This window comes from Ambystoma mexicanum, chromosome 2p (genome assembly GCF_040938575.1).
Source record: "Ambystoma mexicanum isolate Mex_15411 chromosome 2p, UKY_AmexF1_1, whole genome shotgun sequence".
NCBI lineage: Eukaryota > Metazoa > Chordata > Amphibia > Caudata > Ambystomatidae > Ambystoma > Ambystoma mexicanum.
In genome coordinates, this window is record NC_090923.1 from 1301081541 (window position 1) to 1302083617 (window position 1002077).

General features: G+C 46.0%; 1 protein-coding gene across 3 annotated transcripts; it reads left to right on the plus strand.

The window, feature by feature from the left end:
• Positions 1–82059: 82059 nt before the first annotated feature.
• On the plus strand, positions 82060–847861 carry RSPH10B (radial spoke head 10 homolog B). Of its 3 annotated transcripts, none has more exons than XM_069645637.1 (22): positions 82060–82286; positions 166997–167308; positions 193391–193466; positions 218641–218709; positions 225932–226105; positions 288688–288773; positions 359907–360027; positions 379150–379326; positions 384224–384365; positions 408483–408607; positions 513835–514024; positions 515654–515762; positions 517475–517549; positions 539006–539085; positions 539174–539322; positions 558251–558358; positions 593506–593709; positions 635249–635356; positions 662363–662507; positions 734277–734435; positions 813795–813975; positions 847356–847861. In XM_069645637.1, exons 2-22 carry the CDS (start codon positions 167049–167051, stop codon positions 847585–847587), a joined length of 2970 nt encoding a protein of 989 aa, XP_069501738.1. In that variant the 5' UTR covers positions 82060–82286; positions 166997–167048; the 3' UTR covers positions 847588–847861. The 3 variants fall into 3 exon arrangements, with proteins under 3 accessions (XP_069501738.1, XP_069501739.1, XP_069501740.1); XM_069645638.1 differs by having other exon boundaries at positions 82075–82186; positions 847356–847860; XM_069645639.1 differs by lacking the exon at positions 734277–734435 and having other exon boundaries at positions 82150–82286; positions 847356–847737.
• The last annotated feature ends 154216 nt before the right edge of the window (positions 847862–1002077 follow it).

Genomic DNA, 1002077 nt, shown 5'->3' on the forward strand with positions numbered 1-1002077 from the left:
GCAGAGGGGGACACAAAAATAAAACAAAGGTGTCTAGGGGGCTGCAATGGGGTCGCTGGGCCTTACCTGGATGAAATCTATGCCAAACTCGACGCTGAAGCTAAAAGAGGTTGAGTTGGGGTCGCACAGAAACCACTACGCTGATTCACTTAGAACTCCAAATACTGCCCGTGGCGGATCCGATTGCCCTTAGGCCAGCCCTGTATTGGGTGAGCCTTTGGTCCCCCACGAGCTTGGCCCCCTATAAAGATGCTTTGAGAGACTTCCTGCAATTGAAAGGAGCAAAAAAATAAAAAATCAGGGCTGAGTCCTACATGTGCACAAGATAGTGTGGGTTAGGTGCTAGACACTTCTGGGAAAATCCCAGTGAGTGTTGCCCCTTACTCAAAGCTGAGCTCAAGTTAACTGCCAAACGCAATACATTTAGGAACCACAAGATCTAAATGCATTCTCTAAAAAATGCCACTGTATTCCTCCTACTCAATTCAATGGGAAATGGCAAACCTTTCTTGGACATTCATCCCCCCTAGGAGCGCTCCCTATATGTTTGTTTCAGACTGGGTATATTGTAAACTGCCTGGTATACACGAGGTTGGTTGCTTCAAAATACCAGTGCATGCCCACTTTGTAAAAAAGGCAAAGAAACTTTGATTCATTTTACATTGTTATGTCCCTTCTTAATGGGGCTTAGGCGCAGATACTTACTACCACTCCTACTTGATATGGGGCTAAGATCAATGAGGGAATCAATGCAATTCCTCACTAACACACTAGGGTGCAATGTGGTATTTGCCTCTGAAAGGTACGTCCATCGTGCCTGGCTTTTAAGAAGCAGGCTGTCGGGCATTGATTTAAACCACTCATAGGCTACACTGAGGTTGCGAGCTGTGCTCTCTTGTAGTCCAATCAGACCTCTATAATGTATCATGTGGCTCGTTTCGGCTCTGTTCAGCTATCTTTGTTGCTCGTAGCCCATGCGAACAGACACTAGTACTATCATTAGTATCTATTTTAATTTTGTTGTACAATGGCAACAATACAGCCCTACCAGTACGAGCCGGAGTATTCCGAGGCGGAATTAGTCGAAAGAGAAAGATGCAGAAACGATGGGGCTTCAGACAACAGTTGGTGTACCTGCAATCAGTGCGAGGTCATGCCAACCGAGGAGGAGAACTGCTGCTGCAGAGAAAACTCTGGATGCTTGGCCTATATATCGGAAGACGCGACACAGCCGCAATGCGTTACTGAGCTGCATGACTTCAGGGCAGCCTGCCTCACAAGGTCCGTGTTGAGGATTATGATGGTGCTTATGCACGAATTTAGCGCAACAGTTCGCCCTCGCACACCAAGTAATGAGTAAGTGTACTCTAGATTTGATGTCACGTTGACCACTGAGGCCACTAACATTTCTTGTTTGTCTCTTATATTGTCGTAACTTTGATCTATCACCGCCAAATTAATGTAGTCTTGCAATTCTATACATCACTCGCGATTTGGGGAAATCATAGTATTCATCTTATGTGTCTTTCACTTACAACCAAGAAACAATATTTCTCTGTGCACCGAACTTTATGGATTGAATGGGTGTTCACTTTTGTAATGTGTCTGCACTTTAAAGCCCAAGTTGATTGATCCAAAAAGTAACATTTGTACTGGCAACTATGCCATAGGATACAAGATTGCATTTTCAACTAAGGTTTGATACACTTATCATGTTCATTTAAATACAGTTTGTATGTTTCCCTTCCACAGGTGGTACAGGCTGCTGGCCTATCGTGCGTTTACATGGTGGCTTCATGCTTCATGGGAGGCTTGGATACCGCGTTCGACGAGTAATACCCTCCTGTGTCGTTGCTGCCATTAGAGCCACATTCCACAGTGACAGCGGTCAGAACAGGGGATTTTCCCACACCGTGCTGCAACCCGAAGTATACAATGTATAGTACATGTGTGCCATCAACATCAGCAACAAAATAAAATACAACTTAACTTTTATGAATGATTGTTTCAATGTTTCAGTGAATCAAGGACCTGCTCACTAGTCCTGGCAGGGCTGACTGGGTGGGAACGGCCGAGGTGCTAAACACCATGTACTCTTCAAAAGTATCTTACGCGCAGGGGCCATCCTACACATGGCCTCCCCAGAACCAGTGTCTCCAGCCATGCTCCCCTGAAGCAGACCGCGCCCCTGCAACCCACATAAATGTGTCTCCCATTAGCAGTGTTCCGGCCCTTTACTGCACGCCTCATGCCCATCCATCCCCACTCCACTATCAATGGCAGTTCGCACATGTGGCCGTGCCCTCCCTAGGGGGCTGTCAGGATGGGAAAGGCTGAGGTGCCAAACACCATGTACACTTCAAAGGTATCTTACGCGCAGGGGCCATTGTTCACATGGCCTAACCAGACCCAGTGCCTCCAGGCATACTCCCCTGAAGCAGAGCGCGCCCCTGCAGTCCACATAAGTGTGTCTCCATTCAGCAGGGTTCCGTCCCTTTCCTGCACGCCTCATGCCCATCCATCCCCCACACACTATCAATGGCAGTTCGCACATGTGGCCGTGCCCTCCCTTGGGGGCTGGCAGGATGGGAACGGCTGAGGTGCCAAACACCATGTACACTTCAAAGGTATCTTACGCGCAGGGGCCTTTGTTCACATGGCCTAGCCAGACTCAGTGTCTACAGGCATGCTCCCCTGAAGCAGACCGCGCCCCTGCAATCCACATACATGTGTCTCCCATCAGCAATGTTCCGGGCCTTTTCTGTACGCCTCATGCCCATCCATCCCCCCTCCACTATCAATGGCAGTTCGCACATGTGGCTATGCCCTCCCTAGGGGGCTGGCAGGATGGGAACGGCTGAGGTGCCAAACACCATGTACACTTCAAAGGTATCTTCCGCACAGCGGACATTGTACACATGGCCTAGCCAGACCCTGTGTCTACTGACTCCATTGATTCAGACCGCGTCACTGCAATCCACATAAGACCACGCCATAAACATGTCACTCATTCACATACACACCCACTTTTCAAATTCTTTATAAACCCCTTGATATTTATCCTGAGAACATCTGTGAGCACTGCAAGTCAACTCGTCATTGTGCTACCTGTGAACATCTCTGAGCACTGGAAGTCAACTCGTGATCACACTACCTGTTCTCCTACTACTAACTACCCTGATTGCTGAATGCAACTGTTTGTTAGTCAAGGTAAGGGCAGGTCAGGGCAGGTCACCTAATCATCTCTTTTTGATCTTGATCTCTAAATTTCTAACTATTTCAAACTAACGTACCCAGTAGTGTAATGTTCATTCATCTCATTGCCTTTACCATTGTCTTCGGTTTAATTTGTTCTGTTCTTGATATATAGCAAATGTCATCAGTGTTAATTGGGATAGAATCGCATCTTTCGCGGACCATCTCTATAGGCATGTTTCCTTTTGATGCAGGAAAGTACATTCAACCGACGAGTAACACGTTACGATTTGCGTCACATCAATCAATTCTATATTAAAGTTATCATAGTGTATAGTCGACTACACTACACAGGTTTTGCTTCTGTGACCAAAACAAACATTGCATAGAAAAATTATGATATAATTCCATCTTTCTCACGCATTCATGTAAAACAATTTTCTAACTATGGGGGTCATTCCGAGTATGGTGGTAGCCATGGAGCAATTAGCTCCATGGCTGCCTCCCATACCGGTACCGACTCCGGTTTGGTACAATGGGGACTTACCGGTCCATTCCGACCCTGGAGGGACCGGTAAGTCCCCATTGACCAAACCATTCCCCATTTCCATTTGAGCCCCCATAGGGCTCAATGGGAATGGGGAGGGCGCAAATAACGGGCTCGCTAATGGCAGGCCCGTTATTTGCGCCCTGGTCCCCTAACAGGACCCATAAGGTAAGTTTGGTCCGACCAAACGTCCCTTACGGTTCCAGTTAGGGGACCTCGGAATCAGGCGCTAGGGAATTACCAGCACCGGTCTCCTTACCGGTGCCCGGTATCCCCTACCAGCCGACTCGGAATGACCCCCTATGTGTACTTTTTTTAAACATATTTTTCAAGAATGCCTGCTTGTATGGTTTACGGTTGCCGTTCTAAGACCCATAACAAACCTAAGGGCACAATAATGCATACATTCCCGAGGAATATAGATCTAATAAGAGAATGGGTCAGATATTGTGGATTTGCGCCGGCCGAGCTTGAAAGTAGAGCCAAGGATGTCTTGGGGGACTTGAGGGGCGATTGATTCGGCATCTGCAGCCTGCACTTTACCCCAGATATGTACCACCAATCGCAGTACACAAAGAAGCATCGACCCAGAACATCTCGTAAATTGCTTCCAAATGCAATTCCAACTCTATTAATGCATACGCGGGACCAGGTGAGCTCCGTATGAAGAATTAGCTATAGGCCAGGGGGTACTGAACAGGTAACTACATGAACGGATTGGTGCTTTCGGTGTAAATGTTTCTTACTAAACTTTGCATAATTACCAGATTGTATTGCTTTATAACTATACCCCATTTTGCTAGACATCTGTCCCTGGTTTTAGGTGCATCATACAAACTAAATATGAACATAGAAAACTATGCCATAGAGCCCTTCGAAAAAAGCATAATCTTTTCATAATCGGTTGCTTCACATGTCAATTCTTTTACGTGAGCATATTGACTGAAGCACAGACCATTGGTAGTGACGACATCACCAACACGTCCAGTTTACCAACGGTGAGCCATACAGACTTGCAGAAGTTCATATTATTGATCTTCCCACATATCTAATGCAAATCAAATTTTCCCTTTACCACTTTGTGACAATGCACACTGAAAACGAAGGAGCAAGATTCTGCATCCATTTCTTTTCCGGAGTCAACAACAACTTCGAGCGCGTATAAGGTGGTTTTATTTCGCTTTTCGATTACGGGAATGTATTATGCATGGAATTTTAAATAATATGAAATAGTTTACGTATCCTGTCTTTTGTTTAATGTTTCATTTATGGATTTTTATTTATATGTACCATTGTCTGCATCCAATTGTCTCTGTTCAATTTCACTGTTTTCATCCATACTAGTATCACAGAGCATACTAGGAGCACAAATACATTGTATTTGACAGCTGCCTGGTAGAGATTATACTTATGCTGAAATGTCTCCATCCAGTGAGGGGGGTGGGTGAGTGAGTATGCGGGCAGCCATTGGTGAATGTGACTTGTGTTTCACCAATGTGCACATGGACCTTTATCGGAGGAGTAGGAACGCAAGAAGAAGTGGTTGGTTCCATCTTCACCTCCACACAAAGCTCTTGAGAAGATTGTGTTTGATAAAACTCTATCAAGAGATCTGAAGGAACTCATAGAATTCTGTCACACAGGAGATTTGGAGGTGTTCCACAATATGTGCCTAAAGTACAGGCCCAAGGGATTGCATTTCGGCATAGACGGGATGCAATATCGAACATTACTAGCAGTATTAGCGCATAACGAGAACATGGGGAGAGAACAATCGAGAACTGCAGGAAACATTGGGATGCTTCGTTACACAATGGCCTTTGCAAAAAGAAGCAAAAATGGGTGGTCAAGCCAATATACCAGGAAATGGAATTCAATTTTGTGAAAGATTTCACTTGACTGTGTTGGACATGCATACTCATCGAATCGCTCATGATTTTGTTTCTAGGACACATACATTGCCACAAAACATTGCAAATGTGCCCTGTCCACTGAAAGCAGACCTTGTGGAACATTTCACTTCCCGGTTCAAATGATTAGCAGCAATTTATATGTTCAACAATGTTTATACATTGTACATGACCAATGGAAATCTATTTAACTTGAATTTCAAAGCTTTTAAAAGTATAAATTGTCCAAATAAAGCGTCCAAATTGTCTATTGAAATGTATCCTCTTTGTCAATTTGTTTTTGCAAGAAATGCCTGTTGGAGGTTGCCATACAGTGTAACTCTGTGCTTCCACACTTCCCGCTTTCTTCAAGCTCTTGTGGGTCCTTCACTGATCGGGGGAGGGTCAGATGGATATCAGCATGAAAGCAACTGCGGGGTCTGCAGTTGCCTTAGCAACCACGTGTCCAAATTGCTGAATAAATACGCGTTCCACTAATGAATGAGACATAGGCTAGATAACAAACTTGCCATGCAAGAACTACTGACTGTTGTAACGCTCACCTGATTCCCGTAGAGGCGCCGGTCTTGACTGGGCGTATACCGTATCTTCAAAGGTGATGTGTAACACACGGCTGGCTCTTTGGGCTGGACCTCTGTGCACTGTATGTCTGACTCGAAGGGTAAGATGTCTGCAGATAGAAAATATGGGATTAAGGAACTGGGTTATTGAATGTCTCTCTCTTCTTCCCTTTCTCTTCTCCTGTAGAACCCCAAAGGTTAACGCTCTCACCTTAGGTAAGTGAACGCCGTGCTCTCCATCTGCCTCGGGGCAGGGTGCTGTAACCAGTTTCTTCACTGGATAAGGGGAGCAGGCCTCTTGACTTCAGAGGACTGCTGTCCGTCGTTTACTGCACGAACGGTAAGTTTCGAGTAATCCTAATGTCTTTAAAGTCTTTAGTAATGATGTCTCTTGTTTTGCAGGGTTCCGGCGATGGCGGATGACGGGCTGAAGTGAGTTGAAGATGGAGCCCGTGTGATGAATAGAAGCGCCTGGAAGCACGTAAGTAAGCGCTTGTTGCCTGCTTCACGATGCGCTCTAACTGTCTTTTTATTTTGCAGGTACAAGTTCGGAGCGGCTGCAGGGTGCCGAAATACCCACTGGGTTAGATGTGGAAAGGAGTAATGGCACGTGAGTATTAAAGTTCCCCAATGTCTTTAAACGCACCTTGTTTTGTCTTTCAGATGCGGGATGCAGCGCCGAAGGCCTCCGGAGCGTGCGAAGAGTTGGTAAGCTTTTGTCTTTCAGATGCCGGAATGCAGTGTGAAGACCTCCGGAGCGCACGAAGAGTAGGTAAGCCTTTGTCTTTCAGATACCGGAATGCAGTGTTAGGCGTTGGTGACAGCCGATGGACCAGGTAAGTGAAGAGCTGTCACTGAAGACCGTAATGCTAACCTGTTCTTTCTTGTCTTTATAGGTGTTGCTGAAGACTGGATTCAGGATGGTAAGCCTTTTTCCTTAGGCCCAGGATCAGATGCAGAAGACACGATGAGCGTTCTGCTGCAGAGGATGCAGAATAACGCAAAGCAAGATTCATCCATCGGGTGTGGTTTAAATAGCCTCCTGTAGTGCTTAGGTGTCTCCTTCCACAGCCACGCCTAGGTAAGAAAAGAGTTCCTACTTTCCGGAAGAGTTCCAGTGTTCTGAATCTAGGGAGTGGCTACTGCCCCACCCAACAGGAAAAGTAGTCCCAAACAGAAGAGGATCAGAGGCTCAACGGGCAGGCAAGTAAGCAGCATGGTCTGCTGCAGGTAAGTCCACCCAAGCATTATGAGCCCGGTGCTTCCAGCGCTGGGACTGGGCATATTTATGAGCCTGGTGCCACTGGCGCCAGGACTGGGTCCAAAAGGTCCCAATTGGGACTGGTTGGCACTCGGAACCTGGGTTATGGATCTGCTTCCAAGGGAGTTGGGAAAACCCTGACCTTTTGGAAGCAGAGATCATGACAGTACCCCCCCTCAAGGCCCCTCCCAAACCGGGCTTCTCTGGGGTTTTTGGCTTGTCAGGAAATGTTCGGTGAAATCTTTTGATTAGACGAGGAGCGTGGACATATTCAGCAGGTTCCCAGGATCTCTCTTGGGGGCCGTAGCCTTTCCAGTCAATTAGGTAAAATAGTTTAGATTTGGAGATCTTGGAGTCCAGAATGCTTTTGACTTCAAACTCGAGTTCTCCATCAACTAGGATAGGTTTTGGAGATTTAGTTAGTCGGGTTTGAGGTTGCACGGGTTTTAATAGAGAGACGTGGAAGACCAGATGTATCTTCATGTGCGGGGGCAAGTCCAACTTGACCGCTACTGGGTTTACTATGGTAGTGATGGAATAGGGACCAAGGTATCTTGGGTTGAATGTGCGTGGCCTTTTTAGAGGTAGATATTTGGTGGATAACCAGACTTGATCCCCTACTTGATATTGAGGGGCTTCCTTCCGATGTTGATCTGCTCCTTTCTTGTATTGTTCTTTAGCCCTTTGAAGGTGAGAAACAGCTTCCTTAAAGGCTTGGGTGATTGTAGAATGCAGGTAGTCTACTGCTGGTGTTTCAAGATCTTGGAGGGGATCCAACTCTGAGGTTCGAGGGTGACTGCCGTACAAAAGAAAAAACAGGGTTTTCCCAGTTCCCGAATGGACAGAGTTATTGTAGGCATATTCGGCTATCCAAAGGATGTCTTTCCAAGTTTTTTCCGTTTGTTGCAGCATGCAGCGTAAATACTGTTCCAGAGTTTGATTGGTCCTCTCGGTTTGTCCGTCGGTCTGAGGGTGGTGACTGGTCGATAGTCTCACATCAATTTGAGCCGACCGACAGCAACTTCGCCAAAAATGAGAAATAAATTGACTACCTCGATCCGAAATTAGAACCGAAGGAAAACCGTGCAGTCGGACGATGTTTTCGAGAAATTCTCGGGCCAGAGTTGCTGCTGTTGGCAAGCCTTTGAGCGGAATGAAATGCGCCAACTTGGAGAATAAGTCCACGATTACTAGAATCGTATTGTATCCGGAGCATGGAGGTAGATCGGTGATGAAGTCCATAGAAAGCGTATGCCAAGGGCGAGGTGGGATGTCAATAGGGCGTAAGAGGCCTGCTGGTCTTTCCTTTTGACTCTTGTTTTGGGCGCATACTCCACAGGACATTATAAAGTCTCTGATATCTTTTTTCCAAGACGGCCACCAGAAGTAGCGCTTGATCTTTTCTGAGGTCTTGGCCATACCGGGATGTCCTTCCATTAAAGAATCGTGATAACAAGAGATTACTTTTTTCTGTAAATCTGTGCTGGGTAGGTATAATCGTTCTTGGAAATACAATAAGTTGTCCTTTACTGCAAAGTCCTTTCCCTGCAGATGCCAATTCTGTATGTCTGCTGGAGTTACAAGTTGCCTGGCTTTATCCTTAACTTCCTCTATGGATTCTGTGGCGATTACACCCAGAATTCTTTGTTCGGGAATGATTGGTACAGGTTTAGGGTTGATCAAGTGTTCTTCCACTCCCATCCGAGAAAGGGCATCAGCTTTACCGTTCTTTGTACCAGGTCAATAGGTAATTATGAAGTCAAACTCGGCAAAGAATAATGCCCAACGGAGTTGTCTAGAGGATTGGGCTTTTGCGGTTTTCAAATATTGCAGGTTTCGGTGATCCGTAATCACAGTAACGGTGTGTCGGGCCCCCAGCAGATAATGCCGCCAAGCCTTAAAGGCAGACTTGATAGCCAGAAGTTCCTTGTCAGTAATCGTGTAATTGATTTCAGGAGGCGAGAATTTGCGGGACCAAAATGCCACGGGATGCAACTGATTGGTTACCGGGTCCTTTTGTGATAGAACTGCCCCCATGGCAAGGCTTGAAGCATCAGTTTCCACGATGTAGGGGAGTTCGGGGCGAGGGTGTTTTAAGATTGGTGCAGAGATAATTTAGTCTTCAAATCCTGGAAAGCTTGTTCCGCCTCGGTAGACCATTCAAAACGTTTGTTTTTCTTTAACAAGGCAGTGATGGGTTGGACTATTCGAGAGAATTCGGGGATAAACCTGCGGTAAAAGTTAGCGAAGCCTAACATGCTTTGCACACCTTTTACGGAGGATGGTGATGGCCATTTGAGAACTGCATCGACCTTCTTTGAATCCATACGCACTCCGCCAGGTGATAATATGAATCCCAAGAATTCAACTTCAGTCACGTTGAAAACACATTTTTCCAACTTAGCGAAAAGTTTGTGTTGACGCAATCTTTCGAGGACCATTTTCACGTGTTTCCGATGTTCAGATTCCGATGAAGAATAAACGAGGATGTCGTCAATGTAAACAATAACACACACATCTATGAGCTCTCTGAGGACATCGTTCATAAAATATTGAAAGGCGGCCGGGGCATTGCAAAGTCCGAAGGGCATGACCTGATATTCAAATAGCCCATACTTGGTGCGGAAGGCCGTCTTCCATTCATCGCCCTCTTTTACTCGTACCAAGTGGTAAGCTCCTCTAAGATCCAGCTTTGTATATATGCATGCTTTTCTGACTTGGTCCAGGAGTTCAGGGATCAAAGGTAACGGATATCTATTCTTAACGGTGATCTGGTTCAGGGAGCGATAATCTATACAAGTTCTAAGGTCTCCTTCCTTTTTTGGAACGAAGAACAAAGCTGAAGAAGCAGGGGACTTGGAAGGACGAATAAACCCATTTGCCAGGTATTGATCCAGGTATTGTCGAAGGTGAAGGTTCTCAGGCTCGGTGAGGGCATAAATTCTACTACAAGGAGGAGTAGATCCAGGTATCAGGTCTATCTGGCAGTCATAAGACCTATGAGGAGGTAGAGAGTTAGCCTGATCCTTCCGGAAAACATCTTGGTATTCTAGGTATTCGGGAGGTAACTGGGGAGTCTCTGAAGAAATTGCTGCCAGTGCAACACCAGGTGGAGGGTGACAAGTAGAGACACATTCTGGAAACTGGACCGTTCTTGCTCGCCAATCGATCAGAGGATTGTGTTTCTCTAACCAAGGTATTCCTAGAATAATCTGAAACTGAGGGGCCTTGATCACATCGAACACGATCTTCTCATGGTGTCCATCTTGACTTACTAGCGTCACCTCTTGAGTGGTATGCGTTACTGGCCCGGAGGCTATCTCCGTACCATCCACCGTAGTAATGACGTCCTTTACAGCCTTGGGACAAAGAGTTAGATTCATCCTCAAAACCATTTCATGATCCACATAATTGCCGATGGCACCGCTGTCGACGTAAGCTTCAATTGCATGTAATCGATCCGGATTATCAGGGCTAATGAGGACCATAGGTATCACGAAATGCGAGGTCACGGAACTGGTTTTCACGCTCGGCAAGAGGACCTCTATTCTTGTCGGGCGAGGTCGTTTCCCTGCTCAGAGTTTGTAACTTTGGTCACTGCAGCTCCTACTGCCTTCTTGGCAGGTTTCACCGGACAGTCTCGAAGAAAGTGCCCTGAGTTTCCGCAATAGAGGCATAATTGCAACTTTTTTCTCCTTTCCCGCTCCATTTGTGTTAGAGGACCTTTCAGACCCCCTATTTGCATGGGTTCCCCGGAGTCTACTCCTTTGGAAGGAGTTGGCGGTTTGGAAAATACTCGAGCATCAAACTTGGAACGATCGGCCTTCCTGTTCTGCAGTCTGTGATCTATTTGAACGACTAAGTCTATATAGTCCGAACAATCTTGTGGGGGATTCACTACTTGGGCTAACACATCTTTGAGCTCTCCACGTAGACCTCTATAAAACAGCGTAATCCTTTTGTCCTCAGGCCATTGAGTTTCCACTATCAGTCTGTTGAAAGACGCAATATAAGCCAAAAGGTCTTGATTACCTTGTCGCAACGAAAGAAGCTCATTGTCCAAGGCCTGCCCCTGTGAATGTCTTGCGAACAGTTTTTCCATACTGAGCTGAAAAGCTTGAAAATCATGGAGGACCGGATCATCTTGATTTACTAGAGGGATCGACCAGTCTGCCGCATTGCCACTAAGGTACGAAAGCACGAAAGCTACTTTAGCTTGATCAGTTGGAAAGGCTGCTGGCCGGCATAAGAAATGCAACCGGCACTGATTGATAAATACTGCAAACCTCTTTGGGTCACCAGAAAATCGTTCGGGCGGAGCCAGAGGTACATTCCCAGGTAGGTTGATCTGCACTGGATTCATAGAGGATGTAGAAGGAAGATTTCCCCCAGATGCGGGTAACGGGGTCTGTCCGGCTTGTGACTGTAGCAATTGTCTAGCGAGATCATCTGTTCGCTCCTTGGAAATAATCAGTTCCCTTCTTAGAGCGTTTGTTTTCTGACGGGCTGCATGCACTTCTGCCCTTAGTTCCCCAAGTAACTGGGCTAGCTGGTCGGTATCCGATGTTTCCATAGCGCCTGGATGGGAGTTTTGTGGTAGGCTTTGCGTTCTGTAACGCTCACCTGATTCCCGTAGAGGTGCCGGTCTTGACTGGGCGTATACCGTATCTTCAAAGGTGATGTGTAACACACGGCTGGCTCTTTGGGCTGGACCTCTGTGCACTGTATGTCTGACTCGAAGGGTAAGATGTCTGCAGATAGAAAATATGGGATTAAGGAACTGGGTTATTGAATGTCTCTCTCTTCTTCCCTTTCTCTTCTCCTGTAGAACCCCAAAGGTTACGCTCTCACGCTCTCACCTTAGGTAAGTGAACGCCGTGCTCTCCATCTGCCTCGGGGCAGGGTGCTGTAACCAGTTTCTTCACTGGATAAGGGGAGCAGGCCTCTTGACTTCAGAGGACTGCTGTCCGTCGTTTACTGCACGAACGGTAAGTTTCGAGTAATCCTAATGTCTTTAAAGTCTTTAGTAATGATGTCTCTTGTTTTGCAGGGTTCCGGCGATGGCGGATGACGGGCTGAAGTGAGTTGAAGATGGAGCCCGTGTGATGAATAGAAGCGCCTGGAAGCACGTAAGTAAGCGCTTGTTGCCTGCTTCACGATGCGCTCTAACTGTCTTTTTATTTTGCAGGTACAAGTTCGGAGCGGCTGCAGGGTGCCGAAATACCCACTGGGTTAGATGTGGAAAGGAGTAATGGCACGTGAGTATTAAAGTTCCCCAATGTCTTTAAACGCACCTTGTTTTGTCTTTCAGATGCGGGATGCAGCGCCGAAGGCCTCCGGAGCGTGCGAAGAGTTGGTAAGCTTTTGTCTTTCAGATGCCGGAATGCAGTGTGAAGACCTCCGGAGCGCACGAAGAGTAGGTAAGCCTTTGTCTTTCAGATGCCGGAATGCAGTGTGAGGCGTTGGTGACAGCCGATGGACCAGGTAAGTGAAGAGCTGTCACTGAAGACCGTAATGCTAACCTGTTCTTTGTTGTCTTTATAGGTGTTGCTGAAGACTGGATTCAGGATGGTAAGCCTTTTTCCTTAGGGCCAGGATCAGATGCAGAAGACACGATGAGCGTTCTGCTGCAGAGGATGCAGAATAACGCAAAGCAAGATTCATCCATCGGGTGTGGTTTAAATAGCCTCCTGTAGTGCTTAGGTGTCTCCTTCCACAGCCACGCCTAGGTAAGAAAAGAGTTCCTGCTTTCCAGAAGAGTTCCAGTGTTCTGAATCTAGGGAGTGGCTCCTGCCCCACCCAACAGGAAAAGTAGTTACAAACAGAAGAGGATCAGAGGCTCAACTGGCAGGCAAGTAAGCAGCATGGTCTGCTGCAGGTAAGTCCACCCAAGCATTATGAGCCCGGCGCTTCCAGCGCTGGGACTGGGCATATTTATGAGCCTGGTGCCACTGGCGCCAGGACTGGGTCCAAAAGGTCCCAATTGGGACTGGTTGGCACTCGGAACCTGGGTTATGGATCTGCTTCCAAGGGAGTTGGGAAAACCCTGACCTTTTGGAAGCAGAGATCATGACAACTGTAAGCAAAACAACGCATGAAAGGGCACTGTCGGTGTGAAATAGGTGCATTTTGACCTATATTTTTATGGGCGCATGTGTTAAGGGTCATTGCTATCGGATGCCTTAACAATAGGGCCGATCTTTGATTTGCGGCCTTTGGTATTTTACGATTTCAAACACAGTGGGGATAAGTGTTAATGTTACCAAAATAGATGACCACTGCTGATTAGGTATATGGGAGGTGAATTTGAGGTGGTGCGGGGGTGAGGTCTGGGGACCAGATGCGTTCAAAGGGAACAGGGTTTATGGGTTCAGGGGACCGCTACCTGGCAGGAGGGGGTTGGGGATGGCATGAGTCAGTCAGCAGAGACGGATTGTGCACTAAGGTTGGAGCAGGGCTTGGTCTGACATTCTCGTACAAGCACATTTTGTCAGAGCTCGAGACTCGCTACTTGCAAAAATGAATAGCTGCATTGCTGTGAGAACAGGAGGCGGGCTGAGCTGACAGGTGGGGTGCTGGCTGTGCGAGGCGCTGGGAGAGTGAGGAGTTCACCAGAGGGACTCTAAAAATAAGGCATTTGGAAGAAAACAAAATGAGGTTCAAAGCATACACATTAGCAGAGCGTTAATACACTTATATGAAACATGGGTGATGCAAATAGGTACAGGAGGGGTGGAGGTGTCTCCCACCTTAGCTTAGACGTCATTTGACTGGTATGAGAATGGTTCGGGCGGGATATACCGTCTCTCCTCCAACATTTGTTAGTGCGCGCGAAGTTCAGTGGCGATGGAAGGGCACTTGTATTTATGACTTGTGAGTGTCTCACGTTATCCGCAGAGCACATTCCTGTCATGATGCCTACCCCCGGGGAACCAGACCAGGTCCAGCAACCCCGGAAGCAGGCTCATATGGAGAGTCAGTCCTGGCGCCATAGGCGCCAGGCTCATAGAGTAGAACTTACCTGATGCAGACCATGCTGCAAGCTTACCAGATGCAGACCTTGCTGCAGAGCTTCAAGCCAAATGACGCTTGGAAGGGACTATTTTACCTAGGGACTATTTTTTACTCGGGTGGGGCTGGGGGGGAGTACTTACCTGGGACTACTTTGGAGGCTATTTAGACCACGCCCGAAGAGCAGCACACGCTTCGTGTTATTCTGCATCCAGCAGCGTAACGGTCACTGTGTCTGCAAGCCTGCATCCAGTCTTCTGCCACGCCCGCCTCGAGTCTGCAGCTCCTAGAAAAAGGGAGGAACAGAGGAGAAGAGGTTAGAATAAGAGCAAAACCTTTGATCCTTACCTGAATTCCGGATCCACCGCGCCTTCGAGCTGGAAGAAAGATGCATTTTACGCGCGCCGCCTCGCCTGCTGCAGCACCGCGCTGAACTCACCGGCCTTCACAGCATCCTCACGATCCACCGCATCCTTCTGCACGTTCCCACCGCACTCTGGCACCTAAGGGGAACATAAGAACAGCAAAGGTGAGCCAAGGGAATAAACAGAGGCATCAGTAACTACCCCATAGACGTACCTGATTACCGCCGGGGGTACTATTCCTCTTCACGGGTCGGCGCAGTCTCCATTGCATCCTCGCCGTACCCTGGCCCCTAAGGGGAACAAAAGGACAACAAGGTGAGACAAAGGGACGAACAAGGGGAACTCTTCTCACCACAATAGACTTACCTGATTTTACCTTATTACCCGAACTTCATATTTTCTCTCCACATCTGAATAAGGGAGCAAGCAACAGGTTACATTCTGGCCTTATTTTATTGAACTGTGTAGGATAAGCCAAATCCTTACCTGAACTTCGTCAGCTACCACGAGAACTCTTCGCTGCGGTCAAGCTGCAAACTGCAAGGAATCGGACAAGAGTGAAAGTCAGACATGTGAATTCTTACGAACTACATACTTTTCGGAGTCAATATTGTTCTGGAACTCACCAATTCTTTCGAGCCAGTGAAGCAACTGGTTATCAACACGCCCCTGCGCTCAATGCAGGATGGACAGCTCGTCTTTTCAAACCATCAGAAGAATATTTCTACGGGCCAAGCAAATGAAGCTAGGTGGGCCAGTCCAGTCCGTCATCTCGGCCCTATGCGTCACATTGGTGGAGACCGCAGCTGTCCAGTTCAGATCGACGTCTCTGTGGGAGCCAGGTGAGCGTAACAGAACACGAAGACCCACCCACAAATTCCCACCAGGTGTTATGGATACCTCAGAGACTGACCAATTGGCCCAATTACCAGGGGAACTGAGGGCTGAAGTGCATTCCGCCTGTCAAGAAACCAATGCTCTTAGGAGAGAACTGATTTTGTCAAAGGAGCGAACTGATGACCTTGGTTGGCAACTATTGCAAAGCCAGGCTGGACAAGCACCCCTACCTGGTTCCGGGGGAAATCCAGCTCCTGCGTTATCGAGTAGCCCTGTGCAAATAAACCTACCAGGAAATATTCCATTAGCTCCACCCGAACGCTTTGCCGGAGAGCCCAAAAGGTTTGCCGTGTTTATGAACCAATGCCGCTTGCACTTTTTATGCAGACCTGGAGCCTTCCCAAACGATCAAGCCAAGGTAGCCTTTGTATTGTCATATCTCAGCGGCAGTGCAGCTGATTGGTCAATTCCACTAGTTACTCAGGATGACCCAATTCTTCGGGATTTTCAGGGCTTTCAAACTAGCATGGAAAAACTATTTGCCCGGCACTCCCAAGGACAGGCCCTGGATAACAAACTTTTGTCCCTACGACAGGGTAACCAGGACCTTTTATCCTACATCGCGACCTTTAATAGGTTGATAGTGGAAACTGGATGGCCTGAGGTAAAACGAATCACGTTATTTCATCGAGGGCTTCGAGGAGAACTCAAGGATGTCTTGGCTCAAGTCGTGAACCCACCTCAAGACTGCGCTGAATATATAGACTTAATGGTCCAGTTAGATCACAGACTTCAGAACAGAAAGGCTGATCGAGCCAAGTTTGAGAATCCGGTGTAGGTCAAAACCCACGCTAACCCCAAAGGAGCAGATGCTTCAGAACCCATGCAAATTGGAGGGGTTAAAGGACCCTTAACCCAGAAGGAAAGAGAAAGGAGACGGCAAATGCAATTGTGTCTATATTGTGGAACTTCTGGGCATTTTCTACGGGATTGCCCTGTAAAACCACCCAAGAAGGTGGTAGGAGCTGCTGATAAAAGGCATATGGAGTCAGACTCTGGAAACGACCACGCCGACAAGCGTAGAGGTCCGCTTGCCGAGCTTGAAGAAGGATACTCGGACCTCGCATTTCATCATACCAATGGTCCTCGTAGATCCAGAGCAGCCATCGCGTTTGCACGCATTAAGGGCATACATTGATAGCGGGGCCATAGGAAACTATGTGGACTATGAATTGGCTTCCACGATGAATCTACCTCTCTGCCGAAAAACCACCTCAGATGTCATCACCACAGTCGATGGAACTGAAATTGCCCCTGGGCCTGTAACTCATTCCACCGCAGAGATGACACTATTGGGTCAGGATGGGCATCGAGAGACTATTGTGTTTGATCTAATCAAAGCCCCACAGTTCCAAATAATACTGGGGATACCTTGGTTGGAAACACATAATCCTTGTATTGATTGGCGAGAGAAGAGAATAACCTTCCCAGATTGTGCACAAACCTGTTACCCAACGAAAAATCAGAACGCAGGCCTGGCCACAGTAACCACAGCAGTCATGCAACTACCTCCAGAATACTAAGAATTCCAGGATGTCTTCCAAAAGGAACAGGCAAACACCTTACCTCCTCACAGATCGTACAATTGTCAAATCGATCTCATACCCGGTGCACAACCCCCTTGTAGCAGGATCTATGCCCTTGCGGAACCTGAGAACCTTCACCTACGACAATACTTAGACCAGTACCTTGCCAATGGCTTTATTCGCCCATCCAAGTCCCCTGCATCTTCAGCTTTGTTCTTCGTGCCCAAAAAGGAAGGTGACCTCAGAATGTGCATAGACTACCGCGCATTGTACCAGATAACTTAAGAACCGATACCCATTGCTTCTGATCCCTGAACTACTAGACCAAGTGAAGGACGCTTGTATATACACTAAATTAGATCTCCAGGGGGCATACCATCTGGTACGTGTAAAAGAGGGCGACGAATGGAAGACTGCTTTCCGCAATAAGTATGGGTTATTCCAATACCAGGTGATTCCTTTCGGGTTGTGCAATGCACCAGCAGCCTTCCAATACTTCATAAACGATGTCCTTCGTGAACTCATTGACGTTTGTGTTGTCATGTATATCGATGATATTCTAGTATATTCCTCTTCAGAATCTGACCATGTGAAGCACGTTCGAGCAGTCCTTGAGAAATTGCGCCAGCACAAACTATATGCAAAACAAGAAAAATGCGTTTTTCATGCCACAAAAGTTGAATTCCTTGGGTTTATCCTGACCCCAAAGGGAGTCCGAATGGACTCACGAAAGGTGGACGCAATCCTTAAGTGGCCATCACCAAGTTCAGTTAAAGGAGTACAAAAAAGGCTTGGCTTTGCCAATTTCTACCGCAGACTCATCCCAGATTTTTCACATGTCGTACATCCCATCACAGCACTCTTACGAAAAAATAAACGCTTTATGTGGACTGAAGAAGCTGAAAAAGCCTTCCAAGAGCTGAAAGCGAAATTCACGTCTGCACCTGTGTTAAAGCACCCGCGCCCTGAACTTCCATACATAGTGGAAACTGATGCATCCAGTTGTAAGAGGATTCAATCCAGCACTACAGCTAAGGCAATGCCTAGTCTGGGATACTGAATGGAAACCCTTATTGATATATCTTTATGTCCAGTTCATGAGTTCTGGATGACTACCCCTATATAACACCCCTCTCTTGGAACCCCCCTGACCGCACTGAGCCAAGAAGTAGTTCTGTTTTGCAAGTTTAAACGGTTTATTTGAGAATGTAAACAATATATATATATCACACTTTATAGTAAATTAATAATTAATATCACACTTCAGAACATGAGCAGTTAACAACAATGGGTAATGTTCTACTAGTAAACTGATTTGATTACCCAGGAGTAGTATAAAAGATGAGGTAGCACGCTTGGGAATAGGGACAGAAGAATAAGGTGGTAGAGAATGCTTTATCTAGTTTCAGATGGATGCAATGTTGAATGAAAATGCAATACAGAAAATACTCAATATGATTTCAACAAACAATGTAATCACTTTTCTCTGGCAATCCACTCCCCCCCTTATGCAATGTAAGGAAATGAAGAGGAGAGCACACAGTTCTTAGAAATGCAATCAAATGTAATTCAGTTCACCCCAGCAAGCTTAGACTACAGATAGGAGTTTTGAAACACAGGCAAAATGCTTTGAATATGGTGACAATGCAGTGAGAAATATGCTGAAAATGCTTTTAATTCCCTTTAGGAGGTTCAGGGTGAGTGAGAGATACTAGGGATGAGTGCAGGCCTACTTTTGCAAGGATCTAGGGGTAACTAGCAGGTTAAACGAATTTTTGGCAAAGGAAAGCAAGGAAGCTGCTGTTTTCACACGTGGCTAGATTTTTAACCAAATCACGAATCGCGGCAAAATTGTCGAATGCGTGAATCACGATTACGGCAAAAGTATAAGGAGTAGCAAGTCGGTTCTAAGCTTGTTGAAAAGCTGAGATTCTAAGCTTTCAGAGGAAAGTTAAACCAAGGTTCCAGAGATACGGACGATTAAATAAAGGTAGTTTTTCGGATTTGAAATTTTAAAAGTTCAAAGCGACAGGTTACAGCTTGCAGCTAGAAAATGACAGGTGACAGTTCTACTTAGGTTAAATAGATTGAACTATATTATATTAAACTAAGGGATAGGTTCTGAGTTTTGCTGAGTACTCACAAGAGATTTTAGACAGGAAGGCGACTTTGTCACGGATCCGGTCACTGCGCACAGCACTTCACAGCGACCTGGTCTCCGGTTCCGAGTACAGCTCTGCTTTCTGGGTCACCGGCACTGCTCCTGGATCTTGGGTTCTGCTGGTCTGGTCTAGAACTGGTCTGCACGTCTCCTAGTCCCGCTTTCTCCAGACACAGCAATGTTCTAGGCAGGGAATTCAAACAGCTCGCCCGGATGTTGATAGTCTGCAAATTATTTTTGGGCCTGCTGACAAATACTTTTGCTTGCAGTGGGCCTTCTTGGTTCAAAGTTCTGTAGTCTCTGTTTAGCTTGGAAGTCTAAGTGTAGGATCTCTGGATGTGAAGTCGTCGGTCAGCATGCTCCGCAGCAAATGGAATTGAATGTCTCTACCTGTCCCAGCAGTCTCTTTTTATGTGTTTTGAAAGTGGGTGGAGAGGCTAGCTTTCTAGGCCCAACCCCTTCAGAGTTCTGATAAGTTGGAGAATTCTTTGCGTTCTCACTGGAGAACAGGATTGTGTGTCAGAATGATGTCATTTAATGGCTTGCAGAAAGGACACTCCCCTGTCAAATTACACACAAATCTATATTTGACCTAAAGACATATTTCATAGATACACAGTGGTTTGAAATTACATGCACCCATCACGGATCACATGAGGTATACTCTGTTCAAACTCTGATGTTTCTAAGAGCTCGCATTCAGAACTGGCAACATTTTGCGTTTTTTAACTGGTTTTGCAACATTGGTTTTTCATTAAAAATTATACACATATACACGGCCTGTCCATACATACTCCAGTAAATTCCCATGTCTCTAGCTTAAACACAGAGTCTGTGGTGTCGATAAATAGCGGGGTTTTGCCCCAGAACATCACACAAATTCCCAACGCGTCTTAAAACGTGCACCGAAAAATCACGTATCATTTAAATAATTTTGACAAGTCCGCACTGTGAGTTATACATCTTTCTTAGAATCATATTCTGGCCAACAGGGGTGTGTCTTTTCAGGTCATATGGTATAGAAACCAGTTTATCCAGTTTGTGCCAAGCTCAGAGACCCTGCCCCTCCCAGCTTCTGCCAAGAGGAAGCTGTTTTACGGTCCCCCCAATAAACCATCTGCCTGAGTCAAGGCAGGGCTTTGTTCAAAAGGAAGCCATTTACGACCACCCAAATAAACCATCTGCCTGGGCCCTTTCTTTAGTTTCTTGCAATCCCCTGGTAATTCAATCAGAGAGTGTGTGACCTCCTTTTGGCAGGAGCAACAGAATGCAGCCAGGCCTGGGAATGCATTTGTTGGGCAAGCCCCCACTCCTGTCGGGCGTAGCTGTCTGGCAGAATTCCAGTTTCCTTAAGCCAGGTTTGAGGTAAAATGTCACTTTTTGTTCCCCAGTTTAAGTCAAGACAATTTTTACATATGCAGCTAGAATGCTGATTCTAAGTTCAAAACTATGACATTTTAACAGTTACAAACTATGTGACACTCAAAAGTAGGTCACTCAGTTAATTTAAACATTTTCGATTTTTGGTAGTTTTAAATCCAGTTTCAGTTAGGCTGCTGCAGACCTGCAGAGCTCAGCCAGTCTTGTTATGAACATTGTTTTGGGGCTCTTCAACTTCCCAGATTTAGTATGCACACATACTTCATTCTGCCAGATGTCCGCTGGTGTTCAGTGAGATTTTTGGATGTGTTGCAATGTTTGAAAATAGGCATTTTGAGCTGGCATTCAGAGAAACCAAAGGTAATTTTAAAGTGCGGTTTTTCCTTTGGCACACATTTCACTCATGGCACCCCGGCCCATCCTGCTCGCACTGGTGGGTGGCAAGTTAGGCAACCATTTTAGTGTGCACAAACTGCGTGGTTCTCCTGGATTTTGGCGCACATGTGGGCTTTTTGGCCATCTTGGATTTTCTAAGCCCACAGCACCAAATGTTGCAGCATGATAGCTCAAACGTGGGTCAGGACACCCAACAAAGCCCCCCCACGCGACTGCACTTTGAATTTGAGTCGATGGGGAGTCGGGTGCACAGAAGGTGATGACCCACTGTCAAGGATGGCACTCTAATAAGAGTGGCACAAGACACCCAGAAGAGTTTGGGTGCTGAAATAAAGTGGACAGACAAGTACACACTGTCATGATCTCTGCTTCCAAAAGGTCAGGGTTTTCCCAACTCCCTTGGAAGCAGATCCATAACCCAGGTTCCGAGTGCCAACCAGTCCCAATTGGGACCTTTTGGACCCAGTCCTGGCGCCAGTGGCACCAGGCTCATAAATATGCCCAGTCCCAGCGCTGGAAGCGCCGGGCTCATAATGCTTGGGTGGACTTACCTGCAGCAGACCATGCTGCTTACTTGCCTGCCAGTTGAGCCTCTGATCCTCTTCTGTTTGGAACTACTTTTCCTGTTGGGTGGGGCTGGAGCCACTCCCTAGATTCAGAACACTGGAACTCTTCTGGAAGGCAGGAACTCTTTTCTTACCAGGAACTCTTTTCTTACTTAGGCGTGGCTGTGGAAGGAGACACCTAAGCACTACAGGAGGCTATTTAAACCACACCCGGTGGATGAATCTTGCTTTGCGTTATTCTGCACCCTCTGCAGCAGAACGCTCATCGTGTCTTCTGCATCCGGTCCTGGGCCTAAGGAAAAAGGCTTACCATCCTGAATCCAGTCTTCAGCAACACCTATAAAGACAAGAAAGAACAGGTTAGCATTCCGGCCTCTGAAAGGCAAAGGCTTACCTAATCTTCGTGCGCTCCGGAGGTCTTCACACTGCATTCCGGCATCTGAAAGACAAAAGCTTACCAACTCTTTGCACGCTCCGGAGGCCGTCGGCGCTGCATCCCGCATCTGAAAGACAAAACAAGGTGCGTTTAAAGACATTGGGGAACTTTAATACTCATGTGCCATTACTCCTTTCCACATCTAACCCAGTGGGTATCCCGGCACCCTGCAGCCGCTCCGAACTTGTACCTGCAAAATAAAAAGACAGTTAGAGCGCATCGTGAAGCTGGCAACAAGCGCTTACTTACGTGCTTCCAGGCGCTTCTATCCATCACACGGGCTCCATCTTCAACTCACTTCAGCCCGTCATCCGCTATCGCCGGAACCCTGCAAAACAAGAGACATCATTATTAAAGACTTTAAAGACATTTGAGTTACTCGAAACTTACCGTTCGTGCAGTAAACGACGGACAGCAGTCCTCTGAAGTCAAGAGGCCTGCGCTACCTATCCAGTGAAGAAACTGGTTACAGCACCCTGCCCCGAGGCAGATGGAGAGCTCGGCATTCACTTACCTAAGACATCTTACTCTGCACGTCAGGCATACAGGGCACAGAGGTCCAGCCCAAAGAGCCAACCGGGTGCTGCACATCACCTTTGAAGATACGGTAGTCACCCAGTCAAGACCGGCGCCTCTGCGAGAATCAGGTGAGCGTTACAGAACGCAAAGCCTACCGCAAAACTCTCGCCCAGGCGCTATGGAAACCTCGGATACTGACCACCTAGCCCGGTTACTTGGGGAACTAAGGGCAGAAGTGCATGCAGCTCGTCAGGAAACGAACGCTCTAAGAAGGGAACTAATTATTTCCAAGGAGAGAACAGATGATCTTGCTAGACAATTGCTACAGTCACAAGCCGGACAGACCCCGCTACCCGCATCAGGGGCAAATCTTCCTTCAACATCCTCTATGAATCCAGTGCAGATCAACCTACCTGGGGATGTACCTCTGGCTCCGCCCGAACGATTTTCTGGTGACCCAAAGAGGTTTGCGATATTTATCAATCAGTGCCGGTTGCACTTCTTATGCCGGCCAGCAGCCTTTCCAACTGATCAAGCTAAAGTAGCTTTTGTACTTTCGTACCTTAGTGGCAATGCGGCAGACTGGTCGATCCCTCTAGTTAATCAAGATGATCCGGTTCTCCATGATTTTCAAGCCTTTCAGCTTAGTATGGAAAAACTGTTCGCAAGACATGCACAGGGGCAGGCCTTGGACAATGAGCTTCTTTCGTTGCGACAGGGTAATCAAGACCTTTTGGCTTATATTGCATCTTTCAATAGACTAATAGTGGAAACTCAATGGCCTGAGGACAAAAGGATTACGCTGTTTTATAGAGGTCTACGTGGAGAGCTTAAAGACGTTTTAGCCCAAGTAGTGAATCCCCCACAAGACTGTTCGGATTATATAGACTTGGTCGTTCAAATAGATCACAGACTGCAGAACAGGAAGGCCGATCGTTCCAAGTTTGATGCTCGAGTATTTTCCAAACCGCCAACTCCTTCCAAAGGAGTAGACTCCGGGGAACCCATGCAAATAGGGGGTCTGAAAGGTCCTCTAACACAAAGGGAGCGGGAAAGGAGAAAACAGTTGCAATTATGCCTATATTGCGGAAACTCAGGGCACTTTCTTCGAGACTGTCCGGTGAAACCTGACAAGAAGGCAGTAGGAGCTGCAGTTACCACAGTTACAAACTCTGAGCAGGGAAACGACCTCGCCCGACAAGAATAGAGGTCCTCTTGCCGAGCGTGAAAACCAGTTCCGTGACCTCGCATTTCGTGATACCTATGGTCCTCATTGGCCCTGATAATCCGGATCGATTACATGCAATTGAAGCTTACGTCGACAGCGGTGCCATCGGCAATTATGTGGATCATGAAATGGTTTTGAGGATGAATCTAACTCTTTGTCCCAAGGCTGTAAAGGACGTCATTACTACGGTGGATGGTACGGAGATAGCCTCCAGGCCAGTAACGCATACCACTCAAGAGGTGACGCTAGTAAGTCAAGATGGACACCATGAGAAGATCGTGTTCGATGTGATCAAGGCCCCTCAGTTCCAGATTATTCTAGGAATACCTTGGTTAGAGAAACACAATCCTCTGATCGATTGGCGAGCAAGAACGGTCCAGTTTCCAGAATGTGTCTCTACTTGTCACCCTCCACCTGGTGTTGCACTGGCAGCAATTTCTTCAGAGACTCCCCAGTTACCTCCCGAATACCTAGAATACCAAGATGTTTTCCGGAAGGAGCAGGCTAACTCTCTACCTCCTCATAGGTCTTATGACTGCCAGATAGACCTGATACCTGGATCTACTCCTCCTTGTAGTAGAATTTATGCCCTCACCGAGCCTGAGAACCTTCACCTTCGACAATACCTGGATCAATACCTGGCAAATGGGTTTATTCGTCCTTCCAAGTCCCCTGCCTCTTCAGCTTTGTTCTTCGTTCCAAAAAAGGAAGGAGACCTTAGAACTTGTATTGATTATCGCTCCCTGAACCAGATCACCGTTAAGAATAGATATCCGTTACCTTTGATCCCTGAACTCCTGGACCAAGTCAGAAAAGCATGCATATATACAAAGCTGGATCTTAGAGGAGCTTACCACTTGGTACGAGTAAAAGAGGGCGATGAATGGAAGACGGCCTTCCGCACCAAGTATGGGCTATTTGAATATCAGGTCATGCCCTTCGGACTTTGCAATGCCCCGGCCGCCTTTCAATATTTTATGAACGATGTCCTCAGAGAGCTCATAGATGTGTGTGTTGTTGTTTACATCGACGACATTCTCGTTTATTCTTCATCGGAATCTGAACATCGGAAACACGTGAAAATGGTCCTCGAAAGATTGCGTCAACACAAACTTTTCGCTAAGTTGGAAAAATGTGTTTTCAACGTGACTGAAGTTGAATTCTTGGGATTCATATTATCACCTGGCGGAGTGCGTATGGATTCAAAGAAGGTTGATGCAGTTCTCAAATGGCCATCACCATCCTCCGTAAAAGGTGTGCAAAGCATGTTAGGCTTCGCTAACTTTTACCGCAGGTTTATCCCCGAGTTCTCTCGAATAGTCCAGCCCATCACTGCCTTGTTAAAGAAAAACAAACGTTTTGAATGGTCTACCGAGGCGGAACAAGCTTTCCAGGATTTGAAGACTAAATTTATCTCTGCACCAATCTTAAAACACCCTCGCCCCGAACTCCCCTACATCGTGGAAACTGATGCTTCAAGCCTTGCCATGGGGGCAGTTCTATCACAAAAGGACCCGGTAACCAATCAGTTGCATCCCGTGGCATTTTGGTCCCGCAAATTCTCGCCTCCTGAAGTCAATTACACGATTACTGACAAGGAACTTCTGGCTATCAAGTCTGCCTTTAAGGCTTGGCGGCATTATCTGCTGGGGGCCCGACACACCGTTACTGTGATTACGGATCACCGAAACCTGCAATATTTGAAAACCGCAAAAGCCCAATCCTCTAGACAACTCCGTTGGGCATTATTCTTTGCCGAGTTTGACTTCATAATTACCTATCGACCTGGTACAAAGAACGGTAAAGCCGATGCCCTTTCTCGGATGGGAGTGGAAGAACACTTGATCAACCCTAAACCTGTACCAATCATTCCCGAACAAAGAATTCTGGGTGTAATCGCCACAGAATCCATAGAGGAAGTTAAGGATAAAGCCAGGCAACTTGTAACTCCAGCAGACATACAGAAGTGGCATCTGCAGGGAAAGGACTTTGCAGTAAAGGACAACTTATTGTATTTCCAAGAACGATTATACCTACCCAGCACAGATTTACAGAAAAAAGTAATCTCTTGTTATCACGACTCTTTAATGGAAGGTCATGCCGGTATAGCCAAGACCTCAGAAAAGATCAAGCGCTACTTCTGGTGGCCGTCTTGGAAAAAAGATATCAGAGACTTTATAATGTCCTGTGGAGTATGCGCCCAAAACAAGAGTCAAAAGGAAAGACCAGCAGGCCTCTTACGCCCTATTGACATCCCACCTCGCCCTTGGCATACGCTTTCTATGGACTTCATCACCGATCTACCTCCATGCTCCGGATACAATACGATTCTAGTAATCGTGGACTTATTCTCCAAGATGGCGCATTTCATTCCGCTCAAAGGCTTGCCAACAGCAGCAACTCTGGCCCGAGAATTTCTCGAAAACATCGTCCGACTCAACGGTTTTCCTTCGGTTCTAATTTCGGATCGAGGTAGTCAATTTATTTCTCATTTTTGGCGAAGTTGCTGTCGGTCGGCTCAAATTGATGTGAGACTATCGACCAGTCACCACCCTCAGACCGACGGACAAACCGAGAGGACCAATCAAATTCTGGAACAGTATTTACGCTGCATGCTGCAACAAACTGAAAAAACTTGGAAAGATATCCTTTGGATAGCCGAGTATGCCTACAATAACTCTGTCCATTCGGGAACTGGGAAAACCCCATTTTTTCTTTTGTACGGCACTATCAAGTAGGGGATCAAGTCTGGTTATCCACCAAATATCTATCTCTAAAAGGGCCACGCACATTCAACCCAAGATACCTTGGTCCCTATTCCATCACTACCATAGTAAACCCAGTAGCGGTCAAGTTGGACTTGCCCCCGCACATGAAGATACATCCGGTCTTCCACGTCTCTCTATTAAAACCCGTGCAACCTCAAACCCGACTAACCAAATCTCCAAAACCTATCCTAGTTGATGGAGAACTCAAGTTTGAAGTCAAAAGCATTCTGGACTCCAAGATCTCCAAATCTAAACTATTCTACCTAATTGACTGGAAAGGCTACGGCCCCCAAGAGAGATCCTGGGAACCTGCTGAATATGTCCACGCTCCTCGCCTAATCAAAAGATTTCACCGAACATTTCCTGACAAGCCAAAACCCCCGGAGAAGCCCGGTTTGGGAGGGGCCTTGAGGGGGGGTACTGTCATGATCTCTGCTTCCAAAAGGTCAGGGTTTTCCCAACTCCCTTGGAAGCAGATCCATAACCCAGGTTCCGAGTGCCAACCAGTCCCAATTGGGACCTTTTGGACCCAGTCCTGGCGCCAGTGGCACCAGGCTCATAAATATGCCCAGTCCCAGCGCTGGAAGCGCCGGGCTCATAATGCTTGGGTGGACTTAGCTGCAGCAGACCATGCTGCTTACTTGCCTGCCAGTTGAGCCTCTGATCCTCTTCTGTTTGGAACTACTTTTCCTGTTGGGTGGGGCTGGAGCCACTCCCTAGATTCAGAACACTGGAACTCTTCTGGAAGGCAGGAACTCTTTTCTTACCAGGAACTCTTTTCTTACTTAGGCGTGGCTGTGGAAGGAGACACCTAAGCACTACAGGAGGCTATTTAAACCACACCCGGTGGATGAATCTTGCTTTGCGTTATTCTGCACCCTCTGCAGCAGAACGCTCATCGTGTCTTCTGCATCCGGTCCTGGGCCTAAGGAAAAAGGCTTACCATCCTGAATCCAGTCTTCAGCAACACCTATAAAGACAAGAAAGAACAGGTTAGCATTCCGGCCTCTGAAAGGCAAAGGCTTACCTAATCTTCGTGCGCTCCGGAGGTCTTCACACTGCATTCCGGCATCTGAAAGACAAAAGCTTACCAACTCTTCGCACGCTCCGGAGGCCGTCGGCGCTGCATCCCGCATCTGAAAGACAAAACAAGGTGCGTTTAAAGACATTGGGGAACTTTAATACTCACGTGCCATTACTCCTTTCCACATCTAACCCAGTGGGTATCCCGGCACCCTGCAGCCGCTCCGAACTTGTACCTGCAAAATAAAAAGACAGTTAGAGCGCATCGTGAAGCTGGCAACAAGCGCTTACTTACGTGCTTCCAAGCGCTTCTATCCATCACACGGGCTCCATCTTCAACTCACTTCAGCCCGTCATCCGCCATCGCGGGAACCCTGCAAAACAAGAGACATCATTATTAAAGACTTTAAAGACATTTGAGTTACTCGAAACTTACCGTTCGTGCAGTAAACGACGGACAGCAGTCCTCTGAAGTCAAGAGGCCTGCGCTACCTATCCAGTGAAGAAACTGGTTACAGCACCCTGCCCCGAGGCAGATGGAGAGCTCGGCATTCACTTACCTAAGACATCTTACTCTGCACGTCAGGCATACAGGGCACAGAGGTCCAGCCCAAAGAGCCAACCGGGTGCTGCACATCACCTTTGAAGATACGGTAGTCGCCCAGTCAAGACCGGCGCCTCTGCGAGAATCAGGTGAGCGTTACACACACACTGCAGAACGGAAAGAGAACGAAGAGTAGGGAAGAGTAGCAAGGGAAAAGGTACAGAGTGAATACCCTCTTGGGGTGTATGCAGAATAGGAAAAGAGTATTCCACGAACCTTGGAAATACTCTAGCCTTCTGCACAGTTTGCTATAACAGAGTCCCACGCTGTTTGCTCATGACTTGGAACAGCAGCTATGGGTGTCTGTAATGTAGAAACAAGACAAAGGAAGGGGCAGAGGTTGACTGATGGGAACCAACAGACAAGCTCTGAACAAAAGGGTCAACAAACAGTACAAGAGATGTTACTACAGACAAATCCAGGAAAGGAGGAGATAGCAAACTAGCAGAAGGTATAGAAGGGAAAGTCGAGTAACAGGAAAGGATAGCAGAGGACAGTAAGGTACAAGGTAGAGAGCTCCAAGGAGCAGGGAAGTAGTGAGTAAGTCCACAGGAGTAGGACGGTAAGGTAGAAAGCCAGAGGAAAAGGGTTTAGGGCAGCCGGAGAGAGGTAGGCTGTAGAGCAGGGAGCCCAGAGGACAAGGGCTAAGGCAGCCGGAGTGAGGCAGGCTGTAGAGCAGGGAGCCCAGAGGACAAGGGCTAAGACAGCCGGAGAGAGGTAGGCTGTAGAGCAGGGAGCCCAGAGGACAAGGGCTAAGGCAGCCGGAGTGAGGCAGGCTGCAGAGCAGGAAGCCCAGAGGACAAGGGCTGAGGCTGGAAAGCAGCAGAGCGAGATCAGCTGCAATGTGGAGAGCCCGCAGGGCAAGGGCGGAGGCTGGAAGGCAGCAGAGCGAGATCCGCTGCAATGTGGAGAGCCCGGCAGGGCAAGGGCGGAGACTGGAAGGCAGCAGAGCGTGATCCGCTGCAATGTGGAGAGCCCGGCAGGGCAAGGGCGGAGACTGGAAGACAGCAGAGCGTGATCCGCTGCAAGGTGGAGAGCCCGGCAGGGCAAGGGCGGAGACTGGAAGGGGCAGCAGAGCGTGATCCGCTGCAATGTGGAGAGCCCGGCAGGGCAAGGGCGGAGACTGGAAGACAGCAGAGCGTGATCCGCTGCAAGGTGGAGAGCCCGGCAGGGCAAGGGCGGAGACTGGAAGGCAGCAGAGCGTGATCCGCTGTAATGTGGAGAGCCCGCAGAGCAAGGGCAGAGGCTGGAAGGCAGCAGAGCGAGATCCGCTGCAATGTGGAGAGCCCGGCAGGGCAAGGGCGGAGACTGGAAGGCAGCAGAGCGTGATCCGCTGCAATGTGGAGAGCCCGGCAGGGCAAGACTGTGAGGAAGGGAGCCTGGAAGGCTAAGGCTGGAGGCAGCAGGGTGGAGCAAGCAACAAGGCAGGGAGCCCAAAAGGCTAGGGCTGTAGGCAGCAGGGTGTAGCAAGCTACAAGGCAGGGTCCAAGCAGGAGTGATGATTAACAGCAAACAAGGATCCGTAGTCAGAAGCGAAAGGTGGAGGAAGGACTCTCAGATGCAAGAGGCTGAGCCACTGCAGGCAGCAGCCTTTATACTGCCTAGCCCAGCACAGAGGCAGGCTAATTGGTTTCACCTGGCGAATCACACCTGCAGGCAATCGGCCACCTCCCTTTCTGTTCCTGGGCTGGTGGAAGCAGGACCAGACTCTAAGGCTTCTGGGGGGTGTAGTTCCATAGAAAACCAATAGGAACGGCCAGGAAACCATGCTTGCGGCCAGGTGCATTATGGTATGCGTAGTTAGTTGACAATAATCATTAAGCAGCAAAGTCCAAATGGAGCATAAATGGATGTGCCCATGGCGCAGGCATGACACCCACGCACTGGTATGTCCGCATAATCTTCTTCCAATTCTGCAAATGGCACAGTTCAGCATCTTTTCCTCCATCCGGTACTGATCGATCGGTTCTCCTCGCCGGTCCTGATGGGAATATTGGGCGGTACCCCGGGCCCCTTGCGTCTCTGCTCCCGGTCTCCGGATCGTCCTCCTTGGCCAGTCTCCAGGTTTTCTTTCTCCTAGGACGACAAAGGAAGAGCGGCAATACCTATTCATGGACATTTCTCCCCCACCATTGATATAGTGGGGTGGCATATATATTTTAGAACTCAACAGATATGAACATGCACATTTTTTTAAATTAAGAGACAGGAACACATAAACTTGAGAAACACAGAATTTGATAGGCTATAGGTAGGATCTTTTAGGGTTGGAATTGAATTACTCTGGAGCTGTACCCTCTGGGATTGCAGAGGACTCCTCCAGTTGCTGCAAAGTGTGCCTGGGATGGCAACACTTCAACTGGTTTATGTGGACCCACTTGTCTTCCCCCTCTGCCAAACCGCCTTTGGGGATGCAGATCTTGTAGGCCACAGGGGAGATCTTGTCTATAATCTCATAGGGTCCCTTCCATGTAGGCAAACATTTTCGCTGTTTCGCCTGGTTTCTTTGGAAGTTGTATAAATAGACCCGGTCCCCCACCTGATATTCCTTCCTGGAAGTTTTCAGGTCATAGTGGGTCTTCATGCTATCAGCTGATCTTTCTAGATTCCGCTGAGCATAAGCAAAAGCATGTTGAAGGTGTTTCCTTAAATTCTCCACATACTCGTGAGTTGTGGAGGCATTTATTAGTGTCTGCTCTTGGGTCCTGTAGAGCAAATGCTGAGGAAGCACCATCTTGCGCCCAGTCATCAACTCAAATGGTGACATTTTGGTTGCAGATGAAGGGGTAGATCTGATGGCCATTAGGACCAGAGGTAATCGGATATCCCAACTTGGCCCAGAATCTGCCACAAACTTTTTTAGGATGCTCACAATTGTCCGGTTATAGCGTTCCACTGCTCCAGAAGAAGCTGGCCTGTAAGCAATGTGTAGCTTTCTCTTGACCCCCAGTATCTCCCACATCTTTGTCATTACTTCACTGGTGAAGTGGCTACCTCTGTCTGACTCAATCCTTTGAGGTAGACCAAAACGGGAAAAGATGTGGTTAATCATCAAGGCAGCTGCCGTTTCTGCCTTGCAGTTTGGGGCTGGGAGACATTCCACCCACTTGGTAAACAAGCATGTAACGGTCAACATGTACTTGTTTCCTCTAGACGAGCGAATCACAGGGCCTACAAAGTCGATTTGCAAATCTGACCATGGCATTGTCATCCCCCTCTTTTGGAGAGGCGCACGGTGCGTGAGGGATGATGGCTGAAATTGTGCACACACAAGACACCCCTTCAAGTATTGATCGAGGTCCTGCCCCATGTGTGGCCAGTATGCAACCTCTCTTAAGATTTCCAATGTTGTGTGAAACCCCCTATGACCGGCGGTGGCCGCATCATGGGCGTGACTTAACATCAGGCTTCGGAATGAGGTAGGAACCACCCACTGATCGTGGCCAGCTTTGGATTTCCTTACCAACAAACCGTCTTGGATCCGGAACATTTTTGGACATTTCATCAACACTCTTAGGTCCTCTTTCCCAATGTAATCGGTATCCGTCAGGGGAAAGTTCTCAGGGTCCTCAAGGTGTTGGTAAAACTTACCAATAATTGGATCCCCCTTCTGAGCTGTAATCAAATCAGCATCAGGGGTCTCCTTGCTCCATTGGGCAGTTGAAAGATCATTGTGAGCATTTGTCTGGCACCTAGTGATAGCAGCGACCTGGATTTCCCCCAACAGGGACTCAATCTCAATTAAATCCCCTTGGATGGCCCCGGTTTTGGCCAGCTGATCAGCTAAGTCATTTCCAGTTTTGTCTGGTCCCTCTACTTTGGAATGACCCTTGATCTTTTTCCAGTAGATGTTCATCCCATTCGATGTGACCAGATCATCAATGTTTTGGATCAACTTCCCATGTTTCAAGGGTTTGCTGTTAGCACATAACATGCCTCTGGTTTTCCAATTAACCAGGTGCTCCACGAACCCGTTCCGTACATAATCAGAATCTGTGATTATGACCAGTTCGTGGAGTTGATGTTGGACAGCAGTGAGGATGGCTTGATGCACAGCCATCAATTCTGCCACCTGACTACTTCGGGGACCAATTTTGTATCCAGCGGAGGGTTCTGGAAACTCCTTCACCCATGCATTCCCTACGCCAGCCACCAGTTCCTTCTCCCCGTCGTTGTCAACATGGTAAGAGCATCCATCCACATAGACAGTGGGCATTCCCTCACACTTGTCCTCTTCAAAGACTTTGTGTGGGGAATTAAGGTATGCCTCCGTGTTGTCCTTGATTTTTAGTCTTTCGTCCTCGAGACAGTTTTCTCTGGCACAATCACGCAAGTCAGCCAGACCTTGCGCGAGGGGACTCTTCTTGTTTTGGCCATATCTGACCTCCACAGGAAAGCCTTGCATTGACAGAATCCAGGAAGTAATTCGGGAATTGCTCACATTCCCGGCCCAGATTCTGTCACTTTGGAGATATTGCAGAGGCTGGTGTGGAGTCTCCACTATGATGTGTTCCCCCTGGATAAACGGGCGGTAATTCTTCAATGCCCACACCGTTGCCAGGAGTGCCTTCTCACACTTGTTGAATTTTTCCTCCACAGAGGATAAAGTTTTGCTCGCATAGGAGATTACTTTATTGACCTTGTCATGCTTTTGGTATAATACTGCCGTCAAGCACGTATTAGAGAACCCTGTCTCCAGGAAGAACTCCTTGTTTCTGACAGGGTAAGCTAGGCAAGGCGCTTGTGAGAGGCTTCTTTTGAGTTGACTTACTGCCTCGGCTTGTTCTGGACCACATTCCCACTTGACCCCCCACTTCAGGAGATGAATCAGGGGTCTGGTGATCTCTGCGTAGCCCTCAATGAACTTTCTGCTGTAATTAGTCAGTCCAAGGAGGCTCCTTAGTTCCCGCAGAGTTGTGGGGTCTTTCAGTTTCTGAAGTGCTTCCACTTTCTTTTCCTGGGGACAGAGACCCTGAGGAGTAATCTCATGCCCCAAGAAATTAACACAGGTTCTACACCACTGTGCTTTCTGAAAGGAAAGTTTTGCTCTGGCGGCCCTCAACTGGGTCAGAACATAACGGATCTCCGCTATGTGTTCCTCCACAGATCAACTTTTGATGAGGACATCATCTATATAAGACAGGTTACCCCTCGCACCCAGGTCGGGCATGGCCTTATGTAGGAAAATGTTGAATTCATTGCCGGAGTTGAGGTATCCGAAGGGAGTCCGGGTCCATGTGTACTGCTGGCCCCCAAAGGTAAAAGCCAGCTTGTATTGGTCCTCCCTACTAACAGGCACGGTCCAGTATCCATTGGTCAGGTCTATTGCAGTGAATAACTGTGACCCCTGGATCTGGGCCAGCCCTTGGTCAATGTAGGGCAGAGGCCATCGGGAAGTATGGACCCGTTTGTTGAGCTCCCTAAGGTCGGCGCAGAGTCTCCACTGGCCGTTCGGCTTCAATATTCCCAGCACCGGATTATTGAAGGTGCTGTGTATTGGACGAATTATCCCCCGGGACTCAAGGTTCTTAATTATTTCAGTAAGGGACTCCATGGATGCGAGAGGCAAACGATATTGCTTCACAAACACTGGAGTCATTGCAGGGTCCGTGGGAATTGTTGTTGTGTGGATGTGGTGCGACCACAGTCATATGAGTCTACCGCAAAGAGATCTTGGAAATCCAAGAAAACTTGTTTCAACTTTTGCTTTTGTTCCAGAGCCACACAGGCATCAGCTAGGTTGACTCTCTCTTCCACCATCTGCCTGAAGCCTGGAAAGACTTCTGGTTTGGCTATCTCAGCGGCCTCCTCCAGCTGAGTGGAGAAGTCCCTGGTCAGAGCGCTGATTTGGACTGGAGGCCCCAGGTGGGAAAGGCAGCCTTCATGAACCTGGAAAATCACCTCATCCCTTCTGAAGTCACAAGTCACATCCTCCTTACCATAAGGGCAGGAAGTGTACACCAGGAAGTTCCCCCCATGCCGGGTAAACATCCTGTCTGGTGTTGTATTGTCCTCACTGTCAAAACAGTCCTTGGGGATTGGTCCTAACAGTTCATTTCCTAGATCAATGGAAAAATGTTGGTCATCAACCGCCATTCCAATAATGGTGCCTGCGGCTAGAGTAATACTCTTTAAGTCGCTGTTATCCACCTCTATTGGAATGGTGTCATGTTCTATGTTGACTAATGGAGTTGGGTTTACCCCCAACCCTTGCTGTTGGAGAGAAGCGTTTAGATGTATGTAAGCATCAGGGTTTTGCAATTTTTGTCCTCTTTTAACTTTCACTTCCAGGGAGAATTGTCGGGTCCTTTCTGGGATGGTGACTTCCTCTTTGATCTGAATTTCAACTGCATAAGGTAGCAATTGAGCTGACCTAAATGCTTTTTCTGGATCATCAAAGCCCATGGGATTATCCGCTAATCGGGACCAAGCTTTGAAGTTTATTAGGTCCAAAATAATGGCAAAGCGATTGAGAATGTCACTGCCTAAGTAAAAGGCGGCAGTGATGTCTCGCACGACCCAACAATTATGGACTATGCTCTTGTTGCCAATGGAGATTTTGAGCATACACCTGCTTGGCAGGAGATGTTTGGAATTAGGTGCTTCCAGGTCCATTTCCCATTTGTCTATCAGTTTGAATGTGGGAATGGCTGGATCTTTTGGGAGTTGGCGGAACATGGCTTCGCTGATGAAGCTCTTACCGTTGTTCACACACACTCGAGCGAGAACAGAGTCCTTCCCATCATTTAACTAAACAGGGATGAACAACTGCTCTCCAATTTGCTGAATATCAGCCAGGCTCTGAGCTGATTTCACATCTTTCTGGACTATAGGAGTGGGAGTTTCTGATTGTGGATTAGTAAAGAATTTCAGGGTGTTTCCTTCCAGTGTGGAATACCACCTTAAACTGGAAGGAAGGTTGATTTTCAGAAATAGAGAGGACCCCCCATCACCAGTCTGTTGTCCTACTGCTATTACTGTCACGTCTGGAATCTGGTTGTTCTGGAAGTGAAATTCTACTTGGTCAGATTTTTGTTCAACCATGTGGCAGGTGCCGTTTAAACTAACATGGTTAACACTCTGTTTTAATTTTATTGGTCGGCTAGTCTGGGTCCAGAGGACCTTGTTTACACAATCTATTAGGGGTGACAACCTTCTCAGGAGGTCATTCCCTAGTAAACAAGGGGTGCCCTCTGGAGTCACTACTATGACCGGGTGTTTCACCTTGTGTCGCCCAATTTTAATGTCCAAGTCTGCAGTCCCCTCAACGGGAATTTCCTTCCCGTCAAAGTTCTGCAGTTGTCCAGGAAGAGAGGTGAGAGGAATACGGTAACTCTCCCCCTTCCTGCATTTAGTTCATCAAAGGCCCTTTTGGACAGAAGGGTAGCTTGGGATCCAGTGTCCACCAGTGCCAAAATTGTACCCTGCCCATGTACTTGTACCGGGGCATAGTATCTTCCCTCCTTCTCCTCAAGGGGGCACAGATAATGAACATTTTTGGACAACTGGTGGGCTAACTTTCTGGTTTTGGACATTGCTGGCGAAGAGATTTGGGCAGAATTCTGTGGAGAACCTTGGGAATCTGAAAGAAAAAGTTGGCAACTGGAGATCAGAGCCATTGTGGGTTCCCCTGGTTCCGGTTCTGGGCTGCCCCCCCCTTCTTGGAGGCAGTCACCAGGATGGGTTTGAATCAGGGGATTTCGGTATTGTGGGTTCTGGGATGAGATGATGGGCGGCGGTAGCTGTAACGCTCACCTGATTCCCGCAGAGGCGCCGGTCTTGACTGGGTGAATGCCGTATCTTCAAAGGTGATGTGTAACACACGGTTGGCTCTTTGGGCTGGACCTCTGTGCACTGTATGTCTGACTCGAAGAGTAAGATGTCTGCAGATAGAAAATATGGGATTAACGAACTGGGGTTATTGGGTGCCTCTCTCCTCTTCCATTTCTCTTCTCCTGTAGAACCCCAAAGGTTAACACCCTCACCTTAGGTAAGTGAACGCCGAGCTCTCCATCTGCCTCGGGGCAGGGTGCCGTAACCAGTTTCTTCACTGGATAAGGGTGCAGGCCTCTTGACCTCAGAGGACTGATGTCTGTCGTTAACTGCACGAACGGTAAGTTCTGGGCACTTCAAATGTCTTAAAAGTCTTTTGTAATGATATCTCTTGTTTTGCAGGGTTCCGGCGAAGGCGGATGTCGGGCTGATGAGAGTTGAGGATCGAACCCGCGTGAGAAATAGAAGCGCCTGGAAGCACGTAAGTAAGCGCTTGTAGCCTGCTTCACGATGCGCACTAACTGTCCCTTTTATCTTGCAGGTACAAGTTCGGAGCTTTAGAGAAGCTGAAGGGTGCTGGAATACCCGCTGGATTCGGCGTGGGAAGGAGTAATGGCACGTGAGTAATTAAGTTGCCCAATGTCTTTAAACGCACCTTCTTTTGTCTTTCAGATGCGGGATGCAGCGCCGAAGGCCTCCGGAGCGTGCGAAGAGCTGGTAAGCTTTTGTCTTTCAGATGCCGGAATGCAGTGCGAAGACCTCCGGAGCATGCGAAGAGTAGGTAAGCCTTTGTCTTTCAGATGCCGGAATGCAGCGCGAGGCGTTGGTGACAGCCGATGGACCAGGTAAGAGATGCGCTGCCACTGAAGACCGTAGTGCTAACCTGTTCTTTCTTTGTCTTTACAGGTGCTGCTGAAGACTGGATTCCAGGATGGTAAGCCTTTGTTCCCTTAGGCCCAGGATCAGAAGCAGAAGACACGATGAGCGTTCTGCTGCAGAGAATGCAGAATAACGCAAAGCAAGATTCATCCATCGGGTGTGGTTTAATTAGGCTCCTGTAGTGCTTAGGTGTCTCCTTCCACAGCCACGCCTAGGTAAGAAAAGAGTTCCTGCTTTCCAGAAGAGTTCCAGTGTTCTGAACCTAAGGAGTGGCTCCTGCCCCACCCAACAGGAAAAGTAGTCCCAAACAGAAGAGGATTAGGGGTTCAACTGGCAGGTAAGTAAGCAGCATGGTCTGCTGCAGGTAAGTCCACCCAAGCATTATGAGCCCGGCGCTTCCAGCGCTGGGACTGGGCATCTTTATGAGCCTGGTGCCACTGGCGCCAGAACAGGGTCCAAAAGGTCCCAATTGGGACTTGCTGGCACTCGGAACCGGGGTTATGGGTCTGCTTCCAAGGGAGTCGGGCAAGTCCTGATCTTTTGGAAGCAGAGATCATGACAGCACCCCCCCTCAAGGCCCCTCCCAAACCGGGCTTCTCCGGGGGTTTGGGCTTGTTAGGAAATGTTCGATGAAATCTTTTGATTAGACGAGGCGCGTGGACATATTCTGCAGGTTCCCAGGATCTTTCTTGGGGACCGTAGCCTTTCCAGTCAATCAGGTAAAATAGTTTAGATTTGGAGATCTTGGAATCCAGGATGCTTTTGACTTCAAACTCGAGTTCTCCATCAACTAGAATAGGTTTTGGAGATGTAGTTAGTCGGGTTTGAGGTTGCACGGGTTTTAATAGAGAGACGTGGAAGACCGGATGTATCTTCATGTGAGGGGGCAAGTCCAACTTGACCGCTACTGGATTTACTATGGTAGTGATGGAATAGGGACCAAGGTATCTTGGGTTGAATGTGCGTGGTCCTTTTAGAGGTAGATATTTGGTGGATAACCAGACTTGATCTCCTACTTGATATTGGGGGGCTTCCTTCCGATGTTGGTCTGCTCCTTTCTTGTATTGTTCTTTAGCCCTTTGAAGGTGAGAAACGGCTTCCTTAAAGGCTTGGGTGATTGTAGAATGCAGGTGGTCTACTGCTGGTGTTCCAAGATCTTGGAGTGGATCCAACTCCGAGGTTCGAGGGTGACTACCGTATAAAAGAAAAAACGGGGTCTTCCCAGTTCCCGAGTGGACAGAGTTATTGTAGGCATATTCGGCTATCCAAAGGATATCTTTCCAAGTTTTTTCAGTTTGTTGTAGCATGCAGCGCAAATACTGTTCCAGAGTTTGATTGGTCCTCTCGGTTTGTCCGTCGGTTTGAGGGTGGTGGCTGGTCGAAAGTCTCACATCAATTTGAGCCGACCGACAGCAACTTCGCCAAAAATGAGAAATAAATTGACTACCTCGATCCGAAATTAGAACTCAAGGAAAACCATGCAGTCGGACGATGTTTTCGAGAAATTCTCGGGCCAGAGTTGCTGTTGTTGGTAAGCCTTTGAGTGGAATGAAATGTGCCATCTTGGAGAATAGGTCCACGATTACTAGGATCTTATTGTATCCGGAGCATGGAGGTAGATCGGTGATGAAGTCCATAGAAAGCGTATGCCAAGGGCGAGGCGGGATGTCAATAGGGCGTAAGAGGCCGGCTGGTTTTTCCTTTTGACTCTTGTTTTGGGCGCATACTCCACAGGACATTATAAAGTCTCTGATATCTTTTTTCCAAGACGGCCACCAGAAGTAGCGCTTGATCTTTTCCGAGGTCTTGGTCATACCGGGATGTCCTTCCATTAAAGAATCGTGATAACAAGAGATTACCTTTTTCTGTAAATCTGTGCTGGGCAGGTATAACCGTTCTTGGAAATATAATAGGTTGTCCTTCACCGTAAAGTCCTTTCCCTGCAGATGCCAATTCTGTATGTCTGCTGGAGTTACCAGTAGCCTGGCTTTATCCTTAACTTCCTCTATGGATTGTGTGGCGATTACACCTAGAATTCTTTGTTCGGGAATGATAGGTACAGGTTTAGGATTGATCAAATGTTCTTCCACTCCCATCCGAGAAAGGGCATCAGCTTTACCGTTTTTTGTACCAGGTCGATAGGTAATTATGAAGTCAAACTCGGCAAAGAATAGTGCCCAACGGAGTTGCCTAGAGGATTGAGCTTTTGCGGTTTTCAAATATTGCAGGTTTCGGTGATCTGTAATCACAGTAACGGTGTGTCGGGCCCCCAGAAGATAATGCTGCCAAGCCTTAAAGGCGGACTTGATAGCTAGAAGTTCCTTATCAGTAATAGTGTAATTGATTTCAGGAGGCGAGAATTTGCGGGACCAAAATGCCACGGGATGCAACTGATTGGTTACTGGGTCCTTTTGTGATAGAACTGCCCCCATGGCAAGGCTCGAAGCATCAGTTTCAACGATGTAGGGGAGTTCTGGGCGAGGATGTTTTAAGATCGGTGCAGAGATAAATCTAGTCTTCAAATTCTGGAAAGCTTGTTCCACCTCGGTAGACCATTCAAAACGTTTGTTTTTCTTTAACAAGGCGGTGATGGGCTGGACTATTCGAGAGAATTCGGGGATAAACCTGCGGTAAAAGTTAGCGAAGCCTAACATGCTTTGAACACCTTTTACGGAGGATGGCGATGGCCATTTGAGAATTGCATCGACCTTCTTTGAATCCATACGCACTCCGCTAGGTGATAATATGAATCCCAAGAATTCAACTTCAGTCACGTTGAAAACACATTTTTCCAACTTAGCGAAAAGTTTGTGTTGACGCAATCTCTCGAGGACCATTTTCACGTGTTTCCGATGGTCAGTTTCCGATAAAAAATAAACGAGGATGTCGTCAATGTAAACAACAACACACACATCTATGAGCTCTCTGAGGACATCATTCATAAAATATTGAAAGGCGGCCGGGGCATTGCAAAGTCCGAAGGGCATGACCTGATATTCAAATAGCCCATACTTGGTGCGGAAGGCCGTCTTCCATTCATCGCCCTCTTTTACTCGTACCAAGTGGTAGGCTCCTCTAAGATCCAGCTTTGTATATATGCATGCTTTTCTGACTTGGTCCAGGAGTTCAGGGATCAAAGGTAACGGATATCTATTCTTAACGGTGATCTGGTTCAGGGCGCGATAATCTATACAAGTTCTAAGGTCCCCTTCTTTTTTTGGAACGAAGAACAAAGCTGAGGAAGCAGGGGACTTGGAAGGACGAATAAACCCATTCGCTAGGTATTGATCCAGGTATTGTCGGAGGTGAAGATTCTCAGGCTCGGTGAGGGCATAAATTCTACTACAAGGAGGAGTAGATCCAGGTATCAGGTCTATCTGGCAGTCATAAGACCTATGAGGAGGTAGAGAGTTAGCCTGATCCTTCCGGAAAACATCTTGGAATTCTAGGTATTCAGGAGGTAACTGAGGAGCCTCCGAGGAAATTGCTGCCAGTGCAACACCAGGTCGAGGGTGACAAGTAGAGACACATTCTGGAAACTGAACCGTTCTTGCTCGCCAATCGATCTGAGGATTGTGCTTCTCTAACCAAGGAATTCCTAGAATAATCTGGAACTGAGGGGCCTTGATCACATCGAACACGATCTTCTCATGGTGTCCATCTTGACTTACTAGCGTCACTTCTTGGGTGGTATGCGTTACTGGTCCGGAGGCTATCTCCGTACCATCCACCGTAGTAATGACGTCCTTTACAGCCTTTGGACAAAGAGTCAGATTCATCCTCAAAACCATTTCATGATCCACATAATTGCCGACGGCACCGCTGTCGACGTAAGCTTCAATCGCATGTAATCGATCCGGATGTTCAGGGCTAATGAGGACCATAGGTATCACGAAATGCGAGGTCACGGAACTGGTTTTAACGCTCGGCAAGAGGACCTCTATTCTTGTCGGGCGAGGTCGTTTCCCTGCTCAGAGTTTGTGACCCTGGTAACTGCAGCTCCTACTGCCTTCTTGGCTGGTTTCACCGGACAGTCTCGAAGAAAGTGCCCCGAGTTTCCGCAATAGAGGCATAATTGCAGCTGTTTTCTCCTTTCCCGCTCCTTTTGTGTTAGTGGTCCTTTCAGGCCCCCTATTTGCATGGGTTCCCCGGAGTCTACTCCTTTGGTAGGAGTTGGTGGTTGGGAAAATACTCGAGCATCAAACTTGGAACGATCGGCCTTCCTGTTCTGCAGTCTGTGGTCAATTTGAACGACTAAGTCAATATAGTCCGAACAGTCTTGCGGGGGATTCACTACTTGGGCTAACTCATCTTTGAGCTCTCCACGTAGACCTCTATAAAACAGCGTAATCCTTTTGTCCTCAGGCCATCGAGTTTCCACTATCAGTCTGTTGAAAGACGCAATATAAGCCAAAAGGTCTTGATTACCCTGTCGCAATGAAAGGAGCTCATTGTCCAAGGCCTGCCCCTGTGAATGTCTTGCAAACAGTTTTTCCATACTGAGCTGAAAAGCTTGAAAATCATGGAGAACCGGATCATCTTGATTAACTAGAGGGATCGACCAGTCTGCCGCATTGCCACTAGGGTACGAAAGCACGAAAGCTACCTTAGCTTGATCAGTTGGAAAGGCTGCTGGACGGCATAAGAAGTGCAACCGGCACTGATTAATAAATACTGCAAACCTCTTTGGGTCACCAGAAAATCGTTCGGGCGGAGCCAGAGGTACATTCCCAGGTAGGTTGATCTGCACTGGGTTCGTAGAGGATGTTGAAGGAAGATTTGCCCCTGATGCGGGTAACGGAGTTTGTCCGGCTTGTGACTGTAGCAATTGTCTAGCGAGATCGTCTGTTCGCTCCTTGGAAATAATCAGTTCCCTTCTTAGAGCATTAGTTTCCTGACGGGCTGCATGCACTTCTGCTCTTAGTTCCCCAAGTAACTGGGCTAGCTGGTCGGTATCCGAGGTTTCCATAGCGCCTGGGTGGGAGTTTTGCGATAGGCTTTGCGTTCTGTAACGCTCACCTGATTCCCGCAGAGGCGCCGGTCTTGACTGGGTGAATGCCGTATCTTCAAAGGTGATGTGTAACACACGGTTGGCTCTTTGGGCTGGACCTCTGTGCACTGTATGTCTGACTCGAAGAGTAAGATGTCTGCAGATAGAAAATATGGGATTAATGAACTGGGGTTATTGGGTGCCTCTCTCCTCTTCCCTTTCTCTTCTCCTGTAGAACCCCAAAGGTTAACACCCTCACCTTAGGTAAGTGAACGCCGAGCTCTCCATCTGCCTCGGGGCAGGGTGCCGTAACCAGTTTCTTCACTGGATAAGGGTGCAGGCCTCTTGACCTCAGAGGACTGCTGTCCGTCGTTAACTGCACGAACGGTAAGTTCTGGGCACTTCAAATGTCTTAAAAGTCTTTTGTAATGATATCTCTTGTTTTGCAGGGTTCCGGCGAAGGCGGATGTCGGGCTGATGAGAGTTGAGGATCGAACCCGCGTGAGAAATAGAAGCGCCTGGAAGCACGTAAGTAAGCGCTTGTAGCCTGCTTCACGATGCGCACTAACTGTCCCTTTTATCTTGCAGGTACAAGTTCGGAGCTTTAGAGAAGCTGAAGGGTGCTGGAATACCCACTGGATTCGGCGTGGGAAGGAGTAATGGCACGTGAGTAATTAAGTTGCCCAATGTCTTTAAACGCACCTTCTTTTGTCTTTCAGATGCGGGATGCAGCGCCGAAGGCCTCCGGAGCGTGCGAAGAGCTGGTAAGCTTTTGTCTTTCAGATGCCGGAATGCAGTGCGAAGACCTCCGGAGCATGCGAAGAGTAGGTAAGCCTTTGTCTTTCAGATGCCTGAATGCAGCGCGAGTCGTTGGTGACAGCCGATGGACCAGGTAAGAGATGCGCTGCCACTGAAGACCGTAGTGCTAACCTGTTCTTTCTCCATCAGGTGTGGTTTAAATAGCCTCCTGTAGTGCTTAGGTGTCTCCTTCCACAGCCACGCCTAGGTAAGAAAAGAGTTCCTGCTTTCATGAAGAGTTCCAGTGTTCTGAACCTAGGGAGTGGCTCCTGCCCCACCCAACAGGAAAAGTAGTCCCAAACAGAAGAGGATCAGGGGTTCAACTGGCAGGTAAGTAAGCAGCATGGTCTGCTGCAGGTAAGTCCACCCAAGCATTATGAGCCCGGCGCTTCCAGCGCTGGGACTGGGCATCTTTATGAGCCTGGTGCCACTGGCGCCAGGACAGGGTCCAAAAGGTCCCAATTGGGACTGGCTGGCACTCGGAACCGGGGTTATGGGTCTGCTTCCAAGGGAGTCGGGCAAGTCCTGATCTTTTGGAAGCAGAGATCATGACAGTAGCTCAGTCTCCATATCTCCCCAGTCTGGATTGGAATCCCTTGGGACCCATTTTTCCTTGGGAGGAGTTCCCCCATCTCTGAAGGAGAAGGTCCTTTACCCAGGATCCTCTGAGGATCCCTCTCCCTCAAATTGGAAGACCTGTACCTCCTCCACAAAGTGGGTCTGTTTGGGTCCTTTGTTTCTCCTACCCCCCCTCTGCTCCTTGGGAGGCAGGCATTCAGGGGTAGGAGATTTTGTTTTCCGGTTCCTGGTTTTCCAGGGGCTGTTTACAAGTTGGGAAGGAAGCTTCCTCCAAGGCTTTACACCCCCCTTCCCCTTGTGCCTCCTCCCTGGGAACCGGTGTGTGATCGGGGTGCTGCCCCCGTCATTGTTCTGGAGCACCAGGTCCAGAGTTTGGGGCATTCTGCGGTGGCATGCTCATCTGAGGGTTCTGTTGAGCCCTCAGTATGTGACCCAGATCCCGTGCCATATTTTGGACCTGGCGCTCTAACTAGGAAACCTGCTCAGGCTGATACAGGGCTCTATTTTCTCCCCTGGGCTGATCCCGGGAAGGGTAGCTATCCATTCTCTGGTAGTACCCCTGATTGGGAAGATTTTGGTACCCCTCCACCCTTGGCCTCCCCTCTCCCGGATTAGGTTGTCTGGGCTCAGGGAATTGGGGAAAGAAGGATGGATGATTTTGGGGCTGGAAATTGGGTGGATACCTGGGGAAAAAGTTCTGCCCAGGATTTTGAGAATTTCTGCCCTCCTGGGGGAAGTTAGGAGGGAAGTTCCCCGGGTCAGGTGCTTGGCTGGATCCCCCCCATTGGGCTGGAGGAGTCCACACATAACCCAGGATTGGTCGGTTTCCCTTATAGCGGGGACTTACATAGTCAGGGGAGCGGGGACCCCATTTGTGGGACTGCCTCCTCGACTCCCTGTCTGTGACTGGCCCGAGGGCCTTCTGGGCTGTGAATTATTTGGTGCAGGCAGGTTTTTAGGCCCCCCCACCTCCAAATCTAAAACGGGGGCAACCTTTACCTCTGCCACCTTGGCAGCAGCAGGGGTACTGTTGGTTTTGGGATTTTTCTGGGTATTGCTTTTATTTTCTATGGGCTTCTGCACCTCATAGATCCGGGTAGCCTGTTCAATGACCCAGTCTAAAGATCTTTTCTCATGAAAATCTCTCACGAGCTGGGTCATTATATATTTGGGCAAGGCATGGAAAAATGTATTGACAAATTCTTTGCTGTCTGTGCGCACCCTTCTGGTGGTCTGCACAAAGGCACGTTTCAGTTCTTGCACAAATTCTTGTGGGGCCTGATCCTCCCCACATTGCAAATTGTAGGCTGCCTTGCGAGCCTCTTGAGGATTTCTGTGAACAGAAAAATGTTTCAAGATGGCCGCCTTATAGGTGGACCATCTTAAATGATTTTGGTCCTCCAGCCCCGCAAAGAAACTGGAGTATTCTGGTGAGAAGGTCCACTTTACATATTGAATACAGCTTTGGCTGTCCTTCAAATGGAAAGTCTCCATCATTTGCTCGTAAAGCTCCAAGTGTTCCCAAACAGAATACTTGGCGTTCTTGTGATAAGGCGTGATGACACTCCTTATTGCCTTTATTTGCTTCAATGGGTCCTTAAGCAAGGCCCTTTTTGCCTTATTGGCCTTTTTGGTTCGGGTAACCCTGGTCCATTCATCCTCTGACTCAGAGGCACTGCTCCCAGAGATTCCTGTCTGATCTTCCAGGTTTTCCCGGATTCTGCGAGCCTGGGATTGGCTGGCAGAATGTGGGGACCTGGTCTCCTGTGTCCTGCGCCGTTCAGAGGAGTCTTCAGATTCCTCCTTGCTGCCAGGATTTGATGGGTACCCCCCCCCCCACTGACCTAATTGGGCAGAAGTTTTCAGGATGCCCTTAATGGGCCTATTCTCCTGGGGTTCCCCACTAAATTGCACTGTGCTTGGGTGCCCATACCCGGATGCCCGCCCATCCATTCCTGGGAGGTACTGGCCTATGAGCCCCATGCTTCTGGCTGGATAGTAATCTGCCATCCCTGTGGCCCGGTGCTCATGTGCGCCAGGGGACATGGGGGTGGCAGAGTCCAGGGACTGAGAGAGATAAAGGCCTCTGGTACTAGGGCTCCTGAGGTTATGCTCAGGAGTTTCCCTTTCCCAGCGAACCTGGTCTCTATCCGCCCCTGCTCCCTGTTGCAATGCAAGAGCCTGCACCTTCAGTTCCTCAGTTAAGGCCTTACTAGACTCTATCAGTCTCTCCTGCATTGCTACCTGTTGTTGGAGCCTATCATTGTGCTGGCAGAGAGCCTCATTCTCTCTCTGCGTTTCCTGATTGGTCCTGGAGCACTGGGCCAGTCTTTGCTGCAGGAGGGTTACCTCCTGAGTCCCATCCCTAATGGCCTGCTCCTGTCTTGCTAGAGCCTCCTCCACCCTCCTGGTGTGCTCTAGCAAGTCCTGGTGTTCTTTTTGGAGGTCACCCAGTCCCTGGTGGGCCAGGTGATTTTCTTCCATTTTTCTTTTTAAGTGGCAGACTTCCTGGCCTAAGGTGTCCCTTTCCTGACTAAGAGTCTGCATCTGTACCGTCAGGTCGTCCCTTTGCCTTTGGAAGGCACCAACTTTCTGGCGCTCCTGATCAAACTCTGCCTGGGTATCCAGGTCTTTCAGGATCAGTTTATTGCTCTCCTCTTTCTCTCTGTTTAGTTGGATTTGCAGGGTGGCTACCTGCTCTGTGCATGCCCTGTTGAAATTGATCTGTTGCTCCAGCTTTTTCTGGCTCTGCAGTAGGGAGTCCAAACTGTCTTGGCGTTCCTTCTGCAAGGCCAGAATTCTGGTATCCTGGTCAGCCTTTTCTTGTTGCAGTATATCCATGTCCTCTTTTATTTTAATGATATACTGCCTACTATCATTTTCTGACTCCTGGCTCCTCTGCAGCCTCTGCTCAGAAGAGTCCAGATCAGATTGGGCCTTCTGTAATGCCAGCAGTTGCCTACTCGCCAGATCTTGGCCTTCAGCACATTTGTCCTGCATGGCTCCCATATGTAAATATAACTATGCCGCTACCCTGGCAATCTTGTTGTGCTCATCCTTGGCCTTAGGGGACATATATAGTTCACTCAGGGCCACATGTAAGGGACCCTGGTCTCTCCATATATCTGACCCTGTTTCAGTGATCTGGGGTGCGATTGCCTGCAACCAGACCGTCTGGTCCTGATGAGTCCACTCACCTCTCACAAATAGCTTATGTAAGAAGTGCTCTCTGGCTATTTTCATATCTACCAAGGTCGTCATTCTGGAATTTCAGTTCCTTCCTGACTTACAGAAGTTTGTATTTTATTTTTGCAAAACAGACCTTTTCCTTAGAGCGTTCCTTTGAGGAGTGCTTTACAGCGTAACACAGCGTGGTGATCCGACCGGATATGTGTATCTGGTCAGCTGGCACACTGTATTAATCTGCACAAGTGATAGATCTAACCCAAACGTCCGGCTCGAGCCCCCACTTTGTAAGAGGATTCAATCCAGCACTACAGCTAAGTCAATGCCTAGTCTGGGATACTGAATGGAAACCCTTATTGATATATCTTTATGTCCAGTTCATGAGTTCTGGATGACTACCCCTATATAACACCCCTCTCTTGGAACCCCCCTGACCCCACTGAGCCAAGAAGTAGTTCTGTTTTGCAAGTTTAAACGGTTTATTTGAGAATGTAAACAATATATATATATCACACTTTATAATAAATTAATAATTAATATCACACTTCAGAACATGAGCAGTTAACAACAATGGGTAATGTTCTACTAATAAACTGATTTGATTACCCAGGAGTAGTATAAAGGATGAGGTAGCACGCTTGGGAATAGGGACAGAAGAATAAGGTGGTAGAGAATGCTTTATCTAGTTTCAGATGGATGCAATGTTGAATGAAAATGCAATACAGAAAATACTCAATATGATTTCAACAAAACAATGTAATCACTTTTCTCTGGCAATCCACTCCCCCCCTTATGCAATGTAAGGAAATGAAGAGGAGAGCACACAGTTCTTAGAAATGCAATCAAATGTAATTCAGTTCACCCCAGTAAGCTTAGCCTACAGATAGGAGTTTTGAAACACAGGCAAAATGCTTTGAATATGGTGACAATGCAGTGAGAAATATGCTGAAAATGCTTTTAATTCCCTTTAGGAGGTTCAGGGTGAGTGAGAGATACTAGGGATGAGTGCAGGCCCACTTTAGCAAGGATCTAGGAGTAACTAGCAGGTTAAACAAATTTATGGCAAAGGAAAGCAAGGAAGCTGCTGTTTTCACACGTGGCTAGATTTTTAACCAAATCGCGAATCGCGGCAAAATTCGCGAATGCGTGAATCACGATTACGGCAAAAGTATAAGGAGTAGCAAGTCGGTTCTAAGCTTGTTGGAAAGGTGAGATTCTAAGCTCAAACGGTTCCAGAGATACGGACAATTAAATAAAGGTAGTTTTTCCGATTTGAAATTTTAAAAGTTCAAAGCGACAGGTTACAGCTTGCAGCTAGAAAATGACAGGTGACAGTTCTACTTAGGTTAAATAGATTGAATTATATTATATTAAACTAAGGGATAGGTTCTGAGTTTTGCTGAGTACTCACAAGAGATTTTGGACAGGAAGGCGACTTTGTCACGGATCCGGTCACTGCGCACAGCACTTCACAGCGATCGGGTCTCCGGTTCCGAGTACAACTCTGCTTTCTGGGTCACCGGCACTGCTCCTGGATCTTGGGTTCTGCTGGTCTGGTCTAGCACCGGTCTGCACGGCTCCTAGTCCCGCTTTCTCCGGACAGAGCAATGTTCTAGGCAGGGAATTCAAACAGCTCGCCCGGCTGTTGGTAGTCTGCAAATGATTTTTGGGCCTGCTGACAAATACTTTTGCTTGCAGTGGGCCTTCTTGGTTCAAAGTTCTGTAGTCTCTGTTTAGCTTGGAAGTCTAACTGTAGGATCTCTGGATGTGAAGTCGTCGGTCAGCATGCTCCGCAGCAAATGGAATTGAATGTCTCTACCTGTCCCAGCAGTCTCTTTTTATGTGTTTTGAAAGTGGGTGGAGAGGCTAGCTTTCTAGGCCCAACCCCTTCAGAGTTCTGATAGGTTGGAGAATTCTTTGCGTTCTCACTGGAGAACAGGATTGTGTGTCAGAATGATGTCATTTAATGGCTTGCAGAAAGGACACTCCCCTGTCAAATTACACACAAATCTATATTTGACCTAAAGACATATTTCATAGATACACAGTGGTTTGAAATTACATGCACCCATCACGGATCACATGAGGTATACTCTGTTCAAACTCTGATGTTTCTAAGAGCTCGCATTCAGAACTGGCAACATTTTGCATTTTTTAACTGGTTTTGCAACATTGGTTTTTCATTAAAAATTATACACATATACACGCCTGTCCATACATACTCCAGTAAATTCCCATGTCTCTAGCTTAAACACAGAGTCTGTGGTGTCGATAAATAGCGGGGTTTTCGATTTTTGGTAGTTTTAAATCCAGTTTCAGTTAGGCTGCTGCAGACCTGCAGAGCTCAGCCAGTCTTGTTATGAACATTGTTTTGGGGCTCTTCAACTTCCCAGATTTAGTATGCACACATACTTCATTCTGCCAGATGTCCGCTGGTGTTCAGTGAGATTTTTGGATGTGTTGCAATGTTTGAAAATAGGCATTTTGAGCTGGCATTCAGAGAAACCAAAGGTAATTTTAAAGTGCGGTTTTTCCTTTGGCACACATTTCACTCATGGCACCCCGGCCCATCCTGCTCGCACTGGTGGGTGGCAAGTTAGGCAACCATTTTAGTGTGCACAAACTGCGTGGTTCTCCTGGATTTTGGCGCACATGTGGGCTTTTTGGCCATCTTGGATTTTCTAAGCCCACAGCACCAAATGTTGCAGCATGATAGCTCAAACGTGGGTCAGGACACCCAACACAGTCTAGCCATGGGAGCTGTCCTGTCTCAAAAGGACCCTGAAACTGGCCAGCTTCACCCAGTAGCATTTTGGTCCAGAAAGTTCTCTGCACCCAAGTTAAACTATGCGGTTACCGACAAGGAGTTATTAGCCATTAAATCCGCCTTCATGGCTTGGGGGCATTATCTTCTCGGTGCCAGGCATACCATTACTGTGATCACCGATCACCGGAATTTACAGTGTTTAAAAACAGCCAAGGCCCAATCGTCACGTCAACTCCGATAGGCATTGTTCTTTGCTGAGTTCGATTTCGTGATAACCTATCGACCAGTTTGTAAGAATGGTAAAGCAGACGCCTTAACCCGAATAGGGATGGGAGAGTCAGAAGTGAACCCAGAACCAGGACCTATAATTTCCCAACAAAGGATTCTTGGCATGACTACTCTACAGACACTAGATGACATTCAGGTAAAGATCCAGCAACTCTTTGATCCTACAGCCCAGCAGGACTGGGTAAAGAAAGGCCCGGACTACTCTGTCACCAATGATCTGCCTTATTACCAAGGGCGGCTATTTCTGCCACACAAGGAACTAAAAGGGCTAGTCATTTGCCGTTATCATGATACCCTAATGGAGGGGCACCCAGGTATTGCAAAAACTGAAGCTAAAATTAAAAGACAATTCTGGTGGCCCACCTGGCGAAAGGATATTAAATCATTTGTGATGTCTTGTGGCATTTGTGCCCAAAACAAAAGTCAGAAGAAAAAACCAGCTGGACTCTTACAACCTTTAGACATTCCGCCTACACCATGACACACTTATCGTTAGACTTTATTACCGATCTACCTCTTTGTAATGGGTTTAACAACATTCTAGTTATTGTGGATCTTTTTTCCAAGATGGCCCACTTTATTCCTTTAAAAGGACTACCTTCAGCCTCAATCCTGGCCAAAGAATTCCTCGAAAACATTGTTCGCATACATGGATTTCCGTCCGTGTTGGTCTCTGACCGGGGCAGTTAATTCATTTCACATTTCTGGAAGAAATGTTGTCAATTGGCGCAAATCGGCGTGAGATTATCGACCAGTCACCACCCCCAGACCGATGGTCAAACAGAGAGGACCAACCAGACTCTTGAACAATATCTGCGTTGTATATGAGACTGAGAGTAATTGGAAAGACATTCTTTGGATCGCCGAATATGCATACAATAATTCAGTACATTCTGGAACTGGACAAAGCCCCTTTTATACCCTATATGGACACCACCCTCAAACCTCAGACCTTGACTCACCCCAACACTTAGAAATGCCCGCAGTGGACCATCTACACGCTACGATTAGACAAGCCTTTAAGGAGGCAACTGCACATTTAAAACAGGCGAAGGAGAAATATAAGAAAGATGCTGATCGGCATACAAGTGATACTCCACAGTACCAGATAGGGGACCAAGTATGGTTGGCCACAAAACACATACCTCTCAAGGGAACGCGGACCTTTAACCCTAGATATTTGGGACCTTACTCTATTAAGGCCATTAACAACCCGGTGGCCGTCAAGTTGGAATTACCTGCTAATATGCGAATTCACCCCGTCTTTCATGTGTCACTTTTGAAGCCAGTGCAACCAGGGACAAGACTGACCAAGACACCAGACCACATCCTCATAGACGGGGAACCCAAATTTGAAGTTCAGAACATCCTGGACTCCAAGATGGTGAAGTCAAAACTTTTTTATTTAATCGACTGGAAAGGTTACGGACCACAGGAAAGGTCTTGGGAACCTAGTGACCACGTGCATGCACCTCGATTGGTGAAACGATTCCACCGAAATTTCCCAGACAAACCAAAACCACGGGGAAGAACGACTTTAGGAGGGGCCTTGGGGGGGAGTGCTGTCATGATGCCTACCCCCGGGGAACCAGACGAGGTCCAGCAACCCTGGAAGCAGGCATCAAGTTATTTTGAGCCCCTGCTAGGGGCTGTTTGGGTGCGGTCCTGGCGCCTATGGCGCCAGGCTCATATGGAGAGTCAGTCCTGGCGCCTATGGCGCCAGGCTCATAGAGTAGAATTTACCTGATGCAGACCATGCTGCAAGCTTACCAGATGCAGACCATGCTGCAGAGCTCCAAGCCAAATGAGGCTTGCAAGGGACTATTTTAACTAGGGACTATTTTTTACTCGGGTGGGGCTGGGGAGGAATACTTACCTGGGACTACTTTGAAGGCTATTTAAACCACGTCCGAAGAGCAGCACACGGTTCGTGTTATTCTGCATCCAGCAGCGTAACACTCACCGTGTCTGCAAGCCTGCATCCAGTCTTCTGCCACGCCCGCCTCGAGTCTGCAGCTCCTAGAAAAAGGGAGAAACAGAAGGAGAAGAGGTTAGAATAAGAGCAAAACCTTCGATCCTTACCTGAATTCCGGATCCACCGCGCCTTCGAGCTGGAAGAAAGGAGCATTTTACGCGCGCCGCCTCGCCTGCTGCAGTGCCGCGCTGAACTCACCGGCCTTCGCAGCATCCTCACGATCCACCGCATTGAGCCAAGGGAATAAACAGAGGCAATAGTAACTACCCCATAGACTTACCTGATTACCGCCGGGGGTACTATTCCTCTTCACGGGTCGGCGCAGTCTCCATTGCATCCTCGCCGTACCCAGGCCCCTAAGGGGAACAAAAGGACAACAAGGTGAGACAAAGGGACAAACAAGGGGAACTCTTCTCACCACAATAGACTTACCAAATTTTACCGCGGGAGGCATTATTCCCCGAACTTCATATTTTCTCTCCACACCTGAATAAGGGAGCAAGCAACAGGTTACATTCTGGCCTTATTTTATTGAACTGTGTAGGATAAGCCAAATCCTTAGCTGAACTTCATCAGCTACCACGAGAAACTCTTCGCTGGGGTCAAGCTGCAAACTGCAAGGAATCGGACAAGAGTGAAAGTTAGACATGTGAACTCTTACGAACTACATACTTTTCGGAGTCAATATTGTTCTGGAACTCACCAATTCCATCGAGCCAGTGAAGCAACTGGTTATCAACGCGCTTCTGCGCTCAATGCAGGATGGAGAGCTCGTCTTTTAAAACCATCAGAAGAATATTCCTACGGGCCAAGCAAACGAAGCTAGGTGGGCCAGTCCAGTCCGTCATCTCGGCCCTACGCGTCACATTGGTGGAGACCGCAGCTGTCCAGTTCAGATCGACGCCTCTGTGGGAGCCAGGTGAGCAGATGTGACAGTGGGGAAAACACTAACTGGAACTGCTTTCATAAAATAAGTAAATCACTATACATTTTGCGCGGCATTGGTGTATGCCAGCGAACAATTTGTTTTTTGAAAATATTTCAAATGCTACGTTGGTCTGCAGGGCTAATCGCTCCCATGGGAGTGAAGGTCACTGCGTTTGATTTTTGCTTGTGAGCTGTGCACACCCACGCATCCTACACAGTGGGCCTCATTACGAGTTGCCCGGTAAAACCGGGTTCATTACCGGCATGCCGGAATGAGCGGGTCCGTGCTCGTATGAACCCGCTAACAGCGGGTGATTACGAGTGCGCGAGAACGTGCGTTACCCCATGCCGGTAGTGGCAAAACCGCCATGCCGGTAACGGGCCACGAACCCCCCTATACCGGCATTGCGGGTACGGCCCATTCCGTAACCGCGTCATAAGAACCACTAAACACCGGCACGGTAATACCGGCACGGTATTACCGTGGTTGCAAAAAAGGACCCGGAAATGACGTCATCGCGCAGGAACGGGAAATGAGCCGGCGGCCATCTTTAAAAACACAATCCATTGCCATCCTCCATAACCACCACTACACTCGTGTTGTTGTGTGCCACAACTGAAGCAGGATGTCGAAGGCCCACAGTAAATCCTCCCAAAGGAAGAGGAAGCAGCATTTTTCTGATGCTGAACTCACTATGCTTGCTAACACCCTCGAACAGCATGCAGACACAATCAGGAGCACAGACCTCAAGCATGCGGCCCAAACCAAAGAAAACAGGTCTGGCAGGAGGTCGCTCAGAGGGTGTCGGCAGTGGGGAGCACCCCAAGGAGTGTACGTGACTGCCGGAAGCGCTGGGACGACCTCCGCCTCCAGGTCAGGAAGATCCTGGCAGAGAACAGGAGGGCCGCAATGGCGACAGGCGGTGGCCCACACTCCCCTGTGAAGCTCACCGCATGGGAGGAGACCGCAAGTGCATTCATTGACCCGGAATCCATAGAGGGAATAGGAGACCAGGAGGTCGGCGCTGCAACTACCACAGAGGAAGGTGAGTGAACCATCACATCCACGTATACCAAAACATGATGTGGCACAAGTGATGTGGAAGTTAGACTAGGCAAGGCAATGCATGTTCCAAGGCTACATCAACACATCCATAGAATAATGAGTGCCACACCCTGCACCACACGCATGCTGAGTGAAAATCCCAATCCCAACAGAGGTGCAACATGACCCAACCATGCCCATGGGACCCACCACACAGACACCAAACCAATGCTATGCCACCAGCCATGCATTGATTGCCAACATGTCCCCTCAGTACACCAGATGTGAAATGATGCCTGAATAGCTGCCATTTGACAACATCACTGATGACCTGCATCTCTTCTAGCTCCCAGGCACCGAGGAGGAAGGTGGAACACAGGACAGGGGTGCGAGTACATCCAGTGCACGTAAAGGGACCAGGGCCACCGCCAACCCCCCGTCCAAGAAAATGCCTGCAGCAACACCCAGTGTGCCACGCAAGGCATCAACCCTGCAGGGGGCACCTGCAGCGACAGAACAGCAGCAGGCACCCACAACAGTGGGAGCCGTTCCGCCAGCCACCACGGACGTTGTGTCCACAGAGGTGGATGATGAGGCTGGAATCATGTCTGGAACACCCACCCCAAGCCCCATTGCCAGCCCCCACCCACCTGCGGAGTCTGAGAGCCAGGACGATCGGTGTCTCCATGACTCTGACCTTGGAGAATCAGACATTGGGATCTTCCAGGAGGACAGTGCCCAGGACGAGGACCCCACGCAGGTGCCTTCCACCACCCTGCCAGCCACCACCCTGCCAGCCACCAGTACACCTGCGGCCGACACCTCCTTCGAGGCTCGCCTGGCAAGGGTAGAGGCCCGCCAAGATTCAATGCTGCAAATCATGCGTCAACAGGTCGACGCTGGGAATGAGGCCATGAGGGCCATAGCCACGGCCATTGCAGCCAATACAGCTGCTGTGGAGGCATCTACGTGTGCATTCAGGGAGTGCATGGGGTCACTGACACAAGCCCTTCTTCCAAAACATCCCGCAAATGCAGCGGCCACACCTTGGCCCAGGCATGGGACTGACAATAGACACCTCCACTACAACAACCCCTTCCACCTCGGTGCAATCGAGCCCTGTGCGGTTAACGCGGACGAGCGCACGGCGCTCGGCCATGGCACCCCCAGACCCAAAAGTCTCAAAGAAATAACAGTATGGGCAATGACAGTGTGAATAACTACATTGGTGATGGGTCACTGTTTGTTGCACACATGGGGACATTTGGGATCTGTGGGGTGGGTGAGGGAGTTTGTTGGGGTATTTTCTGGGGTTTGTGTGGTGGGTGAGGGAGTTTGTTGGGGTATTTTCTGGGGTTTGTGGGGTGGGTGAGGGAGTTTGTTGGGGGGTTTGGGAGGGGGGAGTGGGCACATTTTTGCAGTTTTAAAAAATACACAAGTTGTGAGAAGAAAAATCCATGTCTGGACATTGTTATTTTTCGTGTGCATCCATTTAATGTGTTACGGTGTTCACTGCCCAACTCCCAACATTCCCTGTGTGCATGTTCACATTGTCCCAGTGTCTGACTGACACAAGTCTTTCATAGTCCCGGTGTTTCAGAAGTATACTTGAATTCGTGCTTGCCGTACAGCATGGCCATCCCGTGCATCACGTACTGGCAGTGGGGCTACTTCACCTCCGTCTCCGTCGTCATCATCCTCACCCGGCCCATGCAAGTCAATGTCAGGTGACAATGGTACATTTCTCCGGACGCACATGTCGTGCAGCATGACACAGGCCATGGTGATCTTTGCCACCTTCTCAGGCCTATATAGGAGTGCCCCACCAGACCTGCTGAGGCAGCGGAACCGCCCCTTCGACAGGCCAAAGGTCTGCTCAATGACAACACAGGTACGGGTGTGCACACGATTGTACTCCTCCTCATGGCCATTCTGCGGGTTAGGCACAGGGGTGTGTAGCCACGGCCTCAAGGGATATCCTCCATCACCTGCAAGCAGATTCAAATAGGTGTGTGTCACTCTGAACTCCCGTAATTCAAGGAGCACAGTCATGCCGCCAGCTATTTGGTGTGCCCATGCACATGTCCCTGTAAGCATGAAAAAAATGTTATCTAGGTGCAATCTGTACTGTCATGAGGTGTGGTAGTCTGATTGGCATTCAATAGATGATGCAGGGTGTAATCATGCATGCTGAGGCAGATATGCTGTGGTAGTGCAACAATGTTTTGACTCCAATTCATGCTGTTCATTATTTACTATGCATGGTCACACTGCCCACATAGCCACACTTGCCGTCCTGTTCATTCATGCATTGCTTGCCATCACCATGGTGGCCTGGTTGTGCCTCTTACTTGTTCTCATTGATATGCATTATTTGTGATATGTAGCCCAGTGAAGTGTCATGTAACGTTTGACTGGTTCAGTTCAGGAGTGTTTGGCTCTGCATGCATTCTCCAATCACCGGCTATTCCCACCCAGGTGCAGTATTGCCCCCCCCCCATGCATCCCCACATAGCAGTACCCCATAGCACTGCCATGGGATGGTTGTGCAACTCACCAAGCAGCCAGGCACGTGGTCCAGCATGTCGCTCCATTTGATGGGGTACCATGGATTTACCCAGTAACATGGCATCATGTGTTGATCCAGGAAATCGGCCGCAGCAATGGGTGATGATCTTCCTGGAGTCACATACCATTTGCACATTGATGGAGTGGTATTGTTTGCGATTGCGGTACACAGCCTCTATGGCATGGGGGACTATCAATTCCACATGGGTGCAGTCGATGGCACCGACAAAATTGGGCACGCCTGCCAGTGCATGGGAGCCTACTTTGGTTTCGGCTATCTCCTGAGCAGTCCGTGGTAGGGATATGTGGGTGCTTGCGTGCTTCAGGAGGGCATCCAGCACTTGGTTCAGCATGCGTGAAAATAGTGGTTGTGAAATGCTATGCAGCTGGCCCACTGTGTGTTGGTAGGTGCCTGTGGCCAGGAAGTGTGGCACAGACACCACCTTTAGTAGTGGGGGGATGGCAGTGCATATTTGTATGTGGCTGGCAATGTCGTTCTGTATCATGTGCACTATGGTGGTGATGGTGTCACGGTCCAACCGGTACAGGGTGTGGATCTGCTCAGGGGTAGGGTTGAATGGGCTGGGTCTGGTGCGAGGGATTGGTGGCTGCCTACGAGGCACTGGTGGTTGCGCTGGTGGTAATTGCTGGGCCTGTCTCACCCTCCTTCTCCTCCTGCGTCTCCTCTGTGCTGCCTGTTGTTGCTTCTGTAGTTGTTGTTGTTGCTGCTGTAGTTGTTGTTGTTGTTGTTGCTGTAGTTGTAGCAGTATAGGCATGTCCTCCAGTGCCATGATTGCAACTGCTAGTGTTAGCATTTTGGTGTAGGAAGGGGTGTGGTGTGTAGGTGTGCTCGTTTTGTACTGGACCACTCTACATTGACTCCACCTGTGGGGATTGTGTGCACCTGTGGCAGCTGCCTTGTATCCTTCTTGCGGTTTGCGGGTGGTCTGAGATGCCTGTATGGCCGGCATCGTGCAGGCCGTGATTACCGGCTTCGCGATGCCGGTATTTGCATGTATGCGTGGGTTGGAATTACCCCCTATTGCTGGCATGCCGGTATTTGCTCCCTGAAGGGGCGTGTGTACGCGCCTATGCCGCTATTAGCGGCACCGTTGTTTAGTGTTCCGCTAATATCGGGTTTGCGGGTCGGAAATCAACGGGACAGTAACCGATGCCGGTATTACCACACCGGCATCGTTTTTGCCTTACCGGCATACCTCATAATGAGACCCAGTATGTTTTGATTTGTGGCTTACATCCACCAAAAGCAAACTTAGCATAGGCACTTCTAAGAAGGGTTGATTGTTTTTCGTCCTTGGAAGAAAAGGAGAATTTGGAATGGAATGAATGAAGGGAGGTGTGTAAGACAGTCAAATATAATAAGGTTCACCATTCCAAAACTGGCCAAAGGAACATGTAATTTAATTTTATGAAAATTTGTTGATCTGAATGGACACTCTGCGTTGTGCCGAGAGAATGGAAATGCTGAATATTATGTACGTTTTACTGTAGACGGGTTTATAGGCGGACGAGTCAAGGTTCCATTTTATGTTCGGTATTGCTGGCTAACCTTGTAATGGGTTGTTGTTTTTGGCATATTGTAACAACACGCAAAAACAACCTGTCCGTACTTGGCTTTGTCCCGGGCACATGGGCAGTCCAGCACCGAAATGCATGGAGTCCACGTCTGGATTCCTAGAGGTTCCACCAATGCCAAATTCTACGCTAATATTCTGTTAAAATGTCGTCTATGTGTTCTTAGAATTCTTCCTGCAGCTTCCGCATCGGCATCCCAATGCGAGCTAAACATACTCCATAGCACTAACCTCTCAAGCATATCGTAGACTCCAACATTCCACGATGTTTTCTCTGCATTTCCATTGTTTCACGTTTGTGTTCATCATTAGTTTTCACACGGTGCAGAATTAATGGGTAAATTGATCAATTAGAATAAAGAACGGCTACTGAGACACATTTCTGTTATGTTTTCTACACAGCTACATCCTTCCATTCTGCGAATGTCATAGTTTCCAGATATCAATTGATGGCTTCTTCATCAGGCAGTTGCAGATACACCTAAATGGCTGGATTTCTATCACGCTGTTTTGGGACGATCGCCCCGACCCCATAGGCCCTTTCGGAGTACCAGCGACAAGGAGCAACCTGACATCGTTTACGGTGGTCTAGCAACAAGATGATGCCGAAGCCTTGCGATTCACGGTGCGTCCAATGCACTTCTTATACCCAAAGGAACACTGTGTGACTCACGATAAACATTTGTGGATCAAGAACAAAGAAACAAATTACCAATGTGGTTGAATATGGAAATCGACAGATGTTCTCAGAGCGTTTATTGTGTAATAAAAGCACATTATAAATTGCAGAGTATTGCGGTTTCCTTTAAAAATAGTATTTTGTATTCAGAATTGGGGCGCGCTGTGCTGTGAGAGGATGTGTGTTGATATTCCGGGTTCTGCATCAACTGACGTCAAGACGTAGGTGATGACTGGGCGCGTTTGGCTATGCTAGGCAGAGAATATCGCTAGGAATGGTGATGTCAGCTTCAGGGGCCGGGGATATGATTTAGTGCCGCAGGGGCACTTGAACCTAGGGCGATGGATAAACGGATAAGATTAGCACAAGATGGCCGCGCCCTGTTGCCTGATTTCGCATGTGTAAAAGTGAGGAAAACTACGGTGAGGTGCATAGGAAATGTTTTTACAATCTATCAACATATGCTTAAAACCACATGCCCGAACGCTCGGGACAATAAAATATTTCAGTGCACTATTCCTTTAAGGTTGAAATCCAAGGTTAACAACCCATAGTTGTTTATTTTAACTTTTATTTTTATCTTCCTTCAATAAGTGTATGGTTTTATTTTCATGTGGATTTACTGTTTGTGGTTTGTTATATATTAATTGTGACTGTGATTTTGTTGTTCTGTGCTAAAGGATCAATCCGAATAAAGCTTTTTCACACACAGAAACTACTACGCTCCCTGAATAAGGAAGGGGCTTTGTGGCCAATCAACACGGATGGAGGGCGGGAGCTGGACAAGGTGGGAAGGGATGGAGGGGGCGAAGAGCAGAGCGGCAAGGGCTGCAGAGGGGGGCACAACAAAAAAACAAAGGTGTCTAGGGGGCAGCAATGGGGTCACAAGGCCTTACCTGGATGAAGACCACCTAGATGTTTAATCAACCAAGACAAAAATTAACCTGTCACCCTCGCCCAGCAAATCGAGCTGCCCCATCATGTCAAGAGCAACCTTGCTACACATGTTGTCCAGAACCACAACCGGATACATGGCTGTGCCCTGACCACCTGGCTCTTATCACTAAAGGCACATGGAATACAATCCCTGACTGCCCTTTCCACATCACCATCCATCCCAGGCCACCAGTAACACTCCCTCAACCGCTTCTTGGTCACTTATTTAGGGCACATCTTGCCGCCTTATGTGCCACGTAGAGCTTCCCTCTAGTTTGCCTCCCCTTGAGCTGGACTTCAACCCACTCATACCCTAGCCCTAGGCACTGGGATTTATATCAGACGCGCCGCAGACTCCACAGACATTTTGGAAGTCCCCCCGTACAATTCTGGGGACAACATGGTGTAGGGAGAACCCAATCCACCAACATTTCAATGTCAGCAATGTTCACCTTCCCAACATTCCAGGGTCCGTACTTCTTTTCCCCTTGCACATGCAGCAAAACTCTCTCGTAAACCACCATTGCGTTATAATACTCCTGCTGCTCCTCGACCAGAGTGACACTCTCTGGCATAGTGCCCCCTCATGCCAAACCACCCGAACTCTGCGGTTTGGGCAGGACACTCTCGAGCCTCTGTTGCGTGGCTGTTCCACCCACATCAAACTTGCTTTGCTATAATCAATGTCAGGATTTCTCCACTCACGTTTGCTTCATGAAAGCACAAGGTCTACACTTACTTTGATTAAGCTCAATGCACCTCCCAAAATACCAACTTGGACAAGGTGCTGGGATTTCCAATTCAGGAAAAGAAAGATGCAAAAGCCTTCTTGTTTAGGATTACTGAGGTGTTTGGCCTGGGAGCAGACCAGCCAGGCCACGCGGGAGGGGGGGGCCCCGGCATTTCGTCAGTCCCTTCGAGTGCTGGTGCAGTCTCAGAGACTGAGTCTATGTCATTACTGTTGTGGAATGTGGCAGGTGCTAGAACAAGGCTGGCCTGTCTACTGACGCAGTCCATACCTGGGGAGATGGATGTTGTTCTGTTACAGGAGATCTGGTAACAGGAAGAAATTCACTTGGATGGCTTGGTTTCCTACCTGGTGCAGGCCGAGAGTAACAAACGTGGGCGGAACTATGGTGGTCTGTGTGTCCTTGTCAAATTGCAGTGGGAGAGTGAGCAGGTGGCCCTGTGGAATCCGGTTTCTTTTATACTTGTGGTTAAGATCCGTAGACTAGGTGTGGCTTATTTGCTGGTTGTCAACTTTTTTATTTTTTTATTTTTTATTGGTTTTCAAAAAACAATGAACAGTGCACCTCAACATGGTGCATAAAAAACTACAATCCCCCTCCCCCGCCAACTTTGGTTGTCAACTTTTATAATAGCTCCCACAAACAGCATGGTAGGAACTGTCTGGGTGTCCTCGCCTTAGTCTTGGAGGAGATTACTCCACGGGTAACTGCAGAAAATGTGTGCCTGGTAATGGGAGGATTTTAATGCAAAATTTGGAGGTGCGCCAGGTAATCTGCTGTATGATAATACAAAGATGAGGTGGCAGGGATACCCCCAACCGTTATGATGGATAACAGGCTCTGTGCGGAGGGGCAGCACCTGTGGCACTATCTACATGAGTGGGGGCTATGCACAGTAAATGGCCGATTTAGTGCAGATATCCCAGGCAAGATAACATTATCATCATCAGTTGGGGTTTCCACAATTGATTATTTTTGTGTTCCTGCTAACTTCTGGAATCACCTAGTGGGGTTTGGCATGGTCAACGATATCTGCAGTGATCACTTTCCTATCAAACTATATATTTGTTTGGCAACTAAAGCTGCCCTGTCTACCCCAGTGTATTCTCTGGAGGTGTCTGTGAATGCCTCCAGACGAAGACTTAAATGTAAACCTGACATGCAGGAGATCTCATTGAAACGGCCAATTGAATCAAGTCCACATGAACTGGGGAAATTGTTATCCGGGACTTTGAACCATGCAAACACCCTAGCAGAATTTGGTTTATTACTCTCTAAGCTTTCTTCTGTGTTTGCCAGTGCTCCAGGCAAGCGCAGGGGCTCGGCGAGGTTGGGCTGGTTTGATTCTGAGTGTACCAAAACTAGATTGTACCTTCTCTCCATCCTAAGCTGCCCAGGGGGATCATAAATGACATTAGTGGCAGGTCCCACTATAAGAGAGTTCTGGCTACTAGGAAAAGGACTATCGAAGCGGAAGCATGGGACGGCTGGGTGGGTGCATATAGGGCCAATGATACTAAACATTTCTGGGAGATTGCACAGTGCAGCCCCCTATATAAATACAATCTAGACATCCCGGTTAGTAATGTGCCTGACAAGGTTTGGTAGAAGCATTTCTCTTCCTTATACAGTGCCGGTCGAGGCGGGGTGGCTGGTGTTGGCACTGTGGGCCAGTTGCTATGGAAAGTCTTGAGAGATTGGGCATTGGCGATAATGAGACTAGTATTATTTTTTCGGTGGAGGAAATGAAGATAGCTATGATAGCTTATTTATAACACACTTAATACCCAGAGGTTTCTATGCGCGGACCCGGGCATCAAACCTGTGTTGCACCATGTCGTCTTGTTTCCAAGGCAAGTACTTTGCCCCTGAGCTATAGGTCACCAACGCTGTAATCGAGCACTGGGTCCAGACAATGTCCCAGCAGACCTGTTCATCATGGCATCGACTTCTAGGCCCCTGTTTTGGCCCAGGGTTTTAATGCTATCCGTGCGTGTGGGGCACCTCATGGTCAAGTGCGATTTTGCAGCCGGTTTATAAAAAGGGACCTAGGGTGTCTCCCTCCTCATATAGACCCATTTCGCTCTTAGATTATTGTTGACAAAATCTGGGCAGTGCCACTTTGGCCCGCTTGGAGGACTGGGTCACGAGTAGGGAGGTTCTTTCTCAGGCCCAGTTGAGTTTTAGGCAAGGGCTGGGTACAGCACAGCAGGTTCTTAATCTTTATTTGATAACATCACATCCATTATATGTAAAGGAGAGACTATCTATTTGGCATTTATCGACTGTTGTGGGAGGTGCTCGGGTCCCTGAATTGCCCTACGACTCTGGTGAACCTTTTGGCCAGACTGCACAAATCTACCCGGGCGAGTGTAAGGAGTGGCGCCAATGGACAGTGTACAGGTTTCTTCCAGGTAGAACTGGGGGTGCAGCAGGGCTGTGTCCTGGCACCTCTCCTTTTCTGCCTGTATGTTAATGGACTCTACAAACACCTTTTAAACTCCTCTCCCGATGTACCAGGGCGAGGCGGGCGGTCTCTCCCGGTTTTGGCATATACGGTTGACTCTGATGGCAAGCACTCTGAGAGCCATGCAGTCCCTTATCTCTGATTATGCTGCCTTTATGGACAGGTTAGATCTAGTGGTGAACGTGGCAAAGTCAGCTATAATGGTCTGTTGGAAGGGAAAGCCTAAGGTTAAATGCAGGGCTGTGTATTGTAAGAGCCGTGTGATCCCCAGGGTCGATCATTTTGATTACCTGCGGGTCAGATTTCCTGCCAGTTTTTGTGCCTCCGCTCATATATCCAAACAGGCTGCACTGTTTAGGCAGGCCGTTGGCGGGTTCTCCAGGGCAATGACCATGTTCAAAGTCAGACCAATTGATATTCTGCGCAAACTGTATAAAGGCAAGGCGGCCTCGGGGCCTAGATTTGGCATGGAGCTGGGGGGTTATGGGAATGCTGACTGTGTCCAAATAGCAGATAGTTTTTTCTTTAAGAAAATGCTGGGCCTGCCATCGTCGGCTCCAAATTTTGGAGTGTATATTGAATTGGGTTGCAGGTCAATCGAGGATGTGGTTTCTGTGCAGCTTGTCCTGCATTGGCTCAGGCCCTGGGCCAACGTAAGAGCTACTCTTACTCACAAGCTGATTATTTCTGTGATTGACAAAGACCCAGGTGATAAGATCACATGGCTCAGTCATGTCATGAAACAACTGAGGGCAATCAACATCACACATCTGTTTCCGCCCGCTAGTGTGTTATCCCGAGGTGAGGTCAATCTGTGGACCGCCCGTTTCTATGAGTATGTCGGCGCTATCAGAGAAAGTGATGAGCTGCTGAAACCGAAGAATAGAGGGCTAATGATCATCATGTCCCCAGGTGTACAGAAATACGTGCTATGGGCTGAATTCCTGACACACCATGTACTGATAACCAGGGCACGATTAAATTGTGTCCCACTTGGGCGGTGGTGGCTGCTTGGTCTGGGGGGGGTGGAAATCGGTCTTGCCCTCTGTGTGATGCGCCATATGAGGACCTACCCCACTTGCTACTTTTCTGTCCTGCTTATCCTATAGTGAGAGGCTCTTTCCTATCGCCCTTATTGGTTGAAATGGGATTTTTGCAATATCGCCTGCTCTAATATATCTTTTGTTGGCCGACTCGCCTCGTATGGGTTGGTTCTTGCTCACATACCTAAAAACTGCACTTTATATGAGAAAATGTATACTAAGAAACATGACAGGATAAAAGTACTATATGGTCCGATTTGTACTAGGCTATGATCGTTTCTGAGTTTGTCAGTGTCTTTGTGGTAATGTTTTTATAAAATGCTATTGCTCTGTATTTTGTTCTTTGTACTGTTTTTATGGAGTGTAAATTATATTTCCGAAATAAACATAATGATGATTGCTGAGAAAGTTAGTAGGAACTTTCTCAAGATAGACTATTTTGGCTGAGTAAACCTGTCCAGGAAAAGGCAGTCATTATCCTGGACCCCCTATTTTTTTGTTAGGTGAACCCTTTTGATTAGTGGTAGGGTCAGCATAGGATAATTTTTGGACGGAGGACGGAGTATTTGATTTGGACTACATCACGGACGAGCACCAGTTAGATTTATATTAGGTAGGGCAATCCCCCTTTGTATTAGGGATAGATAGACCTTTTTTCTATTTATTTAAATAAAGTCTCTGATAGAAATGTCACTTACTTTGTCTGCCTCCTTCTAACCGGCCACACAATGTAAAAATGTTAGTAACTGCAAAAAAAAGTAACTGAATTCCACTACAGCGTAGTGTTGGGGACAGAAAATTCTGAAGGGGTTGCATAAGGGGTTGCATAAGGCCTACAGGGCAGGGTTTGAAATTGATGGGAGCTGGTTGGCTACTGCTTGAAAACTAGAAGAGCCTGCATGGCTTGATCGCTCTGTTGCTTGATACCATCAAGCAACAGAGAGAAGAGAGCAAGGGAACACTTACAGGAAGCAAGAAAGTAGAGGATGAAAGGTAGGGGATGGAACCAGGTGTTAGAGACATGTGCAAAGCAGCATTAAGAAACTGGTGGCAACAGCTTCCACCAAGGCTTTTCAGGGGCAATGCAGCCCAGTGAGGAGGTAAAGAAGAAGTAGAGGTAGTAGTAGTAAAGTCTTTATTTCGGCAGCATCACCATAAAAGCAGGAATATCAAAGAATCAGATAAAACAACATTTAAAATTGAAAAAAGGGGTGGTTAGATAGAACAGCATTTCATTCGCAAGCGCCAGGCATTTTTCAAGAAGGCCAAATGAGTTTGGAGGTCAACATGGTTTTGATAACAAAAGAAAAATTCCACAAGTCTTTCGCTCTCCTTAGATTGTACTTTTTATAGCCACTTATAGCGTAATGTTCCTGTATCGGGGGCACATAAACAGAAAGTACTCAAGATCTTCATCTCCCTTGACAGAAAAGTAGCAAGTGGGGTAGGTCCTCATATGGCGCATCACACAGGGGGCAAGACCGATTTCCACCCCCCCCAGACCAAGCAGCCACCACCGCCCAAGTGGGACACAATTTAATCGTGCCCTGGTTATCAGTACATGGTGTGTCAGGAATTCAGCCCATAGCACGTATTTCTGTACACCCGGGGACATGATGATCATTAGCCCTCTATTCTTTGGTTTCAGCAGCTCATCACTTTCTCTGATAGCGCCGACATACTCATAGAAACGGGCGGTCCACAGATTGACCTCACCTCGGGATAACACGCTAGCGGGCGGAAACAGATGTGTGATGTTGATTGCCCTCAGTTGTTTCATGACATGACTGAGTCATGTGATCTTATCACCTGGGTCTTTGTCAATCACAGAAATAATCAGCTTGTGAGTAAGAGTAGCTCTTCCGTTGGCCCAGGGCCTGAGCCAATGCAGGACAAGCTGCACAGAAACCGCATATTTTACACAAGGGTAGATCACCTTTGCCCCAGGAGCTTACGACCACTTCCAATGCAAGTATCCCAAACCTTGCTTTTAAGCCTTGTTATTAGTACAAGATAGATATTTTTCTCAGACGAACGAATGCTTCCGCTTGATGTATTCCGCTTTTGCACCAGCCAAGCCGATCTCTGAAAATGTAATCTTGTACTACCAGTCCCTGTATATCTGCTTGATGCAGTCTTTCGCTACCATATGGTCCTTGGGTTCAAGTGTAATCATAGGGGGGAGGCCGAGTTTTCTAGTGAGGCCTGAGACATAACTAACCCATGGGAGGGCTCTAGCGCCTTCTTGGGGTGGAAAATAGGGTAGGGGATTGCAGGGGCGACACATGTGGTACCATGCAGAGGAATCAGTGGGAAAGGGACGGAAGAAAACTGCATAATGGCGGGGAGAAAGCCACTGATAGTTCTCTCACAAAACATACAAGGCCTAAAAACCCCAAGAAAACAGAAGTTGGAGTCGCAGATTAAAAGGGGGCGGCAGATATCATTTTACTACAAGAGACACACATCAAAAGGGAGGATAGCCTTAGACTGTGATTACATCAGTTTACACAAATCTACCAGGCAAATACCAAAAACAAAATAGCTGGAGTCTTGATAGGCCTCAGAAACTCACTGGGGGCTATAGTAAGCCGCATCCTTAGGGATCCCAACGGCAGATAGCTGTTTATTCAGATTCAACTGGCGGGTAGGGTGTTAACGATAGGCGCCATATACTCTCCTAACACAGGACAGGTGGCATTTATACTTCAGGCCTTGAGTAAAATAGAAAGTTTTGCGGAGGGCGATGTCCTTCTGACAGGAGACTTTAACTTGGCTTGGGACTCGGAAAAAGACAGGAGCAGCCAGGGGCCCACCAGGGGAAGCAGCCCATCTAGTACCCTAAAGGAAAGGTTCTCAGAGTTAGCACTAAGAGACTTGTGGAGAGGTAAAAAAGGAGACGAGACAGAATACACATGCTTCTCCCACTTTCATTGCACATATTCTAAGATTGATTACGTATGGGGAACACCAGAGGCATTAGGGGCACTGATGGAGATAAAGGTAGACCCGATCTCCTTGTCGGATCACGCTCCCATGTGGGTGCAACTAAGAGAGATGTCGACAAAAAGCTCAACATGGACATGGAAATTACCTTGGGAAGTGCGGCATGACATGTGTGGGAAACACTGGGGGACAAAATAAAAACATACTTCGAAATAAATGACACACGAGGGGGCCCCCTTGGATGTGGTTTGGGACGCCTTCAAGGCAGTGCTCAGAGGGGAAATCATCCCTCTTAATGCACAAAGGTCCAAAGAAAAGGATAGATTAGAAAAAGACCTAGAGGCCAAATTGAGAGACGCTCAAAGGGAATTGGCAGAAAGGAAGAACAAGGCTAACTAGGATAGTATGAGACAATTGGATCTACTGCAAACGAGCAGGGCAGAGAAATCGTTACTAAACCTAAAACAGAGACATTACATGAGGGCGAATAAGGCAGACAAAATACTAGCGAGACAATTGAAACAACAGAATCGTAAAAGAATCATAGACGGTATCGAACAGGCAGATGGCACAATCTCCACAGAGCCCGGGGAGATAGTTGATTAGTTCTGAGCTTTCTATACAAAACTATACTCCTTAGAGATACCAGACCCTCTAACAATACAAGATTATCTAGATAAACTTCAGTTGCCTAAGGTAACCCAAGAAGACAGGGAGGTCTTGGAAAAAGAGATAACAGAAGTAGAAGAATCTATTAAGCGTCTCCCCAGTAACAAAGTTTTGGGCCTAGACGGATTTCCAGCGTTGTTTTACAAAAAGTTATGTAAAGAGATCACACCATTCCTTACTAAATTATATAACTCCCTTTGGCAAACGGGAGGAATAACACGCTCCATGCAGTAGGCAAAGGTGGTCCTCTTCGGGAAACCAAATAAACATCTAAAGAACTGTGGCTCATATCGACCCATTGTGTCATAACATAAATGCAAAGATATACACGGGTATTCTGGCAGACAGAATAAAGAATATATTGCCATCAGTGATTGGACATGATCAGTCAGGTTTCAATTTGGGGAGACAAACCTGGGATAATACAAGAAAAGTCATCCATCTCATAGAAAAAGCAGAAGCTAAACGGGTCCCGGCGGTATTCATATCCCTAGAAGCCCAGAAGGCCTTTGATAGGGTAAAATGGCCGTATTTATTTCAAGTAATGAGGCATATGGGGTTTGGCCCAAACTATATCCAGATGGTGGAAGCAAATTATAAAATCCCAACAATGAGGCTCTCCATCAACTCCCAGGTCTCCAACCGAATACGAATAGAACAGGTCACCAGGCAGGGAAGCCCCTGTCCCACCACCTTTACGCAATATCCCTCGAGCCATTACTCGCCTTAATTAGATTGGACAGAAACATAAAAAGTATCCCCTTTGGGAGTGAAACCCATAAGACTGCAGCATACGCAGACGATATGCTGATGACACTTACGGAACCGGAAATGTCAAACCCAGCTCTGATAACAGCTTTAAGGGAAGAAGAAAAAATGTCACGGCTCAAAATAAACATGACTAAGTCAGAAGTGCTGGAGATGGGCCTATTGATAGAACAGTCCATGGCCATGCGCAGGAGCTCTCCCTTTATAATGGCAAAAGGTAGCATCTCATACCTGGGGTAGAACTAACTAGCAAGATTTCCATGCTATATAAGGCCAACTACCCGGGGATCCTAAAGAAAACACAAGAGAACTTCGCTAGGTGGACCCCCCCTTTGTATCTCCTGGCTCGGGCATATAACAACAGTCAAAATGGTGACTCTCCCCAGGCTCCTATACAAAATCCAGACCCGACTGCAGTCCAACAGTCGTTCTTCAAGACGTTGAACACAATGATATTTTAATTCATTTGGCAAAACAAACGCCCCAGGGTTGCCTTCGGTCTACTAATGACCCATAGGAATAAAGGAGGGCTTGGATTGCCGAACATTAGCAGATACATTGAGGTGGCCCAACTCAGAGTGGTGCAGCAATGGCCTCACAGAAAATAGGGATACTGTCTGGACACGGATGGACAGAGCAGTGGCAGGCTGCCCGTGAGCTGGGCTGTTGAGGCTCCCAGGAAAAGACAGGACCCAAGCGCAAGACGCAGCGTGGTTCTTAGAACGACATGCGACATCTGGGACAGATGGCTAAAGAAGGGATTCCTTTCATCCTGCCCCTCCCCATTCACTCCACTGTTCAGGAATCCAAACTTCACACCGGGAAGGGGAAAGGGTAAATTCAGCCAATGGCGGAAACATGACTGCTGTAAGGTGGGCGACATGGTATGTGACGGAGATATAGCAACTTTCGAGGAGTGCAAAGTCCACCTGGGAAATAAGGAATGCAATAGATACGAATACATACATATAAGACACTGGTTGAGACAGCCAGAGATGCGGTCCACACGACTAGACAACTGACGGAATTCGAAACATACATAACCCACACACTCCAGTGACAAACACTTGATATCAAACATATACTCGATCCTATAGGGATGCACGGCTCGAGAGGCTTGGTCATACCAAGCAGCATGGGAAGGCACGATGGGAACGGGTATTTCACTGGAACTGTGGAAGGGGCTATGGAGGAATATCCCAAAGCTGACCAGGTCTATGCAACTACGAGAGGCCTGGTATAAGATGATGCTCTAGTGGCACTATACCCCCATTAAGTTAGATAACATGTATAAATCTGCTTCCAGGGAATGTTGGAGAGAGTGCAAGGGGGTAGGGGATTAGAGGCACATATGGTGGGACTGCCCCCAAATAAAGACATTCTGGGAAGACATGAAGGCTCAGATTACTGCCATTATGCCAGAACTACATGCCTTAACCCATAGGAGGGCATGTGTGGGCTATTAGACCCGGAATTGTTTATAATCTCAAAACCCCAAAAGAGAGTCCTAATGACGATCTTAATAACAGCATGGATGGTAATAGCAAAGAATTGGAAAAGGAAGAATCCAACCACTTGTTCCGAATGGATACATAAAATGTGGGACGTATTAGCAGTGGATCACATATAGAATACAAGGGGAGGCAGATAGGTTTCAATCAGACTGAGGAGAGGTGTTAGAATACTTAAAAAGCGATTATATGCAACAACGTCAAAATCTTAGGATATTGGACTTGAGCTGAATATACACGCAAAAGAATCAGTCTTTGGCTATCGAGGGGAAGAAGAACAGCTACGAAACAGGTTGGCAAAGACACTGCTGGAGCCAAGGGAGGTTGGGAGGCAGAGAGGGCGGTGGGTGGGGGGATTTGAGGGGTGCAAATGTTGTATAAATACCAATAAAAAACCTGTTAAAAAATGAAAAATAAGTCTGAAGTCAATCCTGAAGAAAAATCCCATTTGCCCACCTGCATGCTCCTTATGAGTATAGCGGTAATGGTATTTGAAAGGACTGCCTGCCTAATCATAGATCGAGTGGAATTGCTGCGTGCAGTTGTTACCAAAGCTGGGCACAAAACTTGCACTCACCATTAGCTAGTAATAATTTACTCTTGGCGATTACCAAATGGTGTGCTGTCTGTCGGATTGATGACAAGTGACTTTTTAAATCGCTGGCTAGGTGCTTCCAAAATTGTTGCACCTGACCATAGTATAATGTAGTCAAAATGTATTATTGTTTTTAACACCAAAAGCAAGCAATACAAGAAAAAGGTTCAATTTGGACATTCTAATAAGGGGGACATCTCTGATGTCCATCTTTTCTACACTTTTGCTATGTAAAGTATAGAAGGGTCAATAATCCCACTGTTCATTTCTTTTTTAAAAGAGGTTCATATAGGTTTCATTAACTAGTGTACTCAATCCATGCTTATTATCTTAAATAATGCATGTAGTGGCTGTTGCGCACAGAGAAGATGGCTGCCTAACCTGAGAGCTCCCGCACCGCCTCAAAAGCCTGCATTTATTTATCCTTTCTGAGGCCGCTGCGAAACGCAAGAATTGGGACACGGATACATGTAAGTCCCGTCCCCAGCTCCTGAAAATCCTGGGCTGCTGCGACGTGAAACGCCGGAGTTTGGGGAGCTGGGAGTTTTGCCGTCTCGCGGCGCGGGCGCGACCCGCCTGAGGGCTCCATATTGAAACAACTAGTGGCCGCAGTCTCGGTCCGCCGTCAGGCCAGAAGAAGGGCGGGGTCTGTCCACTCGATCCGCGCCTCGCGACCGAACACGGAGCTCCGCGGCGGGGAGGAGCAGCGTCCGCACTGAGCGCGGCTACTGGGTCGGAGCTTCAGGCCCCCAATTGCCCTGCGACACCCCGGTGGGAACTGCAGAACAACGATCCTGCTACTGAAACGCGGACCGAGAGGTTTTGGGACACGGGCCGCTACGAGCCCACGTAGGAAGAACTGTTGGTGCGGCCGTGGCTGGAGGTACCCGCCGGCCCGCTGTCTATTATAAAACAACAACAAAAATAGACTATCAACCACCCGTACTGGCAGCCTGGCCACGGAACAAGGACCCCGCACACGAAACGGCGAGACCACGCAAGTCCTCCCTCGTTAACCTCCAGACACCCCAGAAAGGAGGAAATAGAAACGCGCAGAGAACCGCCACCTCTACAGACATTCGGGAGTCATCCTACAGCATCCCGACACGGAGAACGACTGCCGTGGGACTTCCCTGGGCCCCTCCAAAGCAAAGTTCCGAAGCACCAGCTGAGGCAGCCCGTAATCGCACAAAGCTGCAGCAGAGAGAGACACCCCCGCGCAGAAGCGTAACGGTGCCACACCACATAGTGAGCGCACAAGGTGTGCCCCCAGAGCCGGACAGGACTAAGGGCACAACGAAGAGCCCTGTCAACATCCACGGGCCCAAGTAAGCAGCAGCGGCGGCCTGGGATCACATGTAAGTGGTACACCCAGCCCCACCGCGCCCCCTCAGCAATTGCATAACCCTGACATTAGTGGAACACTAACCCAACAAGAACGCCCCGGCCCACCCAGACAACCAAAGGAAGGGCGACACTGATGGCTCCCTAGCCCCTGCACCAGGGATAAAGGCCCCCCTGAACCATGCACCGCTGCACAAAACAGTGTCACAGTCCAACCCACAGCCACCAAGTGCGGCAGACTGCGCAGGGCGCTAGCATCTGATATACCGACAGCCTTCGCATAGGTGCACTGCCCTGGACTGGGCGCACCCATCTACACTGCAGTGAAACCAGAGAGCCCCGCACCGGAGCCCCCCCACCCCCATCCACCTAGTGACATATCGCGGACCCGGTCCTGTCCTGTGACGCTCATAAGGGGGCTCATAAGGGGGCTCATCACCATCTGGGCCGACGCTGGAGCGCACCCAGACACCCCCTACACACGGATCCCCAAGGAGAAAGGTGAGGAGAAGGGTGGCTGCTTCCCCAGCAATATATTGGACTCTTGAGGCCGCCAGTGCAGTCCATGCAGTACAAGGGAATTATACCGAGCAGGCCTTAAAACGCCTGGCAGCAGTAGCACAGACGCTCCCGACCAGCGCCAACACCGGGGAGAGGTAAGGAGCGGGGGTGCAGGCTGGGAGAGCGCCCCCTTCTTAAGACCAACAACTCCTGGGAGGGTACTGACCCCCCCAACTGGGCCCTGCCACCACCTCGGGCCGACGCGGGAGCGTGCCCGGCGCCCCCGCACCCTCTCCTCTGCCATTAAAAACGTGACTATCTGGGGGTACCCCACACTTTGTGATTGGTGCCCTTCGCACCCCGCTGATCAGCCCCAGCTTGGTGTTTGTGGACACTATCATACCCAACCACACGGAATACCGCTAGGAAAATCTAATCGGACTGAGCTATCCCTAGCAGAGACCCACGAAAACAAGTGTCAAGAGGCCCACACGGAGTCTCAACGGAGAGAGAACCTGATGCCCGGGATTAAAGGGAAAACCCCCCACACAAGAACCAAGACACCGGCGAAAAACCAAAGTCGTCTGCTAGAAAGCTGCTGGAGCACAACACAACAAAGTGCCCCCCAAGAACCTCCGGACCAGGAAGAACCAACGACGCCTAACAATTCTGATATGGCTATAAATAAGGAAGAACTACTTGACTGCCTTAGGGGCATGGAATCCAGGATAACAAACACACTCCAGACCCAACTAGAAACAATGAAAGAAGAGCTGAAGACATCCCTGAAAGAGGTACGACAAGAAATAGACGAACTTGGAGGCAGAGTGGACACACTCGAAAATGGACTCTCACATATGGCAGAGGAAGCAAAGCAATACAATAGCCTACTAGACCAGGTCGCCAGAGCTACAAATAACCTAGAGATCCAAACTGAAGATTTGGAAAATCACTCACGAAGATCCAACATCCGGGTCAAGGGTCTCCCAGAGACGATCCAGGATAAAGACCAACGGGACACCATGCAACACTGCTTCAGCAGCATCCTGAACGACGCCCCCCCCCCAGAGAGATTTGAATTTGACAGAATCCACCGAGTGGGCCCCAAAAGGAATGAACCAGGAGTGAGACCTAGAGATGTTCTTATTGCCATGACCTCCTATAGTCTGAAAGAGGACATCTTGAGAGCCGCACATACCCACAAAGAACTAACAATCAATGGAGGGCGAATCCAACTGTACCAGGACCTAGCGTTGATCACCCTACATAAAAGGAAGCTTATGCAACCGGTCACAAAAGCACTACAAGCCAAACAAATCGCATACAGATGGACATTCCCCTTTGGACTATCCTTCCCCTGGAAAGAGAAACAAAGAAGGATCAGTAAATGTGAAGAAGGCCTTTCATTACTACAAATTGAGGAAGAACAAAGCCAAACCGAAACTAGCCCACAAAATAGCGCACCCAGCAGCCAAAATAACCAACGGGAATGGTCATCCGAGAGGAAAAGAAGACCTAACAGAGAAAAGAAACTGGCAGGCCCCTTCAAATATCACGAACGAAACACCCTGAAGAAGACACTAAATAAAGAAGCGACTGGAAGAGAAACCGAGGAAACACCTGACCACAGCAGGTGGGCCACCTCAAACTAACCCAAAACAAGACACACCAAAAGACAGAAGCAACAAACATGTTACATATAAAAATGGCAGATACACTGATCGGATCGCTAAATGTACAAGGGCTGAACTCCCCCGGGAAACGATGTGCGATTCTCAACAGGCTCGAGAAGATGCCTGCAAAGGTAGTGCTCCTTCAGGAAACCCACCTCTTGAAAACGGATGAAAAAAGAATGCGTAACAAGGCATTCCCACAACAATACTTCGCCTCCAGCGGCACGAAAACAAAAGGGGTCGCAATACTGCTGGCTAAGGGACTGAACTTCCGAAAACAACAGTTGATTAGTGATACTGAAGGGAGATACCTGGGAATCAAAGGAACTATAAAAGGGAAGACCTACACAATCCTGTCGATATATGCTCCTAACAACAAGCAAGACCGATACATCACAGATCTCCTACTGAAAATAGGGAGCTGGTGCGAGGGTCAAACAATCATAGGAGGGGACCTCAACTCCATACTGGACCCTAACCTCGACAAAACCCTGCCCCCTACGGCAGCCGACCAGAGAAACAGACAGGCGCTGGGAAAGTTCCTCAGAGAGCTAGAAGTAATCGAGACCAGGCGCTTCTTCCAAGGAGACACGAGAGAATACACTCATTATTCTGGGGTCCACAGAGGATACTCCAGAATAGACATTATCCTGGTGTCAGCAACTCTAATCCCCCAAGTGACTAAGGTGGAAATTGGAACACAATATATTACAGACCACGCCCCAGTACTAGTTAGCCTGGAAATAGACGGAGGGGAAAATAAGCAACGCCCACCGTGGAGACTCAACAAACTGATCCTGCGCAACCTAGCGATTAGAGCACACATGGAGGAAACCATAAACAACTATTTCAAAGAGAACGACAACGGCGAGGTTGACTGGAAGACAGTCTGGGATGCGGGGAAGGCCGTAATCCGGGGAGAATTCATGGCCCAAGCAGCAGTATACTGTAGGGAACGAGCAATACTAACCTGGAGGATGGAACTAGCCCTAAAAGAAGCAGAGAAAAATCACAAGGCCCGACAAACGCAGAAATCCTGGCGAGAGCTAAAGAAGGTTCGTGCCCAACTAGAAAGTCACACTGCGGACGCGGTGGCACAGACGTTGCTGAACACGAAACAATCATACTACGTCCAAGACGGCAAGGCAAATAAATTTCTAGCGGGAAAATTAAACAAAGAGAAATCCCGTAACTATATAGTTGCCTTAAGAAATGAAAAAGGAGATAAGATCACAAAAGAGGAAGAGAAAAGGGAAATAATGGTCCGATTCCATGAAGAGCTACTACAGGGAACAAACCTAAACGCGACAGACCAAAAATCCTACCTACTGGCCACTAGTCTACCCCAAATCTTGGACAAGGATGCGGAAATCCTGGGGAGGCCATTCACAACTCAAGAAATCAATGAGGCTATCTCTTCACTACCAAGGAACAAGACCCCGGGTCCAGACGGCTTTGGAAATGCCTATTACAAAATATTCCGAACGCAACTACTGGGACCCCTCACCTGACTCTTCAACACAATTAGAGACACCAGATCAATCTCCCAAGATATGGCAAGATCCTCCACGATCCTTGCCCTGAAACCAAACAAATATCCCACCGAATGCTCAAGTTACCGCCCGATAGCATTCCTAAACAGGGATACAAAGCTATACACAAAGATATTAGCGAATAGGCTATCGCAGATCCTCCCAGATATCATCCACGAGGACCAAGCGGGATTTGTCAGGGGACGACACACCCAAGATAATGTCAGAAGAGCCATAGATGTGATCGAATGGGGGAGACGGACAAACCAGAAATTTGCAATAGCTGCCCTGGACGCCTCACAGGCTTTCGACAGCCTGGACTGGGAATATCTACGGATGATCCTGGAGAAATTCGGATGCGGAACAATATTCAGCAGGATGATCCTGGCAAATTTTCAACACCCATCTACATAATTTCGGATAAATGCCTACGACTCAAAACAAGTGGAGATACGGAGAGGTACGCGCCAGGGCTGCCCCCTATCTCCACTAATATTTGCAATGGCTATGGAACCGCTAGCAGCAAGATACAGAGGAAACCATGACATAAAAGGAGTGCAAATCAAGGAGACCCCGCAGAAAATAGCACTATATGCTGATGATGTGATGCTCTATATGGGAGACACTACGAATACACTACCAAAAGCCGTAGAGACACTGGAAGAATTTGCCACCATATCTGGATTTTCAATCAACTACAATAAATCAAAGGCACTAAACATAACTGAAGACGCAAATACAATAAACTGCATGAAGCAAAGATTCCCCCTGAGATGGGAGGAAAACACGCTAGAATACTTGGGAGTTCACCTGGCAAAGAAATTCGAGGACTTATATAAATCAAACATCCCCTCTCTCTGGAAACAACTAAAAGCGGACCTGCTGAGATGGGATAATCAGGAATTATCGTGGTTCGCCAGAATAGCAGCGGTAAAGATGACCCTTCTCCCCCGCCTTCTATACGTGACGAGTTCAATACCCACGACGATCCCATCACAGATAATCAAAGAACTTCAAAATGCAGTATTTAAATTCATATGGGCGAAAAAGAGACCCAGAATACAGAGACGCATACTGACCCGTCCCCCGCTCCTGGGAGGCCTCGGGGTCCCAGACCCGGGCAGATACATCATGGCAGCGCACTTGGCCACCATTTTCCAGTGGGCTAACCCGGGATGACATCAAAGGATGGAGAGCCATAGAACAAGCACCCACACAGATCCCGATAAAAGCGCTCCTAGCACTGAACCCCAAGGCCCGCGAAGCAGAAGGAAAATTACTAGGAGCTACTAAAACAGCCCTGAGTAGCTGGGACAAAGCCATGCAAATGAAAAAGATCAAACGAGGACTGGGTCCACTATCCCCAATAGCACATAACATTGACTTCACCCCAGGCCTGAAGAAGAGCTTCTGGAAAGGCTGGAAAGGCGCGGCCAATCTGACACTGCAGGACATGTACCAAAACAGTGACCCAATCCCATTCCTAGAATGCAAAAAGAAATTTGATCTACGGGAAAATGAAAGGTTCAGGTACACGCAAGTACGACACTGGATCTCCCATCCCTCAGTGAAAAGAGCGGGAACGAGAACCCTAAAAGGCTTGGAACTAACAATGCAAGAAGGTGAACCAAAGAAGGGGATATCTAGAATCTACAGACTGCTTGATGGAGCACAACCAACGGACAACCTAAAATATAAACAGAATTGGGAAAAAGATGTATGAGAACCAATAACGGAAAGAGAGTGGGACCAAATATGGACAAGAGCTCACAGATCCTCCAAATGTACAGCAATTAAAGAAGCTGCATATAAATTATGCTACAGATGGTACATGTCCCCCCACAGACTACACAAAATAAACCCAGAATATCCCCCAAACTGTTGGAGACAATGTGGAGGGAGAGGAGATCTATTCCACATGTGGTGGACATGCCCCAAAGCAATTACCTACTGGAAGGAGATACTGGGACACATCAAAGACATTACTGGCAGAGACTTACCACTATCACCTAAGGTGGTCCTGCTGGGAGTAGAGGCAAAGGGAATATAAGCAGCATCAGGGCATATATCCACGCTAATAACACACTTACTATCAACAGCACAAATAACATTAGCGCAAAGATGGAAAACACTAGAGGGCCCGACGACACCATGGTGGTGGATGAAACTATTGGGAGTAATGGCAATGGAGAAGGTAACTGCCATGAGAACAGAAACATATCAGAGATACCTATCCATATGGTCCCCCTTCAGAGACTTTGTTGGAGACAGGGAAGCCCACATTTATAAACCAGGAACCCTCAGAAATATATCGATCACTTAACATCAGAACAGAGAAAGAGATAGAGAATCAGCACGACGAAAAAAGAGAACAAGGGGGAAAAATAAAGGGGAAGAGGGAATTAACTGTGTAACATCTACACCCAAGAATTTATGTATGAAAGAACTAGACACTGCAGAGACGCCTGTCCACTTGGCCCCCCTTCCAAAAGTTGTAGCGGAGAAGGGAGGGAGGAAGGAAGTTAAGAATGAAATGATAAAATTGGGAGATACCTATTGTATAGTAACAGACAACGAAATTATAATGTGGACTCATAATATCAAAAGTTATACTCTTGCACATTTGTTGAAAGCCAAAATATTGTTACCTTTTCAAAATTGTTACAAAAGTTATAAAGAGACAGCGGGGAGGAGGGAGGGATGATGAATTACAGATGAAGGAATTGGAGACAAGTTACGCAGCAACGGGTGACGGTAACCCTGAATGGAAAGTTGGTCTATGCATTATGACAACAAAGTGTAACGATCATATGTTGTAATTGATTATGTCTCCATTGAAAAATAAAAATGGTTAAAAAATAAAATAATGCATGTAGTACTTCAGGGATTCCACATACATTAGTGATGGTATAGCTGTAATTAGGTGGAGTCACAGAATTATTGCACAGTGTAACCATCAGAACAAATCTTTCGATATCATACGGAGGAGACCTGTATGCCCTATATTCTAGAGTTGATCACCAAAGAGCCCTGCCCTTTGAAAATAAATAATCAAACGCACAGTCTACTGGAGTGCATCCATGTTTCAGGATGAAGCATGGGGGAGCATTATAAGGCATACGTCTTATCTTGCTTTTTCTTCTCAGCCAGCTACATGGCATATCTAACTATCTACCTAACTCTGCCTTCTGATGAGGAAGGGCACTTCCACACTCCTATGCCATCTCCTGTGGACCCTGGCTTAACAATAGTTGGGTGACAGTTCTTGGACTGTTCCTAGCTCCTATTAATTGAGGTGGTGCTTAACTTAATGAAACAGCACTGTACCAACAGCACAGGGTAACATGGATAACTTGCAAGAAATGGGTTGAGTTTAGTAAATTCTGATTAATATGGTATAGCAGAGGTAAATATTTGAAGTTTAAAACTTCGAAACGGCATACAAGTCACCTCTCTATCCTGTGACTAAGTCTCCTGCATAAAGCTGGGGATACCATGGATGGCGTCACAGGGCACCCACGCTGGGACCCCCTGCAAAAGGGCAGAAGATTGTCACAATTAGCAGGACTAGAGTACCATATACCAAGAGTGCGTTGCTGTTGGGCAGGCCTATTAGGGAATCTCACTGATGGGTGCAAGTTGGCGCGGGCGAGGGTGGAATGGATAGATCTTCAATGTATCAACTTCATAAGTCGTATCATGTACTTGGTGGCTTGCCCTGACCCATGGAGCTCCTAGCCATCGCTCTCCCCCGATATCCACAAAGGTTACAATGTTACACAGGGTAAATATAAATGGACCTGCGTGATTTTTCCGCGACAGAAAAGTCAGTGACTGAAAAGTTTGCATGGGAAAGGTATGCACCACCAAAGGTTTGTACATTTCCCACGCGAACAAACACTGCAAATCACACATACCCACAACACACCGACAACACACCCACTACACCCCCCACCCACTCCTACTCCCTTACTTACCTTCCATTTTGTCGTGTCCCTGCGATGCCAGTTCCCTTTCAATTCCGTGTTTGCGAACCGGCGCTGCAGGGTCCTTTTTTGTTTTTGTTTTCTTCTTTTTTACGGGCAGCTGCAGGCGTTTCCCCCGCAACCCCTGCTCACTATACTGTAAAGTATAGTGAGCGGGGGACACCCCTGCAGCCCCTGTTTTTTTTCGGGTGTGCTGCAGGGGTGTCCCCTGCAACACCCCGCTCACTATACCACACAGAACTTTTGGTGTTCGAACCTTTGGTGGTATGCATTTTTCAAACTTTTTGTGCTGACCTTTTTTTCGGTCCGTTCGTACAATTCCAATGTAAATACCTGCAATGATGAATCTTCTATTTCTTCGTGTTGAATCAGTGATCTAATTGCAATCTGGGACATGCCAGCATTTTCAGAGGTTTTCATTTCCATAAAGTTTGTTCTACAAAGAAAAAAAAACAGTAAAAAACTATGTGCGTAATAAAATGTATGTAAGAGTAAACCCAAATCATTCTGTATCCTGCAACAATGCATGCAGACCTGCACATCAGTCAGAGGAAGTGTAATTGACTATATTAATATGAAAGCACAAACATTTGGTTTGTATAATGCTTATTTTTACATCACCTAGCACAGTCGCCGCAATCTTCATCACCAAAACTTGCTGACTCCAGCCTCCTCCCATACTTTCAATGTCCTCGTAGCACCTGGTTATAGCATTCAACATGCGGTCTGATCACGGAAACAGGAAAGGTGGCAGTCATATAAAAGTGACTGTCTATGTTTGGTTCAAAGCCGACCACCCCATAAACACAATGGGAAGCATTACGTACAAATTCCCCATCTTGCAAAAAGAGTCAGCCACCTTCCACCTTTCCTGATAAACTACATTGCAGGTGAGGAGATCACAGACTTAATCTTGACAGCCTCAATCTTGCAGGAAAATAACATCTTTTACGGGTGCTCAAATTTACCTGGGACCCAACCAACCAAAAGTGAAGCTCTCTTATTCATACCTGAACTGGTAGGCCTACTTCAACATGTGCTCTTCCCCACTTACGCTTAGGGAAGTAACACTATATCTAATCCTGTTCTCCACTTCCCTCGTAAACTGTGCTGACCCCATCGCCCTGGACTGGTCAGAAAACGCAGTCATCCCCTCGTCCCAATTCACATAACAGCCCATAAGGGCCAGGATAAATGCCAAATGCTTGCATAAAAATCATTCAAAACCTTCCTGGTACACACTGCTGGAGAAAGATAATCCAACTTCCCTTCCATGGAGAAGGATTTGTCCCTTTTGGAAGACGTTTGCCAAACCTGAAAGTAGTTATCCAACACCTACGCGCCAATCATACTAAGCCGGGCCAGGACAAAACCATCAATCATGTGTATGGTGGCGAGGAGAGGTGCAAAGAGACTTGCATTTCTGCTGCCCCCCTTCCTCTCCGTCATACAATTGATCCAGCATTTGAGCCGGCATATATTGTCATGCCGGTGCAAATGCTGGAGATCCCTATGGGGTCCACTAGCTTAATGCAGCAGCATAAAGCAGGCAGACAACATAGGGATCTATGGTACATACTATCTGTCTTGTTCGCATGACAGGCAACGGGTATGAGTACAATTAAACCCTGCCGGATACGCTCGCAACTAAAAGTAAAGCTGCCCAGCATTTACTCACTTTGCACAGCTGAGTGCAAAAGTGCAAGGCAAAAGGTGGTGTACATACGTGTATGCCACCTATCCCCCTACCATGCAAATGAACAAAATGTGGTGGCGGGGAGCTACCTGCATGAATGTGAACACGTAACGGCTCACTACCGCAAAATTACACTTTCAATGAACATGAGCTCCTGTGTATTTGGAACCATCTATAAACATTACGACACACCAACACATCATTTACAGCAAAAGGGGTCATAAATAATGGACAAAATCATAAGTTTGCATGTTATGTGGAAGTTAGATTTGCGTGGTAGAGATCCTGGTCACTGGTTATAAACACCATGTGACCCTTTACAAATCTCCATACAGATGCGACACTGTCACATTTCAACTTGTTTTTAGTCCTGTGGAGACTGCTCTACACAGATCCCAAACCCAAAATTTAACATGGTTTACTTCAATTCGCCACCCTCCATAAAACTATAAGAAATCCACCCCATCTCCCACGTACAGGGAACATCCACCATTCTGCACAGGAACAGAACACATCTATGCAGAAACATGTCCCTCTGCACAGGGCAAAGAATATCCAACCCTTCCAATTCACAGGACAAATCTCCAAATACCCCCTCAGGGCAGGGAAATCTAATCCCACTTTCTGCATCAAGCAAATCCCCTACTATGTATCCTTGTAAAGTACACCTATCCCCCAGGTCAAATACACCTCACTGTGCAAGACAAAACATCCCACACTTGCCCAACTCTATGCAAAGCACAAATACCTAAATGAGTCACTGAAAAGAAATAATTGCCCCCTCTGCTACACATCAAAAAGGGGAAAATACAGCATGTACACATAACTGCTTCTTTATACTGGAGCACAACCAGTCCGCCATGCTACCGAAATCACGTGTCCCTCTGCACAGGAGATATGGTCCAAATCGCCTACCCTGCAGGAGAAAACAATCCCAAAAATAACTATCCGCCTCACTGTTAACCTCTATACTGGGAACAGATGAACATAAATTGGCCAAAATACACCGAGAAGCCCCCCTCCCCGGGCAGGCATTATCGCCCTTCTCCACTACACTAACCCTCACAGCTTTAAGACTTAAAACCAAATTCGTTTCGAAAGGAAGAAATGCATGTACTCATCATCTCGCTGCCACGAAGCTATGGCACGAGTTGCCTTCCCGCGCAAAGATGCCGAGGTGAAGCAGCAACGTGGGCTCATTACTTCCCAGACACGTCGGGACGTGCGAAAGTCACGTGAAGAAAAGTAGGCGGGCCGTTGCTATGGTCGTTTCTCTGATGGGAATTAGACGCCACCTTACAGTAACCAAGCGGGCAAGGACAGGAGACCTAGTGGCAGTGCAGCAGGTCGCGGTGGACCGAAACACAGGTCAGAAAGTCTGTGCCATGAAATAGAAGCACGAGGAATTTAGGAGGCTTGAATGAAAGGATTCGCATACCTGTGCGTTAAAGGCAGTGCTATAAATGTGGTAAGACATTAAACGGGGAGAAGGCTCTTTTAGGGGCGTGGCTTATCGGATGGGCGTGGCCTAACGAAGAACACGTGAAAAGCACACGGGTGGTCTGGCCTAAAATAACTAAGTGCATATCGCCAACACGTTCTGCAAAGTCTGAGATGCTAGGCAAATTATGTAATTGCAGTGTGTCTTATCTGCAGCTCTGCGATCCGGATTCACTTTATAGTTTATGTTACTATATCATTCTATTATTTAAAAAACCTAAGGAGATGCATCATATATAGTAATAGTACAATTTACGTATTTTGCACTACAAAGTTATTTGCCTCTTGGCTTACTTGTGACGACTTATTCTAAAGTCACTTTCATGGTGCCTCCAAGTATCAAAGACTGGACGTATGATGCTCCTTGAAATGTTTTTTTCCTGTGAAGTCACTTCTGTTGGTGCAACCCATATGCAAAATAGGAGATTTTCATGTATTTTGCACCCGAGCGCCTGAACAGAGCTCTAGTAGATGAGTTTCCTTCATGTTAATGTTAAAGGTTTTTATACCGCGCACCAATGCCACTTGTGTGGTCTCCAGGAGCACAGGCGGATCTGTAATGCATGGTGGGAGGGTGGGTGGCTAGTAGGGTTGAGCGGAAAAGAGCAAGAGAGCTGTGATGTGCTGCTGGCAGCTTCAGTTCGTAAACACTGCTGACTGAGCATAAATGTGTGTTTTGTTTTTCTATCAATGGATCATTTTTATGTGTACAATTAAAACCTTTAACAGTGTTGCTCCCTATTTGGAAAAGCACCCATCAAGACATTTTAGGCTTCAAATTTTAAAACTGAGGCTAAACTTGGTGCCGGCGCAAGACATTTTGGGTCGCCTAAATAATGCGCTACGTGAACAGAGACTTTGTAGCCATTGTCGCAAGCATGTAGAGACTTTGAAGCGCTTGTGTGTCCAGTGCCCCAGTCTGTGGATACAGCGGACTAAAATTTTAGCTATGAACTTTATTGCCACAGAGCACGATTTATGGAAGAGGATTTTAAATTGTAATGAATTGTCCCTATCTACATGTAGATTGGAGTTTTTAAAGGCTTGTGTGGTGGTTTTCTAGTAATTTCCTTGTATGATGATGAGCAGAATGTGTAGGATAAGATTTTATAAGCTTTTACTACTGTTCAATTATGGAATGTAGTACTGTGATGATTTTTAATGTTTTGTGTTAAAAGTACAATCTGTACTGTATGATACATTAAATAAATAAAAATGTGATTTTCGGAAGTTGGCCACCATATGCTGTTGTGCAAGATTATGTGTGGTTTGTTTTTTTGTGGGGTTGTGAAGTACATGTGGACTGTGGTGCTGTAGAGGTCTCTGTGTTAAGTCCATAGTTTGAGAGGTGTATGCAGGGGAGTGAGTATATTAGTACGGATTGTTGGTGAAAGTCCTGGAAATCTATCCAAGTGCTCCACACCTTCCACCCAAGTGCACCACTCCCCATGCCAGTAATCAATCCAAGTGCGCCACACCCTGCCCCCGAATTCCACTCAAGTGCACCACTCCCCCCATGCCAGGAATCAATCCAAGTGCGTCACCCCCTCTGCCCCCGAAAATCCATCAAGTGCATCACATCTCCCACCCCAGAAATCAATCCGAGTGTGTCACACCTCCCCTCCCTAAAAATCCATCTAAGTACATCACATTTCCTACCCCTGAAATCCACCTAAGTGCATCTGATTCCCTAACCCTGACATCCATCTAAGTGCATCACAATTCCCAGGTCTGTCTAGTGCGTCACATTTCCTTCCCTTGAAATTCATCTAGCTGCGTCACTTGTGGCCGTCGTGATATTTGTCTCCCCCCCGAGTTGCTCTTTCTGGGTTTTACCTTAATTGTCGCCTCAGTGGTCGTGATTCTTTAGCTTCTCCGTAATTCGTTAGGCTGTTTGATCTCTTAGTACAAGCCCTATTTCTAGCTAGGTGATGTGTTCACTGGCCTAAGGGAAATCAGCAAGGAACGGTTAGTCATCTTCCTCGATACCCTACTGGCGGTGTCTATTATCTATTGGGGAGGGTCTGGTGCATTACTCCTGTTCACTTGTTGGTCCTTAGTGGGGGTGCACCTACGCTGAGAGTCTCCCCTCCCCGATTTTCCCTCTCCCGGTTTCCCTTGAGCCTCATTCTCTGGCCTAATCGTATCGGGCCTACCAGCTTCTCCTGTTTCTTAGTAGTTGTTCTTTAGGTGGTGGAAGGTGGGGGCATCTCTGTTTAAGGTCTCTCTTCCCAGTCTTGTCCCTCATTTCTCTATTGTTTTTGGGCTACTTTTCATTTTTCAGTGCTTGGCCGGTTATGAGGTGTTCAGGCACTTTTCAGTCGGTTTCATTGTGTTCGGAGCTGAAGAGCCAGGTTTTAAGAAGATTTCAGAATTTTGTATGGTCTGCCAGGGTTTGTATTTCCCTGGGAAGGGAGTTGCATAGTTCCACGGCTAAGCAGGAGAATGCTGATCCACACAGTACTTTTTGTGTGTATTATTTGGGTTCTAGGTAGATGTCCTTGCAGGATCTCAGGGTTCTGGTTGGTTTGTAGATTAAAGTTTCTTTTGAATGAATTCCGCTCCCTGGCTGTGTATTGCTCTGTGTGTTATGCACATTGTTTTGAAAGTGATTATTTTTTTAACTGGGAGCCAATGTAACATCCTAAGAACTGGTGTGATGTGATCTCTTTTGTTGAATTTAAGGAGAAGTCTGGCTGCCGCGTTTTGTATTAGTTGCAGTTTCCTTGGTAGGTAGTCTGGCATTCCAAGGTATATGCTGGTAGCATAATATATCCTGGACATGATGAAGGATATTAGCGCCAGTGTTTTGTGCATGAATGAGAGGATTGGTAGAATTATTTTAACCATTTGTAGGTGGAAGAAGTACTTCTGGATTATGGTATTAACTTGGGGTTCTAGTGTTAACTCTTTGTCCATGATGATTCCAAGGTTTTTTACAGCTGCAGATGATGTCGGTGGGTTCCCCTGTTCTATGGGCCTTGGTATTCACTAATTGTTTCCTCTGTCTTCAGGTGTAATCATGATTTCAGTTTTCTCTGGGTTAATTTTGAGTTTGTTGATGTTCATCTATTGGTAGAGCGCCTTGAGACACTCTATTAGGGGTGAATTATCTTCTTGCATGTCACTGTATTTGAAGATGATTTGTGTATCATCTGCGTAGTTGTAACATGTTATTATTTTTTTATGAGATTGATTAGCAGTGTCATGTAGATGTTGAAGAGTAGCAGTGATAGTGATGAGCCTTGGGGTACTCTGCAGGTGGTGTCCTTTTGTGCGGATTTGAAAGGTTTTAATGAAACTGTTTCTGTTCTTTCTGAGAGGAAATATTTGATCCAGAGCAGTGCTGTGTCAGTGAGCCCTCTTTCTTCCACTCTTTTTATTAGGATGTTGTGGTTGACTGTGTCAAAGGCAGCTGAGGGATTCAGTAATATCAGTGCTGATTTGCTCTTGGAGTCCGAGTTCATCTTTACATCGTCCCTTGTTGAGACTAGTGCGGTCTCCGTTCCTCTCAAGGGTCTGAAGCCTACCTGTGCCTAGTCCAGTAGATTGTTATTCTCAACGTGCTCAAGTCGTTGTTCATAGACGTAGGTTTCTAATAGTTTTGCCGGGTATGGGATGTTTGATATTGGTCTATAGTTTGTGAGGTCTTCCACATCGCCCGTTGTGTCCTTGAGCACAGGTTTTATGTAGGGTGTTTAGAATGGTCTTGGAACTCTTCCTGTTGTAAGTGATTAATTGAAGAGGTTTAGGTAGTATTCCAATTGTGTGTTCTGTGCTAGGATGGATTTAATGATGTCATCTTATTAGTACACAGCTAAGTGGCAAACTGTTTCACTAACCTGGGCAGACTGTGGTTTCCAATGAAGACAGCCAGCAAGGAATTGGAGGATCTCCCGTGAGAATCCTGCTCCCCCTTCTCCCCGCGGTCAAGAGACAGGGAGGAGGAAGGCACAACCCCGAGGGAAACCCTCCTGGGGAAAAAAAACCTGAGTAGCTGAGAAGCTTCAAACTGGGCGGCGGAAGGTGGATGTGGTTCTTAGAAGAGTTGGTGCGCAAGGAAGAAGTGATGTTCGTTCTAAGGAATAAAGACAGAACAGGTAAGTGCAGGGACAGAGGGTTAAAAAGGTACAGAGTGAAAATTCTATCGGGAGAAAACTTACAGTGGATCCTAAATGAAATCCGCTATCAGGCTTGGCTATTCTCTGAGATTTGAGGGGGGTGGAGAATCTTGTCCTGCACAACCTGATCAGTAGCAGACTAATGGAAAAAAGAAAGAATATCCTGGAAATGATTGCCTGACGGGACAACAGAATGACTGAAGAATGGAGAAGGGCTAAGGCAACACGTACTATCGAAGACGGGACTGCTCTCACAGCACTAACAGAAGAAGCCGTACCCGGCCAGGGTGTAAGTCTGTATAAAGGAGTAAAGGAAGTAGAATAGAGAGTTAGAACAAAAGGAAAAATGAGTAGTCGAAGAATCAGAAAGGTTGAATTCCTAGGAGCGGATTTACGGAGCGTTGGTAAAGGCAGTAGCAACGCGCTTGCTGGAAGCTCTTCCTTCCTTATCAGGAATCACGTGATCTGTTGTAGATGCGGCGTGCGAACGTGAAACAACTAGACCGCTGCTTCCAGTTCGACACGCTGTACCGTCGGTATTCCGCACAATAACATTTCCTACCGTCCTTCCTAATCTTTTCCTCTGCCACCATGACCAACGTTGGTAATGTGTAACAGTATGTCCCCTCCTCAGGGGAGGCAACCCCGGTTTTCACGGGTGTAGTCGGAAAACCTTTCTCACCAATTTAGGGGCATGTACCCCTGAAGCATCTTCCCATGTCCTTTCTGACGGTGAATACCCTTTCCAGTCAATTAGAAATTGAAGGTGACCTCGCCTATATCTTGAGTCACAGATATTGGCTACTTCGTATTCTGGACCAGTATCTGTGCTAACCGGCGGAGAGTTAGGCGTCCGAGAGAAACGGTCTTTAATGGACAACTTGATCTGCGAGACGTGAAAAACAGGATGTATCCGGGACCAGGACGGAGGAAGTTCTAGCCGAACTGCTGATGATCCCACAAGAGCAATGATTTAGAATGGGCCAAAATATTTGGGGGATAGTTTGGAAGGAACCAAATGTCTGGGAAGAAACCGGGAGGCTAGCCAGCCTAACTCCCCCTCCTGAAGTGTAGGTAATTTCCTGCGATGGCGGTCAGCATATAGTTTGGCTCGGTCCTGAGCTGATTTCAGAGATAGACGAGCCAGTTGATGTCCTTTTTGAATGTTGGAAATGAGACTGTCCACTCCTGGACATGGAGATACTGGGGGAGTGATAGAGGGTAGAAAAGATGGATGATATCCATAGGAACAAAAAAAGGGGTAGTCTTTAACGCTGAGTGATAGGCATTGTTGTAGGCAAATTCTGCCAGCGGAAGCAATTCTACCCAATCGTCTTGGGCTGCAGATACAAAACACCATAGGTACCCTTCCAAGGTTTGATTTAGACGCTCAGTCTGCCCGTTGGTCTGTGGGTGAAAACCTGAACTGAGAGACCTCTTAATTCCCAACTCGAGACACATGTATTTCCAAAATTGTGAGGTGTATTGGGGGCCTCTATCTGAAACAATAATGTTGGGAAGGCCGTGTCGGGAAAATATTTCTGTCAAAAATACTTTAGACATTTGGGCAGCCCCAGGGAGCTTGATTAACGGTGTAAAATGAGCCAATTTGGTGAAGTAATCTATAGTTACCATAATGGTGGTATACTGAGAAGACATCGGGAGATCGACTATAAAGTCTGTAGAAATCACCTTCCTGGGTTTGTCAGGGATAGGCATACGTGATAATAGACAGTAAGGAGGAATCCAGGGGGTTTTGGACTGCTGACAAACTACACAGGTGGATACGTAGTCCCGGACATCATTCTTTACTGTTGGCCACCAAAAATGTCAAGTGATCAATTCTAAGGTGTTTCAATATCCCCGATGCCCTGCAGCTCTGGAGTCATGGCACATTTGCAACACTTCCTTTTGAAGAGGAGCGGTATGTATGAAGGCTTGTTCTTTGTGGAAATAACAACCCTTCGTCAAAGTAAGCAGGTGAATGACTGCGAGATCTTCACATAACTGTCCGTTCCGAGAAGTTTCTTGCTTCAGGGTCTGAAGGAAATCCATTACTATGGCCACAAACTTGGCTTTTGTAAATAAGGGTTCCGGGGTGAATCTGTGAGACGAGGGATCCTTACGAGAGAGAGCATCTGCTCGTAGGTTTCGATTTCCCGGGAGGACAGTAAATTCAATTCTGAAAGGCAAAAATAAATGGGCCCATCTTGCCTGTCGGCTGTTGGTCGTGTAGGCTTGCTGTAATACTTTGAAATTTCGATGATCCATTCGAACTTCCACAGGAAAGGTTGTTCCCAACAAAAGATGCCTCCACTCCTCAAAGGCTCTCTTGATAGCTAACAGTTCCTTTTCGAGGATGGTATAGTTCTCTTCCGAAGGGCTAAAGGTCTTTGATAGATATGATATGCCACTGGTTTCTCTTCTCCATGATTGTTCTTTTAGAGAAGAACTGCCCCCAAAGCATGATGCGAGGCGTCTGTCTCGACCACAAAAGGTTGAGTCTGGTCTGGAGTTGCCAGGATCTCGGCCGACGTAAAAAGGCGTTTTAATTTATCAAAAGCCTCTTGTGTCACTTCATCCCAACAAAATGAAACTCCCTTCTTTAACTGTCTGGTAAAGGGTTGAACGGTTTCTGAAAAGCAGGGAATGAATTAGCGGTAAAAATTTGTGAAACCCAAGAATCGCTGGATCTCTTTCTCAGACGTTGGAGGGGGCCAGTCTAAGATGGATGATACCTTCCTTGGATCCATGGAAATACCTTGAGTTGACAATACAAAGCCTAGATAAGTTACTTGTTCTTGGTGGAATTCACACTTTTCAGCCTTACAGTACAATTGATTTTCTTGAAGAGCGCCAGAACAAGATTGACGTGTTTAATGTGCTCCTCTTTGTTCTTGGAGAACACTAAAATATCATCAAGATAGATTATGACAAAATGAAGGAGGATGTCGAAGAATAGATGGTCCATAAAGCGTTGAAAGACAGCCAGTGCATTGACCAAGCCGAACGGCATCACATGATATTTGAAATGTCCGAATGGAGTCCGGAACGCTGTCTTCCATTCATCTCCTGGGGCACTCCTGATGAGGTGATGGGCCCCTCGTAAATCCAACTTAGTATAAAACGAAGCCCCTCGAACCGATTCTAAAATATCGGGGATCAAAGGCATTGGGTATTTATCCGGAATGGTAATTCTGTTAAGTCCCCGGTAGTCAATATATGGTCTTAGCTCTTCGAAGTCCTTTTTCGGAATAAAAAATAATGAAGCTACTGCAGGTGAGTTAAATTCGGCGATCAGGCCATTCTGAATATTTTGTTGGAGATAATCCTTAAGGGTGGATTTTTCTTTCTGAGATAGTACATGCATTCGACCAAATGGAATAGGTTGTTCGGGGAGAATGTTAATGTGACAGTAATCTCTTCGTTGTGGAGGAAGAGTAGGGAATTCGGCAATAGAAAACACTGCTAGATATTGTTGATGGGACTCGGGAATCTTTCTAATATGACTGATAGACGGAACTTTATGAAAATGTTCTGTCTCCGACGGAATATGTACTCCCACGGCAGTTTGAGACATACAATGGGTGACGCAATATTCCGGACCTAAAAAAAGAGTTCCAGCGGACCAGTTGATAAACGGATTATGTATTCTTAACCAAGGAAGCCCTAAAATTACCAGAAAATGAGCAGTTCGGATTAGATCAAATTCTAGAACCTCCTGGTGTGCAGCAACTGAACATGTTAAGGGTATAGTTTGCTCTCGGGTAGGCCCTGAACTTAAAGGAGTGCCATCAACACCCTGGATAGGAGTGGCTAGTGGTTTGGTCACTCTGGCGATTCCTTTCTTAGAAGCCCACTCATCCAGAAAGTTCCCCGCAGTCGATAAGCGCAGCGATGTTTTTTAGGATGATATCAGGGAGGATTATTGCCAAGGAAATCACCACCATGGGTTGTTCAATAAGTTCAGTGTTTAAAGAGACTTCACTCTGAGATACCTGGAAGTGGGTTCGACGTGGTGGAACTAATGGGCAGTCTCTTAGTATATGTACAGAGGACCCACAATACATGCAAAGTCCCAACGTCTTTCGCCTCTCTCTCTCATTGTTGGATAGTGGACCCCTCATGGAACCTATTTGCATGGGCTCTTCTGCGGATACCGGCTTGGTGTGAATGGGGAGAAATTCAGTATGAGATCGGATGTTCTTCCCCTTCTTCCTCTCATGCTGACGTTCCTGTATCCGGTAATCGATCTGCATTGTAAGGGTGATCATGTCGGCTAAATTTGCTGGTCAAGGAACTTTCGAGACTTCGTCTTTAAGTTCTTCAGAAAGACCTCGTCGAAATAAAGTAGTAAGACCATCATCAGGCCAACTTGTTTCGGAGGACAATTGTTTAAAAAGTGTAATATATGTCATGAGGTCTTTCGAACCCTGTTTTAAATCAAGTAACCTCTCCTGGGTGGTTACAGAGATTTCTTTTCGGCTAAACATGGACTTCAAACTGTTGGTAAAGGCTGGATAGGAGTATAGGACCACATTGCCCGAGGTATCCAAAGGAGTAGCCCATGCCAACGCTGGGTCTAATAAATGGAAAATCAGAAATCCCACCTTATCTTTATCTGTTGGAAAGAATCGGGCGTAAAGGTAAATTGGATAGTACAACTATCCAGAAATTCCTTTAATTTGTGAGGATCCCCGTCAAATTTACCCGTCTGCAATGTGGACGGGGGAGATTCTGTGAAGGCTCGGGCGATCTGTTGTTTCAATTGTGTATTGTCTTGTTTTTTTTTTGTAAATTTGGTTTTATTAGTTTTATGAATACAGGTTATGCAGGAAAAGTATACAATAGGTACACAATTAAGAATTTCACTATAATAAAGCAAACAGAATTCCTTGTGTTTTGCGTCCGTCACATGTAAACTTTCTGCATGCATAATGTTCGCGCAACATCATAACTTTTTCCCCCTTCTCAATCCCCATCCCCCTCCCCCATGGTCAGAGCCTTTATCACAGATCATGCAGAATTCATCGTACAACGATCGGAATCAAAGTTTATTGTCGGGTTTACATTATTCGTAAGAGTGTCCGTCGAAGAGTTCAACTTAAACATCGTTTAGTTTATTCCTTGCTCCTCCGCCATCAGAGTAAGGGCTGTGTTACGGGACAGGCCGTCTGGTAGATATATGCTTTTGTATTCCATCCACAAGGTTTCAGTCTGTGAGAGTTTACCATGCAGCGATGCTGTTATGTGTTCCATTATACAAATGTTGGTGGATACATGGATCCATTCATTTTTCGTGGGGCATGTGGGAGCCTTCCACCTCATAACCAGAGTTGCCCGAGCATCCAGGAGCAGTTGCGGGGCTATGTCTTTGATCTTGACCCAATCGTCTTCATCTTTTTCGAGGCCGAACAGTATGAGGTAGGGAGTAGGTGTTCTGGCAATGCCATCGACCTCTTTGATCCAGCCTAGAACTTCCGACCAAAATACCTGTATCCGGGGACATCCCCACCACATGTGCCAATAGTCCGCCCTCTGTCCGCATCCACGCCAGCAGTCCGGGCTTGCGGTCTGAAACATTTTGGATAGTCTGACGGGGTCATATTGCCATCTGTGTAATAATTTGATTGCATGTAGTTTGTACTGATTTGAAATGGATATCCGTGTGGCTGCTTGGTATACGGTGTCCCAAAGTTCGGGTGTGAACTGTTCAGCGAAATCTTTTCCCATCTGTTTTTTAGTGCGTCAGTGTTCACACCTTCTCCCTCTATCAATGCCCTGTACATATCTGATATTAGCCCCTTCATTACAGTTCTTGAGTCGAGTATTTTCTCAAAGGGGGTGAGTTATCTCATCAGTTTAGGTCTCCACATGGTTCTTGTCAAAACCCCTTTGAGTTGTAGGTATTGAAATGTGGATAATGAGCCTATTCCCATGGCCTCGGTCAGCTCAGGGAGTGAAATGAAGGCGTCTTCCCTTTTGTAGTTGGCCTACTCTCTCTAAACCAGCCTCGTACCAGCTTTGGTACCTTCCTACATCCGGAATGTGGTCGTTGATTCCTGGGGACCATAAATGGCTCAAGGGGCTCGGCCAGGTGGTAATGCCTTGCATATTCGCGCCATGCATCCAGGTGTCCCAGATGGTCATAAGTATCGGGTGATCTTTGAGTTTTCGACATATCTGTTTCTTGGGTGCCCAGAGCCATTCAGATACTGTGACCGGCAAAAAGTAATGGTTGTCCATATTGACCCACTGGATGTTTGTCTGGTCGCGCAGGTGTGGGATCAATACTCTGAGTTGTGAGGCTTCATAGTATTTTTGGAGGTTGGGCAGACCCACCCCTCCCTTGTCTTTGGGAAGTATTAAAGTCTTATATGGGATTCTCGCTTTCTTCCCCTGCCATAGAAAGTGGAGCATGGCCTTTTTGATTTCAGTGAAGAACATTTTCGGAATCCTAACGGGTATTGTCTGGAAGGGGTATAAGAAGCGGGCAAGTGATACCATCTTTATTGCGTTTAGCCGACCTAGCCAGGAGATTGTGAGTTTATCCCACCTTGTCAAATCTAGCTTGAATTGTTTCAGTAGGGGGGGAAAGTTAGCTTCAAATAGGTCCTCTAAATTTCTCGTTATTTGTATCCCCAGGTATTGTAGTTTTGAATGCTCAATATGTAGGCCGAGTGAGGAAAATTTGATGATATTGTCATCCTCTTGTCCCTGGAGAGGAAAGAGTGTCGACTTTGTTCTGTTTACTTTAAACCCAGAGAGTTTGCCGTATTCCTCTATCAAGGATAGGGCTCGGGGGACGGAAGAGGAGGGGTTAGTGATATGAAGGAGGATGTCGTCAGCATAGAGGGCAATTTTATATTCCGTTGTCCCCAGTCGGTTACCCTCAAGCGTGGGGTCCGCTCTCATCGTTATTGCCAGGGGCTCAAGGGAGAGGGCAAAGAGAATCGCCGAGAGGGGGCACCCCTGTCGGGTCCCACGTTGGAGATTGAACCACCGTGAGTATTCACCATTCACAAATATAGATGCTTTGGGGTCTGTATACACCGCATGTATTGCTTGTCTGAATTTATCGCCCAATCCTACCTTTCGTAGTACCGCCTTTAGGAACCCCCACTCCACCCTGTCAAAAGCCTTTTCTGCATCAATAGAGAGTAAGCTCGGGTCATTCTGGGACGCATGGATTAGGTGGAGGGTTTTGCGGATTGTGTCTGCCCCCTGTCTTCCTAATATGAACCCAACTTGATCAGAGTGTATGAGTTGTGGGACAAGGGATTCGAGTCTTGCCGCCAAGACTCTGGTATATATCTTTGCATCGAGGTTGAGTAGCGAGATGGGGCGATATGAGGCGCAATTTGTGGGGTCCCTCCCAGCCTTGGGGATGACAGTAATCAGTGCCCTGGTGAAAGAGTCCGGGGACTTCCCTGTTTCCATTATTTCATTGAAGAGGAGTGTCAGAAAGGGAGCTAATATGGTTATGAAAGTTTTGTAAAAGCCGGCTGTATAGCCGTCTTCGCCCGGGGACTTGCCCAAAGTCAGCCTCTTTATGGCAGCCTGGACCTCCAGTTCCCTAATAGGCGATTCTAGGGATTCGGCAACTGTGCCAGGAATGCGGGGTACATCTATTGAGGACAGGTATGACTCAATCTCTGATGGCCCTGGGTCCACGTCGGAGGAGTATAATGTTTCATAAAAGTTGGCAAAGCATTCTGGAATAGTGGTGTGGGCGTATGGTGTAGGGGAGGAATCTTCTTTAATCTCTATTACTTTACCTTCAGCTCTTTGTTCACGCAGCCTGGCAGCAAGAAGCGCATCAGCCTTATCGCCCTTTTCATAACATTTCTGTTTTAACATTCTCAGTTTGCGCACAACCTGTTCATACTCCAGCAGTTTCAATTCGCTTCTTTTCTCTTTGGCCCTTTTCATTTTCTGCGGGTCTAATTCTTCACCCACTTTGGATTTGCTTTCTAACTGGCAGATTTCAGCTCGTAGCCTTTGTTCAACGAGGGCACGTTCCCTCTTTTTCGATGCGCCTTCCCTTATCAGAATTCCTCTCCAGGTAGCCTTCCCAGCCTCCCACACCGTTTGTCTGGACACTTCACCATTGGCGTTCGCTTTGAAAAATTCAGAGATCTCTGTCTCCATTTCTGTTCTGAAGACAACATCTCTCCAGAGGCTCTCATTACAACGCCATTTTCCATTGTTTTTTGGCAAATCAGCCCACTGGATGTCTGTGAGGACCATGTCATAGTCAGACCAGGCGATCGGTGTTATCTGTGCTTGTGATATCACCTCAGAGAGCTCCCCGGAGAGATGTATATAATCGATACGGGTGAACGTATTGTGGGGAGCTGAATAGAAGGTGTAGCCCAGTTCTTCCGGATGGCGGACCCTCCATGCATCTATCATATTGTACAGTTCCATCATATGAGCCAGCTCAGAGAGTTCGGGCCTGTCTTGCTGCACCATATCGGGGTTCCCAGGCTTTCGATCTTTCGCCGGATTCGCCCATTGGTTGAAATCCCCTCCCAAGATAATGTGCCCTGTGGCTTCAAGTAGTATCTTAGGGATTGTTCTGGAAAGAAATCTAGATTGGGCTGTGTTTGGAGAATACAGAGTGGCAATGGTGACACTCAGCTTACCCAACTGACCGTTCACCAGCATTACACGTCCTTCTACATCCGACCATATCTTGGTTAGTGTGAAGCCTATACCTTTCCTGATGAGGATTCCCACCACTCCCCTCCTGAACGGGCCTGACCCCCAAAACTCGAACCCGACTCGTTTCCCCAGGACCTGTCGTTCCTCTCCTTTTATGTATTTTGTTTCCTGTAATAGTAGGATGTCTAGACCACTTCTAGGAAATTCCCTGGCCACAAGGGACCGTTTCGTCAGTGAGTTGAGCCCTTTGACATTGAGTGTCCCGACTCTTAGGGAGGCAAGCTCCCTTATGTTAATGTTTGCCATGTGATCGATAACGTTCTTTCATCTCAGATTGTGAGCTGCATCGGTTGTTCTGAGGTGCATTTGATATTGCTCTGACCCGTTTCCCTTCTTTCGGCCCCTCCCGACCCTCCCCGCTCACCTCCCTTCTCCCCTGTCGAAGGCGTTCGAGTGAACCCGGTTGACAGCACCGAGTCGGCATCGAACCACCTTTGGGGACCGTTACCTCACGCCCCACATTCTCATACTACTCCTCTTAACTGAGTTGAGCCCTTCCTTGGTTCCCCCCTAATTTTCTCCATTCTCATCTTGGAACGATATACACGTTAACGTCTCATTGTAGCATTGGTAGGTGAAATATGTGTGTTCGTCTTACCAGAGTCGATCAATTTCAGTTGTCCCCCTCCGGAGAGAGGTTACCTCTTCAGAACTTTCGAGATCCTTTTACTTTCTTCCTTCTGGGTCCCTGAATCAGCCATTCGCGATCTCCTTTTTTCACCTCTCCCTGGTTTTCCCTGTCTAGTCGGGGCTCAAGAAGGTCTGAGATGCATTTCTGTATTTCTTTTTCAGATCGCAATCTAAATTTGGTTCCCTCATATTCAAACGTGAGAGGGAAAGGGTAACCCCATCTATATCGAACATTCTTCTCCTTTAGTTTCCTTGTGAGGGGGACGCACATTTTCCTGAGGGCCAATGTTAAGGGGGAGAGGTCCTGATATATCGAGATCCGGGCCCCTCCCAGCGTGATCTCATCGCTTTCCCTCGCTTTCTCGAGGATTCGGGTTTTGTCTCTGAACCGGTGGAACCGGGCGAGGACTGATCGTGGACCCCCTGGGGGGCCACCCGCTCTGTGGATTCTTTCCGTCATTGGTGCGTCCACCGCGTCATCAGCTACAAGAAGTTTGATGATATTGTGGAAAGTTTCCCTCAGGTCCGCCTCTGTTTCGCCCTCCCTTTCCGGGATTCCAAAGATGCGTAGATTGTTACGGCGCTCTCTGTTTTCCAAATCATCGAGTTTGAGTTTAAACTCTACTTCTTTGTGCTCCAGTTCTGATAGTCTCTGATCGAGTTGGATCTCAAGGGTGTCAATGGAGGCCTGATTGCTCTCTACCCCTTCGAGCCTGTCTTCCATATTGTCCAGCCTTTGGGTGATTTTATCTATCTTCCCCCCCTATGTTGGCGCCCAGATTTTAAATTTCTCCTAGCAGGGCAGCGATGTCACCTTTTGTTGCTGCGGCCAGGTCATTCGCTGTGGTAACGTTGTTCGCCATCGTAGACCTTGTTGGTGTATGTGGGGTGGCAGTGTAGGCAAAAGGAGCCAACTTGTGCCTAATGTCCATATAAACTTCTAGCAGTGTGGTCAGCTTGCCGGTCCTGCTGATCGGAGTCGTGGGTTCCTTGTCCCGACAGGCTAGGCAGAGGAGGCACACGCCCTGTGTTGGGGGCCTTACCCCCCATGCTAGTTCGTCGTGAGGTTTCGCAGATTTGTACCTCCTCAGCGGTGGCGGAACAACTTCAGCGCCGGGCTAGAGTGTTGGGGATATGCTGCCGAGGTGTCGAGGGCAGTGGTGGCCTTGGTCCGTGTGGTCGGAGGAGGCACTCGCCCTGTTTCCAGGGGCCGTACCCTCCGTTTGGTATGGCTTCTATTGCAACAGGTGGGGTGCCTTTTTTTCAGAGGCTTCACAGGGGCCCGGACGTTCTTTGCGTGTTCTCGGGGGATGCAGCGTCGTTCATTTATTTATTTTCCGCCTGTAAAGGGTAGGCGTACACCCCCTGGTTTACCGCGGATGATGCAGGGGCCCCCCTTTTTCAAAATCTGCGTGTGCTGTCGGGGTGTCTCTTGAGGGGTACTTCGTGCCAGGCTGTAGAGGGGGGCCTCTAATGTGCGCAGAATTAGGGCACTGTCTAGCTTTCCAGTCCTCCTTGATCACTGTTGCCGTGTGGATGTTCCCTACTGATGGGCCCTCAGAATGTGCCAGGGGGTCTCTGGGGCCTCGTAGATATCACTTTCGCAGGTCCGTGAGGGGAAATGTTGAGGGGGCACAAGATCTGGACAGATGATGTCACGTTCCCAGCCGCTTCAGGCCCGCTTTGTGTCCGGGGCGGGATCGCGCGTATTATACGCGGGTGTCCCCTACGTGGCCCACTGAGTGCCTGTGAGGGTGGCCTCCTCTTGAATCAGCGCAGCGTGCCCTGCGCTCCACTATGTCCTCACCACCACACTGGGGGCTCTGCGCCACAATCAAGGCAAGTCACGCCGCAGGGTCGGGCCGTGACAGTGTGCTGGGGTCTGGATTGGGCCCAGGGAATAGGCCCGTGATTTGGCTCCAACGCGGTCTGAGGGCTGCGGGGGGCGCGTGTCTGTTCGCGTGCTGCCTCTCACCTTATTTCAACAAACGTGCTCGCGGAGCCGCCGTGGGGCGGGGAGCGGGGTCGCAATGGAACACAGGCGGCAGCCCACGCACTTCCGCAACAGGGTTCCTCGTTGCTCCGCAGGGCTTCTCCGTACTCCTCTCACTTTTGCGCGCCGAGGGAGGGGGGGGCCTCTGTGCACACAACGATTTCCCAGTGAAGGAAGGTCCGTTTTTCATCGGATTTTCGGCCAGCTGGTGGGGGGCTGTGTCACACTGCCAGGTTCCAGTTTGTACGCGCGGGAGGGCCAAAAAGTGGGGGCTCAACACACTTCTTGGGGCTGCATAACGGGAGCTCACACGGAGAGCTTCCACATCCGTGCGCCCCCTGGTGGCCAGTCGTATTGTTTTGTTTTAAGGTTTGCATTTCTAAGGACATAGCCTGCATAGCAGCCATGAGTTGTTTCATCTGTTGCTCCATTGTAAAACACTGTCTGCCGTGGCTATATCTCCCAAAATATAAGGCGTCGCTACCTGTTATCAGTACACAGCTAAGTGGCAAACTGTTTCACTAACCTGGGCAGACTGCGGTTTCCAATGAAGACAGCCAGCAAGGAATTGGAGGATCTCCCGTGAGAATCCTGCTCCACCTTCTCCCCGCAGTCAAGAGAGAGGGAGGAGGAAGGCGCAACCCCCAGGGAAACCCTCCTGGGGAAAAAAACCCTAAGTAGCTACGAAGCTTCAGACTGGACAGCGGAAGGTGGATGTGGTTCTTAGAAGAGTTGGTGCGCAAGGAAGAAGTGATGTTCGTTCTAAGGAATAAAGACAGAACAGGTAAGTGCAAGGACAGAGGGTTAAAAAAGTAAAGAGTGAAAATTCTATCGGGAGAAAACGTACTGTGGATACTAATTGAAATTCGCTATCAGGCTTTGCTATTCTCTAAGACTTGAGGGGGGCGGAGAATCTTGTCCTGCACAACCTGATCAGTAGCAGACTAATGTAAAAAAGAAAGAATATCCTGGAAATGATTGCCTGACGGGACAACAGAATGACTGAAGAATGGAGAAGGGCTAAGGCAACACGTACTATCGAAGACAGGACTTCTCTCACAGCACTAACAGAAGAAGCCGTACCCGGCCAGGGTGTAAGTCTGTACAAAGGAGTAAAGGAAGTAGAATAGAGAGTTAGAACAACAGGAAAAGTAGTCGAAGCATCAGAAAGGTTGAATTCCTAGGAGCAGACTTACGGAGCGTCGGTAAAGGCAGTAGCGACGCACTTGCTGGAAGCTCTTCCTTCCTTATCAGGAATCACGTGATCTGTTGTAGATGCGGCGTGCAAACGTGAAACAACTAGACCGCTGCTTCTAGTTCGAAACGCTGTACCGTCAGTATTCCGCACAATAACATTTCCTACCGTCCTTCCTAATCTTTTCCTCTACCACCATGACCAACGTTGGTAATGTGTAACATGTCAAGAGGTTTGGGGTCCATTGGGGAACCTGCCTTGTTAGTCTTTTTAACCATGCTTAGACGTTTTTCTCTCGACATCTGTTGGAAGCACCACATTTTGTGCTGTGGTCCAGGGGCTGGTGGTAGCTGGTACATTGTTTGGTCGATTTGGTCGGCTTTGTATGACTCAGTGTATGTAGGTGATTTTTTTTCTTGAAGTGATCAGCAAGATCATCGCATAGTTTTTGGGAGGGTACTGGTGAGTTGTGGCATCAGGTTGGGTTTCTCATCTCATTTACGATGTTGAATAACTCTCTTTCGGTGTTGGCGGCTTTTCTGATCCGGTCGTCGTAGTGCTTCTTTTTTGCTTTGAGAAGTTCTGATTTGTATGATAGAATTTGTAGTCTGTGTTTTGCTCTTTTCGTCTTATTCGTAATTTTTCCTCCAATCTGTTCTAGTTTACGGTTAGTTCTTTTCACTGCTTTTTGGTCGGGGGTGAACCACCTGGCCACTGCTTTCTTTCTTGATGGGATGAGGTGCTTTTCCGGTCAGATGGCATCTATTGTTTCTGCAAATCATTTTTGGATCAGGTTTGCTTTTCCGTCTATGTCTGTAGCATCCAATGATATGGCCGTTGGGTTCACGGTTTCTAGTTGTTCTTCTAGGTTACTGTTCTTAATGGTTTAGTAATTTCTTTTCCAAATTGGTGGGTATTTTAGAAGATTTATGGATGGGTTTGATGATATTTGGATCATAAAAGGGATGATGAGGTGGTCACACCATAGTATTTGGATGGGCAGCGCTGTTGTGATCAGGGTTCTTTTGGCGAAAATTGCGTCCAGGGTGTGTCCTGCTGTGTGTGTGTCTCTCCTTTCACCATCTGTCGAAGGTTCATGGTTTTGAGTTGCTTGATTGAGGTTTTATGCGAGTTTGGGTTCCCTTCTTTGAACCATATGTTCAAGTCCCCGAGAATGATCATATGATCCTGTTTGATGGCTAGATTAGTGACTGCTTCTATGAAGTTGTCTGTGAAGGCGGCGTCGTAGGTTGGAGGCCTGTAGACGAGTATGAATGTAAGGTTTGATTGTTGGCCTGTGGTAAGGTGGAGGCTGAGGGATTCACAGTTCTGGGTGTTTAAAGGCTCTGCTGTTTGAATTTGTAGGTGTTCCCTGTAGGCTACTGAGAGTTCTCCCTCTCTTTTTCCTATTCTGTTCGCCTGTTCGCATTTGAAGTTATCAGGTAGGCAGATGTCTAGTATGACTTTGTAGTTTTCAGGTTTCTGTGATGACTAGGATGTCAATTCCCCCATTACAGAGTAGGTCGTCGGTCTCAGTTGCATGTTTGGACATAGATCTGGCATTGATTAGGTCTCTGGATTTGTAGATTCAGGGATTAGGCTCACTTGTGTTTTCTTTCGCGGGGCTTTCTTGGAGTCCTTTCTTTTATGTGACTGCTGTTTGGTGCGGGTCGCGTGGCGATAAGGGCAAACCTTACCAGATGCCATCCTGCCTGAGAGAAGGACAATCAGGCAAGGTAACCCGAGGGAAACTACCAAAGTTGCAAGAAAACCTTCTGAGAGGGAAGAAAAACCTACACCATTAATCTGTGGGAGTCCCTTGTAGTAATGGGCAGCAGCGAATCCAGAAGAGCCGAAGAATCAGGAGCACGAAGAGGAGGCACTGTAAGCAATTCACTAAGAATTCAGACATGGACTGACCGGGATTGGGGAAAGCGAGGACCAAAGAAGGAAGGGAGGGCAGGAGGACAAGGCAATGAAGTGAAGACTAGCAAAAGAGAGAGCAAAGAGCTGAGCAAGGTGCTACTACCGAGCGTTGAGACACGTTTTGCTCCCGTAATGTCAGCATTAGTATCTGCAGTCAGCTGAAGAACTGTCGAGCGACTAGACCGCTCCACGTGTATTGCATGGGAATAGGCAGTGGCGATTTTGCTGGTAAACATGGCGCCAGCAAAACGTGAGTGAAGTCTCCAAGCGGACCAGAGAGACCCTGGGCAAAAAAGCATGACATTAGGTTGCAGTGTAGTTGTCTCTTTGTAGTCAATTGATTTGTTCTGGTTTGCATCTTTAGGTGGTTCTGTTCGTTGTTCTCCTTATCGTTGTTGAGAGTGTTCAGTTATTCTTGTTTTGTCGTTGAATAGGTCGGTTAGGTTTCTAAATGGGTTCATGGCCATTTCAGGCTCCTCTTCCGATTCAGGGTGGTGTTGGCAGTTCTCTTAGGGTTTTTGGTGATGTGTGGAGTGAGGGTGCAGTTTATCATTCTTCCAGTTATTTCTGCCTTTTTCCTATGGGCTATCCTGTTGTCGTGTATGGGCATCTGTTCTGTTGATCCGGTTGTTGCGAGATAGGGTGTAAGGTAGAGTGATTTTAGTCTTGTTTTCAGGGTGGCTCTTATTCTTGTGATGGTCATGGCTGTGCGTTCTGATGATGTTCTGGAGTTTGTCGGGGTTGTGGTTCCCTTTTGGATATCCTTTCTTGCTGCTTTCTCTCACGTCGGCTGATTCTCTGACGTGACATGGTCTGTTCTTCTGGTATTTTTCCGGCTGCCTTACGTTGCAAATGGCTTCCCGTGATCTGTGGTGATTTGGAGGTTACAGGGGCGTAGGCCCTCCTGTGTTAATTATTCTATGTTTCTGTCTGCCTTGTGGTTGTCCACCCTGTTGCTTTTGGGTTGGGTTCCTTTCAGTGGTGGTTTCTTCATGAGTTTCCTTTTTGTGGGTAAAGTAGGGGGTGTTGAGAGTAGCTGAGTCGGTGCAGTGGTTGGCATTGGTCTCACGCTGTCTGTTCTGTTGATGAGTTGGCTCGGGTAGTTGAGTGGAGAGATGGTAGATGATGGGCAGGACTTGGTAGGGCTCCTAGTTTCTCCGCTTGGTGTAGTTTTACTAATTAGTCTGATTCTTGGTTCTGTCTTACTTACGGTTGTTGAGGTTCCTGGTGGGATTGCCTACTTTTCTGTAATTGTTGAAAGTTTGTTCCCTGCCTTTCTCCAGGGTGTGAAATGTGGCTAACTAACACAGCTGCTCTAAATTCAAGTAGGGCTAAGCACAATTTGCCCAAGTGCGAAACCTGGCTAACCAACACAATCCTCCCAAGTGCAAGATATGGCTAACTCACACAATCCGCTCAAGTGTGAGATATGGCTAACTGACACAGTCCACCCAAATGCGAAATAAGGACTGCCAACACAGTTGGTCCAAAATCAAATTCCCCTATATGCAAGATATGGCTAATTAGCATTCTTTGCCTACGTGTAGTAACACTTAGACCTGGGAGACCTGGACAGAAGGAGAACGGCCTAAAAAAGGGGGCACAACAGTAAATGCACAATAGTAAGTGTAGTAACACCTAGATTTGGCACACCTAGATAGAGGGAGACTGGCCTAAAATGGCGGCACAACAGTAAATGCAGTAACACTTAAAACGTACGGTTCACAAAGCTATCAAGCTGAATGCGAGACATTGCTAACTAGACACAGTCAGTCTAAATGTGGGATATGGCCAACTAAACACAATTAGTCTAAATGTGAGATATGGCTAACTAAACACAATCAGTCTAAATGTGAGATATAGCTAACTAGACACAATCAGATTAAATGCGAGGTAAGATTACTATACAAACTTTGGGGTGGGCGCATCAGACAACCAGCTAATAGCGAATAAGAAAATAGATATATATACTACAAAAAAAACTTTGTTGAGGGGACATTATGGTTAAGTTGCCCTAAGAAAAACCTGCACACTTCACTAAAAAAATAATTTCCACCTGCCCTTTATGCTTCAAATTAAAACCGAAAACCCCCTGAAATTTGACAGTTATGGTAAACTAAGCCCCCAACCCTGCCACCACCCCTGTGCACTGCTAACACTAACACCCAGACCATGAAAGATGTCATCTCAAATGTCAATGATGACATCAATGACGACATCACTTGTTTAGCCCCTTTCTTTTCCTTCCCTGCCATACATATATATGTACATTCAGTAAAAACATTTCACTAAAGGAATGTTATACTTCACAGTGCAACCAAACACCACTGCACATTCCCCCATTATAGTAAGCTAAGCAATCATAACTCGCACCATCTACGTGCATTGCTAAGACTAACACCCAGGACATCAAAGATGAGATCACAAATATCATTGCTGACATCACTGATGACATCACATGTGAAAATAATATTCCTAAAAAGTCCCTACCTTCAAGGGGTTTTTTCTATTATGTTGGTAGCAAGATGTCAGGGGTGATTGTGTAATGTTACACATGTAATAACTAGCTCACAAATCTAGACTTAATACACACTTGTGCTACTACAAACAATACATATGACGACCTAATGCATATAAATGAGAGGCACATACAGGGAAGGTGAAGTAAGGAAGAAAGAACTAGCAGCATCCAACAGTTTATCTTCCTGTATACAAATTAATTGTGTGTTTGAGGCCTACTATTGCCCCATGCATGTGCATCATGAGCTGACACCAGACCCTAAGGAAAGTACTTTAAGAACACATGTCAAGGGTAACGTTTTGCTATACAGCACCTTTTCAATTTTCATATTGTGCTGGTCAGTGAATAAAACCACCTAGCCTACATTTTTCAATGCACCAAAATAAGTGAGGCAAACATGTGATGTCATCAATAATATTTGTGATCTCATCTTTGATGTCCTGTGTGTTAGTCTTAGCAATGCACGTAGATGGTGCGAGTTATGGTTGCTTAGCTTACCATAATGGGGGAATGGGCAGTGGTGTTTGGTTGCACTGTGAAGTATAACATTCCTTTAGTGACATTTGTTTTACTAAATGTACATATATATGTATGGCAGGGAAGGAAAAGAAAGGGGCTAAACAAGTGATGTCGTCATTGATATCATCATTAACATTTGAGATGACATCTTTCATGGTCTGGGTGTTAGTGTTAGCAGTGCACAGGGGTGGTGGCAGGGTTGGGGGCTTAGTTTACCATAACTGTCGAATTTCAGGGATTTTTCGGTTTTAATTTGAAGCATAAAGGGGAGGTGGCAAGTATTTTTTTAGTGAAGTGTACAGGTTTTTGTTAGGGCAACTTAACCATAACGTCCCCTTAACAAAGTTTTTTTGTAGGGAATTGTACAGGTTTTTGGAAGGTGGAACTTAAGCATGACATTGTGGCAATGAAGTTGTTGTGCAGAATATACACTGTAATCATGTGATTTGGAAAGATATGTAGTATAATCTACGTACTTGACATACATTTAACATAGAACATACAGAACCCCCTCCCTATTGATATTGGAAAGGGACGGACTGAGCGCCTATTTACGGACGGGGGCGGACAGGATCAACATTACCCAAAGAGGCGGCGGTAGCTCAAAATGTACTATTGTATTACACAAAAAGTGTGCAACGTAGAAGAAGGACATAAAGATATTATAAGTAGTAATATGGAAATCTGAAGCTGGGAAAAGAAAACGGCACATTTATTAACCATGTAGAATGAAGAGGATGGTGCCATTAAAAAAAAAAAAAAAAGGATGCCTCCAGCGTAATCACTTCACAGAAACTCGGCAGCCTGGACTGACAGTGGACGGACGCAGTAGGACGAAGGGAGATTACAGCAAAAGAGTGAGTGCAGGTCATTTTCTTATATGGGTTTGGTTTTTTTTGGTATGTGGTTCAGAAATAATAATTTCTTTCTGCTGTTGTGACTCAGAAATGGCTAGTACTTTGAAGTGGCTGGAGGAGTATTTCCCGCATGGGGGAAATGTCTGAAGACAGCGACAATAATGGTACACATTGCTCTGCATATGGAAAATAATGACCAGTATTTTATAGGCATTTAATTTATGTATTTTATTTTTGAACAGACCAGGGAAAAAAAAGAAGAAAGGGCAACAAACGAGACAGAAGAAAGACAGGATAAAAAGGACAGAGCAGAAAATGGACATATTGAACGAGAATTTTAAAAGTTTACGGGAGTTTGTGGAGGACTGTGTGAGAGGAAAAGTTTATTACCATTGCCCCACCTGCACCTGCCCTGCTTCTCCATTCTCTAGTGACCCATCCCCAAACCTTCAAGAGGAAAATAGACGTTTTGACGAAATGTCCATCCCTTCTTCCCCTCACAAATCCTCTCCTCATAACCAGCCCGTGTTGAATCCTAATTCCCCCATATTTGTTTCAGTGTCCGCTTTCCCCGCTATTTCTTTAGAATGATGTGTGTGTGTGTTTTAAATGGTTTTGTACAGTAGTTGTAGAGAAAGTGTTTGTGTTTACATTTTTTTTTTTAAAAGACGTAAAATGTTCCCGAACAGGGTGCCAGTTCGACCTGTCCGCAAGGAATGGAATGTGGGTGCTGTAAAGGCAGTACACCTACCCTTACTAATGTCAAGTAAGATGGATTTGATGTTTGACTGGACCATCTGTTGAAATTGTGCGTACATAAACAGAAAGGGGTGGATATTATACCTTGCTGTACCGCTTGGAAACGAGATGATACATGTTCGTAGAACACACCAGATGTCCGGAATGGGTGTAAATGAGCAAAATGGGAGTGTGTGGAGGACACTATAGCTGTCCGTATCGGGCGCAGCCAAAATGGTGGCGTCCGTAGAACAGGCGCGGTGGCCGGCAAGTTCGTAGGCAAACAAAATGGAGTTGTCCTAAGGACACTGGAACTGTCCGTACAGTGAACATAGCATGCGTGCACATGCGCAGTACAAACGTAAGTATAGCGAACATCGCGCCTGTCCCTAACTGTCCGTCTCACTTGTGTCGCACTTTGAATTATTTTCAGGACCCGAACACTGTCCGTAGGACACTTGCGCCCATGCGCACGTTTGATTCTTTGCGTTTGCTGTCCAGGGGACTTTCATTACTGGCGCGGATGTGTTGAGGACGTCATCATGTGACCGCACCCACGCTGAGCGTGGGGACTAATTTGCGCGGTTGGTTTGCTTCCGCAACAGTACAAAAGAACTTGTAGACACAAGGCAAAGTATTGTAGAGTGTAAAAATGTAATTTCACATATCCCAGACAATAGCTGACCTCAGGACTTGCTGTGTAAAATTTTTGTACCGCTTTGCAGAGATGAAGACTGTCACGAGGCACACCCTCCACCCCTACAAATGGCCACACCCCGAGCGCATCTTCATTGTCCTTCTAGCTATAGCAGATTGAGGTGTACTGCCTTTACTGCTGTAGTGAACAAAGGAAACTAATTGGTATGGCTTCCATGGCTGCTGTTGGGTTATTAGCCTCTGCACCACCCCCAAACCCGCCACCACCACCACCTCACCAAGGACCTGCAGAGAGATATATGGGTGAGGATGTAGAGAGTGAGGAAGAAGAGGAGGAATAGAATGAAGTGGAGGAACTCTGCACTAGGAGCACTCGGCGGGAGTCGTGCGTGTGGCGGTTGTTTTCCGTTTATGGGAATGTACCAAAAGCACTTGCGAACCTGGTGAAGTGTAACCAGTGCGAGGTGGTGCTGAGTCGCGGGAGATTTGGTGCGTACAGTTTTGGTACGACAACCATGAAGCGACACCTTACTTCGTTCCACACTGCGGACATTCGCAAGGTGGTGCCATGTGAAGATCGTAGTCGATTGAGTTCCTCCACAGCATCCTCCGTGTCTGATCCTCCCACCACAAGAGACACTCCTGTGGGGGAGCGCCTCCCTCCAGCTGCCTCACAAGCCATTCGCAATGCTGTTGACCCTTACCTTTCAAAGGTGACAGTAGTGTGCACGTATTGTGACGCAGTGCTCTGCAGGGGGGAGAGTTTTCGAAGTGCTTTTGAGGCTGCAGTCACAGAGCACCAGAAGATCTGCTCCTTACCTAAATAAAGCTCACCCTAAATCTTTCTCTGTTCACTTTTGCTTTTTTTACCCCCATGGCTGGTGTCCCTTCGTTACCCTCCTGTGGCCTCTTCTCATAGTGTGCCGTGTGCTGTTAAGCAATAAACGTAAAAACAACAAAAAATTACAGAAAAGGCTCTTTTCAGAGCCACCTGTCTCAGTATAACAATAGAACTATAAAGTGACGGTTGTAGACCCCCGCAGAGTTCTGAAAATGTTTGCGGACAGTCGTAGGGGAAAAAAGGGAGGGTGCAAGCAGAGCAAACACAATGAAGTGTACGCTGCGAGTAAGTGGCGGCTCTGAAAAGAGCCTTTCGGTGGTGTGTTGTGTGGGTCAAAAACTGTGGATTGGGGAAAACGGATTGTCAGATAGGTTAGTGTGATTGCAAAAGAGGTCGCAATGCATTTTGTACATTGCGAAGAAAAATCTGATTGCCAGCATATGTGAGGTGGACTCCATCTCTGCGGAAAATGAAAGTGCTGCGAAACAAAATGTTTTCATTGTGGAAAGAGGACATGCCAACATCTCTTAAAAAGGCACACACAGCCTTATTCACATTGCGTCTCGCTTTCTCCATTTGTGGACTAAACTCAGAAGAACACAGCCATATATGTCTTTGTGCAATACGGGAAAAAAGTATTTGACAATTTGGAAACATGTCCATGAGCTTTGCGAGTCCTTCCTTCATTGCAAATTGCAAAGTAATTCCAGATACATGGCCTAAAAAGTTTTCTCCGCAATGAATGATCAGTATATCTGGAGGACGCTCTGTCAGTAAAGTAACACAGAGAGGTACCAACTCCAGCCATCTCATGCCATGCACGCCATGCCAGTGCACTTCCACATGAAGAAATTTGGAATTTGCAGATAAACTGCAGCTTTCTGCATGCACCTTCAACCAATGTATCCGTGAGTCTCCCAAAATCCAGATAATCTGTTTTCGAGCATGGAAAGCCATGGCTGTGTGGTCTCCTGTGAGGGAGAAGACGGTCTTACTAAAGTACGTTGGTCAGAACACACCTACTGAACTTTATGGACCAATCCCTAGCTCCGCTCATTCTCATTTACATGCATCTCCACCCCTGAATCCCCGTTGGTGATATGTGCTGGCTGCAAACTACCGCCATGTTCGCGGACATGTACAGGATCAGAGCGTGACGACGGTGCATTAAAGTACTATTCCCCTTTTTCCCCTTTAAGGTAGGCTCTGAAAAGAGCAGTTTTTTTATTTTTGGCCAGATACCGTATAGACATCTGGTATCTCATATGTTCTTTTGTATTTTTTGTCCTTGCTTTACTCTTGCAAACATTACAGAACCTTCTCTAAAGCAAGCCTTACGTTCCAAAAGAACATTGCATTTCCCAAAGAAGATAGCGCAACACCATCTCCTTCAAAGTAATCCGCATTGCTTGGAGCAATGTTATCGTGGCTGCAAAAAAAACATACCAGCTCGTATCATGAATGCACGCACGCCGCGATTGATGATACACCTCTCGATGCTTTGATCTGGACAGAAAACAGAATTGTTGTTCCATTGTACTCTCAGGAGAAACAATTACCTTCGTTGTTAGGAAGATGGTCATGAGTGCTTCAACCAACTGTGCCAAATCTGCCAACAAAGTATGTGAAGTCACGTATCCCAAATGGCATGCACCGTAGTGCAAAATTACCACATGTGGAGTGGTCATTGTACGCATGTCTCTACAAACTTACAGAATTGCCGCAGCATTGGCATCAGTGTCAGCGCTCCACACCACCTCCACTCCTCTCACATCGAAATGGTGTGCCACATGCCTACTATCGGCATAGTGTTGTAAGACTTGCACAAAAATGTCTCCAAGCATCAAAACCCTGACACTCTCCACCTCTGCCATCTTCAGTGTGTGCACCGTCTTTTGACACAAAAGAGTAGTGTGAACATCTGATTGGCTGATGCCTACAGTCGCCTTTCCATGCAGGATTTGCTGTAGAAACCCGTATGTGACACGCCCTACCAGCAGACAAGCGTTGCCTACGTGCGGCACGTAACTCTTACCCAGTCCTTCCACCCTTTCAACAGCGGTACCAAAGCAAGTCCCTCATTGGACACACCTAAGCAATCGCACAATCATCCACCAATCACATAGAACATCGCTAATTTTAACTCCGTCATCAACATTGCGCACTTCAAAATGACTGTTGATGATTCTGAATGGAAGTCGCATATCATTGCAAAGCACCTACTTAACAAGCTACTGTGCAAGTATTGCAAATTTCTATGTACAGCTCCATGCATGAGTATAGAGTACAGGTAAGTATATTTTAATCAGAGAACATTTGGAACCCTTATGATTTAGACAAAATAATGCTGCTAAATGTCCATAGGGAATACATAACAACGCTCCCCCTTTAAAGTGCACGATGTCCGATTTGTCATTCACAAATCGCACGACTGCTTACTGTCTTCCGCATAACCTGTTCATACGTTGCAAGCATGCCTATTTAGGGCAGAACTCAATTTTGTATGTGAAAATGTCGGCGTTGTGTTCTATGTACGGCCTACAGTAATGCTCCCTGCAATGTGATTGTAAGAGAATAGTAAGTGCTCTCGATTGCAGTGGTGAAATTTCCTTCTGAGGATCTCTCAATTTTTCGGCTTTGTGCTTTTCATTTACAAGTAGAAAATGTTTCACCATCTAGTACTATGCCCTATTGCTTACAAACTAATCTCCTATGCATAGTACACTTTGTAAACAACAAGGCATTTCCATACCCTTAAAGGTTTTAGCTATTTTGAAGGACTTTCAAGTACCATATTGCAAGTACCATGCAAATACTGCACAGAGTGAAGTGAAATGTACACGTGCACTGGGTTGAAATATGAAAGTTGAATGCTCTGACGAAAGAAGCACAATTAATGTGTGCATTATCATCACAACTGCAAACACACAAAGTAATTGATTTTGTTTTTTTGAATCGCAGTGAAGACTACTCTCCTGAGAATCAACAGCATCTACACTGCAGACGACATATCCGAAGAAACCTGGTCATCTTGCACAAAAAAGTAAGTACAGTACAACCTTTATATTGTAACTACTCCTCAAACAGGCTGCGTGGATTGTTTGTTTATTTTGGGCACCAAAGCAAGCATTGATTTGTAAACCATTCTACCTACAAATATCCATTTATTGAACAAAGAATAACAGACAGAGTGGCTGACAAATCCCTCTGTGTTTGGTACTCAAATACCATACGACTCCTTAGAAGGTTAGATTGTGAAAAGAAGTTGCTGTAGCAAGTTTTTAGCATTTCGGTTATTAATAATGGTTCTCGTCACAAGTAAGCCACTTTGTACTCTCATCTGAAACACATTGTAGTAGTATACAAACAGTAAAGTAGCCTTACAAAATCATTGCAAGAGTTCAATGCACGTTGACACACCATGACAAAGAGCTTCCCCATCAGACTCATGCACACATGCACACTGCACACATACATTGCACAACAGACCAAAGTATATATTTTTTTCTCAACAGACACCAAAGAATGCCTACCAAAAAGCAACTCCGTAGAAAGGAACGCAGAAGTAGAGCAAATAAAAATAAAGGTGCCCAATGTAAGCATCCACCTGTTGTAGAGTTTGTAGAGAATGTTGGTACAAACCAGCTAATGCAGTTGGGTAACAAAATAAAGGAAGTCTCAACTACCGAAACTGTAACTCCTCCATCAAAAAGTGTCACAAAACACAAAAATGTTGTAAAAAAAACGGCTACCAGTACAGCTAACAATGTTTCTAATAATCCTGATAGTGTAAGAAGAACCCATAGTAAAAAAAGTATTTTAGCAAAAATGTTTCGTCACAGAGTCCTTCAGAATCTACTAAGAAGAGGACCAAAATCATCCTCACCCCTTAAAACCTACCGTAGAAAGTGAATCCTACACGCTCTCGTGGACAGTGCAATCCTTCTCAAAAGGAAGTTGTTCATATTAGTGTTAAATAGGATGAAAGCACTAACAAAACTAAGTACCAAACTACAAAAGAAACTTAGCAATAAACGGAATGTGAACAAAAATAATTTCTTACATGTTTGTGGTGGTGAATGGAGTCACAACAACCACAGAGCCATATTTTAATGAAGAAGCATACAAACAAAATCAAACAAACACAATTGCCATCCATAGCAGTGGACGAGGGTATGAGAAAATCAATACTACCATCATGGAACAAGGAACACTGCTTACAAAACTATCCCCTGAAAACTCAGAATTAACTCTCGATTCAACAGAACCACACCGTCCAGTATAAAAATGGCCATGCACATCAATGTGTGCCAATCCAAATAAAGCTTTCAAATCTTTCTGTCAACTCCTCAATCAATATGTAAAAGGTAAAGACAAAAGTAAAATAAAAGTGATGCAAAATATGGATATTTGTCCAGTGCGGAAAGACACAGGACTAAAAGGACATTCATTAGCTTGCATTTCTGGGCCTATTTGCAAAAGTACCTTCCATGACATCAATAGAATATCAATACATTATTCCAATGTAAGAAATTTAGTTTATAAAATATACTATGCAAAAAGTCCAGCTACAGAATTAGGCAATTTAAATACCACTCTTCTGCATGTTACACCCAAATACTTACAAGAAGAAATTGACCGTATTCAGAAAAAAGTATTTTGGACAACAATTCTGCACATATCAACTTTCTATTACACACATACAGAAAAGAAATAGTAAAATATAAAAGGTCATCGGCTGAAGTACCAAACCATGTGTGTGTGTGTTGCCGCAGAACGTTTTACAAAAGGAACACAAAAAATGTGGACATAGCATACAAAATAGAAGACAATGAAGACTTTAAATGGTTTGAATTAGCTTTGTACCTTTTAGCTGAAAACAAATATCAACTAACTGAATGCCTAATATGTTGCAGTTACTGTACTGCAAAATTGGACCACAACCACACTCCTTCATGTGCTATTACAAATAATTTGGAATTGTTTCCATTACCAAAAATCCTGCAACAGCTCAATTTGTATGAGAGCATAATAATTCAAACAGATGACCCATTTCAAGCAATTATACGCCTTCATCCAAAAACAGCAAAATTACCTTCCTCTGAATTGGTGAAAGGCATTCGTGGCAAAGTAGTTTATTTGCCATTAGATCTAACGGAAAATGTACACACTCTAGGAGTGGAACGTTCAATAGAGCATTCTTTAATAGTCTTGGTAAATGGAGTACCAACAAAGGACAAAACAAAATTGGCAACAATTAGTGGATTTACACAAAGTTATACAAGCATTGCAGTATCTAAAAGACAATAATGAGTACTACAAGGAAATAAATATTGATGAAAGCTTAAGGGAAACAACTGAAATCATTCACGAGCCATCAGAAAATGGACAATTCGAACTTCTGGATCCAGCTGCAGTATCCACTCTTTTGGACCATTACACAATTCATCCATTGCATTCCAATGAAAGCATAGATGATGCACTAGAAACTTACCAAATGCGACAAACCAAAGGGTCACCAACGAGTATTTGGGGAAAAAAGTATAGAAGCACGTGCTTTTCCACTGCTATTTCCTACTGGCAAAGGTGGAAGATACGATGATATACCCACTCAGATTGGGACATCAGAATACCGCTCATTACGAATGTATTCGCAAGATCCCAGATTTAGACCAAATGTGGAGTACATTTTCCACCTACTCTATGAAAGTGATTTAGCGACCCTATGTTATGGAGTTGCACACATTCTTAAATCTGGAACCCACTTTCAAAATATGTCAGCTACGCAGTTAATACAAAAAGTACAGGAAAAAGATGAGGTTTTACAATCAAGTATAACAAATTTGTTTGCAAACATGCGTGGTACAAAGGAATAGTTTAGTACAAAGAAAATAGTTTTTTCCCTACAAGGTGCTTCAATCTGTATAATAAGTATGCAGTCTCTCTGTATCTAAACCTGTGTCTGCACAGGACCTCTAGAGAGGGGTAGCCAGTCTGTTATGCACTTTTTTTCTCTTCGTAGACACTCCCTTCCAACAGACTTGACCCCCCGTCAACAAAAATAAGGGAGTACCCATATATAGAGCCCACATGTGAAATCCCTTCACAACAGACACATAGTGAGCTGCATGGGCAGATTTTGCAATTTCAAAGACACAAATGTGGCAAATATTGTCGCCGCAAATACAAAAACAAACGTAAATACTACACCAAATGCATCTTTGGTTTCCCTAGACCAGTTACAGAAACAGGTGAAGTAAACAACTTCATGTCTTCATTTCGACATAGTGTTGAAGGTAAATCACCTAAAAACACGTATTACATAATAAGAAGGGAAGAATCACAATATATCAATGATTACAATCCAATCATTGCCCTCTTATGGAATGCAAACATAGATGTGCAGTACATTGCAGACAATTCAACTGCTGTTGCACGATATGTTTGTCACGACCCACATCCAGAAGACCCCCTGGCAAGCCCATGGGCCAGGAAGGGTCTTGGCTCGGGTCTCCAACAAACTCAGGCATCCTAGACGCCAGGCTCATACTTAATAAGGGACTTGTGTTGGGAACTACTTTATTTCAAGTGCCAGCCAACATGGAGGCATCCACTTAGCTTGGCTCCTTGGAACCAAGCTATGCGGTATAATATTTTGGGTGTGGTACCCTAGGAACTACTTTACCTGGACTACTTTCTTGAAGCTATTTAAACCACACCCGACTTGGATAACACGCTTCGCGTTCCTTTGCAATTCTGCAACGTGACGCTCATCGTGTTCAGCTGCACCCGCAAACCTCGGAAGAACAGCATCTTTAAAGAGACAAAAGGACATTGTTAGCAGCAGCGGCTTACCTGTAATTTTCATCGTTAGCTGCCCACAGCTCCTGCGATCAGCATCCCAGGACCATCGCTCCTCCCGGATCGACGGATCTGCAAAAAAGGAAGAAAAAGGCATTAGACATTTTTACAATTTAACGAACTGTGCCGAAAAGCTTACCTCGCAAGTCGCCCCTCGACCAGCATCGCCTCGGGATTGTATGCACCGGGTGAGCACCGCGACCTATGGGAAAGAAAAGACAACAGGTTAGCAAAGGCAAGGCATCATAGCGCTACGCATAGCGCCTACTCACCGCATCAAGGCGCTCTAAAATACGCCATTACTTACCGGCGAGACCCAATTCAGCCAATGCAACACATTGGACTTCCGCGCACCTAAGGAAGAGGAAAAGACGTTTGTTAAACTAAGAAAGGCATGCGAAAATAACAATATACCACAGCAATAAGACCTACCTGAAAGACTCAAAGCGGGCCGCATAAGTGAAGTAACTAGATCGCAATCGCCCACAAAGGACAGCGTGCCCCTGCCAAGAAGGCAGGACGGAGAACACACCTGCATTAAAAACAAGGTGAGGAGAGGTCCAGAGAGGCTGTGGGCATACGGGGTGGTGGGGGGCTGTTTACCCCAGTTGCCCAGTCTTGAACATTGCCCACCTGTATTCCAGACAGAACCTCCCCGCTGGTCACATCTGGGAACCGCAGAGAAGAATCACAGAGTCCCTACGGCTGGGTGGCGTCCCCGTGGAACCAGGTGAGCGTAACAGAATGCAAAGCCTACCAAACCAATCCACCTGGGCGCCATGCAGACTTCAGAATTAGACCAATTGGCCCAATTATTAGGAGAACTTCGCGCCAAGGTTCATTCTGCCCGACAGGAGACTAACGCTCTCCGAAGAGACTTAGTAGTGACTAAAGAGCGCACTGAAGAAATAAGCAGGCAATACTTGCAATCACAAGCAGGGCAGACACCTCTACCTGGAAGCAACCCAACGATGCAGAATCCCACCATGCCATCCACTACCTCTACTCCGGTACAAATTATGCTACTGGGAACAGTTCCTTTGGCACCACCGGAGCGCTTTACAGGTGATCCACGGAAATACGCAGCTTTCATGAATCAGTGTCGCCTTCACTTTCTTTGCAGGCCAGGAGCATTCCCAAACGACCAAGCTCGGGCAGACTTTGTTTTATCATACAGGAGTGGTAGCGCAGCAGACTGGTCGGTACCATTGGTGACCCATGATGATCCTTTATTACATGACCTTGGGGGATTTCAGAGGGAAATGGAGAAACTTTTTGCTCGCCATACCCGAGAGCAAGCAGTGGACAATGAAATCCTTTCCCTCCAACAGGGGAATCAGGACTTGTTAACGTACATTGCTACTTTCAACAGATTGGTTGCAGAAGCTAGGTGGCCTGAAAACAAAAGAACCACGTTGTTTCATCGGGGCTTACGAGGCGAATTAAAAGACGTTCTAGCTCAAGTGGTTGATCCTCCTCGAGACTGTTCTGAATTCATAAATTTGGTCGTACAACTAGACCACCGGTTGCAAGACCGAAAAGCAGACCGTTCCAAAATGGACCCTCGGGCTGTGTATGTTCGATCTAGAGACAATGTAACTCGAGTACGAGAAAGTACTGTGGAGCCCATGCAAATCGGGGGGGGGGTGCGACCTCCATTAACAAAACAAGAGCAAGATAAAAGAAGACAGCAACAACTATGTCTGTATTGCGGAAAACCTGGGCATTTCCTGAAGGACTGCCCGGTGAAACCCCCAAGGAAGATTTGTCGGGGCCAAAGAAAAAGATGAAGAGAAGGAATCTAAGTCGGAAAACTACCCAGCTCGGCAAACGTAGAGGTCAGTTTGTCGAGTGAGAGGAAAGCGCCACCGACCTCACACTTTGCAATACCAGTGATCTTAATTAATATCCAACGGTCGTCAAGAATGCATGCCGTTGAGGCATACATCGACAGCGGGGCAGTCGGGAATTATATAGATCAAGACCTGGCTGCAGAGATGGGGCTTCCCTTATGTTCTAAGCCGACTACAGACAAGGTGACTACGGTGGATGGGACAGAAATTGCTTCCGGACCCGTAAACCAATGCACAGCCGAGATAACCTTGCTGTGCCAGGACGGACATTGGGAACTTATTTCGTTCGATCTCATCAAGGCACCTCAATTCCGGCTTATACTAGGGATGCCATGGTTAATCGCTCACAACCCTTTGATTGACTGGCGGGCAAGGAAATTAACCTTCCCCAGTGACTGCTCTCCAGCCTGTTATTATCAAGAACAGAAACCTGCTTTCAGTATTTCTACGACTCCAGGAGCGACAGCATCATCCCTGGGTGTAACTAATACCTTGCCTGAGGAATACTGTGATTTCCAGGATGTATTCCAGCTGGACCAAGCAAACACGCTGCCACCACACACGCCCTATGACTGTCAAATCAAACTTTTTCCAGGTGCTCAAGTCCCTTGTGGTAGAATCTATGCTCTTACGGAACGTGAATATCTTCATCTGAAGTCTTATTTAGACCAGTACCTTGCAAACGGATTCATCCGTCCATCGAAGTCCCCTGCAGCCAGTCCTTTGTTCTTCGTACCGAAGAAAGAAGGGGACTTAAGAACCTGTATTGACTACCGCGCATTAAACCAGATCACCGTAAAGAACTATTACCCCTTGCCGCTTATCCCTGAAATGCTGGAACAGGTCAAAGATGCTCAGATTTACACTAAATTGGATCTTCGAGGAGCGTACCACCTGGTCCGAGTCAGAAGCAGAGACGAATGGAAAACTGCTTTCCGTACCAAATATGGTTTGTTTGAATATCAAGTCATGCCCTTCGGGTTATGCAACGCTCCGGCAGCATTCCAATATTTCATGAATGACGTCTTGAGAGAGTTAATTGATGTCTGCGCCCAAGTGTACATAGATAATATCCTAGTGTACTCAACCTCAAAACAAGATCATATCAAGCACGTCCGTTCAGTCCTTACCAAGCTCCGTGAACATCATTTATATGCAAAGCTTGAAAAGTGTTTTTTTTCACGTCACCGAAGTTGAGTTTCTGGGCTTTATCCTTACTCCAGGAGGCATCAGAATGGACCTGCATAAAGTAGACGCCGTTCTGAAGTGGCCATCACCAACATCAGTAAAAGGAGTACAAAGCATGTTGGGCTTTGCGAACTTCTATTGCCGGTTCATACCAGACTTCTCCCAGGTTCTACACCCGATCACCGTATTGCTACGAAAAAACAACCAAAAATGTGCCTGGACCGAAGAAGCAGAAAAAGCTTTTCAGGAACTTAAGAAAAGGTTCACCTCTGCGCCAATCCTGCGACATCCTCGTCCAGATCTTCCTTATATCGTAGAAACAGATGCTTCCAGTATAGCAATGGGAGCTGTCCTCTCACAAAGCGATCCTGAAACCGGCCAGCTACATCCAGTGGCCTTCTGGTCGAAAAAATTCTCACCTCCAGAAATTAATTACACCATCACGGACAAAGAACTCTTGGCAATCAAATCCGCCTTTAAAGCCTGGCGGCACTACCTTCTGGGGGCCAGACACACCGTTACAGTTATCACGGACCACCGAAACCTGCAATATCTTAAAACCGCTTAAGCCCAGTCTTCACGCCAATTGCGGTGGGCTTTTTTCTTCGCCGAATATGATTGTCATCACATTTCGACCAGGGGTCAAGAATGGAAAAGCTGGCACACTCTCTCGTACCGGCACTGACGATATAGTATATACGACCCCAGACCCAGTCCCCATCATACCCGAAGACAAACACTTGGGCCTCACTACGGCCTTAACCCAAGTGGAACTGAGGAAAGAGATTCAACAAACCATGAATCCAGATACCTACTTGCATGGCAAGTGCAGGGGGAACAATATTCCATCAAAGATCACTTAACCTTTTTTTAAGGGTCATCTGTACGTACCCACCAAGGACATACAACAGCAAATCATTTGAGGTTATCACGATTCCCTGATCGAAGGGCACCCTGGAATCACCAAGACTTTAGCCAAGGTAAACCAGAACTTCTGGTGGCCTACCTGGCGTAAAGACGTCATCCAATATATTCAGTCCTGCGGAGTCTGCGCACAAAATAAGTCACAAAAACAAAAACCATCTGGCCTTCTGCAACCTTTGGACATTCCTTCCACTCCATGGCACACTCTTTCCCTCGACTTCATCACTGGCCTACCTCCCAGTCAAGGGTTTAACACCATTCTTGTAGTCATAGACTTATTCTCAAAGATGGCACACTTTATTCTGCTCAAATGCCTCCCTGATGCATCCACTCTAGCCAAGGTGTTTCTGGACGGTATTGTTAAACTACATGGCTTCCCATCAGTCCTGATCTCTGATCGCGGTAGCCAGTTCGTCTCCAACTTCTGGAGAAAGTGTTGTGCAATGGTGCAAATTGACGTCCGGCTATCCACTAGCCATCACCCCCAAATGGACGGTGAGACCGAGAGGACCAACCAGACCCTCGAGCAATACCTACGGTGCATGTTTCACCATGAACTAAGAGACTGGAAGGACTTACTATGGATAGCCAAGTACGCATATAACAATTCCTTGCATTCCAGTACCAGACAAATACCCTTTTATACCCTATATGGTAGACACCCACATACCTCAGAACTGGATCTCCCAACCAGCTTGGAAATGCCAGCAGTAAGAACCCTTCACACCAACATCACTCAGGCTTTCAAAAAGGCCAAAGAACACCTAATTCTCCCCAAAGAAAAGCAAAAGCAATTTGCCGACCAACACTGGAAAAAGGCCCCAGACTATCAAGTAGGAGACAAGGTTTGGCTGGCCGCCAGGTTTGTACCCATCAAAGGAACCCGGACCTTTCAACCAAGGTACTTAGGGCCCTACACCATCAAGGCGATTATTAATCCAGCGGCCGTCAAATTAGATTTACCACCTTACCTACAAATCCACTCGGTATTCCATGTGTCCCTTTTAAAACCAATGCAGCCCGGTACATGGATTGGGACACCGCCGAAACCCATATTTATTGACGGAGAACCAGAATACGAAGTCAAAGGCATCCTGGATTCTAAGTACTCAAGGGGGAAGCTATACTATCTAGTTGATCGGAAAGGATTTGGACCCCAAGATAGATCCTGGGATCCCTGTGAAAACATCCATGCACCACGTATGATCAAAAACTATCATCGAAACTTCCCAACTAAACCTGGGCCGGACAGAAGGAACACCTTCAGAGGGGCTTGGGGGGGGGGGGGAGTGCTGTCACGACCCACATCCAGAAGACCCCCTGGCAAGCCCATGGGCCAGGAAGGGTGTTGGCTCGGGTCTCCAACAAACTCAGGCATCCTTGGCCTAGGCCTTCTTGGGGCCAGTCCTGGCACCTTTGGTGCCAGGCTCATACTTAATAAGGGACTTGTGTTGGGAACTACTTTATTTCAAGTGCCATCCACATAGCTTGGCTCCTTGGAACCAAGCTATGCGGTATAGTATTTTGGGTGTGGTGCCCTAGGAACTACTTTATCTGGACTACTTTCTTGAAGCTATTTAAACCACACCCGACTTGGATAACACGCTTCGCGTTACTTTGCAATTCTGCAACGTGACGCTCATCGTGTTCAGCTGCACCTGCGAACCTCGGAAGAACAGCATCTGTAAAGAGACAAAAGGACATCGTTAGCAGCAGCAGCTTACCTGTAATTTTCATCGTTAGCTGCCCACAGCTCCTGCAATCAGCATCCCAGGACCAGCGCTCCTCCCGGACCGACGGATCTGCAAAAAAGGAAGAAACAAGGCATTAGACATTTTTACAACTTAACGAACTGTGCCGAAAAGCTTACCTCGCAAGTCACCCCTCGACCAGCATCGCGTCGGGATTTCATGCACCGGGTGAGCACCGCAACCTATGGGAAAGAAAAGACAACAGGTTAGCAAAGGCAAGGCATCATAGCGCTGCACATAGAGCCTAATCACCGCATCAAGGCGCTCTAAAATACGCCATTACTTACCGGCGAGACCCAATTCAGCCAATGCAACACATTGGACTTCCGCGCACCTAAGGAAGAGAAAAAGACATTTGTTAAACCAAGAAAGGCATGCGAGAATAACAACAATATACCACAGCAATAAGACCTACCTGAAAGACTCAAAGCGTGCCGGCATCAGTGAAGTAACTAGATCGCAGTCGCCCACAAAGGACAACGCGCCCCTGCCAAGAAGGCAGGACGGAGAACACACCTGCATTAAAAACAAGGTGAGGAGAGGTCCAGAGAGGCTGTGGGCATACGGGGTGGTGGGGGGCTGTTTACCCCAGTTGCCCAGTCTTGAACATTTCCCACCTGTATTCCAGGCAGAACCTCCCTGCTGGTCACACCTGGAAACCGTAGAGAAGGATACCAGAGTCCCTACGGCTGGGTGGCGTCCCTGTGGAACCAGGTGAGCGTAACAATGTTACAGCCTCCTTAACAAAAGCAGAAAATACAGAGCTTGAAGACCTCTGGGATGACCTAGCATCAGACAAAACCTTATCACAGAAATTGTACAGCCTAGGCATAAAAATACTCTTTCATAGAGAATGTGGGGCCTATGAAGCAGCAGATAGTTTATCCGGCACTGCTTTGCATGGAAAACCAGACAACATAGTATGGCGCAGTCTTGGTCCTGCAAAATCTAGAAAAAGAGTGCTAAAATCATATGAGGACATAGAAACAATTGCCAGAAATGATCCCAACAGCCAAGACATTCTAAAAAACAATTTACTGGACACATACTATCCGAACAGGAGTACCACTCTGGAAAGCATGTTTCTATACCACATAGCTCAAACCTTTGCATACAAAAATAATGTAAAACCTGATGAAAGCAAACGTAGATCTAGAGTGACCGATTGTGAAGGGAGCTTAGTGAAACTTACCAAACGAAGCTTAATTAATCATGTAAAATTGTCATTAAAATCCTCAACAGAAAGAACTATATTACATGTCTCTGTTACAACTTTTCAAACCATGGAGAAAAGAGGAAGACATACTAGATAATTATGACTGCTATGAAGATCCTTTCAAAGCAAATGAAAGCACCATCACCGACGTGAACATCACGCAGTACAAAACAATGTTACCCAATGAGCAGCAACAGGAAGAAGAACTTCAGGCCCAACTAGATGAGGACTCTTCCGACAGTATTCAACCTTCTGTAACAGGACGTCAAGAACCACTAGGACAACCACTAATAGCAAATGAGGCTGAAGAAGCTATGGGAGAAGTAGAAAACACCATGTATCAGTATCACGAAGATACAGAAGACTTAACTGTACAACAAGCAAAACTTAACAACGATCAGCGCACCGTTTTTGAAGACGTAACAAAACAAATTGTACATGGTGTACAACACAAAAATAAAGAATGTACCTGCCAAAATTACAAACCTATAATGCTGTACGTCAGTGGTGAAGCTGGATCAGGGAAAACATTCTTAATCAAAATCATCAGCAAGTTCCTTCAACAATTGACAAACAACAAACTGTCAGCTGTTGTAACGGCCCCCACAGGTTTAGCTGCCTACAACAGAGGCGGTGTGACTTTACACTGATTACTACTGCTTCCAGTAGAGCTTCAAAATAAATTAGACTACTACAAACTTTCTGCAGAAGCTGCAATGGAATTACATAGAGTATTGAAACAAAAGAAAATGCTACTAATAGATGTAGTGAGCATGGTCTCCAACCTAATGTTGGCTTTGATTCATCTCAGATTGCAAGAAATACTTAAAAATAACAACAAAGAACTCTTTGCAGGGAAACACATTATCATTTTTGGAGATCTTCTACAATTGACACCAGTAAAAGGTGAACCGATTTTTAAAACCTTAGGCCACAAACTCTTCCGGAAAACTTTTGGTAGCATAGGTAATTTTAACCTTTGGCAACATTTCCAATACAGAGAATTAACTGAGAACATGCGGCAATCTGCAGATCTCACTTATGCCAACATCTCAAAAAGTATTAGAGTTGGTGTATTATCGCAAGAAGCACAAGTTGTATTGAAAAACCGGCATATACATGCACTTTATGGCGATAATGCATGTGCAACTGATGTTATCGAACAAATAGTGCACAAAAATGTCAATTGTATGGCCTTAATGCCAACTCTTGCAAGCTGTTTCAAATTCAATGAAACAATGTTAAAGAAAGAAATGCAACCAATAATAGAAATTAGCGCCACAGACAAACTAGACGTACATGGTATGACAGTACCCATGTGTGAGCAAGCCACAACAAGACTAAATAGTAGTAATAGTAATAGTAATGCTTAAACGTAACCTTGACGTAGAGCAAGGGCTAGTTAATGGAGCACTGGGCACAGTTGTTGGCTTTCAATCATACCCACGTGATAGCAACATTCAGTTTGTAAATATTCGCTTTGATAAAGTTTCAGAAGTGAAAAGGATAGGGCGCTCAATTGCTCGATTCCTTCTCTTCAAAGACATGTATGTACGTAGAGAGCAATTCTCTCTAACTCTTGCATATGCAGTTACCATTCATAAATCCCAAGGTCTTACCCTAGACAAAGCATTGATATATATATGAAACACAGTGTTTAAGGAAGGCATGAGCTACGTGGCATTATCACGCTTACGTACACTTGACGGTCTATTGCTAATAAACTTTGATTCACGTAAAGTCAAAGTTGATATTCCTTGCATTCTAGAATACAATAGATTGCGTTCACTGTACACCCCTCATCTGAAACAATACCCTGTTCCAGATAAAGTGAAATGTGGTAAAAGAAAAGTAAATGAAACAGAAATGCAACAGAATTCAACAGCAAATTCCGCAAAGAAAAGAAAAGAAGCTAAAGTTTCATCAATTGCAGCAAACATAGAACAACCTATTAGGGAATGTAAACCAGGGACGTCAGCAAAGAAGCAACAGAAAAACTGAAAAATGCTCTCAGATACAGAACTTGCTGGGCCATTCAAATTTGCAAATGAAAGTGGGGTAAGTTGCTATGCAAATGTAGCAATGAATATTCTATTTCAATTGCCACCAATTGTTAACAATATTTACCTGCACAGTACAGACCAATTGTGTTTGCAAATGTTAGTGCTGCATAGAAATGCAACAAGCAATCCTGACAACACATACAGTGTTTATGGGGTAAGGCAACAATTGGACGACTGTGTTGGAATGGTGAGATTCACTATGAACTCACAAGAAGATCCACAAGAATTTCTAATGTACATACTATTAGTATTGGAAAACAAAAGCATACCTGTAAATGAAATCTTCCTAATTTCGTACATGTGGAAACATACATTCACTCTCTGTAGCAAAGTGATACAGGAAAAAATCCCAAATGAGTGATTTGTGTATGTTTCCATACCAAATTGTGAGAGCATTCCATTTCAGCAACTTGTACAAAATGCAAACTATGGCAGATTATGTAGTAGTTACAATTCAGACAATCGCTCCACCTTACTGATACAATCACATAGTGCCTACATAATACTTATGCTTCTAGTTTACAATGCAAATGGCACCAAAAACAACTGCAAACTGACTGGATTCACACATGGTCAAGTGTCACTTGGAAAGAAAACCTTTACAACAGTAGGAATAATCTACCATGCAGGAGCTACAACCAATGCAGGTCATTACACTGCATACATTAAAAAGAATTTTGGATGGTTTGAATGTAATGATAGCACCATTACTCTAAAGCAGAGATTGCCAGCTAACCTAACAAATGCGTATTTAATGTTCTTAAAGCCAAAATGTACGAAATAATGTGTACTTCAAGATTGTCAACAAATTATGTGAAAGACTACAAACAGTTAGAATACGCCCACAGGTATCTAACTACCCAACAAGATGGAAGAATGACACAAATAAATGATTGTCACAGATCGTTGGAAACAAATGCACAGGTTGAATACGCCTACAGGTATCTAACTGTTGTTAAAAATGGGCAGGAAGGCAACAAACATAACATTGATCAGAAAGATGAAGGAAACACTCAAAGGAAACAAGGAAGTAGTTAGTACCATAGGAAACTAAGTTTTTTTTTAATCCGACAAGGATTTTTTTCCCCATACCCAAGGATTAGAAAAGCAAACACAGAAACTGAGCGCAATGCACAGTACACTGGTTTGTAAACTAAATATGAGGGTAAAAAAAAGGTTAACTGTCTATTATGCAATGTAGTAAATTTTCAAAAAATGCAAACACTAACACACCTTTTTCTTTCATCGCAGAAATGGAAAAAGTGATACTTCCGCCAAGTACGATAGCCACTTAAAAAATGCATGTGGATTCTGAACAAAGTAAGGAGTAAGTATATTGGCAGTCATTTTCTACACATGAGAATCTACACGTCTAATCTATGATACTAATATGCTGTAGTGCCTGTAGGCTGGCCCTTGCATCTTTGGTGAGTAACCTTCCAGCTACGCCTTACGACCAAGGTACAAGGAGTATAGTTCCTATCCACAACCATCGCTGCATATCAAAACCATGTTCCTTGTAAATTAGCTACTTATAAATTTACTTTAGGACCATCGTCTGCAGCCATGAAGCTAAGACACTAGGGTGTCAACACAACTAGCGCATTACACCACACCCATATTGACTTGTAACTCCACTGCTTATGACTTCAGTCTTGGGTGCATGGGCTTTGGCCATGCACCCAAGAGTGCAGGGCCTCTCCACAAACACTTCAGTGATGTGTGGTAGTGGCGGTTTTTCTATAGGTGTGATATCCTTCAGTGCTTCTGGCCAGAGGCTTCACTCCTAGCTGTATGTCCATAGATCTTACATGGGATGGGTATGCAGTGGCTTGCACGTCTAGTACTTATAACTTTGTTCTTGGGTGCATGGCCTTTGGCCATGCACCCAAGACTGGACGTACTCCCCACTACTTGCCAATCGAAACGCAATACTACGGGTGTATGCATGGGTGGCACATGCTACGGTGGTTGTGGCCAGGGCCTGGAGTTTTGGAAGTAAGGCCTTCGGCCGACGGCCATGCATCCAAGACTCTAGGCCCTGGCCACAACCTCCGTAGCATGGGCCACCCATGGTGGCGTACTGATGAATTCAATAACCTTAGGAAAAAGTATAGCAATTACGGCATGCTGTCAATTTCAATGTTCCCTAACACCACATGTGTCCTTACAACAGTAACAACTTAGGAAAAGGTATAGCCATTACGGCATGGTGTCAATTTCAATATTCCCTAACACCACACGTGTCCTTACAGCTGTAACAACTTCCCCGTGTACTGCACGGGCTGAAATACTGGCCTTATTGGACCCCTCCTTTTCTGTGCGTACAAGGAGGCCATAGAACATACGTCATTAAGAAGGTACAAGTGTATTATTGGGTGCATGGCCTTTGGCCATGCACCCAAGAGTGCAGGGTCTCCCCACAACCACCTCAGTGATGTGTGGTAGTGGGGGTTATTCTATAGGTGTGTTATCCTTCAGTGCTTCTGGCCAGAGGCTTCACTCCTAGCTGTATGTCTGTAGATCTTACATGGGATGGGTGTGCAGTGGCTTCCACGTCTAGTACTTATCACTTTGTTCTTGGGTGCATGGACTGCACGCACTCCCCACAACTTGCCAATCAAAACGCAACACTACGGGTGTATGCATGGGTGGCACATGCGGCGGTGGTTGTGGCCAGGGCCTACAGTCTTGGAAGTAAGGCCTTCGGCCGACGGCCATGCATCCAAGACTCTAGGCCCTGGCCACAACCACTGTAGCATTTGACACCCATGGGGGCGTGCTAATGAATATAATAATAGCCATCGGAAAAAATAATGCATTCACGGCATGGTGTCAATTTCAATGTTGCCTACCAATAAGCGTGTGCTTTCAACAGTTACAAGGTTCCTGTCCACTGCATGGACTGCAGTGCTATCGTTATTACACCCCACATTTACTGTGCGTACAAGGCGTCCATAGAAATGACATCATGAAGACCGACCCCCAGAACAAATGCATTGATCACCCATGTCTTACTGTCTGAACCTTTCCCAATGCTCTGTGACACAGCAAAAGAGTTTCATGAATAGAGCATGTGTACGCTGGTTGTTGCTACGCTTTCGGCGGATCCAAGATGTCGGGCGCATCCAAACAATCTGACGCAGAACACGTCTCGCAGCAGCCAATGGGCAGAGACGTCGAGTGTCCGCGGTCATGACGCCAGCCCTTTAGCCAATCGGTATCTTGTTCGTGACCCGAACAGAGAAGTGTGACCGCGGAGCGGACATAGATATCACACATTTTTTCAGACCTACTTTTTTATAATTATAAAGAAAAATACTGCACGGATGGTCACCAAATTTACAAAAGCACGCTTTCTGGACCAAGCCCCTGTACCTGCCGCAGATTTCGTCAAAATCCGTCCAGCGGTTTGACCTGTAGCCGTGCGCAAAGTTTTTCCCCCATTCAGTCTATGGGAAATAAAAGATGTTTTGGGACCCCCCTATAACTTTTGCCCCCCTGCACCAAACATCTCCAAACTTTGCAAAACAATTCAGAGTGGCCCATATACTTTGCAAAGTTTGGTGAGGATTCGTCCAGGGGGAGCGGAGTTATAAGCCGCCCAAAAAGTGCTCTTCCTATGGAAACAGCAACTTAACCATAACTACACGGCCGTGAAATATATATTCCAAGAGTTTCCTACACCAATGCGTCGGTGTGGTCATGAGCCGCACTCACAAAATAAAAAGTGAAATAAAGTTCCAGTACGCCAAACAAACTGCACCTCAGTCCGATAAGTTAAAAATTCCTTTTAATGTTCAAAAAAATGATTTTAAAATTGTTATTGCTTCCAGCCCTCACCTAACCTACAAACAGCAGAAGACCAGCAATGGATGACACGTTTCGCTACTACTAGTAGCTTGGTCACATGATCTTGTATTCACAATGGACCCACATTTATTGCCTCACAAGTCTAATGCCAATGGGAATAGAAAGGGGACTGTATCCACTTCCCATTGACCATTTATGCAAACTGACTTTTCACCCTCCTTTGCAGTGAATACTGAACGCTTGTTTCACTCGGTGTACTTGAAACAAATAGCCCACCTGCAATCTTAATGAATAGGTGAATACCAACTCTGCATATTGTTTTTGAACCATATAAACTTCATAGTTCAATAGTAATGTGCAGTGTAATCTCAAACCACATTTAACATCAGAATAAATAACATGATAAAGTGCACAGTGCAATTTCTAGTACTCTGATATCCGAATCACATGGCAGCATCATAAAGTGCATGGTGCATTTCTTTGTGCGAAATTTCGTATTAATCTCATGCAGTCCCATTTGGTGCCATCTCATGGCATATGCTATTCACATTTGTCACATTTGCGATAAAGAGCATGGTGCGATCCTCAAAACCTAAATTTGTATCCACAACACATAATGATATCATAGATCGCATGTTGCAATTCTATGTACAAAACTTCGATAACAGTCTCATGTAATCCTATCCTAAGACTGCATAATGCAGTTATGTATGTGGGATATGAAAATACAATATAGCTTTTAAGTTCTACCATTTGTATGATAATAGAGAACCAATACCGATATTCTTTTCTCTAGATATAATACTGAAAAGTAATGATTCAATGGTATATCCCCATGTTATCATGCTTTGTCTATGTTATTGTGAGTGTAAGTTATGCACTACCATGATCTTGACATACACTGCATAATGCTGAATTTTCTTTAGATACACGTTCTGTTGTGTGGTATTGTGAGCTATAACTTGCTCACAAAGAGATTATTGTGGACCATCCCTTTTGGGTTTCAAGTTTCGGGCTACAGAGTACCCTACTGCGAGTTATATCTAGAGGATCAAACTAGTGCCATTGTCTGAATCTAAAAGGCTCCCAACACTTCAAATTCAATGATGGGAGCTGTTTAAAATATAGCAAGAACAAAGAAGAAAATAGAAGAGAAAGAAAGAAAAATGCTTCATAGGTACAGATGAAAAGCCTCTTCCTATAGATCACCCACGTATGTACAATTCATATATCTAGCGAGAACCATATCTTTATTTTTTTTATTTTTTTTTTATTAAAATCATTTAGTATGAGTTCGAAATTTATTATTTTTTTTTTACCATGTTATTTACATCTCTCTTTCTGTTCATTGAGACAGACTTACATACTTCAAACTTAAAAAATACAAAAATCCATCATAATTCAACCAAATTATTTTGTTCCAGGTAGTAGCAGATTTTTTAGTATGTGACCGATATCAAGCACCATCTGAATCATTGTTGACCATCTTTAGTGTTTCCCAAAACTGTATCACTCTCATGACCAGGAGTTTGTCAGGTCCCGTCATAACATATTCCCAATGTTCGTTGATGTCCATATTTCTGTTTGTTCGGGAGAGCATGTTGGCAAATAGGTCCCGTTTGTCAGACAATGCCTTACATTCCATGATGAAATGAAACAGGGATTCTGTCTGATTGTCGCATTTACAAAATCTGCAAATGTTCTCATGTTTTTCGATTTGTGAAGTGTGCGCCTTGTATTCCCGCGTCGTTAGTACATTCAATCTTAATTTTAGATATATATCTCTGGTGCGCCGATCTAGGAAATGCTTCAAATATTGAGGCAATTCATTCAGAGCTCTCACATCTAAATACGTGTGTATGTTCATTTTGTACTCTGATTTGATTTTTTGTGTATTGATCCAATCGTTTGTTTTTATTTTCAATTTCAATCTCTGTGGCCTGTTCATTAGCATTTCTTCTGTAACATCTATGATTTCAAGCCTTTGTGTGCAGAATGCTTTCCAGACATTTATTACTGTGACATTTGTGGCATTTATTTTTTCATGGAGAAACTTGATAGAAGGTATGTTATAATCTATCAGGGTTTTTCTGTAGAGATCCAGGTATTTCCAGTTGACAATGGAATCTAGAGATTGTATCCCCAGCTCAAATCTGATTCTTGGCATTGGATATGATTTTGGCAAACAAAGTACTTTCCTCCATAAAATGGCTTCTGTCTTCAACCATATTTGTCTTGGAATATTGTTGTTGTTGATTCACTACCATTAGTTAGGATAGCTGTTACTTTTCGTTTGTAAAATGTCCATACCGTTATTATGGAGAATTTTCCATATTTTTTATGGATGGCTGATGCTTGTCGAGCTAAGGACAAGGATTTTATTTTTAGATATTCCATCCATTGCATATCAGTTGACGATTGATTAGATTCCTAGGTATTTTACTGTTTGGACTGGTTGTAATCTTTGCCCTTTAATAAGTATCTTCAGAGGCTTTTTCACAGGGTTTGCTCGAAATAAGAAAATATAGAAAAGTGTAAGATTGGGTTGGTCAGTTTAGTGGGGAGCAGTGATGTCTTCACCCCCTGCCCAGAGCCTCACTTACCATGCCAGTAGCTGCTGGTTGGCGGCTGCAGGCCTAACAGGCTAACACGAGTCAATACAATCTGGAGCAGCTTCTGTAGGAGCTGCCCTTTGCCTCGGGTGCTGCACGGGCATGATGGCTGCCCTGTGTAGATGTGTTGAAATGGGGCTCTGTCCAGAGCGCCGTTTGCAGTATACTCTGCTAGTCTCATTTCACCATACTCCATCATCTTGCTGCCTGTGCACTACTTTTTGCTAATAAGTGCACGCTGGATATTGTTCAGGTTTCTTGGGCATGCCCCATCAGAGACTGGCTGGGCACAAAATGTAACCCGTGGCTGCACTTGTGCTGTATATCAAACTTTGCTGCAATAGAAAGTGACTGGGGCTGTAAGCGTGCGGCTATATGTGAGGCTGTATCTCTCACGTCCCTCACTGCAGGTGTTGAAAAAGCACTTTTTACGATGTGAGGGCTTATCCGTCCCTGCACACAATGCAGGCATTGAAAAAATGCATGTCTCGTGAGTGCTGACCGCGGAACAAAGGTGCTGGTGACTGGAACTGCGTAATCTAGTTCTGGCGCGCCAGCCTCTTCGCTCCGCGATGGATCACAACTATGTGCTGTCACAATTAGCGCATGCGATGCGGGTGAAAACTGGCAAAGAATAACCCTCCAGTCACGTGCTCGCGCTCTCCGCTGGAGTGCTCAGCTAATCTTATCTAGCCTTACGCTATCTGAACGCGGGTAAAGCTATAAATAAAAACCAAAGCACTTATCTTCACAGCTGCTCGATCAGCAAAGAAAGAGGAGACAGGATATGCGAAGACAGCTATGTTAGGAGGCATGCCCGGATTGGAGGGCAGTATCACATGTGGACATTCAAGCAGAAAGACTGTCGTTTCACGAAGTGTTTAATCTGCAAATGTTAATGTTATATGTTCAGAACTCGTTGGTTTGATATACTGTATGAAGGCATCATGAAGCAAGACACAGACAACAGCAAAACATTATCTATTAGCATGTAGTTGCTCCTTACTGATTATGGCCCATGGGCATATGTATTATTCTGCCCCCCACTCACCAGGTACACCTAGATGGGGCCGGTATCTCTTACCCGCAAAATGTAGTGGCCCGCCCATGTATCGATGGGGTCCTAAGCCTGTTGGCGTGCCGCTGCTTGTTCTAGACATGGCCGCCGTTAGTGATACTTTGAAGTAAGGGAAAATGTTGGTACGGTCGTGCGCATGCGCGTGATCCTGGGAATATACCCTGTTACGAGTCCGTCATCTTAGAGAGGAGCTCCTCTAACTGGATTATCATGCTAGGTACGTCGTCCTAAATATTGGACACACCAGATACCCTTACCCCTCACTTTTAGACAAATGATATATCGTAAGCAGTCTATTTAACATTGTCAGGCCAGCATAATCCCTTTGGTACACAAAAAACAAAATCACGCTGTTAGAAGTATAAATAATATATATATATATATATATACAGCCCCACTGTTAAGATGACCATGCCATATAGTCTAATGGCTTATGCGTTAGGGATCATTAACCTTAGGATCTATGACAACAAATGGTATACAATGTTATCTATTCGTGACTTGGTAATGCAAAATGTCTGCATACATAACGGAAACGTGTACACAGTTGAATGTTGAAGCATACCTCTTTTGGTACTTCAATAATTCAAATTACTCACAAAGCCCAGTAGGTCAGCTTCACTACTCTTCCATACCATGAAAATGTCATCGATATATCTTCGCCATAGTATTACTTTGGAAACAAAAGTATGGTCTTCATAAATGATTAGTTTGTCGAACATGCCCATGAATAAATTGGCTAGGGCTGGTGCATATTTGGCACCCATTGCGACTCCCTGTGTTTGGAAATAATAAGTATCATTGAATATAAATTTGTTGTGCTCCAGTGTGATCTTGTACATATCTACGTGTCTGTAGTGTGATGCTGAGTTCCCCCTTGAACGTGTAATCAATGGTTTTAAGGACCAGATTATGCCTCATTGAAGTATAGAGCGCTTTGACGTCCAAGTTCTCAGTGTCTTTCTAATATGTTGCTAGTTGGTAAACGTAAAGTCTGAGATCCATATCTAGGTATTCTGACAGTTTCACAGTGGCCAATACAACTCAGAATGGGCAGGGCCTCTGGTATTGTTTGAAACTCCTTATGTATTTTAACAAAAAAATACATTGTTGGCATCACATGTTCCGGAACTAGAAGAAATGCTCGCTCCATATCCGTCAGCAACCCTTGATGGTGCCACTTAAGTATCTGCTCCTGTATCACCCTTACTGTGGTCAATTTAGGATCAGCTCAGAGGTTCCGATAAGATCCAGTGGTGTCCAAATGTTATTGGGCCATCTGCAGATAGTCTGTACGATTCATCACCGCTATATTTCCTCCTTTATCGGCCTCCTTAATAACAATTTTATCATCCCGTCTGAGATTTTCATGGGCATGTCATTCTGAAACCGCTAGATTGCTAGGATTATGGTATCAGGTATTAATACCCCCAACACAAATATCGGCGTAAATATGGCCGTTTGGTTCGCCATAGGTGATATTTTTATTGGGGATATTATGTGGGAGCGGGGGTGTCCCCCGCACATTAAAAAATGATGCAGGGGTGTCCCCCGCAGGGTCCATTGTGAATTTCGAACGCAAAAATATGGCAATATTTTTGTATCGCGATATTTTTGCGGCGGAATGATCACATGGAACCAGGATTATGTGATCTTCGCTTGCGGTTATCTATAAATCTATGAATGTCTTGGATTACCGCTTGATGAAATGTTTCAATTACATTGTCTGGTGCCATAGGTGGTACAAATCGTGACTTGGGTTTAAGTTCTAGCATATTGATGTTGATTAACCTAATATCAAGCTCCTTTAATGTACGGTTTATGTCTATATCTGTCGGTTCATCCAACGTGGTCAATACATGCATGTTTTTCGATATACTGTATGGTGTGTCTACTCAGAGTTGCCCCCTCTTCTGCCGGCTGGTATTGGGATACTCGAGTTGCAAAGTTTGTGTTTTCTTGTCGAATCTGAATAGGTCAATTTGGATATTGGTACAATCCATGTTACATGTAGGGATCCGTGTGGCTTCTTACCGCCCCTCCTACCTCTCCTCCTCTCCCCTGAGATATGATGTTTATGGTAGGGGGTAATTGAAAACGTACGTGTTTCGCGCTTAACCCCCTGTTGCCTTTCTTGTACCTGCCGATCTGGTGTAAAAAAAAAAAACGTTCCGGTTTGGTCGTCTGTGGCAGGTCTGTCCCTATTGACTATGTTGGATACTTCTGGGCCAGATTCCACATCTGAGCTACTCGGTGAGGATGTCGGTGTACTCTCTCTTGTTTTAGATCTAGATTGATCCCTGTATTTGTCTTGAAAAGTATAAATCGCATCCTCCCTATAGTCATTGAAATCAGAACTTTGTTTTATTGGTTTCAGGAAAGTCACCCTGAGACAGAGAGGAGGTCACAGAGAGCGGACACTCAGGCAAACCGAGGCAAAGGTTATATGCCTCTTAAGGACTACCCACTCATGCCTGAACACGGACCATGAGATGGGACATTTTTTGTGATGTGTTAAGAATGATATTAGATATACACATGGGTGGAGAATATATGCCTATGACGTTAGCACAGTATGTATGGTGCAAATCATAATGCCTCTATGCCCCGTTTCATACTTCAGGGATAACATGGCAATTCACATAGGAATTAGTGAAGGACCGACAGAGGTATGCTTCAAAATTCAACTGTGTACATGTTTCCGTTATGTATGCTGACATTTTGCATTATCAAGTCACCGATAGATAACATTGGGCCTCATTATTTTTATTTTTTATTTTCTTTTGTTTTTGGTACAATGCACCTTTACAAATATTTGATAGACAAACATTAAAACAAATGTAAAAGAGAGCAAAAGAGAACAAGAGATACATTACAACATAAAAACAATTAATTCAAGTATACATTAGAATTGGTCAGCTAAAAGAAGTCTCTTAAACTTAAAACATCGCATAATCAACACATGTTGCTTTACATAAATCACAAAAAGTATCAGCCTATTTTTCAGAGTCTTGGGTTCTTTGCTCTATTACCGCAATAAAACATGTTAATGCTATTATTAATTTTTGCGATTTTCCCCACATGCATTGGCACCACAGCAATTCTCTAGAGGATGCCGAATTACCATTGTAGAATTGACCCATAAGGTCGCTGCGATTGGTTTCAAATTGAGTACAGTATATCACAAGATGTTTTAACGTCTCAGGGGTGTCTTTGCTATTACAAAATCTGCAATATATCCCTTCTGTGATGTCATAGGTTTCAGACCAGTGCTTAGTTCTTTCTCCTGTGTGTATGACATTTAACTTAAATCTCAAATACAAATTCCTGACCTTAGGACATGGAAAAATTATTAAATATTGCATTTTTGGTGATTGTTTATGAAACAAAACAGTATTGACCTTTATAGGATTTGTATTTTGCATTGAGATTGATGATATTAGACCAGTCCATTTGAAAGAATTTCCTTTTTACCACGATGCATCGTTCATATAGATCCTTGTGATCCATGGCGATAGAGGATAAAAGATCTTCCATTTTCCTCACGTAACATTGTATAGATGTAGGATATTGTTTATTGACCATTTCGCAGAAGTCTTGATATAATGAGTTTGGAGGAGGATACAACATTTTACTGTAGTTCGTTAGCTTGCGCCACCAGAATCATCAGGAGATGATTTTGGAATGTTCAGAACACACTTCCATATTTTTCCTTTGATCCTGTTAAGGATTGTTGTTAGATCCAAGATGCACAAGTCAAGACCATATAATAACACAGGTTCCACTTTTAGGGTGTAAAATTCGAACAGTGGTTTAAGGGAAAACTTCGTATATTTGAAGTATAATACCTTCATTTGTGAAATAAGTGGAATTGCCTTTAGAATCAACGTATCTTTCCACATAGCCAGGGAGGTTGAATCACACAAATTGTAACCCAAGTACCTTGTTTTTGTCACACGCTGAATCACCATGTTGTTCATTTTCCATGTGTATCTGCACACCTTTTTTCTATTGGCAAATACCATTATATTTGATTTGTTGACATTAATTGCAAAATTGTTACTTTTTGCATATTCGTGAAATGCATTTAATTTCGTTTGCAGGCCAAATGGTGTGCGATCACATAGAATAATATCATCAGCGAAGGCCAACCAGTTTATGCGGGTATCGCCCAATTTTACTGGAAAGACCACCAATTTTTCCCACAAATTACCTACATCACATATGTAAAGATTAAACAGAATGGCTGCCAATTGACAGCCTTGTTTAGCGCCTATCTCTGTGTGTATAGCTTCGGTAGTGGTACCATCCTGTTTAATCCTCACCATATAAGATGTGTTACAGTGCAAAAGTGCTATAAGCGCTACCAAGTGAGCGGGGACTCCATAGTCCAAAAGCTTTTTCCACAACCTATCCCTAATAACGCTATCGAAAGCAGAAGAGAGGTCTAATGATGCCATTTAGACCACCCCCGAGGTAGAGGTAAGAGTCGATTCCAACAGGTGGGAAAGGATTGTTGCACTAAGAGTGGTTCCCATAGTCTTGCGAAAACCTACTTGAAATTTTGATAACATATTGTTGTTGACAACACACACCTCTAAGTCCCTTAACAGCAGCCTTGCAAAAACCTTTGCTGACACGTCAATCAGGGAGATGGGACGAAAATTAGCGGGATTGTCAATAGGCCCTTTTTTGTGAGTAGGTATTATTATAGCGCATAACCAAGATTTGGGTATAGTTTTGGTCTCAAAAATAAATTCGAAAGATGGTTTAATGATTTTTGCCCAAAAAAAGGGGTCATCCTTGCATACACCTGCAGGAATTCCGTCAGGGCCCGCCGCCTTGGAGTAAGATAGTTTTTGAATAGCCCAAACAACATCTGTCAGAGACCAGGGACATTCACCAACCATCTTGTCAGTAGGCTCGTACATATTTGTAACTTTGAACTCTGGCGGTAACTGGTATCTATATGTCATATACTCAGACCATGTGGTAGCAGAGATATCAGAGTGGAACATCGGTTGCATCTTTTTCCCCTTGGAGCGTAGAATACCCCAAATGTCCTTTGTTTTTATAAGGTGTTGGTTTTCTTCCAAATGTTGGTAAATCTTAATTATCTTAATCTTTTGTCTGCTACATGGCTGTATTTTTTTTTTTGCTGTTGCAAATTCACCATAGTCAGCAATAGAGGATTTAGCACTTCTAATATCACTGTTACAATTGCGTTTAATTGCCGCAATTTGATCACTAAATTTGCAAGAGCGTTTCGTCACCTTACTTTTTTGTGCGTTCAATATAGCTGACAGGTGAAATTTCATCATGTTTGTATTTAAATTCATGATCTTAATTTTATTTCCCAGGAAGGCTGGCATAGTACGCATAAACCAAAAGTCACGATTTACAAGATAACCAAATTCCCGACATAGTTTCGGGTTCCATCTAACCGACTTTACAGGTTGATCCATTTCAATGCTAGATGACTGATTCTTTTGTGATATTCTGTTAGGCAGAATCCTGTGCAGTTTCCTTAGGGAGCACTACAGAAGATTAGGACTATAGGTGAGAGCAATAAATCCCCTTTGGTATCAGTCTGTACCACAAAGATTTAGTTAGTAGCTGTGGCTGAGCAGTCAGACTTATCTCAAGAGGGAGATGAGCAGTATTCAGGGTTTACACATTAGGCCTACAGTACTATGGGACAAGGAAACACTGACCAAAGCTTTGTATTAAAAAGTAGATATATATTTATTTTATACACTTCTAGTAAAACACATTTATCACAGTCATCAAGCAAGTTAAAATTAAGTCAAGGAAAAATATACACACTCCCTAGTTAAATTGTAGACCAAGTGAACCAGAGTGAAAACTGAGCAAAACGGCACAGTAGAAACCACACACAAGGGAGGGAAAGCACAAGCTATATAGAAATAGCTTCATACACACCCTAGCAACACTTCCCAGAAGTTTGTGAACCAGTTTAAGCAAGACAGTGCATCAGTATAGAATATACTTAAATGAAAACTGGGCAAAATGGCATTTCACAAGGTTTAGAAATGGGAAGAAAAGGGTAGTTAGCGGAAGCAGAAGCACCAACACAGTTCGACTTGAGAATCAATCTAAAGAAGGCAGATCTAACAAATGTAGCCAGAGTCAGTAGGCCTGTGCCAGAGTCAGTGGTACAGGGCAAGGGCCCAGGAGCAAAATATTCTTGTAGGTGCAGTCAAGTCTTTGGTTAACGATTTTAAAAAGGTGGATGCAGAAAGCGAAAGACAATGTTAAGAGAGAGGGGAGGCCAACCCAACAGGGAGGAAAAGGATTTTAACACCTTTAGTGCTACCGCGAAGAAAGGGCGGCCTGGCGGAACAATGTACCTTTGAAATGAAGAAGTGGCTCCTGCGGTGGAAGTTGTTCCTGGTAGTTCCTGCAGTTCGGGGGATCCAGCAGAGGAAGAGAGGCTCTCGTCGTGGAGGAAGGTTCGAGTTACGGCACTACCCAGGGATAAAACCAGCCATGGTGCTGCCCGACGAATAAAAGGTACGCTCCTTTAAATCGCAGTCCGGGTGGACAGGTGCCTGGCTATCCGGCCTCCCAGTACAGGGTACTGGCGATTCGACCAAGGCAGGTCCAGGAAGGCCATTGGCAAACTGGTTGGCCCCACCGGCTCAAGGGAAGAAGGCTCTTGCAGATGAAGATCTCCTCTCGTCGTGTGGAGAAAAGTGGCGAGACGCTGCAGCAGGGCTTCACCGGTGGTTCAGTCGTTGCAGATGTCTTTGGCTTCTCTCCTCTTCGGCTTCTTAGTTCCAGTGGCGACGTCTTGCTCTTCCAGTCCTCAGGACCCTGCTTTTATGCAAAAAGATCCCCATTCATACAGCCTAGCTGTCACTCAAACAGTGGAGTGGTCATCTTGGCGGGAGACCCTCCAGCCTATCAGGATAGAGTGCGACATGGGTTGCGGAGGCAACCCTGTCCAGGGGTCCTACGCCCCCTCCCACACAACGGACCCACCCCAGACTCGGTGGCGCTGAAAGAAGGGCTTCTTGGCAGAAGCCCGCCAAAAGGACGAACAAAGGATCCCCGAACTGGGTTAGAAGTTTAGCGAAAGACACGAGAAAGAATTTATATTAAAGTTCTGGCAAATAAAACCTACCGGAGTAAAGTTAATATAAAAATAAACCAGCGGTATGTTAGAGGCTGTCAGAAAAGTGGTAGCCTCGAACAATGGGAAATTCCCATAGGAAAATATTTGCAGTCGAATATTTTCAGTAGTAACCACTGCCACCAGCCAGAAACTTTAGAGAGAGGGACTGCAAGGTACCCCCTCGAAAATGAACATAAGGGAAAAACTATTAACCCTTCCCAGTACCTCCATACTAAGATGGGTTGTACTGGTTTAGTTCATAAAAATTGAATAGTAAAGTCAATTGGGACTTTACCTGCCCTGGGGGACAGTAGTCAGCCCCAGGGTATGGAGACTATGTTTGGGGGTCGCTACGACACCCCTGTGTTACTGCATAGAGGGTGCTGTGTAACACATGTGGATAAAAATGGTTCCTATGGGGTTGAGAAAATCCCATAGACATTAAACACAAAAAATAGCCTAGAACACACATAGCAAAGATGCCTAAGAGTGGAAAAAGAGTCTCACTCTTAGCAGGAAAAAAGAAACAAACCCTTCAAATCCAGCAAAGCTGCTGGGGAACTCTATAGGTAAGGGAAATTAGCCATAGAATGAGAATCCTCCCTAACATATTCCAACACATATTTCATCTTTAAATTCACCATCAGGTGATCACTACAATACATGATTTTCACATCAATGGCTGTTGCTATGTGAAGCAAGCTTTCCGACACAACAAAGTAATCTATCCTCGAGCATGATGTACCTCTGATTACTTGCATGGGATATAATATGCATGTGTCATAAGTCTAGTCAGAGAGTACAGGGCAGAGGCTATCTCTCACTGTATGCAAGTAGATTAAGGGAGATTCCAGAGACAATGCTAGAATATAACAGATTAAAGGTACATACCAAGCTGTTAGTTGAAACAGGTATTCACAGGAACTGCAGGAGCAGGCTGTAAACAAAGAGACGGAGAAAAGGCAAAGACTAGCAAATACGCTGGGCAACTTGGATTGAACAGAAATAAGGGTGTACTGGAATATGATAAGGGGTCTCCAGGGATTAAGGAAAGCCCTTGGGATAGGTACCAGCAGATTACTCTTAACAACAGTCATACAGCAACATCATGACTTAGGCGTGCCGAGGAAACTGTTGTACTCAGTGCAAGGGTAAAATTGAAAGACCATATACTGAGGCAGGTACGACTTCAACGAACTAGGTGAAGGCAACAGAAGTCTTCCCTTATCTGATCTGAACGGAGACCAACCCAGGGTCACACTGTAAAACGGATTCAAGTGGAGACACCACGGTGGACCAAGATGTATACAAGTAGAAAACAGTGTTGAAAGAAATAACCAGGTACAGGACAGGACAGGATAGGATATCAGAAGTTGGAACAGGCAGGAAGCAAGGCAATGATCCCAGAGGAACAGGGCAGAAGGCAGAGGAGTGTGGCAAGGCTGCCAGGCAGGGAAGCCCAGAGAAGAAGGGCAGAAGGCAGCGGAGTGCGGCAAAGCTGTCAGACGGGAGCCCAGGGGAACAGGGCGGAAGGTAGCGGGAGCCCAGAGGAGTACGGCGGAAGACAACGGAGTGCAGCAGCGCCATCAGGTGAGAGCCCACGGGAGCAGGGCAGAAGGTACAGGTGGGAGCCCAAAGGAGCAGGGCGGAAGGCAGCAGAGTGTGGCAGAGCCGCCAGGTGGGATCCCAGAGGAGCAGAGCAGAAGGCAGCAGAGTGTGCCAGAGCCGCCAGGTGGGAGCCCAGAGGAGCAGGGCAGAAGGCTGCAGCAGACTGGAGAGGGAGCTGTAAGCATCAACAGCAACAGGAATCAAAAGGCTAAAAGAGGATTTCCAGGAAAGGTCAAAAACTGGTAACAGGAGCACCAGCACAAACTTCCAGTGGAAGCAGTTGACTGACAACTGCTACTGTTCAAAGTGAGCTTATAAAGGCCCTCCCAGCCAGCAGGCCAGCAGGGTGGGGCTGATTGCAGACTCTGGCAGCTGTGTTCAATTAAGTCTAGCCCTGGCTTCAGTAGCCTGCAGCAGTAGCAGCAGTGGTTTCTAATACCTAATCCCCCACACTAGCGTGAGATAGGGGTTTAGATTCTATTAAAAACAAGGAGGCGAATATTATGCATTAACTATCTTTACTCTGACATACAGCAGCAAAGAAGTAAAACTTTTGTGTAAAACTTTTCTGAATAACATTTTAACACAACTTCAACCAACACTATATACATGTCCCAATCTAAAATGGAAGACAGGTCATGCCCCCAGGGTAACCAATGGGCATAGAGCCAGTTCCATAAATGTCCCTTCCTCTAACACAAACTCCTCTTTCTGATGCTGTCCTTTCATGAATGTTCACTGTAGCAATCCTCCACGAAGCACCAGGAGCGATAATTCCATGTAGACAGGCAAACTTGAACTCTCACAACATAAACTGTACCGATCTTCTTAAAGCAGGACTTCTCACCCGAAATCTGAAATAACCAAAACACAAGTGATATAATATTCACCTCTTTGTCTTTAATAGAATCTAAACCCCCATCTCACGCTATTGTGGGGGATTAGGTATTCTATGGCAAGACAGGAGGCTCCTATTATGCAAGTTCAAAGCCCTTGCAGCACATTAACAGCTACATGATCAATGCGTTTATGATAAAATGATTTCAAAGTTGACTCTCGGGACCAATCAGCTGCTTTAAGGATCTGGTCTAGGCTGCCTCCCAAAAAGGCGGCTTTTGAGGCCATAGCACCCCTAACAGAATGGGGACCAAAAGAGGAAGTGTCAACTCCCACCTCCCGCATGACCCACTTAACCTATCTGCCCAAAGTGGAAGGGGATACAGGCTTATGGGGTTTCCTATAGGAAATCAGCAGCTGAGAGGTACTAGGAGGCCTCAAACTTTCAGTTTTTGACTCAAAACATTTCAAACATGCTATAACACACAATTTGCTGTTTTCCGGGACGGCTGGATAAGATTTAGAGGAAGTCATACACTTTGTTCTTCGTGAAACAAAAAAGGTAACTCCTTGAGGAGTAAACATTTTATTATCTACATCTAAAGCTCTGATATCTGAAACTCTTTTAATAAACACCAGGCACAGCAACATTGCTAATTTGGAAAAAAGCTGTTGTAAAGACTCATTGGGGGCCCAGGCATTAAACAGATCTAATACCAGATTAACATCCCAAAGGACTGAATACTTAGGCTTTGGAGGGATTTTGATACGAATAGACTCGAGTGCTCTTCTCACTAAAATATGTCTACCTATGGGTTCCCCTTACACCAAAAGGTGACCCGCTGAGATACCAGACCTGAAGCCATAATGGTTCTATAAGCTTTGCCTTCTTTAAATAAATCCACTAATAAATTAACCACCTCTACCGGAGGGGCAGAAATGGGATTGAGGTGCCTAACCACACACCAGCTAACCGAGCGGTTCCGCGCTGAAGAGTATCCCACCTTGGTAGAGGGGGCCCAAGAGTCTCTGATGACTGACATAGAGTCCTGCGAAAGTCCTCGGAAGCACCAGGAAGTGCTGAAATCTTCCATGCCATAAGGGAGAGGTGCCCCTGAAGGACCAACTTGTGAGGGAAACCTCCCGGGTTCGTTAGTAACTGTGGATGAAAGGGAAGAAGACGAGGAATGTCTACTGAGAGCTCTAGGAGAGCTGAAAACCAAATTTGGGAAGGCCAAAAGGCGATTAGTATCACTAGCATGATCTTTTGCCTGCAAACCTGAACCAATACTCTGGGTATCATTGCAAAGGGAGGGAAGGCGTACAGCCTGTGACCTGACCAATCCTGCAGAAACGCATCGGTAGCTAGAGCGGCAGGATCTGGTCTCCAACTGAAGAACCTGGGTACCTGACAATTTAGCCTTGAGGCAAACAGATCCACTGTAAACGGACCCCAAAGGGATTCTATCCTGGCAAAAAGGCCCCTGTCTAACATCCAGTCGCTTCTGTCTTGAAGGTGTCTGGAGTTCCAATCCGCTACCTCGTTGCTGATCCCCGGAAGGGATTCTGCCCTCAATACAATATTGCGGTCCAGACAAAAATGCCAAAACGCCTTCGCCAGATCCGCTAGGACCTTGGACCTGGTCCCTCCCAAATGATTGACATATCTTACTGTTGAGACATTGTCCATGCGGAGGAGTACACAACAATTCCCTTGATCCTTGAGGAGACTTCGGACTGCAAAGGACCCCGCTAACAATTGCAGACAATTGATATGGAGTTCCATCTCCCCTTTGTACCACTTTCCCCCTGTGGAGACCTGAGCCAGCCTGGCTCCCCAACCTGCTCTGCTGGCATCGGATTCCAGAACTACATCTGGGGAGGGGCCAAAAATTGCTTTGCCTTTCCAGGCTTCCATATGCTTGAGCCACCACAGGAGCTCCAACCTGGCCTCTGGGGACAGTACCACCGCCTGAGAGTAAGAGAGAGATCTGCGAAGATGTTGAGCTTTCAGACGTTGTAACGCTCTGTAATGAAGAGGGGCTAGGAAAATAGCTTGGATGGATGCTGACAACATCCCCTCTATTCTGGCTAGCCTGCTGTCTGGGAGGAGAAGGATGCAATCTTTTGAATTGATATCAAAGCCTAGAAACTGGGTACATTGCGTAGGCTTCCATATGGACTTTTTGGCATTCAAAACAAATCCTAGGCTCTGAAGAAGAGTTACCGTAAACTCCAGATGAAAGAGGAGATTCTGATAGCTCTGGGCTAGCAGGAGCATGTCATCTAGATATATAATTATTCGGATCCCCTTGGACCTGAGAAGAGCCATCACCGGCCTCATCGGCCTCATCAACTTGGTGAAGCACCATGGGGCTGAGGACAGGCTGAACGGGAGGGAGGCAAACTGCCAAACCCGACCCCCCCCCCCACTGAAACTGGAGAAACTCCTGGTGCGGAGGGAACACAGGAACCACCAGGTGAGCATCCTTGAGGTCCAGCTTGACCATCCAGTCTGCTGGAAGGAGGGTGTGCCTTAGAAGGTGAATTCCTTCCATCTTGAAGTGATGGTATACTACAAAGGAATTGAGGGCTTTTAAGTTTATCACTAGGCGAAACCCCTGATCCGGTTTTGGAACTAGAAAAATGGTACTCAGAAACTGGGATGCCCTGTACGAGGCCGGAACTACCGCTCCCTTGGAGATGAGATCTTTGACCTCTACATCTATGAGAGACTGTTTTACCTTGTTTTTAACATTCAAGAAAGTACCTGATGCTCCTCTGGACCTCCTGGAAGCTCTTCCACCACGTCCTCTCCAACCCGCATTCTGCTGAGGGTAGAATTGGGTGTGCGCTCCTCGAGCAGAGGAGGAACTCTGTGTGCCTCGTGAGGCAAACTGACGGGGTGGGAATGGCCCTGGGAGAACCGGCCGGAAGAGCGGGCTCTACCTCTTCCGGACCTGGGGAAAACCTTTTGCGTAAAAACCTTTTTTATATTGGTCTGAGCCATATCTAAGGCCGTGAACTTATGCACATACGCTGAAAGATCTTTGAGAAAACTATCTCCAAACAGGTTTCCCTGAGCGGATGGCCCCGCTTCCCTTTTAGACATATCAGCCAGCTTTGAGTCTAGCCTCATCAGCAGAGACTTGCGCCTCTTTTTGGATATAGCGGCATTAGCATTGCCGAGCATGCAGACAGTTCTCTGTATCCAACCCCTTAAAATATTTACATCCACAGGGGAATTGGAGGCCGCGGCCTCCTCAGCCATCTCAAATATCTGTGTCACAGGACCCAAAATATCTAGCAGCTTGTACTGACAGCTGCGCCAGGCCTTGTCCACACCCTTTCTGGGGTCTTTCCCCTTCTGCGTCAGAAAAACCACCATAGGTTGATCAATTTCTGGGGTAAAAGCTACCTTGTCTTGCAGAACTGGCCTGGGGCATTCGGATCTTAACTTGCTCCTGTCCCCTTTTGGCAGTGGACGCCTGATCCAATATTGCAGGAAAGAGGCAATCTCTTGCGAAGGCTGCCACTCTGCTGATCGGGGGTGCAATATGAGGGCTGGATCGAAAAAGGGGACCCCATTAATATCTAACACAGGACCTTTCTGTGTGGAAACAGGAGCCACCTTCTTCTTACGCCTCTTAAGGGGCGAGTCTGAATCCTCAGAAGAATCAGATGTAGAAATAGGTATAGGGGATACTGTTGTAGGGAGCTGCGCATATGAGGGCCAAGGGGTTGAGGAAAGGGGTTGTGACTCCTCTCGCCTGTGCTTTTGGGCTCTGCTAGGGGAAGACTCAGGGGACGTGACAGGGCAAGGACTGAGTTGTCCTGAAATGTGTTTCGTTTTCATCGTACATTTTTTTGGGGCTTGGGGCTCGACAGAGGGTCCAGCACATTGAGGGGGATGAAAATCAGCTATTCAGTTAATCAGTCTGTCAAATGCTGAAGCCAGCGTATCATTAAGGCCAGACAAGGCTGTATCCAGGGAGGACTGGATAGGCTGAGCCACAGATGGCTGTTGACCTGACTGGCCTACCCCATTATCTGTTTTCTTTGAAGTCCTCACTTGCGTACTGGCATCTGCTGAAGTTGGGACCATGTTCTGCCTCATATCGGCTTTATCCAAAATAGTTTTGTCAACACCGAAGTGAAAACACTTCCAATCACCAAGCCGAGCAGGCTGTGTGCACTTGCATTAAATTAGCCGAGCAGGCTAAATAATAACTGTCCACACCCTATCTAGGTGTGAAAAAACTGGTGACAGCCGAGCAGGCTTATTAAACCAATACACCCGAGCAGGGTGACAGGAGTGGAGACAGCCAAGCAGGCTGATCAAATAGGGCACTAAGCAAAATGACATAAACCACTCTGTTATGTGCTTATTTAAATGAGAGATGCACCGATCCCAACCAAGGGAAGGCCAACAACAGACAGGTCTTGCCTGCGTGCCCCCTTAAACAATACGCGAGCAGCGTATCCTAATAAACGCACGCGATGCGTGTGAGGCACAATGCAGACAGAAATACTAACTGCCGTGACGCGTGTCGGCAAGAAGCTAAGCTTCTTTCAACAAACAGCACGCGTCACGGGCCCGGCTACAAAAGGAGCGCGAACGCTCAGAAAGCCCGGCTAACGAAAACAAAGCCCTCTCCTGAGGGAAAAATCCCTTCACGCGTCGCTGCCTGTGATTCTTGGGAAAGGCAGGCCTAACAAAGTAAATCCAATTAACACGCCGCGAACGCCTTTGAAATGTCAAAAGAAAGACACAATTAACGAGCGCACGCTCCACACGGAGCGGTGTCACAATGTAACACTCCTGACCTGAGGTCAGCGTTCGAGCACGAACGCAGCTTTCAGCACGCTAACAATTCCAAAATGAAATGACAATTTCTACCGCAATGATATAAACACCTAAGTTGTAACAACACTAAATAAAGTAACACTAAATTAACACTCTATACTTTATACAATGCACAGTAAGGCAAGAACTAGGAGGAGTGAACTTAGCTGTGTTAGTCAGCAGCAAAGAAAGAGGAGTTCGTGTTAGAGGAACGGACATTTATGGAACTGGCTCTATGCCCGTTGGTTACCCTGGGGGCATGACCTGTCTTCCATTTTAGATTGGGACATTTATATAGTGTTTGTTGAAGTTGTGTTAAAATTTTATTCAGAAAAGTTTTATACAACAGTTTTACTTCTTTGCTGCTGTGTGTCAGAGTAAAGATAGTTAATGCATAATAGGAGCCTCCTGTCTTGCCATAGAATCAAGTGCTCTCCAGCTCTCTGCCGCCTAGCCTTCAGTAGCTTGGAACAGGTGAATGCACTCGGGCCCTCTGCAGCTCTTAGTAGCTTTCTGCAAACAAATGTATTTAGTATGCCTCCTCCAGCCCTCTGCCTTTTGGACAGCATACATGTCCCAGAAGGCATCTGCTGGTTGAACCCAAAAGCCGGAATGGAACATGCAATTAGATTGGTCCAAAACTGTAGCGGTAAAGCAAGGAAATGAAGGCAGAGATGCATGTAGCGGTGCTGGGTAGCAGGTGAGTAGGATCGTGACAGCATGTTCCAGCTATGCAAAAACATTGACCATATATACCCTTGATCAGCTACACGCACAGTATGGTCATTGCTTCTTGATAAGGAATTCGAGCAAATGTAGTTAATGAGGGCAACATTAAAATCACCTCCCAAGATAACATCATACTCATCATTCCTCTGAGTTAAAGTTTGCAGCATGGAATCCAATTCATTAATGGTGCTCATACATGACCCTGCACCAGGTTTGCAGTATAAATTAATCAAAATTGTAGGGGTGGTACCAACTAAACATTCAATGATTAATAAAGCATCAGAGTAATAGAGCATGTTTGTATGGATATTATGAGCATTGTTAACAAGAGTCAATAGGCCCCCAGACGGGCGACCAAAGTCCCCCGGCTTTGCTGGGTGGTTAAAGGCTGTAAAACCATCTATATGAATAGAGTTAACAGCCATTGTCTCTTGTATCATTATTACATTTGAGCTGGATGATAGCATATTATTCAAAACACATTTTTGTAAGTTGTTGAAACCACAACAATTCCAGCTCGCAAATGAAGTTAAAGATGGTTACGAATGCCCTTTTGGGGAATGTGATGAGCCAACTTCTTTGAGGAGAGATTCAAGGCCTGCCAATCCTTTAATAGCATTAACAACGGAAGTAAGCTGGGTGATTAGGTTTTGTGTGGTACATGTATCAGTACTCAAGTTCGCCCCTAGCCCTGGGGCAACAGATATATGCTGTTTCTGGTATTCTATAAAATTAGTCATCTCATCCATATTTCCAAAACCATGCATTTCATAACCCAACATTGCAACATTTTCATTTTTTTCCATAGAATTTTTAGTATTAAAGTAGATTGAACCTTACATACCATTCTATGGTTATTGGGTTAGAAAAGTTTGATCCATTCAATATCATGAGTATTCAAGTTTCTTCGTATTGGTATTTTTTGGAACATATGTAGAAGATGTGAACAATTAATTCTGTCATTCCCCAAGGTCTGTGAGTCACTGCTCCATCCAATAACTAACTGCATTTCCTTCGTGGTCCCCGCACTCTCCTGTGGATCCAACACTTCTCTTTGCTTCTCATTTGTTTCAGCAGCAGGACTTAAATTGTCGCCAACTTTGAGTCCTGCATGCTGTTGATCCCCTCCCAAACTCTCTAAAGATCGATTTTTCAACGCATCACTAGAAGGTTCCATTGTGTCCCCTTTATCATCGTTATCAGATAGTTCAGCATGAGTAATCTCTTGGAGGCCATAACTATCAGTTCCTAGTGTCTGCTGACAGGGAGGTGGTTTTGGAACAGTTTTCACACTTTTTGAGTCATCAATTGATCGCAGACCTTTAAGTTCGATTATTTCATCACTCTGCCCATCCCTTCCATCTCTCTTAAAGGTAGTTTTATTTTTTAGTGACCTGGTAAAATCCAGCCAAATTCATCTGTTTCAAATTGGCGACCTGCACCTTATTCTGCTGGGCTTGTGAGACCATTTTTTTAAAGGCTGTTGGCCTCCCACAGCCTCTTGCACAAACTCTGAGCAGTTGTCCTGTTGTGATAAGATCGTACCCTTCTTTGAGTGTTCCTGTGGGAGTTTCACTTCAAGAAGGACGCGCGATTCAGCATCTAACTGACTGAAATCAAGATCATTTGCATGTGGCAACTGTTTCTCTATTGTTTTAGGTATTTTTCCTTTTTTCTTTGAGGGTTGAATCTTTAGTTTCGCTTCAATAGTATTAGGTGGTTTGCTAATAGTGCGTTTTTTAATTTTTTCATCTCTTTTTATCGCTCTTTGATGTAATTTCTTTGCCTTTTTTGACATAGAAAACTTCCAACCTTGATCTGATTGACCCTCCTTTACACTAGATCCATCATTCTCCTCCACCTTCCTTATTTTTTCTTGTTGATCAATGATTTCAAGTAGATCGGATGGACTATCGGGTGTGGGTATGGCTGTAATATTGGGAGCTGATGCAATTTCACAAGAGTCAGTATTCTGCACATTTTGAGATACCTCACAAGGTGGTTTCGGTATCATTGCTTTTGTTATCATCAATTTCTCTAATACTTTCAATCTCTCATGATGTGATTTAGCTAGTTTGATGAGGTCAATTTTTTCAATCTCATCTTGAGTCGGATAATAAGTATAAGAGGATGATCTGTTTCTCATGTTTCTCACAGATACATGCTGGTGTGCATGATGACATCATGGACTGTGTAGCTTGAGTAATCATGATGGTGGGACATTTAACAGAGGAACACTGGGTCGGAATTGGGTTTGACTTAGTGACATTGCATATGATCGGAAGAGGTGAAATACCTTCATACGCAAACATAAACCCTTCAATTTTGTTTAATTTTCCTACAATGTCAGACAAAGCATATTTCATCTCTTTTATTGCATAGTGTGTGTATTCATGACCTTTGTCCAGGAGGTTTAATATCCTCATTATGCAGGAAATGTATGACAATTTTGTTCGTTAAGGTCTAACATGGTTTCATCAGTTACATTTTGTGAGAATGTATCTCTCCCTGATGGGTTACTGGAATGATCTGTGTAGCCAGAGTTGAAATTGAGTAAAGGATCAAACTCTTCATATACATTTTGGACACATTCTTTTGGAATATTCAAAAATGGAGGCGGGTGAACGGTGACTTCTGCCACTACAGACTTTCCTGTCACTAATTTAACTTCACAATCTGTGTTACCACATATTTCCACTTCTTTTGTGGTATGGAGATGCACGAAATCTCTCTGTCTTCTAGGAGTAGAAACAGGAGTAGAGGGTCCTGTAGGTAAGCAAACACGCCTATCTAATTCATCCATTATCACAGGAGCCAACATCGAGATGTCAGCAATCTCAGCATTTCTCAACTGTTCGACTGGTGAGGGCATCTCACGTACATGGTCATTTTCGTTATTCATCACATTACCAGGACATCTATACGGACCATTTAAGTCACTTAAGGATAATACTTGTACATCATCTTTAACGGCCGAGGGTGAGGAGTGTGAGGTCGAGCATACTTCTCGCTCTTCAATATGTGCAACAGAGGCATTATAAGGTAATTTCGATAAAAATGGTATGATCAATGAGATGGTAAAAGAAAGCTCTCTTATCACTTAATCAGTGTTTGTGTCTGAGAGCATAATTTCACCTTCCAACACCTCTTTGTTTTTGTCCTTTCCCATAACATTAGATTTTCTTTCTACCAGTGCCATTAGGCGCTTGCCATTTCTGCGACTTGTCTCCATTTTGGAGCAGTTAAATGTACACACCCTCCAATAATGCAACTCAGTAACTGTGTAAGGAAACACAAAGCTAGCAGGAATGAAGAGAGATGAGGGAAAAGAAGAGAAACGCACACTCAGCAACTTTTGACCGAAAAACAGGTGTCAGTTAGACATGTATCTCATACTTTGCGAACAATACAGAAAAGTAAAGAATCAGGGTTCAAAGGAACTTCTCCCGCAGTCACCCTTATTCAACTAACACCTTAGAAAGGTATCCGTACTTCAAAAAAATATCAAACAGGCTCCAAGGCTATTTATGCCACACGGTCACCTTCAACAATGAGCGTCATGAGAGGACACATAAAAGTAGTGTCCTTCTATGGTACGCAACTGATCAGGGTTTGAAGGCAAGAGCCCGCAGTTACCCTTGATCTAGTGGTACCTTCAAGGTATAAAGAACTACTTTAGATCCTTCTTGAATGTGTTTGAGGTGAGGGTTCAAAGGCAGGAAGCCCACAGTCACCCTTGAGCGAATTGTATCTTCAAAGTATATAAACACTGTAGAGAGGTTTTCACTGTATATATGATCCGGGTTCAAAGGCAAAAGCCTGCAATCACCCTTGATCAGGTATTACCTTTAATTGTGGAAAAATTATAGAACAACATACATCATGCCGTCATACTGAAAAACTCCAAGGCTATTATGCCAACTCAATCACCTTTATGCACCTGCCAACAAGTGTCGCTGCAATGCAAAGGATGCCAGTTGGAAGTGCACCCCAAATGCATAGACAAAAGGTTGCCGAGTCAAGCAAAAAAATCCCACAGCACACAAGGCCGCAGACACTCTCAAACCCTAGACACAACGAGATCTCAACTCAAAAATGGAGATGCATCCCCCTCAATTCTGTGAAAACATGAGAACTGTTTTTGTAAATAGCACGGTATTGTATGTAAAAAATCCTCACGTTCTACACATGCACTGCTTAGAGTGTACAACTCACATGCAAATTACCACAACATTTGTCACACCATTTGGTGAACTGCACCGCCAACAGTCCCTGTAGATCCCAAACCATATACAAAGTGCTGTGTGGAAGAGACTACGAGCACTTCGGTAGTTGGCTTAGATGCTTCGCACAGCGATCAATACGAGCGAGACAGTGGAAACTTTACATAAGTTCGAGAAAAAGTCATACAACAATAGGCGTTGACAACCACCAGTATGTGGACACACAATCCTCTCGTGTGACTGCCGGGGAATCAGAAAGTACGTATGAAGGCGTGTGCGTACTGGTTGCTTGACTAGTACACTTCTGACTGTTCTTTCATGTGACCTTACCGTTGGACTTGGTCGGAGCAAATCTAAAGATAGTGACGAGTTCCTGCACCGCTGCTCCGCAAAACGAAAACACGATAACACACAGCTGCCACACCGTGCATGTGCGGTGTGTTTATTCACTTCCCGGATGACGCACTGTGGAAATGAAGGTAGGACTCAATAGCACAAACAAACAGGAGATCCAACGGAGCTTCGCTGGGGCAGAACCTCCTCACAAGACTCACGATAACACACAGCTGACACACTGCCTCATTATAATAGTGGTAAGGCACCGGCACAGTTCATACCGTCCCGCCGCATTACGAATTCTGCTCGTGGGTTCCTGACCGCCCGCCACGTCTTACCTGGCGGACTGTGCAGCACCCGCGAGCAGAACTCGTGATTGCACTGGCACCGTTATCAACGGTGCCGGTGCAACCATGTTCCCCGCCCCCGTTCTGCCCTATGGGCAATACCGCAACCCGCGAATGGGCAATTACCGGCCCATTCATCTCGTAATGGGCCGGTTATTACCCAATCGCGGGTGGCGGGGGCCGGTAGCGAGCATGGCGGTAACCATTCCTGCCATACAGGCACGGCTACCGCCATGCTCGTAATGTGGACCATTGTATACCATTTGTTGTCATAGATCCTAAGGTTAATGTCACTTCTGCATAAGCCATTAGACTATATGGCATGGCCATCTTAACAGTGGGGCTGAATATATATATAATATTTTGACTTTTAACAGCGTGATTTTGTATTTTGTGTACCAGAGGAGTTATGCTGGCCTGACAATGTTAAATAGACTGCTTACAATATATAATTTGTCTAAAAGTGAGGGATAAGGGTATCTGGTGTGTCCAATACTTAGGAAGATGTACCTAGCATGATGATTCAGTTAGAGGAGCTCCTCTCTAAGATGGCAGACTCGTAACGGGGTCTATGCTCAGGATCACGCGCATGTGCATGACCAAACCAACATTATCGCTTACTTCAAAGTATCACTAACGGTGGGCACGTCTAGAACAAGCAGCGGCACGCCAACAGGCTTAGGACCCCATCGCTACACGGGTGGGCTAATACATTTTGTGGGTAAGAGATACCGTCCTCATCTAGGTGTAACTAGTGAGTGGGGGCGGAATAATACACATAGTGCAAGAAGGTTTTTCTTATACCCTGCTTTCACAGATTTTACATTTTCTTGGGATCAAACTCGTATATAGTGACAGAAGCAGACCTAAGGTGATACTGTTTTCTTGTGTGAGCGTTTTATTAGTATTTCCTAGTGTTTAGGAGGACAATGACTAGCATGGCATGTGAGTCTACATCACTCACACAGTAACACACAACCACTGGCATGCACCTAGGGCGCACACATGCGAGTAAGCACACTAGTACGCACTCTGAATGGACATGTATTGTCTCTTCCTATTCTCTCTCTTTCCCCTTTGTTATTCTTCATGGCAACGTAATGCACTTTGTGGTAAATATTTTGGGACTTTTTGTTTTATACAATACTAGCTGGGGTACCCGGCGTTGCCCGTGTCCTGATCGAGTGGTGTCTCATGTGCCCTGGAGGATGTTGCTCTTATTCTCTTGTCGACAAGTCTTGTTTCAGTTGACTCTGGTGTCTCATGTGCCCTGGAGGATGTTGCTATTGTCCTCATGTCAGCAAGTGTTGATTCAGTTTTCTCTGGCATCTCATTTGCCCTTGAGAAATTTTGCCTCCTTCTAGTACCTACTGTAGTGAATCGGGGTGAGCATCAGTAAATGAGGGCGTCTACGGAGTGAATTTTTTTTGCATCCAAACATAGACTACTATCTTGCCCCAGACAAAAGAGGAATCCATGCAAAGTTTGGTAGACGTGGATTCAACGGTGGGGATTTGTATAGCCGGACAAACATACATGCATACATACATTCAGCTTTCTATATAAAAATATGGTCATGATGATAATGATGAAATGTGTTATGATACCAATATATGTGTTCATTTTTGTTTGGGATAGCTCGAAACACATGTCACAAAGGGGCATACTTCCAATAAAGACACTGGGCCACATTATGACCCTTGCGGTCCTGTAGTGAAGGGGGCCGGTAAGGGACCGGCCCCATTCATTACGGGAGCGCTGATTACGAGGTTCCCTTTGCGGGACCGTGTTAGGACGCCTGGTAAAACCAGGTGTCCTTTCCGGGTCCCGCGAGGGGAAGAGGGAGGTAATAACGGGCCAGTTATTATGTGCCCGTTATTACCTCCCTCCCCATTCCCATTGAGCCTTATGGGGGCTCAAATGGGAATGGGCAATGGTTCCTGCAAGGAGGAATTACCGGGTCCTCCTATGTCGGAATGACCCAGTAAGTCCTCATTGCAGGAACCCGGTAATGGAGCCCGATTTGGAGGCAACCATGGTGCTAATAGCACCATGGCTACCTCCAACCTCGTAGTGAGGCCCACTGTGTATTAAATGGCAAGACTTTATTGCTTATTTTATGGTTCTGGCCAACTTCTGGGGCTACTAGTTATACTTATCCAGTTTAATGGTTTGGAAAACCATGATTGTACCTGGATTAGTGACAGACTGCCTCACTATTGGCCTAGCCTACCGCAGAGAGGGGCGTAATTACCCCATGTTTCCACTATTCCTCTGTCTGTACTTTCCTTCCCAGATTTTTCCTTAACCCTACGGAGCACTGCTTTCTCAAGCACCCCTTGAGCAATTTTATCCCCTTGATGAATTTGGGATGGGTCCTTCCTGTGATTTTTTAACAATACCTTAACATCACCTCTAAAGTCCGGGTCTATTACTCCCGCTAATACATTAATTTCAAATGTCCATGCCAGCCCTGATTTGGGGGATAGTCTAATGTATGTAACAGGGGGTGGAATTAGTATAAAATCAGTATGTATCAATCTTTGTTATCCTGGAGGAACTATCTGATGCCTACAGATATCAAACCAAATAGAGTCCTTGGTAGCTACTGAGGGGTCTGATGATCTGGCACGTAGCCTTTCAACTATTAGGTTCCCCAACTTGTATCGGTTGAGCTGCATCCCACTACTGACACCATTTGCAAAGGCATCATGAAGCAAGACACAGACAACAAATTAAAAGTTCAAAACAATCTGATTTATTAAAGTAAATGTCAGGATGGTAAAAGTCCTAACTTGCCCTATGCTAAATTGGGATGTCCCTACCTCAACAAAACTAAGTACAGTCTGAGTCAAAGAGTTCAACTTAAAAGTCTCTCTGTGTCCAAAACCTATCCTTGGCCTCACAGCTAAAGCTAAACAATGTGTACGGATGTCACTAAAGAAATAGTGATCAACACAAAGTTCTGAGATTCTTCCAGCTCTTAGCTCCTTCTTCAGCTCCCCTTCACCAAGTTCAAAACAGTTCCACAAAAGTGTCAAGATTACCTTCCTCCAGTCAAGGCAATACAATTCCACACAATACTCGGGGTTCCCTTCCCCAAGTTCCAAGCAGCACAGTTCAAAAGAAACAGGTTTGAGGTTCCGTCCTCAAGACAGCACTTGCAGCTCCTCAAGTTTCAGGGTTCCCTTCCCCAAGACTTTAATGTAACAACTTATATTTGTTTTTCAAAGTTCAACACAACGGAAAGTTCGACGGAAAGTTCGGCACCACAGCGAGGCTGTCCCTTGGCTGCTAGGCAACGGCAGCCTTTATCCCCCAGAGGGCCACACCGGCAGGCGGAAGCCGGCCACTGGGAGCGAAGGCCACGGAGAAAAGGCCTGTTCAGCTCCTGTTCGCTCCGGAGAGCGTGGCGTGGCCACCCCCCTAAGATCCAGAGCACGTAGACATTCCACAAACCTTCTCCCCACTTCCACCCGAGGTGCAGGAGCTCCGGACCATGTCCCTGCAGGAGCAGAGGACCAACGACCCCATTAGCCATTTCCAGGCATGAGCGCACTTCCTTTGGTAAGCGCATGAGCACCTCCTTTCCGCTCCGGCGAAAGCCCTCAGAAAATTTGCATCCCGCACACGCTCAACTGTCTATTGGGCCTCTATCTCACCCACTAGAGGCAAGACCAGCACCTGTTTTGTACCTATATAGCTATGTACCTACCAGACACTAAGGACATACGATGTTGACACACATGCCGTGTGAATGTAGTGAGTTTTAATCACTAGCCCAAGTATTATGACACATACTCTCTAGCAAATCACCTCCTTAACACTTACCGCTAACAACCTCAGATACTCAGTTGATGCATGATCCCTAATGTGATTTCTGGCTGTGTTGTGACTCTCGCATCTAGGCGAAATACTGCCCTGGTTTCTACTATGCTCCTAATGTGATTTCTGGCTGTGTTGTGACGCTCGCATCTAGGCGAAATACTGCCCTGTCAACTAACCCGCACTGCCTGCCTGCCACAACTTATGCCTGCCCAGCTCACCTGCCCACACAGGTCTTAGCATTCCTACCCCTGCCTAGACTACCTTACTAGACTGCACCCGCCACCTGCCTACACCCTTAGCCCTAACTTGAAGTTGCCTCATCAACTCCTCCCTGCCCATGACCACTATGAAAACCTCCCCACACCATTCACTTCACCTCATACTGAGCCTCCTTACCACCATGGCACTTACACTTGCCGCCTCACACCCTCCTAAAGACAGAAACATGAGGCTGAGGGCAAGACTCCCCAGCCTACACGAACCATCATCCTACCACAACCACAGAGGTTACATTAATCTAGCAAACAAAGGCTTGCAACATACCAAATCTGCCCCTCTCATAACACCCAACCAGACACCGTCACAAAGAGACACCCTAACCAAAAATAAACAACCCCCTACCACTACACTAGCTAATACCTTATCACTTACTGGTTCACTAGTCAATGCTAGATCCATGGTAGCCCACGCAACAGAGATCTCTGACACCTTAACGAATGAGAACCTAGACCTACTAGTCATTACCGAAACTTGGCTCCATGAGGCGGCTGGCCCAGCCATCATGCTAGCAATACCGGACGGCTACCAACTCCTAAGAGTTGACAGACCTCACACCAAAGGAGGTGGCCTAGCCATTATCCACAAATCCTCTCTACCCATCAAATTAGCCACTAACGTACTAATTCAATCATGCGAACTCCTTACCGCTAAACTTCACCTCTCGTGCAACCGTACCCTCACCATGCACGTCATCTACAGACCTCCAGGACCACTAGGATCCTTTGAAGATGACCTAACCAGTATCCTAACCAATAACACTAAAGACCATGCTCAAATCCTTCTACTGGGAGACTTTAACTTGGGCTTCAATGACTGTAACGACAAACACGCCCTATCCATTGCTACAATCTTGAATGACCATGCCCTAACTCAAAAAGTCTGCTCTCCCACTCACGTCAAAGGTAGGACATTAGACTGGATTGCTGATCGGAACTGCAACATCAGCATCACCAACATCCTGCCACAATCTTGGACCGACCACTACTTAATTGCATTCAACGCCTCTCTTGACCTCATCCGACCCAAACCTATACTCATGGCCCCGCCTCTCCCTACCAGAAGTAAAAAAGATATCACAGCAGAAAGACTCCTACCTCACCTTCTCCCCACACTCAACAATCTAGACACTACTACAGACCCTACTCTGCTTGCGGAAGTATACAACAACACGATGACTAAGGCACTAGATTTGATTGCTCCCACCAAAACTCGCAAAAGCAAACAACTCTGTCACCTGAACAACTGGTTCACACCACAGCTGAAAGACCTCAGAATCCAAAAAAGAAAGCTACAATCAATTTGGCAACACTCACCCACGGTGGAGAACAAAATCAAATTAGCCACATTTGCCAAACAGTACAAAAAGGAAATTATAACCACCAAAAGGAACACCTTTAACAACAGAATATTTAAAGCTAAATCAGACACCAAGGAACTATTCTCTATCCTCCGGGAAATGGAATCACCCATACCCCCGACTGATAACTTCCCAAAAAACAAACTCTGGTGCACTAACATACAAAATGCCCTCGCGGGCAAAATTAGCCTGCTCCAAACAAAAATCGCAAATAAAAAAGCCGCCCTGCTCCTGCAAACCGAACCCATACCTCACTCAGAACCTCCCTTAAACCAGCCTAACACTCCTCACCCATTCAGCTTCAGACAAGTAACCATACTAGAGACAGAAAAAATCATACTATCTCTAAAACCATCCAATTGCAAAGGAGACAACTGCCCTCCCCAAATCATAAAAGATGCAGCTAGAGACCTAGCCCCCTTCATCTCTAAACTCATCAATGCATCCTTGAAGTCAAACCTAGTGCCCAATAACCTAAAACACTCCTGGGTGCTCCCCCTCCTAAAAAAACAAACACTTGACCCTGCTATACCGACAAACTACAGACCCATCACCATCGTCCCATTCTTGCTTAAAATCATTGACAGAGCAGCGTATCTGCAAATACAGGATTACTTAGAAACTAACAATCTACTAGGCTCTCGGCAATCAGGCTTCCGTCCCCTTCATGGAACTGAGACAGCCCTGATTGACCTCAAGACCCAAATTGACGAGCTGAAGGACAATGGCAAATCAGCCATGCTACTCCTCCTTGACCTTTCCGCGGCTTTCGACTTGGTAGATCATGCAGTTCTATGCAATCACCTTAGTTCTGCCGTTCATTTTTCAAGTGATGCCATAGCCTGGATACATTCCTTCCTGGCAAACCGGAAAATGAGAGTATTTTCCCCCCTAGCAGCTGCTGATCCCATACAAGTTTCATGCGGTGTCCCCCAAGGATCATGTGTATCTCCAACGTTGTATAACATCTTCACTAAGCCCCTGTTCGACAAGCTGGATAGACTGGGTGTCATCTACACTAATTACGCTGATGACACGCAGATCCTTATTCCCCTCTCAGGCAACTTCTTGGCGGACACAGCCTTAGTGAACAAGATATATCTCCTCATTCAGGCATGGATGGCATCTCACGGCCTCTGCCTGAACGACGACAAAACTGAGCTACTGATCCTCGGCTCAGAGCTGGCCATCAAAAAACTGGACCCTAATTATGCCTCATTTAACATAGACAATAATATCATTAAAGTGATGCCTGCAGTTAAGACTCTCGGGGTCCATCTTGACTCAGCGCTCAACTTCAAGAAACAAACTAACTCACTAGCATCCTCCACTGCATACACCTGTAAACTGATCCGAGCATGCAGACCTTTCCTAACGGAAGCTAGTTGCATTACCCTAGCGAACGCACTCATCATATCCAAGCTGGATTACTGCAATGCCTTATACGCTGGCTCCAACAAATACATCCATGACAAGCTCCAAACGCTCCAAAACAACGCTATCAGAGCAGCTTTAAACATTCCTAACAGAGTTCATATCTCCACCGCTAGGAAGAACATTCACTGGCTAAAAATCAAAGACAGGATTGCGCTCAAGACCTTATCCCTTACCTCCAAATGCCTCAACCACATAGCGCCCCCCTACCTGGTAAACAGAATCAACAAGAGAATCTCAAACCGACCCACCAGAACGACGAATGCCTACACACTAGTGGTGCCCAGATACAAAAAGAGCACAGCGGGCGGCTCTAGCTTCCCGGTCATAGCTGCTCAAACCTGGAACAAACTCCCCCTTGACCTCAGAATAGACCAACCATACACCAGCTTCAGGCGTAAAGCCCTCTCCTGGATTCGCTCCCTCGACACTTAGCCCGTCCGTCCACCTCACCGCCACTTTTCCCGGATGTGCATAACTAGATTACAGGTCGCTAGACTACCTGCTCTATCTACAGTTCTGTATTTTGTACTGCCTGTATATGCTTTCCTCTCATCTGTATAACCTTTTCCTGTATTGCAACTAAGTTCTCAAGTATCCTTGTACTGCCTGCGCCCAGTTACCCTCGCGGGTTTGGCTTCTGCGCTATACCAAATAAACAAACAAACAAAACAAACTCTCGGTCCACATGGCCCTCCTTCGGAATGGCACTACCAGTTTGCTTACAGTGCTCCTCCTTAGTTGTATTTCACAATGTCTTTTCACTTTCACAATTTAGGGCTCACTGGTTCAGGTGTAGTTGTCAGACCACACGGTCCACCCATCACCGGTCACGCAAACAGGATCCCTAGGCTCAGCAGCTCACACAGGTTCTTCTGTACCTGTCCTCTACACAGATTTACATTCACTTAGTTTCTCTTTATTGGCCTCTTGGCTTTAAGGGTGGTTTTACACTCTCCTGGCTTTTCCTTGTTCGCCTCTTGGCTTTGCCATACCGTGTCACACACCTCTTGTCAGACTTTGGCCTTGCTGCACTTTATCCATTCATAAAAGTTCACTTTATGGTAGTCTAATTCATGCCGCAACTTTCTGTTACACTCTTATACACTTGCGCTCTTTTCGTAGGCTGCTTTCACTTGGGCACTTTGCTGTTTTAGCTTTTGTCAGTTACTTGCTTTGCCCATAACATTTTATTTCCATTTAGTGTTCAGAATGCTTAATTTCAAGATTTTGTTCAGTTCGATATTCAATATTCGTAATCTAGTTTAGTTGCTAAATTTCATTCAGTTCGGTACTCAATATGTATAACCCAACTGAGTTTCAAGATTGTATTTGTGTTGGTATTCAAAATACATAGTTCGAGAAAACAAGGCGGCATGGGACAAGATGGTTGCTTAACCTCGCACCTCCTGCTCCCTCCGGCACAAAGGAGAAGAAAGTGAGAGTAATCATCCATGCATTTGAATTAAATGGTTGCCCACAGCGAGCAGAAGGCTGCAGGACACAACCACTATTCAAAGGAGCGGAAAAAACGAGAGTCTGGACCGAGCAGTCCCCTACCGGGTTACAACTGGTGGCACAACAGGACCGCAGTGGTGTGCCGGGAAACCAGAGACGAAGAGGTGCACGTATCACGCCAGGAGAGTGGTCCGGAGGCCCCAGAGGATCAGAAGGGGGCCATCTGCACCCGTTTGCTGCACCCGCTCACGGGGGAAGGGCCAGCCGGAGTGCATCCCAGAAAGAATGGAGACCCTGTGAAGTTGTACAACCCCAGCCGGGGACAGCAAGAGTGTGTGCTGCCCACTGGGGAGACCCGGGAGGCGCAGTGGACTGCATCCCCGGCCCCGACTTGAGAGGTGCTGCTTGGACGCGGGAGGCACATGGAACACACTGCCCAAGGAGCTTGATAGAAGAGAAGAGCACCCTGCTTCGGGCCGCAAAGAGAGGTACGTCCGCCCCCTGCCCGCCATCCGCTGCTTCCCAGTGGGGAAAACAAAGCAAGGCAGAGATCTGCACGAGAAGCAGAACGGGGGAGGAACCTCAGAGGGGGAGCGGAAGCCACAGGGAGGCCCCCCCGGACTGTTGAAAGCAAACGGGAACACAAAACCATGAAATGAGCGGAGGGGCCCTGAAAATCCAACAAGCCCAGGACGGGAGAACACCTGTGCCGTGAACGGGCCGACGGCGCAGAGACTAGATTGGGAACAAAGGGCTGTTTGAAGATAGAAGAGGGCCATGTAGTGAAGCCAGCCGAGACACATAGTGTGTGCACGGACCGGGGTGCTTGAAAGCAGCACTGCGGGGCCACTGGGGCAACCCGAACCCCTCAACTGCCTACCGTCAGACGATTCGGGAGGCGGCCCATGCAGCATCGACAGGACGTCCCGGTGGTTACCACAGATAGCAACAACCGACACGAAACATTAACCCCACAAGGCACCATATGTCATGCCCCGCATTCCTGCTTACAGACGTCCGGGGGCGTCTATTTCCATGTGGAAGCTGCCCTGGCGACTGCTTTCAGTTCGTGGGATACGCCGCACTACATTATCCAGCATTCCTTCTTCCCGCAGTCACGTGAAGCGCACGCAACGTGTCCTGCGTCCTGGAAATGATACCAGTATTTAGTACGGCGTATCCCTGCAACGGGTGCTCCTAAACTAAGTAATTCATTCGAGTGCCCGATTTATTGATATCCTGATTCCTGTGTTTCCTGGACACGGCTCATGCTTTAAGGATTACTCTTGAACGTTTTTCCCCTACGACTCCTGGCGCCATTTCCCTCGGCTGTTTTCCCTTGGTAAACGAACTCATGGCTTTTCCAAACGGGACTGTTTCCCTCTTGCCCTTGTTTGTTGTGACGCCTTGGAATTTGCTAACCTCAAGTTCAACGCAATTCAGAACATTAGGAAAATCTGAACTGGACTTCTATTCAAGTTTCTTTTCTCTCTACTGGCTGCTAACTCCACTGGCTTTCTGAACCCTTCACCCTCACGTATTTCACAAGCCCACAAAAACACTCCTTTTCTGGATCTATCAACAACGCTGCTCTCATCACAAGAAACATTGCTCTACACATCGAAGTGACCGATTGGACGCTCTCCTGATTTGTTGGTCACTACTTGGATTGGCTATTTTCACTTCGGGGACGCTTTGCTGAATTCCTTGGGGATTATATTTGGACTATCTAGTTGCGCCCTCGTGCCGTTCGGGTTAGGTGGATTATTGCACAGACTTCCTTCAACTGAGACTTTCTTCCTTCTTCACCTTGTCACCACTTTGCTGAACTCACATAGGTTTACGGGACTTCTTTTTGACTAAGCAGGTAAGAGAGGGTAATTGCGGGTGGGTGATTGCTGCACTTTGGTAATTCTGGCTGCTCCTTTGAACCATCGTTTTGCTTTGTTCCCTTAGCTCTGTTGTCGCTGCTCCTGCCTTTTCACTCAAGCCCCTGGCCTGTTAGTTATAGTTTATTTCTACAGGCTGCGCTCTTGGGGGGGAAAGTTCTGTTAACATCGCGTTCAAGATATCCCAGAGCAAAGGGGCTCCCAAGGTGGATGATGATTCTGTATCCTTTATAAGTCTGTATCCTTTTTCAAGTTGTGTTAAAGTGTGACACCATAGGACTGAAGCAGAAGGGAGCTGGAAGTTGGAGCGCAAGGGCAACCCAGGCAGAGCTGGACAGCCCGGAAATTGGCGCCGTAACCTGCATAGCCCCGCGCCATCACAAGAAACCCCCACTGAATGAAGGTGAAAGAGGTGGGAAGCATTAGGCAAGGGCAGCCAGGATAAATGGCCACAGTGCCTGGAGGATCCCCCTCACTCCATACCTTCAGGGGCAGGGAGAGGCAACAAAGAGAACACTACGGGCAGGCCAGGGCCCCACAGACCGCCGGGGATGAGTCAAATAGTGAAGAGCCCCCTCGAGTACTGGCTGGCAGAGGGCACGCCGCACCACGGGGGAGTGGGAACAGAAGACGAACTGGGGAAAAAACGACCCACATGGCCCACAGTGACAACCCACTCTCGCCGGAGTGACAACCAAGTCACGCCCCACCGCCTGAAGTAATACAGAGGCATGGCGAAAGCGGTGAGGATTGCCACCCAGTTGCACTAGAGTCTCCACAGCAGCATACACAAGAAGGCCACCACGCACAGAGACACATCACTGTCTGAGGATAGGTGAGATTCCTCCCCCCCCCCCAGTGAGCAAGGGGTCATGGCAAAGAAGGCTGGGGAAACTGTGAAGGAAATGCTGACCAACATGGACACGTCAAGGTTCTTCACTAAAGAAGACATCAGACATATATTGGCGGAGATCAAAGCCCTCGTGGGATATACAGGCTTCACTAACGGACCTAACGGGGAGAATGACTACAGTTGAAAATAAAGTTGAGAATCTCGAGCACAACCAACTGAATGCCGATATGGTTGAGATGAAACTGGACGCTAGAATGTCAGAAATAGAACTCCGCGAAGACGAGGTCATGCTCAAAATGAATGATTTGCAAAGTAGGGAGCGGCGCAACAATCTACGGATACTCTGACTCACAGAACTGGCAAGAGAGACCCTGAGGCAGGTGGAGGAAAAAGTCCAGGTGCTGATAAACCAGCTTTTCGAGGCAGAAGGGGGCAAGTCTATGCAGATTGAAAGAGTGCATAGTGGAGGTAGACCATATGGGGATGGCCGCCGCTCGATAGTCGTCAAATTTCTGAGATATACAGACAGATCCGAGGTCTTGAACAGAGCCAAAAAGTTGAGGGAAATAGAATTTGAGGGCTCCAAAGTGGCAATATACCAGGATCTTTCGAATCTCACCCTGGCCAGGCGCAGAGCATGTAGACCCCTTACGACATGGCTGCGTGATGAGGGGATCAGATACCGATGGGGCTACCCGTTCCCATTGGAATTTGAAGTGGAGATGGTGGAGTACCGCCTAACCTCAGCAGAAGAAGCTGAACAGGCCTTAAGCCACCTAACAGCGGACCTCGGGGTGGAGCTGGGGAGCCCACGGGGCCCATCCACGAGTAGCGAGAAGTCGAGACCAGCTCTGGACCCACAGAGAAGGAGAGGACAAACGGGGAGGAAGTACATGAGGCTCAATGGACCTGCGCCCCTCAAGAACCTCGCTACACAGGACAGCAGGCCTGAGCAAGAACCTAGGGAACGAAATACACAAAGACTAGACAGAAAGGTAATTGGTGAAAACTCACAAGACAGTCAATGGAAAGCCGGAGAGAAGCAGAACACTCCGCTCCAAGCTGACCTTCCGGTTGGAGGCAGGTGTCTTCAAGATCACGATCGGACTTAAACAGCACTTGCTTTTAGTTAAAAAGTTGTTAGGGGATTCTCACAAATGTTATGGCTCTCTGGACAGAGACAATGCAGGAATGGAATGTTACTCCCGGTTTAACGAAGAATACTGGAATGTGGAGTCACTTGTCAAGCTGATGACAGACACTAGTGATGGGAAGAGGTGATGCCGCAAGAGGTCTGCGGGTGGGAACGCTGATGTGAAAGGGCTCAACTCCCCGACCAAGAGATCTTTAGTTGCAAGAGAATTCCGTAAAGCACACCTAGATGTACTCTTCTTACAGGAGACGCGCCTGATACATGGAGGGAAGCCAGCAATAAGAGGGGCAGGTATTGGCCAGGTTCATTGGGCATCAGGGATGGTCAAAAAGGGGGAAGTCGGCATAGTGATCCACAATGTAAATTAAGGGACTGCAGGACCACCCACCTCCTAGAGGGTAGATTATTGATACTCAAGAGGATCCTGGAGGGGACAAGGGTACGCCTGGTGGTGCTATATTCCCCCAACCAAGGACAGGCACAGTTCATATCGAGTGCCCTCAACGCGATACAGGAGTACGAATCAGACATCTACATAATAGGGGGAGACTTCATCTCATGGGCTGACGAAGCTAGAAATAAGAAGACCATGGGGACCACACTGCATGGAGACACGGAATCCAGACACAGACATTTGGGACGCACACTAGCAACCCGTGACCTAATCAATGTTTGGAGGGAGCAACACCCGGGGGAAGAGGGGTACACATTTTATTCTGTCCCACACCGCACCTACACTAGGATAGATTACCTTCTCATTAATAGAGACCAGGGGACGAGAATGAACCATAGTGAAATCAGACCCGTGGGTTGGACCGACCACGACATGGTCCTCATGTCCCTCGATGTTGCCGGGCTTTATAGGCCAGATAGCAGCTGCTGTTGCAATAAAACCCTTTGGAAGGTCCCCCTCTTCACTAAACAACTAGGGGAGGCAATTACCAAATACTTTGAATTGAACGATAATGGGGAAGTGAGTAATGGGTGCTCTGGGATGCAGGGAAGGCGACCTGGAGAGGGCTACTCATCAGAGAGGGGGCGAGACGTAAAATGGAGAGGAACCTTATAGAGGAGAGACTGAGAAAAGAGATAGCGGAAGGGGAGATGAGGGTGCATACGACGGAGGGGAACACTGAGGAGACCAGAGAACTGATACACTCTAAAAGAGCGGAACTGAAAGCAGTGGGAATGGTAGAAATCATGTTGAAATTGAGATACCTCAAGCAGAAATACTATGAGAAGGGGGATAAAGCGGATGCGCTGCTGGCAGCGAGGCTCAGAGCACAGAGGGCGGAAAGGTGGGTGACATCCCTTATGAGCCCTGGGGGGGGGCACAAGAGACTCACCCAAAGAGATAGCGGAGGGATTTGCCCAGTACTACGAAACCCTTTATACGTCCGAGACACAGGGGGGCGAAATGGTGGTAAGGGAATACCTTGACAAGATAGCCATGAACACACTTACTAACTTAGAAACGGAACATTTGGAAAGCCCCATAACAATAGAAGAGGTACAAGAAGCAATATCCCGCCTCCCCAATCGTAAAGCCCCAGGGGAAGATGGATACCCTATAGGATTCTACAAAAAATTCTCGGGAACCTTGTCGCCTCACATGGTGTGGATGTATAATCACATCATAGAAACAGGGGAGGCCCCAGACACCATTAGTAAGGCACTGATCTCAGTGATCCCTAAGGAGGGAAGAGGCCCCTCGCAATGCGCGTCTTACCACCCTATCTCACTATTGAACGTTGATGAGAAGATTTTTACACATATACTAGCGACGCGCTTTGAGGAAAAATTACCACAGATAATACACCTAGATCAGATGCGGTTTATAGCGGGAAGACAGGGCCCGGATGCGGTTAGAAAGACTCTAGATCTCATGGAGCATGTGGGAGGAGGCCATGGGGATCACACACTTCTAAGTTAAGATGCAGAAAAAGCATTTGATCGGGTAGAGTGGGGATTCCTGTTTGCAATATTGAGGAAAATAGGAGTGGGAGAGAAGATGCGTAGAGCCATCCAAGTTATTTACTCGGGTCCCAAGGCGAGGGTCGTGGTGAATCCCGGGATAACGCCACGGATTGACTTCCCACTAGGGAGGAGCATGTGCGGACATCAACGTATAGTACATCCCAAGAGGGAGATTCGGGAAGGCGGGCTGGTGGGTAGCTCATTCGACATCTCTGGGTTGCCACGTCAGGTAATACATGTCTCCATAATGCCTAATCGCCCGAATGTATGCTCAAACTGGCAATGTTAAAATGTTCATGATGCAATCACCTGGTACTCAGTGCTGTATTATAATGTAACCGTGTTTGGCTAATGTTGATGAGATGCAAATCACTCAATCAACAAAGTTTAAGAACAACAACAAAAAAACAAAAAAAACACTCATCGCCAAGAAGCAAATGTTTAGACCTCCCAGAAAAGCCCTGGCTTCATGCAGTCATGCGATGAAACCTAGATGAAGGCCGACCAAGATAATATTTGAGCTGCAGACCCATTCTGGGGTTTGGTAGTTTTGCAGCAAGCTGACCAATCTTAATGCTTACTTACCAGAAACCCCAGCTGAATTGAATCATGCAATTACTGTGTCAGTGGTCCAGCCTACTAGGATGTACAATTAACAATCGGTAAAGGTGCAGGAGTTGTGAGCTAGAGGTAATAGGAGTGAGATAGAGCATGTCTTAGCATTGAGGAGGAGAGAAGTAGGAAAGAGTAGGAATTTATAGGGGAGTAAAGGAGTGGAAATAAGGTAGGAAGAACATCAGTGTGAGAAGTAGCTTAGGTGATAGAGGGGCAAAGCAGTGGAGAGAAAGTGGTGAGAGCATCAGAGAGATGAGACATGGAAGAGGTGACAGAGAGGTGAAGGGATGGAGGAGAGGTGGTGAAGAGACTGTCAGAGAGGAGGAATGGGGGAGGCAAAAGTGGCAGTGCAGTAGAATATTAAGGAGGAGATGGAAATTAGTAGAGAGGAGGAGGAGGAGGAGGAGGAGGAGGAGGAGGAGAAAGTGGAAGGGGAGGATCAGCCACCTGGAGGGTTGGCGGCCTTCTTGAGCTTGGTGAATAAATGAGGAGGAAAGGAGCAGAATCAGAACAACGGAGGAAGGGAGGAGTAAGACCACCATTATAGAGGAGGAAAGGAGGAGTGGAAAGAAGGAAGAAGAAAAGGGAGACTCCAGACTTGATGGAGGAGACTAAGACTAGATGGTCTCCAGCAGCCTAACACGGGTTAAGCACAGCAACCCCTAGTCCGAACGCTATCCTGTGAAGGCGCTTAAAGAGTCTAACAACTGCCCAACAGCCGAATGACGCAAGGCCCAGGGGGATTGTGCCAAAGGTATCAAGGAAAAGAAGCAGAAGAGTGGGATCCTGATAACTAAGACTTCTCAGCCAAGAAAGAAGTGCAGGGCACTTAAAACCCAAGAGAATGCAAGTGATCTTTTGTTCAGCATCAGGGAGGCGGAGCATAAGGGAGAGAGGGCAGGACAGAGTACCATGGTCCTAGAAGGAAGTTTGATTTGATTTATTCTGCATCGGTTTACCTCAGCCAACCCTAATTCTTTAGTTTCCTGATCCTTGGTACTTATGATCTGGCTTTGAGTCATCTGTTAATCCCTTGGCCTGTGACATTTCGCAGAGAAATGGACTGGCATTTTGTGCCGGGGGTATGTGCGAGTATGGTCCCATGCAAGGGCGCTTGTTTGCCCCAGCACTGTTTTGATTTTAATGCTGCTGCTCATCATGTCCCCTCCCGCCCCCCCCTCGTCCTGGGGATAACCTCTCATAAGTGTGGAGGAAAAGGTGACAATGGACGAGGGGAAAAGTAGTCTCTACGGTGAGTACATGTGTACATCGCGATGGTATCCCGTTGCAAGACTTGTATGGGCTACATTGATGCCTTGTACTTCTTGTCCATGGGGTGGAGAGATCTATATATAGGGGGGAAAAGGACAATCTCACTGTTTGAGAAGATTTGGGGGAAGTTTTTAATGTTGTACTAGACTCAGCTTGTTGTGAATAAGGACCGGGGTGGGGCTGGGGTGAGGTGGGGGGCTGCACAGAATGGAGTTGTTAGGGGGTAGAGGTTGTTTCCTTTTTTGAATGTATTTACTGTTATTATACATAGTTCTGACCGCATTGTACTGATGCTCTATGTTGATTGCTGTGTTAAGATTTCCTTGTATATATAGCCTACTGTTTGTTTTAAATTCTGTATATTTGAAAATAAATATATATTTTTTAAAAATGATCTTAATTGCCCTTTTTTCAGATGCCGTTTTGCTGCCACGCGGAGTAGCCCCACACAGAGGAAGTAAGTGGCCATGGCTAAGGATAAGAAGAAAACAGAGGCTAAAAAAGCCGAAAAGCACGTGCACGACGCCCCGGATGTAAAGGTTGAAGATGGAAGCTCCAAGGTATCCTCGGTAGCAGCGTCAGTAATTACAATCGAAGAGGCACCATCTGTTCCCCTGCTATCGCCAGTCCCGGAAGAGCTGGCAACGGAAGAAGAAGCACCAGTCGAAGTTCGGCTCACACCTGAATATTACGAGAAGCCAATTCTCACCCAGCTCATCGTGGAAAGGTAGCTCACGTTTGAAATCTCATATAAACATAAGTGCACGGATGGATTAACATCTATAACACCGAAAACACATATATGTTAGTGCAATATTTCTCTGGACTTTTTTAAATTGCAGTTGCTTGCGCACAGGCATCCATTGTGGTCCATTTGTGAGTTTCATGCCCCACTCCAACGTTTGGTTCTGAGTTGCTAAGAAACAGAACAGAAGCTGCACATCTTCTTGTGTAAATATGTATTTTGCTGTTAGGGTTTGGCAGTGTTTTTCTTTAAGAAGCCATTGTTCTCACTGGTTCACTTATCGCTTGAGTATAACCGCGATCTGACCAAGCACGGTAATAAAACACTCCCGCCGGTCTATTTGAAATACAGAGGGCTTCATTGAGTTTGGTGGTATTTCGGAGGTAAATCCTCCAGGATGATACTAAACGGATTTGCTGTTACCATCGCTTGGTCCATAGGATTCCATTGGGGATTTTTGGCAGAATTACCACTGGTGGAATTACCTAGTGGTAATTCCGCCAATTTTTGGAGGAAAAATGGAGGCTTCCCCTCCAGCATCATGCTGGAGGTACATCCTCCACTTTTCCTCCAAAAAGCAGCGGAATGACCTACCACCCAGTAATTCCATCGGTGTTAATTCCACCAAAACTTGTAATTTGGCCGTGCAGAAGAAATGGAGGTAACTGAATTACCTCCACTTTTTCCCCACACCACCAAACTCGTAATGAGGCGCTATCATTTTGAGAGTAACTTTAATGCATATCAGCAGTTCCATCATGTGTAACAAATTCCACCTATCGAGACAAGTGTGCCTGTCGTTTGACCTAGTGGGAAGTGAATATAGTTGGGCAGATTCTCAAAACTATTTTTGGCGCAAGTATTGAAATGCGCTAGTGTATCTCATCGCTTGCGTCGAAAGAATGAAAAGCCCAATACACACCAGCTGTCTAAATAAGCGCATATTAGATTTGCACATTCAGACACGTTTTTTACCCCTCCGGGCGCATGCGCAGATCTGGGGCATTTCTGCACCTCTGAAAGAGCATTCGGAATTCGGAAATGGGAGGCGGTTTTAAATGTATATAAATGAAGCACATTTAACGGGTTTAGGGCATGCGCGAATCCTGACAGGTTTATTTCTGACACTGTCATGCATTTTTCTTTGTGTGTCTGCCGCAGTTTCTACCGCGGATGTCACATCTGCATTCCTATCCCTCAAACAGGGCAGGTATGCGTTTTTTTCTGGTTGGAATTTCACGGTTTAAGAATCCGTTCTGGTGAAATGCGCTCCCAGGATCCACGTGGGCATTGGGAGCCTGTAAAATATAACTGTCGGGTGTCCAACACTAGTATTGAAGGGGGCTGGACAGCGCATCATTTGCACTACAGCACAGCCCCCTGTAAATGCGGAGGTCACCTTTGAGAATATGGTGAGCTGCACACTTCCCAAAACGGATCCCCCTGCGCTTTTAGATGGACCATTTTTTGAGAATTCCCACCAGTGTGTCATGTTTAGTGTGATAGGGATTAGATCAGGAGGGAACTGAACTGCACATTTTAGGAATGGATCAGGGTCTTTATTTTGTGGGTCATCATTTTGCGACCCCTTTTCCAACCCCCACATCTTTTACTGTTTGTGAGTTTGCTTGTCACTCCTCCCTTCCATGGCACAGAGCACACCCTGAAACACCTGTTTTTTGTTGTTATTAAAAACGGGATGTAAAATCATTTACCACAGAAACATTTCTGCAGTAGAGTGTCCTGCTCCCTTTAACAATATGCAATGGGCCTCATTATGACCCAGGCGCTTAGTGTTTAATGGCGCCGTAAAAGGCTGTGGCGCTGTTAAACACTTAGCGCCTAATTACGAGGTCCCTTTGCGGGACCCGACCTTAATGGCTGGTTTTACCAGCTGTTAAAGTAAGGACCCGCAAAGGGACCTTGGTGCTAATTACGGTACCGTAATTAGCGCCTTCTCCATTCCCATTGAGCCCTATGGGGCAAAAATGGGAATGGGGAAGGGCCATGGCGGCATGGGGAATTACCGCCCCACCAACCTCGGAATGGGGTGGTAATTCCCCATTCCGCCATAGCGGACTCCGGCATGGACCATGGTGCTTTAGCGCCGGAGTCCTAATGAGGCCCAGTGTGTCTACCCCTCATTTTTTAAAAGTCATGGGGCCTCATTATAAGTTTGCCGGTCCGGAAACAACGAAACCGGTAAGCTTGCCGGTACTGTTGTTTCCGGACCGGCAAACTACGAGGTCTGCGAGCGGGTGCCTTTCCGCTTGCCAGGTCTGACCTGGCAGGCGGAATAGCACCCGCTCGCAGACCTTGACGGATGCACCTGCACCATTCATGAATGACGCAGGGGCTGCCTGCCCCTCCGGCTGCCTGCCGGAGGGGACTGTCTCCTGTCGGGGCCTCTGGCTCGGGGGTGGGTGGCCAGTGCACAGTGCACACTGGCTGGCTGCTGGCACTACTGACACTGCAGACAGTGGCAGCCAGTCACTGGGCCCAACTAGGACGCACGCATGCGGCAGCAGCAGGCAGGCTCTCTGTCTGAAGATGGTCCCGAAGCCACGCCTAGACACCGTCTTCAACTCGTGAAACTAGGTGGCACCGCGCTGCCTCCTGTGGCAACAACAACACGCCCTATGTCATTTCACTGCAGCCAATGAAAACTGCACATTCTGTGTTACTATACAGAATGTATCAAATACTGTATTGTTGCATTGCTATATTGTTGGTCCCTGTCAGGCCCAGTCATGGCCTGCAAGTTGCAACAATGATTTATGATGATCCAAGGCAGAGAACTCAAGTTGTTGCTGTCAACTCGAAATCAGAAAGCTGGCCCGGTGGGGTTGGGGGCACAGAGAGCGACTAGAGCACTATGTTGCTTAGTTACTTCTTTGAGTTACTGAAGGAACTTTAATTTAAAGTCAAGGCCAGGGAGGGGGAGCCAGCCAGGCTGGCACGTGGTGTTATTCTCGGGTCAGTCATGACACTCTCCAGGATCAGGGCCACCAGGATGGGGGGCCCAGGGCATGTGTCCCTTTTGCCCCCCCATAGAGATGTCCCTGCTCGTATCCGAGTCTACACTGATGACGAAGGTTGTGTGCCCGCGAGGGCTGCACACGCTGCCCGAAGCGCTGTGATCAGTCCGCAGAGGAGCACTGGAAGGCTCTGGTTCCCGCTCAGAGGCTGCTTTGGGACAGCACAAGTGCGCTGAAGCACCAGGCGAGTGAAAAGAAGGCTGTTCGACCACTAATAAGGAGGCTATGGGCCTGGAACAATATTACCTGGGCCTAATGAGCTGTGGAACACGCAGTACTGCATGGATGCAGGCAGTGTCCAAGCCCACACGCATTGTGCTACAACTGTGAATGACCGTGGAGGTAAGGAGGGAGTGAAGGCTGGGAATAGGTAGGAGTAGTCCCACCACCTGGCTGCTCGCCATACCACTGTTCATTGATAAGAGAGCGAATATTCAAACAGCTGACAGCAAGGGGCTATGGGTGGCTAGTTGGTAGACGGAAGATCAGAAAGTATCCCAACAAGACAGGATAGAAGACTGTGCAGAGCCTCCACCAACCTGGTTATTGTTGTATCTGGGTCCGCTAGTTGGTACAAGCACCTCCTTCTGACCTCCCCTAAGGAATAAGAATGAGACAGGTCAGGGACTTTAGTTAACCTCCCCTCGCTCTTCCCACCATCTGCCCTCCCCTTCCCTACTGAACTATACCTAATATGGGTCGATGTATGCTTACCTATGGTCAGGTTTGGCAGTTCAATGAGAGTCCAGTGAAAAGGAGAGTAAGCAAAGAAACAAGGAAGGGTAGGTTAGTAAGGGGACTAACCCGATGGGCACGAGGGCTGCACTAGGGACGTGTGGGTACACACTCCGTTTTACAGCAAAGCGTCCTAATGTCACGTGCACATAAGCAAAACAATGAGGAGAGGAGTCTGGGTTACAATGAAGTAAGTAGCAGGAGAACAGGTAAGAATGGCTTACCACGGAGGAGCAAGTACTCTGACTCACACTGGAAGATTCAAGTGAAGTCGACAAGTAGGCCGATGTCAATGCCGTGCATGCAGGTAACAATGACAAAACGGAAGGCAAAAGGTGTCCAGATAAACAGGCTGATGTAGGTCAAGGAATCTGGGCATGGCAATGATAATAGACTAGGCAGCAGGAATCCAGGGCCACACAGGTTCGGCAACAGTAATCCGCGGAAGAGATAATGAAATCAAAACTAGTAACTTCAAGTCAGGAACTTTACTCAGAAGCGCCCGGGTGCAGAATGAGCTGTGCTTTAAGGGAACAGAGAAGTCGGCGTTGGTCAGGAAACGCTGATACGGTGTCACGTGAATACTCCTGAGTCAGTGCACCGGGCTGTCAAACGGCGTCTAGAAGTAAGGACGTGTTGCCATGGTGACTTCCCAAAAAGCCTCTAGCGCGCATAGAAGAGGCTGGAAACAGATCTATAGGCTGTAGAATGGCAGACACTCCTTGAAGCGTGGGTGAGACCGGAATGGGGAGGGTTTGGGGGGCCAGGCATGACAACTGGCCATTGGGCCGAATGTAAGTAGTAGATGAAATTCCAGCTAGCACCACAGACTCATACACAGCACTTAGAGATGTCCTCACCAAGTATTTTACTCCACACACCAATGTTGACTACGAATGCCACATACTCCACAACACCAAACAGTATAAAGGGGAGTCCATTGACGCCTTTGTGATGCGACTATGTGTGAGGATGAAACATTGTGACTTCAACAACTACTCGAATGAAGAGGCGCTGAGGCCTCAAATCATTGCTGGCTGCGGGTCTCCCGTGTCCCGCAAACGCCTTTTACAGGAACAACGATCCCTTGATGAGATTCTAAAACTGGGCAGGTCTGACATGGCGCTGGAGCAACAAGTGGAAGCCATGGGGAACGTCAAAGTGTCAATGCCGTCATCAGAGGCCATTCACAAGGTGACTGCTGTAAGGAAGGCATGGTATCAAAGTAAGACAGACACAAGTGACCACAGTTCAAGGGTGTTTATTAAACTTTATCAAGGGTGTGATAAACGCCTATCTAAACCTAAATCTAAGACGGGAGCCAGCTATGGCCATCAAATAATAATAATGCAGTCATAGTGCAGTCTCGTCAAAATAAAAGGGCCTATGCTAAAAAACCTATTGCCAATCCTTATCGCTAATTTGCAAATAGTGTGGGGTAATGTTCATGAAAAAGAAAGAAGTGTTCACAAAAATGCTAAGTCAGGATGTTTAGGCCGTTGGCCTGCCTTCCCCACCTTTTCTGCACGGGACAAGGCTGTTCACTCGAGCATAGCATACTCTTGGGCTTCTTCGGCATGAGAACACAGTTCCTTTATCAACATCAGGGTCTTCTGTGCCCAAGTCTCTTAAGTTATCAAAGTCTCTTGATTCAGACGGCCTGATGTGCCAAAACAACTAAAAGTTCCTTTACAAATATTCAAGTTGAGCGATTCACTCTGGATCCCCCTCAGCCGGGCTCAGATCCCTTTTCTACCACAATCTTTAGTTTGAATCGCCCTCTTCTGGGCTCAGATCCTCTTTTCCAATCTTTTCTCGGGCGACTCACGGTTCACCCCGGATCCCACTCAGATCCCTTTTACATAACTAGTCTCCCTCAACCGGGCTCGGACCAATTACAGTTCGTACTAGCTATCAAAGACTTTCAAATGTGCACAGGGTTTGGCTTGACCCATTGCAGGAGCACTTCGATTTCACAGTTCACAATTTTACACTCTCAGTTGGTTACCTAACAGAAACCTTTGAATGAGCACCCACGTGGTGCCAGACCACTCTGTATATGGTATCTATGTTGGTTTCAGAAGTTCAGTCACTCCTTGGATATTCAATTATATTTGTGTCGCTCAATTATATTTGTGTCGCTCATCACATACGCCTTGCACTCAGTTCTTTGCAGATTTCTTCATGCAATATTGCTGCTTGCAACCTTGGTCCTAACACAGACCGGTCTGGTCTAGTATCAGTCTCTCCGACTCACCGGCTGTGTTGACTTTACTGGCGCTGCTTTGTTGTAGGAGCCAAGGACAGTACCACAGCGGTAATCGCTCTTCCCCGCCTCGTCTATCGATGCGGGAGAGCCCGAGGTACTTTCGACACACAATGCATCTTTCTTCAGCTTTAATTCCCGGTCTTATGTTTCTTATTCTCAAGGGCTCGTAAAAGAAGCGGTTTTCCTTCGAAAAGGCCAAGGGCAATTCCCTCCTCGCAACCCTTTCTGGTCTTGCCGTCTTTCTCCTCGTATTAAACTGCCACTTCCTCATGTGTTTTGCCTTGATCAGAGTGTACTTTTGTGCTCCGCCTTTTATCCATGTGGGGAAGTGTGATGGAAGTCAGGTGTGTGTAATTATCAGTAAATGCCTGACTCTGCCTGACCTTTGTGTTGGGACATGTCAGGTGTACGGCTCAGGTGTTAGTCCATTTTCTCTCACAGTGAGCTGTCCTTGGGAAGGTGCTCATGTTGGGAAAGTGGGGTGGGGTTGAGTTCCCAGGTATCCTATTTGGTAGGACGGGGAAAAGGTGTCATAGGGAAGGGGATACCGCATCTCACCCTGCGGTGTCCCACTTCCACTCCCTGAGGACCCCTCATCCAGGTGATCCTCCCGCACTGGTCCACAGCAGGAACTGGATCCAAAAGCGATGGCCGTGTCCTGGCCACCTGGATGACAGATCCCCAGGGATTGGCAGGTGAGACACCTTCAGGTGTCTCACACTGCACTGTCAATGCCACAAGGAAACAATGACCCGTTTTGCTACAGCTGTGTCTACGAATATCCACATGAAGGCGCGTGCCCGGCTCTGGCTCAGTAGTGCACTGCATGCAGAGGGAAAGGCCATTTTAAAGCAGTCTTTTGCAAATCACGCGGTTAGTCCAGAAGTGAGAGCATGCAATCTGGGTCGGCTCGGACGAAAGAGGACCACAGGCACCATATGAACCCCACTCACAGATGTCACAAGGAGAGGGGAGGGGAGAGTCATAGAGATGACAAACTGCTAGCAGAGTGGCACACCAGTCGATCTTCAAGATCAAGGTCACATTGGAAGCCCAGGAGGTACGTGAGATACCTAATAGAACAGTCAATGTGAGACAGCAGATCCAGTAGTTCGTCGGCCGAAGAGGTCCGGAGAAAGCAGAAAACCAGTCAATCTAGCTAGGAAGAAATGAAAAGGAAAGGCTACCTGTATGCTTTGGTGAATCCCACTGCCAAAGAACACAGCCCTGTACTGCTGCTACAGACACAAGGTCTGTCAAAGGAATTCCTCATAGAAACGGGAGCTACCGTGAATGTCATTAGTGCAGAGGTTTATGGGAAGATCCAAAAGACCCCAAAACTTAAACCAGCAAAAGTAAACATCGACCCAAATGGGTCCAGGATGCCATTACTGTGCAAAGGTTGCTTTATGGCAGAATGCAAGTACACAGGTGTTTCTAAGACACTGCCCGTACATGTGGTGTGTGAAATACCTGAGGGTATCTCACCTAGGAAACCTCAAGAGTCCCTTATTCAGGTAGCCTAGAAAAGGGGGTACCTTCTCTCATCCCGACCCGAAAGGCAGACAAGCGGGAAAAGATCACCTGGGTAGAGGAGCCTGGGGCTGTGCTCAGGAGAATACCCAAAGGCATATGCAGTATCTTGCCAGAGAAGGAGAGAAGCGCGAGATATCTGAGGCTTTCATGGGCTGTATTACATCGGCTTCCCTTCCTCCCGTTAGAACTGCCCTGCCCCGATCCAACATCCCCTCTGTACATAATCAATCCTCTAAGGTCCAAAAACCTGGTTACACCCAAAAAGCATAACTCCCAGAATCATTGTTTCACCGGTCTCCATTCGAATACTCCCCCTCCTTCTTCTTCCCGTCCCTCTGATTATAATTTTCCGCATTCCAACCTGATTGGACAAAACACTATGATTCCCACAATCCCCTTTGTTCATGTCACGAACCGTGCTATTTCATCTTACCCAGAAAACCTTGCCAATCCTGTCTCTCTGGTTGTCCTCTTTTGAAACCCCAATCTCCTATGACAGAATACTACCGGTCCCACGATTCCCTATGTTCTATTCTGTATCCCGGTCATTCTTGCCCATTTTGCAAACCTTCCCCATCCTACCCCATAGGACAATCGAAACCTCTAACACCATATTTTTTCAATACGAATACTTTTTGTTACTGTGATAGAAAACAGACTAATGGTGAAGCTGTTTACCTGACATGTCCCAACCCAAGGGTCAGGCAGAGTCCGGTAATTACTGGCGATAACCACACACACCTGACAGCCCTTTCCTTTTCCCACAGGGATAAAAGGTGGAGCAAGAGAGCACACTACTAACACTGCAGACTGCATGACGAAACAGGCATTCAAGCGCAGCAGTTCAAGAAAAGGAGGAAGGCAGCGGGAAGCGAGAGTGTTGCGAGGAGAGAAGTGACCTTGCCTTTTTCATCACAGACCCGCGGAACCTTCGTGAAGGAGAACCTAAGACCGCGGACAATAGCACAAGTGTCTTGCAGCAGATGTCAACGGTACATGGAGCGTGTCGATGCTGATAAGCGGGAGAGAGGGAAACTCCTGCTACTGTGGTACCGGCCTTGACTCTAGTAAAGCAGAAAGCCAAGCGGTTCATCACAGCTGGTGAGTCGAGGGGAGAACCGATAAGAACCGGTCTGTGTTGAATGAGGAACGCAAAGTGGCAAGTTTGAACTGCAACGAACTATGAAAGAACTGTAAAAGTGTTGAGAGGGGAGACCAGCTATAGAGGCAACCGGCACCACGTGGCTGTCACTCCGAGAGACTCTGGTCGATCCCCCTTTGAGCAAAACTGCAGAAACCAGAAGGCCATATGAGAGCAACCAGAAGAGGTCAAAGTGGTCATACTGAAGGTCTAGTAAAGTCCTCGTACAATCGAAAGACTTTGATCTAGAAACTTGAGAAAGTAAGGGCAGTAAATCCTGCATGGTGAAAGTAAAAGGGGAAAGCAAATCCCGTGAACATTACATTGAAAGGGAATGTGAAGTTGGCAAGAGTAAACTCAGAAGAGGTGTGCTAAAGAGAAGGGGCAAAGTCTAAAGTCCCGAGAAACAGTGTGTTGGCAAAGGCAAGGAATGTCCACTATGAACTGTTTGAAAAGACACTGAGACGTTAAGGAGGGCACAGGAGAAGTACACTGTCCCGCTGGTCATTTTGGAATCCGAGCACGATGGAGGGAGAAACCAAGAGACACTATAAAACAGGAGAAGTACACTGTCCCGCTTGTCAAAGAAGGGTCAAAGCCCCAGAAAACGGGGACCCAAAGGTGAGCTGTTTTCACCCTGATCAAGTGAACCCGAGAAGGGGATGTTCACAGCGAACTGTTGAACAGAAGTTTTGTGAGAACAATAGCAGAAGACTTGTTGAAAGCCATAGGAAACCCGGCCAAGGGAGGCCAACAGTCGAGACGGGTCCGAGCCCGAACAAGGGAGATCCAGGGGTGAAGTCATCACCCAAAAACCATTAAGAAGAGGAACTGTTTTTGAAGGGTCAGCCCAGAAGAGGGCGACCCAAGGGTGAAACCATCACTCGACGTGAAATGAGAAAGAGAACTTTGTGTTTGTTTGTTTTGAGAGTATATCAGACCCTCGAATGCAAGAGACTTTCAAGAGGAACGAGACTTTTCCATCAACGGTCCTGATTGCTGCCATTGGAACTGTTAACTCGTGCTGGAAAAGCTTGAGTGTGTGCTGTGCTCCAAGCTTCCATCTTACCTGTGCTTCAAATGTGGGGAACGGAGTTCCAAGCTACCACATCCTGACATATTATTTACAAACTCTTCTTTTCTTAAAAACTATCCCACACCCTTTTTGTATTAGTTGTGAGGTTTGGCAATAGGTTTCTTAGTATAGGCCTTTATTATTTGACACAACGCTACAAGGACTCCCTTATTTTTCATTTGATGGTAAACGCTTGTTCCCATCCTAGATTTAGGTTTAGATTATGCGTTTTTCCACCCTGCATACAGTTAAATAAACACCGTTGAACTGTGATCACTTGTCTTTCTTACTGTTGTCACCATGAGTCCTCACATTTGGAAGCCGCTGCTGTGAGCGGGAGCATTCTCAGTTTTAGAGCTGCCCTGGATATGGGGCTAATCCAGATACTATATTGGCTCATGGCCCACAAATACCTTGATGCACCAGACAAGATGAAACAGCTATTCCCCAAGTTATTCAAGGGACCAGGGAAACTAAAGGACAGACGAATAAGCCTGCATATCAACTGTATTGGAGGACAGGTCTATAGGACCCCCTCCCCCACATACCCCACCTCCGTGAGGTTCGTGACTTGTCAGCGGCCCCCCATGGACCTGGGCCTGGGAGGCAGGATGGCTGCTGATCGACACACGGGGCCAATCGACTCATACTGTAACATACCATAGACACCATTTTGAAAACACTAAGTATCCATTTTAGATGTAATGCCCAAAGCCCAAATGAAACAGCCTGCCTGCGGAAGCTGAAGCTTGGCCCCCGCTCACTGCGCACAGGGAGCCATGCACTCCCCCCTGCGCCTCCACCCCATGGCTGATCCGCTGAAGGGCCGTTCTCACGAGCAACCAGACACACACAAATATCAGAACAAACACTGTATCATTTACCTTCCGCAGTACATTACTGTCCTAGAAGTGACCTGACTTGCAGCCCGAGTCTGGAAAATAACAAGAACCATCCCAATCCAACAAGTCTCGACCCTGCACCTAACCCCCAACATTTAAAATATATGGTGTCAATAACCTTTCTCCATGAACCCCTGCCACTGCAAAATACCATGTGCTTTGAAGGTCTAATGAAAGGGCTTGTTAGATTCCGCCTTATACTGTCTAATGATTGCTGCTAATGTAAAAAGGATAAACTGAAAAGCGTTACAGAGAATACTTGTGTGAAATGTAGTGAAACATGGTTTAAAAAGTGTAATAGCCATCACGGGCATTGAACCGGCTTTTGCTATGAACAAGAATGTAAACAAACATATTACTTCTCTGATCCTACGTATACAATCCAACCTGATGCTACCTCACGTTGTTATTCGTTTATATGTCCTGTGAATTATCAATATGTGTTCAAGTAACGTTATATAATACATGTCTCACTGCAGACCCCCATTGTTACGTGTGAAGCAGTAAAAAAATTTTGTAATCACCCTAATGCTATTCATTGTTATAATTGTCTCCCCTTATGGTATATTGTTTAGTCCAGGAACAGAGAATCGCTTAGAGCTACAAGGCCATCTCCCCCTCCTCCCGCCAAGGCCCGCCAGGGATTGCTGGTGTTCGTCAGCACAGCCTCACCTCCCCACATTCCTGCTGGACCCCGTTCAAGTATTTACCTGCCCCATGTCAGAGGCCGCCATAGTTTGGCCAAATGAATTATGTACAACCTGGTCCTAAATCCCACCGCCTCGAGGGGCCAGAAATGTGCCCTTACTGATCCAATGGTACTCCAGTTCACCCCAAGTTAATGGGCCATAGAGACAGTTATCCACCCCTTTACCAACATATCGTAAAGTGATCTCTCACCACATCTAACAGAATAAAATGACAAGGCAGCTCACCCCGTGCCCTCTGACAAGACACCTGGATTTATGACACCCGGTCGAGAGGTCAACAGCAACTGTACACTGATGTATTGGTGAAGTTTCTCATTGCATGTTGTTTCCCTTGTCTCTCATGTGATCATAGATTAACCTGTTGTAGGATTTTCAGGACAACTGGAGTCATATAATGTGATGAGTGTCTCTGTGTGTGTGGCCACAAGGGCAAAGTGTTAGAGCAGTCACCAATCATCGACACAAACCACGTCCGGCCTGGCAGCTCCACCCCGACGAGCCCAGCTGACCCTTCCGCCCCACATTGGCACCACGCAGATGTGCACCAATCCTGGAGCAGCTCATTGATGCATCACCTATAGTTTAGTCAACGCCACCCAATCCCCGTGACTTTTGTGCCCCCTATAGCTTGCAGGATTTATGACGTAGTTTTGTAATAAATATGACTGTCTTTGCTATTGTCAGACAGAGCGCTCTCGGAGCTTGCAGAGTCCTTTGCATGCCCTATATTGGTTAGATAAAAAACCCTTTACATCACCCGCACTTGGTCCTGGTTTCATTCCCTCCTGGGGTGTGTCCTTTACTGCCTCTCATCGTGGGGAGGGTACTGCCTTTTGGGGACGCTTGCTTTCACAACCCGGAAGTGTGCCCAGCAGCACAACACTATAGGGGCATCCTAATAAACATTCAGAAGCAGGTAGAGGAGGAACTGCACCATTTACTAGAACAGGATATTATCGAACCTGCGGATGGTCCCACCCTGTGGGTCTCGCTCATAGCCCCGGTCCCGAAGAAAGGATCAGACAACATTAGAATCTGTGTTGACATGTGCAGACCCAATGAAGCAATCCTGAGAGAGAGACATCAGGCCCCAAGAATAACAGACATGATCCACTTGCTAAATGGGGCTCAAATCTTCTCCAAATTGGACCTCAACAAGGGTTAGCATCAGTTGGAGTAAAGCAAAGAGTCAAGATACATTACCACTTTCATCACTCACTTAGGACTCTTCAGATATAAGAGATTACGTTTTGGAGTGTCCTTGAAATTTACAGTGTTATCAAAAACATACCAAATTGCTTGAATTACAGTGACGACATTTTGGTGTTCGGCAAAGATCAAGAGCAACATGACAATACCCTGGCAAGAGTGTGCATGGCATTTGAGGCCGCAAATCTAACCCTGAACAAGGAGAAGTGTGAGTTTCGGAAGAGCATCTACAGTTCTTCGTGCACATATTCTCAGCGCAAGGAATGATGCCAGACTCCCGAAAAAGTAGCTACGCTCACGAATACCAAGCCCCCTACAAATGTATCCGAGTTGCGCTCTTTTCTAGGTCTCACCAGTTATTGCACGAGATACATACAGAACTTTGATTCGGTGAGTGAACCTTGATGAATGCTCACTAGGAAGGAAGTGGCTTTCGAGTGGTCAGAAGAATGTCAGGAAGCATTTGAAACCATCCGTTGACGCATCTCATCTGCAGACAACATGGCATACTTTAACCCGGTAGAGAGACGGAACTCACAGTGGATGCCAGTCCCAAGGGACTAGGAGCCATTCTTGCTCAAGCTGACTTAGAGGCACCCGACGAAAGGCACATTGTGTCATACGCCACTAAGAGTCTTTTGCCTATGGATCAGGCATATACACAGGCCGAAAAAGAGGGGTTGGCAGTTGTGTGGGCCTGTGAACATTTCCATTTGTTCTTGTATGGGAAGCCATTTACGGTAGTGACAGACCACCAAGCGCTTACATTCATATTTGGAAACCCGTAAGCAAAGATGCCTCCTTGAATCATTAGGTGGGGGCTCCGCCTCCAAGATGATCAATTTTGCGTAATACACCAACCAGGGAAGGAAGAGAACCCGACAGACTTCCTGTCCCGCCACCCTGTCCCAACGGCTGACGCAAATACATCTATTATGGATCAATACATTCACTATGTTGTCAAAGAGGCCATCCCAGAAGGGATTAACCTTAGGCAAATAGCTCAGCAATCAAAGTGACCCGACCATGCAAATCATCCTGCGCTGCATGCAATTGTGAAGGTGGAAGCAAGCAATAAGGATGGGGGGAGAACACATGTCCGGAAACACAGAGAGAGATTCAGAGACTACTGCTGGTGAGGGATGAATTAACCTAGGCAGAGGAAGAACTGCTACTGAAAGGAACCCGCATTCTGATACCCCAGAGTCCAAGGCCGAAAATACTGGAGTTAGCACATGGGGGTCACAGTGGCATTGTGTCCACAAAGAGGCTCCTGCACCAGAAGATCTGGTTTACGCACATGAATGGCCGAGTGGAAGCATTGTTAAAAGACTGTCCCACCTGTGCTATCCTAAATACCCACACTCGCCCTAACCCCTCAAGATGACGGAGTTGCCTGAGCACCGCTGGGACGTAGTGGCCATTGACTTCTTTAGGCCGATGGCGGGAGGTGAACACGTACTAGTGGTGGTGGATGAACATTCCAAGTATCTGGATCTACAGATAGTGTCATCCACGGCGGCCCATCGCACCATCCCAGAGTTAGGGAGAATATTTACAGCTACGGAGTGGCCCGGTTAGTAAAGTCGGACAATGGCCCCCCATTCACGGGACAAGACTTCAAAACCTTTGCCAAATATATGGGTTTCAGGCATCGGAAGGTCATGCCGTTGTGGCCTCAAGCCAATGGAACAGTTGAAAGGTTCATGGGCAACATCAAGAAATCCATCCAGATTGCTCATCTGACAGGGGAGTCAGTAGGGAAGATACTATATCAACTCCTGAGAGAATATTGCAATACCCTGCACAGCACCACAGCAAAACACCTTCCGAGGTCATGTTTGGACGAAGTGTTCGAACACGCCTGCCCCACATCACGCTGCTTGAAGAAAGGTATGCAAATGACAGTGAGATGAAAGAACGAGACGCTCATGTTAAAGCAAAGATGAAGCACTGTGCGGATAACCGACGAAGAGCTCAAGAGCTCATACATTTGTAGAGGGATTGGTATTCATGCGGGTGACACTGTGGTCGTGAGACAACCTCGCACTCACACACATACCGCAGCCTTCAGAAGTACTGTGTTAATTGCCACGCATGTCAAGGGGTCAATGGTGACAGCTGAGGACGAACAGAGTTAAAATAACAAGATACTCTTCACATTTCCGCAAGTTCCCTCAAAGGATGGATCAGGAAAGGTGGTGTGAAGGGGTCGCAGCCCAAGGCATGTAGGAACTGTATGATGGGGAGGGAGAAGAATCTGAGGGTGAGTGTTGGAGCCCTCCTGAACATTCCAGCCTGGGGAACGAGGTGGTTGTCCCTGTGGGGAGACCTCAAAGGGCTAGGACTCGGACAAGGAGACTGATTGAAGAAATAGAGTGAAGTTAAGTTCATGTTTAAAAAGGGGGGAGGTTGTAACATCTTATGTTGGGAGATCATGTGATTGGGCGTGCACCGGAAGACTCAGGGAGCAGAGTGGGTGGAAAAAGAGGGGGCCAAGTTCCGAGTTAGTTTCAGTTTGAGTTGGAAGCCGGTTAATAAAGAAGCAAGTATAATACATCTCTTGTCCGTGCCTTCTTTGCAAGCTGCATTGTGATGCCGTGTAGGTGAGCTGTTTCTGACTCGTATCCAAGTCTACACAACCTTGATTTTAACAGTCACTAGGTCAGCAATCAGACCCTCCGTCCCATCTGAGTTTGATAAAAGGAGAAACACTGAATTTCATAATAATACCACTTGTTATCAGTTTCGTCGATTACTTGAGACAACAGTAATCACTTTGTATGCAGATTATTTTCCATACAGACTGGTGCTTGATGAACACCTATGGGTGTGGGTCAAAATTGAGGGAAGAGCTTAAGCAAAATAGTGTCAGAATGGTGGTCAACAAAGGAGGCGAAGAAGGCCTAATCTAATGGTACCTAAGGTGCAATTTCAAGTCCATTTCCTTACGCTAAGCAAGACAGTACAGGGCTTCAATAGCCAGAGGTTCCCACAAAAGAGTCGCTCAACAGTCACAGGGAGGTCACAATCAAAAGGAATTTTGCCTCCTAGCCCGTCGGAGTGTGTATCATGATGCTGTAATTCCTGCCCCCACCAAAGGATTGGCTCCCTGTGCTTGAAGCCACAATAGGCTCATGGTCTTTCTCCAGTTGATCCCACAAAAGGTTCAGGTTCTTGCTCTTTAGTTGAGCCCAACACATGCTTTGGTTCTCCATCAGCAGTTGAGCGCACCACACAGTCAGAATCTCCAACAGCAGTGTTGCCCACATCAGGGTTGGGGTCTCTGGCATCAATTGAGTCCACAACCGGCGTAGGGTTCCCATCATGTTCTAGGTATTCGCCAGGCTCTGGGTTTCAAACTCCCATAATGCTCAGCACATTTTTGTAATGTGCTCTGGCTTTTGCCAGAGTGTGGGCTACAGCCTCAGCATGATATGAGCAACGTGCTTCCCTTGCTCTTCAAATTACTGATCTACTTTGTGTGGCACTCCCTCCTATCTCTCTCTCTCCCCCCCCTCTCTCTCTCGCCCTCTGCCCCCTCTCTCTCCTTCTCTGTCTCTCTCTCTTGCTCAACATTCGCTGCAAAAGCTGTCCTAACTCCCTGAATGCAGGACTCCTTCTGACTCCTTTTATATCGAGGGGCTGCTCCCAATTAGCCAAATAACTCCCCCCCCCAATTGTTTGATCAATTGCCTTGTTACCTTTGGGGAACAGGATTGGTCACAGCCCCTGTTTTACGGCCCCTCGAGAGGCATGCCCTCCTTCCAAGTGATTGTTCCGATATTTTGTGTCCCCTGCTCACTGCCGTGCAATTGTCCTGCACACAAGAGCTTAAATGTGCCGCCTGCTATATTCGACTCTGCAGAACTGCTATGGCTACTCCGCAAGCTGGCTTCCTGCTTCTCAGATGTCTTGTGAGTCTGCCAACCCACCTGCATATACAGCTGATTTACCCTCTGGAACTGTTGGTACGTATTTGCGAACAAACTTGAGTTGCCGGCTCGCACCCTGGAGTAGGCATAGGCTTGTGAGCCCCAACTCAGTTTCCTTTACCTCATGACAGCTTGTGGTCCACAAATTATGCTCCGCTGAATGGGGTACCATAAACGAGACTGGGAATGGGGAAGAGACTCTGGAGGATGCCTGTTTATCACCTCTAGGAGTTGTACTAGAGAGTAGGTTGCCCCTCGAAGCCCCCAGTGTCTCCTTGTCCCTCCCAACAGGCACCCAATTTATGAGTATGTCACAGTGCCTAGAGACAATTGTGTTTGTAAAGCTTGCTATCTAAGTGCCTTAATTCATCATTGGTGTTATTAAATTGTTTTTAGAGACCCTTTGCCCAGGTGTGGAGCTCAGTGCTGGCATAGGTACCACCAGAGTTAATCTACCACATATAGCTAGAAATGTTATTGATGAAGTCTCTCTATTAAACCAGCCACAGCCCATTGAGTCAGGTTCTTAGGAATTGTATACCCTTCAAGTGTCTCTTGTGCTTTGGACAGCAAGCATAGTCAATCAAAGAGAAAGGAATTGACTGATGAAAAGCAATCTCTTTTGGTGTGTAACAAGTTTGCGTAAAACAGCTCTAGCGAACTGCAAATCACAGACAAAGGAAGACAGTCATCTTTTGTTTGAATGTACTCAATTTGGCCTGTTCATCCACAATATGGTGTTTAAGGATCTGAAGTGCTTAGTTCTAGGGGGAGGTCATCATGAAATCCAGGAGTTATTTTTCCATCTAGGTCCCATCAGACTGCCTGCGGTCAGCCTATATGAGGCATACATCCTCTGCAAAAGGACAGGCATGGTACATTCCCAGTGTTCCGGTGGATAACCTGGAGACATGAATAGGCCCACTGGACACCTGTGGAGAACTGCTCAGACCACTTTACTCAAGCATGGCAGGGAGCGAATACTGTGGCTCCTGATAGACAGATATCACAACGGACAACCACATCTAAGGCATAAGACACCTTTTTTTGTGTGTCAATCATAAAAGATTGTTTAAATATAAATTACATTATTTTGTTGTACATAGATTATTTTCATATTAAAAAGGCTAATAACTACACAACAATTAAGCAGCAAATTAGCGATTGATGTGGCAGTGACTGTAAACAAAACATGACAAAAACCAGTTCTCCTTAATCATTTAATTGATTGCACAGTTAAACATGTGTATGCTGAACATTCAATATGGCACACAAACAAAAAGACCACATCTTGACACTGACAATAGTTGTACAATCTATGAAACAAATAACAAAAACATTCTTCGAAGAGTCAAAAAGACATGGCCCAAATGTGGATACATGTTGACACTGACAATGTGTGTTATACAATTGAACCCAATATATAGCCATCTGAACAATGATATTTTTTCCGTTATGGGTCTGAAGGATTCAAAGGAATGGTATTTATGTATGCATCTACTTAAGACCTTAAATTTCGCTCTCTCTCACATCAACTTTAAGCCGAGCCTTCATCAGAACGCTTGTGTGCATTCATGCGATCATGAGTAGATTCATTCAACAGAAAAAAAGGGCACAAATTGGCTCTAGAAAATATTGTTTAGGAATTGCAATTAAAACATGTTTGAATGCCTCACCAAATGTATTAAAACTGCTATCATATTTGCAGATTACAAAGATTTACGTTACCCTGAGTTGGTGCTCCAAGTGGATGCACATGTCCATTTATACAGTGTAGATTGAAGAACCAGTGTTGCTTCTGGTAAATGTGCTAGGGGGCAATAATATACAAATCCTTGTTAGTGGAGCCCCCTTTTGTGCTTCTGTCAGACTACTGCATGTGTGTTAAAGCACCCTCTATGAGCAAATAAATATAAAAATGTCTTACCATGGTGTTGCAATGTGTGTGTTCAAGCCCACATCATGGTGTTGTAATAGTACTCCAACCCGACTGCTGTAAATATATACACACTTATGTGAGGGGTCAGACATTAGATACAGACACAGGTTGTTGTATTCTTCATTAAAGACATTTTATTAAATAAAAATGGGTTGGGAAAATTCCTCTCTAACCCTATTCTAAAGAGGAACTTCCCTACCTAGAAGCTAAAAACTAAGGATCTGTCTGTGTCAGGATGTCCGTAACTGAAAAGCCGCCCTTGTGTCCAAAACAACCTATCTTGACCCTCACGCTATAAATAAACAGCAAAAGGTGCAAGGAACAAGTCTTTAACTTGATGTTTGGAAAAGTGTTCAACAATAACTCCAATGAAAATGTTCTCCAAGGTAAAACCCTTGAGTACATAGGGTGTGGTTCTCGTCCCCTGGATTCTTAAACAGAATGGCAAAAAGTGTCTATTAACTAACAGTTCTTTTGTGTCCTAAAAACACAAACACTTGAAGCACCTAAAAACCTTCCTCTTTGCTTCTGCTTTCTCTCCCCCTCTCCCCTGCTGAAGTCCTGGCTGATACGGGTTACCTAGCCACTCAACTGATCTCGGGCCCAAGCCCTGTCAGTTGCACACTTGCGCTGCCTCCCTGGAAACCCCTTCACCTGAGAACTGTTTTCTATATCCCTACAGTCCCCAAACCAGCACTTATGTCTGCACTCCCCAAACCAGCACTTATGTCTGCACTCACCCTGCCCTTGCCACTAGCTGGCCGTTCTTTATTTATTTTATGTTATTATTTTATTATCCCATGTACTGCACTCGCCCCACCCCCCGCACTTTTCTTTTCCGCCCTTCCCTTGCACTTGGGCGATCTGACTGACACCTGGCCTAGTAAGATCGCTGTCTGTCTTCCCTCTGTTCCCCCTCCCTTGCTTCGTCGCGCCTTGAAACACTTGTGTATAGGTGCGTTATAAATGTCATATTATATCATATCCTCACTGTTCTGTAATAGTTTTTCTATAGTAGACCTTGTACCTTTGCAGATTACCTGGTATACTCCCCTGCAAGGTATGTATTTATTTAGTTATTTATTTATGACATTTATAAAGAGCCTAAACCCTCAGGCATCAGGGCGCTGTTACAAACCAGTTACATGTGAAAGCTTCAACAGGTGGGAACGGACACAAAGGGTGACTGTGCATTGATTACATTGTTGGGGGGGGATTTAGGCAAATAATCCCATTTTCAGGGTTTTGCAGAAGACCCAGTACGAGGCCTTTGCTCTAAGCTCCGGAGGTAGCACGTTCCAGTGTCTTGCCTCAACAAATGGGAAACTAGTCCCCCCCTCCTTTGGCTTTTCCGACTTTAGGCAGAACAAGTCTGTGGGAGTAAAAAGCTCTTACTGGTCTGTTGGGCTTGGGTATTTCTATTTTCTGTGACAGATATTGAGGCTCAGTTTTGCTCAGGAATTTGTATGTGATGGAAAGGGTTTTGAAAATAATCCTTTCCAGGATAGGGAGCCAGTGTGCCTTTCTTCTGGCTGTTATGATGTGGTCCTTTTTGGGAATGTTCTGTGCCACTCGTAGTGCATTGTTCTGGATAATCTGTAGTTTATTTAGGTTTTGTTTGGAGGTTCCAGCAAATAAAGCGTTACAGTAGTGCAGTCTGGCACCCGTTATTGATCTGACGATGGTCCTGCAACTTTCTCTAGTGAGGAATTGTCTAGCTGCATTGATAAGCTTGGTTGTGTAGGCAGCTGAGGAAGCTATTGAGTTGACTTGTTTGTTGAGGGAGAGTGAGGAATCCAAGTGTACTCCAATTGTTTTTAGCACCTCAGAAGTCTTGATCTGGATACCATCTATCCAGAATTAGGAGAATTGTGGGCTAAATCTTTTTATCATTGACTGGGAGCCCACGAGCAGGATCTCCATCTTATCATTGCTGAGGCAAAGGTAGTTGGTCGCCATCCAGGACTGAATGGTTGTGTAGATCTTGTTGATCATACGGGAGTCTTTTTTCGTACACGCCGGAGAGGGGAAGGAGGATTTGGGTGTCGTCGATGTAGTTTGTGTAGGTTATGCCAAGGTTGTCCAAAAGGTCAAATAATGGCTTTGTGAAAATGTTGTACAGGGACGGGGAGTGTGAGAAACCTGAAGGTGTCTTCCTAACTAGTCCCCGGGAGTCTGTCATCCAGGTGGCCAGGACACGGCCATCACTATTGGATCCAGTTCCTGGGGGTGGACCAGTGAGGGAGGATCACCTGGATGGCGGGTCCTCGAGGAGTGGAAGTGGGACACAGATGGGTGAGAAGCGGTATCCCCATTCTTCCAACACCTTTTCCCCATCCTACCACATAACATATTCAGAAACACTACCCCCCCTTTCGCACACCACAAAAGACAATGGACTAACACCAGAGTCATTTACCTGACATGTCCCAATACAATGGCAGGCAAAGTCAGGCAATTGACCAGGATCACACACACCTGATGGCCCTTTCCTTTCCCCACAGGGATAAAAGGTGGAGCACGAGAGCACAGTACGAGCAAGGCAGACTGGACGACAAGACAACTATCCCGGTACAGCAATTCAAGAGGAGGAGAAAGGTGGTGAGAATCGAAGGGGCGACGAGGAGAGAAGCAACCTTGCCCTTTCCGACCCAGAACTCCGAAACCTCCATGAAAGGAATTGTAAGACTGCAAACAATAGCCAGTGTGTGTTGCAGCAGATTTCAACGGTACAGGGAGCATGCCTATGCAGATTAGCAGGACAGAGAGAGACGCCTGCTACCGTTGTACCGTCCTTGACTCCAGATACAAGAAAGGCCAATCGGTTCATTACAGCCGGTGAGTCGAGGGGAGAACCGACAAGAAACCGAACTGTGTTGAATGAAAGCAGCAAAGTAGCAACTTAAGGGAAGTTCAAAGAACTGTTAACATTAAGGGAAAACCAGCTGCAGAAGGGTCCGGCACCACATGGGTGTTCGAGAGACTGTGGTTGATCCCGCGTTTGGTTGAAACTACTGATACCGGAAGGCTTTGGGAGAGCTGCAAGCAAAAGGGTCAAAGTGGTCATACAGGGGTCTAGCAAAATCCTCTGTACAGTCGAAAGTCTTTGACCAACAAACCATTGGAAAGCTAAGGGAGACGAATCCTGCTTAGTGAGAAAGGAGAAGGAATTGTATGGTTGGCAAGAGTGAACCTGACGGAGGGATGCCGACAGGATAGGGCGAAGCATGATGCCCGAAAGAACATTGTGATGACAAGAGTGAACCCGACAGAGGGCTGTTCACAGTGCGTTGTTTAAAAAGACATTAAGACTTGTGAATGCAACAGGTGAAAGTGTTTTGTGAAAAGCTGTAGTGAACCCGACGGAAGGAGGATGACATTTGAGAGGGGTCTGAACCCAGAAGAGGGGTACCCAGGGATGGAGAAGCATCACCCTAAGTGCGAACGGAAAAGAACTTTGGTTTATTATTTTTGAACACATCAGAAATCGGAGGCAAGAGACTTTTTGATCGAAAAGAGGCTTCACCACCGAAGGTCCTGATAGCTGAGCACAGAAGTGTCGTCTCGTGCTGGGAAAGCTTGAGAGTGTGCTGGGCTTAGGAGTCCCGCCTTGTCCTGTGCTCAAAACGTGGGGAAGGGGGAACCCTGGCTACCACAACCTGACTTATTATTTGTGAACACTTCTTTCTTTCTTGTGAACCCTATCCCACACTCTTTTTGGATTTAGTTGTAAGGATTGGCAATACTTTTTTTTTAGTGTAGGCCCTTTATTTGACAAGATGCCACTAGGACTGCCTTTTTTATTATGTGATGGTCATAGCTTGCTCCCGTCTTAGATTTAGGTTTAGATTAGGCTTTTTTCCAACCTACATATATAGTTTAATAAACACCCCTGAACTGTGATCACTTGTGTCTGTCTTTACTGTTGCCACCATGAGTTCCTTACAGGAAACATAAGAACCTTGGGGGACCCCACAGGGTATGGGTATGCGGGGGCAGCTGCAGTGTCTGAGAAGACTCTCATGGAATGAGGCTATCCACAGTGCAGCTTCCTGTGAGAAGTTGGCGACTGATGTGAGATGGTGGCAAAGGGTATTGTGATTAACTAAATCAAAGGGTGCAGAAAGGTCCAAAAGTAAGAGGAGTGCTGGCTTGCCTTCATCCTTGAAGGCGTCCATTTGGATTTTCAGATGTAATAGTGCTGACTCAGTGCCATGGCCTGGTCGGAAACCTGACTGCTACATGCATAAGATGTGATTAGATTCTAAGTAGTGTTGGATCTGATTGTAGGCAGCCCTGTCTAGGATCTTGAGCAAGAATGGGTCTGTGGTGATTGGGCGGTAGTTGTTGGGCAAGGCTGGATCTAGGGAAGGTTTTTTTCAGGAGGGGGAGGAGCCATGATTCCCTAAGGCAAGCCAGAACCTGATGCGTGGAGAAAGATGCATTGATGAATTTGGTGATGAATGGGAGTAGGGTATCGGAACAGTCTTTGATGACTGCTGCTGGGCATATGTCACCTTTGCACCTTGATAGTTTAAGGTTTCTGATGATGTTGGAGGTTTCTTGTTCTGAGATTTCTCTGAACCGGAAGGTAGGAGGGGCGGACGCATGAAGTTTCGCTGGGGAGGGAAGGTTCAGAGGACAGGTCTTAGTTTGTTTGTTTTCTATCTTCTTCTGCAGAGTACATATTTCTGATCGTATGGTGTTCTGGTTTTCCAACTGCCTGGTCTGCCCGCCTGCCAGTTCTTCTCTTTAAGGTTTTCAAATCCCCTGGAATCCTCTCCTGCCAGGAATCTTTGTATAATTTCAACTATCTGGTATACTCACCGGCCAGGACTTCTTATATCTATTACAATTCATTGATGCAACTTCAGCTGCCTGGGGTATTCACCTGCCAGGTCTTCTTATTTCTTTCAGAGTTCTTAGTTGTACCACAATATCATATACCATTTACTACTTGATATATCTATTTGTGGTAATGTTTTTTCAAATGTACTTTGCTCAAACCTCTCCCCCATATTGGCATCTCATGCTTTTGCGTTTGGTTGGGGTATGTCTTTATACTGTGTCTTGTCAGCATTCAATCATTCTTCATATGGCACCTTGCCTTTGCACTTTGCCTTTGCTGCATTCAAAGAAACGTTTCCTTTGTACTTTGCCTTTTCTGCATACAAAAAAACTTTGCCTTTGCACTTTTACTTGACTGCATTCAAACATACTTCGCCTTTGAATATTTCCTGTATTAGCAATCTTGTATCATTCAATCACTTGTTGGCGTGGTTGTCGGAACACCACGGGGTGCCCAGCTTTTTTGGGCAAACTCATCGCTCTTTTCCAGCATTTCCAAAGTTGTTCGCAACTCTCTTTTAGGGCTTCTGCTTCTGCCTTCCAGGTCGGAGTGTGCAGACACTCCTCCAACACCCAGCGCGGCTCTGTGGTCACATGCCAGCCTTCTTGGCTCGGGATATAGTCTGCTGCCTCGTTGACCGACCAAACCCCAAGGAGCTCCAGCCCTGTTTTCAGCATCTGCACATTCCTTCTGGTTTGCCCGCAGCATTTCTCTTCCTATCCTGCTGGCCTTCTCTGCTTTGCTGGCTAGGTCGGTGTGCTTTGCATTCAGGAGCCCCGACATGGATGGCAATGTATCCTACTGCATTGCTCGTCCCTGCACTTCCCTTCTCCACAGTGCTCCTGCCATTTTAAATGTCCCGCTCAATGAAGGTTTGCAAAAACAACTAGTCTGCGTGTTGTATTGCGAGCTCTTGTCACTTTTGTGAGAAACCTGAAGGTGTCTCCCTGACTAGTCCCCGGGGATCTGTCATCCAGGTAGCCAGGACACGGCCATTGCTATTTGATCCAGTTCCTGGGGGTGGACCAGTGAGGGAGGATCACCCGGGTGGGGGTCCTCATGGAGTGGAAGCGGGATACCGACAGGTGAGACGCGGTATCCCCCTTCCTATAACCCTTTTCCCCAGCCTACCACATAGGATATTCAGACATTCTAACTCCCCACCCCCTTTTCCGACACGGACACTTTCTTGCACCATGAAAGACAACGGACTAACACTAGGACCGTTTACCTGACATGTCCCAACACAAAGGTCATGCAAAGTCAGGCAATTGACCGGAACCGCACACACCTGATGGCCATTTCCCTTCCCCACAGGGATAAAAGTTGGAGCACCAGAGCACACGAAGAGCAAGACAGACCGCACAACGACTCAGCTAGCCAAGTACGGCAGTTCAAGAGGAGGAAAAAGGCGGCGAGGACCGAAAGAGTGACAAGGAGAGAAGCAACCTTGCCCTTTCCAACCCAAGCCCGCAAAGCTTCCTGGAAGGAATCATAAGACCGCAAACAATAGCCAGCGTGTGTTACATCAGATGTCAATGGTACACAGGGCCCTCCTCCGCTGATAACCAAGACAGGGAGAGATGCTTGCCATTGTGGTACCGTCCTTGACTCCAGAGACAAGAAAAGCCAAGCGGTTCATCACAGCCGGTGAGTCGAAGGGAGAGCCGATAAGAAACCAAACTGTGTTGAACAAAAGTAGCAAATGGCTAATTGAAGAAAAGTACAAAGAACTGTTGATGCAAGAGGGAAAAATCAGCTGCAAAGGAGTCCGGCACCATGTGGGTGCTCACTTGAGAAACTATGGGTGATTAACCTGTTGTTGAAACTACTGTTACCAGAAGGCCTTGGGCAAGAAGCGAGAAAGGGGTCAAAGTGGTCATACATGGGTCTAGCAAAATCCTCTGTATAGTCAAAGTCTTTGACCAGCAGAAGATTGTAAAGCTAAGGGAAGTGAATCCTGCATCATAAGAAAGTAGAAGAAATTGTGTGTAATTCGCAAGAGTGAACTCGACGGAGGGATGCTGATAAAAAGGGGCGAACTCTAAAGTCCTGATGAACATTGTGTTGACACGAGTGAACCTGGCAGAGGGAGGTCCACAGTAATAAGTTTGCCAAAAAATCTATTTTTAAATATACAACAGTACAAGAATGTAACCCAAACCTATTCCTAAACCTTCCCCTAACTCTAATTGCAACCCTTATTTTACCATGAACTCTTACCGAACGCTAACCCTTGAGCACACTAAAGCTTTTGCTTTGTATGTTACTCAATACAAAATAATAGAAAAGGAACATTGAACCTAATCTCCAACCCCATCACCAGCTCGCCACAAATTACAAATCCCTTGCCCTAAGCCAAACCCTTTCTCTAATACTGACCTTAGCCTTACCCTTACTGCAACATTACCACTTACCCTAATAATTGGCTCTGAAATGTCTCTCTCTTGTTATAACAGGCGTAATTGTTATTTATAAAACTTTCTGCTGATTCCAGGTATCAGATGAAGTTACGGCTGTATTGTTTTTAAATGTAAAATTAATTGTCAAAGAAATATTGTACCACCATGCCCAACTGCTGGAATAAAATGGAACAGCACAGGTATAATGTCATAAGCATTACTCTGAATGCAAGTTCATGTTGTCCCTGTATGATGGTATTTGAAGAGAAATTCTGTCTTGTGTAAATTTAGGAACACTTTATTTGCATTTCTGTTTTTTAATAGATATGAAGGAGAAAAGGTCCAAGGATTGTATGAAGGTGAAGGGACTGCCTACTTTAAGGGTGGAAATGTATACAAGGTAAGTCACATTGAATGTAGTAGAATAGATGCAATTTTCTTACGAACATTAGTTTATCTTGAGAGCAGTTGCATTTTTGCTTCACTCCAACCATGTGAGCAAAAATGCTGATCTACGAGGCACTGACAGTAAAAACGCTTGTTAACATGCTTCATCTCTTACACACGGCTTTGTCAAGGCCTCTTTGCCCTAGCTACAGCAGAACAGAAACACACAAAACAGATTTATCTCTTAAGGTGTGGTTGCCATAGTTTAGCCCTTACTGCACCTCATGCTCCAGCAATACTGATCTGACTGTGGTATTACTTAATGTGTTGCCTCAGATTGTGGGCCTTCATGTACTTTCATTGTGGCTGTCAGCCTGCCAGCAGGGCAGAATGTTAGGGAGAATTCTCATAAATGTGTTTATTCCCTTCACCTTAGAGACCCCCAGCAACTTTGCTGGATTTTGAGGACTTGATTTTTTTACCTGGAAAGAGTGCAAGCCTTTTTTCCCACTCTTTCATGTATTTTGATGTATGTTTTACTCTAGTGTTCTTTGATTATGGAGTATTAAGATAACCCCATAGGCAACTTTTCATGTGTGTTACACAGCACCCTCAGTGCAGTGACACAGGGATGTCTTTTTAGACTTCCCAAAGGTTTAAAAACCTTCTCTGGGATAAACTACTGTTTCCCAGAGAATGTACGGTTAAATTGACTTTACTAGTCTTTTTAAATTCCTAGTCCCAGCATACACTATCTTCCTATAGAGTGCTGGCAGGGTTACCTAGTACCCTCTGTGTCTAGAAACTCATGTAGCAGTCAGATGCTACCCTTTTCTATCAAAATGGCTGGTGGCAGTGGTTTTAGAAAAATCTACCGTGTTTTTTCCGACCGCGAACACTGGTAGCTAAAAATCGCGGGAGCCAAGTTTTTCAAGATGGCGCCTTAAGGCCCTTTGTTTAAACGGGTCCCGGTCTTCTTTTTTCGCCATTTCTTTTGGGAAAGGTCCTTCTAGTGTTTGTCTCTGCGCGCCAAACCAGGTTTGGTCCCTATGTTTCCATGCCTTTGGCGGGCTTCAGGACTGAAGACCGCCTCTGGCGTCTGAGTGTCTGGGGTGGGCAGGAAGTGAGGGAAGAGCCCGAAACTCCCCATGCTTAGTCTCCTAGGAGACCCAAATGCACTCTGGCGTGATTGGCTGGCTGACTGTCCGGCAAGGACAGCCACTCTGCGCTGCGAGTGGCAGCTCGGCTGGACTGAATGGGAGAAAACTGTTTAAAAGGTGAGTCTCCTGGACTGGAAAGCACAGTCGACCACTGGAACGAAAGCACCAAAGATGAGCTGGAAGGGGATGGCTGGTGCAACTCGTGGACCGTTGGTTTGCCCAGTGAAGCCCTGCTGCAGGTCTGAATTGCCAAGTTCATCTCGACAGAGAAGCCCCTTCCTTTAGTTGGTGGGACCAATCAACTCGTAAGCCACCTGGTTACCATTCTCAAAGCTGGTTAGGATTAACCAGGTGGAAGGACACCAGCTTGTGTGCTTGAAGAACAGCTACTGGAACTGAAGTGACTCAATTTTGTCCATGTTTTCCGACCATCCCGTGCAGTGCAGGAGTCCCCCGACGTCCTCCCTCTTGTCCCCATGACTAAGGCTCAGGAACAGGGAGATCTGCAGGAACTGCCAGGAACCAACGTCTTCAGCTGCATCTTTTGCTTCATATTAAGGTATTGTGCCATCCCGATTGAGAGAACGCTTCTCTCGCGGTGAAAGTTCGTGGAACTTTCCCAATGTACAGGCCTAATCAGCTTGTGACCCAACATATGATTCTTTTTCTTACAAACTACTTCTGAGAACTTTGGCAAAGACTTTACTGTTTACTTCAAGAGCTGCTCTTTCCTACCCAGGACACTAGTCAATTGACTTTGGCCTATGCCTATTGAACTGAATCGAGTCCTCTAGTGAACTATAACTATTTGCACTGCCTAAGAAAGTATTTGCGATCTATTCTATTAACCTGTGCCTTTGCCTTCCTATTCAAAGTGACTGAAATGCCATTTGGCTCCTATTTCAGGGGAGCTAAAATTGTTCAGAAACGTATTGGTTTTGTGTTGAAGTATATTTGTGTATGATATTAAGTTGTCTCCTTCTAGTGAATGTTTTCTAAATGATTGTATAATAAATGAATAAGTGTTTTTACCAAGAAACCTTGAGTATAAGTGTCTACTTGAACCACTGTGATTGTAAGACCTCTGTGTAACCTCTTGTACTGCTCACATTCCCTCTTGAGATAAGCCTGGCTGCTCAGCTCGCTAACACAAAACTGTGTAGTACAGACTTATAGCAAAGGTTGGTTTTTGCTTACACCTGTAGTCCTAATTGTATGTGGTGGTCCCAGAGAGTACTGCATGCAATTCTGCGTAACACAGAACTATTGAGATGCTGTTAAAATGGTTCATCACGAAGATGGTTCAGAGAGTACAGTACATTTTACGTTGCAATGGCTAATATCAGAAAGTGACAGAGAAGATTGTTTGTTGGTGCATAAGTGGACAAGTCTGCATTAAATTAATAACTTCTATGATTGGTTGTTGTGAATGCATGGCTAGCATGTGTGTGTGCGTGCATCAGGGTATTGTGGCCACTTTCTGCTTATTAGTTTTGTTTTTTTTACTCTGTTTATTAATTTTCTGCAGACAATATACCGTTCGAAACAAACCCTGCACAAACTTTCAAAACTGTCCGAAGACCCACCACTCTCAAATCACCCCCCTCTGTCATCCCTCCCCCCTCAGGCAGGAGCTTGCACATGATCCCGCAGGAACATTAGAACAAAACAGCAAACGTTTTAACACACGTCTAACAATATCAGGTGTTGAGGACACCACTGGGCTCTAAAGTCCTCCCCGAGGAACTCCAGGGTCTGCTCGAAGTCTGTGGCAAAGCGTGCTAAGGTATTGTTCATCGCATATGTTGCCCACTCCAGGGCCACACACTCTAAAATGTTCTTTAGCCAGTCTTGCATTGTGGGGATATCAGCCCCCTTGCAAGGCTGCGCAATTAGGAGCATTGCCTGCCAAGGTGAGTACTGTTCGGGTCATCCGCTGCCCTGGGTTCCTCTCCCGTGGCCCACCATCCAGCCCTTGGATCACTTCAAGTCGGGCCGGTCTGTAATGCCTATTGAAGATCAGTTAATAATAGCATTCCTGTAGATGAGATGCTTTAACCGTATTAGGCACCAGTGCCCACAACCTTTCCCAATCGCTCCTATCCAGCTCCCTCCCAATTATCCTTTCCCACTGTCCCATACATGGACATTTTGCCCTGGGGATGGGGGGGTGGCCGCCGCTAGAACTTTGTAAAGACCCAAAATGTTACCCCTTTCTCCATCATGTGTCATTAGGTATTTTTCAAAGTGGGTTAAAGGGAGCGTTGTTGTTGCCTTTGTTACGTCAGGGTTCGATAGGCAATGCCTCATTTGGAGGTAGGGTAGCCTTTCATTTTCCCCACCCCAAAACCTTCCTTGCACTTGCAGAAGGGTCGTATAGTGAGGCCTTGGGACAAATCCTGAATCACTTGGCATCCTCCTTTTTTCCAGTGTGCAAATGTCCCCGACCCCGTCCCCGGGGAAAAATCTGGGTCGTTGTACAGCGGAGTGAACGGGAACAGGAACGTTATGATCCTGTACTTTTTAACTAACTTGTCCCATGTTACGGCCACCAGTTTGTTATGTCGCTGAGTTATAGTTGCTGCGGCCTGCGCGGGAGCCACAAGAACTCTCGCAGATCCCTCCTTGCTACCGACCGGTCCATTGCTACCCACAGTTTCTCCTCGCTTCCCGAGAGCTATTCCCTAATAATTCAGATCTGAGACGCCTCGTAATACTGCTTAAAATCGGGAAAGAGCCATGCCGCCCACCCCCCTAGGGGATGTTATAGGCCACGGTTAAGTCTTGGGCATTTACCTTTCCAAGATGAACTGCCCTATGATCTCCCCCAGGTCCTGAAAAAAAGGTATTAGCGACCGCCAATGGTAAAGCTTGAAAGAGGTATAGCAGCCGAGGAAGCGTGACCATCTTGACTGCCACAAATCTACCTACCCAAGAAATTCTCCCATTTCTCCAGCTGTCAAGGTCAGCTTTTATGGAGGCCAACATTGACGGGTAATTGGCCAGATACCACCCCTGGAGTCTAGATGTTATGCAAATTCCCAGGTATCAAATCCGCCAGGGCTCCAAGTGAAGGGTCAGGTAACCTTCAGATCCTCCCTCCCCTCTACTGTGAGGTTAAGCATTTCTGACTTGGACTCATTGATTTTCAGGCCCTGGACCCCCCGCACTTTAATTCCCTCCTACAAGCCTCCACTGACTCAGCCTGCGTGAGTGTGAGTAACATGCTGTCAGCAAAAGATGCAGTTTTATGCTGGACTCATCCGAAGGGTATCCCATGTACCTCGTCCGACTCCCGCTCCCACGGGTGCTGCAGGAGAGGCTCCAGTTATATTGCATAAAGCAGGGGGGACAGGGCGCAGCCCTGTTTGGTGTCTCTGCTCAGACTGAAGCAACTAGATAGGGAACCATTAATAAATTAACAGGCCGTAGGGTTGTTGTTATTCGCCTGAACCATTCGGATATAGTCCTCCCACAGCCCCATCTTCTCTATTACTTTGAACAGGAATAACCATTCCACGCGGTTGAAGGCCTTCTCGTCGTCAGGGGAGACGAGGACCGCTGGGAGCGCTATCTTATGGGCCTTCTCCACCAGGTGTGCTCTTCTACGAATGTTATCGAATGTTTGACGTCCCTTCACAAAGCCTGACAGATCTGGGTGAATCAAATATGGAAGGTGTCCCTCCAACCTAAAATGTTGGTATATATTTTGGCATCCAAGTTAAATAAAACTATCTGTCTATAGGAGCCACACCTGGTGGGATCCTTTTTTGGTTTAGGAATAAGGATCATTTTCACCTCCTCCATCGACGCCGAGTTACTACCCAATTCACGAAAGTGGTTGTATAATCTTGTAAGATGGTGGATGAGAAGCTGCCCAAATGTTTTGTAGAAGGCTGCGGTATACCCGTCTGGCCTGGGTGATTTGTTGGGGGTGGGAGGGCTGAGATAACCTTCCTTACCTCTTCTTATGGTGTCTCCCGTCCCAAGGCTTCCCTTTGCTCGACTCACAGCCCAGGCAATTGGACCTCACTAAGATAGTCTTCCTGTAGTGGCTCAGGGGGTTTCTGGGTCCGATGCAGGTCCCCATAATGCTGGGCAAAGACTTCCTGAATCTCCGCTGTGAGCGAGAGATGATTCCCTTGGCCATCGTTAATAGCCGTTATGGCACTGCGTGACGACGCTCACCTCAGCAGACGTGCTAGTAGGCTGTCCTCCTTGTTGGCCTTAGCGTATAATCGCTGGTGGACACATAGCAGGGACCTCTCCGCCTTCCTGTTTCTAAGGATGTTGAGTTGGCCCACTGACGGGTGGTAGATCCCGACCTGGCTGTCTTAATTGCCTCCACCCCAGCCTCCAATTGAACCTTCAATGCCCTCAATTGTTTGTCCTTTGTAGCCTTTTCTGCAATGAACTCCTCCCTGAGCGTTGACTTGAGCGCACCCCAACGAGTGTTCCCCCCCGTAGCCTCAGCCGTGTTGAGGTCGAAAAAATCCCTAATCTTGTTCTCCAGAGTTTCTCTTATAAGTGGTTCCCTCAGCAATTCCCCCGGTACCGTCAAACGCCACAGTGCTGCCTTACGCCCAGTGAGGGGGAGAGTCATTGAGACCACTGCATGATCCGCTATGCCTAAAGGGCCCGCCTCTACATCCGTCACTCGACCCAGTAAGACTCACTTGGGCAGCAGCACAGTGACAAGTGGTCTCTTTTGGTTATGTGGGCCTGAGGTCAGGGTCTCACTACCTGCCCCTCAGACACTCTTGGGCCGGCACAGGTCCCAAGGGAACAAGTAATATTTTAACCTTCAATAGCAGTCTGCAGGATGCTTCTCTCCGGCTCTGTGGAGACAGGGCTCCCTAGCTACGCTGCAGCTCCTCAGAAACACGGGGCCAGCGTCTTGGCACACCGCTCTCCTCTGGGCGTAGATCACGGTGCTCTCTGCTCCGTGGCTTTTCTGGTCCAAACAACGTCCCCAGCTCGCTTAAAAACATTTATAGAGCCACACCTTCTATAGTTGGAAAAGCAGTCAAGTGGAGGCAGGTGTGAGTGATAATTGGTAAATGCCTGACTCTATCAATGGGACAGCTTAAGTTCTTTCTATACTCGGTTTGCCTTATATTCCCTGTGTTAGTCCCATAGAAAATCTTCACTACTGCCGGTTGCCTCTTCCTCGACCCAGTATTTGTTGGAAATGGGGAGGGGGTAATGGAACAGTTTCGGAGGATAGATCTATTTCCCCCTATTTTGCCGGGGAACCCACCATGAACATAGGGAAATCCTTTAGCCTGGTTTTCCCTCTAGGGGTTGGTTAGCCCCCTCCATATTCCTGATTGTTTATTATACAAGCTTGGATTTGGATGGCATTCTCTGGGGTTTAAATTGGCAGTGGATGAATGGATATTGCCATCAGACACCTGGTCTGGTTTCAGTTGGTTTCTTTTTCTCTGCCACCTTGGGCAGTTAAGGATGGGATTAGATTTGGGGAAAATGAAACCTGGATTAAGGTGACAGAATTACTGTATCCCATGAAGGCATCCGGGACTTCTTCCTCCTCTTCTGTTTCCCCGTCAGAATACTGCGTCTCGACTGGGGCACTCCCACAAAGGCAACTCCGGATTCCCATGCCCAGGTGATCCTCCCTCGCTCGTCCACCCTACTCGGTTGGGATCCAAGAGCGTTGGCCCTCCCCTGGCCACCTAAATAGAGAACTTAATGGGAGAATACCCCAAGGTTTCTAACAAGAGGTCTTGCTGGGCGGCACCAGTTGCATCATCACACCAGAAATGCAATTGAAGGGAGAGGCTGCCCAGTAAGGGTCATCCGTTTAGAACATCCAGAAGCAATACCATCCCAGCATCCAATCCATAGCATCTTGCTCCACTGCCCAAGAGGATGGTCACCACTGCCAGCCCTCGACAGGTGATGGATGTAGCTGGGGGAAAGACGTGTCCAAAGGGTACAAGTAAGCCCTGCGTGGAAGCCAAGGTAAGGACCCTCCCATCTGCCTTCTGCCAAAATGGCATTCCCCCCAGTGCCAGCCTCTATCTTTACCGAAGTGATGGAAATATTTCATCCAGTCTGCAACTAAGCACCTCCCCCCATGGGAGTAACCTCACGGTTTAGCCTTTAAAGCCTGTTAGGGAGAATTCTCTGTTTAGGCTGAATTTCCCTACCTAGTGAGTCCCCCAGCAGCTTTGCTGGATATCTGGGTTTATTTTTTTCTCCCCTGCCCAGAGTGAGACTCTTTTACCCTCACTCTTGGACATGTTGAAGTGTGTTTTCTTGGTTAAACCTTGTGTTGAATGGGCTATGGGGTCTTTTACTCCATAGGGCCTCATGTATTTTTGTGATGTGGGTTACACAGCACCCTCTGTGCCGTGACCCAGGGGTGTCCTAGGGACTCCCCAACATAGACTCCATACCCTGGGACTGACTACTGTCTCCCAGGGCATGTAAAGTCACCAAAGGCTTTGCTAGTCTTAAATCCTGAACAGAACCAGTACAAACCATCATATTGTGGACGTACTGGCTGGGGCAATTCGATTGCCCCAGGGTCTGTTAGTCGAGGGGGCACGTCTCCGTCCCCCCTGATCGAGTTTTGGCTGGTGGCAGTGGAAACTACGTTTTATATTCGACCGCGAATATTTTCCTATGGGATTTCCCATTGTTTTAGGCTAACACATTTAATTATTTATTTACGGTAGCCTTAAACATACCGCCGGTTTATATATTTATTATTATAACTCCGGTTGGGACTTTTTGCCAAAACTTGATTCTAAAATGGCGTTGGTGTTCGCCTCTGTAACTCTGACCCAAAGTGGAGCCCTTTGTTCCACTTTTGGCGGGCTTCTCCACAGAAGCCCTCCAAAGTGGTGCCACTCTGTCTGGGGTACTTAGGAGGGGTGGAGGGGGATTTAGGCACCCTGGACTGAGTTACCTTGGTAACTCAAGTCGCACTCCGTCCTGATTGGCCCAAGTGGTGAGCCGGCTGGCTCACCACTTAGCATGTTTGAGTGACAGCTAGGCTGGGTGAATGGGGGTTTGCTGCATAAAAGCAGGGCTTTGGGGACTGGAACTTCAGAAGTCGCCACAGGACCAAGAATCCGACGAGGGAAGAGCTGAGCCGACCTGCTTCGACGACACCACCCGGTGGAGCCCTGCTGAACCGTCTCACCACCTTTCCCGACGACCGAGGAGAACTCTTAACGGAGTGGCTCCTTCCCTTGACTGGTGGGGACAACCAGTTTTCACCTTCTTTCCGCTTCTCGAGGTATCTCGTGGCCGCCTTGCCCGTGCCAAGCACCCCGGCAACCGGAATACCACACTTTTACCCCTAACCGCGAAAGTCGGTACAACCCTTTAACCGGAGGACTCCGCGGCTGGTTTCTTCCCGGGCAGTGCAACGACCTTCTTCTTCTGCTCTTCAGCGAGAACTTCTTCTCCCCTGACCGACGTCGAGCCTGGCTGCCACTGCCTGGAAAAACTGCCACCGCTGGAGGATCCTTTCCGCTTAAGGTACCGTGTTCCGCCTGGCTTCCCTTGCCACCGACTGTACGGGGTAGTTTTAGCCCCCGGCTTTCGAACCTGGGAGTGCCTGGGACACCCTGGCTAAACTTTCTAAGCCACTCTAAACTCTTTCTAACTCTTTGCAAGACTTTGAATCCCTACTAACAGTGTGATCTTGGGCACATTTTCGCTCCGGCTACTCTAAGAGTGGGCCCTGCCTAGTGACTTTTGCTCACCTGTGACTTTGTACTTCTTTGAGCCTATTGCAAGTGTTCTGGACCTTAGAGTGGTGTGTTTAACCTATTTCTGTTTCTTTTATCCCTTTCTTGAACCTACTAGAGTGTCATCTAACGTTAAGCACTCACCTCTGTTCGAATTATGTGGTGTTAACCTAGAGTTGTCTAGATAGGAGTAAGGGTTGAAACTGCTTTCATTATAACTGTGTTTGAAGAGTTTTTACTATATTTTTGCTAGAGTGATTTCAACTTATGTGTGTTTAATAAATAAATAACTATATACTTTTGAAACCAAGCTCTGGTCAGTGTTTGCTTGTGCTATTGTATTTGAGTACCTATGGTGTATACTTTACATACTGCCTAACTCTTCTTGAGGGAAGTCTGACTGCTCAGCCACAGCTACCAAGTAAATCTGGGTGGTGCAGACTGCTACCAAGTGGGTTTACTGCTATACCTGTAGTCTTAAATCTTTTGCAGTGTTCCCCAAGGGAACTGCACAGGTTTCTGCCTAACAAAGCCCCATCGAGAGATACTAAGCACACTGATTGGAAGGAAAGGGGGAAGCCTCTATCCCCTGACCCTTCTGAACCCCTCAGAAAACCGCACCCCACACCATCTGCACTCACATGTCCCTCCAGCTCCTATAGCAGGCAGTCATTCCAATCTCCCAGATCAGATGCTCAAGTCACTTAAGCCAGTGGTGAATTGTTGCCAGTACACTCCACTTAATCAAGAACGACCTCCCCTGCCTTTCTGACTGGTCCATGGGGAGGCATTCCTAACATGTGAACTATAGGAGAACTCCTCCTTGGACCACTTATCGCCAGAGAGCCCTCCATGAATTACATAGTTAGGAGCAGGCCTTTAACAAAGTGGGTCTAAGTATTATGCATTATCTTTAGATTTGCCAGATGAGCATGCCATACTTAATTTCCCTGCCCTCTGCACCCCAGGATAACAACTGATGCTCTGACTCTCATAGTTGTTTGTTGCCCTTCTCCCTTGAAGCTCAAAAGATGACTTTTCTTTTGCACTAATTTGTTGGATGCCGGACATTTTGATCTGGGAACCCCACAAGGGAGAAATAGAACCCAGTGCTCACTTGTCCCTGTCCACCAGAAGCACTGAGGAGAGGCAAGCATGTAACAGTGCCTCCATGATGAATATTTCCACATACACTTCCACTGAGCCACGAGCACTGAGCTCCAGAACCCACCCAAAGTCAATTATTTTTTACAGCAAGCTGTGATGAGTGTGAAGACATGGCGAACAGAAGGGTCAGAGACTTTGGATCTTTTTAAAGAAAACTCTTTATTAAGCAAGTGTTAGACAAAACAGTGTTTGAAGAATAAAGCAAAGTGACTTAAAATTCCACCACAGAATAAATAACGCAAACATAAGATGAACCTCACCTATGAAGTAAGAATGTGCCCAAAGTACTAATAACCCTACAGTAAATTTGCCTATCACAACTAATCCTCAACTTAATATAAAGGTTTCCTGAACCAAATGTTCCTAAAATAGTGAGTTGTCAGAATGGTTAAATCAAAGGATGAAATAAGGGAAACTGGTTAAAGTCCTTCCCTTAAGTGGAAACGTGTTGAGGGTAAAATCTCCAACTTAAAGTCCTTCCCTAAACTAACAAAGTCCATCAAATCAGGGAGGCCTTCTCCTCGGAAGACAGGACTTCTTAGGTGAGATATCAGGTGAGATATCAGCTGGGTCCTCTACTTTGGTTCTTTATTTTAATCATTTGGTTGATTCATCCCTCTCACAATCTCTCACTCTCTTGGATGCCTAGTATGTTGCCCCAACCTCCAGTAGGGCTTCTGAGTGTCTCTCTCTTACCCAATCTGTGGGGTATTCCTACCTCTTACTTAGTGGCACTTTTCTCCATCTCTTTGACTTTGCTTTGCCCCTCTCCTCTTCAGGGGACTACGCCTTTGCCCCGCTTCTCTTCCGTGGACTTGCTTCTGTCCTGGTCTCTCTACCAGGGTCTTATCGCATCGTTTGCCCCTCTCCTCTTAAGAGGACTTGGCGTTTGCCCCTATTCACATCAGGGGATTTGCTTCTGTCGTGGTTGCTCTACCAGGGTCTTACAGAAGGGTTTGCCCAGCTCCTCGTCAGGGGACTTGGCTGTTGCCCCTCTTCTCTTTAGGGGACTTGCTTCTGTCCTGGTCTCTCTACCAGGGTTTTATGGAAGGGATTCGTTCGCCTCTTCCCTGGCTTCTGAGGCAGGTCAGCTCTCCCATCTTTTAGGCTTAGGTGGGCTTCAGAGATACTCTCCTTTTTCCCCCTGGTTCAGTCGGTTTCCTCTGCCTCTTCTCAGGAAAGTCAGCTCTTACACGTTTTAGACTTGGGTGGGCTGCATGGCTACTCTCCTTCTTCCTCCTGCTTCATTCAGCTAGCTCAGCCTCTTCTAAGGCAGGTCCGCTCTTCCACCTTATAGACTTAGGTGGGCTGCAGGGTACTCTCCTTCTTCCCCCCATGGTCAATCAGTTTCCTCCAGGCTCTTCAGACAGCTTCCAGGCAGGCTGTGCTGCAAGGTAGTCCAGGCTTGTTCACCCAGGCAGCATCTCCTCCTTCAGGATACAGCTCCTCTTTCATTCACCAGCATCTGGAAAGAAATACACGGACACCTGTCCCTAACTGAGACAAGTTTAGAGGGTATGCAGTGATAAAATCGTGGCAAAAAGGTCGCCTGTAAAAAAAATTGCAGCAAAAATGCTGTGGTTTGACCCGTTAAAGGTGTACCCCATTACACCATTTAAAGGGAGCGGGGGTTGCAGGGGTGTCCCCCGTTACCCTTAAATGGTATAATGGGTATAGGGGTTGACCGGGTGTCCCCCACATCCTTTACATGGATTGCAGCGGAAAAATCAGAGCCTTTTTGCCGCAATATTTTGTGTCCACAGCCATTTTTGCAGTGATTTTAACCCATGGAACCGTTTAGTGTGAGCCGGCTCTGCTTTTATAGCCAGACTCCTTCTGATCCTGTTGGCTGCTCATTAGAGGAAAGCCCTGCTTACAGGACTGGCTGGCAGGGTGTTTCCACGCTTGTCCTCTTCTGTCAGGCTCCCTCTGCTGATTGGCCAGCTGGACATCTGTTGTTATAATCATGATTTCACTTTCTTTATTTGTTATTCTTCTATCCGTGGCTACTTTTAGATATTATTCGTCCGGTCATTGGGGCTCAGGTTTTTATTTTGTTCATTTAAGTACCACTGACATTTCTCCAGGTTCCTCTTTGGGGATTTGAACCCAGGTTCTCCATTGGCTGTATGTTGTTTTAAACATCCAGGACTTGTCCCCTCATGGTAAAAGGTAGGGCCTTTCCTCTGGAATCCTGCAGTATCTATCTGCCATCAGCTCTCATCAATTTCCATCCCTTGGGGCGGAGCATGCAGCTATTGTGGCTCCCGCTGCTCCAGCACAGACATTCTAAGCTGTGTCACTGCTGCTGCCGTCCAGTTTCAGTGAGGAGAGCTACAACTGCCATCAGGCAGTCTCGGGTAAGTCTCTTGTGGGGATTGTAGCACTGCTATTCACCACAAAACCTGTCCTTTTTGGTCTTCAAGACCAACTTGTTCTTACAAAGACCTCACTCTGGCTTCCTAATCCCCACCTCCAAATTGCTCAGCAAGTCCCTTGGAAGCCCCATACAGCTTTCACCCTCTACCAAAGGGGTGAAAGGGTATTGATGCAGGCTTGAACTAGCCACATTGTATACCTTTACAGAGAGGGAGTCGCTGACTGCCCTCATCTACACAAGTACTGCTGAGGTGTCCTCTATCCAACTCAGAAGCCCCCTTTTGCTGTCTTGTTACCTCAGAGATCGGTTGGGCCACTGAACCGGGGGCTGACCATGTTTAGTTCTCCGTCCTGCACTGTTTTCTATCCGCCTTTTCCCTCCAAATGTATGCAGTGGTATGTTTCTCACACAGTGGAAGCAAATCCATTATTCAAGCAGGCTAATTATGTCAGACTTTGGTGTTGGTTGACTATTGGGAGTGGGAGTACTGGAAAGAGCAACCATTCAGGTCAAGCACATCACGGATCTCCCCCCTCCCCCTGCTTTGTACTAGGAATAATGATTGCACCAAAAATGTCACATTGAAAAACCCACCCTTTTCATGGTATTTTTTAGATCTTAACACTGCATTTGACTAAGCGAGCTGTCACCTTCTTAGAGAGGTTCATGAAGGGACAGGGATGGAAGGATCATTAATTAACATTTTGGAGGCTCTCCAACAACAGGACATATGTTCGATTTGGCTTCTTGAAAGAGTGTTCAAGCTGGTTGCTTATTCAGGCCGGAGTATGTCAGGTTTGAGTGTTACCCCGGATTCTTAAAATTACCTGGATGAGACCTAGATCCAGGTGTTCATCAGTCAAAGAGCATGGGGTATTCCCTCCTCCTTTGCTGATGCTGTTCTGCTTGTGCACACTGCTTGTGCACACTGAGCTGTCCTGGATCGCTTGCTCCAAATCCTTTGCCTTTACTCTTAGCAGAAGAATGTAATTATCAATATGTTTGTAAGCCTAAGCGTATGATGATAGGGAAAAACAGGTGTCGGCTTAAGAGGATTTGTTCCATTAACGGCAGTCCTTTAGAGGTTATGAATTCCTATTAATATCTTGGCCTTCAATTTTTGAATTCCTTTCTATGGGCATTCCAACTGGAGGAGTCTGCTATTACACTGACCCAGGTTGCAAGAGTGGGGCTACCTCCCTTTAGCAGCAGGTTTGGGGGTCACTCAGTGGATACAGTTATTAGTGTCTTTCAAGCACAGGCCTGTTCTGCTTAACAATATGGCACAGATAAATGAGGGTGTGCAAATATATCTCCTCCACAAGGTTTTATCGTCTCCTAAAAAAGGCTGTTTTGGGGAACCTCATGGTTAGCATGTAATGCAAATTAGGTTTACATTCAACTTCTAACCAGGCTGCTCTTATATTGGACCACCTCTCTCTATTTGCTCTCTGTGCGGTTAAGCGCTCATGCTGCTGTAAATATGTTCACTCTCAAAGAAATCATATCCTTCGGAAAGCACCATTATATCCGGTGCCAAATCCCTAGATGCTATCACTTTCCCCCAAGGGGAGCCCCTTTCCGTAAGGCCAGCGAGGTGAGGCTGCTACCCGATAGCCCAGCCTAGGAGTTGTACACAGCGGGAGGATCTTGTGGGGAGAGACTGTCCCTATGGGCACAGGGATAGACATCTAGGCAGAACCCTCTCTCAATTACCCCTCCTAAACCTACACCTATAGTACACCCCAGTAATATACTCAACCACCCTATGTACTTGTGTACAGCCAGTGACATAAAATCCACTGAGACGAAGCCCAGACTACCCAAGTATGACTTACATCACAAGTATTGGAACAAGAAGAGCTGCAGCAATATGAAGATCCCTCCCAGAAGTAGGTGTGAGCATTCTAGTTCTCCACTAAGGGCCAATTCCAACACCAACATAAAAACAGAAGATGGACTAGGGAGTTTGTCAAACCCTACCTTGAGCAGCCGCGAGCATGGAAGCGGTTTGGCGTGGAAGCAAGAGAAGGGGTTGCTGACCGGGATGCTGGCGAGAAGGCAAAGACGTCCACACACAGTCTGACAATGAAGGACTGACCTGGAAGCTGGCAGAGCAGAGGTGCAGATCTGCAGCAGTACTTGGCAGGAGACTGAACCAAGTCTGCCCAAGTCTACAGATGAGGAAACCTTGCCATGGAACCCGCGATCTGAAAAGGCAAGGGAGTGCAACCCTCTCCATCGTGGCTATACTTGGCAAACTGGAAGACCAAGTGGGCTTTACTGGGGAAAGCTGGGTCAAGAACCATACCTGTACATGAACTATTGAGAAAGAAGGTAAACAGTGAAAGAAGGATCATCCGGGAGAAGGGAGTCATTCCCCCTGAGTATCGCTGAGGGTAAAGAGATTGTGGAATCAAGATACCAGGAGAAGGAGTAATTCTCCTGGTAGTGCTATGTCTACAGAAAAAGGACCATCTAACCAAGATGCCAGGGGAAGGGAGTCATTCCCCCTGGTTTTGTGTGAGAGAGAAACAGTGGAGCCAGAGACCAGGAGAAGAGAGTCATTCTCCTGGTAGTTGAAAGGATCAAACCACCGGATATCGTGATTCAGGGGAAGGGAGTCATTCTCCCTGGGGTGAGGAAACAAGAACTTTTTCTGATATAGAGTGTTACAAGATTGACAATCCTTTGTCTGGTAGGTATTGGGGCCAGGAGAAGGAAGTCATTCCCCCTGGTTAAGCACTTGCAACCAGAACTGTGCTACCCAGTCCAGGAGAAGGGAGTCATTCTCCTGGACCAGGAACATTGACACAACCTTTTAGCTTAGGTATAAGTGTAAGGGACAGAGTTAGAGTTTCGACCCAGGATGGTGGACTCTTTAGTGTTCCAAGATATTATGACAGACTCATTAGCATTGTAGGTGAGGCAGGAACACCCCTCATAGAATTTGGGAAAGTTAGATTGTCCCTTTATTTTCTTGGTGAATAAAAGCCTATAGCAACCATTATGCCACCTGTGTGTCAGTCTCCTCCTTCTGCACCCTTTCAATCCTTTCACTGGAGTATATTCAGAAGAGGCTTTCTCAAATGGTTCTGAGTAACTTCTGGTAGCTATCAATTAAGCTGTCAACCTGTCTCTCTTCTTCTTGCTGATAGATTGTATCCATCAGTGGTGATTTTTGGATACCGAAGCCTGAGCCTCATTACTCCATCTTCTTGGGTTGAGTATGTAATCGTGGGTTAGCATTCTTCTTGGTATGTGTGGACTTGTCACAGCAGGGCTGGTTTCACAGGGTCTTCGCTTTGATGGGCCACGGGTAGCGGTCGAAAGGGTTTGTAGTGGTGGCCGTGAGTCTTCTGATCAGAGGGTTCAGGTTCTGACCCAAGCCTTTACAGAAGTTCTTCCTCAGCTTCGCCAGATGTTCGTCCAACATTTTGATGTCCAGTTCTCTGTGAAAGTCCGCTATCCTTGTGAAGATTGGAGCTCCAGACTATATCCACAAGGCCTTGTTCTGGACTATCTGAAGGCTCTTCCTGTATCACTCATGGCAAATCATCCATGCTGGGGAGGCATATGTTGGGGTAGGTCTGATGAGTGCCTTGTAGATGTTAATCTTTGTCTGGCGGGCACGGACTTGGTCTTCAGGAGTGGGTACAGCACTGCCATCTCTCCTGTTGTCTTCTGATGACTATTCTCGATATGGCTTCTCCAGTTGAGCTTGCTGTCCAGGGTCACACCAAGGTAGCGGCTGTTGCTCTCCCACTTGATGGTCTCCCCATTGAGGCTGATGTGCGGCTGCTCCTTGATCTTCTTTCTGGTGAACAGCATAGCAGTTGTCTTGCTGGTGTTGAGTTCTATCCGCCTATCGCTGTAACACATTGAGATGGTATCCAATGAAGCTTGCAGGTTCTTCACCACTTCCTTTTCGCTGAATGACTGGGAGATGACTGCAACATCGTTTGCATACAGTGCCAGGTCAGTCTTGTGAAGATCTGTCGGGATGTAGTTGGTGAAGATGTTGAACAGGAAGGGTCTGAGGTTCAATCCCTGTGGCACGCCTGCTCAGATGGGATGTGATGAGGACAACTCAGATTGCATGGCGACATGCAAGGTGCGGTCTCCCAGATAACTTGCAATCGTCTTTACCGGGTAGATCGGAAATCTCAGGCCGATCATCTTGTGCAGCAGTCCCTTGTGCCAGACTACGTCGAATGCTTTGGCCACATCCAAGAAGACGATTCCCGTGGACTTTACCTTAATTTTTTTATTTTTGACGCAACCAAGAGACCCGGGGAATACGGGCGCCAATGACAAAGTCCCAAACACAGATGACAATGACAAGACAGCCAGGCCCAAATAATTATCAGCCAAAGCGTTAAGCTTACTAACCAAATAGATGCATTTTGAGTTGCCTCTTAAAGATGTCGATGGACTCACAACTTCTGAGCTCCAAGGTCAAGGCATTCCATTTTTTGGGTGCTGCTACCCAGAATGCACATTTGTTGACAAAATCAAGGTTGGTAGTGGGAACTTCTAGTAGCTTGAGATTATTGGATCTGACATCCCTAGAGATTCTCTTACTGTTCAAGTTATCTGCCACATAGGCCGGAAATTGACCGACTAGGCATTTGAAAGTAATCGTAAGCAAGCGAAATTCAAGCCTTGCCTCTATGGGGAGCCAGTGCAGACTTTTCCTGGCATCAGAGACACGATCACATTTCTTAAAACCAAGCATGGCCCTAACTGTACTATTCTGAATCATTTGGAGTCTTGCTATTTCTTTCTTCCCAATGCGTACCAAGAGACTGCCACAATAGTCAATCTTAGAGCCAATAAAGGTCCTCGCTACAGTTTCACAGGATTTTTGACAGAGATATGGTCTAATGTGGCACAGTAGCCTTATATAGAATGCCAAGGCAGATACGAGGCTACTAACCTGGGCGTTCATTGAGAGGCATTGATCAAACGTGACCCCCCAAAGTCTTTATTTTATCTTTCGACTTAATTACATAGTCTCCTATTAAAAATTGTGCATAGTCCGTACTCAGCTTTTTCAATCTATGGCTTGAACCTATAATCATAAATTCTGTCTTTTCACTGTTGAGTGCCAGGCCATTCAAACACATCCAGCCATGAATCAGGTTGTAGATCTTATTAATCCGATTCGTATCCTCCAAATAATGTCCTGTCAGGGTGATGAGGCACTGGGTGTCATCGGCATAGTTTGAGAAACAGATCTGATTCTTTTCCAGTATAGTGAAAAGGGGGTCGTAAAGATATTATACAAAATAGGCGATATAAAGCCCCCCTGCAGTACTTGTTGATGTTGAATCCTTGGCTGATGGTGTCCACCACTCTCAGCAGCTGATGGGTTGTTGCATGCTCCTTTTGAAATCCAAACTGTTCCTTTGCTAGAAGATTTCTTTTGGAGGCAAAGTCGCTGAGTCGGGTGAGGAGAACCTTATCCAGGAGCTTTGATAATCCAGAGAGCAGCTCCTGGAGAAGGTCCTCCTCGCCCGACTCAGCGATTAAGCAACCGAAAGGTGCTTTTCACTTTAAATACTGGAAATGGAGAGCCCTCTTCCCATTGGACCTTGTGGTTCCCTAACTAAACATTATGTATCATTTGATTTCAGCAGGTTCTCATCCACCTTAACCAAAAAGACAAATCCTGCTTGCTTCCTCTCGGCAGATGCCTCAATAATTACAGTAAAGTTATGTCAGAGGCATTATTGATCGAACCATAGCATGTGTGTCTCTTAAAAGCTGTGTCTACTTCACCCTCTTGCAGCAAGTGAAACAACCTATCCTTGTTCTCTGAACATCACAAATGTAAACATTCAGAGCCAGGCTCACAAAATGAAAGTAGTGCAGAGAATGTGCATGTTTCATTGCACTATTTCTAGAAATGCGCAGGTCATCTTATTTTCAAAGGTAACCTGTGTATTTCAGGAGGGGCTGGACAGTGACGTAAAGATGCGTTGTCAAGCCCCTGTGCATGCATTAATTTTGTGCGCGTGTTTCTGACACAAATGTATAACAGGCTCCCAGCAACCACGTGGTTGCTGAGAGCACATTTCACTTAGAGGGCCAGTCTTTGTGAAATGATTGGGGAAAAAACCCTTTCCATCCCTGTTTGGGGAATGGAAGTGCTAGTATGATAGCCACGGTTTAACTCATGTCTGTCACACTTCAAAATCAAATGGGTCAGAGATGACCCTGCCATGATTTGCGCCTGCCGTTTCAGGGAATTTCAAAGCGCATCCCATTTGTGAATTCAGGATGCGCTTTAAATGCCCTGAAACACCCCTTAATATTGTTGTTATTGTTATTTTGCATTTATATAGCGCCTTATATACCATTGGTATGGTCTGAAGGCGCTGGTAGGTTGAACGCCCTTGGGAACCGAAGTTCATATCAATAGAGGGAGTAGAGATAGTCAAAAAAGGGTGCGTGTGAGCACCAGGTATGTGTGCAGCTCGTGCGGGATCCGTGTGATAGCTGCTTTCTAGCGATAGGTGTGCCGGTGGAGAGGTCAGGAATATGTGTTCGTTCTGGCAGGATTTATCCAGATCGGATGTGGCTGCGTTAGGCCTGAGGAGAACGCCTGTCTGGGGGGATGTAACCAGCAGTGATTACTTAGAATGATGTGGAGTGAGCGGCGAGTGTTGGTATGAGAACAGTTATACCGAATGGTGTCATAATATCTCTGTGTTCTAGTTGAGTGGTGATGTAAGGAGAGAGAAGCGTGGTGGTGAGATAAGATGAATTATATGCCCTTTCAGACATTCTCTGCAATCTAAGTCATACTATATTCGTCACGTGCTCTTCTACGCACTCTCCTCCTCCCCACGACGCACTCACCCCACGGCACACTCACCCCCACGACGCACTCACCCCCACGACGCACTCACCCCCACGACGCACTCACCCCCACGACGCACTCACCCCCACGACGCACTCGTCCCTTCTATGCACTCGTCCCTTCTACGCACTCGTCCCTTCTACGTACTTGTCCCTTCTAGGCACTCGTCCCCACTACGCACTCATCCCCCCTACGCACTCATCCCCAGTACGCACTCATCCCCACTACGCACTCATCCCCACTACGCACTCATCCTCTCTACGCACTTATCTGACTCCCGCGCTCCTTTTGCTCCCCGCACTCAACTGCTCCCCGTACTCATCTGTTTTAAGCACTCGTGCCTTTCACGCATTCAATAGCACTATCCTGTCCTATATATTCACCTCCACACTCATCTGTTCTAAACCTTCATCTGTTCTGTACACTCATTCACTCTGTATTCCTATCCACTCATATGTTCTATCAACTCATACGCTTCATCCACTCTGTACACTTATCCACTCATACGCTCTAACACTCATCCGCCTTATCCACACATCCACTCATCTGCCCTATCCACTCATTCTCTCATCCGTTCTACCTTCTCATTCACTCTATCCACTCAATCCACTCAATCCACTCATCCGCCCTATCCACCCATCCTCTCAACCGTTCCATCCTCTCATCCACTCTATCCACTCATCCACTCACCACTCAATCCATATCCACTCATCCGCCCTATCTACTCATCCTCTCATCTGCCCTATCCACTCAATCGCCCTATCTACTCATCCTCTCATCCGCCCTATCCACTGATCCGCCCTATTTACTCATCCTCTCATCCACCATATCTACTAATCCTCTCCTCCGCCCTATCTACTCATCTTCTCACCCGCCCTATCCACTCATCCTCTCAACCGTTCTATACTCTCATCGACCTATCCGCCATATCCACCCATCCTCTCCACCGTTCCATCCTCTCATCCACACTATCGACTCATCAACTCTATCCATTCATCCACTCTATCCACTCATTCTCCCTATCTACTCATCCTCTCATCCGCCCTATCCACTCATCTGCCCTATTTACTCATCCTCTCGTCTGCCATATCTACTAATCCTCTCCTCCGCGCTATCTACTCATCTTCTCACCCGCCCTATCCACTCATCCTCTCAACCGTTCTATACTCTCATTGACCTATCCGCCATATCCACCCATCCTCTCCACCGTTCCATCCTCTCATACACACTATCCACTCATCAACTCTATCCATTCATCCACTCTACCCACTCATTCTCCCTATCTACTCATCCTCTCATCCGCCCTATCCACTCATCCGCCCTATTTACTCATCCTCTCATCCGTCATATCTACTAATCCTCTCCTCCGCCCTATCTACTCATCTTCTCACCCGCCCTATCCACTCATCCTCTCGACCGTTCTATCCTCTTATCCTCTCAACCGTTCTATCCTCTCGTCCACTCAATCCACTCATCCGCCTTATCCACCCATCCTCTCAACCGTTCCATCCTCTCATCCACTCTATCCACTCATCCACTCTATCCGCACATCCACTATATCTGCCCTATTTACTCATCCTCTCATCTGCCCTATCTACTCATCCTCTCATCTGCCCTATCTACTCATCCTCTCATCAGACCTATCCACTCGTCCTCTCAACCGTTCTATCCTCTCATCCACTCCGTCCACTCATCCATACTATCCATTCGTCAGGTCTATCCACTCATCCGCTGAATTCACTCATCCGCTCAATCCACTCATCCGCTCAATCCACTCATCCGCTCAATCCACTCATCCGCTCAATCCACTCATCCGCTCTATCCACTCATCCGCTCTATCCACTCATCCGCTCTATCCACTCATCCGCTCTATCCACTCATCCGCTCTATCCACTCATCCGCTCTATCCACTCATCCGCTCTATCCACTCATCCGCTCTATCCACTCATCCGCTCTATCCACTCATCCGCTCTATCCACTCATCCGCTTTATCCACTCATCCGCTTTATCCACTCATCCCCTCTTATCCACTCATCCCCTCCTTTCCACTCATCCGCTCTTATCCACTCATCCATTCTATCCGTTCATCCGCTCTTATACACTCCTCCGCTCTGTACATTCCTCCGCTCTGTACATTCCTCCGCTCTGTACATTCCTCCGCTCTGTGCACTCCTCTGTTCTGTACACTCCTCTGCTCTGTGCACTCCTCTGCTCTGTGCACTCCTCTGCTCTGTGCACTCCTCTGCTCTGTGCACTCCTCCGCTCTGTGCACTCCTCCGCTCTGTGCACTCCTCCGCTCTGTGCACTCCTCCGTTCTGTGCACTTGTCCGCTCTGTACACTCCTCCGCTCTATACGCCCATCCACTTTGTACATTCGCTAGGTCTACACACTCTCCGCACTTCCATATTCATGCGTTATTCATATTGACGTGCACTACATACTCATCAGGTTCACATACTCGTCTTTTCTACACACTTATCCCGTTTACGCTCATCCGTTCTGGACATTCATCTGTTTTACGCAATACTGCGTTCTACTCGCTTCCCTGTATTACGCGCTCATCCGCTCTACACGCTTGTCCGTTCTACACACCCAGCCTGCTCCACACACTTATCCACTCAACATGTTATTTATTTATTTGCATTTGTAAAGCGCACTGTAGCCCTCAGGCATTAAGGCGCTATGAGATGGCTTAGAGAGGCTTGATTCAGGGTTACAAGAATGCGGCCCCAGCAGAGACTTGAAAACAGAGAATAGTTACGGTTCACAACGGACATTTTCATGAGTTACATTATCAAAATCATCTTACAGAATGCATAGCAAAGGTTGTTTTAGACAAAGAGTCTAGTTTTGATGGCCTTCCTGAAGGTTGCATGGGAGTCGATTCCCCTGATGGACGGGGGAAGGGAGTTCCACAGCGTGGCTGCCATGTTGGGGAAGCTTGAACCGCCCGCTTTCACTCTGCGGGTGGAAGGTACAAGGATTCTGTTGGTATAGGCCACTCTGGTGGGCCTAATAGGAGTGTGCAGGCTGATTCTTTGAGCTAGGTAAGGTGGAGCGCGACCATGCAGGCACTTGTGCGCCAGGGCGAGAGTTTTGAAAGTAATTCTCTCCTTGACGGGGAGCCAGTGGACCTTTGTTCTGGCCTCAGAGATGTGGTCCCGTCTAGCTGTTCATCCATTCCATATACTCTTCGGTCTGCATATTCATTCGATTCCCACATTCATTCAAACTATATAGTTATTTGTTCTAAGTAATTCATCCACGCCATTTACTTTGTTCGCTCTGCATGTATTCTATCCATTTCGGGAGTTTAAATCTCTTTCCTGTTCCCGTATGATTTATTCTTATTAACCATTTCACTGCTTGATCTACTTTATTAATTTAATTAAGTTTGCCCTTCTAGTTTACATTGGGGGTCGCTGTCAGATTCTCGCATCCGGTGGTTTGATGGATTGGTGTCATTGAGTTGCTGTCGGTCTGTTTGGGTTAGTTTGGTATGTGTTGGTTTTAGGGGAAGAGCCAGGTTTTCAGCAGTTTGCGGAAAGACATTAAGTCCTCAGTCTGGCGGATGTGGGATGGGAGTGAGTTCCATAGCGTGGGGGGCAAGGCTGAGAAAGATGATCCGCCTAACCTGATTGATTTTGTCTTTGGAATGACTAGGAGGCCGGCTGAGCTTGATCTTAAGGTGCGTGGGGGTTTGTAGGGTTTTAGCTTGTCTTGAAGATATTGAGGTCCGGTTTTGTGCAGTGCTCGATGCGAGATGCACAAGGTTTTGAAAGTCACCCTTCGGGCTACTGGAAGCCAGTGCAGCGTTTTAAGGGCTGGGGAGATGTGGTCTCTGGGGCCAAGTGCAAGAAGCAATTTGGCTGCCGCGTTCTGTTCCCTTTGGAGTTTATTCAGTTGGTATGCGTGGACTCCAAGGTAGAGGGGGTTTGCGTAGTCCAGTCTTGATATAACGATTGATTGGACCGCGGAGAGTCTGTTGGGAAAGGAGAGATATTGCAAATGTGCAATTGTGCAAAGGAGAAAAAAGGGAATCTGAATGAGGCCATGTGCTCATTCAGATGCCTTTTATGAAATTGGTGTAACTCCTCACTTGCGCCCAAAAAAGTTTTGAGAATCTGGCCCTCAGTATCCAACGGTTGAGTAATATGCATACCACCTACTGGGTCATCCGCCTGTATTCTCTCAATAAAAACTACAGTCTTACTACTCCAACACCACCAGCCTAAAGCCCCATCTCCGTTTAGTGAAGAATACTAATAGAATAAGTGAGGCATCACCATACCACCACCAGCATTGCCCCCACCCGCAACTCCCTCCCAACTATGCCCATAGGCCAGACCTACATTGTAACTCAGAAAAAATGAAGTATGGCTCTGCAATGAAAATGAAATAACAGAATCCCGCCCCTTAATGCGATTGGAAACGAGCCATGGTATTCCAAATCAACATAGACTCTTGGCTGACACAAGCAGAGATAAATCACACCCCCCACCACACCCGAGTTCTTGGATAAGGCATTTGTTCAAGGAAAGCACACAGACAGACTGGCAGCTCGCTGACAGTCTTTTTTTGTTCTCTTATATTTTGACATGATTGATAAGGATATAAAAAAATCTATCAAAGGGATTTTCTTTTTTCCTCACCAGGGGTCTGGGTTACAGAATTCTTGCTGATAAGTCATAAGCCTCTGGTTCATGAAGATCACGTAACATTAACCAAGATGCTTCTTACTGGCGCTCGACTCCTTACCGTTGATGACTGGTGCCCCAACCTTTCTTCTTTAGTTCCAGACAGTCCTGCTGCCCCTAAGAACTTTTAGAGAGTTTAATATCCAGTAGTTCACACCCTTCTCATACCATAGATGTTTGTTACATGGCCACATTATTTAGGAAGACTAGGCCATCGGAAAATGTCTAGGTGTACTGAATGTGCACCTTTTGTAAGTACTCCATGGCAGACTTGAATTCCCACAGTTACGTTGGAGTGTACCTGCTGAGATCTTGAAATATTTGTATTTTGCATCTGTTGTGTTTTACGTGGGGCCTGTCGAAGTTGCATCTAGAATAGTCTCTTTGGCAATGTAGGAATGCCTCAAGACACTGAGCCTCTCCTTGGATACTGGTGTGGACCACGGGCCAACATGATTAGCTCTGTCGATAGCCAAATCAATATTGTGCTCAGTGTGTAAAAGCAAAGTGAATAGGCCCTTTCAGTAATGTTATGAGATATAGATCCTCTGCTCCTTTCCATATGAGAAAACTTAAGTGTGTAGTCCTGTTAAGCGCAACCGCTTTCAACTCTCGAACAGTAAACAAAATATTAAAATTGTATGCATTTATTTCATGACTAGTAGATAACAAGTGTCAAACTCTTTGGAAACAGTGCCTATTCTTATCTTTGCTGCCAGCCCTTTGTGGCACAACTGAACGATGAGGTATTTGGTTTCAAAGTGTAGTAGGGTTGATTCAATATATGTTTCAAATTGTGTGCTTATGCATCTTGAAAAAAGTCTTGCCAATGGCTCCAAAAAGTCAAAAGTACTTAGTAAAAATCATCCAGCCCTTGATACCGTGCTTCGCAAACATCCTAAAGTATTACTAACCAGGACGATTCAGTGTTGCATTTCAGGTTCCATGCTATGATACCGTTAACAAAAATAGAAGACATAAAAACTGTCCTTCCAAGAAATTAACCAATGCCTGATAACTTTATGCTTATAGTTAAATGTTGTAGATAAATGCGTTTCCCGGCCCTGGCAATTAGCTAGTGAGTGACACAAAGAGCACATAACACTACATCCTGTGACATTGTACTCGAGAATCTGGATCCCAAAAATCCTTTGCTTGTTTACCAATATGTGTGCTTTGTTTTTTAGGGGATGTTTGCGGAAGGAATCATGCATGGAAGGGGCACTTATTCATGGACTGATGGAGTGACTTATGAGGTCAGGTATTATTTTTGTATTACAATGTATAGTGGGTTGATTATGTTTATGATTTTGACAGACACAATATTTGTTGACATTGGATCATGAGACGTAAGTCCCTAGGTGATAACACTTCTATGGCCCGTCAACGTTTTGTAATACATTGAACCAAAATGTTTGTATTTAGTGGCACTTCCATGATATTTCTTGTCATTGAATGCTTTTGTTTGATTTATGTGTTCTGTTACATAGATTTTGGCGGTTTTTCCCCTTGAAGGTGTTATGGACAATATTTTGCCAAGCTTCCACATGTTGCCATGGTCCATAACAAAAAGCATATTTTGAATGTTGGAAGTGACTTAGGAGGTTCCAGTAAAGTCTTTCAGAACTTTCTCAAACAGTCACTATTCTGTTCGCAGGCCACATCATTTGCACTCTCCACTAGCCACTGGTTAGTGATAACTGAATCTTGACAAGTAAGAAATGGTGTGCTGTGTGTATGTGGAGAATTGAGGAGGCAAGTGACTCTTTATGCCTGACTAGTGGTTTGGTACATGAAATTGTGACCCCTGCTGTTCAGCTGTTTATGAACATTGCCATTGGAGTCTTCCTCATCTTCACAAAGAAAATGTCATGCCAGACAGAACTTGCTTGTCACGTTCTTCATTTGTTGCCAAGCATTTACAAATCTTCACAGATCGGGCACGGTTGTCCTTGAGTTAGATTCATCAACATTTTTACTCAGTTCGTGCTGTGGCAGAGTCTGTCCTTCTGCTCATTGTCTCCTTGGCTCGTTCGATAGGACTATTACTCTAGCTCAGGGCTATCCTCTTCAGGCAGACAAATGCCTTCATTGAGTGTTCCTTAGGCCCGCATAGGAGAGCAGAAAAGCAGAGCTAAGTGCCTTTCTCCACGCTTCTCCCTTGTGCCCCTGGCTCTTTAACTATTATTCCATATTGTTTGTCTCTTATTGAGCCATCCACCTACCCTTCCTATCCGTCTTTGAAATGTGAAAATCATAATAGGGATCACAATGGTCCCTCTGCCAGCCTATCACCGTGGTAAAGGCCCTCTTTTCTACATACATGAGTTCCTGCGTCTTCATGCCAGTCTCTTCATGCATTGAGAAAATGTGCCTGTCATTAGTTCCCTGGCTGCATCCTCTCCTATTTAGCATCAGAGACCCAGGGACGGAGAGGGGCTAACTGCAGGAGGGATGGGACTAGTGGCGTCAAGCTACGCTGGTGGCTGCTTTTGTGCTTGTAACAAGCCTGTACCTTTGCTGTGTGTCTCTAGGGTGCGTCTAGATTTTCCAAAGAGCTGCTTCAACACCTCCAACTCGCCTCTTGAAGATTTCAGACTTAAATTCCTTCAAGATCTCAGTCAGAACTGAAAAAAAGTATTTTGAAAAGGTATATGAGGTATCATGGGAGGTTGTTTTTGGTGGTCTTAATCCTGCCAAACAAGCATCTAAACGTCTGTTACCTCTTTTGTATAGGTCAGAACTATTTACTAAGTTAACCCCAAATCCAAATAACTGCTGAAAGCTATCAGTTCAGTTCTGGGAGGCATCTTTGCGCTATCTGGATTTTGAAGTATGATTAGATCATTGACTGTAAAAATGGTTAATTTAAATTCTGCCTCCCTGAAAGGCTTTTGATGGTTTCATTCAAGTGTCTCTAAAAGGGAGCAACGATCAATGGGGAAAATGGAGAACCTGCCTAGATCCCCAGAGGATTTTATTTATTGCAGTTAAAATATATTTTTGAATTTGGGGCCAGTTTGTGTAATTTGGTTAAAATCCCAAGATTATCGGGATTCTCTGCAGGAATTACCATCTGTAGATAGATACTTGACTAATGGAAGCCCTTCTTATTTCCCCTCCCTTGCCTTAAAGGTTCTTCTGGGTAGGATTATCTTCCCCCCCGCCCATGTCTTTATTAGGTTGCAGTACATATAGTCCCCTAGGCTATGGTCCGATTCCTTAGGTCAAGACTTCTCTTAGGCTCTAGTTGCTTCACAAACCACAAGGTTTTGGCATACTGTACCAGCAGGTGATTTTCCTCCTCTCCTTCGCTTCACTACTGTCTGGCTTTCTGATTTCTTCTGAAAGTAAGAGCTTCTTCACAGTGTTCCCTATTTGTCTTAGCAATTTCCTCTTTCCAAGCTCTCTTGGCTACCTCTTGCTTTTTTCTTATGTTGCTCTTGCTCCTCTCACTGCTCTATGACTAGCTCTTAAAAACGTTGTCCTAACTCCCTCAAAGTCTGGATGCGTTTGCCTCTGTTTATAGTTTGGCTTGGGCACTTATAGTTCGAATGAGGGCTCTGATTGGTGGGTCTGTTATACCATTAACATAGCATTATCTGATTGGTATATGTCTAATGGTTCAGAAACATCCTGAGTGTGTTGTAAAACGGTTCAGGTTTTGTGTGTTCCTTACTTATTCAGTTTGGTCACTTTCTTTGCTCCCTCAGCCCAAGGGCTGAAATACCCTATCCAACACCATAGACGTTACAGCGCTCAGCCATGTTTCATTCAAATCACTGGATCTGTCTGGAAGTGGGTTTGTTTGTTATAAGCGTTTCCACATGGTGCGCATGGGTTCTGTATTTTTCTCAGATGGCTCCAGGGTCGGACTGGGACAAGAAATGGGCCCGGTCACCCAAAAAAAGTGTCCCACCCCTCGCCTCATGACCCTTGACCTCTGACATCACCGGAAGTGATGTAATTTGACCCCACCCCAAAGTGACATCTTGGGAAGCGATGAAACACGACCTTTCACCCCTTGACAAAACAGGAAGTGGCATCAAATGGCATTGTTCCTAAGTACACTACGAAAAAAATTGTTATGATTTCACTAATGTGATATAGATTTCATACAAGAATGAATCACCATATGTATCATTAATATCTCTGTGTATAGATCCATATTGTCAAATTACTGTGAATCCAAGCAGACGTCCAAGGCCAAAATGATAATATGTTATTGTATAGCACCTACGCTTAAGCTCTTTTTCATAGAACAAATATACATACAAGATCACCCAACCTGTGTTGGTACTCATTTATCGACCTAAGAAGGATGAAAGGCTTTTTGAAAAAAAAAAAAAAATGAAAAGAAATATATATTTTTTTAATTGGATTTTTCTCCAAACCGGCCCAGGCATGGCCGAAACTGGCCCCCACTCCCCAGGGACGATTTCGGCCCAGCCACGGGCCGAAAGGCAGAGGGGCCAATCCGACCCTGGATGGCTCTGTTCCATGATCCCCTTTGGGCCCCTTGCATTGGACATGCGTTTGTCTCAGAGTCCCACTACCTTTGTCCAAAAGTGAGTGAAGTCTGAAATTCCTGTATGTACGGCAGTGATTGCAAACTCCTTTTTTCAGACTGATTTCCTCTTAGTTTTCTCCCATCTACATTATTCTCCACCTGCTGTGATAACATTGGGCACCTTTCTTCAATCTTAATAAAGCGCGCATCCTATGGGTGTATTTTCTTGACTGACACATTAAGTGGTAATTGTCTGGCATGTGGCAAGAGGGGCTTTGAGGGATCCTCCATGTACCACCTCCATGGGGTACATCATGTAATTGGTGGCGTTCCTTAGTCCTCCTCCATGGTTTCACAAATCTTCTTCTCGTCCGACTGCTCCCCTCTTACATTTTGTATGGCTGTGAGGTTGTTGATTCTTCGTAGGCATTATGGCATCACTCTGCATAAGGCAGAAGGCATGCTCAGTTACTGCTGACGTAAATAAAGTGATTGTGGTTCTTTTATGGGTTACCTATTAGGAATATATCCCCATGATGGTGTAGCTTACCACCCTGTGGATGGGCTAGAAACATCTGGGACTGTCAAAACTCGGATTATCGCCATCTAGGACTGTATGTCCCAGTAAGACTCTTCATCCTTTTCCAGTAGGGAAGCTTAGAATGTTCTCCTTCCTTTGGGTCTATGATAGAATCACCCGGGAATGGGAAAATACACTGATACTAGAATCAATAGTTTGCATTCTGGAAGCAAACGCTGTATATAAAAAAGTGCAGAGTAAATCAAGAATGGCCCACTGTTATATGGTGAAATCAGTGTGTGCAACCTCTTTCTTTCAGAGGCGGGTGCTGGTGAGAATTGATAGTCAGTAAACAAGAATCGCACGAGGAAGCAAATTGAGAATTAAGTTTATTAATTGGGACTTACTGTGGGTTTTGTACGGCCCACCCAGAAGTGAGCTGAGGAAAGACTTGCTTTTTCAGCTTGTGAAAGGAGTAGTACAGGACCAGGATTGGGTAACTGAAATATCTGCCCTGCCTCTTTGTTGGCGCAGTAGTTTGTCAGCCCTACGTATGTAGCTTTTCTACCTGAGGGGCAGAGGGGACAGGCGAGGGGGTAATTGATCATGCTTCGAATGAAGATCTCAACCTAAAAAAAAATCCAACTAATTCCAACTAATAAAGGAGGTTGTGGATGGGATGTGTAGCTCTGCCCGAAGTTTGAAGAAGCAGTATATTACTACTTCTTTCCTTGTTATCAGAGATAATATTTCTCCTAAGAATCGTGAGAAGGCCACAGATCCGGAACTAAAAGGAAAGGATTGTTTTTCTCCTGAATTACCAGTTTGAAGAAGCTTCAATGAAATTAGTAATTTTTGTACGGTTAGCCTCGAAAATACATGAATAGATATTTGAAACCTGACCATATGGGGCCTCATTGCGGCAGTATTACATATACCTCTGCATTACCGCACCACCCAACTATGAGTTGGGTGGAAAGTTGGAGGATTCACCTCCAGCCATGAGCTGGAGGTAAATCCATCAACTTTCTGCCCGACTTTTGGCAAAATTACTGCTGGTGGAATTTGGCCAAAAGGCCCCACTGAGTCCTATGGACTCCAATTAAATAGGGACTAACACTGCCACCGCCACTTGTAATCTGGAGGTAATACCGCCGGACCAAGTGCGGTAACAGTCATTTCATTTGGTGGTATCTCGGGGCATTTACTGTCGAGATACCAGCAAACCTCTAATGAGGCCCTATGAACTCTTTCTCCTCAGATTAGTATTTAAATATTAGCAACATCTTGGTTGATACGCAATATACCCTACCTGTCTCAACATTTTTCTACCTCTTACAAAATACTGTCTTTTACTAGATTTCAATGGTTCTTGTGAAAACCGGGTTTTTATGGGTAGAGCTTTAAGGAATATTGACAAATAAATAAGCTAATAGTAAAATAAATAAATAATATTGACAATGGTTTTCAGTTTACTCACCCAGAAAAGCATGTAGGAATGAGCTGATAGGAATGACCAAACCGCCCAATGTGTTTAGGAACTTTCCTAGATAAAGAATCAAAGCAACCAGTGTATAAAACACGTACGTTGTAACTCTAGCATCTCCTGCCTGTTTTTATCTCCTTTCCAATCCCTTTTCCTTTCATCTACCTCAGCTTCTTTTCCACTGTTATTTTTGCTCACTTCCTTGGGGACAATGGGATACAGAGAACATTCTGGAGAGGGGTGATAACAATTATCTGCAAAGGGGTGAAAAACTTGAATACAAATCTAGTATAAAGGAAGACTGAAAGATTGTAGAGATATTAATAGAGGAGTGTGCCTCCACCTTTGTTTTGCTTAAGTCACCCTGAGTGGGACGGTTATGCCCAGACGTGGGTCCCGAACCTGCAGGGCGTACACATCCAACGTACACGCCACTTATGACACCCAGTTTGGCAGAAACATGTCTCGGGTTGCTTGTGGTCTCAAACAGAAGGGATGTGACCAAGCAGTTTGAGATGAACTGCCCCTTTTAGGGTGGGTTCAAGCCTGATTTGCATATGGTCTTCCCCTATTATTTAATGACTTGGCAAGCTGAAGAACGGTCTGGAGGATTGCCCAGCACAATACCAGATCTTAAGATTAATTCAAAACCTTACAGACATCACCACTTCTATTTTGCTTAAGTCACCCCGAGTGGGGCGGGTTGGCTCAGACTTGTGTTCCAAGCTTGCTGCGCCTGGAGACCCAAAGTATACCTCACTGATGATGCCCAACGAGACCGAAACATGTCTTGGGTTGTTTGTGGCCTCGTGTAGAAGGGTTATGATAACGAAGTTCGGGCAAGACTGCTTTGTTAGGTGTTGGATGAAGCCTGATTTGCATATGGCCTCCCCCTTCCAGTAATGGTTTGAAAGGCTGAAGAACAATGCTCTGGAGGATTTCTCAGCACAATTCCAGGGGTAAAGATTAATTCAAAACTTTCCAGTTATCACCTCATTTGTTGTGCCAAGGATGATTGGGTCAGGTTGGCAAAACCTAGATAACCTGCAGTCAGAAATTGGCGGGGAGTAACCACCTTCAAACCTTACCTTGTAGTAAGTAAGATCTAAGCTAGCCAGTAATAATTCAACCAGACCTTGTGGGAGTAGCGAGCCTACCAAAAAGTACTCTGCTAACTTGCCCAGCAGTCACAAAGCATTAAACTGCAAACCAAGTGTGTCCCGAGGGTGCCAAGGGCATTCCTGTGGTTGAGCCTTGGTGTTAACGGGAATACTCAAGTCTACCAAGTTAGTTCCCTTGGCAGAGACTATAATGATGGTTGCCTGACAATGCAACGATGATGGACATGGGAGAACATAACGCTTGCTCATCTGACGTTGCCTCACAGACCTAAGCCCTCAAGAATAGAGAGCGGATCTAGAACTGTGAGTGATTGTTTGTGCTTAGACCTTTGACTCTTTTGCAAGATTTGACTCTTTTGACTCTTGATTGAAGTTTACTAACAAACTTTGTGTGAACCCGAGGAGCCGCTTTTCCAAAACTGATATGTAGACTTTGTGAACTGCCCCTACACCAGTTGGTTCTTTGCCTTCATCACTGTTACAGAGATACATTTAACCTTAATTTTCACTTTTTATCCACTTTACTTGCCTGCACAAATAAATCTAACCTTCTATTAACCTCTGTCATGTATCAGTCTCTATAGTAGTTCCATTTATGATTATATGGCCTCTAAGATGTTCCACCTCACAGTGATACCTTTCTAATCATCTTTTTATTAACCGTTTTTTCTAAGCATTTGAAAGCTATTTTAGTAGGAAAACACATATGCCATGAGGCGATAAAAGGCAAATGAATGTTTATTTTCGATTGTGAGTTGGGTGGAATAACGTTATAACATATTTATTTTGATCTATTTCTCAGGGTGATATTTATGTCTGTGATTTTCTTAAATCTTTTTAGGGGGACTTCTACATGAATGTCCCGATGGGACATGGGATTTACACATGGACTGATGGCAGCAAATATGAAGGAGAGGTGAAAGATGGAATGAGACATGGATTTGGCATGTACAAATGTGGTACTCGGCCGATATCGTACATTGGACAATGGAATGAGAAGAAAAGACATGGAAAGGTAAATGCATGTTTTGTACAATACTTCTTGATTCTAGCATTTAAACCTCAATGCAGTGCTCAGTGTTACTGTGTGCTATGGAGACACATTTCCATATGCTGACCTGTCCTACAATTTCTTAGATTCTTTCTCAACTTCTTGTGCAAATCTCAATCCTATCACCATTATTAGAACATACATGGGTAAATTAATCGCATAGCTCAATGCGGTAATGCATACACTTCATATTTTCTGCCTTAATCGTGTAGCCTTTGTGATGAATCAGCAATGATTCCCCCAGGAAACCTGGCCTGGGACCCTTCTGATGTGGCCAGGGAAAGGCAGACGCTTTCTGATCCTGAACCTGGGGGTGGTGTTCTGCGGGAGGATCACATGAGGGGGGAAGCAGTTCCGGAAGAATGGGAAACCCCCATGTTCAACTTTCACCGAACCCCCCTCTTCTAATGGCTTATTGTAAAACAATAGAAATAATCATAATTTTGACAGGGTCGAGTTACAGATTCCTTCTCAAATAGTCAAAGATCTACTGTGGCAATTGAAAGATAAACTTGGTAAATCTGGTTTAGAATTACGAAAAAAGATCATACTACCCCCTATAACTCGACCTCAGGATGAGGGGCATAGATGTTCAACTGCTCCCTCATGGCAGCACCAAGGCTTTCCAGATAGCAAATTGGAACAGGAACGGTACCATCCGATAAAAACAAGAACACAAACATTACATTTCCAGCCGCTAGCAATTATTTACATCCTTACAAACAAGGGAGAGCACCGTGAGGTACGCTTTAAGGACGAGGTGCCGAGCCAGACACGCTCTAAGTCGGCCTGGCTCATGAAGGCAATTGATCAATCTCATATGCAAACAGACCACTAGCGCCAATCAACATCCACTTCCCAAAATGTTCTTATGGCCAGTTAGAACACGAGAGGCTTCTCTCACTTGTTGAATACTAAAGATAACCCGCTGCAAAAATGTGACCTTATAGCCTTGCAAGAAACGTGGATCACCACACAACCATTGTGGCCCAATTTTCAAATTGAATGGATTCCGGCTATAAGCATCCAAAAGGTCATCCCTCAGTAGGCTTATTAATTGCAGCCAAACTAACATCAGAGCTTACTTTTCACTCTTGGGCCTCTCCCCATCCAGGAATAGAACTTTTTAGGCTAACATCTGATAACGAGGATTCTCCCTTTAGCCCACAGGTTGCATTCCTGAACATCTATTGGAATCCAATCGCCGTCGCAGATCTAGCTTTTATGAACTATGTAGAACAAATGTTGAATTTGATAGCAATGGATAGTCACTCATCGTTAACACTAATCACGGGAGACTTTCATATGAATTACCCACCTAATACTAATAAATCACCCTCAAATTGTGTAACGGCGTGGCTAACTTGGATGCAGCATCGTGATTTCATAATGTTAAATGGCACAATCAAGGGTGACGTTCCACCCATGCCCACCTGGGAAAGAGGAATGTCTAAATCTATGCTAGATTTGTTTTTATTACTACGAATGCACTAAATCGAGTTGCCTCATTTTGCGTGACTCCAAATTCCTCGAGTGACCATAATATCCTAGAAATAGAGTGGAGCACAAACACGCTTAAAACAGGCTTGTACTACCGTGCCCCAGTGGCGCTTAATGCTGGGTGAAATCGAATCAAATGGACGATACCGAAAATAGACCACTTGAAACCCCAGTTGAATTATCTCTTCGAACACTCCAACTCAAGTGACTATACCGACTCTCTTAATCTGAAACCAACACCAAATCAAATTATCCAACTCTTGAGAAAAACATCAGTACAATGCATCCATTAACATCCTCAAAATTCAGCTAAATAAAGATCTGCGCAAGTACTCATGACTCAATCAGGTAGATGCAAAAAAAAGCATGCTCTCACTAAAGAAATGCCATAAAACAGCTCCTTGCTCTGAAACAACAGCTAGCTGGAGAATCCATGCTATCTGCAATAACCAACACATCGACAGCTCAAATTTGGGAATTTTTTAACCCAAAAAGCGCATCTTCCACAATCGTAATTAACGCAGTCAGCGAGCAACAATAGGCGTTGCATTTTTCTAACTATTCGAACAACCTGATAATCAGCCACCTGTCACCTATCCACTTCCCACAAACCTGGCTTCCCTTACTTTTGACCAAGATGACATTAAAGCACTAATTAATAAACTAAGTCCTTCAAGAGCACCCGGCCCAGATGGCCTGACAAATTGAACATCAAAATCACAACGCAAGAGTGGGCAGTGATCTTAAATACCTTTTTTTTTACACAATATCATTCACAGAGGAGTTATTCCTAAATCTTGGAAAACGTCAATAATCATTCCAATTTTTTAAAAAGGCAATCGATCTGACCCGCTGACCTATTGGCCCATCGCATTGCTAGATATTCCTGGGAACATTTTGTTGGATCCAGAAGGAGAAATTATTTGACCTGAATCAATCAGGCTTTGTCAAAGGTGCAGGAACCTCATTACATTTGTTTCTTCTTCCCACTATTAAAAAACAAGCGATGCTGGCAAAACAACTGTTGTTTTTTTTGGGTTTTATTGATTTTAAACAGGCATTCGATTCCATCTCAAGTGAAAAATTATCGTCTAATTTGAATGCAGAACACTGTCGCTCTCACATCATAAATTTAATCCATCAATTATATAGTGAGACCACGGTCCAGGTGAAGTTAAATAAGGATGGATTATTGTCTAAATCGATCACAACTTTTAAAGGATTAAAGCAAGTTTGCATTTTAGCCTCGATTCTTTTTATCTTTTTTATTAAAGATATTTATGTGTTTTTAGAAACCATTCGTACATTTCCCCCCCAAAATTGGTCACTTCAGGATCGAATGGTTATTTTATGCAGATGACCTTGTTTTAATTGATCAGACTCAAATTGGCCTCCAAAGAAAACTGGATGCATTGGAAAACTATACTAAGATAGATGGCCTGTCAACAGGAATGTCATTTCACCAAAATCCCAGGGTTAGCGGAAGTGACATCACATGACCCTTGACCTCTGATGACATCACAGTAAGTGATGTAATTAAAACCCACCCCAAAGTGATATCGCTGAAAGCAATGGAACACAACCTTTCAACCCTTGACAAAACACGAAGTGGCATCACATAGCATTGTTCCTAAGTACACGAGGAAAAATATGCTTACAATATCACTATAATGTGATATATATTTCATACAAGAATGGCTCGCCATATGTATCGTTAGGATCAGTGTGTATAGACCCATATTACCAAATTACTGTGAATGCAAGCAGACGTCCATGGCCAAATGATAATGATGTGTTATTATATAGCACTTGCGCGTAAGCGCTTTATATAGAAACAATATACACCCAATATCACTCAACCTGTCTTGATACTCATTTATCAACCTCAGAAGGACGAAAGGCTGAGTGGAGGTGTTTAAGAACAGACTAAACCAGTGACTCTCACCCCCTGTAGTGTGCCTTAAATGAACCTTTAAAGAGTCTAGCAATTATTGTATAGAATTCCAGAAAGACACATTATTTGGTATTCCTATTCTTTCTTATTTAGGGTCAGTAATGAAAGTGTGAGACTTGTGGCACCCCTGTTATTTTTTTTTTTTTCTTTCTTTATTTTAAGATGTCTGAACAAGGAAGCCAGCCACTCCAGAAGTAAAGAGCCACGTGGTGCTGGCCAAAGCCCAGAAGCTTGCATTACAAAAAAAAGAATAATACTTTTTTTTTTTTTTTAGGGGTTGCAAAGGAGACCACAGGGGGTAGCAAGGGAGACCTCAGAGGTCGCAGTTGCGACCTATAGCAACCCCTAAATGACTTCCCTGCCTGTCAATTAATGTCGCCAAATCCATTGTTTTGGAATCATGTGCCACTGCCCGTAAAAGTAAATTCATTTGGACCTTGGCCAAGGCGCCCATGCTCGTTGTCAACGAATTTAAATACTTGGGCCAACTTATTAGCAATCACCCATCTGAACTCCCCTATATAAATATTCTGAAAGCCAGAACACGCACATTGGCGTCTCAAAGTACCCTTATTCAAAAACGTCTTGCCGAATCACCTTTACACCAGCCTTGTATTACTACAAACAAAAAGTTGTCCCAATCTTGTCATATGGTGCACAAGCTATATATCCGGGAAACAATCCTAATTGGTCCTCCCATGAAGGCTTGTATTGGAAAAGAATCTTATTGCCACAAAGCATTCCGATCGCGAAGATTCGCTTTGAACTGGGCCTGATATCCCTACGAGCTGCCATAATTTGGCAAGCTTTATGTCTCTTGAGGAAATGTTTAATTGCGAGCAACGATGCCATGACACTCTTACCGGTGATAGCCACTGCATGGATCAACCAAAATTCTGCCCCCTTGCTCGCATGGAAATCCCATTATCTTAATATCATGGACAAGGCGGACATTTCAGTCGAATTGCTTAAAGAAGACCCAGATAAAGCAAAGAAGAAATTATGGGCGTGGGACTGGCGCAATACATGGGAGAAATGTCAAACATGCGTATCATTCCATCAAGGACATTTCCAAATAAAGTCTTACAATAGCACAGCCCAATATCTACTCAAATTACCAGACTCACGGTATGCAATGACATTGCTGAGACTGTGATTTAACTTGTTGCAGACCAAAATACAGAAGGCCTCATGGGCGAAGGAAATTGCTGCCGACATCTCCTGAAGATTTTGCAAAGATGCAAACAAAAAAGAATCCTTGAAACATCTATTTGTTGAATGTCCTCAATTGGCCCCTAAGAGACATCAATTCTTCTACAAATATCTAAGTCAATTTAGGCTACCAACTGAAGATCTAATGTGGGCAAGAATACTCAATGCCACCTCGATAGCCCTCAATATTGACACAGTAAAATATATCTCATCATTAAATCTTCAAGATGCTATATCTTTGTGATCTAAGCAAGGGTATTGCCTCTCTGTATTTCACAAATCTTGCCAGTATTAGTGAAACTAGAACCCTAGTGAAATGTCCCTCATAGTGTGTGCCTCGACAATACATAATCTCATCGTGATAAGTACAAATGTAGCTATGCCCAGCTAGCAAAAGATGTTATGAACCATCGGACGGGTCCTTTCTGGACTTCCTGGTCCCAGACCCAGGGGGGCGTGCACTCAGCAGTACTCCCAGCATGGCCGCCGAATGCGGAACGCTGTTTGCCAGTTTCCGCGCCGTACGCACTACGTTCTATAAAGCGGACACTCCCCCGCGGCCCTGCGCGTCTCAATGCTACCGTTTGCCGTGGCTAGACGTGTGCTGCCGCAGTTTGCTTTTGCTATATCCTTTGATTCCTGGTCCCCCTAAATTCCTTCTCCTTCATTCCTCCTCTTTTTTGTCCTCTATTGCATCCCGGATCCCCGTGCACCTGTTCCCCCGAGCGCACTCTTCGTCGTTTCCTGGATTTTTCCCGGACATCTGAACGTTCCCACGAGATGGGACGCTGAACGCATGCTGGAACCCGAGGACCCACGCACAGGGTTATACAAGAACCGAACTGTGCGAAAGAAGACTCCATCGAAGAACTCCAACAAACAACATAGACGGGTGAGAAGGGGGAAACCTGTGACAGATTGAGACGCCAACAAACTGATACAGATACCGACATGGAGGCTGCAGTTCAAGACCTCATGCGCGGCATGCAAGAGTTAACCACAGAAGTTCAGAATCTCAAAGCCGAGAATGCTGCATTAAAACAACTAGTCCTGTCACGTGATTTCACGACCAAGGAAAGTGTATTGCTGGGCGGAGTAGTGGATAAATATGATGGCTCATCAAAGAACCTTCCTGGCTTCCTTGATTCGTGTTTAGTGCACTTTACCTTTAAGCCCTACTACTTTTCCACCCCCAGGGCAAAGGTGGGCTTTATGATTTCGCATCTCTCCGAGAATGCATTAACCTGGGCTATGTCCTTAGTTAATTCTGGAGATGCCCTCCTGGATGATTATGATGGGTTCGTACGGGCTCCGAAGACCATGTTTGACCACCCAGAACAGGTTTACAGTGCCCAAGAACGTCTATTGGATTTCCAACAAGGGTCCCAGGATATGCTTACCTATGTAACACGCTTTAAGCAACTGGTAAGGAAGCAGATTGGTCCTCGGAGGCCTGCTTTACCCTATTTCAGAGAGGACTAAACGAAGAGATAAAAGAAGAGCTAGCCAGGGTAGCTCGCCCAGGTTCCTTCCAGGCTCTTATGGACCTCTCTTTACAAATAGACTTTCGTATCCAGGAAAGGAAGGCAGAAAAGAAGAAAACAAAAATGCCTTACCAAAAGACCTCTATAGAATCTTCCTCTAAACCCGAACCCACTCCTGCCCCGACCACAGACCCAGGACCCATGCAACTGGGGGCCTTCCGCAGAGCCATATCCCTGCAAGAAAGATTGTGACGGATTCACACCGGGCTGTGTATGTACTGTTCCTCAGATAAACATCTTGTGAGAGAATGTCCTTTGGACCCTCCACGGCGTTCGGGAAACACAAGCTCCCGATCCTAGATGGAGCACAGCTTCGGGAGAGAGATGTTTGCTCCACATCTATTCCATCCTTGAACTCTCCTCGACAAAACAACCTTGTGATCTTGCAGGCCATTGTATCGCCGTCCAAGAAAGAAACTTACCCCATTCTGGCATTAGTGGATTGTGGGGCCATGGGGATTTTTATAGATCAGGATTGGGTCACTACGCACCACATTCCATATGAAACTTCAGACATCATGCAACCTGTAGAGGCCATCGAAGAAAGACCTCTCTCTTCAGGACCAATAACCCTGCAAACCAAAGAGATCCAGCTCTCGATAAACCATCATCAAGAAATGATCAAATTTGACATCATAAAATCTGCCCATTATCCAATGGTACTGGGTATGCCCTGGTTACAGAAACACAACCCATACATCAACTGGGCAGCAGGATCCTTGTTTCTTGGCTCCGAACATTGTATGTCTCACTGTCTATCCCTGGATTCCTCGTCAAGATCCTCTGAAGGTATGCTGACAGACCAGCAAGGCCCATTCACGGTCTCAAATATTATCCAGGTCCCCAGGGCCTATCAGGATTACACTGATGTGTTTTCAACTGCCATAGTTCAAGCCCTACCCCCTCACAGACCTGAAGACTGCGCTATTGATACTGAACCCTCAGCAGTGATTCCCTTTGGAAGGATGTTCATCCTATCGGAACCAGAGAAAAGGGCCCTCCGAGAATACTTGGATACCAACCTAGAAAATGGCACCATACGACCATCCAAATCCCCGGCGGGAGCTTCGTTGTTTTTTGTTCCCAAGAAAGATACTGAGGAGCTTAGGCCTTGTCTTGATTATCGTGGTCTTAATCAATGCACCCTCAAGGACCGCTACCCATTGCCCTTAATCTCAGATATCCTAGAAGCGGTGAGAGGAGCTGTAGTCTTCACGAAATTGGATCTCAGAGATGCCTACCATCTGATCCGTATAAAGGAAGGTGACAAATGGAAAACGGCCTTTAGAACACCCTTTGGTCACTTTGAATATCTGGTTATGCCCTAGGGCTCGCCAATGCCCCAGCGGTCTTCCAACGTTTTATGGACCGTGTGTTCTCCGATATGCTGTTCCTCTTCATCATAGTTTACCTGGACGATATAATGATATACTCCAAGGACCATCTTAAGCATGAATAGCATGTTAAGGCAGACTTACAGCGGCTACGTGAACATAAGCTCCTGGCTAAACCCGAATAATGCCTTTTTCATGTCTCTACTGTTCACTATCTCGGATTTGTCCTTAGTCCAGAAGGAATTGGAATGGACCACTCAAAAGTAGATTCCATACTATCCTGGCCTGTTCCAACTACTGTGAAACAGATTCAATCCTTCCTGGGGCTTGCCAACTTCTACCGGAAATGTATACCTTCCTTTTCGGAGATAGTTCAAAACGATCATTACATTGTTGAAGAAGGATACTCCCTTCCTTTGGACAGCAGCCCAAGACGAGGCGTTCCAACAATTGAAGTCGGAGTTTACACAAGCCCCCATCCTGGCTCAACCTGACATAGATCGACCTTTCCTAGTGGAGACGGATGCCTCCAACTACGCCATCGGAGCAGACCTAAAGCAGGAATTTGAGGACAAGTTAGAACACCCCATCGCTTATCTCTCGCGAACCCTAACTCCTAGCGAGACCCACTATTCTGTTCTGGAAAAGGAACTGTTAGCCATCCGTCAAGCCTTCACAGAGTGGCGCCATCTACTCCTGGGAGCAAAACATCCTGTTCAGGTCCGTACGGATCATCGGAATCTTCAAGTTCTACAATCCCTGGAATGTAGGAATAGCCGTCAAGCCAGTTGGGCCTTCTTCTTTGCCCAGTACCAGTTCCAAATCCATCATGTTCCTGGAACACACAACATAATTGCTGACGCCTTATCCCGACATCCCAACTATGAAACTCTTGAAGATCGATCCTTCCCAAAGATGTTTCCCCATACAATTTTTGTAGCCCAAGCAATCACTCTCCTGGAAGACATTCAGATTCAAACCCAGTCCTCTGAGATCTGGAAGGAATTTACTGGGAAGAATCGATGGAATCTTAAAACAAAGGACGGGTATTTGTTCAAGGATAATGGCCTGGTCATTCCCACACAGAGACTGCGACAAAGGATTACAAGCCTCTGTCATGATACCCTTCATTCTGGACATCGTGGCATTACCAACATTCTCCGCTTAATACAAAGACAGTTTTGGTGGCCAAAAATGAAAGTTGACGTCCAGCAGTACATCCAAGCCTGTGCAGTTTGCAATCAAAACAACCAACGCTACCAACAAGACCCTGGGAATACATCGCTACAGACTTTATTGTGGAACTACCACCTTCCAGGGGACACACAACTATCATGGTTACCATTGATTTTTTCACGCACATGGCTCATTTTACACCCTTGTATAAACTACCATCTTTCTCAGAACTCGCTGGAATCTTCCTGGAACACATATTCCGACTTCATGGACTCCCTTCCAAGATCATATCAGACAGAGGACCTCAATACATCTCTCAATTCTGGAAACACTTATGCCGTATACTAGGAATCCAACGTGCCCTCTCCTCAGGTTATCATCCACAGACCAACGGAGCTACTGAACGTGTGAACCAAACCCTGGAGCAGTATCTTTGTTGTTTCACCACCAAGGTCCAGGACGATTGGTCACTCTTAATACCTGTGGATGAATTTGCCTACAACAATTCGGATCACTCGGCTGTCAAAACCAGCCCTTTCTTCTCCAGCCAAGGATTCCACCCTTCAGTTCTACCATCCATTCTTCCACATCCTACACCAGTTCCTACAGTCGACTCCTGGATTGAAACCCTCATCAACGTACACAAGGAAGCCAAGGAACACCTCGAAAGGGCCCGAACTAACATCAAGCACTATGCAGACTCCAAAAGAAGACCAGGACCTTCCTATGCAGTGGGTGATAAGGCCTGGCTATCCTAGAAACTACTGCCTCGACACCTAAGACCTAATAAATTGGCTCCTCGATACTATGGCCCCTTTTCCATAAAGGAAATCATTAACCCAGTGGCCTTCCGGCTCAAACTACCAGACTCCTGGAAGAGGATCCACCCAGTGTTTCACACGTCTCTAATGAAACCATACGTCCAGACCTCCCGGACTGCTCCAAGATCTACCCCTGTGGTTGTCCATGACCAGCTAGAATACGAAGTGTCCAGAATATGTGACTCCAGGTACACATGTGGTCAGCTACAGTATCTGGTTTAGTGGAAAGGGTACCCACCCAGTGAACACACCTGGGAACCAGTCTCAAACCTAAATGCCCCCAGACTACTTCAAAGGTACCACCTTATACACCCAGGCAAACCCAGAGGAACAGGCCTTCGGAGGAGGCATGCTGTCATGAACCATCAGACGCGTCCTTTCTGGACTTCCTGGTCCCTGACCCATAGGGCCTTGCACTCAGCAGTATTCCCAACATGGTCGCCGAACGCGGAATGCTGTTTACCAGATTCCGTGCCGTACGCACTGCATTCCATAAAGCGGACACGCCCCTGCGGCCCTGCGTGTCTCAACGCTACTGCTTGCCGTGGCTAGCCGTGTGCTGCCGTGTTCGCTTTTGCTATATCCTTTGATTCCTGGTTCCCGGTGCCCCTAGATTCCTTCTCCTTCATTCCTCCTCTTTTTTGTCCTCTATTGCATCCCGGATCCCCGTGCACCCGTTCCCCGAGTGCACTCTTCGCCGTTTCATCGATTTTTCCCGGACATCTGAACGTTCCCAGGAGATGGGACGCTGAACGCACGCTGGATCCCGAGGACCCACGCACAGGGTTATACAAGACCCGAACTGTGCGTAAGAAGACTCCATCGAAGAACTCCAACAAACAACATAGACAGGTGAGAAGGGAGGAAACCTGTGACAAAAGAGTCACAAAAGAGAATGATAAATTCCTGCAATTCACACTCACTGGATCAATTACAATTAAGTGTCAAAGTCAGCCTTGTCTAATGTTTTAATGTTATGTGCTATGTAAGCGATTGCATAGATTGTATTATTGTTTTTACTGTGTTTTATGTATAGATTGTATTTGCGTCATAGTTTAAAAAGACAATTTTTTCTGACCTTGTAAAACTACACTGATGTTTTAAGTTGTCTTTTAGAACAAAATCCCCTCAATGTGTTATTTTGTTCTCTTTTTATCTTGTGATGTAACTGAATAACTCTAAAATGTGTAAAATTCGTGTTATGCTGGACTTTTGTGTATCACTTGGAAAAATTTGTGACTGCCATGAACTAGAAATAAATCTTGATTCCTCCTGTGTAAACTTTTTCTTTTTTCTTGTTTTTGTACATTGTGGCATCTTAATCCTAATACTCTGCAAGTATTGATTGCACCTTACCAGCCATCATGCCGAATTGCTTTTGTATTGTAAAAATGCAAATGTGCAATCAAGTTACTTTAAATGTTACGTCTTACTGTAAAATTCTGATTTGAAAAAGTTGTTATGTAACAACTAAAACAAATAAAAAATGTAATCTAATTTTTCCATTAGGACTTCAAGTCCCATAATTACCTTAGTACTAGGACGAAGAAGAGGGCTGAAGAGGTACAATTTTTAGGAGTGGTCAGTTCATCAATGCAGATGACCCACACCTGAGGGAAAGAGAGGGGCTTAAAAGGCCCCCTCAGGTGCAGGGCAAAGAGTTGGCGTTGTTGGTGAAGAACAGAGGAAGCCAGAAGCAGCTTGGTTCGTGCTGGCAGCCCATGCAGAACCTGTAGGAGAGAGAAGACGATGGGACCACTACTTGACAGATATCAGCTGCAGTTCCTGAGCGGGTCTGTGCCCCCAGAAATCTGAAGAGGTTGCACAGCGGAGAGCGTGCAGGAGGAAAGCTTTCCCCCTTGTGATCTGTTCTGCAGAGGCTGTGCAGCGGGAAGCGTGCAGGAGGCTGTTTTAGGTGGCTGGCGTGCACCCGAGGGCCTCAATGCTGTCTCCGGTGGCTGGCAGCATCAGAGGGCCTCAGGAGCGATAGGAGCTCCAAAGTGTCGTGGGACGAAGGTGGACTAAACTAAGCAGTTTGCAGGGTTGCGAGTAGCCAAAACGGCAGAAGTCCTGTGAGCAGCGAGGGGAACAGAGGCGCACGTTTTATCTGGTGAGTTCACAAGCTGTCAGTGACCTTGGAGCACTCTGTCCCTGCTCACGTGTTGAAAGCAGACCTTTGGCTCGTGTAGAAGCAAAAGTAGTGCAGAGAATGGTTTTGAATACCGAAACTATTGCAAAGCAGCAGAAGCAGCACTCGCGTGTGAGTCAAAGTGATTCCCAAGTTAATTGTGAATGCCGAACTAGGGAAAAGCAGCAAAAGTCAACTATATCAAAGCCACATGACTGTAACCTTAAATGTGTGAGTCTGTGCAAAACCCAGCCACCTGAGGGGGCAACTTTGTTCAAAGTTAATGTCAATAAATATTACCCAAGCCAAGAGATACTGAAACCAAGGCAAACACAATCTAGCCAATGCTGCTAACAGCAGAAGGGGGCTAATGCAAGATCTATAAGCTCTGAAACTTGTTGCCTATATTGTATACAACCTATAGTGCAAGCTGGGATAAACACATATTGCCAAAATCAGGGAAGAGGTAGGAAGAGACCCTACCCCTGTCACTCTTTGGTTGCTTGTATAATGGGGGAAACCAGATTGGCAAAAAGTATGCCCTTCTGGGAAAAGGTATCCAGAAGGAGAGGAGCATCATTTTCAGAAGAGTATTAAAGAGCACCAATGTGCATCTTGTTTTCCCTGAAAAGTGGTTGAAAGTTTTGAAGCAGCAATTTGTTGAATACTGTGAAGCTGTTGTAACCTCTTGTCAGTTGACATTGACCACAAAAGCACTTGTTATTTTGAAAGCTGTTCGGGCAGGGGAGTATATCCTGATGGCAAATGTTTGGAGATTGTAGCCCTGCCATGGAAGCAGGCCAGGTGGAAGCTGAAGGAGTGCTACAAGGTGGTCCTAACAGAGACATTTTATGTTGTTAGTGGTACTAGAGGAAGAGCCGTGCAATGCTGTTGTAGAGAAGTTGTATTTCTTTGAGTTATCAGAGTGGCAAATCATCCTGACCAAGACAAACATTGTTGCTATTGAGGAACTGAGAACCTGTTCAAATAAGAAGTGTCTGATAGCCTTTGGCCCTCATTACAACCCCAGCGCTAAACCATGGCGCTAATAGCACCATGGTTGGTGCCGGTGTTGTAACAAGTCCGCCATGGTGGAATGGGGAAATACCGCCCCATTCCAAGGTTGGCGGGGCGGTATTTCCCCATTTCACCATGGCCCTTCCCCATTCCCATTTTCGCCCCATAGGGCTCAATGGGACTGGGGAAGGCGCTAAGTACGGTACTGCAAATTGCGGTACCGTAATTAGCACCTAGGTCCCTTTGCGGCACCCTACTTTAACGGCTCCACTTGTGCAGTAGAACTGTCGAGGTCCATTCTTAATGACCCCCTCACCGAGAACCCTTCAAACCTCTTCGCAAAAAAGATTCCCTCAACCCTCTCCTACCAATCCCAATCAACCACAGGCCCATTTTCAGCACCCGATTCATTGGCAAAGCTCATTGATTGCACGGCATACTCAAAGCTCAAAGGTTTTGTGGAATCGAACAATCTCCTAGGAACTATACAATCATGCTTCCATCCGTGTCACAGAACAGAAACCACACTGCTCTCTATCTAGGATGACCTCATAGTCACAGCAGACTCAGAGGGATGAACAGCGCTTGTTCTTCTTGACCTCTCAGCAGTGCCCCACATCTTTGTCCCAGGCCGCAGTGTCTACTCTTCGCACGCAAGCTCAGTTTGGCTGGGCACATGGGCAGATTAAACTATTGAGGGTAGTAATAACCCCGGACATGGTGGGCATGTATGAAGCTAATCTTTCTTCTCTGCTGAGACTGATCGCGACACCGTTTGCACAATGGGGTATATCATGGCTCAGTCGGATGAATGTACTAATAAAGTAGGCCAGATCCCAACGTTTTTTGTTAACGGGGGAGCAATTCTCAAAGTTGGGGTAAATGACGAGAAAATATATAAGTGTGTCAGGGAACTGGCACTGGAGAATTGCTTACCCCTCACTACTCTAACCTCAGAGATGGGTTGGAAAACTTATGGTCACACATATATACATTTACAAAACAGCATTCATCTGTGTAGACAGCAACTGTAGGCAGCCACACGCGTGAGCATACATGAAAGTAATTTTAATTGGGGATGTCAAACATATTAGAAGACAAACAGACTAATACATCAACAGATAAAAACGCGCACAAAATAAAAGTACAGTATTTTGTGTCAGGGAAAATAAGGCAAGGCTACAGGTAACAAAAAGCCAGAAAGAGAACGAACACAAAAGATGAGGCAACTTAATATACTTTCTAATCCTAATACACAAGTTATACAAAATGGCTAAAATTAGACATTTGATGAGATAAAAAATGTCGGCATGTTTCGGCCAGTAATCAGATGGGACAGTTTCTCAAGTGTCCATACAGAAGATAAATGTAGTGGCCATCTTCAGGACAGGACATTTCTTCAAGATGAGCCTTATGAACAACTTACTATTGGCGTCAAAGATCTAAAAAGATGTACATATATATATACAATTAATCACGGAACATCAAAACATTGACTAAGAAAATAGGACTAAAATGTCATTAAATACATAACCTCTAATGTATACACAAAACTCATGTTGGCTGTCTATTTTATTCCTCATATTGCAAAATACATGTAGATATACTATCAATATTTGTCCTATAGACAAGCTAGTTTTAAATCTGTGCTTGCCACAGAACACAGTTAACATACCCTCGTGTGACACATAAGAAAGATCCAACCCTTACCAGTACCTCCTGGGTCGAGTGTGATCAAAAGATAAGGACAAAGCCATCAATGACTCCTTCAGGGACAAAATTGTCGCACCTACTGCCTGATTAATAGTCATCTAGATGATTCATGGCACAGTCTACATAAATCGATGAAAAGTGGCCAGTCATTCCAAATTGGTTCTTTTTCCTATTGGTATTACCATATATCATGTTATTACTACCAAGGGCAGTGCTCAAGAAAATCGGGACACAGAACAGTTTTATTCATGCAGAGGATAGCTTACTTCCGAGTGTCGCCAGGTAGGTCATACACGAAACTGGAGGGAAACTCTAATAAACATCATTTAGGCATCCAGTGTGGGACTCAGAAAGACGTCGTAGCGTCAAATTCGCAGGGTGTCCTAAATCAAATAGAGAAAGAAACGCGGCGATTTAATCTGAGAGTCCTTTTGGAAGAGAATAAACTTTAATAAAGGCAATGTTTCTGTATACCTTTTAACACAAAAGAATGGCGTCAATCCCAATTCGTGGCGGCTAGAGCACTTTCAGCCCCATCAGTAATGCTTTACGCAAAGTAATCAAACAACAGTGGCATATCTTGACTACGGAAGAGTTTTGCCCCGCTCAACCCAGGTTTGCTTTCAAACGTCAAAAAAATGTAAAAGATTTTTTGGTCCATACCTATCCAGCCATATGTCCACCAACATCACAAGCTACCTTGTGGAATCTTCCACCGGTAGTAGGCCATTTTAAATGTGGCCATTGTTCAGTTTGTGCTTTAACCGCCAATTGCAAGTCTATTGAACTCAATGGCAAAATATGGAAATTAAGATCCTTTTCCAATTGTGCTTCGGATTGGCTTATTTATGGCATTAAATGCCCGTGCAATTTATTGAACATAGGAAAAACCAGCCGTGCTGTACGGCTCAGAATTTGTGAACACAGGTCGTGTTTGAAGAATAAAACCGAGAACAAACCTCTGGTATCTCACAATATTGCTGCAAAGCATAATTACACCGATCTAAAATGGTTTGTTATTCAAAAAATGTTGCCCTCCCCTAGAGGAGGTAATAGAGATCTAGCTCTGAGTTTAGCTGAACAAAGGCTGATATACAATCTGAATATGGTCAGCCATGGCCTGAATTCCTCTGTGGAATGGAACAGTTTAATCACATAATTCGGATTATACCTGTGACCATATGTGAGGGTGCTGAACATTTGCACGCCCATCCCCGCTCCTTCCTCCTCCCTTTCTCCCTCCCCTCGATCCCCCTTCTCCCTGATTGGTCAGACTGTGGCCGTGTGCGCCTTTTTCGTTATGTTAGCTTGGGGCACCTCAAATAAGTATGACCCTTTGTCAAACACAGAACTTGGTTGACTTTTTATTCATAAGTTGCTTTTACCGCTGTGGACATCCCAGTATGGCACCCCCACACCATCGCGGGGCCCCTGTTTAATAGTTTTCCCAATACCATCATACACTGACGTGTGGATCAAGACCTCGCTTTCTGCGAGGTATTTGATACACTGTACCTTTAAATAAAGGAGTCTCCGCCTGCCGTTGTGCCGATGTCGAGACGTATTTAAACTCGTCCTCTGGACGACCGGTTGTACTAGTTGCTGCATCGCGGCTGTGGCGAGAGGATCGTTCGGTTCATAACCGAGTAGTGAGAGGTAAGCTCCTGTATTCTACCCCGCTCACAGTGACAAGTCCGACTTTGCTAATACTGTGCTTTTGATTAATTCTCTGTGTCCTGCATTTTGCAGATCGACTACACAGGAATTGGACAGCAAGTCCTCGACTACACAGGCTTAATTTCACCCGTGTTCGAACGCCGGTATTAATTTCTTGCCGCATCTAGCCGCCACGAATTGGGATTGACGCCGTTCTTTTGTGTTAAAAGGTATACAGAAACATTGCCTTCATTAAAGTTTATTCTCTTCCAAAAGGACTCTCAGATTAAATCGCGGCGTTTTTTTCTCTATTTGATTTAGGACACCCTGCGAATTTGACGCTACGACGTCTTTCTTAGTCCCACACTGGATGCCTAAATGATGTTTATTAGAGTTTCCCTCCAGTTTCGTGTATGACCTACCTGGCGACACTCAGAAGTAAGCTATCCTGTGCATGAATAAAACTGTTCTGTGCCCCGATTTTCTTGAGCACTGCCCTTGGTAGTAATAACATGATATATGGTAATACCAATAGGAAAAAGAACCAATTTGGAATGACTGGCCACTTTTCATCTATTTATGTTGACTGCGCCATGAATCATCTAGATGACTATTAATCAGGCAGTAGGTGTGACAATTTTGTCCCTGAAGGAGTCATTGATGGCTTTGTCCTTATCTTTTGATCACACTCGACCCAGGAGGTACTGGTAAGGGTGTGATCTTTCTTATGTGTCACACGAGGGTATGTTAACTGTGTTCTGTGGCAAGCACAGATTTAAAACTAGCTTGTCTATAGGACAAATATTGATAGTATATCTACATGTATTTTGCAATATGAGGAATACAATAGACAGCCAACATGAGTTTTGTGTATACATTAGAGTTTATGTATTTAATGACATTTCAGTCCTATTTTGTTAGTCAATGTTTTGTTGTTCCGTGATTAATTGTGTATATATGTACATCTTTTTAGATCTTTGACGCCAATAGTAAGTTGTTCATAAGGCTCATCTTGAAGAAATGTCCTGTCCTGAAGATGGCCACTACATTTATCTTCTGTATGGACACTTGAGAAACTGTCCCATCTGATTACTGGCCGAAACATGTCGACATTTTTTATCTCATCAAATGTCTAATTTTAGCCATTTTGTATAACTTGTGTATTAGGATCAGAAAGTATATTAAGTTGCCTCATCTTTTGTGTTCGTTCTCTTTCTGGCTTTTTGTTACCTGTAGCCTTGCCTTATTTTCCCTGACACAAAATACTGTACTTTTATTTTGTGTGCGTTTTTATCTGTTGATGTATTAGTCTGTTTGTCTTCTAATATGTTTGACATCCCCAATTAAAATTACTTTCATGTATGCTCACGCGTGTGGCTGCCTACAGTTGCTGTCTACACAGATGAATGCTGTTTTGTAAATGTATATATGTGTGACCATAAGTTTTCCAACCCATCTCAGTCGGATGAATGTCATAAAGATGACTATCCTTCCTAAGAATTTGTATTTTTTCCAGGCACTTCCACTTCGAATCCCAGCCACATGGTTTAAATCTTTGTGTAAAAAAAATCTCAGGTTATATTTGGAATAATAAACCTCCAAGAGTGGCATACAAAGTCTTGACTACCCCCATCGAAAAAGGTGAATTGGGCCTACCAGATTTGAAAAAATGTTACCAGGCTGCACAACTTCGTATTATTAGGGATTGGTGGGACGGGGATGGTGAGAAATGCTGGATGCAGATGGAACATGCACTGGGGGACCATAAATAGGTGAAACGCTGTGGCTCTCTAAAAAAGATCACCCTCCTAATTTGCACAGGAGTAAAATTACGAACTTGGTAGAAGAGGTATGGGATCTTGCGGCCAAAAAGTATAGTCTTACAACATTTCCCTCCCCATTCTCTCCCATATTCTTTAACCCCACCTTTAGTCCAGGTTGTGATTCTCTGGCCTCTTCCAAATAGAAGCAAGCAGGGTGTCAGAAAATATGTGATTTTGTTTATCGGTAGGGAACTTAAATCATTTTCTCAGTGTAACCTTGATTTTGGCCTTGCATACATGGAGCAATTTCGATATTTTCAAGTCTGACATTGGATCTTGGCACCATCACTATCGCATGCGGCAAGTAGGGAGTTAACTCTCTTTGAAAAATATGTTACTACAAATTCTGGTAACAAGGCCCTAATATCGAATCTGTACAAAATAATTTGTATTTTTATTTGTATAATGAATGAGTCGTCTCCTATTCCTTCGCCACATTACAAGACAAGATGACAAATGACATTGGAAGAACACATCATGGATAGGGAATGGGAGGGATTGTGGATAGACATTCCTAGACTCATCCGTTCTATACAATTACGAGAATTTTGGTACAAATTGTTAACTCAATGGCTCTATACCCCAGCTTGTCTCCATAAAATCTAATTTACCCTGCCGGATCAATGCTGGAGACAATGTGGGGCAACTGGGGATTGGGGGCATGTGTGGTGGCATTGTCCAGTTCTAGCGGGATACTGGGTAGATATTGATGCATCAATGCAACAAATGTTTGGCTCATTGAACTCTGGCTCCTTGAAGTTGAAATTACTCTTAATTCTTGAGTCTAGTATGCGTAGTAATGAAAGCAAAAATGCATAACATATGTGATGCTCCAAATGGCCGCTTTATTGGGGGTTGCTCAAAAATGGAAGTCCAAAGATCCACTGTTGATCACGGAATGGTATTATAGAATTTGGAACTTTGTAGCATTGGAACTGACTACCTAAAGGATACAAGGTGAACAGTCGGAATTTTCATACCAATGGTCGGAGGTGCTTGAATTTCTTCAATCTGATTTTAATCTTCAATACTGTCCTCAACACTTGCGTGTTCTTGACATTTCGTGATGTATAATGACTCTGTGAAATATGTCCAATGTACCATGTAAAGGGTTTTATGGCGGTAATCCATTGGGGTATATGGGTATAGGGGTGGGGAGGGTTTTGGTTTGTTGTAAAAATTATTAAAATGCAATAAATATAATAATTTTTTTAAATAAATGCTCTCGCAGCCTAATTTACATTGGTAAAACGATACGTGAAGTCAGACAACGTATATGTGAGCATCGGTCATGTCTAAAAAAAAAGTAGATGGAAAAACCAATGATGGCACATTTTGTGAAATATAAACATAAGCCATCAGAAATGCTGTGGTTTGTTATCCAGACCATTGAAGCTCCAGCTAGAGGAGGCGATGGAGATCTGTTGCTTCCGAAAGCAAAACAGAAGTGGATTTATAAATTAGACACAGTCAAAAATAGTCTGAACACCAATATAGAATAGGGATTGTTTATGCAGTAATAAATAATAAATCGTCCTTAAAGAATGTTGCTTGAATGTGCACTAGCTGGACAATAAGGTACTACAGAGCCACAAGCACTTCTTTGTCCTTTTTAATAATAAACAATTGTTTTAGAAATATTTTTTCCATCATGGTAATTATCCCTGTTTGCTCGAGTGTACGAGCAATTACAGTAAAGGCACTTCGGCAAGCTACTCTATGTATAGAGGACTCGCAATCTTTGGGATGTCACTTGTTCAACATTGTGAATGCAAACCTAAGTTCACATATCAGGACATAGCCAGGATGTGAGAGCGCAGTAATTTGAAAAAAAAGAATCAAGACAAGAACTCCACACGAGTTCCATTCTTTTGATCCTTCAATTTTTTGATTCTTAAATTGATTTCCACCTTCACTTTTTAATTCCAACATCGATACAAAGCCAACAATATAATACAATTATTGGATATGGGCATCCCCTACTTGCTGGTTATGGAAAAGTGCGAAAATGCCCTTCCTAAAATGGCCTCTGGGTCAAGACACCACGCATTGGGTGTCTATGCATATTGCCACGTCCTGTTGTCGAGCACCTTAACAAGTGGAAACAATGCTGCGTGGAAAGAGCGCCAACAGAGAACCGCAGCGCTATCGAGTAGTCAGATGCATGTAAGAGCCGCGTTTCGAAATGAAATGTTAACTTTGCACACAGAAGTTTTTTGTTTAGACAACATTATGTGTGAGCACATTTGACCTAATACTGTGTTTTCCGAAAGTCAGAATCAAGTTCGGAAATTTGACCACTGATATCGTGACAGCTGGTAGTAAAAGTATCAAGTAAACAAGGTTTCTGCAAAATGGCAGCTGCTGGGGAGGAGCTTGTGGAGATTTTTAAAATAACTCCTCCAATAACTTGAGCATCAAAGGCATTCAAAATATAAATACATAGTCTTATGACCCGGGTCTCTGTACATTGGCCCTGTTTTGATGGGAAATGCAGTACGTGCAATTAAAGACAATGCACATTATAAATGATGAGTGAAATCTCCTGAAGTATAACATGCATAGGGTTTATGCTAAATGAATGGTAGGAAGTTTCAGGAACGGACAATAATCTTATTTGTATACCAATCCTTGGAAACCATACCAAAAAAAGAACATTTCAAAAAAGATAATCAGCGACATCAAAGGCATCAGAACTTATAATAGAAGTTTCTCCATTACAAGGTCAGTAATTGAAAATGATTACTCTGGGCCTCATCACGAATTTGGCCTGATCCTTACATGCAGCGGTAACGGTACTACTGCTGCATTTAAGGGCTGGCCAAATCACGAGTTGGGCCGAAAATGGCATTTTTACCTCCAGCTTTTTGCTGAAGGTAAATATGACAATTTTGTGTCCATTTTTGGCTGTTTGCGTCGCTATTGCAGGGAATGGGTAATTACTGACCTCCATGCAACTCGTGATCCGGCGCAAATTGCATTGGGCGATATCCCGGTGGTATTACGGTAAAGGTATTACCGCTGCATTTAAGGGCGGGCCCGATCACAAGTTGGGTGCTATATGGACTGTTTTACCTCCAGCTGTTTGCTGGCGGTGAAAATCCCATTTAGCATCCTGTTTTCTGTGCAATTACTGCCGGTATTACTGCACAGTATTTGTACCAAAAATGCCCCATTGGACCCAATGGGGAATAGGTATTCACTGTTAACGCCCAACACGTGATCCAGCGCTAATAACGCTGGACCGGCTGGTGCTAATGCTATTACAGTTGGGCAATATTACTGCTGAGATACCGCCCAACTCGTGATGAGACCCTTTGTGGATAGATGAAGTAATTGGCCATGTAACTAAGGGTCTTTGTTCCTTTTAGGAAAGCGGAAAAACGCTGTTGCCTGCCTTTTAAACAAAAGAAATTGAATCGAAAAGTAATTGACAGCCTGCCCTGCATCTCACACAACAAGAATAAAGTCAGTAGCTTGCATCACAGGTAGAAATAAAGTAGTTAGTTGCTCAACAGAGGTTGTATTACTTAGTGGTTTTTTATGTTTGTATGTTAGAGTGGTTGCTCTGAACAATTGGGGTTATATGTAATTGACTCAAACATCAAATAAAGTCCCGTCCTGATGAAGGCCCAATAGAAATTGACCAAGAACATCTGGAAAAACACATCATGGTAGAGGGGCCGAAACAGGTGTCGACAAGAACATAGCTAGAAATCACAGAGTGATTGGTCTAGCCACTTTTTCCCTAAAGGACACATGAATTTTACTGTTTTAACACCATAACAACTTTAAACCGAAGAAAATAATTTGAAACAGTCAAATGTTTTTTATGCTCAAAAGTGGGAGTACAGATTAGATTTGGTACTCTGTTGTCCTTGTTTTGACTTGCATGAAATACGTCAAAACTGTATTGTAGATATGGTGTGTTATAACTGATCAAGTCTGTTAGGGAGAATTCTCTGTTTAGGCTGAATTTCCCTACCTAGTGAGTCCCCCAGCAGCTTTGCTGGATTTCTAGGGTTTCTTTTTTTCTCCTGCCAAGAGTGAGACTCTTTTACCCTCACTCTTGGACATGTTGAAGTGTGTTTTCTTGGTTAAACCTTGTGTTGAATGGGCTATGGGGTCTTTTACTCCATAGGGCCTCATGTATTTTTGTGATGTGGGTTACACAGCACCCTCTGTGCCGTGACCCAGGGGTGTCCTAGGGACTCCCCAACATAGACTCCATACCCTGGGACTGACTACTGTCTCCCAGGGCATGTAAAGTCACCAAAGACTTTGCTAGTCTTGAATCCTGAACAGAACCAGTACAAACCATCATATTGTGGACGTACTGGCTGGGGCAATTCGATTGCCCCAGGGTCTGTTAGTCGAGGGGGCACGTCTCCGTCCCCCCTGATCGAGTTTTGGCTGGTGGCAGTGGAAACTACTTTTTATATTCGACCGCGAATATTTCCCTATGGGATTTCCCATTGTTTTAGGCTAACACATTTAATTATTTATTTACGGTAGCCTTAAACATACCGCCGGTTTATATATTTATTATTATAACTCCGGTTGGGACTTTTTGCCAAAACTTGATTCTAAAATGGCGTTGGCGTTCGCCTCTGTAACTCTGGCCCAAAGTGGAGCCCTTTGTTCCACTTTTGGCGGGCTTCTCCACAGAAGCCCTCCAAAGTGGTGCCACTCTGTCTGGGGTACTTAGGAGGGGTGGAGGGGGGTTTAGGCACCCTGGACTGAGTTACCTTGGTAACTCAAGTCGCACTCCGTCCTGATTGGCCCAAGTGGTGAGCCGGCCGGCTCACCACTTAGCATGTTTGAGTGACAGCTAGGCTGGGTGAATGGGGGTTTGCTGCATAAAAGCAGGGCTTTGGGGACTGGAACTTCAGAAGTCGCCACAGGACCAAGAATCCGACGAGGGAAGAGCTGAGCCGACCTGCTTCGACGACACCACCCGGCGGAGCCCTGCTGAACCGTCTCACCACTTTTCCCGACGACCGAGGAGAACTCTTAACGGAGTGGCTCCTTCCCTTGACTGGTGGGGACAACCAGTTTTCACCTTCTTTCCGCTTCTGGAGGTATCTCGTGGCCGCCTTGCCAGTGCCAAGCACCCCGGCAACCGGAACCCCACCACTTTTACCCCAACCACGAAAGTCGGTACAACCCTTTAACCGGAGGACTCCGCGGCTGGTTTCTTCCCGGGCAGTGCAACGACCCTCTTCTTCTGCTCTTCAGCGAGAAAATCTTCTCCCCTGACCGACGTCGAGCCTTGCTGCCACTGCCTGGAACAACTGCCACCAATGGAGGATCCTTTCCACTGAAGGTACCGTGTTCCGCCTGGCTTCCCTTGCCACCGACTGTACGGGGTAGATTTAGCCCCCGGCTTTCGAACCTGGGAGTGCCGGGAACACCCTGGCTAAACTTTCTAAGCCACCCTAAACTCTTTCTAACTCCTTGCAAGACTTTGAATCCCTAATAACAGTGTGATCTTGGGCACATTTTCGCTCCGGCTACTCTAAGAGTGGGCCCTGCCTAGTGACTTTTGCTCACCTGTGACTTTGTGCTTCTTTGAGCCTAGTGCAAGTGTTCTGGACCTTAGAGTGGTGTGTTAACCCATTTCTGTTTCTTTTTATCCCCTTTCTTGAACCTACTAGAGTGTCATCTAACGTTAAGCGCTCACCTCTGTTTTAATTATGTGGTGTTAACCTAGAGTTGTCTAGATAGGAGTAAGGGTTGAAACTGCTTTCATTATAACTGTGTTTGAAGTGTTTTTACTATATTTTGCTAGAGTGATTTCAACTTATGTGTATTTAATAAATAAATAACTATATACTTTTGAAACCAAGCTCTGGTCAGTGTTTGCTTGTGCTATTGTATTTGAGTACCTATTGTGTATACTTTACATACTGCCTAACTCTTCTTGAGGGAAGTCTGACTGCTCAGCCACAGCTACCAGGTAAATCTGGGTGGTGCAGACTGCTACCAAGTGGGTTTACTGCTATACCTGTAGTCTTAAATCTTTTGCAGTGGTCCCCAAGGGAACTGCACAGGTTTCTGCCTAACAAAGTCACACTTTAAAAACCCCTAGGCACAACCTTTCAGAATGTTGTTTGTCCGAATGAATATTTACATTAAATATGCCTATTTTGTGCAATGGTTTTGAACCGTGAATGTTATTTTAAATAACATTTTGTTTTTAGCAAAAAAAGAATACATTTATTTTTTGAATAAGAAAATCCTCTGTTGACTCAATGCTGAAAGCAATTGATGCATAACGTGGTGCAAGTACAAATTGTGTGAGAAGTAAAGGGGGGATAACTAGTTTCCTATTATATTTTGTATTACAATACATGACAGTAGTACTCTCAGGTTGGGTAACTGGGGTTTTTGAAGATCTTAAGGCCTCAGGGGCAAACGGGTTAGGGAGTTCCACAATGGAACGGGAGTCAACATCCCCATGAGGGGAATCCCTCCCTGTGAGGTCCTCACACTTTTTACCACCACCAGGGGGAATATCGGGTAGCAGCCTCACTCCTAGGCTCACAGGAAAGGACTCCTCCATGGAGAAAAGTGACGTGATACCATGATTCAACACATGGTTCACTGGCAAGGGAAACACCAATTGGACTCTGATATCATGTTTGTTGGTGGAGACGGAGAACAACGCCTCAGACACCAAGAAGCACGCCTTATCTGCAAATATAGAACTGTTATTAAAGGTTTGAACAAAGAGGTGTTTTTCTATAACTGTGTTACAAATGTTCTACACAAGACCCCAACCGGACAGGAGAGATTATTAATTGGATTTGTGTTCATTTATGTCAATACATTTGTTATTCCTGTTTGGGATGGAATGTGGCTTTATTTCGTTGCGATATGACATTCAAACTCCATATTGTGTTGGAAGTGATGGAGGTGTTGTCTATTTATTTGTGAAATACAGCGACACTTGGATAAGAGAATATGCCAAATCACAAATTGTACAAAATCTGATGAACATTTTGTTTTTCTTTCTCATTACCTGTGTAGTTTATGGACAATGGATCAAGTGAACAAGGGTACATTTAACTCAAAAAGTTCAGGATGTAGGTCCAGATCCGTATATGTCTACATTCCAGTAATAAGTAATCATTCTAATCTTAAAACGGAGAGGATGAAATGCACGGACATTTAGCTTGGAACGTGGGTTTACTTGTACTTGTGGAGTATGAAGGAGAACTCTCCCAAATGAGCCCCCCTGCCGAAAGTAAATACTCAGTCTATCTGGGACCCAATCACTCGGTGGATGCATTGTTTTTTATGAGGTCAGGTTAAACCTAGTACAAATTAAGTGTTCAACATTTACTCCCGTAGTTCCCATCTTTTTGCAACTGGCAAGTCATTTGTATTGGCAGCTGCTCAGTCTTGAGACTTTATTAAGAACTGATGCTTATGGATGATGACAGGTGTTTGGTACGTATAGTGAGCGATCAAGTGCATAGACGTTTACAGAACTGCTTCTATTTACAGACGTTAAACGCATCACTGACATCACTCGCCTACGTGTGACGTCAGCATGAATATATTTACTAGCGTTTAGTAAAATGGCGGCTTCAAGCACGCCAGAACGCAAATAATCGACCAAGTTTGGTGCTGAGTTTAGTACACTCAGTGGATTTCAAGCAAGAGCCTTTGTGAAAATACCATATAGGTACCAGATGAGGGGTAATGTGGAAGGATTTCAATAACGAGATGTGGTTTATATATTTGTTTCAGGAGCTTTAAGATCTACAAGACAACTTTGATTTTGTTACTTTTTGGAGTGTAGTATTTCTGATCAGGTATGAGGTAGCCTTGATTTGCATGGAAACTGACGTACATTGAGTACTTTGTAACATTATGGATTAAGAATTTCAGTCACTATTATTGGATTACAGTGGATTATTCAAACAAGGACCATGACTATTACGATTTAAGTATTTAATCACGTTGCATTGGTAAGTGATGTATCAATGCACGATGATTGGAAGTGCAAGCTTTTAGTCGCTTCAGGCATTAGGGACATTATGTGACCTCGCCAACTCACGAAGATATTATGATTGCAAATTAAGTGTTCAACTATTCCCAATGTGATTTTAAGATGCAAATGCATGCGCTTGCAACCACTTGGTGGTGTACGGTGGTGGCTTCAAGAACCATTTATGGTATGTCAAGAAAGGGTAACATGGACACAAAATTGCTCAAGGAATTTAAGGATTGAGTTATTTGGTTCTCAAGTGGCTAATGCAAAACTTTCATTTTTTCTTTGTCTCCTTTTCCCTCTTTTATTTTTGCTTATTTTTTCGGGTTTGTGCAATTTGAAGTTCAAATGTTAATAATTGTGGAATGAATTGATGAAAATGTTGGTTTCGTATACAATGTTAACTTTGGAAATAACAGTTTGGTTCTGTAATGTATGATTTTGACAGCCCTGAAGAGGACTGTTGAAGGTGGAACACGTGTTGGCTGTTGGACGACTACTATGTGTCATTAAATAAACAGAAACGGAGACAATTTTGAATAGTGTTTCATTGTATGCCAATTGGCTTAATTATGTGCACTGAGTATTATTTATTTTTGGCAGAGCAAATCCTTGTTACACCCTTTTTCTAGTAGTTTTCTTTTGTGACATCGGGCTAGGTCACTCTTGTGTCCAAACCTTTGCTGCCCGCTACCCATTAGGATCCCATTACAATCTCTGAAGCAGATTAGCTCGAACCATAGGAAGCCCTTTCTTTGCTTACTCAGTTCTTGGTTTATCCCCTCCCCATGGATATATTGAACCTAATGAGGTCCTCTGATTTGTAGAAAAACAGCTCATCAATCCATCATGAAAAGAAACCCAGGCACTCACAAGGAATAGACCATAATGTATTTAAAGAATTCTCTACACCTTTGTATCAAAATACTGTTGTCAAATTTATTGTGATAAATAATCCAAATGTTTCCTACATGAATAAAATAATTGTTTTGAACCTTTATAGTGGATACAATGGGCCTCAATGGGTTCCCGCCGACCCCGAAACACTGTTTCCGGCATCTGACTTCCCACTGCCACGGGACATTACAAGCTCCAGCGGCACGGGAAGTCAGGCGTCGAATTTGGTAAATCCCAATTCCCTATGGGACTCCACGGGAATGGGGACTCGGAAGCACAGGCACCGTTGCTAACGGTGCCAGTGCTTCTGTGACAATTCTGCCTACTGGGGCTGTTGCGCCCGGCAGGGTCAGACTTGCCTGATGCGACTGCTTCTGCAGGCAGACTTGCAGTGTGGCGGCCTGGTAATATGGGTGCCGGTAAGCTTCCCAGAACTTTTATTTCCGGGCCGCCACACTTGTAATGAGGCCCAATATCTTCAATAGGTTTACGTATACAGCAGTAATTCACACCTACTTAGTGTTTCTTTTACACTGTCATCAATCGCAGACTATTGTTCAAACAAAATAATGTCATTATGAAAACAGTCCACATTATGAGAAGTAAATCAACTCATAGCACAATTTGCTATCAGATCTTGTCGTTCTAACTACTCATTAATTCCTGTGTTTCGGATTCTGATCCATCTTCAGGTGAGAGTAGACTGCCTGAGAAACCTGGGGGTATTCTCACTCCTACTCCCTTTGGATCCTCTAAGCAGGTGGCCAGTGAAAGGCCATCGCTATTGGATGCTGACCGTGGGGGTGGACAAGCAAGGGAGGATCACCTGGGTGGAGGGTCCTTGGGGATTGGGAGTGGGGTATCCTTAGACGAGACATGGTATCCCCCTTATCCTCATGATAACCAGCTTAAACATTCACCACTCTTTATAGGTTATTATAAGGCAGTGCCCCTTGGTTCCCCTTTTGGGGTACCTAATAGTACTGAGACGAGGAAGAACCAACTGAGAGTTATGGGTAATACACACTTTCCCAACTATGGTACTGAGAGGAGGAAGAATTAACTAAGAGTAATGAATACCATTTCTTCTCACCACTAGGGTACTGGGACGAAGAGACTGCATGAAGGTCAGGCATGTCCATGTAGTCAGGGTCAGGCAGTAATGATCAATGGTATAAACCTGCAGTCCATTAATGGACCATAAGTGTATAAAAGGTGGAATGCTGAACCACAGTGAAAGAGCAGAGAAAGAGCAAGGAGTGGAACATGGAGCCGTGCGGAAGCCGACGAAGCAGAGACACTTAGAAGCCCAAGGAAACCCCCTGGAATCTTGCTGGTGTGACATATAGAACGGAGATCCCACCAATAGGGAGGCTGGCAGCAAGTGCTGCCGAGAGGTGAAGGCCAAGCTCTGCATGGGAGCTGGAGAGTGCAGAGCGAAGCACCCGGCGAGCAGACTTCCCTGCACAGGGAGAAGCCAGTGACGGTAGCAAAGCTGCTATGCCCGGCTAAGTGTCTGGGACACTGGTACAACCGGGGCGCCGGGGCGCTCCGAAGGACTGGAAAGTAGTAGCATTTCACGGCAACCGGCAATGTTACCTTCTTTTGAATGCCGAACTGAATGAAAAATATAATGTTACCTTAATTGAATGCTTAAGTGAATGGTAAACGTAACGTTGCTATTATTGAATACCGAACTGAATGCAATAGGCAAAGTTGTCTTCTTTTGAATACCGAACTGAATGAAATCATGCAAAGTTGCCTGGTTTGAACAACAGCATTGACTAAAGGACACAAAGTTGCATCCATTGATTAACAAGTTGATTGAATCGAACAAAGCAGTATTTTTGGAATAAGGAGAAGAACAAACATGTTGAATAATGAACTGAATGTAATTATGCAAACCAGGTTGAATGAAAGACTCTTAGAGCAAAGTGGGCACCAAGGTTAAGAAACCATTTATATGTTAAAGTTGTGGAGCTACACTATAGAAACGACTTGTTTGGCTGAATATTGAACTACTCAAGGAGACCTGGAAGTTCCTGGCGGCGTGACCTGTAATTGGTGGACCGCGTGGTATGAAACTGCATCAAGACCAGAGAACTAATATCTGTGGAATTGTCATGGGCGCTACTCCCGAGGGGCCAGGACTGGCCCAGTGCCCTCGGAAGCAGACCCGTCTTCCACTACTCCGGACCCAGCAGACCCCTACAGGGGCCCTTTGGACCGTGTCCTGGTGCCTTTGGCGCCAGGCTCATGAAGGGTTTGGCGCCGGGCTCATATTGATAAACAGTGTAATAATGCTTGGGTGGACTTACCTGAGGCAGACCATGCTGCATATTTACCCAGAACAATCCAGTCTGGTTGAAGTCCCCAGCCATCAGGGCTGGGAGGAACTATTCCCTCCATTCAGGAACTCTTTTCTTACCTGGGTGGAACTGGTGGAAGAACACACACTGGAAGCACTTCTCTGCTATTTAAACCACGCCCGATGGAAAACACGTGCTTCGCATTATTCTGCAGCAGCAGCAGGACGCTCACCGAGTCGGCTCATGCATTCCAGGTCCAGAGTCATCTTCAGCTTCCGCGCAGCAACCTGTGGATGAAGAAAGACACAGAACAATACTTACCAGATCCCGGAATCCAGTCACCAGCAAAACCTGCGAAGAATAAACATAAGGTTAGAAAAGTGCAACTCGCTCGCAGCCGCGCCCACTTACCTGATCCATCCGTGATTGCAACGGAGCTAACCGCGGCCTTCTCTTCGGCAGCTTCTCTGCACCTGAAAGGCAAAGGACATAATTAAAAAGGGGTTCGGGTGAAGGCAGTCGCATTCATCTTAACTTACCAGTTTTTGCACGGGCAGAAGCGGCCGCATCAACCGCAGCATCCCGGCACCTGAAAACTAGAAAAAGGACATTATTAGAGGTGCCATTAAAAGCGGCCAACGATCATTATACTTACGTGCATCGGCACGTGCAGTGGCAACGGATATAAAGCCTGCAGCATCCCGGCACCTGAAAACTAGAAAAAGGACATTATTAGAGTTGCCATTAAAAGCGGCCAACGAACATTATACTTACGTGCATCGGCACGTGCAGCGGCAACGGAAAACTACGCCCACAGCATCCCGAGGCCTGAAACAAAGGAAAAGGGACATTATTGAGGTGCCCATCTTTTAAAGCCTAAAGACTACAGTATACTTACAGGCATCCGCTCGTGCAGTAACGGCGGCATCGCTCTTTGGCATCCCAGCACCAGTGCCACAACTAAGGCCGCAAAAGACTTGAGCCTCAACACTGAACTCATCCAGTGACGTAACTGGAATCCACGCATCCCTGCACCAGACGCAGGATGGAGAGCTCAGCATTTATACGCCTAAGGTGAGAGCTCGCCGAGACAAGTAGAAAGCTAGGCTGTGGGAGAAACTGGCGATTGGTGGGAGAAGAGATCCCATCAAACGGTGATTAACCCTTTTTCTTCCACCTGCAGAAAACTTACCCTGCAAGTCAGACATTCGATAAGAGGAAGCCCAGTCCTGAGAGTCGTCCGAGCTCTACGCTTCTCAATTGAAGAAACGATAGCAGCCCAGCCGGGATCAGCGCCTCCGTGGGAATCAGGTGAGCGTTACAGGAATAAAGAACTGTTGAAGAGTGAATCCCAAGTTCCTGGTTGCGTGACCTGTAATGGGTGGACCGTGTGGTCTAAAACTGCACCAAGACCAGAGAACCACTACATGACAACATGGAAGTTTACTGTGGCAGATGAAGGAATCAAACCTTGGTGTGTATCAGACTTGGGTAAGGGAACCCTAAGTTGTAAAGAATTGTTGAAATATGAAAGCCAAAGCGCCAAGAGAATTCTTTTGTGTCACCTTTAAAATTGAACTTGGAGAAGGGTATTCTGACCTTTACAAAAGAGTGGAACGTTATCGCTTATTGAACATTGGGGAAGAGCACCCTGACCTTTACAAAATTATGGAACTTTACTACTTCAAGTCCGAGAGAAGGTAAGATGAACATTGTAATATATTTATTGAAATTTGGGGAAAAGAAGCTGAAGAATAAGCCCGAGCTGGAAATATCTCTGAACTTTTACTTTTGGAACACTGTTTAGTTTATGGTTGACATCCCAACACATTGTTTAGTATTAGTTGTGAGGGCAAGAATAGGTTTTGGACACAGACAGACATTTCAGTTGAACATATTGACACATGCTTTCCTTAGTTTCTTTAGGTGGGGATATGCCACCTTAGCATAGGGCTAGTTAGGCCTTGCTCCATCCTGACATTCTCCTCAATACAAGCTTTTGTTATGCTTTTCATAACTGCCTCCCTATGGTAACAAATTCAAAGCAATTAACTAATTGACTAATCATATCATAACTTTAATCATAAAGGATATTATTCCTGTGATGAATCTAGCAAGTCACCGCTATTTGCCCTGGGCAAGTCTCTCCCCATATGGCCAGGGATGGGCAGTCGCTACCTGATCCCGACGCTGGGGGTAGCTGCCCGAGGGAGGACCATGTGGGGGAGACAATACTAATGGGAATAAAGTGGACTTGCTAGATGGAACGCGGTTTTCCCACCACGCATTAAACCACTGTCCTATACCCCTAAGTACAATCTCTCCCCTAATATACTCATACATTTTACCCCTCTTACCATTCTCCTAAAAAGATCCTTTTGTCAATACTGTGACAAGGGGCTCTATGTGATTTGGTGATTGATTTGGTTGAGTTTCTTTTTGTCGAATTTGATTTTGTTGAATTTTTAAAAATTTTATTTTACATTTGGCCTCAAGTATATTTGGGGGGAGACCACCCTCACCCCCTCTGACCTCCCCCTTTCTTTATTACCATTATTACCCACCCCGTACATATATTTGCACAAAAATGTGTCTCAAAGAATTTGACAAATTCATATTCAACTAATTCTGCTGCAATATAATTTCCCTATCCCTGATGAGGGAGAAAAATGGAGGAAGGATGATCGCTCCTAATGGGAACCACTATCAACAGTCTAGTCTCTTTCCAACAACCGAGACAAGAAATAGGTGAGGAGCAACGATGTTCACTCATAATGAGAACCAGTATTGGTAGTTTAGTCTTTCCCCAAATCCTGTTGGCTAGAGCCAATATAAAAGCAAGGAAAAACTAAGGAAGTGTGAGAGGAGCCCTACCATGGTGAACTATGTGGAAGGAGTGAAGCCAGTACAGAGAAGCCAGAAGAGGAAGACAGGACGCTTACTTGGAGGCAGTAGAATCCTGACAGAGGCAAGGAGGAAACACTGGCCCAGCATAAGAAGGAGCTGACTAGGAGAACTGGGGTTCACATTCTGCTGAACCTGCACAGACCACAGGAGAGACTGCTCCATCAGAGGGAGAGATAGCCAGCCAGCTGAGGAGGAAAGCTGGGGCTCTCAGTTTACTGAGTTTGCCAGAATGGAAGGGGAGTTTGTTTCCTTACCCTGCAGGGGCAATGCCCATTAGAGTCAACAGAGAGAGTTGCAGACGCGGGTCTACCTGCCAGTCAGTAACGCAGCTGTACACCACGCTGGGGGAAGACGCACTTCGGCAGACAGCAGAGAAGCCGACCCGACCTTACCAAGATGAGGAGGAGGGGCTGGTGGATTACCGCGAGCAAGGGAAATGCTGTGGGAAATGCACATCGAGGAGAGAGGCATGGTTGCAAGACTGCGCTTATCCGGGCGCACACCGAGCCAATTCTACGAAGCAGACGGAGAAGAGGCGACGCCAAAAGCAACTGGTAAGCCTAGGGAAAGTGAACGGGTTACTGGGTGGCCGGCCCACCGATGCTGTTACTTCAAAATAGAACAAAATGAAAGAAATATACACAAGGGAAAGCTTGTAACTAGTGAGAAACACAAAATACATGAAGAGGAAGACAAAGTCTGTGAGAGGCCAAGGGAAGAAAATATCCCAATTGGCTTAGTGAACTTTTGTCAAGACAAGTGACGGTATTGGCAGGTTAGTGAACCCAACCTGTCAAACATCAGGGGAAGGGAGTCATTTCCCCCTGATACTACAAAGCATAGAATGTTTTAGATATAAAAGTCCTATCTGTTGTATAAACTGTGAGGAGATAAAGCCATTCATGAACTATAATGATGTGGCTCAAGGGAAATCATGTCTTGGAGACCTTGAGCTATGGTTGTAATGTATTAACAGAAGAAGTTAAAGGAAAACAGTAACATTGTGAACTGTGTACAGAAGAAGGAAAGGTCCCTGGGGGCCTGGGGTGGGGGGGAGTAGGTGCCATTGAAACTAGAAGTAAAGAGTAACTTTGGGGAAGGAAGCAAGATCCTTAAGCTACGTGAAAAGGGAGAGAGCAAATCTTTTTGGAAACTTGGTGATTCTCTTGAAACTGAAAGTTAAATTAAAAGAACCGAGGGAAGGAGTTTCTTCCCCGAACTGTGAACCTTTGTCCATGAGGAAAAACATTTTTGTTGGATTTTAAGTGTGAGGGCCAGAAGAGGATTACGGACACAGGACTTACTTTTATTTGGAAATCTTGACATTGACAGACCCATTAGCTTTTTGTTGAGATAGGGAAATTCCTCTCAGATTAGGGATAGTGGGGTATTTTTCCAACCCCTTTTTTTTTCAATAAAAGTCTTTAGCCACAACCATGTCTAACTTATGTCCACGTCTCATTCCTGGCTCCTCACACTCTACATACCTGTTCCATAAGGGTCAACACCTAATGTGAGCTGACTGTAGTTCAACACCCTCTGTAAGCAAAACCAAATTGTTTTTGTAATTTTCAACCTTGTACATATTGCGTTAAGCGTATTCGTGAGGAATGTGACTCACCCTTTAATTATGCACATCAAGGGTATTTGTACTATGTCCCACTTGCACCTATCACTCGTAAAGTTTATCTGCAATAGTAAAGAATTGACATTAGTGCCAATTCCCATTTATTAAGAGATAGATTTAGTCCATAACTTCATAAAGTTAACTGGTTTTACCTTGAAAGGTAATTGAATCTAAGTGAACAACGGGGCAGGAGATAGCTGTAAAATCAGCCTCCTAGCCTGTGCTTGTTTATAAATCCAAAATTAATCACGTGATTCCTACCGTCAGTGTGTAACGCGATTGCGTCACATGCAGGTGAAAACTTTCTGTTCTGGCTCTCACATTCGGACAAAACGAAATCGAAAGTGAAACAGGTAATGTCTTTGGCCTTGAGTGGTTTATAAATGTTCAAAAAGGAAAATGCATAACTCCAACACAGACGTTCCAGAAGTATAGGGTTCCTTGTTCCAGAGGATGGTTTCATTCACCTGGATTCCTATTCCTTCTGTTTGTATATTCAAAGTTATCAGTTCCTTGAGTTTCTCTTGATCAACAACACAACTCTTATACAAAACAGCTTGGCTCTCTGTCTTTTTGTTAGGATATCTGGTGTACTCTCCTGCCAGGTTTTCACACATCTTCTCCTGGTCAGCACAGCCTTTTAATGTATGTCTTTCTCAGGACCTCTTTAGATTATGTATTTCTTATACAATGTCAGCTTGTCCTTGCCTGGTGTACTTCCCTACCAGGACTTTAATACACACACTTACAACTGCCTGGTTTACTCTCCCGCCAGGGCTTTCTCATATATGTATCTTTCTTACGTCTTTACTTTGCCTGGTATACTTCCCTGCCAGAGCTTTTCTCATGTGGGCTCTGTGCACCGCTCTAAACTTAATATTCTCTTGTGTTTGCTTTTTCTGTTATTATATCTGCCTGGTATATCATCCTGCCAGGACTTCTTTTACATGTGTACTGTATACATTCATAAACTGTAAAGTCTTGTGTTTTTGTTCCATTCTTCCGTTCAAAGAAATGCTCTCTTGCTCTTTTTCTCTCATATGCTGCATTAATAATTTTTCGGTTTTGTCATGGCTGCCAATACGCCCCCGGTGTCCCCGCTCCTCTTGGGTAGACTCACTGCCTCTAATTGGCGTATTCTACTTCTCCTGTGACAACCCGGTAGCGGTCATTCAGGGGTTCCTTCGCCATTACCGCATCCGTTTACGAGGATCCTCTGCTTCATGTCTTCAGGCTTCAGTAAGGCGACAGCTGCCTCCAAACCCCTGCAAATGCTCTGGAGCCCTCCGTTGGCTTCTGGCATTCCCACAGGGTTTCCTCTCGCGGTCAGCTTCCTTTTCTTTGGCTCCCGAGTTGGTCGGCTCCATGGCACTCTGTCCAGCCTCACGGTCTCTCAGTCCATACTGATAGAAGCAACTTTCTCCATCCAGCAGCATGCCTCAGTCAGCTGCTTCTGCTGTTTAAAACACTCGGTCACAGGTATGCGCTCGCAACAACTAGAGTGCAGCCTATGTGCTGGGTCGTTTGCTCTGCATTACCTGCCTCATCTTCCTTATTCCAGTTTTCTTGTAGTTATGGGAATGGAAGTCCATTCTTGTTGTTTTACATGCAAAGTCTGAAAAGTCTGAGTAAATGTTCAGCACTGGATGACTTGTCGGTAGAAGCTGAAAAGGTGTTTTCATTAACCTTAAAGAGTAAGTCAGATTTTGATAGTTTACACATAGATCTTGTGACAAGGTCTTCAATATCCTTCCAAGGTAAATGAGGGGAAGTATAACAGTATGCCATTAAGGCCTTAGACAAGGATGGGGTATCCTCAGAAGAAAAAGGGGGATAGCATGTCTCATCCAATGACGTCATGATATTCTCCTGATTGTTGTATCCCCCATGTGATCCTCCCTCATATAGCCGCTCCCAGGGTCAGGATCAGGTAGCGGCTGCGGTCCTCTGCCCACATGTGGAGAGGTCACCATTGGGAAAGGAGTGATGACATCAGATTCATCAGAGTTCTAAACCTCAACACTCTCAAAAATGTAGCATTATGGAACTTGCAACATTACTTGCTATGACATCAGCATCATACCTGACTATGCTCATGTTGAGTTACACCTGAAATGTAGAGTACTTGCAGTGAAATTCATCCCAGTAACATATAAGAAACGATGTTACTTGCCAGTAAACTGTGCAATCAAATAACTATGTCAAAAGGATCAGTGGCTAAATGCAATTACTCATGTGAAGACATACCCTCTCTTCCGAGTCTGTCTAAAGATATAGTCAACTTGTAAGTATAACAGCTTACATATTCTCCACAATTTGAATATCACAGAAAACAAGATACGTCCCATTCTAAGTTTATGCCCTTCGGGGATAGCGAGTCTATGGTCTCAATCCAATAGATTTCTCTCTGGGACAAAATTGTATTGATATCACCACCTCTCCTGGGAGGCACAATTTGTTCCAGGATTATAAATGGCATTTGAGCATTTGTGCAATGTGCTGTTGCAAAATGTTGTGCTGCCATTGATTTTTCAGATCCAGTCTGTACATTTGATTTATGCTCCGTCCAGCAGGTTTTAGCTTTCCTTGATGTCAAGCCAACGTAAAAGAAGCCACACAGGCATTTGATGCCATATATGACATTTTTGGTGTTGCATGTGGCTGAATGTTCCAAAGATATATGTTTTCACGTGTGTGAGTGAGTGACAAAATTCCCTTAGATGATACCATGCCAGTGTTGGCAATTGTTGCATGGACGTGTTCCTAAATGTGAAGCTTATGTACGCCGTGGAGATATGAAATCCACCTTCATTGACAGGTTTCTTAACAATCTATTCTTGCGATAAGCAAACACCGGAGGCTCTGGAAACAGCTTTGCCAATGTCTGATCTAACTTAAGGTAAATCCCAATGTCGTTTCAAGGTGTTCTTGATTTTGGTACTGTGAGAAACCTGAAGGTGTCTCAAACGCTAGTCCCCGGCGATCTATCATCCAGGTAGCCAGGACACGTCCATCGCTTTTGGATCCAGTTCCTGGGGGTGGACCAGTGCAGGTGGATCACCTGGCTGAGGGGTCTTCGGGGAGTGGAACTGGGGCACCGGACGATGAGATGCGGTATTCCCTTCCCTGTAACACCTTTTCCCCCATCCTACCAGGTAGGATACCTAGGAACTTAATTCCCCCCGCCCCCTTTCCCGACACAAACAATTTCTCATGGACAGTTCACCTTGAGAGACAACGGACTAACACCATAGCCGTATACCTGGCATGTCCCAATACCATGGTCAGGCAATTACTGATCATTACACACACCTGACTTCCATCACACTTCCCCACTCGGATAAAAGGCGGAGCACAAAAGCACACGCTGAGTGAGGAAAAGCACACGAGGAAACAGAAGTTCCAAGATGGCAGTTTAATACAAGGAGAAAGACGGCGAGACCAGAGAGGGTTGCAAGGAGGGACGTGCCCTTGACCTTTAAAGACCATTATTTTCATAAACATTGGAAAGTAAGAAGCCTAAGACCGGAAACTAAAGCTGAACAAACCTACACTGTGCACTGAAGGTATCCGGGGCTCTCCCGTGGCTATAACCAAGGCAGCGAGGAGCGATTGCCGCTGTGGTACTGTCCTTGGCTCCTATAACAAAGCGGTGCCAGTAAAGACAGCACAACCGGTGAGTCAGAGAGACTGATACCAAACCAGCTTGTGTTTGAAGCAAGGTTGCAAGCGGCAACATTGTATGAAGAAATCCAAACAGGACAATGTGTGAAACGCATGTGATGAGTGACGCAAATATAATTGGAAAGCAAAGGAGTGAATGAACTTTGGGAGGCCAAGTGAGATACTGTATACAGAGTGGTCTGGCGCCACGTGGGTGCTCATTCGGAGGTGTCTGTTAGGTATCCAACTGTGTTGTGATACAGAAGTTTGTATCAAGGTGGTCCTGCAACAGCTCAAGCTAAATCCTGTGCACATTCAGAAGTCTTCGATAAACCAAGGTAAACTACAATTGGTCCGAGCCCGGCTGAGGGAGACTAATTTGAAAAGGGAAACGATCTGAGCCCGGCTGCGGGGGATCCGGGTGAGCCATGAGTCACCCGAGAAAACAAATATTCTCTAACCTTTGTGATATCAGGGAACTGTGCCCGAAAGAGCGGGATCCGCAGTAGCAATCGTAAAATAACAAGGATCTGAGCCCAGCTGAGGGGGATCCAGGGTGGAGCACCCCAGTTAAATACTTGTAAGAAGAAAAGAACTGTGTATCTTATTTTTTTGTACATCAGGCCCTCCGATTCAAGAGATTTTGATGAGAAAAGAAACTTAGGCACAGAAGGTACTGTTGCTGGAAATTGAACTGTATCCTCGTGTCAAAAAATCCAACCTGTGTGTTTTGCTCAAGTGTACCGCCTTGTGGGGAAGGGAGGCCAACGGCCAGAACATCATGAAATCATTTTGTGAACACTTCTTTCTTTTTCATGAACATCACCTTACGCTTTTTGTATATTAGCGCTAGGTATTGGCAATATTTCTTTTTTACTATAGGCCCTTTTATTTTGACAAAGAATCCATTAGGACTGCATAAATATTATTTGATGGTCGTAGCTTGTTTACATCTGTAGATTTAGGTTTAGATAGACGTTTATTACACCCTTGTGAAAGTTCAATAAACACCCTTGAACTGTGGTCACTTGCGTCTGTCTTACTGTTTATACCATGCCTTCCTTACAGTACTCTGTGCAGAGTAAGTAATTACATAGACCAGTCTCTGCAAAGGTCTTTGGGCTTTAGGAGAAAGTGCTACGTCACGAGAGATGTTCACTACTTTCTCCAAAACTGCTTTGACTTTTTTAGACGAAACACCTGTGTTTAGGAATTTTTCTTATAAATCTCTAGCCTTTCATACATATTCCGGAGTATCAGAAATATTTTTCCTGTACCGTAGGAATTGACTTACAGGGATGGACTCAATTGTACATTTGTGGTGGAAACTGGAAGCCATCAAAATACTATTTCTGTCAATCAATTTTGTGTAAAAAGTAGTAAATAACTGATCCTTTTTATTGTAATTCTCAACATCCAAAATCTCTGTTAATACGACTATATTTGCTATTGAATTTAATGCATGGTTCCAAATCGTATATGAATATCCTCAGCTGGACTGTTCCAAATGCCAAATATATCATCGATATATCTGTAATAACCTTTTAAGTATCGAGACCAACTTACTATTGTCAAAACCTTTTCTTGTTCCAAAAACGACATATGTGTTTGCATAACTAGGGGTCATAGCGGCAAACATGGCGGGACCCATAGATGCACTCGATATTTGCACAAAGTAATGATCGTGAAATAGAAAACAGTATTTGGATAACACTTTTTCCAACCAACTTAAAATTAAAACTCTTTCTGAACAAAATTGATCAGTGGACAAAAGTAGCCACTCCATCCCCTCTAAGCCAGCTTGATGAGAAATATTTGTAAACAGACTAGTCCCGTCCATTGTGAATAAAATGTCTTGATGTTCTGCATAATTTAGTTACAAAATCTGTGGTGTCTCTAATATATGTGTTGGATGTCTGAAGTAGTGGTTGAATAGCTTTATCAATGTATTTCGCTAGAGGTTCCAAGAGGCTATTAGTCGCTGCTATAATTGGCCGTCCTGTAGGGTGTAGAAGATTTTTATGCACTTTAGACATGATATAAATCACTGGCATGGTCGGATGGAAATTAGTTTAAAGAGCTTTTGTGTTATGCATTATGTAGTCATTACTTTCAGCTTTATCTAGAACTTCTTTAATGATTGTGCAAACTTGATCACTAGTATCATGATATATTTCAATATATGTATCCTCATCAGCAAGTTGTCGTAACAATTTCTTGCCGGTAGTAAAGCCTATCCATAATTACTAGGGCACCACCCTTGTTAGCAGGTTTCAAAATTATGTCTTGGTTATTCAACAATCTCGAAATTACTTGTTAGTCATGATGTGAAAAATTACCCCAGGATTTATTTTGAAAAGAAATATGTTTAAAGTCACCCAGTACCCGCTTTTAAAAAACGTCTAGAATGGAATTTTGAACTGGGTGAACATTTACTTTTCAGTCTCATCTTCAAATATTCACTTTGATCTGGTGAATCAATTTCTTTAAATGGTATCTAAGAATAATTGAAGTTCAGTTTTCAGAGTAAGTCGCTAAAAATTGATGTTCTCTTTAAGAAGAGTACTTGTCTATCTTAGCACAAAGGAGATACCCTTTTGTAATGTATGCTTTTCAAATAGTCAGATTGTATTTAGAAATGTTTATTACTAGGCGGTCTTTGATTGAAAAGTTACCTTTCTTGTGGGTTTTTTTCTTCTGCCCTCTTGTTTTGTTCTTTCAACAAAAAAAAAAAGTAGAAGCATATGACCCCTCTTCTCCTACTTCAGTCTCATGCCCTTGACTCTATTTGGTTATCCAAATCCCTTTCTTCCATCTCACCACTAGAAACATCGGATGATGTTGTATCTGATGATGGATTTTTTTCTGACAGGAGGTGATGTTCTTTGGGATTTTTGATGATCGTTTAACCGATAATAATCTTGCCATGTGTAAACAATATTAAGTTTATAATCAATGGTATCTCTCCTAAATGTTCATACTTTCTTAGACTCAATCTCTTTGCGATAACTATCTAATTGAGTATTAATGTCCTCTAAGTTCTCCTGAATTTGTGCACCAGTTAGAAATAAAGTCAATGATGATTTCAAATTGGCCATACCACTTTCAATCGTATTTAAGGATTCTAAAAGTTCTTCTATTGTAAATAAGATAAGATCAAAAGAGCACTTATTGAGGAGCTGTCTCCAACATTGCACAAATGTTGGGTTTTCTCTACATACAATCAGTTCAAGATTAACACGCAAACCCAGGGTATGTGCTGAGCCTTATAATACTATGCAAGGGTGGTAGCATGGAGTTTCTGATTAATCTCTTTACGAATACATTTCTCTAATTAATGAATCACCTCTTCTGGTTTTCTGGTGCCTATATTTTTGTTTTCAGTGACTTTAATTAAACTAAGAATCGGAAAAACCCTAAAGTTTCTGCTCTATTCGGTGCAAGTAAATCGATCTTTGAAAATGACATTTACCAGAGTCTAAGCGAGCACCAGTGGTAGCCTCCCATGTATTCGCTGCTATATAGTACTGCAAACTTGCTCAGCCAGCGTACTTAATCCAGTGTTTGCAGGTTCTCAAATATCTGGCAGCTAGAATCGCTACACAGTCGTCTTTTCAAGCTCATGTTACCCCCCATCCTGTGTCGGCTGCACTGATTACCGGTGCAGCATCAAATCCAGTCCAAAGCCTTATGTATGGTTCACCATGCATTTTATGGTGTAGCGGTTGAGTATCTCCAGTCTAAATTTTGCCCCTATCTCCCCTCTCTGACCCTTCACTCCTTTAATGCCTGTTGTCTGCAGGTCCCGCATTTTCGTTGCACTAGGCTGGGTGGTTGCGCCTTTTCGGTTGCTGTAGCCACTTTGTGGAACTAGCTTCCTCACGTACTTCGTGCTACGCAGGTCCACTCTCAGTTCCGCTGCTTGTTAAAAACACATTTCTTTTAGGTTATTGTTTTTAGGTGTATCCTCTGTGGGGGTTCTATTTTTAGCGCCAAGTTGCTTTCTGGTGTTAGTTGTCCTTTACAAGAAACCCTAACATAACCTAACATGTCTACGTGTTTCACCCAATGTAAGCATCCTTTATGATTAAAGTTATGATATTGATTAGTCAATTAGTTAATTCCTTTCAGTTTGTTACCACAGGGAGGCAGTCTACTCTCACCTGAAGCTAGATCAGAATCCAAAACGTGTTGTGAATAATGACAAGTTAGACCTACAAGATCTGGTAGCAAATTGTGCTATGAGTTGATTTACTTCTCATAATGTGGACTGTTTTCATAATGAAATTATTTTGTTTGAACAATATTCTGTGATTGATGATAGTGTAAGAGAAACACTAAGTAGGTGTGAATTACTGCTGTATACATACATGTATTGAAGATTTTGTATCCACTATAAGGGCTACAAACACTTATTTTATTTATGTAGGAATCATTTGGATTATTTAGCACAATACATTTGACAACAGTATTTGGATACAAAGGTGTAGATCATTCTTAAAAAAACATTAGGGTCTATCTCTTGCGAGTGCCTGGGTTTCTCGTCATGGTTGAATTAGCTGTTTTTCTAGTTGGTTATTTTTCCCTTAGCCCAGGATTTACCGAGAGCACCTGAAGTTCCAAAAAATCTGTAGTGCATCTCCACCCCTTCTTTTTGTTTGTCCTCTGATTTGTGAATCTTGGTCTTTAGCAAACATCCTGTTCTCCTTGTTCAGATATTCCTTCTTTCTTCCTTGGTTAATCCGGGGCTTGCTTAGCCCGACCTATGTTCCGTCTTTGGTCGTAGTTCCGTTCCTCCAGTGATTAGCTCAGTGCATGCAATGGGCCTTGTTAGGCCCCCTTCAGATATGGTTTCTCTGGTAGCTTCACTTACCCCTTCTAGGGCCTTCTGAATGTCAACTATGTCAGGGCTATGGGCCTGTTTCACTGCCTTCCACCTGCTTTCTGTGCAGGGCTACGTACCTTCACTCCAGTGTTGGGATTCGGTTGTGGAGGAGGTCTCTGGGACATTCGGGAAACTGTGTCCTCATCCTGCTTCGGGACTGTACGTTCAGCTGCTTCGCCTCGGTTCTTTCCTCCCGTCTGGCAGGAGCTGGTCGCCGGTACGTCTTCCATTTCAGGAAGTTGTTTCTGGCGGTCCTGGGCTCGGCAGGATCTCCACCGCCAGTGGAGAGGGAGTGATCCGCAGGCTGCTTCCTGTCCCCACCCACCAGGCTGACTGCATGGTTCTCCTATTTGGCTCCTGCTGAGGGGGCGGTACTTCATCCTTTGCGCAGCAGCGCACACTGGTGTTGCTGCGGCTGGACTCTCCTTCTTTTGATTGCCTGCTGGTTTGTAGAGCTTTCCTAGAGTGGAGGTAATGATCCCATTGGTTCTGGATTCCACAATGAGACTATAATCGCGGTAAGTCAGAGACCAAGCCATCCACCTTAAAGGGGCCTTGCGCTTGGCTACCATGCTCAATTCCCATAAGCCTAGGGTTTCCTGTTTATGGGGTTTATTTTTATTTGCTTCCTGGGGTGTTTTTCCAGTGTTAAAAGTTGTAAGGATCTGTGTTCATCACCATTTGTCCTCTTCAAAAAATCATGGATAACTATTTTTTCCAGTGTAAACACACACCTATCCTTTTATTGTTTCATCACGTGCATAAGTCTAAGAACAAGATCTTATGAACACTCTCCGGAGAATAAAGATGAATGTGCTAATCCAGTAATATCTAACATTTCTACAAGTCATAATTATTGTAAATAATGCATATTTTTGCCCCTTCTTGTCTGAAGACTTTGATTTGTGAAAACGACCTTTCCACATTGTAGAGACTTCTATTATTAGCAGATAAGGCATAGTGTGATAAAAGGATTTGCCTGGGAATACTCACATTGGTGGAGATGAGGATTAATTTGGGTGCTCTACATTGCCACAGGAGGTTGGGAGGTGACAGTGACACCAACACTGTGGCCTCACGCGAGCCTCGTGCATGGAAGGCTCACACAGCTTTTCTTTTAAAGCCGCCCAGCAGCTGACACTTTGCAGCGCTCCTCCAGACAGATACACATACAGAGCGTCTGTGGCCACAAAAAGACACTGAAAAATCCATGTTAAACCATTTGTTGTAAATACAAATATTTGTCAGTGGTCAAGGGCTATTTTGAGGAATTTTAGCCAATTTTAAGAGATGAATTGGCAACCACAAACATGTCTCAAATTTGTCTACAATGCCTCAAAATATCTTTGATTACATACAATTACAAATATTTTTTTTACATAGAAATCAATGTAACATTGAATGTGCAGTGTTTTTAAATAAGATCTGGGGACAGGAGGGGGAGCAATGGGAGAAAGCAAACAAGCATAAATGGGGTGGAGTAGGGCCCTTTTCCTATTGTCTGCCAAGCCCCCTCTCCAGCCACCCCTTCACCCCAAACCTCCTCCCATCCATGCTCACACTAAGGCACCACTGGGATGGGGGGAAACAGTGTTTTTCAGTTTAACCCTAGGAGGCATGTTTTCTTCCAGGGGTGTGTTTCCGATGTTTATTGGATTTCACTGAAAACAGGGACGCCTACGATATACCCAACAATGGCTTGGGACTTTTCAGTGAGGGGAGGTGAAAGGGAATGCCTGCTTCGGCAATCCGTGTCCCCAGAGGGGGACCCCCCAATGGAAACCCCCGGGAGGATATTGTGTAGCGGGCTCACCTCCCTATTCCCTAAGGGGGTTGCTCTGCTTTGGGGAATGGACGAATTCCCTGAATTCATCAAACCTACCAGTGAGTATGAGAAGTAATTTCACAACTCTCTCTAAGAAAGGTTGATAAATGTTTTTAAAAACTGGATACACTAAGCTTTGCCAAAATATATATATAAATATACAAAAGATACACATGAAACCTAGGCTGTTATTGTTACTGATACAACCGTGGTAGACAAAATCCTCAGAGTCCTAGAGTACTTTTATCGAGTCTCAAGTTACCACTAATGATAAAATGTTGCCAATGCTTCGTTTGTTCTCAGCAGTTCCATTTGTGAGTAAAGGAGTGTGGCCAAATCATAGTCTGCCAGCAGAGTTTCTACTCACAAGTGGAGGAAATTTGCAATTTAAAAGCACACACGCGTTCTTTTCACAAGCAGGCAAGGCAAACACAATTTTGCAGGGTTTACGGACCTCTTTCCTACACAGTGAGGAGTCAGTAACGCTGTACAGCTCTCAGGCTGTGGTTAGCAGTAGGACAACTGGGAGAATACATTACAAGATAGTGGATAGGCCAGAGATAAATTATAATTGTTCTTTTATGATGTGCTTAATAGCAGTGAGTGGTTTCTAAGCACAGGATAAGGATCTGAACCTGCGTTGCACAGCATTGTCTTGCTTCCAAGACAAATGCTTTGCCCCTGGGTTATCCTTCCTCACCTGCTTCTTTGAGCCCCACAACTGCAAAATACACTCATGTGAGCCAATTAATGGCAACCTATCTGAGCTCCTCACCAATCTTAGAATACAGGAGCAGCCCCTCATATGGAGCCGAGCTTAGAGGGAGAGAAACTAGCCCTGTAAAAACCCAAGAGCTCAGTATCACAATGTGAGTGTTTGGAGAAGGAGTATGGAGCAGGAATCGGGAGTAGGGGAGTTGGAGGCTAGAGGAGGAGATGCCACAGGGAATCTTGGTGATGTTAAGGAGGAGGTGGTTTAGGAATACTTTGCCAGTGACTGGAACTACTGAGGAGGAGGTTGGTTAATATCAGGAGGAGATGTTAGGAGAGTTTGAGGAGGAGCTGGGTGAAAGTAAGGAGAAGCTTGTTGTGAAAGTAAGGAGGAGTTTGGTGCAAGTAAGAAAGAGGTTTTTCATGCTCAGGAGGATAACTATGGTGAAATCCTTGAGGTGGCTTGTGATTATTTGGAGGTGAAAATGGGTGAGAGAAAGGAGGAGACCAGTGAACATTGTCCAGAGAAAAAGGTTCTGGAATATCTGCAGGAGATGTCTATAGTGTTTAAGGTGGCAAAGAAGGAGTCAAGGAAAAGGAAAAAGAATGTGAGAAGGAGAACATCAGAAGGTGGTTGAAAAGGAATGTGACATGGTTAGACGAGAACATCAAAAGGGAGTAGGGATAGAATGTCAAGAGGTGATTCAAATAGGGAGTAATTATGGAGGAGACAGTGAGGGCAGTCTCCTCCATAATTGGGAGGGAGGCAGGGAGGAAGGAAGGAAGGAAGGGAAGGAAGGAAGGGAAGGGAAGGAAGGGAGGGAGGGAAGGTAGAGGGGGAGGGAAGGAAGGATCCAGAGGGTGTAGAGTGGTCTGAAGATGATAAAAGAAACTTAGGAGTTGCTAGAAGAGTATAAGGAGGACGTGGTGCGGAAAAGGAGTGAGTTTTAAGTTCAACAGGAGAGAATTGAAGACAAACATACTAAGAAGGTTCGAGAGGCCTGTTTGACTCTAAGCAGCTGTTGGAGGAGGAACGAGTCGGTGGCGGTGCATTGAGCAGGAAGATTACAACGGTGGCAGAGAATGGATTGCGATGGGAGAGAATAATAAGATCATACCAGATGGAAGTGTTGGGACCCTCTTGACCACAACAGAAACCCAGGGAGGAAGGTCAACCCAGCTGGCCCCGTCTCTTACTCGAGAGGAAGATATTGCTCTCCTTCCTGGAAGAGACCCAAAGGAGACCTAAATGGTGCTGTTAAGAAAGTGTTCACAAACCCATAAAGCTTGCACTGAGCGAGCCGAGAGCAAGGGTTTCAGGACCCCTAAAACTATGCACTGAGAAAAGGTATGGAAAACCTCTTAAACCCCTAACTAATGATGAAGGAAAGACTCGTATACTCCCTGGGAAAAGGGTGGAGGGTAACCTCCAATCCACACCACGAACAAGGGCGAGAAGCGCACAGAGATACCTGTCAGAAAGCCTGATACTCCAAAAGGGGACTTATATATCGGGTCACTGAGAGACTCTTGTGTTTTGTGTATCCATTCCATTGTTATTGTAGCCCATTCTATACATTGTAACCCTAATAAAGCCGTTTTTAAACTGTACTTTTGGTCTGGCTAGTATGTTGATCCTGTCAATTATGTGACAACTGTTTTTGCTAGTCTCCCGCTTACTATTGCTTTTATGTTCCCTACCATAACATTCTTATCCAACTTCAATTAGTTGCAAGTTGCTTCCAGGTAAGCATGTGCTCTGTAAAAATTCAATTCATGAAGTGAAATCCAATCATTCAAGCATCTCACCAACATGTTGGCAATGATCTCCACTCATATCGAAAACATTAGATTAATATAGCTACATTGCTGGTAAGGCATTACTTTATATGGCTTGTCCTTCAGTGTTTTTGATTGGTGTTGATGACCTTTCACAGTCCAAGGGCCTGATTACAAGTTTGATGGAGCAGTAACAAAGTGGCAGTAATAGCCATACCGCCACTTTTTTTGCAGTAACAGAATTATCACCATTTTTACCACACTGCCGAACTATGAGTTTTAATCTTAAAGTGAATAATTTACTTTTGGGTTAAACCGACTGGGAAATTTGTCGGGTCGTTTATGCTAGCTGTAGATACAGCTGGAGTGTCCCTTCTACATGCAATCAGAGTTACCTGGGGTTGTCAGCCCCACTTGCTGCGGTGGAGCTTTAGCGGACCTTATCAACTCCCTGTCCTAGGATCCTGGTTTCTACCTTCTTCACAACCGCTCTACTTCTTCCTTGGACCTGATCCTCCTCATCTGTACTTCGCTTGCTCGATCCTACTCCTACTGTCAGTTTAATCCCTTCTGATTGAGGCCTCCTTCTTATCCCTGCCTTGGGCCAAGGGTGCTCTCGTGTTCCTTCCTACTCTGGCTATCTACTGTCACAGATGTCTCAAAGAATACTCTAACTCCCAGATTATGGTATAAGGGTTTTTATCAATTGCTTGAGCAGGGCGCTAGGGCCAAAGACTTTGTAGGCTATCCCTACACTTCCAATTTTGTAATTGCTATAGGATCTGGGGATGTGTGTTTCTGGCAGTCTGCCTGAGTTAGTCTCCTTAGTTTCAAATCCAGATGTTCCTTTACCAGGCTCTGTACCCTGTTCTCCTCTCACTACTTTTCCACTCCCAAATCAGCCCACTTTTACTTCCTCTACTACCTTCATCTTCCTCATCTGTCCCTCTGATGTCTGTCACTCCTACTACGGCCTCTACCCTTCAATATCACTAATCCTTCCTCAACTCCACTACACCCTCCTCCACTCTACTACTTCTGCTTCCACACTACTATGCCCTCTTCCCTGCCTTCTCCCCATTCACACTCCTTTCACTTTCACAAATCTTACATGCACACTGAACACACTACCCATTGTACTCACCAATCAATATCTCACTTTCTCTGTAATTCGCCTTGACGTTGTTTTCTACCATCCTTCCTCCTGCTGGTCTCTTAGTCTGCCACTTCCTCCTCCCCCTCCTCCTCCTCCTCTGATCTCACCTGAACAAGACACAACTTCCCGTTTCCCGGGGGTCTCTCTTATCCCCCTCCTCGTCCTCTGGTTGGTTGTCTGACTGTGGCCAATCTGGCCCTGCCTTCCAATCACAGGAGGTGTCACATTCAGAAACACATTCAAATAATGAGGTAAGGCCTACACCTTTTCTCTGTGCAGGACTGCAGGGAGATAGCAATGGTGGCCTGTGTTGCACAGCTTCCACGTTTGTGTTAGGGGTCTTGGCGTGGCCTCCCCTAAGGTAAGTTCAGACTTTGTTGGTGGTTGTAGTTCTGAATTAAGTCCCTGGTGGTCTAGGGAGTCTGCAGCGGTTTTCCCGCAGGTTGCACCTGTGCTGGGAAGTAGTGCATGGCGTGCCAGGCGGCTGCGTAAGCTCACTGGCGCGTCTTCTGCTGTCTCACTGTTGATTTTCCACTGCAGCCCTGAAAAGTAGATGGCTTGGGGCACTGATGGATTGTGCTATCTATGCTGGCCTCTCCCTCTGGCTGCAACAGTGGCTTCGGGTCTAGGAAAAAGAGAGAGAACTTGCAAGCATGTGTATCAAGAGGCATGGGGTGATGCACATTTGTATTGCCCATATATAGACAGACACTTGGGGAGGGGACAGGGTGTGTGACCCTCTAAACTGCTTAACATCCCACTCTGGGGTAGGACTGACTCTGGCTTCCATCCTGGTAGGCCTCCCACTCCAGGCTGAGAGGGGTTCCTAGCCCCTTGTGATAGGGTCAGGTTACCTCCTCCTCATGTCTCCATCCTACTATCTCCTCATCTCTTCTTTTGGCCACCTCCTGCTGTCTTCCACCTACCCCCTCCTGATTTTTTCCTCCTACAACCTTCTGATATCTCTTCCCAAACTTTTATCTTCATCCTCTTCCACTTTCCCCTGTCTCTTTACTACCTCCTGGATCCACGACTAGCACATGTCTGTATCTTAGGGCATGTACATGTGTATACTTTATCATGCTGCTGTGTGATTGGTTTCTATGAAACTGTCTTTCCCCCACAGGTGTGGCCTATGCCTTAGCAGGTAATCCGAATGGTGGTTGGACACTAGCTTTAAGAAGCCAATCCACCATCACCATCTTGTATTTCTTGTCTGTGTGACTCTGTGCATGCACACATGTTGCCACAAACCACAGTGGAACAGCGTCTGCAGGGGGTTCCATGGTAAACATTAGCCATGCTTTAGAGTTATTAGGATGTTTTTGGGTGAGGGTGGGCCCTACATCTTGGTGAGTGAGTTTGCTTGGAGGAGGGCTGAATTGTCCAGCGTGAGGTCATGGGTGGGGTGTATTGACCAGCAGTTGCGGGTCTCATGGTAAAGCATTTAAAAGGCCAGTAACACTCTTCCCCAACATGTCACTGCTTCCTGCCTAGTGTCAGGAGCAATAAGGGGGTGATCAGGCCATCCTATCCATACCACCCCGGTGCCTTCCTCCACTAGCTTAGGTAAGTGTCAGGCCTTGATGTCACCCCAATAGAAGTCCCCAGAATAAGACATGGGAAATGTTCACAGAACCTTTAATTTATGCACCAGAAAGAGTCTTCACCTGTTGGATGCGTGCATGCAAGTGACCATGCGCACATAGCTGAGAATAAGGGAAATGCAAAATCAAACCTACTTATAGTGTGCACAAAATGTCTTCTCCCATTTCAAGCAGCTGATGGTCGTCCTACTAATAGTCTCCAATTAAGCCAGGTGGAGTCGCAACTGAAAACCCTTGACTGAAGGACCCTTCCTGTTGTCATTGATTTCATGGATATCCTAATGGGTCGTAATGCCCTCTACCTGGGAAGGATTCAGATGTTTATGTACCACACCACTGCAGTATTTTATGTGAGCAAAATATTGCCTTGCGTGTGCTCATATCATCAGCCTTGCGCCAGCCTACCCTGTAATAGCCGGTGGCAGGCAGACAGGACCAGCAGATATGTAATTTTTTCTCTGTTAGCCCTCCCTTACAATTAACAAATTAAGATTTTTCACCCTCAGTCAAAGCAGCTTTTCGATGCACAGTTGATCCTAAATGCCACAAAATGGTCACTCATGATATGACAGGCTGAAAATGACTGAGTAGACACTATTGTACAGGATGCTAATATCCTAATCTTGATAATTCAAATCTGAAGGAATCCTTTTACAGATCATAGTACAGGTGTGCATTGTTATGGCTTTTTTGTTGGTGTTTGGAGATGACTGCTTGTTGCCCGTTTGGTTATTTTTTGGCATGTCACAGTCCTCACACATTTTTTTACATCCCACACGGCCTGCAGGACGAGTTCCTTAGTTTACATACTTCTCCTTGGAGGAATGCACTCAGCTCATAGTGATGGGTGACAAAATATTTACCAGTGCCTGCTGAAAAATGGTTCATGTGATGATAAGCACCTTTCATATTTGGTGCAATGCTGTAACCAAAGGCCAGCCATGTACAGTGACGCTCAAGGGGTCAAGTAAACTAAATCTTTGGGGGGTCGAGGTTGGCCTAATGTTGGGAGAGGGGCTAACTGTGGGGGTGAGGGGCACACTTGCTTGAGTGGGGGTGTTCTCCATCAAGGCATGTTTGTCGGAAGTAGTGCCAATTTAGCAGTAAATTGTGCAATTCAAACACACCAAGCCTCTGAAACTGCTTCTAAACATGAAGCAATTGAAGGCCATTTTGTGCATTTCTATTGGTGCTTGCTGGCATGATAAAGCTGTGTTTGGAATGTGATGTGTGATTGGCTTTGTCCGATGCTAGTTCATTGTGCATGTCCAGCTGCATCGCAGTATAATCCCATTGTAGCCGGAGTTTCGCTATGGTTGGAATTTTCTTTCATCTTAAACTAATAGACCTCATGTAAATAAAGTGAACTTTCAAATGTGGCTTTATTTTGTGAGTCACTTTCTTTCTGTAGGCATTGTGATGAATCTGACAAACATCATCACTCTTTTCCAGGAAAAGTCTCTCCCCATGTGGAGAGAGAAAGGAGTCTGTCTGAGCCTGACCCTGGGGATGGTCGTCAGAGGGTGGCCCGCAGGAGGAGAAACGACCCGTAGGAGAGTGGAGCGGATTGGCCGAGTGAAACACAATATCCCTCTTTTCCCTTTAGGGATGTTCCCTCCATTCCCCAGACCTTAGTGGCATATTGCAACACTCTCCCTCAACCATGTACCAGATCTACTTTAAGTAATCCCCAACATGGCACAAAGAACAATGTATCAACCACTGAGACGAGGAAGAGGCAGGGAGCAGTAATGATCCTTCCCTAAAGGTTAATACAGGGGGTGTGGGTGGGCACTACTTTGTTGATCAACCTTCTCGAAATCGAATGTAGTTCCTTATAAGGTAATTGGCATTCCCCAGAGACCCAATGTACACCACATTGGTACAAAAATATAGAACAAAAACGTGTCTGGTGAAAATATTCACCAGACCTCGGGTCGCCAAATATTGTAGTAAAAACTACTGAATATATTTTTTCATTTATGCGGTGGTAATGTGTTCATCGTAAAACAACAAAATTGAAGCCGCATCAGATTTGTGTAAAACTCTTTTTTAATGAAAGTTCATTCTCTTCATATGAGTGAGCAGAAGCCACTAGCGCCGATGCATATCGGACCAAGGTCCTTCTTCAGGGCGAGTTCTACAATGCCAATATCAAATAGACACTTATTTAGAAAGGATATTAATTTTAACAACTGGATAGCTACATAGTGCAAGTACACATAAGTGAAAAGCAACAAAAACAAGTAAAAGAAAAATACAAAAGTAGCCTCATAGTACCTGCAGTCTTGTGAAGTCAAGAAGGTCTGTGCATATATGCAATAATTTCAAAATTCAGGTTCTGTGAAAAAAATTATATATATGGTGACATATGTAAAAATGCCTAGCGATAGTCCAATTGTGTGAACAAACGAAAAGTGTAAATTTAATAAAATAATGAGATTGCCGGAGAGACGTGAAGTCTCCCTTACCTCTGCATTGCAGTTCAGGTCATGTTCTATAAACAGATGAACTGTGTCTTAATGTCCCAGAGACAAAATGCAGTGCAGCATGCACATTTCAATGATAAGCGTGTCCATCATGGCTGTAGTCGAGCAAGTGCCTGTTTTGAAATTATGGGTGTAATTATAAAACTTAGTCTAGTGCGGTCGTACTGTTGGTCAGTGAAGTAGGGGATATGCTTACTGTGATCATGAGAGGACCCTCTCGATCCGTACTAAATGAGCTGCATGGAGTTCCAAAGGAAATGCGACTGCAGGGCGTATGGTTTGTATACGGAAGTGTAGTTAATGGAAACCACACAATGAAGCGTGATGTTGTGTGGTTACAGACGGGATCCACGGTGTCTGTGGTTACCTAGGTAGCTGTTGAAGAGTGCAGTAGGGCGCCGTATTTACAAAAAACCGGTCGGTCGAAAACATTTGTCAAAAAAAGTTACACGTACGTGTTGAATGTAAATGATGCCACGTGTAAATAACATTGTGGATAATATGCAGATACTAATTATATCTAATCAGTGCCAGCGGGCTAAAAAAGGGTGAATCATACATTGTATATATGATTTGCTGCATGTTGATATCTCTGGTAAATGGTGCAGGAGCACTATGTACATCTGTCTTTACTGATTGTCAGAGACTCTGTTGGAGAAGAAGTATCCAATTGTATAAACAGTCACCGCTTGGCGGCGATGGCAATTATAGTTTGTATAGTTGTGATAGGTAGCATGCTTGATAGAAAAGCATAAATGTAAAGGTTAGCATACCAGTTTCCTCAACATCACATAAGGAATGATGTGATAACAACTGAGACGAGGAAGAGGGATAGAACAATAAAGATCACGAAGACTGGTAAACCGACACAACAGTCTAGTCTTTGGAAACTATTATGTTATGCTGGGAAGTTTAAAACCAGCGCCGCTGAAGGCAAGAAGAGAGAGCTGCACAGAGACCTGCACAGACACTGACCAGTATGCTCAGGGAGAGGACGCCAGAAGAAACAGTGTCAAGGCTGACCCAGGTGGCAGAAGAGGAAACCGGAGTGCAGAGGGTTTCCACCCGAGAGCGCACGGCAGCATGAACCGTTTCCGGACACTGCGAAGGTGCAGCGGATAACGGAACACACAACGAGCCAACAAGCTGAAGGAAACCGAAGCAGAGAAGTGAGAGGAACACTACAAGCACCTGGTAAACCCTGGAAAAGCAGAAGAGCTATCCTGTTGCCGGAGAGGGTACGCTGCTTCGTAGAAGCAACACGCGAACAAAGTAACATGTGTGAAGAAGAAAACATACGTGTAAGCTATGCCACAAAGGAGTTGTTGAGCATGCACCTTAAAAGAGAAAGCAAGGTCATTGTGAAAGAAAGACAAGTAAAAGTGTACGCACTGGAAAAATGGGTGGAGGCCGATTGTGTGAAAGAGAGAAATATATTTCGAAGGGATTGTGTCCTCCGACGTATTCCTCATCTTAGATATCTCCTTCCAGCTCTGCTGGCTTCGGAAAATGTGTTCTCTCTAGAGGGCGCTGCGCGTCGACGTCCTTCGAGTCGATGTCCCTCGACAGCCGCCGTATCGACGCCAACGTCATCCTGGCTATAAAGGCCGCGCGCAGCGCCCGTTGCTCAGTTCCGTTTTTCCGCGCGTACTCAGTGCCTCGGAATACCGTTGCTCAGTTTTGTCAGGTTAAACCTATTTACCTCGAGTTATTCGATCCGTACTCGATGGCTTCTTCTTCGGAACCGACAACTCCTCGATCCGGCTTCAAAAAATGCCGAGATTGTGGGAAAAAGATGTCGCTGACTGACCCTCACAGAGTTTGTCTGTGGTGTTTGGGAGCTGAACACCATTGTTCGGAGTGCGAGGACTGTATGTCCATGACAGCTAAGGCCCTGAAGGAGCGTAGGGGGAAGCTGGAGAAAGGTAAGACTTTTAAAGCTTCTTCTTCGTCGACGAAGTCGAGACATTCGTCTCCTCGTCACCATTCGCGCTCCAGATCTCGGAGTGGGTCTCACCACTCCTCGAGATCGAAGCACTCGAAGAGGAGACGTCGAAGATCCCCTTCTCCGTCTTCCTCTTCCTCTGTTTCACCAAAGAGAATCCCGTGCCCCACGAAACATAGTTCCCGGCTGAATGGGAGGAATTCCGCAAAAATATGATGAGCGTCTTCGAGAAAGCAGCCTCGACGATGCTCTGGTCGAAAGACTCGAAGGTCAAAAACGCAGCGAGTCGCAGTACCCGGCGAAGGAAACCTCTCGAGCGCGTCACGAACCCTCGAGCAGGACTATGACCTCCAAACCTTCCTCGAAGGTTCCGTCGACGCCGTCGACGAGTGTTCCGTCGAGGTCGATGTCTTCGACGCCGTTGTCGAAGGGACCTTCGACACACGAGTCTGTCGACTCGACGCCAGCTTCGACACCGGTGTCGACGCCAAGAAAAGTCACGGTTACGACACACCCAGTGTCTATCCCCAGGTCCTCGACGTCGATGACTTCGAGATTGTTCAGTAGAATCCCAATTCTGTCGGTCTTCTAGGCCTCCGCCTTTGTTTTCGACGCCACGCTCGAAGCCTTCGACGTCGGCATCGACGTTTTCAAGGCCGATTATGACAAGTTCGGCACCCTCTGCCTTGGAAATGGGGTTTACACCCTTTATGAGTTCAGAACAATTGAGAACTATGTCCTCAATATTGGAAGAGGGTGAATTGTCTGAACAGGAAGACACATTTGAGTTGCAGGGACCTGTAACCCCAATTAGAGAGGAATTTTCCTCTGAAGAACGCAGGTTAAAGGATCTTCATGATTCCTTACATGAGGCAAGTGGGTTAGACACCTCCCCTGAGGTGGAGTTTGCTAGGCCAGACCCGGGGGAGCATGCTGAAACCCCCTATGGCCAGGATCACAGAGTTTATGGGGTGGTCTGCACCTTCACAATCTTTCCAACAAGATGACCTCACGGATATTCTTGACTAAGGCCCACAGGAGGATCCTGTGGTGCCTTTCCATAAAGCTCTTCAGAGGAAGATCATGACAAACTGGGAAACCCCAGATGTCGTACCAGCAGTAAATAAAAAACTGTCTACAAAGTACAGGGTATCCTCTACAGACCCGGAGTTTTTGTCTAAACACCCATCCCCAGAAAGTCTGGTGGTACAGGCAGCATCCTCTACCGATGTCAAGACGGCTTATCCTACCGTCCCACAGGACAGGGACGATAAAAAATATGATGCTATGGCAAAGAAAGTCTTTTCGGCATTTAGCATGGCGTTAAAATCTGTTAATGCTACTTGCACCCTTGCTAGATTCAGCCATACACTTTGGGAGTGTGCTTCTACAGCGGCTGACTGCATCCCGGAGGGAGAAGAAAGGGATGCGTTCCTGAATATTATACAGGACGGTAAAGACGCTATGTGCGAATCCCTCCAGACGGGCATTGATTCGGCTGACAGTATCAGCAGAGCAATGGCGGCAAGTACATCAACCAGGAGATTCGCTTGGTTGAGAAAGTCTGGTTTTGCCCCAGATGTGCAAGCCAGGCTCTTGAACATGCCATTCGATGGCTCTTCTTTGTTCGGGAAAAAGGCGGATGACAGTTTAGAGAAACTGCAAACTTCAAAAGCAGCAGCAAAATCCCTAGGAGCTGCAATCCGTCAGACACCTTTTCGTCCCACAGGAACCTCTGCGAGGGGCAAGTCCTTTTGCTTCTACTCCGCATTCGGAAGAGGTAGAGGACGACCGGCTCAAAGGGGACAAAGAAGAACTACCCAAGGTGGACGAGGTAGATATTCAAAAGCCGCAGCAACAGCAGGTGCCTCTTTACCATCGGCATCTGCATATGCCGCCCCAAAACCACTCTGAGGACTTCCCTCACAGGACACCTGTAGGAGGCAGGTTGACTCAACATCTAGCGGTATGGCAGGCTATCACGTCAGATGCTTGGGCATTGGAAACAGTTGCCCAAGGTTACTGCCTACCTTTCCTACGTATACCTCAGAGTCATCCACCGGGGATCAGCTCCCAGAAAGCTCCAGATCCGCTCCTCTTGCAGGAAATTTTAGACCTGCTAGAGAAAGGTGCCATAGAACCGGTACCTGTAGCGGAGAGGAACAAGGGCTGGTACTCCCCTTACTTTCTCATTCCGAAGAAAGACGGAGGACTGAGACCCATCTTGGACTTGCGGGAATTGAACAAATTCCTCAGGAAAGACAAATTCAAGATGGTCACTCTTTTTCAGATCCTCCAGGCCCTTCAGTTCCAGGACTGGTTGGTATCTCTGGACCTTCAGGACGCTTATTTCCATGTGCCTATCCATCTCAAACACAGGAAATACCTGAGGTTCGCAATTGGCAACTCTCACTATCAATTTCGAGTGCTGCCATTTGGGCTGACCTCCGCCCCGAGGGTCTTCACCAAGTTAATGTCGGTAGTGGCGGCAAGTCTAAGGAGGGAAGGGATTCACGTCTACCCCTACCTGGACGATTAGTTGATCAGGGCTGTTTCTTCGGAACAAGCTCAGATCCAGCTAAATCACGTGTGCCACTCCCTTCACAGACTGGGCTTCTCCCTCAATTTAAAGAAGTCACAATTGATACCTTCGCAGAGACTCCAGTTCATAGGAGCGATCCTGGACACTTCCCTGGGAAAAGCCTCGCCACCAGAGGTGAGGGCTCAAGATATTCTACAGATGGTTACCAAGTTCCAACCTGCCCAACGTCTCCCAGCCTTCGACTTTTTGAGGTTGCTAGGCCTCATGGCATCCTGCATTTTCCTAGTGCCAGAGGCTCGCCTGAGAATGAGATCCCTCCAGTGGGCACTGAGGACTCAGTGGTCACAATTCTCAGGGAGAATGACAGATCTTCTTCAGGTTCCCGACAGAGTAGCTCGAGACCTGCAGTGGTGGGCCTGTCAGGAGAACATTCTGAAAGGAGAACAGTTTTGGCAACCCTGGCCGGAGATAACAGTAGTCACGGATGCCTCACTCACTGGGTGGGGAGCCCATGCCAACGACTTGACCATCAGCGGTCGTTGGTCTCCATTGGAGTCCAGACTACATATCAACCTGTTAGAGCTGAGAGCCATCAGACTTGCGCTGAAGGCGTTCCTGCCAGCTGTACAAGGGAAAAACGTCCTGATAATGACGGACAACACGGTGGCCATGCATTACCTCAACAAAAGAGGAGGCATAGGATCACTACCCCTGTGCAGAGAGGCGATGCAGCTCTGGTTTTGGGCAATCCAAGAAGGAATCTCTCTGTCGGCAGTTCACCTAGCCGGAGAGAAGAACTTGACAGCGGACGCTCTGAGCAGGCAGAGCACAGTCTCCCACGAGTGGGAGCTAGCTCAGGAAGTCCTTCAAGAGATCTTTGCCCTTTGGGGAACCCCTCAGGTAGATCTGTTCGCCACCAGCCTCAACAGGAAATGCGATCTGTTCTGCTCAAGAGAATTTCCCCCGAGAGGAGCTCTGGGAGACGCGTTCATAGTGGACTGGGAGTTTCCGCTTCTGTACATGTTCCCACCGGTCCCTGTCATTCCTCAAATGATCAGGAGGTTGAGAAGATTCCGGAGAACCATGATCCTAATTGCCCCAGATTGGGCCAGGAGAACGTGGTACCCGGACCTTCTAGACTTGTCCATCTGCCCTCCAATTCGACTTCCACTCAGAGAGAACCTGCTCTCACAGAAGGGAGGTCAGGTTCTCCATCCAGACATCAAAACCCTCAACCTTCACGCTTGGCTTCTGAAAGGCTGAGGTACAAGGATTGGGACCTCCCTGATGATGTTATGGAGGTGTTGCTTTCGGCAAGGAGGCCAGCAACAAAGTCTTTATACCGCTGCCGTTGGAACAGATTTTGCAGCTGGTGTAGAGAACAGAATATCGACCCTTTTTCATGTGGTACACCAATGGTCTTGTCCTTCCTACTATATTTGGCAAATTCGGGCCTTCAAGTTGGCACCATTAAGGGCTATCTCGCAGCGCTGTCCATCTTTAAGCGTACTGCGGAAGAACCATCCTATTTCAAGTTACCTTTGGTAATACAATTTCTTAAGGGGTTAACCAATGTTTATCCCCCAAGACCATTCCAAGTTCCCCTATGGGATTTAAACTTAGTCCTAACTTTCCTGATGGGCACACCTTTCGAACCACTCCATTCTTGTTCGTTAAGATTCCTTACCCTTAAAACTGTTTTATTAATAGCACTTACATCTGCTAGAAGGGTGAGTGAATTACAAGCTCTTTCTTGTAAACCCCCTCACACTATCTTTCACAAAGACAAAGTTGTCCTGCAAGTGAAGCCTAATTTCCTCCCAAAGGTGGTTTCTGAATTCCATATCACTGAGAAGATTACCCTACCATCTTTCTATCCTCCTCCTCACCCGGGGAAAGAGGAAGAGAGGTTACACAGGCTAGACCCTAGAAGGGCTTTAAGTTTTTACATCAGTAGACTAGCCAGGATAAGACAGGCAGACCAGCTGTTTGTAGGTTACACAGGTCACAAGCTGGGGTTACCAATAACTAAGCATACCATTTCCAGATGGATCATTCTAGTCATTCTGGAATGTTATAAATTGGCAGGAAAAGAGCCCCCTCAAAACCTTAGGGCTCATTCGACCAGAGGTATTGCAGCTTCATCGGCCCTCAAAAGAGGTGTGCCGGTTAAAGACATCTGTGCGGCCGCTACTTGGTCGTCTGTCCATACCTTTACACAATTTTACAATTTGGATTCCTCCTCCAGTCAAGAGACTAGGTTTGGAAGGGCTGTACTGCATTCTATTCATCAATAGAAGACAGCATGAAGTCAGTACTCCCTCCTCCAATAATAGAATACTGCTCTGGGAGCATATCTAAGATGAGGAATACGTCGGAGGACACAATCCCTTCGAAGAACAAGTTACTTCTTACCTTGTAACGTACTTTCGACGGGATGTTCCTCCGACGTATTCCTCATCGACCCTCCCATCCATCCCCGCAGTTCTACTTCCCTTGTTGTTGCAGCTCACGCTCCTTCAGGGTGATTCGTTTAGTCCAGAAAGCATTATTGTGGGCTACAAAACGGAACTGAGCAACGGGCGCTGCGCGCGGCCTTTATAGCCAGGATGACGTCGGCGTCGATACGGCGGCTGTCGAGGAACATCGACTCTAAGGACGTCGACGCGCAGTGCCCTCTAGAGAGAAAAAAATTTCCGAGGCCAGCAGAGCTGGAAGGAGATATCTAAGATGAGGAATACGTCGGAGGAACATCCCGTCGAAAGAACGTTACAAGGTAAGAAGTAACTTGTTCTACTGAAGCGATCATTGTTAAACAAGGAACAATACGCCAACAGTGGGCAAATATTGTTTTATGAACAAAAAAGAAAACTCATTGTGTGAAAGTCCTGGCAGGGGAGTGCACAAGGTGAACATCAGTGTTTAAAGATGTTATGAAAGTCCTGGCAGGAGAGTATACCAGGTGTAGATAAGTATTTGAAAGACTGTAAAGAAGTCCTGGTAGGAGAGTACACGAGGCAAAGTCAAGAGTGTGTAATAAGTTACAAGAGGAGAAGTATCTCAAGGAAGACCCATACCCTTCAGATGGGGATAAGAGTGAATACATTAAAAGGAGAATTTCTAGGAAGTCACATGCGCTTAGGATTCTAAATGATTTGAATTGTGAAGAGAAACCTGGGGAAAGAGTTATTTTTCTGAGTACTGTGAATGCACCAAGAGCAGCAAGCTATTCGATTGGGGTTCTGAAGAACATGGTTATTCTTTGTTTAAACTTTTCAAATGCACCACGAGGAGGGTGCTATCCTCTTGGGGTTCTGAAGAAGCTGGTTAGTCTTTGTTTGAACTTTTCATATTGGTAAAGGAAACCAGGGGAAGGGAGCCATTTCCTGGAACTGTGAATATTATCCACTTGTAACTTTTTCGTTGGATTTACATCTTTGTGTTGAGGTCAAAGAATGTGTGCACCTTGAGATCCAAAGACACTATCCCTTTGCACTTTAGAGTTAATTTTTTTAGCGTGAGGGCCATAATAGGATATCAGACACATGGCATATTCTTTTAAAATGTTGACATCTTGACAAAGGACAGACCCGTTAGTTGTTGGTTGAAGTAGGGAAATGCCACCTAAATTAGGGATAGTGAGGCATTTTCCAACCCCTTATTATTTGGAATAAAAGTATATAACCAAAACTATGAGTCCTCTGTGTCTGCGTCTCATTCCTGGCTTCTCACAGCATTCTTGACCAAATGTGATGTTTTGGGCACCTAACTTCTTTACACTTTCTAGTAAGACTCTTTTGGTGAAGCTTCATTGTTTAAAGCAGTTAACTCTCCCCTTCCCGTCTGAAACCAGGCACTTAAGGGCTGCTATGAGGCTGACTTGTCTCCTATCCCTTTCCAGCACTCCTCTGACATGCAAGTGCCAACATCCCATCACCATTTTAATTGCCTAAAAATGTATGCATACGAAAAGCACAGTTATTAACAATGAAATGCTTTACAGCAGTAATTGTCGGGTCTTATCCGCGCAGCCCTAAGACTGTTTATCATCAGTGACCTGCCCTGCCTGCTAACAGCTCTGTTGGTGACCAAGGTCAAGTCAAGTTAACAGAGCCCAAAATGTTAGTGGGGAGGCGGTGAAGCCCCATTTGCCCAATGGTCTTTAAATGCCTGGTGACAATTTGATTTGCCCTTTACTTCAAACAACGTTTGTTGGCAGTCAATATCAAATAAAAGTTTCAAACATCCCCATAATTTCCAGCAAGGCGCCCTTCATAAAATCTTCTTGCCAATGCGAGTGGGCTAGTAGAATTTGCAAGTCCTGTGCCCGTCATACTTATTCGTCAGAAATAGGCATTTAAGTGAAGTCTTTAAATAACTATTCTATTTGTAAAATGGCACAATTATTGTTTGTAAGCGAGCCTATGGGATCACATTGCATACAAATTTCTCATTTTGAAAGACCTGCCTGTTAAGGATTGTTTTCTTAATGTATAAAATTGTATCAAACAAACAATCTCTGCTAGACTTTAACATTCTATCTTTAAGGATGTATGTCAACTCATATTGCTATCTTTTTGGCAAGAGGAGACCATCTACTTGTGGCCCTTTCTGCTTTTACACGTTAAATGCTGCAATGCAGGTGTAAAGTGTTCCCCAGATTTTATTTTATACTTTTTTCGAAGGGGATTTGCATTTTGTTTCATTAGGAGAAGATATTCTGCCTGGTTTTCCAATGCTTTCTTTTAGTCCACTTGAAGGCTCAGTACAAAAACTTGAGTTGGATAGAGACCCATTTGTAGTACTAGAGGGAACTGTCTCAATGTCTTTGCCTCCTAGATTGGGTTTTCTTCAGCTAAATTGTATTGAAAATTGCAGTTGTGAATAGGATCGTCTAGCATAATTTACAGTTTTTAGATGTATTTACTCTTACAGAATCGGGGCTAAGCATACAGTAAATTAATATAACAATGTGAGCATTCCAAAAACATGGCTCCCTCATGGAAACTGCCAAAGACTCCTCCCAATGCTTTCCGTGGGAAACATTCTTAAAGTTACAATTTGAGCGTAAAGGCTTACCTTAGGGGCATTGTTCTCTGAAACATTTTTGCTTGAAGCCCGAGTTTGTCCCAAAAAGGTACAAGTCAAAAACTCACCTACCTTATCCCAGAGCACAACAGTGGTGCACTCTGCCCTCACAGCAATGCCGTCGACCTGCACAAAATTAAGGTTGATATTGCCTCCAGCCTCTCTGATTCTCCCGACAAGTCAGCAAGACTGTGGCAAGCCAATCAGGACACACTAAACATTTAAAATATCCAGAGCAATTCCAACACTCTAAGCCTCTTATAACTGAGGATCCCATGCATTCCAGACCGTCGAGTAGCCAAGACTGTTCAGTCATTCTGATTGTCCAGAGTGTGAGCCATTACAGCTAGCTCTGGCCCATCTTGGTGCTACTCACTTCTGGTAAAAGAAAAAGCTAGCAAGCATTTGCTCCAGTAAGCAGTGCAGAATGTGTTGCGGAATCTGCAGATTCTTCTTCTGCAGTGAAAAGGTCACCCACTCCTATCCTAAACTTTCCCAGCTGTTTACATCTATTGAAAAGCAAAATCTTGATTCACCCCAAAATAATAATTTGAGATGTTATAAGAAGTTTTGCAATGTTCTTATTAGCATTCATATTTCAACCCATACCAGGCATGCAAATAGGGGTTTTCCATGATTTTTACATTTGTTTATTAATGTAGGTTGGTCATTATTTGTGGTGCGTAATTTGGGGAAAGGTGGGAATCAGTTTTTATCTTAGTGTGGGTGGTGATTAGGTAGATTGTGGATGCTCTGTGCTCCATTTTATATTCCTCTTTATATTGAAAAGAAATTGTGTTACATGCCCTTTAGTATTGTTCTCTAGCATTTTTATTTTATTTAGAATAAATGGCATAGAATACACTTGAATATTTGGGTTTTAAAAAACCCACGTTTTTTGAACTCATGTTTTAACTCACATCCCTGTGACAACCAGATCAGAACTATCTGTCAAAGGATGCAGCGTAGTGCTGAGTTAACAGGTATGAAATTAATTGTGTTTTATAGAATCCATAACAGTCAAAAATTCGAAGTGATAGCATAATGCTCTTCCTTGTAACATATTTGTGTTTTTTTGTATTTCTAATGATATTCTCAATCAAAGATATCATAACATTGTAATATACAATGTTAAAAATGTTTGTGAAAAGGACTGGATGTTAAATTGATTTAAATATTTAGTTAAATGTTTGTGAAAGCTTTTGTCACTTGCTCAATATTTTCTTTTATTCGCAGGGTACAATATATTATTCTGAAGATGGTACTTCTTGGTATGAGGGAAATTGGGTGAACAATGTCAAAAGTGGTTGGGGAATAAGATGGTAGGAACAATTTTATTTATTTTTTCAGTTATTTTGAAATAATAATTTTTTTGATTGCATGAGCCATTGGATATCAATTGGTATTACTGTTTAATTGTTGAGGACCTACCCAGAATCACCCTTATTTAATGTATATTTTGTTTTTCGGTGTCAAAAGCCTTTTCACCCAAAGAATAACATTACCATTTGGCTCCTTCAAAATGTTAAAAAGAGCTGCTGAGTGCATGTTATCCCTTCTTTTCAAACAGGATGCAGTAGCCACCATTGAAATGCCAGATAACAGTTTGTTATCATCAGTAAGAGAACTCCAATTGCTAAAGGTGCAGAGACATAATAGTCTTCATAACAATAGTGTGACTCTCTCCCTAGTTTAATGTTACTCTTATCCTGCTTGTTTCTCTTGTGCCACCTCTCTGATTCCACACGATATTCATGCTCTTGCTATCTGAAAGGCTGTCTATCTTCGCCCCATTCTTTCTTACACCACCTGATGTTCTTGTTTATCCTCTCTGGAGTTCTTCACCTGCTCTATTCAGATCTATCTGCAACTCTTGTCTCTTTGCCTCCACAACTCCTGGGATTCAACTCACCCAGGGAATCCTCTTTTCACTCTGATCTTACAACTCCAATGTTCTCTGGATTGCCTTCACTACATCCTTCAGTACCCCCTCCACTTCCTGATGTTCCTTCTTTCACTTTCTTTGTATCTCTCTCCCCTGATGTTATCTCCTTTGTGTCACTTCTACCCACCAATGTTATCACCTCTTCCTACCCCTTGGGGTTCACCACCTCCTCTTGCACCATAATTCCTACCACCCTTCTTGACTTCCACTCCAGGGTTCTAATTTTACCACCACCTACTCCTGCATCCATCCTCTTGTCACCTCCTTAATTCTCTACACCTCTTCCTGTCCCCTCTCACTCTCCTTGAGTGCCATCCCCTCTTCTTTTCTCCCATGACATCCTTCTCCCCACTTGTACCCTCTGATGTCACATCTTCTCCTTGATCTTCTTAGCTGTTATTACCTCGTCCTGCTCTCCAATGCTTCCAATTTCTCCACACTCATCGGTCTGTCCAGCCTATGTTCCTTCCCCCACTCTCCAATCTCCAGCTGTCTCCAAATATAAGCCTCCTGCTCCTGCAACCCACACTTTGCAACTGTGACTGGGTGTCTTATGCTTTGTTCCCTTCTCCACTGTTGAGGGCTGGGATTGGTTGTTCTCCAAATGTGCACCTGGGACTGTTTTGGGCTCAAGGTGCTGGATCCAATCTATAGATGGCCTGTCTGCCATTTTGAATGGTGGTTTTCCTCCTTTGCCTGCGTTGAACGCTTTTGTGGTTCCAGTCTGTAAATTAAAAGTTGGAATCACACTGGGCAAACTTTCTAAACCCTTGAACTTTGCGTTTTACATTGTGCTTGAAGGGAAATTAAAACATTGTATGCCTGGCTTGAGAAACTCTTGCTAGGGAACAATGGTTCTATACCTTTGTTTCCCTTGCTAAATCTTCAGTATTTGTGAAGTTGCTAACTGTAATCATAACATTGTATCTATGGAGCCACGGAATTCAGCATGTGTCTGGCTAATTTGGTAGAAAGACTCCTTTGAAGTTCCGAGTGAAGCTGTAACATTATTAGTATTCATCCTGCTGTTGCAAAGTGTTAAGAAATAATTTCCCTTAAATGGAATACTGTCTATTTGCATGTTGGGTTTGCTCAGAGGGAGCTTTAGACTCTCTCACTAAGGGGAGGGTTACATAAACATTGCCCTGCAGAGTCTCAACATGGTTTTAGATGGGGTCTACGTTTCTAGGGATACATTGTCCTGATCAACTAGTGATGTGGAAGGAGACCAGGTCCTCAAGACTGGTCTGTACTAGGCCATTGTGATTGTACCCTGCTATTTGAAGGGTACCAAGGTAGGGTACCAAGGTAGGACCTGGGCATCCAACCCATACTTCCTCTGGGCTGAAAAAACAAAAAAACATAGCACCCAGTAACCTGAATCACTATCTTCGTGGTCCCTAGAAACAGACAGGGAACTTCCATCACATTGCATATTTGTAAGAGCTGAATTCAATAGACTATTCTGTAAGAATAGTCTCTTTCGAAAGCCTAGATCAAATTTTACCAAAGTTTGCTTGATAGCATTTTGGTAACATGCAGTTTCATATGCGAGTTTTGATGAACTTTGAGCCTGTGTTTTATACTTTAAAAGAGGCCTCTTTTCAGGATTTTTTATCTGACCCAGTGCCAACACTCACAGACCTAGTTTCTTCTGACGTAGACAATATGTATAGCAAATCCAAGAAGGGAAACAAATTGTTGGGGTGGAAACACTGGACCAAGAAACCAACCCTTGAAAAGATACAAAGTTAGTTAATAAAATATAGTTCACTATACAAGGAATGATGTATAAGGAAAAAATAAAAGAAACTGGGGTGTGGAAGCACAAGGTTGCCCTAAAGTGGAGAATAAAAAGGACACACGCTAGCACATTGTCTAGGTAAGCATGGAGTGGGTAAAGGGGACTTTATGTGAAAGACACAAAAATGTAAATTAAGCATCCCAAAAAGCCCCTGATGAAACAAGGGCATAGTGAAAGTCCAAGTTCCTTTAAGAAAGTCAAAGTAAGTTCCACCAAGATAAACATAGGAAAGTATTGTAGAGTCATCAGACAAACTTGGCCAGGGCCCAGCAATGAAGATAGTTCCTAGCAAAGAGTCAATTTGGGGAAATCTGCATGGCAATCATTAAAGCAGGCCGAGGTGGGAAGGAGATCAAACTCACCCAAATGCGCTACAGAGTAGCTAGTCCAAACTGGCAAGAGTCTACACTGTGAAATCTGAGACACACAGAAGGAGGGCAAGAAGAGATAAAGTTGGGAAAAAACACAGAAGATGGAAAGGGGAAAACTGGGTAGACAAAATAATGCGACACATGTACTAGAACTACAGGCTTGAAGATCACTCCAAAACAGTGTCAAGAACATGTTGAGGAAAAGTGAGCCTTAGGTAGCATTTCCGAATAACGATGCAGCTCGCCAGAAGTGAATGGAATACACTCGGGCTTGCAGTTTATTTTTCTCACAGTGTGCTGGTCTAGGCGTCTGCAGAACCTCATCCGGTCACCATGTTCGTAGACGGAAGGTCGTACCCAATGTAGAGTAATGCGCAGGGTTTGCAGACAGATAATTTTCATGACAGTACTCGCCCCTTCCATTTCCTCCAAAGACCAGGGTGAACTGAGTTGTGATGATGATAGCGGCCCATCAACTGAGTCAAATGGATGTTAGTGGCTGGTTACCAGGAATGGTCCTCTACTCTGTACGCGTTCCAACCCATTAATTATTGACACTCTTTACAGACCAGCTGGAATGAACGATATAATGTACCTTGTATTTCTCTTATGCCTGAATATTAACTGGGGATGGGGAACCTTTCGAATAGGCTTCTGTCTGGCCTACACAGTTTGAGAAATGACATGTGAAATACCGGACAGAGCTATCAATGATGAGGCAATTGTGAAGCATAAGTGACGGGGTGGATAACTTTGGTAATGTGGAAAGGACCTATGGATTGGGCTGGGAACTTGTGGTGGCTGTGAATGTGGAGATAAGTGGTCAGTTGCCAATCTCGGACTTGATGTTCAATATTTACCCACCTGATTCTTACATGTTCACTTGTGAGTGGGCACGGCTCTGTTCCGAGAAATATACTGTATTGCCGGCAACAGTATCCAGTCCTATCTTCACTCACGTGTAGACACAAGCAAGCTGAAGTTGTTTGTTAAACCTTTGACAATGGAGCAATGAGAAAGTAGCACGCATGTGTGATCAGTAATTTCTCTTTTCACTTGCGTGAAGAGCAAACGCTACCAAATGCCATTGTCAAACACTTTAAATGTTGTAAACTATATGAAGTGGTCGCGTGTGCCTAATTTCACTTTCCAAAGAAAGAGTGACCTTTTACATCTTTATTCACGTGAATTTTAAATGCTTGATAAAGAAGTAAAGCATTTAAACTTTGTGTCTGCCATTGAACAGAGAGCAAGCATTGCCCAAGCCAACAGTATTCCCCTATTAAGCCTGAAAGCAGCTTTTCATAAAGCCAGAAAACCATCTAACTAAGACTGTGAGCCTACAGAAAGTTTAGCGTTGCTTAAGATACAAGTGTGCAAACATTACCTAGAACCAAGAGAGTGGCACTAAGACTTTTGGGTAATTATTTCGGCTAACAGTTGGCAGACACATGAAGGTGAAGTTGGGATAGGGGAACTTGCTGTTCATCTGAAGTTGCCCCTATCTAAAATACTAGTTGCTGAATATTATTTAAGTTGAAACAGACAAGAGAGGCAAAGAGGCTGTCCCTCTTGAAGAGATATTCAGAGGAAGAGTGCCTTGCCTGGTGCAGAGTGTTGAATTGCCTTAACCTAAAGCTTGTCAGAATTAACAAGCAGTTTTGAATTACAAAGTACTGAAGCTGTGGTGGTATTTCAAAATACTAGACTGTGAAGGCATATCTAAGTGTCAGTAGATGCAACAAGCAGTGAAGTACCATGAGACAAAGGAACATTATCTCATGGTTAATGTGAATAGAAGTGAAGTTGTTGAAGTGGAATCAGCAGTACTATGAAGTCATCCTGAAAAATATACCTATTGTAAATCTAAATCTGGTAGCTGATGACATACTAACCAAAGGTTTCTGCAGCATAGCTCAGGGGCAACAAGCTCGCCTTGGAAGCAAGACGACAGTGCAACACAGGTTTGATCTCCGGGTCCGTGTTTAGAAACCTCTGGGTGTTGAGCACGTTATAAATAACCAATTACAATTACAATTTTACTAACAGTTAACCAAGAACTGTGTTCCACTGGCAGTTGGAAAAGGTGCATTTCTTTTGAACTTTGGTAAAGCATCGTGGCTGGGAATATCACTGGTGCTGTTCTAATGAAGTGAGAAGTCCATATTGCGCCCATGAGAAAAGAATTGCTATTGTTGTAACTTTCGTTAACAAAACTTTACTTTGACTTTGAAACATCAAAAACTGTTTTGAGACCATTTTATCTGAAGTGATCTTTGTGTATCTTTCTTTTGTTGAACTTTGGAGTAGACTTTTACTATGAATCCTGGGGAAGGGAGCTCACCCAGGTTATTGAGAGGTTATCAAGAAACTGTGAATATTGTTGATGCTATTTGAATTGCCATATATTTTCTTTGTGTTTAATGTTTAGTGTGATGGTCAGACATCATGTGTTAGAGTATTTCCCTTTAGCCTTGATTAGGCAGGGTAATCATGTATGCTTTAATAAAATGGCATATTTTGAAGAATCATCAAACAATTGTCTGCCTCGCGTTTATGACCCCTCACAACACTTAATGTCCCTGAACTCATTTCAGAGGAATTTCGAATTGAGGTCTTGGCTACTTGCCTGATGGAAGCTTGTGATTTGGACACTTTTCCATAAGTGGAATTTGCGGCGTACAGCTCAGTGATGAACAAGGTCACTAAATATTTGGGCTGGGGACGTCCTGTAAAGGATATAGTACAGGATAATCTTACAGATATCCTGGACAAAGGACCCCCCAAAGAACCTGTGCTGCCTTTCCACTCCTTACTCAGGAACAATATCTTGGAAAATTGACCGAAGCAGGATACCACTCCTGCTGTCAACAAGGAGTTGGCAAGAAAATATAAGCAATTGCCATTGACCCCAATTTCCTATCCAGACACCATACTTCTGAGACCTTGGTGGTACAAGCAGCTACTTCCACACATAAAGCAGCTGCTTATCCAACCATCCAACCTGATAGGGATGACAAGAAAGAAATATGATGTGCTAGGGAAAAGGGAATCATAGAAAAATCCCCAAAAAACGAATGGTAGATTTGATCGAATTTCGGCTGAAAGAAAATTTCAAACAGCCGAAAATGTCTACCAAATCTACCATTCGATTTGATTATACTGAACAAGGAGAGCGGGGATCCTCTGCACCCTTGTTCACTACAACCTCATCAGAGGTTGCAGGGGTGTCCCCCTTGACCTAATAATAAAGGTGCAAGAGAAAAAAAGGGTCCTGCTGCGCTGGTTCCCATGCACATAAGTGAAGGTAACCAGCGTCGCAGAGGGATGGCAGAATCGGCCGCACACAGTGAAGTGTGCCGCCCAAAGGTAAGCAAGGGTATGGTGGGAGCAGGTTGCAAGACATGTCCGTGGGAAACAAAACAGAATGTTATTTTCAGTAAAAAAACGTTAGTTTTTTTCTCCCTCTGACATTTCGAATTCGAACTATTCATGGTAAACCAGGGAAAAGGGTGTTTTCCAATGGAAGTATGGCACTTAAAGACATTGATTCATCTTGCTCATTAGCCAAATACACTTTCACTTTGTGGGATCCTGAGGGGGAAATTGGGTATGACTTTAGGAACAGAATTCGTGATGGTAAGGAGGCTGCATGTCAGTCTCTCCAGTCAAGACTGGATGCTTCTGACTGTGTTGGTCCCTCTACGGCGGCGAGTGCAGTCGCAAGAAGATTTGTATGCCTGCGCAAATCTGGATTTGCTCCTGATGTCCAGTTGAGACTTTTGGACATGCCCTTCAATGAGTCAAAACTTTTTGGGTTAAAGGCTGACGAAAGCTTAGAGAAGCTGCAAGCTTGTAAGGCAGCTGCAAAGTCCTTGGTTGCAGCCATCCGTCAATCTCGACAGTGGCCTTCCTGGAGTTGGAGAGGGTGTTTCTTTCACTTCTAGTCTTCATTTGGACAGAGGGCAAAGGAGATTTCCACATGGCAAGAGAGGCTGTGAAGTATGAACAGCTCAGGCAGTTACCTCCTCATTACCCTTTGCCACAGCAGCAACCCCAAAGCCACTCTGAGTGCTTTACTCACAAGACTCCGGTGGAAGGCAGGGTAACTCAGCATCTCGAAGAATGGCAAAACATTACTTTGGATGCTTGGTGCGGCAGGTAGTGGCTCAAGGCTACCGTCTCCCATTTTTTAAAAGGCCCCCAGATTGTCCTCCGAGCGGTTAATCTCTTCGGGAACCAGATCCACTGCTCCTGCAGGAAATTCTTTCCCTGCTGGAGAAAGGTGCCATGGATAAGGGTACCTGTGGCAGAGCAATACCAAGGTTGATACGCTACCTATTTTCTGGTTCCAAGAAAGACGGGAGACTACAACCCATCTTAGACCTGAGACGTTTGCATACGTTCCTCAGGAAGGACAGATTGAAGATGTTCATTGTTTCGCAGATCCTACAGGCCCTTCAGCTCCAGGATTAGATGGCGTTGCTTGATCTTCAGGATGCTTACTTTCATGTCCCTATATATCCCAAGCACAGGAACTGCATGAGGTTCACCTTTGGCAGTTCTCACTTTCAGTTTCGGCTACTGCCTTTAGGGCTGACCTCTGCCCCGAGAGTGTTCACCGATTTGATGGCGGTGGTGGCAGCAAATCTAAGGAGCAGAGGCAGTCTTATCTTTCCCTACCTAGATGATTGGCTCACCAGAGCTCATTCTCCCGAACAGGCTGTGGAACATTTCAGCAGCACCTGCCACTCTCTCCACAAACTGGGCTTCTCCCTCAACCTTTAGAAGTCCCAGGTGACACCTTCCCAAAAGTTTCAATTAATTGGAGCAGTCCTGGACTCTTCCTTAGGGAAGGCTTTGCCTGCTGAGTTGAGGGCTCAACCTATCTTGCAGATGGTGAAAACATTGCAGAACGCCAAACATCTACCGGCTTTGAGGTATCTGGGCCTGATGGCATATTGCTTTATTTTAGTGCCAGAAGCCCACCTAAGTATGAGGTCCCTCCAGTGGGCCCTCGGATCCTAATGGGCACAATTCTCAGGCAGGATGACAGACCTTCTACAGGTCCTGAGCAAGTTTGCACAGGATCTCCTGTAGTGAGCCTGCAAAGAGAATGTGATGATAGGGGAACCTTTTTGGTAACCCTGGCCGGAGATGACAGTAGTCACAGATTCTTCCCTCACGGGTTGGAGAGCCCACGTGAACGATCTCACGATCAGCAGACGTTGGTCTCCATCAAAATCCAGACTACACATAAACTTTTTAGAGCTGAGGGAAATCAGACTTGCACTGATGGCTTTTAGCCTTCGATACAGGGGAAGAATGTCCTGATAAGGACAGTGTCAGCTTAGGGCGTAGCCTTAGGTCTGACAGTCTTGGACGCCTCCGATAGTTTCCCCGCTAGCACAGCACATGTTAGCTGCCAAACCAACCCCGTCCCACTTACCTGTTCCTTCCTGACGGCGGCGAGTGGGCGACACCTCATGGCACTCCACTGATGCCCTGCGCCCAGTGCGGTCTCCCTTCCTTGCTTGGCGAATGCCGTGGCGCCTTGCCACACCGCGCCTGCGGTACCGGCGCAGCTTGGGCGCTCAGCACGCGAGTCATCACGTGACCAGGAAACAGCCTGACTGGAGCTGCAGGACGCGGAACACGAGTCACGTGTCCAGGAAGCGTCCGACTCCAGTAAGTGTTTACCATAGCATCAACATGGAACGCTGTCACATGACCATATCATGTGATCGCACCTGCGCATTCATAAGGAGTGAACAGACATTAAACCAGCGCTTCACAGCTGCTTTCTTCAGTAGTGTTTGGCGTTTCACGAATATTGTTTTCAGGATTACTTGGACCTCGGACTGCTTCACAGACTCCTTCACGTCTCTTTCTTGGTACCTCTGCAATCTCAGATTACTCGGAACATTGACCTCAGCTTTTCCTTGGATACGTGTTTGGATCTTCCCTTGCAACTGACTTTGTCTTCATGGTTTTTGGCCCCGGATCGTTTGCTGGACTGATTTAAGGCTCCTCCTGTCGTTGTTTCTTGCCCATGCTCCTTGCTACTTCAGGTACCATTGTCTTCCAACTAGAGTGCCATCCTGTGTCACAACTGTCGCCTACTGCCGTCGACCATTCTGACCCCTGCCTACTTACCACATCCTGGGCACCCTGCCACCGGTATTCAGGTAAGCCGTTTTTCTGTTCTCTTGTATTGCTTGTATTGGAATTGGTTCCTTGTCTAACCTCATTGCTTGCCTTGCAGTGGTCAGGGAGGTCCTTCCGGCGTTCCTGGTTCCAGACTGACGGCACTCTACACCTGTGGCCTCAAAGATTGCTCGGGCAGTAATAATACTATTTTGCCCGTGCAGTACTTGGGGACGGAGGTTTCATCATCTACACGACCAGCAAGTCATAACACAAGTGTTCTCTGGGAGCCAAGTAGACAAAGCCAACACCCCCCCCACAACCCTTTGACGACAAGACCAGGATAATGATATCAGCACACCATCCTAATAGCGTCCCCCAGGGCAGAGGCCGTGTAATAATTAACCTTTGGCATGGGACTGGGAGCTGCAAGGGGTGAGAGAATGTACACAGTAATGATCATAGGATTCAGTTTGATACGGTAGAGGTATCCCCAAACCCAAGTAAAGTACCCTTTGTTATAGTCCTCGCATGAACCATCACATCCCTCAGGGTCCAACAAAAACAAATCCTTGACATGAAATCAGAACATGAACATGAAAAGAGAAAATAGCAAGCAACGTTCTGCAATGACACAATTCTAAATACCTAGATATGAGAGAGCACTTCAAAGATTCACAAAGCCCAAGGAATGCTACTCATAAAATACCTGCACGACCAAAAGATGACTCTGACTTGGTGGCCGATAAAGTAAGGGAGGGAGAGGTGGTGGTGATACAAGACACCCCCAGCCCCGAGCAAATCCCCCAGAGAATAATGTATTCTCCCTCTTCAAACCCTCAATGGCAGGAGATGCTAGCAAAACCAAAGAAGGGAGGGAGAAGGGAAAGATGTTGGAAGGGAAAAAGTCTAAGAACATGCCGGGTCTCATTAAAAAGAAACGGAAGGGATCCAGAGCCTTTCTGAGACACCTCCATTCCTTTCCCACACTGGATATCCTCACGGCTCCAAAAAAGCCAAGGAAACCACTGACCTGACGTGAACCGGTGACAAATATGGAGCCTGAAGTAGGTCCCGACAGAGTAGCCGGATGTAATGGTGATTTTATCCCCAGCATGGACCTCAGTGACCTTCTTGAGGAAATTGAGAGGGTGAAAGAAGACAACCAGTGGAAAGAAGTAAGCCCCTCAGACTTGGAAACCATAGAAAGCCAACTGGCTTTGGTTACTAAATCTCCTGTTGGTCCAGATAGACTACAGAAAGGGGTAAAAACTCTGGAAATGGTTAAGTGTTGGAATAAGATCTCCGTCAGTGTCGGGGGAATGCAATCTCCACTGCCTTAAAGGATAATATATTTCAGAATTCCTTGCCTTCCTATATGGAGCGTGGCCAGAATGGCTGTGGGAAAGAATCGCGAGGAGAAGGAGGTCAAAGGAAAGGTTGAATGTCAAAGGGGCAATGCAAGGAAAGATAATTGAAATAAAAAAAAAGGAAAGAGAGCTTCAAGAAAATGGAGAAGAAAAGTGCCAGTGTCAAACGGGTGGGGAGAGGGACCCCGCGCTGGTGTTAAACAGGAGCAACGTGGTAAGGTTGTTAAACTGCATCATCCCAACACATAAAGTGGCCTCAAAGGATATTAGGTTTGTGGAGTTTGTGGGAGAAAAGCAGACGATTGGGTACTGCTGCACTTGTATTCCAAACATATGAAAGAACTTTTTATCTAATAAAGAGACATTTCTGAGATTGGGATATGAGGGGAGCGATTATGAAGATAAAATTTGGGCGAGTTGGAGAGAGGCGACGGTTCCAAGAGAGATGAAGAAAAATCTGGCCAAAGCGCCAACTCAGCATGCCGGTAGAGAGGAAAAAAAGATGTCTCTACTAAAGCAGCAACGGCCATTTCGTATGACAAGTCTGATTTACTGGCCTGGAACTTCACAGTCTCAAATCAGGAAGCATGAAGTGCATCGAGGCCAGCAAACTCAAATGAAGAACAACAGGAGCAGAGGGGGTGGTCCTGGTTGGCTGGTGCCCTAAATGCGCCCATATCGAAATAGACTGACAAAGCCAGGAGCCAGGATGCCTTGAGGATTTGATGCTGGCACACCACAGGGTTTCGACCCTTGTTCAATGAAAAAGTGCCTGATTTAGACTTGTTTGAAATTCTGGTCTTCAAGGAAACATGGTTAACAAAACAACCAGACTGTGATGGTTATCTGGCATTTCTTAATCAAGCCCTAAAAGGCCTATTAGGCTGTCCATCAACTGGCCTATTGGCCTTACTTAAAATTGAATGAGGATGGAATGTTTTAGAGGTCAAATGTCCAAATCCATATGTACAAGGGCTATTTTTACACCAGAAGGGGGATGTGAGAGAAAGATCTCTTCTGCTAATTAATATCTATTGGCGCTTTAATATGCCCAAGAAGACCAAATTGGTAGCTTTAGCGACGGAAATGGTGGATGAAGCAATGCATGAATGGAAGGAGATTAAGTCATTTGTGGGCATTTGAATATTAAGTTGCTGGACAAGCTCGGTACCCCCTTAAAGAGGGGCAGTGTAATGATCGTGAGCGGGAATGGATGTGTAATATGTTGATGAGAGGGATGCACCTCTTAAATGGTCAAATAGTGGGGGACACACCGGGGAGCGTTACATGGAGATCAGGGAAATTGGAATTGTTTTTAGACTACTGCTTTGTGTCTAAAAACCTAAAAGAGATGGTAGAGTGGTTTTCGATCAAGCCCCAAAGACTGAGTGATCATGATCTGCTGGTTTCATGATGCCTGCCCCCGGAAGACCAGACCAGGCCCAGCAGCCCCGGAAGCAGGCATCATGCCACTTGGAGCATGCCCAAAAGCCCCAGTTAGGGGCTGTTTGAATACAGTCCTGGCACCTATGGCGCCAGGCTCATAAAGATAGTCAGTCCTGGCGCCATGGGCGCCAGGCTCATTATTGATAACTTACCTGAAGCAGACCATGCTGCATACTCACCTGAGGCAGACCATGCTGCATGAAGACTCAAGCCAAATGAGGCTTAGGAGGGACTATTTTACTGAAGGGACTATATTGTTACTTGGGTGGGGCTGTGGAAGAATATTTACCTGGATCTTCTTCCAAGGCTATTTAAACCACGCCCGGACAGCCACACGTGCTTTGCGTTATTCTGCTTGCAGCAGCGTAACGCTCACCGTGTTTTCAGCAGCTCCAATCTTCAGCCACGCCCGCTTCAGTCCTGGAAGTCCTGAAACAAGAAGACAAAAAGGATAAAGGTTAGAACAGGAGTTTTAACTTTAATCCTTACCTGAATTCTGATCCATTTTGCCACGGAACTGAAAGACAGAAGTCTTTGAAGCATCGCTTCGCATTCCTACGGCGCCGCGCTGAACTCACCTGCTTGGTGGTACTTCAGCATTCCATCACGCTCTCTCCATCTCGCGGCCGCCCTCCGACACCTAAGGAGACAAAGACAGCAAGGTGAGCAAGGGGACTCTCTAAGGCCATACAAGCTACCCCCAAGGACTTACCTGATTTACCACGGGAGGTACTCACCTCATTTCGGGTTAGAGCAGTCAACTCTGCTTCATCGCCGTACCCTGGCCCCTAAGGGGAGAAAGCAAGGACAATACCAGTTACCCCCCACAAAACGTACCTGATTTACCACGGGGGTCTCACCTTATCTCGGGTCGGCACAGTCAACTCTGCTTCATCGCCGTACCCTGGCCCCTAAGGGGAAAAACACAATAGACTTACCTGAATCTTACCGAGTGCCATTTGGCAATCTTCGAGTGGATTAATCGGCAACCTGCAAGGAATCGGACAGAGTGAAGAGCAGACATTTGAACTCTTATGAACAATTGGACTTTAGAGTCAATACTGGAACTCACCAATTCCTCTACGCCAGTGAAGTAACTGGTCATCAATGCGCCCCTGCGGTCGACGCAGGATGGAGAGCTCATCCTTCCAAACCATCAGATGAGACTAAGGAGGGGACATCAAGAGTGATCAGTGGGAAGACAACGGGAGTGGGGAAGGTGGGTTGACACTCAATTCCACGGGTGGTTAATTCCTCTTCTCCTTTGCAGAAGAATATTCTTGCGAGCCAGACAAACTAGGCTGAGCGGGCCAGTCCAGTCAGTCATCTCGGCGCTACACGTCACGCTGGTGGAAATAACAGCGGCCCAGTTCCGGTCGACGTCCCCGTGGGAACCAGGTGAGCGTAACAGAACGCGAAGACTACCCACAAATACCCACCTGGGCGTCATGGAGACCTCGGAAACTGATCAGTTGGCCCAATTATTAGGGGAATTAAGGGCCGAAGTGCATTCCGCCCGCCAAGAAACCAATGCCCTCAGGAGGGAACTGATAGTGTCAAAAGAACGAACTGATGAGTTAGCCAGACAACTATTACATAGCCAGGCTGGACAAACACCTCTACCAGGACTTGGGGCAAGTCCAGCTCCTGTACCATCGAGTAACCCCGTGCAGATAAATGTACCTGGAGCCGTTCCTTTGGCTCCGCCTGAACGCTTTGCCGGAGACCCAAAAGGGTTTGCAACATTCATGAATCAATGCCGCTTGCACTTTTTATGTAGACCTGGAGCTTTCCCAAACGATCAGGCCAAGGTAGCCTTTGTACTGTCATATCTCAGCGGCAGTGCGGCGGATTGGTCCATTCCACTAGTTAACCAGGATGACCCGATTCTTCGAGATTTGCGGGGTTTTCGAACAAGCATGGAAAGACTATTCGCCCGACACTCCCGAGGACAGGCTTTGGACAACAAACTTTTATCCCTGCGTCAAGGTAACCAGGATCTTTTATCTTACATAGCAACTTTCAATAGATTAGTAGTGGAAACCGAATGGCCTGAAGCCAAGCGAATCACATTATTCCATCGAGGACTTCGAGGAGAACTCAAAGATGTTTTGGCCCAAATCGTGAACCCGCCTCAAGACAGCATGCTTGGCTTTGCCAATTTCTACCGCAGGTTTATCCCGGACATCTCGCACATTGTACATCCCATCACAACACTATTGCGAAAAAACAAACGCTTTGTGTGGACAGAGGAAGCCGAGAACGCCTTCCAAGAGTTAAAAGCTAAATTCACATCTGCTCCCGTATTAAGACACCCGCGCCCGAGCTTCCCTACATAGTGGAAACAGATGTATCCAGTTCAGCCATGGGAGCAGTCCTTTCCCAAAAGGATCCCGAAACTAACCAGCTTCACCCAGTGGCGTTCTGGTCAAGAAAATTTTCAGCCCCCGAATTAAACTATGCCATAACCGACAAGGAGCTGCTGGCCATCAAGTCCGCCTTCAAGGCTTGGTGGCACTATCTACTGCTTGCCAGACATACCATCACGGTCATCACCGATCACCGCAACTTACAATACCTAAAGACAGCCAAAGCCCAATCTTCGCGCCAACTCCGTTGGGCATTGTTCTTCGCCGAGTTTGATTTCGTAATAACCTATCGACCAGGTTGTAAGAATGGTAAAGCAGACGCCTTGTCCCGGATTCGAATGGGAGAAGCAGAAATAACTTTAGAACCCGTACCCATAATTCCGGAACAGAGAATCCTTGGCCTGACTTCCATACAGACACTGGAGAACATTCAAAACAAGATCCACCAACTCTTTGATTCCGTTGCCCTACAGGATTGGGCAAAGAAAGGTCCAGAGTACTCTGTCATCGATGATTTACCTTATTACCAAGGCCAGCTATTTTTACCGCAAAAGGAACTACAGGAACTTGTCATTTCCCATTACCATGACACCTTAATAGAAGGGCATCCGGGAATTGCAAAAACCGAAGCTAAAATTAGGAAGCAATTTTGGTGGCCTACCTGGCGAAAGGATGTCAAGTCATTTGTCATGTCTTGTGGCATTTGCGCACAAAATAAAGGGCAAAAGAAAAAACCTGCTGGATTATTGCAACCATTAGACATACCACCTACCCCTTGGCATACCTTGTCATTAGACTTCATCACGGATTTACCCCCGTACCAAGGTTACAATACCATTCTAGTTATTGTAGATCTTTTTTCTAAAATGGCCCACTTCATTCCTTTAAAAGGGATACCTTCAGCTTCAATCCTGGCCAAGGAATTCCTTGAAAATGTTGTCCGCCTGCATGGCTTTCCTTCAGTGTTAATTTCAGATCGGGGCAGTCAATTCATTTCACATTTTTGGAGGAAATGCTGCCAACTGGCACAAATTGATGTTAGGCTTTCGACCAGTCACCACCCTCAGACCGACGGTCAAACGGAGAGGACCAACCAGACTCTTGAACAGTACCTCCGTTGTATGCTACATCAGTCTGAGGGGAATTGGAAAGACATTCTGTGGATCGCAGAGTATGCGTACAATAATTCCGTACACTCAGGAACTGGACAAAGTCCTTTTTTTACCAATTATGGGCACCATCCTCGAACCTCGGATTTGGACTCTCCCCAGCATTTAGAGATGCCCGCAGTGGACCATCTCCACGCTGTTATTACACAAGCCTTTAAAGAAGCAACCATCCATTTGCAAAAGGCTAAGGAAAAATACAAAAAGGATGCGGATCAGCACAGAAGTGAAGCTCCTCAATACCAAATAGGGGACCAAGTATGTGTCATGATGCCTACCTCCAAGGAGCCAGGTCCGACCCAGCAACCCCAGAGGCAGGCATCATTTCCCCCAGGGGAGTGCCAGCGGGCCCAAGCTGGGGCCCTTTGGACGCAGTCCTGGCGCCTTAGGCGCCAGGATCATGTTGGACCCCTGTCCTGGCGCCTTAGGCGCCAGGCTCATAAAGCTAGACATGTGTTCAAGCGTTTTAATGTGCACTTACCTGATGCAGACCATGCTGCTACATCCAGGCCCTCTTGAGGCCTTAATGGAACTACTTTACCTGTGGGACTACTTTCCACCCGGGTGTGGTCGGGGAAGGATACATACCTGATCAGTGGAAGGATACACACTTGGAACTTCTTCCAAAGCTATTTAAACCACACCGATCAGCAACTCACGCTTCGCGTTGTTCTGCTCCTCGCAGCTGGACACTCACCGTGTCAGCTCCTGCATCGGGACCTCAGCCACGCCTGTCAGTATCCTGGGTCACCTGCAAAGGGCGACAAAAGACCTTAGCTGCTAAATCAGCACCACGGAGACATCACACCGACGATCCTGAAAAGGAAGACATTTTTAAAAGCATTTCGCTACGATCGCTGCAGCGCTGCATTTCACTCACCTATCCTAGACGCCTCCATCTTCAGCAGCGATCATCCGGATCCACAGCCACTTCCCAGAGCCTAGAGAGAAAAGACAAGAACAAGGTGAGAGACGGAAAGGAATAGGAAAAGCTCAGTTTCCTTCTAAGACTTACCTGTTGGGTCATTCCCATTTCATTTCGGGTCTTGCCGCTTCCAGGCATTTTCCGGACCCCAGCCCCTATGGGGAAAAAAGACAAAGACATTGAATGAGCGAATGCAAAGACATTACCCGAGCGCTCATCCAGAACTTACCTGTCATTTACTGGAACTGCACGTTTCACTTCGGGTCGGCGCCATATCTCCGGCATTCCGAACCCCGGCCCCTAAGGGGAAAAAGACATAAGCATTAGCGCTTGCTGAAACAAGACTATGAACATTATTATAAAGCTTGGACTTTTGGACTTGCAGCAGAACTTTTACAGCGCCTTATCTGAATAGTCAAGCTTACCTGAACTCCCATCAATCCTCAATCCAGTGAAGTAACTGGGTTTCAACGTGCCCCTGCATCAGAAGCAGGATGGAGAGCCCATCCTTCATGACCCTAAGGTGAGACTTCACGGGGAATCGTAGAAGGGTATCGTGGAGGGTTGGAAGAGAGTGGGAGGCTTGAGCATAACTCAGTCAGTAGGTAATACTCCCTTTTCACGCACAGGGGAATATTCCTGCGAGCCAGAGAAGCCAGAGTAGAGGGGCCCTTCTTGTCCATCTTCAGAGTCCTGCGCTTCACCATTGAAGAAGCACCAGCACTCGAAGCCAGACCTGCGCCTCTGTGGGAATCAGGTGAGCGTTACAGAACGCGAAGCCTACCCACAATTTCCCACCCGGGCGCTATGGAGACTTCCGAGACTGACCAGCTGGCCCAGCTTTTGGGGGAATTACGGGCAGAGGTGCACTCAGCCCGCCAGGAGACTAACGCTCTCAAAAGAGAACTGATCCTATCCAAGGAAAGAACAAATGACCTAGCCAAAAGGTTATTACAGGCCCAGGCAGGACACACTCCTTTACCTAATTCCAGAGACATTTCCACATCAATGGGTTTGAATAACCCGGTACAAATCAATCTACCTGGACACATGCCTTTGGCCCCGCCTGAACGTTTTGCAGGGGATCCCAAGAAATATGCCGTCTTTATGAACCAATGTCGTTTACACTTTCTATGCAGACCCAGAGCCTTCCCTAACGACCAGACCAAGGTAGCCTTTATACTATCTTACTTCAGTGGCAGTGCTGCCGATTGGTCTATTCCATTGGTAAATCAGGATGATCCCATTCTCCAGAATTTTCAGGGCTTCCAGGCCAGCATGGAAAGATTGTTCGCTCGACACTCTCAAGGACAGGCCCTTGATAACGAACTGCTATCCTTACGACAAGGTAATCAGGATCTTCTGCCCTACATTGCCACCTTTAACAGACTGGTTGTGGAAACTGGATGGCCTGAATTAAGGGCCGAAGTGCATTCCGCCCGCCAAGAAACCAGTGCCCTCAGGAGGGAACTGATAGTGTCAAAAGAACAAACTGATGAGTTAGCCAGACAACTATTACAGAGCCAGGCTGGACAAACACCTCTACCAGGACTTGGGGCAAGTCCAGCTCCTGTACCATCGAGTAACCCGGTGCAGATAAATGTACCTGGAGCCGTTCCTTTGGCTCCGCCTGAACGCTTTGCCGGAGACCCAAAAGGGTTTGCAACATTCATGAATCAATGCCGCTTGCACTTTTTATGTAGACCTGGAGCTTTCCCAAACGATCAGGCCAAGGTAGCCTTTGTACTGTCATATCTCAGCGGCAGTGCGGCGGATTGGTCCATTCCACTAGTTAACCAGGATGACCCGATTCTTCGAGATTTGCGAGGTTTTCGAACAAGCATGGAAAGACTATTCGCCCGACACTCCCGAGGACAGGCTTTGGACAACGAACTTTTATCCCTGCGTCAAGGTAACCAGGATCTTTTATCTTACATTGCAACTTTCAATAGATTAGTAGTGGAAACCGAATGGCCTGAAGCCAAGCGAATCACATTATTCCATCGAGGACTTCGAGGAGAACTCAAAGATGTTTTGGCCCAAATCGTGAACCCGCCTCAAGACTGTGCTGAATATATAGATCTAGTGGTCCAGCTCGATCACAGACTTCAAACCAGGAAGGCTGACCGAACCAAGTTTGAGAACAGGGTGTTGGTAAAAACCCACGTAAGCTGCAAGGGAGTAGATGTCTCAGAACCAATGCAAATCGGGGGGTTAAAGGACCCCTAACCCAAAAGGAGAGAGATAGAAGACGGCAACTGCAATTATGTTTATATTGCGGAACTGCTAGTCATTTTCTTCGGAACTGCCCTGTAAAACCACCCAAGAAAGTTATAGGAGCAGCAGACGAAAACCATGTGAAATCTGACTCGGGAAACGACCACGCCCGGCAAGCGTAGAGGTCCGCTTGCCGAGCTTAAAGAAGGACACTCTGACCTCGCATTTCACCATACCCATGGTCCTTTTAGATCCAGAGCAGCCATCACGCATGCACGCGGTAAAGGCGTACGTAGAGAGTGGAGCCATAGGAAATTACTTGGACTGGGAATTGGCTACCAGGATGGATCTATCTCTCACCCGCAAGACCACGGCCGATGTTGTCACCACTGTAGATGGAACGGAAATTGCCTCTGGACCCGTAACTCATTCCACTGCAGAGATGACATTGCTGAGTCAAGATGGGCATCGAGAGGCTATGATGTTTGACTTAATCAAGGCCCCACAGTTTCAGCTGATACTGGGGATACCTTGGTTGGAAAAACATAATCCCTGTATTGATTGGCGAGAGAAGAGACTAACCTTCCCAGAATGTGCTCACACCTGCTACCCAAGGAAAACTCAAAACTCAGTCCTGGCCCCAGTAATTCCAGTAGCCATGCAATTACCTGTTGAATACCAAGACTTTCAGGATGTCTTCCAAAAGGAACAGGCAAACACCTTACCACCTCACAGATCGTACGATTGTCAAATAGATCTTGTACCTGGAGCACAACCACCTTGCAGCAGAATCTATGCCCTTACGGAACCCGAACATCTTCATTTGCGCCAGTACCTAGACCAGTACCTTTCTAATAGCTTCATTCGCCAGTCCAAATCCCCTGCATCTTCAGCTTTGTTCTTCGTACCGAAAAAGGAAGGCGACCTTAGAACATGTATAGACTACCGCGCACTGAATCAGATAACCATCAAAAATCGATACCCAGTGCCTTTGATCCCAGAACTACTAGACCAGGTGAAGGACGCTTGTATATACACGAAACTAGACCTTCGGGGGGCATATCATCTGGTACGTGTCAAAGAGGGTGACGAATGGAAGACTGCTTTTCGCACCAAGTACGGACTATTTGAGTACCAGGTGATGCCCTTCGGACTATGCAATGCACCAGCAGCCTTCCAGTTCTTCATGAATGATGTCCTCCGAGAGCTTATCGACGTTTGTGTGGTCGTTTACATCGACAACATCTTAGTATACTCTTTATCAGAATCTGAGCATGTAAAACACGTCCGAGCAGTCCTAGAGAAGTTACGCCAGCATAAATTATATGCTAAACTGGAAAAATGCATCTTCCACACTACGGAAGTGGAATTCCTTGGATTTATTCTGACCCCGAGAGGAATCCGGATGGATACACGAAAAGTGGATGCCATTCTTAATTGGCCTTCGCCAAGTTCAATCAAAGGAGTTCAAAGCATGCTTGGCTTTGCCAATTTCTACCGCAGGTTTATCCCGGACATCTCGCACATTGTACATCCCATCACAACACTATTGCGAAAAAACAAACGCTTTGTGTGGACAGAGGAAGCCGAGAACGCCTTCCAAGAGTTAAAAGCTAAATTCACATCTGCTCCCATATTAAGACACCCGCGCCCCGAGCTTCCCTACATAGTGGAAACAGATGTATACAGTTCAGCCATGGGAGCAGTCCTTTCCTAAAAGGATCCCGAAACTAACCAGCTTCACCCAGTGGCGTTCTGGTCAAGAAAACTTTCAGCCCCCGAATTAAACTATGCCATAACCGACAAGGAGCTGCTGGCCATCAAGTCCGCCTTCAAGGCTTGGCGGCACTATCTACTGCTTGCCAGACATACCATCACGGTCATCACCGATCACCGCAACTTACAATACCTAAAGACAGCCAAAGCCCAATCTTCGCGCCAACTCCGTTGGGCATTGTTCTTCGCCGAGTTTGATTTCGTAATAACCTATCGACCAGGTTGTAAGAATGGTAAAGCAGACGCCTTGTCCCGGATTCGAATGGGAGAAGCAGAAATAACTTTAGAACCCGTACCCATAATTCCGGAACAGAGAATCCTTGGCCTGACTTCCATACAGACACTGGAGAACATTCAAAACAAGATCCACCAACTCTTTGATTCCGTTGCCCTACAGGACTGGGCAAAGAAAGGTCCAGAGTACTCTGTCATCGATGATTTACCTTATTACCAAGGCCGGCTATTTTTACCGCAAAAGGAATATTCCTGCGAGCCAGAGAAGCCAGAGTAGAGGGGCCCTTTTTGTCCATCTTCAGAGTCCTGCGCTTCACCATTGAAGAAGCACCAGCACTCGAAGCCAGATCTGCGCCTCTGTGGGAATCAGGTGAGCGTTACAGAACGCGAAGCCTACCCACAATTTCCCACCCGGGCGCTATGGAGACTTCCGAGACTGACCAGCTGGCCCAGCTTTTGGGGGAATTACGGGCAGAGGTGCACTCAGCCCGCCAGGAGACTAACGCTCTCAAAAGAGAACTGATCCTATCCAAGGAAAGAACAAATGACCTAGCCAAAAGGTTATTACAGGCCCAGGCAGGGCACACTCCTTTACCTAATTCCGGAGACATTTCCACATCATTGGGTTTGAATAACCCGGTACAAATCAATCTACCTGGACACATGCCTTTGGCCCCGCCTGAACGTTTTGCGGGGGATCCCAAGAAATATGCCGTCTTTATGAACCAATGTCGTTTACACTTTCTATGCAGACCCGGAGCCTTCCCTAACGACCAGACCAAGGTAGCCTTTATACTATCTTACTTCAGTGGCAGTGCTGCCGATTGGTCTATTCCATTGGTAAATCAGGATGATCCCATTCTCCAGAATTTTCAGGGCTTCCAGGCCAGCATGGAAAGATTGTTCGCTCGACACTCTCAAGGACAGGCCCTTGATAACGAACTGCTATCCTTACGATAAGGTAATCAGGATCTTCTGCCCTACATTGCCACCTTTAACAGACTGGTTGTGGAAACTGGATGGCCTGAAAACAAAAGGATCACATTGTTTCATCGAGGCCTGCGCGGAGACCTTAAGGATGTTCTAGCTCAGATAGTAAACCCACCCCAGGTCTGCGCAGACTACATAGACTTGGTGGTTTAACTTGATCACAGACTTCAAAACAGAAAAGCAGATCGGTTCAAGTACGAAACCCGAATACCGATCAAAACCCACGCTAACTCCAAGAGTACCGACGTATCCGAACCTATGCAAATCGGTGGAGTTAAAGGACCATTAACGCAGAAAGAACGAGAGAGAAGGCGGCAAATGCAACTTTGTCTGTATTGCGGGACTTCCGGTCACTTTCTTCGGAATTGTCCAGTTAAACCACCTAAGAAGGTGGTTGGAGCTACTGATAACGAATTATTGACACCTGATTCGGGAAACGACCTAGCCCGACAAGCGTAGGGGTCCGCTTGCCGAGCTTGAAAACTAACTCTTTGACCTCGCATTTTGTCATGCCAATGGTGCTCGTGGACCCAAAACAGCCTCAGCAGTTGCATGCTATAAAATCATACATCGACAGTGGAGCTATTGGAAATTACATAGACCGTGAAATGGCTTCCAGGATTAAGCTTCCTCTCCGGCCGAAAGTAACCCAAGATGTCATTACTACAGTAGATGGAACCGAAATAGCCTCTGGGCCTGTAACGCATTCCACTGTTGAAGTGACACTGGTAGGTCAGGACGGACATCGGGAAGCAATCGTGTTTGATGTGATCAAGGCCCCACAATTTCAAGTAATTCTTGGAATTCCTTGGTTAGAAACACATAATCCCAGAATTGACTGGCGAGCAAAGAAGATATGTTTTCCTGATTGTGAACCAACTTGTTATCCAAGAAATCCAGCTATGGGTCTAGCCTCAGCAACTTCCACCCCTGTACAGTTACCGTCAGAATACCAAGAATTCCAAGACGTTTTTCAGAAAGAACAGGCTAACACGTTACCTCCCCATCGGTCTTATGATTGCCAAATCGATCTGGTACCCAATGCTCAACTACCTTGTAGTAGGATTTATGCTCTTACAGAACCTGAGAACCTGCATTTGCGTCAGTACTTAGATCAGTACCTAGCCAATGGTTTTATTCGCCCGTCCAAGGCTCCTGTCTCTTCAGCTCTGTTCTTCGTGCCGAAAAAAGAGGGCGACCTTAGAACATGTATAGACTATCGCGCCCTAAATCAAATAACGATTAAGAATCGTTATCCTCTGCCCTTGATCCCTGAGCTTATCGACCAGGTGAAGACGCTTGTGTGTACACCAAGTTAGATCTCCGAGGAGCGTATCACCTGGTGCGTATAAAAGAAGGCGACGAATGGAAGACTGCATTCCGCACCAAGTTTGGGCTTTTCGAATATCAGGTGATGCCCTTCGGTTTGTGCAATGCACCTGCCGCCTTTCAGTACTTTATGAATGATGTTCTTCGGGAACTTATCGATATCTGTATCATTGTTTACATTGACGACATCCTGGTGTACTCTTCTTCAGAATCTGATCACAGAAAACATGTTAGGGCAGTTCTTGAGAAATTGCGCCAGCACAGACTATTTGCAAAACTCGAAAAATGCGTTTTTCATACCACAGAAGTTGAGTTTCTCGGATTCATCCTGACACCTCAAGGAGTCCGAATGGACTCGCGAAAGGTGGATGCCATCCTCAAATGGCCATCTCCTAGCTCGGTGAAGGGAGTTCAGAGCACGCTCGGCTTTGCCAATTTCTATCGAAGATTCATCCCGGAATTTTCCCGAACAGTCCAACCCATCACAGCTCTCCTAAAGAAAAACAAACGCTTTGAATGGACTCTTGAGGCCGAACAAGCCTTTCAGGACCTGAAAACCAAATTCACCTCTGCACCTGTATTGAAGCACCCGCACCCAGATCTCCCGTACATTGTGGAAACCGACGCATCCAGTTCGGCCATGGGAGCTGTCCTGTCGCAAAGAGACCCAAAAACTAACCAACTACACCCAGTGGCCTTTTGGTCCAGAAAATTTTCTCCTCCTGAAATCAACTACGCAATTACCGATAAAGAGTTACTAGCCATCAAATCTGCTTTCAAGGCTTGGCGTCACTACCTTCTCGGGGCAAGATGTTAGGGAGAATTCTCTGTTTAGGCTGAATTTCCCTACCTAGTGAGTCCCCCAGCAGCTTTGCTGGATTTCTGGGGTTTCTTTTTTTCTCCTGCCAAGAGTGAGACTCTTTTTACCCTCACTCTTGGGCATGTTGAAGTGTGTTTTCTTGGTTAAACCTTGTGTTGAATGGGCTATGGGGTCTTTTACTCCATAGGGCCTCATGTATTTTTGTGATGTGGGTTACACAGCACCCTCTGTGCCGTGACCCAGGGGTGTCCTAGGGACTCCCCAACATAGACTCCATACCCTGGGACTGACTACTGTCTCCCAGGGCATGTAAAGTCACCAAAGACTTTGCTAGTCTTGAATCCTGAACAGAACCAGTACAAACCATCATATTGTGGACGTACTGGCTGGGGCAATTCGATTGCCCCAGGGTCTGTTAGTCGAGGGGGCACGTCTCCGTCCCCCCTGATCGAGTTTTGGCTGGTGGCAGTGGAAACTACTTTTTATATTCGACCGCGAATATTTCCCTATGGGATTTCCCATTGTTTTAGGCTAACACATTTAATTATTTATTTACGGTAGCCTTAAACATACCGCCGGTTTATATATTTATTATTATAACTCCGGTTGGGACTTTTTGCCAAAACTTGATTCTAAAATGGCGTTGGCGTTCGCCTCTGTAACTCTGACCCAAAGTGGAGCCCTTTGTTCCACTTTTGGCGGGCTTCTCCACAGAAGCCCTCCAAAGTGGTGCCACTCTGTCTGGGGTACTTAGGAGGGGTGGAGGGGGATTTAGGCACCCTGGACTGAGTTACCTTGGTAACTCAAGTCGCACTCCGTCCTGATTGGCCCAAGTGGTGAGCCGGCCGGCTCACCACTTAGCATGTTTGAGTGACAGCTAGGCTGGGTGAATGGGGGTTTGCTGCATAAAAGCAGGGCTTTGGGGACTGGAACTTCAGAAGTCGCCACAGGACCAAGAATCCGACGAGGGAAGAGCTGAGCCGACCTGCTTCGACGACACCACCCGGTGGAGCCCTGCTGAACCGTCTCACCACTTTTTCCAACGACCGAGGAGAACTCTTAACGGAGTGGCTCCTTCCCTTGACTGGTGGGGACAACCAGTTTTCACCTTCTTTCCGTTCTTCGAGGTATCCCGTGGCCGCCTTGCCAGTGCCAAGCACCCCGGCAACCGGAACCCCACCACTTTTACCCCAACCGCGAAAGTCGGTACAACCCTTTAACCGGAGGACTCCGCGGCTGGTTTCTTCCCGGGCAGTGCAACGACCTTCTTCTTCTGCTCTTCAGCGAGATCTTCTTCTCCCCTGACCGACGTCGAGCCTTGCTGCCACTGCCTGGAACAACTGCCACCGCTGGAGGATCCTTTCCGCTTAAGGTACCGTGTTCCGCCTGGCTTCCCTTGCCACCGACTGTACGAGGTAGTTTTAGCCCTCGGCTTTCGATCCTGGGATTGCCTGGGACACTTTGGCTAAACTTTCTGAGCCTCTCTAACTCTTTTCCGAACTCTTTTGCAAGACTCTGAATCCCTACCAACTGTGTGATCTTGGGCACGTTTTCGCTCTGTCTGCTCTAAGAGGGGGCCCTGCTTAGTGACTTTTGCTCACCTGTGACTTTGTGCTTCTTTGAGTTTACCAAAAGTGTTCTTGACCTTAGAGTGGTGTGTTTATCCTAATTCTGCTCTTTTTCCCTCCCTTCTTTAACCTACTAGAGTGTCATCTAACGTTAAGCGCTCACCTCTGTTTTAATTATGTGGTGTTAACCTAGAGTTGTCTAGATAGGAGTAAGGGTTGAAACTGCTTTCATTATAACTGTGTTTGAAGTGTTTTTACTATATTTTGCTAGAGTGATTTCAACTTATGTGTGTTTGATAAATAAATAACTATATACTTTTGAAACCAAGCTCTGGTCAGTGTTTGCTTGTGCTATTGTGCCTGAGTACATATTGTGTATACTTTGCATACTGCCTAACTCTTCTTGAGGGAAGTCTGACTGCTCAGCCACAGCTACCAGGTAAATCTGGGTGGTGCAGACTGCTACCAAGTGGGTTTACTGCTATACCTGTAGTCTTAAATCTTTTGCAGTGGTCCCCAAGGGAACTGCACAGGTTTCTGCCTAACACTGGTGTACAGCGGTGGGATTTGTATTAAGTATACATTTTAGTGTGCTTTAGATACCTTAGTGCAACTAACCACAAAGCTTAGCACTATAAAAGTAAACCTCTAACATGTCAGTTATAGAAAGCTATAGTCAAGAGTCCCTTGCAGCCAAAACTGCTGATTGTTTAAGAGTGCTCTGTAAACATAAGGACCTCCTGACCAAGGGCAAGAAAATGGAGCTGATTGAAAGATTGTTAGCTAACCAAAGTCTGGGTGAGGGTTCAAAGGAACCTACCACTCCAGCAACTGTAGATGACAGTATTGAAATTAACATGGAGCAAAATGTTGATGATTCTGAGGAAGAGTCAGAAGAGGAGGGTGAGGCTGTTGTGACTGTCCCCCCTAGGCCTCTGCCTGCTCTACCTGCTGTACCTACTGGGCCTTTACCAGGTCCCACATTTAGTCCTCAGTACTTTGAACTGGAGAAAATGAAACTAGAATTGGAGTATAAGAAACTGAATGCTCAAACTGACAAAGAACTAAGGCTAAGGGAAATGGAGCTCAAGTATGAGCTAGAAATGAAGAAATTATCTGTTGAGAATGCTTCTCTCTCTGGCTCCTCTAGAAGTTCCAGTCCTAAAAGACCCCGGATGCCTAAAGAATTGGTTGGTATGTATGAGCCTAAGTTGGATGTGTTGGATTGGTTGTCTCTGTTTGAATATAATCATGGGCTCCAGAACATCACAGGAAATGACTTACTCACCTGGTTGTTCTCTAGGCTTCCCCCTGTTGCAACTGATGTGGTAATGGAGATGGGGGAGGAGGATAAGAAGGACTATGAATGTGTGAAACTAGCTTTGATAGCTAGGTTTGGGAAGACCCCTTCCCAGTATCTTAAGAGGTTTAGGAGCCTCAAAAAGCATGATGGTACCCCTTGGGCTACCTGGGTGAGTGAAGGGTTGAAAAACTTAGAGGGATGGATTAAGGGTTACAAAGTGAACACTTATGAAGGTATGAAGAATTTGTTTATGTTGGAGACTATTTATGATGCCTGCTCTCCTGAGCTCAGACAACACTTGGCTGATTCCAAGGAATTAGATTCCCGGAAACTAGCTAAGGCTGCTGACTTGTGGGTTGCCAACAGGGCCACTCACAAGGATTCTGGGGTAACTCAGAAAAAGGATGGGGAGAGACAGCCTAAAAAGGACTCCAAAGAGAATTCAAATACTACAAATTCCAAAGAGGGCCCCAAACAAAACTATAAGGGTAAGCCACAAGGGAAACCGAATCAGGCTAGTGTACCTTCTGGTCCCAGACCAGAAGGAGGTCAGAACAAGCCTCCATTCCAGCGAGCCTTTGGCTCATGCTTTGTTTGTAAGGCTACTGACCATGTGAAAGGAGATCCCAGATGTAAGGGTAAACCTTCAGGGGTCCAACTTGCCTCCTTAGCCTTCGCTCCAGAAGAGGAAGTACATATGGCAAGTGGAAACTTTCTATTACTGGCTGATGAACCCACTGGAGTCTCAGCTAGTGTTTCTTTAGTCTCTCTGGGGTTGTGGGAACAACAGAATTTAGATGTATATAACTCTATCCCAGATAATACTAAAGAGTATTATAAGGACAGTGTCCAGGTGAATGGCCAAGAGACTCCTGCCATTAGGGACACTGGGGCCAGCATAACTGTGGTGGATGAATCATTTTTCAAGGCAGAGGATGTTGCTAAGGCACCCAAATGCCTCACCAAGTTAGCTGGTGGGCCTGTGCAGATGTGTCCCCAGTTACCAGTTCTCATCCAATGTAATGATATGGCTGTAAAAATACCTGTCAGTGTACAATGTGAAGTGCCAGGTAGGGTTCTGTTGGGTAATGACCTCAAAGCTCTTGGAGTTGTATCTCATACCCCCAGACCCCCTAGCAAAAGGTTACAGGAGCTCACAAAACCTGCAAGAGAGAAAACCCTGAGAGGGTTATCTCAGGAGATGATGACAGAAATCACTCCTCTCCCACTGGAACAACTTACTGCAGTAACAACCAGGTCAGGAGCAAAGGGGCAACCCAAGACTCCTAGGAAAAAGCCAGCAGCAAGCACTCCAGTGCTTCCAACAAGGACTTCCCCTAGGTTGTCCAAAGTTACACCTGTAACTCCACCTCCAGCTGAGGCTGAGAGGGAGGTACAACCCTGTGTGGTTGAGCTAGACTCTGAGGAAGAGCTAGAGGGAGGCCCAAACCTTATTGGAGATTTGGACCCTGAGGACCATCCTGAGCTGCAGTCTTTACTGGCAGAAGGTGGGCCTAGCAGGGCTGCTTTCCGTAAGGGGCAAAGAGAATGTCCAACTCTGGAAGGTCTCCGCCACCAGGCAGCTTCTCAAGCTGATGGGCAAGAGCCTGGGAAGTATAGGTTGCACTGGGAAGGTGGCCTCTTCTACAGTGAACCCACTGAGTCTGAACCTGGAGACTACAAACGCCTTGTAGTCCCACAAGAGAACAGACAACAGTTCTTACAACTAGCCCATGAGATACCTTTGGCTGGTCACTTGAGTTTCAAGAAGACCAAGGAAAGGCTCTCACTCTACTTTTATTGGCCAAAGATGGGGGCTGAAGTAGATAGATATTGTAAGAGCTGCCATACCTGCCAGATTTCTGGTAAGGTTGGTTCCAAGAATGTGGCACCTTTAGTGCCTCTCCCAGTTGTGGGAGTCCCATTTGAGAGGGTAGGGATTGACATTGTTGGTCCCCTTGATCCCCCAACCTCCTCAGGCAACAGGTTTATACTTGTTGTAGTAGACCATGCTACTAGGTACCCTGAGGCAATTCCTATGAGGACTGTTACAGCTCCGGCTGTGGCTAAGGCCCTCCTTGGTATTTTCACCAGGGTTGGGTTTCCTAAGGAAGTAATCTCTGACAGGGGGTCAAACTTTATGTCCCACTACATGAAAGCCATGTGGAAAACCTGTGGAGTTACTTACAAGTTCTCAACAGCATACCACCCTCAGACAAACGGGTTGGTAGAAAGGTTTAACAGAACCATGAAGAGCATGATAGGTGCTTTAGAGGAACCCCTTAAGAAAAAATGGGACCTTCTACTGCCATGCCTGCTCTTTGCTTATAGAGAAGTCCCTCAGGAGGGAGTAGGTTATTCTCCCTTTGAGCTTCTCTATGGCCATCCGGTCAGAGGTCCATTGGCCCTGATTAAGGAGGGGTTGGAAGGTGCTCCTCCCCTCAAGACAGTCAGAGTGACTGACTATGTGATAGGTCTCCGGAGGAGAATGTCACACATGATGGCAGAAGCAAGTGACAACTTGAAAGCTGGTCAAGCTCTGGTCAAACATTGGCATGACCAGAAGGCTAACATGGTTGAGTTTACTCAAGACCAGCTAGTTCTAGTTATGCTCCCAACAAGGCAGAGGGCCTTGCAAGACAAGTGGATGGGACCCTTCAAGATTGTGGGAAAGCTTGGAGAGGTCAACTATCTGGTGGATCTGGGCAGACCCAGGGAAGCTCCTAGAGTCTTCCACACCAACAGACTAAAAGCATACATCTCCAGACCTGACGTAGGAGCCTTGCTTCTAGCTTCAGCTGCAGAGGAGGAAGAGAGTGAATCTCTCCCTGATCTCCTCAGAGGGGTGCCTTTAGATGAAAAAGTCGAAGGAGTTAATCTCTCTTCAGACCTGACACCTGAGCAACAAGAGGAGTGCAAATCTATGTTAAATCAGTTTGCCTCCCTGTTCTCACTGTCACCAGGCTTGACCCCGTGGGGCCAGCATGAGATACTCACTGGTGACTGTCTGCCAGTCAAAAGCAGAGGGTACAGAATGTCAGAACATATCAGAACCCACATCAAAGGAGAGGTCAAGAAGATGCTTGATCTCGGGGTAATAGAACCCTCTACTAGTCCATGGTCTAGCCCAGTTGTGTTAATACCAAAGGCAGGATCCAAAGACTTGAGATTCTGTGTGGACTATAGAGCTCTAAATGCAGTCACCAAGACTGATGCCCACCCTTTGCCCAGGACAGATGAGTTGGTGGATAAACTTGGTGCAGCCAAGTACCTCAGCACATTTGACCTTACGTCAGGCTATTGGCAAATAGCCCTGACAGACCATGCCAAGGAGAAGACTGCATTTTCAACCCCAGTTGGCTTGTACCAGTTTAAGGTCATGCCTTTTGGATTAAAAAATGCACCTGCCACATTCCAAAGGATGGTGAACCAAGTTCTGGCTGGGATGGAAGATTTCTGCATGGCATACTTGGATGACATTGCAGTCTTCAGCCACTCCTGGGAAGAACATGTGAACCACCTAGGACATGTGTTGCAGGCTCCGGAACAGTCCCATTTGACAATCAAAGCCAGTAAGTGCCAGATTGGTCAAAGTAAAGTGGTCTACCTTGGGCATGAGGTAGGAGGTGGAGAAATAAGGCCTTTGCTCAGCAAGATTGAAGCTGTGCAAAGTTGGACAACACCAACTACTCAAACCCAAGTGAGAGCCTTCCTAGGCCTCACTGGGTATTACAGGAATTTCATTGAGAAATATGGGACCATAGCTTCTCCACTGAATGTAATCTCCTCTCCTAAATTCCCTAAAAAGGTAAAATGGAATGAGGAGTGCAATCAGGCCTTTGAAAAACTGAAGAGAGCTCTTTGCCAAGCTCCAGTATTGAGAGCTCCTGACTACCACCAAACTTTCATTGTACAAACTGATGCTTCCAATGTGGGTATAGGTGCAGTTCTAAGCCAACTGGATGAGAAGGGTAGGGAGCACCCCATTTGCTTCATCAGTAGAAAACTGAAGGATCCTGAGACAAGGTGGGCAACAATCGAAAGAGAATGCTTTGCTATTGTGTGGGCGCTGAAGAAGTTTAGGCCATACTTGTATGGTTCTACTTTTGTTATTCAGACTGACCACCAACCCTTGAGATGGTTAATGCAAATGAAAGGGGAAAATCCAAAACTATTGAGATGGTCAATCTGCCTGCAAGGGTTTGATTTCACCATTGAGCACAGGTCAGGGTGTCACCATCAAAATGCTGATGGACTCTCTAGGATGTATATCATCGACTAGAGGTATGAGGTTCATCCAGGAGTGGATTAAATCCTCCTGTCCCTTAGTCTGGGGGGGGCGAGTGTTAGGGAGAATTCTCTGTTTAGGCTGAATTTCCCTACCTAGTGAGTCCCCCAGCAGCTTTGCTGGATTTCTGGGGTTTCTTTTTTTCTCCTGCCAAGAGTGAGACTCTTTTTACCCTCACTCTTGGGCATGTTGAAGTGTGTTTTCTTGGTTAAACCTTGTGTTGAATGGGCTATGGGGTCTTTTACTCCATAGGGCCTCATGTATTTTTGTGATGTGGGTTACACAGCACCCTCTGTGCCGTGACCCAGGGGTGTCCTAGGGACTCCCCAACATAGACTCCATACCCTGGGACTGACTACTGTCTCCCAGGGCATGTAAAGTCACCAAAGACTTTGCTAGTCTTGAATCCTGAACAGAACCAGTACAAACCATCATATTGTGGACGTACTGGCTGGGGCAATTCGATTGCCCCAGGGTCTGTTAGTCGAGGGGGCACGTCTCCGTCCCCCCTGATCGAGTTTTGGCTGGTGGCAGTGGAAACTACTTTTTATATTCGACCGCGAATATTTCCCTATGGGATTTCCCATTGTTTTAGGCTAACACATTTAATTATTTATTTACGGTAGCCTTAAACATACCGCCGGTTTATATATTTATTATTATAACTCCGGTTGGGACTTTTTGCCAAAACTTGATTCTAAAATGGCGTTGGCGTTCGCCTCTGTAACTCTGACCCAAAGTGGAGCCCTTTGTTCCACTTTTGGCGGGCTTCTCCACAGAAGCCCTCCAAAGTGGTGCCACTCTGTCTGGGGTACTTAGGAGGGGTGGAGGGGGATTTAGGCACCCTGGACTGAGTTACCTTGGTAACTCAAGTCGCACTCCGTCCTGATTGGCCCAAGTGGTGAGCCGGCCGGCTCACCACTTAGCATGTTTGAGTGACAGCTAGGCTGGGTGAATGGGGGTTTGCTGCATAAAAGCAGGGCTTTGGGGACTGGAACTTCAGAAGTCGCCACAGGACCAAGAATCCGACGAGGGAAGAGCTGAGCCGACCTGCTTCGACGACACCACCCGGTGGAGCCCTGCTGAACCGTCTCACCACTTTTTCCAACGACCGAGGAGAACTCTTAACGGAGTGGCTCCTTCCCTTGACTGGTGGGGACAACCAGTTTTCACCTTCTTTCCGTTCTTCGAGGTATCCCGTGGCCGCCTTGCCAGTGCCAAGCACCCCGGCAACCGGAACCCCACCACTTTTACCCCAACCACGAAAGTCGGTACAACCCTTTAACCGGAGGACTCCGCGGCTGGTTTCTTCCCGGGCAGTGCAACGACCTTCTTCTTCTGCTCTTCAGCGAGATCTTCTTCTCCCCTGACCGACGTCGAGCCTTGCTGCCACTGCCTGGAACAACTGCCACCGCTGGAGGATCCTTTCCGCTTAAGGTACCGTGTTCCGCCTGGCTTCCCTTGCCACCGACTGTACGAGGTAGTTTTAGCCCTCGGCTTTCGATCCTGGGATTGCCTGGGACACTTTGGCTAAACTTTCTGAGCCTCTCTAACTCTTTTCCGAACTCTTTTGCAAGACTCTGAATCCCTACCAACTGTGTGATCTTGGGCACGTTTTCGCTCTGTCTGCTCTAAGAGGGGGCCCTGCTTAGTGACTTTTGCTCACCTGTGACTTTGTGCTTCTTTGAGCTTACCAAAAGTGTTCTTGACCTTAGAGTGGTGTGTTTATCCTAATTCTGCTCTTTTTCCCTCCCTTCTTTAACCTACTAGAGTGTCATCTAACGTTAAGCGCTCACCTCTGTTTTAATTATGTGGTGTTAACCTAGAGTTGTCTAGATAGGAGTAAGGGTTGAAACTGCTTTCATTATAACTGTGTTTGAAGTGTTTTTACTATATTTTGCTAGAGTGATTTCAACTTATGTGTGTTTGATAAATAAATAACTATATACTTTTGAAACCAAGCTCTGGTCAGTGTTTGCTTGTGCTATTGTGCCTGAGTACATATTGTGTATACTTTGCATACTGCCTAACTCTTCTTGAGGGAAGTCTGACTGCTCAGCCACAGCTACCAGGTAAATCTGGGTGGTGCAGACTGCTACCAAGTGGGTTTACTGCTATACCTGTAGTCTTAAATCTTTTGCAGTGGTCCCCAAGGGAACTGCACAGGTTTCTGCCTAACACAAGACACACCATCACCGTAATTACGGACCACAGAAACTTACAGTATTTGAAGACGGCCAAGGCTCAATCTTCACGACAACTCCGCTGGGCTCTATTCTTTGCAGAATTTGATTTTGCAATTACCTATCGCCCTGGCTGCAAGAATGGAAAAGCGGACGCCTTATCCCGGTTTGGCATGGAAGAACCTAATTCGAGCTTAGAACCTGTGCCCATCATACCTGAGCAAAGAATCTTAGGCTTAACTTCATTGCAAACTATTGAGGACATCCAAACGCAAGTAAAACAACTTCTAGACTCTTCAACCTTACTGGAATGGAGTCAAAAGGGTCCTCATTACACCGTTAAGGATGACTTACCCTACTTCCAGGAGCGGTTGTTTCTGCCAAGTAAAGAATTGCAAGAACTTGTTATTGCCCATCATCATGAATCTTTAATGGAAGGACACCCTGGTATCGCTAAAACGGAGGAAAAAATCAAAAGCCACTTCTGGTGGCCTTCTTGGAGAAAAGACATAAAGTCTTTTGTTCTGTCTTGCGGAATTTTCGCCCAAAACAAAGCTCAAAAGAAAAGGCCAGCCGGCCTACTTCAACCCTTGGATATTCCACCGGCACCATGGCACACCCTGTCAATGGACTTTATAACCGACCTGCCTCCTTGTGCGGGTTACAACACAATCCTTGTAGTTGTGGACCTATTCTCCAAAATGGCCCACTTTATCCCTTTAAAAGGTTTGCCTTCAGCTTCCACCTTGGCCAAGGAATTCCTGGAGAATATAGTTCGCATACATGGTTTCCCTTCCGTATTAGTCTCGGATCGTGGAAGTCAATTTATCTCCCATTTTTGGAAGAAGTGTTGCCGATTAGCACAAATAGATGTGCGGTTATCCACCAGCCACCACCCCCAGACCGACGGACGAACCGAGAGAACCAATCAGACTCTCGAGCAATATCTTCGGTGCATGTTACACCAATCTGAGTTGAATTGGAAAGACATTCTTTGGATCGCAGAATATGCATACAACAACTTGGTGCATTCTGGAACCGGACAAACCCCTTTTTATACTTTGTATGGTCACCATCCTCGGACCTCTGACCTAGATCCACCTCTGACCCTGGAAATGCCCGCAGTAAATCATCTGCATTCCACAATAACCCGAGCCTTCAAAGAAGCTGCAAGTCATTTACAGCAAGCCAAGAAAAAGTATAAAGAAAACGCTGATTTGCACCAAAGTAAAACTCCTCCTTACCAAGTAGGAGACCAGGTATGGCTAGCAACTAAACATTTACCCCTCAAGGGCCCGCGAACCTTCAATCCCAGATTCATAGGACCTTACCCCATCAAGGCTATAATCAACCCAGTGGCCTTTAAACTGGATCTACCGTCCAACATGCGTATTCATCCAGTTTTTCATGCATCACTTTTGAAGCCAGTACAACCAGGAACCCGATTGTCCAAGCCTCCAGATCCAGTTCAAATTGAAGGGGAATTAGAATTCGAAGTTAAAGACATTTTAGACTCCAATGTGGTAAAGTCGAAACTCTTCTATCTAGTTGACTGGAAGGGATATGGACCTCAGGAGAGATCGTGGGAGCCTAGTAACCATGTCCATGCACCTCGATTAGTACAAAGGTTTCACCGGAGATTTCCGAACAAGCCAAAACCCCCGGAGGAAAGAACCTTGGGAGGGGCCTTGAGGGGGGGTACTGTCATGATGCCTACCTCCAAGGAGCCAGGTCCGACCCAGCAACCCCAGAGGCAGGCATCATTTCCCCCAGGGGAGTGCCAGCGGGTCCAAGCTGGGGCCCTTTGGACGCAGTCCTGGCGCCTTAGGCGCCAGGCTCATGTTGGACCCCTGTCCTGGCGCCTTAGGCGCCAGGCTCATAAAGCTAGACATGTGTTCAAGTGTTTTAATGTGCACTTACCTGATGCAGACCATGCTGCTACATCCAGGCCCTCTTGAGGCCTGAATGGAACTACTTTACCTGTGGGACTACTTTCCACCCGGGTGTGGTCGGGGAAGGATACATACCTGATCAGTGGAAGGATACACACTTGGAACTTCTTCCAAAGCTATTTAAACCACACCCGATCAGCAACTCACGCTTCGCGTTGTTCTGCTCCTCGCAGCTGGACGCTCACCGTGTCAGCTCCTGCATCGGGACCTCAGCCACGCCTGTCAGTATACTGGGTCACCTGCAAAGGGAGACAAAAGACCTTACCTGCTAAATCAGCACCACGGAGACATCACACCGACGATCCTGAAAAGGAAGACATCATTTTTAAAAGCATTTCGCTACGATCGCTGCAGCGCTGCATTTCACTCACCTATCCTAGACGCCTCCATCTTCAGCAGCGATCATCCGGATCCACAGCCACTTCCCAGAGCCTAGAGAGAAAAGACAAGAACAAGGTGAGAGAAGGAAAGGAATAGGAAAAGCTCAGTTTCCTTCTAAGACTTACCTGTTGGGTCATCCCCATTTCATTTCGGGTCTTGCCGCTTCCAGGCATTTTCCGGACCCCAGCCCCTATGGGGAAAAAAGACAGACATTGAATGAGCGAATGCAAAGACATTACCCGAGCGCTCATCCAGAACTTACCTGTCATTTACTGGAACTGCACGTTTCACTTCGGGTCGGCGCCATATCTCCGGCATTCCGAATCCCGGCCCCTAAGGGGAAAAAGACATAAGCATTAGCGCTTGCTGCAACAAGACTATGAACATTATTATAAAGCTTGGACTTTTGGACTTGCAGCAGAACTTTTACAGCGCCTTACCTGAATAGTCAAGCTAACCTGAACTCCTATCAATCCTCAATCCAGTGAAGTAACTGGGTTTCAACGCGCCCCTGCATCAGAAGCAGGATGGAGAGCCCATCCTTCATGACCCTAAGGTGAGACTTCACGGGGAATCGTGGAAGGGTATCGTGGAGGGTTGGAAGAGAGTGGGAGGCTTGAGCATAACTCAGTCAGTAGGTAATACTCCCTTTTCACGCACAGGGGAATATTCCTGCGAGCCAGAGAAGCCAGAGTAGAGGGGCCCTTCTTGTCCATCTTCAGAGTCCTGCGCTTCACCATTGAAGAAGCACCAGCACTCGAAGCCAGACCTGCGCCTCTGTGGGAATCAGGTGAGCGTTACAGTATGGTTAGCCACTAAGCACTTACCACTCAAGGGGACTCGGACCTTTAACCCCAGGTATTTGGGACCTTTTTCTGTCAAGGCAATTATTAACCCAGAGGCCGTCAAGTTGGACCTACCTGCTCATATGAGAATCCATCCCGTTTTCCACATGTCTCTTTTGAAGTCAGTGCAACCAGGAACAAGGCTAACCACTCCACCTGAACCTATCCTCATAGACGGGGAGCCCGAGTTCGAAGTCAAGAATATTTTGGACTCAAAAAGAGTGAGATCAAAACTCTTTTACCTAATTGACTGGAAAGGTTATGGTCCACAGGAAAGGTCTTGGGAACCTAGTGACCACGTGCATGCACCTCGTTTAGTGAAGAGGTTCCATCGGGAATTTCCAGACAAACCACGGCCAATGGGGAGAACGACTTTAGGAGGGACCTTGAGGGGGGAGTGCTGTCATGATGCCTGCCCCCGGAAGACCAGACCAGGCCCAGCAGCCCCGGAAGCAGGCATCATGCCACTTGGAGCATGCCCAAAAGCCCCAGTTAGGGGCTGTTTGGATACAGTCCTGGCGCCTATGGCGCCAGGCTCATAAAGATAAAGTCAGTCCTGGTGCCATGGGCGCCAGGCTCATTATTGATAACTTACCTGAAGCAGACCATGCTTCATACTCACCTGAGGCAGACCATGCTGCATGAAGACTCAAGCCAAATGAGGCTTAGGAGGGACTATTTTACTGAAGGGACTATTTTGTTACTTGGGTGGGGCTGTGGAAGAATACTTACCTGGATCTTCTTCCAAGGCTATTTAAACCACGCCCGGACAGCCACACGTGCTTTGCGTTATTCTGCTTGCAGCAGCGTAACGCTCAACGTGTTTCCAGCAGCTCCAGTCTTCAGCCACGCCCGCTTCAGTCCTGGAACTCCTGAAACAAGAAGACAAAAAGGATAAAGGTTAGAACAGGAGTTTTAACTTTAATCCTTACCTGAATCCTGATCCATTTCGCCACGGAACTGAAAGACAGAAGTCTTTGAAGCATCGCTTCGCATTCCTACAGCGCCGCGCTGAACTCACCTGCTTGGTGGTATTTCAGCATTCCATCACGCTCTCTCCATCTCGCGGCCGCCCTCCGACACCTAAGGAGAAAAAGACAGCAGGGTGAGCAAGGGAACTCTCTAAGGCCATACAAGCTTCCCCGAAGGACTTACCTGATTTACCACGGGAGGTACTCACCTCATTTCGGGTCGGCGCAGTCAACTCTGCTTCATCGCCGTACCCCGGCCCCTAAGGGGAGAAAGCAAGGACAATACCAGTTACCCCCCACAAAACTTACCTGATTTACCACGGGGGTCTCACCTCATCTCGGGTCGGCACAGTCAACTCTGCTTCATCGCCGTACCCCGGCCCCTAAGGGGAAAAACACAATAGACTTACCTGAATCTTACCGAGTGCCATTTGGAAATCTTCGAGTGGATTAATCGGCAACCTGCAAGGAATCGGACAGAGTGAAGAGCAGACATTTGAACTCTTATGAACAATTGGACTTTAGAGTCAATACTGGAACTCACCAATTCCTCTATGCCAGTTAAGTAACTGGTCATCAGCGCGCCCCTGCGGTCTACGCAGGATGGAGAGCTCATCCTTCCAAACCATCAGGTGAGACTAAGGAGGGGACATCAAGAGTGATCAGTGGGAAGACAACGGGAGTGGGGAAGGTGGGTTGGCACTCAATTCCACGGGTGGTTAATTCCTCTTTTCCTTTGCAGTAGAATATTCTTGCAAGCCAGACAAACTAGGCTGAGCGGGCCAGTCCAGTCAGTCATCTCGGCGCTACACGTCACGCTGGTGGAAATAACAGCGGCCCAGTTCCGGTCGACGCCCCCGTGGGAACCAGGTGAGCGTAACAGCTGGCCATCCACATGGGAGGTCGGGGGTCCTCAAGTAAAAATAGGAAAGGTGGAATTAGGATGGGCTGGCAATCGATTAAGGTTAAAACACCAAGAAGTCACCAATGTATAAGCCTATACACGACCCAAATACAGAAACATCAGAACAAAATCAAGTACCTTGGAATCCTAAAAGAATTTAATAGGAAAGAAAACGCCAAGGGGGGAAGGTTTGGTCCCAAAAGCATAAATATGATACTGACCTAGTGAACAGAAGGAGATTAATGAGAAAGGAGATAAGAACTATTGGGAGAGACTTTTATCCTTCTAAATTAGATCGATTAAGGAATCTCCGTCAGAAATGTAAAAATTGGTGCTAGAGCTCTAGGACCATCAGAGCCCAGAATGATGCCGAATTCGTTCTGAAAGCGGTGTGTGCAAAAAAATCTAAAGACATCTGGAAACTAATTAATAATGGGGGGTGTTTAGAGAGGCGAAATCTCTAAATATGGAGTCTGAAGGGGATTGGGTTCAACATTATTCTTCCCTTTTTCGCAGACCCCGAATGTAAGGATGATATAATAACTGATTGGTCACCTCCAAAGTGGAACTTTGAATTCGACGAACATGACGCAGACATGATGATGGGCAATTTGAGCTCCTTTCGGGCAGCGGGGCCAGATGGCCTTTCTAACCAAGAACTGAAAAAGAACAGAGAGCAGTGGGCCAAATTGCTTGTCATCATGTTTTTGCAGATCATGGCAAATAAATAAATACCAGCCTCCTGGAGGGAGGCGAACATAGTTCCCATTTTTAAAAAAGACGATCAAGCAGACCCTAGGAACTACCGACCCATCGCTCTGCTCAATTCCACTGGTAAGCTCTTCGCAACAGTTTTGTTGAGAGACCTTAAAGTCTGGGCATCGAAAAGTGGCTTTCTAGATCCGCGACAAACAGGGTTTGTGAAGGAAGTGGGTACGTCCCTTAATCTCTTTATTTTAAATCTATTGAAAGAGAGGGCGCTAAACCACTATATCTCGCCTTCATGGACCTACAACAGGCCTTTGATGGTGTTATCCGGTGGAGACTTTGGGCAAAATTGAGAAAATGTGGTTGCCCGATAGACCTGGTTGAAGCCATGGAAGCCCTCTATACTGCATCTGATAATGTCTTATAAGTCCTAATTGAAGTGAAAAATGTCTTTTTGAAAGGACGTATGGACATGCGGGTGACCATGGGCCCATTGGAGTGGTGGAAATGGGTACTGATGGGCGAGCAAATAGGATTGGTAATTGCTGTAATGAAAATGCTGGAATTTGTGCTATCAAGAAATGGAGAGGTGGAAATAATGAGTCCCCCTGTTAAGTGGACCAATTGCGAGTGAGAACCATGAAATCACAAAAGCAAATGGCCTATGAACTATGAAGGCTGGACTGAGATAAGCGCCTTCAACAAGGAACTTCACTTTTACTCGCACAGGAAAAACGCGTTCATTTTTTTTTAAATGTATCAAAGATCAGTAGTTTAAAGAGACTCCAGTTATCTGAGCCATGTCAGTTTCAATGCATCTGTGCTTCAAATAAACTACTGCCTAGAAGAAAATAACTATGGCTGCGAGGCAATATTGGGAAGTCAGATGGCAAAATTGAATTTGAAAGGAAATGCTAGCGGTTTTCAACACATGTGTAAAAATGGGCTTTTGCAAAACTAAAGGAGAAAAATGCCAGTTTAAAAAGTAAACTGTTGAAGGAAAGCCTGCCATTACCTAGCAATTTGAGGGTGTTTGTGGCTGGTAAAATACATACATGGGCTATGTTATTCCACAGGTTTGTTTTAATTCAGGACCAAATATCAGAAAATAAAGGTTTTAAACTTTCTTGGCTGGATTTGCAAGCTGTCAAAAACAGGTTATTCTGGTTGGCAGAGTTAAAGCTTCCCCCTAGGAAGGGAGCTATACCATAAATTCTCAGCAGAGACTAACACCCCACTGATAATTACAGGGTGGGAAAGAGTCTAGGCTTTGCTGAACCCACTGACAATGGAACTCCCTGGGCCAGGAAGTGTGAAGAGGGGTAGGGGGCAATACACCTTCAATCAAGCTGTAAGCCCCCACCTTGCTCTGGAGGAAGTGACAGTTGTTGGCAGATGAAAAAGAAAAAAATGTCCAGTGCAAGACCAAGGACTGCCTTTTGCTTCCAAAGACTATTTTATAAATATAATTTAAAGACTTGTTATCTCTGCAGAAAGAATTTGTAGAAATGTGAAAATGTTATAGTTTAAATATGATTGTATGGCTTTCATTGAAGACATGGTAGAATTCACTGACACTTTGGGGACAGAAATGGCAAAGTATTGGGGATTACAATAAAAGCATCCATGTTGCAAATGCAGAGTTTTGTACATACATCCCGTATGATCATCCACACATATGTATAAAGTTATGGAATTTTATGCCGAATATTTCACACTGAAAATGGCCAAAAAAGCATAAGAGGACAAAACAATGTCTCACAGATTGCAGGATTGGACGGCTGTGCTCTGCATAAAATATGTAACCTGATTATGCCATTTACTAAGGTGCCATAACTGTACAAATGTGTAATTTCTGGTATGACAGATATTTGGCAAAAAGATCTGTGGGAAGTCTTTTTATATCATAAAATGCAACCTCCTGAACTGAGTCACATCCCAGGGTAGGCAACCAACAGTAATTGTCCAATCCAGTTGTTTAGAGGCGGGCTTAGCTAAGCCGGCCAAGGAATATATTCTATGATGTCACTATGCATTACACATAAGAGTCCCTGACAAGACTCTACACACACACACACTCTTCCTGACTTTCCTGCGCTGTGTTCCTGTTTCATCCATCCAGATTCCAGATCCCAACTACAGGGCCAAAGCATTGCTTACCCTACTCCAGGGCCCACTGCAAAACCCAAGCAGTGCTGATCCCATTCCCAGCAAGGTCTCAATTCTGAAATCCCACTAAAACTCCCAAATAACCAAAGGGGAATGCTGTGGTGTTTTTGGGAAGCATCCTGATACCACTAACTGCATGCCAGCTGGAATCCTGCCATCTAGCTGAACTCTAGTATCCAGTGACCAGAATTGCCAGTCCAGAAGTGCCATCCGGTGACCATAACTCCCCAGCTGTTTGCCAGGTGCGCTGCCGTGTAGTGACCAGAACCGTTGACTAAAAAGTGGACTGTGAGTATAATCGCCATCCCATAGAAACCCATAGCATATCTTGTCTATGTCCTTATCCCATTTTCCTAGACATCCTATCCTTATCCTGGTAACTTGTAAAGCTGTCAGAACTATCTGTGCAACCCTGCTCCTGATTTCTAGTGCTAGTGCCATCTCTTTAGTAATTTTGTCTTGTGTAATCCTATGCCACTAGTCATATTTCGAGTGATCGGACTGGTTTCCCCCAGGGTTGGGGCTGGGGTGACAGGGTTGAAGTCGCTAATCAACCCTGGCTCTTACTGTGTCCCTCTTTGGTGGCCTAGCCTGAATACTCTAGTGTAAAGTAAAACTGTTCTTGTCACAGCTGATTTCCTTTCCTATTTCACAGCTCCATTTTACTCAAAGCACCCCTGTCTAGATCTTGCATAACTCATCCAATTTACCAGCTAGAGACTTACTTTCACTTCCATATTGTTCACGGGATATACCGCTACACCCCTATGCTGCAATCTGTTTTAAACTTTCCACTCATTTTTGAACTGTATGCTTTTGGTAACCCATTCTTTGTGATTATTATTTGTGGGTTGAGGGATCATTGCAGGGGGAAATTCTAACTTGGGTGCTATCTTTCCTGAATCATAAAGTGCTCCTATTCCGCTGTGCTGTGTATATGTTCCACTAGAAGGTTAAACCCATTGTATAGCTCACATTCTCATTGTAATGATCACCCCATTGGTGATTGTTCCCCAATATCAAAAAGTGTATGATTTCTTTTGAATTTTAAAATAAATAAATAAATAAATATTGTATTTTACCAACCAGCCTGGTTCATGGTCCATTGTGACCAGGGGTATTTGAAAAGTGGGTGTGATATGTGTGGTGTACCATCTCAATATTGAATCTATATATATAAAGAGATAGGCATTTCAGTTGTGCGCTGCATACTAGGCTGAGACTAAGGTGTGTGTCGCCTGATTGAAATCCTTAACACAATTGATGATAGATGATAGACCATTCATGCAAAAAACATGTCATAAAATCAAGGAGGCTGTTTGTGCAGCTGAAGGTACGCCAACACCATGACTAAAATTGCAGATCTTGCTAAAAGAGTCTACCACAATGAGTACCCATGTACATGCCTGGTGTGGTGTGTGAGTAATGATACACCCGACACCAGAATGTAAGTGGTTAAACAAGTATATATTTATTCTTCAGTTTTACAGGTATCGGTTGGACCAAATGCTTATAGAGTTGAACTGTCACTTCTATAACTAAGAAGGATTGACTAAGATAAACCAGTGTCAGGAATGGGCTAACAAAAATGGTGATCTTGAAGTATTTACTAGCTTTTAGGTCCTAAAGTGTAAAACAAAACCTATTCTTAAAAGTCCTTGTTCCCTCTGAGTAACTCTGGTCTGCAAATATTGCTCAAAATGCCTTGGTCAACAGAAGCACCCCAAAACATAATTGTAATGAGTCATTTTGCCTCCTGGGCTACTCCAAGCTAAGACATAGCCAACTAGAGAGTCTTAAACTTCGTATCAAATGTCTGCCCCTAGGCCAATCAAAAAACAAATAAATACATGCTCCTGGGAAGGCTCCTTCAGTAGCAGTTTGGGTTTTCCTTTAGCTTCTCTGCTTGCTTTACCCTTCCTATACTGAGCTTCCCAGTATTCTCAAAATGCCCCTCCTGGACTTTGTCTCTCTCGGGCTTCACAACGGGTCCCACTTGGACATTGGCTTTCTCGGGATTCACAACAGGCCACCCTTGGGCCTTGGCTTTCCTAAGATTTCAAACAAGTCCCTTCTAGAACTTAGTTCCTCTCAGATTCACTAAAGATCCCTCCTGGATCTTAGCTTTTCATGATTCAAATTAGGCCTCTCTTCTAGATCTTGAGTTTTCATGGTCAATGGTTATTCCCCGTACCCACCCCCATTGAGGGTCCTTTTCAGGCAGTTGATATTCCAGTTCCTTCAATGGGCCTGGGTCTTCTACTTTCCTCCCCAAGGGGTTGCTGGTGGAAAGCCTCTGACTTTGACTCTCAAGTGCCTCCCAAGGATTTGAGAGGTATTCTTGTTTCCCTGTAGTCAGCCTTTCTTCCCATGGCTGTCAGGGATTAGCTACTCTTCCTTCACCTTCTAGCCTTTCCCGGCTTGTTCTGCATTCGTCAAGGCAGCAGTCCTTCCAGTATTCCTCACTCCAGTAATCTCCCCTTGTATCAAGGCAGTTTCAGGAGCTATGCCTGCTTCCTCCGGGCCCAAAACACTGAATGAGCTTTCCGAGCCTCTTTTATATTCATGTGGATGTGGCTTACTTTCTACTGCTAACTCTAATTGGTATCCCTCCCCAAAATAGTTTATTTGTTTTAGGAGTTTTAGGAGTTTTAATTCTCTTTATTATACGATTATTAGTTGAGGTCATTGATGAGTTTATGGGGTAATGGTTTCTATTAGGTTTTAGTGGGAACTGCAAGGTTTCATGCGCATCGACAGCATGCAATTGCATCTTTGAATTTCTTTCTTTCAGTTTGGCAGCCGTGCAGCATTCTGTGGTCCCTTCTGGCAGGTGCATATCCCCCTGCAGTAAGGGCACTGGAGTATATGGTCAGTGAGAAACACTCTGTTAGTTTCTATATTCTGGTCTGCCAGGAACTCATGACATATTGTGGCAGTATCCCTCCAATATTTTCCAACACTGAATCCTAGAACTTTTAAACATTACTTAGCTACATCAATAACAAAGACTGACACAAGGAAGAGAGCAACCGGAATGAAGATCACTCAGCTAGAACAAATTGAGAGGTCCGGTCTAGCTGCTGGAGAAATCCGATTGGCTCCAAACAGCTCCCTTCAGTAACGCAGGAGTTCCAAGATGGTGCCGTGGAGAGCGGCAGGAGGCAGGGTCTGGACAGGAGACGCATTTTCGCAGGCAGGAGAGACGCTCAGGTGGGAGCTTCATGCCGGCAAAAGAAGCCAGAGTGACGTGCAAACCGCCACTGTGAGGAATCTGAGGGCGTCCTCACTTCTTTCCCCAATATATCCTCCTCCCAGGTGGCCAGGGAAAGACTGTCACTTTCGGATCCTGAGCCTGGGGGTAGGTATGCGAGGGAGGATCACCTGGGTGAAGGAGACCTGGGGAATGGGGATGAGACATCCTTGGGTGAGACAGAGTATCCCCCACTTCCCAGTCCCTTCCCTATTCTTTACCTAACTTATCTCCCATTAAACTCCAGTCAGGTACTGGGACATGGTGGAGACACACCAGAGACATACATCCTCTCTTTTTGAATTATTACTCGCACAAACACCAGCTAGGTACTGAGACGAGGAGGACACCATTAACACAGAAGACAGACTGGAAGAAGAAACATGAGCAGTATAGTTGTTTATAGTTGTTTTTTAAAACCTATATGAACCAATGCATCTTTAGCAATTGTTACATCATTTCATTCGGAGTACAGTTATTTTCCGTCCATTCTCTCATCGCTCTGCATAACTTCTACCCCAAAGCGCCTTCAGAGATACATTGAATTCCATTTATATTTGATGAACGTAACAGACAAACAAAGAAATGTCCCTCCCTCCCCCCACCGACCTCCATTCTTTATAATGAAACATTAGACATGACCCAATCATTGTTTATGTTTCACAGACAACTGATCCCTTGTGTAAGGTGTACTGGATTCTGCGTCCAAGTTCAGACCACGCTCATGTTACCCACTGTATGGGGCTTATACCAGACATGTTCTCTCTCACTAACATAATCGTGAAAGGGAAGCCACGTCCTCAAGGATTTCGGGTACAGTACATTCGTCAAAGCCCACACCTTTTCCATTGCCATCACACCCCAGATATTAACCCACCAACATGCAATCGCAGGACCTTCAGGTGCTTTCTAGTTTTGGGCTATGGTCATCTGTGTCGCTGTTAACAAGTGTGTAATAAGTGTCACAGGGCCCCTGGTTGCCGCATATACCCCTTCCACTTCCGCTCCCAAAATTATTACCTGTGTTGACTCAGGTAGTTGTGTCCCTGTGATCTGTTTAATTTGTGCTAATACTTCTTTCCAATACTTCCTGATTTTGGGGTATGTCCATCACGTGACCTAGGGTACCCAGCTCCCCACATTTTCGCCAGCACTGAGGCGAATAATCCTTATTCATAGCATTCAACCTCTGGGATGTTAAGTACCACCTGTGGCATATTTTATATGCCGATTCTTTTATTGCAGGGCATCCAGAGGGCTTTTGGGCTCTTTTCCAAATCTGACCCCACTCATACTCCGAGATATCAATACCAAGCTCTGTGCCCCATTTAACCATATATGTTAGGTCCGCAGAGTATTGTGTCCTGTCTAGCAGTTTGTCCAACTTAGAGATCCCTTTAGTAGGCGCCCAATTTCTCATAGTTAATTCCAGCCCTATCGGTGCCCGTGGGCCAGCCCTTTTGACATTGTCCTGTGTTCTCCAGTGTCTAATCTGAATATACTAATATCACTGTTTCTCACTAATGTGGAATTTGTTCTTACATTCCTCGAATAGTAACAGGTTGCCATTCTGGTAGAAATCACTTAATCTCAGATCAGATTGTCCCTCCCATCTTTCCCAATATGTCGTATTCATCCCTGAGGAGAAGTCTGCATTGTAACACATGGGTGAATGTGGGCCCAGTCCCAGGGGGATGTTTGCTCTTTTTAATGCTAAGTCCCATTTCTGTAGCGAGTGAACTGTTGCTTTCAATAAGCGTCCCCCCCGTTGCCCTATTCCGATTATGTATCGTTTGTAGTGCGGATAGTGGGATAGGTGGCTTCCTGCTCTATTTTACACCACCCATTATGTTCCCTTGAGTTTGCCCACTGAAGCATGGGTGCTAGTTGGGAGGCTAGTATATACCTTTGGATGTCCGGAACTCCCAGTCCTCTATTCCATAGTGGACGAAGGAGACTCGATCTTCGGACTCTGGGTTTCTTTTTATGCCATATAAATGCTATAATTTCATCTTGTAGTGTCTTGCTCATTTTGGTTGGGATGTTCACTGGAAGCGAGCTCGTATGTAGATCAGTTGCAGTACTATTGTCATTTTCACAGCAGCTATCCTTGCAAACCACGAAATCTCTTGTGCATCCCATCTTTTCAAATCCTCACTAAGCGATCTCCATAGAGGGGGGACATTTGCTTTATACAGTGTTTCATAAGCTTTGGTTAATTTTATCCCGAGGTAATCCAATTCATACTCATCCCAAGATAGTGGATAGAGCCCCGTCTGTTCCTTAATATCTCTTTGATCTTCCGTTATATTGAGGGCTTTGAATTTGTTGTAATTGATCCCAAACCCCGACACCCATGCAAATTCTTGTAATCTATGCATCACTTTTGGCAGGGTTGTTTTGGTGTTTCTTAAAAAGAGGAGTATATCATCCGCATAGAGAGCAATTGCATGCTTTGTCGCCTTAGTGAGCGGTCTAGTTGTGGGGCTCATAATCATGGAGCCGGGAACTTTAAAGCAAGCTAAACTGTGAGGCAGAGTTCCAAGGCAGAAGTCGTGGCAGGGAAATGGGATCTTCCCAAGATGCTGGGAGGTATAGAGAGCGTGATACGGTGCTGCGAGTGGGAGGGGCTCATTGGCAGTCTGAGGCGGAGCTGGAAAAGCAGTGTGTCATGGAGCAAAGGTATGGGGAGCGTTGGCGAGACTCCTGAATGCTCACATGTGCAGGACCGCTGACTGCAGTTTCCCCGAGCTCAGAAATAAGCAGCGGGGAAGCGAGGATGCCGGATGTCAGGGGAAACCAGTGCAAGCAGATTGCGAGCGGAGGCAGTTCTCTGGTAAACCGCAGAAAGTGAAAAGCAGACTGTAAGATCGCCAGTGAGCCTGCCTGGGTGAAAATAGGTCCCCGGACACGGTGGATGGGAGGTTTAGTGCCGAAGATATTAAAATTTGAATATCTGAATTAGAAAATAGGAAGCTAATGGGATAAAAAAGTGATTAAGACAATGAGAAATAAATTGAATAAGCAAGCATTGTCAAGAGTCAAATAAGCAAGTATTGCCAAAAGTCAAATAAGCAAGCATTGCCAAGAGCCAAGCAAAGATGGGCAAAATAACTGTAATAGTAACCAAGTCTGCATGCAAAACAAACCTGGCAAAAGGGCGCCAGGTGCTTTGAGACAGAAACTTGAAACAGAGAATAAGTTTGCTAGCAGGAGAGTGTACTGGGAACATTATGATGGCTTGTACAAGAGAACTATAACTGTCTGAGTTTCCTTGTAGGAGAGTGCACTGAAAAGCTTATGTTGGTCTTACAAGTGAAAGCTTTTAAACACGTGAATGATGACAAACCAAGTGATGATAAAGCTTCAAGGGCACTTGAAAGGATACTAAACCAAGCCCCACTGTGAAGCTGAACTTGTGGCAAGATACCTATGGAGCAGCTCCAAGTAAGTTAGGTCATTTGCGTGACCTGTAATGGGTGTACCGTCTGGTCTGACAACTGCTCCTAGACCAAATAAACACACCTAAGGAAAAGCTACCTTGTGACTGAATAAAGGAAGCCTGTGTGTACTAAAATTGATGAACTAAACTTTATACATTGGTGAAAGATAACAGAACCAAACAGTGAAAGCATTGAATATCCCAAGGAATTATGTTATATTGAAACATCAGAAGATTTGAAGGTGTGGGGAATGGAACCCCTAATTTGTAAAGTGAACTATTTGAACCTTGGGGAAGGGAAAATCCTTTTGCACCGAAGAGCTGGAAGAAGCTCTGAACTTTTATTTTGAACCCTTCTCGTTTGCTTACATTATATACAATTAGATGTGAGGACAAGTATAGGTTTTGGACACAGATGGACATTTGCTTTGAACTTCCTGACACAGACTATCATTTGTTTTATTTAGGTTGGGGAATCCCACCTTAGCACAGGGCAAGTTAGGCATTTCTTCAACCCTCTTTATTGGTTAATAAAAGAGTGTATCTCAAAATTCCATTCAGTTGTCTGTGTCTACTTCATGATGCCTTCACACCCGCAGCCGCAGAGATACACCGCCTAAACTGGAGAGAAAGAGTGGGAGCTGAGAAAGACCTGGGCGGGATTAGAGAAGCCAAGGGACCGGTCATAAAGCCGGTGAGCCCACAGTGGAAGGTTGAGGCACTGGGAGGGAGCTAGAGAAGGCATTCCTGGTCCCTAACTGGAACAGTAGGCAAATTCCCTACGGCTTACATAACAAACTGAGTTGCATAATCCCTGTTTAGGGGAGATACAAATACACCAATGCTAAAATGAACTTGGGGGAAAAGCAGATACTCTCTGATCTTGAAAGTGAATGAACATATGAGAAAACCTGGCAGGGGAGTGTACTAGGTGTTTTGCAAGGAACCATACGAGAGAACCTGGCAGGAGAGTATGCCAGGTGTTTTTCGAGTCTGGGACCTGCACTCAAATTGTATCGAGGAGCTATAGGAAAGAACCTGGCAGGAGAGTATAGCAGATTTCTTGTGAGTCTAGGATTCACACCCTCATTGTATCAAGGAGCTACACGAGAGACCCTGTCAGGAGTGTATACCAGGTGTTTTGTCAGAAAGAGAATCCAAAGGAAGAATCATGCCCTTCGGATTATGAATTTCATTGAATGTGGAAAGGATCTGGGGAAGGGAGTCATTCCCCTGGAATAAATTGCAACACCAAGAGGAGAGGGTCATCCTCTTGGGCTACAAAGAACTTGGTTATTCTTTTGAACTTTTGTTTTGGTGGAGAGAAACTTGGGGAAGGAAATCATTCCCTGGAACTGTGAACATTATCCATTTGGAACTTTAGTTGGATTTATACCTTTTTGTTGAACTTGAACATTTGTGTACTTTTCAAGCCAAAGTCAATACCCTTAGCACCTTAGAGTTACTTATAGAATGAGAGGGCTATGTAAGGAAGTCATGGTATTAACAGTAAGACAGACAAAAGTAACCACAGTTCAAGGGTGTTTATTGATCCTTCACAAGGGTGAGATAAACACCCATCTAAACCTAAATCTACAGATGGGAGCATGCAACGACCATCAAATAATAATAATGCAGTCCTAGTGGAGTTTCGTCGACATAAAAGGGCCTATACTAAAAGAAAACTATTGCCAATCCTTACTACTAATTTACAAATAATGTGGGGTGATGTTCATGAAAAAGAAAGAAGTGTTCACAAAATGATAAGTGAGGATGTTCGGACCGCTGGCCTCCCTTCGCACGTTTTCAGCACGGGACAAGGCGATTCACTCGAGCAAAGCACACACACACTGGCTTATGCGGCACGAGACTACTGTTCCATTTTCACAGTTCAAGACCTTCTGTGTTCAAGTCTCTTTACTTCTTGCAAGTCTCTTGACTCAGAGGGTATAGTACACAAAAACAACAACGAAAACGCTATTTTCCTTTTACAGTATTCAATTTGGGTGTTTACCCTGAATCCCCCTCAACCAGGCTCAGATCCCTTCGAAAACAAAAGTTCCAAAACAAAAGTTCATCATTGGATCCCCCTTAGTCGGGCTCAGATCCCTTTCAAAGTATGTTCTGATAATTCTTTCTCAGCTGTGTCTCGGTTCACCCTGGATGCCCCTAAGCCGGATTCAGATACCTTTCTTTCACTCGATAAGTCTCCCTCAGCCGGTCTCGGACCAATTGTGATGTACTTTAAACTATCAAAGACTTTCGAATGTGCACAGGGTTTAGCTTGACCGTTGCATGACCACTTCAGTGTCAATATTCCTTTTCTCAGACTCAGCGCAGGTGGATACCTAACAGAGACTTTCGAATGAGCTCCCATGTTGTGCCGTACCACTCTGTGTATGGTATCTTTTCTTGGCCTCCAACGTTCAATTATAACGTTCAATTACACCTTTTGGTTTTCACTCATATCTGCGTCGCTCTTTGCAAACGCCTCACACACTGTTCTCTTTGTACAATTTTGCCGCTTGCAACCTTGGTTCAAAACACAAGGTGGTTTGATATCAGTCTCTCCGACTCAGTGGCTGAGCTGTCTTTTCTGATGCTGCTTTGTTGTAGGAGCCAAGGACACTATCACAGCAGCAATCGCTCCTCCCAGCCTTCGTTATCGATGCTGAAGAGCCCCGGGTACCTCCGCCACACTGTGCAGGTTTGATCAGCCTTTGTTCCTGGTCTTCGTTTTTTTACTTTCCAAGGCTCACAAAAGTAACGGTCTTTAGAGGTCATGGGTACTTCCCTCCTTGTGACTCTCTCTGGTCTCGCCGTCCTTCCCCTTCTATTAAACTGCCATCTTGGAACTGCTGTTTTCTCGTGTGGTGTCCGCTCATTTGGTCAAAAAAAAAAGATCGAATGACCATTTGGTCGAAACCAAATGGTCGAAAAAAAAATGGTCGAATTTTTTTTTTACATTTATTTATATACTTTTTTTCGTTTTGTTTGGTTAAAAAAATAATTAATATATAAAAATGGGGGTTGGTGGGGGAGCCCCCCCCCAAAAAAATAAATAAAATTCGACCATTTGGATTTTGACCATTTGGTGTCGACCAAATGGTCATTCGACCATTTGGTTGTCGACCAAATGACTGGTAACCGTTTGCCTCGCTCAGAGTGTGCTTTTGTGCTCCGTCTTTTATCCGTGTGGGGAAGTATGATGTAGGTCAGGTGTGTGTAATAATCCGTAATTGCCTGACCTTGCCTGTCCATGGTGTTGGGACATGTCAGGTATATGGCTCTGGTGTTAGTCCGTTGTCACTCACGGGGAACTGTCCGGGAGAAAGAGTTTGTGTCGGAAAAGGGGTGGTGGTTGAATTCCTAGGCATCCTACCTGGTAGGATGGAGAAAAGGTGTTATTGGAAAGGGGATACTGCGTCTCACACTCCGGTGTCCCTCTTCCACTCCCCGAGGACCCCTCATCCCCCACTTGTCCACCCCCATCCAAAAGCGATCGCCGTGTCCTGGCCACCTGGATGACAGATCCCGGGGACTATCGGGTGAGACACCTTCTGGTTTGTCACAGCTAAAATAGGATTATGGACACATGGCATTTTTCCTTTGACATCTTGACACAGGACAGGCCCTTAGTTTTTGGTTGAGGTTAGGGAATACCTCCTAGATTAGGGACAGCAAGGCATTTTCTAACCCCTTTATCATTCAATAAAAGTTTTTGCCAACCACCATAAATCCTCTGTGCCCGTGTAACATTCCTGGTTCCTCACATCTCCCTCCATCTTAATCTGGAACTGTTCATTAATCTGTGCAAAGACTGTGAGCCTAAATAGAATCACAATTCTCAGAAGGGAAGACTTGGACACAGTGGCATGTTAAGTCTTGGTTACAGACTTTTATTTTCAAGAAAATAATAAAAAGGTTGGTTGGGAGGAATCCTATCGATCAGTAATCCTAGGAGGGTTTTCCCTGCCTCAACAAAACTAAGGTATGTCTGTGTCAGGATGTTAAACAAAAGAGCATCCTTCGTCCTGTGTCCGAAAACCATAAACTGACCCTTACACTCAATATAATGTGTACACAGGGATTTCTGTAAACTATGCACGTGTAGCTTTCTCTCAAAGTTCTGAACATTAAGCTTTAAGGTGCAAAATAGAAAAGGATTAAACGTTCCGCCAGAGAAAGGAATCCTCCCTTCCGCTAGATTTCCTCTGTAATGTTACTTTATCACAGTTCAAGTTTACTCCAGGGGGATGAATCTTCCCTTAAATTCTGTGAAAAACCCAAGGGAATTTCACTGCACAGAACCTCAGGAGCAAGGTAGGGGCGCCCTATGATGAAATGCGGTATCCCTTTCCCTTTGACACCTCTTCCACATCCTATTATATAGGACTTACTGATTTCCCAACCCACACCCCTTTTCCCTCAAACACTGAGAGAAGGAGGAGAGAGATTGGGAGGATGAGGATTACTGATTTAGAACCACAGACACAGAAAACAGACTCTCCTCTTTCTACAGTAGACTGTCCCACTAACGAGGCCAGGGAAAGTCAGGCTTCCCTTTGCAGCCACGGCTCGGAGGAGCCTGAGAAACTCGGAAAGAAAAACCGCAGCGTTTTCCAACACAACCGCGTTTTCTGCCTGAATCTGCTTTCCCATTTGGGGCTCTCCGAGAGCCCCAAATGGGAAATCAGCTGTAGGCAGAAACACTATGCGGCATGTAAACACAACCGCGTTGTGTTTCTGCCTGCTATGGCTTTCACTTTGGGTCTCCGGTGCTCCCCTGGGAGAGGGTCAAGTGCAAAGCCTCATTCGGAAGGGGACGCGTCGCTCCGGGCCTATTGGCTGCTTTGATCTCTGTGCCTGGCTGTTTTCAAGGTTTTTGGCCGCTTCTGGCAAGATGAGGATGTTTGCTAAAGTTGCACCAATGATGATGTATTTTCTTTAGATTACTGTATTTTATGTGATTTACTTCTGTTGCAGTTTATTAATTTATGTATGCCTTTTGTGCATAAATATCTGTATAAGAGCTAACTTACCATCTAACTGTGTATGTGTGAATCATTGCTTACCTGCGTTCAAGGTTTTTCATTCAGTGAACTGGTGATAGAAAAGATATATGTTTGTCTGTGCACTTTTTGGAAAGCAAAACATTAATTGGCGCTGTGAGCAGGGTGCCTTGTGGTGAAGAATTCCAGGCATCCAAGAATCTGTGCTTGAAAGCTGTTAGGCAGGACCTTTTTAGTGCAAGTGAAGTTTCTGCATTTGACAGTGGGAGTCAGGCTGCATTAATCACTGTTCCTTGTGTGCGTGTTGCTCGAGTGAAGTATAGGTATGGTAAAAAAGTGGCTTGTAAATTATTGTAAATATGAATAGTTTGTTTAAGAGAAAAGGGTCTTCAGCTGGTGAAGAATGTCCCGAGGTAATGATCCCAGGGTGGGCCAAGAATCCATATGATAAATTGGCACAGACCTGGCATGCAGTGCGGGCTGCCGGGAGCCATGGGATGAGAGTTTAGGGGACACCAGTCCCGCAGAAGTTGTGTTTTGTGTAAACAAGGTTTCAGTCAAGAAGGGAAGGGAATGTGCAGCTTTAGGCAGAAGGGGGTGGGTCCGCCTCCATGTCTATAGGAAGATACATCAGAGGAATGTGAAGTTGAAAGAGGATATTTTAGGGATGGAAAAAGAGATAGCTGCAGAGAGACAGATTGCGCTAATGCAGCAATTACAAATGAAGCTTTTTAAGGACAAGGCTGATAGATAGCAGACAGTAGCCGAGCAGGCCACGGTAGGGGTTGCTCGATATAAATATAGAAAGAGACGAGGAGGTGTAAACAAGTGGAAAGTAGCAGCTGTAATAGCCACAGCAGGCGTAGACTGGAACCCCAACACCTGGAATGGAGAGATTTTTGACTCCACCGGCTCCAAGAGCAACTCGGAGGGGGGTGTAGAATCTAGGTCAGAACCTAATCAAAAGACAGTAGCGGCAAAGCCCGTTACGAGACGCAGGGCCGGGCCGCATCCGCATAATTTGGGAGGAGGAGTTATAGATTTAACTATGCTGGAAGATTATACTCAACAGGAGGTTGGAGAAATTATTATTCTTCTGAGGCAGAATCAGGGGAACATTTGCTGGCATGGATGGTGTGACAACTGACAGACTTGGAAGAATGGGAAAAAAGTGAAGATAAGCCACGAGAGAGAGAGAGAGAGAGGGATGTAGCAAGAGAAGAACTGAAGGTAAGAGGCAAGATAGTAGAGACTCCTGAGTGTCAAGAAAGGATATGTTTTTGGCATTGCTGAAAGATGATGTGCCATGAGAAGAAATTAATGGTATTGAAACGAGGGAGATGTACGAGCTATACAAAAAGAGAGGGTTTGCAGCAAAAGAGCGCTATAAACAGGTTAAGAGACAGGTGGTGACTAAGCCACAAAGGGACACCTCACATTCAGTGCCTCCTGAGGAGGAACAGGAAGAAGAGTCTATGGGCATCTCTTCCCAGTACCAGCCAACATATGCTGAATTTAGGAAGGTGGCGAGTGCAATGTTAGAGTCAGAGTCAGGATACACTCATTTCAAATTTGACTAGGATTATGGCCAAGCTCCGGCAGCATCTGCTTGTATAAAAATTGATAGGCAACCTCATGTTAATGTTAAGATTTTTTGGGCCTGGAAACACACAAAGGGTGCGAGCATTGATGGATACCCCGGCGGAGGGCTCTTTGATTCATGGAATCCGTCACCATTTTAAGGTAGACACTACAGGGATAGGGGGGAAGGAAACCCCATCCGTACAAACAAGAGTGGAGATGAAAATAGGTATTTTGACAAGGCAGAAATACCAAGTATTGATTGTACCGATACCTAAGTATATAATTGGGTTTGACATTTTGGATGGGTTGACTCTGGGACTTGGAGGTAAAACATATGATTTTGGAGTGAGTGCATTGACTTGTACCCCAGTTACTGTAGGCAAATTGAAAATGCCCCAATGCATGTGCCTTTGGTAACCAAGCATGTATCGATGAAGTAATACCGCATTCCTTCGGGGCATAAGGAAATTTCAGACACCATTAAGGGGTATTATTACAATGCGTCCAATATGAGACAGAACAATTATGCAGTTCACTAACCTGGGCAGCGGGCGGACTCCGTATCAGCAACAAGGCAGATAGTGAAGGCTTCCCGGGAAACCCTGCTCCCTCCCAGCCGTTAGTTTCAGCTGCGGAGGAACCACAGTCCCCAGGGAAAACCCTCCGGGGAAGAAAAACCCTGTGTTGTTGTGACGGGATACTGTAGACCTTCGGGATGAATCAGCCAGCTTTCCTTCAAAGGATCCGGTGCGGACGAAGCTGGTCCTGGACGAAAGAAAGGAGAGGTGAGTTTTCTCCACTTTCGATAGTCTGCTGTTGATTCGAAAAGCTATGATTAACTTACTCCGGGTATGGAGTTGAGAGATTTGAGAAGTCTGTGTAAAGTCTTCGAGAAGGGGGTGAGTCCTATGAGGAAAGAGAGAGAGTTTCCGGAAACCAGAAGCGGATGTTAGTATTTGAGCTAAGATTGGGGAAGAGGATTGAAGGGAACTATAAACCCTCAAGAACTCACTCTTTAGGCTGGAATCGGACCTTATAGGAGAGGTGGTGAGCGGACGGATGACGGAAAATGGCCTAATGGAGGAAGGGGCAGAGAGAACAGGAAGTTAGATTCAGAAGACTAAAGATAGGAGGACGGGACATGAAACAGATTCCCTAGGAACGAACTTACGAAGCGCCGATCTGGAGAGTAGCGACGCATTTGCTGAACTTCCTGGTCGGATTATATGGAGTCACATGATCGTCGCGGCGTGAAGGTAAACAACGTGCAACCTCTGCAGCGTGAGCTTCACAAACAGATTCAGAGGCGTCCGCCATCTTGGGTGAGTAAGAATACATTGTGTTGTACACACGATGCTGTCGCCAGAGTGACCATCGGTGCAAAGGTGTAACAGTATGCCCCCTCCTACGAGGCGCATAACCCGGCTTCCCAGGGTGCCGCCTGAAAAACCGTCGAACCAACGAGGGAGCATGTACCCCCGATGCCAATTCCCAAGTCCGTTCGGCAGGAGAATAGCCCTTCCAGTCCACGAGAAATTGCAACCGGCCTCTGTGATATCTGGAATCGCAAATCTCTGCCACTTCATACTCCGGTCCCGTATCTGTCATTATCGGAGGAGGACGAACTGCAGGGGTGCGTTGAAATCTATCCTTCACGGATAATTTAATCTGGGAGACGTGAAAGACCGGATGAAGACGGGCCCAAGAAGGAGGCAACGCCAGTCGGACTGCCACCGGACCGACAAATGCTTTTATTTTAAATGGTCCAAAATATTTGGGCGACAGCTTGGACGGCACCAAATGTCTCGGGAGGAACCGGGCTGATAACCAGACCGCATCCCCGACTCGAAGGGATGGCAGATCTTGTCGACGGCGATTAGCTGCCCTCTTGGCTCGATCTTGGGCAGCTAGCAGAGCTATTCGAGCGAGCTGTTGACCCTTCTGAATACCATCGACTAGACTGTCTATTCCAGGACATCTGGAGGAGGACTTTGAGATGGACGGTTCAAAGGATGGATGATAACCATAAGAACAGTAAAAAGGACTGGTCTTTAGTGCCGAATGACTGGCATTATTGTAAGCATATTCAGCCAAGGGTAGGAGATCTCCCCAATCATCTTGTGCCGCAGAAACAAAACAACGCAAATATGTTTCTAATGTTTGATTTAGGCGCTCAGTCTGCCCGTTTGTTTGTGGATGATATCCTGAGCTAAGGGCTCTATTGATTCCCAATGTTTGACAGATACCCTTCCAAAATTGCGAGATATATTGGGGACCCCGATCAGACACAATAGTGTTAGGAAGACCGTGTCTAGAGAAAATTTCTGATATAAAGATCTTTGACATCAGAGCAGCCCCGGGGAGTTTTTGCAGAGGAATGAAATGGGCCATCTTCGTGAAATAGTCAATAGTCACCATAATGGTGGTGTAACCAGAGGACAACGGAAGATCGACAATAAAGTCAGTGGAAATGACTTGCCAGGGCTTGTCCGGAATCGGCATACAGGTGAGTAAACCAAAAGGTGGATACCTGGGAGTCTTAGACTGTAGACAAACCGTGCATGCTGATACATAATCTTGGATATCCTTGGTTATCCCTGGCCACCAAAAATGACGAGTAATCAGCTCAAGGGTGTTTTGATATCCTCGATGCCCGGCTGCCTTGGAGTCATGACACATGAACAGGACTTCTTTCTGAAGTGTTGGGGTCGGAATGAATACTTGATCATTAAAAAAGTAGTATCCTTTCTCATGAGTCAGCGAATGAGTCTCTTGTAAGTTCCTGCAGATCGGATCTAGACGTGCCGTTTCCTGTCTGACAATATGTAGAAAATCAGTCACTGTTGCCAGAAATTTAGCCTTAGGAAAGAAAGGCTCTGAATGGAACTTTTTGATTGGAGGATCCTTTCTTGAAAGTGCATCTGCTCGGAGATTTTGATCTCCTGGAAGGAAAGTAAATTCTATCCGAAACGGTAGAAAAAAATGAGCCCAGCGAGCTTGTCGACTGTTTGTGGTATGGGCTTGTTGTAATACTTTGAGGTTGTGATGGTCGGTTCGAACCTCGACCGGGTAGGCCGAGCCCAGCAACAGATGTCTCCACTCCTCAAATGCTCGCTTGATTGCCAGCAATTCTTTCTCGAGGACTGAATAATTTATTTCCGAGGAGGAGAAGGTTTTGGAGAGATAAGCAACTGGTCCTTCTTCTCCTGACTCGTCCTTTTGCAAAAGAATTGCCCCTAGCGCATGGTGAGACGCATCAGTCTCGACAATGAATGGTCGAGACTGGTCTGGGGTGAGCAAAATGGAAGCAGACGTGAAAAGATTCTTCAGTTCAGAAAAAGCTTTCTGCGCAGGGTCATCCCAAACGAAAGTCTTCCCCTTCTTCAGAAGACTGGTAATGGGAAGCACGGTCTTGGAGAATCCTGGGATGAATTTTCTATAAAAATTAGCGAATCCCAAAAATCGTTGGATCTCTTTGACGTTTGAAGGGGAAGGCCAATCTAAAATAGCCGAGATCTTCCGAGGGTCCATCGAAATCCCCTGGGCAGACAGCACGAACCCAAGATACGTCACCTGGTTCCTGTGGAACTCACATTTTGCCAGTTTGCAATACAGCTGGTTGGCCTTAAGTCGGTCTAATACCAAATTGACATGTCCGATGTGTTCCTCTATATTCTGTGAAAAGACTAGAATATCATCCAAATAGACGATTACATAGTGAAGGAGTACATCGGCGAATAGATGGTCCATAAAGCGCTGAAAAACAGCGGGAGCATTAGCCAACCCAAACGGCATCACCCTATATTCGTAGTGACCGAATGGGGTCCGAAAGGCAGTCTTCCACTCGTCGCCAGGGGCGATGCGAATCAAGTGATATGCCCCTCGTAAATCCAACTTGGTATAGAGAGAAGCCCCTTGAACGGCTTCCAGAATGTCTGGGATAAGCGGCATTGGATACTTATCCGGGATGGTAACCTTATTGAGCCCTCGATAGTCTATGCATGGCCGTAGTTCCTCTGTATCTCTCTTGGGAATAAAGAATAAAGAAGCACCGGCTGGCGATTTGGACTCAGTTATAAGACCATTTTGAAGATTAGTCTGAAGGTAGTCTTTGAGAGCCTTTTTTTCCGGCTGGGATAAGATGTACATTCGGCCGAAAGGTATCGGTCGATCAGGGAACAAATCTAAATGACAGTCATCCCGACGGTGAGGAGGTAATGTAGGGGATTCTGGCTGAGAAAATATGGACTGGAATTGTTGATGACACCTCGGGATCTGACTGACCATCCCAATCGAGGAGCCTTCGGTTGGTACTACCATCATGGAAGGTGCTTGAATGCCAACAGATGATTGAGCAAGACAATGGGAAACACAATATTCGGAACCTAAGAACAAAGTTCCTGCCTTCCAGTTTATAAAAGGATTATGGGTTCGCAGCCACGGTAAGCCCAAAATAATGGGAAAATGAGCAGTTTTTATCAGGTCAAAAACTAACGTCTCCTTGTGGGCTGAAATCAGGCATGTAAGAGGAGTAGTCTGTTCTCGAATAGGTCCAGAACTAAGGGGACAACCATCCACCCCCTGAATGGGAGTTATACACGTCTTGGCGGATCTAATGATTCCATGCTTCGCAGCCCATTGGTCATCTATAAAGTTGCCAGCTGCTCCACAATCGATCAATGCCGGAACCCCACGTAGCTCTAAGTCTGGTAATTTCAAGATCAGGGGAAGTACTAACATAGTGTGTTCCGTAATCTCCTCTTTAAGAGAAGTACCAAGTCTCTTTGGGGAACTCCTTTCAGGACCTCCTGCCGTGGTTCCCCTTACGACAGGGTCTTGGCGTTTCCCCGCATCGGATTCCTTATCCGACGAGGAGGAACGACGGGACAATCCCTCAGCATGTGAGATGAAGCCCCACAGTACATACATAGGCCCTGACTCATCCGTCTTTCTCTTTCGCCCTCTGACAAAGGGCCTCTGGCCACTCCTATTTGCATGGGTTCGTCGGGATTCTGAGATCGAGAAACCGGGGAAGGAGAACTGGAGAAGAGTTTAGAGGGTTTCCCTCTTTTCTTCTCATGGAAGCGTTCATGGAGACGGTAATCAATCTGCATCGTGAGCGCAATCATCTCGGCTAAATTGGCGGGTCGAGGAACCTTTGAGACCTCATCTTTCAGTTCCTCGGAAAGACCTCTGCGAAATAGCGTGAGGAGACCGTCATCCGGCCACCCTGTTTCAGCTGATAGCTGTTTAAATTGAGTCACGTAACTCATAAGATCCTTATTTCCCTGCTTTAAATCTAGTAGTTTCTCCTGAGTAGAGACTGAAATTTCCTGCCTACTAAACATAGACCGCAAACTGTTAGTAAAGGCTGTGTATGAGTCTAGAATGGCATTTCCTGAGGTGACTAGGGGAGTCGCCCAGGCCAATGCAGGGCCTGTCAAATGGGATATCAGATAACCTACTTTGTCCTTATCAGATGGGAAAAAACGTGCTTTAAAGGTAAACTGAACCAGGCAACTGTCCAGGAACTCCTTGAGTTTGTGCGGGTCTCCGTCATACTTATCGGTATGTAAGGCATAAGGAGGAGTTTCTGAAAACGCTCGAGCGACCTGTTGTCTTAACTGAGCATTGTCTTGTTTCAGAGATTGCATCTCCAGAGACATAGACTGCATGGCAGCCATTAATTGTTGCATTTGTTGCTCCATCGGAGTCCACCGTCTGCACAAGAGCCTATAATAGAATATTTTCTTTTTGTTGGCGTCGCTAACTATTACAATGCGTCCAATATGAGACAGAACAATTATGCAGTTCACTAACCTGGGCAGCGGGCGGACTCCGTATCAGCAACAAGGCAGATAGTGAAGGCTTCCCGGGAAACCCTGCTCCCTCCCAGCCGTTAGTTTCAGCTGCGGAGGAACCACAGTCCCCAGGGAAAACCCTCCGGGGAAGAAAAACCCTGTGTTGTTGTGACGGGATACTGTAGACCTTCGGGATGAATCAGCCAGCTTTCCTTCAAAGGATCCGGTGCGGACGAAGCTGGTCCTGGACGAAAGAAAGGAGAGGTGAGTTTTCTCCACTTTCGATAGTCTGCTGTTGATTCGAAAAGCTATGATTAACTTACTCCGGGTATGGAGTTGAGAGATTTGAGAAGTCTGTGTAAAGTCTTCGAGAAGGGGGTGAGTCCTATGAGGAAAGAGAGAGAGTTTCCGGAAACCAGAAGCGGATGTTAGTATTTGAGCTAAGATTGGGGAAGAGGATTGAAGGGAACTATAAACCCTCAAGAACTCACTCTTTAGGCTGGAATCGGACCTTATAGGAGAGGTGGTGAGCGGACGGATGACGGAAAATGGCCTAATGGAGGAAGGGGCAGAGAGAACAGGAAGTTAGATTCAGAAGACTAAAGATAGGAGGACGGGACATGAAACAGATTCCCTAGGAACGAACTTACGAAGCGCCGATCTGGAGAGTAGCGACGCATTTGCTGAACTTCCTGGTCGGATTATATGGAGTCACATGATCGTCGCGGCGTGAAGGTAAACAACGTGCAACCTCTGCAGCGTGAGCTTCACAAACAGATTCAGAGGCGTCCGCCATCTTGGGTGAGTAAGAATGCATTGTGTTGTACACACGATGCTGTCGCCAGAGTGACCATCGGTGCAAAGGTGTAACAGGTATGTAGAAGCAGTAGTGTTACGTCCTGTTTCGACTGCTTGGAACAATCCGATCTGCCCACTTAAAAAAAAGGGATGGAAGCTGGAGGATGACTGTGGATTATAGAGAGTTGAATTAACACACTCCTCCTTTAGTGCCCGCAGTGCCAGGCGCCACAAGTTTGCGGGAACCTTGTATGCAGTGGTAGATTTAGCCAATGGGCAACTATCTGTCACCCGCTGGTGGCAGAACACTTAGACAAGATACCAAGTAAACCTAACATACAAGCCTCTCACTACATTGATGATAGTTTGATTCAGGGTAAAGATGAGCAAAGTGTGCAAACTCAATCAGAAGTAATCATTGAAGGGTTGAAGAAGCAAGGGTGGGAGATTAACCCTAACAAGGTTCAATGGCCAGCTGAAACAGTTATATTTTTAGGAATTCAGCGGCATAATGGGCACCGAGAGATGGTGCCGAAAGCCCGACAGAAAATACTTGAGTTTACTACTCGGATGAACAGAAACCAAGCTCAGCAGTTTATAGGGCTGTTTGGGTTCTGAAGACAGCACATACCGCATCTAGGGCAGATATTGGCCCCCCTTTATAAAGTGACATGAAAGAAATATGCATTTCAGTGGGGGAAGGAGCAGCGACAAGCATTTGATTTGGCAAAAGACACAGTGCAGCAGGTGCTGGATTTGTGGCCATTGAAGGCAGGCGAAGTGGAGTTAAATGTGTCTGTACAAGAAAAGTATGTTAATTGGAGTGTGTGGCAGAAACAGGACGGAAAACGTGTTCCCTTGGAATTTTGGCGTTGCAAGTTGTCCGAGGCTGGTAACAGATACACTCCGTTTGAGAAGCAGTTGCTGGCATGCTATTGGGCTCTTGTTGATGCTGAGCAAATGACAGTGGGGCAAGATGTATTGCTCAGGCCCGAAATCCTGATTATGAGCCAAATCAGGAAAGGGTGGAGTTGCAAAATTACATGAGCAAGTAGCTAACATACCACCCGCAGATTACATGCCACAGGAAGCGACGGAAATATGTGAGTCTCCTGTGAAATGGGGAGTACCTTATGGAGATCTGACAGTAGAGCAGACAAAGCATGACTGGTTTACGGATGGCTCTGCTCGCTATGTGGGAACTGAGCGATATTGGAAAGCAGTGTCATATAATCCTAAAACAAAAAAGATGTTGACAACGTCAGGGAAAGGAAAGAGCAGTCAGTTTGCAGAACTCTGTGCAGTCTATCAAGCTTTGAAACAAGAGACACCTGGTCAATGTCATTTGTTCACAGAGTCATGATCATTGGCAAATGCGTTGGCGGTGTGTTGCCAACACTGCAAAAGAACGGATCGAAAATTCATTCAAAAGAGTTGTGGGGAAAGGAACTGTGGCAAGATATTCGGGAAATATTATCACAAAGTGAAGTCATTGTGTATCATGTAGATGCACATTGTGCTACAGATTCATTAAAACGTTGGTTTCATTCTGTTGGAGATGAACACACCAAGATTTCATCTGTGGACAAAGAGGCTCAGGAGGACAATTTGGAGGGTCTGGCAAAGTTGGCTCACCAGAAATGTGGGCACGTTGGAGAAAAAGCTACTCTCAGGCGGGCACAAGCTCGAGCGATCAGTATCCCTTTCGAGGTAGTGCAAACAATCATTTTGCAATGTCCGGTGTGTCAACACCAGAAGCACAGACCCATCCCTCAGATTGTTCAGGGCACATTGCGAAGAGGAACATTACTACGGCAAATCTGGCAGATCGATTATATCGGTCCTATGCCAATCAGCAAAGGCTGTCAATATGCATGCACAATTGTGGATAGATACTCTGGATATTTGATGGTATTGCTGTGTAAACATGCTACACAACTGAACACCATTAAGTTGTTAGATCAGATTATGCTGTATTACGGTGTACCTTTTCAAATTCAGAGTGACAGCGGGTTGTTGAAAGAACAGCTGCGCAAATCTGGCAATGGCATTTTTGCAGGCTGACGTGATAGAGTGTTTGATGCAGTTGTTTGATGCAGGTGTTGAATAATAGACCAGTAAATAACCATGAGACCCCATTGCTGCGATTAATGACTTCAGCTTTACAGATTTAACCCAATTCAGCTAAAAAGACTTTAATATACTGGGAAATTACAATGGGTGTTTTATCTCCCTACCGAGCCACCCCAGAATCAGCATGGGTAGACTTACATTCTTATGAAGAGATTAGGTTGGAGCGATGAGTGGTAATTGTGATCGAAACGGAGATTGGAATACAGATTCCACCAGAACATATGGGATGGATTGCCCCATGATCTGGATTAGCATTGAAAGGCATTCAAGTGCTAGGAGGGGGTAATAGATGCTGACTACCAAGGAGAAATCAGTCATTTTAGTGAACAGTGTTACAGATTCATAAGGGAGATTGAGTTGCCCAATTGATTATTATACCAGTTAAATTGTCCATGATCAGAAAGGGGGAACCACCCCACGGTGCTAACTACTCGTGAGGATCATGGTTTCAGCTCTTCAGACAGCATTTCTGAACTCTGACCTGGTGGGCAGAAGTTCAGAAGGCCAGCCTAGTTTCTTGGAACAGGGTAACCTCCTGGACAAGCCGGACCAATCAAGGTAGTATTGGCGGCGGTCAAGACTAGGTTTCAGGAGCGGTGAGTGTGACTGAAAGACCTCAATGAGCACACAGAGTAAAGGACACTTACAAACCACTCCCAGTTGGGTGTATGTATATTAAAAATACAAATACATTTATTCAAGGCCTTTGAGTTTCAACACAACAGTTATTAACAGTAACACTTTTAAACCAACACAATTATAAATAACCAATCATATCATATCATAGCATGGTACCGGATGCAAAAGTGTGGGTTGAAAGACCTAGTGGCCCAACTGTACTCGCAGATGTCATTGCAGCAGGCAAGGACCAAGCAGTTTTAGTGATGGAGCCTGGCAATGAAAAATTGAGTTATGTGCCCACAGACAAATGTTACTTAAGAGAGTGATTATCAACACTGATATCTCTTTTCTTGGTTAGCCTTGTAGATCCTGTTTCTGGCTGGTGTAATTGTGAGACTAAATGGACTCCGTTCGGGAGAGTAAAACGGCACGCTGCAACAACTGCGAAATGTCTCTGCCAGTGATCCATGCCAGTCTGATGATGATGAGAAATGATGTCCAAAAGCAGCCCAATGCCAAAAACCCAGCCAGCCCGAAGAACAGGATTAGTGGAATGCGAAAGACACTTCAGTTGCGAGCGCAGACAACATTGATGTTGGCTGTGCAAGAGATGTCCCTAGGGCAGCAAAGGTATTCACTGATGATTGCCCAAACGGAGAACATGTGGGCATATCTAGCACAGCAAATTTTGAACATTTCACATTTTTCCTGACTGACGTGCATGATGCAGAAGCTTTGTTAACTACTTGTCTAGTAGCATTGCCAACACCTGCTCCGACTATGAGGCAGATTTTTGGGGTCATGCATAATGATTCTTCAGTACAGGATTCCGATGTACCGCAGTCCTTTTCTGTCTATGTGTATTGCAAGTTTTACCAAGAAACAAATCGCAAATGGAGAAACCTGACACAAATATTAACCTACAATGTTATTCAAGGCAATGTTTGTTAGCACATGACCTGTGAACCGAAAGAAATTGGCAAATGCCAACAGCTGAACCTAACTAAAGAGAAAAATCAAACTGTGTTTGAAGAGGGGGTTTTGTGCATATGTTCCAAGCACGTGTACCAATGTAAAAAATACCATGACAATGGTAGCTGCCAGTCATCTGAATTGTGAAACTTCCAACGGGATGGCTTTTTTCATGTGGCAACATCACATACACGTGCATTCCAGCTAACATTTCTGATGGTCCATGTGCCTTAACATGATTCGGATTAACGATGTTTCCTTTGCGCCCAGCAGTATATCGAAGCAAAAGATCAACTTTTGAATCTTTAGGGCTATCCCCAAATTGTGATTCACCTCTGCATTTGTTATCAGAGGCCGAGGTGTTAGCTCTTGCCTATTCATTAGTGGGAGTTTGGGGTTTAGCTGCTGGGAGCATATACATCTTTAATTAAATTAGCATGTTTAGTAGTAAAAGGACTCAATCACACCTCTCAAGCCTTAGAGGAGTTGCTTCTTGATAGGAAAATTATTAGAAAAGCAACTTTGCAAAATCGAGCTGCTATTGATTATTTGTTGCTGAAACATAACGTAGGTTGTAACGCAGTTGAAGGTATGTGTTGATTTAATGGTATCTGGTCTTTCCATCAAAATAAGTTTCCAATGATACTTTTTCCATCGAATGTATGTGTTTGTGTGATAAAGGGTTAATTTTGTTAGGGGTGGGTTTTTAAAGGTAAAAAATGGGGGGTTTGGGAAGTAACCCCCCCCCCAAAATGTACTAAAAATGCATTCGACGGTAAAAAATGTGTTGCAAAATGTTCGATGGAAAACGTTTCTTTGGAAACTTTTTGCGTTGGAAAGACCATAAACCGTTTTAAATTGAGTGATCATTCGCAATCCATTGAAAGCCATGTTCACAGTGGGTTCCAGATATTGCTTGCTAGTGTGATGTTAGTTATTATAATTTCTTGTTGCTGTTGTATTCATTGCATTCCCAATTTAGTTGTGATGCTTTCCGAAACCAACTCCAATGCCACTGGGCTATGGAAGTCAAATGTCCAAAGGTGGATTGTAATACTTTGAGCTGAAATATGGCACTGGTGCGCAGTGCATTCTGGTGCGCTCAGAGCCATAATGGACATTTGCTCCATGCTTCAGTGAAAGCTGATACTTGCAGTGTCCTTTAAACATATGTTCAGCATTGTTGGCACTATTTCACTGGAAAACATGTTTTCAACTTTATTCATTGCTTAGAATGGTTTGCATTGCTCGCCCAAGGACACTGTGCGCGAAAAGGCTGGGATCCGGAAGTGCAGGCTAGTACCTGATAAGGTTGCTATGGACATTGGCAAAGCTGAGGATGAGTTACAGAGTTGTTCTTTGCTGCAAAGAGCTCTGCTCTTTGAGGTTACCATAGCTCACTCTGGCTGGGGGCATACTGGTAGCCGACAACGAGCAGAGACTCAGGCCAGAGGTTTCGAGAAAATGCCATACCGCCTTTGCAGAGGGCTTAAAATGCGGGACTCTGAGAGAGAGGGTCAGGCACAAAGCCTCAATCAGAGGGGGGAATTTACGTTGTCAGAAAAGAACTTTGAATCGAAGTGGTCCTGCAGCGGGTCGAACCAAAGACTGCACAATCGAAAGTCTTTGATATGTATAAAAGTGAATTACAATTGGTCTGAACCTGGCTGAGGTATACTAGTTGAAAGTGAAGAGGGATCTGAGGGTGAACTGTGAGTCACCCGAGAAGAAACAGTTTTGAAAATAATACAAGGAAAAGGGATCTGAGCCTGGCTTAGGGGTATCCAGGGAGAAACACCACAACATTGTGTAGTTACAAGAAGAAAGGAACTTTCTATGTTTTGGTTTTGTATATCAGGCCCTCCGAAACAAGAGACTTTGATGAACTAAGAGACTTCAGCACGGAAGACCCTGATTTTGGAACTGCCATTATATCCTCGTACCGCAGACGCCAGAGTGTGCGCTTTGCTCAGAGTGAACCGCCTTACCCTGTGCTGAAAACGTGGGGAAGCAAGCCCAATAGCCTAAGTATCCCGATTATCATTTTTTGTAACACTTCTTTCTTTTCATGAACTACACCCCAGACTATTTGTAGCTAGTTGTAAGGATTGGCAATAGTTTTATTTTTAGTATAGGCCCTTTTATTTGACAAGACTCGACTAGGACTGCATTCCATATTATTTGATGGTCGTAGCGTGCTCCCATCTTAGATTTAGGTTTAGATAGGCATTTATTACCTCTCTTTGAGAGTTCAATAAACACCCTTGAACTGTGTTCACTTGCTGTACTTTGATACCAGGCCTTTCTTACAGTTCCCTTTAAATACACAGTTCTTTTCAATGTTCAGTTTCTCACACTCTTTATCTCTATTAGCTTAACAAGGGGCATGGCCCTTCCCTTTTCCATTCACTGTTCCTCTTTCTGCTCCTGGTATACTCTCCTGCCATGGAATTTGCAACTTTCCTATTGATCATTAAAAAGGGTATGATTCTTCCCTTTTGTATTCGTTTATCACTGTTCCACAATGACAAATGTACTCCTCTTCTCACTCCTGGTTTACTCTCCTGCCAGGATATTCACTGTTGCAGCACAATTTTGATTCAATTCTCTTCTGACTCCTGGTTTACTCTCCTGCCAGGATATCACAGCTTGTTTTCTTCCTCTCCTGGGTGTGAGTCCCAGACTCACTGTTTGCCTGGTTCACTAACCTGCCAGTGGTTTTACGTTCTCCATTCACTCTCTCTTTCATCCATTATATAATTGGTTCACTGCCCTCTCTTAACAAAGTTTGTATTTGTTTCATCTTCTCTTTTGGAGTATTGGGTCACTGCCCCTTTCTTAACATTGTTTGCATTTCTATCAGTTTCTTCAGTGGTTTTAATTTGTCTCTCTCGTGCTATTAATGCGACGTGGTATTCACCCTCAAGTGCCCTGGTAACCCATTCGCTCTGCCTGGGTTTACCGGGCACCTTTGGCGTTCCTCACGTCTTTCCTTCTTCTTCCCTTTCAGTCCACTGACTGGGCATGTTTCCCAACAGCCTGTTAGATCTTACTTTGCCTTCCTCTGCTCCAGGCGACTCCAGCTGCCAATGGCCATAAAGAGGTGAACTTATTTTGGCTTGGTCTCATTGCATGCCGTTCATGTCAGTCTTTGTGCTTCTTCTCAAAGTCTGCTGATCTCCGGTGTTCTGACGGGGTCAAAACAAGTTGCAAACATCTTCAGTCTCTGCCTCTCTCTGGTATTCTGATCAGCTGTGGCAAATTTAAATTTCCCGACATTGGTTAACCTTTTCCAAAATCTAGTATGTGGCCTTGGCTTACTGCTTCTGGTTCTCTCCATCCCTCTTCCTCCTCTCATTACTAAAATGGAAGGCGGGGGGTAAACTAGCTGTTTGGCTGAGAAAACCTGGGATTTGTTTATATACACCACAGTAAGCCATACAGGCATGTTGCAAAGCCATATGGGTGTCATTAGGAAGTATGACTGCTGGATTATTTTGATCCAGTATTTTCCTGCCTCTCTGGAGTTTGCCCTCCCCTATGTGGTCATCCCGCAGATAGCCAACCCCAGGGTCATTGTCAGGTAGCTTCTGCCTTTCCCTGGTTAAGTGAAGCTTCCCTCCAGAGAATCAGTGACGATATTGCTAGGTTTGTCACATTACCCATCAATTGTCCTTCAGTGGCTCGTATCTGCTTAGGGTTAAATGTACCCGCCCAGGCACCTCACATGGAAGCTGAGGAAACCTCACTCATGCTTTACTAAAATCCATAGAAAAGTCCACCACAAATCGGGAAACCACGAAGAAAACCACAGCCACGGAACAGCCAAACCAGTGAATCCACCGACAAATCCATAAAAAATCCCCAAAAATAGGAAGAGAACCAGTCGAAAGTAAACATAACAGGAACCCAACCCAAGCCCAAGTTGCATACCCTGAAATTGTCACCTCTAATTTTCCAGATGTTTTGCACACACTTAGCCCTTGTATTAAACAGGTGCATGTTGATGTAATGTTGAGAAGTGGGTTAGATTAGACAAACTTGAGATATTAATTTGTTGAAGAAAAAAAGTTACAATATGTGCGCACATGAACAGTACACAACAACGGAACAAAAAACCAAAGTGCTGAATGAATGAATGGATGAAAAAACAACATGTCTGGAGTGAAAATAAATGGGACAAAATACCAAAGTAAGAAAAGAACATATGAAAAACCACAAACACTTGAACACATAATGCCCTTGGAATAATTATCTCAGAATAACAAGCATGGAATACAATTGAACACTGTAGTCAATCACAACAGGCACTGTATACAAGCCCACATCATGAACACACAATGACCTACACTCAAAATAATACACTCAAACATTATGCTCAAAATTAAATACTCAGAACAATACACTTGGGTTAACATGCACAGAATACAATACAGCACAATAACCATACATAAAGGCTGCTACATACAATTTTACAACATAGCTGACAAAAATAATACACTTAGAATAGTACACTCAAAATAAGAGACTTATTATTTTTCTTTTTATTGATTCAGTTGCAAAACAACTTTTCTATATATTTCATTATACAAAACTTATTTAGCAGTTAAAAATTAAATCACATCAACACATTTCCCGACAACAGAAACAAAAGAAGAACACATTTTTCTTGTTTCCTATAAAATGTTAAAAAAACAGCAAAAGTTACTATTTGATTTATACATTTCCTCATATCACATTTGGCCATTTTTTCCCCTTCTTTAAAAAGAAACATATCGTTCATAAAATTCCTTTATTTTGTATGATTGTATATCATCCATCATTATCATCAATATAGGCATAATTTCCAATACGTGATGATAGATCACCAAACCTTTTCATCAGATCATATTTTGTGAGCGATTAACTAAACTCATTTAGAACGTGTTATCCCCCTCATTTAAACTTAAAGCTAATAAAGAATTCACAACCGCTATTCTCATCGAAGTGGACTGAACATTATAGAGATTATACCAGAAGAAGTCATGTGACACATTCTGATATCCAGAAAAGAAGCATCCAAAATACTTCCTTCTTAAGGACATAAGAGACTTATTCAATTTAGCACAATAGCCAGACACAAGAACAGGAAATCAGTTGCATGAAACAAGTTTTAAAAAATGTTAAGTTTGCTAACTATAAAAAAGAGGAAGTCCAAAATGCCAACATGTAGGTACACACACTCAGTTCAAATGTAACAAAATGTTAAGTCAGCAGACGTTGAGAATGCCAGTGACCTACAAAAACTGTTCAAATTAAGAGTTTCCCCAATACAAAGTCCATCACACTTCACACTTCAAACTAAACCTTAGCTTGCACCACAGCTTTACTTCACGTATGTATTTTCTCATAAAGCGCATCCTGACCTGTAGATTGTGGAGTGCAGCACAATATAGTTACAAATACAAAATGTATACATCGCATTTAGGTTCAATAAAAACACCAATATCATAACACATGTTAACAATGGTAAATGGCAAAGAAACAATTAAATCAGAAAAAATATAGAAATATCGAACCAAATCTCTAGGTTAGAATCCTCAGTTAAAAGCAAGAGAAGTAAGGTGTATTGAAACCCAGTTAAGTGGTGAAGAATTCAATGGAGGGTGGCAGGGCATTCCGTGCACAAAAAAGGAAAAGGTTTGTGCAGAATAAGGGATGGATAGTTTTAAAATGTCAGAACTACGAGTGTACCACAAATCTCCCGAGATGTGGAGTTTAGATGGCTAACCCGTTACCTGTCGGCTCTGAGACTGACACGAACAGACCAGTGGTATATGAAGTTGACATATGCAACAACTTAGTCGGCCCTCTGGCCTTCCCCGCTATGTCGTGTAACCATTAGAAGCTCAGGCGCATAACTCACTGAGCAATTCTATATGAGATTGGAGGTGCACAGATGAATTTGTGATTATTGCTACAAGGAAATGATATGAACATTGAGCTTCAAGCCCTGATGATGGATTTGTAATCCGAAACGCGTTGGCACATTTTTGTTCTAAATTGGAGCTTTTTGGTTAACTCTTTATTTGAATTTGAGTGTATTTGTCTTAACATGGGAGTTGTTTTTTTACAAATGCGACACTAATTACGCTCAAAATTGAGGAGATCTAGTTGCTATTTCCTCTGGATTTGTACAAAAATGTCATGTGATCATGAATTAATTTATGTCTCTTATAATGTTTTACTTTTCTCTGTTGTGTTGATTGATGGTGCTTGAACCTAGACAACATTAAAATTTCATAACATTTTCCCCCAAAAAAGTATCGTCTATTGAAATAGTGTGATGTAGGTTCTTTTGAAATGCACATTCTGATGGTTTGTTGGCTGTGTGTAGCCTCACTGCACCACCGACTTGAACTAATGAACCTCAGTGTAGGACTTAGGGACACTTAGAGTGCAACAGGGTTACCTGTTGGCAACAACAGGGTGTGTTTTTTTTGTAACCCGTTACCTGTGTCTTATAGGTGATGCAACAGATCTTGAAAACTGCCTGGAAGTGAATGGGACACTAGTGAAGAGAAACTAAAATAGGGGTGATGTGCTCACGTTTTGGTGTGCCAGAAATCAGATGGGAATAATATAGAATAACATTTAACTTTTTTTGTATTACTTTTAGCTATAAAAGTGGAAATATATACGAAGGCCAATGGGAAAACAATATCCGGCATGGCGAGGGCAAGATGAGATGGCTCACAACTAATGAAGAGTATACTGGAACATGGGTACATGGAATTCAGGTGAATTATTGAAATATTTATTTATAAAAATGCTTAGTTATTAGAGAGATAAAAGTGATTGCCGATTTGTCTAGCTTGTTTGTCCAAGCCTTCCACCAGCGCACACTGTATGTTGAGGAAGGTTTAAGAGTGGGGATTCTGAAACGGGCACATTTTACACTTTTAGTAAATTAGTCTTGCCCAAACACTCAGTTTGTCACTGGAAAATGTTACTGTACCACCTGTTGACTCTCCAGCCTATCTGTCTAATAACCCCCTAAATTTCATTACTATATACTAGATGCTAGATGCTGACTCTCCTTAGTTCTCACAACTCTTGGTTCTTAAACTCTGTGGAAGATCATGCTGCAACAAGATCTATATCCTTTAAACCTCTCCCAAATAAAGAAATTTGGTTAGCAGGGTCAGGAGAGTGCTGAGGCAAGAATTAGGAACATCGAAAGGGAGGATAACCAGCGAGAGGCAGGACGAGGAGGGGAGAAGGAGGAATATCAGGAAAGAAAGGAGGTTCGAAGCGGCAGGAGGGAGCAGCATGAAGAAAGTGGAGGAAAGAGAAAAGATTGATATAGAGAAGGAGGGGAAAAACAAGGAAAGGTGGAAAAGACATATGCTGGAGAGGAAGGCAGGGTTGGTAAAAGAAATAACTGAGAGGAGAGGAGAGGAGAAGACTCGAAGGGAAGTGGAACAGGAAAGTAAAGCAAAGCCAGAAGTAGGGGCAACAAGAGAGGGGGCTTTGGGCATGAAACTGACTTAAATCGTTGAGAAGGAAAGGTGGGAGGTAGTATACCGGGATTGCGAGAGAGATGCTCTCTGAGAGGAGGAAGTGGAGAGTGAGTAGGCATAGATGAATTCTGACAATTGTCTTGGTGATCTGGTGGAGGAGCAAAACATTCAAGCATCTGTTGAACTGGAATAGCTGGCTATGCCCAACTGCCACAGGCCTAAAATGATCCCGAAGGTGATCCGTGAGTGCCTGACGTGCAGAGGCACAGTTGGACGATGCATGACTCTAGCCGAGGTGGGGTCAGGTAAACCAGTAAGAGAAGCAGATGGGAACCATCCTGAAACTAAATATTCAAGTTATAAGAAAGAAGTGTGTGACACTCAAAACCCTAAGACTGTGAGTTACTTTGCTTTCACCACTAGGAGGACATAACCCCAGGAGGGTAGTGATGGATTTAGGACTGTGGTCTGTGGAGGAACTGTTAGCTTGAGTTGTGTTTGGTGTCTTGTACTGCCAAGAGGGTGGAACGTAGGTGGGGCTTATGACTACCATCCCCAGAGGAAAAGTTATCCTATATAATTGTATTGTGCTTACTATCACCTTATCTTTAGCTTTAGTTGTGCTCATACATACAAAAACTGTAAGTTCATATTGTCTGGTGGTTCTGCTTTACTTCGGAACAGTTATTCTGGATGTCTTTTTGACCTCTTCACTTATGGTTTATGCCATTGGCCCTGTTACCTACTGAAGACTTTCACACTCAAGCAGAAGTTAGTGCTCAGCTTAATATCCTTATTCTATCTAACTTTTCAAAATCTTAGCTGATCACCGTAAACTAGTCACACCCCTTTTGAAGAAATGAATGTGGACGCTATACAATCACCTGTCTAGTCAAAGCTCCTTGAAAAGGGGTCCAGAGCCAACCTAACATTCATAGAGGAGACTAACCTCTTGAAAGACTTGAAAGTGGGCCTTAGGCCCTGGTAGGAGGGCTGAATTTGTCTCATTATTGGTTGGCTCTTCCATGATGAGATAGGACTCCTGCCAAACATCAAGTTCCATGTTTTTGGACAGTACTAGTACCAGGACCTTATCTCTCAACATGTATTTGTTTACATATTCCAGCTTGACAATTGTAAAGCTACTTCTGCTTGTCTTGGGCCTAACACGTATGTTTGAATTGTGAGTTCATCTCCCTTATATTTTAGACAAATTAGGTTGAGCTCATGACAAGGTCATTTTGGTTTCCCCAATTCTTCTTAGAGGAAGAGGCTTTGGGACTTCTTTTGGACCCCAAACGAGGCCCACAGGACCAGGTTGTCACAGTTCCTTCCATGTATGTATAGCAGCATCCTCTGGAGGGTCTTAAAAATTTGAATAAAGCATTTAATTAAGCCATGAGTTTAAGGACGATAGACCAAAGGGCAGAGAGTTAGAATGTTCAGCTGGGTCTTAACTTCCCTCATAAGGCGGGACATAATGGTGAACTCTTGGTCTGCTAAGATTTCTTTTGTAAAACCGACTCTCGGGAACAAAGGAACCCGGTGATTAAAACTCTGATGTGTAATAGCATTCCTTAGGGCAAAGTATTCAGGGTACCAGGAAACATATTGTGACTAAGTTCCCTGTGTGATTCTTGTTGTAAAGTGTGGGGGCAGCAGGCAAGGGACCCCTATCACCTGTGAGCCATGTTTGCATGCTGGTTGAAAACCTTAACTGAAGAGAACTGCCTTCTGGAAAGAAGGTTTTGCAAGGTCCTGCACACATGTAGGGCTCCATATACTGTTTCCCATATGCAGGCAGCATGCATGAGCATCCCAGCTCCAAGAGCTCTTTGCTGTATTGGTACACCTACTGAGTAGTGCCACACGTAGGCACTATGACAAAGTCCCTTGCCTGGTTCTCAGGGGACCCGAGACCTCGCCTAGCCAGTGGATGATGGGCCCTTGAGTGGTATGGGGGAAGGTCCCTTTGGCACTTTCACTTGTTCCCCGTACTTGTTGGGGGGCAATTACAGGTTATCCCTCCCCTCCCCTGGTTGATGTTGAGTCCAGGGGTCAATGGCACGCTGACCTTCTCCGGCTGCAAGTACCTGAACAACCTCCTAGCCGATCCAAATCCCCACATTGAGAAAAGCAAAATCCTTATTAAGTAATCCATTTCATTTACCTAGTGTTAGTATCATATGATTAAATACTTTTACAAGTCAGCCCACAACATCATGGGAGTCTTTCCAAAACATTAAAGTGTCGGACAATGAAACGCCCAATCCTGCAGATACATTGTTTCATGTTCGTGGCTTTCTGACAGTGGATTCTGTCATGCAGAACAAAGTTCCAACAGCTTAGCCTCTCGCCCAAGTGCTTCCTCTCAGATGATACAATATTGTAGTTCCACCGCATGTATGCATTTTCTCAAGAAGCTAAGAGTTTCAACAGCTTGCAAATCATTTCACCAGCATTACACACTGGAGGGACTGGGGACCTAAGCTCCACACAGGCAGCCTAAGAGAGGGTCAAGGATGGGAAAATGAATTCCAAGATGGCAGACAGACCAGTTACTCACTTGGTCTGGCCCCATACACATAATGAGTCCTCTGGTGTATTCATGAACAACAAATCCCAACCCTGTACCAACTACCAGACACAAGTGCAACCATTAACCAAGAACCCAACCCACGGAGAGTCCTATAAAGACCAGGGATCTGTAAGGGAGGCATGGTATCACAAGTATGGCATTGACAAAAGAGGTACACATTTCAAAACCTTTATTCAATTTTCAGGGTTTGGAAAAACTCCTACTTTGCCCTGTAGCTATGATGGGAATAGTCCCTACCATCAAATAATAAAGAAAACACACACAGTCTTAGCCAGTCTCTGTCAAATCAAAATGGCCTATACTAACAAAACCTAATGCCTGCCCTATCTGTTATACAAAACGCGTGTAAAATGGAATATATATGCAAAGGAAAATCTGTGTTACAAAGGATCAAAGTGACTGAGTCAGCTCTCCTCCCCACGTTTGACAGCACGGAGTAAAGCAGCCCCCGTAGACAGGGTGACACACTTTGGCTCAGGTTCTCAAAACAAAAGTAATTTCAAAACGTGGATCGAGGCCCGCCTGACCTTCCAAGTTAAAGTCACTTATTCCAGCGTTCCAAAAGTTCTTTCACAGTTCAACAAAAAGTTCACGTAGGTCCCCCTCCGTCGGGCTCGGATCTCTCAAAACTTTACCAGTTCACATAGGTCTCCCTCAGCCGGGTTTGGACCTCTCAAACACAACACTTGCAGGAGTTCCCTTCCCCAGGCTTAATGCATATTTGTTAGGAGTTCCGTTCCCCTAACTTATCACACTTCTGGTCTCCCTCAATCCGGCTCGGACCTTTCACAGATAGCAAAGACTTTTGAATGTGCGAGGCTTTTACTGTAGACCTTCGCAGGACCACTTTGACTTTTTCTTCAGCTCACACTCTCATGTAATTTGCCTCAGTGTCTCTTGGTCTTGGTAGTTCAGTACCGTAAGCACAAAAGATTCAAAGAAATCTTTCTTTTAAGCATTCACCTTCTCACTTCCCCTTATGCCGGGGTTAATCTTGCCCATACGCATTTCAGAGTTAGTTCCCTTTGCCGCTTTATAACAAAACATTTCACATTTTGCAGAGACTTTCTAGTGGGTTACTTCCTTTCGCCGGACCACTCCGCTACTCTGTATCACTGGCTTCACAGTTATCCGCCACTTCAAAGTTCATCACTGGTTAGCTTTCTTTTGCGTGTCATCAGCATGTGCGCAAACTTCACTTGTGAGATACACTATTGCGGCTTCAATCTTTCCCTGACACAAACTGGTCTTTCATGTCTTTCACTAACTCACCGGTTGTGCCCGTTCCTTTCTTGTCTCCATGGCTTTGATTCACGAGTCAAGGATAATACCACAGGCTTCACCTTGCCTCCCCAACTCTGATCAGATGTATGTGATTAAAGTCAAGTGCCTGACTTTGCCTGACCCGATTAGCGGGACATGTCCAAAAGAGATATGTAAGGGTTAGCCTCTTTACTCTCAGTCACTCTCTTCCTCGGCCCAATGTTTGTGCCGAAATGTCAAGGGGTTGGGAAATTGTTGAATCCTGAAGAATAGGACTGGGCATGGGTACAGGAAAGGGGGAATACCGCGTCTCACCATAATTTGCCTCACCCCCCACTCCATGAAGACCCCTCACCAAGGTGGTCCTCCCACACTGGTCCACCCGCAGGGTCTGGATCCAAAAGCGCTGGCCGTGCCCTGGCCACCTGAGAGAGATTCCCGGGGCCTAGTAGGTGAGACATCCTTTGGTTTCTCACAGACCTCAGTCACAGACTGTGTGTTGGAGGTACAGGAGTTTCATGTTTGGCAGTTGCAAGAGACTCAAGATATGGAGGAGGCTGAAGAGGTAGCAAAAGGGATGAGCAGTCTGAGTTGGTGAGAGCTAAGATGGTGAAGGAGGAGGTGCTAATCTTAGAAGGAGACAGGGTGAAGGAACTGAGGGTAACATCAGAAGGAGAGTGTAGGAGAAAGTGGGGAGTGCTGAGAAGGTGCAAGAGAGAGAGGAAACACCAGAAGGAGAGTTGGTACAGAAGGAAATGATAACAGGCAGAGAGAGGGAAAGTCAAAAGGAGGTGGTACAATCAAGGAGGTGTAGGACTTGGTGATTCCCAGGGCAAGAAAGAGGTGATAACATCAGAGCCCTTGCGTGACAGAGAGGGGTTGGTAAAATTAAGTGGAAATAGTGATACAGAACAGGTAGGTTCTGGTGAGTCAGGTCAGCCCTGGGCAGGATCAATTTGTGAGAGGAGAAATGAGCTGGGACCACAGACGTTATCTTAAGGTAACCCAGGTAGGGTAGAATCCCAGAGACCCATCTCTAGCTCTCCCTGCTGGCTACTTCCCCTGACAATAAATATGGCTCTGCCAAGTATGTATTGAGGTATGGAGCCCAGCAAAGCCTATAACAAGATTGCCAAAGTAAGAATGGGTTCAGGGAGCCCTTATGACCACAACACCTAGGAAAAAGGGGTAACAACTGGGACGGAGAATCCAGAGGCCAGGAATGCCTGAGAAACTGGTTAAACCAGAGAGGACACAATCAGGGTTCTCCCAGGGTGGGAGATAGCCGACTACCTAAAGATGAAGAACCACCCTGACAATATTGTTGAGAAACCCTATTTATTCTATTTTAAGTTGTCCTTTTTGTGTAACTAATCCAAGAATAAAGGTGTTGAACTTAAGCTCAGCCATGGCATCCTTGTCAAGCCCAAGCAACCCTGTGATATCACAGAGCTAAAGCAGTCACACTCCTGCGTTTGCGAACTGAGATTGAAAAGTGGCAGCAGGCCTCCATCATGGCCCAGTCTGCATCCCTGCATAGTGAGGGGGTGGCGCCACAGAAGCAGCTGAGAAACATTACATAATTATTGCTTAAACGATCTAGTTGTAAGCCTAAAACTTAGAGGCAACGGAACACGATTAGGCAAAGGTGCTACCCAGGAGCTGGGCCCTCTATATAAACTGCAAACTTGCGGGTAGGAGGGTGGGTGTTTCAAGGTGGAAGAGGGGCTTCCGTAAGAGCTACAGGTCGAGTCAGGAGAATATTCAGGTGGAGCAGAAGAGAGAACTGTCCAGATGCAAGACAGCAAGAGAGGAAAAGGTGGTTGGTGAAGAGCAAGCAGTTGGTGAGGAGAAGCCTAAGAAGGAGTGAGGCACCTGGAGGGCGAGCCAAAGAAGGAGAGAAGAGTACATCAGTGGTTTGAGGGAATTTTCAGAAAGGATAGGAGAAGTATATTTAGGAGCAGGCTGTGAGAAACAAAGAGATATGAGGCAGAGTGTATTCAGGATGAGACTATAGCAAACATCTGAAGAGGTTTGGCGCAGAGTTCAGTAGAGGAGAGGTGGAAAGTAGTAAGAGGAGGCTGGAAGTAACATCTGAAGGAAGGAATTGGAGAGTACAGCAGTGGTAATTGGAGGGGATGCCAGGAGAAAGGAAGAGGTGAGTGTAAGGGAGGTGGGAAAAGAGGATGGCAGAGGTAAGAGTAAGGATGAGGAGAGAAGGAGCAGAATGAAGGAGTTGAGTGGAAGGAGCAGGCATGCTACAAGCTGACAGAAAAGAGTTTGGAAGAGATGGAGGGAGAAGCATGTAGCTAGGTGTCGCGGTGGCAAGGGGAGAAGTAAAGGAATATTGTAGAGAAGAAAGGAGAAGAGGAGCAGGAAAGGTGGAAAAAGCGAGGTCATCTTAAGTATGAGATTGTTGCAACTCATCAAGGAGGTTTGGCGAGAACCGGGTGAGGGAAATTAGAGTCAGGAGCCCAATACAATGAATTTGCAAGAGTCTTTCCATCCAACTTGTGAAGAGACCAAGGAAATACTATTGTAAACATTCTGTGAAAGGATTCCCTGGTTAATGATTATGAAGTTCAGAGACTTGTTGCTTAAACCTAGGGAGACACCATCCTGATTCTTAGTTAAACAGTTGTATACCCATGGGAGGCCATCACTTTGATTCACCTTGTTAATTTTTTTAGGAAAGTTCCTATGGATCTATGCTGTGGTTAAGAGAAGTTTTATTTGCGATGACTTAATGTTGTAACTACCATTCATAAACCTTTACTCTTTCATGTCTACATGTTGTTGATCCTGCTCTGCTTTGTGACAGTAGTCAACTGTGACTAAGATGTATCATTTATCTCTGTTGGACATGGCTATGCGACCTATGATATCTATTCCCTACCCTAGAAAATAGAACTTCAATAATTAGCAGGGATTAAAGAGAGGCCCACCTTCGTCTACCTTAGGCACCTTCTGGCAGATCTAAAAAAGTGTCACAAAACCTTTTAGTTGCCGATAATCCTTGCCCAAAAGACCTAGCCAAGTATATGTGCTTGTATTTACTATATGCTCTGGTAGCTGGCTGTTGAGTGAGAGTGAGCTAGCTTGAGCACTGCCTGTTGAAAAGGGGTGGGAACTAAATGTGATGGTTACATCTCTTTTCACATAATTTTCTCCCCTTTACAATAGTCCTTCTTCCACTGGAATCACCTAATCGACACTATTTCACATGCAGTTTTTACGTTCACTGGCAGAAACTCTGAGAAATCTGACAGCTCCCCATCTGACAAGAAAGGGGTTGGATTGTCATTGGAACCAACCTTTTTCGAGACCCTGGGTGTCTGGTACAGCCGTTTCGCCTCTAATATTCCTCAGAGGAAGGTAACTTCAGATATAAGCTGGGCTATCAAATCCCCTACTTGCACAGGGAGCAACGCCTTGGAATGAGGAAAAGGAGGTCAGTCACCACCCTCAATAGTGTTTAACTATTGCTCCAGCTTCTACACCAATCCCATGATTCACAGCCAGTTCTCATTTGGGAGTCAGTGGGCCATATGATCCTTCCAGGAGCTGGATATTTAGGTCTGTGCATATTGGAGTTCCATAACTCGTGGGAACACCAGTATGTATTGCACTGTGTATGTCTCATAATCAGAAACCCCTGGCATGGCACAGTATAGTAGTTTAGCTTCGCCATAAACTCTCATCCCCTTCAAAAGGGTGGGTGGTGGGAATATGGGGTCCCTTGTGTCTGGCTTCATTGCTTCGACTGCTGACACGATATGTCATGGTCGAGACGTCAATGAGAGACTCAAAACCATGTAAAATGTCACAGTAAGCTTTATTAGATTCACATATGCTCGGGTCAGGATTCATGTACTCCATGGCCTTGGTCCACCCCAGGCCTACTTAAGATGCAATTCGTATCTTCTCCATCCCCAGATTCAGCGTTGCCACTTTGGTGTATAATCAGTCCCACACTTCTTTCTTGGACTTCCCTGAGTCTTCCTCAGTTGTGGTAAAACATTTTGGTGTCCTGCTTTGGGCCCCTTAAACCTGCCTATTGGCTATGCACATCCGGTAACCTCGGTCTTTTAGAGGGGTCAGGGCTGGTAAATTGCACCATTCATAAGGCCATTCATAAGACCCCCCCTCTTGTTAGCGGTTGACCTGTCACCTTAATTGGGCCCCTCCTAGGTTCTCAAGTTCCTACTCCACTCTGCTAGGAAACCTTTCAGGACACCTAGCCTTAAAGGTGTTTCATTTGGCTAGTGTTCCTCCACATCCCCTCCACTTTTCTCCTCTTTCATCTCAATCTCTCTTTTCTGTCTTATCCGTCTCCACCTCTTCCTCCTCACTATTCATCCTCTCTGCACTCTCTCTTAACCTTTCTGATCTTTATTCTCTGCCTCCACTTTGCTTGATCTCATGTTTTCCCCCTCCTTTCTGCTCTCTCATCCTTTCCACTGTCACTACTCTTCTCTTTTCTTCCTCCTCTTTGCTCTCCTCCTCTGCAATCTCTCATTGCTCCCTTCTCTTTTCACTTCTTGCTGCACCGCCACACTCTGTTTTGCACCTTCACTTCTGTATTCCTAACTCTCACTATTCCCCTGGAGCTGAGCTCCCCATTTATTTCTTGGTCGTCTAGGGGCCGGACGTGTAAGAATGTTTGAACAGCTGTGTTCAATTCACGTGGATATGCCTGATTGGTCATGGCCTACGTTCACCCCTGATTCCCATTTGACAGTGAGACAAACATTGGCTAGCAGGCTGCTCAACATCTCTTCTAGCCAAGAATTAAAAACCTGCATTCGCCATCATCTTGGAATTACAGGGCAAGCGTACTACGGTTTGGAAAATGTTTGCACACATATTTTGCCGGATTCTAACTGGAAAGGTGTGGTTATTGACACACATGGGTCTGTGGTGTCAAGGGAGCCTGAGGCATCTTACAAATACTTCCTCTGGGACCACCATCACAGAGTATGTGGCGGGCCCCATTCCTCAGGGTCACCCCAGTCCCATTTTACAGAATCAAGTATGGGACTTCATCTCAGACTTCAGTTGCTTCATGGCTTTGTCAAGCAATCTTTCTTGCCTTGGATGCCACCCCTTCCTTTACAGTCAACATTCTGCACTGTGGGCTAGAAGATCCAGCATCTTCCACAGACTCACTCGGTATGTTACAAGCATCGGATGGAGGCAACTGGCTCTCAACCAAACATAGGGATGCTGCTGCCACTTGTTCTGCCTCATCGGCTCACTCTCAACCCCTGGCATGCCAAATGTTGTCTTGTATGCACAGTGCACTTCTCTGCTTCCCTGCGGTATGCTGCTTTCCCTTCTGGGTTGGTTTTATACCTGCCAAACTCTCTTTCAATCCAGCGCTCCTCAGTCAAATCCTGCTTGCTCCATGGGGTGCTTCATAACCATTGACCTTTCTTTCTATACCTGATCTCTGGCTTGTGTCATCTGACCCTCTACAGCAGTTTGCTGCCATCTGTTTCAGACCCCTGATCAGTTTTTGAACTACTCTTTGGTCCATTTACAGCTTTCTTTTGTCTTACCCTTGTTTGATCTTTCATTTGTCTGTCTATTGCCCCTACTGCCCACTTGATTGTGGTTGTGTTCTTTCCTCCTGGGGTGTTCACTTCCTTTTTCCCTACTGATGAGTTCCTGTTCAGATTCTTTACTCGTGTCGTTGGTTGTGTGGCCTTCCTTGTTCTCCATACTTTGGTATTATTTTATTGGACTTTGTTTCCGTCCATATCTCACTGGGCTTGGGTACTTTCCCTCGTGTGTATCCCTTTGTCATCAGGCCTCTCTCTTTCTTTATCCTGCTCCCATACTGTTAGGCAGAAACCTGTGCAGTTCCCTTAGGGACCACTGCAAAAGACTTAAGACTACAGGTGTTTGGCAGTAAACCCACTTGGTAGCAGTCTGTACCACACAGATTCGCTTGGTAGCTGTGACTGAGCAGTCAGACTTCCCTCAAGAAGAGTTAGGCAGTATATAGAGTATACACAATAGGTACAGAGATACAGTAGTACAAGCAAACACTGACCAGAGCTTTGGTGTAAAAGTATCTAGTTATTTATTTAAAGACACACTTGTAAATTACACTAGCACAAAGAGAAAAGTAAATTCAGCACACAGTCACTATTATATATATATATGCAACCCTAATTACCTATTAGACAAGTCTTAATGAGAAACACCACTTATTTTCAGACAGAGGTGAGCGCTTAACATAAGATGGCACTCTAATAAGTTATTAAAAAGGGAGGGGAAAAGGCAGAGTTACGGAAGCACACAAAGTTCAATACTTTAAAACGAACCACAGTAAGGCAGGCTAGGCAGAGTTCTACTGGAGAGCAAGGAAGTCAATTGCAAGGCCCACTCTTGGAGAGAGCAAACAGAAAGGGTCCAGGTTCACACAGTGGGGTTATGCCCAAAGAGTCTTGTAGATAGTTTGCACACAAAGAATGAAATTAAAGTCAGGAAAAGTTAGCTAGGTTGTCCCAGGCCAGCCCAGGTTAGAAAGTCGAGGCTTTACTGTCAACCCGAACGATCTGTCGCAAGGGAAGCCAGGTGGGACACAGTACCTTAAGTGTGAAGGAAGCTCCAGCGGGGGCAGTTGTTCCTGGCAGCGGGTGCAAGTCGGTGTTTCGTCCAGAGGAAGAGGAGGTCTCGCCGTGGAGGAAAGATGAAGGTCGTTGCACTGCCAGGGAAGAAACCAGCAGTGGAGTTCTTCGGTTAAAAGGTACTACCCTTCTATTCGCGGTAGTGGTAAACCGTGGTGTTCCGGTTGCCGGGGTGCATGGCACAGGCAAGGCAACCACGAGATTGCTCCAGGAAGGTGAAAAGAAGGCAAAACTGGTTATCCCCACCAGTCAAAGGAAGAAGACTCTCCGGACTGGAGATCGCCTCTGTCGTCGGAAAAAGTGGTGAGACGGTTCAGCAGGGCTCCACCGGTGGTGTCGTCGTTGCAGGTCGGCTCAGCTTCTCCCTCCTCGGATTCTTAGGTCCTGTGGCGACTTCTGAAGTTCCAGTCCCCAAAGCCCTGCTTTTATGCAGCAAACCCCCATTCATTCAGCCTAGCTGTCAATCAAACATGCTAAGTGGTGAGCCGGCCGGCTCACCACTTGGGCCAATCACACAAGAGTGCGACTTGAGTTGCCAAGGCAACTCAGTCCAGTGTGCCTAAACCCCCTCCCACACCCCCTGTGGTACCCAGACAGAGTGGCACCACTTTTGGAGGCTTCTGTGGAGAAGCCCACCAAAAAGTGGAACAAAGGGCTCGACTTGGGTTGGAGTCACAGAAGAGAACACAAACGCCATTTTAGAATCGAGTTCTGGCAAAAAATACCAACCAGTGAATTAATATTAAATAAATAAACCGGCGGTATGTTCGAGGCTATAAGAATTAAATAATTAAAGTTGGTAGCCTCGAACAATGGGAAAATCCCATAGAGATATATTCGCGGTCGAATATAAAAAGTAGTATCCACTGCCACCAGCCAAAACTCGATCAGGGGGGACGGAGACGTGCCCCCTCGAACAACAGACCCCGGGGCAATCGAATTGCCCCGACCAGTACGTCCACAATATGATGGTTTGTACTGGTTTCTGTTCATAATTTGGGACTAGTAAAGCCAATGGTGACTTTACATGCCCTGGGAGACAGTAGTCAGTCCCAGGGTATGGAGTCTATGTTTGGGGGTCGCTACGACACGCCTGAGTTACGGCACGGAGGGTGCTGTGTAACTCACATCAAAAACACATGAGACCCTATGGAGTAAAAGACCCCATAACCCATAAAACACATGGAAAGACAAAGGAACACCTCAAATCATGTCTAAGAGTGGGAGTAAAAGAGTCTCACTCTTAGCAGGAGAAAAAAATAAACCCCAAAAATCCAGCAAAGCTGCTGGGGGACTCACTAGGTTTGTGAAATTAGCCTTTACAGAGAATTCTCCCTAACACATACTACCTATGTTTTTTGTTTCCTTCACAGAAAAAGGGTTGCACTCTGGCCATTTCCCTCCCTACCTTTTGCTCTACTGTTTTCACTTTTGGCTGAAGTGCATTGTAGAAGGTTTGTGGAGGCTATCGTTATGTCCTCCTGTGGAAATCTAAACCCAAGCTTTACTCAGAGACTTCACCAGCCTCTTTAATTTGCCAGGCAAGCATTCCTCTGAGACTTCACCAGCCTCTTTGCTTTACCAGGTGAACGTTTTTTTCCGAGGCTTCACCAGTCCCTTGGTTTTGTCAGGCAAACTTCCTCAGCTACTCATCATGAAAAGGCTTTACAAGAGGCATTGCGTTGTAACTTCCAGCAGTGTGCTTCTCCCTTGAAAGTGTTGTGTGTGGTCTCACGTTTGTGGTTGACACTGTGATCTGGAGTTATTTCCCAACAGCTGAGAAACTTGCAGTGCTGTGTTTTTCATCTTATGGTGTAAGGTTTTAGGAACTTGTTTCCTGGGCTGCTGGTAAAAGTGACTGCCCATGAAACTCCACCTAGAGAACGCCACGCTGTGAGAGGAGAATGATGGGGCTGGAAGAATAAAGCGAGGGAGCAGGTAAATGGATTTTCAAGGTCAGGGGGAGGTCAGGAGATGGTTGGGGAATGGTGGTGGGAGTGGTCTGGGGGGCAGGGAGTGTAAGTTTCTTTTTGGATTGACCTCCAACGGATGCGCTAAAGACAGCACCCATTTTATACCTTGCTTCTAGGTATTCATGGTGCCGTGAATCCCTTCTACTTAGGTCAAATTAGGTTAACCAATTATTGGATTCGGGCCTTTCAGCCAAGCTCCGTTTCCCAGCATTGCCTCTTGAGTTCTTCACTGTCATACCGAGGGGTCGCCAGAGATCATATAAGGTTAGGTGCCATTTTGTATTTCGCTGTTGAAGCAAGTCAGAGCATCAGGCAGCAACCAGACAACAAACATTCTAAACTGCTGGTTGAATGTCTTTTCTTTCCATCAGTAAGAAACCACAGTAGATGTCAGGGAAGTTGCAACTCCTTTTGCGACTCCAGAGCAAACTAATCCTGGTGAGGCAGGTACTCACTGAGTCCTCTGGCCCAAGTCTTCAGATGGCAAGCATTATTTTTGTCTTTAGTCTGCTTACCCATCCCAACACTTGCCGTGCCAAAGCCCTTGGCTAGCCTCTCTGTCTTTCTCTGAGGGTCATTAGACGGTGACGCTACCTCTTTCTGGGACCATGTTAACAAGGCTCTTAAACTTTCCAGCATCTGTTCCTTGGCTGTATGCCAACACAGGCTCCAGTAATTCCTCCACCTTTCTCTCATTAGCTCCCAAGCTGTTGCCAATCTTACCTAGGAAGAGGTATGCCTCTTCTGAGGCCCTCTCTGCACCCTTCTTCCTCTTGTACGACTCCTCTCTGATGCTCCTTGGTCTCTCACCGTCCTATGCCTCTGGTTTATTGCTCCCTCCCCTATTTTCCTCTCTCCACTCTCCTGTGGTGTTCATTTCTCTTCTTGTTCCACCTCTTCTATCTCTCGTTCCATGACAACCTCACTCATAGATCTGCTGTCCTCCTCCTCCATTACCTTCTCCTCTCTTCTAATCCCTCTCTTCTCTCTCAGCAGGATTTCCCTCTTTCCTCCATCTGTCTCCATTTTGCAGATCTTTCCCTTCCTCACCAACAAAATGTCCCTTTCTAACTTTTCTTCTCTCTCCTCCTCCCCCCAACACAGGTTCCCAAGGTCCATGTAATCTCTCGCTATCTCGCACTCTGACTGCAGAAACAAACAGGGTATTTTATGGTGAGGGTAAAAGGGGTATTGATGTGATAAACTACTTGGTAGGGGGACTCCCCCCTCCGGCTTTCCCTGGTCCTGTTTGGACATGGTTCTATGTACCTATCTTCTTCCCCTGTAAACAAACCCTCCCTCCTCTTAAATCAATGTGAGAGTGGTTATTTGTTTTTTCCTACCACTCTAAGGTCAGGTAACTGTCTTATTGCTGTTTCCTGGCTTGCTTGTGTATATTCCTGGGAGATGCCCTTTTTCAGTTTAGAGTGCTTGAGTATGAGGAGTCTTTTACTTTATGGAAATTAAGGAGAGTTTTTCTTCGGTCCCTTTCATACCATCCTCTGTCAGGGAAGGGACCTCCATCAATGTTGTGGGTGTGACAGATTGCCATATGCAAGGGCGTGAAAGCCCTACTTTTAAAAATGTATTTGATATTAATAAGTGATGCAGGTAATTCTATTTCTAAATGAGAGGCTGGCTAAACAGAACTCACCCTTTTATAAAAACTCCATACCAAAAAGGCTAGTGCATCCATGTACCTTTCTGCACCAGTCTCCTGAGATCTGGGGCTCCAGCTCTTCAGTGGCACACGGAAGCTTCAGGGACATCATCAAGTCCCTGCAGACAGAGGTAGCATTTTAATGTCTGCACCTATGATCCAAAATAAACCAATTGCCTAATCAGTCTGGTGGCAGGGTCATCTCTAAATATATGCCATTCCTAGTTGTGTATGGTGATTGATGAGAGTAAACAATTATAAAAGCCAAAGCAATTCATTATCATGCAAGTGTCAACTGTGTGGCCCGGCTATGTCGGGGCGATGGGTATTCATGACTAGCATAGTTGTCTGCATTACTCTTTTGAATCCCAGGGAGGATGGGAAACACCTCCCCTCTTGCCTCAGGACCTCTGAGTAGGAGATCCCCTGGTAGTCGGTGCTTCAAAGGCAGCATTGACCTATCAATGCCAGCCTCACACCTGTGAGCTGTACATCAGAGGGTGGTTGAAGTTAGCAGGCATTTGAAACTGACAGAGTTAACCAAATAGGGAATGTTGGCCTGAGGAGCGGTTTCAACATCTAGGTTTTCCGTCACGGTTCTCTTGCATCCTGTCGCTTCAATTTCCTGCAGGAAAAGGCACTCTGGGTATGATCTAAAAAGGCCCAGGCCACTTGTTACAACAACAGGGATTTTACTCCTTTCAGTAGGTTTGCTTTGGACCAATCCCTGGTGACATTTTGCCTTTGTAAGGAAGGGGTCTCCTCCTTCTCGTTTCTTGATTCATCATAGAACACCAGGAACAAGAAGAAGAATACATCTTTGGACCTCTGTTTGGAGTACAACAGATTACAGAGTCCTCTGCCATGGTGGTGAAGAAAGAAGGCATGCAAGGCAGAGGAAAGATCTGCTCCCTAACCATCCCTAGGGTACATTGGGGGTGAATGGCTGCTGGACTAAGGCCTCATCTGCTGGCTGCCCTGGAAACAGGATCATGTCACTGGAGGTGAAGGGGTTCCTGTAGGAACTCCTGTAGGTGCCTGTCAGGCTCCCTGCATTGAGAGTGCATCAGAAGGACCCATCTTGTCCTAGAGTCCCTGGATTGGGATTCAAAGCATACTAGAAGCCGAAAAGCAGATGAAATCCTGGTTCACTGGCTTCCAGCCACTTTTACTGCGGTTGACGCCTTTGAGCTGCCACAGCATCCACAGTGCTACTTTTGACACTATTACCAAACTTCAAACCGCTTGATTAAACTCGAGACGCGTAGACGCCGGTTCCACCCATTGCCACAAATAAACTTGAACAACCTGACCGCAGGCTCAAAATTTGAGGGAGCAATGGACTTGAGTGCCAACTTGACCGCTGGAAGCCCTCAAACTCCCTGCCGCGAACACTGACTCGACCCATCAGAAACAACAGTTTTGCTGCTGACTTGGCCGCTGCTTGAACAGTTGGAAGATAATGTTCCGCTGTCTCAAACTCTGACCCAACCATTTGAGAGCTTGCCTCTTCGAACCGACTTGATACTGACCTCCAGTGAGATCAAATCGCCTTTACATCGTCTCTATATCAGCTCGACTGTGGCTAAAGTGTGAAGAAGTCCAACCTGATGCTGTTGAGCCTCTTTAGTCAAGAATAAGGTGCTTTTAAGAGGCCCTGTCCCCATCTCCACTCCGTGGGACCATAGTGACTTAATAGCCCCCTTTACATCTTATTCTATAAGATATATCCTTTTGGAACAGTGCCATTGTTGCAATGTCTTGCCTGAACACACATGCTCAAGTTCTCAGAGTGCCGAACTACGTCAGTCTGCATTTTCTGTGTTCTCTTTACAGGAGAACTAGTGTTTTTATTTAGTGATTGCATTTTTATTGATTTGTGATTACTGTCCCTCACCCCCTGTAGCCTGAAGTCTGAAGTAGTATGTATCTTTGCAAACACTGAGGAGGATATTGACAAATTCTAACAGGAAATTGGGGAATGAGTCTTCTACCATGCTCCCGGATCACGGGGTGTCTGCAAGGGCTCTGGGGACAGCCCTCAAATGGTCAGCCCCATGTGTCTTTCTCAGGCCGCTCAGGCCTTTCACAGCTCCAAGTGTACTTTCTGGGTGGGAACTGACCAGACTGTATTATTGTACTGCCTTCTCCTTTCATGTTCATTTTGTATGTATTCAACTCTTACACCACTTATTCACAGGTGGATACACATTTTCTGTAGAAGGTACTTTCGTTGTCCCCTTCCTTTATCAATGAATTCATTTTTTATAATGCGCTTCATACCGGAGACTAATCTCCGTGCGCGGGACCGGGATTCAAACCTGTGTTGCTCTGCGTTGCCTGTGAGCTATCCTCCCTTTCAAGCTTTTTTTGCTTCATGTGTTTGGAATCCACATACTGTCTGAGATTCGAATGTTGTGTTTCATTCACTGGCTAATAAGCTATTGCAACAGACTGAACAAGCCAGGCGCAGTATAACTACTCAGGAGGCCCTCAGATTTTATCTGGAATGTTTAAAATATGTTAGATCAATCAAAAAATGAATTCCCAAATATCAAGCATTCCTAAACCTAGCAGAGAGCCTAATAAGGTTTCTGGGGCACAGTGGATTGTATCTAGCATATTCCTGAGCTACCTTGATTTAAGAACGTCCTCCCCCTTTCTGAATCGATTCTAATGCTGTTTGAGTCACTGTACAATATGTGGCCTTTGAGGGCCGCTTACCTATTGAAATTCTCTGTAAAGCAGCCGCCTAGACTACATTCCTCATTTTCTTCATTTTGTGGAGTTTTGAAGGTTATTTCTAGGGATGACTGCAAATATTTTCAGTCCATGCTGCCAAAAATATTTAACAAGGTTATAACTGGATGTGGTAGGACAGCATGTAAACCATCTTATGCATAGGGTTGAAAGAGCTGGGGAGTAAGGGAGATACAACGTACTCAATCTATTTACTATGATCATTTTAGTCCTTCTCCCCCTTCAAAGACACAGCCTACAGTTGCTATATGTTGTCCCCATGTTAAATGCTGTATTTACCTAGAGATCACAAACCGGTGGGTTCAAGGCTTAATAGGTGTGTGGGGAACAACCTGATTGTGGGTGGACGGTCAAGTCTTTTTCTTTAAAGATTCTCGTGCACCGGCTGCAGTACTGCCAATGTACTAGACGTCCCATGCTTTCGAGGGAGGGCATTGAAGGACCAAAAGTACTATAGTACTACAATGAGTTGCATATAATATTTGTTTTTTATATTAATGATAATGAAATATTTGAGCACATCATCCTGAAAGAAGTAAGGATCCAAACACTTCACTTTAAACCGTAAGAAGTATTTCACGGCAATTCAACAGACAGGTTGAAATGTTTGCATTCTAACCGAATGGGGACCATGCTGTCTAATTGAGTCATGGAATAGCTGAGTAAAACCATGTTCCCTCATGGCGGTCTCTCGACTAATGCAGCAGCAGTGTGTGCCGATGAGAAAGGTGAAAGAGATCTGAGAGTCATATTTGGCAACATGGAAATGGGGTCAGTAGTATTACTGGTGTGTCCTTATTTCTTGAATGCTTCTTTTTTCACTACTTTGGGGCTCATTTTGCAAGTCCCCGTAATTTGGCAGCAGGGAGCCCGTTACATGAACACTTCAACGTAAATGGTTCTATGCCGGCACATTTTGGTAATTTGCATGGTGGAGTGCAAATGTGACTTACAAGCCTGTAAATAAAGTAAGCGCTGCCTGCCATATACACGTGGCAGGCAGTGTTTACAATGAATCCCTATGGCATCTTCCTGCTTTTTGCTGCGAGCTGTGTAGGTGCCAGCATTTGCTCCGGCATGAAAATGCAGGCCCGCGCAAATGCTGGAGCAAATGTATGGCAGAGAGAGGGGGAGGAGGTGGAAAAGCAAGTTGCGTTCCTCCCCTCCTCTTTGCCATACAAATGGACGAAAATGAGGTGTGGCTTCAATGGCTTCAATGGAAGGCGTAAAAGCCTTAAGCAAAGCTTTTAGATCTTCCATTGACTTTACGGCTCATACGGAAAAGTGCCCCTTTAAGTCTAAGGAGTTTGGGGACGGATGATGTGAAGATATCTGCCTTCTTATCGCGCATGACCAAATCTGTGCAAAAGAAGAACAGCTTAAACGGACGACTTCTACTCCTATAATGATGCATGCACACTGTCATTGACCCTTTCACAGCATATGTCTGTAAACACTGCTTGGAAATGTTTTGCTCTAATATGCCTCTTTAATCCTTTATTTTAGCATGGGTTTGGTACCCACACTTGGTTTTTGAAGAGAATACCTGGATCTCAATATCCTTTGAGGAATGAATATATAGGTGATTTTGTCGATGGAGCTCGTCATGGACAAGGAAAGTTCCTCTATGCAAGTGGTGCGATATATGAGGGAGAATGGAATTCTAACAAAAAGCATGGCTTGGTTAGTACTGGCAAATATTAAGCACATTTATTTTAAATGTTAAGAAAATCAGTTGTGCTACAATGTGATGAACTCTTGTGTTTCATAAATAGCCAAATGCGAGAGTTTTATCAAAAAGGCACCGGATTTAATTAAAAAAAGAGAAGAGGATGTTGAAGTACTCTAAACACATGGCATGGGTGATTCATTGCTTATGTGCACATGTCTGAAATGAGACCGAACTGACTCAGTGGGAAATGTGAATCAATAGAAAGTGCACAAAAGTCTGACGGACATTGTATGTATTCATATATGTCATTTATATAGTGCAGACCCAGCTAGAAACCAATGGAGCACTGAACATAGAAGAGGGACGGTACATAGGGTAGTAGACATGCAGAGGAAGAACCAGGAAAAGTGCTATCAGGTTCAACAATATGCAAGATGTTCCTTGAAGAGTAGGGTCTTCAGTTCCATCCTGAAGTGTAGGGAAGGTCCGGCCTATCTGATGAGTGCTGGTATTTCATTCCAGAGTCTACATGCATAGCAGGAAGAGCCCTGTTTTCTGGTCTCCTATTTGCATTCCCTAGATTTTTGTCTGCCATTGTTACGGCTTCTGGCAAGCCGAGGCCACCAGAGATCGTGCGTTTTTGAACCTGGTAAAATGAAGCGTTGTTTCTCATAGCCTTGTATGTGATGCTGGCCGTTTTGAAGTTGACAGAGGGTTGGAGGGACACCAAGTGTAACTTTGAGGGTTGGGGTGATGTGGTCATGTTTTATCAGTCATGTGATGGGGGGCCTGTGGCATGCTGGTTAGGCAAGCTCCCACGTTGCTGAACATGAATTGAAATGTCCTATGCAGTTATCTGTACCAAATTAATCCACACTACTAAGAGGCTATTGTGCAGACTTGTGTTTCTAGGGAACTAAGAGCATGCTGAGCTTAATGTGATTAATAACATTATTAAAAAGGCACTGACATGAATGTGAGTAATTTAATAACTAAGAAGACACAGGACTCAATGTGTGGCACTAGGGAACTAAGAAGACCTGGGACCTAATGTGAGTCATTGTAGAATTGAGAGGATACTAGACTTAATGCAAATTAGGGCAAACTGTTGAGCAGCGTTTAATTGTGCTAATATCGAACCACTTCAGTTACCATTAAGAAAACATTGCACAGAAGAACAAATAAGTAAAAGAGTTGCAGTACAAAGTATAGCATAACGCAGGTGTGAATGGTAAGGGAAAATAAAATGTGGAGTTTGGATAAAACTGAAAACATTGTGCTTATTGGGTATCCTGTGATCTGGAAGTAAAGGTGACCTTGAAAAGATACTTGTCCTCAGTCGTGATGTATTCTGTAGGCCAAAAAAGATGTCTTGAGAGAGATCTGAAGCCTCACTCAGATCTGAAGCCTGTAGAGTTTTTAGAATGGATTTGTATCTGCTTTTAATGTCTTTGTGACAAGGTCCTATCCTAAGTCTGCGTATCTGAGGAGGATGACTCAAGGAGCCAGGTTGCCAACCCGATCCTGTAGGTGCTGGACCACGGACGGTATGGTGAGGATCATCTGGTTTCCTTGCTTTGCTCCCCAGCACTTGACAGAGGACGGTCCCATTGCCTCACAGGTTTGCCCCAGGGTACCTGTCTCTCCCCAGCCCACTAGGTTATCAGGGCAGACCATCCCTAAGTGGTTAATCCACAGCCAAAACACTAAGAATGTCTTGAAAGGTATGACAAAGTTTCCCCTCCCCAGGTAAGAGAGCACAAAACTCTCCTTAGCCAGACTAAAATATACAATAGTTGGATTGAAGGCTTTCTCTTGAAGGCTTTCCTCTCTTGGTCCCAGACAAAGGTTGCGTGGTTCTAGATACAGTTAACAACTCACCTGGCACTTTAGAAGAATCACATTTAGAGATTTACAGGAACGTGGTCACATCTGCATTGTTCTCCGGTAAGCAAATCTCATGCTGGTGAAAGATTGTATCAATTTGTGTGCTCGTCCAGCATCGAAAATAAGTCAAAGGACTCAGTAAACTTAAACAGAGTGTTTGCAGCTCGGGAATCATACTCTGGAAGTACCACAGCACCCAACTTAGTGCAGTCAGCAAGATGTAGGGTTGGTCCTATATCCTAAACCCAGACCAGTCTTGCATCTACTCCATGAACTCCCAGTGTTCAGTCTGTCACCCCTCACAGGTGTAGACCCTCATTGAAAGATCCACCCGGGGGAGGAGGGACCAGTGTAAAAATACATTCAGCCCCAATTATTGAGTGTTTGGGGGCATGAGCTGGAGGCTCATGTTTGGTGAAGGCAAGAGGCTGGAAAGTGGTAGAAGACCACAAGGCTACAGGAATGGCGACTGGTGATGTGGTAGCAGGTGAGAGCTCGAGGAGGTGGTGAGAGCTGAAAGGGTGATTATGGACGTGATAGTAGAAAGGGAGGTAGCTTCTTCTCGTTTGGTGACCTGCAAACTTACCTTGCATGTAATCCACTTGTGTAGCAGGAGGCAAACTGTGCAAATCTGAAGCGTACCACAGAGGAAACAAAAAACGGCAGCAGCCGTTGCCAGAATGATATGACAGGCAAGATGGCATATGCCCCTCTTGGAAGTTCACTCTCCAGAGCCGTGCTGACCATTGCGGAACACAGGAACAAGGCACAACACCTATTGAAGTGAATAAAGATTTTGGTAACCAGTCACTGAACAGCTCAGCCGGCGCAGCACAGCTAGGTTCAGTCTGTCTGTCATTCGTTGACCTCAATCGCTGACCTCAATGGTGAGCCTGCACAAGTATAAAAGCTGCTGCTGTCAGTATCACAGGAGACGTCTGTGAAGATTGCCCTTACTGCCTCCTCTGACACACCTACGGGACACACCAATATATGGGTTCCCCTAGGTAAGTCAAACAATGGCTGGAGGAAAATGGACATCCAAGACGAGGGACCCCAGGCTGGAAATTAAACGGAAGGAAATTAATAGAACGTCTCTTATTATTATTATTATTATTATTTATTTATTTATTTTCTCATTTATATATCACACTAAACCTGGAGTCATCAAGGCGCTGCATATTAACTGGGCAAATCTTGGTTCTAAGGCTCAGGCATTCATGCAAGGCTAAAGGAGAATATACCCACCTAGAGCGTGGTAAGTAGACATGAAGAACCTAATTGGAGTCAGGATTTCTCCCTGGGCACTGAGTCCATAGATCAGGAAACCGCAGGACTGCATGAGGTGTGGCAAAAAGGAAAAAGGTGAATGAATCTAACTCGGCAACACACAGACAAACCTACTGGACCGTGGAGGTACCATAAAGGGTAGCTTAGGAGCGACTTGCAGGTTTTCTATGGTGTTTGATTCCAAGTGGGTAATCGGCATCCCCAAGGTAGAGACCACAAGAAGTAGGAAACAATCCAGGGAAATGGTTATAGGACACATGCAGGGGACTGGTAATCTAGGTCCAAAAGTACTGGTCACTGGAGTAAGTGGACGTCGATACTCGAAGAATCAAGAAAGACAGCAAAATCAGGATCCAAAAATCTATTTCGGGTTCGGGCACAGTTCGTTACATGGGGACTCAAAAGGCACCAGTCTATTCCGAAATCCAAATACAAAATACAAATCTGGTCGTATGACATGCATGAGTCAGTGCACGGAAGGTCAGGCAAGCAGGAGGGGAGGGTTGCAGGGAACAAGAGAAAAAAGGAAGGAGTATAAAGGAGAGAGATACAAGCAATGAGCATAAGCGTAACAACAAATCGCTATTTTCACTTGTTGTAGAGCACCATACTCCCATCACCAACACTTCTTATTCTGCCGCCACGTAGATCAGTGCCACCTGATGTCTGCTTACGTGACACATTCCTCTGCATCGTCAGTGTCATTAGCTTCCCACCATCGTCGTTTCCATAATATTTATTTGTTTGAACACTCCATCCAAGAAGTTTGTCAGATTGATGATTAATGTTGTCCTTTCTCCTTGAAGAAGAGTGTTCCACCATTCATCTGCGATATGACTTCAGTTCTTCAAAGAAGTCACCCAATATTAGTGTTCTTAAAGATGTCAGTGCCCTGCAAAATAGAACAAGATGTTTTAGAGTTTCCTTCACTTATCTGCAGCTGACTTGACTTTTCACACCGGTATCTCTTAATGCTAGAACCTCCTGGGTGGGGTACAAATTCAGCTGGAATCTCTTAAATGTTATTCTGGTGGCGTAACTTGGACTCTTTGCCAAGTATTTAGGAAGAGCGTTGTAAGGCCTCCTTGGGTGCATATTTTTGCTCTTCGCTTTTTCCCCCCGAGTCAGAATCAAATCCAGTCTCCAAATCCCAGTTTTCCCTGAGTCTGGATTAGTTAGTAGTTGTTCTTCCGTTGATGTTATACTTTCCAGGGTCTTAGTACAAGTTATTTTCCAATCCTGCAACCAACGTTCTCTTCCACCATGTATTGCTCCTTTCAATGTCCCAAAGTCTCTTATAGGGTCCACTAATACTATTTTATGAAATAGTGCTAGCTTTTTCCATGTATTGTGTGCTTGGAGTGAGATTAGCCCCAGCTCTTGTCTCATCACAGGTAAAGGAGACACTTGGGAGATTCAGCAACTTCTTCCAGTATGCACTTTCCAGAATGTCCCAGAGCTTTGGTGACGGTGACAAAAAGGATTCCAGAAAGTTCACAAAATCGAGGACAGCCTTAGTAAGAAGAATGTTTACCAACCAAGAAAGATGGGAAGAGCATCCTGGGGATAAATAAATAGCATAAGACATTACAAATATTTATGAATGCTTTTTGTAAAACATGTATGTCCCCTCAGGAATAATGTGTGAAGAGGTTTTCTTGCGTTGAAAGAGCCTTTTAGTTTCTGTTTTGCGGTTTTCCCATTGTTTAAATGCTAGCATTTCTTTTTCAGGGGAAGTTTATCTTCAAAAATGGACGTATTTATGAAGGAGAGTTTCAAAATGACCTAATAGCCGAATTTCCACATTTTCAGCTGGAAAGAATGAATACCCCAGATCTCAGTGGCATCCGCACACAAAGCCCCACTGGCTACGGTAAGAATGTGAGCATGGTGTGCATCAAATAAATGGCTAGCCGCACTGCTTAGTAAATGCTAAATTAAACATCATATATCTGGGGGACTGTAATATGGCATTACGCCAATTACAAAAGAATGTCATTTTAACATGGGTTCCGACTCATTACATCCCCAGAGAAAACATTGCAGGAACCAACAATCATTTTTGTATGATACTTATAAGCAATCTCTAGATATTCTAGAACTGGCTTAATTATATAAACAATCACCAGTTCTAGAATATGTGGATAAAGTGCTGGATAGTGGGAGAAAAATGTTGTTTCCCCAACAATGCTCTTTTCATTCGATATAATGACGGGATACCTTAGAATTTGAACTTGCACATTTCAAATTCTACCACAAAACAGCACTCATCCTTTATTTACTACAGCTGTCTTTTATAGCTTCAGCATGACCCATTTGGCACACCTGAGAGCCTTTTGAGACCATGGCAGGAGAGATTTCGTAACTGAAGTTTGAGAGTATGTTGGGAAGTGAAGCTTAGCAAATGAGTATGCGTTAATAGGGTAAACGCAAGTCAATGAGCAGAAAGAATTCAAGCAAAGTAAGGAGTGACGTATTTATCCTCTTTATTTTGTACAGCGTCGACATGCTGCCTTTGCCTATTCTCTTGGAGGTGCTTCATGTAAGGACAATTGGAAGCACTTTCAGCTGTAGACCACAACATCAGATTGATCAGGGAGCATGAAGGTTGTATGCGATGGCAGGCCCCCCTAGACACTTCATATCAAGACAGATTCCCAGAGGCAGAGAGTGGGTGCAGCAGAAAATGGCCACAAGGTGCCTAAATTCTCTGCCCGCTTCGGTCCGAGTTGCAATAACTGAATCATGCTACTTAAGATATAGCGTTCCCATGTTATTCCTAACCCTCCTTATCTCTTGCAAATTAGCTGTTTCCTTTTTTCTTCTTCACGTTCCATCAATTCTTCTTTATTTTATTTCCACCCTAAATCCAGGGCCCAGACCTATTCCCAGTTGGGGTTGGACTTTTTGACTGTCCCTTGATCGTATGGGAAGGCTTATTGGTAGCAGGGCTTGGCCTTTTTTGACTGCTGGCCCACTTTTGTATAAGCAAGGCAGATTGCAGTTTTCTCACTTCTGGCTCTACAAAGGGTCGCATTTTCAAGGGTCCTGTACCCTGTGCTCTTCTGTTGGGATATGTCAGTAGCTATATGTTTGCACTGCGCTACATTGTTTGCAGCATATTATTGCTATGCTATTACCAGGCCAGCACTGGATGGAATGAGGCTTAAATAGTAGTTTGGTCTGAAATGTTATTGGCCCAATCGATCGGGTATGTATTTTAGAGCATACATCGATCGTTCTTAAAAGAAATTCCAATGCAGCTTACCTGAGTTTCTCTCACTTTAACACATGTGAAAACGACGGGTCGGATACCGCCATCTTGTGCTAATCTTTTCCATTGATACATCGCCCAAAGTTCAAGTGCCCTTGCAGCACTAATTCAGATCACCCGCCCATAATGCTGACATCACTAGACCCTCACGCCCCATTTCACAAACCCATTGCACGTCTCGTGTCAACGTCCTCGGTGCGCAGTCTATTGATGTGTCTCCATGGAACTGCCAAGACACCTCGTTCCTCGACAAGTGTAGACAAAACCTTTCTGATCACACAACGTTGGAGTTTCTTTTTCCTTCATGTCAGTGTATTTCATTTCGAGCTTCCCCGACTTGTTTCTGCACTCTTCAGATATCTGCCAAGTACGACACACTGAGAACCAGTACTTATACTGCCTAAAATGAATTAACTCAGTAGTTGCTTTTCATTTCTTATATTATGGACTAATGTCTTTACCAAACCCTATCTAAACATGTGTCCTTGCAAACTTTTAAAGTTTGAGTCTATTGATCTTGTCTTTTCGTGATGTGTTTTTGTAACATGGCTGTTTCTACGCTTGTCTTTCTTTAGCATTCAATGTTAATGGGAAACCACTTTTCTTTTCTGTATACAAACAAACACGTTTTTATTTACCTCAACAATTCTGCCCTACCATTTATGAGCCCGAATATTCAGAAGAGGAAATCCTTGAAAGAGAAAAAACTTGAGACGATATGGAATTAGATGAAAGTCATGAGGATCAATCACCGGAGCCTGAACGCAGTCGCATGGAGCAGGTTTGCACCTAGTGTACCTGTCATCGTTGTGAGCTTATGCCTACTCTAGTGGAGAACTGCTGTTACAGAGAAAACTCTGGCTGCTTGGCTTACATTGCTGAAGACGACACACTACCGCTATGCATTACCGAGCTGCATGACTTCAGGGCCACCTGCCTTACAAGATCTGTGTTGCATATTATGATGGTTCTTATGCACAAACCTCCAGCTACAGTTTGCCCTCGTAATCCAAGTAACAAGTAAGATCACTCTGCATATGTTGTGTGTTTGACGACCGAGACAGCTAACATAATATGTTGTTCCCCTACATCAATATAACTTTGATGGATCCCAGCCGAAATATTTTTCTGTAAATTGAATAAATTACTCATTCTAATCTGAAAATAAAATGTTCATCTTTAGATTTATCGTCTACACAATTACGTTTCATTCACTTGGAAGCATCTCCCAAACTGTTTTTGCTGGAATGTGCGTTCACATTTCTAATTGATCCCTACTTGAAATCATAAGTAGTGTCAGTACTTTGCACGAAAAGGTACTTTTTAAAGCATAACAATGCCTTACATTTGACAAGGTAGTGCGAAAAAAACTAAATGTAATTATTGGGTTCATTCAAGTAAACTATTTCTGCATCTCTTACACAGGTGGTACAGACTTGTGGCATATCGTGCCTTTACATGGTGGATTCATGAAAGACTGAGATTTCATATTCAACGTGTAATACCTGCCTTTGTGCTTCAAGTCATTCGTGATGAATTCTCCAGTGATCACAGACAATATCATGGATTTATGCAGACAGCACCTCGGCCAATGTGCACTATGAAAATGCGCCTGTGGCCTTTGAAAATGTACATCTTACTGTGGAGGCCCACATGTGGAGCACAACAAGGTGTGCATGCATCAATGCAGAATCAATATAATTGCTGGAATAGATATACACAGAAGCCAGTAAACCTTTCAAAACTGCACTCATTCGAGGCATGGTGGAATTTAGTGATGTAAACTTTACTTTCTTTTTATTGTTGCTCATTGCACTTGTTGCCCTTGCTGCAACAGTTCACCCAGCCTAGTGCAAAATCTCCCCTTGCCTCCCTCCTGCCTTCTTTGTCTGTCCATGCAGTCTCTGTATATTAACCCAACGCTTTTGTATTCAAATCCTGTTTATTTCCGAAAAGAAGTGGGCCACTTTGGCCAAAATAACGCCCCACACTATCAATTTTGTTTTCTTTTCTCGGCCATTGCTCTATTAAAGTATAGGGAAATCCGAGCCTGCCTGCACCTCGCCTAGGGTAATCTTTGAAAGAATATGTGAATATTGTGGGACCAGGCGCATTGATTCAGTTCCAATGGAAGTAAATATTTTCATATGTGCGATACTTGAAATATTTCGTTGTTTTTCACTGAACAGCTTGCCATTAATATTGTTCATTTTTGTGGCATGTGCTCCCAAAACGAAACTCTCTCTAACACGCTGTGAACGCTGGATGAAGGGGCGCATTGTTATATGCCCTTGAATCCACTGCACTAACAATTTGAAGGCCAAAATGTGGCGAATATCCACAAAGAAGTGATAAGATTCACTATATTGAAAGCTTACGTAGGAAAGTTACATTTCTATCACTGAGCACTGTCTTTCGAAGCGGTTGGTCATCCGTCAAGTAGGGAGAATGGAAACACAAGACCCAATGTAAGCAAAGTTTTAAATAATATTTATGCAAGTGAGGATGACAAGTGTGCTGTATGCTACATGATTAACGTTGTGACGGATGAATGTTCATTCTGACTCAAATAATAGACATTTCACATGTTTATTGTAACTTAAATTGATAGTCAACATAAATATGTACTGTGTATATACAATTATAAATTGGGTACTGAAATATATTTTTGCATTCTCGATTTTACATAGTTATATTATACCGATGTGCCCTTGTCATGGGTGCAGTTTATCGGTCGAAGGCTTCTTCAACCGAAATTGGACAATAATCAGCAACAACGCATCTGTGGTAATCATTATCTGGGACAATCGCCAGACACCAATCTGTTCTTTTGCGGTTGCGGTAATGAGCAACATGGCAGCCTATAGGTTCTGAAAACTTTTCGATGTGAAAGTGTTGCATTTTCAATTTAAACCACTAATTTCTTCTCTGTAATGAACGCCATGTGCATCGATCAGAAATCAGTGATGGAAGATAATAACTTTCTGTGGAGAATGCAAAGACTGGTATTAATCAATCAATGAACGGAATCAGCATTATAAGATCACCGTCCACAGTTAAACAAAAAATGAGAGCCATGCGATGTTCGCTAGCTATAACCTCTATTGGAAAAAGTTACTCATGCTTTCGTGGTCTTAATTACCTCTTTCAGCATAATGTCAAAATTAAAAGTGCTTGTTACGCTCCCGACTATTGCTGTTTTCTTCAGAATAAACAGTTTTTTATCATTTTGCACCTGTTGTGGAAGTGTGTGTTTATGTTCTTGGTTCTGCGTTAGATAACGTTATGACTTTGGTTATGATAGGGTACATTTGGCTACGCTGCCCACTTACCTGATTAAAATAGGTGGAGCTCATTGTGAGTGCCTCGTGATTTCAACGTTAGGGGGGTTTTAGGCAGAATTGCATGCTGTACCCTCTGGGACCACCACATACAATTAGGACTAAAGGTGTAAGCAAAACCAACCTTTGGTATAAGTCTGTACTACACAGTTTTGTGGTAGCGAGCTGAGCAGCCAGGCTTATCTCAAGAGGGAATGTGAGCAGTACACAGAGGTCTTACAATCACAGTGGTTCAAGTAGACACATACTGTCAAGGTTTCTTGGTAAAACACCTATTAATTTATTACACAATCATTTAGAAAACATTCACTAGAAGAAGACAACTTAATATTATACACAAACACACTTCAATAGCAAACCAATAAGTTTCTGAACAAATTAGGCTCCCCTGAAATAGGAACAAAATAAATGGCATTTCAGTTACTTTCAATGGGAGTAAAAAGGCACAAGTTAGCAGAATAGATCACAAATACTTTCTTAGGCATTGCAAATAGTTATAGTTCACTAGAGGACTCGATTCAGTTCAATAGGCCTATTCCAAAGTCAATGGACTTGTGTCTTGGATAGGAAAGAGCAGTTCTTGAAGTAAACGGTAGAGTCTTTGCCAAAGTTCTCTGAAGTAGTTTGTACGAAAAAGAATCATATGTTGGGTCACAAGCTGATTAGTATTACCAAAAGCAGGTAAGGTTCCCAATTTTTTTAACGGGGGATCAAGGCTCAAAGGGAACTAACTCAGAAGAGAGCAAAACATAAAGGTGAGTCTGATACCCCTCTTTCCATTGCCCTGGTGTTCTGAAGTGAAACCACAATTACAAAATAGACAGATACCTATTACATTTGTTCCTATCTAAAGACATGAACCCAATGCACATACAATACTTACAAAAATATTATCACATGTATAACATTAAAAAAGGCAGTGATTGCCACAAACATAGTAATACACATTTTATAACAATTTGCCAATGATTAAAAAGCTATATAAGTCTCAAAAAACAGGGTGCACCAAGCACCACTTAGACAAAGGAGGGGAAATAATACAACAGGGTTTTATATTATTTGACCACTGTGTTTGCATGAAAAATCCCACAGTTAATTCGCATGGGTATTTTGGATCACTTCAGAACATAAGCTGATTAGGCCTGCAAGTTGGAAAAGTTCCACGAACTTTCATCGCGAGAGAAGCGTTCTCTCAATTGGTTTGGCACAGTACCTTAGTATGAAGCAAAATATGCAGCTGAAGACATTGGTTCCTGGCAGTTCCTGCAGATCTCACTGTTCCTGAACCTCAGTCGTGGGGACAAGAGGGAGGACGTCGGAAAACGCTGACAAAATGGAGTCACTTCAGTTAGAGTAGCTGTTCATCAAGCACACAAGCTGGTGTCCTTCCCCCTGGTTAATCCTAACCAGCTCAGAGAATGGTATCCAGGTGATTTACAAGTTGATTGGTCCCACCAACTCAAAGCAAGAAGTCGTCCTTACCTTGAAGGGGCTTCTCTGTCGAGGTGAACTTGCCAATTTGGACATGCAGCAGGGCTTCACCAGGCAAACCAACGGTCCAGGAGTCGCAGCAGCCGTTCTCTTCCAGCTCGTCTTCAGTTCTTTTGTTCCAGTGGTCGACTGCTTTCCAGTCCAAGAGAATCGCCTTTTAAACAGTTTTCTCCCATTCATTCCAGCCTAGTTGCCACTCACCCAGCAGGGTGGCTGTCCCTTCCGGACAGTCAGCCAGCCAATCACGGCAGAGTGCATTTGGGTCTCCTAGGAGACTAAGCACAGGGAGTTTCGGTCCTGAAGCCCGCCAAAGGCATAGAAACAAAGGAACCAAACCTAGTTTGGCGCGCAGAGACAAACACTAGAAGGACCTTTCCAAAAAGTAATGGCGAGAAAAGAAGACCAATGCCACCAGCCATTTCGATAGGAAAGGGTAGCATTTGACTGCTACATGAGTATTTTAGACACAGCGGATACTAGGTAACCCCTCCAGCACTCTTTAGGAAGATAGTGTGTGCTGGATCTAGGAATTTAAAATGTCTAGTAAAGTCAATTTAACCTTACATCTTAAAAACTCCATAATCAAAGAACGCAAGAGTAAAATATACATCAAAATACATAAAAGAGTGGGAAAAAAGGCTCACACTCTTTCCAGGTAAAAAAATCAAGTCCTCAAAATCCAGCAAAGTTGCTCGGGGTCTCTAAGGTGAAGGGAATTAGCACATGTTTGAGAAATCTCCCTAACAGGGGGTTATCTGAATTAGGGCTGCAAGGGCACTTTAACTTAGGGCGATGGATCAACAGATAAGATTAGCTCAAGATGGCGGTACCCGACCTGTCGTTTTTGCATGTGTTAAAGTGAGAAAAACTCGGGTAAGTTGCATTGGAATTTTTCAAAAGATTTTAAGAACGATCGATGTATGTTCTAAAATACATGCCCGATAGATTTGGCCAATAACAATTCTGACCAAACTATCCCTTTAATGGGACATTCTGCCATTTATTTACAAGAGCACCCATAGTGCCTCAGGCAGGGGAAATGTGCTATATCCATCCCTGCAGTCAAAAAAGAATGTTGCGACCAGGATTTGAACATGGGGGGTTGATAATTGCAAGTGATTAGCTTGTTGTGCTATCTGGTGTAGAGTTTGGAAATTAGAGAAAGATTTATCTTTAACACACAGAAGAACACAGTCCAATAGTGGTCAAGGGTGAACTGTTTTGTGATTATATTAGATATACACTTCCCTCTTGCTTCGAACCATATGCCAGATGGTTTAGTAGCTAAACTGCAGCCCTGAATGTATTTCACACCCTCAAAGCAAGTTGGAATCTGTTCTTTGCTTCACGTACTGTGTCCTCCTACCACCCATAGAAGACCTTTTTTTTCCTGGAATGTCATTGGGGCAGCACCTGATCAAAGTACAGGTCCTGTGTAGAAATAATGCTTAGGACAATGGTGATGTTCTTCATAAGATGCCACAGACTCTGACTTATGACATTGGTAGCGCAATACAGAACATATTTCTTTGTGTTTAGCCAGTTTTGAAGGCACTGTAACATATGATAAAAACTGCTTATTTTTAGTGTCTTTAATACTAATATCGCTACAAAATGGAGCTTGAAAGCCCCGTCAGAATCAGGCCCCATTTGTAGAAAACTTAGAGGGTGCCATGTTTTTCCTACTGTGCCTTAGAAGCTCTTGTGATTTGCACAGGCTAGGCGTTTCCCAAGCTGGTGGCTCAAGCCCTTTGAACATTGGGGAAAAGGGGAAATGACCATGAGAGCATGGAACATAAGTGGAGTGGGAATTAATATTGGGAGAATGGAAGATCGATTAATGAAAGTAAAGATTGATCCATTTTCTCTCAGTGCTTTATGTGGTGTCATTGTCCGGATAGCTTCTTAAGCTCTTAGCTCTGACATGGGTCAAGCCTAGAATTCCGGCAGGCTCGGCTCAGCCCTGCATCCTCCCTAGGTGCATATATTTTAGACTCTTTCAATTGGGTGGGTAATAATAACAACTTTTACTAAAGTGCTTAAAGTGGGGGAATTTGGAATGAAGCTCTATATAAAAAAGTTATAATTAGCAGTGATTGTTGACGACCTCTAACCCAATTAGAGTGCTAAGAATGCAGTAATTGGAAATGTTCTTCCTACACCTTGCCCCAGGCAATCATTTGTGGGCTTGAATTACGCTTTGCTAATGATCGATTTCCAGGTATTTGCCAGGCTTAATTATGCCATCATTTGCAAACTTCAGACTGCTTCCAGGAACTAAAATGCAGCCAATGACATGAGGAAGAGTGAGCAAAGTGCATGGAGGATGTGAGCAGATATCCCCCAGCTGACATTGATTTCCAGATAGTGGCAGAAGACCACTTTCTGTTAGGAGGGATTTGCAAAGCGGGGGCCTTCCTGTGGCTGCTGTCCAAGGTTTTCTGCCGCCAGTTAAACCACAGTAAACCTTAATGTGACCAGAGTCTGAGACACTGATCAATCTGCTGCAGTCATGCCTGGATCTCAAAATCTAAGAGGAAAAGGGTTCCCAACATTGAGAACTCCCGTCACCTGCAAACTGTGGCCAAAAAAAGCCAAGTGGTACTAAAGAGATTACAATAGTACTTACTACTATTGTAATATCTTTAGTACCACTTGGCTTTTTTTGGCCATAGATAGTGTGCAGGGGACGGGCCTTTTCCTCTTTCATGTTGTTATAGGGTCCACGTGCCAGGACCTTGCTTTCTCCTCTGCACCTTGATTAGGTTTCTTTACTTATCTCCAGATATAATGATCTTTATATTACCCCATAAGCCTATTTACAAATATCTCATAGAGAAAGGTGTGCCCTTGGTCTAGGTTCTTTCTATGGATCTCAAAATCTGTCACTTCCCAGAAGATATTGCTTCCCTTTTAGATAAATTGTTTGCAGCATTTCTAATGGGGCCTCATGCTTTTTTCACCACATAACTCTGCCCGATTTCCATTTTTCCTTATTAGAACAAACTAGACAAACAAAAGCTATGTCTGCAGGTGGCAAAATGATAGGCATTGGAAGCAATGGAAAATGTTCCTTGATCAGGATCGAAGGTTTTTTTTCTCCAAGTGGCTTCAGCGCACCTTTTATATTTGCGTAGGGCTTTCAAGGCTTTAAACAGATAAGTGGGAGGGGTGACAATGGAATCTATTGCCAATAAGTCTTTTTAAACCCTGTAACACCTGTGGGTTTAAAAATGTATATGAGGGAGACAAGCACTCAGAGTGCATTTATTGTCTATACCTCTCAGAATCCATGGGTGGACTTTTGGTGACTGTGCTGGCCTCCCCCTCCAACGCCTCACCTGGTACTTCTGAGAACGCGTTTGAGGACACGTTCTTCTTCTTCCCCCTGCGAGGTACTGTCTTCTTCTTTCCCTTCTTCTGGGAGAGATAAGGGCGGGCTCCCTCGGAGGCCACTTTGCTTAATAAGCAGTCTGCCAGGCAGTGGGGACTCAGGGGAGCCAACCCTGGTTCAAGGCGTCAGGCACAAAAACCCTGGTGTCCTTAGAATGTGCAGACAGATTCAGCTTGGTAGTTGGTAGTTGTTTCATCCAAGGTAACAAATAGTCCAAAGAATCCAGTGATGGTCAGGTAGAAATTCCACAGTGAAGTAATCCAGGCGTGGACAATCAGTAGGGACTCCAGTACTGTTTCTGGCCAGAGTTCTCTTTTGTCTTTTTCAGGAGAGCAGCCTGGGTGCACCAAGAAAACCCAGACAGACATTGAATGCAGCAGTATGGGTGGGCCCACAACTTTCCTTAACCTGGGCCGCATCACTCTAGTGCGGCTGAGGGAGTCCTGGTGGGCCGCTTGACAGGGGGCATCCCTCTAAAACAATTATATGGCCTGGGATGCCTGAAACATTGGGCGCTTCCCACTGTGGGGAGCATCAACGATTTGAGTGCCTGGGCCGGTTACAGGGAGTCCGTCGGGAAGGCAGCAGTGAGTATTGGTGCTCCCCTCTCTATCCGTTAATGCCATGGCGCTGTGCTCAGTAACATTTTTTCTTCTTTAAACTAAAGTATCCCTCACACAACTACGTGCAAGGGTCCTCTATTGTATTTTGTTTTTCATTTTTGCTTCAAGGATCCCAGACAAGGCTTCTCACGATGTGGACCGTTTTACTTTTCTTTATTCCCCCCCCCCAACAAGGGGGTTACAGTATAATACTGCAGGTCCTGCCTTTAAGGGCCAGCAGACTCTGGTGTGCTCATTATTGCTATTAGGGTATTTATTGAATGTGGATCTCGGTTCAGGAAGCAACAATGTGCTTTACAAGTTATGGTGGGAATGACACAGTCAGGGAAGCAGAGATACAAGGGATTGGGGCGATAAGAATAGGGGAGGGGGAGGGTGACAGTTCAGCAGCAAGGTATCTACAGTCAGCAAGAGAAGGAAATAGGGGAGCAGGTCACCCAGTCTCAGGTTAGGTGGGGAGTGTAGGGTGCGTGGATCTAGGTTTTAGGGTGGAGATATTCCTCGAACAGAAGGGTATTGAGCTCCTTCCTCAAATGTAGAAGCGAGGGGACGTGTCTGGTGTTGACAGTTCCAGAGTCTAGTGGCGTAAACAGTGTTGGCCTGTCTTCTGGTTCTTTACTTCCTGTACTGGCAGAGTTCAAGTTTGCACCCACATCTGGTGGATTGTAGGCCTCTGGAAATGCTTTTTCAATGATGTAGTGAGATAGATTGGGGACTTCAGGGCAACAGCCTTGTAGATGATGCAGCAGGATTTGAAGATGATACATGCTTACACTGGGAACCTGTGCATTTTGATGAGAATTGGGGTGATGTGGTTCAATTTGCAGTCTTTTGATGAGTCATGTTTCAGGATGTAGGACACATCTCAGGGGTGCAAGGTTAGTCACCGGATGAGCTTCTAGAAGGGCATTGCCACCATTCAAGTTTGGAGAGGAACATGGTTTGGCCAGCTGATCTGAAGTTTTTTCTGGGATGACCAGCTTGAATTTCTGCAGGAGTGAATATTGGTACCAACCATTTTGTGTCTTCCTTGTTATATGCTGCTTGAATGAGAGGTGTGTGTGTGTGTTGATGTTGAACCCAAGAGACGTGACACAGGTGACCAGCTGAGCTGTGAAGGTGTGAGGATCATAGCAAAGTGCCAGGTGTGGCTGTCTGGGTTTTTGGCATTGTTGGTCAGCAGTAGCAACTTGGCCTTGGAGGGGTTGAGCTTCAGGTAAGCACAATAGAGGACTGAATCAATATGAGTCCGACCTTGAGCCTGTGGAGGTCTTCGATGCAGCATATCGTGAGGTAGAGCTGTGTGTCATCTGCATATTGGTGGATGTTGTTTGGATCCAGGAGGGTTCTGAGCGGGCTTATGTAAAGGCTGATGGTCACAAGGGAGGGGATGGATCCTCGCTGGACTCCACAGGACATGGGTAGAGTTGGTGATCAGTAGGAATTCATTTGGATGAAATGGTGGTGGTTAGAAAGGTAGGATTTGAACCAGCTGAAGAAGATCTCGCTCATCCACATACAGCGATGTAAGATTTCAGTGAGTGGCTGGTGATCTACTGTGTTGAATGCTGCTCAGAAGTCAAGGAGAACCCGGGGGCAAGGATGGCCATGATCGGGGATGTTAAGGGCATCGTCGATCACCTTGTTGGTAGCTGTTTCCTTGTTGCATCTGGGTCTGAAGCCAGGTTTGTAGGAATTAATTTGGTGGTTGGCTTAGCTGTGTTGGAGGAGTTGCCTGGCTACTGCTTTCTCAAGGATCTTACCTAGGAAGGGAAGATGGGTGATGGGATGGTAAGAAATGATCTTTTCACTGTTTAACTACCAGTGATGTTAACCATGTGGAAATCGCCTGCCTGCCTATTCACATGTTCTGGTGGGGACAGGGGATCCTACCCATTCTACCTCTGAGGCCAAGATTGTGTAGTAGGTGGTGAGATCAGGCTCCTTGAGTCACTTTCACACACACCTTTTCGGCCAGGCAGGGGACAATGTCAAAAGACATACAGTGGTTGTCTCGGGCAACTAGGTGACAGAATTTGCTGAGATTCCCTTTCAACTGAGAGGATTCCTTCTTTTGTGATCATCACAGATCCTTTGCACATGGGATCAGGGGGACAAATCCTAGAAACCTTTCATTGTATGTCTCCAAGTCAGCCCAAGACAGGGAACAGCATATTGTGATGTTGGAACACAAGCAATATTTCTGGCCCTCATAGCATTTCTCCAGATGATCGGAGGGGAAAATGTATTGATTCTGACAGACAATATGATGGCAATGTTTTATTAAAACAAGCAATTTAGGATGAATTCCTCCTATCTGTGCTATCTGGAGATGAAGATATGACTGTGGGCAATATGAGAGAAATGTCACGGAATGCCTGAGACTAAACAAGGCCAAATCGGTTGTCTTTGAGGTAACAAGTCAGTTATTATGATTATCTATGTAACAGATTGATTCTCTTGGGCAATGTTCTGTTCAGATGATTTTGAAAATGATTAAGTAAATATGCAAACAAAGATTTGGCTTTCGGCCACTCAATAAGATGGACAACCTTAGGCGGGCAATCTAGCTGGGGTTCTGAACTAAGAAGGTTCACTCCCTGTGCAGGCTCCCTCAATTGAACCTCAAACAACAGGCAACAAGATCCATCTTTCAGAAGACTTTCCTCTGGCAGAATGTCATGACATACACCCCCAATGCCAAATATGGCTTCTGTGCTCTAGGTTGGGGTTTTGGACGGTTTCTACACAAGTTAGTTACCTGTGCAAGTCTGCTCTCATTGATTTCTGTTTAGGCTCCATTGTTTGGTGACGCCCATTCTTTATTTGCAATGTTATTGCAGTTTCCTACCATATACCCCTGTGTAAATTATGTACCAGCTCCATGTTGTGCACTCTGGGAATGAGTGGACATGGATATTTTTCATATGTGCTCATGGCTTCTGGCTGGAGTTGCTAGAACCTGATATGACAGAATGCACGTGTGGTGCCAGGAATAGACCTCTAGTCCACACCAGCTAGAAGCCTGGAAAGAATCCATGAAAGTTTACATGTGGTGTGATGGCTGCCACATTTGTGCATGAAGACAAACCCTGGAGCTGAGACCTTTCTCGGTTTCCAAGTCCTTTTATATTCTGCATTTATATGTTTTTAATCCTTAGAATGAAGAAAAAACCAACTGAAGAGAAGCTTTTTCTGACTGCAATATTCCAAGACTGATTCTGACCGCAATGCTCTGGCAGTGCTTGATAACACCAGTTTCTTCACATTAACAGACAGAGGCTCTGCACGATGCTCCCTTCCCATTTCCCGGCAGCCACAGTTGAGTCGTCAGGTCAAAACACCCTTGCTCTTCCTGAGAACATTGCTGCTGTCACTTTCTGGATCCAGCACATACAGTGGGAGGCATCGTAACAGTCCTCAGCAGTTGCTGCGGCCACGGGTCATTAAAAAACAGGACTAAATTGTCCTAAAGTGTATTGTTTTGGACCTGGTGCCCTCTCGATGCCTTGTTGTATTGTGGAAGTTCAGTTCAAGTTCAATTAAGCATTAATTTGGGAAATACCTCCCATAGAAGTATAAACCTAAAATATACAATACAAATATTTGATGCATAAAACTGTAAGGATTCCATCACGGTAATTGTGGAGGAATTGGAGGAAGCATCATTCACGATATCAACAGTGGAATTCAAGATGGCGCCTTCTCAGCGTCGTATCGGCAAGCCACCTGTAGCTCTAGTTCTTTTCCAACATGGTGACCCCATCTACCCATTCTATATCTGTCATCTCTATGGTCGGGTAGGTGCGTTGCTTCTGTTCCGCTCCACGGTGCCTAGCCTATGCTTTTGCATCGCGTTCCTGCTACTTTGTTTATCGCCTACTTCCTGACTACTCTTTCTTCCGTCCCTTTGCCTTTTCTCTTCGCGCTTCTCCACGACTTTCATTCTTCAGAATGCTTCCTTTCTTTTCTCAGCCTCCGCTCCAGATATTTTCTTGCATTTTGTTACCTTCTCCTTGCCTACAGCAGTCTCGTCTGTCGATTCCTCTGCCTTTCATTCTGAGTCTTACATTTAACTTACCTTTCATCATTTCTTTCCTGCCCCTTGTTTTCTTCTTTACTTTCGGAGCATCCTTGTTTCCTCTTCTTCCTGCTCTCTGTACGGTCTGGTGTGCGTGCTCGGCCACAGTACTCCTGACGATTGCCTTCCATAGCCTGTTTACGCTCTACACAATTTCGGCCTTGGTTCCACTGACCTGCAATCCTTCGGAGATTGTGGAACTACGCCTATTGAACTCCACATCACCCCTGACAGAACTTACCTACAGTCTACTGCAGTACCCATCGGTATCTTTTGCTGGAGCTCACAACTTCCTAGGACTACATCTGATTGGGTTTTCTTCCCCTCGAGGATTTCCCAAGGGTGCTGCACCTGAGGTGCACTGAGACCAGTTTCTGGTCTCTGGACACCTTAGGGGATGCATCCGAATACTGCTGGACCTTCATCATCTGCATCTGCAGCAACAGGCAATCGTAAGTACCCACGTTGGGTTTGTGATAGAAAGCGATGCCTAAAGAGGGATCAGCAGATACAACAATTAATAGCGGCAATGCAGAACCTCAATACTAAGGTCCAGACTTTAAAGAATGAAAATGCAGTTCTCCGACAATTGATTGCTACCCGTACCGAACTTCCACCAGGACCATTACCTATGGGAAAATACGATGGCAACCCGAAGAAACTGAAAGAGTTTTTGGATTCCTGTTAGGTACAATTTACCCTGAAACCCTGTTTTTTTTCCAACGGATCGAGCTAAAGTAAGCTTTTTGATATCAAATCTATCCGACAGCGCCCTTGCATGGGCCACACCTCTTATCACCACTAATAATCAACTCATGGACTCTTATGCAGGATTCATCAACAGTCTACAAGCCATGTTCGGCAGAAAGGAATTAGTGGTGTCAGCACAGGAGAACATACTTGATCTCAAACAAGGTAACACAGATCTCCTTACTTTCACTACACAATTTAAACAGTTAGCCAATGAAACTGCATGGGCCGATGATGCCCTTCTGACCATATTTCGTAGGAATTTATGTGAAGAGCTCAAGGACGAAGTATCCAGAGTACCACGCCCCCAAAATCTAGCGGAAATGATCACTTTGGTACTTCAATTGGATTACCGCATACAAGAAAGAAACCAAGAAAGACGCAAGGGTAAACTCCGTCCCACCCTAGCAGCGTAAAAACCAGAGGTCTCCAAAACTAGTAGAACCCCAGACGCCGGAGAACCTATGCAACTGGGCATGGCCAGAGGACCTTTAACGACGGAAGAAAGACTACGAAGTAGAACGCTGGAGTTATGTATGTATTGCTGCTCGGATAAGCATGAATTGAAGGATTGTCATCTAATTCCTCCTAGACGTCAGGGAAACGCCAACGGCCACCCATGAAGGAAACCATGAGCGGGTCCTTGGTACAGAGTTCCCAGGAGAGTTTCTCAAAACCCCAAAACATGGTGGTGATTTCTGTTACACTGCAATTCCTAGGCGAACTTATCCAGCAAGTTCCCGCCTTACTGGACTGAGGGCGGCAGGATTGTTCATGGATTCTGAATGGGCTTCTAATAATAACATACCACGTCTTAGTAAAACCTTGATCCTACCAGTAGAAGGAGTGGATGGTTCTCCTCTATCATCAGGACTGATTAAAGAAATACAGCACCTCTCACTATGAAGATTTCCACACATGGGGAGAAAATATCTTTTGATCTGATAAGAGCAGCCCATTACCCTCTTACACTTGGACTACCATGGCTTGTTAAGCATAATCCATTCATAAATTGGTCTGCAGGAACTTTGTTTTTGGGATCTGAACAATGCCTTAGTTCCTGCCTACCGGACGAGGCAGTGGGACTGTTTTCAACCGCAGCTCAACAGGATACTTTCCCTGTGAATCCTACCTTTTCCAATCTAGCTCTCCTACCGGAATGTTATCGAAAATATCAATCTGTCTTTTCTAATGATGAATTCAAGGAGCTACCTCCCCACCGAAAAGACGACTGTTCCATTGATCTAATACCTGATGCCCAAGTACCCTTTTGTAGAATGTATACCCTCTTCATCCCTGAGAAAGAAGCATTGAAGGAGTATCTACAAACCAATTTATGCCATGGCCTCATAACTGAATCAAAAAGCTCGGCTGGTGCCTCCCTTTTTTTTATTCCAAAGAAGGACTGTAAAGAATTACGGCTTTGCATTGATTATAGAGGCCTACAAGGATTGATTCCCGATACCTCTCATGCAAGACATTTTGGAGGCAGTAAGTATCCATCTTTACAAAACTCGACCTTAGAGGAGCCTATCATTTAATCAGAATAAAAGTGGTGACGAGTGGAAGACCGCTTTCCGCACGCCTTTTGGGCATTATGAATATCGTGTAATGCCTTTTGGGCTAGCCAATGCCCTTTCAGTATTTCAGCGGTTTGACAATCATATATTCGCGGATTTGCTCCTACATACTCTCATAGTATACTTGGACGACATCCTCATCTTTTCCAACAACCTACAAGAGCACATTCTTCACGTAACTGAGGTATTGAAGCGGCTACAAGAACACAGTTTATTGGCAAAGATGGAGAAATGTTCCTTCCATCTACACAGCATACCTTATTTGGGTTTCATACTATCCGCAGAAGGAGCAGCCATGGATCCGAGGAAGGTGGAGGCCATTTACAAATGGAAACCATCTCAGAATCTTAAAGAAATACAGAGATTCTTAGGATTCACTACCGTTTATCGTAAATTCATTCCAAACTTTTCCAGAATCATTAAACCCTTCACACTTCTTCTACAAAAAAACACCTTTCATTGGAACCCTGCAGCTCAAAACGCCTTTGAAAGACTGAAAACCGCCTTTTCTACGGCTCTGGTTCTGCGGTTACCCGATCAAACCAAACCTTTCATACTAGAAACAGACGCATCTGATTCTGCTATAGGAGGAGTACTGAAACAGGTATCAGAAAAAGGGGTTGAACATCCTATCGCTTACATGTCCAAATCTCTGACAGAATCGGAACGTAACTATACTGTTCTTGAAAAAGAACTGCTGGCTATCAAAAGAGCTTGCCAAGAATGGAGACATCTACTATTAAGGGCTCAACATCCAGTTCAAATATGCACAGATCATAGAAATATGAGAGTTCTTCAAAATATGGAATGTCAAAACAGTTGCCAAGCTAGATGGGCATATTTGTTTTCATCCTATGATTTTTTCCTCACTTACATTCCTGGGACCAATAATCAGATTGCAGATGCTCTTTCCCGAAGTTCCTACAATACGGTGCCTTTTACCCCTGAAAAGATGATGCCTCATGCAACCTTCCTCTATTTTGTGTCATCATTCTTGCAAAAAATACAAACTCTAAGCCAGAATTTACCTAGTATGGAAACAAACAGACACGACCTGAGAAGAGAAGGTGAACTATATTTTCGTGGAAACCAACTGTACATCCCTCTGGGAACTTTAAGGAAGCAAGTACTCTTTGTGTCATGACCATAAGACAGCTGGACATAGAGGAGTTACTACCACTTTGGAACTGATCAACAGACACTTATGGTGGCTGGAATTACAACCAGACGTCAAGGATTACGTATCTTCTTGCTCTGTCTGCTTTCAATTGAAAGTTTCTCGACAATTATCCACAGGAAAGTTGGTTCAACCGAATCTTCCTACTCGCCCATGGGAGAGCATATCTACAGACTTTATTGTGGAACTACCACCTTCCTCTCATAACACAACTATCATGGTGACCATAGACTCTATGAGAAAACTAGCCCATTTTATTCCCATGACTCGACTACCATCTGCGGCACAAATGGATTCTTGTTTTCTTCAAACAATCTTTCGTCTCCATGGATTACCTAACAGCATCATATCAGACAGAGGATCTCAATACTTTTCCTCTTTTTGGAAAAATCTATGCAAATCATTGGTAATACAACGTAACCTCACATCAGGGTATCATCCACAATCCAATGGACAAACAGAATGATTAAATCAATCATTGGAGCAATACCTTTGCAGAATTTGCATATAACAATTCCCTTCACACAGCCATACAGATGTCCCCTTTCTTGTGTACGTACGGATTCCATCCCTCTAGCTTTCCAACAATTGCTCCTAAACCTACTAAAGTACCTGCAGTAGACTCCCTTGTGTCTGATATACAAATGGTACACTCCACAGCTCTCGTCGCACTTTCAGAAGCTAGAAACAGAGTCAAAAGACAAGCTGACAGAAAACGATTAAAGGAACCCATCTATAAACCCAAAGATATGGTATGGCTTTCTTCTAAATACCTACTAAGGCATCTAGTACCATCTAAGCTATCCCCAAAATACTTTGGTCCTTTTTCCATCATCGAAGCCATAGGAAAGGTGGCATACAGAATACAACTTCCCCCTTCGTGGCATCGAATTCATAACGTTTTTCATGTTTCCCAGCTCAAAACACATGTTTCAACAGGAGATCAAACCATACTCCCCCTCCAATAGACACTTCGGAAGGTCCGGAATATGAGGTAGCTGCCATTTGTGATTCCAGATACCATCATGGAGCATTGCAGTACCTCATAGACTGGAAAGGCTACAGTCCTTTGGATTGAACCTGGGAACCTGCTACATCAGTTCATACCTCAAGGACAGTCAAAAGAAATTCATCTGACTCATCCCTGGAAACCCGGACCAATGACCCCATGGGGAGGGCATACTGTAAGGATTCCATCATGGCAATTGTGAAGGAATTGGAGGAAGCATCATTCACGATATCAACAGTGGAATTCAAGATGGCGCCTTCTCAGCGTCGTATCGGCAAGCCACCTGTAGCTCTAGTTCTTTTCCAACATGGCGACCGCATCTACCCGTTCTATATCTATATCTGTCATCTCTATGGTCGGGTAGGTGCATCGCTTCTGTTTCGCTCCATGGTGCCACTGACCTGCAATCCTTCGGAGTTTATGGAACTACGCCTATTGAACTCCACATCACCCCTGACGGAACTTACCTACAGTCTACTGCAGTACCCATCGGTATCTTTTGCTGGAACTCACAACTTCCTAGGACTACATCTGATTGGGTTTTCTTCCCCTCGAGGGTTTCCCAAGGGTGCTACCCCCAAGGTGCACTGAGACCAGTTTGACTGACACCTAGTTTGACAATAAAACAATCAAAATAGAGTTGTTCTATTGCAAAAGATGCAGTGATGTAATATTTTAACCGTTTCATAATGAATAAACTTTACAGTAACAAATTTAAGGAAATGGTTATAAAAATAATTCAACAAAACACCTATATTTCACCACTCTTTGAAGATTTCTCTTACGATGCTTAGTCTTGATATATCCAATTATCAGTTATCATCTCCTTAACTACATGAAATAACCTTAACATACCAATCACATTTTGGTTAATTGAGCAGACAAGCAGGTAGCAGATCTTGATGGTATAATTCTTCAAGGTGACACTATACACTTGTCATCAACTTTTGGTCAACACTCAATAGGAAACTACCGCAACTGAGAGTTAAGACCATACCATTGCACAATACCTCTGCCACAAGAATGCAGCTATCCCTGCGATACAATGCAAAACTCCTCTGAGATAAGAAAGCAGATTTCCCTACCATAAACTTGGGTCTAGCTGCACAAATAATGACTCTCCTGCTCTTCCATACTCTCCAGACTATCTCTCAGCACCCATCCACATGCCAACTCGGCATGGGTGTCTAGCATGGACTTGGCCTGCAAAAATGCACACAAGCATTCTAAACCTCTCTGACCAATTTCCCCTACCTGGGCTTCGGTCCCCAAGAACATTCATCCTATAGCGTGCTGCGACCATACTGATGGTGAAAGGGGCTATACAAATGACAGATGACAATGACGATGATGATGATAGTCAAACGTAGTGTGTTATACATTCAACCCCCTGAGCTTCCTTTCACTAAGACAAATAATTTGACACAAAAAAGTACCATAGATTCTATTGCGTTGGTTCTAGCTAGTAAAAGAGCATCATTGACTCTCGTCCTGTCAGAAACTCGGAATAGTATTTTGAGCCATACATTCCTCCTGCGTGAATAACTGGGGCAAAATAAGAGGAAATACGCTTTTTTTTCTAGGACATAAGGGACACTCGCTACTCAGCACATGTACATTATTCTGCATTGCAGTATTATATTTTTATGTTAAACTACTGATTCACAATCTGATAAAAAACCTTCTATGATGGAATGTTTCAATGAAGTCAAAGGCTCAAGTCCCTGGATTAGGTCAGTTAACTCAGAAACCATTGGTTAAACGCATCATTTATGATCGATTTGCATGAATGATTAATTGCTCTAGAGGTTTCCCCAAAATTGGTTTCAATCCAATTTACAAAACATTAGTCTAACATAATGAAACTGGGCGGGGGGTTGAGTTTACTAAGTGAAGAGATCTTTTCACTTCGGACCCGGAGATTACAATTGCATAATCTGCAAACGATAGTGCTGTGTTTAGTTCCTCTCAGGCTAGGTGTCACACCGCCCCCCGCACAAAAGACACGCCCCTCTATGTCCTCCTCTCAAGCAGCACTCAAATCCACACATCCCAACAGAGGTACCTTACTGCCTCAACAGGTTCCACACTGTAGGGCACGACATGGCACGCTTGACAAAACTGGAGTTTATCGCCCTTCACGTTTGTGGCAAGTTAATTGGAGGCTCCTTCATCAAAAACGATCACACTGTTCACGGAGGACTGTCCGACACAACACGGCGCAGATCACGTGACTAGTTGCCTAGCAATACTGCAACGCTTTGGAAGTTTGCGTCACGTGACCGTTGTCACGTGTTTCCCTACGTCGGATAAAAGGAGTCCAGTTACTGACAGCCTTGCTTCACAGCTGTTCTTTTGGGATCACGTGTCGCTCGCGCTTCGTTCAGGACTTTTTTCACTTTGGACCACGGCTTTTGTACTACGGATTATTCTTCGTCTAAACCCTGTCAACTTTGGAACTTTGGATATATTTGGCTGCCGAACTGTTTTCCCATAACGGACTGCCTCGTGTCTTGCCCTAACTTGCCTTGGAACTTTGATCATCTGTTGCCGACCTCCACGCTGCTCTACGGACTGCCTTTTGTCTAGCCCTTATTTGTTTTGGACCTCGGTCCTGCCTTAGGTGGTTGCCTGCCAGGACTTTATCAAGCTTCACCCGGACCTGTTGTCCTTAGAACCTCCCTGGGTCCACGCTCCAACACTCACAGGTATTTCAGTGGTTCGGGTGTTTATACTCAGATACTGCATTCTGTAACATTACATAACCATATACCTTCCCTTACAGCGCTCCAGGGGTTCTTCCGGTTGTTCCTGCGTCCTGACTCTACGGACTACCATCTTTGGCCCTAACATTCATTCTGACAGGTATTACTGTGGATGTCAGTTTGATATTTGGGGACAGAGGGATAGCCCATACTCTGCACGACCATCAACTGTGTAACACTAGGAGAGTCTGCTTCTAAAGTCAGTATCGTTGTACAATGAGTTAATATATAACAAAATACCAGGGGTACCAAACGACACTCCTGCTTAAATCATTTACCCACAGGGAATTTCTTAGTGCTTTCAGCTCCTTGTATGTATCAAACGAATGCATGATTATACATATACAGTAGTCGTACCGATGACGATAATCCTGGTTGAACTCCAAGACTGGTCAGTTCTTCCCACACCAAACTCAAAGGTACTGCATCAAATGCTGTCCTGAGATTGATAAAAACTAAATATGGGGCTTGTTTCCTGATTACGACAAAGACGGCCACAAGAAGAATGAAGTGGAAAACTTGTTGCAATGTTCTTACTCCTCTTCGAAACCCAGCTTCATAATCAGATATAATGCTGTCTAATGCCCAAAATTTCCCCAAATGGCTTTCCCCAAGAGTTTAGAAAGACTAAAAGGGTGATTGGTCTGTAATGACATGGAATCATCTGATCTGCTTTTTAAATATTGGCAAGATCTCAGCCTTAAGCTATCTACTAGGGCATTCTTTGTGAAGGATCATTGCGTTAAATATTTTGCAAAGAGAGGGTGGCTTGAACCTCGTACTTTCCCTCTCTTTTGACTTCTGATGGGATGTAATATGTTTGAGTTAGAGAATATAACTTGTGTTTCTGTAGATTTTGGACCAATATGCTCGATTGGCTGTCCCTCTTGTTGGGGTGGTAGTCTGGAAGTGGCTAAACCTGGGGGAAAATATTTCTGGCTAGATCATCAAACCAACAGGGAGGCCTCATATTATTCGAAGACGCAGTGAGTGTGGCATACTGACTCCTTATTTGTATTCCCAGGTATCAAAACCATAGACAGATGCAGCAGGTCATGGTTGCTCTCACTACTTGGGAAAACCTTTAAATCCCTGGCAATTCACCAGGTACTCACATGTAATACAATGTTGTCAGTAAAACTGCAATGATTTGCTATTGAAAAGGTAGGGCGCATCCAGACATCCCAGTAAATCTACCGTTATATGGACGGAAAACCGGCTTCATATAGGTTTCCAGTCAAAATGGAAGCATTTCTGTAGTAAACGATTTGCCTTGCTGGATTAGCAGAAGAAGAGGTAAGCCCATCTAAGCAACCGGTGCACAGTACCTGGCTTAGTCTGCAGACACAGGTTCCTGCATACCAGGGTAGTGTCAATGTGTGCGCTGTGCACTGCACTCGTGCCTTTAGGATATCATTGGGTCACAGCAAGTCACCCATACTGACTCTGCAGAGATTTGTAACTAAATGGCGAATGTGTGAAAGACATGCCAAGACTTTAGATAAGCATCTGGTGTAATCTCTGTGTTCACCTTACCTTTTTCTCACAGTGCGGAGATATACTTACCATCTCTGTGCCGACCATCCTTTATTTGAACTGCTTTTGCCTTACACTGTTAACATGTCAGCCTACCTCCCATGATTGGAGCTTGACAGCACCAACACATCTAGCCCAAGGAGGACAACAGAAATGTTTCAGGAGACCCTGTTCACCTAAATTAGTTGGTGCTCTCATACCATGTATTTCAGACTAAAGGAAAACTTTCCAACATACTACCAACGGTCTTTTTGATGTCGGCTTCATCATACAAGACTCTATGACAGTCTAGAATGAATATACATTTTTTTTTGTTTTTTTATTGATTTAAAATGTTCACACATTTTTTTTACAATTTCCATGTGAATTCCATGTCCATCTCGTAATATTTTACTATAATTAGAAAGTCAGTAAAATAGCCAAAAGTCCCTCTCCAAGCTCCACAAGAAGAAAAGCATCAAATAAGTAAGACAAAATAGGGCCCAGCAGAAAGGCAAAGTAGATAGAATACGAAGAGAAACAAAAAGACAGGCAAAATCAACTTCAGCAGAAACATCAACCTAAATCCAAAAGTTCCTTGCTAGGCCTGCTCCAACTTCAGTTTACGATTTTGCAAAATCAATATGTTGCAAAAACTGAGTCACTGCAATAGTTTCACTTGTCCTTTCACCCTCCATTAAGCGATTCCACCAGTCCTCTGCTTCATAGATTGAAGGTCCTTAAATAGATGAATCATATGGATGATATAAATGTGTAATGACCCCCAAATTGAGAAACTACAATAATGTGCAACACTACTTGCAGTATAGGTGTATTGAAGTGTAATGGCAGATGATTGTGTGGCTACTGTAAAAGGAAGCCTATATTCACCAGTGCATGCACTTCTCTGAATTTGCGGCCCACTTTCTAATCACTTTCTCATACCAATTTAATTGTGTCTCTCCTCTATTTTATTCTCGTCCATCGCAGCTCTTCCTTTATCATCATTGGTCACTCTGGATGCTGGCTCCAAACTTGGATCAAATATTGAGCTGGATATCTCTTCCCTCCTGGAAGCGCTTCCTGCGCAGGAACGACCACTTGAACTGAAACAAGTAAGGAACTTGCACGCTTGTTCCGTTACTGAATGCTGATAAGCAAGTTGTGTATGCGTTGATATGAAGACGAATGCGCTGGTATATACTATGTTTATTAATGAATTTAACAGTTAAACACCTCGCCCTAATACTGGTCTCAGCAGCCCCTCGGAAGCCACCCTACCGCCAATCCAGGGACCCTCCCTCACCAAGTTTCATTTGACAATGTTGCCTCAGTGTTCCTCAAGAATACTTAAAGAAGAATGTGGAAACGGGCACCATTCATGAGGACATCGTTATATGGCAATGTGCATAAATGCCGTGCTAACACATGATTGTGTTACTTTCTCAGGTGCTTTATCATGCGTAGCTTTTTCATCGTTTGCATTTTCCTTCGTTTGATATACTTTACATTAGTAAAGGGTTTTCTGCATGCGAGTTACCTTAGTATGAGTAGCCTCGAGGAGTCTCATTTCCATTTTATTTTAAGCCCAGTTACGACTAACACATGCAGTTTGACAGTGTTCCCGCGCAGGGGCTGAGCGTTGCACTTCTGAAAATGATGCAGTGTGGCTCTTGACTCCAGGTTCTTTCTACCCATGCTGACATTCGAAGGGGAGGGGGCAAGCAGAGGAGAGTCAAAGCAAGACCGCACTGCGTCATTATCTGGAACAGTCAGTCAGGGCCGGCAGATCCAAATTGCACAAGAAGAGCCCAGATACGTCCAGTGAGCAGACAGTCCATTGAACGTCAAAATTCAGAGTGCAAAACATCACATACAAATATCTAGCAATTTTCACATCAATATTAAAACCTTAGAAAACGTGCAAGGAAGTAAAAACCTTTTAAGAATGAATTTAAATATCAGCACAGCAGCAATGAATGCATATTTACATGCCTGTTCAATTCTAACTTCTTATTATAAATAATATGAAGTGATAAAAAGACTATCAAATAAATTTAAAATCTAGCCAGTAGAGTTTCAATTCATTAATACAGATCACATATGTTTTTCAGAAAGGCAGTCACACGGATCCTTAACGCGATCGAATTGCCATGCCTCATTTCGTACCACAGAAGTTCTCTAGCAACACTATGAATAGAAACAACAAATTGTTCGAAGTATAACATTCGTTGAGTCATAAGGGTAGGACAAACAAGTCAAATGTGCTCCAAAGTTTCATTTGTTCGCTCATTTTTACAAAATCTGCACCATTTCCATGTATCAGAAGACATATTACGAATGTTAAGTATACAGTTGTAACACATTCATCCTAAACCTCATAAAACCATTATGTAGATTTCTACTTAGATACTTAGATAAATACATATTCCTCCATTACAGGGAAACATTTACAAAAGTAGTAGGCCTCGTTATACATTTTCGACTGTGATATATTTGTTATGTTCTGTTGCCAATCACTGCCTTTCTGAATTTATTTTACTTTTAATGGGTTGGACAACAGCATTTCAGTAGTCACACACAAATTTTGAAGAACATCTTCAACTTCACTTTTCAATTGATTCCGACATTCACTTACATTTTCCATGCCCGCTACTACATATAAATCAGAATCTCTACCAGTTAAACATTTCCTCCATAAAATAGCTCTTTTCCACAGTATAAGTGATTTCAAGGATTGAACACCTAGTTCATACCTAATAACATCAATTGGAACACACTTCGGTAGAAAGAACAGAATCCCTCTCCATATCAAACTCTCAACACTTTTTAAGAAATCCATAAAATCAAATGCATAGAATTCCATACCATATGATAACCTTGGTAAAACCTTCATAATGTAAAATGTTCTCAATGGTACCAAAGAATATTTGCCATATTTATTCTCTAGTATGCGCATTTGTCGCAAAGCAGTTTCTGCTTTTAGTCTCAGTTGGTTCTTAACATTAAGTAGCCAGGTCCTGAAAAGTAATACCCCAAGTATTTGAAAGCACTCTGGCATTGTATGTGTTTACCCTCACAGTGCCATATATGTGCAAGATCTCGTTTCTTAGGTTTGCCCAGCCGTACAATAATTGTCTTAGTTGGATTAATTTTTAGATGAAGTTCAGTAACAAACATACAAATGCGTTGATCATTCTTTGTAAACCAATTTTAGTGCAGTCTAATTGCAGGAAGTCATCCGCATATGCGATCCATCCAATATACATGTCGCCTAATTTAGGTGCAACCAAACCTTAATTCTCGAGTGCTCTATTGGCACCACTAACATATAAATTGAACAAAGTAGGAGCTAGCATACAACCTTGTCTGAGCCCGTTTGAGATATCAATCTCTAATGACAATAGACCCTCTGACTTTAAACAAACTTTTAGTTTAGTCTCGGAAAATAGTTCAATAATTATATCCAATATATGTTTGGGCATACCCAGAGCTCTCAATTTACGGCATAAGGTTGAATGATCCACCATATCAAAAGCCCTACTAAGGTCCATTGAGGCAACAAATATTGGATTTGGACCTTTCACTAAAGACTTTGACTGTAAGCTTCTTAATATTAGTCCCACAAAGTCAGTACTAGTGTTTTTCTTGAATCCTATTTGTTTGGGGTCTAGTATGTTATTAAGAATAATCCATATTTGGATGTCTTCTAATACAATAGAAGCAAACATTTTTGATTCTGGATCGGCTATCGCTATGGGTCTGTAACTTCCAGGACAACATCTAGGCCCTTTTTTGAGAAGGCATCCATATTTGGATGTCTTCTAATACAATATAAGCAAACATTTTTTATTCTGGATCGGCTATCGCTATGGGTCTGTAACTTCCAGGACAAGATCTAGGCCCTTTTTTGTAATCTGGAAGTACAATGGCCAGTCTCTATGACTGAGGGATAGTTTTAGTATATAGAATATCTATATAAAGAATAAGCAGTATTTTGGCCCAATATTCTATATTTATTTTTAATATCTTGTTGGATAAGTTATTAGGGCCAGGAGCACACACATTCTTAGATTTCCCAATTAATCTAGATATAATTGGGATAGAGATATCTAATATCCATTCATTGCCATTCGTATAATCTCTGATGAAAATCTCGGAGTTACAGCTACACATAGCAGAGAAATGTTCCAACCACCTTCTCTCGCTAATCGGGTTAAGTAAAAACTCTTTCTGTTTGTGTTCCAAACTGTTGATTAATTGCCAAAAATTTGAGATGTTATTACCCCGTAGTGATTTCAACATTTCTTCACCATCCAGTTGGGATCTAATACCCCTATGGGTTATTAACCAACTCTTGTAATACTGTTTTACCTTTTTGATCTGCATTCGCATTTGAGAGTCACGGTTCCCACTCTTCAAGAGTGACCGTAACTCTCTCCTCATTGCTAATTTATGGTCATTTACCTCCATATCAAAGCGATGTTCATGTATTGTCTTCGTTTTTCCACCCAACCTTTTGGTACCTTGACTTTTTGAATGATATCATTTACATGTGCAGTGAAGCTATTGGCAGAAAGTCTCATCATACGCTGTTCTAAAGACGTTCTATCAAAATCTTGAACCAAAGCTGAAGTTAATCTTATAGTTTTATTGAAATGAAATAATAAAGCAATAATAAGAGGTAAGAAAAATATGCATTCAGTGGGAAGGTATGGTGAGGTACATCAGTGGCAATCTTCGGTCCTGGCAGGTATGATGAAGTTGCGTTGCACACTATAGGACTTTTTGTTTCAGCCGTAACATAAATGGAAGACGTAAAAGCCTTGCAGCGTAAGGCTTTTGCACCTTCCATTGACGCCACGGCTCATTTTCGTTCATTGGTATGGCGGACAGGAGGGTCAGAGCGCAACTTGTGTTTCCGCCTCCTCTCTTTTGCGACAACATGGATTTTCATGCTGGCGCAAACGCTGGGGTGCCCGCCAGCTTTATGCACTAGCATATAAAGCAGGCAGACTCCTCCATAGGGATCCATTGTAAAAGCTGCCTGCTATGCGCACATGGCAGCACATTTACTTCATTTGCACGGCAGGGTGCAAACGTGCAGCACAAAAGGCAGTGTAAAAGACAAAAGGGGGTGTGCAATCGGTGTGGGTCTATCTGACCTAAAACATTTTGAATTTATTTGACCTTTTTCTCGGTATAAAATGCGGGGGGAGACCCCCTGGCCCTCGTACTTCCCCTCAACCTAATTTATACCCTTACCCACCCCCATGTATATATTTTATTACATTTGACCGAAAAAAAGGTCACAAAAATTAGATCAAATGTTTTAGGTCAAATGTTTTTAGGTCAATTATGCTAATAGCGTGCAATCGTGTACGCTGCCTTTTGGCTTCACATTTGTGCTGCACAGTGCACACTGAGTAAATGCTGCCTGCCATAGTGGCTTGCCAGGCAGCGTTTACTTTTGATTGTGAGTGCTGCTTGCCATTCTCACATGGCAAGCGTCGCTCTCAATTACAATTAACCGCTCTCCGACAAGCTTGCATGTCGGAGAGCATTTCATTTTCATTCATGCATTGTAATCCGTGTTCACAATGAAAAATAAACGATGTCCGACATTCAAGCAGGAAGGAGGTTTATTTGTAATTGTATGGCAGGCAATGTTTACAATGAATCCCTATGGGGGTCCGCTTGCTTTAGGATAAGGATCTGCAGCATTTGCACCAGCATGAAAATCCATGCCGGTGCAAATGCTGGAGTATTTGTATGGCGGAGATGAAGGAGGTGGCAGAAACGCAAGCAGCGTACCGCCCCACCTCCCTGCCCCCTCAGAGTACAAAATTGATGCATAAATAAAGGTGTTAGCCATTTACGCCTTACTTGACACTGCAGAACTTTTTACAGCAATTTGGAGGCAGAGAAAGTGCATAAACCCGAATTAACATTTCAGATGTGCATTCCTCCATTGACTTAAAAGGGCATCTGCTGTCTCGCCTGCATGAGATTCACTTGCAGGTGTAAAAGGAATTGATTGCCGTGGAATATACCAGTTTTCAGCACCTGTTAAAAGCAGGCGGATGCTAAAGGAATACATTGACAAATGCAGTCAGCAAAGCAATTTGAAGGCAGTGATATGCTGATAAGATATATATATTTCTTTTAACTAAACTTTTCCACTCGGTTTTGCTACAGCTGAAAATTGCATGCAGTGGACCCAACAGCACGAAAGTACTAAGTTTGCCAGCTCCCTGCATGCAATGAACACTTTTATCAAAGTGACCCCCTCTACCTTTTGACCGTGTGGGGGCTTTGGGGACTGGTGAGGCGCTGCCTGGAAGAAGTAAATGGAAGTTTTCTGAGAGCCTCTCGTGCGGTCCAACTCCCTATAGTCGCTCTTCACTGAAACTGCCTCATCACGAGTTTGGCGGTAACCCTAAAATGTGCCGCTAACGCTATTACCGCTGCATTTAATGGTCCACCAAATCACGGGTTTGGCAGAATTTACCCCCAGCTCTGAGCTGGGGGCAAATCCGCTGCGATTTTACCGATTTTCGACGCTATTACTGCCGTGCTAATACTGCTGGCGAGAGTAGTGCCGAGAATTCCCCATTGGGCCCAATGGGGAATGGGGACTTACCGTTCCGCAAAACCCGTGATCCGGCGCTAATAGCGCCAGGGGGTTTGGCGATAACGAAAATAGCCCCGGCGGTAAAACCGCCAGTGATACCGCCCGACTCATGATGAGGCCCAAAGTAAATGGTGTTTCAAACCTTCAGCGTAAACATTTACCGCCTAGGGAAAGTGAGCGTGTCTCCCAAACACCGAACCACACTTCCCCCTCAGGTGTGATCTTTATGGGAGCCACAGCTGCTGCCTCTGACGCTGCTATTCCCGGTCGTAAACACTTTGCTGCCAGCTTACAGTTGGGGAGCAGACACACCTGTCATGCTCCTGCATGCAAATGATGAGGCGGCAAAGGGCTGCACTGTGGAGCCGCGAGGCTGACGCTGCTTTTCTGCCTGAAAAACATATGTATTCCTGTGCATACCCTTAAGTTGTACTTTGATTGTCTCTGAATGCTGCTTTTATTGTTACAGAAAAAAGAGGATAGCTGTAGTTGTCTCATGTTGCCAATCAGGTGACCAGGAACTGACACCCCTCCTAATACACACGTTTTTCCCAAATTTGGGGGAGGGGAGAAAACCATTAATACAACTACAGCTACCAGAATCCCTACAGACTATTAGAGCTACTAATTGGAACCACCTGCATACCAGCACAGCCTCCCTGATGAATGTTTGTGACAGGAAAGCGCTAGGATGAGAACAAAGAAAGAGCAGCAGAACAGCAGAAGGGATCCAACCCTGTTAATACTTTTTCTTTGTTTTGGGATTCAACCCTGTTATTACTTACTAAATTGTTTTTGGGATCTAACCCAGTTATTTTGTATCAGGTATAATTTGACTGGGAACTGGAGTGCATTCCTCGCCATCCTCTTTTTTTCTGCTTTTATTGTTATCTTGCTTTTATGTTACATGTGAAAGTAGTTTTTATTTTTGTGTTCTTATTTTACTTGTTTTTATGGAACTGTGTATGTTTATTTTCACAGTGTTCTGACAGGGACGTCATTTGGAGGGGATAGGTATATATCTTTTTTTTATTTAAACGGAAGCTCCTGGGCTGCGGCCAGCACCATGCAGATCTTTGTTTCTGGAGTGGCTGGCTCTCTTGTTCAGGCCTCTTGGTCTCAGGAGGATAGCTCAGGGGCAACGTGCTCGCCTTGGAAGCAAGACGACACAGAGCAACGCAGGTTCGATCCCCGGGTCGGCGCTTAGAAACCTTTGGGTATTAAGCGCGTTATAAATAACTTATGATATCAAACCTGGGGGTTCCACACGTGTAACACTTTGAGCAGTTACCGTAAATAGGAAAGAATAAGAATAACAAATAATTTGTCTTTCTGGAATTCTATACAGTAATTGCTAGACTCATTAAAGGTTTATTTCAGGCACACGTCAGGGGGTGACTCACTGATTTAGTCGGTTCTTACACCTCAAATTCACAATGCAGTCAAAAATGTCCAAGAAGCATTTAGATTAGAATAAGCATTCATTTCGGACTATGTATTTTGCTTTCCGCAAGTTGAAGTTATAATAAGCTAATTATATAGCTATCTGAATCCTTCGCACATGGGTTAGTGGCCTTAATAATGTTGTGCTGTTCAGGATATGTGTTTGCATGTAAGAGGTAACTAGTGCCCAGAGAACGGGATGCCATGTGATCTGCTTTTCCTGCGCTACTGTAAATTCTTTAATGCACAGCTATGAACCCTCCCAATTGTATGTACTTTGCCAACCTCTGAAGCCTTAAAAGTAGATCCACGCAGGGTTGACATTTGGCCCACTTTGCACCAGACCTGCAGATGAAGTGGCCTGCCGTTAAATCTGTTACCAGTTTAATGGTATTCACTTCAGAGTGTAATTTGCTTTCTGACTTTGAGAACATTCAGACATGTAATTGCTCATTTTACTATAGCCGGTAAGATAGCTATAGCCGATAAGATATCTTAGTGGGTTGAGTGAACGCTGGTGCGATGTGCGTGTGATCTACAGGTTCCAGGTTAGAATCCGAGCAAGGCCAACTCAGCCTTTCATCCTTCTGAGGTCGATAAATGAGTACCAACTCAGGTTAGGTGATATTGTATGTATATTTGTTCTATATAAAGCGCTTAGGTGTAATTGCTATATTAAACATAATTGATTACATCAATAACACATTATTATCCTTTGGTCTTGGACGTTTCCTTACATTCACAGTAATCTGGTAATATGTGTCACAGACTCGGACTGCTCCTCACGATACCAGTGCTCATTCAGCTCCCTCACACCGTCTCAGGCATTCCAGGGACTTGGCACTCGGACACAAATAATACACCGGGCCAGAAGTGGGGTAAAACGCGCTGTAATGCTAACACACACCTGTGCTTGGGAGGGCTGCATTCGGTTCTGCCTCTCCCAGGCCTGGCTTATCCTTATGTACAATGCAGAAGCTACATATTAGTCTCCACCCATTAACACCACGTATGATAACACGTTTCGCGAACAGGGAGAAAGAAAATACATTTCGTAACAGAGCAGACTGTCTTTGCATGGCAGCCTCTAACAGCCTTTGGACTTCAGCCAACAGCATCAGAACTGTGTACATCTCAAGGGAGGGCTGTTCATCGCCATCCCCGAGGCCTGACGGCATTCCAGAGATCAGCTCTGCGCCATCCCTTCCATGGCTGGTAGTTGTTAGGCCAGTCCTCTTGTATCCAATGAATCTCAAAGAAACCAAGAGAGTGCAGAATCAGAAATGTAACATGTGCCCACTTTTTTTCCTCTCTTCTCTTTTTATCTATAAATCGCTGACCAAAGCCTTGCACTAGTTCTACATAAAGCAAACTGCAATACAATTATTCTTACTCAGTAAGGAAACAAGAAAATCAAAAACATTATCAAACTAAGACAACTTATTTATTTCTTAACTCATATAAAGCCATTCATTCACTGTACTGTTTTGCATAAACACCCCCACCAATTAGCATCAGCCATAATTTAGGGTGCATCTAAAACACCAAAAACAGTCATAACTACATGTCTCACCCTTTCTAGCTCTAAGCATCCCTGTCACTCTCACATTCAGCAACACCCCGTTCATATTACTGTCATGTTTGTTTGCACTGTCCAAGTAAAAGTCAATGTTTCTCTTACTTTCCAGTATATAGTAAGCCTGTAGTACCTCCCAGTCCCTAGGTGCACCTGCAGTCGTGTCAGCAGTAACTTGCCAGTGCTTGTCATATTTTTCCCCAAGTAGCATCTTGCATGGTGAATACCTGGTCGCTGACCACTCTCGCAGCAGTCCATGGAGAACAAATGACAGGCAGTCTTCCCACTGTGTGACTTTCACATTCATCTGTTTGAACTGCTCCTTCTTTAGCTCCTCTTTCTGTTTTCTCTTCCAATGAGCCACACAAATGTCCATGTGCTCCTGCCAGCCTTCTTTTGCCGTTGGCCACCAGGCCATCTCTGTCGGGCACTGAAATGCATTGTCTTGCCCTTTCTCTGCATTGATATGTTGAATCATTTACTCATCCTCCCCTTTCCAAATGGCCAGGAATCTTTCACATTTCTTTTGATCTTCCTTCTTGCTCTTCTGTAGAATAATCTTCACCACTTCAAGCTGTGGGTCCACTATCACATTCCACTCCTTTTCTTCTATGGATGCCATTAGCTGTGGCTGTGGGTCATTGTCGGGTGTCACAGGCCACTCTTGATCCGATGCAGTTATCTTATTTCTTCCCAGAGCCAACACCACTGATTGTAATTCACCATACTGTGCTGTTCCCCCCCAAACACTATTAAGTCACGCTAACACTGACCACCTTCTTTACATGTGGGCCTGTCAATGTCCTTCTATGGTGCACATGCGCTGATAGCGTTCTGTTGTGATTTGACAATCCCTGACATGTATACCCCTGACACTACACCTTCCCCAGGCATTTTGTTCACTGCCCCGTCTAAGGTGTACACTGTACAGTCACCCGTCCTTCTGAAATCCAGGTTATTTCTTGCCCCTTTGTCCAGACATGTCTCCCCCCATGCTATCAGGACCCTGTTTGCCAAATCCGTCATTACATCTCTTTTTTCCAAAATGTCCTCCTCCCTCTGTTGCACACAGTTGCCTCCTCCGGTACCAAGACAGCCTGTCTCTCCCCATCTTCCCCTTCCTCCCCTTTCTCGGAAATACATAGAGCCACCCCCACAGCGTTCTTCGTCACCCAACCCCCACAGGCACTGGTGCTAGCACCTCACATTCCTGCCCCTCTGTGTGTCCTCCCTCCTCCCACTCCTTCACTGGCACTGCTTTTCTCATTCTCAGCCATGCGTCATCTGCTGCATTCAGAATGTATGCCCACCCCTGGGCGGATCTTAACTTTTCCTCCACATTCCCTTCCACCACGCTCCTTATCACCTCTGGCAACAGCCGCCATATTGTGGCCCTAATGAAAATGTGTGTAAGCATTACTGCAAAATCTGAGGGTCTCTGATGCCTCTCTATCTTCATCCCCTTTGTGATATCTTTGTGCTTCGCTTGTAGTTCAGCACTATCTCCCCTGTCCCTTCCCTGCGGTACCCTTTATAACTGCTGTTCCTGGGCAACCCCCACCTCCTTCTTCCTTTGTACCGACTGGGGGACCACATCCTAATTGTCCACCATGCTCCTCAACCTCTCCAGCACATCCCTCGCTCCCAACTTATATGACATGGTCTGTTGCCCGGCATCTGCCATTTGTAACTGAAACTGTAATCTGTATTATTCCATTTTAACTCAAGCCTCTGACCTCACTCTTCTACCCTGTGCCCTTTACAGCATCTACACTACACCGTCTCTCCACAACAGGTGCTCTGACTGTATCACAGGTGCCTAAGAATGCTCTGACCTTATTGCAGTCCTGTAGTTGCCAATGCGACCCTGTACTGTATCACTACAGCACTCAGAGGCACTATCTCTGTATTATTCCTAGAGTCCCGAAGACTCCAGATTCCTCTGTATTATTCCTAGAGTCCCTGAAGACTCCAAATTCCACTAGTCAAACGTGCAACAGGTACAGCGAAAACATTTCTTTTCACTTACCTGTTGTATTGCTGTAATCTCCAGTCATGCACTTCAGCAAGGGGAGCTCCCTGGGATCGGTACCATTTGTCACAGGCTCATTCAGCTCCCTCAGACCGTCTCAGGCATTCCAAGCACTCAGCTCTCAGACACAAATAATACACAGGGCCAGAAGTGGGTTGAAAAGCACTGTAATGCTAACACACACCAGTGCTTGGGAGGGCAGCATTCGGTTCTGCCCCTCCCAGGCCTGGCTCATCCCTATGTACAATGCAGAGCACATATTAGTCTTCACCCATTAACACCACGTATGATAACACATTTCGCCGAACAGGGAGTAAGAAAATACATTTCGCAACAGAGCAGACTGTCTTTGCATGGCAGCCTCTAGCAGCCTTTGGACTTCAGCCGACAGCATCAGAACTGTGTACTTCTCAAGGGAGGGCTGTTCATGCCCATCTCCGAGGCCTGAGGGCATTCCACAGATCAGCTGTGCTCTGCAACATCCCTTCCATAGCTGTTAGTTGTTAGGCCAGTCGTCTTGTATCCAATGAATCTCAAAGAAACCAAGAGAGAGTGCACAATCAGAAATGTAACATGTAACAATATGGCCTATACACACTGATATTAATGATACACATGGTGATCTATTCTTGTATGAACTGTATATCACATTACAGTGATATCGTTACCATATTTTTCGTTGTGTACTTAGAAACAATGCTATATGATGCAACTTCCTGTTTTGTCACAGTGGTAAAGGTTGTGTGCCATTGCTTCCCATGATGTCACTTGGAGGGGGGTCAAATTACCACTTCCTGTGATATCAGCAGAGGTCAAGAGTTGTGTTATGTCACTTCGGATACCCCTGGCATTTTGTTGGAATGACGTCCCTGTGTTCTGATTTCTCTAGGGCTAGGATGCTTTTTTTAAATGAAGAAATAAAATAAGTGTGGGTGTGCGTAGGATCTCTATATTTGAGTGCATGTTTGTGCAGCAACCCCTTTTGGAGCATTACCATAAATCATCAGACTTGGAGTTGTACGCATTTGATGCTGATCTGGAGTTGAGGTTTGATGCCTCAGGTTACTAACCAGAGACACTGGACTTAAATGGCGCACCAGGACTTTGTTTCAGCCTGGCTTAATTTCTCAACACGTTAGTCCACAAAGGTAATACCCATAATTAATTTCACACCACTCGAGTTGTTAATAGAGAAATTCTTATGTCCATGCAACTATTGCTGGAGATGGGCAGGGTAGGGCCATTATCCAGAAGACAACAATGGAGTGGACATTCAAGGTCTAAGCTAAACATGTTCTTAATGTTAAAGTGTGACTGCGGGTTAAACAAAAGCGGAAATACCTTATTTTAGGCCGAATGTTGTGTGTTGCAATTCCTAATCAGTCACTTGCAGGCTGGCATCTCACCAATTTTAAATCTGGGTATTTGTCCACAAGCAATCAGAACTTGCTTGTGCATTTATACTGGTTTTACGTGGACCAATCTATGAAGATCTGTTGATAGACTGTTGTCCTTTATCCCAGATCCTATAGACACTTGGTGTGTTTGACTTGGACCAGGCTGGGTCACAGGGAGAGTGCTCAGGCACATCACAATGTTTTTCTAATTGCCTACGCCTGTGCCCACACAGCCTTGCTTCACATTAATTCCCCCTATGGTTTAACCCAACATTTCTTTAGGCCGGTTTCTTTTTGGGAATTAAGCTTCTTTTGGCTTTCAATTCCAGACTGCTGGTTGCATAGGGCCCTATGTTTCATGAAGCAGTTTTAACATTTGACTTTTGAAACTGTCCGGCTCAGCAATTACTTGACACCACTATTAAGTTCCTCTGAGAAGATATTCTACGGGTTGAATTGGCACAGACTTCATTTGTGATCTGTTACGCCATAGGAAAGCTTGCACCACATTGCAATGTGGCTGAAGCCCTGTGGTGGCATTGCAGCCCACCGGTCTTGAGACTGTGCAGTTCAACCTTTAAAAACATTTTCGAAATGCCCAACAAATGCCATTGGCCATTAAGTTATCTTTATGTTTGCAGGAATCATAAATGCCAAACAGATAAATGATATAATATATTTTGTATCCCCCTACCTCAGACTTTAGCAGCTTGCCCTGAGGTGGAAGGAATGCTCCTAGAAAAGCACAGAGGACCCTGTTGGAGTTTTTATTTGAAAGAGGCCACTTTTGTTGAATTGTGATGGCAATATCAACCCTCAAAATGGAGGTGAAGTGGATAACTACCTGCCGAGGAGCTCGGACTAGCACGCACAATGCCCAAGAAGGCATGTGTGATAATGACTTGTGCACAGGAAGTTGACATGGAAAACAGACTGGTACAAACAGTGTTCCTGGTGAAGGGAACAGTAGCGCTCGGCCTCTTTTTTTAGCAGCTTGCGAGTGTGGTGTTTACTTAGTGTTAGTGGGAACCATGTCCATGATTGGAGGTTTGGATTGTGAGTGTATTCAAAAGATGGTGGAGAAAATAACAATTGTTAATATGGCGCACTCTCGAGGCTGCAAAGCAAAAAATGAAGTTTGGAATAAAGTACCTAATGGACTACACAGTGACGTCCTGTGCCATGGTCCCTTAAGTAGTTCAATCTCATTCCAGGCTTTCCTGGATTGTCTTACCTTTCACGTGATTTGGTGTACTTTAGAATAGATGAGCTTTCCAGCGTTGCATCTGTAAACTAATGGAGTTTCTTGTAGCTTGAATATTTACTCCTGTTTTAAGAGCCAGACACTGGGAGTGCCCACTGAAGTATGGTATTGTTTCGATGCTTCTGCCTTGAAGGTTCTAGTCCTGCTCCAGTCCCTTATTTGGCAATTTATAAATCCCATTTGATATTCTAGTTGGTGTAACAAACCAAGCATATTGTTTGCCTGTTACCGAGTAGTGGTACTCTGAGAGAAAAATTAACCATTGCCCAGTAAGTATAGTTTGGCTTGTGCATAGGCTCCAACACATACGTTTCACTAATGAGGATTCCATAATTTCTAGCTAGAGCCCTCGCGATTTCCCTGCTAGGTTCACACTTTATAAATCTCATGCATACAGGCCAGACACCTGTGGGCTTTGTGTCGGCAGGTGACCTGTTACCCACATGTGTTACAGGCCTAGTCTCCTATAGAGTGAATGTTGTTAATGTGACCATTTGACAACAAAGCCAGAAGCAGCACAGCAGACATTTTCTCATTAAGGGTGTTGTCCTTAGAGGGCTTATTTTGATAGCCCCACATGTCCAAGCTCAAATGGTCTCCAGTCATTTTATTGCAAACAAAACCGAGTGGTCAATTTCACAGTGGACAATAACACTGAAAAACAGTGCAAACATGAATTAAATAAAGGGTAGTGCGGTAAGGGGTTACAATGGGTCGGGATGGGGTTAGGGTGGCGTTAAAAGGTAACAAAAACAGGGAGGGGGGACCCATCCAAATAAAAGAAAATGGAAATTGTTGGTGTTTTGTCCACGATTAAATTTACCACCCTGTAATTGTGGTCGGTAAGATCACATATAACCACTGATAGGCATTATAGATTCTTATAGTTTCAATATGTTTGTGTGAACCAATAAGTAACTCCATTAGACTTGCTGGAGCGGCAGGCATGGCCTGGAGTATTGGGGCAAGGACACCTTTTACCGGCCTGGATTTGTCTGTTCATAGTGCTTTCACTGCATAAGTCAATTCTGGCCTTTCTTTTAATGTTGGGGATAAACCCCCCATTGAAATGTTGGGGGGACCAATATTGCCAGATGTATATTTATGATTGTGGCATTGGAGTGGTTTAGTAGCACTATCTCAAATTTTAGTCACAGTTGCAAAGCAAATTAGCCGTGTCCAGTGACAATATGGCTGTATCCTGCAGAAAAAACAAAGGACCTGTCAGCTGTGGGAAGGATGGGTTCAGTGAGGCCTGTCTTTCACTTAGGAAGGATGGGTTTTTGAGATAACCTCTACTTTTCACAGGTAAAAGCTTAAGGAGATTCACAAAAACCTATGGCCTGCCACCCGAAAGATTGTTGGACTCTAGGGGTTTGACAATGTATAGAAAATTGTCAGTGGTAAGGGGTCCAAAGATTGCTGATGGACAAAATATCTGTCACCCAAAGGGTGGATGGATTCTGGGTATTGTCGCCAGGTTAAAACGTAACACGCTACATTTCACCTGGTAGTTTCTGGACGTCTCACTCAAAGGAAGGATGGTTAACATAAATGTACATATTCATTAAACGGTTGGGGGGAGCATGATGTGAGTTGAGGGATGGGTGGCTCTACTGATTTATGTAGGGATGGAGCATATGTCCCTGAGGGAAATGTGGGTTCTGTGAATGTGCTCATGGACACACCCTCTCCCCTCAGCCCCATCCCATATCAAGTAGAGGTTCTGGGCAGGAATGGCTTGTCGATAATGAGCAACAGGGTGCTGACCCACAACCCCTAATAGAGGAGCCAAGCAAGCCAGTACTCCCTCAGCTGCAGCGAGCAGTTGAGGACATGTTTCTGGGCTGGCTTGGGCAGTGTAGGCAAAGGTGGTTTCCCTTCACTTACAGTAAGCCCATCTGCTCACGCCCAATGGGCCATGTAAAGCTGGGGGGTGATTTGCTTCCCTTGGCCCATTGGCCATGCAGAATGGGGTCCTGCAGGCTGAAATGTGTAGGAGTGCGCCTTTGCCTCCCAGCACATTACACACGCCTGGGTCCACAAGATGTTGGTGCTCTGGCTTCACTGTGCATTTCCAGAACCACACAAGGGAGAGGTATGACAACCCCCATTCCCTTAACTCCCCCAACACCCGCTTCCTGTCTGCATGGTGTGTAGGAGCAGGAGGGCTATCGGAATCTGCATACAGCAGAAGGCTTGCATTGAAACCCAGATGTTGTTTAGATAAGGGACAATGCTTTATGTATGTTTGCTATGCGTGCACTCAAGGGGTTGTGACATGTCTGTAACTGAGGTTGCAGTGTTTATGTTGCAATGCATGGGTGCACGTGTGGGTGAAAGAAAGTAGCCTGTAGCATGAATGTGATGGAAGTGTGGACAAGGTGAGCCTCCTGTTTGGGGTGGGATGGTGTTGGGTTAGAATAGTGCATTCACAGATTCCCCACAGATTCCCCCACTCCAATCCTTTTTGGTTAGTTTGTTCTCTCTCGTTGTGTTAAGGTGCTCTTGCACATTAGAGGGGTTTAAATCTTAAACCTTTCACATTAATCTAAACCTTCACTAGTCGCCACTAGTTGTGTGAATTCACAGCAGACAAAGTCTGTCAACTTTAGGAAGAATGGGATTGGGGCATTTGCCCAAGGACAAAGTTCCTATCGCCTGTAGAAAGAATGGGCTTTGGGGATGATCACCAGTAATTACAATTTTAAACTGCACCAGTAAGCACTATACAAATGCAAGTTATGTTGGGAGAATGGGTTCTGATGATTAGCAAAGAGTTGGTTATCCAGTAACTTAAAGGAAGAATTGGTTCTGGAGAGTAGCCATAGGCTATTTGGGTAGTTACTTGTGGGAATGATGGGTTTTGATGATTTGACCAGAGATCGATAAATTGATTGCCTGAAGAATGGTTCTGAGGATTTAGACGGTGATAGACAACTTGTGAGGAACAAACTGGTAGAGTATAAACTTGATGATTCAATCTGAGCTCCCACAACACCCTAGTCAACCAACCGAAGTGTAAGCGGGACCAAGTGCATCTGCAAAGTACCCATAGTTTATACCTGGTAGGATAGGCCAAGCTCAAGACTTCTCTGCCAGATGTGCTGTGGGTTTAACAACCCATAATTACAATGCTATTAAGAAATAAAAAACATGACTCAAGAATGGATTAGGAAGTGTAATACATGAAATTTCTACCAACACCTGTAGGAGAGCTATATCTTTGTATTCACTCACCCAGGAACCTAAAGCAGGTAACTCGTAGGAACAACCTGCCCTTTGTCTTTGTATTGCTCTCCTCTAAAAAGTGCACGGAACTACCATAAATCACCAGTGCAATTATAGAGCAAATACTTCAACCCAAAATAACTCAGCTTCAAACAGATTATTTGGAACATTTCATCACAAATATCTCTGCTGCATACAGACGGATTCTTTAATATTTGGAGCAATTCATCACAAATATCCCATCCTCGTCGCCAAAAATGTATTGCTCTCCTCTAAAAAGTGCACGGAACTACCATAAATCACCAGTGCAATTATAGAGCAAATACTTCAACCCAAAAACAGACACAATAATTCACAGCCACGCACACTTTAGAAGATAATCAGCTCTTTACGGCTATTTATTCAAAGCTTACAGGTACATAGAAATAACTCGTACAACTCACATGGGCATAGATCACAGAAAACATAAAGAAGTCAAAGAAAGAAATACATCACCGTGGGCGTAGCTTAATGGAACTTCATCTGGCCAGAAGCGGCTGAAAGACCCCGATAACAGCCAGGCCAAGAGCACAACAACCCACAGGAGTGTCGGACCGAAGCGTCCCCCCTCCGACTGAAGTCTTTGTGCTTATCCCACCTGACCGTTGAGGGCTTCCGCATATATGCCCTCCTCAACAAGGGGTGGCAACTTCTCGAACCTTCTGGCAATGTGCTTGCGCATTGATGGGTGACCGTTGGTTGCCAGCTGAATCAACCGACAGTAACCCCAAGGAGCAAAGCACTTCTCTCTCCTAAACGCCCCGGGAAACAATTCCATAACTCATCTCAAAACCTTGGCACAGGCCGAGCAAACCCAAAACAAACTTCGCTATCAGGTACCAGCCGGCACCTGCGGATCTTAGCTTTCCCAGCGCCGTGTCCTTGGCTGGGAAGGCCTGCATTCCAAGCCCATCAGCAAATAACGTTGAAAACATGTTGTTTCGCAAAGCAAGTGTAGCTTTCCACTGAGGCATGGATAAATATCCATCATGGCTCTGAGTTCCCCCAGAATGCAATGCGCACCAGCGCCATGTTTTAGCTCAACCATCAAACCATCACAGTCTTCAAACAAGGAACAACATTTTGCCTGTGGTAAGGTCAGGTTTTGGGGAGTTTCACAGGATCACCCATAGCAAACTTAGTTATATGCAATCTGCCAGCTGTACACAGAACTGATCTGGGCATTTGTTCCAGAGACGACCAAGTTTGTCTGTAGGAAAGATGGGCATCTCAGTATTCACACAACGGAAATCGAGTCCCATGCTGGAAGGATGATTGTTTGACTCTTAAGCCTCAAAGATAACTGGGCAAGTTGGTGCTCACTTCAGACATGTATTTGGCATGGAAGATACATTTTTGTAACCTGGCTAGGCCGTCTGAACCCCTTCCCAGTCTGAGGCATATACAGTACAATGGCTAATAGTACTTACTATAAAAAAATAAAAATTGTGTAGTGAGTCCTGCCACCATTAAACCCTTTTAATCTAGTAGCCTAGAACATGTCAACAGTATAAACCTGGAATTAGCATAAAAGTACAGAGCCTCCCATCTCTGGTTGTGCAGTCCAGAGTACTGCTAGAGGGCTACACAACCCTCCCAGCCCATCGGGTCTTGGAATGGGGGAGGAAATGGTTAGATACAGACGCAGAGGCTTTCACTTGCAGTGCATGGTGAGTTCAGTGGATCAGAGCTAGTATACAAAGTTGGGCACGTCAAAAAGTAGATAGTCTCAATAAGACTAGAAAGGATGTAACCAAAAAACAGAACTTCCTCCCTGAGATTTGATGGATTTAGAGAATTTGCCAATTTTCTAAACCCCTTGTTCCTGAAAAAGGGATCAAGATCCATATCCACACCAGCCTTAATTATGGCATTATACTTTACCTTTATGAGAATTGTAAGGGATTGCCTAACTTGATATTCCACCAATTGAAAGTGTTAGGCATCCACACGAACACCAGAACGTGATCCAGCGCAGCGTCCGTCACATGGTGACAGAGCGCGTCACGTGACTGTCAGGCGCCCATTACAAAACGCTTGACGAGCAAAGCAGTCACCGCTTCTCAGCTGTCTCTTGGACCCTGTTTAGCGCTACGTCTGGATCTTGCTCTTGTTGGTATACATTGACTTCGGAACTCTCACCTGGACTCCCTGGACTGTTTACTCGTCGCTGAACCTCGGACTGTCCCTCACTTGCAATCGGATTTGCCCTTTGGAACTTGGTGCTCTCCCTCTACGTACCTGTCTCCTGATTCCCACGTTACGCACCCAGTCCTTGGCTCAGGTGGGCCGTCCTGCTTCCACGTACTACTCTGGTCCCTGTTCTTCTGGGGACTACTTTTCATCTGAGTCTCGAACCTCCTGCACTTAGGTTTCCCATGCCTTCCTACCACCGGATAGATAAGACCTCTCGGATTTTATGATTAGTGTTATACTGTCATTGCCTGGTACTTAATCCCGTTCTTTTTGCAGCAGCATCGGTGTTCTTGAGGCTCTGTGGATCCGGTAAGAGACATCTCCCACCTGTGGCCTCAAAGGTCGCACAGGGGGTTCTTCAGGTACCCCTGTGCGTCACTTGGGGAAGGATGTAAACAACGGTCTATACGACACTCAAGTCAGAACAGACTGAGAAGCCGTATAGTGGTGTTGAACCATGCAGGGATCCACAGAGGAACCCATAGCTGCGCTAGTTCAGGCAATCACGGTACTGAGGGCGGATATGGCTGCCGCTAACACCCGCATAACACCGTCATACATCAGAGGTTAGACTCCATATAGAGCGTCCAACATCCCCTCCCTGCAAACCCCGAATTCGGCGATGCTGCCGCTCCACCCACACCACCTCCAGTGCCTAACGCTCCAGCCCTGACTCCTATGGTCCTTCCAACTCCGTTTCCCTTAGCAGCCCCTGAACGTTACCAGGGCGACCCCAGGAAGTTTAGGACCTTCATCAACCAATGCAAGTTACACTTCCTATGCAGACCCCTGGCCTTCCCTGACGCCACTACCAAGGCGGCTTTTACCTTGTCTCACCTGGCTGGCACAGCCGCAGCCTGGGCTAACCCGTTGTTAGAGAACGACAGCCCGGTTCTTTACGATTTTGACCTACTAGTTACTGAGATGTCTCGACTCTTTGACACTCGGCACAAAGTACAGTCCAGGGACCTGGAGCTGTTGGAATTAACCCAGGGCAGGGGTTCGTTGATAGAATTCATCACTCGCTTTAACCAACTGGTTGCCGAGACTTCATGGCCGGAAAGCAAGCGGGCGGTGATTTTCTACAGGGGGTTGAACAATCCAATGAAAGATGCCTTGTCTATGGTTCCCTCCTTGCCCACTCAGTATCAGGAGCTGGTAGATCTGGCACTGCAGGTAGACGCACGCCGTTCCGAGCGCAGGGCCGAGTTAGGGTTCTCCCTGCCAGCAACCACCTCGCCTCCGGCCTCATCCTGAGAGGAACCAATGCAAGTGGGAGGGCTACGGAGTCCCATTACTTCATTAGAGAGAGAACGTAGGAGGGTGGACAACGCTTGTTTCTATTGTGGCCTAACGGGACACTACGGAAAGGAATGCCCACAACGTCCCAAGAAGTCCCAGGTTTTTCGGACTGCTCTACCCTAGACCCGGAGACCAGGTCGAGCATCCAGTCTTCTTCTCCGGACACGACCCCTGCTTTTTTTCGCATCCAACCCATCTCTGTACAGGCCACTCTTCGTCCCTCTGTGGATATAACTCACTCAGTCACGATCATCATCGACTCCGGCGCCAGAGGGAACTATATTGACATCGCTTTAGCCCACTCACTCAATCTGCCTCTAGTGGTAAAAACCCGACCTGAACCGGTCCAAGCTGTGGACGGTACTGCATTGATATCCGGTCCCATTAAGCACCAAACCGCTCCTCTCTTATTGACTATACAAGACATTCACACAGAGACAATTAGTTTTGACCTGATTACCATGCCTCAATTCGGTCTTATTTTGGGAATACCCTGGTTGCGGGAGCACAACCCACTCATCAATTGGAAATCAGGGACGGTTCTCCTTGAATCAGACATCTGTCAAAACTATTGTCTCCCGGCACACCATGAAGCAGACACGCCATCACGGGCCTTGGGTGCCATTGCACGACTCACGTTGGAAGACGAGGGGGCCTCGGCTGCGAGTTCCCATACTGTCGGAGGGGTGATTAATGGGATTCCCTCTGTGTACGGGGCTTACAAGACAGTTTTTGATTGGGGCTCCTCCGAGGTGCTTCCCCCTCACCAGTCCTATGACTTCGCGATTTAACTGATCCCAGGTTCTACCGTTCCCTCTGGTAGGATATATTCACTTTCCCCTTCGGAAGAACAAGCCCTGAAACAGTACGTTCGGAACTCCCTACAATTAGGCCACATTCGCCCCTTTACCTCGCCGGCTGCAAGCCCTATGTTCTTCATCCCTAAGAAAGAGGGGGACCTCCGCCCTTGCGTGGACTATCGTCGCCTTAATGCTATCACCAAAAAAGACAGGTACCCAATCCCTTTGACCACCCCACTCCTGGACCGATTGTCTCATACATCTATCTTCACCAAGCTAGATCTCCGAGGCGCGTACAATCTGGTACGTGTACGTGAGGGGGATGAATGGAAAACCGCCTTCTGTACCCGCTACGGATTATACGAATACCTAGTCATGCCCTTTGGCCTATGCAATGCCCCGGCCATATTCCAACGTTTTATGAATGACACTTTCAGGGACATCCTGGACGTGTTTATGGTAGTTTACTTGGATGACATCCTGATCTTTTCGCGTGATCTGGACGAACACGTACAGCATGTCCAGGAGGTCCTGTCCCATCTAAAGAAGCATTCACTGTTTTCCAAACCCGAAAAATGCCAGTTCCACAAAACATCTGTCGAGTTTCTGGGCTTTCATATCACTCCTGGAGGCCTCGCCATGAACGAGTCCAAGGTGCGAGCAGTCCTGGAGTGGCCGGTTCCCCAGACACTCAAGGCCTTGCAGACCTTCTTGGGTTTCGCCAACTTTTATAGGCACTTTATTTCCCCCTTTTCTACCATTGTGGCTCCCCCCACAGCCATGACTAGCCCCGAAGTGCCCTACCATTGGCAGAAGGAGCAGCAGGATTCATTCGAGGCCCTGAAAACCACCTTCACCACTGCTCCGATCCTCCAGCATCCCAATCCCGAACTTCCTTTTATAGTCGAGGCGGACGCCTCTTCTTTTGCCCTTGGGGCAGTATTCTCTCAGACTTGTCCGACATCAGGCAAACTACACCCAGTGGCGTATCACTCCCGTAAGTTCTCCAGTACAGAAGCCCACTATACGGTGACAAAAAAGGAGCTCCTGGCCGTCATGGATGCCTTTTGTGTCTGGCGTCACCATCTCCTGGGGGCCAAGCATCAAGTCACTGTTTACTCCGACCATCAGAATCTGCAGGATTCGGCCTCCTTGAAGTGCATCAACAGCAGGCAGGTGTGGTGGCACCTTTTTTTGCCGCTTTTGATTTCCGCATCACTCATCGCCCTGGGGTTACTCATGGGAAAGCAGATGCCTTGTCGCACTCTCCGGGTGGGGTCTCGTTGCCAGCATTCCCCGACTCTCTTCTGGACAAAAGCCACGTAATCTGTTTGTGTACCCCTTCTCTCTCCTTGGTAGATTCCGTACGCGCCTGGACAAGCAGTCACCCTGACCAACTACTGGAGTGGGATCCGGTATACCGTGACGGCTTGCCCTTCGTACATGATCGCCTGTTCCTTCCTACACCCGATACCCATAATCTGGCTCTCAAATGGTCAATGCCCATGCCGGCCAAGAACGCACTATGGACCTTTTAAAGCGCTGGTGCTGGTGGACTTCTATGAAGCACGATGTGGAGCGCTATGTCAACACCTGCTCTGTTTGTGCGCAATCCAAGCATCGAAGGGGTCGTCCGATCGGTCTGCTGCTTCCGCTGCCGGTACCCCCGAAACCCTGGCACACGTTGACTATGGATTTTGTTACCAACCTTCCCAAGGTGCGGGGCTTCGATACTATCTGGATGGTGGTAGACACCTTCACCAAAATGGCCCGCTTTGTTCCTTGCAAGGGGATCCCCTCGGCCCCGGTTCTGGCTAATTTGTTTTTTGATACGGTCTTCTCTTTGTTTGGGCTCCCGTCTGTCCTTATCTCTGATCGGGGTTCACAATTCACTTCCCATTTTTGGCGGGCATTGACAAAGCTGCTTGGCATCGACACACGTTACTCCTCGGCTTACCATCCCGAGACTGATGGGCAGACCGAAAGGACGAACCAGACTATGGAGCAGTATCTTCGGTGTCTTATATTGCACCAGCAGTCCTCTTGGTTAGACATTTTGCGTCTTGCAGAGTTCGCCTATAACAACGCGGCTCACTCTGCTACGGGCTACTCCCCTTTCTATGCCCTCTATGGTCAGCATCCCAGGGTACTGCTTGTCCAGGATGCCTCTGTGTCCCTGAATCCCACTGCCACGGCCTGTCGTAGAGACCTGTCTGCTGTTTATGCTCGTACACTTGTGCACCTTGCCGAGGTGAAGGCCTCCATGAAGTCCCGTGCGGATGGGAAGCGTCTGGCTGCTCCGCCTTTTGCGCTGGGTTCCCGGGTGTGGTTGTCCTCCTGTCACTTGCGCCTGGTTGGTTGCCGGAAACTCTTGCCCCGCTTTATCGGTCCTTATGTGATCTCCCAGGTGGTCAATCCCGTGGCGTTTCGCCTGGTCCTTCCGAGCTCCTGGCGCATCCATCCCGTTTTTCATGTCTCCCTCCTTAAGCCCTGCCCGTATTCCTCCCGTCTCCGTGCCCAGGTGGGACCTGTGTCTCTGGCCTCCCCTGATGTTTTTGAGGTGTCTGCTATCCTGGGTTCCCGTTGGTCTAGGGGTCGTCTCCAATACCTTGTGGATTGGGCGGGGTATGGCCCGGAGGAACGCTCTTGGGTTTCCGCCTTGGACCTCAATGCGCCTCGGTTGGTCTCCCGCTTCCACCGGGACAACCCGTCCTGCCCACGAGGTCGTGGGCCTTTGGGGGGGGGCTATGTTAGGCATCCACACGAACACCAGAACTTAGCTAGCGTTCCCACTACACCTTCCTCCTGTTTGCACACTACTCCCCGGTTACGAGACTCACATGATTTGGTTGTCCCACAGGACCGGTTACGTCGCACCAGGTGGCATGTTCGTACCCGGTTGCAGCCTTTCCTGCATTGGCAGTTGCCATGGAGAACACACGCAAGAAGGATCGGCAGAATGCTCCCACATCGCATTGCTGTCCGATCACGTGATCCAGCGCAGCGTCCGTCACGCGGTGACAGAGCGCTTCACGTGACTGTCAGGCGCCCATTACAAAACGCTTGACGAGCAAAGCAGTCACCGCTTCTCAGCTGGCTCTTGGACCCTGTTTAGCGCTACGTCTAGATCTTGCTTTTGTTGGTATACCTTGACTTCGGAACTCTGACCTGGACTCCCTTGGATTGCCCTTCTGTCCCTCTGCTTGGAACTGTTTACTCGTCGCTGAACCTCGGACCGTCCCTCACTTGCAATTGAATTTGCCCTTTGGAACTTGGTGCTCTCCCTCTACGTACCTGTCTCCTGATTCCCACATTACGCACCCAGTCCTTGGCTCAGGTGGGCCGTCCTGCTTCCACGTACTACTCTGGTCCCTGTTCTTCTGGGGACTACTTTTCATCTGAGTCTCGAACCTCCTGCACTTAGGTTTCCCGTGCCTTCCTACCACCGGATAGGTAAGACCTCTCAGATTTTATGATTCGTGTTATACTGTCATTGCCTGGTACTTAATCCCGTTCTTTTTGCAGCAGCATCGGTGTTCTTGAGGCTCCGTGGATCCGGGAAGAGACATCTCCCACCTGTGGCCTCAAAGGTCGCACAGGGGGTTCTTCAGGTACCCCTGTGCGTCACTTGGGGACAGAGGTATCAACGGTCTACACAACACTCAAGTCAGAACAAAAGGTATGCAACTGGGATGGACCTCTTTCTGAAGGCATTGCATTGAAATAGTTGAATTTACCTGATTATCCTTTCTTTGGCCTACCTAAAGGACTTAAGATGCTAGGCCAATACAGTATCTGTCCTTTTACTGTAAACACTCCTCTAGAGATTATGTTTTCATTGTTCATGTCCATTTAGTACTTGTCCTCTGTGAGGGGTCATAATGTCAGGCGGACAACTGCTTGTGTTTTTCTCAAAGTTAAACATTTTATTAAAGATAAAGGTTTTAAATAAAGCCTTGCAAATGCTACTCTATCAGGGAATTCCCTACCTAGTCTAAAGGCTAAGGGAATAACTCCTAACATAAACAAACTGACAAAAAATATTCAAAGTAAATTATAAACAACATAAAAGGGTGAAAAACAAATAACCAGTATTTTGGATGACCTTCACCTGCCGTGAGTAAATCCTTTCCCCAGGATTGTCTAAAGTTTACATGTTTAAAAAGGAAAAGTAAAGTCTTGAACCAGTTCTTGTAAGTTCCAAATAAAACAAACGTTCATCAAACAAAAATCCACTGGTAACACTTCTTCAGCTTTTAGTTGAAAAGATCCCCCTTCAATTCTAGCCAAGCAAATAGCACCAATGGTAATCCTGGATATCCTCTGTCCAGGATTGCTTTGCCACAGTTCAGAGAATAGATTAACAACTTCTCTTTCTACAACTTTACACATGTTTATGACCTCTGTGTATGTGTTATAGTTGTCAGGATGCTTCTTCTTGGGTTGTTGCTTTCCTCGTGACAATTACCCTTCTACTACTGTTACTGTAGGAACAGACTTCTTTGTTCCACAGTATGCCACTATTTCAACCAACGTCAATGGAACTTCCACTGACAGTATTAAACACAACCACAGTTCTGGTATTTCTGCTTCAACTTTATACTTCAGAATTGTTAGGCATATAAAGACAAGGCACTTCGACCTCTACAGGTGTCATGATCTCTGCTTCCAAAAGGTCAGGGTTTTCCCAACTCCCTTGGAAGCAGATCCATAACCCAGGTTCCGAGTGCCAACCAGTCCCAATTGGGACCTTTTGGACCCAGTCCTGGCGCCAGTGGCACCAGGCTCATAAATATGCCCAGTCCCAGCGCTGGAAGCGCCGGGCTCATAATGCTTGGGTGGACTTACCTGCAGCAGACCATGCTGCTTACTTGCCTGCCAGTTGAGCCTCTGATCCTCTTCTGTTTGGAACTACTTTTCCTGTTGGGTGGGGCAGGAGCCACTCCCTAGGTTCAGAACACTGGAACTCTTCTGGAAAGCAGGAACTCTTTTCTTACCTAGGCGTGGCTGTGGAAGGAGACACCTAAGCACTACAGGAGGCTATTTAAACCACACCCGATGGATGAATCTTGCTTTGCGTTATTCTGCATCCTCTGCAGCAGAACGCTCATCGTGTCTTCTGCATCTGATCCTGGGCCTAAGGAAAAAGGCTTACCATCCTGAATCCAGTCTTCAGCAACACCTATAAAGACAAGAAAGAACAGGTTAGCATTACGGTCTTCAGTGACAGCGCTACACTTACCTGGTCCATCGGCTGTCACCAACGCCTCGCGCTGCATTCCGGCATCTGAAAGACAAAGGCTTACCTACTCTTTGTGCGCTCCGGAGGTCTTCGCACTGCATTCCGGCATCTGAAAGACAAAAGCTTACCAACTCTTCGCACGCTCCGGAGGCCTTCGGCGCTGCATCCCGCATCTGAAAGACAAAACAAGGTGCGTTTAAAGACATTGGGGAACTTTAATACTCACGTGCCATTACTCCTTTCCACATCTAACCCAGTGGGTATTCCGGCACCCTGCAGCCGCTCCGAACTTGTACCTGCAAAATAAAAAGACAGTTAGAGCGCATCGTGAAGCAGGCAACAAGCGCTTACTTACGTGCTTCCAGGCGCTTCTATTCATCACACGGGCTCCATCTTCAACTCACTTCAGCCCGTCATCCGCCATCGCCGGAACCCTGCAAAACAAGAGACATCATTACTAAAGACTTTTAAAGACATTAGAATTACTCGAAACTTACCGTTCGTGCAGTAAACGACGGACAGCAGTCCTCTGAAGTCAAGAGGCCTGCTCCCCTTATCCAGTGAAGAAACTGGTTACAGCACCCTGCCCCGAGGCAGATGGAGAGCACGGCGTTCACTTACCTAAGGTGAGAGCGTTAACCTTTGGGGTTCTACAGGAGAAGAGAAAGGGAAGAAGAGAGAGACATTCAATAACCCAGTTCATTAATCCCATATTTTCTATCTGCAGACATCTTACCCTTCGAGTCAGACACAGTGCACAGAGGTCCAGCCCAAAGAGCCAGCTGTGTGTTACACATCACCTTTGAAGATACGGTATACGCCCAGTCAAGACCGGCGCCTCTACGGGAATCAGGTGAGCGTTACAGAACGCAAAGCCTACCACAAAACTCCCGTCCAGGCGCTATGGAAACCTCGGATACCGACCAGCTAGCCCAGTTACTTGGGGAACTAAGGGCAGAAGTGCATGCAGCCCGTCAGGAAACGAACGCTCTAAGAAGGGAACTGATTATTTCCAAGGAGCGAACAGATGATCTCGCTAGACAATTGCTACAGTCACAAGCCGGACAGACCCCGTTACCCACATCTGGGGTAAATCTTCCTTCTACATCCTCTATGAATCCAGTGCAGATCAACCTACCTGGGAATGTACCTCTGGCTCCGCCCGAACGATTTTCTGGTGACCCAAAGAGGTTTGCAGTATTTATCAATCAGTGCCTGTTGCATTTCTTATGCCGGCCAGCAGCCTTTCCAACTGATCAAGCTAAAGTAGCTTTCGTGCTTTCGTACCTTAGTGGCAATGCGGCAGACTGGTCGATCCCTCTAGTAAATCAAGATGATCCGGTCCTCCATGATTTTCAAGCTTTTCAGCTCAGTATGGAAAAACTGTTCGCAAGACATTCACAGGGGCAGGCCTTGGACAATGAGCTTCTTTCGTTGCGACAAGGTAATCAAGACCTTTTGGCTTATATTGCGTCTTTCAACAGACTGATAGTGGAAACTCAATGGCCTGAGGACAAAAGGATTACGCTGTTTTATAGAGGTCTACGTGGAGAGCTCAAAGATGTGTTAGCCCAAGTAGTGAATCCCCCACAAGATTGTTCGGACTATATAGACTTAGTCGTTCAAATAGATCACAGACTGCAGAACAGGAAGGCCGATCGTTCCAAGTTTGATGCTCGAGCATTTTCCAAACCGCCGACTCCTTCCAAAGGAGTAGACTCCGGGGAACCCATGCAAATAGGGGGCCTGAAAGGTCCTCTAACACAAAAGGAGCGGGAAAGGAGAAAACAGTTGCAATTATGCCTCTATTGCGGAAACTCAGGGCACTTTCTTCGAGACTGTCCGGTGAAACCTGCCAAGAAGGCAGTAGGAGCTGCAGTTACCAAAGTTACAAACTCTGAGCAGGGAAACGACCTCGCCCGACAAGAATAGAGGTCCTCTTGCCGAGCGTGAAAACCAGTTCCGTGACCTCGCATTTCGTGATACCTATGGTCCTCATTAGCCCTGATAATCCGGATCGATTACATGCAATTGAAGCTTACGTCGACAGCGGTGCCATCGGCAATTATGTGGATCATGAAATGGTTTTGAGGATGAATCTAACTTTGTCCCAAGGCTGTAAAGGACGTCATTACTACGGTGGATGGAACGGAGATAGCCTCCGGACCAGTAACGCATACCACTCAAGAAGTGACGCTAGTAAGTCAAGATGGACACCATGAGAAGATCGTGTTCGATGTGATCAAGGCTCCTCAGTTTCAGATTATTCTAGGAATACCTTGGTTAGAGAAACACAATCCTCTGACCGATTGGCGAGCAAGAACGGTCCAGTTTCCAGAATGTGTCTCTACTTGTCACCCTCCACCTGGTGTTGCACTGGCAGCAATTTCTTCAGAGACTCCCCAGTTACCTCCCGAATACCTAGAATACCAAGATGTTTTCCGGAAGGATCAGGCTAACTCTCTACCTCCTCATAGGTCTTATGACTGCCAGATAGACCTGATACCTGGATCTACTCCTCCTTGTAGTAGAATTTATGCCCTCACCGAGCCTGAGAACCTTCACCTTCGACAATACCTGGATCAATACCTGGCAAATGGGTTTATTCGTCCTTCCAAGTCCCCTGCTTCTTCAGCTTTGTTCTTCGTTCCAAAAAAGGAAGGAGACCTTAGAACTTGTATAGATTATCGCTCCCTGAACCAGATCACCGTCAAGAATAGATATCCGTTACCTTTGATCCCTGAACTCCTGGACCAAGTCAGAAAAGCATGCATATATACAAAGCTGGATCTTAGAGGAGCCTACCACTTGGTACGAGTAAAAGAGGGCGATGAATGGAAGACGGCCTTCCGCACCAAATATGGGCTATTTGAATATCAGGTCATGCCCTTCGGACTTTGCAATGCCCCGGCCGCCTTTCAATATTTTATGAACGATGTCCTCAGAGAGCTCATAGATGTGTGTGTTGTTGTTTACATTGACGACATCCTCGTTTATTCTTCATCGGAATCTGAACATCGGAAACACGTGAAAATGGTCCTCGAAAGATTGCGTCAACACAAACTTTTCGCTAAGTTGGAAAAATGTGTTTTCAACGTGACTGAAGTTGAATTCTTGGGATTCATATTATCACCTAGCGGAGTGCGTATGGATTCAAAGAAGGTCGATGCAGTTCTCAAATGGCCATCACCATCCTCCGTAAAAGGTGTGCAAAGCATGTTAGGCTTCGCCAACTTTTACCGCAGGTTTATCCCCGAATTTTCTCGAATAGTCCAGCCCATCACTGCCTTGTTAAAGAAAAACAAACGTTTTGAATGGTCTACCGAGGCGGAACAAGCTTTCCAGGATTTGAAGACTAAATTCATCTCTGCACCAATCTTAAAACACCCTCGCCCCGAACTCCCCTACATCGTGGAAACTGATGCTTCAAGCCTTGCCATGGGGGCAGTTCTATCCCAAAAGGACCCGGTAACCAATCAGTTGCATCCCGTGGCATTTTGGTCCCGCAAATTCTCGCCTCCTGAAATCAATTACACGATTACTGACAAGGAACTTCTGGCTATCAAGTCTGCCTTTAAGGCTTGGCGGCATTATCTGCTGGGGGCCCGACACACCGTTACTGTGATTACGGATCACCGAAACCTGCAATATTTGAAAACCGCAAAAGCCCAATCCTCTAGACAACTCCGTTGGGCATTATTCTTTGCCGAGTTTGACTTCATAATTACCTATCGACCTGGTACAAAAAACGGTAAAGCTGATGCCCTTTCTCGGATGGGAGTGGAAGAACACTTGATCAACCCTAAACCTGTACCAATCATTCCCGAACAAAGAATTCTGGGTGTAATCGCCACACAATCCATAGAGGAAGTTAAGGATAAAGCCAGGCAACTTGTAACTCCAGCAGACATACAGAATTGGCATCTGCAGGGAAAGGACTTTGCAGTAAAGGACAACTTATTGTATTTCCAAGAACGATTATACCTGCCCAGCACAGATTTACAGAAAAAAGTAATCTCTTGTTATCACGATTCTTTAATGGAAGGACATCCCGGTATGGCCAAGACCTCAGAAAAGATCAAGCGCTACTTCTGGTGGCCGTCTTGGAAAAAAGATATCAGAGACTTTATAATGTCCTGTGGAGTATGCGCCCTAAACAAGAGTCAAAAGGAAAGACCAGCAGGCCTCTTACGCCCTATTGACATCCCACCTCGCCCTTGGCATACGCTTTCTATGGACTTCATCACCGATCTACCTCCATGCTCCGGATACAATACGATTCTAGTAATCGTGGACTTATTCTCCAAGATGGCGCATTTCATTCCGCTCAAAGGCTTGCCAACAGCAGCAACTCTGGCCCGAGAATTTCTCGAAAACATCGTCCGACTGCACGGTTTTCCTTCGGTTCTAATTTCGGATCGAGGTAGTCAATTTATTTCTCATTTTTGGCGAAGTTGCTGTCGGTCGGCTCAAATTGATGTGAGACTATCGACCAGTCACCACCCTCAGACCGACGGACAAACCGAGATGACCAATCAAACTCTGGAACAGTATTTACGCTGCATGCTGCAACAAACTGAAAAAACTTGGAAAGACATCCTTTGGATAGCCGAATATGCCTACAATAACTCTGTCCATTCGGGAACTGGGAAAACCCCGTTTTTTCTTTTATACGGCAGTCAACCTCGGAGTTGGATCCCCTCCAAGATCTTGAAACACCAGCAGTAGACTACCTGCATTCTACAATCACCCAAGCCTTTAAGGAAGCTGTTTCTCACCTTCAAAGGGCTAAAGAACAATACAAGAAAGGAGCAGATCAACATCGGAAGGAAGCCCCTCAATATCAAGTAGGGGATCAAGTCTGGTTATCCACCAAATATCTACCTCTAAAAGGGCCACGCACATTCAACCCAAGATACCTTGGTCCCTATTCCATCACTACCATAGTAAACCCAGTAGCAGTCAAGTTGGACTTGCCCCCGCACATGAAGATACATTAGGTCTTCCACGTCTCTCTATTAAAACCCGTGCAACCTCAAACCCGACTAACTAAATCTCCAAAACCCATCCTAGTTGATGGAGAACTCGAGTTTGAAGTCAAAAGCATTCTGGACTCCAAGATCTCCAAATCTAAACTATTTTACCTAATTGACTGGAAAGGCTACGGCCCCCAAGAGAGATCCTGGGAACCTGCTGAATATGTCCACGCTCCTCACCTAATCAAAAGATTTCACCGAACATTTCCTGACAAGCCAAAACCCCCGGAGAAGCCCGGTTTGGGAGGGGCCTTGAGGGGGGGTACTGTCATGATCTCTGCTTCCAAAAGGTCAGGGTTTTCCCAACTCCCTTGGAAGCAGATCCATAACCCAGGTTCCGAGTGCCAACCAGTCCCAATTGGGACCTTTTGGACCCAGTCCTGGCGCCAGTGGCACCAGGCTCATAAATATGCCCAGTCCCAGCGCTGGAAGCGCCGGGCTCATAATGCTTGGGTGGACTTGCCTGCAGCAGACCATGCTGCTTACTTGCCTGCCAGTTGAGCCTCTGATCCTCTTCTGTTTGGAACTACTTTTCCTGTTGGGTGGGGCAGGAGCCACTCCCTAGGTTCAGAACACTGGAACTCTTCTGGAAAGCAGGAACTCTTTTCTTACCTAGGCGTGGCTGTGGAAGGAGACACCTAAGCACTACAGGAGGCTATTTAAACCACACCCGATGGATGAATCTTGCTTTGCGTTATTCTGCATCCTCTGCAGCAGAACGCTCATCGTGTCTTCTGCATCTGATCCTGGGCCTAAGGAAAAAGGCTTACCATCCTGAATCCATTCTTCAGCAACACCTATAAAGACAAGAAAGAACAGGTTAGCATTACGGTCTTCAGTGACAGCGCTTCACTTACCTGGTCCATCGGCTGTCACCAACGCCTCGCGCTGCATTCCGGCATCTGAAAGACAAAGGCTTACCTACTCTTTGTGCGCTCCGGAGGTCTTCGCACTGCATTCCGGCATCAGAAAGACAAAAGCTTACCAACTCTTCGCACGCTCCGGAGGCCTTCGGCGCTGCATCCCGCATCTGAAAGACAAAACAAGGTGCGTTTAAAGACATTGGGGAACTTTAATACTCACGTGCCATTACTCCTTTCCACATCTAACCCAGTGGGTATTCCGGCACCCTGCAGCCGCTCTGAACTTGTAACTGCAAAATAAAAAGACAGTTAGAGCGCATCGTGAAGCAGGCAACAAGCGCTTACTTACGTGCTTCCAGGCGCTTCTATTCATCGCACGCGGTCCATCTTCAACTCACTTCAGCCCTTCATCCGCCATCGTCGGAACCCTGCAAAACAAGAGACATCATTACTAAAGACTTTTAAAGACATTAGAATTACTCGAAACTTACCGTTCGTGCAGTAAACGACGGACAGCAGTCCTCTGAAGTCAAGAGGCCTGCTCCCCTTATCCAGTGAAGAAACTGGTTACAGCACCCTGCCCCGAGGCAGATGGAGAGCACGGCGTTCACTTACCTAAGGTGAGAGCGTTAACCTTTGGGGTTCTACAGGAGAAGAGAAAGGGAAGAAGAGAGAGACATTCAATAACCCAGTTCATTAATCCCATATTTTCTATCTGCAGACATCTTACCCTTCGAGTCAGACACAGTGCACAGAGGTCCAGCCCAAAGAGCCAGCCGTGTGTTACACATCACCTTTGAAGATACGGTATACGCCCAGTCAAGACCGGCGCCTCTACGGGAATCAGGTGAGCGTTACAACAGGTAGACAAGGCCCTCTTCTTTCCGATGTACCAAGAAAACGGCAGCCTTTCCACCTCTTCTGTCTGCCTTATTTTCACAAATATAACCTACCACTGCTTCAAGACAGACTTTCTCTCAACTTCAGCAGTCTTAGCATTACCGATTGTTTGCTAAGTCTTCTTTACAATCACCCAGCTCCCTCCCCAGCTTTATTCACGCCTTCTTGGTTCCAGTAGCTACCCCAAAGCTGTATTGCCACACTTCCAACTTCAGATAACAATATCACACTTGTATCAGAGGACACTGTAACCTTTAACAACTTCGTAGATCAGGTGGATAGGTCAAAACAGGGCTTACTTCACTAGAGAAAGGGTTCGCCTCTTGGCTTGGGTACTGCTTGTTCTTCTCGTTAGAACAACAACTTCTGGGTTTACAGAATAATTTTTCTTAGTGCTACAAGGTTCATTCTTCAAAGGAGAAACAGATTTGCGTACACACAACCATTTTTTAACCTTAGATAACTGCAAGTGCTTGTATGCCCACATATTATCATGGAAATGCTCTCTAACTCCTGCCGGAAATCATAATTGGCCACAAGCGACTTTCCTTTGATGCTGTAAGTACTTGTAACAATTGTTAAAGCAAACATTAGGGTTTTCAGAATGGTTTAGCAAGCGTTCCCTTGTTACTTAGAGACATGCAACCACTCCGATAACATTAATAATTCAACAATGGGAAATTCGATGCTTTTCTTCTTACGTGAGCACTACGGCATTCAGTACAAGTGCGTGTGATAAATGTCCATTTGTTACAATACTTTTCACAACGACAAACAGTTTATACTCGCTTCTACTCTTATGCGAGTCACTGTAGAGCTGGTAACAGTTACCGGCAAGGTTTTTAGAGTGAACCTGAATGGAAAGCTTCACTCGCCGGCTCCAGGAACACTGGGGTTGGTGGCTGCTTGACCTTCCCGACTTCTTCCACTTCGACTACTGCTTTGGACACACTTGGGACCCACACCCTTCTGCAGCACGGGTGTCTCAGGTTCGACCACACCAACTGGGAGTCTCCTTCACTTCTCGCTCCCTCGGCTTGCTTTCTGCTATGGGCCTCGGGTTTCAGCACGGTCACGGCTCTGCAATTACATCCACTTGGCGCACCTGGGAAAACCTTCACTCTCAGCACATCTTTCTCAGTGTAGCCACAGCAAAGCAGGGTTTGTGAACACAGGACCCTCTCAAAATTTGCAGGTGAAATTGGCTGTCTCCACGCTCCAGCCTCCTTTTGGTGATCACACTTCCTCATGATCTGCCAGCCTTGTGCTCTTTTACCTCTGCTACTACTGCCAGCCTTCCAGCTTCTGCTCCAGCTCCTTCCTTCTTCTCTCCTTGCTGCAGCCTTTTATGCCTCGTAGGTGGGGCCTAGCAAATGCTGTTAGGCCCAATTGTATGTCCTCTACATCTACACGCTTCTTGAGCCCTCTTCTTCGTCTCAGTCCCTATAGGATTCTGGGATATGTAGCTGACTTTATCAAAGTTAGGTTTTTCTACTCTCTCGTGTATTTTTAAGGGTAGAGTTAATTCCCTTACTAATTTTAACAGAGGGACTGTAGGTTTTAACTTTGTTAGAGGAAGATGGTGTAGAGAAGACAACATTTCCGCCATTCGTTGTAGTGTACCTTTGGTATTTAGGAGCGCATTTCATTTTAGGGATAAAAAAGATTCTTTCTTTTGGCATAATATCCTTGGGTGTTATAACCTTAGGGTTTGCCACCCTAGGAGGTTGAGAGACATTAAAATGACAATAAGCCATAAACTCTTCTGGCATAGTGGTAAGAATCTCCCTGACAGAGGAAAAATACTGTGTTGCATACCACAGAATCACTTCACTTCCCTGGGCCCTGTCTCCACCCAGATGATCCTCCCGCAGTACACCACCCCCAGGGTTGGTATCAGGAAGCGTCTACCTTCCTCTGGCCACATGGGAGGAGACTTTAGGCAGGGTTTCAGTGAGGGATCTGCAGGATTCTTCACACCTCTTTGGAGAGAGCTCACCCAAAAGCAAAGTGCCCACTCTATTTCCTCATATATCCCATTGCATCAGTCCACACCTCATCAGTGGGGCACATCCATCTACCCCCTTCACCCTCTTGGATGTCACCATGCTATCTGCTGACCCTCTCCCCTTTCCATGATCCATCAGCATCACCCTCCACACACTTCTCAGTTTCGGTCTAGCTGAGTAGTTCGATACAATTATTGCAGCACTTTATTATCTCTACAGTCTTTCTTTCTGAGCTTAGATCTCACTGTGGCTGTGAACTGATCATGAGCAATGGGTGTAGGGATACCATGGGAGCAATGCATGTGAAGTGAAAACAAGTAACTCTTACTGCAGAAAACAATATTGTCTTGTGAGAAGCCTCAAAGCAGTCTTTTTTGTAAAGATATTCTTCTCTCCAATAATATCTCTGAACATGTATTGAGTTGGAGGAAAGCGCAGCTCATCTAGTGCATTGTAGGGTTTGTAATGAGTTTCTTTCAATCTGAGAAACAGATGTTCAGCTGCGGCTGAATAGGTTGTCTCACTTCCGCTTCAATCTAATGTTTGACGCTGTCTCTCTCTGCGGCCTAGAGACTTGGCACTGTGGTGCTGGGCTCACATAGCACATGGGTTGTAGTTCACAGCTGCAAGCCAGCTGAGAGTCCTGCATGAACCTACCCAGGCTCAGAACCATTTTTAACGCTTATTACCAGGGCCTGGTTGGTGCCACATCAGGCCTCTGTGCAGCGTGATGTGGAAAGAGTTTGTAAAATAACAGTGGAGACTCGATGAATAAAATGGGCAATGTATTAGTCAATATAGTAGCAGCAGCATGTAGAAACGAAGATGAGCAGCGCTGGCCGATGTCCTCATCATGACGATGGTATTGCCAGCCCAGGACTTCTGTGTGTTAGCAGAAAACAAATGATGGGTCCTCCCCCTGAAAGAGCATGAAAGAGCTTGTTTTGTCATAGACGCCCTTGCAGGCTGACCTGTGCCTTCCAACATGCGCAATGCACATGATGAACATGCTGCCGCAGGGTGCGCTGCTCCAAGTTTAAGATGTGTGGTTTCTAAAGTTAATGTAATCTTTCACCTAGTGATGAAACTAGGGGTTAGCGCCTGATTACCGGGGCCAACACCATACTAGCTATCAATGTATGCCATCCGGAACGTCATTATCAACCAGTGCCAGGGTTTGGTGGTCATTGGTGGCAGGTAAATATTTGATCGAGGGGCACTTACCTCTCCCACAAATTGGTGTGATTAATTAAGTGTGGTGAGGAAGACCTAGGCAATGTAGGGTGATTTGGAGGGGGTTGGGAATTTCCCACCGCCAGTATGTTTTTAAAATGTGTTGAAATGATGCATTTTACAGCACAAGTTCCAAGGAAAAGCGATATACAATTTGTGTGCTAGCGTAACACAGACACACCTCCAGTAAGTAGATCTAATAAGTGAGGGTGGCCCAAAGCGACTGGTGTTGCCTACTAGTGGGGACAAACGTCTCAAAACAATCAATCATGAAGCCCAATAAACATGTAGTTTTGTGTCACTCAACATGGTCTCAGGTGTTCTTCATTGCATCAAATCTGTGTGTTGTAAATTAATTGGTCTTTATAATCACTCTCCCACTCAGTATATAAAAAATAAATGGCAGTCTTGTTGTCCAGGTAGATGATAACTACTTCAGTGCTTCATGGCATGTGTAAATTAGTATTAAAAAGAGATTTTTTTAACTTGCTAACATGTTTAAGCCTTCCACAATCACTGTATGGAACATCAATGGAGATGTATTTCATTAAAATGAGGGATGCATGCTTTCATATCTTGGAATAGCATATGTTGCTACTATTTCTATCACTTAGTTCTTGCTTGAGTTAATTTGCAGCCCTGCAAACTCACTGGTGTCTCAAAAATGGTACAAGATAAACTATATTAGGGACTATACTAATATAAGTAGTATTCTTCAATTCCACCACCATTAACCCTTACACATGTCTCAAATCCACAGACATTAACTGTTTAACTATGAAAATTCTGCTACACTATTGGTAGCATTCATTGGATAAAGTACATGACTGAGCCAACCCAATGTTTTGGGCCGACTTAATTGTAGCACAGATAGAGGGCCTTACATAAAAAGGGGAGAGAGAGTGTTACGCTCACCTGGTCTCTGCGGAGGCGTTGGGGCACGGTTGCAGCCCTCCCAGGGATTAATTCACCCTTATTCTGGCTTCTCCCTCTGCGCTTGTACAGTTACTGCGGTAGTGCTGCTCAAGACTGCTCCTATGTATATATACAGGAGGCGTTAGTATGCCAATCTGTGATCCAAGTCCCCTTCCAGATCCCTCCAACCCAAGGTATGGTTCCCGTAGGATGCGCTGCCGCTAGAAGGCTCACCTGCTTATCTTGATTGATGAGCTCTCTCTCCTGCTACTTCTGGTAGGGGTGCTTGTTTGACTGGGACTGAGCTCCTTCACTGCTCCCTGCATGTGGTATTTCAGTCCAGCTGCGACTAATCGACTTCTCTCCGTGTGTTTGTTTTGTTTGTATAGTCCGTTTTGCTTTCAGTCTGCTTTTGCAGTTTGTTTCGTCCGTTCCGGTAATGTTGTTTGCTCTTTCTTTAATGTCTTTCTTTTGCTCTCTCCCCGTGTACATGATGTCGCTGCCCGGCAGCAGCAGAGCTGAAGATGGCAGCCAGAGCGAACAGGGAGCGAGCCCACGATGCCCGGTAACAGGTGAGTGGCCTCTGAGGATGCACGTGTGGTTCCAGTGCGGCGCGACCCCAGGCTGCTGAGTTTTAACTGCCTAACCTTGTCTTTCTGCTTCTTTACAGGGCCCGACTCCGAGGAGGATGGGCGCGACGTTGGATGATGAGCGCGGTGCTGGAATCAAGGTCGCTGGTTTCCTGAAGGTGCGTATGCTGATGCGATGAGATGGTGAACGCTGGCTTCCAGAAGGTGAGTATGCAGATGCGAGGAGATGGTGAACGCTGGCTTCCAGAAGGTGAGTAAACTGGTCCAAGCGGCGGTGAGCATCACGTTGCATGAGGATGCAAAGTAACGCGAAGCGCTGGCATTGGGGATGGAACAGTTTATTTAGCTGTGCTCCTGAGGCCACGCCCACAAGATCTGTTCTGCTTGCCACACCCTGCCCCTCCTGGAATCTGCACATGCGGCCTGGGCCTGGAGAACCACACCCAATGGTATACTCATGGAAAGTGTTCTTGAATAAAAGCACATGGATAAGTTCCTGGAAATAAAGCATTCTTGCACCAGAATAAAGTGTTCCCCTGTGTATATCTGTCCCATGTCCCATTCCCCTCATCACTTGATGGTATGGTGTCTGTGCTTTTGGGTCAGTGCTCCTGACAGCACTCCCCCCTCAAGGACCCTCTCAAGGGTGGTTCTTCTCCTGGTCCTGGTTTGGTGGTATTGTCACGATGGAACCGCCTGATCAATCGCGGGGCGTGGATATGCTCCCTGGGTTCCCATGTCCGGTCTTGAGGTCCATAGCCTTTCCAGTCTATAAGATAATACAATTTGGACCGACCGGACTATCTTGGAGTCTAGGATATTTTTTACTTCAAATTCTGGTTCTCCCTCTATTATTTCAGGGTCCGGTGGAGTATCAATATGTGTACCCGGTTTCATTAGTTTTAGAAGGGAGACGTGAAATACAGGGTGGATTCGCATGTGAGATGGTAATTCTAACTTCATGGCAGCAGAATTAATCACAGCTCTGATAGTGTAGGGTTCCAACTATCGAGGCTGGAAGGCTTGTGATCCTTTCAGAGGAATGTTTTTTGATGCTAACCAAATCTCCGACTTGATAGTTTGGAGCTTCCTTTCTGTGGCGATCTGCAAACTGCTTTTGTTTCTCTTTGGCTCTGGCCAGATGTTCTGCTGCTTCCTTAAGAACCTGGATAATGGTCTTATGTAAAGTCATTATTGCTAACATTTCCAATGACTCGGGTAGATCAAAGATGGATGTTCGTGGATGTCGTCCGTACACTATGTAGAATGGACTTTGCCCAGTACTGGTGTGGATAGAGTTGTTGTACGCATATTCTGCTAGCCAAAGTATGTCTTTCCAGGTTTCCTCGGCTTGTTGCAGCATACATCTTATGTATTAGTCTAGAGTCTGGTTGGTCCATTCGGTCTGGCCATCGGTTTGGGGATGATGACTGGTGGATAGTCAAAGATCGATTTTGGCAGTTTTGCAACATCTTCTCCAAAAGGTGGAGACAAACTGAGTCCCTCGGTCAGATATTAATATTGATGGGAACCCATGAAGCTTAGCAATCTGTTCCAGAAATACTGTAGCCAGAGTAGATGCCGTAGGTAGGCCTTTCAGAGGAATAAAATGGGCCATTTTAGAGAACAGATCTACGATGACTAAAATGGTGTATCCATTGCAGGGGGGAAGATATGTAATAAAATCCATTGACCGCATATGCAATGGCGGGGGGTACTCATAAAGGTTGTAGTAGACCTGCAGGACTTTGTTTTTGGGATTTGTGTTGTGCGCAGACACCACAGGTTGCGATGAATTGTGCAATGTCCTTTCGCCAAGTTGGCCACCAGTAGTTTTTTCTTATTTTAGCTAGGGTTTTTGTTATTTCTGGGTGTCCTTCTACTAAAGAATCGTGATAGTTGGCTACGATTTGATTCTGAAGTTTTTTATCTGGAACGTACAACCGTCCTTGAAAGTATGGCAGATTGTTCACGATAGTATGACGGTCTCCCTTCGATAACCAGTCTTGTTGTGCTGCTTGATTCATAGAATGTTGTAGACTAGATTTTAAGTCATCTAAACAGGTGGTTGCGGCAATCGTGTTTAGGATCCGTCCTTCCGGGATGATGGCCACAGGGTCTGGTGTAATGAATGCCTCCTCTTTCTCGCCCATACGTGACAGGGCGTCTGCTTTCCCATTGCGAACTCCGGGTCTGTCTGTAGGCAATGACAAATTCGTATTCCGCAAAGAAGAGGGCCCAGTGGAGTTGGCGTGAAGATTGTGCTTTAGCGGTCTTTAAATATTGTAGATTGCAATGATCTGTGATGACGGTAACTGTATGTCTAGCTCCGAGAAGATAATGCCTCCATGCTTTGAAGGCTGCTTTGATTGCTATCAATTCTTTATCAGTAATTGCATAGTTTAATTCAGGGGCAGAGAACTTAGGAGACCAAAATGCCACTGGGTGCAGCTGTCCTGTTTCGGGGTCTCGCTGTGACAGTACTGTTCCCATTGCTATGTTGGATGCATCGGTTTCAACCACGTTTGGTAGTTCTGGTCGAGGATGTCATAAAACTGGTGCGGTTGTGAAAGCTTGTTTTAGTTTCAGGAAGGCTTCCTCTGCCTCTGCAGACCAATGAAATTGTTTATTCTTCCGTAGCAAGGAGGTAATTGAATGGACAATCTGAGACAATCGGGGAATAAATCGATGATAAAAGTTGGTGAATCCGAGCACACTCTGTACTCCCTTAGTGGATGTCGGTGAAGGCCAGTGGAGGATGGCGTCTACATTGCGCATGTCCATGCGTACGCCCCATGGTGTGAGAACAAAGCTGAGGAATTCTACCTCTGTCACATGAAAGAAGCACTTCTCCAGTTTGGCATATAGCTGGTGTTGTCGAAGCCTCTTTAAAACTTCCCGAACATGACCGACGTGGTCTTCCTTGTTGGTTGAGTAGATGAGAATGTCATCAATGTAGACAAGTGCACAGACGTCCAATAGTTTGCGGAGTACATTGTTCATGAAGAATTGGAACGCTGCCGGGGCATTACATAGCCCAAAGGGCATGACCTGGTATTCAAAAAGATCATATTTTGTACGAAAGGCAGTCTTCCACTGTTCCCCTTTTTTGACTCTTACCAGATGATAGGCCCCTCGCAAGTCTAGTTTTGTATAAATCTGGGTGTGTTTGACTTGATCCAGTAGTTCGGGGATAAGCGGCAACGGATACCGTTTTTTTACCGTGATCTGGTTAAGTGCCCTATAGTCAATGCAAGTTCTTAAGTCTCCCTCCTTTTTGGGCACAAAAAAGAGGGGCGATGATGCAGGGGACTTGGACGGGCGGATGAAGCCGTTTGCCAGATACTGGTCTAGGTATGTTCTTAAATGCTGGTTTTCCTGTTCCTCTAAGACATAGATCCGCCTGCACGGAACTTGGGCCCTGGGTACAAGGTCAATTTGACAGTCGTACAGCCTGTGCGAAGGTAGGACATTAGCTTGCTCCTTTGAAAAACATCTTGGTAATCCAGATATTCGGGTGTTAACGAGCTTGTGAGGCTCAGTACAGTTGTTCTCCCAGCTCCTAGGTCGGTGAAACCTTTCAATGGGAATCCTTTGTTGTAACAGGTATTGGTACAGTCTTTTGGAAAGGTCAGAACTCTTAAGCCAGTCAATCTTAGGGTTGTGGGTCTCCAGCCAAGGCATTCCCAATATCATCTGGACCTGAGGAGCGCCGATGAGATCGAAGGTGATGTCTTCTCAGTGACCGTCCTGACACAGAAGCGTAACCATCTCGGTGTAGTGCATCACTGGGCCGGATGATAGCTGAGATCCATCAACTGCTGTAACGTTTTCTGAGATTTGCTTCTGTCGGACAGGAAGGCATATCCGGGTAGCTAGATCTTGGTCAATGTAATTCCCCACAGCACCACTGTCAATGTATGCCTTCAAGGCATGTATTTTTGATGATTGTTTGTGGTTTACCAAGAGCACAGGGATGACTAGATGTGAGGTCTGTGTTGGTTCCTTTTTACTGCTCGACAAGTGGACCCCTACGCTTGCTGGGCGTTGGACTTTCCAGAGTCCTGTTGTTCTTCTTCTTCGCCTTTGTCAGTTGCTCCTACTGTTTTCCTGGGTGGTTTCACCAGGCATTCTCTGAGAAAATGGCCTGCTTTACCACAGTATACACAGTATAAACAAAGTTGTTGCTGTCTCCTTTTCTCCCTTTCTGCCTTGGTGAGTGGGCTCCGCAAGCCCCCGATTTGCATAGGTTCAGACTGATCGTGTGGCCTGGTTTGATTTTCACGGGATCGTACGTAGACCCACCGCCCTTCTGCTTTTGCTCGATGCATTTTCCGGTTCTGTAACCTGTGATCGAGCTGCACTGTCAGGTCGATGGACTCTGCAAACCATCCGGGGGATTTACTACTTGAGCTAAATAAAACGTCCTCAACTTCTCCCCATAACCCTCAATAAAAGAGCGTAGTCCTCTTCTCCTCTGGCCAATTTGTCTGGGCTATAAGGCAATTGAAGGTGGAGATGTAGGTTAATAAGTCTTGGTTACCTTGCCGGAGTGACAACAGTTCGTTGTCCAAAGCTTGTCCTTGAGTATGTTTTGCAAACAGTTTCTCCATTTCACGCTGAAAACCCCCAAAATTCCAAAGTAAAGGATCATCTTGGTTGACCAAAAGTGTTGACCAGTCCGCTGCACTACCCCCCAAATATAAAAGCACAAATGCCACTCTAGATTGTTCGTTGGGGAATGCAATGCCCTAGGTATGCACAGGAAATGTAGGCGCCATTCGTTCATAAAAAGGGCATACTTATTTGGGTCGCCTGTGAAACGTTCGGATGGGGCCAGGGGAACCGCCCCTGGAAGAACCACCTGTACTGGCGTTGACTGTGCAGGTGTAGCAGAAGGGGTTAACCCTGGTAGTGGGATTTGGCCAGCTTGTGCTTGAAGCATTTGTCTTGCTAGTTCATCAGTTTGTTGACGATTCACAATGAGATCCCTTCTTAGGGCATTGGTTTCCTGTCTCGAGGCATGAACCTCAGCCAGTAATTCACCCAGTAATTGGTCCGTCTCTGAAGTTTCCATTACGCCCAGGCAGAGATTTGAAGAGGCTTCGCGTTCTGTTACGCTCACCTGGTCTCTGCAGAGGAATTGGGGCACGGTTGCAGCCCTCCCAGGGAATAGTTTGCCCTTATTCTGGCTTCTCCCTCAGCGCTTGTACAGTTACTGCGGTAGTGCTGCTTAACACTGCTTTTACATACATACACTGCGTAAGTATGTCAATCTGTGATCCGAGTCCCCTTCCGGAGTCCTTCCACCCAGGGTATGGTTCCCGTAGGCTGCATGGTCCCTAGAAGGCTCACCTGCTTATCTTTATTGAGCTCTCCATCCTGTTACTTCTGGCAGTGCTGCTTGTTTGACTGGGACCGAGTTCCTTCACTGGTCCCTGCGTGTGGTAGTCCAGTCCAGCTGCGACTAATCCACTTCCCTCCAGGTGAGTGTTTTTGTTTGTATTGTCCGTTTTGCTTTCAGCCTGCTTTTGCAGTGTTTGTTTCGTCCGTTCTGGTAATGTTGTCCGCTTTTTCTTTAATGTCTTTCTTTTGCTGTCTCCCCATGTAGATGAGGTCACGGCCCGGCCGCACCGGAGCTGAAAATGGCAGCCGGAGCGAACAGGGAGCGAAGCTACGATGGCCCAGTAACAGGTGAGTGGCCTCAGAGGATGCACGCGTGGTTCCAGTGCGGCGCAACCCCAGGCTGCTGAGTTTTCACTGTCTAACCTTGTCTTTCTGCTTCTTTACAGGGCCCAACTCTGAGGATGATGGACGCGACGTTGGATGATGAGCACGGCGCCGGAATCAAGGTCGCTGGTTTCCTAAAGGTGAGTATGCTGATGCGATGAGATCTTGAACGCTGGCTTCCAGAAGGTGAGTATGCAGATGTGATGAGATGGTGAACGCTGGCTTCCAGAAGGTGAGTATGCAGATGCGAGGAGATAGTGAACGCTGGCTTCCAGAAGGTGAGTAAACTGGTCCAAGCAGCGTTGAGCGTCACGTTGCATGAAGATGCAAAGTAATTCGAAGCGCTGACGTTGGGGATGGAACAGCTTATATAGCTATACTCCTGAGGCCACGCCCACAAGTTCTGTTTTGCTTGCCACACCCTGCCCCTCCTGGAATCAGCACGTGCAGCCTGGGCCTGGAGAACCACACCCAATGGTATGCTCATGGAAAGTGTTCTTGAATAAAAGCAAGTGGACAAGTTCTTGTAAATAAAGCACTCTTGCACCAAAATAAAGTGTTCCTGGTATCTCTTTACACGAGCCTGGCGCCAAAGGACTGAGTCCAGCCGGGCCCCCTTTGTATATCTGTCCCATTCCCGCATCACTTGATGGTATGGCGTCTGTGCTTTTGGGCCAGTGCTCATGACAACGAGACCTCCCAAACTCTGAGCTAATGGAGCACAGGGCACATGGAGCAGGTACGGCCTGGGGGGCTCATGGGGGTGGTGGTTGCTGCACAACGGGATGGGCTAGGGGGGAAGGGATGTGGGCGGCAAGCGGTCTGAACACTGGGGGTGGAGAGGGTGAATTGAAAAGCCCTGTCGAAGAGCCACACCTCTGCACACAACATAGGAGTGGTAATTGCAACACACCACAATGTACGACAGGGGAAGAATTTCTGCCACAGGCAGTCAAGACGGTGGGGGCAGGAGAGGGTACTGCCACTAACCAACCCTACTAAAAACTCCTCCTTCTGCATAAACCTCTCAAACTCTGAACTAATCACAAGCATTCCTCTACAGCACAACAAACCACATGTACTTCACTACAGCAAAACAAACCACACATAGCCTTGCACAACATCTCATGACGGCTACCGACCGAGAATTACACCCAGGCTCAGCAAATGGTGTAAACCGAACTGAAGCTGCCAGCAGCACATCACAACTCTCTTGCTCTTTTCTCCAGCTCAGTCCTAACTTACACCCCCCTTACCCTCTTGCTTTACACATCCACCAGAGTGCCAAGGGACCATGCAGATGGTGACAGTGCGCATTATAATAACCTTTAACATAGTATAACATGCCAGCAGTGGACAATGGATTGCCTCCTCGGGTTCCCAGCTTGGTGGCAAATACACGGGCATCCTAGATGAGGAGTTCTCATTACACTTTGTAATTACCTGACTGAGGGGTAGTGGCTTCACAGCCGCGAGCCCAGATCTTAGCACACCTATCGATCCAGTAAACATGAAAGGTCTCTGGGGAATTCCCCTGTATACTTCCTCCTGATGGCACAGGTATCCTTGGACCGCACCGCCTGCCCCAAGTTCTACAGGTATGTGGCAGAATGTGAGTTTGTCACAGTTATGAAGAATCCTACGGATCTCTCACTGAACCCCTGCCTAACGTCTCCACCCAGGTGGCCAGGGGAAGGCAGACGCTTCCTGATCCCAACCCTGGTGGTGGTGTAGGTGATGAGGAGATTCCGTGGGATGAGACACAGTATTTTTCCTCTGAAAGAAAGATTCTTACCACTGTATCTAAAGAGGTTATGGCCTATTGTAATTTTAATGTCTCTCAACCTCATATGAGATCTAAGGTTGTGATCCCTAAGGTTAGAAAATCAGAACAAACTATGACAAAAAAAAAGATCCTTTTTGGTATCCCAAACTAAACACCTCTCTCACACTCAAGGGTACAATGTGAAGGATTATGGTAATGTTGTCTTCACTAAACCATCTTCCTCTGTAATTGCTAATTCTAATAGCCCCTCTGCTAAAAGGCTTAAGGGAATAAAATCTAACCTTATAAATAATGTAGAAGTTGAAAAACCTAACTTTAGTGGAAGAAACCTCAAGTCCCAGAATCCTAGAGGGACTGAGACAAGGAAGAGGGATGAAGAGGCATATAGATGTAGTAGTCAGGCAATAAAGCCTAGTAGCCATTGCAGTAGTGAGGCAATTAAGGCTAAAAGTCCACACCTGAAGACAATTGTTGAACCTGTAATACATAAAAGGCCCCAGCAGGAAAGGAGGAGTAGAAGGAGCTGGAACGAGAGCTGGAAGGCTGGCCGTAGTAGCAGTAGCAGAGGAGATGCATGAGGCTGGCAAATCACAAGAAAGTGGAAGAATAGAAAGGACACCAGAGCGTGGAGACAGCAGATTTCACCTGCAAGCTCTGGCAGAGTCCTGTTCTCCCAAACTCTTACATGCAGAGTCTGCGCATTGGAAGACGTGCTGGAGGCTGCGTTTTCAACATGTGAGTCGTATTGCAGTGATTCCAGAGCCGTTATTGCGCAGGAGACAAAGGCCAGTAGCAGAAGGCAAGCCGAGAGTCTCAGGAGAAAAGGAAACTCCCACATCAAGTGGCCGGACCGAAGACACCCGGAGAAGGTTGTGGGTCCCCAGCGAGCCAGAAGTAGTAGCAGAGGCAGAGGAAGTCGGGGAAAGCAGTGCAATCAGCAAAACTAGTGTCACTGAAGTCAGTGAGTGAAGCACTGCTTCAGATCCACTGCGCAAGCCTTGCCAGTAACTTTAGCTCCTAAGTGACTTGCTTATGTCTGAAAGCTGTTCAGGATAATTGAAGTCTTGTTAAACAATGAACTTGTAACACTCACGGTTATCGTGAAAGATTTAACGTTCGTGTGAGAAAGAAAAGGCACTTAAATCCATTGTTGAACACTTTAAAATGTGTTGCTGGCTAACGGAGTGGTCATGTGTCCTTAATTGAGGAAAAAGAATGCTTTATAGACGATCACTGGATTCCTAACAATGACGTTATACACGTTACAAGTACAAAGAGTGAAAACTCCATCAAAAGAAGGTTGCGTGTACCCAATTATGTTTCCCAGTGGAAGTTAGAGTTGCATCCTTTACCATTACACCGGAATACAATTCTTCATTCAATTTTAAACTTTGAATTCTATCTTAGAGAGAGGTTGTGTGTGCCTAATTGTGTTTTCACTTGAAAGACTGAACTCTAAACAGTATCCAGAAGTGACATTCTTTCTATTCCAAATAAGTAAAGATTGTAAAACATTGAAGTGAAGAACAAGCATTACCCAAGCCAAGAGGCAAACCCTTTTCATAGTGAAACCTGTCTTGCCAAGAGTTAACGAGCCATCTAACTTCACTGTGAAGGTGTTTACCATCAAATGGCATAAGAAACAAGTACACCATTGTTACCTTAAGCTGAAATAGTGGCACATAAGCTTCTGGGTATTTACTTGGGCTGATAACTGTCAGAAAGGTGGGAACAAAGCGGGGGAAGGGTAACCAAATGCTTGTGAAGAATACTCCGAAGTAGAATACAACCTGTGGTGCAAAGCTGGAAAGGAAAGAGTCTTGTGAGCAGAAGCAGGTTGTTCCCATGGTAGTTAGACAGAGTGAAAGGACAAAGAGGCTGCCCCTTTTTTCAAAAGTCATAAAATGGAAGAGTGCCTTGCCTAGCTGAAGAGGTTGAAGTGTCTTGTCTAAACCTGACTATCTATTCCAAAGTACTTAGCAGTACTAGTAATATTTGAACTGTGGTGGTATATTAAGCTGTCAGCGGATGTCACATTGAAGTGGTTTGAAGCAGTAATCTACTCTGGGACAAAGGTGACCTTTCTCACAGGACCAACAGTAGAATGGTGGCTGTTGAGAACAGAAGCAGCAGCACAAGGAAAGCATCCTGACAAATATACCAAATGTAAAGTTGTAACTGAAGAAGTCTTAAACAATTGTGTATTATTGATATTTGGGGAATATTACACTTTCTTTTGAACTGTGGCCAATTATCTTAAAGAAGAGACAATTTATCATTATAACCACGATTACCATTGGTGCTATTTCTTTTCTGGAAGTTGGAAAGGAATCTTTTCAAGAACCGGTTCAAGACCTCTCTTTTCTTTTGTTGAACACTTTGGAGTTGACTTGAATCCTGGGGAAGGGACCTTACCCAGGACAGGACAAGGCCATTCAACATATTGTGTTGATATTGTTTATTAGATTGTGTTGCTATATAATTTCCTTTGTATGTTTGTTGTTTAGTGTGAAGGCCAGTTTAGCCATGCTGGAGAATGTTCTCTTAGGCTCTAGAATGGGTAGCAAATTCCTCTGTAGGGTAGGGCAAGCAAGGTATTTTCTTTATATAATTTCTGCAATAAAATGGCATATTTTGAGAATCAAATATATTAGCTCAAATAGATCCTAAAGTGCAGGCGGCCGCGGCCTTACTAAACATGGAGAAGGCGTTTGATTCTGTTGAACGGGACTATCTCTTTGAGGTACTGAAACTGGTGTGGATTCTGGCGTCCTTTCTCTCAGCTGTGAGACTTCTGTATACTGGTGCAAAGGCTAAGATCAGCTTGTTTGCTAAGCATTCCATGGCCTTCATCTTGGGTCGCGGCACTAGACAGGGGTGTCTGTTATCTCCATTAGTCTTTGTGCTTGCGATAGAACCCCTGGCGGCTAGGCTACGAAAGTTCCACCTTACCCGTGGTTTGGCAATGGGGGGACTAAAGAACTTGTGTCTTTATATGCAGATGATGCAATTATATATTTTAAAGACCCGGGTGTAAACCTGCATTCTTTGTCGCAAGATGTTGCTGATTTTGGCCGATACACGCGTCTCTGTGTGAGCTGGTCCAAGTCCAATTTGTTTCCACTCAATGAGGCTACGGTCAGGCCAGCTGATATAGGAGGATACAGGTGGAAGCAATTGTCTGTCAAGTATTTAGGTGTATGGGTTAGTAGGAACTCCCGGTTTCTACTGGAGGATAATCACTTGACATACTTGCAGGTCCTAAGAAATAAAGTGGATAAGTGGTGTCCGTTTCCCCTAACCCTACAGGGCCGTGTTGCCATTGCAGAATGATAGTGGTCCCTACATTTTTGTACATGTTGCAAAGCATCCCTGTGTGGCCGGGGGCGTCCTTGTTTGCTGACTTGAAAGCCTTGCTGGTGAGACTGGTGTGGCACCCGAATTCAATGGGACGCCATGGTCCTCCTGTGGACCGTGGTGGCATATGCGCGCCTGATATGGAGCTGCATTTCCTGGCAGCACAAGTGCAATTTGTTTCCTATTGGATGCCAGGGTCCCCGGCATACCCACAGGTGCGGAATAAAACATTTTCGATGTGCCGTTTTGCAGCTAAGGGTGTTCTACTGTCAAGGAAGTTTACTGATAAGTGTACATTTGACCCAGTTGCTTGTACGGTGCACGCTTGGAATAGGATCCTTAAGAGGCTGGGAGTGGACATCTCTTATGACCCGGGGCTCCTGCTCTGGAACATTGAGTGTCTTCAGCCTACTTGCAACGCAGCATTGGTCCAGGAATGGAGAGGTTTGGGGATAGGCAACATGGCTAACTTGTATCCAAATGGGGTGTTTGTATCTCAGGAGCTGTTCACGGCTAGGATGAGGGGGGTGGCCTCCGGAGGAGGTTGCAGTATTTTTGTATGTGGGCTGCTTTTAAAGCGCAGTCTCCTACATTTCTGAATGCCACTAAGATTGATATGTGTCCAAGATGCTGGGTGAGTCCGGCTGACTTCCTTCACATGCCCCCAGTTGCAAGACTTTTAGGTTGGGGTGATGGGTATCCTTTCCTGTATGCTGGACTATGACGTACCCTGTGAGTTGTTATGTTGTATGTTCGCTGGCTTCCTGGGGTTCCGGGTCCCGGACGAAAGCTTCTGGCTACTAGCATGATAGTGGCTCGGAGATGTGTATTGATGCGCTGGACCAACTGGACCCCTCTACTATTTGAGCTTAGTTGGATCATTTGGTTTGGATGAGTGATACTGATAGGGAATATGGAACTCTCTGTGGCCTGCGGACCAGGCCTAAGCGCATATGGGGCCCATTAGTGACTTACCTCCTGGCTTAATGCCCAGATAGTGCTGTAGAGGTATTGGTGCCTGCAAGTTAGGGATTGATATTGACACTCTCAGCTTCTTTGATTGGCTTAAAATTTAATACTGATGTATCCATCAACGGCATTCATATCGCTTGACTGTGCCCATCATTATGTATTGTTGTAATGACTGCTTCTGTGAGACGTGAATCTTTCTTAATAAACAAAGTTAGAGGAAAAAAAAGAAAGCCCCAGGTCCACACGGCATTCCTGTTGAGGTCTGTGCTATGCTTGAAGATATTTTTGCCCTCAGATTGCAAGTGTTTGAAGAGGCTGTACACATGGTAACCATGACATGATCAATGAGAGTAGCCAACATTTCAGTATTGCTCAAGCAAGCCATGCTACCTTGTAGTTATGCATCATAGAGACCTTGTTCTCTTTTTAATTAGGTTACAAAATTGTTTGGCAAAATCTTTGCTGCAAGATTGTTTCCCTATTTTTTTGGGCTGCTACACACAAGGCAATCGTGTTTCAATGCTGACAGAAACACCTTCTCTAATCTACTGTGTCTTTCTCGTGTAATTCTCTTAACACTTTGAGCAATGGAAGAAGGATCAATTTCCTCACTCAATTAAAAAATCCATTTCATTCGATCAGCTGTAAATGTAGGCTCCTTGCACCTGAATCACTGAATTTTTAACCTATTTTTCTGAGCTTAATACTGGACCTCTACACAAACCCTTGAGCTACAATCAGAACAGGAAAAGTAATTTCGGAAGAGTGGAACATTGAAAAAGGGACACATTCACTGAGACATTACTTTGTTGGTAGGGGAATAACCATCTCTGGTGTCGAACATATAGAGCTATGTATGAGCTAACATGTTCCTGTTCATCAGAGACCCCAAATGAAATGCACAACTCCTGAAATGATAAATTATATCGAGAGTTATGGATTGGGTTCTGAGTTGCGGATCAATTTTACAAAGTCGTATATGTACTCATAGGTTTGGTATCATGAAAAGAAGTATGACATTTACCTTCATTGTCCATACCATAGGCGAATTAGTCATTTAAATATTTGGGTATATATATATATATATATATATATATATATATATATATATATATAATTACACAGCCACAGTAGTGGCTGTGTAGTTATGGTTAAGTTGCTGTTTCCATAGGAAGAGCCTTTTTGGGCGGCCTATATCTCCGCTCCCCCTAGACGAATCCTCACCAAACTTTGCAAAAAAAGTATATGGGCCACTCTGATTTCTTTTGCAAAGCTTGGTGAGGATTCATCTAGGGGGGGAAAAGTTATAGAGGGGGTCCCAAAACGTCTTTTTTCCCCATAGAGTGAATGGGGGAAAAACTTTGCGCACGGCTACAGGCCAAACCGCTGGACGGATTTCCACCAAATTTGCGGCAGGGGCTTGGTCCCGAAAGCATGCTTTTGTAAATTTGGTGACAATCCGTGCAATACTTTTCTTTAAAATGACTAAAAAGTAGGTCTCAAAAAATTAGTGATCTCTATGTCCGCTCCGCGGTCACACTTCCCTGTTCGATCCGCAGACAAGATACTGATTGGCTAAGGGGCTGGCGTCATGACCGCAGACACGCGATGTCTCTGCCGATTGGCGGTGACCAGCGGCAACATGCTATTTCTAAAACTTTTTTGCTGTGTCACAGTGCTTGTGGAGATTCAGACAGTAAGAGATGGGTGGAACACTGTATTTGTTCAGGCGATAGGTATTACTGATGTATTCTCTATGCCTGCCTTGTTCGGGATGTTTGTACGTACAGAAAATGAAGGGTCTAATAAGGGTAGTATTTCAGTCCATGCTGTGCACAGGCAACTTGAAACTGTTCTAAGGACACGCGTGTTGTTAGCGAACATTGAAATTGAGTACATGTCGTAAATACATTATTTTTTGCTATGCGTGTGCTATTGATTAGTACGCCGCCATGGGTGTGACATGTTGCGTTGGTGTGGCCAGGGCCTAGAGTCTTGGGTGTTAGCGAACATTGAAATTGAATACATGTCGTAATTACATTATTTTTTCCTATGGGTGTGCTATTCATTAGTACGCCGCCATGGGTGTGACATGCTGCGGTGGTTGTGGCCAGGGACTAGAGTCTTGGATGCATGGCCGTAGGCAACCACTGCAGCATGTCACAGCAGCATGTCACAGCAATGGATACACCTGTAGTATTGATTATTGATTATCGATTAGGTGGTTGTGGGGAGTGTGTACAGTCTTGTTATAAGCACTGGAGGTATAAGCCACAGCATACCCCTACATTGTAATATCTATGGACATACAACTAGGAGTCTAGCCTCTGGCCAGAGGCACTGAAGCATACCACACCTATTGATCCACCCGTACTACCGCACATCACTCAGGTGGTTGTGGGGAGGGCCTGCAGTCTTCGGTGCATGGCCAAAGGCCATGCACCCAACAGCACATTTATACGTAGTGTAGTTACAAGCCACAATGGGTGTGATATGATATGGTGTGGCAGTTGTGGCCAGGGCGTCCATGCACCCAAGAACAATGTTATAAGCACTGCAGTTGTAGGCCACTATGGATTTTATATACTGCATACCCATACATTCAAAAATCTACGGCCTCACACCCAAGTCTGTAGCCTGTGACCACAACTACTGCAGCATATCACAGGTATAGGTACACTCGTACTATGAAACATCATTCAGGTGGTTGTGGGGAGGGTGTAACCAACTTTATACGTAGTGAAATTACAAGCCACAATGGGTGCGATATGCTCTGGTGGTTCTGGCCAGGACCCAGAGTCTTGGGTGCATGGCCAAAGGCCATGCACCCAAGACTGAAGTCATAAGCAGTGAGGTTATAAGTGAACATGGGTGTGGTGTGGTGCAGTGGTTGTGTGCACATCGTAGTGTCTTGGGTGCATGGCTACAGACCATGCACCCAAGAGTAAACTTATAAGTAGTCAAATTACAATATGCAACCATGGTTGCGGGTAGGACCTATAGTCTTGGTTACTTGGCTGTAGGGTGTAGGTGGTAGGTTATATATCGAAGATGCTAGGCCCAGCCTACAGCCACTGCACCATATTACTGCCATAGATTAGACGTGTAGATTTGCATATGTATGAAATGACTGTAATTATACTTACTGTTTACTTTGTTCAGAATCCATCTATGTCTTACATGACTTTAGTACTTGGCTGAACTATCCTTTTTTAATTTCTGTGATACAAGAAAAAAGCATGTTAGTGTTTGCATTTTATGAAGACTTATTACATTGTATAATAGACAGTTTAGCTTTTTTTTTTATCCTCCTATTTAGTTTACAAACTAGTGTACTGTGCATTTTGATCGGTTTCTGTGTTTGTTTTTCAAATCCTTCGGTCTGGGGGAAAAAAAATCCTTGTTGGATTAAAAAGAAACTTTATTTGCTATGCTACAAACTATTTCTTTGTTTTCTTTGAGTGTTTCCTTGTTCTTTCTGATTAATGTTATGTTTGTTGCCTTGTTGCCGATTTTTAACTACAGTTAGAGACGTGTTGGCGTATTCTAACTGTGCATTTGTTGCTACAGATCTGTGGTATTCATTTATCTGTGTCGTTGCTCTACACTCTTGGGCAGTTAGATACCTGATGGCGTATTCTAACTGTTTGTAGTCTTTCACTTCATTTTTATGTTAATGTTGAAGTACACATTAGTTATTAAATTTTGGCTTTAAGAAGATTAAATACGCATTTGTAAGATTAGCTGGCAATCTCTGCGTTAGAGTAATGGTGCTATCATTACATTCCAACCATCCACAATTCTTTTTAATGTATGCAGTGTAGTGACCTGCATTGGTTGTAGCTCCTGCATGGTAGATTATACTTATTGTTGAAGGATTTGCTGTCAGATTCCGTTGCATTTCTGTTTGAATTAGTTTTCTTTTACCACGTTTTACTTTTTCTGGGACAGGATACTGTTTCAGACGGGGGTGTACAGTCAACGCAGTCTATTGTATTATACAATGCAAGGAATACCAGCGTTCACTTTACTTGCATCAAAGTTGATTAGAAATGGACCGTCAAGTGTACGTAAGCGTGATAGTGCTACGTAGCTCATGCCTTCTTTGAAGACTTTGTTTCCTATATCTATCAATGCTTTGTCTAGGGTAAGACCTTGGGATTTATGAATGGTGACTGCATATGCAAGAGTTAGAGAAAATTGTTCTCTACGTACATACATGTCTTTGAAGAGAGGGCATCGAGCAGTTGAGCGCCCTATCCTTTTCACTTCCGAAAGTTTGTCAAAGCGAATATTGACAAACTGAATGTTGTTGTCACGTGGGTATGATTGAAAGCCAACAACTGTACCCAGTGCCCCATTAACTAGCCCTTGCTCCACGTCAAGGTTACGTTTAAGCATTACTCTACAATTTAAGGATAATTGTAATATTTTTTCCAACCCAGCTGTGTTGGAGATAGTCTTCTTGTGGCTTGCTCACACATGGGTAGTGTCATACCATGTACGTCTAGTTTGTCTGTGGCGCAAATTTCCATTATTGGTTGCATTTCTTTATTTAACATTGTTTCATTGAATTTGAAACATCTTGCAAGAGTTGGCATTAAGGCCATACAATTGACATTTTTGTGCGCTAATTGTTCCATAACATCAATAGCACATGCATTATCGCCATAAAGTGCATGAATGTGCCGGTTTTTTAATATTGCTTGTGCTTCTTGAGATAGTACACCAACTCTAATACTTTTTAAAATGTTGTCATAAGTGAGATCTGCAGATTGCCGCATGTTTTCTGTTCTCTGTATTGGAAATGTTGCCAAAGGTTGACATTTCCTATGCTGCCAACAGTTTTACGGAAAAGTTTGTGTCCTAAGGTTTTAAAAATAGGTTCACCTTTCACTGGTGTCAATTGTAGAAGATCTCCAAAAACGATAATGTGTTTCCCTGCAAAGAGTTATTCGTAGTTTGTTTTAAGTACTTCTTGCAATCTGAGGTGAATCAAAGCCAACATTAGGTTCGAGACCATGCTCACTTCATCTATTAGTAGCATTTTCATTTGTTTTAATACTCTGTGTAGTTCCATTGCAGCTTCTGCAGAAAGTTTGTAATGGTCTAATTTGTTTTGGTGTTCTACTGGAAGGAGTAGTAATCGGTGTAAAGTGGCATCGCCTATGTTGTAGGCAGCTGAACCTGTGGGGGAAGTTACAACAGCTGACAGTTTGTTGTTTGTCAATTGTTGAAGGAACTTGCTGATGATTTTGATTAAGAATGTTTTTCCTGACCCAGCTTCACCACTGTCGTACAGCGGTATAGGTTTGTAATTTTGGCAGGTACATTCTTTATTTTCATGTTGCACACCATCTGCAATTTGTTTTTTTATGTCTTCAAAAATGGTGCGCTGATCTTTGTTAAGTTTTGCTTGTTGTACAGTTAAGTATTCTATTCTATATTTTCTTGATAGTGACACATGGTGTTTTCCACTTCTGTCATAGCTAATTCTGCCTCATTTGCTATTAGTGGCTGTCCTAGTGGTTCTTGGCTTCCTGTTACAGATGGTTGACTACTGTCAGAAGTGTCCTTATCTAGTTGGGCCTGAAGTTCTTCTTCGTGTTGCTGTTCATTGTGCAACATTGTTTTGTACTGCGTAAAGTTCACATCGGTGATAGCGCTTTCATTTGCTTTGAAAGCATCTTCATAGCAGTCATAGTTATCTAGTATCTCTTCCACTTTTCTCCATGGTTTAAAACGTTATAGCAGAGACACGTAATATATTTCTATCTGTTGAGGAGTTTTTAATGACAATTTGACATGATTAATTAAGCTTCGTTTGGTAAGTTTCACTAAGTGCCTTCACAATCTGTCACTCTATATCTACCTTTGCTTTCATCGGGTTTTATATTATTTTTGTATGCAAAGTTTTGAGCTTTGTGGTATAGACACATGCTTTCCAAAGTGCTACTCCTGTTCTGATAGTATGTGTCCAGTAAATTGTTTTTTAAAATGTCTTGGCTGTTGGGATCATTTCTGGCAATTGTTTCTATGTCCTCATATGATTTCAGGACTCTTTTTCTAGATTAAGCAGGACAAAGACTTAGCCATACTATGTTCTCTGATTTTCCATACAAAGCAGTACCGGTTAAATGATCTGCCGCTTCATAGGTGCCACATTCTCTATGAGAGTGCATTTTATGCCTAGGCTGTACAATTTCTGAGATTTTGTATTTGTATTTGTTTTATTTGTAACGCGCACCATCAGGCCCGGAGGCATCAGGGCGCAACTTAGATAGTGTTTTGTCTGATGATAGGTCATCCCAGAGGTCTTGAAGCTCTGTTTTTTCTGCTTTTGTTAAGTAGGCTGTAACATATCGTGCAACACCAGTGGAATTGTCTGCAATGTACTGCACATCTATGTTTGCATTCCATAGGAGGGCAATGATTGCATTGTAATCATTGATATATTTTGATTCTTCTGTTCTTTTTATGTAATACGTGTTCTTAGGTGATTTATCTTTAACGCTATGTCGAACTGAAGACATGAACTTGTTCACGTCACCTGTTTCTGTAACTGGTCTAGGGAAACCAAAGTAGAATTTGGTGTCGTATTTCCCTTTGTTTTTGTATTTGCGATGACAATATTTGCCACATTTGTGTCTTTGAAATTGTAAAATCTGCCCATGCAGGTCACTATGTGTCCGTTGTGAAGGGATTTCACAAGTGACATATTTTTGGATGAACTGCAAAACAGTGGCATCAGAGTCATGACCAAATTTAGGTGCACCTTTGACCCATAAAATCATGTGAATATGTGGTGCTTCTCTCGCTTGGTATTCTTTTCTCCAAAAGAAGTGTTGCACTTCTCCCAGGGGAGGAACAGTTTTATTGCAAATAAAGTGTAGCATAGCAATGAAACGATGATGAAAATATCTTTACACATTAACTGGATCTAGAGAGCAAAGTTCTCCAGGTGTTAATATATCTATGTTGTTTTTGTTGCTGTTTGCTATGCGTAGGAACTCATGTAAATCTTCCCATGCATATTCTGCACAACTTAGCGTGACAAACCAAGTCGGTAGTCCAAGGTTTCTGATCATGCAACGCACGTCTCTGTGCCGTCTGAACCAGTATTCCATTGTACCACGCATGTTTGCAAACAAATTTGTTATACTTGATTGTAAAACCTCATCTTTTTCCTGTACTTTTTGTATTAACTACGTAGCTGACATATTTTGAAAGTGGGTTCCAGATTTAAGAATGTGTGCAACTCCATAACATAGTGTTGCTAAATCACTTTCATAGAGTAGATAGAATATGTATTCCAAATTTGGTCTAAATCTGGGATCTTGCGAATACATTCGTAATGAGCGGAATTCTGATGCCGTAATCTGAGTGGGTCTATCATCGTATCTTCCACCTTTGCCAGTAGGAAATAGAAGTGGAAAAGCACGTGCATCTATACTTTTTTCCCATATGCTCATTGGTGACCCTTTGGCTTGTCGCATTTGGTAAGTTTCTAGTGCATCATCTATGCTTTCATTGGAATGCAATGGATGAAATGTGTACTGGTCCAAAAGAGTAGATACTGCAGCAGGATCCAGAAGTTCGAATTGTCCAGTTTCTGATAACTCTTGAATTATTTCAGTTGTTTCCCTTAAACTTTCTTCAATATTTATTTCCTTGTAGTATTCGTTATTGTGTTTTAGATATTGCAAGGCTTGTCTAACTTTATGTAAGTCCACCAGTTGTTGCCAATTTTTTTGTCTTTTGTTGGTACACCATTTACCAAGACAATTAAAGAATGCTCTATTGAACGTTGCACTCCTAGAGTGTGTACATTTTCTGTTAGATCTAATGGCAAATAAACTACTTTGCCCTGAATGCCTTTCACCAATTCAGAGGGAGGTAACTTTGCTGTTTTTGGGTGAAGGCGTATAATGGCTTGAAATGGGTGAAATGTTTGAATTATGATGCTCTCATACAAATTGAGTTGTTGCAGGGTTTTTGGTAGTGGGAACAATTCCAAATTATTTGTGATAGCATGTGAAGGAGTTTGGTTATTGTCCAGTTTTGTACTGCAGTAACTGCAACACATTAGGGGTTCACTTATTTGATATTTGTTTTCTGCTAAAAGGTAGAGAGCTAATTCAAACCATTTTGAATCTTCATTGTCTTCTATTTTGTATGCAATGTCTATTCTTTTTGTGTTCCTTTTGTAAAACGTTCTGCGGCAACACACACACACACACACACACACATGGTTTGGTACTGCAGCCGATGCACTTTTAAATTTTAGTATTTCTTTTTTGTATGTGTGCAATAGAAGGTTGCTAGGTGCAGAATTGTTGCGAGTCCGTTCTAAAACTATTGCATTTTGTAAGTGGGTTTCACTTCCAAAATATTTTCTCTGGATACGGTCAATTCCTTCTTGTAGGTATTTGGGTGTACCATGCAGAAGAGTGTTATTTAAATTGGCTAATTCTGAAGCAGGACTTTTAGCATAGTATATTTTATACACTAGATTTCTTACATTTGAATGATGTATTGATATCCTTTTGATATCATGGAAGGTGCTTTTGCAAATAGGTCCTGAAATGCAGGCTAATGAATGTCCTTGTAGTCCTGTGTATTTGCGCATTAGACAGATATCCATATTTTGCAGCACTTTCATTTTAATTTTGCCTTTACCTTTCACATACTGATTGAGGAAGTGACGTAAAGATTTCAAAGATTTGTTAGGAATGGCACACATTGACGTGCACGGCCATTTGTATACTGGACGGTCTGGTTCAGTCGAATCGAGAGGTAATTCTGAGTTTTCAGGGGATACTTTTCTAAGCAGTGTTTCTTGTTCCATGATGGTATTATTGATTTTTTCATACCCTCGTCCACTGCCATGGATGGCAATTGTATTTGTTTGATTTTGTTTGTATGCTTGTTCATTAAAATATGGTTCTGTGGTTGTTGTGTGACTCCATTCACCTCCACAAATATGTAAGAAGTTATTTTTGTTCACATTCCGTTTATTGATAAGTTTCTTTTGTAGTTTGGTACTTACTTTTGTTAGTGGTTTCATCCTATTTAACACTAATATAAACAACTTCCTTTTGAGAAGGATTGCACTGTCCACGAGAGCTTGTAGGATTAATTTTCTACGGTAGGTTTTAAGGGTTGAGGATGATTTCGGTCCTCTTATTAGATTCTGAAGGACTCTGTGGCGAAACATTTTTGCTAAAATACTTTTTTTACTATGGGTTCTTGTTACTATATCAGGATTAATAGGAGCATTGTTAGCAGTACTGGTAGCCGATTCTTTGTGAAGAGATTTGTATTTCGTGCCACATTTTGATGGAGGAGGTAAAGTTTCGGTAGATGAAGCTTCCTTTGTTTCGCTAAATGACTGTATTTGCTGTTTTGTTCCAACGTTCTCTACAAACTCTGCTACAGATGGATGCTTAGGATGGACACTTTTATTTTGATTTGCTCTACTTCTGCGTTCCTTTCTACGGACTTGCTTTTTGGTAGGCATCCTTTGGGGTCTGTTATAAAAAAGAAGGCATGGTTTGGTCTGTTGTACAATGTATGTGCGCTGTGTGCATGCGTGCATGAGTTTGATGGGGAAGGTCTTTGTGGTGGTGTGTGAATGTGCATTGACCTCTTACAATGATTTGGGAAGGCTATTTTTCTGTTTGTATACTACTACAATGTGCTTCAGATGAGAGTACAAAGTGGGCTAGTGGTGAGGAGAAGCATTAATAGTAAACGTAATGGCATAAAATTGAAACAGCTATTTGTTTTCTAGTGCTAACATTCTAAGGCTTCTGTATGTTATTTGAGTTCCAAACACACAGGGATTTGTGAGCCATTCTGTCTGTTATTCTTTGTTTAATAAATGGGGATTTGTGGGTAAAATGGTTCAGAAATCAATGTTTGCTTTGGTACGCAAATTAAATAAATAATCCACAACGTCTCTTTGAGGAATAGTTAGAATATAAAGGTAGTACTGTACTTACTTTTTTTTCCGGAATGACCAGGTTCCTTCGGATATGTCGTTTGCAGTGTAGATGCTGTTGATTTTCAGGAGAGTAGTCTTCACTGCGATTGCAAAAAGAAGAAGGTAGTAACTTTGTGTGTTTAAAGCAGTGATGTTACTGTACACGTTAATTTTGCATCTTTCTTCGGAGTACTCTCCTTTAATATTTCAACACAGTGCATGTGTGCATTTTACTTCACTATGTGCTGCCTTTGTATGTTATTTGCACTATGTTAGTGGCATGTGATTCAGAAATTAGTACAATTTTTAGGTTATGAAAATTCCTTGTTTTTTTTAAGCTGTATTATCTATAGCAGAGAAGTTTGTAAGCGATAGGTCATTATAGTAGATGGGAAAAATTTCACTACTTTCATATAGTAAGTACGAATACGAAAAATCGGCAGACCCTCAGAGGGAGATGTCACCACAGCAATCGGGAGCGTTTATTTTTCTCATACGATCGCATTGGAAGTAGCATTAATGTAGGCGGTACACAGTAAAAAATGGTGACATTTTCTAATGGAAAATCGAATTTTGCGCTAAATAGGGAAGGTTGTTTCGTATGTATAGGTTATGCGGGAGACAGTAAGAAATAGTGCAGTTTGTCAATGAAAAATCGGACATCTTGCACTTAAAGGGGCAGCGTTGGTGTATATTGGCTATGCAGATTTAGTGGCATTAATTTGTTTAAATTAAATCATAAGGATTGGACATGTTCTCTGATTAAAATATGCATAACTGTACTTTATACTCATGCATGTGCTCATGCATGGAGCTGTACGTAGAAATCTGCAACACTTGCACAGTAGTTGTGAAATTTTGATGACAGAGTTAGATGTAGAGATGTTGCATGTGATTGGTGGATGGTTGAGTGACTGCTTAGCTGTGTCCAATGAGGGAATGGATTCGCGAGTGATGTGGAAAGGGTAGAAGGACTGGCTACGAGTTACGTGCCGCACGTAGACAACGCTTGTCTGCGGGTAGGGCGTGTCACATACGGGTTTCTACAGCAAATCCAGCATGGAAAGGGGACTGTAGGCATCAGCCAATCAGATGTTCACATTGCTCTTTTGCGTCGAAAGACTGTGCGTATACTGAAGATGGCAGAGGTGGAGAGGGTCAGGGTTTTGGTGCTTGGAGACATTTTTGTCCATGGCTTACACCACTATGCCGAAAGTAGGCATGTGGCACATAATTTCGATGTGAGAGGAGTGGAGGTGGTGTGGAGTGCTACGACTGATCGCAATGTTCCGGCAATTCTCCAAGCTTGCAGAGACATGCGTACGATGACTACTCCTCATGTGGTACTTTTTCACTACGGTGCTTGCCATTTGGGATACGTGAGTTCACGTACTTTGTTGGAAGATTTGGCACAGTTGGTTCAAGCAGTCATGAACATCTTTCCAACTGCGAAAGTAATTTTTTCTGGGTTACTCCCTAAAGGAAAATGGGACAACAGTTCTGTTTTCTGTTCTGATCAAAGTATTGGGAGGTGTAACATCAATCGCGGCATGCGTGCTTTCATGTTACGAGCTGGTATGTTTTTCTGCAGCCACGAGAACATTGTTCCCACTAATGCGGCTTATTTTGAAGCAGATGGTGTTGCGTTATCTTCTGTGGGAAATGCCATGTTCTTTTGGAATGTAAGGCTTGCTTTGGAGAAGGTTCTGTAATGGTTGTAGGAGTAAAGTAAGAAGAAAAAATATTTTAAAAAAACAAAATAACAGGTGTATGTAAGGCACATGCCCAAAAAAAAAAAATGGCTAATTTCAAAACCCACCTTTAAGGGGAAAAAGGGAACAATATTTAAATGTACAGTCGTCACGCTCTGATCTTGTACGTGTTCGCGGACATGACGGTAGTTTGCAAGCAGAGCGTGTTACCAACGAGGATTCTGGGGTGGAGACGCATGCAAATGAGAATGTGGGAAGGTAGGGATTGGTCAGTAAAGTTCAGTGGGTGTGCTATGAACGGAGAAATTTAGTGAGAAGGTCTTCTCCCTGACAGGAGACCACAGAGCCATGGCTCTGTGTGCTCGAAAATAGATTATCTGGATTTTGGGAGACTCATGGATACATTGGTTGAAGGTGCATGCAGAAAGTTGCGGTCTATGTGCAGATCTTGGATTTCCTCATGTGGAAATGCACTGGCATGGCGTGCGTGGAATGAGGTGGCTGGACTTAGTACCTCTCTGTGCTACTTTACAGACAGAGCGTCAGCCTGATATATTTATCATTCATTGTGGAGGAAACAGTTTAGGCCATGTCTCTGGAATTTCTTTGCAACTTGCAATGAAGGAAGGACTTGTGAAGGTCATGGACATGTTTCCAAATTGCCAAATAGTTTTTTCCCGTATTGCACAAAGACAAAAATGGCTGCGTTCTTCTGTATTTGGTCCACAAATGGAGAAAGCGAGGCGAAATGCGAATAAGGCTGTTTGTGCCTTTCTAAGAGATGTTGGCATGTCCTCATTCCACAATGAAAACATTTTGTTTCGCAGCTCTTTCATTTTTCGCAGAGATGGAGTCCATCTCACATATGCTGGCAATCGGATTTTTCTTCGCAATGTACAAAATGCATTCCGACCTTTTTTGGATTCATAGTCACCTATTTGGCAATTCGTTTTTTCCAATCTACAGTTTTTGAAGCACACAAAACACCACCGAAAGGCTCTTTTCAGAGCCACCACTTACTCCCAGCAAAAGCTCCATTGGTTTTGCTATGCTTGCACCCTCCATTTTTGTGTGTCCTACGACTGTCCGCTGACTTTTTGAAAAATGCGCGGGGGCCTATAACGGTCACTTGATAGTTCTATTGTTAAACTGAGAAAGGTGGCTCTGAAAAGAGCCTTTTTTGTAATTTTTGTTGTTTTCCAATTTACTGCTTTTGAGCACACAACACACTAGGAGAGGAGGGCAAAGGAGGGTAAGCAAGGGACACCAACCACGGGGATAAGAAGGGGCAGGTGGAGAGAGAAAGATATAGCATGGGCTTTAATTAGGTAGGGGGCAGTTTTTCTGGTGCTCCGTGACCGTAGCCTCAAAAGCACTTCGAAGACTCTTCCCCCCTGCAGAGTACTGCGTCGCAGTACATACACAATATTGTGACCTTCGAAAGGTAAGGGTCAACAGCATCGCGAATGGCTTGCGACGCAGCTGGAGGGATGCGCTCCCCCACAGGAGTGTCTCTTGTCATGAGAGGATCGGACACAGAGGATGCTGTGGAGGAACTCAATCTACTACGTTCTTCACATGGCACCACCTTGCGAATGTCCGCACTGTGGAACGAAGTTAGGTGTCGTTTCATGGTTGTCCTACCAAAGCTGTACGCACCAGGTCTCCCATGACTCAGCACCAACTGGCACTGGTTACACCTGACCAGGTTCCCACATGCTTTTGGTATGTTCCCAAAAATGGAAAACAACCGCCACACCCACGACTCCCAGCGAGTGCTTGTAGTGCAGAGTTCCTCCACCTCCTTCTCTTCTTCCTCTTCTTCCTCGATCTCTACGTCCTCACCCATATACCCCTCTGTAGGCCCTTGGGGAGGTGGTGGCTGTGGAGGGTTTGGGGGTGGTGCTGAGGCTAATGAAGTAACAGTAGCCATGGATGCCATAAGGATTAGTTGCCAAATGGTTGCTACAGCAGTAAAGGCAGCACAACTCAATCTGCTATAGCTAGAAGCACAATGAAGATGAGCTCAGGGGTGTGGCCATTTATAGGGGTGGCGTGGTGCGGCTCGTAACCATATCGATCACTCAAAAGCATTGCAAAAATTCTAAACAATACGTTCACAGGTAGAGCTATCGTATGGGACATGTGAAATGGTGATTTTATACTGTGAAATAATTTCCCATGTGTGTATAAATTCTTTTGCAATGTTGCGGAAGCAAACAAACTGCGCAAATTCGTCCACACGCATCCGCAAGGGAAATGGGTACCCACTGGACAGCAAATGCTGACTAACAAACGTGCACATGCAAGCAAATGTTCTACGGACAGTGTTCGGGTCCTGAAACTGATTAAAAGTGCAACACAAGTGAGACGGACAGTTAGGGACAGGCGCGATGTTCACAGTACTTATGGTTATACTGCGCATGTGCGTACATGATCTGCTGACTGTACGACTAGGTACAGTGTCCTTAGGACACCTCCATTTTGTTTGACTACGAACATGCCGGCCACCACGCCTGTTCTACGGACGGTTCCATCTTGGCTGCGGCCGGTATGGTCAGGTATAGTGTCCTTAGGACACTCCCATTTTCCTCATTTACAGACATTCCAGACACCTGGTGTGTTCTAAAAACATGTTTTATCTCATTTGTGAACGGTACAGAGAGGTATAATGTCCTTAGGACGCCTCATTCTGTTCTTTTACGCATAACTTGAACAGATGGTGCGTTCTAAGATCAGTTCCATCTTGGTTTCCATTGGTACGGGTAGGTGTATTGCCGTTAGAACATCCATATTCTATTGCTTACGGCTAGCTCGAACAGGCGTGCTGTTCGCAGACATTTTAAGTCTTTTTTTAAAGAAAAATCCTCAACCCCTTCGACTACAACTAATATAAAAAAAACTTTCAAAAACCACACACACCAATCAACAGAAATACAGGGGAAGCAGATATTGACACGAATATAGGAGAATTAGGGTTTAACACGGGCTGGTTCTGAGGGGATGATTTGTGAGGGGATGAAGGGATGGATGTTTCATCAAAAAGCTTATTTTTTTCTGGAAGGTTTGGGGATGGTTTACTCGGAAATGGACAAGGGGGGCAGGTACAGGTGGGACAGTGATAACGTATTTTTCCTCTCACAAACTCCTGTTAAAATGGTCATTAAGTGTGTCCATTTCCAATTCTATCCTTTTCAGCCTGTCTTCCTCTGTGTCGTTTGTTGGCCTTTCTTCTTTTTTTTCCTGGTCTGTTAAAAATAAATATATATATGTTAAATTCCTATAAAATACTGACCATTATTTTGCTTATGCAGAGCAGTGTCTATCATTATTATCGCTATCTTTGGACATTTCCCCATGTGGAAAATTCTCCTCCAGCCACTCCAAAGTACTGCACATTTCTGTGTCAAAACAACAGAAAGAAATTATTTTTTCTGCCCCTTATACAAAAAAAGTACACACACATATAAGAAAAATGACATTCACTTAGTATTTTGTTGTAATTTGTCTTCGTTGTACTGCGTGCATCTACTGTCGGTCCTGGCTGCAGACGTTCTGTGAGGTAATTACGTTGGAGGCATACTTTTTTTTTTGTTATGGTATAATCCATTTCATTCTACATGGTCATTAAATGCATGTTTATTGTTTCAGACGTTTAGGTTTACCTATTTATTTATTGGTACTTATAATGTCTTTATGTATCCTTTTTTAAAGTTGAGCATTTTTTGTGTAACACAATAGCACAATTTCAAATACCCCCTGATTGTTTGGGTACTGTTGACCTCGTCCGCGCCTGTCCGCAGACAGGCGCTCAGTCCGTGCCTTTCAAATATCAATAGCGAGGGGGTTCTGTATGTTCTATGTTACATGTATGTAAAGTAAGTAAATTACACTACATATCTCCCAAGATCACATGATGAAAGTGTATATTCAGCAAAAAAACTTTATTAACGCAATGTTATGATTAAGTTCCCCTTCAAAAAACCTGTGAAAGTCAGTAAAAAAAAACTTTGTTAAAGGGAGTTATGGTTAAGTTGCCCTACTAAAAACCTGTAAAATTCACTAAAAAAAACTTTGTTAAGTGGACGTTATGGTTAAGTTGCCCTACCATAAACCTTTTCAAACGTGCCATTATGGTTCAAAGTAAAACCGAAAAACCCCTGAAATTCGCAAGTTATGGTAGCCTAAGCGACCATAACTGCCTGCACCACTGTGCACTGCTAACACCAGCTAAGCAACCATAACTCGCGCCACCACCGTGCACTGCTAAGACTAACACTCAGGACATCAAAGATGACATCACAAATGTCATTGATGACATTTGTGATGTCATCACATGTGCATTTCATGATGGCATCACATGTGGCATCACATGTGCATTTGCTTTTTATGAAAAGTCTGTACAAGGGATTCTTATTATAATGTTGACAACATTAGAATAAATATCATAAGCTAATTAGTGCATTAAGCAATGCATTGATATAAATAGCATTCCATTATGAAGTTCTATCCAGTATACTAAGCTACTCATGCAGAAACATAGGCATTGTGTGCAGCATACATGATGAAGATGCAATATTCATAATGTTGGCATGTTGAATAATGAAATAACTGCTTTCTTATGAGAGTTTTGCGTACTGTGAAACATGTAAGTAGCTAATAAAACCCACTTATTACATAATTGCATTATTACAGACAAAACACAAAGAGACAAGAACACATAGAAATATGGGTATATACAGGGAAAGTGAAGTAAGCAAAAAAGCAGAAGTAGTAGCAGAAATCGTTCATAACCTAACTGATTATCTTTATGCAGAGAAATGATTGCTCTGTTTCAAAGCTGCTATTTACCCTATGTATATGTATCACATGATGTGACTGGACCCTACGGAAAGTAGTACGAGTACAATGTATACAAATATGAGCATATACAGGGAAAGTACAGTAATAAAAACACAACAGAACTATCAGAAAGTGCTGATAAACCTACTGATTATCTTCATGCACAGAAACGATTGCTGTCTTTCAAGCTTGTTTCGTCCCCTATGTATATGTTTCATATGATTTCACTGGACCCTAAGGGAATTATTGTAAGAACATACTTGAAGGATAAGTCTACAAATATAGTACGTTTTCAATTTTTAGTTCATGACTGTTACTGAAGAAAACCATGTGGCCTAGATATGTCAGTAAAGGAAAAAAGGGGAAGCCAGACATGCGATGTCATCAGTGATGTCATCAATGACATTTGTGATGTCATCTTTGATGTCCTGGGTGTTAGTTTTAGCAGTGCACGGTGGTGGCGCGAGTTATGGTTGCTTAGCTGGTGTTAGTGTTAGCAGTGCACAGTGGTGCAGGCAGTTATAGTCGCTTAGGCCACCATAACTGGCGAATTTCAGGGGGTTTTCGGTTTTACTTTGAACCATAATGGCATGTTTGAAACGTTTTTTTTGTGACGTGAACAGGTTTTTGGTGGGGCAACATAACCATAACGTCCCCTTAACAATGTTTTTTTTAGTGAATTTTACAGGTTTTTAGTAGGGCAACTTAATATATATATATATATATATATATATATATATATATATATATATATATATATATATATATATATATATTCACTTAAAAAACATTGTAAAAGAGATGTTATAGTTAAGTTGCACTAAAAGAAACCTGAGAAATTCATTGAAAAAAACATTGTTAAAGGGACCTTATGGTTGCAAGGTAACAATAAAAAACAAAGAAATATGCCAGTTATGGTAAGTTATGTAAATATAACTCGTGCCACTGCCATGCACTGCTAAGACTAACACCCAGGACATCAAAGATGACATAAAAAATGACATAATCGATTATGTCACTGATGACATCACATATTCGGGGGGCTGTTGTTTTTGTTCAATGACAGTAAACATTTTAAGCAGAGGACTTGATCTGGTCATACTACATTGAAAACATGATATACATACTGTAAAGGGTCTGTATATGTAGAGCTTAAACTTGTGCTACGTTCTTAAGGTACTTTCCTTAAGGTTTGGCAAGAGCTCATGATGCACGTACATGGAACAATGAGCAGGCCCCAGACAGACAATTCAATGTTTGTACATGATCATGATGAACTCTAACCTTAGTGTCATTTTCTTGTCATAGTATTTGTTTCCTCCTTACTACAGTTTCCCTGTATGTGCCTCAGACTTTATGCATTGATGCGCTCCATATACATCTCTTGTACTAACACATATGTTTAAGTTTGTATGTTAAGATGACCTATACCGCGCATTGTTACCATTTGCATGGTCTCCAGGCAATCACATGGCTCTGTAAGAAAGTGGTTAATGTAGATTAGTGAGGAAACAGGAATAATGATAGAGGTCATGCTCTTCTGTTGGTACTTGCCGAACCAGGAGAAACTGGCATCTGTGCTTGTCGGCTTTCTGAGGGTGATTGGATTGTGCGCACTGGGTGTTTGTGTCTGGAGGGGTAGCATCTAGCGTCTTGGTTGTTTGTTTGAGGCTGGTTGTTCTTGTGGGTGGGGTCTGGGGTATGTGCTGTGTGTAGTAGGGCTGGCCTGTAGGTCAGGTGAAGTATCTTTGTGCGTATGCTCGCCTGAGGGTATGAGTGGGTATGCTGGAGAGGAGCTAGGAGTAGGAATGAATGGTGGTTAGTAAAGAGTGGTTATTTTGTTGTTGTTTCCAGGATCCATACTGTTCCTTGATTGTCTTAGGTCTGCAGTGAATGGAGACAGAGGTGCTTGTTTTTCTGATGGTCATGGTGAGTTGAATAGCCAGGTTTTCAATCATTTTTCAGACGGTAAGGTGACCTTCTGTCGTTGTTATTTCTTTTGGGATTGAGTTCCATGGATTGGCTATTAGGCTCCTGCGGAATATCTTTTTTTGTAATGTTTTGTTTTCGATTTGGAGGTCATTGCTTGATCTAAGGTTTCTTCCTGGTTGGTATCGGTTGATTTTGGCTTGGAGATAGTAGTCCCCTTGTCCGTGTACAGGTTTGTGAGCGATGCATAGGGCTTTGATGTTAATACATTTCTTTACTGGGAGCGAGTGTAGGCTTCTCAGTGCTGGTGTGATGTGGTCTCTTCTGTTTAGTTTCAGGAGTATCCTGGCTGCATTTTTTTTGGATGGGATGCTTTGGAGTTTTTTGTGAGGCATTCTGGCATTCCAAGATAGAGGCTGTTTGCGTCATCATTTCTTGATAATACTACGGAGATGGTTGCAAGGGTCCTGCGTGGGAAGGAGAGGTAGCAGATGTGCCTTCTAATTAGTCGCAGGAGGTAGAAGCATTTCTTTGCTATTGCGTTGACTTGTTGTTCTAGGGAGAGTCTGTTGTCCATGAGTAATCCTAGGTGTTTTATTATGACAGAGGCCAGTTCAGTTGTATGTCTGTTGCGTTAACCTCTGGGGGCGAGATCATTATTTCTGTTTTGGCCAGATTAGTTTGGGATTGTTGGTAGTCATCCAGGTGTATATGTCCATGAGGCATTTGTTGCGGGTGTTGTTGGGGTCTTGGGTTGAGGTTATTTTGAGGATGATGTAAGGAAGAAATGGTATCAATAGTAGACACAGACGCAATGTATACAAGTTTCGAAAACCTTTATTGGGTAATTTTGGTTGGGTTGGTAGAATTCCTAACTGGCCCTAACTCGATAATGGGAGTAATCTCTACCATTAAATAAATAATAAACAGTCTCAGTTAGTCTAAGCCAAAATGACAAATGTGTTAAGGGAATTCAAATGGAAAATAGTGTCTCAAAAGAAATGTCAGATTGGCTTTAAATAACAACTCCCTTCCCCACCTTCAGCACCACAGTGTCTAGAGAGTTTCCTAAAAAGTATAGGTGGATGGCACAGTTCTTTCATTCTTGCACACTTTGGCTGACTGCTACAATTTAACAGTTCAGGCTTGGGCTTCAAGTTTCTGGTAGATCAATCACTTCCTTAGGGTTCATCCACCTCATCATAAATATACAACTCCACTTTTGACCTTTACTGTACAGGGTTCCCTCTGTCGGGCTGGAGCCTGTCTTTCACTTTTCACTTTACCACACAGTTCTGTACAGGCTTCCCTCTGCCGGGCTCGAATCTGTCTTTCACTTTTCACTTTACCACATAGTTCTGCACAGGCTTCCCCCTATTAAGGCTCCGGCTTCCAGCCGTCATCGCTGTTGTTTACTAAAATGGAGAAGGCCGGTGGTCCTTCTCCGGCATTCCTGGCAGTCACCATGGCGTCTCAGAGAGTGTCACGGCCTTAGACGTTCCCGCCCCCTTTCTCCTCCGCGTTCCGCATCTGCTTCCATGGTTATGCGACACAAGTCAGCATCGCGCACACAGAACTCCCACGTCATCTGGGAGAATGCCTAGCGTGGAAGTACTAAAGGGCTTGCATTTCTTTATGCGAGCACTTCTGAAGAAAGCAAGTTCTTTGCGTCTTTGATCCTACGCCTTTGCTTCCTGCTTTTGCTACCTGGTTACCGACTTCTGCTTTGCTGCTGATTTGCCGCCTTTCTGGATTATCCCTGTGTGTTCCGACCTCGGCATTTGGATTACGTTGTATGTACTGTTTTGGATGGTACTCACCTGGTACTGTGACACATTTGGTTTATACGGATTCCTCCTGGATTGCACTTCATCTGATGAATTGTTAATTTCATATTCAGAGTGCTTTGAACTTGGACGCCTTGCTGTTTTCCATTGCACTTCTGTTCCCATTAGAGCGCCCTTGTTTCATATGGAAAAAGTTCCTTACTAACGATATGAACTACCCTTCCGTTTTACCCTATCTCATTCAAACCACTTAATTCTTGTGCTACTACTCTTATCTGGAATCCTGTTGGAAACATCATTAAAATGTGTGTTGACCACCTACTGCTATGCTTCTACTTAAAGTAGATTCCCAGCTACCTCAGGTTAGTCTCTCACTGTTATTTCTACTTTATCTCCATATTGCTCTGGTACTAAAACTGTCTCCCATTTCTTTTCAGACTGGTGAATACCTGGTGTGATTTTGCTCTTCCAGCAGAACTTCTATCCCGTCCGTATCTGAGCTCGGACGGGGTATTTCATAGTGAAGGTCGGCATCTCAGAGGAGGCCCAGTGTGAACTATCTATTTCCTTTCAACAACAGATCTTTGCTGTCTCTGAGGACGGTGGGGTGCTTTCGTTCTCTGTGAGTATTTAGACCCCCTGCCGGGCTCGAGCCTGTCTTTCACTTCAGGGGGGGGTTCCCTTCCCCACTTTTTGTCTCAGGTGTCTTTTCACTGTCAAAGACTTTATTAAACTGTAAGGATTTTACATAGACCTCTGCATGGCAACTTCAACCTCTCTTTCAATAATTCTAGAATCCACAATCTTCCTCCACTTAAAACATCAATTCCTCTTGGTACTTGTAGTTTCTTATTCTCTTCAGTTTGCCTTCTTGGCCTTTTCCAAAATTCAAATCTAACACCAATACTTCTTGGTATTTATAGTCTCTTGTTTTCTTTTTTTGCCTTCTTGGCCTCTTTCAAAGTTCACATATTTTGCCCCCTTGGCATATTCAGAGTTCCCATACTTTGCTTCTCATTCATTCATTCAACCTTCTTTCGGGATCGCAATTGCTTTCTTGCCTTTGATTCCCAATCAACTCAGAACATTTGACAGAGACTTTCAAATATGCAATCTCGCCTTGCAGGCCTACTCTGTTACTTTGTATCCTTTCCTCTTACAATTCAACAGTTGTCCTTTCCATTACATGTTTTATCGGCATCCGCACAGCTTTCAACTTAGCTTTTAACACAAACTAGACTTTTGTTCCCTTCGATAACTCACTGGTTTCCAACGCCTCCTCTGCACGTCCCCAACTCTTTGTTCACCCGGGAGGGCCACAGGCTGCTTTCAAGTACCTTGAAGGTTTCTATCTTCTGCTCACTTGCTTTCAGTCTTGGAGCGCTTACGGCTTTCCATGGCCATGTGTGCCAGTGTGTTTGGTGTTACTGGTGCGGTACGTTCTTTGGAGTCTGGCGGTCTTTTCCCCATTGCTACATGCAAGGGAGGAGCCTTCCACGAGTAGCGACAGCACAAGCATTAAAAACCAAACGCACGCATGGAGCGCATGCAGTGTGTAACAGTGGGTTTGGTGTTACTGGTGCGGTACGTTATTTGGAGTCTGGCAGTCTTTTCTTCATTGCTGCATTCAAGGGAGGAGCCTTCTACGAGCAGCGACAGCACAAGCATTAAAAACCATGCACATGCGCGCAGCGTGCGCAGTGTGTGCCCGTGTGTTTAGTGTTCGGCGTGAGGCGGAGGCGGCAGTAGCGGCAAAACATCTGAGCGTTGAGCTCCAAGTGGGGTAAGTCCTACATGTACAGAGACTATATAGGCAATTTACTCTGGGTAACCGGCAAATAAACAAATTAAGTTCAAGAAGGCCTAAGCCTTATTTTCTCTGGTTTATTGCCATTGAATAGATGACATTGCAAAAAATCCACCACTCAGGTACTCAATTCAGAGCTTGCTACTCAGGATTTGAAGCTATTTATAGCTGCTTGGCAGTATTCTGTATTTAAGGCCAGCGCCAGGCTCAGGTCTTGTTCCATTTACTCATTGCATCGGTGCGACAGAAGTGTAGTATACACTGCTCCACCCTGCTTGACTATCAAGATATGAAGCATGTGGCATCCCGGAAAGGCACCCTACGTAGTGCCACTACGTGCCTCCCGAAAAGACCAAGCAGCCCAGACCCAAAAACGAAAGTGCAGAAAAAGGTCAAGCCAGACTTGACTACGGAAATTCAACCCCCAATCACAGACTTTTTAACTACACTGCACACTTCTGCTCCTGTGGATATTGCGATAGTGGACACTACCCCTCAAACTCCCCAGATAGAAGGCGTGTTGCCTAATATTGATAACAACCAGTCTCTCTTAAAATTGTACTTGGGTCTCCGGAGAGTCTCATTGAGAACTAGGGAAATCCCAGAAGTCTCCACAGATGTTACAGTTAACCAAACAAGCACAAATCTTTCTGCATCTCTGGATTTGCAAATGTACGGCTCGTCATCTGACTCCTTGGAAACAACCACTAGCGATAGTGAAGATGGAAGTGTGCTGGAACGTACCAATGACCAGAGTAACTGCAATGTCGAAACTAATGTAATGACGGCATCCAGACTCAATGAAATCGCTTCCAGCATAGAGGCACTGATGATACTATACTCTAGCATTGCCCAGGAGCAAACACGTCTTAAACATATAATTGTGAAGGTTTTAGATGCAATTCTGGTTAACCCAGCACAGGTGCAAATTGATCAGTCACCTAAAGCCGGAAGAGCCACAGACATCATTACACAACCTGAAATTGAAGAAGGCTCAATTAAAACATATCAGAATGACAAGCCTCCAAGTCAGCCTGACATAATAGAAGTGGATTGTATTGATGTCCATGCTCCTGAAGATGCCGAATGGGATTATGAGGAGATCATGCTCCCAGCTACCCCTAATATTACCAAAAGGAGAAGTAATCTGTCATTTGGTTCTACCCGTAAGGGAGAAAAAGGGAAACATAAATCACAAGAGAACAAGGAAAGGGCTAAAGTCTGCAATACGAGTGCAGGACATGAGCCTCTTGGATCTGAGTCTCATTATCAGCCTCGAAACTTGCCAAGGTAACTAATACCATTTTCAGCCGTACCTCAAATGATGCTATAACCAGGCAAGTCCAATTGCAAGGCCCACTGGACCGCTGGCACATGGCATCAGACCCACATGGAAACAGAATTGAACAGCTATCTAAACCTAGTAATTCTGTGTATGATAAGGCACTAGTGGGGGTAGCGAAAATTGATAATTCTAGCACAGACACAGAATGGGCAAACAGAAAGAGGGCCAGTTTCAATAACAGATCCAGAAATTGGCTGCAATAAGCACTAGGCCAATCAGGGGAGATTTTTAAGCGCCAATGGCACCCTCTAGCAAGGCTCTGTTCTCGGGTGAAAATATTAGCCTATTAGGGAAATGGGCTAAAATTGAGGACATTTTACAGACGGACCGTAGCCCTTTACTAAATGATATGATATGATATGGCATTTATAATGCGCCTATATACAAGTGTTTCAAGGCGCAAGCCTTATCCGTAGCCTTCATGGAAATCTACATGATTATCCATGAATATAATCATGGCGATTTTCTCTCAGATCCAGCAACTTAACATGATCGTCAGATATTATACGTATTGACCTGCCAAAATATGATAGTCCTGTTAACTGGGCTATTATAGATTTTGTATCCCTCTGATGGTGGCCTTATTACAGCAAAGAGCCCCTGAGCTGTAATCCTTTGGTGTTAGTCTGACGATTTTCAGGAAACAGCCAGCTTCATGGTATCCTAACGAAGAAATACAAAACTACAGGCAAGTACCTAATAGGCCTATTTCCAGCACAAGTAACCATGGCCCTGAAACGTGAATCTTTATTTGCCTTCATTGTTAACCCCTTGGCCTATTGCACACAGATAAACGTGACCGTGAAATGGATCTCAGAAGCTGTTCGACCTAATATCATCTGACAAAAGGCCAAAAAAACAGCATTGTAACTTGGCTGATAGACGGTTTCAGTGTTGATGGTTTCACCGTATTATGTAGCCCTACAACTAACTGTTTGAGAGGTCGTCCTAGTGGTGGCCTGGCAATAGGGGCCCGTGCAAGTTTTAGCCTAGATTCAGTTTATTCGGATGTAGTCTCTCCTTAAGTTATGATGGCTTCATTGCTTTGTCTTTATTCTAGGGAAAGAACATTGCTGATCAATGTCTACGATCCACCGGATGGTAAATCTACATGTAAAAGTTTGCTTGCCATCTTCAACACTATAACAAAGTGGTATAGTGAATACCCGATCAGCAAGGTACTAATTGCCGGTCCTTTTAATGTACACAACTTGCACCATGAGCAAAATTTAGATAATGATATGGAAGCCGAACATTCTTTTGAATTGGGCAGAAAGGGGGTCACGGATTGTGGTTGGCTGAAGCTCATGGGGCGAAATAGACTTGATCTGTTTAAACAAGGAGAATCTTTCGACTGGTGGGTCCAATTATACCTGGACAAATGCCCATTCCAAATCATATTTGGACTATGGGATGGTAAACCGTAAAATGGCCTCTAGATGTAGGCCATTAAACATAATTTTCAGCGATCATGCCATCCTTTCATGATCTACTAAAATAAACTGTAGGGCACAATCTCTTACATATCCTTCTCCTCAGGCCCTAGAAATACATAAAACGGACTCATGTGGTCGCCCCAAAAGACTTTAGAAATGAATAATTTGATTGTGAACAATAGAGGCACCCTTGAATCCTGGTTGGCTTCAAATGAATGGAAAATAGAGATGCTGATAAATAACCTTGCAAAATCTATTGATGCTCAGAGATTAAAGTCAACTCTTGGATACAAAAAGATCAATCATGCTAGGTTCGACAAGCCCATTATGCTCAGGAATAAAGGCTTGCGGGAGGATAGAGCATTCATAAGGAGGTCTGAGTATTTAACTCTGGCCCAGAATAAAGCTAAGTTCACTCAATTAACTTCTCGCTATAAAAACTGGTTAATCCATCATAGGCATTTCCTGAATACTAGGACTTAGTTTATTCTATTTAAAACATTGAAAACCAATGACTGCAAAACATTTTGCTCCCGATTCAGGGAGTATCAAGCCGACCAGACTTCCTGTGCATTAAATGCTGTTTCCAAGCACCAATGGATAGCGCATGTCACACAGCTGTACGTGGTTTCAGAGTGAAAGAACTCTTCCTCTACTGCTGTCAATTATGTTCGTGAAAATACATTTTGTGGTCCAGATTTTGAAGAGGAAGAAATGTTGAGGTTAATTAGCTAATTGAAGGCTTCTTGTACCCCTGGCCCTGAAAATTGCTCTAAAGAAATCTGGAATTCTGGGCATGGTTTCTACCAAAACATTTTAGACATATAGACTATATGGGAAAATGGCCACATAGCTGAAGAGTTCTATACTAGTGCGGGTGCACCAAAATGGGCCTAGGAATAACCCTCTGATTTATAGACTCCTGGCAATGATGGACTCAAGTCAAGAGCTCTTTGCTAATGTGTTGTGAGATTTAGCAACTGGGCTCAAGATGAGGGCCTATTAAAAGCGTACCAAGCAGGTTTTCGTAAGGCACACAGTACAATGGATGGCATATGTGCCATACAGAGTTTAATGGCAGAAACCAGCAGAGGAAACAGCCTTAATCTTTTTTGTTGTCTGATAGATTACAGTAAAGCCTTCAATTTAGTGTTGCAGGACTTGCGGTAGTCTAATATCAAGCGGTGGGGTATTGACATGCATCTTCTGTACTTCATTAAATGTCGGACACATCTGTTATGGTTAGGCTAAATCAGGTGGGAGAGCTGAGCATGATCATCAATACTAACACTGGGTTGAAGCAGGGGTGCTCTCTGGTCCCGCTGCTTTTCAACTTATATATTTCCGATATGGACCTCTCACACAAAAGAGTCCGAAATTTTCCACCAAAAATCAATGGTGAGCCTATAACATGGCTAGGCTACGCCGACAATACAGTGTTATTTGATCAGATTCCCCTGGGCCTCCAGCGCACAATAGATGCCTTGGCTGCTTTCGCTGACGAGAACGTCAAATACAAATAAGACCAAAATTATGTGCATGGGGGGCTCTGTGCCTTCTAAACCATCTTGGGCAGAGATAACCTTGAGGTAGTAGCCAGTTACTTATATCTTGGCTTTCCGCTTACACTTAACCTGACCATACATTATTATGGGGATATTAGGTCTAGGAAGATTTGGAGGAAATCTCTTTCTATTATATGGTATGTCAGTAGTGCTGGAGGCAATAATTTAGAAGCGCTGATTCTCATTTACAAAACTAGCATAATGCCATCTATGCTATATGGCCTCCAGGCGCTTTCTAACAAGTACATCACTGGGATGGATATCATTGAAGGCAAAATATTATGGTCAACTTTGAATCTCCCTAGTTCGGTGCCAGCCGAGGCTCTTTGACTGGAGTTTGGCACCTGCTCCCTGGTTCCCTTTGGTTAGTACAACATACACTCTTATACCTGAAATTGCGCTCTCCACTGACTACGTTTAACACACTGGGATGGATTCTGGGCAAACATCTCTAGAAGAGGAAAGATAGCAACTTCATGTTACAATTGCAGCTAGAGGAATCTGCTATGGTGTTGTTGTCTGACCTGACTATAACCTTGGCACAGGAACTCGACACACTGAATATGGAGCAGATACTAAAAAAGAGATCAAGAGAAAGGCACAGGATTCAGAATATTGGCAAGCTTATTAAAACAACAAAAAGGTATAAGGTCTATTCTACTCAGAGCTTTCTGTTAAATGCCTAGCCCACTTATCTCACCAGGTATCGTGACCACTAATTGAAGAGATTTATACTGTATCTACGCTTCAATATTCTGCCTACCTGGGAGTATTCTGGAGCATGGCAAGTTTTACCATATGACCAGCGAATATGCCGGCTTTGCCTGCGGGAGGTTGAAACTGCTCGTCATATATTGACCAAATGTAATGGACTAAAACCACTTCATACAAAGAGCTATGGGGGATTTAGTCACAACCATAGAGAGGATTGAGACGGACCAATTTTGGGACTGCATTTATACAGCGGAGCCCACTGTTATTACTGCTGCAGCATACTTTATATGGAAGAGGGTATCAGTGTTACTTGTTAATTAATTATCCAGAGTCTACTTTTATAATGAGTCTTGGTGAAACTCAAGTTATGCAAAATTAATTGAAGATTTTAGTATATTAAGATTTTAAATAACACATTTACTGTAAATTGTTTTTTGGGTGTTCCGTTACAGGCATTTTATTTTTTGTCATTTTTTGATGTTGATGGGAACATTTTATATCTTTATGTATATGTATACATTTCTCAATGTAATACTTAAGATTTGAATTAACCCAAATGATAAAAAAGGGTGGGATTGTCGCCTGGCTTTCTCTCTATCTTCGTAACTGCAGATCGGCCCATTGGCCTTCCGACTTCCATCGCCTGGTTCGCATTAGCCCTGAAAGAGCTTTTCCTTCTCGCACCCAGCCTCGCTCAACATGTGCCTGTGCACGCCACCTTTCATTCGTCTGAACGGGAATGTTAACAAGTGGCAGGTGTATATAGTTAGGATTACGTGCTTGACACTATCTGGCCTCATTACAGGGACAGAGCCATTTTAAGTCAGTGGAGGTAATCTGCTTGACCTTATTCCTCATCTTCCTTGGCTTAGTAGTGTTTGCAATGTAATGTAGGGAGGAATTATGGGAGCTGTAGTTTCTCATAAACTGAGTAGAGCTAGCGGTGAGATTGGTTGTGGAAATAGGGGGATACCATGTCTCACCATCAGGTGTTTCTCCCCCACTCCCTGAGGACCCCCTACTCAGGGGATCCTCCCTCACTTGTCCACCCCCAGGGTCAGAATCCAAAAGCGATGGCCTTTCACTGGCCACCTGAATACAGGATCCCGGGGACAATGAGTTGGATATCATCTCTGTAATTGTAGGCGGTCAGTCTGTGAGTTCAAATCAGTTTTATTAGGAGGGATATGTATATGGTGAATAGGAGTGGGCAGAGGCTAGAGCCTTGTGACATGCTGCAGGAAATGTTTTTGGTGTTGGAAGTAAAAGACAGTAGGCAAGTTCTTCCGGTTTGGTTAGTGAGGAAGAATTTTAGCCATTGGCATACTTTGCATCTTCCAAATGCACCATTAATGTCTATTAATGTCTATCATAATGGCCCAGGGCTCTCAGCCGAACTTCTGCTTTCTTGACAGGCGTCTTCACTCTCTCTTCAACTCCCCCCTTTCCTTCCACCCCTCCTTCCCTTATCCCCCGTTTGCTCTCCGCTCCACTGGTGGTACGCCACCCCTGTACTCCCCTTGCAGATCTTTTAAAGGGCCAACAAACTTCACTTAGCTACCCTTAATTTTCGCTCTGCTATTAAACACTCTTCTGACATCCATCCCCTCCTTGGAGACCTTGACCTTGACGTCCTTGCTCTCACTGAGACATGGTTCAAGGTCAGCTCTGTCACTGCTTTTTGACACTCTTCTTCCTGAGGGCTATACAATCCTGTCCAATCCCTGGACCTCCTGGCCTGGTTGTGGAGTGTCTCTGATCTTCAATGAGTGGGTTCCTGCCGCTATCATCCTTAGTCAAACCTACTCATCCTTTGAGAGCCTTGACTGCAGGCCGTCTGTCTCACCTACCTTCTCTCTTACTCTCGCTACCATGTACAGGTGCCAGGACCGTCCTCCCTCTTCTTCTCAAAATGGTTCAACCTGTCCTCCCCTTTTCTTGCCTCCTCCCCCAAACGTATCTTCCTTGGGGACATCAACATCCATCTTGATTCTCTTGAAGTGGCCACTGTTCTCCTCCGCAAACTCTGCAACACTCTCTCCCTATCTATCCTTCCTTCTGGCCCAACCCACTCTGCCAGACACACCTTGGATGCCCTCATCTCAACAGACATCCCTCTCTCTAACCGTCTCATTAACCCTCCCTCCTGGTCTGACCACTCTCTCCTCTTGCCACCTTGACCTTCCCTGTCCCCTGACACCTCCGCCTGCACTGCCAGTCTCCTTCTTTGTCATTCGACTGATGAAATGTGTGTCAGTCGCTGCATTTGCCTTTTCCTTCATCCCTCCTCCTCCCCCTTCAATAGACTCTCCTTCTGACTCTGTTCTAGCCAACATCCATCTCTCTATCGCTAACACCGTGGACATCCTTGCCCCCGTCATGAGGATCTGTATGAAGCCTGCCTCCAAATGCAAGGAATGGCACTGGCTTGGCTGCTTTGATATGACATGATATGATATGGCATTTATAACGCGCCTATACACAAGTGTTTCAAGGAGCGACGAGGCAAGGGAGGGGAAGACAGTGGAAGACAGACAACGATCCTACTAGGCCAGGTGTCATTCAGATTGCGCAAGTGCGAGGGTAGGGAGAAACGGAAGAAGTGCCAGGGGAAGGGAAAGGGGAAAAGTGCAGTACATGGGAAAGAAGAATAAATACGATAAATAATGGCCTGAAGGTGGCAAGTGCAAGGTAAGAGCAGACATAAGTGCTGGTAAGGGACTGATGGGATACAGAACTAGTCCCAAAGGGCAGGGGGTTGCCAGGGAGGCAGGGCAGGTGAGCAGACGGCGGGACCTGGCCCCAAGATCAGAAAGGGTGGCCAGGTAACCAGTGCCGAATCGGCAGGGAATATCAGCAGGGGAGAGAGGCAGAGAAAGCAGAAGCAAAGAGGAAGGTTTTGAGGTTCTTCCGGAACCGGAGATGGTTCTCCTGAAGTTTCAGGGAGGCAGGAAGGCTGTTCCAGAGGGAGGCACCAGCCGAGGAGAGAGATCGACCACCAACTCGTTGCTTGGAGAAGCGGCTGACCCTGAGGGAGTTGGAGGCATATGAGCGAAGAGCCCGAGAAGGAAGGTATTTAGGAAGAGAGAGTTGAAGGTAATGCGGTCCCAGGCCCCAGAAGGCCTTGTGGATAATGCAGAGGGTTTTGAACTTAATCCTTGCAGCCACTGGGAGCCAGTGCAGAGATTTCAGTCCTGGAGAGATACGATCCCTGGGCTTGAGGCCAAGGACAAGTCTCGCAGTCCTGTTTTGGATAAGTTGCAGAGGGCGGAGAGTAGAGGCAGGCAGATTTAGATAGAGGCTGTTGCAATAGTCCAGCTTAGAGAGAACCAGAGCTCTGGAGACGGTGAGCTTCTGGGGAAGGAGAGGAGAGGAAGAATACTTCTGAGGAGGTGCAGCTGGTAGTGTGACTTCTTAGAGACGTCAGAGATGAGAGGAGAGAAGGAGACTGTGGAGTCGAAGATGACCCAGAGGTTTTTAGCCTTGCAGGTGGGAGCAGGAAGAGGGCCAAGAGAGGCCAGCCAGAGAGCTGAAGGGAAGGAGGGAGAGGGGGTGCCGATGAGTAGAATCTCGGTCTTACTGGCATTAAGGCAGAGGTGGTTGGCGGCACACCACTCCTGGATAGCAGACAGACAGTCAGAGATGAGGGAAGGAGAGGAGGAGGCCGAGGGTAGCCTGAAAATGAGCTGGGTATCATCCGCATAGCACTGAAAATTGGGGCAGAGAGCGGCGATGCGGTGGGCAAGGAGTGCCAGGTATTGGTTGAGCAGCCAATGAGAGAGGTTAGAACCCTGGGGGACGCCACAGGTAGAGAAAAAGATATCTGAGAGGAAGGACCCAAGTTGGACCTGGGAGGGTCGGTCGGAAAGGAAAAAAGTCAGCCACGCCAGAGCCTATCCAGTGTTATCAGAGACGGTTTAAAACACAAGTGCAAAACTGCAGAGCGGAAGTGGCAGTAATCTAGCTCATCCTTTGACAAACTGGCCTGCTGCCTACTCCAAAGGCAATACCGTCTCTCCATCTGCTCCAATAAGAGGGCCATTGCCCAAGCCCACATCTCTGGAGCCACCAATAACACAGCTGAACTCTATAAAATCTGATAATGACAGACCACACAGTGGCCATGCATTACCTCAACAAGAGAGGAGGTGTGGTGTCACTTCCTCAGTGCAGAGAGGCTATGCAGCTCTGGTTTTGGGCACTGCAAGAAGGAATCTCTCTGTCAGCAGTTCTTCTGGCCAGAGAAGAAAACATGGCAGCGGACACTCTCAACAGTCAGAGCACAGTCTCCTATGAGTGGGAGTTAGCTCAGGAAGCCCTTCAAGAGATCTTTACTCATTGGGGAACCCCACAAGTGGATCTGTTCGCGACCAGTGTCAACTGGAAGTGCGAACAGTTCTGCTCCTGGGAATTTCCCCCAAGAAGAGCTCTAGGGGACGCGTTTGTAGTGGAATGAGAATTTCCACTTTTGTACCTGTTTCCGCCAGTCCCCGTCTTTCCTCATGTTATCAGGAGGCTAAGGAAATTTTGGAAATCCATGATCCTGATTGCCCCGGAGTGGAGCAGCAGGACGTGGTACCCAGAACTTCTGGAAATGTCCATCTGCCCTCAAATTCATCTTCCACAAAGGGAGGACCTTCTCTCGCAAGAGTGGGGTCGCATTCTTCATACAGAGATCAGGACCCTCAATCTCCACAAATGGTTTCTGAGAGGTTGAGGCACAAAGATTGGGACCTTCTGGAAGATGTCATGGATGTGTTGCTTTTGGCCAGAAGGCCAGCAACAAAATCTTTATACTGCTGCCGTTGGAACAAATTTTGCAGTTGATGTAGAGATAAAGGAATTGATCCATTTACTTGTGACACACCATCGGTTTTGTCTTTTCTACTACATTTAACCCATCAGGGGCTACATGTGGCTACAGCCAGAGGCTATCTGGCTGCTCTGTCCGTTTTCAAGTGCTCTCTGGAACAAGGTCCCTACTTCCAGGTTCCTATAGTCATCCAATTTCTGAAAGGGTTGATCAACATCTTCCCACCGGTTCCTTTTATTGTTCCGGTCTGGGATCTTAACCTAGTTTTAAGCTTCCTGATGGGTTCTCCATTTGAGCCAATACATTCTTGTCCACCTACGATGTTGTCTTTGAAAACTGTATTCTCGCAGAGTGAGCGAGCTTCAGGCCTTGTCTTCTAAACCACCATTCACAGTCTTTCATAAGGACAAGGTAGTTTTGAGGGTTTGTCCCTCTTTTCTGCCAAAAATAGTGTCAGAATTTCATTTGACACAAAAGATTGTCTTACCCGCTTTCTACCATCCTCCTCATCCATCTAAAGAGGAGGAGAGATTACACAGACTTGATTCTAGAAGAGCTTTGAGCTTTTATATCAACAGGGTTTCTAAGATAAGAGTGGACAACCAACTATTTGTTGGCTATGTAGGACACAGAATGGGACAAGTGTTTACTAAACAAACGCTGTCTTGGTGGATCGCACTATGTATATTCGAATGTTACAACCAGGCCAGGAAAGAGGTTCCTGAAGGTCTAAGGGCACACTCGATCAGAGGTTTACCCACTTCTTCAGCCCTCCAGAGAGTGGTACCGCTACAAGACATCTGCAATGCTGCCACCTGGTCTTCTGTGACTACATGATTCCGTTTCGGGTTGGTAATCCAGATTCCCTCTTCGTCACCTCTTTTTCTTCTTGGCGACTTTAATCTCCTCTCGATTTTGATTTTGATTTTGGTAATTTCTATAGCGCACCAAACAGACTCAAGGGTAGTGAAGCACAGATAGGGGCCAAGGTTAAGGCAGTTTATCATTCACTGTGGATGCTGAGGAATGTCCTTCCTTTTATCCCTGTGGAAGGCCATACAGTGGTGGTGGGGGCAATGACGAATACACACCTAGATTACCTGCAACAGTTTGATGGCAGGGATTCCAGTAAAGCAAGTTCTCAGACTGCAGAAGGCCCAGAATGCGGCAATGAGATTGATTGGACATCTGAGGAAGAGGGACCATGTATCTGCCTTGCGTAGACCCCTTCATTGGTTAAGGGTAGAGGATCAAATCAAATTCAAAGTGGCTTGCCTAATGTACAAGTGCCTTAATGGGCTAGCCCCAGACTATCTTACTGCTAAAATCTTTTCCTACCAGCTGAGTAGAGATTTACGCTCCAGTGACAAACTAATGGTCAGCGTACCACGCTCCAAATTGGTATCCAGGGGGGACAGGAGATTTGGAGTTTTTGGTCCCAAACTCTGGAATCAGCTTCCTGTGGAAATCAGAGCATGCCAGGAATTGGGGTTGCTCAGAAAGATGTTAAAACCAATTTGTTTAGATGGGTAGCCTCAAGCATAAGATCACATACACTGCTCTTCCATCGCTAACTTTGTTGGATAGTTGTCATCTGCGCCCAGCCAGAAACCTGCTACTTCCCTCAACCTGGCTGCCATTAACTCATGGTCCACCGGGTCAAAGGCCGTAGACCGGTCCAGGAGCATAAGTATTGTGGTCTGCCCCCTATCCATAATCAGTAACAGCTGTAAGGAATTCATGGTGGCAACAGTAAAGACAGACACAAGTGATCACAGTTCAGGGGTGTTTATTAAACTGTAAATGCAGGATGGAAAAACACCTAAGCTGAACCTAAATCTAAGATGGGAGCAAGCTTCGACCATCAAATGAACATAAGGCAGTCCTTGTGGCATCATGTCAAAATAAAAGGGCCTATACTAAGAACAACCTATTGCCAATCCTTACTCTAAATACAAAAAGAACTGTGGGATAATGTTCTCAAGTAAAGAAAGAAGTGTTCACAAATAATAAATCAGGATATAATTGCCAGGGTTCTCCCTTCCCCACGTTTTGAGCACGGGACAAGGTGGATCTCCTGAGCACAGCACACACTCGAGCCTTCCCAGCGCGTGTCAACAGTTCCGTATTAGCTATCAAGTTCGTCGATGGTTAAGTCTCTTTTCAATAATAGTCTTTTGCCGTCGAGGGCCTGATCCATTCAACGAACAAACACAAAGTTCTGTTCCACATATACTTTGCGTGACGGCTTCACCCCTGGGATCCCCTCTTCCAGGCGCAGACCCCTCACCAGTCGTATTCCACAAAACAACTCAACAGTTCTTTTTCTCAGTGAACTTTGGGTGATAACATTTCACCCCTGGATCTCCCTCGGCCGGGCTCGCAACCAACTGACCCTGGTTCACTTCCCCTGGTCTTCCAATACTTCTTGCATTCACAAATCTTAATGTCTTTTTAAACAGTTATTTGGGCTTTGCCCCTGGTTGTCGGCTTCCCTCTAATGGGTTTCACCACACGGGACTCATCTCCCAATACTTCTTCATTATCTGTCGGTCAAAGACTTCACAAGTCCTAATGTCTTTTCAAACAATCCTTTGTCGACCTCCCTCTGTCGGGGTTCATTCTTGTCAACACACTGTACATAAGACTTCAAATTTCACCATGCAGGATTCATTCCCTTGGCTTTCACAAGCATCTGTCGGTCAAAGACTTTCGACGGTACAGAGGATTTCACAAGACTTTTGTATGACCACTTTGACCTCTCTTCGCCTCTTCCCAAGGCTTTTTGGTTACGGTAGTCTCTACCATCAGGTAATTGCCCAGAGTCTCCCTCATGAGCACCCGCGTGGTGCCGGACTCCTCTGTTGCTGGCTTTACCCCTCTTTCATCAATAGTTTCTTTAATCTTTTAAAGTTCAATTTAGCTGTTGGCTACTTTTCGTTCAACACAGTTCAGTTTCTTATCGATTCTCCCCTCGACTCACCGGCTGCGATGAACCGCTTGGCCTTCTCTTTGGAGTCAAGGTTGGTACCTCCGAGACAAGCGTGTCTCACCGGTTTGGTAATCAGCGGTGGAGGGTCTCGTGCACCGTTGGCATCTGCTGCAATACACGCTGGCTTTTTTTTTCAGTATTTTGTTTCTATCTGCAGAGGTTTCATGGGCCTTGGTCGGAAAGAGCAAGGTTGCTTCTCTCCTTGTCACTCTCTCAGTATGCACCGTCTTTCGCCTCCTCTTGAACTGCCGTGCTGAGTTAGCTTTTACGTGGTGCGGTCTGCCTTGCCCATCCTGTGCTCTTGTGTGCCACCTTTTATCCCTGTGGGTAGCGGAACGGGCCGTCAGGTGCGTGTGTGTGATTTTGGTCAATTGCCTGACTTTGTTTGACCCTTAGGTTGGGACATGTCAAGTGAACATCTCTGGAAGTAGTCTGTTGTTTTCCGTGTTGTGTGAAGGTGTTCATGACGGAAAGAGGGGGTTAGAGTGTTTGAGTATCCTACAGGGTATAGAGAGGAAGAGGTATTTAATGGGATTGTTTATTTATTCATATTTTTAAAGCGCAGAGCAGCCCTAGGGCATTGTGGCGCTGTCGCAGAAATAACAACATTGCTGGTTACAAAGGAAGGCTTGGTGGTTACATGGAAATTTGCATTTAAGGGGCATATTTTGGTTACATAGTAATTGCATTACAGACAGATTGCATTACCATACAGCTTATTAAAGTTGAAAGGGGAAGTAGCTAGAGTGCGTGCAGGTGTGGAAGAGTTATGTGAATAGTGTAGTTTTTAGTGCTTTGCGAAAGGAGTACAAAGAGGGTTCCGCTCTGAGTGAATTGGGGAGGGCGTTCCAGAGCTCAGGTGCTATGTGGGGGAAGCCAATGCCTCCGGCTTTGGCTCTTTTTATGGTGGGAATGCAGAGTTGGTTCACATGGTGGCTTTTTTTGGGATGGTCGGAGGAATTCTTGGTTATGGTTTCTGATAAGTAGGAAGGTGCGGCGAGACTGATGCATTTATATGTGAGGGTGAGGATTTTGGAGTTAATTCTTTCTTTCACTGGGAGCCAGTGGGCATTACGTCTGGCTTGAGATATATGGTCAGATTTGGGGATGTGAAGGGCGGCTCGGAGCGCATTGTTTTGCACTATTTGGAGCCTGTTTAAGTTTTTAATTGGGGTGCCTGCCAGGAGGGTGTTGCAATAGTCAAGTCTAGCTCCTATCGTGGCTCTGGCAATGGAGAGGCAATTTTGAGAGGTTAGGAAGGGTTGAATGGCATATATGAGTTTGGCGGTAATCGCAGAGGCGGAGGAGATGGCGCTGACCTGTCTTGTCATTGAAAGAGTAGAATCTAGGTGGACTCCTAGGGTCTTCACAGATGTGGAGACAGGTATGTTAGTATTGTCGATGGTGACATGAGTGTAGTCAGGGCCGAGCTTGGATAGAATTTCCTTGGGGGCTAGGATGATGATCTCTGTTTTATCACTGTTTAAACAAAGACCATTAATAGCCATCCACGTTTGGATGGTGACATATATCTGGAGGAGAGCTTCAGTGTCTTGGTCATAGTCTCTGGTGAGAGGGAGGAGGACTTGGGTATCGTCGGCATAGTTCGTGCAAGCTGTGCCGAGCATGTCCAACATGTCAAAGAGAGCTTTTGTGAACAGGTTATCGTCCTAGGAGTTTGGGTAAATTCGGAAGAATGAGATTGGTAGGGTTTGTGGAGAAAACGAGAATGATCGGGATTATCATAAAATAAACAAGGGGGTTTGTGTGAAATATAGTGTTTTGTCTGGGCAGGTTGGGGAGTCACGAAATGATAATCAGAGGGATGGGAAAGAGAATAACTGGGAGTATTTGGGTAGGACGGGGAAAAGCAGGAATTCTGAGAGAGTTTGTTTCTGGATGTAATTGGGTTTGGGATTCCAGGGGATTTGTTATATTTGTACAAGAGAGGTTTGACGGGAGGAAGGGGGGTAGATGTATTAGAGCCTACAAAGGCCTCAAGTATCTCATCCTCCTCTCCTGCTTCGGTACAATACTGCGTCTCACCTTGGGCATTTCCCCAAACATACCCCTGGGTTCGCCTACCCAGGTGATCCTCCCTCGCTCGTCCTCCCCCTGGGTTGGGATCTGAGATGCCAGCCCCTCCCTGGCCACCTGAATTAGGGACTCCTGAGGTCTACTTGGGAGAAAACCCTCAGGTTTCTCACACAGCCTGGACTTCAGATCGAGCATAGCCGTTTCTGTCCCGTAGGCCTGCCTGACACCAGACTGCCATTTATTTAGGATCCCCAGGGCATTCAAATGGGTCGCAATTTGTGTATATGCTACCCGGTCCACAATGTTCAGTAGAAATGCTGTGTTAGTAATAGGCCTGTAATTACCTGGCGTTTCTGGACAGACGCCTGTTTTTTTAATAAACTGGTAATCCAGGCATCCTTGAGGGAAGTTCAAACAGAATTTTCTCTAAATGATATATTCACAAACTTGCAAAGTATGCCTATCAATGGGTGGGTCCATGCATTTATTCCAATTGCAGGGCAGACATCCCCCCTACAGCTTGTAGGTTTAAGTTTATCAATAAGCAGAGCAAGTTCAGCCTCTGATACAGGATTGAAGGTAAACTGCTTTTTCATCATCTTAAACGTACAAGCTGTTGCAACTAGATGTTCTCCTATGGATCTACTAATTTCCTGGCTCATCTCAATCTTACTTTTAATTTGACTGAGCTTTTAGAGCATAGCGTCCTGGATAGAGGTGCACCAGACATATCTTTACTGGTTGTATCAAATTTATTAGGACACAGGTGCCCTAATTCTTTCAAGATCTTGAAAAGTTCCTTGGATTCTAATTGCGCTTTATCAATCCTGACATCAAAAAACCTTTTCTTTTCTGCTACCAGAGCTTCTTTAAACCTTTTTGCAGCCCTTTTATATATCTCCCTGTCCTGGCATCCTGAGATGATCTCCAGACATAAAAACACTTGATTTTGGGGGGCTTAGGTTTTTGCAGATCCATGGAGAACCAAGAATTACACATTCTGGCCACCACCTGCTTGGTTTTAAGAGGGACGAACATATTAGTAGCCTCATTTACAGATTGCTGATAAGCGCATGCAATGTCCTCCACCAAAGTAAGGCTGGTAACCTTCTCCGCCAAAGGCAGTAGCCACGGTATCATTGCTTCAGGGGTAAATTTCCTCAAATTCCTCATGGTCACTGTTGCTTATTTCACCTCCCTCATTCTTACAGTCTTGTCACACAGTATGGTGAAATGTATGAGAAAATGGTCCGACCAAGGACAAGCAGCCACCACCACATCCGTTGTTACAACCTTGTGTGTGGCGACCCAGTCCAGGATGTTCCCTTTAGTGTGAGTAGGTGTTCTGATGAGTTGCTCAAAACCAAGGTTTTCAAGGGAATTTTCCAGAGTTCCTGCCTGGGAGTCATTCTCATTTCCCAGACAGAAATTAAAGTCCCCCAGGGCCAGGGCTTTTGTGTTAAATTTCAGGGTAGGAAGGAGTGTGTAACAGATTTGTGTAGCAAATTTTGGGATGGGGATGGGGAGGAGGTCTGTAGATAAGAACCAAATTATAGGTGGTTTCTTTATCCGTCCTAATTTTTAGCTGTATGGTGTCACATTCTTCAATGCCCGGTAATGCAACCTCCCATACATTCAAGTCAGTTTTGAAAATAAAAGCCTATACTCATGTGTGTGCTGATGCAACATATAACCGGGAGGGATGGCCAGCGCAAGAATGGGATCAGGTCTCGGTGAGAGTACAAACATCTGTCTCCTGATTCTCAATATACATAGACACATCCAGAGCATGTTTTAAATGGGATCTAGTATGGAGTATTTTAATGCGATTTTTAAACGTACGATTCATATGCATATCTTTTTTACCTGGGATATTCACATTTTGCCCAGTTAAAATAACATGCTGCACATGGTTCTTGGTGCTTTGCGCCTTAGAGTTTTCCAGAGTAAGTGGCGAGTTCTGAGCATCCAACAAGCCCCTGCCCCCATTGTTCTCATAACTATTACTCATCTCCAAGACTGGGAATAGAAGAATTAAGGCTTGAGCACTTACATGCTCTCCGGAAAACAAATGTTGCCGGATATACCCCCGCATGATCTATTGTATCTGTTGTGCCTGCACGACCACCAAATCATAGAGCTTGAAACCTCGTTGAGGTATCATTCTAATATTGCGTCAGCGCATGCACCGTACGACAAATGGGCACCTCCAAACCATCCTTCTTGGCCATGTTGTCCCTTGCAGCATTAATTGGATTATGTACATGCATGATAATCAGGGACTTACCGGCCTAGACAGAGAGGCAGTCAACAGACAACGGCCGTCACGGCCTCGCACAGACTGGCTAAAGGCTCACACGCCAGCGCTGAAGCACCTGCTGAGCAAAGAAATACTGCTCCAGACTATAAGAAAGCTGGGAAATGTAGTCTGGGGCACTTGTACTATCAACGGCTTCCCAGAACCTCCTGAAGCAGCACAATAAAAAAGGCTTGATATAGAAAGTTTCTAGATACAGTGGCAGGATAGATTTGTGAACCAGGAGAAGACATTTTAATCTGGCTGTTTTGCATCATCAGCCATCCAGACTGGTGGCGGTATGAGGAAGTAGGTGTGAAGTGAGGGAGTTCAAAGAGAGTCCTGGTAGCGAAGTTAATGATCTTATTGAGAGGACAGAAAGCATAGGTGGGGTGACAAAAGAGGATGCTGGCACAGTAGGTCCAGTTTAGAGAAGACAAGAGTGGTTAAGAGATGCTTGGCCGTGTTGAAAGGATGAGGTGCCTGTTTTTGCTTATATTTTGGAGGTTGAGGCAAGCTGCTTTTCCAGTTTTGGAGATGAAAATAGAGAAGGTGTGAGACGGGTCATATATGACGCCGAGGTTTCTAGCTGGAGTAGAGTAGGGAAGAGTATCAGGTGGGAACTGGATAGACAGAGGAAGAGATGAGAGAGAGCATTTGGCAGGGAAGAAGAGCACCTCTGTTTCGGTAGAGTTTAATATCGGAGAGTGCAAAACCATTCAATATTTAATGGTTGAGAGACCGTTTGAAATTTTGATAGAGAGATCATAGGAGAGTTCAGAAAAGAGAAGAAGATTTGGGTGTCGTCCGCGAAGAGTTGGTACGAGAACACAGAGGAGGAGATTAGTGTAAAGAGGAGCAGACCCAAGATAGAGGCCCTCATTACATGCCTGCCCATAAGGTTAGCGCAGACTTGCCTTACCGTTACGGGCGTCCGATATCCCAATGTTACCGGGATATAACGTGCGGTAAGTTCCCATCCCATGGAGTTCCATAGGACTCCATGGGATGGGAACTACTGAATCATTGGCACCGTTGCTAACGGTGTCAGTGATTCAGGGATTTATCTGCTGTTATGGGCCTGACCTCGTAGCAGGTCGGGCCTGCCGGTAATTCACTGCACCTACTGGCAGACTTGGAGTGAGCCGGTCCGGTAACAATGCCAGGGGCGGTAGTAGTGGCATTCTTCCTGGCATTGGTACCAGGCTGGCTCACACTTAATGAGCCCCAAAGTCTTGTGGAACACCAACAGTTAGAGGAGTTAATTGAGAGGCCTTGTCCAGGAAACAGAGGATTGGCGAGGTGCCAGGTCGGATTCTAGCTATGCAAGTGCTTGGGCTGGAATCCCAAGAACAAAGAGAGTATTAACAAGATCAGAGTGATGGACAGTGTCAAAGGCAGCAGACAGGTCAAGGAGAATTAGGATAGAGGCTAGGTGGCTGTGCTTAGCAGAGGCAACGAAGTTGGACACATTCATGAGAGCACTTTCTTTGGAGTGACAGGAACGTAAACCTGCTTGTAGGGGCTCTCAACGGTTGTGGATGTCTAAGAAATTAGCAAGATGGTTCAACACAACCCTTTCAAGCACTTTAGAGTAGTGCGGAAGGAGAAACACAGGGCGAAGGTTAGCCGGTAGGTTCTGGTCAGCCCCTTGCTTTTTAGGAGAGAGATGTTTTGAAAATCGATGGAAAGCAAGTGGAGTCGAAGGAGAGGTTGTAGAGTTCAGCAAGGTGAGAGGCCACTAAACGGCTAATAGGGTTGACTAGCTGAGGAGCAAGGGGGTCTGATGCGGCACAAGAGGAATTAGCCTTCATCAATAGAGATAGAACTTCTTCCATATTAGTGTGTCTAAAGTGGGAGATAGAGGCAGTGGATGATAGTAGAGTAGGCGGAGTGTAAAATGTAGGAGGAAGGAGTATGGGGAAGGTCAGGAGAGAGACTCTAATTTTTTGCAGTTATGTGCTCAGCTAGGCCATTAGCTGCGAGAGTGTAATTAATATTCATAGACATTTGAGGAGTGAGGAGTGAGTTTAGGGTGCCCTGTAGCCGGTGAGGATGGTTGGAGTGAGAGCCAATGAGGGTTAGGTAGAATTCCATTTTCGCTCTATCAAGGGAGGGCTTGTGAGAGTTCAGGGCAGAGAGGTAGAGTTGCAGGTCCTAATGCGAGTGGGTACACCTCCATTTGCGCAGCAGCCAATGCATGCCTGTCCGGAGACAGCATATGAATGGGGTGACCCATGGTTGAGGATGCTGAGACTTGGTGGTAAAAATAAGCAGTGGGAAGTGGGAGGAGGGCCTCATTACGAGCATGCCCGTCTAGAAAAAATGCTGATCAAACGGCCGGTAAGACTAGCTCTGGCATTTTTTCCAGACCGGCATACTCCGGGTCTGCCAGAAGGGGCAGTGAACCACCGGCAGGCCTGACCTGCTGGTAGTTCCAGGCCCTACCGTCAAATAATTCACTGAAGCACCGGCACTGTTAAAAACGGTGCCAGTGCTTCAGTGGTTCTGATCACATGTAGTCTTGTGGGACTCCATGGGAACGGGAACTTACCGTTACTGCGCCACCCCAATATCACGTTAATACCTGGATATCGGGCACTGAGACGGTAATATAGCTTTCCCGGTATCCCACTGGAATTACCTGCAGGATACGTAGAGAGAGTAGTGTAGTACAAGGTGCTTGGGTGCACTTGCTATGTGTGCAGCCATTGTGCAATAGGTGGTGTGTAGCTGCATACTAGTGCTAAGTGTGATGTAGTGGTTGTGTAAGATCAGTAGAATGTATGCAGCAGGCCAATGGGCTATGGTATCTGCATTCTGGCGGCAGTGGTGCTTGAGAATGACATTATGTGTGCAGCTAGGCTGATTTCGAGGGCTTTAGCTGCGTTCTAAAGACTGCTGATGTGAACATGGAGGTGTGTAAGTATGTGTGCAGTTAGACCAAATTAATCGAGGGGTGTAGCTGCATTCTATTGTTTTTTGGTGCTGAGGCAAGAGTTAGCATGGTGGTGTGTTTGAGTGTCTCTGTGTTTTCCAGGCTGGCCTTGTTTCTGTTCAGCATCCAGTGCCTGTCGAGGGCATGGTGTCTCCCTGTTTCCTGATGGGTCAGATTCTTTTGTTGTTACAGTATATGTGCTAACGATGTCCTCGGGTGCCAGTTCTGCTGAATAGAATCCCTGATAGGTAGTTCTACTAGGGCATTCCCAAATAGTTGGGATTAGCAAAGAATAAGTGCTAGAACGTTCCTTGCTGTATAAATCTCCACAGGGATATTCAGATGTGTGGAATTAGCAAGCAAGGGCATTTCCTTGATTGATAGCAGGATAATGATCAGGTTCATGAGTGCTATTAGTGCTTGGGTTGCTAGTTCTGCTAGATAGATTATGGTGGGTAGTTCTGCTATATGCATTCACTGGTAGGTGTGATTAGCCGATTAACTGCTAGACAGCCCACCAATATCTAGTTCTACTCTTGGATTTCCAGGTGCGTGGAATTAGCAGACAAGTGCCTTCTTGGACTAATTGCGTAGTGCATAATTGCATAGCCTTGATCAAGCTCATGAGTGTTATTGGTGCTTGGTTGCGAGTGTGGCTCAATCGCCCCTGATTAAAGACGATAGATAACTTTAGGCCTCAGAGCGTATGGAATTCCTGCAGATGAGGTGATGAATAAATTCTGTCAGGTACATGGGTGCCACTACGATTCGGGTTTCAAGTCTGGGCAAAGGCTCTAGGTAGTGCAGTTAGGTATCATCAGGCCTGACGGTCTATGACAGGGTTCGTAATCAGCGGGTTACCACGCCAGGTGTCAGTCGTGGTGGCAGATCGGGTGGTTCACTGCCTTGCCTTATGTATTTTTAGGGGAAGAGCCAGGTTTTGAGTGCCTTCCAGAAGGCCTTGTTGTCTTTGCTGTGTCTAATGCGGCGAGGCAGTGAGTTCCACAGAGTTGGCGCCAGGGATGAGTAGGCTGACCCTCCGATCCTTGTCGAATTGGAGGTGGGGATCACTGGGAGGGGGGCAGTGCTTGACCTAAGGGTGCGAGTCGGGTGGTAAGGCATAAACTTTTTTTTAAGGAATTTGGGACCTGCTTTGTGCACTACTAGGTCGGTAATACATAGGAATTTGAAGGTGGCCCTGCATCCAATTGGGAGCCAGTATAGGGTGCTGAGACCCGGTGAGATGTGGTCCCTTTGTCCGAATGCAAGAAGCAGTCTGGCAGCTGAGTTTTGTACTCTTTGGCGTTTGTTTAGCTGGTAGGCCGGTGCACCCAGGTAGAAGGAGTTCGCATAGTCAAGTCTGTACATGACAATGGACATAATTGCAGCCGGTCTGTTCAGGTAGGTGAGGTAAGGGAAGATACGCTTCTGGAGCCTATGTGGAAATGACAGGCTTTGGATGTATTGTTGATGTGGTGAGATAGAGGTAAGTCGGAGTCCATTGGACAGCCAAAGGTTTTTGACAGTGGTGTGGTTGCGGAGGCGTGGGGGGAGGCCGAGTGACGGTGGCCAGGGAGTCGGTTGGGGGAATAGAGCAGATTTTCCGCATAGCATGATCTGTTTTACCTGAGTTCAGAAGGAGATTGTTAGTCGTCATCCTGCGGTCAATGTCTGAGAGACATGCTGCACAGGCAGGGCTGGGGTTGGTAGTTGATTTAGGAATTCTCAGAATGATTTGTGTCATCCACATAGTTATAGCAAGTGAAGTTGTGTGAGCAGATGATCCTGGGGCGGGGGGTCAAATACACATTGAAGAGAAGGGGAGAGAGGCAGGCACCTTGGGGTACTCCAGTGTTTGTTGGGCGTGCGGCTGATAGAGAAGTGGGGAGATGGGTGATTTGCTGTCTATTAGAGAGGAATGAGGCGATCCAGGAGAGAGCTGAATCACATATTCCTAAGGAATGCAGTCTGTTGAGGAAGATCATGTTGTTGATGGTGTTAAATGCTGCTGAGAGGTCAAGAAGAATAAGAGCTGCACATCCTTCTGAGTCTGCTGTCACTTTGAGGTCATCCCAGATAGTGATCAGCGTGTTTTCTGTTCCGTGACATGGACGGAAATCTGATTGCGCAGGGTCTAGGATATTGTTAGATTCCACGAAACCACTGAGCTGTGAGTAATCAGTGCTGTCAATGAGTTTTGCCAGGAATCTGGTGTTGGAGCAGGTGTAGAGCGGATGGACAAGAGAGAGAGTTTGGCGATGAGGGTGGTCATCCTGGCTGTTTTGTGTAAGTGTTCAGACCGAGATTTGCAGAGCGTTTGTGAGAAGGTTGTCGGGGCTGCGGTGCAGGGCAGGTTCAGGAATTCAGTGATGAACCTGTGGAGCTCTTTGTTGCTGCTGCAGCAGTTCAGAATCCTTTTATTATAATCTTCTTTTTTGGCCTTTGGATCTCTGATTTGTAGTTTCTGTGGTGGTGGGCAAGTACTGATTTGCTTTGTGGGGTTCTGGAAGCTAGCCGTTTGCGCTCAAGGGAGCAGTTATGGAGTTTTAGAGTCTTCGGGAGGGGGTGAACCATTTGGGGGTCGGTCCTTTGCGGGAGTGAGCGGACTTGGAGGGAGTTAGGGGATTGAGGGAGTTGTTTAGCCAGGAGTTGAAGAGTTCTATGGGTAAGGATCTAGCTGTGGTCGGGAGTGACGAGAGGGTGCTTAGCAGCATCTTGGCCAGGTCCAGTAGCACCTTGACCTTGTTCCAGCACTTGAACTGAGATGTAGGGGTAGAGTATGGTGTCATGAATACCCTGGTGTGGAGAGCGTGGGACTGATGGAATGACCGCCATAGATTGTTCCATCATGTCTGCCCCTGAACTTGATGGCCGGTCTAGTCATTTTCCACATTTCCGCACCTCATTCTACTTATCCTTGAGCACTGCCTACTCCCTCGCGTTGCAACTTTGTTTCACCGCTTGTAAGTATTTTCCTCCGTGATCCTGTTCCTTCTTCTGCTACCTTGCCGTTTTCCTCAGTGGCACGGCTTTCCTTTACTAGCTGCCTTTTGAATCCAGCTCCTATTCCTGCTTCGTTAATTTCCCCTGGTGCCTTCCTGCCTCCCGCTGCAGCTTTCTCCAGGATTGTTTCACTCTTCATCTACAGCATTGTTTTTGTTGTCTTCTTCCCTACTCATTGTCTACTACTTCAACTTACCTTGGATTCCCATCAACTTGCAGGCTGGATAATTCCATCCGAGAAAAACAACTTCCGGCTGTGTCCTGAGGTAAGGCTATTCTTCCCTCCTGTGCATATCATAAGAAAGTCTGGCGTCCTCTAGGAACATGCCCTACCTCTTCAAAAAGAAGTGAAACCCTTTGCGACGCTCAAAGAACACGACCACAGAGGATTCCAACCAGTCCAACTCTGTATCCTCTTCAAGTGAGAGCGAAGAGGAATCAAATATGTCTAAGGATATTCCAGACAGATCTGACAGATGGCTTGGGGGGTGGCGGTGATGTGAGGATGGAGAAAGGTATGGCAGAGTGGTCTGTCCAAATGAGGAGTTGGGGGGGTTGATGTGGAGATGAGGTCGGAAGAGCAGAAAATGGCAAAGAGGGTGCTGCCAGCAGTATGTCTGGGTTCTCTGATATGCTGGGTGAAGCTGAGTACCTGTAGGATGTCAACCAGTGGTAGAGTCATGGAGTTGTTGGGGAGGTCGAACCAGATGTTAGTCTCATATTAGGGTGAGTGCCGGGTTGTTAACTAGAATGGCTGATAGTGAATGGCTTAGGCTGTTGGTGAAGTGTCTGTTGTAGCTCAGGGGAGGGTCACTTGGATGGGGGGTCCTTGGGGAGTGGAAGTGGCATACCAAAGGGTGAGACGTGGTATCCTCTTCCTTATGACACTTTTTCCCCAATCGGACCAGTAGGATACTTAGAAACTCTATCCCCCCTTTTCCAACACAAACACTTTCTCGCAGCGTGAACAACGGACTAATACCCGAGCCGTTTACCTAACATGTCCCAACATAAGGGTCAGGCAGAGTCAGGCAATTGCTGACAACTGCACACAACTGAGTACCCTTTCCCTTCCTCATAGGGATAAAAGGCAGAGCACAAGAGCACACTCTGAGCAAGGCCGAACGCACGAGGAAGGAGCCATTCCAGGACGGCAGTTCAAATGGAGGAGAAAGGTGGCAAGACCGGAAAGGACATCAAGGAGGGACTTGCCCTTGCCCTTTTCAACCAAGACCCGCAAAGCCTCATATGAAAGAAACATAAGACCGGGAATCGCAGCTGACAGGTGATGTGATGGATGTCAGCGGTACACGGCACCCTCCCACACTGATAGCCAGGGTGGGGAGATGAGGTTGCCAACGTGGTACTGTCCTTGACTCCAGCGGCAAAGGAACCTCCAACGAGTTCAGCACAGCCGTTGAGTCGGAAGAACCTGATAGTCGACCGGACTGTGTTGGGCTCAAAGTTACACTGGCAATGTTAAGAAGATAAATAGACAAGAAGTCTTCTTTTGTGAACAAACTTGCTACCAGAGATAGAGTGGTCCGGCACCACGTGGGCGCTCAGTCGAAGGTCTCTGGCTGGTACCCCTCTCCTGAACAAAGAGACTGTGTTGAACATTGTGAGTAAAGAAACTACAAGTACCAAGAGGCAATAGGGAAGGCCGGTATAAGGTGTTAAGGTGGTCATACAAGGGTCAAGCCAAATCCCTTGTACAATGGAAAGTCCTTGACCCACGGAAAGAGTTTCGTTATTGTAAAACAGGGTTTGGGTCTGGCTGAGGGGAATGCTGTGCGAACTGTGATGGCATGAAGTCTGCACTTGCTGTAGGCGAACAGAGTGACCCAGCGAGACACGATCGCCCTCCGGAAGTCTCTGTTTGAATCTGCAAGTGCTCTGGTTGGTTTGAGCCTGACTGAGGGAGGCTGACGACTGAGAGAAGGATCGGAGCCCGGCTGAGGGGGATACAAGGGTGAAAGGTAATCAAATCACCCAACATAAAGGTTAACAGAAGGAACTTTTGTTTTGTTGTTTTGCATATCAGGACCTCGAAAGCAAGAGACTTTGCATGAAACGAGACTTGGACACAGAAGGCCCTGATATAGAGAAAAGGAACTATAACCTTGTGCCGGAGGCACCCAGGAGGGCGGTGTGCTCGAGAGTCCCGCCTTGTCCTGTGATAAAAAAACGTGGGGAAGGGAGACCCTAGCCATAACATTCCGACTTATCATTTTGTGAACACTTCATTCTTTTCTTGTGAACATTATCCCATACTCTTTTGTAGCATAGCGGTAAGCATTGGCAATAGTTGTTAGTTAGTATAGGCCCTTTTTATTTGATTAGACTCCACTAGGACTGTATTATTATTATTTGATGGTCAGAGCTTGCTCCCATCCTAGAGTTAAGTTTAGCTTAGGCGTTTATCTCACCCATTTTACAGTTTAATAAACACCCTTGAGCTGTGATCACTTGTGTCTGTATTACTTTGATGCCATGCCTTCCTTACAAAGGTTAGGAGATCAAAGATGCTGTTTGTTCTTGGCCACTGAGCGGGCACTGAAGAGGAGGCAAGTGACTGTGTGAGAGATAGACGGGGCGGCATTTATCCAGGTTTTCGGGGTTCGCCAGGCTGGTATGGTCGGGGTTGTCAGAAGGTTGGTGTTGGTGGTGGGGAGAAGGTTGATTGGGAAGGGTAGTGTAATAGGGGGAACAGAGGTGGTCGGGGTGGTACTGTAGTGGGTGCGTAGAGGACTGCGGATGGCTAGGGACTGGAAAGAGATCTTTGACTCGGTAGTGGCTTGGGATGGGTGGTTTGGGTGGTGCGGAAAGGTTTGGACGATTGAGGCGTGGTGGTGAGAGGTTTTAGGTAGCACAAAGGTGTCTCTCTAGTTGTTATGGGATGGTGCATGGGGGATGGGCAAGGGTAGAAGAGAGAAGGGTGATGCTGTCTACTGGGGGTGGGAAGCAGGGATGATCGAGGGGACGTGGTAGTGGAGGTAAGAGAGGGGAGGTGGATCGAGAGGTATAGGTCAGGTGAGGCATGCAGAGTTGAGGATGAGGGTTGTTGTCTACCTGAGTTTTGTCCGTTTGGGTGCTAAGGGAGTGTGCTAAAGGGTTTGGGGTCAGTGGGAAAGGGGGGTGTAGGCGATGGTTTGGGAAAGGGCAAGACGCTCCACGCTCTGCAAAGGGAAAGGTGTTGCCGGAGTAGGCCATTTGGGGGTGGTCGATGTGATGGAGATGGTGGTAAGTAGGGTGGCAATGCTTGCTGAGGGAGGTGTGGTTGGGGCAAGGGAGGTGTGGGTAGCCAGGGGAGGAGTTGGCCTAAAGCTGACACAACGCCCCTGGGATTCTTCAGGGACAGTTGTGGCTAGAGTGTGGGACAGGTTGAGAATAAGTGTCAGATAGGGTGTCTGTTTGGAGGGTGCTAGGAGACAGGTGCGGCAGTTGGGTGAGGCTGATGTGTGGTGGTCTCTTGCTTTGTTGCTGAGGGGGCGGGAATAGGCGGCCGGCGAGTGAGGTGCAGGGTGTGTTTCCGCAAGAAGGTGCAAGGGTTGAGCTGGTGGAGAAGCCATGTTTTTTGGAGCGCCAAAGAGCTCCTCTGGTATGAGAGTTGGATGCTGGGCAGTGGGATGCTTTGAGAGGAGGAAGGCCTTCTGCCTGGGGAAGTGGAGAGGGGACGAGGGCGACAGGGAGGAAATGGGCTGGGAAGGAGAGAACGTTGCATGGATCAGTTGTTTCTGGGCGCACCAGAGTGCCCCACGAGTCTGAGAGTTTGAGGGTTGCACTGACAGGATGTGGGAGGCAGTGGGTTCTCAGTGAGGGAGGGCGGGAAAGAGGGTTTGGAGGTTGGAGGAGAGCCAGCACTGGTAGTTGGTAGGAGGGTATTCAGTGGATGACTCAACGTGGGCCAAGGAGCTACTCTGGTCAGCGAGTTGGAGTGTGTGCGGTAAGTGGTGGTGGCAATGGGTCGGTATGTGTGTGGGATTGGAATGGATGACTCGGAGGTGATGAGGTTTTGTGTAGTGTAAAGTGGGTTCAGGAGTGAGGGTGCGAGGGTGGAGGGTGTAGGTTGGGTGGGGTGTAAATTGGAATGTCTGAGCGCTCCATGTGCATGATAGTAGGGTTAGTGTGTGGTGAGAGGGGGTGTGTATGTGAGGGATTGTGCAGTACTGGGTTCAGGATGGAGGGTGCATGGGTGAAGTATGAAATGCGGATGGGGTGTGTTCTGGAGGGACTGAGCGCTCCATGTTTATGTGAGTAGGGGGTGTGTGGTGAGAGTTGGGGTGTGTGTGTGTGTGTGTGTGTGTGCGCATGAGTCCCGGTGAGTGGTGTAATGGGTTTGAGAATGAGCGTGCAAGGGTAGGTGGTGTAGGGCGGGTGTGGTATATTCTGGGAGACTGTGGTAATGGGTTTGAGAATGAGGGTGCAACCTTGGGGAGGGAAAGGGTGGTTGTGGTGTATTCTGGAGTGCTTGTGAGCTGCTCTTGTATATAGGAGTGGGGGTGTGGTGAGTGGTAATGTATGGTGAGTGGTAGTGTGTGCATGAGTGAGTTTTGTGTAAGTGCAGACATGATGTATGGGAAGGTGAGGGTGGTGGGGATCTAGGTAATGCGTGTGTCTGGCTTGAGAGTATGCTGATCGCTATGGTCATGTAAGGGTGCGGCGGAGGTGGATGGGCTGGAGGCACTGGGTTGGCTGTGATTGAGATATTACTGTAGATGGGAGAGCTAGATTTGAGAAAGTCTGATTGGTGCGTGAAGATGCCCAGAGTTGAGGCAACAGTGGCTAGTGCATCTGGAATTGAAGGAGAATGGTTTTAAATGACGGCCGAACAGCAAATGCAGTAATCCCACGATTTGGGATACCTGGACCTAATATGGGGGCACAAGAGTAGCTGCAGTAGCACTTAGATTTGGGGCACCTGGGTAGAGGGTGAAGGGCCTAGGATGGGTGAACAACATTAAAACCAGTAGCCCCTAGATTTGCAATACCTTGACCTAAAGTGGGGGCACAACAGTAAATGCAGTAACATTCAGATTTGGGACCCTGGATATAGTGAGAAGGGCCTAAAAAGGGGCACAGCATTAACTGCAGTAACACATAGATTTGGCACACCGGGAAGGAGGGAGAAGGGCCTAGAATGGGAGCACTACAGTAGATACAGCAACCCTAGAATTGGGACCCCTGGATAGAGGGGGAGGGCTTAAAATGAGGGCACAGCAGTAGCTCAGTAAAACCTAGATTTGGGATACTTGGATAGTGCAAGAAGAGGCTAAGATGGGTGCACAACAGTAAAACCAGTAACCCCTAGATTTGGGGTACGTTGACCTAAAGTCAGGGGACAACAGTAAATGCAGTAACAACTAGATTTGGAACACCTGGATAGAGGGACAAGGGCCTAAAATGTGTAAACACCAGTAAATGCAGTAATACTCGGATTTGGGACACCTGGATAGAGGGAGAAGGGGCTAGAATGGGTGCCCAACAGTAAATGCAGCAACTCCTAGATTTGGGACACTTGGATAGAGGGAGAAGGGCCCAAAATGGAGGCACAGCAGTAAATGCAGTAACACCCAGAAATTGCGGGTTACCAAACAATCTACCTAGATGCTAGATATGGCTGACTAACACAATCTACAGAGAAGTGAGATATGGCTGCCTACCACAATCTACCTAGATGCCAGAAATTGCTGACTAACATAATCTACATAGATGCCAGATATGGCTAAAATACAACTGCGGGCTACGTGCAGCAGATTACAAGCTTTTAGGTAATAAGATAGGTCGGACAGTTTAATGGTGAGTAGTAATGGCTGGTGTGAATGCATCATGAAGCAAGACACAGACATCAGATTCAGAATTAAAAGTAAAACACTTTATTAACTTAAGTCAGGATTTAAAAAGGCCTAACTTGCCGTATACTAAGGTGGAATTTCCCTACCTAAATGAAACGAATGAAGGTTTAAGTCAAAGAGTTCAATTTTGGAATCTGTGTCAAAAACCTATACTTGCCCTCACAACTAAATCTACACAATGTGTAAGGATGTCAGCAACCAAAACACAACGTATTCAAAACAAAGTCTGAGCTTCTTCAAGCTCACAGCTTCCCTTCAGCTCCCTTCCCCAAGTGTAAAACAGTTCCACAAAAAGTTGGACTCAAGGTGATATAGTCTTAATCAAGACTTGGGATTCCCTTCCCCAAGTTCTAAGCAACACGGTTGAAACACAAGGGAACCTGGAGACTCTGTTCTTCACTCCAGCAAATGTTTCAAATCTCAAGGGTTCCCCTTCCCAAAGATTTAGTTTTGTTGAGCAACACAGTTCAAAAGAAAAGTATCTTGGTTTCTCAATTTTAATTTCCAAAGTTCAGTTATTTCAGTTTTCAAATATGTGTTCCTGTAGTTTGTAGCTTTCACACAAGTTGATATCGATACTCCATTAACTTTTAAAGTTCCACTTTAGATCAAGCTTCAGTATCTTTTGTTTTGTATATTCTTTAACGTTGTATTCACTTTAGAACTCTGCATATAGACTTTAAAGTTATATTAATTTTAGAACTCAGCGTATAGTGGTTTGCTTGGATTTGAGGTCCTGTTCCCTTTTTGGATAAACAAAGGTCTTAATTCTGTTTGGTAGCAAAGTTATGATTCAGTTCGGTATTCAATAATTGTGGGTTTCGCTTATGGCTCATTTTCGCTTTATCTGTTGTTCAATATTCAATGTCTCCTATCAGGAAGCGGGATAAAGATAATGCTACCGGCACGGACAAAGTCAACAGAAAATAAAATAATACAAAATGAAATGCGGGCAACAAAATAAATGTGGCATTGTAGGGATAGGAAGACGGAGAAGGCAGTGTTGGTGGAAAAGGCATCAGGTATGAAGGATGAGAGTGAGAACTGTAGGTTAGAGAGAAAGGGACTAATGGCAGAAGATTTCAATTTCCTTTTAGTAATAGGTGAGGTGAGGTCAGAGGGTGGTGGTGGAAACAATTGAGTGATCAGACATGGATGTGTGATAGTAGTATTAGTGGTTGAGAGAGAGGTGGCGATGAATAAGAGATTCAAAGAGTTCCCCCTTGTGTGGGTATGTAGGTTACAGATAGAGTGGAGAGCGTGGTCACTAACAAGACTGAAGTTCAGATTTCTGAGAAGTGGTTGGAGAGGGAAGATTAAAGTTACCTAAGAGAATGAGGTGATGTTTAGTGGAAAGCGAATGAAGGAGTTGCCCAAAAGTATCAAAGAATGGTCCAGTGGGACAGGAGGGCGTAGATGGAGATAATGTGAATTGAGTGAGGCGGAGCAATAGTAGAGATGGTGAATTCAAAAGAGGTAGCATAGGACGTGGCATTGGAGATTTGTGAGGCATTGAGGTAGGAAGAGAGTATGTGTCTGACACCTCCACCTCTGCCAGTTAGCAGAGGAGAGAAAATTAAGGATAGTTTGGCGTCGTGAGGGTTGCCAAAGTGGTATTGTAAGATGGAGAACTCCAGGTATTGGTGATAGCAAAAAGGGCTAGGGGAGGAGAGTCAGAGAGAAAGTAGTCGGTGATAAAGGAGGTTTTGTTGAATACAGACAGAACATTCCAGAGTGCAATGTTCACTTGATACAGTAAGGAAGAGTAGAGAAGTTGAGTCTTGGAAGAAGACAGGCAAGGTGGATAGGTGTTAGAGGATGTATGGCTAGCTCATCAGGTTTATTTGTGGAAAGGAGCTGAAAGGGAGATAGAGTAGTGGGAGTTTCGAGTTGTGATTTTTATAATAGTGATAGGAAAGGAGGAAGTTGTAGCGTGATTGGAGAAAGTGTAGCGAGAGGTGAGTAGGAGGAGCAGCAGCAGGAGTGAATGCATTATAGGCGAGTAGCACAGTATGGAGACACAGCACAGTATTTAGGAAGCATGGGGTAGTCACAGGTGGAACAGGGAGGAAGGCAAAAGCAAAGACTCATAAGAGAAGGAGCGAAGAAGCTGGTCAGTGGCTGGTCTTCACCCTTTGCAGTTCTTCCCTTCACTGGGACACTTCTGGCTGGGCGCCACTAAGGTGTTCTGAAGGGATGACACATGCTCTCATCACCTGATAGCCTAGTCCATCAGTGGAACTTTTTTCCAGAGACTTTAGCTTGAACCTGGGAACTTTTGTTTGAGTCCAGACACTTTTTATTTACACCTAGAACTGTTGAGCCAACGAGGAACCATCCTGTACAGTGTTAGGGAGCACACTCAAAAACCCTCCATCCATCCTGACACCTTGAAAACTACCTAGCATGTTGTGTTACATATAGTGTTCGTTACAGGGGTGAGGCCATTAGATGTAGCCACTGAGCATTGCATTGCTGTAGTCCATCGTATAGTTGTGTGAGAGCCACACAGTGACAGAGTCCAGATACAGAAATTAGTATTAACAGTCTTTATGCTCAACACAGACAAAAAAGATAGCTCCTCCAGAGCTTTAGTAACTCAAAGTGGGTTTATTTATCTGAACTGAAAGGCTCCTCTTCAAAGGTTTATAAGGACTGCTGTGACTTCACATCACTAAGTCTCTCTGCTACATCTTTCCCAATAAGCTTCTCCTAGTCATCTCTCCAGATATAGTGGGAGGAGATCCCCTCTAGTCCCTAAAGCATTTGCTCCGTCTCAGCCACAAGGTGTAACAGTAGCTGTATTTTAACGTCTTAAGCAGGCAAAGCCACTCAATCATTTTGGTCCTAGTTTCCACTTTCCACATCACCTTTCTTCACTGGCATCCTGATATCTACCCTCAGCCCTGCTACTCAGAACCTGCACTGATCCTCGCCCTCCACATCGCCTCACCAAGTGTTCGTTCTTCATGCCACCGTGGGCTTCCTGCCATCAGATCAGGGCTTCCTCCCTACCTCATAACTGGGCAATGCATGCCCTTTCATATCTCCCACCTGTGACTAGTTCTGATATTGCTAGAGTTCTCCTCTTTTGTTGAGCTGATTTACTCTGTCTCCAACTGTGGTTCTCAATCTCCCACCATCTACTTCCCTCCTTCCAGCATCTGGTTTTCTTCTCCTTCCTAAACCTGCTGAGCTCTGCTTTCCACCCTCTGCTGTTCGCCACCTCCCTTCACCTGCTGTTTTTTCTCCATCGTGCCTCCATTTTCCTTTACTCCAGCCCTTCATTCTCTGCGGCGCTCCTCCAGTAGCTCGATCCTCCAATGCAAACATACTCCAAACTCTGCTCTCCTACTCCACCAGAGGCCCACACTGCTCCTTTTCCTGTTGTCTTTTATTTCTGGTCTACCTGGGCTAGGCTTGCATGCAACTTTAAACCTTTTCAAGACGGGGAGCAAAAGTTAGTTGTAGAAATCGCCTTCACACTTTACTTTTATGCTCTGGCTTGTAAAATAGTAAATGGTGTCGGCAAATTAAGCTTTGCAGACAGCATTTATAGATGGATTCCTTTGGACCCCTCCTGCTTTTAACAGGTGCTAAATAGAGGCTGATTCCGTAGGAATCCATTCCTTTTAGGCCTGCATGATAATCGGGCTGCAGGGAGAAGCACAGCAAAGGTGTTAACTCCACTTTGTGTCCCTTCTCCAACTTGATCACTATTAAATATAGTCCGGAGCGGTAAACGAAGATGTAGAGGTGTTGCGCCTTGCCTGGATACCTTCATTTACTGTTCTGCCCAATATAAAATGGCAATGTATGTTTTCTTTCTAGCTGAATACACTGGGCCTCATTATGAGTTTGCCGGTCCGGAAACAGGGGTGCCCGTAAGCTCGAGTTTGTGACGTTCCCGTTCCTGTTGAAGTGGGTCTAGTGGAGATGACCTAGGGGTCCTTCCTACATGACCTGCAGGCCCATCATGTATTGGCTTGGGAGGCACCTGGCCCCTTGAGTCTTCCCACTACACGTCCCCAAAACAAGGCAGTAAACGTCGTCACAAGTAGTACAGTTTTAATAAGAAGAGAACACATTTGGTATTTTAGACTTAAACTACAGATTGATGTGCATGTAATCGAAGATCGGTACACAGCAAATGCTACATTGAGAAGATCATGCATTTCTATGCATTATATGCTGTGCATATATCATGCCTCCTGAAGAAGGCAGAATGAATTACAATATTGCCAAACAGTAGTACATTGGTCAAGGAACATAGATCGGATTAGGCTATGAACCAAAGTCTACAGGGTCAAAGTGAAGTGGAGAATTCTTCCTACTACGAGCACGTGAAAGGGTTGAGCCATGATTCAGGTAAGACCTAGGTTTGTGCTACCTATGTTGTTGTAATGGGCCCGTTTAGAAATATCGAGAATGGGTAAGGCTTTGAAATGATTGTACTGTGTAGACAACAAATCTGGTTTTAATGTCATCTGGCCAACACAAAAAAATTGGATTAGATAAAATAAGCTCAAAGGAGCAAATGAATTGTTGGAAGAACATCACACAGCATAATAGCGGACAAGATGCATACACCATTGTTTTGACTGTTCTGGGTCATGACTAATATAGACAGGTAAACCTGCATCGGAACGATATAGGGCAGCCTCTAAAATGTAGAGGTTATTTTAAATAATCATGGGATTGGCATTCCTTGTTTACGGTTACATTTCTCTTTTGCTTAGGTGGAATATGCCGTTTTGAGACACATCACAGAACTCAGAAGAATCTACCACCTATACAGCAGCCTCGGGCATGACATTTCTGTGGACAACACATTCCTCATGACAAGATTCCAATTCTGGAGATTTTTGCTGGACTGCAGATTCCATCACTACGATATGACACTTTCCGATATGGACAGGATGTTAAATGGTTAGAATCTATGAATGTACTGATGTTTTAATGAAGCATGACTGTTTCCTTTGGGAGGCACTTATTTTCTTTTTCAATTGTGGTAACTAACCTAATGAAAGCAAGGTCACTGTAACTCCAGGGTAAATGTATGAAGAATTCCAGGCCATGTTGTTTTCTGTTATGTAGGGTTTTTATATTGCACCACAACTACGCTGCTTCAAAGCTATCTAAACATTCAACTACAATTCTTGTTTGACAAACCCCAACATGGTCTAATAACATGTCACGTCATAGACGGCATGGACTGTAAAGTGACCTGAAAGGGCATGTCTCTTGTGCCCTATTCAAAATGTTAGCTGATCCTTGATCCTGCTCACTGCTTCAAAGTAATGTACCACAACAATCGGAGCATGGAGGAGGACTAGTAATTATCCCCTTCAGTCACTTGCTTTTTATCATAGGTGCAAGGTCATTCAATTATAAATCCAACTCTCCTTCTACAAACTCCTCACTCACTACCATTGCTGACCCTCCTTGCCTGCCCCCCAGCAGCTTCATGGAGGACTTCTCCACAATCCTCATACAGCTCTTCTCTATATCCAACAACTGTCTAATACATGCAGACTTTACCTTTCGGTTGAAAAGTGTTCTCCCCTGCCACAGATGGGCAAAACAATGTATTCCATGGCTACCATTGATTTAAAGCTCTCTACCCATCACTTTTGGTCATTTCAGTGAGTCACCTTCCTATATGGCATTGGCAATTTTTATTTGGTTCCCCTAAAAGCATTTTAGGTGTTGGTTCAGAAAAATGTTTTAATCTGATGTATTTAGATCAAAAGAGTTTCTGCCTGTGCAGAAAAATTAACAATTTGAGTGCCTCACACCTGAACAAACCTTGTTCGACTGAAGACATATTTTACAAGAAGCGCTTGAATATTCCTATCTCTTACAAGTCTGTGAAACGTGCACTTTTTGTGCAATATATTAAAGTGTAAAAAGGTTATAACATTGCTTAGGAAAGAGCTATTTACATAGGGTTAGTGTCCATAGTATTAGTATATGTTCTTCTGTGTATCAGACATAGTTGAATATTTTCTTTTTGAATATTGGTCTGAAATTCTGTATTTATTATTAGTTTACATGTCGCTAATGGGTTCAACAGCCCATCTACCTTTGGAGAATTCACCCACAAGATGCTCACATGTACTGATCAGAGGCCTCATATTTTGAAACAGATGCAACTCTTTACAGTGACATATTTTTAAGGGCTTTGGCTTAAGGGAACCCATTCTAATTGTTGTGAGCAATGATCTGGTAGTTCTCTGTTTAGAGTCTGCTTTAAGGAATGAACTGATAATTACCCTTTTGGAATTCAAAGCATGCATATGTGAGGTGGATCAAACTGTATAATCATTCTATTATTCTGCAATCTACTACTTGAATTGGTTGTTACTGTGGACCCTGATAGAAACAAATATTGTAGACTACTTCACAAGGTGATGCCCCATGTACACATCATGTCAAAGCGATATAGCAGTACAGATAAGTTATACTGTTTCCAAGTGCACTCCTGTAAACTGTACCACATTTCTGTATGTTGTCAGAATGGTGATGGAAAAATGTATTTTCTTTTTCTTTTTACAGATAACGCACCACCAGAATTATTACACGCCCCGCATGAGACCCTGCTCTTAAGAAATTTTTTGAGTTACATAATACATCTTTCCTTTCACATTTGTCAGGAAGAAAATCGGTACGTTTTATGAAGGCGTAAAAAAGATATATGATGTATTGTTAAGTTTTCCAAAATAGATAGCTATGTTAATTCACTATGAAATCAAAAAGGTCAAATAGTTCTATGTCATTTTGTGAAGCAAAAATTCACTTGAACAGATTGTTCAAGTAATAATGGGAGCTGGCTTCTATCATAACAGTGTACCTGTCTATTTTACAATTTCCTACACAGGGGCACAACAACTATCATTGCCTATCTCCTGCCCACTTTTCCATTGTATTACTTTACATCTTTTCAGCACCCCTTGCCAGTGGTGGGCTCACTGAATACCATTGTACAGAAACATATGTAGAAAAACATGCAAAAGATGCACCATGGCAGTTTTGTTGAGGAAAAGATGAGACTGGATTTGTGTCATATCTTCGTCTTTAACAACTTTGGAGTAACATATTCCTTGTAGTGTCACTCACCATCTTACATTGTGACAACCTTACATTCCAAAACTGCCTCTAATAAACAGTCAATTAATTCTACCTGTCTTGCACATTCTCTAGTGTTTCTGTAGGTTTTCTGCTCTTTGCAAGACATTGAGTACATTTTTCGCATAGCATTCTTTGTGATGTACTGTCACATGCATGACCATATTTTGGATTTATGCATGCATCCACTCAACTACAGTTTGCATTGGCTATTTTCACTCAACTGAACCCCATTATACATCTTCTGACCTGCACCTTGAGTGCAAACAGCGTGCACAGGGTATTTTCCGGTCTATCGCAAGAGAAGCAGGCATTTTTTTGTAATTGTGTACCAGTACTTTGGGATCTTCTTCTTGCTCACTGACATTTCAGCAATATCTTCATATCTGCCAGTTTTTTGTGTCCAGCCTATTGTCTATAAAGGTTACCTGCCGTCTTGCATCAAACTGTTTTATTTCATCTGCAGTTGTATTGAAAAGTCTTCTGCGAGATGTTTATAATCATGGCTTCACACTCATTTTGAGTTCTAACAGCATCAAGTCGTTTTTCAGTAGATTTGGCATTTTGAACAAAGGCCTTCTTTATATCCAATGGCACAATAAACACAAATTAAAGTCTTTACCACTTAAGCACTTAGGTTTGGATGGAACTGGTTGATTTTTCTGCATTACGCCTTTCATAACTTCAGTCAAATGTTATGACCTGAAGCAGATAATGAAAATGAATTATTGAACCAAAATGAAGAACTGAACGTTTAGCACTAGTGCTGTAATTGCATAACTGCACTATAAATTTGGAACTTTTTGAGACACCATTGACTTCTGAGTAAATGTTGTTTGAATCACTGTTTTAGATCTGAAAATGAAAATAACTAATAGAGATATTGAAGATGTTATAAATTACATTGGTGACCAACCTGATGGCATCTTAAATCCTACACACAATTCAACTTAGTGCCATCATGGAAATTAATCATGTATTGGAACTTTCTGATGACAATAGCCACTTCCATCTTTTCCTCAATGACATGACACTGAATTATGTTCCCAATGTTCCCCTGCTATCATGCTTATTCTGCCTAAGCTTCCTTACTCTTGTAGTGGCAATTTGTCCCTTTACCCACACTTACAGAAAATGATCTTGTTTGCTACATTAAGGAATGTGACTTGCTAACATGCTGTCCTTGTTGCCTGGATGTTTGCAGTAAAAGATGAAATGCGAGTGGTTAATGAGAATAATTTTTCATTACAGGCATGAACGTTTGCCGCACAACAGTGACACAAATGCACCTTCTTTAAGCAGTGTTCCTGCTGCAGTGCCTATACAGTAGGTATATTTTACTTCAGCTCTATGCTGCTGCTTAGGATGAAGTGCTATTGAGTGAAGTACATATGGGTTTTAATCTGAGTGTCATCTTGATTTTTTCAAAAAATAGTTTTGTATATTTGTAATCATAAATGCACTTGCTAAATGTGGTATGGTAAAGAAGTATTGCTGTATTCTTTTTTGAGAGTGGGATTTAGTGGGATCATGCAGAACTACTAGCATCTCAGCAGGTACTAATATACTAGCATTGCCAGATTCTCAAAACCTCACTTGTGCCCAAAAAAGTGTTATCCTAATTCTGCATTTCTGGGCATTTAAAAATTCACGAATGGGATGGGATTTTGAATTGTGTGTCATCCCTTGCGCCTTTTGAAACAGGAGTAAGAGGAGGTGCAAATCATGACAGGGTCATGATTAGTGTAACAGCCTTGGTTTAAATTGGGACTGAAACACTTGGATTTCCATCCCCCAAACAGGGTTGGAAATGCTTTTTTTACTGGAGCCTTTCACTGAGACAGGCCTTTAAACAGCCCGCCTCAGTGCAATACGCTCCCAGCAACCCTTTGGTTGCTGGGAGCCTGTCGTACATTAGTGTTGGGAACGTGTGTGTTCAAGGGGGCTGGATAGCACATCTTTGCACTACTGACCAGCTCCTCCTGAAATGCTCTGGTTACCTTTGTGAATAAAGTGGCCTGAGTAGTTCAGAAACTAGAAATGTGAAAGTAGGAAAATCCATTTCAGCCGAGTCTCACACTCCACAGCGCCCCTGTTAGCCATTGCTGAAAGTTCACCTCCAGTTCTGAACCTCAAGAGCAAGGCATTGTGGGTATGCAAATGAGCCCAAATGCAAACCTTTTCTCCAGGAAATTGTCTTTGTCTAAGAGGGCAGTGCTACTTTATACATAGCTTATACATACATACATAGCTTAAACAACCCAAGTCGGGATGAGGGATTGGTGGGGGGTGGGTGGGTGTGTGTGTGTGTGTGTGTGTGGTGAGAGTGTGTGTGTGTGTGTGGTGAGAGTTGTCTGGCCTTCAAACTACAGCTGAAGGGAACCCTGACGTCCCTCTCTAGATGACCTCATTTGTGTTCATATAGATGCATCACAAAATCAACATGACAGCACCTGCACTGGCTGTGAGCTGCATGTAAAGACTGCCTCCCTGAGGATGTGATGAGCACTGAAACCGGTAGGAGGAGAATACCAGTAGCTGAGTAAGTTAATCGTGCGCCCCTTCCTTCCTGTACTATATATATATATATATATATATATATATATATATATATATATATATATATATATATACACATACATATGTATATGTGTATATAGAGAGAGAGAATGAGAGAACATTCTGTGGGAGCATTGACTCTTTGGAGGTGTTCTCAGGACGAGTGGACCCAGAGTAAAGGTGATACTTGGAGAATAACTCACTGACATGTAGCTGGACGGTATAGAGTTTGGATGGAGTGCAAGGTATTTTACCTCAGATTTCAGTATGGGCCTGTAAAGAATACGGTCGGACATGGCTTGCCTTATAGAAAAATCCTTTGTTCAGGTTTGTCAATAACGTAACAAGTTATGGAACTTAATTATCCGTGTTCCTTCCTGTGGTTCAGTCCTTGCGGTTTTGAGTAGGGATTCCGCCTTTTAACCTGTAGTCGCCGTGGTCTAGTAAGCCCAATGGTAGCTTTCGTTCTTGCTTCTTCCGGGTTCGAAACTGGTACAAAAAGAAGAACCACAACAAACATCAGCTTCGTTGTAATAAAGCAGTCCCTCCCCGTCCCTAGGCCAAGGCCCGTCGCGAAACGTGTCGTGTGCCAGCTGACCCTAAGGGGGTGTTCCCTCCAATGAACCGTATGCTTCATGCAATCCCCGCTCCGATTCAGAAAGACACAGGGTCCTGCAAGGGCAGTGACGGCTGCACTTTCGTCATGGGGATGACCACGAGAAATGGACTCTCGCCTTCCCCTAGCCGCTAAGTAGGGATGGACCTCGTTGTAATCGTGTTTTGTTGAGCGGGTTCTCATATAACCGGTCGGGTGTCCCTCATATGAATCAAGGTGTCGAGGAAGTCGGTTGGCCACATTAACCCCCAGATACACAGCGGATGGTCTGACCAGTAGAATAGCCTTCACAACCCCACAGGGCCCTCAGTATTTGCATATAATATGGATGTTAGTTCAATGTGGAGCTTGCAAAGGCTCCTTCTTGTGCTCTCTGACTCTTGTAGAGGACCTTTCCCTGGACTGGTGGCGCACTTGGTATGGGTCGGAGCATGTGGGAGAGCTAAGCGCAGCCCCAGAACAGTATGTTAGTGAATGTAGGAGCCATAAGCCCTATCGAAAGTGTATACTGTAGGGTCATCTTACTGAAAACATCCACACATGTTTTATTTTTTAATGCCAGGGTTGGCATACTTGATATGTGATGTATTCCCATCCCTGTTCAGCAAATCGAATTGGGAACAGAGTCCAAGGTCAGGGGGATCACTTGCTGGATTTAGCAACCCCAAATCATCTTGGATGCCGAGTTTCATCAGCAAATTTACCTTGGAAACTACTGGCTGATCTTGACATTGGGATAGTCCCTCTTCTTTGGGTATAGATATGTAGTCATCCCCCTGGATAAGGCACTGATCATGCCTTAACCTGGATAACCAGTGATCCCCTGAATCACCCAAGGGAGGACTGGGGAAGCTTTAGGGGAACCTCCATTTACCACCTGCAGTCATCTCATCACTAAACGGGTGGTTCCCCCTAAACTGCAGACGTCCCCAGACTGCCTCAATTAGTTGTTGTGCGTTTGAACTTGTCACATACCTCATCCCCCTCTTCCTGGCTCCCCTTATTGCTTTCTGGTCCAGAGACTGAGAGTCTGCTTAAAATAATCAACATTGATTTGAAGTTTAACATCTCAATGTTTTGCTGAGAATACATATGGTTGGAGAGCTAAAACACCTTTTTGTGGGCCATCCGGGATAGCTGGGCATGGCCGAAGACTAAAGAGATTTATCTCCCCATTAGGGCCTCTCTCACTCACTTCATGGACTTGCACTCCAGCTCTATGATAGCCTGATGACTTTTCCTAGGAAAACTGATTGTAGCTTATATATTGTATGGGTTGCTGTAGATCCAATCTTGCTTGGGACAAGATAGCTCCTGAGCCCACTGTAGAGGTATCTGCTTGCAGAATGAAGGTTGTTTAAAATTGGTGATACCTAACAAAGAGTTTTTTCACAATATGTCCTTTAAGATCTGGGATGCTGTCAGTTCAGTTTGATTACAAATTAGCCTGGAAGGCTGGCCACTCGTTGGTTTATCAGAAAGAGGCCCAACAATGATGGAACATCTCTGGATTAAGTGCCTATTGTAGTGTATGAGGCTTTGGAGGGCTTGCAGTTCTGAGGCTGCTTTTTTAGCTTGGGGTTGGACCAAGCAGTTTTCTCACAAAACCTTAGATATAGTATAGTACATTGCCCAATTTGGCTTTTTGCTGGGTTAACAATTAATTCTCTCTTTCATAACGCTTTGCCTACCAGATAAAGATGGCGCATATTTTTCCCCATGTATTACTATGTATGTCAATATTATCTATGTAGGCCTGTTTAAATTATGGGTATGGTCTTTGCGCTAGATCTATATTCCTTTGGATAATACATAGGCTATTTGCTGCTAATGTTTGCCTTCATTACATCATGGCAAACAAATCAGGCCTGCATCCTTGACAGACATGCTTAACAACATAGCACCTGTTAAGACCAAGATGGTCAGGGATAGGCAAAATCACCATAATTGGTTCTGCGCAGAACTTATTAAGTTGAAGCAGGACAGGACAGCAGACCGTCACTGGAATAAAAATATGACAGATGAAAACAATATTATTTGGAAGAACCTAGAAAAACAGTATAGGGACAATATACTTAAAGCTAAGAAAAACAGTTTTAATGCTGAAATTGAGGGGTCTTCTAATATTACTAGGAAATTGTTTGAAATCCTGAAGACTTTGGAGAAATCCCACTTGAAATCTGATCTGTCCTCCCCTACAATGGATGACTGCTCCAGCATAGAATAAGCCTTTACTGACAAAATTGTAGTGGCACATGTTCAAATTGCAGCAGATCTGGCCTCAGTTATACTGACAGATAATATTAAGGAGCCCTTGAGAGAGAAATCTCAAACATTTAATTTCTCTGCTTTTTCAGTACAGACCATGGAGGATATTCTCGGGAAAATGCGCCCCACTTCCTGTAATCACGATACTCTGGTGGCTAAAATTATAGTGAATAATGTCAGCACCTTTGCACCATTCCTCACATGCTTCACTAACGCCACCTTTCAGCATGGAATAATTCTGGAAGATGTTAAGAAGGTCATAGTCACACTTTTGCTAAAAAAGGCAGGTCTAGACAATTTTTTATAGCAACCATAGACCTACTAACAATGTCCCGTTCCTTTTGAAGGTCGTGGATTGGGTTGCTACAATGCAACTGCAAAAATACCTGGATGAATCCAATATCCTTCATCCAAGGCAGTCTGGATTTAGAGAGCATCATGGCACTGAGAGTGCTCTAGTTGACCTTCAGAGTCAGATGCTGGACTGTATGGACAAGAGTAAGCCAGACCTGCTGATGCTGCTCGACTTATCGGCAGCGTTTGACCTCCTGGATCGCAAGAAATGATTAGCTACTTTATCTTCCGTGGGCCATTGTTCACCACAAGCTGTGGAGTGGATGAAGTCTTTCTTGTCAGATAGGATGTCGAGAGTCTGATGGGGTCAGGCATCCTCCACACATAAACCATCTAACTGCAGAATTCCGCAGGCAGCGTGTCTGTCCCCTGCACTCATTAATATTTACTTGCGTCCTCTGTGTAATATTCTGGACGAAGTGGAGGCAAGATTCACAAATTACATTGATAACCCTCAGTTGTTGATAGAACTGATTGGAGACTATGCTGAGGATGATTGAATCGGTCAGAACATCCAACAAATAGTGAACAATTGGATGACAGCTAACTGTCTTTGTCTTAACAGTGCCAAGACCGAATTATTGGTTTTTGGGTCTTCTCAAGCGAGGACGAAACTGGGTCCTGAATATTTTGAGTTTTCTATTGACGGCCACTTTATTAAGACCTTGGACTTTACTTTACTTTATTACATTTATACCGCGCACCATTGACCCGAAGGCATGAGGGCGCATACAATACAAACAACACAAACAATATAAAACATAGAACATAAACGGGAGACAGAGGGTGGTATGTAAAAACACACCCAGAAGGGAATGAGAATCATAGTCATGAAAAATGGCAATGACCTAAAAGGGTCAATTAGTCATAGTGGACCCAACAAGCAGGGAACATCAAAGTATCAAGTTACAGGTCGAAGAACCTCTGGGCAGATATTTACAAAGTCTTAGGAACGAAAGTAAAGTGCTGACCCCGCAACCCACTAGAACACAATCACTATTAGGCTGCGAGCACCAGTCACCGAAGTCAATCCTGCATAAAGACTTCAAGTCAGACAATCTGACAACTCCCGACCTTGTTCTCTTTTGCAGCCATGCAAGCACTTTATTACGCAGTGCTTCTCTGGGCTCTTTGCCCTCAACCTTCTGAATATTCGTGATAACAAAGTTCCTTTGATCGATAATAAAGGAATGAGTACTCATATCATTGATTTTTGGCATTTGTGTTTTTCTTAAATGCAAACTCTGCGAGGTCACCATCTTGAGATTAGCATTCGCAGCTACGATTTGTTTAGCAGGTTTTTGGCCGGGATTCAAATCAGGTACCGCATTTATAGTGGTGTTTCCTGTCCTGTACCTTTGATATCAACACTGGAAATGTTTGCCTTTTCATTAGTAGCAGGTGTTAACCTAAAGGGAACTAAAAAACCCTCCCTAGAGGATCCAGTTTGTGAGGCTTGGTCCGCCATCTCCCTTTGTGTGTTAACTAGGCCGGCGTTGTCAGTCTTTGCTGGTTGTAACAAAGCGGCTGGACTATAATGCACGTCTGTCTGAGACGCAAAGTTAACTCTAGGCAGACGTAAATCCGACACAAAGTCATTCAAGGAGCCCACCAATAGGCAAAGGTCAGGGAGACTATTACATAAGAAGAGCTCTCTAGAGATACTCGCCTTAAGGTGCGACCATTGAGAAAGAGCAAAATGATCTGGTTGGGAGAGATTGGGCCCAACACCCCATTGTAAAGCAAGGGGTGATGATATTATATGGTCTATGTTCCTCATTGCATCTTTCTTAATCCCTCCAAGGAGTCGAGTCACAGCTGGGGGAAAAGTTGGATCTGTAGAATCAGAGATACCACTTCTTAGGTAACCTTGGGGGTGATTATGGATCAATCTCTAGGAGCAGACGCCCATGTGGACAATGTCATAAAGACATCCCAATATCATCTGAGGTTACTTAGACTGGTGAAACTTACGTCACCAGTAAGAACTGCAAAACTCTGGTTAGAGCTATTGTAATGCCCTGCATAGATTATTACAATTGTAATGCCCTGCATAGATTATTACAATGCCCTTCTAGGCAGTGCAAGTAAAAACTGCATACTAAAGCTTCAAACCCTTCAAAATGATGCTGTTCGATTATTAAAAAAAATTCTCCAAAAGGAATCACATAACACTGACTGGGAAGGAATTCCACTGGTTGCCTGTTGCATCCAGGATTACCTTCAAAATCCTCACTTTGACGCATAAATGCCTACACGGTCACGCACCAAGCTATTTAAAAAATGGCCTCACCCTGCAAACACAGGGAAGATCGACAAGATCTAGTAATACCTACCGTCTTGTCTGTCCCAAAACACACTGTAAGGGTCGGTCATTCCCGGTTACAGTCACACTTGCCTGGAACGAACTTACAGTCAAGATGCGCACAGAGAAGAACCAGCACCAAAATGCTAGGCAATTCGCCTCCGAACAAGAGTACCAACAGCAACCCCAGACACATGTCTAGTGGACCCCTTGCCCACTGTTCTTAGAGAGGCACAGCTCCACCCTTCTGATGAGGTTCAACCAGGCCGAAACACGTGTGGTTGCTGTTGGTACTCTTGTTCAGAGGAGAATTGCCTAGCATTTCGGTGCTGGACTTCCCCAGGGCAGGACGAAGACCGATATGTTTGGGATATTTCTCCTCTGTGAAAGATAGTGAGCTAAAGAATCAGGGTAAGGCCCTCAAAACCAGGACTAATGTTCGGCAGAGGGACTCCCAGGACCCCCCTTCATTTTTGCATATTTAAGTAACTTTGGGTCTCCCCCTAAATTACTAGCCAAATCCAGGCGTGGTCCCCTTGCTCACTATTCTTAGAGAAGCACAGCTCCACCCTACTGATGAAGTCCAACCAGACCGAAACATGTGTCTGGGGTTGCTGTTGGTACTCTTGTTCAGAGGAGAATTGCCTAGCATTTTGGTGCTGGTTTGCCCCAGGGCAGGACAAAGACTGATATGTTTTGAATATTTCTCCTCAGTGAAAGATAGTGATTTAAAGAATCTGGGTGAGGCTTTCGTAACCGGGACTAATGTCAGGCAGAGGGACTCCCAGGACCCCCCTTGTCAATTTGCATATGCAAACTTGTGCAGTAATCTTACAAATGATGGTAAATGCCAGGGCAGAAGAACTATGCTAGTACATGGTCTTGGGCCTTAGCTACCCTCAAATCACCAGCAGTGAAGTGGAAATGGGCCATCTCCATGACAATGTGCTGGTTTTGGTACAAGAAATTGGACCCTGGTCTCCCCATCCACCTGGGTGTTGTTCCCAGCCCTATACAGCAGCCTGTTGCTTTCAGCAAAGCAGCATACTTATCTACATCGCACAGAGATAACCTGCTTAAAGACTCAGCCATGTAACGCGGCAGCAAGCAAATCGGGATAATCCAGTAAATCTTCTACCCTTTCTGCAGGGATTTTTGGACTATAGTGAACCTAACTCCTTGTTTCTCCTCCCAGGCCAGGGTAACTTGGGAATTTCTTATACCTCTGGTATAAAGTCGAGCTCACAGATTGTTAATGAGTAGCACCATCATGACCCCTCCATAAGCATAATCTTGAACCACTATTCCTCCTCCCACAACCCTGCAGTGGTTAGGCCTACATCAGATTTAGAGGTGATTCGCCAATTGGTGCATCGAGGTACTAATAGTTTCAAGGAATTTCTGATTCTTCTGCAGTAAAGGTTAAACATAGGTGCCCATAAGATAACCTGGTAAGAATGTTTAGCTTCCAGCGAGAGGCGCGCAACCTTGAGGGGAGGTGTTGTGTGGTGGACACTGTGTTGCCTTCTCTTGGTCCCACTTCTAAAACAATGTGTTGTGGGTGGAGACTGCAGAACACAAGGTGATATTTCAACACCTTTGTATCTTTCTCTTGGGGTTGAAAAAGTCTCTATTGAGTGTGTCCAACTCAGGATGAGTTATTTCAAGAAATTTGTCAAGATAGAAGAAATTAAACTCATGTGATGGAACATTTTCTTAAGTTTGTAGGTCTTTAGCCTAGTTCTCATTTCAATTGAGATTGTGGTTGTAGTCCTCAACTTTGCCTTGATCACTGTCTGTAGAAAGTAATGGCTTGTACTCTTCTACCATGGGCAAGCCGTGTAGTGCACCCCTTGCCCATGGGGACATCTGAGCTATATTACCTTGGACAAGACCTATGACATACCTCTTTACCATAGGGATCGTACCAGCTATATTACAAGGAGGTATTCCCCCTGCCCCGTCACCTGATGCTTTCAGGGTTTGCATGTTTCTATAGCTTGCCCTAGTGGCCTTACATCTGCCACCATAGTCTAGGCTAGAGCCCCCGTCTGGCTTCTCCTGCTATGCTTCTCTTCAAGGCTGGGCTCCTGCTAGCCTGTGTGTGCAGGTTCTTACTGAGTCCTCCTATTCTTTCCTAGCCTGTTAACCTCATCTCTCCTATCTTGTTAGTTGTCTTACACAGTTGCCACCTACTGTCTTTCCTGTCTTTCATTTGGCCTTCCTGGCGTTGCATAAGCAGGTTCTGACTTGATAATATTCATTCTTCCTCTCTCCTCGATGCCTCCCTACTTTCCGGAATGCCATCTTAACACCTCACCACTAGGGGAATTCTGTTTTTTATACACGTGGTGCAGAAGACAATGAAGAAATGATCGATCTGATTTGTGGGTCTGTTTATCCTTCAGTTTTGTTTCACGTGATTCTCCATTGCCTAATGGATCCAACTCATCTCTGTGCATGTGCCTTTCTTTCAGTCAAACTCTGGTGATTTGGATTTTTCAGTGAGCGGAATTGGCTCATACTGTGGAGCCCATGGTCGGAGGCTAATAAATACCTCTCTGCATGTAATAGCGGCCTCCAAAGCCAGTGTTCTGACTCTTGTATTTGTGGGTAAGCAGGATCTCTGCTTGTCAGAATGTGCACACTGAGCATGGATGCTCAGTTTTTTAATCTTCTTTTGCTGCGGTAAGATTTTCTTTTGGCTGCCATTCAGGTTCCAAGTCAGGGTTTGCGTACCAAGATGTGCTGGATTCTTAACCCTGTTTCATGTATAGAAACGTGAGTGGTGCCAAGAGAGTTCAGAGAATCACCCGCTGGTCTTGGTGCCTTCCCAAATCATCTTGGAGGCTGAGTTTCTTCCCTTGGGCATCCCCTTGCTGATCTATACATGATGTTGGTTCCTCTTCAAAGGGTATCAGTATGTTCTCATCTCTGGGAAATGTACTGTCCATCCCTTTTCTTAGATACCCATGATCCCCTGAATTGCCCACGGGATGTTTGGGGACGCTCTAGGGGATCCTCCATTTCGCACCTCCAGGGGTCGCATCACGAATGGGGTGCCTCCCTGGCCACCTGAGTTCCCCAGGTTCCCTTTCTGTGCATCATGCATATGAACTCATCACATTTGTGAGAAGTTTGTAGACTGGATCTAGTCTACCCTCGCAAGGCCAGGGATTACTCTCATCCCTTAAGCTTAGGCTCTGGGAGTGGGGGTTAAAGCAATGCCGAGAAAACCTGGCAGTGACAATTATAGCACAAGTAAAGTACAGCTTTCTCTAATGGAGTCATGATGGAGGAGTCACAAAACCTAATCTAGAAAGACTGACTGACCTAGCCCAAGTCAGTTGCCAAGCTACAAGAATCCACAATTCATGGAATCTAGCTCCCTTCTGGCTATCACCTGGTTACCCACAGTAACATGGATTTTGTAGAACTCCAGCACACTTTCTTGGCTGCTTTTACAATTAGGCCTCTTCTCCAAAGATGCCTCCTCGGGTCACAGGATGTAGACTTAGCCTAGTAGGCAATAGCTTGTGTTTCCGCCTTCACCAAGGGGATACCCAAAACAATTACCAGCAGCAATTCGTCACCTTCATACTAGTCTATTTGTCATGCTGATGTTATTCTCAACCACCAGCCAGCCAAGCCACATGCCTCTTGGCATGGACCCCACTACAGGCTTCAATCTTCCCCAGGTTCACTGACTTCTTTCCATGTTTTAGGCCATCCCTAGCCCTTAGCAGGCTTTGTACAACTTGCTTGCTTTCCTGTCCCAATTTGGACAGGTATGTAGTTCCAGCACTCCACAAACCACTCCTCACATTTTATTTGCTTGTTCTCCACCTGTTTCACCTCTCCAGATCGCCTTCCTTACTCCCATCCTGACTGACTGCCGTGTTCTGCCTGTTTTTATATGTTTGGCTCATGCAATCGCCCCCAGTAATCAGTGGGATTGGTTGGGCTTTTCAGCTATTAGCCCGAGGTTGCAGGTTTAGTTAAGATGCCCTGCTTCTACTTCCCTCCCACATGTATTTCCACTCCTGCTTACTATACTCGGGTGTTATGTTTTCCTTTGATGACTGCAATCACTAATTGTTTAACTGGGCTTGAAGCCCAAGTACTCAAAATCCACTTCTGCTAACTTGCAGTCGGGTGGATATGATGTTGGTGCAGTTCCATGATCCACTCCCTGCTCAGCGAGTGAATGATGTTTGGGACATCCAACCCACGTATGTGGTTCGCAGGTTCCTCGCTGCCTCATCCCTTTAGGAGCTCTGGTTAGAGAGTCTAGTCTGATGCATGTGTGTTTGCAAGCTCTCAAATCAATCACTCTCATGCCTTTCAGTAAAAGCCTTCTTTCCTTCGTCTTCCTGGATGCAGTGGCATACAACCCACAACCCCCTATTCTACACTTTCACTGTTGTTGAGGTAAGAGTCTTTAGCCTTCTCTGGGGTTCCTTTACATATGACATGGAGTGGTGAGAACCTTTCATTGACCCAGCCAATACAACCTCCAAAGGGCACTTTATGGAGTGGGGGCTTCTCTCGGTCCCTAAAGCCAAATGTCCCCTCAGCCTGTCCCTCCATGGTAACTTTGTCACAACCCTGAAAACAGTCAAATACACCCAACAAATAAAGGGAAGAAAGTACTCCCAATAAAATGTAGATAAAACCGGACACATAAGAGCCTGCCACCCTGCCTCCACCCACACTATGGAAACAGCATTCTTACAGGTATCCCTGCCGAAAAATTGACCCGGCGCCAGAGGGCGCAGAACACAGCAGTGCATCTTATATTTAAAGCCCCGAAAACCGCTGCAATATCATCTCTTTGTAGATCACTTCATTAGCTTCCTATAAAGCAGTGGATCAATTTTAAGCCCCTCTGTCTGGTGTTTAAGGGCATTCTAAATTAGCACCTAGGTACCTTGCCGAAAGACTGATTCGCTATGAGCCAACTCGCTCATTTCAATCCCCGGAATAATTCCTTTTAGTGATCTAACCCTCAAGATTTGTTCATAGAGGTCATAGACGCTTCACATCTAATCTACGGGCCCAAACCTCAGAACTCTCTGCCATTAGATATTCAAAGTATTACTGTATGTCCAAAATGTTGGAAGGCCGTAAAGACGCACCTGTTTAATTGAGTGGTTCCCAGTGGGTGGCCCCCTAGTCATTAGTACGGTTTGATCTTGGTGTAGATGAGTTTATGTAAGTATTGCACTGGGATGCAGTTGATTCTGTCTGGAGCATGTTACATTTGCAAATAAATTGAAGACATATATCAATCGCGCAGTGCCAGGAACATGTTCAGATCAATGGTACTAGCAGAGGGATCTATGTGATCAATGCACGCCCATAAATATTGCAAACGGAAATTCCAAAAGCAAAAATGCAGGCTTGCAGTGATCCCATGGATATTGCATCCATTAAGCAATGGCACAATTGCAGCCTTGCGACTGGGGGACACCCCCACAACCCAGAACCCCTGTTTTCAAACAAGGGGAGAAGGGAACACCCCTGCAACCCCCTTGCCCCTTGTGCAGTATAACAGGAATTCTGCATTTTCGTTTACTGCAAATGCGCAGTAAACGTATGCGCAGTAAACGTATGTTAATTTTTATGTGTTTTCCTCTATTGTGTAGCGATACCCTAGCAGAGCATAGAAACAGACAGGAACTCTGCTAGTTCTTCTGCTAGTTCTTCTGGCTGAGCTGGGGAGGAACTTTAAGATAAAAATCTATCTTTTCATTTGCATTAATGAGTAAGCGCAGAGTCATAGATTACAAAAGTCTGCCTGTTTCAGAGTTACAATATATTTTAATCTATTCATAGGGAATGGATATTTCCTTTTTATACACATGAAACAGTAATTTTACTGCCACCTTCAAAGTGGAAGTAAAATACTCCAACTTCAAAATATTAACTGGGATCATGCACGGATGTGTGGGCTCTTCACAAAAAAACATATTCACAATTATAAGTGGTGCCTCTCACTAAGAATATGTAGACTGCCATGAGAGCTGCTGCTCACTGTTGACAATAATATACAAATTGTGTCAGTAGGTACCTGTTAGTTATAACCGTATCGCACAACCTTTAATGAGCATAGGGTTTTGTACGTTCACATGAGTGTTTTTATTTTACTAATAAGTCATTCTTACAGCCAGCTGAGTGGTACACCTCAGGGAATGTATATACCCTAATGCAAAGCTTCTCTCAATATAAAATATAAAATAAAATCTAGCGATCCTATTTGATTGCCACTTGTCTTTTGTCTTACAATGCTGGGGTGAAAAGTGTACACATTCACTTGTATAACATCAATCACTGCACACATCTATTGTACAAGGACCATCTTAATTTTCTAGTTCCAGCCATTGTCCTATCTAGAGTACAATATTTGAAAACATTATAACACACCTGATTAGAGGTACCATCTCTTAAATGCAGGAGTGCATCCCCAGATGATTGAATAAAGTGATCCTTGAAAAGGAGGTCAGATTAAACAATATCTTGGTCCTTTTAGGCACAGACATGTACATAATATGTGCATGAAGGTTTCTAATTTTACTCCACATAGTTTCTAAATTCTGGAAGCTCTTGGAATGGTTTGTCTTCCTCCTTTGTACATTATTATGGGCCACATTCTACAGCGTAGCAGCCATAGCGTCTTTACTGTACCGCTAAACTGAGTTAGGATGCCCAAAGTGAGTGACACATCTAATGGAGGGCAGGGAGATACACAACACGTTTAACAACTGTATGCTGACTCCACACATCCTTCCTTTCTTTTAATAGGGTTATTTCGTCTGGGAGAGTTTTGTGTACACCAAAGTCTAAGACATCACTTCCAACTTGTACCATGTTGGTATCCACCCAATTGGACATTCTAGACAGTGATTGTGGAGAGTATCCAGGCCAGCCACAGTTCGGTGAAATGCAAATCTAAGGTGTGCAGATTTCAAAATAGTCTTCTTTGAGGTCATCCCCAAGTCCAACCTGATTTCCTACAACGGGTTACACTTGGGGATGCCTAAAAAAACCTTCCAAATCTTCTATGCTATCTAGGCCCATTCTGGAGAATAAATTCCAAATTTCGCTCTCCTAGAGCTGGATAGGTGTGGCCTCTCCTATACAACCATAATCCATGGTAGTAGACTACCCACAACATTATCCAAGGTAAATTAAGGTCTCCCTCCCATAGCTGCCATTCCTCATCCACCAATGAAGCATTAAAATGTATTTCAACATTGTTTTTGGTCAAACTGTACACCAAGATACACATATCCTATATATTTTGTGCATGACGCCTCACACCGGAAAGCCTCATGGCGCTGACAAGACTAAACAACAGAAAACATAGAGGCAAGATACTAGGTACAGCCAAGAAGATGAATCTATACCCTTGTCAAGGAGGAAGGTATTCATGCATTTTTTGAACTGCGCTAAGAATGGAATTGCCCTAAAAGAGGAGGAAAGGCATTCTATATCAAAGGAGCCCATGCTTCAAAACCGGTACCTCCACATTTTTTTAAGGAGAAGTGAGAGTAGTTCAGCAAGGTGTCTGTTAGATCGCAGAGTACGTTTAACGGGTGCCTTCATAATACATGAGCAGAGATAGACTGGCCCATTACCCGCCAGGCGTTTATACACCAGAGTGGTTGCCTTGTGTTGCACTCTCTGTTTCACCGGGAGCTAGTGTAGCATCCGACGAGCCTCAGACACATGGGACCACCGTCCGAGTCTGCAGACTGCTCGGACTGCACCATTCTGGATAACCTGTAGCTTCCTGAGGTTGGCTGAGATGTACCAAAATGGAGGCTTTTCACAATAATCAAGTGTGGTGTTTATGGTAACAGAGGCAATCAATCCCTATTCCTTTCGATAAATAGGGGCACATTTGCCACTAGAGACCAGTCATGTAAGAACAGGTGGAATTTAAGTATGACATATGTTTATTAATAACATTACCCGCAATCAAAAAATGACTATGTTGGGAGTCCAATTTTGTAAGCCTAGTGCTTGTTCCGAGGTATAGAAGCTCTGTCTTCAAATCATTCAAGGAAAGTGAGTTTAGTGTCATCCATGACTGAACATCCGCAAAAACCTCATTTACCTTCTCTACATCCTTAGAGTATGTCCCTGATAATTGAAGGAGGATCTGGGTGTCATCCGCGTAATATGCAAATTGCACTCCCAGACCCTCCAAGAGATTGCATAGAGCCCTGGTATACACGTTGACCAACAGGGTCAAAAGACATGAACCATGCGGGACACCACAAATAGGAAATACAGCCAGGAATTGAGAGTCATCTTTAACAACTTTCGCTTGTCTTGGCCATAGGAAGATCCTGAACCATGTACATATCAATGTACATGTTCCAATGTATAGCAATCTAAAAACAATCCTTAGGGATTTTTTCTTTCAAGAAAAGGCCCTGATTTATGTTTTCTTTTTTTAACTATCAACTTGTTTAGTTTACATTATGGGGCTATGCAGGCCACTTTCCTCTGTGGGTCCACTGGAGATGTGTCAAGTAGAGCAAGATCATCAGCAAGTGAGCTGAGGCAAACTTAAGCAGAAAACTCCCAGATATAACTGAATGGGCCAGAAGGTGACACCGTTCTCCCTTCACACACAAAACCTTGTCCTGTTTAAGAAAATCCCAGACCAATTTGCTTTGTCAGTAGTTACTTTTCTTTGACTCTTATCCCTCACAGATTGATGGAAGAGAAGACATATTTTCAAATGACTCTGGTTTATTAAAGTAAAGAAATGCCTCTCCTATCCCTACTTCTATGATGGTGATTCCCTATTCTGCACAATAACAAATGGGTGCTCGTCAGGGCAACTTACAAAATAAACTTTGTTCTCCGTCCAAATCTATTCTGTTCACTGACCCTACCACTAACAATAACAATAACGAAAACAACACTTATCCTAGAGAAGTGTTTTTAACCTCCCCCAAATTTCTTGCTTGGGCTGGCTGTTGCGTGACCCCACCCAATTGTTTTTCAGGTTCTCTCAGGTTGGTTCAGGCCTCATCCTGCTGGTGCAGTTTAAACAAGTTTGGTATCTTTCCTGGTTTTCCAGAAAACAGGACTCCTGATTCCTTCATCAGTGTCCTGCTGAATTAAAAAAGTGAATACCTTAATTGCACCACTTCGATTTGTAGAGCAGTCAATCGTGTGCTACAACAGGGTTTGGCTCCCTGCGTGGATTCTATCTTTTGTTCACTCCTCCATGGCGTTTCAGTCTCTCTTTGGTTGTCAGCGCTGGATGGGCTAGTTAGTCCTTCAGACAGTAAGGCCTGATTCACCGAGCGTTTTCCAATGGGGTTTTGCAATTATAAAACGCTTCTGTGAATAAGACCCTCTGACTCTTCTTGTAACGTTTGCCCCCTTGTGTGGGCTCTCTGTTTCAGGTTCACCCCTCCAGGTTGATTTTGTGTCGCTAGTATTTCTGTTAGCCCGTGTGGGCCCTTTGGGTCTTCAGACTGTCCCTCGGTTCTCTGTGGGTCTCTTTGTTTCTCAGACCTGGCTGGGCTAGCCAGTCCTTCAGACCATCTGTATCTCTCATGTCTCAGGTAGATTGGCATGGGCCCTCTGATTCTTCCATCTGTCTCAGGTTCTCACTATTGTCACCCCTTCATGGATTTCTGGGTCTTTCCATCCTGCGTGAACTGCCTAGCCTCACTGGCAGTATGTGTTGCGATTTGTCCTCACCACTTTGTTCGGTAATGTGTTTCTCAGCATGGCATTGGCTGCCCGGCCTCACTGGCTGTATGTATTGCAAACTGTCCCCAACCCCGCATGGGGTACTTTGGCACTTTACTGCCCCCCTGCCCCTCCTCCGGGACAGTCACTTACCTGGAACTTGGCAACATTGCTGGTCGGGGGAGGCGGCTACTCCAGTTGCTGCGGAACCGCACTTCTGTTGTTGTTGGCTCTCTCACAGCAAGTTCTCCGCTTGGCATTTTTGCTCCGAGACACCAGGGAGCTGCTTGAGCAGCGGCTTGGTCTCTTGTTTCAGAAGACCTGGGCTCCTCGGACTCCTCGCCCTCATGGACTCGACAGCATTCAACAGGCTCTGGGATTCCTCTGCCCACCATTTAATTGCTGTGGCCCGTCTCCAATATCGATACGCTCATCGTTACATTGCAGGCTACAGCTGTGCATGGGTTCTCCTAGTCTGGCTTTTCCCTTGCAGGTATCGGTATTGGCCCTTTTACGTTCCTCTGTGAAACAAGAGAGGAGATATGATTGGTTCTGCATTGTCGGAATCGAGGACAACAGAGAGGGGTCAGCAACCAAGTCATTCACAGTTAAAGGCTCTGGTACATTATTATCTTGTTCAGTCCCTATGTAGCCAACAAACAATGTGGATTCTTGTTTTCGAGGGAGATGTCACAGAATCTTTACTTGGGGAATCCTTGTCCCTTAATGGTGGGGTCACCTCCAGTGAGATCCCTCTTGCCCTATCCCATGGAGGGGGAAGGGGTTGAAGTGGAACAGGCTCAACTCCTTTGTCTCAAAGGGGTGGATCCCCCTTGGGGAGAAGGGAGGAATTCCCTGGATTTGCCACAAATGCCATTAAGGGGTTCTGGTGATATAAAGAACCGTAAGGCAGTAATTAAAGGAAATGACATAATTTGCATCAACGACCATGGTGTTAGAAACACTACTGATATGATATTTTATTTATTTCACGCCCATACACAAGTGTTTCAGGGAGTGACGAGACAAGGGAGGGGTACAAGGGAGGACAAAACAACAATCTTACTAGGCCCAGTGACATTGAGAATGCGCAAGTGCAGGGGAGAGGGAAGGGGGAAAGTGCAAGGGGCAGGGGAGGAGTTGAAAGTGCTGAACACGTGATCAAAAGCAACCAAAGGTAGTGCGGTCAGCAGGTGGCAAGTGCAGGAATTAAGCGCAGACTAAGGGTGTTGATAAGTGCAGGTAGTGGGCTTTAGGGTTGCAGATACAGACCCAAGTGCAAGGGATACCAGGAGGCAGTGCGGGTATGCAGCTGGGTGGGCAAGGATCTGGGCCCGAGATCAAAAGGTAATCAGGTGCCCAATGCAGGAACAGACAGATCAGTAGGGGAGTGGAAGAGAGAAGGCAGAAACAAAGAGGAAGGTCTTGAGGTGCTTCCAGAACCGAAGGTGGTTCTCCTCAAGTTTCAGAGATGAAGCAAGGCTGTTCCAGAGGGAGGCCCCAGCCAAAGAAAGAGATCTACCACCAACTCGTTGTTTGGAGAAGCGACTGACCCTGAGGGAGTTGGAGGTAGAGGAGCGGAGGGCTTGAGAAGGAAGTAATTTCTGAAGGGAGAGCTGAAGGTTTTGCGAACCCAGGCCCTAGAAGGCCTTGTGGACAATGCAAAGGGTCTTGAACTTAATCCTTGCAGCCACTGGGAGTCAATGAAGAGATTTCAGGGCTGGAGAGATACAAAATCTGAGTTGAGGCCAGGGACAATTCTCACAGTCCTGTTCTGGTTGAGTTGCCAAGGGTGTAGAGTAGCAGCATGCAGATTTAAAAAGAGGCTGTTGCAGCAGTCAAGCCTGGGGAGATCCAGGGCTCTAGAGACAGTGAGCTTCTGGGGGAAAGAGAGGAAAGGAAGAATACCTCTGAGGAGGTGCAGTTGGTAGTTTGACTCCTTAGAGACGTCGGAGATGTGTGGAGAAAAGGAAAGTGTGGAGTCGAAGATGACCCCGAGGTTCTTAGCCACACAGGTGGGAGCAGGGAGAGGGCCAAGGGTGGCTTGCCAGAGAGTGACAGGAAAGGAAGGTGCATGAGTGCTGATGAGGAGGCTCTCTGTCTTACTGGCATTAAGGCAGAGGTCGTTGGCGGAACACCACTCCTGGATAACAGAGATGAGAGAGGGAGAACAGGTGGCAGAGGGGAGCCTGAAAACAAGCTGAATGTCATCCGCATAACACTGAAAGTTGGAGCAGAGAGCAGCAATGTGGTGGGCGAGGGGTGCCAGCTATTGGCTGGAAAGCCAGAGAGAGATGTTAGACCCCTGGGGAACACCACAAGTGGAGAGTAAGATAGAGGGAAAGAAAGACCCAAGTTGGACCTGGGAGTGTCGGTCTGAGAGGAAGGTGGTCAGCCAGGCCAGGGCCTATTCAGTGATACCCAGGTTATCACAGAGTCGGTTGAGCAGGATGGCATGGTTGACTGTGTCAAAGGCAGAAGAGAGATCGAGTAGGATGAGGACAGGGGGGAGATTAGAATCGAGGTTGGAGAGCAGGTCTTCACAGATGTTCAGTAGAGTAGTGTCTGGCTGCTCTGAAGCCCGGCTGATGGTCATGGAGACATCCAACAGAATCAGTGTGAAGATTAAGCGTGGAGATTTCCCAGGAAAGGAGTAATAGAGATCGGGCGATAGTTAGCCAGGCAGGTGGGGTCGGCTGTGGGTTTCTTGAGAAGAGGGTGCACAAGGGAGTGCTTCAGAGGGGAAGGGAAGGCTCCAGTGGCAAAGGAGTGGTTGCAGAAGTCGGCCAGGGCAGGAGTGAGGGTGTCGATATGGTCCTTGATGGTTTTGGACAAACAGGGAAGAACCTGTTTTGAAGAGACTTTCATAGATCGGACTTGTCTGGAAATCTCGTCTGAGGAGAACAGGGGAAAGGAAGATAAAGAGGGAGGAGCGGCGACTGCAGTGGGGTCAGAGGTAGCAGAGAGAGAGGTGGGAAGAGGAGGAGAACAAGAGAGGGTGGACAGGATGTCATGGGTTATTGAGATGAAATGAGAAGCCAGGGACGAGCAGAGGGCCTGGGAAGGGACAGGAGAAGTAGAGACTGCAGCAGGATTGGCCAGCTCCTTGCAGATTTTAAAGAGTTCAGCAGAGTTGGTAGATGCCGCAGAGATGCGGGCTTGGATGTGAGCTCTCTTCTTAGTGAGGACAGAGAGTCGATATTGCCTTTGGAGCAGGAGGCAGGCCAGTTTGTCAGAGGATGTACAAGATACCCACCATTTCCATAACTTCACAGCAAGGATACCATTGCCTTCTGATGGTGTGACAGACTCCCTGATATCAAATGTTCGGTATTGCCAAAGTTGGTGGTTGGAACATTTTGTTCTACATGTTGACCGTCAGTCTATTCCACTCAAAGGATTCCTTGAAGATACTGTACAAGGATCGTCCACTGCCCTTCACTTTACTCCCGTGCAATTTTCTTGAAAGGCACCTAGCTTAGAGTGTATAGTGCAGGCATCAATCTTCTCTCTGAATTAAGAAATCTATGGAAGGTGCGTTTTGTGTGAAAGATTGAAACTACCTCCTTTGCCGCACCGTCTCCGTTGCCGCACCGTCTTCCTTTCTTTGGTTGCAAAGTTGACTCTGCTGAATGGCTTTGAGCTGCACTATCAAAAAAATATCTTAAATGAAGCTTAAATAGATTAAATCCCTATTTTACTGATTCATTTTGAATCGCAGTATCAGATCAAGAAGAAGTGGTTATAGAGGGGTTGAGATACAGTGAAAATGGATACATGCATTTTAATGTTTTTGCTCAAAAGAATTATAACTAACACGTATTACCCACTGGCCTTTACAGATGACTTTGAGCCCATCGAAATGTGTGGGATGTGGTCCATAACTCGTCTTATTGGCCACTTTCTATGCCACGATAATGACCCCTGCCTCGGCCAGTAATGCTTAATTATCAACTTAGGACTGTACATTGTTTCCAATTTGAAGGTAGAATTCGTTTATAGGTAAATACATTTTTTTTTAAACGTGTACAGTAAAAAGTGAAGCATGTTACAGAGATACTTTAAAAAGGGTGATTTAGGGGGAAAAGGTGGTGGTTGTAAATCTACTTTAGTATTGCTGCATAATTAAGGTATTTGAGCTGGGCGTGGTTGGGGGGGGGTCTGAGGCATAGGGAACCCTATATTCTGTGTGGTTAGGGAGCCAGTGGAGTTCCTTTTGTCAATTTGTGGTTGTAATGTTTTAATCACAGTAAGTACGCCTTTTTTAATTGCTTTTGCCACTTACAATGTTTAATTTATTATAGCTGAGTTACCTTACTCTTTTTATTTGTATTTTTTTTACCTTCTCAGTCATTTTGAATCATGTGCCATTTTGAATCTTTATACCCGTTGTTTTTTTGTGTGGCCTATGATAACATAAAGGAGGCAATGGGGAGTTTGGGGGATGTGGTTTGGTGGCCAGCAAATAAAAGGCACAAGTGAGCACATGTCCATACTCTATGATGATGGTATCACTGGGGATCAACAGATTGCCCACAGCATGTTACTTTTACCTTCTCATGTATTTTCTTTCTCCTTAAGCATGTTTAAACGGTATCCAGTGATGAAGTCGCCTGGGAAAAGAAAATAAAGCACTTTCCCCAAGTATTCTAAGACTGGAGGTAGAAGAGAATATTGTGCCCATCCTAGAATATGTGGTGGAAGGCTTTTAGGGGTGCAGGGGAAAAAGAAATTGCCTACCTGCCGACTTTTTCTGAGGGAACATTTTCACATAGCACCGTTTAAACTGTTGATGCATTACTTAAACGCGCTTTTGGATACACTTGCTATAGAAAGCATCAGATTCAATATAGGATCAACCAATGTAAATAGTTACCTACTTTAAAATACGTTTCAATTTAAAGTCTTTCGTTGGTGAGAGAAGATTGTCTAACATGACCATTCTTTTCACTTATAGAAGAAAGGAACTATGTCTCGTTTCCAGGTTTTCGAAGATCATGTCAGAAAATATTATTCCAAATGCATGTAACATAAAAGGTAAACCAGAAGGGGACAACATGCAATTACTTACATTTGCAGAATACTTACCACATTACCTATTTTTGTGTTTCTTTTGTCTTTCTAGGTAACTTATTTTCTGACCTGGAACGGACTGTCCATTTGGTTGGTTACATAAATAAATGCTGGGAGATTTATAAGTGTCATAGTAGCAACCGCTCCATTCCTCCATACGAACCTACAATGAAAATGAGACAGTTCATCTGGATGTTAAAAGTAATAGTTTATATTTTATTGTCATTGTTTGTATGTTTGTGCACACATTTGGGTTATGGACATTGATGAGTAAATTTCCAGTCTCATCATTTAGCCAAGTGCATGGGGGTCGTGGAGATGGCATTGTGCGTTCTTTGACCCCCCACTTACACGTTCTGATGACATAACAATTGGTATCACATGACCTTCACTCCAGTCATGGGAGAGATCATGTTTTGGGCAGTAGTTATTGCAAACCTGGTAACATACGTTTTTCGATAATAGGCTCAAGCGACAGGCTACTCCAATTAATACATGCTAAATGCACACTGCAAGAAACCAGATCTGTGTCCATAACTGTTGGGGCTTATCAGTCTGTGACTATTTCCTTGGGGTACTTTGTTTGGGCAAGGGCCATCAGAAGACAAAATGAAGTATTCAAAAACAGAAATGCGATTTTTGTTACGCTAAAAGCACAAGTTGCCCTGGGTATTCCAGATTAATAGCAACAAAAGCAATGTCAATTCATCCTTCCCAGGTTTGCAAAACTTATGAAAGTTTGTCCTGCTCCTCAGATGACTTCTGATGCAAGTGAAGAAAAGTTAGTTTCAGCCGTTGGCCTAAAAATGTATATTTTTACATAATATAGGTAGCTATGTTTCTCCATTGACAAATATTTGTGTGTTTCACATGCACATTAAGCGTTATGGGTTTAATGATAACAGGTTCCACTGCCAAATTCCCCCAGAGGACTGGCTTAACCACTTCTCTGGGCTGAATTAGGGTAGCATGAATGCAGAGATTGTGACTATTGAGGTACCCACAGAGGATGGCATACCAAATGTGGATTGTACACGACCAGCAATGGTTATAAACTTGGCAGAAGTAAAGGGGGCAATTGTAAATGCTAAAAGTCATAAAGCACCAGGCCCGGATGGGATCCCGGCTGACCTGATGAAGGGTTAGCCAGAGATTTGTGCCCCAGTCCTACTGAAATTGTTTATATCAGCTGTCAAACTTAATTATGTCCCTAACTCTTGGCGATCGGCTCAAATAGTTCCAATCTACAAGAAGGGTGACAGAGAAAAGCCAAGTAACTGCAGGCCCATCTAATTACTTGACGCCACTGGTAAAATGTTTGCAAGGGTGATTTTAAACCAGCTCCCATTCAGGGTGAACTCTGGTCTCTCATCTAAAGGCCGGATTTCGATCAGGGATGGGCATTATCAACCAATGCTTTCGACTTTCCTTTGTTCTCCAAAAATACACTGTGTTAAACCGTATGTGGGTTTATGCTGTATTTTTAGATCTTCAGAACGCTCTCGACTCTGTCCGTAAAGATCAGTTGTGGCAGGTTTGGACGAAGTGGAGAGTCCCGGTAGAGTTGGTAACTCTACCTCGCCTTCTCTATGGTAACAATACCCCAGTGGTGAGGTGGGAAAGTGAAGGGGAGTGCACTGATGAGTTCAAGGTGGACAAAGGCGTGTGACAAGGCTGCGTTCTTGCTCCACTCCTGTTTTCCCTCTTTATTAACAAGATCATTTTGCCATTGCTATGTCAGTGCAATGAGGGTAGGCTTGATCCCCCAAAACTCAGCATCGATATCGTCCCAGCACTTTTCTTTGCTGACAATGCTGTGTTGCTATCAACATCTCCTATTGGGACCAGGCATATCCTTCAGTGCTTTTGTCACTAACTGCAACAGACGGGCTTGACATTGAACAAGAGTAAAACCGAAGTAATGGTATTTAGGCCACCAAAATCCAAATCTAGTGTGAGCCGGTCAGAAGTTGTGGGGGTTAAGCTGGAACAAGTGTTATTTTATGATTACCTGAGGGTAAGATTTACTGGCAACGGGGTATGGCTTGCCCAGCTGGAAACATTTTGATTATCCTTGAAAGAAACAGTGGGGGTGTTAAGAGGTTTTTTGTAAACCATGGAGAAAGGTTGGTATCCCCAGCTGTTAGTATTTATAAGATTCAATCGGTCCCGGCTGCCCATTATGTAGGTGAACTGTGGGGATTCACTAACTGTCGGAAGTTAGGGACCATGGAGAACACGTTTCTAAAAATATTATTGTGCCTCCCGCAAAGCTTTCTGAGTGCTCCCCTGTTGATGGAATGTGGCCTTGAGCCTATTGATCTACAGCTATCCTGGAAACCTGTTTGTTATTGGGTAAGACTCAGGGTGTCCCCAGATTTAGGGAGGTACAGCAAGTCCCTTGTTGATTTGCTTGGCAATCCAAGTGGGTGCTCACTCCCGTGGGTAAAACATGTTAGATTATCATTTATTTATGTATTTATTTGTTTGTTTGTTTATAACGCGCTGAAACCCACATGCATCAGAGCGCTATACAAAACAACACTTAATGACATACAATAAAATGAACACATAAAAACATGAAACAAGGACCAAAGAAATGTACCACAGGACCAACACAGTCCAATCACAACTAATCATGATACAACCCTAAAAACCAAGGTGAACATCTAGAAGCTAATCCGCTATAAGTTTTAAATTCGAGGAGCCCTTAGGCAAGTCATTGCAGATACTAAGAAAGAAAGGCCGGTTGCTGGTCCCACATCCTACCAAAACCCATTCCCTGTTTCCCAGGGTGCACCAATCATCAAACTCAAGCCTACGTAGAATCTTCAAGTCTGAGCTTCTAACCACTCCTGGCCCAGTTCTTTGATGGAGCCAGGCCAGAACTTTATTCCTTAGAGCCTCTCTTGGTTCTTTACCACATGGCTTCTCAATGTTGGAAATGATAAAGTTCCTTGGGCCATAGCAAAAGCTTGTATAGACTTATCCCTAAGCACAAGCATTGATGATTTCCTTAGTCTTAGACTTCTGAAGATATATGGAAAAGTGTGAGCTTTCACAGGCTTACACAAGCCCGCCTGCCTTGGTTTGGATTTCCCTGTATCCACCAATTGTAAAATATGAATGCCTGGTAGGTGATCAGCTACAACAGATGATGGGCCGGAAGGTGTTGCCTTTGGATGAGAGCTAGTTTCAAACCTCAAACAGGCCAAAGATACCGGTGTACCTTGTGAGAGCTGAACCAGTTTCTCAGATTGATGGTCAGTTTGACAGCAGTTGTCCGTTGAACCTGGATGTTGTTGTGTCAGGAAGGGGAGTGGAAAATCTGTTTGACAGGAATTATCCATCTTAATCTAATGATGATTCCCCACTCAATTGTCCAAAGAGTCCATCCATGTCCAAAGTCTGAGAAACTATTACACAGATTCAGTTCCTTGGTTATATTAGCCTTTACTACCAACCATTGATCAGAAGTCATATGCATCTGTGGGCTATTCTCAAGATCAGGCAATAACAGTGCTATAGGGGCAATCTGTGGTTCAATACTAGTCTTACTCTCCCTTGCATCTGGAGAAAATGTTACAGAGGAGGCCAGTCCTGTTATATCCTTTTTAGTCGTTTGGACATTTTCCGAATTAGCGACCCCCACAGTTGTAGAATTCATCAGACTTTCGGCCAATTTATTACTTCCACCATACAGGTCGATATTATCAGCTTTATCAAGGAACAAATCAGCACTCGCCATGCTCAGCCTCTGCCTCCTGCAAATGCTTAACGCCAATACCTCAGATGAGCGATCCCCTTAGGAGTCAGAAGGGTAGTCCCAGGGGTAATAGATGTAACTTCCCAAAGCCGAGCCACCTTGGGGGACTGTAGAACTAGCCGTTGGGATAGTAGCTAGGGATGCAGCTTCCAGACCCTCTCTATGGAAAGTTAGCAAAGGTTTGTCATTTAATAGACAAGTCGCAGGCTTTTTCCGTGTACCATTTCCCCCCCCCAGGCATGATATTTTAGGGATAAGGACACAAACTCAATAATAGTGTTGCTTAACACTTTGTTTCTCACGGGAGCCACACTTACAGGGTTTGCAGGGGACAATTACTTCCGTGTTCAGCCAGCCGCTTATCCAACCGCTTTCCGAGACAGAGACCCACCACACCGGAGCGTTCCAGCACTCAAACCCACTTGGTCCCAAGACACTCCAGAGATCGATGCACACTCCAGAGATGCTGCAGCAACCACCAGTGTGGTTGCAGAAAAACACAGCCACCGGTTACAAGCTCCCCCTCGGACATCTCACAAGCAGAATAGAGTAAAGGACCCACAGGTCTGAGGGGAGAACTTCAAGCTGCACTGCTGCAGTGAGCAACAGCCGCTTCCGACATCCCAGACGTTCACATTGGAGGCTCTAGGCCTGAGTGAAATCTGGAAGAACCCTGAGAACATAAATTAATGTACAAGAGAAGAGGTGAAGTAGACTCTAAGACAGGTCAACTATGAATAATGTATAAATAGTTGCCTAAACTTAAAGTTAGGCCTGGATTACTTCTGTTTAAAAACTGAACAGGGAGCTGAGAGTTATTTGGACTTGATAACACTGGCCTATGCTCGTACCCTGTGTATGGAATTTAGAATCAGCGTGCTTAAAACCACCAAATTCACAAGCGGCTGGAAAGGCCAAGATTTGCTGTGTTGTCCCATATGCAATGCAGGCTTGAAATCTATTATGCATTTCTTGTTATTTTGTGAGAGCTACAGGGATTTAAGAAGACTTTATTTGTTGCCCCTGTTTAGGAAAGCTTATGTCACCCATGCCACTGAAGCTGTATTCTTATGGCAGTCCACTACAGTTGTTAACAACATATATTATGTGGCAAGATTTGTATATCGAGCGTGGACTCATAGAAACCATCTGCTCAAGCATAAGAATTGAAACCGAGATGTGTTTTTATTGTAGATTTTTCTTTAGGTACTGTATGCACGCTGCTATTGTCTTTGTAATGATGTTGAGGTTAATTTGTTTTTATGCACGAATTGCATTTGAGCTGCCCATGTTATATGATGCAATTGCACTGCTGATACGATAAATTACTTGTTACTACTGCTGCTAATGTATGAACTATTTATATTTACTGTGATTATATTGCAATGTATGATTTGTTTGCTGAAGATACTTTTGTCGAATGAAGCATTTGTTGATGATGGTTATGGGTTTACAAGGCAAGGAGAGGGGAACATATTTGTGCCTAGATTAACAAAGGAAATAGGTTAGTTTTGCAAAACCTGCAAAGTCACTACAGACAAATGAGACCAATGTAACAACAGAAAAGTATTTATTTCAAAAATGATAAAGTGAGTGAAAAGGTAAAGGAAATTCCCTTGGATTAAGGAGAAAGTTAAGCCAAAGAGGAAGGCAGTTCTTTCCTTGCTGGAGATGAACCTTTGTGAGCTTTCAGTTGAAAGGAGTTGGTAAATCACCATCAGGGGTGGAAGTCCAGGTTAGCATAGCATAAAAGGGCACTGAAATGTTGTGATTCAGTATCCCAGATGAATGTACACCTGTGTTCCCAAGTACCAGCCAGGGAGGAATCAAACCATAACTCCCTATCCAGAAATTGGGACCAAAGGTAGAACAGGAAGCGGCAACGCTGGTGCACTTGGCAGCTGAAAAGGAAACAACAGGTTAATGAACCAACACTGTAGTCTGATACCCCTTAATACATCCACTGTATACACAACCTACCTAGTTCGGGAGAGGGCCAGCTAATAGTAGAGAGTATCCAGGACCAGAGAGAATAGGGAAAGGCAGCCTATCCCCCACCGGCACGAGGGCGCAACTAATGGAGGAACGTAATACGTCGAAGGCTGTTTCTGGGTTCCACCAGGGGCTAAACAATAGTCACAGTTAGAAATCCAGGAATCCAAAGATCGAAGAGACAAAACAGGTTGAAGAGAAAATCCAAGAAAACAAGCAAACGTCCAAAGGTCACAGTAATCTAAGAGAGAATAGTCAGTATACCAAAAACAGAGGGAGCATCCAAATACAATCCAAAAGGGAGAGCCAAGGTCAAAAAGCCAACAGAATCAATCCAGATAAGTCAAAAGAATGCACATACTTCAAAACGCCACAAGCAGGAAAGCTGAGAAGCCCTGCCGTACAATTGTATTTTTTTTAAACTATGTTTATTGAATGGTCATGTTAACAGTCACACATCACAGCATCGTATACGTACAGTGTACAACATTTTCATCAATGAACAGTATCTGGGAACCTATCGATATCGTAACATGTAGGTTCAAGAGCTGTCATCATCAGATATCATCTTGCATAAATAACCTCTGAACGGGGCCCAGATGTCCTTTGGGCGACATGTCATAGGCACAGATAGCACAAATTCATTTACATATGTTAGCTCTCGGAACCAATCGTCCATTTTAGGTGCATGTTTAGACTTCCAACACTTTAATTGATATTTCTTAGCCACAGCGCATGCAACATTAAACAGTCTTCTCGTGGTCTCTGAAGATTTACTTATATCTCCGAATAGGTACTTTAGAGAGAGGAGCAAGTGTGGATGGAATGTGCGTGGTATCTTCTATTGCATCAGCCACACTGCCCAAGAAAGAAGCTATCAAGGGACATGCCCAGTACATATGGAAAGCATCAGCCTGTGGGCTACCGCAGTTTAAACATTCACCAGTACTTTCTTCTATAAGTTTGGCCATTCTGGCAGGGGTATATTGTAACTGGTTCAGGATTTTAAACTGAATCAAAAGTAACCCAGCATTCAGAGATATAGTTTTTGTTAATTGACAGTATTTGCGACATTTCTCATCTCCTATTGTGGTCCCCACATTTCCTTCAATGTTAATTTAATAAAGGTTTGAGGAGAGATGTGTGATTGTATTAATCCATACAATTTGGACACTCCTATTTTCGTACCATCATTGGACATTATGGGCCTTATACGTTCGTGTGTGTCTGGTTCCTTCTGTGGCTCTCATTCGATGATGTTGTAACAGTTTCAATTGTCTGCCCCCAATAGGGTTTATAAAGTCACCTTGAATAACATATTCACCTTCATGGTACATGGCTCTTATTTTCAATTGCTTATCAGGGTCCCAAGTTTTCTGTAGTATCTCATCAAAGGTGGGTGAAATTCCAGGAAAGCACCATAGTAGAACTTCTCGGTCATAGGGTGTCTTCACCTTAATCCTAGCAAAGATTTTCGACCATGCATTAACAGTGGTACTAACTGGGTCGAATACGCAGGAGTCCTTGTGCCGTGTACTAAATATAACTGACCTTAGTTCAGTGGGGGACGCAGCATATCTCTCCAGCGGTATGTGTGTTGCTGTATCCTCTGGGTCATACCAATGTCTTGCAAATTGTGCTTGTGATGCTAAGTAGTAAAGCTCAAAATCAGGTGCTGCCAGGCCACCATTTGTTTATGGTTCTGCCAATTTATGCCAATTCATCCATGCGACACCAGGTCCCACACGCACATAGTGACCAGAGATTTAAGCTTAGTAAAGAAGGCCCTACCTGGCCATAAGGGCATATTGCAAAAGAAATATAATAGTTTTGGGAGGACCACCATTTTCAAGATTGCTATTCGTCCGTAGCGGGAGGTTGGGAGTGTTGCCCACAGCTGTAGTTTCACAGACAGGAGATGCAGGTAGGCCTCATAGTTGTCTGCATATAATGTGTGTCATTCTCTTGATACAGTGATACCCAAATAACAGACTTGAACAGGTGCCCATTTGAACCCACTAATATTTGATGGATGTGTGGTAGTTGGTGTGATAGGGAATAATTTGGATTTTGAGTCATTTATTTTGTAACCGGAATACCGAGCAAATTCATGGATGTCTTTCATAATGGGTTCAAAATGATGTTCCGGGTCTCAGACATATAGGAGAGTGTCGTCAGCGTACAAAGATATTATTTGTGGAGACCTTCTTATACTAATCCCCCTGTGTCTTTGTACCTGTCGAACAAAGGCAGCCATGGGCTTGATGCTAAGGGCGAAAAGTATTGGGGAGAAGGGGCAACCCAACCTAGTTCCTCTACCAAGGAGGAATAGTGCTAACAGTGTTCGATTTGTGAGGACTCTCGCTCCCAGGCTTGTATATAGGAGTTGGACACAACTCAGGAAGTACGGGCCAATCCCAAAGTGGCTCAGCACCATGGACCGATATTTCCAGGATGCAGAGTCGAATGCCTTTTCGGCATCTAAGGCGGCCACTACGGCTTTCACATCTGGACTCACCTGAGCCATCACCCCAAACGGACACCAGATTTTCAGAGCAGTTGATCTTGTGGGAATGAAACCAGATTGATCCGGATGTATTAAATGGGACATGCTGGGGAGAAGCTTTGTTGCCCTGTATTAATCGATGACATGGGTCTATAGGAGGCCATATCGTGCGGGGGGCTGTGTGGCTTTAATAAAACTGCAATAATAGCTTCCTACATCGACTCTGGGAGTGTGCCCCGCTCCATAGCTTCCTTACATACACCCAGTAGGATAGGCGCCAATTCCTGGTGGTACTCTTTATATAACTCGATTCCCAAGCCATCTGATCCAGGTGCTTTCCCCAATGCCAGTGACTTAATGGCACCAACAATTTCCTCCTGTGCTATAGGTTGATGTAGCGAGATCATGGCGGGATTCAATTTGTTTAAGTATGCTGAAAGTTCGTCTGGCGTTACCTCATCTCCGTTAGAATATAATGTAGAATAGAATTGTGTGAATTGGGTGCTGACGGAACCACAGTTAAAGAAAAAGAACTCTGCAATTTCAATATGTAGGGCTTCGGTCACACAGGGACTCTGAGAATCGCCAAAGGCATCTTCCATCCTGGTGCATGTTGGGGGAATCATGCAATTCAAGACTCGGCAAGACCGGGGAATTGTCGGATAATGTGCGTGGGAGGATATCCCATCTCTGTACCATGTTGGCAATCGAGACGGTTATCAACCATTAAACTAAGCGGGACTCTGAATAATGAACAGTGAAATAGTATGTATATTCCTTGTCGTGTAGGTGGAGAGTCCTCTGTACATCAACAAGGGGTAATTGCAACATAATCTGGTGTAATGTGTTAGCCGCTTTCGTAAGCAACTGGGGGGCATTAGAAGAAGAAGACCGGCCTAATTGCATGTTTAGGATAGTATTGAAGTCCCCACACCAAATCGCCCAGGTCTCATCTAGTGGGAGAAGCATGTCAACAATTGTCTGGTAAAATTCTGGGTCGTCAAGGTTGGGTCCATAAGTGTTTATCAGTACAACTGGGTGTCCAGTTATTTCACCCCATACAAGTACATATCGTCCCAGAGGGTCAATCTTGCTTTTCGTGAAACGGAAACCCAATGAGGGATGAATAAGTGTAAGGGCTCCCCTAGCCTGTGTGGAGTATTCTGTATAATACTGCAGTGGACCCCAATTAGGGGCAAAAGCAGCATTAACTTTCTGTAAAGCATGCGTTTCCTGCAACATCAGGATCTGTGGACCATGTCGCGACATATACGCACCAACTTTCTTAGCCTTACCCGGACTTTCCAGGTCAGCAGCTTGATTTTTAGACCTTTGCCTATGGGACCTTTAGTTGCCATTTACATTAATTACAGTGTGTGTACACTCGTTTTTCATGCCGTTCTTCGTAACATGACCATTGTTTTTAAACCCTTTAACTTTCCCAACCTCTGTGGTTCTCCTCGCCCTCCCTTCCCGCCCCCATCCTTGTCAAATATGAACTGTTTAACACCTATATCCCCCCGCCACCCGTACCATTAAGCCCAACTAGATGATGTTTCCCCCATAACTCTTGGAACTTTCCTGAGGTGCGTATGCAGCAGCAACCATGCCTGCCACAACTGCTCGCCACCGTCCGGGCAACTTCTAACACATTTGTATTAGTGCTAACCATTCACATCCCCTTTCAGTAAGCATAAAGGATATGGCAGTGTATATCATTCAGTCTGCAGGGTCTCTCCTGTCGTCCTTGGGTCGCAGGCTTCTGTTTTGCTCCATATCGCGGTGCCAGGGTGGAAGTGGAATCAAGGATTCACCATAGTCCATGCCTGCATTTGGGTTCTCAAAAAAATGCTCCCTGCCCCCGTGTTGGATCTGCAACTTAGCAGGCAAAATCAGTGTATACGGGATACGGCGCAAACAAAGCTGCCTCTTCACCTGTTTGTAGGACCTTCTCTGGGCCTGCACCCCTGCAGCAAAGTCAAAATATATACCGTACTTCAATGTTGTCATCTCTCTGGACATTCTAAGGATCAAGTCTCTGTCTCTGCAATTCAACAGCCTGGCTATAATGGTGTGGGGAGGGGCCCCCGGCTTGGGTGTCGGGGCCAGGGTAAGATGGGCCCTTTCTACTAAGAAACGATCAGAAAATGAAGCCGTACCAAACAGGGACTTTAGGAGTTCTTCAATGAAGATTTCCATTTGACCTTTGCATGAGGATTCAGGAACTCTGACGATTCGTACATTGTTCCTTGCCGCGCATCTCAGATAACTCTCCCTTTAAGTGCCTTATGTCGCAGTCATGCTGGTCTACCTTATCTTCGGTCATGCTTATTCTGGCTTCAGTTTCTGTTATCTGACCACTTTCCTTATCCAGTTTTGCCTTGAGCGACCCAATAGTAGCTACTATGTCTTCCAATTTGACATTCACGAATAAAAACCCTGTCTGCATAGTTGTCAATAGGTGATCTCCTCTGGGATTTCCTGTTGATGTTGATGGGGCCTTGGCAACCTGGGGTGCCACAACAGTCGCCACTGAGGCTGGCTGGCTGACTATGGACAGTCTGGAATGAACAGCGGTTCCTCACAGGAGCTAGCATGGTTTAGAGAGCCAGCTGCCTGTCAGGTAAGCAAGTACTCCCTCCTAGTCCAGCAGTGGCGGTGTTCACAGCGTTACGTATATTCTACTTCTGCCTTTGCTTCCAAATTATGTAATCCGGTTAGTATCCAAGTGCTCTGTTCCCCTCGACGGATATTACACCATCAGCCGTTGTTCGAGTTCACAGTGTGGCAGAATGGTGTCTTTTATGTTGACGTCCTGTCTTTCACCTCCAATGCGATCTGTATTTTTCTTATTTTGGGGTGATTGCTGTAAAACCAGACCGGATTGTGACTTTCCCACAAAACCACAGTGTTCCTCACTAGTCCGGATTATGCCGCCTTGATATGCTCCGGCTGGATTCACAACAGTATTGGTGTCCTGGGGGCCTAGCCACGGACACCCCACAGAGCACATCAGGTGTACAGGCCACAAGGTCTACGTGGCTGTTCTTATGAGGCAAGGAGAATCGCTAACCAGTTGTGTATGACTTTAGTGATATATGTGGTATTGCTGTCCTTTCAGCCCACGCAGTGTCCCCACCGCATCCTCTTACTTTGTGTGTATCTCACTGTAGGTAATAGGATGGATTGTAGTCTCCCACATAGTTAAAAACCTCCTGCGTACTCTTAGGTCCAAACACAAGCCCTGCCGCTCGTCTATCTTATTTATCCGTTGATCGCAGCGTCGCAAAGATGTAGGTACAGGATAGGGCCCAGACGGGTACGCGGGTCACTCACCAAGTGATGTTGTATGCCAGGGCTTATTATAGAGCTGCCTAAAAGTTTGGGGGAGTGCCGGGGGTTCCCGGGCCCACATTGTGGCCAAGCGTCACTCTTATTTGCCTTTGTCCCACCTGCCTCCCTCCGTGAAGGCAGGGTAGGTTGTAGCCTTCATGCACAGAAGGCCTCACTATGTGTACCCAGTTCCGCCCGCCAGTCTACCCACCTCTCTCATGTCATGCTCCGCTCCGGTTAAACAATGTCTGCAGCGGGTGTAGACTGTGGCCCACGTGGGTCCGTTGTGCCTTTCTCGGAAGAAACTGCAATTTCAGCAGCCTACCCTAGATCAGAAGGCCCTCTGTATTCCAAGGACCGAGTGTACAGAAGGGGTGTGAGTGGTAGGAGTTGGTATTACCAGCTGCATCATGCAGAGCCAGTCATGCAGCATTCCAGAATCTTTCTCGCGAGGCTCGTCAAGCAACCTGTGCTGATGCTGCCGAGTATGGTGGCACAACTCCCGGAGCTGGGTGCAGAGGGGCTGAGCGTCCGCCCGCCAATACAGCAAAAGTTGTTGGTTCAGTACAGCTGCCATCTGCAGTCTCAGCTCCACGGGTTACCGCTTCACATGCCTCCTACCACAAGGGCGCTACCACTGCAGTATCACAGCCTGCCTAGTGTTGGGGAGAATTCTCTGTTAAGGCTAATTTCCCAAACCTAGTGAGTCCCCCAGCAGCTTTGCTGGATTTTTGGGGTTTATTTTTTTCTCTCCTGCTAAGAGTGAGACTCTTTTTCTCCCACTCTTAGACATGATTTGAGGTGTTCCTTTGACTTCGAATGTGTTTTATGGACTATGGGGTCCTTTACCCCATAGGGCTTCATGTGTTTTTTGGTATGTGGGTTACACAGCACCCTCCGTGCAGTAACCCAGGGGTGTCATAGTGACCCCCAAACATAGACTCCATACCCTGGGACTGACTACTGTCTCCCAGGGCATGTAAAGTCACCATTGGCTTTACTAGTCCCAAATTATGAACAGAAACCAGTACAAACCATCATATTGTGGACATACTGGTCGGGGCAATTCGATTGCCCCGGGGTCTGTTGTTCGAGGGGGCACGTCTCCGTCTCCCCTGATCGAGTTTTGGCTGGTGGCAGTGGATACTACTTTTTATATTCGACCGCGAATATATTCCTATGGGATTTTCCCATTGTTCGAGGCTACCACTTTTTAATATAGCCTCGAACATACTGCCGGTTTATTAAATTAATATAAAATCACTGGTTGGTCATTTTTGCCGAAACTCAGTTCCAAAATGGTGTTTGTGTTCGCTTCTGTGACTCCAACCCATGTCGGGCCCTTTGTTCCACTTTTTGGCGGGCTTCTCCACAGAAGCCTCCAAAAGTGGTGCCACTCTGGGTACCACAGGAGGTGTGGGAGGGGGTTTAGGCACCCTGGACTGAGTTGGCTTGGCAACTCAAGTCGCACTCTTGTGTGATTGGCCCAAGTGGTGAGCCGCTCGGCTCACCACTTAGCATGTTTGATTGACAGCTAGGCTGAATGAATGGGGGTTTGCTGCATAAAAGCAGGGCTTTGGGGACTGGAACTTCAGAAGTCACCACAGGACCTAAAGAATCCGAAGAGGGAGAAGCTGAGCCGACCTGCAACGACGACACCACCGGTGGAGCCCTGCTGAACCGTCTCACCACTTTTTCCCCGACGACAGAGGAGATCTCCAGTCCGGAGAGTCTTCTTCCTTTGACTGATGGGGATAACCAGTTGCCCGTCTTTTCGCCTTTCCGGATCATCTCGTGGCTGCCTTGCCTGTGCCAAGCACCCCGGCAACCGGGATACCACGGTTTTTCCACTACTGCGAATAAAAGGGTCTTACCTTTTAACCGGAGAACTCCGCGGCTGGTTTCTTCCCTGGCAGTGCAACGACCTTCAGCTTTCCTCCACGTCAAGACCATCTCTTCCTCTGGACGATGCCGTGACTTGCACCTGCTGCCAGGAACAACTGCCCCGCTGGAGGATCCTCTCCACTTTGAAGGTACTGTATCCGCCTGGCCTCCCTCGCAACGGTCTGTGTGGGGTGACTCTTAAAGCCTCCACTTACCACTTGGGTTGGCCCTAGGCTGGCTAACTTAACTTTTCTGAGCTGACTTAATTATTTTCTGAACTCCCTGCAAGACTTTTCAAGTCTTTTTAGCTGTGTGATCTTGGGCGCATTGGTGCTATGTTCTCTCTAAGAGGGATCCTGGCCTCTGAACTTTTTGCTCACAAGTAGACTTGACTTTCCTGCCTTGCTGGGTGCTTCTAAAGTATTGTGTTGTGTGCTTTTCCTAATTTCTGCCTTTTTTCCTCCCTTTTTCTTAACTTATTGGAGTGCCATCTTTAGTTAAGCGCTCACCTCTGTCTGGAAATAAGTGGTGTTAACTAAGACTTGTCTAATAAGGAATAAGGGATGTACATCTAGTAATAGTGACTGTGTGTTGAATTTATTTACCTCTTTTTGTGCTAGTGTAATTTACAAGTGTGTCTTTAAATAAATAATTATATACTTTTACACCAAAGCTCTGGTCAGTGTTTGCTTGTACTACTGTGTCTCTGTACCTATTGTGTATACTATGCATACTGCCTAACTCATCTTGAGAGAAGTCTGACTGCTCAGCCACATCTACCACTTAAATCTGGGTGGTACAGACTGCTACCAATTGGGTTTTCTGCCAACCACCTGTAGTCCTAAATCTTTTGCAGTGGTCCCTAAGGGAACTGCACAGGTTTCTGCCTAACACCCTCCTCCCGGTCAGTGCTCACCCACACGTGGGTAGCAGAGTCTGCCACTCTGGGCCCTCAGCTGGAATTGGCCAGAACGTCCCCTTTGCAGCCTGCTGCTATGAGGCAAAAGGGGGGCTCCACAGCCCGTAGGCGGTCTGGGTTCCCCACGGGGAGCAACGGCATGCAGGTCTCAGATGCACAGGTGGCCCGCTTCAGTCCTCGGATCTCCCACAGCCGAGATGTTGACAGTGTCGGCTTCGCAATGGGGGGAAGTGGAGAGTGGGTGTTTTATGGGTTTGGCGGATTGTCGTGGTTAGCTCGTCCCCCGCTGCAGCCTCTGGCGCCTCGCTCTCTCCTCCGGCAGGGTGCCTCGCTGCCCGGATGTCCTAGATGGATCCTGCTCTCTGTTGTTACCGCTGATTTTCAAGTGCACATTTCTCAGCTGCCTTGACTCTAGACCTTGAGACCCATATATGTCTGCTTTCCGGGATGGAAGGTGGCACCAATGAGGATACATCTTTGTTCATGATGTAGCCCACGACGGAGCTTCTCAATCAGGCAGCCAAATCGTAGCTGCGCAACAGCGCCCCCTGCCGTACAATTGTCGAGTCCTTAAATACAGTGAACTGCAGGCAGTTTCCTGATTAGTGGCATCACGTGATTTGGCAGTGTTATGTGTTCGCCTAACTGCTTCGCTGGGACTAGCACATCTGCCGGCGCACTGCAGCATCCCCAAGTCGCCACAGCAACCTCCAACTGTGACGCAGGACCTGGTGCAGCAAAGACAGGAAGTGCGGTTGCGCCAACCGGCACGCAGGCACAGTCCTGGATATTGGAACAGGGCGTCACTGCGACTGGAGCGACATCAAAGCACTGCACACCCTTAGTTGAGCAAGAATAGACAGTCCAAAATAGAAACATATGGGCCTCACTACGAGTTTGGTGATAATTATGCTGGAATTACCGTCAAACTCGATTACCGTTCCAGCCGACATCCTCTGCAAACATCTATCCTCAGCAGCCAAATTTTCAGATAACGCCAACGCATGGATCCATTCCTTCCTTAACAACAGATCCATGAGAGTCTTCGCACCCACAGCCTCTGCCATCCCAGCCCCAGTCACTTGCGGTGTCCCCCAGGGCTCCTGCATCTCCCCCACTCTATACAATGTATTCACGAAACCCCTCTTTGACATACTGGACCGCTTGGGTGTCATCTACACCAACTACGCAGATGACACCCAAATACTGATCCCTTTAACAGGGAACTACTCCACCGACCTCACTACTCTCAACAACATTTATTCCATTATCCAAGAATGGATGGCCAAGCATGGCCAAGCCTTAATGACGACAAGACCGAGCTTCTTCTCCTAGGTTCCCAACCCAGACTTAATAAACTCGACAAACTCTATCAAGCATTCACTATAGACGGCAATAACATCACCGTCTCTAACAGCGTCAAAACCCTAGGAATCTACCTCGACTCCTCCCTCACACTGACAAGACAGATCAATTCCATCTCATCAGCCACTGCTTACACTTGTAAACTTATCAATGCCAGCAGACCTTACCTCTCACCATCCAACTGCATCACCTTAGCCAGAGCGCTAGTCCTGTCCAAAGTTGACTACTGCAATGCGCTATACTTGGGAACCAGTCAGAAAAACATCAACAAACTACAAGTCATACAAAACAACGCCTTGCGAGCAGCCTTGAACATACCCAAACAAGAACACATCTCGGACGCCAGACGCACCTGCCATTGGCTATCCATACCACAAAGAATTGAATATAAAACCATCTCACTCACACACAAATGCCTAGCTAACCAAGCACCCAGATACCTATCCGACAACCTCAAGCACCACACCCCAGCGCGCCCTACCAGATCAGCTCAAACACACTGCTTAAATATCCCAAGATTTAAGCTCCAAAAAGCAGGTGGCTCCAGCTTCCCCATGCTTGCCTCCAAACTTTGGAATTCACTTCCACTCGAGCTGAGATCAGAACCGTCCTTTCACAGATTCAGACACAACACCAAAACTTGGCTTCTATCCAAAGAAACTGCCTAGCCCTACCGCACTAGCATGCACCAAGACTGTAAATCTGTAAATATGTTATCGATTTGTACATTTCTGCTGCATTATTCTTGTTGTATTCATTATTCTTGTTGTATTCATCGCAAGCGCCTGGATGCCCTAGGGCCAGGCGGCGCTATACAAATAATAAACTAAACTAAACTAAAGCCATTTGGACCAGCAGGATTACTGCCACATTACAAGTACAATAAAGTCTGTGGTAACCGCCAGGGCCTTGTTTTATCTATGTATAATACAGCTATGGTCTCAGGGAAGCAAGGTGTGTCCTGCCCCCATCTCAACAACATCTAACATTGGCACGTTTGGGGCCCCAGTTTGCCACCCAGTTCTCCCCTTCAGCATACGTGAGCTGGACGTCTAGCAAGAAATCTCTTGAGAGAAGCTTCATTAATCAAGGCATAGTAACTAAAAGCAGATGCAGTGGTGAAACTACTGTTCTTTCTCTGAAGGGAGAATTCCCAGGACTTGGTACACTGCTATTATTTTGTCAGTGCTGGACAGGTGTGGCCAGATCAAAGCTCACCCACAGGCACATTTACCATCCAGCTCCAGTTCCAAACATGTTGAAGCCACTGGGATGCAGGGCCAAGTCAAGGAATTAAATGTTGGAGCATGGGAAGTCCTCCATGGTCCGCCTCATCGCACCACATTTTAGGGCTCTCGGAAACCAGCGAAGAGGTCGGGGCAAACAAAGCACATTGCCTTCTTTTTAGCCCCTTAGGTTTTGGCGTGTAGGTGTTGCAAAGCGACAACTGCTGATGCAGTGAGTAGGAAGATGGGAGCGTGGAATTCTCAGTTCAATACCTCTATACCAGTGCTTTGGCCAAATTCCCACCCCCTCCACACTGGCTCACAAGCAGGGGAGTTGCTAGGTCTGGAAAAGACCCGGGGCTAAGCTGATGTCGGAACTGTTGGGACTGGGGGCTAGCTAGTCTTTTGGCTGTAGCTCCTGAGATTCTATCCGGGGCTACAACCAAAAGATCAGGGGCTATAGCCCCCTTAGCCCCCCCCTAGCAACGCCCCTGCTCACAAGCCATGCCCAGTGGCTCTTTTGTGCTGTAATTCTGATGCTTTGTTTCTGGAATTTAACTTGTTTTTCCAGCTGGCCTCTCTTGTTAACTTGATGTAAGTCTTGTGCTAGACTAAAGTGTTAGAACACGACTGTGCTGGTTGATTGAACGGTTATAAGATGTAATAAATGTGTCTTTCTACTGCTTAACTGCATGGCTCTGTACGAATCCTGTACTGGCAGTGTTGGGTGAAAAGAAAGCATGCCTAGAGATTGTAACGAAACGTGTGGAAAGAAATATTAACATGTGAACTCTGGCACTTTATAGGTATGCATTTTGTTTGGTAAATCCTTGATTTGAACAATTAAAGCACAGAGAGGGATGCAATTCATGATTCCTTTATTTCACAATTTTGCCTGTATAAATACTATCTATCATATGTTAAGCTCGTTTTGCAGCTCTCGTCCTTAGATTTCAGGAAAGAAGTGACGTGGCTACATTAACTCACTGAAAAGGGGTTCTTGCCCCGGAATATTTTTCAAAAGTGTGATCTTTCAATTAAGCTAATGCGCAGGACATTTGATAGAATTCTACTGGATCGAGATGTTGTCATATGCTTGCATTTGACGTTTTAGTGGTGGTTTTGTTTTATGAATTGTATGTTCATTGTTTATTAGGTGGATACATATATAGTCTGGTGTTTAAATTTGCAAATGCGGCACCCCTGATTACTAGGGGCTGACTTGGACTCACTTGAGATGCACAATCCTTTCTGACGCGTAGGTTTCTCATGACGGCAAGATGCCCCGGTATAAATTCCATTTGACTATTTTCAAATGGTTTCTACTGCATTCAGCTGCTCATAAATTGATTTTTCTTTACCTCCCAGTCCTAGTACTTCTGGACAATTATGAAGACATCATTGACTGTGATTTTCTTCCTGTCACTGCACCAGCCCCCCCCCTCCTTGCCTGCATAGTTGCAGTCAGCATCCTGCAAGCACCACTCATGGCCCCCCTCCTCAATCCTTCATTCCTCCTTTTCACCCTCTATAAACGGGGCTCTAGAGGCGATGGTGGTTCTGTCCGAACAGTAAAGGGTGCTCTTTGTACCACATATGCCTTCTCCTCTCCTGTAGATTCAGCTGCTCCACTGATCTCATAATTATGTAGTATGACTCGCATGCTGTATTTTCCACATGCATATGGAATAACGTTTTCATGTGGTGACTAGTAGTAATAAGGGTTGATGGTAAATACTGGCAGCCCCCTTAAGGCTTGGTAAGCCGGAATTATTTTCAGTGCTAGACAGTGCGCGCTGTGATAGAAACTGCGTATATTGCACATATCCATTAATATTCAGCCAGCAGCAATCTCACTGAAATGGGTGAATTGAATCGCAGCATCAGATCATAACAAATTGCAATACTTGGGGGCTTCTCTTTGACAGATATTGTTAATGGCACCTGGAAAGAGGGCAGGATATTTAAACCATGCATTTGTCATTGAAGTCTGATGATACAATTTGAGAATATAAATATTGCTAACTAGAGGAAGAGTCGTACTTTCTATCTGAGAGACAACTGTTCATATAGCATTAATGTGAATGGATTAGTAAGCACTCGTGGGGACAAATGCTTGTGCTTTTTCTTTGTAACAGGATTTCAAAATGTTATCCAGCGTACTAACGCCTACAACCATTGTGGACATTTTGGCTGCTGATAACCCTGCCGTTCGTGATGGCTTGGACATCAATTTAGATCTTGAGGTTAGTAAAGATCTGCATGTGAAAATTCAGTGGCAATGTTGCAGGCTCTAATCATCTTGATCATCAGTGCCTGCCTGTAATGATGCCTGCTTTCAAACCATCATTAAGAAAGTCTGGGACCTGGGTTACTTTCCAACACATGCTACTGTCATATACATCATATACACGCTCTCTCCGCCCACACATTTCCATGTCTTATCAATATTTGAGATAGTTATATCAATTTTGGTTTTTGCCGTTTCACCCCTCCCAGCCCCACCCAAATTATCTACAATATGTCATTAGGACAAACACGTGAAGTGGGTATTGATGGGACTGCCGGAATTCTAGCAGAATTACCATCAAAGATGTAATGAGGCCCTATTTTTCTACAAGGAACTGCCTATTTTTGCCCATCTATGCTTGTGAAGTGTCTTGAGTGCCCTTTTTTGTCAAGCTGACGAGACCTCCACTCCTGATTTGATTTGCCACCACCTTTTAATCTCCAGCAAGACAAACGCTGCCTTCCCATAGGTACGATATAGATTGGACGAGTCAAGGGCTTCATTCAAATCTTAGAATTGACCTGGTGATATGTAAGAACATTCTTTGTTGTCACAACGCAGCACGTGTTTTTATTGGAAAAGATTTGCTAAATTGTTGTGTTGTATGAAGTAAGGGAAAACACCTTTAATATAAATATACGAAACAGAATGAAAAGTATTGAGTCAATAAGCATCTCCATTATAAAGTAGGAATATTAATAAGTATTTATCAACTCTAGACAATAAGTGTAAGATATCAAGCTATTGAAACAGCATACGAAAAAATATATAACTATAGTAATGTTGTCATGCATTTTGTTATTAATTGATGTAATAAATGTGTAGAATAAGAACAAATTGTAAATAAACAATAAATATAAAATAAATGCATGTTAAAAATACAGTTTTCTTATAATCTTTAAGTAATTGTATACATGTACTATATTAAGGGAACATGCAATAAGAATAAAAAATAAAACAGGTAAAGACGTAAAACAAAGGGATATGATAGAAAGGGAAGGGAAAGGCTAGATACGATGCAGAGGCGATTCCTATCTTTAAGGGTGTCGAAGAAGGAAGTTGACACAAAGGTGGCATGTTTTGGTTATAAACTTTTATTTCTCTAAAAGCCCTCTGTCCCTATCTCTAAGATCGGTGTCCATGCCTTGAACTAAAACTAAAGGTATTGTCAGAATGTCCGTCAAATCAAAGTTCCACCATCCTGTGTCAAATACTGCTCTAACCCTCACACTATAACTAAAGAATAAACTAACAAAGTTCCTCCTTCAGTAGAATGGCTCCCTCCTTCTGCTTCTTGAACAGTGCCCAATAATTGTTCTCTTTCAACAGAATATATCAGGGGGAATGACTCCCTTCCCCTGGCTTACGGCCTTCACCCAGTCTTTATCCAATGTCTATGGGAACTACTCCCTTCTCCTGATATAAGCTTATGTAGTTCCCATTAGAAGCAGGGGGAATTCCTCCCTTCCATGGTGTCTCCAGTACCACTCTCAGCCCAGTGCCAAGAGAATACCTCCTTTTTCCTGACGTTACTTTATACAGTTCACCACAAGGCCAGGGGGAATGACTCTCTTCCCCTGGTGTCTTTAACATGCGTTCTGGGCCTGCAGCTGGAGAATGTCTCCCTTCTCCTTGCGTAACTTGATTTGATTCACAATGTGCCCAGGGGAGTGACTCCCTTCCCTTGCTTCTTTTTCACAGCTCTTTGTCTGATACCAGGATAATGACTCCCTTCTCCTGGTATTGTTTGATACAGTTTTTTCTTTCTGTTGGGGTTCCAAACCCTTCTCTGGTGGTCAGAGGTTTCCTCGTTACCACTGCACCAAGCAAGATTGCCTCTCACTGCTGGGGTCCCAGACCCCTCTGTTGTTATGCCCATTAACGTCCTTGCTAATACTGGGCTGGGGAAAAGCCTCTGTATCCTCTGTGTCAAGCCCTGGGTCCCCTCTGGTTTTCAAGTACCTCCCCTTTCCTCTTGGATGGCTTTGGTACCATGCTTGGACTTGCTTGGACTTTCTGAGACCGAGGAGACTTCTCTCCTCTGCACTCGTGGCTATGCAGTGTCTTCCTGGCTTCGGGATGCGGTCCGCCTTCACTCAGTGGGCAGAGAACTTTCTTGGCGTCCTTTTGCCGCTTTCCGCTTCTCCACAGCTGTCCATCGTTGTTTGAATCTCCCGTGCTGCAGGCTTTGGGTGCTGGCTGCTTTTTCCAACAGGACTGGTTACCACTGTTCCTACCACCTGCCACTGCAGCTTCTCTTAACAGCTGCATTCGGCTCTGTGGCTGGGCTTTTCTGAACTAACAATCCTTTTTTCATTTTTATACTTTTTATCCAGTTCCGCCCATGTGGATTATACAAGTCCTTCTTCTTTGTTATCAGCTTAATCCTCATGCCTCCTTAGGGCCACCTCATACCAGTCTTATCACAGTTCATGATCTACATGTCTCCTGTGTTCTTCCTCATCCTAGCACTTTTGATCTTAGGCCATATATTACAATAATACATATATGCTTGTTCTCAGTGTAGGGGCTCTGGACATTAGGGAGGGCAGAGGAATGTCTGGGAGTGGTATCATTCATTGGGCTGTACTCCAGGTGATCGTCCTTATCCCCAGAGGGGGAGTCCCTCCCCATGAGGTCCTCCCACATTAAACCACCTCTAGGGGAACTCTTGGGAAGCAGGCGCACCTACTTAGCCTCATTGAAAAGGGCTCCCCCTGGGGAGAAGTGACAACACCTTGTGAATCGTCACATATGTCAATATAGATAAAGCTGATTCCAAGATGGCCGCGACTCGGGAAAGACATGCTGACCGCAGCTCGTCCCCGGCCTGCAGTTAAAGAAAGGCAGTAACTGCAGCGGGAAAAATGAAATAACTCTCCCCCGATTGCGGACGAGCATACTGGGAGTGTGGGCACACAAGCTGAGGTGCTTACAACGGAGGCAAGCAGGGGAGAACCCTCGGAGACGGTGCTATTTGCGGCAGAGAGAAAGCTGACGAGGAGTGGGGCTGACGCGAACTGGTGTGCGACCCACCCCCCAGAACTTCTGGGCTGGGCCCTGCTGTGACAAAAGGAGGTGGAAGCTGGGGGTCAGCGGAGGCCCCGGCGAGCTGCCTGTGAGGAGGAGGGGGACGTGGAAGAGCAGCGGAGGAGCTGCTCATGATGTTGGCACCAGCAAGACCAGGAGCCGTGGTGCACCGCAGGCATGTATCTCCCTGTGTGCGGGGTGCCCAGAGGGAGCAGAGGCCTCAGATGAGAGTTTGAGCCCAGGTCCTGCATGGAAAGAAGGGGAGGGAGGCAGGATTGCCCCCTTCAGCATCAAGAGGCAGTAGGGTGGCCCCAGGGGATTTGCTGAAGACCCCAATCCAATGGGGACACAGACACTAGGTGAGAGGAGGGGCCCCCCTACAGCAGTTAACACACTGACAGGAGACACAGAGGTGGTAACCCCCTCCCCTTAGCCATCACCCTGAAGCCACTAAGTGGACTGTCCCCAACAGCAAGAGGGCCCAGGCGGCGAAACTGGCCCAGAGGAGGGTTGGAAGAGGGGCCCCTGAATAGGAGAGCTACCTCCCCCCCGGGGGCCAAGTGCTTTTAACTTACACAACAGGGACATTAAGGAATGACTCCCCAACTGGAAGAAATTGGTGACCTGAATAGCACAAGACCCAAGGCGTGGCCCCATCCCCTAGTGGAGGGGCCCTGGAGGCCCTGTCGATGCTGCGCCGGTATTACATCCTGCTGAGCCTGCTTCACACCTGGCCGGCCTAGTGGGGGTTTGCACAGTACAGGGGGCAAGAGCCCAATTGTAGACCATCAGAAGTGCAACCTGCGAACAGTGGGGGAAGGCAGGCTGGTGAGGAGGAGGTAGTCCAGAACACTGCACGGAGGAACAGACCCTTGCAGTGAGGAGTCCCGAGCCAGACAGGCGGCGAGCCAGACAGGAAACACTCAAAGGAGCACATATCTAAAGCTAAGGGCAGGAGCAAGAACAAGGATACCCTGGCTCACCTAACAGCCGTCGCTAAGCATGTGCTGGCAATTGGACAGGTAGAGGGCCCATAAGCCTACACTACCCCCAGATGACGCCGCAGGAGGAGAGACCCCGTCATTGCTGAAGCCCATGGCAGTCAACAAGGACAACCAGGTGCAGCGTCTGACAGATCTCCAGATGAGGATTACTGAGTCCTACCAAGAACAGTTGTCCTAGTTGCGTACAGACTTCAAAGGGGCCGTACAGGAGTTCAAGGGGGAACTCTCAAAACTGGGAGAAAGAGTAGATACAAATGAGCGGGCGCTTCAAGAACTGGTGGATGACTCCAGGAACAATGCTGAAACACTGGAACGACTGGCCCAGATGCCGCATAATCTAGTGTTCCAGTGTGAAGACCTGGAGAACAGGTCACAACGATCCAATATACGCCTTAAGAGTGTCCCAGAAGAGGTCTCAGATACAGACTTTAAATCGGCAATGAAATCCTTCTTCGCCGATCTCCTCCTGGAGGTTCCTCTGGATGCAGTCCGCTTGGATAGGATCCACAGAGTGGAGGGAGCTGGGGGCTCGCCTGAGAGACGTCCTAGTAGCTTTTGCATCCTATGGCCAAAAAGAAGACATTTTGAAGGCAGCCCGTATGGCCACATCACTAAAAATCAATGGCATGGAGTTCCAACTCTTTCAAGACCTGGCACAATCCACTCTGCTTAAAATGAAACTAATGGGGCTGGTTGTTAAAATCCTCAACCGAGAGAAGAACCAGTACAAGTGGACCTTTCCGTTTGGCTTGCTGTTCACTTGGAAGGGAAGACAATGCAGGGTTACAATGTGCAAAGACGGCCTCAATGTAGTGGCTCCCAAATGTGGTGATGGGGCATCGGCCCCGGGGCACATGGGTGGGGGTCTCCAGAGGAGGCGGCAGTGTGAATGGTCAACAGTAGTAGGAGAGAACAAGCGCTCCCGTGCACCAAAAGGCTGGAACAAGCCTGCAGACGTTCCTCTGGAGGGGAGCGATGAGACACAGGGGTTACCAGTCCAGGCTGGAGGGAGACACTGGAACAGATCTGCTATGCCAACGGGGGAGGGGGTGAGGGGACTGAAAAGCATAAATCCTAAGATTATATAACATAAGGACGTGCTGCAGCGAGTTCAGCAACCGCTAGCCGGGGCTGAGATGCAATTAGGGGAGTTTGGCCTATTGGAATCTTATGGAGAGGCTTAGCTTGATCCCTCCCCAGTTCTTGAGCCAAGGTAGTTTACTGGTACATGGTCGGGGATAGGTCCTGAGGTTGTCTCTAGGACTCATGGATCGTTCTGGGCGGTTGCTAGAGGAGGAAGGGAGCCTGTGGAAGGGGGGGGAGAGGAGAGGAGAAGGGAAGGGGAGCTTCTGCACAAATAGCTTGGCATTACCTGGCGGTACAGTGAGGCCAAGAGGGGCAGAAAGGCGTGAAAGGGAGCAGCAATCTATGGCCGGACACAGCATATTGGATGGGCAGACCCTCCCCGGTGGCTCTCGGGAGGGGGTAGATAAAGAAGGTCAAGGGGAAAGACCGGAAGAGGGTGGCGGGAGGGTCAGTTATCGGGTTAAACATTATCACTTATAATATTAGGGGATTAAATTCCCCCGCAAAGTGGCACAAAGTGGACCACTTCTTGAGGCGTGAGAAACCAGACTTTCTTGCGCTCCTAGAGGCCCACATTTGTAAGAAGGACAAAATGAGGTTCAGATTGCAGAGGTATCCCCAGCCATATCAAGCAAATGCGGAAGACAAGACAGCGGGGGTCCCAATAGCTTTCAAGCACATCCCCAAAATGGTGGTCCTGGGATCGAAGGGGGACAAACAAGAGCGATACGTCTTTGTCAAATTCTGCATCAACGCGGACATGTACACCCTAGCAGCAGTGTATAGACCGAACGCTGGGCAGGACGGGTTTCTTCTAATGGTACTGGAAGAACTCTAAGGGGTGGCAGAGGGACATGTAATATTGACTGGGGATTTGAATGTGGCATGGATACCGGGGGAGGATTGCAGCAGGACGAGACACAGATACCAGTGCGCACTACCTCAAAAATTGAAAGAGAGGGTCCCAGGGATGGGGCTGGTGGATGTTTGGCACACATGCAGAGACTCAGAAGCGGGACACACATGCTACTCACACGTCCACAGGACACTATCTTGCATAGATTACATTTGGGTTTCAGCCCAGTTGGTGGGGTCGAGTTAGGGAAGTTTCCCAGGGAACTATAGCACCGTCCGATCACACCCCTTTGAGCATGAGGATAGGAGTGTATCAAGGACAGAATAGGCTCTGGCAATGGTCCTCTCTGGAAGAGATACTGACGGGTCCAGTCATGTCGGCGGCCATGGAGGGGAAAATTCTGACCTACTTAAGCGAAAACGGCATGTCTGACATGTCCCCGTGAAACTGGTGGGATGCTTTCAAAGCAGTTCTTAGTGGGGAAATTATTGCTCTCAAACCCTCCAGGTAAAACTAAACGGGAGACTGGGAGATGAGCTGGAATCACAACTTAAAGAAATTATGCCTAAAAACAGGAATAGTCCAACTAGGGCCATGCTGAAAAGCTACAGGGCAATTCAAAGCCAGTTGGAGCTACTGAGGGCTTAGATGGCGGAGAGAAGTCTCCTAAATGCGAGGCAGAAGTACTACATTAGGGGCAATAGAGCGGAAACTATTGGTGAAGCATTTTAGGCAGAAGGGAGCGGCCCAGACCATTTTGAAAATCTGTGATGGGGGTGGAGGGGCAGTCTGTGGTGGAAACAGAGGGAATTCTTAGGCTCTTTGAGCACTTCTATGGGGATCTCTATGCCTCAGATAGGCCTCAAGAGGACCTGCAGAAAGCGTACCTGTGAAAGATAACGCTGTCAGGGAAGGACAAGGAGGCACTAGAAGGGGATATCACAGAGAAAGCGGTTTGAGTAGCTATCGGTAAACTCCCCCACATAAGTCTCCAGGCCCTGATAGCTTCACAGCTGCCTTTTATTAAAAAAATACTGATCTATTCTCACCCCGCACTTGATGCAGCTATATAACTCGTTTGAGGGGACAGGGGGCATTACAGAGTCCATGAACCAAGCTAAATTAGTTATGCTTTTGAAGCCGGGCAAGGACCTCACGAACTGTAGCTCTTATCGCCCAATAGCACTGATTAACATTGATGCCCAGATCTATACAAAGATCTTGACGACTAGGCTTGAGGGCAGGCTCCTGTACCTTGTTCACCCAGATCAATCAGGTTTTATGAAGTCCCGCCAGACTTTCGATAACACAAGGCAGGTTTGCCATCTGGTGGAGAAGGTCATGTGAGAAACCTGATGGTATTCTCCCAGGCGAACCTCGAGGAGCTCTTATTCAGGTGGCCAAAGGAAGTTTGAGCGAAAGGGAATATCTTAGGTAAGGGAGTCCGGGGTTGTGCTTGGGGAAATGCCCCAGGTGAGACACAGTATAGTGCCAGAGAAGGAGAGAAGGGCAAGATATCTGAGGCTTTCATGGGCTGTATTGCATCTGCTTCCCTTCCTCCCATTAGATCTACCCTGCCCAGATCCTATACCCCCTCCGTACGTATTCAAGCCTTTAAGGTCCCAAACCCGGTTGCATACAAAAAGCATAACTCCCAGAATCCTTGTTTCACTGGTCTCCTTTTCAGTACTCCCCATCCTTATTTTTCTCGTCCCTCTGATTATTATTTTCCGCACTCCCAACCTACTCAGGTAAAATACTACAGTTCCCACAATACCTCTTGTTTATTTCACAGTCCCTGCTATTCCCGGTTGTCTCACAAACCCTACCAATTCTGTCCCTCTTATTGCCATTTTCCAAACTCCCAGTCCACTATGACAGGATACTACCGTTCCCACAAGCCTCTCTGTTCTGTTTTTTATCCTGGTCAGTCTGAAGGAGAAGGCGGCAGGAATTGAGAGGGTGGCGAGGAGAGAAGCGACTTTGCCATTTTCGTGCCAGACCCATGCAACCTTCAAGGAAGAAAGCCTAAGACTGCGAACAATAGCATAAGTGTCTTGCAACAGATGTCAACGGTACATGGGCCAAGCCTATGCCGATAAGCAGGAGCGAGGGAAGCTCCCACGTCCGTGGTACCGGCCTTGACTACAATGAAGAAGAAAAGTCAAGCGGATCTTCACAGCCGGTGAGTCAAAAGGGAAAATGATAATAACCAGGCTGTGTTGACTGAGAATCACAAAGTGGCACGTTTTTTAACCAAGTTCTATGAATTATAAAAGAACTGTAACAAGCGTTGAAGCGGAGACCAGCTGCAGAGGGAAACTGGCACCACGTGGGTGCTAATTCGACTGTAATCGAGCCCCATGTGAGAAAAACTACAGATACCAGAAGGCCATAATAGAGCCAGCGGAATAGGTCAAAGTGGTCATACTGAGGGTCAAGCAAAATTCCTGTACAATCCAAAAACTTTGATCTATAAACTGTGTGAAAGCAAGGGAAGTGAATCCCACAGTGAGAAGAAACAAGGTAAGTGAATCCCGCCATATGAGAAAACAAGGGAAGTGAATCCCACAAATTCAAGCGAATTGGTAAGGGTCCGAGCCCGACGGAGGGAGATCCTGGGGTGAATCCATCACCCAAAAACTGGAAATCAAGAGGGGTCTGAGGCTGACAGAGAGAGATCCAGGGGTGAAGTCCTCGCCCAAATATTGGCAGTCAAGAGGGGTCCAAGCCTGACCGAGGGAGATCCAGGGGTGAAGCTTTCACCTGAAAGTTCATTGGAAAATAACTGTCATATAATTTATGGAATGAGATATGTAAGAAGAGTCAGCGCCCAGAAGAGGAGAACCCAGGGTTGAAGCTATCACCCTACGTGAAACTGTGATAAACAATTGAGAAGGGTCAGCGCCCAGAAGAGGGGATCCAGGGGTGAACCCCGCACCCAGTGAACATTGGAAACAAACTTTCATTTGTTAAAGGAACTTTTGTTTTAATAGTTGAACACGTCAGGTCCTCGAAGGCAAGAGAATTTCAAGTTAAACGAGATTGGGCCATTGACGACCCTGATATCGGAAAGCTTGAGAGTTAAAAGCTGAACTGTCATCTCGTGCTAGAAAAGCTTGAGAATGTGTCCTGAGTGCTGGAGAAGCCCAAGACTGTACTGTGCTTCAAGATCCCACCTTACCCATGCTTAAAACGAGGGGAAGGGAGACCCAGGCCACCGCATCCTGACATATTATTTGAGAACAATTCTTTCTTTTCTTGAGAACTATCCCACACCCTTTGTTTTGTATTAGTTGTAAGGTTTGGCAATAGGTTTTTTAGTATAGGCCCTTTTATTTGACACAACGCCACTAGGACTGCCTTATTTTTCCTTTTATGGTTGATGCTTGCTACTATCTTAGATTTAGGTTTAGAATAGGCGTTTTCCAACCTGCATACAGAATTCATTGTTCAAGAAACACCCTTGAACTGTGATCACTTGTGTCTGTCTTACTTGCTGTCACCATGAGTTCCTCAGTCAGGAAGAGGGGAATCCCGGCGGTCCTGCTTGCCTTGGACACCAAAAAGGCATTCGCCTGCATGGAATGGACGTTTCTTTTCCTCACCATGAAACTTATGGCTTCGGAGATCGGTTTCTCTGGTGTGTGAAGGCTGACCATCAAGCACCTACCCTGCAACTATGTATAAACAGATAGCTATAATTCCCCATTAGCCTTGAGAGGATCCAAACTGGGCTGCACAATATACCCCTTACTCTATGCAATCTTCTGTGAAAGCTGCTTGCAGCGCCTGAGAGAATCTCCTCAAGTGAAGGGGATCCTGTTTGGGGGAATTGTCCATAAGATGGTGGCATTTGCAGATGACATTCTCTTGGCCTTCTCAGAGCCAGCAGCTTCTCTCAGGGCGGTAGCTTCAGAGATTGTGTCTTTTGGGGTAGTGTCAGGGCTAAAAATGAATATGCACAAATCCGAGGTGTTGAACTTCACGCCCCAGAGCGAGACCCTGCGTGAGACACAAGGGTGCTCTCCGTTCCAATGGGCGAAGGAGAAAATGAAGTACCTGGGAGTTCATATCACACATTCTGTAGATGCACTGTATGTAGCAAACTCACACTGCTCAGTGCGCTTAAATCTGACCTGACACGCTGGAACCCTCTTCACATATCCTGGGTGGGGCGGATGGCATTGACCAGAATCGTGACTCTTCCACGCTCCCTCTATTACTTTCATGACCGTCCAGGTCCCCTTCCCGGAAGGTTCTTTATGTCGCTCAATCGACTTCTGTTCGCATTCATAGGGGGTAACAAAATACAGGGGGTAGCTCTATGGGTACTCGTGCCCCGCGGAGTAAGGGGGGACTGGCAGTCTTTAGAAAAAACTATCATGCCGCCTAACTACAGGTTATGAAGCAGTGGCTGACCGTGGACGTTAGCAAACTGTGGGTTTTTATGGATAGAGCAGTGGCGGGGGCTTCCCTGGAGGAAGTGCTGTGGCTGGCTAAGGGAGATTGACCAGCTAGTATGCGAGTATCCCAGATTACGGCACTGGTCGGAGAGGTGTGGGATGAACAAATAAAGCAAGGAGGGGTGTTGACACTGCCAGGCTTGTTCACGCCGCTATTTGGGAACCCACAGTTCACACCGGGGATGGATGTGGGGGCGTTTGTGAAGTTGAAAACGGCTGGGTGCAAGAGAATCCGAGACATGATGCAAGGCCAGGAAATTAAGTCTTTCGAGCAGTGTAAGATGTCTTTTGACCTGTCAGAGGGAGATAGGTTCCGATATTACCAGCTCAGGCACTGGGTTGCAGCCTCTCAACAAACTAGCAGCGAGCAAACAGTTTACTGCATTCGAGAAATATATCACATCCTACTCAGGGGACACACATCTAGTCTCGGCACTATATGCTTTATTTGCATAGGGGGCGACGAAGGGTTTATGGTTTTACAGGAACAAGTCAGAGGGAAAAGTGGGAGAGCAAATCTCACAAGAGGAATGGGAATTTCTGTGGGGCTATATACCCAGGCTTACCAGGTCTATCCAACTGAGGGAAGTGTGATATAAGGTTCTTGTGCCGTGGCACTATACCCCAGAGAGACTTAGGGTAATGTACCCGGGGGCATGCCCGGACTGCTCGAGATGCAGATTGGGACGGGGTGACTGAGCACAGATCTGGTGGTCATTCTCGACTGTACCACCTTTTTGGGAGCAGGTGCTAAAATATATCAAGGAAATGTTGAACTTAGTTCTGCCACTGGGGGTGGAGGTCTACACCCTGGGCCTATGGGGAAGAGAGACAGTGCCACAAAGGCCGGGCACAGTTCGAGGCATGCATGGTAATGGCGGCGTTGCTGGTGGTAGCGCAGAAATGGAAAAATAAGGAGGCCACTACTCTTCACGAGTGGTTGCTTAAGCTATGGCACATCTTAGCAATGGAGTGGGCCACATACAACAATCAGGGGGATTATACAAAATTCCGGGAGGACTAGGAGTTTGTGTTGACATACCTGCAGGAGGACTACTGGCTTCAAATGTGCCCGCAAAAGTGTTTGGACATTTCATGATGTGGCTATCATGGTCAGGACGCTGTGGATTAAGCTATGCTATATGTGTGCTGGGGGGGATTGCTCTGGGTGGGGGGAGATAGTGCGGGGTGGAGGGAAGTCGGGGGGATGGAAGTCGGGGGGGCAGTATGTTTGTTACTTGGTTGTCATTTATTGAACAATGCGAATAAACAAACTGTTTAAAAAAAAGATAGGTTAAAGCTGTAATTGATAAGGAACACGAAGCTGAATAATTTAAAAATGTCATGGAGGCTTACATAGGGACTGTATGATAAATATTAAATATAGACCATTGATTTTCATGTTTTTGTAAGTGCACTGTAGATTTTGCCATACCCTTTCAAGTCTACTGCATGTAAAGTGTAAGTATTAGCCTACCAGATATTAACAGTGACATTTAAAATGTTTTAAAATCTTTTTCTAACTTTTTAGCTATATTGTTTTACTTTGAAAAAGGCACCATTTCAGTTAATAAGTCGGATATTCTGAACAAAGAACCCATCCAGTAATATTTTACGATGATTATAACTATAAATGCCAATAAACAAATTTTAAAATAAATAATAAGAAATATAACAAAAAGTGTAAAAGATTGAATACTGAACGTGACATCTGCAGTTAAACTTCCAAATAATATATTTTTAAGACATTATGACATATATTTAGCCACACTTGCTTCCAGAAGCCTTGTACAAATTTACAATTAAAAATCATATAACTAAATGGGCCTTCTGGTTTACACGAACAACATTTCTTATTCTTTGGCACATCAGCATTTAAACATTCAATTGTGTTAATAGTGCTCTATGTAAAATAAAGTAAAATGATTGGGTTATCTGGCAAATGTTAACATTGATTTAATTCTAGTCCAAATTTATATCCACATATCTTGATTGCAACAAGCTTTGCAGTCTATTTCCCAGTGTTCTTCACTAGACTAGTATTCCAGCCTCTTTTATCAATCATTATCAAATACAAATTGGAACCTATGCTGGTTTTTATGGCTGTCGTACAATGCAGGGGAAATAATATGTGTTAAATACAGGGATTTAGCCTTTTCATTCGCTTTAACCAACTTTAAATATTGGCAGAGACAGGCGGAGTGGAGACCAACCTGCTTCACAGCCGCTTCAAAACATAAAAAAGTATACCATACATTGGGATGCTAACCTAATGTCTTTCTTAAACCAAGGTTTCCAAAGGAAGATTCTCCATTGATTTTTCGATCTTTGTATACTAGATGAATTTAGATTATTTTGGAAAAGCTTTTTAAAGAGTCATGTGGCCAAGTGCTCTGCTTAGGGCTGGCAGGGTGGGGCCGTTGGGGCGCAGGAAACCTCTATGCTTCAGATTCAGGTCCTGGAAGAGCTACATGAGGAATACCCTGGCACACCATATTGCCACCCTACCTCAGAGCAGGGGTCAGTCACATCGCTCATGTCTGTACATTTGGTTAGAAAGATCTAGATTGTGCAAAGGGAGTTCTTTAGACTGAAATTCCAACAGAGTAAAGCTCAGTACGGTCCTAATTAATCTGGTAAGCTTTTCAGTTAGGACATCCAAGCAATAGCTTATACCTGAATTGTGACCTCTGTTGCCTGTAGGGCACAAGTGTCAGGCAACAGAAGTCAGGCAGCCTCATGTGTCCCTTCAGAAACTTGGTTTTGTCTGCCATGGTAACATTACCTGGGAGTCTCTGGGTAATTTTCAGCAATTGGACACATATCTTCCATTCCACACTTAGAGCCCAGGCGATCTTAGAAAACATTTCAAACAAACAGCCAATTTTCATGATCTAGTGCACAATTATTTGGGTAACGAGGCAGCAGCACCGGGATTGCAAACACACTCTTTTCTGGTTGTGTATTTGATACCCACAGCTAATGGGAGAACTTCCCAGGGAAAGAGTGGAGACATTGGGGCAATGATATGCAGAATACGGATTTATAGGATGCGTATGTGTGTTTCTTTCTAGGGCAAGTTTTTTTCCCAAAACAGCTTAATACAAGTTATGTTTAAGTTATAGATTGGTATGCTACACATTTGCAGGATTTTAGGTGGGTCAGGGGTCTATTTGGAATGTCAGTTGGTTTAGGAATAAAAACAAGAGTTAGGCAATAATGGATTGGCTATAAGTTGCTAGATTTGATTGGATGCCCTTGCAGGAGAGCTATTTGTCGAGTCAGGGAGCTAAGCAATGGCTGAATTTGGGTTGGGTTTTAAGATTGTGGGATGAATCCCAAGTTATTGTCACTGCTTTAGATGGAGGAGCCCCTTTCCTTGAGGCCAGGGAGGTGAGGCCACTACCCGATAGGCCCCCTAGGGGTGTTACTCAGCAGGAGGATTTAATGGGGAGAGAGGACGCCATTGAGAGGGGTGACCACTTCAGGAGAACGCAGTATCCCTTTGACCCTTCCCTCAAAAACCTTCTCTTACACCCCCTCCGGGTACCCCAATGTACTTTTGCTATACATCTCAGGTGGAGACCACTGGCAAGGAAAACACCAATAAGATATCCAATGGTAGCATTAGGACAAGAGCAATGAAAATCAATTCTGAGAACAAAGACACACGTTCTAATTGTTCGAGTCTAACGATTGACCCCCTGTCATTCATAACAGGAGAGGGAAGGGAAAAAGGGCGTCTTCTACCTCTCAGCATGGACTGGGAGCTCTGCAGGCTGCGCGAAGGAGATCCGACCAGAGAAGCAGACAGAGTCAGGGTAAGCATCACCTTGCAGGTGCAAGGGTAGCTGAGGCCAGGTTGGTGGAAACCCAGAGAACGTGAGAAACGCTAAATGACAGCAGCATAGTAAAGGGGGTCTGGGACCCACATTGGGAAAACGTATCCCAAATAGAATTAAGGGTGAATATGGACTTTGCATTTATAGTTGAGATTCATATACCTTGGCTGGGGAGTAGACCAAGGCTGTGGCATCACGAAACATCAGATAAAGAAAACAATGAGTTTGACCAAGCAAAGGGGGTGAGGGGACCCGCATCGGGGAGGTGCACCCCCGACCAGTGACAAAGAGAAATACCTACCTGTCATGCCCCGCATCCCAGTTTCCAGAAGCCCGCGGGCGTTTATTTCCAGGTGGAAACTGCCCTGGCGACTGTTTACAGCCCGGGGGACACGCCACACTACAAGGTCCAGAATTCCATCTGTTCGCGATCACGTGATCCACCCGCAACGTGCCTCGCGTTCTGGACCAGATGCCAGTACTTAGCACGGCTTGTCCCTGTAACGGGTGCTCCTAAAACTGAGTAATCAGTTTGAGTGCTCGAATCCCTGTTATTCTGATTCCTGTGTTATTACAGACCCGGCTTTGCACCAAGGACCTTTCCCAACGTTTTTTCCCTACGATTTCTGGCTCCAGACCCCTTGGCTGTTCCCCTTGGTAATCAAACTTTTGGGATTCTAAACGGATTTGTGTTGTTCCTGCTCCCATTTGTTGTGGCGTTTGGACCTTGCTAACCTCCAGTGTAACGCATGGCAGGCTATTAAGGAAAACCTAAACTAGACTTCTGTTTACGTTTCTTTCTCTCCACTGGCTACTATTCCTGCATGGGTTTTCTGACTTTCTTTACTACCACGTATTACATTTTTGGATTGCTCAACAACGCTGCCTGCATCACAAGAAAACAACGCTCTACATGCTGAAGTGATTAAACGGACGCTCTCCTGTTCATCTGGTCATCATCCTGCTGAACTTCCATAAGTACACTGGACTTCCTTTCAGGCTAAGCAGGTAAGAGAGGGTTGATTACGGGTGGGCTAACACTGCACTTTGGTAGCTCTTTGACTGCTATCCTGAACTATCATTTCTCTTTGTTTCCCTAGCTCTGTTGTCGCTGCGCCTGCCTTTTCACTCAAGCCCCTGGCCTGTTAGTTTTAGTGTACTTTCTACAGGCTGCGCTCTTGGGGGGAAAGTCTTGTGTACATTGCGATCAAGATATTCCAGAACCATCTTGGTGACAGTCCAAGATATCCCAGAGTGAAGGGACTCCCGAAAGTAGATGCTGACCTTGTATCCTTTATAAGTCTGTATCTGTCATGATGCCCGCTTCCGGGGAGCCGGTTCAAGCCCTGCGTCCCCGAAAGCGGACATCCAGTCCCCAAGGAAGGACCCAGCAACCCCATATAGGGGCCCTTTGGACAGTGTCCTGGCGCCTATGGCGCCAGGCTCATAAAAGACATCAGTCCCGGCGCCATAGGCGCCAGGCTCACTATGGAAGTGCTTGGGTGCACTTACCTGATGCAGACCATGCTGCAGGTATCCCGGCCTCCTTGAGGCCTGAAAGGAACTACTTTACCTGTGGGACTAATTTACCATCCGGGCGTGGTCGGGGAAGGATACATACCTGATTGGAGGAAGGATACATACCTGGAACTTCTTCCAAGGCTATTTAAACCCCACCCGAACAGCCACACATGCTTCGCGTTGTTCTGCATCTAGCAGCTGGACGCTCACCGTGTCTGCTCCTGCATCCTGACTTCTGCCACGCCTGCCAGCATCCTGGATCACCTGCAAAGGAAGAGAAGAAGAGAACAGAAGAAGGAAAAGTCCTTACCTGCTAAATCTGCATCCCGGAGACATCTCGCCGACAATCCTGAAAAGGAAGACTTTCATTTAAAAGCTCATCGCGTCGATCGCTGCAGCGCCGCATTCCACTCACCTTTACAGGGCGCCTCCATGTTCAGCAGCGATCATCCGGATTCGCAGTCACGCCCCAGCGCCTAGGGAGAAAAAGACCAGAACAAAAGGTGAGAGAGAGAAGGGAATAAGGAAAGCTAATTATCCATGTTAAGACTTACCTGTTGATTCATTCCCTCTTCATTTCGGGTCCGCGCCGCATCCTGGCATTTCCAGACCCCGGCCCCTAAGGGGAAAAAGAGACATCAGTGTTAATGAGCGAATGAAAAGACACTACCAAAAAACGCTCATTAAAGACTTACCTGATTTCTACAAGGATTTCACCTCTCATCTCGGGTCGGTGCCTGTTCCCCGGCATTCCGTACCCCGGCCCCTATGGGGAAAAAGACACTAGCATTAGTACATTAATGCATGGACACAAGGGGAACCTCTTATCAAAAAACTTACCTGGAAGCCAAGCAAGTTTGGTTCTCACCAATCCGAAAATCCAGTGCAGTAACTGGATACCAACGCGCCCCTGCATCAGAAGCAGGATGGAGAGCTCGTCCTTCCAGACCGTAAGGTGAGACGCTACGAGGAATCACAGAAGTGTTTCGAGGAAGGTGAGAGGGGAAAGTGGGAGGCTGATTGCATTACCCCGCAACAGTTAATACCCTATTTTCGCCTACAGAAGGATACTTCTGCGAGCCAGACAAGCCAGATTTGAGGGCCCGGTCCAGTCCGTCTTCCGAACCCTGCGCATCACCTTTGAAGAGGTCACAGCAGCGCGAACCAGGCCGGCGCCTCCGTGGGAGTCAGGTGAGCGTTACAGAATGCGAAGCCTTCCTACAAATTCCCACCCAGGCGCTATGGAAAGTTCTGAGACTGATCAGTTGGCCCAATTACTGGGGGAATTACGGGCCGAAGTACATGCCGCTCGTCAAGAGACTAATGCCCTCAGGAGGGAATTAATAATATCAAAGGAAAGAACTGATGACCTGGCCAGACAGCTTTTGCAAGGTCAAGCTGGGCAAACTCCTCTACCCGGTTCCGGAGGGAACCCCGCTCCTGTGGTTTCCAGTAACCCTGTGCAGATTAATCTACCTGGAAACATGCCGCTGGCTCCACCCGAACGCTTTGCTGGGGACCCCAAACGATTCCCCGTATTCATGAATCAGTGTCGTTTGCACTTCCTATGCAGACCTGGGGCCTTCCCTAATGATCAGACCAAGGTAGCCTTTGTATTGTCATATCTCAGCGGCTGCGCTGCCGATTGGTCAGTTCCACTGGTTACTCAAGATGACCCGATTCTCCGTGATTTTCAAAGGTTTCAAGCAAGCATGGAAAGGTTATTTGCTGGACACTCTCAGGGGCAGGCTCTGGATGACAAACTTCTATCCCTGCGACAGGGCAATCAGGACCTCCTATCCTATATTGCAACCTTTAATAGACTAATTGTGGAAACGGGATGGCCAGAGGATAAAAGAGTCACGTTGTTTTATCGAGGCCTATGCGGAGAACTTAAAGATGTCTTGGCCCAAGTTGTAAATCCGCCCCAAGAATGCACAGAGTATATAGACTTAGTGGTCCAATTGGATCACAGACTTCAAAACAGAAAAGCAGATCGGTCCAGGTTTGAGACCCGGGTGTTGGTCAAGACCCATGCTAATCCCAAGGGAGTTGATGTCTCTGAGCCTATGCAAATTGGAGGGGTTAAAGGACCCTTAACTCAAAAGGAACGTGAAAGGAGGCGGCAGTTAAAATTATGTCTTTATTGTGGGAATTCTGGACACCTTCTACGAGCTTGCCCGGCAAAACTGCCCCGAAAGGCGGTAGGAGCCGCTGATAAAAACCATGAAGGCTCTGTTTCGGGAAACGACTCGGCCCGACAAGTGTAGGGGTCCGCTTGCCGAGCTTGAAAACTAACTCTCAGACCTCGCATTTCATTGTGCCAATGGTTCTCGTAGATCCAGAACAGCCTAAGCGGTTGCATGCAATAAAGGCATACATCGATAGTGGGGCTATTGGAAACTATGTGGATCGTGAATTGGTCTCTAGGATTAACATCCCTCTCCGTCCTAAAACCAGCAAAGATGTCATCACCACAGTCGATGGAACTGAAATTGCCTCTGGACCGGTAACACATTCCACTACTGAGGTGACTCTTATTGGTCCCGACGGCCATCGGGAGGGTGTTGTGTTTGATGTAATCAAGGCTCCACAGTTTCAGGTTATTCTTGGAATCCCTTGATTAGAGACACATAATCCTCAAATTGATTGGCGAGCTAAGAGAATAACCCTGCTACCCAGAAAACCTGAAGATTAATCTAGCATCTGTAACCTCTGCCTCCATGCAACTACCTCCGGAATACCAAGACTTTCAGGATGTCTTCCAAAAGGAACAGGCCAACACGTTACCTCTTCACAGATCGTACGATTGCCAAATCGATCTGGTGCCCGGTGCACAACCCCCTTGTAGCAGGATTTATGCCCTTACCGAACCTGAGAATATGCATTTGAGACAATATTTGGATCAATACCTAGCTAATGGTTTTATTCGCCCGTCAAAGTCCCCGGCATCCTCGGCTTTGTTCTTCATGTCCAAAAAAGAAGGCGACCTTAGAACTTGTATCGATTACCGCGCATTGAACCAGATAACGGTTAAAAACCGTCATCCTCTGCCTCTGATCCCTGAACTCCTTGACCAGGTGAAGGACGCTTGCATATACACCAAGTTTGATCTCCGGGGGGCTTATGATCTGGTACGAGTTAAAGAAGGCGACGAATGGAAAACTGCCTTCCGTACTAAATACGGATTATTCGAGTACCAGGTGATGCCTTTCGGATTGTGTAACGCGCCGGCTGCATTCCAATACTTCATGAATGATGTCCTTCGGGAACTCATCGATGTTTGTGTTGTTGTATATATCGATGACATTCTGGTGTACTCCTCTTCGGAATCTGATCACAGAAAACACGTCAGGGCAGTGCTTGAAAAACTGCGCCAACACAAACGATTTGCTAAATTGGAGAAATGTGTTTTCCATACCACAGAAGTCGAGTTTCTAGGTTTTATCCTGACACCCAAAGGAGTCCGAATGGTTTCAAGAAAAGTGGATGCCATCCTCAAATGGCCATCTCCTAGCTCTGTAAAAGGGGTTCAAAGCATGCTCGGCTTTGCCAATTTCTATCGCAGGTTTATCCCGGAATTTTCACGCGTGGTACAACCCATTACTGCACTCTTGAGGAAAAATAAATGTTTTGAATGGTCTGAAGAAGCCGAGCAGGCCTTTCAGGATTTAAAAGCTAAGTTTACCTCTGCACCTATATTGAAACACCCGCGTCCAGATCTCCCTTATGTCGTCGAGACTGACGCATCCAGCCTAGCCATGGGAGCTGTCCTGTCCCAAAGAGATCCCGAAACCAACCAACTGCATCCCGTAGCATTTTGGTCCAGAAAATTCTCGGCACCCGAGGTTAATTATGCAATCACGGACAAAGAACTGTTAGCCATTAAGTCCGCTTTTAAAGCCTGGCGGCATTATCTGCTTGGCGCTCGACATACCATCACAGTGATCACCGGAATTTACAGTATTTGAAAACCGCCAAGGCTCAGTCATCACGGCAGCTCCGATGGGCTTTGTTTTTCGCTGAATTTGATTTCGTGATTACCTATCGACCTGGCTGCAAGAATGGCAAAGCAGACGCCTTATCCCGAATGGGAATGGGAGAATCTGATACAAACTCAGAACCTGTACCAATAATTCCCGAACAGAGGATTCTAGGCATGACTTTGTTACAGACGCTTGAAGACATTCAAGCCAGAGTGAAACAACTCCTGGACCCTACAACCTTACAGGATTGGATACAAAAGGGATCAGACTTTACCATAGATAATGGTTTACCTTATTTCCAAGGACGATTATTCCTGCCACATAAGGAATTACACGAACTAGTTATTTCCGGTTATCATGATGCATTAATAGAGGGACACCCCGGTATTGCCAAGACAGAGGAAAAGGTGAAACGACAATTTTGGTGGCCCTCTTGGCGAAAAGATGTTAAATCTTTTGTGATGTCCTGTGGTGTTTGCGCCCAAAATAAAAGTCAAAAGAAAAGACCAGCCGGTCTCCTTCAACCTCTAGACATACCGCCAGCACCCTGGCACACCCTATCAATGGATTTTATTACGGACCTGCCTCCTTGTTCGGGTTACAATACTATTCTGGTAATTGTGGATTTGTTTTCCAAAATGGCCCACTTTATTCCTTTGAAAGGTTTACCTTCAGCTTCTGTCCTAGCCAAAGAATTACTCGAAAATATTGTTCGGCTACATGGATTCCTATCTGTACTAATCTCTGACCGGGGAAGCCAATTCATTTGCCACTTCTGGGGCAAATGTTGTCAAATGGCACAGATCGACGTAAGATTATCGACCAGTCACCACCCTCAGACCGATGGTCAGACCGAGAGGACAAATCAGACCCTTGAGCAATACTTACGGTGTATGTTACAGCAATCTGAAAGCAACTGGAAAGACATTCTTTGGATAGCCGAATACGCATATAATAATTCGGTACACTCTGGAACTGGCCACAGTCCTTTTTATACTTTGTTTGGGCATCACCCTCGAACCTCAAATCTTGACTCAACTCAGAACCTCGGAATGCCTGCAGTAGAACATCTGCATTCTACAATTACCCAAGCCTTCAAAGAGGCAACTACGCATTTACAACAAGCCAAGAGAAAATACAAGGAGAATGCTGATCTACATCGGAGTGAAGCACCTCCGTATCAGATTGGGGATCAAGTGTGGTTAGCTACCAGACATTTACCACTCAAAGGGCCTCAAACTTTTAACCCAAAATATCTGGGACCATATTCTATTACGGCAATAATTAACCCAGTGGCTGTTAAACTTGATTTACCAGCTAGTATGCGAATTCACCCTGTTTTTCATGTGTCACTTCTGAAACCAGTGGTACCCGGAACCCGACTACTCAAACCTCCAGAACCTATTCTAATAGATGGGGAGCCTGAATTCAAAGTGAAGAACATTTTAGACTCAAAAATGTTTAGGTCAAAATTGTTCTACCTAATTGATTGGAAGGGGTACGGACCTCAGGAGAGGTCGTGGGAACCCAGCGACCATGTGCATGCACCTCGATTAGTCAGGAAATTCCACCGACTCTTCCCAGACAAACCAAAACCCCCGGAGGGAACAACCTTGGGAGAGGGGCCTTGGGAGGGAGTGCTGTCATGATGCCCGCTCCCGGGGAGCCGGTTCAAGCCCTGCGTCCCCGAAAGCGGACATCCAGTCCCCAAGGAAGGACCCAGCAACCCCATATAGGGGCCCTTTGGACAGTGTCCTGGCGCCTACGGCGCCAGGCTCATAAAAGACATCAGTCCTGGCGCCATAGGCGCCAGGCTCATTATGGAAGTGCTTGGGTGCACTTACCTGATGCAGACCATGCTGCAGGATCCCGGCCTCCTTGAGGCCTGAAAGGAACTACTTTACCTGTGGGACTAATTTACCATCCGGGCGTGGTCGGGGAAGGATACATACCTGATTGGAGGAAGGATACATACCTGGAACTTCTTCCAAGGCTATTTAAACCCCAACCGAACAGCCACACGTGCTTCGCGTTGTTCTGCATCTAGCAGCTGAACGCTCACCGTGTCTGCTCCTGCATCCTGACTTCTGCCACGCCTGCCAGCATCCTGGATCACCTGCAAAGGAAGAGAAGAAGAGAACAGAAGAAGGAAAAGTCCTTACCTGCTAAATCCGCATCCCGGAGACATCTCGCCGACAATCCTGAAAAGGAAGACTTTCATTTAAAAGCTCATCGCGTCGATCGCTGCAGCGCCGCATTCCACTCACCTTTACAGGGCGCAGCGCCGCATTCCACTCACCTTTACAGGGCGCCTCCATGTTCAGCAGTGATCATCCGGATTCGCAGTGACGCCCCAGCGCCTAGGGAGAAAAAGACCAGAACAAAAGGTGAGAGAGAGAAGTGAATAAGGAAAGCTAATTCTCCATGTTAAGACTTACCTGTTGATTCATTCCCTTTTCATTTCGGGTTCGCGCCGCATCCTGGCATTTCCGGACCCCGGCCCCTAAGGGGAAAAAGAGACATCAGCGTTAATGAGCGAATGAAAAGACATTACCAAAAAACGCTCATTAAAGACTTACCTGATTTCTACAAGGATTTCACCTCTCATCTCGGGTCGGTGCCTGTTCCCCGGCATTCCGTACCCCGGCCCCTATGGGGAAAAAGACACTAGCATTAGTACATTAATGCATGGACACAAGGGGAACCTCTTATCAAAAAACTTACCTGGAAGCCAAGCAAGTTTGGTTCTCACCAATCCGAAAATCCAGTGAAGTAACTGGATACCAACGCGCCCGTGCATCAGAAGCAGGATGGAGAGCTCGTCCTTCCAGACCCTAAGGTGAGACGCTATGAGGAATCACAGAAGGGTTTCAAGGAGGGTGAGAGGGGAAAGTGGGAGGCTGATTGCATTACCCCGCAGACAGTTAATCCCCTATTTTTGCCTACAGAAGGATACTTCTGCGAGCCAGACAAGCCAGATTTGGGGGCCCGGTCCAGTCCGTCTTCCGAACCCTGTGCATCACCTTTGAAGAGGTCACAGCAGCGCGAACCAGGCCGGCGCCTCCGTGGGAGTCAGATGAGCGTTACAGTATCCTTTTTCCGATTTGTGTTAAAGTTGTGACACTACCTTACACATGCACAAGTGACACTCGGAGCCTTTGGCAGGAGAGTAAACCAAGGCTGTGGGTGCATGTGAAACCAGAGAGAGGGAACATGAGAATAAGATAGTTGAAAAGCAAGACAAACGATGGGTTTCCCCTACTTCGCTGGCTAAAGGGAAGCAACAAACAGTAGTACATGGAAGTTAAGCCAACGGAAAGGCAAAAAGGTTCACTCGAAGGACATCATTCAACCATATGGACAGGGAAAAAGGCCCCCCTAGCTGCCCCACAGATCATCATACATAAAACAAACAATTGATTTACAATATTATATTTATTTGTTACAAATAGAGTCTTAAAAAGATATTAAACTGTCTAAAGCTCTAGTACAATATACAGAAATATATCTTACAATTGGCTAAAAAAGTGCATACTGTTTAAAGTGCTAGTATTGAATAATGACTGCTGTGAAAGGTCGCAAGCCAATCAAATGCATGGAACCTAAGAATTAGGCTGGGCATGCCGTGGGTGGAGCCCCAAGCGAGTGAAGGGAATCACTCAAGTGGGGGACCCCCAGTCCCTCTGACCAGACTAAATATATAAACAATCAAATGAATATCAAAAACGCAGTCCAAATAATATTGAATCCAGAAAACCAAACAAAGAAGGTTTCATTTCAATAATCGAATCAGGAACACAAAAAGCGAACTAGTTCGCTTTTTGTGTTCCTGATATATATTTAGTCTGGTCAGAGTGACTGGGGGTCCCCCACTTGAGTGATTCCCTTCACTAGCTTGGGGCTCCACCCACGGCATGCCCAACCTAATTCTTAGGTTCCATGCGATTGTTTGGCTTGCGACCTTTCAAAGCAGTCATTATTCGACACTATCACTTTAAAGAGTATGCACTTTTTTAGCCAATTGTAAGATATATTGCTGTATATTGTACTAGAGCTTTAGACAATTTAATATCTTTTTAAGACTCTATTTGTAACAAATAAATATAATATTGTAAATCAATTGTTCATTTTATGTATGATGATCTGGGGGGCAGCTAGGGGGGCCTTTTTCCCTGTCCATATGGTTGAATGATGTCCTTCGAGTGAACCTTTTTGCCTTTCCGTTGGCTTAACTTCCATGTACTACTAAGATAGTTGAATAACCAACTTGGCAGGAGAGTGTACCAAGAAGGGCATATTGAGACAATAGGGTCAGGGACCCCCAACACAGTCTGGGAAAGAGAGCCAGGCTATTCTTTCTCTTCTCAGTACCCTGGGAGCCGAGTCTGCTCGCAAACGGTCTGGGATCCTCAGGTTGGCTTGGAAAAGGTCTCCAGGCCATTCTTCCTTGTCTCAGGACATGGGAGGCAGGTCTGCCAAACACAGATAAGGACATATCTTGAGCATTGAAGAGATAGAAATCACTTTGGATAAAACTGGAAAGACTTTGGGGAAAGAGAAGCAACACCTTCAGTCTTGTGGAACTTTTGTTTGCTTTTCTACACATTTTCTGAACTTTTGTTTTGAACTGCAAAGCTGGGCTGCAGGTCGGCAGCTAAAAACATTTCCCTTGTCACATTATATTAGGTTTAGCTTGTGAGGGATAAGTTTGGATTTGCCCACCGGACGGCAAACTTTACTTTGGACATTCTGACAGAGACAGTTTCATTTGCAAGTTTTGTTGAGGCTGGGAAACCCCTCAGAGATAAGGCTCGCTAGGACTTCCTCCAACTTCCCCTCATTTTTTTAATTAATAAGTCTTTGCCAATCAACATGCCACCTTTGTGTCCAATTTGAAGTCAAAGGCCAACACGCCCTGTTAAATAAACAGGACGCGTTTGCCTTGTTCGCACATTCACAGCACAGGAATTCTTATGAATGCCATCTTAATGCAGAAAACAAACACTTTCTAGATTTGAAAAGTGTTTGTTTAATATATTAGGATTGCCATTCATAGGACTGACTGTCCTATGAACGTGTTATTTAATTCTCTGCTCTCTGGCAGTAACAAGCTACAACTCACAGTAGCGGGCTCCTGCTTGATTACTGCCGCAGGAGCAGAGAATTACAAGAAAGAGATGAAACTGTTTCTGCTTACAAAATGGATGCCCCCATGCCTTTGAAAATCAGAACTTGGAGGCACATTTTGAATCTTATTTTTCATAGGAACTTATAAAAAAAATATGTCAACATACATTTTTAATTATGCCCAATATGTTTAAGCAATAACATTTTTGAGTGAACTACCCCTTTAAAGAGTTCCCATATAAAACGTCCTCCCATATCTCTGTAATTTTGTGGCAGGTCTCTCCCAACAGAATATGGCAGTTTAGGAGGTTCCAGCGCCGTTCCGCTTTGTTCTTGTAGTGGTCTTTTCTCCTTGGTCCTCTGTCCCAGGGTTTAAGGTGTTCCTACTTCTTTTTCTATGGTCTCCTCGAGGGTCTACCTTTGTGGGGGTGCCAGCCTCATGTTTAAAGGATTCTAGCACCTTTCTTCTTCTTTCAAAAGGGGGAGGCTCCTTCTGACACTGGCCTTCAATTAAGGCCAAGAACAGCACCCTACACCTCCTTGCCAATATTCCACTCCTTCTCAGCCCTTCTCTCTATCACTGCCTCCTTCACCTGCTGGATATTCCACCACTCCTTTTCCGCACTTCTCAATACCACATCTTCCTTCTCCTTACGGAGGCTTCTCATCACCTCCACCTATTTCAAAGCCTCTTCTGCCAACTCCTCATCTCTTTCCTCAGTCTCCTTCTCTTTTCATGTCCACCTCTCCCTGTCTGATAACACTTTCGAGCCATCTATGCTTCTCCCCTCCATACAGGATTTGTTGGTCATATCCAATGCAGGATCCTCAATGATGTCACAGATACTGCAGATGCTGGAGGTTCAGACCAGGCTTTTCCATGCTCACTCCTGATATGAGCATGATTCCCACGTCTTTTGCATTGGAGCATTAAGCCACAGGAGCTGGACAGATTAGGCAGGCACATGAACTGAAGAGGCATGCTGTCTGAGTTGGTATTTGTCTTACTCTATTGCTATAGAGGACAAGGCTTGGCCAATTATGGACTGGATAATCGGGGTAGTGTTCCAGGGACCCTGCCTTCCTGACCAGTGTAGCATCCTTTGCAACCCTGCCAGATAGTTCCCATCTGTTGGAGGTCAGAGTCCTATAACGCCGGGAGCAAACAAAGCAAACGGAAATTGTCCTATGAACCCTTTCCTAATCCCTAGAGATATCCTTAAGCGGCTGACGGAGATACTCATGTGTTGGCCTCGCTGTGGGACCCAATAATTGTTCTATAGCCTGAATCAGGACAACAGCTTCAGTTCAAAAACTCTCTCTGGGTATTCTGCTTCTCATAATAATAATATTCTTTGTTCCAATATAGCACTTCATAACAGATTCATTCAATTTCAAACCACTGCAGTAAAAGAGTTTATAATTACATAATTTATTTATTAAATGGTACTTGGCATTTCGACGTTGGTTTACTCTGATATGCCATCCTCTTTGTTTTTCATGTACGCATTTGCCCTGACTGAAAGCGCCCTGCCGCTGCCTTAACTATTGTATGCATTTGCCCTGACTCAAAGCGCGCTGCCACTGCCTTAACTATTGTATGCATTTGCCCTGACTCAAAGCGCCCTACCTCCCACATCTTGCAATATATTGCATTGTTCCTAAGGATCAGCATCGAGCCTTCCGTGCACACCATGCAGCCCACTAGGAAGATCCTCTACACATTTTTTAACCACCACCATCCTTGCGCCACCATAGTCTGTGCCATTGCAATCTCTCTAACTATACTGGATCTTACCAGAACATACTCTATCCCCACCTGCCCAGCTTCACAGCACCTTACCACCCATACTCCCTCCCAACACACCACTTCACCCTCCTACACCACTATGCAAGAGCCCCAAGGTCCACACACAACTAGCTCATTCCACATACAGAACCCCTCCTCCACTTCCAGCAGAAGCACCAGACTCAGAGCCCGAACTCGAACACTAGAACACACATGCCACCCCTCCTCCACCACGTCACGCAGTCTTCGCCTAGGCTCTCGATTCACTCAAAAATACACTTGGCACATCAAACACCCTCTCACTCTCAATCACACATCCAGGCCCAGCTAAACACACCACCTCATCAACACACCCCCCATCGTCCACACACCCAGCCTCCTCAATAGCACCAAAACCACAACCATACAACTGCCTCATCTAAATTGTGCCCTCCTTAATGTTAGATCACTCACTGCTCACGCCCTAGAAATAAATGATCTCCTAACCAATAACAACATTGACCTACTAGCCACTACCAAAACTTGGCTGCATGAGGCATCCGGCCCTGCCATCACCCTGGCACTCCCAGAAGGATACACCATCCTTAGAACAGACAGACTAGCCTGCCTAGGAGGGGGAGGAGTAGCCCTCATATTCAGAGAAACTCTCCCCCCTCAGATCCATTATCCCCCCCCTGGCAAAGCAACTCTGATATGCTCTCACTGTCCCCCAATTGCACCATCAACATACAAACGCTATACCGCCCCCCTGGTCTCCCATTAGACTTTCAGGGGCACCTCACTCACTTTCTCAGCAATAATATCAAAGGATCCACCAGGACTCTCCTTCTTAGAGACTTGAACCTAGTACTCAACGACAAGGCTGCAGCCACCCTTGTCAAAGAACTGAATGACCTAGGATTCACACAAAAAATCTCCACCCCTACACATAATAAAGGACGCACCCTCGACTGGGTCGCTGACCATAACTGTCTCACCACCATCACCGCTAACACAGCTCTACTTTGGAACGACCACAACCTACACCACCTACACCACCATAACTGTCTCACCTACCCACCACGTCCAGTTCTAAAAAGTCCACACCTGCACCTCCTACACTAGCTAGAAGCTCTAAACTCTCCTCAGACAATCTACGCCCGTATTTGAACATCTCAGCACTTGCCCACCCCGCCTCAGATGATCCCAACACATTAGCAAACATCTACAAAGACACTCTATCCAATCCCATCAACGCCATAGTGCCGTTGGAAAAAAAAAAAGGAAAAAAGACTCTTCACTCAAACTCTTGGTTCACGGATGGAATTACAATCCATGCGCTCTCGTAAGAGAGAGGCTTTAAAAAACTGGCAAATCAACCCTTGCGACAACACCAAGAACTGATTCAACCTTATCTCCAAACAATACAAAGAGGCCATCACTAAAGCGAAAGCCAAAGCCTTTAACACCCAAATCATTAATGCAAACTCGCAATCCAAAGAAATGTTTGCTATATTTAAGGAACTTACCTCTCCCCCTAACACACAAGATGAGATCATCAAAGATGAAGCCTGGTGTGCCAGTATCCAGGCTGCCATGCTGAATAAAATCAATCATCTGCAAAAAAAAATTAAGGACCTCCACAATGCACTTCACACCCATTCAGGGTTCAATAAGCCTCAATCCACTCCTTCTCCCAACAAACCGCTCTTCTCCTTTAGGGACATCTCCGAGCTCGAAGTCATTAACATCCTCAAAAACTTAAAACCTTCAATGTGTAAAGGAGACATCTGCCCCCCGAAGCTCGTCAAGGACTGCACCAACAGCCTTGCCCCTCTGCTAACAGCCTTCATCAATGCCTCTTTCAGAACCGGCATCATCCCTGTGAGCCTCAAAGAGGCATGGGTTTGCCCACTTCTCAAAAAACCCACACTAGACCCAACCCAACCTAACAACTACTGACCAATAACTACTGTACCCTTCCTCCTCAAGATTTTGGACAAAGCTGCCCATTGCCAAATCCAACAATTCTTTGAAGATAATTCCATCCTAGGAACTAGACAATCCGGTTTCCCTAGAGGACACCGTACTGAAATTGCCTTAGTAGATCTAAAAAACCAGATCACACAAATCATGGACACAGGAAAACCAGCCCTCCTACTACTCATAGAACTCTCGGCTGCGTTCGATCTCGTGGACCTTACGAATCTCACCTCAGACCTCACCCAATCAGCCAACTTCACTAAAGAAACAGCGCTCTGGGTCACTTCCTTCTTGGAGCGTAGAGCCATGAAGGTCTTCTCCAACATTGCTAACGCAGCCCCCACCACCATCCACTGTGGAGTCCCACAGGACTCATGCACTGCGCCTACGCTATACAACCTGTTTACGAAGCACCTCTTCGATAAGCTTGACGCCCTGGGTATCGCGTACACCAACTACGCAGACGATACCTAGGTACTCCTACCACTCTCTGGAGTATACCTCAAAGATGCTGAAGCACTCCACAAAATCTATTCTACCTTCCAGGCCTGGATGGCGGCCAACGCCCTCTGCCTCAATGGGCAGAAGACCAACATTATCATACTAGGTCTATAAACCACCCTAGTCAAACTAGATATACATACTCTAATTTCATCATTGATAATACCATTATCCCTGTGTCTACCTCTGTAAAGACCATAGGAGTTCACATAGACTCTACACTATCCATAACGAAGCAGGTCAGTGCCAACTCTTCCGCCTCAGCACACACCCTTAAACTCATAAATGCAATAAAGCCATACCTTTCCAAACCCAACTGCCTAACTATAGGCAGAGCAAACATCGGTGCCAAACTCGACTATTGTAACACCCTCCTAACTGGTACATCCGCTAAAAACATAAATCGACTCCAAATCACTCAGAACAATGCGTTAAGAGCAGCACTCAGCATCCCAAAAAGAAAAAACATTACGCATGCCAGACAAGAAGCCCACTGGCTCCCAGTAAAAGAGCGCATCACATTCAAAATCCTCACTCTCACCCACAAATGCCTCACCCGCACTGCACCCTCATATCTATCGGACACCATAACCAAATCCTCTTCCTCACGACCAGTCAGGACTCGCTACAACAACCAAATCGACACCCCCCACATACACAAAGTGAGAGCTGGAGGGTTAAGCTTCCCCTACATAGCCGCTAAATCCTTGAACTCTCTACCTACTGACATCAGAGCTGAAAACTCCCTCCTCGCCTTCCGAAAAAAAACAAAAAACCACCCTTTTCATTTAATCCCACTCTAGCGCATGCCAGAGTCAATGTAACTGTAACCAAGAAGCATTATCCGTAATTATGAAAAATTGTCTGTAACCAGTGATAAGAACTATCGTAACTGTTTAACCATGAACAATTTCTGTAACTAAGAAAAAAATGTCTATAACTAGTGCCACGATGCCCCTGGGCTGCTGTGCACTCAACAAATGCGAATAAATAAATAAATAAGGAAGTACCATGCAGCCACTCCGCATGGCATGTCACCAGTGAACTTAGATCTGTCAGGAAAGATTATTAACTGGTTAGAGCTCAGTCCAAAATCCTGCGCTCATCAGCTGGCAACATTTTCAATTTACTACAAAAAGAAGTTCCAATTGGAAAAACAATCTCTGCTCTCAGCCACTACAGGTGTACAGCTGAGGGCGGTTGGACAGTGGCGGGCCCTGGGGGGATACAACTTGACTATAAAGAATCCATATAACAGGTTTCTGTGTAGTCGGATGGAGGCAGAAGTTTGCAAGTTGGGGCAGGACAGCAAAAAAAAAGAGATGGGAGAGCAGGAGAAAGAAGTGCAGCTGTTGAAGATGAGGGAGAAGAAAGGCGACAGGTAGAAGAGAGATTGGTAGATAAAGGTGGGGAAGATCTGTAGAGTGGAATATAAGGAGGAGGAGGTTGGCAAAGGGCAAGCAGAATGGAGAGAGAGATGTGTTTGGAGAAACGACAGTGGAACATCAGATGGAGGGGTGAGAAAGAGGAGTGATGGAACAAATGGAGGATGTTGGGAAAGAGACGGAAGAGAAAAGAGGTACACACCCGTAACGCCACTTGACGGTTAGGCAGCACGCCTGGCTTCAGAGAGGTCAGCAGGCCATGAGCGAGTTTGCTTAACGGGACAAATCTGCCATTCCAGTATTGAGGCAGAAGTGTGCTGCATTGCAGATTGGTGCAGGAGAGAGTTTGCAAGGAGGTTGATGGGATGGGGGTGTTATGGAGGAGCTGTGAATAGGATTTGGGAGAGCCCCTTTAAAACCTAAATCACAGCTCTGGTGGCCAGCTCCAATTTCATTGGGGGGATTTAGTGGTTACTTGCCTGGGCAGTTTGGAGAGGACGCCCAAAAAAGATTAATAGGGAGGCAGGCAGGCATGGTGGGTGGGCTTATTTGTGCTGCTGTTGGGAGCTAGGCTGATGCAAGTTCACTGAATGGAAAAGCATTTTCATTTAGACCATCCGTGTGGAGTGTTTTTGGACAGGGCATTCATAAAGAGGCAAAATTACGCAGAAAAGAAAGTCAAGAGAAAGAGGGAGTGCCAACACCAAGAGGCACAAATTCCTATCTTAAAAAGGTCTGGTGCAGCATCCTACAAACCTGGAACCTCACAATTCTAAGCTGGCACAGCTGGGTATTAAGGAGAACAACATCCTGAGGAAAGCTACAAAGGAGCAACCACTCAACCAAGACAAGGAAACATTGGCAGGGCACTTAAACCTTAAGGACTGTGAGTGAATTCTATCTGGCCCCCAGCTGGCCGGAGGCCTTAGTCGTCACAGACGCATTACTGAAAGGCTGGGGTGCTCACTGCGGGGATCTGCAGGTGAGCAGACTTTGTTCCCTGATAGAGCGGCAGTGGCACATCAACCTGTTGGAGCTGTGAGCCATCAGACTAGCACTGATGGCTTTTGAGCTGTCCCTTCAGGGTAAGAATGTACTGGTCTTGACGGACAGCACAGTGGCCATGGACTGCCTCAAAAGAGGCATGAGTGTAGTCATTGCCCCTATGCAGGGAGGCCATGCAGCTTTGGTTCTGGGTGCTAGAGAACAAGATCTCTACCCCTGCAGCCCATCTAGTAAGAACGGAGAATTTGTTGGCAGATGTCCTGAGCATGCAGGATTTAGTCTCCCACGAGTGTGAAATTTGCCCAGAGATCATTGCGTTCTTTGACCTTTGGTCAGTAGAATTGTTTGCAATGAGAGCCAGATTGAAGTGCAGATGGTTCTGCTCGAGGGAACTTTCCCCCAGGGAGCCCTGGAAGACGCTTTCTTGGTGGAGTGGACATTGGACATCTACTCTGCATTTCCCCCGATTCCAATTATCCCGCTCGCTCTGAGGAGGTTGAGGAATTGTTGCCTAATTCTAATCACCTCGGATTGGGTGAGGATGAATTGGCCTGGAAGTTCTCGAACTGACCATGTGTTCACCTCCCTGTCATCCTTGGAGGGCAGATCATTTGTCCCAGTTAGAAGGTTTGGTGCTTCACCCGGACCCAGAGTCGATCAGCCTCTATGTGTGGCTTTTGAGAGGCTAAGGTATGATGGATGGGACTTGACGGATGATATTTTGGAGTTGCTGTTGGCTGCATGCAGGATTTCTATGAGGCCCATCTATGCATTCAGATGGATGACGTTCGAGGCATGGTGCAGGGAAGAGAGGTACAGACCCAGTGTTTTGGCCCACCTCAGTGGTCTTGGAGTTTTTGTTGGCTCTAGCCAAGCAAAGTTCACAGGTGGGCATGGTGAAAGGGTGTCAGGCTTCTCTTGAACGGCAGATAGCACAGGGGCAACATGCTGTTCTTGGAAGCAAGATCACGTAGAGCAACAGAGGTTTGAATCCCGTATCCTAGCCTAGAAACCGAACTCAGGTACGATATTAGGCACGTTATTAGAAGACAAATAAATAAATAAATCTTTCTCTGTTTAAGAGGCTACCCTACCAAAGTTCTTTCTTTTCGGTTCCCTTAGTTGTCCAGTTTCTCAAAGGGCTTTTGAAAATGCTTCCCCAAGCCCAATTTATGGTTCCAGCTTGGAAGCTTCATCTGGTCCTTTCCTTCTAGCTGGTAGCCCCTTTTGAGCCTTGAGACTCTATGCCAATCAAGCTTCTTTCTTTAAAGACAGTGGGCCTCATTACGAGTATGGCGGTAAGTGGCAAATATGGCAGTAACTCTAACACCAATTTTACCACTACGCCAAATCATAAGGTCGGGCCTGGAGTGGAGGATTTACCTAAAAATAATGAGGAAGTACACCGCCAGTGCCACTTGTAATCCGGCAGTAATTCCGCTGGACCAAGTTGAGCTAGCAGTAATTCAGTTGGGTGGTATTCTGGCAGATTTACTGCTGTTATAGCGCCCAACTCGTATTGAGGCACAGTGTTCCTAATAGCGATGACATCGGCCAGGCATGTGAGTGAGATGCAGGCACTTTCTTGTAAAGCCCCGTTTCTCCAGTTATTTTTTTTAAGGAGAAAATCAAACTGAGGCGATATTAAAGAAGGCCGCTGGCCGACCCTGTCGGTAATGGGCCACCGCTCAAGCTAATGGCCTAAGTGCAGCGAGGGTCTCTTAACCTGTGCAGTGGTTTCCGTTACCGGCAGAGTATGCCTGCCACCTCCTTTGTTATCGCCATTAGCACCTGTGTAGTTCCTTACCTGGGTTCTAATGGTGGGTTTTTTGTTGCTGAAAGAAACTTACCTTTGTGGCGTGGCCCCATGCCGTGCAGTGCTGGTATCCGGGCAGTCCGTTTTCAGTGTTGATGACTGACAGCATTGAAGAGGGACTGCCTGGACAACAGCACTGCACTGCTTTCTTTTTGGGGGAAAAACACACTCTTAGCATCCATGTAGGAAACTACGCAGGTCCTAAGAGGTGAGGGGGCAGAGAGAGCGGGGAAGGGAAGGGGGCACTGCCTGCCCAGGCAGCTCCGCACGCAGGCTTGTACCATACAGTATAGCTCACGTTCTGAGCCTTCTGATTGGCCAGCGCCCCGTCCCAGGGTGCCAATGAGAGTTAGTCCGTCATTTTTGCCGAAAGATATGTCGGATTTTCACTTTAACCAGAACTTCAAGTTGCTGGTGTTTTTTACACTGTCTCACCCATAGAAGGAGGAGGAGAGGCTCCATGGATTGAATCCGAAATGGGCACTGAGCTACTGTGTGACTAGGATGGCACTCTTTTTCAGGGACAACCAGTTGTCTATTGCATTCTCTCAGGTGTGTTTGGGCCAATGTGGATATAACAGAACATCATCTCACTGAATCGTTTTGTGCATAGCCGTGCTATGAAAAGGTGGCAAAAGAGGCCTCAATGGGTCTCTTGGCATACTCCACTGGCAGGGGTTAGGGGGGCGGCTTCTTCCTCCGCTTTTCAGAGAGGTTGTGCTTTTGAACGATATCTGCCAGGCCATCACATAGGTGTTTCTTCACACATTCGCAAAGCGTTGCAGTTTGGATTTGTTTAGCGGCAGGGATGCCCAGTTTGGCCAGGCCATTTGTGAAGGTTTTCTGGTATAATCATTCCAGCCTCATTGTAGTGTACTGCTGTTGGGATCTGTGTGAGGAAGCAATCCATTGAAGGAAAAATTGCTTACTGATAATATTTTTCTATAGATTCTCCTCCCACAGATTCTTCTTCACCCTCTCAGCCTACCCTGCTTCTGAAAGGTTTCTTGTGGCTGAGTTTTAAGAGGAGTAAAAAAACAAAATGAAGAAACTGCAAATTAAGCCAAGATGAAAAGTCTGGTGACGTTCTTGAGGTTGGTTCTTCATAAGCAAAACATTCATTTTACATTTTTATGAACTGATTTTCCTTGGTATGGGGAACAATTCCTTTGACTGCTGAGTGTGGGGAAAAGATGTTGGGGAACTGAGGTATGGAGAGTAGTGCGATCTATATGTTTGCACGACGACGTCCTGATCGTAGACGAGGAGCACGAGAGCCCAGGAAGGTAACATCATGCCACACTATGCCCCCTGTCGAGATTTTCCAAGAACAGCATGCGCTGGAAGGTATCTATCCAGATGAGGAATATGCGGGAAGAGAATCCATAGAAAGCTCATTACCAGTAAGTAATTTTTCCTTTAATGCAAAACTGAAGCACTTCTTTAAAAAGGAACATAAGTACCCTGACGGAAAGATTGCTAGGTACTATCTTTATCCAATACTTGCTTTTGAAGTAGGTGAAATCTTATACTTTTTCAAAAGTGTTTTGTAAAGTGAAGTCTTTTTTTGCATTGGCTCTATTTTAAAGCTTCAAATGAAACAACAGTAAGACCTTTTTCTGAATATGTCTACAGTAAACTGATTTGGTGAAATTGTGCACAGTTGTAAGAGGATTATTTGTATTTGTTGTCAATACAATAAACTTCAAGTCATTCTTGTTGTTTAGATCACCTTTCTTGAATTCTTTGAGGCTCTTTTGTCATGTGCAACTGTATATGTTACCCCTGATGTGATGGATAAGATATGTCCTTTACCACAAGAAATAAAAGTGGACAAAAGCCTCCTCATAGAACAACCGAATGATTCAAGTCTGCAGCATGACGGATTACCTCAGGAACAACCTGCGCACCCAGAGCAACCATTGCCTCAGGTATGTTATTGATTCTTCTGTATTTCATTGAAAATGCAGAAATTACTTTAAATGTTACAAAAAAGAATAGCAATTCAGTATTACCCATTGATAAGTCAGCATGGCTTGTTGATAAGTGCTTAAACAGCCCCTGGACGCGGCCCTGAAAATGATCTGTGGCACAGACTGAATCAGATTTGTGGCCCAATACCTGTTCTAAAAACATATTGTGCGGCATCAGAGAAACTAGAACCCTTTCCTCCCCTCACCATGTCACTCTCCAACCCACTGGCAGCTTTCCTGCTGCAAACACTGCCCTCTCCAATATTGAACTTTAAAGAAACATTTTGCAATTGGAAACACATCCACAGTTTAGGAGTGATCTCCCCATGATCTTTTTAGTGGGCTTTGGGCCTTCACTGTTCAGAGGGCTCTGATGATGACCTCCAACAACCAAGAAGCCACTGTTGTAAAAATATTCCTGGAGCCATGATAACTAAGCAGGTGTTTCAGACAGGCAGTTGACCCATTTGGTGGACACATAGTAGCATGGTCATAATAGTTCTTAAACACGAAAAACAATGGAATTCACTGCATCCTTCTTTACTTGGTTAAATGTCGTTACAAGGCCTTGTTCAGATATACACTCACTATTCTGAAGCTTTCTGAAGAACATTGTATATGGATTTACACCCCAGGTGACGAAGGCTTCCTTCTCTTTGCAGTCTACATGTTTATACCGCTATTGGCAGAACCTATGGGCTACTGTTCTGTATTTTTCAGACACTTTAACCAACAGCACTCCTTCTAATGAAGACCTGCTATTGGGTTGTGAACTTCTCAGAATTCTAAAGGGTACTTGGAGTTTCCCGAGCAGGAATCTTTGAAATGGAGAGACCATGTCACTGGCCAGGAGGAACATAAATGTATACTCCTGGGGATAGTTATTGAAGTTGCTTTGGTTGTCAAAACGGGCAAATGGTCATTTTAAAGTTTCAGCATCCTCTTAAATGGAGCCAAATTCTTCCAGTTTTACCACTGTGATCGGACGAGGAGGTGTGTCACCTGTTGTCTATGTTTTCGTTCTCTCATAGACAAGTGCACTGTGCACTTTTGGTAGCTCACATAAGCTAATTCAGCAGTGTCACATAAAGTGTGAGCAGTTTCAGCCAATGCTTGGTCCTCTACATGAACTATCTTTGCAATGGAGAAATTCATCAGCTCACAGCTCTTGCATATGCGCATAACAACCTGCAGCGCATTGGTCTTCCACAGTCACCATTTTCTAATGTAGCCCTTTTATATACTATGCTCTTTTATCTTGAGAAACTGGCACATTTTTATCAGCAGCACAAAAAACGATTGGATGCTCCCATTATATAAGGATTGTCAATGAGTTTTATAAGAATAGTTTTGTATCTAGATATGCAACAACACTTTCTTCCAATTACATTGGTGTTAGCTATGATGTCCTTAGCAAGCAACTTGTTTTGAGAGACAAGCGTTAACTCTTAATAGAAATAAAACAGAAGAATATACTTATTGAAAATGATCTGCAACCTGTTTAATTTGCAAATCATACTCTTCTTTATTGCGTGTAAGGGGTGAGAATGAGAACATGATACCTGTTTTAGTGTTTTGGCACATTAACCAGATGTTTCATCAGCTCACTGCAAGACGCACTAGCCTTCTAAATGTCCTGCACCTATCGTACCAATTGAGGTGGCCGGATATTTGAGTGAGTTAAGTGCAAGCTTTTGAGATCTGTATACAGCCTGTGGGCCACATGTTGAAATCCTAATTGGTTAAAAGTAGCACCTAGACAGTACAGTGCTACGCAACAGCAAGCACAGAGATAGAATGTGCTATATACAAAACAAGCGATTACTTGTATCTCCCCGGAGAAGCGGGAATTGCATTTAATTGTGTTCAAAGTATGCTGGGTCTAATGGGCACACTTATCCCCTGCATAAGTACAGCCAGGGATATAAATATGTTGGATAACCTCATTTTAACCCAACACTAAGATTGGTACTTGGAAAATGTCCATGTAGGTATAATCTAGTATAGTAGTGTTCACTTAGCTGAGTGGTGTCCACAAAGACGCAGAACACAAATACTGAGGTAAAAACAGATTTTATTCAGCAAATAAAAGTTCTCTTTCTGGGTTAAACTCAGAATAGAAAGAACCCAAGGTGTAGGATAGTCTCCTTTCTGGAAATTCCAACAAGGTTTGGGGTCTTCCCGTCTTCCCCCCAATTCTTAGAACTTCCCCCTTGGATGACTTCCTGCTTGGTTTGATTTGTCAGTGGGATATGACCACCTCCAGTGCATTCCGATGAATTTGTAGATGTTGGTGAGTACAACCATGAGTTGCAGGTAGTAGGTGATCTTCTCGGCCAAGCTGAGAAAGAGCCAACTGGGTTGGCCTTCCCAGCTTTTCTTCAGGACTTCAGAGGATCTTGCTGCACACCACCCCACAGGGTCCTTGGCCACCTCTTTGCCATCTCTCTCTGGGCCTGCTCTGGTCCTACTCCTCCTTGATGCCCTACCATGTACTGGTGGAGGGCGCCTGAGCATCTCTGATGCCGCCAAGCCAGGCACCAGAGGATGGTAGGCATTTCACACCATTCCGCTGGTCATGAGTATTTGGCGGCGATACAGTTGAATAACGTCCTCTAGTCTGCTGTCTCTTGAAGTGTGTTTCCTTCTTTAGATCCCTTGCTGCCCCTTTACACCTCTCTTTCGGATGTGAGTGTAGTCCTGCGTCTTTTAAAGGATTATGGGGATAATTTTCTGGTCTCATAAGGGGTTTCACTGCCTCGTCCTAGGGTCCTGTATCTACCACCAGCCCACCCAATCTGCTTGCTGCTGCACAAAACAAGCTGGAGGGCATGTCTCTAAGCTTGCCATGTGGTCCTCCTGTCTTCAGGTTGTCCTCCTCGATGCTCTGCAATGTGCTTGTGCATTCTCCTCCTCCCAGACAATTTGTAGGTTTACGCTGCCTCTCAACCATACTCCTCTTTCCTTACTCCTTCAAAAAAATTCTAGGTGTTCTCTCTCCTTCTTCCTTCCCTTCATCCCCACCAAATCATTCTTCATTTTCCCTTCCCCAGTTTTCAACACACAATGTCACCTCTGCTCTGATATCTTGCAACTGCTCACCTTCTTCCCCTCCCCAAAACATACTTCTTCACCCCCTTGTCCTGTAGTTCCACCGCTTCCAACCTCACCTGCTTTATCATCTCCCCCTGCACCTTCAACTTGTCCATACTCTCCCACTTCACCTTGTCCAAACTCTTCTATAATAGCTTCATCACTGGGGTCCACGTTGCTCTTCTGCTCCAACTCCCACAACGGTACTTCCTCAGAGCACTCTTTTCAAACTCACCCTCTAGGTCCTGTCCTTCCCAATCAGCTACAGCTGAATTTCATAATTGTTCCAGTTCAGGATTTGACAGTGGCGCAAGGGGTTTATGGGCTGAGGTATAGCTTATTCATTTTTGCAGCTTTTCTGAGTGATTTGGGCCAAACCTTCAAAAGGCTGTTTGGCCATCTTGGACTGGGAGAAATAATGCATGCAACAATGGAGCGTGCACACTGGAATCCGTGAGGGGAGTAGGTGGGGCCTGTGGCTGCTTCTCATCTACCTATTTGTTTTTTTAAATATGTGGTGAGCATATCTCCATCTTGTTCATTAACAGTGAGTAATGCCCTATTGGAAATGCATTCATAATACTGCGGTCCAATCCCACCAGACCCACAGAGCCCAACATTACATCTCTGACAGTTTCTTAAAAGGACAGTTTTAGTAGAAGTTCTAAGGTGGCAGTTCCCTGCCACCTACTCCCTGTGTTGTGAGGGAGAGCAGGGCATCCCTCCATATTGATACCGGGACCCACATCACATAAAGAATAGTGGGGCCAGACACTGTGAGTTGCCCCCACACACACCAAGACCAGGCAGGGGGCATCATCACAAACACTTGTTCCATCTGGAAAGATGTCACCTGAATCAACAATATTTATTCTTTCCACACCTTCTCCGGAACACTTGCTGTCAGCATGAAAGGGGGAAAGGCATAGGGCCTCATTATAAGGCTGGCGCTCCCGGAAGGAAGGGGGCCGGTACAGCTCCGGCCCCCTTCATTCCGGGAGCGCGGATTACAAGTTTCCCATCGCGGGACCCGGATCGCACGCCTGGTAAAACCAGACGTGCTTTCCGCGTACTGCAAGAGGAAGAGGGAGGCAATCACGGGCCAGATGTATTTTGCCCGTTATTACCTCCCTCCCCATTTCCATTGAGCCCTTTGGGGGCTCAAATGGGAATGGGGATGAGTTCCTGCATGGAGGACTTACCGGCTCCTCCTATCTCGGAGTAACCCGGTAAGTCCCCATTGCAGGAACCTGGTAATGGAGCCCGGAACAGAGGCAGCCATGGAGCTAAAAGCTCCATGGCTACCTCCATTCTCGTAATGAGGCCCATAGTCTTTACCTGGATCCCAAGGGTGAAGCAGTGAATCCAACACTATGGCATGCAGATTCAGCCTCCTGTTGAATAAGTAGGCAGCTGTGTGAAGTGTGGCGGACAGGTCCATCTGAAACAGACTGCAGACACCAGAAGCCTCAAATGGGCAGGCTCTCAATTGCCAATCGCTGAGGTCCTGAAGATATATGGAATATGTAAGGGTGTCGAAGAAGGAAGCTGAAACAAAGATGGCATGGTGGTGGTTATAGACTTTTATTTCTGCATGAAAAAGGCTCTCACTATCCCTAACTTCTAAACTAATACTAAAGGGTCCATCAGGTTGCCTGTCAAAACAAACTCTGCCATCCTTTGTCACAACCTACTTTTATCCCTCACACTACAACAGAAGGATAATCTAACAGAAAGTTCCTTCTCCAGGAGAATGCCTCCCAACTATGATGCTTGATAGTTTTAAAAGAATGTTCTCTTGCAACAAGAATGCCAGGGGGAATGACTCTCTTACTCTGGCTTGCGGGTTTCACACAGCCTTTATAAAATTCCACATCCAAGAGAATGGTTCTTTTCTCCTGGTATAGATCTATGCAGTTTCCAATAAAACCAGGGGGAATTACTCCCTTCCCCTGGTGTCGCAAGCACAATTCCCAGTCCAGGACCAGGAGAATGACTCCCTTCTCCTGGTATTCCTTGGCACAGTTCACAACAAGGCCAGGAGGAATGATTCCCTTCCCCTGGCGACGTGACTGGGAACCAAAAGAGGCCCTGGAAATAATTTTCAAAGTGGCCTCATATTACACATTTTGAGCAAACCCAACCCTTTTCCTATGAGAGAATGTGAAAACAAAATAAAAAAGAGGTCCAGGGTGCAGAGGCCCACCGGGAAATCTCCAGATTACTGTGTAGGCCAGTCCAGCCCTGCCTTGCATCTTTAGAGTATATTTCAAGAGCTTTAGCTTCCTCTCCAGGAAAATGACCCCCTTCTCCCAGTGTCTTAAAATGTTCTTTCTCACAATCTTCAACTTGATGTGCACTTTGCCACTCTCTTTTGATGTTGGCATAGTCCCAAATGCTTTTTTGTTAATCACTGAGCTTAGTGCCAGCAATGCAACAAGGAAGTTCTCCTTGCTTACTCAGTTCCTTTTAGTTGGGGTCCCACACTCTTCTCTGGTGGTCAGTGGGCTTATTGTCACCACTTCAACGAGGAAGCTTTCCTCGGATTCTTGGTTTAAACTGGTTAGGGTCTCCAGCCGTGTCATATCTTGTTTTCAGATGCATTCCATTTGGAACAGATGGAGAAGTATTCATGGTGTTATTTTGTCCTCATCCAAGATGGCGCCCATTGTGCCATGTGTAGGTCTAGTTCCTAACCACACTACTTCCTCCTTCCTGTTTCCTCCTCATACTGGCGGTACAGGTTATATGCAGCATTTACATGGAACACAGTGCGTCGATACTCTGCATTCCAGAAGCTTTGTAAGTCTGTGATACCATCTTCTATTCTGTTTTCATTTCTAAATGTTCTGCATTTCTTATCCTGATTGACTTATTCTGTTGATGCGATCTATAGCTAAGAAGTTTAAGATCAAGCAAGAATATCCATTCCCTCTTGTGCATGACATTATTCAATTAGAAGACATTGGTACGTTGTTTCCTTGCATGCCCCATATTCTACTAACAAATTCTAAATGCGCTAAAATTGACCTATGTCCTTATATTTTTCCTGATAGGGCGACAAGATTAGGCCCCCTGATCCTAACCCTGCAACACTTGCTAGAAGGAAACAGCAATCCTGAACCACAACGTTGCTGTTTATTCCCGATTTCTGACCTGACCAGAAAAGAGACACAGATGAACATGCTTTATCTACAAGACCTAACAACAGGGTTTTCCTCCCTAGTGGGTTTCCCTACGGCATTTGTCCTTCCCTTCTCTGACATTTATCTAGGGAAAGTAAGTCCAAGAGTCATTGGGGAAACTTATCATAACATCACTAACTTGCATCTAGTGAGGTTAGTTGCAAACTGTTTGCTTACACATTTGAACTCAAATGATATTCTCATATGAATATGGGCTTATTGTCGCCACTTCGATGAGGAAGCTCTTCTTGGATGCTGGGTTTGTACTGGTTAGGGTCTCCGATACGTCTCTGTTGGTCAGTGAGCGTATAGTCGCCACTGCGATGAGGAAGCTCTCCTTGGATGCTAGGTATACAAGTGTTAGGGTCCCCAACCTGTCTGTATTCTACTCTTGTGTCCACTCCGGGCCTCTTGCACCTCCCGTTACCTTGTGAGGGATTTTGGCACGTCACTGGGACTACCTGGAACTGGGGTACTTCTCTCTGATGCACTGGGCTTCTCTCTCCGGTTTCCATAGCACTGTGGTGGCTCCATGCTCTGGTAAGCTGCTCTGCTCTTCTCTCTTGCTTTGCGTTCGGGTCAGCGTCAGTTGGACCCACAGAGAACTCCTTTCACACTTCGCCGGCGTCCTCCGCTTTTCTCAGACTCTGATCTGCCCACAGCATTTGAAACCTCTGCTGGTTTCCGCACCTGTTGACTCTCCCAGCTGGATTTGACAGGTTTGTTAGTCCATCATCTATACTTATACAATGTTGCCAATCTAGCCGTGGCAGATTGTAGAAGTCCTTTGTTTTTGTTGATAACTTTTTTTAAAAGAAACAGATTTTTATTAACATTTTCAATCTTATAACATACACAATCTTTCCCCCAACTCCCAATGTCAAGACCCCCCCTCGAACAGCTACCATTGTTGTCAATATCAAGTCCTTGATATCCAGTCCTCTTATACATTCAGCAACATAAATCCAAAACTCGTATTCTTTGCGGGCACCAATTCTCTAGAAAGTCTCTATGAAGAAAGTCCAACACCAAATCCCAGTTCTCCTTAAACTTCTTTTGTTCCCCTTGTACCACATATGTAACCCATTCCAAGGAGACATAATGCCAAATTTTCATTAACCAATCCTGCTCGGTGGGGGCCGTAGGTTGTTTCAATTTGTGTGCAATTAGTGACAAAGCGGCTACACTTAGAATCATATATGCTTTCCTTTGGTTCGTTACAGAGAGAACCTCCATTACATCCCCCAGACCCAGCATAGCTTCCCCCATGTTTCTACGTATTTGGGGACTAGAAATCGCTTTCATTGTCTCATTAACACTTCCCCAGTATGCTTTCAATTTGGGACACGCTACCATCTGTGACCCCATGTTCCTAGTGCTTTACATCCTGCCGACATTCCCCTGAAGCATTTGAGTAGAACTTATGTAATTTATCCGGGGTGAGATGCCATTGCCTGTCCGCATTACTACAGCATCCCATACCTGTGCCATCAGAGCTGTGATTTAACTATTGTACATATTAATGGGACAATCTTGTTTTTGACACCAAAGGGCTTCCTGAAGGGGCCTACCCACCACAGCTCTGTTCATCCGCACCCACATTTTCTCTATGTCCCCTTTAAACCATTCCCTAATAATTCTCCGCTGGGCCGCCTGATAGTATGTTTTAAAGTCTGGTGCTCCCATCCCTCCTTTAAGTACTGATGCCGTTAGTGCCTTCCCTGATACCCTTGGTTTCTTGCTTTTCTAGACATATTCCCTTATTATCTTGTTGAGTACCTTGAAGAATTTCTGGGGGACCATTATTGGCAGAGCCTGGAAGTAATATAATACTTTTGGGAGAACTATCAGTTTAACTACATTTATTCTCGCCGTCCATTAAATGGTTAGGGAGTTACGTACCATGAGCCACTGTTTAATCGACACCAATAAAGGGAGATAATTAGCTTGATACTTTAAGTCCAAAGAATCAGTTATCTGGACACCCAAATATCTTATGTCCTTTTCTGTCAATGCAAACTGGTTCTCATCGTCATCGCCCATCCCAGATGTTTTCCATCCTGTAATCTCATCATCACCGATTTATGTATGTTTATTTTTAGGCCCGCCACCTCCCCGAATTGTATCAGTACTGCTGCTAAGGCAGCAAAGAAGTTGTTACGTCAGCCATCATCAATAATAAATCATCCGCAAAGGCCATCACTTTATGTTTCTCTCCCCCAAATTGAATACCCCTGATTTTATCCTCCTCCCTAATTTTAGACAATAATGGCTCGAGATGAAGCGCATATAGTACCAGAGATAACGGACATCCCTGTTTGGTCCCCCTTGTTACCCGAAATTCCTGCGAGAGATCTCTGTTGATGGCGAGGCGTAAGATTGGGAATTGGTAATTTGCCCTGCCCATTTGCAAAAATCTGGGACCAAATGCCATAGACTCCATGGTTAGGAATAAAAAGGACCACTCCACTTGATCAAACGCCTTCGCGGCATCTAACGTTATTACCCCCGCCGATAGTCCTGCTTTGTTTATTTTCTTATCAAATGACTCACCCGTCTTGCATTATCAAATGTTTGCCTGCCCATGACGAACCCGATTGATCAGGATGCACTCATTTCGGTACCAGTCTTCCCAGTCTAGATGCTAATATTTTTGTATAGAGTTTAGCGTTAATATTGATAAGAGCTATGGATCTGTGTGACCCACACTGGGTTTAGGAAAGCGCACCATCTTTGCCTTTTCCATCGTAGATGTAATAGTGCCCTCCCCACTGAAGGAGTTGAAAAGGGAGGTCTACACCGGGGTCAAGACCTCTTTGTAAGTCTTGTAGAATATTGCTGGAAAACCATCCGGGCTCAAACCTTGTTGAGTGGGAAGGAAATGATCGCCTCTCGTACTTCCTCTGGGCTGATCATACCCTCTAACTCCTCCCTATCGTCTGTTTCCGATCTACTCAACCAGCATTGTTTCAGATATGTCTTTTGTGCTTGTAATCCGGGGAGTCAGTGGTATTTAGGGCTGAGTAATACTCAGTAAATGTTTTTACTATTTCTTTTGAGGATGAGCTAACTATGACTTGCCCACTTTCTATGCTACGAATAGTCCTTGCTTCTTCCTTCATCCGCACTTGCCGTGCCAACAGGCGGTCAGCCTTGCTGGCCTTGATGTAATAACTTTGTCTTAAATACAACAAGGCTTTCTCCACTCGCCTAGTCTGTAACTAATCTAATTGCCCCCTTAGATACCTACATTTTTTTCAGTATTGCTACACCCTTGTTCGTTTCCATCTCCCTCATGACTATTTTCATTTGCTCTTCCAAATCTTTTTGTGCCGATGTTGATTATTTTTCTCTCAGTGCTTTTTGAACTATCAGTTCTCCCCTAATGGTCGCTTCAAAGGCATCCCAAACCCACCTTTCTGATGTTCCCTGAGTCCCATTTAGTTCAAGGTATTCCCCAATTTTGATCCGTATTTCTTCACACAATACCGGATCTCTTAATATATGTTCTGGCAATTTCCACTGCCATAATCCTGACCCTTCCATATCCAGGAAAATTTCTAACGTTGATGGTGCATGTTGGGACAAGTTTATAGGGTTCCATGTGTTAAAATCGCGGCAAAAATTGCCGTTTACACAAAAAATCGTGGCAAAAAGGCAGTGGTTTTGCCGCCGCAATCCATCTAATGGATGCGGGGGACACCCCTGCACCCATTATACCATTCAAGAGGAGCGGGGGACACCCCCGCAACCATTAAATGGTATAATGGGATACACCTTTCCCGGGTCAAAACACAGCATTTTTTCTGTGATGTTTTGTGCAGACTACTTTTTTGCCACAATTTTATTACTGCATACCGTTTATAGGACCCAAGCCAATTTTCTGTATTCGTCCTAGCAAGGAGGCTGAGACCCACATATAATCTATCTTTGAAAATGACCCATGGACGTATGAGTAAAACGTATACCACTTTGTTCCCTTCTGTGTTTCTTTCCAGGCTTCAATTAGAAATAAATGGGCCATGCTAGATTTTAATATTTGAGTGGGAGCTCGTTGCAATGACTGTTGAGCCCCTCTCCTGTCAACTTGTGGATCCCAGTCCATATAAAAATCTCCCGTCAGGATTATTTGTCCCTCAGCTAAATGTTCAAGCTTACTCAGGACACCCTGGAAGAACCCGCCCTGCGCCAAGGTTGGAGCATACACTGTAGCAATGGTATAATGCAGCATCCCTATTTGAATCCGAGCAAAAATGTATCTTCCCTCCTTGTCCATTTCTTTGGCTATTATATTCTGTCCCACTTCGCCATTCAAAGCTATAAGGACTCCTCCTGTCTTTCACTTATTGTTCAATTGTAAAATATGTGGATATCCCGCTGGCTTTAATTTATTACTATCTTTCCTACAGATGTGATTCGAAGCCTGGGATCATCCCCCAGCTCCCCCACCGCCTTATTCACTCCAAATTCCTGCCCCCCACAATTGATAACAATTGACTGTATCTATCCCCTAGAATCCCATACCTCCTAATCATAAAGATAAAAATAAAACTTTACCCACTATGGTGGGTGTAATTGTACATACGCCTGTTGATACCTCCCGGGAGTAATTTCTTTGTTGTCTTTCCTCGTGATGTTTTGGTACATTCCCATCTATTGTACTAATCAGTCTCACAAGAGTTGCCAATGTCCATTTGAGGTCCCCCTTCTTCTTCCGCAATCTTTAAAATCTGCAGTCTTTCACATGTGGCAATTCAGGGTTGTTGTCCTTCTCATGAAAAAAGTAATCCAAATGGAAATCTCCATCTGTATCGGACTTGAGCTTTAATCAAAACCTTTCCCACTGGTCCCATCAGTCTTTATTTCAGCAATGTTGTCTGTGCCAAATCCTGATACAATTGAATTTCTGCTCCATTGACCTTGATAGCGTTTTCTTTTTTTGCTGCCTGCAGTATTGCTTCTTGTTGTCCTTATCTTTGTATTGCCACAACCACTTCTCGAGGTCTAGCTCCTGGATCATTGCGTTTCCGGCCAACCCTAAGTATTCGATCCACCGGTACTTCTTCCCCAGTGTCCAAGTTTAAAAGGTCAGCAAACACTTGTTGCATAGTTCCTCTTAAATCCTGGTCCTCGATCGCTTCTGGGAGGGCTTTGTCCCTGATCTTGGATCTCCTTGATCGATTTTTTAGATCCTCCATTTGAATTTCCATATTGTGGGTCGCCACAGCCAACTGATCAGTAAAAATGTCTATTTTGCACATTCCTCTGCAAGATCTTGTATCGCAGTTTCATTGGTGTCCACTGTCTCAGCCAAATCTTTGATGTCACCTTCCACCTCCTGTGAAGATTGTGCAGGTCCTGCTTTTATAAGTGCTAGTTGTGCCTGAAGCGTTTGTTGTTTCACTTCTTTAATGGCCTCCTAGTCTGACATCCTTGACGCTGAGACCGCCCTTGGGTTTTGATGTGGTGTTGGCCGTTCTTCGGTTGTCATCTCATCCCCTTCTTTACGCCATAGCTTTGGGAGCGCACCCTCTTGTTGTTTGTTCTTTGAAATTTTGGGAGTGGGCACTGTGAGATCTTTTGGCCTATTCCTGGACATATGGACAGCAGATCAGCGCCAGTTTAATTATAAACTCACAATTACCCCTTCGTATTATTGAGGTTGTTGTTTCAATGCTTTTTGCCAGGAACTCTCACAAATAGGAGCTGTTTCTTTCTCAGTCCCTCTTGTATTGCACCTCTTATCGTGGGCAGCGCCGTAATTGTTATCACCAGTTCGGGGGTTATGATAGTGAGCTAGGAAGAGCCAGGAAGGGCCTCCTACTTAAGTACTGCTAGGTACCCTTGACTGCAACAGAGAGTCCAATCCGATTCACCGCTTGTCTTCTGCCCTTGCAATTCTGGTGCACCCGCGCTATCTTTCCCAATTGGGGCGGACCTCACCTGTTCTTTCTTCTTAGGGTTCCCAGCTCCTCCCCATTCAATTCCACAGAGTTCCAGTGATTTATTTGGGGTGGTGTACCAATCTCGACCCCCTTGTCTAATTCCAAATCCTGTGCGGGAAATGCCACGCCAAACACCTCCATCCGATCGCGGTCAGTTTATGTGTAAATCCGCCTGAATCGATGTTGCAAACTGCTCTTCCCACCTCCCGGGGGTCCTGGTCATCTCTCCTTAATGTCTTTAGTTTGTTAGCAGATGTATTTTTGCTGAAACCCGAGGCAGCAGGTGGGAGCCCTCTCCTCACGGTGTTGATGTCTCGGCAGCTGTCTTGGAATTCTTCTCTGTTGATAACTTAATCCTCATGCATCCTCGGGGCCACCTCATACCAGTGCTAGCACAGTCAATCAACTTCCTGTCTCCTGTGCTCTTCTTCGTCCTAATACATTTGGCTTTGGCTTTATCCCCTGTGTTACAACAGTAGAAAGGTGTACTTTCAATAAAATGTTTCTGAATAGTGGGGAGGGCTAGGGAATGTTGGGGGGTGACAATACACAATCGGCTGTACCCCAGGTGATCATCCTTATGAGGTCCTCCCACATTAAACCACCCCTAAGGGGACTATTGGGTAGTAGCTGCAACTCCCTAACCTCAAGGAATTGGAATCCCCCTTGGGGAGAAGTGACAACACCTTGTGAATCGTCAAATGCCCTTCCCCTAATGCTGCTGGCTTCTGCATCTCCTTCCAAGGGAAATTGGGAAAGGAAATAGATATGTCCCTGTTATTTGCCCCTTCTGTGTTCTACGTAAAAATAGAAAAGCAGGAGATCAACGAACCGTTGGTTTGTCTCTTTCCTCAGACTGAGCCAGGTAAGTCGAGAGTGGTCAGTTATTCATTTCATTTTTCTACCGGTCACGTAATATTTTAAATAACCCAGTGCCCATTTGACTACTAGGGCCTGAAGTTCGATGGTGGAATTTTATTTCACTTGGGAAGGGCTTCCGACTTTTGTATAAAATTGGATGCTCTATCGCGTCATATTCTTGGGATACAATGGGGGTAATTCCGAGTTTGGAGGCAGCCATGGTGCTACTAGCACCATGGCTGCCTCCAAACTCGGCTCCGGGTCCGGGTAGGCGGAATGGGGACTTACCGGGACATTCCGACCTATGCGGACCCGGTAAGTCCCCATGCCGAATACCATTCCCCATTCCCATTTGAGCCCCCATAGGGCTCAATGGGAATGGGGAAGGCGCTAATAATGGGCCCGCTATTTGCGGGCCCGTTATTTGCGCCCTGGTCCCCTAACGGGACCCGCTAAGGACGTCTGGTCTGACCAGACGTTTTCAGCGGGTCCCGCTAGGGAACCTCGGAATATGGCGGTAAGGGGTTACCGGCACCGGCATCCTTACCGGTGCCGGTAACCCCTTACCGCCCACCTCGGAATGACCCCCAATGTCTCCTATCCCTACCTTGGAAGCCTCCATCTGAAGGATGTACTTGTTAAGTTGTGGGGTTGGGGTTATAAATAACCACTCAGGAGCCTTGTTGGGTTTAGGTAACTTTAGTAAGTCCACAGGAACACAGGTAAGTACATTAGGTATAATACAGGACAAGTTCATAGGATAGAAGCATCCACCGGTCCCCCCTGTGCCTAGTTCACTTTCCAACTGACCAGAGGGAACCTTGGCACTCACACCAAAACATTCTAGATGGAACTCTTTAATACAAACATTCCATACGCAGCCTCACACATACTTAGGAACAGCTAATGAATCAGGATGAATGGGACATAACAGTACTCTTTATTGAAATTGGGAACTTTCAGGCTCACTGAATAAGATGTGTTTCAGTGTATTAAAGTTAGCCCGATCTTCCTTTTGCCATCAAAGTCTTTGTGGCTCAGCATTTTTCAGTTTGTCAGTGAGGCAAGATGTTATGGCCGAATAGTTAGGAATAAACTGCTGGTAAGCCCCACAAAGGCCCTTCGGTCTCCTTTGGTCTTTGGGAGAGGTGTTTCCTGCACAGCTCTGACTCTTTCCAGTTCGGGTTGGCCTAGTCCATTTACCATGAAAAACCCTAGATAGTTTACCCTCGACTGTGGTAGATGACACTCTTGGACTTGGAAGTGAAATAGTCCTCTGGGGGTGAAGAAAGACATCTTTTCTTTATTCAGTCTGATGGGGGTCGTCCATCTGAGACATCCAATAGTTGTCGAACTGGGACATGGCATTCAACTTCCGGACATCTATACAAAACCTCCAGGACTGATCTGTTTTGCCCACAAGGGTTATTGGACATGACCACGGACTATGTGATGTTTCAATTATATCTGTGGCTAGCCTTTTCTCCACCTTCTGGAGGACTATCTCCTTTCTTGCCTCCGGAATTCGATAAAGCCTCAGATTAATAACTTTACGTGGGGGTGTGTGAATGTAATGTTTAACCCCTTTCATTTGCCCGGGTTCACTATTGAAACCATCTGTAAATTTATCCTGTAAGTTTTGGATGTCTTGTTGGTGTTGCTCGGGTAGGTCATGCGGGACCACGCTGCATTCAGACATTTCTTCAGATAACAAGTTAGCCATTAGGACAGAAGAAGTCTCTACCAGGTCCTCCTTCCACTCTTGTAGGAGGGTGACATGGTAGATCTGGGTTTTAAGCCTTCTGTCTGGTTGAGCGACCTTATAATTATAGGGACCTCTTTGCTCTAATATTTCATAAGGTCCATACCATTGTGCTCTGGGGTGGGTAAGAGGACTAACTTTTCTGATGGAAAAGGACTGTGGCCCTGCCTTCTTATCGTAATGGGTCTTTTGGCTTTCTTTGGGCCTGCCATAGATGTTTCTGGATTAGGTCCTGCACGATAGTCATGCGCTCGTTAAGCCGTTGGGCTGTTTTGAACATATGCAACACTGCCTCTTCCTTTTCTTCCCAGGTCTCCCAAAGCACATCCATTACATCTCTGGGGTCACGTCCGTAAAGGAGCTCAAAAGGAGAAAACCCTGGGGAGGCCTGAGGAGCTTTTCAGATGGCAAAGAGGGCCCAAGGGATTATTGGGAACCAGTTGCGTCCATCTGCTTCCAGCGATTCTTTTAGAATGTTCTTTATAGGTTTATTAAAATGCTCTACTAAGCTGTCTGTCTGAGGATGGTAAACAGCAGTGTGTAGGGTTTTTAGCTGTAAGATCTCCTTCACTTCTGCCATCAACAGCACCTACATCCATCAGACAGAAGCACATATCTTCCAAAATAAGCCAACCCAGGAGGAGGATTGGCATTAGTGGAGAACAGCAGACCGAAGATGGCCAAGGCAATCAAGAGTGGGAAACAGCAAACCAAGCTCCAATTATACACTGCGTCGCAACCCAAACACATCGAGACCACGAATCCCCCCGAGGGGTGCAACCCGCAGACCACTCACAACACCTCAACAGCGTTTCACGACATAAAGGAGATGTTCAGTCAGCTTCAATGCAGCATACAGTCTCTCGACGGGAAGATGGACATGTTAGCATTTAAGCTGGACCACATGCAAGTCCGCCTGGACAAACACAGAGAAATACTGGATGAAGCGGAGAGAAGGGTCTCAAGGGTTGAGGACGAAGCGGCTTTGACATCTAAGGACTTGCAACAAGTGAAGAGAATTCTGAAAGAACTCACGGAGTAGCAAGAGGACTTAGAATCAAGGTCCAGGAGGAATAACTTGCGAATAATCGGCGTTTCTGAAGCAGCGGACCAGCGAAATATGGAACCCATGGTGGAGGAGATCCTGAGGGATGCACTAGGCCTGGAAGGCTTTTCAAATCTCTTTGTTTTGGAAAGAGCACACAGAATACCCAGCGACAGGAAGCCAATACCCAGAGCCCCACCGCAGCCAATAATCGCACAAATGCTAAACTATCAGGGCAGGGACTCAGCCCTGCGGAAGGCAAGAGAGAACGGGACCCTCACATACAAAGGGGACACAATACAAATATTCCCAGACTTCTCCGATAAAGTCCAAACGTTGCAAAGAACTTATATAGACGTGAAGAAGAGGATGCGAGAGAGGGGCATTCACTATGCCATGATGGTCCCAGCCAAGCTCTGGAAGTAGCACGATGGGCACACACTGTTCTTTATCACCCCGGCTGAAGCCAATGAATTCCTTGAACGCCTACCCCGGAGTCCAAGACCCAGGGGGAACAATGACTGAGATTGCACTGCAATGATCCCAATTTTCAGGGACCGGGAGTCAACGACCTGCAGAGAAAGAAATTAAGGGACCAGGAGCGGACCTTAATGTAGTAACTGCAGAGACACGGTCGGGCCACTGGTTGCACCCAAGTAGAAGCAAGTTTAATAGTCCTAAATGCTGGCAGGTTGAGGTAGCCAGCCCAGGGAGGGGGAGGGAATGTGTATTACGGACAGATTGGGGTTGTCGGTGGGGAAGGCGGAGGGGCACGGGGGCACGGGGAGGTTATACATCGAGAGGAAGCATCACAACACAAGGAAAGGTATGGGTTACATAACAGGGAGGGTCCAGGACTACAGTCTAGGGCACACCCAGGTCCAGAAAAGGGGCTTGGAAATAGAAATGCTGAAGGGTGCTCCTCTATCTAAAGTGTCACCAAGTGGGAATTGTGTTTCCGGAAGGAAACGCACCTCAAACCAATAGCTGAATCGACCTTCGGCAAAGCCTGGGGCTGCCATCGATACTCATCCTATGCGAGGGGGGTAGGCACTCTTGTCCATAATACGGCAGGGCTCAATTTAATCTCTACAATCAGGGATGATGAAGGGAAGGGTCTGATCGTGCGGCGCACCATACAGGGCCGCTTGTACAGTCTAGTTAATTACCATGGACCTAACCAGGACACGGTCACAACTCTGGAATGGCTTAACCGGCACCTGGGGGATTCTCCACCAAGAGATCTAATTTGGGCAGGTGATTTTAATGAGGTGATGGACCAGGTGCTGGACCGCACAATGGATCTGCCCCGCTCCCCGACTAAAGGATATAGTGAACTAAGAGGAATGAGTCAGACGTGGGAACTAGAGGATGTGTGGAGACTCAAGAATCAAGGGGTGCGACAATATACCTTCCACTCATCGGTCCATGGTACTGCATCGCGCCTGGACTTCTTTTTGGTTTCTCAGGCATTAATGGCGGTCACAACGGAGGTAACCATTCTGGCCCGTACACTTTCCGACCACGCTCCAGTACTATTACACATGGAACTCTCGGGTAGGGGGAGGGAGAGCAAATCATGGCAATTCAAAGGTGAGGCCCTGGCAGACACACTGTTCTGTGAAGGCATATCAACATCTATAGATACCTTCTTTGAAACTAACGAGGGCTGGGTGGAGTCGGCAGGGATCCTCTAGGAGAGTTTCAAATGTGTGATACGGGGGGAGTGTATTGCCAAAGAGGTGGGGATGCTGAAACAGATTAGGCGCGAGCTGGGAGTCGTGGAGTCGCGCTTATGCATGCTACAGGTGACCGAGGGTCCAGAGACCCCCATCCAACAGGCAGAGACAAAGCAACACATAGAGCAGTTTAAAACATTGGCACACAGGGAGGAGAAAATACTGGGGTGGGGTGCAACTGTGAGGAAGTACAGGGAAGGGCAGAAACCAGGCAGATTATTGGCAAGGGCTGCGAAGCTGGAAACGCACAAGGGACGGGTCACATCTATGATAGATAAGCATGGAGTGGAGAGGTTTGACGACGCCGGGATAACGCAGGAGTTGTACCGTTTCTATAAAGACCTATACTCATCCCATACAAATGCCTCCCAAGCAGAATTAGAGGGCTACTTAGACCAGGTGGCCCTGTACTGGTGCTCAGAGGATAGAGCAGGACTGAATCACCAAATAACCTTAGAAGAAGTACTAACAGCCATTCGGTCGCTGCCCTACGGGAAGGCCCCGGGGCCAAATGGGTTTGGGGCGGAATTCTATAAATACTATGCAGCAAAGATAGGCCCCTACCTCTTACAAATGTATCACCAAAGTGCACTGTAAGGGAGACTCCCAGAGTCCCTGAGGGAGGCCCTAGTCAGAGTCTTACCTAAACCTGGCAAGCCGACAAACTGCGTCATACAGACCTATCTCCCTCATTTATTTAGATAACAAGATCTTAGCTAAGATACTGGCTTCCAGATTGGCACCCCTGATGAACAAGATGGTGAGAGCTGACCAGGCTGGATTTATTCCGGGACGATCCACATCTTTTGGGACACAGAGAATGTTTGGACTGATCTCAGCAGCTAATCGGGAAGACCACATACTCACAGCACTATTAGACGCCACCAAGGCGTTTGTCTCAGTGGAGTGGCCTTTTTTGTTTACAGTTTTGCGTAGAAGGTTGAGAGAGCAATATATTGCCATGGTATCGATACTATACGAGTCACCTATCACCAGAGAGCGGTTGAATGGCCAACTCACCCCGGGGATAACTCTGAACAGGGACACAAGACAGGGATGTCCCCTCTCCCCGCTGCTGTTTGCCCTGGCGATAGAGCCACTGGCCGAGAGGGTTAGGGAGGCCCACATACACAGGGGCATCCAACTCTTCAAACATAAGGTGGTTATCTCACTACATGCTGAAGATATGGTGCTGCTCATAAGGAATCCTGAGCAGTACCTGGATCCCATCATGGAGGATGTCGTCCAATTCGGGCTCTTTTCGGGCCTCGTGATTAACGCGATGAAATCAGCCCTCTTCCCGCTAACGGAGAGAGTGGTACAGTATGCTGATAAATGGGGGTTTCAATGGCACATTGCACAAACTCATTACTTGGGGGTCACCATAGCCTGGGATGTGAACACAATATTCAAAAGAATCTACCAAAGGTCACTACACCAAGCAAGGGAGGCGACCATCAGTTGGAAGAGCTTATCACTTAACCTATACGGCAGAATCTCCCTGATCAAGATGGTATTACTTCCCAGATTCCTTTATGTATTTCTCAATGTACCTATAGCAGTCCCAGCAGAATATTTCTGGGAGTTGAAAACACTAATCACTCAGTTCATATGGACCATAAAACAGCCAAGAGTATCGTGGGACATACTAGTAGCACCAATACATGGGGCGGGGGCCTGGCCTTGCAGGACTTGGAAACGTACTATAATGTGGCACAGGCCGGGTTCGCTCTTTACTGGTTTGGATATCAAAGGGAGAGGAGGCACGTAGAAATAGAGAGGGCTCTGGAGGCACCATTCCTACTGCAATCGAGCATTCTCACCGCTCCCACAAGAGGGAATAGAGCAGGGAACATGGTGGGACTCACTTGCACAGCGTGGACATGTCTAGAGCATAGGTCGAGGACAGAGGTCCTCTACTCTCCAGTACTGCCGATCCTGTTCACCCTGGGTATACACTCACCTCAGAGAGAGGCTTTGTCAACCTTATGCGGAAAATGGAAATGCAGTTACCGCGACCTGTTCCCTGACGCGAGGTTCATAACACTAGATGAGATGAAGGTCAAGGACGAGTCTAAACCCCTTGGAGGTGTTTTTATATTATAGAAACAACGCTTCAAAAGATATTCCCGACTTTCCCAGAACTAGCAGCGGCACCAATACTCGATAGGATAATCTCCAGGGGCAGCACAGGAGGGTGGTTTCAATCATGTACTCTATGTGCCTAGACTCTAAGCTACAGTTTTCGTCCCCTAGAGAAAAATGGGAACGGTCCCTGGGACATGAGATATCCGGTGCAGAATGGAGATATTGTTGTGAGGGAACCAGGAAGGCAGCAATAAATGCCAGATATAAACAAATCCATTGGAAATACCTACATCAATTCTATTATACCCCTACCCAAATTCACAACTACTTTCCAGAGGCAACCACCAGCTGCATCAGATGCAATGAACCAATGGCAGATGTTAACCATATGGCATGGTAGTGCCCAACCTAACACACTTTTTGGGAGGAGGTATTTAAGGCTATCAGAGAAATTGTTATCAAGGGGCTAGACCCGAACCCCATGACAGCACTTCAGGGATACATAAAACTCATCCCCAAGGGCAGAAGGCGATTAACAGGGCTACCCCTACTGTTATATAAGAGGAGGGTGGCAATACATTGGAAGGGTCCGGCGCACCCCAAAATAAAGGACTGGCACTCAGATGTGGTGCAGTGCAAAGATATGGAGCCAGGATACAGAGGCTTAATGTCCTACCACTCGAGCTCACTGAGCATGTGGGACCCATACATACACTACCTGCTGAATCAAGCAGAAGGGGAGAATCAAGAACCATAGGGGGGAGTAATCTCAAGGAACTGCCATCATGCTACTCAACACCATGCAAAGTGACTGGTCACTTACCTTCACAGCCCCTCTTAAAAGTCGAAAGCATTCATGCTACCCAATCTAACTGATAAGGAAACAGCTTAACCATATGGCACCAGTGTAGCCCACTTGGAGAGAGGAAATGGAGTGTCACTAAAGCAAAGAACCGATCGGATGATGACTGAATAAGGGAACCGTGAAGTTCATGATGAGATTGTGATGCTTTTTCTTTTTGTATGTCTTTGCCTAACTTTAGGTGGTATGTTGTTAATGTTTGCAAAATGCCAATAAAAAATATATAAAAATATTTGTTGATCCCCTTCTGGCCCCAGACATTATTGGGCCTCATTACGAGGAATGCGGTAGGGGGATAAGGGGGCTGGTAGGGATGCTGGCCCCGTTATCCCCCTACCGCTCCATTACGAGGTCTGCTCACGGGACCCGCTAAGGACGCCTGGTAAAACCAGGCGTCCTTAGCGGGTCCCCCGAGCAGACCAGGATGCTAACAAAGGGCCCGTCATTAACGGGTCCGTTGTTAGCATCATCCCCATTCCCATTGAGCCCTATGGGGGCTCGAATGGGAATGGGGATGTACCGGGTCTAGGTTCCCTGAATGGGGAAATACCGGGCCATCCAAGGTCGGAATGGCCCGGTATTTCCCCATTCAGGGAACTCGGACCCGGTACCCGGTATGGCGGTAGCCATGCCGCAAAAAGCGGCATGGTTACCTCCATCCTCGTAATGAGGCCCATTGTGAGAATCATCTTGCACAGCTCTGTACTCTCCGTACAGCTTGCTGTTTGTCTTTGTCATATTTATAGATTTTAACCAACCCCTGGTGATATGGAGACCCGCTAATTAATCTGTGCAGTCTGTTCTGTTCAGCCCTATTGCCCTGCCCTCAGGGACTTGATGCAGAGCTGTATGCATTGTAATTTTTCAGTGATAAGTGGCTGTGCAGGGGTTGGATGACTCCCAACTTGCAACATCCATTTGACCTCCATTTGGATCACCTGCATTTGACCTCCGGTAACCTGTAGGGCCTATTCTGTGTGGATTTCTCTAGTGGTGTCTCAATGCAGTGAACAAAACCACTGGGGAGCTCATGTTGCTCGAAAATGTAATTTGATGGGAGGACCTGGTACGTTGGCACTCAGGCATAGCCAGGTCCCCGCCACCCAATTTTCATCATTTGCATGGCGGAATGCAAATATGCAGGGCAAAAGGCGGTACAGATGCATGTCCTGTACCTTTTGCCCTGCATATTTGTACTCTGTCGCATGCCAGGCAGTGTTTACTTTTAATTGTGAACGCTGCTTACCATGCACGCATCGTAAGTAGCATTCACAGTTACAATTAAAGGCTGCCCGACATGCAAGCATGTCAGACAGCGTTTAATTGTATTTGTACATGCTGTCTGCCATACGAACATGGCATGCAGCCTCTACAATGGATCCTATGGGGTTTGTCTGCTTTATGCTGGTGTATAAAGCCGGTGGACCAAAGGGATTTCTAGAATATGCGGCAGCATGAAAATCCATGCTGGCGCAAATGCTGGAGCAATTGTATGGCGGAAAGGAAGGGAGGCTGTGGAAACTCAAGTCGTGTTCTGCCTAGCCCTCCGCCACACAAATATTTGAAAATGGGGTGTGACGTTAATGGAAGGCGTTAAAGCCTTGCTTTTACGCCTTACATTAACATTACGCCCCTAATGGACATGAGCTCCTTCCTGAGTGTTCCTGGCTTGCTTATAAATTAATTTAGAGCATTTATCAAATAGTCGTGCACGTTTTTTGCTTGGTAAGCCTTCAGTTTCACTGGAACTGGAATCGTATTTTGTAGGTTTGTAGGTTCGTTGCTGAGACTCAGTGTACATCTCCATTATAGCAGGATCTTCAGGGTCCTACCAGGCCATGAGCCAGTTGGCCAGGTAGACATGCAACATTTCTGGTGGTTTTCAGCTGCAAATGGTAGTTAAGGTAACTTTGATCTTGGGTGATTCAATAGGGCTCATGCCATCATACCAGATGTTTATTTTTGGATGTTGGGAGGAGCACACAAATCTGAATTCCTATGTAGAACCTTCTTACGTGAGACTGGCAGTCTTTTAACCGTTTTTACTTTTCTTGGCTTTCTTATTGATGTTGATGCATCAATCAGATCGTTCCCTAAACCTATTCATTCTCTGATGCCTACACAAACTGGGCAGTTTTGCCCAGTCTCTTCCTGGCTCTCCCATTCCTTCATCAGCATGTCCAGGGCATCATGCAGCTTCCATCTTTGAACAAGTCAAAACAGGGATCAAGTGATTTTCCTCGCACCCTGTGGAGTATTCCTCACATCGAACAAGGGCCACAAAAGTAGGTCATCCCAATTATTTGCATTTTTGTCCACTAACATTTGCAAGAGGGTCTTCAAGGTCTCATTGAATCTCTCACCCAAGCCATCCCTTTAAGGTCCATAAATGGAGATTCGGATGGTGTCAATGAGTAACAAACCTTTACGACTATCATTAGTTTAAACATGAATTTGGTCACTTCATCCATAAGCATCTCCTTGGTAAACTTCACCCAGTAAAAAAAGCAAACTAAATGCTTGCTCATTTGTTATAAATGGGCTAACTCTAGGGCGGCCCTTCTAAATGGAGGTGGCACCAACAGCTAGTAATGAGTCTGCCACACACTATTTATGTTGTTTTCGGCTTTTCCATAAAGTAGGGACATGTTTGCCTTCTGCTTTCCTCTGTTGAAATCATTTGGTTAAAGGTGCCCCAGAGGAGTGGATCATCATTCTCGGCAAGGGCGTAGTCAGGACATAGGGAAGGGGATCCCAAGGCTCATTATTCAGGCTAGGTGGTGGTCTGAGTGAAAAATCACAAACCACTTTTCCCAAACTCAGTGACTTATTACACTGCTGGTTTCAATCATAATTTACTCTGATAATCCACATCCACCACCCCTGTCCCAATGTCTATAACATATTTCATTGCTATGCCTGACTTAGCCGATATAGCTACACATATCCTGATGGGGAGTTGGATCTTTAGCCCTGTGCTGACCAAGGCCCGCCTGTGCTGACCAAGCCCTGCCCCCAGCCATAATGTCCACTTCATCAATGTTATACGATCCAGCTAAACCTGAGGCTGCTATTAATTACTTAGCCCTCTTAGTTACCCTAACATCCCATGGGCGGGGTGGGACTTCTGGGTCAGTCCAGAATGATCCCTCTTCTGACGCCATCTATTATGATTCCCGTAGGATCAGCATAAGGAAGTTACCGAAGTTTATGTTCAAAAGTGTCACGCACTCCACTCCCTCTGGGGGTCCCATTCCTCATCCCCATGCCCCGAACACCCCTCGCCCTCTTGCCCGGTTCCGAGACTCACAGGTTGTCTCTTCGCCCCAGTTGCCACGGCGCCGACTGCCACAAAGCTTGGGTCGGCATGCTCTTTGCACGTGGAGACGTCTACCTCCCTGGCGTCTTCCGTGGCGGTTGCTAGACCGACTTCTTCCGCGTCACATGACCACCGCCTTCCGCTCACGTGTTTCTGGACTACACTCACGTGATGCGCTCGCGGGTCATGTGACTGGGAGGAATTAGCAGCGCCAGTATTTAAACGGCTCTGTTGCGGGGCTTCGGTGCTTCACAGCTGTTTCTTCGGATTCCTGTACGGCGCTACATACCTTTTGTTTCACACCTTTTTTGATCTTGACCTCGGATTTGTTTCACGGACTGGCAACGGATAACCCTTGGATTTGGTACTTGCTTTTGGATCATTATTACGACCACGGACTGCTTCACGGACTCCTACTACGTTCCGCCCTTCCTGTGCGGATTCTGGCATCATGTGGGCCTGGCACTTGCAACCTTGCTGGGATACTTACATTCTGGAAGAACAGCCTTGCTGGGTCTCGGAACCTTCCCATAGGTTAAACCGCCACTCCACAGACACCTTTTGGTAAGACCGTTCCACTTACTTGTTGATTGGTTGTGATACTGTTTTGGCTTGACACTTAACCGGTGTTTCCTTTACAGTGGTTCGGGGTTCCACGAGTACCGCAGTTCCGGAAAGAACATCTCCCACCTGTGGCCTCAAAGGCGGCACAGAGAGTGACTTTGATTATCTCTGTGCGGCACTTGTGGACAGAGGTCTCTTCGGCCACACGACAGTCAAGACACAACAGACTGTGAAGCCATCCTGTCGTGTAGCTATGGAGGGAGCTGCGGATGACCCCTTGACCACTATGGTTCAGGCCATAACCGTGTTACGTGCGGACATGGCCGCAGCTAATATAGCCATTCACCAACGCTTGGATACCATCCAGAGTGCTAGACATCCTCTACCCTCAGATGCTGAGTTTGGGGATACCCCACCAGGCCCCTCGCCCGTCCAACCTCCCGTTCCACCCCTTCCTAACCCCATCCCCGTAGTACTGCCCTCTCCTTTTCCTTTGGCTGCCCCTGAGAGGTATCATGGGGATCCCAGCAAGTTTAGAACCTTCTTGAATCAATGCAAATTGCATTTTTTGTATAGACCCATGGCTTTTCCAGGCTCCACCTCTAAGGCAGCTTTTACTCTTTCTCATTTAGCAGGCACTGCTGCTGCCTGGGCCAATCCACTCCTGGAAAACAACAACCCAGCCCTTTATGACTTTGATTTGTTGGTCTCTGAGATGTCGCGAGTGTTTGATACGCGCCATAAGGTCCAGTCTTGAGACCTGGAACTCCTGGACCTGGGGCAGGGTAGGGGGTCTTTGATCGAATACATTACCAAATTCAATCAGCTTGCAGCCGAGACTTCCTGGCCTGAATCCAAAAAGGCTGTTGTGTATTATTGCGGTTTAAACAACGCCATGAAGGATGCCCTTGCGGTTGTTCCCTCATTACCGACCTCTTACCATGATCTAGTTGATTTAACTCTGCAATTGGACGCCAGGCGTTCTGAACGTAGGTCTGAGGCCTGTCTCCTGCACACCACTGTCCCATATCCCTCCACCTCGGCCCCCTCAAACACCAGTTCCAAACCCATGCAAATCGGGGGCATCAGGAGCCCGATCACACCCATAGAAAGGGAACATAGGAGGGTGGACAATGCTCGCTATTATTGTGGTTTACCTAGCCATTACGTGAAGGAGTGTCCTCGATGCCCCAAGCTAAAAACATCGGGTTTTCGGAGTGCTCGACCCTAGACTCGGGGACCGGGTTGAGCGCTCCCTGTCATACCCCGAACCCTGTGTTTGCTTTCGGCCGCATCAGACCCATATATGTGCAGGCCATTCTACAACCCACACCTGACATCTCACACCCAGTTACGATTATTATAGATTCCGGGGCTACAGGTAATTATATGGACATCACACTGGCCCAAACCCTGAACCTACCTCTGCTAGCCAAAACCCGGCCGGAACCAGTACAGGCAGTGGATGGGACTGCTCTGGTTTCCGGACCAATCAGACAGCAGACCGCCCCGATGCTCTTGACCATACAGGCTATACACAGGGAGACCCTGAGTTTTGATCTCATCTCAATGCCCCAGTTCGGTGTAATTTTGGGAATACCTTGGCTACGGGAGCACAACCCCTTAATTGACTGGAAAGAGGGTTCGGTGCATTTCAAATCCGATCTCTGTCAACATTTCTGTCTAACCGCAGCCACCACTATTGAGACACCCGCTCAAGCATTGGGGGTCATGGCTCAATTATCTCTAGAGGATTCCCTGGCCCCCTCCACAGAACACCACACGGTTGGACTGGTCTCCACACTCATTCCGGCCCAATATCAAGACTATCTAGAAGTGTTCGACCATGGTTCATCAGAAGTTTTACCGCCACATCGCCCCTACGACTGCCCAATAGATCTGGTTCTGGACAGCACTATCCCCACAGGTCGTATCTACTCCTTGTCTCCTACTGAAGATCTAGCCCTCAAAGAGTACATTCAAAAGTCCCTCCGTCTGGGCCAGATACGTCCTTCTACATCCCCGGCGGCGAGCCCCATTTTCTTTGTCCCCAAGAAGGAGGGTGACTTACGGCCTTGTGTAGACTACCGCAGACTCAATGCCATCACCAAGAAAGACCGCTACCCCATTCCACTAATCACGCCCCTATTGGACCGTCTCACACATGCCACTGTCTTTACCAAATTAGACCTCTGCGGTGCCTATAATCTGGTCCGTGTGCGTTCCGGGGACGAATGGAAGACCACTTTTTGTACTCGCTATGGTTTGTATGAGTATACGGTCATGCCGTTCGGTTTGTGCAACGCTCCGGCCACGTTCCAGAGGTTCATGAACGGTATCTTTTCTGACATCCTGGACGTTTTTGTGGTGGTCTACTTGGATGACATCCTGATATTCTCCCAGACCATGAAAGACCACGTACAGCACGTCAGGGAAGTATTGTCTCGCCTACGGACGCACTCCTTATTTGCCAAACCCGAGAAGTGCCAGTTCCATGCCGATTCCGTAGAGTTTCTTGGTTTTCACATCTCGTCGGGAGGGCTAGCCATGAACAATTCCAAAGTTTGCGCAGTGCTGGATTGGCCGGTCCCCGATTCATTGAAGGCACTCCAGTCTTTCCTTGGTTTCGCTAACTTTTACAGGCGATTTATCTCCGGGTTTTCCTCTTTGGTGGCTCCCCTCACTTCTCTGACTAGCCCTCGCACACCTTTTCTATGGACGGACACACATCAACAGTCCTTCGAGGCCTTAAAGACAGCATTCACTACTGCCCCCATCTTGCAGCACCCAGACCCAGAACTGCCATTCATAGTGGAAGCTGATGCTTCATCCTTAGCCCTAGGTGCTGTATTGTCACAGACTTGCCCTACCTCTGGTCGCCTTCACCCTGTGGCCTTCCATTCCCGTAAATTCACAGATGCCGAATCCCACTATACCGTGACCGAAAAGGAACTACTGGCGGTCATGGATGCCTTCCGCATTTGGAAGCATCACCTTTTGGGTGCTAAGCAGCGTGTCACGGTTTATTCTGATCACCAGAACTTACAAGACCTGGCTTCTCTGAAGTGTATCAACAGCAGGCAGGTCAGGTGGCATCTCTTCTTTGCGACCTTCGACTTTGTGATCAAACATCGCCCGGGTAATACCCATGGCAAAGCCGATGCATTATCGCGTTCCCCTGGGGGGGTGGCCTTGCCGACGTTTCCAGACACCCTTCTGGACGTCGGCAAGGTGGTTTGTTTGTGTACTCCAACTCTGCCCTTACTTGACGCGATACGGGGTTGGGTTACTTCACACCCAGGCCAGTTGTCCGATTGGGATTTGGTGGTTCACGATGGTCTCCCCTTTGTTTCTGATCGTCTATTCATGCCTACGGTAGACACCCGCAACATGGCCTTGGAATGGTCTCACGACGCCCCGGTTCATGGTCATCCTGGGCAGAAACGCACTTTGGCGCTGTTGAGACGGTGGTGCTGGTGGCCGTCTATGAGAAAGGATGTTGAATCTTACGTCAATGCATGTGCGGTTTGCGCACAGTGTAAGCACCGTAGGGGTCGCCCTGTGGGTCTCTTGCTTCCTTTACCTGTTCCTCCCAAACCGTGGCACACCTTGACCATGGATTTCGTCACTGACCTACCCCGGATCCGGGGCTTCGATACCTTGTGGGTGGTCATCGATTCCTTTTCTAAGATGGCTCATTTTATCCCTTGTAAGGGCATTCCCTCGGCGCCTACACTGGCCCGGTTGTTCTTTGAGAATGTCTTTTGTCTTTTCGGGCTTCCCTCGGTTCTCATCTCGGACAGGGGTTCACAATTCACTTCACGTTTCTGGCGGGCCCTGACTAGGTTGCTCGGGATGGACGTTCGTTTCTCCTCAGCACATCAACCCGAGACGGACGGTCAGACCGAGCGACTGAACCAGACGCTGGAGCAGTACTTACGTTGTCTGACCCTACAGCTGCAGTCTTCCTGGTTGAGCGTACTGCATCTTGCGGAATTCGCATGCAACAACGCTGTCCATTCTTCCACTGGTTTCTCCCCGTTCTACGTACTTTATGGTCAGCACCCTCGTGTTTTGCCCTTCACGGATTTGCCTACTTTTGCCAATCCAGCTGCCCTTGCATGTGTTAGGGACCTGGCCTCCGTCCACGCTCGGGTGTCGACTCGTCTTGTCGAAGCCCAGGCGTCCATGAAGGCGCAGGCGGACAGGAAACGGGTAATGGCCCCGTTGTATACTGTGGGATCCCGCGTTTGGTTATCCACCCGACATCTGCACTTGGTGGGTTGTCGCAAGCTTCTACCTCGCTTTGTGGGTCCCTATACGATTACTCTTGTTATCAACCCTGTGTCTTATCGACTTGCTCTCTCAGGTTCCTGGCGGCTTCACCCTGTTTTCCACGTTTCTCTGCTCAAGCCCTGTCCAGCTCTCACACGGCGTTGGTCTCCTGGGGCCCCGGTGTCTCTATCCACTCCGTTTGTTTTTGAGGTCTCTGCCATTTTGGGTTCCCGTATCTCTAGGGGGCGTCTCCAGTACCTTGTTGATTGGTCCGGGTATGGCCCCGAGGAGCGGTCCTGGGTCCCGGCTACTGATGTCCAGGCTCCCCGTTTGGTGGCACGGTTTCATAGGGACCATCCCTCGTGCCCACGGGGCCGTGGGCCTTTGGGGGGGGCTCTGTCACGCACTCCACTCCCTCTGGGGGTCCCATTCCTCATCCCCGTGCCCCGAACACCCCTCGCCCTCTTGCCCGGTTCCGGGACTCACAGGTTGTCTCTTCGCCCCAGTTGCCACGGCGCTGACTGCCACAAAGCTTGGGTCGGCATGCTCTTTGCACGTGGAGACGTCTACCTCCCTGGCGTCTTCCGTGGCGGCTACTAGACCGACTTCTTCCGCGTCACATGACCACCACCTTCCGCTCACGTGTTTCTGGACTACACTCACGTGATGCGCTCGCAGGTCATGTGACTGGGAGGAATTAGCAGAGGCAGTATTTAAACGGCTCTGTTGCGGGGCTTCGGTGCTTCACAGCTGTTTCTTCGGATTCCTGTACGGCGGTACATACCTTTTGGATCTTGACTTCGGATTTGTTTCACGGACTGGCAACGGATAACCCTTGGCTTTGGTACTTGCTTTTGGATCATTATTACGACCACGGACTACTTCACAGACTCCTTCTACGTTCCGCCCTTCTTGTGCGGATTCTGGCATCAGGTGGGCCTGGCACTTGCAACCTTGCTGGGATACTTACATTCTGGAAGAACAACTTTGCTGGGTCTCGGAACCTTCCCATAGGTTAAACCGCCACTCCACAGACTCCTTTTGGTAAGACCGTTCCACTTAATTGTTGATTGGTTGTTGATACTGTTTTGGCTTGACACTTAACCGGTGTTTCCTTTACAGTGGTTCGGGGTTCCACGAGTACCGCAGTTCCGGAAAGAACATCTGCCACCTGTGGCCTCAAAGGCGGCACAGAGAGTGACTTTGATTCTCTCTGTGCGGCACTTGTGGACAGAGGTCTCTTCGGCTACACGACAGTCAAGACGCAACAAAAAGGTATTGATTACTCATTGGGGACATCTAATAAAAATTCATATAAAAAACAGAACAACATAATACGCCTCATAACGAGCATGCCGGTCCGGATCCAATGGTACCGGTAAGCTTGCCGATACCGTTGTATCCGGACCGACAAACTCTGAGTTGTGCTCATGGGTGCCTTTCATTCCGCCAGGTCTGACCTGGCGGAATGAAAGGCACCCGCGAGCACAGCATTTCGGATGCACAGGCACTGTTGGTAACGGTGCCTGTGCATCTGGCTTCCCCATTCCCATTGAGCCCTATGAGGCACAAATCGGAATGGGGAAGATTGTTTTCTGGTGCCCAGGAATGGGCAAATACTGGGTCCGGCAAGGCTATAATGAACCGGTAATTGCCCGTTTCTGGCCGCCGGAAATAATACAACTCCGGCGGCAACCGTGCCTGTTTTACAGGCACGGCTACCGCCAGGGTTGTAATGAGGCCCAATATCTTTGTTTTGAATTTCTGTGTTCAGCAAAATATCTGGGTTCAATGACATTCTCTGGGTTTTGAAACGTCCAATCAAAGGATCCCTTCCCAGGATCCCTTCGTAGCGACTCACAGTCCTGGGGGTTTGTTTTTTCCCACACATTTGTCGTGTGTCCTTGGTCTTTTAATCCTTTGCTTTTTTATCCTCAACTCCTGGGAGAACCCTTTTGGTCTCTGGGCCCAGTGCGCACCTGCGCTTTTGGCCTGACCAGCATTTAGGGCTGAGTGGGATGAAAGCATGGCCTAGAGCTTCCACTAAGAAATTGGCACCGTCCCTCCAGGGCTAGGGTGCCTTCTCCACTGTATTCTTTTGAGTTCCTGGCCCTGTTCCCCAATTCCATATCCGCATCAGCCTCAATGTTAAGGTGTGCCTATTCCTTCGTGGCTGTAGTCTGTTGTTCATCTCCAGTCTCCTCATCTAAATATTTCCACCAATCTCCTCCTTTGATGTCTCCTCCTCACTCCAACTGGTGTTTCTCCTCGCCAACTGGTGTTTCGTCTGCACCTCCTCCTCCCTCGTCCTGATGTTCCTCCTCACAACCTCCTTTTTCTCCATCACCTCCTTCAGTCTCCCCCTCTGCCAAAAGTGTTCCTGATCTCATTTCCAATACTGTTTAACGCCACTTCTACTCTTCCTCCAAACACCTAACCTCAGTTTAAAATCACTGTCCTTTTTGTAATGGTTAAACCACACTCCCTAGGGTGCCCCTCTCTGTTTTTGGAAACACAATGGAACGTAATTATACTCCCATGAGGATTGACTGCAGTTTGGGTTGAGAGGAATCACCTGAGCTCACTGATTGGGAACTCTGTTGGGCAGTTCAGAGGGCCAAGCTAATTTTAGGCTCGGAGGCCATCTCGGTGGCTATATTTATTTTTGGTTCCCTGCTCATGTTCTGTGGAGCAGACTGCTAGTGCAGATGCTGCCTTGCCATTACCTGATCCTAACCCTGGGGGTGGAATTATGAGTAATGATCACGTGGAAGGAGAGATGGCTGTCAGGGGGAAGTGGTGACTCCCTTGGGAGAGAGGCGGTATTCTTCTTCTTGCGAGGATGAGGACCCTATAATTTCCAAATATCTAATGGCATACTGTCACTGTTCAAGTCCCTCACATGAGACACCCCAAGGAACCTTCTATGAAAGGTCACCTACACAGAGTACGTTTCGTACCTTGGGAATTCCTGAGTGAAATGTAACATCCTCTAATTATCATGATTCTGTCTTAGGTTGAAGTCCTAACCCCAGTACCAAAGCACATATCATTCACATAGCTATGCCTAGTTCTGACAACCTTCAGTTCATAAATCAATTAAAACCAAGTAACCATTAAAAACCTAAAACCTTTATGGACTTCAAGATCCATAATGCCTATGGTACTGAGAAGAGAAGAAAAGAGTTAATGATGAACAATGGTGCCACTAAGAAGACCATGTGGTCTAGTTGTTGCAATTCACATCCCCTAAGCGGGACATTTAAATCTGCGAATGATCCACAGGTGGAAAAAGGAGCAGCAGAGGCAGAAGCAGTCAGCAGAGAAACCGCAGCTCAAGTAGAAGGGAAATCGCCAGAAAAGCCAGCGCGGGAAGGGAAGGCGTGCAGTATTGCAGAGTCTAGAGGAAGAACATGGCCCCCTCTCCACCTTGGAGCCCTGCCCAGACATGGCCTGCACAGCAACAGGGACAGAAATCCTTTCTAGATGCAACTTTAAGATGGCTGCCGCCATGGAAAAAACCTGCTGGGCTCCCTGCCCTTTTGTGGCTGCCTGGGAGCTGATTGGCTGGTGTCCTGGTCATCCCCCCACCCTCCCCTGCAAGCCGGGAGGTGGAGCCGGCCCGTTATCAAGCCACAACCCAGGGAATTCCTGCATTTCCTTTAATGTGCATGGCTGTGCTGTGCAGTGGATTGCCTCCACCCACTCTTGTGTTATCCTGCCCCCTTCAATGGATATTATTTTCCCCAGGAACACTACTTCCTCCTGACAGTGTTGCAGTTTTCCCTTATCCACCTTATACCCTTTCTCTGCCAGTAATGTCAGCAGGTGCACTGAGTCCACCCTACACATTTCCTTAGTCTCACTGCATACCAACAATTCATCAACATATTGGATCAGTGTGTTTAGCATTTGTAAATTGCTCAGGTCCATTTGGATCACTCTATTGAAAATACTTGGTGATTCGCATTACCCCTGGGGTAGTCTAGTGAGTTTGAATCTCATCCCCTGATACGTAAACACTGTCAGGTACCGTGAATTGGGGTGCAATGGAATGGAGAAGAAGGCATTCTTCAAGTCAATGACTGTGAAGTATCTTGCCTGTGTGCTACAGTATTGTAGCAGGGTTTGGTACTACTGGGAATTCGGCCTCAACAACATCTTTAAGGGGTCACTGATGGATTTCTTTATCAGTTATATGGCTGTGTTACATGGCAAGGAATACTTTTGTATGATACGCTGCTCCCAAAGGGCATGCATTGTCGAGTATATTCCCTCATCTGCTTCTCTAGACAATGGATATTTTTTAGCTCAGGAAGCAGTGCTCCCTCCTTCAGTTTTATTTTCACCGCCCCCCACTCCTTTTAGTACTCCTACCTCAAGGGGCCCCTTGGTCCATAATTCTTTGGGGACCTTATTGAGATCTTCATCTGCATGGATACTCCCCTTCTTCACCAGTTGTTTCAGTATTGTTACCATCCTCTAACTACTTTTACTGGGCAAGGTATTTGTAGCTGTAATAACATATCTCCCTCTTCGTCTTCATCAGAGAACAGCTGTTCATCTGTTACTCCTGTTATTGTTAATGTTGGGTTGATGCAGAGCACTGTGCGCCATTCCATATTGTCATTGTCTGTCCCACACGGTATCACCATGTCCTTATGTACTATTACCTCATTTAGCTGTAGCATAAGTGTGGCGCCTTTCATGTTGTCCCTTTGACACTGTGGTCTGAACAAGAATGCTGATGCCTGTCGGAACACCTTCCCTCGTATTCCCGGTACCCATCCTACCAGTATCTCCACTCCGTACAAAAACATGCTTAGGTACATGGGTTGGCCTCGCAACATGCTTTGAGCGTGTGCCGCTAACAGGAGCGCAGCCACTCGGGTGTAGTAAATGCCTGGTGTTGTGCATACCATCCCACTCTGTGTGAATGATATGGTGGCATTCAACTTGCTGAGTAAATCTCTCCCTAATATGTTGATGGGAGTGTCTTTGGCGTACAATAGTGGAGCTATGATGCGTCGTATCCCTATTGTTAGTGGTGAGTCTTGTGTGACTGGAACCGTGACCCCCGCCACAGAGAAGCCCTGTGTGTCCAGGACCTAGTTCAATTATGGGAAGCTCCCTTCTCGTATACAGGATTTTGTCGCACCCGTCTATGAGAAAAGAAAATTCCCTGGGTCCTCTTTTCACTGCTACCTCGGGTTTCTCGTGGGGGCCTTCAGTCACTTACAGTTATTTGGGCCCCACTGTTGTTGCTTGTTGCCTGGGTGGAAAGGGAAAGGATTTCCCCCTACAACACTTACCCCAGTGTAATAAGGTACCACGTTCTGCCCCAGCAGCACCGTATTCTCTGCTGCCAACGCTGGAGTTTTTGTCATAGCTGAGGACTCTACTCTCCCCTCTATGGACCCCCCGGGTACCTGTGATGCTCCCTTCTGCAAGGACATCTGTGCCTGCTGCATCAGGGCTAGGTGAGGCTGCATCTGCTGCCACTGCGGCGACATCGTGACCCCTCCTTGCTTCTGTGCCATTTTTATTGCTTGTGCTTGGGCTTGTTGTGCAAAAGGAAAAGTGTGTGTGATATGCCCATGTGTTGGCATATAAACCATAGGCCAAAGACCCTGTATCCTACGCCTCTATATCCTCCTCTTCCTCGTTGTTGGTACCCTCTCTCCATTGGGAAGAACTCCAAATCCATTTAATTTCCCCTCCGGTAGCGTTCCCCACTGTGGTATGTACTGCAGCGGCACATAACTCCCTGGTTGTGGCGTGTGTCCCACAGGAAACCCTCCCTGTGGGGCGGGTGCCAATGTGGCAACGTCGGGTACAAGCAGTGCCCCTTCTATGGTATACTTTGGCAGCTTCTTTTGAACCAATTTGTGTTCAGCTTTCGCAACATTTTCATCTGCCTGCCTCTCACTCTCTTGTTTTCGTTTGCAATAGTGCACTATCATTGCCTGTGTTTCAGGCCAGCCCTATGCTTTGATGCCCGCAATCTTATCTAATGATGCCTGTGCTTCTGCGGGCAGTCCCTTTATCAATATGTGATAAAAACAAAGTTATGCATTCATCCGAGGACCTTCGCGTCGCTTGTGTCCACAGATCCTGCACTCATTTTATATACTCTGCTGGGTCATTATCGCTTTTCATTTTACGGGCCATTACGTAACTGTCAGGATACATACTTCTCAGAACCTCCCAGACGTGTGCTTGACAGTTATTAAATGGAGCTCCATCATGGGCATGTATGCTTAATTTCCCCCTTTTGTACCCTGCCTGGTGCCATATTCTGTCTGCCTGCTCTCCTATGATGGCTGCAAATAAACATTTCATGTCCCCCATGGCCAATATCACCCCTACCATCTTTTTCTGGAGCGCCTGTATCCATTTACTGGCCCTTGCCATGAGGGAGGACAGGCTGCATATTAGGTTATCACTGTGCATCGTCTGCCATGATACATAATGTGTGTCCCCTCTCCCTGTAGTAATGGCATTACTCTTGTCTTTGGACCTATCCCTGCCACTCCTTTAGTGGCCTGAGCTAACACCCATTTTCACCTTCCGTACTCTCCTCCAGAGGGAGGTGGACCAGTGCCTTCCACTTCATCACTGTCCTGTCATTTTCGCTCGTTCCTCCCCTTCTCGTGCTTTTATCAGGCGTCAACTCGTCGCTGTCCCCATCACTCCAGTGTTCCCCTGACAGTCCTTCATCGGAGGCTGCATCGTCCTCGTCCCCTGCTTCCACCTCTTTTTTCTTCTCGTCTTCCTTTTCATCATCCAGTTTGAATTTTAGTCACCCTGATAGCCATTCTCCCGTAACTCCTTTATTATTCCTCTGAACCTCCTCCTTTATCACTCTCTCTGCCCCTCTGAATAATGCGTCCACCTGCTGTTGTGTATTAATTTCTATGTCCGCTAAGTATTTCCTCTCTCCCCTTGTGTGCCTTTCCTCCCTTCATGCGTCTCTGTCCTTTTCCCCTGCCGTTTTTGCACTGTCCCCTCCCGAGCATTCTCGCTGGAGGTTTTTGTACCCCTCTACGGTCCATAATGATGAATAGACACTATAGGGCGGGGAGCTCGGTCCGCCCCCTCCCGTAGTCTCCTCTTCCTCCTTTTTCACTTTTTCCCCTCTTGTCTCTTCATATTATTTCCAATTTGTTCTGTCTACTTTTCAACTTGGAGCCCTTGTATTTTGTCAACAATTATGAGAACTTATTTTCTATTATTTTGCTGCCAAAGGTTCCCTCTCTGGGCCATGCATGGAAACACTAACCTGCAGTCTCCTGGGCCCATTGAAAATTGTACTTTACTATTTTATCGCAATACTGGGGCAATTTTTGGCACATGTGATCGAGGGGGCTAACTAAATAGGCCATTATTCCCCTACCTCCTGTCGTTTTTGATCCCAGCTACCTTTTGTATCCTTCCCACTCTTCTTTTTCTCCTCCTTTGTCTCCCATCACACATGCACTCACCCCCACTATCACCTAGCTCACTGTTCACTCTGGCCCTCTCCACAGGCTCACCCAAGCATTCCACTCATCACGCTGGCCCTCTCCACAGTCTTGACACTCACTCTGTGTTAGTATCCAACAGCCCTCTCCACAGGCTCATCGTTCCCTGTATTACAGCAAATAAGCATTGTGCCTCCTGTGTGCCATCTGCACATGTCTGCCGCTATGATGCCAAGCGCACTATTTTACATGAGGTGCCTCCTGGTGTTGACCCTTCCACCATGAGTCCACACCATAAAACAGCACTAACTACCACACGCGTGACCCCAGAACAGAAATAATTCAATGACAAAACCCTAACCCTAATGACGCAACTATACAATCGGCGGTACTATGCGCAACTCCCGTCTGACGGGGTTTGCCACATACTATGCACCTCTCCCGCTCTAATGCAGGCATGCCCACACTCGTGCCCATTTCCTATTGGGGGGGGGGGGGGTACGCACTAATTTCTAATACTACTACAGCCGATCATCCTCCTTCCTTCAGGATGGTCCTAGATACCATAAAAATCTATCCCTCCCCTGCTGTGGGCATGCAACCACTATGCAGCGCATTCTTGCATGTTTATACTCACGTCCTAGAGACCCTCGAGTCCCCTCGGACCGAGCCTCTAGCACAAGCTCCCCCTTCCCACTGAGTGCTGGCGGCGCTCGGGACCAGGCAGACCTTCGTTAAATCAGCATCTGCAGGGCCTCCTCAGTGATGCGCATTGGTCAGGTCTGCGATCGCCAGACCCGTGCCCCCCTGCGGGGGGCAGCCTGGATACCCTCAGCTGACCGGGAGGACTGAGGGTCTTGGAGGGGCCTCCAAAAATGTAACGGGGTCCTCTGATCCCACCATATAAAAACATAATCCAAAAAGGAGCACACACTTGGCAAGAATCAACGCTGTTTATTACAGCTGGGCGAGCATAAATCAAACAGAATAGTGGACTGGAAACTAGAAACAGCTGCAGCTCAAAATCTTCATATTTTCCATATTGTCCAAGAAACTCATTGACTAAACTACGTCATATCCTTAGAGCTAAACGTATGTTCATTAATTATAATTCATTAATTATAATTAATTATAATTGTTCTTGTATGATGTGCTTAATACCAATGAGTGGTTTCTAAGCACGGGATCGAGATTCAAACCTGTGTTGTGCTGCTTTGTCTTGCTTCCAAGATAAACACGTTGCTCCTGAGCTATTCTTCCTCCCATGTTAGTAGAACGTGATTGGAGCTAACAGATCAGCAGTATCCCAACTCATCTCCTCCCCATGTGGCGCCACTTCGCTTCTCACACCTCCTGGGAACAGTTTGCAATCAATAAAATAACATTTGTGCTGACCGCTGGGACTTTATTATTCTGCCACTGGTCAGCACCATTGCGAAAGAAACATGAGACACCCTGCTTCTGGTGGGAAGGGAGACATTCACACAGCACCTGCTGGATAACGGCATTTGCAAACTTTGTGGTGGATACTCTGAAGTCTAACCACCTCCCAGGGTCACAGAAACGTACTCTTTGATTGGTCCTCCCAAGAACGCCACTCTGTTCAGTTTCCCCATTCCCATATTCACCTGCCAACAGGCACTCGTAGCTATGTGAACAGTTCTCTGGTTCCGGTCCGCTTCCCCTCTACCCCTGAGTGCCCATGGGAATTGGCTTGCCGCCCTGTCATTACATCACCCAGTGTTGTCTCAGCTACTTCGGTCTTCCCGTGACACGCAGCCTGAGCTTCGTCTCCCTCCTCCCTTACCTGTGTGGTTCTTATCGTGTGTTCAGAGCAAGTTTCCTGGGTGAGGCCTAACCTGGGGGAATCCAGCTAAATGTGTTTACCTGGGACTTGTCCCTATCCCGTAGTATTATAAATAAGCTCCCTGGGCCGATAGCATACACAGAGCAACCCAACCCCCGCATTCCCCCGTGAGGTCTTCATTCATGGGGTTACTACAGTTTGTTTGTGTGCTTGTGTTTTCTCCCCTAGGAGGTGCCCCATCCCCTCTTGTTTCCTCCCCCATAGGTGGTAGGTGCGCCCCCCTATCTGGCGCCGAAATAGCACTTTTAATACAATGGTATGAGGTGGTGGTAAGGGAGGGAAATTATAAGTAAATCTGCCTCATTCACAAAGGTAATAGAAGACAGACACTAAGGTTTGTAAGTGAAGTTACAGAATCTGAATGACATCATTAACGCCTATGAGCACAACAAGCTTTGCTTGCCCTGATGCTAGCTGTAGTTCGCTGATATACTCATTTGTTGGATCACTCAGTGCGATATCTGTTGTACACCGGACAAACCTATTACTCTAAGGCAATAGAGCAAACAGGTTATCGGCAGTTGAACTATGAAAACTCTGAACCTGCAACTATATCACTTGCCTAAATTCCATGCTTTGACGAAAGCGGGAAAACAGAAATAATCATTACACACATTAAATCACTTCCTAGCAATTGCTCACCAAATATTATGGCATAAAGAGAATGTTCGGCCTTGGTCCGTCTCCAAATGCTCTCCGCGGGGGGCAAGGAAGACCTAAAAGCTCACATCTCTGATGAAGAGGTAAAACAGGGCATGCAGACTCTGCCTAGCAACAAACACTAGGTCTTGATTGTCTCTCAAATCTGTAGTATAAAACTTTCCACCATGTGCTGGTCCCGCCCTTAACTAAAGTGATTAATAATTGGGTGAAGTGTCCCACACCATGGGCAAATTCACAGCAATTCTGCCTTCACAGCTGGGTATAAAAGCATCCGAATGTACTTCTGACGTCCAGTTTCCCTACTCAATGGCGATGCAAAATGCTTCCCAGTAATTTAAGCCACACTCCTAGCTAAGGTCTATTGGTCACGAATTAAACCAGATCATACTGATAGCATCAAGCTGGTAATAGACATCGATTAGAGAGCTCACTCTTGCTAGAAATTCACTTTATTTGCATTAAATGCCAACAAGGTTTTTGGCAGCATAAATTGGGCCTTTATCAAAGAAACATTGGCTGCTTTTGGCTACAGCCCTAATTTATTTAAGCCTATGCCAGCTAATGTACAAATGCCATGTACAAAAAATAAGGTGAACAATACCTACGCTAAAAAGATAGCGATTTCAAGGAGCACACTTCATAGTTGACCCCTTTCACCTGTTATTTTCTTCTAACTATAGAGCCCTTAGGCAAAAAGATCTAGAGTAATGTGAATATACGAGTGGAATAGCAGAGATGATCTCATAATGTGGCATTACATGCCACATTATTATTCTTTTGCTAAAATATGCTAGATCCTGTCTTCCAGAGGTGGCATCTACGCTAGAACCTTTTGGAAAACTCTCTGGCTTCACAATGAATTATTCCAAATCCATGGCTATAAATATTAGTGAATCCACTGTCAATTACACAGTTACATGAGATGTACTTTTTAAAATGGTCGCAGAATTGACTAAAGTACATGCTTACTCCTGCTTACGGATCAGTGTATAAGACCAATGTCATCAACCTGATGAAAACATGTGCAGAAGATCTAGAACATAGGGATTTACAGCAGACATCTTAGTTGGAGCATATAGCAGCAATCCAGGTGAAATTACTATGGAGGTTGCTACATGTGTGCCAAACTTTGCCTATTTCTGTTCCTTCTATTATCCTTAAATGCTTACAAAGGAGAATGTTCTCATTGATGAGGGGAAATAAAATACCCAGAATCCCTCATATGATCATGCTTCAGGCAGCACTTCAGGAATGTCTGGGCGTGCCTTGTATTAAGCGATATCTTCTTGCTTCACAAATCAGTCCAATATTAGATTGGTCAATGGGCGTAGGGACCAAAAAGTGTGGGACATAAAACAAATCACCACTAGGAAGATTCTTTCTCACTTGCCTCTTCTTTCAGAGTATGCTAGACAGGATGACATTTGTTTATTAAATTCGGTCCTATGTTTCTTATCCTATTGGAATAGGGCAGCCTCACAAATAAGCCAGGCATCTTCCATCTGATGATTAGGAAGTGCTTTCATTTGGAACAGCCTGTAATGGAGAAGTCCCCCTTAAATTTAAAGACTGTAAAACAAAATTAATTTTGCTTGAGACTGAACCCTTTCATTAAATGCAATCACATCACTGGATATCCCAGACAGAAGCCATTAAGGCTGAGTCCCCAAGGGTCTGAAACTGTCACTGGCCGAGTGTATCTCACGTAGGCGCATATCACATTGCTACACGCTTCTCTATGGATTTTACACACAAATATGTATGGCCCAGTGGAAACATGAATTTTGTATTACATTCTCTGAGGAGCTGTGGGCCCACATCCGGAAGAAAGACCATAAAACCTCTAAAAGTGCACTGAACAAGCAATGCGCTTACAAAATCTGCTTTGTTGGTGCATGGCTCATCAAAAAGTACACAGCATACATCCGGATACAGCCCCTACTGATGGATGAACTGTTGGGAACTGGTACATCAAGTCATATGTGGTAGAAATGTCCAAAGGTTTTGGCCCAGGTCAAAGAACCTCTGGGGGATAGATCCAATGTCGGGCACCACTGAATAAATGATTATTCCACTTTTGAGCGCTGCCTGGCTGACTCTTGCTTACTTTTGAAAACCCTCACAAAGCCCAGAAATAGTATATCACTGAGTGAAGGTTTGGGGAGTATAGTCTATGAAAAAGGTCACAGCAATGATGAGCAACTTTCGAAAATACTTAAGGACCTGGTCCCCTTTCATTCATTAGTCCACTGATAGTGACCACTTATTTCCCACGCCTTTGCTGCTTACGGATTTGTCATTGCTCTGAGCTGTTATTTTTTCATTCTGTGTCGTGGACTGATTGTGATGCTATCAATGAGTGAAATTGTAAGCTTTGTGAAGAGGAAGAGAAGTAATGTTCATCTTCTGACAGGCTGTCATGCCTGCGGGGGTAGAGGGGGACTGGATGCTTTTCCATGGTGGTTGCACAGTTTTACAGAGTTGATTTGCTATTATCTGTCTGTAATCTCGTAAATTGCATGCATGAGTTTTCTTCCTGATTTCTTGGTTATAAGCTCTGTCTACATATGCAAAATGACAATAAAGCATACAAAATAATATTTCCAGAAAATATCTGAGAAAACCGATCAAAAACATTTTGTTGATACCCCTTCCCCATTCTGATTCTAGAACAGATTGAAGTTCTTTTTGTTCGGTGGTTATCTACCAAAAGGTGTCAGTTTCCTACAGCATCTTTGACACACGAATATTGCTGTTTTTTGATAGGCGAATCCTGAAAACATCAGTTATGAGACCTCCCTCGCAAGCTACAACAGTGGATCAAGCAAGGTTGAATCGGTATCTGAAAAACCAGAAAAACCTAAGAAATCAGAGGTTTGTAAACCAACTAATATGCCAATTAAGCTTTTTGCATTTACAACCATTTTAGGAAAACAACTTTGCATCATTCTTCAATCTTGTTCTTAGCGCTTCTTTCCTCCTCTCTCAAGTCTTACACGTTAGGAATGCAATTAAGGATTTAAAACCAAGTGGGCGACTAACAGACTGTTCATCAGAATAATGTTGGCGTTTGAGGAGAAATACTTAAAAATAAAGCCTCTAACAATCAGAAGTGAAAGGAGAAAGGTTGTGACAGAGACCAAATCTGAGCTGACAACCAAACTGCAGTTTTGATTTTCACTCAGGTTTTTCAACAACCTGGCCGGGCTGGGGCAGGATCTCATACAATCAAAAGCACTAGCAGTCAACAGTCCACCTTGCTGCATTATTGTTTACTCAAGGGATCTCTGTCTTTGACCAATTTAGTTTGAACGATTTAGACACATACATCTCTTGATGGATTCCACACAGCTTTAATGTTGTGAGCTGTGTCCCCACCACTACTATCATCCAAGCTCACCATTTGTTCTCATCTTTGTGCTATTGCACAGGTACCCTTCCTGGGAATGCCTCCACCATCTGCAAATGAGTCATTTTAAGTAATTTCTGATTGGAATTGATATCAATGTTCTTCAAATAAATATAATTGTAAAAATATCAATGAAAGTGGCCAGTGAACTGTGTGTCATCTGCATATGTGAAGAAGCATAATCCAAAGTAATAAAGGAATTCAGCCCATGGGGACACATACAGATTGAACAGCAGAGGTAATAAAATGGAACCTTGTCCAAAGCCACAGTTTAGGGGAATTTTGGGGGGTTCTTAAGGTTCCAGAGCCGCGCCTCATTATGACTCTGGCGGTAGCCGTGCCGGTAAATACCGGCACGGCTGCTGCCGTAGTCATTTTTTTACGGCACCTGGCAATGGGGACTTACTAGTGCATTACAGCCCCGGCAGTCCCGGTAATTCCCCATTGCCGGGTGCCGGAAAATATTACTCCCTGTTCCCACCTGAGTCCCATTGGACTCAATGGGAATGGGGAGGACGGTTGCACCGGCACCATTCATGAATGGTGCCGGTGCATCCGTCGAGGTCTGCGAGTGGGTGCCGTTGCGCCCGCCAGGTCAGACCTGGCGGGCTGAAAGGCACCCGCTCACAGGACTCGTAGTTTGCTGTTCCGGAAACAACGGTACCGGCAAGCTTACCGGTACCGTTGTTTCCGGACTGGCAAACTTGTAATGAGGCCTGGGTAGGGCTCATGTAAACCAAAACTATTATATAGAACAGCTGCTGATGCAATTTTACCAGGAGCAGAAGATGAGCCATTGGGGTCAAAAGCAGTGAGAAGATCTTACAGAATCAATGCTACAGAGCCTTCTCCATCGACTGCTCCAAGAACGGGATTCACCAAGATGCTGTTTGAACAATCATAGCTAAGGAAGTTGAGACTTTATTTGAGGGAGTGCTGTTTTTAATGATCCATTGTTTATTTTCATTGAACCAACCGAAAAAGTACAAAGATAGTAGAACACATTAACTTTCTAGGCCACACTGATGCCATCTCATGACAAAGGCAGTGTAATGAAGTTTTCTGTCTGACTTTGCTGGTAGATGTTGGGGTGAACAAGGGGGCCCGGTGCCCTGGCTATCCTTTCACGGGTGCAGCAATTGCATACAACTGCAGGCAAAATAGACAGGGACCTGAACGAGGCTGGGGCATTTAAAAGGCAGTCAGTGAGTCATCTCAGAAAGCCTCCATGCTCATACAGACTAGATTGTTTACGTTTGTCCACCTGGAGGGCGACGCCAGGGGGTTGACGTCTATAGAGAACACTGCCCAAGGAGAGGGACTGACCTACTCCAAGTCTACTCAGAAGCTATCCCTAGAGGCAAATCAGCCAATGCCTAACCCAGCTGCCTAAATAGATACACCTGAGTTCCCTTAGACCAGAGAGAGTCTGCAAGACAGGGTCAAGGCTATGTAAGAGCAAGGACCTGTGGATTTAAAAGTAAGGGCCAGTGGCAAAAGGCAGTGGCACTCAGGAGAACAATGCTATTTGGAGGGAGCTGGAGAAGGAGACAGGAGACCAAGGAGGCTGGACCAGGATCGACCCATGAGGACAGGGTTAGTAGGATATAGAAGCTATAGGAGTGACTGGTGGAAAAGCCTGGGAAGGGAAATACCCTGCGTGAGGGGAATTGAGAGACCCAGAGGGCTCAGAAAAGGACCCAGAGGGATGGGGCAAGAAAGTAGACAGAGAAGGTTAGAAGAGATCAACCCACGCAGCTGAGGTGAGAGCGTCCCAGAAGATGAGAAATGGAGTGACCAAAAAGGCTGGGAGCAGAGAGGTTCAGAAGATAGGAAGAGAGGAACCCATAGTGTGGGAAAAGGAAAGAATCAATATGAGCTTGGGGAGAGGAGGAAGAATTGCTTGATGAAGAGCTAGCAAACATTGAGAAAAGATGAAGTATGGAAGAGAAGGAAATAGATGAAAGTGAAAACACATTTGTAGAAACATTATTGAGCAAGGCGAAGGAGAAGGGAAATATCTGGAAGTGGAGGGAGGAAGTGATAGGAGGAAAGGGGAAACTTGACAGAACATTGAGGAGGTGAAGGGGGTGGGAGAAAAGAGGAGTGACATGTATTTTCTATGTCTGCCCATATTAGCCATGCGTAATATGGCCTGTGTAAGTAACGCATCGTGGCAATAGTAAGACAGACACAAGTGATCACAGTCCAAGGGTGATTATTGAACTTGCACAAGGGTGTGATAAACGCCTCTCTAAACCTAAATCTACAGATGGGAGCAAGCTACGACCATCAAATAATAATAATGCAGTCCCAGTTGAGCCTTGTCAAAATAAAAGGGCCTATTAAAAAAAACCTAGTGCCAATCCTTACCATTAATTTACAAATAATGTGGGGTAATGTTCATGAAAAAGAAAGAAGTGTTCACAAAATAATATGTCAGGATGCTCGGCCCGTTGGCCTCTCTTCCCCACGTTTTCAGCACAAGGCAAGGCGGGTCACTCGAGCAAGGCACATACTCTGGCTTCTGTGGCACGAGGATACAGTTCCATTTTCCCAGTTCAGGACCTTCTGCATCCAAGTCTCTTTACTTCTTGCAAGTCTCTTGACGCAGAGAGCCTGCTATACCAAAACAACATGCAATCAAAACAAAAGTTCAACGTTTGATCCCCCTCTTCCAGGCTCAGATCCCTTTCAAAACAAGGTTCAGATAATTCTTTTTCAGGTGACTCTCGATTGACCCCGGAACCCCCTCTGCTGGGTTTAGATCCCTTTCTTTCGGTCAATTAGTCTCACGCAGCCGGGCTCGGCCCAATTGTGTTGTACATTAAACTGTCAAAGACTTTCAAATGTGCACAGGGTTTAGCTTGACTCGTTGCATGACCACTTCGATCTCAATATTTCTTTCTCTCACACTCAGCATCAGTTGGAGCCTAACCTAACAGAGACTTTCGAATGAGCAACCACGTGGCGCCGGACCACTCTGTCTATGGTATCTTTTCTTGGCCTCCCAAAGTCCAATTATAAAGTTCAACTATTTCCTTTGGCGTCCAATTGTATTCTCATCGCTCATCCCAAGCGCCTCACACACTGTTCTCTTTATACAATGTTGCAGCTTGTAACCTTGGGTCAAAACACAAGCTGGTTTGGTATCAGCCTCTCTGACTCACCGGTTGTGCTGTCTTTTCTGACGCTGCTTTGTTGTAGGAGCCAAGGACAGTACCACGACGCCAAAAACTCCTCCCCACCTTAGTTGTCGACGCCGGAGAGCCCCGGGTACCTCCGACACAATATGCAGGTTTGATCAGCCTTAGTTCCTGGTCTTCGGTTTCTTACTTTCCAAGGCTCACGAAAGTAACGGTCTTTACCGGTCAAGGGTGCATCCCTCCTTGCAACCCTCTCTGGTCCTGCCGTCTTCCTCCTTGTATTAAACTGCCATTTTGGAACTGCTGTTTCCTCGTGTGTTTTGCCTCGCTCAGAGTGTGCTTTCATGCTCCGCAATTTATCCCTGTGGGGAAGTGTGATGGAAGTCAGGTGTGTGTAATGATCAGTAATTGCCTGACGTTACCTGACCATACTGTTGGGACATGTCGGGTATACGGCTCTGGTGTTAGTCCGTTGTCGCTCACGGTGAACTGTCTGTGAGAAAATGTTTGTGTTGGGAAAGAGGGGTGGGGGCTTTGAGTTCCTAGGTATCCTACCTGGTAGGATGGGGAAAAGGTGTTACAAAGAAGGGGATACTGTGTCTCACCCTCCAGTGTCCCACTTGCACTCCCCAAAGACCCCTCGTCCAGGTGATCCTCCTGCACTGGTCCACCCCAGGAACTGGGTCCAAAAGCGATGTCCATGTCCTGGCCACCTGGATGACAGATCCCTGGGGACAAGTGGGTGGGACACCTTGAGGTTTCTCACACTTCACAGATGGGAGGGGTCAACCCACTCCTAAATCTTTTTCTGGACATTTGAAGCCTTAATTCTGGCTATTTTGAATTTTTTTAGCAGACCTTGTTTCCTTTTTGAGCTGCATTTTGAGCAGCTGGAGGAATGATCTCTTGTTTTTTTTCCCCAAGGCACTTCAGCTCACAGCCTAAGGGCCTAGGAGCAGGCACCTTATTCTGTATTGGCTAAATACTGGGAACCATTAAGTCCAAAGGACATTTAATTCGTTTGACGCATGCAAACCAATTATTATGTATTTTTGATGTAAAAAGCCCTATGGCAGCAATAGGTGTCTTTTGGGATTATTTCCAATTATTTCCTTTTTTCAATGTTTCCATTTTGTTTTGAATTGTGGGGTGTTTTACAGGCATCCAGTCTTTTTTCCATCCCTCTTCAACTCCCTACCTTCTACTGTTAGTGAGTATAACGAGGCCTTGTTTACCCTGCATTTGATATCACATTGAGAAAGGTATTTAGGTATTGAATATTGATTGAGGCTAATGAGATTGCCTATCATGATTTAGTGAGGCAGGGGCTAGATTGCCTAGCAGGTTCTGTGAAATTGCCTATCACTACCTGGTGACTTTTTAATTTGACTTTGATTTCTTGGAGAAGGATGATCAGTCTTAGTCCTGATTTAAGGTAGAGGCAAACGACAAGAGGCAAATGACAATGTTTCAGCTTTTCAATTAATGATTTATTGCTTTTTAAGTGTGTTCTGTATAGTGGTGATAATTATGATGTTTCTTTATTACATATTTCTTATAATTAAAAAGATTTGTTTTTCATATGAAACTGTAAAACACATTAATTGAGTGTTCATTACTGAGTGATATCAGATGACTTTTAACATAATTATTAAGTGTGGGGCATCTATTTAAACTACTGTGTATTGATGTGTATACAAGGTACATGTATTTTAGTGAGCAATGGACTATCAATACAAATATATGTGACATGTGTAAACCACTCCTGTGTTGGCATTTGAGAGCAGCCGCCTCCTTCAGGGATTGTTGCCCGCTCTCATCTCTTTTGCACAGTGACAGGTACATGGTTTTCCCTACCGCTACATATAGGACAGCCCCTGTTGGGGTGGTCATTGACACTCCCCTGTGGTTGGAGGCAAGGCTCTAGAGGTAGTGGTGATAAAAATCAAATCAAGAGAAGCAGACAAATACTAATGAGGAAGCAGAAGATGATAGAAGGTAGTGAAGAAAAGAAGTCAAGGAACATCAAATGAACAGAAGATAAGGGAGGAGAGACTGATGTATAGAAGGAGTAGAGTAGCCTGAAGGAGGAGGTGGAAGATATCACATTGAGTGAGAACGTGGGTAGAGGAACAAGCATGTGATGGAGCAGCAAGGATGTACAACAGAAGCCAGAGATGTTAGGGATGCAGTTTTTAGGTACAAACCTGAACCAAGACGGCATGGTGGAGAGGCATTTGGGATTGTAGGGGCGGGGGCCCAATGCCCTGAGTAAGACCATCCCCAGAAGGAACACCAGAGGCAGTCTAAGGTGGCCTCTTGCCTTACTGTGACTCCAAGCCTGGGCAAGGCTAACTTCATGGTAGCACTAACTACAGAACAACCTTCAGGGTCCTGGGCATTCATGAATCCCGAGACTACATGGAGGTACCCGGAGTAAGAAGGGTGCAGGTACCTCGTAAAATCTGAGATTGTGATTGTGCCGGATGGTCCTGGACAAAATAGGAAGAAGGGTGCAGGAATCCCTTAAACCAGAGACTGTGAGTATGATGGAAGGGAATCTCAGAAGAAAAGCTGCAGGTACCCTTAAAACCGAGACTTTATGGGTGCTGCTTGGAAGACATGAGGAGTTGCAGGGTTTTGTTGTTTTGACACTTTTTTTACCCCCTCAGGGAGGCCGTTTTTTTTTGTTTCCCCAATAACTGACTTAATACTGGAAAAGTACCATCCTGACAACTTTACTTTACTTCAGAACAACCACTTGGTTATTTGGGACGAATTTGTACAGCCTTTTACGTGTCGATCATTGTCACCCAGGTGACAGGACTTCCTTTAAACCTAATGTACATTACCATCAAAGTACTTCTTTTGTTGGGTCCATAAAAAGTATTACATCTTTCATTATACTCTAGCTAGAAAGAGGCGCTAGAGCCAACGAACACTCTTCCATATCATTTTAGATTGTCTTTCTTGAATATTGATTCATGGAAAGGTTGTTAGACGTTTTTCGCCAATGGTTTTCAACCCTAGGTTTAGAAAATGTGGGAGATTGAATGCAAACATATTTAGATATGCATACAAAATGAGTTCAGTGTTCATAATTGATATCAATTGCTGTCCCTTTTTTAGGGAAATGTTGTTGAGGTGGTTTTCAATTATTGCTACATTGTAGGAACTTTTCCTATATTGTGCTCATTGAAATTGCATAGCGTTTTGCCCACTTCAGAGTTTCACGATTTATGTTGCCTTGATCTCATTGACTGCGACTCCCAAAAGGAATGCAATTGATTGTAGATTGCTGAACTTTCTGGAACTTTCTGGTAAAGGTGTCATGGGTTTTGTAATTATTAACGTACAATGTACAGGTTACATTTCATTTCGTGTGCACCAGGATATCTAAAAACTGTTGTGTAACAACTGATGGAGTTCATGTGGTCTAGTTGGATAGCCCAAGGAGAGTTTAGTCACATCCTATACAGAATAGCTCTTTTGTATACATTTCCAAAATCTTGTTACTTCTAAAGATAAGCTTAGTTGTTGCCCATTCATACACCTCATCCAGAATTGAAATTATACCACAGCCTTTGTATTGTAGATGAGTTTGCCAGCTATTTCAATCCTATCCTTAAGTAATTCTGGGCAGTTAAGTAGAGATGCTTGAGATTTTCCATTTTTTAAATGTTTTTGTACAACCTACAGGATCTATTGGGTCTCGGAATCCCTCTTCTATCACCAATGATCTCCAAAGTTTCTAGGGAATTAAGCTGATATTTTAAGTAAATATGTCTGTTAGTTTTGTAAGTAAATTGGGCAATATGTTATGTGGCGCTTCAGGTAGAGGCAGGAAATCGTAGAATTCTTTCAAATTGGGTCTATTTTGTCACATCTGACCAGTACATACAACAATCTTATTTGCTTGCTTTTACTCTCAAATTCCTCAAGTGGCATCATTTTTATCACCTCTACAACCAGAGCCTTTCCTTCACCCCAGAGGGAGTGTGCTAGATCCCCCCGAAGGGATTGTGGTAGGTATAGAGGTAGAGAAAAGCAGATGCCTATCACTGAGCATCAAAGGGTGACTGGACAATAAACCCCTGCAGTTGGCTAGCACCCCTCACTTATCTACGCATGACTGATTTACTAAATGTATAGAGGGACTATTTTAAACACCTACCAACATATTCCTTAAGAAAACATGCACAATATACTGTAAGACAACATACTGCAGTATACATAGATGCCCCCTAGACACACTTCACTTCATCATGTTCCTCAAGAATATGTTTACACATTCTGAAGGAATATGGAATATTTGTTCCCCCGAGAATATGTGTACACATTCTGGAGGAATATGAAACGTATTCCTTGATATTTACTCCACAAGACTTGAGACTTGTCCTCCTAGATCTCCTAGAATACCTGACATTGGCCAGTTGCCATATTAAGAGTGGATCCAGTTGCTTGGAGATCAGCCCAGAACATTGTTTATTATTTACAGGAACATGGGGGACTATTTGCACAAACTAAACTAAACTAAATCCCAGCACTGAACATTATTTACAGTGTTCCCTCGTGTACCATAAACAAATGATACCATGGCTCCAAGTTCAAACTGAACGAAAGATATCAAAGGATTAATAATTAATTTGTGCACAATTCATGAATACAATTGAAATTCAAAAACAGGTCTCGTTTTACTAAAATGTTGTCTGCTATATATGCCTACCTATTTAAGCTTCATGCATGCCTTAAATATGTAACAGGACTACACAGTTTATGAAAATTCTCATATCTCATGAATATATTTTCTTACAGCTCAACAAAAATACATGACACAGGTACATCTGTAAATGAAAGTTTAGACTTGTAGGCATAATATATATTTTTAAAAACTTTGAGTTTAATGCTCTAAAGTTGTCAAGTGTAGAATGCTTCCTTTGTGTAATGGCTAATCTCAGTAAATTGTTCATCTCGCCAGTAGGGGCGTGAATTATCTTGGTAAAACACACTTCTTCTGATTCTAGTGTTTTACTTAATGTGATCAGTTTAATTTCTGGGATAATAGCAGAGAGTTAACATTGTTCGGAATTCCCAGTGCTGCATGCCAGAACATTCCCTCAAGTTCTTTATAAAAATTAATATTCACTACCTCTAGCCCCTAAATATCTGTTGGTATGAGTTTCTGTAGGCAGAGAGTGCCCAGTAGACAGAGTGAGATCGATCCCTCTCAAGTATGCACCTAAAGCTGCAGCTCTCTTAACCCTTTTGTTTATTAGTTTGTCATATTTCCCTGAGAAAATCTCTAAGCCAGGTTATTTGTATTGATTGACTACCTGAAATGGTTGGTTGGACAAGTACCATGCACATATATTTTTCACCATGTTTGGTTTCTTATGGGGAAAATATCATAATTTTCGTTTTGAGTGTTGATTGTCAGATGATTTCTCGTAGCATATTGACCACATACTCTCAATGATCTTTGCAGTTCAATAGGGGTTTGATCGAACAATACAATTTCATCCACCTAAGAAGTGAAGTGTAGGTTATGCTGCTCTAGTTTTGGGGGCAATGTAATCTTATCTTTCCAAATTCCTACTAAATCTGACAGGTAAAGGTTAAAATGAGTAGTGGCTAGCACACAGCCGTGTTTAAGGCCCACATTGGTACTAAAGTTATGTATGGTATGTCCTCTGCTATCTAATCAAATGTTTACCTCTGTGTCTGTGTGCAGCCCCTCAATACAACTTAACAGCTTCTTCGGGAGGTCCCAATTCTGTAGTTTGGACCATACACTGGTGGCGGCAAATTGTGTCAAAAGCTTGCAAGAAGTAAATCATGGCTACGTATATGGGAGGCCTGTTTTTACTACAACTGTCTTTAGTAGACGGGCATGTGTCCAGCAGCCATGCGCTAAAGCTGCTTTAGCTTGGAGCTCCCGCATAATCCTTTTATTAATGGGCTACACCACTGTTGAATACGATTTACTTATCTTGAAACTGCTGCGATCTGAGGCGGAGTAAGTCGGGTGCAGAATCGGAAGCGGCGGAGCTGTGAATCGGACATTACAGGGCACGAACGCCACCTCCAGTGAGGGACCAGTGCTGAAAATGGCAGCCACGACAGAGAAGGCGGGTAGAGGAAATTCCCCAGCGATGGTGGAGTGAACTGACAGGGCATCCTGAACAGACAGACGCGCACTAAGGCACACCCTGCTGGGAAGCAGCTGTAGGCTAGAGCGTGGTTGTTGCAGGGTAAAGAGGGGCCGGGCCCTTCAGATCAGCCGGCACTGGGCCCAAACAGGATTGGTGACAGGACTGCAATCCCGCTGGTGCGAAGGCAACGGGCATCGTGGACCGCTGTATATTACCGAGGTGGACCGCGAGGGAAGGAGCAGAATGGCACCTGGCACTGAAACTGGGGTACAGGCAGGGGAGCCGACTTATGAATTTCCCAGAGGAGGGGGAGGGGGGCAAATACAGGAAGTGACATCACTGGCAGTTATAGGACCGCAAATTTGCATGTAGTCGCCAACTTGGTGCAACAGCGCGGGGGGGGGGGGGTGGAGGCGCGAGCAGCAGCGCAGAACAGTGGAAACATTGGCTAGCATGTACTGCATATACTAAAGTCAAGTAAGAAGGAGATTTAAGCCTTCCAGTTGCATTCCAGTAGGCCATCACTGCCCCTACTCCACCCCTCTATAATCAAGGTCGTAGTAGCCCTCAAAAGGCAGAGCAACACAACTAGGATGGGAGAACGAAATGCCGTCCCATCCTGTGAGTGTGTCAAACGTCAGAGCAAAGACTGTGCGTGTGCCTCCTACCTTGGAGCACAATCTCACTAATTTGGTGCAAATCTCGCAAGTGGGAGCATGGGAATCCCCTGCGTGTTGGGGCTGCAGACCCCGGATCACATGCTCACTTCTTCAGTGTGAAACTCTGTCCAAGGCTCTTTGGGCAAGCATTCAGGATGGTTCTCACACCTATAAACAGTGTGATATATTGAGTGGGCACCTCACTCCTTGGAGCATAGTATCAACCATTGATGCTAATCTCACAACTGAATGTACAGTTTCACTCTTGGTCATCTCATTGACCCCATCTGGGAAGACAATTATATTTCTGTTAAAACACTCTGAATTGTCACTCCACTTTTCTCGATCTATAGAGCCATATCATAGTCATTCAATGTGTGTGCAGGGGTGATAACGTGTGTCTGAGAGAGCTCATTCTTTCATTCAGGAGAGATAAAGGGGTAACAACCCCCTGTATGTGGGATCAGGCTCATTTTGCCCCATGGCCCCTCCAGAAGAAGTGAGCAGGTTTTAAGACCCTGCTGATTCTGCTATCGGACAGGCTCGAGCCTTCTATCCCTTAACCCATCACGGCTCCCAACATCCTGAGCGGCAGTTTATGGACAGCAGGCAGCTCCGGACATGCCTATTGCCAATTGAATGTAGAGAGATCTACTATTTAGACACTGGGAGAGAGCCATGAATCCACATTGGTGGTGAAGAAGCACTCAACATACAGAACACAATGGTATAGTGTTGCAGTCCTGCTGAGAAATGACAATTCTGAGCATGTGAGCAGTAGGCTGGATCAGTGCTGCCCCGTAAAAAGGTGTAGAAGCCTCTGTGAGAAGTGGCAGTACTGTCCCAATGGTGGGAAGTGTAGTATTTTCACATTAACTATGTTTAAGATCTTTGGGTTATTGAATAGTGCTGCTACATTCTGAGTAATTCCATCCCTTTAAATATATGAGCTCTTGTAGAACCACGACAGTGTTGAATTATTCTGATGACAGACTTGCTCAATAGTTCTGGTTCTGTATCATTAAATGTACTTCAGATCTTTAGAGTATCGTAAGGATAGCTCAGGGGCAACATGCTCGCCTTGGAAGCAAGACGACAGAGCAACACAGGTTCGATCCCTCGGTCCGCGCAACACAGGTTCGCTCCCTCGGTCCGCGCAACATAGGTTCGCTCCTTCGGTCCGCACAACACTGGTTCTCTCCCTCAGTCTGTGCTTAGAAACCTCTGGGTAGTACACGCATTATAAATAACCAATTAAAATAAAAAGAAATACATCTGTTGAGAAGTGCTGGGGCCTTGTCAATAAGAGTGTAGCAGCTCAACTGAGAAGTGCTGATGTTGTCCCATCAAAAGTATAGCAGCCCCACTAAGATGAACTAGCATTGCCTCAACAAAAGCATAGTATTATCGCTGAGAAGATTCAACAATTATAGAAGCCCTGTTACAGCAGTACTATCCCATCAAGAGTATAGCGAGCTAACTGAGGAGTACCAGCATTGCCCCATTTCAAATATGGCAGCTCTACTAGAAAGTGCTGGCTCATACGCCTCTGCTCCCCGCCCATAGTATTCACCCTCACCACGTTCACACTCAGAGACATGCAAACAGTCTCATTTGCCCTCTCCCTGCCCCTGCCCCCTCCCTCGTTTTGCATCTGCACCTCCATTTCTACAAATCCTTCTGGGTTGGGTGTACCTCTACATCTGTTCACCCCTCTTGCCAAGGGAGGTGCACAGATGTACAAATACACCCAACCCAAAACGATTTTTAGAAATTGAGGGACAGACTTGCTTTGCATCTGTGCCTCCATTTCTAAAAATCCTTCTGGGTTGGGTGTACCTCTACATCTGTGCACCCCTCTTACAAAGAGGGGTGCACAGATGTACAAATACACCAAACCCAAAACAATTTTCAGAAATTGAGGGACAGACTTGTTTTGCATCTGTGCCTCCATTTCTAAAAATCGTTTTGGTTTGGGTGTACCTCTACATCAGATGTAGAGGTACACCCAACCCAAAACGATTTTTAGAAATTGAGGGACAGATGCAAAGCAAGAGCCTCTTGCTTTGCATCTGTCCCACAATTTCTAATCATCGTTTTTTTACCCGGCTTTTACCGGGGCCGCCAGAGAGAGACACAGTATGGATGGAACAAAGGGCCATCCATACTGCATCTCTTCTCTCCGGCCCGGGGGAGGGGGGGCTCAGCCCCGACTTCATTCTGCCAGGGGGGGCGCCCGCAGCCCCCCCGTACTCGGCGCCCCTGGGCACAGGTGAGGGAATCGATGCAGCCTGAAGAGGCTGGCCAAAGATTAACAAGTTTATGTAGCGGCACTGCTCCACTGAGATTCTGGGAAAGCTGCATCTCTGTACTCGCGCACCTGGGTCAGCATGGTTAGGAAGACTCCCAGTTGAAATAAGAGTTGCAAGATAATTAGCTACACAGGGAGTTCAGCCTTGTGAAGCGCCTGTGCTGGTTGCGTGCTCCAGAGGCCCAGAGAAGAGGGCTTGGGAGACATACTAGACTCTAGACTCTATAGAGGCACGGTGTGCAGAGAAAACTGAAAACAACGCCTAGGGTGAGCCCTGGAACACGATCCTAATGCAGTGGGGAAGGCAGCCTGGCTAAGGCAACACGGTTGGTGGTCCCTTATCTTTTAGGGAGAAGCTTACGCCAGTGAACAGGAGCCCGGGCTAGCCCTCGAGAGCGGGTGACTCCCATTGTCTTCGACTGGACCTCGGGCAGCACTGATACACTAAGCTGTCAAGGAGCCTGGCACTGCTCTGGCATTGAAGTGCAGAGCTCTGATGCTGGACAAGAGTTGGAAAAGCAAGGGTAGGCAGACGCTCATGGAGGCCTATGCCAGAAATGAGGGGGACAGCTTGAGTCAACAGGGGCCCTGATGCTGGTGAGCCCACAGGAGGATGGTCCAATTCTGGCGGCTATAGCGGCTTTGAAAGTAGCAGTGGAGCACAAGATCGATGCCGTCATGGTGGACGTAGGTCTGTTGCGGCAAGATGTTAGGGGACTTGCAGAGTGCCTGGGATCAGCTTAACTACGGGTACTAGACAATATGGCTACCATCGCAGAAACCCAGACCCAGGTGGATGATTTCATCAACAGAGTGAAGACTTTGGAACAGCTTGCGGAAGATGCAGAGGGGAGTGCCAACAGGAACAACGTCCAGATCCTTGGCCTCCCGGAGAGAGAGGAAGGCAGAGACGCAACAGCATATATCGAAACATTGCTTTTGCAGGAGATGGGCCCTGGCACGCTGACACAGGGATTCGCAGTAGAATGCGCACACAGATCACTGGTGAAGAGGCCCCGCCTGGCACACCTCAGAGGCCGATAATAGCAAAGATCATGAACTGTAAGGACAGAGAGAGAATACTTGCCTTCTCCAGAGAGAGAGGAACCATCACCAGAGAGTCTTCAAAGTTAGCGATATATCCAGGCTACAGCCCTGGTGCAGCGCCGATGAGCGATGTTTGGACCCACCAAAGAAAGGCTACAGAAGGCTAACTTAAGATATATGCTGAAATATCCTGCTAACTTGAAGATTTTACATAAGGGCAGATCACATTTCTTTGAGAGCACTGTGTATGCACAGACCTGGATGGGCACACAAGGGATCCTGCAGCTTCCAAGCAGAAGGGATAATGCACTATGACTTTGCTCGGCTAGACACTGGGAAGTTGTAGCCCTCAGTTAAGAGTGATAGATAAGTAACTTACTGTGGGAACACATGAGACTGGGACACTGAGGTGGAGGATCGGTGCCCTAGTGGCAGCCACTGTAAGTGACTGTCGCACACTCTAGCTGTTTATTAAGAGGCCAGTTTTAGAGCATTGAGCTGCTGCTTGCTACCTGGAAGGGGGAGGAGGGTGTGAGAAAGGCGGCTGGGCCTGGGCAGATACATGGCTACTGGGCGTTTGTTGTTGGATTTGAGGGGCTGGGGGTTGTTGGTTTGCTGTTTTCTAGTTCAGGACAAAGGGTCTGATAGCGCACCGGACCTGCATAACACGCGAGCCGCTGGGCCATTGGTTTGCGGTATGTGGGAGGAGATGTTGGGCTTCCCCAATTGTTTGAATTTTCAGTTAGGTTGTTATAACTGGGTGGAAGGGGGATATCTCAGGGTTTGGGGTGGGAGGAAGGGAGGTGTGGGTTGGTAATGTGTTTGTTTGGAGGGGAGTGTTAAATTAGTTGACGGGTCCGACTATGATAGTCAGCTCCCCATTCCCCAAGTTCAAAATAGCCCCACAAAAAGACCTCTGGGTTCCCTTCCCCAAGAATACAAGTCGCTTGGCTTCCAATTCACAGCTAATTCTATTTTCTTAGCAAATACACCTTTCAGGCTTTTCAGCAATTCTCTTAACTCGCCTTTCTTTTAGTCACTTGAACAAGTGTTAAGCAAATCAGCTTCAGCCTCTTGACAATCCTTGGTTCACTCCAAGTAGGGGTTACTCGGTCTGGGCGCAGTTGTCGGGCAACACTGTGCACCCATCACAGGTCACTCAACCAATAACCATTGGCACTTTGTAATGTTCATTCAACTTCCTTGCCAACACAGATTTCCTTTCTGCATCTGTGTCATTAGTCCATATGCACTTCTGTTTCACTATAGCAGTTTTCTGACTCTGCCAACACGTGACTTTCACATACTTCAGGTATTTCTCCTTCTTACCATCTTGCTTTCACATTATCCCATAGTGCTCATCAATTGCTTTTCACTTTCTTCAAAGGCTCTCATTACTGGCTTTTGCTTGGCTTGCACTTTCACATTGTTCATAAAGGCTTTCTACTTGTTTTCACTTTTTGCGTAAATATACATCACTTTCTTTTACCTCGTGCAGTATTTCCTATATTTTGCATATCTTTTCCTTAGTTCAGTAGTCAATAACATATGAAGTACTTTGCAGCTTGGTTGATTTTCAATATTGTCTATTTTGTCTCCAGACCCATTCATTACATGCTTTCAATCGGTTAGCATCTTCCTTTGCCCACACCAAGCCTCTGGAGCACCCCGGCATGAGTGATCTCTCTCTTTCACTCACTGATGTACCGCCACTCCTCCTGGTGCTTTTGCTTTCCTCTCTGGCTCTCGCTCGCTCGCTCCCCTCTCTCTGTCTCCCTCTCTCTGGGAGCTCCGGCGAGCAGCGCTCGCTTTTTCCAAACCTTCCTGCTGCTATTGGTGATGTATTGGAGACGTGTGTCCCTCAGCTCCAGCTTGGGACACATGGCACAGGACTCTGCAGTGCTCTTGACCCTCTCACAGCCTGTTCTGGCCATGGCGTCTTTCTTACTTTCCTGCAGCAGTCGGCGTCCTTTTCAGCTGCCCCTTTTCTGCCTACTCCACATCGGGTTCCTTCCCAGGTTGAACTCCAACTGCAACCCTCTTGCTCAGTCGCTGATTTCTCCTTATATTCACCTGTAGCCCCTCAATTGGCTGAAGGTGCAAGTCCTTTGCCTGACCATAATTACTTTTGTCAATGGAACATGCCTGACCATTATAGTAGTGTTCCACAGTCCTCTTCCTCGATCCAGTACCAAAGTGGTATGCACAGATGGTAGTGTGCATTACTCCTAGTTGCCTCTTCCTCGTCCCAGTCTTAAAGGGATATGAATATGAGAACGGTGGTGTGTGTGATGATGGGGAAGACTGGTAATAACCTACAAAGGTAGAGGTAGGGTAGGATGTATTCTGATACCAAGCCTCACCTAAAGGCACCTTTCTCCCACTCCCCAAGCACCCTCCACCCAGGTGAACCTCCCTCACATATCCACCCCCAGGGTCGAGATCCAAGAGTGATGGCCCTTCCCTGGCCACCTGAGAGGAAGACCCAAGGGGAGTAGATGGAAGGATGCCCTCAGGTACCTCACAGTTGCCTAACACATTTTTCACAATATCAAATTGCAGCAGAAGTAGTACAACTGTGGCTGTCTAGAATTTGTGAGAACACTTGCATTTTGATGAAGATGAATTAGAAGCAGTCTGTGAGGCAAAGAAGCCTGCTCTCGCAGTAACATTGGCAGAAGTAAGTTGCAACGGAGAGAGCAACTCCCTTAAAAAACGCATCCTGACGAATTGCATTCAAGATGCTGCAGAAGTTACAAAAGTAAAGTTGTTATCAAAGTGGAAGTGGTACTTTTCTTTTAACATTATCTAGGATTACCATTGGTGCTGTTTTCTTTGTGGAACTCTGAAAGGGAAGCTTTTCTTCCAACAAAGAAGATACTGTTACCCGTGTATTTTTGTTCGAGTGACTTTTTGTTTCTTTGGAACTTTTCAAGAATGGATTTAAGACTCTATTTTGCCGTGGGAGAAATCAACTTTGGAAATTTCTAAGGGAGCGGAATCTTCCCAGAACAAGTAGAAGTCATCCAAGAGATTGGTTATTTGGTAATCTTTTATTCATGTTGTTTATGCTTTACTTTCAATGTTCTGTTGTTTAGTGTGAAGTTTAGCTTTGTGCATGGTAGGAGGTTTTTCCTTGGAACCTAGACTAGGTAGGGAATCCCCTGGTAGAGTAGGTTTAGTTAGGGTTTATTTATTGTTTTTGTTTAATATAAATGTCAAACCTTGAGAAAACTAAACTCAGTTGTGACCCTCAAATTCCTGACCCTTCACAGTACCTGCTAGTCCTTCGTATGGCCATGGTGTGACTACTATCACTTTGGCATTGGCCCCTTATCTTGCTGCACAAGGGTTTTAAGGTAATGAAGGAGGGGCCTTAAGATCTCAGCATGGCTCTGTACAGGTCTGGTCTGTCCTGGTTTTGATCAGGCTCTGGCTGTATCCAAGAAAAGGCAAGGGTGTTAGTGCAAGTCAACCCTTTGGAGGTTGAGCACTGTCCCTTTATAAACCTAGTGCTTCAGTTCTGGGTGCTCTCGTGTCATCCAAAATTCCTTCTTTGCCACCTAGGAGAGCTTATTCGGCTACATGTGGCTTAGATGTGCCTTGTAAAGGAAAGAATGAAAATCCTGATTCCAAGCATTGTCCCAGAGCAAATTTACAGCTACTGGAGTAATTGTCTTTCACATTGAGGCATCGCAAGGTCAAGGAGGGAGTCCAAAGCCCCTTAACATTTCTCCATTTGAGTCTTTACCCACCATGATACTGTCTTCATAGACTGATAAAGACAGTCTTGAGGGTTAAGGCATTGTGAGCATTGATGGGCAGGTTTATTCTCCTCCATTTGTACAGTTTCCAGTACGTCTTTGTCATGTACCACTGATCTGTCAACTTCCTCTTATGGTGCCAAACATGTTTTTGACAAAGGCCCAGTGCCTTAGGAATGTGATGTTTAATATCCAACAGCACCCATGGTGCTTTGTTACCAGCACACATGCTCCCAGTTTCCAACAGTTTACCGCCTGGTTGTTTGCTGGTGGATTCACACTGCTGACCACGATCTTGCCATTGTTCTTCAGATGATTAGAGGCATGATTGGAGTCAAGTCCCAACACTTCTTTGTTTCATTCATATTGGCTTCTTGTTAATTTGTCTACAGAAAATAGTTTGGACATGCTGGCTGATAAAGGTAGGGTCAGAGTCGCTCATATCCCAGTTCAGCCTCAAGCTTTTGAACTCATGGATACTACATCTACCTTTCCTCCAGCGCCTAAGAGCCTTGATCTTATGGACACTGTTTACTTCTTTGAGCAAGATGCTAAGGCATCATGAATGAGACACAGACAACGAGATAGAAGTTTGATGTGCAAACTTTTATTAACTAAAAAGGAGCGTTGGGAAAAGGCCTAACTTGCCCTAAACTAAGGTGGGATTTTCCCTACCTAAATGAAACTAATGATAGTCTATGTCAGAAAGTCCAAAGCAAATGTCTGTCTGTGCCCAAAACCTATATTGCCCTCACATCTAATTAAATATAATGTGTAGGGATGTCAGCATCAAAGAAGAAGTGTTCCAAATAATAGTTCAATGTTTCTTGCAGTTTTTAAGTGGAAAGGGGTTTTCCATTCCCCATGATTCAAAAAAAAGTTCACTTTACAACAAAGGGTTTCCCTTATCCTAACTTTCAAGTCTTCCAATGTTTCAAAACAACACAATTCCTCGGGATAGTTAATGTTCCAACATCACACAGTTCCTTGGGATATTTCCCCAGCTCTTCAGGGTTGGTTACTTATCACCAATTTGGAAAGTTCAGTGCATAAATCTCATTTCACATAGGCTTCCTTTATTCAATCACATGGTGGCTTTTCCATATGTGGGTGTATTCGGTCTAGGCGCAGTTGTCAGACCACACGGTCCTCCTATTGCAGGTCATGCAACCAACACATCTTACTTGATTCTCTTTAATAGGTTTCTTGCCACAGTTTCAGCTTTACAGTGAGGCTTGACTCAGTATCCTTTCAACTGCCTTTGAAGCTTTATTATGACAGGTTTTGTTAACATTCACTTTTTCAGTAGCTTTCACCTGCAAAACCAACATAGGCTTCCACGTACACTTTCCTGTTAAGAAACATAGTTATTGTTATAGTTCATTTGACACAATCCATCATAAGCTTCCTAGTACACTCTCCTGCTAGGAAACCTATATTCTCTGTATCTGGTCTCTTGTTCAGAGTACCGGGTGCCCTTTTCCCAGGTTGCTTTTGCATATCATCATCATCATCATCATTTGGCTTTTTATTTGACTTTTGTCATTTGCCAGTACTTAAAAATCATCATAAGAACATTTAAAAAAGTGATTTAAAAAATAATTTTTAATAAAACAGTGCTAAAGTACATCCATGATTTTACCACAATACATTTTTTTAAAAACATAATATTTATCGATATGAATAAAAAAGATATTCGACGGGTCACAAAAATTCAGCCCTTTCCAGAACATGATCTCCTAATTACATCATTTTAAAAGACAAAATTCTTCTTGCATATAGACAGTGCTACTGTTAGGTTTCTCTTGTACCACTTATTCTTGGCTCTTCGCAATGACAGCTTATTCCATTATTAGTAATGCATGCGTATTTAAATCTTGGCAATGATAGCTTATTTAGTTCTTAGCAATGCTGGCGTATTTGACTCTTGACAATGCTTGCTTTCCATTCCCTTTTTCCTTACATTGAATTCAGATATTCAAAACCAAATGTCTCTGCCCACCACCGTGTCTGGGGCCCCCTTTTCACCCAGGTGGACTCACCGGCTTTCTGATGGCCGGATTTCGACTTTCGGGGGCTTTCGGGAGACTTGTCTCAGTTCACGGTCTGCTTGCGCAGTTCCCTCTGGCATTCGGCATTCTCCATGGCTTCCTCGCTACCCCGCTGCTTACTAGGGAGCTCCGGTCAGCTGTAGTAAGCGGTCCTGCACTGGTGAGCGTTTTCGGGAGCCTCTCCAATGCTTCTGGTACCTTTGCTGTGTGATGCACTGCTTTCTCTGCTCCGCCTCTGACTGCCAACGAGCCCCCCTCACTTGCTGCACTGGATTGCGTTCCTTAAACCTCCCAGCATCTTGGGAAGGTGCCTTCTTGCCACCACAACTTCAGCCCTGGAACTCTCCTTCGCGCTTGCCGTGCTTCTCGCCATACCTCTCAGCTGAGCCTAGTTTAAAGTTCCCTTCTCCATGATAATGAGTCCAACGAATAGATCGCTCCTGTTTCTTCTTCCAGTCTTTCTTCTGTTACAATGGCGGCTCCCTCGTCTCAGCACCTAAGTTGTGTATGTTGGGAGAAGGTTGCCTAGGAAAGGGATTGATAATACCCTTAAAAGACCTGGGGAATATTAGGCTCATTGGAAAAGGCAAAGGGGGGGGATACCATGTCTAACCCAAGGGTGCCTCATCTCTACTCCCCAAATCTCCTCCAGGATCCGAAAGGGACAGCCTTTCCCATGCCACCTAGGAGGAGGATATGTTTGAGAAAGAAGAGAGGACACCCTCAGATTCCTCACAAAGACCTGTCTGTTCCTCAAAAATAGGCAATTCAGGGGTGTTCTGGTCCAATATTTGAAGGTGTTAGGCTTAGTTTCTATCGAGAAACCCACATGCTATGGCATTTTCTCAAAAATGTAATTTAAGGCATCTTATGTCTTTGTGTCTTTTCATGGCAGAAATCCTTTTCAGAAGCAACATTTCCAAAGAGCCTACACAGCAAATACAAAACCTCTACGGATGATCCAGTGGTAGTCCAGAGGAACATGTGATGAATCTAGTGAAAACATCACAAAAACCTAGGTATGGGCCTCCTGTCATGTGGCCAGGAGAAGGCAGCCTCTACCTGATCCTGACCCTGGAGGCAGTATTATGAGGGAGGATTGCATGGGGGGGAGACTCATATCAGGAGGAAGTGATGCCCCCATTAGCTAATGATTCCTCTATTCTCCCTGGAACATTGATGGCATATTGTAAAGTAGAGCCAAACAATGTAACTACTATTCACATACTATCTCCAAGATCTGATTAAATGCATTTCACAAAGCTATTCAAACAAATGAATGTAAAATAACCAAAACTACTATGGATTTCAGGATTCATAATGTCTGTTATACTGGGACTAGGAAGAAAGACCAAGAGTTAGTACAGATCAGAAGTGCTATTTAAACCATGCAGCATTTTAAACTTTTGTTTGATAGCTGACATGAAGAGGTTGCCATGGAAGGTAGCCGAAAATACTCTTCACCAAATCTCTTCTGATATCTCTTTGCCCACCAAGTTGTTCCAGTGCGTTTTAAAATTCTGTCTATTCCCCATATGCAAGGTGATAAGGAAGTTTTGGGAGTATCCCTTTCCTATTTGTGGTCATCGCTATCACTGTCTGAAAGGGGCTCAAAAGCCTGGCTATTTCATTGCCCCATTTTTTTGTCTGTCGAAAATTCCCTTTAATCTCAAGTACTCGAAGACCTAATTGCCTTTCGATCCAAGGCTTCCCGAAGAGCATCATATTCAATGAAGGACCGCTGTACGAACAGCTGCCCTACTCTTTCCAAACCTCTGTCCAACCATTCTGTGTGTGTCGAAAGCCATGGTGTGCAAGGTATAGAGGGGAACTCCACACCGATGTCACTGGCGATGGCCATGAAGACAGGTCCTGGTCGCTGCCTCAGGAACATTTTTGACTCTTAGTTATGGCTTTGCTTCCCCAAGAGAATTATTTCTTTCAGATGTATTCCCCCATCAGACCACATCCGACTAACCACATTATTTGCAGAAGAATGTTTTAATGCAGTATGTTTAGGTTAGGTAATGTGGTGGGGGTATGAGAGAAAAGGGAGAACTGCAGTTATGGCGGCTGTTCCCACATAAAATAAACGCTGCAGTAAATTGCGGCAAAACATCCCATGTGATCACATGTGGGTACATCGATCCAAGAGATGATCAACATTTTACATGACAGATGGCATGATTTAAGGCATCTAGTTTGTGAAGATTCTGGCATCATGGCCTCTTGTACTCATACAGTCCTTTATGAGACTCAGGATGCAGAAGGTACTGTTTATACTACCACACAATGAGACCAGTCAATATTCTCAGCACAAGCTGTTATTATCCCTGAGCTATTACCTGCGCTGCTTTGATGGACTCTGGAAGAGTATCAGCTACTGGGAGTCACCTTTTGGGGTCATTCCACATATATTCTACTGACAACGGATGTGTTCTACAAGTGCATGGCCTGTGGTAGTCACAACAGAAAAAGGAGCACGTAATGTGCTGGAACTGAAGACAATCTTATTGGACACAAAGGCTTTATTTCCCATTCTGGGGAAGTGATGTGGGTGGTAGTGGTGCGGGTTCACCCGGTCAACCCCATCACTATGTTCTAATTAAGCTTTTGGGGAGTGCGGGTTCTCATTCCCGATCACTGTGTCTTGTTGCAGTCCAGCTTTGACACTGGACAAGAGCCAGTAAAATCTTACAATTGTCTTTATGTGTTCACGAAATTATCAGTGCTGAGGTAGACAAACTGTGGCAAAACAGAAAGGTGATGGCTGGAAGTTTTTGAATTAATCATAACCACGGGCAAAGCTCTGGGCAACCCTCCAGACCATTGTTTTTCAGCCTGCCAAGCCATTACAGAAGGGGAAAAAACCATATGCAAATCAGGCTTGGTCCTACCCCAAAAGGGGCATTCCAGCCCGAACTGCTAGGTCACATCCCTTCTGCACAAGACCACAAGCATCCCCAGACATGTTTCAGCCTTGTTGGGCGTCATCAGTGAGGAGTAGCTTGGGTCTCTAGGCCCGGCAGCCTTGGGACCCACGTCTGGGCATACCCGTCCCACTCGGGGTGACTTTGGCAAAACAGAAAGGTGATGGCTGGAAGGTTTTGAATTAATCATAACCACGGGAAAGCTCTGGGCAACCCTCCAGACCATCGTTTTTCAGCCTGCCAAGCCATTACAGAAGGTGAAAAAACATTTGCAAATCAGGCTTGGTCCTACCCTAAAAGGGGCAGGCCAGCCTGAACTGCTAGGTCACATCCCTTCTGCACGAGACCACAAGCATCCCCAGACATGTTTCAGCCTTGTTGGGCGTCATCAGTGAGGAGTAGCTTGGGTCTCTAGGCCCGGCAGACTCGGGACCCACGTCTGGGCATACCCGCCCCACTCGGAGTGACTTTGGCAAAACAGAAAGGTGATGGCTGGAAGTTTTTGAATTAATCGTAACCACGGGCAAAGCTCTGGGCAACCCTCCAGACCATTGTTTTTCAGTCTGCCAAGCAATTACAGAAGGGGAACAACCATATGCAAATCAGGCTTGAGTCTGCCAAGCAATTACAGAAGGGGAACAACCATATGCAAATCAGGCTTGGTCCTACCCCAAAAGGAGCAGCCCAGCCCGAACTGCTAGGTCACATCCCTTCTGCACGAGACCACAAGCATCCCCAGACTTGTTTCAGCCTTGTTGGGTGTCATCAGTGAGGAGTAGCTTGGGTCTCTAGGCCCGCAGACTCGGGACCCACGTCTGGGCATACCCGCCCCACTCGTGGTCACTTTGGCAAAACAGAAAGGTGATGGCTGGAAGGTTTTGAATTAATCATAACCACAGGCAAAGCTCTGGGCAACCCTCCAGGCCATTGTTTTTCAGCCTGCCAAGCCATTACAGAAGTGGAAAAACCATATGCAAATCAGGCTTGGTCCTACCCCAAAAGGAGCAGCCCAGCCCGAACTGCTAGGTCACATCCCTTCTGCACGAGACCACAAGCATCCCCAGACTTGTTTCAGCCTTGTTGGGCGTCATCAGTGAGGAATAGCTTGGGTCTCTAGGCCTGGCAGACTCGGGACCCACGTCTGGGCATACCCGTCCCACTCGGGGTGACTTTGGCAAAGCAGAAAGGTGATGGCTGGAAGGTTTTGAATTAATCATAAGCACGGGCAAAGCTCTGGGCAACCCTCCAGACCATCGTTTTTCAGCCTGCCAAGCCATTACAGAAGGGGAAAAACCATACGCAAATCAGGCGTGTAGACAGACTGAGCCTTCTTAGACACTCCTCCGATGACTGAGATTTGAACCGCGATACAGGTCAGAACACTTTCTGATAGTCTATTACCACTCAGATAGTTTTGTATCCCCTACAATAGTGAACACAAAGTGACCGTCAAATGCCTCTTGATGGAGAAAAGGCAGAATTCCATGGGGGGCACCTTTCTGCTAGATTGGCCAGGCAGGTGCCTCCATGTTTCCCTCTTATTCCTTTTGGTTCTCAAAGTACTTGAGACGTGCAGGCACAGCTAATTTTCTTCAGTGTTCTGATCCCTCTGAACTGGTGCTTGCCAATTTTGGCCAACGCAGCTACTCTTATTGTTTTCCAGAGTTTTCCTGGATTTCCTATGAAGAATTGTCTTCTGTTTCAAGAGAAAGGTTTGATCCTTCATCCTTACCCATCATCACTCAGCTTGAGAGGATATGGCCCTGAGGAGCCAGCTTACTCTCATGAGGGGATTTTGGACCCAACATCCAAATTATGTATGCGTCTAAGAAGGCTTCCCCCAGGAAACTGTATAAAAGCAATTGCATGTACTTCTGTCCTTGGGCTGTCATGTCTTTTATGTGATATTTTGCTAGCATTGGTATGAAGGTGGATTAACACCATTTGTCAGCTGTTATAGCTTATTTAGACATTGGTGAGACTGTTTTCTCCTTGCAGAATGAAGACATCAAGCGCCATTTTGATAGCTTGCTTCATCTTTTCCCCCTATTAGAAATCCACTTCCTCAGTGATAGTTGAATTAAGTTCTAGATTTCCTTATATGGAACCCATTTGAGTGTATAACTTCCTCTGACCATGACCTTCTTTCCTGGAAGACTTCTTTTTTGGTCAGAGATGCTTCTGCCAGGACGATGTGAGAGGGGTAGGCTATCTTCTCTAATGGACTTCATACCATTTTCCATGCTGGTAAGGTTATTTTAAGGACTGGTTCTCCCTTCCTTTCCCCCTATTAGAAATCCACTTCCTCAGTGATAGTTGAATTAAGTTCTAGATTTCCTTATCTGGAACCCATTTGAGTGTATAACTTCCTCTGACCTTGACCTTATTTCCTGGAAGACTTCTTTTTTGGTCAGAGATGCTTCTGCCAGGACGATGTGAGAGGGGTAGGCTATCTTCTCTAATGAACATCATACCATTGTCCATGCTGATAAGGTGCTTTTAAGGACTGGTTCTCCCTTCCTTCCTAAAGTCCTGTATGATTTCCATTTGTAATCTATTTACCTGTTTTTCAATCTAGTCCATGTAAGTCTGTAGCAGAAAAGTGTTGTAGCATGGACTTTAAAGGTGTATTTTGAGAGGTCAAGATATTGTCCAATGTCAAAAATGTTTTTGTTTCTCATGGTTTATTTTCACCAGGTCTAAAGAGACTGCTATGGCAACCAATACCAGATGGATTTAGTTTAACATTTCAAAGCATACATTTTGCATGGTCTTTCTGTTCCATTAGACTACATGCACAATCCACCAAAACGGAGGCAGAATCGGAAGCTTTCTAAAGGCATGTGCCCATTTCTGAAATCTCTCAAGCCACCAGGAGGGCTACTTCTCATGTGTTTCTTAAGCACTATTCCCTAGATGTTCTTTCCAGACGGGATGTTACATTTGTCAAGGAGATACCTTTTTCCACCAGTATTCTTTCTGATTAATTTGCCCGAACAAATTGAAAAAGGAGGGCAAGTGCCTTAAAATAAGAGTAACAAAAAATTACCTGAATGGTGATTCAGGGACTCCTGGTCCAAAGCTTAGTATGATGCTCTTACATAACTCTCAACCAATCAACTCCTCGTGCATATGGCAATTTCACTACACTACTGTTTGCTGTAAAAACATGGCAAATGGCAGGGGGTCCTCTTTTGGCATTTATAAGGGGAAGAGCAGGTGAGTGAAGGGAAGCATGTGGATTAGAAGTTCTAAATGCTATAGCCTCATTGCGTAGCATCTTTAGAGTAGTTTTCTGGTGTGGCTGTTGCAGGAGCAGGTTCCACATTGTGAAGCACCCAATGTTCGTTCCAGCGCTCGCCAAAACAATGTTGCTGCTTGCAACCTTGGCTTCAACGCAGACTGGTCTTGTATCGCTCTCCCCATCTCACCGGCTGTGTTGATGTGCTGCTTTGAACTTGGAGCCAAGGACGGTACCAAGAGGCGTGTGATTCTCCCCGCCTTGGTTACTGACGCGGGAGGGCCCTGGGTATCTCCGACACACAATTCAGGATTCTTTAGCCTGGTTTCCTGGACTAATGCTTTCTATCTTCGAGGCCTCTGGAAAGTAATGGTTCCTTGTCGAAAGGGTCAAGGGAATTTTCCTCCTTGTGATCCCCTTCGGTCTTGCTGTATTTCCTCTCGTGTTAAACTGCCAGCTTGGAATGGCTGTTTCCTTGTGTCTTCTGCCTCGCTCAGAGTGTGCTCTCGTGCTCCGCGTTTTATCCATGTGGGGAAGTGTAATGGAAGTCAGTTGTGTGTGATGATCTGTAATTGCCTGACTTTTCCTGACCATTGTATTGGGACACATCAGGTATAGGGCTCGGGTGTTAGTCTGTTTTCTCTCATAGCGGGCTGTCTGTGAGAAAGTGTTTGTGTTGTAAAAGGGGAGGGGTAAAGTTCCTACATATCCTACTTGGTAGGATGGGGAAAAGGTGTTACAGGGAAGGGGATACCATCACACTCCCACTCCCCGAAGACCCCTCACCCAGGTGATCCTCCCACACTGATCCACCCCTAGGAACTTGGTCCAAAAGCGATGGCTGTGTCCTGGCCACCTGGATGACAGATCCCTGGGGTCTAGTGGGTCAGATACCTTCTGGTTTCTCACAATATGCAGACCTGGGAGATGTTTGAAAAAAAGCTAATTTTAATATCTAGTGTTGAAAATATATAGTCATCACCAGTACAAATAGACTTTGACAAAACAAAGCCATTAGATGCATTCTTAGGTGAACTTCCACTAGCATTGGCCCTCTAAAATTTAGAAGTCAGCAAAGATGTAATAACTTGCATATGATGAGTTCTTTTTTTTTTTTTGTTTTTTTTTTTTTTGCATATGATGAGTTCTAATTATGATATTTTGTTGAAGGTTAAACCCAAGGAACATGCAACGGATGAGAAAGCTCCTAAACCTGCATCAAAGTCAGGAGAAGGAAGGAAGAAGTCTATCAGTCAAGGTGAACGGTCGGGTGATGCGAGGAGAAAGTCTGTGGCTGCACAGCAAAGCGGTCCCAGTGAGTATAACACTTTCATCAATTAAAACAGCTTTCAGAACTTCTTTGCAACAATGGAGTTGGATTACAATTGTGCTCATGATAATTATCATTTTCATCAGAGAATAAATGGATGAAAACTATGGATGTCATCCCGCACACATTATGTTAAATGAAATGGAGAAAAAATCCTAAAATGTAAAATGTTAACTAGAAGAACATCATTATTGTAGTTGGCCTATGGGACGTTGGGTATCCCGCTGCCCTTTTTCATGAGAAGGGAAACATGCTATCTTAAATGGTATTTGTACATCGCTAAACTGCCACACATGCGCTAAGTGACCATTCAATAGTGTATTACTGCACTTAACTGGTTTTCCGGTATATCATAGTTTGCATTGCATTCACAATGATAGAGCAGTTAGAACACCTTGAAAGAGTCCACATGTTTGCCTGTAACTTTAGTAGACACCTACAGCAGAAGTCTAACCTCGTTCTGTATCAGTAGGCTCAGTAAGAAGATACTTGTGGGGTAGTGCTGTACTGTTTGAATCAAATCTGTAGCTATTATTGGTTACAAGAAGTTTCAAAATGGAGTGTTAGGACCAATGCGAAGTTAAGTGAATTTGCGCAAGAGAAGTAAAAGGTATTTAAGGTTGTTTTGTGCTTGGTACCCAGGTAATTGTTTGCAAATTATGGGCACTGCCTTTCTCCACATTATAACAATAAATTAATTACAGATGATAACAGGAAATTGAATGAGGTTTACCTCGTGTAGGCACATCATACAGGGTCCCATTGATGTGCAGGTCAGAGAGGAGGCCTGGATCTGCCGACAGCTTGGAAGGATTGGGCCGGGGAAGAAGGTAAGGTTTGGTTGCTGGCAGGATAGTGATCAAAACAGGATAAAAGGGTTCAACAGTTGCCAGGATCATCCGATAGTAAAAGATTAGACAAAATGGACAAGGGTGCTTGGAATATCACATGACTTTTTTCAGAGGCAGTAACTGGCGAGGCAGAGTAAATGTAAAACATGGGTGTGTAGTTTGCTCAACATTTTGGCGATAATCACCACATCGGTGTGCCATACCGGCTCACAGTGGTCTATTTGGCTTAGTTAATTGGCTTGTGCTTTTACGAGGGCAGCAGCACAGTAACCAACTTGTACAGCCTGCCAACCAAGTGATTTAATTTTTTTAGAACATATTTTATTGTGGTTTAAAAAACATATAACAAAACAAAACCAGAACAGCATCATGATTGACATAGTCCAGGAACTCCCAGAAAACAAAAAGCAAGGATCACCCAAAACATTGATACATACAGTTCTTAACGCATGTCCCCTCCCACAGTAGATCCCCACTGCAAAGCTTCCTTCCGTTTATGTCATATGTTCTGGAATTTAGTCAGGCATCCCTGTGCATTGTACACTCCATTCATACGACATGCAAATATCCATATCTGATACCCATTTGCGATATCTAGGCGTATCCGGCAAACCCCACATCATAGCTTTGTTCCTTTTAACGAAGATAGCAGCCGTAGATAGCAGTACATTTTTGTAACGTCCATATAGGTGAGTTCCCCAAATTCCCAACAACATCAATTTGGGCTCAGCAGGCATCCCCATAATCATCCCAAACATATTTATAGCCTGCACCCAAAAGTGTTATATCAGTAGACAGTCCCATATGATAGGGAAAAAAGTGCCTTCTGCTCAGTCGTATTTTTTTTTTAATTATTGTTTTCATTAATTTTCTTAACCATATGGCACACATATTTGTTTAAAATTTCCCAACATTCCCCCCACCCTCCCCTTGATGTAGAATCCAATGTCTGAGCTTTAATTCTCTCACGCCCATATTATGTCCAATTTTTGGATGCTGTGGGGACACAATTGTTGCATATAGTCACTCTGAAGATGTCCAATCACATGACCCCACTCGTCCTTGAATGCCATCTGTGCCCCCTGCATTTGATAGGTTATGCATTCAAGAGATACAAAAGTCCACACTTTTTGTAACCTTTCCTAAATCGTGGGTGGTGCTTTTTTCTTCCACAGTGTCATGATGCCTCTCTGTTGTGCCCTGGTGTGAGTCCCCTTTCCTGGTTCCCATATCCCCCCATCAATGTCTTTACCCGCAACCTCTCCATTCCCACCTGATTTTTTACTTCCTCCCAAAATTGCTGGAACACCAGGCAGCTTTACCATGTGTGTTTCCAGTCCCCCTTGTGTGTGCATCCTCTAAAGCATGTATCTGAGGTTGTCAGGAACATAGCGTGTAGCCACTGTGGAGTGGAGTGCAATTGAAGAAGGACTTTATGCCACATCTCCCTCAATTGTATGGAATAAGTTAGCTTGGGGATCAGTCCCCATGTGTATTCCCACTGCTTCTTTGTGATCTTTTTTCCTAGTGTCTTATCCCACTTCACCATATAGTTCCACATCACTTCCTCCCCTTGTGCGTTCAGGAACCCATATAGATTCGATAGTAATTTACTTGAGTGCTCGTTTATTGTCAAGAACGTCTCAAATTAGGTAGGTTGTCTTGTGCCCATGTGCTTCAATTGAGGGGTCGACAGCCAATCTTTTAGTTGTGTGTATTGAAAGTTATCTTTCCCAGTTAGCCCCATTGCTTCACCGCATTCTTCCCGTGTTAGTAGAATACCCCACTGATAGATATCCCGTATAGTCCGGCACCCTGCCCTTTTCCATTTAAAAAATGCCTTTGTGTCCATCCCCTGTTGGAAGTCAGGAGTCCCAAACATTGGTAAGAAGGGGGAGGGGATTGTCGACAGGACTCCTCTTTTGATTGCTGTGTCCCATATCTCTACGGCCACCCCACTACCTCACTAATCTTGGTATTCCGGTGCCTTTGGTGACCCTTCAGCCAAAGAAGCTCTGATAATGGGGATGCTGCCACCGCCCTGTCTTGTTCTGTCCGTTTGTGTTGGGGGCTCTCTGCGAGCCATTCCCTCACAACCCTCAGCGTGGCTGCTTCGTAGTATCTGCGGAAGAGGGGGAGCGCTAGTCTTCCCTGGGAGCCGTCATAGTTGGCATTGCTATTCTTGGCGTTTTGTTACCCCATATATACGCCTTTACTACTTTGTTTAAGGCCTTGAAGAAGGCATTTGGGAGGGCTTGAAAGTGGTAGTTTCGGGAGGATTACCATTCTCAATCGTATTTCAAGCATCAGTTATGAGCTGCTCAACCACACCCAAAGAGCAGCGTATGCAAATAGTACCTCCTAGGTAATATTTTACGCTGAATTAGGCGAAACCCGGAGGAGATAGCTACCTCCGTCAGGAACATCAATGCCTCTACTCAGTCCTCCCGGTCTATGGCCCCACCTCTGCCTCCCCTTTACATTGCAGTTCAAGCAAGTCCTGTGACGTAAAGGATGCTATACATTACAGAGGTAACCTTCCTGTTCATTCGCTGAGCTACAATATTAGCTTCCAAAGGGGTAAAGAGCAGGATATCGCACACATCACTAAATTGAGCATGCAATGCTTGGGTAATTTGAATATAGTGAAATCTTTCCACCACCAGGAGCGAATGAGTCTGATGTAGGTCGGGGAAGGAGACAAGACCCTCCTCATTCAGTACATGGTTCAGGGTGAGAATACCCTGCCAGCCCATCTCCCAAGCACGCCAATCTTGTTACGTTCAGGTAGCAGTGAGTTCTGCAATAAAGGCTGGGCAAGTGTCGGCCTCCTGCCCCATCCAAATGCCCCTTGTTGCATCCCTCCAAACTGTAATGCTATGTCGAGTTATCTCAGGTAGAGCCGGTTCACTATCACCCCTGTACAGTATTTGGATTGGCATGACTCCGCTCATCCACGCCCATTCGGCTTCAATATGGGGTAAATGAGGATCACCATGTAGCCAATCATTGATCGGCATCATCTGGGAGGCCCAATAATAGTGTAAAGTATTGAGCAGCCCTATACCCCCCCTCCCACACTCAGTGCTGCAATGTAGAAGGCGCAATCCTAGGCTGCTTCCCAGCACATAGCAGGTCTCTGAGAGCAGAATGCACTCTATCACATTCCGCCCGAGGCAAAGGAAGGGGGACATTTCGGAGGACATAAATATTCCTCGGTAGCATGTGCATCTAAAATAATGCCGCTTTCGCCAGAAGTGTTATTGGGGGGGGTGGTCTGCCAGTGCCATACATCCTGAATAAACCAATCTGTAACAGGATGTATGTTGTGAGAAAGAAAGACATCTGGATCAACGCCAATGGGAACCCCCAAGTATGGAAAACCTGCCTGTGAGACATCATAGGGACAATCAGGGGGAAGTGCTAGTTCACCACCTTTTGCCGGAAAGAGGACCATTTTATGCCAATTGACCTTAAGCCCACTAAACTCTTCACTTTCTCATAGAGATTTGGTTACAATGCGGCAGGAGATCCTCAGATTACCCAGAAATATTAAAAGGTCATCCACACAGAGGGAGACTCTATCTTTGTGTCCAGTGGGCCAATGGAAACCCCCCCCACCCTTTCAGATCCATCCGAAGTTGTATAGCCAATGGTTCGATAGTGATCGTAAACAAAAACGGTGGGAGAGTGGGCAACCCTGTCTGGTTCCCTATCCCAAGGGGAAAAATCTAGATGTTGTCCCACTCACTTTAACCCCTATAATGGGTGACGTGTATAGGAGTTTGACCCAGTGGAGGAACTGCTCCCCTAAACCCATCCTTGCCAACGGCACCCACAAGACAGAGTCAAAAGCTTTTTCGAAATCTATGATAAGAAGCTCCAGGGGTTCAGGAAGAATCGAAGCACGGTCTAGTGACAGATGAAGGTGCCCGATATTCATTTGGGTGGATTTGCCTGGCAGAAAACCACATTGGTCTGGGTGTATCAGGGAGGTGATCACCTGCAACATCCGATTGGCAAGCATCTTGGCCAGTATCTTAGTTTCTGCATTTATAAGGGAAATAGGACACTAAGAGGAGCACATATTAGGGGTTTTATCTTTATTTCGGAATGACCACAATGGTGGCCTGCCATAGATCCAATGGAGTGGTGCCCATCTCCCTGCTATGTGAAAACAACTTTAGCTAGTTTGGAATCGTCAGGGTGCCCAGCCTCTTCCACACTTCTGTTGATACAGTGTTTCATAATATTGTGCAAAGCACTCCACAATCGAGGAATCCTCGGTATGACACTCACTATTTTCCTCCAGTATTTCCCTAGCATATCTATTCCCCTCATCCCTCCGCTCCAACCAAGCCAGCATCTTCCTGGCTTTATCCCCCGACTTCATAGATGCTACTTAACCTATCTCTGTGTGCATGCTTAGCAGTATGAATCTGGTGATTTCGTAGTGTTTCCATGGCCGCTAAAAGCAATCTGTGCATTGTAGGGGATTCTGAATCAAGAAATTCCTCCTCTTATGTGTTTGGCTGCAATTGCAGCCTCTAGTACCTTTTGGGACTGGGCCTTCCGTTTTACCGAGATCAGGGATATCATTTGACCTCGCAGTACTGCTTTATAATCCTCCCAGATTATCGTTGGATTATCTACCGACCCAGTGTTACCTCAGTCCTGGCTGTGATCCCATCCATAATTTCAGGAAAGCCAAGATAATAGGTGTTCAAACACCAGCCTGTCTGATGTCTGGTTCACCCACTCTCCAGTTCTATCAGTAGTGGCAAGTGGTCCAGAATACCTCTGGGTAGGAACCTGGCCGATGTGATCAAGTGTTCTCTGCACCAGGACATACAGGAATAAGTGTTGGATTCACTGTGTGATGGTAAAACATTGTTTTATCCATCAACCAATAAGGTTGTACAACAATGTAAAGCTAGTGTTCTCCAGCAATGGATCTTTCATAGATTCACTACTCTCCACTGTCAGAGTGGGAATCCCCTGGTATGTAACAAACAATTCAAAAAGCAGTGGCTAAGCTATTGAGTCCACTCTCTACAAAGCAGCCTTACCCCTGAAACCTCAGGTCTTTAAAGCTTTGCCCATCATTGTTAAATGGCTCAACATCCTCAGCCATTAAGCCTTATTATGGGACACTGAAGAAGAGAAGGCATAGACCTAAAGTTAAGGAAATGCCTACGCCTTCAGTAGCCTCCACTGAAGAAGCTAAAAAGTCTACTTGACTTCGATCAAGGGATGTGTGTGTCACCTGTTCCAGTTCTCATCAAGGAATATAATTTCATAATAGCAGGGAGAATTTACAAATGTTTCCATCATTGGCAAGTTATTACTCAAGTTACAAGATACATGGACTTTAAATATGTTTTCCTGTGTTGTACACTAGCTCTCCCTGCTATTCCACCTTCTTCACTGTCAAACCTCCAAAAATCATCTTTGGAAATAGATCAGGGTTTCTACTACTTCCGAAGAAAAGTGGTAGCATAAGGCCTAGTCTGAACCTTTCAGAGCTGAACCAATTTCTACTTGTGGAAATGTTTTGAATGTTGACAGTTCCTTAGATACGGACAGCCATTTATCTCTTTAGTCCGGTGACTGGGTGGTGTCTTTGCACGTCCAAGATGCCTATTTTCACATTCCGATCTTGAAAGATCATTGCCAGTACCTGAGGTTAACACTGGGTAAGGATCATAACCAGTACACCTGCTTTCTCTTTGGATTTAACACAGAGTCTTCAAAAAGGTGTTGTCAGCAATGGTGACTCACTTGTGGATAAAGAATGTCCACTTAAACACTTGGCTGGGCGACTGGCTTATAAAAGCCAGGTCTCCAAGTATGGTTCTACAGAAAATTCAGTTAATGTTGTGTCTTGACTGTTGTGTAGCCGAAGAGTCCTCTGTCCACAAGTGCCGCACAGAGAGAATCAAAGTCACTCTCTGTGCCGCCTTTGAGGCCACAGGTGGGAGATGTTCTTTCCGGAACTGCGGTACTCGTGGAACCCCGAACCTCTGTAAAGGAAACACCGGTTAAGTGTCAAGCCAAAACAGTATCAACAACCAATCAACAAGTAAGTGGAACGGTCTTACCAACAGGTGTCTGTGGAGTGGCGGTTTGACCTATGGGAAGGTTCCGAGACCCAGCAAAGTTGTTCTTCCAGAATGTAAGTATCCCAGCAAGGTTGCAAGTGCCAGGCCCACCTGATGCCAGAATCCGCACAAGAAGGGCGGAACGTAGAAGGAGTCCGTGAAGTAGTCCGTGGTCGTAATAATGATCCAAAAGCAAGTACCAAAGCCAAGGGTTATCCGTTGCCAGTCCGTGAAACAAATCCGAAGTCAAGATCCAAAAGGTGTGAAACAAAAGGTATGTACCGCCGTACAGGAATCCGAAGAAACAGCTGTGAAGCACGAAGCCCCGCAACAGAGCCGTTTAAATACTGGCGCTGCTAATTCCTCCCAGTCACATGACCCGAGAGCGCATCACGTGAGTGTAGTCCAGAAACACGTGAGCGGAAGGCGGCGGTCATGTGACGCGGAAGAAGTCGGTCTAGCAGCCGCCACGGAAGACGCCAGGGAGGTAGACGTCTCCACGTGCAAAGAGCATGCCGACCCAAGCTTTGTGGCAGTCGGCACCGTGGCAACTGGGGCGAAGAGACAACCTGTGAGTCCCAGAACCGGGTCAGAGGGCGAGGGGTGTTCGGGGCACGGGGATGAGGAATGGGACCCCCAGAGGGAGTGGAGTGCGTGACAGTTAACTTTTGATACGTTTTTCAGCTGGGTTTTATGGTGAATGTTCCAAAGCTGCACTTGGTCCCCACTTTAGGCAAGTCCTTTCCCCCGCTGGACAGAGTGTGGGCAATTTCTCTATTTTTCCAGTGTGGGGTCTGGCATGGATTCACATGCTCATGAATACTTCCCCGTCATCAGGCTGGGAATCTTCGGGAAAAGAAAAAACAGTTTTACTTTCACTTTCACTTTAAAATTGTATTCCTTCTCTAAATCAATCACTGTCCTCTGGGTCATACTGCCCCCATCCAATGACAGTCCTATCCCTAAGCCCCACTGCCCCCATTCAATGACAGTCCTCTCCCTAAGCCCCTCCTCTGGCAGCCATCTTCCGGTTTTTATCTCACGCTTCAGTGTTGGGAGTCCTCGAGTTGCTCTGCAAGCTATTTGTACTTTTTTCATGTTTTTCGACGAGAAAAGTTCAATTTTCTTTGCTTCATCTGTCGACAGTAGGGACCCACTTTGCGCCATCCGACCATGATGGAGGAGAAGTAGGAGGGAAGGTCCCTCTTCAGGCCTTGCACCAAATGTGGGCTACGGAGTGTGCTTGTTTAAGACAAGCACCTGCAATGCCTCTACTGCCTGTATCCGGACCACAAGGAAGTGAAATGTGAGATATGCCTTGGTTCTCCAAGAAGAAGAGGGATAGGCACAGTAGACTGGCAGCGAGGCAGAGAGCCAAGGCCTCTGCCCCGTGCTCCGAGCAGGGTCATGCGCTCATCCATGTACCGGCCGGTCCGAGGAGCTGTTTTCTAATCCCTTTCAGGGCACCTCATCCGTGGGAGCCCAAGATAAGGCCAAGATCTGCAAGTCCGAGACCACCAGGTACAGCGCAGAAGCAGGTCCCAAAGTGGATAGGGCAAGATCAGCATCACTTTCCACCTCCATTGCTAGCCTACCATCAAGCCCCTCTTCAAAGAGGAAGTCATCTACCCCAGCTAAACTACGGGAGGAATCTGAGAATCCGCGGACAGAGGAGAAGAAGGTCACGCAGCCCACGCAGGCTCAACCGGCACAGGCAAAGACCTTGTTGGTGACTCTGTCGATGACTACTACTACCATGGCAGCAAAGGGTGCTGATCCTACGAGGGTGGCTCCCATGGGTCAGAAAGTGTCCCTGCCCCCAAAGCACGATATCACTGCAGATACTTTAGCAAAGTCTGCAGGTACGCCAGAAGGGATGAAGATACTGGTCCAGGTCCCGGTTCAGAACCCTTAAGGAAGAAAGAAAAAAGGAGGGAGCGAGGAGGCCCCGAAACTGCCCTCCCAGGACATCTCCGAAGCCATGGAGGTCTCGTCCATGGACGACGAAGATCAGGAGTCCATGCATACAGTCCACAAGGACAATGATGAGGAGGAGGAGGAGCACGACGACTGCGCAGGGCCTAGTGTCCCTGTTATGCCTTCTCAGCCGAGGGACATTTTCTTGGTAATTCTATCGACTCTCCACCCGTTGGTGTCAGAGATCCAGATGAGAATGCCTACGGACCGGTACCTGTGGTCCCCCAGGTCCATGGTCAGCCTCTGCTGAAGAAGAAGATGCATCATCTGATGCCCCCATATGAACCTCCTCCACCGCGTCAGGGCCCAACTCCCGCAGCAGACCCAGACACGGGTACAGGTACGGGAATGGATACGGCCATGACGACGAAGACCTAGTCACAGCGGATGGTGAGTCGCCACATTTGGATGCCCCGCATAGGGTTTTCCCACCGGACAATGTGGGTTTGTTCCACACCATGATCACCAGGGCCTCCGAGATATTCCAGCAGGTGCCTAAGGAAACTAAGAAGGTGGGTTTATTGTATCAGAGGCGGGAGCCCAAGATGAAGACGATCATGGTGGTACCTTTTCTGGACGATATTTAGGAAAATGGCATTGCCCTCATGAAGAACCCTTGCACAGATCCAGCCAATCTTCGGTCCCTCTGGGCAGTGAGGGGGAAAGGAAGGACGCCATGGGGAAGAAGGCGATTTACATCGCAGCGTCCACAATCAAGGCGGCCAACGCACTGGCGATCCTAGACGAGTATGACCGGGAGTTGTGGTACAAACTAGGACAGATCCTGGAGTTCCTTCTTGATAAGAAGATGGAGGACCTCGCCCTCTTCCAGGAAGAAGTGGCATTGGACCACGCCATCATGGTGGCAGTGCATGTTGCCGACACAGGGTTTTTTGGTGAATGGGAAACAGTGTCTACCTTCGTCGGCAGGGATGGATAAAGGGCACTAACTTCCATCAAGAGGTGCAAGCGAAGGTGCTGGACTTGCCCTACGATGGGTAAAATCTGTTTGGCAAGGCCGTCTACGAGTCCCTCCAGGCGATCAAAGCGGAAATGGAGATGGCTCGCTACCTCAGCACTCTCTAGCAGCACCGCTTGTCTTCTTTTCGCACCTCCAGGGGAAAATGGAGCAGGTCATCAAAAGGGTTTTCCATGTCGTACAGATAGCCTTTCCGATCCACAACGCAAGAATCCTACAGAGGCCACTCCCAAGCCTATGGTAGCGGAGGACAGCGTTGCCTGCCCACAGAGCAGGGCGCCGGCGCCCAAGCAAGTCTGAATCGGCCAAGATGTCAGGCACCCTCTCATGCACCCCGGTCGGAGGCCGGCTGATGAGGTTCGGCAGCAAATGGAGAAAGATCACCATTGACAGACGGGTGCTGGATGCTCTCGCCCAGGGGCACACCTTGGAGTTCCAACGCAAGTGTCCTCGTAATCTGCTGTTCCCCGGCTGGAGCAGCACATGCCTCAGCTTCTGGAAGAGGTACGAGCCATGCTACGAAAACGTGCGATAGAGCTAGTTCCCCAACGACTCCGGGACTCCAGAGTTTATTCCAGATACTTTCTAAGAAGACAGGGGGCTGGAGGCCCATACTGGACCTGGGACGTCTGAACAAATACTTCATGCCCCAGAAATTCAGCATGAATTTCACCAAGAATTGTGGCACTGGGCTGCCGGACAGGGCATGTTCCTCGTCCCTCTTCACCTGGTGGGAGTCAAGAAAGCCATTGCAGACTCCCTCAGCAGGGAACTCCGCCCCTGCCACGAGTGGGATCTTCATCAGGACCAGGTAGACGCCTGTTCGCCGAATCGGTCAGACCCCAAATCGATCTGTTTGCGACAGCAGCAAACTCCAAATGCCAGAAGTTCACCAGCAGGTTCCACCAGCTTAGGAGCTTGGGGGACCCGTTCTCCTTCCTGTTTGAAGGGCTGTTTCTGTACGCGTTCCCCATTCCCTCTCCTGCTATGAGTCATCAGCACACTCAGACAGTAACAATGCAAGATGATACTCATCACCCCGGCATGGCCGAGGCAAATTTGGTACCTGTACCTTCTCAGCCTGTCAGCAGCACCTCCAATCAAGTTGCCAGTGGTTCCGGATCTTCTCACCAAAGAGGGAAGCACAATCCTTTATCACGACCCAGAATCTCTGAACCTGATGGCTTGGCTTTGGAGGTTATGAATTGCCAGTTGACTACAGGGAGGTCCTCACCAAGGCCAGGGCGTTGTCAACCTTAAAGGGCTACGGCCAGCGTTTTGCTACGTGGTGTCGGTCGCAGAAGATTACCCCTCTGAGGGTCACGGCTCCACAGATCCTTTCATACTTGCTATCCTTGGCAAAGGCTGGTCTGGCACACGCCTCCATCAAGGTGCATCTGACGGCTATCTCCCGCTACACCAGATCCCCAGGAAGATCCTCGCTCTGGTCCCACAGACTTGTCAAGGAATTTCTCAAAGGACTTTTCAGATCTTTCCTGCCGGTAAAGGCTCCTGCCCCGCGTGGGAACTCAACATGGTTCTGACAAGGCTCATGGGAGCCCCCTTCGAGCCTATGCATCAGGCCCCACTCAGGTTTCTCTCTTGGAAGACGCCTTTCCTTGTGGCCATCACCTCTGCCAGACGTGTAGGTGTGATCCAGGCCCTATCCTGCAAGCAACCGTACCTGACTTTCCACAAATCAATGGATGGTATGCACCCCTCTTTCATGCCGAAGGTTCCATCGGAATTCCACCTCAATGAGCCTTTGGTGTTACCTGTTTTCTTCCAAAACCATCGTTGACAGCAGAAAGGGCCTTGCACTTTCTGGACGGTGCTCATGCCCTGAAGTTCTACGGGACACGCACAAAAGTTTTCGCAAGACTTCTCAACTGTTTGTGAACTTTGGTCCTGTGGACCATGGGAAGGCTTTGTCCAAGGCTTCCATTTCAAGATGGCTCTCTGGCAGTATCACACACTGTCATCAGTTGGCGAACCGACCGCTGCCCGACTCTCCAAGAGCCTACTCTACCAGAACAATCTCTGCGACTACGGCATTCCTGTCTGGTGTGCCCATGCTGGACATCTGCAGGGCTGCTACATGGAGGTCCACTCACACCTTTACGAAGTTCTACTGCGTCGACAGGGATTCTAGGGAGGAGTCCAGAATCTGCCAAGCAGTGCTACGCAACCTGTTTGCTTGAGGTGAGCCTGTTCCAGAGGTAAGAGTTCATTGCTTCTGTTGAGCCTTGCCACCTCCTGTGGTTGTGTAATGTTGTACTGCTATATATTTGTTATTCATGAGCATGTGAATCCATGCCAGACCCCATGCTGGAGAAGGTTAAAGTTGCTTACCTGTAACTATTGTTCTCCAGCATGGGTCTGGCATGGATTCACATGCAGACCCTCCCTCTGGTCCCTCTGAGGCTCTTCTTGGGCATACTGTCACTTTACCTGCTTACCAAATCTGAAGATGGCTGCCAGAGGAGAGGATTAGGATGAGGGCTGTCATTGGATGGGGGCAGCATGATCCAGAGGACAGTGATTGGTTTAGAGGAGAAATACAGTTTTAAAGTGAAAGTGAAACAGTTTTTTCTTTTTACCAAGGATTCCCAGCCTGATGACAGGGAATATTCATGAGCATGTGAATCCAATAGTTACAGGTAAGTAACTTGAACCTTTTGAACCATCAATACATGTTGGCATGGTGGGTTCAGAGGATCCTAGGACTAATGGCATCATTTATCTACCTGATATCTTTGGAATGGCTGTGAATGTAGATTCTGCAATGGAATCTTGCCAGCAGTTGGATTCAGTTATCAGACCTTCAGAGCAAGATAATATCTGCTCCAGAGCATGTCAGAGGCATGCTGAGGTGGTGGAGGGAGTCGAAAAATCCCCTCATTGGCTTTAAATTCTGGCAACCTCTGCCGAAATTACATTGACATTGACCAGAGCGTGCCCACTTGCATGTTCTGAATGCACCATGCCTTGAAGATCATCTATCTGTCTCCCCTCCTTGCATGGTGGCGCATCAATGCACTTGGAAAAATTGCAGAATCGTTGTCGGACCTATTTGCTGTTATCTACACCGTTAATTGTACTATATGCACTTGTTCCATGCACCCACTCTGCCCGTGCAGACTTGTATCATTCAGAAATTCAAGGGCTCTGAATTACTTGTTTTTTCCCCTTGTTCCCTCCCTCCTTGAGCTCCTTGAAACACTTGCTTTGTGCATAGGCGTTTTACAAATAAACAATACCATACCAATGGACGTTTAAGATAATGGCAGGGGAGCCCACTGTCTTCATTTAGCAACTTACGGTCAATGGTCAGAGCATGATATAAAAGATCACATAAATGTCCTGGAACTCAGGGCCATTTCTTAACACTCTAACTCTTTGTCTGCGACTCAGTTCAGTGTCCTCTAACCTCATTGTGCATCATGGAGGGGGTGGGGAAGTCACTCTCTGGGACACTGTCTTTTTTTTGGGCTGGTCGAACAAAACCTCTAATGAGATTCAGGTCAGTACAGAACCCAACAGTGATTCGATGGGTCCGTTTTGGCCAGGCCACATATGGTTTTCGATCTCCTAGGATTGGCAGTCCTGACTCCATTGGATCTGCCTTTAATGGGAGACCTTTTACACCAGCAGAAGGGTAAAGTGCTGCATCCCTCCCCTCAATTGCTGAACTTGAAAGCCTTGTTCCTCAGGAACTAGCCTTTGCTCATCTGCATATCTCAGAACAAAATATGAAAATCTTCAAAAAAGAGTCCTCAAGAAAGTAATTCGAGAGCAAGAGGTTGCGTTTTTGTTATTGGGTGGCTCTCGACCAGAATATAAACCTTATTCTGGTGTTTGCAAATAATGTCATGTCTTTCATCACTTTGTTAGCATAGACTGGTGTTAAGATCGACATGTGTAAAGATAAGGTGCTTATCTAAATAGAGAGCAGACATCTCTTTATCTAGTGAGGCCATTAAGCATCATTTTGAAGGCCGACTTGCTTGAATCCAACCAATGGAGCCTCTGTCTCAGTGGAATCTTAATTTGGTTGTAACCGCACTTATGCAAAAACATTCAAACCTATGGCTATGGGAGATATGTATTTGGTGTCCTGGAAAAGTGCCTTTTTGGTGGCAATCACGTCAGCAAGGAGAGTTGGAGAGCTTCAGGCTCCTTCTAAGGAATCCAACAGTTTTTCCTAAAGACAAGGTGGTTCTTTCAAAAATGCTCTCCTTCCCATCCTAGGCCTCACTTGTACACAAGGCTTTACACAATTTGGATGTCTCCAGTGCTCTACAATTTTACATTGAACGTACGAAACCGTTCGGGAGAACAGACCAGTTGTTCATCACTTATGGTAGCCTTTCACCTGGCAGTAAGGCAGCTAGGGCACTATTGGTAGGTGAGCGGCCTCATGCATAACACATGAGTTGTTGGTGCTTGAGGTTCCTCAGAGAATTTGGGTCCTGTTTACCAGAGCCAATGCAGCATCAGTGGCCTTTATAAGGCATGTCCCTATCTCAGAAATCTGTAGGGCCACCACTTAAGATAATCTGCTTGCATTTTGCAAGCATTACTCTTTAGATGCTTCTTCCAGAAGTGATGCTTCTTTTGGCCAAGAGGTGTTTTGCATTCTATTTGCTTTAAGTTTTCTGATATATGCTGTCTCCTCCACCATGTTCATTCAAAGGCTTGTTAATGTGACTCCTAACATTTGGGAAGGAGGGCGAGCAGGACGACAAATGCAAAATGATCTTAATGGTGATTTAGGTGCTATTTGTCTCTGCTCTCCCTCCTTCACAACAGCCACTCAACCCTCCACAATAAGACATGTACTCTGCTACAACCAACTTAGGAGAAGGAGAAAAACATTTTGGAAATGGGTGTGTCAGTGGGTGTCGTAATGGTGAAGGATTGGGGCTTGTGCGCAGAGAATTGCACACGTGTAGGTATCTCCAAACATTCTAAAATTCTTAGTCACAGCTCTCTTTTGCAAAAAGCTTATTTTCTGTCCGGCCAGCAGATACAGGCTGTCCCAACCAATTGTGAAGGACGAAGAGCAAACACTAAGAGAACCTGAATCATTATGAAGGTAGATTTTCATATTTTAACCATGCAACCAATTTTTAACAAATCATTATTGGGCCTTTCTCTTCCTGGCAATCTTTGTCTCTGACACTTTAATTATTTCAAAGCATTTGCTATTTGGTGGGTTTATATGTGATTGGTTATTTATAACGCGCTTAATACCCAGAGGTTTCTAAGCGCGGACCCAGGGATTGAACCTGTGCTGTGCCGCGTTGTCTTGCTTCCAAGGCGTGGATGAAACAGAACTCCCTCCTAGTGTATGCGAATAATCCAGAAGACTTTCAGAGAGTAAACTATTCGTAATGTATCTGTTTATTGAATGTACAGAAGCCAAAAAATGGATAATAATAATAATAATAATAGCCATTTGTATTATGATATAGCGCTTCAGTAGTGAATCCTTCCCATTTCTAAGACCCTTTTGACTTTTGCAGGTATTTTGACTGTTACAGAGAGATTGTGATGAGTGACAATAACAATAAAAAAATGTCTAAATAGTGTTGGGTGATTTTTCACCAGATCTGCAACCTAGAAGTTTTTTAAATGATGTACATTAAGCCTTTAGGAGATTAAAGTGAGAATGGCATGGCACAGTAAGAGAGAGTGAGAGTTCTGTGACTCACACCCGCACCCAACCCCCGCTCCCTTGAATGAAATGCATGGGTGTACCAGAGAGGAATCTTCAGGGTATCCTGCACCATTTAGAGCTGCCCGATTATGTTTTTAAAGGTGAATTTTAATACAAAGAGCCAGCCTACGTATAGTGCCAGTTACCCCAAGATACCTACACATTCTTTTAAAGTAAAAATGATTGTGGGTCTCTAGTTGATGCTCTTGAGGTCCTCATCATCAACTGAGGCTGAATGAAATTCCAATGAAGCATCCCAAAGTGACATCATCGGATGTTTGCTTCTTGAGGTACAATAGTAGCACATCCTCCCAATCTTTGTCGAAGGAGCTGCCTACATATTTTTGCTACTGAGGTTCCTTTCAATACCTAAGCTTCTTTTAGTAATCAAACATCCATAACTTAATTAATATTTTAAGGCACTTGATGTTTGTTTGATTCCCTTTATTATAATTTTCAATCCTAACATTTGTATATTACCCATGATTGACTGATACTTTCAATCAATCAATTAAATGTATCCTTAGGATTCCCCTCTAAACTTGACATCTTCAATGTGTAGCTACAGAACATCAGTTGTACTTTTGCTGCCACATTGAATTCTTTTTGTAATAACATATTTTATTGCATTTTCGTCCCATAATACAAAGACATTCAATACACAACCGTACAACTTTGCATACAGATGGTAGAGCAGTGTGAGCAGGTACTGCATGGATATATACATATTTAGAAACACAGATAAATTAAGATACAGATAGAGTTAAGATAACAGTTGGCACTTTCTTGCTTGTCTCATTCAAGTGGTGGCAGGTGATGATATTATACTCCGTGGCCGCGGCAGGGTTGTGCCCCAAGGTCCGTTAGTTTGTACTGTTCGTGACTTACAGCGTCTGTTCCCATTTCCCCCAGATTTTGTCTGCCTGGTTTGGGGTCTGTTGGGATTGGTCGGCACATGACCCTTGAGAGTTGTTCACTACATTTATGCCAGAAGTGTTGTATTTGTGTACATTGCCATAGGATTTGGTAAAAAGTTCCTTCCTCTTGTTTGCAGCGTAGGCATTTGGAGTCGGACGTTTTACCCCAGTTGTACATTGCTACTCGGGGATAATATATTCTCTGAAGTATTTTCAGCTGGTGAGCCTGATTCTTGCTGAGATTGCAGTGTCTCTAGGATACATCAGGGTCGAGATCCATTCTTCGGGTAATATTGGGCCCACGTCTCTTTCCCATTGCATTTTCAGGCTCAACAGCTCTTTCGTGGCAAACGAGGAGATAGTGGTAGATGTGACCTTGTTCTTCACACTGTCCATGACTATGTTTCTTTCTATGGGCGTACACTCCGGCATGTCTACCAAGTGGGCCCTTTGTTCGGTGAGCGCATGTTGTAGTTGTCCATAGTGGTAGTTTTCAGTGGCTGGAAGATCGTATGTTGTCGAGATCTCGGCGAAATGTATTATCTGATTGTTTACATATATTTGCTGGATGGTTTGTATACCGGCTGCTACCCAGTTTGGCCATTTCGGGAGGTTGCTGAGACCTGTAAGGTGGGCATTATTCCAAATGGGCTGGACTGGGGTGATTTTGTTGTCTCAGCCTGTATGTTTATGTACTTCCTTCCATACTTGGGCTGTGTGCGCTACTATCGTGCATTCGGGAGGGCGAGTCTGCCTGTTGTAGAAGCTTTCAATCGGGGACATATCATGTCATGCAGCTATTTTGGCCCTTATATGAGGGATTATTGGGTTACCATGTAGTATGTCATTTACCGTCGCCATTTGGGTCGCCCAGTAATAAATTTGGATGTTCGGGAGTCCTATTCCCCCCTCCCAGACTGAACGTTGGAGGGTTTTGAGAGCTATCCTCGGGAGTTTCCCTCCCCACAGGAGTTTACGTGTTGTTCTATCTATTTTACGGAACTCTGCAGTGGGGATGTGAAGAGGGGCGTTTTGGAGGATGTACAAGAACCGGGGTAGGGCCAGCATCTTAAAGAGTGCTGCCCTGCCTAACAATGTCAGTGGCAGTGCTTCCCAGTGGGCTACATCTTGCGCAAATCTTTTAATTAATGGATGTAGGTTTTGAGTCACGTAGCTATCCAGCCTATTTGCGATTAGGATACCTAGATAACGAAACTTTGTGGTTTCAATTTGCTATTGGGATCCAAATGTCGGTATGCAGTCTACTCCTTTCACCGGGAAGAGCACAAATTTGGCCCAGTTCACTCTGAGGCCGCTGAAGGCTCCATAGTTTATCAGTATTTGAGTGACTATAGGGCAGGAGATCGCTGGATCGCCTAGATATACTAGGAGGTCATCTGCGTAAAGGGATATCTTGTCATCCCAATCTGAGTTCCATCGGAAGTCAGTCCACGTGGTCGTGCCCCGCAGAATGATTGCTAACGGTTCTATTATAAATGCGAACAACATTGCCGAGAGCGGGCACCCTTGCCTGGTGCCTTTTCCCAGTTGGATGTTGCGCGAGGGCCATCCGTTCACTCTTACCTCTGCTGATGGATTGTTGTGAAGGAGCTGTACCCATTTTATAAATGGTTCCCCTAATTGCATCTTTCGCATTATTGCCCATAAAGCCTCCTAATAAACTGAATCAAAGGCTTTTTCAAAGTCTATGGCTAATAGTGCAAGTGATTGTTGTAGGGCGGGTGCTCTCTCCAGCACCAGGTGCAACCTGTGAATATTCATTCTTGTTGACCTTTGAGGCATGAAGCCGCATTGATCCGGGTGGATCAATGCTGTGATGACCGTTTGTAGTCTATTAGCTATAGCTAGTATTTTGGCTACTATTTTAGCTTCACGGTTGATTAGGGATATGGGCCTGTAGGAGCTGCATTCATCTGGGGGTTTGCCCTTTTTGGGGATCACTATAATGTTGGCCTTGCAGAGGTCTGGCGGGAGCTTGCCCATTGTTAGGGAGTGCTCAAACATGTTGAGCAGATGGGTGGATATGTCTAGATGGTTTAATTTTTTCCAAATGTCAAGTGGGAAACCATTGGGACCTGGGGTCTTGCCTGCTTGGAGTTGGGTGATGGCTGCTGATATTTCATCCGCTGTTATTTTGTTATCCAACATATTGGCTTGCTCCGTGGTGAGTGTTGGGAGATCAATACTGTCCAGTATAGTGCTGGCTTCTACGTCAGTTGGGGGTTTATTGAGATCTTCGTAGAAATCAGCAAAGCGTTCTGCTATCCCTGCATAGGAGTAGACTAGTTCTGTATTCAATGTCCTAATGCACTTCACCTTCTGTTGCCCTTTGTCGCGCCTTTTCAACCATGCAAGCATTTTGCCGGCTTTTTCCCCTGTTTCGTACAGGCGTGCCTTCATGGCCTTGTGTGCCCTTTTGGCGCAGTCCAGAGATAGGTTATGCAGTTTTTTCTGCGCCAGTATAGGGGCTCTGTTCGTCTCGGGGGTGTCACTGGCAATGTGTTCTGATTCTCTGGACACAACCTCTCTTTCAGCTTCGATGATCCGTTTGCGCTGTGCCTTTTTTTTTGCCTCCCATAGTATATTAGGGTCATCAACCGAGTCTGCATTTATTTCGAAGTAGTTGGAGGTGGCTGCCTCTATCTTCTCTTGTAGGTCTGGGAACCCCAGGTAGTAGGAGTTCAGCCACCATGTGGGAGGTGGACGTGTCCTCTCTGTTTCCAGTTCAAGTAATAGTGGGGAGTGATCGGAGATTCCCCGTGGAATGCTTATGAATATTCTGATGTGGTAGGAAGAAGTAATCTATTCTGGACATTGAGGCGTGAACTCCAGAGTGGAAGGAATATTCGCGAACATCACTGTGTAGGTCTCGCCACATATCACACAGCCCCAGTGCAGACACAAAGGCGGCCAGTTTGGTGGTGGTGGCTGGGTTTCTGGCTCTCAAGTGTGTGCGATCTAGGGCATTGTGCATGACTTCATTGAAGTCCCCTCCTATTACCCATGTGTCTGCAGAATTTGCTGTCAGGATGGGGGTAATATCGATTAACAGAGTGTTAAGGAGGGTTGGCGGGGAGTATACTGCCGTGAGCGCCAGGGTTTGGTTCCAGAGCGTTGCCTGAATTTGTACATAGCGACCTCCTCTATCTTGCGTTATATGCGTGATCTCCAGTGGAAGTCTTTTATGAATCAGTATAAGCACCCCTCTCGCTCCCGTGGATAAACCCGCATGTACCGCTGTGCGGTAATTGGATCTTTGGAAGAATTTGCATGCATTTCCCGCAAGATGCGTTTCGGTCAGGAAAAGTATATCCGGGGAGTGCCTGTTTATGTGCTGCAGTACCAGTCTTCTTTTGATACTGGATCTTAGCCCATTCACGTTCCATGTCATGAGCGTTAGTCGCTTTTTGGTTGAAGCAGTTCAGGTGCCATCGGTTGTTTGGAATTTAGATTCACGTGTGTGTTTCATAGGATGCAGTTGCGACGATTTTGCATCGTTTGCCCTGTTCATTGTGCTCATAGTGCCATTGTATGCTAAACATTGAATAAAAATGTTATCTCCAACTCCCCCCTCCCCATACTCCACCCCCAACTGAAGCATCTGTCGACCCAACATAAACTTCTAAACAGTTAAACTTTATCTCACATATGCCCGCCCCGCATTAGCAGGGTTCTGCAGTTTGGATATAGCTTAGAGCCGGGCAATATAGCACCACTTTATGGTGCTTCGGGTTTGTTTCCTTGTCTGGGGGGCGGCTGTTCGGTTGGCCGCCAGCCTTGATGTGCCTTGTACCTAAATATCCAATGTGAAGCGTGTGCTCCTTTGCGTTACATTTGCAGTGGTTTGGTCATCTTGAGTGATGTTGCAACTTTTTAATGCGTTTCCTTGCTGCGGATTCTCCATTTGTTGTTGTTGCTGCGTATCCAGGTCCGGTGGTCGCTCAGGGTGTGGTCTGTTGCGTTCCCCTCTCTTCTTCCCTTCAGAGCTCCAATCGCCATCTATTTGCCTCTCGCCCAGCTCCACGCTTCCTTAGGATCTGTGAAATGCACGGTTGTGTTCTTGTGGAATATCTTGAGCTGGGCAGGGAAGATTAGCCCATATTTGACTCCCATTGATTGCAGGCATTTCTTGAGCAGGTCAAATGATTGGCGTGCTTTCTGTACTTCTCTGGTAAAGTCAGGGAAGAAGGCGATTTTTGATCCATCATACGGGACTGTTCCTTTTGATCTTGCCAAATGTAGTACCGGGTCTCTATCACTATAGTTTAGGAATCTTGCGATGACTGTGCGCAGCGGTGCACCTGGTGTGACTTTGCCGGTTGGGATGTGGTGGGCTCGCTCAATGGAGAAGAACTTGGAGAAAGACTGTGCGTCATATGTGTCCACAAGCCATTCCTCAAGGAATAGTTCCATACAGGCCCCTTCTGCCTTCTCAGGGAGGCCAAGTATGTGTAACGCTCACCTGATTCCCGTAGAGGCGCCGGTCTTGACTGAGCATATACCGTATCTTCAAAGGTGATGTGTAACACACGGCTGGCTCTTTGGGCTGGACCTCTGTGCACTGTATGTCTGACTCGAAGGGTAAGATGTCTGCAGATAGAAAATATGGGATTAAGGAACTGGGTTATTGAATGTCTCTCTCTTCTTCCCTTTCTCTTCTCCTGTAGAACCCCAAAGGTTAACGCTCTCACCTTAGGTAAGTGAACGCCGTGCTCTCCATCTGCCTCGGGGCAGGGTGCTGTAACCAGTTTCTTCACTGGATAAGGGGAGCAGGCCTCTTGACTTCAGAGGACTGCTGTCCGTCGTTTACTGCACGAACGGTAAGTTTCGAGTAATTCTAATGTCTTTAAAGTCTTTAGTAATGATGTCTCTTGTTTTGCAGGGTTCCGGCGATGGCGGATGACGGGCTGAAGTGAGTTGAAGATGGAGCCCGTGTGATGAATAGAAGCGCCTGGAAGCACGTAAGTAAGCGCGTGTTGCCTGCTTCACGATGCGCTCTAACTGTCTTTTTATTTTGCAGGTACAAGTTCGGAGCGGCTGCAGGGTGCCGGAATACCCACTGGGTTAGATGTGGAAAGGAGTAATGGCACGTGAGTATTAAAGTTCCCCAATGTCTTTAAACGCACCTTGTTTTGTCTTTCAGATGCGGGATGCAGCGCCGAAGGCCTCCGGAGCGTGCAAAGAGTTGGTAAGCTTTTGTCTTTCAGATGCCGGAATGCAGTGTGAAGACCTCCGGAGCGCACGAAGAGTAGGTAAGCCTTTGTCTTTCAGATGCCGGAATGCAGCGCGAGGCGTTGGTGACAGCCGATGGACCAGGTAAGTGAAGAGCTGTCACTGAAGACCGTAATGCTAACCGGTTCTTTCTTGTCTTTATAGGTGTTGCTGAAGACTGGATTCAGGATGGTAAGCCTTTTTCCTTAGGCCCAGGATCAGATGCAGAAGACACGATGAGCGTTCTGCTGCAGAGGATGCAGAATAACGCAAAGCAAGATTCATCCATCGGGTGTGGTTTAAATAGCCTCCTGTAGTGCTTAGGTGTCTCCTTCCACAGCCACGCCTAGGTAAGAAAAGAGTTCCTGCTTTCCAGAAGAGTTCCAGTGTTCTGAATCTAGGGAGTGGCTCCTGCCCCACCCAACAGGAAAAGTAGTTCCAAACAGAAGAGGATCAGAGGCTCAACTGGCAGGCAAGTAAGCAGCATGGTCTGCTGCAGGTAAGTCCACCCAAGCATTATGAGCCCGGCGCTTCCAGCGCTGGGACTGGGCATATTTATGAGCCTGGTGCCACTGGCGCCAGGACTGGGTCCAAAAGGTCCCAATTGGGACTGGTTGGCACTCGGAACCTGGTTTATGGATCTGCTTCCAAGGGAGTTGGGAAAACCCTGACCTTTTGGAAGCAGAGATCATGACAGTACCCCCCCTCAAGGCCCCTCCCAAACCGGGCTTCTCCGGGGGTTTTGGCTTGTCAGGAAATGTTCGGTGAAATCTTTTGATTAGGCGAGGAGCGTGGACATATTCAGCAGGTTCCCAGGATCTCTCTTGGGGGCCGTAGCCTTTCCAGTCAATTAGGTAAAATAGTTTAGATTTGGAGATCTTGGAGTCCAGAATGCTTTTGACTTCAAACTCGAGTTCTCCATCAACTAGGATAGGTTTTGGAGATTTAGTTAGTCGGGTTTGAGGTTGCACGGGTTTTAATAGAGAGACGTGGAAGACCGGATGTATCTTCATGTGCGGGGGCAAGGCCAACTTGACCGCTACTGGGTTTACTATGGTAGTGATGGAATAGGGACCAAGGTATCTTGGGTTGAATGTGCTTGGCCCTTTTAGAGGTAGATATTTGGTGGATAACCAGACTTGATCCCCTACTTGATATTGAGGGGCTTCCTTCCGATGTTGATCTGCTCCTTTCTTGTATTGTTCTTTAGCCCTTTGAAGGTGAGAAACAGCTTCCTTAAAGGCTTGGATGATTGTAGAATGCAGGTAGTCTACTGCTGGTGTTTCAAGATCTTGGAGGGGATCCAACTCCGAGGTTCAAGGGTGACTGCCGTACAAAAGAAAAAACGGGGTTTTCCCAGTTCCCGAATGGACAGAGTTATTGTAGGCATATTCGGCTATCCAAAGGATGTCTTTCCAAGTTTTTTCAGTTTGTTGCAGCATGCAGCGTAAATACTGTTCCAGAGTTTGATTGGTCCTCTCGGTTTGTCCGTCGGTCTGAGGGTGGTGACTGGTCGATAGTCTCACATCAATTTGAGCCGACCGACAGCAACTTCGCCAAAAATGAGAAATAAATTGACTACCTCGATCCGAAATTAGAACCGAAGGAAAACCGTGCAGTCGGACGATGTTTTCGAGAAATTCTCGGGCCAGAGTTGCTGCTGTTGGCAAGCCTTTGAGCGGAATGAAATGCGCCATCTTGGAGAATAAGTCCACGATTACTAGAATCGTATTGTATCCGGAGCATGGAGGTAGATCGGTGATGAAGTCCATAGAAAGCGTGTGCCAAGGGCGAGGTGGGATGTCAATAGGGCGTAAGAGGTCTGCTGGTCTTTCCTTTTGACTCTTGTTTTGGGCGCATACTCCACAGGACATTATAAAGTCTCTGATATCTTTTTTCCAAGACGGCCACCAGAAGTAGCGCTTGATCTTTTCTGAGGTCTTGGCCATACCGGGATGTCCTTCCATTAAAGAATCGTGATAACAAGAGATTACTTTTTTCTGTAAATCTGTGCTGGGTAGGTATAATCGTTCTTGGAAATACAATAAGTTGTCCTTTACTGCAAAGTCCTTTCCCTGCAGATGCCAATTCTGTATGTCTGCTGGAGTTACAAGTTGCCTGGCTTTATCCTTAACTTCCTCTATGGATTCTGTGGCGATTACACCCAGAATTCTTTGTTCGGGAATGATTGGTACAGGTTTAGGGTTGATCAAGTGTTCTTCCACTCCCATCCGAGAAAGGGCATCAGCTTTACCGTTCTTTGCACCAGGTCGATAGGTAATTATGAAGTCAAACTCGGCAAAGAATAATGCCCAACGGAGTAGTCTAGAGGATTGGGCTTTTGCGGTTTTCAAATATTGCAGGTTTCGGTGATCCGTAATCACAGTAACGGTGTGTCGGGCCCCCAGCAGATAATGCCGCCAAGCCTTAAAGGCAGACTTGATAGCCAGAAGTTCCTTGTCAGTAATCGTGTAATTGATTTCAGGAGGCGAGAATTTGCGGGACCAAAATGCCTCGGGATGCAACTGATTGGTTACCGGGTCCTTTTGTGATAGAACTGCCCCCATGGCAAGGCTTGAAGCATCAGTTTCCACGATGTAGGGGAGTTCGGGGCGAGGGTGTTTTAAGATTGGTGCAGAGATAAATTTAGTCTTCAAATCCTGGAAAGCTTGTTCCGCCTCGGTAGACCATTCAAAACGTTTGTTTTTCTTTAACAAGGCAGTGATGGGCTGGACTATTCGAGAGAATTCGGGGATAAACCTGCGGTAAAAGTTAGCGAAGCCTAACATGCTTTGCACACCTTTTACGGAGGATGGTGATGGCCATTTGAGAACTGCATCGACCTTCTTTGAATCCATACGCACTCCGCCAGGTGATAATATGAATCCCAAGAATTCAACTTCAGTCACGTTGAAAACACATTTTTCCAATTTAGCGAAAAGTTTGTGTTGACGCAATCTTTCGAGGACCATTTTCACGTGTTTCCGATGTTCAGATTCCGATGAAGAATAAACGAGGATGTCGTCAATGTAAACAACAACACACACATCTATGAGCTCTCTGAGGACATTGTTCATAAAATATTGAAAGGCGGCCGGGGCATTGCAAAGTCCGAAGGGCATGACCTGATATTCAAATAGCCCATACTTGGTGCGGAAGGCCGTCTTCCATTCATCGCCCTCTTTTACTCGTACCAAGTGGTAAGCTCCTCTAAGATCCAGCTTTGTATATATGCATGCTTTTCTGACTTGGTCCAGGAGTTCAGGGATCAAAGGTAACGGATATCTATTCTTAACGGTGATCTGGTTCAGGGAGCGATAATCTATACAAGTTCTAAGGTCTCCTTCCTTTTTTGGAACGAAGAACAAAGCTGAAGAAGCAGGGGACTTGGAAGGACGAATAAACCCATTTGCCAGGTATTGATCCAGGTATTGTCGAAGGTGAAGGTTCTCAGGCTCGGTGAGGGCATAAATTCTACTACAAGGAGGAGTAGATCCAGGTATCAGGTCTATCTGGCAGTCATAAGACCTATGAGGAGGTAGAGAATTAGCCTGATCCTTCCGGAAAACATCTTGGTATTCTAGGTATTCGGGAGGTAACTGGGGAGTCTCTGAAGAAATTGCTGCCAGTGCAACACCAGGTGGAGAGTGACAAGTAGAGACACATTCTGGAAACTGGACCGTTCTTGCTCGCCAATCGAACAGAGGATTGTGTTTCTCTAACCAAGGTATTCCTAGAATAATCTGAAACTGAGGGGCCTTGATCACATCGAACACGATCTTCTCATGGTGTCCATCTTGACTTACTAGCGTCACCTCTTGAGTGGTATGCGTTACTGGCCCGGAGGCTATCTCCGTACCATCCACCGTAGTAATGACGTCCTTTACAGCCTTGGGACAAAGAGTTAGATTCATCCTCAAAACCATTTCATGATCCACATAATTGCCGATGGCACCGCTGTCGACATAAGCTTCAATTGCATGTAATCGATCCGGATTATCAGGGCTAATGAGGACCATAGGTATCACGAAATGCGAGGTCACGGAACTGGTTTTCACGCTCGGCAAGAGGACCTCTATTTTTGTCGGGCGAGGTCGTTTCCCTGCTCAGAGTTTGTAACTTTGGTAACTGCAGCTCCTACTGCCTTCTTGGCAGGTTTCACCGGACAGTCTCAAAGAAAGTGCCCTGAGTTTCCGCAATAGAGGCATAATTGCAACTGTTTTCTCCTTTCCCGCTCCTTTTGTGTTAGAGGACCTTTCAGACCCCCTATTTGCATGGGTTCCCCGGAGTCTACTCCTTTGGAAGGAGTTGGCGGTTTGGAAAATACTCGAGCATCAAACTTGGAACGATCGGCCTTCCTGTTCTGCAGTCTGTGATCTATTTGAACGACTAAGTCTATATAGTCCGAACAATCTTGTGGGGGATTCACTACTTGGGCTAACACATCTTTGAGCTCTCCACGTAGACCTCTATAAAACAGCGTAATCCTTTTGTCCTCAGGCTATTGAGTTTCCACTATCAGTCTGTTGAAAGACGCAATATAAGCCAAAAGGTCTTGATTACCTTGTCGCAACGAAAGAAGCTCATTGTCCAAGGCCTGCCCCTGTGAATGTCTTGCGAACAGTTTTTCCATACTGAGCTGAAAAGCTTGAAAATCATGGAGGACCGGATCATCTTGATTTACTAGAGGGATCGACCAGTCTGCCGCATTGCCACTAAGGTACGAAAGCACGAAAGCTACTTTAGCTTGATCAGTTGGAAAGGCTGCTGGCCGGCATAAGAAATGCAACCGGCACTGATTGATAAATACTGCAAACCTCTTTGGGTCACCAGAAAATCGTTCGGGCGGAGCCAGAGGTACATTCCCAGGTAGGTTGATCTGCACTGGATTCATAGAGGATGTAGAAGGAAGATTTCCGCCAGATGCGGGTAAAGGGGTCTGTCCGGCTTGTGACTGTAGCAATTGTCTAGCGAGATCATCTGTTCGCTCCTTGGAAATAATCAGTTCCCTTCTTAGAGCGTTCGTTTCCTGACGGGCTGCATGCACTTCTGCCCTTAGTTCCCCAAGTAACTGGGCTAGCTGGTCGGTATCCGAGGTTTCCATAGCGCCTGGACAGGAGTTTTGTGGTAGGCTTTGCGTTCTGTAACGCTCACCTGATTCCCGTAGAGGCGCCGGTCTTGACTGAGCGTATACCGTATCTTCAAAGGTGATGTGTAACACACGGCTGGCTCTTTGGGCTGGACCTCTGTGCACTGTATGTCTGACTCGAAGGGTAAGATGTCTGCAGATAGAAAATATGGGATTAAGGAACTGGGTTATTGAATGTCTCTCTCTTCTTCCCTTTCTCTTCTCCTGTAGAACCCCAAAGGTTACGCTCTCACCTTAGGTAAGTGAACGCCGTGCTCTCCATCTGCCTCGGGGCAGGGTGCTGTAACCAGTTTCTTCACTGGATAAGGGGAGCAGGCCTCTTGACTTCAGAGGACTGCTGTCCGTCGTTTACTGCACGAACGGTAAGTTTCGAGTAATTCTAATGTCTTTAAAGTCTTTAGTAATGATGTCTCTTGTTTTGCAGGGTTCCGGCGATGGCGGATGACGGGCTGAAGCGAGTTGAAGATGGAGCCCGTGTGATGAATAGAAGCGCCTGGAAGCACGTAAGTAAGCGCTTGTTGCCTGCTTCACGATGCGCTCTAACTGTCTTTTTATTTTGCAGGTACAAGTTCGGAGCGGCTGCAGGGTGCCGGAATACCCACTGGGTTAGATGTGGAAAGGAGTAATGGCACGTGAGTATTAAAGTTCCCCAATGTCTTTAAACGCACCTTGTTTTGTCTTTTAGATGCGGGATGCAGCGCCGAAGGCCTCCGGAGCGTGCAAAGAGTTGGTAAGCTTTTGTCTTTCAGATGCCGGAATGCAGTGTGAAGACCTCCGGAGCGCACGAAGAGTAGGTAAGCCTTTGTCTTTCAGATGCCGGAATGCAGCGCGAGGCGTTGGTGACAGCCGATGGACCAGGTAAGTGAAGAGCTGTCACTGAAGACCGTAATGCTAACCTGTTCTTTCTTGTCTTTATAGGTGCTGCTGAAGACTGGATTCAGGATGGTAAGCCTTTTTCCTTAGGCCCAGGATCAGATGCAGAAGACACGATGAGCGTTCCGCTGCAGAGGATGCAGAATAACGCAAAGCAAGATTCATCCATCGGGTGTGGTTTAAATAGCCTCCTGTAGTGCTTAGGTGTCTCCTTCCACAGCCACGCCTAGGTAAGAAAAGAGTTCCTGCTTTCCAGAAGAGTTCCAGTGTTCTGAATCTAGGGAGTGGCTCCTGCCCCACCCAACAGGAAAAGTAGTTCCAAACAGAAGAGGATCAGAGGCTCAACTGGCAGGCAAGTAAGCAGCATGGTCTGCTGCAGGTAAGTCCACCCAAGCATTATGAGCCCGGCGCTTCCAGCGCTGGGACTGGGCATATTTATGAGCCTGGTGCCACTGGCGCCAGGACTGGGTCCAAAAGGTCCCAATTGGGACTGGTTGGCACTCGGAACCTGGTTTATGGATCTGCTTCCAAGGGAGTTGGGAAAACCCTGACCTTTTGGAAGCAGAGATCATGACAGTATGCGAATGTTGTTTCGCCTAGATCTGCCTTCACTGTCATCCACTCTCGATTCCAGAAGTTTAATGCGTCCTAGCATGCCGGACATATGGCGGTTTACCCCTCGTAAGTTGTCTTCAGTTTCCGAGATCCGTGCCTCCGCCTCCCCAGTGCGTGAGGTCAGCTTTTGCAGGTTATGTCTTAGTAGGGACACGTCCGCGCCAATACTGTCCATCTTTTTCTCCATTGAAGTTCTAGAGCTGGCAATGGAACTCATTATGTCTCTGAGGGAGATATCTTCCTCCATGCAATCTGTTTCGGATAGTGGCAGCCGCTCTGGGGAGCGAGCCAATGTGTGGTTGAGTATTGCTCAATTCTGCTTTGTGTAGAGGTTTTCCTGGGCTTATCTTTTCCCATTTCCGGTTATTTGGTATGGTGGCGTTGGAGGTTCGTACCCTGCTTGGAGGGGGAAGGCGGTGACAGAGTGGAAAGGCAGATGTTTCTGGGGGGTTGGGGGTGATTACGCTGGGCCTTGGTGCTGTATGGATGGTGGTCACGTGGATCTGTGTCAGATATGTCTGTAATGTTCCGTTTTCGACGTATGACTGGGGTGACCACAGGACTCAAGGTTTAGTCTGGGGTTGCGTTAGATATGAGCTTGAACGTACTTGTGCTCTAGTTGTTATGGTTGCCATGTTTTGTTCGGAGATACATTGTGATTCCCAATATGGGTGCAGGGCCCACTTGCTGGTTGGGTGCTTGTGGTGACGGGTTATAGCGGGAGGAACCGTGCCAGTGCATCTTCAATATGCGTTGAGTTCCGTCCTGTGCTCCACAACGGGGGGGGCAGCTTCCGCTGCCGCGGTGTGCCTCTGCTATGAGCTGCAATAGACTATTTGAAGCAGTAGCGTGTGGTTGTTTGTGCGGTCTTCTGCTGTGACACACTTGCCTGGTGTAGACAATATGCTGAGGCTTGTCTGGGTGCCTATGGCTGACACCGGTAGGCCCTTTGAGGATGTGCGCGCGTTGTATTTCAGCACGTTGTTATTTCTGCATTGTCGCCAGAGTTTTGGTCGGTCACTGTCAGAATTGTACCAAAGTATCAACTGAAAAGGATACAATACTCAAAAGGATACAGGAGGTAGGGTCTTCCGGATCCCTGTTCACCCGACTTGATAGTCGTGAAGTCAACAAAGACCTTCCAAATGATACAACCCTCTGGCTGATAAAACAGGCAGAGCGATGGATCACTGGAAAGGGCGTGGGTAAGGTATAGTAATCCAGCCTAGGACAAATTAAAGTATCATGAATAACTGCTCCAACCTGAGTATGATGAATTAGATAATGACAGGAATGATCACACTGACCTGTATCTCTGGGTAGAACAATCCAGAAGTCTCTTGATGGATTTGAAATGAAGAACAAAACGACAGGGAAGGGAAAATTAGTAAGGGAGACTTATCCCGAACGGAACGAGGCTCACGCTAGATACGGGTTGAATTCACCACAGGATAGCGTCCAAAGTTCAGTTCAAAGTCACTTCCAATGATCCTTGAAAGGCTTCCTTCCCACTTTAGGGATCAATCCTTCTGTTAATTCCACAGATGCAGGAGATAGAAGAAAATAGCGTATGAAGACAACGTGCGCGTGTGGATTTACACGCGGGCAGGATTCGCGCAGCCTGGGCCAGCCGCGTGTGAAGACAACGTGCGCGTGTGGATTTACACGCGGGCAGGATTCGCGCAGCCTTGGCCAGCCGCACTTGAAGACGAAGAGCGCGTGTGGATTCTACACGCGGGCAGGATTCACGCAGCCTTGGCCAGCCGCGTGTGAAGACAACGTGTGCGTGTGGATTTACACGCGGGCAGGATTCGCGCAGCCTTAGCCAGCCGCACTTGAAGACGAAGAGCGCGTGTGGATTTTACACGCGGGCAGGATTCGCGCAGCCTGGGCCAGCCGCGTGTGAAGACAACGTGCGCGTGTGGATTTACACGCGGGCAGGATTCGCGCAGCCTTGGCCAGCCGCACTTGAAGACGAAGAGCGCGTGTGGATTTTACACGCGAGCAGGATTCACGCAGCCTTGGCCAGCCACGTGTGAAGACAAAGAGCGCGTGTGGATTTTACACGCGGGCCGGATTCACGCAGCCTTGGCCAGCCGCAATTGAAGACAGAGAACGCGTGTGCATTATCACGCGAAGGGATAGCTCCAGGAATCAGCGTGTGGCGGAACACACGCTATCGAAGGCCCAAAAGTAGCTGTAGGATTATGCCAGGAAGTAGATCAGAGGTTCAGCTACACAACGCCAATAGAGACGATCAGAAGCAGCGAGTGAAGTTTCTACGCTGCTTAAATACGTGATACCGTAGTTCACGTGACGAAGCAAAAGTCACGTGAAGTTAGCGACGTGAAAAGTGTAAACGTCGTTTTCCCGGTAACGTATCGAATAGCCTCCATTTGGAGTAGAACGGTCTCGCTGTCCTACGAGCGTAGCGACCAGCATGCATGACAGTGCCATCCCCCAAAGGGACAACCTCTCCCCTTCTTGTGTGAAAGCGCTTCAATAAAGCAGGAGCATGTATGTTGGAAAGAGGTTCCCAGGACCTATCTTCGGGACCATAGCCCTTCCAGTCCACCAGATAATATGGTCTACCAGAACGGAGTTTCATATCCAGTATGTCCTGTACCTCGTATTCATCAGACCCCCGCACAGAAATAGCAACAGGCCGTACAGGCAGTCTAGTAGTGTCAGAGAACGGCTTGATGAGCGAGACGTGGAATACAGGATGCACCCGCCATCGTTGTGGCAAAGCCAGACGTACAGCAGCAGGATTAAGAACATGGAGCACTTCATACGGACCGATGTATCTAGGCAACAATTTCTTTTTGCCTGGAATCCTTAAGTTCTTAGTGGATAGCCAGACTTTCATCCCAGCCTTATAGACAGGTGCGGATACCCTATGAGCATCGGCATAGAACTTGTCACGTCGTTTAGCCTGCTCCAATTGCTGCTTCACCTTTCTTTGTAACCTCTTCAGATCACGAAGAGTACGGCCTGCGGCAGGCGTGTCCAGGGATAGACCGGAATCCAGAGGTATTGATCGGGGGTGTTGTCCATAGAGAGCATAGAACGGTGAAGTGCCTATGGCACTATGATAAGAGTTGTTATAGGCAAATTCAGCCGCCGGCAGTACCGTGAGCCAATCCGATTGATATTGCAAACACAGACACCGCAGATATTGTTCCATAGTACAATTGACCCTTTCAGTCTGTCCGTCGGTTTGAGGATGATAAGCGCTGGACATTCTATCATCAATTAGTAATGCAGATGTTAAAGCTCTCCAAAAGCGTGACGCAAACTGCGAGCCCCTGTCAGTAATGATTACTGACGGTAGACCAAAGAAACGAAATATATGTTGGATGAACAGTTCAGCCAGAACAGTAGCAGTTGGTAAACCAATACAAGGAATAAATAGGGCCAATTTAGTGAAATAATCCACTACGACCCATAGGGTATCATATCCCTGATTTGGGGGGAGTTCCACCACGAAGTCCATAGATATCATGTCCCATGGTTTGGTAGGGACAGGCAGGGATCGGAGTAAGCCCACTGGTTTACCAGGTGTGTTTTTACATTGGATACATATAGAACAAGAAGATACGTAGTTTATAACGTCTTTTGCCATGGATGGCCACCAGCACCACCTTTTGAGCAGGTCCAGTGTTTTCTTCCGTCCAGGATGGGCTGCAATCAAGGAATCATGATTCCATTTGAGGGCTTTATTCCGCATTGAAGGAGTTGGTAGATAAAGCACTCCTTGTGTGAATGGTAAACCGTTATGCACGTCCAGCTTCATATCCTGGACTACTTGTGGATTGTTTTTTACCCACTCGTGTATTTCGGTTTTTAAGGATGGTTGAACCGAACAACTACAAATCACATGATCTGCCAACAGCTGGGTCTGTACTTGTTTTTCTTCCTGCGCCTCTTTACTCATACGGGACAAAGCGTCCGACTTAACATGTTCTCGGGCAGGACGATAGGTGACCTGGAAATCGTATTGGGCAAAAAAGACATGCCATCTGGCCTGACGGGCCGTAAGGCATTTCATGGATTTGAATGCTTGGAGGTTTCTATGGTCAGAGTACACCAACACCTGTTGTTTGGCCCCAAGAAGATGATGACGCCATTCTCGGAAGGCATCTTTGATAGCCAGTAGTTCCCGCTCAGTAACGGTGTAGTTTCGTTCATATGAGGTGAGTTTACGAGAGAAGAAAGCCACTGGGTGTTCCTCCTTGGTTTCAGTGCAAACTTGTGAGAGCACTGCGCCAATAGCGACACTGGATGCATCCGCTTCAACGACAAACTGGCGATCAGGATCCGGATGCTGAAGCACGGGTGCAGTGGTAAATGCTTCCTTCAGCTTTTCGAATGCTGCTTGGGCATGTTGGTTCCAACAGAAAGGTACTTTGGAACTAGTTAAAGCCGTCAAAGGAGTTACTGTTTTGGAAAAGGAATGGATAAATCTGCGATAGAAATTCGCAAAGCCCAAGAAAGACTGTAGTGACTTGACGTTATGTGGAATTGGCCAGTTCAAGACGGCCTTTACCTTGGAACGACTCATTCGAGCACCTAGATTGGTAATGTCGTAACCCAGGAATTCCACTTCCTGTGAATGAAAGACACATTTTTCGGCTTTCACATAAAGATGGTTCTCCCTAAGTCTTTGTAGGACTGTAGAAATATGTCTGACGTGTTCCGATAAAGATGATGAGTAGATCAAAATGTCGTCCAGATAGACAACCACAAATCGGTCCATTATGTCTCTGAATATGTCATTCATGAAGAATTGAAATGTGGCGGGAGCATTGCACAGACCAAAAGGCATCACCAGATATTCGTAAAGACCATACCGTGTCTTAAAAGCGGTCTTCCATTCGTCGCCTTCACGAATGCGAACCAAATTGTATGCACCTCGCAAGTCCAATTTGGTGAAGTAACTGGAAGTGCCTAACTGATCCAACAGAACGTTTATTAGCGGTAAGGGGTATTGGTTTTTGATGGTGATATCATTAAGTGCCCTGTAATCAATGCATGGTCTGAGGTCTCCCTCTTTCTTAGGCACAAAGAATAGAGGAGATGCAGCAGGAGATTGTGAGAGCCGTATAAAGCCCGTTGCTAGCGCTTTGTCAATGTATTCTTTTAACACGACATCTTCTTTAGGTGTTAAAGAATAAACACGGCCTGTAGGAATTTTGGCACCAGGAATCAATTCGATAGGACAGTCGTACTGTCGATGAGGAGGTAATCGTTCTGCCTGGCCTTTATCAAAGACATCAGCATAATCAGCGTATTCGCATGGTATTATATTGTCGCATCGATGTACAACGCTGATAGCAGATTCCTCCACCATAGAGGCCAATATGTGTTGTTTATTTGACACCTCCTGACTGGTAAAGCAATGTTCATTGCAATGAGTCGAAGGATATTGGAGCGAACCCGAAACCCAGTCAACAGCAGGATTGTGAAGGGTTAACCATGCAAGACCAAGTATGATCTCGTACTGCGGAGCAGCAATAACATCGAAGATGATTTCTTCTGAATGGTTATTAGATAACGTCATCTGAACCGGTACCGTCTCCTGGGTTACCATACCAGAAACTAAAACAGATCCGTCCACGGTGTTCACCGTTTCAGGTCTTATTTTGTTTACAAGGGGTAAGGAATGGTTCTTGGCATAGGTGATGTCTATATAATTGCTGGTGGCTCCAGAATCAACCATGGCCTTGGAAACCACTTCTCGCTCATCACAATGTAACGTCACCTGAACTATTACAGGTGCATGTTTAGGAATGGTACTGGAGTCCGATGAAACACTCGACATAGGGACTCCTGCTAATGTCGAGTTTTGGCGTTTCCCGCACGCTTGACGGGTTTTTTAGGACATGTTGCCAATAAATGCTCGGAAGAACCACAGTACATACATAAGTGGTTTTTTCTTCGGTTCTCCCGTTCTGCATTGGACAATCGGCCTCTCACGGCGCCTATTTGCATGGGTTCAGGGTCGTTAGAGACGACTGCTGGTGTCTCTGACCGCCCCGAGACTGGCATGAAGGGCTTTTTCTCTCCCTTTCGAGCATTCCTTCGGGCGTCGATTTGTAGAACCAAATCGAGCAGCTCTGGGAAACCCGTAGGAACCACAGGAACAGAAGATAAGGCGTCTTTCAGTTCTTCAGAAAGACCCTTGTAAAAAACAGCCGTTTTCTTGCTGTCAGGCCATTGGGTTTCCGCCGTCAGTTGATTGAACCGGGCAACGTAAGACATAAGGGGTTGGCTGCCCTGTTGTAGGTTAAGCAACTCTAGATCTGTGGCTTGAGTAGAGTAACGCATGTCAAAGACTTTACTCATAGCAGTCAAGAGATCGTCACAATCGTACAACAAAGGGCTATTAGTTTCCAACAAAGGGTTAGCCCAAGCAGCGGCTGTGCCCCCTAAATGGGAAAGCACGAAGGCTGCTTTTGTGGTTAGATCAGGAAAAGATGCAGGACGGCAAAGAAAATGGAGTCGGCACTGATTTACAAAGGTTCTGTAGGTTTTGGGATCACCCGTGAACCTTTCCGGAGGGGCCAAGGGAAACTGAGTGGGCATAACCACATTAATAGTTTCCTGTGGGGGTGCCGTAGTCCCAGATCCAGATGCAGTAGCCATCGGCGCCTGTGCTCCCTGAGGACTACCATGTAGGGCGTCTTGCATAACGTCCATACGGTGCCGTAACATGTCCTGTGCAGTAACCATTTCGTTTCTCAAATCGTTGATCAACTGTGTCAAAACAGTTAAAGGATCCGTACCCTCCATGGCTTCTGATTCTGTCAGAATTGTACCAAAGTATCAACTGAAAAGGATACAATACTCAAAAGGATACAGGAGGTAGGGTCTTCCGGATCCCTGTTCACCCGACTTGATAGTCGTGAAGTCAACAAAGACCTTCCAAATGATACAACCCTCTGGCTGATAAAACAGGCAGAGCGATGGATCACTGGAAAGGGCGTGGGTAAGGTATAGTAATCCAGCCTAGGACAAATTAAAGTATCATGAATAACTGCTCCAACCTGAGTATGATGAATTAGATAATGACAGGAATGATCACACTGACCTGTATCTCTGGGTAGAACAATCCAGAAGTCTCTTGATGGATTTGAAATGAAGAACAAAACGACAGGGAAGGGAAAATTAGTAAGGGAGACTTATCCCGAACGGAACGAGGCTCACGCTAGATACGGGTTGAATTCACCACAGGATAGCGTCCAAAGTTCAGTTCAAAGTCACTTCCAATGATCCTTGAAAGGCTTCCTTCCCACTTTAGGGATCAATCCTTCTGTTAATTCCACAGATGCAGGAGATAGAAGAAAATAGCGTATGAAGACAACGTGCGCGTGTGGATTTACACGCGGGCAGGATTCGCGCAGCCTGGGCCAGCCGCGTGTGAAGACAACGTGCGCGTGTGGATTTACACGCGGGCAGGATTCGCGCAGCCTTGGCCAGCCGCACTTGAAGACGAAGAGCGCGTGTGGATTCTACACACGGGCAGGATTCACGCAGCCTTGGCCAGCCGCGTGTGAAGACAACGTGTGCGTGTGGATTTACACGCGGGCAGGATTCGCGCAGCCTTGGCCAGCCGCACTTGAAGACGAAGAGCGCGTGTGGATTTTACACGCGGGCAGGATTCGCGCAGCCTGGGCCAGCCGCGTGTGAAGACAACGTGCGCGTGTGGATTTACACGCGGGCAGGATTCGCGCAGCCTTGGCCAGCCGCACTTGAAGACGAAGAGCGCGTGTGGATTTTACACGCGAGCAGGATTCACGCAGCCTTGGCCAGCCGCGTGTGAAGACAAAGAGCGCGTGTGGATTTTACACGCGGGCCGGATTCACGCCGCCTTGGCCAGCCGCAATTGAAGACAGAGAACGCGTGTGCATTATCACGCGAAGGGATAGCTCCAGGAATCAGCGTGTGGCGGAACACACGCTATCGAAGGCCCAAAAGTAGCTGTAGGATTATGCCAGGAAGTAGATCAGAGGTTCAGCTACACAACGCCAATAGAGACGATCAGAAGCAGCGAGTGAAGTTTCTACGCTGCTTAAATACGTGATACCGTAGTTCACGTGACGAAGCAAAAGTCACGTGAAGTTAGCGACGTGAAAAGTGTAAACGTCGTTTTCCCGGTAACGTATCGAATAGCCTCCATTTGGAGTAGAACGGTCTCGCTGTCCTACGAGCGTAGCGACCAGCATGCATGACAGTCACTCCTTCCTCCTAGGGACCTGTATCGCCCCCTTGTAGGGCTTGGGGAGGGCCCACCGCTTGTCTCTCACCACCAGCGGCGTGTTTTATTTATTTGACTCTTGGGACAGTAGCACAGTGCCTGTCCCAGCTGCAGAAGGGTTCAGCTGAGACGCTAGGTTCACTTTATCATGTGAGAGCATCAGGGGGGGGCGGGCAATGCCTCATCTCCTTGTCACCAGCACCCCACTTCCTGCTACCCTCCACTCCTTACCGCTGTGGTCTTCCGTTGGTTGTGGGGCAACAGGAGCAGTGTTCCAGTATTGATGGGGCTACAGCAGGCGCTCAACGCCTAGCGGAGCGCCCGCGATCTTGTTGCAGGTCCCGGTGATTTGTTGGTCCCCACCAGGTGTAGCAGCTGCGCCACAGAAGCAGACCGCGGCAGCCCCCTCGCCCTATCTGCCGCAAGAGGAAGAGTGCTGGCGGGGAGCTGTACGTATCACACTAGCCACAGAGTTTAGGTGGTGCTGTCCCTACTGCCCCCCTCGGCAGGTACCAATGCCTCTGTGCCGTTCCGTTCACCTGCTACATGTCCATGGCGACCATCTTGAGAGCTGTGTGCTGTGGAGGGGCAGCTTATGTTCAGGCTACAGATGAGTGGCCCATGCCGCACTGCAGTGTATTCCACAGGATTTACTTCAGGAGACACGCTTTAGTCGTTTGTGGCGGTATCCTGTGCCTTTCCAGGATCAGAGGTGCAGCGTATGAATCTGTTTGCTTCCAATTATCTAATATACATCATCCGACGAACAGCAGGGTGAGTGGGGAGGAGATCTGTGCGGTAGTTTCCGATCTGCCGGCAGGTTCTCACCGTTGGGTTCGCACGAATCTGTGCTGGCTTCAGCCTCGCTCCGGGACGCAGCCCCAGAGTGTGCTACGCGCCCCGTGTGTCTTGTGCGCTGTAGTACCTCCGGGGTCAGGCTTCGCCAGGCAGCCGGGCTGGAAGTCGTTGCCGCTCGTGCCCGGCAACGTATCAGGAGGCCCCGCTCTGCGTTGCCGCTGAAGTGGCACGGCGAGAGAGGTGCGGGCAGGCCAGGCTTTGCCTCCCGCTCAGCCTTCACCCAAATCGGGGTTTGACACTGCTGATACTGCCAAACTGGGTCAGGTCGCCTCGCTGTGGGACGCAGGCTGTCAGCATTCGTACATGCTCACGCCTTCCCCACTTATCAGCGCTTTCTTCTCCCGGCCTAAATGCCGACCGGACAGGCGCAGTCACTGGCGCCCACGGCTGTGTTGCTTCAGTTCTCCCACACCGCTCCTCTCCGCCCCACAGACGCGGTGGCCATTTTGAGCATATTCCGTCCCTGGACAGCGCTTTCTTTTGCAGAGTTTATCTCATAGTCTGGGCTCCGGTTCAGCCTCCCAATGCAGCGCTCCGTTGCAGCAAGGTTCCGCCACCCGTGAGTGTCGTTTTTTGGTGAAAACTGCCCAGTTTCACAGGATAAAATCAGGATTTAGCTGGCAGCCCCTGGAGCTCTGAGGAATCACGTCCTCATCGTACGCTCGCTGGCCACACCCCCCCACATTGAATTCTTAAACAGATAACAAAAATGTATTAGTACAGTGTCCTATAAGAAACATCGGACTTAACTATATTCAATCATGATATATAATAATGAGTGCTAGCCAACGCGTGAGACAGTACTTTGTACGGGACTTCAACTTTGGGATCAGGCCCATATACAAGCTTTACTAATAACAAACATACGGATCAATCAGTTGAAATCATTTTCGGCCCTGATTTGATAAAGGCTCAGCGAGCCGAAACACGTGTATTCGATAAAAGGGCACATTCTTGCACACCTGTTTTTGGGTTTTGAATACCAAGTATTAAAGATACAATTAACACCTAATGGCGCAGGGTCCTGGAGTTTTTCCTGTTTGTCATATATTCAATCATGGGTTTCATTGTGGTTTTAAGATGGATGGAGTTAAAATATGATCTAGAAATTAATCACACACATTGCATAGAGTGTCTATGCTCCCTTCCCCACAATTCACACCTTGTAAGTTATTCTTTTCTGTAGCTTATTTGATCATATTTTAAAATCACATTCCCAAGGTTGGTGCCTTTTCTGCCTTCCAGTGATTACCTAACAATATGTTAGCTAGCAATCTTTTAACTATTGGTAGGCTCAGTCCCTTAACTAGAGGGTGGGGATGCCCTGACCACCCATGTCCACATACCGCTAGCCCACAGAGGAAACTTAGGTAGGTAAGGACCCCACACAGGATGGGCAGGGAGGGACAAGAATCCTCTAACCTAAACATCACCAACCACAGAGCAGGGGAACACACTTGCATCAGCCAGGTACACATACCACTAGAGTAATCTAGAGGAGAACTGACACTCCTCAACATGCCTGCCAACTAGGCAGCCAAACAACAATCCCAATCACACAGGATAATCATAGATGTTGAGTGCAGAAACATAAAGATAAAGAGATGAGGAAAACCTGCTGTAAGCAAGGCATGGTATCAAAGTAAGACAGATACAAGTGACTACAGTTCAAGGGTGTTTATTGAACTTTCTCAAGGGTGTGATAAACGCCTATATAAACCTAAATCTAAAGACGAGAGCAAGCTACCGCCATCACATAATAATAATGCAGTCCTAATGGAGTCTCGTCAAAAATAAGAAAAATGCCTATACTAAAAAAAAACTATTGCTGCTAAGTTACAAATAGTGTGGGATAATGTCCATGAAAAAGAAAGAAGTGTTCACAAAATGATAAATCAGGATGCTCAGGGCGTTGGCGTCCCGTCCCCAACATTTTCAGCACGGGACAAGGCAGTTCACTCGAGCATAGCACTCGCTTGGGCTTCTTCGGCACGAGGACACAGTTCTATTGCAAGCATCAGGGCCTTCTATGACCAAATCTCTTAAGTTATCAAAAGTCTCTTGATCCAGAGGGCCTGATGTATCAAACAAATGAAAAAGTTCCTTTCCATCTATTCCAGTAGGGCGATTCACTCTTCAACCTGGATCCCCCTCTGCCGGGCTCAGATCCCTTTTCTACCACAATCTTTATTTTGTATCCTCCTCTTCCGGGCTCAGATCCTTTTCTCCAATGCTTATAGAATATCTTTTCTTGGGTGACTCACGGGCCACCCCGGATCCCCTAGCGGTGCTCAGATCCTTTTTACACAATTAGTCTCCCTCAGCCGGGTTCGGACCAATCACAGTTCGTATTATCTATCGAAGACTTTTGAATGTCCACAGGGTTTGGCTTGACCCATTGCAGGACCACTTCGATTTCACAGCTCACAATTTTACACTCTCAGTTGGATGCCTAACAGAGTCCTTCGAATGAGCATCAACGTGGCGCCGGACAAACCTGTATATAGCATCTAACTTGGTTTCAAAAGTTCAGTCACTCCTTGGATATTCAATTATATTTGAGTCGCTCATCACATACGCCCTACACTTTGTTCTTTGCAGATTTATTCATACAATGTTGCCACTTGCAACCTTGGTTCAAACACAGACCGTTCTGCTATCAGTCTCCCAGACTCACCGGCTGTGCTGACTTTACTGGCTTTGTTGTAGGAGCCAAGGACAGTACCACGGCTGCAATCGCACCTCCCCGCCTCAGCTATTGATGAGGGAGAGCCCTGGGTACCTTCGACACACAATGCAGCTTTAATACCCGGTCTTATGTTTCTTATTCTCAAGGGCTTGTGAAAGTAGCAGTGTTCTTCCTCTGAAAAGGCCAAGGGCAATGTCCTCCTTGTAACCCTTTCTGGTCTTGCCGTCTTTCTCCTCCTCGTGTTAAACTGCCATCACAGAACTGTTACTTACTTGTGTGTTTGGCCTTGCTCATAGTGTGCTTTCGTGCTGCGCCTTTTATCCATATGGGGAAGTGTGATGGAAGTCAGGTTTGTGTAATTATCAATAATTTCCTAACTTTGCCTGACCCTTGTGTTGGGACATGTCAGGTATACGGCTCGGGTGTTAGTCTGTTTTCTCTCACAGTGAGCTGTCCGTGAAACCGTGTTTGTGTCGGGAAACGGGAGCGGGCAGTTAAGTTCCTAGGTATCCTACCTGGTAGGATGGGGAAAAGTTGTTACATGGAAGGGGATAACACGTCTCACCCTCCGGTGTTCCACTTCCACTCCCTGAGAACCCCTCATCCAGGTGATCCTCCCGCACTGGTCCACCCCTAGGAAATGGATCCAAAAGTGATGGCTGTCTACTGGCCGCCTGGGTGACAGATCCCCAGGGACTAGCGGGTGAGACACCTTCAGGTTTCTCACACCGCTAACCCAATTCTAAAACCTCAACTTTCTGCATACACTTCTCATACAGAAACACACACAACCACTTCTCTGCGCATCAATCCGCACGTACTTCACCACATTGCAACAACAGTCTAACAACACATAACCCCGCACAACAGCACATGGCAATTCGCACCGACCCGAAACCCGCACTTAAGCTCAGCGAAAGGTGCAAACTGAACTGAAGCTGCCAACTGGACAACACAACTCTCATTTTCCTATTCCCACTACACCCTACTAACCCCCACCCATTCACCTCTTTTTTCACACCCTCCTTTTCAGATCCGACAGAACGCCTCGGGACCACTCTTGTGGTGATGGTGCGCGGTACAAATACCTTTAACATTAACATCAACATGTAGTGTTAACACCTGTTTTTGCTCTGTTCATTCCCAATCGGTGTAGAAATTGTGAAGTTTCCAGCGTCCATTCAGTGGTGTCTGCCAATAATCCTACTATCCGCCTCCACAATTCCACAACCCCATCACATTCCTGAAATACTTTGTAGAATGCAGGTGGTGAAACAGGACACCAGGGGCAAATAGCTGCTGCACGAGAGTTACATTTGTTTAGAAGAGCTGTGGTGTTGCATGCTCTACGTAACAACTGTGATGAGGTCCGCTGGCTGGCTTTGCACATGAAGGGAGCATAAAAGGTGGTTGAGATTTTCCTGTGGATGATGGACCTGGTAGTGGTATGGGGAGGGCCTCTGGTCAACCTAACTTGAAGAATACTGCGGATCCCTCACTGAAACCCTGCCTAAAGTCTCCTACCAGGTGGCCAGGGGAAGGCAGACGCTTCTTGATCCCAACCCTGGGGGTGGTGTACTGCTGGAGGATCACCTGGGTGGAGACAGGGCCCAGGGTAGTGAGGAGACTGTGGGATGAGACACAGCATTCTTCCTCTGACAGGGAGACTCTTACCACTGTGCCAGACGAAGTTATGGCTTATTATCATTTTAATGTCTCCCAACCTCCTATTAAGTCTAAGGTGGTAAACCCTAAGGTTGTAACAACAAAGCATACTATACCAAAAGAAAGACTCTTTTTGGTTTCTAATATTAAATGCCTTCCTCAATTCCAAGAGTACACTACAAGGGATGGCGGAAATGCTGTCTTCTCTAAACCATCTTAAGTTAAAACCTACAGCCCTTCTGTTAACATTACTAAGGGAATTAAATCTACCCTTAAAAATAATCAAGTAATAGAAAAACCTAACTTTGATAAAACAAACCACATGTCCCAGAATCCTATAGGGACTGAGACGAGGAAAAGGGATGAAACAACATGTAAATGTAGTAGTCAGGCAATTAAGCCTAACAGCCATTGCAGTAGTCAGGCAATTGGAGCTAATGGCTCACACCTGAAGCCAATTGCCGAACCTGTGAGGCATAAAAGTCTGCAGCAGGAGAGGAGAGAAGGAAGGAGCAGGAGCAGGAGTGGGAAGGCTGGCAGCCGTAGTAGAAGAGGAGAAGCACAAGGCTGGCAATTCACGAGGAAGCACAGAAGGGATGCCAAAATGTGGATATAGCAGATTTCACCAGCTTATTCTGAGAGGGTCCTGTGTTCTCAAAACCTGCATTGCTGTGGCTGCGCTGAGGAAGATGTGCTTAGAGTGGAGTTTTCCGCATGTGCGCCGAGTTGCTGTGTTTGCATAGCCGTGACTGTGCTGAAGCCCGAAGCCCGTAGCAGAAGGCAAGCCGAGGGACTGAGGAGTGAAGGAGACTCCCAATTGGCATGGCCGGACTGGAAACACCTGTGCTGCAGAAGGCTGTGGGTCCCAAGTGTGCCCACAGCAGGGGGTAGAAGTCGAGGAAGTCGGGAAAGGGAAGCAGCCCACAGCCACAGTGTTCCTGGAGCTGATGGGTGAAGGTCGGCGTTCAGGTTCCCTTAGCAAGCCTTGCCGGTAACTGTATCCAGCTCTAAAGTAACTTGTGTATGTTTAAAAGAGAATATAAGCAGTTCATCATTCTGAAAATCGTTCTCTAGCAATGAAAATGTAGCATGCGCACTAATAATGAAAGCCGTAGTGTTTGTGTAAGAGCTTTACATCCATTGCTGAACATTTTCACTGTTGCCAGATTGGTTGCGTGTCTTTAATTGAAAAGAGAAAGCTTACTAAAATAATTCCGAAAGCTAACATTGACTTTCACAGAGTTACAAGTGAATACAGCATCAAAGGAAGGTCGCATGTGGCCAATTGTGTTTCCCGAAAGGAGTCTGAAATCATCTCCATGATATTACACGGGAATACAATCACTTGCAACGCTTTAAGGTTAAAGATCTATCTTAAAGAGCGGTCGCGTGTGCCTAAATCGGTTTTCCTTTTGAAGAATGAACCTTATAGTATTCTGAACAATCATTCTTTAATTTCAGAAGTTTTTGTACTGAAGAGGAGAACAAGCATTACCAAAGCCAAGAGGCGAACCCTTTCCATAGTGAATGCTGATGTGTGAGGTTGTTAAAGGTCCAGTGTCCCCTGATACAAGTTTGGCATTGTTACCTGAAGCTGGAAGAGTGGCAATACAGCTTTTGAGTAGTTACTGGAACCTAGAAGGTGTGAACAAAGCTGCAGAAGGGAGCAGGGTACTTGTAAGAAGATTAAGAAAATAACCTGTAATGCTAAAGACTGCTAAAGTTGAGAGAAAGTCAGTCTTAGGGCAGAGGCAGGGCAGGTTATACTGGTGGCAGTAAGACAGATTGAAGAGGCAAAGAGGCTGCCCCTTTTCTTGGAACTTATAGAAAGGAAGAGTGCCTTGCCTACCTGTGTCTTGTCTTTATATGCCTAATAAGTCTGAAGTATAAAATTGAAGAAGTACCTGAACTGTGGTGGTGTATGAAACTGTCAGTGGATGGCTCATGTATCCGTTGCATGCTCCCAAGATGGCTGCCCGTGCTTCTAGTATGAGAAGCGTCATGTCGCTTGCCTGTATCTGGCAAGGCCCGCATTGACAAGGCCCTGTTGTGCGCCCATGCGCCATACCCAGACGGAATCCGGAGAGAGCAGGAGCTCTCTCTGCATCAGCAGCTTCATCCCGCATCTTCGCTGCTGGAGCAACAAAAATCTTCATATGACCACTTTGAGGCATCCAGCTTGTAGGTAAGAGCAGAATACCCAAGCGTGCCCGCAATGCAATCTTTTCTATAAAGAAATCTCCCGGAGGAGATTTACAGCGGAACCCTCATGTATCTGTTGCCTGCTCCCAAGATGGCCGCCCGTGCTTCTACTATGAGAAGCGTCATGTCGCTTAGCAACGTGACGTGGATTTAAATCCTTCCTTCCCGCCGGCAGGCGGAAGCCGGCCCGCATCCGGCAAAGCCCGCATTGATAAGGCCCTGTTGTGCGCCTGTTAGGCGCTTGAATGCGCGCCGCTCCCTTTACAACGATCCTATAAGGTATGACTACTGAACCCAATCGACTTTGTCTTGCTTCCTGTAGCCGCTTTCGGATGTACCACTGCACCCACGTATGCGATATGTCAAGTTACCTTAGCCCAGTGCTCCCCTGCCAATCTAACACTCCTACCTGTTAGCTGTACAAACTGAGGATGGAGATACAGACTTGGTCTTCTCACCCGCTCCTCCCATGATCAGGCTCCCTATGCCTATATTGTAACTAAGGCCTTTGGACGACAAGGCAAACCCGTGGAATGGACAGCCTGCTCCTATCCGATTCTAGCCCACCAGTGAAATTGATCCTACTTGCCTGTGTAACTAGATACTAGCCCATTTGTGCAAATTAATTTTAGCCCGATACTAACCCATTTGTGCAAATTGATTTTAGCCTGATACTCGCCCATTTGTGCAAATTGATTTTAGCCTGATACTAGCCTATATGTGCAATTGACTTATGCCTGCTTGTGTGAATTATCTTATCTGCCTATGCAACTTGATACTAGCCTATATGTTTAAATTTATCTCAGCCAGCCTGGGTAAATTGATCTTAGCATTCCTGCGCTATTGATCCTAGCCAACCTGTGTAACTGACTCTCGCCTGCTTTGTGTACACAGACTTCAGTTTACTCGCGCAACTGATCCTAGTCTACTTGTGCAAATTGATTCTAACCGTCTGCGTAAATTGACTTCTAGCCTACGAGTGTAATTGATCGAACTGGCCTGTGTAACTTGATACTTGCGCCAACGCGAACCAGCCTACTCTGCGACAAACGGTGCAGCTCACCTTGCGCCATCCCTACTTCGTTAACTCCTGAATATGTTTGAAAACCAGAGGACCCAACCCATAGCACTTATACTTGGCCTCCTCGCCATAATGGCCCTTGCCACCCTCTTAACATGCCCTCCTCAGGATAGAAATACGAGACTCAGATCCAGACTATCCCGTCTCTATGAACCAAAAAACACTAACACAAATAACCGAACATTGATGCCCAATCCCAATAACTGGAACCCTACACATGCTGTTGCTACCCTTAAAATTTCTGCGAGCCCCAATAAATTAGCAACTAAACTTCCCTCCAACTCCCCAACTAAGGGCACATTGACTCTATCTGCCAACGAAAATTCTGACGCCCTACAGAATGTGAATCTAGACCTTCTTGCCTTAACTGAAACCTGGCTCCATGAGGCAGCAGGACCAGCCCTTATGGTGGCGGTACCTGATAGTTATCAGATACTGAGTGCAGACAGGCCTAACTCTAGAGGCGGTGGCCTAGCCATTATCTCTAAAACTAATTTTCCCATCAGACTCGCCACCTCCCCTCCATGTCCATCATGTGAGGTACTTAAGGCTAAACCTCTTCTATCTAACAACAGTACATTAACTATCTACCTGGTATACAGACCCCCTGGACCACTCGGAACCTCCGCGGAGGGCTTAACTAACCTTGTAGCCAACAACACTAAAGACCACTCACAAACCCTGCTGTTGGGGGACTTTAACCTTGGCTTCAACAAGGTTGACAATAAACATGTCCAATCTATAGCTGCGCTTCTTAAAGACTATGGACTCATACAAAAAGTCCTTTCCCCCACCCACATCAAAGGCAGGCCCCTCGATTGGGTGGCCGATTTGAACTGTAACATTACTATCTCTAATAATGCCCCGCAATCATGGACTGACCATCACCTTATTACTTTCTCTGCCACCCTTGAATAGTCCCAAAACTATTGATATGGCATCCCCACTCCCTACCAGAAGTAAAAAGGACATTACAGCAGAAAAACTACTCCCTCACCTCCTTCATCTCTTAACAACGCTAACAATAATGCAGACCCTAAATCACTAGTAGTAATAATGCCATGACCAAGGCCTTGGACACTATTGCTCCGCTTAAACTGCACAAAGCTAGATAGGAATCTCACCTCGATGCATGGTTCACACCTCAACTTAAAGAACTAAGATTACAAAAAAGAAAGTTGCAATCTATCTGGCGTCACTCCCCTACCACCGGCAACAAAGTTAAACTAACAGAACTCTCCAAACACTACAAAAAATAAATAATCAATACTAAAAAGAATAGATTCAACGAGAGAATTGCAAAGGCCAAATCCAACACTAAGGAACTTTTCACTATCCTTTGTGAAATGGAATCCCCAACTCCACTGGCAGACACTGTTCCAAAGGACAAGCCATTGTGCACTGCTATACAAAATGCCCTCTCGAATAAAATTACATTGCTCCAACAGAAAATAGCTAATGAAAAGGCCTCGCTGCCACCCTCAGAGCAACAACCATCCCATCACACAGGGAACAATATGACATTACCATTTAAATTTAAAGAAATCTCCATCCTTGACACAGCGAAAATCAAACTCTCCCTAAAACCATCAAACTGTAAGCGTGACAGCTGCCCTGCCCAAATTATAAAGGACGCTGCTAGAGACTTGGCCCTGTTCATCTCTAAGCTCATCAATGCATCTTTTAAAACCAATACAGTGCCCAATAACCTTAAAGAATCTTGGGTCCTCCCCCTGCTCAAAAAACAAATGCTAGACCCTACCATTCCTACTAACTATAGACCTATTACCACCGTCCCCTTTCTACTCAAAATTATTGAAAGAGTAGCCTACATTCATATTCAGGAATACCTAGAAGTTAATCATCTACTAGGATCAAGACAGTCTGGCTTCCGCCCACTCCACGGAACGGAAACAGCCCTGCTAGCCCTTAAAACCCAAATTGACAAGCTAAAGGACAATGGGCAAACAGTTATGCTACTTCTCCTGGACCGCTCTGCAGCTTTTGACCTAGTGGATCATGCAAGCTTATGCAACCACCTTAGGTCGGCGGCACACTTTTCAGGGGAAGCCATAGCCTGGGTCCAGTCCTTCCTGGCCAACCGGACAATGCTAGTCTTTTCCCCATCAGCTGCTGCTGACCCAATTCAAATATAATGCGGAGAACCCCAGAGATCCTGTGTCTCACCACTATGTATAACATTTTTACTAAGCCTTTGTTTGACAAATTGGACAGATTGGGTATCACCTACACAAATTATGCAGATGATACCCAGATACTCATCCCCCTTTGGGGCAACTTTTCCGAGGACACGGCCTTAGTAAACAGGGTATACCTCCTCATTCAGGCATGGATAGCATCTCATGACCTCTGCCTGAATAACGATAAAACCGAGATACTAATCCTAGGCTCTGAAACCAACTTTAAAAAACTTAGCCCTAGCTATACCGCCTTTAATATCGACAATAATCTCATCAAGGTGATGCCTCTGGTCAAGACATTAGGCTTCTATCTTGACGCTACCCTCTCACTTAAGAAACAAGTTAACTCACTTGCATCCACAACAGCCTACACCTGCAAGCTCCTCTGAGCATGTCAACCATTCCTCTCTACCTCGAACTGCATCACGCTGGCCAATGCCCTTGTAATGTCTAGATTAGACTATTTTAATGCCCTTTATTCAGGTGCCAACAAATATGTCACGGATAAAATTCAAAGAATGTAAAATAATGCCCTAAGAGCAGCTCTGAATATCCCCATCAAAGAACACATCTCTAATGCTAGAAGAGAGGCTCACTGGTTAAAAGTATCTGACAGGATCCTCTTGAAAACAGTCTCTCTTACCTCTAAATGCCTGAATAACTTAGCACCACCTTACCTTGCTGAAAGGATAAACAGGAGATCTACCACCTGTCCGATGAGAGCGGCCAATGCCTACACTCTAGAGATGCCTAGATTTAAACGAGTCACAGCTGGTGTATCTAGCTTCCCAGTCATAGCGGTACAGACATGGAACGCGCTCCCGCCTGACCTCAGAAAGGAACAACTGTATCCCAAATTTAGACTTAATGTACTTAAATGGCTACGAACAAATGACCGATAGCTAGCCTCCTGTCTGTGCCCTGCACTACCACTGTATTAGACTCTAACCATGCCTTATTGCTTGTATCATGTCATATTTATATACATAACTGTAATTCACCATTCCACTGCAACCGGATTGGCAGTAATTTTCTATTAGCTGTATGCATATGTATATGTATATGTATTCATTGTCACATTCTGTACGCTAAGCTTAAGTTATCTTATCCTACTGCGCCCAGCTACCCAAGGGTTTGGTGCGCAATACTAAATAAATAAACAAACAAACAAACATTGAAGTTGTTTGGAGTAGTGGCATACCGTGGAACAAAGGAGACTATTCTCACAGTAACAGGAGTAGAAGGGTGGTTGTTAAGAGGAATGCAACAACCCAAAGGGAAGCAGCCTGACAATTATACCAAATGTACTGCAGAGGTCCTAACCAATTGAGAAGTTGTAGTAGAAGTTGTTTACCTATTTTCTGAACTGTGGCAAATAATCTTGGAAAGAAGATATCCAGGATTGCAATTGATGCTATTTTCTTGACTGAAGTTGGAAGGGTATCTTTTGAACCAAAGTTTGTTACTGGTGGATTTTTGTTTGATGAACTTTTGTTTTGACTTGAAACTTACAAGAACTGGTTTTAAAACTTTTCTTTTCATGTTTGAATACTTTGAAGTTGACTTTAAAATCCCAGGGAAGGGATTTACCCAGGACAGGTGAAGGTCCTCCAAATATTGTTCAATTATTGTTTATCATCTTATGTTGTTTCATTATTTGCCTTGAATGTTTTTTTGTTTAGTGTGATGGCCAGTTTGTTTAAGTCAGGAGTTATTGCCTTAGCCTTTAGACTAGGTAGGGAATTCCCTGATAAGTAGGGTAACTACTAAATATCTAATTTTGAGAAGAATTCAAGCAGTTGTCTGCCTCGCATTACTAACCCCTCACACTATTTTGATTTGCATGGCAGGGGAAAGTCACACCCTCTTTTCCTATGGACCTCGCCAAGCGGTTTGCTAAGATTTTAGAGTATATGTTGTCGTCTATATTTAATAGGGTAATGGGTATATATGAGGCGCTTTCTCTGGGGTCTTTTCCGGGCTTAAGCAGGAGGGTGGTTGTGGACTCTTGCATAGTTAGGGTGACAGAACCTGACAAGCCAAAGGAGTTAAAAAGGGCTGTCAGGGGGGCCAGGAGTTGGGAGCAAAATAGCTTGTAGAACTTCATTGTGAACCCATCTGGGTCCGGGGCACTGGATTTCAGGGATTTAATGGCTATGTCTACTTCCTCGCTCGTGATTGGGGCATCTAGCGCTTCTATGTCAGACTTTTTGAGGTGCGGGAGGGTAGCTCCTTCAATATAGCGCTCTTGTTCTGTCCAATTGCGGGGAGCAGCTGTCATTGTCTCTGTGAGATGGGCCACTGACAGCTGTAGTGTGGCGTCTTCTGTATAGTGGATCTTTCCCTTTGGGTCCCAAAGACTCGTTATGGTGTTTGTTGCTTTATCTTGGCCATCTTTTCCACCAGGAATTTGTTTGCTTTATTGTTCTTGGCATAGTATTCCTGCTTAGATTTGGCCAGAGTGTGGGCCGTTTCCTCTGTGTAGTGTGCTTCAAACCTGTTCCGGGCTACCTATAGGGAGCAATGGGGCCCTCTGCGACCAAGCCTTCTTGTGTTTACCTTCGGCCCTCCAAACGTCTTCTTCTAGCTTCATGCAGTTCTCTAGGCTTCATTTTCGATATGCTGCCCCGTGGGCTATCAGCTCCCCCTGATCACCACCTTCATGGCATCCCTGGTATTCGCTGGGGAGGTGTTTTCTGTTGGATTCTCCTGAAAGTAGATCCGGATTGCCTTGGCAATGGCGTCCCTCAGTGCCTTGTCGTTCAGGATCGGATCATACAGGTTCCAGCGAGGTCTGGGAGGAGGATCTGGGTTGTAGGCTTGGGATGTCAACATGACTGGGGCGTGGTCCAATAACAGTCTCAGCCTTATGGTTACCTCATCGACGAAGGTGAGCATTTGTGGGGATCTCAGGAGCAAGTCTATCCGGGAGGAAGACCAATGCACATGTGATAAAAAAGGAGAAGTATTTTTCGCCATGGTGTAATGCCCTCAAAGAGTCCACCACCCCCAGCACCCCGAAGAGGTGAAGAAGCCCTTTAGCAATGTTAAAGTCCCTTGGGGATGGTGGGTGAGGTTTGTCCATTAGGGGGTCCGGGACCTCATTGAAGTCTCCCCCAATGATTACTTGGCCCTCGATGAAAGGGAGCAGCTTGGCCTCCAGTGCTTTATAGAAGGACTCCTGTCCTTCGTTGGGAGCGTAGATTGAAATCAGGGTATATAATTGCCCGAATATCGATCCGTTGATTCCTGTGAAACAACCTTCTGGGCTGTATATCTTCTCCAGCGCCTTGAACGGGATGCCTTTTGCCAAGAGGATTGCTGTGCTGCCTCTCTTGGAGCCATTGGAGGCTGTGAATTGGAGTGGAAAGTGTCTGCTTTGGAGGCACGGGAGTCCAGTGGCAGCAGATGGGTTTCCTGCAGGAAGATCACAGAGCCCCCCAGGCTCTGCAGGCTCTGGAGTGTTGATTTGCGCTTTGGGGGTGCATTTAGCCCCTCACATTGAGCGAGATGAATTTCAGTTTCTGGTGCTGTGGTAGTTCCCTGGCGGAATCTAGTTCCACCAAGACACGGGGGAAGACCGGGTCCATATTATCCGCCATCTAGGTCTTGTGCCGTTGCAGTCCCATTGCGTAACCAGGTTTTTAACTTTTGCTTCCAACTTTGAAGCAGTAGCAAAACTGTAGCAATTAACAACCACCTCACTGCCGGTAGCCATGTTGATACACTGAGGATGCAGTTATGGTCCCTCCGAGGAGCGTGGTCCTGCAGTCCCTCTTGGAGGCTCCAGAGTCAGAAAGGGAGCAACTGGTGGATCCTCAGGCCTCCGGTCTTCCAAACATTCAATGCTCGCTTTATAGGGGGAGAGAGGGGTACCTGCAAGGAGTCCCCGGCCCCGCGCTCCGGCCAGGACGCCGAGTCCCTCGCAGATGCTCCTGAGGAAAACTTAACTTTGCCCCCTTCCCCAGGCATCAGAGCCAGAGTGTTGCGACTCGCTCCCGCTCCTAGTATGCAGCTCCACTGCATTCTGCTGTTCGAGGGGGGGGGGCCTGATTCTGCGCTTTGTGGTCCCTGCTCACTGCGGGCACTGAGGCAGCCATTAGTAGTGAGGTCTCTCCGCCCCTCAAGTCGCCCTCCTCCAGCACGGGTGCGCCAGCCATCAGGCTCACTGAGAAGGCAAAAAGGCATTTGTTAATGTATGTTGCTGTGAGTCTACTGGATGGCTTTAAACCATTTCCTGGCAAGGGCCAGAGGTTCTTGGTTTGTGTAGGAAAAGGAACTATTTGCAAGCTGCTGCAAGCTTAAACCCAGTGCTAACCCAGGGCCGCGCAGGACACAAAGATCCTCAAGGAGCAGAGGCCTAACCAGATCCTGTTGTGGGCTCAAACTTGGGTACAAGGCAGCACACCTGCGGAAGGAGAGCAGATCTTATTACACTTTGACTTTCAAACCCTATCTAGTATGCACTGTGTAGACATCCAGAAATATATTTTGTAATGTGAGACAATTTGAATTGGTCCTCATCCCTGTTCCCAAAGTGGTGCTTCTATTAATTTGGCATGCCACAAAATTTCAAAATAAAAGATTAAAATGAAATAAAATAAATAAATAGTGAGCTCATTCCCAGGGTGGCAACTGACAACTGAAGGGCTATAATAACTTCAGTCTGAAAAGGAGCCTGACCTGGGTGAACATCCTGCTGGTAATTGTTTTGGGTATCCCATAGAGAAAGGGGGAATTGCAAGTTCTTGCCTGTTAGTTATTGCCTGTTTTTACACATAGGCAGGCAGCCTGTTGCCAGATAATCGCAGAAGCTAACCAAGGAGAACATCGGTGCAAAGAAGCAATCAAAAGGACAAGATACACAATTTAGCTGGGGCACTGTAAAAACATTTAACTTTGAGTGGCTTGGGAAATAGCTACCAGGGTGTTGTATTCCTGGAAATGTGTTTTTGTAGTATCAGGGTTGCCTCAGACCAAGAAGCAGAGCCCTCAACTGTGAAGAGTAGTGCTGTGGGGCAGCCCCATCTGTATGTTATATTCCTCTCCCTAAACCAGTCAGTTACTGGTTTAAAATCTTTCCTTTTCAGCAGTGTGGTAGAGGCTAGGTCTTGATACAGGGCCACCGACACGTCCCTGAACTGGAGCCGGTGAGAGTCTCTGCCGTTCTCTGCCCTTTCTCATTAATTCCTCCTTGATTTTATAAAAATGTACCCTTGCTAGGACGTGTGGTGTATAAGCTAGTGATTGCCTAATTGTTGTGCGGTGCACCCTTTCCAGCTCCATTGGAGAGTCATCGGGGAGTGACAGAAGTGCTCGAAAGAGGTCTTGGACAAAGTCGTGAAGGTCTGACTCGGAGATTGAAGATGGTATGCCCCTCAAGCGGATGGTGTTATGCCAGGATTGGTTTTCAGGGTCCTCTTGCTTCATTTCCAGCGCCTCGCATCTGGCTTCAAGTGCCGTGATCTTGTCAGCGCCTTCACTGATCTCATAGCTCTGTTCGAAAAGAGCTGATTCCACCTCAGCCATTCTGCTTTTGAGGTCCTCCAGTCTTCTATCAAGGCCAGTGATTTTATTCAGGCACTCCTCCGTGCCTTTCTGGTATTCTCTGGTCATGGCTGCTAAGTCGGATTTGGTTATGGACTGCACGTGTTACTCTGGGGGTGTTGTGGCTGTTCCTGCGTGTATCAGAGCTTCCACTCACTCCCCTTTCTTGGCTTTCTCTGCTGCACCCACCGTCAGTAGAGTGGAGATGTTTGTGTGTTTGGTGGCTTTAGTGGATTTAGCCATGTCGCTTTGTGTTGGGGTGCGTTATCCCCTGCCAAGTAGCTAGTCCAACAGGTTACGGCTGACCTCCAAGATCCACCACCCCATACTTGTGTGATTGGGTTCACGAGACCCTGATCAGTAGGTTGTTGGTTAGTAGATTAGTGGGATGCAGCCTTCATTGCACCAATGTGGCCAGCGTGTGATTAAGGGTCTTTACTGCGCGGCTGCGGTACTTTGTGAAGCCGCATAATATGGAGCTTGCCCCGGCCGCCTGTGGTGACCAACCGCCGAGTAGACCTTCGCTATGTCCTCTGCGTGGATTCAAATTATGTGGTGACTTGGATTATTATCTGCAGTAGCTTGTGGAAGCCAGGAGAGACAGGTATCAGTAGGGATGTGGGGATGTTGGGGGACCTCTGGATGAGCTACTTGCTCATTCCACACCTCATTTCTTGCTTTGCTGATCGCCTGCCCGGTCTCAGGCCGCCCGGCTTCCTCAATTGAGCAGATGCGCCCCAGACAGAGCCTCCTTCCCTCACAGCTGAAATCCTGGTGATGTTGTGTGCTGCTGGGTCCTTTCCGGAAGACGCATCTCACCACCCCTATCCGGCCTAGGTAGCACTGTATGTGCAGGAGCTTTTCGCTGCCATAGCTCACCTGCAGTGGTGGTGTTCCGGGCTAGGAGGTATAATCTGGGGGAGGGATCTGGGCCTCCCACAGTGCCATCTGGGGAAATGTTGAATCAGTGACGTCGAGGGTCCAAGCGATCACCTGGTGGTCTCCTCCACCCTCGGTCTTCGCGTTTTGCTTCAGGGATCAGCCGCCATTTTGCTATAACATGTGGTGGGTGAGGCCGTGTTCGCAGGGCTCAAGTTCTGCTAATTGGAGCGGATTGCCGCCTCGTCTCCCGACTCCTGATGTATTTGCCGGAGTTTCGGGGAAGTGTGCCGTCATTTCGGGGTGCAGATGCCGCCGCATTTCATATGGTTGCCGGGCTAGGTCCAGGGGCTGTCGGGGAGCCATGCTTCACGCTCCGGCTCCTAGCCATGCCCATTTACAAGCCCTTTTAAGCACTGCCCTTTTCACCCTGACCCCCTCAAAGATGCTAAGTTATTGTCCAGGGTGAATTTGCCAGTCAGGGGAGGGTGCTGGGCTATTTAAAGGTAAAACTGGTCAGTGTGCGGTATGGCTTAGTTGGATGCATACCAGAGGTGGATGAGGATGTCCGAGAGACCAGAGAGGCTAGAGCAAAAGGAGTGCAGAGGGTATTGTGGAGTGCATGTGAGTGAGGGTAAGGAGTTTGTGGAATAGTGACAAAGTAGGAGGTAATGGTGGTATTAGTAGTTGGGAGTAGTGGTAATGGAGGTAGTTGGTAGTAGTGCATGTTAGAGGGTGATAATGACAGTATTTATATATACATATTTATTTATACGGGAGGAACAATGCTCTTTTGAACACAAAAGAACATACAACAGATAGGAAATCGGATTTGACTAGAAGCAGTGAGCTTTCTACAATGAGGTGGATTCGAATGACATTCTGACCACTATTGATCAAAATGAAAGAAATTATGAAAATGTAAACCCTCAAAACATCTGTGTACCATCCACAAACAGGTGGCCTTGTTGAAGAGTTTAAACAAACCTTAAAGCGCATCCGTTGGAGATTAGTTGATGAGGATGGACACACTTGGGATGACCTTATTCCTTGGGCCCCTCCGCCCCTTGACAGGTTTCGCTCCCATCGAGCTTGTGTAGGGGCAGAACCCACAAGACGTCCTTGATATCCTCTGGGAAGATTGAGAAGGCACTAACGGAAGACAAAACAGTGTCCTCCTTATTCAGAACACGTGGGAGTATATGGAACAGGTGTGGGAGCTGGAAAAATTAAACATGCAGAAGACCCAAGATCGACAGGAAAAAGCTTACAACTGGGGGACCACACACCTACATACCAAGTGGGTGACCAGGTAATGTTACTATTGCATACTACCCAAAATAAGTTGCTGGCTTGATGTCATGGACCGTATACTGTTAGAGAGAAGGTGTCGGCCTTAACCTATAAAGTACAACACTCAGATAGACGGGAACCATCCCAACTGTATCATTTTAATACATTGAAAACCTGGAAGGAAAACATTAGTCTGCAACTACTGCTACTATTTGCCAATAACACCAGGACAACACCTTTACCAACAGAAATATGTGGAGTCTCTATCCCTACGGCTTTACACATAAACAACACCATTGGTATGCTGAAGTGATCTCGTCCAAGCCTGGCCTGGTAAAAGGGGTTATCCATCATATACGCACCCCAGGAAGGACAATCTGCCTTAATCCATATAGGCTAACTGAAAAATACAGACAATAGGGGTACCCCATGAGGCTAATGTGGATTTAGGGGTAGAGAATACTGATTAACTAACAAAGAGAAAATCCACATTTGGAACAATTTTCATTTCATTGTTGTTTTTTTTAGAAAAAAATAATATATTTAAGGAAAATGGCTTAAGTTGGTGCTTGAAAAGTCACTAAGGGAACAACACAGTGAGCGTAAACTCTAAAAAAAAAAAAAAAATGTATTGTTAACACAGTTGAATTAAGGAAAAAGACACCAAAAAACAAAATCATACAACATAGTTTGCTGAGGGTACAAATAGATAAAACATACATATATATTTAAACTTATTCCAAAAGTAAAAAAGAATGAAACCAGTAAATGAATAGACACATTCAAAAACAAAATTCATAGAACAAACTAATCTCAGGTAAAGAAAACAAATAAATTGAAGTAATAATAGCAATCATCTAACAAATGTGTCTGATTTGCAAAATGGAACAATTCCTGCTATGACAAACAAGAGTCAGGGTATTGTTTCGTATTAATCCTAATAGGATGTAGTCATTTATTATAGACTGGAGACCTGTTCAATTTTTGGACAAGTCTCTTAGTTTGCCAACTGCCAACCTGTGAAGATTTTGAATCTTAGAGAAAATGGCCAGTGCTGTATAGAAGGTACTGTAAAGATGTAATCCAGTGTTGGACTGGTGAGCACTGGAAGCACGTTTCGGCTTTGCCACAATTGGTGTCATATATGTACAGCCTTCCTCAGGGCGAAAGAGCTTCTATCCCCTGTTGATTAGGCAGAGTACTCGTACCTGGGTCCAACCCCGGAGGGCACTTCTGCATTGCTGGAAAGACAGGTAGCTTGGCAATTGATGGCGTCCCTGTTATTGCGAATAATAGTGGGTTGTCCCGTCCTGGTTGGGGGTGAGTAGGGCAGGATGGTTTAGCTGGCCTCAGATATCTGGATGCAGATATATGTCCATCTGCAGGGATCTTGCAGAAGAGCGTGTCCGGATGACTGCTGGAGACTAAAAAAACAGCTGCATTTCAAGCGGGCGCGCGAGCCCGCCACTGCTCACAGGTGAGTGAGACTTGTTCCTATATAGACTAACCGAAGCCAGGAAAAAGATTGTTTGGGAAGAACTGGAAAAGATGCTAGAGCTGGGTATTATAGAACTGTTTCACAGTGAAAGGTTCTCCCCAGTTGTCCTGGTCCCGGAACTCAATCAGTCCTGGAGCTATTGCATCGACTTCTGCCGGCTGACAACACAAACGTCTTTCAACAGCTCAAGGAAGCATTATGCAAAGAATCTGTTCTCATAATGCCTGACTTCTCAAATGAATTCATTCTCCAGACAGATGCCTCTGCAGTAGGATTAGGCGCTGTCCTATCCCAAGTGTATAGTGGCGATGAAAGACCCATCATATATATGAGCTGAAAACCTCACCTGCGAGAAAGGAATTACTCCAGCATCGAACTAGAAGCCTTGGCAATAACATGGGTTGTGTAGAGCTTGAGATATTTAGTTATAGGTAGAACATTCTGCCTCATTACGAATCACGCTCCGCTGGGCTGGATGGCCCAAAACAAGGATTCCTATCCCAGAGTACTAAGATGGTTTCTAGCCTTACAACTGTTCTCTTTTAAGTTCCTGTTCAGATACCGAAAGGCAGATAGACTACAGGGAGAGCAAAAAGAAGAGGAGGACTTCCAGGAAAGGGTGTAGCTATGTGACAAGGCCTGGCATCAGGCCTTGTCAGGGGTGGGAGGGGCACCCCAACTCCATGAGTGAGGGCAGGCCCCCTCCCAACCCATCCTTAACTGCTAGTGTGGCGCTGTGAGGGTTGCAGCAGAGAGCAGCGGAACAAGTCCTTGATAAAGACGCTGAATGCCAGACTGCAGGAGGCAGTCCGCACAATGCTGTGGGATGCGGCATACTTCACAACAGCTGGAGTCCATGAAAGGGAGATCAGCCACTGTCGCACCAGGGATTACAAAATTAAAGAAGGGCCCCAAAAGGGCCATGACACAAGGGGAAACCAGTCCCCTACTAACCATGTCTGTCTCTACGCTAAAACTGCATGGGAAGGGCCAGGGCTTAGGAACCCTTTTAAGTCCTCCCCTTAGCCTTCCCCTGCCACACACCCTTAAGGAAGGTAAGTTATTGGCCAGGTCGAGTTGGCCAATACGGGCAGGGGGCTGGGCCATTTAAAGGGAAGCCTGGTGGGTGTGCGGTGTGCGGTGGGGGTTGGTTGAGTGAGGACTGGAGACAGAGGAGGATGTCCAAGAAACCAGAGGAGGCTAGAACAAAAGGAGTGCAAAGGTTATTGGAGAGAAGGGGGTTGTGGAGTGTTTGTGAATGAAAGTAAGAAGTGTGTGGAATAGTGACAGTAGAAGGTAATGGTGGTAGAAAGTGGTATTAGCAGTCGGAAGTAGTGGTAACGGAGGTAGTTGGTAGCAGTGGACAGTAGTGAGTGTTAGAGGGTGATAGCAACAGTAGTGGAAGTGATAGTGGGAGAGATAGCAAGAGTGGTAGTGCTAACGATAGAGTCGGAGTAGAAGGTGTAGTAAGGAGGAGGGAAGGAAGTAGCAGCATAGGCAGTAATAGAGTGGTAGTTGGGGGTAAGAGTCGTTGCAAGTAGAGGAGAAAGGAGAGTGGTAAAATCTAAGGGTGGAGGTGATGAAGCCGGAGTATGAGTGTGAAGGGATAGGAGAACATCTTGCAAAACAGTGCAGAGAAGGGTCAGGTGAGAAAGTGTGTGAACAACGAGTCGGTGGAGCAGCGTGGAAGAAGGCACCATCCCTAACATCCCTAGAACTGTAAGGAGGGCTAGATTAGGGATAGTTAGAAGATCGACGAAAGACAGATAGATGTCCCCGATCCAATAGCGACTAACATCCCAGTTAAGAATGCCTCGTCTAAGGAGGGGCAAAACAGAGGGAAGAAGTGAGGGGTGGGGTGGCCCTAGCACTAACTTCCCTAATATATTTTCTAAGCCATTCTGTCTGTCTTAAGAATAAATAACCTTGGAGCTTGGTTGGAGCATCATAGTGGTTGTTCGTGGCAGCCCCCCCTCCTGTCACACTGCATTAAGATTCATGTTTGAATTAATTTGTCAAACCATTTTTCTTTAGACAGAATACCAAGTGTTAGTGTTAACTGTTAATTGTAAGGCATACCGTAGGTCTGGTAGAACTTGGTGCTGTAGTCACTCCTTAGAAACAACACCACCAAGCCTGCACCGGATGAAACACATTCACATTTTCGATTTAAAAAAAAAAAAGAAAAAAGTAAAGTTTTTGCATGGTGATGTCTTGAAAGTTAGTAGTGGGGAAAATATTGTTGGCAAATCATTCAAATATGTATACGTTTATGATTTTCTTTAAATAAAAGGCAGGAGATTAATGCAGTTCAATTATTCATTGCGCACTAACAGGGAATTTGTAAAATATTACAGTGATGAGTTGAGTTTTGTAAAGCAGACAATAAAGGCAGAGCTAATTACTTCTTCATGTATTAGGATGCTGCTAATCATATCATACATTGTATAATAGATAAGTACTTTGAATTTGTTAACAAGATGTGTAAGCTGCAGTCGGAAGGATAGATGAGGGCTGTACAGGAGCAGAGAATAAATATGTATGAAATAGAATAATATTGTGAGACAGGCATGGTATCAAGAGAGACAAAGACTCAAGGATGTTAGTTTCAAAACCTTTATTTACAAAGGTTCCTGGGTTGGTGTAATGCCTTACTGGCCCTAACTATAAAGTGATGGTTCCCTTAACTGATGTTTCTAAGGGCCTTCGAAGGCTGAACAAAACGATAATGGGTCTGTGTCTAAACCTATGCTTGCCCTCACTCTTTACAAAAATGTTAGGAAGTCTTTAAAAGGAAAAAATAGTGATTCGAAGAAAAGGAAATGTAAGCCACAGCTGGTTTCAGATAGTCTTACCAATGGGTGTAGATCTGCCAGTGCAAGAAGGTAGCCCATGGAAACTTCCACGCTCTTGCAGCAAATCAACAAAGTTCACCATATCCTTGGGTCTCTTGGGGTTCCCTTCCCCAAGCTCGGACTCTTCCAGTTACAAACAAAAAAAAGAATAAACAGTTCTGGTCAGGCCTCTCAGGGTTCCCTTGCCCAAGTATAGGCTTCTCCTCACACAGTACAACAATGTCTCTTACAAAACATGTTGTCAGAGTGTTTAAAAAGAAATAAAATATCGTGGCTGAGTACCCCAAAAGGAAATACACCGAACACGGGTTACAAAGGAACATGCAAAGTACTTTATTTTATACTGAATCCAGTTACAAAAACAGAGCAAAATCAGATAGCTATCGGCCCTCCGTACAACACAACGAACTCCAGCGTGGTTCAGTGTGTTCAGTGAGAGACGCTGTACATTACAGTACATTACAATGCATTCGCTTTTTATACATTTGGTGGCCGCGATGTCCAGCCCCACTTCGGGTTAATATTCCTTTTAATACATCACCGATCTAGGGTTTGTGCCAAGTCTCAAACAACCGCATATAACTGGTTTGCCTTTAATACATGTATCAACAAGCCTATGCAATAACTGTGTATTCAAAAGTTTTCCATGCAGGCCTTCTTAAACATTTATACAATGTAGTTAAACAAATGTTCTTCGTTCAGTATTTGAATACATTGTCTCAACATATGCTCGTGGATTAGTTTCATTGCACGAGTAATTCTTCTACACATAGGTCAACGAAGGACCAGGTCTCAGTTCACGACCTCAACAAGTGGCCTGCAGGCAAATTACACATTAGCTATGTACAGAGGTCAAAACGGCCATGTTGTATTCTGGAATGACATTGTCCACCATTTTAGCTCACAGGGTGACTTTTACACAACGAATCCTAAAATGGCAGTTTACATGGATTTAAGGTCAGGACCTTGCAACACAGATTTCTTTCCGAAGCGACTTTCGAGCAGCTTGGCGTAGGCCAACATTAATATATTTATTACAATAGGAGGCACGATATACTTTCTCTTTCGACAAACCCTCCTTTTGGCCTATGCCAAGTGCTAAAAATACTTTGGATCTCCTTGCAAATAACTCCATGCATCATTGCCCATGCACCCTGAATCACTATTGGAAATATCTGTTGCCATTAGGTCTTTTGCTAAAATATCCTTCAACACATATTCTTTGGAAGTCTTATCTGGGGCATACACTTTATGTCCTATCGATCCTATCTCTTGTGCGCAACATCCCCCTGGCATCGAACACATACCAGGCAGACACTGAATACAGCAACAAAGAAACAACAGGATTCCTAAATAACAGGTTCCCTGCCAATCCCTGGGCAACCATGGGAATGCTACATTACCGCAGACAAAGTAGACAGGTTCGCCTACATACAAAGGTCTGTTCTCCCCAGTCAAATTTGCAACGTTGGCACAACCTAGAAAATGTCCCATTGACTGAGTTCCATTCCTCTGTATGCAAAAAGAAACTGAATCGGGGCTATGGTTAACAGTGTAAGAAGGAGGCATGGCATCCTTATTGCCTATCGGAACCATTTTAAAGGAAATCAAAGATTGGAAAGGACGAGACAGTTTATCAGAAGGCCTAATAGAAGCAACATTCGGTTTACTCCTATTCGCAAAAAGCGAGCATCCCAGGGGAGTCAGAACACGTTTCTCAAAACTATTCAAATTGGTGCCATCAAAGTTCCCTGAGATGCTATCATTCCATCGGCCAAAGAACAGTGCTTTAAGAGAAGCATAGCAGGCAGTTGTCAACGGTAAAGGATGAATATACCAACCTAGCCCCTTATCCCAGTGTTGCGGTAAATGTGAGCAGACCCAACAGTTGAATTTATTAAAAATGGCAAGTGTAGCATTCTTGATAAGCAGTAGAGTGTTATTGTGGTACCTTTGTCTGTGCTGGGAAACCCGAGGGGATAAAGTATGCAAATGTACAAAGGGAGTAGGAACAATGGGTGCACTTTCAGTAGGCAACAAAAGTTCTAAAAAGTGAGTTTCCTCGAGGTACCACAATCCTAAGGCAGCGACTATTAAAAAACCAAATATCATTATAAGAATACAGCAATACGTTTTTGGGGCCCAGGCATTTTGTCCATTGTCCCGGTTGGTCACCCCTTTATTTACAAGTCCCATACGAGCGGTAGCGGTGGCGGGCATTGTAATCTTCAAACGGACACTCCAAAGTTTGTTGCTGGTGACCTCCCAGTCGAGCGACTTCTTAGTCCTTCCACCACCCCAGCCAACAGAATCCCTTTCTCAAATTTTGGCAAAAAGCAAGCCCTTGATGACTCTTTTTCTTCTCCGAATGCACAGCCGAACCGTGCCGTAAGTCTATCAGATGCACAGCAAAACCGTGCCGTAAGTCTATCTTCATGGTCGTAGGTTATATCGTACTTTTCCTGGTACTGATTGATCCGGAAACAATATGTCGTCACTTCCTGCTGGAAGCAACGTGTCGGAGGCAAGTGAAGGGGCTGAATTTGAAACAGCCGTTTCCGGGTGCAAAATTTGTGGAGAGTGCAGAGACAAAATGGCAGCTTCCCCAAGCCTCGCGGGCTCAGAGATATTCTCCGACACACTCTCAGTGCTGCTTACTGCTTTGGGATCATTGGTCGCAATATCAGCAAGGGGTTCTGTTTCTTCTGTAGCGTGTGGCACAGGGTGAGGAAGTTCCTTGATGTGCGACGCGTGGATCCAGTTCTTTCATCTAGCGACCCGCACCGCTGTCTGGGTGACCAACAGGACTTGGAATGGGCCAGGCCAGCGAGGCGCAAGGCAGGAGGTGCGCTCAAATGATTTGACGAGCACCCAACTCCCAGGCCGTATGCCGCGGCCCGGGCCCTCGTATCGCACAGGTAAAGCTTCTCGTACCTGGTGATAAATCAAATACAGGTTTTTAGTCAATTGGCTACAATAATCTAAAAGTAGTACATTTTCAACATTCTTTAAAGTTCGACATTTTGGAAGGTTCCAGATATTGGCAGGTCTCCCCATTACCACCTCAAATGGAGAGAGCCCAGTCTTAGTTTGAGGGGTTGTACGCATGGCTAGTAACACGATCGGTAAGGCGTCCGGCCATTTTAGTTTGGTGCCGGCACACGTCTTAGCGAGCTTGTTCTTGATGATACCGTTGTGTCTTTCTACTAGTTCGGTGCTCTGAGTATGTCTGGCCGAATGGAACCGTTTGTCAATTCGTAATACTGTACATATATGTAGAATTACAGCGGCGACAAAATGTGGACCATTGTCCGACCAGATAACTCTCGGCAAACTGAACCGGGGGAAGTATTCTTTTAACATGGTTTTCGCAGTGGTCATGGCTGTAGCATCTTTAACAAGGAAAGCCTCAACCCATTTACTAAAGGCACAAATGACCACAAGGACATACTTTAGATTGTTGCATCGTTCCATTTCAATGAAATCAAAGTGAATAACTTCGAAGGGGGCAGAAGGTGGCCCAAAACCTCCCCTTGGAGTTGATGTCCCCTTTCCCACATTGTGTTGTAAGCAAATCATGCAGTTCTGGACATAGCGCTGGGCAATTTTCGAAATCTTGTCATTTGCCCAAACTTTTTCTAACATTTTCGTAACCTGCTGGGCACAAACATGTGTAGGGTTGTGTGCCATGACAACCATCATCATGACATAGGCGTCAGGTAGCAGCCATTTCCCTTAGACCATATCCACCCAACACCCATCATCATCAAGTTTCCCCAAGCCTTCAGCCCACCTCTTAGACTCTTCCATTGTGGCATCAGCTTGGATATCCCGTACAGACCCAACACCCTCATCCATTACATAGGCATCTACAGTCTCCCTTGAAACATACATCTCCGTGAAGAGATCAGTGGAAGTTTGTCTAGCTATATGATCAGCGAAAGCATTCCCTTTTCCAATATCATCTACAATCTTTCAATGTGCTGCACATTTCATAACTGCTAACTGAGTAGGGAGTACAAGCGCTGAGAGTAGTTGTACTATTAGGGAGCCATGTTGAATTTTGGTGCCATGCGAAGTTAGGAACGCTCTCTCTGACCAAAGTTGTGAACCACCCCAAAGGCATACTGACTATCAGTATATATATCTACTGCAAGCCCTTCAGAAAGTTCACAAGCTCGGGTCAATGCTATAATCTCTGCGGCCTGCGCAGAATTATGCGTGATTCTCTTAGTTTCCACAACCATGCTCAATGTAGTGATTGCATAAGCGGCTGTGGATGTACCATCCGGAAGTTTAAAGCAGGAGCCGTCACAAAACAGCTCTCCTTGCGGATTATCCAAAGGAGTATCTTTCAAATCAATTCTACCCTTTGTCGCTTGTTCGGTCGTATACAAACAATCATGTGGTACTTCATCGCCGCAAATAGCATCTTGCGGAAAAGGTAGGAGTTCAGCCAGATTAAGGACACAACACCTCTTAATTTGAATGTGAGGAGCAAAAAAGATCAATTCATATCTTGTCAACCGTGCAAAAGTGAGGTGTTGCGTTTGAGTTCGGTTCAGTAGAACATCTACAGAGTGAGGCACCAGCAGGGTTAGATCATGGCCTAGAACCATTCCCTCACTCTGTTTTACAGACGCGGCAGCAGCAGCAGCAGCGCGCAAACATCTTGGCAAAGCGCATGCTACAGGATCAAAGGCGGAAGAAAAGTAACCGCACAGCCTATTCTTCCCTCCATGTTCCTGCGTTAATACAGCCACAGCACATCCATCACATTCATGCACAAACAACACAAAGGCCTTTTCATAGTATGGTGTGCCCAAAACTGGTGCAGAGCATAATGCAGTCTTAAGCAAGTCAAACGACTGCTGGTGTACCGCGTTCCATGGCAATGGCGAAGAAATGCCCTTCTTCGTCAAAGCCAACATCGGTTTGATCACTAGTGAAAAATTCAGATCCACAACCTACAGTAAGAAGTCATACCTATCAAGGCCCTAACTTCCTTCTGTGTATTTGGGACAGACATGCCAGAAATGTGTTTTATTCTTTCAGGTGTCAATCTTCTTCCCTCCTTTGACAGGAGATAGCCTAAATAGGCGACCTCCTGACAACAATATTAAATTTTTTTAAGCAAAGCTTTGTGACCATGCTTAGCTAGATGAATAAGTAATAACACAGTGCCCTCCTTACAGGCACTCTCAGAGTCAGCAGTTAGAAGCAAATTGTCAACGTACTGAAGCAAAGTACAGGTAGAGGGCAATTCAAGGGTATCAAGTTGTTCTTTCAAAGCCCTACTATAGATACTAGGACTCTCTGTGTACCCTTGAGGTGCACGAGTAAATGTAAACGAGCCACCCCCTAAGGTGAACGTGAACAAATATCTACTATCCTTGTGTATAGGAATACTAAAGAAAGCATTCTTTAAGTCCACAACACTAAAGTAAGTAGCTGTAGCTGGAATCATGGTTAGGATTGTCGTTACATCAGGCACAATTGGAAACTGTGGTGCCACAACTTTATTAATGGCACGTAAATCAATTATAAAATGGAATGGAATTACATTATTGCCTTTCTTGTACACGGGTAAAATCGGACTATTACACAAACTTCCTGAAATTTCTTCAATCACCCCGCGATGCACAAAATCGGAAACAATACATTTCAAAGGTCGCTCGCTCGCCCTCAACCGAAATCTTATACTGGGGAATGCGTGGCAGCTCAATTCCATGTTTCAAAACTATTTTGACAGGCTCAATCTGTAAAACACTGACATCATTGTCATCGACAGCCCACAAGCTCTCTGGTACATCAATGAATTCTGGAGGCAAAGGTCTAGTCAAAAATTGCGAGGCAGAAAATTGCTGTGGTGAAATCGTCAAGCGCACTCCATCAGAAGAACAATAAATCACTGCATTCAATTCTGTTAACAAATTCAACACCAGCAAGTTCTCTCCACAATCCGAAGTCAACAGAAATGAACACTGGTCCGTAAAGGGACCCAAAGAAATAGGTACCGGCCTAGAAACCGGACAAACAACTGCTGTACCAGAAAACCCTACAGAAACATTGGTTTTCCCTGACAGTGGAATGTTTGGAACCCACGAATGATCAATGCAACACTTCTGTGCTCCAGTGTCTATCAAAAACTGATGTTTCCTATTTCCCACCACCATTTCAACGTAGGGACCTTTCTGATTGACGGGAATAGGTGTAGGTTCCAAACCCTACTTCGGGTAATCCTAACGAAACAGAATATCATCAAAAAGAAGCTCTTCAGATAAATATGCAGCGGAAGGATGATCAAATATGTTCCTGGTGTCCACACTCGGAGTCAGATTGTCCTGCGAAAAAGGTTGCTGAGGGTCCTGTGTAAACTGACCTCTACCAGGGCCCCCTACGCCCGGCGACCTCTGGATAGCCTACCCATATTAACAAATGTATTATTTGACCTTTGTTGAAGGACGGGGCATTGTGCTCGCCAATGACCCTCTCGACGAAAATAAGCGCACTGGTTAATGTTCACAGGACCCAAGGGCACATTCCCCTGCGGGACATACTGACCTCTAACCTGAGAACTACCCCCTCTGGGGCCCCTAAAAATTTGCTGCAATAGCACTTTAGTTTTTAAATCGCCTTTCTGTTTTTCAATCCTATCTTTTTCATTATTAACACAGTTCTCATAGTACTGAGCCATGTGCAGTACTTCTGATTGTGATTTCGCCTGCCAAGCGCTCTCAGAAGACATAATTTGTGACTGGATGTCAGGCAGTAATCAACGTACAAATTTGTCCACAAATAATCTTTTCACAGACTCTGTGCCTAAGTCTTGTCCACTGAAATCCGAGAATACCTGTTCGAACCGATTAAAGAACTCTGTAGCACCTTCAGACTTTCTTTGGACACAGGCCGTAAGCTTGTCCCAAGTAATTCTCTTTTCGGGAATCGTGGTTTTTAATTTAGCAACGATTCTATCAGGTAGAGTTAATATCACCTGATGCGGTCTTTCGCCAGCTGGCCTTTCCCCATCGAGTCTAGTTATATTCACCCATGTATCTCCCAACCCGGGTACATCGTCAATAGTCCATAAATCTAGGAGTACAGGAAACAACAAATAAATGTCACCTAGGGTGAACACTGAGGACTGCAAAACGGATTCTATCTCTTTATAAAACCCTGTTGGATTTTTCCTAACATCAGGAATAGATTGCCTAATAGTATTCACTTCCTGTCTTGAGAACGGGACGTGAACGAACTGTGATACATAATGTGCAGGAATGTTCACAGCGACTATATTATTTACAGGATCGGCCGCAACCTCAACCTTCGGGACAAATGTCGGAGGAACTTCTCTCATAGGCAACTGAGAAATAGGTGACTCCGAACGCTTACTAAGCAACAGAGCCAAGTTGAGCGCTAAAGCAGTCGAAGAAGTGTCAAGTGAAAAAGCTCTCTTATAAATGCTCAATAACTCTGTGGGACAACTAATCTTCCTTTTTAAACACTCATCCTGCAGGTACTCTACCATTACCTGTATCACTTTCCTCTGCATTTCTAACGTATATTGACTATATGTGTCATATACCTCAACTGGAGTTATCGATATGTCTGAAATCCATCTAATCGCGTCTTTCTTACAAATTCGCATTTCCTCCGATATCGGTTTACGACACGGAAGGAACCATTTCTGTACATACATTTTACTCTTCATCATCCTCGTTCTGTAACTTTTCTAACTCCTTTCTATACCCAAATAACCTCTCGACATGCTCATTTACCTTCTCCACAGTGTCTCTAGAAAGTGCTAGAGTACTTATATCCCGTAACCCCTGCGGAACATATGCATTATTTAATCTTCCCCACATTATACATAACTGAATCCCTAAACCTTCAATAAAAACATTTTTCTCAGGAAAATTATCCGTATTACAAAGTGTGGCAAAATCGCTAGCTTGATCATCCTTCTCCATACAATGCTTAGCCCATGCAATTAACTCACGTTTCTTCTCCGGCGGTACAGTATTGCGAGTGACAACCTTTGTTCCTGTACCTCGATCGATTACAAGCGGCTCAGGACCCCTTGGAAGAGAGGGAGCAGGCAAATTCGATGGAGGTACTATAACTGGTGCGATAAAAAGAGGCGGAGGAGCAGGTGGAGGGACAACAACCGGAGGAATAGGAACAGCAGGTTGAGCAGGAATAACAGCAGGAAGAGGTACAGCAGCGGGAAGAGGAACATACGGAGGTGGCGCAGAGGCACCAGGCCTTCGTTCATTTAATATTTTGTCAATAAACTCATCAGAAATATAAAGATCTTCAGAAGGATAGATTTTCTGAATTCCGAGTGAGAAAGCCCTATCCATATTTTTAGTCGCCTCAGACTGTTTGTCTTGGTCATATAACAACGCTCTTTCAGCGTTTGTTTTATGACGGTGTGCATGTTTCTCTCTACCTTTAAGTTGTTGCAATGCTTCTTTTTTCCAATTCTGCAAAACATCAAATGCTGCAGGTCTAGCCTTTTTCTTTAACAAGACTGACTCCAAATATTCAATATGAGGGATCTCAAAACTACCATAGATTGGTCACTGAAGTTCAGACACATGTCTGGTTTGTCTGTGCCAAATATCATTAAATACTATACTTCCAATGCCATGCTTACAGTACATAGTACATGCCGGCCACCCCTCCGGTGGTGCGGGACGGCTAAATTCTAAAGATGGTCTATCACTGCGGAATAATGCCCTAAAGCAGGTAGACAATTTCCCAGGCATATCTCAAATTCTTGGTGTTACCTGGTCAATAATTGTGTCTGCAGATTGAAATGCGCCAAAATTCAAATTGTCAGGGTTAAATTAAGAATCGGGTCACGACTCACCTGGTCAAACCTAAGGAGGACCGATCGGTACTTCTAAGAATATTACCTAACTAATCTTACCTCGTGTATGGTGATTTCGGCAAATCTGCCTGCCTCGATAAGTGGACCCTCATCAAGATGCCGTCTCAGACCACACGCTTAACGTCCAAGGATCGGGTCGTGCAGCGCTGCTGAGGTGTCGCGTCTCATTCAGGGGGCCCCTTATGTCACACCGTCCGATCCCGGTCCGATAGCGTGCGTCAACCTTCAACAATTCGGCATCAATCTTGAGGGTCCCTATTCGGGTGCCAACTGTGAAAACAGAAATAAAATATCGAGGCTGAGTACCCCAAAAGGAAATACACTGAACACGGGTTACAAAGGAACATACAAAGTACCTTATTTTATACTGAATCCAGTTACAAAAACAGAGCAAAATCAGTTAGCTATCGGCCCTCAGTACAACACAACGAACTCCAGCGTGGTTCAGTGTGTTCAGTGAGCGACGCTGTACATTAGAATGCATTCGCTTTTTATACATTTGGTGGGCGCGATGTCCAGCCCCACTTCGGGTTAATATTCCTTTTAATACATCACCGATCTAGGGTTTGTGCCAAGTCTCAAACAACCGCATATAACTGGTTTGCCTTTAATACATGTATCAACAAGCCTATGCAATAACTGTGTATTCTAAAGTTTTCCATGCAGGCCTTCTTAAACATTAATACAATGTAGTTAAACAGATGTTCTTCGTTCAGTATTTGAATACATTGTCTCAACATATGCTCGTGGATTAGTTTCATTGCACGAGTAATCCTTCTACACATACGTCAACGAAGGACAAGGTCTCAGTTCACGACCTCAACAAGTGGCCTGCAGGCAAATTACACATTAGCTATGTACAGAGGTCAAAACGGCCATGTTGTATTCTGGAATGACATCGTCCACCATTTTAGCTCACAGGGTGACTTTTACACAACAAATCCTAAAATGGCGGTTTACATGGATTTAAGGTCAGGACCTTGCAACACAGATTTCTTTCGCAAGCGACTTTCGAGCAGCTTGGCGTAGGCCAACATTAATATATTTATTACAATAGGAGGCACGATATACTTTCTCTTTCGACAAGACTTCTCAGGGTTCCCTTCCCCAAGCTTAGGCCCCTTTCGTAAATAAACAAAGTTCTCCCAGTCCGGATGTACTTTTCACTGTATAGTTCTTACATGCGGTAGCATCAGAAACTTTCGAGAATGCTGGGCTCTTCGCTCTTCCCAAGCGCGACCACTCTGACCTTTAACCCCTCTCTTTATTGCTTGTACTTCCTTTTAAACTTTTCACCTTCAGGTGCTTCCTGCACCCCATATTGCTCTCCTTTGTTTCCTTTGCTTTATCGTACACACTTGCACCTTCCTTTGCTTTATTTTATCTGTATGATACCTCTGGCATGCGTTCCTCTTTACAGCATGCACACTTGCACCCATCCATTTCTTTCTTTCCAACCTTTCCCTTTCAGGTGCTTCCTGCACCCCTTCTTGCTTTCCTTTTTTTTCACTGTGCACACTTGCACCTCCTTTTAGTTTATTGTCTTTGTATCGTGCCTCTCGCACACTTCCTTTCTTTATCGTGCACACTTGCACCTGTCGGTGTGTTTCTCGTGCCTCTTGCACACTTCACATGTCTCTACTGTGCTTTATTTTCTTTCAGTGCCGCTAGCGCCTTTTCCTTCTTTGTTTTCCCTCTTTCTGTTATTTCTTACACGTTCTGTTCTTCTTATGCTTTCTCTCTTTCTCCATTCCATGCTCCTTTCCAAACTGTGCCTTTCTCCCACTCTGCTCTAGTTAAACACACACTCCCGAGTTTCTTTTTCTTTCTTTTATGAAACTCACTGGGCAGCGTCGCGTTGACATGCGGTCTCCCTCTGGATACGCGGGGTTGAGATCAGGGTCTCACCACCTGCCCCTCAGACACTCAGGACCGGCACTGGTCCCAAGGGAATGAGCACTTCACATACCGTTGCCAGAAGGATGCAAGTTGCCTCACTCCGGCTCCTTGGAGGCACGTGTTCCTAGCCACGCTGCAGCCCCTCACAAACACCAGGCCAGCGTCTCGACACACTGCTCTCCTCCAGGCTTCAGTTACTGCTGCTCTCTGCTCCATGTCTTCACTGGTACAGACAGCGTCTTCAGCTCGCTTGCTGCGTCTGGCAGAACTCCACCTTATATAGTGTAGGGAAGTGTCAAGTGGAGTCAGGTGTGCACAGTTGGAATACAGCACCTGGCCTTGCCTGACTCCATTAGTGGGACAGCCTAGTGGTAGCTTGTAGTAGTAGTAGGCCCTGCCTCGTTTCCCAATGCTTTTCCTATGGGTACTACTCATTGATCTTAGTTGCATCTTCATCATCTCAGTTTTTGTTGGAAATGGGTAGGGGGAGATGGGGTGTGATTGAAAATACCCCATGAAGGCTGAGGGAGAAGGGGTTGGGGTATTCTGGGAATGGGGGACTACCACGTCTCGCCATTGGGTATTCTCCTCCCAATCCCTGGGGACCCTACACCCAGGTGATCCTCCTTCCCTTGTCCACCTCCAGGGGCAGGATCCAAAAGCGATGGCCCTTCCCTGGCCACCTGAATTGAAGATCCAGAGGGAGTCGGTGGGAAAATACCATCAGGTTTCTCACAATATGGAGGATAATTGTATCTTTCTCAAAGGAGCCATGGATAATAGAAATACAATGTGAGGTTTGCAATTTATACCAGGCCAGCCTTTTGGGATGCAGAGAAAAAGCTGTTAGATTATTGGCAAGAGGGTAATCAAAAAACTGAGGATTCAAGGAATATTTTCCATTGGAGGGTTTTCAGGTCAGCTGTTGATCCAAAATCTACAAATTAATTTGGCTTTTAAAAAATATAAAGACAAATATACAGCCGATAGTTCCCCAAGCCAGATGGATTTGGACCTTTTTCTTGGCAATTTCAAGATAGCCTCTCTTTAGTTATCTGAAGCTCAGGCTGCACTACCGTTGACTGTTCATCTCAGAAGACTGATTTTTCAGGTCTTGGTTTACCAGTAGCTTTAAGCTAATCAGATCAAGCCCTACGTCACCAGTGAACTTTATTATACCTGCATAGCAAATAGAGTTCTTTATGTCCCTTAATAGAAAACGGGAACCTATTACCTTCTTATAAATTTTCCAAGGAAGCTTCTGCACGACCTGGAGCGTGGCATCCCAGTGGTTTGTTACGCAGAGGTAGTCCAGAATTCACAACCCACTGGCTATGTGAAGGAGCTATTACTTGAACCGAACGTATCAAATAATTTCTGTTGTATACTTTCAATTTTTCCTTTGTAAGCTTACAGTTAATACGTATCCAAAGCAAAAATCACATTTACGTAGCACAGTAAAAAAATAACTCTTCATACAAACCATAGCATTTCACATAGTTTAATTTCCTTCAGTTGTAGAGTCAAACGCTGCAGTTGTGACGCAGCAGCAACATCAATTATCCGAAGAAAAGGACCTAAAAACTGCCCTACAGCAAAAAGTGTCCCTGGACTCGATTCTAGCAGCAGAGGCACCAGAACAGCACCCCCCTACTCCTGTAAAAGAAATCACAGGTAATAGTTTGCCGTGAAAATACTACCTTTTTGTGCTTGCATATACACCCACAGTCTTTACCATGAAATATGTGACTATATGTTGTCATTCTATATATTTTTTTTATTCTATGTTTACTTATCTATAATGTTTCTTTTTTGTAGAGCAACAATGACACTTTGGGTGTCCAATTTTCTGCAGAGAAACTGGTCCCCTGTCCCTTTCCTTTTTAAAGGTTTTTTTGTTACTGTCAAAAGTTTTTGATACTGCAGAGTGATGGTGAATATTTTGGGGTCAGATACCTTAGAACAAGTTCTCTATTTTTGGGGGGCAAGAGCTGAGAACAACTTGCATATCGCATCCCGTCACTTGCGCCAAAAATAGGAGCACCCAGTCTGCAGAAAGTATTTGCGGCCAGTTTATCAAAACTTTGCCCTTGTTGAAAGAAATGAAGCTAATTATTCAGCACCAATTTTGCTCCTTGGATTATATGGATTGGAGGAAACTGGTTTAGCCCCCAAAAACGTATTTAATCGGTCAAAAATGAAGCAGGCAGTTTTATTGACTATATCTGCTGCGTGACATGAAAAGAAATGTAGTAAACACATTTCTTTTACGTTATGCAGCAACAACGGTACAAAAAAGAGCGCATGTGCAGTATGGATTAGGGTTAAATCTGTTTGCTCCGTTCCATATTGTCCAAGCATTTGCTCAATTGTTAGCACCGGAGCAAATGGTAGATAATCTGGCCGCACACTGTGTGCATTTTAGATGTAGACCTTCAGATACACGTTTTCACTTCCTTTGCACATTTGCGCAAATGGGATGCGCTTCGAAATGCACAAACATCAGTGACCTTCCCATGCACGTGTGTGGACTAGGTGCAGGGGAAGACACAATGCATGCGAGGTTCATTTCTGAGCCTCTCGTGTATTAAGAGGGAGAGCAGCGGTGTGACCCACTGCTCTCACACTTGCATGTCTATCCTTTCCCAGTCACAGCCCCCAGCACCCAGTTTTTGAGAATAAGATGACCTGTGCTTTTCTTCAATGAGCCCCAAAGGAAACCAGCACTGGCAAAGCCAACAGTCTGGGCTTTTGTAAAAGCACTGTCTCAGCGCATGGCCAGTTGGAGAGCCTGCGCGTGTTCTGGGGCTCTATGTCCAGCACGAGTTCAAATGTGCAGTGTAAAGGTATATGTGCAGTGCAAGGGTGTGTTTGTGTTGGTTACGAAAAGTGTGTCTGTGCATGTGTTGCACACGTTTGGGGCGTTTTGGGGAATATGCACAGTGTGAGCATGTTTTGGGGTGTAATTGCAGTAGGAGTATATATGAACAGTGTGCGGGAATATGAACGGTGTGTGAGCGTTTGGACATATGTCCTGTATGTGCATTGTGTGGGTGTATCTGCAGTGTGGGCATGCATGTATGTTGCTGTGCTTGGAAAGGATAGTTCAAAAAAGCAAGTGCCTCACAATTTAGGGGTGGATACAATCCACAAAACGAGTACATTCTGATCAGAGGTTAAAGCAGCCCAAGTGCAAACTCTGTCCGCCATTTAGGGCCCAATGACAATGCGAGGATTCCAATTTCTAAAGGAAAAAACTGCTGTAACAGAACCAAGCGTTCAAAAGCGACCCTTAAAACACTGTCCTCTGACTCGCGTCCTTGTTGCTTGCTGATAACACAATCACAGTACACAATGGGCATTGCAACCGAATAGTGGCTACACCTCTTCTACGAACTGAATGCCATTAAACATAAGCATTGGCGTTTCCAGTGGTTTATTGCAGTTTACATGCATAGGCAAGAATGCAGGAAACACTCGTCCAATTCCTCAATGTACACCCTAGCATGCAGTATGTCAAATGACGCCTTCCTCCTTTCCCCAACGCTCTCAATGTCAAGGAAGGGCATTTGAATCAAATAAATAAGTAGCAGTATTTACCACATGTGTATTTCAGTGGTCAAAGCCCTAATGCCACAGTTGTGGAAGTTCGTATTTCGGTAGCTCCTGCCAGGGGGGGGGGGGCTAGTAAGAGGTTCTGAGAACCAAATACAGCTCTTGTTTGCAATCTCATACGTGCCAGTTTTATTTTTTTAGTGAAGGAAAACTGAGGTGGTCACGGGAGGAAATAAAAGTCGTCAGCCTTTGTCACATAAATGTTAGTGTTATATTGTTAACATGAGGCAGTCTACAGGCTTGTGAAGCACTGTCAAGTTGAAGTACAATGGGGATGGGAGAGACAGAGCGAGTGAATGTGAGACAGTGTCTGTCGGGTAATTGATAGGCATTAGGAATGAGCACAAGTGCAAAGAGGCAGCTTCAGGGCAATGGTGGGCAATGCCAAGGTGATGTATGGTCGAGTGAGGAGAAATGTGGAGGTGTAGTGGGACAGGGGACAGATTGCGGTGGTAGGGCAGTGTGAAGGGATATCAGATTGAGAGAGTGGCGAGGTAGCATGCCCAGGTGGGCCTATGTGAGGGAATGGACAGTAGGGTCAGGTCAACTGTAGTTGGACGGAGGGGAGGTGAGGTAGTATCAGCCAAAGAGCCACAGGGTTAGGGCAAAGGGAGACTGTTTTGATACTGTGAAGCACGAAGCAGTGATGGGTGGATCATGAAGTGTAGGTGAAGCAGCTTGTCGTGATGTGAGGCTGTGTGGTGATGGCAGTCACTGTGAGGAAATGGGAATCAATCTGATTGGGTGGGAGCTAGTTGCAGTGGATGAGGGCCTGAATATGAGTGCATGTGAGGCTGCATGATCGCGATCGTGAAGCAGATTATGGGAGTAAGTCTAATGGAATGGAAAGTGGCAAGCGATTGCGGATCAGGGTAAGGGGAAGTGTCATGGTGAACAAAACAAAATATCTGTGTCTTATGTGACAAATCCCTAGATGTCATCGCTTTTCCCCAAGGGGGAGCCCCTTCCCATGAGGCCAGGGAGGAGAGGCTGCTACCCGATAATCCACAGCGGGTGGATCTCATGGGGAGAGACTCCCCCTCTCAGGATAAGGTCAGACATTTAGAGAGAGCGCAGTATGACCCCCCTCCCAAGTAACCCTCTTAACCCTACACCTGTGGTGCAGCCTATTAATATACCCAACCACCCCATGTACCTGTGTAGCACTAGTGACATAACATCCACTAAGACGAAGAAGGACCCAGACTACCCAAATATTACTTACATTACAAAGAATGAGACGAGGAGGAGGTGCAGAACTATAAAGATCACTTTCAGAAGTAAGTGTGAGCATTGTAGTTCTCCACTAAGGGCCACTACCAACACCAACATAAAAACCGAAGTTGAACTAAGGAATTTGTCAGGCTGTCCCTTGAAGTGTCGCAAATGAGGAAGTGGTAGGGTGTGGAAGCAAGAAGGGGTTGCTGACCAGGATGCTGACGAGATGGTAGAGACGTCCCCACACGGTCTGGTGTTGAAGGACTGACCTAGAAGCTGGCACCGAAGAGGTGCAGACCCGTGGAGAAGCTGGACCGTGTGGTCAGGAACAGACGCACCGTCTGCAAGGGAGCAGAGACTGCAGAGCAGCCGCAGTAGCTCAGAAGGTGAAGGAAGCCACGAAACTAGAGAAGGAAGAGCCCGAGGCCAACCGGAGCATGCCGGCGGAAACCCTAAAGGTTACTGGATTGCTGGACTGTTGGTCGGGGCAAGTCGGGGAAGACTCAAAAGAAGTTAATAGGGCAAGACCCACAGAGCAGGGGCAAGAGGGGAACCCCTGGTGTAAAGAAGAACCTTAAATATCTAATGAGAGAAATACGGGTCCGAGACCCGCACCTACAAGAGAAGACAAGTATAAGTCATCTTCTTCATGGCAGTACCTCGCAGGAGAGTAAATTGGTTCTGCCAGAACAAAGCTGTAGAGAAATACGGGTCTGAGACCCGCACCCACAAGAGAGGAGGAGTATAAGCTTTAGATCCACTGTTCAAGCACTGGTAGTATCCCGCCTGGATGGGGGAAATGCCCTCCTCGAAGGTCCCCCATTGTACTCACTTGTGCCCCTGAGTAGTGTGCCACACACGGCTGCAGGCCTCATCAAGGGTCTACACAGATACGAACACATCACCCCGGCCGTCATCGACCTTCACTGGCTCCCACTGCACGCACAAATCACCTTCAAGTCTTGCTGCATCATCTATAATGCGGGTCGCCCTCAAGTCAAGTCACCCAGCTACGCCGTGGAGAAACTCAGCCTCTCTGGTGGACAGTTCACCACCAGAAGCCAGGACATGTGCAGACTTGAAATCCACTGCTGCAAAAAGGAAAGGACCAGAAAACAAGCCTGCTCTACCCACGCTCCAAGACTATGGAACCTCCTTCCCGTCAGCATCTGACTCACCCTCACGCTCCTACAATCAGAAAAGAACTCAAGACCACCTCTTCAAGGAGGCTCTCCTCAACAACTAGGCCATCACATCGCCCCCCAAGCCACCTGACTCACTAGACGCCATCTGCCCCCGCTCTATGTGTACTGTTGTTACCTCTGAAAAGTGCTCCGTTATGCATCTTTACTGTTGTATACCTCTTTAAAGTGCGATGTTGCTTGAAGTTAGGTCTGTGCTCAATAAATACCACAATAATAATAATAATAAATAATGATAATAATAATAATAATAATAATAAAGAGGCAATGTGACAGATTCATGGGAATAGAGGACGATTCTGAGGGTTAGTAAGAGTTAGTGTTAGGGGATGTGAGATGGCGAAGTTGTGGGGGCAGTGCAGGAGATCTGAGTGAATAAGACTATTAGAAATGTACCACTTTGTGTCCGAGATAATGATAAATGGCAGTTGCTTGCTGGCGTACAAACTCATCTGACTGGTTTGTGTGTTGTGATGAATCAGAGATGATTCCCCCAAAAAACCTGGCCTGGGAGCCTTCTCATGTGTCCAGGGAAAGACAGACGCTTTCTGATCCTGACCCTGACCCTGGGGTGGTGTTCTGCTGAATGATCACATGAGGGGGGAAACCCCCTTTTATAACTTTCCCCGAGACACCACCCTTCTAATGGCCTATTGTAAAATAGAAAAAAGTTGGAGAAGATGATTCTTATATTGTGGACTCCAAGTCCCACAAACCCTAAAGTACTTGGATGAAGAAGAGGGCTGCAGAGACATAGAAATACACTGTGCAATTAATTAGTGGAACTGACCCAGACCTGAGGGAGACTTGGAGGCATAAAAGGCCCCTTCAGATGCAGGCCAAGAGAAGAGAATATGGAGAGTATCTGCAGTAGGTGGAGTAGTTGTGAACCCTCCACGTTGCAGCAGAAGCAGAATCTGGAGAAAAGAGACGCCAGGACCACTGTCCAGTATTGAGCAGTTGCTGGTCCTGAGAGGGTCTTTGCCTCTAGAAGCCTTAACTGCAGAGGACGCACAGCAGGAAGCTTTGAATCTTGAAGCCTTCCCCTTAGAGATGGGAATTGCAGATGCTGCGCAGCAGGTAGCATGAACTTTAAAAGTTTTCCCCAAAGTAAGACTGGCTCCGGTGGCAGGCGAGCAGCGGAGAGCCTCTGGAGCAGAGGAAGCTCCTTTTTCAAGTGTTGTGGGCAGCGGGAGACTAAAGGAAGCAAGTTAATTAACCGCGAGAAGCAGCAGAAGCAGAGGACCTGGAAGCAGCAAGGCGAACGGATGCACACGCCAGAGCCGGTGAGTTCACTAAGAGATTGTGACACCAGAGCGCTCTGTAACCGCTCGCTTTCCATATCTGGGTGCCTTAACATTAAAAACAATACAAGCAGAGGGAAAGTTAACAAGAAACTTATTTTTAAATACCGAACTAACATAAAGCAGATAGATCATTATTTTGTGAACCAGGTTGACTTAAAAAGAAGCAAGTGGAATAATAAGATAAAAAGCCAGCAAAAAAGGGGGCAATAATAAAATAACTCAATGCAAACAACTATTGCCCAAGCCAAAAGAGAACTATAACAAGACAAGTTAAAAAGAACAAACAATGCCAAAGCCAAGAGGAGGCAAATGAGAATCTGAATCTTTGTTAAACCTATTGCCCATTTGTAAAGAAGTTCCTAAGAGGAACTGGCTTAAACCTACATTGCGAGAGCCAAAGAAGTGTCAAAGTGAGACAGAACCATTGTCATCATTTGGTTGATGCAGAGTTGCGGAAACTAGAGTGGCAGGAAGGCAGCCCTTCTAGTGGAAGGTATTTGTAATGCTGGAAATGCATTTGAGGGACAGGGCCTCCATATCATGTGTGTTCTGTGTTGTTTTCTGCACAGGAGTCCAGATGGGAATCCTGGCAGTTTAGCTCTTCCGCTTTGTGGTCGTGGTGAACAGAGACCCTTGGGATACCCTTATGGCACCCATGGGTGGGGATACAACCCTGTGCCCCTAGTTCATGTTTTTTGCACCTGTGCGTGACCCACAGAGCAGGGTATGGGCTGGTGGCAGCTCCATGCTGATTTTGACAGGCACTCTGAGTATCCTCCCTTTTGCGGTACCCACGCCCTGCCATAGGAATCAATTGATTCCTGATAAAAGGCAAGATGGCCCCTGTGGCCTCTGGGTTTCTATTACCTGTTACCTTGTTTTGCCAAAGTCCTGGGAATCCCTGACTCTGTCTCTTCCCCTGACTGTCTGTCTGGTATTGTGGGAAGGTCCAGGCCAGACTGGCTGGAGCTTTCCCCGTGACTGTATGTTGTCGGTACACCCTTGGAGTGGGGCCTGTGTGAATAGAGTGTGTGACCAATGTGCAGTTTATGTTATGGATGTCTGATTTCTGAGTGGATGACACAATAAATGAGACAGCCCTGCCTGAAACTGACATGAATGCAGTGTCGTGTGCTGAAAGGCTGGCTGCTTGCCCCAATTCACATTCCTTGTTATGGGTGGAAGTGAATGGGCTGAATGCACTGTGAGCCTGATTGGCTGCCTGCCTGAATGCCCTTCTGTCTTATTGGCTGACTGAGCTTGGCGGCTCAGCAGAGTGAATGAGGGACAGATGTGTATATCTGGGGACCTCTCACTTCGCAATGTATTCAGAAGCTGAAGTAGAAATTCGAAGCTCATCCTTGAAGCCCAGCGGGAAGAAGAAGGTTTGCTGCTGCTTTCTGTCAATGAAATCTAAAAGCTGTTGAGTCTGTCGAGGACTGATCCAATAGAGGACCTGGCTAGGAGACCTCTCCCAGAGCTATGAGTAAACATCGTACAGAAGCTGATCTTCATCGAGGCACCTTGGAAGTCAGTCCCGAAAGGCTGTCGACCGGAGACGGGTCCGCCAAGAGATCTTGAAGTAAAGCACCAGGACATCGAGGGTGTTGAAGTCCATTGCTGTCGACTGGGGTTTGGAAGATTTCTGTAACAGCTGAAAGCCCGTCGAGCCGTGTTGTCCAGAAGTGGGGACAGCTTGACGCTGTGCTGCTCGACGACATGAGCCACAACGCTCCACCTTGCCTAAGAACATTGAGTGAAGGGCTCCCTTGCCATCACCGTTGACTGCTTTGTCCCGCCGGACAATGTCGAGGTCGTCGACAACCGAGGAAAGCCCCCCATTTGCTTTCCCGCCACCCGAAGTCCACAAAGACGCTGACAAGTAAATATCTGAAATCCAGCCATGGTCGAGTCCCGATCGCCGACACCTGACGCCCGGGCCTAGGTTCTTCACTGAGTCTTCTTTGCTGCACCAAACTCTATGCATCGAGGTGCACGTTGCATCTTCCCAGGACGTCCTCGAACGATTGTCGACGAGCACCGCGAAGATCGAAGCTGCAGTCTCAACGCCATTGTTCACATTTCTTAGAGGAATCTGGAGGCCATGTGGCTCCTGCTTTAAAGGGAGTTCACTCTTGTGGGATCTGTCAACGAACCTTCGAAGAAACTCTTCTAACTCAGGTACATTTGGGTAGTTGAACATTTGTGCCAGGAAACAAGACTATTTAAACATTAATGGACTGGGCTTGTTAATGCTATTTATTACAGGTTGCCCAGGTGGGGGGTCCTCTCACAGAACTGCTGAAACACTTTTTTGGGGTTGCTGTTGGCACTCTTGTTCAGAGGAGAATTGTCTAGTATTTCAGTGCTGGACTGCCCCTGGGCAGGACAAAGACTGATATGCATGTAAATGTCTTCTCTGTGAAAGGGACAGTGAGCTTAAGACTTGGTAGAGTCACTCCTAGGGGTTATTCACCCAAAAACAGGTAATTGGGCTGTGTTTGTGCTGGTAGAGAGATTCCCAGACCCCCCCTTGTTTCACCTGATATATAGTTAGGGCAAGCTCTCTGTCTTGCTTCTCATCAGCAGGGGCGTTTCAAGAAGACCCAGTTGCGTCACTGGTCCGTAAATATGGTGGCCCAGGCTGGCTGTGACTGAACCCCTTTGAAGGTAGGAGTCTTTATGATGATTATTGTTCATATGAGTATTAATGTCTTGTCACATTATTTAAGTTCGTACTCTTAATAATGTCTCTTTCTCCCTTATAGGTGATGGCAGGCCAGCGGATCCGTTGCGCCGGTGGAGGACTTCAAAGTGTTCTCAAGAAGATAACCAGTTGGGATCCAAAGGTAAGCGCTAGATGCGATGGCGTGCGACCTTAGCGAATGTCTCTATTAGGTTTCTAACCTTATTTGTTCCTTCCTCCTGCAGGTGTAGACTGGCGGCGCTTGGAGAAGAGTTGTGGTGCGCGGACCTGGCGGCGGGTGAAGGATGCCTGCGACTGCGATAAAGCTGGCTGTGTAGAACTTCGGAGTTGGTGTCCGAGCTGAAGGTCAGGTAAGGGGTGCAGTCGGTGGTTGTATTCCACGAGCCAGGTAAGTACACCCTGGACGATCGCGGATGGAGTCACTGCGAGCAGGTAAGAGACGCTTCAGCGAAAATTCAGCTGGTTCTGATGGAAAAACGGGTAAGTAGCGCCTCTGCGATGGTTTGGCTGGCTATGCAGGTAAGCTGCTTCTCCACGATGGTTTCGCTGGACGACAGGTAAGATGTTCCTCTGAGATGGTTTGCTGGAAAACGGGTAAGAGGCTTCTCCCAGATGGTTGCACTGGAAAACAGGTAAGATGCTTCTCAGGCGGCGGTGAGCGTTACGCTGCTTAGGCAGAATAACGCAAAGCCTAGGCCTGCGGGCGGGGCAGGCTTAAATAGCCTGGCCCCAGCCACGCCCTCTTGCTCTGCTAGATGGTTCCACCCTGCCACTCCCAAATGATGATGCACGTGCAGCTTCATTGATTCCTATGGCCACACCCAGCCCAAATGCACGTGGTTGACTGATGTGAGATGGAATGACACAAGCCCAAGGGAAAAAGTGTGCAGAGTACACTTTATGAGCCTGGCGCCAAAGGCACCAGGACTGGGTCCAACTGGACCCTTTAGGGGATGTGAACCAGGGTTCCTGACCAGTGGCCATGACAGAACCTGTTGCCTTCAAGAGGTTGGTGGTGCCCAAGGTTTACAGGCCCTTGCTGTTGCAGTTGGTGCATGAGGTGCCCTTAGCTGATCATCTTGGGCCCAAGAAGACTAAGCAAAGGCTTTCTGCACATTTCTACTGGCCCCAGATCGGAGTAGAAGTGGAGTCCCATTATCAGACCTGTCCCACTTGTCAGTTGTCTGGAAAGACTGGAGGCAGTTTCATTGCCCCACTGCAGCCTTTGCCAGAGGTTGGCACACCATTTGAGAGGGTTGGATACTATTATCATCTTGATTTGTTTTTCCTTTATGTTTGTTTTTTGACCCATTCAACAAATGTCCTGATATACATTTATTTTTGATAATTGACAGTGAGAGCGCCAAAAGCCTTGATGACGGACAATGTCCGAAATGCATTGGCATAATATATTAATGGGCGCTGAATGATTGCATGATGTCAGAGCCTCAGTAATAAAACAGAAGATACAATCTTCATGATTTTACTAATTGAGTATAGAATGATTATTTTGGAATGAACTAATAGAACCACATTGCAACAAATTTGGATCTACTCTGGTTGGAGAGCAAGGGGGAGTACACCTAGGACCAGATTAAGTTCTGATTCCTTTTTGTCTTGTTCATTTTCACCCTGTGCCAGGGTGTCAAGGTGTACCCCAGATATTGAATCAACAAATATTCAAACTAAGAAGAAAAGACTTTAAACATACAGCAGTGCCCACCCTTTTCAACTCAGTCAATGCCTATTGTTAGTAGAACCCTTTCATCAGATAATGTGTGAGGTAGAAGGAAGGAGAAATAACTGACCATTTTATTTCTTTTGCTTCTGAAAGCCCGTCTATTGTATAGGGGAGATGTAGATCCATCAGGTGCACGCAGGACACAAATTGTGATTCCCAAAAGTAATTAAAATATTGTATTAGAAATGGATCATTCCCATCTAACAGGCCGGCATTTGGGAACTGCTAAAACCCAAGCACAAATTGTGAATCGATTCTATTGGTCAGGAATTTATGCAGATATAAAGAATTTTGTGAACACCTGTGCCTTGTGTCAGAAATCTGGTGCTCGAATACCGCCTCCCACTCCTTTACAACCTTTGTCTATTGTAGAGGTTCCCTTTTCCTAGAATCAGGATGGACATAGTCGGTCCATTAGAAACCTCATAATTAGATAAGAAATATATATTAGTCATTTTTGGTTATGCAACCCATTACCGCGAGGCGTTCCCGCTATGAACCAACACCTTACAACAGATTTTGAAGCATTTACTCCCATTCGTTTCCAGAACCGGATTTCCTAAAGAAATTCTGACTGATCAAGGGTCTAGTTTGAGTAAACTCATGGCCGAGGTAAAAGATATTCTTCAGATTAAGACCGTACATACCATTAACCATCCCGAGATGGATGGATTAGTGGAGAGATTTAACCAAACCCTGAAACACATCTTAAAGAAATTACTATCAGCGGATGGAAAAAAATTGGATATAATGATACTGTGGGCCCTATTTGCTATCCGGACAACTCTGCAGTCATCAGCAGGAGTTTACCCTTTGAATTATTATATGGAAGAGAACACAGAGATGTATTAGATATGCTATGTGAGACCTGGGAAGAAAGGGAGGGGGCTAATATTCCATTATCCCAAACAATATGGCCCGAGCAAAGGAACATCAGAAAGAATGTTATAACAAGAGGGGTGTGATGAGATTTTTCTCGGTAGGCCAGAAAGTACTACTTCCATCCTCTGAAAATATGATGCTTTCTAAATGGCATGGACCCTACAAAATTTTAGAACAAATGGGACTGTATAGTTATAAAGTTTCTCAGCCCGACACACACAACGAAATTTCATCTGGCTAGGTCGGCAGTAAAGTATTTGTTTTTTGTTGTTGTAGGGAACGGACTAGTTCGTCCTCAAACTGAAAAGGTTAAAGCTGTTATGGAAATAACAGCTCCAAATACTAAAAAGGAATTGCAGGCCTTTTTTTTGCCTCGTTGGTTACTAGCGTAGATGCATTCCATATTTGTCTTCCATTTCTGCCCCTCTTGCTGATAAACTTAAAAAACGCAGGACCCCAAAAACTTAAGTGGTGTCCGGAAGACAAAACATGTTTTGACCAGTTAAAACAAATGTAATGTAGTGAATCTATTTTGAAGGTTGCAGACTTCAATATACCGTTTATCATGCAAACAGACACCTCACATATGGTATTAGTAGATTTCTTTGAATATATTTGGCCGAATGGTATATTTGACCGAATTTGGCCTGTACCATTCGACCGAATATATTCAAACATATTGGATAATACACACCGATCATGAGGACCAGGGGTTGCGGGGGCGTCCCGCGCTCACCATGACCATTGTGTATTGGCCGTGGGGGGTTGCAGGGGCTTCCCCCCGCTTCCTCGATATTGGAGGCGGAGGACGGAAAAAAAAAGAAAAAGGAACCCTGCAGCGTCGGAGCTGACCCATGTTAGAGGGACGGGATCCGACGCTGCAGGGCTGAAGTGGATCAGGCAACGAGAATCAGCTAAGTGGGGAAGAAGGGAAGGGGGTTGGTTTGAGTGCGTTTCAGCCACTGAGAACTGATCGCATGCAGGATGTTTTTTTTTCGGTCAGTTTGCCGCAATCAGTTCTCAAACGGCCAAACACACCCAAACATCACATATTGGTCTTGGGGCAGTACTATCACAAAATCAGGATGCATTGAACATCCTATCCTCTACACTAGTAGGAAACTATTTGCCAGAGAAAAGAGCTATGCTACTCTAGAATTGGAAGCCCTCGCCATTAAATGGGCTATAACATATTTGAAATACTATCTGAAAGATCAAATGTTTAGATTGATTACTGATCATGCTCCCCGTAAATTGCTAAGTTTAAAGGTCTATTGTGAAATAGAAAAAGTCAGAAAAGGTGTTTCTTACATTGTGGATGCCAAGTCCCACAATCTCAAAAGTACTGGGACGAAGAAGAGGGCTGCAGAGGCACACAACTTCAAAGTCCAGTTAATTAGTGGAAATCCCCCACACCTGAGGGAGACTGGAAGGCATAAAAGACCGCCTCAGATACAGGCCAAGAGAGGAGATAAGGCAGAGAGTAGCAGTAGTAGGTGGAGTAGATGTGCACTCTCCACATTGCAGCAGAAACAGAATCTGGAGAACGGAGACGCCAGGACCACTATCGAGTATCAAGCAGTTGCCTGTCCTGAGAGGGTCTTTGCCTCTAGAAGCCTTGATTGGAGTGGTTGCACTGTGGCAAGCATTGAAGCTGGAAGCTTTACCCCTGGACACTGGATTTGCAGAGGCTGCGCCTCTGGAAGTGTAAACTTTAAAAGCTTTCCCTGAAGTAAGGCTGGCTCAGTTGGCAGGCAAGCACCAGAGAGCCTCTGGAGAAGAGGAAGCTCCTTTTTCAGGTGTTGCAGGCAGCGGGTGACTGAAGGAGGCAAGTTACCGGACCGCGAGAAGCAGCAAAAGCAGAGGACATGGAGGCAGCAGGGCAAACAGAGGCGCACGCCAGACCTAGTGAGTTCACTAAGAGATTGTGACTCTGGAGCACTCTGTAACTGCTTTCGTGCCAAATTTAGGTGCCATAATATTTTAAAAAATACAAGCAGAGTGAAAGTTAACAAGAATGTATTTTTGAATAACGAAGTGAGCTAAAGCAGATAGATCGTTATTTTGTGAACCAAGCTGACATAAAAAGCAGAAAGTGGAATAATAAGAACTTAATAAACCCAATGCAAACAACTATTGCCCAAGCCAAAAGAGAACCATAAGAAGACAAGTTAAAAAGAACAACCAATGCCAAAGCCAAGAGGGAGCAAATGAGAATCTGAATGTTTGTAAAATCTATTGCCCATATATAAAAAAGTTCATAAGAGGAATTGGCTTAAACCCATGTTGCCAAAGCCAAAGAAGTGTCAAAGTGAGACAGAACCATTGTCAGCATTTGGTTGAGGCAGAGATGGGTAAGTGGTAGAAGGTATTCAAAAGGATTGGAGCATAACCTGCGTTGTGTGTGGCAATCATAAGTGTGTCCTGAAAAGTGATAGGCGGAAGGTTTTGAATGATACTGAACCACTGGCATTGCTCTGGGCAACCTTCCACACTACTGATTTTTAGCCCGTCTGTGACATTGCAAAAGGGGTCCAGCCATATGTGACTCAGGCAGGTACTGCCACCAATGGGAGCAGCACTACCCGAACTGCTATGCCAGGTCCCTTCGGCATGGAAACACTAGCAACCACAGACATCTTTCGGCCTTATTGGCCCACCTCAGTGAAGTGCAGCTTTGTTCCCTATGGCGCAGCGAGCAAGGGACCCACGTCTGAGCATTCCCTCTCTCACATGGGAAGGCACACTGAAACCAAAAAAGTGATGGGTGGAAGGTTTTGAATTCATCTGAACCACTGCCATTGCTGTGGGCAACCTTCCACACCACTGTTTTTAGCTTGTCTGCGCCATTGCAAAAGGGGTCCAACCATATGTAAATCAGTCAGGTACTGCCATCAATGGGAGCAGCCCTGTCCGAACTGCTAGGCCAAGTCCCCTCTACATGGACCACAAGCAACCCCAGACATGCTTCGGCCTTATTGGGCCTCCTCAGTGAGGTGCAGCTTGGTTCCCTATGGCACAGCGAGCAAGGGACCAACGTCTGGCAAACCCTCTCTCAAATGGGGAGAAAAACTGAAACCAAAAAAGTGATGGGTGGAAGGTTTTGAATTAATCTGAACCACTGGCATTGCTCTGGGCAACCCTGCACACCACTTTTTTTTAGCCTGTCTGCGCCATTACAAAAGGGGTCCAACCATATGTAAATCAGTCAGGTACTGCCACCAATGGGAGCAGCCCTGCCCAAACTGTTAGGCCAGGTCCCCACTGCATTGAACCACAAGCAATCCCAGATATATTTCGGCCTTGTTGGGCCTCCTCAGTGAGATGCAGCTTGGTTCCTCGTGGCGCAGTGAGCAAGGGACCCAAGTCTGAGCATTCCGTCTCTCACATGTGGAGACAAACTGAAACCAAAAAAGTGTTGGGTGGGAGGTTTTGAATTAATCTGAACCACTGTCATTGCTCTGGAAGGTCACCACCATTTTTAAGCCTGTCTACGCCATTGCTAAAGGGTTCCAGCCATATGCAAATTAGTCAGGTAATGCCACCAATGGGAGCAGCACTGCCCGAACTGCTAGGCCAAGTCCCCTCTGTACTGAAACAAAAGCAAGCCCAGGCATGTTTTGGCCTTGTTGGGCCTCCTCAGTGAGGTGCAGGTTGGTTCCCTATGGCACAGCGAGCAAGGGACCCACGTCTGGGCATTCCCTCTCTCACATGGGAAGACACACTGAAACCAAAAAAGTGATGGGTGGAAGATTTTGAATTAATCTGAACCACTCTCATTGCTCTGGGCAACCTTCCACACAGTGTCTAGTCAAAGGATCGAATCTAAAGGGTCGACAGGTCAAAGGATCGACACCAAAGGGTCGACAGGTCAAAGGATTGAATTTCCTTTTTTTAATTATATATATTTTTTTAGGTTTTTGTTTAGGGAAAAAAAGTGTTTTTTAGCAAAAAAAAGGGGGTTGCGGGGGACCTGTCGACCCTTTGGTGTCGATCCTTTGACCTGTCGACCCTTTAGATTCGATCCTTTGACTGGCAACCCTTCCACACCACTGTTTTTTAGCCCATCTGCGCCATTGCTAAAGGGGTCAAGCCATATGCAAATCAGTCGGGTACTGACAACAATGGGAGCAGCCCTGCCCGAACTTCTAAGCCAGGTCCCCTCTGCACAGAAACACAAGCAACCCCAGACATGTTTTGGCCTTGTTTGGCCTCCTCAGTGAGGTACAGCTTGGCTCCTTATGGCGCAGCGAGCAAGGGACCCACCTCTGGGCATACGCCAACAAGGCTGAAACATGTTTGGGGATGATGGTGGTCTCGTACAGCAGGAATGTGACCAAGCTTTTGGGCTAGACTACCCCTTTTGGGGTGGGACCAAGCCTGATTTGCATATGGTCTTTCCCCATTTGCAATGGGTTGGCAGGCGAAGAACGATGGTCTGGAGGGTTGCCCAGAACAATGCCAGAAGTTAAGATTAATTCAAAACCTTCCAGCCAGCACCTCCTTTGTTTTACTTAATCATAAGTGTGTAACAAACAAATCACTCAATTTGACCGATAAGGGACCAGCGGTGGGACAGACCTTTTGGGCTTCACACAAGACGAGCAAAAAAGAGGGCGTGGGTATAGTCCTGTTGAAATCCATGCAACTGAGGGAGGATCAAGTTAAGAGGGGTTTTGATGATAGGCTGTTGGCAGTCAAAGGTCGGGTCGAGGGATGCCTAATTACCTTGGCATCCATATACTTGCGAAACAGGCACCAGTTGGCATTCTTGCACAGTGTTTTCTTGGAGCTCGAGGAGTGGGGCGAGTGCATGCTAATGATGGGAGGGGACGTCAACCTAATAGCAGACCTGCCAGTGGATTGGTGGTCGGCAAAGGGGGACAAGACTAAGGAAAAAGGAACACAAAGTTTTTGCCCAACCACTAGAAGACCACCTTTGATTTCAGGTATGGGGGTCTAAATTCCCTCAGGTGGGACGGTACACCTTCTCACCATCACGCTTCTACCAGGATAGACCTCCTGTTGGTGCCAAGTCACCAGGAGGCCATGGTATCATCACCAAGGGTAGAGACAGAGACCTGGTTAAATCACAAGATGGTCACAACAGACTGGTGGCTGGGGGAAGGTAGGAAGGGACACCCACAGTGCAGGTGCAATGATGGCCTCTTTAGGGACTCTGGGCCTCATTACAAGTTTGGAGGTAGCCATGGTGCTATTAGCATCAGGGCTGCCTCCAAACCGGGCTCCATTACCGGGTACCTGGAATGGGGACTTACCGGGTCATTCCGACATAGGAGGATCCAGTAATTCCTCCTTGCAGGAACCATTCCCCATTCGAGCCCCCACAGGGCTCAATGGGAATGGGGAAGGAGATAACAACGGGCACATTACAAGTGTCCCGTTGTTACCTCCCTCTTTCCCTCGCGGGACCCGGAAAAGACGTCTGGTTTTACCAAACATCTGGTCTGGGTCCCGAACCTCGTAATCGGTACTCCCCTAATGAATGGGGCTGGTCCCGTACCGGCCCCCTTCATTACGGGAGCGCCAGGGTTATAATGAGGCCCTCTGTCTTTAGGGATTTCCTTCAGACAGAAATCACCCAATACTTCACAACAAATGACATGGGGAAAAAACCCAAAAGGGGTGTGGGAGGTGGCCAAGGCAAGGATAAGGGGCCTTCTTATAGCAGAGGGGGCACGGAAAAATAGGTAGATGACACTGATTGAGGGGAAGATATAGGAACAGTTGAGAGACATGAGGGCGAGGCTTACACGACAAGGAGAGGACCGAAGTGATCTATTGGCAACAATGCGAGACAAGAGTCAGGAAATGCACTCGCTCCTGATAGGTTACTGTGTGTCGATGACTGGTCGAGTCGATGTCACTCGGAGGCTTCCATCCTGACGTTGGTGTCATCACTGGTATAAGTAGCTTGCGCAGCGCCCGTTGTTCAGTTCTGTTTTTCCATGCTTCACAGCTTTGGTAACGTAACACTTGGTTTTGTGTGATCTTTGAATTGCTTTGAGTTTTGCTGAGAGAATATCTTCGAGTTTTCGATGAAATGGCTTCCTCATCAGCTCCGTCTACTCCCCGGTTTTAAAAAATGCTGAGACTGCGGGGCAAAAATGTCCGTGACGGACCCACACAGGGTGTGCCTCTGGTGTCTAGGGGCAAGGCATCCGTGTTCGAAGTGTGAGAAATGCATGTCGATGATGGCCAAGTCTTTGAGGGAGCGCAGAGGAAAGTCTGAGAGAGGTAGGCCTCAAAAATCTGTTACCCCGTCTAAACGTAAGTCATCTGATGAGACGAGGCCTTAGTATCCTCGTCATAAAAAACCTAAACATTTCTGTTCTCAAAGTGGATCCCATCATTCCTCGTCATCGAGGCATGGCAAAAAGAGGCACCATAGATCGCCGTCCACTTCTGCTTCTTCTAGTTCACCTGAAAGGCTTGTCTTTCCCACGAAACAAAGTACCCTGGCTCAAAGGGAGGAATTCAGGATGAGTATGTTAAAGGTCTTCGAGAACGCGGCCTTGCGAGGCGATACCCCAGATAAAACATCTGGGAAGCAGAGAAGCCGTGAGTCCTCGACTTCGGCCGTGGAACTCCTCGAGAGCGATCTAATCCCCCGAGTCGGGAGAAAGCCTCCGTGACACACAAAAAATCGATGTAATTGACGCCTAAAGAAACCCATTTAACAAAGTCGAAGGCTGTGCCGTCGACACCATCAACGCCAAAATCGACCTCCTCGATGCCGTAAATGACAATTCCTTTGACGCTTTAGTCGAAGACCTCGACATTCGTGACAGCGACATTGACGTCTTCGGAAAAATCAAAGCCGCCGACAGTTTTGTCGAAGCCGTCAACGTCATCATCAACGATTTCAACACTGTCAGCTCCCATCATGATGGCTATAGCACCTTCTTCTTCTGGTCCTCCCTTTGAGAGGATTTACACACCACAACCTCGTTCAGACTACTTCAAAACTCTTTCTTCCATCTATGAGGAGGCAGAGGACTCATCTGACGAGAAGAGACCATTTGGTCTGGAAAATGCGACCCCTTCTGTCCCAGAAGAACTAATATCTGAACAATCTAGAATAAAAAATCTGCAGGACTCAATGCATGAGGCAACTGGCATTGACATGTCCCTGGAGGCTGAGTTTGTTAAAGCAGATCCGGGGGATCATGCTGAAAGCAACTATAGACAGCTCATGTCTAGGGTAACAGAATACATGGTATGGTCCAGACCCACACCTGTTTTCGAACAGGATGATTTAACGGACATTCTAGATAAAGGACCACAGGAAGACCCTCTTGCCCCTTTTCATAAGGCTCTTCAAAAGAAGGTAATTTCTAACTGGAAAACAGCCAAGGTTATCCCGGGGGTGAATAAAAGGCTAACAGCCAAATAGAGAGCTTCAGCCTCTGACCCTCAATAACTGTCGAAGCATCCAACACCTGAAAGCCTCGTCGTTCAGGCTGCTATCGCGTCTGGCAAACAAAATGCCTATCCTACAATACCACAAGATAGGGATGGCAAAAAATATGACGCCGTGGCCAAAAATGTTTTATCGGCCAGTAGTATGGCGTTAAAATCTGCTAATGCTACATTCATGCTGGCGAGGTTTACCCACAGCCTTTGGGACTGTATTTCAATGGCGGCTGAATACATCCCCAAAGGGGAGGAACAAGATGGTTTCTTGAACATTATCAAGGATGGAAAGGATGCTATATGTGAATCCCTCCAGACCGGTCTCGACTCTGTTGACAGCATCAGCAGAGCCATAACTGCTAGTACGGTAATACACAGATTTGCGTGGTTGTGGAAGTCAGGATTTGCCTCAGATGTTCAATACAGACATCTCAACATGCCCTTTGATGGCACACATCTATTCGGAAACAAAGCTGATGAAAGTTTGGAGAAGCTGCAAACTTTCAAGGTGGCAGCCAAATGCCTTGGAGCTGCAATACGGCAAACTCCAAAGCCCTCCACAGGTGCGCCCTGAAGCGGTAGGTCCTTTCGCTAATATTCCGTATTCGGAAAAGGCAGAGGACAGCCGGCTCAAAGAGGCCAAAGACGATTCCCCTGTGGTGGACGTGGTAGAGGTACTAAGACCACAACAGCAGGAGCTGCCTTACCTTCAGCCACTGCATCTTCAAGAAGTCCCACTTGATACCATTATAAAGGGTCCAATTCATCAGAGCAGTCCTGGATGCATATTTGGGAAAAGCCTCGCCACCGGAGGTGAAGGCTCATGACATTCTGCAGATGGTGATAAAATTCCAAAATGCCCCGTATTTTCCGGCCTTCGACTTTCTAAGGTTGCTCGGCCTCAAGGCATCCTGCATTTTTCTGGTGCCAGAGGCTCGCCTGAGAATGAGACCCTTCCAGTGGGCTCTCAGGACTCAGTGGTCTCAATTCTCCGGAAGGATGTCAGATCTCCTACAAATTCCAGACAGAGTCGCACTGGATCTTCAGTGGTGCGCCTGTCGGTAGAACATCTTGAAAGGAGAACCGTTTTGGCAACCATGGCCGGAGATAACAATAGTGACGGACGCCTAACTCACGGCGTGGGGAGCCCATACCAACGATTTAACCATCAGCAGTCTTTTTTCTCCATCGGAGTCTAAACTACATATCAACCTTTTAGAGCTGAGGGCAATCAGACAAGCGCTGAAGGCCTTTCTGCCCACTGTATGGGTAAAGAATGTCCCGATAATGATGGACAACACAGTGGTCATGTACTACCTCAACAAGAGAGGAGGTGTAGGGTCACTAACACTGTACAGAAAGGCAATGCAGCTCTGGTTCTGGACAATACAAGAAGGAATCTCTCTATCAGCAGTTCACCTAGCTGGAGAGAAGAACATAACGGCGGACGATCTGAGCAGGCAGAGCACACTCTCCCACGAGTGGGAGATAGCTCAGGAAGTCCTTCAAGAAATCTTCACCATTTGGGGAACCACTCCAGTGGATCTGTTCGCAACCAGTGCCAACAGGAAGTGCAAACGACACTGCTCAAGGGAAATTCCCCCGAGAGGAGCTCTAGGAGACGCGTTTGTAGTGGGCTGGGAATTTCCACTTCTTTACGCGTTTCCTCCAGTCCCCGTCATTCATCATGTAATCAGGAGGTTCAGGAAAACCATGATCCTAATTGCTCCGGACTGGGCCAGGAGAACGTGGCACCCGTACCTCTGAACATGTCCATCTGCCCTCCAATTTGTCTTCCACAGAGAGGAGGGTCGGGTTCTCCAATCCAGATATCAGGACTCTCACCCTTCACGCATGGTTTCTGAAAGGCTGAGATACAAAGATTGAGACCTCCCGGATGACGTAATGGAGGTTTTGCTTTTATATCGCTGCCATTGGAATACATTCTTCAGCTGGTGTAGAGATAAGAATGTTGACCCTTTCTCATGCAATACACCGATGGTGTTATCTTTTCTTGTGCACTTGGCAAATCTGGGGTTCCAGATTGGAACAATCAAAAGATATCTGCCAGAGCTATCCATCTTCAAACGCACTACAGAGGAAGTCTCCTATTTTAAGATTCCTTTGGTAATCAAATTCTTAAAAGGATTAACTCATGTTTATCCTCCAACTCCTTTTCAAGTCCCACTATGGGATCTCAATTTGGTTTTACACTATCTAATGGGGGCTCCTTTTGAGCCTCTTCATTCTTGCCCATTACGACTGCGCACCTTGAAAACTGTTTTCTTAGTGGCAATAACATCTGCCCGAAGGGTGAGTGAGCTACAGGCTTTATCCTGCAAACCTTCTTATACTGTTTTTCATAAAGACAGAGTGGTATTGAAAGTGAAGCCTAACTTTCTCCCTAAGGTGGTTTCTGAATGTCACATCACTCAGAAAATAACCTTACCATCCTTTTATCCTCTGCCGCACCCGGGGAAAGAGGAAGAAAGGCTTCACAGACTCGACTGTAAGCGTGCATTGAGCTTCTATATTACCAGATTAGCAAAACTGAAACAGCATGATCAGTTGTTTGTGGGCTACACAGGTCATAAATTGGGCCTGGCCATCACCAAACAAACCTTCTCTAGATGGATTATTTTAACAATTTCAGAATGTTACAAACTAGCCGGTAAGGATCCCCCAGAACATCTAAGCGCTCACTCCACTAGGGCTATCGCAACTTCGTCTGCTTTGCAGAGGGGAGTTCCCATAAAAGATATTTGTGCAGCTGCCACATGGTCCTCTGCACACACCTTTACAAAATACTACAATTTGGATTCCTCTATTACCCAAGAGTCTGTTTTTGGAAAGGCAGTTCTGCACTCAGTGCATTCTTGATCACTTCAATTTTACTCCCTCCTCCAAATAATATAACTGCTTTGAGAGTGTATCAAAGATAAGGAATACGTGGGAGGACACAATCCATTCAAAGAACAAGTTACTTACCTATGGTAACATTCTTTCAACTGGACGTTCCTCCCACATATTCATTATCGCCCTACTATCCTACCCCACAGTAAAACTCCCCCCATGTTTACAGTCTCCACTCTCTCAAGGGTAGTAACCGTCCGCTCAAGACAATGCTTCGCTCTTCAAAACGGAACTGAGCAACGGGTGCTGTGCGAGCTGACGTCGACATCAGGACGGAAGCCTCTGAGTGCCATCGACTCGACCAGTCATCAACGCACAGCGCCCTCAACTGAAAAAATCAGGACGACATCAGGACGGAAGCCTCTGAGTGCCATCGACTCGACCAGTCATCGACGCACAGCGCCCTCAACTGAAAAAAGAATTCCGAAGCAGCAAGCTGGATATTGGAAATATCAAAGATAATGAATATGTGGGAGGAACATCCAGTCGAAAGAACATTACCATAGGTAAGTATATTGTTCTTCTCCATATTAATTCTTACTCTCAAATGACATGAATATTCTCTTGTGATAAAATCAAACACATTTCTGTAAACTTAATTAAATTCACAACATCAATTTACACAATTTACAAATAATCTGGTCATGATATGAATTCAGTAGTATATTACTAGTGGTTGCAATATTGCATATGTCCAAATGAAAAAGGAAAGAAAAAAATAATGTTTTTTCGTGCTGTTAGAAAGCCATGCTATATATTTATATACATATCATGATATGATATATCATATACATGTGTATTTTTCAAACTAAAGATGAGTGCTAAATAAATATACATAATTACATTATTAAGCATCAATGGAGGCAGTGGTGGGGTCTGATACGGTGGATGTTTCAGTCGTGCATGTGTGGTCCTTCAGGGGCTTTTCTGTCAATCTCTAAAGTTGAAAAGGGTCCCTGCAAAAGGTGGAGAAAGAAAAAAGGAATATCAATCAATATTATGAATTCTTGAAAAAGCCTTTTCATTAACATGTACCCATTTTACACATATTAAGTCTCTTTTACTTTTTTAGGCATATAAAATAACTATTTTATGTATTTGCTTTCAACCTTCATAATGAGCAGATACCTGTGGAAAAAAGGGCAAAGAAATGGCTACAAATAAGGGTTAAGATTAAGATTGTTGATATTTCTGTATCTCATTTTATCTCCATTGGAAACATATTTATATATTTCTTTTATATAACGAATAACTCATATCCTGGAGTATATTCATAGTGTAAACTCCAAAGGATTAAAAGGGCAACTTCAAAACAGGCAGCCTCACAGACTTGTTCATCAATTAAATTGACTATTTACCTGTTACCTATAGAACCTATGAAAACCTGTAATCTGGTTTTAGTTATCACAGCAAAGTAGTTGGGTAAGGTTTGGATCGAACTGTAAATTTAGCTCTTAAAAATGTTCTGGGTTTAATAAGTATAAAAGCAACTCAAATGTGGAGGGGATGATCGTGCACTAAAGTATGTGTATGGTTCTCTCTGAAAGGTTCGACATGTTCAAGTGCAACATTGCCCTTTACAACAGCTTCAGGTTGCTGGGTAAATTCTTAAATTCTTGTTCAGGCCAGGTCCTGATACCCCCCGGCAGATTTTGCAAACCAAACTAAATGTGGGGTTTAGTGCTTAGTTTCCCAATTAAAGTGCAAAGAGTTTAAAGAAACATATCTCACATTCTTGTTGTTTTAATCCATAGCAAAGTCTCAGTCTCTGTGGCCCTCTTTGGCAATGCTCTTGTGCAACTACCATGTGGTGGGGAGTCCTCCTTCCAAGTCTCAAGTCTGTCCTGCACCCTGATGGCTGATTCTGTAGTTGGTGTGACACTGGAGCTGTCTTTAAACTAAGGTTCAGAACCATACAAGCCAGGAACCCACCCTAAACCTTTTTACAGGTTCTCTATAGGCCTCTGACCACCTCCCCATGGGTTGTTGGTTATTCTGCCTCTCAACACAAACTCACTTTCTTCTTTGACATCCTGCCACAAGCTCATACCGGAGGGACCTTCTCTTGTCCCTTCCTTCTCTCTTCCTTTATCTTCATGTTTTTCCTACGCCTCCCAATGCTTTATATTGGGCACATTACAACACCTAGCTTCCTTATTTTCTTAGTCTACTCCACCCCCTGCTCTACTCCATTATCCTCCCCATGATCTTCCTTTCCTCTTTCTCTTCTCTTCTGCTCTTTGTGATTCCCCGCTTCAACTCCCCCATCTGATCGCCCTTCCCTTTAATTGTCTCCTCACTGTTCACTACCTTCTTTTATCCACATCCTCTTTATGTATCCAAGTATTGATGGTGTGCTTCTTCATTCCCCTCTCTGGTTCCTCTCATACCTTATCCTTAGCTTCACTCGTCGCCTCTTCTTTAACTCCAGCCACCTCATCTTTAACTTCTATTTCAACCGCTTCCTTAAACACCTCTGTAAGCAGAGCTAACTTTACCATCTCTCTCTTCCAACTTGCTGGGTCCTTTTCTCACCAGCCTCCTGTTTATTTTGCCCCCAAAGGTCTTGTGTCTCTCTCTTCCTCTCCCCAACCTCCTTAATCCTGCACTTTGCTCAGCCTCTTTAGTCTCTCTTCCTAACTTCCCAGAGTCTCTAACTCCCTCTTGTCCCACCCTCTTGGGCCTCTTTCTCCCCAGCTTCTTGAGTCTCTTTCTCTCTCTCTCTCTCTCTCTCTCTCTCTCTCTCTCTCTCTCTCTCTCTCTCTCTCTCTCTCTCTCTCTCTCTCTTTCTCTCTCTCTCTCTCTTCAGACTCCTGGGTTTCCCTCTCCACAACCTCTTGAGTCTCTCTCCAACTTCCTGGGTATCTCTCTCCCTATCCTCTGGGTCTTTCTTTCCCCAGGCCCTGGGTCTCTCTGCCAATCTCCTCCTTATCACTGGCTCCTGAATTATTCCATCCCCACCCTCCTGGCTATCTCCTCTAGCCTCTTGCATCATGCTTCTTCTACACTCTTCATCAGCTGTTTTCCGGATTCCCACTGCCTTCTGGCACTGACCTTTCCTTTTATAGGTCCTTGACACTGCCTTCCAACCACTCTCTCGTCCAAGGTAACTCTGCCCCTGGGGATGGCCTGCAGTTTTTATGTGGGACTTGTGGTTGTTTAGTCCACCCCTTTTGCCCTTGGACTAAGTGTTAAGTATTCTGTGGCGCACACAAGGCAGACCGGCGGGAAGTCCTTACCTGTGGAGCATAGGTTTCTCACCAAGCCTTCAGTCAATTTCTCCAGTTCTTGTGTAGGATCTTAACGGTCAACGTGGGAAGCAGCTATTCCTCAGATATTAACTTCCTTGTGAGTTCACAAGACTTTCCCTCTATTTCATATTGTTTTGTTTTGTTCCTTGTATAGCTCCTGTCCATAAAGTCAAGTTACCAGAGGGGGTATCCAATAGCAATCCTACCTCAGGGGAACTTCCCTATAGCACTGTCCCTACCGGTCTGTGGGTTGTTTCCTCTTGGGTAGGGGGAGTATTGTCTTCGCTGCTTCCCGAGGGGTGCAACATTCGCCCCGCAGTCCAGGTGCTGAACGATTGCGAAAGCCCTTTTTCCATCCCGGGTCATGGAGACAATACTGAAGGATTTAGCTTCTACAGTACATAAATTGCAGTTCATGTCCCGCTGGGAGAATGCAGTGCTGTTTCAACCAGTGCCTGCCCTACAAGGAACCGTAGAACAGATAGCCAAAGAACCTTTTCCTACTTGTATTGGAACTGGGCAGGGTGAGGCATCAACCTCTAGTATTGGTGGTACTGCATCCTCTACAGAAGCCGGACCTATCCTTACTCCAGCTACACTATCTAGCTCTGTCATGATGCCTACCCCGGGGACCCAGACCAAGTCCAGCAACCCCGGAAGCAGGCATCAAGTTACCCCAAGCAAACCCAACAACCCCCGCTAGGGGCTATTTGGGTGCAGTCCTGGCGCTTATGGCGCCAGTCTCATATGGAGAGTCAGTCCTGGCGCCATAGGTGCCAGGCTCATAGATTAAAACTTACCTGATGCAGACCATGCTGCAAACTTACCTGATGCAGACCATGCTGCAAGAGCTCCAAGCCAAACGATGCTTGGAAGGGACTATTTTACCTAGGGACTATTTTTTTACTTGGGTGGGGCTGGGGAGGAATACTTACCTGGGACTACTTTGGAGGCTATTTAAACCACATCCGAAGAACAGCACACACTTTGCGTTATTCTGCCTCCAGCAGCGTAACGCTCACCGTGCCTGCAAGTCTGCATCCAGTCTTCTGCCACGCCTGCCTCGAGTTTGGAGCTCCTAGAAAAAGGGAGAAAGAAGGAGAAAAGGTTAGAACAAGAGCATACCTTTGATCCTTACATGAATTCCCGATCCATCGCGCCTTCGAGCTGGAAGAAAGAAGTTATTTTATGCGCATCACCTTGCCTGCTGCAGCGCCGCACTGAACTCACCGGTCTTCGCAGCATCTTCACATTTCACTGCATCCTCTTGCATGTTACCGCCGCACTCCGGCACCTAAGGAGAAGACAAGAACAGCAAGGTGAGCCAAGGGAATACACAGAGGAATACCCCCCATAGACTTACCTGATTTTACCACCGGGGGTACTATTCTTCTTCACGGGTCGGCGCAGCTTCCACTGCATCCTAGCCGAACCCCGGCCCCTAAGGGGAAACAAAAGGACAGCAAGGTGAAACAAGGGACTAACAAGGGGAACCCTCCTCACCACAAAAGACTTACCTAATTTTACCGCCGGAGGCATTATTCCCTGAGACTTCATACTTTCTCTCAGCGCCTGAATAAGGGAGAAAGCAACAGGTTACATATGGACATTATTTTATCGAACTGTGTTGGATAATACAAATCCTTACCAGAAAATTACCGGTTGCCACAAGGAACTCTTCAGTAGGGTCAAGCTGCAACCTGCAAGGAATTGGACAAGAGTGAAAGTCAGGCATTTGAACTCTTACAAACTACATACTTCCGGCGTCTTGCCGGGAATATCGGAGTGAATATTGTCCTGGAACTCACCAATTCCTTCGAGCCATTGAAGCAACTGGTTATCTACGCGCCCCTGCGCTCAATGCAGGATGGAGAGCTCATCTTTTCAAATCATCAGGTGAGACTATAAGAGGGAACATCCAAGGTGATCAGTGGGGAGAACAGCGGGGTGGGGGGATTTACGCTCAACTCCACGGGTGGTTAATTCCCTTTCTCCACTTGCAGAAGAATATTCCTACGGGCCAAGCGAAGGAAGCTAGATGGGCCAGTCCAGTCCGTCATCTCGGCCCTACGCGTCACATTGGTGGAGACCGCAGCAGTCCAGTCCAGATCGATGCCTCTGTGGGAGCCAGGTGAGCGTAACAGAACACGAAGACTACCCACAAATTCCCACCTGGGCATTATGGATACCTCAGAGACTGACCAATTGGCCCAACTACTAGGGGAACTGAGGGCTGAAGTGCATTCCGCCTGTCAAGAAACCAATGCTCTTAGGAGAGAACTGATTTTGTCAAAGGAGCGAACTGATGATCTTGCTTAGAAACTATTGCAAAGCAAGGCTGGACAAGCACCCCTACCTGGTTCCGGGGGAAATCCGGCCCCTGTGTTATCGAGTAACCCTGTGCAAATAAACCTACCAGGACATATTCCATTAGCCCCACCTGAACGCTTTGCCGGAGATCCCAAAAAGTTTGCCGTGTTTATGAACCAATGCCGCTTGCACTTTTTATGCAGACCTGGAGCCTTCCCAAACGATCAAGCCAAGGTACTTTGTATTGTCATATCTCAGCGGCAGTGCAGCTGATTGGTCAATTCCACTAGTTACTCAGGATGACCCAATTCTTCGGGATTTTCAGGGCTTTCAAACTAGCATGGAAAGACTATTTGCCCGGCACTCCCAAGGACAGGCCCTGGATAACAAACTTTTGTCCCTACGACAGGGTAACCAGGACCTTCTATCCTACATCGCGACCTTTAATAGATTAATAGTGGAAACTGGATGGCCTGAGGCAACACGAATCACGTTATTTCATCGAGGGCTTTGAGGAGAACTCAAGGATGTCTTGGCTCAAGTCGTGAACCCACCTCAAGACTGCGCTGAATATATAGACTTAGTGGTCCAGTTAGATCACAGACTTTAGAACAGAAAGGCTGATCGAGCCAAGTTTGAGAATTGGGTGTTGGTCAAAACCCACGCTAACCCCAAAGGAGCAGATGCTTCAGAACCCATGCAAATCGGAGGGGTTAAAGGACCCTTAACCCAGAAGGAAAGAGAAAGGAGACGGCAAATGCAATTGTGTCTATATTGTGGAACTTCTGGACATTTTCTAGGGGATTGCCCTGTAAAACCACCCAAGAAGGTGGTAGGAGCTGCTGATAAGAGCCATATGAGTCAGACTCTGGAAACGACCACGCCCGACAAGCGTAGAGGTCTGCTTGCCGAGCTTGAAGAAGGATACTCAGACCTCGCATTTCATCATACCAACGGTCCTCGTAGATCCAGGGCAGCCATCGCGTATGCACGCAGTAAGGGCATACATTGATAGCGGGGCCATAGGAACCTATGTGGACTATGAATTGGCTTCCAGGATGAATCTACCTCTCTGCCGAAAAACCACCTCAGATGTCATCACCACAGTCGATGGAACTGAAATTGCCTCTGGGCCTGTAACTCATTCCACCGCAGAGATGACACTATTGGGTCAGGATGGGCATCGAGAGACTATTGTGTTTGATCTAATCAAAGCCCCACAGTTCCAAATAATACTGGGGATACCTTGGTTGGAAACACATAATCCTTGTATTGATTGGCGAGAGAAGAGAATAACTGTCATGATCTCTGCTTCCAAAAGGTCAGGGTTTTCCCAACTCCCTTGGAAGCAGATCCATAACCCAGGTTCCGAGTGCCAACCAGTCCCAATTGGGACCTTTTGGACCCAGTCCTGGCGCCAGTGGCACCAGGCTCATAAATATGCCCAGTCCCAGCGCTGGAAGCGCCGGGCTCATAATGCTTGGGTGGACTTACCTTCAGCAGACCATGCTGCTTACTTGCCTGCCAGTTGAGCCTCTGATCCTCTTCTGTTTGGAACTACTTTTCCTGTTGGGTGGGGCTGGAGCCACTCCCTAGATTCAGAACACTGGAACTCTTCTGGAAGGCAGGAACTCTTTTCTTACCAGGAACTCTTTTCTTACTTAGGCGTGGCTGTGGAAGGAGACACCTAAGCACTACAGGAGGCTATTTAAACCACACCCGGTGGATGAATCTTGCTTTGCGTTATTCTGCAACCTCTGCAGCAGAACGCTCATCGTGTCTTCTGCATCCGGTCCTGGGCCTAAGGAAAAAGGCTTACCATCCTGAATCCAGTCTTCAGCAACACCTATAAAGACAAGAAAGAACAGGTTAGCATTCCGGCATCTGAAAGGCAAAGGCTTACCATCCTGAATCCAGTCTTCAGCAACACCTATAAAGACAAGAAAGAACAGGTTAGCATTCCGGCATCTGAAAGGCAAAGGCTTACCTACTCTTCGTGCGCTCCTGAGGTCTTCACACTGCATTCCGGCATCTGAAAGACAAAAGTTTACCAACTCTTCGCACGCTCCGGAGGCCTTCGGCGCTGCATCCCGCATCTGAAAGACAAAACAAGGTGCGTTTAAAGACATTGGGGAACTTTAATACTCACGTGCCATTACTCCTTTCCACATCTAATCCAGTGGGTATTCCGGCACCCTGCAGCCGCTCCGAACTCGTACCTGCAAAATAAAAAGACGGTTAGAGCGCATAGTGAAGCAGGCAACAAGCGCTTACTTACGTGCTTCCAGGCGCTTCTATTCATCACACAGGCTCCATCTTCAACTCACTTCAGCCCGTCATCCGCCATCGCCGGAACCCTGCAAAACAAGAGACATCATTACTAAAGACTTTAAAGACATTTGAATGACTCAAAACTTACCGTTCGTGCAGTAAACGACGGACAGCAGTCCTCTGAAGTCAAGAGGCCTGCGCTACCTATCCAGTGAAGAAACTGGTTACAGCACCCTGCCCCGAGGCAGATGGAGAGCTCGGCATTCACTTACCTAAGGTGAGAGCGTTAACCTTTGGGGGTCTACAGGAGAGGAGAAGAGGAAAGAGATAGGGACACCCCAATAACCCCAGTTCATTAACCCCATATTTTCTATCTGCAGACATCTTACTCTACACGTCAGGCATACAGTGCACAGAGGTCCAGCCCAAAGAGCCAACCGGGTGCTACACATCACCTTTGAAGATACGGTAGTCGCCCAGTCAAGACCGGCGCCTCTGCGAGAATCAGGTGAGCGTTACAGAACGCAAAGCCTACCGCAAAACTCTCGCCCAGGCGCTATGGAAACCTCGGATACTGACCCCCTAGCCCGGTTACTTGGGGAACTAAGGGCAGAAGTGCATGCAGCTCGTCAGGAAACGAATGCTCTAAGAAGGGAACTAATTATTTCCAAGGAGAGAACAGACAATCTTGCTAGACAAGTGCTACAGTCACAAGCCGGACAGACCCCGTTACCCGCATCAGGGGCAAATCTTCCTTCAACATCCTCTATGAATCCAGTGCAGATCAACCTACCTGGGAATGTACCTCTGGCTCCGCCCGAACGATTTTCTGGTGACCCAAAGAGGTTTGCAGTATTTATCAATCAGTGCCGGTTGCACTTCTTATGCCGGCCAGCAGCCTTTCCAACTGATCAAGCAAAAGTAGCTTTTGTACTTTCGTACCTTAGTGGCAATGCGGCAGACTGGTCGATCCCTCTAGTTAATCAAGATGATCCGGTTCTCCATGATTTTCAAGCCTTTCAGCTTAGTATGGAAAAACTGTTCGCAAGACATTCACAGGGGCAGGCCTTGGACAATGAGCTTCTTTTGTTGCGACAGGGTAATCAAGACCTTTTGGCTTATATTGCATCTTTCAATAGACTAATAGTGGAAACTCAATGGCCTGAGGACAAAAGGATTACGCTGTTTTATAGAGGTCTACGTGGAGAGCTCAAAGACGTTTTAGCCCAAGTAGTGAATCCCCCACAAGACTGTTCGGATTATATAGACTTGGTCGTTCAAATAGATCACAGGCTGCAGAACAGGAAGGCCGATAGTTCCAAGTTTGATGCTCGAGTATTTTCCAAACCGCCAACTCCTTCCAAAGGAGTAGACTCCGGGGAACCCATGCAAATAGGGGGTCTGAAAGGTCCTCTAACACAAAGGGAGCGGGAAAGGAGGAAACAGTTGCAATTATGCCTATATTGCGGAAACTCAGGGCACTTTCTTCGAGACTGTCCGGTGAAACCTGCCAAGAAGGCAGTAGGAGCTGCAGTTACCAAAGTTACAAACTCTGAGCAGGGAAACGACCTCGCCCGACAAGAATAGAGGTCCTCTTGCCGAGCGTGAAAACCAGTTCCGTGACCTCGCATTTCGTGATACCTATGGTCCACATTAGCCCTGATAATCCGGATCGATTACATGCAATTGAAGCTTACGTCGACAGCGGTGCCATCGGCAATTATGTGGATCATGAAATGGTTTTGAGGATGAATCTAACTCTTTGTCCCAAGGCTGTAAAGGACGTCATTACTACGGTGGATGGTACGGAGATAGCCTCCGGGCCAGTAACGCATACCACTCAAGAGGTGACGCTAGTAAGTCAAGATGGACACCATGAGAAGATCGTGTTCGATGTGATCAAGGCCCCTCAGTTTCAGATTATTCTAGGAATACCTTGGTTAGAGAAACACAATCCTCTGATCGATTGGCGAGCAAGAACGGTCCAGTTTCCAGAATGTGTCTCTACTTGTCACCCTCCACCTGGTGTTGCACTGGCCGCAATTTCTTCAGAGACTCCCCAGTTACCTCCCGAATACCTAGAATACCAAGATGTTTTCCGGAAGGATCAGGCTAACTCTCTACCTCCTCATAGGTCTTATGACTGCCAGATAGACCTGATACCTGGATCTACTCCTCCTTGTAGTAGAATTTATGCCCTCACCGAGCCTGAGAACCTTCACCTTCGACAATACCTGGATCAATACCTGGCAAATGGGTTTATTCGTCCTTCCAAGTCCCCTGCTTCTTCAGCTTTGTTCTTCGTTCCAAAAAAGGAAGGAGACCTTAGAACTTGTATCGATTATCGCTCCCTGAACCAGATCACCGTTAAGAATAGATATCCGTTACCTTTGATCCCTGAACTCCTGGACCAAGTCAGAAAAGCATGCATATATACAAAGCTGGATCTTAGAGGAGCTTACCACTTGGTACGAGTAAAAGAGGGCGATGAATGGAAGACGGCCTTCCGCACCAAGTATGGGCTATTTGAATATCAGGTCATGCCCTTCGGACTTTGCAATGCCCCGGCCGCCTTTCAATATTTTATGAACGATGTCCTCAGAGAGCTCATAGATGTATGTGTTGTTGTTTACATTGACGACATCCTCGTTTATTCTTCATCGGAATCTGAACATCGGAAACACGTGAAAATGGTCCTCGAAAGATTGCGTCAACACAAACTTTTCGCTAAGTTGGAAAAATGTGTTTTCAACGTGACTGAAGTTGAATTCTTGGGATTCATATTATCACCTGGCGGAGTGCGTATGGATTCAAAGAAGGTCGATGCAGTTCTCAAATGGCCATCACCATCCTCCGTAAAAGGTGTGCAAAGCATGTTAGGCTTCGCTAACTTTTACCGCAGGTTTATCCCCGAATTCTCTCGAATAGTCCAGCCCATCACTGCCTTGTTAAAGAAAAACAAACGTTTTGAATGGTCTACCGAGGCGGAACAAGCTTTCCAGGATTTGAAGACTAAATTTATCTCTGCACCAATCTTAAAACACCCTCGCCCCGAACTCCCCTACATCGTGGAAACTGATGCTTCAAGCCTTGCCATGGGGGCAGTTCTATCACAAAAGGACCCGGTAACCAATCAGTTGCATCCCGTGGCATTTTGGTCCCGCAAATTCTCGCCTCCTGAAATCAATTACACGATTACTGACAAGGAACTTCTGGCTATCAAGTCTGCCTTTAAGGCTTGGCGGCATTATCTGCTGGGGGCCCGACACACCGTTACTGTGATTACGGATCACCGAAACCTGCAATATTTGAAGACCGCAAAAGCCCAATCCTCTAGACAACTCCGTTGGGCATTATTCTTTGCTGAGTTTGACTTCATAATTACCTATCGACCTGGTACAAAGAACGGTAAAGCCGATGCCCTTTCTCGGATGGGAGTGGAAGAACACTTGGTCAACCCTAAACCTGTACCAATCATTCCCGAACAAAGAATTCTTGGTGTAATCGCCACAGAATCCATAGAGGAAGTTAAGGATAAAGCCAGGCAACTTGTAACTCCAGCAGACATACAGAATTGGCATCTGCAGGGAAAGGACTTTGCAGTAAAGGACAACTTATTGTATTTCCAAGAACGATTATACCTACCCAGCACAGATTTACAGAAAAAAGTAATCTCTTGTTATCACGACTCTTCAATGGAAGGTCATCCCGGTATAGCCAAGACCTCAGAAAAGATCAAGCGCTACTTCTGGTGGCCGTCTTGGAAAAAAGATATCAGAGACTTTATAATGTCCTGTGGAGTATGCGCCCAAAACAAGAGTCAAAAGGAAAGACCAGCAGGCCTCTTACGCCCTATTGACATCCCACCTCGCCCTTGGCATACGCTTTCTATGGACTTCATCACCGATCTACCTCCATTCTCCGGATACAATACGATTCTAGTAATCGTGGACTTATTCTCCAAGATGGCGCATTTCATTCCGCTCAAAGGCTTGCCAACAGCAGCAACTCTGGCCCGAGAATTTCTCGAAAACATTGTCCGACTGCACGGTTTTCCTTCGGTTCTAATTTCGGATCGAGGTAGTCAATTTATTTCTCATTTTTGGCGAAGTTGCTGTCGGTCGGCTCAAATTATGTGAGACTATCGACCAGTCACCACCCTCAGACCGACGGACAAACCGAGAGGACCAATCAAACTCTGGAACAGTATTTACGCTGCATGCTGCAACAAACTGAAAAAACTTGGAAAGATATCCTTTGGATAGCCGAGTATGCCTACAATAACTCTGTCCATTCGGGAACTGGGAAAACCCCGTTTTTTCTTTTGTACGGCAGTCACCCTCGAAACCTCGGAGTTGGATCCCCTCCAAGATCTTGAAACACCAGCAGTAGACTACCTGCATTCTACAATCACCCAAGCCTTTAAGGAAGCTGTTTCTCACCTTCAAAGGGCTAAAGAACAATACAAGAAAGGAGCAGATCAACATCGGAAGGAAGCCCCTCACTATCAAGTAGGGGATCAAGTCTGGTTATCCACCAAATATCTATCTCTAAAAGGGCCACGCACATTCAACCCAAGATACCTTGGTCCCTATTCCATCACTACCATAGTAAACCCAGTAGCGGTCAAGTTGGACTTGCCCCCGCACATGAAGATACATCTGGTCTTCCACGTCTCTCTATTAAAACCTGTGCAACCTCAAACCCGACTAACCAAATCTCCAAAACCTATCCTAGTGGATGGAGAACTCGAGTTTGAAGTCAAAAGCATTCTGGACTCCAAGATCTCCAAATCTAAACTATTCTACCTAATTGACTGGAAAGGCTACGGCCCCCAAGAGAGATCCTGGGAACCTGCTGAATATGTCCACGCTCCTCGCCTAATCAAAAGATTTCACCGAACATTTCCTGACAAGCCAAAACCCCCGGAGAAGCCCGGTTTGGGAGGGGCCTTGAGGGGGGGTACTGTCATGATCTCTGCTTCCAAAAGGTCAGGGTTTTCCCAACTCCCTTGGAAGCAGATCCATAACCCAGGTTCCGAGTGCCAACCAGTCCCAATTGGGACCTTTTGGACCCAGTCCTGGCGCCAGTGGCACCAGGCTCATAAATATGCCCAGTCCCAGCGCTGGAAGCGCCGGGCTCATAATGCTTGGGTGGACTTACCTTCAGCAGACCATGCTGCTTACTTGCCTGCCAGTTGAGCCTCTGATCCTCTTCTGTTTGGAACTACTTTTCCTGTTGGGTGGGGCTGGAGCCACTCCCTAGATTCAGAACACTGGAACTCTTCTGGAAGGCAGGAACTCTTTTCTTACCAGGAACTCTTTTCTTACTTAGGCGTGGCTGTGGAAGGAGACACCTAAGCACTACAGGAGGCTATTTAAACCACACCCGGTGGATGAATCTTGCTTTGCGTTATTCTGCAACCTCTGCAGCAGAACGCTCATCGTGTCTTCTGCATCCGGTCCTGGGCCTAAGGAAAAAGGCTTACCATCCTGAATCCAGTCTTCAGCAACACCTATAAAGACAAGAAAGAACAGGTTAGCATTCCGGCATCTGAAAGGCAAAGGCTTACCATCCTGAATCCAGTCTTCAGCAACACCTATAAAGACAAGAAAGAACAGGTTAGCATTCCGGCATCTGAAAGGCAAAGGCTTACCTACTCTTCGTGCGCTCCGGAGGTCTTCACACTGCATTCCGGCATCTGAAAGACAAAAGTTTACCAACTCTTCGCACGCTCCGGAGGCCTTCGGCGCTGCATCCCGCATCTGAAAGACAAAACAAGGTGCGTTTAAAGACATTGGGGAACTTTAATACTCACGTGCCATTACTCCTTTCCACATCTAATCCAGTGGGTATTCCGGCACCCTGCAGCCGCTCCGAACTCGTACCTGCAAAATAAAAAGACGGTTAGAGCGCATAGTGAAGCAGGCAACAAGCGCTTACTTACGTGCTTCCAGGCGCTTCTATTCATCACACGGGCTCCATCTTCAACTCACTTCAGCCCGTCATCCGCCATCGCCGGAACCCTGCAAAACAAGAGACATCATTACTAAAGACTTTAAAGACATTTGAATGACTCAAAACTTACCGTTCGTGCAGTAAACGACGGACAGCAGTCCTCTGAAGTCAAGAGGCCTGCGCTACCTATCCAGTGAAGAAACTGGTTACAGCACCCTGCCCCGAGGCAGATGGAGAGCTCGGCATTCACTTACCTAAGGTGAGAGCGTTAACCTTTGGGGGTCTACAGGAGAGGAGAAGAGGAAAGAGATAGGGACACCCCAATAACCCCAGTTCATTAACCCCATATTTTCTATCTGCAGACATCTTACTCTACACGTCAGGCATACAGTGCACAGAGGTCCAGCCCAAAGAGCCAACCGGGTGCTACACATCACCTTTGAAGATACGGTAGTCGCCCAGTCAAGACCGGCGCCTCTGCGAGAATCAGGTGAGCGTTACAATAACCTTCCCGGATTGTGCACAAACCTGTTACCCAAAGAAAAATCAGAACGCAGGCCTGGCCACAGTAACCACAGCAGTCATGCAACTACCTCCAGAATACCAAGAATTCCAGGATGTCTTCCAAAAGGAGCAGGCAAACACCGTACCTCCTCACAGATCGTACGATTGTCAAATCGATCTCATACCCGGTGCACAACCCCCTTGTAGCAGGATCTATGCCCTTACGGAACCTGAGAACCTTCACCTATGACAATACTTAGATCAGTACCTTGCCAATGGCTTTATTCGCCCATCCAAGTCGCCTGCATCTTCAGCTTTGTTCTTCGTACCCAAAAAGCAAGGTGACCTCAGAACGTGCATAGACTACCGCGCATTTAACCAGATAACTGTTAAGAACCGATACCCGTTGCCTCTGATCCCTGAACTACTAGACCAAGTGAAGGACGCTTGTATATACACTAAATTAGATCTCCGGGGTGCATACCATCTGGTACGTGTAAAAGAGGGCGACGAATGGAAGACTGCTTTCCGCACTAAGTATGGGTTATTCGAATACCAGGTGATGCCTTTTCGGGTTGTGCAATGCACCAGCAGCCTACCAATACTTCATGAACTATGTCCGTCGTGAACACATTGACGTTTGTGTTGTCGTGTATATCGATGATATTCTAGTATACTCCTCTTCAGTATCTGACTATGTGAAGCACGTCCGAGCAGTCCTTGAGAAATTGCGCCAGCACAAACTATATGCAAAACTAGAAAAATGCGTTTTTCATGCCACAGAAGTTGAATTCCTTGGGTTTATCCTGACCCCAAAGGGAGTCCGTATGGACTCACGAAAGGTGGACGCAATCCTTCGGTGGCCATCACCAAGTTCAGTTAAAGGAGTACAAAGCATGCTCGGCTTTGCCAATTTCTACCGCAGATTCATCCCAGATTTTTCACATGGCGTACATCCCATCCCATCACAGCACTCTTGCGAAAAAATAAACGCTTTATGTGGACTGAAGAAGCTGAAAATGCCTTCCAAGAGCTGAAAGCGAAATTCACGTCTGCACTTGTGTTAAAGCACCCGCGCCCTGAACTTCCATACATAGTGGAAACTGATGCACCCAGTCTAGCCATGGGAGCTGTCCTGTCTCAAAAGGACCCTGAAACTGGCCAGCTTCACCCAGTAGCATTTTGGTCCAGAAAGTTCTCAGCACCTGAGTTAAACTATGCGGTTACCGACAAGGAGTTATTAGCCATTAAATCCACCTTTAAGGCTTGGCGGCACTATCTTCTCGGTGCCAGGCATACCATTACTGTGATCACCGATCACCGGAACTTACAGTATTTAAAAACAGCCAAGGCCCAATAGTCACATAAACTCCGATGGGATTTGTTCTTTGCCGAGTTCGATTTCGTGATAACCTATCGACCAGGTTGTAAGAATGGTAAAGCAGACGCCTTATCCCGAATAGGGATGGGAGAGGCAGAAGTGAACCCAGAACCAGTACCTATAATTTCCGAACAAAGGATTCTTGGCATGACTACTCTACAGACACTAGAGGACATTCAGGTAAAGATCCAGCAACTCTTTGATCCTACAGCCCTGCAGGACTGGGAAGAGAAAGGCCCGGACTACTCTGTCACCTATGATCTGCCTTATTACCAAGGGTGGCTATTTCTGCCACACACGGAACTACAAGAGCTAGTCATTTCCCGTTATCATGATACCCTAATGGAGGGGCACCCAGGTATTGCAAAAACTGAAGCTAAAATTAAAAGACAATTCTGTTGGCCCAACTGGTGAAAGGATATTAAATCATTGTGATGTCTTGTGGCATATGCGCCCAAAAGAAAAGTCAAAAGAAAAAACCAGCTGGACTCTTACAACCTTTAGACATTCCGCCTACACCATGGCATACTTTATCGTTAGACTTTATTACCGATCTACCTCCTTGTAATGGGTTTAACACCATTCTAGTTATTGTGGATCTTTTTTCCAAGATGGCCCACCTTATTCCTTTAAAAGGACTACCTTCAGCCTCAATCCTGGCCAAAGAATTCCTCGAAAACATTGTTCGCATACATGGATTTCCGTCCGTGTTGGTCTCTGACCGGGGCAGTCAATTCATTTCACATTTCTGGAAAAAATGCTGTCAATTGGCGCAAATCGATGTGAGGTTATCGACCAGTCACCACCCCCAAACCGATGCTCAAACACAGAGGACCAACCAGACTCTCGAACAATACCTGCGTTGTATGTTACATCAGACGGAGAGTAATTGGAAAGACATTGTTTGGATCGCCGAATATGCATACAATAATTCAGTACACTCTGGAACTGGACAAAGCCCCTTTTATACCTTATATGGGCACCAATCATCGAACCTCAGACCATGACTAACTCCAAGACTTAGAAATGCCTGCAGTGGACCATCTGCACGCTACGATTACACAAGCCTTTAAGGAAGCAACTACACATTTAAAACAGGCGAAAGAAAAATACAAGAAAGATGCTCATCGGCATAGAAGGGATTCTCCACAATACCAAATAGGGGACCAAGTATGGTTAGCCACAAAACATATACCTCTAAAGGGAACACAGACCTTTAACCCCAGATATTTGGGACCTTACTCTATTAAGGCCATTATCAACCCGGTGGCTGTCAAGTTGGACTTACCTGCTAATATGCGAATTCATCCCGTCTTTCATGTGTCACTTTTGAAGCCAGTACAACCAGGGACAAGACTAACCAAGCCACCAGACCCCATCCTTGTAGACGGAGTACCCGAATTTGAAGTTAAGAACATCCTGGACTCTAAGCTGATAAAGCTAAAACTTTTTTATTTAATCGACTGGAAAGGTTACGGACCACAGGAAAGGTCATGGGAACCTAGTGACCATGTTCATGCACCCCGATTGGTGAAAAAATTCCACCGAAATTTCCCAGACAAACCGAAACCACAGGGAAGAATGACTTTAGGAGGGGCCTTGGGGGGGAGGGCTGTCATGATGCCTACTCCCGGGGACCCAGACCAAGTCCAGCAACCCCAGAAGCAGGCATCAAGTTACCCCAAGCAAACCCAACAACCCCGCTAGGGGCTATTTGGGTGCAGTCCTGGCGCCTACGGCGCCAGGCTCATATGGAGAGTCAGTCCTGGCGCCATAGGCACCAGTCTCATAGATTAAAACTTACCTGATGCAGACCATGCTGCAAACTTACCTGATGCAGACCATGCTGCAAGAGCTCCAAGCCAAACGAGGCTTGGAAGGGACTATTTTACCTAGGGACTATTTTTTTTACTCGGGTGGGGCTGGGGAGGAATACTTACCTGGGACTACTTTGGAGGCTATTTAAACCACACCCGAAGAGCAGCACACGCTTCGCGTTATTCTGCCTCCAGCAGCGTAACGCTCACCGTGCCTGCAAGTCTGCATCCAGTCTTCTGCCACGCTCGCCTCGAGTTTGGAGCTCCTAGAAAAAGGGAGAAAGAAGGAGAAAAGGTTAGAACAAGAGCATACCTTTGATCCTTACATGAATTCCCGATCCATCGCGCCTTCGAGCTGGAAGAAAGAAGTTATTTTATGCACGTCCCCATGCCTGCTGCAGCGCCGCGCTGAACTCACCGGTCTTCGCAGCATCTTCACATTTCACCGCATCCTCCTGCATTTTACCGCCGCATTCCGGCACCTAAGGGGAAGACAAGAACAGCAAGGTGAGCCAAGGGAATACACAGAGGAATACCCCCCATAGACTTACCTGATTTTACCACGGGGGTAATATTCTTTTTCACGGGTCGGCGCAGCTTCCACTGCATCCCAGCCGAACCCCAGCCCCTAAGGGGAAACAAAAGGACAGCAAGGTGAAACAAGGGACTAACAAGGGGAACTCTCCTCAACACAAAAGACTTACCTAATTTTACTGCCTGAGGCATTATTCCTCGAGACTTCATACTTTCTCTCAGCGCTTGAATAAGGGAGAAAGCAACAGGTTACATATGGACATTATTTTATCGACCTGTGTTGGGTAATACAAATCCTTACCAGAACATTACCGGTTGCCACGAGGAACTCTTCAGTAGGGTCAAGCTGCCACCTGCAAGGAATCGGACAAGAGTGAAAGTCAGGCATTTGAACTCTTACAAACTACATACGGCGTCTTGCCGGGAATATCGGAGTGAATATTGTCCTGGAACTCACCAATTCCTTCGAGCCAGTGAAGCAACTGGTTATCTACGCGCCCCTGCGCTCAATGCAGGATGGAGAGCTCATCTTTTCAAATCATCAGGTGAGACTATAAGAGGGAACATCCAAGGTGATCAGTGGGGAGAACAGCGGGGTGGGGGGATTTACGCTCAACTCCACGGGTGGTTAATTCCCTTTCTCCACTTGCAGAAGAATATTCCTACGGGCCAAGCGAAGGAAGCTAGGTGGGCTAGTCCAGTCCGTCATCTCGGCCCTACGCGTCACATTGGTGGAGACTGCAGCAGTCCAGTCCAGATCGACGCCTCTGTGGGAGCCAGGTGAGCGTAACTGCTCAGGGGTGCTTTCAGTATCCCGACACCACCCATGCCCACATACCCCCCCATATGACGGAGACACTAAAGATTTCAAATCTTTTATGACTCAATGTTGCATACATTACTTAAATAAATCTCAACTATACACTTCTGATCAGGTCAAGGTATCCTTTATCTTTTTCAACTTTCTCTGGGCCACCCTTTACATTAACAATAATAGTCCACTTGTATCCGATTATGATGGATTCCTGGAATCATTTCAAACCATGTTTGATCGACAATATGTCGCACAAGTCATAAGGAACTCATTGTTGGAAATCCGACAAGTGAATGAGATCTCCTTAATTATATCGTTAATTCCCATGGATTGGTTTCCCAAATGGATTGGCCTTATGATGCACAACTCACTGGGGCCTCATTACACGGATGGCGGTGGACCAAGGTGCTATTAACACCTTGGTCCATGCCGGTAAAATACCGGCACCGCCTTGGTGGAAAGGGGAATTACCGCCCTATTCCAAGGTTGGTGGGGCGGTAATTCCCCTTTCCCCCATTGCCCTTCCCCATTCCCATTTTTGCCCCATAGGGCATAATGGGAATGGGGAAGGTGCTAATTACGGCACCGCAAATTGCGGTACCGTAATTAGCTCCTTGGTCCCTTTGCGGGTTGGTTTTTAACGCCTGCAAAAAGCAGGCGTTAAATTCCCCAACCCTCAAAGGGACCTCATAGTAAGGCGGTAAGGGTTTACCGGTACCGGTAAAATACCGGTACCGGTAAACCCTTACCGCCTACCGTGTAATGAGGCCCAGTACTATCTTCCATAAAGGCTTAAAGGAAGACATCAAGGATGCCTAATGCCAAGTTATACCACCACCAGAGACTCTTATGGAGTATATCTCCCTTGAAATAAGACTTGATGAATCATTTAATAGAAAGGGAGAAAGAAGAAGATGGGATTATCATAGGTCCTCTCTGAAATGGCAAAAGGAAACCCTGCCTACCAATGATTCAGAACCCATGCAGTTGGGAAGTGCCTGAGGCCTGGTATCTCACAAGGAATGAGAAAGGAGGAAGCAACTTAACCTCTGTTTTTATTGTGATGAAACTGGGTATTCTCTTTGTACTTTCCCAAGACGACCTCCATGAATATGGGAAATGAGGCCACTCATCATCAATAGGGACTCTCAGGACGAGTGTGATTACGGGGTAAGTTAGATTGCACCCAGTAATTCTTCTCATTTATTAATCTTGTGAATGTGTTCTGGGGACATCAGAAATGGATGGGAGTCATCGCTCTGCTAGACTGTGGAACCACAGGGAATTTTATAGATCTATCTTTTGCACATCAACAACAAATACCCCTCAAGCCTAAGGCCAAGAGGTAACCTATAATGTCAGTAGATGGGTCCCCGCTTATCTCTGGTTACAAACCAATGATTTACTGATGATAAGTGCTACTTATGATGAGGAATACATGGCTTTTGATGCCATTGCTGCACCCCATTTTCAACCAAGGGTATTTCAACCAAGGGATGGCCAGTATTACCTAAAGTATTACCCTGGTTGAAATACCATAAGACTTTCATAGGTTGGGAGAATCACAAACTCACCTTCCAAGGGGGTCAATGCTCTGGACCACATTTTAGGAGTCCGCCAAACATCAAAGACCAAGAAATACTTCAACAACAGCCTTTAATCACACAAGGACAGGTCGCTCAAGTATATCAAGAGCATGTCAATGTATTTGACACTAAAGAGGTGGATAAACTACCCCCTCACAGAGATTACGACCGCCGTATTGAAGTATACCCTGACACCGTATAGAACTATACCCCAAGAACGTATGCTCTTTCTGGAAAAGAAAATTGAATACTAAAACAGTAAGTGGATGATAACCTCGACACAGCTTTTATACGGAATTCAACCTTGCCTGCTGCAGCACCTATATACTTCATACCCAAGAAGGATGAAACTGAACTCAGGCCGTGTGGATTATAGACACCTGAATGCCGTTACCATCAAGAACCATTACCCTTTGCCGCTGATTCAAGTTCTACTGGATCAAGCTAGAGGAAGCCAAATGTATACCACGCTCGATTTAAAGGCTGCTTAAACCTCGTCGGAATGGCTAAAGGCGGAGAATGGAGGACAACATTCCGGACTCATTTTGAACATTTCAAATATTTGGTAATGCTGTTTGAGTTGTGTAATGCCCCTTCAGTCTTCCAGCATTTCTTTAATGATATATTACGTTATCTATTGGATGTCTTTGATGTTATACATTCAATGTGGATACCTTGTGAGGTGATTGATTAACTGCTCACATTTCCTGTCTTAGATTGTTCCCTCCTCCTTCTAACTGCGGTTTTGGATGTGATTTTTGCACCCAGGCAAGGGGAGCCGAGTGTTCAGACTCTGCTAGCATTGCAGGACCATCTCTCATAACTGATTCCTTTTAGGGACAGGAGCTTCCAAGACTGCAATGTAACAAGCACATGCCACCCGCGAGTGGCAGGGTGCGGCGGGTAACCAGGGGCTCCTACCCATGCTTTCCCTGTGCCCTAGCATCACATTGCTAGTGGCAGCACCCAACCCCCTTGGCAATCCCAGCATCCACCTGGAAGGTCAGACATTGGATTCGGCCACTGTGCTTATATCTTCTAGACCTATCTGTTCCCCCTTGCCTTCTTCTAGTTCTTGTGAATCATCTTTAGCGGCAGCAAGCGTATGTGCTGACCCATCCCCTCATTCACTGAGCTTGACTTGCTGGTTTCTGAGAATCAAGCCTATGGCTGTTTGATCCTTGTAAAGGGAGCTGTGACCTCTTTCCAACTGCTGGGCAAGGGCTCAATGCAGATCCATTACAGGAGTAAGTAGGCAATAAATAATCATTGGGCTCTTGCCAAGCACATAAACCCACTGAATTATTCTTTGGATAATGTTTTGGTGATAGTTTCCTACCTGGCTGAGACCAGTTTCCAAGCGTAATAACTTACATTTTTTAATCTACTAGAGGCACTTAAAAGAATTCCAACAAGGAATTAACTTCTTTAGAACATTCTGCTGTGAAGCATAATTTTTAGGGACTTATTTGTTTGGGGAAGCGCCTTCCTGTTTGGGATCTGCATGTTGTTTTGCAGTTTTATCAAATGTGCTATTGAAGCATATGGCCACTGATAAACTAGATTACTATTTTTCTGAGTTCAGTTACTTCGGCTAAAAAGATTATGGTTAGCATACTTTTCTTTCTTTGAGCCCTGTACAGCTGTTCCTAATGGAAAGGTATTAGATTCCCACTGTCATTTTTGTATAAGTGCAGGGGTCTGCAAGCTTTGGATCTACAGATGTTTTGGACTACAACTCCCATCATCTCTAGGCAGCATAATCAATGGTGAGAGGCGCTTGGAGTGCAAAACATCTGTAAAGCCATAGTTTGCTGACCCTTGGCTAAGGTTTCCATGTCACTAATGTGACCTTTTTGGTTTTCTCTTTCCCAATTTCACTACTGAATTGGACCAGACCCTGCATAATCTAGGCATCTGCAGTGCTTACAAGTTGCATCTCGATAGAATAAAGTTCTCCACCTGTCCTGGCCTATTTAGTTTGCTGGTTAGTGTCTAATATACTACTAATGCTACACCAAGGTATAGATTCCGCCTCGTGTGCAGATGCTACCTTACTATGTAAAAGTGCTTCTGAACTTTACCATGCCATGATGTTTTGTATGTCAACTGTAGGACATCCATCATGGCAACATCTATTGGATGCTACCTTGCAGCTAAGAATTTCTACTAGTCAGGAGAAAAGTGGGGTAAGGCGCACTAATTCTAGAACCACTATATTACAATATATTGGATTTAAAGTCACAAAAATGAATCTCTGTATAGAATAGATACAAGAAACAGAACATGGGCAAAAAAGAAGTACAAACGCAGCTCAAGAAGACAAAAGGGTGTCACTAAGTGGATGTGCATAGCAAATGTATGCGCACACCTATGTATAAAAAACTTAACCATCAGATTAAGTCAAGATAAGTAACAACTTAGGGTGCAGGGGAGGAACACAGACCCTGACACGAGGTCTGAATCACACACAGTACAAAGATAGTGTTTAACACTTAAGACACTCCCATCCCCTGCACACCATTCAAACTGAAAAAACAGTCAATCAGTTTATGACAAATATTGAGTTTATACTCATTACTTCATATAATTCAAAAACAGAATAGTTGCCTTCACATATATAAATTAAAATGAAATTGAATTTAACACTTTCACAAAACAGTTTATCTCCTGCCACAAACGAAGGAGATCTAGATTGTAAGTTTTCTGAGGCTCAACACGTTTCGGGGTTAAACCCCTTCTTCAGGAGCAGATATTTCTGAAAGAATACATACAAAAGAACCATTCAGGGATCTATTATCTTACTAATTCTCACATGTACACCAGGCAGTGCCAGAAGTATACTGGCGCCATTATTTTCGTCATCCTTCCCTCATAATATATATTCAAAATTAACCAATCCAAGCGGGGGGATCCAGCTTTCCAACACTGGCTGCTACCCATTGGAATGCATTACCGAGTCACCTAAGAATGATTGAGTCCCACCAAGCATTCCTCAAAGCAATCAAAACCAAGCTTTTGTCTGAAAGGAAAATGTACATGACCTCCTTACTAGTACGTAACTGTATTAACTCTATGTATGTAATCCTTAACATTCCTGTACTGCATACAGGGTTGACTTGTAACCATGAGACCTTTGGTCGCTGTCTTTCAAACTAATCACAATTAAATAAAATCTCTTGTAACAGCGCCTCGATGCCTCCGGGCTGCAAGTGCGCTTCAAAAATGCAAATAAATAAAATAAACAATTCTTACATTCATGTATGGAAGGAGACCAGTGTATATTAGGTTGTTGACCATTGTGAATACCCATATACCACAATGTAAGACTCAATATTGACTCTATGATGGTATGCAGAAACATGTCCTATCATTGGTCCTCCTTGGTGCCTACAGTGGTGCCCTTTAATTATGTGCTGTACAGACATTAGTGCATGGTGACACATCTCACAAGTGAACCTTTCACCATAATGTGTATCATACCTGTGTTCTCGTACGGCAGAGGCGAGTATCGCATCTGTTTTTCTTGTAATGATCACGTGTGCATGCTATACTTTAGCTGGAGTAAGTGTTGTTCATAAAGAAGGCATACACAGTGTTCTTCCTCAGATATAATTCCCAATTGAGATTGTGGAATCACTCAACCTAGGGTCTCCTATATATAAACATCAAAGTTAAGTCTCCTCAGAATATCAACAGGACAAAATGCGTTTTCTATAATTCATCTAACACACTCACCTAATCATAGGAGTGGGTTTTCAGAATTGGTATGGACATTTTCGATGGTAAATCAAGTAGGTTTCCACAGTACGGTAAGTAATTACCCCCGCAGGGTGTCCCATTCAAGGTTCATTTCTCAATATAAAGATTCTGTAATTAAATAACATTGTATGCTCAGTGGCCTCTTCATCTGTGCAACAAAGCATTTCAAATGGTCACTACACAAAACTTTAGTGCCCAAACCTCCTTGATAAATGCGTTTACAGCTTCGACTCACTTACCTAGCGCTGTGGAAAAGTCTAGGGTCACTGCTTCTCTCACTGTGGTGTAACTCCAATAGCTTGAGAGCAGCGAGTTACGTGAGCCGTCACTTGATCCTTTAAATAGGGAACATCACATTCCCGCGCACTATTGCATACCTCCATATTCAAGGGCCCTATTGTCATAGTAACCATCCAACGCTTCTCACCATAATATTACTATGATGGGTCGAAACGACATAATATGTTGTGCGCAGCGTAACATAAAACCCTGAATACAGAGCATTGCACTATCGCGCATGGTAAAATACTGAGGCCATTATCAACTAGTGGCTATCTCTCATTCATAGGGCTCCATCTGCAAGGACCCTATTGTCATGGTTACCGTACAATGCTTCTCACTATATTATTGCTACGGTGACATGAAACAATGTAATATATCACGCGTGGCGTAACATAGAGCTCTGGATGCAGAGCGTTACACTATCGCGCATGGTAAAGGATTGATGCCTAACTCACATTCATGGAGATCCCTAAAAACTGATCATATTGTTATGTTACCCTCCAAAGCTGAAGACAGCAATAGTCTTTCCTGAGGAAGGAAAGCTGGTATATATAAGTGAAAGATAACTGATTGTGAATGACTGGGAGCCCCGACGTTCACTAATGGACCTCAACAGGTCCGCAATGGCGTTCACAACGACCAGGAGGCAGACAACCACGGTTGCAGGTTGGAAAGTCATGGAGGCTGCAGAGCGAATCCAGACTGCGAAGCACGCCTGCCGGGCTTCGAACACGTGGCGAACCCCGAGTCGACAGCAACCAGCGTCCGCAGAACAAACCCAGACGGCGGAGCACGCCCGGCCCATGAACCAGGTATAAGCGGCGGTTATCGAACGACCCCGCAGCACGGGATGGCCTTCCATAACCCGTCCGCAGTCTTCCTTGAACAGTCGGAGATAGCAGAGGAAATAAGTACTCCCACCCATAACTGGCGCTGGGCTGATAGCACGTCCCAGAACCACGAGGGCGAAACAGTACCCGCTCCCCGGGGCTGTTATGTCGCTATCTTACCTGAGCCTCTCCCCACCAGCAATCAGGTCCACGAAGAGGGGACATGGGAGGAAGCAGAACGACAACCTTCGCTCACTGGAAAAAGGGGCGGCGCTTCGGGGAACATTTATAGAGACAGCAACATGCTCGCTGGTGATTGGTTAATTACTGTTTCAGCCCTATATAGGTCTGAAACTAACAAAGGACTGGGTGATTTTTCTCCATGCTGTTTCAGAACAGGCGAGGTGACGGCGAGAGAGACACTGCAGAGATGCTCTGGGCATATGAAGACTAAACAGAGGTCTCATCCATATAAAAGGAGACTGAACTAATTCCCTGCTCGACAATTTTTATTTTCTTATCTGAAACCTGAATAAAGGATTTTTGGTTATTCATCCCTGCCTTCCTGCCTCATCCTTACACTGAGTTATCCTCCAAAGCTGAACGCAGCAATAATCTTATCCTGAAAAAGGAAGGCTGGTATGTATAAGTCAAAGATAACTGAATTAAGGGCTCGAATTCGGATCGTAATCCTAATGTAATGGTGTGGATGTCCTTCTGAGCTATGTTTGTACCATAGCCCGTTGCGGGCCATCAGAATTAGATCAACCTTGTCCCGACGGCAAAGTTCAAAAGGATTAGTAGAATTTCACAGTGTCTAACCTACATAATTAGGGAATTCCCTTTAACCTAACCCTTACAAGGAGATCTTAAATTCGATAATAATGTATTGCATAGTTCGAAAAGATCTGTGTTCTGCTTAGTCCCACAGTCCTTTAGTGGACAAATATCTAGATCCACCCTTAACAAATGTCACATGTTAAATAAAACAGTTTAATGAAAAGTCCTCATTCGTCCCATTGGGTGTACTATGTCCAATAGGTCAATCCAGTACGTCTCCCTCTGTGTGAGACGTGTGCTGTAATCCCCACTTCTAGGCGGCCGTCTCACCACTTCCAAGATGTTAAATTGTATTTGGGCCATATTATGTCTAAACGCTTCAAAATGTCTTGTCGACTGGTGATTTAATATTCTTGCAACAGATGTTTGATTTATGTTCGGTCCAACGGTCACGGGCTGACCGTGATGTTTGTCCTATGTATAAAAGCCCACATGGGCATTTTATACTGTATATCACTCCTGTCATTCTACAGGTGGCAAAGACTTTAAGTTGTATTTTCTTCCCAGTTAGGGGATGTACAATATAGTCACCTTTAACCACGTTATTGCAGTGGCTGCATGATAAACAGGGAAATGTACCCTTCTTTTCGTTGTCAATGGTGGTTGATTTTGCCTTGGTGCCCTTTCCGCTTTCACAAGTCTATCACAAAGGTTAGTTCCTCATTTGTACACCATCATAGGTGGTTCAGGGAATAACTTCAAGAGGATGAGGTCATGCTGAAGAATTGGCCAGTTCTTATGGATGATTTTCTTGATATGGTAACTCTGTCTCGAATACTTGGAGATATGTAAAAGTGATCTTGCCTCCTTCTTTGGCTTAGGAATTAGTAATTGTTCTTTTGAAACTTGTAAGGCTTGCACGTGGGCCTCCTGCATTAATCTCTCTGGATAGCCTCTGTTGGTAAATCTATCTGTTAATGATGTGCACTCTGTAGAGGATTCCTGTGGATCAGATATGATTCTTTTGAGACGTATAATTTGGCCATATGGTAAGCTTTGCATCATTGCTTTAGGATGGAAGCTAGAAACCTGCGGAAGATTGTTCACATCTGTTGGTTTTTAATATATAGTCATGGTAATTTTAGCATTCACAATAGTCAACTGCACATCTAAAAAATGCAAGTTGGGTTCACCAATATCTAATGTGAATTTAATACGTGGGTGAACTTGTTCATATATCCAAAGAAGAGTTTTAAATTAATCTTTCGAGCCACACCACACCCCAAAGATATCATCTATATATGTCTTCCAAACCATTATTTTGGAACACCACTCAATGTTATCCAGTACAAACATTTTTTGAATGCATACGTAAAAATGTTTGCATACACAGGGGCCATCGCAGACCCCATAGAGGTTCCTGAGACCTGGGCATAGAATCTACAATGGTATCTGAAAAAACTATTATTCAAAATAATAGTGATAAATTCAATTATCAGTTGACGTTCACATTTAACATTCCGTGATTGCAGTAAATTCCATTCAACGGCATTGATCCCCTCATTGTGTGGTATTGAAGTATAAAGACCCCACGTCCAGTGAGAACAGTATGCAGTCAGATGATAAACATGTAATGTCATTTACACCCGATAAACAAATCGGTGGAGTCTCTCAAATAGTGTCATGATTCCTGCCCCTCATGTCCCCAGCCCTCCAAGATGTCAGGCTGGATCCAGGCCACGATCACCTACATGGCCCTAAAGGGCCTCTCCATCCCTCCAAAGACCCACTTGGAGTCAGACTTGGCGCTTGTGGCACCAGACTCACTCACTCCCATAGGATAACATTGGGGAATTGGACTTGTAGTGCATTGATGGGGACACGATGGATGCCCCCACATATTTCGGTTCGCAGAACTGCATGTGCAGTCTAGTCTTTTGGGTGTGGTTCAGCCCAGAGACCCCTGGGATACCCAGAGACTATTTAAGCCACGCCCAGGCTGAGAAACATGCTTTGTGTTTTCTGCACCTGCAGCATGACACTCACCATGTTCGGATCGGTCTCCAGTAGGCCTGCATCTTTCTGCTGCGCTCAACTCCTGCAAGAACACCGTTGGGAACAGCCTTACCTTGCCGTGCTTCTGCCCATCATTCATCGCTCCTTCTGTTCTGCAGGCATCTTCGGCGGTGTCATTCCCATCCCGGCACGCTGCTTCCTAAGAAAAAGAGAAAAGATCAGAAAAAAGGCATTAGTAAGCATTCAGCAAATCTTTGCTTATTTTTAAAGACTGTACGAGCTTCAAACACTTACCTGAATCCAGGCGCTTTGTCTCCGGAACTTCTCATCCATCTGCAAGAAGGAAAAGACACTCCAGGTTAGCGTGAAAACATCTAGAGGCGCCGCATACCGCGCATATTCATCGCATTTCTTCTTCATAAACGGCATCCATGCTGAAAACATTGCGGCACCTAAAAGACACAGAAAAATAACTCAGTTCAGTGCAAATACGAAAGGGTCGCATCGCGCATCGCGCTCTCACTCATCTTCAGCACTACTCATCTCAGCAGCACGTTGCCATCCCCGGACGCCGGCCATCATCTAAGGAAGGAAAGGAGCGAAGTTAGAGAACTGTTCAAAAGACTCATTATACTTGTCGGACTCTTGCCAGTGAAGTAACTATGTAGCAACGAGCACGCATCAATCAACGCGCCCCTGCGCTGAAAGCAGGACGGAGAGCACACTTTCCAAGAAAACAAGGCCCAGTCTCCAGTCCAATAGACTTCAAGGAAGGGTTTGAGGTCGTAAGAGGTCAGAACAGGCTGAGTGACGTCCCTGTGGATACCAGGTGAGCGTTACAGAACACAAAGCCTCACATCAAAATCCACCTGGGCATCATGGAAAGGGCAGAAACCGACCAGTTAGCCCACATGTTGGGGCAGCTACGTTCCGAAGTACATGCAGCCAGGCAGGAGACCAACACCCTGAGGAGAGAGCTGATAGTAGCCAAAGAACGCACATGATTTAAGCAGGCAACTTCTCAAGTCACAAGCAGGGCATGCACCATTTCCGGGAAGCGTGCCCTCGATGCCAGCACCATCAGCCAATCCCGGTCAGATAACCCTTCCTGGGGCAGTTCCCTTGGCCCCGCCCGAACGATTTACGGGGGATCCCAAGAGGTTTGCAACATTCATGAACCAGTGCCGCCTGCACTTTCTTTTGTAGACCAGGGGCCTTTCCGAATGACCAATCACTGGTCGCTTTTGTGCTATCCTACCTGAGTGGTAGCGCCGCGGACTGGTCTGTACCCTTTGTGGCCCAAGACGATCCTTTGCTGCATGACTTCAGGAGCTTTCAGCATTTGATGGAAAAGCTGTTCGGCCATCGTACTCATGGGCAGGAATTAGACAACGAACTTCTGTCCCTACGCCAAGGGAATCAAGACATATTAACATACATAGCCATGTTCAATAGACTCGGAGTTGAAGCAGAATGGCCAGTGGAGAAGAGAACCACGTTATTTCATCGGGAGTTGCGGGCGGAGCTCAAGGATGTAGTCGCACAAGTAGTGAACCCCCCGAAAGACTGCTCAGAATTCATTGACCTTGTTGTTCAACTGGATCATAGGTTGCAGGACCAAAGAGCAGATCGAACCAAACCGGACCCTCGCCCTATGTATGTGCGTTTAAAGGACAATATTGCCCGCAAGGCGGAAGATTCAGGAGAACCAATGCAAATCAGGGGGGTCAGATCCCCCTTGACTAAAGTGGAAAGGGATAAAAGGAGATAGCAGTAGTTATGTCTGTACTGTGGAAGGTCAGGTCGTTTCCTTAAAGAGTGCCCTTTAAAGCCACCGAGGAGGACGGTAGGGGCCACGGACAAGGAAGATACCATCAAAGAATCGGAAAACTCCCCAGCCCGGCAAGTGTAGGGGTCCACTTATCAAGCGAAGAAAGTGAACTACAGACCTCCCATTTTGTGGTCTTGATCAATCACCAACAACCATCTTGGATGCACGCAGTAAGAGCGTACATTGACAGTGGAGCCATTGGGAATTACATTGACCAGGATCTTGCGGCAAAGATGGGGCTTCCGTTACACCCTAAATCAACCACCGACACTGTTACCACTGTCGACGGCACGGAAATAGCTTCTGGTCCAGTATCCCAATGCCCTGCAGTTTTAACCCTTCTGTGCCAGGATGGAAACCAGGAATCTATCGTTTTCGACCTCATTAAGGCACCACAGTTCCGGTTGATTTTGGGAATGCCATGGTTGGTAGCTCACAATCCTCGAATTGATTGGCGAGCAAAAGAATTGGCATTTCTCGAGACTTGCGCCCCACATGTTATCGCCAAGAGAAACAACCAATAGACACCAGAACCTCCACGCTTGCGACTGTGGCAATCGTCACCCTACCAAGTGAATACCAGGACTTTCAAGATGTCTTTCAGAAAGAACAGGCTAATACCCTGCCACCGCATAGACCATACGATTGCCAAATCGACCTGATACCTGGCGCACAAATCCCTTGTGGGCAAATTTACGCACTCACAGAACCAGAAAACCAGCACCTGAACGCCTATCTTGACCAATACCTGGCCAACGGGTTCATCCGTCCCTCGAAGTCTCCATCAGCCAGTCCTCTATTCCTCGTACCGAAAAAGGAGGGGGACTTGAGAACGTGCATCGACTATCACGCACTGAACCAGATTACTGTAAAAAAACGCTACCCCCTGCCACTGATCCCTGAATTGCTTGATCAAGTCAAAGATGCCCAAATCTACACAAAACTAGACCTGAGGGGGGCATATCAACTTGTTCGCGTAAAACAGGGGAACAAATGGAAAACCGATTTTCGCACCAAATACGGCTAGTACGAATATCAAGTAATGCCCTTTGGCCTTTGCAACGCGCCTGCAGCGTTTCAATACTTCATGAACAATGTCCTACGGGAATTGATTGATGTCTGTGCTCTAGTGTACATCAACGATATTCTAGTATATTCCGCATATGAGCAGGACCACGTTAAACACGTCCGATCCGTATTAGAGAAACTCTGTCAATACCAGCTCTACGCCAAGCTCGAAAAGTGCTCATTCCACATCTCCGAGGTGGAATTCCTGGGCTTTATTCTCAGCCCGAATGGAATCCGAATTACACAAGGTAGATGCGATCCTGAACTAGCCATCCCCAAATTCATTCAAGGGGGTTCAAAGTATGCTGGGTTTTGCAAACTTCTACCGCCGGTTCATCTCAGGATTTTCGCAAATCGTGCATCCCATCACGTCATTGCTAAGGAAAAGCGACAAAAAGTTCCAGTGGACAACTGAAGCCGAGGAAGCTTTCCAGGAACTCAAAGCAAAATTCACATCTGCCCCAATCTTACGCCACCCCTCACCCTGATCTCCCATACCTGGTGGAAACGGACACCTCAAGCATGGCTATAGGAGCCGTACTCTCACAAAAGGATGCCGAAACGGGCCAGTTACACCCAATTGCCTTCTGGTCGCGTAAATTCACACCCCCTGAACTCAATTACGCTATCACAGACAAAGAACTCCTGGCCATTAAGTCAGCCTTTAAGGCATGGTAGCACTACCTCTTGGACGCCATGTACACAATCACCGTAATAACTGACCACCGGAACCTCCAGTACCTAAAAACGGCAAAGGCTCAATCCTCACGACAACGACATTGGGCTCTTTGTTTTGCTGAATATGACTATGTGATTACATTTCGACCAGGGGTGAAAAACGGGAAGGCCGATGCCCTTTCTCGTATGGGGGTGGAAGAGCAAGGCTATCAGACCCCTGTCCCAATAGCAATTATCCCGAGTGACAAGCTCCTAGGAATCACAGCAACCATAACTCAGAAAGAATTACATGAAGAAATCCAAAACCTGATGAGTCCGGAGCAATTACAAGCGTGGAGTGCACAAGGAGAACAATACATGATAAAAGATCAGTTGCCCTACTTCAGGAATCGTTTATTCTTACCAAACCAAGAACTACGAGAACAAGTCATGTCCGGTTATCATGATTCCTTGATCGCGGGCCACCATGGAATCGCTAAAACCCTAGCCAAGGTAAAACGAAATTATTGGTGGCCCACGTGGCGTAAAGACATTATCCAATTCATCCTATCTTGTGGAGTGTGTGCTCAAAACAAGTCATCCAAGCAGAAACCGGCTGGGCTATTACAACCATTGGAAATCCCACCAGCACCCTGGCACACGTTGTCCCTCGATTTTATTACTGACTTACCACCCAGTCAAGGGTTTAACACTTTTCTTGTGGTCGTGGACCTATTTTCAAAAACGGCACATTTCATTCCTCTTAAGGGGCTCCCAAATGCTTCCACTCTGCCAAAGGTATTTCTTGAAGGCATCGTACGGCTCCATGGGTTTCCTTCTGTTTTGGTCTCAGACCGAGGTACTCAATTCGTATCTAACTTCTGGAGAACATGCTGCTCTATGGCCCAGATCGACATCCGGCTATCCACCAGTCACCATCCCCAAACGGATGGTCAAACTGAGAGGACAAATCAGACGCTCGAGCACTATCTGCATTGCATGTTACACCAAGCTGAAGGAAGCTGGTTAGACCTATTATGGATAGCTGAATATGCTTATAATAATTCCCTACACACCAGCACTGGGCAGACATGTATGGCAGGCACCCACGTACTTCTGAGTTGGACGTTCCTACAACCCTGGAAATGCCAGCAGTCAAAACCTTGCACACAACCATTTCTCAAACCTTTAAAAGGGCAGCTGAACACCTACTTCAAGCTAAGAATCGCCAAAAGAAGTTTGCTGATCAACACCGAGCAAAGGCCCCCAACTACCAAGTGGGAGACAAAGTCTGGCTGGCGTCTAAACACGTGTCCATTAAAGGAACCCAAACATTCCGTCCAAGATACCTGGGTCCATTCACTGTCACCTCCGTGATTAAGCCTGTGGCGGTCAGACTAGCTTTGCCGTCAAACCTGCAGATTCACCCTGTGTTCCACGTGTCTCTCCTTAAACCTGTTCAACCTGGGACTCGGGTAGCAATGCCACCGCAGCCAGTAGCAGTCGCCGGGGAGCCAGAATTCGAAGTCAAGGACATCCTGGATTCAAAGTACGTCAGATCCAAATTATACTACTTAGTAGACTGGAAGGGGTATGGTCCACAAGACAGGACATGGGAGCCTTGTGAGTACATCCATGCACCTCGCTTGCTTAGACGATTTCATCAGAACCATCCAAACAAACCAGGGCCAGACAGAAGAGCCACTTTGAGAGGGGCCTTGGGGAGGAGTGCTGTCATGATTCCTGCCCCTCATGTCCCCAGCCCTCCAAGATGTCAGGCTGGAGCCAGGCCACGATCCCCTACATGGCCCTAAAGGGCCTCTCCATCCCTCCAAAGACCCACTTGGAGTCAGACTTGGCGCTTGTGGCACCAGACTCACTCACTCCCATAGGATAACATTGGGGAATTGGACTTGTAGTGCATTGATGGGGACAAGATGGATGCCCCCACATATTTCGGTTTGCAGAACTGCATGTGCAGTCTAGTCTTCTGGGTGTGGTTCAGCCCAGAGACACCTGGGATACCCAGAGACTATTTAAGCCACGCCCAGGCTGAGAACCATGCTTTGTGTTTTCTGCACCTGCAGCGTGACACTCACCGTGTTCAGATCGGTCTCCAGTAGGCCTGCATCTTTCTTCTGCGCTCAACTCCTGCAAGAACAAGAACACTGTTGGGAACAGCCTTACCTTGCGGCGCTTCTGCCCATCATTCATCGCTCCTTCTGTTCTGCGGGCATCTTCGGCGGTGTCATTCCCATCCCGGCACGCCACTTCCTAAGAAAAAGGGAAAAGAACAGAAAAAAGGCATTAGTATGCATTCAGCAAATCTTCGCTTATTTTTAAAGACTGTACTAGCTTCAAACGCTTACCTGAATCCAGGCGCTCTGGGGGAACTCTGTCTCCAGAACTTCTCATCCATCTGCAAGAAGGAAAAGACACTCCAGGTAAGCGTGAAAACATCTAGAGGCGCCGCATACTGCGCTTACTCACTGCATTTCTTCTTCATAACAGGCATCCACGGTGAAAACGTCGCAGTACCTAAAAGACACAGAAAAAGAACTCAGTTCAATACAAATACGAAAGGGTCGCATCGTGCATAGCACTCACTCATCTTCAGCGCTACTCATCTCAGCAGCACGTCGCCATCCCCGGACGCCGGCCATCATCTAAGGAAGGAAAGAAACGAAGTTAGAGAACTGTTCAAAAGACTCATTATACTTACTTGTCGGACTCTTGCCAGTGAAGTAACTAGGCAGCAACGAGCCTGCATCAATCAACGTGCCCCCGCGCTGAAAGCAGGACGGAGAGCACACTTTCTAAGAAAACAAGGCCCAGTCTCCAGTCGAGTAGACTCCAGGGAAGGTTTTGAGGTCGTTAGAGGTCAGAACAGGCTGAGTGATGTCCCCGTGGATACCAGATGAGCGTTACAAATAGGTCGGAATGTCTTGTACCAACGGTTGCAAAATCTTATCAACATATGTTACTAATGGGTCCAGAATGCTATCTGTACCGGCAACAATTGACCTGAGTGGAGGTTTTAATTTATCCTTATGGATTTTAGGTAATCCATAGAATACAGCGATAATGGGAAATTTGTTAATCAAAAATGCTTTGGTCTTTTCTGTGATCCAGTCATTATCATAGGCATTTGTTACACAAGTTTCAATAAGAGTTTTGATACTTAAAGCAGGATCCTGGTCCAAAGGTACATATTTTGATGTGTCACTTAACATTTCCAGGCATTTCTTGTGGTAAAAACTAGTATCCATTACCACAATTGCCCCACCTTTGTCAGCAGGTTTCAATGTCAACTCTTCATTCTTAGCTAAAAGTTCAATCTCCTTAAGTTGTAAATGTTTTATATTGTGTGGATTGTTTTGGGAATAGTCACTTTTCTTGAGATCCCACTCCACATTATGTCTACCAACCTCGAATACCAGCCTTTTTGAAGAGAAGATTAACCATCATTTGCTACTTCGGAAAATTAGATTGAAGTTCTTCTTAGAAACACAATTGACAGAAGGTTCAGATGAAGATCTGGATGATAGACTAGAGCTTAAACCGAAGAGCTACTTCGTACTTCGACCCACCAATTCAGAACCCAGTTATCAACATGTTTAGACATAATGTGGAGCGGGATCTCAAGCAAATTGAGTGTTCCAAATAAAATCTGCACAACATAAAAGATTTTCAACTTAAGGAGTTCAGCTGAGGGGTGCGAGTTTTGTGGGAAAATGAATCCTAACTCCCTCGAGAGTGGGCAACCAAGTTCGCGGTTAGCTGACCGCCGTCAAATCCACCTGCCGGGTCGACTGTTCGGTCCTCAGAGCCCAAAACGGAGGGCCCTACCCCGAGAAAGAGAAACAGCATCGGCGCAAGATGAAGAAGCAGTCCCGCTCAAAGAGCCACTCTTCCTCGTCATCTTCTCATAGAAGAAGAGACGCCACTGGCACCAACGCGATTCTGACTCGTCGGAGCGAGGTAAGTCATCAGCGGGCCTGACTACTCGTCAAGAATGAGAAGAGTTCAAATCCCAAATGCTGGCGACATTTAAAAAGGCAGCTGTAGATGCGGGTGACCCCCTACACAGCAGGTTATGGTAGCTTTAGCAGCGCTCGGTGGTCCTGACCCCACGCAAGGACCGAAACCGATGTCATAGGCATCAGGAGAGCCTTTGAGCTTGGCGCTGAAAAAGGCAACTAAGTTCTCGAAGCTGGGTCCTCCTGCAAGTCTCAGGGCTCAGGCATGCCGAGGCCTCTTCGGTGCACAAGCCTCGTTCGACACCGACAGCAACCCCTTTGACATAGAAGGATAAGCCCTCAACGCCAACCATCAGTGATCGATCCTTCATCCCGCTTTCCGCCTACGGTGGGGACGATCAGGTAGACGCAAACACGATATATGCAGGGGCTGGTGGTGTTGACTATTTTGACAACCAGGCAGACCTCCTGGCTTCGGCACAGGGGCTGCATGATGCTAATGGGCTGGATACATCCCCAGATGTAGAATTACAACAGGCTCAACCTTATACTCATGCCCATGCCAAATGTCAGTCATTAGTGGTCAGAGTGGTCAACACTCTGGGGCTAAATGCTTCGGCAGTTCCAGTCCAGGGTTATGAGTTGACTGACATTTTGGACTAGGGTCCAGCTACTGAAAGACACATGCACCAGAATTTAGCTATAGCAGACCCAGCTGCCTCCTTGTGGCTGCGGCCTGGCTCTATTTCTCCGGTCAGCTTTACTGCGACTAGCAAATCCAGGCTGGCTAGATGACATCTGTTCATCCACATTGAACCTGTCTCCTGAGAGGGAGGGAAAGAGGCTGGATGCGATGGCAAAACATATTTTCACATCTGGCAGCATGGCCTTGAAGGCAAGCAATGTGTCCTGTGGGTTTGCCAAGTATTTCTTTGGCCTATGGAAGGCGGTGGAACAAGCAGCCCCATACATCTCTGAAGGGGAGCCGCGAAATGGTTCTATACAGCTGGTGGACGATGGAAAGGAGGTGTCCAGGCAGTCGCTGCAAATGGGCCTGGACGTGGCGGACTGCATTGGCCAGTCAATGGGGTCTGCTGTGGTACTCGGGAGACAGGCCTACATGCGCTCCTCAGGTTTTTCACCAAACATCCAGAATAGTTTGCTAAACATGCGCTTTGAGGGAGAATTCCTTTTCGGTCCAAAGGCTGATGACTCCCTAGAGAAGTTCAAGGAGTCAAAGATTGCAGCAAAATCGCTGGGCCTAGCTGCACAGCCAGACAAGCATGCCTTCAGCTTTGGCTCTAAGGGCAGGGGCTACAGGTGTTACGTGCCTTATGGCAGGAAGGCGCGGCTCCCGCAAGCTAGGCAGGGGCATTAGCATTTCTCATGCTCCGGAAGGGGGTTAAGGGGTTGCAGAGGCCAGCAAGCAGCAGCAGCAGCGGGGGCAGCTCTGCCCACAAAGCTGCTTTGAATTTCCCCTCCGACAACTCACTGGTTGGTGGACGGCTGTCAGAGCATTGGTCCCAATGGCGGGAGATTACCTCTGACGCCTGGGCCCTGGAGCTCGTGCAGTGGGATTACTGTCTGCCCTTCTTAAGGAAACCTCCGGACAAGCCCCCACCAGCTCCATGCCAACCAGAAAAAGGAGCTCCAGGAAGAACTGCAAGACCTTTTGTTGAAGGGTGCAGTGGAAGAGGTACCACCCGAGCTGAGAGGGTCGGGCTGGTATTCCCAGTATTTCCTGGTACCCAAGAAGGGGGGAGGTCTCTGTCCCATTTTGGACCTCAGGGCCTTGAACAAGTTCCTGAGGAAAGACAAATTCAAAATGGTGACATTGAGGGAAATTCTCCACGCTCACGAGTTGCTGGACTGGCTGGTGTCAATAGATCTGCAGGATGCCTATTTCCATATGCCGATACATCAAAAGCACAGGAAGTTTCTGAGGTTCCTCATAGGAGACAAGCACTATCAGTTCAAGGTGCTTCCCTTGGGTTAACTTCCGCTCCAAGGGTCTTCACTAAGCTCATAGCAGTAGTCACGGCTCACCTCAGGAGATCCGGTCTCCACGTATTCTCGTACTTGGATGACTGGCTGATCCAATAAAAGTCGGCAGAGCGGGTTTTGTCCCACGTGCTCACTGCTCCACAGGCTGGGCTTCTCCCTGAACTTGCCACCAGTGCAAAGGCTCCAGTTCATTGGGGCAGTCCTTGGCGCTCGGGTAGGGAAGGCTTTCCCACACGACAAGAGAGTCATCAGCATTGCGCAGATGGTGAACTTGTTTGAGAACCATGCTACCTTATCAGCGGCTTCCTTCCTCAGCCTCTTAGGTCTCATGGACTCCTGTATTTTTCTAGTGCCAGAGGTCAGTGCCAGAGGTCAGGCTGCGAATGGGATCCTTACAATGGCTCCTACGAGGCCAGTGGTCCCAGTACCTCAGAACCCTCAAGGACCTACTCAGGGTGTCCAGGTCAGTGGTCAACGACCTGTCCTGGTGGGCCAACAGCAACAATTTACTGGCGGGGAACCCTTCTGGCCTCTGTGGCCTCAGGTCCGAGTGGTCACGGATGCGTCGCTGAAGGATTGGGGCACTCACTGCGAGGACTTGCAGGTAAGCGGCCTTTGGTTAGCGATGGAAGCCAGGTGGCACATCAACAGGCTGGAGTTTTTAGCTATTAGGCTTGCCCTAAAAGCGTTCCCTCCATCTCTAAAGGGGGGGAGCATGTCCTGATTTTGACAGACAATACGGTGGCCATGCGCTATCTGAACAAGCAAGGTGGCGCTCGCTCCCTCCCCCTCTGTAGAGGTGATGCAGCTGTGTTTCTGGCTCTTAGAGAACCAGATCTCGGTCTCTGCAGTTCATCTGGCGGGGTCAGATAACAGATTGGCAGATGCTCTGAGCAGGCAGAGCACAGTCTCACATGAATGGGGAGTGTGCCAGGAAGTCCTGGAAGAGGTTTTTTCTCTCTGGGGTAGCCCAACGGTGGACATGTTTGCCACGGAGTCCAACAGGAAGTGCAAGCAGTTTTGCTTGAGGGAATTCCCAGCAAAAGGCGCACTAGGGGATGCGTTTCTTGTGGAGTGGACCTTCCCTCTCCACTACACCTTCCCTCCGATCCCGGTCATTCCTTGGGTTCTCAGGAGGTTAAGGAGGTTTTGAGCGACCATGATCTTTATTGCCCTGGACTGGGCGAGGAGGACATTGTACTCAGACCTTCCCGATCTGGCCATCTGCCCACCTCTCCGGCTGCCGTGCTGCCCGGATTTCCTAATCCCATAGGAACGGCAGTGTTCCACCCGAACCCAGAGTCGCTCAACCTGCATGCGTGGCTCTTGAGAGGATGAGATATGATGACTGGGACCTCGCTGAGGAGGTACTCGAGGTGTTGCTGGCTGCACGCAGACCATCTACCAGATCCCTGTATGAATGCAGGTGGAGAAGATTTGAGGCATGGTGCAGGGAACGCGAGATTGACTTTATCTCTTGCCCCACCACTACAGTGATGGAGTTTCTTCTGTCACTGACATGAGCAGGCCTTTATGGTGCCACATTCAAATGATATTTGGTAGACTTGTCTGTGTTCAAAAGGTCCCTGGAACAAGGTACCCTTTTCACGATCCCGGTTATGGTCCAGTTTCCGAAGGGCCTTGTGAATACGTTTCCGCCAACTCCCTTTGTTGTCCCAGATTGGGATTTAAATCTGGTTGTGACTCTCCTGATGGCGACTCCCTTTGAGCCTTTGTACTCTTGCTCTTTCCGGCTGCTTACTCTGAAGAGAGCCTTCTTGGTTGCGATTACTTCTGCCAGGCGGGTCAGCGAATTGCAGGCCCTTTGTTTTAAACCTCAATTTTTGCAGTTCTTTCACAAAAAGGTCTTGCTTAAAGTCAGGCCGGGGTTCCTTCCAAAAGTGGTATTGGAGTTTCACCTTTCACAGGCCATAGACCTGCCGGTCTTTTATCCACATCTACACCCTTCTAAGGAAGAGGAGTGCTTCCACTAGTTGGACACCAAAAAGGCCTTTAGTTTTTACGTCACAAGCACGGCTGAATATAAGAATACTGATAAACTATTTGTGGCCTACTCTTTGGCCAGAAAAGTTCTAGCTGTGACTAAGCAGACGCTTTCCCGATGGATCTTCATATACTTTGCAGAATGTTATCAACCAGCAGGCAGGGAACTGCCTCCTGGCATCAGAGCACACTCGACCAGAGCGGTCTCTGCATCTACAGCCTTGCAAAGTGGTGTCCCAGTTAGGGACATTTGCTGAGTGGCAAAGTGGTCCTCACTACATACTTTTATGAGGCACTACAGCCTGAACGTTGCCCGGGGGGCTGACATGCATTTTGGCAGGGCGGTACTACAAAACCTTTTACTGTGAGCTTTCATCCCTCCTCCATTGTTCCACTGCTTTGGGAGTCTACCTGATGAGGAATCTGCGTGGAAAAAGGCAATCCATTGAAGGAAAAATTACTCGCCGTAATGTTCCTTCTATGGATTATTCTCCCGCAGATTCCTCATCACACCTCCCATCCATCCCCGCTCAGAAAACGTTACCAGTTGCTGCGTGTATGTCTTGGTGAGTAGAAACCTCGTGATGGTCCTGGAGTGACCGTTTTCTGTCTAGTAAGCCGCATGTCTTTCTCAATCTCTTTTATTTTTAAAGGTAATGTTTTGATTCTTACTAGTGTGGAGTTTTTCTTTCCACCAGGTTTTTATGTATCCCTTTGAGATGCTTGTTTATTAACCCTCTATTGGCTATTTGGCCATCTTCTCTCGCTATTTTCCTCTGCAACTGTCGAGCACGGCAAAAAAGGCAGGGAACAGAGGTACGGCGCGTAGTGACGCAGTATATGTACGACGCCCAACATCACGTCCAGGGCCGGTGATCGAACACTGAGTCAAGATGGATCGCCGGCCGAGTCGAGCTCCACTACGCTCCTATCGAAGTTTTTCTGAGCAGCAGAGCTGATGAGGATATCTATCTGATGAGGAATCTGTGGGAGAAGAATCTATTGAAAGAACATTATAGTAATTTCTCCTTCTACTTAGTAAGCAAAACTGAACCGTGAAGCTTGTAATTAGTCACATTGCTATGGACAACTCTCCAAACCTTCAATTTTTTAACTCAACTTTATTTATAGTTTTGGGTTCTAACATACAAACAGGGTGCAATAAAGGGTGCAATAAAGAAAAATAAATGCCACAAATAGGGCTTGAAAGGAGGACAATGGGTAAAACGAAAAGGGTGAAGCAAAACAGTAAATTTCGGAACGGCTATGGAAGCGTGAGCACACGCATACTCTAGACAGGCACAGATAAACATGTTATAGTACTGCTTCAAATCAGGGGGAGTAGATAGAAATCAAAGAGGTCAGTATATTAAAGAGGAAGAAGATAAGCTTACTCGTGCCCCGCCTGACTCCTAAGAATTGCACCCCATGTCCTGCAAAGGGGATCCCCTATGTCTCAGATTAAATCGACAGGTTAAAATGATGAAAGGTGGTGTGCTTCGGAGGAGTGTCTAATGTGTCCTGACAGTACACCACCCACGCAAGCCAAGTTCTGGAAATCGTCCGGAGGGAATTGTTTAGGATGGGTGGGATCTTTTCCAATGTCTCAGTTTCCCAAACCTTGGCCCACCACAGATTGAGGATGGGCCCATCTGGGGACTTCCATGATTGGGCGATGGTCAAGCAGGCTTCGCAGAAAAGCTGAGTGATCATGAATGCTGTGTCCCCGCTTAGGCTGCTTGCAACCTTCTGGACAAGTCCCCTAACATAAGAGTATGTGGGTTCAATTGGAGCCTCTGCCCAGTGATTCCCCTGATCCTACACCACCTCTTCTTCCAGTAGAATTGTGAGTGGGGACATGACCACCATGTGTCCAAGTGTGCCTACCATGCCGCAGCCGCTCTCCAACTCAGCGGTGAGTACACCGGGGAGATCTTGTGGACACGGTGGTGGGGGGGGTATTACCAACACATCATCACCTTGTAGGAGGTTTTCTTAATGAGGGTGCATTTGTAGCTTTTTAGTGCCCTTGACCAGATTTACTCCCAGGAGTCCAGTGGAATTTCCTGCTGGAGGCCCTTCTCCCAAGCCACTATGTATGGCAATATTTCATCTGAGTTGGGCCTGTCCAACAGTTTGTAGATCTGTGAACTCTTGCTTTTAACTGTCAGGTTACAGAGAAGCAGTTCAAGGGCTGTGGGTTCGCTACTACCAGCCAGATTTCAGAGTCTGAAATCCAGTGTCTAATTAGGCAGTAGCGCAACCTCTCCTCTTCCGCAAACCATCATTTTTATTCAGCCTGCCATACTATTAGAGAAGTGCAAAAACCATATGCAAATCATGCATGGCCCCACCCCAAAAGCTACTATGGCACATCCCTTCAGTATGAGAAAACAATCTCACACCTAGCCGTTCAGTTTGGACTGCTTCCGTTGGTGGCTGGATTAAGACTTGATTTGTATATGGCTGATACTTTAATAGTGAAAACAGGCAAAACATAACTGAAATGGAAGATTCAAAGCAATGCCAGTGGGTATGATTGATCTCAAGCTTTCCATTCATCGTGAATCATAGTGATGCAAAGTTTAAAGGTATATTGTTTGAAAACGTAAAGTTTAAAACACCAGAGTTTGAATATTGAAGTTTTAAAATATTGTGCATTTTGCACTGATGTACCTTTAAGTTCGAAAATACATGTTTGAAAATATTTATTTTCTTTAGGCATTTCATTTGTTCATGTCATGTCTACAGTATTTACAGGCCTCTCGAGTGGGAGCACAAAGAGGCTGATACTAGAATAGGATTCTTCAAGTTTTTATTTCGACAAAACTAAAGAATGTCTAGATAATTCTCTTAAAAGTAAATTGTGATCAAGAGAAAGTGTCCTTTTCACAGTTCCAGGTTTGGCTGGTCAAAGTCCTATTTCCAATGTCCGGGAGATTCATCTTGCTTTTGTCTTCAGGTTGAGGGTGTTTGGGGCTCCTGAACCCTCTTTCAATCAGTCTAGGTATATAAGCTGTCCAGGCCCACAATTCTTGGCCAGGCAGCAGTCCGGTGATCTCTTCTGAGAGGCTGATGTATTGGTGTTGCTTCCCCCAAAATGGGCCGCCTCTCCAAGGTCTGTGGGCTTGCCTCTGGATCTCTGGTCATCTGGTGACCTTACCGCTCTGGGCCCTAGTCCAGGGAACACTCGTGCCCTGTGCGATGTATCCTACAAAGTCCTCACAAAAACCCTACTTTTAGTCTCCTCCCAGGTGACCAGGGAAGGCAGACACTTCCATATCCTGACCCTGGTGGCGGTATTAGCTGGGAGCATCACATGGGAGGAGAAGGGCCCCAGGGGAACAGGAGGACCTTATGGGATGAGATTCAGTAGTTGTCTTCCTCAAGGAAAGGAATATCATTTATACTGGAATATGAAATGGCTTGTTGTCAAAAATAGCTTTTATTCTCTCAAACTAAATGTAGGAATGCGAGTGAAGACAATTATAACGAATCATGTATTAAGAGTAAGAAAAGCATTTTTAAAGTCACTGACAGCCGTAGAAATGAAAGCCCATTTGAGTCCCAGGGAAATAAGGAAGAGGAGACTGTAGATGTTACCAATTTAAACACTGAAAAACCCCATTCATTAAAGCCAAATATTCCATGGAATCCTTATGGTACTCCTTTGGGGAATATGTATAAGGAGAGAAATGAACTTGGTGACTGTAAATTCATTGAACAAGCTACATTTTATGTTGTCGACTTCAAGTCCCACAACACCCAAGGTAATCAGACTAAGAAGAGTACTGCAGATGCACAGGACTGAAGGTTGCAGTCCCTTAAGAATAATGGCCCACACCTGAGGGAAACCGGGAAGCACAGATGGCCACCTCAGGTGCAGGCCATTAGGAAGGAGGGGAGTAGTAGCAGAAGGTGGAGTAGTTTTGTAACCGCCACACAGCAGCAGAAGCAGACATTACTGAATAACTGAGATGCTGGGGCCATTGGCGTGTGTGAAACTAATGCCGGTCCTAAGAGGGTCTCTTATGCTCGAGTTTGCAGCTGTAGAGGTCGTACAGTCGAAGGGGCACCAATTTGCAGTTTTCCCCTCTGTCAGACGTGCACCGGTGGCAGGCGAGAACCGGATAGCTGTGGGAGCCAGGGGAGCTCTGAAATTGACAGGCGCGGGACACAGGAAGCAGCGAAGAGGTTGCCGAGCCACACATGGAAACTAAAGCAGAGGTCCTGGATGCAGCGAGGCAAACAGACGTGCACACCTGACCCAGTGAGTTTACTGTTACATTGTGACCCCGGAGTGCTCCGTAAACGCCCACGGCCAAGTCCAGTGACCTGAATCACAGAAATGCGATAAACAAAGTAACTCGAAAGAAGAGGATTTTGAATACCGAACTAATGTAAAGCAGATTTTGTTCTGTTGAAGACCGAGCTGATTTAAAAGGGAGCAGACGGCAGAGCAAGAATGTAATAATCCAACCAGAAGGGTGTGATTATAATGTAGTCGGTTATATAAGAAGCCAACAACAAGAGAGGGCAATATGCCAACAAGAAACCAAAAACTACTATTGCCAAAGCCAGAAGATAATCATACCAAGGCAATTTATACACAACCAGTATTGCCCAAGCCAAAAGAAGGCAATTGAGAATTTCATTGTATATAAAGACTAGTGCTCATATGTAAAGGAAGTCATAAGAGGTGATGGCTTAAAACTACATTGTCAATGGCAAATAAGTTGGAATGTGAAGCAGAATCATTATCAGCGTTTGGATAGTGCAGAAGGGGATAAACAAGAGTGGCAGGAAGACTGTCCTTCTGATAAAAGATTTTCAGGAGGAGTGGAGCGTAAACTGTATTGTGTGGGGCAATCACAAGAGTGAACCAAACAGTACCAGTGTGGGTCTTGTTTCCCTTGAAGAAATGTGTATACTTGATGTTGTGATGCAAGAGACATTGCTAAAGAATTGGAAGTTGACCGTCACAACAGAAGTACTTGTAGTTAGTAGTTGTTCTGGCCTGGCAGGAGAGTACACCAGGACAGAAGTCTTTGTAACAATTTGTTCTGTTCTGGATGGAGAGTACACCAGAACAGAGAACTTTGTAGTAGTAGGCCTGCCAGGCGAGTAGACCAGCTGGAAGTCAATTGAAGTACTGTGGTGTGGTGAAAATTCATGAAGAAGCAGTTAAAGAACAACCGCCAAAGTGTTTTTGTGGAATAATACAGAAGCATTCTGACAAATTAATATCACTGAAGCAAGTGTTGTATGAACTGCTGCAGAATTATTGAAGATTGTCAAACAAATGGTTTTTGTGAAATGGCGCAGACATATCTTGACAAACAAGTTTTTGTTGAAACTAATGAAGTATGAAACTAGGTTTTGCTGTTGAAAATAAGTTGTTTCAAGATCTTGGTTACAAGTGAAAAGAGGAACACTTTGTTGAACATTTGTGAACTGTTAATTGAATTCAAGTTGGAACTTTGGATTATCAACATGGAACTTTTCGTTGTGAGACAGGATGTCCTTATCCTTTTGGAGCTGCTAAACAAAATCCTGCTTAAATCTGGGGAAGGGGAAATTAACCCAGGTTATAAGGAGAAGCTTTTATCATGATGTGAATGTAACTGTTATATTGGTTGTTTATGAACTGACATATATTACCTTATTGAGTTGGTGTATGTATAAGTGAAATGTGAGGGACAGAAACATATTGTTAGAGTGTTTCCTTTAGTTTATTTTAGGCAGGGAAATTCTTGTCAGGGTAGGGATAGTGAGGCGTGTATCCAACCTTTTGAGTTAATAAACTGGCATCTTTTGAAAAATCTTCACAAAGTTGTCTGCCTCACATGTCTTACCCCTCAATCCTGACTGTTCCTCTTGCAAGCTCCCTGAACCCTAGTGAGTTTGCCTCCTGCCCCAGAAACCTGCTCTGTCCTGGTCCCCCATATTCTCTCTGCATTTTCTTAGTAGTAGGGGTACTGGTTCTCGTCCCACCTCTTCCAGTGTTGTCACTTTATCTAACCCTCTACCTTTCCTCTATCCTGCTAATCTGGGTGTATTCTTCTGCATTCTCCTCTCCTCCTATATTTTAGATGGCCTTTCCCCTTCACAATCTCTCCCCCTCCAGGTGGTACTAACTCTTTATCCAACCCCCTCACTTTTCTCCTCCCAACTTCCAATTCTCTTTACCAGGTGGTACCCTGTCTTTCTCCAGCAACCTAACTCTACTCTACTCTACTCCTGTCATCCTCCATTTCCCTTCTCCAGCCCTCCTTTCAGTACACCTCTAGCTCCCCAGGCTCTACAAAACCTTCCTACCAATTATTTTCAAATGCCCCACGCTGCCAGTCTGAACCAGCTTCTTTTTATGTGGTGGTCTTCCCTCTCCACGGGAGGTGCTGAGTGGTATTGGTTGCACCTGGACTGTGTGGATTGGTCTGTTCTTTCATTGGATAATGTGCTTAGAGTCAGGTGGATTGCAAGGGTGCTGGCCAAAGCTTATTTTCAAGCCCTGCAGTCATTTGGGAATTTACAGCTGGACTGAGAATGTTGACCCACTTTTCTTCTTCAGGAGGCTCTGTTTCCATTGTCTGGTTTACTCTGGGCCCTTCTACTTGCATAGCACTTGAGCCACACATATGGAAACGCACTGGTAAGCTAATGAAGCTGTCTGATATGTTTAGAACTTCTCGTGAAAGGGATGGAACTTTGTAGCTACTGCAACGTTCGCTGGAGTGGAGCACAATAGGCTTTGTTTATGTCTTTTGTGTCATGTACAACACAAGTAGTTAACCATAATTCACATAAGTTTGTATCCATGCAGCCTCCCTGCTATTTCTGACTATGACTCATAATGGAAAATGTTTCCCTTAGCATCAAATGAAAAAAATGTATTACCCCAATTGCTGGTGCATTTGAAGTGTAACAAGTTTGTTTATAGAAAGGGGACGCTTTATTTCCTATGCTGAGTATTTGGGGCTGCTTAGGGAGCTGGAATGAAGAGACTAAGAAGGTCAACCTTATTAGAAGAGGCTTGTTCAAGGTCCTTGACCCCCCTTCCTTCCCTGGTATCTGTGGGGGTGATGTGGGTGTCTTTGCTCTGGTGACAGCGCCCTGTCTTTTTTTTTAATTCAATTTATTTATTGGCATATACATAACTCTATAACACAGAAAACAAAAACATCATCTCATGGCAGTGCAAATGATGTACATATAAATAGAAAATATTGTCATTTTGATCTATGCAAGCCATAGTCAGCAACCCCCAATCCACCACGCCCCCACCCGTCCCAAAACAGTACATTTGTCATGTTTGTAAGTGTCACACGTGCAATGAGAACAGACATGTTGTATCTACGTATTCCACTACTGGTGTAGGTCACACATATACGAACTTAATACAGTATTTTATGCCAATACTGGTTGTCCTTTCCTTTATAGGGATCGTTGTCCATCTGGACCGTTATAATGACCATGCATCCACCATTCTGACTATTCGTTTGTTTTCAATTCCCAGGCCTTGTGACATGATCTAGGCGTTTACCATCCACCCCACAGAGGAGGTGTTGTGCCGCTGTCCTGCCTATATGAATGCTTCTGCCAGTTCCCAGAATGTATCTGCTTGTGCGGTGCCAGCTATTCTGCGCGGCTCCCTGTTTTAATGCTTGGAGCCAGTTGAGGTGGTCTAGGGATCCTCCATATACCTCCTGAGGGTCCAACATCCGCTAGTTCAGGGGGCCTCCATATATCTACTGTCTTTCATCACTCCTCTGATCTTTGTGGGCCCACTTCATTTTCTCTACTGGCTTTCGCCTCCTCCACCATCATTTCACTCTTTCTCAATTCCTCTTCTGCCAGCTCCCTTGTGTTCCAGTGGTCCTACTTTATATACTATCATCTGTCCTGATTGCCCTGAAGAGCCTTCCTCACTTGTACTTGTTTCTGCCTTAGAGCTGGGGGTTAGTATGAGTCCCGCTGAGCTGTCCCTGCATCCATGCGTCCGCTCATAACTTCGGCTTATCCGTGGCTCCCCTGACCTCAGTGTTAAAATTAGTATAGCCTTGTTACAGTTAGACGGTTTTGTCTCTGAAGCCACCTAAATTCTGACAAAGTTCCTGGTCCAGAGCATGGTCTGTCTACCTTTATGCCTGAAACCCCTATCTCTCCTGTGCCTCATCTCCAGGCCCTCTTGCAAACAAACTGCTACTCGTGGTCTACACCACAAACCCCAGCCCCTCCTTCTCTAGTGACACAAAGACCACTGCAGGCCCAGACCTTCTCCTGGCACCCCGTCCTTGACATTTTTCCAGGAGACTAAGAGACGAGTGCAGGAAGAACTCCTGTAATTCTGGCCCCTCTATGATTAACTGGAGAATGCTGGTGAATGTGGAAGCTCCTTTCTCCTCCATCCCTTAATGGCAGATATGTGACATCATAACAGGGCATTCTCTGTATTTTCCTCTTGTGTCCTGATGGCCCTTCCTTCTCCTTTCTAGAAAGCTGTGTCCTTCTGCCCTTTTTTAAAAAAAGTTCTATTTTACTATTTAAACAAGTAGATACCCCATTGTTCCCCTAATGCAACCACCTTACATTTTCCTCCTGTATATTTTTACTGGGTGATTCAAATGTCAAGCATTTTCTCAGTTTTAGTTATCAGACTTTTTTGTTTATAAACTTTATTTCAAACATGAAGAGACCACGATTTTGTCCATTTTGCCTTTTATTTAGTGGTTTTTGATTCAATTATGTCAGGATTACCCTCTTCGGCCTCTGGAGACTTGGTTGTTCTGTCTCACGTATACTTTTCTGCATCTTTATTCCTCAATGCTTGGCATTCACAAATGTTCGCTCATTTACTTAATCTAAGAGAAATATGTCCTGCGTGCATTACTTATTCTCATTGACTCACCTTGTACCCTTCAGTAGCTTCTCGCTGTGGCACCCTTGATCTCTGGCCAACAGCTATTCTTTGTTCATGCACTAATTTATATTTCTCTCTCAGCTCTGCAGTCCTGGTCTCTTGCCTTTGGGACTTTCACTTTACTATTATTCAACGCCAACGTCCATCTGTCCAACATAGCCGATTCACCCATGTTATTTTTTCTACTGCAGCAAGCTTCTATGTGACTCCTCTACCTTGCACTTCTGCGTATATACATTCACTATCATCTGGTTAATTATCTTCTTTCTATATATGTTTTTTTCTCACTTGTAAGTATGATTACTCTTGTTTCTTCAATTATCTCTTCATTCTTTAAGTATTCTTATATTGTTCCAGTGCGTCATCGTCTCTTCTCTTCATAACGCCACTTTGCACCTATCAAATTTTCTTTACAACTCTAAAATATTCAATGGTATTGCCAAATCTCCTGCTACTACTTTAGTTTGAGGATACATTTGGTACGGATGTCTGAGTGCATAACATCTCTCATACACTCGATGCAGTATTGGAATTATACCAGGTGTCATGCACAGTGTCTTCTTGTTATTCATCCAATAGGTTGGAGGTGAGGTGGTGGGGTCTATCAGTGACGTACACGTCTGCTTCTCTGCACCAGTTCCTCGTATTTCATAATGATTTCCCAGCGGTCTGCCTGTTCTGCCGTTCTCCCCATTACCTTGAATTCTGCGGGGGAACGTCTCCAGGGTCTGTGTTCGCTCAGGTTCTCTTCGGTTGTTCGCATTCTCAGCCTTCTCGTCTTCTCAGGTCTCCCGGTGTTGGTGTCTTCTTTCTATACAAGCCGCTGCCACTGCGGGTATCTGGACGGTTTGCTTGCTTCACAGCGTACTGTTTTTGGTGTTGTGGTATAGACACGCAACCCACCACAAAGTTGTTGTGGTCATGCCACCACTGTGTACTCCTCGGTTTCTCACTACACCGTTTGAACACTGCGCGTCCGCTGCTTTGCTCTCGCTCTGAGAGCAGTTCCAAAACTCGCGACTCACCTTAGCTCTGCCACTCTCAGGTGGTATAGTATAAGGGAGCTTCTCTGCCTGTGCACATCTCTATACTTTGCCTTGCCTCGGCTTGTAATCCTCCTTCTGTCTCCTCATTTCAGTTAAATGGAGATTTTTGTTTAAAGGGACAGATCTTCTTTCTTGGTTGATACAGTATATTTTAGTTTTGTCTTGAGCCAAGTCTCTGGATAATACACTGTTCTTTACCTCTGATAGTCCCATCTATTCCATCATGGGGTATGTTTTAGGGAGCTCCGCAACACTCTCCCTGGAGGTTGAGGCAAGTGGGACCTTACCGGGAGAGACTCCCCCTCTGGGGACATTGACTCCTGTTCCTGTGAGGAACACCCTAAAGGAGACCCCGAAGTGGCCTACGTTGGACTATCAGATCTACAAAAGATCTACAAAAGAATATACAATACAGAGACCTGTATGAAGAGAAAACTAACATATGTTAGAGAGAGAAACTGCAACAAGCGCAGGGAGAGAGATGTGAAAGTGAGCCAGAAAAGGTCCAGGGCGACGTACCAGCTGAAAGGGAAGGAGACTCTGCAACCTGCGGACCCCGCGAGTTTGGAAACTGCTCTGGAGCCGAAAGCAGAACACTGGTCCTTTGAGAAGAAGAAAGCGAGAAACTGATGGTGGTGGCGTGAACACAGTGACATTGTGATGGACTGGCAGTCCACAAAACAACGCCGAAACCACTAGGTGATCAGAACCGCATACCGCCCAAATATCCGAAGGATGACCAATCCGTCCTGAAGGTGAGCATGGAATGTAGGATACCGGAGTGAATCGAGAAGCCAAAGAACACAATGAACCCAGAGCGAACGGAGACTCTGGAGACGTTGTCCCAGAGAATCCAAGTTAACAGGGAGAACGGGAGGTCCGGGAGGCTGCCAGGGAATCATTATGGGACTGTTCCTACTCATCCCAGTCTATCGACGAGAGCATATCTTGGAAAATAAGAAAAACAAATGATGATAATGAGAGAAATGCAAGCGAGCGAAACTAAAACTAAGAGACAAACACTTGAGGAGAAAGAGTACTATATATGTCAAAAGACAGAAGGCCTCATCACGAGTTGGGCGGTATCCTGACTGGGATTCCCGCCAACTGTATCAGCGTTACCATCCAACCCTCTGGCTGTATTACCGCCGGATCACGGGTTGGGCAGTAACGGTAATTCCCCATTCCCCACTGCGTCCATTGGACCAATGGGAATTTTTTACGCAATTAGCGCGTGCTAATAGCGTGCCGCTAATTGCGCCTGAAAATGGGAATTTTCCCGGTGCATTAACCCCCCGCTTATTGCTGGGGGTAAATGCAACCAGACTCGAGATTGGGTGGACCCTAAATGCGGCGGTAACACCGTTACAGCCGCATTTAAGGGCTACCGCCCAACTCGTGATGAGGCCGATAGACTATGGGCCTCATTACACGGAAGGCGGTAATGGTTAACGGCCACCGTTAATGGTAACGGTGACCGTTAACCATTACCGCCTTACTACGAGGTCCCTTAGCGGGTTGGTGCTTTAACGCCTGCTTTTTGCAGGCGTTAAAAACCAACCCGCTAAGGGACCTCGGAGCTAATTACGGCACCGCAAAATTGCGGTGCCGTAATTAGCGCCTTCCCCATTCCCATAGAGCCCTATGGGGGCAGAAATGGGAATGGGGAAGGGCAATGGCGGAAGGGGGATTTACCGCCCCTCCAACCTTGGAATGGGGCGGTAAATCCCCTTTCCGCCAAGGCGGTGCCGGTATTTTACCGGCATGAGCCATGGCGCTAATAGCGCCATGGCTCACCGCCTTCCGTGTAATGAGGCCCTATGTTCTAGAAGGAGAATCCTATGAACAAAAAAAATGCTATGAATTCAGAAGAAGAGAAGAAAGCCCCAAGAGGGAGAATAGTAGAGTGTTGTGGATATCTCTACCTTGGGAAGAGGGGAAGTACCCCTTTATTGGAAAAGGAAAGAGGGGAACATAAATGAAGGAGAATGCAGTGAGTTGAAATATAAAGAAACCCTAGAGTTTGTAAAAGACAAGGACTATCTAGAAAAGAAGTGAACTGTAATCACCCAGAAGGCAAATCCCAAACGAGGAAACCAGCGTTACGCAAAACACAGTAATACGGATCAAAGTATTTGTTGAAGGTCAAAGAAACTATCTGACTTTTGCTATTTCTCAGATATTAAAGTCTTGACAGCGTTACATGAACTGGGTAAGGAAGTCACGAAAGAATATTTAAAAGTCACCTATTAAGGAGAACCCAGAATAAGAGATTTGTGAGAATCGAACCCCAGGAGAAGGGAGTCATTCTCCTGTCTTTAGTTGTCAGAATAGTAGTAAAGTCAGTTAGCGTTCGTTTTTGGACTGTGGACTTTCACAGATGACTGACAAGCACCTTAGTTAGTTTGATAGTTACGGAACACCAATGGTAATAGGTAAAGTTAGGCCTTATTCATATTCTTTAATAAATCCATCTTTGAAAGGTCCTCAGATTATCTGCGTCCTTCTTCTGACCCGCCACAGGATAGACTGGAATGCATTCCTGAGCCAGTCTGGTTAGGTTTTATACCTCTGGCATGGCATTTTTTATATAACATCATAGTTAAACCAAACATGATATTACGCTTGCTTTAACACTGACCACCCCATTGCCCTGCATCCTCAAATCAGAGGCCCGGTTACTATGGTGAGGGGGCATTTGATTTGGAAGATGGGGGAATGAGCTGCACCCATATCAGAAGCCCCCACACAAGCACGGTGAGCGGGCCTTTGATTCATCCCAGATTAAAGGGCCGCTCACCGGAACAGTGATCACTGCTCGCTGTGCTGGTGAGCGGGCCTCACCTCTAATTCAACCCCATATCGAAGGCTAGCTCACTAGTATGGTGAGCGAGTGCTGCTCACCAGCATGCCGCCCATCCCCCAAATCAGAGGTCCATTCACTGTGCTGGTGAGTGGGCCTCTGATTTGGAGGCCTGGGGAGACAGTGGTGCATTTTTCATGCATTCATACACATTCTCTCACAGATCCATCCAAACCCTAATAGAAGTTAATTATAGCTCTTTTTTTCAGTTATATGTGATCTTACCGACCACAATTACAGAGTGCTAAATTTCATTGTGGACAAAACACAGAAAAACACAGAATTTTGTTTGTTTGCTTTTAATTTGGGGGGGGTCACCCCCAAACCCCTCTATTTTCCACTCTTTTAAGCCACTCCAACCACACCCTGACCCATTTTAGCCCCGTACGCCACTACCCTTTATGTATTTATATCTTTTTTGTGTTTTTCGATGTTATTGTCCGCTCTGTTATTTACCACTCTGTAATGTTTGCGATACAATTACTGCATACCTTTTTTTCCTATCTTGAATTTTAGACTAGATGTATCCGAATGCAAAGCAAGATGAGGCAAAAGAAATAAGTAATTGTGGCTGTGCCCTTCATGGCAATGGTTTACCAGGATGACACCCCTATTGTGTTATTGAAACTGACATCAGACTCTTTTGGGCACAATATGGATCCCAGTTTTTTTGGAACTTCTGTTTTATTGAGAATTCAACAAGACAGCAGAGATAAAAACGACCAGGCTTCTGTACCAAGAAGGCTTCTGTAGCTTGCAATACACAGACCAACATCAATTTTTAACAATCGTATCAACAATTCCCCCCAACCCAAAAATGTGATCCTATACCTATTATTCTATTTCCCATGTGAAACCGTACTCGAGTGTGCCTACCAACTCTCTCAAAAAATCTGTACCTTCATTGGGTGCCTGAGCTCCAATGTTCCAACTATTCTCTCTGTGTTACCTATTTCAAGGATACATTCTATTCTTATATAGTTGCGGCCTATATAACATGTGTTTTTTATCTGGCACATAGTCTATAAAGGGTGCCCATGTGCGCATGTATTTATGCATGGTGTCAGAAATTAAAGCTGAGGTTGTTTCCATCGCTGTAATCTCCCATACCTTCACCCATCAATATGAGATGGTTGGGCCCTCCGGTGTTGGTTCTTGTTGCCATGAGTACAGGAGTAGAAAGGTCCGCTTTGGGCCCTGGCATGGGATAGGTTTCGTCCTCAGTAAATATTTCAAAAAAGTTAGCAGGCGCTTCTCTCCAGAAAGAACATGGCATGATAACCTATTCTGAGATGAGAGTTTGCAGCACACGCTTTTTGCTCACTGTACCTTTCACAGATGGGAAATATCCATTTGCATATCAGTCTTTGTCCCGCCCACATGGGCAGTCCAGCACCAAAATGCTATGGCAATTCCTCTCTGAACAAGAGTACCAACAGCAACCCCATACACGTGTTGCAGACTTGTTGGGCCTCATCAGTGAGGTGAAGCAGTGCCTCTCTGAGCACAGTGAGCAGGGAGTCCACGTTCGGTTCTGATAAGGGTTGCCATTGCCTTACCCGCCTTATTCCCCTCACCATATTTCCTTGCCCTCATAGGTTGGGACATGTAGAAAACTTCTTTTTCTGCAAGCGTCTTGTATTTTTTGTAGCTGCTCTTTCCCTATGGGCATCGTTTGCTGAGTATCAAGGCCCTTCAGTTCCCGTTCTGTCTGAGACAAGCATTTCCTTATTTCCCTCAGGGTTCTATATGCTGTCCCCATCAACTGGCCTCTCAGCCACACTTTGAACGTCTCCCACACCGAACTCTGGGTCTGTACGGTGCAAGCGTTGCATCCGAAAAAGTCCTCTATCTCTATTCTAAGTGGTTCGATCACTGATTCGTCCTTGAGCAGTTCTGGGGGCATGCGCCATACGCGGGTCGTACGTTCCACATTTTTGGGTGTCATTCTCAGGAGGACCGGGGAATGGTCCAACATTATGCGTGGTAGGATTGAGATCTGTTCCATCTGTGGCATCAGTTCGGGGGAACACAGCCAAAAATCAATTTGTGAGCTGGTATCGTGTACCCCCAAGTAGAATGTATAGTCTCGTTCAAGAGGGTGCAGCTGCCTCCATATGTCTGCCAGGGGTAAAGTAACCTTTGCCTGTTTGAGTGTGAATGCCGCTTTGGTAATTGGTCTACGATTTCCCGCCGACCGGTCCATCTCCGGGTCTAGGGTTAGATTGTGGTTGCCGCCCCAGATCACGTTCGCTGTACCAATTGGTGATATTAGCTCCATGATGCAAAGATAGAACTCGGGACTGTCTGTGTTTGGACCATAAGTGTTGACCAAAATGACTTCCCCATTATGTAGCTGTCCCCACGATATCACATATCACATAGCGGCCCTCTTCGTCGGCTAGTACTTTGGACGTCCGGAAGTTCACCCTCTTGTGTACTATTGTGAGGACCCCTCTCACCATTGACCCCAGTTTCGTGCGAATGCATCCGTAACCTTCCTGGTGGCGTGCGTCTCTTGTAAGAATAATATGTCTAACTTATGCCGAGTTGCATATGCTAGTAGCTTTCTTGCTTTTATCGGATGTGCCAAACCCCGCACATTCCACGTGAGTAGCCTAACCTCCTGCATCTCCTGTGTCTTCGGTTATTTTGTCATAGGTATGTCGCAGCCTCTCTCTCTGCTGTGGTAGTATCTTATTACTTGTGCCGTACTCATCAGTGTTTTTGTTTGTTGTGCTCCGTTTCCTCCTCTGTCTACTTCCTGCTGTTTTAGCAGGGTGTATATTCCTGGTTCGCATGCACGCGAGCGCTTCTTTTGCTTCTGCCCATGGGCAACTGGCCAATCTCCCTTACCGCCCCCCTCCCTCACCATCACCCCAACTGGATGGTGTGAAACCCTCAGAACTTTTCAACCTTTGAACTGATGGGTGGCTCTGTACGGTCATACTCCCCTTTTCAGTCTGCCAACCAGACCGCTTTGAATGCCACCGCACCTGTATCTTCGTGTATCCAGAATTTGTAGATTCTTCTGTCTTCTCATGCTCTTGGTATGGTCTCATTTGCTGCGTCCGGGTGCTGGATCCTTGTCATTTGTTGCTTGTGGGATGTTCCATTCGATATACCCCATGGCCTCGTCGGGGGATTCAAAATAGTGCGTCTTTCCAGCATGTTGTAGGCGCAACTTGGCGGGGTACATCATTGCATAGGGGATATCTCGTGCCCTTAGCGCTCTTTTGACATGGTCGAAGTTGCGATGAGCAGCTTGTACCCCATTCGAAAAGTTGGGATAGATGTGTATCTTTGCAGAGTCATATGTTAGGGTGCCTTACTCTCGGGATAGCCGCAGGATTGCATCCCTGTCTCGGTAGTTGAGGATGCGGGCTATGACTGTGCGTGGCGGTGCACCGGGTTTCGGGGGAGGGGGAGTCAGGACTCTGTGGGCCCTCTCGATCAGAAACTGCTGTGAGAGCTGTGTGTCCGGGAATACTACCCGGATTACTTCTTCCATGTAAACCTCCATTGGGACATTAATTTGTTTTTCCGCCAGCCCTACCACCCTGATGTTGTTACGGCGGGACCTCGATTCCAAATCTTCACAGTTCATCTAGACTACCTTCAAGTGTTTCTTGATGGTTTTCATATCCTTGCCGTGGGTGATTACAGTGTCCTCGACGGTGCTTATGTGGTTTTCTGTTTCTAGTACTCGTGCGTTCAACTGGTGGAGATCTGCTTTGATGGACCAAATGGTAGTACCAATCTCATCCAGTTTGGAGCTTACTGCAGCGAATCCATTCTGCAGTGCCACCATGTAGGGATCCGGGGAGTCGCCTCTTGGGCTCTGTGGTGCTGGGATGGCGGTCCGTGACGCTCCAGTAGTTTGGTCTCCCATATTGGCACTGGTGTATGCGTCTATGGGCCCCTTTCTATTATGTTTATTGCCTCTGGGCATACTGAACTTGAGCTAAACTGTGTCTTGATGCAGTTCTTCCGGCCCTTGTTATGGGCATTCTTTTAGTCCAGCGTTTCACTCACTATCGCGATTGGGGGCTCTTTTTCCCTTTGTTGCAGTCCAGATGGGCTGGCTCCTCGGTTTCCCACTTGCCACAACGCGCTGCGAGGCTCACCTCCGCTCCCTGGGGTGTATGCTGGCAAATGCTAGAGGAGAGGGGCAAGTTGTTGCTGTTTAGGGCCTGCCACCAACTGTGTCCCCTGTACGTGCCACAGTTTATTTTTCCCTCCTTGTTGGGGGGCAGGAGGGGCGGTGTACCTGCGTCACCTTGCTTGAAAATTGAGTAGCAGGCAAGCCGAAGGTTCCCATCTACCTCGACTGGTATCTTTTTCAGTGCTCTGTGGATGTTGGATCATTGCAGAAGGAGATGGAAGATGGAAGAGAAGAAAAACATGGTTTTTTTTGGGTGGGGGATGGGTCCCCTACCGTGTCTCCAAAAATGTGCCTTTGCCGAGGGCTTGTGGGCCGAGTTATAGCTTATTACTCTAGTGTTCACTTTATCCGTCCCTCGTCGCCAGTGTTGCGTTGTGCCCTGCCGGTGCGCCGGCTGAAGGGAGAGCGAGTCAGGGCCTGCAATGGGGACCTGGCGGAGGAGCTGAACAAACGCACAACACGCGTGGAATGGGTTGTGCCCGGAACTGCCCTGCCTTCTGGCGGGACGGGCGCTTTATTAATATGTGCCTTACGTCACTGCGCTCGCGGGACGTAAGTGATCTCCAGTTCAATAATTGATGTGTGCATTAAATCGCCTGACAAAATCTTTGAGACATTGTGGATTCGCACTGGCATATCTGGTGCATTTTTCATATGTGCTAGAGACAGACTATCATTTCTTCCGACAGTCACTTGGGCGACTGCGCATTAATCTATTGAGAGCACGGTTCTCGAATGGCCACATTCACTATTTGCTCCTGGAAAATGTTCCTGCCACACTGGCGCCTGATGAAATTTCAATGTTGTGTGTGTTCCCTTCATAGACTTGACTGTAAATCATATGCAAAATACACATGATCACCACTCGTTATACAAATAACTTCTCGGGGGAGGAAGGGAGGAGAACACCATGCCCCTCTAATCCCACACCAACCCTCCTTTTAGGGATCGGGCTTGCTTCCTTTTCTCGCTTACAAGGAAGCAATAATTGCCCGCCATTTATAAAGTCCACCGGCCACCACTGATTGTATTAAGGTTAGTTAAGTTCTCCGAGCTATTACAATTTTTTTGACCCAGCTTGTACATTTTTTTCCACAAATAACATTAGCTGTCGAACTTACACAGGTCTTGGTTTGTGCTTTGATCGCTGCCACCCTCGAGACAGAAGTCGACTCTTCCACATCTGGGACTGTACCATTGCTGGTCCTGCAGCGCACCATTATTCTCTCAGCAGTTTCACCACAGGAGCGCTTCCTTGCACCCTTTGAAAAGCGCTAAAGCTTAATAGGCTGATCCAAATGTTTATATGTGAACATTGCTTCTGCATTGCATTAACACTGTGTTATTGTTCTCACTTGTGTGGTTGTTGTTTTACAGAAACCCTTACAGAGGAAGACAAGTTTGCTTTGTGGCTCAGCCAGATCTACATATTTTTCGTCAAGGTTTTCTTCCCCGCCCATGAACAAGCAGAACATGTAAAAGAAGAGATCCCGAGGAGTAGAGAGCGTCTGGCTGTGATTGAGAGGCAACAGACCCTCAAGGCTGAAGAAGAAGCAGCGTAAGATTTGACACCTTGTTTTGACTTCATCAGGTGTTTTGCAACCTTTGGCACCCCAGTTATGAGGGATCTTGGGAGTTGGAGTCCAAAACATGCAGGGAGCCAAAGGTTGGAGATGCCTGGACTGCACAGTTCTGCCATGACTATGTTGTGATGCATGAGACATACATGCCAACTTTCTGTTACCAGGATTCTTCAAGTTTCAAAAATGTTAATTAGGATAATAACACCACAGAAAAAAAGTCATGTGAATTATCAGAAACACAGTATATTCATTTTCAAATGTAATACGTTGACTTTTTATACCCCAACCATTGGTAGCCTGACCGATATTCTTCACATTCACGGGAATGGCATTTTTCGAACATTTTCTTGTTGAACTTTTTACCACTTTCTTTTACTGCAAATCTATATGTGGTAAGCTGGGGGTATGGTGTAGAGTGGGGTGGAGTTGTGGGTGGAAGGAGAGGCGCTGGGGAGTCTCCCCCTGCATTTTTCAGTAAAAAACGTGGTGCAATCAGCACAAGAAATCCAGAGAAACTACATTTGGTGAAAACAATTCAAGGAAACCTAATAAATCTGCATGACAAACATATTTAACTTCTCAACTCCAGTGCCACTGGAGCTTTCAAATACAACCAATCACACAATTGAGGAAAATATTTTAAGTGGTCAAATTTGAAACTGTTCTTTACAATGTATAATTTGGAGTTAATACCTGGTAAAGTGGCAGAATTTCAATTGTTATAATCACACAGAACCGACACAGCCAGGCAATGTTCTGTTTGCCTTTGACTTACTGCCCTCAAAACATCGGCTTGTCAAATAAAATATCACGTATAAAATTAAATGTATTAATTTACACATTTCAATTACCTTAAAACAGACAATCAGATGAAAGGCATTTGTAGAAGGGTGAGCAGGATGGGCCACTAACATAGAGGTAGGACTCAGTTTCAGCAGGATGGGCCACTAACATAGAGGTAGGACTACAGTTTCAGCAGACAAACACAAAATGACTAATACACACATAAGGCTCCAACGAAATGGTAGTCGTACTTCCATGTCGATGCCTTTTCCACGCAAAGTACTGTTTATTAAAATCTCATTGGAGACGAGAAACCATGGAGGAAGGGGGAGGGTATTTATTCCAGGATTACCGGCAAAAAACGGGACATTAGTCTGCCATCCCTCAAATCCCGGGACAGGGTTTTAAAAGTTTAAAAAGTCTCGGGAAAAAGGGTAAAATACCGGGACGACCCCGGCAAAACATCTGGTTACCCTAATTTGTAGCTGTAAGCAGCTTCCTGCAGACACTAGAACAAATTCAGTGCACCAGGGCTTGACTGGAGTGAATTATCTCTGCACGGACACACTGAGAGAGCTGACCTCAGGCAGGAAGCTCTGAGGCACAGGCTATGTGGCAGCAGTGGTCGAAGTGAGGAGGAGCGGTGCTCTGATACTTTATTTTCAGCAGTTTCACTGTTCCTACACTTTTATTCTAAAAAGAAACCATTCCAGAATGATTTCTTTTATCAAGTATCGTAATCCGGATTGGATTTATTTTCTAGAAGTCTGTGTGCGCTCTTCATTGTGAGGCACACTTCATGATGGTGCTGCTATGGTGCCTTTGTATACTGCTGTGTTTCTCCACAGCCCTTCGAGCAGAGCAGAGGACACAAGTCAGGGATTTATTCTGCGGTCATTGAACTGTGTCCCTGTGACGAATCAACTTCCGGTGCACCAGTGGTCCAGGGATGAATATTGGTTTCTAAACCATCAATCAACCCCACACCTCTAGTACACCAGAAGGGATCTGAACAGATTGGAATACAAGTAAATTATAAGACCTCCTTGTCCAATTTTGGTAATGTGGACGGAACAGCAGTCTTATCTGTGCAAGGTTGTGGATCATTGGTTAGTTGCAACAAAGAAAAAACACAATTATTACCCAATGATAAAGGGGATTGTCCAGTCAAGGTTGTATAAAATATCAACTTTATTATTACTACAACAGACCGTTCTAGCACACTACAATTACAACCCCCACTGTAAAGGAACACGGAGGACAGAGAGTTTCACAAAGTAAAGGGATGCACTCTGGATACTGACAGGAGGGTAGTTGGTAAAGCAATCAGTGTTACTGTTCAAGGTTATTTGGTTTCAACACCGAAGGGGCAAAGGGTCGTAACTGTCTCTAGGGGCCTTCAGAGAAGGACCAGGGGGGCAGAACCACAATGTAGCTGGTGCCGAAGAAGTTCTTGGTGCCCGACAGCGTCAAAGCGGTTCCAGGGCACTTCGCAGCCCGTGGGGCAGAGTTAGTAGTGGGAGACAGCTGCGGGTACCAGACGTCAGGCAGTTCAGCAAGTGAGGCTGGACGGACGTCTGCAGACTGCCCGGCTTGGCAGCTCGGGGCCAAGAATTGTTATCTGTGTGCTGTTTGGCGGATCAGGAATGCTGGTTGAAGCGTCTCGGACGCCAGTGGTGACTGCTGCGTGACAACAGTCAGCAGTCACCACTGACAACAGTCAGCAGTGCAGCCGGAGGCGGTTCGAGGATTCGGCTGTCTCGAAATTGTCCTTGAAAAGATTGACACTGGATGATGCTTGTATGGCACTCCTCTTAGCTTCTTCCCAGGGCACGTGTCCTTTCAAGGTGGACGGCCCAAAGCTCAGGAGGGTGTTAGCAGGCAATGGCCTTGTCCTTTGTCCAGAAACTCTGTGGCCCTTCCCATCTAGGAAGCTTGCTGTCAGAACCTAGCAGGGCACGCTGTGTGCTGGCTGGGTACTGGTTCTGGAGCTCCTGGCCTTCCTTCACTGGCGGAAGATGTAAGGTAGACTGTACCTTCAGCTCGGCCCCAGCGATTGGTGTAGGCTAAGCACACTTTAATGAACCAATCCTGGTCCCCCACAAACAATCTTCAGTGATGGTCAGAACCAGGGTGCTTGGCAAGACAGGGGAGGGATGACAATATATACTTCTAAGTCTCACCCATCTTCCTGTCTGCTGTACATCAAAGTGTCTCCCTAATTAACTGTGCCCAATGCTGTGCTTGATCACAACATGGCCCTCCTTTTAATTAGGGGGTTGCAGGCAGACTTTCGTCTCCTATAATTCACATATTTCTCTGCTCTTAAAGGAGTGGTTCCAGACATGACATTCACTGCCCTTTCTTTCCAAGGAGGGGTGTTAGTACCAAGTTGACACATTGCATTACAAAGAGATGTGTGGTCTTTGGTCTCCATTGTCACTCCCTGCACCCAGGCCTTCCCTGAGGCCTGCTAATTAACATTCTTCAGTATTCGCCGCCACCAGACGTTTTTACAATGGAGATGCAAATCCATGGGGCCTTGAAATTCTAATCAGGCTGCCCATGGCCAAAGGCTTTTGATGTACCCAGGGCTGTCAGGTGTCAGCTACACATGACAGGGGAGGGCGGCGCTGTTAAGCTGTGTCCTCCGATAGTACATGACTATTTTTCTGCTGTGCAGTGAGCGTGGAAAATGTGCGCAGGAATGACCCATCATTCATTTTTTTAAACAAACAAAAAAGCCCCGGCAAGCGCACTTTTCCCATGCAGATAGTCGAATTCCTGACATGCCCCCCAGCCTGAACATGTGAACCACCACTCTACTGATGGTCTGGTTCGTAATCAAGGCAAAAGTACCGACTGAGCCATCTGCATTTACATGCTGGGAGCCTGGCTTGTGCTAGATGTCCATATCTAATCCCTGTAGGGATATGGCTCACTGCAAAAGCTTATGGTTCTCCCCTTGTGTGGCCATTAACCTTTCAGAGGCCTATGGCCCATCTGGATCGTGAAGTGAGACCCAAAGATGTAGGTGTTCAGCATCTTTAAAGCCCACACAAACGCATATGCCTCTTTTTTTATGAAAGCCCAGTTCCTTTCTGTTTTTGTCAACCGCCTGCTAAGGTAGGTGACAGGTTGCACTACCCCTTCAGAGTTCAGCTGCGCTAACACTGCTCCAATCCCAAAATCACAGCCATCTGTCTGGATAATGAATTCCTGACCATAGTCTGGCACTTTCAGAACTGGGGCCCTGTAGAATCCATCCTTTAAATCCTGAAATGAGGTTTGACAGGCAAGGGTCCAAGTTACCTTCTTTGGAATCGTTTTGGACGTTACATCATTCAGGGGCATGACAATGGTCCCATATCCTCTGATGAATGACCGGTAGTACCTGGTGAGACCTAGAAAGGCTCTCACCTGCGTCTGACTGGTGGGGTGTTCCAGTCTTTCACAGCCTGTACCTTAACTTCAAGAGGTTGTTTCTTACCTCCACCGACCAGGTGGCCTAGGTAAGTCATGGTACCCTGCACTATCTGGCACTTTGTGGCCTTGATAGTCAGGCTTGCATTCTGCAGCGCCTGAAGCACTTGTTTCAGGTGGGATAGATGATTGTTCCAGGTGTGGCTGAGCACAGCAATGTAGTCTAGATAGGCGACGCTGAGGTTTTCCAGTCTGGACAAAACCTGGTTGACCACCCTCTGAAAAGTGGCTGGGGCATTCTTCAATCGGAAGAGCATCACAGTGAACTGATAATGTCCTTCTGGGGTTGAGAATGCCGACCTCTCTTTCGATCCATCTGTCAAGCCGACCTTCCAATACCCCGCTATGAGGACAAAACTACTCATGTACTTGGCATGCTGACCTTTTCAATGAGCTCATCTGCCTGAGGAATGGGGTGAGCATCTGTCTTCGTGACAGAATTGAGCCCCCTGAAGTCCACACAAAAGGGAACTTCAGTCTTCCCACTACTGGTCTTTTTTAGGGACCAGTACCTCTGGGCTAGCCCAGGGGCTGTGGGATGGCTATACCACTCCTACGGACAACATCTTGGAAACGTCCTCCTTGATGGTGTCCCTGACCTTATCAGACATCCAGTGAATTCTACTCTTCACCGGCTTAATGTCTCCAATGTCGACATCATGGGTTCACCAATCTGTGCGACTGGGAGTCAGCGAAAACAGACCGGCAAACTGTCCCAGTAACCGGCGACAGTCTGTCAGTTGCTGTTCTGACAGGTCCTTTCCAAGGTTGACACCTTCAACTGACCCATCTGTGTCTTCAGTGTGCAGGAGGTCTGGGGGGGATTGGTCTCCTCCTCAGTCTCTCTGTCAGTCAACTATCGCCATGACCAAGTCATCCGGGCTATAATGGGGTTTTAGCCGGTTGACGTGAAAGACCCTGCACATCTGTTTAGCTCCTTTCACATCAATGAGATCATTCACCTCATTGACCTTTTTCAGCACACAGTAAGGCTCAGTCCACTTGCCCTGAAGGGCACTGAGTTTGACAGGCTCCATAATCCACACCCACTCCCACTGGCCTGGAGAATAGACTGTCAATGTCACCTTTTGTTTGTGCCGGTGCTTCATCAGCTCCTGACTGGCCTTTAGATTCTTGGTTCACTGCTCCATGTGCTTTGCCATTCTAGACCCAAGGGCGCATGCATAGTCCACCACATCTCGTGACAGGGATGAGGGTTTGCTTTTCCATACCTCCTTCACTAGACTGAGGGGACCTCATACAGCCTGTCCAAACAGAAGCTCAAAGGGGTTAAACCCTACTCTGTTTTCTGGCACCTCCCTGTAGGCAAACAGAAGGCATGGCAGGAGAATATCCCATTTTCTCCTCAGGCTGTTCCACTGAGGAACATCAAAGCCCCTGTGGTTGCGAAGGCTGAGATTGGGATATTCTCCTGTGTTGGATTCCCCAAGGAAGTCGTTTCTGACAGATGACCAAACTTTATATCCGCATATATGAAGGCTATGTGGGAAGAGTATGAAGTCACCTACGAGTTCATCCACACACCAATGGGCTTTTTTGAGCTTTTCAACAAGACCCTGAAAGGCATGATAGGTGGCATGGAAGAGTACCTAAGGAGAAAATGGGATATTCTCCCGCCATGCCTTCTGTTCGCCTACAGGGAGGTGCCACAGAACGGAGTGGGGTTTAGCCCCTTTGAGCTTCTGTTTGGACACCATGAGATCCCCTCAGTCGAGGGATGAAGAGATGGGAAAGCAAACCCTCATCCCCGTCACGAGATGTGGTGGACTATGTACTCAGCCTTCTGTCTAGAATGGCAAAGTACTTGGAACAGTCAACCAAGAATCTAAAGGCCAGTCAGGAGCTGATGAAGCACTGGCATGACCAAAAGGCGACAGTGACAGTCTATTCTCCAAGCCAGTGTCTGTGGATTATGGAGCCTGTCAAATCCAGTACCCTTCAGGACAAGTGGACTGGGCCTTACTGTGTGCTGGAAAAGGTCAGTGAGGTGAATTATCTCATTGATGTGAAAGAACCTAAACAGATGTGCAGGGTCTTTCATGTCAACCGGTTAAAACCCCATTATAGTCCGGATGGCTTGGTCATGGCGTGAGTGACTGACAGAGTCTGAGGAGACCAATCCCCTCCCAGACCTCCTGCACACTGAAGCCACAGATGGGTCAGTTGAAGGTGTCAACCTTGCAAAGGACCTATCAGAACAGCAACTGACAGACTGTCGCTGGTTACTGGGACAATTTGCCAGTTTGTTTTTGCTGACTCCCGGTCGCACAAATTGGTGCACCCATGATGTGGACTCTGGAGACAGTAAACCGGTGAAGAGTAGAATTCACCGGATGTCCTATAAGGGCAGGCACACCATCAAGGAGGAAGTTTCCAAGATGTTGTCCCTTGGAGTGATAGAGCCATCCCACAGCCCCTGGGCTAGCCCCGTGCTGCTGGTCCCTAAAAAGACCAGTAGTGGGAAGACTGGAGTACGCTTTTGTGTGGACTACAGGGGGCTCAATTTTGTCACAAAGACAGATGCTCACCCCATTCCTCAGGCAGATGAGCTCATTGACAAGTTTGGCGCTGCCAAGTAAATGAGTACTGTTGACCTCACAGCCGGGTATTGGCAGGTCGGCTTGACAGATGGAGCGAAAGAGAGGTTGGCATTCTCAACCCCGGAAGGACATTATCAGTTGACTGTGATGCCCTTTGGATTGAAGAATGCCTCTGCCGCTTTTCAGAGGATGTTCAACCAGGTTTTGTCCAGACTGAAAAACTTCAGCGTCACCTATGTAGATGACATTGCTGTGTTCAGCCACACCTGGGAGGATCATCTATCCTACCTGAAACACGTGCTTCAGGCGCTGGCTGACAATGCCACGAAGTGCCAGATAGTGCAGGGTTTCGTGACTTAACTAGGCCACCTGGTCGGTGGAGGTAAGAAACAACCTCTTGAAGTGAAGGTACAGGCTGTGAAGGATTGGAACACTCCACCACAAAGACGCAGGTGAGAGCCTTTCTAGGTCTCACCGGGTACTACTGGTCGTTCATCAGAGGGTATGGGCCCATTGCCATGCCCCTGAATGATGTAACGTCCAAAAAGATGCAAAGAAGGTACTTTGGACCCTTGCCTGTCAAACCTCATTTTAGGATTTAAAGGATGGATTCTGCAGGGCCCCAGTTCTGAAAGTGCCAGACTATGGTTAGGAATTTATTATCCAGACATAAGCCTGTGATTTTGGGATTGGAGCAGTGTTAGCGCAGCTGAACTCTAAAGGGGTAGAGCAACCTGTCGCCTACATTAGCAGTCGGTTGACAAAAAGGCAAAGGAACTGGGCTGCCGTAGAAAACGAGGCGTATGCGGTTGTGTGGGCCGTAAAGAAGCTGAACCCCGACATCTTTCGGTCTCACTTTACGATCCAGACGGACTATAGGCCTCTGTGACGGTTAATGGCTATGCAAGGGGAGAACCATAAGCTTTTGATATATGACCATCCAGCACAAGCCAGGCTCCCAGCATGGAAATGCAGATGGCCTCAGCCAGTACTGTTGCCTTGATTACGAAACAGACAATCAGTAGGGTGGTGGTTCACATGTTGAGGCTGGGGGGCATGTGAGGAATTCAACCATCCGCATGGGAAAAGTCTCTCGCCCGGGCTTTTTTGTTTGTTTAAAAAAGAATGAATGACAGGGCCATTCCTGGCACATTTTCCACGCTCAACACACAGCAGAAAAATAGTCATGTACTCTGGGAGGACCCACCTTACCAGCGCCGCCCTCCCCTTTCATGTGTAGCTGACACCTGACAGCCGTGGGTACATCAAAAGCCTTTGGCCATGGGCAGCCTGATTAGAATTTCAAGGCCCCCTGGATTTGCATCTCCATTGGTAAACCTTGCTGGTGGTGGCGAATACGGAAGAATATTAATTAGCTGTCATGATGCCTACCTCCAAGGAGCCAGGTCCGACCCAGCAACCCCAGAGGCAGGCATCATTTCCCCCAGGGGAGTGCCAGCGGGCCCAAGCTGGGGCCCTTTGGATGCAGTCCTGGCGCCTTAGGCGCCAGGCTCATGTTGGACCTCTGTCCTGGCGCCTTAGGCGCCAGGCTCATAAAGCTAGACATGTGTTCAAGTGTTTTAATGTGCACTTACCTGATGCAGACCATGCTGCCACATCCAGGCCCTCTTGAGGCCTGAATAGGAACTACTTTACCTGTGGGACTACTTTCCACCCGGGTGTGGTCGGGAAAGGATACATACCTGATCGGAGGAAGGATACACACTTGGAACTTCTTCCAAAGCTATTTAAACCACACCCGATCAGCAACTCACGCTTCGCGTTGTTCTGCTCCTCGCAGCTGGACGCTCACCGTGTCAGCTCCTGCATCTGGACTTCAGCCACGCCTGTCAGCATCCTGGGTCACCTGCAAAGGGAGACAAGAGACCTACCAGCTAATCTGCACCACGGAGACATCACCGACGATCCTGAAAGGGAAGACATCATTTTTAAAAGCATTTCGTTACGATCACTGCAGCGCTGCATTTCACTCACCTTTCCTGGGTTCCTCCATCTTCAGCAGCGATCATCCGGATACACAGCCACTTCCCAGAGCCTAGAGAGAAAGACAAGAATAAGAGGTGAGAGAAGGAAGGGAATAGGAAAAGCCCAGTTTCCTTCTAAGACTTACCTGTTGGGTCATTCCCATTTCATTTCGGGTCTTGCTGCTTCCAAGCAGGACCCCGGCCCCTATGGGGAAAAAAGACAAAGACATTAGATGAGCGAATGCAAAAACATCACCTGAGCGCTCATCTAGGACTTACCAGATCTTTACTGGAACTGCACGTTTCACTTCGGGTCGGTGCCATATTTCTGGCATTCCGAACCCCGGCCCCTATGGGGAAAAGACATCAACATCAGCGCTTTGTTGCAAGAAGTCTCCAAAGGAATCTTCATTCATCACCTGAAAAAAGACAATGAACATTATTATTTAAAGCTTGAACTTTTGAACTTGCAACAGAACTTTTACAGCGCCTTACCAGTATAATCAAGCTTACCTGAACTCCCATCCAACCTCAATCCAGTGAAGTAACTGGGTTCAACGCGCCCCTGCGTCAGAAGCAGGATGGAGAGCTTGTCCTTTCAGACCCTAAGGTGAGACTTCACGGGGAATCGTGGAAGGGTATCGTGGAGGGTTGGAAGAAAGTGGGAGGCTTGAGCATAACTCAGTCAGTAGGTAATACTCCCTTTTCACGCACAGGGGAATATTCCTGCGAGCCGGAGAAGCCAGAGTAGAGGTCCCTTCCTGTCCATCTTCAGAGTCCTGCGCTTCAACATTGAAGAAGCATCAGCACTCGAAGCCAGACCTGCGCCTCCGTGGGAATCAGGTGAGCGTTACAGAACGCGAAGCCTACCCACAATTTCCCACCCGGGCGCTATGGAGACTTCCGAGACTGACCAGCTGGCCCAGCTTTTGGGGGAATTACGGGCAGAGGTGCACTCAGCCCGCCAGGAGACTAACGCTCTCAAAAGAGAACTGATCTTATCTAAGGAAAGAACTGATGACCTAGCCAAAAGGTTATTACAGGCCCAGGCAGGGCACACTCCTTTACCTAATTCCGGAGACATTTCCACATCAATGGGTTTGAGTAACCCGGTACAAATTAATCTACCTGGACACATGCCTTTGGCCCCGCCTGAACGTTTTGCGGGGGATCCCAAGAAATATGCCGTCTTTATGAACCAATGCCGTTTACACTTTCTATGCAGACCCGGAGCCTTCCCTAACGACCAGATCAAGGTAGCCTTTATACTATCTTACCTCAGTGGCAGTGCTGCCGATTGGTCTATTCCATTGGTAAATCAGGATGATCCCATTCTCCAGAATTTTCAGGGCTTCCAGGCCAGCATGGAAAGATTGTTCGCTCGACACTCTCAAGGACAGGCCCTTGATAACGAACTGCTATCCTTACGACAAGGTAATCAGGATCTTCTATCCTACATAGCCACCTTTAACAGACTGGTTGTGGAAACTGGATGGCCAGAAAGCAAAAGGATCACATTGTTTCATCAAGGCCTGCGCGGAGAGCTTAAGGATGTTCTAGCTCAGATAGTAAACCCACCCCAGGTCTGCGCAGACTACATTGACTTGGTAGTTCAACTTGATCACAGACTTCAAAATAGAAAAGCAGATCGGTTCAAGTATGAAAACCGAGCACCGATCAAAACCCACGCTACCTCCAAGAGTACCGACGTATCTGAACCTATGCAAATCGGTGGTGTTAAAGGACCATTAACGCAGAAAGAACGAGAGAGAAGGCGGCAAATGCAACTTTGTCTGTATTGCGGGACTTCCGGTCACTTTCTTCGAAATTGTCCAGTTAAACCACTTAAGAAGGTGGTTGGAGCTACTGATAACGAATTAGTGACACCTGATTCAGGAAACGACCTAGCCCGGCAAGCGTAGGGGTCCGCTTGCCGATCTTGAAAAACTAACTCTTTGACCTCGCATTTCGTCATGCCAATGGTGCTCGTGGACCCAAAACAGCCTCAGCAGTTGCATGCCATAAAAGCATACATCGACAGTGGAGCTATTGGAAATTACATAGACCGTGAATTGGCTTCCAGGATTAAGCTTCCTCTCTGTCCGAAAGTAACCCAAGATGTCATTACTACAGTGGATGGAACCGAAATAGCCTCAGGGCCTCTAACGCATTCCACTGTTGAAGTGACACTGGTGGGTCAGGATGGACATCGGGAAGCAATCGTGTTTGATGTGATCAAAGCCCCACAATTTCAAGTAATTCTTGGAATTCCTTGGTTAGAAACACATAATCCCAGAATTGACTGGCGAGCAAAGAAGATAAGTTTTCCTGATTGTGAACCAACTTGTTATCCAAGAAATCCAGCTATGGGTCTAGCCACAGCAACTTCCACCCCTGTACAGCTACCGTCAGAATACCAAGAATTCCAAGACGTTTTTCAGAAAGAACAGGCTAACACGTTACCTCCCCATCGGTCTTATGATTGCCAGATCGATCTGGTACCCAATGCTCAACTACCTTGTAGTAGGATTTATGCTCTTACGGAACCTGAGAACCTGCATTTGCGTCAGTATTTAGATCAGTACCTAGCCAATGGTTTTATTCGCCCGTCCAAGTCTCCTGTCTCTTCAGCTCTGTTCTTCGTGCCAAAAAAAGAAGGCGACCTTAGAACGTGTATAGACTATCGCGCCCTAAATCAAATAACGATTAAGAATCGTTATCCTCTGCCCTTGATCCCTGAGCTTATCGACCAGGTGAAAGACGCTTGTGTGTACACCAAGTTAGATCCCCGAGGAGCTTATCACCTGGTGCGCATAAAAGAAGGCGAGGAATGGAAGACTGCATTCCGCACCAAATTTGGGCTCTTCGAATATCAGGTGATGCCCTTCGGTTTGTGCAATGCACCTGCCGCCTTTCAGTACTTTATGAATGATGTTCTTCGGGAACTTATCGATGTCTGCGTCATTGTTTACATTGACGACATCCTGGTGTACTCTTCTTCAGAATCTGATCACAGAAAACATGTTAGGGCAGTTCTTGAGAAACTGCGCCAGCACAGACTATTTGCAAAACTCGAAAAATGCGTTTTTCATACCACAGAAGTTGAGTTTCTCGGATTCATCCTGACACCTCAAGGAGACCGAATGGACTCGCGAAAGGTGGACGCCATCCTCAAATGGCCATCTCCAAGCTCGGTCAAGGGAGTTCAGAGCATGCTCAGCTTTGCCAATTTCTATCGAAGATTCATCCCGGAATTTTCCCGAACAGTCCAACCCATCACCGCTCTTCTAAAGAAAAACAAATGCTTCGAATGGACTCTTGAGGCCGAACAAGCCTTCCAGGACCTGAAAACCAAATTCACCTCTGCACCTGTATTGATGCACCCGCACCCAGATCTCCCGTACACCGTGGAAACTGATGCTTCCAGTTCGGCCATGGGAGCTGTCCTGTCGCAAAGAGACCCAAAAACTAACCAACTACACCCAGTGGCCTTTTGGTCCAGAAAATTTTCGCCTCCTGAAATCAACTACGCAATTACCGATAAAGAGTTACTGGCCATCAAATCTGCTTTCAAGGCTTGGCGTCACTACCTTCTCGGGGCAAGACACACCATCACCGTAATTATGGATCACAGAAACTTACAGTATTTAAAGACGGCCAAAGCTCAATCTTCACGACAACTCCGATGGGCTCTATTCTTTGCGGAATTTGATTTTGTAATTACCTATCGCCCTGGCTGCAAGAATGGAAAAGCAGACGCCTTATCCCGGATTGGCATGGAAGAACCTAATTCGAGCTTAGAACCTGTGCCCATCATACCTGAGCAAAGAATCTTAGGCTTAACTTCATTGCAATCTATTGAGGATATCCAAACGCAAGTAAAACAACTTCTAGACTCTTCAACCTTACTGGAATGGAGTCAAAAGGGTCCTCGTTACACCGTTAAGGATGACTTACCCTACTTCCAGGAGCGGTTGTTTCTGCCAAGTAAAGAATTGCAAGAACTTGTTATTGCCCATCATCATGAATCTTTAATGGAAGGACACCCTGGTATCGCTAAAACGGAGGAAAAAATCAAACGCCACTTCTGGTGGCCTTCTTGGAGAAAAGACATTAAGTCTTTTGTACTGTCTTGTGGAATTTGCGCCCAAAACAAGGCTCAAAAGAAAAGGCCAGCCGGCCTACTTCAACCCTTGGATATTCCACCGGCACCATGGCACACCCTGTCAATGGACTTTATAACAGATCTGCCTCCTTGTGCTGGTTACAACACAATCCTTGTAATTGTGGTCCTATTCTCCAAAATGGCCCACTTTATCCCTTTAAAGGGTTTGCCTTCAGCTTCCACCTTGGCCAAGGAATTCCTGGAGAATATAGTTCGCATACATGGTTTCCCTTCCATTTTAGTCTCGGATCGTGGAAGTCAATTTATCTCACATTTTTGGAAGAAGTGTTGCCAACTAGCACAAATAGATGTGCGGTTATCCACCAGCCACCACCCCCAGACCGACGGACAAACCGAGAGAACCAATCAGACTCTCGAGCAATATCTTCGGTGCATGTTACACCAATCCGAGTTAAATTGGAAAGACATCCTTTGGATCGCAGAATATGCATACAACAATTCAGTGCACTCTGGAACCGGACAAACCCCCTTTTATACTTTGTATGGTCACCATCCTCGGACCTCTGATCTAGATCCACCTCTGACCCTGGAAATGCCCGCAGTAAATCATCTGCATTCCACAATAACCCGAGCCTTCAAAGAAGCTGCAACTCATTTACAGCAAGCCAAGAAAAAGTATAAAGAAAACGCTGATTTGCACCGAAGTAAAACTCCTCCTTACCAAGTAGGAGACCAGGTATGGCTAGCAACTAAACATTTACCCCTCAAGGGCCCGCGAACCTTCAATCCCAGATTCATAGGACCTTATCCCATCAAAGCTATAATCAACCCAGTGGCCTTTAAACTGGATCTACCGTCCAACATGCGTATTCATCCAGTTTTTCATGCATCACTTTTGAAGCCAGTACAACCAGGAACCCGATTGTCCAAACCTCCAGATCCAGTTCAAATTGAAGGGGAATTAGAATTCGAAGTTAAAGACATTTTAGACTCCAAGGTGGTAAAGTCGAAACTCTTCTATCTTGTTGACTGGAAGGGATATGGACCTCAGGAGAGATCGTGGGAGCCTAGTAACCATGTCCACGCACCTCGATTAGTACAAAGGTTTCACCGGAGATTTCTGAACAAGCCCAAACCCCCAGAGGGAAGAACCTTGGGAGGGGCCTTGAGGGGGGGTACTGTCATGATGCCTACCTCCAAGGAGCCAGGTCCGACCCAGCAACCCCAGAGGCAGGCATCATTTCCCCCAGGGGAGTGCCAGCGGGCCCAAGCTGGGGCCCTTTGGACGCAGTCCTGGCGCCTTAGGCGCCAGGCTCATGTTGGACCTCAGTCCTGGCGCCTTAGGCGCCAGGCTCATAAAGCTAGACATGTGTTCAAGTGTTTTAATGTGCACTTACCTGATGCAGACCATGCTGCCACATCCAGGCCCTCTTGAGGCCTGAATAGGAACTACTTTACCTGTGGGACTACTTTCCACCCGGGTGTGGTCGGGGAAGGATACATACCTGATCGGAGGAAGGATACACACTTGGAACTTCTTCCAAAGCTATTTAAACCACACCCGATCAGCAACTCACGCTTCGCGTTGTTCTGCTCCTCGCAGCTGGACGCTCACCGTGTCAGCTCCTGCATCTGGACTTCAGCCACGCCTGTCAGCATCCCGGGTCACCTGCAAAGGGAGACAAGAGACCTACCAGCTAATCTGCACCACGGAGACATCACCGACGATCCTGAAAGGGAAGACATCATTTTTAAAAGCATTTCGTTACGATCGCTGCAGCGCTGCATTTCACTCACCTTTCCTGGGTTCCTCCATCTTCAGCAGCGATCATCCGGATACACAGCCACTTCCCAGAGCCTAGAGAGAAAGACAAGAATAAGAGGTGAGAGAAGGAAGGGAATAGGAAAAGCCCAGTTTCCTTCTAAGACTTACCTGTTGGGTCATTCCCATTTCATTTCGGGTCTTGCTGCTTCCAAGCAGGACCCCGGCCCCTATGGGGAAAAAAGACAAAGACATTAGATGAGCGAATACAAAAACATCACCTGAGCGCTCATCTAGGACTTACCAGATCTTTACTGGAACTGCACGCTTCACTTTGGGTCGGCGCCATATTTCTGGCATTCCGAACCCCGGCCCCTATGGGGAAAAGACATCAACATCAGCGCTTTGTTGCAAGTAGTCTCCAAAGGAATCTTCATTCATCACCTGAAAAAAGACAATGAACATTATTATTTAAAGCTTGAACTTTTGAATCCGTTAATTAGGGAGACACTTTGATGTACAGCAGAGAGGAAGTGGGACTCAGAAGTATATGTTCTCATCTTTCCCCTGTCTTGCCAAGCGCCCTGGTTCTGACCTGAAGCATCACTGAAGATTGTTGGTGGGGACCCTGGATTGTTTCATTGGGGTGGGCTTAGCCTACACCAATTGCTGGGGCCCATTTGACTTTAAAGGGGGTTGAGCCCCTCACTGATGAGATCATTTGGAGACTTTACAAGGAGTGAAGGAAGGCCAGGAGCTCCAAGAGGGAAGCAAGATCCCTTCCCTAAACATCTCCCCTAAACATCTCCCAAGGAACAGAGGGAGATAGCGACTCAGAGGACCTGTCCAGCAGCTCCAGACCGGTACCCAGACAGCACACAGCGTGCCCTACTAGGTTCTGACAGCAAGCTTCCTAGGTGGGAAGAGTCTCTGGACAAAGGACAAGGATGTTGCCTGCTAACACCCTCCTGGGCTTTGGGCTATCCGCCTTTGAAGGACACAAGCCCAGCGAAGAAGATAAGAGGAGTGCAACACAAGCATCATCCAGCGTCCATCTTTTCAAGTAGAATTTTGAGACAGTCGAATCCTAGAACCTCATCCAGCTGCACCGCAGGGTGTTGTCACGCCGCAGTCCCCAGAGCCATCCAAGATGCCTCAACCAGCATTCCAGATCTGCCAACCAGCACAGAGACACAATGATTCTTGGCCCTGAGCCGCCGCACCGGACAGCCTGCAGACGTCCGTCCAGCCTCGCTTACCGAACTGCCTGCTGCCTGGTACCCGCAGCTGCCTCCTGCCACTAACTCTGTCTCAGGGGGCCAACATGCGAGCGAGGAAGACATGATTCCTTGAACGCTCTGTTGGACATCAACGGATATCCTGAAATAGCCTGTTTTTGGCAGCCCGAAAGCCAGTAAATATATACGCGTGAAGAGGTGACAGCCTGCTGAACGAATGCTGAAAAGCTGAGAGCCTGGGAGTCACCCCCAGCAGAGCTATCCTGGTCCGAACGCCGTGCCCGCCAAGAGAGGAGGACCCCGGCAAAATGACCGCGGTGGTCGACAACCCCCGCACTCCGGACCAGAGTCACCTGCAGACGTCCTGGGGGAAGATCTGCGGACTCGAGTTCTTCAGATCGGTGAAATAGCTCGTGTGAGATTCGGGGTGCCTGTGTGCCCCAGCCGCATCTGCAACGCGGCGGCTGAGCCCGCACTGCATGCAAACTCGCTAGCGAGTCAGACAGTGCAACAACGAAGGAGAGCGTGTGCATCCTCCCATCTCCTGCGTGGCCCTGGCGAGTCGACGATCTGCTCTACTATAACCAGAACAGGACCTCACCGACCGGAGAAAAGGCAATGCCGGCCGGCTGGAAGAGCCACATTCTTAGCCACAAAGAGGGTGTGGGCAGCCCAGACTGCCCAAGATACAGGAGAACAAACTCGATTAGTTGGGGCAGGTGGAATCCGGGCAGCAAAGAGCCATCTCCCTCTCTAAATTTACAGCGAAAAGGCTTACCGCTCAGGTGCCATAACTATGGCTGAAAGGGAGGTGCAGCCAAATTCAAAGTCCACAATTGACATTGTCCTCCCAGACCCGTAGCTACCCTTACGCTGCGCCTGGTGGCCCCTTTTCGGGCATATGAAACATTAATACGGCAGGTAGACCCAACTCTAACTACTTTTACTGACGGGGAGGAGCAGGAAAGCACGATCGGCCCGGGGCAATACCCGATATTTAAATATATACACTGGACCTGCGACAATGCCACTCACACCCTACTACCTGGCGGATGTCGCAGTGCCACACATCACACCTCTTCCCCCTCACACTGAACTCTTGAAGCCAACAGTAGAACATACAAGGGAGTGTGGGGGCTGTCCAACCTCAGCCAGAGACGCCTGCTCAAAAAGACTGCCAATAGCAGCAGGTGCCTGGCGCAACACCCAAAATACTACATTTTATGGGTGGTAGTGTCACACTCCGGCAGGGGACGACCGCGCTGGGCATGCTTTGCCTCTATACAGGCTGGCAGAGAGCGGTCCAAGCAATACAATAGCACACTGGAAGGGCAGCACTGCACCCACTCATCGCCAGGATTCTACAAGGGTCATCATGATACGCAACTACTACAGGTGCCCGGACTCTGAATCAAAGCGAAACACGTCTCCCGAACCCGCACTGCACCGCTGGTCTGTGTGGAGAGGAAGCATGGGCAAAGATAAAAGCAACAAAACATCTACGCAGAGCACCATGGACCAATATGCCACAAATACACCTGCGGTGCTGGTTAGTGTGAGCCCGGAAGCGCCCCCCGCCCCACCAGATGAGTCCCTGACGTTGAAGGACGTGATGGCTGCTATCATCTAATTCTCGCTCCTCGATGGAGAAAAAAATGGACGGCATCCCTGCCGAGGTATCCTTCCTCCGCCATGACCTTTAAAAGCTTTTGGCCCAGACTATGGAGGTGGAACAGCGAGTATCCAGGGTGGAGGACGATCTCAAAGGGGTTTGTCAACAACTGTCACAGGCGCTGACCCAATTGAAGACCCGGGAGACACGAGTAGACAAGGGGTGGGCAGATCCCGTTGTAATAACATCCGTATTCTTGGCCTCCCAGAACGGATGGAAGAGCCAAGCATGGAACTCTTTCTGGAGCAGTGGCTGGCCGACCTCTTCGTGCCAAAATCCCTCTCAAACTTCTTCTCTGTGGAACACGCTCTTCGAATACCAGCGGGTCGCCATGACTCCGGGCGCATCCCCAAGAGCGGTCATTGCCAGGCTCCTCAATTACTGTGACAGAGATGCCATTCTGCAAATGGCCCGAATAAAAGGAACTGTTACATACAACGGAGAAAAAATTGCCTTCTTCACGGATTATACCCGTGAGGTCCAGAAGGATAGACAATCTTTTGAACACTTGAAGTAGAAACTCCACTCTCTGGAGGTTATTACGACCTTGGAGGTAGCCATGCCGCTATGCTATTTGCGGCATGGCTATCCCCATTCTGGGTACCGGGTCCGGGTTCCTGGAATGGGGAAATACCAGGCCATTCCGACCTTGGAGGGCCCGGTATTTCCCCATTCCAGGAACCCATCCCCATTTCCATTCGAGCCCCCATAGGGCTCAATGGTAAAACCAGGCGTCCTTAGCGGGTCCCGCGAGCGGAACTCGTAATGGGGCGGTAGGGGGTTAACGGGGCCGGCAGCTCTACTGGCCCTGTTAACCCCCTACCACCAAGGACGTAATGACCTCCTATGAATGTTAAATACAGGCTACTCTTCGCGGCCCAACTGAGGATCCAGCATGATGGTAAAACAGCCCACGTCACTGATTCGCAGGAAGCCTGGAGATGGGCAGTGAACCACATCGAAGGGGACTGGACCAGGATCGCCCAGAACCCCAGGGGAAGACCAGGGCCCCATCCGAGGCATGATAGACCTGCCTGACAACCTATACCGGAGGCCCAGGACGAACCGGACGAAAACGCTGATCCCTAAAAGCTTGAAGGACATTCGGTAGATGCATGAACAGACTTAAAGTCTCGGCATACTCCGTGGCCAGTTTTTTCATCAATGTGAAATAATGCACTCAACCTATATGAGAACACCGGAGTGTCGACTCTGGCCTTGGACCGAGGATTAGGAGAGTCACATGTCCTCTTTGCCAACATGCCATTTCATTGTTGGACACCACGACCCGACCCAAGACACCTGATCTACACTGGGAGCAGTAAGTTAGTGGGAAACCAGAAACAGTTTATAGTACTTAAGTTGATCTGGCAACATAGTTTTTCGGTCGCCAGATGAGTTCAGGTGACAGATACTTCATGTTTGGGAGGAGTATGGGGAGGGGGATGGATAAATTGTTCTATACCTTTCTTTTAATGGGACATTACACCAGTTTATTGCCAATCACGATGCCGCCACTCACCTTGCACTTGCTACTTACACTCCCATCCATCGCGTCCACTAGGTCTTCACTCGCCACTGCACTAGATGCTCAGTGTGCACAACACCTCACTCTTTCCGACATAACTCTTGACACAGAACTAATACGGACTCTCCATGGTGGAAGTACAGACTCCAACGATAACTACTGATCACTTCAAATCCCTGAAACTTCTCACCTGGAATGTGAATGGCATGGGGTGGGGTGTTAAACACTGCCTCATTGTCCAGTTCCTCAACAGACGCTCCCCCGATGTGGCCCTCCTCACAGAGACCCACTTAGCAGGTTCGACCTGCCAGCTCTTCCATAGAACCAATTATCGCTCAGCGTTCCATGCAGGGTACAGCTTGGGATCCCGGGGAGTCTTGATTCTCCTGCATAAACGTCTCCCGTTCGAACTGCGCGTAGTGGAGCAGGACCCCTGCGGTCGGTTTGTGATGGTGCAGGACCCGCTATGCGGGGAGACACTGGCCATACTAGCGATATACTCCCCGCCCAGGCTGAGGGAGGGTCTTTTGAGGGAAGTAACCACCTTACTAGCGCAACAACAGCCGGATTTGTGGATCTTGGGGGGAGACTTCAATGACATGATGTGCAACACGCGAGACCAGACCCACATCCGAAACCGCAACCCCAACATACCCACCAGGCTGGCTACCTTTTCATCCGCGTTAGGCTTATGCGATGTATTGAGAGAACTCCACCCCACAGATCAAAGCTTCTCCTTTAACTCGTGGGTCCACGCATCCCTATCTAGGATAGACAACTTTTTTCTGCCAAATTCCGAGGCATATAGGGTAACTAAGGTAGAACTGCTCCCCTGTGGTATCTCCGATCATTCTCCGGTGGAGATGGTGCTCCGCACGGACCGGCTGTTGCCTCCTAAGACATGGAGGCTGAATAACTACTACCTGGGTCTTCCCGAATTTGTAGAGCATATTACTGAGAAATCCAATGAATACTTTGAAATAAATGCGTGCACTGTAGACAACCCCGTTACACTGTAGGAGGCACATAAAGCAGTGCTTAAAGGGGAAATGATCGCCTGGACGTGCAATAAAATAAAAGAGCACAACAGGAAAGTGACGGAGGCAGAAGGAGAAGTAGGGAAATGGGAAACTATATATATAGCGGATGCTACCCTGGAGACACACCGTTCTCTCATAAAAGCCAGAGAATCCCTCCACAATACGGCACTAGATAACGCAAAACAGGCACACAGGGAGTCAGGGACTAGAATTTACGAATGTGGTGATAAAGCGGGCAAATTACTGGCCTGGTTGGAGAAACTTGAGGAAGGGCATAGACATGTTAAACAGGTCATCAATAGTGTGAACGGGCCAGCCCAAACAGACCCGGATATAGCAGAAGACTTCGCCAGATTTTACGCCAACCTGTATAGGGCCCCGACATCCCCAACTGATCCATCCTTCCTGGATGCGATCGTGCTCCCGCAGTTGTCGGAGCAGCACAGAACACTCCTTGATAAAGAGCTAGACGAGACTGAGATCGATCGGTCAAGTGGCACAGCGAGTAGAGCGCCCGCTTTGACACCCGTGCAGAGCCTGTTAACGCAGGTTCGAATCCCGGCGGGGCCAAACTCAGCCTTTCATCCTTCCGAGGTCGATAAATGAGCACCACACACCGTGGGTAATAATAAGCAGCGCTCAGATACCTGAGGGTTTGTAGCGCTATATAAAAGCCTAATTATTATTATTATCGAGGAGGCCATAGCCCAGCTACAATCCGGGAAAGCGCCGGGTCCCAACGGATTCCCGGTCGAGACGTGGAAGAGAATGGGCAATGATAAAATGGCGACTCCCCTCCACAAAATGTTCCTAGCGGCCAAAGAACAGGGTATTCTCCCCCGAGACCTATGAAAGGCCGGCATTGTGGTAATTCCTAAGCAGGGCAAACCTCCCGACTTATGTACATCATATAGACCGATTTCGCTTATTAATGGCGAGACCAAAATTCTTGCCAAAGTACTAGCTACCAGGCTGCAATCGGTCATATCCTCTCTAATTCAGCCTGATCAGTGTGGCTTCATGCCACACAGATCGACCAGAATTAATCTACGCCGACTCCACTTATTGCTGGAACGAGCCCCAATTCTTGAGCCGTCACTCGCACTTCTTGCGATTGATTTCGAGAAGGCGTTTGACTCGGTGATATGGGAAAGCCTATGGGCGACGATGAGGCGCATGGGGGTCGGAGAAACCTTTCTTAGCTGGGTTCAGCTCTTATATGAAGCTCCACAAGCAGAGGTCAGGGTAAATGGTTGGTCCTCAGGACCTTCCCACTGGGTAGGGGGACGCGGCAGGGCTGTCCGCTGTCCCCACTCCTGTTTGCTCTGGCGATTGAGCCACTGGCCCAAGGGCTCCGACAGGTTGCCACATGGTCCGGGTTTCGATAGCCAGAGGGACGAGAAGATAAGGTCTCCCTCTACGCGGATGACCTATTACTCTATCTAAATGACCCAAACCACGCTTGTCCGATAGTATCCCAGATGCTGACGGCCTTTAGTGACTTCAGTAGTCTGAAAGTAAACTGGGTAAAATCGGTTCTCCTTCCAAGTAAATGGGGTGACATGGCTGCTCCACGGGACGTCCCGTATTGGGTGGAGAGGGAGGACTTTTGCTACTTGGGTATATGGATCTCTGGGAATCTCTCAGAAAACGTGTCCTGTAACCTGAACCCACTAACTGACCGCTTTGCGGAGGACGTGAAACACTTGATGCCTCCCTCTTACACTTATGGGTAGGGCGGCTCTCTTTAAGATGATGGCACTCCCATGCTTTGTGTACGTGCTGCAGAATGCCCCACTTGAAATATAGGACTCGGAATTCGTCCGAGTGGACCGCCTCCTCAGGAAAACTGATATGGAAGGGCAGGCAACCCCGTATTGCGTTGACAACGCTGCAGAGGTCCATCTGGGAGGGGGTATTGGAATCCCACTTCTTCGGTCCTATTACTGGACTATTCAATTAACAGTGGTCAATGACCTGCTCCATAGGGACCGTGAACTCCCACATATTAGAGCGGAGATGCCCATTACTCAGGACACTGCCACTCATGATACTGTACCAGACACTCCCTAGACCCCCTCCACAAACAATGACAGCACACATAACGGTCACCTGGAGGCAGGCACATACCCACATAGGCTGGGGGAACAGGGTAACTGGCGCAACCATTGTGGCACAACTATATGCTCACTGAAGTACGAGAACTTGCAGTATGGGCTCGGTGGGTGGAGGCCGGGATAACCACAATAGGAGATGTCACGAACAAAGGTTCCATTCTCCCGTTCAAGACGCTACAACAAAAAATCGGAATTCCTGCGAATGAGCGATATCACTATGTACAATTGACACACAAGCTCAATGGTCACAGGCAGGCACTCACGGACGCACCAGACTGTATGCCCCTGGAACGCAATCTACTTACACAACACATTCCCACTAAAGTCACGTCTATTCTATATAAAGCCATAAACGCATTCGCTACTCCGGAATTGGCTGGTCTTAGAACTAAGTGGGAAAGGGATGTGGGCACCATAGAACCAGAGGACTGGATCCAAGTCCTGATGCACCTGCGTGAAATCGCCATAGATTTCTTAATCCGACTGGTACAATTACAAATACTGCACCAGGTCTACTATCCCTGCGTGGCACTGTTTGGATGGGGGCAGGCCTCTGATCCTAACTGTTTGAGATGCCGTGGGGAGGAGGGCACCTTCATCCATCTTCTCTGTGAATGCCCCCGGATTCAAACCTTCTGGACACAATGCTGTCAAACATTGACAAGGATCCTGGGTCGCACAGTGGCATTAGAATCGGCAAAATTAATATTAGGGGTCCCTGATGAAAACAATTCAAATAAATGAGAGGGGATCTTCCTATCCACAGCATTGGATTTGATAAAGTGAGACATTGCACAGAAATGGGGAGCCCCGGAATGTCCGACCCTGGCTCAATGGTCCACGGAAATGGACATTTGTGCCACGCAGGAACACAGAATATAAACCGCAAGAGGATGCCCGACAAAGGCTACCAAGATCTGGGGAAAGTGGGAAGAGGGCGCAAACTGTAAACCACCGCCATGAAGCGGGATGGCGCTTGGGAGTGTAGTGGGATATATAGCACCTGACAACACAGCTACAAGGCCAAGTATGAAGTGGCACGATAAGGATGGCTCGATGGTCCTATTGATGATTGCGGGGGGCGGGAGGGAGTTGTTTGTATGTTGTACGACTGTTACTAAACTAATAAAACGTGATATTAAAACAAAACTCTGTCTCACGTGCTGCAAAGCACCCTGGAACTGCCTCAATGCTGTCGAGCACCAAGAACTTCTTCAGCACCAGGTACATTGTGGTTCTGCCACCCTGGTCCTTCTCTGAAGGCCCCTAGAGACAGTTACGACTATTTTCCCCTTTGGTGTTGAAACCAAATAACCTTGAACAATAAGACTGATTGCTTTACCAACTACTCTCCTGACAGTATCCAGAGTGCATCCCTTTCCTTTGTGATACTGTCTGTCCTCTGTGTTTCTTTACAGTGGGGGTTGTAATTGTAGTGTGCTAGAACTGTCTGTTGTAGTAATAATAAAGTAGATATGTGTATACAACCTTGACTGGACAGTCCCTTTTATTATTGGGTAATAATTTTTGCTGTGTTGCAACTAACCAACGATCCACAACCTTGCGGAGATGAGCCTGCTGTTCCTTCCACGTTACCAAAATTGGACAAGGAGGTCTTATAATTTACTTGTATTCCAATCTGTTTGGATCCTTTCTGGTGTACTAGAGGTGTGGGGTTGATTGATGGTTTAGAAACCGATATTCATCCCGGGACCACTGGTGCCCGGAAATTGATTCATCACAGGGCCACGGTTCAATGACTGCAGAATAAATCCCTGACTTGTGTCCTCTGCTCTGCTCAAAGGCCTGTGCAGAAACACAGGAGTATACAAAGGCACCATAGCACCACAATCATGAAGTGACCCTCACAATGAAGAGCGCACACATACTTCTAGAAAATAAATCTGATCCCGATTCCGATACATGATAAAACAAATCCTTCTGGAATGGTTTATTTTTTAGAATAAAAGCGTAGGAACGGTGAAACTGCCAAAAATAAAGTATCGGAGCACCGCTCCTGCTCACCACGACCACTGCTGCCACATAGCCTGTGCCCCAGAGCTTCCTGCCTGAGGTCAGCTCTCTCAGGCCCACATTCTCAACTTGGCGCAGTGAAGGTGCTAAACAGCACGATTCACTGCGCCAAAAGAGGACGCCCAGGTTCCACTAGTATTCTCAAGTGGGCCTGGGCGTCCTCGTAGAGCACGACAGTGCCCTGTGTGGATTGCGCCTGTTTTAAGGTGTTACGGGCGCAGTACAATCTCGGCAGCATTTTTGCAAAATAACGACATATTCGTTATTTTACAAAAATGCTGCCGAGAACACAGATTAACACGTTCCTATACACCAAAGTGAGCAGCTTCAACATTGCAGGATGTTGAAGCTGCTTACTTTGGTGTATAGGAAAGTGTTCATTTACACCCTTGCGGTGTATATGAACACTTTCATTTAAAGCGAGCAGCTTCAACGTTGCAGTATGCAAGTGTAAATGAAAGTGTTCATATACACCAAAGCAAGCAGCTTCAACGTTGCAGCAACGTTGAAGTTGCTTACTTTGGTGTATATGAAAGTGTCCATATACAACACACGGGTGTATTTGAACACTTTCATTTACAACAAACAAGGCTTCTTGTGGCACTCCTCCACTTTAACGGCACCAAAAGGGTACCGTATATGTCCGCTAGTTTAACGCACATATTAAACTGGCTGAGTGCCACAAGAATAGGCTTCCAAAAAGCCCATCTACGAATATGGCGGTTGCTAGGTTGGTTTCCAACCCAAGCCAGCACCGCCACATGTGTTCCGAAAGTGCCACATTCCTTCCGACTTCGGAGGAATGCGCCACCTTCAGAATAGGTCTTAAGTACCAAAAAGGTGGTTAAGCCTTTTAACGTCCTTTTCGGTACTTAAGACGTGCATGAGAATAGGGCTCTCAGTATGTCCGTGCAGAGATAATTCACTCCAGTCAAGCTCTGGTGCACTGAATAAGTGCTAGTTTCTGCAGGAAGCTGCTTATAGCCACAAATTAGGGTGACTAGATGTTTTGCCGGGGCTGTCCCAGTAATTTACCCTTTGTCCCGAGACTTTTTTAACTTTTGAAACCCTGTCCCGGGATTTGAGGGATGGCGGACTAATAAACAGTACTTTGCGTGGAAAAGGCAGTGACATAGAAGTAGGACTACAGTTTTGTTGGAGTCGTGTGTGTGTTTTAGTCCTTCTTTTATGTTTGTTTTCTGAAACTGTAGTCCTACCTCTATGTTAGTGGCCCGTCCTGGTTTATTATTTTAAAAGTCTGGTCACCCTACTAAAAATGCCTTTCATCTGATTGTCTGTTTTCAGGTAATTAAAATGTGTAAACTAATACATTTAATTGTATACTTGATATTTGATTTGACAAGCCTATGTTTTGAGGGCAGTAAGTCAAAGGCAAACAGAACACTGCCTGGCTGTGTCGGTTCTGTGTGATTATAACAATTGAAATTCTGCCACTTTACCAGGTATTAACTCCAAATTATACATTGTAAAGAACAGTTTCAGATTTGACCACTTAAAATATTTTCCTCAAGTGTGTGATTGGTTGTATTTGCCACTGGAGTTGAGAAGTTAAATATGTTTGTCATGCAGATTTATTAGGTTTCCTTGAATTGTTTTCACCAAATGTAGTTTCTCTGGATTTCTTGTGCTGATTGCACCAGGTTGTTTTACTGAACAATGCAGGGGGAGACTCCCCAGCACCTCTCCTTCCACCCACAACTCCACCCCCACTATACCCCATCCCCTATTTTACCACATATAGATTTGCGGTAAAAGAAAGTGGTAAAAAGTTCAACAAGAAAATGTCTCAAAAATGCCATTCTAGTGAATGTGAAGAATAGCGGTCAGGCTACCAATGGTTGGGGTATAGAATGTCTACGTATTACATTTGAAAATGAATATGCTGTGTTTATGATAATTCACATGACTTTTTGTGTGGTGTCATCATTTTTGAAACTTGAAGAATCCTACAGATTTTTGGTCACAGAAAGTTGGCATGTATGGGGAACGTGTTGTAAGTAAGATATGTAGGCGTAATTCTTTTGTGACTGTAAATCCTCGCAAGAGTTCATGTTGTTTTATGCTTGGCTTGGGCCGATCATCCAGTCCAGTGTTTAGAATGAGAAAATACAACTACTCACTTTGATTCGGGACTAGCACCTCTCGCCGATTCCTTCGTAATTAAAGGTTTCTTTTAATCCTTAAATCGATTGGACCATTTTCCTAGCTTTATTACATTTTAATCCCGTACTTATTGGTTTTTAAAAGAAAAAAATTGAGTTTTTGCTCATTTATTGCCCTTTATAATTGAGCATTCTGTTGTGTTACCAACTATTGTGCTTTGTGGTTCCAGTTGGTCTCCCACACGTCTGCGTGCTATCCTATGTGCTCTCGTGTTCAGGCCACGCTATTCTTTGTCAAGAATGTGGTTTGCTCATTTTTAGTTTTGGCTATTAGGTGGCGCTGAAAGTCAAGTCAACCCGATCGTGTTTCTGGTAACCGTTGGAGAAATGTGCAGCTCCTCTTTGTGCTGGATTACCCCATGCTTCTATAGCCAGTGCTCGCTTATGCTAGAGCGCAACGCCGGCGGGGATCCTTGGGCGGGAAAGCCGGGATAATCCCTAGGGCTCTGCTAGACGCCTCGGCGTCCTTTGCCATGCACAGTTTGAAAGCCTGCTCCAGCCAGTTGGCAGCGCTTTGACTTATTGTTTGAGGTAAGGACTGTGAGAAAAATAAGGCGACATTTTTGCCTCTTAATGTGTACGTGTGATGGTTTGTCCAGACGGCGCAGTGCGGTTGGCTCACGGTGCGTGCCTCAGTGCGTGAGGCTGCTGGGTGCCCTGCTGCCTTGAGGAGACGGAACAACTGCTGGACCGCCTTCCTTTACCTATGACACAGCGTCTCTCATTGACGTCTATCTCCCCTTTCCTCTAGACCACAATTGGGAGGAGCTGGGCCACTTTTATTTGAAAATATATCTCGTCTATCGATGGAGAGTTGGACAGTACCCTCGTGTTGCCCGTTTCGGTGCAGCAGTACGGGACCTCCCAATCCCGCAGCTTCGAGGGATGCGCTGCGCAGACCTCCTTGCACAGCGGGCAGCATTAGAAAGTTCAAAGGAAGGACATTTTGGGACCAAACACTCCGTGCGCGCCTCAAGTCTCCATTGAAATACGTCCCCGAGGATTTCCCGAGGACCAGGCTCGAAATATGAATTGAATACAAAATGTCAAGTGTGTAATTCCCAAATGATTTACTGCTGACGCCAAGTGCAGTTGGGCGGCGTGTTGGCACCAATCTAGTGAAGGCGTTCCCATCCACAGAGAGCCTGGGTTGCCTTTCGGCTTTCTGTGCAGCCAGTCGTGCCCACTGCTTTAGGGCGAGGATTCGTTCCCATCAGCCTAAAATCACCATAAACTGCACTATCTCCTCCCCTGCTCCAATCTATGGCGTTAAGTAGACCCCCTTTTGTGTTCCCTTTTACTGGAGCTGATGACTAGATTTGCGCTCCCTTGTTTTTCAGCTATGATGAGATCTTCCATGTAGTGGGAGTGGCCTGGGCGAATTGAGGGGCGTTTGGTGTAGCCACTGCCACATGTAAACCTACATCATCCAATTTGCGGTTTCCTCACTGGATAATATATAGTAAAGCAGTTGTCGATCAGTGGGCTACAGAAAATTGTGACAGCATAACATTCTGAAAGAAGGGTGCCTTAGATCCCCCCTACCGCCCCCAAACCCCGGAGCTGGGTTAACTAGCTAACAATCGTGGTCCAACCGTTCACAGTTACTTGGCTGCGTGGACATATAACCTCTACAGAAACGTACCCTCAACATGTATCTTTTGCTGGTCTGGGAAAGGAGGTTTTCTGGGAGTACTTTTCAATCTGCCCTCCTGGCTTAGTCCTGAGGGCTTTTTCAGACCAGTAGCCGGAGCCGGCACAGAGATGCAGCTCGAGGCTAACAGCCCCTGCTATGCAATGCCCCTGCTCCATTTGCCTGGACGGTCTGCCAGCAGTGCAATCTCTGATTTATGAGGCAATTTACAGACGCCTCTTTAGCGGCATTCATTTATTTCGATTGCTGCACCCATTTCAGCTAATCGTGCATGTGCCTCTGAGGACAGCTGGTGGTACTGCTACATAACTTTTGACGCAGTTACCTAAGAATATAAACATTGATTATTTTTAAACGGGAACAATAAATGTGGGGTGTCCCAATAGGAATGGGTTCAGTTACAGCGCATTGTGCACTAGTGTTGCTAACAAGTTAGGTTTATAGTTCCTGCGATCACCATGGCCCCAGAGCGCTTTAGGTTGTCTGATAATTTGGGAGAGTGATTTCTCAGCATGATAGAGCGCACATTGCATTGCAGGAGAAGGCTATTACATGATACTGTGCGCAGGGACGTTATTTCACCAAAATGCCAGGGGTAGTGGAAGTGACATCACAATGCCACGCCCCCACATGACATCACATTAAGTGATGTCATGCGTCCACACCCCCATACGACATCACAGGAGTGGCCCGATAAAGCATTATCCCTCAGTACACTACGAAAAATATAATTACAATATCACTGTATTGTGACATTTCATCCAAGAATGGATAACCATATGTAGCATTGTCAAGGTCCATATTGCTTATGGCGACGAGGATGTGGAGCCATGATGAAATGCTGAGATGAGGAGCCAGGATGAAATGCTGAGAGGGTGTTAATGGCAGGTGATGAAGATGAAAAATAAAGCTGGGGGTGAAGGTGGCTCTAGTAGAAAGTAGAGTGTGTGCTGTCAAGCGACAGCATGGTGTGAAGGCAATGCTGCACTGTAGATACACCACGGAGTCGGAGAGGTTATGGCACAGGAAAGATGCAGGGCTGTAAACCGCAGGAGCGTATGTCCTCGGTGTAATGATTGTTGCATGGCCGAAATTGCCAGGTGCCTGCACAGCCAGAGCACTCTGGGACATGTAGTCCCTCTTCTCTGGGCCATGCCGGAGCCTGGCTACTGCACATTCCCCTAGCTGTTTGCCTTCTGCAGGGGGGAACAGAGTGTCATTGTGGATGAGGTAAAGAAAATAAATAGCGTTATGCGCTTCCTCGTGCGTTCCACCATGGCCTTTGGTGAAACAAACTGTGCCGGTGTCATCTTAAATGGAGAGGAGTTTTTGTAAGAAAGTCCGTTGTGGGCATGTGTGTTGACTGGTTTAGCGTTAGGCTCGATGACGCACTTATTAATTAATATCCAGTCAGGTTTTCAAAACTGCCGTAAAATAGAAATACATTACATACATAAATCAATAAATTGCACTTGAATGTAAAATGTGCAATCCTTTCCTTTCTTGTACAAATTCGTTGTTAGTACTTCTAAGAACTGAAAAGGGCTATTTATTGGTGGTTGAACGACATAGTATCTGCCCTTAGCAGAGCTGCTGTTACGCTGAAACGTATTTTAGAAAAACATTGATGTCCCTCACACTCCACTTACACACACACACGACTCCTTGAGGTTTTCATTATAAGTGTGGACCGCCAATATCAACCTTGCTGCAAAAAGTGTGCCTTACTTAGCGACAACCCCTGGTTTCTTTTCGGATTTGTGAAATCTTATACAAAATGATTTCTGCATTTAGCATCAGACATTGTACATTAAAACATTGACTATGAATGTATGAGAAACATCTTTAGCAGAACATTTTATATTTATGTCTCAGAGTCGGTGCTGTCTGCTTGTGGCCCAGGGCCTGCGGTAGCACCGCGGCTGCCACAGGCGAATTCCGGACCATTGATAACTTTCAAAAGTATCAACCATCTAGCACCCAAATACCTAGCCGCTAGATTCAACAGAAAAATCTCCACTAGACCCACTAGAGAAGCATACTCTAACCAGTTAGTGATCCCCCCATTCAAACTAAGTACGGCCGGAGGAAATAGCTTCCCGGTCAAAGCTGCCCAGCTTTGGAACTCCCTCCCGCCCGTCCTGAGATCTACCCAATCCTACGCCCTCTTCAGATCCAACTGTATCAACTGGATCAAAGAAAATGACCGATAGTCCCGCCCTACACTAATATAACTACTGTCCTACAGTCGTACTATGTACATAACTAAATACTCTCTATCTTCCTACTGCATATTTCCTGTATATATTATGTTATATGTTTATATTATGCACAATGTATACTCTCCCTATTGTCCTGCATTATGTAATTTCTACTATGTATAACCACCATTTGTAAGTATGCGTAACCTGTAAAGTTTAAAGTATCCTTGAACAACGCGCCCGGTTACCCTCGGGTTTGGTGCGCGCTATAAATAATAAACAAACAAACAAACAAACTGGTTGTGTCATGGCACCCGACCTGGCACACACCCGACCTCAGCCTGCGCCGCGGCCGCAGGCGAAGGCTGGGCTTCAGTAGCACCAACCACACACATGCCACAGCAAGCCACGCGCACACACCCGCCCCCCACCTCTCAGTCTTACACACAGCCACTGTCTGCCACCCCTACCGGAGTCTGGGTACTCACCGGGCCTTGTTGCTGGAAGCGCTGGAGCTCAGGAGCGCCACGCACATCTTGCAAGTGGAGGACCACGCAGTACGGCAAGAAAGTTGTGGCCACGCCCCCTCCTCTGATTGGATGGTCGCCAGAGGTCGCAAGAGATTGACCGAGGTCGCTGGCCAATCGGCAGCAGTCTCTCTTGCGACCTCTGGCGACCCCCAAATGACGTCCCTGACTGTGCGTTTTTTTTTTAGCAGGGAAATGGACATTTATTTGCAGTGATGACTAGCGCCGCAACATCCTTGGATGTGGGGTGCTGTGTGATTTACTATATCAGTGAATATGTGGCTGCTGGCATCAGAACAAATGGGTTCGGCTAATACGGGGGCACTGCCGTAGTAGATGTAGCAAACTGCGTATATACACAGCTATTTGTCCCTATGGCAACTGATTGCAGATGAGAGCTCTGCAATTATACGCGAGACAGAACTTTACATTGCAAGCCTGTTTGGCAATGGGTACTCTGCAGGCGTGCAGCTCTCTCCTCAGTGGCACACATGCACGAGATAGATGTATGCAGGTCCAGCACTGCCACCTCCCATGGCTAGGGCCATGTCACCAGGATGCCATGTGTGGACATGCCGCCTAAGACATCTGCTAGAAATAGAATCAAACCCTTTACAATACTATGGCTCTAATGTCACTATGGAAACATTATTTAAGTGACAATGGGAATCGGCCATTCTTCAGTCATTAAACAGGGGCATTCATACGGTGTAACATCAATTTCGTACATCATGCACAATTACAAAGCTTAATGCATTGGCAAAAAGCAAATCCAATGTGAGTGACTTTCTTAGTTTCACATTCTCAAGAGTACATGCCTATCATGTTTATTGAGGCCCAGGCTCACTCATGTTTGTGACAATAATTGCACCACAGGAGGTCTTGAAAAAGAATGCCTGTTCATCAGAGAGATGGGCCCTGGTGCTGGACGTCTGCTTCGGATGCAGAGCCAGTGCATCCTTGTGGAAGCTCTCTTATAGCAGCGGCCATTTTGTGGGATGAGTGGAACTCTCTGAGTTGGGAGAAGGGGGAGAGATTTGTGAATGCTACTTTTAAAAGCACGTCTTGTTTTTTAGTGATTGGCTGCATTAGATGTGGCATTCACTTTTGTGCTGTATTACATTATTTTTCCTGGTTCCATAGCCTGCCCCACAAAGCAGGGCAAAGAAAACCTACGTTTGCAAACCCTGATCCATATGCATTGCTGAGGTTTGCTGTGTTCAACGTAACTATCAGAACTTCCCTTTAGTTGTGTGTGTGTTGTGTTAAAAGGAGTGTGCTGCCACAGGAGGTCCTCCTGTTAGCACTATAGACATTCGGTTATGTAATTGTCATATGGATAGCGCCTATTCCCATTGGTATGGTCTCAAAGCGCTGTGGATGAACGCCCTTCGGGGGACCGATTCGTTCAAGGTGTGGGAGAATCGTCAGCAGAGTTTAGAATGCGTATGTGCATTTTGGGGACACACTACAGATGCTCTCTGGGATTGTTATTCACCACATTGATGGTGCCTTATAAGACACAAGCATGTGTGCAGTTGCTGCGGGTACTCCTGTTCAGAGAAGAATCTCCTGGCGTTCCGTTGAGCTACTGCCCTCATCGCCATGACCAGGCCGATATGCAAATGAAGATGTCTCCTCTACATGGCACAGAGCGGGAACATGTTACTGTATGTAGACTCTCTTGAGTGGACGACATTGCATAGAACAGGTTACTGGTCTTTTTTCTCACTAGAAGGTTTTTGTGAGATAATTTATTGCAGTGTACATGTTTTTAAGAATGGCAAATTAAATAAATATGACTTCAAAAGGCTTGCATCTCTAAACAAGCATGGGCAATGGCAACAGATTGGGCTTTTGTGTGGGCATGGGAAAGGCATTTTCCAGGCACTGCCATAGTGGTATTAACTGGCCACGACTGATGGGAGCAGGTGCAGCATGGTGCGAGTAGCTGGGCATCTATTAGCAGCGCCTGGCAAATGCCTAATACACAAACCAAAACGCTTGGCTTCGCCAATGCTTGTTTCTGTACAGTGGCGACAGTGAACCCCTGGTTGCAGCTTAGCACTGGTTGACTGGAACCAGTGGCTGCCAAACAGAAGACTTATTTTAAGAAGGGAAGGGATTGGCTCTGCTTACTTAACAGATGTATTTCTGGTACAGTAGGTCATTTGACCTGACATAATAATATGGTGTAAATGCCTGTAATGTACATGTGTATAGTATTAACATGTACTACTATTTCCTTGTACCTAAGATCACCACAAGTAACAGCGCCTCGATGACCAAGGGCTGTTTGTGCGTTATACAAATGTAAAAAAATAAAAATCAAGTATAAGGTTGACTTTAGTCTTTCCAGGACTACAGTATGCAAGAATTCAACTGAGAAATATTTTATTACAGCGGTTAAATGCATGTAAAATAACTGTATTTTTTCTAAAACCTATACTATTTATTTCAGGATTCGAGCTTTGAAGAAAGCAGAGGCCGAGCAGGCCAAGCGGGCCGAGGAGGAGGCGGAGCGAGCAGCAGCTGCCGCGCTCGCCGAGGCGCCTCAAGTGACGAAAGATGGAACAGAAGAGACCAGGAGTGGCCAGACATCGACACCGACGAAAGACGAGCCCGTAGTCCCCGCCCCGCCACCTGCCACCACCAAACAAGCTGGCACTGCTGGCAAAAAGAAGAAGAGATAAACATGGCCACAGTACGCAACCCCCCCCACACCCCCCGCCCCCCAAGAATGGCCACTGTGCATTGAAACCTCCACTTTTCTTAATTTTTCATTTTCATTTTTCTGCTGCTCTTCCAAAAGAAAATATCAAAACTATGTACACTAGCCTCATATTCAGTACCAAACATACACTATATACTATCTCTTTTTTCGCCCAATTATTCTGCCTATGTAATAAAATATGTTTATTGTCACATCTACTTTTGTAAACTGATGCAATAAAAATAAAATCTGTCTAAATCCAGTGAGACCCTTGAACAGCATCTAGATCACAGTCAGCAGGTCTTCTGGTGTAAGAGGATCAAATCATGACATGCTTGGTGGGTGGGGAGTGTCACCTATGACGCATGTAATTAAGGAGGACACCTAGATATATGTAACCTTGGTTCAATGGTTTATTTAGGATCTTCGTAGAAGTGGGGCACACTGAAACATCATCCTTATTTCTTGTGAGGAGACCCATGCCTTATAATGGTCCAACTGGTCTCGCCTACAGTAAATTCTCACTCCTGCCCGGTGCACCTGATTGGGTATTTGAGGATTATGTCCAGATTCTTTGTGTCCACAGGAGTGGGCCTCACCTCTTGGACTCCTCCGGCTTTGAAAACTCACCAAATAATAGGGGTGTCCGAATTGTGCTCTTTGGTGTTACTCTAGGTGTGGTGTTACTCTAGGTGTGGGCTTTCTGTGGCGTTTTACCCCTGGCCTACCGAGTCTTTAAAGCTTGCAAGATTCTCCTGCTGTCTTCCAGGACAGCGTACGGAACACCCAGGAGAGAGGCAGAAGGATAACCACCTGCTTGTCCTTTGTTCTAGTAGGTCCTCCACACCCCCTCTCTAAGCTAACAGTAGGCACACTGGCCTTGGCTGGAGCTTTCTCCTTTATGATATATTTTATTTATAGCGTGCTTATACACAAGTGTTTCAAGGCACGATGAGGCAAGGGGGGGAACAGGGAGGCCAAGACAACAATCTAACTAGGCCAGGTGAAATTGAGATCGCGCACGTGCGGGGCAGAGGTAAGGGGAAAAGTGCCAGGGGAAGGGGAGGAGAAGTGCGAGCCACCTTGTTCTAGAACTGACTCGAGTCTGATATCTGAAGCCTCCCCCCTCTGGCTGACAAATTCTTTTCCTATACCCTGCCTCATGGATTAGTTCTTCAATAAAGCTCTGTTCTCTCTGTTTAGTCGCTGTCTCCTTCCTTCTCTTCCTCTTATTCACCAGACTAGCGTTTCCTCCTTTCCCTCTTCCTCTTCTTCCTCAACCACTTCACTATAATGTTCTTCGCTCTGGTTCTCCTCACTCGAATACTCCTCATTCCCCTTGCTCTGAGATGTGTCTAACAACTGCCTCGGCTTCCCAGATCACCCCTCCTTTACTTTCTTGATTAACTCCTCCTTGCCTTTCACCATCTTCTCACTACCACTCTGGCCAATATTTATAGCACTACCTCCTGGCCACCACCTCAGACTCTTCCGGTCACCTCCCCTTCCTCTTTACCAACTTGGGATGGTCTTTACTGCTACCACCTCCTCTCTACCACCTCTTTCTATTTTCCGAGCTACCAACCCATCCCTACCACCCTGGGATGCTCTCTTCATAACCACCCCCTCTACTAAGTAAACTCTCCTCCAATTCTTGCACTACTATTTCCTTTACCACTTTCTCCTCACCTGTTACTACCTCTTCCAAGTATGTCACTGCCACCCCTTTCTCTTCTGATCTCACCTCCTCCACCTCTCCCCTGCCGCCACCTCTTCAGCTCTCTCCATTTCTCCATCCACCTCCTTCTCCAGCACTCACCATTCTCCAGCCTTTTCCGAAAACAAGCCTCTTGCTCCTGCAACATGCACTCAGCAACTGGGGTTGCTTGCATTTATAGTTTGTTCCCTGCTCCCCCGAAGTGTTCTTTCCAGGAATGATCTACACCTGTGAGTGGTGATTGAGAGAGAGAGCTGGAATTGGTTGGCTCACCTGAGCACACAAGGGGCTGTTTTGGGCTCAGGAGGTTGGGCCAAGCATATATCTGGCCGGTCTGCCAGTATGCATTTTGGAATTGTTCCTCTGACCAACCTTGAGGATTTTGCGCTGAGCTGAGAGCTTAATACTGACCACAGACACAGGTGAAGCTTTCTACACTCTCCAGTTCATTGAATAGTCTTTGTTCTTGGGAAACTTGCAGCATTCTATTCTTGGCAGGGGAATTCGTTTCCATGTGTTAATATCCCGGCAAAAATATCGGCATACAAAAATATCGCCATATTTTTGCAGCGATACTAAGTAATGAAACCTGCGGGGGACACCCCCCGCAACCCCCTATCATTTTTTTAATGGAGCGGGGGACACCCCCTGTAAAGACTGTAGGGGGGTGTCTGTACTTCTGCTCTCTATGTGGTAGAGGAGAGGTACAGAGGACCCCAGCCAAGATTCTCTATTGTTGGTAGCAATGGATGAGTAATCAGGGCCTAGCTTCTCAGGAGGTGATGCAAGCTGGTTCTTAAGTACAGTGTAGTCTCCAAGCACCCACAAAGGAATGTCCACACACTGTATTAGTTAAAACACAGTTTTTATATAATCAAGGTTCAAGGTTATATACACAATCACAATAACTCACTTTGTGCTCAGTAAATCTACAATGGCAAATATATACAGTTCTAAGTGGCACCACAATTATTATCAGATTTCATTAAAGTGCATCAACTGTACTCTGGTTAAATGTCACACAAATCACTTAATAAAGGTAACCAACAATAGACATAGGAGGAAAGCAGTTGGTTTAGAACAACTGGCAGAATACTGGCCCTGTTATCTAGACACAATTCTGTGTGGAGATCCCCCCACCTGGGCAACCTGTAAAGTAAAGATGTATCACAAGCCCAGTCCATATATTGTTCTATTTGTCTTATTTCCTTCTATAATGTTTCTACCACCCCAATGTACCTGGAATAGCAGAGTTCGACCACGAGTCATCGACGGATCCTTCTTGAGCGGCTCCCTTTAAAGCAGGAGCCATGGAGCATTGAGATCCCTCGAAGAAAGTGAGCTTAGCGTCGAGGCAGCAGCAGCGGCTCCCTTTAAAGCAGGAGCCATGGACCGTCGAGATCCCTCGAAGAAAGCGAGCTCGGCGTCGAGGCGGCAGCTTCGGTCCCAGCCGTGCTCGTCGACGATGGAGCGAAGACGTCCTGCAAGGATGAGGCGTGCTGGGCACCTCGATGTCGATGTTGATGTTCAGGACAGCAAAGAGTTTGTGAAGAACTGTGGCCCAGCAAGGGCGTCGAGTCGTCCGGCGTCTCTTTGGTCTTTGGGTGGTGGGAAACCCACCAGCGGATGCTCCTTGGCGTGTCGACGGCCTGGCCTTCTCCGGCGGGATAAGGCAGGCGGCGGTGCGGACAAGCACGTCCATGAATCAAAAGTCTTAGGCAAAGGACCGTGCGTCTTCAGTCGTCGGTGGCACGGCGCCAAGCGGTCCCCTCTTCTGGGCAACACGGCTTCGACAGGTCTCCAGCGATTATGCAAACCTGCGAACTCTGGTCAACGACAGTGGACAGAATGTTCGGTGCTTATCTTCGTTCTCCTTGGTGGTCCCAGTCTCCGGTCGACAGCCTGTCAAGGGTCTGACATCCAAGGCACTTCGGCGAAGGTTAGCAGTGCTCGATGGTCCCTCGGAGCATGGGAAGAGGGCGCCTAACCAAGTCCTCTCTGGGATCAATCTCGACGGCTTTCGGCTTTCAGATTTCGGCGAAAGGCACAGTAGTCTACCTTCTTCTTCAGGCTCGGCTTCGAGATTAGGCGTCAGTTTCAACTTCAGCTTCTGAACGAATTCTAGCACTGAGAGGCCCCCAGATATACTAGTTGATCTCCTATTCATTCTGCTGGGTCACACTCAGGCAACAAATCACTCAGAAGGGCATTCAGCAGTCAGCCAATCAGGCATACAGTGCATGCAGGCCATTCTCCTCCCTCTCAGACACTCACAACAAGGAATGTGTATTGGGACAAGTACCCAGCCATTCAACACTACACACTGCATTCAAACCAGTTTCAGGCAGAGCTGTCTCCATCATTGTATTGCATACCAGAAACCAGACAGCCACAACAAGGGGTGCATATTGGTCACACACTCCATTCACCCAGGTCCCACCCACAGGGTGTACCCACAACATACAGTCACTGGGAAGGCTCCAGCCAGTCTGGCCTGGACTTCCCAACCACACCATATATGGAACTTCCACCCAACAGCCAGTCAGGGGGCAGGGACAGAGTCAGGGCTTCCCAGGACTTTGGGGAAACAAGGTAACGGGCAATAGAAAGCAAGAGGCCACAGGGGCCATCTTGTTTCCTATCCGGAATCGACTGATTCCAATGGCAGGGCCTGGGTATCCCAAAACGGAGGATACTCAGAGCACCTGTCAAATTCAGCATGGAGCTGCCACTAGCCCATACCCTGCTCTGTGGGCCACACACAGGTGCCCAAACACATACACTGGGGGCACAGGATTGTACCCCCACCCATGCATGCCATAAGGGTATCCCATTGGTCTGTACACCAAACCAAAAACAGGAAGAGCTGCACTGCCAGGAGTCCCACATGGACTCCTGGGCAGAAAACAATGCAGAACACAAATGAAAAAGGACTACAGGACAAGGACACGGAGGCCCTGTCCCTCCAGCATCACCGTCGCCCCTCCACCCCTAGAGGGTTAGGGTGCCTAATCTCCCATGGGATAGACACCCTCATCCAAAGGCCATCTGCATTATCGTGACTCTTCCCTGGTCTATGCTCTATGGTGAAGTCTAGCCCTTGCAGGCTAATGGACCACCTGAGCAGTTTTGGGTTCTCACCCTTCATCTGCATAAGCTACTTTAGGGGCTTATGATCTGTTCGGACCTTGAAGGTAAACCCCGTAAGGTAGAGCCTAAAACGCCTAAGGCTCCAAACTATACTGAAACATTCCTTTTCAACAGTAGCCCACCTAAGTTCTCTACCCTTGAGTTATCTACTGATGAATATGATCGGATGTTCCCTCCCTTTGTCATCTAACTGGGACAAGACAGCTCCAATTCTGGTGTTGCAGGCATCCGCCTGGACGATAAAGGGTTTGCTGTAGTCAAGTGCACACAACGCAGGTGCCCTACGCAGACTTTCTTTCAAGCCATCAAAGGCCCTCAGACAGTCTTCAGTCCAATTAACCTTCCTAGGCTGTTTGGGTGAAGTCAGAGCTGTCAGTGGTGCAGCTATGGTTCCATAGTCCACCATGAAATTGCGATAATACTCAATGAGGCCCAAAAAGGCTCTCACCTGGGTTTGAGTAGTGGCAGTCTCCCAGTCATGTACATCCTGTACTTTACTGGGGAGAGGTTGGATTTGACCCCCTCCTACCTCATGACCAAGATACGTGACTTTCCCCTGAGCTATCTGGCACTTGGTGGCCTTGATAGTGAGGTTAGCCCTTTTCAAGGCCTGCAACACCTTATCAAGATGTGTCAAATGCTCTTCACAAGTGGAACTGTAGACAGCAATGTCGTCCAAGTAGGCCACACAAAAGGCCTCCAGCCCACTGAGCGCATGATTGACCAATCTCTGGAAGGTGGCAGGGGCATTCTTCAACCCAAAAGGCATGACCCTAAATTGGTAGAGTCCCTCAGGTGTTGAGAATGACGTCTTTTCCTTGGCATGGTCCGTCAGAACTATTTGCCAATAGCCTGAGGTAAGGTCAAAGGTGCTCACAAATTTGGCAGCACCTATGGTGTCCACAAGCTCATCAGCCCGGGGCAATGGGTGCGCGTCAGTTTTGGTGACGGCATTGACTCCTCTGTAGTCCACACACAACCTCCAATCGTTGGTACCTGCCTGGGAACTTGCCTTGGGGACAAGGACCACGGGACTGGATGAGGGACTGGTTGAGGGTTCAATAACACCCACATCCAACATCTTGGCGACCTGGATGTGGTTCTTAACGGTATCTGACATGATGTAGCACCTGGTTTTGACAGGCACACTGTCACCAGTGTCAATCTCGTGCCTACACCACAGTGTAAGGCCTGGTGTCAGTGAAAACAGAGAGGCATGCTGCCGGAGCAAAGCCCTGCAGGCCCTCTGCTGCTCTGTCATCAGATCGGGAGAGAGATGTACTCCCTCCACTGAGCCATCCTGAAGGTTGCTATGAAGTAAATCAGAAAGGGGCTCACTCTCATCCTCTTCTTGCTCTGAACCTAGCAAGAGACATGAGACTTCTGCTCGCCCGTGGAAACAATTGAGCCTGTTAACATGGAATACCTGATGGGCTACCGCAGGGACTCCTGTGTCAACCAGATAATTGACTTTGCCCATCTTGGAGATGATCCTGAAGAGTCCAGTCCATTTGTCTGCCAAAGCTCTAGGCTTGTAAGGCTCCATCACAAGGATTTCCTGTCCCGCAGTACAATCCATTTGCAAGGCTTTAAGGTCATGCCAGTATTTATTCAGTTCCTTGCTGGCCTTGAGATTCGCTGTTGCCTGAACCATCATCTGTGTCATCCTCCGTCTGAGGCGTAACACATAGTCCCCCACTTGGTTGGCAGGACCTGGAGGGGTGGCTTCCCAACCTTCTCTGATCAAGTCAAGGGGCCCCCTCACTGGATGTCCAAAAAGTGACTCAAAGGGGCTGAAACCAACACCCTTTTGAGGTACCTCTCTGTAAGCGAACAGCAGGCATGGCAGGAGGAGATCCCATTTCCTCCTTAGGGGCTCTTCCAAAGCGCCTAGCGTGCCCTTGAGAGTTTTATTAAATCTCTCAACCAGACAATTGGTCTGAGGATGGTAAGAGGTGGAGAATTTATAGGTTACCCCGCACTCTTTCCACATGGTTTTCGTGTAACTAGACATGAAGTTGGATCCTCTGTCAGAGACAACCTCCTTAGGGAATCCAACACAGGTGAAAATGCCCAGGAGAACCCTGGCAACCACCTTGGCAGTAACAGTCCGAAGGGGTATAGCCTCAGGGTACCTGGTGGCATGATCAACCAAGACCAGGATGAACCGATGTCCACCTGAAGTGGGAGGGTCAAGGGGACCGACAATGTCGATGCCCACCCTCTCAAACGGTGTGCCAACCACTGGCAATGGCTGCAGTGGGGCAATGACACTGCCTCCAGTCTTGCCAGACAACTGACAAGTTGGCCAGGTCCTGCAGTGGGACTCCACTTCTACTCCCATCTCTGTGGCCAGTAGAAATGGGCAGAGAGCCTCTGCTTAGTCTTCTTGGTCTCAAGATGACCAGCTACAGCAGGAAGGGACTGTAAACCTTGGGTACCACCAACCACTTGAGGGCACCAGGTTCAAGGTTAGTGGGCTCACTAACAAGGAGCTCACCCTCCTCATAGATCCGGAACGGCAGAGGCACTTCTTGTGCCTGGGACAGGGCCTGTTTCCTCAGACCCTCGAGAGAGTGGCACTCTCTCTGTCCCTTACAGAAGTATGCCCGGGTGGGTCCCCCTTCAGCCAACAGGCATTGAAGGTCAGGGTGGTCCTCCGGGTTGAGAACCTCCCCCACAGGAGAGTCTTCTGTCTCTTCTCCCTCAGGAGTTGAGTTTGGGTTGTCCACTGGACCCAGCCCGTCCGGAGCATTGATCCCAATGGGTGCTGTAGGAACAGCAGGAAGAGAAGGAGCCCCCTTCCCAGAGGTGGCCTTCTTGTTCTTCCGTCTTCTTGCCTTAGGCCTCACCTTTGGCTCGGGTACCTGACTCACAGCCATACCCTGTGTCACCTGTGCCCTAGTGACTGCAGCAGCAGTCATGGATAGACCATCCGAGATCAACCCCAACTCTACTAGATCATTTCCTAACAGAATGTTAGCAGGGACATTGTCCTGAACCAGGACAGGAAGCTTTGCTGTCTTGTCTCCAATCATGAGTGTGACTAAGGCTACAGGCGATAATTTGGGCGGTCCACCAGCTAACCTACATAGTCCTCTGGCTTGAGCAGGGACCTGTCTAACACTGTCATGCTTGCCCCAGTGTCTCTCAAACCAGTAGAAGGCTGGCCATTCAAGAGGAAACCTCTCAAAAACCTACGGGTGTTCTGTGGGATAGTCGCCAGTACTTCTGCCTACTGGTCCCAGGCCCCAAGGGACACTAAGGAAATCTCTACAGGAGCACCAAATGTGATCCCGGTAGAGGAGGGGAGGACAGAGGCCTCCACCTCAGACATGGCGTAAGGGTAGCTCAGGCTAACTGCCTGTACTCCAAGTGCCTTACCTTTACACTTGGAGTCACCCTTCTTGTGATCCAGAGCCCCACATTCCCAATAAGTGCCAGGATTGCGGGGTACGGTACTGGAACCACTGGGAGCCTGCTTTGCAGCAGGTGGTCCACTACTCTTATTCCCAACCACAGATGACTTATCCCCACTAGATTTCTGGGTTTTAGGAGAGGAAGGTTTTGGTTTACCCAACTGATTGCTTTTGGGACTCCTCAGCTTTCTGAGAGGTCCCCCTTTCTTTGTCCTTGTCCTTCCCACTGGAGTCCTTAGGGGACACCCATGGGAGACCCACTTGTCAGCTAGCCTGGCCAGCTTAAAGAGATCCAAATTGTTCTGGTCAGCAACATACGACGCAGCTCTGGTGAACAGGCTTCAAAAAAATGCTCAAAAATCCATCAATCCATCCCATCATGTTCATGTGCGCAGCACTCACCCAGTCAACCCAAGACACATTCTCTCTTTTCTTAAAATCCATGAACCTTTTAAGGTATTGGGTAGGTGTCTTGCCAAACTTGGCAATCAAAGCAGACTTCATGCACTCATACTGACCCCTTTCTTCCACACTTGGTTTCAGAATACAGTCATATCCAGTCTGAGGCATTCTGCTTAACAAACACTTAGCCCAATCTCTCCTATCTACATCATGAATTGCACAAGCCATTTCAAACGCTTCAAACCATTGGAGGATATCTGAACCCTCCACAAACACATCAACCAAATCTTTCATAAACTTGGTGGCTGGGGACCTGACACTCTCAACGGGTTTGGCTGAAGTCTCCACTCTAGCTTTCTCTAGCTGGATTCTCTGACATTCAGTGTCCTTGTCTTTGAGTTCAAGATTCCTATTCTTGAGTTCCACTTGCCGTGCCAGCTCCTCTTTGTTAAACTCAGCTTCTATTTCCAACTTGCGGTATTCAAAGGCCAATTTCATCCTTAATAACTCAAGTTCCATGGAATTGCTGGGGTTTGGAACAGAGGCAGCAGGAATGGTGACATTCCCAGAAACATAGTCAGCAACAACCCGAGGGGCAGAGTCCTCATTGGTTGCATCCCCCCTTTCAAGAGTTTCACCATCAGTCTGGTAGTCCACCAGGGCAGCTATCAGCTCAGCCCTAGAATTATCCACAAAGTCTAACTCCCTGGCTTCACAAGCACTCTGGAGAGCCTCTAAGCTCATCCTAGTCAATTTACCAATTGTAATAGAATCCATTGCTTGTAATGCAGTTATCTTGAACACAACTAAACCTCAATTTAACAAAGTACAGATATTTTGTAAGTGGCATGGTTATACACTGATTCTTCAAACCATAAGCATCCCACTTCTGCCACCAGTGTAAATACTGGAGGGTGGTGTCTGTACCTCTGTTCTCTATATGGTAGAGGAGAGGCGCAGAGGACCCCAGCCAAGATTCTCTATTGTTGGTAGCAATGGATGAGCAATCAGGGTCTAGCTTCTCAGGAGGTGATGCAGGCTGGTTCTTAAGTACAGTCCCCAAGCACCCACAAAGGAATGCCCACACACTGTATTAGTTAAAATACAGTCTTTATATAATCAAGGTTCAAGGTTATATACACAATCACAATAACTCGTTTTGTGCTCAGTAAATCTACAATGGCAAATATATACAGTTCTAAGTGGTACCACAATTATTATCAGATTTCATTAAAGTGCATCCATCAACTGTACTCTGGTTAAATGTCACACAAATCACTTAATAAAGATAACCAACAATAGACATAGGAGGAAAGCAGTTGGTTTAGAACAATTGGCAGAATACTGGCCCCGTTACCTAGACACAATTCTGTGTGGGGATACCGCCACCTGGGCAACCTGTAAAGTAAAGATATATCACAAGCCCAGTCCATATATTGTTCTCTTTGTCTTATTTCCTTCTATAATGTTTCTACCACCCCAATGTACCTGGAATAGCAGAGTTCAATGACGAGTCGTCGACGGATCCTTCTTGAGCAGCTCCCTTTAAAGCAGGAGCCACGGATCGTCGAGATCCCTCGAAGAAAGCGAACTTGGCGTCGAGGCAGCAGCTTCGGTCCCAGCGTTGCTCGTCGACGATGGAGCAAAGATGTCCTGCAAGGAAGAGGCGTGCGGGGGAACCTCGATGTCGATAGTTCAGGACCGCAAAGAGTTTGTGAAGAACTGTGGCCCAGCAAGGGCATTGAGTCGTCCTGCGTCTGTATGGTCTTTGGGTGGCGGGAAACCCACCGGCAGATGCTCCTCGGCGCGTCGACGGCCTGGCCTTCTCCGGCGGGATAAGGCGGGCGGCCTTGCAGACGAGCGCGTCCGTGAATCAAAAGTCTTAGGCAAAGGAAGGTGTGGCTCTGGTCGTCGGTGGCATGGCGTCAATCGGTCCCCTCTTCTGGACAACACGGCTTCGACGAGCATCCAGTGGTTTTGCAAACCTGCGAACCCTGGTCGTCGACGGTGGACGGAATGTCCGGTACTTATCTTGGTTCTCCTAGGCAGTCCCAGTCTCCGGTTGGCAGCCTGTCGAGGGTCTGACTTTTAGGACGCTTCGGCGAAGGTTAGCGGTGCTCGATGGTCCCTCGGAGCACAGGAAGAGGGCGCCTAACCAGGTCCTCTCTTGGATCAGTCTCAACGGCTTTCGGCTTTCAGATATCGGTGAAGGGGGACAGCAGTCAACCTTCTTCTTCAGGCTCGGCTTCGAGATTAAGCGTCAGTTTCAACTTCAGCTTCAGAACGAATTCTAGCAGTGAGAGGCCCCCAGATATACTAGTTGATCTCCCATTCATTCTGCTGGTTCACACTCAGGCAACCAATCACTCAGAAGGGCATTCAGCAGTCAGCCAATCAGGCATAAAGTGCATTCATGTCATTCTCCTCCCTCTCCGACACTCACAACAAGGAATGTGTATTGGGACAAGTACCCAGCCATTCAACACTACACACTGCATTCATACCAGTTTCGGGCAGGGCTGTCTCAGTCATTGTATTGCATACTAGAAACCAGACATCCACAACAAGGAGTGTATATTGGTGACACACTCCATTCACCCAGGTCCCACCCACAGAGTGTATCCACGACATACAGTCACTGGGAAGCTCCAGTCAGTCTGGCCTGGACTTCACAACAACACCATATATGGAACTTCCACCCAACAGCCAGTCAGGGGGAAGCGACAGAGTAAAGGCTTCCCAGGACTTTGGGAAAACAAGGTAACAGGCAATAGAAAGCAAGAGGCCACAGGGGCCATCTTGTTTCCTATCAGGAATCAAATGATTCCAATGGCAGGGCCTGGGTATCCTAAAACGGAGGATACTCAAAGCACCTGTCAAATTCAGCATGGAGCTGCCACCAGCCCATACCCTGCTCTGTGGGCAACACACAGGTGCCCAAAAACATACACTAGGGGCACAAGGTTGTACCCCCACCCATGGGTGCCATAAGGGTATCCCATGGGTCTGTACACCAAACCAAAAACAGGAAGAGCTGCACTGCTAGGAGGCCCACATGGACTCCTGGGCAGAAATCAATACAGAACACAAATGAAAAAGGACTACAGGACAAGGACAGGGAGGCCCTGTCCCTCCAATGCATTTCCAGCATCACACCCCTGCAACCCCCGGTCTAACCCCATAAATTATCCCCACTAATAACATTGCCTATTGCCTTACCCCATGACCAAATATATGGCAATGTTATTGGTGGGGATAATATTACCTGACACCGGAAATTCTCTGCCGACAGACAATGCTGTTTGTTATCTGTTGGTTTTCACCACAGATTCACTCCCTGGTCTGTCAGCCTCTGGATTGCCAGATTCCTCAAAAGCCGCAAACCGATGTGAATTTCTTCTCCTCTATGGGCAAACTAGTAAAACTGGAAGAAATTCATCCAAAAAGAGAGAGTCCCTTCTTCTACCGCACATATCTTCTCTTTCTATGGAAAACCATTCCCTGTTCGGCGACAATCAAAAACGATGATATTGTACATATCAAACTGCCTAAGTGGGATAGTGCGTTGAATTGGGTACTGATTGAATTTAGATCACCCGCTGTGGCCTCACTATTGTTGACGTTCTGAGAACTTGATATTTATGGGCCTAAAGCTCATTAGTTGCAGCAGGAATAATGTGGAAAAATGCCATCCATATCTCAAAGCTCCCATGCTGACTAGGTGTCTGAATGAACGGATATGGGTTGTTTGATCAAAGTCAAACAGTTTGCGGTGGAATGGATCGTAATCGATTCCGCTGCAACTCTGTTTGACCTTCAATCAAACAACCCCAATCCCCCCCCCCCTACTTGCCTTTTACCCGGTCGCCGGTACTCATTCCACTGCCCCGCAGCATCAGTTCTGTCCCTCAAATAGGGCCGGAGCTGACGCTGCAGGGTCCCCACCCCTTTTTTCTGTCATCTGCTTCCCATGTCCAACCCCCAAAGCCTTATATACCGAACATAGGGAGTGGGGGACACCCCGCAGCCCCGTTCTGCATGTTCAGTATATTAGGCTGCGAACAAACAGTACTTCCCAAGTTCGAACAAAACGTCCATACGGACAGTTTTACACAAACAAATTGGATCATACCGAATGAACAGCCTCCCACCCAGGAAAAGAGGAAGACCCATTATAAGTCGTACTGTACATGTTCCCATTGTGGGAATGATAGAGGGAATGGTTCTAGTGAATGGATACCTAAAGCGAGGGGTGCTGTCTGACTGCAGGGGCAGGATGCTGTCATGCATGCTGGACGCTACGCTCGTAGAACAGCTAGACCGTTCTACTCCAAATGGAGGCTATTCGATACGTTACCGGGAAAACGACGTTTACACTCTTCACGTCGCTAACTTCACGTGACTTTTGCTTCGTCACGTGAACTACGGTATCACGTATTTAAGCAGCGTAGAAACTTCACTCGCTGCTTCTGATCGTCTCTATTGGCGTCGTGTAGCTGAACCTCTGATCTACATCCTGGTATATTCCTACAGCTACTTTTGGGCCTTCGATAGCGTGTGTTCCGCCACACGCTGATTCCTGGAGCTATCCCTTCGCGTGCTATTCCACACGCGCTCTTCGTCTGCAAGTGCAGCCGGCCCAGGCTGCGTGAATCCTGCCCGCGTGTAAAATCCACACGCGCTCTTTGTCTTCATACGCGGCTGGCCAAGGCTGCGTAAAACCTGCCCGCGTGTAACATCCACACGCGCTCTTCGTTTTCAAGTGCGGCCGGCCCAGGCTGCGTGAATCCTGCCCGCGTGTAAAGTCCACACGCGCTCTTTGTCTTCATACGCGGCTGGCCAAGGCTGCGTAAAACCTGCCCGCGTGTAACATCCACACGCGCTCTTCGTCTTCAAGTGCGGCCGGCCCAGGCTGCGTGAATCCTGCCCGCGTGTAAAGTCCACACGCGCTCTTTGTCTTCATACGCGGCTGGCCAAGGCTGCGTAAATCCTGCCCGCGTGTAACATCCACACGCGCTCTTCGTCTTCAAGTGCGGCTGGCCCAGGCTGCGTGAATCCTGCCCGCGTGTAAAATCCACACGCGCTCTTCGTCTTCAAGTGCGGCTGGCCAAGGCTACGCGAACCCTGCCCGCGTGTAAATCCACACGCTCACGTTGTCTTCAAACACTATTTTCTTCTAACTCCTGCATCTGTGGAATTAACAGAAGGATTGATCCCTAAGTGGGAAGGAAGCCTTTCAAGGATTATTGGAAGTGACTTTGAACTGAACTTTGGACGCTATCCTGTGGTGAATACAACCCGTATCTAGCGTGAGCCTCGTTCCGTCCGGGATAAGTCTCCCTTACTAATTTTCCCTTCCCTGTCGTTTTGTTCTTCATTTCAAATCCATCAAGAGACTTCTGGATTGTTCTACCCAGAGATACAGGTCAGTGTGATCATTCCTGTCATTATCTAACTCATCATACTCAGGTTGGAGCAGTTATTCATGATACTTTAATTTGTCCTAGGCTGGATTACTATACCTTACCCACGCCCTTTCCAGTGATCCATCGCTCTGCCTGTTTTATCAGCCAGAGGGTTGTATCATTTGGAAGGTCTTTGTTGACTTCACGACTATCAAGTCGGGTGAACAGGGATCCGGAAGACCCTACCTCCTGTATCCTTTTGAATATTGTATCCTTTTCGGTTGATACTTTGGTGCATTCTGACAGAATCAGAAGCCATGGAGGGTACGGATCCTTTAACTGTTTTGACACAGTTGATCCACGATTTGAGAAACGAAATGGTTACTGCACAGGACATGTTACGGCACCGTATGGACGTTATGCAAGACGCCCTACATGGTAGTCCTCAGGGAACACAAGCGCCGATGGCTACCGCATCCGGATCTGGGACTACGGCACCCCCACAGGAGACTATTAACGTGGTTATGCCCACTCAGTTTCCCTTGGCCCCTCCAGAAAGGTTCACGGGTGATCCCAAAACCTACAGAACCTTTGTAAACCAGTGCCGACTCCATTTCCTTTGCCGTCCTACGTCTTTTCCTGATCTAACCACAAAAGCAGCCTTCGTGCTTTCCCATTTAGGGGGCACGGCTGCTGCTTGGGCTAACCCTTTGTTGGAAACTAATAGCCCTTTATTGTACGATTGTGACGATCTCTTGACTGCTATGAGTAAAGTCTTTGACATGCGTTACTCTACTCAAGCCACAGATTTGGAGTTGCTTAACCTACAACAAGGCAGCCAACCCCTTATGTCTTACGTCGCCCGGTTCAATCAACTGACGGCGGAAACCCAATGGCCTGACAGCAAGAAAACGGCTGTTTTTTACAAGGGTCTTTCTGAAGAACCGAAAGACGCCTTATCTACTGTTCCTGTGGTTCCTACGGGTTTCCCAGAGCTGCTTGATTTGGTTCTACAAATCGACGCCCGAAGGAATGCTCGAAAGGGAGAGAAAAAGCCCTTCATGTCAGTCTCGGGGCGGTCAGAGACACCAGCAGTCATCTCTAACGACCCTGAACCCATGCAAATAGGCGCCGTGAGAGGCCGATTGTCCAATACAGAACGGGAGAACCGAAGAAAAAACCACTTATGTATGTATTGTGGTTCTTCCGAGCATTTATTGGCAACATGTCCTAAAAAACCCGTCAAGCGTGCGGGAAACGCCAAAACTCGACATTAGCAGGAGTCCCTATGTCGAGTGTTTCATCGGACTCCAGTACCATTCCTAAACATGCACCTGTAATAGTACAGGTGACGTTACATTGTGATGAGCGAGAAGTGGTTTCCAAGGCCATGGTTGATTCTGGCGCCACCAGCAATTATATAGACATCACCTATGCCAAGAACCGTTCCTTACCCCTAGTAAACAAAAAAAAACCTGAAACGGTGAATACCGTGGACGGATCTGTGTTAACTTCTGGTATGGTAACCCAGGAGACGGTACCTGTTCGGATGACGTTATCAAATAACCATTCAGAAGAAATCGTCTTCGATGTTATTGCTGCTCCGCAGTACGAGATCATACTTGGTCTTGCATGGTTAACCCTTCACAATCCTACTGTTGACTGGGTTTCGGGATCGCTCCAATATCCTTCGACTCATTGCAACGAACATTGCTTTACCAGTCAGGAGGTGTCAAATAAACAACACATATTGGCCTCTGTGGTGGAGGATTCTGCTATCAGCGTTGTACATCAATGCGACAATATCATACCATGCGAATACGCTGATTATGCTGATGTCTTTGATAAAGGCCAGGCAGAACAATTACCTCCTCATCGACAGTACGACTGTCCTATCGAACTGATTCCGGGTGCCAAAATTCCTACAGGCCGTGTTTATTCTTTAACACCTAAAGAAGATGTCGTGTTAAAGGAATACATTGACAAGGCGCTAGCCATGGGCTTTATACGACCCTCGCAATCTCCTGCTGCATCTCCTCTATTCTTTGTTCCTAAGAAAGAGGGAGACCTCAGACCCTGCATTGATTACAGGGCACTTAATGATATCACCATCAAAAACCAATACCCCTTACCGCTAATAAACGTGCTGTTGGATCAGTTAGGCACTTCCAGCTACTTCACCAAACTGGACTTGCGAGGTGCATACAATTTGGTTCGCATTCGTGAAGGCGACGAATGGAAGACCGCTTTTAAGACACGGTATGGTCTTTACGAATATTTGGTGATGCCTTTTGGTCTGTGCAATGCTCCCGCCACATTTCAATTCTTCATGAATGATATATTCAGAGACATCATGGACCGATTTGTGGTTGTCTATCTGGACGACATTCTGATTTACTCCTCATCTCTATCGGAACACGTCAGACATGTTTCTACAGTCCTACAAAGACTTAGGGAGAACCACCTTTATGTGAAAGCCGAAAAATGTGTCTTTCATTCGCAGGAAGTGGAATTCCTTGGTTACGACATTACCAATCTAGGTGCTCGAATGAGTCGTTCCAAGGTAAAGGCCGTCTTGAATTGGCCAATTCCACATAACGTCAAGTCGCTACAGTCTTTCTTGGGCTTTGCGAATTTCTATCGCAGATTCATCCATTCCTTTTCCAAAACAGTAGCTCCTTTGACGGCTTTAACTAGTTCCAAAGTACCTTTCTGTTGGAACCAACATGCCCAAGCAGCATTCGAAAAACTGAAGGAAGCATTTACCACTGCACCCGTGCTTCAACATCCGGATCCTGATCGCCAGTTTGTCGTTGAAGCGGATGCATCCAGTGTCGCTATTGGCGCAGTGCTCTCACAAGTCTGCACAGAAACCAAGGAGGAACACCCAGTGGCTTTCTTCTCTCGTAAACTCACCTCATATGAACGGAACTACACCGTTACTGAACGGGAACTACTGGCTATCAAAGATGCCTTCCGAGAATGGCGTCATCATCTTCTTGGGGCCAAACAACAGGTGTTGGTGTACTCTGACCATAGAAATCTCCAAGCATTCAAATCTATGAAATGCCTTACGGCCCGTCAGGCCAGATGGCATGTCTTTTTTGCCCAATACGATTTCCAGGTCACCTATCGTCCTGCCCGAGAACATGTTAAGTCGGACGCTTTGTCCCGTATGAGTAAAGAGGCGCAGGAAGAAAAACAAGTACAGATCCAGCTGTTGGCAGATCATGTGATTTGTGGTTGTTCGGTTCAACCATCCTTAAAAACCGAAATACAAGAGTGGGTAAAAAATAATCCACAAGTAGTCCAGGATATGAATCTAGACGTGCATAACGGTTTACCATTCACACAGGGGGTGCTTTATCTATCAACTCCTTCAATGCGGGATAAAGCCCTCAAATGGAATCATGATTCCTTGATTGCAGCCCATCCTGGACAGAAGAAAACACTGGACCTGCTCAAAAGGTGGTGCTGGTGGCCATCCATGGCAAAAGACGTTATAAACTACGTATCTTCTTGTTCCGTATGTATCCAATGTAAAAACACTCCTGGTAAACCAGTGGGCTTACTCCAATCCCTGCCTGTCCCTACCAAACCATGGGACATGATATCTATGGACTTTGTGGTGGAACTCCCCCCAAATCAAGGATACGATACCCTATGGGTCGTAGTGGATTATTTCACTAAATTGGCCCTATTTATTCCTTGTATTGGTTTACCTACTGCTACTGTTCTGGCTGATCTATTCATCCAACATATATTCCGTTTCTTTGGTCTACCATCAGTAATCATTACTGACAGGGGCTCGCAGTTTGCGTCACGCTTTTGGAGAGCCTTAACATCTGCATTACTAATTGATGATAGAATGTCCAGCGCTTATCATCCTCAAACCGACGGACAGACTGAAAGGGTCAATTGTACTATGGAACAATATCTGCGGTGTCTGTGTTTGCAATACCAATCGGATTGGCTCACGGTACTGCCGGCGGCTGAATTCGCCTATAACAACTCTTATCATAGTGCCATAGGCACTTCACCGTTCTATGCTCTCTATGGACAACACCCCCGATCAATACCTCTAGATTCCGGTCTATCCCTGGACACGCCTGCCGCAGGCCGTACGCTTCGTGATCTGAAGAGATTACAAAGAAAGGTGAAGCAGCAATTGGAGCAGGCCAAACGACGTGACAAGTTCTATGCCGACGCTCATAGGGTGTCCGCACCTGTCTATAAGGCTGGGATGAAAGTCTGGCTATCCACTAAGAACTTAAGAATTCCGGGCAAAAAGAAATTGTTGCCTAGATTCATCGGTCCGTATGTTGTGCTCCATGTTCTTAATCCTGCTGCTGTACGTCTGGCTTTGCCACAACGATGGCGGGTGCATCCTGTATTCCACGTCTCGCTCATCAAGCCTTTCTCTGACACTACTAGACTGCCGGTACGGCCTGTTGCTATTACTGTGCGGGGGTCTGATGAATACGAGGTACAAGACATACTGGATATGAAACTCCGTTCTGGTAGACCATATTATCTGGTGGACTGGAAGGGCTATGGACCCGAAGATAGGTCCTGGGAACCTCTTTCCAACATTCATGCTCCTGCTTTATTGAAGCGCTTCCACACAAGAAGGGGAGAGGTTGTCCCTTTGGGGGATGGCACTGTCATGCATGCTGGACGCTACGCTCGTAGAACAGCTAGACCGTTCTACTCCAAATGGAGGCTATTCGATACGTTACCGGGAAAACGACGTTTACACTCTTCACGTCGCTAACTTCACGTGACTTTTGCTTCGTCACGTGAACTACGGTATCACGTATTTAAGCAGCGTAGAAACTTCACTCGCTGCTTCTGATCGTCTCTATTGGCGTCGTGTAGCTGAACCTCTGATCTACATCCTGGTATATTCCTACAGCTACTTTTGGGCCTTCGATAGCGTGTGTTCCGCCACACGCTGATTCCTGGAGCTATCCCTTCGCGTGCTATTCCACACGCGCTCTTCGTCTGCAAGTGCAGCCGGCCCAGGCTGCGTGAATCCTGCCCGCGTGTAAAATCCACACGCGCTCTTTGTCTTCATACGCGGCTGGCCAAGGCTGCGTAAAACCTGCCCGCGTGTAACATCCACACGCGCTCTTCGTCTTCAAGTGCGGCCGGCCCAGGCTGCGTGAATCCTGCCCGCGTGTAAAGTCCACACGCGCTCTTTGTCTTCATACGCGGCTGGCCAAGGCTGCGTAAATCCTGCCCGCGTGTAACATCCACACGCGCTCTTCGTCTTCAAGTGCGGCTGGCCCAGGCTGCGTGAATCCTGCCCGCGTGTAAAATCCACACGCGCTCTTCGTCTTCAAGTGCGGCTGGCCAAGGCTACGCGAACCCTGCCCGCGTGTAAATCCACACGCTCACGTTGTCTTCAAACACTATTTTCTTCTAACTCCTGCATCTGTGGAATTAACAGAAGGATTGATCCCTAAGTGGGAAGGAAGCCTTTCAAGGATTATTGGAAGTGACTTTGAACTGAACTTTGGACGCTATCCTGTGGTGAATACAACCCGTATCTAGCGTGAGCCTCGTTCCGTCCGGGATAAGTCTCCCTTACTAATTTTCCCTTCCCTGTCGTTTTGTTCTTCATTTCAAATCCATCAAGAGACTTCTGGATTGTTCTACCCAGAGATACAGGTCAGTGTGATCATTCCTGTCATTATCTAACTCATCATACTCAGGTTGGAGCAGTTATTCATGATACTTTAATTTGTCCTAGGCTGGATTACTATACCTTACCCACGCCCTTTCCAGTGATCCATCGCTCTGCCTGTTTTATCAGCCAGAGGGTTGTATCATTTGGAAGGTCTTTGTTGACTTCACGACTATCAAGTCGGGTGAACAGGGATCCGGAAGACCCTACCTCCTGTATCCTTTTGAATATTGTATCCTTTTCGGTTGATACTTTGGTGCATTCTGACAGATGCTGCACTTAATTGGCTATGCTGGAATTTAGGTGGCTTTCATTCTTTTCTTGCCCACCCTTTTGAAGAGAGTGATATATTCCTGTTACAGTGCAGGAGACTTGGACCAGTGATGCTTTCCTCATTGATGGCTTTAGTATATTAGATACCCCGGCAATACGCGGGGAAAGAGGCAGGCCACGTGGGGGCCTAGCAACTGGTGCCCAAGCCATACATACACTTAAAGCGTACGCTATGGCGACACCTTCACCTTATGTTATGGCTGCCCCTATGATAGTTTCCCACAGTAGAATCCTTATTCCCAACATTTATGATACCCCTGGGGGTATTGAGACGATGGGGATTTTGACTAACATCGAAAAAACCTTGGCACTTGGCAAGAGGTTTTTCCTAGGGGGAAGGACTATTATTGCTGGAGATTTGAATGCCCCCAGCTTGTTGCAGACGATGACTATCCGCTCAGATGGTCATGATGCTATCTGTGCGGAAGGAAATGTGGCCTTCTTACAGAATGGCTGGCCGACCATAAGTGGGACATATCTAATGTCAAGCAGTTTCTCAATAACCAATTACATCTGAGCCATAAGGTAACTATCCCTCTCACCAATCATTCAAATTGCTTTAATGTTGTTATCCATCATGCAAAAAAAGTGCATTGAAAAAGGTCCAACACCTCAAAAAAAAATCGGTGGAGTATGGTACTGAGGAGAAAAAGAGCCTATTGGCCCATCTCTCTACCAGGTACAAAAATTGGTGCCACAAATGCACAATGATGAGTACTGACTGGAAAGGCTTGTTGCAGCTATTGGTCAGAACTTTCATAAATGTCACTAATAATTTGGAAAAGAATCCTATTAATATATTGTGTTGGACCAACGCTTTACTCTCACTATACAATAAACCTGATGTTGATATAATCTCAATACCATATAACATCAGTACCACCTTCTGTATTGGTTTTGAGCAGGATGACATTGTGACGATTATTAAAGCCTTGAATAGCTCACGTGCTCCGGGTCCCAATATGATGGCCAATGTGATTTTCAAATCTGACCCTGAATATTGGAACAACTATTTCTCCAAATATTGAAATTAGGGCAAATTCCACAAAGCTGGCGCAAATCGATATTTATCACTGTATTCAAAAAGGGTGATCGTACCAACTACTTTTTCGGTCAGTGCCGACAATGACTCAAAAATAAGTGCACTTTTTTATGTCTACTTCAACTTTATACATCTTATTCTTGTCGCTCTTCGACATCTCTTCAAACACAAAATACACAAACAGACAAACAAGTTGACTTTTCACATATACACCATGGTACTCCTTTTTTCTTAGCCCCTAAAATACCCCGATTGGAGTTTGAGTCATTCCCTATCATAAACCTGTTTATGGGCTGCCTATTATACCCCGCTTGTGGTTTTGAAATAACTCCTTTTAAACCTGTCATGAGGTAGGAAACCGGGTTCTACAGAGGCTCTTCGTCTAGAAGTTCTTCGTCTTATATTTTTATCAATCCAACCCTCTGTTACTTTTTTACATTACCATAATCTCGTTCTCTTATTTTGCCATTCCCCTCAATCTACTCCCCATTCGCTCTTCGGCCTTCGGTATCGTCTCCCCTCCTACAATCGACCACAGTCGCCTTCCGTCCGCTCAGCGCCTGTGGAAACTAGGAGGGATTTCGTCAAAGAGGGACTTGTCCCACCTATATCGATCTTCTTGCAAGTTTTTTATATCTGCCCTCTCCACAGGAAACCTCGCAAACCTCTGGCTAGATGGCAGAGGGTGTCTGATTATTCAAAGCTCTGGAAACCTACTGGTCGATGGGTCTAACCATCCTCCCTCTGTTACCATGTGAACCCTTAGGCCCTTTAAATGAGATAGCCTTATCTGGGATGGATGGGGATGCAGAGTTACTCTCGCACCAATAATAAAACCAACTCAGGAAGTTGGCAAAAGCACAACTGTTTTATTTGCAATTGTCTAAAACAGGGAATACAACAAACATCAATGGACGTTCGCTCAAGTCTTTCTACTCACACTCAACGAATTTCATAAAAAACACAGACTTTATACTAAAAGTTCGTCATAGGTGACATCAAACTACGTGGCAAAATAAGAAAACCTAACTAGGATTATGGTACATCTACATATACTTTCTATGGGGAATAAGATTATAAATGGGTCTCTAAAATCAGGTGAACAACTATGCCCACCCCTAGTGCAAGTCATCTTCGCTGTCATAAAATATATGACGTTGCATTGGCTTTCAAACTTTAGGGCTCTTTGCTACGTGGCCCTCTACAACTGGTTGGCATGCTTGTACCCTTCTGGAATATTCCACTTGCTACCAGCACGCAAGCTGGTACCCCAGGTGCTTGTGGGTGGACTTGACCATGCCTCCCCACCCAATTAGCCCATCATCCATCATCACTCCTGCTGTCTGCCATTCAATTAGACCTTTGAACTCGGCCTTGCAAAGGATCACTGTGCCTGAGAATAAAAGGGAGTGTGAGCATGGCCTTATCTTCTGGTCTTGGTGTAGCTCGCCCAAAGTCTATTTTCATCTGTCCATGTGACAGGAGACCGTGTTTTGAGCTCCTTCTTCATATTTAATACTATTACATTAATAAAGCTTGGCACTTATAGTGTTTTTTCATCGCGCCTCAACAGGAGCTCGTCTCGCTTCTCATGTTCATTGTTTCTTCTTGAATAGATAACCAGTTTCTTGGCTACCCCAACCCTTGACGTCGGGCCAGACAAGCCTTCTCGATTCTTCGTTCATTTTCAGTTGTTTTCTTCAACTGCGCCACACTTTCAACCCTTCTCTTTCATGTGGTCCTAGTTTGCTAAAACACGACGTGGAACATCCAGATTCTATACACATATATATAATGGCGGCACCGCCTTCAGACTCTTCACTACTCTGCTTGCGTTTCTGCATCTGTACATTTATAAAACGGCTTGTATTTTCCTCAGTGCTTTTCATACGTGCAATCTTCATTACACACATGAAATGTCACTCAATTCTTTACTTCGCCATCAGAATCTATAAGGTCTATATACTTTCTTCTTTGGCATCTCTTCTTAGTGCATAATCTTCACTTCATTTGACGTCACCAGGCTCTTGCTTTCACCATTTCACACTTCTTCGAAGACCTTCTTCAAGAGGCTGTCATTTCTTCATGGATACGTTATGTAGGTCTTTCTTAATGGATACCTTGCTTCAAAGATTCTTTGCGGGATAGGTACTAACACTGCCATTGTGCATGTCGCAATTTCCGGTTCCCAAGATATAGTCAAAATAGGGGTGGGACTTCCGGTAGAGGCACTTGGCTCCTCCTCTACATCCCTAGGCACTAACACTACAGTATCAGTACGAGTTAACCAAGGTGGAGAAATTTCAGAGGACATACCTACTAACACAGGCTTAAAACAGGGCTGTGCCTTGGACCCATTTCTATTTAATTTATATGTAGCAGATATGTGCCTCTCCAACAAATCTGCACATAACTTTCCTCCTCACATTAGTAACATTCCGGTGTCTTGGAGAGGTTATGCAGACGACACCATATTATTAGACAGAACACCAATAGGCCTTCAGAGGTAATTAGACACACTTGCTGCCTATGCTGACGCAAACCACCTCTGCGTCAATAGTATTAAAACAAAAATATTAATATTCAGCAAGAAAAGAAGGCAAAACAGAATTATGATTGTGTTATAAAGGTGTCTCTCTGGAAGTGGTGGTGGACAAATAAATATATTTAGGGCTCCCCATTTGCAATGGTCCCAACTCACAATTCTATTGTGATTTTATCCAACCTAAAATAATATAATGAAGAAATGGCTAATACTTAGGAGGTTTGTGCAAAACAAGGGTGGCAATAATTTGGAGGGCTTGGTTGGGATATATCGTAAGAGCATACTCCTTGGCATAATTTACGGCTCTGCCATCTATCCTGAGCCAATGATGATGTGGGTGGATAGATTTGAAGCCAAAACATTGAGATCCATACTAGGTGTACCATCTTCGGTATCAGTAGAGGCACTGAGATGCGAACTTGGGGTGCCATCCATTCACTCCCTATGGCTACTGGAGGGGTGTAAGCTGTTCCTTGCTATCTGCTCGTCCCCCACGTCTGCAAATAACATATGCAGCTACCAAGCCTGATTTTATAATGTGGATTGTACTAACACATTTCTTATCCAACTAAGGAAGACAGCAATGGAACATTTCCATAACATGAACATTGGGGTGGAGGACTTCTCGTCATTTCCTCACACAATGCCATGTTTCAATGTCCCACTATATTAAGAGCTATAGCCGTTGGGTACACAAACCCTGCTTTATAAAGAATGAACACTTTTGGAGCACAGTTTATGGAGCAGAGAGCACGGTCATAACTGTAGCAGCTTACCATGTCTTTAAAGTAGCTCTACATCATATTGTGTTACTGAATGACTACTGATTTAACTAGACACAAATTAATTTGAATGATTTACTTTTTAAATAGTTCCTTCGGTTTTAGTATCTGTTCTCAATGTTGGTTTTAACGTATATCTTACTATAATGTTGTATTTATGTGATGTATAAAACATTTTGCAAAAGGTAACCATATGCTTTAAATAAAAAATACATTTAAAAAACCCCTTTTAAGTGATGGAAAAACTGAGCTGATGTTCCCCAAAATGTTTTTACCATGCACGCTAGCAGTGTCGAGTGAAGGGAAACATGTGCCCTTGAAAGTAAAAACACTTTTTCATGCCCTGGAGCTGGAGGTCTGTTTGGAAAGAGCTTGAGGCTCTCTTCAAGTGGGGAGAGGGTGCCTTAACACCCTGGAGGGTTTCATTGGGAGTGTTTGGTATTAAACTGCCCTATTGGACAAATGTATTGGGCAGGATCATGACTCCCAGAACTGTCGTGGGCTGAGACAGTGTGACTGGCCCCTGCCAAGCAACGGAGACTGCAGGATAGTGACTCATCTACCCACCCTATTCCACACCTAGGTCAAACATCGAAGATGGCACCCTAACCTCTGAGCCTCTCTCAGCTGGCCACAGAGGAAGGGAGGGAACTTTATCAAAGGTGGTCTCTCATAGGTGGCAGGGATCAACACAATCTGACACCAAAGTATCAGAAACAAAGCTTTATTCAAGATCTAGTACAAATCGAGGTCAAACGATTAAACAGGGAGGCTTTGACTAAGCCAAAGTTGTCAGTATGGTTAATCTCTGGCATGTGAGTAGTGCCTCGGGACAACTTAACAAAACAAAGTGTCTCTCTGGGAAGAAAAGGGTTTTCACACAAAATGTTCTCCTAATTCCCAGTAAGTCTGTGGCTGGATCCCTCCCAGCACTGTAGTGCAATAAACAGTAATTTTATAGTCTCAGGGCTAAGGGGACATCACACCTTTCTTCTTTCTTCGTCTCTGGTTCAGACCCTCTGTTCCTAATCTTGATTTAAGGAGTTCCTGCACCATTTTATCTTCCCCTCTGGGTCTTCCGCTCTGTTCTTAATATCAGATTTAAGAAGTTGTTGCTACCTTCTTCTACCTTCCAGGAGGGGCAGCGTTTTCCTATGTCTCTACTATAGATGGGAGTATGTTGGTGAGCTTTATAGGGAGGGAAGTCATAGAACTGGCCTTCAACCAAGGCCCAGAGTTGCAGGGAGATGGGAGGTTACTATAAGGTCTTGGCCAGGTACTCTTTAGGCCTCTTATCTCCCTTCTCCATCGGGATCTTGGTTCTATAGCCACCTACTCCAGTTCCTCTCTCGCCCTTGGCATGTTGCCCAAATAATTGTTCCTACAGGGTCCTGTCCTGCATCTTCTTCTTACTTTCAGTACGTTTTGAACATACCCTGCCCTCCTAGAGAAATTAGATTATTCCTCCCCCGACCCATCCCCGGTGTACTGCGTTGTATCTGGGAGTCCACCACTGCCTTCTCGCTACTGCTCTTCTGCCTCTCTGCTTAAGTACACTCTCCCTACCAATATTCCTCTCCCTCTCTGCACTTCTCTCTGTCATCTCCTCCTTCACCTCCTCTATGGTCCTCCACATTTCCTCTCTTTTACTATCCAACAGCTCCCTTTTCTCCTTCAGGATGTTGCTCTGCCCCCACTTCTTTAACAAGTCTTCCAGCAAATCCTTTTCCCTTTCCAATGTGCCCTTCTCTTTGCTCGTCCACTTCAGGTCATCTGATAACTCTGCCTAGTGATCTGGTTCTTTCCCGCCACCAGCATTCTGAGTCTTTCTTCCCCTCCCACTCTAGGTCTTTCTTCTCCTGTTCCTCAGGGTCTTTCTCCTCCAAGCCTTCTGCTCCTAGTAGTTTGGGTCACTCTCTTCCCAACGATATGTCAATTTCTATTACCAGGTTTCTGGGTTTCTTAATAACCCACCCTCTGGGTCTTTCTCCTCAAAGCCTTCTGAATCTGTCTGCTCCCAGCTCTCGAGGCCACTCTTCTCCAGACCTTCAGAACCTTTATTTTTCCATGCCTCTGCGACTCATACTTTCTGACCTCTAGATTATTTCTTCCCCCAGACTCCTGGACTTCCCATGCAGCCTCCTGTCTCCTTACCCCAGCCATCTAGGCCTCTCCTCTTGTCTCCGGCTTTTGCTACAGCAACATCTCCAGCGGCTTTCTTGTCAACTCTTCAGCTGGCTCTAAATTAGCTCTTTCTCCTAACTTCCACAGCTTTCTGGCACAGGCCCTACCTTTTATAGGATTTTGGCCCGCCTTCCAGTCCCTCTATAATATAGGGGAATTCAGGTGGGTGTGTTTCCTTTGGTAGCTGGAATGGGAATTGGCTGAGCTGCCCTGTCCCTGGTGATGGCTTGTAGCAGTGATGTGAGATGTGGGATTAGCTTGTCTATCCCCTTGGAGAGTCATCTGTCTTCCGGCCATACCTTGGCCCATCCTTTGGGATGGATTCATTTAATCTAACTGTTTTTAGCTGTATGATTGTGGAGCCCGTGGTAGGTGATTGATGGACAGCTTGCATTGTATCTCCTTGTTTAGGTGCCACTCTTTCACCTTGGGGTTTAGGTCAGGTTTCTGTATCCGCAAGAGTGGCGCTGAGTGTGCAGTCACAGTCAGCTCGGCAAGATTGCCTTTCCTCAATCCCTCCGAAGGGGCAGGTGCATCTACGGTCGCAATATGATGAACCCCTGCTTCACACGTATGGCATGGTGGTGGATAGCCAAGGGATCCTCCACACTCGTGCCACCCTCGTGCCCAGCATCATGTGGCTGGTGGTGGCACCTGACCCTCTTGGGGACCCCACCTTCCACTGGGCAGGCCAGTCATGGGACTTGGTCACATCTTTGGCCCCTTCCTTTCGGCTCCCCCTTGGGTGGTTGATGGGCTGCTGCTGAGTGCAACTCTCAATAATGTCTCCTTCTGGAGTGGAGTTTACAACACCCAGAAGGTCTAGAGGCTATTCACAATTTCACTCTGTCTTCCCTGGCTAGCCGCTATTCTGTTCTCCTTTGGTTTCTTCTTGGTCTCTCTGTTCTTGTCCAGCCAACTCAAGGTATGCCTTGGGTGTGAAAATCTTTAGAAGGTCCTTCCTCTTATGAGCCAGGATCAATCCAAGGGTCTTATTCTTCCACCCTGATGATTCCCCCACAGGGTTCAGTCCACCGTGGCTTCCTGAAACGTGGTAGTCAGATGCAGTCCATGAGGAGGTCTTTTTTGTCAGGTTAGTCTCCTCAAGTCCAAATTCAGGGTAAATCTCTGGAGTTGAATGTTTCACTCTCTTAGCATTGATAAGGCAGACTTCTCGTGAGGTGTTTGACATGGTTGTCTGCCCAGCAAGATCATCCACTAGTAGTAACAACTTCAGATCATTGAACTCGACATTGCCACCATTCCCTAGCTCCCCATATGCTGTCCAGTATGTTAGGCTCCAATGTGAGTTGGATCCAACCAGATCAAGGTCTTTCACCAGCTCCTGGGTTTAGGGTCTCTCCCTGGATCCTGCTAGAGCTTGGTTTTTCTTCCCCTTGTGGATGCCATTGAGCTTAAGGTCCCATGACTCAATGTGTAGGTGTTTCTAGCAGACCCCAGATTGCAGCCATAGTGAGGTGTGGCTTGTGTGCCACCTCCGTATGAGACTGCTGTTTTTTTCTTGAGGTTTCACAAGCCGACGCTCCTAGCATACCGTTGTAGTCTTGTACCACAGCCGTTCTCTAGGGTTTCTAGACTTTCCTCTTCTCCTATCGGTAGGTGTTATTTTGGTCACAACCATGCTCTGGGAAAAGTTGGAATTCCCCAGGTTCTGGGATGATGGTGGGGATTCTGTCTGTAGAGAATTGCATGGGCTTTAGCTGACTGGTCTGGGCTGCACCTCACTGCAGTAACAGAACTTCTGTTCTCTGTGTTTTTGGGTTCAATTAGTTCTTCCATTAACTAGAAACATTCAAAGGAAAAATGGGTAACAACATCCCCTGTGTTCATTTGAAAGGGTTCTTCCGAAATAATTCATTACCAAGGCTACCAGATTTGCTTAATGGCCCGTGAACGGTGAACTTGAAACAAAGTCCAAACATGAATGCAGGTGGTGGCAACCGACTCCCACAGTACCCTGATGGAATGTCCTCATGTACATCTGATACAATCAAAGCTTTCTCTTCCCAGGAACCCATAGTTGTATGTGGAATAGATTTCTTAGGATGAACTTGTCGGAGAGCGTCTGAATGGCAGGCAGGTAAACCACAGTGCTGGGATTCTTCATAACCTTCCTCTACTGAGCTTGCATGTCTCGTGACTCTGGACATTTGTCATCTTGGGATAGGTGGTCAGCTCAGGACTGGCTGACAGAGCAGAGTCTCATGAGGTGCCATCTAATGGCAAACCAGCGGAGACAGGGTCATCTTTGTGTAGTTCCTCACTACCAGAGGCAGGGGCGGTCACCAGACATAGAAGGGAAGATAAGTCGTAGTCAATTCCATTGCTACCCAACATCCCCAGAGACGCTTCCATGCCGAATGTGCAGTAGTCCTCAAGCCATGTCCCCTAGTACACATCTTATGCTATCATCGCCTTCTCTGCTCTGTTCTTATCCATAGGACACACCAGTCAAACAACCCACATGGGTGCAAGCCCCATCTATGTGGACGCCTACTTCGGCCTCCTCTACTACCCAGCCTTGCAATCCAGCAAAGATAGGTTTTTCAAGAGATGCTTGCTGTGGGCATCCCTCCAGACCATTGTTCTTCGCAATTCTACTTGAATGTGGCCACTCCAGCTCTGGCCCAAGACTCTGTGCAGCTAACCACCCCCCTGTGACGACACTAGTAAGGACCTTCTTCCCAAGTATACATGGGACTCAAAGGAGGAGGAAGAGGAAGATTTCCCCTATTCTGCAAAATAACTCTATGACTGCATGGCGGGCATTTCATCCTTTCTAGGTGGAGAGAGTTAATTCGAAGTTGGTGTACTGGTTAATGTGTTGGCCCTAGCTCACAACAAGGTAGGGACGCCCATAGGCCTTCCTTTCCAGGGCAAATACACATCAATACTATGGAAATGAGAAAGTAATTAATCAATGTAGCTGCATATTGCTGGCCAGTGACACACACAAGTTAAGAAATTAAAAAAAGACAAACCTACAAAACAGTCAATCATAAAGAAAGCATAATAGAAAGGTTAGTGCTTAAATGTAGAAAACAGGACAAAACAAAAAAATAGAAACAATGACATACATTCTTTTCCTGTTCAATGGGGTTCCTCAATAGATGACCCTCTTGATTCCCAATCTGACAATTGAGTCCAAATTGAGTTGGGGGCAAATTGATTCATTAAAAATGTTATAAACTTTTCCTTTTTTTATGCAGTTACCTTCCTTTCTCATTTCGGTAGCATTGATAATGTGTTGGCCTTGCCATCTTCAGCCAATTCAGGAGTGCCTTTGCACAAAGACGTCCTAGCCGATGTGTCTAAGATTTGGCAGAAACTGCACTCGTTATTGGCAGCAAATTGAAAGATTGAAGGGATGTATTGTCAATCTCGATGCATTCTGTATGCCTGTCATCTCATTTGCAGCCCCATTTGGTGGTTGTAGCAGCAGCCTACATGTACTCCAAGCCATCTTTGTCATTGTCAGTTTCTCCTACATCTGTGGCCCCCTGTCGCAGAAAAGATGACACATTACTGTAGCTCTTCAGATGCAGGGTGTTAGGAAAGATTTCTCTTTACTGCACCTTTCGTTCCATCTTTATGGAACCCCCCCAAACCTTTTGCTTTTATTTTTGATTCTGTCCTGCTCTTTTTGCAGTCCAGTGAAGCCTTAAGCTCATTTGTTATGGGGAAACTCACATGTCCTTCAGGCTGTCAGTACTGGGAAGCATTGTTTCCCTTAGTCGTGTTACTACGTTTGGTTACTTTGTAGCATGTGTGGTAACTGTTACCCGTTTACACTGCAGTGCAATGGGGTACACTTTTTGTTTTGCCCGAGACTTAACACTCAGAGGATTTTTGGTTACTCTATATGTGCTCAAAGGATAAGTTGGTGGCAGCAATGACTTTTTCCCACTTTTTTGGACTTTTTTGTTTTATCTTTACCTCGTTTACCATATTTGGCTACTAATTGTGGCTAGGGTCCAAACATGGCCATGCCACATGGTTTTTAACCTTGTCCTTTGGCCAACTTGCTCTTTAGCCTTCAGGCTATCAATACTGGGAAAATTGTTTCCCTTAGTCATGTTACTACATTTGGTAACTTTTATTATTGTACAAAGCAGCTTACACTGCAGTTAAATAGGGTACACTTTTTCTTTTGCCCTAGACTAACACCCAGAGGATTTTTGGTTACTCTAGATGTACTCAAAGGATAAGCTGGTGACAGCAGTGACTTTGGCTACTAACTGTGACTAGTGTTCAAACATGGCCGTACCACATTGTCTTTCGCCTGTCATTTGGCCATTTTGTTCTTTAGCCTTCTTCCTGGCCTGTGAGGCCAGGAAAATCCTTCTAAGGACTTCCAGTGCCCGGGAAAGCAGAAGCTTTTGGCGGGTTATTGGAGGGCTGTGCGTGTTTGCTGGCTGGGACTGTCTGGTCCCAATCCACAAACTGGTTTCAGTGTGTCCGAGTGATATGCATGAGTGTTCATGCCAGTGGTCCTGATTGGACCACTGCTAGTGTGTGTGTGGGGGCCAGTCCTATCATTGGCTTGTGAGGGCAGCTGCTCTCACCTCGCTTTTAGGATAAGAAGAGGACCCTTGCACCCATTCCTCAGATAACCTGGAGAAACCTGAAGGAGCCGCATCCAGCTATGAGACCTGCGAAGAAATCGGAGACCTGTCGGAAGGAGGCCTGGCTACCAACTTCTGCTGCTGTCCTGGAGGAGCCCTGTCTTGCTGAAGATGTTTAGCAGTCCTGCGAAGGAGCTGCGACCCTGGGAGTGGAGGGAACATCCATTCCTGATGTTTGCTCGGTACCCTGAAAAGAAGAGCCTTCGGAAGTGTCCCGGAACCATCCTGTGGCTGACCAGCTCCGAGTTTGGGATACCGTGCTGCCGACTTCACCATTCCGAGTTTCGACCTGGAATTTTGAGGATTCCCAGCTGGCCCTACAAGACTCACCTCTGCGAACATTCAGCGTCCTAGCTTCAAGGGGACCCAAGATAGGAGGGAAAGTCTGACCATGGCAGTTGAGTCCCTTTGCATCACTGTGCTGTGGTGACCACCATCCGAAATTGCTTACCTGGTGCTTGCTGTGCTGGCGCTGCCTGTGGCCACAGGACTGCATCCCTCCTTTGATCTGCTGCCCCAGGAGCAAATAGTATGGAGCGTGACCCTGCATCCGTAACCGCCACAGGCGGACATACCAACACTGAATGGCCCTTGAGGGGTCTACCCCCCACTGCACGTGTGTCGGACAGAACAGCATCCATCCAATCACTCACCTGCGACAGCTCATATGGTTCAATATAAGATTCCGCACCAGAGGCATAGAGATCCTCTGAGGTGTACTCAGAGACACCCCTGGCCAGGATGGTCTGTAGCACCAATGGATGTTCATGGGCTACCACACCACAGCCTCCACTGGTGCCTGGCTGAGGCTCTGGACACTCCACCTCCTCCGCCAACCTGCTCGCGCCACCCAATTCGCGTGAAAAGGCCCTGGTGTGCTCGCGCCAGCCAAATCATGTGAAAAGGCTCTTGTGTATCCCTGCGAAAACGCGTACCCCGCTCGCGCCAGAGAATTCACGTGAAAAGGACTTTGCGTACCCCCACGAAAATGCGTACCACGCTTGCTCCAGCCAAATCACGGGAAAAGGGCAGCGCGTGCTAGCATCATCTGCAAACACCCTCCGCAGGCAGCCCACACCACAAGGGACCCCCCACACCCGTGACCATACCCTGCAGGCAGCCCACACCACAAGGGAACCCCCAACACCAGTGACCATACTCCACAGTCAGCCCACACCACAAGGGACCCCCCACACCTGTGACCATTCCCTGCAGGCAGCCCACACCACAAGGGACCCCCAACACATGTGACCATACCCCACAGGCAGCCCACACCACAAGGGACCCCCCAACACCTGTGACCATAACCCACCAGCAGCCCTCATGGGACCATACCCCACAGGCAGCCCACACCACAAGGAACCTCCTGACACCCGTGACCATACACTGCAGGCAGCCCACCAAAAGGGACCCCCCCAACACCCATGACCATACCCCGCAGGCAGGCACACCACAAGGGACCCATCAACACGTATGACCATACCCCGCAGGCAACCCACACCACATGGGACACCCCATCACCTGTGACAATACCCCTCAGGCAGCCCACATGGGACCATACCCCACAGGCAGCCCACACCACAAGGGACCCCCCAACACCCGTGACCATACCCCACAGGCAGCCCACATGGGACCATACCCCACAGGCAGCCCACACCACAAGGGACCCCCCCAACATCCATGACCATACACCGCAGGCAGCCCACACCACAAGGGAACCCCCCATCACCCGTGACCCTACCCGCAGGCAGCCCACACATGGGACCCCCCATTACCTGTGACCATACCCTGCAGGTAGCCCACATGGGACCATACCCCGCAGGCAGCCCACACCACATGGGACCCGCCCAACACCTGTCACCATAGCCGCAGGTAGCCCGTGTTCACAGCTGATGGCAGCACGAGCAGCCTTTTCCATGCGGTTTTGCTTGCGTGAGCGGGGTAAGCGATTTCATGGGGGTACGCAGGGCCCTTTCACGCGATTTGACTGGCGCGAGCGGGTTACGCGATTTACCGGGGGTACGTGAGGCACTTTTCACGCGATTTAGCTGGCGCGAGCGGGGTATGCGATTTTGCAGGGATACGCAAGGCCCTTTTCACGCGATTTGACTGGTGCGAGCGGGGTACACGATTTAGCTGGGCTGGGATACGCAAGCCACTTTTCACGCGATTTGGCTGGCGTGAGTGGGGAATGCGATTTCGAGGGGGTAGGCAAGGCCCTTTTCACGCGCTTTGACTGGCGGGAGCGGGGCCCGCTCCTATTTTTCACACGATTGCGATGGAGGGGCGCTGTGTGCTGGACCACGGATGGCGCGGGGCCTTGAGCCGTATTGGACATTTCCCTCACTTTTTCCTGCACAAGGGGCAGTATTGGGGGTATTACTGGCGCAGATGGATGTTCACTGCGCCATGGCTGGTAATGGCTCGGGAAATCCATGAATACGCGTTGCATGCAGATGCTGCTTTGCGCCCTGGCTGGCGCACACCTGGCGCACGCTCCTTCTCTGTGTGCTGCGCTTGCGCTGCTTCTGCACTGGATTCTATGAATCAGGCCCTTAATGTGCCATCTGATCTTCCAAAGGCAATAAGGGAGCTCTATACTGATAATAGTTTGTCATGGATTAGGAGGGGAAAAGGTACAAGCTTTTCCGATTAAAATGGGGTAAGGCAGGGGTGCAGTGTGGCCCCTGCCTTATTCAACCTGTTCATAAACGATATCCCCATTGAGATATCAAACTTGGTGACCAATGTTCCTCACTGAATGGTCAATCCTAGTGTATCCTGCTCTTTGCCGACGACATGATTCTTTTGTCTAAAACAGTTACGGGGGTTTAAGAGCAAACAATGCTGTTTCCAGAATCAGGTATGTTCAAGGTACTTATCATAAACTATAGTAAAATGAAATTCATACTTTGCTGTGGTGGTAGGAAGAAAGAAAAAAAGTGTTAATAACTCCCCTGTAGAGGAAGTCCCATTTTTTGACTAACTGTGCCTCAGATTTAGCTGATCCAGCGATGGCAGGAACAGAATACTAAATCGAACCTAATCTTAAATAAATTCTGTAACAGTACTAATATTTGCTTGAGAAAAGGGAGGCAGGTTGATTATGCCAGCACGGTCTGTCTATAAAGCCACAGCCACGCAAGCCTGCATCTACCGTGCCTTAGATTTGGGGCAACAATGCTGGTTCAGAATGATACATTCTGTAAGAAATTATTAGGACTTCCCCTTTCTGCCTTGAACAATGCCGTTCATTGCGAGTTGGGCTGGTTTATGTCAATTCGTTTTCCTTGTTGATTGACTGCATAACTACTACCACGAATTTGATCTATTTATAACACCAACTCTGAAGTAGTATTCACTACAAAATAGGCGTCTCCAAGCTCAGTGGATTTTTCACTCAGCAATTTCTGCCTGGTTACCACTTCTAGCAATAAGGCCGGTTTTATACTGGCTTAAACTTTATATGGAATGAGAGTTTTTAGCTTAAAGAGGTGCGTGGTGCGCCCTTGCAACGAAAGTGGAATTTCTAAAATCCCTTGGGTTGGGTATGTAAACGTTTGTCTATATGAAATTGGTGCACCATCGTTGTAGAGAGAGCCGAGTTAACATAAGTAAGAGCTCAAGCAGATTAGTTAAGAAGAAAGTATTTGTATGACCAAAAGAAAAGCCACCAAATCACCTTCTCTTGAGGCTGCCCCTAAAGTCCACGTAAAGCTGGAAACCTTGATGCTTAACTTAAACAGGTAGTGGGTGAACTCGAAGCACAAATCGCAGCAGCAGAGATTTCTCGTTGCCGTGAAATGGACCTCTGACCCTCATTGCCGGAAGCAGAACTCCTGGGCGACAGAAGTTATACATTTGGCGCTGGAAACATCTGCAGAGAATGCAGAGTGCCTGGCGGATCGCCCCACAGCTATTGATAATAGAGCGGTGGCCAAGCCAGAGGTGATCCGTGCTGCAGCGAGGATCGCACCCCTGTCAATGCGCACATGGATAAACGAATGATTCACTCTAACAAGAAAAAGAAGCACGTCAACTTGAGCCATCTATTAATGGAGCAATGCAGCTTTGCTCAACCAAAGCCGGGATTACAATTGAAAAGGAAAATACTGAGGATAAGCAAGTGTCCAATAAGGATAGTGGTAACATTGGTAATCCTTGTGGCAATTTCCAGCAAATCTGAGCAGAAAAACGGTTGTGCTACCAGGATATTAATCAACCAATGCTGAAGGCCTTCAGAGGAGACTTTGAGCCACCAGAGCTAGTTACACAAGGCTCATCCTGGACTCCTGTGATAACTTTGTGATGAGAAATAACCTCTCCCTACGAGATGGTCGTGGTCAAATCCTATGACTTGATCATCTTGATCATCTCATCGATTGCAGAGCGCCTCCCCTTGATGGAAAAATAATTTATAAATCGAACCAACCAAAATATATCTGGCACTCATACCACGAAAGGTAGGCGCTGGCAACTGTGGTCTGGTCACTGCAGCTTAAGCACACTATGGACACTAACCCCATATTAAAAGTGTAAAAGACACAAAATCTAAGAATGTGAATGGACAAGATATCAAACATACAATAATTCTGAAGAGAAATGGCAGCTCAAATAACCGGTTACATGTCTTCTTCTTCTAAATCACTGAATGCTTTATAACAAATCATTTAATAATACATGCAGCCTCATTATAAGATCGGCAGAATGGGTTAACGGGTTCCGCAAATGGGTGTGGAACCGTGAACTCCATTCCGTACGATTACAAGCTCCCCTCGCTACCAGGCGTCGTTACTGGGTCCCGCGAGGGGAAGAAGGAGCAAACAACGGGCCGCTCGTAATCGGCCCGTTGTTTGCACCCTCTCCCATTCCCATTGAACCCTATGGGGGCTCAGATGGGAATGGAGAAGGTCTGGGCCCGGCTTCCCAGAGGGAGGAATTACCGGGCCCTCTGTACTCGGAATGGCCCGGTAATTCCCCATTCTGGGAACCCAGTAAAGGAGCCCGGTTTGGCGGTAGCCATGGAGCTAATAGCTCCATGGCTACCGCCAAACTCATAATGAGGCCCATGAACTTATAACGAAAGAAAAATAACAAAATATTTTTGAAAACATTTTTTGGGGGGGTTCCCATTTCCCCTGACTAAAAACGCACCCCAACCACTTTCTCACAAGATGTAACCCTTTACCCCACTCCCACATATATTTTCGTTTTTTTCCTCGTTATAAATTAATTTATTATTTTTTTGTTATAAAGACTGTCAAATAGCCAGGCCTTACCACCAATGGAGGTGGTAGCGCTGGGTAACCGAGAAGAGGGCGATAATCAGGGAAATGCTATAAACAATAAAGTCAGTGTGTGTTTTTCTAGAAAGAATTTAATCCAATTCAATGCAGTGCCTTGGATTCCCAGATTATACATCCTATTGAGTAATATTTGATGGTCGACAGATGAAGTAAGCTAAGACACCAGTCCCATTTGAGTCTCCTTTGCATCTCAAATGATCCAATGCTGAAATAGTGACCAATTCAGTGCTGCACCTGGGTCTAAAGCCCAGTTCTTCTCTGCCTAGAAGATTTGAAGTTTCAACAAAATGTTGCCACTGGGAGACAACAGCACACTCCAGCTGTTTGAATAGAAAGGCTAATTGAGTAATAGGGCAATAGTTAGATAAGTCCCTAGGGTCCAAGGATGGATTCTTCAAGTGTGGTTTAATAACAGAACATGTCTATGGGGTGGGACAATGGATATCATTGGGCTGGCCTTGTGTCCCAGGCAATTGTGGATAGTAATAGGTCTAAATGGCACCCTGAACTTTTAGCAGATGTCAGTAGATAATTGATGTCCTGGCCGCCAAACGCAGCCCAGGAATCCAAAATGTCATTAGGTGGCCCCGTCTGGAGCCTAAATCCTATTTGTGATCTTGTTACATTTGGATCAATGTGGTTTAGACCAGTTCACATTTTTTCAATCTTTCCAGAAAAATATACGGCCAGCTGATCAACTAGACTTTGGGAGGGGAAAATAAAGAAAATATCAGAGTGGCTTACCACTGCCAAGACCTTTTTGGTGGTATTGGCAGCAGAGACAGATTTATGTCCACAAATAGCTCTTTTAGCCTTTGCAATTTCTTTTTTGTAGACAGACTCGTATAGTTTAAGTGATTTTGGAACTTCTCTATCATTGGAATGGCGCCACTTCCTTTCTAGATTCCTAACTTTGCGACGTAAGGAGTTAAGGTCTCTCTTGAACCATTTTTTGTTTCGAGTCTGCGCCAAACTAGTTTTAAACAGGGCAGTTGGTGCCAATATAAGCCTCCTGCCTCCAAGTGCTCCAAACTGAGATTGACAGAATGCTGGAAGTGCCGACTTCCACATAGGTCATGAAATCGCAGGTGTTGACGCATATACACATCGATACATTTGGACCATCTAGCTATATATCTACCCTGGGGCTGGCAAAATGTTGCTGGCGGTTGCCACTTGCCCAAGGTGGGAAAAAGAACCATGCAGCTATAGGAGGCTAAAATTGAAGCCATTTGGAATGTGCACATCCAGACATGAAAGAGCTTGTTGTGCCTCGTCGGAGGCTATAAACAGTTCGTCCCATGTTTCCCATTCATGACGGCACCTCTTACAGATATTCTTCAAGCGTCAAAAACAGCAAGATTACCTGGACCAAGATGAAGGTAGGACACGCTAAGAGATGAAAGATCTCCCTTTGCCATCCTCCCCTCCTCATAATGCACGATTTCAACTAGAGCTTCATTCGCCGGGGCTGGGCTTGGGTTTGTTTTATCACAAAATCAGAATGGGCGCGTACAATCCACCCTGTATATCAGCTGCAAATTCTTCACTTGGCAACAAACCGTGCAGTCCTATAGTTAGGCAAAACTTGCCAGTAGTCATTTGTCTATAGTGTGCTTGGCCAATAAATGATAATTGTATTTGTATACATCCGGTCTAAGTGTAATCTTTGATTCCATTGTGTGAACCCATTGTGGACCCTTTACAAGCTCACCACCACTGAAGAACTTAGCCTAGACCGCCTGTCACTGCTACCTGAACTGGTTTGGCTACAGTTCCCCAGAGCTGTCCCTGTCACAATATAGGTTGGCCTTCTATACATCTGTCCACCAGGCCAGAGTATAGAAAATCAGTCCTAACAAATGGGATATGCAAATGTGTTGGAGTATCTTAGACAAGTCAATTTAAATGGCTTCTTGATAGCAGCAAATCACAGGTCATGGAGAGAAATCACCGATTTCCAGAAAGGCGTACCCCAGGATGTCCAGGCTTCCTTCTAGTCTAGCCTTAGTTAAAAGCAAGAACATTGACACAGTATCTGCTGGAGTCCTCGCTTCACTTGACAGACACGCATCATTCATTGTGGATGAGTTTCATCAAGTTTACTCTGGATGTGCAAAAGTGTATTTTAGACTTGCCTTTTGATGGGGTTGACCTGTTCCACTCCTCAACCGATGAGAAGTTCAAGAAGAAAAACTCAAGAACTCAGATGGCGAGGTCTCTGACAGGCTTGACCAAGGCAGGCCAGTTTCTACAAATGTGTAATTTAAAATAAATGTAACCTTTATCTGTGTTTTATCGATCTTTCCATTCGATTCAGTTCAAGAGATGCTCTGTGGCATGCAATGGAAACATTTACAGGGTAATTCATGGAATAAATGAGCGCCGAAAACGGGCGCAAGCACCCGTTTTCGTGCGCATACGTATTCATGGGACACATTGGCGTGGCTTACCTGAGACCTGCGCTGAATCCGCGCCGGTCCAACATGTCACTGCGACACCATGAACGCCTTGCACGATACGGCCAGAGAAGGTGCAGACCATCCAGCGCACAAACCTAGAAAGGGGGCAGAACACGTGAAATTGGGAACAACACGCGAAAATGTGGGCGTTACGGGGGAAGCACCACATCCTTGCAATGCCCACACGCGCGCTAACAACACGTATTCATGGAATCGAACAGGGCTCACCGGCATGCAGCAAAAGACTTGCAAACCCGGAATCACATACGCCAGGTGAAAGCAGGCAGAAGCGTCCTCCGCATCAAAGCCAATGCATAAAAGTGCGCACAAACACGTATACAGCTACGATGTATGTACCATTCCTCACAGCAGTGATCAAGGGACACCACAGGAGGAGGAGGAGGATAGCCGGTCCCACATTTTTTTTTTTTTACCCAGGACCAGCCTTTTTGGGATGCCTGATGACCAGGTATATGGCAGGCATAGGTTTCCACCTCATATCATCCTAGACCTGGTCACTGAGTGGGAGGATGACCTCACATCACCCACCCTGTGCTCCCAAGCACTGAGCCTCTTGAAAGAGGTACTCAATGTCCTGCATTTTTGGGCCACTGGGTCATTTCAGGCATAGTTGGTGGCATCTCACTGCCCAAGCAGTCCCGCTGCCTACACCAGGTGTTGGCAATCATGACTGCAAGCCTCTCAGTCCGCAGACGCATATACATGCCCAGAACACCTGCAGAAAGGCAGGCCGTGTTCCAGGACTTTTACAGGGTGCAACACTTCCCCAAAGTGCTTGGTGCCATTGATTGTACCGATGTGGCCCTACGTCCACCTAGGGCCACTGAGCACATCTATTGCAACTGCAAGCACCGGCATTCCATCAACGTGCAGGCTGCATGCAATGCCAAGGGAATCATCACCTCTGTCTATGCAAACTATCCAGGGTCCTCCCATGACAGTTTCATATTCAGAATATCACCCCTAAACTGGGACCTGGAAGCTGGGAGGCATGGCAACACATGGCTCATTGGTGAGTACAAATGCCTGTGCACATGCATGCATGCCACACACAGACAAATAGACAAACCCAACTAATGACAACAATGATCACCTCCCCAGGCGACAGTGCCTACCCGCTGAGCACCTATATGATGATGCCAATACGGAACCCCACCACACCACCCAAGGTAAGATACAATGCAGCCCATATTGCAACCAGGGCCATAGTGGAGCGCACATTCAGAGTGCTGAAGTCACGTTTCTGCTCCCTTGACCACTCTGGTGGACAGCTACTATATGCACCCCCAGTAGTGTGCAGGATCATTGTGGCAGCATGTGTCGTGCACAACGTTGCAACACGGCGGGGCATACCGGTGGACATGGTGGTGCCCCCACATCCCCAACCACATGCAAGCCCACTGCGCATGTGAGGGGAAAGGGCATGTGGCGAGGCAGCCCGTACCGAGCTTGTGGCTCAATTTTTCACCTAAAATCCCACCCTTGCGGAGTGCACACAGGCCTGTCACATTCACATTCCAGGTGACAATCGATGATGACAAAGGGACAGTCACCTGTCACAACCATACCACCCTGACAATGTGTCCTTGATAATGCTACATTGTGTGCATCCCTAGCTACTTAAACAAACCCATTCACGTGTGACCAAAAGGCACACATTCAAGGTGCATAATCCACTACCCCCTTGCAAAACAGCAAATTCAAATACTGGTATGTCACCTAAACCCTCCCAAACCTCATGTCACCCGCCCGACACACCATGCCATGGCATGCAATGTGAAAACAACAAAATAAATGCACAACACATGACACAACAGTCATAAAGTGCACCGTGACAAATGGAAACAGGTCAGAGACAATTCTCTCTGACACATCAAAATCAAACCGTACACATGAACATATATTTAGCAGCATAACATATCATGAACACAGGATCCAACAGTGACAACGTCAGACAGTGAGCAATCACAATAGCACAAGTGTCTCAATTTGACAAAGCCACGACATGGACCCCTCCCATCCTGAGTGTGTCGCTGCTAGCTAAATGTGGCATGGTACCGCATACAGCATGAAGTGCATAAACAATGGAGACATGCAAGGTAATACATGAAGATCTTACATGTAAATATGCACAATTAGCAATATACAAAAAAAATGCATGTCAATCATGCACTGGAGAAACCATCATGAATCCCCACTAGTGATGTATACAAAGTTTGGACTTCAGACTGGCCACAGAAATAATGGAAGCCCAATGCCTCTGTGTAAGCTACTGTCACACAGTGCCCTCCTTACAAGCTCATGGAAAGGGAAAGCAGGAGTGGCATATGTGTCTGGACCCCAAGCCCAAACATAAACATGAGACAAGCCTGTATGGGCCCAGCCGGAACACACAGTGGATGCCTTCGGATGCCACACAAAGCAACACACTGTTACATGAATGCACAATAGACAAAAAAATAAAAAATCTAAAAAAAAACAAAAATGGCCATGGTTGAGCAGGGGGTGGTGGGGAGGGGACCACCCAGGAGGGATGAGCATGTGTGAATGCTGAGAATAAAAAAAAAAGTCTTAAGCTGCACTGCACTGACTTTTGCTCATATGTTAAGGGGAAACTGACATGCCCTTTGAGCTGTCGGTACTGGGAAACATTGTTTCCCTTAGTCATGTTACTGTGTTACTACTTTTGGTTACTTTGTATCACGTGTGGTAACCTTTATTGCACAAAGCAGCTTACACTGCAGTACAATGGGGTGCACTTTTTCTTTTGCCCTAGACTAACACTCAGAGGATTTTTGGTTACTATAGATGTGCTCAAAGGATAAGCTGGTGGCAGCAGTGACTATTTCCCACTTTTTGTGACTTTAAGTTTCGTTTAAGCTCTACCGTGTTTAAAGCAAATACCATGGCCGTGCCACATGGTTTTTCGCCTGTCCTTTGGCCATCTTTTTCTTTAGCCTTCTTCCGGGGCTGTGGGGCCAGGAAAATGCACCAGAGGCATAGAGATCTTCTGAGGTGTACTCAGAGACACCCCTGGCCAGGATGGTCTGTAGCACCAATGGATGTTCATGGGCTACCACACCACGGCCTCCACTGGTGCCTGGCTGAGGCTCTGAACACTCCACCTCCTCTGCCACCAAGCTCGCGCCACCCAATTCGTGTGAAAAGGCCCTTGTGTGCTTGTGCCAGCCAAATCGTGTGAAAAGGCCCTTACGTACCCCCACGAAAACGCGTACCACACTCGCGCCAGAGAATACGCGTGAAAAGGACTTCGCGTACCCCCACGAAATAGCGTACCCCGCTTGCTCCAGCCAAATCACGGGAAAAGGGCCGCGCGTGCTAGCATCAGCTGCGAACACCCCCTGCAGGCAGCCCACACCACAAGGGACCCCCCACACCCGTGACCATACCCTGCAGGCAGCCCACACCACAAGGGACACCCCAACACCCGTGACCATAACCTGCAGCCAGCCCACACACACCACACTGGAACCCCCAACACCCGTGACCATACCCCACAGGCAGCCCACACCACAAGGGACCCCCCAACACCTGTGACCATTCCCCGCAGGCAGCCCACACCACAAGGGACCCCCAACACATGTGACCATACCCCACAGGCAGCCCACACCACAAGGGACCACCCAACACCTGTGACCATAACCCACTGGCAGCCATCATGGGACCATACCCCAAAGGCAGCCCACACCACAGGGGACCTCCTGACACGCGCGACCATACCCTGCAGGCAGCCCACCACAAGGGACCCCCCCAACACCCATGACCATACCCTGCAGGCAGGCACACCACAAGGGACCCCCCAACACCCGTGACCATACCCCGCAGGCAACCCACACCACAAGGGAACCCCCATCACCCGTGACCATACCCACAGGCAGCCCACACCACATGGGACCCTCATCACCCGTGACAATACCCCTCAGGCAGCCCACATGGGACCATACCCCACAGGCAGCCCACACCACAAGGGACCCCCAACACCCGTGACCATACCCCACAGGCAGCACACATGGGACCATACCCCACAGGCAGCCCACACCACAAGGGACCCCTCCAACACCCAAGACCATACACCGCTGGCAGCCCACACCACAAGAGAACCCCCCCCATCACCCGTGACCATACCCGCAAGCAGCCCACACGGCTGATGGCAGCACAAGCAGCCTTTTCCATGCGGTTTTGCTTGCGTAAGCGGGGTAAGCGATTTCATGGGGGTACACAAGGCCCTTTTCACTCGATTTGATTGGCGCAAGCGGGTTACGCGATTTAGCGGGGGTAAGCGAGGCACTTTTCACGCGATTTAGCTGGCACGAGCGGGGTATGCGATTTTGCGGGGGTACGCAAGTCCCTTTTCACACGATTTGACTGGTGTGAGCGGGGTACGCGATTTAGTTGGGCTGGGATATGCAAGCCACTTTTCACACGATTTAGCTGGCGCGAGCGGGGTATGCGATTTCACGGGGGTACACGAGGCCCTATTCACGCGATTTGACTGGCGCGAGGGGGGCACGCTCCAATTTTTCACACGATTGCAATGGAGGGGCGTTGTGTGCTGGATCATGGATGGCGAAGGGCCTTGCGCCGTATTGAACATTTCACTGGCTTTTTCCTGCAGAAGGGGCAGAGTTGTGGGGCGTAACTGGCACAGATGGATGTTCACTGCGCCATGGCTGGTAATGGCTCGGGAAATCCATGAATACGCGTTGCGTGCAGATGCTGCTTTGCGCCCCGGCTGGCGCACACCTGGCGCACGCTCCTTCTCTGCGTGCTGCGCTTGCGCTCCTTCTGCTCTGGATTCTATGAATCGGGCCCTTAATGTGCCATCTGATCTTTCAAAGGCAATAAGGGAGCTCTATACTGATAATAGTTTGTCATGGATTAGGAGGGTAAAAGGTACAAGCTTTTCCGATTAAAATGGGGTAAGGCAGGGGTGCAGTGTGGCCCCTGCCTTATTCAACCTGTTCATAAACAATATCCCCATTGAGATATCAAACTAGGTGACCAATGTTCCTCACTGAATGGTCAATCCTAGTGTATCCTGCTCTTTGCCGGCGACATGATTCTTTTGTCTAAAACAGTTACGGGGGTTTAAGAGCAAAGAATGTTGTTTTCAGAATCAGGTATGTTCAAGGTACTTATCATAAACTATAGTAAAATGAAATTCATACTTTGCTGTGGTGGTAGGAAGAAAGAAAACAAGTGTTAATAACTCCCCTGTAGAGGAAGTCCCATTTTTTGACTAACTGTGCCTCAGATTTAGCCGATCCAGCGATGGCAGGAACAGAATACTAAATCGAACCTAATCTTAAATAAATTCTGTAACAGTACTAATATTTGCTTGAGAAAAGGGAGGCAGGTTGATTATGCCAGCACCGTCTGTCTATAAAGCCACAGCCACGCAAGCCTGCATCTACGGTTCCTTAGATTTGGGGCAACGACGCTGGTTCAGAATGATACATTCCGTAAGCAAATATTAGGACTTCCCCTTTCTGCCTTGAACAATGCCGTTCGTTGCGAGCTGGGCGGGTTTATGTCAATCCGTTTTCCTTGTTGATTGACTGCATAACTACTACCACAAATTTGATCTATTTATAACACCAACTCTGAAGTAGTATTCACAACAAAATAGGCGTCTCCAAGCTCAGTGGATTTTTCACTCAGCAATTTCTGCCTGGTTACCACTTCTAGCAATAAGGCCGGTTTTATACTGTCTTAAACTTTATATGGAACTAGAGTTATTAGCTTAAAGAGGTGCATGGCGCGCCCTTGCCAACGAAAGTGGAATTTCTAAAATCCCTTGGGTTGGGTATGTAAACGTTTGTCTATATGAAATTGGTGCACCATCGTTGTAGAGAGAGCCGAGGTAACATAAGTAAGAGCTCAAGCAGATTCGTTAAGAAGAAAGTATTTGTATGACCAAAAGAAAAGCCACCAAATCACCTTCTCTTGAGGCTGCCCCTAAAGTCCACTTAAAGCTGGAAACCTTGATGCTTAACTTAAACAGGTAGTGGGTGAACTCGAAGCACAAATCGCAACAGCAGAGATTTCTCGGTGCCGTGAAATCGACCTCTGACCCTCATTGCCTGAAGCAGAACTCCTGGGCGACAGAAGTTATACATTTGGTGCTGGAAACATCTTCAGAGAATGCAGAGTGCCTGGCGGATCGCCCCACAGCTATTGATAATAGAGCGGTGGCCAAGCCAGAGGTGATCCGTGCTGCAGCGAGGATCGCACCCCTGTCAATGCGCACATGGCTAAACGAATGATTCACTCTAACAAGAAAAAGAAGCACGTCAACCTGAGCCATCTATTAATGGAGCAATGCAGCTTTGCTCAACCAAAGCCGGGATTACAATTGAAAAGGAAAATACTAAGGATAAGCAAGTGTCCAATAAGGATAGTGGTAACATTGGTAATCCTTGTGGCAATTTCCAGCAAATCAGAGCAGAAAAACGGTTGTGCTACCAGGATATTAATCAACTAATGCTCAAGGCCTTCAGAGGAGACTTTGAGCCACCAGAGCTAGTTACACAAGGCTCATCCTGCACTCCTGTGATAACTTTGTGATGAGAAATAACCTCTCCCTACGAGATGGTCGTGGTCAAACCCTATGACTTGATCATCTTGATCATCTCATCGATTGCAGAGCGCCTCCTCTTGATGGAAAAATAATTTATAAATCGAACCAACCAAAATATATCTGGCACTCATACCACGAAAGGTAGGCGCTGGCAACTGTGGTCTGGTCACTGCAGCTTAAGCACACTATGGACACTAACCCCATATTAAAAGTGTAAAAGACACAAAATCTAAGAATGTGAATGGACAAGATATCAAACATACAATAATTCTGAAGAGAAATGGCAGCTCAAATAACCGGTTACATGTCTTCTTCTTCTAAATTACTGAATGCTTTATAACGAATCATTTAATAATACATGCAGCCTCATTATAAGATCGGCAGAATGGGTTAACGGGTTCCGCAAATGGGTGTGGAACCGTTAACTCCATTCCGTACGATTACAAGCTCCACTAGCGGGACCCGGTAAGGATCGCCTGGTCAAACCAGGCGTCGTTACTGGGTCCCGCGAGGGGAAGAGGGAGCAAACAACGGGCCGCTCGTAATCGGCCCGTGTTTGCACCCTCTCCCATTCCCATTGAACCCTATGGGGGCTCAGATGGGAATGGGGAAGGTCCGGGCCCGGCTTCCCAGAGGGAGGAATTACCGGGCCCTCTGTACTCAGAATGGTCCGGTAATTCCCCATTCTGGGAACCCAGTAAAGGAGCCCAGTTTGGCGGTAGCCATGGAGCTAATAGCTCCATGGCTATCGCCAAACTCATAATGAGGCACATGAATTTATAACGAAAGAAAAATAACAAAATAGTTTTGAAAACATTTTTTGGGGGGGTTCCCATTTCCCCTGACTAAAAACGCACCCCAACCACTTTCCCACAAGATGTAACCCTTTACCCCACTCCCACATCTATTTTTGTTTTTTTCCTTGTTATAGATTAATTTGTTATTATTTTTTTGTTATAAAGACTGTCAAATAGCCAGGCCTTACCACCAATGGAGGTGGTAGCGCTGGGTAACCGAGCAGAGGGCGATAATCAGGCAAATGTTATAAAAAATAAAGTCAGAGTGTGTTTTTCTAGAAAGAATTTAATCTAATTCAATGCAGTGCCTTGGATTCCCAGATTATACATCCTATCGAGTAATATTTGATGGTCGACAGTGTCAAACGCTGCCGACAGATGAAGTAAGATAAGACACAAGTCCCATTTGAATCTCCTTTGCGTCTCAAATGATCCAATGCTGAAATAGTGACCAATTCAGTGCTGCACCTGGGTCTAAAGCTCAGTTCGTCTCTTCCTAGAAGATTTGAAGTTTCAACAAAATGTTGCCACTGGGAGACAACCGCACACTCCAGCTGTTTGAATAGAAAGGCTAATTGAGTAATAGGGCAATAGTTAGATAAGTCCCTAGGGTCCAAGGATGGATTCTTCAAGTGTGGTTTAATAACAGAACATGTCTATGGGGTGGGACAATGGATATCATTGGGCTGGCCTTGCGTCCCAGGCAATTGTGGATAGTAATAGGTCTAACTGGCACCCTGAACTTTTAGCAGATGTCAGTAGATAATTGATGTCCTGGCCGCCAAACGCAGTCCAGGAATCCAAAATGTCATTAGGTGGCTCCGTCTGGAGTCTAAATCCTAGTTGTGATCTTGTTACATTTGGATCAATGTGGTTTAGCCCAGTTCACATTTTTTCAATCTTTCCAGAAAAATATACAGCCAGCTGATCAACTAGACTTTGGGAGGGGAAAATAAAGAAAATATCAGGGTCGCTTACCACTGCCAAGACCTTCTTGGTGGTATTGGCGGCAGAGACGGATTTATGCCCACAAATAGCTCTTTTAGCCTTTGCAATTTCTTTTTTGTAGACAGACTCGTGTAGTTTAAGTGATTTTGAAATTTCTCTATCATTGGAATGGCGCCACTTCCTTTCTAGATTCCTAACTTTGCGACGTAAGGAGTTAAGGTCTCTCTTGAACCATTTTTTGTTTCGAGTCTGCGCCAAACTGGTTTTAAACAGGGCAGTTGGTGCCAATATAAGCCTCCTGCCTCCAAGTGCTCCAAACTGAGATTGACAGAATGCTGGAAGTGCCGACTTCCACACAGGTCATAAAATCGCAGGTGTTGACGCATATACAAATCGATACATTTGGACCATCTAGCTATACATCTACCCTGGGGCTGGCAAAATGTTGCTGGCGGATGCCACTTGCCCAAGGTGGGAAAAAGAACCATGCAGCTATAGGAGGCTAAAATTGAAGCCATTTGGAATGTGCACATCCAGACATGAAAGAGCTTGTTGTGCCTCGTCGGAGGCTATAAACATTTCGTCCCATGTTTCCCATTCATGACGGCACCTCTTACAGATATACTTCAAGCGTCAAAACAGCAAGATTACCTGGACCAAGATGAAGGTAGGACACGCTAAGAGATGAAAGATCTCCCTTTGCCATCCTCCCCTCCTCATAATGCACGATTTCAACTAGAGCTTCATTCGCCGGGGTTGGGCTTGGGTTTGTTTTATCACAAAATCAGAATGGGCGCGTACAATCCACCCTGTATATCAGCTGCAAATTCTTCACCTTGCAACAAAACTGTGCAGTCCTAGAGTTAGAGTAAGTAGGGCAAAACTGGGCCGTAGAGGCACTAAGATATCACCTCGCAGGGTGTACATTCATTCTGATAATGGCCCGTGCACCCCTCACCTGGCTGGGGAACAAGGATACTTTCACCCGGGTCCTACATTGGTCCTTCAATGTACGGCGGGCCATATAGTTTACAGCTGCTTACCCTACCCAGGGTGGGTACCTGCTACACAATATTGGACCTGAGTTAGTGTGAGGAGGACCACCACACCATGCCCCGGGTGTTTGACAGGGGCTTCATGGATTCACCAGTTACCCAGACCCATTTCCGCAGATGCTGAACCTAACTGGTATCATCAACCCACCCGAAAGCTGTGGCCCTTTTTTATCACAATAGTAGCACATTTAGAGCTGCAATTGAACCACTAACATCTCTGAAACCAGATGTAACCGAAACTGGCTATCTGTCAAGCAAAGAATCACACTGAAAGCCTTGTTACTTACACATAAGTGTCTGGCTAATCTGGCACCCAAATATCTGTCTAATAGTCTTTCACGCAACATACCTACACGACCTACCAGATCTGCTCAGACACGCTGCCTCATAATCCCCAGGTTCAATCTACAAAGAGCAGGAGGGATCAGATTCCCGGTATTACCTGCCAAAAGCTGGAACGCTCTGCCGCTATCACTAAGATCTGAACCATCTTACCATCTGTCCAGAAAGAATGTAAAGTTGTGGTTTCACTCGCAAGAAAGTGACAGCTCCCTGTGACATTGGGCCTCATTACGATACTGGCGGTAGCCGTGCAGGTATCATTTTTTTCCCGGCGTCCGCAAATGGACAATTACCCGGTCATTACAGCCTTGCCAGACCCGGTAATTGCCCATTTGTGGGCACCAGAAAATATAGCTCCCGGTTCCCATTTGACCCCCATGGGGCTTAATGGGAATGGGGAGGTTGGATGCACCGGCACCATTTGTGAATGGTGCCGGTGCATCCAACATGCTCTGCTCGCGGGTGCGGGTACGGAAGGCACCCGCGAGCAGAACTCGTAGTTTGCCGGTCCGGTAACAACGGTACCTGTAGCTTACCAGTACCGTTACCAGGCCGGCAAACTTATAATGAGGCCCATTGCCTACCCTCGAAATGCCTTGCACCTGTACCATACCTACTTTTCTCATAACTTAGTATTTAACGGAACCCATTGTAAATATGTAATTATGTAATTTAAACCTTTCTATGCCTCTGTATGTAACTAAAATTCCTGTGTGCAATTTTGCAAACTGTATGATAAGAGTACTCAACTATGTAACTTGTACGACAAGCGCCCAGATGCACCCAGGCTTGGTGCGCTCTACAAATAAACAAACTAAACTAAACTAGGGTTCACAGTTATTATCTACACCCAAATATGCTTAGTGAGGGGCAGTCGCTGGGGGGCCTGGACAAATCCCTATATATACTGGGTCCTGCGGTGATTGTAGAAGGAACCAGAAGGCAACCCTCAGTCTTAGGGCACTCAGCTCGGAGTTCACAGAGTCAGTCAGAGATACGCGACCAGCTTGCCCGCATTACTGTGCTCCTTCCCATCCTCTGCCTGCATCATTGAGTGCTATGTAGATTGGTGCCCTATGGTCACTTCTCCTCTGAGGGCCACTAACTAACATTAAACTGTTTGGAATAACACTCGATCAATAAATGGTGGGTTTGAAAAAAAGCAATAAACAATCCCTTCTACCGACCATGTGTAGGTTAGCCCATTTTAGCTGAAAAGCCACACATTCACAGATCTACGGCGGCCTTGTCACCGGAAGTTCCGCTCCATCTCTAAGCTGCGCAGAAATGTACTACGGGAATGCAAACCAGCCTACACCTTTGCCTTTGGGTTCATATGAGGACATTGTGATGGTCTTATAGAACAGTGGTATTTGCTATATGACAATAGATTTGGCTTATAGGCAGCGCTTTCAGCACCATCTATCATCCAAAACTAAAAAGAGCATTACGGAAGGGCTAAGAGTGGCTGAAAGGGTGGGGAACACCAGGACCTCTGATGCATTAACCTACGTATGATGACAATAACCGGCCTTTTGGGCGTTAGCTGGCATAAGATGCCATTATTGGGGCATGTGATGATGCCCTTGACATTCGCCAGCAGCAACAGAAAAAGGGAGTATGGGTGATATCTACAGAGGATAAAAGGCACCAATTGGCATAAGGTGTCTGCAACTGGCATACTGTGTGATGACATTGACTGTACATGTGACACTGTACTTTACATTTGACTATACCGTGCATTTGAAATATATAACAGTATAAGACGGCATTACTGGGGCATTTAAATTGCAGTTGGCATATGCTGGCAGCATCTCCACCGCTGATGCAGGAGCTGCAGATTTCATTGTCTTGAGAGATGACATGCAGTTCCCTAGCCAGCATTTCCAATGAGCTATGCAAGGCCGGGGAAGCTAAACACCCATGGCTCGTTGAGCTTGTGTGGCTGGGGAGCTAAACTGTCAAAGGGTAATTATGTTTCCCTTTGACAGTTCAGCCACCCAGGAGCACTCCGTCAGCAGGAAAAAGCAGCTGAGGGAGCGCTCAGTGTTTCACTGGGCTGGATCCTCATCTCCTTCATAATGGGGGCCAAGACGCGGGGGGGGGGGTCGATGCCCAGTTGTCCATTATGGACAAGCCGCCACTGGCCAATGCACTGCCACAGCAGACTCTTGCCTTGGGATTTCCAAAAAAGGATTTAACTCAGGCCACCGCAGAGGTAGAACATTATGCAGTCTGCTGAAGTCTCTTAACCAGCAAGGCATTGGCCAGCAGGTCAAATGCTGCTGACAAATCCAGCAGCATGAGTAAAACACAATGCACGTCATCCATAAATTGCAATATTCTTAATTTAAGATCCAACAGAGCTGACTGTCACATGTGCTGGCCTGAAACCGCCTGGCATTTAATCAAGACTCTGTTGTATAAAAGATGTTCCGAAACTTGAATATAGTCTGCCCGATCAAGTATTTTTAACAGGATCAGCACATTGATGATAGGCTGATAGTTCAGCGGGTTCAGTGGATCAAGACCAGGTTTCTTTAACATGGGAGTAATCCAGGCATCCATGATGCTCTCTGCGACCTGACACTCATCAAACGAAAGATTAACAAATCTAGTAGTTGCTGGAATCAGATATGGGTAAGCAGGCTTTGATTGTGGCTGCCAGGCAGGCATCACCCAGGCACTTTGTGGGCTTCAGCTTCGTAACAATATCTGTAATGTGTAACTCAGTTACGGTTTTGAAGTTAAAATCTACTTTCCCCGTATCCTGAGATGCTACGGCAGATTCATCAGCTGCCCCCTCTTTGTCATTGGAGAGAGGCAACAGGTTACTTTTTGACTTGATCTTCTCTTTGATTGTCCTGAACTTATTAAACACAATCTCTTGGACTAAAGCACACCAGGCCTTATCCTTTTGAACCGACACTTCTTTTTTAGGGCATGGGTCTTCCAGCTCCTTCAGAATTCTTGACAATTCCTGGGAATCTGACTTTGCATTCAGTATCCTCTCATCGTATGCAGTTTTTTTGCCTCAATGATTGCCAATTTATAATCCCTGGTGGCCTTGGACTAGACATCTTTATCTGTGGGTGCCCTAGATTTACAGAATACAGAAAAGCATTTCCTTCTGAAAACTTTCATCTTGTGCAGTTCCTGGGAACAGCACCAGTTTTACTTTTTATGTGGTACAGCTCTGGTCTTGTGGAGCAAATGAGTTAACTGCATGCCTAAGCGCCTCATGAAATCTAAATGCCACATCCTCGGCAGTGCTTGCTGTGCTAATAGACGGCATTAACGGTGCCAATATAGGCTCCAAAGCTTCAACAGATAGTTTATGCCAATTTCCTGACGTTCACAAGGCTAGGCAAATCCAAATGAAAGGAAAAAGAATTGGGATCGGACCAGGGGCATGGCGATACTATAACATCGCTAATGAGAGTGTTCATTGTTCCCACCCAGTCCAATATGTTCCCTTTCATATGCTTTGCTTCCTAAACATGTTGTTTCACCCCAATATAATTAAGTGACGATTCCACCATAGACGCAACTGGGTCCTCCTTCGCAGTCAAACCCAAGTCCACCAACAGAATAAGCCTTGTGGAAGGTTTAAGTAAGGGGAGTATCATGTTACATAAATGATTAGGGAATTCACACATAGTAACCAGTAGCCTATACAGTAGTACTAAATTGAAAGTAGTGTTAGACTCAGTCTCACAACCATCGGAACCTTGAACTTCTATCACCCAAATATGTAGATTAGATTTACAAATAAAAGCAACTCCTTTTCCATTAAGCCTGTCTGCATGGACAAGATCAAAGCCAGGACCTGCTGCTTTGTGCAACCATGTTTCAGTAGCTGCATATATATATATCAGTATTATTTGCAATCATATGATCAGATACATCAGTGTCGTGTTTCAGTAGTGACTCAGTATTGAGGATCATGGGTTTAATTTGAGATAATATCTTACTTTTCCCATTGGGGTCTAACTGAGGTATCAGTTTATCAACCTTATCGTGCCTTCCCTAATTTACTTCACTAGTACCCATAGCATCCTGCATTGTTCCCGATTTTCCATTGCTCCTTCCTTACGACAAAGATCCTCTGCCTATCTTTTAATATGGTCTGGGCCTCACTCATTTCCTCCTTACTCTTACCTTTAAGTTTGCTATCCTCCGCCGTGACAGTGCATAGGGGGACATTTTCAGTAATACATGTCCTATCCAGCCTGGGTTCTAAATTACCAGAGGTAAACACTATAACCGCTTCTGACACTGAAATACTAATCATTCCGCCCTGACGAATTTTCGGAGGGTGTATTTTCACCATCTCCTGTGGCTTTACCTGTTGCAGTGTCGCTCCACGAGATAGGGGAAGGGCTAGGAAACATTGCAGAATGTCATTGGCCTTCTTAGATTCTATGGGACTGATGTAGCGCATGCCTAGCTATCAGGCAGTGGAATGCTGTTCAAAAAGGGGTGAGAAAGAGAATGACAATTAGACCCGGGGGAGGGGGAAACAATGAAGAGATTTTATCTCATGGGGCTACTTCGCATATAAGCAGATCTTTCTGGAACATGTAAGTATATGTTAGAATTCGGACAGGGTCTTTTCTTCCTTTCATGCTTACACAATCGATACATGGAGTACAATTTAGTTGGGTGATATACCAGGTTATGTGCAGTGCAAGGAATAAGTTACTTACCTTTAACTCCTGTTCTCCAGCACTGGTATCTTTCATAGATTCACATGATGTATGACCATTCCCCGGCGTCAGGCTGGGAATCCTCTGTAACACAGAGCAGTTCATTTTTTTAAATTAACACTGCAGTCACTTAAGTGCTCTAGAAGAGTCATTTTGGGTCATATTGCCAACAGCCAATGGAAAGGGCTCCTTTAGCTCCACCACTGGAGGCCATCTTCAGATTTGGAACCGCGCCCGTAAAGTGGCAATATGAACCAAGAAGAGTCATAAGCGGGGTAGGCGAGAGGGTCGCATGTGAAACTATGAAAGATAACAATGCTGGATAACAGGAGTTACAAGTAAATAACATATTCCTTCTCCGGCATTGGATCTTTCAAAGATTCACATGCTGTGAATAGATTACAAAGCAGTACCACGTCACCAAAACAGGCCGGGGCAAGCTCCTTGAAGAAACACTTATCCCAGGAGACACTCACCTCACGCAAACAGGTTACGCAGAGCCACATGGCCGACCTTGGACTCCTCCCTGGAATCCCTGTTGACAGAGTACAACCATGTAAAGGTGTGCAGAGATCTCTAGGTCACAGCCCTGCAGATGTCGAGCAAGGGGACCTGGAGAGGAAAGCTGTCGTGGTGGCAACGCCTCTTGAAGAAAGAGCCGTAGGCCATGGAGAGGTCTGCATGTATGCTGGTGACAAAAGAAGATGCTAGAGGAAATCCAATCCACCTGCCGATTGCAACCATCAAAAGTGTGTTTCCCATTCTAGAGGGAATAAAAGTCATAAAGAGCTCAGAGGTCTTCCTGAACGACTTAGTGCAGGAAACATTTTATAGCACGCACCACATCCAGAGAGTGCAGCGAGCGTACTGCAGGGGGAGGAGGGTGAACAGAAACTCCTTGATCGAACAATGAAACCATAGAGCAGGCCCAGAATAGGAGCAAGTATAGCGTGCGATAGCCGCCAGGTGAACTTTCATGGAAGAATGTGCCAGACCTGTCTTATCCAACGAAGGCAAATATGACACCAGCAGGAAAACCATTTCCATTTACTTTTGTAACAGGCCAGTGGGAATGAACCACACAGGCTCTAGCCAGAATATCCTTACAGTCTTGTGGCAGTGGTATATCTGTGAACTCCGTGCCAGACTGGGAGGTACAGAGAGGCTGGGTCATAGTGTAGCACTGAACCTTCGCTCCTAGAGAGAAGGTTGCACAGAGGAGGCAGGTTTATCAGCAGACCGAGGACAGGGAAAGGAGGTCAGAGTATCAGAACTGTCTTGGTCAAGCAGGGGCCACTAAGATCAGTTTGCATTGATATTGTCTGAAGACAATTAACACCCGATCTACTGATAGCATACAGGGATTTCCCATCCCAGGGGAATGTGAAGGCATCTTCCAGGCTCTCTGGATGATGGAACCTGCTTGCAAAAGCCATGCACCCCTTGTTGGCATGTGTGGCGAAGAGATTGAATTCTAGGGTGCCCCACTTAAGATTCAGCAGAATTGACATTCCTGGATCTCCTATTGGTGACAGGAACTGTGCTCCTTGCTGAGGGAATCCACTATTGTATTCTGAACACCTGGTAGGTGAAAAGGAATCAGGAAGATGTTGTGATCCAGTGCCCAGTGCCACAAAGACCTCATGCCCCCACGCTTGCGGATATAAAACATTGTGGTGGGTTTGTCCGTGAAGAACCAGGGCCACCTGATTGCTGATTTGAGGGAGGAAAGACTTGAGGGCCCAAAACACTGCGGATAAGTCTAGAAGATGGAGTCTTTCCCTTGTGCGTCCAGATACCCCTGGCATGCAGATCCCGTGTGTGTGCACCACAACAATCCAGGGAGGCGTCCGTCGTAACGGTAAGTTGATGTGGGGAAGGAAAAACGAAGCATCCTGGATAAGATGAGCTCTGACTGACCACCAGCGTATTGCAATCTTGAGTTGCCTCATCAGAGGGATCTTGTCCTCCCAGGAACCCAAGGCCTGCTGCCAGCATGCATCAAGGAACTCCTTGCACAAGGACATCCTCCCTAACATGGACCTCAGGGGGCAGAATGAGGGCGTCGACATCCGGGAGAGTAACAGGGCTTTGCAATGAAGTGCTTGCTCCCTGTCTTCTAAGGTAGTAGTAATTCAAAAATGCATTTCCAGTTTAGCCTCCAAATAGAGTGCTTTCCGATATAGGGTTAGACAGGATTTGTGAAAATTCACAGAGAACCCTAATGACTGGATAGTCCTAGTGGTGTGGCGGACTGCCAGGGAAAAGGACTCCTCTGCACCAGCCAGTCGTCTAGGTACGGAGAAATATGACATAAGTCATTTATAATGCGCCTGTACACAGGTGTGCGTGCCTGAGCGACGAAGATGTGCAACCACCGCAGCCAGTCACTTGGTGAACCCCCTTGAGAAATGTGTTGAGGACCCAGAGGTTGAGGATGGGCCTCCATCCGCCAGACTTCTTTTTGACTAAAAAGTATGTAGAATACACTCCCTGCCCCTGCTTACCTGCTGGGACTCCTTTCGCCAGAAGAGATTGAACTTCCTGTAGTAACAGCGGCAAATGCTTTTCTACCTTTCGCAAAGGGAGGAATCGCAGATGGTTTCTTGACAAATTCCAGTGTGTGGCCCTGTTGGATGAGGGAATCAAAGAAATAAACAGAACCAAATCTGCTTCTGTGTGTGCTCACTCACTGCTCTCCATTCGGAGTTGCTTGTGAATTCAGATTAATAGTTAGATAATCGTAGATAAATAAGTAGACTTCAATTCAACCTTTTTGGTGGTCTATCCACTTGTATGACTTTAATTAATGAGGCATCAAGTGTGCCTGATTATTCAGTGCTAAGATTTAAAATGCCAACGCATTTCGGGCTGCGTCCTTTATCAGGGCTTTAAGGCACTATATACCAATCACCAAAAATCATCAACCACACGGTTGATGATTGTGTGCCTCATCTAACAGGGTGAAGTACCAAGGAAAGGGGGTGGTGGGCACAGCTATGTTTTTCTTAGTTCAGAATGATAATGAAACAAACTTATTGGAGCGCACCCGGTTGCAATAAACTCAGGTTGATGATTTCGTTTTGAAAACTAAATATTTTGTAGAAAAATGAACATAAACGTTGAAGAATTATCGAGAGAGATTTCTGGGGACTCCCAACACATAACGTGTGTTAAGAAATCTGAAAATTGGCTCCAGGGGTGGAGCTAAGGGTGCCCTTTCCATTGGCCTTGGGCAATAGGACCCCAAGTTACTCCACTAGAGCACTAAAGTGACTGCAATTGCAATTTTATCAAATAAACGGCTCTGGTACTGAGGATTCCCTGCCTGATGATTGGGAATAGTCCTACTGCATGTTAATCTATGAACGATGTAATGCTGGAGAACGAAAGAAACCCACAAAGGCTAAAAAATAATCAGCATCACCACTGAGCATGAACTAAACACTCCAATAAAATAACGATTTCTCCCTTAGTGCCCTCCTCCCCCATCTGAATAAGCTGTTCTGGCAGAAGGCAGGCCCTGCTGGGGCATTTTTCCCTATTGCTCTTTTTTCTTGTCTTTTTTAACCATAGTGCCTGACGTTTTTTTTATCTAGCCACTAGGTGTCAGTGTTGCACCAGTGTGTTTGAATATATACGGAAGTCTATAAATAATGCCATTTAAAAGAGGGACCCATAGTTTGACAAGCTCGTGATCCAAACGCTCCCGGACATCTGCCAAGGAGCAGCCCTGATGTTCCTTGTCACGAAGGCCCGTGGAACTGTAATTCCATGCTGCCCTTGAAGGCTTTGGAGTGGGCTGGAATTATTGAAATACATGATCTGGCTTGTCTAAATAAGAAATGCGGGAAAAGGGATACCCCACTTTACACCTAGGCAAATGGTGTTAGCTATTCTGTCTTGATTATAGTTTTGTTGATCGAATGTTCCATGATATGATAGGTTATTTATACCGCTCTTAATACCCAGAAGTTTCTAGGTGCGGACGCGGGGATCGAAGCTGTATTGCTCTGTGTCGTCTTGCTTGCAAGGTGAGCACGTTGCCGCTGAGCTATCCTCCCGGGACAACGTGGGTCCTTTTCAGTTCTTTTGTTATGCACGGAGTGGTCATGCAGTACTGTCTTGGTCTAGCAAGCTCAATTATTCACGGAGAACTAGACACGTGACGTATCATATTACTTCACACGTGCAGGGCAACAGAATGATAAGGCGCGAGATTGATGCACTTCTCATCAGCGACACTCAAGGTGTTCTTTTGCGATGGCTGGGGAAGAATTGCTGGGCTCTCTCTAAAGCATTTATGTAAAGTGCTAAACCTAAACCGTGGGGCCTCCAATGTCGCTAACAATTACACCAGCATGTTTGGTCTTGCCGTCCATCCCGCTGAGAGATCACATCGCAAACAGTGTGCCACCATTAAAAAAATCTAAGCATTTAAGGTGGCAAGAGGAAAAGAAACTTCTGGCACTAGTCTCAACTAAGGGGGGCCCCAGGGGGAACGCGAAGCGTTTCCCCCCAGGGAGTTTTTGGCGCTGCACACGGCCAGCGAGTGGCCGTGGGAGGCAGAGCGCCTCCCGGTATTTAAGGGGCTCAGGGAAGGTTCGGGAGCCAGGCGACGGTTAGGACTTGAAGATTGCTGTCAGTCCAGCTCGCCTGCTCCCGAGCCTTCCCTGAGATAGCCAGGCCTAGTTGTGTGGGAGAGCATAGTGAAGGTGAGGTAGGGTAGGGTTTAGTGGGTTTAGTAGGTTAGGTTTATTAAAAAAAAAAAAAAAAAAAAAAAAAGAGAAATAATTTATTTTAATTCAGGGGTGCCGTAAATAAGACACCCCTGTTTCTTACCTGCGGGTTGGGGCGGGTCGCGGTCGGGAGCGTTTTCTGTGTGTTCGGGGGCTGGGCGGGCGTCTCTGCATGGCTTGGAGGTTGGGTGGAAGAATTAGTATTTTCTTTTTATCTGTGTTGGGGGGGAGCGGGATTTCTCGCGGGCTTATATTTCTTCGGGACCCAGCGTTCGGCTGTGGTGCGGGCCGTCGGCTTCTTCTCCTGGAGAGGCACGGTCTTTCCTTAAAGGGACCGTGTCTTAATTTTAATAAGGTGCTTTAGGGTCGTGTATCAAGCAGGGGGCAGTGTAAACATTTTTTATACCTAAGTATATTTTATCTGGGTGTATTTTTGGTGCAAACTTTATACAGGGGTTTCCTTTTGTGAAGTGATGCTATTTAGGCAATTTATTAGGGGTTTATATATATAAAAAAAAACATTTTATTTTGTTTTTGGGGTAATAATTATTTATTATCCTTATATAGTATTATAAGGTATTTTCAAATTTTTTATTATTTCTTTATAGCAATTTATTTTATTGGTTGCTATTTTACAAGGACATTCCAAGGGTAGGTTCTGGCTCGGGGGCTTAGCTAGTTAGCTTCATAGGGTGGAATATTAGTGCACTCTAAGAGGAGTAGTGCACCATGGTGGGACAGGGAGCTAGTGAGAGGGGTATGGTCGATGCTAGGGCCCTGAGGGAGGCCCTTGAAATTATTAGCCAGGCGTCTAAGGCCCAGCTGGAGGGGGTGGTGGGGGAGGTCACGGGTGCGAAGGAAGTAGGGGGGGGCAGGCCGCAGCGCAGAGCCGCGGCTGATAGGGCTCTCGCGGCAGTGGTGGCTTGCACCCCCGCGGCGGGGAGAGGGGAGGTATGGGAATCCAGGGGAAGGAGGTTGAGAAGGGAGATAGACAGGAGAGCGTCTGAGGGAGAGATGATTTCGGGTGGGGAGCCACTGAGGGAGGGAGTGAGTAATAGCCCTAGGGAAGATAGGAGTGCGCAGATGGAGAGGGCTCTTGGGAACCCGAGCGAGGCGATTGAGGGGGTGAGAGGGGGATGGCAGGGCAGAGGGGAGGAGGGGGTAAATACTTGCAGAAGAGTGCAGGAGGGAGAAGGCGGGAGAGGTCCCCATCAATTGAGGAGGTTAGAGTGGGGCGCGGAACGGCCCCCATAGGTAGGAGGATGGAGGGCGCTGCGCAGCCCCCGCTGGTCAGAGTGAGGTTGAGGGTTTTAGTACGGCCCCGCCTCGATCAGCACAAGGAGAGCCTAGAGGGAGCAGCACGGCCCCTAGCAATGAGGATTACAGGGTGGAGGATGGAACGCCTCGCCCGAGAGAAGAGGAACAGGCAGGGGTCCCCCCGGCCCCGCCGAGAAGACATCAAAGGAGTGACGGGGCGTACGCCCCGGGCTCGCAAGAAGAAGATCGTCTCAACTCGAGCATGAGCTCGCATCAGCAGTGGTATATAAGGGATGATGAAGTTGGATTGGAGGAATATGTGGGGCAGTGGGAGGTAGAAGGTTATAGATCGGCAAGGGAAAGGGGGGAGGAGAAAAGAAGTTTGAGGTGGGATATGGAAAGGCAGGTGCAGGGGGGTAGGGGTAGGAGGTCGGGGAAATTATTGGCTGGGTGAGTCTGTTGACATGTTTTGTCCCCGCAGTAGGAGCCCTCTAAGAAAGGAGATGAGGAGCATCGGGGTGGACACCAGACCACAGACGGCAGGCGTGGAAAGAGGTGAGCAGGAACGGGAATGGTCATCTGCATGGCAGAGAGGGGTCACGAGAAGGGTGACGGGGAATGATGGGACGAATTTGCATGGGGCAAGGAAAGAAGCTGGGGTGCAGGCCATTGGAGCCTTGGGGGTTGAAAAGAGCATGTGCTCAGTGGAGGTCCAAACGGACAAGGCGATTGTCATGATCACTGCTTCCAAGGGGCTAGGACCAGCCCAACGTCCTTGGAAGCAGGCCTCTAACCTTCATCCTAGGCACCAGCCGGTCCCCATGGGGACCTTTTGGACCCTGTCCTGGCGCCGGTGGCACCAGGCTCATCAAAATCACTGGTCCCGGCACTGGAAGCGCCGGGCTCATAACATGTATAAAGATGCTTGGGTGGACTTACCTGCAGCAGACCATGCTGCTTACTTACCAGCCATATGGGAATCCTCTACGAGCCGGGACTAGTTTCTTACCTGGGTGGGGCAGGCTCCACTCCCTGGATACAACACTGGAACTCTTCTAGAACAGGAACTCTTTTCTTTCCTTGGCGAGGCAGTGGAGGAAGATGCCTCATCACTCCAAGGCTATTTAAACCACACCCGATTGATGCAACGTGCTTCGCGTTATTCTGCATCTGCCGCAGAACGCTCACTGTGTCGGTTCCAGTCTTCATTCTTCCGATCCTGAACCTGTGAGAACAAAAGCTTACCTTTCTTGTATCCAGCCTTCAGAAGCACCTGCAAAGACAAAGAAACAACAGGTTAGCACAGCAACCTTCACTCGCAGCGCTTTCCTCACCTGATCCATCGGCAGTTACCAACTCTTCGCGCTGCTCCTCCGCCATTATAAAAGCCTATGAAGACAAAAGCATAATTATTCCTGTGGGGAATTTACTTACCGGCACCCCTCGAATTCCGGTTTTCTTCAACGCTGCATTCCTGCACCTGAAAGAGAAAAGGAGAGACATTAGGCAGGCTATTTACTCACGCACCATCGCGCCCTCCACAATTAGGCGTCTGCAAATACCCCGGCGTTTTCCAGAGTCTCTTCAGCATCCAAACTCATACCTGCAAAAGAAAAGAGACATTTGGAGTGCATTTCGAAACCAGGCAACAGGCACTTACTTACGCACTCCCAAGCGCTTCATTCCTATGCGCTGGCTCGAACTCCGGCTCTCTTCAAACCACCATCTTCCGCCTCAAGAGCCCTGCAAGACAAAAGGCACCATTTGAAAAGAACATTATACAGAGCCCTATTCCATACTAACGTGCCCACACACCTAAAGACTGTAAGGACATTCAAGGTGCCCGGAAACTCACAGTTCGTGCAGTTAACGACGGTTAGCAATCCTCTGAAGTCAAGAGGCCTACGTTTCAACCCAGTGAAGGAACTGGTAACGGCACCCTGCACCAGACGCAGATGGAGAGTCCAGCATTCACCTATCTAAGGTGAGCACGTTGACCTTGGGGCTCCATGGAAAAGTGAGAGGGGGAGAGAGAGAGACACCCGACAATCCCAGGTCATTAACCCCATATTCTTTCACCTGCAGACATCTTACTCTTCGAGTTAGACACACAGTGCGAAGAGGCCCAGCCCCGGAAGCCAATCGAGTCCTGCACTTCACTTTTCAAGATACAGTTACCACCCTGCCAAGACCAGCGCCTCCGTGGGAATCAGGTGAGCGTTACAGAACGCGAAGCCCACCGCAAAACTCCTACCCAGGCACAATGGAAACCTCAGATACCGATCAATTGGCCCAGTTACTTGAGGAACTAAAAGCGGAAGTACATGCAGCTCATCAGGAAACGAACGCTCTAAGAAGAGAGCTGATTATATCCAAGGAGCGAACAGATGACCTCGCTAGGCAATTGCTACAAACGCAGGCAGGACAAACACCTCTGCCCGCTTCAGGAGGAAACTATCCTTCAGCATCCTCCACAAACCCAGTGCAAATCAATCTACCCGGTAATGTGCCCTTGGCTCCGCCCGAACGCTTTTCTGGTGACCCAAAGAGATTTGCAGTGTTCATTAACCAGTGCCGCTTACAATTCTTATGTAGGCCAGCAGCCTTCCCAACAGATCAGGCCAAGGTGGCCTTCGTGCTTTCTTATCTCAGTGGCAGTGCCGCAGATTGGTCGATCCCTTTAGTCACTCAGGATGATCCGGTTCTTCATAATTTCCAGGCTTTCCAGTCCAGCATGGAGAAACTGTTCGCAAGACATTCACAAGGGCAGGCCTTGGACAATGAACTCCTTTCGTTACGACAGGGTAATCAAGACCTTTTGACTTACATCGCATCATTCAACAGACTTATAGTGGAAACTCAATGGCCTGAGGATAAGAGAATTACGCTTTTCTACAGAGGCCTGCGTGGAGAGCTCAAGGATGTGTTAGCTCAAGTTGTGAATCCTCCACAAGACTGCTCAGACTATATTGACCTAGTTGTTCAATTGGACCACAGATTACAGAACAGGAAGGCTGATCGTTCCAAATTTGATACCTGAGTGTTTTCCAAACCGCAGGCCTTAGCTAGGGGAGTTGACACCGTGGAACCCATGCAAATAGGGGGCATGAAAGGACCATTAACCCAAAAAGAGCGAGAAAGGAGAAGACAGCTGCAATTATGCCTCTATTGCGGAAACTCGGGGCACTTTCTTCGAGACTGTCCAGTGAAACCAGCTAAGAAGGCTGTAGGAGCTGCAGTTACCTGTACCACAAATTCTGAGCAGGGAAACGACCTAGCCCGACAAGTGTAGAGGTCCTCTTGCCGAGCGTTAAAATCTGTTCCGTGACCTCGCATTTCGTGGTGCCTATGGTCCTCATTAGCCCTGAACGTCCGGATCGTTTGCATGCAATTGAAGCTTACATCGACAGCGGAGCAATCGGCAATTATGTGGACCGTGAAATGGTATCAAGGATGAATCTACCTCTTTGTCCTAAGGCAGTAAAAGACGTCATTACTACAGTGGATGGCACGGAGATAGCCTCCGGACCAGTAACTCACACCACCCAGGAAGTGACGTTAGTGAGCCAAGATGGACACCGGGAGAAAATCGTGTTCGATGTGATCAAGGCCCCTCAGTTCCAGATCATTCTAGGAATTCCTTGGTTAGAGAAGCACAATCCTCAGATCGATTGGCGAGCAAAGACGGTTCAGTTTCCTGAATGTATCCCCACTTGTTATCCTCGGCCCGACGTTTCACTGGCAGCAATCTCTTCTGAGGTTCCCCAACTACCTCCTGAATACCAGGAATTCCAAGACGTCTTTCAGAAGGACCAAGCTAACTCCCTGCCTCCTCATAGGTCTTACGACTGTCAAATAGACCTGATACCCGGATCTACTCCTCCTTGCAGTAGGATTTATGCCCTCACCGAGCCAGAGAATCTCCACCTCAGACAATATCTGGACCAATACCTAGCTAACGGGTTTATCCGTCCTTCAAGATCCCCAGCTTCTTCGGCTTTGTTCTTTGTTCCGAAAAAGGAAGGAGACCTTAGAACTTGTATAGATTACCGCGCCCTGAACCAAATCACCGTTAAAAACAGATACCCGTTGCCTTTGATCCCTGAACTCCTGGACCAAGTCAAAAATGCATGTATATATACAAAGTTGGATCTCAGAGGAGCCTACCATTTGGTACGAGTAAAAGAGGGCGATGAATGGAAGACGGCCTTCCGCACCAAGTATGGGCTGTTTGAATATCAAGTTATGCCCTTTGGACTATGCAACGCTCCGGCCGCCTTCCAGTATTTTATGAATGACGTCCTCAGAGAACTCATAGATGTGTGTGTAGTTGTCTATATTGACGACATCCTCGTCTATTCACCATCTGAAGAGGAACATCGGAAACACGTTAAAGAGGTCCTCGAGAGATTGCGTCAACATAACCTTTTTGCTAAGCTTGAAAAATGCGTTTTCAACGTAACTGAAGTTGAATTCCTGGGATTCATCCTGTCGCCTAACGGAGTCCATATGGATTCAAAAAAGGTCGATGGAATCATCAAGTGGCCTTCACCAACCTCTGTAAAAGGAGTTCAAAGCATGTTAGGCTTCGCTAACTTTTACCGCAGGTTCATTCCCGAATTCTCTCGAATAGTCCAGCCCATCACCGCTCTGTTAAAGAAAAACAAACGTTTTGAGTGGTCTACAGAGGCGGAACAAGCTTTCCAAGACTTAAAAGCTAAATTCATCTCTGCACCTGTTCTGAAACATCCCCGCCCAGAACTCCCCTACATCGTTGAAACAGATGCTTCTAGTCTTGCTATGGGGGCAGTTTTATCACAAAGGGATCCAGTTACACACCAATTACATCCAGTAGCCTTTTGGTCCCGCAAATTCTCGGCTCCCGAGATCAACTATACTATTACAGACAAGGAACTTCTAGCTATCAGATCGGCCTTTAAGGCCTGGCGGCATTACCTTTTGGGAGCCAGACACACAGTCACAGTAATGACAGATCACTGCAACTTACAATATCTGAAGACGGCCAAAGCTCAGTCTTCCAGGCAGCTCCGCTGGGCTCTGTTTTTGGCTCAGTTTGATTTTATAATTACTTATCGACCAGGCAGTAAAAACGGAAAAGCAGATGCCCTCTCCCGGATGGGAATAGATGAACACTTGACCAATCCTGAACCAATACCCATAATCCCTGAACAAAGAGTTTTGGGTTTGGTCAGCGCTCAATCCCTTGAAGACATCGAGACAACGGTCAAATCACTCCTAACTCCGGCAGAATTACAGGACTGGCAACTCAAGGGGAAGGACTTCTCAGTGGATCAAGACCTACCATATTTCCGAGGACGATTGTACTTGCCCTGAGAGAAAATACAAAAACAGGTAATCTCCTGTTATCATGACTCATTAATGGAGGGCCACCCTGGCATTACCAAAACCATGGAAAAGGTCAAAAGACATTTCTGGTGGCCATCATGGAAGAAGGACATTAGAGACTTTGTAATCTCCTGCGGTGTGTGTGCTCAGAATAAAAGCCAGAAGGAGAAACGAGCCGGCCTCTTACACCCGCTTGACATCCCTCCCTGTCCATGGCATACCCTGTCCATGGATTTCATCACTGACTTACCTCCGTGCTCAGGTTATAATACCATTTTAGTAGTCGTGGATCTATTTTCCAAGATGGCTCACTTCATTCCCCTAAAGGGCCTACCTTCAGCTTCAGTGTTAGCCCGAGAATTCCTAGAAGACATTGGGCCTCATTACACGGACAGCGGTAAGGGTTAACGGTCACCGTTAATGGCAACGGTGACCGTTAACCCTTACCGCCGTACTACGAGGTCCCTTTGCGGGTTGGTGATTTAACGCCTGCTTTTTGCAGGCGTTAAAAACCAACCCGCTAAGGGACCTCGGAGCTAATTACGGCACCGCAAAATTGCGGTGCCGTAATTAGCGCCTTCCCCATTCCCATAGAGCCCTATGGGGCAGAAATGGGAATGGGGAAGGGCAATGGCGGAAGGGGGATTTACCGCCCCTCCAACCTTGGAATGGGGCGGTAAATCCCCTTTCCGCCAAGGCGGTGCCGGTATTTTACCGGCATGAGCCATGGCGCTAATAGCGCCATGGCTCACCGCCTTCCGTGTAATGAGGCCCATTGTCTGGTTACACGGTTTTCCCTCGGTTTTGGTCTCCGATAGAGGAAGTCAATTCATCTCCCACTTTTGGCGAAGTTGCTGTCGCTTAGCCCAGATTGATGTGAGACTTTCAACTAGTCACCATCCCCAAACTGACGGACAAACCGAGAGGACAAATCAAACTCTGGAGCAATATTTACGTTGCATGCTCCAACAAACTGAAAACCCTTGGAAGGACATCCTTTGGATCGCTGAATATGCTTATAACAATTCGATCCATTCTGGAACCGGGAAGACTCCCTTCTTCCTGTTATACGGAACCCATCCTAGGACCTCTAACCTGGATCCTCCCCAAAAACTCGAAACACCTGCTGTGGATCACTTGCACTCGGTGATCACTCATGCTTTTAAAGAAGCCACTGCCCATCTGCAAAGAGCTAAAGCACTATACAAAAAAGGAGCGGATCTACACCGTAAAGAGGCCCCTCACTACTCTGTGGGAGATCAGGTCTGGTTATCCACTAAGCACCTGCCTCTAAAAGGACCCCGCACTTTCATCCCGAGATACCTAGGAACCTATCCCATCTCTGCCATAATTAATCCGGTGGCTGTCAAATTGGAATTGCCTTCTCATATGAAAATACATCCAGTATTCCATGTCTCCCTACTAAAACCAGTACAACCAGAAACCCAATTGACCAAACTCCCAGAACCTGTTCTAGTGGATGGAGAACTTGAGTTCGAAGTAAAGAACATCCTAGACTCCAAAATCTCCAAATCTAAGTTATACTACCTGGTTGATTGGAAAGGATACGGCCCCCAGGAAAGGTCTTGGGAACCCTCAGAACATGTCCATGCACCTCGTCTGGTCAAGAAATTCCATCTAAATCACCCCGACAAGCCAAAACCCCCGGAGAAGACGCGCTTGGGAGGGGCCTTGAAGGGGGGTGCTGTCATGATCACTGCTTCCAAGGGGCTAGGACCAGCCCAACGTCCTTGGAAGCAGGCCTCTAACCTTCATCCTAGGCACCAGCCGGTCCCCATGGGGACCTTTTGGACCCTGTCCTGGCGCCGGTGGCACCAGGCTCATCAAAATCACTGGTCCCGGCACTGGAAGCGCCGGGCTCATAACATGTATAAAGATGCTTGGGTGGACTTACCTGCAGCAGACCATGCTGCTTACTTACCAGCCATATGGGAATCCTCTACGAGCCGGGACTAGTTTCTTACCTGGGTGGGGCAGGCTCCACTCCCTGGATACAACACTGGAACTCTTCTAGAACAGGAACTCTTTTCTTTCCTGGGCGAGGCAGTGGAGGAAGACGCCTCATCACTCCAAGGCTATTTAAACCACACCCGATTGATGCAAGGTGCTTCGCGTTATTCTGCATCTGCAGCAGAACGCTCACCGTGTCGGTTCCAGTCTTCATTCTTCCGATCCTGAACCTGTGAGAACAAAAGCTTACCTTTCTTGTATCCAGCCTTCAGAAGCACCTGCAAAGACAAAGAAACAACAGGTTAGCACAGCAACCTTCACTCGCAGCGCTTTCCTCACCTGATCCATCGGCAGTTACCAACTCTTCGCGCTGCTCCTCCGCCATTATAAAAGCCTGTGAAGACAAAAGCATAATTATTCCTGTGGGGAATTTACTTACCGGCACCCCTCGAATTCCGGTTTTCTTCAACGCTGCATTCCTGCACCTGAAAGAGAAAAGGAGAGACATTAGGCAGGCTATTTACTCACGCGCCATCGCGCCCTCCACAATTAGGCGCCTGCAAATACCCCGGCGTTTTCCAGAGTCTCTTCAGCATCCGAACTCATACCTGCAAAAGAAAAGAGACAGTTGGAGTGCATTTCGAAAGCAGGCAACAGGCACTTACTTACGCACTCCCAAGCGCTTCATTCCTATGCGCTGGCTCGAACTCCGGCTCTCTTCAAACCACCATCTTCCGCCTCAAGAGCCCTGCAAGACAAAAGGCACCATTTGAAAAGAACATTATACAGAGCCCTATTCCATACTAATGTGCCCACGCACCTAAAGACTGTAAGGACATTCAAGGTGCCCGGAAACTCACCGTTCGTGCAGTTAACGACGGTTAGCAATCCTCTGAAGTCAAGAGGCCTACGTTTCAACCCAGTGAAGGAACTGGTAACGGCACCCTGCACCAGACGCAGATGGAGAGTCCAGCATTCACCTATCTAAGGTGAGCACGTTGACCTTGGGGCTCCACGGAAAAGTGAGAGGGGGAGAGAGAGAGACACCCGACAATCCCAGGTCATTAACCCCATATTCTTTCACCTGCAGACATCTTACTCTTCGAGTTAGACACACAGTGCGAAGAGGCCCAGCCCCGGAAGCCAATCGAGTCCTGCACTTCACTTTTCAAGATACAGTTACCACCCTGCCAAGACCAGCGCCTCCGTGGGAATCAGGTGAGCGTTACAGCGATGGAGCCATTGGTGCTTGAAGTGCAAGCTGGAAATAAAAAAGAGAATGAAGTGAAAGGAAAGGAGAAAAAATTGCCGTACATGGGGATAACAAAACCATTGGGGGCACACTTGATGGCAACGACAAGGGAGAAGATTCAGGCGGGGGAATTTGTAGATGTGTCCAAATTGCTGCATAGGGAAGTGAGAGCAAAAGAGGGGTCTAAAGAAGAAGAAAGGGAACTGGCGTCGCACCCAAGGGTCCCGGTGACTATTGAGAATTGGACGTCGGCATTTATCATTTATGCCAGTGTTTATTGTGAAAAATTTCCAGAGCGTTGCGTGGCTCTGCTCAAATATATGGATGTTATCAGGAAGGCTTTCACGAGTTTTGGGGGTTTTGCATGGGTAAGGTATGACGAGGAATTCAGAGCGAGATTGGCGGAGGACAGTCAGGTGGTCTGGGGGGAGATAGACATGGATCTCTGGTTGCAATGGATGGCTCCAACGAGGCCTGCCGCGACGCTGCACACGGCGAGCGGGCTGCCCGTACCTTTCCGTCCCTTTCTTGGTCGCCCCGCCCATGATGGGGCAGGGGGAGGACGTAGGGGGCAGTCATCAGCAGCGTGCTGGGGGTATAATAAGGACGGCTGCACAAGGACCCTGTGTAGGTTCAGGCACGAGTGTAGCAAGTGTGGTGGAATACACCCTCTCACGCAGTGTTTCCAACAGGGGGACAGGGGGAGGGGGAGGGGGGCAGGTAGAGGGGTTGTGGGAAAAAGCTTTTACTCCAATTAAAGTAGGGGTGCTCGAAAAATGGTTGCAATTTTATCCGGACAGAGAAGGGGCGAAGATATTGAGTGAGGGTTTCTGTCAGGGGTTCAGATTAGGGTACCAGGGCCCAAGAGTGCGCAGGTGGGCTGAAAATATGAAGTCAGCAAGAGAAAATGTTGACGTGGTGAGACATAAATTGACCAAAGAAATAGCGGCAGGAAGGATAGTGGGCCCATTTGATGACCTGCCGGGTGATTTAGTCATATCCCCATTGGGGGTGGTGCCGAAGAAAGCTCCGGGGGAGTTCAGACTGTTACATCATTTGTCATGGCCGGAGGGTATGTCAGTTAATGATTTTATTGCCCCGGAAGAGTGTGGAGTTGTGTATGCCAGTGTTGACCAGGCGGTGGAACTGATAAGGAAGGAAGGGCGAGGGGCCTTCATGGCCAAGTGTGATATCAAGGCGGCTTTCAGGTTATTGCCGGTGCACCCGGAGGATTTTTGGTTGTTGGGTTTGCAGTTTGAGGAAGGAATATACATAGACAAAGCCTTGCCAATGGGGTGCGCAATTTCCTGTGCTTTGTTTGAGCGGATCAGCTCTTTCTTACAGTGGGCCTTCTCATTCAGTTCGGGTTGGGAGAGTGTGCTGCACTATTTGGATGATTTTCTTTTCATTAGCGGGGCAGACAGAGTGGAGGATTGTAAAAAAATGCTACAGTCGTTTCAGGAGCTGATGGAGGAGCTGGGGGTGCCCTTAGCGGAAGACAAAACAGAGGGGCCGGCAGTGGTATTGACATTTCTAGGAATTGAGCTGGAATCAGTGGCCATGACCTCACGCTTGCCGCACGACATGGTGAGCAAATTGGTGGTTTTGTTGGAAAAAGCGGTGGCGGCCAAGAAAATGATGCTGGTTGAAATGCAGAGTTTGGTGGGGCATCTGAATTTTGCATGCAAGGTGGTGGCCCCAGGGCGAACATTTTGCAGGAACATGGCGAGGGCTATGGCGGGAGCGAAGTGCCCACATCATCGGATAAGAGTGTCAGGGACAGTGAGGGAGGATTGCAGAATTTGGCTGCGCTTTTTGGAGAGTTTCAACGGAGTGTCAATGTGGTTGCAAGGAGACCTGGTAACTTGGGAAGTACAGATATTTTCTGATGCAGCAGGAGCGGGAGGTTTCGGAGTTTTCTGGGGAGGAAAGTGGTGTGCGGAGAAATGGCCATTGCGGTGGTTGAAGGAAGGAAGGAGTATAGCATTTCTTGAATTTTTTTCCACTACTAGTTGCATTGCAGTTGTGGGGGAAAGATTTTCAAAACAAGAAGGTGAATTTTAATGTTGACAATGAATGCGTAGTTCATGTGGTGAACAGGCAGTCAGCTAAGGATCAGAGGGTGGTGAGACTGATGAGAGAATTTGTTCTGCGCTGCATGGAATGGAATGTGGTGTTTAAGGCAACACATGTGACGGGGAAGGATAATGGCATCGCTGATGCATTATCTCGTTTTCAATGGCAGAAATTCCGTGGATTGGCTCCAGATGCAGAGCAGGAGGGGCAACAGATTCCGGAGGAGCTGTGGAAGATAGGAAGCTGAGAGCGCTTTCACTGGTGGAGGGTTCATTGGCCTCGGCATCTAAGGAGGCATATAGGAGGGCCTGGGAGGATTTTATTAGAGGGGGAGCTTGTAGTTGGAAGGGTAGATGGGACGCGGAAGAGAGGAGGAGAGATGATGTTATGAATTTTCTCCTGAGGTGTATGGACAGGGGGTGGTCAAAGGCAACGATTGCGGGGAAGTTAGCAGGGATTGCTTTCTATGGGAAATGGTTTTGGGGTTTTCAACCAAGTGGGGGGGAAATGGCAAATAGGATGTTGGAAGGATGGGCAAGGGAGAGTAAGAGGGACAAGGATAAGAGGAGGCCGATATCGGCGGAATTGTTGCAGAGGCTCATCGAGGTGGTGGGGGGAGTTTGCTGGTCGGTGTGGGAAGGGGAATTGTTTGTGACTTGTTTTACTTGGTTAATTTTTGGGGCTTTCAGGGTTTCTGAGTTGGTAGGGGGAAAAGGGGGGTAGGAGGACTGCAATGGGAAGATGTTCGAATTACAGAAGAAGGTCTGGACATCAAGATCAGAAGATCCAAGACTGACCAGAAGGGGAGGGGTTCTTGGGTTCTACTGGGTAGGGGGAGTAAGGAATTATGTCCAGTACAGGTAGGAATGGTGTGGAAGGAGCGTTGTGGGGGTAGGACAGGCTTGGTGTTTCAGCATGAGGATGGATCGACGGTGGCAGCGGCACATGTGCTGGGGGTATTGAGGAAGGCGTTTGAGGCAGTGGGTGAAAAGGCAGAGGATTTTGGGACTCATTAGTTTAGGATGGGCGCAGCATCTGAAGGCAGTAGGTTGGGATTTTCCGAAGACAAAGTGAAAAGCTTGGGGCGTTGGAGGTCTGGGAAATACAAGGGGTACGTCAGGGATTTTGATAAGGGGAATGTTTGAAGAAAGGAGGGAAAGGATTTTGGGACGACTGCTTTTATTGTAATGTTTTGACTTGTCAGTGATTTTTAATTTCTTTTTCAGATGCTGCGCGAAAGGAAGGGGAGTTGGCGCAAGTGTGGATTGTTGGCCATTCAATTGTTAAGTGGGCTGGGAAAGAGGCGGAGAAAAGGGTGTTTGGGAGGCAGCTGGGATGCAGCTATAAGGAGGTGGTGGTGAGATGGCACGGTTTGGGGGGGCTGCGCTGGGATCAGCTGCTTCCTATATTAGCAGGGATGAGGGAACGCTATGGGGTTCCAGAGGTGGTGATTATTCACGCGGGAGAGAATGACTTGGTGAAGGATACGGGGGTCTCTCTGCGAAGGAAAATGAAGAGGGATTTAGTTTGGATGAGGGAAATGTGGACTCAAGCAAAGGTGGTTTGGACCAAGTTGTTGCCGCGGAGAGTTTGGAGGGGGGCGAGAAATGAGGGAGCAATAGAGAGGACTAGGAAAGGGATAAACAGGGATGGCGGTAGAAGTGATGGACCACAAAGAAATAACGTATGAAGGGCTCCTTATTTTTAGAGAGGACGGAGTACACTTGTCCATGTATGGGAATAATCACTACCTGGCGGACTTGAGTTCCTGGCTGGGAGACTGGGTAAGAAGTTGGAGGTTGGATAGAGGAGAGGGGGGGGGAGTGGGGCAGAAAGAACTCTTCAGGGGAGGGTTTTTCTGGTGCCGGGGGCATGGCCCCTTTTGATGTGAGGGGAGGGAAGCACAATGGGGAATGACACGGGAAAGGATGGGGTGGCGCTGTTTGCACAAGCAGGTCACCCCGGGGGAACAGGTATTGAGCCTGGAGGGGCATGGCCCCTGGGAGAAAGCGGGACGCCTGGGAAAAGGGCAAGGAGACGGTAGGCTCCAAGGGGTAAGTAGGGAGGAGATAGCTGAGTTATTTATTTAATTGTTGGGAAAATGAAAAAGGAGAATGTTTAATTATTTAATTGTTTGTTGAAATATTTATTTACTTTGTTAGGCCATTGGAGCCAGTTAAGCATTTTGAATTGTAAGCTTTGGCCTGTCACATTAAAGCGACCTTTTCCACTTTTAAATGAGTCTGGGTTTTTGTGGAGTAAGCCAAAAGGGGGGCCCCGGGGGGAACGCGAAGCGTTTCCCCCCGGGGAATTTTTGGCGCTGCACACGGCCAGCGAGTGGCCGTGGGAGGCAGAGCGCCTCCCGGGGTATTTAAGGGGCTCAGGGAAGGTTCGGGAGCCAGGCGACGGTTAGGACTTGAAGATTGTCCCGCCCTCCCACCCCTTCATTTTGGGTTTAGGCCATAGGTCTGTTTCAAGCCTGTGAGAGGGTCCAGGGTACATTTTGTGGGGTTTTTTTTGCCAGAGGTAGGGGTGGTAGTTTTTGTGACAGGTCGGGGCATGGGGAAGATGTGATGTAAATTTCAGTTGCTGATGTGGCAGGTCAGGCTGGCTGCAGGTCAGAGGAAGGGGGGAGATTGGTGTAGAGGGGAGTATAATGGGGTTGAAGTGGTTCTGGGCGCCGGGGGCATGGCCCCTTTTGATGTGAGGGGAGGGAAGCACAATGGGGAATGACACGGGAAAGGATGGGGTGGCGCTGTTTGCACAAGCAGGTCACCCCGGGGGAACAGGTATTGAGCCTGGAGGGGCATGGCCCCTGGGAGAAAGCGGGACGCCTGGGAAAAGGGCAAGGAGACGGTAGGCTCCAAGGGGTAAGTAGGGAGGAGATAGCTGAGTTATTTATTTAATTGTTGGGAAAATGAAAAAGGAGAATGTTTAATTATTTAATTGTTTGTTGAAATATTTATTTACTTTGTTAGGCCATTGGAGCCAGTTAAGCATTTTGAATTGTAAGCTTTGGCCTGTCACATTAAAGCGACCTTTTCCACTTTTAAATGAGTCTGGGTTTTTGTGCAGTAAGCCAAAAATATGAGCGCCGGCTTCGCAGCCACAGGCTCTCAATGCGCTGCGATGACTGGACATTTCTTCTTAATCTACTGAAAAATCGGGATGAAAAGAAATGTTGGTAAATTGACAGAAACTTTGTTAATGGCAACTGCAAATTGGAGTTAAATCCGATTAGCCAACAGGAATGGGTAATTTCCATTAATATATATATATGTATATATATATATATATATACACATACACATTGGATCCTATGTTAAGTATACAAATTCCCTCCTATCCTTTTATTGTAACTAGTTTTGCTGGATTTCAAAGCCATGACATTGCCATCATTAGAACAAAATTGAATAGTTCCCGTGCTCTGGACCTGACACATTGGCAAACATCATTTTGTTTTTTTAAACGGATTTCTGGGCTCTTGTATTGGAGCAATTATATCGTCAGACTTTGATCTCAGGGGTAATCCCCGAAAAGCTGCAGGAAGTCAATACTTATCCCCATCTTTGAAGAGGGAGACCACACTCACCCACATTCGTATCTAGTTGGCAATGAGTGATACTAGCCCACAATTGCTTTGGAGCATTACACTAAGAAAACTGAATAGCTGGGTCTAAAAAAAAAATCTTTGAACCCCACTTCAGACCGGTTTTTCGTACATCCCATAATACTCTACATAATATCAGTGCATTACATTTTATTATTTCTGCTTGTCGTTGTAAAGCAAATTATAACCTCTACATCTGTTTTGTAGATTCCAGCAAGGCGTTCGATACTGTCCCACAGCCGTTCTTGTGGACTAAATTGGCAAATTCGGGGCATCAACTCTTTCTTATTATACTTTTTAAAATCTCTGTATACTAATCCGACTGTTACTGTAAGTATAATTCAGCAGGGGGCACTTACTGATAAAATTGCTACCAACTTTGGCCTCAAACATGGCTGTGTGCTGGCCCCCTCCTCTATAAGCTCTATGTTGCCGCCATTGAACCTGCCCGTAGCCTCCCTGCCTGAATAGGAAACACTCTTGTGCCTTGGATTGGGTGTGCCGATGATACTATACTACTAGATAGAAGCCCAATTGGTCTCCAACACTCCTTGATGCACTCATCACTTACGCAGAGAAACATTCTCTAAAAGTGAATACATCAAAGACAAAAACCAATCTGGTTTCAGCTGTTATTGCACGGGGACCCCAATTGAAGTAATAGATACATATATCTATCTAGGTATCCCCTTTTCTCCCAAACCATCGCAGCACTTTTACGGTGACCATGTTATAGCAAAAATACTAAAACTATGGGTGCCGTTAAAGCGATTTGTTAAGAAAAAGGGGAGGGTAGAATGTTCAGGGCTTGGCTTCCATCTACTGTAAATGCATTCTTCCGGGGATGCTGGATGGCCTTGCAGTATCACTCGAGAATATGATGGAGTGGGTGGATAGGTTAGAAGGAAAGCTTCTGCGCTCCATTTTGGGTGCTCCAAGTGCAGTCCCTGTTGAGGTACTTCGGTGTGAGCTGGGAGTGCCTTCGATTCGCGCTCTCTGGCTCACACAGCGATGTAACCTCTACATTACCATCTTGACATCTTCTGGCTTGGCCCACACGTTATTGGTCTTTTTGGGCCCTCAATACTTAAAGGAATGCCATACAGCCATTCAACACTTTTCTTACTGGAACCTGGCTCTGAAAGATTTGATCCAACATCCCTATCCTACGGGAATAATCAAAAAGACAACCAAGGGTTGGATCTTATCTCCAATATAACTTTTTTAAGTAATAAGAAAATGTACGCAGCACACAGCACACATGGTTTTCGGCGTGATCATCTTTGCTCTTACCTAACTAAACTAAAGATTTATTGTTTATCTGCGATTTCATATTTTGGCAACACGTGAGCAGGTGGGGCGGTGCTATAAATGACCACATGCTGAGAGGCTCTGCCGTCTTTGTAGTATGACACTAGAAACTTACCACACGCTGAGCGGCGCGGCCTTCTTTGTATTATGACACTAGAAACTTACCACACGCTGAGTGGCTCTGCTGTCGTTGTAATATGACACTAGAAACTTACCACACGCTGAGCGGCGCGGCCTTCTTTGTATTATGACACTAGAAACTTACCACATGCTGAGCGGCTCTGCCGTCTTTGTAATATGACACTAGAAACTTACCACACGCTGAGCGGCTCTGCCGTCGTCGTAATATGACACTAGAAACTTACCACACGCTGAGAGGCTCTGCCGTCTTTGTGGTATGACACTAGAAACTTACCACACCCTGAGCGGCTCTGCCGTCTTTGTGGTATGACACTAGAAACTTACCACACGCTGAGCGGCTCTGCCGTCGTCGTAATATGACACTAGAAACTTACCACACGCTGAGAGGCTCTGCCGTCTTTGTAATATGACACTAGAAACTTACCACACGCTGAGCGGCGCGGCCTTCTTTGTATTATGACACTAGAAACTTACCACACGCTGAGTGGCTCTGCTGTCGTTGTAATATGACACTAGAAACTTACCACACGCTGAGCGGCGCGGCCTTCTTTGTATTATGACACTAGAAACTTACCACATGCTGAGCGGCTCTGCCGTCTTTGTAATATGACACTAGAAACTTACCACACGCTGAGCGGCTCTGCCGTCGTCGTAATATGACACTAGAAACTTACCACACGCTGAGAGGCTCTGCCGTCTTTGTAGTATGACACTAGAAACTTACCACACCCTGAGCAGCTCTGCCGTCTTTGTGGTATGACACTAGAAACTTACCACACGCTGAGCGGCTCTGCCGTCGTCGTAATATGACACTAGAAACTTACCACACGCTGAGAGGCTCTGCCGTCTTTGTAATATGACACTAGAAACTTACCACACGCTGAGCGGCGCGGCCTTCTTTGTATTATGACACTAGAAACTTACCACACGCTGAGTGGCTCTGCTGTCGTTGTAATATGACACTAGAAACTTACCACACGCTGAGCGGCGCGGCCTTCTTTGTATTATGACACTAGAAACTTACCACATGCTGAGCGGCTCTGCCGTCTTTGTAATATGACACTAGAAACTTACCACACGCTGAGCGGCTCTGCCGTCGTCGTAATATGACACTAGAAACTTACCACACGCTGAGAGGCTCTGCCGTCTTTGTGGTATGACACTAGAAACTTACCACACCCTGAGCGGCTCTGCCGTCTTTGTGGTATGACACTAGAAACTTACCACACGCTGAGCGGCTCTGCCGTCGTCGTAATATGACACTAGAAACTTACCACACGCTGAGAGGCTCTGCCGTCTTTGTAATATGACACTAGAAACTTACCACACGCTGAGCGGCGCGGCCTTCTTTGTATTATGACACTAGAAACTTACCACACGCTGAGTGGCTCTGCCGTCGTTGTAATATGACACTAGAAACTTACCACACACTGAGTGGCTCTCCCGTCTTTGTAATATGACACTAGAAACTTACCACACGCTGAGCGTCTCTGCCGTATTTGTAGTATGACACTAGAAACTTACCACACGCTGAGCGGCTCTGCCTTTTTTGTATTATGACACTAGAAACGTACCACACGCTGAGCGGCGCAGCCTTCTTTGTATTATGACACTAGAAACTTGCCACATACTGAGCGGCTCTGCCGTCTTTGTGGTATGACACTACAAACTTACCACACGCTGAGCGGCTCTGCCGTCTTTGTGGTATGACACTAGAAACTTACCACACACTGAGCGGCTCTGTCTTCTTTGTATTATGACACTAGAAACGTACCACACGCTGAGTGGCTCTGCCGTCGTTGTAATATGACACTAGAAACTTACCACACACTGAGTGGCTCTCCCGTCTTTGTAATATGACACTAGAAACTTACCACACGCTGAGCGTCTCTGCCGTATTTGTAGTATGACACTAGAAACTTACCACACGCTGAGTGGCTCTCCCGTCTTTGTAATATGACCCTAGAAATTTACCACACGCTGAGCGTCTCTGCCGTATTTGTAGTATGACACTAGAAACTTACCACACGCTGAGCGGCTCTGCCTTTTTTGTATTATGACACTAGAAACGTACCACACGCTGAGCGGCGCAGCCTTCTTTGTATTATGACACTAGAAACTTGCCACATACTGAGCGGCTCTGCCGTCTTTGTGGTATGACACTACAAACTTACCACACGCTGAGCGGCTCTGCCGTCTTTGTGGTATGACACTAGAAACTTACCACACGCTGAGCGGCTCTGTCTTCTTTGTATTATGACACTAGAAACGTACCACACGCTGAGCGGCTCTGCCGTCTTTGTGGTATGACACTAGAAACTTACCACAGCCTGAGCGGCTCTGCCATCTTTGTGGTATGACACTAGAAACTTACCCCACGCTGAGCGGCTCTGCCTTCTTTGTAATATAACACTAGAAACATACCACACACTGAACAGCTCTGCTGTCTTTGTGGTATGACCCTAGAAACTTACCACACGCTGAGCGGCTCTGCCTTCTTTGTAATATAACACTAGAAACGTACGACACACTGAGCGGCTCTGCTGTCTTTGTGGTATGACACTAGAAACTTACCACACGCTGAGCGGCTCTGCTGTCTTTGTGGTATGACACTAGAAACTTACCACACGCTGAGCGCCTCTGCCGTCTTTGTAATATGACACTAGAAACTTACCACACGCTGAGCGGCTCTGCTGTCTTTGTGGTATGACACTAGAAACTTACCACATGCTGAGCGGCTCTGCTGTCTTTGTAATACGACACTAGAAACTTATCACACGCTGAGCGGCTCTGCCGTCGTTGTAATACGACCCTAGAAACTTACCACATGCTGAGCGGCTCTACCGTCTTTGTAGTATGACCCTAGAAACTTACCACATGCTGAGTGGCTCTGCAGTCTTTGTAATATGACACTAGAAACTTACCACACGCTGAGCGGCTCTGCCGTCGTTGTAATATGACCCTAGAAACTTACCACACGCTGAGCGGCTCTGCCGTCTTTGTAATATGACACTAGAAACTTACCACACGCTGAGCGGCTCTGCCGTCTTTGTGGTATGACACTAGAAACTTACCACACGCTGAGCGGCTCTGCCGTCTTTGTGGTATGACACTAGAAACTTACCACACGCTGAGCGGCTCTGCCGTCTTTGTGGTATGACACTAGAAACTTACCACACGCTGAGCGGCTCTGCCGTCGTTGTAATATGACACTAGAAACTTACCACACGCTGAGTGGCTCTGACGTCATTGTAATATGACCCTAGAAACTTACCACATGCTGAGCGGCTCTGCCCTCTTTGTAGTATGACCCTAGAAACTTACCACACGCTGAGCGGCTCTGCCCTCTTTGTAGTATGACCCTAGAAACTTACCACACGCTGAGCAGATCTGCTCTCTTTGTAGTATGACCCTAGAAACTTACCACACGCTGAGCAACTCTGCCGTCTTTGTAATATGACCCTAGAAACTTACCACACGCTGAGCAGCTCTGCTGTCTTTCTTGAGCGGCTCTGCCGTCTTTGTAGTATGACACTAGAAACTTACCACACGCTGAGCAGCTCTGCCCTCTTTGTAGTATGACCCTAGAAACTTACCACACGCTGAGCAGCTCTGCCTTCTTTGTAGTATGACCCTAGAAACTTACCACACGCTGAGCGACTCTGCCATCTTTGTAATATGACCCTAGAAACTTACCACACGCTGAGCGGCTCTGCTGGCTTTGTTGAGCGGCTCTGCCGTCTTTGTAGTATGACCCTAGAAACTTACCACATGCTGAGCGGCTATGCCGTTGTTGTAATAGGACACTAGAAACTTACCACAAGCTGAGCGTCTCTGCCGTCGTTGTAATAGGACACTAGAAACTTACCACAAGCTGAGCGGCTCTGCTGTCTTTGTGGTATGACACTAGAAACTTACCACACGCTGAGCGGCTCTGCTGTCTTTGTGGTATGACACTAGAAACTTACCACACGCTGAGCGGCTCTGCTGTCTTTGTGGTATGACACTAGAAACTTACCACACGCTGAGCGGCTCTGCTGTCTTTGTGGTATGACACTAGAAACTTACCACACGCTGAGCGGCTCTGCTGTCTTTGTAATATGACACTAGAAAATTACCACACGCTGAGCGGCTCTGCTGTCTTTGTAATATGACACTAGAAACTTACCACACGCTGAGCGGCTCTGCCGTCGTTGTAATATGACACTAGAAACTTACCACACCCTGAGCGGCTCTGCCGTCTTTGTAGTATGACCCTATAAACTTACCACACGCTGAGCGGCTCTGCCGTCGTTGTAATAGGACACTAGAAACTTACCACACCCTGAGCGGCTCTGCCGTCTTTGTAGTATGACCCTAGAAACTTACCACATGCTGAGCGGCTCTGCCGTCGTTGTAATAGGACACTAGAAACTTACCACAAGCTGAGCGGCTCTGCCGTCGTTGTAATAGGACACTAGAAACTTACCACAAGCTGAGCGGCTCTGCTGTCTTTGTGGTATGACACTAGAAACTTACCACACGCTGAGCGGCTCTGCTGTCTTTGTGGTATGACATTAGAAACTTACCACACTCTGAGCGGCTCTGCTGTCTTTGTGGTATGACACTAGAAACTTACCACATGCTGAGCGGCTCTGCTGTCTTTGTGGTATGACACTAGAAACTTACCACACGCTGAGCGGCTCTGCTGTCTTTGTGGTATGACACTAGAAACTTACCACACGCTGAGCGGCTCTGCTGTCTTTGTGGTATGACACTAGAAACTTACCACACGCTGAGCGGCTCTGCTGTCTTTATAATATGACACTAGAAACTTGCCACACGCTGAGCGGCTCTGCCGTCGTTGTAATATGACCCTAGAAACTTACCACACGCTGAGCGGCTCTGCTGTCTTTGTAATATGACACTAGAAACTTACCACACGCTGAGCGGCTCTGCCGTCGTTGTAATATGACCCTAGAAACTTACCACACGCTGAGCGGCTCTGCCCTCTTTGTAGTATGACCCTAGAAACTTACCACATGCCGAGCGGCTCTGCCCTCTTTGTGGTATGACACTAGAAACTTACCACACGCTGAGCGGCTCTGCTGTCTTTGTGGTATGACACTAGAAACTTACCACACGCTGAGCGGCTCTGCTGTCTTTGTAATATGACACTAGAAACTTACCACACGCTGAGCGGCTCTGCTGTCTTTGTAATATGACACTAGAAACTTACCACACGCTGAGCGGCTCTGCCGTCGTTGTAATATGACACTAGAAACTTACCACACCCTGAGCGGCTCTGCCGTCTTTGTAGTATGACCCTATAAACTTACCACATGCTGAGCGGCTCTGCCGTCGTTGTAATAGGACACTAGAAACTTACCACACCCTGAGCGGCTCTGCCGTCTTTGTAGTATGACCCTAGAAACTTACCACATGCTGAGCGGCTCTGCCGTCGTTGTAATAGGACACTAGAAACTTACCACAAGCTGAGCGGCTCTGCCGTCGTTGTAATAGGACACTAGAAACTTACCACAAGCTGAGCGGCTCTGCTGTCTTTGTGGTATGACACTAGAAACTTACCACACGCTGAGCGGCTCTGCTGTCTTTGTGGTATGACATTAGAAACTTACCACACTCTGAGCGGCTCTGCTGTCTTTGTGGTATGACACTAGAAACTTACCACATGCTGAGCGGCTCTGCTGTCTTTGTGGTATGACACTAGAAACTTACCACCCGCTGAGCGGCTCTGCTGTCTTTGTGGTATGACACTAGAAACTTACCACACGCTGAGCGGCTCTGCTGTCTTTGTGGTATGACACTAGAAACTTACCACACGCTGAGCGGCTCTGCTGTCTTTATAATATGACACTAGAAACTTACCACACGCTGAGCGGCTCTGCCGTCGTTGTAATATGACACTAGAAACTTACCACACGCTGAGCGGCTCTGCAGTCGTTGTAATATGACCCTAGAAACTTACCACACGCTGAGCGGCTCTGCCCTCTTTGTAGTATGACCCTAGAAACTTACCACATGCTGAGCGGCTCTGCCCTCTTTGTAGTATGACCCTAGAAACTTACCACACGCTGAGCGGCTCTGCCGTATTTGTAGTATGACACTAGAAACTTACCACACGCTGAGTGGCTCTCCCGTCTTTGTAATATGACCCTAGAAACTTACCACACGCTGAGCGTCTCTGCCGTATTTGTAGTATGACACTAGAAACTTACCACACGCTGAGCGGCTCTGCCTTTTTTGTATTATGACACTAGAAACGTACCACACGCTGAGCGGCGCAGCCTTCTTTGTATTATGACACTAGAAACTTGCCACATACTGAGCGGCTCTGCCGTCTTTGTGGTATGACACTACAAACTTACCACACGCTGAGCGGCTCTGCCGTCTTTGTGGTATGACACTAGAAACTTACCACACGCTGAGCGGCTCTGTCTTCTTTGTATTATGACACTAGAAACGTACCACACGCTGAGCGGCTCTGCCGTCTTTGTGGTATGACACTAGAAACTTACCACAGCCTGAGCGGCTCTGCCATCTTTGTGGTATGACACTAGAAACTTGCCCCACGCTGAGCGGCTCTGCCTTCTTTGTAATATAACACTAGAAACATACCACACACTGAACAGCTCTGCTGTCTTTGTGGTATGACCCTAGAAACTTACCACACGCTGAGCGGCTCTGCCTTCTTTGTAATATAACACTAGAAACGTATGACACACTGAGCGGCTCTGCTGTCTTTGTGGTATGACACTAGAAACTTACCACACGCTGAGCGGCTCTGCTGTCTTTGTGGTATGACACTAGAAACTTACCACACGCTGAGCGCCTCTGCCGTCTTTGTAATATGACACTAGAAACTTACCACACGCTGAGCGGCTCTGCTGTCTTTGTGGTATGACACTAGAAACTTACCACATGCTGAGCGGCTCTGCTGTCTTTGTAATACGACACTAGAAACTTATCACACGCTGAGCGGCTCTGCCGTCGTTGTAATACGACCCTAGAAACTTACCACATGCTGAGCGGCTCTACCGTCTTTGTAGTATGACCCTAGAAACTTACCACATGCTGAGTAGCTCTGCAGTCTTTGTAATATGACACTAGAAACTTACCACACGCTGAGCGGCTCTGCCGTCGTTGTAATATGACCCTAGAAACTTACCACACGCTGAGCGGCTCTGCCGTCTTTGTAATATGACACTAGAAACTTACCACACGCTGAGCGGCTCTGTCGTCTTTGTAATATGACACTAGAAACTTACCACACGCTGAGCGGCTCTGCCGTCTTTGTGGTATGACACTAGAAACTTACCACACGCTGAGCGGCTCTGCCGTCTTTGTAGTATGACACTAGAAACTTACCACACGCTGAGCGGCTCTGCCGTCTTTGTGGTATGACACTAGAAACTTACCACACGCTGAGCGGCTCTGCCGTCTTTGTGGTATGACACTAGAAACTTACCACACGCTGAGCGGCTCTGCCGTCTTTGTGGTATGACACTAGAAACTTACCACACGCTGAGCGGCTCTGCCGTCTTTGTAGTATGACCCTAGAAACTTACCACACGCTGAGCGGCTCTGCCGTCTTTGTGGTATGACACTAGAAACTTACCACACGCTGAGCGGCTCTGCTGTCTTTGTGGTATGACATTAGAAACTTACCACACTCTGAGCGGCTCTGCTGTCTTTGTGGTATGACACTAGAAACTTACCACATGCTGAGCGGCTCTGCTGTCTTTGTGGTATGACACTAGAAACTTACCACACGCTGAGCGGCTCTGCTGTCTTTGTGGTATGACACTAGAAACTTACCACACGCTGAGCGGCTCTGCTGTCTTTGTGGTATGACACTAGAAACTTACCACACGCTGAGCGGCTCTGCTGTCTTTATAATATGACACTAGAAACTTACCACACGCTGAGCGGCTCTGCCGTCGTTGTAATATGACCCTAGAAACTTACCACACGCTGAGCGGCTCTGCTGTCTTTGTAATATGACACTAGAAACTTACCACACGCTGAGCGGCTCTGCCCTCTTTGTAGTATGACCCTAGAAACTTACCACATGCTGAGCGGCTCTGCCCTCTTTGTGGTATGACACTAGAAACTTACCACACGCTGAGCGGCTCTGCTGTCTTTGTGGTATGACACTAGAAACTTACCACACACTGAGCGGCTCTGCTGTCTTTGTAATATGACACTAGAAAATTCCCACACGCTGAGCGGCTCTGCTGTCTTTGTAATATGACACTAGAAACTTACCACATGCTGAGCGGCTCTGCCGTCGTTGTAATATGACCCTAGAAACTTTCCACACGCTGAGCGGCTCTGCCGTCGTTGTAGTATGACCCTATAAACTTACCACATGCTGAGCGGCTCTGCCGTCGTTGTAATAGGACACTAGAAACTTACCACACCCTGAGCGGCTCTGCCGTCTTTGTAGTATGACCCTAGAAACTTACCACATGCTGAGCGGCTCTGCCGTCGTTGTAATAGGACACTAGAAACTTACCACAAGCTGAGCGGCTCTGCCGTCGTTGTAATAGGACACTAGAAACTTACCACAAGCTGAGCGGCTCTGCTGTCTTTGTGGTATGACACTAGAAACTTACCACACGCTGAGCGGCTCTGCTGTCTTTGTGGTATGACATTAGAAACTTACCACACTCTGAGCGGCTCTGCTGTCTTTGTGGTATGACACTAGAAACTTACCACATGCTGAGCGGCTCTGCTGTCTTTGTGGTATGACACTAGAAACTTACCACACGCTGAGCGGCTCTGCTGTCTTTGTGGTATGACACTAGAAACTTACCACACGCTGAGCGGCTCTGCTGTCTTTGTGGTATGACACTAGAAACTTACCACACGCTGAGCGGCTCTGCTGTCTTTATAATATGACACTAGAAACTTACCACACGCTGAGCGGCTCTGCCGTCGTTGTAATATGACCCTAGAAACTTACCACACGCTGAGCGGCTCTGCTGTCTTTGTAATATGACACTAGAAACTTACCACACGCTGAGCGGCTCTGCCGTCGTTGTAATATGACCCTAGAAACTTACCACACGCTGAGCGGCTCTGCCCTCTTTGTAGTATGACCCTAGAAACTTACCACATGCTGAGCGGCTCTGCCCTCTTTGTAGTATGACCCTAGAAACTTACCACACGCTGAGCGGCTCTGCCGTCTTTGTGGTATGACACTAGAAACCTACCACACGCTGAGCGGCTCTGCTGTCTTTGTGGTATGACACTAGAAACTTACCACATGCTGAGCGGCTCTGCTGTCTTTGTGGTATGACACTAGAAACTTACCACACGCTGAAATGCTCTGCTGTCTTTGTGGTATGACACTAGAAACTTACCACATGCTGAGCGGCTCTGCTGTCTTTGTAATATGACACTAGAAACTTACCACACGCTGAGTGGCTCTGCCGTCGTTGTAATACGACACTAGAAACTTACCACACGCTGAGTGGCTCTGCCGTCGTTGTAATATGACCCTAGAAACTTACCACACGCTGAGCGGCTCTGCCCTCTTTGTAGTATGACCCTAGAAACTTACCACAGGCTGAGCAGCTCTGCCCTCTTTGTAGTATGACCCTAGAAACTTACCACACGCTGAGCAACTCTGCCGTCTTTGTAATATGACCCTAGAAACTTACCACACGCTGAGCAGCTCTGCCCTCTTTGTAGTATGACTCTAGAAACTTACCACACGCTGAGCAGCTCTGCCCTCTTTGTAGTATGACCCTACAAACTTACCACACGCTGAGCGACTCTGCCATCTTTGTAATATGACCCTAGAAACTTACCACACGCTGAGCAGCTCTGCCCTCTTTGTAGTATGACCCTAGAAACTTACCACACGCTGAGCAGCTCTGCCCTCTTGGTAGTATGACCCTAGAAACTTACCACACGCTGAGCGACTCTGCCATCTTTGTAATATGACCCTAGAAACTTACCACACGCTGAGCGGCTCTGCTGTCTTTGTTGAGCGGCTCTGCCGTCTTTGTAGTATGACACTAGAAACTTACCACACGCTGAGCGGCTCTGCCGTCTTTGTAGTATGACCCTAGAAACTTACCACATGCTGAGCGGCTCTGCCGTCTTTGTAGTATGACCCTAGAAACTTACCACACGCTGAGCGGCTCTGCTGTCTTTGTTGAGCGGCTCTGCCGTCTTTGTAGTATGACACTAGAAACTTACCACACGCTGAGCGGCTCTGCCGTCTTTGTAGTATGACCCTAGAAACTTACCACATGCTGAGCGGCTCTGCCGTCGTTGTAATAGGACACTAGAAACTTACCACAAGCTGAGCGGCTCTGCCGTCGTTGTAATAGGACACTAGAAACTTACCACAAGCTGAGCGGCTCTGCCGTCGTTGTAATAGGACACTAGAAACTTACCACAAGCTGAGCGGCTCTGCCGTCTTTGTAGCATGACACTAGAAACTAACCACACGCTGAGCGGCTCTGCCGTCTTTGTAGTATGACCCTAGAAACTTACCACATGCTGAGCGGCTCAGCCGTCGTTGTAATTGGACACTAGAATCTTACCACACGCTGAGCGGCTCTGCCGTCTTTGTAACTGGAAATGCCATCTGCCTACACAATGCCCTGAGATGGAGTATTGCTATGTAAGGAATTATAACCAATATGTTACTAATGCACACTGTATTGCTACTGATCAGTTCTGGGGCTCTATTTTTGGGGCTGAATCCATTGTTATTACTGCAGCCGCTTTTCACCTCTGGAATGAAGCTTCACGGCAAATCGTTTTACTTAAGGAATCTTAACTGTGTTTTGCTGCTTTTCTTATATTATTAATTGTTCTTTTTTAAACTCATATGCTAATGCACACCGACAACAATATGGATTGTATTCACTGATTAATTGTATAGACTTATGAATTTCCTTTTATTTCCATGTCTTTTATAACTGTCCTTGTAATTGTATGTGCAAAAGTTTTGTTGTTAACCCTAAACACTAAAAAAAAAGTTTAAACAAAGTTTAAAAAGTAACACAACATAGAATATCCACCCAACCTTCTATATATCCATAAAAAGGCGCCAACACATAAAAAAAAGCCAAGCCTAGATGGGCTTTACCAATGTACGTTTCTAAAATATCTTCACAATTATCCAACACCTGGAGACCATGGAAATGGCAGCGGTGCACAGTAACATTTCAGAGCAATTTGAAGGCTTCACCTAAAAGGGGAAAGCTCATTTATTACTGTAGCTCTTTCAATAATACCAGAATTATGCATCTGCCTCATGATACTGGTGAAGAGGACCCCCAGCACTGCCATCACCCAGGTACGCGTACTACATTGGCTTCCACTCCAAGCCAGGATCCTGTTCAAGACTGATTGTATCATCTACAAAGCAGTCACGAGTAGCACACCAGCATATCTGGCGACTAAGCTCCACACATCTTGTGGCGCATGCTCCTCCCGCAGCAAATCGACCAACCGGCTTGAATCACAACTCATCAACAAGGAGAGGACCTGCAAACAATTCACCCTCTGGAACTCGATCCCGATGTCGGCTCGGAATGCCCTCACAATTCTCCAATTTTGCAAATCTCTCAAAACACCGCTCTTTCAACAACACCTGACCAAGGACTCATTCCAATGGACGCACAGGCCTCACAGTACTGCGCTACTGTTAAAAGATGTCAGCCCAAATGATGGCTTCTCACACTCTGTACAACGCTCTGCTGCTCTCCTAAAAAAACAAAAAACAAAGTGTGAGGATTCATTAACATACGCAATGGGATATGATGTCACCAGAAATTAGCATATCAAGGTGAAATGGGCAAATTTAACTCCATTGGGTTTGCATAACCATACAAATTGCACAGGACAAATGGGCATTTGACTTTCATAAAATCAACATACACAAAAACCCAAGAGAGGATATTTTCTTCTAATAAGGTTTGAAAATGTTTCTTTTCACCAGATTCTATGACGTCGTGGTGAAGTGCCTGACCTGTGAACCTGGCAACTGTGGTTCAAATCCCAAGGTTGTGCTTAAAATCGCAAAATTTCAAAGAAGACAGTCAAAGGGCCTAATTCACAGAGCGTTTTCCAATGGGGTTTTGCTACTATAAAACGCTTCTATAAATTCGGCCCAAAGTGTCTTGTTTTACACACGGCTTCTAAAATACTCAGGGGGGCAGCGGCCTCAGAAAAAAAGTGTAGGGACGTCACCCACGCGCATTCGACTTGAGCCCTGCCTACAAGCCGAAACTATTGCAGTACAGTACAGATTGGGAGAAAGGGCACATGAGGGGTGACACAAAGACGGAAGGTGATGTTTGTTTGCCAACCCATTGACTGCCCATAGCCATGCTACTCCTATGGCCCTTGCCACCCATTTCCTGCCCAGAACACCTCCTCATGGGAACGCTTTGAGCTAACTTTAATCAAGCCTTACCATCAAACTCTGCACACAAAGTGCCCGTCAGTATTTTTTGAAAGCAGTCTTGTGAGAGTTAATGACTAAATTGGACCAGTAAATCCTCCACTGGTCTGATAAAATGTATTCACCAGGTCTGCCTTCAGCCACTCAATGTATAACACTATGCGTGCACTTCATTGAAGCCCTATTTAAAACAAGCATTAGCACAGATAACAGTTTTTGGCTTGTGTATAAACATTAGGCATTTGCCAGGCACTGCTATTAGATGCCCAGGTACTCCCACCATATTGCACCGGCTACTATCAATGGCCTGTTAATACCACTACAGCAGTGCCTGGCAAGTCCCTTTCTCGTGCCTACGTAAAAGCCCAAGCTGTTGCCATTGCTAATGCGTGTTCTTACTGCTCTTTTTTCCTGTCACTTTAGCCAAAGTGTCCGGCCTTTGTAAGTAGCCAATAGGTGGCAGTATTGCATCAGTGTCTGCAATACTCCCCCTCCCCCCCTCCCCTCACTAACGCGCGTTTGTGTCTGCCTAGGGCTGCTGGAACTCTATAAATAATTTGCCTGACTTACAAGAGGGGCCCGTAATTTGACAACCATGGCACGCCCACATCTCTCTTAAGTAACTGAACTTTTTTGTCCTTTAAATAGTTTTTAACATTAAAAATGAGATCTATGTGATTATTGCAACGGCCGAAAATGGCGACTTTTTTTTTTAACCCTTTACACTACATATATATGCGGGGTGGAGACCCTGCAAACCCCTCCCCATATTAATATTATACTAACCCCCCCACATATATATGTAGGGTAAGGGGGGGTAAAAAAAAAACTAATTCCCAGGTCGACATTTTTGTACGATGCCTAAAAATGCGTTTACCATTCAAAATGCATGTATTTCACCAGGGGTCTCACATTGAATTTCACAAAAAGAAACAGAAAATAGACTGTCCTACAACCTTTTCAATACCCCCATGAAATGAGTAGACTTCCTCTGAGTAGGGACGGAGTCTGGTATAGAACGGAAAAGAGGAAACATCTAGAAATTCCACGTATGCGTATTACGTCTATTAAATGGGTCCAAAGACCAGCTTCACTTACCAACCCCGTGCATGGTAACGGATTCAAGCACTGATGTGTAGCCGGAAAACTGCGCAAACGTGTGCCGTCACCATGCCCACGTGACGTCACCGCGCACACGTATTGCTAGTTTGTGACGTCTGTCGGTGTAAACCTGCGTTTGTTGGGGCCATCCACAATTACGGTCCTGGCTGAGAATCCGTGCCATTGCAATGGCAAACCAGCTGTGTAGGGTGGACTCACTCTTTGGCAGGGGCGTAGGAGACCCATAAAATATGGGGGGCACAGGGAACACCTTGGGACTTTGCTTCATTTATTTATTTATTTATTGTGTTTTATTCAAAGAACTCGACTTTTCCCAAAATTAAAATAGCAGTATGTATTAAATCATATATATCATCACTGTATAAAACAAGAGAAAAAAAGAAAACAGAAGAAAATTAAGAAAAAGAAAAGCAGTTCAGAGTACACAATCCTTCAATTTGGCGTCTCTCTTCGGAAGGCTCGTTCATGTAAAAATGTTACCATTTCCCAGGTCAAAAGGGTTTCATGGGCTGAGCATAGCTCGTCCCAAAAAGATTGGGTATTCACCCACCATTCCTGCCTTGTCCTGAGTTCTGGTCTTTCCTGCACCCCTCTCTCCACTGCACACACTGGTCACCCCGTGCTGCAAACCATCCCTATCTTTAATATGCACTCTGTTCTTGTTCCCATCGCTCCCCTTCCTTGCTCCTCCCTTTTTCTGTCCTCTGCCTCCTTTCTACCCTTTTTCCACTTTGCAGTCCCACTGTCTGACGGAACTGGGGAGAGCACGCTAAATCCTTGGTCATACAGTTAAGACGGGCTTTGCGTGTCTTCTCTTTCTTACACCTAGAGATTTCCAGCTTGACGTGGGTTTAGCTTTCAGTGGAATGGTAGTCTCATGACGCAGTTAGATTGTTAGGCTACTGGCGATGTCTTCTTGATGGGGAGGGCCTTAATTATGATGTTGAACATTGTGTAGAGAAGGTAAGTTAGGAGTGAAAGCTTGTGAAAAACGACCAGTGTGGTGGCACTGTGAGTGTGATTGTATCGAGAAGAGCATGTGATTACGCAAGCCGACACATAAAGTCCTTTTAAAGGGGGTAGAGAGGAGCCGAGAGGAATGTGTTGCCTTATTCTATGGGCGAGATGATGAGAGCCTTGCTGTCAGGATCTCCTGTGGGTCTTGCGCAGAGGTAGCACAAACTCCTGCCTCCCCGTAAGGTCTTGGCACCTGCACTTTAATTATAAACAGGGAACCGTCCACAACCTGCCCAGGAAAGAGGTTTAGGGTTCACTGGATTTCTATTGCTGAAAGAATTGAGGCATAGGAACGCGACACAGGACAGTAAAGCACCAATATGAATAGTCAGCAGAATAAGAGTCATCCAAATGGGCTCTGCAAGCAATACCCCTGATTAGGCCATTCATGATTCAATGCACCTGCATACTGGGCTAGAAGCTGCGAAGGGCTGCACTGTTGCAAAAGTAATTGACTTAATGGAAATGTATGAACCACAGAAATTAGATTAAAGTTCACCTGAGTCACCAAGCGACTCACCAAGCAGAAGTTGCTGTAGAAGGGTAACAGATTACTGTTGCCATCAACGCTGACCCTTATCTGACCACAGAGAGTGAAATAATACCCCACTAATGAGATAGAAGGCACGGGTGGTTGCTGCTCATACTGGCCAAGTCGCGGTCACTGTCTCCCTTGTTAGTATTAGTACTGTAGTACTACTGATTGTTGCTGGACATAAGTGTAACACTCAAACTGCACAGCACTTCCTTCATTGTATCACATGGGGCGCGTTATCCATGTATGCAAGTGGAAATTCCAGGCTGAATGCACCACTTTATTGATCTCTTTTGAGTTACTTAAAATGTGTCCCAAAAAGACTAAGGGCCTCATTACCGGTAGGCGGAGGACCAAGGTGCTATTAGCACCTTGGTCCATGCCGGTAAAATACCGGCACCGCCTTGGTGGAAAGGGGAATTACCGCCCTATTCCAAGGTTGGCGGGGCGGTAATTCCCCCTTCCCCCACTGCCCTTCCCCATTCCCATTTTTGCCCCATAGGGCTCTATGGGAATGGGGAAGGTGCTAATTACGGTGCCGCAAATTGCGGTACTGTAATTAGCACCCTGGTCCCTTTGTGGGTTGGTTTTTAACGCCTGCTAAACAGCAGGTGTTAAAGTACCTACCCGCAAAGGGACCTCGTAGTAAGGCGGTAAGGGTTTACCAGTACCGGTGCCCTTACCGCCGTCCGTGTAATGAGGCCCTAACTGTAGTACCATGACATTTGTTGCGACACAAATGTGTGGTTCAAGAATATTTTTTGAAATATGTTTGATGTATTAGACACATTGCATGAAGATAAGTAACTTAAAAGTTATCAACAAAGTTGTGCATTCAACCACAAATTTCTATTTAGGTTCTTAACTTTATGTGATCTCTACGCATTGTTTACGGTGCATCACCAAAATGCAGACATTTTTGTTTTAGCCCATTTCACTACATATATATGCAGAGGAGACCCTGTGCAGCCTTCCCCCATAACCGCTCACATTTATGATTAACTTTACCTCCCCCATATATATATGCAGTGAAATGGGGCTGTGGAAATTCAATATTTTGAGGTGCGCAGTGATGGGGCAATGCCCTTTATGACACACAGTTTGAGTACAATGTTCTCGTTTAACGTGTGTGCAGCCTATTTCTGGGACCTCAGCTTAAAATTACAATATTTGCTAGTATTTATTTTTGAGTGTGTGGGGGTTAATACTTGTTGGGTGCACATTATTAGGTTGACTGTTGGATTGGGAAGAAAGATGTTCTTCCCTAGGGCCAGTGCAGGGGGAGGAGGGTTGGGGTGGTGTTGTGAAGAGGCGTGTATGCCCATGTCTTCATGGATAGATGTAACAGCGGTGGCTGTGCATCTGTGGGCAAAGACACTGCCCCCTGTAAAGAGATATAAGTTTGGATTCAAATTCAAAACTCACAGCGTTCCTAGCAAGAAGCGCAGTAATGCTACAACCAGAGACAGTCAGGGACATGCAGCTAGCAAGATGCAGCTGATTGCCAGGCAGTGCAATGCTTGTGGGGTCGTGTATGGGCAGTTCCTGCTCAAAAACTTGTTTGTTTTTCTGAACAGTGCCTAAAGGGCAAGACAAAGATAGCATAGGTTTGTTCTTTGGCGGCCGGCAGGGTATAAGAGGTCTGGAATGGCTGCCCTTCAACTTTTGCGCAAACAGCATGGCCCCAGACTGACAGCAGTTTTGGGCCTGTGTACCGCCTCATACTTGCCAACCCTACTCTGATTTAGGCAGTAGGCGGCTACTGCTTTTTAAGCAGTCCTGCTGCCTGCAGATTTGGGTGACACATCCTACTGCTTTTTATAATGACTTGTCATTTATGTGACTCTAAGGCAATTAATCTGTCTGTGCGGTGGGTGGATAAGTGGTACATTTGAGTGATGGGCTCAGATCAATCCACTGACCTGACAGCTACAGGACTCTGTCCTGCACTCTTGCAGGGACCGACCTCAGGTGAACCACCAGTGAAGGCAAGTGGCCGAGCGTACCACCATCACACAGCATCTGAGGAGGCTATCAGTCTCCATGTTGTTCAGTGATCCACCTCCACTGCAGTAATAAATATGTACTACCCAGGCTGATGCTACAGAGGAGTGGCAAACCTTGCCTACCAGCTCTGTGTGATTACCTTCTGTGAAGGCGGGTAATTAAATTTAGTGTTAACTTACCATTCAGAAATATACATTGTAAACATTTCAACATTCCTCCATGTTGTGCTGTTTGATGGGCTGTGCATTTTAGAATGCTCCAGTGGTGCCAACAATGTATGGTTTGTAATTTCCTGCGATGTCATTGTTATGCTAAGTGTTATTTTTGAAACTTGAAAAATCCTACATCTTAGACATTTTGGTCACAGAATGTTGGCAAGTATGCCACCTGCCCACGGGGACATGCAAGACTGCATGAGGAAGCACTAGCAGCTCCTTCAGCTTCAACGCGCCACACATGTTAACTGTATAAATATCATATTTATACAGTTAACAAGCGCGCAGAGTTAAATATGATGGTCGCACGTTCGGTCCCTCTAATTAAATCCTCCTCTCATAACACCCGATGCCGGCCCGGCCTGCACTGCACCTCCCAGGGTGTCAGACAGGACATGGGGGTCAAAGGGGGGCACTTCACAGCTGTGCACAATCTTTTGCTTATACCCACGGCGTGTGAACGAGCAGCGGAGGTTTGTGTGGTGAGAAACTGTGCCGCACAAACACCCTGCCCCCGTTCGGCGCCATCAGCAGTTCATGCAGCTTTAAAGGTGCCAGACAGGAAAGCCAGGGAAGTGTTACAATTTATCGTGTGCAAATTCATTAACAAGTGGGACGAATTAAGGGGCTTGCTGGCTTTTCCTGAATTCTAAACATTGACTAAACAGGCAGAGTTGCATCGCTGTGGCACCCCTGCACGAAAACACACCTGCCTGGGGCTACTTTGACTTGACTTACCTTACTTAGTAGGCTGAGCAAGTGTGAGGTCTCTCCTCAGGATTCCAGTCCAGGAGGTCAGGCGGCGGAGTCACACTTCTCTCACGCTGTCAGGAGCATGCGTCGCTGCGTGGCTAGGGGTTTCTGAAGCTGAGGCGGCACACTCGCAGGGGCACGTGTAGTATGCCGGCCTGGGCACGTGACGCTCCAAATGCGCAGGCAGCAGGTGCAAGGGGGAGGGGGAGAGGGTACGCATAAGCGAGCTGTGCAGCAGGCAGCAGAGATAAGAATATTGTTTGTTTACTATTACCAATACCGGAGCCGCGGCGCTGCTGCTGGCTGTCTGAACTCAGTGGCGTAACACAAAATGTGCACCCCCTTGCGAGCCATGCTGAGGGGGCCCCCCATCTCGGCAACAAATTACGGGTCGTGCCACACTCTGGGCCGACCTAGATTGTCACGTTTGCGCAATACGCACAAACGTGCTGCTGAAGGGGTATGCCGCACACCGTACTAGGAGAAATATATAAATATGTGTTTTAATGCAATATAAAGCACACTTTCTGAGACAAATTGGCTAAAAAGTCAGAGTGTTTGCAATTGGTTTGTAGGGTAATGCCAATCAAATAGATGCAAGTCACCCACAGGGCACAGGAACATTAATGCTTTCCTATTAAACATTTGCTGCCACATTGAAAACATGTCCCACTGGCTGCACAATGTAGACCAGTGTAGACACATAATAACATCACAGTAAAGCATGCCAGGCCACATTTAGACAAACCTAGACTGGTTGCACCAAAATGCCAGTCGAAGCAATAACAGTCATCAAGAAGAGAGCACACATTCAAGCCCGGGTCTCTGCGCCCTGTAACAACACAGCCAAACTGTTTAAAATCTGCAAGGAACTGGTCATTCCTGGTCCGATCTCCACCCCTCCTGCTACCTCCAGGCCCTCTGTATGGCTCTAGCCTTTCACATCTCTGCTAAAACTCAGGACATGCTGTCATCTCTCCTCTTCCTCTCCCTCTCCCTCTCTCTGCCCCCCTTTGGCCATCTCTACCTCTCCTCCACCTTTCTCCTCTTTCTCTCTGACAACATCTGACAAGGTTTCTAGACAAGTCTGATCTATGAAAGTGTCGTCCAAACAGGTGCTCCCCTGCTCCTCTAGTACCATCAAGGACCATATTGACACCCTCGCTCCAGCCTTGGCCGATTTCTGAAATCACTCTTTCGGCACTGGAACGTTCCCCTCTCCCGTTAAGCACTCCCTTATGCACCTACTCCTCAAGAAGCTGTGTGCCGATCCTACCTGCCTGGCAAACTATCGCCCAATCTCCATCACCCTTTTCCTGGGCAAACTCTTGGAAAAGCTGGCCATCTCCCAGCTGACTCTCCACACTGAATCTGTTGGTTGTCTTCATGGCATGGCTTTAGAGCTGCAAAGGCATGCAAACTGCTCCGCTGAACACCAGTGAAGATCTGCTCTCTAACCTTGATTCCAGCATTCCTTTTGTCCAAATCCTCCTTGATCTTTCCTCTTCTTTCGACACAGTCAACCACGCCATCCTGATCAATCAACTATGTGAGAACCTGGGCATCACGGATCAGGCCCTGGAGTGGCTAACCTCCTTCCTCATGGACTGCCCCTCCAGGTCGAACTTGGTCCCTTTCTATCTGCCACCTCTCTCTTTACCTGTGGCGTTCCCCAAGGCTCTATCCTCTCACCCGGGTTTTTCACCCTCTACTTGGCGCCATTGGCCCACCTGATCTCTACCTTCTCCTCTAACGTTCAGTGTTATGCAGTTGACACTCAGATTTCCTTCAGGATCCTCTACTCTCTCGCTCATTCCTGACTGTCTATCTGCGAATCAGGATTGGTGCGCCACCAGCGATCTCTGCCTTAATGCCAGGAAGACGGAGATCATTCTCATTGGGACCCATGCCCTTGCTTTCCCTCTCACACTCTGGCCGCCCACCTTGGGCCCTCTTCCTTCACCTTCCTTTGAGACAAAAAACCTCTCTCTTTCTCTCCTCACATCTCGGACGTCGCCAAGAAGTCCCACTACCAGCTGCTCCTCTTCAAAGGGACTCTTCCTTTTCTCACTTTTCCCCAGAAACTCACTGTCTCCAGAGCCCTGTTTCACTCTAGGCTGGACTACTGCAACAACCTCTTTCTCAATCTGCCTTCCTCTACTCTCTGCCTCTGGAACTAATCCAGAACAGGACTGAGAGACTCATCCTTGGCCTCAAGCTGAGGGATTGTATCTTTCCAGCCCTGAAATCTCTCCACTGTCTGCAAGGATCAAGTTCAAGACCCTTTACATTGTCCACAAGGCTTTCTGGGACAGGGGCCTACAATACATCCAATGCTCTCTTCCAAAATACGTTCCTTTTTGAGCCCTTCCCCCCAGATACCTCCAACTCCCTAAGGAGTGGGGGGGGGTGGTAGATCTCTCTCCTTTGCAGGTGCCTCCCTCTGGAATGACCTCCCTGCCCCTCTCAAACTTGAGCGGACCACCTGAAGTTCCGGAAGCAGTTCAACACTTCCTCTATCCTCTGCGTTCTCTCTCTCCCTCCCCTGCTGGCCTACCCATCTGCTGTACCGACTGGTTGTTTGGCTACCCTCAGAGTCTTACCTAGTCCAGGTTCTTTCTTGATCAGTCACTCTTGCACTAACTCCTGGCCTACCACGCACAAAGGGGCTGTAACTGTATCCCTACAGTCCCTTGTTCTCCTTTCACTACCCAGAGCCGCGCTGCCCTGGATGCACCCACTCAGAGCATTACTGCCCTGCTTTCCCCTCCCCTCTTCCTTGCACTCCCCGATCTGAATGACACAAGCCCTAGTAAGATTGTTTGTCTTGTTCTCCCTCTCTCTTCCCCCCCTTGTCTTGTCGTGCCTAGAAACACTTGTTTATAGGACTGTTATAAATGACTTATATCATATCATATCATTTTATTACAGATGTCCAGAAAAATATACAATGCCACAGTAAGAAACAGCTAGACTGGAAGCATCCAAATGCCAGTCTAGCCAGGTAATTACACTTAGCAGGTCTGCTTTATCAGAAATGCGCAGTTAAAAAAAAGTCATACCAAACTGAGGAATGACTAGACTGGCTGCACCAAAATGCTTCTCTAAGCACTAATAGCACATATCATGACTGCTTAGCCTGGACATGGACAACCATTATGATTTATCGCACAATCCCGACACCCACACATACCCTCTCTCTCCCATCTCCTACCCATCCTCCAAAATCAGCTCATTCACCCAGAATTACCTTCACGTCCCTCTTCCTTGTCCCACAGCTTACGTATGAGGCTCCTTGCCTCATATGTAAGTATTGGGATAAGGAATAGTGGGAATAGGAGTAATGAAGATTACCGGTAGCTAAGTCAGGCATTACCTCCATGTACCTCTACCTCATCCCGGTACTGCCTCATACACAAGTACAGGGATGAGGAAGAATAGGGCTAGGAGTAATGACAATTACCAATAAGTAATCAAGGCATTAAACACAAGTAATGGCGTGAGTTGACTGGGCTTCAGCACACACCCCCCCCCTGAAATTTTGGGCTATGTTCACTCAGAGCAGTTGCCGGACAGAACAGGACACAGATGTTAAACGGCACCTGGGTTTTGCTGTTAACAAGGGCTCAGCAATTACCAACGTAAAGCATTTCACTGTTAGTACCTGCATTCAAATGCCACATTTTTTAGGCAATTAAAATCGTGATGTGGGTTTAGTACTTTCATGTCAGGGGAGTGATTGGAAGGGTAGGAAGGGTAGAGAGGGGACAGGTGACGGCTCATTCTCACAGCAGTCCTTAAATGGGTGCTTTCAACTTAAAGGAGAGAGTTAACTGTGTGTAACATTGAAGCTGCACTAGAATAGTCTCATTAAAATGCATAAAGAAGTTAGATGCCCCCACACGAATAAGTTTGCCCCTCCCCCACCGCCCGTGAAGTTAGCGCCTCTCCCAACATTTGAAGGTTTAGCCCCCCCGAAATGTAGGTTTTGTTGCACCCCTGAACACAAGCACACACACCATTCACCATATACACACACCCACACCCAGCCATCCATACATTTAAGTGTGCACCCTTTCACCATGCAGGCACATCCAAGCAGCCACCCGTACATTTAAGTGTGCACACTTTCACCATAGAGGCACACCCAGCCAGGCACCCACCCATACATTTAAGTGTGCACCCTTTCACCATACACTCACACAGGCAGCCACCTACATGTTTAAGTGTACAGCCTTTCATAATTCACTCAGACATGCACATGTTATGGGGTTGAGGGGATCCCTTTTACTTCCAAAATAAATTGTTTCTTTTTGAAGTCACTCTGACTTCATAAAGAAATTATTTCCATTAAGGACTGATCCATAACGGAAATAATTTCTTTATGAAGGCAGAGTGCCTTCAAAAATAAACTATTTCTTTTTAAAGTCATAGGGCTCCCACACCCCATGACATGGTGGCCTACAGCCTATGGGTCCTCCATGTCATGGGGTGGGGAGAGACCTCGGACTTCAAAAAGAAAGCTTCTTTTTGTAGGCACTTTGTCTACATAAAGAAATTATTTCTGTTACAGAAATAATTTCTTTATGAATCCAGAGTGACTACAAAAAACATTTTAAAAAAAATATTAGAAAAATATATTTTGTCATTTTTTTCTCTGAGGGGGCATCTCCCAGGACATGTGCTAGCTGGGGCTGCAGGGGGGGGGGGGGGGGTTATGCCAGTGTCTGAACTGCGTGTAAACCTCAGAGTCTGAAGTTTGCACGCATCACTGCACAGGGACACGCTGCAGTACACAAACTGGTGCAGCAGAGAGACACACAAACTGGAAGAAACTGGGGGTGGATAAATACCATTGTATCCCCCACTTAAAATTGTGGGGGGGTTTGTCCCCCCTATGCCCTCCATGTCCTACGCCCATGCTCTTCGGGGATTTTCCTTGCCTTGCATTCGTTTCTACGAAGAGAAAATAGTACTGAAGATCCTATATGGAAATGAAATGCATAATCTGACTATTCTGGACTACCTACCTGTACTTGAAGCCCTGATATGATGATATGATAGTTTATTTATATAGCGCCTATACACAATGTGTTTCAAAGCGCTTCAAGGCAAGGGAGGGAACAAGGGAAAATACAATGACATTCTTACAGGCCATGAACAGTAAGGATGTGAAATTTACTATCGTACTCAGCCTGACGACATTTCAGATAGTGCAAGAGCTAAGCCATAGATAAGGAAGGGAGGGGGGGAGTGGGAAGGAAATGGAAACAGACAGGCGACTACCGTACTAGGCCTGACGACATTGCTGGTAGAGCCTGAGAAAAACAAAAGGTGACGTAGGGGGTGCAGAAAGGGAGGGGAGGAACAAAACAAGCGACTATCGTACTAGGCCTGACGACATTGCTGGTAGAGCGTGAGGAAAACAAAAGGTGACGGAGGGGGTGCAGAAAGGAAGGGGAGGAACAAAACAAGCGACTATCGTACTAGGCCTGACAACATTTCAGAAAGTGGTTTAGGGAGGTGGAACAGTAAGGGGATCGGGGAGGAGACAGATGAGGTTGCTGTCATACCAGGTTCAGGGACAATTCTGATAGAGTAGGTGCATATTGGAGGAAAGACTCATGTCCCTGGCTCCATCCTTCTGCTCGAAATGCAATATGAGCTGGGCATAGTTTGTTTGAAAGCTGGAGCTCAGTGGAAGTGTATTTCACTCCATTGGAAAATCTTGTCACCCAGCGTGGGGACTTTGTGGATCTGAAGCAAATTTTGTTGGAAAAGGGACGTGGAGTATTGCAAGAATTTGATGACTTGTGTACAACCCCAATTGTTGAATGTGGTTGCACTGTGAGTGATTTGATGGGGAATCCAACTGAAGTAAAATACGCCTTGTGCTATCTTGATTGGATACACACTGTTGATGGTTTCCACTGGTACGCTTCACTGCGCCACTTGCAGGAGGATCACAAGAGATTGGGGACATTAGCAGCTTTCTTGGCAATCTATCCTGACATGAGCACATAGCGTCTATTTCTTAGGTTCCGATGGAACCTCGTGCTTACTAAAGAAGTTCTGATCCGATTTGGGCTGGGGCATGCGTTTTGCAGGTTCTGTCAGGACAAAGATGAACTTGAAACCCTTAGTCATTTGTTGGTCCTCTGCCCTGCGGTAGATGGATTGTGGTAGATTTTTTATTGTCTAGCTGGATTTATTTCTTCTGTTGTTATGTTGCTTACCTCGTTTTTAAGAGCATTGAATATTGAGACAGTGTATCACAATTAATTTTGATTTCTGTATGTATTAATTCTTTTTTCTTTCTTTTTGCCTTCTTCACATCACTGTTTTAAATGTATCTTCTGGAATAATCTTTCAATGTAACAGTTCATTCTAATATTCAAAATTAGAACATTCTTCTTTGTGTTTCCTTTTAAAGGTTATTCTTTTAACCATACAGAAATGATTACCTCTTTCGCTACACAGTAGATCGATTCGATTCTACCATTCAATCCCCGGATATTACTTTTTGTCAAAAAGAATGATCTATGTTCAAAGTTTCTAAGGATCATTTTAGCTGTGCGGGATGTTTGTGCACAGCCTTCCTATGTACAGTCCATTTCATAAGTCACCTGTGTGGATACATTCTGTAAAGTGTTGCGCAAGGGGAGGAGTCACAAGGCGATTCCATATACAGCTTAGATGTTCATAGATTTGTGTTTTTATTTTTGTTTTGCCAATGTACAAACGTTTGTATGGGCAGAAAATGGCATGCATTACTATTGTAGAGTTGCAATTGGAGAAAGATATTTATTTCCATTGGTCCAACGCATTGGTTCGCTACACTCCGATCACCCGCCGCACAAAGACAGTCCAGTTACCAATGGTAAATTGCATAATTCTCTTAGGGTGTGGTCCCGATGTATCTGGCTGTTAACTTCTGATGATCTTATCTCTAATTGATGTGTTCCTTTTGAAAGCAAACCGAGTGGTTTTTAAGGAGCTGTTTCTGCTATTCCAAATATGCCGATGGGTCTTAAAAAATATTTTTTTTATTTGCCATGATTTTGAGTTGTAAGTGCTGACAAATGGGCGTCATTATCCATTCGTTTTTTAAATTTCCTTTCCGGATTGCCTCTTTTGCTATTTATACATTTATAGTGTGTTAGCGTTTTCTACTATGACTACGATTCTCACGCGGCTCAGGCAATGCATGGCCCGCCTAATGGTGCTAATTCTACATGCTGAAGCCATGTCGCCTAGCGATGCAGAGAACTAAAACACTACTGTCTGAGTCAAACAGGAAATGCGTAAGAAGCCGGTAAGACAATGACGCAGGACTGCTTCTTGCAGTGTAGCTGGTCTATATTCTGTTGAGGACTTGCGCACAACGATATAGGACGGTGCAGTTTTAGGAAGTTAGGCACAATTCAAGGTGGCAGCCATTGGCGGCTGAGTTTTCACAAGCGAGGAACAGAGTAGTACATAAACGGAAGGTACAATTTAACTTTTCCCACCACAGGTCCCACCTAATTGCGCAATGCTTCAGACCTCGATGAAAATACAACTCCGACGTGTGGTGTGGCAAGAGTCCAACAAACAAGCACCAGTCCTTCACCCTGGGCCTCCGGGGTGAGATCTCCACACTGTGCTCAAGCTACCTAAAGAAACCGACAAAATCTGGAAAATCAGGAGATAAAGGGACAAGGAGAGAGCATCCACACAGCGACTGAGAGACACCAAGGGAATATTGTGAGACATTAGAGGTGGGTTATTGAAGTACTTTTTCAGCTCACTGACCACTGTGATAATGTCCATAGACTGACCTTTGTGGAAGGTGAGCTTGCATAGAGAGCCTCCACAATCCAGGGGATGGAGGGCCCGGGACTGGTGGGGCAAGGTTCTCCTGGCTACGCTGACCATGCCATGTGCAGGAGGCAGGTGCTTGTCACATTGCCAGTGTAAACGCTCCTTTCCCTTTAACGGGATCAAGGAGCGCCAATCCCTCAGTGCTGCCCATGCCCACCACTTGGCTCCCCTCACATGGGTACAGAAATCCAATATAGAACGGCAAGTGGAAAGAGCAGTACTGGAGCCAGGAGGTAGAAATTGTGCAGTCCGGCAGTCACCACCCAAGGTACCCATAAGCATACAGTTTAGACCAGTAAGGATAACGACATGCACTCCAAGGGCAGAGCAAATGTGCGGCAGGCAGAGAGAGTTACCACTGAGGGGAGGGATGAGCTAATCTTATCCCCCATATAAGGGCTGTAAACCATTCCCAGGTGCAGCACCTGCCAGCCAATTCCTTGAAACTAAAAGAAACACACTATAGTTCCCTTGGTTTATAGTGACTTTTTTGATTGTCACTTTTTCGAATGCCTTATTCTCGACACAAATATGCCGGAAAAAAAAATTCTGTTTTTTATTTTATTTGGGGGGGTTCCCCCCAGCACCCCGTTTTTTTAATTTACACTTTTTTTTAACTAACTAAACCGAAAAAAACATATAAAATAAAAAAACACATATTCGGATTTTTATTTTCCGGCAAATTGGTTTTCGAGAAAAAGGCATTCGAAAATGTGCATTCGATTATTTAACTGGATACCAGTTCCCTTACATCAGGTAGAAACTGGAAGGTGGGGATTACGCCCTATACATGGCATGGCTGCTGCCAGAAAGCTGTGTGATTAAGAGGTAATTCTAAGTCAATTGGTGAGGCTATCAGAAGGAGCTGGAGCAAGTGCAAGGAGGTAGGACCCTGGAGGAAAGCCCTTGAACCTGGGGAGAGCAGGAAACAGAAGGCTGGAGGAGAGACCCAAAAGATAGGGTGAGAATTTGACAGAAAGCTGCAGGGGAGGCCCAGGAAAGGCATGCCCTGGAGGTGCTGAATTGAGAGACCCTATGGACTGGGCAAAGAAAGAGACAGGGGGTAGGAGAGAGAAAGGTGCAGAAGGTTGTGATGCACGTAGCCCAGAGGGCTAGGAGGAGAAAGACACAGAAGGCTAGGAGGAGAAAAGCTGGGGGAAGGAAGTAAGACTCAGAGGGCTGGTAGGACAAAGACCCAGAAGGCTGGTAAGACTTATTTGACCAGGAGATGTGGACATGAAAAGAGAAGGCGATAGAGATAAGCCATAAGGGATTGGTTGAAGAGTTGTTGAAAGAGATTCAGGGGTGGAGAAACAACTGGAAGGAGAAGACGGAGGTGAGAGAAGCAGAGGAAAAACGTTAAGGAACATCAAGGCGGTGGTAGAAAGAAGTGACGAGGAGACAGGAGGGACTTCAAGGGGGGGTGAAGGAGAAATGCGAAAGAGATAAGGGTTGGAATGTTGATAAGCAGGAGGGAGACTTTACATTCGAAGAGAAGGGGAAGAGCAGTAACAAGGAGTAGAAAGCGGTGGACCCTAAGTTACAAAGTGTTACAACTGGGAGGGGCTGAAGACAGAACCTGTATCGGAACGTCCATGAGGGAGAGGAGAAGCTCAGACCAGAGAGTGAAAGCTGGAACTCTGAAGGAACAGGACTAAGCCGAGTGGTCGAGGGCGAGAGAAAAACTGCTGTATGTGGCTGGTGAGTCAGAACCATAAAGGATAGGGAGGTGGTAAGAGGCCTAGTCAGTACCATGTCAAGACACTAGGGTGGCGCCCAGTGACTGCTGGCCTTGGTTGAAAGCCAGCTCCACTGTGACAGTACCCCTAGAATCTTCCAGCAGATGACCGTCTGGAGCTGAGACACAGCAGGAGGAAAGCATGGTCCAGAGATTAAGAACATAGAGGGAGAACCCAAGAGAAAGTGAGAAGAAAGGGGTAGAAACACCTTAAACCTGAGACTGTAAACTCAATGGTTATTGGGTTAACCTACTGGAAGAGACCCAGACTTACTGAGAACTGGGTGAAGTTCTTGTTTGAACACCCTTCTCTCAATGTTTATTTATCAAACATTTATTAAACATTTCAAAATGTTTTGGATTGATTCCCAGCTTACCCCGGCAAAAAGTCTCCTTTGGCTGTGACAACTGCGGTGTTTCTCCCCTTGAGTTGCGGACTTGGCCATGCTTACTCTACCTACAGAACCGGTGCACCAAGCTGAAGCGGCGCTTTTTGAATTGATTCTCGTCTTACCTGTGAGGAGTCTCCTGCGGTCGCAGGAGACTTGGCTGCGACAACTGCAGGGCTCATCCCCTTGAGTTGCAGTCTTGGCCACGCCTACTTTACCTACATAACCGGCACGCCAAGCTGAAACAGTGGCTTCAGTGGCATGTCAGCAACGCACCATCACACAGTACGATGGCTACCAGCATTATGGAGGAGACGTGTGGAGTTGCCTTCGCTACTAGCACCTATGGCAGCCACTGATTCGAGCAAACCCAAGAAGTCCATCATTACAATGAGCTCTCGGTCTGTACTGTGTTATGCTAGCCCTCTAAATACCCATCCATATGACTTATGTCATATTACACACAAACTTCATAAGATAAATTCAACTATGGACAGTCCTTTGCCTGATAAACCGACCAATCATAAAATCACCTCCTACTTTCCATGTAATCCCAGAGAATCTGCAAACACTCCCACTAGCGAACAACGGAGTACATTGATAACTTGTCTTGGTACTAAAGTCACATAATCTATTATACAACCGCTGAATGGGGAGCACGACACACCAACACACACACACACTCACAGTGGATGTTGCTGATACAAGTGCCCCTATCCTAGACACGCGTGTCGTTTTGACTAACGCTATCACTGTGCAGTTGGTTGATTCTGACTTACCTGTTATTCAGTCAGTTCAAGTTATTGGCAATGATGATTTTAACATACATGTGGACAATCATGACCTATTGGGCAAGAGTCTCCCGCGCTCCCTTGTGTTGCCCTATAGGAATTCGACGTTATCCGATGAAGAACCTGTGGTTGATCCCCATGTGCACAAGGGACCATTGCTCTACGTGTCCACCCATGAGAAGGGTGCAGGCATATGTCCTGAACATGTAAATACATTGATTGACGAGACAGGCATGGATGCTCGATCCTGTACAGCAGGGAGCTCGTTTTCACGGAATTCATTATCTTGTACTTTAAAATTACAAGCTATAAACAACCTTGTGTCTACTGTTGTAGAACCCACTATTGACTCTTATAAAAAGATACATCATCACTCAGCCCTGTTGAATGCTATTACTAAACATCTGGGCATTGGCCTGCTGCTAACTAACGTGGCTTGCATTCTCCTAGATCACGTTACTCGCGAGAACAATTCACTCCCTGCGCTGCCACCGCTGGCTTGCGCCAATCCTAAAGGTAGTAAGAAGATCCCCAGGAGAGAAATGAAACAAGTTAATAATGGTGATGCCGAGAGCTGGGAAGCTAGTGACGCCACAACCGGTAATGGGTGAGGATCCTGCCTTGACTATAACTTTGAATTCAAATGATGAACAAACCAGATCTACTCGACATCGGCAGAAATCAACAGTCAACCATAGAATGCGTTGGTCATCTCCTGCACTTCATTTCCCAATAAAAAGGAATTTGATCTGATTGGAAACATTAACTTAAATAATAAAAACAAACGTATTATCTGGAGAGCTAATAAACTTTGCTAATATGTACCTTGATACATAGAGAGGAGTGCCTGCTACCTTTTTTGAAATATTTGCAAAGAACTTGGGGTTGGTCACCCTGAGTTACCTGGGGCAACCAGACGTGGCCTCCCTGCTCACTGCGCTCAGAGAGGCGCAGCTTCACCTCACTGATGAGGCCCAACAAGGCTGAAACACGTGTATAGGGTTGCTGTTGGTACTCTTGTTCAGAGAGGAATTGCCATTGCATTTCGGTGCTGGACTACCCAGGACAAAGGGCAGGACAAAGACTGATATGCAAATGGGTATTTCCCATCTGTGAAAGATACAGTGAGCAAAAAGCAGATGGCTGCGAACTCTCAATGTGGTTAACAACCACTGAACAGGTTATCATGCCTTGTTCTTCCGAGAGAGGGGCGCCTGCTACCTCTGTTTAACCATAGAATGCACAAATTAAATGCAAAGGGAAAAACCAAAGTAAGTTTAAAGAATACTATCAACACCAGGGCTGATCCCTTAGACAAGCCTACATATCTATGTCTCATTGACTCTGATTTGGTCAATAATTCCTTGAAAATTACTAGCGAAGGCCTATACACTTTTACCAAGAAAAATTAATAAAAACAGCAACAAAAAAAGTGGCTAGAGATATGCCAGCATCTCTTATTGAGGGGGACACATGCCGTAAGCCTAAAGCTTCCTTGAAAGGAACGCACTCTACGTGTACTAAAGCTACTGTTGACACTGCTGCTGGGTGTGAAGTGTGCTGTTGAACTATGGATATTCGTGGCTATTTATCAGCTAAGCCCATATCAGCTAGGATCTCCTTCAAACATTTGACCTTATGTCATAAGTGCGTTTAAGGATCAGCACCTAGTTATCTGAAGGAAAAAGTCTCTGCGTACAACCCTAAGAGAGACCTTCGATCTACCTCAGCTCACCTCTTGAAAGTGGCCAGGGTAAAGAAAACACAGGGAAATGGACGCTCCTTTCCAGTTCTGGCTGCATGTGCTTGGAATGATCTGCCCCAAAGATTCAGGGAAGAAGCAAATCACGTAGCCTTTAGAAAAAGCCTGAAAACAATGCTGTTCGTGTACGTTTTTGCAGCCCTAGCCTTTTTTGTCTGCCTCTGTTGTAAGTGCCTGGACGCCCTAGGGCTTTGGCGCTATACAAGTGTTGTAACATAACATAACAAACAAACATGCCCCAAACTTACATCGCAATTGACTTCTGCTCACTCCTCCAATGATTCTGCTCTCCTAGAAGGTTTGAGTAACTTATTTGAACATTCTGAGGCGGAGGTGACTCATGATCTCGTGGAGAGGGGCAAGGCTGCCATGGTTACACCTAGCATCCATATCACGTACACACAAGATAAGGGGACCAATTCCAACTATGAAACTGGCACTGCTAGCTCCATGGTCAGTAAAGGAACTTTGACTTCCCGGAACTACTTTCCATCACCCATTACTCAAATTGAAGCCAACGTTCAACGTGCTTTGAAAATGCAAAGTCTATTCTGTTCTCCCTCTCAGTGTATCCTCAAAAGAGCAGCTATATTAAACTTGTTTCACCTAATTTTTCCTCTGCGCCTAATCTAGTGACATTCAAATAGTGGAAGAGCCGGAAGGCGTGCACTGGGCCACGGCTATTCTCCACTTTGATTCGACTTGTTGCAATGTTTTCTGGCTTAACAGCAACATTTTTTAAAAAATTGGGTTACGATTATAGTGAGGTTGACTTACCACTTATTAGAGGGTGTGATCAACAAGAACCAGATAATATAACTACTTCCCATTTGATACAACCCTCCTGGGCTGGGAATGAAATCAGGGTGAAAGTGGCTAGGAACCGTTAAAGGACAATCTTCATGAAGTCTACCGTACTCTGTATCCCTAGTGTACCAGACAGAGAAGATGGGTCCTGGTTGGCCGGTACCCTTCAAATCAGGGGAGCTAGTAGATCCTGACAATGAAACTCAGTTGCTATCCTGGAACACTAGAGGACACACTTTCTATTTTGGGGAAGAGGGTATCTGGTCTTCTCTACAGGACTATGGTCCTCATTACAAGTATGGTGCTATCTTGGTGGTAAATCTGCCGAGATACCACCAAACGGATTTACTGTTACCACCATTTGGTATGGCAGAATCGCCAGCAGATTACGAGTGGTGGTAGGTGGTGTTAGTCCCCATTTATTGGAGTCTATAGGACTCCATGGGGATTTTGGCAGAATTATCACAGAGAGTAAGTTGGCCGGTAGGTAATTCTGCCAATTTGGCCTTTTTTTATTGTAAAGCAGAGGAATTGCATTCAGCATTCTGCTGGAGGTTTTTCCTCTGCCTTACCTACAAACCCGTAGTTCGGTGATGTGGTAATGCGGAGATAATGCAGTGGTAACTATGCTACCACTGCATTACCACTGTTTTTGGTCACACTATCAAACTCATAACAAGACCCAATATGAGTGTTTCCTTTCAAGAAACCTGGGCGGTGGATGAATTGATTTGTGATGGCAGAAATACTACACAGCTGGCGGCCAAACAAGGTGATAGCGATAGACCGAAAGGAGGATTAACGATCAGCATAAATAATATTCTTACTATTAGGCACATTCCCTTGAATTCTGATTTCATCCTGGCGGGGCTGATTACGGCCAACTGGTTAGGCAGACCTAATAAAACCTTGGCCATTAACATCTATGACCCTCCGGGACCTAAATCGAGTGCAGCAACCAGGAGTAAACTGAAAAACATGCTGGTTAGTGAATATTGGGGCTATAATATCCCTTTTATTATTTGAGGAGATTCTAACTCTAAAATTCCAAAGCTCAACCAAGCATTGAGTGGGTGGATGGAAATGAGTTAGCAATGAACATACCGCCATTATAACTTAGGCAAACCACTTAGAATAACTGGGAAATTAAATGGTACACATTTCTCTTCCAATATGGCTTTGTCAAATTTCTCTTCCAATATGGCTTCGTCATATTCAATGGTCGCTGTACTGGAGATATTCCTGGAGAATTTACTAAGGCTGCCGTTAATAGTGCTTCAACATTAGATTATTGTTTTGTACAGGCCACTTTTTTCAATTTCAAAGATTAGAGGTTGAACATAGAGAAGAGAGCGACTACTTCACGTTGGTCATCTCCTGCACTTCGCTTCCCAATAAGAAGGAATTTGATCTGATTGGAAACATTAACTTAAATAATAAAAACAAACGTATTATCCGGAGAGCTAATAAACTAGACTTTGCTAATATGTACCTTGATATAGAGAGAGGAGTGCCTGCTACCTTTTTTGAAATATTTGCAAGGAACTTGGGGTTGGTCACCCTGAGTTACCTGGGGCCACCAGATGTGGACTCCCTGCTCACTGTGCTCAGAGAGGCACAGCTTCACCTCACTGATGAGACCCAACAAGGCTGAAACATGTGTATAGGGTTGCTGTTGGTACTCTTGTTCAGAGAGGAATTGCCATAGCATTTCGGTGCTGGACTGCCCATGTGGGTGGGACAAAGACTGATATGCAAATAGAAATTTCCCATCTGTGAAAGGTACACTGAGCAAAACGCGTGTGCTGCAAACTCTCATCTCAGAACAGGTTATCATGCCATGTTCTTTCTGGTGAGGAGCGCCTGCTACCTTTTTGGAAATATTTGCAAGGAACTTGGGGTTGGTCACCCTGAGTTACCTGGGGGCAACCAGACGTGGACTCCCTGCTCACTGTGCTCAGAGAGGCACAGCTTTACTTCACTGATGAGGCCTAACAACTGCTACCTTTTTTGAAATGTTTGATATATATGGCTCCCAGGTGCTCATGCTGGACTATCGGAGTCCTCCCTCCTTTACTCAGGAAGGCTACTGATTGAGTTGATTCATCTAGTGTGGGTGAGGCTTTTTATTAACATGTGAGGCACTTGTCCTTCATCTTATTAGGCAGTTATTTCCTTGTAGTTCCTCTTTGTCTCGCACCTTCTCTAAAACCAATGATAGCCACTCTTAGTACTTTAACAGCTACGATCCAGTTATTAGAGATAAATAGAGATGAGGGTGAATTTACGACGACGACCAAAATACATGTAGACCTGATGGCTTTAGCTCTACATTGTAAATATATAAAATTGGAATACTGTCTTTGGTTCCGAGGACATATGTACAGGCTTAAATTAGCATGTTGGGCTGACTTTTTGCATATTTGCAGGTCTAACGATGTACGCAGGTTTCGGCAGCTACATGTAGGCAATGGTAAGAAACAAAATGCCACCTTGGTGGTGGGGGCTTCCCAGTAATATTGGGTTATTTATATTAAGGACACTATTGGTAAAAAATTGTTTTGTTCTCTTTGTAATGATGACTCCTCCAATAAATGGACTCTCATCTCCTTTATTGTTCATTCTAAGGATTCTATAGCCCCAGGTCCCGATGGGACATGTAATGCCTTAATGAAACAGAACCGCTTTTTTTGGGCTAGGATCCTTTACTTTGCTATGGAAAAAACTGTATGTATCTTAAATTCTTGGACACGTAGTATAGTTGACCCTGTTTATAAAAGGAGGCCCTAGAGTTAACCCTAGGAGTTATCACATTTTAGCAATGCTTGATGCCCCAGGGAAAATGTTTGCCAGATTGCTCTTAAAACTGAATGACTGGGCACCCCTAAACCAGATTTTGCTGTTTAACAAAAGGGTTTCAGGAAAACATTCTCTAGTCTAGACAATATTATGGCATTTATCAGCATTGTAGAGAGTGCTTGGCAGCTGCATGATCAATCAATCCATGTGGCATATGTTGATTTTAGTGCCACGTTTGATTCAGTCAATAGAGATAAAATCCGGCAGAAATGAAGGGGACAGGACTCCCTAATGGTTTACTCAATGCGATCTCCTCGCTACGTCAAAACACCAGGGTACATGCACGTCTTGACCTTAAGGGATCACTGACTGACTCATTGACAGCATATTGTGGATTAAAACAACGGGCATTCTGGCTCCATTACTTTTTAACATACATGGTGCACACCATTTTTCATTTAGTGCCCCCTATCGTTTCCACCTAAAATAGGCAATCAGTTATGCAGATTACCTTTTACTATTAAACCTAACACCTTGAGGCCTCCAAGCTCAAATTAATCAACTTGCCGATTTTCCAAATATGTATGATTTAACCATAAATATCGTTAAAACTAAAATCATGATTTCCCAAAGTGGGAAGAAGAGGTACAGGCCTAGTTATAACTGGCATTTGAATGGAGACATGACTGAATGAGTACCTCATTATAATTACCTAGGTGTGACTATAGACCAGTGATTGAGTTGGTCAAATCAACTAACTAAAGTCGGGATAGAAGCACAACAGCTGGCAGGTGCTATTAAAAAATTCTTCTGCCTGCATGCTGTGTATACCTGTCTTTCCTTGTAATGGTACATAAGATGAAAACCATGGCTAAAATAACATATGTATCGAAGCATGAGAAGGCAAGGCTGATAGAGAATTGAGCAAATTGGAAGGGTATCGTTAAAAAACGATTTTGAACCTACTCATTAGTCTCCCAGTAGAATGGATCTACTGTGAATTGGATCTTCGTTCAGTTTTTACTCTTTTCATAATCTGACGGATGTCCTATTATTGGAAATTGTTTAACTCACATAAAATCTTACTAAAAGCTTTGGTATACAGGGATACTAAGATGCATAGCTACTCAAAAACTACCACTTGTGGCAGGATTCTGGATGTAGGAAGGGCTCGCTGTACTAGACTGAACATCAACCCACTCAATACTATGATTTTCAAATTTTAAAGACTATTGAAATGTTTCTAGTAGCGTTTCATAAAGAGAACAATTGGGTAAATCTTGCAACCAAAAGCATCAGTCGAGATTGCATTCTTAGTTTGGGTTCACCACATCCTTTGCTTTTATAAACCGAAGAGTTTCCAAGCACATACATAAGAATGGGATACTGGCACGCTAAATTCAATCGGGTGGACACTCTGGATATTACAGATGCCAGAGAAGGTATGGAAAAAAGAGCAGAATTGTAAACTGTGTAAGAAACAAACTGTGTCTTGAAATGGCTAGGCACTTAATCTGCTCTTGTATCTCTCTAACTACACCTAGGACTCAAGCCATTAAGGCCACTGGGGCCAGAGAACATTCCTATCTTACTATAGATGGGTTATGGGGCTACTATAGGATGGTAAATGATATGCCATTGGGTTATCGTCTTAATAGATGCTGGTTTCACATGAAAAACATATGAGCTCTATTATGTGATTAAAGGGGAATTGTGATTATGATGTATGTTGATAATGTACTCAATTGGTGATTATTTTAGTGTTTTTATTTAACTCTCTTTTTATTCTGTTTTATTCGATTATGCATGGATTGAATGGGTTATATAAACATTTTTTAAAGCCATTGTGTGGCTGAATTGTGCTAATAGTAATTTAAAAAACATTATATTGCTCAGGTTGTGTACAGGTAGCCAGAGAGGAGTTGTGATGCATTTCACTTAAAGAAACACTATGAAGATGACAAAGAATAACACATTTAAAATATACAAAGCATATATGTTCCATTTAGTGAAAAATGGTAAAATAAGAATGGTCTAATTACACGGCCAGGATTATCCACATACAATTATATAAATGAGGACCATACCTGGTTATATTTCTCAAATCAATTCTCTCGAAATTCAAATCATTTTTTCAGCCAAGAGAATGGCCCAAAGTTTCCACCACAACATATTTATCAAATGTCCTCCTGGATCCTTTCAATGCTTTCCTAAAACTTGTTTGGCCACTGTTAATGAGTGTGCGATAAAGTCATTTGTATGCCCAAACAATGTGTATAATCCTTCTGCTGTGTTTCCTGGAAGTACAATAAATGGATCCATAAATTGTTGAATTCAGTCATCATTGTTATTTTTACTACGACTTCTTTGCAATATATTTCAGATTTGGGAAATCTCCACGACAAATGTGTCAAGGTTCCCACCTTGCTGCAATTTCTCCAGCATAGTTGTGAATAAGATGGTAAAATGTATACATCTGGAATGTTGTCAAATACCATTTAAAATATATTTTATATGAGTAGTTTTTATGTTTTATAGAGTTAGATGATTTGTGTACGCTATCCCAAATTTGGTTCCTAGAATCCAGGTCTATTGTCCACTGTAGATCTTTCTCCATCTCAATATATGGAAGTTTCCCTACGGGGTGAGCTGTATCAAGCAATTTGTATTTTTGCACTAGAGGCCCCCATGAAACACCAGAAAAAAAAACCCAAAAAAGTAGTTAACTGTCATGACCCCGCCCTTCACATCTGGAGATTTGATATTCAACTATGAATCTTGGCATACTAGAATCTACCAATTTCATTAATAAGAAAGACCCATTTACATTCCTTGTCCATGTCTGAAAAGCTAATGTACCCTTCCATGGTGAGAAATCTGGGTTATCCAGGACTGGTGAAAGGGGTTTCAGTCTGCAATGTAAAGTCTTCCATCCTCTGGCACCAATTCTCTGCGTGTAAAGAGTTTTGCTAAACAGAGGGCAGGGGGTTGCTCACGTTCCTCTGTGGGCTCCTTAAGACCTTCCTCTTTTCCTCATCTTTCCCTCCTTCTCTCCTCTGCTAAGCCACAGTTGCTGAATTTGGTGTCCTTGGCCCTTATGCATCCTTGGGGCCTTGAATTCCCACACCAATTCTTCCCAGCTCCTGTCTATCCATAGCACTTAGCATCTGCACACCCTCCGCCCTGGAGGCTCGCACTTATATTTGCCGCGGCCCAAGCTGTGTAGCACTCAACATTCCTAGCACTTCGTTCATGGCTCACTCTCGAGCTCGGACTCCCCAGCACTTACCTCCTTTTCCTTCTCCCTTTCTGCACTTGCATGTTCTGAATGCTCACAAGGCAGAGTAGGTTCACCCCTCCCCCTCTGCTCCTAAATATTGTGTTGTAATGTATTTCCCTCCCCTGCTCCCTCCATGCCCTGTTGGGGATTTGAAACAGTATTTTCTTATTGTATAAGTGCCTAAAAAACAAACAATAAAATAAATAAATGTACCCCCATAAAAAAGTCTTAATTGCAATAATACAGGATAGTCTGGATAGAGTAAAGAATGACCGCCTTGAGATAACCCCTGTTGAACCTATAAAAGAAAGAGAAATTAAAGGACTCCCTGCAACAGCCAGTTCAATTTCAACCCAGCAAGTTTTCCGGCCCAATCAAAAATATGATATATTTGGGCTGCCCACATATACCTCCTGAGGCACGGAACACCAGATACTCCTGTGTCAGCCTCTGAAGTCAATATCATTATATGGACCATTGGTCTTTCTTAACCCAGATGAATCTACATTTTATTTGTTGAAGTTTTCTTAGTGCAGTTGAAGGAATCTTCATAGGAAGGGCCATGCAAGCATATGGAAATCTAGGGATCAAGTGAATTTTCATTATAGCTTATTCAGCCAAACCAGGACATCTCTGGTCTATGTCATCTCTCCAAATAATGTGTGAACTTATCAAAAAAGGGAAGAGTGTTCGCTTTAAAAAGACCCAGCATTGAAGTGCAATTTAGACCCTTAAATGCTCTAATGCCTCATCAGACCAAAAGAGGGAAATGGGCTAAAAACTGAGACTATGAAATCTGGAGAGTGCAATATATTCAGAGCCATTTATTTAGTATAATCTACCTTAGAGCCAGAGACTTCTCAAAATTCCTCTAGCTCAAACATAATCAACGGTAGAGTTTCCCGAGTCTTTGTCATACAGAATAAGACATCATATGCATATAAGGCCGATTCATGGGAACTTTCTATAATGCGTAACCCTTGGCAATTCCCCCATTCCTGATGTTCTGGGCAAAACAAGTCTCCATGAACAGTGCAAGAATCAAAGGGGAGAAGGGGCAACTTTGGTGAGTTCTCCCAGATACATTCATTGAGAGAGTCCGAGATTCATGTTTCTGTAATCTAGCCACTGGGCAGCTAACATCTGATAGAACATATGAGATGAATAAGGGGCTGAACCCAAAAGCTTAGATGATGTTAGGGATATAAAGCCAATCTAGTCTATCAAACCCTTCTCGTCGGACAAATTTAGGACACATCTGATGTTATGTGTAGGCCTATCTAGATTGGTCCGAATCTATCAGTAATTGGAAAATGGACATGATGTGTGAGGCCTGAACTTTAGAATGCATTTTGGAGTCAATGTTTGGTAGGCTAACAGGGTGCTAGGAGCTACAGTCTGAAGGCTTTTTATTGTGTTTCTGGAGTAGAGTAGTAATGGATTCTGCCACAGTAGGTGTAATGAACATTGAACGGGGAAAGAGTGAAATGTCTTTATGGGTTTGTGCGTTTCTGATTTAAAAGGTTTGTAAAAAAGGTCTGTACACCATTTGGTGCTCATAGTTTTATTATTATGGAGGGAAGAAATTGCCTGGTCAATTTTGTCTTTAGAAATTGGACATTCTAGCTTCTGGAGTTCATTTTCTCCCAATTGCGGGAGGGAGATCGACTGAGATAGCATTGCTTCCTCTCATGGCAGGGCTCCTTAGCTAGTCATCAGTGAGTAAAAGTAGTTACTAAGAATTTTCTTCTTCTCCTTTTCCTCATACTTTGTTGTGCCCGCTTCATCCTTAAAATAGATAATTTCATTTTTGGTATCTTTCTTTCATATCTTATATGCTTATAGGTAATTAGCTTTATTCCCCTGAAAATAAGGCTGTTTAGTTTTTAGCAGGGACTGTGGGGCCTTTTTTGCTCAGTTTCCAATTTGGGTCTTGCAATTCTTAGCTCTCTTTGTAGTCTTTAAAATCCTCTCACTTTGTGTTTTTGCTCCTTTTCGAGAACTACTTTTTCTAGTGGCAATATCAAACTTCCTCTGTTCTTCATGTAGGCAAAGGAAGGGCTAATAAACCTATTTTTAATTTGTATCTCGTTTTTGTATGTAGTTTAAAACAAAACTTTACAAAAAATAACTTTCAAAACAGGAATTTCAAGAAAAAAAGATTTAAAAATAGTATGTACACTATCGATTGAAATTGAATTCTTCACAAAAGTCAAAACCAACACTTCACATTGACATATGAAAAAATTCAACATTAAAATTCCACAAAAATTGCTAAAACAGAAAATTAAGTTTCATTTAAGTTTTTTATTAAAATGAGTGCTAAAATACTGCATAGAACCACTAAACAGGCACTAATTAGAAATATTTAAATGGCTTGATTTTAAAAACGCGGCCAGTGCCAACCTCTCAGACATGTTTTCGCTGTACAAACAGCGCTACCAAAAATGTTCTTTAGCGCTCCAATGAATAAATGAAATCATTTTCCCCAAATAGATCATCCTATGAATATTCAAGGAGGGACAATACACCAAATGCTTAATAGTTTCAATTGTGTCCACATTGTTGCAGAATCTGCCTCTTACCCCTTCTCAGAAGGACTTCCTTAGTTGGCAGCAGATTCCATCAAAACCTCAATGATATAGATCTGCAGAGGTTATTAGGGAACTGCAATATAAAAGGCGAAATTGTCTGCCTCTTCTTATATTCATGAGCTAGATGATTCATTGAAGGGTAGCCATGAAAGCATTTGATTGTCTCAACCCAGTCTCTATCATAAAACATGTCCTTAACGGGGCTGATAAGCAAGGTCTAACTCACTTTACATGGAATACTTTTGCCAATCATCCCCAATTGTGCCACAGAATTGGCTGCACCACCCTCAGAACATTTCAAACTCATGCATGTTTTCATTTCTTCATATAAGGAACCAGGATTAGACAGAATTATATTACAGTATCATGTCAGCAAGTTCCAATACACTTGTGCTCCCAAAGAGAGCATACCCAACTCATATCTTATTGCAGCTCGGGGAACTGTATTCAGGATGCCCAAAATATGTTTCCAAATCTTAGCTTCTAAAGAATCAAGCCATTCAAGAGCTACATTTGTGTACAGTTCCAGCCCGCATATAATCTTAGGGCCTACTTTCCCTTATCAAAATTCCTAGCTGGTCTAACTGAAAATCGCCCACATTTTCAGTTAAGCATTACCATTTGGCTGGTTAAAACCACGGCCTTCTGGATCAACACCTGATGAACATTCCCAAACACTGGCTGGGCTGAGAAATTGAAACCTTAGGTAGACCATACTTGCAGTGGATTTCAGCATAGTATTTCCAAACGCCTATACTGCAGTCCTCCGTTTCCTGCTCATTGGCAAAGCCCAAATCTTGGTTTTATATGAAGACATCCGGGGGTTAGTGTCCTCTGCATAGGCTGAAAAGGCTTGCAATAGTCTCCTCAATCCAACCTGAGAATTATCAAAAAGCAGCAAATCATGTGCATATGCTATCCATGAAATCTTCAGGGGGCCCAGTTTAGGAGTAATGAAAGCTGCAGTTGTCAGATATTCGCTAATGTCAGATACGTACAAATTGAAGAGGCAGGGGGCCAAAACACATCCCTGTCTCAGGCCTGTTTTAAACAAAATCCTTCTAGACAAGGTACCATCTCTGTCCAATCGAACTTGAATACCAGAGTTGTCATGCAAACCAATAAGTAGCTTCAGTAGACCATACAGGAGTCCGCAAGTGTCTAGTTTCCACCAAAGCCTTCTGCGGTCCACGCTGTCAAAGGCCACGAGAGATCCACTGAAACCACATAGGTGCAACTGGACAGATCTGACCCAGCAATTTCTTGGATTGCTCTCAAAACCAACCCATCATGCTTGGTTGAGTGACCTTTTCGAAAACCTGTTTGGAGTGTGTTTAATCGTTGAGTAGAAAAGGACGACGTAACTAGGTGTTGAAGCAAGAGGGGTGCAAAGATCTTACTGTTCGCGTCAATCAAAGAGATTGGGCGGTAGTTTTTAGGATCAGATCTTGCACCCCTCTTGAAAATAGGGATCAAGTAGGCCGTATCCCAAGACTTTGGGAATGTACCAAGAGTTACAATAATCTTAAAAAGGATTATCTTTGCTTCACTTTTTTGCATTTAATCAGCTGTACTTTGCTTGGTTCATTAGAGCTATTAATTTCCCTAATAATCTGCTTCATGGATCATTTTTTCTGCAACGAAATAACTCATCAAAAACATGTAGGGGGTGTTTCCTTTTCCTCCCAGAGGGTTCTTTAATACTGTCTCCATGAAGTTCTCAATCAATGTGTCAAATGCACTACATTAAAAACTGCAATTTTCCAATATAACGTAGAATATTTCATAACCCACTTTTTAACTTGACTCCGGGCCGCTGCAATATGTTCAGCAATACTGCACTTTCAGCTTATGCTCCATGAGCAGGGCAACCACTCTGCACTTAAACCGGGGCCCTGCTGGATTGGACGTGCTTGTTCCCGCCCACACCCCCTTCCTCGCACCTCTGTCTGTACGCATGCATGACCTAAATGTACTATGACTAGTAAGTTTGTTTGTCCTGCCCCCCGCCTCCTTTATGTCCCCCCTCCCCAGCTTGGTCGCAACTGTAACATTTCATGCACTTGCACCAGGATAAATGCCGTCAGGCCAGGTATGCTACTTTTTCTGTTAGATAATTTGGAAATGTCAAGGCTTAAGAATGATTATGTATTCCCTTGTTCCTTTCCTGCCTTGAAGTGCTTTGAAGCACTCCACCTGTGTATAAGCGCTGTATAAATAAACAATTACAATTACAAAGTTATCATTCATGATCTCAATATTATGAGGTGACCAACGCAGGGAATCTTTCTGTGCATTTACCTTCAAGTTAATAGGTCCACCCTTATATATTTTTTTAGCAATATTCTAAAATTAGCCTTCAGAATCCAGTGATCACTCCAGGTATTTTTCAGGAATTTAAAATCAGAACAACAATCCAACAAGAGGTGATCCACAAAAATGTAGTCTGAGACGGATGCACTATTACCTCAATACCAAGTTGGCTCACTGCTTCGATTTCCCCCTATCCTGCCATTTATTAGCTGTAGCCCTAAAGATGACATTGCAAGAGACAATTTCCTGCCAGCTTGGGATTTGAACTCTATGGCTACCAAATCCGATGAGATATACCATGGCTCACACTCTAAGTCTGGCAAAAAACAATTAACATTCAAATCTCCTGAAAGGATTATATGTCCCTTCTTAGTTTTAGTTTGCCACAATACTATACGTTCCGTAACAATAGGAAGAAAATCATCCAAAGGAGAGACCTCTCTGTGCCAATAAATATGAATCAAAATAAGTGGTGAAAGACTCCTGGCCTGGATCAAGCAAATGCCAATACACCATATGGAATATTAGGCTATTCTTCAGCAGTTAACTGAAGACTACTGTCAATAGCGATAATTAAGCCCCCGGCATGCCGTCCGACTCTACTCGGCTTAGCTGGTTGCGAAAAAACATGCAACCCATTGAGTACAGGGGTGTAATAAGCCAAGTTTCTTGAAAAAAGCAAGCAATTAGACTCTCTTAAAAGTGCCCAGATATCAACATTTTACAACAAACGAGTAATCCCCCAGGTGTTCAATGAAAGTAACTTTAAATCTTCCCAATTGCGAACAGGATCACAGACACCAATTTCATCACTGTCCGCTCCTGTTCCATAGGGAAGATGTAATTTGTGGCCAGTTTGCCTTCGGATCAGAACCTTTTTCCTAATATTAGTTTCCGCTTACTAATTCTTGTGCCATCTGAGAGAGATGAGATAGTTAAATTGCCCCTGCATTACAAATCCACATTATCAGCAGCACACTCACTCCATTGGTTGATCATGAAACCAAGAGTGTTTAAATTTGCCCATTCTGAATAGACTAAATATTTGACAAGTCTCGAGCCAAAATAAAGTATACAGCAATCTGTTTTCCCTCAGCTGGGAAATTCCACTCTTTCAATATCGACCGGCGACAAGGCACTCAGACTTGGAATCTCAGAAAATATTGTTAGAACATTACTGCAATTCAAGCAGACCAGGAAATTGTCGCCCAGTGTGCTGGACACCACTAGTTTTTTGGCACTGGCTTGATTTAAACCCGTAATACGCTCTTGGTGAACATGGGCCTTATTAGGGATTTTTTAGATTTAAATTGCGCCGGGACATCTTTTCATCTGCCTTAATACACTATAAGGTTTATTACTTTCAATACTAGGAAGACAGGATTGGACACTAGTTCCAACTTCCCTTTCAAAAGCCTGATGAATAGGCACATTAATACGAATATCCCTCATCATTCTATCGCAATGTGAAAGCTCACTTGAGTCATTAGCCCCCGCACTATCTGGCTTATACAGTTTATTCAAAAAGCCAATATTCGGGAGGAACACTCAGAGTAGGTTGCTCAGTTAAACTCCACCCGGCCAGATTATGAAAAATGGGTCGAACAATCAGTGGCTCTTTAGACAGAGAAAAAACAGAATAGTTAGTTATCTTTATATTAGTTAGGGGAGCAGTAAACATTGAGCCGTGAGACTTTAGAGATTGATTGCACAAAACTTTCCCCTCCTCAAAATAAACCTGTATCTATCACATCAGTTTGTATCCCTATACCCAATCTACTACTTGTTGCTTGTTAAAAAAATCCACCTCCTTTTCCCAAGGGTGGACACAAGGACTCAGGGAATGTTAGGCTTTCGCCACTTAGAACTTCAAGATTCACAATTGGAGTAATTGTACATTCCTCAATTATCAGAGTCATTACTGGAGGAACTTGCTTACCCCCCAGTTTGAGCTCTTTTCATAGACCGCAATAGATAGATTTCTTAAAAATGTGTGGGAAGAAACATTTCTTCTTTTTACCAATTTTTGATTTTCTGTCTACACCCCAAATTGGTCGATGTTAATACAATTCTTTCCCTCCTCCCCAGTACGTGTAGTTATTGAAGCACATTTGGGTAAAACAGAATGAGCCACAGCACTCATATCCTCATTAATAACCAACTCCTCCTCACGTACACCAACAGAAACAGCTAACAGATCAGAATTGATTTTAGGTTTGCATGATTCGTCACAGTTAAATATAGGGGTGTTATTAAGAACATTTTGACCTAATTCACCAGGTGGGCACATAGTAAGAGGGTCACATCTGGGGATAAGTTGCCCTAAATTCAATTCCACCAGATCTTCACTTTCACATTAATTGCACTTACCATCATGGTGTGAGCCTTTATTTCGCTCCAAATGTCATATAGTTTGACAAAAGAACTAAACTCCATGTTTAGTGCAGACACAGTGGTTGAAGTGAGATGTATGCGTTCATCAACCTCCCTTAGGGTATGGTGAATGGCGCCCTCACCCTGCAAATCATCCTCCTCTAAGGGCTTTGGTAGTAAATCTGTACCCCCATCTTGATCCAAAAAGTTAGTCAAGTCAGTAGGGGACCCAATTAAAGATGTGTCACAGGTTTGTTGGACCACACTCTTTGCTCATTACCCTGAATAACTGAATCCGCTAAATCATTCAAGTCATTCATTTGCGCGCAGTTCAGCGTAGCAATCCCTCCAAATGGCACAATAGATTTCATTTCAGTACAAGGGCCAGAAGACCTATGAACATAGTCAGTAATCCTCTGACCCACTACAGGTGATAAAATAGGCTGAAGCACAGATTTCTGCACAGTGAAATCAGTTTTTAAGGATTGCTTCCTTCTTCCTTTGGAGCAATACTCAATTTGATAGGCAGTTAAGCCCAGAACCTTGGGCTGTGTATTAAGCACAGCCTATCTTCGCCGAGATTGTGCATCAAGGCAGCTACGATTTCTTCTTCTTGATAGAACGTAGCATTTGCTCTAACCAGATCACATAATGAGTCACCAGACTTAAGACCTAAAGAGGCACCACTTGTAGAAATGTCCAGCTGATTGAGGCAGGCAGGTCCGGACTGGCTTCTCAAGCCAGTGCGTGATGCGATTAAGGCTTTTATTTAAGAGAAGATTTTTTGCCAGAGGCGAAAAGTAAAAGAACTGCAGGTAATAGGCTGAAAGGAAAAAGCAGAACACTTAACCCCGTAGTTACCAGCACCACAGTTAAAGTACAAGCAATCTCTCTGCTCCTTATACCTCGAGTGGATAGCTCAGTTGCCTGTTTTTGAAAAGCGGTACAAGCCCACTTGCTAAAATACTCCTTACAGAGTTATATTAAGGGGTTTATAGTGATATAATCGAAAACAAAAAGGTCGAAAGTCAAAATGTCGAACAAAAAAAAATTTTAGGATGTTTTTTTTCGAAATGGGGGGGTTTCCCTCCATCCCCCCTTTTTTTATTTTTATTTTTGTTTTAACCATTTTTTTTATTCCTGGACCCCAAAATAAATATATAATTAAAAAAAGAGGAATTCGACTTTTTTTTTTCGACATTTATTTTTCGACATTTTTGACCTTTTTTTCGATATTTTGACTGCACACCATATTAATGGAAGCTAAGGAAGAGTCAGTTACAGTTGCCTTCTGTTGCAGTCTTTGATCTAACAAAGTTTTTAAAGCATGGCAGAATATAAGAAGATTTCCAGTAAGACAAAACACAGAGCCGCAGAGCCACAAAACACTCTGCACGCAATCACACCGCTCCACTAAGAAACGGGATATTTGTGAAGATATGTCTGCCTCCAGGCAAGTAACAAAGTAGACAAACTCGCGTCTCCACAAAACACTCTGCACGTACACTGCCAATATGACTAATAAACCAGATTAATACCAGATTAAACCTGTCCAAAATAGGCATATTACTCACTTTCAAAGCTTCATGTTGCAATGTTACCTTTTAATTCCGGATCCCAAAGTATGGGATCATACCATCTCCACTGAAAGCATTCTCAGAGTCGTGTCAACTGGGGAGTGGTCTGATAATACTCGTGCCTCTATCTTAACCACAGATATATATAAATAAGTTTTGTAGCAATCAATAATAAATCAATCAGTGGAATCCCACAATGTATGTGGGGAAAAACGCCCTCATTCCGAGGTTGGTGGTAGCCATGGCGCTATTTGCACCATGACTGCCACCAATAACAGGTCTGGCACCGGTATAGTTCAATGGGGATTTACCGGTGTAGTCCGAGCTTTGCGGGACCGGTAAGTCCCCATTGAAAATGCCATTCCTCATTCCCATTTGAGCCCCCATAGGGCTCAATGGGAATGTGGAGGGTGCAAATAACGGGCTCACGAATGGCAAGCCCGTTATTTGCGCCCTGGTCTTTTAACGGGTCCCGTCCACAACGGCTGGTCAGACCAGCCATTACTGGTGGGACCCGCTAAGGGACCTTGTAGTAGGGCGGTAAGGGATAACCGGCACCGGTCTCCTTACCGGTGCCCGGTATCCCTTACCGCCAACCTTGGAATGACCCCCATAGTCTTTTTGCCCTGGGTGAAAAAGACAGCGGGTTCCATTACGAGTTTGGTGGTACTATTGACTAATTACTGCCGTAATCGGTTACCGCTACCACCACTTGGTACAGTGCATTTACAACAGGATTACAACTGGTTGTAAGGTGGTCTTAGTCCCCAGTTTTGTAGTCATAGGACTCCATGGTGATTTTGGTGGAATTACAGCAAGCTGGAAGTCCGCCACAGTAATTCGGCAGTTTTTTAGCATTAAAGTGGAGGATTTACTTCCAGCATGATGCTAAAGGTAAATCCTCCATGTCAAAGCCAAACTAGGGATTTGCCTGAGTGGTTAGAAATGGCAGTAATTCCATTATTGCACAAATATTGTGGGTAACAGAATTAGCCCCACTTTTTTTACCACTCCGCCAAAGCAGGCCTACCATCACCTATCAGACTCAATTCACAAATGAAATTTCATCCAAGTTATAGCATTCTAAAGTCAACAGGGGAGGGAGGATATGATTTATCCACTGTTAGATCAATTGAAGGCTGAATAAATTGAAGGCTCTGCCTATTATGACCCCCCACCATCATTAAATGCAGCAATCCTAGGAAGAAGCCCACTTAGAAAGGTATATTGTTTCTTAATTGGGGGCATATATCAAGCAGCGGGTCATGAAGTGCCCAAAAAGGGTTCCCTTCAATAGAAGATATCTTGCCCCCAGGTCGTTGACAGTGTTGATCATTTGAAATGGAACCTTGTTCGCAATATGGATAGCTTTTTTTTATCCCCACTCTTTGCAAAATTGTGTAAAGGGAAACCTTGAGGCCTTTTTATCTAAATGCATCCTTGGGACCAAGATGTGTTTCCTGGACCAAGGCCACAGATGCCCCAAGATCGTCCAAATATTTCAGTATGGATTTCCTCTTCAGTGACCAGTTACAACCCTCACAATTTTGAGTTATTCTCTGGAATTCTGTCATTTACAAGCATGATACAGCATCATTAACCTAACTGATATAAGTCCCTCATATTTAGGCATGCATAGCTGGCATTTCTTGAACACCATAAAATCATGCCCTTTTTGTCTACCATTCTCACCCCCACACCAAAAATTAAGTTCCCCCATTGAAATCAGAGAAAAACAGAGCCAACCAATAAGCATAAATCCCTGGAAAAGTCCCTTTGGGCCCAGGGAACACCCCTCACAGATTTAAAGTGATCTTTAAAGTAGTGTACATAATCTTTCATACTAATCAACTAAGCATTTACCACCAAGAAACAAGAAGTTAACACAATATAAAAAATCGTGTTCCCAACTTGGGGGCTTGTGATGAGCAGACATACCATGAAGTGATTTCTCAAACCGTCAGCACTCCCTCCCAACTTCAAAATCTATTATGGATGTCAGTGCCTCCAAAAAATAAATTAAATGCGCAAAAGATTCACAACAGACTTGAGTTCACCATCTATCCCTTTTATCCAACCGGACCATCCTCAATTTAGCCCAATTCTTTGAGGGACTTCCTATTGATGAAGCATGCGTCTCATGTCATGAAGGACCAGTGGATGATGCCCCTTTATTAGAGTGCATGAGCGAGCTACCTCATGATCTGATTTAATAGACTATGCCCTCCCTTCCAAATAGCAATTTGGAGAACGCGGAAAGTCCTACTTATTTTTTATTTATTTGACCTGGCTCTAAGAGATAACTTCACACAAAATTGTCAGTTTGCCGAGTGTCAAAACCGAGTGTCAAAGCTGGCAAGTCCTGGAACAGTTTAATCCAAGCTACTCGGGTGGAATGTGTTCAGTTGTGTGCATACTCTGTGATACATTCCTTTAACAGAAAATAATGTACCGTGGTTAGGACATCTAGAGTGCAATAGTTCTGCTGTCGTGAGCTAGAATCCTGTCCAGTTCTATTTGTGTATCGCACAGTAGTTTGAAAAGGCTGCAAAGTAAATCCTGGGTGAACAGGTTTAGCCCTGCATTGCTTATTGTGGGAATTCCAACCCTGTTTTCACCGTCTTCTCGCTTTGTTTATATGACTAGATAATGAGCCTCGAGCAGTCAACTCTATTGCTTAGCACAGACCGGTCTTAGCTCTGTTCACATGTGGTGGCCCTGGCCTCACCAATACTCTTCTCAGCATCCACCACTTGTTTATCCCGATTTGGTACCCTCTGAAGCAAGTCTACAATGCTGCTCTGAATTTCCCTTTTTATTTTGCTCCAAAGACGCTACAAGACATTCTTCATAATGACATCACAAAGTGCTTCTTCTGAAGATTCTATGTGTACATGAGCTGTCGTGCTTTCTAGATTTTTCTTGGGCACCCACCACTGCCAAAATGTAATTTCCTTTATGTTTACCATTCCATAGTCTTTGATAACTTTGGCTAAAAAAGAAAATGTATTTTGCTTTGACCACAGAAAGGAGCAGCCGGATTGCGACCGATCATGGCAGAAACTCCAAGATTGGAGCATCCATCACCTACTGAAGTCAACAATGTCTGTACCTTGCTACATCCTCTCCTGAAGTGAGACCTAGATCATCAAGGTAACCTGAAATTTATAGCAGAGCTGGGATTGCAGAGCTGGGATGGTGGGTATTGGAGCAAGAACATCCCAGCAGAGGCATACTCCAACCAGTCTCACCTCAATCAGGCTCGGATTTCCCCCCCGTCTGCATGTAGGATCGGAAAGCTGGCTCAAACTCATGGATTTAAAGAGGAGGACAATCTTCACTGCTATGTAAGGTACAAGTAGTGAAAACACATTACAGGGTAGCTTCTCTCCCACTGATCTTGGATCCATACCATGCACTCATTAGATTGGGCTCTTTCCTTGTGGGCCAAAACGCCCAGGGGCACGCACCTCCCACTTTCGCAAATTAGGGGGAGTCCGTTGGCCACATTGACTTGCTGGCATTGATCCATAGACCAGGGCTAACATGACCCAACAGCACCAGCCAAGACTGTACTGCCCCCCTGAGAGGAGGCGTCGGCCACTGGGATGGCAACAGCAAGCTCACTACTTCATAGACTCTTCAGAGCAGCATCTGTTTGGAGCCATGCACCAATGATCCGCTCCGCTGGCCCCCATCTTCATAGATCTGTATTCACACCTCGGGTCCACCATGACAATTCTATTTGGTTGCTATAGAAGAGCTAATGGGGCGTTACATCAGTCATCGGATCTCGCCCTTCGTGGGAGCGATGTGTCACAGTGATCTACGGTGCTGTGAGGAAGAGTTCCCAGTCCCACCGGAGCAAGATAGAAGCACGTTCTACATGGCAACCAGCATAGCCACACCCCTGTTTGAACACTTTATTTCTGCCAGAGACACTTTCTTTAGATAAGTTGTCCTAAAGTATTACTCAGATCCTAAAGAATAACCATCCTGACAACAACTTTGGTTTAGTTAAATCTTACAGTTTTATTTTTTTAGCCCCAGTGTTCACCAGATCCTTAATAAGCCTTTGTTTCTGAAGCATTGGTATTTGGTATATGCTGATGAGCCCTGTCACTTGTGTGACAACACCTGCTGCTCCCCATCTGGTCACAAGTAACAAGCTACTGGGAGGGAGGCAGGCTGGGGCTTGAAAATGGACTGAGAAACATTTTTGCTTTTAATTTTGTTTTGTGTAACCCCGTCTCTGGGAATTCAATCAACTCTGAACAGAATAAAGAAAGGGGAAACTTTGGTGACCCTGAGAGAACCAGTGCATTTTCTGTTATAGGTTGAGAAAGAATGAGGTTTCAGGGCTTTTCTTGATCACAGTGTATTTCTTCATAGATGCTGGAAAGATGCACAAAAGATTACACTTCTTTTCCTACTCCCAACAGGTCATGCATTTATTGCATCGAGGAAGGACTATGGTCATTCTATTTATCTGGCACTGCCCCAAAAACACACTAAAAAGCTGCAAGAATCCAGAATACAGTAGCCAGAACTACACTAAAATTAACCCCAGCTCTTATCCAATCATACTGTCCTCTGGTAAATGAGTGCACAAAGTGTAAAGTGCTATACTTAATACATAAGGCAATACATCACGTTGGGTCCAAAGATTTGATTCAAACAAATAACCCACTGTAAACGCTTGTGTTAGAAACCCATAAAAATACATAAATACATACACAGCAACAGTACCGTGTTAGGGAGATTTATCATTGTTATGCTTGATCTCCAATCCTAGTGAGAACCCCAGAACTTTTTGCTGGACTTCTGGACATTTTTCTTTATATCCTGAATGAGTGGAGCCTATTTCCACTCATTCCTTCCTTTATGGCCTTTCTTTTGGAACTCTGATTTCTGTGGCATCTACTTTCCTCCATCTCTCTTTTAAGGCATCAGTGTTTGACATTTGCAGCACACAGCTCTATATAAGCAGTGTTGCTGGGAAACCTCTTGGGTTCTCCTTTGAGATTCTTTACTTATCCTTTCTAACTACAGCTATTACGGACAGAGAGACACTTTGTATCCTTCCTAAAACGTTATACTCTGAGAGATTAGCACATACTACCTTATGTGGAGTGATAAGGGGATACCTATTACCCCCATTCTCTCTGCTCCTGTGGCTTTTTAGTCACATACACAACCCTCTTGTTATGGCTGGTGGCAGTGGACGTGTTCTACCAACTATTGTGCTATTGTTTACTGCATACTGTATTCACAGTCCTGGTTATGCACAATAGGGTCACCTATGTACTAAGATGGTGGATCCTTTATTTTTTCGGCATTTCTAGTGTGGTTGACCTTCACTAGTCCTTCTTCAACCATTCTGGGAGGGGGAGGTCTGTGTATGTGTGTTGCCTTTGGCAGGAACCCTTGGGTGTTCCTGTCTATGCTCCATTGTCTCTGGGCAGGCAGGAAGTAGGGGAGGAGTTTTTCACTCCCTTGCTCTGTTTGCCTGAGTGCCTGAATGGAACCAGTGCCCACTAGGGGGCTGGCAGTCCTGACTGGACAGCCACCTGCCCCTTTCTGTAAACTGCTGAGAGAGATTGCAGATGAGTGTGTGCTGAAACGGAATAAAATGTGAGGTACCTGAGGTGAAAGGCAAGTCGACCACTGGAAACTGAGGTAACCAAAGAAGATTACCAGAGACGCCTGCGGTCCCCTTACAACACTGTGAAGCGACCACTGCTGTCCTGACCCCGTTTTCTATGTGACAGAGAAGCTCCAAAGGGGACAATTCCTTCCCTTTGGCTGGTGGGATAAACAAGCCCTGAAACAAACTACAATCTGAGCCATCTTCCGAGGTGCTGTGCCTCTCCAGAGCTGCAGACTGCAAATACAGGAGATCTCCGACCCAAGTGTAGTTCATCATCTTAGAAAGGCCGAATCCGTCAAAGTCTTTGCTGAGCTCCAGGTTACCCTCCAGAGACACAATCCAACTCATCCTGTTTGGATTCTGTTGGCTGTCTCGCATAACTATCAGTCTGTCTTCAGATCTGCCAGAAGCACGGAAACTGCTCTCCTGAACATCTGTGAAGATCTGCTCTCCAAACTTGACTCTAACATTCCCTCTGTCCTCATCCTACTCGATCTCTCTTCTGCCTTCAACACGGTCAACCATACCATCCTGCTCAACCGTCTCCATGATAACCTGGGTATCACTGTTCAGGCTCTGGCCTGGCTGACCTGTTTCCTCTCTGACCGACCCTCCCAGGTCCCACTTGGGTCCTTCTTATCATCTATTTTCCTCTCTACCTGTGGTGTTCCCCAGGCGTCTAACCTCTCGCCCTGGCTTTTCAACGAATACCGGTCAACTCTCGCCCACTGCATTGCCATTTTCTGCTCAAACTTCCAGTGCTACGTTGATGACACTCAACTCATTTTCAGGCTTCCCTCAGCCACCTCCTCTCCCTCTCTCATCTCTGATTTCCTAACCACCATTCAAGATTGGTTTGCCGCCAATGATCTTTGTCTGAATGCCAGAAAGACGGATATCCTCCTCATAGGCACACCTTCACCATCCTTTCACCTCACTCTCTGGCCGGCCTCCCTTGGCACTCCTCCTACCCCCACCTGTGAGGCTAAGAACCTCTGGGTCATCTTTGACTCCACACTTTCCTTCTCTGCCCACATCTCTTAGGTCTCTAAAAAGTCAAATTTCCTACTGCACCTCCTCAGAGGTACTCTGCCTTTCCTCTCCTTCCCCCAGAAGCTCACTGTCTCCCTAGCTCTGGTTCTCTCTAGGCTGGACTACTGTAAAAGTCTCTTTCTACATCTACCAGCCTCTACTCTCCGCCCTCTGCAACTAATCCAGAACAGGACTGCAAGACTTGTCCTTGGCCTCAAGCCCTGGGATCGTATCTCTCCAGCTCTGAAATCTCTCCACTGGCTTCCAGTGGATACAAGGATTACATTCAAAACCCTCTGCATTGTCCACAAGGCTTTCTGGGGCCTGGGTCCAAAATACCTTCAGCTATCCCTCCACAAATACCTCCCCTCTCAAGCTCTTTGCTCCTGTACCTCTAACTCCCTCAGGGTTAGTCGTTTTTCAAAGAAACAAGCTGGGGGTAGATCTCTGTCTTCAGCTGGGGCCTCCCTCTGGAACACCCTCCCTGCCACTCTAAAACTTGAGGAGAACCATCTCTGGTTCCGGAAGCTCCTCAAGATCTTCCTCTGCCTTCGCTCCCCCTCTCCCCTGCTGAACTGCTGTCTTGGCACCGTGCACCTGGCCACCCTCTGTCCCCTGGGCCCAGGTACCTGCTCACCCTGCCACCCTCCTGCACTGCCTCCTAGCCACCCCTTGCACTGGGGACTGTATCTGTACTCATAAAGTTCCCCACACCCTCATTTCCTTTTTTTCCTGCACTTATCAGACTTAGCCAGTCTGCTGCCTTAAACACAGCACTTGCCACTTGCTGCCTGCACTACCACTGTGTATTGCCTCTATTATCTATTTATTTTTATTTATTATTATTTACATGTTCCTCCTCTGCTCCACACTTTCCACTCTCCCCCTTCCATGCACTTTTACCCCTTTCCCATGCACTTGCACGTTCTCAATGTCACTGGGCCTAGTAAAATCGTTGTTTTTGTTCTCCCCTGTTCCCCTTCCTTGCCTCGTCACGCTCTGAAACACTTGTGTATGAGCGCAATATAAATAAATTATCATACCATATCATCATATCCAAGACCCAACACCAGAGCGCAGGACTCCAGGAATCGAAGAAGATTGACCGGGTGAATCATGGCCTTTGTTGGTGCTGCAGAAAAGGCTCCACAACCGCAGACTGACCAGAGAAGCTGAAGAAATCTGTTCCAGAGGTTCTCTCTTGAGACTGCTGCTGACATATCCCAGAGACCTCCCTTTCGTGACCAGACCAAGGAATCCAGATACCAGGTCCACGCTGCTGCACAGAGGAGAATCTAGCCACAAACATTTCCTCTGACCTAAGGTACTGTGTGGTGAAAAGGTATTGCTTACCTTAAACCAAGAAGTCGCTCCAGAGTGTTGGAGTGCACACATAGGTGTCCACTCTTTGATTAACCAACCCTTTTCCTTCCAATAAGACTTTATCTTATGCGGTTTTGCTAGTTAAATACAATGACTGTAGATCTTTGTCTGTGTGCAATTGTACCGATGATACGGTAGAACTGTCATTAGTGTCAAACTCTGCAACAATTGTACCGCAAGCAACTATCAACTATGCAGTGGCCTTTGAAAAGTATTTATAAGTAATCCTATGTGTTTTGGTTAAGTGATATAGGTATTTTAAGACATTTTTTGTCCATAGAATAAATATATATTTTAATATAAATGTATTGGTGTGTTTCTTTGGACTATTGTACTAACTGTGTTCAGCTTATTTACCTACAGCTCACGTCTTCCGCTTATAAGCCCGACCGCTCTGCCACTATACCAAGTTTCCATGAGTAGTACAGACTGATATTAAATTTTGGGGACCTGTATGCCATTGGGATAGTTTTATGAAGTCTTACCTCAAGTGGACTTTAGGAAAAGTCCCCTTCCAATAAGAAAACAATACAAAAGTGTTTTCTTACATACAATGAGCTTACAAATCTTAAAGTGCAAGAAGGTGGGTCCTCCTATACATTGCTGGTCTCAGATATAACAATACACACCATCGAATCTGGGGAGAGACTCACAATAAAAAAAGAGTAACGTTGGTCAACATTGAGAAAATCCAGCCTCTCTGAGTATAGGCTTCAAAGTTCTTGCCCGTATGTATGAGTAAACAATTATAAAATGTAACAGATCCTCATCCGAGGCTAAATATAGTAAGAAATGCTTTTCAAGAGGCTTTTGTAGCCAAACCGCCACTACTGACATGAGCAGCAAACAATCAAATCTGGTTTCCATTATCACATTTCTTTTGGAGGGATTGCTGGCCCATAAAAGGTATTATTGTATATAGACGGAGATGTGATAATCACATGATTCCGATTAAAGGTTTTAGATAATTATGTTGTTTCACGCATCTCATGAATGAGAACAGACAGCCAAGCTTTTAATTGGGATGCCGCAGTTTGATCCAAACTATTTGGTGCACAAAAATAGCAGAGTGTATCAATTTGTCCAAGGTATGTTTTTACATGATACAACCATGGGATACGTTCAGAGCCTCTTTTATCCACTATGGTCTGAATAATTGATTGAGTTAATTCAGCCTTTGGTTTGTTCCATGTAAGGAGCCAATGGTAAGTATACTATAAGGTCAAGTCATCAGCTAGAAAGTTAAGTCCCAATTCTAAATGGCATCAGAGTTTGAAGCCGACCGAGGCGAGCCAAGGAGTTTTGTAATAGAATAATTTTCCACCACCTGTAGATATTAGACATTTGCAACCCCCATAGTGAAGCACCTGTTTAGGTACTTTAGTAGCTTTGCTGTTATAAACATTAAAAATTAGATTTAGGGGTTGGGTCTAGAACATTCTCATTAAAACATGCCACCTAGTGCTTAATTAAACCTAGTTACTTGCTTAAAAATATGACGTTCACTCAATAATTTTGATAAAAATCGTATGCCGAGGTAATCGAATTCACAGACTCGAGGAATCTGATTATTATTACTATTAGTCGCTGCCTGTCAGATTGGCAAACGTCACTGCAGATTTACCTGCATTGAGCTGTAGGTCAAGATCATTAATAAATATGGTATATGCCATGATCAGTTGTTGTAATGCTCTTGGTGTTTGGGCAATTAATACTGTATCGTCAGCTTAGGCCAATACAGGTAAACTGGTGTTCCTAATCTGAGTTAAATTTGCATGTAACCAATGTGTATACAGGGAGAACAGTGGAGCAAGGACACAGCCCTCACAAACACCTGTCTTGACCATAAAATAGTCTGTACAATGGCCTTGGTACCAACTCCTCACCCAAGCTCTAGTGTTTTCGTGGAGACTAAAATGTAATGTTAATAACTTAGGTGGACAATTTAATGACCTGAGCACGACCACGAGTTTTGATCGACTGACCTTATCAAAGGTCGTACTCGGGTCCATAAAGGCCAAAAACATAGATTTACACTTTAAATATAAAGAGTTAGCAACTGCAATATATAAATGTAGGCTTGTTCACATGTGCCCACCCCAATTGAACCCCAGTTTTATAATTGATAAGATTTCATTATTTAATAGCAATTGCTCTGATTGGAAACCTGAAGGTGTCTCACCCGCCAGTCCCCGGGAATCCGTCATCCAGGTGGCCAGGACACGGCCATCGTTTTTGGATCCAGTTCCTGGGGGTGGACCAGTGTGGGAGGATCATCTGGATGAGAGGTCCTCTGGGAGTAAAAGTGCGACACTGAAGAGTGAGACGCAGTATCCCCTTCCTTGTAACACCTTTCCCCCATCCTACCAGGTAGGATACCTAGGAATTAAACCCCCCCCCCAAACCCCTTTACTGACAAACCCTTCTCACGGACAGTTCACCGTGAGCGACAATGGACTAACACCAAAGCCGTATACCTGACATGTCCCAACACAAGGGTCAGGCAGAGTCGGGCAATTGCTGATAATTAGGCACACCTGACTTCCATCACACTTCCCCACATGGATAAAAGGCGGAGTGTGAAAGTACATTCTGAGCAAGGCAAAACACACAAGGAAGCAGCAGTTCCAAGATGGCAGATTAATACCAGGAGAAAGACAGCAAGACCAGAAAGGTTTGCAAGGAGGGAATTGCCCTTGGCCTTTTCAGAGGAAGAAAACCACTACTTTCACGAGCCCTCGAGAATAAGAAACATAAGCCCGTGAATTAAAGCTCAAGAAATTTGCATTGTGTGTTGGAAGTACCCAGGATTTTCCTGCATCGATAACTGAGGCTGGGAGGAGTGATTGCTGTCATTGTATTGTCCTTGGTTACTAGAACAAAGCCGCTCCAGTAAAGTCAGCACAGTCCGTGAGTCTGGGTGACTGATAGCAGACCAGTCTGTGTTAGAACCAAGGTTGCAAGCGGCAACATTGTATGACATAATCTGCAAAGAAGGTGTATGTGATGAGCGACGCAAATATAATTGAATATCCAAGGAGTGACTGAACTTCTGAAACCCAGATATATGCCATATACAGAGTGGTCTGGTGCCACGTAGGTGCTCATTCGAAAGGCCTCTGTTAGGTATCCAACTGAGAGAGTAAAATTGTGAACTGTGTAATCAAAGTGGTCCTGCAACGGGTCAAGCCAAACCTTGCGCCTATTTGAAAGTCTTCGATAGCTAATACGAACTTTAATTGGTCCAAGCCCGGCGGAGGGAGACTAATTGTGAAAAGGGATCGGAGCCCGGCTCAGGAGGATCCGGGGTGAACCGCGAGTCACCCGAGAAAGAATTTCCTACGAATAAATTGAAAGTGGTCTGAGCCCGGCTGAGGGAGACTAATTGTTAAAAGGGATCTGAGGCCCGCTGAGGGGGATCCAGGGTGAAGAGTGAATCGCCCTACTTGAGTACTTGGAAAGAAACATTTCTTACATCAGGCCCACTGAATCAATAGACTTTTGATAACTTCAGAGACTATGTCATAGAAGGCCCGGATGGTGCCCGTAACGAAATTGTGTCCTTGTGCCAAAGAAGCCCAAGAGTGTGCTATGCTCGAGTAAACCGCCTTGTCCCGTGCTGAAAACGTGGGGAAGGGAGGCCAACGGCCTGAACATCCTGACTTATCATTTTGTGAATACTTCTTTCTTTTTCATGAACATTTCCCCACACTGTTTGTAAATTAGCGATAAGGATTGGCAATCGTTTTCTTTAGTATGGGCCCTTTTATTTTTACGGTACTCCACTAGGGCTGCATTATTATTATTTGATGGTCGTAGCTTGCTCCGATCTTAAATTTAGGTTTAGATAGGCGTTTCTCACACCCTTGATAAAATTCAATAAACACCCTTGAACTGTGGTCACTTGTGTCTGTCTTACTTTGATACAATGCTTTCCTTACAGGACACACTCAGATATTTTAAGAATGGAGTTCAACAGTGAGATTGGTCTGTATGAAAGCAGATACTCCCTGCCCCCCTTTTTATACATTGGGTGATTTATGGTAGACAGCATTATTGGGGGATAGGCTCAGATTCTTTTATAGCATTGAAGCAGATTGTCAAGATAGGTGCCCACAAATCTATTTTCATCTGAAAAAGATCTGCAGGAATTCCATCTGGCCCAGGGCAACTATTGAGTTTTATTTATTTATTTATTTATTTTTATTTATTTATTTATTTATTCACTTCTGACACGCCACAGCCCACAGGCATCAGGGCGCACATGGAGACGGAAGACAAAATATGAAGCACAGGACAGGAAAGAAGTTGCGGACTAGGCTACAAATAACTATATAAGCAACAGTGTCTTTAATATAAAAGATTACCTTCCTGCCTAAGGGCCAGCAGTAATATGTTCCAAGCTTTAGGTGCCAGCGTTGAAAAAGATCTTCCATTTCCTAAGATTTGTCTGGCTTTAATCGACTTGAGTAGCCAGGTTCCAGAGGATCTTAACATTTCGGCAAGTTTCTTTTTTTGTCTGGGTTTTGGTTGGCTATGGCATTCTTTACTGATGGAATTTCTTCCTCCCTTGTCATTCACAGGAATCTCTTTTTCATTCAAAGGTGTGCTTGAACTATATACGGAGCCAAAATGTATCATCCATTGTGAATTAGACACCACTCTCTTTTAGTTTGTGTGGTGGGCCAAACGTCACCAGTTCACAGCATTTCCTGATGTTCATATCGGCAGCTGAATCGACTAACTCATCTCATGACATTTTATCCAGTTTCTTTTTGCAAGAGTAGACTACTTGCTTATACTTTGTCTGTTGTATCCACCCTGTGGGTGGATGGATTCCTCAGCAGTGCAAGAAGTATATGTTTAGCCATACGACACTCATTATTGAACCACCCTCTGGTTCTAGGTTATAACATGTACCCTGGAATGTAGTTATAATGTCGGTTCTGAGATCATTGAACAGATGGAGAACCTGGTCAGATTCCAGTTCCCCTGTTAATATTACATTGATCAATGTGAAATTGGTGACTATTATTCTCTGCATAAACAGATTTGTGTCTACTGAATCACACCTTAAATTGCATTTTGCAGTGTTAGAGGTTGCCTTATCCAGATGCAAATACTTTCTACTAGATATCCTAGTGCAAGGCCATTTAAACTTAAAGACGACAGGTGGGTGATCACTCACCATGACCCCAACACCATAAAAATCATTAATCAGGTTCCAATGTGAAATAGGGAAGCAAACATATCTATAGAAGAATTACACTGGTTCCCAAAAAAGTATAATTCCTTGGATTATCATTTATTGTGCAGCAATTGACAGACCTGAAACCCCACTCATACAACAAAGTATGACATTTCAGTCCGTTGGCACACATCCAAGGATCACGCATGCATGGAGATGCAATTCCTTGCAGTCAATCTTCAGTACAATCAAGAAGGTCAGAAGGGTGTCCATTGCTGAATTTTAAGTTAAAGACTCCACCAATAATAACTATACACTCATCTCTAGAAAAGTTTAAGAATTGAGTATTAAAAAGATTTTTTAAAATTCATTAAACAGCTTTCTACATTTGATTCACGTGGACAGGATATACAAATGAATAATGACCAATTCATCATGATTATCTACCCTGACTTTTACAGCTTGAAAAAACGTACTAAGGGGTACACTATAACGCTATTACACTCAAAGAACACCATTTGTGAATATCACTATGGCACTGAATTGTCTGCCCATATAATGTTTTTGAGCCTTAATTAGGGTTGACATATACCTGTCCAGATACAAATCTTCAGTGGTCTAAGTCTCCTATAGGAGAAGTCAAACTGGGTCAAAAAACAAATAATATCGGGCCTATCTAATTTGCTCCTTGCCCCTGCTATATTCCAAGATATCATTGCTATTGCGTACAGGGACAGCTATATCTGAATTTGCCAGTAATGCAGTGCTATCATAGAGATAGTTATGGGCACTTCAGGTGGAGTACAAATAGGGGCAGCTTGTTCCAATCTATGTACAGTGGCATGAGTAACGAGTCAATCGATTTCCTCGAGATTAGATAACGCATCAAATAGGTTTGTCGGAATAGCGAAAACATCCAAACTAGAGCTATGATTAGTACTCGTTGTCGGGTTACTACCTCTAGGTCTTACGTTTCGACCTTCCGCCCTCCCCCCCTGCCATTCCTGAAGGTTTACGATTATTGCTGGTACTACTATTTAGTCTACCCGAGCTCTGACTATTACTATTGCTTAGTCGATGATAGCTAATGATATGGTTCTGGGCTGAATAAAAGTCAGCCGGGTCGAACAAGAATAATGAAACTACCCTTGGAGCAGTAAGCTTACTTTGTCTGCCCATGTTAGATTTAATAATGGACTGCTCATTTTGGGTTTGAAAAGGAGAATACTATGCAGTCACCACAAGAGCTTTTTTAGTGGTCCCCATCCATGCACTTCTTCTAGCCATCCATACTCCTGGCAGGTTAATTGCAGGACCCATTAATGTAGAGTTAATGCAGTGAGTCACCTTGTTAATCAATGACACAGTTGATTCTTTGTGGCCCACTGTTAAAGGTGTCGCCGCCACAAAGACACCCTACTAAAGGTGGTGCAGCAGGGGATAAACTCAGAGTCGGAAGAGGTGTAGTTGATGATTTCTGCGGATCAATAGGAGTATCTGCTAGGGATAGAAATGAGTTTGTGGTGTTCAATGTGGAATGCACATTGACATCTACCCTGCCCCTGGTTAATGATTTAGTGTACTTGGTTCATCACAAGAAAGCTTGGGGCACTTGGCTGATCTCCCAGGGTAGAATGGAAGGGTAAACCCGTTAGTAATGGTTTTGTTGCAGGGCTTTGTACAGGGTCAAGCATGTTACAATTGCTTATTAGTAATTCCTTTTTTAAAGATCTACTGAAACCATCCATACTGACAAGAGAATTAAGAACAGTTTTTTTAATTAGATACAAAATCCATAAATGATTTCATTTTCACTAAGAGATCTGATGTAGCAGAACTAGAATCCTTAATAAGAGCCATTAAAGCCTCAGTCAAGATGTCCTCTTGATAAGATTCAATCATATCTTCCCCCGACACCCCGAACAGATGAAGGCAGGTCCATAGAAGATGCAATGGCCATTTTCCCAGAAGGTAAAAGTAGTGGGGATTTCGTAAGCATGGACAGGTTCCGCCCTTGTTCACTCGGAAGAGAAATAAAAGTCATCACACAATCTTCATTACCTATAATAGGAGTGGAAGAGTTGTTGTATTCTTTGTCAATTCAATTGTCTCATTAGATGAGAGTGGGCAACTAGAAATGGACACCAACGCCTATCCTTGATCATATTCGGTTAGTCCACCCACAGAATTTAGAGCCAAGACCAATATTTTTTTTCGAAAGCCTGAAGCTTTCGCGTGTATGCGAGAGCTTCAGGCTTTAGAAAAAATACCTTGCCTTTTCATTGTGTCACCACGCCGACCCCCTGCCAGACACCCGCTTTCATTAGAGATGCAGGGATCATCACCCTCACACTACAGGTGCAGTTTTAAAACGTTTGAAATCAGTGTGTGGATTTTTTTTAATTCAATTTTATTAAATTTCCATAAGACCACGCAAAAAACAAAGCAATACAGAACAGAGCTGGAGGTTCGTCGTATTGACATAACTAATTACCACATATGTTCTCACAGCTTAAACTAAAGATCTTCAAAATGATTTTTCCCATCCCTCACCCCCTCCCTCCCAGAGAAGAGCAGCCCTCTTACAATCATGTGTGCATTTGTATTGAAATGGTCTCAATTGAAACATAACGAGACTCCCTTAGTAGTAACAGCGCGTTCGGTAGACATTTCTCAGTCCTTTCTGGTTCATAATGTACAACTTCATACAATGTGTGGTATAACCCGAATCTACTCAAGAGGCGGATCAGTTCCCTTGACTTCCCTTCCACAGGTTCATTTATAACTCCTGACATGTGCTTGTCCATGAAATCCATCCAAAGCGTATCACATTGCATAGGTTCCCCATGTAGGGATGAGGTTATTTTTTCCATGACACATATATTCGAGGCTACATTGACCCATTCATCTTTAGTTGGAACTTTTGGGGATTTCCACCTCATTACCAATATAGCTTGTGCTGCCAACAATAGCTAGTGCTGCTAGGCATTTGATCCTCCTCTATTCATCCTCACATTTCACAAAATCAGATCGAATGAGATAGGGGTCTGCAATTCTCTGAATGCCATCGAGGTCTTTGATCCACCCCAGGACTTCGTCCCAGTAGACCTTAATATGGGAACAACCCCACCACATATGCCAGTAATCTGCAACCCCGCCACATTCACGCCAGCATTGTGGGCTCATCGACTGAAACATCTTAGAGAGCCTGTGCGGATCATACTGCCATCGGTGCAATAATTTAATCGCATGGAGCTTGTATTGACTCGATATTGAGATTTGGGAAGCAGCTCTGCATATTCTCCATGCCGGTTCAATGTGCTCACCAAGATCCCTCTCCCATCTACCCTTCAATGGCATGGTGGACCCTTTCCCTGCCCGATCAGTTCCTGGTACATGGCGGAAATCAGACCCTTAATTTCCGTTCTAGAGTTCAAAAGCATCTCAAAGGTGGTGAGGTCTCTCTTTATCTTATCCCTCCAATCAGATTGCGTCAAGATGCCCTTAATCTGTAAGAACTGAAAGATATGCAGGGGCCCCAGGCCCAGTGCCTGTTCCAAAACTAGGATCGTAATGAAGGAGCCATTTCTCCATAATTGACCAACTCTCTCCAGCCCTGCCTCAAACCACGATTGGAATCTCTCGACATTGGGAATGTGTTCTCTAATGCCCAGGGCCCATAGATGACTCAAAGGGGACGGCCACGAGGTGACTCTCCACATCTCGCTTCTCTCCTTCCATACATCCCAAATTGTTCCCAATATCGGGTGATCTCTCAGTCTATTTAAGAGTTTATTTCTGGGTAACCATAAACATTCAGAGACAGTTGCCGGGGTCAGATAATAGTTATCCATAGCAATCCATTTGGGTTCCTTGTGATTAACCAAATGGGGAATCAGAATTCGTAGCTGGGTGGCCTCATAATATTTCCTCAGGTCTGGGCGGCCTACTCCACCCTTGTCCTTAGGTAACGTCAGGGTGTCATAGGCAACCCTGGTTTTCTTTCCCTGCCAGAGAAATCGCACAATAGCCCTTTTAAAATAGCCCTGTTGAAAAAGAGTCTCGGCATTTTAATAGGGAGCATTTGAAAGGGATAGAGAAACAGGAGAAGGCAGACCATTTTAATAGCATTGAGCCTCCCCAACCATGATATCGTCTATCTGTCCCATTTGGCGAGGTCTGCATGGAACCTTTGGAGAAAGTTGGAGAAGTTGGCTTCATATCGATCTTGTATGTCCCTTGTGATCTGTATACACAGATATTTAAATTTAAAATGTTCCACCACAAGACCCAACGGGGCAAATCTTTCTATGTCCATCTGTGCAGTTTCATGCAAGGGGAATAATATGGACTTTGCCTTGTTTATTCTGAAGCCCGAGAGTTCTCCATAATCACCCATTAGTTGGAGCGCCCTGGGAATTGAAGTTATCGGATCAGCGGCGTGGAGAAATATGTCATCGGCTAGTGTAGCCACCTTATACTTAGTACCACCCAACTATACCCCTTCTACCCGAGGGTCGTCCCTCATTTATTGGGCCAAAGGTTCCAAAGAGAGGGCAAGGAGAATGGCTGAGACAGGGCATCCCTGCCTAGTACCTCGGCCTAGCTCAAACCAGCGAGAGTACTCTCCATTTATGAAAACGGAGACCTTGGGGGATGTGTAGTCTGCCTGTATTCCTCTTCTAAACTTTGGGCCGATCCCCACCTTTTGGAAAACCGCCATTAAAAAACCCCATTCAACCCTGTCGAAGGCCTTCTCTGCATCAACCGAAAGCAAGACATGGTCGTTGGCCATTTTCAGGGATTTGTTAATGAGGTGTAGGGTTTTTCTCATTGTATCAGCTCCCTGCCTTCCCAGTATGAAACCTACTTGGTCGGCATGTATTAATCGGGGCATGAGTGTCTCTAACCTGGAGGCCAGGACCCTGCTGTAACGTTTTGGCTTCTATATTCAGTAGGGATATGGGGCGATATGAACCACACTGCTTGGGGTCCCTTCCTTCCTTGGGAATTACTGAGACAAGGGCTCGAACAAAGGAGTCCGGGGCCCTTCCTGTATCCAGGATCTCGTTATAGAGTTCAGGTGGTCAAGGAAGGATTTTTAGAACCCAGTGGTATAGCCGTCTTCTCCTGGGGATTTACCAAGTGTCAATCTCTTGACTGCATTTTGGATTTCCTGTTCCGTTATCGAGCCCTCTAGGAACAGTGAGTCTCCACAGGATAGTTTTGGCATATTAACAGATGACAGATCACTTTCAGTGCCCGGTAGGTCCGGGTCTACCTTTGAACTGTACAGCATCTCGTAGAAGGTGGCAAAAGCCTCTGGGATGTCGGACATTGTTTTGGCCGGCGAGTTCACCTCTCTTTCTATCTCTAGTACTTTCCGTTCAGCCCTTTGTTCCCTAAGTCTAGCAGCTAACAGTGCATCGGCTTTGTCCCCCTTCTCATAAAATGTCTGCTTCAGAAGTCGCAACTTACGAACGGTCTCCTCATGTTCCAACAGACGAAGTTCCTCTCTTTTCATTCTCGTCTCAAGGATTTTACTAGTATCCATACTTATGTCTCTCCTTACTTCCCCATCAAGGTGGCAGATCTCTTTCCTGAGTCTATTTTCAACTAGAGCCCTCTCCCTCTTTTTGCGGCACCCTTCTCTCATAAGGATACCCCGCCATGTTGCCTTCCCTGCTTCCCATAATGTCAACCTGGAAATCTCCCCAGTGTTACTCACCTTAAAATATTCGCCAATTTCAGTTTCCATCTCTGCTTTTAAGACAGGGTCACTCCAGAGAGCTTCGTTACATCTCCATCGACCCCCTTTCACGATCAGCTCTGGGGTCCTTGAGTGATGTCAATGGGAAAATGTACCCGCTCCGACTCCAGGAGGTGAGGGGGCTCTCGCAGGATTACTGTCTGTGAATCCGTATCAGATGGGTTCGCCGGCGTCATCAACTGCTACAACCGAAGGGGATATGTACCTCTGGGTGAGCTGGTAAGGTGTCTTCAACTTAAGATATACTCGTGCCCGCAGGACGTTTAGTGGTGATGATGCCACGTCACTTCACAGGGGGCCTTTCCGAAAAAGCGCCCACTGGCCCCGACGTGGGTCTCGGGCCCCGAGCTTGTAGCTCAGTCACCAGCAGCAAAAGTTTCCTGTAGGTTTTCTTGAAGAATTCTAGTCCGATTTGCATCAGACTTTTCCCCAGGGTGTCTGGGGCACTTTTAACAGGTTGGATCACTTGAATCTTTCGGTGTGGGGGTCCCGAGGTGGGGGCTCATTCCACTTTCCTGGGACCGCTAGACAGAGCTCACACAAAGAGAGTGCTTATTCGTGTGCCCCCTGGTTGCCAGTCCGTAAGTGTGTATTTTAATGCCACCTGTGTGGCGATGAAGTAACTACTAAAAGTATTAAATGTTGCACCCTTTCCCAGCAACAATAAAAGCATTAAAGCCTGTGTGTGTGTTACATATTGGCTTGTTTGTTTGAGCGGTTTTACTCCACATTAGTTGACCTGAGAAAGAAGTTCAAATTGAAAAATAAAGACACTGAAACTGTGCACCATCTCTCCCAACAGACTCCCAAACTCGCTTCACCCCCAATTGCCCTTTCCTCCTCCACTGCCCCACCAGACCCTTCCCCATCAACTCTCCCAGCCACTCTTCGCTCCCTTAAACGTTAAATTCCCTCAACCCGTTCATCCCCCCAACTGCTCCCTCTCCCCTAACTGCACACCTTCTCTCCTAACAGCCTCCCCAACTGCCTCCTTCTCCCTCAACTGCCCCACCACCCCCACCCCCGTATCCCTCAACTGCCCCTTTCTCCCTCAACAGCTGTACCACACCCCTTCTCCAACTGCCTCCTCCTCCTTCAACTACTCCCAGCCACCATTCATCCCCAACTACCCCCTTATCCATCAAATGCTCCACACTGAACTGCCCACAGCAACCTACTGCCTTTTCCCCTCTACTGGCCCCCACCCCTTCTCCCTCAAATGCCCCAAAACTCACTTCTCCAACTGCTCTTTTCTCCCTCACCTGCACCCACCACCTTTCTCCCCAAACTGCCCTCCACACCTTCTCCCTTCAACTGCCCCACCCCTTCTCCAACTGCCACATCCTCAGCTCCCTATCTGCTCCCATCCCATTCTCCCCATTTTGCACAAATGTCCCAACCCCCTTCAACTACCCCAGGCGCTTCTGCCTCACTTGCTCCCCACCACTTCTTCATAAAATGCCCCCTTCTCCTTTACCTGCCCACTTCTCCCCATCTGACTCATACCCCCTTCAACCACACACCACGTCTCTCTCAACTACCCTCTTTTCCCCCAAATGTCTTCTCCCTCCACTGCAGTTACTCCATCAACTGTCCCACCCCTTCAACGCTCCGTTCTCTTCTCCCTCAATTGCTTCTCACCCCTTCTCCTTTAATTACTGTCTAATCTCCCAACTGCCCCTGCCCCCTCCATCTCAACTGCCCCACCACCTCCCAACTGCCCCTTCTCCCTCAACTGCCGCACCATCCCTTCTCCCCCTACTGGCCCACCCCCTTCTCTCGAACTGCCCCTTCTCTCTCAACAGCTCCCTTACCCCCAACTGTGCAACTTCTCTCCTAACAGACTCCCCAACTCCCTTCTCCCCTGAGTGCCCCAAATCTCTTATCCCCTAAGGGCACCCTTTTCCCTCGACTGCCCCACGACCCCCTTCTCCCCCAACTGTCCCTTTCTCCTGCAACAGCGGAACCACCCCATTTTCCAACTGTCTCCTTCTCCATCAAAGGTCTATGAAGGAGGGCAACCTTACAGCCCATGCGCAGCCGGTCACATCTCAGTGTCGCACGCATCCCCTGAACTCTGCAATTAAGGAGTTTCATCCCAAATCCAGATACAAGCGGAACTTTTGCATTCATGCAAAGGCTCGAATGGAAGCACCCTGGCCTAGTCCACTCCGCTAAACTGGAAACAGGGGGAAAAAGCTGCTCTGATTATTGGATGCATGCATGTCGAATGTTTATCGAATGACCATCTTCTCGGCCTCTATGGAGCAGATTAGCAGTTAAAAACAAGGCTTTGCAGAGTGAGGATGTGCATATGTACAGCTCCTGCTCCTAGCCTTATTGTATGCCGAAATCCCTCAAAATAGGAGTTCTGGTGGCCCGTGCAGTGTTAGGATTGTGAAAGTGTGTTTTTTTAAAATTCTGAATATTCCATTGGATGGATAACCCCATAGTCTGTAAACACCACCGTCTCATCGAGGTGGTATGGCAGAGGGAAGTTCTGCAAGTGATTTATTCATCCAAGCTGTGGCTGATTCTGTCCGGTCAGCGTATTTTCCCTGCATCTCTTTGATGCTTTGCCTCCGACTCATTCCTCCGCCCGCCTAGCGTTCCCCCCCTTTTGTCTTCCCCCAGTCCCTGCTTATCCTCCTCCTCCTCCTCCCCGGAATTCTCCACTCTGCCTCTCCTCTTTAATCACCCTTCCCTTTAATTGCTGCCTCACAGTTCTCCATCTCATCTTTAGGCACCTCTATACTAAATGGTGGATTCCTCACCCCTACCTCCTTGGCTCCTGTCATGACTTCCCCCTTATCATCTTTCACCAACTGCTCCTTAGACAGCTCTGCATTTAGAGCTAACTTTGCAATCTCAATCTTGTAATGTCCCAAGTCCTTTTCTTACCAGATCCCAGGGTGTTGCTTTCATTCCCTAGCGTCCGGGTCTCTTTCCCACATCCCCCTAAACCTCTTTATCCTGAGCCCAATACGTCTCTTCTAAACTTCTTAGGCCTCTCCTTTCTCCTCCTCGTCCCCAATCTCCTGGGGCTTTCGTCCAGCTGCCTGCTCCTTCTGCACTCTTCCCCAGCCACCACGAAATGACTCGCACAATTCTCCCTCTTTCTAGATAGCTAATATAGACATTTGCCTCGCCCTTGGGGAGGGTTTCCTCTTTATTGGGAGGTGATGCGTCTGTTGGTTCATTGGTTGTTTATCTTCTATCCATGAGCATCTCTATTGTGCCAGGAGCCACCTAGACTGAGCTGTCTTAATGATGGTCCGCCATCTTGGAATTGGGCTCGAAACGTACGCTGGAATTAGGTGCCTTGCGTACAAAGTGTTGTGCAATACCTTCCTGGCTCGTGGGTTCAGCTTTCAACCTAAGCTGATGTCTCTCCACGGGTTAGGGCTTGCGGAAGCTCGCTCTGAGACTGCGCCCAAATACAATGCGTTGGCTTCTCTCAGTGAATGGAGACTCACAAACCCTCGTCCTGGGACATTGTAGAATTTAATTAAGATAGCATTCCCAGCAAGCAGAAATTGCAGACACTGGCTCTTTCTCTGCCTGATCCCTAACTGTTTGGTTCTACAACGCTTGATTGCGTCTGTTGTCTCAACACTAAGGGATATTGTGTATGGGTTTTGCTGTAACTAACTCAGCAGTCCCAGAAAGAGGCAGCATCCTGTCTTGGCATCATGTGGCCGGTTCTACAACGCTTGATTGCGTCTGTTGTCTCAACACTAAGGGATATTGTGTATGGGTTTTGCTGTAACTAACTCAGCAGTCCCAGAAAGAGGCAGCATCCTGTCTTGGCATCATGTGGCCGGCACCAGACTTCTGTTGGCAGCATTCTTGCGCGTGGCGGTGAGAGTACCAAGCGGATCATCCAGAGGCTGCCTCCAGGTACAGTAACACATTGCTTGTGCCGCCACCTTGCTCACTTGGCGACCTCACCATAAACCAGTACTTTTAGCTAGGAGACTTCATCACACTATCTTGGTGAACTCTTCAAGAAGCTAGTTCCAGATTGCACCCTACAGCGCAGTATGGTTCCTTCTTCCTGCTTCCATCATTTTGAATGGTATAACTGGAAGGAAGATCTGCTTCCCAGAATGGAAGGGTTGATCTGGAAAATATCTTCTAAGGATTTCTTGCTAGTGCATGAATGCATCAATCATTATGTCTCTGAATGCCCAGCTGCATGCAGAGGCCTGTGCCGTATGTGACAGGGTTAGGGTACCCATCTCAACCTGGGGCAATAGGCCCAGCTGGGTGTTTGCCAGAGCCAGTTCTTCCTCAGATGAAGGGTGAGAGAATTTGAGAGGCCCCACAGTCTCTGTCCCTTCTACATGTGCCAGGCTGAAATGAAAAGGTACCACTGTTGCTTGCCCTATACCTGCCAGACAAACATGCCGGCCAATGGATTCCTTGTAGTGGCGACCCAATGAAACAGCACACCTTTGAGACTTGCGGCGGGGAACAGAAAACCCGGAGAACATTGTGCAACACAGATCAGCAATCTAGACGCTCCTTCAACCAAGAATAGGAACTTTGTGGTGGGCTGCCAGCCGCCATTGCAGAAGGTTGTATACGAATTGTTCGTTTTACAACTGTTCGAATGACAATTGACCTTTTCACAATTGACCGAATTGTGAAGGTCAATTGTACCATATATTTGGGGGGGAACCCCCCACCCAACGCCAAACCCCCCAAAACCCATATATATATTTATTACCAAACCGATATATATATTCGGTCGATTGTGAAAAGGTCAATTGTGACTCTTTAAATTCGGTCAATTGTTCATTCGAACAATTGTAAACGAACAATTTGGGTAATACCTTGCAGAATGCTGGCAGATCTGCGTTCAAAAAGGGAGTGGGGCTTAAGGACAGCTTTATGGTTTCTCGTTGAATGACTGAGGTTAAATGTAAGAGTAGTGAGGGAAAGGTGAATGAGACAGTGAAAGGAGGGCAATTGTGAGAGGAGGGGTGGATTATATTGTAGAAGAGAGTGTTGGGAGGAGAGTGTAGTGGAGAGTAGTGCCAGGAGAGTGTAGTGGGGAGTACTGGGAGGGGAGAGTACTAGAGAGGTGTGGGAGGAGGCAGAAGGGGGAGTATAACGGAGAGTAGTAGAGTGGACAGAAGAGAGGGAAGGGACGTAGTAGAGAGGGGAATTCAGAGTAGATAGACGTTTAGAGTAGTAGTGAGAGAGTGGGAGTAGCAGTAGGCAGAAGAACATTGGAAGGACAGAGAGGAAGAGCGAGAAAAGTGGGAGGAAGAGAAGGGAGGAGAGCTGGAGGAAGGGAAAGGAAGGCAAGAACATCAGGGTAGGAGCATAAGAGCGCAAGAGGTATATATCAATTGAGAGCCGGGTGATTGGAAAGCACCACTTCTTAAGGTCCTTCTTCTTGGTATGTATGCACTATAGCTAAGGATTCACTTAGAAGACCCCAGACGAAGTGAGAGAAAAGGTGGTTGCCTTTAGGCGCTAACCTCTATCCAGCCAGATCTTGAGCAGTAGGGATTACTAATCTCTAGTGAGCACCTATGACTTTAGGGAGGTCTGAACTAGGATGGAGGGAGAACCAGGGAATACGGGGAAAAAGAGCGAAGAACCTTAGTGGAACCCTATCAAAACCTTTAATAAAAACTCTTGGGGCGACTTCAAGAGTTAGTCTGTTCTTGAGGCCAGCTGTGACCCATACAACTTAGTGACATCATTTTGCATGTAGTTGCAAGGTGATATTTTGCACGCGTAGAATTGTGTTGGTCAAACGCAGTTCTAAGAAGTAACCTGAAAATAACTCAATAACTATAATCACGCAAAGCAATTCAGCACAATGATTTAAGAACACAGTGCCAATGTTCAGGCTTTAACTTACATTTTCAATATAATGCTGTTTTCACTTTTTGAGACTGACAATTTGAAATATGTAAACCCACTGTTGTGTTCATGTTGTCACTAAAGGGCCCGAAAAACAGAGAAGTGGCACAGAAATATGGGGACTACCAAAAGCAGCAGGTCATGCCCCGTGTGGACATTGTGTCAATTGTCACCTAACGAGTAGGACTACACAAGTTGAGCTGGGTTTGGTAAAACCTTGGTCCCAAGTGACTTTCACTAACTGCAATACCAGTAGTGTTATTTACGCTACATGGTGTCTGTGTGCAAAACTCTACATAGGGATGACCAAGAGGAGAATTAGAGTTCGAATTACCGAACACAGGAGCTGTATTAAGAACAAGGTCTCCACAGCCCCGATGGTCAATCATTTCTTAATGATGGACCATGGGATGAACGATCTAAAATGGACAGTACTTCTCCATATTCCACCGGGCAACGGTATAGAAACAACCAAAAGGCTACAGGCGAAAGAGCAATGGCTTATTTTTTTATGCAATTCAGCGCTAACTGGATTTAATGAGGCTGTGGACTGGAATTGCTTGGGGGAAAATGATGGTACATTGTAAGCCCTTCTACTGTCATATTTGTCATATTCCCCACTGGCAGTAACGGACTAGCTTTAAGTGCGTATTTAACAACTGGCAGCAGATGTAGGACCAATGAGTTATGATTGCTTTATTGATGCAGTATTTTTCGAGTGAGCCACCTGAAATGCGACGGTAAAAAGCAGATTGATATTTCGGCTTTCTGAGTACTCACAGGCGTTTTACTTTCACCATAGTCAATACTGTTCTTACGCGTCCTGCGGTTATTCCTTTGTAGACTAATCAGGGTAACCTAACACAGCTGTGCCATTCCATCGCCTTTTTAAGAAGTTTGGAGACGTAACTGGCAGGATCAGGTGATGGTACGCGTACACGAGGACGACGGAAGTGACGCGAGATACATTGGAAGTAAGTGTTTATGGATGCTCACGGGAGCGAGCACAGTGACATTATCCGCTTATGTGTATTTCCTTGGGGTGAATTAGAAAGCACTGCCCGTTAGAAGGGAGTTAGGAGACTGCAGAAGTAGTCGGCGTCTCCACTCCTCGGTGAATACGTCCCTAAATAGATTCTTTCTCTTTTTCCCTTTTCGTGTATTGCACTTGTAATAAGAAGGTTTGCATTCGAAGGTTGTTTACATCGTCATTAAGCTAGAAGGGTTGTAGTTGTATATTATGGATATCTATACATTTATATCTCCCTACATGCTCCCTCCACTTGTTAGGAATGGTACGTACCTCATTTGCATTTAAGTTGAGTGTGGCAGCAAACCACGCTCAAGCGTGAGTTTTGTGTAACATAGTGAGAGGACTAACCCAGAGTAAAGTGTCTATAGGTAATTAAGTGCATATGGCTACACACATGCATATGTATTTAAAGTAAATTGTTTTTTCAGAGTTGCAGCACGTTGGCTGTAAATTGTACGTGGTGTTTACTACAACAGAGTGCTGTTTTACTTTGAAGACGGACCTACTACGCTGTGGACAGCATTATTTATTAAAGCTACCATGGTAAGCCTACCACAGGAGACTAGCCGCTCCATTTGTTGGTTAGATGTTTATTTCAGGAACAGCAAAACTTATGGCTGTTTTTTATGCTGTTCCCCATAGGGTCACAGATGAACATTATTACACGAAGTTTGAAAGAAAAAAAAAACGTGCATGTCGAATTTCCCCTGAAGAAGTTCTATCATTGTTCTAACATAATGTTGTAAAGAGAACGAAACATGTCGGTCGTTGCTGTTGCTATATTCTTAGGCAACATTGATTAATTAATTATTAAGCTAATTAGAACCTTGTGTAGCAAGGATTCGCCTAATCAGGACACTAAGGGTCTGGAGGGAGCAACTCGTAGCTTGAGAACTCTGTTTTTTGTATTCGACAGTTGTATGGATAACAGTGTATGATGAACAGAGTGGGAGCCAGCAAGTGAATGTATGGTGTATTGTTTGGAAGGAGGCACTATTGCACTTTGTGTGTTTAAAGAACAGAAGTATGTATTTTAGGCACCTTACAGTCTGTATATTGTCTTTTTATCAATGACTGTTTAATATATTTTTAACATATTGGGCCTCATTACGAGTCACCCGGTATGGAAATAACGGTGGCGTTAAACCCGCCGCCACCGTTGTTTCCATACCAGGTGATCTCGAGCCCTGCAGGTGGAGGTGTCATTCCCGCCAGGTTTGACCTGGCGGGTTTAACACCACCCACCTGCAGGCAGACGTGGAAACACCGGCACCATCACGAGATGGTGCCGGTGTTTCCATGGTCCCTATTCCCTTTGAGTCCTTTGGGACTCAATGGGAATGGGGATTTACCGAATTCCGCCTCCAGAATTCCCAGGTCACCAGGGTTGTAATGCCCCGGTAATTCCAGGAATCACGGAGGCGGAATGGTAATAAGAGTCCGGCGGTAACCGAGCTGGAAAAATCGGCAGGTTACCGTCCGACTCGTAATGAGGCCCATTATCTTTTTGTATCATTAAATCTTTCTAGTGGTTGAGTGAAATTTTAGAAATGGTTGTGGGTATATATATCCAATAGTGTTTTTCTTCCCGTCTATGGGGCACAGAATAAAGATAACGAGATTCTTTAGTCCAGAAGCATTCGCTAGTCCAATCTCAGGGCCGGTAAAAAACTACCCTCAATCTTTCGATTGTATATGTGTGCGTTCATGTTGTCAACCATATAAGCAATACGGAAGGACACTGGAGGTTCCATTAGTGCAAAAAGGACCAGTTGCAAAACCTCAGTTCTTGAAGTGAAGTTGAGGGCCATAGTGCCTCAACATTGACCTCTACACTGTAACGAGACCCAACTGGAGGGCCTTGTTGCTATTACACAGCTAAGTTTTACTTGAACTACATACATAAATTGTTTTAAAAACGGAGGTTTAATTTCTTTAATTATTCTATATAATCTGATATAAAATCGTAGCTTGCAAATCAAAATGTGGCTCCTATTAAAAGAGATTACAAAGGTAACATTTGTGTCAATGCACTGCATTGGACTCAAGCAGCACAACTAGTCTGTCAAATATGTCGAAGTATCCTGTTTTGCTCTAATGGTTGGGAAAGGGACAACACAGGGTGGTTCCCCTAGCTCACCCTACAATCTCCTGAGAGCGTAGCAGGGACTTCTCATATTGTGCTAAGAACCACAGTTGATTCTTTAAGAAACCTGGGCGAGATGACTAAACCCTGAATCAGCAGCGATACCCTAGAACCAGTAACGTGGGACACAAGATCCTGCGGTTTAGAGACAGCCAATCACACACTTAACGTGTCAATGTGAGCAAGCTCTGTGAACAAACTTCATCATGGGTGCAAGGACTCGCAAACACAGAAACCGTACAACGCACACTACTCCCTGGAACCACCGCATACAGTTCTGAAATTTGCAGGCAACACGGCCCAGGCATTGGCTTGCATCGTGGGGGAGCACAGCGAGACGAGGAGCCTGCAAAACAGGTAGAGTATTGTCCGAAAGCTTAAATCGCCAAACACAATATGACAAACTGTTATGGAAAACACCTGTCAGAGGAGGGGCTAGGTGACACTAATGGTGGCCAGGGTGGGTAGACCAGTATGGGACTCCAGTGAGAGCAGAGGGGGCAAGAAGGAGGATCCTGGAAGGCAGATGAAAGGAGAAGGCCGATTTGGAGGTGGTTTGACGAGAGGAGTTGACTGAGTGTGGGGAAAGATAAAGGGAGGATAGGTAGTAAAAGATCAGGAAGAGGTGTTGAAAGCATTGGCAAAAGTGCTTTGAAAACAGGAGGTGACGAGACAACAAGAAGAGTTGATCCAATACCTTCAAGAAGAAACGTGGTGAGACAGAAAAGAGAACCTTTAGGAGTAGGAGTGACACCAGAAGTAAGCGATGGAGGGGGGAGGGAGCAAGGTGATAGGATGTAGTGAGGAGGCAGCCAGAGAAGGGCATAGTGAGAAATAAAGAAGAAAGAGCAGGGAGAAGTCAGTAAGAGGAAGGGTTGATGGCGGAGGGGTTAGTGTGACCAGAAGGGAAAGAAGAACTGCCCAGGCAAGATGGGCTAGTACAAACTACACATCTTGAGGGCCAGAATGGACAGAAGGAGGTATGAGCATGTGGCGATGTGATTAGAAGAGGTCTGCAAGGAAATACCTAGAAGAGAAGACAATGGGAGAGAGGAGGGTTCGTATGACATGAGAGCATTATGGAGGATTGGAGGATGACAGCCTTAAGGAGAAATTGGGTGTTAAATCAGAAACTTCCTAGGCCAGACCTAGCAGTACATCCATCCAAGAATGCAGATGACCAGCCAAGGAGCAGTCAGAGACTTTGGGGACTATGCTTGGGGGGCCTCTAGCTTCATTTCATTATTTGTTCACATTTGTGCCTTGGCAGTGAACGATTCCTGGAACCAGATCCCATCAGGAAGGTGAAGAGAGACAATAACAGGGGTGAAGTTCTCTTCTTCTTCACTCCTGTCATCTCTCAATGCATCAACAGTTGCCGCACAGGCATAGATCACTGGATGACTCTATGTTGCCTAATGTTCAACTCTTCCAAAATGGAAATTGTACTCCTACATACCTGTAATGCTAAGCCCACTCTCCCATCATCCATCCTCCAGATATCCTCTCTCCTTTACCCAAGGATCACAAACTTGGAGCCACATTGTGCTTAGCAAATATCAGTGCCCAAGCTTAAAACTTGGTCTCTCCCACGATTCTTCCTCTCCACTAAATAAAGTCTTTTAATAAGAGTCTGTCTGTGTCCAAAACCTATCCTTGCCCTCACAGCTAAAGGTAAACAATGTGTAGGGATGTCAATACTCAAAGAAATGGTGATTAACATAAAGTTCGGAGCTTCTTAAAGCTCTTAGCTTCCCTTTCAGATGCCCTTCCCCAAGTTCACAAACTTTCTGCAAAAGTCTCAAGATTAACTTTTCCTAGTTCAAGGCAATACAGTGCTACATAATTCTTGGGGGTTCCCTTACCCAAGTACAATGTAACATAGTTCACACAAAAGCAGGGGTCTTGAGGCGCCATCCTCAAGACAGTATTTGTAGTTTATCAAATCTCAGAGGGTCCTTCGTCAAGATTTCAATGTAGTACTTGTACTGGATTCAACCTTTCAATGTTCAACTCAAAGATAGGTCCACTTCACCCTCCTTCTGGTTCGCTCCACCAGTTCACTCACAGTGCCCCTTGGTTTATTTCACAATGTCTTAACTTTCATCACTTAGGGCTCACTGGTCTAGGCGCAGTTGTCAGACCACACGGTGCACCCATCACAGGTCGCGCAACCAGGAACCTTGTTTGGCTCTGTATGCTGGTTTTATTGTATCCATTTATAAAGATCACTTTACAGTGATCTTTTCCCTGCCCCCCTTTCTGTGGTATTCTTCCACACTTGTGTTCTTTTCGGTAAGTTACTTGCAAATGGGCACTTTCACTTTTGGTTGTCATCCGTTGTTAACTCTGCCCATAAAATATTATTCAGTTCTGTATGCAATAAGCTTACTTTAGCTCTGTTTTAATGTTTTCCTTCATTTCGTTGTTCGGTATATGTCAATTAGCTGTGTTTCAAAGTTTCATTCAATACGGCATCCAATAAATGTATTTCAAAGTTTTCAAAGTTTCAATCGGTTCAGTTTTCAATAAATGTAATTCAACCTTGTTTCAAAGTTAGATTCAGTTCAGTATTCAATAAACATGTGCACGGCCCTTAATTATTCAAGTGTAGCCCACTATGAGCATTTCGGTACTGGGTGACTTCCCCCACACTCACTGGGCTTGGCCTTCCTCTCCGGTGGCTCTGCTTCTCCCCCTCTGTCTTGTAGACCACTGGGCCGGCTTCTGCAAGCCCCATACGCATTCCGGACACTGTCCTCCACACGTCGGCAGCCCTGGTGTTTAGGCTTGACAGCGTCTTTTCTTCTGCCTGTCTCTTTTGCAGCTCAAGCTGCTTTCGCTCCCACACTGAGGCTCCCACGCCTGTGGTAGCTTCGCAGTCCAACTGTATTGCGCTGCACAGGTCCTCCTGGGTCTCAGCCGGGTCCTTGCTTTCTCTTGGTCCCACCACAGCTGTCTCCACACGACACAGGTCTCCGCCACCAAGGTCTCCCTGTTGCTCTGCTGCAATTTAGGACTCTCTGTATACACCTGCAATACTTTGACAGGTTGAAAGTGTGGATTTTCAATTGGGCTTGCCGGACCATAATTAAAAGTACACACCTGACCTATGAAACATTCTACAGGCATTTGTTTCATCCCAGTACTAGAGTGGTGCAATTAGGTGTTAGTGTTCATCACTCCTAGTCCCATCTTCTTCATCCCAGTGCTGTCAAAGGTAAAAGATGGGGAAAAGAGGGGAGAGGTCTTACAATAGCCTATGAAGGCCGGGGGAGGGTTAGGTTGGTCTTCAATAGGGAAAGGGGGCTACAATATCGTCTGCGGGTACTCCCAATCCCCAGGCACCCACTACCAAGGTGATCCTTCCTCGCTTCTCCACCCCCAGAGTCAGGATCCAAGAGTGATGGCCTTTCCCTGGCCACCTGAGAAGATATCCAAGGGGGGGTAGGAGTGAGAATACCTTCAGGTTTCTCACCCCGCCCACATTTATTCAATGCCACCTTTACCGGATGACTCGATATACAAAATTGCTTTCTCTTCCAATTTCTTCTTCTCGTAGACATAACCATTCAGAGAGTTGTCCCGCTACCTTCCTAACTGCATCTCCCTCTATGAACCCTCTCACACTCTATGTTCCTCTTCTCTCCTTAAGCTCTCTGTCACCCACTCTGCGTGGGCAGGCTCCAGCCTCCACTTCTTCACCAAATCTCCATTGGAGTTTCCCCCAAGAGCCATTTTATGGCAGGCAAAGATACTATTCCTTCCCTCTAATCCATCCCTGTCAACCTCTTCCCCATTAGATCCTCACTTCTTTGTGCAAGCTGCAAATATGCTATGATGCAATTACTAGCTGCTATGTCTCTAGGGCTATAATGTAGATCATTGTTCCATACATAATCACTTGTCTAAGTCCCAGATTTATTTCACAAAACTGTACTCCCTCTCCAACTGGTTACTCAAAAACTATCTTGATCCTGTTGCAAAGGTGCCCTACTCAGGGATTGCTTCTCACATTCCTGTATGTAATGTAGTCCTGTATGCAATAAAATACAAATACAAGAAGTGCACAGGAGATAAATCCTTTAAACACTGTATGTAACGAAAACCCCTCGTAGATTGACAGGAAGGGGAACTGGTTTTGGGGCTTTTGAAATATGGAAACGTTCTTTTGTGTAACTCACTGAACTGTAGTGAGAAGAACTTTCTTTTTGCTTGTTAGAAACTAGTACTCGGCGAGGGGGGTGTGGTGGCCTCCTAGCCAATGAAGAGGCTCAGAATGGGGGCTTTACCACCCAGTAAAACCCCCACTCCGAGCCTCCTCGGAGCAGGAAGCTGCCATCTTCCCGCATGGGGTCCGAGGTAAGTGCTCCCTGAGACCACTTTTCCACACATTTCTCCACTTACCTGGTGCTCATTGTCCCATGCTGGCACCCAGAACACTAATGTTTGTGGCGCATCCCAGAATGGCTGCCATGGAAAGGGAGAAGGAACTAAGTGTAGTTGCCTCTCCCTGATCCATGGCGGCCATCTTGTTTTGTAGATTTTTTTCAAGTTGAGAAATGGCAAACATGCTGTTCTCAAAATAACTATTAATATCTCAGTACAATGTGCTAGGATACTAATAGCAATAAACCCCTCTCGGGGTCGCATTACCGGGGCAGATAATGCCTCAGGCCAACGTTGATGCACCCGCTATCTGTGTTTATTGCATAAGTAAAAAGACTGTTTGGAATAA

Excerpts from the sequence above, each read along its gene's own strand:
- RSPH10B (XM_069645637.1), top strand. The coding sequence starts at position 167,049 with ATGGCTAAGGATAAGAAGAAAACAGAGGCTAAAAAAGCCGAAAAGCAC. Across the intron at positions 593,710-635,248 it reads CAGAGCAACCATTGCCTCAG|GCGAATCCTGAAAACATCAG; the intron begins GTATGTTATTGA and ends GTTTTTTGATAG. Across the intron at positions 635,357-662,362 it reads AAAAACCTAAGAAATCAGAG|GTTAAACCCAAGGAACATGC; the intron begins GTTTGTAAACCA and ends ATTTTGTTGAAG.